Raw genomic sequence first — 1058663 nt, 5'->3', positions numbered from 1 at the left:
TTCCCTATTCTGCTCTTTTTTTCAACGATAAGATGTCCTAATAAAGGTATTATCCCAAATTAAATAATTAATTTTTTTAAAGAGCATTTTGAAATAGCCTATAATAAACATAAATGAATAAATAAAAACACTTCTTTTAATGTCAGTTTTACTTCAGGTGTGAAGAAGTTACACGCGCGTAACGATTGGCTATACTGACGTCACACTTTTGCTCAAAGATAGCGGATGAGTGAGCTTAGTATTTAAAGTAGCTCTACATAAAACAAATTTTTTGCGATGATATTCGTTCCTTGGTTATAAAAATTCCCATGAAGTTATCCAAGCAAAGCGGCAAGGGCTGTTCATTGTAATTATATCTCTGATCGAATAATAAGAACCACGTTTTCAAAAGTAAAAATGGAAGCTTTTTTGCTGCATATACATTGAACGATATTCTGCGGACCAAGAAAAATATCCTTGTAGAGGGATTATCGTTATATCGAGAGGTAATATTATCGTTACGAGTGATCAATTTTATGCTGTTGTTGTCATCTTTTTTACATCGGCATTGTAATTGCCATCAGAAAATGTGCTTTTACGTATTTATTCGCCGCAAAAAATTGTAACTGATTATTTAACAATAAAATTCACTAACGCCGGGATTACACTATAAAAGTTTGATAAAGATCTTTTATAAAACTCGAAAAATTTAACCAATATATAGGCGCATCGGTTGCATTCGAGCAAATGCAACCGGTTATTGGTTGAATTTTTCGGTATCCGATATGGACTATGGGCAAATTCCAAACAAGATTTCAAAAAATATTGTTGAAGATGGATTTATCGTTGTATCGAGTATCGTTGTAACGAGGTTTCACTGTAAATGCCCACTCTCGTGACCATCAATCGTCATTATTATGAATATACACGTCATGATGACCCAAAATAATGTAAGTCCATTAGTCTCATAATTTGTTTTTGCTCGTTCTATCACATTTGAGATATAAATCTATTCCAACTACTGTATATCAACTGCATTCCGTGCGACGATAACTAGAAAAATACTGTATATCAGTATCCGGATGCGCGCGAGGACGTACGCAGGATCGATCTTTAAAGATGGTACACCGGGGTTTCTTAGTGGGGAGCACATATATTGGTTGTAGTATTTTCTTTCGACAGCCCTATTTTAAAAAATAATAATAATTTGTAATTTAATTTTTTTTTCTTGGAAAAGGGGCAGAAGCCCCTTGTACCACCACCCACACGTTTCCGCATTCGAGATTATACCGCCATCATTGTCACGTCGTCATGTCAACAATAAATGTTAGCGGTGAATGGTACATTTTGTGACGTAGGATTTTTAAGGAAAATATTTTATGCATATTTTGATCCAAGTTTTTATCAAAAACATATGAAACTAGCTGTTAAACGCGACTTCACTCCTGAAAATTTCTCGGTGATAATTCCCTTATAAAACATTTGTACCCCCTTAATACCCCCTTGGGGGTTGAATTTTCAGAAATCTCATCTTAGTAGGTATATATAACTACATTATATAATAAAATACTCCTTTTTAGTGAGTCTTTGCATCATGAAATGAAACTACTGACCAAAGTTCATATTTATAACTTCAGTGGTTTCGGCTCGGCGTGGTTAAACCCTTTATGACCCACCGAGGACTAAAATTAAAAAAATAATAATAAACCAAACCCTTCTTAGTGAGTTATTATGTCATGAACCAAAACTACTGACCGCATTTCATATGTATAGCTACAGCGGTTTCGGCTCGGCGATTAATAAATCATGTTTTCTATTTGAGGAAAAAAAAAGATTATCACCTCGCTTACCTAAAAGTTCTATGAATTTTTAGGTTAGCGAATCTTCAGGTAAAGAGCGAAGGATGGTATATATACAGTCAAACCTCGTTAATGAGTCACTCTTGGGAGAACAAAAATATGACTTAGTAAGCGGAGTGACTCGTTAAACGGAGTAAGCCATAGCTGTGCCAATTCCTACCTGAGGACAATTGGGATTTCCAAAAAGTGACCCCGTAAGCGGATTGACGTGTTAACCGGGTGACGCAATAACGAGGTGTGACTGTATATAATCAGTTTTAACAACATTTTTGTTCCGCATTCCATTTTAATCTAGTCAAAAAAGTGTAATTAGCCCCGATGTTAACACGGAAACATTTTTTTATCCGTTAATTTTTCTGAATATGGCTTAGTTACCAGAAATTACAGTTACTAAATTTCTGTAAAAAACTCGATGGATTCTAAATAGAAATAGACATGATATAACACCTCCACAGACATAAAAGGACCTTACACCGAACATTCATCCATACGAAAATGGCTTCTGACCTCATGAGGAACGATCATCGATACGTTAAAAAAAAATTAAGAAAACCTTTCGTAATAAACGATTTCATAAATGGAAACATGTTTCTAAAGTGATGATATCTAATGACAGGTTTATCATCATCATCGGAATGGATTGAGAAAAAAAAAAGGACGAGAAATCCACGAAAAAGGATGTGCTATTCCCCCAATAATTTACGAATCTGGCAAAGTCAAGTTGCCAATTACAATATTCGTCATTATCATTATCATCATGAAGTTTCGATTCATTTTTTTTTTCTCTCAGGTAAATGACAGCCAACCGAATTGCAGAGATCCTAATCGGAACTGATGTATTGTGTTTTCACTCCAGGATACCAATCCGCCATCATTAGTGCGCTTTTTTTACATAGTGTTTCTCTTTGAAGCGATCGTTGCCCCTTTAAAAAATTCTATTCATATTTATTATTATTATTATTATTATTATTATTGACGCGTGTTTGTTTATTCACCTTGAAAAAAAAAACCATTTCCTTAAAACTCAGATTTAAAAAAAACATTCACGCGTATTATTTATGTTAACATGTGTGAAATAGACATGGAAAACCAGGCCCATCATTTACGGAGGGAGGCAGGGGGGCCCCCCGGCTTTCGAAAATACACTAAAAAAAATGGTATATATACAGTCAAACCTCATTAGTGCGTCACCCGGTTAACACGTCACCACGTTTTGGAAGTCCCAATTGTCCTCAGGCAGGAATTGGCGCAGCTACGGCTTACTCCGTTTAGCGAGTCACTCCGCTTACTAAATCATATTTTTGCTCTCTCAAGAGTGACTCATTAACGAGGTTTGACTGTATATACAAATATATATATATATATATATATATATATACATACATTGAGTACATGTGCTTTGCCCCCCCCCCCGGAAAAAGTTGAAATGACGTCCCTGTGGAAAACCAATCTTTTTATATCAAATGTATCGCGATCAATGCTTTAAGGCAGTGTTCTCCAATCTGTGGCCCACGGACCCCTGATACGAGTACTATGTAAGACAGAGGTCTTCAACCTTTTTCCAGTCGCGAGCACTGCCAGTACTTATCATAAAAAGAAGAGCACCCCTTACGGCAAGTTTGACATAGGAATGAATGAGATCAGAATGATTTCAATCCTTGAATGCAATTTGTACAAGTTGTTTAATTGGAATGTTGATCAAGTGCTGGATAGCAAAGGAAATCGGACACGAGCATCGAGCACTGTGGGTGCTCGTGCACGAGCAACAGGTTGTACACCACCTATATAGAACAGGTGGAGTTCTATAGGTGGTGTTGGTTGAATATGCCTGATGTAAAGGGGTCCGCGGGAGCATTTCCGTTCACTGTCATTGCAATGAATGACACATTTTGTGCTGTGAAGTTGTAATTGTAATTCAATTTTTAAAATATACAACTTGTCGTTGTTCTATTGCAAAAATTGGAAATTCATTTGCATATCGAATAAGCATTCCTAAGAAATTTCAGAAATTTTTGATGCATAGTTTTTATTTTTAATCTTACGGACGAGCCACAAAAGTCTTCAGAAATTGGATCAGAGGAAAAATACATTAATAATTTTTGTTAAATACTTTTACACTTTTTCATCCATTCCTTCTTTTCTGATTTCAAAAATAACAATTAACCGATTTACATGGAATTTTTTGCATTTATTTTGCAATAAAGCAGAGCCGCCTTTGGGGGTGTGCGACAGTTGCGGACGGATTAGGCTCAGCGGTTTGTGTGGGGGACGCATTCACGGTAATGCGAAAAAATTACCGTATGCACAATAACTGAAAAAATATGCGTATATTAAATGCATTCTTTTCGTAGTAAACAATGTGTCTGAGCTTCAACTGATTTGATTCTGGCATTTTCATCAATTCTGGAATTATTTCTCTCATCAATTCTGGGTTTGTTTCTCTCATCAATTCTGGGTTTGTTTCTCTCATCAATTCTGGGTTTGTTTCTCTCATCATCAATTCTGGGTTTGTTTCTCTCATCAATTCTGGGTTTGTTTCTCTCATTAATTCTGAATTTCTCTGCATTTATTTCTCTTCCTTTAGTTCTGAATTCCCATGAGTTCTGGGATTTCTTCTCTTATCAATTCTGGGATTTCTCTTCTCATTAATTATTAATTCTCATCGATTCTGGGGTTGTTTCTTTCTTCAATTCGGAAATTCAATCAATTCTGGAATTATTTCTCTCATTAATTCTGGAATTATTTCTCTCATTAATTCTGGAATTACTTCTCTCATTAATTCTGAATTTCAATCAGCACACAGTTCTCGAATTATTTCTCTCTCATTAATTCCGAATTTTCGTTGATTCTGGAACTTTTCTCTGGTGAATAGGTATTTATTAGCATTCATGTGTATATTCCGTAATAATGCATGAATCTGAGGGTGCCCGATTCCTCTCCTCCACAAAATATATTAAATCGATGCTAGGGAGCCCCAAAATCATATTCACAACGGGCCCCGCGTATGATAAAGGCGACCCTGCAGTAAAGTGAAGTGTTTTTTTAAGTTACATTTGAAAAATCAATTTCTAACCCATTTTAAGATTTCCCAATAACAATAAAACGTCCATTAACAATAAAGATCCCCTCCCCATAAAATAAAAAAGTAAAATGAACACAATAGCGTCTTAACGAAAGAGCTAAGTAATTGCTGAAATTTTGCAAAAGTATTTATACGATGTCTCATCAGAATGAATTTTTAGAGTTTAAAAAGAAAGTCTCACTATTTGTTGAAATTATGTGCGTTCGAAAAGCTGCTCCGACAAATGATAAAATTTAATTTAAATTTTTTTTCTTCAGATGTTTCAATTGATCAGTTGCTAAATCTGAAATTCATTTGCATGTTGGATAAACATTCCTAGGAACTTTCAGAAATTCTGGTGGTGTAGTTTTTATTCTTAAGCTAACGGATTAGAAGCCACAAAATTCCCTAGAAACTCGATCAAATTGTTTACTCATTCATTGTTTTTTCTTGAATATTTTTACACTCTGTTAGTTACACTAACATCTATTTCTTCTTTGTTTATTAATTTCAAGAGATTGACACGGAATTCTTCACATTTGACTCGATGTATAATTTTTTGTTGTATAATAGAGTATGCCGTCAGGTTTTGGAGACCTATACTTACAGACTTAATCGAAGGGGGTGCAGAAAATAGCCGTGCGTGCTCTTGATGACACACAGGGCTTAAACTATGAAGAGAGGCTTGATTTTTTGAAAATGTTTACATTGGAAGAACGTGGGGGGAGGGGGGAGATATGATCGAAGTGTTTGAAACTTTCAACGAGATTGATAAAATGGACCAGGAGTTATTAATACATCGACAATCAATTGCTTCGACAACGAGACACCAGTATCGATTTTAAGGGACAATTCTAGTTTGTGGTGTCACAGGGAATTTTCCTCTATTAAGGTTGTGAATAAATGGAATAGCTTTTCTCCGGGGGTCGTGAATTCTAATAAGATTGACACGTATTAAAAGAAATACGATAAACATATTGGGATAAATCGAGAACCTATCCATACTCAGATGAGACAATTATAATTTTTTATGGGCGGTATATTTATATATTTTATCATAATTATTAGTTTTTTTTTATTGCGTATATTGGGTCGCTGTATTTTTATGATATATACGAATAATATGTATTCGACATACATATTTTTTATGGGCATCTTTTTTCTGCCACCTCGTTGGGCATTTTATCTGTTGTGGCGTTTGTATTTTTATTTGCAAATTCATATGTGAGAAACCAATTTTTGAAGCTTCAATATTTCATCAAAAAAATAATCGTAAAATATCTTTTTAACTAAATTTGAAGTCCTTAGAATCAATGGTTCACTGTAATAATTAGAGTCCCCGGAAGTTCAGCCAAAATGCTATACGTGAATTTTTTTTTTTGTAGTAATTTGCCTTTTTTGAATTTTTTCTGCCGTAATATTTTGACTGTTTTATGTGCATTTGTAAATTTTAGAAACCATATTCTCTCTGTAGAACTTAAATTTTCTTTAAAATCTTCAACCCTTAGTATTAATTCCTATCAGTAAGCCCCCACTCCCTCTTGCCCCATTTCAACACAAATAAATATGTGCCTGTGAGATGAGCAAATTGGATTTAGGCATAAAAAGGGGCGAAGACTTTTCATCTCCGCTGTACATAACTTTCAGATACAGTAGCAATCAACATACCGTCGAATTCGCATCAGGACAGGGAATCTATGCGAAGGCAACCCATGTCTAAGAAAAGCTGAGAATAAATCGGAAAAGTTTGTTTCTCCACATAACGTGTTCACGCATTTCACAGCATTGTAGATGAATAGTTGACCGATGACTGTCTCAATAGCCCATCGGTTGAAGTCATGGCTCACGCAGGGTGGAGTAGAAGCTGACAGGGCGATGGGGCCCATGTTGTTTTGATTTTTATTTTTCTAGACCCTAGAAAAATAAAAATTTACGGTCTAGAATCTTGACCATAAATGCACTGCAAACAACCATGGCAAGTTATTTTAGATTTCAAAATTATCAGAATAACAGCGAACTAACGACAACACTTTCCCCCCCCCCCTCGTTTATGCTGTTCCTTACCAACATTTCTTCTATTTTTGTATTCAAATATGTCGGCGAATATTGCACTCAGAGACGTAGAACTTCTTTGTTGGACAGGGTAACAACTTTCTAATTGAAACGTTGAAGACGGGGGACCGTATACAAATTTAGGTATTTATTTCATTTTATGACACACTGTATTTTAACTCAAAATTGTTACCGAGTGATTTTTTAACACACTGTGAACATTTTTTAAATTAGAAGCATACCTCTACGACGAAGGGTTGATGAAATAAAGATAAGATTGAATTATTACTTGCAGGACACCGTGTATAATTATTTTTAAATTTCAATTAGCATTACTGAAGAAAAACAAAAATACTGACAATGTGATAAGGACAAAAAAAATTAGAAAACGGTTTTTCATAGAGATAGAACACGGCTTTTTGTTTTTCCACCTTGATAATGGCACCCATGAATGCCGGAACATATGTCGGTGTTTACCAAATGTTTATTTGTCCTTATTATACATTGTCAATATTTTTTGTCTTCTATAGTTCTCAGTATTATAGTGCATATTATGTATTCGATTAAATCGAACTTCGACCTAACCTCGATGGACTACAAACACTATTTTTGGCATAATAATTACATCATTAGCTCTTATAATGCAGTAATGATAATCTAATATTACAACAATAGATTCAGTGAGTGCAGCCAGTTTTTTTAGCCAGTATATGGACTCTTAATATCATATAGCTTTTAGTCACTTTTGCTTTTATCCATTAACTATAAATGTCTTTTGTTAGTGCCTGCTTCAGGCATTTTTAATGCTTTTTTGCCTGCCTATTTTCATCATTTTTAACTACCCTAAATTTCCGGGCTGTAGTAATAATTATTATTGGGAGAAAAAACCCACAATTTTAATTATTTAGATCAGTATTATATCCAGTCTCACATCAGTAATACAATTCACACGGAGGAGAAAATGGTATCACACTTACGTATGTATGTGTGTGTGTGTGTATATATATAATTACGATATTATCACGCGTTCTTCCCAAAAGAAGACCCAAATAAAAACAAAAGGAATAAGAAGGTGAAAAGATTCCATTGACGTCAACGTGACCCCAAACTTCAGCATTATTATTACAAGAGAGAAGCGTTACCCTTGTCGATAGAAAAATTCAGGAATGTAAGAAAAGTTTTTATTTTATTTTTGTTATTTTTTTGAATCTGCCTTTACTCGGAACCCCCGAAGCTACACCTGAAGCTACGGATAACGTTTTCCTCTACGAAGGGGGAAAAAAAAAAAAATTCCGAATATAATTTCCAACGGTTCTTTTTTCAAAGACATATATCCCAGGGGCAAAAAATACCAAGGAAGGTAAATTTCACAATTTTTTTTTTCTTTCTTGTTATGTACCAAGTCTCTTGCCTAGCGTATCAGGTGCAGAGCTTGGTGGCGCTGCAGTCGTTTTCGCACGAAACTTCCACCACAATCATCATCAACAACAGGTTGACGTCGAGTTTGTATATTAGGCTAGGCTCTGCAGAACAGGCTGTAGGCTCTGAGGTGAGCGGATGGGTTCTTACCTGAGAGTACAATAACTTTTTTTTTTTTTTGCATTTTACTTCTTTGTTCATCCTTGCCAGGTGTTTCTTCCGATTTTTTGTTTTTTTTTAACAAATATTTCACAAAAAAAAAAAAAAATTCAAGAATCCCGTGTTACATAAAGACAAGTGAAAAGTTATGGTATATGAACGGTGTTTCGTGTATGGAAATTATTATTAGTGCGTTTGTTGTTATTTTTTGGGTGAAGATTTTGATGTGAACACTGTGACGTTTTAATATCGATTTAGTATTAGAAGTGTTCTCTGAAAAAAAAATTAAATTCAAGGGAGATGAAGCCAAATGACGATAGGTGAGTCTTTATGAAATTTCTTATATGTTGATACTGAACAATTTTCTTAATTGTTAATAAAGAAAAAATAATGAATCCAAAAATTATTCCAGTTACTTTTCTTCGGCCATTGGTGTTGGCCAAATTATGATGAATTTACTGTCATTGGAGCTTATTTCTTCACGAGCAATTTGTCTAGGGACTCGAAATGACAGATTTGTCTATTATGTATCTAAACAATTTTTAAACCTGGTCATGGAGAGCAGGGCCGTCTTAAGAGCATCATGGGGGCCCCCGGGCCAAGTGGTTTTTCTGAGGCCCTAACAGGTAAATTCTAGAAAATTTCAATCAAATCTCATGTTTGTGAGGCCCCTTTTCTCCTGAGGCCCCCGAGCCCATGCATTAAGACGGCACTGATGGAGAGGGGATGATGCCCAGATGCCCCTTCAAAATCAAAGATAGGCCCGGTCATGGTTTCTTCCTGTATTGATGATATTTAAAAATTTCATATTGGATACTATATATTTTATCTTTTCATTATCTCTTCATCCACTTTAATATCGCTATTTCTTTCAATGTTAAATAATTACCATTTTCGTTGTACTGTCTTAAGAGTGATTAGATATAAAGGATTTCTGCCTGTAAATACTGTAATAATGATATACACCAGAGTGTTTTCAACCTGTGGTCCGTGGACTCTAGAACTTTTGGGGGGGGGGTCTGCAGGATTATTTTAATATTCAATTCTATTGAATAGAACAGCATAAATGACTCGTTTAATGCTGTAAAGTTTTAATTTGTTACTTCTATTTTTATGATGTGTATATTATAAAAAAATTTCATTTTGGATTTTATTGGCGGTGGGAAACGTCCGCGGTGCCTTGAAATTCGCGACATCAAAAAGATTCGTAAACACTGATATACACGTTTAATCCAACTTTTCCAAAAATTTCTATTTATCTGACGATATTCTTCTATATAATTATAACACCATAACAATGCCAAATTCACATCGATTGTGATTTGACATTATTAAGACGTACAGTATATTGGTTTTCATTTTTTTTCTTCGTAGTCTTTCGATGGAAATAAATATTGGCTTTTTGAAATGAAGTTTTGGAAAACAATACTTCTTTTTATCAATCAATGTACTAAAATATATTATTTTTAATTTCGAAAATATATATATATATATCGGCCTATTGACATGCTATGGAACAGGGGCGTCGGAAGTATTTTCAACCCGTGGATGCTCACACAGGTGTATGTGGGGGAGGGAGGGGTCCCCCCCCCCCATATCCATAGGTATTTTATATCCATAGATTATAAGCATTGTGTATATAAGCATGACTGACACTTGAACGTTGGGTTTGGTATGATGTCGTAAAATATTTGACTGCACAGAGGTATAAGAGACCCTAAATAATGTTGGATAATGTTATATATAAATGTGGAAGTATGTATGTCTCTGTTCTTTAAACAAATCTACAATTTTAGACCGATCGTCGCCAAATTTTGCATATATGCCAAACAGGATCGAGATTGAATCGTAGGCTACTTTAAAAGTTCATCAGTGTTGACAAGCACCCGAAATGCGCGATAAAAACCGACGGTAAACAATGGTTTCTCGGCCTTAACAATGACTTTCGGAATGTTTACTTTGGTTACCGTGGTTCCCTAACAATGCGTATCAGACATGTGCATGCCTTTACAATGTTTTGCCACTTCTTTAATGCTGTCAGTGTTATGCACGATAGTTCAAGCCTTTGTAATGGTTTGTCACTTTTTCAATCGTCTCAGTAATTGAAGAAAACCCGGGCAGCGCCAGGTATTACAGCTAGTTTTCTATAAAGGACAAGCAGGGCCCGTCTTGAGCATGGGCAGGTGAGGCATTTGCCTAGGACTCCATTGTTTTGTTAGCCCCAAAATATAAACACCATATCATTAATCATTGACAGATTGAATATCTTTGACCCTGGTCGAAGGGGGCACGTATACTCCTGCTCCGTCCAGGGTCCCCTCAAAGTCGAAGCTCTAAGAACAAGCGATAATTCCGAAATTCTTGGAAATATATATATTTCAGAAATTTTTTCCCCTTCTTTTCTTCTCCTCCGATAGAAATCCTTTCATTTTCTAATGAATGTGACCGTGAGAGAAAACCCGATACAAATATATGACTTAATACCAATCGATACATTGAAGGTCAGGAGCTGGTCTTCGTGAGGACGCATCGCACACACACACACACCATAGACTAGCCAGAGGCGGACAAGCAGCCGTCGATTACCATCATTATGATAATATTTAACCGTTAATGTAAAGGCTTATCCTTGTTCGGAATATTTTCCTCGTACGTATGTATTTATCGCCGACGTCTATCGCATTCAAACTCGTTCTACATTCACGTTTTAATACCGTATTAATTACAGTGTCATAAGGGGCTGGAATTCTTAATCATACCTTGATTTATTTCTTAAATAGATTTTCTAAGCAGATTACGATACACAACCCTGTGGAATGCTTATATTTAAATTAATTTTTTCTGCATCCATGTCTGAGAATTTCTCTTAATCACACCGATTTATTAACTTTTTTTAAAGCTTTACTTATTTGTAAATTTTTTCGAGGTAATTGAACTAATGGCACATTTCAAAACTGGTCATTATGATTATTAATACGAATGTTCATCGATCGATTAATCAGTTATGAGATTGGATGATACTATCCACGTATGAAGTTTTAGGTGAGTCTATTTTATGTGCGTATCGTGGCCAATGTCTATAGCAGGGCTATAGTGTTTGATGGCACACCGGTGCGGTTCTTTGGCATAAATTTACCAATTAATATGGAAAGTTTTAGGCACCCCAATACAGATTTTCTAATCGATATTCCAACGAATTGCCCCCTCAAATTCAACAAGCCCTGTCTAAAGTCTGTCTTTCATGTGCCTATGTCAAATGTCTGCCAAAATGTGTATCAATGAATCCATATTCCCTATGGAACATCTAACGAGTTGGTACATGTTGGAATGCGAGTGTTCGTATTGTGAACCTAACGTGAAGTTTGTTTCTGTGTAATGATTATTATAGTGCTGATATCTATTTTGCGGACTGTAAGTAAAGTGTAATGATTGAATATTTGTACCCCGTTGTGGGCTCGTTGCTCTCTCTCACTGGTTCACATTTATACGTGAACCAGTGTATAAACGATCCTACAATACTTTGTGACGGGTCTTCAAAACATGGCCCATCGGCTACATTTGGCCCTCGAAGCTTTTTGCTGTGTCCCACTGACGAAAAGGTTCACATAGCTGCAGAATTTATAGAAGTGCTGAAAAAACCTTCATATTGAAAATATTTAATGCAGAATTGGTGAAAAAAAAATTTCAAAATTACTTTTACGAAACAATTCAAAACTAATGGCAGGAATAATTTCAGAACTAATGAGAAATAATTTCGTGATGTTTGAAAGCAATAGCTTCATAATTATTTGATGAACCAATTTCATAATTGCTGAAATGAATAATTATAGAACTATTGAAAGAAATTAGATCTTTTGGGAATACGTAAAGACCACGTTATTATTATTATTATTAAATAATTTTAGAAGTGGTGGAATAAAGTTCTTCCCAATTAATGAAAGTTCATAATTAATGAAAAATATCAACAGCAATGAATCCAAAATTGATGAAAATTCGTATTTGGTTAAAAAATAATTTGGAGAAAGAAAAGAAAATTAAAGTTCATACTCTCTTCTTAAAGAAAATTCGTATTTGATGAATAGTTGATTTTTCAGAAATAATGAAAATTCATATTTCATGAAAAAAAACAAACAATTTGAATAAATAAGTTTCTCCAATAATGTAGGGCTCCCTGTTTTGAGTCAGAGCCCTTCACCTTATTGAGCCCACCCTTTACGACGTCACTGTATGAATCTACACACCACATTACGACTTATTGGCCCCGGGCTTCATGAAATTTTTCTTTGTTGTTGCCCGTAATGTCTGAGAGGTTGAAGACCCCCCTATGCAATGTCTTTAGCAATATGGACACATAAAAAATCTAATTTCTGATTTTATAACTAAGAAAAAAATTTCCATGTTTGATATATATAATGCTTTAATGGATACACCCAAAAGTTAAATCCATAATGGAGCTATGAACATAACACTATGCTTGAGCATGACAATAATACCGTGATAATGCCAACGAATAATACACTAAAAACATACGCTTCCATCCCAGAACTATATAAACCAATGTCCTAGTAGGATGGATCTTTGATGACACCTTGGGATATACGAGTCAAGTCGCTTGATTTTATTTCACCCGTTTGGTACATTCCTGCGGGAAAATACCTATTGATCCGTCTCCATCTTTGGCACCGCATTGGTAACCAACTCGACCCGAGGGGATGTTCAAGACGTTGATGATCTCTCCAACTTTGATGGATAACTCGTCTGGGCCATTGGCGTCGTATTCTTTGACGCACTTCACTTGGTACTGGACGTTGCTCTTCGATTTGTCATCGTGTCCACCTTTACCATCATCAGCATCGCTCTTGGCTGGAATTGGACTCTTCGATTCGTTTTCGGTTTCCGTCGGAAGCACACCTTTCTGGACATTTCCGATCCCATGCCCTGCAGCATCTTTGTCGTCATCTCGAGCCATCGGCTTGTCTTCATTTTGTATGGGATCGCTCTGAACTGAAGTCGAATCTTTCGTGGGATCTTCTGTTCCGGTATCTGGTTTGGCTTGTCCGTTGGGACGGGCCGTTTCCGGAGTCGCTGATTTCGACGAGTCGTAAGGTGAATCAGAGGCTTCGTTCACGTCCAAAAGTGGTAAGGTCTTCTTCTTGGCGATGTAGTCCTCCACTTTATCGTCCAAAGAATCTCTGTGTAGGACCCAGATACGCTCAGTGATGTCGGCGAAATACTCGCAGGCCTCGCGATGGAACCGTCGCAGCTCTTCGGCGAAGCTGTCGATGATCATGCTGAGGTAATAGGCCCTTGCCTCTATGAAGTAAGAAATCCCTTCGATAACATTCTCATTAGTGCCATTGTACTCCTTCCGAGCTTCTTCGACATCCGTCACAGCCTTGTTTATCTTCCCCTCGTCCAAATTCTTAGCTGCCTGCAAACGCTCCAGGTTTCTCCTTTTCGAGTCGTACTCCAGACGCCTCTTATCCCTGCGTTTTATATCGCTACGGATATCTTCCATCTTCTGGACATATTCTCTGAGTGGCACAATGACGCTCTCTTTGAAATTCGAGATCAGCGTGTCGTAGTTCTTGTAGATCAGACGAGTCTTGGTTCGAACCTGGCCGCTCTCTATCCAGGATTCGTCGTAGAGCTGCAGCAGCGATTCCATAAACTCGCGGTTATAATCCCTCAGCCTCTTTAGGGACCTGTAGTAATCCTTTGCTGCCTTTGCGTAAGCCATGATGTCAGTGTAGATTTCGAAAAATTTCTCCGAGCACTCATTGAAAACTTGGTCGATAGTCTTTTCGCTTTTGCCGAATTTCTGCAGGAACCACTCCGAGAACCTGCTATACCGTCTGGAGATCTTGTTTCCGAGACCAGAGCGCTTATCACTCATAATTCTTTCTTACTTGTGGAAAATTGACGATAATCGATCCGTGAATTATTGTTAGCTAAATGCTTGACTTACATTTCAAGATTTGGAGGAAAATGATGACTGGCCTTGTTCTTTCTGAATTTCGGTGAGTCAATGGCTTTCCGAGGACCGAAATATGAAATGAGTTCCTTTGCATTTGCCTTTTAAACTTCCACCACCGTTTATTGATAATATGAGATAATAAATTATTTGATAGCTTTCATTTCGCACCTTTAAAAATAAGTAGCCAAAAAACTATAGAGCTCTATCTGTCAGTTGCTATTTCTGTCAAGAATAAAGATGCCGATATAATGACTTGCGATCATCAATCATTTTGCTACCTCGTTGGGCATTCTGCCTGTTGTGGCCTTGTATTTGCGTATTTGCTGAATTACTTCAAATATAGGCCTTCAGGGGCATAGCAAACGGGGCATGCCATTTTACTGACGAAACGCTGATCTTAAAGGAATATGTACTTCCAATTAGAAAAAAGTTTTCAAAATAACGTGTAGCACTCAGATATGCCATTCATGTTTCAAGGGGTTTCATAGTTGTTAAAAAAAAACAAAAAAACTTTCTATGTAGTCTTCGTGTGCCCCAAAACCCAATTAAAAAGTTGTTGCTCTGTCTATCTTGATGTCAGCAGAGAAAATTCCATGGTTCTAAGTGCAATATTCGCTGAAATATTCGAATTCCAAAAACGAGGGTAACGATGAGTAACCTAGAAAGCTTACAAGCATGTGAGTGACCAAGAAGTGACCTAGAGAGCAAGGGAAAGAATGACGAAAAAAAAGTAACTGAGAAACATAGATAATCACAGGCCCGAACTGATCGGGCTCTAGCCCGAAAAATTTAGGAAATAATTGGTCAAGAAAATTACACTAGGATGGGGGAAGGGCGGCAAAATTATTGTAGCCCAGTGAAACCATAAATACGCTCGCTTCTGGCCATGTAAATTTTTTTTGTATTAGAAATTTTTTAAAATGTTGGTATTAAGCTGAAGTCCAAGCTTCCCCCTGGGTGCACCGCGCCCCTTGCACCCTCGCTTAAGCCGTCCCGTTACAATTGATTCTATTTCCCTCCGGAGAGTCTATCTATAACGATATTTTATTTAAATGAAATACTTTTCTCTGAGGTATTGAAGACTGATGCGTACTGACTCGATTCGTGGCTAAAAATAGTGCTTTTTGTGTAAGAGAAACTCGAACGCGTGCAGCTTATGGATAACAATCATATACATTAGCTTCTGATGCGAGAGAATAGAATCCACATGGACGCGATTTCGGAAACAAAGAGAATCTTTATTTATTTTCAAGACGTTCTTTTTTGTTATTTCCCGCATTTTTATCTCGTCGCGGTTCTTTTCATTCTTTTACTCACTTTTTTTCTACTTTTCCTGTTTCTATAAATACATGTTATAGCGTCTGATAGAAAAGAATAAGTCTCATCGGATCGAATTGACGTGGGCTTCATAGATTAAAATCTTTCATGCCATGAATCGTTTGTATTTTTTGCATTATTCGATTTCATACACAAAAACATATTTTGTTACCGAAAGAAATATACGACGCGTCTTTCATCTGTGCGTATGTTCTTGTATTTATAAACGCGCGTGCATCTACAGTTGGAACAATACTGTCTGTAGCAGAAGGCCTCCGCGCGAAGCTCGTGACGTCACTGAAGGGGGCCATTTCACATGTAGCCATTAGATATAGCAGGTCGACGCATGCGATAGCTTTACACTTTTTTGCAGTATATTCAATGACTATAGGTGAAATGGCCTACTTCAGTGACGTCACGAGCTTAGCGCAGAGGGCTTCTGTTACAGATGGTGTTGGTTGTAATGACATCTCGGTTATAACGTCAAGAATTTCCGGCCCCGGTTAATTCCCAAAGATTAAAATGTCAACCAACCTTGCTTGTAACCAGGGTCGCAACTAGATACTTCTTCAGTCGGGATAAACACAATAATGTAGAAGGAGCAGTTGGAGAATGAATTCCGCCCTCCCCCCCCCGTCCAGTGCCCGGGGCACTGTACCTGAGTAGCGCAGTGTACCTATTAGTGCTATGATGCCCATCTTTTTCACTATGAAGGCTACCGTCAAGGTCCACGGGTTCGAATCCGGACAGGAACATCAGAAACAGGTTCTTTACCTGCCGAACCTGGGGCAACCACCGTCTTCATTTCTCATCAAACTCCACTGGTTGGAAATTGCCGTATGGCGATATATGACTACAGTTGGTGTGTGGTAAAGTAGTGCGCGGGGCACCAAACCCGCCTGCTCCCCACCCCCCGGTTGCGGCCCTACTTATAACGTCAATGAAAACGCATCAGATTAATCGATTCATTTTTTTCATTTTTTGCCGTTATTCCGTATAATTTATCACAACTAGAACGACAGCACTGCTCAACACTGATTTTGTTCTCAAAGATATTTCAGTGATTTTATGATGATTTTAGGGTGCTGATTTTGAATCCGGCTTTAGTTGTGTCAGAGATTGGCTCTAGTTTTTGAGATAAAGTGATTTGTGATTGTGTGATTTGTATGCTGCTTATGGTATTAAATTTCAATGATAATACCATGAACAGCATATGCATCATATTGAAACTGTGTGTTATAAATAAATACAGTAAATCATTGGCAAAGATATTTCAATGATTTTAGAACCCCTTTTTTTTTATACAATACAATACTTTATTAGTAAGAAATGTGGAATACAGAGAAAAGGGGCATATAGAGAGAAATTTGAGCATATACATGTATAACATGTATTACAATACATCAAAAACCAACATCAATATAGAACCAACATCACCTATAGAAGAGGATTATTTTTCATTGTTTATAGATGGTCTGGGTATATACAAAGCCTCCTAGAAGTACTAGTAGTATACAAGTAGTATCTAGGAGGCTTTGGTATATAACACGTTTACCAGACATTTCTTAATTTTGCCTTTGACTTTTTAGCAAAAAAAAAAAAAATGTTCCGTCTTTTCAACCAAGATTACTTCAATTCATAATCATTACCAAAGTCGGGGATGAACGTAATTAATTAATTATATACTGTATTTTATAATCAGTATGACTATAAATTCAAATATTAATCTCAGATAGTTGCTCTGGTTGCTAAATTGAAATAATTTTTAAATCACTGTAGAACTGCTGCAGCGCTGATTTCCCCCAAGAGTAATTTATAAGGGATGGTTGGCAATTTTGCTGGAAATTAGCAACATTTTCAGCGGGAATTGGCAATGTCCAGGATTTCATTTCTTGTATTTTTCTTTAAAAATATGGTTACCCTAATCAAAATAAAACAATTTTATATACATATTATTTGATTGCACCTGATTACATTTTTCACATTTGAAATTTATTGAAAATGTCTACCTCGGCTATAACGACAAAATTTCGTAGAATCTTCGATATCGTTATAACCGAGTTTTACTGAATATAGATCTTCAACCTGTGAGCATCCAAGAGTCCTCGATTTCGTACTTGGGAATGAATGAACTCTCATCTCGAATTTGCATAAAAATTTCTCATCCACCTTGCATTTGCATTCAATTATTTTGATTTAAACTTTTAGCATTGTTGGAGTTTCGATATGGATGGTCTTCTGATGACATGCTATCCTGTGGTATTTAGAACTACGTGATGCTTTCCGAATTCACCAGTAACTCTGCTGATAGAGCTCGGAGAAATATATTTTCAGAATTATATTATAAAAATATTTTCAGAGTTAGTGGAAGAAGAATTTTCATAATTAGGGAACGAAATATTTTCATAATATAGATGAAAATTTATAATTGGTGAAAAAATAATTCTGGAACTATATACTAAAAAATCATAAGTAATGAAAATTCGTATTCATGAAAGAAATGATTTTAGAAATTTCTGAATTAATGATAATTCATACTTAATGAAAGAAATAATTTCAGAATGAATGCAAGTCTTCAGTAATTCATGGGTTCCTATTTAAATCGCTCAAAATAAACACTCTAGCTTGCGTTTTCCTGAATGCCTAAATATTAATCCTTGCATGTAATAAATATTTGTTACACATTATGGGGTCATACTTGATAGAAAATCAGGGATGTAGCACTTACACTTACATTTTTTGTTTCGAATTATTGCACCCTTAATATAATTCCGAACTTTTAATACAAAACCCATCTGTCCCCTGAATGTTTGGTCGAAGAATTCCTAGCTTAAACACTTGCACTTGAATGATCGCTTTGATTATTGGAGAATAAAATAAAATAAAGACAATTCGATTCGTTCGTTGTTCGACCGTTTACCTCGAGGGTCAACTGCCTTTGTTTTAATTGCACATTGAGGGTCAGGAATCTCGATAACTTCAGTCAAGTGTTCGGTTTCTTGACCACAAACGGACTATTAGTTTCCTCTCCACCTTGTGCTCCAATTACACTCGATTTTTCTTTTATCTTTGCTCGATTGTTTGTTTTTTTCTTATCGCTTCTCTTTATAGATCTCATCAAATCTTCCAGGGCGTCAGCTCAATTGTATCACACAAGATCTAAATAATTGGCATATAAATGCACTAATTTAGTTTTGAAAGAGGCGGAAGGAACACACGAACGAAGCATTATGTTGATTATTACGTTTTATCTCGTTTTTTATCTCGCTTATTTTCCTCTCGTGGATACATTTTGTACATTTGCATGTTTGGAACGGATGGAAGTCTTCGCAGCTTTAATTCAATTTACGAAACGAAGATGATGGTGCAAGAACTTTCTAGAAAACGCATTTAGGTTAATTTTTCCTTTCGTATGTGTAAATAAAAATGTGCTTAAAAATAATTCTTTCGTGTTCGAAATTCGGAGGGAATTTCTTTAATGAGTGTAATAAACTGATTTTTATCTGGTGAATTTATATTGAAAATTTCAGTTTATGTGCTTATAATAATCTTGGTAATGCTGTTTCGTAAAGAGTATTATTAATTAGCGAGAAAGGATCCCATGGTATGGAACGTATTTATTCTATAATTGTAATGTTGTTTTTTGATCCTTATTTCTAAAGTTAAATATTTTACATGTTAAATGTTTTTGATTGAAAACACGGGTCTACTATGTTCCCCCCCCCCCCCAAAAAAAAATAAGACCTAACCAAAAAATAAGCCCTAGCATTATTTTTCAAAATGCTCGTAATATAAGCCCTAGTTAAAAACGTCAACAAGACGGACACATTTTTACGCCCATTGCTACATTCCACGAATGAATTGAATTTCAATTTGAATAATAATATTGATATATTAACTGCATAACTTGATATTTACCATCTATTTATTAAGTTTATACGCAAAACGAATGGCAATATTAGTCAAATAACTGTAAAAATTGAAAGCATCGGAAAAATAGGGCATAACCCGAAAATAAGTCCTAATGCATCTTTTGGAGCAAAAATTAATATTAGGTCGGGTCTTATTTTCGGGGAAACACAATGTATGTCTTGTGTAGGGCTCCATATTCCCTGAGTAAGGAAAGAATATTGATTTAAAAAAAATTGTGTAAAAGTAAAAATTATAAAAAAAAATTTCAAAGAAGTGCATAAATATAATAAATTTTTATAAAATTTATACTATGTAATGTTGATAAATTATTTAAACATAATTTGGAAATAGTTTTAGAGATTTAACTGCTATTGAAAAAGGTTCGTAGAGAAAAAAATTATATATACATAAACAGTTATATATTCTAAAATAACATAAATTGTTTCCCCTTTTAAAAAGGGGGAAGAAAAACTAAAACAAAGACCATAACTTACAAAATACAGAAACACACACACACAACGTCTTTATTAGCTCTACACCCAGTAATGAATCGGAAAGAGCTGTTGATGGCGCACTTTATTTCAATGTCATTAACGATTTTTCAAATAGATAGAATGAATGTGAATAGAACTTCCATGTGTATTTTTAATTTCATGAAGTATAACTGATCATATATTAATAAAATAAATATATAACCTGGCATATTTATGTGATTTAAAAAAAGTCACAAAATCATATTAATTTAAAGAATATATTCTTTTAAACAATGAAATTAACAGAATTATAATAATATCTTGACTTGTACATAAAATATACGCCTTAAAAAAAGATGCCGATTTCATGTGACAAAAACCAATCGAATAAAGCCATTTTTTCGAAAATCCAGGTAATATTATGGTATGCATAATTTTTTTTATTCATATAAATAATACAGTATTTCAGAAAAATTAATTCATTTCTGAGGACTGTAAAAATGAAAAGAAATTCATTGAGGGAATAAGATTTTTTGGCAATATGTTAACACATTGTTCGTTCATCTTGTTCAAATTGTATGTAGTCCGTGGTTTGTTGATCTCGTTCCCATAGTAACATGAGACACGTCATGCTATATACAGTATATACGCATGCCTTGTTCTCCCCCTTTTTTATTTTCAACATGAAATCTCCCAGCAGTAGGAAAAGTTCATTGCTGTATCACATAACACACGAGACAGTCCCAGGTTGACTGAATACGCACGCTCACGTGTTCCTGAGTGAATGATTTTTGCAAAAGCGGGATGGGTGGATATCAACTTTCCTATTTCCGAATGGTATTTGAGAAGTATTTTTTGTTGTGTAAGGTTGTTAGTGTCGAGTAAAATCCGATATCATCTATGGGGAAATCAGTTGGTCGAATCTTTGGTAGACTTTGATTAAACCAAAAACTATCAATTATATATTATTGAAAAAATTATGTTAAGAAAATTTCTGAAGAAAAACCACATTTTTTGTTATTATTTAATTTTTTTTAAATTTGTTCAAAATGTAATATGCAGGGTGGACGAGAAGTTCTGGACGCTTTTTAAAAATTAGTAAAAAATCAGCCAATTGATATAAAAAGTTGCAGTTTTTGCACTAAAATGCTTATGGCCTTAGTGCAGGGGCCTTTAACGCATGGCCGTGTCAGAGCTTTTTGTCTTGACCCACAGATTATCTTCAAGAAACGGTTGAACACATAGAAAAACAATTAATTCTAAAACTAATGTAAGAAATAATTTCGAAATTGAGATGAAAGAAATCCAGAATTAGTGAAAAAATTCAGAACTATTCAAAAAAAATAATTTCGGAATTTTGAAACACATAATTTCAGAATTAGTGAAAAAAATATACATCAATAATTTCGTGATTTCTGGTAGAAATTATTTCACAATCAATGGAAGAATAATTGCATAATTATTGAAAGAAATTATTTCAAGATACGTTGAGTAGTTTTAAAGATTGTTGTTTATAATATTGTTTTTTAAAAGATTACTGTGAAATAAATTATTTCAGAATTATTTAGTGATTTCTCAGATTAAAATTAATCTCAGATTTAAGTAATTTTTAATCAGTAATTAATAAAAACTTTTTCAGAATTAGTGTTAAAAATATTTTCAGAACTAATTAGAATTGATAATTAATAAAAAAAACAAATTACAGAATAAATGAAAGCCTTCAATTATTTTCGTCTCTGTTCAAGTCGGAGCCCCCCATTGGCCTTTTTCTATAAGATATTTCTGAATTACACGAATTAATAGCCCGCATGCGTCATGGGAAGTTTCAATTTAGACCGCCGTGTCTGAAAGGTTGTAGCCCCTGGTCTGTATAGTTTTATTTTCCTTCTTCTAAATTAAAAACATATAGTTAAAAATTTCACTCACAAGTGGCTCTGGATCACGGAAACTTGGCATAACGCATAAAATACGACACAGACAGTGCATAATTAATGTTTATGACAAGCTGAATTGCATTTATTTTTGGTCTATTCGATTTTATCAAAAATTAATAAAGAATCATATGTTTATATATAACAGTCCTGAGCCCCCCTTAAGTCTATGCACCTGCCCATGTACATAAATTTTATTCGAGTTACAACAAACGGTTAGGTTTCCCGGAGGCAATGGACAATGCGCTTGTATCCCCAAGTGTGACAGAGCCTGGGTGTCTCTCGATTACCATGACCCGCCTAGAAGGAACTGCCTAGGGAGATCCTGGAGATCAGCCTTTCACATTTCTTCTTAGCCATGGGTGGTTCAACGGAATCAGACCCCTTTTGCTTTTTTTTTACGCTATAAACTTACTTGAAAATCAATATATATAGGAGGATCCGTTGAAGCCTTGTTCTGGGGGCCCCTGATCAAGAGTGTGAGGGGACCCTGAATTAATGACAAAATCTCTTATATGAGCTCTTTCTTTGCTTTCCTTTTACGTAAACAGTTGCAGTCCTGATTTAATTTTTGAATGTATAGCAATTTTTATATTTGGAATTAAAATTGGGCCGAATAAAATTTTTTGAGGTTCTTATCTGGCCCACGGTTAGAGACCCTCTAATCTAAAATTTAGTAGACATCTTTTATAGACCATTTTCCATATCAAAACTTTTTTGAAAGCTAGTAGAAATTCATGTTTCTCCAAAAATACATTGCAAAAGCGAAAGCTCTACTTTCCGATACAGAGTTAGATATAATTTAGTATGCTTAGGCCATTTCTAGTGTTTGAGTAGCCTGGTTCGAAATCCCGATAAAAAATGACCCATTTTTCCAAACATTCGCAAAAATTTTCATGCTGTGGATAAACATAAAAATATTATCTCTCGAATATTTCTTCCTTTGTCGGTTTATATGTTTGAAAACAATGAGGAACTAGACAGTGTTTACGCAGCTGGTGTTTACTCCAATAACATATAGCATAAAGAGGCCGGATTCGAGAGCTATTCGAAAAGCTTTTGAGTCCTGGGCCCTAATGGGCCCACTATTATTCTGCCAGGTGTGACGAATTCATAGGGTAACTGAATTTTTGGCACGTTCCGAACCATTATTTTAAAGAAGCCCCAGAATAACAGCGACAACATTTCTCTGTATTGAACAATCTTATAATCAATGCAAGATGTTAGATTTCTTTTTTTCGGCCATGGTTTACCTTTAGGACTATGCTTGTTTCTAGTGGCCCTTTTGTCTTATCCAGTTCCCCCCCCCCCGGTGAGTCCAGTCAAGTCACACCCACCCCCCGTCAAAGTGAGTGAGACCCTTATTTTTATTGAATTGATTTCCCAGCACATTGATATCGCAGAAAATTTTCATGAGTAATGTCTCCCTCCGTCTCGCCTCCGTGGGCTCTCGGGCAAAAAAGATGTTTTGGAGGCCCCTTACTTTAGCCTGTGAACAACAGCTGACGTATTTACTTACTCTCGGTAATTATGGTACTAGATCTAATCGTGTAGAAACCCCCCCCCCCCATTCACACCGTGGCCGTGTCTGGACGAGCCCTTGTTTTAAGATGGGCCCTGCTCTTCTATGCAGGACCATTTTAGTAATCATCAGTGCTTCCCTTCCCTCTCCCTGCTGGGAGAGCACCTGTAAAAATATTTACTCAAGTATTTAAAAAAACTAATTGCATCAAATCTCATTATCGTAGGGTCCAGTTCCGCTTCAAAATGAGGGGGGGGGGCTGATTGCCCCCTAATAATTAATGAATATGAAGTAAAATCTCACTGCAACAACACTCGGTATAACAATAGACCTTTCTAAAACGGCTTCATTTGAAAGTAGTCTTACTTTTCTTTCCCCACCATATTTTGTGCCCCCCACTGACACGGCTTCTCTTCAACTTGACTTTTCATCCGTAGCCCTCCTGGAGTATCTCAAGACCCACGAGGGGGGCGTTTCACGAAAAAGTAACAGATAGTAAAATTCACCGCTGGGAAAATTTACCGACAGCAGTTCATCACCAGAGATTGAACAAGTTAGTGAGTGAGTGACTGAATGAGTTAGTGAATGAGCTAACAAGAGAGAGGCAGTGAGTGAGCGGCCGTATGAGTGTTCAAGTGAGTAAGTAAGTGGGTGACTGAGTGATAGTATGATTGAACCAGGGAATGGATGAGTGAGCGAGCGAACCGAGCGATTGAGCGAGCCAGTGACCGTATGAATGACCGAGTGAGTGAGCGATTGAGCGAGCCAGTGACCGTATGAATGACCGAGTGAGTGAGCGATTGAGCGAGCCAGTGACCGTATGAATGACCGAGTGAGTGAGCGATTGAGCGAGCCAGTGACCGTATGAATGACCGAGTGAGTGAGCGATTGAGTAAATGACCGTATAAGTGATTCACTCACTTGCTAATTTCCGTACCTACTCATTCAATCGCTCATCTGCTCACTCAATAACTCTCTGACCCACTCGCTAAATTATCTGCTTATTCACTATACGTCACTTTGTCGATGCATTGTCGTGGCGGCGAATTTTCGCAGCAGTAAATTTTCCTTTGAGTGAATTGCGTAGCGGTGAATTGTTGGCGATGAATTTTCAAAACACGCAAGGGGGCCATGTGGCCCCAAGTCGAGGAAACCCTGATATAGACAACGTCTACCATGGAAACGGGTCAAAGCTATAAAAGATTATATGGTTTCTTCGACCTTTCCGACAGGAAATGCCAAACACTACTACCTTTTATTTACTATTTTTGTTTCACTTTTATTTTCTTCCGTCTATATATGTGTTCTAGTCTTTTTTCCCACCCTGTATGGAAATCATTTATTTGCATATATGACTGAATCAACATGGCACAGTGTACGTTGTATAAAAGCTGCTGTGACGAATGGGAATGAAGAAGAGAACTCGTTCAAGGAACTTTTGTCACGTCAGGGTCACTGTTGACGACTATGCGGATGTTGACTGATAAACGGGGATTATGAGGCCTCATCCAAGTTATTCCCGGATGTGCTTTTTCCCCCCTTATCTGCTGATCATATAAATGAGATCCAGGTTGTGTAATAAGACAGGATTATCTCACTCGTTTATGTTACAGATATGAATGATCTTGAATGGTTGTCACCAGCATGTTCCGATGGCATTAATGACCCGTTTGATTTTTTTAATTCTGGTATTTTAAATAGTTGCACTTTGACAGCGATATTACACACACGGCTGAGTCGTATTAATGTGGCCAACAGCTTATATGTAGAAAAACGACTTTGTGAAGTCTGATAATATAAAATTGCTGGAAAATTGTTGCATTCATACGCGCCAGAACCTGGCGGGCTTAAGCTATTTGATCCATCCCCCGCCCAATAAATTTTTTGAGGCGCTGATTGCCCCCTAATAATTAATGATTATGAAGTAAAATCTCACTGCAACAACACTCGGTATAACAATAGACCTCTCTAAAACGATATTTTCTCAAGTCTTGATTGGAAATGCCAGTACTTTAATCTTAAACTGCTGCCTCTCGATGTAATGGTAATCCCTTCACAACGATATTTCTTCTTGGTCCGCAAAGTATCGTTATATCGAAGTTCTACTGTACAATGAAGCTGACCCTTACCTACTCCTACGTACAAGCTTGAGTTCCGTACATATGGGACGACTAGTAACTTCCAGCCTCACACACCCCCCCCCCCCGAATGTTTTATTCATGTCGGCGCCTCTGGTTGTATATATTTAAATCAGGCTGCAGTCCATTCAATAGTAATTAAGAAGTGTGTAGCTGGATATCTGAAGATAGAACGAATGATGATGATTATCGAGTTTTGTCCAGATCTGGTGAGTTGGGGACCAGAGAAGTTCTTGGAAGTTTTAGTTATGTTTTCTTATAAGTGTTGCAGACACATTTCAGAGCCTTGTGGTATGTTGTATTACCGTTCTTGAAGGTCCTATATGCCCCAGGTGCGGTCGTAAACATTTATTTTGACGCACATAATTTGCCGGGATGAATTTATGATTTTAATAGTTGCTATAGATTTTATGAGCGTATACAATGAGTATCATTGTATAAAAAAGCCTAGCTTAGGAGATACTACAATATGTATATAAATTTCTCATAAAATAATACTGCTATACTGTCATCACCAGCTTTTATTCTTCCAGCTATTATTACAGAATCCTGTTCTCCAAGATTTGTCCCTGAAAATTTTGTCCGTAACTCCATGCAGAAGAGAATGTGATTAATACAGAGAGGCAACTCTTTTATTATTTAAGATGGCCAAATTTTGATACAGAATTTAGTTGTATTGAAAACTAAATATAAAGTCATACCTACAGTGCATCTCGTTTATAACGTTCCCACTTAGAACGTTTTCCCACTTAGTAGCACTTATTTTCTCTCGTGTCCCAATTCTTACTAATACTTATCAAGATTTCCCGTATAAAGCGTTTTCCCGCTCACAACGTTTTTCCGAGACTTTTTTTTTTTTAAAAAACGTTATAAGTGTGATCTACTGTATGCGGTTTCTGGCGGGATCTATACCAGTGGTTCTCAACCGGGGGCCCTAGGATATTCCAGGGAGGCCATGGAGGAAAATATCGCAAAAGGGGAGCCATGGCTTCTGGTAATGGGGCCACGAAGAAATTTATTAAAAGAGTGACTAAAAAAATTTAATTTCAAACAAAATGCATAGAATATATTTTTTCACAATTTTTCCCCTATTTAAGTAACATTAACATAAAGATTTGATTGATTTTTCAACAACGCAGGATATTTCAACACCGAACATAAGGATCTGAGTAGTTGAAAGATGAAATTTATTACTTGAAGTATCAAATATTTTAAGAGTTTCACGAAAACAAGCACAATGATATTTTTGTGTGTGTGTTCATCCAATTTTTCATAAGTAGGGCTCTGATTTTTATGACCTAAAGATGAAACGTCGTTGCTGATAAGTTATTAGCTACTACATTTCTTCTTATGGTTGTGTTATCAATAATTATAAGGTTTTGAGATTAATGTATTTATATATACAGTGTCACTTTAATGACAGTGATTTTGACAGTAACATTTATTTGAATACAACCAACGAAAAAACTGCGTTAAATGCGGATAAAACGGTTTTGTTGGCATCAGGAGAAACCGGGCTACACTTTTGAGTACACAGTGTCCGTATAAAAAGTTAATATTTTTATTTTAATAACTATACAACCCTTTGCAACATGAACGACATATCTGACTACTATACACGTTATTTGGATAATTTTTCTAATTGAAAGTATTCCTGTGTAGGGTGAACGGTTTGCCAGTAAAATACCATACGTCTTGTTACCTATGAACCCTGTACATTACATATAGTAGTGTCTGTTATGTGAAATATTGTGTTGCGTTTAAACCAACTCACACGTTGTTTGTTCGCCTGCGAGAGAGAGGCCACATTATGAACCAAAAAGCCACTTGGAGATAGCTTGTCATTTAACGAGACATCCGATTTTCACGATGAATGTAAATCTCACCGTATCAAAATTATAATCGATGAACCAATAGTGTTTTTATTTGAAATCTGATTATTTATAATTTCTGATTAGTTTGAAATTCTGATTTATCTAAATTCACATTTACCCAAGAAAAACTAATTTGCAAATAATTCAAACTTCATCCTGTACAGTAACTTGATGACATTGTGACGTCTTCAAGCGCAAAGGGGTCGTTCAAGTATTACGTCAGCAAATTTTTAGTCATTTTTGACCCCTTTGTCAGCAAAAGTCAGCATAACACTGACCCCCTTGTCAGCAAAATTTCGTCGGCAGCTTAGAATATTTCATATCTTCAAAAAAAGGTGGTTGATGACGCAAGCAACCTTCAACCCCACCCCCCCCCCCGTCATCAAAAGTCAGCAAATCAGAAACCCCCCAAATGCTGATGTAATACTTGAATGACCCCAAAATTTACATTGATTGAAAATAATTTATTACATTTTTTTTACTATGTTGTATTATGGTTTTGCTTTTTCATTATTTTCATAAATTAAAAATTAATTAAATTCAAACACATATTTATACTTCAAACAATATTTGGATGAGTCTTTTAACGGTAAAATGTGGGGGGGGGAGAGGAAATTAATCATGGTCGCAAGGGGCCACAGGAATGAGAAATGGTTGAAAGGGGGCCATGGGCAAAAAAAGGTTGAGAACCACTGATCTATACCATAACCGTACTCCATACAAAAGTACTGTATTTTGAAGAGAGTGAAAGAGAAAAAAGAGTGAAATTTCGTTACGTCTATTAAGTATGGTGGATGTGATAAAACATCTAGCAATGGACTTTGCTTTTTGGGCAACCAAAGCTTAATGGGGCCACAGTATCAGTTTTTTTTTTCTGTGCGCTTCAGCATTGAATATTCAGGGTCAGGTCATACACCCTGTTTCACATCTCTGAGAGATACCGAAGAGTTCCCGAAGGATGGATGGATGCATCCGGGAATTTATTAAATAACAAATAACAAATCAGATAACAGGAATTAAAAGTTAAATAACAGGGTGTCCCAACAGCACTGAATATCAATACATAAAATTTTACATCCGATTCATTTAGGAACTACCTACTTTTAACACTATTCATACCTCCGCTATGTTTTGAGTGGTTAAGTGGTTTTGTGGTTTTATTCCATTTCCAAATAATTTTAAATCGTCATCCCTTGTTAACAGGTTATCCTTTTAATTCGCATGTTTCAGACTGAAAAATTCCCGGAACTATTCGAAAACCCGGAAACTTCCGAACTATTGATGTACGTAAAGCATCATAGCCTTTATAAATACTATTTCTAAAACCTTTGCTTTAAAAAAAAAGTAATAACAGCATAAACTGCATAAAATGCGTGTTTTAATCAGTCATATTGAAAACCTTCTAAAAATTATCGTAAATACGTTTACCGCATAGGCAATGCTAAACATTTCAATAGACTTGTAAGTGGCTATAAAATGTTCATTCGGATACGTATGATGAACAGGCACAACAACAGCTGGAACACGCACCTACCAAAAATACCTAGAACATTTGGGATGACCTAATATCAATCGAGTGATTGAAATGGATATATGAGTAATATTATTGATTGAAACTGAAATTATTACTCGTAATAATAAGTAACTGTGATTATATAACTTATCTCTCTCTCTACACTTTGAGAGGAATATAAATTCTCCGAAAGAAATTTCGGGCATAATAACCACAGGTGTTGGCTGTGCCATTTCCACATCAATCACGCGGAAGAAATAGCGTTCGGTGGTTGATCCATCGATCATTCATCGATCCAGGAAGTGAATACCGAATGACATACGAAATTCCTTCTGGCTATTATGACGCATCGGATCATGTTTACTCTACTTTCCTACCTAAACGTATTCACGGCAAATGCGCATGACATTCATCGGGAGATTTCCGTCGTGTAGAACAAGAAATATTTTTCCTAAACCATATTTTCTTCGTTATTAAAAAAAAGTAATAACATTCTCATGGATATAAGACAATAAAAAATTATTAGCCTCGGGGTATACAAATACAACTCGGATACAAAAATGTCTTCCTAACACTCTCACAGCCCCATACTGGGTCGACAACCTCGTAAAACAAACCATGTTAAAGTTCCGAGGATAGTTAGTAGTACCACGATCTCTCTCTCTCTCTCAATGCTAATTCGATGTTACGATATAGTTTTTTTTCTCCCCTTTAATGTATTCAAATGTGTTCATTCCCACTGTGTATTCAAACAAAGTCACGGAAGGAGACAATGCCAAGAACAATAATAATAAAAAAAAAAAAGAGTTGCTGTACATACGGGAATCTCGACGCCGAAATGACGTGTAATTATGTGTATCTCGCACTTCTCGGGTTAATAGCCTGTGAATTTGTTTTTGTCTTAACCTGGCCTTGGGCAATCCCTTTATCTTTGACAAGCTTGTTACAATATACTTTTTTTTTCGTTAGTGGTTCGGCAGCCATTGTACAATTCAGCTGAAGACATTGGACTGCATTTTGAATGCATTTAGAATAGTAGAAATATGCTTTAGTCATGCCCATTACCAGAAATCAGTGGAATTAGACCACGAAAAGGAAGTTATAGTGTTTCTAATAGGAACTTATGAACAGGGCCATAAAACTGAAATTCTCGATTCTGTACATTTTATTTTATTCTGGCTGAAAATTTCTTCTCATAATAACCCTTTCAGACCCTGGAGTCACAAATCTGTGGTTTGCTTTTTCCTCTCGGTGTAGAATTTTTTCTTTTGTTCCTCTGCGAGTTAAATCCTGACTTAAAGGATTGTGTAAGTTTTGAGTTAGAAATATATGATGAATATCAACTTTCGGGAGTTTCATAAGAGGGCGACATTTAAAGTTTCAGGGGGGGTTTTTAAGATGGCTTCCAGGGAAAAAAGTGCCTCCGGGTAAAGTATGATTTATTGCATAAAATTTAGCACTAAAATTCTGGGAAAAATTGTATGTGAAGATGAATATACCTTGCATCATCTTGGCTGAAAAAAAAATTGAAGGAAGTGAATTATTTCCCTCACAAAAAAAAAAAAAAAAAAAAAAAAAAAAAATGAAAATTTGAAAAAAATAAATATTTGCTGACATTTATGTTTTTAATGGATTTTTTGAGCATCAAAAATACAAAAAAAGTTTTGAAAATTCCAAAAAATGAATGCGTGCATGCTTTTTCTGCGAAAATATGAAAGGGTGCATACTTTAGTGCAGTGGTTCTCAACCTGGGGTCACATGGCTCTCTTATGGTCTTCGGATATTCAAAAGAGTCCCACGGGTGAAAATTAAGTCGAAGGGAAACCTTGGCAGGTGAATAAGGGGGCCGCACAGCGATGCGAAAAAAAAAATTCAGATGTGAAGAAATATAAAGCTTTCAAGTGAAAATATGGCGGGAAAAAATGTGACTACTTTTAGAATCCAACCGAACCACCCATACAACTAGAGCCAGTCTTAACGCACGGAGCCCATCCGAATTTGCGTTGAGGACCTCATGTCTATATAGTGGGCTCCATGGCCTTCACAAAGGGAGGGGCTGCTGGGCTCTAGTCCCGAGGTCCGGAACAGTTCTCATCATTTTTTGCTTTTTTCATGCTATAAATTAACTACAGAAGGGGCCCGTGAAAAGTCTGAACGTGGTCTCCGCAAAAGATCCCAGCCTAGGGGCCCCGCTCCAGGATGTGGGGGCCATGGTGGGGTGACATGATGATATCTGGAACTAAGATTTTCGAAAATGAGTTTGCAAATAGTTGCAGCTTCCAACTAAGTACGGGCCATAGGCATCAGAATTTGGCAAGGTGGAAGTGCTTAGGCTATCCGAAGACCCTCCCCCTTCCAAGAGAACAAAAAAAAAAGTCTGGGAAACATTGCTTTAAACCATTCAATATTCGAATTCCACCCGAATCAATCCACGATTAATTTAAGAATAGTTACAGCAGTTTGGTTGTCGTGTGAACCGCACTTAACACTACCAAGTCTACCTCAGGACCATTCATCATATTAAGGCCATATCCATCTCTAATAAAATGCTTCTTATCTTAGATAATTAAAGAATCCCCGAATTAGGTTATCAGTACCATTTTTACTTCTGATTCGGAAGTCTTTACTCACTTATTGGAGATTTAAAAAAAAAATCACATATCCTTCGATTTTCCAGTAAAAACATCAGCGTCTTAGAATCCGTTTTCCTTGACACTGATCATCAAATACGACACGAGTGTGTGTTGTCAAGTCAGTCAGTTCACAGCCTTGATACGGATTAATACGTCTGGAAAACAACAAGTTCTTATTGTTTCAAAAAAAAGTTTGTTTTCCGGGAAATATTATATTCCTTCGGTGCGCATGAACGATGCTTGTTTTTTGAGAGGGTTAAACGGAAGTCCTTGTCATGGAATGTACAAAAAAAAAAGTAATAATAATAATGTTATGGTTCTGTTTTTTCCCTTCACATACACCAAACACACTCAAGGGACTGGAATTATTCCGATCGTGAAAGATTCCGTGACGATTCGCCTACATTTGACACACCGGGTAACGCTTATAAATTATTATAACTTATTCAAATCGGTTATTCGTTGAATACTTTGGAACGGAAAAAAAAACCCATATATATATACACGGGGAAAGTTTTATTCTATTTTTTGTTTGTGCGGATGATACCAACCATGAAAAATACATGAGATTAACGTTTTAGTACTTTTAGGGTGAGTTCAATCGGCCAAAAAACAAATACTAATTCTTAGAAATATTTCTGGGATATATTCGAGAAGGAAAACAAATTGAATTTAGTTTCGGTTTTCGAGTAATTTTAATTCAATTTTATATATTCGTTTGTTTCGAGTATTTTCCTTCTTCAAATCAGAGAAAATATGCGGAAAAATGAAAATATTTATGTTTTGACTTGTGTTCTGCGTGATATTCTATTTTTGATATAAATAATCTTAATGTTATATCTTTATGTACAGAGTAATTATATTCTTACGAAAATTGTGTAAAAACTATAGTCATTATTTATCATTTATTATGCCATCTTTCACCTGTAAATAGTTATTAACGCATTTCTCTGTAAATCTCGCCAAATTGACGACAAACATGGCAAATTTAGAGACAGCTCCGACGATTTGGTGATGTCATAACATCAAAGGTAAGGATCGTACCTCGCGAGAATATGGGAGAACTTTCTGGAACCTTTCTTCACCTACTTATAAGCACCGCCAAAATGGAATTTAGAGTTGTCGAAAAATTGAGTGAGAGAGAGAGAGAGAGAGTTTTGCTCTGCCGTATATGTCAGAGGCTCTGTTTAGCGTGTTGTCAAATCACTACTTGTGAATACATATAAATAACTGTTCTGTAAAATAAATCTGTGTGTCCTTAAAACTACTTTGTGCTTTGCCATCTCGAGTGATTGTGAAAGACATTATCCTGAACAATATGCACTTTTTCAACAAAAATAGGCCATTTGCTCATGTTAATTCTGCAATATTGAAAGATTAAAGCCTTGACTGGTTTTTGAAAAATACTTGTAAGCTGTACATTCGGAAGTAACTTTCGGTTCAATTAATTCATTTTATGCCAGAAATTGAATTTATTTAACAAATTGAATTTAATTTTCAAAAAATTTAATTCCTGTTTAGAAAATAGAATCCTATAAATCCTTATATAAAATCCAGAAAACACTTTAGGACTGTGAAATTTAATTTTTTTAGGAGAGATATCCATGCATAAAATGCTTCTAACATCCTAAAAACTAGAATATCATCATAAGTTGTTTTTTCCTCGAATAGATATATCTCTGGATAACGATGAGCTATAGCATATAGTGAATGAGGAAACGGTTACAATACATGTTTGATTTCGTGGTTCTTATTCCTGTAAAAGAGCCTAAGTTAGGAAGGATACGAATCCATATCTATTAGTTTTTGAATAAGGGAGAGGAGTCCTAGGGCTAGGAGGGGCAAGACTCCCCCCCCCCCCCGTATCACTGCCCATGCCCTGACTTTAGGAAACTTAAAATGAATTTATATAAGGTTCATTTACCTTCTATGATGTTTTTTGATTACCTTCTATAAAAACTGAATGACGAGCTGTTTAATTTCACAAGGCGTCTTCAGTCCCTCATTTATTAATTTTCGTAGGTAGTTTCGGATTATGATGATGATTCAATGGACAAAATGACTCTTCCAACACTACTACTACTACTACTCAACCGCACACGCACCTGGTGCACATTCCTCTATAGGATTTCTAACGAATTGGTACATGCCGGAATGTGTGTGCACGTGTTATGAACCTAACGTTAAGTTCATTTCTGTGTAGTGCTTGTGGTACCATCTACCATCAATTTTTCTAACCATGACTGAAGTGTAATCAAATTGCACCGTTGTAAGCTTGTTGCTCGCTGTGGCGAGACTTTTTACCTCGGAGATCGGCTCGCATTTGCGCCTCGAAATTGTGAACCTCAGAAAACAACTTCGGCCGACCACCACTGGGACGATGGTCACGTTTCCTACAGCAATTTGTTTGCATCGTGGTCTATCTCAATAAGAAGTCAATAAGACAGTAATAAATTTAGCTATTCTTCATGTGCAACCATGTAACAACCACCATTCTTCATGTAACAACCACCCCACACATATGCAAGTAAATTTATGAATGAGAAGGATAATGTAATGTAATGAAAAGAAATCGAAAGATACGTACAAACGCTATTAATACACATTGAAAGGAAAAAATATGTCTTCTTTTCGGTAGATTTTACAACACATTGAAGGCCGCAAACAGTGCTGATAAAATAAAAATAAAAATGCCGATAGAAACATGTTGCAACATCGACTCATCGTATTCTTGTACACACATTTATCTCATTTATTTGGACATCATCTATCGCACATCCCTATTCGAAGCCTAGCGACGGGGGCTTCAATTCAAGAGTCAAGGTCTCTTCCTGCTCACCTTGGAGAAAATGTTTCTTTCTTGTTTTCATACATCTCTCTCATAATTTTACTATAAATTATTATTCGGTTATTCCTTAGATTATTATTATTATTATTATTCATTGTGAATTCCCTGATGAATTGTTCCTGACGGGCTTTCATTTCATTTTTGTATCGCTAAGAAATTTGATTACATTCGGTATTTATTTAGTGACAGGCGGCTTTGCCTCGGCCCTTTTGCGTAATCTTTTGTGAATATTGTCACTTTTTTTATTTACTTTTTTTGGCTTCCAGTGAATGGTTGCAAAATACTACTAGGTAAGCTGATGAAATTGATTACTCGTTAGTTTTTTATTTATTCTTCTATATGGGTTGTTTTTGATTTTTTGTGGCGCTTGTGACGCGTTGTTATTACGAGCTATGATTCAGCTTCTGCTTATTCTGAAAGTCTCATTGGTATCTTAACGATGCTTGGAACTACATATTCTGGTGTCGACATCGAGGGTGGATACTTATGGTAATTATAATTATCCTTTCGTGATGATTGAATTCGTATTTATATTGAATACATCTGCGGAATTGGTGTTTGAAGGATATGCTTTGCGGTTTCATTATGAGCAGTGCGAAGGAAAATGTAACAATGCAGAACGTATGTGAAAATATTTTTTAGAAACGTTTCGGGGGAAAAAAAATTGCGGTTGAAAACTGACATTTTTATGTAAATTTAAGTTGTTTATGACCTTATTGTGAAGCGAGCTGGTCGTTTTTCGTTATCAGTGTATGCCAGCTGGGAATTTGCGGTTTGCACTGCGGATACGGTGCTGTTGTATTTCGAAAGATTCGATTATATATACTAATCGATTACAGTATTCGATCTCATGAATCAGAAGTAATTTAACGATATTCTTGTCTGCCAGTAGAGATAATCTAACTAATTTCATTCAAGATATCTCAAATCAAAGAGTGGCAGATATTCAGCTTTAATGATGAGGGGGTCATGTATTGTACAGTATAAAGATTTTGGAGGGAAACGCTTATTGTGAACTTGTTATTTTTCTGTGTATTACTATACGCATTTAATTACTTTATTGTTGTTATTATTATTATTTTTTGTACATTTAAAATCCAGTAAAAATCTCAAATAATTGCTTGTTGTATCATTCAACAATCACGTCAACTATCAATATTATATTTCAGTAAAACTCCTCTTAACGGACACCCCTCTTTTTGGGCCAAATCATAATTTCCAGTTGTATAATAACAATATATATTTTAAATCCCTGATTAACGGCCACCCCTCTTTTACGGATGAATTTTTTTTGTCCCGTCCGGTATGCGCAAAAGAGAAGTTTTACTCTCTCATATTTACATACATGTTATAGGTGCTAAATTTCTGAATCAGATTAGTTGAACGGTTTTATATCGAATGAGCGGATTCCACGACCGTTTCATGCAGAATGAAAGATTCAGCTAACAGAAAATGCATTAGGAAAAAAGCCCATTAATTCAGAATATGCGTTCTTTCATTGCAAGACCCTTAGCATCAAACTGAATAGTCGGGACATTCTAGCAGTTTATCTATTTCTTCCACGTTTACAATAAAACTTAAGTTGGACATCTATGGTTTCATTAATATCCCGTCCAAGATAGAGAAGTGTTGAACACTTCTCTATTTAAGATCTATTTGTTGAAGTGTGAAGGGGACACACACTATGTAATAGGATTAAGGTTGATTCCATAGGTGGCTAAACTGACAGGGTTTACTGTGTCAGACACAGAAATGAGCTGACCAAATTTTAAGTAGATGGGAGAACAACTACGAACTCGACTAGGTTGTGTCAACACCAGCTTGAGTGAACCAAAGCTGGTGTAGGTTATGTGCTTGAGATATCTTCAGTACCTCATCCTTCTTGTAAATCCTCACTCGTCCAATTTTGAAACTGTTCATTTTAGAGTTCCGTCAGTTTTGTTTTTTTTCTTATAGCACTTCTTGATATTTGAGATTTTAAATTTAGGTGGTTTCTGGAACGAATTAAACGGGTTTTCATAGAAACGTATGGGAAATCCCGTTTCGGCTAACGAATGTGTTCCCTCAACGAATTATTTTCGTCAGCCGAGGTATCACTGTATATTGCAATTAATGCAATTATAATTTCCAATTATGCAAATTACCTTTCACTAACCTACCGAGAAGATGCCGCTTCCGGCATCGTTCCGGCATGGGCACAAAACACTTCCTGTCATCAAACCCGAACCTCTTCTTATTACAGAATTATATGACTGAGGAATTTAAGACTCGCGGAGGAGTTCCTTTTTTTTTTTTTATTGTTTAAAGGTAGTTGAACAGTGAAAAAAGAAACAGAAATAGTGATCTCGCCTCATTATATTTACGGTTGGAGGGATTAATATTATAGTCTGCATGACTGGTTTCTGGTTCTTTCATCTTGGAATGTATCATCATCATATTATCGACCTTGGCGAAGTCTCGGGCTCAGGTCTCTCTTTCTTATATCTTATTACTTACTCTTCCCAATATACTCTTCCGAGACCGCAACGAATCGTAACGATTTCACCGGGAGATTTCAAAATAACATCCAATACGTGATACTGCCAACATATCCATTGAGCTTCACGGCCACTGAAAATACAACACTGTATCTCTATTATCTTATTACCTCTTTTTTTTTTTTTCTTCTGTAGTGAATGGTGTTTTTTTTCTTCTCCATAGCGTGTAACTTTTTCTTTCAGAATGAGGATAAAAATATTAGGTTTAATTACTAAATATTTTAGTTCATTTTTAACCGTAGGTAGGGCTGAAATAAATATACCGTTGGCCCGACGATTACAGAGCGTAGTTGGAAATATTCTTTCTGGAATACCCAAATTATCCCGCGAAATAAGACTTATTATCTCGGTTTGATTATAGCTTAATGGCCTTCTGGGCCCTATGCCTGTAGGTAATATAATCGTGGTACTATGCAGTTGATACGGAAATATTTGTATTCGCGGTGTTTGGTGGAGACTTTTCCGGATTGGAAGAGGTCCTCGTGACCTGATGAGTTTGAAGGCGTTGAATTGGTGGCCTTCTGCACGATCAAAATCCGATGGAGTTTCTCGTAATTTGATGGAAACTTTTACCTTGGCTCCTCTTTACCTAAAATACTATTCCCCATCTTGTGTTGAGGATAAGATATCTATATAGAAGAGTGTGTTCATTTGTTTGTTTGTTCGTGTGTTTGCAATTCATACAAATCTACAGTTTTATTCCGATCTTGATGAAATTTTGCACATTTGATCTTCAAAGTAAGAGTAAGGTCACTATCTACGTAAGATTTGGAACCCCCTCCCCGTAGGGTCATAAGAAAGACACTTGCGCACACCATCAGTGATTTCATTTTCCCTCAATTTTCACGACAGATGGCGTCACTATTCTGACCGAAAACAATAGCCACAAAAATAATTTTTCCCGACTAAAACTGGGAATTTCGACGGCTATTTATCGATGAAAAAAAAACCACTCATGTTAATGAAGATATATGTGTCGAAGTGGGGGAGGGTGAAGGAAAATAATCAGAAATATGAAAACGGAGAACAAAAAGGCGAATTCAGTGAATTGTAGGAGGACGCGTGAAATGATATAAAAAAAGGAGGACGTCTGGTAACCCTACCTTCACGGGGTTCACAATCAGGGCATTTATATTAGAACATTGGGAGTTTATATATTTTTTCCGATGACACTGGTGTGCTGGGTGTACACGTACGATGCACAGGGCCGGATCTCGGCAAATACGAATGGTGCAATCACACCGAGTCGCAGCATTCGACCTCTAATACTAGAGACTACTGAAGCATACATGCACCTCGTACATATCCTTCTGCGGAATTTCTAACGAATTGGTACATGTTGGGATGTTTGTGTATGTGTAACGAACCTGACGTGAAGTCTATTTCTGTGAAATGCTTGTTGTATGTAATGCTTCCATCTGCCATCAATTTTTCTAACTATGAGTGAAATGTAATGATTGAATTGTTGTCTTGTTGTAGGCCTGTTGCTCTCTGTGGCGAGACTTTTTAACGAGATCGGCTCGCATTCACACCTCGAAGTTGGGAACCACATAAAACCAACTTCAGACGACCACCACTATGTGCGATGGTAGAGTTCGAAATTATTGTAATTAGTGAAATATTTTTTCTTCTTACTCGGGGACCCCTTTCTGCGGAGTCACAACCAGGAGAGGATAAACGTGTTTGATGCCCCAGGCGCAGAGTTACCTTTTTCTTCATTGACACCACGCAAAGCTATTTTCCCACAGCGAGCCCCGCGGACGGAAAGGGCGACCGTGAAATATGCATATTGTAGAGGACCACAAAATGACCGACCCCGATAATTCGAACCAGGAACAAGAACTCATTTTATAAGCTCGATCATTTGATCATTTTTGTCACACCACGGTCATTTTCTGAACACGTGGGCTAATTTTTTAGATCGGGACCTACAATTTATCGCCGATTCCGAACGGCGGACTTGTTTTTTATAATCATCGAGAGGCTGGTGTGCGCTAATCCCTCGATGGGGGGACTCCCTGCGGTAGCAATTTTTTCTTCGGATCATGTCACCGTTTCTGTTGTATCCCTGTGTCAGGAAAGTTTTCTGACAAGAGGACGAACCGGGTATCGAACTCGCGACACCTCTGAACATCCTTTGGTAGGCGAGTATCTTATCGACCTGGGCTACCGCACCCCTTTTATAAGCATCAAAACTTCTAGAGTTTCATCGAAATTTCCAGCATGAAAGCAATAGAGAAAATTATTTTAAACTACTATTTTCAAAGTAAGTGTCTACGCAATATAAGCCATTATATAATTATAGGGGAAATAATTTTCGGAAAACAACTGGCATAATCGTTTCTAGGCAATGATTGACACGGAATTCACTGGTATACATTCCAGCCCGAAAAAAACAACGCTAAACGTTTTCCCAATACTTACTTACACAGGCAATTTTCGGAAGTTTATTATCACTTTTTTTTTTAAAGTGCAATAGGTGTCACTATTATTTTTTGTCACAGTCACGCTATTTTTGTTTTAAAATCTAGTGCCAATGGGTTTTTTTTCCATCCTTCGTTAATGGCGGAAATTAATGATACGGAAAGGATAAAATATTATAATAATCCTTAGTCACATATCATCACACGGAAAAATTCGGTCCTGATATTTGACATGTTAAGGGCGTTTTATTTCTCAGCTGGTTCATTACCACGTGTATTTTTTTTTTTTTGTCTTTTACGGCAATTGCTGTCTTCGAAGTGGTTATGGTTCAACGAGCCAAGAAAATCACCGGAATGAATGGGTTATTTTGACTTCTTTCTTTTTTCTCCAATCTTTTATAAAAGAGAAAAACTCTTCTTAAGAGTTATGGGAGAAGAAAAAACAGCAGAAAAGAGAGAGAGAGAGAGAGAAATATTTATAACCAATGGTTATGAGTTTTTCGGTTAAAAGTTCTTTGAAGAATTCTCATTAGTTTCTCGATCACGTAGATGGTTATTATGGGACCTTCGTTGTTTTCCCCCTTTCTAAAAATGGTGCTAAAACACACACAGTGTTCCTTATGTTTAGTATTTGAACCTCAACATTAAGTAAACACTTCCTCAAAATATGTGACGAGAAGAAAAATGACCGTTAAAAGTGTGACAATTTTTCCCGATTGTAAAAATTGTTTTTTTAGAATAGAAATATACGCATGGTATATTTTCAAATTTTTTGTGTAGATCCAAATGTTATACCAATGGAAATATTCAATTTTCTATATAGATCTATTTCTTATCTATCATTGCCTTTTTTTTTTTTTGGAAGATCGTAATGGTGATAGAAATGCATGATACGAATCCCTACGAAATTGAAATTTATTTAGAGAATGTAGAGTGTCAGACGCATTTGCCATAAAAGTTGGCCAAAGCCCGCAATATGTGGTTTCGTTCTTTTTACTGATAAATCCAGAATTTATTTATTTGTGGATTATCCATTACTTATTAAAAGTTCTGCATCATATATAATTATTTTTTCAGTTGTACATTAGAGGTCATTCAAGTATTACGTCAGCATCGGGGGGGGGGGTTCGGATTTGCTGACTTTTGCTGACAAGGGGGTGGGTCAAAAATGGCTGAAAATCTGCTTACGTAATACTTGAATGGCCCCTTATCTCAAATTTCATTAAATGCGAAACATTTTTTGCACAACGATTCACCGATAGATATTTTTAATAAGGAAAAAGTTGGATAGACAATTAAAAAAAAACCCATTTAAATACATGATTAATTAATGATGGTGTAATACGGTAATAAATGATGATGCACAGTAAAGTTTTTCGTTAAGTTTTTTAAGTATCCTAGGTTTTCCCGGTAAATGTTGGATTTCACCAGAGCAAAGTAGTAAAAGTTCCGATGATGATCTCTATTTCGGAAAATGTAAACATTTACCAATATAAACGAATATTTGACGAAAATATATATACATTAAAGAAATAAATGTCAAATTTATACAGTCGACCCGGTTAAAGTATAAAATCCTCTGGCACCAAGATTTCTCCCATAGAGACAATGTTGAAGTTCCCCGCTTAATATAATATAACAGCTATATTGAAAAAGTGACAAAATACAATATATATACTGATAGGATTAACGAAGTAACAAACCATTGTAAAGACGTATGAATGTCTGAAATGCATTGCTAGAGAACCAAAGTAAGCATTTCGAAAGTGATTTTTGAGGCCCAAAACCATTGTTGCCCGACAGTTTTTTGCTTATTTGGAGCATTTGCCCAGTCTGACAAACTTTTAAAGTAGCCTATTGTTGAAGTCGGGTCCCGTTTGGTACATATGAAAAATTTGGTGACGATCGATTAAAAATTGTAAATTTGTATAGAGAACATACACATACACGCAGACAATAAATTTTATATATATAGATTTCAACAACCTTTCCATCGCTTAAACGAACATTACTCTACACACGTCAACTTTCAATACACATCAACCATCATAATGTTTATATTGAATGAAACATTTGGAATAATGGAAAATATATGTTATTAAGTTAAGATAAATACATTTGAGAGTAGATAGCTTGTATATATGAGTTGTCTTCAATACGTACATTTAATTATTTTATTTTTGTTCTCTGGTGAGCCAATGGAGGGAGCTAACTTTCTCCTAATGAAAAGTAAAAATTTTCAGTTTTCACATTCAATAAAAACATTGTGTATATAGTGGTTGACGTGTGAAGCGTAATATTAGATTAAGTGGGGGAAAAGTCGTTGAAATTATTATATTAAGCGGGGGAATATGAAATTGAATCTATGGAAGAAATTTTGGTGCCGGAGGATTTTATTCGTTTGCGGGGTGTCAGTTTATCATATCATCCCTGGTAAATGTGTTATTTAATCTCTGTTAAGGGGGTTGGGGTGCTCGCAAATTTTCCAAAAAACACATTTTCCAATTTTTCACTTTTTAAACACTATGAAATTTTCTGCATATAACTGCGTTAACGTTTTTGTTATACTGTACTAAAAATGTTTTTAAAATATTTCAATAAAAATTGCTGGCAGGCATTACACATGCTAATGTTTTTCTCTTACTAAAATGATTTTTCTTCAAAACTAAGTTTTTTGTTAGATAAGTAACATTTTTTTGAAAAATTTGCGTGCACCAACCCCCTTAAATGTGAGTCATTTCATCCCTGTTAAATTTGATTTATTCACACAATCCCTGTTAAATTTGATTTATTCACAATCCCTGTTAAATTTGATTTATTCACAATCCCTGTTAAATTTGATTTATTCAATCCCTGTTAAATTTGATTTATTCAATCTCTATTAAATTTGATTTATTCAATCCCCGTTACATATGAATCACTTGGCATCTGTAAAATGTAATATGCTTCATATCATATGTTTTCGTTGCATCTAACGGCAGAAAGTTTATATGGAATTTATACGAACACGGCCAATGACTGTGTCGTGATTATTGATGATTGACCAAAATGCGACACAAAATCATTATTTTTCACTTTTCTGTCAAATTCTCTTCATTTTGCGGATTCTTCCTTGATTTACATGATAATGGATCGGAAATGTTCAAGTGATTGTGAGTGAATAGAGAAGAGAAAAAGCTATTTTCTTTTCTCTCATCCAGACATGTGAGATTTGGAATTCAGATTATTCCATTGCTTTCGTTCAAGAAAGAAAAAGGCAACCTTCATTCAACTTACAATAGATCCTCGATTTCGATGAGGAAAGACGAACAGAAATGATTATGATGGACGATGTGAGTCTTTCTAAAATCTGGACAATAGAAGCTTCCGCTTTGGAGGGAAGCTTTTATTTTTACCCTTCAAGTGTCCTATTTTCTCACATTTGCACAGAAAATTTCTTGCCAATTTTGTCTTGAACTGCAGTACGAAAAGTCAGATCTTGTTCACAGTTTGCATACACGGAAAAAGGATTGTTCACAAGGCAGGGCTGGTTTCAAGCGACCCACAGGGTGTTCTAAATATTTTGGACATTTTCAATCCACCCATAACTAGAGCCGCATCGCATTTACGGTTTGGCTGCCTGTGGGATAAACGAATTTTGCCGCCTTTCTCCCATTCTAGTCTATTTGCTTTATTAACCTTTCCTCGAATTCGCCGCCCTGTGCTATTACCCACATGAAAATACAGCTGTGTTTCTAAGTCACTATTTAGGCATTCACATGGTTGCACACGTTCCAGGTCACTCTTTTGCTCGTGCTTGCAAACTTCCTAAGTCACTCTTTACTCACTTACGTGCTTGCAAACTTCCTAAGTCACTCTTTACTCACTTACGTGCTTGCAAACTTTCCAGGCCATTCTTTTGCTCAGTCACGTGCTTAAAATTTTCTAGGTCACTCTTTTGCTCACTCATGTGCTTGCAAACTCTGTAGGTCTCTCTTTTGCTTACTCACGTGCTTGCAAACTCTGTAGGTCTCTCTTTTGCTTACTCACGTGTTTGCAAACTTTCCAGGTCACTCTTTTGCTCACTGACTGACCTAGTCCCGTACTTTCTCGGCTGAGGCGAATTTATTTAGGGTTATACAAATTTTGAGGCCCTTCTCCTACTCTATTAATTTTTCTTGGAAACTCATTCCTCAAATTTGCCGCCCTGGGCTATGGTCCGCTAAGTGTCCCTGTAAATACGCCACTTCCCATAACTACGGTCTATGCCCAATTTGTGTTACATTCTCCAAAAAATAATGAACTTCATTTACAACATAGTTTCCCAACCTTTTTTGTCCCCCATCGCCCCCCCAACGCAATCTACCCCGTAGGATCCTATGTTAAATCCGTAGCTTCTACCACCCCCTGGAACATTCCATCGCCCCCGGGGGGGGGGGTGTTAACGCCTACGTTGGGAATCACTGATTTACACTAATAATCACATAATTATAGTAATAGAAGTACAGAATATAATATCTTTTACATGATCAAAAACACAAATATAAATGCAGTGATTTGAAATCAGTTATTGTCCAATGCATGTTAAAAATATATAAATATAGTAAAATACATCTAATATATATAAAATAGCTGTTGCTGAAAGGGAAAAAAATCAATGATAAAAATCATATAAGCCTGCTGGAAGGACCGTACCGTCCCTTGGGGCTACATAGTGTATGTAATAGATGTGTGTATCTTGTGTCGTTGTCGTGTAATTTATGTTTGTGCTTGTATATTGTAGTTACATTTTGCATTTGTATCTTGTAATTTGTTGTTTGTTTTAATTAAGAAAAAAAGTCATCACATATAATTATTACTATAATAATGCTTACCGAACTAAATATAGGTTTGGCAGCCTGCAAGACCATCATTCATAAGAAAAGGATTGTTAGACAGAATTTCTTTCTCTCTGATAAAAAAAATTCTTAAGCCGGGTTTTCCTAGGAGCAGGTTACCTGCACCGTGTGCAGCGTGAAAACACTGATTGGTTAAAAAATGTGAATTTCATGTTTTTAACCAATCAGCGATTTCACGCTGCACGCAACGTAGAAAACCTTTTCCTAGGAAAACCCGGCTTGAAATATGGAATAAAATGTATTTATTTTTGAAAAGCGTTCGCTTGCCATTCGTGCCACGGGTCGGCCACCCCTGCTCTAGACCAGTGTTTCAAAGACTTCTATCGCCGCTTCTTCAAAATTTTTTCTTCTCATCGCCCTTAACTAAAGCCAACCCGCAGGATCCTATGCTACACTCGTAGCTTCTACCACACCTCTAGACCATTCCATCTCTTCTCCTCCAGGAACGATATTGACAACTTTATTAAACACCGCTGTAGACTTTTAAGAGATACGGAAGTTTCACACCGAATACGGACTTTTCGTAGCCCTAATACTGACCACATGCATAATTTGAAATAAATTTTTGAGTTCTAACTAAGGTCTCTACGATATGCTACACTTACACACTATCTTAATTGTTGGAAGAATTTACCCTAGCGTTAACTTAGAAATCGCGTTGGTAATTGTTTTAAAGCAAAATTTGGAAATCTAAGAAATTCCAAAATCCTAACGATTTCCGCATAAAAAATTCGGTTCATTTAAAAAAAACCCACCAATTTTACTGTTTTATCTCTTTTGTGCGTTTGCTATGAATAGGGATTGAAAAATAAGATTAGCACAAAGGAAAGGATAAAAAGTACATCAAAATCCAACCAGATGGGGTTTTGTTTTTCCCTGTATGATATCAAGAAAGTGAATGGGATTGTTACATCTCAATGGCTGGTATATATAAAACCCGATGATATTTCTCGGCTACGGGGCGTCCTAAACCACCCACGACACGCGTTTCTCGAATCGCATTTCCGCGAGGGTGGCGTATAGTTCCTTATTATTATAGTATTACAGTACTACATACACACACACAAAGGAAATACTTCCATTGTTTTAAGATCCATTCTTATGTCGATTTATTTCCCTTTTTCTGTCTCAATCTAGTATTTGGTCAACCAAACGGATTGACTCCTTGACCCTTTCGTTTCGCGTATGTTTGGGTGCTTATGCTCATATATATCGGGGTAGGAGAGATAAAAAGGGGGGGGGGGGAAGAAGTAAAATTTACGATCCGAGACGCTTATTTGGTGCAGGTTTAAACGAAGTCTTGGATGAACAATAATGCTTTTAGTGCACCGTCTCATTCCGGCGGAAGAAAGTCCCATTCTGAGTCCACAGAAATCCCATTAATTTAACGAAGGCAATCCAGTTCAGTAACGAATATCAATCATTCTTAACTAAAAATATGTGCCAGCAGTGACGTCGGAGCCGGGCGTAATCTTATGTCTATGATCTCCGCAAAGAGCAGGGATATCTTCGACACGATACTTGCATAACATGAAGATTCAGGCATTTGTCATCTTCACTTGTAAATATGTACAGGTGGCAGCCCTAGTATAGCACGAAACAGTCATAAAACTTTATGGTCTCGCATACGTTCACAACACGTTCAAGCATGTACCAATTCGTTAGAAGTTCCCCAGAGGAATTTTTACGAGGTACATCTGCGGTTAAGTAGTAGTAGTCAGTCGAAGGTCGGGAGCATAATAAGATATAGAGCCGATGTCTTTTTTTTAGTATAACTCCTCCCCTTTATAATAAGAAAAATTTTCTTGGATTATAGTTGGTACAGTCTACCCCACTTATAACGTTCTCAGATAAAACGTTTTCCCGCTTAGTACGACTCATTTTTTTGTGGTCTCAACTCTAAGTAATTGTCATAGAGGTTTCCCGTTTAAAGCGTTTCTCCGCTTAAAATGTTTTTTATGACGGTTTTTTGAAAGCCGTCATAAGCGGGAACCACTTTCTATTACGGAAATATTATATATTCGAAATTCGGCAGAGATATCCAAAATTTCCGAAGACAACGGACTTTGGAATCTCTAAGAATCTCTTTGGAATCTCTAAGAATCTCTTTGGAATCTCTAAGAATCTCTTTGGAATCTCTAAGAATCTCTTTGGAATCTCTAAGAATCTCTTTGGAATCTCTAAGAGTCTCCTTGGAATCTCTGAGAATCTCTTTAGAATCCTTTTCGGATCTAAAGTTTTGGAACCTCTTACATAAGTAGTGATATATCTACAAATTTCCTCTATAGTATTTAAAATTTCTTTGCTTATTCAGTTTGATTTTCATCGCAAGAGATACGACTTGCGTGGTGAAATTCTCGTAAATTTACGCTTTTTTCTTTTCCGAATGGAGGTCGAAAATCTGCATCAATGGAACTACTGATTGCATCCGTTTGTGGTAAAACGGAAATTTTCCAGATTTCGAAGAAATACACACCGGATAAAGACACCATTAGTCATAATATGCAGTATATGTGTAATCGTGGCAGAGATAATGAATTAAACTTCTCGTGAAATGTAATCCGTGGAAGTCATTGCTCGTCCTGACCTTCATCGCTTCGTTCCGCTGGAATAGTCTGCTGACAGTCAGTCAATGAGTTTAGGCTCAGTGAACCCTTTCCCTTAAGAGAATTATCACCATGAGAATATGATTTTCTTGAAGATAATCTTGAATAACATTTACATCTTTACGCTGTGTTAATAATTTTTACTCAAGTACTGAGCATTATAGAATTATCACAACTTTCAGTACAATATTTTTTGTAGTCTTCTCCATACACAGTGTATACCGTAAATCAATAAAAAAGTAATACATAAAAACAAGTCTCTATAAATATTTATTAGTTATTTATATGGCTGGGAATCGATAAAAACTTTCAACTGGCTAATCAAATTTTTTAATCGATCAATCGAATGTTTTTTCGTAACTATATACAGTCGAATCCAGTTTTAACGAATACCGTTATAGCGAAAATCTCGTTTTAACGAACATTTTTCTACTCCCTCAGATAAGTTTATATCGGAACAAAGCAAAAACCTGGAATTCCTTTATAACGAAATTTCGTTCTAACGAAGTGATTTCTCCGGTCTCTTGGAGTTCGTTAAAACGGGATTCGGCTGTAATATTAACTGATGCTGTAAAAATATTTTTTTATTCATTTCCCGCACCTATTCGCCAGGTGTAAACAGACGTAGGAATACGCATATTAAGAAATTAATTTGATAAATTAATTAACTGCCCACTTGAAACCATTTAAATGACTTCATGACATATTTTGTCGAATTCCGGAGTTTCTCCCCTTGGATCTCGTCGTTTTTTTGAATGAAAATTCTAAAGCGACGTAAGAGTGAAAGTTTGCAAGGAAAAGAAAACCATCACGAAAAGTGAATTTTTTTTTTCTCCTCAAAACCAATTCCGTGGAATAACTGAGTGTGTGATGAAGTTCCAAGAAGCAGATGGGTTGTGGTGGTGGTGGGAGGGGGTTGGTTTGAATGGTTTGTGTTGATGTTGATGTGTGAAAATGTTTGTTTGACAAATACAGTTTATTACCTTTCCCTAACCCCCCCCCCCCGTGACGCCGCACCCCTTGGCCACACGAGAGCCTATTTCGCAAGCAAATGCAAGTATTGTGACGTCACAATGTCAGCTACAAATTGGCTGCGCTGCCATAACGCCGTACATGAAAATCGCTTCACCTTTTTTTCTTACTCTTCACTCCTGTAGTAGACCCCTGCACAACACTTTACTCAAGATAAAAAGACGCCCCCCCCCCCACCTCTTGATTTAAAGCCAACCACTGTAACCGCCAGAAATTTTTAGCGGACAAATCTGCCTCGCATGCGATTTACTATGGGATTATTACGGCATGTAATTAAATTTAAAATTTCTAAATTGAATTTTAAGTAATTAAAATTAAATTCAATTAAAGTGAATCTAGTCTTGTCAAACCTAGAAGTTTCACTTCGATCGCGGGATTCTCACGCACATTTTCTTTTTTAAATCGGTTATTTTTGATCAGTCATTGATTTCGAAACTACTTTTGACTATATATATATGTATATATACTGCTGCTTGTTTTACTACATAGAAATTTCCCCAAAATGGTACGCGTGAGCAGAGGAGCTGATGCTGCTGCCAAAAATATCCTGTATTCTGCCAAAAATAGGAAAAAACTACTGTTCATAGTGGAGACAATAAATTTTAGTGTTTGAACTGAATTTGAAACTTAAGAGTGATCAGTTTTCATAGAATCGAATTGCATTTCCACCCATGCCAAAAAATGTGATCAAAATATCGATTCAAATATTTTTAAATATGGTCACTTATATCTAAAATACTATTCGTAGGTACATAATTTAAGACACCCACTCGGTTTCGTTGAGCAAATCAAGTTAAATTTCAAACGTTTAAGCAGATTTTAATGGAATTTTAATCGAATTTATCGAGTCGATTAACTCAACTAAAACTTTTAACTGTGATTAATAATTGATCGATTAATCGGACCAGCCCTAGTTATTTTCTCAACAACACGACCATCGTCGTGACACATTGGTCTACTTTTAATTTGAAAAATCTTATTACACATTCTTGATTAAAAAAATGTTTAGTTTTCGAGAAATCAGTGAAAAAATAGTCAGTGGCGTCTTGAGCACAAGGTCTCGAATAGAACTGAGGTCCGCCCCAGATTATTTCACTAGTTCTCAAATTATTTCTGTCGTAAATTCCAGATTTTTATTAATTCTGGGATTATAAGCTCATTAATTTTCTATTCTTTTCATTGATTAACATCGTCTCGACAGGTAGACCAACAGAGTCTGAGCACAGAGTCCCGTATCAAATTGGGTCCCCCCAATATATTACAAGCTTTCACTAATTTTGAAATTATTTGTTCGTAAATTCTTGAATTCCTTTTCCATTAATTCTGGAAATATTTCCCTCTTGAACTTCATTAATTCTGGAATTATCTCTTCCATTAATTAACAGAGTCTTAAAATTTGGGGGGTCGATCCGGGGGGGCCCTGAATCGAACAGATTGCGCCCAATTATTGAAAGCCTTCAAAAATTCTGAAATTATTATTTTTTCATAAATTTTACATCTCCCCATTAATTCTGGAATTATTTCTCTCACTAATTTTATATTTTTTTTTCATCAATTTACGGCGTATTAGTAGTTGGGCCAGCAGCATCTGACCAGAAAGTCCCGAATCAAACAAGGAACCCTAATTTACTGAAAGCTTTCATTATTTCTAAAATTCGTTCATAAATTAATTCGTTGAATGTCATTAATTCCGGAGTTCTTTTTTTTCATTAACTCTGAAATTTCATGAATTATAGAATTATGTGTCTCTTCCATTAATTTTATATTCTCTCCTTAATTTTCATTAATTTTTGTTTAGGGGGGGTTCATATTTTTTGAATACACATTTTTTTCAGCATTCTTGTGCATTGTTATGCATTTTCGGATGCTGACTTCTCCCCAAAAATACTGGCTCAAGGGGAGTGAGAAGGCCCTAAAAATATGTGTTTTTTTAGGGCCACCGAAATACTTACGATGTTCCTGAAACCCGAGACGAAACAAACTGTTTCATTATCTTATTATAAACTGTTTACTGATTACTGTTTCATAATCTGATTAATAACCGTAAATAGATCAAATCAAGAGACATTCTGGATATTATGTTGAGGTGAACTTGGGAAGAAAAGTTTGTTGTCTCCAACCTGCTTGCTTGGTTTGCAAGAGGTCGTGGGTTCGGTTTCCGGTTGAGCAACAAACTTTTCTTCCCAAGTTCACCTCACAGGATATTATCCAGAAAGTCTCTTGATTTGATGTATCGTGAGCTGAGAAAAAATCATCCATATCTACAACCGTAATTATATTGGTACGACCCATCTCAGGAGCCCACGTGATCCAGATTCGGGGTAGCTTCTGGCTTTCTGCCTTGTCCCGAAGGACATCCGGTTTTCTGTAGACAGCAATCCTCAGCTCAGACCGAGCGGAGAGAGACAGCTTGTTTCTCAACTCAGAAGTACTACTTGTACCTAAATTAAATCTAAACTAGGAAACCCCCACCCTTGTGTCCCCACTCAACACTCTTGACCGAGGTTCACCACTTGTTAACATAATTGAGCTTTACATAGCGCTTTAAAATCAAACAAAATTTTATACTATATACAATCTTACCCAACACGTGGGCGATACGGGGTAAGTTCTCTAAATTGAATATTTTTTAGCACATTTCGTTTTTTTTTTCTTTTTTTAACTTCTTAAGCTTCTCAGTTATAAGGTTTCTTCCGATGGCCATAATTTCTAATAGAGAGTCTCTCCATCATTATTTTCCTCATCACACTACAATGAGATCAATACGGCCTGGAGGCGCAATTTATAGCCGGTGACCAACAATCTATAGGCGTCCATGCCACCGAACACAGATCCCGAAGAGCTAATGACCACGAATGTCAATGTCCACTAACTTAGAGGTCATACGAGCTTAGTCACCATCCGCTAATGGGCTAAGAAAATTAAAAATAAAGGATAGGCAATGTCACCGCAAGGTAATGCCATCATCATCAAATGATAGTTAAGAACAACAAACAAAGCAATTAAAGGAACGTAACTACCCTTTGTTAGTAAAAAATAAAAACAAAATGCAAAACATATAAGGGCAATTTTGCTGGTGAAGACTGTATTTTTTTTGCTGTTATTGTTTCAGCTAACTTAATTGGCAATTGTTATTTAAGAGAAAGAGAGAGAGAGAGAGATAAGTCTTCGCATGTTCATGTTGGACTTTATAGGATCCGGCTATAGGAACTGCTATTCGTGAGAGTTGTCCGTAGTGTATTCGCAATGCGGTCATGAACTAAATCTAACTTATACTCTTTTTAAAAAGTCCTGCTGATGGCTTAAGAAAGCTAGACATACGTTGTGGTTACGGTAGGTGAATAAACAATTATATCATTAATTATTCATCGGCTCTTCAAGATTAAGCTTCTATCAGAGCCCATGGGGGGATAATGGGGATCAAGACAGAAAAACAGATCGATTCGTCGTCGATCGGTTCCAATCCATTTCAATCCAATCCAATTTTAGTTTTGTTATTATTATTATTATCATCATCACATCCTTCGTTAAATCCGCTGTTGGCCTCTGGGCCTGAAAAAAAGGCTTCCGTCTTGTTTTGTTGATGCCTATAGGCAAAAATAGGATTATTTTTCTCTTTTTTCTTTCTTACTCAACAACAATGAGGGAATGTTCTTTTATTTATTTTTGATTTATTTAAAATCCTGTTCCTTTTTCTCTCTGGAGCATCTTGTCATCCTCTAAAGAGTTTCTGATTTTTCTTTAAAGTTTCAAATGTTCTTGTTACCGTTTTGATAGAAATTAAATTGACATAAATTCCTATTTTTTGTTGCCTACAGTAATTTAAAGAACTCTAGGAAATGTTTTTGGGTACGGATTTACGGCTTATGCACATATTATGAAGTGCTGGTGGATATTAAACCATCGTTCCGAGGAATTAAAAAAGAATTACAACAAATATTTTTCTGCATTACGACAAAACTCAAAGCCCAATGGAATTTGTTATGCATGTATGTAATAAAAATCTTCAAAACCTAAAAATGCTAAAATCTGAAATTTATCATGAGTTGTCAAACGTTTCGTTTTTCTCCTGTTTCGATTTCGTAATGGAGAAATTATTTTAGCATCATGACCTTCATTTTTTTTTTATCTAGCGACTGATGCTACACATATGCTTAAAAACATGGTCGTGTGTAATTTTCTCGCGTGCCAATGGTTCAGTGAATATTCGGTGAAGAAGAGAGTGAAGTGATGCAATTCATAAATCTCAGAATAACACGCGATTCCAATCGAATCAGAAATCAGTAGAGAGAGAAAATGAGTTTTTTTTTTCTAAAACACACAATTTTTTTTATCTGATCTCAATCTCCTCTTTTAAAACTTTGGAAATTAATTTATACACTGGATACAGGGTGTCTCGTAAGTTCTGATTCGGCATTTATCTCATCAGCCGTTTGTCGTGAAGGTATAGTTCCGGTTTAAAAAATGATAAAAATGTTTTCAGAAATCACACTGCAATTGTAAATTGCATAATGTGTATTCCGCTTTGGTAAACTTGATAAATTTTGTGAGTTTATCGGATTTACCGGTGATTTGTTTTATCACCTAACAGCTCGTAATGGTAAATCATCATTGAATTATTATAAGGGTAGATCAGATTAAAACCGAACAGTGGTTATAATTTGGTTTAGTTTTGTATGAGTGTGGCGAAACTTTGTGTAGAGGAAGCGGGAGGTAAGGGAGGAAACCCTCCTGCGGAATGGACTTGCCCTAAGTAGTCACTCGTAATCATTGATCATTTTAATCATTTTTGTCGCACTACGGTCATTTTCTGCACACGAGGGCTAATTAGACCGGGACATACAATTTATTACCGATTTCGAACGGCAGGCTTGTTTTTGTTTTTGTTTTTTTTTAACTCGTAATCACGCGATATGTGCTGGCGATCGGCTAACAGTATCGTCCAACAGGCAATCGGTTGCTTTTTCATTTGCGTCTCCGGAATGTTTGCGAGAAAGGAAGAGCAATATGGTGATTATTAGTTTTTTAGTGGAAGACGGAGTTGAGACGGAGTCTCGAAATGCATTGCCACTGACAGGACTGGCACAAGCGTTTCCGTGAGTGACGGTAATCTGTGAATGATGATGATACGCGACCTGGTCAGAGTCACCTCATCATCATCACGGACGCTTTGGTGAAATCGCACAATAACGGACATCAGTAAGAAGGTAGGAGTGAGTTTCGGTCCCGAACGTGCCATCATTACAGAGAAACTCAACTGAAGAAAAGGGAGTGCGCAGTGGAAACGTTTGTGCCAGTCTTGCACACGAAGTCAATGACAGTGCATGTTCACCGTACTCTGTCTCTTCGTTCACCTATGCACTTCACGAATTCCAACTCACTCTGCCATTAAAAAATTAAAAATAGCACGCTGCTCTTCTTTACTCGCAAACGTTCCACTGACGCAGATGAAAAAGCTATCGATTGTCTGTTGGACGATACTGTCGGCCGACCTCCAGCACATACCACGTGACTCCACACGACAACCTAGGGCAAGTCCATTCCTCAGGACAGATTGCCTTTCTTACCTCCCCCTCTACGGCTACACAAAGTTTCGCCGCACTCATAAAAATAAATCAAATTAAAACACCTGTTCGGTTTTCATTTGATCCAGCCCTTTAATTTACCGGACATTTTGCTCAAACTTCAGTAATTCGATTGATAATGTTGGTTGTATTTACACATGTTAATAAATGTGAAGAAAGCCAACATTACTGACGAAAAAATTTTAATATTTAAAATTTGCCTTCTTAAGAATTAGTTTATCTCTCATACAGCCCGCAAGTGTAATCCTGCGCGAAATATGACCCATGAACCGAAAAGTTTGTTCACTATATTATACAAAAAATATTGATAGTAAATTACTTGGAGTTTTCGGATTAGAAATTAATGTATAAGCCTACATAACCCAGTATATATCAGATCTATCCCTCAAAATAAGCCTTCAAAAAACACAAGCACTACTACGAATAGAGCAAGGAATTTTATCAATGCCGATATAACGTTACATGAGCAGTTTTTATTTGAGGTAAAATGTCATAATGGGGATGAAGGACTTGAAAAAAAAAATCGCTTTCGAAATACATGACGGATGAGAGAAAGGAAGAGAAGGCTCGTTACCAGTTTCACGGCCAAAACCGTGTATAATTGTCGAGAGCGCCTACCGTTATACTGTTAACGACCCTGAGAACGTCATGGCCTGAACCCCTGGGGCTTTGATCAATGTTCGTTTCACAATCGATGGATGGATAAAGACCTCCCTTTCCTGTTGATACCGGGCCTCCTAATCTTCCTTTTCAACAAGATCGAACGTTTGTTGATCGGAACGCTGTCACGTTAACCTCTTCGGCGCACATTCATTAATGATACGTCATATCGATTCACTTTTATGTTTTTCCTAAATTTTTATCGGACACTGCTGCCGGAAACAGATGGACACTAGGCCGAATCTACGTGAGAAGGTAATCACCGAATAATGTTTATCATTTGTTAAGGTTATTGGAAAATTTATATTATACAAATTCGCGCGATTGAAAGCTTTTGATATAAGGATTTAATCGTAAATATATTTCCCGTCTCATGCGGTAGGTAATTTTGAATGGAAACTATGAGTTTTCATGGCCATGTATTTGTTGCGGCAGGTGTGAAAAATTCGGTGAAATTATGCTTAATCGCCGGTTTTAGTACTACTACTTCGCTACACGCCAACTCCGGCCATATCGCAATTTACTGCCGTTAATGAGTTAGGTTGGAAATGGAGGGGCATCTATCGGTGGTCGTCTCAAGCTCAGAAGGGAAATTATCTCGTGTGTTTGTGTGTTACGATAATGTGATAAATTGGTTATTGTACATAATAACCGGTTATTATGTATACTTACCAAGGGTAAGTCGTCTTGGTATGTTGGATAAATTTATCACTTATACTGACGAATATGCATAACCCTAAAAACGTTCGAAAATTTGATAAATACTGAAAAAATTATCACTTTCACCGGCGATTATGCATAACAACCAAGTGTTTCTGGTAAGTTTGATAAATATTTGAAATTTATTGCCCATATCTGTGATTATGCCCAATACCCTAGTGTAATTGTGCGAATTTGATAAATATGAAAAAAAAAAAACCCTCCAAATGAGCCTTGTATGTTGTCAAATGGCTTGTATGTTGCATTGGTTGATGGCTGTCTTCATGGGGAGAACGACGCGAGTTATTCGAAACTTGCGAGCACGGGGCAAGGGAAGCCTCCACTATAAATCTTTGCTAACTTTTCCGACACAACTCTGCCTCTTTTGAGGAAACGGAAGTAAGGTGCTTTGCATCAGCCCGGGGTTGTGAGTGGTTCTATCTATCTATGCAAATGAGCCGAGTATGTGTTATGAATATAGCCGTATCCCGATAACAAATTTTACGATCGTACCTGATTCGATAATGCCATGTGAATGAATTATCATGTATAGTATATCATATAGTACGATTTATCATATTTACTTAAGACGCGACGCTTGTTATTATGCGTAATCGCCGGTAAGTGATTAATTTAAAGAAATTTATCAAACTTACCAAAATGCTCGGTGATTAAGCATAAAAACCGGTTGTTATGTACAATGTAATCAGATTTATCGCAACAATATATTCTTCCAAGGGATCTGAAGTAAACCTTCACGGTCCTAGACGAGCATCTCACCACCACGCCATTCGGACACCGAAATGACAATTTTGGTAAATATACGAACGACTCATTTGTTACATCAACCATTTTGCGAATTTATCACATTTACCGGTGATTATGTATAATCCCCAGCCCATATTGCTACTAATCACGTAATATAAAATTTATCAAACTTACCGAGACGAATGGATATGATGCATAAGTGTAACGGGCGATTATCGATAATCACCGATTTATCGCATCTACCGTAACATATTCGTTGAAACAGGGACGCTAACCAGACGCGGGGGCTCGGTGCGAAAATTAAACTGAGGTCGAAGGCGCCTTAATAATTTCGGCATAAAAAAATTATTATTTTTTATATTCACAAAGAAATATAGACAAAATTCAATGTGAATTAATAAGAAAAATTAATGCAAATTCCGAACTGAACAAAATTGTTAATTGATGAGAGAAATAATTTAAAAACTAATTATAATTAGGATCTAATTAAAGAAATTGCCAGAGAACTAACGAAAATTCCAAATCCGTGAATTGAAAATGAGAAAAATAATTGGCAAGGATAACTCTCCAGCACCCATGAAAATTCAGAATAGATGAAAGAAATAATTCCGGAACCGATCAAAATTCAGAATCAAAAAAAATTATTACTACACCCCCACCCCTATCTAAAACGTGGACCCCGCCAGTAGCGTTTATTGTACAGTTGGAAATTAATGTATTCAGCAAACTAAAAACTGATTGAACTCAGCTGAAAATGTTCTGATGTGCACACACTACGAGGAAGATCTTTCAAGAAAAAATACATTCTAGCCGGTGGGTTTCACTAATGTGAACACACATATATATATAACGGAATAATTACTAAATATAAACGTGGAAAAATGCTAAAAAATAACGATTACGGACTAATAAGAGCCATTTAGTCACTTGTTTGAGCAAACATGAGATTTTCGTTTAACGCTTCGGAAAAAGTCAACGTAATCATGAACCGTTCAAGCCGTTCATATAATTAGTGATGTCTGGCTTTTCTAAATGAGTCTAATTATTGTAATGTGTTCTCTCTCTATATATATAAATACGAATACATTTTCGATATATGAATTTTTACACTCCTAGACACGAGGAAAAAATAAACGTGGAAAATTCTTCGGCTTTAGAGGTGATGAGGAAATCGTAGAAAAGGTTTATGACATCGTGTCAATCCCTTCCATATGTATTTAAAAATAACCTATTTTTTTTCTGTAAATGTCAATGAGCTTCTAAGTTTTGTTCTCTCGTTATCGTACATCGATTCAGTTGGAAACATTTGCTCTAGGTTTGTCCTGGCTTCCTTGAACAGGGATACGAAACTCGAATGGAAGAAAACACATGCCACAATATTTCCTGCGTTTAATCTGCGTATGCAAATTTCATCCACAAATAATAAAATATTGAAAAATGAAGGGGTTTGTGGTCCCATTTTTTAAAATATAGTTGATTCTTTTACTTGAATCTATACGCCGTCTGCTAAATAAAAAAAATATTAATTTTTGTGAATTATTTTTCACTTGAAAAATTGCTGATAATACGCAGCTATGCGTAATCCGCATTAAGAAATTGAGACTTCTATTTAAGGAGTAAAAAAAAATGCTTAGAAAAATACGGGAGCACAATATATTTTCTTGCCGCTGTAATGGTCGAGTGGTCGCGATGACGGGCTCGAACCCTACCGTTGTCGCAGTGGTGGTCGGGCTGAAGTTGGTTTTCTGTGCTTCCCAACTTCGATTTGCGAATGCAAGCCGATCTCTCTATTAAAAAGTCCTGCCGCAGAGAGCAACACGCCTACAATGGTAAAATCATCAAACATTACACTTCACTCATAGTTCGAAAAATATGCGTTAGATGGCAGCACTATAACAAGCATTACGCAGTAACAAGCTTCACGTTAGGTTCAGAACACGGACACGCACATTCCAACATGTACCAATTCGTTAGAAGTTCTGTAGGGGAATATGGACGAGGTATATGTGTGGTTTAGTAGTAGTAGTATGTTTTCTAAATTTTTGTGAATATGACGTATTAATAAATTTGAGTAATTTTATGAGTTTTTAAAAGAATTCTTAGGAAATTTACTTGCCTCGAACATTATCGAAATTATTGAGAGACATTATCAATACATATATTTAAAATTGATCAGCAGAGGTATTGAAAGTGAAATGTAAGTAGTATATGACGAGAAATCATGAATTAAAAATTTATGAATGATCATCTTGTTTTTAGACTTCTATGTATATCATAGTTTCCAAACTTTTTGTTCCATCGCCCCCTTCTTCAGAAATTGTTTTCCCTCATCGCCCCCCAACTTAAGCGAAACCATAGGATAACCATTCTGTTATATAATCCTATGTTTGTTGTAAAATCCTATGTTATACTCGTAGCTTCTATCGCCCCCCTGGACCATTCCATCACCCACCAGGCGACGATATTGCCCATTTTCGAAAACACTGATAAAGACTTGATCACATAACGATATTTTTAATGCATGAAGTAAGATGACGTAATTTGAAAACGCGAATTTCACTACTGATAAACACATTATATGTACATTTTTCATTAATCAATAATGAAATCTTAACGAACACTTGGTACCTTTTTATTTCTTAAGATTTCTAGAAAACGGGTCAATTTTTCTACTTGAATCCATAGCCATCTATAAATCTTCGAAAAAAAATATTTTTCAATAAATTTCAAAATATTTACTGTATTTATATTTCAACCTCTCAGAAAAAAAACAAACAAACTGCAACTAATACGCAATCTTGCATAATCTGCACTAAGAAATTCCAATGCTTTTTTAAGGTATAAAAATTCACGGATTGTATACACAGGAAAAAATACGGTAGATTTTAACGGATACTACCGGAAACAATTCATCTTTAGAAACTCAATTTTCTTAATGAGTTTCTAGTCTTAGTCAAAACCAACTGAAGAAGCAATGTTTTGTGGTCAAACTAAAAACAGGGCAGTGAACTACGACCATTGGCTTCTTTTCTTGAGAAAAAATTGATTAAGACTTAATTATTACGTCTCGAAAATAACTACGTTGTGGTAGAGCTGGAATGTACATATCCATTATCTTTTTTCTATTTAATTTTCGAAAGTCTTTTCTCATCTTGTTGCGTATCCGTGAGAATACGCCTGACCATCTTATTAAACTAAAAAAAAACCATCAGTGTCTTTACTCTGCCGTCTTCTACTTTCGTATTCAATTATACCTTTCGTTTTAGTCAATGTAATGTGTTTCCCAGAACTCTATTTTTTAATTTTCTGTTCATACATAATTATGTTTTTCCTAAGACCGAGGAAAACAGGGACCTGTTTATTTTTCTATATGTGTATGTCTATTTATTATAGAATGCCCATGAGTAAAAGAAATATTCTAAAATTGTAGTTTTTTTCGGAAAACGTTTGGATCTAATATATAATTTCAGAGGGGAAAAAAAGTCAAATTTTAAGTGAAATTTTATTTTTGTTTTCTAAGCCCTTTATCAACCGATAGGTCAACGTGAAAGATATGTATTTTCACAATTTTCTATAAATATATCGTGCATTTTCAGCGACAAAAAAAAAAAGACTATTTATTTGTAATACCGTGCTAAAAGTCAATGACTAGGCTATATCCTGTCGATGTCTGTAAAATCCTATTTATTCTTGGCACGTAAACATTAAAGAAAACTCTCTCTTCAGCTATTCTGAATGTTAAAGGAACCAGAAAATTGGTTGGAAAAAAAAATTCAGATTTTATAGTCCATTTATACAACTCATAAAGTTCTCTTTTATGTATCACAATTGCTAATCTTGATGCCTGAATTTTTCTCTTTTATTCCTTTTTCTCCTATTTATGAAGTCAAGGACATTCAAATGACCCTATGAAACGATTTCTCTTCCTTTTAAAAAAATTCGTTTATTCGTACTTTACTTTTCTCCCCCTAAAAATATCTATAGTGCGTTCACATAATGTCTGTTCATGGAAGAAATATTATTCAAAGCGAGAAAGTTATTCAAAAAATTTTACGCATGCAATGATGGTGTCTAAACTTTCGATTATTGCCAACGTAAGTAGTGGTGTATTTGGTCGTTCTGGCTGCTCCGCGTGAAAAAGAAAAATAGTAAGTTCGGTGATTACGCATAATCGATACGGAAATTTTCGAAAAAATATGTTTTTGTAAATAATTAGAAGTGTAAATAATTAGAAAAGGCAATACAGAATAATATTTAGGATCAAAATATTTGGTTATGACTTATTTGAACTCCCCAATATCATTATGGATATAAATAATCAAAAATAAATTACTCAAAACAAAATATTTTAAAACATTAAATATATAAAAAATTGCGTGTCTACAAAAATGTAAAAAAAAAATAAAATAAACAAAATTAAAACTATCAGAAGTAATACTCTACAGCAGCGGTTCCCAACATTTTTCCACTAGCGGAACCCTTTCTGGTCTATAATTTCTATGGCGGAGCCGTAAGCCAATTTTTTATTTATTCATCGAAGTTACTGATTTATTTATATTATTCAAAATATTTATATATTTTTTTTTCAAATTTACTGTTCTTCTAATATTTTCCTCGAGCGGCAGCGGAGCCCCTTGATAGCACACACGGAGCACTGGTTGAGCACCGCTGCTCTACAGTAATACACAAAATTATCGTTATAAATGTCAATACTCAATAAGTAACAAAATTGCTTCACAACATAACAGTTAAAATCAAGAATTTAAAAAACAGATTTAGCAGAATTAACAATATACAAAAATATGAAAATAATATAGAAATATGCAAAATTAAATATAAGTAAACGGGGAGGATAATTAAAACTATGCAAAAGTGTGGGAAATTGAAAATATCCAGAGTATAGAAAATTACACAATAATAATACTATACAAAATTATACAAAAATAATACTATTCCAAAATTATACAAAAATAATACTATTCCAAAATTACGCAAAAATAATTCTACACACAACATTGCATAATAATATAAATATAATAAAACATAATAAAAATATTCAAAATTATAGGAATAAAAACCTTTCAAAAAATTAACAAAAATTAAAAATATTATTAAATATTAAGAAAACATTGCAAAATATTACAAAATACAAGGAAAAAATTGTACAAAAAACCAATAACGTACCAGATTTAAAACATATTACATGAAATAACCCTTTTGAAATTTTTCGTTTTCGATGTATGTTTTATGTTTGAACGTTTCTTTAATATGCTCTTACGTGTATTTCTTCTTTCTCTTTAACTTTTCTAACGTCTTCATATAGACTTTTGGACCATCACATGATACAAACATTTTATTACCCTATTTATAGCCATCATTTTATTCTCATTGTTGTTACTGAACATAAGCCATAATGTGAAAAATTCATGCTCAAACTATGGGGTTACATGACATTATCTCCTGTCATTGCTGCTACCGAAATATCACACAATACACGTCCCGTCCCCAGTTCATTTTGTCCATCCTTACAATTTTCTTGAGATCTATAATTTAATGTATAAGCATACACATATATACGAGTATATTGATCGATATGCCGTGATCGGTTTTGTTCTTTTTCTCCAGATCCTTCTATTTCGTGCGATTATATTTGTATAACGTGATTGCTATTGAGTTCACGGTCCATGGAAGCGTGTCTTAATGTCTCTGTGCGTGTCTTCGTGAATACAATCTATTTCTTTTCCCCTCTCGCCATCATTTTCTTGTATTCTTTCTGCACAAACATAATTCCAACCGGTGGACCGTTGAAGAATATCATCCAGAGTCTTCTCTTTCCATGTATAATGTATTGAAGCAGCGCAGAGGAACCCCTTCCTTTGCCTTCGGGGCCGAAGACGTCTTTTTAAGGGTGGAATCTTTTTTTAGGAAGACGTCCAAGGACACGACTATAGTGATCCTCCACGTGAGAGTTAGTTGATGTTGTTGCTCAAGAAAATAGCCTGAATACGTGCGTTGACTTACTAAGTGAACTGAGCTAGTGTAATTTGAAATTCTGGATCCAGTTTCACAGTGTCTGTGTTATCTCTCTCTGTCTCTTGTGTTTCGAGCTGAGAGGAGAAAAAAGATGATCCATTTCTTTTAGAGAAAAGAAGTTATATTCACGATTTTTCATCGAATTAGCTTCTATAGTCAAACATTGTTTGAGATGTCATCGTTCAGATTTAGGTTTCGAGTTCGTGAGAAAAATACATCTCTTTTAAAAGAGAGAGAGAGAGAGAGAGAAATGTTATTATTATTTTTTAAACAAGGCGAATGTTTTATTTATTTGATGGCATCAGTTATGTTCCGCTCTGATTTAACGTCTTTCTATCAGTTACATCCACGAGTTCATCATTAAAAATTCATCATTCATATACAGGGTATATTGGAAAACGTATTTGATGGTAACGGAGAGAAATTTGGAAGTTGAGATGTCTTCATAACCGATGGGTTAATTAGCTGTCGGAAGCCAAGCATTTTTGATTAGTTTGATAAAAATGCGCAGATTGATTACAATCAAAGATTCCTTCTCATAATGTCAAGGATTCTTTGATTTCAATCTGTTTTAATTGCTGATTTTGAGGGAAAAAATGTCAGTGTATGTTTACGGTTTGCATGTTAATCAGTAAAGCAAATGATTGATTTTTTTTTATATTTCAGTTAGTGTAAATTTTCACTTTTTAACGCAGTGTATTTTGCTTGATCATTGCGTTATTTAGCACATATGGTTTTTCCTGCTGTTATATAAGCAATGTCGATACAGTGTTCAGTGATAGTAGTGTCAAATCGGAGATCTCATGCTAAGATGCTCGTCTATTACCATGAAAGCTACCGTCAGGTTAGCGAGTTCGATCCTGGGAAGGATATAGATCAGTGATTCCCACCGTGGGCGTTAACGCTTCCTGGGGGGCGATGGAATGTTCCAGGGGGGCGGTAGAAGCTACGGGTTTAACATAGGATCCTATGGGTTAGATTGCGTTGGGGGGCGATGGGACAAAAAAGGTCGGGAAACTATGATATATAGATAAAGTACTGTACGTACTTGACCTCTGAGGCGACCACCGATAGATGGCGCCTTCTTAATATGCCCTTGCAAAGTCCCATCCATGCTCAAGTCGAGTGTACGGTAATATATTATGACTCTCTCTACAGAAGAATATTTCTGACTCAACCCGATCGGTAGTAAACTGCTGTATGGTGATATGGCCGGAGATGGCGTGCGATAAAGTAGTAGTGTTGTCAAATATTTCCTATATAATAAGAAAGAACGTCATATATTTTCGGGTACCCTGACATTCCTGACACAGGGTACGCAACGTGCGGCCCGGATCTATGAACGTGTGCAGTGCTATAATCTTTGTACAAGTACTATAATTTTTAAAAAGTATGGATAACAATTTTTCTATTGCTTTCAATATTATTTTGGATAACTGTCAAGTGTTTTCTGTCACCTAATAAAGATTAGGGGAAAGAGCTTGGCTCGTTTTATTTGTTCGTGGAATGGTACGTTTGGTTGTGCATCAGCTGTCGTTTATCACGCTTTATAGTGCCAATCAGGCGTACACACTATAAACATTCAGAAACCCTTGAATAGGATAAAAAATATACTCATTACTCATAGCTGATTTAAGAGCATAAATTTCCTTTTTTCAGTGGATTATGTATTGTATTACGTGGATCTCCGGAATTCTTACGGATTCTGTAGGCATTTATATCCCGAAAGCATGATAATGTGCGATGTCTAGAGTAAGTGTTATACTTCCACGTTATATAGAATAGATATATATATATTCTACTTTATCTATATATCTTACTATAGATAAAGTAGTAAAATCCAGAAAATATCAAAAATATATTTTTATCTACCCCAAGTTGGCGGGTTACTCTCTACGCCAGTGTTTCTCAACCGCCGGGCCCTGACATCAGTCAAACCGGGTCGTGAGTGGTCCGCCGGTTCATTTTTACACAATTATTTCCCATTAATCGTGTGTGTATGGCCGGGCCTTCCACTCGCAAAAAAGAAATCAACCGGGCCGTGGGCTTCCAATGGTTGAGAACCACTGCTCTATAAGCGGCCTATGAGTATTTTCTACGGAAAGAACAATTGGCTCCATGGATAACATAATATAAAAACTATCTCCATTCCGTGGCCACTTCTTCCAAAAATAAGGGTTAGAGAGAACGATGTTATGAGACCGCCAACGACGGAAGCTAATCTTGTATCAAAATTCTGTGCAACTCAAATGGTCCTAGCAGGACCGTAACTAGAGGTGGCAGTGGGGAGGGGGGGGGGGGTCAACTGCCCCGGGTGACATAATTTATGGGGGTGGCAGTTTTAGGTGGGAACAAAGAACACACCATTACAAAATTATCAAATTTTAAAGTTGTGGGGGCGGCAATATAATGTTTGTCTCTAGCGGCAAAAATCCTAGTTACGGCCCTGGGTGCTAGTAAAGGTATCGACCCAAACTAATTAAATAATTTTTTTTCTGTTTAACCTCTTTACGATCACGGGCGTAATATTTCGTCCAAACAGCAGTCGAACAAGTTCAAACAAGTTCTCTGTGCTTTCTTCCCTCTCTTTTTGCCATCAGTAAGCTCTATAGCATAGGTTCCCAACCTTTTTTGTCCCATCGCCCCCCAACGCAATCTAACCCATAGGATCCTATGTTATACCCGTAGCTTCTACCGCCCCCCCCCGGAACATTTCATCTCCCCCCCAGGGGGCGTTAACGCCCACGTTGGGAATCATTGCTCTATAGTAACATCATCCTTACGGAAATTGCTCTTTCTTTCCCTCCTTTTTCTATAATCTTGTTAATAATTTTTTTACACATATAATGCATCTTTCTACTATGTACATGTAAGAGCAAAAGATAACACGTAGGGTGAGGATGAAAAGATTACTACCTTATTCACGTTATACTTTTTTCATTTATATATCTTTCTTCCCCGTCCTTCCTTTTTATGACGTGTGATTAGGTTAGGACAGAGGTCTTCAACCTTTATCTAGTCACGAGCACTGCTCGTACCCATCTTCAAAAGAAGAGCACCATCCCGGCAATTTCGGCATACGAATGCATGGAATCAGGATGACTTCAATCCTTGTTTTATTGGAACGTTGTTCAAGTGCTCGTGAGCACGAAGTTGTACGCGAGCATCGAGCACTCTGGGGGCTTCAGAGAGCACTATGGTGCTCGCGAGCAACGGGTTGAAGATGCCGTCTCGCTGATTCGTCAAATAGAGATAAACCAAATTCCTTGTCAAAGCCTTGTACGTGAAGAGATTAAAGCGCATTTTGTCATACAATAAATACAAATAAATAAAAAAAAATTAAAAAAAAAGCCAGTTTTGGATTAGGTGTGAAGAGGTTATACTTAGGGTGACCATATTTGCTCGAGAAAAATACGGGAAAATACGGGGTTATGCCAATTATTGCCAAAAGCAACGCTAAAAGTAAGCACAATTGCCAACTCGTGGTAAAATCACAGAAAAGTAGCCAATCGCGGGAAATGAAGCGCCAATTCGAATTGCAGTGAGTTTTAAAAAAAACATGACAAATATGTGAGATGACTATTCTTATTTGTAGTCGTAATTATCGTAATGTATTTCCTGAGTTGGGAAGATAATTTCAATCGTTGATTTGAAAAATAAAATGTCAATTTGTCTGTAGAAAATACTTGAAAAACCGGGACATTTTTGCAAAAAAGTCGGGACATCCCGAAAAACCGAAAAAACCAGGACTGTCCCGAGAAATAGCAGACGTATGGTCACCCTAATTATATCATATCTTGGCTGAAAACATGTATTTTGTGTAAAATACACTTTTAAAAAAGTTATCCGAAGGCAGAATGTCGCCATTAGCTACGGTGTGTGTGGCATTTCTATTTCAAAGAACTTGAAGACCTAATAAATCATATTCATTTGATTGATTCCATAAAATTCTATACTCCATTACTATTCAAACAATGGCTTATCGCATAGTACCAGTGTTTCACAACCTTTCTGGAAACAAGGACCAGTAAAATGTCTGAAACAATTTAACGGACCACCACGGAAAAATTATTTCAGAATTATTTTTCATTGATTCGTGAGTTATTTTTCATTAATTCTTGAGTTATTTTCCCTCAATTCTTGAGTTATTTTCCCTCAATTCTTGAGTTATTTTCCCTCAATTCTTGAGTTATTTTCCCTCAATTCTTGAGTTATTTTCCCTCAATTCTTGAGTTATTTTCCCTCAATTCTTGAGTTATTTTCCCCTCAATTCTGGAATAGTTTCTCTCTTCAATTTTGAATTATTTTTTATGAGATGAGTTTTACAAATATTTCAATCACTTTCAGAAATATTTCTCAGAATCATTTCCCATTAATTTGGAAACGTGAATTTTTTCCTGGATTGTAAGTGGGTTCGTAGTACGATCCATCTCTCAGAAGCCCCCTCCCCCCCCCCCCACAACCCAAGTTTTTGTCGCGACCAAGAACCCCTGACCTATGCCATCGTCGCGGACCATAGGTTGAGAAACGCTGGCGCAAACGATTCAGTTGAACTAGACTAGCTGAATTACTGATGAGAGGAACCTTGAAAAATACTTGCACTCTGAATCTCTTCGCCCCGACCGACCTTCTCTGGAATGTGGTGTGTCAACGTCTGCGTCGACCTCATCCGAAAAACAAAACAAAACAAAAAATCCACGACACCGTAATCGAAACCTGCTCTCGTACCAGTAAAATATTAAGTGCAAAAAATGGAGGGTTTTTTTTCCCCCTCCATTACTCTAACTAGCTAGCTATAGCTAACTAGTTTTATTTTTTTCACTGTTTTTTTTTTTCGCGTTATTAGAAGTTTTTCGAGTAGTAGTGTGCAAAAACACCAGCAGCAGCAGCAGGCAGTTCGTCAAATGATGCATGCATTCTGTCTGCCACTAGTAGAAGCAGTAAAGTGTAATGACCTCCCATTCCTACAGATTCTCTGTTGTTGGTTTGTTTTTTTTTACCTGTCTGTGTCTGATGAGAGAAGCTACACGTGACCAGTTTGTTCTTCGGGGGATTCCGACTGACTGACTGATGGGGCACGCGGCGAATTTTCACCGACTCTGGTTGACTGATCGTTATATTTATTAAATTGATTTCTATCATGGTATTTTAGATAAGTCCGATCAATCATCAATCAATCATATATTGCTGTCTCGCCCCTAGAATCATACAGCGGGTTCAACGTTTCGAGATCAATCCCTCTCAGTACAAAAATCCGATAAGTTCAGTTCCCTTTAATACTGAAAAACTAGAGGTTGCCACAGATCTTGAGTATACGAAATGTCCCGTATTCCGTTAAACTTTCCAGGGACCTTTGTTTGTCCCGTATTTTGGTTTTCTAGAGAAAGAATAAATTTAGAAATACTGATAATACACAGATTAAAGAAAAAATTCAATACGTTTTTTTTATTTTTCGTGTTGCTATTCTTGAGATAAAAGATAGCAGTGTTTTCAAACCATTTCTCACCTGTGGGGCCCCTCTTGGACCACAATTTTTTCCTTGTGGCTATCCTGTCTGAAGTAGCCACCCCCATTCAGACCATATTTCTTCCTTGTGGCCAACCAGTCTGAACGAGCCCCCCCACCCCGGACTATACTTTTTTCTTTTGGCCACCCGTTCTCAAGTAGGGCTTTTAATATCAAGCAGTCTGACACTTTCTACTCATTAAATTCATTTTTAGTAAATTTGTAGCGTGAAAACAATCTCTGAATTAAGGTAGATCTTCGAACCCTTGGACTAGATACCCCCCTCAGTCCCTCACGGACACTGAAACTTTCGTTACCCGTGGCTCCCTTGCCCAATTCATGGCTCATCTGCTGAGGCTTGAATAGCCCCACAAATCAATATCCCCAGTTCATATCGCGACACCCCTGACGAAGATCTGTGACGCTCTTAGGAGCCTCAACGCGCATTTTGAGAAACATTGCCTTAACCCCTCTCTCTCGTGAAGGTCCTGTGGGTATTTTCATTGCAACATGGAATTAGTCACACTCTTGCCATCCATATTTCACTCGAAGGATTTACGTCTGTGTTTTTTCCCAGGTCTTCGTGCCCTGTCCCCCACTTTTAATCACCTGCAATGTCTTCTATTACACTCGATATTCCAGCGTGTGTCCATTTCTATTCCTTTATGTACAATAAATTATTTAACCCAAGTATTGATTCCATAAATTATTGAACTTTCGAATATGAACTGACTTTCGAATCACCTTGTATGTGCCGTATTTTAATTATTGATTTCTTTCAATCACAATTGCGACGAGAAGATTTGAATGGCATGAAGTAGATTGTCCTAGTGCAGCGTTTCTCAACGTTTTTATATCCAAGGACCAGTAAAATATCTGAAAATTGTCGACGGACCCCTGACTATAATACCCGTATTTTGCAGGACATTCCTGTATTTTTGGTTGGACCGACTACTTTTTTATACAGTCGTCAATACAAAATTCATTTTGATCTGTTACCTTTACTAAAACTGTATAAATTCAGATGTTTCGATAATTATGACTATAAATATTTATATTCATATACTGTATTTGTCATATTCACCTTTTTTCTATTGGGAACTGCAATTCACTACGCTTTCCAATCGGTCCCCTTCACTTACCTCGCATTGGTAATTTTTCAGCAATAATTGTAATTTTACAGACTTATAACAATGTTTTTGACGACAATTGGCGTTATACGTACGTCCTCTTGCCATATTCAATACCTTAATTTTCTGCGTTTCCCCCCCCCCCCCAATGAAATGCAATCACCGTGTTTTGAAGTTCTTTCGTGGGGTACATTTTTCTACTTCGATTTGCAATAGTCCTTAATTTCATTCATTTCAGCAATGATCAGCAATTTAATTGAGAATTGCATGTTTTAGCGGTAATTAGCGATATTTCATATATAGGATGGGAATTTCCCGTAAATTTTTTCATGAAATATGGTTACTCAAAGTATGAGGGTCTAGTTTTAATCGAACCCAAGAGATATTACTAAGATTTGTTTCACAACTGAATGAATTCTCATTCAATGAGAACTGAAGTCTACTTGCGGACCACCTGTAACATGGTTACGACCACCTCTGGTCCGCGGACCATAGATCGAGAAACGCTGTCCTAGTGCATTTTGACACGCGATATTCTTTTTAAAACATAGTGCGGTTTTTTTAAGTTTTGTGGTTTATTTATACGGTCTAGAATGTTCGATAAACAACGGAAACAGCTGGAAGTATAGAAAACGAGGAATTGCGTAGTTTTTCGGATAGTTACAGCTGTTACAAAATATAATAAAAAAAAAAAAATACCCAGTCAGGGATGGAATTACCGTGATCTAAAGAAAATCGATGAAATTGATAAATCATGCTATACAGCATGCCTTTCATGTAAAAGAAACGCAAACACTGCCACTAGATGAATTACGTACAACCGCTCGTGACTCTTTCGAACACGTCATTCTACTGTGGAAAATATAATTTAACACCTGCCGAATTTTTCACGCTCCTTTTTTCCTCATGATCGTGTTCGATTTCTCAGAAAAGATGATGGTTTCTTCTTTTGCTTGGAAAAACTTCGATTTACTCGAAGAAATTTATATACGAAATTAACTCACACTCAAGGCCGGGGCATATCCTTACATAACGAACACTTTTTTGTCTAAAACCAAGTGGTAGTGAAACAAAAATATTCCGACGCCTTTGGTACTTATACAATCCGTGCCGATAAAATTATTAGTTCCCGTAAAATTGATAGGACATATTGACCCATTTGTGTGTGCCCGAAAAAATTTTTTCCCGAAAATAATTTTTCTTGTTAAGCTGTACCCAAGCCCGTAGCCAGAAATTTCGTTCGGAGGGGGGCCAAAGTGATAAAATAATGTATTTGACCATCTTTCCCCCTCCTCTTTTTAGGCATTTTCTCACATTTCAGGGGACCTCCTCCCTTACGGCCTTGGGTACGCAAATGGGTTAATGCTAGCAGATTCTCGGTCTTTTCATTAGGATTGTTGTCGTTTTAGCTTGCTGACAAAGTAGATGCGTTGCAAACCAACGATATTCCCTCATTTACTATTGAAGTGAAATAATACAAATATATACAGTATTTTTTGGCCGACAGTAAATTATTTCTAATTATTTTTTTCTGGTCAGCGAATTATTCCTTCCATTTACTTTATTTTTTTGCCTGTCAGCGAATCATTTGTTACATTTCTTCATTTTTTGCCCGTTCGCAAAAATTATTTCTCTCGTTTCTTTACTTATTTATTGCCTGTCCACAATTTATTTCTCTTATTTGTTTTCTGCCGGCCCACAAATTATTTATCCAGTTTCTGTCGGTCCGCAAATTATTTCTTCCATTTTCGTCGGCCCGTAAAGTCAGGGCCGTCTTAAGAGTGTCATGGGCCCCCGGGCCAATTGATTTTTCTGAGGCCCTACCTGGAAAATTCTCGAAAATTTCAATTAGTTTCCATTTTTGTGAGGCCTCTCTTCTCTCGACGCCCGGGTGGGCCCATGCGTTGAGACGGCACTGCGTAAAGTTACGCGATGTATTTTAACGCAATGATATGATTGAAGAAAACTGGTGCAGAGTGTACGGTGCCGTATCGCTCAGGCTAATTGATTTTTGATATTGCGGGGGAATGCGAAATGGATTAAAGAGTTCGAGAATTGAAGTTCAAATCGGGATACGAATTTTGCATTATACAAGTAATAACTTGTGAGACTAACTTTAACCTTAACTCGAGGTACTACTCTATTCTACCATTGTTGTGATTTTCAATCCCACAACACTCGACGAGTAACACTGGAAATCTGAGTGATTTGACCATATCGAAATGTGACTTCCGCGGCTTCAAAATATACACTCTTATTTGTAATTAATTGTAAACCTTAACTCGTATAGTTTTATTTTAATAGGGACAAACGGTGTCGTAAACAGGCAGGTGCATCCGTACAGGACCGGGTCTAAATGCGAATTCTTGCATAGGGCACAGGAATATCTAGTTACGGCACTGGGGACAAATAAATTTTGTTATGTTATTCATGAAAAATAAAGCAAATATTATTTTAAAAAGAGAGCCTATTCGGAAACGTGAGAAGCCTATACAAAAATTTGTCTAGCGTAGTCGTGCTTGCGAACGGATGTTTATTTGCGTGTTACTAGCATTATATGGTTAGTTGGCGCCACTTTTTTTTCCCGGGATAAAATTTAACTTTCATGACCGCAATTGCTGTTTTCTTGTATTCTGCAAAAATATACATATTTGTAGCAAAATACTTGCTAATTGTGTAGAATCAATTCCGAACAATTGAAATGAAAGGCAATTAGCTCATATTTGGATGTTATACGGCAATGTAAAGCGTCAATTTTTGGAAGAGCGCGTGTTTGTTACAAAAAAAGTTCTGTAGATGATGCCAGCCAACAAAACTGTTTTTAAAAACTAAGTGTGCCTCTCAATGAATAGGCCAAGAAATTCGACTTTCAAAGCCCTTTTCCTCGGGAAAAATAGTGCATAAATTGTAAGTTATGAATCAGTTCCATTCCAATGTGCTACAACAATCGCATTCCCACGATTGACCATACAGCAATTTATTTATTTTTTTTGCATTTTTACTTGAAAATTACACACTTTTTAACTTTCAAAAATGGTGGAATTGGCACTTATTTGAAAGTGATAAAAGTATTATTGAGTCATTTTTCTCCGATGATTTATAATTACGGTAAATATCACTTATTAATACGGTTAATTAAAAAAATTATTTCGGTAGACATTTGATGCCTCTAGTATATAGTTTTCCTAACTTTTTGTTCCACCACTCCCTTCTTCAGAAAATGTTTTTCTTATCAGGCAGCCCCCAAATCAAGCCAACTCATAGCATCCTGTATTAAACCCACAGCTTCCACCGTCCCCCCCCCCCAGAGGGAAATATTGCCCACTTTGGGAAACACTGCTCTAGTGGCATATCATCATTTATAAATTAATTTAAAAAGTGGATATCACTTCCAAATATCTGAAAAATCAGCACATATAACTTTTGCCCTTTTTGAGGTTTTTAGTAATTTCTTAATCGCAATTTTATTTGATCACAAAAGATATTCCAGAAATGTAATTTTTGTTCTTAACCTTTCACAGGCTAAATTCAGATTTGGATTGATTCTCATAGTTTTCTTCCCCCCCCCCCTTCTGATGTAGTTTAGAGAGATCAAGAAAAAAATTCCTTATGTTTTTTGGACTTGCTTTTGTCCATAGAAACAACATTAAAATTAAAAAGAAAATTTTCTTCGTTAAAAACGGTTGATTTAAGAAATTGAATTTATGACATAGGTCCTGAAACGCGAATGAAATTTTTATATTTTGTAAATCAAGTTTCAAATTTAACAATTATTTCTTTGCTTTTAAACCGAGCACAACTCCGGTCTATCACCATGGGCAATTTACTACCAGAAGTATGAGTGTGTGTGTGTGTGTACCTAAGGGACCATTCAAGTAAGCAGATTTTCAGCCATTTTTGACCCCCCCCCCCGTCAGCAAAAGTAAGCAAACCACTGACCCCTCCCCCTCCCCCCCGTCAGCAAAATTTCGTCAGCAGCTTAGAATATTTCATATCTTCAAAAAGGGGTGGTTGATGACATGAGCAACCTTCAAACCCCCCTCGTCATCAAAAGTCAGCAAATCCGAAACCTCCTCTCCCCCTCGATGCTGACGTAATACTTGAATGACCCCCAAGAGGAAGTCTGAATGCGTATATAGCGTTGTGTCTGATTTTTCAATGCTGCCATCTATATTTCAGAAGTGAAGTAAAATGAATGAATATTTGTACTATTGTAGTCCTGTTGCTCTCTGTGGCGAGAATTTTCAATGGTGAGATCAGCCCGCATTCGCACCTTGAAGTTGGGAACCACAGAAGACCGACTTCAGCCGACCACCACTGTGACGACGGTGGGGTTTGAACCTGGATCCTCGTGATGCGAGTCCGTCACTATGACCATTCGATCACCACAGCGGCCAAATTTAACACTTTCAGGGAACAAAAAATCACGTGCTTTCATGAACGAGAAGAGACTAAATTTCCGACTAAATAAAACCGATGTTCCCAATTGGCCATTGAACAGTTAAAATGAAACACTTTTAAATGCGAAGGTTATTTTAAACCTTCCGGGGCCGAAATGACCCCATCTTGGGCATTAATGGAAGATTTTAATCTTAGAAATGAAGGGATTTAGGCAATAAAACATGGACGCATTGAAAAAGGAATGTCGAAACTATCCATTACGGAAAGGTTTCACTGAAATCATTTGGAAGCTGAATCTAAATTTACGATTGGGGGATAGAACTGGCACAAGTGTGTGGCTTGTTATTCTTGAGGAAACAACTCGAACCTGACACGCTATATCGTTTCCGTATATATTTCTCTCGTACTAATTAAAGTTCCACCTCGTAGTCCGACGCCCACGATCCTCTCGGGCCATCATCATCATAATCTTATACCATTGGCCCATTTCAATTCGTACTTAGAAGTAATTTTTCTGCGGAGATTATGTCGAAGGTTATCCATTTCACCTTCTTTTTCTTTTTTCAACGCGCTGCAGGGCCCATAACTTTTACAATGGTAAAGGGCTTTAGTGGGTTGATGTAGTTAGTCTCTCGTTTGTAAAAACTGAACGGCCAGACCAAGAAAAAACACGGATCCAAACACCAAAACAAACCATTGCGCAAGTTTCCGAGAGTCGGAATCACATTTCTTTCTTGGCCTCTTCGTATTTTGAACCTGTTTCTTCTCTTTCTTTTTCGAATTATGTACCTGTTGTTTTGATGGTTGTTTGTAGCACTAGGGTTCGGCAGGTAGAATCTGGAATTTCCCCATTCTCTTTGGTTGGAGGTCAGAAGAGCTTGGCCTTTTCGAGAAAAGAAGTATGCCACACACAAGGGCTGTATCACGATTCTCTTCTCCGCCATCTTTGCAAATTTGGCTTATTTATATGCCCCTAAAACGTTCACTTTCTCTACACGAGATGTTTTCATTTATTTACATATAAGTGAAATATTAATGGTAGTAGGAATCGAGAGAAAACTGGTTTCTGTTCATATACAATATAACTATTGTATTTGCAAGTTTATATTTTTATCCTTTTGATCATGGTCCTTGCCCGTCTTCAAGAGGGGCCTTCCTAGGTTCTGAAACTTTTGTCACCCGGGGCTCCCTTGCTGGGCCGCCACTAGGGGGAGCAGGCGGTCTGTTGCCCCGGGTGCCAGATCAAACTTTATTTTATTGAATGAAATCAACATGCGTGAAATCATGCCAGTTCGGGGGCTCGTGCATTTTATATTACAAAAAAAAAATATTATATTATTGTGACATAAATTGTATTTTATATTTTTGAAAAAAAAACTTGTATGTGCGTAATATTGACAAAAAATCTCCAAACAGAAACACGGCTTTGAATTCATTTCAAAACCGTCTTCAACTTACGAACAGCCTTTGATGAGCGGAAACAGGAAAAAAAATTGGACAAGGTCAGAACTGTATTGTGGTTGCGGTAGAAATTCGATGTTTTGTCGGCGCAAATATTGGGCAACAACAACGTCGGGAATGTGAGTTTACTTGCGTTTTCGTGGTGCAATATGCAGAAGAATCTCTCTCTCTCTCAGAACATCGCCCAATATTTAGCCTAAGAAAACATCGAATGCGAATACAGCCACTATGCAGCCCTGACCTTGCCCAGTGTGACTTTTTTCTCTCCTCGAGCAAAACTGGAACTGCAGGGTCGACAATTTCATTAATCAACAGTGGTTCTAAAGAAGGTGGAGACGAATTCGAAAGCAACGTCAAAAAAACCTGCCTCACTTTCGAAGAATGGAAACATGCTAGACCACGTGTGCTCAACCTTTTGTTCAGTGTGGGCCACTCAAATAATTCAGTTTCCTGACACGGGCCACTTACTTGATTTGCTTAACCGTCACGGGCCATAATAAAATAAAAATTTTTGTGACTAAATTTTTTTTTTGTATTGTATATTGCATAGTAGAAATTCCAGAACTGAAATCAATGTAATTTTTTTACAAGACTACGCTAGATGGTGGTGCGATTTCAACCACTGGGTCGGAGCATGGCCCCCACAAGGGGTAGGCTGACAAGGCTCCAGCCCCGGGGCCCGAGACGATTTTCACCATTTTTTGTTTTTTTACGCTATAAATTCATCATAAAAGGGGGCCCGTGGATATCTCGTTGGGGGCCCCACAAAAGATCCTAGCCTGGGGGCCCTGTTTCAGGATGTTGGGGCGATGGGTCAGAGTTTGCTTTGAATTTTCGGAATTTAAGATTTTATAACTCAGTTAATTTTTCGATGCTAAAATTATAGATTTTCTCTTGTTTTTAATATCTCATACCGTATCAGTTCTTTTATTAATTACGACCTAGGGGCCGTTCAAGAATTACGTCATCATCGATGGGGGGGGGGTTCCCGATTTCCTGACTTTGGATGACAATGGGGGGAGGGGGGTTGGATAATGCTTACGTCACCAACCACCCTTTATGAAAATATGAGTTAGGATTCAGAAGGGCAGAGCTGATGACGAAATTTTGATGACAAGGGGTGGAGGGGTCAGCGTATTCCTGACTTTTGTTGACAAGGAGGGGGGATAAAAAATTTCTAAAGATTTACTTACGTAATACTTGAACGGCCCCTACAGGACCTGGGGCCATGTAAAAATTCAAATTTTTAAAATTTTCTTAAATTTCTTGTATATTCTTTCGAGAAAAATGGATTCTGGAATGATGGGCGACAGTAAATGAAACATTTCAGGAAGCGTTGAGGAAACTGGAAACCAAATAAGTGTTTCCTCGTGGAGCAACAATTAACCCTTCAAGTAGAAATCTCTAAAAACCCCCTGGAAAAAATTCGCTTTACAAAAATATTTTGGATAGTCGTTGCCAAAATAAAAGGCTTTTAAGGAGTCAAGATTTCTCGTCAATACCTATGAAAAGGTTAAGGTTAAGGAATTGGTTATTGGACAATAATAAGAATGCACACCTTTCTCGCAGCTCATTGAAGTTCTGTGAAATGTCTAGCGATTAGTGCAGTCGTTCTTAGCCAGGGGTGTGAGATGGAGAAGAAATAATTTTAACATTCTGATTGGTTATTCAGGAAAATTCAAATGATCCGAAAAATTTATTTTTTCAGTTGCAAAAAACTAATCATATTTACATTTTCACATACAATTTTTTACTTTTCTCGCAGAAATGTGATGCGTGAAATTTGAATATTCCCAGCTTGGAGAGATTCAGAAGACACACTCAATCTCGATAATCGAATGTGCAGTTTCTGACAAAATACTTCAAGTCATCGTTAGTTCGACTTATCGGGAGAATTCCGATTTCAGAATAGGAAAAAAGGAATATGTTATTTATTTACCAAAATAACAGCACCATTTACGAATATCGTATCAGTAAAACATGTCAAACTACTGGACATTTAATCATATTAGAAACAAACTCTACGTACATACTGTATTATGGAAACGGACGCATATATGATACTCATATATTAATGAATATTCATTATTAATTGCAAGATTATTTTCTGCGAAAAAATGCAGTGATTTTTGACTGACTCTCTTTTTTTTTTTTGTCTTCCCTTACGTGAGAAACTCGTTCACTTTTTTGCAAGCAGAAAGATGAACCCACTGAAAAAATCTGCTAAATTTTATATTAATAAGTGCTATTTTTTAAATTTCTCTCACTCCCGAAAACTTCGAGTTAAGGGAAAATTTTAACATTAAAAAAAAAAAGAAAAAGTTTTGGGGGCTGAATGAAGACTTCGACATACACAAATATTCGAGTTATCGGAGTTCGATTCACCGCGAATTGACTGTATAGACGCTTTTGATAAGTTTTTTTTTTCTGTTTGCGAAATTAGATTCATTTCATTTCGATCTTAATTCTATGAATTCAGTGCAAGATGATTTCATTGCGAAATGCCAGCCAGCGCACGTATTCAAATGCAATTTCAAAAATATTTGATTTAAAAGATACCATTTTTGTATGTGCTCAGTTGGAATTATTCCCAAAACTAGGGAAGGCAGCTCTGCAAACATTTTTGCCAGTTTATTTATACTTTATCATAATTACTCGTTTTTTATTGCTCTTATTGGGTTTCTGTATTTTTGTTATAGTTTAGATATGTATTCAACATCCATAGTTTTCATGGGCATCTTTTCTCAGCCACCTCGTTGGGCATTTTGTCTGTTGTGGCGTTTGTATATGTATATGGCTTTCTGTTGGAAATAAGAAAACATTCTTTTCTTATTAATATAAAAATAATAATAACAATTCCGGAAGAAGAAGAATACACTTTCGTTTTCTTTTTGCCATCAAGGATAGGTGTGGCCATTTTGATATTAATTCAGTTATGCGTGCATAACGTAATTCGATTCGATGCTAAACAGTGAGGAAAGAGAGAGAGAGGGGTCATCCTCCTCACACCGCTTCCGTTGCCCATCACAAAAGATGACCGCTTTAGAAAAAAAAAAAACCGATGGCAGCCATTTTTAATTATATATTTATATACGGTGCATGTTCAGTATTTTTCCCTTTTATTATACAAAAATATAGGACGTCGCCCTCCCTCTTCTTCTTCTTCTTCTCCTCTTTAAAACGTACATTTGATATAATGAATTCTACGTGACGAGAAATGAGAATTGAGTAATCCTAAGGGAATTGATTATATGTCAGGTGGTTAATATGATATTAGAAGTTTTGGTATGGGCTCTATACGAAGCGCGCGCTGTGGGAGAATTATATCGAGTACTTCATACAGGAATTTTAGTCTAGATCAGAGCTCTCTCAACTTTTTGGAACCCTTTAGTCTAGATCCTAAACTTTCATGTTTCGAGTACCACTTGGAAAGGTTCAGGCGGCTCGAGTACCCCAAAAACACGTTCGAAACGCCCCCCAAGATACGCAAAAAAGCTTGCGTACCCTATAGAAATTTGTAGGAGACTTGCCTAGACATGTGTGGTAGATGTGCACGCATGCATTGGTAGTAAGGGGGGGGGGTACCTCCTTGAGCCGAGGTTTTTTTTATTCTTTTTCCAATAAAAACTAGAAAATCGAAAGAAAACCCATCCATAAAGTCATGGAACCCCTACCCCTGAGAAAAACATGCGTGCTCCATCACCATCACTAAAAAGTCGTAGGAGCCTGTTTACTTTTTAACATGCGAATGAGGTTTACTCAGAAATGCGTAGGCTGCGTACATGACGCTCTTGAAATGTGTATGAAGCATGTCTTTTTCTATACATCCCGGCATGCGTAACTCCCCCCCCCCCCAGAAATGAGTAGGAAGCGAGCATACCCCACCTCTATATTTCAAATGGGAAGGAGACTTGCATTTCCCAAAGAATGAGCGGTGGTGTGAGTGCGTACTTCTAGAAATACTCACCACTAAAAATGCGTAGGAAGCTTGTTTACATCTAGAAATGCTTATGAGGCCTATGTACCCCTAGAAATGCGTAGTTTACATATATACTCCCTCTTTAAATACATATGAGCGTGCGCCTGTTTTAACAAATGAGTAATAGGTGTGCTTGGGTGCATCTGGCTATGCGTGTAGGAAATTTGCTTACTTCTGGACATGTATAGGAAACTGAGTATCCCCCTTAGAAGAGTGTAGTATAGCGTGCGTACTCCTAGGAATATATTAGAAAATGCGGGCTGGAACTTATATCCTTAAAAATTAAAAATACGCAGAATGTGTGCTTTCCCCTTTAAGTATGTTATAGATCTGCGTATCACTAGAGCAGGCATATTCAACCCCTTGCTCGTGAGCATCGCGGTGCTCCCTGAAGTATCCAAAGTGCTCGATGCTCGTATTGGATTTCGAGAGAGAGAGAGAGAGACACGCACACATCTTTCAAACCAAGCACAACTTGGGTCTATCACCATCTATGGGCGATTTACTACCTAGTGAGTTACGCCAGAAGTGTAACTGTGTGTGTACCTAACAGTCTGAGTGCGTATCTAGTATTGTGTATGATTTTTTTGTGCTGCCATCTATATCTCAGAAGTGAAGTGAGTGATGTGTTATGATTGAATTACATTTGTATTGTTTGTAGGTCTGTTGCTTTCTGTGGCGAGACTTTTTTTTTTAAGGGGTCAGACAGACAGAGAGAGAGAGCTCGCGAGACCAATGTTCCAATTAAAACACCTCGTAAAAATTGCATTCAAGGATTGAAATCATCTTGATTTCATGCATTTGTATGTTAAAATTGCCATATAAGGGTGCTCTTCTTTCTATGAAGGGTGCTGGCAGTGCTCGTGACTGGAAAAGGGTTGAAGACCTCTGCACTAGAGGCACGCGTGCCACAGGTTGTGGAAACACAGTTTTAGACAAAGAGAAGTTCGCATATTTTGTCACAACATCCATAATTTATTCGGTCGATCGAATGCAGCATTGCATTGCTATTCGCGGAGACGGATACGTTCGATACGACGACGATTGCGTACATGAAACTGTGTATGTATGTGTACGTTTGGCGGAGGAAACATTTTTTCCTATCGATGGAATTCCGATGTCTAAAGATGGAGATTAATTTTGATTGTTTCTTCTCTCTATTTGTTTACTTTTCCCCCCATGGTCTATCGGAGCGGATGATTAGCGTTTGTGTGTGTGTGTGTGTGTGTGTGTGTATATATATATGGTATTGGTCACTCACAGGCACGACTCGAAATTCTTTTTCTTATTTCCTAAATTGCTGTTGTAGTGTAGTGTCATTACGTAATAAGATATTCGGCGACGTCCTTGGGCACGATGTCCGCCGTATCGTGGGGCCATGCTCGTTCCTCTTGAGCGACATTGACTCGGGAGGAAAAAGAAACCGAAACATGTCTTTGTGCATGTTGCGTGTTTCTTGACGTTCAAAAAATAAATATTTTCATTCATTTTTATTTATTTTGATTATAAAATTAGCATTTGTGTCATTAATTTCACAATAAATTTTGCGCATTTGTTTTCAGCATTAAGTAAGGGGCCGTTCAAGTATTACGTCACAAAATTTTCAGCATTATTGTAATCAATTTCTGTTAATTTCAATGCTATTTGAAAAACTTAAAATTTCTCTTTAAGAAATTCATTGTGACCCACCCTTTAAGCCATATATGGTAAACCCTTGACCCGCAGACCAAATGTGGTCCCGAAGGTTATCTGATGTGGCTTTTGCCCCCCTCAAACCCAATTTTGTAAAAATGAACTAAGGGGTACATTTTTACAGATCGCTTAGATGACCCGTGGCACATTTTCAGATAACTGAAGTAGGCCTCAAAGACCACTTTAACATTCAAAGATCACTTAAGTAACCCGCGACGCAGTTCCAGAACACTTAAACAATCCGTGGCACATTTAAAGATCCCTTGAGTGGCCCATGTGGCACAGTTTCAAAGCACTTAAGCGGCCCCTAGTGCGGTTCTACATCACTCAGGTTACGCCGGAACATTCCCAGATTACTTAAGTGATCCGTGGCATAATTACGGATCACTTGAGTGATGCGTGGCACAGTTACAGAGCACTTAAACGGCCCGGACACATTTCCTGAGCCCTTGAAGGATCCGTGAAACATGTGGCTCTGTAGGGGACTTCTGAATAGAGAGAATGTTAGTTCAGGTGCCCACAAACACTAGCGAAAGGTTTTTCTCGTTTTTTGCGCACTGAGTAAGATGCTATCAAGAGTATTTCATATTTTCATAAAGGGTGGTTGATTATGTAAGCATCCAACCCCCGCTTGTCATCAAAAGACATTTTGATGTCCACTTCTTCAGACATTTTTTCTCCCATCGCCCCCAACGCACTCTAAGCCATAGGATCCTATGCTACACCCGCAGCTTCCACCGCCCCTCTGCAACTTTCTATCGCCCCCAAGGGGACGTTAACGCCCTCGTTGGGAATCACTGATTTACATCGTCCTCTTGAGATTTCAAAAACAAATTTATATATATATATTCATTTCGGATTTGATTTTTTCGTCTTATAATCGTTTCTGGATAAATGTCGGAAATTTTATGTTTTTAATATTTTATTGTTGATTAATTGTCAAAAAAAAAAAAATTGTTGGACACGTGCTGCCATCTATGAAGCAGAGTCCAAACTCAATAAATTGAAATCTGACTTGATTACATTTATACTGCTGCTGCTGCCATCTATCAAAAGTAAATGAAACATCAGCAGTGCAAAATCTCTGATATTGTAGTATAGGCATCTTCAACCCGCTGCTCTCGACCACCACGGTACCAAAGCCTCCTAGATACTCCTGTATTTCTAGGAGGCTTTGACGGTACTCCCCTGAATTTCTCGATGCTCGTGTCCGCTTTTCATGCTCGCGAGCGCTTGATCAACGTTCCAATTAAACACCTTGGAGTAATTGCATTTAATGATTGATAATCATCGTCATTTTATGCATTCGTATGTCAAACTTGCCGTAAGGGTGCTCTTCTTTTGATGATGGGCTCATGTAGTGCTCGCGACTGGAAAAATGTTGAAGAACTCTGCCTTAGGGGCCATTCAAGTATTACGTAAACAGATTTTCAGTCATGTTTGGGGTAGGGGCCCCTTGTCTTTTCAGTCAAGCGGGGTAGGGGCCCTGCCCCGCTTATCAGCAAAAATCATCGAAACACTGGACCCCCCCCCCCCCACGTCAGCAAAATTTCGTCAGCAGCTTAGAATATTTCATATTTTCAAAAAGGGGTGGGTTGATGACGCAAAACCTCCTCAAACCTCCCCCCCCCCCCTTGTCATCAAAAGAAAAATTATATGAGCAAGACAAAAACATTAAAACAATTTTCTATACCATCAAGTGAGAACATGTATTGCTTGACACATTTTTTAAAGGATGATAAATTAGTATTGTGAGTGATTTCTGGTGTTAATGTATTGCAGAATTTTGGGATAAGGTAAGTAAAATGTTTCTTCAACAGTGTTTTATGAGGCAACGGAAGTGAATGTATATATTATTCCACCATTTTTTGTTTTTCACGCTGTAAATTCATCATAAAGGGGGCCCCGTGAAAGTCTGGTTGGGGGCCCCACATAAGATCCTGGCCTGGGGGCCCTGCTCCAGGATGTGGGGAGCCATGGGGGTGCAGAGCGTGTTTTTGTTGGCTTGAGCTATGAAGAAAAACTTGATTTCTTGAATATGTTTAAATTGGAAAGAACGCAGATATCGGGTGGATATATGGTCGTTTTTAAAATGTTCAGGAGTGGATAACATGGACTATGAATTAATACATCGTCAATTCACTGCTTCGAGAAGGATACACCTACATCGTTCTCAGTAAGGGGCAGTTCCAGATTGTGGTGTCACAGGAAGTTTTCCACTAATAGGGTTGCGAATAAATGGAATAGCTTTCCTCCGGGGGTCGTGAATTCTAACACAATTGACACGTTTAAAAAAGAAAACCGATAAACATATTGAGAAATATCGAGAAGCTATCCATACTCAGATGAGACAATTAAAATTTTTTATATGGGCAGCGTTATCACATGACTATGTTATCATAATCATGTGTTTGTATTAGTATTATTTTAGTGTGTATTTGTTCTCTCGCGATAATTGCTCTTATATTTGGTTGCTGTGTTTTAGTTGTATTTGAAATCGCTATTTTTTATGGGTATCTCTTTTCAGCCACCTCGTTGGGATCTTTGCCTTTGTATTTGTATAAAAACAATAACGTGATACAATTGATCTCAATGCATTTTTTGCATCGGTTATTACGATGAATTTATGAAAAATTGTATATATTTATGTTTTTCTAATGTCCCCTCTTTTATTTCTGTTGTAGTTCTGTGCGTAGAACTGCTTCACACAACGGATACCGTCGGGATTATCCACCCGGAGTACCTTACCAAAGCTGCAGCCAAATCAAGGTGATAACACTTCGACGGAAGGCCATCAACGCTCCGCTTGGTTTTTCCATTCGAGGAGGTAAAGTCTTGATTACAATAAAGTGTTAGACTACGTTTTATACGTATTAAATCACGGATTGTGGCACATTTCACCCCAATGCCTGATCTATTACACATACTAATAACCTCTGTATTAAAATTTCTAATGTTTAAATCAAAATAATTCTCGCAATAGAACTAGTTTTAGCTCATAGATTTTTGCCGTCTTGCAACTAAAGCCAGGTTTTTCTAGGAGCAGGCTTTCTGCTGCTCGTCCAACGTGAAAACTGTGATTGGTCAAAAAACCTGAATTTCAGGTTTTTAACCAATCAGCGTTTTCACGCTGCACACGACGCAGAAATTCTTATCCTAGGAAAACCCGGCTTTAAGAGTAAAAACTGGTGGCAGATGGTGGCATTACACACAACAAACATACAGAAACAAACTTCCGTCAGATTGCAACACGTACACGCACATTCAACATGAACCAATTCATTAGATGTTCCGCAGAGGAATCTGGACGAAGTGCATGAGTGGTTTAGTAGTAGCTGAGGATTAAGGCATCCCAATGAGGACCAATTCACGTGTCAATCTATCTGAAGTGAAGCCTTGTTCGTGGGATATGGCTCTGAGTAAGTTAGCTTGATTCCTGAACACCCATTTCAAAAAAGAAGCTGCTTACGGCAAGAATAGTATGGTACGATGCCTGGTCATTTGGAAATAGGCCTTTGCCAAATTGTTACAACAGAGTAGGCAGAGCAGATATGTCCATAATGTCACAATACGATATTGTGTTTAAAAAAAAATGCTATGCACATGAACCATACCAGGGGAAATAATCGCATATTTGAATTTCAGGGTGTCCGGATACTCATAAATATAGAATAGACTAGTTGTTGAGTTTAACAGTACTTTTAACAGTAAGTTTTTCTGTTTAGCTTGATTTCTTCCAGTATTGCATTCAACACAAGCCAGATAATTCCGTTAAGTTTAGCCGCATAGAGCAACAGGCTTATGAATATTCAATCATCACATTTTAATTATAATTTGAAATATAGATGGCAGTGGTAACTTCACACACAACACTGGAAAACGCACGCACACTGTTAGGTACACATGCACACACACTCTTTTGGCACAACTCACTCACCCCTGGAAGGATATAAAAATAAGTGATTTGAAGAGAAGTAAAACTTCGTAGGGATAACAAAAAAGGGAAGATGGAGCGGACAAGTGCGTTGCAGAACCAAGGGACTGCATCGAAAACTGTTAATTTAGTTTAGCTCCTATATTTGTCTGGGTCAGTGGTTCTCAACCTTTTCAAGCCCGCGGAACGGTTTCATTCATTTTTGTGAGTTGAATTCTCGGTCAAACACACGACCAACGGAAAATGAATGAGGAAATATGAAACGGTTAATCACTCGCGACCGGCCCGGTACGAATGATATCAGGACCAGGTACCGGGCTGCGGCTCGTCGGTTGAGAAACACTAGTCTAGGTTTGTCATATCAGTACGGATGTTTTCTGAACGAATTTATTTTAATGAATGAATATATTTTGGAGTTTTTCAACCAAAAATCCATTCACGATGGTGATGAAATACAATTTAGAAGATGGGTGAAGTTCACCTGCGCTGAGCTATCTACAGCTGTGACTATTAATCAGAAAGCTACAAAACTATGGGAATGTTTTAATGAATGAATGGGGAAAAAAATTGAGAGGAAGTAAAAATAGGTTCCGCATTTTTACCACCTAGAGGGTATTTCCCCTCGCTAATTGTTATTCACATACTAATTTTTTTTTTTTTGCAATCATATGTCTAAATTGTTCTGGTTTTATGGTAGAGAATCTTAACATCGCCAGCTGAACCATTTCCATTAGCATTTCTTCACAAAGATTATGACTCTTTACAAGAATGTGATTTGCTGATGAAACTTTTTAACGAACACTTCCGCTCGCCGAAAGCTACGCAAAGGTTTTCAGTTTTTAAATGAGCGTGAAAATTCTACCCGTACTTTCATATTAAGACGTTCCTAAAGTTCCGTAATTTTCTGATTGGTAGTTTAGGCTGTAGACAGCTCAGAGGAGCTTCAGTTATGTGCACCCTACATAGTGTATTTGATTGAATTTCTGTTCCAAACTTAATTCGCGGTTTTATTCATTTAGGCTGGGAGCATGGTACAGGTACATTCGTGTCAGAAGTACAGCCTGGTTCTATTGCCCAAAGGCAGGGCCTACGGGTGAGTCCAGTATTCAATAATTGTCAATAATTGATTCCGAATTATCACACTATTATTGTTTATAAAAATATTTTATTTCATTATCTTTCAATATTTCTCAATTTTTTTACAGTGTCACGAGAATGTCAATTTTTTTTTAAATTCCATAGTTATGATTATTAATGTCTAAACAATATAAATTTATAAAATCGTAATTTTCCATTATTATCACTTTATTATTTTGATTTTTTTGTTATAGTTAAATATGCATATTTATTATATAATTTATCTGAAGGTCGGTGACCAAATAGTCAGAATCAATGGATTCAGCATCCATCGAGCGATTCACATGGAAGTGTTGAGCCTGTTGAAAACATGCCCAGGACTGGTGTTGAAAGTCAGAAGTACGTTATCATACACATTCTTTAATATTTCACTGACTTTACATTATGTAATTTGTATTTTTGAGTAAAATAATTATTTTGGAATTGATAATTATTAATTAGCCTTAATATCGTAGCTTTTAGGTGCTTTTCTTCCTTCCATTAATTATAAATTCCTTTTCTTTAGTTCCTATTTTGATCATTTTTAATGCCTAAACTTACGGGCTCTAGTCATAAATTTATTTCTGGTATGTAAAAAAATAATAATTTATTTATGGCAAGTACATGTTTTCAATTATAAGTAATTTTGAATTCTAATAAATAATTAGAATTAGAGATAAAGTGAATAGAGAGATAATTAGAATAGAGAATCATAGATAAAATGATATTTTTCTGAAGTTCACTAAAATATATTTTTTCCTCGTGTATCTTCCAGGAGTCGGGATTCTTCCAGTCAAAGAGTAAGTGTGCTTCTCTATCATATTATTCAAAATATTTCGAATAATACACAAAGGCATCTTCAATTTGTCACCTCACGAGCACGCTCGTTGTTATTTTAGAGCAGGGATTCTTAACCTATAGGGCATGACCCAAACTTGGGTCGCAAGGGCTTCCGAGATCGGTCGTACAAATCCACTTACTGCCAGGAATTCGTGAGGTACGGGTCATGACCCAAACTTGATTCACGGACAATGCCGTATCAACGCATGGGCCCCACACGAGCACGGCCCGTGGGGAATGGGTGCCTCAAGAGAGGAGGTAGGATTTACAGAAATGAAATCTGGTTGAAAATTTCGACAGTTAGCATGTATATATCCAGAATAATTAAATTTCTTGACAGCATTAATTTTTTTAGTGAGAACCAATTTGGATTCAGATAGGCAAAAGGTACAGAGGACGCTCTTGTTAATTTTCTTTCAAATGTGTATATAGCAGATAACAATAATTGTAAAGTTGCGTCATTATTTTTAGATATCAGCAAAGCTTTTGATACCGTGAATCACAGTATTCTTCTAACCAAACTAGAATATGCAGGAATTCGGGGTTTGCCACTTAAATTTTTCAAAACGTATCTTACGAACAGAGTTCGAAGTGTGAAAGTAAATTCCGTTTTGAGTTCTAAAAGACAAATTAAATCTGGTGTACCTCAAGGATCAGTACTTGGACCTATTTTACTCCTAATATATATAAATGACCTGTGTAACTTTAATTTGATAGGAAAAATCACTGCTTTTGCTGATGATTTAGCTCTTTGTTACTCTGAAAGCTCTTCAATCAACTTGAGGAATAACATGCAAAATGATCTTAACTCAATAAATATCTGGTTTAGAAATAATAATTTGAAATTAAATACAGATAAAACTAAATATATGTTATTTGGTTCTGGTACTTTCGATGTCCTAAAATATCATACTATGACAGATGGCTTAGAAGTGAAGGCGCTGTCTATCGGTGGTGGCCTCGAGTTCGTTAGGGAAAATATCTTACCTATATCCTCCCTTGGGTTCGAACCCGGGACCCTGACAACAACCTTCACGATGGTAGATGAGCATCTTGCCACTCGGGCACTATGACAGATGGCTGTATCTCGGATTGTATGTGCACAGTTGTAAATAGAGTAGACACCTTTAAGTATTTATGGATTTTTTTAGATTCAAAACTATCCTGGAAAACACATATTAATTATTTGAGTGTAGAATTAAATCGGAACATTAGGAAATTTTACTTTATCAGGAATAAATGTTCCCAATCCATTTTAAAACTTCTTTATTTTGCGTTAGTAGAATCTAGATTGAGTTACGGCATTACATGTTGGGGTGGGACGTACTTCAGCAATCTTTCTTCACTTTTTGTCACACAGAAGTCCTTCATCCGTATCATTCTGAGTAAAAATAGACTCGCGCATACATTTCCACTTTTCAATCAATTAAAGCTACTCCCTCTACAACACTTGTACGTTTATAAAAGTTTAAAAATGTTTTATAAAAGAAGTGGCCATCTCAATCTGAAATTACATAAGTCTGGAATGCAATTTAGACGTCATACTATACAGGTGCCAAGGCCAAATAAAACTCGTTCCCAAAAATTTTTCCTTTATTTAGCTCCCAAAATATTTAATTTATTTCCTCAGTTAATAAAAGAACAATCTTCATGTACATCTTTTTTTTTCAATTTAAAATCTTGGTTGTTAACTCAAGAAGATTTAAATTATCTGTAATGTAATCTTCTTTTATCTTGCATACGCTGCTAAATGCTAAATGTTTTTGTTTATCAATTCCATTCCTGTTGCCACTTATTTCTTGGTGTTATATATATGTGTGTTTTTTTCTTTCTTTCTTTCTCTCGTTATGATTTATGCCGACAGATATGTATCGGATATTGTTTTGTGGGCTCACAAGCTTGCTTAACCCCTAAATGTTTTGTAACTGTGTGTAAAAATCTTAAATAAAGGAAATTTAAAATTTGAAATATATTTGTCTGGTAAGGCCTCAGAAAAATCACTTGGTCCGGGGAAAGGGGCTATGATGCTCTGACTTCATGGCCCTGTGTACAAGGTCTTCTGAGATGGGTGGTACAAATCCACTTACAGCCAGGGATTCTTGAGCTATGGGTCACGACCTAAACTGTATTCCCAGGGGCTTCTTAGATGAGTCGTACAAATCAAATCCATTTGTAGCCTATTATAAATGCACTTTGTGACTGGTTTCATTAATTACGAAGAACAAACAGTCCCATGGGTCGCAAGGCCTCTGGTCTTGTTGATTTTGGGACGTGACTGAAAAAGGTTAGACACTCCGAAACTGGCTCATCCCAGTGAATAAAAGAAAGATAAAAGCTCCGGTTCGAATGCCAATCGAGTGACATACCGGTTGACGGCAACAATGCTGTTCAACAAATGGATATCTCATGCTGAATGTTGAGTAAAATCTTACAATATACTTCTGTAGTATTGAAACATCTGTTGAAGATCATTCGAATTGCAGTTTTCATTCCGGTAAGACGCGTTCGTGTCTGGCCTCCAAGGAAAGACCTCGCTTTGAGGTCTAACCTAGACCGAAGTAAGTATAACAGTTTCTTGTGCTCGGGGGGGGACCGACAGGGTTAGGTAGCTTTGGGAGGACTTCCCGATGTTTCCGTCTGACGTTTTCGTGACTCGTTGTCCTCCCTGTTAGATAGGGCTCAGCTCTGCGGATCAGCGAGGTACCGAGTTCCTTGACCTCCTGGCTGGTTGAGTCGAGAACCCTTTGTGTTCTCGAGCATCTCTCGCATCATTGGAGGTCAGTTGCTCAGCCACATTCACTTAACATCGTCGTGGCAATGGTAACACGGGCTAGTGTATTCTAGTCATTGTGCCAGTTGGTGCTGGGTTTTGAGGTGGTGGGTTTACTGACCCAGAGCTGACCTCAAATCATTTTATATTCAAAACTATACACAAATGTACACATTTAAAATACGGGATTCCGTCGCCGAAACCGATAACACATCCGCTCAACGTACCGGAAGACTTTCGCCCGTGGGTCCGTCATACTTTTTAGACCAGTGGTTATCTACATTTGGAAGCCCGCGGACCGATTTATTTTTCTCTTGTGATTGGAAATCCCGGTCAACCACATGACTGATGGCGATATAAACGGTAAAAATAAAAAAACGGCGAACCACACTCACTGCCTGGTTTGGATGATGTCAGGGCACGGCACGCCGTGTTTTTCAACCACCGCGGCGGTTAAAAACATTGGTTTAGACGGCCCTGTATACAGGGTGTCCCAGGGTGTGCGCTAAAAACGAGAAAAATCTTTTGCTAGTTTGAGGACAGCTGAACTAACATTCTCCCTAATGATAAATAAATCCCTTAGCGATATCTAAATGTTTCACGTATCCTTCAAGTGCTCAGGAAATGTTTCCGGGCCGCTTATTGCTGTGGAACTGTGCAACGCATCACTCAAGTGATCCGTAATTATACCATGGATCACTTAAGTAATAACTTGAGTGATGTAGAACCGCACTGGGGCCCCGCTTAAGTGCTCTGAAATTGTGCCGCATGTCACTCAAGGGATCTCTAAATGTATAAAGGATCGTTTAAGTGTTCTGGAACTGTGCCGCGGGTTACTTAAGTGATCTTTGAATGTGCCAAGGACCACTTAAATGCTCTTTAATTGTGCCACGGATCATTCAAGCGATCTGTAAATGTGCCGCTTAGTTTATTTTTACAAAATTGGGTATGAGGGGGCAAGCCACATCAGATATCCTTCAGGGCCACATTTGGTTCGTGGGTCAAAGGCTTACCATATATGGCTTAAAGAGTCCTTACCCTTCAAATAGCATTGAAATTAGGAGAAATCGGTTATAATGACATATAAATGTATTTTCTTTCGAAATTTTAATTTTTTTTAAATGTTTTTTACATTTAAAAAATATTTTTTTTTCGTCTGGGGGGATGAACGAGGCCCCCCATGCCACCCCCTACCTTGCGTACGTTCCTGATTTCACCCAGCGATTTTAACCCTGCAAATCGTTTTTTATTTCGGTTTTTTCCGGTTTTTATTCATTTTTAAAGTTTCTACGGGTTTTTTGCCCACTCGAAGTTCAGTTATACATAAATGCACTGATTGTGTCACTGTTGTCCCTGATATCGAAAAACAAACAGTCCCATGGGTCGCAAAGCTGATTTTTTTTTTGTTGATTTTGGGTCGCGGCTGAAAAAGGTTAAGAACCCCTGTATTAGGGTACTAGATAGCTCTGCTTGATTCCGTACTCGCGAGTATTGATAGTCACCACAGTTAAAATCCTCTCCCAAATTATGTTCAAGGATAAGAATTATGTTGATTTAGATCCAAAATAAATTTAAATGAATTTTGGAGCTAAATCAACATAATACTTATCCTTATGGACACACTTCCATCTATGGATGGACACAGTGTTCGTAACTCGAAAAAACTTTGAAGACGCCTGCTGTGTGTGTGTGTGTATCATGATTATTATTTATTTAACCATTTCGAAAGAGCATGTTACAGTTAAATTGATTTAATTGAGACATTATAATGCCAATAATTTTTTTATGTATATTTAACACTAATATTTCGTTATGATAAGCCAATTTTGCTACAAATTCGAAAGAAGTGAATTTTGGAATGAATTTTCTTTTAGAAGGAGGCGAGATCCGGTGACGTGGAAAGTTGTGGAATCGACCAATTCCATCTCTTCCAAAATATCACATGAAGTAAGTCTCGTAACTTTTTTAAAAAAAATGTGTGAATTGAGTCATATATTGGATACAGAATACGAAATTTATAATGATTAATAAATATGTCTAAGAAATATGATTTTCCTATTTTGTTTTACAGAATCCAAGGTTAAGCGATTGCTCACCAGAAAACTGCGTAATTGTCAAAATCAAATTTTCTGTTCCAGGTTCTGCAAGTCTTGGATGCAGGTGAATAAATTGAATTTCATATTAATGTTGTTTTTTTTCGATAAAATTTTAGATTTTTATTTATGGAAAAATCTGGAAATGAAATTTATTATATTAATTTTGTATTACCAAATTCTTGAACAATAGTGGCTTCGATAAATTTTTGGAATGATTTTTTTCACATTTCATCATGAATAAATTTAAAAAAAATTGATATTGAATTGATTCAAAAAGTTTTTTCCCAAAAAATGTAAAAAAATTATATAGGCCCTATAAGTAAAAAAAAAGTTTAGTCAAAAAAATGTTGGGAAATGATTTTATAAGTAAAATATATGAAAAAAATTATAATTTTATATTTTTCTCTTTTTTGATGAAAATATTTATACGAAAATGAGCGGAAAAATAATAAATTTTTCCGTTTATCTTGGAATAGCATCGCTAAAGGGCCTCCTGAAATGCCAGGCATTTTCATGTGCACCGTCAAAGAAGGTGGATACGCAGATGAGGCTGGGCTTGAGGTTGGTGACCAGATCATGGAGATGAATGGAAGCACTTTCTACGACATCAAGTTGGCTGATGTGAGTTATAAATCTTGTTAAATATTCACGTATGTGTACTTTCGTAGCACGTTAGTATTGTTGATTAAACACCAATATTACTTTCTTTAATGTAGAACTTGTCAATCCTTCTTTTTTACCTAATGTATGTGCTAACATTAATAGCATGAAGTTATCAATATTTAGAACCTAATATTGATAGTGAAATCAGTCATTTTTGATCGTGTAGGACAAGAGTGTATTTGGTATGTGTTCAATTAATATTGAATGTTGTTATAGAAATGGAAAACATTCTCGGGTCTTTTTTTTTTATTGAAATTAGAACAGTTGTCTCCAATAACGGGTAGTGTATCAACAATAACTTTTGTAATGCTTACTATGGCCACCGTGGGGCCTTAAAAAGGCGGCTCAGACATGTTTATTCCTTTACAAATGGTTTGTCACTTCTTCGATGCTCCCAGTACATTGAGAAAACCCCCAAGCAGCACTGGGTATTATAACTAATACTGTATATTCATAAAAGTGATATCTTGATATTGATTTTGCTTTGATGATCACTAATCGTGTTGGATTTCGTCATTTCATCATCTGATTGAGTGTTATTAATAAATAGAGATGTGTTTTCATTTGGCACAGGCTGTGGCTTTGATGAAGTCATGTAAAGATATCAAGCTGACCGTGAAGAAAGGTGCGGGTGCTTGTTTGTTTTCCGAACAGAATAATTCCTCTCACGAACAATTACAACAGCAGCCGCCTCCGCCACCACCGCCTTTACTGATAAACGGGCACGACAACAAAAACGGGAACTCATCGGGAACCATTCAGCGCAGGTAAGTAAACTGAAGCTCTCAAGAGCGCGATTCTCAATAGCGTTCAGCAATGTCGTATGTGTATGATGTCTGGGGATGGTTATGCACGATAATAATTTTTTTTTTTTTTGACATCCAGGCCATGTGGCACCCTGAAGAACCACAACTTTTCCGGAAGTACTTCTTCCAAATCGGAGGAAGAGAGTTCTTTCCGTAGCAGCGCCGGATCGAGCGATTCCGAGAAGGACTATTCGATATCCGAGGAAAGCGGTATACACAGCCTGAAACCTAGGCAGAACGGCTGTGCCAATGGCTGGCACAAGAAATCAGCCAGTGTGGCCACCACAAATAGCGCCGGCAGCAGCAGCAGTTGCAGCGACGAGGCCGTAAGATACGAGGGCAAATGGCTCGAGGAAGAGAAGAGGAGGCTCGAAGAAGAACAGAGAAAGCTCTTGCTCGAACAGCAGAGGATCGAGGAGGAGAAGAGGCGGTTGCTGTTGCTTCAAGAAAAGACGACAACGTCCAACTCCTCGGCACCTCCTGCCCCAGCAGCCGAGGAATCGCCACGATGGGGTTTCCTGGAGGAGCTGCAGAAAGTCGCGGCTAAGATGACCATCAAGGATGACAAGGTTAGCATCGACAGACTACTTATGGAGAGGAGAAATACGGAAACTAGGAGAGACGACACGCTGAAACGAGGTATGTTATGCATTTTAATAAATGAGCTTACATCAGGCATCTTCACTTTGTTGCCTCCGAACAACATCCAAGATGATTCAATTGAACGAAATAGCTGTTATCACTTTTGGCATTTGTGCGAGTTGACACTGCAGCCGTCTGAACAGCATCGTGGTCAAAGACGTATAAATAGCATCTTCATGACGCTTTGATTGCGAGTCTCCCGACAAAGTTTTTTCCACCAGGCTGAATATATCAGCCTACCTATTTATATTATAATAGTTACTTTCGAAAACCATAACGCCAGATCTCATTTTCGTGGAAGCTCCCTATGCTCGCTAGGCCGTCGTGCCATGCCCGGGAGGGCCCAAGCATACTGAGTACTTATGGAGCGTACTCCGCTTCTGATTTTCAGAACAGGGGCCCTCGTGACGTGTGAAATGATGAAGAATCCCCCTCCACCCCAGTTTTGCCATGGCTTGGAGCCAGTGTTTGTTATGTCATGAAGCTTATGTTCTCCCATCTGCCATTTATTACTAGTACTCATGGTGTATTATATGACAATTACTACATTAATAAATTATAGTTCCTATTAACTCAAATTAATTTCTTATTATTTTTCAATTTAGGAGAAGGATTCAGCAGAGCTTTCGCTGGAGAAGATGTTGCCAAGAAGAGGCAACATGGCAAGTCAACTTTTTATCATTCATTATTTAGTCTTCATCAATTTTAAATTATTGCCATTAAGCGAGTATGATACATAATAACAACATGTATTAAATTGTATCATACTCATTATTTTAATTAACAATTTATTTCTAATATATGCACAAACTATACATCATTATTTCTCTACCAAAACTTTTCAATTTATTCAGAATTAAATTACTTTGAGAAATGAAATACAATTTCGATGCAATTTACGCATGAGTATTTCACATATACAGGGTGATTCAGAAAAAATGGGAAAAACTTTAAGGGGTAACACACCATCAATTGTCGTCAAAGAATGCATGGTCTAACATGAAACGCAAACGCACTAGCGCGTTTCGAAACGGCCGCTCTGCAAATGTTAAAACGGCATTCCTGTTGAAATTTATCGTGAGAAAAAGAACACCATGCATGCCAATGTAACCTGGGGAGGAAGAAGAAACCGTATGTGCAAATCTGCGTCACAGTGAATAAAAGGCGCGGACGCCAGCCCTGTGAAGTTATTCCAGTGTGCAACCGTTATAACACTTGTAACGTACGGGATAATGGCGCACTTTAGTAATATTGAGTCCACGCCTTTTCACTGAGACGAAGATTTTCACATATATACGGTTTCTTCTTCTTCCCCAGGTTACATTTGCATGCATTGTGTTATTTTTCTCTCGATAAATTTCAACAGGAATGCCGTTTTATCGTTTGTGGAAGCGGCCGTTTCGCGCTTACACGTTTGCGTTTCATGTTAGATCCATGCATTGTTTGATGACAGTTGTATGTATTGGTGTTTATTATCACCTCTTAGAGTTTTCCCCCATCTTTTCTGAATTACCCCGCACATTCTGAATTGTTATTCATATTTCATTATCAAACGTAATTTTGTAATCAATGAATTTTATCCATTTCACAGAAATGCTGATGGAAGAATTCAGAGAAGCTCACAGAAAAATGTTTGGCCAACAGAGCTCCCAAGATGAGGTACAAACATAGTAATACAGTAGACTCTCGCTAATCCAGAACATATCAGTCCAGGGTGTGCCGGATTATCGAAATTGCCGGATTACTTGATGCCAATTGAAAAAGCCCATTTAAAATAGTATGAACTTCTGTGCACAGACATATACAGTGAAATTTTTTATTCTTCTATTTTTGAGGAAAACCTGCCTAGAAAACGCCGGATTACCGGATGGGCTGGATTATCGAGAGTCTACTATAACTTCGTATTATTTGTGTCTCACAAACATGTAAATTTGTTATTAGTGCCTAAAATTTTGTCAAAAATGATGTTTCGTATTCAATCTAAAATATCTTCCCGAATTCAATCTCGAAATGATACTCAATTTATAACAGTTCCCGTAATTGTTTTTTTATAGATATTTTTCTAGAGTTTGTTCGATGTTCAATAAGTATTTTATTATTGTTATTGAATAGCGAGATAATAAGCAGCAAAGCGGTACCCTGACAAGGGGTGGCACGAATCACTGCAGGTCGCCATCACCTCCACCAACGCTCCCAAAGTCATCTATGAAATCTAAGGTATGAAGCAAATATATATTTATACATGTTGCACTGTGTGTGAATTACCACATTACCGACTTCGAAGTTTAGATAACAATATAAGTATAGAAAAACCTCTCTTTTGAGGTCACCGTCGGGACAAAAAAAAAAACGTCCGTAAAAGAGGTGTTAACCGTCAACCAGGGGTTCGAAATGCATACTTTTATTATACAAGGGAAAATTATTATTTGTCCGTAAAATAGGGGTGCCCGTTTAAAGGGGTTTTACTGTATTATCTCGAATGAGTGTTGGAAATTCAATCTCTGTAAAGGAGTGTCATTTAGTTTTCCTGTGCCTGGATCTTGATTGGGATGCTGTATTTTAGAAGTATGACATCCATATTAGGGCATCCTTTTCTTAGGCATATTAAAGGCAGGGCCGTCTTAACGCAGGGGGGCTCTACCCAAATCTAATCAATAACACCTTTATTTCCAATGCAATAGGAGTAGACCCCACTGACAAGAAATGTTAATTTTTAGGAGAGCTCTCTAGCTGGACATAAGGGGATTAAGGTGAATGGCTCGGAATTACGCAGTAAATGGAGTCTTAAGAAATTCAAGCCGAAATTCGTAGAGATATTTCTATAGATAATTATCTACACAAATCTTTCTAAAAAAATCTACATTGATCATAATTAATGCAGGTTTTTTTTTACATCGGAAAAATGGAACATTTCCCCGAAAATAAGGGTCTTTGAAGCAAAAATTAATATACTTTTTGGGAAACACGGTATTGAAATTCTATTTTCCTATGCAGATGGTTTTTTGCGAGACTCCATGCTCTTCACGCTGCGACAAACTTCAAAAGTTTTGCGACTTGCCTGGGAGCCCCTTTGATCATTTTTTCCATACTGTGTCCGAAACTAGTGAAGTTTTCGAATTTTCTTTCTCATTTGCCTTTATCATTAGCTTTTCTGAAGTGAAACTTCTATAGCAGGGGGGGGGGGGATTTTTTGTGAGGAAAATAAAATTCATCGTAAAAAGTGAAACGCTTTCTTTTCCCTCAGAACCCTTTCCGTAGAATAAAAGATTGTGTGGTGCAGTTCCGAGAAGCAAGACAAATTGTGGCGGTGTGGTGGGGGGGGGGGGGGGATTTCGGTCGCAATTAGAACTCCTTAATACACTTATATGAAGGCGTCTTAGTCGCAATCGCAAGTTTTGTGACGTCACAGTGACAGCTCTTTATTGGCTGCGCTGTCATAATGCACATATTACATCTGTGGCGCTCCACTTTTTCTTTGTCTTCTTTTTTCTTAGTCTTCTCGCTCCTGCATTAGACCTCTGTGCCAGACTTGCACCACTGCGTAATTGACTGTTTTTAGGAAACATACAATAATGAATACCACTTTAATATGAAAAGAAGTTTAATTTCTATCGCGCGAGATTCTTCGATTTTTTTTATCCTATATCGTGTTTTTTTCAGGAGCAAAGAGTTCCTATTTCTCCCTACATACCTAACTCTCTGCTTAAAAAGATACATTTTAAGTTATGATTTCAACACACATGTGCCCCTGTAAAAATACTTCAGCAAATTTACCTCATTAAATTAAATAACTGAACCACTTTCGATTTCAGATAACAGTCAACGGCCAAATGATCCAGAGCCAAACATTACCAAGACCGGACAGATCAAGTCCTAAAAAGAATTCAGCAACTAGTGACAATACCAATGGCACCCTTCCGTCGAATGATAACAGCAACACGCACAAAGTCAATTTCCGGATCACGTTCGAGACGAAGAACTCGAGTCCGGTCATCGATGAATCGAATGCGCGGCCAAACGGAGCCAAAAACGCTCTCGTTCAGGTCAAGCCTTGGACGACACGACTATGAAGAAGAAAAAAAAAATACACCGAAGAAGAAAAGACTTGATCAATATACATTGAATTAGAATTATTCAACATAATAATGAATAATAATAATAATTATTTTCAGTATTTGATTCGATGCTTTTTATTCGACGCTTTTCAGAAATCGATCACACGTGATACGATATCGGAAGAAGAATTGGAAATACTGTAGCGTTTCTTTAAAGAAAAAAGAAAAATTGCTGAGTATTTAATTTTTCTTATCATTGAATACATATAATTGAATTGCTCAATTAACTTATCCTGTTTTTTTCTTAAAAAAATTCGGATATGTAATTTAATATTATTTTGTATAAATTTTCTTGTGATTTGTCTCTTATGATACATGATATGAGATTCTTTTGGAGCTTGTGTACATACATAAATACGAAAACTTTTGTGTTGATTTTTGCATGCAATTTTTCTATGAATTTATGGATTCTATTTTTGTGGAAAATTTGTATTTGTATATATAATAACTTGAAGGTGTATTCTTTTTTAATTCTGTATTTGTTTATTTTTTCTGACGTTTTTAAAATTTTGAAGGAAATTTACATAATACAAATGTGAATTATTGACGAATTTCTGTATGTGTTTTGATGCATACACTGTACCTGTATGTATTTTGCTATTAGGTAATAAATAATGATGTTTCTGGATATTGAATAAGTTCGTCATTTTGCTGATTGAGGCTAATTTATTGTATTGATATACCCTACAACGGTGTTTCTTAACCTTTTTTCAGCTCGTGGCCCCCCTATAGATCAAATTTTTTTCTCGTGGCTCCCTGTCCTATCCAGGGCCCCCCTCCACCGTCACCCAAGAGTGAGATACCTTCTGTTTTTAGTATGAATGAAATTTTAATAAATTAGATCAATCTCTGGAATCCTGGCTAGGCACGGATTCAAATGGTGGATTATCATCTCTCCCAGGAATCAAATTATACGGTAAAAAACAGTCTGTGTAAAATGCTGGACGATACAACGAACCTGCATGATAAATCGACCCTCCCGACACATAACCGTTGCTCTGCCGGCCCTCCCTACTTAGCTGGAAATAACAGCTTTCACATGAAAATCATAGTACCAGATCCCATATAGTGCAGTCCCCCCTCCCTCCATTATAGACACGAAGACCCGGGTCTTAACCCAAGGGTTAAGATGCTCCTGGTACTATGGACGGATCTGATGAATTCTGAAAGTGGTGATATTTTTAATCATGTTTCACTTTTAAAGCTTTTCTCTTCACAGCTCTCTATGACTCCCTTCACCACCTGTCGTGGATCACCGTTCTTTTGATTTTCTCCCGTGGCCCCCTAGAATATACCAGGACCGCAAGGGGGCCATATTTCTCCAAGTTGAGAACCACTGCCCTACAATACCAAATGATATTGTAAGGGTATTTGAGAAAAATGTGGAATCGAAAGTTAAATTAGAACCAATTTAATGATTCACTATTTATTGACGCACATTTTTATATAAAAATTAATTTTTTAGTAGAATACAGTCGGTCCCGCTTATAACGTTCCCAAATATAACGTTTCCCCGCTTTGTACGACTTATTTTCGTGGTCTCAACTCTGAGTAATTCTCATTAAGGTTTCCCATTTAAAGCATTTTCCTGATTAGAACGTTTTTCCATAGCGATTTTTTGAAAAAACGTTATAAGCGGGATCCACAACATGTCAGTTGCTATTGATATACAGAAGGGGTTCTTAACCTATGGGGGTCACGGAGGCTTCCGAGACGAGTCGTACAAATCCATTTACAGCTAGAGCAGATTCTTTGAGCTATGGGTCACGATTCAAATTTGATTCATGGGCCCCTTCCAAGATGGGTCGCAAAAATTTACTCACAGCCACGGATTCCTGAGGAATATGTTACGATCCGAGCTTGATTCTCCAGAGGCTTCCTCGAAAGAGGTCGTTGAAATCCACTTGCAGTCAGGGATTCTTGGGCTATGAGTAAAAATGATCCAAATTTGATTCACAGGGGCTTCCGATATGGGTCGTACAAGTCCACTTACAGCTGGAAATTCTCCAACTGCCCAAATTTGACTGGCAGGCGCTCCCTAGATGAGTCGTAAAAACTCCATTTGTGGACCTGTTATGAATGCACTTATTGGGTCACTGGTTTCACCAATTTTGAATAAAAAACAGTCCAATGGGTCGCGAAGCTGATTCGGTTGTTGATTTTGGGTCGTGGTTGGAAAAGGGTTAAGATATACATGATGTACTAAGTCCTAACTCGGCCGTCATCTCATCAACCTTTCATCGTAGATGTATGGTTCCAATTTAAAAAATGCTCAAACAGTGTTCAGAAATAAACCTGTACCAGTTTTGGAAGTGAAAATACAATGTGTCACAAAATAAACAATCTAAGCTTTTATACGCACCCGGTCCTTAAAAATCCTAATTAGACAGTTGTTGCCCTTTATTTCATGACACACTGTAGTTTCACTCTCGAAACTGGTACAGAGCGATTCCTGAATACATTTTGAGCATTTTTTAAATTTAAATCATACCTCTACGATGAACGGTTGATGAGATAAAGGCCAAGTTAATACTTATAGGACACCCTGTATAAAGATTCCTATGAACATTTTCAATGGCGTATTCTTCAGTCTGAGTCTATAATTCTATCTGCTAGATGGCAGCAGTACACACTAAAAAAATTTCACTGAAAGCTTTAAATAAGAAACTAGATGGCACCACCAAGTTAGTAAAACAATTAAATTAATGAATCACAGGGGAGGAAAAAAGCTTTGGTTGAGCGAATGCTAGATGGCGACACTATAGAACTACTTTTTATTTCGCCTGGATTCAAATTTCACTACAGTCGTTTGAACGAATACCGCGTTACAGCGAAAATCTCGTTTTATATAACGAACGCTTTTCTAATCCTCCAGATAAGTTTTCATAGGAACAATGTAACCTGTAATTCCTTTATAACGAAATTTCGTTGTATAGAAGTGATTTCTCTGATCTCTTGGACTTTGTTGTACGGGATTTGACTGTATTTCATAACGGTTACAAGACGCGTCTTCCTTTTTTTTGATGTCATTTTAAGTGTTCTCTTACATTTCAGAAAACTCGTCCTTTTGTCCTCCTTTTCAATTTTACAGAATTATATACAGTTGAATCCGTTATAACGAACTCCAAGAGCAAATTTGTATTTTCTCATAAATCATGGCGCACGGTAACCCTGCGCATAAATATGTGCAAGGGAAAGATCCATGTGAACACACGCCATAGGCGGAGATGAACTTGGACGTCTGGGGGGGGGGAGGCGCGATGATGACGTCAATTTATTTATATATATATACATTAGATCAGACGACTCCACCTTTGACGCTAGGTTAAAGAGTAATGCCCCCTCGCGTATCTCCGCCCATGATACACACAGGGCCACTACTAGATGCTTGGTCACCCGGGGCAAGTGCGCGTTTTGGCGTCCCCTTGTAATGTTGAAGGTAAGGTTTGAGAATGAAATTTGTGCCCCCTCTGGTCCAGCGCCAGGGTCACGAGACCCGCCTGCCCCCCCCCCCCTAGTTGTGGCCCTGGATACACACACACACACACACTGATGCAGAGAAAATCCTCTTATGAGAGAAATTGAATTTTCTGGATGTTAACTAATATTTGGAAACTCAAATAACGAAACTAATATTTGGAAAGAAAAGTGATTCGTTTCCTCCAGGAATCGAACCCGGCTCCCCTTGCTTACCTGGTAAAGTGCGCACCAGAGACACGCTTTTCAATTCCTTATAACACGCATTAGTAGCGTGTAGACATAGCAGCCATGGGCGGGGCATTGCCCCCCCCCCCAGCATTAAAAGTGGAGTGGGCAGATCTAATGTATATGTGTGTATGTGAATTGACATCATCATCATCATCGTGCGACCCCCCCCAGACCCCCAAGTCTATCTCCGCCTATGATAGCAGCCTCCCATTCTCAGTATACTTCGGCTTCAAAAAATACCATATCTTAATACAAAACGCCAACTGGGGGGAAAATTGCTGCATACGTGGAGATAGACTTACAAGTCTGAGGGGGGGGGGGGGCACCATGGTCCCCCACATCCTGAAGGAGGGCCCTAGGCTGGGATCTTTTACGGGCCCCCGACCAGACTTTCACGAGGCCCCATTTATGATGAATTTATAGCGTGAAAAAATAAAAAAATGATTAAATCCTCCCGGGCCCCAGGGCTGGAGCCTTGTCAGCCCACCCCTTGTGGGGGCCATGGGGGAACGGTCGTTATTGCTGGGGCACGATGATGATGATGATGTCAATTCATATATACATATATACATTAGATCAGTCGACTCAACCTTTGACCCCCTCCCCACGCCCCCGTATCTCCCCCTACAGAAATTATTGCTGTAATTAAAGGGAGGCTGCCTGCTCTCTCTCCACTCAGCGCTTCACGCTACTAATGCATGTTATAAGGAATTGAGATGTGTGTCTCTGGTGTGTTGGTCAGCGCACTTGTCCGGTATGCAAGGTGAGGCGGGTTCGATTCCAGGAGGAGACAAATCACTTTCTTTCCAAATATTAGTTTCGGCATAACATCCAAAAAATTCAATTCCTCAGTATATATATAGCTCACTACAATTCTACATTTTGTAGCTTCTTATTTGACCACTAGGTGCCAGCACTAAATGATGGAAATATTTCTGCCGTTCTTTTGATTCTCAGATTACCGATAGATGACAGCACCATCACAACTTCAAGTGACATTAGAAGTTAGATTATACAGTATAATAACCTTTCACACACACCGGTTGAATTAACGTTTAAATTGATTTTTTTCTTAATTTTTTTAAATATATTTTCCCTTCTGATCATTTAGTTTAGAGAAATCAACTATAAAATTCAGGAAAAAAATTTCTTGTTGTTTTCTGCACTTGCCCATGTCTATAGAAATAACATGAAAATTTAAAGGGGCCGTTCAAGTATGACGTGAGCAAATTTTTAGCCATTTTTGATCCCCTCCCCCCCACCCTTGTCAGCAAAATTCAGCAAAACACTGACCCCCCCTCTCTGCCCCTCTGAATCCTAACTCATATTTTCACAAGGGGTGGTTGATGACGTAAGCATTATCCAAACCCCCCCTCCCCCCCTTGTCATCAAAAGTCAGCAAATCGGAAACCCCTCCCCCATCGATGATGACGTAATACTTGAACGGCCCCAAACCAAAAAAAAAAACAATTAAATTTTATTCTGCCTTGAAAAAAGAACGTGATTTAAAAAGGGGGGGGAATCAAGTGCTTTCACGTAAGAAAAATATATACAGGGTGGGCGAAAAGTCCGTAGAAATTTTGAAAATTCATAAAAGCCGGAAAAATAACCGAAATTAAAAAAAAAACGGTTTGCAGGGTTAGCACCGCTATGATTTTTTTGACAGGGGGGAAAAAATCCCTCAAAATAGCCGATAGGTGACGCTGACATACACGAGTCAAATAAAAGATACGCAAATAACGGACAGAATGCATGTCAGCGTCACCTATCGGCTGTTTTTAAGTTTTTTTTTTCTCCTGTCCTAAAAAAATTCCCGTGGCATAGCGATGCCAACCCTGCAAACCGTTTTTTTATTTCGGTTATTTTTCCGGTTTTTAGAAATTTTTAAAGTTTCTACGGACTTTTTGCCCACCCTGTATTTTTTTTTCTAATTAATGAAACGATGTTCCCAATTGGTAACATTGGCCGTTAAAATTTCCTTATGGCGTGAATTTGAAAAGAAATTGAACGCTGGAATCTGTGATGGGCCCCCCTGTATAACCCATGATTTCTCCGCAGATCAGAAGATTTTTAATATAAAAATATTAATTCATACTGGGCCCTTGCACTAGAATCTAGAGGGGGATTCTAGTCACAACATCATGCCGTTATGTGTGAGCCATGATCCAGCTATATAGCCTGCGTCAGGGCCGTCTTCAGTGTAAAAGGGGCCAAATGATTTCCAGGGCTTCAGAAACAGGGCTTCGTGTTTTTCGTTACGTTGTTGCATGCAAAACTTAATTTCCCAAAAAGTATGCAAGTTATTTTAACGAAATTTTTCGGCGGTTTCTCAGATGGTACTAGCCGTGCAATGAACTAAAATCTTGGGTATATGTTCGGAATTGTTACATTTTAACCAAATTTAGCAACGTTGCCAAATAGCAGTCCAGTGGTTAGGGAGCTAGCCTCTGTCTGTGCAGCTATGGGGTGGAATCCCGTTTCGGGTATGGATGTTTACTGTCATGATCACACTTCTCTCTCTCTCTCTCTCTCCCCCAATAGCGAAACCACAAACCGCACGCTTACACACATAGATACATTAAAGTAACACGTTCGAGTTTGTTTTTAAAAAGTTTTACTTTAATGTAGTATATGTGCGTGTAAGCGTGTGGTTTGTGGTTTCGCTATGGCAGGAGGGAGAAAAGTGGGATCATGACATTACTGACACTAACAATTCTCTGGACAGTTGTTGCGGACCTACACATGTTATTTGAAAAAAAAAAAAATTAAATTAAACTAAATTATTCTCTAAGCCAGTGGCTCCCAAAGTGTGGGTCGTTAATGAACTGGGGGTCACGAGAGATTTTCGAAAAAGAAAACATCCTAATAAAAAAATTACTTTTTATTTTTCGCAACTTAAGTAAAAATATGAAAAAACTAAAAAATGCCTCAAACTCAGCTGAACAGTTACTTACCATACATGTATCATATAATGTAATTTCATCCAGTTCCACATCTACAATGATCAAGTTGATATTTATAGAGGGGGATTCAGAAAGAATCGACCGATTTTTCAAAATATTTCGCATATTTTTGAAAATTAAAAACACAGAATCATAAGTAATATGTGAATGAGAATAGGGGATGTGTATTCATTCTAGATTAGAATCAGTTATTAACGCTAGTGTTGCCGTTCATGAAGCTCATTTGATGAAATAAAGTTATCGAAAACATTAAGTATTGGGAGGGCTCCAAAATATCGCGAAGAAGAACAGGCGGTTCAAAAATATAGCGAGTACTCGCTGTAATAGAAAATACTACTTTAATTGAAAAATAATTTTTGTACACTAAAACAAGGATGGCTGTGTCACAGCTATGGAAAATGTTATGAATATTAAAAATAATTATAACAAATAAACTAAAATTACTTTTCCTCTGGCGGAACCCGATAATATTTTTTATTTTCGCACCGGGCCCTGTGTTTGGTTACAAAGTTATTTACTCTGCAACATTACGATGCGCAAGAGGTACGCATTCTGTTCTAACTTGCGCTATGTTCATGCAGAATTTAAAGCTAAAAAAACATGTGGGTAGCTTGAAATTTCATATAATAAAACAGTTCTGTCAAATAAATATTCAAGAGTAATTTGATTCGATTCATTGCTGATTAGGTGACACATTAAAGCGCATTTATTAACAAAAAGAAATCATGAAAGTCCCCAAAAAAATGGACATATGATCACCCTATATAGGGGCCACCGTTGCAATTTTTGTCAATAGGAGGGGTCGCGCTTAAAAACATTTGGGAACAATTGTTCTAAGGTAATCGATCCTGGCTGCCCAGTAATTGACGTTATCGCCGGGTTGGTATTATAACCGAGCAGTGGCGGACTGAAGTCGGTCGAAGCCCCGGGCACAAAAGAAAATATTGGGACCCCTTAAATTAGAAAAAAGTGTAAATTTTGTGTTTTTTGGGGCCCCTCCTAGAAGTCGGGGCCCTGGGCTCGTGCTCGGTGCGCCCGCCGTTAAATCCGCCTCTGCAACCGAGGTAGTTATAACCGGTATCATATCTTTCTGTCCAGTATTTTCTCCGACGTCTTTATTTTTTTTATTACATCTTATACAGGATGGGTAAAATGTCCATAGAATCTTCAAAAATTCATAAAAACCGGAAAAATAACCGAAACAAAATACGGTTTGCAGGGTTAGCATTGCTATGTCACGGGAATTTTTTTGAGACAGGAAAAAAACCCCTCAAAACAGCCGATAGGTGGCACTGGTACGAGCGACTTCGGTAGGAATATGCAAATGACACGTTTATAAGAACTTGCGCTCCCAATCCACAACCAGTTCACCATTGTAAACCGTGTATGTGGACCTGCTGCACTCTGCTGTTACTAGATAAGTGACTCGCCTGCAATGTGATATCCCCTGTGGTGGTGGTCATGTGGAACACACACTGTTGTAATAAACGATTTGGAGGCATTCTGTTCGTTAGGGGTCATTCAAGTATTACGTCAGCATCGAGAGGGGAGGAGGTTTCGGATTTGCTGACTTTTGATGACAAGGGGGGGGGGGGGTGTTTGAAGGTTGCTTACGTCATCAACCACCCGTTCTTGAAGATATGAAATAGCTGCTGACGAAATTTTGCTGACGGGAGGGCAGTGTTTTGCTTATAGGGGGGGGGGGGGGGTTCAAAAATGGCTCAAAATATGCTTACGTAATACTTGAATGGTCCCTTATTTGCGTATCTTTTCTTTGACTTGTGTACGACAGCACCACCTATCAGCTCTCTTTTAAGTTTTTTCCCGTCTTAAAAAAATTCCCGGGACCTTAGCGATGCTAATCCTGCAAACCGTTTTTCATTTCGGTTATTTTTCCAGTTTTTATGAATTTTTTAAAGTTTCTACTGACTTTTTGCCCACCCTGTATGTATTTCTGTTGAATTTTTCAAGGTGCACTTTTAATGAATCACGTTCCTTGATTAAAAACATACCTCTTTATTTCTGTCAGCTGGTACTTTGACAATAATCATTACATGAGCATCAAGTTAAAAACGCTGTCCGCAGAAACGATCGACAGTCGCAAAAACGCCTCTCTTTCTCCGTCAGACTTTTTTTCCTCTCTTGTGGTCCTTTTTAAATATTAAGGCAAAATCTTTTGCGAAAAGCAACAACTCAAACATCCCATCAACGTTTTTGCGCTTTGTTCTTAGCTCTTTTGTTGAGAGCGACTAAGAGAAAGAGCTTCCCCCACAAAAAAAAAAGAGAGCTCTCTTTTGTCGCATCGAAGAATAGAAACGAAGTGGTTACTTGTTTTGTTACGAAAACAAAAGAGCGGACATTGGACAATGAGTGCTTGGCGAGGGGAAAATGCATAATAAATAAAATGGAAACCGCTCTCTCATACATATATATACACACACACATAGAACACACGAGCACACATGGACACATGAAACCCGAGTGCTGAGACAGACAGAATAGACAACAAAAGAAACTCCCGGATCCGCCATATTAATAGAAAATACAATGATTAAAAAGAACAAAAAATGAACCGCAAGCTGGAGGCGGAATTTGCGCAATAGTTCACGTTATAACAGAAACAAAATATGAGTGTATATAGGGTATATATGGTGTTCACATACTGGTACATTGAAATGAAAACAAAGGGAACTCAAAGAAGTATTTTTGTGCGTTAACGTGTGGGATGCAATGCAAACACCAAACATGGCCCCCGCTCTGTCCCTTGTGGGATATAAGCAGGCTACCTTGCGGCTGGGCCATGCTGGAAAAAAGAAAATGCCCCGCTAGCCACCAAGACCACTGTCCGACCTCCAACCCACGGAAAGGAATACAGACACCAACACCAAACATGGCCCAGCTCTGAGGCAGATTACCCAGCGGCTGGGACATGCTGGAAAAACTATCTTGATGTTCGGGCCCGGCAGGCATCCCCGGCCCGTAAGCCACAGGACCCAATCCCGCCGAGGCCCCCCATCGCCCCCGACTCCTGGCAATTACACCCCCAAAGTCCCCGGAAACCCCCGCCAAGGAGCCCGGGCGAATCGCCCGCAAGAGGCCAACAAAAACATCTCGAGCCATCCGCCATCATCACTGTACTCTGTCCCCAACCATCAGCCAATCTGCAACACCAACTTCACTCATCTTGTCTTTTGTTGGAAGGGTTTTTTCATAGGTCCGAATCTGCAAATAGAACATGAAAAACAGGATACATGTACAAATTCAGGTCCAATGAACTATAAATATGTAAGTGGGAATTATCGATATTGATCAATTGCTGGTGTTAATAATATCACAAGACTGAAGGAGCCGGGGGGGGGGGGACTTTTCATTGCCAGTTAGAGACATGTTTAGATTTGGTTATTATAGTCCTAATGATGAGATCAAGTCCGAAGAAATTACAAAGTTCACTTGAACATACAAAGTTCAGCTGCGCACTAGTGGATTCACCGGTGGTATACATTGGAACACATGAATATATTGATGAATAACAAAAATTATGGCGTTTCATAGCAGTTGAGAAAGTATATAAAATGTGCTTATAAGCAGGTGTCCGGGTACAACGTCAGAGTTTTTATAACAGATGGGCTGTGGGAATGATCTAGACAAACAGCGATGCCACGAAACGTAAGATATATAGCGTACATGATGATATTATGTAAGCATTAAATAGTATATAACATGCATAGTAAATATACATGAAATGAGATAAAATTTAATTATGCTTACAGGACAACATCTGCAAACTACGCATGATTCAATAATAAAAATTTAGTAAACAATTCAATCAAAAAAAAAAATTAAAATTCAATCGACAATGCAAGTAATAATAAAATTCAATCAAAATTCAATCACAATCAATAATTCAATCAAAAATAAAATTCAATCAATAATTCAATCAAAAAAAAAAATTCAATCAATAATTCAATCAAAAAAATTCAATCAATAATTCAATCAACAATTGCGCTCAGCCCATCAAAGCAGAGCAGAAAAATTCAAACAGGATATTATTAAACATTGAATCTGAAGTAGATACTTTGGATACAAAAAATATATATGAACATGGAAAGAATACATATTGGCATCACTGACAATGATAAATTTCATTAAAATATCACTATACATATTTTATAGCACATGGGGTTAGGAAAGACGTCGCAATTATGGTACATAGTCTGAGTCCGAATCAGAGTCCAAGGGATCTTCTCTGTCTTGATATGCCATAGGTCTCGGGAAGATGTATAACTCTTGATTATTTTCCATAAAGTTGATAAGATTTTTAATCTTATTATAACTGCCAGGATTTTGGAAGACCTTCAACTTCCAAGACTGTGTATCAGCAACAGGGATTTGTAAGTGGAAGTCTTTGGTGAACGGGCAGGCTGTAGAGTAGTGGATGACCGTGCCCTCCCCGCCACATTTGCATTTCTCAGTCTGTCGATGAAATCTCGCCAGATATGCTGGGAAAGGACCATGTTCGGAAAAGAATATAACCATTTCCCTGGTCCATTTCCTATATCTGTATCTTGCTGTGGGGAGGAGAGCATATATTTTCCTGCCAACTTTGCGTTCTGTCTGCCATCGATTTTGCCACTTCTGCATCATTTCCTCAGATAAGATGTTCTTTGCCCATGACTTAGGGAAGAGCAGCGAAAAGTCAGACGTCACTCTTGCAGTCGCAGCTTTTGCAAGTTGGTCTGCCTGTTCATTCCCATATGTTCCTGCATGAGCTTTCACCCAATTGAGACTGATTTGAGGATTGGCACACAGAACCTTTCTGATTTGCCTAGCGATGATGTGTTGAGACAGGGGATCCCTGATTGAGTGGAGTGATGAAAGTGAATCTGTGAAGATAGATGTTCTCTTCTGGAGTTCTTCCGCTTTCTTAATAGCCATAAGTAAAGCAAAAAGTTCGGCTTGGAATACTGTGTTATTGGTATTCAATTTACAAGACCATCTGTAGAAGATGTCATCTTTCTGAAGGATAGTAAAAGCTGCTGCAACTCCATTTTCCGTCTTTGAACCATCGGTATAGATGTCGAAATAGGGTTTTTTAAACAGTTCAGTGTCAGTCGGATCTGCAGACATTTGTCTATCATCAGGATATTCTGCCGGGTGTCTCGTCCATCCGGTGATTTTCCTTTGGATTTGAGTGTGACTGATGTGAGTTGCATCTTGTAGTTGGATATTGCGTTTGTTCCGAAGTGCCCCCATTTTAGCTTCGTACTCCACGATATATCTTAGTGGAGGCAGACCAGCCAAGATTTGCAGGGCGTTTGTTGGTGATGTCGAGTAAGCTTTGAGGATGTACAATAAGCAACCACGTTGGATAGAATCAAGACGTCTACCCTGTTCCTCCGTTAATGTGATACCCCAGGCTGGGGCACCATATGCGATGATCCTCTCAGCCACTGTCATATATAGGATTCTTCGCATTGACGTGGTAATGCCCCATTCCTTTCCAGTAGAGCACCATAATCTTGGCATGAGGGCATTAATTTTGGTCGAAATTGTAGCGATATGGCTGTACCAATTCAGTTGGTCATCAAATGTCACCCCGAGAATCTTAATATTAGATCGTTTCTTAATGAAATTGTCGCCAATTTTTACCGATGGTGGTCTTTTGGAAGAGAGCCATAAAAAGTTGGTTTTATCCATTGCGATGCTGAGTCCGTGTTGGTCTAACCAATGATGGATTTCATTTAGCACATATGTGGCTAGTCTACCTGTGCCTTCTACTGTAGGGCCCGAGGCTATTACCGTAATGTCATCTGCGTAGGCCTGAACCCTGACATTCTTCGGCCACCTCTTAAGGAGGAGATCATTAAGGAATAAGTTCCAAAGTAGTGGCCCGGAACACGATCCTTGAGGACATCCCCTTGCCATTCTATGTCGAACTGTTCCTAATGGTGTCCGCATCTGTACCACCCTGTGTTGGAGCATGCTTATCAGAATATTGGCTAGATTAGATGGTATAGGCAGATTAAGCAACTTTTCCCTGATAATATTATGATTGATGTGATCGAAAGCCCCCTGGATGTCCAGGGTAATTATTATGACGTTATGTTTTTTAATTCTTTGATTTTTGATCTCTGTGACAATGTCCATGAGAGCTTGTTCTGCCGAACTCCCATGGCGAAATCCATATTGAAGGGGGCTGATGACATTAGATTTTTCCAAGAAGAAGATAACTCTCTGGCAAATGACTTTTTCGAACAATTTACCCAGTGTTGATAACAAATGTATGGGTCTATATGATTTAGTTGATGTTGGATCTTTGTCTTTTTTGAGGAAGAAGAGGACATTGCTAATCTTGAAATGTCGTGGAAAATGTTCAAGTTGAAAGCATTTATTAAATAATGCGGAGAACACCTCGGGAAAGCTTTGCAGTAGAGCTTGAAGGGTTACATTATTAATTGCGTCTTCGCCAGGAGCTTTTTTCTTATTTAAATGACTTGCAATGTACCACAGTTCTTGGCGTGAGATTTTCTTATTATCCGGCTCGTGAGACACCAAGCTAGCCGTTGAAAAGTTTATTTGATGATTGGTTGGATAGTTAGCCTCAGGGAAAAATTCTTGAAGTTGCTTTTGGGCTTGTTCTAGGACAGTCAAATTCTCGTCTGTATCAGTTTGGAAAAAAAGTTGTGGGGACAGAGAAGATTGTTTCACCGTTGCTTTGTAAAATATACCGTACGGATTTGTAGCTGAGTTACACAATTCCCTCCAGGAGCTTCTTTTTGTCTTCCTGATTAATTTTGAATATAAGGCCCTGTTACGGTGGTAAATGATTCTCAATACCTCCTTATTATCTAGGTTTGCCGCTAGATACCTTCTCTTACTAGTCCTGCATTTCCGTCTAGCGACCTCTAAATCTTTGGTCCACCACCCGTCGAAATATCGTGTCTTTTGCTTTGATATTAGGAGATACTTGTTACCCTGCGTTTTCAAGAGATTGAAGAGATCATTCGTGCATTCTTCCAATTGTTCAGTGGATGTAGCTAAGTTGATATTTTGTACATGGAGAGGTAATTGATCAACCATTGATCTCGTGAACTTCTCAATTCGGCGTCTTGAGTTGGAGAATTTGACCGTCTTAATGATTGATGGTTGAACAGAAATAGAAATTTCTATATGTGAATGCGGGCTATGTGTAACATCGAGATGCCTGACCTTCCAAGTTACATTATCAAGCGGTGGAACAAAATTTGACAATGTAACGTCTGGAGCGCCTGTGGCCCCGAAGTATTCGTATGTGTTCGAGCCATCATTGTGAAATATCAGATGATTGGCATTAGCGAAATCCAGCAGCGACCATCCTCTGTTGTTATTATCCTTATATCCCCAGCTTTGGTGGTGGGCGTTCATATCTGCAGATATTAAAATTGGAGAGTTACCAGCTTTCCCACAAATAAGGTTCAGTTCTTGAATGGTATTTTCAATTTTCTGGTATGGGGATGAATATGCCGAGACTATAATTATTTCTCCAGAAATGGTGCAAATTTTAATTGCCACACAATTTGTCATGATGGAAAAAGTGGCACCGGAGAGATGTTGACTAGCAAGGACTATCGCTGCTTTTTTTTATTTAGAGAGGTCCATTTCGGCCAAGACGCTGGAAGTTCGAGTAGTTTACCTTTACCAATCAGAGGTTCTTGTAACATCAATATACCCCAAGAGTTTTTGGTGGCTTGCAACGGAAGAAGCGCAGTCGCATTTCTGCATTTGTTGGCATTAAATTGTAATATTTTGATGCCATTTGTGGAAGATGTTGGAACAGACACTGAACGTTGATGATCAGGAGAAGACATAATCCTATATAATGACAAATAAGGTGTTCTCTTAAGGGATGTTACACAAGAATTTAGAACCACGAAAAGAAGAAAAGTCTTTTGATCCAACGATAAGCCTGAGGATTAGATGACGCGTAGGTGAAGTTTGAGTTTAAAATTGTTATTGATCTCTTTCCTGATCGCTGCTTGTCCATACAAGGAGGAGCAATCTATAAAAAGACCATTCGGGCATTGAGAAGTACGCCGAACTAGATGTTGGAATCCGGCATATTTGAGCTGTTCCTCCAGGTTTTTCATTGTGAGAGTTGGATTTCTACTGCTACAGTAGGTCATGTGAATTGGAAATTTCTCCTGTTCCTGATATTGCCTGTTATCGGAGGGGGTCGAAGATTGTGTTTGGTTCCATCGGTCACTCTTTTTACTAGGCATTCGAGATTTGATAAAGGCAATAGCATGATGATTTAGATAGTCATTATTCTCCAGGGAACTCTTAATATTGTAGCAAATTTCCCTGGATTTACATTGAATAGCCAGCCCATTTCTAACTGGACGAGTACAAATAATTTCTGAGTCGAATTCATCAAGAAATTCAATGAGGCTGATTGTTTCTTGACCTGTTGACTCTCTTCTCCTGTAAATTAAAACCGTCCCTGCCTGTGATGTCTTCTCCCGCTCTAGGTAAATATTTGATCGAGATTCAGCATTTTTACTAGATGATAATGTATTCCCAAGAACTCGATTAATTTTTGACGATTGTTGGCTGTTTCTATCCCCCATTTGGGAGTTGTTCGTGGGGATGGCATAGATATTGTCTCTTGTCACTTTTCTAGAGAGGACAGCTGTTTTTATTTCTTGACATGTTTTATTTTGGTAGCAATCAAGTGCATATCCTCTGCTTATTTTTCTGATTCTGCCTATGCCATTATGAAATTGGTTTAAAATTATTCGAAACTCATTAAAAATATATTTTTTTGTAGAGTTATTGTTTTTCAAAAGAAGAATTGTAAAAAATTCATCTGGATTTCTTCGTTCCTGTGAGATTCCTCTTTCCTGTACCTTTCGCTTATTATTTTTCTTCTTGCGCACCTCTTGAAATTGTTCTTGTATTGTTTTGTCTTCCTGTTCTACGATCAGCTCTTCTACAATCTCAAATTGCCCCAATTCTTCTGACGCCGTTGCTTTTTCAGAAGCAGATTCTATTGGAGGCGGAATGGTTAGATTATCAATCTCGGTCTTCTCTTTATCCTCCGTATTGTTTTCCTGGGTCTGTGAAGAAGAGGGATTTTTGAGACTCACCTTCTTCACCTTTTTCTTCCTCTGCGGAAGGGGGGGAGGAAGCCCGAGAATTTTAGTAGAATTTCCCTTCGTTATCTTTGCACCGTCCTCTACAACTGAAGGATTTTTCAAAATTGTATTTCCTCCAATTACCTGTTTCTCTTGTGCTGTTTTGGACAATTTCTCATTTTCTCTACAACTTTCCTCTATCCAATCTTCCACGAGTTTGATTAATTTATCTGCTCTTTTGCGGGCGGCTCGAGGGATGTTGTGTCTAATCTTGTTCTCTACAATTGTAGAAGAATGTACAATGTCCGTGATACAGGTCATCATTTGCAGAATATTTGTGCATTTATCAAATCGTCCATATTCCTTGAATTGTATTTTTTTGCGATCAGGCTGAAGTCGGAACGCCAAGTCTTCCGCTTCTCGGACTCTGTTTTCATAGTACTCCTCCAAATTGCTGTTTTCTTCAGTACAATATAGACCTTCTAGTCTCTCCAATAGTTTTTTAGTCGCTAAATCTCTAAAAGATGCCTTACAGTGTCCACAAACTGGTTCAATACTCTTCTCGACGTCCGAGTCTGTAATATTTTGTGGATTACTGTCCAAGAGATTAAATTCTTTCGAAATACAATTTAATTGATTTGTTTCTGTACCTTTTTCATCTCGACGATTGTTGGGTGTATTCTTATCCCTGATATTCCGATCATCATGTTTTTTTCCCTTCTTAGTTGAGGATATACTTTGATGTTTTTTTGTTTTCTTGAAACTTTTTCTTCTTGTATTCACCTCGTCCATCAAAGCAGTATCGTCCTCTTGCGAAGAATCACTTAAGTTAGGGCTCCTGAAGTATAGAGATTTTTTGCTAACCTCTTTTTCCGTTTGCTGGGATGAAGACAAGTCGTTCGATGCATCGTAGGGTTCGTCGTCTCCCTCCTCGAAGGTGGTAGCCATTGAAGAAGAGTCCAAATTGATGAACTGATTCTCGAAAAAAGACGAGTTCACGATATTTGAAGTGGCAAATCCGAATCTGGCCTGTGTGGCAGGGATAGGTGGTGTTGCTTGTCGTTGAAGATCTCCAGCTTGATGCGCTGAATCCAACGATATAGATGAGACACCTGATGAATTGTGCATCTCCGACATTGAGGTGACAGACAAATTAAAATCCAATGATGTTTGCGTCGGTCCTTTGGCAGTGGAACACATGGATTGCAGTCGTTGGCTTCGTCTGGGCGGATGAGGAGAGGTAAACCGGAAAAAAGATGGGCCTCTATCACACATTATTGGAGAATATACTGTACTGTTCGGAGAAGCCCGTGAATCGTCAGTTAGCGTCTCTTCCTGATTGGTGATTTTACTAACATTTTCAAGATTCTCAAAAACAGTTGCAAGTTTTTCTGTTGATTTCTCGTTTGCTAACACGTTTTTCAGCAATTTATAGTGCCCGGAGTATGTGCGACTCATTTTACACTGTTTTTACACAATAAGGGACAAAAAGCAACAAAAACAGGACAAAGAATGGGAACGTGACGTATGGTTCAGATTTCACCAATTAGCGCTAAATTTAGGAAGAAACATTTGATTCAACAATGCCAAGAATGACGAAAGACTTAATCCCGTATTCAAACATTTAACAAAAAATTCCCATACAAAATATAGTGATACAAACACACAGTGGTATGCAGTTAAGGCTATTCTCAAATATATTGATGATATAATGCAATAAAATGTCTCAATCTCAGAAAATAAACACATTATGTGTAACATAGGGCCATCATACCACAAAATGCATAATGGATATTGTCAAACTAAAACTTTATCATTCTATAATTGAGACAGTCCAGGATCATGTGAGAGGCTATGGTATGATATATAGATGCGTACAATAGACACAGAATGCTAAATAAAACAATGTCTCGCAAAATTTAAAAGTAATATGGTCACCAACCTATTACGGGACTGCGTAATAATCAATAGTTAAATTATCCACGGGGTACACGACGCTATTAATTACATATATCCATACTATCAGCATATGATGCAAATATTCAATGTTCAGATTCTCAATTCAAATTATGGTCCGTCTTCAAATACGGGACTATAGAGTCCAGCTTGCGTTCAATTTATAACCTCCAAGTTTTAACCCTGTATAATTTTTTGCACGCTTCTGTCCCTGGCCACGTTGCTTCGATAATGGCGACCAAATGTCAAAACCAATGTTATAATAAGCATTCAAAAACATATATCTTGAACAATAATCATCTCAGAATTTAAATAATGACAGATTCTGAATCAAAAAAAAAAAAAAAAAAAAAAAAAATATATATATATATATATATATATATATACAAACGCCCCAGTTGGACACAAACAATGACATCCCACAAAACATATTACCCAATGGGCAATCATCCCTGTCCAACAGAGGGGCCGCAGCATTCAACCTCCAGAAACGTTTGGTTCCAAACATTTTGGGCCAATTAACATGATTTTTTTCCCTTTTTTCCTTTCCCTTTCCCCTTTTTAAAGATTTTTCAAAGTTTCCCGCACCCACAGCTCCCGAACACCACACACGACTGTGTTAGCCCCAACACCTCGCAACGGCGCGGCCCCTCCAACATCCACAGAACCCTCTCTCACTTCACTCGATTGCACAATTTTATAAAAACACTGTTTCTCCTACACTTAATGAATACCTATAACACATATAGTACCCGTCATGTTCTAATATACACATAAAAAATGTAATTTTTATTCGAGCACGAAAATAAACAATCCCACTCCATTATGACTTGACTGGACTCGTCAACGTGTGGGATGCTTCATGACGAGTGTGTGTGTATATAGGGTATTAGATCCCGTACACATATGAAATCAAACTCGAAAATAACTACCTTGGTGGTAACGGCACCTTTGCTAAACGTCAATAATTGCTGGTCCGGGATGATGGCTATAGAGAATAATGTTAATGAACCTTACTTATAACGTCGATGAAAAGCAACCACCTCGGATATAACGACAAATTTTTCGTCACCTTTGTTTCCGTTAAAATGATATTTTCCCAAGAAATTCCTAGAAGGAGAGCTCATCTCATTCAAGTAATGTTCGCCTGGTGTTATATTTATACATAACGCTAAAAAGATTTATTTCATGTTTGACGCTTCGACTTGCTCATTGGTTCCATTGACAAAACATACCTACCTGGAAAAAGCACTATTAGTGAAGTTTCACCTCAGCCGCGAATCACCGGCTGAAGCTATACGAACGTTTCGGGCACAGAAGAGAATGAAGAAGGTTACAGATCTATTCGCTCTTGCCGACTTTCATGCAGTGTGCCCTATCGACAAAAATTCGAACCAATTTTTTTCCCCATACAAAAAAAAACCTTCGTAAGGAAAACGCAAATTTTCGCAAACCGCATTCAAATATATACCAATTCATTCAACCTTTATGAATTTTTAAACTATTTGCGAATTTATGGGGCACCCTGTATATTCAAATATACACTGAACCGTTTCGGGAAAATAGAGAAGAACCGTATAAGGAAATTTTAAAAATTCCAAAAAATAGCTCAAGTTTGTGGGAAAAAGCAAGATACTTCAAAAAGAAGAAGTAAACTTGTTTCCTTTGCTCAGCATGTTACGAAAAAGAAACCCTCAAAATTTTCGGGATGGCGAAATATTTCGATAAAAGCTTCCTAAAACATCCACCAAAATATAAAGAAGCGTTGTATTTGTACTTTTCAAGATGTTCGACGTTGTTTTTGGTTCGAAGATCCTATTAACTTGTACCATGGTCTGGAGTCAATCTCTATATTATGTGACGCTTGAGGGAATTAGGATCTATGTAGCCATGGATATTGATAAGGGAAAGTGAATCAGGAATATAATGACATAATTATGCCATAACTCCGATTAAGTTTCCCACTTACTACGAAAAGGGATACGCTAGTTTTTCGTGCATTTGAAGGAAGGAGACGGCGCGAAGACGCACAATCCCACGGAGAGGAAAAGCCTTCCATGTAGTACGCACGACTTCTTTTGTAGAAGTATTACGCACTGTTTTTCCCAGTAGTACACACAGTTCCCTCATATATTTAGGATATGAACGAACTCTGGTATTTCTAAATTTGCTCACATCTCTCATTCTTTCCCATAATACGCTTCCTACTCTGCATTTCTAGACGTACGAAAGTCTCGCGTACATATTTCAAGGTGGTACGCTCTGCTCTTCTCCACATTTCAAGGAGTACGCGAGCCTCTTGAGCATTTCAGGTGGTTATTAGTCTGAGCACATTTCTCTTGCGTATTTCTAGGCGTATGGGCAGTTCTTGTACATTTCTGGTGTATAGATAGTTCTTTTGCATCATCTAAAGAATGTTAACAGTTATAGGGATCTACACCTTTCCAATAGTGAATGCGAGCAGATCTCCCTGTTAAAAAGACCTACAACGGTACAAATATTCAATTATTACATTTAATCCATACTTTGAAAAATAGACTGCAGCACTAAATTTCATGCACAACACTACATGCGCAATCAGACTAATTTCGGCACAACTCATTCGGTTTGTAAATTTCCCATGGCAATAGACCACAGTTTAGCTCGGCTTCAAATGGCTTGCGTATTTCTAGACGTACGAGAATCACGCTCGCATTTTTCAAGGTGACACGCACAGCGCCTTCTATGATTTCCTAGGATACGTAACCCCTCGTGAGCATTTCAAGGGATACGACTATCCCCTACACATTTCTAGGAGTATGGACAGTTCTTGCGCATTTATAGACGTATAAAAGCCACGGACGTATTTGAAGTTGATACGCACTGCAACTTCTGCTCATTTCAATGAGTATAGACAGTTCTTGCGTATTTCTAGGAAGAAATAAGCCTCCTACATATTTCAAGGTGGTACGCAATGCGCCTTCTGTGTATGTCCTAGAAATACGCAAGTCAGTCTCTTGAGCATTTCAACGAATACGAATACTTCCCGTCCATTCTTACAGGCCATCGGGAATGTTTCGAACCTGTGGGTGCTCGTTTGTAGCTTTATGAAGCAGCACCCGCGGCTCGGACCGACATCACTGCATGCCTAGAAGTGGCCTCAAACATCCCAGCCTGGACAGTTCAAGTGCTTTTACGGGGGGGGGGGGGGTGCTTACGCTTCCAACGCATTTGCAGGGTTGCACTTGAAGCGCGAAGGGTTGCGAACCACCGATGTGTATATAGGAGAAGAAACAGCTAGTTCAATAACAGAGAAGTAATGGACAAGAAGAAAGTTATAAATTTCAGCGATGATGATTTGTTTATCGATGTAAAACGGGGGTTTATTATTAGCGTTGACGTGCTCGCACCGTTAAAGAATGGTTGTGGTCTCATAACCCTTTAGAGCTGGAGGCGATGCATCGGTGGCCATGCGTTTAATACATGGCGTGACGCGCGATGCTTATGACGACCATTTCTGGTCGCAGGATGAGAAAAATATAAGATACGATAGGAAAAAAGGAAAAAAAAAACTGTAGTATTTTATGTTTTGTTTTGTTGGTATCTTGTTGGGCTTTTAGTCCATTATACAACATTCAGGGCGTGAAGAGACATCTCGAATACACCGACAAAGATGGCGTCGGGAAAGTTCCGTGGCACACGCGCACTCGACTTCTCAACCATATAACACCGAAATATTCCTGCAATATTTGTTTTTTTTCTGAATAATTTCTTAATTTTTTTTATGCCGGTTTTAAAAACAGGGCCTGATACGTGTTTTAGCAGGTATTAGAGACGGGCCGTGTGACAATCGTGATCCGTGAGCTATGCAATAAACAAGAATGAAGAAGCCCGTCTTTAGTTATACAAACAGGACACCCCTGCACTTAGGGGCCGTTCAAGTATTACGTAAGCAAATTTTAAGATATTTTTGACCCCCTTTCCCCCCCCCCATCAGCAAAACTCTGACCCCTCCGCCTTGTCAGCGAAATTTCGTTATCAGCTTTGCCCCTCTGAATCCTAACGCATATTGGTGGGATCAGAGACGTACACAGGTGGGGCATAGGGGGCCTCGTGAACCCCCCTCCCCACGATCAAAAATTTATTTTTTAATACAAAAAAAAAAATTTTTTTAATTGAAATTTCAGAAGAAAATACCTTTATATGTTATTATAATTAATTTCTGTTAATTTCAATGTTATTTGAAGGCTATGAACTCAGAATTTATCTTTAATAAATTCATTGCGACCCACCCTCTAAGCTATATAAATTGCATAAAGGCCATGGGCCAGCGGACCAAATATGGCCCTGGGGTTATCTGATGCGGCCTCCTCAAACCTAATTTTGTAAAAATGAACTAAGCGGCACACTTTTACAGATCCCTTAAGTGTCCCGTGGTACAGTTCCAAACATTAAAGCGGCTCGTGGCAAATTCTCAGATCACTTAAATGACCCGGGACACAGTTCCAGAGCACTTAAGCGATCCGTGGCACATTCAGAGATTCCTTGAGTGACATGTGACGTAGTTTTAGAGCACTTACGTGGCCCCCAGTGCGGTTCTACATCACCGCGGCACATTCTCAGATTATTTTAGTGATCCGTGGCATATAATTACGGATCACTTGAGTAATGCGTGGCACAGTTCCAGAGCACTTAAGCGGCCCGTACACATTTCCAGATCACTTGGATCCACGAAACATTTAGAGATCACTAAAGTAGGGGAATGTTACTTCAAGTGCCCACAAACTCTCGAAAAGTTTTCCTCGTTTTTGGCTCACTGAGTAAGATGCCATTAAAAATATTTCATATTTTCTTAAAGGGTGGTTGATGACGTAAGCATTATCCAAACCCCCCCCCCTTGTCATCAACAGTCAGCAAATCAGAAGCCCCCCCCTCCCTCCCCACCCATCGATGATGACGTAATACTTGAACGGCCCCTTAGGCGCGGATCCTTGGTGATTTATCCCTCGATTGTGATGGGGGGGGGGGGACCAATTGAGTATATTGGTAAGATCGTATCGTATTTTGACGGACAGATCGATTATCCAGTTCTTGGGAGGGGGCGGGGTGACCTAAGATCCGTGTCTGCGGCGCTGCTAGAAATTCTGAAACAACTTTCCATTGAATGTGGAAAACGACACTCAGAGGCATGTTGACCAGTCACTTCACCACTTTCACTTCAGGATGCACTTCAGGACAATCCACAAAATGAGAGGGTAGAAAAGGGGGGGGGGAATGACGGTCATTTTTCTACAAAAGAGGGCTAATTAGACTGGGAACTACAATTTACTGCCGATTCCGAACGGCAGGCAGGTTTGTTTTTTATACTCATCGGGAGGTTGGTGCGCTAACCCCTCTATGGGGGACTCCCTGCGGTAGTAATTTTTTCTGCAGTCATTTCACCGTTTTTGTTGCACCCCTGTGTCAGGAAAGTTTCTGACGAGAACGAACCGGGTATCGAACTCGCGACACCTATACACAGCCTTTGGTAGTTTAGGCGAGTATCTTATCGACCTGGGCTATACCGCGCCCGGAGAATGACGACTGAGATGAATATTAATTTGGTTGACAAGCTGCCATTTACCCTCGTTTCTTTATCCCGAAAGACATTTACCCGTTGCTTCTATCATTATCTCCGCTTCCCCCCCCCCCCGATCGCCCGTTGCCCCCTTGCCGTAGTGCCATTCACCAGTTGCTTCCTTGTGCTGTTGGTGGTCATTTTCCCATGGCCTTCTTACTCAACTCGAGGAAGAGCTAGAAGTGTAGAAATTGAAAAAAATATGCAAAGGATGAGAGAGAAGAAATTAAGAAAAGGGCAATTATATTTTGGAATGACTACTACTACTACTACTTAACCGTACATGCACCTCGTACACATTCCTCTACGAAATTTCTAATGAATTGGCGCATGCCGGAATGTGTGTTCTGAGTGCATGAGGCGGCCCTAACGTATTTATGTTGTCGAGTTGCGCTTGTTTCGTGTTGATGTTGCCATCTGTCTTCCGTTTTCTGAAGTAGAGATGGAAATGCCCGAATTTTCATGTCATGTCAGTATCATGTTGTAGGCCTGCCTACTCTCTGCTGAAAGACTTTTTCAAATGGGAAACCGGCTCGCATTCGCACCTCGAAAACCGCAGAAAAAATACTTCAGTCGACCACCACTGTGCCGTTAACGGTATTCGAACCTGGATCTTCAGGATGAGAGACAAGGACGATGTGCACACGACCGATCCTAAAAACATGGACATGAAAAATGAAATACATCTCATGGCATGCACATTGGGTAAGTGACGCATAATTCCAACCATAAGCGGATACAGGATCTTCGAGCAGCGGGGGGGGGGGGGGCTATTTTCCAACCAACCCCCCAACCAAAAATATTTTATGGACGGGGGGGTTGGGGATCCCTCTTGTTCCCCCCCCCCCACACCACCAATATCCGCCTGTGATCCCAACCACAAGAGCAAATATCCCTGATCAGTTTTCAAGAAAAAGGCATTTATGGACAACGCCTCTGTCTTTGCATTTCAGTGTGATCGTGAAATGCCATTAGGAGCGCGAAATAGTCAAATTTAAAGGTGGCCCTTGACCATGGATTGTTGGTAAACAAGCAAATCGCACACGCAGTGAGTGGTTTTATTCTTCGAGCTGCTGGATTAGGCAAGAGTGGTTACAGGACAAGCGTTATTACAAAGGAATTTCTGCAAACGAAGATTTTCAAAAGATTTTCAAGAGATTTCAAAAAGATAACAATGCCATGTTTTTTTTTACACACATGAGCAATTTCCACAAAAATTTACTTCAAGAAGTTTTTCTTCCTTAAAAAAAAAAAGAAGAAATTGAAGAAAGAACTTTCATGGGTAAAAAGAAAGACAAAGAAGAGCACAAACGGTGCATGAAAGCGATCGTTAACTAAAGCGATATTTTATTTTTTGAAGCACACAATATGTTGTTGTTGTCGTCGTCGTCTCGTCGGATGAATGACTGACTGATTTGCCGGACAACAAGTATTTTTGGGTCAAATTTCATGGAATAGCAAACCAAAACGAAACTAAGAAACACAAAAATAATTTGTTTCTTATTCCTTTGTGTTCACCCCTTTCAAAAACCATTTATTTATACACAAAACAACAATTCATTTCGTTGGCGGCGCTACTCAAGGGTAACACTTGTCTGCTTCTTTTTGTCCGGTCCCAATATTCACCCCAAACGCAAAAGTCCATGAAACAAACGCCATCACGACGTCTATAATCTGTTTCAATGAATTTTGCGGATTATATCGCGTGTGCGAAATCGGTCGGGTTGTTCGGATCTATATTGATCATTGACATTGTTTTGCCTCGCTACCGCAATTTATATCACGGGTGGCTAAAACTGGTGTTTCATGAAGTGGGCGTTATCTGGGGAAAAAAAGTTGTATACAGGGGGTGTAAGTAAACCAGGGATTCTTAACATTTTTCAGTCTCGACGCAAAATCAACAACACGATCAACTTCGCAACCCATGGCTTTATGGAAATTTGACGATGCTTAGTATAATCATTTCTTATCGACAAAATATTTGGTTTAATGTACGACCCATCTAGGAAGTTTCTGCGACACAAATTCAGATCGCAACCCATAGGTTAAGAACCCCCCCCCCCCCAAGTAAACTATAAGGTGTGACAGAAGTCACCAAAACAAACAACTTTCATTATACAATGTGTAGGGCCGGGAAGCAAGCGGAGAGCCGCGAGAGGGAGCCTGCTTGGTGAAAATAAAAAATAGGGTAAAGTGAATTATAAATATCAAAGGATTTATTATCGAAAAGTTTATACCAGCTGTAATACAGGAGTCCATCGGTGATGGATAGCAGCTGAATGACGGGTTCTGCGAAAGGCGAGCCTGGGTGAGAAAACAATTAACTTATTTTTAAGTTATCATGTAGGCCTACTGACCATGGGCGGAGATACGGAGGGGGGGGGGCATCCTTCCCCCCCCCAGCGTCAAATGTGAAGTTGACTGATCTAATGTATATATGCATATATGAATTGACATCATCATCATCATCGTGCCCCCCAGAAATAATGACCATGCCCCCCCCCCAGACTTCCAAGTCTATCTCCGCCTATGCTACTGACTCTTTACATTTACGCCGATGTGTAAGCCAGGGCGCGGTAGTCCAGGTCGATAAGATACTTGCCTGAAGTACCAAAGGATGTTTAGAGGTAACTTCGATGCCCGAAAGTCGCTGTCAAAACTTTCCTGACGCGGAGGTACCACAGAAACGGTAGCAACATGACCACAGAAAAGAATTGCTACCATACAGAATCCTCCACCGAGCGGTTAGGGCACCAATCCCTTCAGCGAGATATGCAAAAGAAAGGGGCAAAAAATATCGAACGCTGTCGTTAGTAATCGCAATAAACTGTATAGGTCCCGGCCTAATTAGCCTTCGTGTGCGTAAAATGACTGTGGTGTGACATTGAACATTGAAGGACTCGTCCGGACTCGATAATCAAATTCCGTTGGTGGCGGTCCGTCCGCGTTCGTTGGATGTCACTAGTCGTGTAGGCCGTACAACGACGAATCGATGTCATGTTTGCGTTGGCGAACATGTCCTTGTCCAAGTGTCCAAGTCAGCCAATGTTCGTACACCCAGATGTTTTAGCTCATTCTAGGCACACATTCCTGTTCCATAAGCATCCTACGTCTTTATTCTCCTGGGCAATTAGGAGATTTTCATCATTCCCGAAGCTACATCGGCTGGCTAGCTGGATTATGGTGGCATTGATTCACCACGTTAACATGTTAAGTGTTTACTGTGGTGCGACAAGAATGATCAATGTAAGTCATACATGCTCAACCCATGCCCCGCGAGCTAATTGTGGCAATTGGATTGGTCTAATGTGGCCCGCGATCTCAAATTTAATTTTTTTTAAATGAACTAAGTGGCACATTTACGGATCACTTGAGTGACATGCCGCATATTTACATGTCACTTGGGTAACCCGTGAAAAGTTACAGATCACTTGAGCGGCCTATGGTGGAGTTCACGTCACTCAAGCTACCAGCGGTACTATTCCAGACCACATTGCAGTTGGCGACACATTAACGGACCATTTAAGTAACTCGTGACACATTTATGACCCGTGATGTACTTACAGACAATTTGAGCGGTATTTGCGGTACAATTACAGAGCATTTAAGCGGCCCTCGGTGAAGTTCCACTTAATTTATGTTACTCGCGGCACAATTCTACATTACTGAAATGTCCCGCGAGACATTTACCGATTATTTAATGATAAATTTACAGATCACGTCAGTTGGTGCTGTTTCAGGTCACGTGGTTCGTGACCCATTTTCAAACCAATGAAGTGACCCACACTCTCCTAAAGGTTGAGCACCCTTGATGTAAGTCAAACCTGTGGTGATGTGCCAGAACCCTTGCATCCCTACCGTCCGAGTGACGCAGTGGTAAGATGCTCGTCTACCACTAATGAAGATTACCATCAAGGTCCATGTGTTCGAATCCGGGCATAGAACGTCAGAAGCAAGATCTTTGCCTACCGAGCCTGTGGTGACTACCGAGGTGAATGGAACATTTCCCACCCACCTCCGCTGGTTGGCAATTGGCGATATATGACTGGAGTTGTTGTGCGGTAAAGTAGAGAGAGCCCTTACACAAAAACTGATGATTCTGCTCTGGATATAAATTGAATAATTACTCTGAAAAAGATTCCGTAGACTTCCTCTAATTGCCATAAGGGTGTAGGTGGAATTCGAATCTCTGCTCCACATGTTGTGGATTCTCAAAATTGCAAACGAATGGTTCGTTCACTTCAATCAATTTTATTCGTACTTCAGAAAGGCAAATAAGGTAATATAACTAAATTGGGCCAATTTCTCTCCAGCCCCACCACACAAATATCTATAATTATAGGGCTCTGGATTTTCTATTCAAACTCATCGCATTGCTGAAGAATATCCCCAGAATTGGCAGGTTATTTGTAAGCCAACCAGCTATGAAATTTGGTAAATAAAACCGACCGACAGAAAAAAAGCAACCAAAGAATTAAAACTTCTGAGTGAATTTGTACCGTAAGTGGTCACAGAATCCTCGGGGGGGGGGGGTGAATGCAGCACCTCCTAGAGATAGGAGGTCTCCGCAGTCTGCTTGTGACGTCAGTAAGTAGTCCATTTTCTCTCAGAATATTCAGGGGGGGAAAAATTCCCTTCTCATGCCAGTATCATCGTTGTGAGGAAAAGAGATGACCGGCCTCAGAATTGGTGATTTCTATGGCCCACATCCAATCACTATACGGTATTTGTGAGCCAATCAGGAAGATTCTACGCCAAAATAAAAAGAAACGAAATAGGAAGCTGTGTTTTGAAATGTGCCAATCTTGCTAGGTAGTCTGAATGGCATTTATGACAAACAGTGGAGAGGCCTTCTATCTCCAGTAGGTGCTGGCGAATGTCCCCTTTCCACCTATGCCAATAATAATAAAAAAATTCCGCTGAACGGGGAACGTGATCACACCCTTCGCCTTCCCCCCCCCCAACCACCTATGATTTGTACGTAACCCATTTCCATCACGGCTCTAAATATGCTACTCACTTCACAAATCAAAAACACTTAACTCCTTCTTTTGATCGAATTGACATTCATCAATAACTAAATCTGTTTTTAAGAACCAATGCAATACCGACTTTGGCGGGATTTGGTGAAGGAACGGGCAAAACTGCACAGAACTTCTTTGAATTAGGGTTAGGAACCCAGGTGAATTGTATATCCTCCAAGAAAAGTTTCTCCATTCCTCCAGAAACAATCGTTTCACAATTGATGCAAAGCAACCATCGGCACTAGTGAATAAGCATTGTAAGTGGGGCTGAAGCCTCCCCTTCCCTCCGCTTCCGATCATAAGGAACAATCAAAATTTTTTGGAACAATCTGCGCTTGTTGATAAGGGGACAACTAAAATCCTCGGATTATTCCGCTTGTGTATGATTAGAGGTTTAGAGCATAGGCACCGGAACCTAGGGGATCAGGCCATTTGAGCCCTCCCTCCCCAATAAGCTTTGTAAGGGGGGCCGAGGCCTCCCCCAATAATTTATGAAAAAAACTACGCAATGTACCTTCCCTCTCCTGCGTAAGAATTTGAGTCCCGTATATACGGGACGGACAGTTTCAGTTTCAGGTCGGACTTTCAGTTCCCCCCCCCCCCAATATTTCCTTCATGACAGTTCCTCTGGTTTAGAGTAGGCATCATCAACCCGCTGCTCCTCGTTAGCACCTCCGTACTCCCTGAAGCACCCAGAGTGCTCATTACTCATGTCTGATTTAGTACTCGCGAGCGCCCTGATTTCATTCATTCCCATGTCAAACTTGCCGTAAGAATACTATTCTTGTGATGATCGGTACACTGGTACACTCTGGTTTAGAGACAATAGAGACAAACATACACTGCGTTCGTAGTCCCCAAACCTTCTACCCCCCCCCCCCCCCCCATCAAATCAACTGAGAATTCAGTAAACTCTGCGAGTTTTTGGGGCGGATTCGATACCACTCCCTCCATTTCTTCATCTCCATGGTCATGAATGGAAAGGTATAATCTGACTTGATCTCTATCCATACAAGTAATATCTGAACGATGTTGTCATTCTTCTGGGAAAAACCCAAAGCAATAATCAACTCGGATCTCTTAAGATGTTGTGTATATAAAAAAAAAATGTATTGAGAGAAATGTTCTCAACGCATAAAAGTAATCATGAACGAGCACGAGTACCTCTCAACGCCTCCCTACTTCTCCCACAATGCATACTTCACACAACTGTTAGATTCCCACAGCAACACATAATAAATCATACAGTATTTGTCATTTCTCAGCGATTTTACAGCTAACGATCCATGTGTAGCATTTTACCTTTGACTATTGATATAACCCCCTTCTCTACTTTTTTACTTTAAAGGATGTCGTGTGTCGCCTCACGGAAAACGGTAATCAATTTTAGCAACAAGTTTCTTATTATAAGATAGTTATTTGGATAGAATATCGGCATATTTGCGGCGAAAACACAAAAGAACTTTTTCTTTTTTCCGTTACACTTCCCCGGCAGAGAGGCAACAAGTGTTCGCGAAAAGTTGGAAAAGAAGTATTGAATGTGTTAATAGTTATATCCTCGATGGCGCTCAAGCTGAAAAATATTTCACTATGTGAGAAAATTTTTATAGTTCCTTCTGGCTTCCGTGTTAAACTTGTACATTGTTCTTTTGAAGCACCGCGGCCATTTTATGGATCGACTTCTAAAAGTAAGACATTCTCAGCTCTTTGCAAACTGGATAGGGCTGAGAACTCTTTTTGTAAATTGAACAGAATCGATCACTTTGTTCGTAAACTGACAGAGTTGGGCACTTTCTTAGCAAACTAAACGGAGCTTAGCTCACAGAGCACTTAGTAAAATAAGCAGATCTAACTGTTTTTTGTGAACGAAACTTATCGCACTGCTTCGCTAGCAAACTAAAAATAGTTGTGCGGTTTTTTTTAAAATTTCGGTTTGTGAGCTGAACAGAGCTGGCCGTTTTGCTTGAAGATTGAATAGAACTGGACACTTTGTAAAATGAAAAGAACTGAGTGGTTTGTAAACTAAAAAGGGCTGAGTAGTTTGTAAACTCAATAGAGCTGAATGCTTTGTTAACTAATCTTACCCGAGTGGTTTTAAACAAAACTTGGTTCAGCGCTTTGTTTATAAACCTGAATAATACCGAAAACTTCTTAAATTACAGTACTAAACTTGGAGAAGGGGGGCTTTGTTATTCAACTAAAAATATGAGCTGAGCATTTTGAAACCTTCACAAAACTGAGCACTTTGTTTATAAAACGAATGCTACCGTACATTTTGTAAAGTGAATAACGTTCAGCAGCTTGTAAATTGTTATTATATGTGAATTGCATGGTGATTTACTAACTAAGCATTTTACATACTGTACTACTTAGTTACATACCTTTTTCTAGGACCGAGTAATAGCTGAATGAATGAACGCCAGAACTTTGCCACTGGACTTATCCCGTTGCCGAGATCTCTTCCAGCCCAGCTTTGGCAGAGTCTGGAACACTTTATTTTGTGTCAAAAAAAAAAAAATTAAAAAAAAACATACAAACTTTTACAACATATTTTCCCCGGACAATTGGGTACTGTCGCGATTAACAAATTTTGTGGTGATTACAGGCGAGATGGGATTAGGAGTTGGAGAAGTTTCGGGATTTAGTTAAGATGAATGTACACATATTAGGATGGAGGTATGTTTTAAAAGCAATTGAACCCATCCCCCCATGCCATCTCACCTGTTATCTTACACTTGCCATATTATACACACAGGATACAAAAAGAAAAAGAAATGAGAATCTTATTGTGAAATAATATATATATATACATCCATTTGGGAGCGAGTCATCTCGCTTAACACCTTATTGGTGAGCAAATGGGTTTGATAATTTGCGGACTAGAAGCCAGCATCAGTTTTATTGGGTTGGGTTCACTCGCTCCAGCGGATTTGATGAAAATATACAAAATAGAAGTATTGTGTGGGGGAATATATACAATTAGGGAGCACCCGTGGCATCTCGCTTAGCACCTTATTCGGTGAGCAACATGAATACGACAATATGAGTACGCACGTGTGTTGTGGACACGAAATGCATGAACAACTTGAATAGAGGAAAGACCGAGTAGTAGCTACAGAGTAATGGAAAATATGCATAGAATTTTGCAGTATAGACAACGCATAGTACTGTGCTAGAGAAGATTGCTAAGAATGTATGAAAACGCATATTAATAAGTGTTTTGACAAAAAAAAATATTCAAGAACACATACATAACTCTGAAAACCAAAACCGAAACTGAAAGTCGTTGGTATTAAAATATGGATCAGGAAATAAATCAATAACGTTTCTCATACTTATTTACGAAATTCATGCGAAGTAATAAATAAGAAGAAAAATGTTCATTCAAAAATGTTTTTTTTTTTTTTTGAATATTTGCGAACATTCGACTAATGCAGCAAATGTTACAAAGGATCAAAGAGAATGAAAACGATTCGGCTATTGTTACGAAAAAAATGTTGATTCATTTCGTTCATTTCTTTCAGGAAAATAAGAAAAGAGGAGAAAGTTCTTTTTTCTTTCTCTGTTCTTTTCCACGGATGCAGCAGCAGCTTTTAAAAGCTTCAGAGGAAATGTAACTCAACGAATGAATGAATCAATGCATCCAGCTATAGCAGGTTGTAGCAGTAGCAAATGCACAGGATCGAAGCAAAGACGGAATAGAAGTACAACAACAATAGAGCGCACGCACGCGCCACACAGTGATGAGAGAGCGAGTGAGAGGGTGAACTGGGAGAAGGATTGAAGGCCCAGTTGGCTTGGCCATTATTACAAAAGGGCCACCACCCTACTCTGCCTCGACTACATACTACTCTAGGAGAAGAGAGGGAGAACTGTTAACAATAGAAAACGGTCTGAGAGAGAAAGGAGGGAGTGAGAGATACAAGAAAGGCATACGTATATAGCTCTCTCTATCTCTCTCTTTGGAAAGCTCTACTCGACCACCTTCTCTGTTATGTGATGAAAGGCATTGAAAAGACGCAAGTGGATAGTTGTTGGGAGGAGTACGACCAGAGAGAGAGAGAGAAAGTTGGACAATGGTGGGCTCTCGGACCGTTCTTTTGTATGTATGTATATACACACGCACACGCGCGCGAGAAAAGGAACGAAGGACAAATGCTTTGTATCAAGTCCAAAATTAAGATCCCTATCTGTCACGTTATTATTAGAGGTCCTTGGTAATGGCGAGTTCCGTTCCAAGCGCCGAGCGAAGAAATCACGGCCAATTGAGTTGATAGACTGAATTCATTTCGATTCTGACTGCAAAGTGTTCTGTTCTATTGAGCCAATTAAAGAAAAGGGACTGCTGATCCGTTTCTCGTTTCAGTTTTATAAACAAACTTACTACAAGTACATGCAATATTCTCGGAATTATTGTATTTTGTGTGTTCTCTTCACACTAGCTATAATACCCGGCGCTGTCCGGGTTTTTACTTTACAGAATGATATTATAATTTCTCTCGCCACCTTTTACTGTCGAACCGTTGATCCCAGAAGAATAACTTTCAATTAGAAAAAGCATCCCATGGACGAATAGACCTCAGATATGTCAATAATTTATTTATATAGTGTACAAACCTGTGAAAGGCCAACAGGCTCTGACTTCACTGGGTGCACAATACAAACAATCAATGAAAATGCAAATAAAAAGCAGGGATATCAGTAAAAACACTAAATTAATCACACACACGAACATGTGTAGATAGATAGATAGAACCGCTCACAACCGCGAACTGATCCAAAGCAACTTCCGTTACCTCAAAAGAGGCAGGGTTGTGTCGGAAAAATTAGCGAAGATTAATAGTAGTGGTCCCCCCTTGCCCCGTGCTCGAAAGTATCAAATCACTCGCGTCGTTCTCACTATGAAGACAGCTATCAAGTCGATGTAACGTACAAGCCATTTGACTAAAGATGGTTAGCTGAACCCAATGACCAGGGAGAAAAATTGCACGCGCGCCCGGTGGCTCATAAGGGCCGGAGACCGCAGCTTAGGATTTCAAAATAAGTGAGGAGAAGACTTGTGGGGCAAGTAAGAAGATGAAGTTGGCATGTTGAGGTGGACGATTAGAATGATCTAAATACGCAATATATATACAACGCCCCTCCACTGTGACGGAATGCGTGGAAACAAAGCTTCCGTCCACAGTGATGAGCAGTTTTGCTTCCCTTTCCTTTTACAGAATACGCAATATAACACAACACACGGAGCATCCACTGCGACGGGGATAATCAAACAGAGCCTCCACTGACAGTGCTGGGCATTCACATTTGAATAACTCAACATATATGTAGAGGATGAAAATGCATAAAAAATTACGCTAACAAATGTGTTAAAAGAATCTCCGAATATACATAATAACCAATAAAATACACATGCACATACAAATAAAATTCAATATATGATAAAATTATGAATTTTTAACAAAAACTGCATGTAATTTCAAATCAAAATAATATGACTCGTGGGGGAAGCAGCAATATCAGTAAAACAATAAGACGATTACACTTCAAGAAACGCAACAAAAATACATAAGAAGATGACACCTATAAATAGGTTAAAAATATAAATAAACAAAAAACTGAACACAACATACAATAAAATAAGCATATATCCCACCGATGAAACTCAATATGATGAACAAAAATGCTAGCACGTTAAAAATGATGTGATGAGAGATCAGAAGCGCTGAGAGAGCGACAAAATCTGAGATGTGTAGATGAACACACGTGATCTGGTAGCAATCTGTTCCATACTCTTCCAACTCTATATGGGAAGCTACTATTACTAAACCATACATGCACCTCGTCCATATTCCTCTGCGGAACTTCTAACGAACTGGTACATGGTGGAATGTGCGTATCCATGTTGTGAACGTAATTTGAAGCTTGTTTCTGTGTAATGCTTGTTACAGTGCTGCCATCTGCCAGCTATTTTTCGAACTATTAGTGAAGTATAATGATTGAAGATTTTGCTCTTGTAGGCATGGGGCTCTCTGTGGCGAGATTTTTTTAACGGGGAGATCGGCTTGCATTCTCACATCGAAGTTGGGAACCACAGAAAACCAACTTCAGCCGACCACCACTGTGGTGACGAGGGGGGGGGGGGTTTGAACCCGTGCCCTCGCGATGAGAGTCCGTCATTACAAGGCCGTAGCGAGGGGTCTGGAGTGCTTGGAGGTCTGGTTCCCCCCCCCCCCCCACCGAAATGTGAGAAAATGACCGAAAAAAGGGAAAAAGATGGCCAAATCTATTGTTCTATCACTTTGGTCCCCCCCGAACGAAATTTCTGGCTACGGGCCTGTGTCACTATGACCACAGTGACTATATCGGAAGCTATAAAATTTAGTTTTACCCCTGGAATTTTAATTTGTAACGGATGTCTTCTCAGTTATGGTCTGGCAATATCTCAAAGAATGGAGATGACTGACCCGCATAGACTGAGTTCTGTACAAGTTTGAAGCACAATTTGAAGTTGGCCTCAAGGCGGCGCCATTCCAGTGTGAGTGGACCCCCAGACTACTGTCTTTCTTCGTATGGACGATGACGCAGACCACAGAGCTGCTTGGTGAAGGATTTCTGGACCTTTTCGATGAATTTTATGTCTTTCACTTTTGTACGGACATCATATTTGCGAACAATATTCCAGGATGGGTCGTATAAGAACTGTAAATACGTGCATGAGTGCACCACTGTCACATTTATGATAGGCTTTTCGTAGAGCATGAGAAGCGTGTCCTCGCTTTACAACACACTATATTTCAATGATGTCGGTCGAAATTTCCGTTGTCGCAAATGGTCATTCCTATAAGTCGGTGTAGGAAGTAAACTTCTGCAGTTCTTCACTATCCATCGTGCAGCTTGAATTTATTCGGTGTCCGCCTCTATGTGCACATGGCATTGCTTTTATTAACTGATATTACGAAGACGATTGACTACAGTTCAGTTACAGAGACGTTGGCAGGCGAGATTTAGTTCTGTATGTTCAGATGTGGGGAAGAACAGTTTATCATCAACAAATTGTACCAGTGGAATTGGGCGAATGTAAAAAAGTAATAACGTACGTGCGTGAATAGTGCAAACAGTAGTGGACCCAATACCGAGCCCTGCACCACCCCGCTAGACACGCATATTTTTTATAGAAAGGCAATCATCGACACGAGCCCGAAAAGTTCTTGAGCCTAGATATGACTGCAGTATTCGACAAACTTTATTTGTGGTAAACATCATGTGGCAAGGGGTTGTATAGTTAATAAAATAGAAAAGTCAACTCTTTTTATACGGACACCCTGTCCTAAAATGCACAATTAGAAAATTGTTGTCCGGTTCCCACAGAAGCAAAAAAAAAAGTCGAGATATTTGAATCAGGAAAAAGTTGGGAAAGAACAGCATAAACTAACGCCCGCTTAAGGGGGGGGGGGTTGAATGGTCATAGTAACGGACTCCCATCACGAGGTCCTGGGTTCGAACCTCACTGGTGCCACAGTGGTGGTCGGCTGTAGTTGGTTCTCTGTGGTTCCCAACTTCGAACTGAAAATGCGAGCCGATGTCCCCTTTAAAAAGTCTCGCCACAGAGAGCAATAGACGTACAAATGCAATTCAATCATACACATCACTCACTTCATTTCTGAAATATAGATGGCGGCACTGAATAATCAACCAAAACACTACATTTGCACTCAGACTGTTAGGTACACACACAGTTACACTTCCGGCACAACTCACTGGGTAGTAAATCGCACATAGATGGCAATAGACCTGAGTTGTGCTCGGTTTGAAAGAAAAAAGCCCTGTTCACAAAGTTGGTCTATTCTTTTTGCGAATCCCTTTATTTATTCTAAAGACTGAGTCTATTCAGGTTGTAAACTCACGCTGTTGCTACCCGTTTCTTAACTCGCTCTATTCATTATACAAACCCCCTCTAATTGGTTTACTTATACTCAGCATTTACAAAATACTCAGCTCTATTCTTAGGAGAAATCCATTTAGCTTCATTTGGTCTGTCAAATTGTTGTTGCTGTGTGGCCATATTTTGTTTGAAATAAATCGTGCTCTTCCATATATAAGAGCTCATCTAAGAGCCTCCTCCGCACACGGAACGATTCCTCGGCGAGAGCGAGTAACGATTCTTCTTTCCCCTCGCCCTCACTTCTCAAGTAAATGAGTTGGGGGCCGCCAACGGCGCGATTGCCGAGCGAGCGATTGGTGTTTTGAGCGACGTGAAAAGCAGTATGATTCTAATCGAATCACCAGAATCGTCAGGGGAAAATGAAGGCCTCCAATCTGAAATTCAAAATTGTAATTTTTTACTTAAATGATTTAATGAATAAATCAGGAAAGATATAACGATTTCTGTTAGATCCTAGATCAAATAACCTAGTTACATTTTCTGAAACTATTTTTAGAAATCCTAGGCATTTTATTATATTAATGTTTGAAAATAAATGCAATAGAACCTCGATAAGTGACTACCCTGATTACTCGACATTTGTAATGACATTCTCATAGTTGGCATCAGGGCCGTAACTAGGATTCCCCACCCCCCAACTTTATAATTCAATAATTTTGTAATGGTGTTCTTTGTTCACACATAAAACTGCCACCCCCTAAGTTTTGCCCCCCTCTAGCTGCTGGTTGGCATAATACTAAAATTGGGGGGGGGGGGGGTGAAGAAACCTCTCTATATATAATCAACACTATAAGATGTCTAAACCCTGTTTAAGTCAAATAAAAACTTTTTCAAATTACCCGTGCATTGACCAGCCAAGTCTGTAAAATTTCAAAACATTGCTCTCTCTCATATTTCAACATTTCTTGGTTTCATTGTTTTTGCACGCAGTGGTATCGGAGCTGGGAGTTGCTACCCACGGTATTGTGAGGCAAGGGTCCGAGCATCCACAGAATTTATTCAATAATTAAAATTTGCCATGTGAAGTTATATTTATCGAGCACCCACAGGTTTGAAACATTTCTGATTTGTGAGGAAAAAAATGGGAAAAAATTATGCAGCGCACGGGGAATAACAACGAAGCAAAATACCGTATTAGGCAGGGAACGGATGGAAGTGGTGGCGGGAAAATAGGAAGAGCACAACGGGCACAAAGGCGAAAATCGGCAACTTCGCTGCCGAAAAAATCGGCCCATTGGCGGATGCCAATCGTATAATCACCCATATCGTTGGAATTTTGCCGCGATCGCTCTTGACTCTCCGCTTGACTCGCTCGAGAAGAAATCGCTCCGTGTGCGGAGGCTCCAAGTCAGTGATTCCCAACGTGGGCGTTAATGCACCCTGGGGGGTGGTGGAATGTTTCGGGGGGGGGGCGGTAGAAGTTACGGGTATAACATAGGATCCTATGTGTTGGATTGCGTCGGGGGGCGATAGGAGAAAAACATTTCTGAAGAAGGGGCGATGGGACAAAAAACATTGGGAAACTATGCTCTAAGTGAAAAAAGTAAATAAATAAACGTAAGAGTTTACATTCCAGTTTACAAATTTACTCCATTGAGTTCACATTTTGTAGCCCTGATCACAACTGTGATTACACACCTGTTACATTTGTACTGTTTGTACACAAATGTGATTCAATCATAACATAACACATCACTTCATTTCTGAAATATAGATGGCAGCACTGACAAAATCAATCACAACACTACATACGCACTCAGACTGTTAGGTTACACAGTTACCCAACTCGCTAGGTAGTAAATCGCCCATAGATGTTGATAGACCTGAGTTGCGCTAGGTTTGAAAGAAAGAAAGAAAGAAAAATTCCTTGTTAACAAAGTTGGTCTATTCATTTTGTGAATCCCTTTATTTATTTTAAAGACTTGAGTCTATTCACTTTGTGAATCCCTTTATTTATTTTAAAGACTTGAGTCTATTCACTTTGTGAATCCCTTTATTTATTTTAAAGACTTGAGTCTATTCATTTTGTGAATCCCTTTATTTATTTTAAAGACTTGAGTCTATTCATTTTGTGAATCCCTTTATTTATTTTAAAGACTTGAGTCTATTCATTTTGTGAATCCCTTTATTTATTTTAAAGACTTGAGTCTATTCACTTTGTGAATCCCTTTATTTATTTTAAAGACTTGAGTCTATTCATTTTGTGAATCCCTTTATTTATTTTAAAGACTTGAGTCTATTCATTTTGTGAATCCCTTTATTTATTTTAAAGACTTGAGTCTATTCATTTTGTGAATCCCTTTATTTATTTTAAAGACTTGAGTCTATTCATTTTGTGAATCCCTTTATTTATTTTAAAGACTTGAGTCTATTCACTTTGTGAATCCCTTTATTTATTTTAAAGACTTGAGTCTATTCATTTTGTGAATCCCTTTATTTATTTTAAAGACTTGAGTCTATTCATTTTGTGAATCCCTTTATTTATTTTAAAGACTTGAGTCTATTCATTTTGTGAATCCCTTTATTTATTTTAAAGACTTGAGTCTATTCACTTTGTGAACTCGCACTATTGCTATCCGTTTCTTAAAAAACTCGCTCTATTCATTTTACAAACTCCCTCTAATCGGTTTACAAATTGGCTCTATTCATTTCACACGCGGCCGTCTCAACAGTTCCACGGGACCACGGACGAAGTGGTGTCCTGAGAACCCCACCCACTCGGATGAAATGTATGTGTGATAAGTATCAATTTTACATACTTTCTTTCACAAATCATAATTCGATAGGAACCTACCCAATACACCTGAGAACTCCGGACTTAGGCTCATGCGTTATACCAGGTAGAGGTATTTGATTTGATTTTACAAACACCTCTTTATTACACACATTTACAAATTCCTTTTATTGCATTTACAACTCTTTTCTTGATTCACAAATTCCTTCATTCAGTTTAACATTTTGGCTTTCTCACTTTACAAACTGACTATATTTATCTCCTCCGGAAATCGAACCTGGGTCCAAGCGCGTTAACCAATACACCAGAGACATACTTTCCTATTCCTCATAACGTGCATTTGTAGCGTGAAGCGTTCAGTGGAGACAGCAGCCTCCCTTAACTAAAGCAATTTTCGCCCTTTTGCTGTCTCCACTCAGATTTTCACGCTATTAATGCATGTTATAAGGAATTGAAAACTGCGCCTCTGGTGTGTTGGTTAACGCGCATGCCCGGTGTGCAAGGGGACCCGAGTTCGATTCCCGGGAGAGACAAAACACTTTTCTTTCCAAATATTACTTTCGGCATAACATCCAGAAAATTCAATTTCTCAGTATATTTCGGGCCGAAAACATACCATCACGACTATACTAGTTCGCCTTGTTACGAAATTGGCAATATTTAGTTTGCAAACTCTCAATTCAAAAAATTTGCAAATTCGCTCTATTACGTTATTACAAGCAGCGTTGGCACTACCCAATGACTATGTTAATAAAAGCTAATGTCAACAAATAAGAATTTTTAATTTGAGGCATTTTTTATTAATAGGTTATTTTTTGAAAAATCTCATTTCATAACACACACACACACACGAAATAATTATTTTTTGCAAGGTATTTGCAATCATGGCTCTATAAGGATTCATTCAGACAACTTCCACGTCTGATACGACGATGGCAGACATTTTCTTTTGTGCGAAACCCAGACAAATGATTTATTTTCTACAAAACTGAGTAGAGTAATTATTAATCGACGTTTTGAAATTCTTTACACGTGATTAATTGAAGAAATACTTTCCGTTACAACTATTCTAACTTAATTATAAAATCAAACATAAAAGTGAGTAACGATTAAATCCAAATTCTTCTATCGGAGAAACTAAATTGAATCAAAATATCATCTTCAAATGCGAATATTTCTTGAATAGTAAAGACATATGGAGTTAACTTTAGGTTTTTAGACTTTGAATTTTTTTTATTTAAACTGTAGGGAAGACTGGGGCTCTTTGTCACACGCATTATTTCTCAGAGCATAGATGGTGCCCACTGTTCATAATGGTTTATAGTTTGTTCATCTAGTTTTTTTTAGTTTTTTTTATTTACTTCACAAATACAAACATGTAATACACAAATTAAGACACGTGTTACACGAATACAAACATGTGTTACACGAATACAAACATGTGTTACACGAATACAAACATGTGTTACACGAATACAAACATGTGTTACACGAATACAAACATGTGTTACACGAATACAAACATGTGTTACACGAATACAAACATGTGTTACACGAATACAAACATGTGTTACACGAATACAAACATGTGTTACACGAATACAAACATGTGTTACACGAATACAAACATGTGTTACACGAATACACGAATGCACACATGTGTTACACAAATACAAACATATAATACACAAAAAATGAATGCGCACATATTACAAACAAACACTTTGTAGCTTGAAGGGACTGAAAAGTCCTTCAAGCAGGCCTAAAGGAATAAGCTATAGAATATTTTTTTTCTTTCTCTTGCAACAGCATTATTATATTTATTAGATATGTATTCAAATGTATTTTCGCTTATCTATATATCTGAATAATGTTCGCAATTAAGTTGCTTATCGTGAAGCTCAATATAATATAATTATCGTACATCATTTCTCTTTTTCATTATTATTCTCTTTTACTCAGTTTAATATTGTTTTTATATACTCTTTCAATACTTTCATCTAAATGGTTTCGTAATCTACGCTTCTGACGAAGTCAAAAATCACATGATTTATGTTTTTTTATTATTATTAAATTGATTTTAAGCGTGAAAAATGTTTAATATCTTAGGGGCAATGAAAGAAAATCTCTTTTTATATAATGCTTTATAATTATCCTTCAATATATTTTGGTTTTGGTACTTGATAAACTCGATTATATCTATTTGTAGTTCTATTTTGATTTTTCGTTAAGTAATTTTCATTTAATCGTGAAAATTTGATAACTCTGTACAAAAAATTCTGTCTCAAAGTTAGAATATGGCATTGCATTTTGGAACTATCGATAAATATTTGAGATCTTATTCTATTATATATATTATCTAATTTCCGAATATTCTCGTAATATGCTCATCCCCAAGCACTGATTGCTTAATTGACAATTGAATACATCCATGCATAGAATAAATCTTTCAAAAAATGTTCATCAATCAAGTTTTTCATTTTGTAAATTATAACTGAATATTTTCTAATCTTTTTTATTAAAATATCACAGTGCCTGTTCCATTTAAGACCATTCTGTATTGTGATACCCAAATAATTGTACTCCCGAACAATATCTATTTCTTGGCAATGGCATTGATTGTTCTCCAGACACTGACAATGATTATGTATTCTTAGATGTATGTTATAATTTATGTGTTTCTTGTCTTTATATAAATAAATTTTGTTTTTTGAGTGTTAAGTTTTAATTTATATTCAATTAACCAGATATTAATATTTGTTAGAGATCATATTCTACTTTTCTAATTAAATTTGCTGTATCAGTATCTTCTACATAAAGCACTGTATCATCATAGTTAAGGGGATTCTTCTTCCTAGTATTCATCTGCTTCGGATGCTTTCGTAAATTTTCAGAAAGATTTATCTGAATTTTAACTGGATTAATAATTTTTCATTGTCTCAGATTTTGTTTTATTTCAATGGTATGACTACTATAATAAAGTATGTATAAGCTATTATTCTGATAGTTGCAAACTTCCTTGTTTACAAAAGAATCGCTGTTGGGTTAAGTTTTTTAGAAATATGGATCTGGAGCTAGAGTTGTCTCAGACAAAACGGGGTTGGCTGTTTCATGTGACAACTTACCCCTAAAGGAATTACAGTGTGCTAGTTTACCTTCACTTATGGTTTATTTCTTTCAATATGTATGTACAATGATAGAATATATATATTATAGTGAATTCATCAACTTTATTTCAACGTAGCTTGAGGAATTACAATTTCAGAGATTATTCTGATATGTGCCCTCAGCGTTGATTTCAAAAGCGAGGATGGAGGGCACGGGACCCGAGGTCTTTTTTATTTTTGGAGCCCCTTGAATTTATTTATTTAAAAATTTCCATATGTGTGTATTGATAAAAATTCTCAGTAATTTGGAGTTTCTTGCTTCACTCTGTGTGGTACTCCCCCCTCTTCTGTTAAGGTGCTGCTGTGTAAAAGTGGCAAAACTTGTCACAAAAGCCGAAATTACTGTTCAAAAGCGGCAACAAGTAAAATTTAAACAAATTGCGGTCTAATTACGTAATCAACATCTATAATTTTCGAGTGTAACAAGAAAGGGAAGTGGGATACATAAAAACTATATAAACTAAGTAATCAATTATTTGAACTTTTTTTCCATTTTGATGCGCAGATTGATAACAAAATAGAGGGTTGAGCAAGAGCAGATAATGATGATATCTAGGATAAATTTTATAAAGCTTATTTAGTTCTATCATATTTAACGTTTTATAATGAGCGAATATGCCTAATTAATGTTGTATGACAATGTACCCATGGTCTATGACAACTTGTCCCATATATGGGGGTGGTTCTCACTGTCGACAAGAAATTTTTCAAACTTTATATTTCACAGAAAGAGTGATTTTTTTTTTAAATTGAAAAAATCTGTAGTACACGTCAATTGTCCAAATTTAATGTAGATACATCAAACATTTTTGGATTGGCTTGAATTTCATATCCAAAATTAATTGAAATGCGAAAAGTGGGACAACTACCACGCGGTCTCCTCTACAGTATTTCCAAAATTATCTCAGATTCTTATTCTTTTTCTAAATTAGTTTTACGCTTCTAGGTCTAATTTGTGACCAATTACGGATTTTAAAAATGAATTAATTGAATCAGTACGCAAGGATTTTGTCAAGAGAATGGTTTCCATCACTTTTTTTTCTCAAGAGGATGGTTTTTTTTTACTGTAAAAAAACAGCTATAATCCCGGCTCAAGCACAAAACCCATTCCTTCCGTACGCCACAGTGAATCGAACTCACTGGAGTGGCGTACTCTAGAATTATAAGACTACGTATTTATCTATCTAAACTCTATCCTAGAGTTTCTCAAGCTTTTCGCTTATGCGAAAACTATATCGTAGAATTCAGAACCGTAACATGCTTTCTCGGACCCCCGGGGCAGATATTTTCTTGGGGAGGCCCTAAAAGGGAAAAATTACGCATAATAAGTGTACATTATTTGAGAGCCCCCCCCCCCCGTGCTCCGGTTGCTCCAGCCTAGTTAAACCCCTGCTAGAATTCCTATAAAGCTCTTGAAGAGCTCTCTCTATTCTGAAGAACCCTAGGGTTCTACAGAATAGTAGTAAGTAAACCTATGCTTTACGACGGGGCTGGACAATAACTGGTCCGGGTTACTTGTATGCCACCCTCCACTCCTTGGTGAAATGTGTTTAGTTTCGCTTAGAGGAAAGCGAATCTAATGTCATATGGTAGCCCCTGCTGTGTCACCGAAGGTGTCTTCTCTAGGGTAATGGGTTTTGAAAGGTTGTGCGGATCACGCCCTGGATGTATTTCAGAACAAACCGAAAATTAGAATAAGAATAAAGTAAGTGATTTCGCGAAGGACATCCTTAGTTCTCTGAGTGTTTGATCAAAAGATCTTCCGCAAGTGCTGATTTAAAAACATTTGCTTTAAAGAAATCGCTCGATTTTTCTAAACACCAGAGCCTGTTAAAGTCAGAAAAAAATTCATTTGACTATACGGGCCTGATCTTTTGTTTAAAAACATGCACACGCATATTGCTATTTGGTATTTGTGGCGCACTATCGAATAATTTTAATTTTATTATAGTGGTCCACCTGTCTCATGTTCATGGATATTGGGTTGAGAAACCCTGCCCTTGGACAATGTTCTCCCAATAACCAGAAAATTTTCCAAGAGAATTGAGGAAATTTGTGGGATTTTCACTCTCTTCCAAACTTTACTCTAGTTATAAAGAACCCTTACTTCTTACCCAAAAAAGCTTTATCTAAAACTTTGTACAACTATTGTTTCTTGTATTTCTCACCCCAGCAATTCAATATTTTAAGAACGCAATGTTCAAATTTCGGAAACTTTCGTACCGCCCTGTGTGTATGCTTAAATGAATAGAAATTATGCATCATTAAAGAAACACAATGTCTGCACACCCAATAACAATCTCACAGAGAACACCAACGTTGTCTCAGGATTATACCATTATTCCACGTGCGGCCAGGCTTTCCCTTCGATACAGATATCTTCGTGAGAAATCCAATGAATCGATTATTTATTTTCTGAGAAAAAAGTGCTTATTGATCCATTGTTCTCAGAAGCTAATTGATGTAATCAGCTTTTCGGCTCCTAATCCTGACAATTCTTTTTCTTTTCTTTCTCCCTCCCAAATGTTATTCATGTTTAAAGGATTATCTTATTACAACGCTTTATTATTGTTATTTAGGCAATGGAATATCTGATTTTTATCCGTACTAATAGATACAATCGACCTATTTACCGAATCTCGTAATTACCTATTGATAGACTAGACGAGACCTTCGAGTAATTATGCCGATAAATGAGTGTGCGATTTCGTTTCACCTTTTTTTGTTCAATTCTTTGGTTCAGCCCAAGGTGGGGGCCCTTGGTCATTGTCTCAAAGGGACTGCAATTATATATGATGCATTAAGAAAATTACGCGTATTATTCGCGGAATGATGTACGTAGGGTGCTCTGTCAAGTATTCACTATCTAAGCTTCTGCGTTGATTGGAATAACGCAGTAGCTTACATGGTGTGATACTCACGGCCACTTGTAATACTTACTTTGTATTACATTAAAAAAAAATACTCATACGCTTATGAGTATTTTTTTAATGCAAGCGTGATTGATGGTTGTAAGAAGTCGTAATCAAATATTGGGAGAGAGCAGACTCTTGCTCTGGGCGTCCGACCGGTGGTTTACACCGAATTTTACTATCTCGTTCCCTTTGACCACTCGTTCAACATTACCCGACAAAATGCATGCTTGCCCCTCTCTCGTCAAATACATATCTACTGCATTTGCTGATCTTTATCAAAGACACCCAACCTGAGCAACCTAGGCCATGGTTTTTGGTTTTTCTCTAGACCAGGGCTACTTAGAAAAGTAAAAAAAAAGGTTTTGTTGCCTCATTGAGGTCCCACCTCCCACAGCCGTAACTTGGTGGGGGTCCATCCATGTGTTATGACGGCCCTGCACTCCCCCCCCCCCCCGTGACGAAAATGTGTTGAAAAATTTAGTCATCGACATTCATCACGTTACAGTACCAGCCTGCTCTTTTTCAAGAGTTAAACCAGTATTCAACCCATAGTAAAAGATTGCTGATACCAGAGAACGAGAAGACAATGTATTCAGTTCATCTAGAAAAAAGTGAAAATGAAAAATGGCAATGTATGTGTGACTTCTTTAATGCATGTAAGTTGTCATGTTTTTGGTCTAAAACAGTACAAATATAGGATGATAACTTTGAGTATAATATAGTATCCTATGGGTTGTCTTAACTTTTAGGGGGGGGGGATATTTTTTTCTGAAGGGGGCGATAGAACAAAAAATTTGGGAAACTGGCTTTAAGCTCTCTGTTAACGGGGGGGCTACCTTTGTGCCACAAGTCCCCCCGGGCAAAGGGACCATTCAGGTATTACATCAGCAGATTTTTAGCCTTTTTTGACCCTATATAAGCAGAAGTCAGCAAAACTCTGATCCCCTCACCCCGATCAGCAAAATTCAGTCAGCTCTACCCCCCCCTCTTTCCTACCTCCTAACGCATATTGGGATCAGAGACGTACGCGGGGGGGGGGGGGGGCGCATGAGCAGACGATCAAAAATGACTTTTTGATGCAAAAAAAGAATAGGAAGAAAATACCTTTATATATGTTATAATGATCAATTTTTGCTAATTTCAATGCTGTTTGAACACTGAGAACTCAAAATTTCTCTTAGGTCAGGTGCCCACAAACTAGGGAAAGGTTTTCCGCATTCTTAGTAGAGATGCCATTAAGAATATTTCTTATTTTTATAAAGGATAGTTGATGACGTAAGCATCAGTCAACCTCCTGCCATTAAAAGCCAGCAAATCCGAACCCCCCCCCCCCCCACTGATGCTGCCATAATACTTGAATGGACCAAAATTGATTTTTTTGTGAGGGGGAGGGGCTCACTGGCTAGACGTTGCCTACCTAGTTACTAATTTACACACTTAATTTCGAAAATTATAACCAGGGCTCATTACCATGAGTGATTTCTGGTTGGGGGCCGTTCAAGTATTACGTAACTGACTTTTGTCATCAAAAGTCAGCAAATCGGAACCCCCCCCCCCATCGATGATGACGTAATACTTGAACGGCCCCTTGCGTTGAACGGCGCGCGAACTTGCGCGAACGGCATTGAAACATATGACAACCATATTTTTATGGGCATCTTTTTATCAGCCACCTCGTTGGGCATTTTGCCTGTTGTGGCGTTGTATTTGTATTTGTATTTGTATTTGTTCCCGAGTGGACCCGTACGTTTAGATGGCGCTTTCAGTAAAGCGACTTTTTTTTCGAAGTGCAAGCCGACTCGCATTCGAAGCGACTCGTAGTTGACACTATTGAGAAACAATTTTGTATCAATCTAGGAAAACCACAATTACAGGTTAGCCCATTGGAGAAACCACTGCTGATATCCTTTATGCCAGTGCCCCCCCCCCCCAATGGACTTTATGGACCCCCCCCCCTCCTTCCCCCCGTGATCCTGGGATATTCTCAGGTGGGCGTTGATTCAGGTGAAAGGGGGAGACATTACAAGTGAAGGGAATACACGGAGAGCTGTTAAGAATAAAAGTTTTCATATGAAATATGGTGAGAAAAAATGTGGCTACTTTCAGAACCCAGCAGAGTTGTCCATAGAACCAAGGCCATGCTATCCTATGAGCCCAGCTTCTCGGTAAATCGAGAAGCTATCCGTACTTAGAAGAGAATGGGCAGTATATTCATATTTTACCATAATTACAGCTTTTATTGCTCTTAGGTGGTATTTATTGCATCTGGGTTGATGTACATATTTTTCATAAAGTTTTCTTGTATGGCAACTCTTTCAGCCAGGTCGTTGGGCATTTAGTCTGTTGTGACCTTTGCATTTGTATTTGTATATGTAAGTTGTTATTTCCACCTAAATAAGGGATCCCCAGAACATCACTTTGTTCGGGAACCCACGATGTTGAGACGGCCATGCATAAAACACCCACGAGAGAAGGAAGCTCACTGAACCAAGGGTAGGCGCGGACCAAGAGTGAGGTATCGAGAGGGTGGTGGGATCGGCCTATTTTGCTCAACCAAATTTTTCCTCATTTGATTCGGCTATTTGGAGGGGATGATCGCCCACTTTCTGGATCCTTGCCCGGCCCAGTGATCCAGAGAAAGATCGATCTTATTAATGAAATTTTTGTTCATTATTAAACTTGGTTTTAATAAAATTCATTTCGATAAATAGAAAGAGTTTCGATCTTGGATGGAGGGGGGGGGGCAACGAGAAAGAAAATATTGTCCAAAGGTAGCCATGGGTTGCAAAAGATTGAGGAACGTTACCTTATACGACGAGACGGGACTTCAAAAGGTGTGCTATGAGAACATCTCAAACGCCATGTACACGTAATAGTGTTATAAGGAATAACTCGCATACTCCTCCACATTGTTTGCCTAGTCATTGAGCAATATGCTTTCGATCATTAATACGCGTGACAAATCCACCGTATTATAATCTTTCGGTATTTGAAGTTCGGAATATGAGATCACATCACATGCAACTGGCCTCTGCTGTCACCAGGGCGTATAAAATATCCATTCACCATCTCAAAGAGCTATACGAAACCCTTCCGGCAGCAATATAATCTTCTGTGGCCGCATTGTATGCATAATATGCAAAGGCCACGCATCAACCCACCCGCGTAATATGCACACGCGTTCTGTGGCACATCTCCCTTTTCCCGTAATTCCATTTCTGGAAGATAGTGAGAGAGAGAGAGAATACTCTCTATATATACTCTCTCTCTCTCTCTCTCTCTATACCCATACACACACACATGTAAATAAAGTTAAGGGCTGGTAGGGGCTACACATCGTGAGCGGGGGTAGACGTTGAACAAAAGATCGCCGTCTCACACAAACTAGCGGTACTGCTGCCCAGGCCTCGTCTCGACAAAGGCAATGCAAAAGCCCAGTTTTCCTCATCCTCCCTTCTCCCACAACTTTGCCTCAGCTTCCATTTTGCTCTATTCTCTGAACATAACAAAAGGAGGCGCCTTTTGTTGTCGGGACCCTCCGGCTTTTCCAGGACCGAACAATAAGTATGGTGACGCGTCGGGGAAAAGAGGTAGTAGTAGTTGTAGTGGTGGTTCGTTCGTTCGTTCGACCCATTCTAGTTCTCTGTAGCCTTATACTCGCTCTCTTATATGCACGTCTCATCTACTATACACTACTCCACAAGGAAAATCCGTCTCTCTCTCTCTCTATTTCCCGAACCCCATCCCAAACCGTCCATTCTTTTATGTATATCCAGGATTAGGTTGTTGAGGAGCAGGCGCTGGTCTGCTCTTAGTACTGTGTCCAGTTTTTCTTCTCCCGGACAATTCCTCTTGTCCATCTTTCGGCCCTTGTATTCTTGCATTTCAAAAAACATCTTCGTTTCGTGTTTTTTTTTTCTTCTTCTTCTTTAAGGCCATCTCTTGATGGATTTTCTTTTGGGGGCTATTGTTGTGTTCAGGTGGACGTTATGGCCAGAGAGTTGTTGGTCAAGATAGAGTTTTTTCTTCTTTCGCAGCGTTACTTCGTTCGTCGTATGCGTTCAAAGATTTATTTAATTTTGTTTGGACATACTATTCATACCCAGTGCAGCTTTAATGCATTGGCCTACAAAAGAGTGGCTCACCAATCCCCCAAGTGTATAGGGGCTCTTATCAAGGTTCTCCGTGATAATAAGATCTGGTACAATGGTTTTCAAGATAAAATATGCAGATTCTCTGGAAAAGTTATCGTTTCAGTTTTCCAGACAGTTTTCCAGTTTGGCAGACCTGCAACACGGCCGATCTCCCAGTTAAAAACCTCTTGCCGCAGAAGAGAACAACAGTACAGTAATTAAACCCTTACACTTCACTAGTAGTTGAAAAAATTGATGGCAGATGGCAGCACTATACAAAACAAGCATTGCACAGAAACAAACTTCATGGTAGGTTCACAATACCTACACGCCCATTTAAACATGTACTAATTCGTTAGAAGTTGCGTAGAGGAATATGGACGAGCTGCATGCGTGGTTTAGTAGACCCTCAACACGACACTTACGTTGCACGGAAATTCAGAGAGAGAGAGAGAGAGAGGCATATTTCATTTTCACTTCAAAATACTGAAGGCAGGTGATAGCACCAGTATAACCCAATATAGCGCTCGATAAAAGCAATGGCAAGCTGTTCTTGTCTATGTCTACAACAATAAAAGCTGCCATCAGGTCATCTGGTGCGATCCTGGGGAAGGGAATAGATAGCAAGAGTTCTTTCCCTACCTAACCTGATCGAGGTGACGACCGATAGATAGCGCGTTCATTTTCGATCAACTTGATCGGTAGTAAATTATTCTATGGCGATATGACCAGAGTGGCATGTGGTAAAATAGTATAATCCGATACAAGAATAACCTAGAAATATTCTGATCATCTTAACACCAATTTTTTTTAAAGCAACTTGCATTATTTAATTTCATAAACACCTCGAGAGTACGAAATCCCGATGTTTCCTTACCATCCGTTGAACATCCATAAGTAAGGACATTCAGTGAGACAAACAACAGGTTGAAGATAGTTGCTATCTCGGCTGCAACTTGAAACGAAGATTCCTCTGTCGCCCAAGGCTATAATACCCATTTTGGCATCATCATCCTAACCAAACGGTGACCCAGTCCATATTCCAAGGAATTTCTCAACTGGTCACCGTCGGATTATGATATAATCTTTCCCCGCTGGCCCCAAGATCGGCCACACAAGCAGAAAAAGGACTGGACCCCTGCCCACCAACACAAACCCCCAGTGCGACCACGAGCACTGCCGAGCACCCACCAACGAGAGGATCATGTGTTGTGATAGATAAACTAATACAGGCAGGACTCAGCTGTGGGAGAAGAATAGGGCAATTCACAGGACCTGAGACATGTAATTGTTACATGCCAATTGGAGAACAGACAAATATAGAAACATAACTACACATCAATACGTTATCGAAGTATAGTTAACAATGGAAAACATTACAATCGTTTCGCTAAAATGTTGATCAAACACATCCCAGTTGTCCTTGCTATGGATAATGTCAAGTCGGGCCAAAACAAATTTTGGCAACACCCCCACGTTATTTTGATGGGAAAAGAGTAAACTTGACGCCCATCCTGGTCCAGAGCTCGTGGCACCAGATCCTCCGGACATACCCTGGTTGCGGCCGTGATTGATAGAGGATTGAGTTTTTCATTTTAGAGATTTGTATTTTGCTTAATCAAAATTTGTTGCGCGAAGTCTTTTTTTTAACAGAGGTCTTCAACCCAAATGTGGCCCTCAGAGTTTTTTTTGCTGTGGCCCGCCGACCATTTTCGGGAAATAGCTGCCAGAAAAAGATTAAATTACAAAAAAAAAAAAAAAAAATCGTTGAAGAGCTTCTGTACTGCTGTATTTAGAAGTATGAGATACTGTATGAGATACTTCCACTTAACGGGCACCCATCGGATGCGGACATCCCTGTTTTAGGGCTAAATAATAATTGAGTAGTTGGTGTTGGTGAGTAAACTAGTGAGTGAGCGAGTGGCAGAGTGAGTAACCTAGGGAGTGAATGGGCGAGCTAGTGAATGAGTATCATGATGAGTGACCTAGTGGTAGACAGAGGGGGATCTAATGAGTGAGCGAGTGACAGAATGTGTGACCTAGTTTGTGAGTAAGTGAGTGAGAACGAGCGACCTAGTTAGTGAGTGAGTGACCTAGTTTGTGAGTAAGCGAGTGAGAATGATCGACCTAGTTAGTGAGTAAGCGAGTGACAAAGGTGACAGAATGAGCTATCCAGTGAGTTAATGATAGAATGAGTGAGCTAGTGAATGACAAAGTGAGTGACTTAGTGAGTGATTTAGGGAGTAAATAAGCCTAGGGATCAAGTGAGTTACCCCCCTGCTGAGAGAGAGATCGAGTGATATAATGAGCAGCACTGAGGGAGTGATATAATAAGCAACCTAGTGAGGGAGTGACATAATGAGCATCAAAGTGGGGGAGAGATATAATGAGCGACCTATAGTGATTGTGAGTAAAGGTCACTCGAGTGAGTGAGCGAGAGCGAGCTAGCCCTAGTGACACGCCGGTTTCACTCATTCATTCACTCGCTCGATCATTCATTCACTCGTTCATTCACTCATGTCGAACTGATGTCGGCGAATTTTCCGGACACGGGCGGAAGCGCAGAAGAGCGCCTGTCCTAATGTCTTCGATTGGAAATTGTTTTGTTCCTCCAGACGAGTGTCTCCCTCCAATAAAGAGTAATTAGAGAGAATGTCTCATTGCATTTGATGTGCTTAAACATCACGCTTTTCATTCCTCAGTTCCACATCAACCCATGAGCAAATATCCAACAGAACCCTCATCAATCAGCCACACGTGGTTGATCCTAGACGAGAGCATCGCGTATCGGTAGACTGGCATCACCGTAACAACGACATTCAAATCGCTCACCCATCAAGTGCTCACCAGTAGCAAAGTGCCATCTTCGCAAGAAAGGCAGCGCTGGCTGAAGATTCCCCTCCCCCGCATCATATACATGTATCTGATGCACTTTATATTGTACGCCAGCGTTTCTCAACCTATGGTCCGTGGACCAGAGGTGGTCCTCTACGGTGACAAAGGTAATCCGCAAGCTCATTTGATAATTTACTTAAGAATCAATGCGAAAAAATGTTCAATTCTTGCAATTGATCTTATTGGTTCGAATGAAAATTACAGATTCATACTCGGTCGTTGTCACCATATCTCATCGACGAAACTGCGACCCTATAAATACGGGACATCGCTAATTGTAGCCAAAACCAAAAAAATTTACAATGACTGCTAATCATTGCAAAATATGCAGTAGCTTAGACAAAGATGTATTTCTCGAAAAAAAAACATTCGTTTTGACTTGATGACCATATTTCATCAAGTAAAATACGGGAAGGATCTTAAATACGTGACATCATCAAATTGTCACCAAAAACTTGATGACAATTGATAATTTTTGGTGACAATTGGATGATGTCACGTATTTAAGATCCTTCCCGTATTTTACTTTGCCATAAGTCGGCAAAATCAACAATCGTTGCGAAAACTGCTGAAAGATTACAAATGGTTAGAAAATAAAAGACCACTGGAAGTCACTATGAAATTAAATGTGGTTCTATAGCCATACTTATCAAAATATGATTTATAAGCTAGGACCGTAACTGGGGGAAGGAGGGGGGGGGGCAGGAGAGGCAACTGCTCCGGGCAGCAGAAACCCTAGTTATACGGCTCTGTATAAGCTACCAAACCATCTTCATTCATGAGTTTAGTAAGCTTTCCAAATGCAAATAAGCTTCATGGAAAAAAATCAAGACAGCTGTATAAAATGGTTATAGAACTGTCTAAGATAGTTGAGGCCAGATCTTGAATCCTTTCAACTACACGGCCGCAGAAGACGCCAACTGAAGGGGGAAGGACGATTTTTCATCACCAAAATATTCATTTACGCTTCAAAAATGTCCAGAACCAGCCCTGAAAATAGTATAGAACTCTATAAAATTGCACATTGATAAATTTGCCTTTTCCGCCGTCCCGTAAAATATGGGGCACCACCATGTTGTAAATTTTGTGATCCGTCGAATTATTTAAGAGACATTTTCGGGTCTTTGGATTCAGAAAGGTTAAGGGAACGCTGCTGTATACTATGTCAGCTGATTATTTGAATGGGCAAAATAACAGGGTCGGCATCTGACAGAATTATCATAGGATGACGGTAAAGATATTCAACAGGTGGATAGAAACATCGTGACGATCTGAAGAGATTCTTAAAAGTTGTGTGGGATTTCCTGATGTGTGTGGCCTATATTCAGGGACGGACTTGGGCAATATCTCCACGAGTTGGAATGTATAAACTCCGACCCACCAAGGAATTCCATCCAGCCTGCGAAATCTGCAAAACAGTACCGATAGACACAACACGATAAATAGTTTCTGTGACCACATTTCCTTCATAAAAAATACTCGGAAACGCGTAAAGTTGCCAATAAAAGCCAAAAAAATCGTCATAGTCAAATGAAGTTGCTGTCTATAGCTGAAATTGCTGAAAATTGCTAAGGCGAGAAATAGAAGGCTACTGTAAGTCGCAATGTATAAAAATGCGTTTTACCAAAAACATATCATGATAGGCTCAGGGCCGTCTTAAGAGTATCATGGGCTCCCGGCCCAATAGATTTTTCTGAGGCCCTACCAAACAAACTCTCGAAAATTTCAACCAGATATCATTTTTGTGAGGCCCCTCTTCGCTTGAGGCCATGCCTTTAAGACGCACTGGATAAACTGTAATTCATAAGTAACCAAAATAATCTTAATTCCTCCAAAAATGCAACTAAGCCTCGTTGGAAATAAGGGGGGGAAACGGGGCATTTTCTAAATAAGCTCGAACGGGCAAAATTAAGGAGGGATAGCCCGTAAAATAAACGTCATATGGTCGTCATCATAATATAATGTCACTATACACAAGTTTCAGCCCGTGAGCAGTAAAAATACCACATATCTGGCCCACATACTGATATAGTTGTGAACCCGGTATTCACTTAGGGCAAAAGGTTCTGTTTCAGGGCCGGGAAAAATTAGGCTTTTTTTGGATGCATAGAAAATATCTCATTGACCTTTTAAGAGGCACAGAAAAAAACACTAAATCCCGTTCAAAATACACATCTTGTAAAATGAGAAGTAGGTTTTATTCGGATTCTCTGCACTTTCAATCTCAGGGATAATAACGAACAGTGTGAATGTGAATGGATAATAAGGAACTCAGTCTGAAATGTGGGTTTTTGTAAAGAGACGCGATATCTCGTCAATGCCGCTTAAATGATTAAAAGTTTCATTTCAGGGCTTGTCAGTGCTGAAATGAGAGGGTTCTTAAAGAGAAACGATATCTCGTCAATGCCGCTAAAAGGGTTAAAAATTTCACTTCTGGACTTGTCAGTGCTGAAATGAGGATTTTTTAATAGACGCGATATCTCGTCAATACCGCTTAAAAAGTTCACTTCTAGGCTTGTCAGTGCTGAAATAAGGGTGTTGCTCAAAAGACGTGATATCTCGTCAACGTCACTTAAAGAGTTAAAAATTTCACTTCTAGTGATTTTCTAAAATTTCACTCTACTTGTCAGTGTTGAAATGAGGGGTTTCTTAAGAGACGCGATATCTCGTCGATGCCACTTAGAGGGTTAAAAGTTTCATTTCGAGGCTGAAATGAGGTTTTTTTTAAAGAGACGAGATATAGTAAATGCCACTTAAAGGGTTAAAAATTTCACTTCTAGGATTGTCACTGATGAAATGAAGGGTAATTTAAAGAGACGGTAAATGCCGCTTAGAAGGATTAGAAATTTCACTTCTTAACTGTCATCCTATACGTATTTGTATCTGAATCGGTTCGAATTTCGACATTTGCCTCGAGACCCGAATTTTGACTTTTTGAAACACATAAAGGAGGTAATGAAAATCTCTCATCCTCACGATTAAAACAACCTTTTTTACTTTAGTTCGATAAACAAAACCGTTATTATAATGTATTAATCTGTATTGACAGCAAAATTGTATTTTACTGCCCAGTTACAGTTCCCGAATTTGTATTATTGATAGGGGGGTCTGGGCACAGCCATTCGAAATAATCAATTGATTCTCCCCTCTATTTAGCCTCGAGCGACATTTGGGGTTTACGAATTTGTCACGGGGTAAATCTCTTCAGTATAATGAAAAGAGGGGTGAAAATTTTTCATTGTTGTCTACATTTTCGTATTTCCTCCACTCCATCGATATATTACAGTAAAACCTCTCTTTTGTGGACACCAGCGGGACAAAAAAGTTCGCCCATAGTGGTGACCGTTTATGAGGGGTTTGAAAAATGCATTATTTTATTATACAGGGGGAAACTATTATTTGGCCGCAAAAGAGAGGTGACCGCTTCTGAGGTTTTCCGTTAAGACAGGTTTTACTGTATTTCTATCAATGTACAAATACCACAGCCGAATTTCCCTCTTTTCGCTTGACACACACACACATTTTACTGTAATTAATTACTAGTTAATTTATATTGCACATCATATGCTATAATTTATATGATAAGCCGATACCTCTCAGATGCGGTCACCTCTCCTTTACGGCCAAATAATAGTTTCCCCTTAAAAAAGTATGCATTTCAAACCCCCTCATTTTACGGACGAGCATTTTTTTTGTTCGCCGGTGTCTCTCAAAAGAGAGGTTACCATTAAATATTTCATTTTCCCCGAAATATGAGATAATGACCGAAATTAATGGAATGATATGGTTATTTGGTAAATTACAATGAAACCTCTCTTTTGCGGACACCGGTGACACAATAAAACTCGTCCGTGAAAGAGGGGGTGACCGTTAATGAAAAGTTTTGAATGAATACTTTTATTATACCATAAGGTAAAATTATATATAGATTGTTTGGCCGTAAAAGCGGGAGTGACCGCATCTGAGGGGTGTCCGCTAAGAGGTGTTTTACTGTATATGATTTTTTTTTCAACTATTTGTCATACAAATTTTTGTATGAAATTTACACTTTTTTGGAAATGAAAAGGTCTAATGAGAGTGTTTAAGAGAGCGCCATAGTGTTTTTAAAGTTTGTTTGCAAAGAAATTTGATTTCAAAATTTCAAAAATGAAATTTTATCCCGATTTTTGATCCGGAAATTTTTCTTCCATGACCATGAACAGAAATAAATTTTTTTAAGAATAGAAACAAATAGTTTTTTGTTAATTTATTTTTTCACATGATACATTAAGTTTCCCAAAATTATAATTAGTACTAATTATTTTAATAAAATTAGTTAATTTATATTAATTGAATTAAGTTGGTTTATTTATATTAATTAAAACGTTAATTAATTTGAAATTTGTAGCATGTTTTACATAAAAAATTGGATATTAGTTTAGCATGTTTTTATTTAAACATGCTAAACTAATATCCAATTTTTTTTAACTTCTCAAATATGTTATTATAGTACATATTATATATTCAGGTACAGTAAAAACTCTCTTTTGCGGTCACCGGTGGGGCAAAAAAGTTCGTCCGTAAAAGAGGAAGAAGGGTGACCATTAATCAGGGGTTCGGAACTCAAATTTTTATTATAAAAGGGGAAACTATATTACGTAATTAGTCGTAAAAGAGGAGTAACCGCATCCGTGGGGTAGTCCGTTAAGAGGGGTTTTACTGTACCCAGTTATCACATAAAAAAATTGTGCAATTCAGTCATGATTAGGAAGCGGTCAAAATGAGTTAAAAATAAAGAAATTATGAAATAAAAAGTGTGAATAATTTTCCTGCAAATAAATTTAAAAAATATATTTTCATAAGTTCATTAATAAAAACACAGTAAAATTAGATTTCGTGAAATATAAGGAAAATCGTATGCGAGAGTTTTAAAAAACATAGAAACGAGTTGCAAAACTTGTAAATTCCTTTAAATCATATGAAGAAATATTTCTAATGAAAATTATAAATATCAATGTTATTTCTGAGAATCAATATCATAAATTTGTAAACGATTTACAACATCGGAAAAAAAATTACGAAACTTCAATAACCAAAAAACAATCGTATTCACAATGACAGCAAGAATTACAAAGAGAAAAAGTTATCCAACGCTAAAATGATTGTTTTCCTGTAAATAAAAGGAGTTGTTCCAAGGCCTTGGAAACCAAATCAAAAAATGATTAAAATAAAAGTGGTTTCATGATCTTTCTTCTCAGAAAACTTTCTTTCTTGGTGCCAATATTCACACAATGATGTAAAAGAAGGAGAAAAAGAAAAAAATTACAACAATATATTTTCAGTAATTTTCTTTTATACAGTGGAACTTCGGTTAACGGGCTTAATTCGTTCCGCCGACATGCTCGTTATACGATTCGCTCGTTATTCGAATCAAACTTCCAAATAGGAAATAATGGAAATTCGCATCATTCGTTCCACAATTATTCATTGTAATAAAAGTGCATGGCCCTCATATGTTCGGGGCCCTACTCCAGGATGTGGAGGTAATGTAAAAGTGACCAATAAAAATGGCTTCATTCAATATTACAACACAATAATAATATAATAAATAATAGAATAATATATATATATATATGTTATATAATAACGCCATAAATAAATATGCAATACGATAATGTTCACAAATTAACTTACTCTAAACGACGAGAGAGAGGAGGACTATTGTTTTGGACGACTTCAGGACCCACTTTTTTCTGCAAACTTATTCTCTTTGTCCGACTCTGAAAAAGAACGTATCTAAGGACACTTGCTTTCGCCTCCTTTTTAGGATTTCTCAAAAATGCGCAATTTGCATTTTTCTTGGACAGATTCATTTCTCGCACACTGCTACAGCTTTATTTGATTGGTTCTTTTCTACAGAATTTTGTACAGATTCCAGCATTTTACACATCTTTCTCATCTTATTTGAAGTGAGGAACTTTTCTCTCTTCCTCAGAAAAGATACTCTCCATAAGATCTTCCTGTTGCAGGAAATGGGGGTCCATCAGTTTATCTACAGTTACCTCCTAGCCGAGCGGAATTTATATTAAAAAAACAAAAAACTCCAAGCGATCATACGAGTGGTTACAATGCGACATCTAGTTTCGTATCGTAACCAGTCAGGCCCGTACACGGGTGTTCATTTTTCGAGTAAAGGCACGCTGACTGGAGACTGCGGGGGAGAATATTACCCACAATTCCCCAGTACGTGTGTGGACGAAATCGAAAAACCATCAGTTCAGTTGTGATAACGTGACGATAAATAAACAAAGCGCCAATATTTTGCTCGTAATGCGAATCATCGGTCGTTAATCGCAGGGCCGCAACTGATTCCTAGTCACCCGGGGCAAACGCGCATTTTGACGCCTCCTTGTAATGTTGAAGGAGAGGTTTCAGGATGAAATTTGCTCCCCCCTCGGGTCCAGCGCCCGGGGCCCGCCTGCTTCCCCCTAGTTGCGGCCTTGGTTAATCGAATCAAAACTTTTTCAAAATTTCCGCTCGTTCTGCGAATTGCTCGTTAACCGAACCGCTCGCTAACCGAAGTTCCACTGTATTTCTTCCTATCAAGAGAAAAGCGCCATCTTTCATGTTCTTTGTTCGAAAAGCGCGTGCTGCGATCACGTCTTTTGTTTCTTGTGGAAACGCGTGCGTGGCGCGTTCCTTGGCGACGATTTGACGGATCCGCTTTTGTATTATTGGCTGGATTCGCGCGTGGGTTCGTGCCTAGACGAACATGGCGGGAAATCGCCGCCGTCAAAATGAAGGAAAAAGAAATAATAACAATAATGAGTAGTAGTTGTTGTGTTTTGCGATGTGGCGGGTTGTGCGAAACACGTGCGATTTGTGTTAAACGGCGTCACAGCACGTGAGCAAACAGGTGCGACGCTTGAATTTCGTTTGTAGGTGCCGCAAGGTTTTGGCAAACATTCCAGAAGTGTTTACTTTTAATCTCTTTTTTTGTTTTATAAACTTAAAGATGGATTCTTGAAAACAGTTTCCGAAAGAAAGTGTTTCACGAAATTTTAAAACATTTATGAATTTTGTGGATTTTTTTTATTAATTATAAAAATTGTGGATTGTTTTTGACATTTTGTATTTCCTGTGAACCTTCGGATATATATATATATACAAAGAAAAGTGAAAATCCATATAGGTATGTGAAATGTTTAAATTTTTATTTATTTTTGGAGTATATCAAATTGATAAGGTATGATATGATATATCTGTTTTGAGATTTTTAAGCAAATCGTATTTCATTCAAATTTTCAACATGGATGTAATTACATATGCTGAAAAGTATGAGATTAGAAACGTTAAAAGTTATATAAATGGAAACGTGTTGTACAAAAGGTATAAAATTATAAATTTAGAAAATGGAAAATGTTGAATAAAAAAGAAATGAAATACAATTATAAATGCTGTAAAAAAAATAAATGGAATAATTATAAAATTATAAATGATGAAAAGTACGACATGATAAATGTTAAAAGAAAAAAGATGAATAGTGCATAAAATAAATAAATAGTTACAAAATTTTTAGTGTTGAAAATTACAAAATTATAAATGTTGTATAAGAAATAAATGTGAACAATTGTTGAATAAACAATGTTATTTTTATAATAAAAAACTATAAAGTTATAAACGTAAAAGTATAAAATGATAAATATTGTTCAAAAGAAATAAAATTATAATTATCATATATTTATAAATTTTTAAAAGTATAAAATGATGAACGGTTGTACAAAAAGAATATAATTTAAATTATTATAGAATTAAAATTATTGTAATTTTAATTAAATTAATAACTTTTTAACACAATTAAAATAATTGTGCTAAAAGTATAAAATCACTAATGCTGTAAATATAAAAGGTATATTATAAACTCACAAACACTGAATATATAAAATAAAAATTATTACAAAATTAATAACGTCGAAAAGAACTAAACAAATTGTTTTCTTCGAAAATGTTAAAAGGTATAAAATTACGAACGTTAAAAGTTATAAATGTTAAAAATAAAAACCTTTTTTTTCAATATGACCAAAAATAATCCTTTTAGTGCCAAAAGTTGATATAAGAAACATTTCAGTTTTATTTACACCAGGAGTGGCCAGCTTCATTTTGTTCGCGGGCCAACTATAGCATCGCGGGCCGCATCAGTGGTGCAACTTCGGTGTGTAAGCCGCTCCATTATTAATTGAATTAATTAGTTAGTTATTAAACTAATTTCGTCATTAGAATCAAGAAATCTGGTGTTGGAACCCGATAGTTGAAATAATGATCACAAATTTAATTTTTTCACGGTACTTTTACCTTGTCGCGGGCCGCACAAAATCACTTCACGGACCAGCTGTTGGCCACCTCTGATCTAAACATTTGTTTCTTGAAATTCGGATTTCTTTTGTTATCGGCTAGTTTTTGACATTTTTTTTGGCTGTAATTGGCAACTTCATTTTCATTTGAAATTTTTTTTTGAGACAATTGGTGAATATGGATCCTTATTTCCCGTATGTTTATGAAGTGAATATTGTCAGTGTACGCTTTTAACTTGTTACGCGCATTGATACTTTTCTACCGAAACACCTTTCATGGACTGAACGGAACTTCTTGGCGGGCCGCATCTGGCCCGCGGGCTGGAGTTTGTGCACCCCTGTTTTATATCATTAATATTGGATTAGCAAATTTGAATTTTTCATTTAGTCTTCCCCACCGGCGACATAAGGGAAGAATTCGCTTTCTGAAGAGTAAGGTTTGATTTCTAGTTATATCGTGTGGATTTGTTAACGCACAAAATCTAAATTTAGTGCTTACCAAAGTAAGTGATATTGCCTCGATTCTGTAGATTTCCAGAACGGATTAGAGGAGCGGCAAAAGCCCGAGAGAATACGGGATACATGTAAGTTCCATTAGCAAAAGAGTTCGCTCACGCAGATCTAAAAAATTCCTTGTTGGTGCATTATAATCTTGTTTTTTGCGATTACGTGGAAACTCTGATACGTTATGTAAAATTTTTAACCAAGGTTGAATGTGTGTCATCCGAAAACTACACACTAGAAAGCTAATTAACAGCGATATCTTTGGAAGGGCGCCCCACTCGTTATCGGAGATTTTTATTAAACACACCACCTATAAGATTTTTAAATATTTTTAAGTCGAAAAAATTTTAAATTCGTTCCTAATAGTAAATTACTCATATCATATATGAAACAAAAACTCGCATCAAGTTAATTTTCGCGTTTAAGATACGGTAATGGAAACTTCTTACAGTACAGCTCAATTAGTTCATCAAACTGATTTATTAATTATATGTTTAAAAGCGGAATATGATAACGGAGAGTAGAATTCCTTTATCATCTCCCTGTTTTACGTTGAATTTGAAATCGAGTAGATGTTATTGTTCCGTTTGGTTTAGTAAGTAGTAATCCGATATTATAATATTTTCGTGATATATAAGAAGATTTCCAGAATTGTGTTACGTTATTATTTTTTCAGGTTCCCACGGAAATTAACACAAAATTTTAAGAAAAAGTGGAAATCGTTCAAATGATAAAAGAAAGCTATGTCCCAATTTTTAGTGGGGGTGGGGCAGTCCAGGATTTACATGAGCCCTATTCTAAGTGAATGTACTGTAAATAATAAATAAAATTTGGGTTGACCACGGGCCTCTCTCTACCTCTGTTGGATAAGGAACGTTCACGGGACAAATGCCATTAGTTTCCTACATGTATTTTGAAAACTAAGAAATTACTATCATTGATATAGTATGTGATCGGTTCCAGCGTCATATCAGTGTTTTATTTTGAATTTAATATTGAATCTCTATGCTAGAGGTCTCCAACATTCTAGTTTGCGTGGAACACAAACGAAATATGATTTTTTTCAACCCCAATCAAGAACATGCTCTATGATACACGGTTACATCCAGTGGTGACGTCTGCAGGTTATATGATTACTGGTGTCACTACATATATGACACCAATAAAACAAAAATCTACGGCTGTGCTGGAAATTTCAATTGCTTCACCTATATGATTGTTTATTTAAGAAATCAATTAATTGATAGAAAATGAGTAAGAAGTGAGAAATTAATTAATTGACATATTATGAAGTCGAAGGGCCCTCCAGAATATTTTGTATCTGTATTTTAATTGAATGAATATATTTGCCTTACCTGTCTTTAGAATTATAAGAAAACTACAGTTACCAACAAAAAACATACATAGTATCTAGAGCAGGGATTTCCAACATTTTCGCATTCTCGGCACCCTTGGGAATGAAATTTGAATATTATTTCACGGCAATCCCGTCTTATCTCAAGAAACTCAACGACATCCTCAAGTCCTGCAGGTTTTGTTGGTAATCGCTGTCCTAATAATCCTTTCAATATAATTTTTATCCTCAAAGTATCTAATGGCATCTCCGGCTGGTCTCAAGAAACTTATGCCGGAATTACACTATAAAAGTTATTTTATAAAACTTGAGAAATGCAACCGATAACCTTATCGGTTACATTCGAGCAAATGCAACCGATCAGCTTATTGGTTGAATTTGTCAAGCTTTATAAAAGAAATTTTATAAAACTTTTGTAGTGTAATCCCGGCCTTCGCAAACATCCTCGAATTTTGTAAAACACAAGCTTATGTTGGGAGAATCACTGTTCTATTATTCTTTTCAATATAATTTTGTCCTAAAAGTATCTTATCCTAAAGTATAAAAAGTATTTATCCTAAAAGTATCTCATGGCAATCCGGCTGATCTCAAAGTACGTACCTCAAATTCAGTAAAATATAGACGGTCTATACTTACTGAGAACCACTGTCCTAAAAATAATCATATCATTTTGCCCTCAAATTATTTCACGGCAACCCCTTCCGATCTCAAGAAACTTGGTGACATCCTCAATTTTCATATAAAACACAAGTTACAGTTGAAAAAGTCACTGTCCTAATAATTCGTTCAATATTTTATCCTAAAAATTCACGGCATCCCCATCCGATCTCAAACTGTTTATGCCGTGAATCACTGTGTCCTAATAGTTCTTTCAACATAAATTTATCCCCAAAATACCTTGCGGCGGCACTATCTGACCTCAAAGAACTTAACGTCATCTTCATTTTCCATAAAACACAGTTTTATTGATGGGAATCACTGTCCGCATGCTTTCAATATTATTTTTTCCCCAAAATATCAGGCGGCAATCCTGGCAGAACTAACGACACTATAAGGGGAGTTGCACGGTGCCCGTCTGGGAGAATCAATGATCTAGCAAAATTTTCATGGAGTTCATAGCTGAAAAAAAAAACCACGTTATATATAAAATGATGTGATGCGTGGTCGGATATCCGCAAGGAGTCAAAATTATTCATCACAACAATATTCAAAAGAATGATTATTAAAAAGGAATGGGACAATTTTCAATAGACTATAGTCGAGAAATCACGCTGACACTTTAAAAATCTATTTCAGTTGATGAAAACAAATGTCGACGCCCATTATTGATTACATTCCATTGTTGCTTTCGATTGTTGTAAAAATCCAATTCTTGGAATTCCCATGGTTATGCTATTGTGAAAAATTGTTTGTTCCATATATTTTTTTTTAATACGGTACGAATGACCGTTATCTTATTGCCCACAACATTTGGGGTATTGCATTGGTTTAAAGCAACTTCTGGGTAAAAACCATTTCTCCGTTGTTTATGCGTTGTTTTCGTAATAATAATAATGGAGAAAGAGAAAAGGACCTAAAGTGACAGGGAACATTACTAATGGGGTCAACTATTTTAACGCCCACTTTGTGTTTTTTTCTGCCCAACATGATTCATGCAAACCCTTTCTTTCAATGATTTCTTTTCTTTCTCCCTTTGACCGCTGGAACGATTTTTTTTTTCATTTACTCGATACCTTTGTTTCATTGTGATTTATGATAATTTTTTTTATCGCCATTGAAAATCGTCTGAATTTCTCAATGAATCGATTAGGGAACTGCTTTTGTTTTCCTCTGCGAAATTATATGAGGTTGAGGTAAAAGGTTTTCCACGCGTCCATTCGCTAACCGACTTAAGCTTTACATTTGACCCCTTTTGAAAAGGTGAATCCCTAAATAGAGGTGAGAAAATTCCGGACAAAAATGTTTCTTTCATAGGTGACTCTTCTAAAAGTTTGACTATATTTTCATTCAAATTTTATCAAGGAAAATACATTGTAATGAGCCGTGTTATAGCTGATTATTTGGTGCATTGAAGAATATAGGACCACGGTACCCAATTTGAACTGTGTACCCTAGTCTAATTTTTGTATACTTCAGTCTTATTCAACCGCTGGTCCGTGCGAATTTCCTCCAGTCCGCGAAACATTTCCCTAATTCTTGAAGCAACTACATGGTTTAGGAAGCTGCATTTGTTGAGGGGTGAGAAAAATTCCATTCTTGTGAGCAAAAAAAATAAATTTCAGCCTAGTAATGAAAACCAGAGAAATCGAAAGATAGTTATTGCAGCGCTTTATTATCTCAAAAACAGCACTGAAAGCCTGTATTGTACATATCGTAAACCGGGGTAACTTCAGGGCAAGCATTATTTTAATATTTGAGATTATGTGGCGGGCTGAGTTTTTGCTCTATCATCACGTTCTTGACCTGGAATTACTCACAACAATCAGCAAAACGCACTGAGGTGCTTAAATACAGTAAAACCTCTTTTTTGTGGTCGCCGCGGAATAATTTTTGCAACGGTGGGGGAAAAAATCGCCCGTAAAAGAGGGGTGGCTGTTAATCAGGGGTTCGAAATGCATACTTTTATTACGAAAAGTGGTATTATTAGTTGGCTGCAAAAGAAGGGTGACCGCATCTGAGGGGTGTCCGTTAAGAAGGGTTTCACTGTATATTCTGAGTGATGCTTGTGATTGTTGGCGCTTTGTGTGTTTCTTATATTTAGTGGTTATCATAACTTTGTGACACGTCTTAAAACTTTGATTAGTCAAAGTCGTACGTCAAATGAAAACAAAAAAGTAGGTAATTATTCAATTTATAATGGTACGACGAGTAATTTGCTGTTTGAATTGTTTTCGTATGCTAATTAGGTAAATTTCTACGTAATGAAATGTGAATATATTACATATGACGGGATAACATTGGGACATGGCTCTCCAGATTTTAGTAAATTTTTTCGTTTGTTCCGAACCCGAAGTTAATTGTATGCAGATGACATTAAAATATTGGATTCGTGTACTAAAAAAAAAACTAAAGGTCATTTATTTCTAGTCGAAATGAAGAAACGGGTTTAATATAATCTTAATTAATTATTATTTGCACAATTTTCACCTATTTTTGTGTTTTAATAAAGTTGTATATAACTAAGTAGAATTTAACTAAGAAAGAAATTAACTAAGTAGAATTAACTAATGAACTAAGAATTTTCAATCTTTCACAGCTTCCCACCATCTGTATTTCAAAACAAATGTAGTTCAAAACTTGACTTATTATTATCAATTGTTTTATTCAGTTCAAAAGAACGAAAAAGAACTTTACTGGGAAGAAAAACTTTAAAAAAAAATTGTTTTCAAGAAACAAACTAAAAAAAAGACAATTTTTTTCATTGTAAAAGTCCTCCTGTAGAATTTCTGCAGGCTAGTATTGGGGGAACAATCAGGAAAGAGTACTAATATGGCTTTCAGAGTAGAAAAAGGGGCTTTTCCTAAAGTTACTCCGGAATATGGGGGTAGCCTTAGCACAACAGAATTATGTCTCTCTCTCTTTGTTTATTTTGCAAATAACTTTAAATAATCGGGCATGGTAAGTGAGCTGAGGGTTGTAGCTATATTTCTCCAGAGAAATCATGTTGTTAACACTCACAGTACGGATACCATATTCAAAAAATGAGTAATTACTGTCCCAAAGTTACTTTAAAGGTTTACCGTTAAAGGTTTACCTTACCGGTTTTCGGTAAGGGTTTTTTTGACAAAGAAACAACGGATGTCCAACTACTAAAAAATGGAATACCGCGAACATTAATTCGTATATCGAAGTAGCACTGATGATCCTATAGCAGCTCATACCCCTTTTCATCATCGCTCTGCTATTTAATTGCAGTAGTGCCTTGAAAACCATCGTTGGTATAAAAAAAAGATCGAGATGACGACAATCTAAGATTCATCTCACACTATTGAATGATGGCGAAAGTTGAGAAGAAATGACGAGTTATGACTCATTTGAACCCAAGGAGAAACCATACTCACCTCCTCGGCAACTAAATTAAAAACATGGGATAGTAGAAATGCAGACATTCATCCTGTATGAATAAAATGCCAATGTCAGAATGATAAATTATGTTGTTTAAAACGAGGACGGAATGAGTAGGAATTTATTCGCTGTCCCGTTCCGATATTTTTGCATGAATATTTAGTATTCATGAATGCACATTTGAAATGCTTATGTATATTGCTTGAAATTGAGATGCTTTGCGCTAGAACTCCTGCTGCCACCTATCACATAAAAACATAACTATTTGTCATAAATTCTTGAATTAAAATTGACTGTTGGTTTTATACCGGTGAGCACCTTGAAAATAAATAGTATATGGTATACATATTTTTTTTTATTTTATTCCATGCTACATATTGGCGTAAATCTTATGTGCCATGTATAATACCCGTTACTATATTTTTATGTTTGCCCCAAAAAATTTTTGTGGTGAACGTAAAACATAGTAACCAGGATTATGACAAATTAAATTTACACCGGTATGCATTATGAAAATAAATATATGATATCATACCAAAACATTTTCATGTCGCCTACCGGTTTAAAACCAACAACCAATTTCACGTGAAGAATCGTAACAAATAGTTTTGTTTTTATTTGGTAGGTGGCAGCAAAAGTCCCAGTTCAATGTTTCTCTCATGATATACCAAGTTAAAACTTGGGAAATTTTTTTTTCCTATTATTTTCTTTTTTCACCTGTTCGCGAATTATTTCTCCCATTTATGGCGGTCTGCAAAATTTTTTATTTGATGTCACTGGTCCGCAAGTAGACAAATGTTTAATAACACTGGTATACATGATATATGATCGTGGTAAGGCAAAATAGAGCGAGTTAGGATGCGCCAAAATATAATCTCGTCTGATAGAACAGCCACGGTTCTCACATGTTGAAGCGGGTCTCAGGTTTTTAAAGAGTTATTTACGGGTTCTGCGTTATCAAAAGCTGTAAAAATTAGTTCTTGCTGTTTCTCAATAAAAATATCTATATTAGCATTGCTGCAACAAAGTAGGCACTCCATCAAGCATGCATTTTAACGCTTTTCTCACTGTTATAATAAACAAGTATTTAAAGGATTAATTCGGCTTCCTGCAGGGGCACCGCACCTACCAATTTTCCCATATGTCGTTCCGTGTATTTGAGAAATGCGTGAACAGGGTGAGCCAAAAGTCTTTTTGAAAATTCATAGGAACTTTATAACAGGGGCACTTTATAACATTCCCTTTCAAAGCTCCGTTTATTACTTAGATTACGAGCAAATTTCTATACCTTCCAGTACCGATGGGGGTCCAATGAACCCACACTGAATATTTACGTAATTTTCTCAATTTACTACAGCAAAGATGTATGAAAATGATCTAAAAAGTATAATAAACTGAATAGCAGTTGATGACATTCATTTATTAATACAATGGGGGGGTTTTTTTTTATTAATAATATTGCAATATATATTACATAGTCTTTACATGACTCCCGCACTTCATGCAAAACCTCGGTTTTTTCTGGACAAAAAAAACAAGTTTATACCATTTGAAACAAGTTCTGAAGTCCATTTCAATTACTTCACAGCAATGCAGTCGAATCCCGTATTAACGAATACCGTTATAGCGAAAATCTTGTTCTAACGAACAATTTTCTAATCCTCCAGATCAGCATACATAGGAACAATGCAAAAACCTGGAATTCCTTTATAACGAAATTTCGTTATAACGAAATTGTTTCTCCGGTCTCTTGGAGTTCTTCATAACGGGATTCGACTGTATACATTGCAAAATGCTCAGTACATATGTGAGGAACACATTCCACGTCGAGCTATCTTCTTAGGTAGCTCATCATCATCGTGACTGTCTGATGGATCGTCTTCGAAAACTGTCAATTGTTTTCCAAGTGAAATAAGAAAGCTTCTTTGTTTCTGACATTCATTTGTGATACCTTCTTGAAATGATAATCAAACAATGTATGCGTTGAGTCCACTCACATCGGTTACGTTGTGAAAAGTACCATTGGTCACATTTTGTCCATGGATCATCAAGTCGTTTTATCCATGGTATCTACACAAAATTTTGTTTTGTTGTAATGCAGGATTATATGTGGCTCTTCTCTGGTGTTGAATTTTCCACCTTGGTTTGACTGTGCATTGTGTTGAGAAGAGTGACCGTTTCATTTTTCTTCGGACAGCTGATCGTTGAATTCCGACCAACTACCATTGAATCTTTCGGAACAGGAATCCAAAAAGATTGCTGTTTGTGTGCATTTCCTGTGTGCAGAAAACAATGGGAAGTTCCAGACATTTTTTGATGATTCCGTTAGTTGTCGTTGCTTCAATTTTACGAGCTTATGAAGAAATTTTCGGCTGTAATATTTCCACCAGCACCTATATGCATGCTCTGTCAGTTTCCAGAACTACTCTTTCACCTTGAATGGTATCCCTCCCTTGTTGTGATCTCTTTCTAATGTATATCTGCATTTTGCACACATTGCTTGTTGTGCTGTAGCAAGTAAACCAGAATTTTGGGCCATAAATTTTTCTGGTTTACTGGTTTATTTCCTAAAGGGACAACGCCGGCCGTTTGAATGTAGATTGATAGATAGATACGCTCACAACCCCGGACTGATGCAAAGCAACTTACTTTCTTTACTTCCCTGTGAATGTAACCAACTGCTCGTCCTCCATCCCGTTATAGTTAAAGTTCCTCGGATTTTTTCATTGGAAAGACCACCACATGTCATTATCTGCAAAACAGAACAAAACCCCCATTCCTACTCACAAAACTATTTTGAAAAAAACCCTGTTTTGAACAAGCACCAAATGTAGCCTTATCCACTTGATTATTTGACTTGCCTCGGTGGCGCCACCTACATTTTTGCTATGTAAGAGTGGGAAATAAGGCTTTGAAGGACAGGGAGACGAAAAATTGCGCTATCTGTGTGGTGAAAAAATCTGATCTTCCATTGTTTTTTTTTTTCATAAAATCCCCATCGGTATTGAAAGCTACACGTTTGAATAAGTTAGGCTTAATTGAAAAAAAATGAGAAAAAGATAAAAAAAGAACGAAAAATAGAAAAAGCCAGTGAAGCTTGGCTCTTGGAAAGGCACAGTTTACTCCCAAATTGAGTTTTAATACATGAGGTGGGTCCAATGGACCCCACATCGGTAGTCTGAGGGTTATAAAAGGCACGCACACATCGTTGAATAATTTCCCCTACCTGAATGAGAAAATATACAGATTGCATTCAAAGTGAAAGAGCCATCAGGTGAAAGAATCTTGCCGCCCACTTCCTCCTCCTCCTAACCAGATCATGGCCCACCGCGCTCTCTCTCAATGAAGATATTTCAGTTAGTGGTGGAAGAAGACCTGGGTCCAGGGCTGCAACAAGGAGGGGGGAGGGGGTGCGGGTGGGCCTGGTGCACAGGCTTCGAACCAGAGTGGGCGCTAATTTAACCTATTAACCCCTCCTTCAGCATTACAAGGGGGAATGTCAAAATGCGTTCTAGCTACGGCTGACCCAACATCTAGTTGTGACCCTGCCTAGGCCATGCTGGAAAATATGAGTGTATGTTTTGTGAAAGTATCGTGAAGTTTGTTTCCGTGTAATTCTTGTTATAGGGCTGCGTTCTTTTTAACGAGAGATCGGTTCACATTCGCCCCTCGAAGTTGGGAACCACAGAAAACCAACTTTAGCCGAGCACCACTGTGGGATCAGTGGGGTTTGAGCTCGGGCCCTCGCAATGTCCGTCAGTATAACCTCTTAACCACCACAGAAGGATTGCCACGTACCGGTGAAATTTTGATTCGTTTTTTTCCTTTGGCAAAAAAAAAATCCAAATTTATGACACGAATATCTATCTCAGAGCAAACAATTTTTCTTCTCATTTATATGAATTCTAAACATTTCTATTTTTTGACATTGTGGGTTCCATGGAAACAGCTCTGAACCACCGAGATTTTTCAAGCGTGTCTAACTGAGGACTTACAGTCCCGATTCCGATACTTTTCTAATATATATAAATTTATTGTGTAAAAATTTGAAAAATATCAGGCTGATCTCCCGGACCACCAGGCTCGAATTGCATCAGTCTCCCTACGTGGGCGTCATGATACATAATACATAATACGATACATAATGCAATCGTGATACTGTTTTTGGCCTATCCGTTGTCGGATACTGTTCCTTGAAGATTATTGGTTTATGATTGATTAGGCATGTAGACTGTTTTCGGAGAGGGATATTACACCCGAATTCATCACCCGTGTAATTTTGCGATCGGTTTGTCGGTTGGCGGAAGATTTCCAACACGAATTATATTGATGGTTCGTTATGGAAAACTGCTGTTTTCCACAGAAAACGATTGGCTAGTCGATTATGGAATGTCTTCTTTTAAAAAATAAGTCATCCATATTGTATTTGTGATTGGTTTTCGGATGTGGTGTGCCGCGGTAGGCGTCTGCTTGATAGAAAGTAATCTGTCTTTGAATATAATTAGCTAGCCGGAAACATCTACGTATGAAAGTTATTTTTTACGTACTGTGAGGCAATCGATTACCGGACGCCTTTCTACAAAAAAATTATATTTAATAGAAAGTTATTGATTAGTTTCCATCATTATAGTAGGCATTTTTTTTTTTACGGATATCATCCGCATTCGGTTTTTGAAGGACCTTCCGGCAAATTCAATTAATACCACCTAATGAGAAGTCATTCGTAACGAAAGAAAGAATGATTGCGTAGTCGCGTGATAGGTTTCTGAAGCAAACCATCCCGTAAGGACTACCTTTACTCGAATATGATTGATCAGTCCAGTCATATCTGAGTAATATAGATAAGTTTGATGTCATTTTCGGACCTACTGTAATATTTAGTATGGTGTTTTTCTATTGAGAGAGACACTTTTACCTAAGGACCTCTTGATCAGGGACCAATTCCTAACAAGTTCGGGCCCTCCTTAGTAAACGTAAATTTTTGGGCCCAATCACGTCTTCTAAGGTAAGTATTACAAATATTATTATACGAAACAGCTAAGTTATAAATACAGTATGTTCAGAGGCAGATTTAACGGCGGGCGCACCGGGCACGTGCCCGTGGCCCCGACGACTATCCTTCTCTTAAAAGTGACCCAATAAACACTCGACTTAAAAACAAAATTCCAAACACCATATAATAAATCATGCCACGTTATGTATCTAAAATCACTAAATTTACGAAATCACAAACATCATCTACGAGATTGAAATCTATGACGTCAATAATAACTCAGTGGCAATCTCTCCATTTTCTCTACACGTGTATGAGCCACGGTGAGATATCTTTATTTCTTCAGCCTTTTAATATTCGTTTAAAAAAAACGGCGGAAAGAAGAATAAGAAACACGATTGTCATAATATTTTTGATCCACCTTTTTTCTTCTTCACCTTCAATATCAAAGTATGGTATTATGAACACACGACTCAAAATTTACCAGGCCTACATTCCAGGCATTGTGAAGTTTTTCTTTTTGCCCCTTCAATGGCGGCGATGGCGTCTATTTCTGTACTATTATTTCTCTGCAACAGCGTTTACAGGGCTTTTCTAGGGAAGTACAGAATACCATAGTGATGTTAACTTCTATCACGTGATCATGAATACATTTTTTTTTTTTGGTTGCGATAACAACAAAAGATGACGATGACAATATCTGACTCTACAATGTCACTTTTCTTAATGGAAAACTTATAAGGAAATACAACAACATGATATTTGGAATTCATTTCCAACTATACATTTTTCTTAAAAAACACGGACTTCTTCATCACAAGGAACGTTAATCTCTTCCGCAATATTTTAAACTTGAAAATGACCTAATAAACACCCTACGTAAAAACAAAATTTCGAACACCAGAAAATAAATCATGCCACGGTATCTGAAATCACAAATACCATCTTCGAGACTGGAATCTATGACGCGAGTATCAGCAGCAATCTCTTCATGTTCTCTATACGTGTTATATGAACCAATGTGCGATATCTTCATTTGACTTTTAATATTCCTTTAAAAAAACGGCGGAATAAGAAACACTATTGTCATAATTTTTTTTTTTGATCCAGCTTTCTTTTCCTTCTTTTTCATGTTCAATATCCTGAACACGACTCAAAATTTATCAGGTTTGCATTCCAGACACTGTGAAGTTTTTTGTTTTCGGCCTTTCAATGGCGGCGAGGGCGTTCACTTCTTTTTTACTTCTTTTATATTTTTAATTTTCACTTCTTTCCCTTGCGTATGCGGAGCTTTTCTAAAGAAATATATGATAGTAACAGGGGCAAATAGTAGGGGAAGAAATTGGGTCTGATGCCCCGGGCGCTGTACTAAAGGGGACGAAAATTCAACCCTTTGACCCCTCCTTCAACATTACAAGAGGGTGCCAAAATGCATGCTTGCCCTGGCTGACGAAGCATCTATTTGCGGCCCTGCATAGCAATGTTAAGTGCTACCATTTGATTATGAATACAGATTTTTTTTTTTTCATTTTAGCTGTGGTAACAACAACAAAGGGTTTTTAAAACGACGCCATCTGATTTTACGATGCCAGTTTTCTTAATGGAAAAACCTAATAGGAAATATACAACGACATGGAATTTCCAATTCATTTCCAACATCTATCTTACAGAAAACGGATTTCATCACAAAGGACGTTAATCTCTTCCCCTAATTTTTTTCAACTTGAAAGTGACCTAATAAACACCCGACATGAAAACAAAATTCCGAACACCATGTCATAAATCATGCCACGTTATGTATCTGAAATCACTAAATTCACGAAATCACAAACATCATCTACGAAGATTGAAATCTATGACGTCATAACAACTCAGTGGCAATCTCTCCATTTTCTCTACACGTGTTATATGAACCACCGTGAGATATCTTCATTTCTTCAGCCTTTTAATATTCCTTTAAAAAAAATACGGCGGAAAGAAGAATAAGAAACACGATTGTCATAATATTTTTGATCCACCTTTCTTCTTCTTCTTCTTCACCTTCAATATCAAAGTATGGTATCATGAACACGACTTAAAATTTATCAGGCCTACATTCCGAGCATTGTGAAGTTCTTCTTTTTGCCCCTTCAATGGCGGCGATGGCGTCTACTTCTTTACTATCTGCAACAGCGCAGCGTTAACAGAGCTTTTCTGGGGAAGTATATCATAGTGATGTTAACTGCTACCATGTGATCATGAATACAGATTTTTTTTTCTTTCTTTTTGACTTGTGATAACAACAACAAGGGGTTCTTCAGACGACGACATCTGATTCTACAATGCCAGTTTTCTTATGTTAATTCAAGAGAGAGAAAAGAAAAAAAATTTATGTACAGCTTTAAAAGCTGCTGATAAGTGAAAATAGAGCGTTATTATTGTTATTAAGACTATTCTTATTCCGACGGGGTTCCCCTTTTTATTATTTCGTACGTTGGAAAATTTATGGCCGTGCGTAAGTTTTTCTTGATGTTTTGTGAGGGAATTGTGTTTTTTTTTCTTATTTCTCTTTTTCCTAAAATGGGGAGCGTGATGACTGGGATGATTAAAAAAAACGAAATTGATAACGAAGTGTGATGTTGTTTGTCGTCAATTAATTTCGTATACCAGACATAACAGTGACGTGAACATAACAAAATTCTTGCCTATATCTAGGGTGAAACCAAAATATCCTATTATTGAAGTTTGGTTGTGGTAGACTGTAATGTATTTTGATATTCGTACTGTGAATTATCCATAGTTTTTGCGATTAGTCGAGTTAATTGATAAGACCGCGAATGAAAATTTTTATCGTATTCTGTATTTGTAAGAGTAATTTATTACCTGTAGTGCAGGCTTTTGGAAGAAGGATGTACGTAATTGAAGTTACTCGATTTAGAGCTGTCTTCAGCCTTAACCACCCAGCCGAAAATTATGAAACTTTGGGTTTTGATCTCATTTTTGTCGCACCACAGTCATTTTCTGCACACGAGGGATAATTAGACCGCGACCTACAGTTTATTGTCAATTCCGAACGCAGTCTTTTTTTTACACTCACCGAGAGGTTGTTGTGCTAACCCCCTCGGCGTGGAATTCCCTGCGGTAGCAATCTTTTTCCTGTGGTCATGTCGTCGTATCTGTTGTACCCTGCGTCAGGAAAGTTTGTGACAAGGACGAACCGGGTATCGAACTCGCGACACCTCTAAACATCCTTTGGTACTTTAGGCGAGTACCTTATCGACCTGGGCTACTACGCCCTGAAACTTTAGGAATGTTGGGATAAAATATGTGGGGAAATTTTTCGTCATTCTTTTTTAGTGAAGAATGGAAATGTGGTTCTACTTTAGATATATACTCTGCTATGAAGCTTGAACACTTTGGTCACATGTTTGCAAAAAGTGAGCATGTGCATTACAATTTGCAAAGAAACAACTTCTAGGGGTGAAAGTAGGAACCTATATATTTTGCTATCAATTTCTTTCACACACTTTCATTCCCACCCCCCATCAGCAGGCCCCTTGCAGCGGGATCCTTAGACTGGGATCTTTGGTGGGCTCCAGGTCACTTGCCATGGGACCCCTCTATAGTGAATTTATTAGTGTGAAGAAATAAAAAATTATGAAAATTGTCTCTCATTCACAATTGATTTCTCAATGGAACACTTTTTCCTGTACCTCCTTACTTTACACCGGCTGAAAATGTGGATAAGGTTTGCGTCTTCATTAAAAAGGATATGAGATTTTTTGAAGGGGGTTAAGTGATTTCTGCTGTGTCGCTTTTAAAGGGTTAAAAAAGCTCGTAGTTTTCGAATGAAATAGTTACAGCTGAAGACAGTTGAAAACGGGGAGGGGACTTTAATTATATTCTCCCGGTTTGTGCAATTACGGGCTCGACATTATCATATGGGAAAAACAATATATTTGATCATTTTATGAATTATCGTAATTCAATTAATAGTAGTATTCAGCTGATGTACACTGAAGTACCAAAAGTCATGGGATACCTCTTAATATCTCGTTTGGGACATCCTTTTACTCGGCGAAGTGCAATATTAAGAGGTATCCCATGACTTTTGGCACTTCAGTGTATAGGTTGTACATAATTGAAATTCCTCCGTTGTGAACTGTTCACCGCAATAACAACCCATCAGAAAATTGGGAAACTAGAGAAACGTCTTAACGTATGAATAGCTGATTGATGAATAGCTACAGTTGCAGACAGCGCTGAATAGGTAAACTTTAATTATGTACACCCTGTACATTGAGGGTATGCATTCTGCCCTTGTGATAGATAGATAGAACCGCTCACAACCCCGGACTGATGCAAAGCACCTTACTTCCGTTACCTCAAAAGAGGCAGAGTTGTCCTTGTGATATAAAAAAGAAATGACGCGTTAGTGCAGGGATCTCAAAATTCTTTTAAAAGCCACCTTAAATCAATAACATGATAAACTTCGCTACCCATGGGTGCATTTTCATTTAAAAATGCTTATTAAATATTCATAAATAACAAAATGTTTGGTTTTGTGAATTTTTGAAACCGCCCCAGCGGCGTCTTAACGCATGGGCCAGCAGGAGCTGAACCCCAGGGCTTCGAATTAAACACGGGCTTGAAATCATCGAAAGTTTGCATTTAATTATCAATAAATTTGATTTATAAATTTCGAATTTTTATTCCTTCAGAAATTATTGCTCTCATTGATTTTCAATTACTTTTTTCATAATGTCTGGCATTACTTTTCATTAATTCTCGGAAATGGTTTCATTTCGTTTGGAATCATGTACCTCTTTCATTAATTTCAAATTCTGGTCAATAATGTATCTTCACTAATTTTTATTTCGAGTGTTCATATTTTTCAGCATTGCTTTGTATTCTATAATGTTGTTATTAAGAATGCTGAATATTATTATTTGAATGCCAATTACCCACTTCCCAAAATAAATAAGTAAATAAAATTATTGCTAAAAAGCGTCCAAAAAAATGTTCGGGTCATAGTACAGGCCGCCGAAATCGTTGTGAAGCTCCTGAAATCTCTGGTAGAACAAATGGATTTATGCTTTTTCGAGGCTTAGTTCGTCCTGGACTGGAGTATGCTGTAAGGTTTTGGAGACCATACCTACAGAGGGACATAGACTTGGTTGAAGGGGTGCGGAGAAGAGCTGCGCGTGTTCTTTTTGTCACACGGGGCTTGAGTTATGAAGAGACTTAATTTCTTGAATATGTTTACATTGGATGAACGCAGGTGTCGAGGAGATATGATCGAAGTGTTCAAAATTTTCAATGGGATGGATAGGATGGACCATCCGTACACATTAGTACACCGCCAATCGACTGCTTTTACAAGGGGACACCAGTATCGATTGGTGAGGGACAATGCAAGGCTTACCCCCGGAAGTAGTAAATTGTAACACAATTGACACGTTTAAAAAGAAATACGATAAACATGTTGGGGTGAATCGAGAAGCTATCCATTCTTAGAATAAGACAACCATAAGTATTCTTTATGGGCATTGTATAATATTTTATCATGTGTATATATTGTTTACAATTTTTGTTAATTGCATTTTTAATTGGGATGCTGTATTTTAGAAGTATATGACATCCATATTTTTATGGGCATCTTTTTCTCGGCCACCTCGTTGGGCATTTTGCCTGTTGTGGCGTTGTATTTGTATTTGTATAATAGAATTGTGTGTGGTTTCATACGACCATCTTTAAAGCTCTTGCAACTTAAGTTTGGGTCGCGAATAATAAGTTACGAACCCCTGTCTCAGCGGATTCTACCACATCTTAAATTTTAGCGTATCTTTCTTGAAACACACAGTGTCATAAATTATTGGGATGCGGGCTAGAAATCATTGTTATAATTACTAATTTATATTAGGGCTGGCCCGATTAATCGATCAATTGTAAATCGTAGTTAAACATTTCAGTTGAGTTAATCGAGTCATTCAATCCGATCAAAATTCGATTAAAATTTTTCTTAAGTATTTATAATTTAATGGATTTATTTGACTAAACGATTAAAAATGTCTTGTATATATATAAATTATGTTTCTATATACAAAACATTATCAGATAAGTGAACGTATTTAAGAATACGTGAATCAATATTTTGATTAAATGTTTCGACATGAGGGAACACAAGTCGATTCAACGAAAGCTAGTTATGATTTCTAATATTACTGATTAAAAAACCCGATAAGATCCAAGTTAAGAAATTCCAGTATATGGCAAGCATGTTCAGCATTTCGTCCCCCCTTATGTCAGAGACATGAATGTGCAAATTTTCATTTTGGGTTCATTATTTGGTTGGATCACTTATTTTTTGCTATCTAAGTATTTCCAGAAACGAAACTTGTGTCCTCTATTCTTGAAACACATTTTACAAAACATTTTAGGAAAACATTTTCCATAGAGTAGCATGGGTAGAGTAAACATTCAAAAGTCGTTTTCCATGTTCAAGAAATTAGCACATTCATGTTTCTAGCTAAGGGGGACGATATCAAATTGCTTGAAGTGGACGGCCTTCATTTCTTGATCTATTTCTATATTTTTTTACATCCATTCAGTGGAAAACAGATGCGTGAAATGAATAGAATGCATTTTTATAGCATCAATTAAATTATAGCATTTGTATTTATGATATGTAATTTATAGCATCAATAAATTTAATATTATATAGTTACCAACACTACTTTTGGAAAATTTTCGATTAAAATTTTTTGATTAATCAGTTAAACATTTTAATCGATTCCCAGCCCTACTTTATATGTTCAGTTTGCTCCGCTTAATCAGGCAACGGATAACTAACTCTCTTATTCGAACAAAATCCTACGGAACAAAAATTTCTCCTATAGAGATAATATTCACCTTCTCCACTTGATGCAGTAAGTTCAGCAACGTTTCCCCACCCCCGCTTAATCAAATATGACGATTCATCCAGCTGTTAATATAATACAATCAACCACTATATATATATATACAGTCGAATCCTGTTATAACGAACTCCAATAGATCAGAGAAATCACTTCGTTAAAACGAAATTTCGTTAGAAAGGAATTCCAGGTACTTGCATTATTCGTATATAAACTGATCTGGAAGATTAGAAAAGCGTTCGTTAAAATGAGATTTTCGCTATAATGGTATTCGTTATAACGGGATACAACTTTATATATATATATATATATATATATATATACAAAAAATTTGGAATTAATGGCAAATATGTTGACAAGTTAAGACTTGAAAAACCTTTAGGGTGGGTACTGGTCTCGAAGTATCTAAGTAGTGCTCAGTATGTGCATTTAATTATTTTATTTTCGTTCCCTGTTGAGTCCTTAGAGGGCGTTAATTTTTGCAATAAAAAGTAAAAATCTTGGGCATTGTATATACAACTTGTATATGTATAATCGTTGTAATTCAATACAATTTTCATTTCATTTCGATGTCCGATTTATTCCAGAAGCTTTATTAATATTGATTCATCATCAGTTTTCAATATACAAACTATAACAGGGTCGCAACTAAGGGGGTGTAGGCGGATCTGTTGTGCCAGGTGCTATGCTAGACGGGGGGGGGGGGGGGGGTGAAAATTTCACAATTTTTTACCTCTTCAATATTACAAGGGAGTGCCAAAATGAATGTTTTTCCTGGCTTACCAAGCATCTAGTTGCGGCCCTGAACCATACTACTGATGTTAAAAAGTAGCTAATTGAATTGTTCCCTTGCATAATCGAATATTGCGTGCTTAAACCATTGATGCCCTTTTAAGCGTGGTTCACTATATGATTAATCGCGAAATGTCCCACGGCATTCTTGGCTGATTTCACGACACCCTGAAGTGCCACGTGAGCCACGGCACTCCATTCGAGAAACATGTCCATATGCAATCAATAATTAAAATTATATCTATGCAGGAAAAACAACAGCGTCTTTCTCCCAATTCAATTATCGAAACCCTTGATTTCTTCAAATTTTGCAACTAATGATACTCACACGAAACAGTTTACAGCTATGAATAAACTTAAATGCTTTTACAGCTCAATAATTTTGAGAGTGATTGGTAAATTACGAGTGATACAGAAAATCTGTCCAGTGTAAATAAGTTGTTTGAAATAAAATAAAACCCAACATTTTGGAAAACCGTTTTCAGACATTGTTTCTGCCTCAGATGTGCTTCAAGGGGTTCAGGAAGCACCAATATCGGATCGTTAATATGTCAGCTTAAAAATAAACTCTGTCTTTTTCACCAGCGTGGACATTTCATCACACAGCGGCGACTCATTTACTCATAAAAGAAAAAGGCTTATGCGAGTAAATGACCCGTTTCCAGTGAAAGAAAAGCATGATTATTATTATTATTATTGTTATTATTATTATTTTCTCTAACAACAAAGTATTTTTTTTCTCCAATACTAATGTTTACAAGGTTTAGTGCTCGGTAATTGCCCTAATTGCCTCATTGCCCCGGTCAAGCTTCTCATAAATGAGGAGGAGGAGGAAAAATTGTTTTACACCCGAATAAAATTCTGTCTATGACTGTATGCACGTTGTTCACTCATCCATCGGAAAGCTCAGAATGTGTTACGATAACTTTTTTTGTGTTTTGTTTAATCAGTCACCAATGTCCACGGATGAGTAAATGAAGTCAGCAGCGAAGGATTATTGTTGGCCCGTCAAAAGTCACGTGACTACAGGACGAGAGTCGTGTCTTTGGACCGATTCGGATTATTATCTCGTGAAGGACAACAAAGCGGTAGACCGAATAGCCAGGGACTTGTACGTAGGGTGAACTAGTCTTGAGCCATTGGTCAGATTATTTGGGTTTGCTTTCTTTTCGCATTCGATGTTTGAGACAATTAAGATACAGTCGGTCCCGCTTAAACGAATATCAATTGTTCCAGCACAAAATATCCGATTAAGCTGAGTATTCGATTATGCTGGGGACAATTCAATCGTTGTTTAACACCGTTAGTGGTTTGTATATTGAAAACCGATGAAAGATCAATATCAACAAAGCTTCGGGCTCAATCAGACATTAAAATCAAAAACAAATTATATTGAATTACAGCGATCAAGGTTTTCACTTTTCATTGCGAAAGTTAGCGTCCTCTATGGACACAACAGAGAATAATAATAAAATAACTATAAATGTGTGCCCTGAAATCAACTTAAGTGAGTGCTTCGCCCTCGCGATGCCAGCACTCTTTCTCAAGTGGCAGCATAGTTTCCATTAATTTCAAATGTTTCATCCAATAAAATATTATATGAATATATTTTATTAAATGTATCTATATATATAAAATTGATTTTCTGTCCGTGTGTGTTCGTGTGTGTTCTCTATACAAACTACGGTTTCAGATCGATCGTCGTCAAATTTTGCATATAGACCAAATGGGAACCGACTTGAACGATAGGCTACTTTAAAATGTCGTCAGAGTGGGGCAAATGCCCCAAATGGGCAAAAAACTGTCGAGCAACAATGGTTTTTGGGCCTCAACAATCACTTTCCGAACGTTTACTTCGGTTACCGTGGTTCTCTAGCAATGCGTTTAAGACGTGTATATGCCTTTACAATGGTTTGTCATTTCTTCAACGCTATCAGTATATGTATAATATTTATGGCTTTATAATGGTTTGCCACATTTTCAATACTCCCAGTAATGAGGTTTTTTGAATGACGTCGTAATCATCAGCATCGCTTTGATGGTCAGGAAAAGGGTGATCCTCATAGAAATCAGTGTTGATATTGCCGATTTTACTGTAGAAATGCGTAAATTTGGTGGGGTTTTCTGTCACATCAAACATTTTAAAAATAGTATTAAATACTCGATTTTTGAAATATTGAGTTCGCTTAGAGATATACGAAGCCCAAGAGATTAAACATGAAGTAATTAGCCGGACCTACTTTCGAGTTGGATATCCATGCAATAACATTGATTTCAACTTTTTATTTATATCTTCTCGAGCATGAAAATTAATGTCTCCGTATCGTCTTTTAATATTCAACTGCATAAATTCATATAGTTTAGGATGTTTTAAAATTAATTATGGGACCGTAAAAAGTACATCGAAAAAATTCCACAGCTTTAATTAAGCATTTTTTGAAGCAGAAACAGGCAGAGATGGATAACTTGAAGTTCCAAGTGGGGGGGGGGGGATTGAAATACCTAGAGCCCCTTAAAAAATGGGAAAAAAATCCATTTCTACGTTTCTTTAAATCTAGATTTGTTTATTTCATGAGTCTCGCAGGAAGTCGCCATATTGGTGAACTTAGACACGGTTTGCATGTCCCACAAAGAAAGAGGGAGATATCACGTGATCCAAAAAAGCCTCATTGAAGAAAACCCGGGAAACGCCGGGTATTATAGCTAGTATTATATATTAGTGGATAGTGTATATTAGTAACTGATGTTTTTTTGATAGTTGTCGTGGGAATCGGAATTACGATTAAGCGCGGAGAAATTGCCGAACTTATCGGGGAACTAACCTATCGATGGATTAAGCGGAGAAGGTTAACATTGTGTCTATGGGAGGAAATTTTTCTCTCGAGGATTTTATCCGTTTAAGAGGGGTATCCTTTATCCTGTTAAGAGCGGGGCCGACTGTATTTTAAATACAGTTATTCCCCCGAATTACAAACATCCAACTTCTGAAGCTGTGAATGAAACTAATTCGGAGGTTTTGTGGGGATGAATCCATATTCGTTATGGGTATCTTTTAATCAGCCACCTCGTTGGGCATTTTTCTTGTGGCTTGTATTTGTATTTGAAGCTTAGATTGAACAGTTGAAGAGAAACACTGACCTAGAAGTTCAAATATCACTAGCCCTTTGCTCTTTAGCTCGGAAAATCATCATAGCACAGAACGTGAAAGCTTTCATTCTCATTTTCTTTCTCGAAGAGAATGAAATCTTCAATTACCGGAAATGACGTCGAAATACTTTTCGACCATCTACAGAAAGACACTCCTAATCGAAAAATAAGACAGTAATATCAAAAAAGAGCACGTAGTAAGTACGCTAGCGTAGGATCCAAAACTTCCGCGGATCGTTACTATTTTGCTTGCCAGTATCCTTCCAATATCAACAACTAGATTCAGAACTGTTCTTTCCATAGAGGAGAAAAACCCTCTCGATTTCGATAACAGAAGAAAAAGATGCGAATAATAATGCTAATAATAATAATAAAAAAAAGGAATCATATCCATTATACAGAAGAGTGACATGACGCTCCTTTCCTTGTTCTCGCTCCCGCTGTGGTCAGAACTTATTGGCGACAACATAAATTCTGTGGTTTGAAGTATTTATTCGACTGTTTCTTTGCTGTGTTTTTACCCTAGATATATATATATATAATCTTCATAACAAAGAAAGAAGAAATCAGTTCTGTGCATTTCTGTTCATTGAGCTTGAAATGAATCCATCAAAGGAAGTTTCTCTTGTCCATCAGAGTGTGTTGCAACTAGAGCCGTCCCGACACGAATCTATTACTACTTGCTTAATGAGAACTGTGACGTTTAGTAGGATTAATGAAGAAGATAACAAGGACAAAAGAACACAAACAAAAAAAAAAGTTATTATTATTTTTTCTTCTCTCTTGTTATCTCTATGACTTAAAAAAAAATATATATATCTTTGGTAAAAAGACCAATGGAGGGTTTTTCCTTTATATTTTTATGGTTTTTTGCTCTGTGGGTTGCTTTCTTGGACGTGCTTCGAATCGCTCTTTTTTTTTTTGAAAAACCAGAAACATTGCTGTTTCGGGGAATAGTGTGAGCGTGTTTCGTAACACTTTTCTGGTTAAGAGCGGGTAAAAATACACACTGTGTGAAGAAGAAGTAACGTGTGGGCCTAAATATCTCGAGCTGAAAGTTTTTCTTGTAGAACGGAAATGTCTAGAAATTTTTAAAATCTGATAAAGTTTCATTCCAAAAAACAATCTTGTTGTGTCCCGGGACTCGTACAATAACTGGTGAAAGCTTTCGGGAGAAACTATTGTGATATTCTAAAAATATTTGTTATTATAAGGGAAAATTTTCTTGGTAAATAATGGATGCGCAAATAGGATCAGCAGTTTTGATTCAAAAATTATTCTCCAAGGAAATCGTATACAGATTTCTTTGGTATTAGAGATGAACTCCCTTTATCATATCGAAAAAATATTACTGTAATGCGTTTAATCACGTACTGACCTCTGAATACACAGAAGCGTTACAATCAGGAAGCTAATAAGAAAAAAAAAATTATTCCCTAAATTTTAAAAACGGTCTAATTTTTCTCGAAAATATGCGGAAATAAGTTTTTAGCTACCATAGACGTAAAGTTATTGGAAGTATTGGAAAGACTAACCCAGTATTTCTGTATGGGGGAAAATATGTGGCAAATATTAGGGTCCATGGTCCAGATACAAGTTTATGTATATCTAGGCTACCGGTTCTGAAAAACAAATTGATAACACACGAAGTCGCTTTGAAAGTTTAATTATTTTTGGGTTGAGACATTTAGCTTCATATATTTCCTACATTTATATTGCTATTTTGGTCTTTATATCAACGAAATAATAATTCTTTTCAACATGACTTGAGTTTTATTTCGCATACGAAATGAGTTCCTTGTCTCAATGGATATTTATGCAGTATGGAAGTCCATAGCGTTTGCTTCCTAGTCTGTTCAATAGCGTATTTCCTTATTGTTACTTTAATTCAAGAAGACAGGGCGTATTTTACTTCTTGTTTCAACTGCATATATTTCTGACACTTTGGCTTGTAACATCTATACAAACACCAACAAATATTTAGGAGTCACAACATATCCATTGCTCGAATTGGCTATTTTCTATGCAACCATTTTCATTTCACTATCCGCACCCGTTTCACAACCTACCTTCGAAGTTGAATATTTAATTCTACTAATGACAATACAAAATGTTGTCAAAAAAACTGTTGATCGAGGTCTATTCAACCCACGCCTGCATGAAATGATCATGATGTGATAAAAAATCATTAAATGAACTGAAAGAATCCATTAGATTGTTTCTTTTACTCATTTATTTGAACGGAAATGTGATTTATGGAAAATATCAGATACTTATATGTATATTAGAATTCATAGCAAAATACTGTTTATAATACTTATAGCAAATCAAAATTAATTTCAATGACTGTAACGAGAAGATGAAGAAAGTATGTAAATTTTTCGTACGTTTATTACTTTTAGTTAACCAAAGAAACGTAAAGAAATATAAAAAATTTCAGGAAAATAAAACGATATACACGATAATTATGAATAAAATAAAAATTGACTTTTGATTGTTAAAAGTAAATGTCAAAATGAAACAAATGAAGAAAAATGGAAGATTAAGTAAAGAATAAAATTTGAATACTGAAATTTCACAAAAAAGTTAATAAAAGTAATGAAGAGTAATTAATAATTCTTAAATTAAAATTTTATTGCTGATAATTAAAGCTGAAAAATATCAATAAAACTATTAATTAAAAAGTAACTAGTAATAAAAAATTAATAAAAATTACGGATTGAAAATTCATAAAAAAATTCAATAAAATTAAAAAAATTCAAAGAAACTATTCAATTAGGTGCAGGAAAATATAAAACTTAAAACTAAATTAAGAAAAATTAACTTATCAAATTTACTTAAACCAAAACGAATTCAAAATTTATAAAATTAAGTAAAAGGGGGGAAATAAACGACAACGAGATAAAAACAAAAGAAAAGTAGTCATTCATAAATCGAATAAAAACACATTTTCTTAACACCTGAAACATTACACCAAATATCGAAAACCAATTTACAATAAAATTGTTTATTATTAAATGTATTTCACACAAATAAAAGTTTCTTTCTTTTAGAAAATTTCCTTCAAAACCTAAAATAGATAGTTCGAGAACCATTTTAATTGTACAACAAACGCATCAATGCGAAAAAAGGAAAAAAAAAAATAATAATAAGAGCATTTACTTAAGCTAAAAGTTGGGATCTTAAACATTTATGTTATTGGGTTAAATATCATTTTTGTCGCTAAGTTGAGCATGAACGAGAAAAGAATAAAAACGTCTTCTTTATCTATCTTTTGTTCTCAATCTCTTTGTCCGTCACCTGTCATTACGTTGTTCCCTCGCGAAAAGATACGATTTTTTTCCCACGTTTAATCGCATAAGATAAGGAAAATTATCGTAACAATTGGGAAATTGTTCTCTTTTCTTCTCTGTTTCTTGAAAAAAAAAAAACCATAAGTTTCTCTTTTTTAAGTCTTTTACCCAATTTCTCTTTTTTTTAAAAATATTTCTAATTACTTCATAAGAAAATTTTTTTTTCCATTTTTTTTTTGTTTTTCCACGAAGAAATTTCCAAAGAATCGACAGGATTTTTGAGTAATAGATAAGACGTACATGGCCCATAAGTTGTTTTTTTTTTTAATTGTTTTATTACTTTTCGACCGAATTATTAAAATGTTATGATCATTTATTATTTCGACTGGTAATAAATGAGAAAAATGAATGACGGCACGAGGAAAATAATAAAAAAATAATAATAATAAAACCGAAACAAAACACGCGCGGCCATCTTTTCTTGAGATTAGTTTTTTCTATATAGTAGTGTTTCTAAGATGTTATTTTTTTTGTTAGACGTCTTTTCATCGGTAAGAAACAGAGCTTGACACAAGTAATGTCTGCGGATAGAGAAGAAAGAACGTGACTTCAGGGTCACGTTTTAAGGGTCATCCGAATAAGGCATTCACTTTAAAAAAAAATAATAATCGTAAGAATGAGAAAGTTATTTTCTCTTAGAGAAGACGATTGGATATGTACGAGTTGATTGATTACTTGTGTTCAAAACCATTATTATGGTCCCTTGTCCCTTTTTTTTTACCCTCAAAAGGAGGAAAAATTACTAATATATATATATATATAGAATAAATAAAATATATGTATTTTAACTGTCTGATGACACGGAAACAAGTGGTCGATCTTTCTTACGTCGATGTTTGAGAAACGATCGCTGGTACTTGGGTTGGTTAACGTTATAGTCAAGGGACCCCCAGTTTTTATTATTATTATATATTTATTTTTCTGTGCGTATGTATACCTAGAGAGAGAGTGAGTAAAACGATTATATAGGAAATCGAAAAAGTTCGTGACTGATGGGGGATGAATCCTCACAATTTCACTCAATTGTTCTCACTGCACATCTCTTTGGGAACACGAGTGCTTCTAATAAATACGCATATTCCTCGTGGGAGCAAAAGCTTTTTTCGAATTTTTGTGATTTATAACGATCAAAGAGAAATTTCCCTTTACGTCCTTCGAAAACCAGCGATTTCAGTTCTGTATATTTATATCTGAATTTTCATTTTGATAATGTGACTAGGGTTATTTCGTAGATTATGGAAATGGCTCACTAAGGGTGGTATTCACCGACATGGTTTAAACTATAGTCACAATTTTTTGATAAGAGATCAACATGGATTGGTTAAAAACCGGAATTTAACCAATCCGTGTCGCTCTCTTATCAAAAAATTGTGACTATAGTTTAAACCATATGTCGGTGAATACGTCCTAAACCATTTAATGTCTGAAATCTGTCGAGTCTTTTACATCGTATATGCCCAACTCGTGGCCCCAGAGTGAAATGTGTCCCTCGGAGTCATCTGATGTGACCCGTGACCTCAAACATAATTTTGTAAAACTAAACTAAGGACTCGTTTACAGATCACTAAAGTGACGTGCGACACGTTTGCAGATCGCTTAAGTGATCTGCGGCGGTGGTTCCGCACCAATTAAGGGACTTCAGGTGCTCAAGTTGCCCGCGACACAATGTCAGAAGCATTTAAGCGGGCCGTGATACACTTCCACATTATTCAAGTTACCTGTGAAGCAGTTCCACATCACTTAAGTGACCCGTGGCATATTTATAGATCATCGAGTGACTCGCGACACAGTTCCAGAGCATGAAAGTAGTCAGCTACACAGTTCCAAAGCACTTAAGGGGCTGGCTGCACATTTTTACAGATTTATAAATTTACCCACGACGTATTTACACTGACGTGTGGTGCAGTTCCACAAAATTTAGCGGCCCGTGGCGCTCTTCCACATCACGTAAGTTACCCGCTGCTGAGTTTCAGAACACTCAAGTGGCCCACGGTACACTTCCAAGTGACTTTAGTGACACGCGGCAAATTCCAAGGCCACTCAAGTAGCCGCAACCCATTCCCAGATCACTGAAGCGGCCCACGACACGTTTCCAAACCTATAAAATGGCCCGCACTCTCCTAAAGATTGAGCACCCTTGTTTTACAATGATATCTGGAATTTGATCGTTGATTCCAACTTATTTTGTTGTCTGGACTGTAATATTCTGCTTATAACTAGCAAAAAATAAATAAATAAATAAAATAAAATAAATGATAATAATAAACCTGTAAAGAAACTGCTCTTGCCTTCTGGCCCATAATCCTCTGGGTGAGTGCCATATTTTACAAGTGAATTAAAAATGAAATGAATTTGCCTATAAATCAGTTTGTTATGCACATCTATCCTTTCTAGAGGTCCTAAGCGGAATTATTGAACCACGAGGTGTCTATAATTAAAGTTGGCGTTTTCTGAGCTGTCCACAGCCTTAGCTATCCGTCACAATATGTAATTTAGGAAACGTCTTAATGAAGGTATAGAAGAGGGCTGAAAGAGAAATAAATCAGTTCCGACCACAGAGTTAGAATTATATCTTTAGTCTATGGTTCCGACATTCACCGCTAGTCTTTTCTACGCAAATTGTAGTACACATGGTAATTTTTTGCAGCACATAGGATAATTTTGTAACCACTTCCACGTTAAGTTACCTGTGATGCAGTTCCACATCGCTTAATGACTAAGCTTGATCACATCATAAGTTTGTTACCAAACACAGGGCCCGGTGCAAGAATATTTTCGTGTTCCTTTTGTAGGAAGAATAATTTTAGTTTACTTGTTATATTATTCTGAATATTCATAACATTTTCATGGTTGTGGCATCGCCTCCCTTGCTTTATTGTACAAAATTATTTTTCAACTACAGAAGTATTTTCTATTATAGCGAGTAACCGGTGTAACTCCCCACGATATTTTTAACCCCCCCCCCCTCCTCTTCTCCGAAATGTTTTATCCCCTCTCCCCAATATCTGCGATGACTTCACTATTTCATTAAGAGAGCTTCGTAATCTAGCACTAGCGTTATTAATTCATAATCTAAAATGTAGACGTTATACGAAAAAAAATATATATATATTTTAGAAAATCGGATGATTTTTTTCTGATCCCCACCCCCCTGCCGCGTATAAATATTAACTTGATCTGGTGAATATTGTACATGTAGAATTTCTCAACTCCCAACTCTCAACAACTGTTTATCATACATACATCACATAATATAATGTAATTTTATCAGAGTTGAGGCATTTGTTTTAGTTAGAACACCTAGTTCATTAATGCAACCCCTCCTACCCTTTGGGAACCACTGGTTAAGACTGTAGAACATGCCAATTTTAAATACAGACATCCTGAGTATTTTAAAGTTTACGAATGAAACTAATTACCACAAAATTTTTCCTTAAAGATGTCAAACAAAAAATGATACAAATGACCGACGAATATGGTACAATCTGGCAGAATCGGTTCTAAACTACAGGTGTCGGTCTGACCAGTTCTCACTTGAATAAAAATAACCATTTATTGACTTAAATGATGACTGACTTAAAAGACAACACGGAACGTACTCAGCATATTAAGTATCTATCAATAAGTTTGAAGGTTTAGAATTAAAGTCGATCAAAAACGAATTTTCAGAAATTTTCCCCTGGTAAGTCCGAAGTATCGAATTATCAAAATTAAAATGATTTGAGGAGTATTGTGAAGGGTACTGTACCCCCCCCCCCCGGTCTAAATAACACCAAATTTGGACAAAACACACTCCAAATGATGCGCTCACCTTTGATTTAAAAGTTATAAAATTTACGAGTAGGTGGCGTCATCGTATGTATAATTAATGCAAACTCACTACATTGTGGGAAACATGATTTTATGAATGGAAAAAAAAACCTAGCTATTAAACCAAAGGGGTGTTTAGACATATGTAGCGTTATTTGGAGCAACTTTTTTTTTTTTTTTTTGAAACCGAGCACAACTCAGGTCTATCGTCATGGGCAATTTACTACCTAGTGAGTTGTGCCGGAAGCGTAAATGTGTGTACCTAATAGTCTGAGTGCGTATCTAGTGTTGTGTATGATTTTTCAGTGCTGCCATCTATATCTCAGAAGTGAAGTGAGTGATGTGTAGTGACTGAATATTTATACTGTTTGTAGGACTGTTGCTCTCTGTGGCGAGACTTTTTAACGGGGAGATCGGCTCGCATTTGCGCCTCAAAGTTGGGAACCACAGAAAACCAACTTCAGCCGACCACCACTGTGGCGACGGTGGGGGGAACCCGGGTTCGAACCCGGGTCGCCGCGATGCGAGTCCGTCACTATGACCACTCGACCACCACAGCGGCTATTTGGAGCAACTGCTTCACCTATCGTTGAATTTCTATACAATTTTTTCATTCAATAAATGGTGAGTGCATAATCCAGTGGTTTATAAAGTGTGAGTCGCGGTTCCAAGGGGCGTCGCCAACCATTGTCAAAGGCGCCACTGTGAGCTGTTGATATCGATACATGCCTGTTCAGTGCTTTGAAGACAATTGTATTAATTTTCTTTGTTGGAACCATTTTGGACAAGGAAGCCGCTGGTGACAAAAGTTTGGGAACCACTGATATAATCTGAAGAGTTTGCTGTCATTTAAACCAGCTGAACGCCCTCAACGATCCTCTAAGTTGGAGACGTTCAATTATGATCACCCTGTATATCAGAAACATCATTAGAACAACATAAGGGCATTCGTTGTGTTTTTAGATCCACTTCATAACTCATATCTTCAAAACGACATTATTAAGGATTGAATAAAAAAAATGACTCCCCGCCAAACTGAATCAATTCTCTCTGATCTGATAACTTCTCGCTCTCGTTTTAGTCCATAATCCTTTCAAAAATACAAATTAATTTCTAGGATAATCATCGTAAAGTCGGGTAACATGTCAAACCCAAAGAAATTTTAATATTTCTCTCATTAACATGTTCCCGATTCAGATTAATCGCATCCAAATCCTCAAAATTTGCATATATCGTGATTTAATACGATCTATTATCATTTACAAATCCACTAAGGATCTGAGAAATATTTCCCGAAAATTTCCGCGAGGATTTCACGTGAATACCAACCAACCAAGGCAATATTATCAACATGGCGGATTCATTCTCAAAACAAATGATATTTATATATAATAGAGTTTATTTCTTCAATAATATCAATCTATGAAATACCGGTTGATGAACTCTAGTGTATATTCGGGCCCTTCAGAACTTTACCCTGAGTTATTATAGTATTTTTATATTGGAAATTGGTTTTAAGTAAATATAATAATTTTTTTCTTGTGTGTGTGTGTGTGTGTGTGTGTGTGTGTGTGTGTGTGTATATAGCTCTTTTGAATATTTTTAATTATATATACTACATACGTTTCCTTGATTGACTTGGAGAGGATTTTATAATTAAATTCTTCTCCAAGGGACCGTGAAGTTTTCATATCGCACTTGAAAATGACTGGAATTCAGTTAATCAAACCAAAATAAAATCCTAGGAACATCCAATACTCTATTATCCTGTAGATTGATATCAATTCTTTTTCATGTTTCATGGAATAAATATATTTGATGTCTTTGCAATATATTATGATGGCGCTTCACTTGTTTTTTTTTTTGGTGTGGCTTTTGTAGTAGCTACTTCATATTTCTGTGTAATTATTTTTTTGATTTTTAATTAAATCCGGATTCTTTATAGACAGATATTTCGGTTATTTTTGGCTTGGAGCCAAATATATATATACACATATTTTATGTATTCATTTCATGAACTTTGGTTCTAGAAGAAATGTCAAAAACCCTATGAGAATGCTATCAATGGTATTTTGATTAGGCCATATTGGTCACTGAGTTCATGGTCCAAATTCTGACTGGAGACGGATGGATGTAGTCTATATGAGTGTAACTTTTCATTCTGTAGGTGATATTGCGGGTTGTATATAAGAGCTAATTCATTTCTTCGACGGAAAAATATTGAATTTTATATGCACAGAAGAAATTAATTAATTTATTAATGATTTGGTTAATTTTATAGCTGAGAACGTCGATAGGTATTCGTAATTCTCTTATTTATGTTTTGTACACTGAGTGGCAAATTTACTATGACCACCCAACAGTTTCAAGCAAATGAGACATGGATGGCTTCACACTGTACTGTAATTTCTAGTTATGCTTCCGAGTTAAATAATGCTTGAATTCACACATCCTAGTGCAGATTCGGTCACGAATGTTTTCAGGGACCGACAAAAAATTAAAAGAGAAAAACATTTGTTTTATAAACCTTTGTATCATAAAAGGTCGTAAATGTTTTGTAACCTTCACAGAATATATTACTTGCTCTGTGCAATACGTGTATGCATTTTCATAAAAATAGCATGGATATTCCCGAAAATATAAAAGTTTCTTATAAAAAAATTTAAATTTTTATGAAAAAAATTCAAAAATGAGTTTTGAAAATGCAATTCATTTCATTTTCAAAACTCACAGAAAATTTGACACTCTTCATGAGAAATACTACTACTCAACCAGACATACCCCTCGTCCATATTCCTGTCAAGAAATACTGTAAAAAAAAAATTCTAAGTGTAACCGTGTGCATATACGGGTGAGATATGAGCATTTTAAGTGTGTGTGTATGTGATTTTTAATCGCGCGTGCACAGGAAATATCAATTTTCTAAAATATGCAGATATGCATTGAAATGTACAGTTTAAATGTCGTGGAAATTTAGAAAGATGTCAGCGTTATATTGTGAGCAGTAATTTCAGCTACTCTTGCTGGATTTTATAAGAAATTCCCCACACAAATTGATATACGATTATTTTCTGTCATTTGATTATTTCGAGAATGAGCCCCCAGCATTATTCGAATGAATGATTCGAAAGTCGCGCTGTATATCTACTTTACCGCAGATCAACTCTGATTATATATTGCCGTACAGCAGAATTTTCAGCCAATAGAATTGGGTGGGAAATGAAGGCACCACCTATCGGTGGTCACCGCAGGCTCGGTAGGTAAATAAATTGTTTCTGATCTGATTCGAACCCGTGGACCTTGACTGTAACCTTTATAGCGGAAGACGAGCATTTCACCACTTCGCCATTCGGGCGCGTACTACATATCTGACAACCAAATTATGGAAGAATAAAACAGATATCTCCTGCGCATGCGTAATTAAAAATCATTAACTTATAAATTTGTTAAATGCTCATGCCTTATAGAATACTGAATAGTTAAATTGTAAATTTCTTTATAGTATGTCTTCTGAATGGAGTCGAATTTTCTGTGAGTTTCGTAAAATACATTGTAATTCGGACATGTTGACATCTTTGTAACATACATTTAGGTTTGGTTTGGCTTCCACTAGTTGCAATCTGATTGAACGAGAAATAACTCTTATATTTTTCTAATTTTATGCACTTGAAATTATGAAGAAAATTTTATTACTAGAAAATAAATTCATTTACGTAGAATTATCCCCCCCCCCCCCGCCAAAAGTCCTTTTCTAGAGTCCTAACTCCAAGGTTAGTTTTTCTTCCTACTGACCACATCCCAAGAGATCTCATTGGCTCTTAATGCTTCACAGTAGTTTCCCCTTTGTCCGGCAATTTTATGTCCATGATACCAGGGCCGTAGCTAGCCATTCCTGTGCCCTGTGCAAGAATTTGAATTTAGGCTCTTTCTGGCCCATTCTGGGCACACCCCCCCCCCCCTTCTTCCAAATGGGCCATGTACGGGCGCCATTGTTGCACCTGTCTAGTTACGGCCCTGCCTAACACTCTTGTGGTAATAAAATATTAAAAAAAATTTCAAGACCACTGAATATGTGGGGCTTGAAATTAATACATTGATGAGAGACGATTTTGACAAAAGGGGCGTACGCAGTATCGACCATTGGAAAGGGCAAAAAAATTTCCGTCTGGAGAAACTTTAACCATTCAAAAAGCATTTAAATTTACAAAAATTGGTTAATATGACATTTGTATTTTCTTAATAATAAACGGTATGTTATTTCGATATTTCAATTTTTTTCACCGAAATATTAATTTCTTCCTAATATTTGGTAGACTTGGAAGGAGGCATGGCCCCCCTTTCCCCCCCCCCACCCCAAATACATCTCTGCTTGGCAATGTTTGGCCATGTCCCTGGAAGTTACAGTTTGAGAATTACAGCAAGTGACCACATCTAACCGTTATCTCCAGATCTTGACGGATATTTCAACCCATTTTCCGTGGTACTTTGCGGTACGGTGATGCCAATCAATGTCAGTGAAAGACGTGCTAAATTTCTTATGTCATTCCCATGGGTGTCGGGGACTGGAAAAAGTTTAGGAATTGTTGTAATAATTGGGAATCCTGGTAATAGATTTTCAGCCCAACCACTAAGAATGTTTACGATGACGGAAATGAATATCAAATTTCTTGAATTCCCTTAAACATCTCTCAACGTTCATGCAACATCACATCATGTCCATCGGATGCCAATATCGATTAATCGGCAGTAAAAAAATTAAGAAATAATTTCTTTTTTCATTCGACTATTAACTATTTAAAATCAAGTTATTCTATTTAATTTTTTTTAATATGTATATTTCGTATTTAATATGTATGTCGACATCTTGTATCCTCGGCATCCCTCCCGTATGTACGCAATAATAATAATAAAGAGGTTACGACGTCCATTTCTTTTATCCCAACCGAACAGCTCACACAGCACCCTCAATTAACTCGTTTGTAAACGTTAGCACGATTGGCCTAAGATAAAAACGGCCTCGTAATAAAAGAAAAAGGCCTTTTGTAGGTAAAAAAGAGAAGAAATCGCTGTGGGTGTTCATTTATCACCGACTTACAACAGAAATAAATAAATAAAATGCGAAACATTATGGTCCTCCTTGAGAAAAAAAAAGGGCCTTGTTTTTCTCTCTTTTATATTATAATTCCTTAGTAATGAAGTAAAAGTAAGTCGTAGATATCGTAGCCATTGTGACGTAATTAGTATGCCGGAATTATAACCAGTGATAAAGGACATCTTCACCTCCGGGCCTGGAATCTGATATCTTTATTGGTTCACGTGGGTTCCTTGGACTTGAATATCTGGGCCATATCGTGTGGTTCCGTCCATCTTCTTGCGCCATCTGTAGTGTCGATTTCTCCAACGAATTCTCTCGTTGGTGATGTCGCAAGGGGGTTCAGTGATTACGAGATATTGGGAAAAAATTAAGCACATTTCTTGATAGGTATATATATATATATATTGTTATGAAATTGGTGTAGGAAAATTTGCTTACAGTTTTGATGAGTTCAAAAAATTTTGTTATTTTGTTTTCAAACTTCTCTGCGCCTGAATGGTCAAGAATGTAAAATGTTTCTGAAATGTGTTGAGAGAGAACGCTCTCTTATCATTACCGTATTCCTCCGCATTAGCCGGCATGCCATAAAAATCGGGGGACATCAGGTTTTTGAATATGAGAGTTTGGTCCATTCCTGCCGGGAAAAGTACAGTTCAATAAGGATCGCATGATGCATTCAGAAGATCGATATCAATATTAAGGGTTGGTTAGTGCACGCAAATTTTGCAAGAAACACTTTTTCGAATTTTTCAATGTAAAATTTTCTGCGTCTAACTGTGTTCAAGTTTTTGTTCTACCCTCTATACTAGAAATATTTTAATATAAACTGCTGGCAGGCAGTATATACGCTAATATTTTCCACCAAAATGCTCTTTTCTCAAAACTAAGTTTTTTGTTACATAGGGAACTTTTTTTTGAACACCACTCATTCAAATGTCTTGAAACTTTATGTGCCTCACAGAACTTTAATGCTACATACTTTAACGCAAGGATTATTTATTCAAATAATTTAAAAAAATTATGGCACAAAATATGGGTAAATTTTGGTGATTTTTGAGAAAGATGCATGTTGTTGAAGTTGAAACTCGAGAAAAAAATAACCAACAATTAAAGTCTTAAATGCTCGAGTTAAGTTGTATAAAAATATCCATAGTATTTGAGAAAAAGAAATTTAGTGCCTAAAGGGAATAGAAAAATTTTAAATGTTCCTTAAAGGAAGGATATTTTTCCCATAGAAAAGCATGGGAAGCCAAGATCGTGCACCAACCTCCCTTAAATAGTAATTAATACGCGAATTGGAATAAAATAGTAATTTTCACTGTAGCAAACATTTTTTGTCCACGAATTCGATAACGATAATGAAAATTGAGCATTTATTTATCGCTCTCCTAATTATCACCAGCCTAATTAAGAAATGCAAATATGCAAATACTACAGATATTGTGCTTTACTGGGTTTTTTTTTTCATTAGTAACAGAAAAATACGCCGTCACTTTTGTATTACAACATTACGGTTTGCACACAATTCTTAATTTTTTTTTCTCCTCTTATTATAACACTTGATCAAATAGTACAGAAATAATTCAAAATACTTCGTAGTCCATTAATATTTCCATTTAGCACATCTAAATGGAAATTATTTGCAATATACCAAGATCAGTGGTAGTCAAGCTATATACATATATCAAGGTATCTAAAGCTATATATACATATATCAAGGTATCTAAAGCTATATATACATATATCAAGGTATCTAAAGCTACATACATATATCAAGGTATCTAAAGCTACATACATATATCAAGGTATCTAAAGCTATATACATATATCAAGGTATCTAAAGCTATATACATATATCAAGGTATCTAATATCAAGCTATCAACTTATCTAAAGTACAAGATATACAGGAACTGGATGTTGTGAAGATATTTATTATTTGAGATGTTAATTTGTTTAAGGAAGGAAAAGTGCCGAGGCACACTCCACTTGGATCATTTCGTCTGAATAAATATTATATCGGAAAATTTCTGAATTTTCCTGCACCAAAACATCATGAATGCATCCAGCATGTTAAAGAAAGTAAACGATGTACTGAAATGAATTACTGTATACGCAAGTTTCCACGCATAATAAATGTATTTCCCATCACGAAAATGCATTCGAAACCTGTCGATACCATTGGGTAATCACAACCCTTCAATTTCATTTTCGCGGGGCAATTTTCGTGGAAAAAAGTGACTATTTGAGGAAAGGAAGAGCCTATTCTTACACACATCAGCTTATAGGGATGTATAATATCACGTCTTTTATATTTCTCATCACGTTATATCCATCCCAAAAGACTCGATCGTCCTAACAACTATTCCTGACCCCTCAAAAGCATTTGATATTATACATCTATACAATTTTTCTTTTTTTTTTTTGGAAGATAGAATATAGAAGTTGTAGTGATTTATTATGAAATAGAATTGTAAGCAGCTCACGTGACCTTGTTCGTTGTCCACCTCTTCCCTCACCAACCGTATGGTACAGTCTACGAGAACCAGGATGACTGTAAAGGGTCAGCAGACCCCCATACATGTAATTCCTCTTACGCAAGGAAAAAAAAAAAAATTTCATCATGACTGATCCTCATGTTCGCACTTAAACTTCCAATGACCATATACTCACGCTGGGGGCCCCCCTTTCTTCTTTACATGTTAGACCCCCATGGAAAGGTTTTTTTTTTCGCACCGGCACCCACCATACATCGTATAAAAATGCATAAGAATCTTAAAATGCTTTGTTTCTCTCTCATAGGGTACGTTGTTCGTTGCCCTCTGGCTTTTCACCCTAAACAAAAGAATTCTTTTGCAGTCATAGAGAGTCTCTTTATTGCTGTGTAAAAAAAAAGCCTTGGCCTTTTTTTCTCCCTTATAAGCTAAGATAGGCTTAAGCCTTCTCTTTATATGTGATGCCACAATGTTAAAAAGAGAAAGGTTAGCCCTTCAATGAACAAAAAAAAAAGAACTTTTCCTCGGCGTTGTTTCGACTTGGAGGCAATAGCAGCAGCACCTTTGGCTCCACATGTTTCGTGTGGTGCCCACAAAATAATAATAATGATAATAATAATATTTAAAAAATAAAGAAGAGTGTTTTTTTTTTCCTTTCGCGTCTTATATACTCTTTTGTTTGGTATAACCTCCGGCCGCCCGCAACTAGTTACCCGTATGTGAAATGATTTGCATATGAAACGATTTGTTGCATTTTTTTTTATATATACATATATATTTGGTATGGATGGTGGCTGAGAAGGTTCCCTTCAGAATTGGTCTTTGGCTTCTCTTTCTAAGATCGTAAGAATAATAATAATAATAATAATGTACGTGCATAGGCTTCAGAAATGGACGGGGCTCGCTTTGGCTCCAAGTTCGCGTGGGTGGTGCCAAGTTCACTTTTTAAATAAAAAAAATCTATTCTGTTTTTTGGTTTCAGAAACAAAAGGAAACGCATGTATATGTACATTTCTTTTAAAATGGGAATGGGCGTTCATGTATAGTCCCTTCCTGTTAGGTTTGGGGATGATTGGTTGCAATGTGAAAGTGTCTTGTCTATCAAAAAAGCTTGGTTCTGTGTCTGGCCTGTGGGTGACAGTATCGTGATTGTCATTGTGTGTGTAGTGAGGTCGACGAAACTTTTGAATATCCCGAGTTTAATTGGTATTTTTGCTGCGCCCAGTCTCTGAATCGCCAACGTTTAAACATACGCTGTCCCTTTACTCCACTGAAATTCAATGACTATAAACGTTTGATTCGATCTTTTTGATTTTGTATTTGATGAACTCTTTCCGGAGCATGCACAGATTGCCAAAGTCTAATAAAAGAATGAATGGAATACAGTTTTGTTGTTTTTTCTCTAGAAATTATCATGGTGTTGCAGGTGTTTCTAGGAGAAACAATGAACGTTTCCAGTTGAAGCAGGCGCTAATCTAGGAGGGAACGATGGGATGATCGGGAAAAATATACTCCACCTATTCATTTATTCATAAAGGACTTGGAAATTCTATAATACCCCTGACCATCATCAAAATTCTTTTCGCAGAAGAGCAACTACTCAAGTTCGTGCGCAGGTCTAGTGTGATGTGCGTTAGTGGGTGACCAAGCGCCTGATAATGTGGGGAGAATGGTTCTCCTCCGTAGACTATGGGGTAGCAGTGATGATTACTAATCTTACCATACATGTATCTCGTAGATCATTACTACTGTACTTAACTAAACCGAAACACCGAGCCTAATGCCGACCTCCCCCACTTGACCTTCCATGTACCTGGTAAACATTCGTATGGGGAATTTGTAACTAATTGGCTACATGTCGGAATGTGTTGTGTGTGTGTGTGTATATGCGTAACCCAACGTATTTAGTTGTTCAAGTTATGCTCTTGTTCCATGTTGTACTTGTGTTGCCATCTACCTTCCATATTCTGAAGTGAAAGTGGCAGATTCTGACTTTTCATGTTATGTAAGTGTCGTGTTTAAGGATAGCTGTGCGGAGAGACTTTTTCAAATGGGAGACGGGCTCTCTCTCGAGCCTTGAATATGGACACCACAGAAAACTGCTTCCAGCCGGCCTCCAACTGCACCGGCCAACGGGGTTTCAACCTGGAGTGATCAAAGCAGTGATCCTCCAGCAATGATCAAAGTCGCCCACTCCAACGCATTACTTGGATATGCGCATGAATTAGACTGTTAGAGTAACTGACCCTCTACAAAAAGCATCTTCACGCATTCAGGTTTCTGTATAATTCCCCCTATGAATGACAGTTGGTTTTTGTTAGCTGAAATGAGATTTTAAAAAACAACTTTTGATTCCATGCATTCTAAATATCGCGTGAATGCACATTGCATCGAACATGCATTTGAAACGCTTGACAATCTCACGAATTCATTCGCCACGGTGTAAATATAACTTAAAAATCCCATCCATTGGCAAAAAATTGGATGTCTCCCGACTTCTATCTGTTTCGGATGCTTCAGCTGGACCTCCGTTTGTTTAAAATGTTCTGATCTTGGTTTGTTTCTGATTCATTTTACCCTTTAGTTGTATCGTAGTATGTTCTAAATGTTCTTCCTGTTTTAGCTGAACCCTAGTTTATTTTGTGGATGTTCCTTCCTTCCTTCCTGCATTTGCTGAAGCTTAGTTCACGTTGAATATTCTTTCTGCCTCCGTTGAACCTTATCGGTTGTTCTTCCCACATCATCTGGAGTTTAGTTTGTTTTGGTCATTCTTTCCGATTCAGCTATATACCATAGTTCTTGTTGCTAAGGTTGGATTGGGCCAGTCATTTGGGGGTATCAGGAGCGGGGGGGCCCAACTTTCACAAAAATGTTTAAAAATACCATAAAAATGGACAAACAAAGTGAAATATATACAGTCGATCCCGCTTATAACGTTCCCTTTCAGTACGACTTATTTTCGTGAATTTAACTTTTTTCCTATATTGATAATGTTAACTTTTCCCGGATACAACGTTTAAATTTTTTGCTATTTCCGCTTAAAGCGTTCGGAAAATTCATATCGGGCTTTTTCCTCCCTTGAAATCAGCGTACCTTTTCACATTTTTTTCATGCAAAGATACGAAAATGGTGATTATATATGTGCTAGCGTTGAACATTTTTTTTTCTTGTTCTCTCAGTTTGTCCAACAATAGTGTGCAGAGGATAACTGCCCTTACCACTGTTCAAGTACACATGGTTGATTGAAGTTATGTCTCTGCTGGACCTCCATCATAATAGTATTCCTATCTAGGAAGCAGGACCGTCTTGTGGCGATATTGCCGATGATGTGGAAAAAAGAGATGAACGACTCGCGAACGTATTAAACATTTTAATCCATAATTAAACACGACATCACAATTATTAAGGAAAAGAAACATATACGGAGAAAATTGAGAACTAACTATACATGTCGAAAATCCAGAGCTAACTGACTGGGGACGACTCAACCTCGTGGCTGTAACATAGAAAGAAACTACTCGCTCGATTATACAGGCAAAATTGGCTCATCGGGCCAAAACATGCTTTTTACAAAAATTATAATAATAATCCCCACAGTCTTACGAGCGTCATGGGCCCCCGGGCCAATTGATTTTTCTGAGGCCCTACCTGGAAAATTCTCGGAAATTTCAATTAGTTCACATTTTTATGAGGCCCCTTTTCTCTTGAGGCCCCTGGGTGGGCCCATGCGTTAAGACGGCACTGCTAGGAAGACTGTTATTGAAGACTAGGAAGATTATTAGACAAGAACTAGAAAAAGTTCTCTAAGAGGTTACTTTTTGTTCCGTTGCGATCTATTCAAATTCGCTGCATTAGGATCGATTTCAAAAAATGAATCTTTTCATATTGATGTTATAGACCATTGCATAAAACAAATGAATAAACGGCGATCTTTCTCATCCACTTCTGTATCCATTGATAAAAGATCAAGTCGCAAAAGAGTGACATTGACGCAAACATTAAACAACTTGACAGATTTCCAGGCACCAGCATCAAGTATCATTTAAAAGCGGCTTTTTCAGATAAGGAAAATCGGATTTCCCAGCTGTACTTCTTGGAATTTGATTCTTCACAGAACAGCCAATACGATGCTTTCATGACCTTTGAAATTTCGGAAAATGAAGAAGTAAAAGTGTTAGATTTTGCCGAGTACAGTTCAAATCAAAATGTCTCCGAGCAAATTAAAAGGAAAAGCTCTAAGTTTTAAGGGAAAAATAAAAACTCTTAAATTTGTTGATGATAACCACAGTCAACACCAGTTGGAACGTGTGCAGAAGCAATTAAAAGACCGGAAACTTTCCGATATTTTGTTTAAAGGTAAGGAAATGTGCATGTGATATCATCCAGATTTTACGGAAACTTGACTGTTTATAAAAAGAGAACTGTTATAGTTTGACACTGATTATAACAAATAATTGCTTCTAATTAAATCCCAATATGTACCTTAATGTTCGTTTATAAATTAAAAATGACATTAAAGGCTATGGTCGGTGAATAACTGGATTTTAGTGTGTTTTGGTTATTCATTCCGTTTCAGAAGACCTTAGCTCTTTTCATTGAGGCTGGACCTCAGTTTCTGTTGGCTGTTCTTATGAGTTGGTTGCTGCTGTCAAAAGTTCTGTTCGTGAGTCAAAGAAGGTAGAGAGAATTTTTCTGCTTCTCCAATGATCAGTCACACAATTTATAAAAATTTCCTGAGGGCCTGAATATTTTCTGAAGTCCAGCGAAATCTTTTCTGGATGTGACAGTCGGGTAACGTCAGCATGTGCTGTCAGACATTGACTGCAAGCACTGCTGTGGAAGGAGGGGGGGGGGGAGGCGAAGAAACTAGTTTTATCAAAGATACATAAGAGCCAGTGAATTTTAAACCCCCCCCCCCTACATTATTATCGTTCATGGGAAACCAAACTGAATTATATGATGACGAGACGATCAACGAGTCTCAAATACTATGTGAACAACTGATATTCGGCACTATCACTTACTACCGCTACTCACCGCACACCGGCTCCGGTCACATCGCTGTACAACAATTTACTACCGATCGAGTAGGGTCGGAAATGAAAGTGCCATCTATCGGTGGTCACCTCAGGTTCGGTAGGGAAAGAACTTGAAAATCCATATTCTTTCTTGGGAACGAACCTGATCATTCTACCACTGTACTACTCGGACGCAATATATCACACACGCACTAAGTTTCTTCAGTAACCGAATTACTCGTACATATAACCAGCACCACACAATTGGAGAACTTTAGTGCGTCCGTCAACGTAGAACAAGTCAGAGGAAAAACAATAATTCAATAAATTTGATATTATTATGCCAGCCACGCGGAAATAACACCCTGCGTGTGGTTATTACATCACACTTTCTTGCAATAACATGAATATTCATTTCCGGACTATATGCTTTATATCTCACGGCGTCTCAACTGATGAATCCCAGGAAAACAAAAACAAAACACGTATGTAAAGAAAAGAAGAAAAGGGATCTTAATAGCAACAATTTCACTCATGTTGGCCATCAAGAATGTCATCAAGCCGTATAATTTAGTGAGAATTTCGTCGCCTGTAATAACAGACAGGAAGTCCCTGTCTTCACAATACAGACGTAATGCCACTCACAACAAGCTAATATCTCGTTTTTTTTTCAGGCATCAGAAATGGCCAAGGTTTTCATTTATGTGTGTGTGTGTTATAGGTTGTACAATTGCTTATCAACAATATCCTTTCAATTTCAATTGTTTCCCTCATGACAAACCCCCCTCAAAAAAATAGACATGAAAGACAACGGGACGGGACGTACAAAAACCATAACGTACCAGCGTCATTATTTCCATTTTTTTTTCTGCTGCTTCTTTGTGACTTGTCAGAACAATTAGAGGTTTTAGCAAAAGCAATGGATGTTCTCGTTGGTCTTTTGTTATTTTTGGCCATCATTGAAACGGAAGTTTTTGGTTTTTTTGTTTCGTTTCTGTTTTCTGTTCTACCCTTGAGTCACGACGATCACCGCGACACGTCGCATCGACGTCACTACGGCAACTATTAACAGACCTAAGCCACATGACAATTTGCTCATTTTTACAGATTGGGAAATTGATGCAACAGAGGGAAAAAAGATGTCTTTTTTTTCTTTTTTGCCCCCTTCCAAATTTTATTTATTTACTTATTTATCTTGTACCTCCCTCTAACGTCCATCTTTTCCCGCCATTATATATTACATACACAGAATGTCTCTTCCTGTTTAATGACAAACACACAAGAAGCCTATGGGCGGTCGACTTTTTTGTTGTATCCATACGCGGATTCGGAACAATGAAAAGGACTCCTTTTTCTTTTTTTTTCTTTTCATGGTAAAGTAGAAATGGAGTAATTGTTTGAATGAACAAGTCACTGCGATGATGCTTTGTTACATAGTTCTAGCTCCCCCCTTTCTATTACTATAGTTTTGTCTTTTTACTTTGTGTGTGTGTGTGTGTGTATTATGTGTCTCTTTCTCCTCATTGGCTTTGTAACTACAGGCTTCTATTCTTATTAAGGAAGTGGTTATTATAGTGGGTTATTTTTTCAGCGATAAAATACGCGTCCGTTGTTATATGTATTTTAATGTCGACTAGAATATACTGTATGTATAGGTGCGGAAGAGTGTCTTCCGGGTAGAAAAGGGCTTCTTTCGCGTGGATTTCTTTCTTGAAGGGACTTCAGGTAAAGGAGTTATTCTGTTGTCTCTGACGAGGAGCCTGATAGCGGAAGCCCGGAAATCAAGGTTTATATTTTTCATAAATATACAAGAAAATTAATTCAATAAACATATAGTCCATGATGGAGGCCCTAAGATTCTGGGGCTCTGGTCTAAGCATGCAGAAGTTTTTAAAAGTATGTATTGAGAAGCTTATTTTCAAAAGGAAACATTTCCACCATTTTGAAATGCATTTTGTAACGGGTTTCTGAATCTTTGGGATGAGCTCTGTTGGATTATGTAACAGGGTTTATTTAAACGGGAATAATTTCTGGTCAAAATTATAATGTAAAGTGAAAACCACAAATGGGAACATATACATTTTGTTAATTCTCTTCGGTATTTTTCATTTTTCATCCAAAAGAGCAACATAACAAAGCGGTTGTTCTATTGGCGTAAGGACTTTTTTTTTTCTTCAAAATAACACATTTTTCAGAAGCACTTTCAAGGTCCATTCTATTGTAGAACCTCTAGATAACGGACACCCATGGAACCGACATTTTTTTCCGCTAGTAAGGAGTGTACGTTAATGAGTTGAGCCTCTGAACTCTTTGACTTAATTAAAAAAAATGTCCGTTGGAGAAGATTTCTGCCAACAGTTATGTCAGCAAGGGGGGGGGGGGGTGGGGGGACGACATGAGGGGGGGGACATTGCCCCCCCCCCGGTCCAAGGTGGAGTCGACTGATCTAATGTATATATGAATCAACATCATCATCATCATGTCCCCCCAGCATTAATGACAGTGCCCGATCCCTCCCCCAGACTTCCAAGTCTTTCTCCGCCTATGAGTGTCCGTTATTGCCCCCGTCCCACAAGAGTGGGCTAGGGGACCATTGGTAAGATAATTAAAGTTAATAAAGTTCCACTGTAAAATGATCGTGTTTTTTATGTTATTCACGAGAAAAAAGTAAGGGTACTTTTTGGCTAGGCAAAACCTGGAATCAACGGATGGCGTAGAAATTTCCAATTTTTTCCGACTTAACCAGCTCCAATTTTGGTCGAAAGATAACTAATAATATAATTTCCACTATAACAATACTCTAATTTCTACTAATTTTCTTTCAAAACGGAACATTCACAAAATTCAAATGTGGATAATTCCCTCGCGAATGTTGATCAAGAAACATAATACAGTCGGCCCCCCCCGTATTCGCGGGGGTTACGTTCCGGAGATGACCGCGAATAAGGGAAATCCGCGAATAACAGAAACCATAGTTTTTTCTTGTATATCTCGTTTATTGAACAGCACGAGGAGAGCAGGGTAACGCAGAAGTATAAGGAAATGTAAAAGAGGATGCAGCGATTATTGGCGATTTTTTTCTGAAAGAACATTGTGATTTCTGTTTGCCGTTTCTTCTTCATATCATCAAGTATGTTAGAGTATGTTGACAAGGCTTCCTCTACCAATTTTTGTACATGTGAAGAGCGTACCGCAGAGGGATCTATGTCATGAAAACAATCTATCGCTGATTTGAACTTGCGAAGCCCTTCCGCTATGTTACTCATGGTGTGAACTTGTCTTCCACATCTTGATGTTCTTCATCTGGTACCGCTTCAGTTTCAGGAGCATTCAACTGCATTAATTAATTATTAAGGTACGACTGCATAGAGAGGAAAAACAGCTGGATCGAAAGACATGGTTGAGCCCAGCTGATCCTGGATGAACAACACACAAACGAAGGTCCAGTCTCAGCAGTAAGGACTAATGTGATCACTAGTGTGCATTAAAGCGATGTGTAACTGCAACGACGGCCGTTAAAATGATTTGAAACTGTTCGGAGGATCACTAAAGGGTGCTCTTCCTTTGATCATGGGTACAGGCATGGCCCCCACATCCTGTAGCAGGGCCCCTAGGCTGGGATCTTTTACGCTCCCCAGCGCGACCCAACCCGCAAGGGTAAAAGGCTTATATCCCGGGTGGGACAGAGCCTGGGTCGTGTCTGGTCTGTCGGGATCTTTTACGGGCTCCTCGGTCAGACTTTTAACGGGCCCCTTCTGTAGTTAATTTATATCGTGAAAAAGCAAAAAAATGATGATAATCGTCCCAGGGCTAGAGCCCTGTCAGCAGCCCCCCCCCCCAATATGTGGGGGCCATGGGTACAAGCAGTGCTCGCGACTGGAAAATGGTTGTTGACCCCTGGCGTATATATGTCTTCTTGGTATTTTAGAAAGTACGTCTGTCAGTGTCTTCAATTCAAAATACAGCTATACAGTGCAATACTTTTACATACAGGAAAAGTCGATTTCTCATCCATTTCTTTCTGTAAATGCGTCGTCAGCTGATTGAGTGATCTGGAACTGTGCTGCGGGTAACTTGAGAAATGCTTAACTGCACCACGTTCCGCTTAAGTGCGGTGTAACTAACTATGTTATGGGTTACTCTAGCAATCTGTCAATACGACGCATCCGGGAATGAGCCACGGGCCATTTAAGGTGTTTGAAACTGTGCCGTGGGTCACTCAAGTGACCAGTGAGATGCGGCTGGTCCCTTAAGAGGTCTGGAAATGCGTCGCCTAATTCATTTTAACAAGATTAGGTTCGAGGTCGCGGGCCACATCAGATGACTCCGAGGGTTGAGCATGTATGGACTAAAACCTGCTGGAGCGGAAAAATAACCAAATATTAACCAACATAAACTCCAACTGAAATGGATAAAAACATCTAAAGCAGACTAAGGTCCAGCTAAAGCGGGAAGAATATCCACAAAGAGCTAATTGAAGTGGACAGAACATCAAAAATGAACAAAACTCTAGCTGAGGGAAATAAGAGCAACCAAAACTTAACCAGCCCTGAGTAAACTTAAGATTAACCCAAAAGTAAATCCAGCTGAAGCGGGAAGAACATCCAAAAATATAAACTAAGGTCCAACTGGAGCAGGAAGAAAATTTAGAGCAAACTATGGTACATCTAAAGCGGAAAGAACAATCGCGAAATAAACACTTCAGCTGAAGATCAGATCATTCAAAAACAAACTAATGTCCAGCTGAGGCACGAAGGGGCTAACCAAATTCAGGAAAGAATTCTTACTCAGCTGACAAATCCGACTAAACTGGACAAAAACTTAACCCTCTAGGTCCTTCATCTTCAACCCGTTACTCGCTAGCGACACGGTGCTCCCTGAAGTATCCAGGGATGCTTGTGTTTGATTTAGTGCTCGCGAGCACTTGACCAACGTTCCAATTTAATACCTTGGAGGAACTGCATTCAAGGATTGATGTCATCGCCATTTCATGCATTCGTATGGTGAACTTAGCGTAAGGGTGCTCTTCCTTTGATGATGGGTACAGGCAGTACTCGCGACTGGAAAAACGTTGAAGACCTCTGCCGTATATATTTGAATATACATACATAGCAAACGGTCAAAAACATCCATTCTCCACATTTCTCGGTATTTTAGAAATTACATCTGTCAGTGTCTTCAATACAAAATACAGCTATACAGTGCAATACTTTTCCATCCAGAAAAAGTTGATTTCTTATCCGTGTCATCTTTTGAGAGCCACTAAAATTTAACTAGAAACAAAATTTAAGGTAAAAACTATCAAACTTTGCGGAAAAAGATCTCTCATCTATTTATAGATAAACATCAAAATCAAAGCAAACCGTATATTTTACGCTTAATTAACTACTTTAGCTAATTAAAAATCCATTTTCATTAATATTATTGCTGGGTTGGTGCATTGTTTCAATAAAAAAATATGCTAAAAACACAAATTAACATCTGTTTCTGTAAAAAAACAGAAGAAATTTCAATACATTTTTTTTATGTGTGTGAACCATAGAGGGTTATAAGTTATTTGCATTCAGTTGTGAAACAAAGACGCTCACATTAATGTATATCTAAAAGAAAAATCGGATCGAGTTGATTTGAGCAGTGATTCCTCCAAGATAGTTGGACGATACTGTGTATTTAATTAACCGCTTCTGCCCCGGTGATTTAAATTGGAATTTTATTGTTTTTTTGGTTTTCACAGGCTGCTATTATTCTTCGTTGGGAATTATATCAATTAGCATTGAATATTATGGTTCCATTCTTTTACGACAGGTTGTAACGGTTCACTGTCCCCTCGCGATTGGTTACGGCAGCTCAAATTCATTCTTCTTGTTGATTCTGTCATTCTGTGGTTAAGTGTAATTCTGATTTCTGACAGCCTGTGAAAATTTCGAAAAAATTGTAGCAGGTATTTATATTGTGTATTTGAATTATACTAATATTGATTTTTATTATTCAGAGAATGGTACACATAAATTATACAGGGTGTCCTGTAAGAGCTGATGTAGCCTTTATATCATTTTCCCAACCTGTTTTGTTCCATCGCCCCCTTCTTCAGAAATTTTTTTCTCCCATCGCTTCCCAACGCAATCTAACCCATAGGACCCTATGTTATACTCGTAGCTTCTACCGCCCCTCTGGAACTTTCCATCACCCCCAAGGGGGTGTTAACGCCCACGTTGGGAATCACTTCTTTATATCATCAACAGTCCGTCGTAGAGGTATAGTTTAAATTTAAAAAAATACTCAAAAGGCGTTCGAAAATTATCCTGTATTAGTTTTGAGAGTAAGAATAAAGTGTGTAAAAAAATTAAAAATATAAATTTTTATACGTGCCCCCGTTCTCTAACTTCCAGTCAGAAAGTTGTTGCTCTGTCTCTCCAAACGAAAAAAAATTTCCAAGTTTATAATCCGCTGTGGTGGTCGAGTGGTTATAGTGACGGACTCGCGATGCGAGGATCCGGGTTCGAACCCCACAGTGGTGGTCGGCTGAAGTTGGTTTTCTGTGGTTCCCAACTTCAAGGCGCAAATGCGAGCCGATCTCCCCGTTAAAAAGTCTCGCCACAGAAAGCACCAGTCCTACAACGGTAAATCATTCAATCATAACACTTCACTCATAGTTTGAAAAACTGGTGGCATATGGCAACACTACACATATTACAAGCATTACAGAGAAACACAAAAAACTTCACGTCTGGTTTTACTACACGCACATTCCCGCATGTGCCGATTCGTTGGGGGTTCCGCGGGGTGCATGTGTGTGTAGCAGTAGTAGGTAGGGCCTCCAAAAAATGGCTCGGGGGGATCCATGATGTTCTTAAGTCAGCCACCTCGTTGGGCAATTTGCCTGTTGTGGCGTTGTATTTGTATAAGTGTAATATTCGCTGAGAATTCAAAAAACGGAGAAAGGTTTGGGGAAAGGACAGTATAAATGATGTAAAGGAGCGTTGTGACTGTTTGCTGTTCTGCTGTTTTTGCTGTTCTTTCATAACTTTTCTCCAGTTTTTGAATTCGGATATCTTGGCAAATATTGCGCTTACAAACATGGAATTTTTTTCTGTTGGCCTCAGGAGATACAGGGCAACAACTTTTAATTGGAAGTTAGAGGTCAAGGAGACCGTATAAAATTTTAGATTTTTTTTGTGACACACTGTTATTTCGCTCTCAAAACTGGTACAGGGTAATTTTTTAACGCATTTTGAGCACTTTTTAAATTGTAATTATACCTCTTAGATGGAAAGTTGATGAGATAAAGGCCGTATTAGCACTTACACGACACCCTGTATTTTTTAATTCAAAATTATATGTTAAAAACACTACAATAAAACTTCGATTAACCGTCAATTTCTGCTATCCGTTATCGTCTGAAAAAAAAAAAACCAGGAAAAAAATGCCCCAGATTTTTAGTTCCGAAAAGATCGGATCACTCCTATGGTCTGTGCAAATACCACCGGCAATCATATGGAAGGGATACAATATAAAGAACGCTATTTTCAATATCGCCACTGCCTGGATTGACCTTATATTGAAGTTCATATTGACCGTTATGTGTAAAATTAAGTGCATGATCCGTCCAGGGAATTTGTTAGTAGACATCCATGCCCGAACCGGGATTCGAACCCAGACCTGCACAGTGAGAAGTTAGTGCCCTAACCACACGACTGCCAAGGAATTGAAATGTGTTTTTTAGAATGAGGTGAGACATTTATAATATATTGGACCTGAAGACTAAATTGATAATTTTTGTTTAACAGGTCCCTGTTATAGTCCAAAACTAATAACAGGGACCCTAACTTTCTTTTTTATCATAGTGAACGAGCTTAATTCGTTCTGCCAACTTGCTCGTTACAGTTGAACCAATTAATAAGCTTTATTTAATTGGTTCTCTTTTCTACAGAATTTTGCACAGATTCCCGCATTTTACACATCTCTGCAATTTTATTTGAAGTGAGAATATTTCTTTCTCAGAAAAGATACCCTCCATAAGAACTTACGGTTGCATGCAATGGAGGTCCATCAGTTTGTCAGCAGTCACTTTCTGGCCAAGCAGAATTAAAAAAAAAAAAACTTAATGCTGCCATACGCGGGGTTACAATGCGACATCTAGTTTTGTATCGTAACCAGTCAAGCTCATACACAGGTGTTCATTTTTCGAGTAAGGCACGCTGACCTAAGACTGTAGGGGATAATATCAACATCCACAATTCCACAGTGCGTGTCCAAGCGAAAAACCGTCACCTCAGTTGTGATAACGTGACAATAAACAAACAAAGCGCAAAATGTTTGCTCGTAGTGCGAATCATCGCTCGTTAAACGAATCAAAAAAAAAATTGTGCTCGTTATGCGAATTGCTCGTTACCCGAACCGCTCGTTAACCGAAGTTCCACTGTACCATGGGTTTTTTTTTAAGAGCCATGTGTCTCGAAATCACGCATATAGGTACAACAAGGTAGTTCTTGTTCCATATCCAAAGGGGCCGCGAGATCAGTTCATAAATTCTTGGATTATTGGGAGAGAAAACGAAATCTCTAATTAATTTTCAATACCCAACACAGAATCGTAAACCGATACCGATTTCCTACAACACCCGCAAACAATAACCCTCAGTCAAATTCACCATCGGATGCGTATAAGACACACGATACAAAGTTTCCGGAAAACACAACATTAAATGATCAATCACCCGATCATCCCTTCAGAATAAATCATCAAAATCATCTCTTCACACACCATAAAACATCCCCTCCTCCTCCATATGAAAAAAACAACGCAGAAAAAAACCCACCATTTTTAATACAGACATCAAACCCTCGCCCTCGATTCCCGTGTTGACTACATGTCGTATATTACCACAGCAAAAAAGGGGAGCACACAGACAGTGAGTGAGTGAGATATCAAGCAGGTACTTGTCAGCGGGTATCGAACCTAAGTATTCATGGACCCTCTGAGTTGAAAATTGATTTCCACGCCTTGACGCCCATTATACATACATACATACATGCATAACATTCATACCGGTATGAGCGGTGGGGAGAAAAAGATGGTCAGGACTCGCTGTATAAAGTTTATTGTCGAGGACGGGATGGGGAAGTTAGGGCATGTTAAAAAAAAAAGAGGGAATGGCTAATCACGGCTGCCCTCACAGAAAGGCATATCCCTCTTATACCTAAAGCGTAGGCGTTTATTATTATATAAAAGAAGAATATAATGAATAAAATGTTTTTTTTTATATATATGCTATATTCTTCCTCCTTGCGTCCCATAAATCATTAGCGGCGTCTTTATTAGCTGCCATCTTGGATTTTTTTTCATTCTTTATTTCATCATTTTATTCTTCTTTGAACTGAACCTACACTTCTTATGTTTTAATGACAGGTGGTTTAACACCTGTTTTTTTTTTACATTATGTATATTTTTTTGAAAAATAATAATAAAGAGCAATAGATTCGACGCCATTTTCAAGAGAAATTATAAAAATAAATCGCACCGAATATATTAATAGATGCAAAATAACGTGATCTCTACGGGTTAGGATGATTCTCTAGTCGGAATATACTAGCAAGTAATTATGGAGGTGAAAAGGACGTTGTTTGTCAGTAATAATAAATACATGTGTGTATATAAGGAAACAATATTGTTATTATTATTATTATTTTAGTTTTAATGATATTTGGTGTAGAAAGTGAGCGAAAAAAAAGATTATTATCGTCAATATTCTTGAATATATTTGATGATGATTATTATCCCTTTTTTTTTCTTCTGTTTGCTTGTTTATTCGGGAAAATTCAATTTCATTCAATTAGATGCCATCTTCGTGGCAATAAACCTCGTGTTGTGAAAATTTTACATTAAGAATATTGATGAAATAATTTTTACTTTTATAAAATTATTACATTATTTCCGAATATATATGTCTATACTTCTTTTTAAAGTTTTACGAATCGTACATCGACCTCATTTTTATTAAATTATTCGGGAGATTGAATTAAATTTTTTGAAAGTAATTTATTGTCATTTGTATATATATATATGCATGTGGATTTTAATCAACAATGTTCAATATAGTATATAGTGGAACGCAAATATATTACTATAGTTTACACATGTATATAAATCCCGGATGAAAATTATAGTTTCGGTTTCGACGATATTTATAGAATGTGTTTGCATTTTATTTGCACACATTATAATGTGTCGTGTATACAGGGTGATTCCATAATTTTACGTGACGCATTTTACTGGCGAATAGTTGATCCTAAAAGTATACTTCCAATTAGAAAAGTATCCAAATAACGTGTAGACCTCGGATATATCATTCGTATTGTAAGGGATTGTATAATTATTAAAATTAAAGAAAATATATTTCTGTACGGACACCCTGTCCTCAAAAACCCAATTAGAAAGTTGTTGCCCTGTCCCCAATGATTGCAAAATAAATAAATAAATAAAAATCATACAATAACCATATCTTTACATTGAATAATTATTCGAAAAATTCTTACATTTGAAATAGTTCAATTGTCAATTCTAACTCGAATCTTTCTTTCTTACTTGACCACATGCAATCTCGGTATATCGCTATGAAGCGATTTACCACCATTCTACCCATGGAAATATGGTCTCTATCGGAATCGTGTCTTCGTGGAATATAGCAGTGCATTTATGTAAGATTTATCTGCATGAGAGCGCTTGTGATATGGGCAGTCTTGAAATATAGGCACGAGATCTCTAACTACACACTTGCGAATCTACGACCGTTTATGATGCACTCAGCATTATAAGAAGAGCAAATGTATCGAATCTGGATGTATGTAACCAAAAACTTGAAGCACGTAAACCAAAACTTTTTTTCTTGCCCTATTCCTCACAAATCGGTTTCTTTCCTCATCGCCCTTCTCCCAACTCAAGCCAACCGTTAGGACCCTATATTATAGCCATAGTTCCTACTGACCCCTTCCCCGGACCTTTTCCATCGCCCTGTAGGGAGCTAAATGGTTCACTTTGTGAAACACTGGTTTAAAGTGAGACTAGAACGATGCTGAATTCTTGGATGGTGCATTGAAGAATGTGTACGGATGAATCATTCCACGACAGATTGAGATGTGAAACACTTCGATTACGAAATCAGATACAAGAATGGAGTTTGTGCTTCACTGGGCAGCGCGTTTGAAGATGCCTGGATAGGCAGTGTCTAATCGTGGCATGTATGTAAAGTCGTGATAATCTGTATTGTGAATAATATCAATTCTGACAAGTCAGTTGGAGATGTGTTACTTTGAACTTATTGCCACTTTTACCGCAAGTCAAGATGAAAATTCTCAACCAAAGTGTTTAGTTGCCGTTTTGCAGCCGAATTTTTCGCACTGGCCTATGTCTAGCTATGCTCAATCACATCTAAATCCATCCCGTTTTGTGAATGAAAGTGATCGGGCCATCTTTTGAAGCTTAATGCTACGCTATCGTACATGGACGAGCTCATGGCAATTTTGCATTTCAAATAACACCGACTATGAAATACTATTCGGGCCCCACTTACTTTGCACACGATGATACTCAGACGGCCGTGGCAATGATAAATTTTCCCAAGGTTTGAATTCCAGAATATTCAATGTCATCATCCGATCATGAACAATTACACAATCGATAATACATGCCATTGTTTTCACGTCCAATTCCCAAGGATATAGTTAATGTATAAAAATTTCAAACGAATTTGAATGGGATAAAAAATGTCCAAACAATTCAACCATTCCAAGAAAGACACAAAAGGTAATTAATAACACCACGTGCCCCCCTTCCCCCCTACAATAATAATAATGTAACAAAAATAGAGATATATTCAGTACTATATTAAGCAAGGCATTCAGTGATGGCGCGAAGAGGAACCAAAAAAAAATTGGGCTTTTTATTTTTTTTCCTTGACATGAGAACCACTCCCACGGGGCTAAGCTAGGATTTTTTAGGCGTGACCACTTAGAGAATAAGAAAAGGCTCTATTGTTCACACTGACCTCTGCACTACAAAAAAACACTGCACGAGAAATAATAATAATACCGAGAGAGAGAGAGAGAAACCTCACGTCAAATCCGTGGATCCAATACTAAGTATACTGCTAGGAGAAAAAACTAAAAAAAAATGCTGCTGATAGGGTTAAAAGCCCCGTAGGGCCTTGTGCATATTTTGTGTGTGTGTGAGCCCTCCCTCGTTTGATATTGTGAAGCCTCCCACACCATAATAATAACGCCAAAAAGAGAGAGAGAGAGAGAACAAAACAATTGCGCGTTCCTTTCACGCATTATCATCTGTTTCCCATGTTGTTATTATATCATTTCTTGGGAGTTAATTTATTAACAAGGTGCGTTGGATCACGATTTTACCCCCGCGAAATTCTATGCTCTGCGTATATCCCCCCGTGTGTTTTTTTTTAAAAGGTTGGATTTAAAATTCCACTCTCGCAATGGAATCTTGAAATAAAAGGAAAAACGTGTGTGGTGTACAAGCCATACATTACTAAGAAGAATATATAATAGCCTGGAAATTTATTAGATGATTCGGTATGGTTATATACGTGATGATGGTGGTAATGTGATATGATGAAATACAAAGAGTGCGCCGTCCATCATAGTGGTTTTCAAAACGTAGTCCGCGGATATGAAACCTCCTGAACTGCACTGGTCTCCATCTAAGAGGTTTTGGTAGATAGGGGCCGTTCAAGTATTACGTAAGCAAATTTTTAGCCATTTTTGACCCCCTCCTTCCCCCTTGTCAGCAAAAGTCAGCAAAACGCTGACCCCTCTCCCTTCTTGTCAGCAAAATTTTTTCATCAGCTGTGCCCCTCTGAATCCTAACTCATATTTTCATAAAGAGTGGTCGATGACGCAGGAATTATCCAACCCCCCCCCCCCTTGTCATCAAAAGTCAGCAAATCGGAAACCCCCTCCCCCCCTTCGATGATGACGTAATACTTGAATGACCACATATATAAAAATCTGGCAAAAGCTTGGCTGCGGGGTTTGCGAATTGTGTTTCAGATTAAAACAGAACTTAGAGGTAAATAACGAAAAAAAAAATCTGAATACGTATGTCTATTTATATCCGTTTCGTTAGAGGCTAACGTAAGGAGATCTAAACGCTCCTTCCTCTCCCACGACATCGTACTATCGTATTTGACCAATGGGTACTCGCGTAGGGGATGATTGCAAAACACCAATTTACAATGATTGGAATTAAATTTATTACCACAATAAAATTCAATTTTTTTTTTTCAGTATGCATCAGTGGTTTTTCAAACTTTTATCTGCCTATGGCAATGGTTCTCAAAGTGTGCATTGGGGCCCATAGGTGCCACTATGCGGTGGTGCGGGACTCTCCTTAAAAAGATCCACGTTTGAATCTCGTTGACGACACAGTGATGATCCACTAATTTTTTTTTCTTTTGCGTTTGTTAACTGCAAGGTAGGAATGCACGTCTACTCCCCCATTTGAAAAAGTCTCTCCACCGAGAACAGGAAGATATTACACGATATTTACACAACATAAAAATTCAAGCATTTACCATCTTTACTTAAAAGTATGGGAGGCAGAAGGCAGCACTAGCAAGAACACGGAACAAGCACAAATCTGACAGCATAAATACGTTAAGGCCACTCATACATTCAGAACACACATCGTGGCTTTACCGATCCAATAGAAAGTCCGCAGAGGAATGTGCATGAGGTGCACGTATGGTTAAGTAGTAGTAGTGGTTCATAGGGACAGCGCTACGTTCCTGTTATATTTATGTACAAATAGCCTATATATACATTATTCGTCTTAAAAAAATGTGTTTTGGAGAAATTTTTCAAAACAAGCAAGCAGGCATGGTACGTATTTTAAGAATTTACGACTAATCTAGCGCATATGCTGAATGGCATTGGCTTTAGATTAATACTCGCCTTTTTGTCTTGGTGCTAAAAATGTTAACGCTAAAATAATTTCAAAAATACAATCTAGTTAATCCAATCGGAAAATTTGGAAAATGAATTTGTTGTGTGTGTGGGGCCATTGGCTTCTTCTTGTCTCCTCCTTGGATTATTAAAAGGATTAAATTGATTTTAGCCAGATAGTTTTTCAAGACGAAGAGCTTGTGATTCTAATCCTTGGTCGGTATTTCTTATCCAATCCTATTTGAGAATTTTAAATCTAGCTGCGAATGAATGGCAATAAGAAACTGGTATACGATGGCTTGGTAAGAGAGCTACTTACAGCAAATGACTGAGAACGATTTGAGAGAATGTATATTTTTAGCATGTGTGAAGGGTGTGAATGTCCAAATGTGTTGTCAAACAATGGTTGCTACTTCATTAGCATACCAACTTGTCGATCGTTCCCGGTGTCAACATACCCATAGGCACCGGGGTGAGGACGACCGGTACATGATACATTCGACGGAGATGAATTGATGGGAGTACCCTCTTGTCAAGCAAATCTAGGTTCGACCGAGAGTGAGATGGCTCGAGCCACCTGAAAGTGCACAACTTACCTATTCAGTTAGGTTGGACTTTTCGGAATCGTTATTGAGCAACAAATTTCGATCAAATTTAAACTTTTTTTACTCAAGTTTCATTTTACATCAAAATATTATGGAGCGACAAAAAACGATCAAACAATCAAAATGGGATCATATAGGATGTCATGAAATATATACATTATATATCAAGGGCGTAGCGAGGGGGGTAGGGACTTGGGGGTCTGGTCCCCCCCCCTCCCCCGAAATGTGAGAAAATGACCCAAAAAAGGGAAAAAGATGGCCAAATCCATTGTTCTGTCACTTTGGTCCCCCCCCCCGAAATGAAAGTGGTCCCCCCACGAACGAAATTTCTGGCTACGCCCCTGTTATATATGTATATATATTTTTTTTTTGGGGGGGGGGGTAAAATTATATTTAGAATAGTACCCACATTTATAAAATATTCGCAACCAGTATGCCATGAAAATTCAGGGTGTCGGCGAAGTATGTCAAAATCAACAATTATCAGGGTTGTCGCAAGATATTTGGCATTTTGAAGTGTACCGTGAACATAAAATGTTTAGGAAACCCTCTTAGGTTTACTCATTCAATCGAATGTATAAAATTCAGTCTGATGAGCGAAGTAGGGGGAAACATCTAAAACACACTAAGGTCCAGTCGAAGCGGAAACATCCAAAATAAACTTAGGTCCAGATGGAATGGAAAACATAATTAAAAAAACTAACTAAACTCCAGCTGAAGGGGGAAGAACAAACCAAAGTTCAGAGGAAGTGTGAAGATCATCAAAAGCAAACTAAGGTTCAGATGGAGCACAAGGGACTATAAAATTCTAGAAAGAATATTTAATCAGCTGTATCAACCCAGCTGAATGGAAAAGTAAGTGACAAAGTTGTTTCACGTCTAGCAACAGCCTTCCCGAAACGAGCTAGAGTAGGCTAGGGTCATATCCTGGCTGTCGAACCATTATAAATAAGGCCAAAACCAAAATATTCAAGGCAAAATATACTTCAAGGCTTTTCTAACATATTGATATACATAACTTTAAGGGTGAGTTGTGCTAAAAACCAGAAAACGAGAACCCCTACAAACTTTCACGAAAGAACCACATTGTAAAGTAGAAGATGATGAACACATCAACACCAAATCACTTGGATGTCAGTTTAAAATCATCTGAAGTACTGCATATACACACACACACGCAAAAAAAAAAGCGAATTACCATTTCGTGAATCCTTTGATCTCACCAAACTCTATTTTGAGACAAATTTACATAAACCTATCAAAAAAACACAAAAAAATCAAGTTAATTGAAAACTTGAAGGAAAAAAAAAAAATAATAAATTCAATATACAAAGGAAATTATACCTCTCTCCAATATAGTACCTATCATGAAAGTTCATACGGTTCAAAAAACACAAAAATAAAGGATTATATTACTTCATTGCTTTTGTTAATGTAGGCGGACAACTAACTCTCCAGAAAAATGAATACATATACATTTTTTTCTATTATCATTATTATTTCCGATATTCTCAAGCCCCTAAAAAAAAAAAAGAAGTAAAAAAATCTTCAAAGAAGAGAAGAAAATGAGCGTGATTTGTATGCAGGTTATAAGATGGCCCCACAGGCTACATAATAATACTAAAAAAAAATAAAATAAAAAAGTAATTGAAAATCCTCCCACGGTCCCCTCTGGCGTCCCCAAAACTCTACGGAGGGGTCAACCGGACCTCACTTGGGGGTGAGTCACGGAATTTTTCTTCCTCTTCAACCTCCTTGACCCTTAAAAAAAAATTTTTTTTTTTAACCTCCGCTTATTATTATTATTATTTCTCGTGTATATATTTTCTTTTCTTATTCCTTAACCATAGCCGGAAATCTTTTCTTTTAAAAAATATAAAGAAAAGAACCTCCTCACTCTCAAGATGCCGACAGAAAGAACAAAAAAAAAACGAAAGAAACATACCGCGTGGCTGGGCAAAAGCCATATAAGCGTGTTTAGAAATTCTGATCTTCTACATAGAAATCTTGTAATATGTGTGTGTGTGTAAGCTTGTGGTCATGACAAAGGAGTTAGCCATTTTATTTTATTTATTTATTTTTTTTTTTGTTCCTTTATTATATATTATAAGTGAAGAGTCAGCAAAACGGGCATTTGCTATTATTTTCAAGTTCGTGCATTGTGTGTACCTGTGACTTGTGGCGACTGATTTATGTTGCCGTCTCGCTTTAGAATTATATGTATACTTGCTTACTTACATACAAACTTACTCTTTCTTTTATTTATTTTTATAAAGAAAAATAGTTGTAACATTCATTATCATTTTTGTGTATTTTTTTTGAACGGAAAAGAGGGTGTTTTTTTTTTGTTTAAAAACCGAGTGAAGAGACGATGGAGAATATTTAAAAGGGTTTTTTTTTTGTTATTAATTTAAGGATTTTTTGCATTATTTCGCTGGGATTTTTAAATTTATCTGCTGTGATACTTTCTGGTAGTGATTCACAAATCTTTTGCTGAGAGGCAGTGGTTCTCAATCTTTGGAAGCCCACGGCCCGGTTGATTTGTTTTGTGTGAGTGGAAGGCCCGGTCATACGCACGCCCAATGAGGGTATAAATGGGTAAAAATGAATCGGGGTGAGCTATTCACGGCCCGGTTTGACTGATGTCAGGGCCCGGCGGTTGAGAAACACTGCTTAGCAGTGATCGGGGATGGTGTGCTTTAGGGCAGTTATTCTCTAACTTCTGTCAACCGCTTCTCCCTTGCCCAATTCAGTTTTGAACTTATCTTCAGTCCCCAGAATATTTTAGTTTCGCTTATAAAAGAATCACTTCAAAGCATAAATCTGCACTCAAATCAGTAACTCCGGCTCGCCGTAACGCACCTAGGATCCGCGACGCACACTTTGAGAAATACTGCTTGAGAGAAATGATTCCGTACGATTTTTTGTGACACTTTAGGGAAGAGATCCTTAAATGATGTGATGAGACACTTTGGGAAATGATTCTGAAATGGTTTTGCTGAGAAACTTTACGGAAGTGGTTCCCAAACGATTTCTGGAAAACTTTAGGCAAAAAAAAATGATTCTGAAATTGTTTGCTGGGAAACTTTAGGGAAATGAATCTCAAACAATTTCTGAGACGCTTTGGTCAGTGATTCTGAAGTGAATTCCCAGTCAGTGAATGCTTTTGCTGAGAAACTTTAGGGAAGTGATTCCCAAACGATTTATGAAAAACTTTTGGGACAGTGGTTGTAAATGGTGTAATGTTAGGAAATGATTCCCACAAACGGTTTTCTACGATACTTTAGGGATGTAATCTGCAAGTGATGTTCTGATACATTTTAGGGCAGTGATCGAAAATTGTATACTTCAGGGGAAGTGATAGTTTAGTGATGTGCTGAGAAACTTCAGGGTAGTGATCTCAATTCTTTTTTTAGGCAGACACTTTTGGCAGTGATTCTGAAACGGTTTATGGCAAACTTTAGGGCAGTAATTCCTTTATGATATACCGAGACATTTTAGGATAGTTTCCGAAATTTTTTGCCGCGACACTTTAGGGCGGGGGTCTCACTGGCTGTTTGCAGACACTTTTGAAAATTTATTCTCAAATAGTTTTGTAGGACACTTTAGGACAGGGATTCAGAACCAGTTTTTCGTGCAACTTTTAAGACAATAATTAAAAATGATTTGCCGAGATATAAGGTAGAAACATTTTATGGACGTTATTCACAAACGGTTAGCCATAACAATTCAGTCATGGCAAAACTGTTAAAGAATTACTGCCCTAAACAGTTTTGCCATAAAAATTGAGTCATGAGTTCGTTGACAGTTTGCTGAGACACTTAAGGGAATTTATTCTCAAACTGATTGCTGAGAAACTTTTTGAGAGACGTTCATTTATTTTCGCAACATTTTAGTGTAGTGATTCTAAACAAGTTTGCTGCAAAACTCAAGTTTTGGTAGTGATTCCCATACATTTTGACGAGACAGACATTCAATTGAAGTTGTTGTTAAACGTTTGCTGACATAATTTAGGGCAGTGATCGGAAATGGTGTGCTTTAAGGCAGGGTAGGAACTAGGGGGAGGGGGGGGGGCAAGGGGGGTCAACTGCGCCGAACGGCAAAATTTAGGGTCTGTAGTTTTAGGTGGGAAAAACAAAATTATCTAATTTTAAAGTTGTGGGGAGGCAAAAATCCTAGTTACGGCCCTGCTTTCAGGAAGCGATTCCTACAAACAATTTTCTGAAACACTTTAGAGAAGTGATCGTCAAGTGCGCTGCGCTAAAAAACTTTGGAGCAGTGATTTCCAAAACATTTTAGGGCGATTTTCCCAGATTTTTTACCACGAACTTTAGGGTGGCGCTTACTGTTGTGGAAGTAAGACAGTACAGATAGTCCACTAACTGTTTGTGGAAACACTTAAAGAAAATTATTTCGAAAACTTTTTGCTGAGGACATTTTCGGGACTCTTTTCAAAAACCGTTTACCGTGATATTTTACGGTAACGATTCCTTGCCACGACAGTTTAGGGCAATGATTCACTGACAGTTTGCCAAGACTTTTGAGGGAAGTTGTTCCCGAACTGGTTGCTGGAACATTTTAGAGACGATCTTCACAATTAGATTGCCACAATATTTAAGAGTAGTAATTCGCAACCATACTTAAATCAGCAGTGAATCCCATGCAATTGACCGAAACATTTTAGAAATAGTACCACGACACTTTAAGGCAGTGATTCACTTCAATGTAGTTATTCTTGAACTGGTTTGCTGAGACAATGAAAGGAAATGGTGTAAGAAATGGAGTGTGCTTTTATTACGGGAGTGAGTCTTAAATGGTTTGCGGAGACATTTATGACAGTTTTCTCAAACGGTTTGCCATGATACTTTAAGACTGGTTGCTTACAGTTAGCCGAAACACTAATTAGTTCGGAATCGGTTTGCTAAGAACATTTTAAGGAATTGTTTGTCAAGACAGAAATGGTTAGTCATGATACATCACGGTAGTGATTTACTGACAGTTTGCCATAACACTTGCCACTGCACTTTAAGGAAGTGATTCACTGACAGTTTGCCATAACACTTGCCACTGCACTTTAGGGAAGTGATTCACTGGCAGTTTGCCGTGACATTTTCCACCTGCAATTTTATGGCAGTGATTCACTGACAGTTTGCCATGATACTTGTCACCGCAATTTTATGGCAGTGATTCACTGACACTTTGCCATGACACTTTCCACCGTACTTTAGGCCAGTGATTCACTGACCGTCTGCCATGACACTTGCCACTGCACTTAAGGCAATTCGCCATGACACTTGCCACTGCACTTAAGGCAATTCGCCATGACACTTGCCACTGCACTTAAGGCAATTTGCCATGACACTTGCCACTGCACTTGGGGCAGTGATTCACTGGCAGTTTGCCATGACATTTGCCACTGCACTTTAGGGCTGTGACTGACAATTTGTTATGACACTTGCCACTGAAATTTTATGGCAGTGATTCACTGACAGTTTGCCATGACACTTGCCACTGCAATTTTATGGCATTGATTCACTGTGAGTTTGCCATGAAATTTGCCACTGCAATTTAGGGCAGTGATTCACTGACAGTTTGCCATGACACTTGCCGCTGCAATTTTATGGCAGTGATTCACTGTGAGTTTGCCATGACATTTGCTACTGCAATTTAGGGCAGTGACTAACAATTTGCCATGACACTTGCCACCGCAATTTTAGGGCAGTGATTCACTTACATTTTGCAGTCCCACATTTAAGAAAAGTTATTATTTATTCGCAAACGCTATTGTCATATCACATCACAGCACTGAAAAAAAAAATATAATGTAAAGAATCTGAAAAAATTATGTAATTTTAAAGGCATCTAAAACATGTTGCTTGCGAAGCCTTCAAGAGTGTGTGATTCACCAATTTGTACAGGCGAGGTATTTAATCGATATTCTAAATAAACACAATTTTAAGCATTAACCTAGTCTGAGTTTGAGCATGTATATGAGTGCTCTTCTTCTTCTTATGATGGGCATAGACGGTGCTCGCGATCCAGAAAGGGGTTAAAAACACTCAGCTACATAAAAATTATCTTTTTCACAATTGTTTTTTTTTCAAATCGTCAATACCAGAAAGAATAAATGCTTTTATTTCTGACAATAAAATTTTCAAACGTCACTTTCATTCGGAACATCCACAATTTGAAGAACAAACTGGATTTTATATTTAAAAAAAACAACTATTCCAAATTTGGAATAGTTGGATATAGTTGGAACTATTTGAAATTTAATATAAAAAAATCTTTGAAATAGAATACCTCTTACTGTGCACAATAATAATAATAATAATAAAGAGTTTTTAAATCTTTTTCTGGTGGGTATCCGCTGACAGATCTGAAGAATGAAATACACAGAATATCACAATCATCTTTGACACACAACGCATTAAACCATTAACCTTTTAGAGGCAGGGCTCTTTTTTTTTTTTGTTGCTGTGATGGAACCAAACCCCGAAACCATTGGTAGAAAACCCCGTGAGTGTTTGTGTCAAGATTAAGTGATCGATTGAGGCGTCCACACACGTACACACACACACTTTCACATCGAATAATGTTCGTTTTTTTTTTTTGCAACTTGTTGGTGTGTGTATTATGTGCGACGGAACAACACGCGCCGCCCAGTTGAAGAGAACGTGCGAAATATGCACTTTGTTCTTTTACAACAACATGATTTGTTTTGTTTTTTTACCTTTTTACTATGGAAAGTTGCTGCTGCTGCACCCTAAAGTCCTCTCCTACGAAAGTCATTTTCCAATCCGTGCTCTATTCAATGGATTGCATGTAATCTACGCCCACTTGAGGAAACTGAGCGCATAAACTTGAGTTTTGATACGTCAAAGCCACGTTTTAAGGCAATGATAAACATACGCGCGTTTATTTTATACGTACACCTATGTAGTATTTTTATCCTGATGAATGTACGCCCACTCATTTTTACACATTCCTGTCGAGGAGACGGGCGGGCAAAAAAAAAAAATGTGTGTATTGTATTTATAGGCCAAGGACCACTGTCCGAATCTGAATGAGAAATGGTCTCCATATTTCTGAATATTTATTCTTGTATTCAAATAATTTTTTTTTTTCAACTTGATAGCGATTGGGAACTGAATATCTATGACTATAATGAGTCGAGAAATACCGTCGCCCTCTATTTAATATGCGTTAAATGTATTATGTAGGCTTGGATTTTTTGGATTCTATCAGACTTTTGTTATATCTGAAGGAAAATCATGTTGATAGATTGGATTTCAGAATCGTATTATTCAAAAGTTTTTCTGTGGTTTTTATTTTGAACATTGATCTTATCCTCTGAGTACATACGAAATTTAGATTCTAACCTTGAGCAACCTCCGTGGGATAGTTAAGTTTCAGGTTAAAATTTCATGAGCTTATGAACCATAGGCGAATACGGGGGAGGGGGTGGTGTCGCGATGTCCCCTCCCTCCTTCAATGAAAAAAATTGTATTATTGGCATAGGTGGGAGGACAGAGATGGACATTCGATTGCGCCGTTTACTTTTTACACCCTCTAGGCCCTAGTCTGGGGCAGTGTTTCTCAACCGCCGGGCTGCGGCCCGGTACCGCGCCCTTGCATCAGTCAAACCGGGCCGTGAATGATTCACTGTCTCATTTTCCCCCATTTATTCCGCTATCAGTCCATGTATGGCCGGGCCTTCAGTTCACAAAAAAGAAATTAACCGGGCCGCGGGGTTCTCCAAATGTTGAGAACAATTGCTCTAGGTGATTCCTCCCGTTCGAGGAGTGTATCCGTTTATGTTATGAACAGAGCTTTAATTAGGTGATTCTCTTGAGATCTTGAACACATTTCAGCTAAATTATGCACTATCGAGAAGTTGCCTTTGTTAAGAAGAGATTGGAACTTTCTCGCACGCCATTGAAGAGTTTGCCTTCGTCACAAACTTTTCAAGAGTTTGGTTATTTCACAAACCATCAGAGAGGTTTGGCTATGCCACAAAACGTCGAAAATTTTGGCCATATCACAAAATGTAGAAGAATTTGGCCATATCACAAAACGTAGAAGGGTTTGGCCACGTCCCTTAACATCAAACAGTGCGGATATGCTACAAAACGTCGAAGAGTTGGGCCATGTGAAAGTGTTTGGCTATGGCAAAAAACATTGAAGATTTTTGGCTGTCTCACGAAACGTCGAATAGTTTGGCATTCTATAAAACATCAGAGAATTTGGCTATGTCACAAAATATTAAAGAGTTTGGCTGTGTCACAAAACGTTGAAGAGTTTATGTCAAACACCATTTAGAATTTGCATATGTTGCGCACAATATTGAAAAGTAAGCGCGTGTCAAACAAACCATTGAAGAGTTTGTCCATGTTATAAAGAAACCATTGAAGAATTTGTCCATGTTACAAACCATTGAGGAGTTTGGCCTTCTTACGAACCATTGAAGAGTTTTGCTGTCTCTGCACAGATCCTTAAAACGTTTGCTGATGGAATCCTCAAGTATTGTAATTATCCAAGGAATATTAATTTTGTAAAAAGTGATGAATTCGTGATGCATCTAATTAACTGCCCGTCTTAAGACATAAAATTTCTTTGAAATGATTATCTGAAAAAGTAGAGAAAGGCTATGGAAAGAAAAATGTTATTACCCACGCTTATTTATGTGCAACATATTATGAATTACAGAATACGTGCATACACATCACTATTTTGAACGAAATAATCTTCGGATTATACTATTGAGATGCAATAGTAATAATAATAATGCTCAAAAAACACATTTCTCCGATTACGTTGAGATTAGACGCCATATCCATTATATTTTGAAGCACGAGGGGAAAAAACAAAAACTTACACCGGCTATAACTGCATTAAACCAATTTCTTCGACTTCTTTTTTTTTTACTTGAAGTATTATTGGCCGGAATGTTTTTCTTGATGTCGACGCCCATGTGTTTCAAGAAGTCAGAGCAGATCCCAATTTAACCACCAGCACCACAACCAGAGGCGCGTGATAATCTCGTACGCCGCATTCGTCAAGTCATGAGAACTCATACATCTTTCAAGGTAATACTAGGGTGCGAATGAACGTTCTTTCTCTTCTTTTGTACTTATTTTTCTACTGTTATGCTCATGACAAAAAGCATAAAAGAACTTGTTTTCTCGTTCTTGTTCTGGTATTTACCAACTCAATTCCGAGCACTCAGAGAGATACATGCGTTCTACGAACATGATACGTTGTGATAAATGCCTGTAATAAAAAATTGCATGAGTAGTGTGTTTGGATTCCCTTCTGTCTCTCTTTTCCCCATTCTTAGTGTATGTGTTTTAGTAATTACGCTTATTTTTCATACCTACCATGTAAAAAACAAAATGGTTTCTTTTGCCATAATCTCTTAAAATGATTCTATTATTGTCCGTTTTGTTCGGCGATTATTGACCTCGTTGTACGAGAGCCATTGATAGAATTTATTGTAAAACGGCCTTGTATGGCCTGGAGTCGATTTAAGCTGATGCTTTTTTTTTCTTCTTCTGAATGACTTATCACGCTACTGAGGGTAATACACGTGTTTAGGGGCAATGTTGACGTAGATGCGAAGAGCAGCAGCTCGTTATAACGAAGGAAGATATTTTTATATCGAGGAAAGAGAGGGTTTTCTGAAAATTTATGCTGAAACGAAATCGGAAAGAAAAGTGTCAGCAGTTTCCACTGGGAATTAAACCGCAGTCCTCTTGCAATCTAGCCCAAATTGTCATAGAGACACAGACGTTCTCTTTCGTCCATGCGCAGAATAGCGTGACGTACTGACTTCAGGTATAGTAGCCTTCCTTAACTGAGTGATAAGCTTCCAGGCGGCGACAGTAAAGGGTGATTGCTCGGGGGGGGGGGGGCATGGCTGTATTGCCGGCGGAGGAAACTGTATTTTCCTTTTCGAGACCACACAACATTGAAAAGGCTCATTGAAAATGAGAATACGAGCCTATTTCCCATTTGGAAAAGTCTCTTCTGCATAGAGCACATGGGCCTTCAACACTATTCTTCTATAAACACGAAACTTCGGGCTTTTGTTTTTCGCTCATACTCTGTATAACTGCATACTCTGTCCTACTGATGGCAGCACCTCCTCTAACGCGCTATCACCTTCGGGTACGCTATTACCTTGAAACACGATAGCAGAGAGATTGCACGGTTCGCAAGAGGACAGTGGTTCGATTCCCGAAGGAGACAGCTGACTTTCCTTTCCGAGTAGGTTTCTGCATTAACATCGTCTATTTCATTGAATTGAAGAGCTTGGTTATGTGCACACACAGCACTGAAAAGTTTTTCAACGTGGAGGAGTGAATACGAGCCATTGTCCAATTTGAAAAAGTCTCTTGGCAGAAAGCAAACAGGCCTTCCACGATACTTATGAAACACAGAAATTCAGGCATCTATCTTTTACTTCTAATGTGAACGGCAGATGACAGCACCTCCTTCTTTCCTGTCAGATTTGAACTGAACGGTGCGTTCGGTTTGTTAATTATTAAAAATTTCTCCAATATAACAACAGATACACTGACAGTATCGCAAAAGGGCAGTGGTTAGATTCCCGAAGAAGTCAGCTGACTTTTCTTTTTCTCCCAGTTCGTCTCGTCGTCCAAAAAGTTTCTTTCCTGGAACTGAAGAATCCGGTCACGTTCACGCAGCACTGAAAAGTTCCCCAACCTTCGAGGTGCGAATGGGAGATCCCGTCTCTTTGAAAAAAGCTCCTTCCGCAGAAAGCAAGCAGGATACTACCATAACACAAAAATTCAGCATATCTCTTTCGCTTCTAATATGGAAGAAAGATGGCAGCACCTCTTACTAACGCGCTATTACTTTCAGGTCGTGTTAGAAATCTGTTGTGAGATGTTAATTGAATGGTACGCTAAGTTTGCGAGCTCTTCACCACGTCTCGATCACGACAGTAGAGAGATCATTAATGTCCAAAATTTGCCCAAGTAGGGAATTCCTTGGCATTTGTGGGAAATTTTGAAAGTTCATCAAATAAAAGAATTTTTTGAAAAAAATAAAGAAATTAATGCAGTACAATACTTTTCTATTGTAAAATACTTGATAATGTATTTTCACCGCTAGGTGGCAGCACATTCTTCAGAATGCGTGGGAAAAATTTAGTCGAAAGGGAAATTTTTTAGGGAAATTTTACTGGAAGAGGTTACCATCACTGAGAGAGATTGTTCCCGTCAAAGTGGTGGATTCGATTTTTCGTTCATTCGATTCCGGGCGGACAACTGACTTTTCCTCCCGAGTTCATCCAACACCTCCTAGAGATAGAACGCCTCCGCAGTCTGCTTGTGACGTCAGTAAGTAGTCCATTTACGCTCAGAATATTCAGGGAACAAAATTCCCTGCTCGCGCCAGTATCAACGTTGTGAGGAAAATAAATGATGGCGCTCAGAATTGGCGATTTCTATGTCCCACATCCAATCAGTATGCGGTATTTGTGAGCCAATCAGAAAGATTCCACGCCAAAATAAGAAGAAATAGGATGCTGCGTTTCAAAATGTGGCAAACTTGCTAGGTAGTCTGAATGACATTTATGGCAAACAGTGCAGAGGCCTTCTATCTCTAGGAGGTGCGGGTTCATCTCGGCATTAATATCCAGAAAGACTCCCGATGTATTTATAAGGTGCTGAGGGGAAAACTATCTCTCTCTCGCTCGCTAGATATAGTTTTGTTCTTCTTCATCAGGATAAATCCGCTCTTTTACTTTTTTTACATCTGAGCTCCAAGCACGCCGGAGAGAACAAAGGATGCACATCTTTATCCGAAGAATTACTATTCCTAGCCGTTTCTGCAGCGTACCGATGGGAATTTTTCGTCAATGGGGGATTTAGGCGGTCCATTGTTGTCCCCCTTCCGGAGAAGCTGCAGTTTCAAAAACCACCCCCGTGAATTTCAAGGCGATGCCAGTCTTTTACAGGGGAAAAACAAACCTTTCAGAGCTTTAATCACTTGAAAGTTGATACGCAAAAATCCCTCGTAAAAATTTCATTTTTCTACCGCAAGCACCGGAATCTTTACGATGAGACAAGGGGGTTTATATGCGTAGACCGTATACGCCGCAGATTTATGCGGCTCATTAACTATTGCGGAATGTGTTAGCACTTCTCTACCGCCAGCACCACCTTCTATACCTATAAGAGATGGGGGGGGGGGCGATGGAATTTCCATGGAGTATTATTAAGCTTGCGGAAAAGTGGGCACCAGAGAGAGAAAGAGGGGGAATCTTTTGTAGTACGTCATAACCCACACACACATTCTGTACCGACTGCATCTCATAACACTACTGCTCTACCTACCTGCCATAGGGTTAGTATGTGCCATTCTGTGGAAACTCCTTTCCATTGTCACGAGGATTCATTGTTCGTGTTTTGAAGAGGCCGTGGCTCTCTATTGTGTTCGGGCTTTCTCTTCTCTCTCTCGCTTCCATTTCCCAAGCACTGAAAGGGCTTTTCCGCTCTCCGTGTGTTTTCTTGTTCGTCTTTTACGCTGTTGTTCGGCATCTATTAAAGGCAGTTTCCGTTATAATAACGATTAAAATAACGGGCGTGCGATATAAGCTAGCTATTGCTTGCTCTGGTCGCCTTGTGTGTGATATAACTTTTTTGTTGTTGTTACTGCTGCTGCTGCTGTGCTGTTATTATTGTTAGAGATGGCACGGCACTACGAGTACTTTGGGCAGTTTCCACGGTTGGAGATTCGTTATGTGCTCCTTCTATACCGCATTCGTGTTTATTGCTAGGCTTTTTTCACATCTCCGTTTTTATTTTTATTTTTTACTCGAAGGACTCAGTGTGGCTACGAAATGGCTTTATTGAATTGAAAATATACAAAAATATAATCTGATGGATGTTGAGTTGAAATTTTTGTCACGTTTTCGAGAAAATCCACGAAATTTCATTAGTTTTTCTGGTGTGTGTGTGTGCGTGTAGTGAACCGAATTTCTATAAAGCGAAGCGTATAGCACAGGTGCACAACCTCCGACGGGCGAAATGCGACCCACCGAGACATATGTCCAACCCATTGCCCTCAGGCCAAATGTGGTCCTCGGGGTCATCTCATATGGCAGGTCACCTAAACTGACCTAATTTTGTAAAATTGAACTAAGGGACTTATTTATATATATGCAGTCACTTAAGTAACCTGCGTTGCCGTTCCCCAACATTTAAGTGTAGGAAAAAGTATATACAGTAAAACCACTCTTTTGCGGACATCAGCGGGGCGAAAAGAAGTCGTCCGTAAAAGACGGGTGACTGTTAATAACGGGGTTGAAATGCATACTTTTATTATACAAGGGGAAATTATTATTCGGCCTTAAAAGAGGGGTGACCGCATCCGAGGGGTGTCCGTTAAGAGGGGTTTTACTTTAGTCGCGGCCATGGGCTAAGGAGTTCCATCCGGCCCGCAAAATGGGGTCAAAAGTATCAATTCACACAAAACGGTAAATACCTAGGCTGAACTCATTGCCTTCAGTTTTCCATGTAGAGCATCGCCAATTATCAACAGAAAAATTTTGAAAGGCAAATGAAGTTGCCAAACAAAAAAAAATTGTCAAAAAAGAAGTTGCCAAACAAAAAAAAAATTGTCAAAAAAGAAGTTGCCAAACAAAAAAAAAATTGTCAAAAAAGAAGTTGCCAACTACATCGGCAATAGCTGAAAAATCGCCAGTCGCAGGAAATAGAGGGTACTGCTAGTCGTGATACATTAAAATTTAATTCACCGGGAAAAAAAAACACATATTTTAACCAATATGTGAGATAGATACATTTCTGACCACGTCGTTTTAAGTGAAAATGCTTCTTTTTTTTCCCCCGCTGAGCAACCGAGAGTTTAGATTTGGCATCCAACCCAAGGGGGATCCCCGGTCAGCGTGATAAGTGCTTAAATATTTTTCCTCCGAAGACGACACATTGTGTGTCGAAATGCATTAATAGTTTTGTGTATTTTCCGTGTATTTGCCCTCTTAATGTATACATATAACATAACGTTCTGACTGATTGATTCATTGAATCACCGATTCACCATCGCCGAGCCGAAACCACTGAAGCTATAAATATGAAATTCGAGCAGTAGTTTTATTTCATGATGTAAAGATTCACTAAGATTTTATTTTATTTATTTTTTTAAATTTGACCTCTAAGGGGATTATAATAGTTTCAAGTGGAAACTGGCTAACGTTGTTCCGATATTTAAGAAGGGTAGTAGAGAAGTGGTGTCTAATTATCGTCCAGTGAGTTTGACGAGCTCCCTCTCGAAAATTTTGGAAATTATCATCAAAAGGCAGTTTGTGAAGTGGATAGACGAGAATAATGTATTGTCGGATAATCAGCATGGGTTCAGGAAGGGGAAGTCATGTGTAACTAACCTCCTTTGCTTCTATGATTACGTGACTAAGGCTTTGGGTAAGAGCAAAAATGTCGACGTTGTTTACCTTGATTTCCAGAAGGCATTCGATCGGGTCCAACATGGCAAACTCTTGAAGCGTTTACACGAGATTGGAATAGGGGGCAACTTGCTGAATTGGATAGAATCGTGGTTAAGAGATAGGTCGCAACGAGTTATGGTGAACGGGGAATTCTCTGGTTGGACAGACGTCACAAGTGGAGTTCCTCAGGGAAGTGTCCTTGGCCCCATACTTTTTTCACTTTTTATCGATAAACTCGATCAGGGTATCGATGGAATTACTAGCAAATTCGCAGATGATGTGAAGCTAATGGGGGTAATCGGGAAAGAAAGCGATAGGGAGTTGCTCCAGACCAACTTAAACAAGATTGCAGCATGGGCAAATGAATGGAGCATGACGTTTAGCGTAGATAAGTGCATGGTCGCTCATTTTGGTTCGAACAACCCACGGTTCTCTTACGAGTTGAATGGTGTCACTATCCCGGATGCAACTAGAGTCACCGATTTGGGAATTCTCATTGACGAGCGACTTAAGTTTTCTGAACATTGTTCAGCGGTTGTCAAAAAATCGAATAGAATGCTTGGTCTCATTTTCAAAAAAGTCTCTTCGCGTTCTCCTAAAGTCATTCTTCCGCTTTTTCGAGGCTTAGTTCGTCCTGGACTGGAGTATGCTGTAAGGTTTTGGAGACCATACCTACAGAGGGACATAGACTTGGTTGAAGGGGTGCAGAGAAGAGCTACGCGTGTCCTTATTGGCACACAGGGCTTGAGTTATGAAGAAAGACTTCATTTTTTGAATATGTTTACATTGGATGAACGCAGGTGTCGAGGAGATATGATCGAAGTGTTCAAAATTTTCAATGGGATGGATAGGATGGACCATGAACTTTTAGTACACCGCCAATCGACTGCTTTTACAAGGGGACACCAGTATCGATTGGTGAGGGACAATGCAAGGTTATGGTGTCGCAGGGAATTTTTCTCCAATAGGGTTGTTAATAAATGGAATAGCTTACCCCCGGAGGTAGTAAATTGTAACACAATTGACACGTTTAAAAAGAAATACGATAAACATGTTTGGGTAAATCGAGAAGCTATCCATTCTTAGAATAAGACAACCATAAGTATTCTTTATGGGCATTGTATAATATTTTATCATGTGTATATATTGTTTGTAATTTGTGTTAATTGCATTTTTAATTGGGTTGCTGTATTTTTGAAACATATGACAACCATATTTTTATGGGCATCTTTTTATCAGCCACCTCGTTGGGCATTTTGCCTGTTGTGGCGTTGTATTTGTATTTGTATTTGTAAGTGTTATGTGGGGGAATCATCGCCGAGTAATTTTCAGGTTACCAAATCCATGCTAGCGGAGCCGCGGGTAACAGCTAGTATGGATATATTTTTATATGATAGGCATTCAAGTATTACGTCAGAAAAATTTTAGCTATTTTTGACCCCTCCCCCTTTTCAGCAAAAGTCAGCAAAATACTGACCCCCCCCCCCTTTCCCCCGTCAGCAAAATTTCGTCAGTAGCTTAGAATATTTCATATCTTCAAAAAGGGTAGTTTATGGCGCAAGCAACCTTCAAACCCCTCTCCCCCAGTGCCGTCTTAGCGCATAGGCCCACCCGGGCACCTCAAGAAAAGAGGGGCCTCGGAAAAACGAGAAGTAGTTGAATTTTTCGAAAATTGGCCAGGTAGGGCCTCAGAAAAATCACTCGGCCCGGGGGCCCATGATGCTCTTAAGACGGCCCTGCTCTTCCCCCTTGTCATCAGAACTCAGCAAATCCGAAACCCCTCCCCCTCGATGCTGACGTAATACTTGGATGACCCCATAATTAATTAATTATAATAGAATCATAAGTATCGTAATATTATTTATATAATCTTAATTCTTAATTTCAGTGCAGAATAAAAATTTAAGTGAGCAGCCCCTGGTTGAATATATGGCATTTTAATTTTTAAAAAAAAGTTGGGAAGGCCAAAATTATGTTCGGCAATGTCGTGTAAAATGCTGGCCATATTATATGGTCAGCACGTTTCTGGCCCGCGAGCTGCAGAAATACCGCATATCTGGCCTGTAAACTGAAAAGGCTAATAGCAGAATGGAAAAAAAATCTGGGCATTGCAGATCGATTATAAAAGTTCCATTCAAATTGATTGTATTCCTCGGTATCGATTTTCATAATTGAGTTTTATTCGTGAGAAAAAAATGACCGAACAATCGATTAAGATCCGATCGACAAACGCCCGTACCGAATGAAATAAATTATTCGATCCCACTCGAATCGGCAATATGAAATGTGTTGTCAAATGAATGAGAAAGAAAGTCGTTGCTCTCCGAAGTAGAATGAAGTTTAGGCAACAGCTGTATTGATTATCTATCTTTTAATTGATTATTCACATTTAGAAATCTCTCAACGATTCGAATGAATTTGTGAAAAGTAAATCGTAATCGATTAGGTGGGCTAACAGTAAATAATGAAAGAAATTTGAAAGGTATCCTGAATGAACTTCGATTTAAATATTTTGAACTATATCTGCAACGAGTTTTGATATAAAAAAAAATCTCGAATAAATTTTGAACGAAATCTCGAATAAATTTTGAACGAAATCTCGAATAAATTTTGAACGAAATCTCGAATAAATTTTGAACGAAATCTTGAATAAATTTTGAACTACACCTTGAAAAAATTTTTGAAATTGAATCTGGAAAAAATTGCTTGAATCGTGAATGGATTTTGAACTAAATCGTGAATGGATTTTGAACTAAATCGTGAATGGATTTTGAACTAAATCGTGAATGGATTTTGAACTAAATCGTGAATGGAATTGGAATTAAATCGTGAATGAATTTAGGGATAAATCGTCAATGAATATAGAACTAAATGTTTCATTATACTACAGGCCGTGGGCTGCCAGTTTATGGTCCATTGCTTTAAGTTCTTTCACCACGCAGTTTAGTCTAACACAGTGATTCCCAACGTGGGCGTTAACGCCCCCTGGGGGGCGATAGAACTTACGGTTATAACATAGGATTCTACGGGTTAGATTGCGTTGGGGCGATGGGAGAAAACAATTTCCGAAGAAGGGGGCGATAGGACAAAAAAGGTTGGGAAACTATGGTCCAACACCTAAAATACAGGAATTTCTCAAAATTATCACCAGTATGTTGCTTTGTAGAGAATCATCATACTATACGCTTCAAGTGTATAAGCGTCTCATATCACTTTTACAATCACGTAGTGGTTATACTCGACAATATCATAATGCTGGAAACCATATTCAACTGTTGAAAACGTCATTTATACTCCTCGAGTTGAAATGCTAATCATGGGCATTGATTATAATAAAAATAATCTCGTTTCGCGGAAAAAGATATCGGCTCTTATTACAGTTGTTATTGTTAACGTTTCGCTTTTGTTAATTGTTATGAAAAGGATGGTATTTTGCCCTCATTGTTTTCTCATCTCGTCTTACATTAGAAGAGAGACCTTCGTGCCCTCCCCCCTTCCTCTTCTTTCTCTCATTGTACTGAATAACTCAATAACGTTATGGACGACGTGTGAAAACGTCGCGCTTGTTGTTAAAATATTCGCGCTTGGTTCGATTGTGTTCAGTACGTGACATCGGGCTTTGAATCCTCTCTTTCGTTTTACGGAGAACGATTTCGACATTAAACCTATTGTTGTTTCGTAGGCACTCGACTTTGTTCCGTTCATATAAACGCGACAACAACAACAACAACTGAGACAGAGAGCGAGAGAGATTGGTCGCTCCCCTGTATAACAAAAGAGCCGTATTTTCGACGCAAGTTTCCGAGGCATTCCACCGCCGCTACCGCACGACGAATTAATTTATCTAATTAACTGAATCCTAGTTAATTGACGAAATCGTTGCCATCTGCATTAAAAATGAAGCTTCACCCTCTCTCCGCACTGTTTCTTTGTACGCCATCCTCTCCGTTTTCACCGCATTTGGTGAATGGATAACATATCAGGAGATTCTCTATCTCTTGTGTAGATCTCTTTTGAGAGTCGGTATTTTCGGTATTAAAACCAGATTATTCAAAATGAGAGACAATTCCTTTTGTCTTTTCCAAAAACGTGCCAACAATTTTGTCAAAGACGAGAAGGCGAGAGAGGGAGAGAGAAATTTTATACGTATCTTATACTATACGGTACAGTATAATAAGACGTTTTGTCTCTTTCAAGAAAAAAACAATAGTTTATTGTCTTCTAAAAGGATTGTGTCGCGATTTGCATATTTGCTCGCAGCCCTGTTGTTTTCATCGTCTTTTCTCGATACGGAAAGGATTGATGAAATTTCATATTACACAGGAGGAAGAAGAAATTTACACAAACAAAATTATTTTTTTTTTTCAGAAATAAAATTTTTATTCAATGTATTTTCAACTTTTAAAGTTTAAATTAGGATTTTTTTTTCAAATAAATTTGGAATCTTTGAAGAAATGTCTTGTCTCTTGTGTCTTTTAGATGCGGAATTTGAATGAAAATATTTTTTTCAGAGACTTTTTTTTTTCCCAGAAGTTTAGTTTCAAATATAATTTTATTAGATTTTTAATTTATGATTGAAGTATTGGTAGTTACTTGTGTAATTGTGTTGTGTTCGTTGTATACGGGTTGAGCTTCTAAATTTACGGGACGAATTTTAAAAGGTGATATAAGGCATCTAAACAAGCATTTTTCATCATGGAATGTGCGGTCGAATCGTTATAGCAAAGGCGGTAGATTCTGTTTTGAGAGAAGTGCTCAGCATCACTTATATCATATTTTTCCGACGGATTTGCTGTGATATGTGATATCAACACATATTATGGCATCAACAGGGTGCATTTGCACCTCCAGATTGGATTTTGATTTTTTTTTGTTGATGCAAGAACCATCAAGGTTATGATGCGCCAAACAATGATCAAGCGGTATAATGACTCGTGCTGGAATTTGCGTTATCCAAATTATACCACGAGGAAACTTACCATGTTACAATACTCTGCATCCTCGAATGGTTGATTGCGCTTATTTCAGCAAAATCCGCAGAAAAATATGATATATTGGTGAAGTGCTGTTGTGCACTTTCTAATAACACCCTCTACCGCTTTTGCTATTGCGTTTCGAACGCACATTCTTTGATCAAAAATCAAGAATGCTTGTTTAAGAGTCTTATTTCACCTCTTAAAGTTTGTTCAGTGAATTTGGAATCATCTCGTAGAACCGTAATGCGCAGAATTGTTTTAGGAGCAGGGCCACAAAACATGAAGTAAAAATATTTGTGGGCTGGACAAATTCGACAGATTCATGATTGGAATTTTTATGCTTAGAAATGAAGTGGCAGAATGTGTTGTATAATCTGAAAACTGCCACGGTTTCATTGCAAATGTGAGGCAATGGTTTATACTTTTCATTTGTGAAAAAAACCCCAAATAAGTATATTTTAATAACTTTATGCATATTTATTGCATATGTGTTCCGTTGTTTTGCATATGCAAAAGTTTTTAATCAATTTCTATTCAAATTCTCACAACTATATTTTCCATATGCAAAAAAGGAATACCCAATTAGATGAATTTTTTTTCAAAACACTGAAACTGGAAATTTCTGTAGTGCTATTTTGAAATCCGTGGCAGGCCGCATAGAACCTCAAAGCGGGTCGGATCTATCCCGCGGGCCGTAGTTTGCTCATCACTAGTATAGAAAAAGATTGCAGTTTTGACCAGAATTTTTTTTTTCCTTTCTAAGACACGAAGACGGAAAGAACGAAAATTTAAACCAGAGGCCTTCAACCTTTTTCCAGTCATAAGCACTGCCTGTACAAAACAAGAGCAACGTACAGCAAATTTAACATATGCATGCATGTAATGACGATGATTTTGATCCTCCAAAGTGTTTCGTTGGAAAGTTGATCAAGTTCTCGCGAGCATGAAATCGGACATGAATATCGAGCACTCTGGTTATTTCAGGAAGCACCATGATTCACCATGAAGCACCTGCAACGGGTTGACAGAATCGTGTGTGATAGCAATGCAAATTAATATAATAAAATCGGAAAAATATAAGCAATTTTTAATCAATTTCGAACCAGTTAGAACCAGAGACGCAAAACATTTTCTACGTCATTTTACTGTTCTTAACCCTCTCACAGGCATTCAAGAGTTATCTCTCTGCCTCCTTTAGAGCCTTTTACTTTACAGTAATGACAATCCCATATATTTTGTGCAACGCTGATTTCTGTATGGAAAACATTTTCCGATCCCCTTATTTTGAATCATCTGAAAATCATAAAAAAAAGAGACTACTTCATAAAAACAGATATTGCATTTTACAGGGGTTTTAGTGATTTCTGCTGCGTTCTATTACAAGGCGGTTACTTTTATGAGATCAATTTACAGTCGAATCTCGTTTGAATACCAAATACCGTTGTAGCGAAAATCTCGTTTTAACGAACAGTTTTCTAATCATTAAAGGATGACGTCACTCTCCGCTACCATACGAAGATGTTTTTTTTTTAAACAAATGGTTGTTGCGAAGATGAATTTTTGGGAAGAGAAAATTCAAAATTAGTAGTCTAGGGTGTTCACCCGGAAAGCGAAAGGATGTGAGTTCAATTCCCCACAAAGGCAATTGAATTTTCTCTTTCCAAAATTCATCTTCGCAACAGAAAGTTGTTAAAACTTTCTAATCCTCCCACCCCCCCCCCCCCCAGATACGTTTACATAGGAGCAATTTAAAAACCTGGAATTCCTTTATAACGAAATTAATTCTCCGGTCTCTTGAAGTTCGTAATTATGGGATTCGACTGTATCTAAATACTCGGCACCGGGATAAGTCCAGAGGCAAAAAGTTCCGGCGTTTATTCATGTATGAGTACTTTGAATAACCAAGAGCGCGATTATTAACCGCGAAACATTTGGATAAAAATTCGCCGAGATATTGGTGATTGACATTTTTTGGTTTTTGCAAACTTTTTCAGTGTTAAAAGAATAAAGTCTTTCAATTTTTAACCATTTCCGAAGGAATACGGAAGTGGTTGTAAAACGCCAAAAAAGGAGAATTTGAATTGTCAATATTTCAATTAATAATAATTACATAAATTTTCATTCAAATTTTACGGAGAAATTAAGAAGGGGGGGGAATCCCTGATTAAAATCGTTCAGATTGATGGCCATACGAAAGATATTAGTTTTATATATACAAATACAAATACAACGCCACAACAGGCAAATTGCCCAACGAGGTGGCTGACTTAAGAACATCATGGATCCCCGAGCCATTTTTTGGACTACTGCTACACCACACATGCACCCCGCCCACACCCCCACCCCCCCCCGCGGAACCCCCAATGAATCGGTACATGCGGGAATGTGCGTGTACGTATAGTGAAACCTGACGTGAAGTTTTTTGTTTCTCTGTAATGCTTGTTATGTGTAGTGCTGCCATCTGCCACCAGATTTTATAACTATGAGTGAAGTGTTATGATTGAATGCTTTATCGTTGTAGGACTGTTGCTCTCTGTGGCGAGACTTTTTAACGGGGAGATCGGCTCGCATTTGCGCCTTGAAGTTGGGAACCACAGAAAACCAACTTCAGCCGACCACCACTGTGGGGTTTGAACCCGGATCCTCGCATCGCGAGTCCGTATCTCCTTTCAATTATTATTTTCACGCACAGCGGTTTGTTTCATCTGATCGGACATTTTACTGTGCCGTCATTCACGTTACGCAGCCGTTTGCAAGTTATTTCGAAAGAGTCCCTTCGAAAGAGTAATATATAATAAAAACCCTGTTTAACAATTTGTTTTTCGCATGAAGGGATTTTTCCAGAACTGCTATTGAAACTGCTAATCGAAATCATAACCTACAGAAAATACTGATCCTAATGGTTTACCGAATCTACTGATTTCTCATGAAGAGTCGAGTTCATATGAAGGGTTCATACAAACAGGGTGTATGACATTTTACTGGCGAACCGTTGATCCAAGAGAGTATACATCCAATTAGAAAAACTTCCCAAATAACGAGTAATGCTCAGATACGTCATTCATGTTGCAAGGGGTTGTAATGCTGACTTTATACGGACACCCTGTCCTCAAGAACCTAATTACAAAGTTATTGCCCTGTCTCTTTTGATAACAACAGAAAAGAAAAAATATATATCACGTTACTAAGTGCAATATTCACTGAGATATTCGAATTCGAACAATAGGGGGAAGTTGGGAAAGAGATACTAACCCCCGGCCCGGCAAACATAGTTCGCCATACGGGGTTCCCCGAAGGGAGCATTTATTTCCTCCAAAAAAAAAACATCATCAACTCTACATCTTATCCCGGGGAGCAACCATTAACAACTCGCGAGCAGCAATTTAGTGTCCCTGGGATTTATAATAATTACTTCACTTAAGTATTATACTTTACATTGTAATTATCACACTGTATAGATATACATTCACATAACATCATATGAGTCCGACAATCATTCGATCTTTCAACATAAAAAAAAAGAAAAAAATATCTATTCAAAACATCAGGTCAGTCGGGGAAGTTGGAAAAGAGAAATGTTAAACGCGGTTAAAACGGTTTACCCGTATATTTAAAGCTTTACCCCCCCCCCCCAAATTTTTCCCATTTTTTGAATTCAAATATCTCAGCGAATATTGCACTTAGAAACGTGAAACGTTTTAGTTTGCATCGGCAGAGAGATTCGGTTGAAATTTTCAAGGATTTACCAGATAGGACCTCCGAAAAACCACTTGGCCCCGGGGGGGGGCATGATACTCTTAAGACGGCCCTGGGTGCATAGCAAACAGGGCGTATGTCATTTTACTGGCGAGCCGTTGATCCTAGAAGCATACTTCCAATTAGATAACGTTTTCAAATAACGTGTAGTGCTCAGATATGTCATTCATGTTGCAAGAAGCTGTAGTGAAATAAAAGTGTTGACTTCTTATGCAGTCCTCTTGTGACCCAAAACCCAAATAGAAAGTTGTTGCACTTTGATGAGGCCCCTCTTCTCTTGAGGCCCCCGTGCCGTACTCGGGTAGGCCCATGCGTTAAGACGGCACTGTATGCACCCTGTATAGTAAAATAAAATCTTATCGAAGGGCCACTTCCTTATTGAGGGTATAATGTTCTATTACTTCACCGCTATTTAGGAGACACCGCTCCAAGGGTTAGTCTTTTTTTAGGAACCAAGCGCTGCCCAATGACAGACGTTTTACGGTATTCAACATGCACGAAATATCAATATACAGTAGATACCGGGTGTTTCACGAAGGACCCCTAACTCTGAAAGTAAATATCTCGGAAACGGTGATAGATTAGAAGCATGAAACCAGCGGTTTGTTTATTAAAATATACTGTAAGAATCTGATACAGAAACCCCAACGTTTTAGTTACAAAATGCAACGATAGATGGCGCCGCAGGCGACATCACCACAAGAAGTCTCCGTATTCACCCGACCTCGCCCCCTGCGACTACTATCTGTGGGGCACACTGAAGGGCATTGTTTACCGAAACAATCCTTTAACACTCGACGAGCTGGAGGAGACTATTTGTCAAGCTTGGATGTCGATTTCCTGTGACACACTACAGAGAGTCACTGACAATTTCATTCTTAGTTTGCGACATGTGTGTTGTGTGAAAGGTACACATTTTGAATCGCTTTTGATGTGAATGCAACGAGGGCTGCTTGCCTTACCCGCTATGTACAGCCTACTTATGGTAATGCCGCCTGCGGCGCCATCTATTTTCATTACTTGTATTTTGTGTTCTTATGTCCGTGTTTTTCCTATCTCTGTAATTGGGCTCAGCCTGTTGAGATGTGTAAATAAATAAATAAACGTCTATCGGCGCAATTTGTAACTAAAATTTTGAGGCTTCTGTATCAGATTCTTACGGTTTTTTAAATAAACATATCACGTTTCCTGACTTTTAATTTTCAAAGTTAGGGGGGTCTTTCGTGAAACACCCGGTAATATAGAGTAGTAGGGAACTATACTACTATTACTTAACCGGAAATGCACTTAGTACACATTAACCTGCGGAATTTCTAACAATGAATCAGTAAATGCCGGAATGTGTGTTCTGAGTGTATGTGTGGCCTCTTTCCCCCCCCCCCCAACATATTCATGCTGTTATATCTATGTTTGTTTCGTGTTTATCCTGGTGCTGCCATCTATTTTCCATTTTTGAAGGGAAAATGGTAAATGTCTGAATCTTTTTTTTTTTTCATGTCATGTTAGTATCATGCACTACTAGAAAGGTGTTTAATCTTTAGGCGGTGTTTAATCTGCGTCCACCAGTATGAAAACGTTTCGCGGCACACTCGAGTGATCTGGAATAGCTTAAAGTGATCACTTTAAGTGTCACTTAAAAGTGATCTGTGAATGTGCTACAGAAAACTAAAATGATCGCCGGTAGCTGCACCGTGGGCGGCTCAAGTGCTCTATGGTCACTAAAGTGATCTTAGAGCCGTTGTAAATGTGCCGTTGCCTGCTTGAGGGATCTTGAACTGTGTCGCGGGTTACTCAAGTGATTTGTAAGTTTTATTAATTGATTTGGTGCCGCGAGTAACTTTAGTGAGGAGGAGTTGCCCCGCGGGTAAATGTGCTGCGGGGTCCCATAAGTGATCTGGAATTGTACCACTTTGTTTACTTATACAAAATTAGCGTTGAGGTCGCGTTCCAGATAGGATGACTCTGATGGCCTCATTTAGCCCATGGGCCATGGATTGAGCATGTATGTACTACGATTTAACCGTACATACACCTCGTACACATTCCTCCGTGGAATTTCTAACGAATCAGTACATGTGGGAATGTGTTGGGTGAGTGTATGTAAGCATGGCCCTAACGTATTTTTCAGAATTTCGCGTGTTTCGTATTCTTGCTGGTGCTGCCATCTGTGCTCCATCTGTGAAAGCTGAGATGGAAAATGCTTGAATGTTCATGTTATGTTAGAATCATGTTGATGGTCTGCTTGCTTTTTGCGGAGACAATAGTTCTATATAATATATATATTATATTAGATATAACTATTCTATATAATTTATATATATTTATATTCTATATAATATATTTCTATTTGTGGAGACAAGAGACCGACTTTCATTCGTCCCTCCATGTTGGAAACCCGCAGAAAACCAACTTCGACCGACCCCCCACTGTGCCGCCAACGTGGTTCTATCTGGATCTTCATGATGAGAGTCCAGAACGACACAGAGAGTCCACACAGCCGCACATCGGCAGACAGCAGGGTCGTAATTAGGAATTTTTGCCGCCCTGAGCAATCATTATTTTGACATTTCTCAGACCTTTCGATAATTTAGTAACGGTGTTCTTTGTTCCCACCTAAAACGTCCGCCCACTAAATTTTTCTGCCCGGGGCAGTTGCCCCCCCCCCTCCTCCAGTTCCGGCCCTGGCAGAGGGGATAGGCTTTATCTCGGTGAGAAAATTTAAAATTTCTTATTAAATTATTAAATAGGTGACATTTCTGACGGCGAAAAAAAGAAAACTGACACTGCCGCAGGCTGTATAAACGATCAAAATATTAGAAAGACAGGATAACTCATATGAATAGAGCCCGGAAGTTTAGGCACTAAAGATGGTCGAAATAGGCAGGCAAAAAGGCACTATAAATGCCTAAAATAGGCACTAAAAATGGCATTTATAATTTTCGGAAGGAAGGAAAAATAATTGGAAACAAAGGTATATATATCAAGTGCCCAAACTGAAAAATCGGTTGCACTTAATCCATCTATTGCTTTAGAGATATAGTTTATAATAACTGTGCATTATTATCAGTGGCGGATTTAACTGCGGGCGCACAGGACACGCGCCCGGGGCCCCGAAAATATAAATTTCACATTATTTTCTAATTCAAGGGGCCTAATATTTTCTTTTTTGCCCGGGGGCCTCGACCGACTTTAATCCGCTACTGATTATTACCCAAGTTAAATTGATTTCAATTCGAAAATAAAATGTTGCTAGACTAGACCCTCAGGATTAAGCGAATTCCAGGGGCACCATTACCAGACGCGGAGTCCGTAGAGAAAATGTGTGGGGCTCCCTCGAGTTGATACCAACTTAACTGAAAATTTCTTGCATATTTTCTACTGAGGTTTAAATGAATTTAGTTAGCTTGCACGAAAAGTGTTCTCTGTATTTGTATCCTAATCTCAAAGAACAATCAGAGTATTGCTGTTTTAATTTGTGTTTTTCAATGGCCAGTTTTTGCAAATCAGCAATTGAGTTCCGATGGACTGAGTAGAGTATAGACCAAGGTTTGATGGGAAAATAACGGTTAGAACTCATTTTGCGCAGTTGTAAATAGAATCGCAATTCACTTAGTCATACGTGGCGTAATCAATCTCCTTACCTTCTATAATCATGTGACAGTCTTTAAGCAAAACGTCGACATTGCTGATCTGGATTTCCAGAAGGCACATTGATCGTTTCCCACGTGGTGAACTTGAGTGCTTACATGATATTGGCATTGGGGGCAACTTATTGAACTGGACAGAATCGTGGTTGCGAGTCATATAGCCATAGCGGAATATGATCAACGGGGCTGGTGTCTCAAGGAAGTGTCCCATACTTTTCTCACTTTTTATCGATAAACTCGATTAGAGTATTTCAATGCAATTGTTAAAAATATCGCAGATGACGTCATGGGAGTAGTCGGGAATCCAATCGATAAGGAGTTACTCCAGATGGAATTTAATATGATTGCAGCATGGGCAAATGAATGGAGTATGACTTTCAGCGTTCACAAGTGCATGGTCGCTCATTTTGCTTCGAACAACACACGTTTCACTTACGAGTTGAACGGTATTACTATCCCGAATGTAGCTAGGATCACCGATTTCGGAATTTTCATTGACAAGCGGTTTTGGTTTTCCGAACATTGTTCAGCAGTGGGCAAAAAAGCGTACAGAATAGAATGTTTGGTTCATTCTTAAAAAGGTCTCTTCGTTTTCCTCTAAAGCAGCGGTTCTCAATCTTCTTTGACTCGCCTTTTTGGCATATAATTTAGACCTATTTTTTACTTATTCAGAAAAATTACTGATTTATTTTTATTATTCTAAAGTAATTATAATTATTTTTTTTTCAAATTACTGTTTTTATTTTATTTTCCTCGAGTGGCCGCAGAGCACACAAGGAGCCGCAAGGGCTCCACGGAGCACCGGTTGAGAACCGCTGCTCTAAAGTGATCCTTCCCCTTTTCCGGGACTCGAGGGAGTTGAATAATTCTCGTTTATTTGTTATATTATTTTTGGAATAATCATTATCATTTCTATAGTTGAAACGTGGATATCTTATTCTATTTTTGTAAAAAGAAAAAAATATTTTTTTAATTCATATATTACCACTTATCAGGAACTCCTTTAAGCCCAGGGAACTGTATGGTCACATCTGTCACACACCTCCATTGGCAATTCTTGTCAATTTGTCAATTTAATCGAATACTAAATATGTGTGTGTAATAAATAGCCATGGTTGTTTGCAGTGCATTTATGGTGCAATAAAAAAAACGAAATCAAAACAATATGGACCCCAGAGCCCTGTCTGCTCCTACTCCGCTTTGTGTGAGCCATAACGTCAATTCAAGGCCTATTGGGACAATCATTGGTCCGCTATACACATACTACGCAGTCCAATTCATGAGCGAGACATTATGTGAAGCCAGAGGGGACACAAATTTCTAATTTTCCAACACGCGCTACGTTTTATCTGAAACAAAATCATTCACATCTAACACCATCCTGTCAAAGCAAAGTTATCGCATGACAACACCAATCTCTCAGATCACATGGTTGCGTCTAACAGGGGCTGCAATAGGGACGGGCTTTCTGATCATAATTAATATTGAGTGCTGGAAAATTTTAAAAAGAGCGATTCTTTGAAAGTTCTCAATGCCCAAAATATCCAAGTTTCATATAGAAGGCCTCTAAAATTCAGTAATAAATTGAAAAACTAGGCATTTTGTAGAAAATTAAAAAAAAAAAATCATTTTTACCAAAAAAGTTCGAAAAAAGGCATTTATGGCATTTTGCCTGAACTTTCGGGCTCTACTCATGAAATTTAACACACAAAAATCATCGAATCCAAACAAAAAAAAGGAAGAAAAAGACCGCGCATATAAATGTTTCAAGTTGAAACGGGATCGTAACCGAAACTTCTCAACAACAAAAAAACGAGAAACAGTGACAGAAGAGACCACCACCAAGTGAATATACCCACCACTATTATCATCATTGAAACCTATGCTCCAAACCACAGTAACAAAAAAAAGTACTCTTTGACCAGAACAAAAGACAGTGTCAAAAAAAACACACACACACACACACACAAAAAAGTCATTGAAAATTTATACATTGTGTGAAACGGTTACTCGAACAATGACTGGTATCGACTGCGGCTTTTTAAACGCAACCAAACAAAAGAATACACGGTATTATAAGGGGGAAAAAAACCATATAAAATAGAAAACGCAATTGTATATATTTCTAGGTATAGTTTTTTTTTTTTCCAGAGTGATGTCCATTACTATTATAGCACTCAAAACTTTTACTAACCCTACTTTTTTTGCTAAATATAAAAAAAAACGGCATTTTGTTCGTGTTTTTCTTCGAAAAAAAAAACTCGGTAAAAAACATGAAAAAACTCTCTTTTTTTTTTGTCCTGGAAAAGAGAAAAAATATCCAGCAAATATATAGGAAATGGAAGAAAGAAAAAGGATCGAAATATTAGACAATGAAGGGAACCCAAACAGGATCCGGGCTTTTGTGTTGCCAACAATGAAGAAAAAGGTGTGTGTGTGTGTTTGTGCTAGCTACATAGTGTGATAGTTGTGTAGATAAATAGATATATACACGTGTGGGTACGCCACTGCCGGGGTGAGGAGAAGAAAAAAAAACACTCGTATATACACAGAATAGAGAATTTGTTCGAATGGTTCCTCTATTCTTTACAGATCCTATCTATCCTATTTTATTGGATAGAGTTTTGTATTGTAGAAATCGTCGTTGGTCTTCCAAGAAGGTGGTGGTGGTGATGGTGGTCTCGATACTATAAGATTGTGTGCGTGGGTGGTTGCGTCAGGAGGAGTTTCGGTTCCTTTTCTAGTATGTTCGTCCTGGATTCATATTCATCCCTTCACACACACACCCGCGCACACCTCAAGTTTCCATTGTCCTGGAGAAATCATACAATTGGGGTTGCGGGGGAGGTTGAGACGGACGATCAGCTTTCCCAACCACTGACTGCCATTGCGGCTGCTGACTGACCTGGTTCGTTCGTTCGCTCGCTCGCTCGCCTTACTATAAAATGGAAGAGCCTTTTGTTGTGTGCCGACAATGACAATGCTGACAGCAGCATCGAAGGGTCCCGGAAAAGCCCGGTTTCCTTCCCCCCCCCCCCTCCGCGCCGTTTCCCAACCCTTTGCATCTTGTGTGCAATGGTCGAAACAAAAGATTCCTGTTTTGAAAAGGAGCTGTTGAGGAAGGGTTGTGTGATGAAACCAAGGGATTCTCTCTCTCTCTCTCTCTCTCTTTCTCTCTTCTCTGCCTCTTGTTGGTGTAGGATGCATTGTACACATTCTTTTGGAACTCCCCGTGGATTCTGGCTGGTGGAGATTTTCCGTATTAAAACTTCGATGTTTGGCAATAAAACTACGTCACACAAAATTTAGTGCTGCTCATCTTTCCCATCAGTTTCAGTTTATATACCGCAACCCCTTCCAAAAAATGCGATATCTTATGCCTAGATAAAAATTGATTAAAACTCGCGTGAACTTCTATTAATTGCTCCTAACTCTTAATAATATAGTGTTACAGTTAATTGTGAATTACATGCAGATATGTGCATATGTATCTGCTAATTTGAATTGACAACCGTGCCAGAATGAACCTACATATGCGTTAGAGCTTTGAAAGCTAAAAGCTTGGCGATTTGTATACCATGCACAGTATGGCCGGTGCGAAAATGAGCATTTGATCGAAATCTTTGTCTTATTCGTGAAATGCCTTGGACGAGCAGGCGTGGATCCAGAGTAGGGGCCCTTCCTAAGAACTGAATAGTATGAGGAAAAATTGGTCAGTCTCCGGTGCAACAGGACTGCAACGGTACAATTACTAAATCACTACACTTCACTCATGGTTAGAAAAATTGATGGCAGCACTATAAACAAGCATTACACAATAGCAAAACTACTTCACATTAGGCTCATAATACATATACGCGCATTTTCCAGCATGGCCCAGGTTTTCTCCGACCATCTGCTTATATCTTTTCACTGAGACAGAGCGGTGCGACCATGATCTGGTTAGGAGGACGAGGAGGTACAATGAACCTACACAAATACCTAATCAACCCCTTCACTACCCCATCTGAAACTTAATCATGCATTCGCGCCTGCGAATGAGGCAAAAATTTGCTGTAGCCTACGTTGCAAGATTTGCATACGAGATATTATTTATTAATCTCTACTTATGCTCACGCATAGAATCATGTGAATGATGCTATAAGTGAAATGAAATTTAGTTGAATGGTGTCACTATCCCGGATGCAACTAGAGTCACCGATTTGGGAATTCTCATTGACGAGCGACTTAAGTTTTCTGAACATTGTTCAGCGGTTGTCAAAAAATCGAATAGAATGCTTGGTCTCATTTTCAAAAAGGTCTCTTCGTGTTCTCCTAAAGTCATTCTTCCGCTTTTTCGAGGCTTAGTTCGTCCTGGACTGGAGTATGCTGTAAGGTTTTGGAGACCATACCTACAGAGGGACATAGACTTGGTTGAAGGGGTGCAGAGAAGAGCTACGCGTGTCCTTATTGGCACACAGGGCTTGAGTTATGAAGAAAGACTTCATTTTTTGAATATGTTTACATTGGATGAACGCAGGTGTCGAGGAGATATGATCGAAGTGTTCAAAATTTTCAATGGGATGGATAGGATGGACCATGAACTTTTAGTACACCGCCAATCGACTGCTTTTACAAGGGGACACCAGTATCGATTGGTGAGGGACAATGCAAGGTTATGGTGTCGCAGGGAATTTTTCTCCAATAGGGTTGTTAATAAATGGAATAGCTTACCCCCGGAGGTAGTAAATTGTAACACAATTGACACGTTTAAAAAGAAATACGATAAACATGTTGGGGTAAATCGAGAAGCTATCCATTCTTAGAATAAGACAACCATAAGTATTCTTTATGGGCATTGTATAATATTTTATCATGTGTATATATTGTTTGTAATTTGTGTTAATTGCATTTTTAATTGGGTTGCTGTATTTTTGAAACATATGACAACCATATTTTTATGGGCATCTTTTTATCAGCCACCTCGTTGGGCATTTTGCCTGTTGTGGCGTTGTATTTGTATTTGTATTTGTATTTGAAATATTGCAGAATTTTCTTATCGCACTATTGCACGGCAATGTTGTTTTAACAAGATGACTGCAACGAACTTTTTCAGTTAGTCGGGATTCACCATTTTGATGCCTTGGCAATTCCGTTTCTCAGATTTTTTACGAACGAGAGAAACGTTGCCTAATGGTTGCAGATAATTCAAGAATTTAAAGGTTGGCAGCAAGACGGGGTTATCTCCATTTTTGACACTTTTGAGTTAAATCTGCTTCTTTTCTTTAAAAAAAATCTCTCCGTTTGGTGCAAGGCAAAGTTAACTTCATCAGTTAGTTCCTGTGATTCTCAATGGATGGAATTAATACCATCGGCAGCAACTAGCAATGGGGGCAAGAAAGGGGGTAGATTCTCGTAGATTTTTTTAAATTTCCCAAAAGTGCCAAAAATTGAGCTTAATCCTTCTTGCTGCAAGCCCGGATCGCACTATTCCACAGAATATGTTGCTACTCATCATGCAAGCCTTTCCGCATCCCTTCGAATCAAAGTAGATAGACATTTGGAAGACCTTCTTTGCAGGACGCACAGCTGCCCATATTGTTTATATTATACATTGCATTAATGCATGTGTTTAATAGTCACGCAATTTTACCACAAGAACTCTCCGCCTTTCAGTTGTGATTTGAAGTTGATAGATATAGCACACGTGCTATCCTGTAGATTTGGCAATGACATCGCTTAATTCATTTCTACCAGTGCTAATGTAGTTTGCATCAAGAAGTTCAAAGAGGACAACAAAAAAAAAAACTGATTGAATTGTCACGACGACCATACTTGTACTTCATCAAAGTTTTTTCCCCCAAGTTCGGTAAAGAAACAAAAAGTTCATGGAAGAATTGATCAGTTGCTCATAACAATTCATGCTAACGGGAGAGAAAAAGAGAAAGGACTTCAATTTCTTTTGTTCCTTCAAACCCAATATCCTTGCAATCGAATGATTCGGATCACGCTGTATACGGCAGAACAATTGAGTCATCAACACTGTCTGCCGATGTAACAACTTAGGCCCGTACTTGCCCTTCAATAAGAAGAAATGAGCTTCCCAACCCGCGAAATGATAATTACTATGTAGAGATGATTGATCTGAACAGAAAAGCCGATGTAGATACAAATAATGACTTGATAACTGCGATTTTCTTCTTTATTTTTGGTATATATCACTCGGTTCGTGTTGATGAAGCAATCCAATTGAAAAAATCGTGGTCGAGATCTCGCACCAGTTAGAAAGTATTTATGAAGGGTTTTTTCCCCTCCTCTCCTCATATACCTGAGTCGTGATAATCAAAGGAATATTCTCGAGAAGAAAGAAAAGGACGAGGAATGATATTCGAATCAAACAGACCATTCTGTTCTCTCTACATGAGAAGAATGGGAAAGGAAGAGTGAAACCACAAGCATTTAGAGTCCACACGTGCATGATCTTCCCCTCAACCTGTAGATTGCTATACCTGATAAAGGTTGAAGATTTGTTAAGGATTAAGACAATGGGTCTTTCCTCGTCTCTGATACTATGTATGAACGTTAGGGGAAAAAAGGGTAATTCTCCTCTCGGAATTGGAGTCGCCTACACAATGACTGACTGACTAGGTTATGGCGTGTGTGTCATCGTGAGTCAAAGACAAGACGTTTTTGTGGTCGATTAAATCTTGATGGTGCATGAAGTTGATATAAACGACGACGGCATAGTGTCCGCAATGAATCCCTTGCTGGTATTGTACCTATATATTGTTTCGCTCGTTATCAGTGGCACCATGTCAAGACAAACGCCACTCTGGAATGTTTGTTGATGTTTTTGATGCGTTTCGGACTTTCTTTCCTCTATGTATGAGACATCTTGAAAGGCTTAACGACACAGCTTATATCAAACTTCTTTCACCTCGTATTTATAAACCATGTGAGGAACGGGATCGGAATTGAATTCGTTCAACTCCCGTCATTTTACATCCACTCATAAATAAGTTGGATGCTTAAAATTTCGCAGAGCTATTGCTATAGAATCTCAACAACTGTGACGGGGAAAAGTGTTCAAAAGGAATTCAAACGGGTTGAGAATTTCTAAAAGACAAGGCATAAGAAACGTTAGTAATACATGCTAGTAAATGCACCTCGCATCAATTTTCAAGCTGATAAATTGACTGGCGACATCAGATAATAATCTGATGACATAAGATACAATCAAGCTTTATGGTTTGAAAACTGGTAGGCTACTTTAGTCTCATAAAGAAAATATGTTTTTCTAAATTTTTTCGAGAGGTGAAGGCTTTGATGGTGATTTTTTGATGCTGCAAAAGAAATATGTTAGCTGTTCAATAGAAGAGCCTATAAACTTTCAAGCGGCGTTGATTGCAGCATAGGGGCCGTTCAAGTATTACGTAAGCAAATGTTTAGCCATTTTTGACCCCCCCCCCGCCGTGTCAGCAAAAGTCAGCAAAACGCTGACCCCCTTGTCAGCAAAATTTCGTCATCAGCTCTGCCCCTCTGTATCCTAACTCATATTTTCATAAAGAGTGGTTGATGACGTACGCATTATCCAAACACCCCCCCCCTTGTCATCAAAAGTCAGCAAATCGGAAACCCCCTCCCCCCCCCCATCGATGATGACGTAATACTTGAATGACCCCTTAGAAACTTGGACGCCGTTGAATAAATCGATAGTGCCGCTATAAATGCCTTGATTCGAGCTTATAAACTCTGGTCATAACAGTGGTCATTATCACCGAATCATTGAGTTTGTAAACTTTCTGGTGGCATTGACAAATTCAATTTATTCGAAAATATACCATTGGATTGATAAATGACGACAATGGCATTGCCATGCGCATGGATACGAGCTTATAAATTCTCAGGTTGCGTGCCAAATGCTTTGATTCCAGCTCATAAACTTCCCCGCCGTTGGGCAGCCAGATGAAGTTGTCAAATGCATTGATTCGAGATTATGAATTCTTAGGTTGTTGTGCCAAATGCTTTGATTCGAGCTCATAAATACTCAGGTTGTTGCACCAAGTGCATTTATTCCAGCTTATAAGTTATCTGTCAGTGGTATAGCCAGATGGCGTTTCCAAATGCATTGATTGGAGCTTATAAACTTTCCCTTCGGCGGAATATCAAATTTTCATGAATCATAAAAATTCGAATCAAGTAGTTATATTCTATATAGTTCCAGGTTGCAAATTTAATATCTAAAGAGAACAGATTCTACTCCCCCCCCCCTTTTTTAGTTTTCTTTATGACCGCGGACTTGACCAATTTACTCAGCAATTCATCAGAAGCATCAATGAGTTCTCCACTTCTAAAACTGACAATAACTGACCCTAAAGAATAAATAATGTAGTACTCGAGTCGTAGCTATTCCTACTCAAAATCGTACATTTCCACAGGAACCTCCCCATTTCAATATTTCATTTCGTGTTTCTACGAACAAGCCTAAAAAACAAAAATCGGACACACTTGTCACGAATACAGGGCATAAAAACAGTAAAAAGACACAAAGTAAAATACGCAGAAATGAAAAAGAGAGAGAGAGAGAGGATCATTTTCCTCATTAAACACCACACGCTACAAGTGGCAAAAAGATGAGACTTCAAATCTTTCCATTCATGACCGACTCTTATGTAGCGTGAAGTTAGGGGAAAAAAAAACAACAAAACCATTTCTTACTTTTTTTGGTTTGTTTGTGAAGAGACCGCGGAAGGTTATTTTTTACCTACTGACAGTTTTTGATTGATTAACAGCATTTCGTGCTCCCCCGGACACCAGTCACTGCGGAAAAAGCAGTGATCTGAAACTTCTTCACTGCCGCCATTTTCACAACAAAAAAAAACCATTCACATGTGTTACTGTTTGTAGTGTTATTGTTGCAGTGTTTTGTTTTTTTTTTCAACTTTATGATTTTTTTTATGAAAAAAAAAATATATATATATATATATATAAAAGAAAAACCTATATATCGGGCCGAAACCCTGTAATTTCAAATGTTTCCGCGGCCAGAGCAATTTATATCTCATTAACCTCACTTATGTTTAGATTTATATTTTTCGGGGAAATGTATCGCGTATTTTGTGATTGGTCAATCGTTGAAAGGTTATTGTCTCCCGGTATTTACATCTTAAATTTTTATTGTGTAAGACATTTTGGCTCTTCACGAGCGGATTCGTAATTCTAATGGATTTGGACTCTTTTTTCTAAACTGAAAGATGGAGACTTTGTTATTAGATACATAGATGCTACCAATGCCTCTGCTTCAGCGCCTCAAGCCATAGTGCGTGAAATAAGAAAGGCAGCGTCATGTATCCGCCGCTGTGGTGGTCGAGTGGTCAGTGACGGACTCGCCTCGTGAAGATCCGGGTTCGAACCGCACCGTCGCCGCAGTGGTGGTCGGCTGAAGTTGGTTTCCTGTGGTTCCCAACTTCGAGGCGCAAATGCGAGCCGATCTCCCGATTAAAAGGTCTCGACACAGAGAGCAACAGGCCTACAACGATACAATTATTCAATCATTACACTTCACTCGCAGGTAGAAAAACTGGTGGCAGATGGCAGCACTACACATAACAAGCATTACACCGAAACAAACTTCACGTCAGGTTTCACACTACACGTACACGAACATTCCAACATGTACCAATTCGTTAGAGGTTCCGCAGAGGAATATGGACAAGTTACATGTGTGGTTTAGTAGTAGTAGTGGCGTCATGTATCCAGTGGTGTTGATGGTAGCAAGCATGCTTGTGCCTGGTATGCGGGAAGGCCTGGGTTCTAGTCCCTGCGGAGACCACATGTTCACCTCGGCATAAAATCCAGGAAATATCTGCTTTATTGAAACAAAGTTCGGATAGTCATTGGAAAAGTCAGTAAAGAAATTTTCGCACCAGTTAGTTTTTTAACGATTTTGGATATTTATAGAGTTCTGTTGAAGTTTATTGTAACCTACATATAAGAAATAAAATTTAAAATTTGTATGCTGCCTCAAACCTTAAAAATGTCTATCAGTAAAATTTGTGCTGCTTTTGTATTATGATAAAAAGAAGTTCACTCCGTAAAGTTAAAAATTCGCCGAATATCGATTGAAATTCTTGATATTTTACCATCGTTTAAGTTTCGAAATAAATAAATTTTGAAAGGAATACGATGACCGTAAAGAATCAAAAATAAAGAACATATATTCGGCAATTTTCGCAAATTTTTATTCGAATATTATATACAAATATAAATACAAGGCCACAACAGGCAAAATGCCCAACGAGGTGGCTGAGAAAAAGATGACCCATAAAAAAAATGGATGTCGAATTTATATATCTAAACTATATCAAAAATGCAGCAACCCAATAAGAGCACTAAAAACCCAATAATTATAATAAAATATAAATTTATGCCCATAAAAAATTATAGTTGTCTCATCTATATAAGTATGGATAGCTTCTCGATTTATCCTAACATGTCTATCATATTTCTTTTTAAATGTGTAAGTTGTGTTAGAATTCACGACCCCTGTAGGTAAGCTGTTCCATTTATTGATGACCCTATTAGAGAAAAAACTTCCTGTTTTGGTTGATTGATGATGTATTCATATTCCATAGTCCTTTCTATCCATCCCGCTGAAAATTTTAAACACATCAATCTTATCCCCACGACAAATACACTCTATGTATGTAAACATTTTTAAAAAAATCAAGTCTATCTTCATAGTTTAAGCCCCATTCCGGAATAATAACACCATTTAACTCGTAAGAGAAACATGGGTTGTTCGGACCAAAATGAGCGACCATGCACTTGTAAACGCTATATATCAGGCTCCATTCATTTGCCTACGATACAATCCTGTTTAAGTTTGTCTGGAACAACTCCCTGTCGATTTGATTCCCGACTACCCCTTCACGTATTCCTTCACGTACCCCTTCTGCAAATTTTGTTAACAATCCCATCGATACCCTGATCGAGTTTATCGAAAAAAGTGTAAAAAGAGTATGGTTGGCCGAGGACACTTCCTTGAAGGACTCCACTTGTAACAGAAAATTCCCCGTTCACCGTTGTGACTGGTCTCTTAACCATGATTCTATGCAATCTTACCTCTAATCCCATTCTCGTGTGAACGCTTCAAGAGTTTACCATGTTGGACCCGATCGAATGCCTTCTGAAAATCAAGATAAACAACATCGACATATTTTCCCCTATCCAAAGCCTTAGTCGAAGCTTAAGTTGTACAACTGCAATTTTTCCCTGTTCGGAAGATACTTCAGATCAAAAGGGCTCTTCTATGCACTCTGTATGCCGATTTGTAATACCACAAAATCAATCAGAAACAAAGTTATCGTGTTAAATGTCCCATGAAGTCTATCGAGTGATTTTGCTCCATTATCATGGTCAGATACAAAGTTTTACATCCGATAGCTACAATTGTGTTGGCTTCTGACGCATTCTTTATGAACTCTCCAGTGGCTAATTTTTAAAAATCTCTAGCACATTGGTTAAGAACGTTGATTTACTGGAACGTACTTTCTTTGATTTAAATAAAACCGAATTTTATTTTGAATTTCATTTTATAGAAAAAACGAACGTACTACATTTTCCCAACTTGAATATTCTCACCGAGTTTTTGTGCATTTCTCTCTTCTAAGTTCGAATAATTCAATTCAGATTTTTATATCAACAACTCAATTTGTATTTAATTATTGTATTTGATAACTCAATACATCGATTTTACAGATACACTTATGGGTCGTTTAAGTTCCGTTCCAAGTATACTGTTGATAATTTTTTGCTGATTCTAAACATTCTTTTGTTATCGTTAAATCCCCGATAAAAAGGATCTAACGTCATTTCAAGATTACTCTTAAATATAAAGATGAGAAAAGTTTTAAATATATATAATGCCACTTTATTTTATCCCCCTTCAGGAGTTAATCCCTGAGAAGGATTTTAGCAAACATCATATTTAGCCATGGATTGATTATGTATAGTTTAAGAGGGAATGGAGGCACAATAGACGTCATGCTTACAATGCAATATATCCTATGAGCTTTCTTAAAAGCTGGAGCAAAAAATAATTTTGAGAAAGTATGAGGACACATAAGTTAGAAAAATCTTCAGAACTACTGTAAAGAACTCTGCACACATATGTTTAGAATTATATAGTCTTCGGGAAGAAAGACTTTTACAGAAACCACAATAATTGCCAATTTTTCTTTACATTTGACACCAAAATATTTAAGCAATACCAATCAGAGAAGATTTAAAGAAGCTTTAAACTATCTCGTCAAGGAAAAAAATGGAAACAGTTTTCCCTCAGGGACGTATCAAATGTCATTTATATGCATACCATGATCTTCTCACCACTTACAGAAAAGAATCTCTCTCTCTCTCCCTCCTCTTTAAAAGATAACAGAAATATAATTATCATAAAACAAAGAAATGTTGCAAACACACACTCGGACAAAAGCATCTGACGCCATAGATTCGCCAAAAGCAGTGCTTATATGTATTTTTTATGGTGGATTTTTCTCTTTCTTCTACCATACCATGACCTAATATTTCAAATGGAAAAATGAAAAAAAAAACAAAAAAACATATATATATATATATTTCTTACAGCTTTTGTCAGCATAAATATGCTTTTATTATTATTATTTTCTCTTCATTTCTACCCATCCTACATATGTGGTTGTTTGACCAAAGTTATTACCAGGGCGCTTATTGTGTTCGCAAAAGACAAGAACAGCCCTATACGTACAATAATTTTTTTTTTCTGCGGTAAAATGGTGCTGGGGGTAGGTAGCACTGACATTCTTACTATAGCAGTAATTTTCATTTCTTTTTTTTTTCTCTCATCTTTTTGACTTATATAGAGTTCTGTCGCTTTTAGGAAAGAAGAAGAGAAGGTTAAATATCTCAACGACCTTAAAGATTTCGAACTGTTGAGATAAGATCAGTGAAAATATATATATATATATATATATACGCCAAAGGCTTCTTCTTTTTTCTTATGCATTATTTTAACTTTTTTCTTGTTTTACTATGCGTCACGAATAACAGATTCCATGACTCGCCAAAGGAACGAAAACGATACGTGATCTCTGAACTGATGGAGTTCAGAAATTCATTTTTGGTAACTGTCTCTTAACGTGAGCGGTCCGTCGCATTTTAATTTCTTATGATAACTTTCTTTTCTTTTTTTTCTCTCTCTCCTTTCCTTTTCTTTTCCTTATGGTGCACGACAATCCGTGGTATCATGCGAAGTCATTCAACTTCGGATACATGAAGTAGTTGTCATTAGACTCTTGTCTTCTTTTTTTTTTTTTCCAAAAAAAAGGGAGATTTTTAGATTTGATACAATACAGTAGGTCCCGCTTAATAGGATAACAGATAAACGGATACTCCGCCGCTTAAACCAGTATTTCCCAAAGGGGTAATATCGTCCTCTAGGGGGCCGGAAGAAGCTTAGGGTTTAGTAGAGGATCCTCTTTGTTTGCTTTAGTTGGGGCGATGAGAAAACAAACGATAAATATCTTCATATTTTATTTTCACATCTCTATCTTTCGCATGGTTCTTTGCCCTTCACCGTCAGAATTTTTCAATTGCTCATCTGCATCCCACTGCACATAATTCACCACATTTCTCTCCACACGGTAATTCAATGTGTATAAATTTCCACTACTTCACATTCCTCCATAATGTTCTCAAACACACACTACACCTTCGAACTTCTTAAATTTAATATTGCTCTCATCATTTCTCTTAAATTCTCATTGCTCTATCTCGTCCCATTCCCCCAAACTCTTCACGTTGTTATTTCAAGTTCTCTTTTTGCACATTGATCCTTCACGTTTTCTCATGACTTCTCTTTTTTTCCCCCTTCACACTGTTTCTTCAGGTTTCCTTCATTTGCCTTTTCTCCTTAAGACCGTTCTCCTTCATATTGTTTCTCCATGTTCCCTGCTCCCTCACATTCCCCTTTGAAGTTTCCTTTACTCCTCATTGTTCCTTTCGCTTTTAAATTTTTCTTCATACTCCATTTCTACCACATTGTCCCTTCAAGTTTCTTCCTCCCTCATATTGTTCCTTCATGTTTCTTCCTCCCTCACATTGTTCCTTCATGTTTCTTCCTCACATTGTTCCTTCATGTTTTTTCCTCCCTCACATTGGTTCTTCAAGTTCCTTTCTTTACATTTTTCTCCCTATTCCCTTCCACATTTTCCTTCAAGTTTTCTTCTCCTTCGCGTTATTCCTTCAAGCTTCGTTCTCAACATTTTTCTTCACGTTCTCTTCTCTCTCTCATCTTCAAGGTTTCTTTACACCTAATTTTTCCTTCAAATTCCCTTCTCCTTCCTACTTCCCTTCAAGAGTTCTGTTTTTCACATTCTTCCTTCAAATATCCGTTACTTCTTATTGCTCCTTAATGTTCCTCACACTCACAATGCTCTTTTTTCGCAGTCTCTGATTTTTCTTCTCAGTCCTCTCTCCAGAAAAATCAGATATAAATTTTCCTTTCAGAAAAAACGAGAATCTTGGGAAACTGCAATTTATTGCACTTTTTGAAGTTTATTGTAAAAATAAATAGAATACTATAACAAATTTTTATTAAAAAAAAAATTAGACCGAGACAAAAAAAAACTGAAGCAAGATTATGGAAATAATGCGGATGCAGGAAAAGGTAACCTTGACTATCATTGGATAGAGAAAAGACATTAGTTTGACTGGATCAAACAAACGGTATTGCTTCGATAGTTACTGAATATACATAATAATCATTGTTAAAGCCCAGATCATATGCAAATTTTTGACATTTGATTATTGCAAAATTTAGTTATCTGCATATTTTGGCCTTTTTTAGCATTAATGCATATAAATACATAAAATTAAAGAATTTTCAGAATAAGTGCATATTTTGATAATTTTTCAAATAAATATCGCTCATAATATTTTCATATAACATCGGTTTTTCGTCCACTGGTGGGATTTTGTGAATCGTAATAGAGTTCTTTGTATTTTCCAAATATCAACCGTTTTAGTGTAAGACTATTTCTAGGTATATGCGAAAAGGGTTCCATTTTTTTAGAAATAGTGTCGAAATTCTTTTGTTATTGGTATTTCGCTACTGAGCAGTTGCAACAAACTAGAAATTAAAAATGCCTAAATAAAAAATATGTAGGGGTTTTTTGCATATGCAGAAGAAACATAAGTGGGAATCATTTTTTTGTAAATGAATGTGTACACTAAGAAATAGAAAATATGCATTTTAAAAAACATATCTGCTTTTTTTTGCATGTAACTTTTTAAGGCATATTTTTTTTTCATTTTCGGTACATATTTTGTAATTTTTTAACTTTTTCAGGATTTTTTAGTGCACATTTGCGTATTTTTACAGCATATTTTGCCACTTTTTTTAGTTCATATTATCCGGACTCTAATCATTATATACAGTGGTTATATCTTCAATAATTATTATAACACAATAATATTTTTAATAATTCCACAATAGATTTCCAACTTCGTTCTGATTCCCATAATTTAAATGACACATCAAAATTGAAGCTATTATTTCAAAAACGATTCTTTCGCATTGTGTTCTTCAGAAATCATTTCATTCTCCACACTTCATCTGCCGGGCATTATATATCTATTACCGCAAAATCCAACCCATTCCCCGCCCACGAATGTCTCGGTTTTTAACAATCGCTTAACCGAGCATAATAATAAGGGAGGAAAAAAAAGAAATTTGAGCGAAAATTAGCACATCCATAGCCATGTTCGACGGCTTCAGTATTTCATCTTGTCATTCCGTCTGGAGCCACCGATAAGCGAACAAAAGATATTTTTCCTCGTCATGAGGTTACGCAAAGATAAATGAAAAACCGAAAATTAAATTGTTATTCGCCATAGAATTTCGTAAGATTTCGAAATGTCCTGAGGCGCTTCCTTGGATGTGTATATCTATGGCTTCCTAGTCTCTCTCTGTCATGTTTCTCTCTCTCTCTCTCTCTCTCTCTCTCTCTCTCTCTCACATGCTCTTTTCTTCCATCAGTTCTTTTCTGAATTTCAAGGTGAATATAAAGAAAGAAAAAAAAGAAAGAAAATTCTTTTCTTTAAATACAAAGACGAATCCTTCCTTTCTTTTTACGGTGTATAACAAACTGCAATTTCATGTGAAGATGTTTCCTCATTCCTTGGAATTACCGATTATACCACGGGTTTTTTTTTTCTTATTTTGTTCGGTTATTCTTTTGGTCTTTCATCCCTGGCAGTCATCACCATCATCCTCATCATGCCTATGGCCAGCATGATTACTTCTTCTCCTGGCAAAAGAAAAGAGAAATTTGTATACACATACTACTTGTGCGTTTGTAATAAATGGGCCGACGAAATGGAAGTTGATGTTTTACTTCCAAATTTGCAGTTGTACATCAAATGGAACATATTTTTACTTTTTTTTTTTTTCTTCTGAAATGTTCGTGGTTCCTTTTGTGCAACTCTCGCGCACACAATTGTGGTTAATACTGCGAACATGAGGTTATTTTTATTTTACTTTTTTTTGTATCTCTCTGCATTCTTTTGTTTGCAACATCCCCGCTTTCTAAAAAATATATATAACATATACGTGGTCGAAGGTCATGGAGCTATTACTATGGTGGGCAGTGGGATGTTTTTGTGATGGACACTCTTCTTTGTTCTCTATATTTTTAAAAACAGCGTGGATCGCGATGGAATTGCTAAAACTTGAAATGAAAGCGTCTGGCAGTGGTGTGTAAGGGGTTGCTGACCCCTTTCTCATTATCTTCGAAATTCTAAGAAATTATTTCCCATACTCCAAGTCCGTCTTGGAGCGAAATGCTTATAATTTTAGGAACCTAAAATATGTTTTGTAGCCTCTTATGATAAATCAAGCTCTGCTGAGGTTGTCACCGTCGAGGTTGTCTATTTCGGACAATTGGGAAGTTTCTTTAGAAATGCAAATATCTCATATTGGACTTCTGCAATTGTGAAGTGGAGGATGAGAAAATGGCTAAAATATTGGCAATTTTCTTCTATTATTGTCACCACAAAACTATACACTCGGCTCTACCTAGTTTGTTATGGAAGTAATATCCTCTAGACGTAGTTGCTGCAGCAACTCCATGAACTCTACTCAGCTGTTAATGAAGCAATGCTCTCAACTACGTTCCCACATTGTCAAAGCAAACCTTCAGCTATATTTAGTTATGGTTTAAAGCAGAGGTTTCCAATGTTTTGATATTGCGTTGGTGGTTACGAGACTGAGATTAACGCAAACCAAACAAACATGAATATTTCTGCAACATCGATATTTTTATTGCAACGTCAATCGAAAAATTTCTGGCGACTTTGGTACCACGGAATCTCAAAAGAAAAGACCAAAAATTTCATGGAGCATCAGTTGGAGTTGGAAACCTTTATTTTAAAAGCAATATCTACTCCATGCAAGCACTGGCCAGTTGTTGCCAAAGCAATATCTCAGAATAAGCTCTATTTACTTGTTGCCAATTCAAAATCCTACCATAAGCTCTATCCAGTTGTTCCCAAAGCAAAATTCTACCATTTAGTCTATTCATTTGCAGTTCAAAGCAATATCCAGTCTTAACATTAGGTTTCTATTCTCAGTTGCCAAAACAAAATACTACCATAATCTCTATTAGTTTGTTAAATGCAATACCCTATTTTAAGCTTTGTTCAGGTGTTGCCAAAGAAATATCTTAAGATAAGCTCTATTCGTGGTTGTGTTTCGAAGCGATACAAACCATAGGCTCTATTCGGTTGTTGCCAAAGCAAAATCCTATTATAAGTGTTATTTATTTGTACTTTAAAGTAATATCCTATCTTAAGCCTTGTTCAGTTGTTGCCAAAGCAATATCTTAAAATAAGCTCTATTCGGTTGTTTCGAAGCTATTCCAACAATAGGCTCTATTCGGGTGTTGCCAAAGCAAAATCCTATTATAAGTGTTATTCATTTGTACTTTAAAGTAATATCTTATCTTGATCGCCTGTTGCCAAAGCAAAACTCAAAGTAAGCTCTATTCGGTTGTTCCAAAGCGATTCCTTCCATAAGCTCCGCCAAAACAAAATCCTACCATAAGTTCCATTCAGCTGTTGCCAAAGCACAATCCTATCATGCTCTCTATTCATTTGTAGTTTAAAACAATATCCGACTTGAGATTTGTTCAGTTGTTGCAGAAGCAATATCTTACCATGAGATCCATTTAGATTTCTGTCTATTACTCATTTGGTGTGTTAGAATGATTTACCATAAAACTACCGCAAGGGACTTTTTCCCAAAATGGTCAAATTTTCAGGTCCGAAATTTTCCCCTAGGAAATTAGGTGACCTATTTTTTGAGAAGTGGAGGTAGTTATATAAATCTTCGATAGGTTTTTACTGTATGGAATGATTGTTATTCAACAATAACGTATAATGTTGCCTAATCAGTGTTTACTTATTCTGAAGGAATGTTAAAACCTGATTTTTCTATAACATTGACTGAGGTCGTACGTTTATAGGAAAAAAATAATAATAATAAGGTAAAAAAATACTTTCATCTCATATATTAAACAGCTATTTCAAAATTCTACATAATCAATAGACTCAGTAGGTGATTTTAATATTTCAAACAGGTGGATATAATGATTCAATAACTCAACGAGCTCCGCATAATATTTGCATATTTTGTACCGCAAGCTCAATCATATAAAGAACCTGAAATCATAAAATGAATATATATATTTTGAATGCAGTTTTGATCTAATTCTATAATTAAAGCATTTTTGAGTGCGCGGGTGGATGTTGAAGCTTCAAGTAAACCTGTTTAGGGCTGTTATTGACGATGCAATCACCATTAGACAATGTAGTTATAGCCACGATTCATATGCAAATACGTGATTACATTATAGTTGGAATACATAGCAATTTCCTCAAAAAAAGAAATCACGCGCCTATATTTCAACGTTTTATTAATAACTTCTAATTAGCATTCACGTGTGATATAAGGTATTATATAATATAGTTGGGTATTATGGGAGGGGGGGACTTGAATAAGTGATGAATGTAATTAATAATGAATTAAACATTTATAAAAATTTGAGAGTTTTTTGTTCATTTTTTCCCTTTTCCTACCTATGGAATAATGGCCACTATGTTGATTCTTCTTGGCATTAAATTACGCTGTTTTGTAGGTGGAGTTTTCATTTCTCATTGTAAATCCTTTTTTATTCTAGATTTTTACACTTTTGTTCTATATTTGAAAGTCATTATGATTGCTATTGTTATTTAATGACCTTTTAGTTACGACATATATTTTTCGAAAAGATTGGAGAAAATCGGGTGTTACGTGATAAATAACCTATATTGAAAATCAAACTTTTTCACTTCAATTATATTTGAATTGGACTAAAGCGGGGATTCCCAAAAATTTCCCACTTTCATTTCACATTTGAGAATTTATATAGGATTTTAAATATCTCGCTGCTTTCCTGGAGATTCCGAGTAACTTTGGTTGCAGACGTGTAAAGTGCCGTGACACACTGGTTAAGAATAATTTCCCTAACTAAAATAACTTTTAATAATATAATTTTATCTCTAGTACCATTTAAGAATCACTGAGCTTGGGTAGAACATATGTTGCGACGAATATTGTAAAGCAGAGGTGCACAACCTTCGGCACGTGGGCCAAATGTGGCCACCAAGGGGTTCCACCTGGCCCGCGAAAGGTGTTCCAGCAGAAAATTATCAATACAAACAACACGATAAAAGCCTATGCTGGCTATATTGCTTTTATAAAAATATGGAAAATGGGCAAAAAATTTTTCAAATTTTTTTGCACAACAAAGACAAGATTACTTGCCAATTACAGGAAAAAAAATTGTCAAAGACAAGATTACTTGCAAATTACAGGCAAAAAATTGTCTAGGGCAATGAAATTACACACAACAAAACTGTATAAGGAAAGTACACTTGGTCAATTAAGTCTGTCTATAAGAGAAAGATCTTCAACCTATTTCCAGTCACGAGCAGTGCCTGTATCCATCATCAAAAGAAGAGCACCCTTACGGCAAGTTTGACATATGAATGCATGGAACCAGGATTATTTTATTTCCTTGAATATAATTTGTACAAAATTATTATCGGGAGGTTAAGTACACGCGAGCACAAAATTAGACACGGGCATAAAGCACCATGGGTGCTTCAGGAAGCACCGTGGTGCTCGCGAGCAAAAGTTGAAGGTGCCTGGTCTAAGGCATGCAAGGTTGCCATTTACAAGCAAAAACAAAAAAAAAATTGTGTATGGCAGGTAAGGACAATTACAGTCAAAAAATTGTCTGAAGTGAGAAAATATGCCGTTACAAAAATTTGTCAAGGTCGTTAATTTGTAAGTCATGAAAACAATCTCCATTTTTTTCATTTAAAAAATTCAAGTAAGAATCGTTAAGAACAAAGGAAAGAACGGGACACATTTTCTGAAAGTTTGGAACGACCAATATTACGGGAATGTCCCGTAAAATAAGGGTCAAATGGTCACACTATATATCCAAGTTTCTGGCCCGTAAGCTTCAAAATTAAAGCATACCTGCCCCGCGTACTGAAAAGATTGTGCATCTCTGCTTTAAAGTGTATAACAGAATACGCACATTTATTCTAAATTGTAGTATATAGATTTTTCAAAGATTTCAATAATGATAATATTTTTAATTATTTATAGTTAGGTTAAATTAATTTTTTTCTTATTGCCTTAAAAAAATTCTAGAAATTTTAAAGTTGAATTCCCAATTTATAGCAACTTGAAAAAAGTGCTAACCGCGTATTATTGTCAATCAAAAATAAATTATAGATAGGAATTATTTTTACATGCAATAGAGTAATTTAAGTTATAGTACGAGTAATTATAATGAAGCAGTTTAAAAAATATTCATTAAATCTCAAACATATTTAAATAAATGAGAGTAAATTTGAAACTTCTAAAACAAGATCAGTATTTAAGTTATGTTACATCTAATCGTGAAACATAATTCACTGAAGGATTTAATTTATTATATTTTTATGGTTACTAAGGTAATGTTGTGCCGAATTTTTGAGAGTTTTAGGGAGATTCCAGTGTTTTTAGATACTTTTCTGTCATGAAATAAATGATTGGAAAAAATAAATTTAAAAATAAATTTAAAAAATTTAAAAATAAATTTAAAAAATTTAAAAACGTGAAAAATAGTTTTTCTTTAATCTTTAAAAAAAATTTGAAAACAAATGAATAGTAATTTAGTAACTTTGAAAAATTTAAGAAAGAATCAAAAAATATTCAACAATTAATTGAAAAAATTTAAGAAACGAATTTATTTTCGAATAAATGCAAAAAAAGTAATTTAAATACTGTACACATACCGTGCTATCGAATAAATAATTAAATATTTTCAAATACAGTTTAAATAATTTTATTTTTTAAATTAGATGAATAATCATCATGTGAAATTTCTGAAGCAAAATTATTGCGATGATATTGAAATAGCGTTATATATATAAACATTACCTATTTATTAATTAAATACTTTTCGGATGCCATTAAGTCTCGAGTTTTTTAAATACTTTTATTTTCCACGAACAATTTAAAAAAATTCATAATTAAATTATTTCTTATTTCAGATGAGTAATTATCATGGAAAATATCGTGAAGAAAAATTGTGATAATACTGAGATACGGTTTGCCGTCTTTAAATGTTTCAATATTATGGAGTTACTAGTAGCTCCATCTTTCGTTTGCTTTCTTAAACATCAACATTTTTGATTTTGTTTTCATAAAATTTGAGAATTTAATAAACTTGGAAAAATATAAAATGGTGTTTTCACGAACATTCAATAAAGATAAATAAAGTCTTTGATTAAGATATTAATTATTCTTTAAAGTAAAATTATTCATAGTATATAACCATTTATATTTTATATGACATTATTAAGGTACCGATGATATTTTGCGGCACTTCCGGCGACGAGGTGGAGGTTACACACTGCCATGAGAAAAAATCTCGGAGAAGGGAATCGAATGTAGTAAAATTTCTCTTTTGCGGACACTAAGCGGGACAAAAACATTCGCCCGTATAAGAGGGGTGACCTCTTATCAGGAGTTTGAAATGCATGCCTTTAGTATACAATGGGAAATTATTATTTGGCCGTAAATGAGTGGTTTCGCTGGCGGAGAACCCACTTTTAAGTGTCTATCCCGGTGAACTTTGAAAAAGAAATTTTATAAAAGTAATTGTTCATATCGACGAGCACTGTGAACGGAGGCTTTGTTTCTTCATTTCCTGTCACAGTGGACGCGCTGCGTATATATGGTATATATATTTCACACATTGTGTATTTAGACCAGAGATTCCCAACGTGGGCGTTAACGCTCCCTTGGGGGCGATAGAATGTTCGAGGGGGCGGTAGAAGCTACGCGTACAATATAGGATCCTATGGGTTAGATTGCCTTGGGGGCGATGGGAGAAAAAAAATTTCTGAAGAAGGGGGCGATGGGACGAAAAAGGTTGAAAACTATGATTAGGCTATTCTCAAATATCTCCCACTTCAACATGCCAACTTCTTCTTGTTCTTACTTGGGCCACAAGTCTTTTCCACACTTCTTTTGAAATACCAGGCTGCGGTGTCCGGCCGTTATGTGCCACTGGGCGCACGTGTGCAATTTTTCTCCTTTGTCATTGGGCTCATCTATCCGTTTTAGTCGTTGCATTCGAGTTGATAGCTGTCTTCATGGGGAGAACGACGCGAGTGATTCGATACTTGTGAGCAAGGGGAGCCACCACTATAAATATTTGCTAACTTTTCCGACACAACTCTGCCTCTTTTGAGGTAACGGAAATTAGGTACTTTGCATCAGTCCGGGGTTGTGAGTGGTTCTATCTATCTATCATATCGGCGACAAATCTCGAAATACAGGCGTCCTTCGCTTTACGCGATTGATTGGGTCAGCAAAATAGTCGCGCGAGATAAAATCTCGTAAAATGAGTTAAATTTAATTAACATGGGAAAGATAGGGAGGTTGGTTTTCTTCAGGACTAAAAAATTTAACCCAACAGCAAAACTTTCTTTTAATGAATTGATTATTCAAACTTATATGAAATAGATCCCGCGAATTCAGGCAATATGAATGAATTAGATTAATACTTTTTCTATCTTCACTACTTCTAATTGATTATAGTGATTGTGGATGATTTCTTTCCTGAAGTATAAGCCTGGTATGATTTATAGGCTGATAACTTTTTAATGAAACAGTCGAGATCTGGTTGGCAAGCAGCATTTTCTCTGTCTCCTTATAAAAACTTTAGCAGCAAAAAGCGAGAGAATTCCGTGTATTTCTCGAAAATATGAAAATTTTAGTTTCAATGGAACCGGTTTTTTTCAATTAAATTTCTCGTGGCATTATCAATGTGTTACCAAACGTTGCTCATCAGTGAGAACTGGTGAGTTGTATCTGAGAATTTCTCTCATATTTGTCTCAGCTGCATCATAAAATTCAACATATTTCGTCATCAAAGGATTTAAGTATGTTATATATTATATATATATATATATATATCAATCTTCAATTTGCAACCCACTTCTAGGATTAAAGTTACTCCAAGCCGAATTTTGCGGGTTGGAATTCCTGAAATTAACTTTTAAAAATCGTGTAATAGTGAAATTGTGTAAAGTGGTGTGACTTGGGTACAGATGCTGGGCATTTTTTGTGTTATCTCCCTTATGAATTAACATTTTTTACTAAAAGTTTCACCACTAGAGAAAGAAGTTTTTTTCTATGTTTTGCAAGGATATGTTGGCAACTTATTTTTGTGGAGAAAAATGAATGCAGTCATATTCAAGTAATCACACCTGACGGGGTGACTGGAGAAACTGGGGAAACCGCGAGACACCCAGGCTCTGTCGCAAGAAGCAACGCAAGCACTTTGCCCCCCCCCGAGGGGGGGGGGGAACAGGGCATCTCCGGTAAAACCAAAATTTATTGATTCGTCAAAGATTACATATAGTGAAAGGAAATCAAAAATTATGTAAATCGAAGAATCAAATTAATCAAGTTAAAGTAAAGTGCAACGGGCACGGATAATGAATAGTCATGGAAAGTTGTATAAAAATCGTATCGCAAAAGGCGCAATCAGAAATTTGAGTGATCAAGGATTGAATCAAATGACAAGAAGGGCAGAGCATCTCATTGCACTCCGGCAGTTCAATACAGTCAGTCTAATTTCTCCGAGACGTCATTAATTAGGTTTGGGATTCATCCTGCTCCTCGCTCGCAAACAGTGCCACCAGCGCACTGTCAGGGAGAAGACGCGGCGATCTCCTTACCGGCGCTGGTACCGGAGTTGCAGGAGCTGGAGGAGACGGATCCCTTATCTTCTCGGGATGTTCCTCAAGGAATTTCACCATTTTTCTTATCTTTTCCTTTGATTATTCTCGACGTAGTATGCCAAGCATCCATGGTCTGTGTAAATGGGCAGCCGGCGAACAGAAGTGAAAGGGCATCGTTTCTGGACAGCATGTGGCGTAGTGCAGGGGCGTGCCAGGCTCAAGGCAAGAGCATTTATCGCTGGCAATCACTTTAAAGCGATGTAAGGTTGCTGGGAAAGGCCCATGACCGGTGACAAATAAGATGAGCTCTCGTGACCAGCCCCTGCTCCTAGTATCTACTTTCTTTATAACTTCGTGAGTTGATCTTCCTGACGCCTCTGGCATATCCCAATGCAATTGCCAATTTGATATCATGTCCCTCCAGAGGAGTGATTTTGCGTGAGAAGCTGGGTATAAGAGTTCGTCGTAAAAGACTCCGGTATTGGTCGCTTCTTTGGCCGCCGCATCCGCAAGCTCGTTTCCCCACTGGCCGTTGTGGGCTTTTACCCAGGAGATGCGTATTGATGGGTGAGATACAAGTATACTCCTTATCTTTCTCGCCATTGCGTTTTCAGAGAGCGGGTTTAGAATGGCCTGGAGACTTGAACGGCTATCCGATCTTATTACAGTCTGCCTCCTGTTTGTAGCTGCATCCAGAGCTGCTGTAAATATAGCGAGCATCTCAGCTTGATATACTGAATTATTTTCTTTTAGTTTAGCAGCCCATTTACGCACGATCTCCGTTCCCACGGTTTTTATACAGGCAGCTCCTGTACCTGATTCCAGTTTAGAGCCATCCGTGTAATATACGACGGATTTCTCCTCAGGTGTATCATCCTCCGAAGATTCTAGGAATACTTGATTGGCCTGCAGAGATTCTGCAGGATGCGAGGTCCAGTTTTTTGCTCGAAGGCGTCCGGGACTAATGTTTCCTCTAACAATGGACATGGCTTGTGAAGCTTTAGAAGACGTGTGACTCGTGCCAGGAATTCTATCTTGAGAGATAATGGCGGGAGCCCCAAGATCACCTGAAGAGCATTCGTAGGTGTAGTTCTATACGCACCAGAGATATATAGAAGGAAGGGTCTTTGTATAGAATCGAGCCGTCTGAACATCTGGACCTTGGGAGAATGCCATATTGAAGCTCCATAAGCTATCATAGGCTCAACCACTGTCAAGAAGAGGGATCTCCTCAGAGCCCGTGTCAGTCCCCACTGTGGTCCAGCCATCAGGCGCATCTTCTGAAGAACACGTGACGCCTTTCTCTTCTGTTCTTTGATGTGATCGTCCCAGCTAAGTTGCTTATCGATAAAAACGCCTAAATAACATAGCACGTCCGTTTTCTTGATGGTTTTCCCTTGGAACCAGATGGTGGGAGGTCTTTTCTTTGATATCCACAAGAATTTTGTCTTAGCGATAGAGAGAGTGAGCTTATGCATGTGCAGCCAATTTGACACTGTTCTAAGGGCTTCTTCTGCTAGATCACCTGATCCCTTGACAGTAGGGGCAGATGCAATTACCAAAAGATCATCAGCATAAGCCTGAACTTTGACGTTTGAGGGCCAATTAATTTTCAACAACTCATCCAGAACAAGATTCCATAACAAGGGGCCGGAACATGAGCCCTGAGGTGCACCCTTTTGAAGCTCTTTCACAGCTTTTCCCGCATCCGTGACCAACACCGCTCCTGACGGGGTGACTTGGGTACACTACTCTATTACCTTGATATTTCTCCTATCGAAGCGTATATTTCCATCTCACACACTGGATATAATATTCCCCACTTCCCTAATATTGGACCTAAAATAAAATCCCCGACTCTGATGTTCGGTCTATACTCTGTCCTTCCTCAAACTGTTCTATAGTAAGAGTTAGACAACATTTTTATCTTTCATCTCTTGTGGTGCAGGAGCATCGATTTCAGAATCCTCTGGGTCTTTCTTCACTTTTCTGTCACTTACGTGGTTTAGTTATTTATATTTTTGGTTTTACTATGATTAGTATTTCTGGTTGAAGCTTTCTCAGAATTTCAGACTATCCATGTCATCAATGGTAATTCCTTTTCCTGGAGAAAGCAATAGAAAATACTGTCCCCAAGCAGTGACGGATTAAATCGGGTGGGGCTCCAGGCGCAAAAGAAAATATTGGGCCCCTTAAATTAGAAGAAAGTGTGAAGTTTGGGTTTTTCAGGGCCCTTTAGAAGGCGGGCCCCGGGAACGCCTTTGAGCCCGCCGTTAAATACGTCTCTGTCTCCAAGTCAACCCGCAATTCTTATACATTTCACTTATCATACAACCATTAATTTACAAATTGATTTAATTAGATAATTTGGCAGCCACATCTGAAACAATAAGTATACCTACCTAAGTAAACTTCTATTAAAGACTGCTGTTAAACCATGCCGGAGGAATTTCTAACGAATTGGTACGTTTTGGAATGTGTGTGTGTTTGTGTTGTGAACCTATGTGTAGTTTGTTTCTATGTAATACTTGTTATGTGTAGTGCTGCCATCTGCCATCATTTTTTTTAACGAAGAGTGAAGTGTAATGATTGAATAATTGTATCGTTGTAGGCCTGTTGCTCTCTGTGGCGAGACTTTTTAACGTGGAGATCGGCTCGCATTTGCGGATCAAAGACTGCAATAAGTCACCACCAAACAAAGTTTTGCAATATTTTCGTGAAACCTTAAAACACAGGTTATAATAAATAGGTAGGAAAGAAAAAAAAAGATAATTTAATTTATGAGGTGTTGAGGCTCAATTTTGAATCATGGAGGCTCACTCTTGTGGCTGGATCTAGAATCATCTCACTATTTCATTCACAGTGGTTATGGTGTTATCTAAATTAAAAAATTAGGGCCAGTCACTCCACTAGTCACCCCACTTTACGGTATACTATTAGATGTACCATATAATATTTTTAAAACATAAAACAACTTCTACCCAATCTGTACGACGCAAATAACATAACAGATTTTATCATGTTAAATCTGATAATCTTAGAACATCATGGATCCCCGAGCCATTTTTTGGAGGCCCTACCTACTACTGCTACACCACACATGCACCCCCCCCCCCCGCGGAACCCCCCAACGAATCGGTACATGCGGGAATGTGCGTGTACATGTAGTGCAACCTGACGTAAAGTTTGTTTCTGTGTAATGCTTGTTATGTGTAGTACTGTCATCTGCCCCCAGTTTTTCTAACAATGAGTGAAGTGTTATGGTTTAATGATTTACCGTTGTATGACTGTTGCTCTCTGTGGCGAGACTTTTTAACGGGGAGATCGGCTCGCATTTGCGCCTTGAAGTTGGGAACCACAGAAAACCAACTTCAGCCGACCACCACTGTGGGGTTCTAACCCGGATTCTCGCATCACGAGTCCGGCACTATAACCACTCGACCACCACAGCGGCTAACTGTTAATCTAACTATTCTCCTCATTATATCAATCAGTAATTCCGTAATTGAATGTTTCGGCATTTATAGGATACTACAAGAAACTTTGGGTTAAAAATCACATAGAAGGATAGAAAGATTCTTAGGATCGTGCCAATTTAGGTGTAGAATATTTTAAGATTCGGCAGGAATACCGCTGTATATTTGCAATTCTAATAACAAAAGATTAGAATTAGTTCTTGTTCTTGAAGATAACTAAGCCATAAAAATTGTATATAAAATCGTGATACGTGGAGTCCAATGAAATATGGAAAAATTTGTATTATAGATGCATAATTCTTATGCAAATAAAGCTCCAAAAGGTTTTGTGTGTGATGCAGTTTATTTTTTTAAAAAAACCCAACAATAAGTTTCTGAATCCGTTTTTGAGTGTTTCACGAAAAGCGTTAAGAATATAAATTCTACGATTTATTTTAAAATTGACGTAAAATATTAAAAACGATCAACAAGGGACCAAAATGGTTCTGTGATAGTTGAAACCCTATAAAGTAATCATTAGGGAAAATACAAAAAATAAAATAAATAAAATTTTTAAATGACCTCAAATGAAATAAATGTTAATTTGCAAAATTTTCAGCTTTCTATTAAATCAAAAAAAAAGATAAATTAATAAATTATTCCGTGACAGTTGAATGAAAATTCTCTGAAATTTCGTTGATTGAAATTCTTGGTTTTTACCCTTTTTACATATAGGTGAGATTGGCACATTTATTTTTCAAACTTTTGTTCTCAGTTAATTTTTAAGGAAAAATTTCACTAAATTTATTTTTAGAATCTGTATACCGTATGAAATGTATCATAAAAATTTTAAATTACCTTTCTTACTGTAACAATTAAATATGGTTTTTGAAAAGGCAAATAAAGCTACAAAGTACAAGAGGTCTTGTACCTTGAAGCATGCACTGTTATATCTTGAAGCAGAGTAAAATCACAAAGGCAAAAAAAATACGAATATTACTGGAAAAATAATGTAATGAGTATTTTTAACATAATTTATTTAAATAAAAAATATCAAAATAATGATACAAATATGATTATTAATATATGTACACAAAAAAGAAACAATAATGAAGGCAGGAACGTATTTATAGAGATGAAATGCGAATTATTCTACATTAGGAGAAAGGAAAATTAAATGTTTTTAAATCTTTAGTTCTGCCAGTTTCTTTGTTGATAAATGAATCCAATATCCACGATATCAACATTTGCTATATCTGGCACTTATGAACAATAAAATATTTTCCCAGCTCTCCTCCTTAAGAAATAACTTGGTAGAGGTTTTTGTTGGACGCATCTCACACTCTGAACTTTGTCTTTTTTTTCAACAAATTTAATTAGGAAACAACCGAAGGTGAATAGAAGGGAAGAAATGGATATAGGAGCTGAAGTTTTTATAGGAAAAGTGTAGAACTATAAAATTTAAAATATAATTTGTATTTAAAAGAAAAAACGAAGAAGTTTTAAAAATTAATTAAGTTGAATATTCCAAGGTAAACTAAGAAAATTTTAAGTTTGATATTGTTACAAAGTGCATGATCTTTTTTTGTTTCAGGGTACACAATGCTGTTATTATTTGTGTATATAGAGCATCATTTATTTCACGATGCTTTATCTGGCACTATATTAATAAAATTAATACTAAAGTTAAAGTTATTACCTTTAAATATTTAACTTTTATAAAACTTATAAACAAATTATTAATAATTACTATTATTAATAACTTTTATCATGATGTTTTGCATGATTGAGCACATGATTCATCAGCTGATTGTATAGATTATAATTGCTAAATATAATTCGCTAAACTTCCAAATGTTGAATGGAAATACGGCAAAAGCAAGCGCACAATTTTGTTACTAATATGAGAAAATTGCAATATCTCTGTCAAGGTCACAGACAAAGAATTGAAAACACATTGAGTTGTAACGTTATGTATTTCCAATCTCTTGAATTTATAATATGCAATACCATCAAAACTACTTTAAGTGTTTCAAGGTTTACTATGGTCAAGGTTCAACAGTTTCCCGTATAGAACGTGATCTTCAAGTGTTTTCAAGAGATCCGTGTAAGATCTGCCCAGAATATGTATTTTTATACGTGGTAAAATCAAGAAATTTTGCCACCGATATTTCAGTGAATAGCCATTTAAATCTCATGGGTGGATTTTTTATTTAGCATAGGAGAAAGAGGTGCAAATTTTACCAATCAAATAGAAAAATAGAAATTTTGGACTCCTCCTATTTTTCATTCATATTAGAAGTCTTTTTTTTTTAATTTCCGCATAATTTTTCATATTTACTTAAATCTGAAAATGTACCAGAAAATATTCTGTTCCTTTTAGTGCAACACACTATCCATGCAGACAGTAAGTTCTGCAGCTGTACTAAGATTCATCACAATTTCTGGAAAACGGATTATCTCGGCTCAAAATGCGCACAATCCCATGACGTCCTAATCTCGATTCCCATCCACATAACACTATTATTTAATTTTTCCTATGATTCTTTTACGCTCAAAAAACGGATATTTCGCAAATATTCCTAAAAGGCAATTCATATCATAATGATAAAAACATTAGGCTTTTTTTTTTCTTTTTTTTTATATCTTTCACCCTATACTTATCAACAGCAAACGATCTTCGTGTGAAGGTCTCGACCCGATCTCTCAATGTCATTTCGCAAAAAAAAAACAAAAAAACACCTCTGATGTCAATGGGTACCATAATTAAAATATAATAATAATAGGGGGGGGGGAAACAATAAGAAAAGAAAACGGGTCACAAATGTCCTCTAGTGACTGTCTCTTTGAGTCTTTGATAATTTGACGCGTTGTCTTAATTACTAAAAAAAAAAAGTAATACAGAGTTTATCATCTTATATCCGATGGTTATATTCTTATTAGGATAACAATGAACAAAACAGAGGTAAAAGAAAAATGTCTTTACTATGTGGCTTTTCTTTCTTTATCTTTTTATAACGTTATAAGTGAATAAGCGAATGTACAAAAGAACAAAGTTATATTCTTCATTTGTCACACCCATTTATTTATTTATTTTTAATTTTTTTTTTTTTTTAGAGGTGGAATGACGCAACCGATGCCCCATTGTTATGTCCATTCTTTTTTTGCTGTTTTAATGTGCGCTCTCGCCTTCAACCACCAACCACCAAGTCTTCTTTTGTTATATATGCCATTATAATAAAAGAATAGGCTCTGTTGGAAGTGTGTGTGTGTCCTTGTGTCTGAGCTTATAATTGCGTCATTCTTGCTAAAAAACGATTTCGCCCAATTTCCTTTGTCTTCTATTTTTTTTTTTTCTCTTCTATTATTCAACCAACCATATGCCGGCCCTAACCTTGACAAAGACAATATAAAAGGCTAACTTTCATAAAAAGGCTGTTTGTTTGTTTTTTTTTTCCCCGTGCCTTGTTTAATTGGTATTTGGTATTTCCGATTGTTATTCTAAGCGATCGTTCCTTTAACAATCGAAGCATATGCACTCGAACAATCGTGTGTCGTTTATACGGATTTTTTTTTTTTGGTTTTTTTTTTTTTTTTTGTTGTTGCTCTATTGACAAGTCGATTGTTTTTTTACTTTCTCGTTTTCCTCTATTGTTACGTAATATAATCGAATAATGATCGTTTATTGCTTGGATAATTGAAGAGATGATTTATAATTCTGTTGTTTCTGAAACTATGTGTTAAACGGGTATCGCGGATATAACGAGGATGTTTTAAATTCGGGGCATGATATCGTTGATAAGTCACTTCGTTATTTACCTGGAATTAATTGGCGAGGAATTGGGAATAGATTGAATTTTCCGGTCCATGCACATCAGCAGGGACTGGCATTGCCTTAAGATTTGATGACCAAATGCTCCTGTTAGAAATAATTACCTGTTCCGGGAGATTTTTGAGTGTCTTTAAAGAACACAATTTCTATTTAATAATTCTCCCGACAATGACTAGAAGTATTAATATTCGATGTTTTTTGTGTCGTTAATGTGCGCAATATTGGTGCAAAAATTATTGGCAGAAAATTTGATAAAATAAAGAGGTTGCATTTAAATTTTTAATGCATAGATATCTATTCTTACCATACCAGGCCAATCGAGAACTATCAATCTATATAACAGCTGGAGAGTCGATTGTGATCGTTGCCCGGTAGCCTAATTCCTTAACGGTCTGTCCAGGGGTTCACAGACCACTTGGGGGTCCTTGGAGAGGTTCCATGTGATCCGCGAGCTTTGGATAAAATAAAAATTGGCTTATTGTTTTTTTTAAACATTATATTATGTGCATACTTTCAAACAGAACATGGCTAACAGGCTCTATCGGCTTTAGCCAATTTTAGTCATTGCCCTTGTTAAGGGGCACTGAAAACTTATAGAACAATATAATGGCACAAACAATGAAACCAATTCCTTTTTTTCCCTCCAAAAACAGACGCACTGGCCAGATCTCTGTCGCAGTGTCGATCTTCAGAATACGTGTATGCCTCTATTGGCGGATCACAAAACATCCAAAAACAGACGTAAAAAATTAGCTATCGGACAATAAGCGTGGATAAGAGTAAACACCCTGTACATCCTCTTCAAACCTGAGCCAAAACTAACACTTGAAAAAAAATTAAATTAGTTTGTATTTGTTGTATGTGAAAATGCTTTTAAAAATGGGGAAAAAATTGAAAAATGCATTAATTAATTAATTAATTGATTTGGGTCGACATCTTTACTATTATCATTTGAGTTGGATATCCTTACGCTTACCTCAAGTCTTAATTTGAAAAAAGAATCATTAAAATCATTAATTAAAAACCGTTAAAAATGGAGGTAAACACAGATGTACCTCTGGAGCGAAGAGAATAATAGTTTGTTCGCAAATTTGTGATTTTCGGCGAAAATGGAAAACATGGCTGTATCAAGGATGACCCATCTTTTTCCAATCCGAGCTACACCGCTAATTTTAATACGCAGACCATAAATCCAGTTTTTACAGGACATGAGCATTTTTCTCGCCATCATCAAATATTTTTCAACTGTCTTATTTTCGTAAAAATGTTCATTTTGCTACACTCTTAAGTTAAGAACTGTTTTGTTTTTGAGTCAAGAAAATTGTTTGATTATCACAGATTGTATATGTACTTATATCAGCAGAATTTCATTTTACATGCACCATGTTGTGCATAAGCACCGATTGCGCTGTCGGGATGCTCTTGAGCGCCCCCCCCCCCCAATAAACTTTGAGCTCGTTCCTCAAGAATTCATGGAGATGCACAATGCATGTCCCTCCTTCCTGCGTACGTCCTTGAATTCCGTACATATGGGACGTCCAGCAACTCTGGTCTCAAAGATGAAAAAACAAACAGAAACGTATTAAATAAAAAGTTGTCAATAAGAAGCCTACCATACAAAATGTAGGTTTGTTAGCCCAAAAGAAAGGGACTGTTCAAAAGTTGGAGAGAATTTCTTCGATTGAAAAATGAAATAGAATTTCTTGAATTTTGAAAACGCTTGGCACGTGGCACTCCCGATATCACGGTGTGCAGCGGATTGGCCACACAAGGGCTAGATGGTTATTTGTCTTATTCAAATCTTGGCAACTTGACATCAGGTGATGAGTAGCGAATTTATTTCACTAAAACCGGGATTACACTATAAAAGTTTGATAAAATATATTTTACAAAACTTTATTGGTTGCATTTTTTAGGTTTTATATAACTGAACTTTTATGAAACTTTTATACTGCAATCTCGGCCGAAAGTAAAGGAATGACTGATTTTGTCCAACTTTGAAGCTCAAATGCGAGCTGTTTCCCACGAACTCTTGGATAAGTCTCACCGATATTTTTTATAGAACCTGATGAACTGAATATAAAAGCTTTTTCCAAAGATCTTTACGTTTTCTTCATTTTCCACAAGACGGGAGAAAACCCCGTAAATAGTGATTATGATGACCAGGGAGAAGAACAAGATCTTATTTAACTTTCTCCCTCTATTACGTCTTTATTCGGTTATACATAACGCAAAAGCGGATTCGAGCATAATCTTGTCAAGAAAATCAACAGATGTTCAAAGAGTTTTTTTCTTGAGTAATCTTTTTGCTCAGAGAGAGAGAGAGAGAGAACTCTTCTATTCTTTTCCGTCTGTAGTACAGACAAAACTTTCGCTCATCTCCGTTATCCCATATAGTCCTTTAATCTGGCAATTAAGTGGCTCAAGAAATAGCGAGGGTTGAAGCAAAATGGCCGCAACACTGATGTTTGAGTTTGCGGTTACTTCTTTGTCCTCGTTGTATTTGGATTTCTTTTTCACAGAACATTTTACCACAGGTTTCTCTCGAAAAATGTTTCATGTAAGAAAATCTCTAGCCAATCTCATGCAAAATGCCCCATCAAATTCGTAAATAATTTAAATGTTCATGAAAATTGAAGAGGGTAAGTATATTTGAATGCAGTTTGCAGAAAAGTTATTCTCACGATAGGGGATTTATTTTTTGTACAGAAAAAGAATTAGTTCACATTTTTGTCGGTACAGGGTGCTGCATGAAAGCAAATCACGGGCTTCTGAACGTGAATCTTTCTTCAATCTCTTCTGTGACCAAAACATTTTTAAAGCTCCAGCCGGTGATTCAAGGCTGATGTAAAACAACTTCACCAGTAGTGCTTGATCTACCAATGTCAACGTCAAAATGAAAACCTTATATAAGTAACAAACCAAGTCAATGAAATCAAATTTATTCATTTTCACACGTACAGAAAGACTCAAAACTAATTTTTGCAAAACATATCTACCGTCCAGAGGCTACGATACAACATAAAAAAAAGACAAAATTATGAAAGTCAAATAAAAAACGTAGTGATAAAAATTAAGGCTGGTCCGAATAATCGATTAATCGATCATTTGTTAATCGCAATTAAAAATTTTAATTGAATTAATCGATTCGACTGATCCGATTAAAATTTTTATCAAAAGTTTATAATTTAACTTGATTTATTTGACTAAACCGATTAAATGTCTTAAATTATGTTCTTATACATAAAATTTCATAAATAAGTAGTGTATTTAAAAATATTTGAATATAAATATTGTGATCAAATTTTCCGACATGAGGAAACACAAGTCGATTCAACGAAAACCAGTGATGATTTCTAAAATTACTGATTTAAAAAAATATATATATATACGGGATGATTATAAAAAAACTATTCCGACATATGGGCTAACTATCATACCATTCACAGAAACTGAATGAAATTTTGGCATAAGGTATTTTGAGGTATGCGCTCAAGAATGATATGGAAAACAACCGTGTCACTCTAACAGTTACGGTTACAGTGAGAAAATTTCGAAAATATCAAATGGCAACACAATGGAATGCGATCTCCATACTGAAAAACACTAAATAGCGTTGGAATGGCACCTGTAGCACGGAAATCCCCGGAGCTAGGCAAGGAAAAAGTAAAAAGGACTTTGCCGTGCACCAGAGCATTAATGTTCGTTTCATTCGTCACACCGTGTCTTCGGCTGAGATCCCAGCCTGATTAGTCTTCCACAAGGTCATGTGGAAAATTTGTGAAACACAATAGAATGCTTTATTTTATGCTGCTTCTCTGTCCTTATTGGTTGTCCTCACTTTTAGCCTATCTACCGCCGGTGATTTTCATGCTACAGTTGCCGTTCGAACGCTATTTAGGGTTTTTCACAATGGAGATCACATTCCAATACAAAAAACTTGGTGTTGCCATTTGATATTTTCGAAATTTTCTCACTGTAACCGTAACTGTTAAAGTGACACTGTTGTTTTCCATATCATTCTTGAGCGCATACATCAAAATACCTTATGTCAAAATTTCATTCAGTTTCTGTGAATGGTATGATAGTTAGGGGCCCATATGTCGGGATAGCTTTTTTATAATCACCCTGTATATAAGATAAGACCCAAGTTAAGAAATTAGAGGATATGACAAGCATGTTCAACATATCGTCACTCGTATGCCAGAGATATGAATGTGCAAATTTTCACTTTTGGGTGTATCAGCTGGTTCGATCACTTATTTTGATATGTTTTACCAGAAACGCGTAAATGTGTACAGTATTTCCCTTATTGAAACACATTTTACATAGCATTTTAGGAGAACAACTTCCATAGAGTAACATGGATAAACATTCGAAAGTCGTCTTCCAAGTTCTAGAAATTTGCACATTCACATTTCCGTCGGGGAGAGGGGGGGGGGGGTGATACTAAATAGCTTCAAGTGAGCCGCCTCTTTATTTGTTAATCTATTTCTTTATTTTATTTTATATATTTATTTTTCTTTATATTTATTTGCATCCATTCCATTCAGTGGATAGATGCGTGAAATGAATACAATATGTTTTTATAGCATAAATTATAATATTGCATAGTTACCACCACTACGGTCGCTATGGATGAATCGCATTTGAAAATATTCGATTAAAATTCAATTAATCGATTAAATTTTTTTTGTTCAACCAGTTAAAAATTTCAATCGATTCCCAGCGCAAATAAAAATAAATAAAGAAAAATGTATGCACTCAACACAAAAAAGGCAAAATTCATAATGTATGACGAGATATGTGAAGTAAACAAAAACTCCTCTTAACGGACACCCCTCAGATGCGGTCACCCCCCCCCTTCTTTTACGGCCAAATTATATATTTTTTCCCTTTTATACTAAAAGTATGCATTTCAAACCCCCCTGATTAACGATCACCTCTCTTCTACGGGCAAATTATAATTTCCAAGTATGCATTTTTTAACGGTCACCTCTATGTCACGACAAAATTATAATTTTCCTTCATATAATAAAATTATTCATTTCAAACCCCTGATTAACAGTCACCCCTTTTTCGGAAAATTGTTTTTGTTCCGCTGGTGTCCGCAGGTGAGAGGTTTCCTGTATATGAGAAAAAATAAATTAAACTCGCTCGTACATAGACAACACAAACAGAAGAAAGTGTGCATCGTTTATTAAAATTAATATATTTTAACGATTTTTTTTAATGCCGAGTGTGTGAGGTACATTCTGTATTTCCAGGGGTAAGAAATTATATAATGACATAAATTATGATAATTATGAATCTATCATAAATAATTATTCTGATATAAATATATATGCGATATATTTGTTTCACATCTTTACTTGCCTTTGACAATTTTTCGGCTATAACTGACATCTTCACTTGAATTTGACAGGTTTTTTTTTTTTGCTCTAATTGGCAATTTTAATTTCTTCCCACATTTTTTTGGCTGCAATCGGTACTTGCATTTGGCAATTCTTTGGCTGAATTCGGGAAGTTTACTTGCATTTCATAATTTTCTATCTGTTTTGATTGGCAACTTCACTTTCACTTGCCTTTGACAATTTTTCGGCTGTAACTGACAACTTCACTTGAGTTTATGCTATAACTTGGCGTCTTTACTTGCCTTTGAAATTTTTTTTTTTGACAGTTTTACTTGCTTTTGACAATTTTGGGCTATAATCTTATTATATTATTTGGCTATATATATAATAATTTTGGCGATATTCCATGTATATCAATTATGTTTATGAAGGGAATAAGGTCAACTGTATTCATGGTGGTGTATATGCATAGGCGTACGCAAAATTTTCTCGAGTGGGGTTTACGTTTTTCCTGTAAAATAATACTGTAATCTTGGCTCAAGGGGGGGAGGGGGTTACCCAAAACCCCCCTTTGTGCGTACGACAATGTGTATATGCATTGATATTATGCATGATGGTATTATTGAACGAATGCGTGATGGTTGTGCAGTGCACTCCTGCTTTATATCATATCAATCAGCATAGATTGCCAACATCTGTGTTCGATACCAGCAAACAAAATTCGAAATCGATTCCGTTCACATAACATAATCGATCTCCCTCGGATCATATCCCCCCCGAAAATAACAATAATAAACAAAAAAAAATCATTGCAACACCCATAATAGTTAATACAATTCCTATCTCCCATAATAATGATCAATAGGAGAAATTGTGAAGGCCGAAAATGAAGTATTGTTTCGGCAATACCGAGGGGAAAAACTGCGATAAAGCCCATTTCCATTCACACACACAAGAAAGAAACTGAAAGCTAATAAGAGAGCCCCGAGAAAAAGAAAGAGAAACGGAGCGACTAATTGACTCTGAATGAAGTCAAAGCACAGCGCGTAAAACTAGATAATTAGCCATTTTAGGACAATAGAGATAGAGAGAGAGAGAGAGAGAGAGAACTACTTAGGGGGGGGGGGTCAAATATAATAGCCATTATAAGTAATGAAGCCAAAAAAGCATCTATAAGACAATACTGAAATGATCTTATAACCTCGCTCTACAATAAGTAAATACTTTCGCTTTTTTTCCCCCTATCTTATTGAATAGAAAACCCTAAAAAAAGGGGGGTATTTTCGAGGAATCCATTTGCAAGCTCGCTTGCTTACTATATTTCCGTGTATTATTTGCTTATACCGAAGAGCATTCGGTATCATACAACGAGGGCTAATTCAAAGGAAAGTATGGAAATGTAAAAGAGAAAAAAAAAATCGAAATTCTATAAAATGTTTTAAGAAAAGGAGTAAAGATCCTTTTTAAAAATATTGGGGGGGGGGGGGGAGAAACAAAAAAAAACAAAAAAACTGGGAATGAAATACATATATAATAATATATATTTTTTTTTGTGAAGAATTCAAAGAATGTCTTGTTTGGGTTCACATTGATGGGGGGGGGGGGGTTTGACGGGGATGGAAAACAACTTATTATACTTCGAGGGTCCCCTAAATGCATAAATGGGGAAAACAACATTTGAATATTACCTTACGTACGTACGCGGTGGAGTAAGTAGCGGTGGAGGAAAATAGTGAATAAAGCACTCTTTTCTCTATTCATGGGAACCGCATTGTAAAAGATGCTGGGAAAATGGCAGGAAAAGGATAAAAAAAAAATGGAGGTATACATTTCCCAAGAAGAAAAGGTTCTCCGTTGAAGATCGAGTTTTCCCAAGCAAAAAGAACTACCACCACCGCACGTATGCCAATAGGATAAGTAAAAGTAAGTAAGCATCCAAACCGCACGCGCAATGCATTGATGCATACACGTAACCAGCCGGTTAAACAAATAGTCGAAAAGGCTCTATGTCTTGTCCCCTTTTATATATATATATATAAATTTATTTTTTATTTTTTTTTAAAGTTATTCTACGATTTTATTTCTTTTTATCCAGGCTTTTATATTTTTCACTTTTGTATACGGTGAGGTTCGTCTTTTGTGAAACTTTTCCATTAGACTGTGTGTGTGGAAAAGGCAATAGCACAAAAAAAAAAAAGGTGAACGTTGTTGTTGTGAATACTGTACCCCCTTCGTACCTATTCCAATATGTACAAGAAAGAGACTTGGCAAAGGACTAACAAGAATTTCGAATACTTGCGGGGGAGTTTGAACCACGGACATTGAAACTCATGAGTTTTTTTCTTCCCCCTCCTTCGGTTTGGTTTCTGTTTGTTTTTTTTTTGTATTTTATTCCAAGTTTCTCAAGGCACGCGGCAACAACCCTGGCTATTGTCAATGGGAATGCAATGCCTCTTTTCTATTCCCAACAATATATATATCTTATCCGCTTCCGTTTTTCCGCAAAAGCATTATTCTCGATCTTTCTATCTCCTTTTTCGCTAAAATGAGCGGATAACTGTTGAGTAAAGAATTTTCCTTTCTACTTTTGTTGAGGGAAAAGGAAATAGTAATAGTAATAATATATACCTGTGTGTATGTGGGGGAGAAAAAAAAAACGACGTTTTGGATTCCGAGGGATTCGAACTCCCCACTTCATTGAAAAGGAATAGAAAGCAGGAAAAGAATGGAAGAGGAAATGGCGTAAAATACAGAAAGACGTGGAGTAAATTAGGCAAGGGATTCCTTTGTATCTGTGCGTATCCATCTTGTTTTGTGTGTTAGTGTTGCCCCGATCCTTGAGTCAGTTCTTTGATGTGAGTAAAGAGATGAAGAATATTATGATGATCATCATCGAAAGTTATTTATCTTTATTCCGATGGCAACACGTATTGTGGGTAATTCATCATTCCATTAGTGGGAATAATGTGGAGACGTGTTTGGGTATCATCACCAACACGTGATCGTAATTTAAAAGGAATGTGCATTCATCGAAAAAAAAAATTTATTATGCATTTTAAACTCGGTTTGCTTATTTTAAACTTTTTTTATATGAAATTTAGGATATTTTCAAATAAAATTGGAGGAAAAAATTTGTAAAGCGCCATGTTTTTAGCTTCTTTTTAAAGATGTGGAATCATTTGATGTCCTATATAAAAACGTTAAATTGTTAATGCAATATGTATGAATTGTACGCACTAATTTCAGAAATAATTGGTGAAATTCCAAGCAAAAAAAATTCTGATAAAAGTAAAAAAATAAGTAAAATTTTAATTAGCTAGTTTAACTATTGTGTTAGTAATTTCCTAGTCTACTCTAGTTATAAAATTATGACCAACAAGACTAAAATTTACTATAAAAAATTATAATTGTTATATGGCTTAGAAATAGCTTTTTTCCCGTAAGGCCACGATTGGCAATTTCTCTTGAGACTGCACTTTGTGCGCCAACCATATTATTCAGTATCCAATTAAAAATGGATGAGGAATCTTGTGTCATTAATTGGCACTTCAGGGCTAGGAGGGGGGGGGGGGTTCTAACGTGAAACTTCTCACGGAACCCTTCATAGTTTTAAGGCTGTTGTGCGAGACACTTCATATGTTTAAGGCTGTTGTGTGAGATCCTTGATATGTTTAAGGCTGTTGTGTCGGCCCTTGGTAGTTTACAGACTTTTGTGTGGGACCCTTGGTAGTTTTAAGGCGGTTGTGTGGAACCCTTGGTAGTTTTAAGGCTGTTGTGTGGAACCCTTGGTAGTTTTAAGGCTGTTGCGTGGAACCCTTGGTAGTTTTAAGGCTGTTGTGTGGAACCCTTGGTAGTTTTAAGGCTTTTGTGTGGGACACTTAATGATAGTGAAAGTTGTTCTACAAAACCCTAATAAATTTTTGAATATTTATCGAAAAAAAAGTGTGTCCCTCCTATAACTCTTTATTCCTGATGAAACAAGAAATGACATGCATAAATATTTGGTTCGAAAATTAGATGTGAAAAAATGTGATGCTAATGTTTCTAAGTTGTTTTGCCATCCAAATAGGCCGATTTTTTTTTAATACGACGCTATCTTGTTAAAATTAAAAACAAAGAACTGCTTTGCGAGTATAAGTAACAAGAAAGTTTTCTTCTTTGAAAGCTTTCTGGGTTCCTTGTCGTTTGATTGATCATGAGGAACCCAAAAAAAGCTGTCATGGAACCCCAGTTGGGGGTTGAAACCCATGCCTTAAGCTTAAGAGATGCGAGTTCGGAATCAAATCGCCGTACTGTGCAGTAGTATACCTTAAAAGAATGCACGTTGTTATTTTCTTTGTTTTGATTGCATTTATTAAAGATTTTATTATTCCGCCATTCTAATTCCTGATTTGGTGTGTTTTATCCATTTCCTAATTTTTCTAGTTTTTTACGTTATTATTTACTGTATCTCATGATTTTTGGACTGCGTTAATCGTAATTTTGACAAAAATTGCCTGTAATTTAGGTTTGTCTGGATGATTTTTCATGGGTTCATTTCCTTCCCATATTGGCTACATTTGTAGAACGCACGCGAATATCAATGATTTTTTATACTGAATGTTACGCAGTTTTCTTATTTTTCCTTATTTCACACATGTTATAATTAGATTTTAAAAAAATTTCCAGCGTTTCACTCTAAATCGCTAAATCATCGATCCGGTATACTTTAATTCTGGTTTTGAAATTATAAAGTTACATTTTTGCAAAAAAAAAAAAATATTATTTGTATTTGATATATTATTTAAAATTGAGAAACATAATTGTTGAAAGAAGCTTCGTTTGATCCAACCGTTTTTATAAACTTTTTATGAAAAGCTATTGCTGTAAATGGATTTGTTTGGAGCCAATTAGCTTTTACATCTTTGTCGGAAAAAGATGATTCAAAACCAATGTTGCTTTAAAAATCATTGCTGCCCAAAAAAAGGTTTTGGAAATCATTGGTGTGCTAAACGTCGTTTGTAATTAATTGTTGTTAAAAATTTCTTGCAAATCTTCGGTAGAAGAAAAATTTGTTTGCAAACCATTGCTGAACGGAACGATGTTTTCAAATTATTACTGCCTGATACGTTTGTTGCAAATTATTGTTATTTAGAACGTTTGATTTTTTTATGAATATTTTTTTATTTTTTCCCCAGTCACCTAGTTGTGAAGTTTGCCTGTTGTATTTGTATATTTATTAAAAGCTCTCCCCCCAAAACATAATTTAATTTGCTAAAATTAAGTTATCAAAGAAAACGAATAGCTCGATTTGCCACATCACTACACTATCACTCTTTTTGATAGGGCCCTATATAATTAAACTTTCTCATAATAAAAATAGACATTCGTATTTTCTTTTGAGACAAAATTTATACGTTCAACTTTTCTTTCAACCATTTTAAAGAATATTTCTTACCATAAACAATTTTGAAATTTCAAAAACTTATTTTAAGTAAATATATCATTGGATTTCAGCATAGCGATATCACCCACATGTTCTTTACCATTTTACTGAATAGAAGAGTAATATCTATAAAAGCATGAGAAAATTTTCGACAACGAATACAATCCAAAATAATACGGTAAATATATTTTCTTTCATACTTCATATTTATATGAAAGTAGGATAAAAAAAAAATGGATAATCCATAGACGTATTTATCTAACAAAAAACATTCCCAAGTCTATTCTAATTCAGTCCTTTTTCAATGGCGTTTTAAATGATACTACAATCCTTTTCTATTCGAAGATTTGGATTTCCTTTACTAAGAGTTTTTAGTTTTTTACTTCATAGCATTTCTATTGGCAAACTGTCATATCTTCTGTATCCAGAATTTTCTGGTAGCTTTTTCCTTACTTAAATCGGATCTTGGAGAATACTCCTCCTTTTTTTTCTACCGTCTTTTAAAAGCGTTTGTAAGTATTTAGTTCAAAGAGCTTCTTTTTCTGGAAGTAAACCGTCTTTTGTCGTGACGTGTAAACCCATTCAAGGACTTGCAGAATAAAATATTTTGAATTGTCATATTGTAGGGTGGATATCTCTTGTGCTGCATTACGCATATTACGTCCATTGATTCCATCAATGGTATGATAACCCGTGAATTTGATATTCAAAAAAGTAGTAATAATTCGAATAACCTTTCAAGTGTGGAAAATTAATTTTAATAATCTTACACTTTTCGAATATGATCGGAGAAAATAATACTAGAAGATATTCCCATAGCCCCCACATTTTGCTATGGGGCCTCTAGGCTGGAATCTATGGTGCCCTCCCAGAAGACACTTTTTACGGGCCCCTGTATAATAAATTTATAGCGTGAATAAACAAAAATTTATAATAATCGTCCTGGGCTCCTTTCAGCCCAACGTTTGTGTGCGTGTGTGTGTGTGTGTGTGTGTGTGTGTGTGTACGGGGGAAGGGGGACATGGCTATTCCTTGAGCAGGAGCAAGTCTGTATGTAAACTGTTTTGTTTCATTATTTCTACTATGTTTGTAAACTTACTCACTGTCGCTTTGAAGAAATGTACACGATAACATCTTCAGCTAGAATTGGCCGCAGTCTGTTAGAGAAATTACGCAAGTTTATCAACGGCAGAGACGGATTAAGGTCAGTTGAGGTCCCGGGCGCAGAAGAAAATATTGGGACCCCCCCCCCCCTTAAATTAGAAAAAAAATTCAAAGTTGGTGTTTTGCAAAGTCCTTCTGCAGTCCGGTTAAATTAGCCTCTGATCAAGAGTAAGATCCAGTAATCGGACTTGTCTGGGCACAAGAGAGTGTTGATAGTAACTGTAGGAGCCTAGGCAAGACTTGTGAGATAATTGGAATTGTAATATCATTATCAAATGTCTCTTGAATGAAAAATTTTGGTAATCCCTGATCATGGTTGGATTTTGGTCTCAGATCCGAGTTCTATCTTTAGCAATTCCTGCCTTTTAAAGTCTTTGGTGCAGTGCAGTTCTTCAATATTTAATAACTTTTGTCGGGATATAATTTAACAATTCTCCTTCTCAAATCTCATTTCATTGGAATGAGCAGGGTAACATACTCCAGGCCAGGTTTTTAACTACATGGAAGCAAGGGTCTCGTTCCTTTATGCGAGAGTGAAGAATATGGGCCTTACCGAGCCCTGTCTTGGACATTTCTATTTTTGGGCAGTATGTAAAGGTTCTTCAAGGGTCAGTAAATTGTCACATGCCAACAGGGCCGCAACTAGAGGGGAGCCGGAGGGCCTGATGCTCTGGGCGCTGGACTAGAGGGGGGGGGGGCATCGAATTTTCCCTTTAAATGCTCCTTCTACATTACACGGGGTGCCAAAATGCGTGTTTGCACTTTGAAGTGTCTTGATCCTCGGACACAATGCATTCCTTCAAAGACATCCTCCTCCTAACCAGATGTCCCGCCGCTCTGTCTCAATGAAGAGATATAAGCAGGTAGGTGATCGAAGACCTGGGCGGTGCTGGAAAATGTGCGCGTATGTGTTGTGAAACTAACGTGAAGTTTGTTATCTGTGTAATTGATTGCTATAGTGTACCATTTGACATCAATTTTTCTAAGTATGAATGAAGTGTAATGAGTGAATAAATGTGTCATTGTAGACCTGTTGCTCTCTGTGGCGAGACTTTTTGAAGGAAAGATCTGCTCGCATTCGCGCCTCAAAATTGGGAACCATAAAACCAACTCCAGCTGATCATCACTGTAGTGCCGGTGAGTCTTTGAACCCGGATCCTCGCGGTGCAATTATAATGGCCTCGGTATCATGTCAATGTAAATTTCTATAGTATCATATACGATACTATTCGGCACCAAGTTTCGTCACACGTACATACCATATTTTCATATTCTTCCTGTAATTTTGACGCAGTTTTTAATTCACCACACCTGCATAGCGTTTTGCCCTGCATCATGTAACACGTTATATTTTGCGCCATACTGGGGAACAGCAGACGAACCAGGAATCGGGCAAAGGAGTCGCGGATGGCAAAAGTTTCGGAACCACTACCTTATGGTAATAAGAATATAGTGCGGTCAATATTCAATAATTAAATTTTGAAACCGGATTAAAGATTCCAGGTCCTCGTCTTGGACATCTCCTGGTTTCTACATCCTTCGGTACTGCGCAGGCCTTCAAAAGCCAATGAATTTCCGTTATGGTGAAATCCGTCTTCAAGGTTCAGTACATTCGCCCGTGCCGTTACACCGGTGCTGTGGTCAAGATCCAATTATTCCGTTTCCGCAATTGGCCTCAAGATACGGAGGCAATTGTTAAGAAACGAACTTTTCCGTCCGGAAAAACTATTTTTCAAATACTTCTTCGGTTATAAATAAATTTCAAGTTCAGCCAAGGTCAGTCAGTGGTTACCTTTCTTTCCAAGAAATCTTTTCCATTATAATCTCACTACATCTGTAATATATTAAAGAACTTTTTTAAGAAAAAAAGTGGAAAAGAAAAACTTTCTTCGATTAATGAAAAATGCTCTCGACGACCTTGCATTGAAATATTGTTAATAGCTTTTTGAAAAAAAAAATGGGAGGCAAACCTTAGAGAGAGAGAGAGAGAGAGATAGATAACAATGGCGTTATTGGCGCGTTTCGTTCCTCGCATGAACACAATAAGAAAAAGAAAAAAGGCCTAGGTAGCTGTTATAATATTAAAAAAAAAATAATAATAATAATAACAATAATAATTGTGTGTTTGTTTCTGACAGTCATCCGTTTCCTTTGTTGCTGCTTCCAGTATTGCGTGACATTGTCGTCTACGGTCCTTTGTTCAGCCTTTTGATAATCGAATAGGACGTTCAAAATATTTTTGCGCGAATGGAAATTTTTTTCTTTCCATCACTGTACGTTATTCTTATTAACAATAGGTTGATGGGAGACAGATAACAAAGTGAACAAGGTCGTGCCATTCCGTTTTTTTTTCTATTCACGGAATCGAAAGTTTATGTATATGTATGTGGCAACTCATTTTCTTATGTATAAAAAAGCTTGTGACACCTTTTGTTCGTGATTAACAATAGCGAAATTCTGTCATATGCAACTGTGATTATTGTAATTTTTTTCCCCCCGATGTCAATAATATGCATTCATCAGATTGATTTATCGATATTTTGGGTATATATTTTCGAAAATAATCAAATAGGCCATCACTTGACTTGATTTTGAAATATTTTACATATTTTTTTTTTTTAATATGGAAGTTATACATATTTTTCCGAACGTGTGCCCTTGAACTTTTCATAATGCCTTTTCGTGACAATGCCGCTGACATATAATTGGTAAAAACTTCTATTTTTGAAAAAATGTCGTATAACCTGAATGATATTGAAAAACCCGTATCGCAACATAGTTTTGTCATTACCTTTATTTACAATCGGTTTCGCTTAATCGGATATCAACGATTCCAGCATACACTATCTGATTATGCAGGAAACAATTCAATTGTCATTTTACAACGTTGGTATAGTTTGTGTATTGAAAAGTGATGAAGGATCAATAAACCTCCTCGAATGAATTGAACGTCAAAAATTAAAAATTCTATTTAATTACAATGATCACAATACATGACTTTTACTTTCCATTAACAAAGTTAGCGCTCTCTATTGGCTCAACAGAGAACAAAAATAAAATTATTAAGTATGCGTATTGAAGACAACTTGAATACTTTGGAGGCCGGTACCTACACTCAAATGTATTCATCTTAACTTAGTAACATATTTTCATTAATTCAAATTGATTCGTTCAATAGAAACATTATGCGTGTAGTGGTTGATAAGTATTAACAGTTAACGTGTGAAGCGTAATATTCGATTAAGCGGGGAAAAGTTGAAATTACCATATTAAGCGGGAAGCTTTACCATTATCTCTATAGGAGAAATTTTGGTGCCGGAGGATTTTATCCATTTGAGCAGGCCGTTTATCCGTTATAGGATTAAACGGGGCCAACTGTAAGTGAAAGAAAATACTATATGACCAATAGTTAAAACTGGAGTCTTCAATCTTTCTCGAGTCGCAATCAGTGTTTTCCAAAGTGGGAGATGGAATGGTCCGGGGGCGATATAACCTACGGATTTAACATAAGATCCTATGGGTTCACTTGAGTTGGGGGGCGATAAGAGAAAAAAAATTCCAAAGAATGGAAATGTTGGAACAAAAAATTAAGTTTGGGAAACTATGGCCTAGCCTATACCCATCATCAAACGAAGAGCACCCCTTGTGGCAACAAGGACATAGTGTTCTTATGCCTTAAATCTGCATAATTGTACTCTTAGTATGCAATTTTAAATGATGTTCAATCGAAGCACCGATCAAGTGCTCGCGAGCACAAAGTCGGACGCGAGCACTGAGTAGGATTGTGAATCCTCTTGGTGCTTCAAGGAGCACTATGCTGCTCGCGAGCAACAGCTTGAAGATAACTAGGTTAAAAGGTGTTCCAAAACCTAATATGATTCTTGTTAAGCGTGGTATATGAACTCCTGTATTTCGGTCAGACCTCTGTGTAACATTACTCTTGTGAAACGAATGAAAATGGCTTCATAAGCTGGGAGACTGACTGGTAATGAGTAAGCGCTATTAATCGGTAAGCGTCACCGATTATGTGGGCCATAGTTTCCCAACTTTTTTCGTCCCATCGCCCCCTTCTTCAGAAATGTTTTTCTACCATCGCCCCCAACACAATCCAACCCATAGGATCCTATGCTATACCCGTAGCTTCCACTGCACCCCTGGAACATTCCATCGCCCCCATGGGGCGTTAACGTCCACATTGGGAATCACTGATGTAGACCATCAAAAAATTGACGTTATAAATAATAGACGTTACATTGTTGTCTGACTGGTCTTGCGCTTCGAACACCTGAGTGTGATATATCTGACGTGGATGCCGTAGAACGATTATAGATTTGTCGTGGATGCCGAATTACGATCTAATCCCTATCAGGGAGATTCGGAAGTTGTATAAACTTCTTTGTAGAATTTTGTCGCATGGTTTATGTTGTTATGGATAGGCATCGGAATGATTTTATTTGCATCATGGATGCATCAGAGAGCTTTTATTGCCTTTGCGGATGCATCAGGGTGGTTTTATTTCCGTTGTGGATGCAATAGAGTAATTTTTTTTTTGCGTTACTTTTATGCTTTCACTGAGACCGCTTATTATAGCGCTATCCAATTACGTAAATCCTAGAATGTCGGTTCCTTACGAGTATAGAACGGTGCCACTGAAGATTTTTAGTAGAAGTCGTCTAAGGACACAAGTGTTCAAACGGTTTTGGCAGGGTATCTCCAGCAAGATAAAAATAAAATTCATTTTTTCATTTAATACACCAAATATCGTCGATAATTATAACTTGCTGTATAATGAAAAAGCAGATATTTCACTACTTAAACAGAGCTTGACAAATTGAAAAAAAATGTATTTTGTTTCCAGCCCGATTTCTTAGGCGTCAAACATGATATGGTGCTCAACAGAAACGGTCCTGTGCACAAATAATGCTTTCTCTCACTTTTTCCCATGTTAAAAGATGTAGCGTAATGAAGTCGGAAAATGTTATGTTACCATTTAGACTTCAATTTAGCAACCACATTTAGAAAATTTAAGGCGCCAGTACCGAGTTTCTGGTCGCCGTGGCGACCTGGTGCATGAAATTTGTCCGGCCTTGTATTTAAATATACTGGATAATTAAATGAAAGGATTAGCAAAAAACGACAGCAAAATATTGAAAGGAACCTTTGTGAAATGAATGCGTTTTTCTTCTTGCTGTCTGAAACAAGGGTATGATTAGGGAATTTTTGATCCTGCTGATCTATCACCATCTGCGTACGTTGATCGAATTCATAAGCACTAGAATTCCGATCACAATCATCATAAATTGACAGAAACAGAAAAAAAAAAAGAGAGTCGATGTCGGCTCATGTCGGTCTATCAGCCAGACAAATGGTGATCTTCATTAAAAGTTCGATCCCGTCTACGGGACTCCAAAGGTGCGAAGATTCAGATTTTAATCTATGTCTTCAAAGATATCGAATGAATAACATGTAACCACATGTAATTACATGTTCCTTTCTTTTTATTTTATGAAACTGATACCATGCCGGATTCTCAATGAATACTTATTTAATAAGTGAAAATTTATCATTTTAATTGAGGAAATAGACAAACTTTTTTATTGAACACATTCTGCAACTACTTCCTGATGAATGTTATTGAGACAATTAATAAATTCAAATGTTAATAAGGAGCCTTAAATACACATGTTTGCCAAGAGATGAACACTTAGTAAATAAGAAACCTTCTATAATGAGTTATTATTTAAAAGTACAGCTGTCTGTGTGTGAAGGCTATATTTAAAAATCCGTTTCACCAGTGAAAATGTCCATAAAATTTCCACTAACAATGGTTAACAGTATTCAACATTGACTTTTGGAATGTCTATTTGGTTTCAATGTTTTTCAATTGAGTTTTTAAAAATACAAAAACATAATTACCATTTCTTCCATTAATATGCAAAATTCTTTATCGCAATGATGAAGAATTAACACTTTTATACAGTGGCTTTTGACAACGGTAGGCCTGTATACAGTAGAAGCATGCTTATCACTTTTTAACACGATGCGTTTTTAAACGATGCAGCAACATGTTTTTACCACTTTTTTTTTACTAATGCTTCAACAAACGTCTTCAAATACAGAAACATGCTTACTTTCTTTGTGCCAATGTGTCTTTCAACAATACAGAAACTTGTTTTATCGATGTGTCTTTCAACAATACAGAAACTTGTTTTATCGATGTGTCTTTCAACAATACAGAAACTTGTTTTATCGATGTGTCTTTCAACAGCACTGAAATATACTTACTACTTTTAATGGGTCGTAAACATACTGATGCATTTTTCGGCGATAAAAAAGAAAATGATTTGGCACTTTCTTACCAACGTGCTTTCAACGCTTCCACATAAGCATGTTTACCCTTTTTCACAATTCACAGATGCATTCTTCAACAATAAACGCATTTCTCTCTTCTTTTACAAATTGCTTTTTTTCAACAATACGGAAACATTGAAACGCATTGGGAAACATGGACCATTTAGTAAAGAACATTTGTAACAAGCACAGTGTGTTGAAGTAATTAACCATTGTAAAGGGGTAAACTATTAGTTATGCATTGTTGAAGAATGCAGATGAAAAAAAATTGTGCGAACATGTTTCCGTATGTTGAAGAACGGAAAACGAAAACTAAACATGTTTTTGTGTTGGAAGAAAAATGTTTTTAAAAATGTGGGGAACGTGTATCTGTGCTTTTGATGGTAAACATGGCCATACATTGGTAAAATAAGTATGTTGTTGTATTGTTCAAAAAAAAAAGTTATCATGAAAATGTGAACAATACAGCAAAATGTTCACTACTTTCTTCATTAATCATTTGCACAAAAACACATTTTCCATTTTTTCACCATTTTTTTTTCTTTTAACAATACAGATAGATGTTTATCAAACTTTTTTACCAATTTCAATATTACAAGCATATGTTTACTAGTATGCATGACCCTTACAAAGGCAGGGCTCTAGCCCTAGGTCTCGGGACGATTTTTATCATTTTTTGTTTTTCCACACTTTAAAAGGGTCTGCAAAAGATCCCATCCATGTTGGGAGCCATGCCAGCATACAATAGTTTTTCTTTTATGTCTTTAATAAATCTCAATACATTCAAGTTCCAAAACAGCATCGGACATTTCCGCTATTATTTATATTGCGATAATAGACAAATTCTGAGAATTTCGAAATTATTTAAAAAAAATTTAAACTAAAATTCAATTGTACAGTAAAATATTATTAAATAAATAGTTTAAGTATAAAAATAAATTAAAGACAACATGCACGTATATAAATAAAACAGAAAATTATTTTATTGTACAATCAGCAGAAAACACAAACATAATTAGAATCGCTGGTGTACCGTTTGATTAGAAAGATTAAAATGCTGAACTTGATCATAAATGAATAGTTTATAGAAACTAATATTTTTAATTTATTTCTTACAAACATTAATGAAATTAATTCGACATCCTTTCAAATTTTCATATTGTTATTGTGCATAAATGCTGCAAATAAAAATGAATTGATTAAGAAATTAAAAGCAACGCTCACAAGAGAATAGTTTTATAAATTTTCAAAGGTATTCTTTTTTGTTATTATACGGAAATTTATTATATTATTACTATAAGTACTGTAAAACGAATTAATGAAAGTAGTTATATTTTGTGACACTAGGTGGCAGCACCATGTTACTGCTTGCTTGTCTATTAAGTAAATTTCTTCTTTCCGTACGACAAAAGAAGGCGCGTTTTCCGTATTCTTTCAAGAGGATAGGGTTTCTACAAATAACCAGATCATAGCCCCCTCCCCCCTCACATCCTGGAGCGGACTCAGAGAACAGATTCTTTGGTGGGATCCATGGACAAAGATTAACTGGTTATATTATATCTATGGTGGGATCAAACAGGCCAGGATTTCTAACAGGCTCATATGTATTAAATTAATTACGTGAAAAAGTTTAAAAAATTATTGGTTTCATAATGGGGACTCAGGTTCGAGCCATTAACCACCACATAATAGATCGGGGCTCGTAGGCTAGGATCTTTCGCGGGCCCTACATTGAATTTATAGCGTGAAACAAAACACACACAAAAAAAAATGATAATTCTGTGCTCAGATGGCAAAATGTAACAAGACACTTTTTCAAAATTTCCCTAGAGCAAATTTGTAAATAATATTTTGTAAGAATGTGATACTGTAACTTTTTGACTTATTGCAATTTGCCTCCGTTGGTTCGAAATTGGATGAAATTTTGTCACCTTCAAAATTTTGACGAACGAGACTCCAGAATGCGAACAGCTCAATTTTTTCGGAAAAGTGACTTATGACATTTTGCCATCTGACGACAGAATTGTCCCTGGAGCCCTGTCAGCCCCGCCCTCGGGAGGGGGGTATGACTCGTGTCGTGTAAGCTCCAGTACCGTTCTTAAGGCATGGGCCCACCCAGGCACGGTCCAGTGGGCTTCAAGTGCAGAGGGCGGCTCAGCTTATTACAGTTTCCGAGAGTTGAGTTGAGAGTAAATGTCTAAAATGGTAGACAGATATTTCTGGCCAGGTAGAAAGGGGGGGGGGACTACCAACGATTTGCCCGGGGGTCTATGATGCTCTTAAGACGGTCCTGGTCAGCTCAAAAACCATTTTAACGAACGAATACGCGCAACTAAGCTCGTCCCGGAAGCTGTAATGCAAATAAGACCTCAGAATGATGTGATCTAGTACAATAATTTTTGAGAGCGAGCTTCGAGAATGAAATTGGGAGATACCCTTCCCAAGTTTAATAGGAGAATCCTATTGGCAGGTAGGTAAATCTCCAGTTTAATAGAACGGCCTCTGAACGCCCCTTGGCACAGGGCCCATGATATTATTAAGACGGGCCATTTGAGTGCCTAACCCCGTTTTTCTTTAGTTCTCAGGTGATTGATTAATCTCCCCGTTGAAAAGTCCCACCACAGAGAGCAACACGCCTACAACGGCACAGATATTCAATCACTACACTTCACGCACAATTTTAAATATAGATGGCAGCACTTAAAATTCGCACACAGCACTATATACGCACTCCCAGGATGTTAGGTACACACACTTGCACAACTCACTAATGTGCCGTAAAGTGAAAAGTGAAATAATAGAACATTGCCGCGTTCATTCAATGCACACATGTAAACAACTAAAACATGTTCTATCACGTATAAACTGGATTATTAACATTTATTTATGCATTTAAATCGCACGTGTGTGCGTGAATTGTAGCATTACATTAACGACTGGAGAACTTCCTTTTAGGTGAGATAAATTTTTCCTATCATTGAATTTGCATTATCAGTGATGTTTTGATATAATATGACAGTGTTTACCGAGTGATGAATCAAAACACGACTGTGAATTATGAATCAATAAATAATATGAATCACAGACATACCTGAAGAACTGAGAAACATGGAAGAAATAACAAACTATTCAGAAGAAACGGTATTGTTGAAAAATGCATTATTTTTGAACCACCGCATACAAAATGAAAATTCTGAAAGTGATGGTTTATATAACAATGTTTTCCAAAGTGGGCAGTATCGCCCCCTGGGGGGAGGGGTGATGGAATGCTCCAGGGAGGCGGTAGTAGCTTTGGTTATACAGTAGTATTGGAACCTATGGGTTGGCTTTAGATGGGAGGGGGACAAGAAGAAATTTTTTTTAAGAAGGGGGGGGGGGGCGATCGAACAAAAAGTTTGTTTTATAGTAAGAAATCGTTGTTATAATCGGGCAGGTTATCAACGATTAGTTAAGCTTTTTCAAGTATATTGCTAGAAATCAAATATCTTTTTGAAAAAAGTTACACATTGATAATAAAACTATTGTACAGTATATAAAAAGTGTCCGAGAGAGAAAGGGATAAAAATTCTGCAATTGATTCTAAAATTGTAGAAAATAATTATACTGCATTTGTCAAAAATAATAAAATAATTAAACTACAACTCAAAAAATATCGGGAAAAATATTTATCGCAAAAATATGGGAGCCCCACTGCTGCCACCTATCATATAAAAGCTAAACTATATGTTATGATTTCTTGAGCAAAGTTAGTTTGTAAACCCGGTTGGCAGCATGAAAACGAACAAAATGTGTTGAAAACTATATGTTACTTGTGTTTTTTATGCTTCATATCGGTATGAATTTTATGCGCCGATATTTTTGATATTTTGTAAATATCAAAAGGTATAGTGACTAGTACTTTGGCGCATAAAACTTACATCAGTATCTAGAATAAACAAAATTATATAGTTCCCTACCCCATCGCGCCGTATTAACAAATTCATTATACGTACTACTACTAAACCCAGGTGTGCGGATCTATGGAGAGGGGGTGATCCTCGAAGCAAAATGCGAATATGATAATATTGCATTCAATAAATCCGTAGAAAATTATTTGTACCAACGTTTTTGATTGAATAACAAAAATTCAAGAAAACTTCGAATTAAAAACAAAATAAAACGGTGGCATTGTTTTTTTTTCAAAAAAGTCGGGACGGAGAGAAAAAAACAGAAAACCAGGACTGACCTAGAATAATGCGGGACAAAATGCGTATTGTCATCCTATCCACAATAATGTTAGGGGGTGGGGATCACCGTAACATTTATCCGCCCCTGACTAAACCAGACATACACCTCGTCTGTATTCCTCTGCGGAGAACTTATAACATAACGAATATGGCTTATAACGAGTGATTTAAAAAAATTGATGATTGTGAAAGAACTAATGTTACAAAAACATCCACTTATAACGAGAAGTCCGTTATAACGACAATTTTTCCCGTGATTGTGAGCTGTCGTTATAAGGGACTTCTACTGTACATAGTTTCGATCCCTGAATTTTCGCGATAGCTCTGACACCCTGTTTCCCAACGTGGGATCCACGCCTCACATAGGGGGGCAACAGGGTTTATAAGAAAGGCAATTCAGTTTTTTAGTTAAATCGGGGGGGGGGGGCAAAAAGATTTTTTAAGAAAAGCAATTTAGTTTTTTAGTGAGAGCAATGAAGATTAATGCAAATTCAAATATAAAACTAATTTGTAAAAATTAATGGAAAATCGGAAATTAATTTTCCAGTGGGAAATTAATTTCAGAAATAATGAAAATTCATATTTGATAAGGAAATACTGCAATTTAAAAATAATAAAAATTCATATTTAATGAAAAAGTAGGTTAAGAATTAATGAAACTGTTATTTGATAAAAAAAAAGATCTCAAAATAAATAAAATTTGTCCAATAAAATAGGGCTCTATCTATTTGAATCGAAGCCCTGTAACCCTGTTGAATCCATTCGTCAAGGTACCACAGTGTGAATTAATTAGATACCAGACACCACTATTATGACTCTTGGGCTTCATGGTAATTTTATTTTTGGCTCACACACTATCTCAAAGGTTCAAAATACCCGCTTTAGTCTGTTAACGGACACTTGCTCTTTAGCTGACACCTCTCGATAACGGACACTTTTCTAAAAATTATGCCGACTGGAATCAATGTATTTTGCTATCCGTAATCCCCGTTAGCGACAAATATTTTGGTCCCATGCGTGTCCGTTATTGAAATCAACACTGTTATATACGTCATGGAAAAGGACGTAAGTAGGACCTACTTTTATTTGGGGAGGAAGCGCAGAGGCTAATTTGAGGTTTGACGGGGAGTACAAAGAATCTCTCTAAGGAAATTTTGAGTTTTTAACCTCCAAAAAGTGATTCGTATTAACATAAATTGATCGAAACAGCATTTAAAGCTGTTTAAATGCTAAATAAACAGCATTTTAAGCCCCGCCGCGTGTCTAGGGTGAGGGTGGGCATCACAGAGTTTTACAAGATGCTTAGGTGGGGTATGGCAAAAAAAAAATAGTTGGGAACCACTACTGTAACAAATCTCACGTAACCCACGAAATTCTGCGGCATATATTTTGAGAATCACTTCTATATAACACGTTAAAAAAAACCCCAATAAATTATCAGTATTTACACAGAAATGAATGCAAAATTATTGTTATTATTTTCTTGAATCAAATCAATATAAGGATCAAATTGAATTTTATTTTTCCCATGTGATTATTGATTATCGATGTATATATTTTATAGAATGTTATCAGTTTAAGATTTTCAAGGGAGCGTAAAACTCATTCGCGATGAACAATAACGATAACATTAAAAAAAAATCTGAAAAAGACAGAAAAAATATTTTTTGTATTATTCTTTTATTATTATTATCTTCAACGAAGCATGATGTCATCGTTGGTGTCCTTATCCCTTTTCTTCTTGAACATCTACTCATGATAATGATGCTCCTTACTTCTTGTTTGTTATTATGTACTCAGTTTGTTATCAGTCTCCCTCCGAATGAAAAGTGATTTTTCAAGTGAAAAACCGATTTTTTGAATGGTGGTGTCTCGGTCGGAAGAGCAATAAACACTCAGCCGTGGGATAATGTGCCGTGAGGTGAAATAATAGAACACTGCCGCGTCCATTCAATGGACACATCAAAACAACTAAACATGTTCTATTCATGTAAACTGGATTATTAACACTCATTTGTGCATTTGCACGGCGTGCGTGCGAGAATCGTAACATTACTTTAACGACTGGAGAGAACTTTCTTTCAGGTGAAGATGAATTTTTCCTTTCGTTGAATTTTCATTATCAGTGTTGTTTTGAAATAATATGATGGTGTTTATCCAGTGAGATGAATCGAAATTATGAATTACGAATCACGAAATAATGTGAATCATGTAATGGATTGATTGCGTTGAAAATAATGAATCTATTATTGCGGTGGTGATGTGTTTTTATTCAAAATTTCCTGACATTGATTTCTATTATTTAGGTTTTTTTTAATATTATTTTGTGTCAAGTGATTTTATATTTTGGGAGTTGATTATCGGTGTCTCTTTTAATAATGAATAATTTAATTAATGTCTCTTATTATTTAAGTGAAACTTTGTGAATTTTACAATTTATTTACTATATATTTTCAGTTTTTCTCATATATATTTATATAAATATTTTCATTTTTATAAGCAAATTGTACCAATAAGAATATCCATGTTACGGTAAATGCGGTTATTATACATAATACTCATTATACATTAATACTAATTATACGTTAGTGTAATCACTGAGCATTTGGGTAAGTTTGATAAATTTTCCTGAATTTTTTATCACTTTTACCGGCGATTATGAATAATTACACAAGTGTCGCGTCGTTGGTAGACATGATATAAATCGTACTATATGATATATATACTAAACACGATAATTCATACATGTACTGTATCATTATATCGGGATCTGACTGTATTCATCGCACATACTACTTCACCGCACACCAAATCCGGTCACCATATACCGCACACCAGTGGAGTTGGGTGGGAAATGAAGGCTCCATCCATCGGTGGTCGCCCTAGGCGAGGTAGGTAAAGGAACTTGCTTCTGATGTTCTATGCGTGGATTCGAACCTATGGACCTTGATGGTAAACCTTCATAGTGGAAGACGAGCATCTTTACCATTGTGCCACTCGGGCCATCGCACATACTAGACTCATTTGGAATTTTTTCATATTTATCAAATTCACCAATTGCACCAGAGTGTTTTGCATAACCACAGATAAAGGAGATAAGTTTCAAGTGTTTATCAAGTTTTTCAACGGCACTTGGTTATTATTCATAATCGCCTTTAAAAAAAAAGATAATGTTTTCAGTATTTATCAAATTTACCAATGACGCTTGGATATTATGCGTAAAACTCAGTAAAAGACAGTGATAAATTTATCAAACTTACCAAGACGATTGGCAAGTCGGCATAATAACCGGTTTTTATACATAACAACCGATTTATCACATTCACCGTAATATTGATATATCCATTTAAAACTTTTTATTTATGATTATTGATATTCGTAAATTTTATAAACTAATATCATATTAATTTTGAAATCGAATACAAGTAATTGAAAGTGCTAGAAATTTTTTTTAGAATAACATGTATTTAGAAAAATGTATATAAAATGTATTTATAAAATCTGTGAGAGGTCATTTTTTCTTCCCTAATAATCGTTTTTACACGGTAAATACCTGAATGATAAAAAACATTTTAATACATAAACTGTTCTCTTTTCTGCAGCTTCAAGTGAATGTGCAGATTCGCCTAAATGATCTTGAAATGGGTCTTCTAAAGGTATGTAAAGTTCTCACGTCTATCTATATTATTAATTTCTTATAAATGTCGTATTATATGAATTGGGTAAAATAATTAATTGTTTTCGGTAGAATAATCATGAAAAAATATTTTGAAAAAAGTTCTAAACTTTAAATATTAATTATAGATATACAAAATTATGATTAATTACGGAATATTGATTTTAAAATGTGGTGGTGGAGGTGGATTTTTGAATTTCGTTTACGGTTTCAGAATTAATTTATAATTATGAACATTCTTGCTAACTACTACAGAATTTCCGTAGTTTCTACGAATTTCTACCATAAAATACGGAAAAACGGAGGATCCTGAAAAAGTACGGAAATCTGGTTTTTTAAGAATATTCTTTTGTTCAAGGATTTGTTTTGAATCCCATTATCCTATTGAGTACAAAATGACGTCACGCAAAGACCGCATCTATAAAGAATAAATATTAAATAAAAACAAATTGACAATTGACGTAAAAAGGCGCGGCTTGCACTACAATAACGCATCCTGGCCTAGAGTTCTTTTTTGATAAATTAAAGAAAGTTTCATACATAGATGTCACTGTAAAACAGAAAACTGGACATGTATATAAAATTGGTTTTCTGTGTGTGTGTGTGTTTTTGATGCATAGGAATCATTATAGTCGAATGAGTTTTGGTTTCACGAATTTGGCATTTGCAAGAATTGCCGAACGTTTAGTTCAATAATGTTTGTTTTCTAATTCGCGTCAGAGATGGGTTAAAACTGCAGATTTGTGTTAGAGACAAATATATTCCTGCCACTACTTGAAAAACATGGTAATAAAATAGACTCCAAACGCGTTATTTTAGAGGTTTTCGACAATAAACCATTATTGTGCGAGCGGTATTTTCGTTACGAATTTTGACATTTGACAAAGTGTTAGAGCAGCTAAACGTCCTGGTGGTTTGATTGAGAATGTTTTATAGTTCGGCAAAGGTATCGTTTATAAAATTTTAGATTTTTATTATAAGGAACATTCAATCAGTCAAACTGGCAGACGTAAAATATTTTATGCAAATATATTAGCAAAAATACCATACCCGGCACAACCCATATTTTCTGTTACTTGAAGCACTAAGAAGCGTCAAAGAAATTACAAACTATTCAGAAGAAACGGTAGTTAAAAAAAGATTACTTGGGAACCACGGCACTCACAATTAAAATTCGAAAAGTGATTTTTTTTATGGTAAAAAATCGTTGTTATCGGACAGTTTATCGAAGATTATCAAGGTTTTTTAAATACTATATTGAAAGTAGTAGTAGAATTCTGCGATCGATTCTAAAATTGTAGATAATATATATTTATGCTGCATTTCTCTCCTACACAAAAATATGACTTCTAATGCCACCTATTGAATAAAATCGAAATTTGGTGCATAAAACTTATGCTCCATGCAGAATAAAAGTAAAAGAATTATTGTTTTTTACAACATGTTGTACATTTTCATTCTGCACATCTGTTTAAAACCGACAAACATTTTATTTTCAGAACCGTAACAGATAGTTTTCATTTTATTCAATAGGTGACAGCAGGTGTCCTAGCTTAAAGCGGTTACGAGTATTTTTTTATAGAAAAGTATAAAAATGCGCAATGTAATAAGTCCGAGGTTTGAAAATTTTTCCTCAATTTTTTTTCACCGGTTTGAAAATTATTCTTCCCATTTCTGCCGGTTCGCGAAAATTTTTACTTAATTTCAGTGGTCTGCAATGCAGAAAAAGTTTGCCTTACAATTCGACAATACCTTCGGAACTTTTTTCCAAGCTGTCTTGGTTTTTATCAGGATTTTTCCCGAATTCTCAGTCGCGTGATCTGGCCGCTCGCGAATGCCATCCAGTCCTGTACCGTAAATTGGCAATGATTTTATAAACTAGATGAATTGCAGCTTGGTGAGTTCTTTTCCGACGCTAACAGTACGGGAAATTATAATTTAGTGTTTGAGTAATTTTAGATCTCCAGTAGGTGGCCACATACCTTCTGGATTTTCGTATTTCTCCCAAAATTTGGATTAAAAATAACTTATGTCACTTTCGATATATTTTTTTATGCAAATAAATCAATTTATTTTCGAAACTTTTTAAAGCAAGTAAATACAGTGATAAAATTTTTCGGGCGTGTAAAATATTAATTCGGGCATCTATTATTCCAAGTTACATACCCTACCGGGCGCGTAAATTTTAGATGTCTCGAGCCCTGATTATTACTATTATTCAATTAGTTCATAGCAGAACTGGCCATATCCCTTATCTTACCTGTCAGCTCAGGTTCACTTATCATTGTTAACAGGTCACTGTTTCTACATTTCCACTCCTAATTTATTCCTTACCTTATCAACACTAACACAAGTCTTTTCCTTTTTTTTGAAATATTCCCATACACAGAGAGAGGAAGGAATTCCATTGTCTTCTTGATCAAAATATACCTCCTATTGTAAATTTAACTTTTTATATAGGTCGTCGAAATGATATCAGTTGCTAGCGCTGAGATATTTTTTCCAACTTGAAAAGTTATTTATGGCCATGATATGGAGAAAAATATTATTTCTTTTCTTCGAGAAATGCCTTTTTTTTTGTTTCAACCCTCCTTGAATATCCAGTATGACCCAATGATTATTATCTCAATTCTAAAGGAGAATAATATCCATGTGAACTTGGGAACATAAATTTTCTTAGTTTATATCATTTATATAAAAAATTTTTTTTAACTGTACATTCACGAAACCATAACTACGTGGAGACCAACATGCGGAAAAATGTTCCGATGGCCCTAAGGCAGTGTCATCTTTGCAACATTATGGCCCTCGGGCAAGGAAATACTCTGAGGCCCCCCCCCCCCCCTACCAGACTATAAGTGCTAGCCGATATAATTTTGAATCTTGTATGCCGTTAAAATTCAACACATTTTTTACATTCTGGCGCCTTATTTCTTCTCACTTCATTCTGGTCAACATGGGAAGTCAGACTTCCTATGCTGCTAAGGCCCCGGGTCAGGACGGGTTCACATGTTAAGACGATCCTATTCCAAGGATTAAGAGATCCCTTGAAAGCTAAATAGATGTAGAAAGGCAGGACTCTACAATCAAATACAGTATACGGCCCTGTATGTTAACTGAAAATAATTGATAAAAAATTAGGGTAGACTGTGTCGAGATACAGCTGCAAGTTTTTAAAACGTGGATACTGTATTAGTAAATAATTATCATTGAGTAAAGTATTCGTGATTTTGAATTCTTTTGGAATTCCCACACGTCTCTGTATCCTCTCAAATCATTTTTGATGTTTCAAAAACAATTTTTTAGCAAGGTATCAAGTTATTTTGAGAAAAATGAATAAAAAAAATTCAATTTTTGGACTATAATTTATTTTAAATGCTACTTATGCGCTTTCATTTCACTGCATTCTTAGAATTTGCTAAAACAAACCCAACGACACACCTCACATAACGAGATAGCAGGCCGGGGTATTTTCGGGTATGTGACACGACAACTTTCGTACTCCGTGTTTGTGACACTATTGTGTTATCCGATGAGGTCATACTGAGATCAAACTCTTATCACTAGAAATTTTGAATCTTCATCTTTCCAACGAGCTCAAAAATCGTTCTGATTTATTAGACGCATTCACATCGAAAATACGGAAAAATGACTCTCCCCGCCTTCAAGGCAGCACCATCTTTACAACATCATGGGCTCCCGGGCAGAATTAGTCTGTGATGCCTCTTACAAAGACTGGAAGTGCAATCACTCTAATTTTAAATCTTGTATGCAGTTAAAATTGAACATATTCTTCTTTTTCAATGTGGTCTCACAAACATGAGACATCCTAAGCACCTTGGGCAACGGTCGATGACCGGGCGATGTTAGGATTGCCTTACCCGAAGGGTTAGGAAGCCCCCAAAAAATCTAATTGATGTAGAAAAGTTAAAATTCGAGACTCTACAGCCTGAATTTTCACTGAAAGTAACAGTGAAAAATACATTAAACATTGAAGGACCAGGCACACCCCGCTTCACACCTCAGAAAGATGAACGCTGAAGCATGTGTATCATGTGTCGGTGCATTAAATTTAAAATAAAATTTTGCATTAGTGCAAAAATATAAAGAAAAATTCTCCCCCAAGACATCTCCAACGAAGAAATACTCTATATGCTTCCATAGCATAGTGGCAGTGTACTCATCCGTAATGCGAGGGGGGCAAGGGTTCAAGTTCCCATTGAGGCAGAAGTTAATTTTTTTTTCTAAAAACCAGTATCTTTAGATAAATAGCCATTTTTCAGTATATCTTGTATGAAATCCGTAACATGAAATTACAGTGCTTACATTCTTAGTTATACTAGAAGAATTGATTAGTTGTTACGAGCAAAGAAGATAGCAAAACAACTCGAGGGGCGAAGCTTTAGGTTTCGCGAAATAACTCGCTAACGTTAGTGGTGTCGAACTGAAAAATCCTTCGTATAAGTGAAACAATTTATTTTAAAAATACAGCAATAAATTCTTCACTTTAATACATTTTTATACGTTAGAAAAATCTTTGGATTCATTCATGCAGACTAAATACCGCTGTCTGTTTCCTGCGCTTTTTGCCGTCGAAAGGTTGAAGTTGAAAGTAAAATATTGCATTTCCAAAGAAAAAAATTATCAAGAATAATTATCAATGATTTCTGAACAGAATAATTGAAATTGCAATGAAAGAAATCGACAATTTTTTTTATAAAAACATGACCAAAAACTTCTTCCATTTCCCCAAAATTTTATTGCTGGCGAATAATACATTAACATATGTGGATTATATATGATGAACAAATTTTTTCAAAGTGACGAAATTCGTATCCGAACTTTATGCAACTGTGGATTATTCGCAGTAAATTACGGTGTGCTATGATATTTATAAATTTACAGTTATACAAAACTGTGTCAGCGATGACCACGTGCATAGCAGTTGGGGGGGGGGGGAGACAGTTTTTGTGAGAGGAAAAATAAAAAATTAGGAAAAATTCTCGCCCGTTAATCAAAGAAAATTACTTTTTTTTTACGTCAAGTCAAAATACTCTCAAAGATTGCCTGATGAGCTCTCAGAGAAGTAAACTTTCTGTCAGTTTCGAAAGTTCTTTTCATGTTTGAAAAAAAGAAAAAAACTTCCGTTGAAAAATAAATCAAAGATCGTCAGGAAACGAAGATAGAAGGGAGGAAAAAGAGTAGCTTCAGTGAATTGAACGGGATTCGAACCTCCGACCTTCGTCATGTGTACGTCCCAATCTCTATCTACTACACCAAAGCATACGTCGCATTTCGCACGTAATTAAATAGATGCAATGACCTAGTCATTGGATGTACTGCAAAAAAGGTAAAGATATCGCATGCGTCGACCTGTTATATCCAATGGCTACGGGTGAAATGGCCTACTTCAGTGACATCAAGAGCTTCGCGCGGAGGCCTTCTCCTTCTTGGTCATACCTAATATACATCTAGAAATGTAAACTTTGTTTATACGCATTAGGGACCCTACTGTGCCGAAGAGATCTCTCTCTCTCTCTCTCTCTCTCTCTCTCTCTCTATATATATATATATATATATATATATATATATATATCCCCGTATATTCCATAAAAATGACAGTAAAAATTGAGAATCTGCGAAACAAAATCACTGATGTTATTGATCACAGAATTTGGTGTTTCCGATGTTTTCGAAGAAACACCTGCAAGTAAACACTCGAAAACAATGAAAGGTTTACGCGCGTCTTTTTCCCTCTAATTATCGTAACCAAAATTTTACGGTACATGTGAAGAGTACCTTATCATTACTTTAAAAAAAAAATAAAAAAGGTGTGCAGAATGATAAGGATAACAACCTGAAACAAATATTATCGCCTTATTTATGCACTCCAGAGATAAAATTATTATTTTTGATATTTTGATTCGGAAGGATTTGAAAGAGTATAAGATAATAATAATAATAATGCATAAAAGATAAGTACGAGTAACAATCGGAATTTTCTCTATTGTTCAAAAATGAAGTTGGACTTTGGTTTTGGGCTCTTGTGTGAGTTTCGATCCTTCTACTTTGTTATCATTGTTTGAACGCGGCTTCTGCTGAACCAAATATACCCATTGTCTCGAGCTATATATAAGAAAACCTACCACAAACTGATAACTACTATCAGAGTAGCTTCCGTTTTCCATCAACTCAGGTGTTCCTCTAAATTTTTATTGGTTATCACATGTTAGAAGAGGTTATCTTTAATGAGATAGACATGGGTGCTCTGAGATTCTCTTCTTTATATTTATATTATTTTTTATCTTCACTGTTATGGTCCATAACCCTATCTCAATGGCCAAGTATCGGCATTGGCGTGGATCGAATTCGCGTTTAATCATTGATAGATGAAATTAATGTATCGTATGATGACGCGATGATTAGAAATATATACGAGAAGAGATGTTTTATGGTATGAAATTTTTTTTAATGACTCGTGACACTGCGACCGGGAAGTCTCTACTGAGCAGTGAGCCATGGTTCATTAGTGGCCACGGTTTTTCGATTCGTTCAAAATAACTTTATTTCATATGCAACAAGTTATCCACTATTGTACATTCTGACCCTCATCCCTTAGACCTCATCCTAACCAGAACATGAAATGACGCTCTGTCTCAACGAAGAGATATAAGCAGGTGGTCATGCTGGAAACCGTCCCTTAGACCAGTGAGTGGTTCTCATACTTTTGTCACCCGCTGCTCCCTCGCTTAATTTATGGTTCGTGGCGGCTTCCCAGAATAGTTTGGTAGATATTTTCCCACATAAAAGCCCCACTTCAAAGTACAAATGGGCACACGAATATCTTCAGCTCGCGGCAGCGCTACTAGGAGTCTTTTTCCGTCTCTTTTTTACCGTTTTTAATGCATTTTTTTCAAGGAACTCCAAGTGTTAGAGTTCATTACATTAAGAGAATCTGTTGTTTCATTCATAATGAAATAAATATGATATAAAATAAAAAGGTTTATAGCATGTTTGATGCTCCGACTTGAAGGGAAATTCCCGTATTTTTTTGCTTGCTTTATTTATTTTTTATAAATATGTCCCGTTTTTCGATGCAGCATGCACAGTTTTTTATTAAAATCAGGGATGGAGACAATTTGCGTAATTTATAAATGCATATGACCGTGAATATTGACCTCACATTTGTTTGTCATGTTTAACTTATATTTCAATTCACTGCGAACTTGATATCACTTCATTTCCCACCAAGCTTTATTTATACGCAGTAGTTGGAATTTCGTCGACAATTGTTAAAATTTTTTGCGAAAATTTTCAATGTCTAGAATTTGTTATCTCAATTTTCTTGCATTTTTCTCAGTAAAATACGGCCACGCTAATCATAATAAATTTCATGTGTAGTACTGTATTTAATTGTGTAACTGATTATATTTTTCATATTTGAAAGAGCTTGAAAAAGTCAATGTTCGCTTTATTGACACACTTCGGTTATAAACGACAAGCGTCGTAGTAGACAACAATCTAGTGGAATCTTTAGATGTCGTTAAAAAACGGAGTTAGTATTTTCTCAAGTTTTGATCAGTGATTAGTACTTCATTCATAATTTTTCGACCGCAGATGTAGACCAAACCTCTGGTTCTGTTCCAACTTCCGGAACATCTCGTGACAATCCGTGTCGGAGGACATTAAAAACCAAGTTGAGCATGAACGGAATTGCATTTTGCAGGTGAGAAGGCAAAATTTCGCCTGTCATTTCAAAGTTATTCAATTAACTATCATCTTATAGAATCAAGAAACATGAAAACTTCTTCAGAACTAATAAAACTCGGAGATTTACGTCTGAGATTGCGTTGATCATAAATTATTATTATTTTTTTGTATTGTGTGCAATCGAATATCTTTTTAAAATCGAAACCATTTATGTTATCGTTCTTCCTGGTGGCATGGCAAATTTTCAACATGTCACGGGCGAAAGATCGGCCATTGTCCCCCCCCCCCTCCCCTCTTTCGAACAGTAGGAAATAATGATCTAATATCTTAGGAAGCTCTGGAGAATTCAATATTTCAAATTTTGTCGTAAAAGACAATGAATATCATAGCTTTTTGTTTTGAAATCACGCAGATAAGCAATTGTAAGAACAGACTCTCAATCTTCATGTAAAGAACGACTTGGTGTCCCCGGAATAAATAGATCGCTCATCGCTCTCGGTTATCTAGATTCTGCATCTGTTGTAAACATTCAAATTAAATACTTATTTTCCCGTGAAAAGATAAAAATATCTTAAAAAAAAAAAAATACAGTAAAGAGTTTTTTCAAGTTCTGAAGAATAAATACAATTGGGTTTTTTTTCTTCTCCAAAAAATGGGGTCTTTTTTTAGGTTTTTTACGATTTTTAATTTTATACTCTTTAGAATTTCGAGATTATTTTTCTAATCAATAAACATTTGTTGAAACATCGAATAGAATTTAAAATGAAATCGATTGTATTATTATTATTTTTCATTTTTGAGATATTAAGAATTAAATATTTATCCAAATTTGGTAGTTTTTCTGACAGCTTTCGAATTTTAACTGTTTCTAGTTTGAGATATATAATACCATTATTTTTTTCCTCTGGTCTTTAAAATTATAATTTATAAATACCGTCGACGCTCGATACAACGACCCCCTTCATCGTGTTGAAAACGGACGTTATATTGGGAGGGTCGTTATATCGGGAGTAAATCATATATGATAGTCATTCTATGAAAACATTTGGGACTTATTCTGCCGGTTGTAATGGAATGGTCGTTATAGCGAACGCCGACTGTGGTTCGAAATTCTGCATTTAAAAAAAAAATATTCAATTTTAATTTCTCAAATTTTAAAGAAAAGTTATTCATATAATTTTTTTTTAAAAAACCAGAAAAAAATCAAAAATTCCAGATATGAAATTTATAAATGACTGTACTTTTTAAAAAATATCAGCTTTTAAAGAATTTTGTTTTTTAGCGATTTCTTTTGACACCTTTCCTATTCTAATGATTTCTTTTTGGCTTTATTTATATTTTAGCGATTCCTTTTTTGAAATTTCTCATATTTTAGTGATTTCTTTTTAAAAAAAATCTAATATTTCAGCTATTTCTTTCTTGAATCTTTTATATAATTTAGCGATTTTTTTTAAATCTTTCATATCATTTAGCGATTCCTTTTTTAAAATATTCAGTGATTATAAATATTCACTGAAATGCTAATATTATTTTTTGAAATTTTTCGTATTTTAGCAGTTTGTTCTCGAAATCTTTCATATTTTAGCCATTTCTTTTTGAAACTTTTCATATTTTAGCGATTTTGCTTAAACATTTCTCATTTTTAGCGATTTTTTTTTCATCTTTGATATTTAGAATTTTTCTTTTACATCTTTGATAGTTAGTGATTTCTTTTTGATATCTTTCTGTTTTACCAATGTCTTCTTTTTACATATTTCTCATATTTTAGCGACTGTGTTTGTTTACCAGCTATTTCTCTTAGAAACTTTTCATACTTTATGATTTTTTTGTGAATTCTTCATATATTTCTATGAATTTTTCCCAAATCACATTTCAGTGATTTTTTTTCAAAATCTTTCATATTTTAAAGATTTTTTTCAAAATATTTCATATTTTATTGATTTAATTTTTGAAATCATTCATATTTTATCGGTTTAATTCATTTTTCTACCTGGAATATTTGAATTTTTCTCGTTTTTTCCTAATTTTTTTATATGTAAGCAATCTCTTCTTCTTTTTTAACTTTCTATGATAAGTTTGATTTCTCTCAAAAACTCCCGATTTTCGAGAAATACTTAAAAAATACATTGTCAAATGGGAAAGAAAATCTTATCGAAATTTCTAGACGTGATTTTTTTTTTCCTTCAGTTCTCAAGAAATTCCTGATTTTTAAACTGATCCCGACGTCTAAGAAAAAATTCGAAAAATCTTTTTCTCAACACAAAGTAAATTTTATACAGTATGAATTTGAAAATTTCTAAAGTATTTTGGATTTATTGCAAAAAAAAAATTTTTTTTTCACCCACACACTTCTCCACTTGAAATTCGTCGCGTGCCACGCTCACATCTCACTCAAAGCGGCAAAACTCGCTCGTGCCGCACGCGCGTTAACGCACATCTCACTCGACGCGGCAAAAACTCGCTCGTGCCACACGCACGCACACGAACGCTTATATACTTACCGCATCGGCCGCATCCGTTCATTTCTTTTCCCAACAAAGATAGGAAGGGGGGAAAAAAAACACTTTTAATTTCGTCTTGCCGTTGATGGTTCGAGAGATGCAGAAAATAGCGTATAATAGAAAAGAAATGGAGTACGTAGAATAATATATAGTAGCAGCAGTAACGTGAGACATCACATCCGACGTGAAACGGACCAATCCATCCATCACCGAAGTTTTTGCATCCATGATACTTGTCAGAGAAGAGCAGGCGGTGGGGAGAGGGGGGGGGCTTATTCTTTTATTTTAGCATTTCTTCTCTTCAGAGACCTTAATGAATTCACAGAGACATTCTCGGAAAAACAGAAGCAACAATATCTTTTAAGAGGAGAGAATAATAACGAAAATAATAAATAATAAGAAACAAACTAGGTAAGTAGGCGGGTTTGTTTATAGAATCAAAATAAAAGTCATCTCGGATGTGGTTGAACTTCCTGTTTGTTTATTTATTTATTTATTTCATTATCTTTCGAAAGACATTCTTCTAAAACGTCTCGACTTACCTCATTAAGATTCTTTTTTCAGGGCTCAAAGTTAATTATCAGAGGAAGTAATACTTCATTTCGAGACGAAAGCATCCAACTGTTTTAACCCTATCCACCAGGTATTTTAGCTCTCTGAACTCGTTTTAATTCTTTTTTATTATTATTTTATTTCAAATGTTACTCGAGTATTTCACGCACTAGCGAAGGATGATTTAAAACCGGGTTCGAAACTTGACAGGATTTCTGTTGCCCGGTGGTTGCCAATTTTCTTTTCTTTCTTACTGCTAATTTTCCTACCAAATTTTTTTTATTTTTGAGTAATGCCTGGAATATTTAGTTGAGCCTCAGTATAAGGTTTGATTATATTGGGATGTTTTTATTTTTTAATCGTTGAAATATTTCTTGTTGAGTATCCATTGGAATTTAAAGTACATTATTTTATTGAGAAGACGACTGGTGTATGCTTTTAACACTATAAAACGACTGTAGCGGCCATTTTCACCACAATGCTGCTTTGACGAGATTGAAATGAAGGCAGTTGAAATTTCATGAGACTTCTCCCATCTTTTCAAGACTCTTAAATTCCTAAAATATTAATGTTATAAGTTTCTTAGTTTAGTGGTAAAATGAAGTTCTATTTGAATGTTAGTAGCGGCAAAAATGACCGCTATAGAGATATTTAACTAATACGATTGCAAAACTTGCCGGAATGATCAGTCTTCTTATTCGAACTTTAATGCTGAGGGAACAGATGTTCTACATGTTGTTTGCTTTTCTTCCTTGCTGTACCCGTTTTGTACCATCTGAAGATGCTTGTCATCGCACGATATTCTATTCATTTAACGTTTCTGTGGATCTTTGCGCTTTTATTGCATTGCAATCGCTGGTACAATGTCGCACGACGAAAGGAATCTTCATTTTTCACGATTTTACTCATGAATAGGGGCTCTAGCTCGGGGGCAGAGCCGACTCTATTATTTTTTTTTTCTCTTCACACTATAAACTTACTATAGAGGCCCACTATGGGGGGGGGGAGCCACTATTTTACCACGTATAATGCTTTCGGCTGAGCAAAAAAGTAATTCTACAGTTGTTAAGCAGAGAAAATCGAGGTCTTTAGTACCAGCACACACGAAATTGAAATCGTGGACAAAGGAAATATCTGCCAAAAATTATGAAATTTTATTGGTCTACTAATGAGTGTCGTTGATGTTTCGAACGAAATGAATTCATTCAGTGCACAATGCGATCTGCATCAAAATACTGACTTACGTATGCATTTTACATTTCTCAAGATTTGGTGACTATTCACGGTTTTTTCATTTTGGACATGCAATCTCTCAGCGAAATTCTCAAGCTTATTGTACTTCAAACCTTATCAGTGGACTACAAAACACGGGATCAATCTATCAATCTTTGTCATAACAAGCCCTATTATCCAAAATTCTAAAAAAATTCGTATACGAACAAGGATTTATTGAAAAAATTAGTCAAAGAGACTGAATAGATATGTATATTTTAAGAAGTTTGAGTAAAGAAAAATAATTCATGTTGATTTTTTTTCCGATCGCGGTCAAAATGACGGCTATTTGTCGTTCTATGTAATTCGAAATTCCCGTCGTTCTAGTGTTAAATCCTAAAAAAATATTAGGTATCTGTTGACTATCTGACTAAGCCTAGCCGTATGAAATATTTTCATTGAAAAAGAAAAGTTCAAGCTTGTTACGTTTTCAAATCTCTAGATATTTTATTTACCCCGTCTAAGAAATATTCCATTCAACGCAGTACAAAAAAGATAACTTCACACAAGTGAATTTTTTTCTGATTGTTTGAATACTTTGTGAACATTTGGAGCTCATAAAATAATGAAAGTATTATGGAAACTATGAAAAAAAAAGTCTCTTAATAATATATTGAATACACGCATTCAAAATACCAGTTTTCCTAATTAGCGTCGTCATTTGCATGCATGAGACACAAAAATGAGCACACCACATAACATGAGAGGACACCGGTGAACCTGACTGGGTTGTTTTCCCATATAATCAGAGGCGGATTTAACGGCAGGCGCACCGGACCCGCGCCCTTTTTCCAGACTTCTAAAGGGCCCCGATAAACCTAAACTTTACTCTTTTTTCTAATTTAAGGGGTCCAATGTTCTCTTGCAACTCAACCTACTAGAATCCGATTCAGCATACAATTGTGTAAACTGAAAAGATCTTCACACGTCTTCAGTTTCCCATTTCCTGTAAATTCTCCTTCATCCGATTGTGACGCTGTTCGTTTCAATCTCCGACCAGTTCATATCTTTCTTATAGCGCTTCTTATTTTTTTGATGCCTTTTTTAGATTTGCTACGAGTTTTTCTAGAACCTATTGAACGATTTTTCTTGGAAACCTATGTGGGAAATCGCGTTTTTGCTAATGAATGTGATTCCGAAACGAAATATCTTCGTTATCCGTGCGGTATCAATGAAATGTTTAATCAGTGATGTAGCAAAGTTCTCGAAGAAAACAGTTAAATAATTGAGTTTTATTTAAATTTCAGTATTTTTTACTTCTTGAATGGAAATTAAATGCGTTTTATGCAAAGCTGAGAATTGTAAAAAGCCACCGAGAAGCATGTTTCTCCTCGAAATTTGTAAATTACTTGCATTTGTAGTTTTTTCGTAACAATGAAGATGTTCTATCGTTTCACTTCCTCGTAGTTGATAATAATTAATAATTATCAATTCTGTGCAAGTGTGGGAGGAATGGTCCATGTTCTCTTAGGAATAGGACTTGTGTGTGTGTATGTTTCTTTAACCATTTATAGGTTCATCCGGGCTCCATGGGTTATCTACAGTGCAAAAAATGAGATTCATTACGGGTCCCCGAGTTGGAGCTCTGTCAGCAACCCCCCTCACGGGGCATGCCTTCCGTTCACGTTGGCTAGAATCTAGAAAATTTTCCCCCGGGTTTTTTCTAGTCATTTCATTGTTCTCACCCCTTCTTTAGAGACTTCCAGAAAACACGTTTGGCTATAGAAATAGAGAAAGACATTTTTTTTTAATTAGTCTACTGCTAAAAAACGCATTGCCTTCAGTGACAGCTATCTCAAAAATATCATAGGCCTCCCTAGACAAAGTTTTGTTCTGGGGCCTCCCACCTAGCTGGAAGTAAAGCAATTAAATTGTTTCAAGTAGGCAGTTAATTCTTAAGTTAATTTCTTAATCCACGTATTCCTACATTTGTTTACATCTGGCGAATAGGTGTATGAAACGAATAAAAAATATTTTTTAGCATCGATTGACATTATAGTTACGACAAAAAATTCGATTAACCGATTAAAAAATTAACCAGTTAAAAACTTCAATCCATTCCCAGCGCTAATAGAAATTTATTCAAACAACTATTCCAGTGTTTTTATGGCATCCTTATATTAAGCTTCTCTTTTTAGGTATGGGTAAGCATTAAAAAAATTGAACAAAAAAAAAAACTGTAAGCGTTCAAGTGTTCAGGAAAAGCAAAAATTTACTACACAATAAATATTTTAGATCCTAATTTTGACTTAATCGTCTCTCAAATAATTTTTCTAGCTTAAAAAAGAAGGAAGAATCATAAGAAAATCCCTTTCTTTCTCTCTTGCTCTGTTAATTCCTTGAATTTATCTTCCCCAACGCAACATTGTTTCCCCCACAATTTCTTTATTTATCCCCATTTTATTTATAATTTCAGCGCGAGTTTAAAAAAAAAAAAACCCCCAACGCGTGCCAGAAAAAAAACTTAATCCCTGGATTAAATCTATATTTTTATGAACAGAAATATTTGTATGGAAACAAGAAGCGTGAATTTTGCCTTTGATTTCGGGATATAATTTCGGGGGTGTTTTATTGCTTCGTGAAAGTCTTTGAATACCATTTTTATATTAAGAAGAAACGATAACGCGTTGAAATCAGCAGTGATTTAAGGTTTATAAATGTCATTGCGGTGAATGTGACAAATCCTGTTATCACGCATAATCGCCGACCATTTCGGCAAGTTTAATAAATTTCCCTAAATTTTATCACTTTTACCCCGGGATATGTATAATACCCACACATGCGTGGTTGGTAAATTTAATGAATACTAAAAAAATTATCACTTTTACCGTCGATTATGCATAATTCCTAAGCGTAATTGGTAAACATGATAAATGTCGTACTAAACTTATCACATTTGCCGGTTCAATATACTTATTATACAGGGTGGGCAAAAAGTCCGTAGAAACTTTAGAAATTCATAAAAACCGGAAAAATAACCGAAATAAAAAACGGTTTGCAGGGTTAGCATCGCTGTCACGGGAATTTTTTAACGACGGGGAAGATAAATAACTCAAAAACAGCCGATAGGTGGCGCTGACGTACACAAGTCAAAGAAAAGATACGCAAATAACGAGGAGAATGCCTCCAAATCGTTTATTACAGCAGTATATGTTACACATGACCGCCACCACATGGTATAACACATTGCAGGCGAATCACAAATCCAGAAACGGCAGAGTGCAGCAGGTCCACATACACGGTTTGCAACGGTGAACTGGTTGTGGATTAGGAGCGCGCAAGTGCTATCGTCCTGATAAGAATTATTATTTAGATGACCGTACTTGAGCCAGAGATTGAACCGGATATTATGAATTGGATTTAACGAATTTTTACGAACCCTCTCCCCTCCCGAAATAACTCCTGTGATTAACTCTCATTTGACGTACTCTGAAATTGGATCCCCATACAACGAAATATCATGTAACAAATTTTACTGACGCACCCTGATATAATGGTATCTTATTTAGTAAAAAATGTGTTCGTAAAATTGTTTACGATCATTCACCGATATAAAACTCTCTTATTTAACGTTTTACGAATGTACCTCGATATAATGCAGTGATTCCCAACGTGGGTGTAGAAGCTACGGTTATAACATAGGACTCTATGGGTTAGGTTGCGTTGGGGGCGCTAGAAGAAAGAAAATTCTGAAGAAGGGGGCGATGGGACAAAAAAAGGTTGGGAAACTATGATATAATGAGCTCTCATTCAACAACCTCAACTATGACTTAACTATGCTAACGGCACTTGGGTATTATGTATAATCACCGGTGAAAGTGATAAATTCATCAAACTTTCCGAGATGATTGGCGATTATGCATAATAACCGCTTTACATATAGATACATATATATAGATACATATATATAGATACATATATATAGATACATATATATAGATACATATATATAGATACATATATATAGATACATATATATAGATACATATTATATATACGAGACTAATTAATCAAAGAAATCTCTCAGTATTCCAAAAATCTTCAATTAAATTTTAGAACTTTTCTTCAATAATTATCTTTGAAAGTCTTTTGTAGCAAACCTTCGTAGGGCACTTTTAGGGCTATAACGTGTTGCAGGTTGACCATCCCTATCCTAATTAAGGTGGATGGGTCCTCACCTTCAGTCACGCTTTGATGGATTCGTGTGGTGGCAATATGTGGTACGCGGTAATGCCATTGATACCACATCAAGAATGGTTGTAGAATTGTGAGTGTATTCAAGGAATAAATGCAGTATATTATGTTTTTATACGTATGGCTTGCGAAGTGATCGTAAAATAAACGGCCACGTTAGCCCCGACTGAATAGTGGTTCAGTGATGAGAGGTGTCAAGACTAAGAAAAGCGTAATTATATATGTATAATAAACTTCCATCAGTTTTCGTCAAATAATAAACTTCCGTCAAATTTCACCCAGTCAAGGCTCTATTGCCGCATAGTGAAGAGTGATATTCTCTTGGGTTTTTACAGTACCAAAACGAATGAATAACAAACAGTCGGGTGGTCTATGCATATTTGTTAACTAACCAAACATCATTTTACCCTTATATTCAGTATTCCCATGATCCACTTCCTACGTACGCTTTTGAGTGAATTCTCGAAATAATCTTGATTGAATTCTCGAAATAATCTTGATCGAATTCTTGAAATAATCTTAATCGGACTTAAAATATTCTTGATATAATTTTTAAACTGGTCATGAGGGAAATCTTGAAATACTTTTGATTGAATTTTTTTCCCCAATTTTTTCACCAAAGTTTTAGTTGAAACATACATACTATAATCAGGGCATTTGTTTCAAAGGCCATGCATCTCACAAATTGTCAGGGCCCCGAAACTTGCTGCCTATTGTATTGTAGGCACACGAGATCCTCTCCACTCTTCTCCCTCAAAAAACACTATATATATAAGGCCCCTAAAATTCATATTTGCCCAGGATCCAAACTTATGATAAACAGTGCCTGTGTATACAATGTATTGACTCTAAACAATGCGCCATAGATTAGCTATCCCGACTCTCCAAGAATCAGCTCCTCACAATTCGAAATACAAATGAAAGCTATAATGGAGGCAATTTGCATCATCTGTCATCACTCATCAGTCACCACATTGCGAAACATATAAGAACTTATAGATTAAGAAAATTACAGCTTCCAGGAAAGAACAACGTGAAAAGGTAATGTCGGAGGAAAAAAATAGAAAGAAAGAGTGATGACATCATCGACATTATCATTTAGTGAAGATTACATCCACCAAACAAAAGAGTTACAAATTCAAACAGCATTACATTACGGTGCTGTATGAACAAAAAGGGTAATCACAGGTGGTTGGCTGATTACGTCCGCAATTTCTCTCTTCATAATAGAATCCATGATTATCTGAGAAGAAACAATGATGATGATCCATAAGTGGTGCCATTCTGGTATTAACTCTTTTCATTATTCCCGAGAAGACATCAGTTTTTTTTTTGGACGTTACCTCATACGCTCATTGTGCATAAGTGAATGACAATGAAGCCTGTGCCACAAGGAGAAAAGAAGCGGAAAAAAAACTAAAAAATATTTGGGATTCATTCCAGTCGATAACCAGCACAGCAAAACGCGGTCTATAGTCCCTCATTCTCTCCGTCTAAAAAGCAATGGCAAAAATCGTCGAAATTTCTCAACAGTTTTCTTGTCGCGTTGAACGCCGCCTGTTCCTAAATGCCGGTGGATGCTCTTGTCATGGGGTTGGAAAAGAAAAAAAAAAGAACCGCTTGGCTTTTGGGCTCGGATGATTTATGAGCCAGGGCTGTTTGGTTGAACTATCCGGGCCATGGCAGAGTGCGACGGGGAAGCAAGAAGTAAAAAGTTGGTAGGTAATAAGAAAGGTATATTAGCCAAGAAAAAGGGGCTGGGGATGGATACCAACTAGACAGTGTCGTGCTTGTTCGTCCGTATGTGCCTTTTAAGTGGCGCTGACTAGCTGACAATCGGGGTATTAAGATTATACGGAAACAAGATTGATGATTGATAGTAACAGATTTTGAACGATTCTCCACCCACAACGCGTGTCAGTGCTTTCTATTTATTTATTTTCTTCAAACTTTCAGGCGTTTCGGTAACTTTTTTTTTTTTTTTTGCTTTCTTTTTTGAAATGGATCGTTCGGAAAGTAGCGAAATTATTAGACGCATCATCATCTCTGTGTTATGCATCTATTGTTATCCGTTACAGTTCGGTGAATGCCACTGGGTGGAAGGGACTGTGGTGTTTGTTGAGTTGAAATCAAAACTTTTTGGTCAGTCTGGTGGAAAAATGATGAAATATAGATGAATTGGTTGAGGTTGACCTCCATAAAAAACGTATTGATTTTTTTTTTTACTAAAAAGCATGTGAATGGGACTGTTAGCATATTTTTAATTGAAACAATACATCTCAGCAATTGAATTAGAGGGCTTTTTTTGAAGTTACAATCACGACCCCACAAGGGTGGGCTGATGGGGCTCCAGTCTGTTGACCAGGATTGATTATTACAATTTTTTTTTTTGCTTTTTTTTCACGCTTAAATTCACTATAAAAGGCGACCGAAAAATGTCTGGTCTTGGGGCCGTCGAAGATTCCAGCCTGCGGGCCCTGATACAGGATGTGGGGTATGGTTACAATGATAAATTAAAATATACCAATTCCTTTTATTTTTCATTTACATTCAAACTGATAGCATCTTCCTCAGGCCGGGGTTACACTATAAAAGTTTGATAAAAGTACTTTTATGAAACTTGAAAAATGACACCAATAAGATTATTGGTTACATTGTAGAAAATGCAACCGATGATCTTATTGGTAGCAATTTTCAAGTTTTATAAAATGACTTTTATAGTGTAATCCCGGCCTTAGCAAAGTTAAATAGTTATTACCTTGGATTTAATTTTTGATTCGGATATCTCTGTAGATAAGAAAGTATTGTACTTGTATAGCCGTATTTTGTACTGAAATGACACTAAAAGATGTGCTCTTTGAAAAAGAGAAAAGAAATTGGTACTAAGAGATTTTTTCTTACACGTGATTTATCATGCATATTCAAATATACACCGGACCATACAAGGTTAATTCAAATTTTTTAAATTTTTGATCTTTCGAATTTCGCTTGAGTTTATTATGAAATTTTATGTTGAAAAATTATCTGTTACAATTTTTCCCCCTCAAATATATTGGATAATTCGAAGTTTAAGGGAAAAAATATCACTCTTCTAGCCCGGAAAAAAGTGTGAGTCCCACATGTGTCAGGCTTTGTCTCAACTAAGTTTTTAAACAATAAATCAGATGGAAGTGTAAATTAAGGTTTCAAAAACCTGACGTACGTTTTCGGCAAGCAATGGGTGCCGTTTCTTTTTCGACCTTATCCGTCCGGCTGAGCAGACATGTTGATTCTGTCCACATGATTAATTTTCAGTTAAGTACAAATATATTGTTTCGTTTAAAAACCCATTGTGTGCGGAAACTTAGTCAGAATTGTTATTTTTTATTATTTTTTAAATTCATCATTTATTAACTGAGTTTGGAAAAATTATCATGTTTACGGGGGAAGAGGACTCGGGCTTCACTACTCGTTGTGACTGCAATGGGCCCACAATTAGAGATGAAGAAAAAATAATAATTTCAAATATTTAGAAAAAAATGTTTTGTCAGTAAAATTCTTACTGTGAATGCCTTGGATTGATTAATTTGCAGAAAAAAAAAACTAATTTTTTATTCATAAACATGGTCACATAAATTTGTGAATTTTCCAAGTCATTTTACACTCTTGCGGTTTATACGCCGGAGGAGTGCCGGAAAGTTGTCTCGCACAGATGATAATTTCACCTCGAGTCACTCCTTTACATTTTATGATCAGAAAACTGGAAAAGTCAAGTTGCTCTGAATTCATGAAAAGTATATTCATGAAAAATGAGTCCGAGACAAGAGCTCGCATGACTACTACTACTACTAAACCACTCGTGCACCTCGTCCATATTCCCAATGGTAGAGCTCGAATGATCAGTAATCTATTTCAAATATACATACCTAGCTTGTAGGGTAAAATTTCACAATGCTAATTAAAATTTTCCATATTTATTTATACTTGCATGGGGGGGGGGCTGATTTCAAAATTATAATTATAATTTCAAATATAGGTATTTACAAATATGACTTTTGAAGATAAAAAAGCAAATAATATAAAAAATCTGGACGATATATCAAGTGGGTGTTAAATTGGCTAAAAATGTAATAAAAAATATATATTTCGCAAAAATATTTTGTGATGAATTTTTTACATGAATTATTGGGTGATACAACGAAAGTTTTGCGCGTTTTTTCCTTTTAGTTGAAGGGAAAATAGTTCACAAGACTTCACAATACTCTGTTGTTAATTCACCTCTTTGTTCTTCAAATGTACTCCATTGTCACAGCTTGAAACTATTTTTCAACATTTTCAAAATTCCGCCCTTGTCAGTTCTCCCCATCTTTGCCCATGGCAAAAAATAGTGACGAAGTGAAAAGTGTCTGGAGAAATCATCAATAAATGACAATAGTTTACCTCGAAATGCAAAAATATATATATTGGGAGGACTTGGATGATGTTTCATTGTAGCTTGTACCGTCGCTGTTTAATAGATGGCTCAACAAGGATGACCAAAAAATTGAGTACGAGAACTTTCCAAAAGAAGGTATTTTCATTTTAGAAGGTGAGTTCTTATTAGACGTCAGCTATCACCTGGGTTTTTTCCCCACCAGGTGAAAATGAGGTGTATGTAACATGTATATCCTACAGATAATATAGATTAGGGGTAATAGAAGGAGATACTCTAGCAGCAATAACACTCGTCAGTAGTTCCGCCGATCGTTTAATTCCTGAGGTAGTTTTCTCCAACCTCTCTGGTGAGTGAAAGACATCATAATAACAATCCAGAACTATACATGTTTCTGGAATATGTTCCCGTCTCATCCTACTATTACTGACGTCGTCGGGGGGTTCACTAAACTCTCTCTTTTGTTTACGCGTTTCTCCCGTCCAGAATTCCGTACATAGCCGCCTTCGTATAATTAGAGGGGCGTTCGTCCAATACTCCAAATATAGACATAACATATAGGAAGTCAGTGAGTTAACTTCCATGGTGTATATAACACTTGAGGAATTCTCACCACGAACCCGAGAGTTCCAAGAAACCCCCGAACATAACTGGTTAATAGATTCTCCAGCTTGGTTCTGGGGGGAGCAAAAATGAAGGATGACAACTAACCATCGAGCAATTCCCAACTAATTTCGACCATGACGAGAAACGGCTGTAGCAGCATCTGTTTTCGCCGATGGAGAGGATTTTTCTGAATTGGTAGACCTCCGAAGATGATGTAGCACGAGACGAATAATACACGTGATGGAAGAATGGCAAAGAAGAGAGGGTCGACGAATGGATGGCATATTGCACAACCCTTACTAACTTACTCATACATACGCTAAAGTTATATTTTTAGCTACCGAAAGGGGTAACTGCTCAGAAACATTACCGTATGTCTGTCTCTTTACATGAGACTTTCCCAGGATATCACATAACCATCGCGAGGAGTTTCTTTGACTCCTGTTAGAAGGGATCCATGAGGAAAGCCGAATTTTTTTTTAATTATTATCCATCATTATATAGGCTTTTGTATACATATTATGACCGTATTATCCTTCATCTTGATCCGTGGTCCCATATCATTTAGGAACGAAAGAGTTCAACTAGTTGCGGTATGTTTTTTCGTCCCCGATTCAGTCCGAATTTCTTGTTAATTTCTTCACTAAATGCTTCCATCGTATTTAAATCCGTTTAAAAAAATTATACACTGAGTAATTTTCGTATCAAGTTTCGAATCCGGCTGGAAGATATCGAAAACAAATGCAAAAAAACCTCTTGGGTATCAATTTCTTCGTAATATAAAATATTCATGAAGCTAAAAAAAAGTTATCTTAAAGAAACCAAAAAAAAAAAAAAAAAAATTTAAATTTAAAGTTTGTAAAAGTTTTTTGAAAATATTCAGAATAATTAAAAAAACATTTGAATATTTTTAGCAGAACTTTTGAATATTTTTAGTAGGTCTTTTAAATATTTTTAGTGGAACTCTTTTAAATATTTTTAGTGGAACTCTTTTGAATATTTTTAGTGAAATTTTCTAATAATTTTCGATGTTTCTCCGATTATTAGAAAATTTCACTAAAAATATTCAAAACTTCTACTAAAAATATTCGCGCAAAACAAATTTCAAAAGTCTCACTAAACATATCCAAAAATTTAACAAAAAATATTCCAAAAGAAATATTCAAAAATTCACACCAAAGAAGATATTCAAAAGTTACACACAATATATTCTGAAATAAAAATATTCTGAATATTGAATGCTTTTTTCTATGAAATAAAAATCTTTTTTTTCTTTCATTTTAATTACATACATAGTTTGATAGTTATGTTAATTGCACGATCATTTTTGAAATTTTAATTCTGTAATTTATCCTCTTAAAATTTGTTATTTATTACTTTACATTAGATATATTCAATGTTATCAATATAAAAAGTTATTTTCCACACATAAACAAAAAGTATTTGGTTCGAAATGATATTAAATGGATAAAAATAATTTAAAGAATAAATTTAATGGATTTTTACTTCTTTTTTTCAATATGATGTACTCAAATTAGATTTGGTAAAGTTTCAAATGTATTCTGTAGACTTGAGTGAAGATCATTTTCTTCAAGATATTTTGCGTAATTGATTGCTAGCAGAAATACCGCTACTTCTCTTAAGTGGAGCATTTACATGAATGAGAATGGGAACATGAATGTAAAAGGAAAAAATGTTTTCGTATACTGTTTGAGAATAATATGAACATTATGAAAATCATATGATGACTTTATCACTGGCTCCTGAAAATGTTAGTACTCATGCGCAGACGAAACTTACTTTGTTTTTTAAGTTTCTTTGTTCATTTATGGCAGGCATCTTCAACCCGTTGTTCGCGAGCACCACGGTGCTCCATGAAGTACCCAGAGTGCTCGATGCTTGTGCCCGATTTCGTGCTCGCGAGCCACTTGATCAACGTTCCAATTAAACACCTTGTACAAATTGTGTGTTCTAGGATTGAAATCATCCTGATTTCATACATTCGTATGTTGAACTTCCCGAAAAGGGTGCTCTTCTTTTGATAATGGATACAAGCAGTGCTCGCGACGAGAAAAAGGTTGAAAACCTCTGATTTATGGCATCCAAACAGAATGAAATTCTTGAATCGTATTATAACCGTAAATATTTTTCATTCCGAAAGTATAGTTGCAACCGAGAAGTCTATTTTCACGCAGTTTTTTTTGTTTTTGGCAATTTCCGATAGTTCTAGAGCGACTAAAGTTCTTTCATCGTTGAAGTCATTGTTTTGTACGTTGTATTATACATTATTCGTATGGTAAAGATCCGCCAAAAAATTATAGAGATTAGTTCTGTTAAAGCAGTATTATTCACCCGCTGAGCTGTGGGAATTTCTTACTGGTCCGCGAAGCATTTCGCCCAATTCATATAGCAATCCATGTACAATTTTAGATTTATTAAATATTATACCGTTCCCTGATATTGATTTTTATTTCTGTGTTAACCTGTCAGTATGTCTGTGAATTATTTCTCCGATTGATTCATTTTTCCCCCGCCGGTGCGCAAATTATTTCTCCCTTTTATTTTTTGATAATCCGTGAATTTTATTCCCCTACTTACTTATTTTGTTGCCGATCCTCGAATACCTTTTCCCTGTATTCATAGTTTTGCTGGTCCGCAAATTATTTCGCCCGTTTCCGCGTCGATTCGCGAAATTTTTCAACCGCTATCGGCGCTGCTTAAATACAATCAAATCCCGTTTTAACGAATACCGTAACAGCGAAAAAATCTCGTTTTAATGAACAACTTTTTAATCCCTCAGATAATTTTAAGTAGGAACAATGCAGAAAACTTGAATTCCTTTATAACGAAATTTCGTTGTAATGAAGTGATTTCTCCGGTCTCATGTAGTTATAACGGGATTCGACTGTAGATAAAATCCTCCGTCACCAAAATTTCTTCCATAGAGACAAAGTTAAAGTTCCCCGCTTAATACAGTCGAATCCCGTTTTAATGAATACCGTTATAGCGAAAATCTTGTTTTGAAGAACACTTTTCTAATCACCCAAATAAGTTTACATAGGAACAATGCCAGGTAATCTAGAATTCCTTAAAAACGACATTTCGTTTTAACGAAGTGATTCCTTCGATCTCTTGGCGTTCGTTATAACGGGATCCGACTGTATTATGCTTCACACGTGAACTGTTAATACACGTCAATCACTATACACATAATATGTTTATTAAATGAAACATTTGGAATTATTAGAAAACATTAACTAGGTTAAGTTATAAATGCATTTGAAAGTAGGTACTAGAGCATCAAAGTATTCAAGTTGTCTTCAATAAGTACATTTAATAATTTTATTTTTGTTCTCTGTTGATCCAATAGAGGGCGCTAACTTAAGCATAATGAAACAATAGAAAACCTTAAGTATTGTGATTATTGTAATCTATATGTATAAAATTGATTTTCTGTCTGTCTGTCTGTCTGTCTGTCTGTGTGTGTGTATGTATGTTCTCTATACAAATCTACAATTTTAGATCGATCGTCGCCAAATTTTGCATATATACCAAATGGGACCTGACTTAAACGATAGGCTACTTTAAAATTTCGTCAGAGCAGGGCAAGTACCCCAAATGGGCAAAAAACTGTCGGGCAACAATGGTTTTTGGACCTCAACAATCACTTTCGGAACGTTTACTTTGGTTACCGTGGTTCCCTAGCAATGTATATGCCTTTACAATGGTTTGTCATTTCTTCAACGCTGTCAGTATATGTATAATATTTATGCCTTTATAATGGTTTGCCACTTTATTCAATCCTCCCAGTATGAGAGCTTTTTGAATAGACACCATCATCAGCATCACTTTGAGGGTAAGGCAAAGGATGATGCCCCATAGAAATCAGTGTTAAAATTGCCGATTTTACTGTAGAAATGCTGAAATTTTGTGGAGTTTTCTGTCACATCAATAATTTTAAAAATTGTATTGAATTCTAGATTTCTGAAATATTGAGTTCGATTAGAGATACACGAAGTCCAGGAGGTCAAATATGAAGTAATTAATTAGCCGGACCTACTTTTGAGTTGGACATTCATGCAATAATATTGATTTCAACTTTTTATTTATATCTTCTCGAGAATGAAAATTAATGTCTCCGTATTGTCTTTTGATATTCAACTGCATAAATTCATAGTTTAGGATGTTTTAAAATTAATTATGGGCCCGTAAAGTACATCGAAGAAATTTCACACCTTCAATTAAGCATTTTTGAAAGCTGAAACAGGCAGATTTAATAACTTGAAATTCAGGGGGAGGGAATCGAAATACCTAGCACCTCTTAAAAAAGGAAAATATATATATTCGTTTCTATGTTTCTTTAAATCTAGATTTGTTTATTTCATGAAGTCGCCATATTGGTTAACTTAGACACGGTTTGCATGTCCCTCAAAGAAAGTGGGAGATATCACGTGATCCAAAAAAGCCTCATTGAAGAAAACCCGGGCAACGCCGGGTATTATAGCTAGTTAAATATAATTTCATTAAATTCTCTACGTCTGATTTATTCGAGAAGCTTTATTAATGTTGATCCTTCATCAGTTTTCCAATATACAAACCATACTAACGTTGCTAAATGGCTGAATCGCTTGTTCCCCGCATAATAGGATATTGTGCGCTGGAACTGTTGATATCCAATTAATCTGGGTCGACTGTATTTCAATCGATCCGCAGCTAATAAAATTTTCAAGAACAATAATTTAGATAATCAGATAGACTGAACCCACAACTAGGAGGGGGGGGGGATCAGAGTAGGCGCCAAAATGTGAGTTTGCCCCGGTTGACCAACCGTCTAGCTTAGGAACTGGACTGAACCAAAGAACGCAAAGATGAATATTTCTCGTTAAATATAAAGATCATCTTCATTGACGGAATCACAGAATCAACGTAGCGTCTAGTTCAGCCCATGAACTTTCAGAGCAGCTTACGTATATAGGTCTGTAGAGGAAATACATATACGTAACACGTACACACATACAAAAAAAAATCCAAAAAGAAAAGATTGTGATTGACGTAAGAAAGTTTTCACTTAGGAGCCCGTAAGAGATTCTCTTTTTTTTTTTTTTTTTGAAGAAATAAAGTAAAAGAGAGGCTCAACTACATCCCACGTGGTGACATTGATCCTAAAGCCAACTTACTTTCTATATTAAAACATTGTTCCCGGCAAGCAAAATGCGCTATTTTCGGGTTTTTATTCACACCTCTCTCTCTCTCTCTCGTACTCTGTCTCAAGACGTACGTATGTATGTACAAAACGGAAAACGGATCTAGGAAAGACTCGAGTCGCTCGTCGTTCGCGCGCGCGGCCGAGCGAGCGAACGAGCGCGTCTTTCAAATAAAAGAATGTGCACGTGCGCACACACACTTCTCTCTCTCTCTCTCTCTCCTCCTTGTGAATGAAGTCGAAAAAGAAGAGGAAAAAATCTTCTAAAAAATGAAAAGCACACAACATACAGATACCAACTCTTTCTCCATGTGAGTGCAACGACCCCCATTTTTTTATTCTTATTTTGGAAGTAAAAAATAAGAAGAAAAAACTTTGTTTCCACAGATAGCCTTTTTTGTAGCAGGAGATTTTTTTTTTTTTTTTTGCCCTTTTTTCCTTTAAATTTTTATTTTTACTTTTAAGTTGCTTCCGGAGGCCTCCCTTTTTCTCAATGATGAAGAGAAGAGCCCATGGGAAGATATATACATACGTCCCTCTGGTGGACAGTTATATTCACTGAATTATAGGGATAAAAAAATGAATTCCCGTCTCATTACTTTTTTCATTTGAGAACATCCTACGACGAAATAAAATTCAGGAAGAGTTAAATTCAAAATTATGTGAATGGGGGGGGGGGGGGGAAGGAAAACAAAATTCACATGGTTATGTCTGTCATAACCTCTGCTGCCGCATGTGGTAAAATATGTTTCTGCATCCTCTTCCGGATCATCATGTTTTATTAGGGTTTTTTTTTTTGCCTGTGAATGTGTGTGTTTTATTTCCTTGAATTCGTCGTAATAAAGATCATCGGGTTTTAAAACTGCCGGGATCGAAAAAAATTTCGAGATAGAGAGTTTTCGAGAAGTAGAGAGTTTTTTTCATTAAGAAAGTAAAAATACGCCACAACTGATCAAAAATTCGATTGTTAAGGGCTAAAAATACCGTACTATATTTTACTACATACTAATGAAATTATTGGTTAAATTACACAATCAATGTTCAATCACACTATATGCAAATACACTAAAATACATTCGACTTTTTTTGTTAATTCAATTTTTATTTACTTATTTTATACCTGTAAATTAAGGTGTGTTCTACACTCAATTTATATTTACTCACGGATTGTATATACCTTATTTAAAATAATCCGTGAGCTTAGTTGTTGGATGTATATTATTTTGGTCTTTGAGAGCCTTCACAACAAGGCCGTAGTGGGGGGGAGGGGGACTTGGGGTGTCTGGTCCCCCCCGAAATGTGAGAAAATGACTGAAAAAAGAGAAAAAAGATGGCCAAATCTATTGTTCTATCACTTTGGTCCCCCTCCCGGAATGAAAGTGATCCCCCGAACGAAATTTCTGGCTACGGGCCTGCTTCACAGTTTCATCTATACTAGCAGGAGCTGCAAATACTGTGGGCCTTATATTTTCAGTTTGCTCCAGAAAATAACTCGGCTTTTTTACAGCTTTTTTTGCAGTTACTTTTTTTTCGACGAATTCCTCAGGAGCAGTTTTCTGCTGCATTTTCGTCTAGCGGTCATACATCGAGCAATAATTTCGGTATCAGTCAAGGTGTTGCAAGTTTGTAGTGAACTGCCCATTTCCACAAAATCGGAAAATGAAATTTCTAGCTTTAAGTGTTTTTAGTAATGCCCTAATGTTCTGAAATTTAATCTTCAACATTGTTCTGAGATTCATTGAAATTCGAGTGAACCACCAGATCTGATCTGATTCATCACTGAGATGAGGTCCCAAACCCGCAGCTTTCTTAAAGCAATTTTGAATTGTCTGTTGGCTGACTTTTTGCCATGCTGAACAAGCCATCCACGTGGCATCCACCTCATGTCAATCATAGTATCCGCCTATGATTGACAAGATCCATGAACACAATGAGCTGTAATTATGAATAATCCTTTCCTATCCTTTTCTTTCACCTCCAGAGAAAAGCAAGATTTGCACGAAAGAAAAGAAAATTCCGTGTTTTCTTTTTGCTATCATTGGGTTTGATGTAAGAGAATTGAAAATGAATTGATTTTAAAGAAAATTCCGTGTTTTCTTTTTGCTATCATTGGGTTTGATGTAAGAGAATTGAAAATGAATTGATTTTACATATGAGTAAATGCAAGGATTTTATTATTTTTTGAGATCGAGTTTTTCGAGAAAAAAAGAGAGGTTTGATTATATATATATATATAATCAAACCTCTCGTTTTATGTATATATATATATATATATATATATTAATTTCAGTAGATTGGTTATTATTGCTTGAAATCCCGGGGACCGTAACCACATACGTATTACGAAACGATGAAACTCTCCGCTAATTATACAAAGTACAGATGACTAGATACCAAGCGAAGGTAATTGGAAAGGAGAGACATTCCTCTGTGGGAAATCGAACCACTAACCTCGCACTTTCCGGGTGCGCGCTCTACCATTAAGGTAGATTACCCTCACCTTTTTCCTTTCATTTTTTTCTTTCTTAGCACCTTTGTCCCGCTCTGCATTCAAGTCTCGCTCTATTTTCTTGCAATTGTCTGGTCCCCTACCCGCCAAACACACCCCCCCCCCAGTGCGCCCACCAACCAGAGGATCGTATATTGTGCTAGAGAAACTAATACAAGCAGGACTCAGCTGTGGGAGTCGAATAGGGCACTTCACAGGTCCTGAGAGATGGTATTGTAACGTGCCAATTATAGAATAGACAAACAGAGAAACACAACTACGCAACAATACGTTATCTAAGCATGGTTAACATTGGAAAACGTTACAATCGTGTAGCTAAAATGTTGATCAAAAACCACATCCCGATTGTCCTTGCTATGAGTAGTAAGTCGAACACCATTACGGGGCCATTCAAGTATTACGTAAGCAGATTTTCAGTCATTTTTGACACCCCCCCCCCCGTCAGCAAAATTTCGTCAGCAGCTTAGAATATTTCATATCTTCAAAAAGGGGTGGTTGATGACGTATAAAGCAACCTTCAAACCCCCCTCCCCCCCCCCCCTGTCACCAAAAGTCAGCAAATCTGAAACCCCCCCCCCCCGATACTGACGTAATACTTTAATGACCCCTAAGCTACAGGCATTTCCCTTCCTAAGAACACTGTGTTCCTTTGGGCTGAACGGGACTGTGCAATAGACAGCCCCCTAACTCAGCAACAGCTCGTAACGAAATTATCCTCCAGATGGAGACACAAATGAAACGATGAACCTCTCCGCTAATTAGTATTACGAGTACAGAGGACTGGATACCAAGCGTAGATAATTGGAAAGTGCGAGGTTGGTGGTTCGATTCCCCACAAAGGATGTGCCTTTTTTTTTGCAATTAGCTTCGCTTGGTATCCAGTCATCTGTACTTTGCACATACGTATTTCTTTAGGGCAGTGGTTCTTGAAGTGTGCGTCGTGGCTCCTGGGGGCGTCGTGGTGTACTGGCGATATTGATGTGTTGGTATTCTTAGTGCTTTGAAGTGGTTCTTTTGCGGATGCAGAATACAGTATGTGTTACGGTAAATGTGATAAATCCGGTTGTTATTCATAATTGAAGAGAATTTTGGTAAATTTGATAAATTTCCCTAAATTAATTACTTCTTCCCAACCAACGTGTCATTAGAAAATTTGATACATTTCCTTAAATTAAACACTTTTTACCGGCGAGTATGCATAATACCCAACCGTCACATAGACTGTATCTTAATATTCGTGAATGACCTTCCTCGATGCTTCAGTGCATCAAAGTGTCTGATGTATGCTGATGACGTGAAAATTTATCGCGAAGTTGGGAGTCTGGAAGATTGCATGGCTCTACAAAGAGACCTACAGTCTCTCCATGATTGGCGTGGGGCTAATTTCTTCCAGATTAATGTTCGAAAATGCCACGTCATCAGCTATACAAGAAAATTGTCATCGACCGAATTCGACTACACCATTGAAGAAGAAGAAGTTACCTTCGCTTTTTTGTATGAAATTGTCAATAATATAATTGATGACTGCCACCTTCTTCAACTTATTGATTTTTCTGTGCCAATTGGAGATAGGCCTGTTTGGCGAACTTTTCGCCTCCCTAAACCCCGAACAAATATTTTACGACGGTCCCCTATTTTTGAGATGTGCAATATATATAATCAGTGCGATGTGAAACCCGATATGTTCAATTCAACTATAAGGGAATTTCTTAAAAGTATGTGTGAGTATTGAATATTCATGTTGTTATGCTTTTTCCGTATGTATTTCCATTTTTTTTTTTTTTTTTTTTTGTAGTTTGTTGTATTTGTGTTTTTGTATTTTTCTTCTCCTGTCCATCTCTGTAATTGGGCAATCCTTGCCTGTTGAGACGTAAATAAATAAATAAATAGTTGGTAAACATGGTAAATTGTACTATATGATATACTATACATGATAATTCATGCATGTATTGTATCATTATATCGGGAAACGATAGTAAATTTTTTTATCACTATTTCGGATGTCCGACTAGTCATTACACATGCTAGACTCATTTGGATTTTTTTTTAATATCTATCAAATTTACCAAGGACACATGGTTATTTTGCATAAGCTCCAGTAAAGATGATAATGTTTTCAGTATTTATCAAATTTAACCAACGACGTTTTTACCGACATATTCGCCGGGCAATATGACAAATATGTAAGATGAATATTGTGTGTGCTTTCACGACTTTGGTAAAGGTAAATATCACAAATTCAAGTAAATATCGTTTAAAAACAGGACAAATGTATTAAAAAAAATCGGGACAACGAAAATTGCAGAAATGCCCCAAATTAAGTACGGTACACTAGTGGTTTGTCAAATTGTTTCAGGCATTGCACTGGCCCTTGATTTCAGAAAGGTTGAAAAACATTGTCATAACTGAAATAGAGGGATAATCTTATTTATAATGCTTGACTATTGGAGAGGGACAACATAACTATTGAAAGACTGGCTGTTATATACAGAAAATCATTATTTAATCGAAGTATTAATTATCGAAGTATAATATTATGAAAGATAAATAAACTGCCAATGTGGATAACATAGTTGTATCAACCATCACATTGCCTAAAAGCAAACTTCAAATCGCATTTTTAAACTTACGTTTTGACTCACAAATTCCAAAAATTTAAATAAATATGTGTCTTCCATTTTTCCAATTTGTAACAAATTGAAGTGGAGAAAAAATATTCAAAAAATAATATTTGTTTATTTCTATTTGCATTACATTATAAACAACAATACTTACTTCTCCACAACTGTACGACTTGCAAAATTGTTAACAGAAGAAATTTCACTTTTTTCAATGGAAATAATTTGCAACATTTCCAAAAAAATTGAATAGATTTCAATAGAAAGATATTATTATTATTATTATTTCCATTACGACATTGAAGACGATTGGCAACGTGCTCAAAGCAATCAATTCCTTCCCGATTTTTTTTTTTGTTGAGGTAAATGCTGCCCTAAGGGTAGGTTAACGAGAAAAATACCTAAGTCTTATTTTTTTTCTATTCGATGCGGATGACTCTTTACATCGTTTTGTCAAGAAAAATCATAATAGGTCTATGATACACATTAAGGTAAGAAAATGTTCAGTTTCTTGAAAACCTAATTTGACACATTCAAAAGAAACACTATTAAAAAGAAGAAAACTTTGACAAAAGGTGTTTCTTATTAAAGGGGCGTTTCCTTTTTTCCGAATTGACAACTATCTCCAACAAAAAGAATCTTCATTCCGATCTTTCTTTTTTTAATCTAAAAGACCTCATGTCCAAAAAGGCATCCGGATCCAGAATTACCAGTGATCAAATCCTAGAAGCAGCAGCAGCACATGTCAAACATATAGTAGCCACGGGTTTTCGGAGGTTCAATCTAAATGTTCAAGAACTTGACTACTATAGTGAAAGCCAGCAATTCCATGGAGGATGGGAGGGAATGTTAAAAAAAGAAATGAATTGGTAAATGCTTGTCGAACATCCACAGACACACACTTTGAACCTTGAACCGGTAGCCAGGTAAAACAAGAATCCAAGCGTTGACAAGTGAGCGTCAGTCAATGTCTAAAAAAAACCAAAAAAATATCCGAACAATCGCTTTTTTTTTCTTCTTTTTTTTGTATTTTTTGCGGATAATTGGAGCATAGATGCGGAAGATCCAATAATAATAAGTAGATCGTCAACGCCATTGAATAAAGTGAAGGAGGGGTGGAATGGTGATGGAAATCTCCACACTCCACACAACAACTATGGCCATCATTTTGGTTCATAGAACGACCGATCTCTTCGCCCCGATGAAGGGCAACTTTTCAACGCCGAAAATTAGCAGGCGTCGGTAACAGCCATGACACAATGGTCAGCAAAAAATAAAAAATAAAAAATTACCATTTTTTTTTTTTTTAGTTTATAATATAATGTTGAAGGGAATCAAAAAGAGGAGGAGGGCGTCGATATATATTCTTCTACCATCATTCCAGTTATAGCCATTTTTTCCCCCTTAAATGACGCGATGGCTATTGAAGAGAAAACGCTTTGAAAACGCCTTAATATTATTTAGTACTTCCATTCTCCAGGTTAGACACATAGGTCAGGAGAGAGAGAGGCATTTTTTTGATAAGTGACTATAAGGACAGTAGAAGAAAAAAAAAAGCATTTCTTTCTTATCTAATTGCTATTCTTCTATGTTGCTTGTAAATTTTTTTAGTTTTTAGTGTTTTGATGTTCCTCTTATGTGTCTCTTCACCCCTTTTTTTAAAAGAAAATACTTCTAATTAAGGAGAAAGAAGAATAAGAAGAATCTTTTGTGAGGTGAAGAAAGATAGGAAAATATACATGGATATATATAAGGAAAATTTTCTCTCTTCAGGTCGAATCTGTAACGTATAATTATCTATCTGCTCGTAGATTGTCTCGATTCATCCAGTGATTTGATAGAAAAGCGCGTTTCATCGGCCATTTATCTATAGAAAATTATTTTATCTTTTATATATCCTTTGATTGGATTTTCTTCTTTTTTTTTCGGTTTTGGGCTATTATATCACTCTTTTTTTGGAAAAATAATTTTTTTTTCTGAATGAGAGAGTTTCGTATAAACTATAGGTAATTAAAAATTTTGTTTCGTTTGTGATGGGAAATCTCGAAATATATCGAATTTGTTGGTAAATGAAAATTCTAAATTAGAATCGAAAATTCAATTTTTTTTAAAGATTTGTTATGCACTTTTGTGTGATTTATCTCATTTATATGAATTTAATTTTGCCTAGAAAATTTTGAAACTATTCTCATATGTATATACCAATACAGTGTAGACAAACCATGAAAAAATTTGAAATTAATGAAAATTGGGAAATGATTGCGATGTGGTTTTTTGGTTGCGTCGGTGCTATCCTTATGGGATATTTTTTTTTGAGGGAGAAAGTCGCCGATTGGTGGCGCATTCACTAAAGAAATGCATTAGAGCAGGGGTGATCAACCTTTTGAAGAGTGCGGGAAATTTGAGTGATTTTGAAATCAGTCACTAAAATGATTTTAAAATCTGTAGCAATCCCCTCAAATGATTTAGAAATCTGTAATGGGCCACTTCACTTATTAGTTACTTTCTTGGTTGGATAAGCAGTTACGGGCTGCGATCACTAAATGCTTTTTACATTTTGCATTTCAAGATAAAAAAAACCCCCGAAACCAACGCAATTTTTTTACATGAAACTGCTCTGAATGGTGATGTAATTATATATATATATATATATATATATAACCGCACATTTGAATCAATATATTCACTATGGATAGGATAGTGGAAGCTACAATGAAAGGGCCCTGATGTTGGATAGCCACTGTTTAATCACAATCATATAAAAAAAAGCCAAGGTGATCAAGACTAGACTCATTCAGTTCATTTTTGCAAAATTAGTTTTGAGGTCACGGGCCACATCAGAGGGGTCCGAGGCCCACATTTAGGCCATGGGTTTAGCATGCTTGCACTAAAGAATTCGAGTAAGATGGTTATTACAAATTTAATGTCCGATAAATTCTTTACTCGTGCTAGATGTGTGAGAGAATGACACATAATAAAACGTTTTCTTTCATAAAATTTTATGCGTGCTATAAAAATCTTTGTTGGTAACAAGCATTCGATGAAGTAACCTGATGCATCCATGAACACAGTAAACATCATTTTCATTATCAGTTATTTGTTGTCTTTCCTAGCCGACCCCATTCGTCACCACAACGTTTACAACTATTTTTTCTCTGTCACAAAAAATATCCGTCCCGATAATAACCGCTAAGCTAATTACATTTCAATCCGATCATTTGTTAATTTTTCCTATTAATTTTTATAAGTTAATCATTATTGTTAAATTTTTTAGTAATTACAAGTTTTAGGCTTTTTGTCCACCCTGCATAACCCGGCTCTAAGTTGTGTGGTGTTTGGTCAAAACACGATAACTCCAAAATCACATTTTTGAGATATAAGCATTTCCATTGTCATTAAATTTCCGATTATTGCCTGTGAATTTATTTTGGAAGAGCAACTCGGGAAGAACGAAAACCAAGAGTCGAATGCGCTTACCACTTGGTGTTTACCAGATTTGAAAGATGTTGGTTGAATGTTTTCCTAAAGACATTATTGAATATTATTACATGAAGCAATGATTTTAAACCATTTTGTAAAAAATTTTCCGCTGTTAGAGAAATTGTTTCCGCTGTTTCATAATAAAAAAGAAATACGATAACATGTTGGGGTAAATCGAGAAGCTATATCCATACTTAGAATAAGACAACCATAAGTATTTTTTATGGGAGTTTTATAATATTTTATCATGTATATATATATGTTTTGTAATTGCATTTTTAATTGGATTGCTGTATTTTTGAAATATACCACATCCATATTCGCTATGGGCATCTTTTTCTCAGCCATCTCGTTGGGCATTTTGCTTGTTGCGGCGTTGTTTTTATATTTATATAAAAATCAAAAGTAAAGCGTACACACAAATACAAATGTAAATATCATACATCAGCATGTTGTTTAGCCGTACGCATGTATTTGTGTATTTGTCTCACTTCTAATTAGTTATAATTAGCAAGGGACTTACTTTTAGATCAAAAAGCCGGTTTTTTTTTGGAAATATCATGTTCCGATCAAACACCACGGACTTGTGACCCGGTGAGGTAAATATCTAAAAAATTAAAAATATCCCACTACGAAATGGTCTATCACAAAACTGATGTTCGAATTATTAAAATGAAGGGTGAATAAAAATTCAACAAAATTTATTCGTATTTCATGCCATTAAAGTTCTTTGAATCATTCCAATAAAAAAAAACAAAAAAAACTTAATACTACAGATTCAGGAAACATTCAAAGTTTCAAAACATTTTGAACAAGTAGTTTTCGACAAAAATGTTCCTTAGGTTAGAAAAAACATATTTTTGAAGAAAAAACATTTTAGCCCTTTAATTGGCAAGCATTGAAATATCTAGAGGAGAAATTTTTTGAGGGGTTATATTAAACAAACTAGGTATCCTGAATGCTATTACATGACAAAAAAAAAAAAAAATGTTGTCAATATTTAAAAAACTGGGGGTGTCGCACTTCAGACAACGTTCTATAATTATATGATTTACGTACATTCTAATGGTTTAAAAATGTCATTTATTGTTTACCAATTTACTTTTCTATCATTGTTGAAGAACGCACAGCAATGTATGTCTCCTCCACACATGGTGTTTCCCTCCAAAATGAAAAGATCAAAAATCGTTCTTGCTTGGGTTGTTAAGAATAACAAGGGAGACGCAATATATAATAAGAGACATGCACTTTTGAGCCATTCTGCTGGTAATCATAGAAACTTCATGAACAGTTCACAAGTAAAAATCAAATATTTAGGAGTTACCTAGAAGTATAAATGCCGAAACGAGCTAAAAATATAGAATGCGTGTACTTGAAAAATATAAGAAAATCCCGTTGCTTTTTTAAGAACAACATTGCCAAATAAAGGATAATGGAAAGAATGCCAGTAATCAATGCGCACTAGCACTACACATTACATAAAAATATTTATAGAATTTTAATATGTTACAGATTTAATATATCTACAGATGGAACAAAAATTTTAATGAAAAAATATTTAATGGAGGAAAAGTTCACGAAGTATCAAAAAGTATAAAAAAATTCAAAAATGCATATTTTGGAAAACTTTCTTCCATCAACCCTCCTTATATATGTACGAGAATTTTTTTTTTTCGACTTGGTACTGAAGAATTCCATCTTAAGGAAAAAGATGAGACTGTTCACGTCATTATAACGTGCGAAATAAATAGCCGAGGAGAAGGAATATGCTTGGTGTACAATGGTTGTATAACTATGTAACATTTCTCTTTTCTTATTTTTCATTTCGGAGTGATTTTGTTTTCTTAGGGCTTTGCGAACTAAACGTTTTTTCATAGCGGGACGCTGAGGAATGTTACGATGAACTATGAGGACATTGTATAATTATCTTGGCTCTCGCTCTCTTTCTTAGCAACGAGAGCCATGAAAAATTGTGCGATTCTCTTTTCATTCTCTTTAGTGTCTAATACGGGGGACAGACAACTTGAACTTTTTCCTATGTGTTTTGCTCTTTCTTATCATCTTTCTTCTTCCCTCTGGAAGTTATTTGTCGTCTTGGAGTTTGTGTTTTAAGGAATGAGGCAAGAGAGGGGTTTATATGCGGTTCAGCAAGACCCTTCGCACCTCAGAAATGTCGCGGAGTCAGGAAAAGACCATTTTTCATCTTGGAATTGGCTCGGGTCTGTCTGTCTGTCTTCCGTGGCTTTTTTGGATGTACAACTCGTAGGAGAGAGAGAGAGAGAGAGAGAATCTTCATCTTCGTTTTTTTCAATTAAATCACCCTTTGGGTTGATTTGGTTGAGAAATCTTATTCACTTCTATCATATGTATTTCGTGGATTGTTTCTATGTTACGTGGATGGAATATGTTGATCTTAAATGATTTTCGTGGCTAGTTGTTGTTCGGCTTTAAAATACATTAAAATCTCTTACTAAATTCGCTAACATTTTGATATAACTTTATTGAGGTTTTTGTACTATACGTGAACATGGTGGTAAAATTGGTTAAGCTCTAACTGACAGTGTAAATTTATCATTGTCTTTGCCTGATTAATGATTTGGATTGATTGAAATGTTTCAACGTGGAAGGGTTCCCAGTGGAGTGGAAAATCGGGGAAAAAATCAAAGAAGGTCGGGGAAAATGTAAAATAGGCTTCATGCACATCCATCATCGTGTGATTTCTATTGTTCTTTCACTTTGTTTAACCCTTCAAGTGGTTTTTTAAATTTTCCTGATCCTCATTATAACTGCCACATCGGAAATAAAAGCGTGTTAAAAACCCGAGATATTTCATTTCGAGGTGACCGAAATAAAGCAGATCAAGTTTGACGAGATATCTCGGCGTTACTCTTGGGTTATTTAGTTATACCCCCCAGAGTATAACTGAATATATTTACCACGCTATACGGACCACCTAATTCCTATTCTCACGGAACGGCTAATGATGTCCCGATAAACCCTCACAGGTCCACGGAATATCGGTTGAGAAAGGCTGATCCAATTAGGTCCATTATCATTGGACCAAATATCAAGTTCATCACATGCAAAAGTGGCCTAAAAATTTTTGTGGTAGGAAAAAGACGCATTTTTTCTGACCAACAAAATAAAATGAAGCAGGACAATGTCTTACAAATAATGCTGGTGTTTTTTCTTTTAGCGTACATTTGGCTTGCAAAAGTTTTAAACATATAGAGCTGTGAAGGGAATTAGAACATTCTTTTTCTTTTTAAATAATGAAAAAAAAAATTCTAATTTGGCTTATATTATGAAATATAATTCATTCTTGATTTGCCTGAACCATTGAAACAAAACATTTTTTTTCTCATAATCACTTTATAATGACAGCTTTCAACTATAGATCTTTTAACTCGCAGATTATATTCCTTCTTTCGACTGGTTTTAGTTAGTTCATTCAGTGTTTTTTAGTGAAGATTTTTGGTAGACCTGTGAATATTATAAAAATAATTTCAAAATGAACTAAAATTTCATAAATCAACTCAGAGCGTAAAATAAATGTGTCCCTTTGAAGGGAAATGTTCAAGTTTAATTTTTTGTACAGTTACTTTTGCTTAAAAAATTAATCAAACAAAATTTATTTTTTTACTGTTAATTGTTTTGTTCTTTTTATTTATGTGTAAAAATATGGTAGAATTTTTAAAATACTTTTTTTTAGATATTCATTTTCAACTAAAATCCTTTACCCTCTACGGTTCACCACCATAAAAAAAGTATCGAAATTATTATATTTTTTTTTTACAAAATCGGATGTAAATTGGTGTTCTTAGCGTATTTTCAATTCAAAAAAATAATAAACAAAGCCATTTTGTTAAATAGAGTGGATTTTTAATATGCTAAAATAGTTAATTAAAGGGAAAATATTCAGTGTGTCTTGATTTTTATGTCATCTACTAACAGATAAAATCTTGCTTAGCGAAGTCGAAAGGTTTTTACCTTAAATTTTATTTCTAATTCCCTCAATTTAGTGCGATCTCATAAATGCCTGAGTACGTAAAATTTCAGCAATTCAAAAAATGACACCGAAAAGGAATCAACTCTTTCTAGATAAAAAGTATTTCATTTATATACCCGTATTTATGTTGAAATTACACTGAAAATGATGTACAAATATTTTGTAATACTGAAAAAATGAGAAAAAAAGAATTGGTATAATAGGTTTTTTGGCCATGCATTTACCATGTATAATCAAATATACACTTGACCATAGAGGGGTCACAAGATGAAGATATTTATTATTGTGGCCCTCCAGGGAATATTTTCAAACATTTTTTGAGAATATTCTTTAAAAGATTATTACCAACAATTTTACATTTACCATCTGGAGAGAGAGAAAAAAACTCAGTTATTCGGTAACTCAGATTGCTACGGCAAACCGTTTGGGTCAGTTAGTAAAAGCTACGAGCGTATTGACGATGCCGTAATTGAAATCAACGATCATTTTACAAAAAATAAATACCTAATAAACACAGATAAACATCAAAAATCGAACCGAACAGTAAAATACGGGCTGGTAATAAGCACTCTATATAATTTATTCTCGATCCCAATTTTCAGTTTTTCCTAGCAAAAGAACATCGATATTTTGACAAGTCATTATCGAATGGCAAAACAAAAAAAAAATGTAAAAGATTATTTTCCTTTTCTTCTACGACACTTTCACTACCATTCTTTTTTTAGCATTGATGATTGCTGTCAAAGAGAAGATTTCTTATGGCCATCCCACCCAACCTCCAGGCTACGAAGAGAAAGACTATTGATAACAGACGCACGCAATAATGAATGTACAGCGAAAAGAATGATAATATACAAAATAAAAATAATAATCGAAGAAGATTATTTGAAAAAAAAAACTCATTCAGAAGATATTCGATTCAACAAAGATGACCTAGAATTTCAATGACTGAGCACTCTCTGATCAGAGTTAGTTAGCACCGTGCACGCACGTGTACATTCTATACCCATTCGAGATCAATGTGTGGTGATTCCTTTTTCTCTCTCTCTCTCTCGTCATTGTACGATTCATTTATTTATCTATAGTAGAAGATGGCGTGCATAGTAATTAGAAATCAGATAAATTTTTCTCCCTCTCGTATCAATAACCTTAAATGCATTCTGGAGGTTAGAATTACGTAGGAATGCTAAACGTATCTTATAAGAGGGATTGTGGATGTATAGTACTCTGCTGCTGCTGCCATTAGTCGCGAAAAGAAAGTAGTAAGATTTATATGGTCATTGGAAAAGACTTAGAAAATGCGTCTAGTTGTTATTATGGCGAGGGATAATTAATAGCCGTTTCTAGATATTAAAGAGGAGTATATACTTGCATTCACTGTGATTCAAAGAGATTGAGAGTCGGAAATTATTATCAATGGATGCTCTGGTGGCCACCTGTTTTGTGAATGTCTCATTAACGACATTTAAGTAATTGAATGGAATATTGGAAGAGAACCCAAAGAAATGCCATTAATTAACTGTATCTCGTATTGTTAGGGAAACTTCCTTGTTGAATGAAAGGATGAGTCCGAATGTTTATAGTTGAATTTGAAGATCACTCGAGTGGGAATTTAAGTCATCAAAGAAAGGATTATTTTACGTCTGACACAAAGTCTCTGATGTCCACGAAGTGTCCGAGCTTTTTGATGAATTCGTGGCGTTTTGGCGAGAAACGTATATTGTGATACGTTGGAGGTCTCAAGTAGAGTCTCTATTACATGATAAAAAAAAATTATTGCAGTACTTAGAAAAAAAATATGGGATGTTGCTTTTCAAGGCAAACACACTGTATTTATATGATTTACATAGATTTGAATATTTTAAAAATATCATTTATTGTTTGCCAACTTACTTTTCTATCATTTTTGAAGAATGCACAGCGCAGTATGTCTCCTCCACACATAAGCATTTCCCTCCAAAATTCAGAGGTCAAAAATCGTTCTTGCTTGGCTTGTCAATGAAAAGTAGACGTGTGTAGTACCTTTGAGCCATTGTGCTATTAAATCATAGAAATTTACGCCACTGTGAACACGAACAACTCACAAGTAATAATCAAATTTTTAGGAGTTGCTTAGAAGCATCAATGTTGAAACGAGCTCAAGATATAAAATGCCTTTACTTGAAAAATACATATAAGAAAAATTTGTTGCTTAAGAGCAACACCGCCAAATAAAAGTTTAAATGCATTTTGGACGTTATAATTACGCAGGAATGCTAAACGTATCTTTATAAGCGTTATTATTGGACGTATAAAAATGCTGTCACTAGTCACAAAAAGAAAATAATAAGATTTTTATGGTCAGTTGGAAAAGATAAAAAATGAATCTAGTTGTTATTATTCCGGGGGATAATTAATAGCCGTTTCTAGATATTAAAGAGCGCTGAGTATATACTTGCATTCAATGTGATTCAAAGGGATAGAGAGTCGAAAATTATTATCAATGGGATGTTCTGGTGGCCACCTGTTTTGTGAATGTCTAATTAACGACATTTAAGTAATTGAATAGCATATTGGAAGAGAACCAAAAGAAACGTCATTAAATAACTGTATCTCGTGTTTTAGGAAGACTTCCTTGCTCGAAAGGACGTTTATACAGGAATTTGGATGACTTGAGTGGGATTTTATGAACTCGTAATCGCAGAAACGATTACTTCAAGTTTTGCACAAGTCTCTGATGTCCACGAGGTGTCCGAACTTTTTGATGGATTCATGGTGTTTGGTGAGAAACGCCTATTGTGATACGCTGGAGGCCTGAAGTAGATGATAATCGATATACATATGTAATTAGAATGAATATGGATGACTCTGTAGGTGCTTTGTGATGATGGGCGTGATTCTATTAGGTGTCGTCACGACTTACGAGTGAAATCGCCGTAATCAAGCACCATTCCCCCTTGTAAGATTTGCTTTGGATCTCGATAGTTTATGCAACTGTACCGTTAATCAAACGTAGTGTAGTTAAGTACGTTACTGTCCCAGCTAATTCGAATGGTTCACTGAAGAGTAAAAAACACACAAATAAATGGGAGAATGAAAAACCACATGAAAGAAATGGGAAAAATGACCTACCACATGTGTAGGGCCAATTTGGATCTTGTGCGAACAATTGATATTAAGATGTCGTCATGGGATCGCTCGTTATCGAAAGTACCCCTGGCCATGCCCAGTTGGGCTATTTCATTTCAAACCGTTGCCCATGAAATACTGTTATTATTGCTAAATAGTCAGTATTCAACCATTCTGAAATCGATGAAACAGAAATAGTAAATAAACGGTCATGAAAATCAAGTTACATTCCGAATGTAACTTGAACCAGATGAGTAGTGGTAATGAATCGCCATTGTGAGGTACCTAAAATTATCTTTTTATTTCCGGAGGAATGAGCGACTGTGTAGGAATTGTAATTCGATGGAGTTGACTCTAATGTTTTGACTGAATTTACAATTTGACTTTGCAAATTGTAAATTCTGTGAATTTTGTGCATCCATGGAGTGTAACTATCCATCTTCCGAGTCGGAAGTTAAAAGCTGTCTATGAATAATTATTTTTCCATTGGTGTGAATCAAAGTTGTACGTGTCTTTTGTTCCCTGTGGACAAGACTTTTTCGTGCTTCGAGGTTGGACAACATATTCATCCTTATAGCCCGCTGGCCAAATGTGGCCCTCGGAGTCATCTGATGTGGCCCATTACAAGCATACTGAAGTGGCCAACAGAAGATTATCAAATCAGTCAAGTGTCTTGCGGCAAATTTCCGGATCATATATGCTGCCAACGGCATATATTCAGATCATTTAAGCGACCCCAAACACATTTCCTAATCACTTGAGCATCCCGTAGTACACCCCCAGTTCACTGAAGGGGTTCACGACACATTTGCAGATTACTCAAGTGGCCCGCGGAACATTTCTGGAACACTCGAGTGGCCCGCGGTAAGCGATTCCAGATCACTTGAAAGCCTCGCAACATACTTAGGTCACTTAAATAGCCCGTGACATTTTTACCGATCATTTGAGTGGCTCTGAGCATATATCTTGATCATTAGTGACTCGAAGTGCATATACAGATCACTTCAATTCCCCACGGCACATTTCCAAATCTCTCAAGTAGCTCGCGGCACACTTCCAAATAACTCAAGTGGGCCCGTGACTCGTTTCCAAACCAACGAAGTGGCCCGCACTCTCCGGAAAGTTGAGCACCCTTTATTTACGGCAAAAAAAATGAAATCAATACCCGACGTGGCGCACAAAACCAGGAACACACACTACTTCCCGTCATAAAAAAAAAAATCCCCGTAAATTAACATTTAAAGGATACAACAACGTTTCTACGTACGATCCCCCCCCCAATCAATTAATCAAGCCTCAATTAATTTCGAGCATTACCAGCAGCTATTAAAAAAAAATAAATTTGCTTATCGTAAACGAAGGTAGTATAGGAACTGTTCTAATTAACCGATAGTACAAAATTAGATTAATTATAAGAATATAATAAAGACACAAACCACATCAGAGCAATAATTTATAGAACTTATTCAATCATACCTTATCGGTATTTCCAAACGCCTCTATCCTTGATATACACATTAAATAAAGAAAACAGCAAAAGCCGTAACAAATACACGCTTAACTAGGTGATAGATTCATTTTTAATAATCTAAAAAATCTAATTCTCTTTATTTTGATTGATTAACTATCACAGGAGGGGGGGGGAAGAGAAGGGATTAACAAATATATTGATCATTAATAAAATGTTGGTTTTTTTTCCACCCCCCGGCCGCAATGGCCACCGCCTATTTAATCTATCACATCACTGTCATTGCTATATTACAATCGAGTGTTAGTCCTTTAATCTCTTTAGGCTTATCCATCTCCGTAAGTGATTTCGTACCGTCTTAGGTTACGGCTATTTCCCCCTCCTTTTATTTTTCTGTGGTGGAATATCGTATTACACCTAATTATGTGTGAACTTTGCACTCGGAATGTGAATATTATACGTGATTCGATTCTCCGAACATTTGATATCTTCTCTGTAGACGTACAATGTAATTTCATGATTGTTTTGGAATTTTTCATTGGCTTTTCAAGATGGATCTCTTGGTTCTCACGATGTGGAGACCGGTTCTGGATTTGATCCTAAAATGCGGTATCCCGACATTTCGAAATAAATTTCGTTTAAGGGGGTCTGCGCTCAAAAATTTGTCTGAAAATGTATAATTGGATAACGGATACCCCGCTTAAACGGATAAAATCCTCCGGCACCAAAATTTCTCCCATAGAGACAATGTTAAAGTTTCTCGCTTAATATGATAAGTTCAATGGCTTTTTTCCCGCTTAATAAAATATTACGTTTCACACACGCACGCTCGTCAACTGTTAATACGCATAATGTTTTTATTAAAATTAAACATTTGGAATTAATATAAATATGTTACTAATTAAGAGAAATACATTTTGAGAATAGGTACTAGCCTCCAAGTATTCAATTTGGCTTCTCAATACGTACATTCATGTATTTTATTTTTGTTCTCTGTTGAGCCAATAGAGGGCGTTAACTTTCCTAATGAAAAGTAAAAGTCAGGTATTGCGATCACATTGTAATTAAATATAATTTTCGTTTCATTTTTGATGCCTGGTTTATTGAAGAATCTTTATTAATATTTATCATTCATCAGTTTTCAATATGCAAACTATACTAACGTTTTAAAATGGCAATCGAATTGTTCCCCGCATAATCGGATACCCAACTCCAGGGCCGTAGCTAGCCATTCCTGTGCCCTGTGAGAGAATTTGAATTTAGCCCTCTTCTGACCCATTTTTGAGCCCATTTAGGCCCATTCTGAACCCCCCTTACAAGTGGGCCTTTTGCGGGTGCACTTGTTGCACTTGTCAAAACAATATATTCATACAATGAACTTTTTTTTTTTTTCAAACAGAACTTGTTTACATGTTTTGAAACTTTTCATGTTTCTTGGTTCTGAAATGTTGCATACTTTAATGAGAGAATGTCTTTGTAAAATGACTAAGAGCATGTTTGTGATAAAAAAATATGGGTAAATTTTGATTTTTGAAAAATGATTTTTTTTTCAAAATCATTGATTGATTTGATTTTTTGATTGTAGAAATAAATACATCTACTTTTGATTTTTTTTGAAAAATGTGTATGTTATTGAGATTAAAACTAAAAAAAAAACAACAAAAATTAAAATCCTAAAGTCTCTCATTAAATTATATAAATATCCTCAAAATTTAAGGAAAAAAATTGAGTGTCTAAAAGGAATAAGGAAGCCCATTAACATATTATTTGTATACTTATTAAGAGATTGTGGTAAAAGATAAATTCACTTTTTGTAATTAAACCGCGTTTTATATAGCTTTAAAAGTTAATTTTCAGCTGTTGTGGCTAATTCAATGCCGTGGCCCCCATTTAACAACTTTTTCTCGTGTTTTCTAACTTCTATTCTAGTTTAATTTTCATAGGTATTTTTCATCTTTTTTTACTCCATGATATCATCTGATGATTTATTAGAATTAACCAGAAATATTAATCCTTTTAAATACTTATGCCCTAAATATATTTACATGTATTAAACGTACAAAATTAATTTTACTTGAATTTTGATATTTTATTTTAGTTCTTGAATGAAAATTACGTGTCGTGGAACTTTTATGTTTTTTCCCTCTGGCGTTTTCGTGGAAGTGGCTTGTTCACCGAAGATTACGGTATTAAATTAAGATCGATAAAAGCATTTAAAATCGCTGTAGTTTTCAATAGATAGGCTGCACTTACCACTTTTTCAGGCACTCGAAAAACATACAATGTAGAATAAATTAATAAACTGAGGTGGAAAAATTTTTTTTTTCAAATTACAGGTTGACTTTTTTTTTTCTTTTTTTCGAAGAGTAAATTTCAAGAACTTGTGAATTTATTTTTTGAACGTCATTTACCAATTTATTCTGTGCGGAAACATCTAGGGGTTTGTAAGTGCGAAAAATGATCTCCCTGGGAAAAAGTAAAAGGTGTGGGCTATCTGTTGATACATAAACGTAATTTTTAATTGTTTTTCCCCTTCATTTATTAGTTTATTCCACATCGGGAATATGAGAAATCAGATATTCGAAGAAAAAATGAAAAGTGCGGCCTGGCTTGTGAAAATTATTGCAATTTTTTAAATCGTAATTTATTACTTTAAAAAAATCGTAAATTTATTGCTGCACCACAATAACCTAATTGTGGTAAATTGATGGAGTAAAAATGTCAGTTTGTTCAATATTTCTTTGATGAAACTCATCTTGTAATGTTGGCTGTGCTGGTATTATGTGTCGAACCCGTATAGTCATCATTATGTTTTATATCAATGAGATGGTTTTTATGTATTAATGAACATCAAAAATATAGTTTGTGAATGGGTAAATTTTGCACACTTTGGGGGTAAAATGCTATTGAATAAGTTTGATCAAGGCAAAAATATTTTTATATATTCTGATCGTGGCTAAATAAAGGACGCCAATCAGCTCTACACTTGAATAATTTGATTATTACTGCATTAAATGCCGAATTTTTGCAACCTACATCATGGCAAATCAAACTAGAAATATCATCCCGAAGGAAGTCTTATAATTGCTTGCAGGACCACACGGGCCCAGTGCAAAAGTATTTTCGGGCTCCTTAGGACAAATTCAACATATTTTGTTGGAGAGGGGAATCGGCATCCGAATATTTATGCATTATCACAAATTTACAAGAAATATGAAAAATATCTACTCACCAATAAAAATTCATAATTTATCAAAAAAAAAAAATCCCAGAATTGATGAAAATTCAGAATTAATGAGAAAAAAACCCGGTGTTGATGAAAATTTTAAATTTTAGACAGAAAAAAATCCCAAAACTAAAATGAGAGAAAAATCCCAGGTTTTATGAAAATTTTGAAATAACGAGTAAAATAACTACGTAATTGATAGAAACTCATAATTAATGAAAGAGAAATCACAGAATTAATCTCTGTGAGGAAGAATTCAGAGCGGAAAAATCCCAAAATTAATGAGAAGAAGAAATCCCAGAATTTATGAAAATGCAAAATTAGTAAAATATATACTTCCAGAATTGATGAAATTTCCAGAATCAAATCAGTTGAAGTTCAGGCACATTGTTTGCTACGAAAAAAATATTTTTTTGATACTTGCGTAATTTTTAACTTCTATTACCGTAAGTGCGGGGAAACCCCCCCCCCCCAACCACGGGGGCCCGGTTGCCTCCGGGCCTTTAGCGCTAAGGACGGCCCTGATTGCTTGAATAATTTGAATTCCAGATTCGGGATATTTACGTGAACATATAGTTTCGTATAAGGAAAGAAAACTAAAAACTACATTAATTTTTTTTTTGTCCTCAAACACACATAATATCCAGATATAAATGCCGAGCACATACGTTATTATTATTACTACAATAGCACACATACGCACACACATGCAATAATCGCGAGAGGATAATCTAATCGCTAAGTACATGATGGCTTCATCGATGAAATGATTAACTGAATGCCGAGAAGAAGAAAACACGCAATAGCGGAATGTGAAAAATTGTCGAAGGCACTCGTTGAAATTCATGGCCTAATTACCATCACACACACTTCTCTTCCAATCGAGCCTGAAGCAAAGGTGGAGCTTTATATATATATATATATAAATCGTTGTTCGGGCCATAACTAAAACGACAATCGGGTGGGTTTAAGGCCAATGAAGTAATTCTTATTTCTCTTTTTCTTCAGCCATTCTTTTAAAAGATTATAAGACAGAAAGGGAGGTAAAAAAGCCATTCTGGCCCACACTCAATAACCAAAGGCCGACGTCAAGTCCGTAATTTTTTTTTTTTTTTTTTTTTCGTCTCTCATATCCATACCACAACCCTTTCTATATATCCATAGCCATAAGAAAGAATGAGAGAGAGCCAGATGTGTCAATAACTATTTATTATCGTCTAATCTATTGAATGAACGTGTGGTGTCGCATGTTTATTATGATTTAGAACGTTTAAGTTACGTGCGGTGATTTCTGATTTTTAGCGTCTCCGCCAATTTGGGTTTTTATATTATATTATTGTACATTATACTGAATGGAGAGGAGGTGATTGGATCGAACGAACGCATTCCTCTTTACAAAAAATCGATTTTTAAACCCATTGCTTAAAGCTAGTCACGATTTTTACCCATAGCTGTTAGTTTAATAAACTTCATTTATATTACCAATGATGAAATTCTTATTATTTAGGTAGTATTGAAATAATCAGGTTTTTTTTCTTCTTCTTCCCTCTTCTCTATTTATAATTCGCAATAATTGCTGATCAGTTGATTGCAATTATATCTGCAATCTTTTATAAAAGGTTTTTTTTTTAAATATATATTTTTCAAAAATACTTTTACAAAGCGATTGCAATTAATTATTATTTTGTATTTATTTATTTTCGATCGGTTTAAATCCGTGATTATTGTTGGGTAAAGAATCCATGATGATGATGATGATTACGCATTTAACTATTTATTGTTGTTATTGTTAAAAAGAATGATAATTAGAATCGAGAGTGAAACCTGTGATTATGATTGGAGAAGTGAAAAAGAAGAGAAGAATTCATTTAATACGTGTGTGTTTGATTTCTTGCGTTGCGTCCTAAATGGGTATTTGATCGTTGAACATCAATGTAAGTAACCTCGTTATAAGACGCTGATGGGGTTTAATTACGAAATTTCTCTTGAAATAGTGATTGATATCGTGCATTGTTTAATTTAACTCTTTCGTGTGAGCAGTGATTGTTCTCAATTTTTTTCTAATAATGAGAAATATATTCGTGAAGTTTCCGAAAATTTTCAAAATTTTACTCAAAATATGAGGTAGATTAGCGTTTTTCAACAGAGTTTCCATTAAATATCACTTTGGGTTCTGCGAAAAATAGGAGTGCAATAGTTATAGTAATGTTGTAGAAAACATGGATATTATTTGAAGGGTTCTCTCTAGACCCAGAGAGTGAACATGTATTCAAGGGTCCCCTAGAAATGTTGGGTAATGCTGTATATCGAAGACTGCTTAGAACTTGGAGATTGTTTCAAAGGATCCCTACAACATAGGTTCCTTACTTTTTTCCCTCGGTGATATCTTGATACTCAAGAGACAGTTCCACGGAACACAAAAAACTCGAATAATCTTCTGATATGTATATTTTTAATACAATACTAGTAAAAAATTTTGCTACTTTTGATGCCGTGGAACCCCAGAAAATCCGTCCCGAAAGTACAGATTGTTTCAAAAAGAATCATCCGATTTAAAAAAATCATAACTATTCAGTTTTTAATCCGTTTTGATCAAATAATGTATAGGTAGAAAGAGAGAAATTTCGAGTTTCACGGAGTTGCCGACAGGTAGCATTAACGCTCTTCCTTCGGCGGCCACTTCAGTGTTTGTCAAGATGGCGACTGCACAACAGATATCGTTTTGTGTTGTAATTTTCGCGAAGTGTGAGTCCGTAACAACTGTTCATCGTGCTTTTCGTCGACAATACCATGGTGTTGAACTTCCCCGCATGTCAGATGAAAATGTGGAGCGCATCCGACAGAGTTTCTCACGTGGGAAGGACATTCTCTTGATGTTATGGCGATACGAACTTCAGAAAGAAAAGATAGCTCTTTCTCTCCTACGGGAATCGAACCTGTGTCCTCTTGTATACCGGGCAAGTGAGCTTATGCAAGAGAAAGCTTCCAAATGTCTTTCCCAAAGTATTTACGGGAGGAGGGAATAACATCATCTCTCTCCCATTCGTATGAAACAAGGACGGGGAGGGATTCAGACTATTTCTTTCAATTTTGCTTGTGGGTTCTTATTATTTTCCTCGCGTCAGATCATAATCGGATCTTTATTGCCGCTACCTAGCTTAATAAGAACGTATTTATTTTGTAAAAATTATGCTTGTTTCGTGTTCTTGCTGGTGCTGCCACCTGGATTGCATATTTTGAAGCGAAGATGGTGACTACTTGAATTTTTATGTTATGTAAGTATCATATTGCAGGCATACCTGCTCTCTACGGGGAGATTTTTCCAAATAGGAAGGCAAGTCCCTGCCGTTGAATGGAAAGGGTCGAATACAGGGGTGTTGTACACCAGTTCCAAACTTATTGGACATTGACAATTGGAGTACGAGTACTGATATTACTGCAAGTGTTACCCTCCCCACTTCAAGGGATAAAAGTTGGAGAAACGCTTTTATAAATTATGGGGGTTCTCATAATGATCGAATACGAAATGATACATTATAAAAGTCATTCTACGTATTAGCCGAGTTGTAAGTTTTGATTTAACGGTCTGGTTTTAGAAAAACGCCGTCAGCTATGGATTTAGTGACCAGACATCCCGGATTGAAGCACCTATCTCGGTGTCCTAGCTGATATTTGAGTTTTTCCAGTAGAGCAAAACACTATATGTAACTTTGTCGTAAGACAATTTTTGGCGCAAAAATGGTTGCATTTAGCAACAGTCATGATGATTGGCACGTGTCTCGTGTTTATCATACTGTGAAATCTGATCACACTACCTCTAAACTATCAACGCTTGACAGCCAACTGATTGGAGCCGTCTCTAACCTCATGTTTGACAGGTCTAAGCTCGGATCCTGGAAGCATAACTCTTCGAAATTAGCTCTGAACTGCATCGCGGTCTGAACAAACCCTTGCGTGCACAAACTGATCATGATGCGACAAATGATAAAAGCGACATAAAAAAAAAGTGTCCACGCACACACCAAAATGAATAACTGATCCATTAAACACGAACGCAATAATGATCATCGTCCCCGAAAATAATGCTAAATGCGAATGACACTATCTTCCGAGAATATGTGTACAAGAAAACCGGTCATGTAAATGAGAGGGAGGATAATAATTCACTTTAGCGCGCCATGTCATCCAGGGTTATTTATCCGATAATTTATTAGACTAATGGCGAATTAATTCCAGCGCGAACATTCGGACGTCCATTTTCACCCATAAATTCGAGTGACCCGAAGATGCGTATTGATACCTCGATACATTATGACCTAACCTATGATAAAGTATATTTATATATTGGTCGATTCTCTTTTAAAAATATTGTAATCGCCATGTTGCCAAATATTAAAAAGAAACCGCCAACCGTTAACGTACAATTTCGTGAACATGGATCGAAAACTAAAGATTATCATTATAAAATATATTTTTTTAAATATTATTTCCGAATAGTTGTTGGTATGCATTATACTTCCTATGGATGTCCATGCGTGAGTAAAAAAATATGGCCTAATAATGCGTACATAATGACATTATATCCTCTCACGATGATGATGATGTATCAGTGATAATTATGCGTCGGAATTGATTCCAGGTATATTGACTGTGACGTGTCTTTATAACAGTCTAATCGTGGTCAATATGCAATTATTGCATTATAAGCGCATTTAATGGATAATTTAAAAGTCTGTTATTAGGATATATTTTATGTTTTTGTGCTTTTTGATTTGAAATTTATGGCAATTATAGCCGTAAAACGTGATATTAGTGTTTTATGTGCGAAACATTTAACTTGAAAATTTAATTATATACATTTGAGTTTATTGCTCGATAAATTATTCACTTAGTAATCACTTGCGAGATGCGAATATGTAGCAAATTATATAAGTTGATGCGAAGTAAATATGTAATTAATCACTTATAACGTCATAATCTGAACGTTTCATTTATTAAACATGTTTACTTCATGTGTGAAAAAAAAACATTTAAACAGCTCACCATCAGAACCATGGTCCTATCCTGATCATTATTATTGTTGTTATTTCATTTTTCCCATAATTATTCCCAAAAATGTATTTGGGTGGGGAAGGACTAGCTTCACAGGATGGAAGGAGGGAGCACCGGCTGGTTAACAGTGATTTACGGCAAGGAAAACGTGATTAAAAGACGGTCATGGACCTCAAAAATGAAGCGTTCTACCGAATAACGGTCTATATTACATTTTTTTGCGAAATCGGTTTTGTTTTGGTTGAACAACGTTCAATATATAGCTTCCATGGAAGAGTAAATCAACTTTGCTCTCAAGAATATCAAGAAGTCACCAACAAGTTACGCAAATACACGAAAAATACAGAAACTCTTAAAAAAAACTCTTAAGATAGAAAAATACACTGCTATCACACGCAAGCTCTCAGCTGATAACTTTTATTGTATCTCTTCTAAAGTTGGAAAAAAAACGGCGTAGACCATACATGCTCAACCCATATCCCGCGGGTCATTCGCAGTCCTCGGAGTCATCTGATGTAACAATGACCAGCGGCATATATACATATCACTCGACGACTTGACATGCGGCATAGTTCCAGAGCACTTAAGCAGCCCGCGACACATTTATAAATCACTTAAATGACCAGCGGCACATTCCTCCATCAAGTGAATGGTTCGTTGAACGTTCCCAGATCACTAAAGTAGTCCCAGGCACATTTCCAGATCACATAAGTGATCCACGATACATTTATGGATCACTTGATTGGCCTGCGGCACATTTATAGATCACTTGATTGGCCTGCGGCACATTTATAGATCACTCAAGTGACCTTCGGCATATTTCCAGATTGCTTAAGTGACACGCGGCACAGCTCCAGATCCCTTAAACGGCCCGCCACACATTTTCAGGGCAATTAAATGGGCCGCTGAACATTTACAGATCACTTCTCAGACCTGCGGTGCTGTTCCAGATCACACACGTGTCCCATGTCACATTTCCAGGTCACTTAAGTGGCTCGCGATATATTTACGGATCACCAAAGTTTGCCAGCGGCACATTTCCAGATCAATCAAGTGATCTGCGGCATAGTTCCAGATCACTCAAGCTCTTTTTAGCTCCTTCAATGTATCCAACAATGTCTCCTTCAAACAATATCCAATAATGTCAGCTTCAAACAATATCCAATAATGTCAGCTTCAAACAATATCCAATAATGTCAGCTTCAAACAATATCCAATAATGTCAGCTTCAAACAATATCCAATAATGTCAGCTTCAAACAATATCCAATAATGTCAGCTTCAAACAATATCCAATAATGTCAGCTTCAAACAATATCCAATAATGTCAGCTTCAAACAATATCCAATAATGTCAGCTTCAAACAATATCCAATAATGTCAGCTTCAAACAATATCCAATAATGTCAGCTTCAAACAATATCCAATAATGTCAGCTTCAAACAATATCCAATAATGTCAGCTTCAAACAATATCCAGCTCCTTCAAAAAATAACATACGGCTCCTTAAGACAATATCCAATAATACCTCCTTCAGACAATATCCAATAATGTCTCCTTCAGACAATATCCAATAATGCCTCCTTCAGACAATATCCAATAATGCCTCCTTCAGACAATATCCAATAATGTCTCCTTCAATGTATCCAACAATATCTCCTTCAATGTATCCAACAATATCTCCTTCAATGTATCCAACAATATCTCCTTCAATGTATCCAACAATATCTCCTTCAATGTATCCAACAATATCTCCTTCAATGTATCCAACAATATCTCCTTCAATGTATCCAACAATATCTCCTTCAATGTATCCAACAATATCTCCTTCAATGTATCCAACAATATCTCCTTCAATGTATCCAACAATATCTCCTTCAATGTATCCAACAATATCTCCTTCAATGTATCCAACAATATCTCCTTCAATGTATCCAACAATATCTCCTTCAATGTATCCAACAATATCTCCTTCAATGTATCCAACAATATCTCCTTCAATGTATCCAACAATATCTCCTTCAATGTATCCAACAATATCTCCTTCAATGTATCCAACAATATCTCCTTCAATGTATCCAACAATATCTCCTTCAATGTATCCAACAATATCTCCTTTAAACAATATTCAGCTTCCTCAAGCAATATCCAACAATGCCTCCTTAAAAAAATATCCAGTTCCTTCAAACAATATCCAATAATGTTTTCTTCAAGCAGTATCCAGCTCATTCCAACAATAATGTCCTGCTCCTTCAAACAATAACATCTGGCTCCTTCAAACAATATTTTCAGTTTTTCTTTACACAATATCCAATAATGTCTCCTTTAAACCATATCCAACAATGTCACCTCCAAACAATATCCAACAATGTCGCCTCCAAACAATATCCAACAATGTCTCCGTCCATCATGGGAAATCGTATAATAAATATCCATTTTTATAACACTTTATTCAAACTGTTTCTACTCCCTGGGCAATAAATGTTTCAAAAATACCATTTAACAGATCTTCAAAGTAGTAATCATGATTTTATAATATTCACCTCATAATAATTATGATTTTTAAAAATGTAAATTGTTATTACTTAAAGGTTATGTAGCCTTGTACAAAGTTTTACACTATATACCGGGCATAAATTATAGCATGCAGGTCCAAATCTGTACTTAAATAATAGTATACTGCAAAAAAAAAAACTACAAAATAATAGTACATGTACATAAGAATACTTTTCTTGTTCACTTTATTTCCTTTCCGTACTTGAACAGATTCTAATCATTAACTTATGATTAGAGCCCGGATAATATGCATTAAAAAGATGGCGAAATTTGCACTTGAAAATGCCAAAATATGCACTCAAAAATGCCAAGATATGCATTAAAAACCCAAAATATGCATTGAAAACCCAAAATATGCATTAAAAACCCAAAATATGCATTAAAAACCCAAAATATCCACTAAAAATTCCGAAAAGTGATGAAAATTCATAATTATCCGCCCAAAAATGAAAAAAAAATACGCATTAAAAAAATCACCATGCAAAAAAAGCAGAATGCTTTTAAAATGCATAATTCATATTCATTTAGAGAAAAGTATCCTCACAACATATGTAATATATACTGCATCTGCAAATAACTTCCACATATTTTTTATTTTGCCATATTTTATTTCTAGTTTGTTGTAGCTACTCGGTAACAAAATACCAGTAAATAAAGAATTCCGACGCTATTTCTAAAAAAATTGAATACTTTTTGACGTATCTCTAGGAATAGCGTTACAATAAAACGGTTTATGTTTGAGAAATACTGTCTCCACCATAAACGTCACTATTAATTCACGAAATCCCCCCTCCGGGAAAAAACCCGATTTTATGAAAATATTATGAGCAATATTTATTTGAAAAATTACAAAAATGTGATTGAGCTTAAATAAACATTCAAAAATATGCACTTATTCTGAAAATTCTTTGATTTCATGCATTTATATGCATGAAATCGTTAAATTAATGCTAAAAAACGTCAAAATATTCAAATATATATGCACACGTATGCATTTGCATGTATCTCTACTTATAACAAACATACATAATATTGTTAAACCCCGCAATAACGAAATTCAAAGGGCCGAAAATGTTGTTCGCTATATATCCAACTAATGATAATAGTATGGAATGGGACCAAAAAATCCGTTCGTTATATTCAGAATTTCATTAAAAGTCGAGTTCGCTATAACGGGGATGGTTTTGCAACGAGATCCTTGATTCGAAAATTTTCAGAATGTTCTTTGCTGGGATAAATATATGTTAAATTCATACATTTATAACACTATTATAGATATCAATTGAAGAACATTAATGTAAATTAATTACAAAAATGATAAATCAAGTATTTTTTCGATCAGCTCATGCATAATCATCTACAACTCTTTAATAAATATTCGTTATAAGCGAGGAAGGAATACAATCTTCAAGAAAACTCCCAACAACAAAAAAAAAAGGGAACACACACGTGGATAACCAGTAATTGGGAATTCAAATTCCACGTTCTACAATTTCTTCTCTATGAGGGATTCATAACAAACGCGTGTAATTATTATTATCATTATTATTAAAAAAACTTTTACACATTTTATATTTCCGACGTTCTTGTTTTTTCTAGGCCCTTTACTTTAAGATAACTAAACGGACTTCAATAGGTACCTTTTTGCCGAAAACAATGTTTCAATCGGACTGAAGATATGGATCGCTATATCCGATTCAACTATATAATCCCTATGGAATGGGACCAAAAATTTCGGTCGTTCTACCCAGAATTTCATTAAAAGTTAAATTCACTATGGGGAGGGGGGGGGGGTGATCTTGCAAAGAAATCCTTGATTCGAAAATTTTCAGAATATATATATTTTGTGCTTAGATAAAAATCTGTTGAATTCCTGCATTTATGAAACTATTACGGATATTAATTGACGAAAAATCAACGTAAATTAATTACAGTAATCATAATTTTTTTTATCAGTTATGCATAATCATGCTAAACTCCATACAAAATGGGAAATAATATATTCATTGTAAGCGAGGAATGAGTGCAATCTCCAAACTCCATTGTATCTCCCAACATAAAAACAGGGACCACACATGGATAACCACTAATTGTAAATTCAAATTCCACATGCTGCAATTGCTCTATATAACAATCTCTTCTTCATGAACAATTCATAACAAATGCGTGTACTATTACAAAAAAACACCCTTACGCATTTATAACTGCAAAAAATTTGCATTTTTTTGCAAAAGATCTTAATCACAATAGTAATCACATATTTCCGACACGTTCCCATATTTCTTCATTTCTCTTCCAGGCCTTCTCACTTTTTCTTTTACTTTAAGAAAACAACGTTTTTCGGCACGAAGCTGCCTATTAATGTCTCAATCGGACCGAAAGTTTTGTGTTCGCTATATCCATAATTTCATTAAAAGCCCAGTTCGCTACAGCGGGGTTGGTCTTGTAAAGAGATCCTTGATTCAGAAATTTTCAGAACATTATTTGCTCGGACAAAAATCTGTTAAATTCACGCATTTATGAAACTCTTATGGATATCGATTGAGAAACATCAATGAAAATTAATTTCAATAATTATAAATTACTTTTTTTTACGATCTCGGCTCATGCATAATCATCTACAACTCCCTATAAAATATTCATTGTAAGCGAGAAATGAATACAATCTACAGGCTCTATAGGAACTCCCAACAGCATAAAAAGAGACCACACATGGATAACGACTAATTGGAAATTCAAATTCCATTCTACAATTTCTCCATATAACAATCTCTTCTCCTTAAAGCAATTCATAACAAACGCTTGTACTATTATTATTATCATCATTATTATAAAGAAAAAAAACTTACACATTTATAACAACCGCAATTTTTTTGCGAAAGATCTTCATCATCATCATAATAATAATCATATTTCGACGTTCCCATTTTTTTTCCAGGCCTTTATTTTAAGAAAATTACATTTTCAGACTTTAATAGGCAGCTTTTTGCCGAAAACAATGTCTCAAGCAGTGAGGGCATTGTTTTCTCTTTAACAGGGGAATTGAAACATGAATTATGAAGGGTGGTGTTTATGTACATGATATTGTTGTGGTAAAAAAAAACCAGGTAGGCAATATTAGGCCGTTTTATAAGGGCCTAGATATATAATTGCGAATCTTTTCTTTCCTCTCAAATTACTTCCATCGCATTATATAAGAATAAGAGCTTATATATATGCTTACCCCTCTATTGTTGTATGTCCAGTATTGATTGTTAAAATATTGTTAGTATTATTATTATTTTTTTGTTATTTTCGGTGGCTTCTTGTTAATTCCAAGCTCTGATACCTGTCCATTAATCTCCCGTTTCCAGGGGCGGTGTCCACTATTTTCTTAAAGGAAGGCCTATATACAAACCAAGCCTAGCCTATGCTTTATTTTTATTTTAAGGCATTGTATTTTTTTTAGCCTATTTTGTATTTTTTTACTCTCTCTCCTTCTTTAGGGACGACGGATGCCATTAATTTCTCCAAGTTGACTGTAATGATTACTTTTAACACGTGCAGTTTTTGCTACTGGAGTTTTGTGTATAACAAGTTAGTAAGACCGGAAAAAAAAAATACAATATCGGCCAAAAAAATAAAATACCAACAAAATTTCGCTTGTTTACGCTAAACATAATGTCTGAACGTCTGAGAGAATTAGCTAATTAAACTGAAATATATTTTTTTTATTATTAGATTAATGATATTATAGTTGTCAGACTAGAATTTGCATTTTTTTCCTCAAAAATACGAGTTATTAGAGAGAGAAAAATACATAGAGGTACACAGTGGAACCTCGTTTACACGTAACTCAGTTATACTGCCTTCATATTTATACGACGTTTGGCTTTCATCACAATCGGTTTCTATACATTTTAATGTTAAAATAATTCATTTATTTCACGCAAAACCTCAATTATTCGATGCGTTTACTTCGATTCGAACTCCAAATTTAAAAAAAAAAATGTCATTTGTATCGAATGTAATTTTTGTAGTCAGTGAAAATGTGTTGCTGAAACAGTTTTTGCATATTGTCACCGCAATAGCCATATATTTTAAGGTGATTGCTGACATATATGTCATTGAGCTGGCTGATGACCATTTAGAGGGGGATTCTAATAGAAAATATTGAAATTTAAAATTTTTATTAGAAATATTTCTGCATATATATGTGTAATTTAAAGGAATTTACAAGCTTTGTAATTCGTTCATGTTTTGAAACACATAAGATTTTTCTTGTATTTTACGAAATCTAACTTTATTGATAAGAGATTGATGAATTTATGAAAATTCGTTTTTTAATTTGTTTACAAGGAAGTTATTCACTCTTTTTTTATTATTTATTTATTTTTATCCCATTTTTGACCGCTCTTCCAATTGCAATGACCAAAAATTGCGCTATTCTTTTATATATAATAACCAGTTACTTAAATAAAACATTTCTTAAGCAATACTTATTACAAATAGTCAATATTGAAAATTACTTTTGATTACGTCCTCAAATTCACACTCTCTTCTTTGCTACAGATTGACTTCCAGCTCCAACTGGTAAAGTTCTCATTTAAAATTCCCTTGCTGTCAAGTCTATTTCAAATCATATTATATAATCTCATGTTGATTTATATATATATATATATATATATAAGTAATAAGGCACCCCCTGCTCGTTGCATCAATATGTTGTATTATATATATACCTTGTGCATTATATATGTGTGTGTATATATTTTGATTTTTTCACTTTTCATGATTTTTTTCCTGTCTGAAAAATTACTATAACCACTGTAATTATATTTTATATTGCATGGCAATTGAAGTGTTTATAAATTAACTTCATTGTAACAACCAGTATTGGGACCTAGGTGTCTCCTTGGTGGTTTTCATTAATCAAATCTAATATTTTAAAAAATTGAGGAAAACTATTTTTCTATTTTTAAAACATTTATTTCTGGGAAAAAAATTTCCAGATCAAAAATTAGGATAAAACTTCCAAACATTTTTGGAAAGTTATAAGAAACTAGCTATAATACCCGCGTTGAACGGGTTTTTTTCAATTACTGGGAAGATTGAAAAAATATCAAACCATTGTAAAAAGAATAAACTATCATTATACTTAATACTGGCAAATATTAAAGAAGTGACAAACTATTGTAAAGGCATGTACATGTCTGAAACGCATTGCCAGGGAACCAAAGTAAACAAGGTAAATATTCCGAAAGTGATTGTTGAGGCCCAGAAACCATTGTTGCCCGACAGTTGTCCTCCCATTTCGGGTATTTGCTCTCCTAGCGAATTGGTGTATGTTGGAATGTACGTGTTGTACTTGTTGGAAACCTAACATGAAGTTTGCTTCTGTGCAGTGCTTGTTATAGTGTTGCCACCTGTCATCTATTTTTCGAACTATGAGTGAAGTGTGATGATTGAATATTTGTGCCGTTATAAGCCTGTTGTTTTCTGTGGCGAGATTTTATAACAAGGAGAGAGCAACAGTCCTACAACGGCACAAGCGCCTGCCGCTGCGGTGATCGGCTGAAGTTGGTTTTCTGTGATTCCCAACTTCGAGGTGCGAATGCAAGTCGGTATCCCCCATTAAAAGGTCTTACCACAGAGAGCAACAAGCCTAACATCTATACAAATATTCAGTCATTACACTTCACTCACGTCGCTTCTGAAGTATAGATGTCAGCACCGAAAATCATACGCAGCACTAGATAACGCCCTCAGACTGTTAGGTACACACTTTTGCACTTCCGGCGCAACTTACTAAGTAGTAAATTGCTAATGGTGAATATTAATTGCTATTGGTGACCTGAGTTGTACTCGGTTTGAAGAAAAGAAAGTACGAGCGCCTACAAACGGGCTGCCTGCAAGCATGAAAAAGAAATTTCTTCCCCCTTCATTTGCCGTTTTTAAGAACTTTCGTTTTCCAGTAACCCTGTAGTTTCTAATTTATTAGTTGTGTGCTTTATTTTGGACTAGTGAATGGACAATAAATAGCTCAACTAAGAGTTAAAGTGTGTTTCAGGTTTGGCAAATGTTTATCTTTCGAAAGGAATGAAATAAATTTATATTAAGGCATTTAAATTTTGAAATAATTTTCGTGACTCCCTCCCCAGCTCGTTTACGCAGCTTCAAAGGGGTCGTGACCCGCAGTTTGGGAACCACTCCTCTAAGTGATTTAAAATGTGGTTTTAAAATTCAATTTTTTTTCGTTCAGTACGATTGAGTTTTTTTATATAACAGAATTGGAGATGCAATTAAAGAATTATAGATATTAAATCTGTATATATAATATTGATTGATTGATTGTGTGCGTGTGTGACAAATCTACAATTTTAGATCGATTGTCGCCAAATTTTTGCATACATACCAAACGGGACCCGACTTGAACGATAGGCTACTTGAAAAGTTCGTCGGAGCTGGCCGAAATGGGCGAAAAACTGTCGGGCAACAATAGTTTCTGGGCCTCAACAATCACTTTTAGAATGTTTACTTTGGTTACCGTGGTTCCCTAGCAATGTGTTTCAGACATGTATATGGCTTTACAATGGTTTGTCACACCTTTAATGTGATGCCAGTATTATATATTTATTCCTCTATAATGGTTTGTCATTTTTTCAACCCTCCCAGTAAATGAAGAAAAATCGGGCAGCACCGGGTGTTATACTCGTAGTTAGTGATATAATATTTTGTATGTCAGTTGGGGAGGGGTAATTTTTTTTTCATGTCTGTTTGTCTCGGTTATGCGACTTACCTATTTATATGACGTTTGACCCGGCCTCTTGAACGTCGTATGAACGAGGTCCCTCTGTATCTATAATATACCCGGTTATAGCGGATGTCTTAAAAGACTGCTACTGCTGCTGTATTTTCTTATGTGTATATATATAAGTTAAGGGCGGGGTCAAATGCTGCTGTTTACTTTTTTAGTATATATATTTATTTTTTTATTAATCTATATATTTTTCATTGTATATTGACTCGATGCGGTAGCTGTCTATGCGTTCTGAAGAGGTTAAACGTCGATATTTCATTGATATGCATGATGCGTATTACAAGGGCAGGTTTGTAATACGAGATCGGGCTCATGTTCAAGCTCATTCTGCGCTTTTTCTTCTTCAAAAAGTGGGATGGGCGTTGATATTTTAACAGACAAAAACAAAATGTTACGATTTCCTCTTCTGTCGTATTGACGTTAGGATTTTTCTACGGAAATTAAAGTAAATTTTTCTAATTTAGGACCGATTTGAATACGTTGTTTTTTTACAAGGACAGTATACGAATGTTTGCTGAATAGTCATTAATCATCGCCGGTTAATAATCATGTTATTTGTATGTTTGTATGTATTTCTATAATGGAATCCACCCTCGATGATAATAATGTTCTAGTAATTGCTTCAACGTGTGAACATTTTTTTTTTAATTCAAGTTTTTAAATTAAATATTGGGTTGTATTGAATGATATAAATTTTTGTGTATTTTTCAGTTTTTCAATTGTCCTTGGATTATGCTTGATTGGATTATTATAGTTCTTTATAGGAAATGAATAGGAATCATTTCTCATACGTGTCAATCGAATTATCCGATTTGACTAGCGTGTTACCGAGAAAAAATATTTTTATGGTCTTATTTTCATTTATTATGGGTTTTAAAGTTGTTTTAGGAGGGCGGAGTTGGTTTTGAGTAGCTAATGTGTATTACAGTATTTCGATTCGGATATCATTTCAGAATTTATTCTCAAGGTTGTTTATAATTGTTCGATATTCGGATAGGAATGTGAATTTTGGATTCGTGATAGCATATATTTATGAAAAGACTCGATTCTCGAAAATCCGTGACTGGTTTCTATGTGTGAGTGTATTTATTAATTTCCACTTTAAAAATAAAATCGGTTAAAAATCTTATTTCTCGTTGAATAGAATCAGAAACTGTTTGACGCGAATAAGCAAGGCCTTCGAATCAATAGACGTTTTGGATATTATGCCGGGAGGAAAACTTCTTTCCGGAGTTCACCTCGGCATAATATCCAGAAAGTCTCTTGATTTGATGCATCGTGAACCGAGAAAAACATCATTTAAGCAAAGATGTATTTAAGAATATGCGAAACGTGCGGTTGTGCGAGGCAGACAATTCAGGGACAAATTTTGAGGTAACAATACTTCTTAATATATTTCTGACATTGTATTGAGCAGGAAGAGATATTAAATGTAGGCTTATTGATATATATATAGAGCAGTGTTTCCCAAAGTGGGCGATGGAGAAATCCAGGGAGCGATAGAAGCTACGGGTATAACATAACCACAGAGTGATAATACTATATATAGTAACAGAGTAATAATACTTTATAGCTTAAGTCTATGAACATAACCTATGGATTTTCTTGAGTGTGGGGCGATGAGAGAAAAAAAAATCTGAAGAAGGGGGCGATGGGACAAAAATTTTGGGAAGCTATGATATAAATCCATTAGGCTTCACCAGATAATGCATTGCTGGCGTATGTTGGGGAAACCACGTACTTACCCCACGTACCCCCCCATACTCAAATATTCTCCCATAGGAAACCAATGGCATTGATCTAAGATATGGGACATAGCCCACACGAGTACTATAGACATCCACCACCACAGATATAAATAACACTCATATAAAACTCTAAACATGCTCAAATTCAAAAATCACCATAATGCTCATTTTTGAATGCAACATGAATGGAGTAATTTGATCATTACATGAAGGGTATAAAATCATATTATAAGCTTAAACTAGAGCAGGGGTTCTCAAACTTTTCCCATCCCCGGCGCCATTTCCCCCCTATTAAATGCTTATCCGCGAACTCCACCGGCTCCTCGGAGCTTTTTAACAAAGAATATTTTCGAAAAACCTTTGCGGGGGCTCACCAGGGCGCCGCGGTGCATAGTTTGAGAACTGTTGGACTTTGAGCACCCAAGAGGCCTGACATGCATCCACAGTTTTCGTTCAGGGTAGAGTTACAAACCGTCCTTCTTTAGGAAGACATGTTGTCCTTCATGTCATTTCAAGCGTCCTCTAACGTTTCGGAAAATTCGCCCTTTTTGTCCTCCTTTTCAGGTTTCCTGAATTATTTTTCTCTTTTCTGGGGAAATTTTTTTTCTCCACTTTGAAACATTTATTTCTTCATTGATATGAGTGTTTTTGTGTTTTTCCCCCACACGCATCCACCAATATCTGTTGAAATTTCCAGAATTTTTTCTGTTCCTGTTTTTTTAGCGGTTCTCTTTTAGAGTTTGGAAAAATCATTGTTGCGGCCGATTTTATTGATCGAAATAGTGGCGCCATCTATTGTCGAAATTGTGATAAGTGACGTCATTAAGGGTACGCACAAGCGTCCTCCTTTCTCAGTTTTCGAATCTGGTAACCCTAACTCAGGGGTAACATACTGTTGATTATGAATATACTTTGCATTCGAGCATTCGATATTAATCGATTAGAAATCGGCTAGCGAGAGATAGCTTTTAAATTTCTTCAAAGGGCAGCTTGCTTTGCCTAAGCTATTCAGCTTTTCCACTGCTGATCATCAATCCGGATTGCTATAAACATCCAGAACGTTTTGCATTGTTTCGTGTCAATCGAACTTAGCAAGTATAAAACTTTCTGTTTTGATCAGATAAAAGTCAGAAGTAAATCTCGCATCTTTGTGAACTGAAATAAAATATTTTCATAATTTCAGAAAAAAAAGAAGACATATCCTGGTCCAATATCCTAGATTATAGCTTCCAGGCTAGGGTTTCTGGCAGTCTTTTGACTATGACTTTTAATGGCTTGTAAATGTATATTTGTCATCTCATTAATTCATAGTGTAAAAATATTTAAAATATTATGTTGAATCCTTGGGCCTCCAGGTTAGGACTTTGTCGGCCTCTACCCTTGTGGAAGACAAATCTTTAATGCGTTGGCGTTGGTGATAAGGTCTTCATATACAAAAATTCTACAATTCTACTAGACATCAAATGAATTTTTATCTTTATCCATGCGTAGCATAGTTTGTCAAACTATTCCGTTCAGCTGCTGTGCGGTCGTGTGGTCATAGTGACGGACTCGCATCGCGAGGAACCGGGCTCGAGTGGTGGTCGCCGGAAATTAGGGCGGCTTTTCTTTGGTGCCCAATCTTCGAGTCACAAATGTGGGCAGATCTCTCGTTAAAAAGTCTCGCCACAGAGAGCAACAAGCGTACGACGGTAAAAATATTCAATCTTAACACTTCGCTCATAGTTTGAAAAACAGTTGGCAGCACTATACACATTCACGTTAAACACTAGATACATATTCAAAGTATCAGGTACACATGCATCCTTCCGGTACAACTCATTCAGAAGTATATTTGGCAACGGACTGGAGTTTCGTTGGGTTTAAAAGAAACTAAGAAACTATTCCGTTCAACGTCCTCCTGGGGAAAAATGTCTTCATCTCCCTCTTTTCAAGCAACCCCGTAGGACCTTACATTGCATCCTCCAACCTCCTATAAGTACAACTGCAAACACACCCCCCGTCCCCGATAAGTTCTGATATTCCCCACTTTTTTCAAAACGCTGATCTAAGTAATATAGCCCTTCAAATTTATTTTCTCTATGCCGCCCCCTTTACGGACTAAAATTATCTCAACACTTCTTCTTGAGTCAATTCATAGTATCCCATGTTATACCGGCAGCTTCTACTGTCTTTCACCCATGGTCCATTCAACCACCTTCAAAAGGCAGCCGGGTCTTGCCTAAGTTATTCGGCTTTTCCACAATGAAAAGCAGAGATAATCTTGAATCCGTATAGTTATACAATTGGGGGCTATCGCCCACTTTGGAAAACACTGGCCAAGATGTACGACTTCAGACCATGGGAAACTCTTTCTCAATGAAAGTTCAATCAATTCCTCGTTTTGTGATTAATCTCTAACCATATTCCTTAGATTGATGACGGCTGCGAAACTGCTCTGCATTCAGAGCATTACGGGGCTTCAACCTCCGATGAAGCTTCTGAGTTTCGAGCAGCAGCAGTGTTGCAATTGATTGTCCGAGACAATAATAATAATAATAATAATACATAATAATAAGCCGAGATACTTGAAACAAAAGGAAACCTCCATCTGTCCATCGTAACACCATCACCCCCCTATCCTCGATGGTATTGTATTGTGGTTTTTGGGATGGAATTGGTGGCGCTCCTATTGGGAAAGGGTGTGCCTCCTATAGTCTCATCTCAACTGATTAAAGGAGTGGCGATTATGTGAGGTATCCCTTGAACTATTTCTCGACACTTTATTCGCTTACGTTCCCCCACATTCATTCCTCTATATACATATATAGTATATAGAGCCGCAATTTTCTTAACAAGATGGGCTTTTTTTTCGGTAGAATCAGGGTAAAAGAAAAGCAATTATTGTTAAAGCGATAACAGTGATAACAATAAAAAGCTGGCCATTAAAACGTAAAACACTCTATTTTCCTGGCCTACGTCTTTCCCATTTGACCTCTGAGTGCCCGAAAATATTATTATTTTCTTACGGACTTGAAATAGTTCACTTACCAACCAGCAGAGGCGTAATGTAGCCGGTTTTTGAGCTTGGTCTATGTAACTCTCACGGGTGAAAAATGACCAAAATGCATCGTAGAGATGAATCAATTTACTTTGACGTACATATATAGTTTTAAATACTTAATGCGGTGATATAGTCCAGTAGGACTATCAGGATCTATCTAGGATATAGTCCAGTAGGACTATCAGAATGAGCCAAAATTTTAGCAATATTTTAGTCATTTACTTCAATAGATCTGTTTTTGTCATGGTCGGAAGTATATGACGAACCATACTGGACTAAGATACTGAGTTCACCCAATTATCGAAATGCTAATCGGCAGATTTATGGGTGTCCTCTAGACCTCGGAATGTACAGTTTTTACAGAATTGGGGCTGATTAAGTCGAAAATAAATTATCTAACCATCTGCTTGCTGCGATCAGTGCCGCACCTACCCAAGTGCAGGCCGTATAAAACGGGATTGAAATGCATTAAGTGCCTCATTTTGACTTTAATTCTATAGAAAATTTATATATTAAAATTCTATCAATTTATACACATAGTGTGTGGAACAACATGAATCACACACACTCTTCACAGTTGAGCCAAAACTGACTATTAAAAAAAATTTTTTTTGATTGATTTGCGTTAATTGTATGTCAAAATTCCCTACAAAATATTAATTAATTTGGGTCGATATCTATACCAGGATCATTTGAGTTAGGTACGCATATGTGTACCTCAGGTCTTAATCTGAAAAAAGGATCATTATATAAAACTATTTAAAACCGTTAAAAATGAAATTTTACATATGTGCAGCTCTAGAACGATACGGGAAGAACTAGAAGAGGATACGGGAACTCTCTAGGCCACGATTTTTGATGGGCTTCCAATCGAAAATACTTTTTGAAAACTCAAGGATAGAGAAATGCCAGTCCCTTTTCTGCTTCTGGCATCAGCAAATACATTGTTAAAGGCTGCAAAATTGTCATCGCACTGGGATATGAAATGGCTAAGCGTGGCCCTAGCTGTGATTAACCTGACCGTTTGCTAAATACAGTGAAACTTCGCAAGAACGATGCCCGATATAACGATGAATCTTTTTTCTTCTTTTTTTTAATTTTCTTTAGATTATATTGAATTGCCTTCAATCTAATGCTAAACGCCTCTCGATACAACGATATTTTTAACTATGATAAATCTCTTTATAACGATATTTTTTGAAAAAGATTTCAAAACCACTAGAATAATACTTTTAAATATAGCCCTCAAAAACACTTCAAGTACATTTTTAAACTAGTTTTCGTTCTTCTGTGAGCATATAATGGGATAGTGGTATTAATGCCGTCTTAACGCATGGGACCACCCGAGCACGGTCCGGGGGCACCAAGAGAAGACAGGGTTCTCATAAAAATGAGATCTGGTTGAAATTTTCTAGAATTTTCCAGGTAGGGCCACAGAAAAATCACTTGGGACGGGGCATAATGCTCTTAAGACGGCCCTGGGTGGTACAAGTATTTTGCGCTAAATTTATCACAGTTCATTCCTTTACAGGGGCAAAACCAGAGGCGCTCTTAGATACGGTTTAGGACTGGTACGGTCGCAACAGGCCCCGCGCTTTGTGAGGCCCCCACACTCACTGCAAATTATTGGAAGCTTTCGGGAATCCCTAAATTATTTCTTGTATTAATTCTGAGTTTCACCAATTCTGGAATTACAGTCAAACCTCGTTAATGAGTCACTCTTGGGAGAGCAAAAATATGACTTGATATGCGGAGTGACTCATTAAACGGAGTAAGCCGTAGCTGTGCCATTTCCTGCCTGAAGATAATAGGGACTTCCAAAAAGTGTTCCGGTAAGCGGAGTGACGGGTTAACCGGGTGACGCACTAACGAGGTTTGACTGTATCTCTTGTTAATTTTTAATTTTTATTGATTCAGGAATTATTTCATTCATCACTTCTGGAATTATTTCTCTTTCATCAGTTCTGAACTTCCATTCGTGATGCATTTATTTCTTTCGATTCATTTTTAGTTCATCAATTCTAAAATTTTCGTGTTTCGGGAATTGTTTCTCTTATTAGTTTAAAATTACCTTCAGTGATGAATTTTCATCAATTTTTGTGTACAGAAATACACAATTTGTGTGTTTTGCATTTATTTGTATGATTTTAAAAAATTTTGTATGTTTTGGATGTTTTTCAGCATTTTTCTTCGTTCTAAAATAATATGCCTATTCCCCTCCCCCATAACGCACAATAAAATCGTGTAAAGGGGTCCTAAAGATTTTTGTTGGCCCAAAATTGTTCAGTTGCACTTGGCTTCACTATTATTTTCGCACCGGGCCAGGGTCTAGTACGAATTATTACAATAATTTCGCACGAATATAGGTGAAACTTTTGACACACCTCAATAATAAGGCAAAGCTATGTTTCGGAATCGGTCCACACACACACAAATCAATTTACGGTTACTAAATTCACTAGGGAGTCCCATGACCATATTATATACCGAACGGGCTCCAGCATCTTCCACACCTAGAAACGCCAAGATTCTTGGATTAAAATTCATAAAAGGTAGAAATAATCAATAGCCCACGTCGATAGTCAACCGTTCCATCCTACTCCAAATTACATTCAAACATGATACATAAATCCTAAACATGCCCCTGGATATCGCTACTGAAAATACGCTTACGCTGTACTCCCCAACATTCCGCACGTGTATAAAAACCAATCAAAGAACCTTGTATGTGTTCTGACTTCTAAAAAAAATCGAATCAAACGGTCACGACGTTTTAGTTTGCTTGAAGAACAGATCGTGATTAGAAGCCGCAATGCACTAACGCACCATCCTCTACAATTCACACAACACACACCATATAAACACGAGCATAGCAATCATTACACCCAAAAGCTTAAAACATGGCCGTGGGTGCTTTACGCTTCTTTTTTTTTTTTGTGTGTGTAACTCCCAACTAGGCTTTCATGACGCGTTATTAACCCTCTCATCACGAGTATCATATTGAATAAATGTTTCTATATTCCTTCAAAAAATATTTCGTATTTATCCTCCCTTTCCTCATTTATACTATTTGTTTGTTTCGGCGTTTAAAGGGTGGTCCTGTTATCATTTTTTTCGTGAGGTTCGGAAAAACGATGCGAGATTGTAGCTTGTCAAGTGTTTGTTGTTCTCTCGAGAGAAAAGAATCCTCTCTTCTCCATATCTTGTCACATACGTGGGTTGAAGTTGCGGCTTCATCGCATTTTTTTTTTTTTTGTGCCTGTTCAGTGGTTGATAAACACAAAAATAATGGCCTTATTTTACTCTCAAGCATCCACTGGTCTTGTGGAAAAATTATTGCTATCGGTCACTTGTGTTGTTTACGTTTAAGCTCCGAATATAAGATTCCGAAGATTTTTTTCCTCCTCAATACTAGGCTTTGACCGCACGATTCGTGACAATTACAGATTACTAGATGAATAATGACGATTTTCTCAGGAGAATTACTCACGCAATCATAATAAGCGATCTATTAGAAATTAGGAAAAAAAAATGCATTCTGCATCCAGGACCACTGATATTCTGAAATCAGCCCAGGATTTTTCGCATGACACCATGACAAAACTTTTGTAGTGTGTGTGTGTATGGGTTTTGGCTTCACTATATTTATTTCCTAATGAATTTCCATTGCAAAAATTAAACAATAATTACCATATAGATCCACCGGCCCAGTAGTAGAGCCTTGTCATTCTACTCCTTGTGGGTGCCATAAATGCACCTTTTCTAGTGTAATAGTGGAACCTCTCGATAATAGGCACCATGAGACTGAAGTATTTGTCGGCTATTGGAACCGTTCGGTTATGATGTTAGGATGTCTGCTATTGGAACCGTTCGGTTATGATGTTAGGATGTCTGCTATTGGAACCGTTCGGTTATGATGTTAGGATGTCTGCTATTGGAACCGTTCGGTTACGATGTTAGGATGTCTGCTATTGGAACCGTTCGGTTATGATGTTAGGATGTCTGCTATTGGAACCGTTCGGTTATGATGTTAGGATGTCTGCTATTGGAAGTGTCCGTTAATATATAGCGAAATACATTGAGTCCCTGTTTCACAGACTTCTAAAGCACCCGAAGCGTCTATTGTGGAGGTTCCACTGTATATCCACAGAGATTTAATGGAAAGACCGCTATAGAATTTAGAAATTTCTGAAGAGTCTCTGAATATATTTGAAAATTATCGCAAAATTTGTAGATTCTTTTGCTTGGAAGATTATCGATTTATAAGAATGACTTCTCATAAACTTCATAAGCAGAGACTTTCTCACGAGCCGGGCGGCAACTAGATGCATGATGAGCAGAGGCAAGCACGCATTTTGGCACCCCCTTGTGATGTTGAAAGAGACCAAGGCACCAGACCCGCCTTCCCCCCCCCCAGTTGCGGGTCACGAGTAAGCTCAATCTGCTAATTATGCTGGCAGAACTTTCAAAAACTGACGTTATAAGCGGGATGACGTCAAAAGTAATAGGCGTGAAATGAAGATCTTACTGTATTTCATGGAAAAATTACCAATGTTTATGAAGTTTTGAAATTTATGCTTTTTTTCCTTTTCTTATAGGTAAGAAAATGCTTGTGGTCATTTGCTATTAGTGAGTAAAAAAAAATAATTTTCCAAAACAAATCATTCAATTTGCTGTATTCGGTAACTCGTATAAAATTTTACAGTGGATAAAAGTTTTAATTTTTCCACTGAGAAACTAGTACAAATAGCAAAGAAAACATCCGAAGGAAAAAAAACTCAATTAAAATGTAAAGGTACTTGATGTTACACACAAATGTTATTCTCCAGACTGTGTTATGCTGGGTTCTTGGATGCCACAGTTTAACTGTGTAGATTTATATTTGAATCCCAGTTAGAACTTGGTAGAATGGTAGGACAAAGGTCATGGTTGTCTTGATCGCAATCGGCTCTAAAAATGTAGCCGGTCTTAAAAACCGACCACGATGCGGCTGAATAAAACGATCAGCTTATTTTAATGCAATAAAGTCTAAAATTTTAAAATTTGGATGAACACGAGTTTCATTTCTTTCCACGGGAAAATTTTTTTCTTAACTTTCTTCTTTTTTTCCACAGACATCAAATTGACATAGTGTGGAAAACTTTTCGAATAAGCCGGTAGATAAATACATATAATATAATGTATTTGAATCCACATGATCGCTTCCATTATATGTTCATAGCTAAGAAAAGAGAAATCCGATGTTTCGTCGTCGGGTGGATTAGAAAAAAACATTAATACAAGGGATTTCTTTTCTCACCAAAACAGAGCTCACAGGTTAAACTATTGCGGAGAAGAAGGCCTGGCCTATCTTTCTTCAACTTCCATTTTTATCTTATACTTCTTTCGACAGAGCGATAAAACCGAGGATTATGTTCATAATTCTACTCCAGAGAGCGAGTGGGAGAAAGGAAAAAGAAATTTATACCGTCGTTAGAGCTTCGACATTTCACCGCTAGAGGTCACAGCAAGTTTTATTTTTTGTCCCTCAATCTTCCTCTGGTTGTTCTTTCTGTGATCCCCTTTCTTCTATCTATTATGTGTACTGACGTGACAATGTTAGAAGTCGGTCGGGTGGGCAAGAAAGATTCTAAACACATAACGCAACACTACTATTACAGGGTCGATCTTCAAAAGAAAAATGTATCTGGTAGATACCTATGACGTAATTGGAATGGAAGGGAGGCCACCCCCCCAGGCAAACAACAAAATGACGTCTGTGTGTATTGATACAAAGAAATCCCGACGCTACTTACAACTTTTAGTAGTGGTTGTAGCAGCATCGGATGATGTCGGGAGGAGGAAACAACAGGCTAAGGAAATAATAATTCTTGAAGGCACAAATGCAACAACTACTACGAATCGACTCTTCACCCCACCACCGTTTGTGATTCGCCCCAGGAGACAATCTGAAGCTAAAAATTAATGTTTTCTACAATCATTAAGATTTGGTAGGCCGATAAAAGAAGAGCATAAAGAATAGCAACGGCGACTAGAAGAATGCCGTACCTATCTATATAACATGCTTGCCTTTTCTTCTTGTGTTCTTTTCTTTTTTTTAAAGCCGAAAAAAAAAAGGTGACGCCTAGTGCCGTCCGATATATAAGAGTGTGCAGGGGATTCTAATGTAGAGAAGGACGGCTAAGCACCTAATCCATTGCGTGAGTAGCTCAATGTTCAGTGTCAACGATTTTCTACCTGCTATTTCTACGACAAACACGCCCTGTTTTCATTATATGTATTTTGTACGGAAAGGAAGCCTAGCAATTTGAAAAAAAACAGGGTCAATTCATTGTTTTTTTGTTTTTTTTTCGGCCATTACGAACAATCGACATTAAATTGCCGGCTGTGGTTGACATTTTTCTTACTTTAGCCTTCAATGTCGGAAAGAAGATGGAATTAATTGCCATTAAATGACCATTCTGGTACCTGCTACTGCGTCCAAGTCAATGAGTAATCTCGCTGTGGATGACAAAACAGGATGAATCGAAAGCGATTGGCATAAATATTTGACAGAGAGATCGCATTTTCCGCCAATGCTATTTTTTTTAATTACTTCATTCGTCAAATATCGGGAAATCATTTAGCCTGTTGAATTATTCATTCAGATACATTTTTTAGTACAGCTCATTTTTTTTTAATTGTTTCACACTCAACTACATAAAAATCTGATTTTACACTCAAAACCAAGCGAATATATAATTAAGTTTTATTTCCTACTTTTTCTTTCATTCAATGATTCAATTTCTGCCACAGTCTAACACTAAACCAATACAAAACCAATACATCTAAAAAAATCCCATTATGGATTCAATCTGAGAGTAGCTTATTACCATAAATTTCATATATGTGTACATACATTTATAAAAAATTCAGAAAATTCATTTATTAGTACCTGCAGTATACTGCGTAGCAGGTACTAATAAATCAGTTGAATAATGACAGCATCCGACGAAATCTAGAGGATCGTTTGACGACACCTGTTACGAAGGTCATTGGTGATCGATGACAATGACTCTGAAAATCATTCAATAAAGCAGTAGCTTCGATAAAACAGTAGAAAGATCATTCGATAAAGCAGTAGCTTCGATAAAACAGTAGAAAGATCATTCGATAAAGCAATAGCTAATCAGTAAAGATCATTCAATAAAGCAATAGCTAATCAGTAAAGATCATTCGATAACAGCGATTGCGAAAATCATTCGACGGCATCATATGGGGAGGTCATTGGTATAGAAGTGATGACAATGACTCTGAAGACCATTCAGACAACAATAGCGAAGATCCTTCAACGATGCTAAAGCGAAGAGAAAATTATTTGGTGACACCAATTGCAAATATCATTATTGACGACACCAACTGCAAAGATCATTATTGACGACACCAACTGCAAAGATCATTATTGACGACACCAACTGCAAAGATCATTATTGACGACACCAACTGCAAAGATCATTATTGACGACACCAGTCGCGAAGACCATTAGTGATCGACGACAGTGACTCTGGAGATGAAGCAATTGAAAAAAAATCCTTCGAAAACAACAATTGCAAAAATCATTCGCCGCTGGTAATTGGTGATCGGTGACAGCACTTCGATATTTTTCCGTGCTTTACGCTAAACAAATGTCAATAGAAATTGATAATTATCTTTACAAAAACTTTAGAGAAAGTTGATAAGAGTGACATAAAATATCGGTCTGTATGGATAAAAAAAAGTAATGTAAAAGTATGAACTCGACAGTGACTCTGAAAAATCATTCTACAAAACAATAGAGAAAACCATTTGATGACAAAAATCTCGACGTCGGCAATCGTGAGAATCATTGAAAGACAGACAAAAATTACTAGATCAGCGATTGCGGCGACCATAACTTTAACAACGATTATACGTATCATCTATTAATTTCCATTATATATAATTACCTTTTATTTATTCTTTTAAGACTACATATAGTATTTATATACTAACACAGACTCATGCATTCTCAGTATAATGACGAGGGCTAGGATTTTTATGACACTGCGTACTTTTATGCATTTTGCATATTTCGCTATTTTTACGCGATAGAGCATTTTTCAGGATTTTCAGCAATTTTAGGGCACCAATTCGTCAGAAGTCCCGCAGAGGAATATGGACGAGGTGCATGTCTAGTTTAGTAATAATTTTAGGGCATTTTTCATGATCGGAATTTGAGGCATATTTTCATATTTTGGAGCATTATTTTGCATATTTCAGCGTAACGATGAATAGGGATTCTCTCTCTTCTTAAAGCTCTCTTTTCCACAGTTTCATTTCTTGAAATTGGCGATACTTTAGCAATACTCTGTGATTTCCCTTACTTTTGACATCGTTTATTTGTAATGCAATTTTTCAGCATTAATATTTGTGTACCTTTATCATAATTTTTAACAATGCTTGGTGATTTCCTATAATTTCCCGTATGTTTCTCGATGAAACGTGGTCAACCTATTTATAAAAGCATATTTGTAGGTTTTTACGGCATATTTTTAGTTTTTAAAGGTATAAATGCATTTTTTTAATGGAGCATATTCTGTCAGTTTTTCTGTCATAAAAATCCTAGCCCTAATAATGACGTTAAATGAGCGTCATAAATGTTCCACGGAAATGCCTGCGAAAGCTAAAACGCTTTAGTAGGTAAAAAGCTAGTAAACATTTGACATCCCATCATCAGTCAAAAGCCGACAAGTCAATCAATTTAAGGCATAGTCCAATCATTTTCAAGGGCCTAGCATGAATTACAAAGATGGATCTCTTCTTTCAAACGCGGAAGTCGGACTGAAGCCTAACTGATTTTCCAATGCGGCAAACGCACGGCATCGAAGACCTTAGTTACCTCCATCAAAATCGCGCTGCATCATATCTCACTGAAGGACTTCTTCCACTATTTGATCAAAATTAAATATTGAAAATGTCATGGTTTTTTTTTTTGTGTGTTATTATTTGTGAAAACGACGCCTCGAGCGTCAGGAGCAGCAACACAACACAATTCCCCCACCAAAAAACAAAAAAGGGACAGCTATAAAGAAGGCCTATGATGATGATGGTGCCTTTCTCTGCAACAAATCTAAACAAAGGCGTTATAAGAAGAAAAATGGGGAAAAAGCCACAAAGGGAAAGACGATCAAAATAATAATAATAATAATTTTTTTGTGAGTCTTCTCGTGGCCATTTATTGTCCTGACAGCTGCATTCTAATTCATCCTAATTATTAGTGGTTACAGCGCCCTTTACCTATTTGGAATTTCAGCCACAAGAGGAAGAAAGAAGAAGTAAGAAACAAAGAAGAAAGAAAGATAAAGGGCGCATGAAATAAGGGGCGGGAAAGGGGGGGGGTCGGACCTCAAAGACTCGACAAACGACCAAAAGGACAGAACAGGCCAGAAAAGAAAGAAAAAAAAGCGAACCTTGTCATTAAGTACTCACGACCTTTCTGTTCAACCGATGAGCTGAATGACAATGAAGAGTTAGGCTCTGGAATTTTCTTTTTTTGCCATTGAAAAATAATAATAATAAAGGACATTGCGATGGAAAATAATAATAACAAAAAATTATTTTACCCTTTATTTGCCACCTGTTGCTTTGAAGTTAGACATCTAAAGCCTAGCTTCGGCCTAAGCCTATCCCCCACTTTAACTCGTAATTTCCTTTTATTTTTTCGGTTGAACGGCGTTTCTTAAAAATTTGTGATGAATATTGATCGCGATCGCGATTAAAATCAATATGAAGCGATTTTTAATGAATCGACTCGGTTTTTTTTTTTTTTTTTCAAAGTGCTTGTTCTCATGGTTTTGTTTTCAATTCTCTCATTATTCTGTCGATCAAATTCTACATTCTTGTGCGTTTGATTATAAGTACTGATTTTAAGACACCCCCCCCCCCACCCTTCGGGCATTCTTTTAAGGATGTAATAAAAGTTTTCTTGTTACTATAGAGTAGTTTATTGTCCGTGAATAGCCATTATTAAAGTTTTCTATCGATTACCTCGTTTTTTCAAATTTTTCCGGTGAAACGGATCATAATTAATCATTATAGGCAAATTATCTCTCAGATTTATCGACGTCTGGACACTTCAAGCTAAAAATGTTTGTTTTTTTTTACATCTTTTTTTTAGCTTATTATATAGAATGCTGACCTTGTGGATCCTGATAATTTTGAGACAATAAACTCTGTGAATTTTTCTGTATAACTGCGATTAGCATATAACCTTTATTTTCACATATTTTTCCCCAAATTTTTACTGAGAAATTGCAGTTTTTTCCCATTTTTAAACGAATATTACTTATATTTCTTGTTTATTTAAGATTATATAAATTACATTCTGATACTTAACATAACATAATAACAAAAACATAATGTAGCCTATTCATCTCTCGTGTACATGTTAAAGGTTTTTTTTCTCTGAATTATATTATGATACATTCCGATTCTATATTTCCCACCCACTGGCAATTTCCCCCTGCCAATTTTTTCTATAATTAACAATTTCTACCATGTTCAACAACTTTTTGGGGAAGAATTAGTGGTGTGTGTGAAATTAAGAAAATATTGGACTACCTATATTAGAAAAAGTGTGAAGTTTGTTTTTCGGGGCCCTTTAGAAGTCGGGGCCCCGGTCGGACGCACAGCCGTTAAATCCACCTCTGTGTGTGTGTGTGTGTGTGTGTGTGTGTGTGTGAGAGAGAGAGCTTTTGCAACAAACTTTGTGATGGCTTTTCTTATTGCTCCGGGGGTTGGCAACTGCTGTTGCGACCTCTGTGTGGTGGCTCTCCCGGTCTGGATGCTGAAAGGCTTTTCCATCATGACTTCTTAACCACTTATATCCCCTTCTGGGGACAGAGTGGGAGTCATGTTCTGATTTGGTGGTGGTGTGAATGAGTCGAATGATCGATCTCTATTTCCCTCATTTTTCTCGATTTAATATGATCAGGCTACGAATAGCGATTCCCATGTGAAAGTGAAAGAAATCATTATCAACATGAATGTTAGTCACCTTTCTTTTCCATGATTTGAGAGCATTCTAATTGGGAGCATTGCGGCATTCCATTCGTTTCCACTGCGACTTCCAACTGGCCGATCGTGAATTTGCAACTACGTCCAAAACTGGTCAATACTGACATTGAAAAAAAATTTTAATCATAGAATCATATTATTCTAGTTAATTATTCCGGAATAGTATCTTCAACTATCTCTCCCATTAATAACAGATCGATCGCGTAGATAAAAACAGTAAAAATCGAAAATCTTATGCGATTCTCATTTTAAAAAAAATCTTCAGTAAGAGACAAAGCTCCAGTCCACGTACATGGTCCGAAGGTGAAAAGAAAGGAAATATGCGCGGTAAAAAAAAAAAGCCGTAAAGAGAAGCAGCAGCAATTCGTTGTTATCCAATCCGTACGAGATGAGGTTTAGGGTCACTTGGGCGGTTCAGGCCACATCCAGCAGCCTAGGTGCGGCCGAGATCATTTTGCCGCCAGGTTACGCGCTCGCTCACACATAACGCAAGCGCTCTCATACTGTATTATATTATAGTAGGCTACCACGTACATTTTGTAAAATAATGCATTACCTATACCAGGGGAATCTTAAACTAAGAGAGATAGAGAGAGAGAGAGAGAGAGGGGCAATTATTATTATTCTTCATTAATCTATTCCCTTACAAGTTGTTTATTTGCACGAGCTTAAAGTCTTTCGTTGCGTTCGGTAAAGATAAATAATGGTTAATAATTACATGGTAATTCGTCGGTGGATTTTGTTCCACGAGAGATTTGTTTATTCATTTACGAAATACCCGTCCATAGCCGTGTGGTTTTCTATCGCCCCTTATATACCGAGTTCTCTTAAGTACTGTATTTTGGAAACGTTTTGGTAAACATTGTACAATATTCGGAAAACCACTAATTAAACTAATTGAAGTATTCAAGGGGGGGGGGAATCATGTTTGTGTTGTAAATAAATGAAGATACTGTGATACCGTGATGAGAGAAACAAACGTGTGATTCAGAATTCGAAAGAATAAGTTGTAAGGGGGAAATAGACATCATTTGGTGAAGATGTAGCAAATTACATTTGCAATGGAATATAGGTACGGCTTTATAGCCTATCTCTATGAGAAATCCACTCGCAATATCGTTTCAACTATACTTGAATGGTCTGTAAAGTTACAAAGAACTTCATAGATTTCAAAAAGAACATTTATTACTAATAATTAGAGCCCAGAAGTTTAGGCACTGAAAATAGTCAAAACAGGCAGGCAAAAAGGCACTAAAAGTGCCTAAAATAGGCATTAAAAAAAAAGGTATATACCCACTATAATCAGTAGTAAAAACAAAAAGTGACTGAAAGCTACGATTTTAAGGGTCCAAAAACTGGCTAAAATCCTTACTGCACTCACTCAATCAACGGTTTCAATAATAGATTATAATAACTGAATTATTAGTGAATTTAATTTGATATTATCATTCCGAAGAAAAGGTGTTTGTCGTCCCCTCAACGTTAGGTCGGAGTTCGATTCAATGCAATATGTAATTAGCTAACATGCAAAAAATGGTGTTAACTGAAATCAAAGAATAATTATATCAAAATCATAACGTTTTCAAATGGAATTATTTAAAAAAGAAACATTTTCATAATAATGACACAATTTTTAAATATTGAGCTTTGAATTCGGTCGGTCTGCATCGATATTTTAGAGAATCTCTCAAATTATTGTCATGATTGTTTGCAGTTTATCTATGTTGTAAAACAAAATTAAATCAAAATATCATGGGCTCTAGCGCTAAAGCCCTGTTAGCTCCCACCCCGCCCTGCTGTATCTAATGATGTCAACCAATGGGGTCACCGCTGGATAGTCACCGCTCAGCTATTCAACTACAATGCTATGCAACACATGAGCAGCACACATTTATTTATTTAGTATACAAACCTGTGAAAGGCCAAAGGACTCTGACTCCACTAGGTGCACAAATCAATGAAAATGGAAAGTGAAGTAATGTGAAGTAACAAGCTTCTAATTTATTCTCAGCTTTTCTTATGCTATGCATGGATTGTTTTCGTCTAGAATTCTTGATGAGAATTCTACGGTATTTTGATTGATATCTGAAAGCTACGTATATAGCAGAAATGTGTCATTTTTATGCCTAACACCAATTTTTCTATCTCTCAGGCACTTATGCATAGTTTTGTCTAAATAGAGCCAGGACAAGGAAGGCTTTCTATGATGAGAATTAATACTAGGGTTGAAGAGATTTGAGAAAGAGAAATTGTTTTTTGAAGTTCTCGATGCTGCAAAAATATCTAATTCTACAAAGAAAATGGCTTCTAATATTCAAGAATGAACATAAAACAATGTCGAAATAGGCATTTACGGCCGCAAAATCTCACAAAAGTTTGAAAATAGGCAAAAAAAAAGGCATTTTACCTGAACTTCCGGCCTCTACTAATAATCATTGGATAGAGCAGAAGTCCTCAATCTTTCACACCCGGAGGCCAAAGTGATGCTTCCCACGAAGCCCGCGGGCTGCCAACTCATGTAATTTAGTGGCAATTTAATAGAAAGGGACCCGATTCGGCTCCCAATTAAGCAGGGACAAAAATTAATTTGTCTTTTATTTATTCTGAAATTATTTCTTTTATTAATTATCAATTTTGATTAGTTCTGGAAATATTTTTAACACTTATTCTAAAAGGTTTTTGATTAGTTCATGGTTAAACTAATTAATTCTGATATTTTAATCTGAAATCACTTTAAATGATTCTATGATTATTTATTTCGGTAATATTCTGAAATTATCTTCCTTCTGAATATATCTTTAAATTATTTCTTTCATTGATTATGAAATAATTTCCATCAGAAAATACGAAATTATTTCTCTTTGATTTACAATTTAATTTTTTCACTAATTCTGAAAAATTATGTCAGAAATAAACTATTTCAGAAATTCAAAAATTACTTTCTTTTTCAGAAATTTTGAATTTTCATCAATTTGTTCCGAAATTATTTCTTTCATTAATTCTAGAAAACCATTTTCTAATGTTTTCAATCATTTTCTGAAAATGATCCGCGGGTCACGACAAAAAGTTCCGAGGGCCAAATGTGGCCTGCGGGCTATGAGTTGAAGACCCCTGGGATGGAGCTTGTTATAACTGGTACGAAAATTTCGACAGTGGTGTATGTGAGTGGTATATGATGCAGTCAAGCCTCATACACCGACATGGAGAAGTTGGGCAGATGAGTTTGGAACAACCACGTAGTCCAATATTGAAAACTTGGTGGTATTAGTTGTTTTGCTGAGCCAGCTAGCGGAAAATCTAGCCCTTTTCAAAATTCTTTCGTGTAGTTGCAGCCTAGTTCTATTTATCCAATAATATGTGCATCCTTTTCAAATTACTATGCAAATTTCTTTAACAAAAGTACTCCGATAAAATTTTTCATTAAATTATGAATAAAAAATTAAATGAACTTCAGAGTCAGTAATGTTAAGGTTCCTTCAAACGTTTAGTTTGCCGAAGTTTTTTCTAATTTGGTAATTAATTTAGCAATGGCAGTCGGCCCGGAGAGATATCAACGATTTCAGCTCATAATATCCGATTAAGTTGAGTATTCGATTATGTGGGGACCAATTTAATCGCCGTTTAACAGTAGTATAGTTTGTAAAATGCCTTATATATTTTGCCGTAACTTTTAATTATCAAATTTTTTCTTTGCTGCTATCTGTGTAACTATCCTTCCGAAGCAGGAAAATTTTCAGTTTTCAAAATCTTTGGCGAGTTTCTCTGCTTTTTTGCCTAATCACGGCGCTGTTGAGTAATGAATTTTTCGCTCATGGAACCTAGGGTGACGCGACTGTTCGTAGAAGCATAGACGTTATAATGTAAGACTAAGAGTACTTAAGCCCCCCCCCTACCCAATTATTTATGTATGGAGCAATGCATCTCACCCTTCATAGTATAGTCCCTTCAATCGCGCACATACAGGACGTCTGCCAACTATGGCTACTACAACTAAACCAGACATGCACCTCGTCCATATTCCTCTGCGGAACTTCTAACGAATCGGTACATGTTGGAATGTATGTGCACGTGTGAACCTTCCGTGAAGTTTGTTTCTGCTTGTTAATGTGTAGTGCTGCCATCTGCAATCAATTGTTTTTAAATTTTTCTCAACTCATAGTGAGTGAAGCGTAATGAATGAATAATTGTAACGTTGTAGGTCTGTTCCTCTCTGCGGCGAGGCAACTATGGCACCTATCCTGATGTTTTACTCGTTTTTGCGCTTCTGTGTAGAAGCAGTGTGATAATATTTTCGTAATACATTGTTAGTTTGCAATTTTACACTGTGATACCCACCAAATGAGAGTTTTGAAAATGTCCCGGTTATAATTAATGGATGTTCCGGTTCTTAAAAACGATTTCCGGGATTTTTCCCTGTTTTGTAGTACTGCACGTAATTCGTTGCGGAAGTCCGTTCGTAAGCCGAATTGTTCAAAAACTGAAATATTTTTTCCCCCTGTAGAAATCGATGTAAAATTGATTAATTCATTCCAAAGACTCCGAATATTTTTAGTGTGAACTTCCACATCAGTGCTCTGCGCTCAAGTGCATAACTTAAAACCGATTGAAATCATTTGATTAACACTAAAAACGGTTTTACCCTGAAGAGATAATCTCAACCTTATGAGACAACGTGCTTATATCCCATAGGGATTATATCTTATCGGAGCAGAAGCTTGGGCCATGTCTGTGGGTTTTTTCTTTAATACAGAAAAATCTCTCTTTAGTCCTCACCAGCAGGATAAAAAAATTCATCCGTAAAAGAGGGAGGTGACCATTAATCAGGAGCCTTAAACAGCATATATTTATTTTTGAAGGGGAAATTATTATTTCGCCGTAAAATTATTATTTTACACCGTAAGGGGGTGACCGCATCTGAGGGGGGTGTCCGTTAAGAGGGGTTTTACTGTACTTTCAACTTCAACACTCAGAACATCGGTAGCAGTCTTTGCGGTATTATGAAGTATGTGAGCAGGACACCTAACTTTAAAAATAGTATCATTTAATTTATTTTTCAACATTGCGTACACATTACTAGGCCGACTCGTTGTATTCTACCAAAATTAGAATATTTTCCTGGTCGTGTCACGTGCTAATACTGACTGACTATTACTCTAATGTTTTAGTTCTTCCTAATGGTTTTTTTTTTGCTATCAAAGAATCATTGAAGAGTGTGGAGTTCAGTATTGTTGAACAATCCAGTGGCATATGAGGACTTATAGTATGATAGCAGGGCGCTAGTTCATTGGCTTCTACATCCCCCAATACAGTCAAACTTCGTTAGTGCGTCACCCGGTTAACACGTCACTCCGCTTATCGGATCACTTTTTGGAAGTACCAATTGTTCTCGGGCAGGAATTGGCACAGCTATGGCTTACTCCGTTTACTAAGTCATATTTTTGCTTTCCCAAGAGTGACTCATTAACGAGGTTTGACTGTATTACACATGTACACGGCTCTATAATGGTTCAAAATTAGTTCGCTGTCCTTTGGTTGCATAAAATATTAACATGGCAAAAATGTGACAGTGAAATAATAAACTTCTAGCATAATATTTAACGTAGCTAGAAGTTAAATTGGTAAATATCGAAAATAATTCTATTTCATTGCGCAAGCTAAAGCCAGGACAAACAGGAGCCCCAAAAGCCTTTTTCGGGGCAGAGTGAGGATAAGGGACTTCTGGTGACCCTAATCTAGCGAGAAACTACTGGCTTACGGACTCTGCCCCGAAGCTGGGCTGGAAGAGATCTCAGCAACGGGAAAGTCCGGCGTTCATATGATTCAGCTTGTGTGGCCGTCAACCACCATCGCTATTAGATCTTCTATTCCGGTTTTCTGATAAAGCTTCTTTCTTTGCCAATCTCCTTCAGTTTCATCAAACATTTTCTTATTGATTCAAATTTGACACTTGAGATTAACAAGTTTCATGCTCTTTGACAATTTCAGAGTTTTTTTGTTTTTTATTTTGCATTCTAAGTTTTTAATTGGCTGTACAAACAGAAATCCTTTCTTTTTCCGCTATCATTTTTTCTAATTTTAAGACATTGCATGAAGCCATGGCGTTTGTGAAGATTTTTTGAGATTTTTACTTACATTGAAATTGTTAGCGCTGTCTATGGGATCAACAGAGAACAAAAATTAAATTAAATAATTAAATGTTTTAGACGCTCCGAAGCCGTTCACTTTGTCTAGGTTTTCTATAATTCTCAATTGGTAGCATATTTGCCATAATTTTGAAATGTTCCATACAACAAAAATATTATGTACATAGTGATTGGTATATAACGTATAGTGTGAATTCCAATATTCGATTAAGCTGGGAAAAGTTGTTAATATTATTGTAAGCGGGGGAACTTTAATATTATCTCCATGGCAGGAGACAATAGATTCCCGACGATTTTATCCGTTTAAGCAGAGTATCCGTTACCTCTGGCATAGTGTTTTCATCTTGGTATTTTTCAGCGTTTCTGCATTTTCTGTAATTATGTATGTATTTTTAAATGTTGATTGCCCCTACTTCTTTTTTTTTTTTTCCAATTTTGCGCTCCAAGGAGCCCCCAAAAAAGGTCAGATCCCAGGATTTCAACCTCATTAAGACGACCCTAAAACAGAGAACACACTTTAAATACATTAATCTCATAGGTCAAAGAATAGCACCGAGTCTTCCGGGCGCAAATGGCACCACATGTGCCGCATACCATGAACTCGGAACTTTTTATGAATTTTGTTAAATAATTTATTGCGTCATCGCAACAGGCACACAAGCATCCATCTCTGACACGAGAGTCGATTAGTTTACGGAATTGCGTCAACTTGATTTAAAGACCCGATTGGTCTGCAAGCGTTTCCGACAACGATCGCCATCAACTATCCAACAACCGGCCCTATGTGTTTATTTATGCACACGAGGCAGGTTGTAGACATTGCGACAGTCCAATGACAGCGTTACTGTCATTTTGCAACTAATCTTGCATACACGCTTATATACATATTTTCACATGAAATGATATCAGAGGACAGCTTATTCAAGACCGTACGACACTCATCAAGTTAATGACTTGAACATTATCTCTCTCGCACTGTGAGATAAATCGAATTAAAGGAGGTGGGGAAATTGATTCGGACGAGCATTAAATCAATTATGACACCGAACCGACCAATTAAATCATTAAATCAATTTAATTATTCATTAGTTTGTTTATCCACAGGCTTATCGGGTCGAGATCTTTTAATGTCATCAATGACATTTTTTTGTCTCATGCGTGAAAATCTGTATAGAAAATGAATCTCTTTCATTGTGTGTTAAGATTAAATTATCTCGCCCCCCCCCCCCCATGATTTTTACCCTTAAATGTTTAATACTATTTTCTGAGCTATCTTTTTTCCATAGTTAGGCACGTATTGGAAGCCGTAAAAATTATTATTTTTTAAATCTATTTCGAACAGTGCTGTTTATACAGGGCCTTATTGTTTGTACAGAGCCACAAAAATTGGCATGAAATACATTCAGGGTGGTGGACACCGTCGACAGCAAAATACGTAATTGCACGCGTGGATTCCTTGTGAAAAACTAATATCGAAAAGTGTTTTCAGTTTCTTGATTTGACCAATAATTATGGAGTTATGAAGCATTAAAAATTGATGACGTCACTTTCGAATCCTGTCAAATTCACCGAACGTGCACCAAACGTATAACTTATCGTTTTTAAAGTGATAGCAATATTGTTATATCCTTCAGAGTAATGAAGAAAGCTAAAGCTGTGCAAAACAGTTTTTTCCCTTGCCCGTTCCCTCAAAAAATTTGACTGTAAAAGTGAAAGGAAAAAAATTACCACATTTTAGCAAAAAAGTGTTGATTTTGGGCAAAAATTTTTTCCAATAAGTTTCGTTTGGTTAATACCTTACAAATCTGGTGATAAATTTTTCCATATAGTGGGACGAAGGTATCACGTGATGACAAGGTTAACATCGCTTTACACGGAGAAGAAAAAGCGCCAATCGTGAGAGAAAGTAACTCAACTTGACTTCTAACGGTATTGAATATTTCAGTTAATTTTGAATCAGCGGCAACCCACTGCATGGGGGAAGTTTTTTTTTCTCTGTTGGGTGTTTGGCGCGTAACTGGCCGTTACAAAACTGACACGTCACAACATTTCAAAACGTTATAACTCCCTTGATATTCGTCCAATCCTAAAACGGAAAAAACATTTCCACATTAGTTTTTCACGATTTGAAAGTATTCTGTTCGTTATTTGCGTATCTTTTCTTTGACTTGTGTACGTCAGCGCCACCTTCCGGCTGTTTTTGAAGGGGGTTTCCCCCGTCTTAAAAAATTCGCGTGACCTAGCGATGCTAACCCTGCAAGCCGTTTTTTATTTCGGTTATTTTTCCGGTTTTTATGCATTTTTTAAGTTTTTACGGATTTTTTTGTCCACCCTGTATATTAAAATAACAAAGGCGATTCTGAGTATCGAGAGTATCAAAGAATGTCTAAGTAGTATCAAAAGAGTATTTCACTATACAATACCGTCAATGTTAATATTAGTAGAAATTTATTGAATTTAAAAAATAAAAAATTTGATGCATATATATCTATTCTATAATATAAAATCACAAACAAACTCGAAAAGGGCCTGTTGCTAAGCAACCGAGTGACGGAAGTCTGTTACGGAAGTGGGTTCGATTCATATATCGATATTCACATTCATATATCGATATGATATCATATATCGATATTGGGTCGATATTCACATATCGGGACCCATTTGACCCATCGGGACCATGTTATGTGCATGTACCAAGAGGCTCCTACATCCTACAGCAGAGCCCTTAGGCTGGAATTTAGATTTCGAGCCCCCAAACCAGCTTTTCAGGGGCCCCTCTGTGATTAATTTATAGTGTGAAAAATCAAAAAGTGATAAGAATCGTTGTGGCCCCTGTCAGCCCTTCCTTAGTGGAGGTCCATGCCGAGAGGTATATATATGTATAATATACACACACAACAGCAATGCTCCCAACACAGGGTCGGGGTACCCGGGGAAGATTTCACGTATAAGTAAAAAGTTTTCATTTCCAGGGGCCCTTGATGGATCTCATTGTTTTCTTGCTGCTTTAACGTTGAAAAATTTCGATAGCGGAAGCAAAAGATATATCCAGTCTGGGGCCCCACCAAAAGTAAGCGAATTGGTGTCCCGGGTAATTGGTTGGGGGGTCCTGGATTTTATTCGTTGGTAAAACGAATACAAATGAAAATTTTTCATGACACTCGCTCCGGGGGATGACCGACAAGCTTCCAAGTCGGGGGCCCCATGTTTACAGGTTTCATTTTGGGTGCCCTGGATTTTATTTGTTGGTAAAACGAATACAAATGAAAATTTTTCATAGCACTCGCACCGGGGGATGACCGACAAGCTTCCAAGTCGGGGGCCCCATGTTTACAGGTTTCATTTTGGGGGCCCTGGATGAATCTCATTCTTTTCTGTTGTAGAATTTGCAACAGCGGAAGCCCGAGATAAAGCCAGTCTGGGGCCCCACCAAAAGTATGCGAATTGGTGTCCCGGGTAATTTTTTGGGGGCCCTGGATTTTATTCGTTCGTAAAACGAATACAAATGAAAATTTTTCATGGCACTCGCACCGGGGGATGACCGACAAGCTTCCAAGTCGGGGGCCCCATGTTTACAGGTTTCATTTTGGGGCCCTGGATTTTATTCGTTGGTAAAACGAATACAAATGAAAATTTTTCATGGCACTCGCACCGGGGGATGACCGACAAGCTTCCAAGTCGGGGGGCCCCATGTTTACAGGTTTGATTTTGGGGGCCCTGGATGAATCTCATTCTTTTCTGTTGTAGAATTTGCCACAGCCGAAGCCCGAGATAAAGCCAGTCTGGGGCCCCACCAAAAGTATGCGAATTGGTGTCCCGGGTAATTGGTTGGGGGCCCTGGATTTTATTCGTTGGTAAAACGAATACAAATGAAAATTTTTCATGGCACTCGCTCCGGGGGATGACCGACAAGCTTCCAAGTCGGGGGGCCCCATGTTTACAGGCTTGATTTTGGGGGCCCTGGATGAATCTCATTCTTTTCTGTTGTAGAATTTGCAACAGCCGAAGCCCGAGATAAAGCCAGTCTGGGGCCCCACCAAAAGTATGCGAATTGGTGTCCCGGGTAATTGGTTGGGGGCCCTGGATTTTATTCGTTGGTAAAACGAATACAAATGAAAATTTTTCATGGCACTCGCTCCGGGGGATGACCGACAAGCTTCCAAGTCGGGCCCATGTTTACAGGTTTCATTTTGGGGGCCCTGGATGAATCTCATTCTTTTCTGTTGTAGAATTTGCAACAGCGGAAGCCCGAGATAAAGCCAGTCTGGGGCCCCACCAAAAGTATGCGAATTGGTGTCCCGGGTAATTTTTTGGGGGCCCTGGATTTTATTCGTTCGTAAAACGAATACAAATGAAAATTTTTCATGGCACTCGCACCGGGGGATGACCGACAAGCTTCCAAGTCGGGGGCCCCATGTTTACAGGTTTCATTTTGGGGCCCTGGATTTTATTCGTTGGTAAAACGAATACAAATGAAAATTTTTCATGGCACTCGCACCGGGGGATGACCGACAAGCTTCCAAGTCGGGGGGCCCCATGTTTACAGGTTTGATTTTGGGGGCCCTGGATGAATCTCATTCTTTTCTGTTGTAGAATTTGCCACAGCCGAAGCCCGCGATATAGCCAGTCTGGGGCCCCACTAAAAATCTGCGTATTGTGTCCCCGCTACTGGATGTGGGGCCCTGGATTTTATTCGTTGTAAAATTGATAAAAATGAAAAATTCTCACAGGGGGGTGTCCGACAAGCTTGCAGGTCAGGGCTTCATGGAAATGTTGGGAGGTTGTAATTCGGTGCCCCTGAATGTATCTCATTGATTTTTGTGGTTTAACATTGTAAAATTTGCAACACATCGGTAGCCCAAGATATATCCAGTGTGGGGCCCCACTGAAATTCAGCGAATTGAATCTGGGGACCCCCATGGGGGAAGTTTTCTGGGGATACTTGATGAATCTCATTTGTTTTTTGTTGCTTTATTATTATTTTCATTAAAATTCGCTTCTTCAGTAGGCTGGTGCTTTCACACGTCCCTTTCCCCTTTTCCATAGCACGCTGATGAAGTGGGACGAAATAAACAAGATATGTCCGGGATAGAAGTGGGGGGGGGGGGTTGGCCGCCAAAGGCGGCAGGGGGGCAGAGCCCCCCTAGTATATATATATATATTTTTTTTTTTTCCGATACTTAAGTACTTATGTAGAGCTGAGATTGCCAAAATTTTTATACTCGTGACCGTGGGACAAGATCCACCTTTTTTAAATGCGAGTTTTAAACATTTCGTGGCACTCCTGACTGATCTAGAATGCAATGATACGATTCATAATTTCGCCGCATGTGGGCCACGACAATTTTTGCAGTTCCGCTCTCCAGTTCTAGTATAATTTTCTTCGCCTGCTATAAATTTCTGCCTTCAGCTTAACACCCCCCTCCCCCCACAAGAGAATTCCCATTCTGGCTATGACAAATGGGTTAGAAATCTCAAACATATTACTACTGTATTTTCCTGCATACAATTCGCATATGCAAATTTCATTCATCAATAATAAAGTCTTAAATAAAAAGAATACATGGTCACATTTTTGTAGAATGTCAATTTTTATATTTACATCTTATACACACAGGGGGGGGGGGGGTCATAGCAAACACGGCGTATGACATTTTAGTGATGAACCATCGATCCTAGAGTATACTCAGGGCCGCAAATGGGGGGAGCAGGTGGGTCCTGTGCCCCAGGACGGAACCCGAAGTTGTGCAAATTTCATTCTGAAACCTCTCTTTCAACATTACGAGGGGGCGTCAAAATGCCGTGACCAAGCATCTAGTTGCGGCCCTGGGTATACTTCCAATTAGAAAAAGTGCCTAGACAACGTGCACCACTCGTATATGTCATTCATGTTTCAAAGGACTGTATAGTTATTAAAATAAAATAAATAATAACTTTTTATGCAGTCCTCGTGTGCCCCAAATTGAAAGTTGTTTTCCTGTCTCTCTTGATGCCAACAAAAAAAAAAAACTCCACGTTTCTAAGTGCAATATTCACTGAGTGATTCAAATTCGGAAAACGGAGGGAAAAATCAGCGTTAAATGCGGGTAAATCGGTTGTCGTATTTAGTAGACTTGGTTTTTTCCCAAAATTTTCAAATTCGAATATCCCAGTGAATATTGCACGTGGAAACGTCGAATTTTTTTGTTGGCATCAGGGGGAAGAAAGGAAAACAACTTTCAATTTGGGTTTTAGGGCACACGAGAACTGTATAAAAAGGTTTTTTTTTAATAACTATTCACCCCTTGAAACATGAGTGACATATACGAGTATAGCACATTGTTTGGACACTTTTTCTAATTGGAAGTATACGTCTAGGATCAACGGTTCACCAGTAAAATTCCATATGATCTGTTTGCTATGCACCCGTATATACATTTATATGCCATATATAAATCTTCAAGAAATTTTATTTTTTATCAACTAACTTTTTTTTGTATTTACTTCCATTTCAACCTCTCGTTGAAAAAAATACCTACAGAAAATGTCTATTTGATCCATGTGCAATCCAGCATGTAATTTATATAAAAAAAACTCAGATATGTTTTAACGTATTATCTGCGGATTACACGCAGGAAATACGGTAATTTCAATATTTCTTCTTAGAATGTCTCACAGCACACCGTTTGAGAAATATAAAGTATGTAATTTAAATACAATGCTCTCAAATAGTCATTTATGCATCTATGAAATAATTACAAGTAATCACATCACCAGCGATTCCTCTCATCATCATTTCAAGTATCAAACCCTCTTCACCACCACAAAAAAATTGCCAAACACTTTTCCAGACAGATACCTCAGTACAAAGAAGAATCACACCACACACACACACACAAAAAGAACAATCGCATAATATAAAACAACTGACAACTGAATAAACAGCTATTCCATTATTACTCCATACCTCGTTTCACGATAACATGTAAGAGGCTCCAAATAAAAAACAAAAAGCATTACATTCCTCCCGTTATAATAAGAATGAAGGGTGAGTGAGGATGGAATGTGTTTCGGTAATTGTTCTTCGATTGCGAGAATTGCCCATTGTACAATAAAGAAACAAGAACAAGAAACTGATCAGTAGCAATAAATGGCAATGGTAAAGAAAAGAAGAAGATCTGATTGGAGAAGAAAAGGTAGGTAGATAGTTATCGCCTCAATGGGGAGATAGAACCTGCAATTCATGCCCCGAAGGACCCACCAAAAAAAAAAAAAAAAAAATTCCACGGTGGACAAAGCAAGAGGAAAGAGAATCTGTCCATTATAAAGTATTCATTCCACCATTGAAATTCCCACACCCATTATCATCTTTTCTCTCTCTGATGATGGTGATGCCACTTTCATCTTGTCTTTTCTGCCCCGATTTGTTTCATGAGTTCTACAACCAACACCCTAATATTTTTGGGGGGTATAATATATTTCTGGAGGGAGATATAGAAGCCCCCCCCCCTTCACCCATACCGCCTTGTATTTTTTAGTTATAGGCCAATGAGTCTATGTCTCCTCTCTCTCTCTTTTCTGTTGCTGCATTACATATTTTCAAAGTCGTCATCTCGTTGTTTAGGACATTAACTTTGAGATCATTGACGTAAATTGCTGTTTTTCTTGTTGTTTCTTGGAGGAAAAAAAAATTTGCAGCAGACATTGCGAGACACACATACACTTATTACTGGTACAGAGGGTAAAGAGAGAAACAATAATTGTGTATAACGCTATTTTTTTTTTATTTTTAGAAGTACTAGGCCTTGTTTTTTTTTTGGGGTGTTTCGGTGATTAGGTGATGGCATTTCGCTTTTAAAATAAGTGATAGTTTTCCTCGCTTTTGGTGGCAACATCGTGACGTCACGATACCTTTTTATTGTTGTTTTTTTTTTGTTTTCTAGGTATATGTTGGAGATTTTCTGTGTCTGTGAAAATTCGTGACGGTTATAGCTACTTGTTGTTTATCTTTAGGGGTTTTTTTGAGTGGTTATTAATTATCTCAAGTGATCTTTCTCTTTGATCTTTTCTTATCTTTGTTATCCGTAATTTTCGGTGGTTTCCATGGAAAACAAGACGAGATTCTCAAACATTTACTTTTCGCATCTTTTATCGTCTGTGTTGTGTTTTCTACATAAAAATATCGATTATATTGAGTAGTCTCGAAAGTTTTATCGGTGCCCAACCACTAAAAAACTTCTCGTAAGTTTTGAAGTGATTAGGGAAGGTTTAAAATTAAGTTCAAATGCACACTTAATTTTTATCTTTCAAATTTGAGCTATTTTTCTGGTGTTTCAAAAATTTCATTGTAAAATTTGGCGAATTTGAAGGGAAAACAGTCATCATTGTGGCTTTTTATTATTAAGCTTCTGTGAAGATTTTTCACTTCAACTTTTTATCGGTTGAATCCAGATTTTCATCGATTTTGATTTTTCTTTCCCTTTTATTTCCGTTTTTGATGCTCTCGTTTAGTGATACCAACTGAAAAATTCACGCACATACACATGAAAAAAAATTTCCTTTCGATTTTCTGGACTTGCCGAAAATGTCCATAGAAACAACATTAAAATTAAAAACAAAAATAAATCAAATTTCTCCCTTAAAAATAAATTATTTAAAAGCAATAAAACTTATTCCTTAAGAGATGAAATGAATAAAAGTTTTATTTTGTAAATCAAGTTTGGAATCTTACACCTTCAATGAAACCTCCAAGGCCGGGATTACACTATAAAAGTTTTGTAAAAGTACTTTTATAAAACTTGAAAAATGTCACGAATAAGATTATTGGTTACATTCTAGAAAATGCAACCGATGATCTTATTGGCAGCATTTTTCAAATTTTATGAAAGGACATTTACCACACTTTTATAGTGAAATCCCGGCCTTAAAGCCTATCTTGCTTTGTGTGACCAAATATGAATGGGGCCTTAAAATCCTTTTCTGTGCATTTCAAAAGCTTCGAATATCTGTCTCCCGTAGGATTCCTCCCCCCCCCCCCCCCCAACTTCATTTTTCTCACGAGAAAAATGCTTCTTGACTGTACTTTTAACAGTGTTTAGAAACTAATTTTCGATTGGTTAATTTGCATCAGGCCGGAGTAAGAGGAGGGTGGGCAAAGGGGGCAACTGCCCCGGGCAGTAAACTTTAGGGAGTGACAAATTTTAAAAGGAACAAAAGGACTGTAATAAATTTGAATTTTGCGGGTGGTGAGAGCGGCAAAATCATGTTTGCCCCCACTCAAAAAAATCATAAGTATGGCCCTGGTCAGGATGTCCTCAATCTGGGCCTTTATGACATCGTCGTCTATTTCAACCCTCCATTTCTAGACTGAAATTTATAGATTTTTGAAAAACTGCAGGAGATCGTCTAACCGAGTTTATTCACGTAAACTCGGTCGCAACTAGATATTTTGTTAGCCGGGGCAAGCACGCATCTTGGCAGCCAAAGTAATGTAGAAGGAGCAGTGTTACATAAAGGGCGGACTTTCTGGGTCCATCGCCCGGGGCAACAAACCCGTCTGCTCTCCCCCCCCCCCCCCCAGTTGTGACAATGCACGCTCGATCAAAAGCATCGCCTCGATAGATTCAATATAGAGTAATAAATGTACAATAAATAAAATAAATAAATGTATTGGTGGCTATGGCCATTTTTTTCCTCAGCCACCTCGTTGGGCATTTTGCCTGTTGTGACCTTGTATTTGTATATAATAATAATAAATATTAATACAAATAATATTTATACAAATTTTAGCAACATTACCATCATCTATATATATAAATTGATTTTGTGTGTGTGTGTTTTCTCTATACAATCTATCTATACAATTCTAGATCTATCGTCGCCAAATTTTGCATATATATACCAAATGGGACCCGACTTGAACGATAAGCTACTTTAAAAGTTTGTCAGAGATTGGCAAATGCCGAAATGGGAAAGAAACTGTCGGGCAACAATTGTTTTTGGGCCTCAACAATCACTTTCAGAATGTTTACTTTGGTTACCGTGGTTCCCTAGCAATACGTTTCAGACATGCATATGCCTTTACAGTAGTTTGCCATTTCTTTAATGCCGCCAGTATTATGTATAGTAGTTTATATCCCTTTATAAAAGTTTGTCACTTTTTCAAGCCCCTCAGTAATTGAAGAAAACACGGGCAGCGCCGGGTATTATAGCTAGTTCATAAATAAAAAATTACATCCAATAACGAAATGCAGCCGTATTAAAACACATTGTATAAGAATGTTCAAAATACCGATTATAATCAATAACCAGACTGAAATTTTTAGTAGAATTTAAACTTTTCCGTGTGGTCCAAAATTTTAATTTTAATTACATGTGCTAAAAGAAAGACGCAGCAGCTAAAACATGCCTTAAAAAACTCTAAAAGTTTTGGGTGACAAAATATTTTACACATCTATAAAGTCTCTTCATAAACAATATATTTTGGATCTATGACTTTTTAGAGATGATTTTAACGTAAACACTCAATAAATAATAATTAGTTTGTTCATCAACAATTATTTTTTTTAATTCTTTCATTATAAAATCGTTTGATACATCATAAGCATAAAAAAGAATGAGGATCAATGAAAATTTACTAGACAATAATAAAGAATCGATTGTAGACAAGTAGAAACTGTACATGATTGATTGCAGAGAAGTGGGGAATTCATTTTTATGAAAACAATAGAAATGCAATGAATGAAAGAACATAATGAATGGTGGTATAGAGAGCAGGGATTCTCTGCCTTTTGTGTTTCACCGGCCCCTTTGTACCCATTAAAGGCCACGGACCCCTTCCGCAAATAAAATGGCTACAGACCCCACGTGCCAATAACATGTATGCCGTGTACCCCCTTTTTAAAATAATATTCGTTTAAATCAGTGATTCCCAACGTGGGCTTTGACGCCCCCTGAGGGCGATAGATTGTTCCGGGGGTGTTGGTTGCTACGGGTATAGCATAGGATCCTATGGGTTAAATTGCATTGGGGGCGATGGGAGAAAACATTTTCTGAAGAAGGGGGCGATGGGACAAAAAGGTTGGTAAACACTGGTTTGTAAGATATAGAAACAATTTACTAATTTTTTTCTCTTACAAGCTTACGGACTTCTTGAAATCTTTCCAAGAACTCCTCCCCCCAAGTGGCCCGTGTTCCCCCTAGCGTACAGGGGCGTCGGAAGTGTTTTAATCCATAAGTGCGAGTCTTGAGCTTTATGCAAGAAATTTTGATTTCTGAATCAATTCTGAGTGTTCGGATCCACGCCACAATCTTCTACCGTGGCTACTGGAGAACCTGCAGCATCTTCGGCTCCGACGCCACTGTTGGTTAAAGCCACAGAATTTGAAACTGTAGTCAACAATCATGCACTCATGTAGCTTCACTACTAAATTTTTTAGTTTAGACTGATTGGGGGGGGGGCACAACTGATGATTACTCGACTGTTTTTAATGGAAATCAAACTTCAAAAACTATGAGTATGATAAGAATTTATCTAGTAGAAAAACTGCAATTGTACCCTTTTCAACACACACACATTTCCAGCTTCTTTTGAACCCTTAAAAGAATCCCATTTTAGAGCAGTGCTTCTCAACCTTTTTCAGTCCATGCCCCCCCCCCTTTGGACCATATTTTCTTCGCGTGTGGACCCCCCTTGTCTTATTTAGGGCCCCGTACGCTCATTTAGGAAAGCGAGATCCTATCTACGTATTAAATTCAATTTAGTCCAAACCAATTTATAATGAACAAAAATTTTATAAATAAGATCAGTCTCTGGAATCCAGGACCGTGCAAGGACCCAGAAGTAAGTGTGGAGGAGGGGATTATCCCTCCCCCAACAGCCGAATTAGATGGGAAAAATTGGCATGTCACTTAAAATATTGGACCATCCAACGAGAACCTAGACAATAAATCACTCTTCTTAACACATCACCCTGGGTCCCCTCCTGCCCTGAGCTAACGTTCATTGAGCTTCCTTCTTGTAGGTGTTCTATACATGGCCGTCTCAGTATCATGGGTACTTAGGAAAGTGATATTTTTGAGCCCCGATATTTAGGGGAAGTAACAGCTTAAAAATTTGCGTACGTAGTAGACGTGCGTACATAGTCCCCAGGCTATAACCGAAGACGTGAGACCAATGGTCGTGGCCCTTATTTCTTCACAGCTCTCTGTGGCCCCATTCACCTCTTTTCGCGGCTGTCCACTCATCTGATTTTCACCCACGTTCTACCTTAGAATATCCAGTGGCGGATTACCGCACAGGCGCATGAGGCGCGCGCCTGGGGCCTCGGCAGAGCGGGGGGCCTCCAAATAGTTGTGTGCTTCATCCTACATATGAATTTACATGCGCATCAACAAATCTCTTGAACTAAGTACAGTATCTGCTCTCCCATTTGTTTTTAAAACCGCAATTTTTTTTAATTTTTTTTTATGTATACTGTACGTATGAGTTATGGAAGAAAAACGGGAACTGAAAGAAAATAACAATTTATAAGACGCAGCTCTCAAGGGCCAGTTCTTCCCCGACAAAGAAAGAAGAGACATTGTAAAGCGATCATTCAGGGAGGGTCATTTTCAAACAGTATTTCCCTAAGGGCACAAGCAGGAGGAGGGATGAGAACAGCAGGTCCTAATGTCTGTCCGAAATGAAAATTGGAGTGAAGGCATAAACAGATGTCTCATTCCTATGCTTTTATGGGCGCCGATAATACGACAGCTTTGGTGTAAGCTTTTGTATACAGTATAATAATGAATGGCAAGATGGCTATCGGCAGGCGGCGACATCGACAGGAAGATGTTGGGGTAAATCGAGAAGCTATCCATTCTTAGAATAAGACAACCATAAGTATTCTTTATGGGCATTGTATAATATTTTATCATGTGTATATATTGTTTGTAATTTGTGTTAATTGCATTTTTAATTGGGTTGCTGTATTTTTGAAACATATGACAACCATATTTTTATGGGCATCTTTTTATCAGCCGCCTCGTTGGGCATTTTGCCTGTTGTGGCGTGTATTTGTATTTGTATTTGTATAAGAGACAGTCGTACTAATTAAAATGAATGTAGTAGAGCTCTTATTGTGATTTTGTCTCCCACTTGTTTGAATGAAATACTATAAGCTGGTTCAAACAACATATACATTTGCAATCTATGACTGGAACCATACGACCATATGACAAAAAAAAAGTGGGGTTTGAAATGAATGCTGAATGACATGCATTCTGAATCACGTGATTTTTCTGTTTCTCTTTTAACACTCCCTCCCCGGCTGAAAAAAATCAAGGGGGTTTCTTTTCCTTCTTTCTAAAAAAAAGAGCTACATTTTTGGATTGGTCAAGGAGGCTTGGGTAGACATCTTTGTGTCAGACCGAAAAGTGTTTATTGTTAATGTAATTGTAATGTGTGTTATTGTAATGAAAAAAATTTTCGTGCCGATCCTCAAGATTTCCTTTAGGATTTAGATTGCAGAATCTCCAAAAATAACGGTAAGCAAAACTAAAAATATATAAATTATCTGATAAATTTTTATTTGAGCATTTCAATTCAACTACAGTAGTCTCTCGAGAATTCGGTCGTGCTCTAATCCAGCACGTCCAGTAGTCCAGGATATTTAGGTGGTGTGGTGTCACTTTTCTCCTGATGCCCTAACCCCTTAACACGTTCTAATATTTCTTAATTGCTGATCAAGTCCTGACTATGTCTTTGCACGAAATTTCATATATTATTTCAATGGGTTTCTTCAAAGTTAATCCAGCAATTTCGGTAAAATCTGGACGGACATCTTAGATTACTAAAAATATGATGCAGAATTTTACTGTGATTTTTTTTTTTTTAATGGGAGTGTGATTATTTTTCATCTAGTACCAGAGAATATCATTATATTTCCTTATCTTATTTTTGTGTTTATGGTTTTGGTGATGCAAAAATAAAAAAAAAGTTATGATTTTTCATAATATTGTTCATTTTAGTGAACCATCTCGTTCTTATTAGGGCCAAAAGGGTGCAGTGGTGGATAAACGCAAATTTGTGGGTGGGGGCGGTGGTTGTGACCATGTGTTCAATTTTTCAGGACGGTTCTGATTTTTTTTGGAAAAAATTCTGAATTTTCCCCCTTTTTTAAGCAAATTTATTTTCTTGGTTTGTTATTCAGTCAAAAACGTAGAAAACATTTTTTTTTTCCATTTAATTTTTCTGCTCTGGGGGGGGGGAGGGGGGTGACAGCCCCTACCTTTAATCCGCCCCTGATAGGAGGGCCTCCAGATCAGGTTGCGCCTGGGGCCTCCCAAAATCATGATCCGCCACTGAGAATATCCTAAGACCACAAGGGGGGCCATATGGCCCCAGGTTGAGAACCAGTGTTTTAGAGTTACTAATTAAGTATGATGTATTCAATTAAATATTATTTTGCATAAAATGGTCCAGTTTTAAACAGAACTGTGTATTTGCCAGTTCTATCCGTCATTATATCTCACAGAATCCCCTGGCGATGCCCGTCGTAATTTTCTCAGCGGCATAGACGAGACGTGGCTGCCGTAAAAGCCTCTTCTCATTCTAGCATTGACAAGACCAGTTATTTTGTAAAGTTGATTTCTCAATGGAATTCTTTTCCCCTATAGGCCTACCCTTTACTTTGCACCGACTGAAAATCGGAATGACAGCCTAATTCATTAAAAAAATGTATATGTGTTACGGTAAACGGGATGAACCAAATTTTCATGTATACTAACCGGTTACTATGCATAATGGCCGATCATTTTGGTATGTTTGATAAATTTCCTTAAATTCATTACTTCTACCGGTAATTATGCACAATAATACTAAAGTGTCGTCGATAAACATGATGAATCGTACTAACCATTTGGGCCGGTTATTGTGCGTAATAATTTTTTGAATGATGTATTGGTAAATATGATAAATCGGTCCCATTTGTCGTGATATGATTTAGATCAGTGATTCCCAACGGGGGCGATGGAAAGTTCCAGGGAGCGGTAGAAGCTACGGATAAGGATCTTATGAGTTAGATTGCGTTAGGGGGCGATGGGAGAAAAAAATTCCTGAAGAAGGGGGCGATGGGACAAAAAAGGTTGAGAAACTGATTTAGATGATCGTACTTGTGAGCCGGAGTCTGAACCGAATATAATGAACGTTTCCCAACATATCCGAAATGACTACTATTCGACGAATTCAGACCTCAAACGGATCTCGACATAACGAATTAATTCTATTTAACAACTTTTACGGTCGTACCCCAATATAACGAATTTTTATTCAACAAATTCTTAGATTTTTCGGATTTTTACAAGTTTTTGTGCGCATGCAATCAGACCCCCAATATAAGAAACTCCTATTCAGCGAATTCTATAATCAAATTCCCATATACTCATTTGGGAATTATTTTTTTTTTATTCATCAAATTCGCTTGTTACACTAGGATAATATGCATAATAACAGGAAAAGCGAAGAATTTCAAGTATTTATGAAATTAATTAGGTGCGCTTAGGTGTTATGTATAATAATCACCAGTAAAAGTGATAATTTTTTTAACATTTATCAAATTTACCTACGACACTTACTACGGTATTATGCATATAATCACTGATAAAAAATAATATTTTTTTTATTAATTATCAAATATCAAATTTATCAACGATGCTTGGGAATAATCAGTCTCTAGAAGCTGCATTGAAATCCTAATCAAACTCACCGAGACGATTGGCAATTATACATATCCGGTTATTGGCAATTATACATATCCGGTTATTGGCAATTATACATAACCGGTTATGGGCAATCATACATAACCAGTTTATTTTGCATATATTAACTGAACTTATCACATATTTATCGTTACAAATATATTGCTCTGATTCCCAAACTACGTGTCGCATCAAGAAAACCTCATCCATATCAGGCAGGGTTGTCTCTAGAAGCTGCATTGAAATCCTAATCAAACTCACCGAGACGATTGGCAATTATACATAGCCGGTTATTGGCAATTATACATAACCGGTTATTGGCAATTATACATAACCGGTTATTGGCAATTATACATAACCGGTTATTGGCAATTATACATAACCGGTTATTGGCAATTATACATAACCGGTTATTGGCAATTATACATAACCAGTTTACCGTGCATGTAATAACCGACTTATCACGTTTTTACCGTTATGAATATATATTTCTCTGATACCCAAACTATGTGTCGCATCAAACAAACTTCATCAGGCAGGGGTGTCTCTAGAAGCTGTATTAAAATCCTATTCCCACTCTCATTTATGCCGTGAATAGTAAAAATATTTGAGACACTCATTATATAATCTCTCTCTCACTGATTATGCGAATATTATCAGATAGAAAGAGAAAGTGAAATCAAATTAGCTTGCCTTTCTTTATATTAATTAACAACAGCGTATTCTCGCTACCGGCAAAAAAAAAATACAATTTAAAAAAATTAATTATATTATATGATTGCTCTCTTTTGCCTCTCATTTCTAGGAAAGAATTCAAAAGAAAAAAATATCCAAAAAAAAGAGAGAGAAGAGATTCAAATCGTAATATTTACTGATATGACAAATGGAGGTTATGCACGCGACTCACTCACTATTTACCTGTCGAACATCTTTTTTTTTTTTTTAAAGCTTAGGCCTACATATCCCGTGGTCATCATTTTACTGGTTTCGTTGAAGGCTATCGAGGGAGAAAAAAAAGCCCTGTAATAAGTTAAAAGGCACCACCACATATTGTAGTAATAATAGTGGCAGTGGAAACAAGAGGTAATAAAAAGACATAAGAGAAGACAGTGAGAAGAATTCTATAACCATACATTCTTATAACCTTCTTTCCTCTTCATTATATACAAAATAAAAAAATCTACTTAGGCATTTCTTCTTAAACAAGGCCTTTCCCTCCTCATTCCCATACTTAAGCGATTAACAATGAAATGAAATAATGCTACATTAACTTTTCGCCAATTAGGGATTAAAATCTTAGATTTACGACAAAGAATAAGAAGAATAGGCCGCTATTTTCTTCTTACTTTACTTATACTATCTCTCTCCCGGCCTATTAAACGTTCACCTTTTACTTTGACCTTAAGATTCCTCATTCAACGTCTTATAAGAATTCTACCTTTTGTTTTTTGTTCATATATGTCCGGGCTATTTAACATCTAAAGATGAGAGATGCTTATTAAGAAAAAAAATTTTTAAGGTTTTTTTTAGTGCTTTAGTGACTTTAGTGACCCATATGTATGTACAAAAAATGTTTAGGTATTCATAAAAAATATGTATGACAAAAAAATGCTGAGATTATAATAAGAAAATACTCGTAGAACCTACAAATGCAAAAAATTTTAATCGTATTCTTTTCGTTATACAAAGAATGTTGAATAAATGTGTGGTAATTATTGAGACATAAAAACCATTTTTTTCTCCATCTATTTTCACTTAAAAATAATTATGATTTTTTGTTAATGAAAGGGGTAAAAACTCAAAGGGTTTTCCCCCTAAAAAAAATTTCCCCATAATTTTAATTGCTTTAATAAATGTCTTTTAATAATGAAGAATCACGGAGTGTAATTAATGCCTTTTATCTTTCACCTATGATTTTTTTCGTATGAGATACGATTTTTTCTTGCTGTTCATTTTTTGTGGCCATTTTTTTTTTGTTCTTTACATTATAATGGCTTTTTTGTGTTTGTTCACGAAATGAACGCGAACGTTTCAATTGAAGTTGGATTTTTATTTCAATTTTTTTTTAATAATTGTTAATGAGAATAATTAGAATTACTTTTTATCAAAATTCTAATTACGTGATGTGAGAGTTGGACTCTTTATTTTATTGTGGAAAGAAAAGTGATAGCCAAATAATTAGTCGATAAATTGGTTATCGATGATGAAAATTGATACTATAATGTTTATAAATTATTGTTATTTTTCTACTGGTCTGGGTCAAAAGACTAATTATCAAAATTTTTTTGATTGGTAACGAGTTTGTAATAGTCATTGTTGTCGATAACACTGTGAGAAGGATTTTTCTTTGCGAGAAATATTTTAAAGAAATGTGATTTGTAAAAATGCATTGCAACGAAAAAATGTGATTGTAAGAGTATACTGATTTAATTTTTTTTAATAAGAATCTTACGCTGAATATAAATTATGACAAAAAATGGAAATAATATAACAATGGCAGAGAGAGAGAGAGAGCGTTTCACACTAGTTTAAAACGAACAACTAATTTTACTTAAAGAATTATATCAATAAGTTTGTTTTTATTCGATAGATAGCAACGGGGGAAGCCATCTGAGTGATGTGAAACTGCACCGCGAGTCGTTGGAACTGTGCCGTGGATCACTCAAGTGGTCTGGAAATGTGCAGCAAATAACTCGAGTGATCAGCAAATATATCGCGGGTCTTATCCAGCCCCCCCCCCCCCCCATCCACATCGAAGAGCGAGATTTATTCTATTATTTTTATTGAATTGAATTAAATCAAAACTAAATTTATAATGAACAAAAATTTTACGAATCAGATCGACGTGCTGGAACCCTGGGCCAGGCACAGGCCAGAACGGGGATGATCATCCCTCCTAAGAGCCGAATTATATGCAAAAAATAGGTCTATATAAAATACGAAACGATCCAACGAACGCATACAATAAAACAACTCTCCCGACACACATTACCCTGAATTCGTACTTACCCTGAGCAAAGAATTTATGAATGTCTTCTCAACATCATGGGTCCTTGGGCAAAGTGATGTTCTGGTGTTCCCATACTTAGTGGAAGTAATAGCTTACATTCGAAAATCATAGTATCAGATCTAATCATACAGGGTCCCTATGGATAGTAGATCTCGGCCATGCCCATATGAGCCCATGGGTTAAGGTGGCCCTGGTTCTATGGACAGCTATGCTTGATTTTGAAAGTAGTCACGCTATTCCCACCATATTAGGTTTGAAAGCTTTTTCCCCCCTCTCCCTTAAAATACTCTCTGTGGCCTCCTTAAGCACTTGTCGTGGATACTCTTTCATCTGAATTTCACACATGTGGCCCCCCATTATAATATCCCAGGACCGCAAGGTGGGGGGGGGGATATGGCCATTGGTTGAGAAGCACCAATCTATAAAAGATATTAGTAAAATTCATAGAAAAAAAAAATTCTTTAAAAATATTTTTAATTTCCCAAAAATTTTCTGATTTTACAAGATTTTTCGAATTTCCCCCCCCCAAAAAAAAAATTAGGCCGATAATAAAATATAGCCTTGGGTTTTATGAAAGTCAATGAAGAAATAATAATAATAAATAATAGATGGCGATTATGATTATATGCATATTCCTTGGTAATAACAATATTATTATTATTCAGATTGTGTTCTCATTGTCAATTTTTTTTGTTTGGTGTAAAAAGAAAACTGTCGACACTTTTTTTTGGTTAATTGATCTGCGTCGTAATTTAGCCTCAAAGCTTTGAAACAATTTATTTTTCAACAATGCCTCATTCTAAGCTCATTTGTTGTTGTTTCTCTTTCCCCCCATCCTTCACGCGCTCGCCATGCATTATTACTCCAATATGTGTATGCGATTATAATTGGCCGTTCAATCGTGTCAAGGTAAAAATGCTCAGATGAAATCGATTGTGTCGAGCAATCACCTTGTCAAGTACGAATTTTCTAACATGTGCATGCTTCTCTTTCTTTTTATACACCACGTGGTCCAACTTAATGTTTTCACCTTGCTCAAGGCCTACCTGCAGGTTTGTTGACGTCGCGTTTCTTCTTCTTTGTAATATTTATCGTAATATATTTTTTATTAGGTTTTCAATTGAATATAATGTATGACAGTCGATTCTTTCCCGTCATGACCATGAAGGCCTAATTTTGGCTACTTGAGCTACTGCTGTTTCGAGAATCGATAGAATTTCTACAGACACCTATGCTCCTGTCGAGACAAGAACCTGAAACTAAATCTTCAGTTGCCAAGGTCTATCTCACTAATATTGTCATGATTGTTTCTGGGGTATCTTAAAATCAAATGTCGGCTAATTTGTCACCTCGCAAACCCCACACACATTCGCGCACAGAAAGCTGAATTTACTCTGTACCGGGATTAGAGGCTATGGATGATAACTCTTAACATTGATGAATTACATAGTTGCTTGATTAGCCGATTCAGTAACTACGATTCTATTGGCAATCAATCGATTTGCAGTTTGTGGAACCGATAGCTGCTATTGAAAGGCAAGATTCGATCCGTAGACTTCAGAAATCCAGAGGCTGCAATTTTTAGTATTTTCTCAGATTTCACCTTCGTCAATTAAGTTGAGACTATTTTTTATGTATATTTTTTCCAGACACCTTGTTGGGCAATTTTCCTGTTGTGGTTTCTAATTTCGTATTTGTATTTGACTGTAACTACGATTCTCTTGATGATTAAGCCAAGTACAATATGATGAAACGATAACTGAACCTTTTAGAGGCCGACATCGGATTTATTAGAAAACAAATATTTTTCGTTCACGAAAGCACTCAATTTTTTTTCCTAAAGATGTGAATTCGAAACTCAATTTACAAAACAAAAATCGCTTTCATTTCAGCATTTATGCTATAAATTAGAATTTTTTTAAATAATCTATTTTTAAAGAATAAAATTTACTTTTTTTTAGTTTAAATAGATAGATAGATAGATAGAACCGCTCACAACCCCGGACTGATGCAAAGCACCTTACTTCCGTTACCTCAAAAGAGGCAGAGTTGTGTTGGAAAAGTTTGTTGTTTCTATGGACACGGGAAAGTCCAGAAAATATACAGGAAAATTTTTTGTCGTGAATTTTTTTGTTGATATCTTTCAACTGAACGATCAGAAGGAAAAAAAAAATTAAAGAAATTGGATTCAAATCTGTGAATTCGGCCAGTAATAGATTAGAGGGTGGGATTTAAACTGAAGACCAAAAATATTGTAGCTACTATTATTTGGTTTTCGCCAGATTCCAACAGAACTTCAAAATTCGGAGTACGGTGATCCTATTACTGCTGACCTTCCCAGGAACCAAATCTTGTAGAAATTCGCTTGAACTATTGAAATGAATTTTTTGGTTGACATCTATAAACTGAAAATATCTGGAGAAATAAAAGGAAAAAAATTAAGAAATTCAATCTAAATCTGAATTCGGCCAGTAAAAGTTTGGGGCGGGGGGCGGGAGAGTGAAATTCAAACCGAAGGAACAATTGCCGAATACTACTTACTACCACTAAGAAAATTGCGTGGATGGATGGTAACTGACAGTAATCCCTGCACTTCCGAAATGCTTACATTGACTTTTTGGGCCGGAGATGTAGACGAGTTTTTATGCACGGTCTCCCGTGCGTGCTAATGCGGCCTTTTTCTCTTCAACCGTCCGTCATAGAGGTGTGATTCTAATTTAAAGAATTTCAAAAACTACCCTATACCAGTATGTATTGTGTTTGTAGTAATGTTTATATGCATAAAAGTACTACTATGTAACACTAGTAAACACTACTTATGTAAAAAAGGGAAACTTATTTTATGTAAATAATATATGTAAGTAATTCAAATGTGAATGCCTAGCACTGTGAAAGGGAGGCTCTGTTTTATTATTCCCGTCGCAGTGGAGGCTCTGTATGTTTTCATCTGTGTGTGTGTGTGTATATTGCATATTTTGTAAAAAGAAAGGGAAGCAAAACTGCTCAGCACTGTGGATTAATGCTGACGCACTAGCACTACCAGGACACCCTGTATAGTGAAAAATTGAGATTTCCAGAGCTCTATGAGTGATACCTCTCTGGAACCTCCCGCTTGTGTAGGGGGACCATTACTTTCACAGTTCGCGTTGAAGCAACGGGAAGTTCTAAAAAGTCAATTTTGAAAATTAAATCTATTTTCATTTTATGAAATTATTGTTCCAAATTGTTTTTTTCCCCCTTGGAACAACTTATTCGTATTTAGTTTTGTTTTCTCTATCAGTGGCATAATTCAAAGACCCTTCCGCATTCGTGGGAAAAATTAAACAAAATGATTTCTTTTAGGGGGGAAAACAGAATTGTGTATGTGCGTGCGCGAAGACGTTTTCGAGACTCGGATTATTGTGAATTTATCCTACATAACTGCATACGTATCATAGCAAACAGCTCGTAAATTCAAAAATATCTATAAACACAAACCTGTATATTTTTCAGCTTCCCCATCATAAACTACGCAAACTTGAATATTTTCCACATTGAAAACTAATATAATCTCTATGTAATATATTTTCCTCGACACACACACAAAAAAAAAGTATTTTGCATAGAAAACCAATAATTTTCATTGCCTATTTTCACAATGATGAATCCAAGGAAAAAATAAAATAAAATAAATATCCCTTTATATACGTTTGGAGGTGTTTGAGTAAAACTCTTCAGGACCATTTTTCATAACAATTACGGCAATAACAATAATAACAATAATGATAGTTCCACCAGAAGCTCTTACAAAATGGTCTCTCTCTCTTCCGACCATTATTTCATCTCTTTCTCCCCTCCATTATTATTTTTTAAATTTCTTTGTTGTTATATATATTTTATTCGGCCATTCTTTTGCTTTTCTTTATATATATATATGAAGAGGAAACCCATCGAAAAACTGCTTTTCGGATGTAACTTCAGACCACACCTGAGCCCGTGGGCATATCTCAAGTGGTGTTGTGACTTTACATCTCCTTCCATCCCTTCTTCTGGTAGCTGGTTAATGCCTGTCACTAAAGAATAATAATAGTACGTATACAAAAAAAAATGCCTATTCGTATAGAGCCTGATTGCCCACGTTCTTATACTACTATTAGACAACACACGTATTATATACATTCTTTTTTCCTTTAAACGTATAGATAGCGACACATTTCGATTTTCATTGTGTCTTCAGAATTTCTTAGAACCGCGCCCTTTGCGTCAGAAATTCATTTTTATTATTTATTATTTTAATATTATTCTGTTAATTTGTGCGTGAAAGAATTTAGTGTCAGGCTCTTTTTAGTTATTATTATTATCATCATCATAGGCAACCGATCTTATCGACAGGTTGAGGGTAAGCGCTTTTTTTTACCGCAGCCATTGCTTAGTCTCTTGTTATTTTTTGAGATTATGTGATAAAGTGTGTGTACAAAGAGGTGTCATATACAGTCAAACCTCGTTAGTACGTCACCCGGTTAACACGTCACTTCGCTTACCGGATCACTTTTTGGAAGTCCCAATTGTCCTCAAGCAGGAATTGGCAAGCTATGGCTTACTCTGTTTAACGAGTCACTCCGCTTACTAAGTCATATCTTTGCTCTCCCAAGAGTGACTCATTAACGAGGTTTGACTGTATTCACTTATTTAGTTGCCAATTTTTTTGGCTATAGAGAGGGTCCAATTTATAATTTTGAATTTCATCCAAATTTCTAACTTTCCGGGTGAACGCCCTAGACCACTAGACTACAGAGGCACCATAAAAAGTGTTTCGTGCCGTGACCAGGATTCGAACCTGGGTTATTGCGGCCACAACGCAATGTCCTAACCACTAGACGATCACGGCAATTCCAATTTCTAATTAGCACCAAATAGATTTATCTTGCTTCAGTAAATTTTGGTGCTTATATGAATCTCTTACTATCGATGCATTAAGAACTAGCGAAAATACCCGGGTTTTCTTCAAGATACTGGAAGCATTGGAAAAAAGTGGCAAACTATTGTAAAGGAATAAACATGTCTGAAATGAACATGTATTGTTTTGGAACCACGGTAAATAAATTAAACATTCCAACAGTCATTGTTGAGGCTCAAGAAGCATTGTTGCCTGACAGTTTTTTCACCCATTTCATTTGCCTGGCTCTGACCAACTTTTAACGTAGACTGTCGTTTAAGTCGGGTTCTGCTTGTTATATACGAAAAATTTTACAAAAATCGGTCTAAAATTGTAGATTTGTATAGAGAACATACGGATGCACAGACAGAAAATCAATATTATATACATAAATTTATGGGTATAAATATTGCAGTCCAAGTCCGATGTGTTAGCCACTTTGCACATTGATCACACTTCGAACTTCCGCGGCACAAAAAAGGTCCGTAAATAAACGGTAAGCTGCTTTAAAAGATTGTCAGAGCTATATAAATCCCCAAAATAATGATCCTATATAATTAAATCATCAAAAAATTATCCACCAATAATGGTTTCCCTGTTCAAAGCATGACTACTAAACTCATGACCCGTGGGTCAAATGTGGCGCCTCGAGTCCTCTGATGTGGCTCGTGAAGCCAAACTGAACGGAAGTAATGAATAAAAAAATTCAATGAAAAATATAAATATTCAAACTGGTCAATCCCAGATCTGTATTTTCTGCGAAAAAATGGTAATCCTACTCTGGACCATGTTAACGAGTCCAGCAGCTCCACGCTTGAACACATTTTTTAGAGCTCTTTTTAACTTCTTATTTCTATAAATATTGTATTTTTCGCCATTAAAAATCATTGAATGAAACTGCCAATGACAGAATTAAATGCAAGTTTTGGAATAGAATTTTTTTTTTAAATTCAGGGAGGAAAAAAAACTACAATGATTAGGAAACCCTTGTTTGACTCAGGCCCTAGTGCCTAGAACCCAATGCCCACCAGACGTCACTAGTCATTATTATTTCGAACTTTCATTAGGGTATTTAATTGCAAGTTTTGGTCCATTAGCTTGAAATGAAGCCATCGGACATTTTAAAAAAACATTCGTGGCTCTTACCGATTATAATTTCAGTGTCCCGCGGTCACGCATAGTTTAAGCACCCCCGTTAGCTTACCATTAAGAATCACAGCCCCATTACTATATTCAATATAATTTTTTTCTCTTATTCTCTCTCTCAACCCTACATTAAATATTTAATATTTTAAATTTGAAAATTTTAAAACCGAAATCGATCATTCACAATCGTTACAGACATTTATCTAAATTTTTCCACCTCACATATTAGTTTTTAATAATAAAACTAAGTATGCGAGGATTGGATAGTTTATAAAATTACTAATTGGATCAATTAGTTTTTAATAATAAAAATTAATTGATCCAATAAGTAATTTTGAAATTCTTGTAATTAATCTATGCTTTTTATCATTGTTTCGTAACTATCTAATATTTGAATTTTTAACACGGATTTAAATGAATCTTTGAATGTAACAAACGAAGTTTTCGATCCTGTACAATTGGACATTCTCTTATTAGATAAGATACTGCGAACCAAATTTTCAGTCCCTTTAAGTTCGTTATAACGGTGTTTTTGATTATTCATTCATAAGAATTGAATTTTTAGTTTCTAGTTAAGTTTTCTTTATTTAAGTACAATTGCTAAAGGCATTTTTGGCACAAACATTGGGAAAAAGGCAATAAAAATTCATTTTTGAAGCTGTGAACCATTTTAGGCAGCTTACATTAATATTTTTTGTTTTTATTAATATTCTTAAGTATTACAATTTTCTCTTAATTTTTTTCAATTTTCTTAATTTTAGAAATTTTTCAATTTTTTTTTCCTCTACCTAAATCCGTTTTATTTAATTAACTTTATTAGAATTTTTCAAATACAAATACAAGGCCACAACAGGCAAAATGCCCAACGAGGTGGCTGAGAAAAAGATGCCCATAACAAATATGGATGTAAATTTGTTATAATTTACATTTTTAAATTCATTTTCTTAAAAACTTTTTGAAATTATGAAATAGTTCCACGTTTAAGAGAGCAAAAGTATTTCTTAAGACAAATAATGTTATCTTTCCTTGTCTCTCGATTACCCCCCGACATACTATGCATGTATAAGGCATAGGATAGGCAAGTTATTTCGAAATAGCTCTAGGCTTAAAACTGAACGTGCCGATATTTTCAAGCCCAAGAAAGGAAAAAAAAAAGCCGATCAGTTGCTTGAAATATTGATCCGATTCTCGTGTAGCGATTAAGCTTAACAAGAAACTATAGACAATTTGGTAATGTTTTATAAGAAGAAGAACAGACAATATAGTGGAAAAGAAAAGAAAATTGAGAAGAAACCCGATCAATAAACTATGATAAAGAAGTTCCTTTTCTTGCTTCTTAATTTACGAAAGTTGCTCAGAAGATAAAAGGAACCAAACGTTGCGTTCGTTTAACGAAATTGGTTCTAGATTTTGAATCCCCCCCCCCTCACGTGTAATAACAAAATATTGAAGGGTCAATAAACTACTGTGATCCACATAAGTGTTGTCAAAACTGAATTTATATTAAAAATCGCACGAATAATTTTTTTTTTCAATTTCAATTTATTAATTTCATTTCTTAAAAACGTTCAAAAGGAGAAAAAATAATAATCCAAGGGGGGTCAAAAGACTCATACTGGTTGACACATTGCAAATTTATAATGAATAGAACGAACAAAATGCATATTAATGAACAAAAAATAACAAAACATATTAAAAAAGATAATTTTTGCGGGAAAATAATAAAAGAAATGATTGTACAAATAGCAACGCCACAACAGTCAAAATGCTCAAGAAGGTGGCTGAGAAAAAGATGCCCATAAGAAATATGTATGTCATGTATTTCAAAAATACAGCAACCCAATTAAAGATGCAATTACAAAAATTAGAAACAATATACATGATAAAAGACTATACATTGACCATAAAGAATACTTATGGTTGTCTAAGGCCAGTATTACACTGTAAAAGTTTGATAAAATCCCTTTTATAAAACTTGAAAAATCTAACCAATAAGGTTATTACATTTTAAAAAATGCAACCGGCGACCTTATTAGCTGTATTTTTCAAATTTTATAAAAGGACTTTTGCCAAACTTTTACAGTGTGATACCGGCCTTATTCTAAGTATGGATAGCTTCTCGATTTACCCCAACATGTTTATCGTATTTGTTTTTGAACATGTCAAATGAAAAGTAGTTAAGGTAATTAGTTAAGAAGTTAAAGTAGTTAGTTCGTATCAAATAAAATTAGTTAAGAAGTTAAAATAGTTAGTTCGTATCAAATAAAATTAGTTAAGTAGTTAATAAAAAGTAGTAAGGTATTAAGGTTAAAAAATATATATATATGAAGAAAAAAATTAAATGTCTATATACAATATTTATGAATGAAATGAGGCGGATGCATCCATGATCGTATGGGTGTATAGAATAATCAATATCTATTGGGGATTGTGAGAACTTGACTGTGATTTGTGAGAACTATTTGTGGGCTTTACGTATTTTGCTCCTTATAATCAGCGCATCCACCTACCGCACATTTTCAGGATAAAATTAAATTTTTATGTAATTACTGTTTTCTTGAACTCCATAAACAAACATGTGGCAAGAATTAAAAAAAAATAAAAATTCCTGCTAATTGCTCATAATGAATGTTGAATAGTTTGAAATGCAATTTATAGTTATTTGATATCGATAATAGTCGATAATATTCATACATAGTTAATGTCTTAAAAATTTCCTTTCTTTCGTACCGAAAAATGTCCAGGCTCTATCACCGATAAGCAGTTTAAAAAACTTTAATGAATTCAATCAATCAAATTTTAATCGAATAATTTTAAATTATATTCACTCATAGCAAACGTAGTGTTGGTAACAACTATATAATATCAATTGATGCTATAAAAATGTATCCTATTTATTTCACTCATCTGTTCTTCACATAATGGATATAAACAAATATAGAAATAGATTAAGAAGTAAAGGCAAAGTGTCCGCTTGAAGCTATTTGATATCGTCCCCCTCCAAAAAAATGTATCTCATATCCAAAAAATTCGACTTGAAGAGAAATTTTTAGTTGAGGAAAAATTTTGACACTAAAATAATATTGAAGGTTCTGTGTGGAGCGAGAGAGTACTTCGACTTCACCATCTGATTACTGACGGTATGTAGGCCTACTTAGGGCGGCCTGAGAAAACGGGAAAGATCCTAGATGAAAAACGGGGACAAAACACTGAACCCAGTAATAAGAACCGGGGCATTTTAGAAACCCTTTCTTGTGGGACACTATAGTATGAAATTGCAAACTTTCAATGTATTAAGCAAATATCATCACACTGCTTCTACACAACGGCGCCAAAGTGAGTGAAACGTCAGTCTACGAAGGCCATGAATGTCGGACATCCTGTATATATGAGATTGAAAGGCGTACGCTGTGAAGAGAGAAGTTTTTTATTTCATCCAATATTTTTAATTTGTTGCACAAACAGAAATCCTTTCTTTTCGCGATCATTTTGTCTAATTTCAATATATTTCATGAAGCTATGACCATTTGTACAGATTGTTTTCTTGAAGTTTTTACTTTTATTGCAAATATTAGTGCCCTCTATTGGCTCTGCAGAGGACAAAAATAAAATAAAGTAATTAAATGTACGTACTGAAAACAACTAAACAACAGAGACACTTCAAATCCGCTAAGTCTAAATTTTTTATAAGTCTTAACTGGCAATATATGTGTCATAATTTTCAAATGTTTTGTTTAATAAAAATATTATATACAGAGTATTTAATACACATTTGCAGTTGTCGTGCGAATCATAATATCCGATTAAGCTGGGAGAAGTTGATATTCCATTAAGCGGGGAATACAAATGCAACGCCACAACAAGCAAAATGTGCAACGAAGTGGCTGAGAAAAAGATGCCCATAATCAAATATGGATGTCATATATTTCAAAAATACAGCAACCCAATTAAAAACACAATTAAAAAAATTATAAACAATATATACACATGATAAAATATTATAGAATGCCCATAAAGAATATTTATGGTTGTCTTATTCTAATATTATAAGCATTGTCTTTATGGTAGAAATTTCGGTTGCAGAGGATTTTATCCATCACCCAATTAAGCGAGACGGACTTATTCGAAAATGATTTTATTTCATGCAATCTTTGATTGCGCAAAAAAAAACCGGGACAAATAGGCGTCCCGAAAGCCTTTTTCGACACAGTGAATTTAATAGCAAAAAAACCGGGACATTTGGCCACCCTAGGCCTATTTATAGCACCACTTTCTTTTTAACTACCGTAAAAAGTGCACCAAAAAATTTACCTTACTTTTATTGTAAGCGTATAGTGCTGAGACGGTACTTTAAAGCACTAGGTTAATTAATTCATTGAGTACTAAATAATTTTTGAAAAAAAAAATTGTTTTAGACATTAATTAGAACTTAAATGATTTACCAAAAAAATGTACCAGATAATTATTTCATTTTTTCATAACGTGGTAGATGAAGAAAGAGTTAAACACATGTTAGAGTTATCCGAATTCGACATAGTTTGAGAAATTGATGGCAGCATTAATATTCACACGAAGCACTAGATACGCACTCAGACTGTTAGGTGCACATGCGCACACTTCCGGCACAACCAACTCGGTAGTAAATTGCCCTTGTCGATAGACCGGCATTGTGCTTTAGATTTGAAATGAAGAAAGAAAGAGGTACTGATATTGGTACGGGTTAGAAGATTGGTTGAACACTACCACAGATCTAGTCTGCGCCCCTCGTACGGTGCTCAGTTGGAAATAGACTATTTCCTGAAGTAGGTAAGACGAGTAGTAATATAAGATATCAATAGTGCTAGAAAATTTTTTGGAGACCGTACCTACATGGATAGAATGGGCCACGAGTTAATAGTACACCGATCGATCAACTGCTTCGACAAGGGGACACCGGTATTGTTTAGTAAGGGTGTGAACATAATGCCTCCGTATTTCAGAATCTGGAAATCCGCGTCGTCTTTGATTGGTTAAAAACCCGAGTTTCAAGTTTAAAAAATTTGAAACTCGGGTTTTTTAAACTTGAAACCCTAAGGAACATTTCCAGGTTATGATGTCGCAGGGAGATTTTCTCAATAGGGTTGTTAATAAATGGAATAGGAGTCGTGGAGTCGGGAATTGTAATACAATTGATACTTTTAAAAAGGAGTACGATAGACACATTGCGGTAAATTGAGAATCTATCCATACTTAGATAAGACAATAATTTTTTTATGGCAGTGTATATTATACATTAATAATTATTCTTTTTTTTTCCGTGATATATGCTCTTATATTGGATTGCTGTATGCAATTTGCCTGTTGTTGCCTTTGCATTTAAAATATTCCAGGAAGTCTCGAGCCTAATGTTTCAATAGAATTTATTGTCAACCAGTTGGGAAATATTGGTTAGAAGTACACGGGCCCATGGATCCGGTAAAAGTTGCCTATGCTAATAATAGCACCATACCTGTATAATATACCACATAACATATACTGTCGATGAAACGCTGTCTACGGGCATCTTCTCCCGATGTAATTAAAACCAATCAGGCGATTAGGATTAATTGCTTACGATGACGTAACTCGGTTTCTCGTCTCCGCTCCAATTTTTGATTTTCTTACGAGTCATAATTGCATTTCCTTAATAATAATCCTTTATTTAGGAAAGTTTTTCTTCCCGGAATCTTTTTGTTTCCTTTGAGCTTACCTTTTACGTCACTTTAGACCTTCCGAGCGATAATAACTTTTCTTATCCTCCATTAGATTCTAATTATTTCTTAACATCGTAATCGGTTTTAACGGATAATTCGATTATCTGTCAATAATCGAGAATCGAATCCTATTTTTTTGTTTTTGAAGAAGAAACACAAAACATTGCTGTGGATGGATGCATAGATGTATAGACACACATAAATAAACATCATGTACTCCTATAACATGATATGAGCCATCACGTGAAAGACGTAGAAATGACGTTACTTCATCCTAGTTATTTTATCCTTCTATCGTTAAGGCTAACCCTCGCGGAAAACAATATAAAATTATCATACCATACTTTTCCGAACGTCATTAAGATAGATTAATATCGTTATTCTTTACGCCGCTGGGATCGACTTCGCCGGCGTATTCGGTATCATCATCAGCATCACAATCATGTCAGAGTTCAATGGTATCTATTTTCGAGACCATCTCGTGAATTTTTGGCGTTGGAAAACAGATCGCTTACGTATGTATTCATTTTCATTGGGGTATATGTGTGTGCGTACACGATATTTAACGTATTCATTCACTCGCGTGTATAGGGCGAAGTTTTTATTAAATTTCCGCTGTTTCAAACCTAAGTCGTCTTATATGCGCGAGTAAATGCCTAAACAAAAGGTGTCACTAAAAGACAAAAAAAAACAATGAAAAATTACGACTAATTCAAGAAATAACTGCATAACTAATGATAATTTTGAGTAATTGAAAATCAGATGATTCGGGATGTATTACAAATTCAAAATTGATGAAAAATTAAAGGCAGAATTCGGAAGTAAAATAATAGAAAATCAATAAAAAATCAAAACCTGAAAAATGAATCGAAAACTAATAAGAGAAATAGTTCCAAAAATAATGAAAATTCAGAATTTATGAAAGACAAGTTTTCAGATTTTGTGAAAGGTTTCAATACTTTTGCCTCCCGTTTGATTCAGGATCCTGGGCAAGATACACGAAATTTCAACAGTGGCGTCAGAGTCGGAGGAGGAGGGCAGTGAGTGATCAAGCGCCCACAGTATTTAGTAACATTATTCTGAGAGTCCTCAGACTTTATTCAGAAATCTATACAGTAATACCCCGACTTACGTCGCCCTGCATTTACATCGTATCGCTCTATCTGCGTTTAAGTCGTTGATTTCCTTATGGCCTTAAGATTTCCTATTTTGATCTCTAAAATCATACCTCGCCCTATATATGCGAGTAAATAGAGTAATTTCATTGTACATGTAATGACCAGAGTCTTCCAAATCTATTTATTCTCTCTCTCTCTCTCTCTCTTCTTTCTCACAAAAAATATTTCTCCCCCATCATCTAAGCCAGTGCTTCTCGAGATTTTTGAATCGAAGGACCAGCAAAATATTTGCAACAATTTGACTGACCACTAAGCGTGCTTGCGTGTTTGCGCTTGTTTTTGGACCTATGGGAAAAAATCCGTAGCATACAATTTTAAAACTTTTATCAATTATAATTCAATTTTCATGTATGCTACCGGACCGCCTATTCCATTTTCATAAACCACATCTCTGGTCCGCGGATCGTAGGTAGAGAAACACTGATCTAAGCCATTTCAGAGGATCCTATGTAATATCTGTATCTTCTACGACTACCCTGATCCATTTTATCAGCCCTAATTTGGAAAACACTGGATCAAATCAGCATTTCTCAAAATATGATCCGTGGAGATAGGCTGATTGGTTTGCAGAAAGACGAAAATTTATCACATTGTTTTCAGATATTTTACTGGTCCTTGGGTTCAGAAAGGTTGAGAAACTCTGGCATAGGCCACGTGTACTCTGGTACACACGCACGAACTCCTGTCAGCGTTCCAGTCCTGCTCGTTCGAGAATTTCATCCCACCCACAAACATTCAGCTCTTATACAGCCCTCCAAAGTGTAAAATATCGACCTGAAGCCGAAAAGTTTGAAGGGGAAAAAAAGTGAAAGCTGCTAGTAGAAAAGTTTGTACACCTTTGACGTAGCCAACAGCTGGACTTGCGCCACATAGTATATATATATTTTTTAATTATAAGTTTTTGTGGCCCTTGACAAGATGAAAATCTATATGAAATCGTATGTCAATGTTACGAATTATCATTATAGCTATTTGTTTCCGTACGAGGGTGTGTGACTGGTGTCGGAATGAATCTACGACAATTCAATGTCGAGAATTCAGCGCGGACAGTTCAGTACTGTCACATGTCGTTTTTTGCTAAAAATAATCATAATAAATCAAAAAAATGTTTAATAACGTCATTTATAAAATAGGAATGTGCGCCCTATCTGCTATGAAATAAGAGTTTCTACAATGCAAACAAAGATGCTGCTTTTTCTATTTCTCAGTGTTTATGCAGACAAGTGGTTTACACGTTAGAGTCGACAAACAGTGATTTTGCATTGAGTATTACAAAATTAGCTGCATTCGTACCAGCCAGAGACGTACTTGAAAAGTTTGAATAGTTGCTAGATAGCGAGTACTAAAGAGGACTACAATTAGGGCCGTCATTTAGCGGCCCGGTACGAAAACAGTTTTACGGCCCTCTTCAGTACAGTAAAATTCTTTCTTAACGGTCACCCCTCCTTTACGGCTAAATAATAATTTCCCTTATATATAATAAAAGTATGCATTTATAACCTCTGATTAATTTCCACCCCCCCCCCCCCGTTTTACGGACGAGTTTTTTCGTCCCACCGTTGTGTGCAAAACAAGGGTTTTACTGAGTTTAAAAACTATAAATGTTCTTGACAATCAATGTAATGAACCATCTAAAAATTTTGTCTAGGGTCCTGTCAAAAACCAAGGCCCCCATTCAAGGAGGGGAAGCGTGGATTCACTATTATATGTGTGTCTGATAATAAATCTACATATTTTTCTTCAATAGATCAATAGAATTTCGAATAGAATAGAACTTAGAATATAAGTTCTCGTTTTTTAAAGCAGTTATCGTAAAATACTATATGTAATTAATGCAATAAAGCCTAATTTTACGGCCCCCAATATTTTGCTGCCCAGCGCGATCGCACCCTTCGCACCTTTCCAAGTCCGGCCGTGAGTATAATGTAAAGAGGCATTGAAAGACCGGACATCGCGCTTCCCATCATCGAAGCGTTCCCGAAGGATACTACAGAGTAGTATCTACTATAAGGATAATGAAGAAGATTTACATGGTAATGTAAATTATTTCGAAGACACCTGGATTGGCATCAAGAAATCGTAGGAGAGATTAAAAATTTTGCTATATGACTATGGAATCAGTTCGACGCCACTATTGACGCGTTTGCAAAAACCAATAATAATATTGAAGGCTGGCATAATTCGTTTACCAGCACTATTGAGGTCCATCATCCCAATATTTGGAAATTCATAACGGCTCTGCAGAAAGCGAAGAAGCTTTTCCAAATCATTTCAAAGCATTTTAAAAGTACGAACTCTAGTTCCAATTCTGGAAAAAGTCGGAAGGGAATTGTTACTATTTACACAAAACGCGATCACTGAGCTGGATTGTTGTGACACTATCGAAATCACTAGTCGTACTGCCTGTTCAGTGTGTAGGAAGTAGTTAGTTATGCATACTATATAAACATTATTCATCAGGCACCTATTTGAAACGAACAGCCGAGCATGTCACCGTGCACTATAATTGTGTTGTAATTAGCTCTCCAACCTCCGATTCGACATGCTTGGACATTCGTCCGGGCTGAACATTGAAGGATTTGAGAATTCATGTGTAGTTAAGAATACAATGTAGTTTTGGATTATGCTCCCGGTCTAATTAATTATCATGTAACTTACCTATATGAATTCACCGAGATGGGACAAAATTTGTTTCAGTCGCTACGGACATTTGAACTCTACGGTCATCAGAAATTATAATTTCGTATACATCAGGGATGTGTGAAATTTTGGTGTGTGTTTTATGGGTCACATTTTAGGAGAAGTGACGTTTTTCTTTTTTTCACCGCTCTGAAAATTCAATCGATGGCTGTTAAAAACACTTTAGAACCAAACTTACCATAAAAAAAGTAAAACAAAAAAAATAGCCAAGATTTTTCCAAAATCTAGCTAAAAAGGTGACAGGTACTGTATATTTATTTGTTAATTATTTCTCGTAAACAGCTTTAATCGTTGTTCTGTGCAATAGAAATTGTTCACGGCACCACAAAGCCCGTTTCGCACAGACACCGGTGTGATCGGAGGTTTTTAGATCTGCGACGCATCTTGTTAGAACACTCCCGATGCAGTGTTTGGACTTCCAGAGAAGTTTCCCCGTAGCACCATACATGAAATGCATGTCCACCTTTTCCTAATTCGTGAAAACAGCCATTCTTTCTGCAACGCACGATAGAAATAGAGGTCCATAAAAATAGGCACACAAATCAAAATCTCCAGCTCTGCCCTGGCAAAGTTTTTTGACGCACACTTTTAGAAATTTTATCTGAGTTCTGAATCACCCTGCGTTTTTCCCCCCACTAATTTGAAATTTTTTTGCAAACGTTCGAGTGTCACAGGTCGGTCAACCCTAGTCTACATCACGGCGTCAAATGTAACATCATACTAACAAAATGAAATAGGAAACAATATAAAAACAGCATCTCCCTCTTCTTCACGGTGGCATCCGACCATGTTGTCCCTTTACCTCACACTCAACATCTCGCACAGTCAGACGCTTGAAGTAAAACTTCATTAGAAAGCAATGAGTCAGCTCAAAGGCATTCATTACAATTCAACATCTCCATCCCCCTTTTATTTATTCTAACCATCGAATATTCTCTAAAGAATCGAATCTTTAATTAACTCCACGTATATTTCAATCCGAAACCAAACGTGTAAACATTCCCCGGGACATACATTACAATAAAAGATAAAAACAACAACAACAACAAAACTCTGCATTTTTCCGGTCCATCACCCACCAATGACAACAACAACAATTCCTTTAAGTAGTTTGACCATTCTTACAACAAAATAACAATAACACCAGTATCACTTTCACGGAAATTCTTCTAGCATGGCACGTCGATCGGTGTCCATCCATTTGAGTCGACATCTTAAACCAGAATGGTATGTGCGTATTTCTTTGGTGCGACATTAAATACGATCAGGCAATACATTTTCTTTTCTTTCCGTCTACTTCTTGTTGTTCTTTTTGCTTTGTGTTGTTGTTGTTTTTCTTGAGCAAGTTTTAATCGATGCTTGATTGTCATTCGCGGCTCATAAAGGGGAAATAACCATTAGTCTGAAAAGGGCCTTGAACTTTGTCTCGTCCAGTCCAGTACAATAAAGACAAACTTCTTATAGATTTTTTTTTTCTTTTCTTATATATACTCTTCTTTCTTATTAAAGTCATTTTTTTTTTATATATTGTTTTTCTCTTTTCTTCAACGTCTAATGTCACTGCAAGATTGATGTACATTGGCTACGAGTCGATAGGGAATGAATGGTGTGCAAGAAAAATTCACAATTCTTTTTTCTTACCCTGGATCTATCTATTTTTTATATATGAGCTAACAGCGGCAGCATGCATTGCAAATTGTACCTGAGACAAATGGTACAAGTTAGAATAAAAGAGAAGAAGAATAAGAATATATTGCAGTAGCAAACTACATACGAGAGAGAGAGAGAGAGAAGAAAGAAGATTGTTAAGACTTACGACATATGTATGTAAATGACTTTAGTGTGTTTCTTAGAAACAACGACGGAGGAGGGTTGAGGCACCGAATAAAAAGGCGCTATTTTTTTTTTTTTTTTTTTTTGGTTTGGTGCTCCGGGCTGTCAGAAGTTCCCCGAGGAATGTTGCACACCCAGAGGCTTTACTGTATTGTGTAGTGTTGTTGGTAATGTCATAGCGCCAATTAAACTACAATTGCCAGGGAGGTAGAGAGAGAGAGAGAATAAAGAGAGTGATAGACAGTGTTTAGAGTGTGCGTATAATAAAGAAAAATTCGGGCCCAATGGCACCGACAATTTGCCCTATGGTGGATATATATTTTTACGGCTTTTAATTCCAAGGAAATAGTGGCACGGGGAAGTAAAGTAAGTAAATGGAAGTGGTTGAATATATCATGAGAGGTGGTGGTTGAAAGCTTGAGCAAAGTCAGATCAAAATCGTGTAAGAGTCAAGATGGATTGGACAAGTTTTTTTCTTCATTTTGCTGTAATGGCTCATTTTGGTATTCGGAAGCAGCAGTCTGTTCTTAAGGAGATGGTGGTAATATCGTATTTGTATGTTTACCGGCCCTTTCGGCGATACCCCCTTGCATGTGTTATACCTGTAACAGTGAATAAAATTGGCTCTCTGTCTCTCTCTGGTTTTTTTTCGTTTCTTGACAGATGACCGATCGGTGGTTTCGACAAACTCAAATTAGCATAGTCTGGTTGGTAATTGTCTTGACGGTCGACATTTGCAGACGTTAGATGTCTTAAGGAAATGTTAGGATGAAGAAGAAGAAAGACATTGCCGGAATGGGTATCGGTGTGCTTGATACATTATTAACGCACTTGGAGAAACGGGACGATCGGCTACTGTTGAGAGTACGATATTGTCATCCTTCGGGGGTTTGTCACCTGCTGTCGATACCTTCTGTTGTCAGCAGCTGTTGTTTAAGATTGTTTGATTGGATACTGGTATCATTTCTGACACAAAAGTGTTTTTCTGATGGACGTCGCCATTGTACGTTTTCCTCGCATCGAATTTTCTTATACAGGGTGGGCAAAAAGTCCGTAGAAACTTTAAAAATGAATAAAAAGTGGAAAAATAACCGAAATAAAAAACGGTTTGCAGGGTTAGCATCGCTAGGTAACGAGAATTTTTTTTAAGACAGGAAAACAAAATGACTCAAAAACGGCCGATAGGTGGCGCTGACGTACACAAGTCAAAGAAAAGATACGCAAATAACGAACAGAATGCCTTCAAATCGTTTATTACATTGCAGGCGAGTCACAAATATAGCAACTGCAGAGTGCAGAAGGTCCGGCTGTATAAATGACACCTCTCGGCGGATCGCATCTTTCAGTTCCGACAGATTGGATTTGATCTTTTCTTTGACTTGTGTACGTCAGCTCCACCTATTGGCTGTTTTTGAGTTCTTCCCCCCCCCCCCCGTCAAAAAAATTTCCGTGACCTAGCGATGCTAACCCTGCAAACCGTTTTTTATTTCTGTTATTTTCTGATTTTTATGAATTTTTAGTTTCTACAGACTTTTTGCCCACCCCGTACTTTAAAAAAGATTAATTTTTCGAGTTGTGAGTACCATCTATACCCGGGAACGTCTAATGACATGGGTCCACCGATAATATCTCGGATGATCCGGGTACGTAAGGAGCTTCCATGATAATCAGATCTGGAACTTTGATTTTCGATACTAAGTATGAGTGAATATTGTAGGTGATACTTTCAACTGGGTGGTGGGCCTCAGAATATTACTTTCAGGGGCCCATGATGCTGAGTGATAGACAGCGTTTACAGTGTATGTAATAAAGAAAAATTCTGGCCCGATGGCAACGATAGTTTGCCCTACGGTGGATATATATATGTTTTTACGGCTTTCAATTCCAAGAAAACACTGTCACGGGGAAGTATAAAGTAAGTAAATGGAAGTGTTTGAAAGCTTGAGCAAAGTCAGATCAAAATCGTGTAATGGTTTTATAGCAAATTTATGGTGTAAATTGTTAAAAAAAAAAAATTTTTTTCGTCGATTCCCGAGCTTCCGGGCTAAAGCACTGCCATTCCTTGTGGGAGCCATGGTGACAATCTTCGTTGCACTGATCTCGGATAGAAATGAGTGAGAAAAATGTTCTCAATTCCTTTGAGAACGATTTGAAAGCTTCATGGGCGGTGCTCATTGAGAAACGTTTTATTTAAGTTTTAATGGACTAGGTCTTGCAAGGCTTCGATGCCTGTAAATAGCATTGAAATGAGCAGCCAGAGCAAAAAAATTCTGTATTAAATAACCTACTCTCCATCCAACCGATTTACCATGGCCTTCCTATCCACCGCAATTAGGCCAAAGGGAAAATATTTATAGTCTCCAGCAATTTCACGCCGTTGTTTATCCATCCGATCTCACACAACCAACCTACTAATTAATGTACTAATTAACCAAAACAAACACAAACAAATTATTCAGCCCATGCCCACTTGACATCAACAACAAAAAAAGCCTACCGTGACAAAAGCCTAAGACAATTTTTACCGCCCACGAAGGCGTAGACAGCGAACAATAACATCAGGTTTTATACCTCCCTACCCCTCACCTTCTTTTCTCTTAGGGGTAGGCCTTAAGGGTCAAATTCGGACGCAGGGGATAAGACAAGAGAAAAAAAAAAGAACAAAAAAAAAAAAACAGGGCCAGGCATGGTAAATAAAAATGCTGTAGGCGCCAGACCTATTATCTGACCGATAAGCCGCTTCGAGAGGAAAAAGGCCTAATCGAATGTGTAGAAGGCATTTTTTTTTTTTTTTACCTTTTCCTTTTCTTCTTAAAATGTAAGCACACAGGTTTCTATACACTTTTTTTTTTCTTTTAAAACAGTGTAGGCATAGGTATATATTGCCTTAGGCCAGCATTGTGATGTTTCAACATGCTCACAGGTTTATTTTTTTTTATCTTCTCCCCTTATATTCTCGTTGCATTCTTCTCAAATCTCTCTATCATTATTATTACTTTTATTTTCGTTTTCTTTTAGTAAGGCCTAGGCCTAATCTTGTTCTCACCGTTGATTGTAAAACGTCATGATGAGGGCGACAAGTCGTCGAAATTCGTCCACATAACATATACAAGAAAAAAAAAGTATATGGTGGATAAACCTCAAGACGTGACCACTAGCCAGATAAGAAAGCCAAAAAAGAGAAACACCATAGAATGTCCTAAAAGTGATTATTTGGTCCAAGAGAAAACAAACATTATTATTTCTGTACCCCGGGTAAACAAACACTGGCCTAGGGCTATTATATAACACTGAATGTATTCGTATGATATATGTATTTACAGTCAAAAAAACACGCTTCAATTGAGACGTGTTTATGATTATTTGCATTTATAAGCATTCCGTCTCGGAACGACATAACACGGAAATAGTGGCTATTATTTATATTTTCATCAGGGAATATTATAATAATAATGCCGTTTATATTATATGTTTGAATGAAGCTAATGGAAATAAATATCAACAGAAATTTTTTTTCCGGTACGAAATCATGATTTTTCGGTATCTTTTGATCGATGGGGGTAGCTGTGGATGGTTTTGAAAAATGTAAGAACATTAACAGGTAGTCATGGTTATTTCGGCTTTGTGTGGTTCCCTTTATGTATAAAATAACATTGGGAATGGAATTACAATTTTGGTTGCGGTATATATGACTGTGTTAGAGCTGCCGGTTTCGGTATCATTAACTTGAGAACAGCAGATTTATTGGTATTGTTCATGAGTGAAATTGTTATTTTTTCCCGTTCGCGAATGATTTCCATACACCAGCCATAATTAAAATAATATAAAGATTATTAAGACGGTCCATTTTTATCGCAATTAAAGCCTTTGACTACCAAACTGAAAATAGCTGATTACCAGCGCAATATGGCACATACTACTATGATTTTTTTTCATCTCAGCCAAAAGACTGAGAAGAATCTCTGTAGTGTGGGTATCTTTTTGGATGTTGATGGTCCAACTTTTCACACTCACCTTATATTCGTTAATCGCTTCGCTTACGAGGACGAGATATCTCGTACTAGAGTAGCTGGAAGAAATTCTGTACTACATTTTAGAGTTCTCTCCTCTCATCGTCTAGATCATAGTTTCCCAACCTTTTTTGTCCCATCGCCCCTCAGCGCAATCTAAGCCATAGAATCCTATGCTATACTGGTAGCTTCTACAGCCCCCCCCCCCCCCTGGATCATTGCATCGCCAACGTTGGGAATCACAGGTCTAGATCTTTGGTTCGTAACCCTATGAAAATAACTCGACTTTTTTCCCCTCTTTAACTCAACGTCATTTTTTTCCAGGATTCCCAATGATTTAGGAAGTCAGGGAAAATGTCAAATATTTGGCAAAAGCCCGGGGGGGGGAATTCTGCGGGGGAAGGGGGCATTACTGGAACTCGAAAAACAAAAAAAACAAAAAATTAAAACTTGAAGGTTAATACTTTTAATTATATTTGTTTCTTTGTGTCAGAGCAGGTCTGATTTCCACTTAGGTAAGTGGTGCATTTGCGCAGAGCCTCCATAATTTTGGGCCTTAAATTTCCAACGTGAATAAGATATTCGTGAATGTTGTGTAAAGAAGCCTATTTTTTTTTTTTTTATTTTGGAAAGAAAAATTCACCTCTGCCTCTCCACCGGTAATCGAACCCGGGGCACGGGAATCGAGGGGCACGAGATAGAAAATTTCTTTCTTGGACAGTATCAAAAGTGGGACGAGTGCTTCCTTGGAGCACGCGTCTGTCATACGAGTGGCCCGGATTCGATTTCCGGCAGAGATGAATTTTTTTTTTTTTTTTTCCAAAAACGAAAATCTCTCAATCTTTCCAAAAAAACATAGTTTTCTGTATATCTTGCGCAGAGAACTCACATTTTTTCTATAGTTATTTCCTGAATGTTAACAAGATACTAGTTTCCGCGGTATATAACTGGTACCTCAAATATGCATCGTCAAAATTTGGTGCCAAAACCTCTTCAGTAAAGGGCTTAAGAACAGGGCTCGAAATTTTCTTTGGAGCCCTGATGGTATGAGTGATCAAAGCGGTGTACTGGTGAATAAAACGCATGCACGATGAACATCTGTAAAATCATATGAAATCTCAAGTATCTAATGGGAAAAGTTCACTAATACATGTTTTATAAAAGTTATTTTATAAAAATCCCACGGATAAACGTATCGGTTACACTCGAGCAAATTCAACCGATAAGCTTATTATAGTTGAACTTGCCAAGTTTTGTAAATGAATTTTTATAAGACCTTTATAGCGTATTACTGGCTGTAAAATATTTTCAGTGATACGCGCATCACAAGATACACAACTACCTTGATGCTATATTTTATCACTTCACAGTTTTAGACGGGGAATAACTCTATAAAAGTTTGATAAAACTTATTTTATAACACTTGACAAAAGGAACCAATAACATTATCTGTTGTTATTTGTTCGAATGCCAATAATCTTATTGGTTGCATTTTCAAGTTTTAAAAAGAACTTTTATCTCAAACTTTTATATTTTAATTCCCCGCCTTATACGGGAGGGTAAATTATATTGACACCCACAGGTCTTTTAGGTCAGATTCCTGCTTTGTTGATTAGTATTGTACATCCCCGGCGGATATTTAAACTGATTCAGGCTTGCTCAACCAGAAAAGGCGTAGTCATTTTCAAGGCCGTCTTAAGAGCATCATGAGATGCCGGACTCATGGCTTTGAAGTCCTTGCAAATTCTTGAAAATTTCAATCAGTCCTCATTTTTGTTAGTGCCCCCCGCCCCCTCTTCTCTTGAGGCTCCCACGCGTTAAGACGGCACTGGTAATCACACGACTGTCAGGTAACACATTATGAAAAATCGAAGTTCGATTTTGCGATTAGAAAACGCATAAGTTTAATCGATATTGGGTTCTTCGCGATGATTTCGAAATATATAATGGCGGTTTTAAAAAATGGCTACATGAAACTCCAAGGAAAAAATTCTGGTCTCAGAATGAACTCTGTCAACCCTGCAGGTTGGATTAAAGAAGATAGTAAATATTTTCTACTCTCAGAGCAAATACGTGTTTGAAAAACCAAATAATTGACAGATTTTGCCCAATCAGCATCCGTGACTTTGTTCACATGTGAACCTAATGATCACTCGAGAAAAATCCAGCATTGATCATCATCTACATATGTAGGTTGCGTCACATGTTTTTCATCGTCATTTGGCCCTCTCAAAAAAAAAAATGAATTCTTCTCAGATTAATCAATATTTGGCTCTCCTAAATAAATTTTCCAGAAAACATTTTTTGATATTTTCTGGATAAAATGTTTGCTTCATAACTGGAGCCGGAAGTTCAGGCAAAATGTCATAAATGCCTTTTTTTTTGCCTATTTTCAAACTTCTTTGGAAAAAATAAATTTTTTGAAATTTTCTTGCTATAAATGTCTATATTTTAACATAGTTTTAACTTTATTAGTGAATTCAGACGCCATAATCTGTAAAACGTGGATATTTTGGGCATAGCAAACTTCAAAAGAATTACTCTTAAAATTTTCCAACTCTTAGTATTATGTACCGTGAGAAAGCCCGCTTCTCTCCTCCATTTAGACGCAACCAAGTGATCTGAGAGATTGGTGTTGCCATGCATTGACTTTGCTTTGGCAAAATGGCATTAGACGTGAATGATTTTTTCTTTCAGATGATCGCAGCCCGGTTAGAAAGGCAAAGGAAAATGAGAACATTTTGTTTCCCAACAGCCTTCACATAATGTCTTGCTCAGGTATTGGACAACGTTGTTATGTGCCAACATTAGCAGAAAGCCTCCACGCGAAGCTTTGACGTCACTCAAGTCGTCCATTTCACCTGTAGGCAATGGATAAAGCAGAATTGAATTTGCAGGATAATTCGATTGAATTGACAAGAGTCACCCTCGGGGTGTGTGATAGATGCGCCCACACAGGGCCCCGCGTTTGAAGGAGTCCTGCATACGTGGTAAAATAAAATAAAAACTCACTTTTTTTTACAAAAATATAACAGGATAGCCATGTTTCAACTATAGAAATGATAATGATTATCCCAAATAATACAAGTAAACGGGAATTATTCGCTACTCGAGGTGAGGCCCAGATTATTTTCTCTACAGACTCCGCGTCTGGTAATGGTGACCCTGGAATTGGCCTAATCCTGGGGGTGGGGGGCCTGCTAACATTTTATTTTGAACTTGAAATCAATTTAACTTCAACAATAATGCAGTTATTATAAACTATAATTAAAAAAAATAGACGGATTAAATGCAATCGATTTTTCACTAGTTTTTGGACCTTTGATACCTTTGTTTTAGTTATTTTTCTTCCTTCCAAAAATTACAAATGCCTTTTTTTAGTGCTTATTTTAGGCAGTTTTAGTGTCTTTTTTTCCTACCTATTTCGACCGTTTTTAGTGCCTAAACTTCCGGGCTCTATTTATAACACATACAGTAGATGTTCACGAGTTACCAGCTTAATTTCTGTATGCGTAAGTCGGATATTTCAGGTTACCTCACAAATTAGGGAGCCCCAAATGTTTATAACAAATATTCACCGACTGAAATCTTTGACCCTTGCTGTATGAAGACCCCCAATGCCTGATTTGCCCAGGGGCCCCTCGAGTCATGAATCAAACACGGGCCCTACTAGTCACGGAAAATTTCCCTTATGCGTGACATTCTCTATCCCCCTTCCCTTCCAGAATATTCTTTTCATTTTTTTTTTCTAACTCTCATCTTCTCACGAATCGTTTAAGTTTTCAACACCCTTGTGTAACGCGAGATTTAATTTATAGCCTGGCGTTAATTTTCATAATGTCTTGTTCGAAAATCCCACGGGGCACAATAACACACGCTCTCCCCTCTTTCTGTACATGGAATAATTTCTCATTAGCATATAATACGTTAAAAGTTAAATGGTTTTCTGTTGTTATAGTACACAGTCACGATGCAGGAACACAACAACTACAAATACTGGAAAAAAAAAATGATGAATTTAACAACGTAATCATGTCACGAACGCGTGGATGAGGCAACGGTTACTTAAGCCGCCATCTTTGATTTTTTTTTTTTTTTTTTTTTTTTGTATGTGTTTTGTTTCTTCTGTATTTAGAAATAAGAAAAGAGTTTGCTTTTGCTCTCAATTATCATTAGCATCGTTGCGATGCAATATATTTATTGCTAATGAAATTCGTGAAAAGTTTTTATTAGGCTTATGTAATGGCGTCATGAAGATTGTGTGTGTGTGAGTCAATTACTATTTACGACGAGCACATTATCTCTTTTTTTTATGTAATAGGTTCACTCATCTTGTTAATGAGTTGCCAGTTTGAGAGCTTTTTGAAACTGTGAGGTCTTATATTGAAGGAAGACCACAGTCATTGTGTCTGTACCTTGTAGCAACCGATTGGCGCAGTGCTAATATGATCGTCTTCCGACATGAAGGTTGCCGTCAGGTCCGCTGGTTCGATTCCGGGGGGGGGGGGGACAACATAGATAACAAATTATTTCCCTTCGAGCCTGAGGCGTAGGGCCGTCTTAAGAACATCATGGGCCAACTGATTTTTCTGAGGCCCTACCTGGTAAATTTTAGAAAATTTCAACCGGATCTCATTTTTGTGAGGCCCCCTCTTCTCTTGAGACCCCCCCAGGCTATACAGACCCAACTCGATTAGTAGTGAATTGCTGCGCGTAGATATGACCGGAGTTGGTGTGCGGTAAAGTAGTAGTAATCATTGTCTTGAGATGTTGGATGAAGGTTTTAAATCAAAAACTTTTCGATTCAGAGTATTAGAAAGGTTGCATCTGATCATTGTTACGTCTACCATCTTGAATATGTGGTCACATGTTGTCCTAAAGTGAGATCAGAGAAGCCAATATCAATAGTACGTGATCAATTTCACGAGCATCTCACGGGAATATTCAACACGTCGGAATACGCATGCATGAAAACAGACAGTTTCTTCAAACGAAAAGGCGATTTATCGCCAACTCTTCCACATCGGTACATATTGACGATCGGTTTTTCCCTATCGTAGTGACAACGCTTTACTTTTGACCCAGTTTTGACGCCAACTAGAATTCAACCATTTGTCACGTGCTTGCACATTCTGACATGTTCAATGTTCTCGAAAGCCCCTTTATCGACTTCAACTCTGCGAATGCTTATTGACACGAACAGAGTACATGATAATCAGAATCAAAATGTAGAAGGCAGATGACAGCATTAGCAAGAACACGAAACATGCACAACCCTGACAACATAAATACGTCAGAGCCCATATTATAGGCTGTGTAGCACTTATACCTACACAGGACACGTTCATTAGAAACTCGTTAGAAATTCCGCAGAGGAATGTATACGAGTTGCATGTACAATTAAGTAGCAGCAAGAGCCCCTGAAATGGCGAGATAATGTTCTTTTTTGGAGAGTAAATAAAAGATCTATTTACCAATGTCACCAAACAAATGCGTCAATTTGAGTAATTTCTTTCCCATTTAGATAATAATCTTTTTTGTTTGATTAGCCAAATCGATAGTTAATAAAAAAGCAGCGTTTACCCTTAATTCTATATTTGCACCCCCATTTAAGAGGTGATACCTCCGGGAAAACCTGCAGCAGCCTTGCAGAATATAACCTTTGACTCATCTCTAATCGTAGTTGGATTAGGATCTTGTTTGTGCTTTTGAAGCACCCACATACCTTCTGGGACTACGGTATTTCTCATTGTCGGTTGTTTTGTAGACTGTCCTGGGCAAGGACTGTTATCGCTCTGTCATCGTCTTTCCAGATTACTGTGGTTTATGCTCGAAGAAGACGTCTTCAGGTTAATGTCTACTGAACTTTCAAGAGACATTCACACACTAGTGCGACAAGAGAAAATAAATTTATGTAGCCCTCACCGACGAAAATGTTCGTAAAACTGATAACCGTGGTTATTCAGTTATGATGCAGTTGCAGTATGCGCAAGGTAAAGATAGGGCTAAAGTGAGTAAGTTGGTGATCCTTTTTTTTCACCCTGAACTATTGGGTCTAGACCAGTGTTTCTCAACCGCCGGGTCGCGGCCCTTACATTTATCACACCGGACCGTGAGTGATTCGCAGTTTCATTTTTCCCATTGATTTCTCCTTTGTTGTGTGTATGACCGGGCGTTTCACTTACACAAAAGAAATTTACCGGGGCCGCACGCAGACTTCCAAAGGTTGAGAACCACTGGTCTGGACAATGCTCATAAACGACAACCATCCCCGGTGACATCAAAGTCGAATCACGTGTAAGACAAAGACATCGAGTGCTTTTCGTACTGATACATTACTCACCCCTGAAAGTAATGTATATATTTCTGAAGTCGTCACTAAACTCGTAACTGCCACCGATTGATCCTGAAGAATGCTTTCAAGAGTCTCATCTCATAGAGATTCAGAGTCAAATCTGATGATGTTACAGATGTCGGCTTATGTAAATGAATAAATCTTTCATTATTACACTATCGGGCTCAAATGACTTAGACCGATTCTCATTAAGATTTCCTGTTCAAAGCGTTTTCTCACAGAGTTTTTTCATGTGTGTGAAAGATTTCTTTTTAAAAACTTACAAGTGGGATCCACTGTATTTATGTTGTTGTCGAAGTTGTGCTTGTTTCGTATTCTTCTGGTTCTGCCATCTAACTTCCATATTTTGAAGTGAAGATGATAAATGCTTGAATTTTCATGTTCTGTAAGTGTCGTGTATGAGGTCTTCCTGCTTGCTGTCTGTGGAGAGACCCTTTCTGAGACTGCTTTTCAAATGGTTTCACTGTTTAAAAAAACAGTTAAAGTACTTCAGACCCTTAATATAATAAAATCAATTTATTCGGACCTTCGATTTAACAAAATCAATTCTTTCAAACCTTAACAAGACCAATTCCTGCAGACATTAACGGAACCAATTCTTTTAGATCTCTCTGAGGTAATTCCATCAGACGCAGGAAACCTTTGTGCCAAGAAACCAAAAGGAACTCGGTACGAAACATCAAGTAAATCGTGCGAGACACAATGGTTAGCTTTACCGCAAAGATCTCCAAATTAACTTCAACAAAAATCGACCGTGGCAGAATCCTAACGTTGTTTTTCCACAGCGCCAAACACACACAAAGACTTTTCAGCGGGAAGTCTTTTGAAGCGTTGGTATCGTTTGGGATCGATTTGACTCGATGAGGAAGAAACTGGGAAAGGATCCAGTCGGTACGCAGCTGGATCCAGTCGACAAGGCTAGTGACAAAATGACTTTCGACACGTAGTTCCTTTGTCTTAACTGAACCGACTGAACAGCAGCTGTTTCAGAGACGCTGCTGCTGCTGCTGTGGCTGGATGAGAGAGTCCAATCCCCCTACGAGCTTCTTTACTTCCAACTTTTGTTGAACAACAGATTTGACAAAGAGGAAAAATAAGAACAGGATGTGGATAAAAGAAAGTTTCTCTCAAAATTCTGGGTAAAGAAAAAGGCCCAGGTATCAGTGGCATATAGCCAGGCCGCAGCATCCTGAAAAAATAAAAAAATCTGAAAGAAACAGAAGAAAGTCTCCGATGTATGATATATTCTGGAAACGTCACGTCCTTGAAGGGGTTAATATGCACAAACCGGAAATAGGAACAAGGAAACGCGAGTTTAGTGTGTGGTGCAGCTCGTTTGTGTAGGAGTCGATTTCTTCTAGAAAAATACACACGCTCACACAATACTCTTTGTCTTTGTGGGAGAAAAATAATCCGAGTTTCGGAGAAGGATTGTTCTCGCTCAAATTGTTCTCCTAGACTCCCCCGTGTTGTCGGTTTCTTTGAGGAATCTGCAACGATGAGTAAGTACCAAAGACAATATTGTTCTTCTCTGTAAATTCCATATGGTATATTTTTACATCTATCAAAACAATAATTACAGTAAAAGTCCGTTACAACGAGTGCGGTGCATATCGGGTGTCTCGCTATAGCGACTTATTTGCGTAGTGATTGTCAAATAGCTAATGTTAAGATAAAATATAACACAGTGCGCGCCTCTTAACGTGATCACAACGGGACTCGGGGCTTCTGTTCACAGTAACTAACTGATAGCTCTACATCCGAAAAAATTCTGGTTGAAAGTACGATGATCTCTCATTATACCGGTTCGGTCTAACGGGACAACTTCGTTTTTCTTTCCAACATAACAGGTTTCAAAATGTTAAACCGGGTATTTTTTCTTTCAATTGTTCTAAAATATGATTTTTGTCCCTTTAAGCTAAATCCCTTTTTTACAGAAATTGAAAGGAGTTAGAATGGAACTGTCTATATACAGTATGTGTATTACGAATTATGATACTTTCTATAATGTATGGTGCATTCATAGAAATAAGGATAAATTTATTCTTTGTCTATGGGTTACGTTCCATAGAGATTCCCCCAGTGAAAATCTTCCGGTCGAGGAACTGTGAATGTGATCAGTTTCTGTCAACTGACCATGAATTGAAGAAAGGGACATTTTTTGCCTTAATCATGCCTTCACTTTTGTAAAAAAAGCAGCGCTACAGGAATAGGTATCATAACAGCTATTACGGCCCGAATGGGATATTATGGACCTGAAATTTTTGGCCAAATTTTCTGGCCGAAATTTTTGTGAATAAGGGAAAAAATGAGTATGATACAACCTTTCTTTATCTCTCTCTTCTCCAAAATATGTAAAAACTTTCGACGAATATGAATTGATAGCATATACTGAAGTTTCTTGATAATTATAAACGAATTTTTCCATATGTTATGTTATATTGGTCCGTTCCCTACTTAGCGAAAGTGATAACTGATAGCAGTAGCCGAAACATAACATTATCCGTGATCATAGAAAGCGGCATCTACTGTATCAAAACGCAAAAAATATTCAGTTATGACGAATTGAGAATATTAATTGTTCAGTTGGGGTCGATTAAATAACTGATAATTCGAAATTCTATGAAAAAATGTCAGAAAATTAACCGCTGTGAGACGGGAAATCAGTTTCATGACTAGAGTACATTTGTTAAAATAGGATCGAAACATAGAAGCGCCGGAACCTAGGGGCTGAGACCATTTGAGCCCCTCCAATAAATTTTGTAAGGGGGCTCAGCTCCCCCCATTAATTTCTGAAAAAACAATGCAATGCCCCTTCCCTCTCCTGCGTACGCGCTTGAGTCCCGTATGTACGGGATGACCAGCAACATTCAGCCCCCTCCAATGTTTTCTTCATGTTGGCGCCTCTGGAGCGAAACGATCTAAAAGACGTTTTAATACAGATAAAGCAGCAATTTTCTACAGTTTTACAACCTGACAGAGCAAAAAAATGGAAATTCGCTTACAATGGGAAGTCTATTATTTAACTCGCGAATGTGAACTGTCGTTACAACGGACTTTTATTGCATTTGATATAGTCCATAACTAGGGCTAGTCCGATTAATCGATTAATCGGGTCGGTTAATCGATCATTTGTTGATCGCAACGAAAAATTTTAGGTGAGTTAATCGGCTCGATCAATTCGATCAAACTTCGATTAAAACTTTTATTAACAGTTTATAATTTTACCTGATTTATTTGAATGAACCGATTAAAGGTCTTTAATTATGTTCCTATGCATGACATTTCAGATAAGTGACCATATTAAAAAATATTTGAATCAATATTTTGATCAAATTTTTCGACATCAGGAAACACAAGTCGATTCAACGTAAACTAATGATGATTTCTAAAATTACTGATTTAAAAAAAAAAAACGACAAGATCAAAATTAAGAAATTCGAGGATATAACAAGCAAGTTCAGCATATCGTTCCCCTTATGCCAGAGATATGAATATGCAAATTTTCACTTTCGGTTTTATCAGCTGGTTGGATAACACTTATTTTGATAAGTTTTGCCAAAAACGAGCGAATGCGCATCCCCGTTGAAACACATTTTACAAAACATTTTAGAACGACATCCATAGAGTAACATGGGGAGAGCAAACAACATTCAAAAGTCGTTTTGAAGTCCTAGAAATTTGCACATTCATGTTTCTGATGGGGGGGGGGGGTGATATTAAATAGCTTTCCAAGCGGGCGGCCTTTATTTGTTAATCTATTTCTATATTTATTTACATCCATTCAGTGGATAGATGCGTTAAATGAAAAGACTGTTTTTATAGCACCAATTAATATTACATAGTTACCAACACAATTTGTTATGAATGAATAACATTTGAAAATATTCGATTAAAACTCGATTTATCGATTAAGTTTGTTTTGATTAACCAGTTAAAAATTTTAATCAATTCCCAGCCCTATCCATAAGCATTTCTTGATCATGTCCATTTATAATAACAAGAGCATTCTGAAGCTTATGTTGGAGAAAGTAAAAGACTTCGGGAAAATGAAAAATATCTGTAGTTCGATGTGATTCAAATGTAAGGTTTACTAACTTTATATAAGGGTATATGAATAATTAAAAAAAAATCAGTATTAAATTTTCTCACTCAAATACTCTGAGGAATGTATTTGTATCAATGAAAGTCGTGAAGAAAACGAATTGAGATCACCTATTGAAACACACTTTTCCTGCTTCGAGTCCCACCATACATGACCTATCATAACTAGAATTTAATTAGTTTATAATCAAGTACGTGGGATTTATATCTAGGGCTCATCATCTCGGTTCATTACGAAATTCTATTTGATACATTTACTCAGATACATGAATGGTTAACCGATTTCTGAGCTAGTTTCTTTTATTTCGTTAGGACTGGTCAAACCAAAGAGGGCTTTAATGATCATCAATCGAGTAGGTTGGCGGTTGAGACATCCCGAAGAGTGTAGGAACTGATGATGATACTTTCACCGCAATGTGTGAAAAGCTCAACTTTGGCTCACTCACCAGCATTGCCTCTCAATCGCGTTGATATCGAAGACGGAATATCAGTATTTCATACGGAAAAATACTGACAGAAATTCCGTCTATAATATCTTTCAGAGATCGGATTCATTTTCTGATTCATAGGACATAAGAACTAATGAGAGAAAGTGTACAAAAATTGCGTGGGTTGCCTATACCAAGTCTACTAAAACCGATTCCAACCTTGGTCTGGAGTAGCCTTAAAAATGTCCTAAACGGTCACCTTAGCATAGTGTGGGGGCAATGCATGGACCAGAAGGGAGGTACAGAAACTACAGATATAACATTAGATCATATAGGATGGTTTAATAAGGGTTCCTATGGGGAGGGGGATTTTTCCGAGAAGGGGCCGATGGGACCAACAAGTTTGGAAAGCTCTGCCTCAACTACTTGCAGACCACCATCTGAAAATCACTAATCTGGAGCAAGGGCTTCAGCACATTCATCCAGATAACATTAAGAAACATTTTCCCCCTAATTAGCCATCTAATACAATAACGACTTTAGTGCGACATAATAAAAGAAGAAGCAATTTCAAAGATAATGGACGTTAATATCACACAATGATTGTCGTTATGGCTTTGAATTATTCACAACCAACCAGATATTCTCTCTCTCTTCTCCCTTTATAAGAAGGAGATAATGTTTCACCTCAATATATTCGTGTAGAAATGCCGTCGGACTGCTCTGATAAACCATTAAAAACAGCAATAGTAAGTATTGATAATTGCGAAAATTTGCCGCAATTATTTCGAAGCCCCGGTTTCGGTGTAAGACAAAAGAATGACATACCCCACGATAAGAAAGAAAGAAGGCAATAAAATGGCGACTTATCTTCTAAAATTACTCAAGGTGGCCTCAGAATCAAGAATAGGGGAGAGCAAAAAAGGCTCTCACACATACAAACTTTAGATTAGAGACCCCTAAGGAATGGCCATTTTTTTTGTTGCGTTCTCTCTCTTACATAGGTGAATTGTAAAAGTCTTTGAGTGTGCCTATAATATGACAAGAGCCTTACCTTCCACCCTGTCTGGCAGGGTATAATAATAATATATAAAAACAAGGGCACCTATTTGGAACCTAAGGTATAGAGACCACAGCAAAAGCAAAAAAAAAACATAAATTGTTTGGAGGCGATTTTAAGGCGTTGCTGAGCAGCAAGGAAGGGTCTTGTCGACGTCCATGGGCTATGATGAATGTTGTCACCCAGTCGGTAAAAGATTTTTTTATCTTATGATGTTTTTTTTGTTGTTTTTTTGCCTGTCTGAAATAATGGTCCAGGTCGAGTCGAAGCTTGTTGTCGATTAAAAGCATCGATAAACGCTGCGAAGAGAGAAAAGAAATAACAAGAGGAGAAGTAGATGCAACCGAGATTCTTTTTTTTTCACTCGGTAGGTTGACGTGCTTGTATGTATATGAAGTAGATCGGCTAAGATCCCGTATATTATGCCCATCCATTAATTCTCATTATCTTCGATGAGTGAAGATGACGATGAAGATTGAGGCCTGAGGAACGAAATCGGGGCCTATCTCTGCTACGGGCTCTTCTTTTCTCTCTTTCTTTCTTTCTCAAACAACGTTCGTTTGTATAATTCCAGAGATATTTCCAACGCTTTAGTTAGCACGGAACCTTTGATGGGTTTTGAGACTAGTGTTTCTCAACATTTTTTGACCCATTCCCCCCCCCCCCTTTGAACCATATACTCTCCTTGTGCTTTCTCCTCCTGTCCCCAGCGTTATCCAGGAGCGAGATCCTTTCTACTTATTGAATTGATTTTTGTTTTCCAGTAAATTATTTTATAGTGAACAAAAGTTTTACAAATAAGATCGATCTCTAGACCCCTGTGTTGCCTCTACATTGATGGGTTGGCTGAAGTTTCTGAGGTTTCCAACTTTGAGACGTGAATGCGAACTGATCTTCTCGTTAAAAAAGTCTCACCATGGAGAACTCAAAATTTTAAGTATAAATGACAACACTTATAATTCACACAGAACCCTAGGTACCCATCCAGACTGTTAGGAACACACATACACACTTACGGCACAACCATGGCCGCAACTAGGGCAGGGGGGGCCAGGCGGATCTCGTGCCCCGGGCGCTGGACCAGCAAATTTTATTCTAAAACCTCTTCTTCAACAATACAAGGGAATGCCGAAATGTGCACTTGTGTGTTGTCCTGATTCTCAATATCATTGCCCCCCCCCCATCCCTTGCACAGTGGTATTCTGGAAGACCTGTACTTACTTAGAAGGAGTTGCAGTTTAATTATTCACACATTGTTACTTTCCGAAATCATATTGCCAGATCTCGTCATGTAAATCTCCACTATGGACACGGGTCCCTTCGCAAAGCGTTAAGATGCCCTGGTTTTACTGGATTCTTCAAGTACTCGCACTTTTTTCCCACCATATGATTCATCGACAGACTTCTCTTTCACTGAGATATATTGGTGCAAATATAATTATGAAAAAAATATTGGAGACTATTCTTTGTAGCCCGATGGCTATTGCATTGGCTAGAAAAGGCAATAACGATGTCTGCCCGTCGTGCGGCTTCGTATGGCTAATTTTAGGGGGCCCCAGTGAATGATAAACATCACTCTAGGCTAGTCAACCGAACGATGGCTCAGTCCATATTCTAAAGACTAGGTCTACTCTAGGCTAGCTGTTTCAAAAGCAGCGCCACGGACTCGTTGGAGCTCTTAAGAGGTTACCGACATACGTGTGACCCATTCCAGAAAAAAGCACAGAAGAAAATATAGAATAGAAATTTTGTATGACTCCCTGCACTATGCTATAGTGCAGGGAGTCCCCCCCCGATGTTTAGACAAGGGTGGTCCTTGCAGGGGCCCCTAACTAGGATTTTTGCAGTCCGGGGCAAACATTATTTTCCCACTCCCACAACTTTAAAATTCGATAATTTTGTAATGGTGTTCTTTGTTTCCACGTAAAATTTCCGTCCCCGGAATTTTGCCTCCCGGGGCCGTTGCCCCCACTTGCCTTCCTCTAGTTACGGCCCTGGGTCCTAGGATAATTGAACAAAACCATCTAGCCTTGGTTTACTTACGTCTAAAACTGTGATTGGAGGATTATTACCAAAAATGTCATTCAGAAACAGCAAAAATTCATCGAGCTTAGATATTCGAACATAACTATCAAAACATTTATATTATCTTTATAATATTTAGAATTCACTCGTTGATGGCAATATTCCCAGATTATTTGAGTTTGTGTCCTCATAGTTATCTTAATAATATACGTACTCTGAATACTATTTATACGTAAAATAAACTAATTTTACCATCAATAAATTTCTATTTTGAAAACTGCGCTGAAAGTTTTATTTTTTTTTTTTGTTTGTTTTTCAGCTGTAGTTTAGTTATACATAATAATATAGTAACTACCGAATCGATTCTTTCTTCCATTGACCAGACAGCGCGTGTATGAGAGTAATATGTATATGCACGTATATTTTTCGTATTTTGGTCACGCTTCCGATAAAGCAAAAAGGCGCGTTTCAATAGCGTTTTATTATCGAACGGAGATCGAGAGAGAGAAATTCTTGTTCCTTGTTACTTTTTACGATGAGCAGTCACGTGTTTGGACGAGAAGATGTTTCAAGAGCTCATCATTATCATCGCCATCATCATCATCCCCATCATTTCTGCAACGTAGTTTTGATGTACGTATTGTATATCGGCCATGATAATAAATAAAAGAGGAATTAGAAGAATCACAAAAAGCGCCATTATCATCACTCAGATTCAAGAAACACAGAACCATTTCGCTACATTTTTATCCTTAGAATAAGAATACAGCATATTCTGGTCCATCTTTCGCGCCATGCCGTTGTCCTTTGCACTCCTCTCTCATGTATCTTTTCTCGAGCATGCTCATACCCCCCCCCCGCCCTCTCTCACACATCTCTTCGTCCCTCTCTCGCACACGCACTTTGTGTTTTGCTCTCATGTGTCTTTAGCCTACTCTCCCACATGCTCATGCTCATCTTTTACGCATCTCTTCGTCTATCTCGTGCATGCTTGTGTCCATCTCTCGCATGCTTTCGTCGATCTCTCGCACATCTTCTTGTTCATCTCTCACACATCTTTTTCTTCATCTTTCTCATGCCTTTGAACATCTCTCACATGTCTTTTCTCAAACATGTTTTCGTTCCTCTCTCACACATCTCTTTGTCCATTCTCGCGCATGCTTTTGTTCATGTCTTTGTCCTTCTTTCTCTCTCTCGCACTCACGCTTTATCTTTTGCTCTCTCTACATGCTCATACCCATCTTTTGCTCTCTCTACATGCTCATATCCATCTTTTGCACATCTCGCGCATGCTTTTGTCCATCTCTCACACGTCTCTCTATTTGTCCATCTATCTCATATAATTTTGGTCATCTTTAACGTTTCTTTTCTCGAATATGTTTTTGCCTTTCTATTACACATTTTTAGCACACACACACTTTGTCCTTTGCTCTCGCTTGTCTGTGACCCACTCCTTTAAGTGTCTTCTCTCGCACATGCCATACTCATCTCTCACATCACGGTCTATGGAGCTCACACATCTCTGTTTATCTCTCGCGTATGACACATGTCTCGGGTGTCTTTTTCTGAAAAATGCTCTCGTTCTCTCTTCTCTTTTGCATATCTCTCTCTGTTCATTTCTCATGCATGATTTTGTCGATTGTGCACACTTTGTCCTTTGCTTTCATGTGTCTTTGACCCAATCTTTCCCGTGCCTTTGATCAGACATGATGATACTTATCTTTTGCGCATGTCAATTTTCATCTCTCCCACATCTCTCACACCTGACTTAGGACATCTTTCACGAGTATTTTCTTGCGCGTGTCTTCGTCGCTCTTTCTTGGACTTGCCCATCTCTCGTACATCCTTTTTTTTATAGCGCATGCTCTGGGGTCCGTATATTTTCATCTGGCTATCGCACATAACTTTTTTCCTTTACTTCCATATCTCTTTCACCATATCTCACGAGTTTTTTCTCGCTAATGCTCATACCTATCTCCGGAGTGTGTGTGAGAGAGCACTTTATTTTTCATGAACACTCTTCTGTAAAAACAGGGAGGATAACTATTACTTGGCATGGTCATCTGATCTTCCCAAACAAAAACCGCTACTTAAATGATCTTCAATTCAACTAAATCAAGCGTTCCAAGAAGTTCATCGTCCTTGAATTTATCTATCTATTGTTTCGAGAAGGAGCAAGAAAAATCCGAATTTTTGGTATTAATACGAGTTTACTATCCTCCTTATAATCCTTAAAAAGCTGTTAGTGAGTTTCAGATGCTTATATAAAGCTTTTTTTAATCCGTCAATAACTAAATCAATCATCTTTAGCCGAAAAACAAAACAAGTTTCGAGATCAAAAAACGCCTGTATTTTTTTAATAATAGATTAACATTGAATGAAAAATTTCTTTTGTTTCGAGTGGGCTAGAAAAAAAGACACGCGCATTAGTTTGGGGCTCACACAGCCCTGTTGGATACATTTTTTCTGTCATGGAATTTCCCCATTCCCTTCTAGGCCTCTGTTCATTTCATGCCGTCCGTCTTTCCAGATCAAATAGCCTTGCTGGCCTCGCCTGAAATTAAAATGGCCGGATCTTGAATCCTGCGGACTATGCGGCCGTCAAAGGGGCCGACTTTTTAAGGCGCCAACTAAAGGGAGGCGATTTTTTTAGGGCTCCAACTGAAAGGGTGGGCTATTTTTTATCACCAAATATCATTCGCTTTCACTTCAAAAATGTAAAGAACTGGTCCTGGAAATGGAAGCCTGGATGTGATTTATATTCGTTGATTTTGAATTTTCTGTCATCATTAATTTTTTTTCCTAACAGATATATGTTCTTCTTGGACAAGGCCTTGACTAGTGGTTCTCGGATTGTGCGTTGCTGGGCTCCCATGGGTTCTTCCACCAAGCTTTTGAAAGTTTGTCGTTCCAAGATTACCGATGCGCACTTAGGATATGGGGATTTAATTTAGCCAGATATTCGGACAATTGCAATGAAAGAATCGTGGATATATGACCACTTCAGACAGGGAGCCATGGTGTACTTGACTCGTGGTTTACAGGATTGACAGGTGGACCGTTAGCCGTTTAACCTAACGGTCCAGGGTTCTGAACCCTGTTCGGTCGGATTGATTTTGGGCGCCGGAGTGGTCGCGTGGTAGTGAAATGCTCGTTTACCACCATGAAGGTTACCACCAGGTCCCAGGTTCATACCGGGGGAAGAATATAGATAACAAGATATTTTCCCCTAACGAGCTTGAAGCGACCACCGATAGATGGCGCCTTCATTTCCAACGCAATTCGTTAACGGCAGTAAATTGTGTAATGTGATGCGGCCGAAGTTGGTGTTCGGTGAGGTAGTAAGATTGACAGAGACGTCAAAAGCATACAAGTCCTGGAGTGGGGAATTTATGTCAGGATAGCAAGGACTCGGTGCGAGAAATTTAACACCCCTCCCCCCCCCACAAGGGGGTTTGGACAAGAAAGAATCATTGAGGACTGGGAGTTGTCAATCTATATGGAACTCGAGCGCGTACGCGAGGGGGGGGGGAGAGTGCGTTTCATTACATATTCATAAATTATCGGGTCTTCTGCCCCCCCCCCTCCTACAAAGTTAATTGAATGCTCAAACAGCCAGAGTCCTGAATTTCCGGTGCTTATGCCCTCTCCTAATACGACAAATTCTAATATCGAGCCAATTATTATCAATTCTCTAGTAAAGTTATCGAAAAAATAATTAAAAAAAAATTTAATCCTTCAGAGCCTGAGGCCCATTTTTTTTAGGCGGTCCTAAAAAAAAGGCATGTGTGCATAAAACATGCTGATTCGAAGTAAATACCGAACCCACCCTCATCGGGTCAAAAATTTCGGAACGATTCGTAGACGAAAAACAGTTCAATTTCTTATAACGTTTAGGCTTGATGAAGGCCTCCGAAACCGCCCCCTCCCCACTAAGGAATTCCAGCGAGGCGCTCCCAATATTTATGAGCTTAAATTTCTTATTTGTAAATTTCCTCAATGATATTTAAAAACTCATTCTCTCAATATTATATATTTATTTATTTTTACGTACATTAAATTTCCTATATTTCAAATGTCTCTTGTAGAAATTGTACCTCCCCTTCCCCTCCCCCGATCATTCAAGAAAAAGAAATTTACGTGATTACGGGGCGTAATCCTTATAAGAAACAAATCTTAAGAATAAGAAAGAAAAGTAAAGAAAAGCAATATATCCGCACGCGCGGATATATTGCGGTAAGTGGCATTACCAGAACTTTCTTATTATGTAAGACAGAGAGAGAGAGAGAGATCACGTGGTACCAACGAGGGCAGGTTCGGTCACGGTTTGGTACCTTTCGATCTCAACTAACACATGGGCCGTACGCACGCCCACCCAGGCCTCAGCCTAGCCTATGGCTAACAAACCAACCAACCATGTTATAAGAGGAAGAGAGAGAGAGAGAGTAAAAAGCGTTAACTACATTGTGTCGACACACACTACACTTTGGTAAAAACCGTGAGGGGGTGTCACTCCCTGTTAACTATTTTGTTGTTGTTGTTATTATTATTATTCATTCCGTGTGTTGATGATAACTCAATTAGAGTTATCTAATTGGTTGGGCAGGTGGTCACCCATTGCCGCCTCCGTATTTCTCTCTTGATCGAAAGATGGATGGATCGAATGAAATGCGTATCTACACTTCAAATCAGAGGCCCTTCAACATGGCGTCTGTATTCGAGAACAATACGCAGATTTTGAAGATTATAGAGCGGCGTTTTTTCAAAATGGTTGAGTATATGTAAATATTGCCTTTTATTACCATCATCATTGGTAGATAAGTTGTAATGGTGGTTATCGGAAGGGTTTTCTGGATTTTTTTCCTAGAAACAGGTAGAGATTCCAATATGTACCGTAAATACTGTAGGGAGAGATTATGACGAGTAGTATAGACGCCGGCTGTGAGTGTTCGAGCACCCATAGAATTAATTCAGAAATCAAATTCTCCAAAATTGGGGGGCGGGGAGGGGCTCACAATGAGGGACTCTAGGGAGGGACTAAACATTTTTGACCTAGGGCAGAGGTCTTCGACCTTTTTCTGGTCGCGAGCACTGCTTGTACCCATTATCGAAAGAACGGCACTCTTACGGCAAGTTTGATACACGAATGCACGAAAAATCGGGATGATTTTAATCCTTGAATGCAATTTCTACAAGGTGTTTAATCGGGATGTTAAGTGCTGGCGAGCACGAAATTAGATACAGGTATAGAGAACTAGGGGTGCTTCAGGGAGCACCGTAGTGCTCCGAGCAACAAGTTGAAGATGCCTGACCTAGGTTCAAAGATGTTTAGTTAGTCTTGAACATATTTAAATTTTGGCACCCTAAAAATGAAAAGACCCTAGAATGCCTCACTTGCCCATACAGAAATCAATCCCTGCCCGCATCTTAAAATACTTTCGATGCCCTTGGCTATATCATATCGGAAGCGGTCCTTTGTTGCCTTATTGTTTGATCAAAGTGTTCTTTGATTGTATGGTAATTTAGAAAACTCTACAGTAGTGCTTTTTCAAAGTTGTCGTCGCAAAACTTAAAAGCGTTTCATCGGACCGAGGTCATTGCTGTGAACCCGAATGGAGATCAGCGTAGGAATTCGTGAGATTTGGGCCGAGAATTTTTCAGACTTTACCTTATTGTTTTCACAATTTGTACTGCCTATGGCTGTCGAGGCTACGGCGCTGCGGTAAATGATCTGTATTGCGAAGGTGCAACGGTTCTGGGAATGTTATACCTGAAGGGGCAACGGGTCTGATGTTGTTCAATCACTGATGCATAGTCATGTAGGTAACATTCCACGTGTGTATTACCTTTATCGCATGGAACCCATGGGTAAATGATCATTTAGATGATGGACCGGGGAGGGGGCAGGGGAAGGTCACCAGTGCGAAGAAGCTAAGACAGCAGCTGTAAGTAAATCATAACTATATTACAAGAGAGCCGCATTCAAATGACCAGTAGCTTAAGGGAAGTTAAATGCAGTGATTACTAAACTAAATCATTACCAGGAGGAGCTACGGGCAAATAATCATCAAAGAGTGCCACATACGAATAAAACTCCGAACAAGAAATCACGGATGAATTTAGGGAAAGGAAAACCCAGGTAATGAGGTAAAAACCCCATCAGTGAGGCTAAAGAGATGATTTGGTAAGGAGGACACAAAAAAAGCCGTGGATGTCAAAATTTTGAGAGCCACTGCTCCACAGGATTTGTAATACAGTGAAACCCCACTACAACGATACTCGATATAACGATTAATCCATCTACAACTTTTTCAAGTCTTATTAGAAAATTACTGTAATGTAATTTTTAACTAACACCTCTCGATATAACGACAATCCCTCTACGACGATCATTTTTCCACGGTCCCCTGAGTATTGTTGTATCGAGATTTTACTGTATTTGAGAGAAAAATTTGCTTCTTTATACAAAACGCTGTTCAAGTTATGAAATTCCCCTAAAAAGTATGACAAATGTTACAGTTCCAGAGATACTGAGAAAAAGACCAGCACTTGATCCCCAGCGCCCGAATGTTGCAGTGGTAAGATGCACCCCACCGTCACCACAGTGGCGTCCGGCTGAAGTTGGTTTTCTGTGGTTCTCAACTTCGAGGTGTCCCCGTTAAAAGGTTTCGCCACTGGCCTACAACAGTAAAATCTTCAATCATTACACTTCACTCATAGTTCGAAAAATAGGAGGCAGGAGAATGGTTCGGATGAACTCCCGTTATGTTATTTCGTTTCGCTGTGTCCTAATAGCTCGATGCAGATGAATAATGAGCGCGATACGACGAAAGTGCTGCCCAGTGGATGCTTATACACCGCACACCAACTCCGGTCATATATCGCCATACGGCAATTTCCAACCAGTGGAGCTGAGTTTGAAATTAAGGCTCCAGCGGTGGATTCCCTAGGCTCGGTAGGAAAAGTACTTACTTCTACGCCCGGATTCGAACTCACGTAGCTTGATGCTAGCCTTCATAGTGGAAGACGAGCATCTTTACCACTGTGCAACTCGGGCACGAACAGTGGATGGTGTCAAAGATTATATAAATGTACGTTATGTTGAAAAATTTTCAATATTCTAAATGATAATATTATCACCCATTTGTGCCCTTTCTAATCAAATCTAAACTTTGCCTATTCGGTCGTGCTTAAAGTGTGCGTTGCTTGAAATGGTCGTGCCACAGTGTCAACCACGTACATACATTGGCCTTCATCATCGGCAGTCTGCATGATGACCTTCCCTCAGTCTTAGATACTCGGCCGGAAAGCCCGTACTGGGGTCGTCGAGATGTAACGAAAAAGTAGCATTGTGTCCATAGACCATAGTTAACTTTGAGACCCCAACCTCATTTTTACCAACACTTTCTGTTATTGTGAATCCCGTTTGCTCCAAAGATGCATTGAATATTGAAGGGCTGGACACACTTTGCTTCACATTTCAGAGAAAGATTTCAAAGCGTTTACCAAAGATACAACGTCCAGCTCTAACCAGGACATCTTAACTCATGAGCCTACCCAGGCACGGCCCGGGGTCCTTCACGGTGATGAGATATGGTACTTTGATTTTCGAAGCTGAAAATGGTTCATTGTAAAGCTGATACTTCCAGTCTATTCCACTGTTCCTGGGGGGGGGGGGGGGGTGCTATGGCACTGTTTAGACGGCCCTGGCTCTAACATATCTAATATTTTCTATCGAAGGAGACTACTGTTTAAAAAACGCTTCTACTGATCACGTACACTAGAGGGCGCGAGCCAAAAATAGAAAGAAAAAAAACCAACAATAACAGCACACAAGACGCTATTGCTATTAACACGAGGAGGAAAGGCACGGCTACCGTCACGACCTTAGTGTTAAAGTTCAACACGATTAACTCGAGAGGGCGCTCGTGTTTTCTTTTTTCTTCTTCCTCTGCTAATACTAAATGACGGGCTATTTTGTTTCCTCTTCTTTCAACAGCATTGTATGTTGTTCACGACTTGGCTATTCTTAATAACACGCTGTTCCTTTTTTTTTTTTAAGACTATCCAGGATAGTGTTTATATACATGGCTACCTTTCTGGTAACGTCGGACAGTGTTGAGTATTAAGTGGTGTTTTTATTTATTTTTCTATTTTTTTTTTTTCCTTTTTGTGTGTCTGGTGTTTAATTTATTGAATTTTGTTATATTCTTCTTTTTTTTTTTCAAAGTGTTATTAAGGATGAATTTGTAAGAAAAGCGTTACGTGTGTTTGCACAACTACTTCCTCACCAGTTATTATAATGACTTTTCTTTTTTCTCTCTCAATCTTTTAATGGAGGCTATAACGTGTCTTCGGGGAAGTGCAGAAAAAAGCAAATATGAGTATTGCGATTGCGGTAATTTGGTGTAGGTCTTTGGGATATTGCCTATCCATCATCTTGTGACGTCATTTGCTGCAACAATATTCCCCCCCCCCCCGTCTGTCTTTCATACAGTTATTGACTGTTGTTTACTGAATGTCAGGGATTAGTGTGTTTACTGAGTGTAAAAATATCTTGTATTTGGAGTTAGATATAGCATTTTTCAATAACGTAAGAGAAAAGTTTTGGGACACTTCCGATGTGGGTTTACGAACCCTTTCCACAGCGCGCACAGTAGAAACCACTAAATTCTGAACCAGGCATCTTCAATCCGTTGCTGACGAGCACCACGGTGCTCTGTTAAGTACCCAGAGTGCTCGATGCTCGTGCCCCATTTCGTGCTCGCAAGTACTTAATCAACTTTGCAAATAAATTACCTTGTAGAAATTGCGTTCTGGAATTGAAATCATCCTGATTCCATGCATTCGTCTGTCAAACTTACCGATATTGATGATGGATACAGACAGTGCTCGCGACGAGAAAAAGGATGAAGACCTCTGCTCTAAACCATAGTTTCTGAAAAAAACTTTTTGTTCTATCTTCCCTTTCTTAGAAAAAAATTTTCTCATCGCCCCCAACTCAAATCTTCTCATAGGATCCTATACTAAAAACACAGCTTCTACTGCGAACTGAACCATTCCCTCACCCCCAGGGGGCGATATTGCTCACTTCGGGAAACATTGCTCAAAAGTGTCATTTTTTTAAAGTAGGATTTCCCCCTATTTTTAGAAGCTAGGAAGAAGAGGGGGTGTAGAAAAATGTGCTCCCTTGAGAAATCAGCTTTATTAATACAGATACTATACAGATAGTTAATATCTCGGCTCATCATTGCTAAAATAAAAGGCTTTTTAATCAGGGCTTCTATATTATTTGACGGAGAGCCCTAGACTGGAATTTTCCACAGATTCTAGAGCAGGTTTTCCTCTTTCACGGGCTTTTTTTCCCCCAAACTTTATTAAAAGTAATAACATTGATACCAGGGGATACAACTCAGATTTCCGTGTGGGAATCATAAGCAGGGTAGTCTCAAAAAAATCGGAGAGGGGACAAGTGATCGGAGGGGGGCTGGACAAAGTGATGTTTTGGGGGCTCCAACTAAGCTGAAAGTACTCGAATTTACATACAGTAGATTCCCAACAATCTGTGGTAAACGGAACCGAGACTACGTCGGATTGCTGAAAACTCGGATTATCCCGAAATACAATGCAAATCCACTTTCAGTTGCGCGGGGGGGGGGGCCCTCACAAATATGTATTCGTACTTTTTCCTACCTGTTTTGTTCTTAATTCAACAGCATAGTTAATCAAGATTGGGGCTACCAAGATCGATGGCCTCTTTATACGATTAGCTGACAGGGACCCTTGGATTCCTGGAATCCGATATGATCAGTACGATTATTTTTTTTCTCTATAGATTTACTACAGAGTTGAGCTGTGGCAAAATTCTAGACAAGGGTTGCACCGAAGAACCCAGCATAGGAATCAAGATCCCCCCCCCCCCTCTAAAAACTGAAATGACATGACAGTACTCGCATCTGTAGGAAGAATCAACTGAAATCAAATAAAATGCATTCTGGAGACAGAGGTTTTCAGAGGGAATTTTGAAAAATCACAGCGCCTCGGATTATCCGGAACCTCGAACTTTCCACACTCGAAAATACCGACAATCTACCAGGGCCGCAACTGGGGGGGGGGGGGAGCAGGCGGATCTCGTGCCCCTTGCGCTAGACCCGAGGGGGCGCAAAATTCATTCTGAAACCTAAGGGGGGGGGGCGTCAAAATGCGCGCGTGCCCCGGGTGACCAAGTATCTAGTTGCGGCCCTGCAATCTACTGTACCTAAACTCGAAAATCATAGTACCAAATCTCATTATCAAGATCAGATCCCGGGCCGTGCATGGGTGGGAATCCACCAAGACGTCACTGGTCTTGAAAAAGTAATAACGATATACAAAGAAATCCATGTTTTCATTCTAATCTAAATTTTTCCATCCACATTCCACACACAATGTCGTCAGGAAAAGAGTAAAAGTTAGTTAATGGATTTCGGAGAAATGGTAAAAAAAAAAGTCTTAGGATTGAAAACATGGCTGACATTTTTTTTTTCTTTTTCTTCCAACTTCAGCTTAATATAAGACAGATAAAGGAGGGGTGTATTTTTTTCTTTTATACCTCTATCCTTTAAACTATTTTCTTCTTTGCAAGATAGAATTTATGACTACACCTTAATACCTTTGGCTCTAATCCCGGCACAAACTGATTCTGTCACCGGTTATTATTGCCTCAGAGCGTGATTTATTTCGTTAGCGGTTTTTTAGTTCTTCTTGTCTTTTTAAAAAAAAAAAAATAGCAAAGCATCGCGTCCAACAACTGCTGGGCGGTAAAAAACAAAAAAAACTTAACCCTTTTTTTTTTCATTATTCTAACGTCTTGGCTCTTGCCCACACCTTTCGAGACACCCTTGTGCGAAACAAGCTTCTGTCTCTCTTTCCTCTCTCTCTCTCTCTTATTGCATCTATCAATTCAGTTGTCAAAGCTTAACCGATATCAGTTGGCTCTGATCGATAGGCGAGGATCATCGATTAATACTTATCTTTTTTTTTCTGTTGCTGCTGCTGTTGTTGTTAGGGCTTGGTCAATCAGGGTAAGAACAATCAGCGGGTCAAGATGGAGGACGAACTTCAAACCTGCGTTTTACCTTAAGCTATAATGCAATCTGGTTCGGATCCTTAACTCTTTCATAAGACTTTGAGGGGAAGGTAATAATGTATACGCTACTGATAAGTTCGGTGGATCGGGGAAAAAAAGAGGAAGAACAATCGTCTTTTTTGCTGGTGATTTTTTTTTTTTTTTTTGCTAGCGGTATGGTATAATTATGCATGATAATACACTTATATTACAGTGAATAGTTATCGTATCATACCAAATGCGGTTGAGCTATTTGCGATATCTAACAGAAAAACTTGATACGGTTACATTTTAATAAGTTCGTTTTTGGCGTTCTGTTTCTCATTTTCTCGCCAAGTTGTGAAATTTATTTCATGCTTCAGTATTGTCAGTTGGAGAGCCTCCGTCAACTGAGTCCAAAGCCCTTCCACAATCTTCGATTGTCTAAGAATAAAAAACAAGGCGACGGTATAGATTCAACTTCTCCCTCCATCTAATGGTGTCTTAACGCAACGGTTCTCATCCTGGGGATACACAGCCTTCCTGTGGTTCTGGGATAGGCTACTCTTAGGAGGCCACGGGTGAAAATCAGACGAAAGGGAAGCCACGACAAGTGATAAAGGGGGCTCACGAAGAGCTGTGAAGAATTAGAGCTTTCAAATGGAACATGGTGCAAGAAAATGTTACTACTTTCAGAATCCAGCAGAGTTGTCCATAGAACAAGGGCCATCTTAACCCACGGGCCCACGTCACCATGGGCCGAGTCACATATCCAATGTGGGGGGAGGTACATGATGAGGTATGGTACTATCATTTCCAAATGTAAGTATATAAATATGTAAACTGTTACTTCCAGCTAAGTATGGGCCCCCAGGACATCGCTTTACCTCTGGACCTCATGATGTTGAAACAGCCATACATAAAACCCTCCACACACACACACACACACACAAGAGGGAAGCTCACCGAACTCTAACCCAAGGTAGGCGCGGACCCAGGACGATGTGTCGGGAGAGTCAATTGTTGGTTTATATTGGAGATATGATCACCCACTTTCTGGATCCGCGCCTAGCCCAGGGTCACAGAGATCCATCTCATTTATAAAATGTTTGCTCATTATGAATTTAGTTTCTGCTTCAGTCAATATTTCGTTTTATTCTGTAATTGGCAAACCTATTAATGGTTTAACATGGTCTCGGTTGTTAGCAATGCAACATAAGACATTTCTTTTAGAAATTTAAAAGGGTCCCCCGAACCTTCTCAAACTTGTAAAAATGGTCTGCTTTCTCTCTATGTATCTGCATCCTTTCATAGAATTGTCTTCTAAATATGAATACAATCAAATTGATATACAGTAGTCCCCACTTATTTGGATAACGGATAAACAAATACACCGTTTATACGAATAAAATCTCCGGAACCAAAAATCTCTCTCATAAAAGCAATGCTAAAGTTTCCCCACTTATTAGAATAATTTCGGCAACTTTTCCCCAGATAATGCAATATAGTCATTGATCAATTGGTAATGATACCTCCCGAAGATGAACGGGGAGAGAAAAAATATGAGTTTATGCAACAATTCTAGTTTAAAATGCAATAAAAAAAATGAATGCTCAATCTAAATTTGAATAAGTAAATAACGAAACTTTTATTTAAACTCTAGAATCAAAACATTTGATCAAATAAGAACAAAATTTTTCTGCTTTATAATGAAGGTTTCTATATAGAGATGAAGAAACAATTAAGTTATATGTACTTTTATATGTTCAAGACACTAATTACACTGACAATCAGGCTTTAGGACGTTACAATTTCTGATGAACGGATTCAGAAAAAACCAAAGCATATTAAATCAGTTATGCAGATTGAAATCATCTCAAATTTTTTATGAATATAAAACAATGTTAAGTATGACAAGTTAAAAGTCAATTCCGAATCACTATAAAATTAAGTCTAATATTCAATGATTTACATCATTGATTCCCAAAGTTTTTGTTCCATCGCCCCCCAACTCAAGCCAATCCATAGGACCCTGTACTAAACCCAAAGCTTCTACCGCTCCCTAGGGCCATTCTATCGCCCGCAAAGAGACGATATTGACCCCTTTGGGAAACACTGATTTATATAGAGCCGGGGTTCCCAAACTTTGCTCCGCCAAAGAGTTTTTAGTGCTCCGCGAAAAGATTGGAAAACAAATAATTTTCTCCAAAGTGTTTCAAAAATTTACATTTATACTAAGTTAAAGCTGAGGGCTCCTTTTTGAATCAATGAAAGCAAATGCTTTTATTATGATAAGATCTATCGCCACCAAACATCGGATGTTTTGTTTTTGAACTAAAATTTATTTGACAGCTGGTGAAAATTTTCAGGAGTTATTTCTTCCCTGGTTGAACCCATGCGTTCAAACGAATCTTCATCATGCCATCATCGAATCACGATGAACTTGTACAATTTTCAATCCAGCATGTTGGATCTTAATTTCGTGAGGGCTCCACCGTATTTCCAGCCGCTCAACAGCCTGATATAGTTGAAAATGGGGCTAGTCATTCCATGCTATTTGCTCCTAATTTCCGATAGTTCTTTCACTGTGTTTTCTGGACTTAAGCTCCTAGAAATTCCCAGGGCATGGGTGGATCTATTCTCCTGGCCTTTTACCTTTGGAAACCGGACACACCCCGCTTCCCATCTCAGAGAGATATCGAAGCGTTCCCGGATGACGGGTGTATCAAGAAAGGTTTATTATAAACAACAAAACATTGTCGCCTCAGACGACGGCAACAAAAAATAAAATATATATAAAAACGAGCGTCAATCTGAAATCATATAACAGATGATTAAAATCTAAACAACAAACGCCAATAGACAATCAAAATTGTCCCTCCCATAAGAATCTAGCCATCGTCAGTTAATCGAATGATTTGTCAATAATCTAAATCTAATGATTATCAATAGCGAATATAAAATTTCGAATCGCAGTAAATCATCTGATCAGTCATCCAGCTTCCACATATCAATTCGATTGTCGGCGTCGGTCTTCAGTAGTTGTAGGCCCGCTGTTCTACTGGCCACTGGATGTCGTTTATCATGAACTTGCTCCTCAAGAAATCTCGCGAAATCCCCGAGAGTTGGATGTTCGTTGGTCCCTCGCCATCATGCGGTAACATTCTTCGATTAATTCTACCCTCAGTTTCACCACGTGGAATTAGCTTGTGAACGAGCAGACAATTGCGTAATAAAGTGGGTTGCCCGCTGCCCCAAATAGGCATTGGTTGTGGCTTGTTCTTTTAAGCCGGGTTTTTCCTAGAGAAGCAGGTTTTTCTACAGCGCGTGAAGCGTGAAAACTGATTGGTCAAATCAACCTGAATTTCAAGTTTTTAACCAATCAGCGTTTTCAGCGTGAACACGGCGCAGAAATTCTATTCCTAGGAAAACCCGGCTTTAAACTGCTCCAGGTAGGTCGGAAACGGAGAATCTGAGTAAAACCGAAATTTTTCTCTGGCCCATTTCACTGGTTTCAAATTTACCCTGGGCAGCACTAGGTGGCCTTATATGGCCCTATCCTTGGTCTCCGAATCATCCAAGAACCATTGTCACCTTGTTCACGTCCTTCTACAAAAAGTTGCGGAAATCTCAGATATGAAGTTACACTTACAGAAAGAACAGGTCGAAAACAATGTTATTTATCAGACAAAAAAAAACTGAGTTTTGAGGACAGAGCCTTTTAATGGAAAACATTAACATATATAATGCCTGCCAGCAGTTTATATTGAAATATTTTACAAATACTTCTGGTGCATGTAGAACAAAACCTCGAACACAGTTACACGCAGAAAATTTTATAATATTTTAAAAATTCGAAAATGTGTTGTTTCAGAAAAATTGCGAGCACACCAACCCCCTTAAACTAAATTACACAGATCAAATATACAGTGAAACTTGTACGAGACGGAACGTCAAGGGACTGAAATAATATTCCGTTTTAGACAGATTTCCGTTTTTTAAAGGTGCAAATCAAAGCACTAATCATTGAACAGACTATATTTTTATTCCGTTTAAGAGAAGTTTCCGTCTCATACAGTGTGCGTGTAAGACTGGGATTACACTATAAACGTTTTGTAAAAGTGCTTTTATAATAATTGAAAAATACAACCAATGAACTGTGATCGGTTGCATTTGCTCGAATGTAACCGATCAGCTTATTCGTTGTATTTTTCAAGCTTTATACAAGCACTTTTACAAAACTTTTATAGTGTAATCCCGGCCTTAGGCATGGGATTACACTATAAAAGTTTGATAAAAGTTATTTTATAAAACTTGAAAATACAACCAATAAGATCATCAGTTGCATTTTCTCAAATATAACCAATATGCTTATTGGTTGGATTTTTTTTAAGTTTTATAAATGAGCTTTTATCAAACTTATATAGTGTAACCCCATCATTAGACAGGTTTCACTGTAAATACAGTTTTATTTCAGTAAGGTCTAATAATAAATGAATTACGCAGATTATTAAATACAATTGATAAAAATCAATTACGATTTCCATAAGGTCAATCAATAAAAGCGATTACGATTATAATATGGTCTAATATCAAATGAATTAGAAACTAATAAATTCATTTTTATTTCAATATTTATTTTATAATAGGACCTACATATCAAGAAACGATAAAACAAAATTGAAATTTTACTGTCTTAAATTATGCTCCATAAAAAAAAAAGTTATCATTCCATATTAATTACTTGAGTACGTCAAAACACGTATAAATTCTTGAGCGTATAACACTGCCCATATAAAACCACAAATGGCTCTCTCTCTCTCTTAATGATCTGACACATTTACAAAAGCGCGATACGAAAGAAAACTCTCACAGCTGTTCATGTTCAGGTCATGGCAATATTTTATACCATTTTATTTTTCCTTTTACCTCCATCATCTTTATTGTCTAAAAAAGAGATAAGAGGCGCTAAACGATCTAAAGCCTTCATTTGCATGAAATCCCCTAAAGGGCTAAAGAAAGTTTAAGGATAAGAAAAAAATATTATAATAATAATAACGATAATAACCCGTAAAAAAAAATTATGATTCGCTATCTCTTAGTAAAACAATAGGAGGCCACAGGGAAACATGACACAACAGGAAGGGTTTTTATATATTATTATTAACATGATTTTTTTTTTTTTGCTCCTGTAGGGCTCTCTATCTTGTGTGTTCTTTGGAGTAAACATTGTTAATTAATGTATAAAGGGTATTAATTATATATTTTTTTCTTTTTTGGGAATACTTGCCCTGTAGAAATTATCTCCGTTTATATAGGAAAATGCTGCGATAGGAAAAAAAATGTTAACGGACGGGAAGGGAAGTCCCTGGTCAACTATATAGAGAGGATAAGAAAAATAGCCAAATGACCAAACGTGATTGAGTTCTCACAGTCCACGCCCTTTAACTATTAAGAGAAAGTTCTTTTTGTTATGAGATTGATAAAACTTTTACGAGGTATTATATAATCCGTGTATAGTCAGTCTGGATCATACTCTATTGTTTCTCACTAATGTATAAGTCATTATACGCCATTATATACCTCCTGGCAACTTATGGTTCGAATTTTTGTCCGGAGTTTGGTATTATAATGATTCGAAATTGAATTTAACTCTCTATAATTGACCCCCTTCCCATAAAAATGTATTGGAATACTTTTTCTCTTTCACAAAAACGCAAGTTGGTGTCATTAGCACATTTTAAATTGAAACAGTAAATCGACACATTAATTTAATTGATTAGAGTAGATTTTTTAACTAGCTAAAATGCTTAATCGAGGGTAAAATATACAGTTTGTCTTGATTTTACTGTTCTCTATAAAAAAGATAAAATGTTGTTTAGCGAAGGCGAATAGTCGTTACTTTGAGTTCCACTTCCAATTCTCTCAATATTTGGTGCGATTTTATAAATCTCTAAACACGGAAAATTTCAGGAGCCCTCAAAAAATTACACCGACTAAAAGTCAACTCTTTCCAGATTAAAAAAAAAGTGTTGTACTTATACAGCTGTATTTTGTATCAAAATGACGCTGAGAAAAATGTACTTTTTAAAATTCCAAAGAAAAATGCGGAAAGGAATTGGCATCACTGGTTTTTTTCTGACCATGTATTTATCATGTATATTCAAACATACACAGTAACCATAGATGGTTATACTACTACTAATTTTTCTGAAACAAACATGAACAAATGGAGTTCTAGCAGCCTTTGTCATTATTAAGGGCTAGTATGTGATTCCCATAGTGTCTGCTGGGGCAATTTAGGGTGTCGTATGTTGTTTTGGGGATAAAATGCTTTTAAAATAAGAAATAGGACAGTGATTCTCGATCGGCATGCAGTTTGAGTGCCTTGAAAGCAAGAAGATACTGATATATTCTAATTTAATTTTCAAGTGCGCTTCCAGAAAACATAAACACAAGTAAGTCTATGAACAACTTTTTGAAACATTTTCCTTTTTCAACAACATTTAATGTCATCATTTGAGGTGATGGTCCACGAGATAACTTCTCACCATTATAGTCTCTCATCAGCAGGGCCGTCTTAATGGTAAAAACCGGGCAAAGTAATTTTTCTGAGGCCTCTACCGGGCTAAGAATGTCTCCCTGCTTATCAATTTCCATGCTTACTCTTGAAAATTTTTACCAGGTCTCTTTTTCATGAGTTCCCCTCAGCACTCGAGGACTCAGCATTCGAGGATTGGGCGTTAAGAAGGCACTGCTCGTCCGTATTTCATTGATGGTGGGTATGTGCCTATTCAGTCAGTATGTGCCCTGCAGTTACAGACAAAACGATCAGAAAACCAATTCTCAGCACATAATCTTGACTTAAATAGGCAAACCAGAAAATAATTCTAGCCGTCCAGGTTTGAATTTGCCTTTAGAGCAGCGGTTCTCAATTTTTTCCCACCCGCTTTTCCCTAGACCTTGTCATCTTTTATCCGCGGCTGTTCATAATAGTCTAGGAAAAAATCGCATTTTATAGCACTGAATGGGCACACAATAATACGCCAACTCTTCGCGATGTCCCCGACAGAGATTTGAGAACCACTGCTTTAAGGGAAATCATGATAAAAAATACGCATTTCAGATCCCCCCATGGCTGAAGTCAGTAAATGTATTTTACTTAAATTTACAGGCCCTGGCTTGGGCTATGCAGAAATTAGGCTGCCCAAGTCTTTGAAAGCAATACCAGGGCCAACGTATTGCTTTCAAATATGTTCATCTGATGTTTGCAATAGTTGGAGCCCAGATCACATGAGCTAAAAAAAGTGTAAAATATGCACTAAGAGAAGCTGAAATATGTGTTAAAAAGTGCGCTTCTTCCAATAAGATAAATCTTAATTTAAAATGCTGAGATATACGACATGAAACCAAAAATATGCACGAAAAATGGGAAGAAATTCGTCCAATAATGCTACTAAAATACACATGCACCTCATCCATATTTCTCTGCGGAATATGGTCCAATAATGCTAAAGTATGGGACTAAAAATGGAAAATATACGCAAAAATGAAAAGATATGCATTTGAAAGTGCAAGAAAATGGAAAAGTTGATAAAAAATGTTGAAGTATGCAATTTAAAAATGCGGAAATATGCAATTTAAAAATGCGGAAATATGCAATTTAAAAATGCGGAAATATGCAATTTAAAAATGCGGAAATATGCATATAATAAAAAATACCGTAATATACATAAAATAAAAATATGCTCCGAAAATTCTTCAATATGCTACATAGGAATGTTGAAAAAAAATGGGTAAAATGAAAAAAAAGCATTTAAAAATGCTGAAAAAAGTGCAGAAAAGAGAAAATGAAATGCAGAAAAGAGTTATGCCCTAAGAGAAAAGAAAAATACACAGTAAAAATGAAAAATATGCGCAAAAAAAAGAGAAATCTTGCAATTAGCGGTGCAAAAATATGCGTTTAAAAATGCCTAAAAATTGTGCACTAAAATAAACAATACTCAATTGTGAAATATTTTCTTGAAAAAACTCAAGAAATTTGATTGAATTTGAAGAATAAAAAGACAAAAGTAATCTTGAAAACGAATTAGTGGAATGCGATTAATAGAAAAAATGCTAAAAATATCCACTTATTCTAAAATTTATGCATTTATACGCAATAACTATATAAAAAGTGCTAAAATATGCAATTGCACTTGTGTATTTGCATATTTTCCGGGCTCTAGTAATAATAAATCACTGATCGGTACTAATAAAAACGATGAAATACAGTTGAATCCCGTTTTAACGAATACCATTATAGCGAAAAAAATCTCGTTTTAACGAACACTTCTCTAATCCCCCAGATAAGTTTACATAGGAACACCAAAAACCTGGAATTCTTTTACGAAAGAAGTGATTTTTCCGGTCTCTTGGAGTTCTTTATAACGCGATTCTACTTTATATTAATATTTAAACTTCGTTAATAAATACTGAAAAAATCATTAAAAAATTGACTTTTTTTATAGAAAAAAGTATAACTTTAATAATAATAAAGAGAAGTTAAAGTAAGTTTAAAAATAATTCCAAAAAATTTTTCAATTATTTTTTCAAAATAAAATGACCTAAATGTGGTTAAAGATAGAATCTTTTAATAAATACCCGTTTTATTGAAAAAAAGAAAAATATATTATATCCAAGTATTTTGAAACTAACTTTCAATAAGCTTCTTATTATCGTACGCATGTTACATAAATGTCGATAAGATCGAATAAATACCGCTATTTTTTAAAATAATTTAGCACGTTTTTCGAAATGATTTGTTCAATTCACGCGTGATTTTCCATTAAATGCAGTCCTCGTAAAATAAAAACCATTTGCACACACACACACAACTTTCATAATAATATCCCCTTATACATTACAAGGCCCCTTTAATTATTATTATTTTTTAGTTATTGCCCCCCCCCCTCCCGGTCTAGACTCGCTCACGTCAAGTATGTGTGTACGTCAATCATTTGCATAAGAATCAGCCATTATTGTTTCCACACCGGTCGTTTGCCGCGTGTAATAATGTTGATAACAATGACCAAAGGGAATAATTCCAAAACCATTAAGGGCTTGAGATAGGAATCTTTTTTTTCTTGGTTTTTTTTTAACCTACGAAGGTTCGAAAACTGGCAATTCCGAAGCATTTAATCGCTTCGATTATTTATCGATACCCCCAACATTCCCCCCCCTCCCCGACAACTTGTATAATACCCTTACGAGACCATGTTATCCATACCCGCTATTATTATTATTATTATTGTTATTATTATTTTGTTGGTGCAATTAATAAGACTTTGGCCGAAGTTTCTGACGACAAAATAGCCATTATGATTTTCCTCTTTGATAAAACGCCTATTCATATATTTTATTTTGGTTTTTTTTTTTTTTACCCCCAACCTTTTTGCTTTTACGTTTTGTCTATCCCTTCAGTTAATGAAAAATAATGATAATAATGAATGGGATCAAATATCAGCCTAAATATTCATTATTGAACTTATTGGCTTAAATATTGAAATTTTCAAGGAATTTTTTTTTTGTCTTTAAATAAAATTAATTTTGTAAATGTAATTAAATTACAATATTTTAAACTAAAAATTAATCTAATAACTAGTACAATTAATGAAGAAAAATTGAATTAAAATATAATTGATGAATAAAATAAAAAAATATAATAATTAAAATGAAAATTGAATAAAAATGTAATTAATAAATGAAATAAAAAACTAAATGAAAAATACAATTAATATTAATTGTGTTTATATTAATCAAAATAAATAACTGAAATTTCTGAACAATATTTTTGCTTTTTTCTCGATTGAGTAAGGAATTAATATATTGGGAACTTTTACATGTTTTCATTGTAAACAAAAAATTTAATTAATAAATGAAATAAAATACCTAATTAATAGAATGAAACTTATTCTGATTAAAATGAATATTTAAAATTTAAGAACAATATTTTATCTTACTGTAATTAATTATTTAATTATTATATTATATATTGCATCAAATATCAGTTTTTAATTATATTTTTATCATTGTATAACACTTTCCTAAAAAGGCCATGGTATTTTTTCAACACATATTTTTATTTCTCCTGTATTTTCTTTAATCCGAATATAACCGTATATATAATTATTGTTCTAAATTAATTACCATTTAATTATGATTTTTTTTTTAAAATTCGCATCATAGTTTTTAACTCAGACTTTAATTCTCTCAGCATTTAAAGAGATTATAAGTCAAAGAGAATAAATGAAAATGGCATCGTACACAACAAAAATCCATTAATAAGCAAAATGACTTGTAAATGAGCTTCATTATGTTTTTTCTCTTCAATTCAAACACTGAGCATTTTTTAAAATAATTGAATTTCATTATATAAATCACATTAAAAACCATCAAAACAAGTATAAAAAATTTCCACAGTCTATCTGTAGTATCTAATTTAATTAATTATAAAATTAATAAATTTTATGTGTGGTGCATCATTAAATACCATTTATAATTGTTTAAAATTTCATTTATTGATTAATAGATTAGTCACGATTTTCTATTGTTATGCTCACTATTAATCAGACATACATATCAATTAAAGATTATTTTTCTTTGAAAATTATATGGTTGGAATGAAATTCTATGGAATTTATATTGCCGATTGGATTTAGAAAATTATCATCTTGTTCGACAATGAGTGTTTGAAATGAAATTAATATTCGAATGATATTGTTATAATTATCAAAAATGTATTGTGTAATACATAAATACGAAACCTATTGAATTTGATTGTGAAACCGATACCAAGTTGAATTGCCCTTGAGCTTTTATGATTAATCAGGTTATCGGTTTCCTACAATGATCGATTACTATTGATTATTATGAACTGTAAAAGTTTAAGGTATTTAAATAATAGCCTTCAACTTGTAATAACAATAGTTATAAGCCGTTTTAATAATTGTCTTTCTTTGAATTCAAATAGTAAAAATTTAATAGTTTATAACAATGAGTTTGGCAATAAAGTTTATCGGTTGCGATCAGTAAGCGTAATTATAGTTTTTAACTTGTATAATTCCTTTTCTCTTGACATTATACATAGAACTGGAAATTTTAAAATTTAATGAATGATAATAATTGACGTGTACGGCACGTTTGTATATAATTTTCAAAATGTGTAGCTCAAACTCTCTCGATCAGAGAATAATGCTTTCTCAACAATAGAGGATTTTAACTGAGCTTGCATAATCAATAAAATAACAAAGGCATGGTTTTTAAAAACCGATTTTTAAATGATTTTCAGTAATGGCTATTCAACACTGAATATGACTGTTCATTTCCAAACAATTACTTTTCAATACTGATTTTTAACGCGATTGATTTTTAACGTTGATTCATAACGAATCCTTTACAATATTGATTCTAAAAAAATTATTTTAAATATTGATTCTCTCTCACACATTGGATTTTCAAATTTTTAAACCAAAAAATATAAAAAATTGCATGATAGAAATTAAATCATTCAGAAGTTTCCTTAATTAAAATTCGGTTAAAATAATAAATTAATGTACCTACACAGTTTATTCAATATTAACAATTTCCGAAATTTTTCAAAACTCGATAATTGAAGCAACAATTGATTTTTTAAATTCCTTTTTCGTTGTGATATTTTTATAGCAAATTCTGGACAAAACGGGTTTTCATTATTCTATATTCGATAAATATTACCAGCAACTGCTATTCAACAATGATATATTAAAATTGATTTCATTAGGTGAACTGAATGTTTGTCTGGACTTTTAAACCGTGAAATATTAAGAAGTTGGATTTACTGTTACAATTGATATGATAACAATTTGAAATTTTAGCTCATTTTCTTAATAAAAGTTCAATAAAAAATTATGCACAATCACGGTGTTTGGGAGTTTTTTTAATTTAAAAAAAGTCCATTAAAAAGTTTTCCACAATAGCAATTCAATACCGATCTCTATGACAACAACTTTTTAACAATGGTGTTTGAAAATCAATTTCATTAGACCTTTTTTACCCCATCAGCGCCTTCTTAACGCACGGGCTCATCGGAGCACGGCCCAGGAGCCTCAGATGCGTAGAAGAGCCTATAATTATGAAATTCGGAACTGAAGTATGATTTTTTCAGAGCTGATATGTGAACTAGCTGTCCGATGGGGGCCCCCTGAACACCATTTGCACGGAAGCCCACGATGCTCTTGAGATGGCCCTGTTTACCATATTTACAAACAAGAAAAAAATTCATGAGAATTTATCATGATTGCACTGCAATATAAAACTCAATATATACCAGAAAAATTTTAATTGAACCATTAAAATTTAATGAGTCTAACAAAAAACTACTCAATTTTTTTTTTTTTTTTTTTTTTTTTGCGCAATGGTACTTTTCAATACAGAATAAATAGTATCCTATTGGATGTTTTCTCATATTTTTATAAACAAGAAAAAATTATTATGAAAACTAATTATAATCGTGAATTCTCTATAATGTATAAAACATAAACCAGTAAAAATTGCAGTTAAAACCATTTAAATTTAATGAGTCTAATTAACTGAAATACAATAATTTTTTCTCCCAACGGTGTACTTCTCAGTACAGAAAAGTATCAGAGAGGCAAGAAAAGGAAACGACAAGGTATCGAACCTTGGGCTATTAATCGGTATGCAATATATCTATAACAAAAAAAAATGATAATAAATGAAGGCAAAAAAACAGCCTATCCCCGTCCCCCATAATTATTACGATCCTCATAATTGCCCCCAATACAAAATTGTCAGCAATGGAGAGACTCGCTCACTCACAAAGGTGACCGGCGGTGGCCCATCGGAAGTACAATCTGCTAGGAAAAAAAATACTTTCAATGGAATGTACACACATTACATAATATACATCTCTCTTCTTCTTCATCTTTACATATTTACCCCGAAGGCGTCGTCTCCCTTGTTCTTACCACCGTCATCATAACACAAAGTATTTTATCTCAGAGACACATCGGGGGCACAGACACCGAAGAAGAACAAAAAAAAAATGAATAAGGGGGTCCCCGAGGGGTCCCAAAAAAAAAACAGATTATCTTTCCTTTAATGACTCTTTGGGATAGTTCCATTTATTATTTTTTTTACATGTTTTAAGTTCGGCAATATTTTTTTTTATACATATACATTGTAACCTCGCTTATACGTCGCTCAGTAATACGACTTTCACACTTACACGACGCCTGGCTTCGGTCGCAATTGGTTCCTATGCATTTCAAAGTTAGAAAAATTCATTTATTCGACGCAAAACCTCAATTATTCGACATTTTTACTTCGAGTCGAAGTAAAAATGTCGAACTTGAAGTCTTTTAAAAAAATCGTCATTTGTATACATCAAATGCACGCAGTTTCTGTAGACCCGCACTCCCATACTCAACCCGCGGGAAAAATGTGGCCATTGGAGTCATCTGACCTGTCCCGTGATCTCAAACCTAATTGTGTATGGACTAAACATCACATTTCCAGATCGCTTTAGTGACTCGCAGAACATTCCCAGATGACTTACGGGACCCATGATATGTTTGCAGATCATCAAATTATCCGTGGCACAGTTCCAGATCACTTAAGTGGCCCACAAAAAAATTATAGATCACTTAAACGACATGCGGTGTAGTTTCGCTTCACTTAAGCAGCCCTCAGGACGTTCCCAGATAACTTAAGTGACCTGAGGAATATTTACATATCACTGAAGTGGTCCTCGGCAGATCTACGAATCACTCAAGTGACATGCGGTGATGTTCCAGATTATTTATGTGGCCCGTGACACATTTTCAAACCAATAAAGTGACCCGCACTCTTCTAAAGGTTGAGCACTTTTGTTGTAGACCGTGAAAACGCGTTGCTGAAATAGCTCTTACATAATGTCACTGCAAAAGCCATACAATATTTGAGTGATTACTGACATATACGAAAATATGCATTTAGCTGGATGATGACCATTTACAGTGGGCACTTGAATGATTAGTTTATTACTTGTTTTGTTTCTAAGAATACACAGACGTAGCAAGCCCCAAAGAAACTGGTTTTATGCGTTTTGACGGCCATATGTCTTTTTAGAATTTTTATTCTCAATGTTTTCGGCGTTATCTTCAGAGGTTGTGAAAGTCCATTGTAAGCGTTTGGAGGGTACAGGTCGTCCAATAAGAAACGTATACGGTACTCACACAGACATGCACAGTAAGTTCTTTCGATTATTTCAAGTGGAATTATTTTTCGTTGTGATGCTTTGCTTGTTGGCTAAGTCAAATCTGCCATTTCTAATGTCGAGAAAACAAGAGGCGCTTATCTCTGAAAGTTAAACTGGAAATTTTGAAAAAATTTGGCAAGAAATTTAAATTAATGACAAAATTTGATCTTGCATAACAATTGAATATCCCCGTGTCAACTGTGAAAACGATTTTAAAGCAAAGAAATAACATCAAAAACCAAGGTGCTGGTTTCAGATCATCTGCATCCAAAAAGATGAGAATGCAAGATGAGAAATTTTTTGGAGCAAAAATTGTGTTCTGCTAATTTTATTTACCTAAGCCAGGGGTCTTCAACGCTTGGCCCACCCGCCCACCACATCTGGACCCTTTTGGCTTTGTCATGGCCCACCGATCATTTTCAGAAAAAATGGTTGAAAACATTGAAAAAATTGAAATTCAGAATTTTTGAAATAAGTAATTTTAGTATTAGTGAAGAAAATAAATTATAAATCAACGACAGAAGTAATGTCGTAATTTGTGAAAGAAATTATTTCACAATTAATAAATGGATAAGCAATTATTTCAGAATTAATAAAATAGATAAGCTGTTACTTCAGAATTAATAAAATGGATAATTGTATAATTATTGAAAGAAATTACTTTGACTTAGTGTATTGAGAAGGGAAAACAATTTCATAATTACCGAAATAAGTATAATTACAGAATAATTTAAAGTGATCAGTTAATCGGAAAAACATTGATTTCAGGTCAAATCGAAATTGATAATTAATAAAAAAAAATTACTTCAGAATAAATAAAATCCTTGAATTATTTTTGCCCATGTTTCACTCGGGGCCCCATTGGCCCTTTCTATCAAGATATCACTGTAAATTACATGAGAATCTATTGTGCTAATCTTGGGGGGTTATTGCATCTTACAATCATAAATACCTCAGTGTAAGATGAGTAAGTGGCCCCACGTGCTTCGTGGGAAATTTCAATTCGGCCTTCGGTGTTTGAAAGGTTGAAATTGTTCCTGCTCTAAGCGATTTGAAATTTTCCAATTTGATAATTTTAAAATTAAATTTTTTTTATCCTCAAGTACGATTTGAAATGGTTTTTTTTTTTAATTACACAGTTGGGCGTGCAATTTTCTACATTGAATTTCAAAATATTCTGAATGTCTGTTGGAGGAGGAGTTGTTTTTTTCGAAGTCTCAGTCATGAGTCTTATACGCATTTATATGACGTTTTGACCCGGCCTCGTGGACGTCGTATAAACGAGGTTCCACTACCTGCCTCGGAGGTTAGTAGAAGAATAATGAAAGAATAATAAGAATAGTAGCTTCTTCTTGTTGTTCTTTTTTTTTTCCATGTGGACTGACGCCCTTTATTAAAATAATAATTATCCTAGTACGTACTTCATCGCCGGCCCTGTATGCGTATAAGGGGTTCATCTTTTAAACATATTTACGGCTGTATGCCGGCCGGACCGAGATCAAATACAAGAGAACTACTGTCTTCTTTCGAGAGGTTTGAAAAAAAAAAGAGCGTATGTTATGTATATATATACGCTCATGGCCGTACGCGACGAGCATATTAATCGTACTTTTTATAGGCTCACGTATTACCTGTAATGGAAAAGAATTTCCCAAACGGTAGCAGATGTTCTGACATTTGGGGTCGGGGGTCCGTGTTGAAAAGAGAAGAGAAAAATCACCTTTTTAAAAAAAAAATGATGAAAACAAGATCGAGGACCGGAGAACCCCTTGTATATATAATATAATATTTTATTTTATTGGCTCTATGATAATAAGAAGAAAATCTTTCTTCAAGACGCTTTTGTGTCTGGCGTTACATATTTTTGGGTGTGGCGTATTTTTCGAACTGCTACTGCGCCAACATGATGTTTGTTTTTCGTGTGTTTTTTAGTTTTTGTTAACGCACCTTGGTGGGTATTTTTTTTTTTTAAATAGTAATTTAATATGCATGATATATATCCATGATTTTTTTTTATAAATGGATTAAATGGGTGAAGTTATTTGAATTTTTTTTTTTTTGTTTGTTTGTTTTTTAAAGTTGGAATTTGTCTATTGGGTTTTTAGGAACTTGTTTAAGAATGATCGATTATTTATCAATATTGGATGATGTTATTTAGGGAGAGAGCGAAATATAAATAGATAATAATCGATGGCATTGAGAATGTCAAGTTGATAGCTAGATGTTTATCGTTTGATGTTTTTTGGTGTTTGAGTTTCTTGACTACAGGTAGTGTACATTTTTTTTGTTTGGTATTTAGTTTAGGGTGCTTCTGTGATTAGATTATTTTTTATGAGTAATTAATGATGTAATCAGTTTTTAATGAGTATTTTTGGCTGGATAAAATTCTCAATAGTTTAAATGCTAATTGTATTTTAATTTTTCAGTTTAGATGTTTATCTATATGAAGGGATTAATCTCAGGTAAATGTTTTTAATAATGTCTATATATATATAATTTCCTAGATATTATGTAAATTATCCTATGCTTTTAATTAAAATGCCATAAAAATTGCTATTACATTGTGGAATTTTTTTTTCCCCTAACAATAGTTTTTTCAAAGGAAACGTCTAAGTAATGATTAATAAAAAAAACTGTTTTCAGTAATTTTTTTTAAGATTTCTAACAATTTATTTTCGGCAATGATTTTTAGTGACTGCTCCTCAACAATGATTTTTAGCAGTTGAATTTAAAAAATATTTATCGCAGATTTCTAGCAAATATTTCTGAACAATAATTTTCGGCAAGGGTACGTTTTTAAAGAATGATTTTCGGCAAGAGGAGTTTTTTCAACGATGGATTTCAAAAATAGTTCATTTTTCCACAGTGATTTTTGGTTCAATGATGTATTTTTTAACAATTATTTTGAGGCAATGGTATATTTTCAACAATTACTATCAAAAAGGGTGTATCGAAAAAAAGGTGTCAACAATAAATAATAAAAGGGGAGAATTTTTCACCGATAACAGTTAAAAATGATGCATTTTAAATAATGGTTCTTCGGAATAACAAGATGTCATTTTCCAACAATATTTTCTTCATTGCCTCCCAATGATGATTTTTACAGATTTTTAAACTATAATTTCAAAAAGAAATTGATTTTGCGCTAGGATTTTATCAAACAAAATTAATAGGCTGCTAATATATCCATAATTATTTTTAAAATTAATTAAAGTAGGGAAGTGATTTGAATTTTTTTAAGTTGGAATTTGTCTATTGGGTTTTTAGAAACTTGTTTAAGAATGATCGATTATTTATCAATATTGGATGATGTTATTTAGGGAGTGAGAGAAATATAAATCGATAATAATCAATGACATTGCGAATGTCAAGTTTAAAGCTAGATGTTTATCGTTTGAAGTTTTTTTGGTGTTTGGGTTTCCTTTCCAAGTGTCATTTTTTGTTTTTGGGTGCTTCTGTGGTTAGATTATTTTATGGGTAATTATATAACGGACGTAATCAGTTTTTATGATTATTGTTGGCTAGATATATTTATCAATAATTTAAATGTTAATTTTATTTATTTATTTGTTAAAATGCTTTTTCATATGCTGCAATTCGACAGGAAAATGACTGAAAAATCTCAAAATTTTTTGATCTATATTTTTATAACGTCTCCACATTGTTAGTGAAAATGCCGTTTTTCAACAATGACTTTTCGAAGAATATGTCTAAGAAATGAGTAATACAAATTATTTTGAGAAATTTTTTTGCAAGAAAGATTGTTAATATTTGGTTTCCAACAATAATTTTAGTGGTTGCTCCTCGGCAATGATTTTGAGCAGTTACCTTTGACCCTCTGGCCCGGTGTATATTTGAGTATACAGGTCAAATTACATCGTCAAAATACGTACTCACATTTTACAGATTTCTTTCTTCAATTTTTTTTATTGAAGAGAACAAAACAATATTCCAGAACAAAATATAGCTGTATAATTACAATATATTTGTATCTAGAAAGAGTTGATTCCTTTTGTTGATGTCAGTTTTTGAGAGCTGCTGAAATTACGCGTTCAGAGATTTATAAAATCGAAACAAATTGAGGAAATTAAAAATATTCAAATATTCAAATTTGCTAAGCAAGATTTTATCTATTTCTCGATAACAGTAAAATAAAGTAAAACTATATTATTTCCTTAGTTGGCCATTATGACTAATTTAGAAAATCCATTCTAATTAATTAAATTGTTGTAAGTTCCAATTGTTTCCAATTAGTTATATTGTTTTAATTGACAAAATACGCTAATAGTGTCCATTCATTTACATCCGTGTTTGTAAAAAAAATATTTTAATACTACTTCACATGGGGGTGAAGGATTGAACAATGATTTTACAATGAAATTTATTTTTTTCACCAATAGTTTTTAGCAATTGTTTTTGTAAAAATTGATTTCTGTACATTTTTTTTTTCAACCATAATTTTTCAGCAAGAGTGTAGTTTTCTCCAGTAATTTCCGGTTCAATGGTGTAGTTTCAACAAAGATTTCTGGCAAGGGTGTAATTTTCAGAAATGGTTTTGGAACCATTATTGTTGACTGAATGTCCAATATTTTTACTGACTGCTTTGCAATGATCATTTTTAGTGATTACATTGCAATAATCATTTTTAGTGATTTCTTTGCAATAATCATTTTTAGTGATATCTTTTCAACAATAATTTTTTTTAAATTTAATTTCAGCAATGAATTAAGAAAAAATTAATTTTCAACAGTTGCTTCTCGACTCAATTTGTTTGGTATTTTAGAAAGTATACCTTTTAAAGTCATTTCAGTTCAAAATACGGTTATATAAGTACAATATTTTTCTACCTAGAAAGAGTTCATTTCTCTCGTTGATGTAATTTAAATTTTACGTTTGTTCAGAGAAATTTAAAATTGCACCAAATTGATGGAATCGGAAATAAAATTTAAGTTAACAACTACAGTCGATACAGGTACGCTCCCACTTATAACGTTTCCCCGCTTAGTACGACATATTTTCAGGGTCTCACTTCTAAGTGATTCTCATTAAGATATTAAAACGTTTTCTCGCTTACAACGTTTTTTCATGGCAATTTTTTGAAAAACATTATAAGCGGGATCCACTGTATTCAACTTTGCTAAGCAAGATTTTATCTGTTTACAGGTAACATTAAAATCAAGGCAAACTGCATATTTTATCCTTAATTTACCATTTTTGGTGATCAAAAAACCCACTCTAATTAATCAAATTGCTGTGTTTATGTATTTTCTTCAATTAAAAAATATGCTAATAGCACACTCATTTACATCCGTTTTTGTGGAAACAAATTTTCAATATGTTTTTATGGAGAATTGAACCATAGAGGGTTAATTTTACAAGAACCCCCCCCCCCCGCTTTTTTTTAATGGATTTTACACCAGTTTAGCTCTCTTCTATCTTGGCGAGAAGGCATTTTAAGATAGGCAACGTATCCTGAAGACGAAAGATAATTCATTTGATTGATATTCGGATTCAAGAAGCCACGTTGATATCGATTAAAAACAATCATTCCGTATCAAAACACGCGTCAGTAGAGAGGAGGAAAAAGGGCAAAAAATAAATGGTCTATTGGTTTTCATTACACATAAAGGGTTTCTCGTTCGTCTCTAAAATGGTGATCGGCGCACCCTCGATGTGCCCGAAGCCACGTTAAAAACCCCAATTTTGATTTGATTTTTTTTTTTTCCTTGTTCAATATAGATATACCCACAAGGCCTCGATCCATAAACTCTTGGGTGGGGGTTAAAAAGTACGTAATTGACTGATAATATTGCCCTTGATAGCACGTGTAATTCGGATATTGCGTTTCCATCATCGCCCTAAAACCAGCATTTAGTGGACCCTGGAGCATCGACGAGTGGGCGACTATATACAGTACTGTATGGTTTAAAAAAAATGGCTTGTTAGAACAAACCACTCGTTAGATGACAAAGAGAATTTTTCAACGCCATCGATTTTCTTAAAAAACATCATCCCACGTATATTTACTGACTATAAAGCGCGCGCCATTTTATGCGCTTTCTTTACTCTTTCCTTTTGAACTATTTCCTTTGTTTTCTGATAATAAAATATATTAAGACATTAGCTTTCCTTGTGTTTTAATTTATCCTGTTCGTATAATAAACGGCGATAACGAATACACAAACACACGCACACACGCAAAAAAAATGGCCTTTTGTTACGACATTGTCGTCATTCACAGGAAGTGTCTAGACGTTTTTGACCAATATGTCGGAAGGCGTTTTTATTATTTTATTATTATTATGACGAACTGGACTTTTCGTCGCCGTGAAAACACTAATGAATAGTGAATGTGTTGGAAATAGAACAATAAGGAAGTGTCAAACACTCGTATGAATGTTATCACCGGGTATACAGTCAAACTCGGTTATAATGACACCTCGGCTATAACGATAATCAGTCGTCTGAACCCCATGAAGAATTATGTGTTATGAAACTTGCTCATCTCCTCTTCACTCCGGAATGTGTACGTCATTTTTAACGGTTCTAAATGGTTTTTAATGATTCTAACGAGGTCAAATGATCCTAGTAAAGATATCGACCCTGTTTTATCAATTATTTTTTTTCTTTTTGAAGGGCATTTTGACATGTAATGATTTGTAAATAATAATAATTAAACAGAAATCAATCAAAATATATTTTTTTAATAGTTCAATTTTGGCTCAGATGTTAAGATTATATGCATTTAAATTTGTGCTGAGCTAAATTACTGTATTTTGCCTGGTAAATTGATACGCTTGCCTAAACCATATAGTCATATAACCTTATATAATGGGCAAAACCTTAATAATGGTTATAAACCTTATAAAGTCGACGTTCGTTATAACTACCCCACGTTATAGCGACTATTCCATTACAATGGCCGGTAGCATAAGTCCCAAACGTTTTCATAGAACGACTATCATATATGGTTTACTTTCGATATAACGACCCTCTCAATATAACGTCCGTTTTCGACGGGATGAGGGGTGGGGGGGGGGTCGTTATATATAGAGCATCGTTTGTAGAATGTCCGAATCAAGGGGTTTCATACCTTTTAACATCGGCTAAATGCCTTAAAACGATGCTGATGCAACTAATGGAAATATAAAAAATATTATTAACCATGAATATTTCAAATTTGTTATACATATTTTGGATTTTATATGCAATCCAACCCAATGAGCTATACATATCTCTAATACCTCTGTTTTTGCAAATTTTCAAACAGTATCAAGGGATGGTATTTTTTCGGCCAGAAATATACTGAGAAATGGAATTTCCTGGATGTTATGCCGAAACTAATTAAAATATTAGTTTCGGCATAACGTCCAGAAAATTCTATTTCTTAGTATTTCAAACAGTATAATGAAAATAGATTGTTAACATTGTGCACATAATAAAGTAGCATGACATTAATGCAATTGAACAAAAAGTGATTGAAAATAAAGACAACTCTATAGTTTAGCGGTCTGATCCAGAATAGATCATAGAATGAGACGAAATATTTAAATTTCATTGACTCAATCTCTCAAAATTAAATTCAAAATTCAGAATTTAAAAAGTATGAAAAATCAAAAATATTTTTTCTTTTATATAAATCTTTTATGTAAATCAAGTGTTTATGAAGGAATCTAAATATTTTGCCTCATTTAATGAGCGAAACTGTTCTCTGTATTTTAACGTCGACGAATACGCAACACCTTCGGGTATAACGGCACATTTTTCGTCGTTTTGATTCCGTTTTTATTTCGTTTTTCCCAAAAAATTCACTGAATGAACACTCATCACATTGAGGAAATGTTTGTCTGTTGTTCTATTGACACTAAACGTTAAAAAACTAACATTCATTAAATGTGTAACGTTTTCAACTTTCTTATCGTCCCTATCCATATACGGGAACTTCGCGCATTTTGTACTTCTTTTAAAATAAAAATGTCCCGTTTTTTCAACACAACTTACTATTATTCGTAATCCCTACTAGAATCCTGGAATCGCAAAATATGACAGTTTGCATAATTGCGTTTTGATGAAAAGACTATAAATATTCATCTGATATATTTGCCATTCTTTTCAATTCTTTTTCTGTGAAATACATATTGAATCACCGCAGACTTATTGTAGCACAAGTATTTCTCGCCAAATGCTGTTTGGGAGAAATATTTGGCAATTTCTCTGCTAATCGGAAACATGTTTGGGAAGAATCGGCGATGACCTGTATTAATTATCCCAGTATCCCGTATTTCTATGGTTCAAGAATGGTCACTTCAATTGAAATGAAATAACAATTTCATGTCCGACATTTGATTTCCTCTGATTGTGCTTTCGTCATAGAAAAAGGTTTTCAAAATGACAATCTCGGTTATAACGACAAAATTTCGTGTGAAGTCTAGAAAGTCTAGGTGTCGGTAGAACCGAGTTTGACTACATTCATAACCTGTTATAAAGAGAAAACTAACTTTTTCTGGTACTTTGAAATTTTAGTGAGCATGGATAATCGATTTTTTACAGCTCTTACTGGTGTTTTTGATACTTCTTGAAGGGTATTTACTATATACAGTATTCTTGACGTCTTATCAATTTTAAAGAGAACCTTTTTCCTATTATTTTCAAAATGTCATACAATGCAACGGAAAGGTTAACAATTTATGTTGCGTATTTTTCCCTGATCATGATTTTTGACGGTTTCTTTGTTTATTTCGATTCCTGATTTTGTTGTGGCTTTTAATTGTTTCCATTGTTGATCCGACATTACTATTATTCGAGATGCTTTTTTTGAATGGTTTTCATCTTTTTCTTCAATTTGAATCTTCCTTTCCCTGTCGAGGAAAGTGTCAAGTTTTTTCGCACCTTTTTGTTCGGCTGAGTTTCCGCAATTGATGAAGTTGCTTTTGTGAGAGTTATTATAAGAAGATAAAAACTGTTTTGAGATTGATTAAAGATCTAATCGATTTAATCAGAATGCGTGTTGCTAGGAGAAACAACACAAGTAACTTTTATTGCATGATAGCAGGGCCGGAGCTAGAGAGTGGCAACTGCCCCGAGCGGAAAAATTTAGGGTAGGATGACAAATTTAAGGCCGGAACATCATTACAAAATAGTCAAAGTTCACAGTGTGATGGACTAAATCATGTCCACTCCACCCCCAACACAAATCCTGGTTATAACCAGAAAAAAAAAATTCTTTATGTTCAAAAAGTGTGTGTAAGTTGTTCAAATGTCGATTTGGTGTGGTTTGTTTCCATATCTAAGTGACTATTTATCTCCGCTTCAGGTCTCAAATGGTTTTTCTGTCTTATATAATAATTTAAGTAATTTCCCAAACAGGGGGAATAACTTAGATGAGATGTATAATCAAGTTGAGGAACTTTGGAATGGAGAAGATCGAAATAATCCTCAAATTTATCCCCACAAAATTATTACAATATTTAACAAAGCATCATCAAGTGCTTGAAAGGATCGAAAATTATCGAAATGCCCTATGTGCAACACTTAAAAATCTTTGGATTTTGAATGTATGAGTGCGTCTCTCATACTTTTTTAACGTTTTCAAAAGTCCTCAAAAACAGTGCTTCTAAGAAAAATAGCATTAAAAATATTATTTAACTATTGTTTTCTTTAAAATTTGGTACACATATATTCGATTAAATATGCTATGCCAAGCTTATATAATGCTCTACATTGATTGAATCAATGAAATTTCAATATTGCGGCTTATTCGATTATCTCAATAGTTTTCTTCATTTTCAATCAATTTTTATTCAAATACATTCATGTCATGCTACTTTATTAAGTTCGCAATACGGTTAACAATCCGTTTACTTTGAAATTAATCTTAACAATTCTGAAAATTACTGTCAGTATTTCTGCAATTATTGCTTGAAGAGTAATTCTGTAACTATTTTTTTCATTAATTATAGATTTCCATAAATTATGAAATTATTTTTTTCAATAATTATAATTTTTTGTCCTTCATTAAGGTGTTTTTTCAGTATTTATTTAAATTCTGAGACTATATATGTATACCTTTTGGATGTTAAATTTGGCTTCTCGAAATATGGCTCCTCTTTACAACGATCCTTTTAAAATTTGTGAAATGCACAGCCTAAATGATTGATTCTGGAAAGTATCTCACAGTTCTACAGTTCATACAGATTTCAGTGACCAGAGCTGTTTAACGATATTTTTTTTGGAATTCATTCGTTTTTCTATGTAAAGGAGCTATTTTCAAAATATGGCCAGTGGGCCACAGAAAAACGCTTGAAGGGTGGCCATGGGTGTAAGACCTCTGGTGTAGATTATGTTTCGATAAATTGAAAAAAAAAAACTCACATTTGGCGCTGTAAAACGGAAAATTCTACATAACACATAAAATGCAACACAAACCGTATATAATTATTGTTTGTGACGATTCCCGTTACATAAAATCACCATAATTTCAACATGAGCACCCTTTTACCCGTTTAGATGTAGCCCAAGCTAAAAAGGATGCTCATATTGAAATGTGATAGTTTTATGTAACGCATATTGTCATAAGCATTAATTATGCACTGTTGGTGTTGAATTTCATTTGTTATAAAGTTTTTCGTTTCACAGTGCCACCTGTGAATGAAATTCCGACCTTATTCTCAATTTATAAAAAAAACCCGGTCATGATAATCGTTTTAGTACATATCGCACTTTTTTGTGCCAATTGGATTGTTGACAAAATTGATTCAGTTGATTTGTTAATAATTTTTAAAATGTATCCAGGACTTCTCGTCCACCCTGTATTTATTAAAATTCATCAGCTCTACAAAAATAAGTTCACAAAATGAACTACACCAAGAAGTTAAATGGCATATTTTTTTAAGAATCTACTTCCGCTTGTATTATTTAAATACAATTAAAAAATCAAATTATGAATGATCATGAAGTTTTAGACATATTTTAAATTAGCTCATTTGAATATGAAATTGCTCATTGAACACTCATAGAATTTTCTTTTCAATACATTGCGCTAGTTCAATGCCTTACATTAACCAATTAACATGCGTTTTGAAGCTGATAACGGTATAGAATAAGAGTGGGGAAAAAAATAAATGAATAAATAATAATTTTCATGTAATCGGTAATTTTCTTCCCTCCCGATATCATAGCATTAATTGACCGAAAAAAAAATCCGATATAATTTTTTTCCTTCTTTCTCGTGTTCGATTTCGCGATTTTTCATGCACTTGCAGCTAATTTAACAAGTTGTCACCTCCGCGTATTCATCAATCATTAATTGGGTGTAATAGTGTAATTAGTGGAAGCGGTTAGAAAAGCGTTGGTATCGATCGATATTCAACATTTAGGAGGGAGAGAAAAGAAATGTCCTCCAGAGATGAATATGGGCGGAGTTACTTTCAATAAACATTCTTGTTTTAACCCTTTCGGAAAATGGCTTCCTCTCTCTCTCTCTCTCTCTCCCTCTTTCTTCTTCCAATTATTTAACACATTTAAATTTAATTCAATGTTATCCGGATCGAATTTGTCATCATCATTTTGATTTTAGACGTTTTTTAAATTTTTCTATGACCAAAAATCACCATGATTGTAATCTGTGTGTGAATCAGAGTTTTCAAAAACCTAGGAAAATTTCGGGGTAAGTTAAATCTTCCATGGACTTGGGCTTCCAAACTTGGGCCCCGAGCTTTTACCGCTTCTCTGGATCTTTTGTCACCCCCTTTGGGAGACCGATTTAAATTATCGATTGAAACTCATTAATTGAGAAAATTAAAACATTAGGTCAAATTTCATGTTGAAAAAATATAAAGTATTAATTTTACCCTATATGATCTATAGTTCATATTTAAATATACATAGCAAATAACATTGTCAAAAACCCCTTTACCGATTTCTACTCTCGACTTTATTAAAATTTTAGAAGATATATTTATTTGTTATTTCAGAGTACAAAATACGACTATACAGGATGCATAGGTAACAGTGCGCATGACATTTTACAGGCGAACCGTTGAGCCTAGAGGCATAGTTCCAATTAGAAAAAGTATCCAAATAATATGAAGGCCTCAGATACGTCATTCATGTCACATGCGGTTGTATAGTTATTAAAATAAAAAATTATCTTTTCATACGTACACTCTGTGCCCAAAAACCCAATTAGCAAGTTTTTGTCCTGTCTTTCTTGGTGACAAGGAAAAAAATCCATTTTTCATTTCATTTTAGGGAATTAATTCTGGAATTCGTTAAAAATGAATTTAATCATTTTTAATGAATTCCAGAATTACTGAAAGAAATAATTTCAGGAATTAGTAGAAGAAATAATTTCGGGAATTAGTAGAAGAAATAATTTCAGGAATTAGTAGAAGAAATAATTTCAGGAATTAGTAGAAGAAATAACTTCAGAAGTGATAGAAGTCTTCAATAATTTTGGGCCCTATTCAATTTGGTGGAGCCCATCCCCCCAAAGCACTACTTTGCATTACATCAAATCCTTGAGAGATTCTGGATATCATCTAACAAATTAAATACCGAAATATGAGTTGGTGGCCCTTGGGCTTCTTGAAAAGTTTCCACAATGATAGAAACAGGGATCTTCATTGATCCCCACGATACTCACGAGCAACAGGTTGAACATACTTGATTTCCAATAATAAACATAATCACATATCAACCACTGAAAATTTTATAAAAAATCGAAAATTTCACTTACTTACGGATAATAATATTTCCCATCAATGTATATCAACACCAATCCCGGAATAAACCTTCCATACGAAAACTTTCAAGCATGTAAAGTCTTCGGGATGGAAAAACTTCCGTGGACATAAAGACGAACTTCTAAAAAAAAAATGTTATATCCATCACACATTTTTTAATTATAATTTTCTCTCTTTCTCAATCCTTTTTTGATATTATTTTCTTCCATGAGAAACAAGTCAGTTCGGGTCATTTACCTCTCTTACTAAAATATTGCATTATATATACCATACACACACCACATTTCAATCTCACCCCTTCTTTAGTACCTGAATTTTTTTTATTTTATTTATTTTTTTTAATATTTTAGGGTTGAAGGAATGGACTTTTTACCATTCGTCGTTCACATTTAGACTTATCATGTTTCATTCCACAACCCGTTCCCAACAACTTCCGGCGTTTTTTGGCATTTCCTGAGTCAAGGCAAGAAAAGAAGGTGAATTACACTCCTTTTCTCTTTTTCTTATAAGAAAAAAAAATTAAGAGACTTTAAGGAAAACCCTTTGGTACCCCCCTTAGACCTTTTTTTTTTGCCATCTCTGTGTCTTAAATGTGTATGTCATGGTGGGATCATGGAGTCATTCCCTCTTTCGAAGGAGTTCAACCCTGTTCCCCCGGAATTTGTCTTGGTGTGGGAGTTTTGAGAAGACATAAGGGTTTTTCTGTTGGAAAAAAAAAAGGTTTTTCAAGCTTGTGTATGGGTGACTTCTCCATTCATTTGCTGTTAGTCTTGTGTAGTCTGTTACCGAGATATGACCTCATACAACCCCAGCATCCCTCGCTAACCCTCAAGAGTATCATGACAGCTCCTCATCTTCATCCCTTCTTCTCCCGGTTCAGTCTTCTTTTCTTGACAAAAAAAAAAAATCTGTGATAATTATTATATTATTTTTTATTATTATTTTTGTCTTTTCTCATCCCCGTCATCTTCCCATGTTTGTTGGTGGGATAAAGTTCAAAGTTTTGGTTCAGTGTGAAAATGTGATGAAGGTTCCAGGCACCAACATTATGAGCCTGTGCTGTTATGGATATGTCATCAGTCACGTAAAATTATTATTTTTTTTACTTTTTTCTTCATGGTGATATTTAGTACGGTTTTCACTTGACAGGATTACAGTTCAGTTTTATTACCATTGTTATTGTACTTGGCTTGTACATCTTCTTTCTCGACTGGTTGGTTAAGATGAAAATTTTCTGTGACTTCTATTTGGCTTCTTGTAAGAAGGATTCGGAAATTATGAGAATATTGATCTGAATCATGTCGGAGATGTGTAGATAATGATGTTAAAACCTTCCGATATATATTATTTTGCCTACTGGTTTATGGATATTTCACCACATATTAATTCCCCCTGTGAATGTGCGATATTATTGAAATTGTGAAAAAATATATAGGAGTTATTTCACTGATCCGTTACTGGTGTTATGTGAGTACACTATTTATTTTTCGAAAATTTTGATTGTCTAATTGTATTTGTTTTAACCCATTCCGCGGCACGGTAGAAATCACTAAAAACCTTTGAAATGCCATATCTTTTTCAATGAAGTAAACTTCCCTCTGATTTTCAGCAGGTAAGGGTTATAGGGAAAAGTGTTGAATTGAGAAATCAACTTTATAAAATATATGGGCTTGCCCAATACTAAAGTAAAAGACTTTTCAGAGAGCGTGACATCTCGTCCGCTTAAAAGGGTAAAATAATCAAACTCAATAATTGTTGACCTCAAAAAAAGACTAAAATATTTTTTCCTGTATCGGATATGGTAATAAATGTTGAGCTATTTAAACCTGAAGAACATGTTTTCATAGGTCCCCGAGAATGTGAAGCGCTGGGATGCCTACCTAGTTGAAAAGCATGCCTTATATTAATATCAAAACATATAAAAAAAAGCATTGTCTTAAAAAATATTCAAAGAAGAATTTTTGTCTTAGAAAAACTCAAGAAATTTTATTTTAAAAAAAGAAAAAATTTTCAAGAAAAAATTGCTTTAAAAACTAAAAATTACATGCTTTAAAATTAAAAATTGTTGTTTTAGAAACATTAAACTAATTTTTTTTTAAAACAGTCAAAAAAATTATTTTAAAAAACATTCAAGAAAAAATTTTCATCTTAAAAAACATTAAAGAAATCATTGTTGTCAGACGGTTCAGTGAAGAAAACATTGTTTACGACCAATATGATAAAAAGAAATCATTGTTTTCAGAAAATATTTATGATGTTTTGAACTCGTGCCAAGTTTTAGAAGAAAAATTAAAATTATGTTCCAATTTAATCATTTATTGAAGAAATTTGTGGAGATTTAAAAAAAAAACCTTTGCCTTCACCTTATTGGAAGTATGAATTTTAACGAAAACCAATTATATGTGCATGTAGATTAGTGTAATGAGGGTAAGTTGATTGATAGGTTTTTCTTCTTGAATTTAACTAAATAATGACGATAGCGTGCATGAGACTGAACTCGAAATTATATAAACTCGAAAAATTATGATTCAGAGTTCCCAGTGACCTGGAAAGACAGGGAAGATCAGTGAAAGTTAGGTAATAAAAATATTCAGCGAAAGCCAAGGAGAATAAAAAACAGTCAGCGAAAGAGAGAGAGAGTCAAGGAAAATGAAAAATATTTGATGAAAGTCAGGAAACGATTCTGTGAAGAGGGGAAACCCAAAACTACAAAAACATTTTGAGGGTTAGGATTTTGAATTATAGTCTGTTCGTCTAGATTGTTGATCAGGGAAAGTCACGGAAAAGACCAAGTAGATTTTACTGGAAACTTTGTTATTGTGTGAAAAATTTGCTCAGTTGATTATTTCATCATTGCAGAACAAACTCTTATAGCAATAAAAATATTTTATATATATTTATAGTCACGAAATATTTATGCAGTTATACATTTATTTAGTTTAAATTTTAGTTAATTATAGTTAAATATTTAGTTAAATTTAAAACACTCATTCTTCGCGATAATCTGAATCAACGGAAAACCGTGACCAATATGAATTGAATCGATTCCCAACTGATAGATAATTGAATGCAAACCTCGATTCAGTGGAAGTGATTCAACTGAATGGCATGTAAGGAATATAATCAAAACACCCGTATCTACATCATTTCAAAATGCATGAGCATAAGATGTCTGGTTCTATGGGTCAAGAAAATGTCGTGGAAAAATTCTTTCAATAATATGAAGCTGTAGAGAAAATTGATTACATGGATCCGATTTAATAAAAATACGATTAACCCACTTAATTCCCCCAATGTGTAAACATTAGAAAATATGTTTGAGTTAATATGAAGTTAGGTTATTAGGATAAGTTAATTTTGAATATTTTGGTGTAATTTTTTATTCATTTTAACAAAAAAAAATATTCTCTGTAAATATTTTTTATGTACTAAAAAATTGCCAATTAAATAATTAATAACATATTGAAAGGGAAATGAATTTACAAAAGAAATATTTATTTTAAATTTTTTTAAAGATCTATTTTGAAAAATATCGATTATTAAAACTAACCTCTCGAAACAGTGCACAAGAACTAATAATTTTCTCATAATAATAACGGTACACAAGAATGAGTTTTAAGTAAATTTCTATAACAAAAAGAAAAAAAAATTAAATTTTTTTTAATTTTCGGAATTTGAATATTTAATATATATATATATATATATATATATATATATATATATATATATATATATATTATGCTGAATCTCTCAACTATTTGTCGCATACATTTGTCCCTTAATCTTAACTACAACACAATTTGCTGCAACAATAGTTGTTCTTCAATAGCAGTTAGAGAATTTTTGCATGCTTCTCCTCTAGGGCAAGCTTACAGAGCCCCAGCTCAATATAACAATTATTATTTTAAACTATAAATTTACTGTAAAGAGAACGCGAGGCATTCTGTCTGAGCCTAGACACCTAGTTAAAAGAAGAGGGATCCTTAAACAATAGTTATTAATTCATAAAAACAATTATCTTTCTTTTAGAATTGTTACTGCAACAGTATGGGTAAATTCGAAGATAGTGTATTGAAAAAAAAAACCAATCCCTGAATCACAATATAATTAAATTAAAATAATTGATTCAATCAATATTTATAAAAAAAAACACAACAAAAACCTCATTAAATAAATAAATAAAAATGCGTGCACGGTTACAATAAATGTAATAAATCGGTTATTATGCATAATTACCAATCGTCTTGATGAGTTTGATAAACTTATCACTTTTATCGACGAATATGCATAACATACACACACAAGCGTCGTTAGTAAATTTGATAACTACTAAAAACGTTATCACTTTTACTGGTGATTATGCATAATAACCAGTAAAGTGTTGTTGGTAAATTTTATAAATACCTGTGCAAAACGGAACGTCAAGAGTCTGAAATAATATTCCGATTAATAAGACACATTTTCGTTTTATAACGGTGCAAATCAAAGCACTAATCATTGAACTGACTATATTTGAAAAAAATATAGTACGATTTACCATGTTCACCAACGACGCGACGCTTGGGTATTATGCATAATCACCGGTAAGAGTGATAAATTCAGGAGAAATTCATCAAACTTACCAAAATGCTTGGTAAGTATACATAATAATCAGAAACTATGTAAAACAACAGCATTTATCACATTTACCGTAACATATATAAATTATATTAAACATTTATCTCTAAATTTATATTAAATATATTCTATAACGTCCAATTCTCTGGAATTTATTTATTCTCTCTATTTATATAATCGTCTTATAGAAGAAGTTCAATATTTCAAACATGACAGTATTTTGAGACAAGATATTCAATTCAAGAATCAAGACTGAATGACCATGAAGATTCTATTTAACCGATGTTATAAAATAAAAAATATATATATAGTAATAATAATAATAATCTTTTTCCCATCCGACATGATGTTATCCACAGCCTGTCAACAACTGTCTATCTAAGATGCCTAGGTTCATTTTTGTAAGACGTATAATAAGGAAGAAAAGGGGAGAAATGGCCCCTTTTTTCTTTGGACAGATATCATCTCGAAACAGTCAAATAATAAAATAAAATCTTAAGAATAAATACACGCGAAGACATTTTTATTTTGAATTAAATTTCTAAAAATAGCAACTCGAGACATTTTGTGTTCATTCACGTCAAGCCTAACTAGCTGTTCGAGAAGCAAGAAAGTGAATCTAAAATTCAAAAAATTTAAAAAAAGAGAGAGAGAGAGAGAATGTCAATGTGTACAGTCACGAGCCAAAATAATTGAAAATATATTTTTTACACACACATAGAATATAAGTTCAAGTCTCACACTGATGTTCTGTCACATAGGAAGGTAATTGCTATTTCTTTCTTATTTTTATTTCATTTTTTTTTGTCTCTTGTGTTAAGAGTTTATTTTAAGTTCTCGAAACAGAAACACAACGAGGCACCTAAAATAAGTTTTTCCATTGTTCCTTTCTCTTGGAGTGTGGAAGGACAAATCTCGTGGCACTCGCCTTGGTATGTTGCCAACGAAAAATAAAACAAAATTACACCACTGTCTTAAGAAAATGTTGAGTGACTGAACCACCTCGTGTTATTCTGGAAAAACAAAAAGTAAAAAAAAAAAAAACAGCAGCAAGCTTTTTCAACCCTTTGACGCCAAGAAGATGATTGGTGGAGGGAGTCCCGCCTGGAGCGGGATATGATTGGTTGGCGGTATTTTCGTCCTCCTCCTCCTCAGCCTCTAGCGATCATCCTTCTTTAAGGATGACTGGGAGACATAGATTATTACCACGTCTCTTTTTCGATTACCTGCGCTTGCGCATCCATTTTTTTTTTAATTATTATTTTTTTTCCGTCAAGGGTAATGCGATGAATCCCACCCACTAATCTGGAAATAATAATAAAAAATAATAAAATGGGAAATATATCGCACACACCCACTTACACGTGCAAATATTCTCCTTCCGACATTGCTAATGCGATTTTTATCCTCTCGTGCTAATATTTGATGTTGCCTACTATACTCCTTTTTTTTTTCATCTTTTGTACGTACGTGCATAATCAGGCAGGTCTTTATGTTTATAAAAAGCTAAGGACTGTGTTATCTCTTGTTCGGAATTGTTCTATGAAGGTGGTTTTTATTTTTATTTTCCTGTCTTTTCTTAGAGGTTGGTGATTCGAATCCAAGTCTTGGCATCAATCGATGCATTTATACTTGGCTCGACATGCGTTCACCCTTTCGGTTCTTATCTTTTTTTTCTCTTTAGTTTTGTTGTATGTGCGTACTATCCTGAGATGGCTTGGCAAGCATTTACTCGATAAAACGGCTGGGGGTAAAACTCAAGCATTTGTCATGGCTGCGTGTGTGTATGTGCAACGTTAACGTCTGTGGGAAAATAAAAATATACTGTATACCTATCTCTTCTAGTTTTAGATTAAACAGTTCTTCTCTTGTATGTTTGATAAACTATTATTTTTAGTAGTTAATTTCCTAGAGATCATCACCATTAACGACGCGGAACATTTCTGCTGAGTCTTTTGAAATATTATACGTACTATTGCTATCACCGTTTTTTTAGATTAATGAGATGTCGAGAAATTTCATTTCTTTAACTTATAAATATATTTGAATTATTTAAACACTTAACCCATTTTTCACTGACGTTTCATTTACGTAACGCTTTGTTTAAATTTGTTTTTCAATTAAGTTTCTTACAAATTTTTGTTTGAAATTAACATTTTCGGATATTTGAAGGTCTGATGAATGCCATAGTATTTTTAAAAATTTGCTTACAAAGAAATTTAATTTTTTATGATTTTTCAAAATTGAAATTCTGGAAATTTTATCCTGATTTTCGATCTGAATTTTTTTTCCCATGGCTATGAACAGAAATAATTGTTTTTAAAATAGAAAAAAATAGGTTTTTCTTTTTAATCTCTTTTGTCACGTGATACAAAAATCATCCCGAAATCATGACTGCCAATTATTTTAATTAAATGAAGTTAATTGGAAATTTTAAATAATTATAAAAAGGAAAACATTCTAAACTTCTTAAATATGTTATTCAAGTAACCAGTTATCATACATAAAAAAAGTTCTACAATTTGGTCATGAATTGGAAAAGTGGTCAAAAATAGGTTAAGATAATTTCGCTCTCAAACATGTTAATTCTTTTTATTGAAAATAATTGAATGAAAAACCAATAAGTTAAAATATAATAAGTGAAAATGAAATTAAATACGTCAATCAGAAGAAATCAAAATTTCTTCATTTAAAATAAATATGGGTTATGAATATTTTTTTAGAATTAAACAAGTACTCTATTTTCAAAACGGGAATAATGAATTCAATTAAAGTACCTGACATAATTTCAGTTACAAAAAACAATTCTCATTATTCTCAAAATGTGATTGATTAAATAAAGGAACAGTAAGTTTAAAATTAAATAAGTAAAACTAAAATTTCTTTGCATTTAAAATAAAATATTAATTTTTCAGAATTAAAAAATTCAATTTTCATAACATGAATAATGAATTCAAATAAATAAAATGTATATTGTATCATTGGATGATGGACATAAAATCCATTAAAAATTAACTGCGTATTTAAGGAATTTGACTTCATTCAGAAATTGGTTTTCAAAATATAGTTTTTTACGAGATTTGCTATTACTGTAAAACATGAATAAAATGTGAGTATATGCATATAAAAAAATAATATTTTTAATTCAACTTATTATTTTCTGCTCACCTTGTTTCGGTGTACAAAATATGCAATTGATATTATTGAAGTTACTCACACATACATTGAGTTACCTGCTATATAATGTGCTACCATTTCGAAATACTGTAGATACTTCATCATGATGTAGAAAACTATATTATTTCTTATTATGTTGGTTATTCATGTATGCATAATTTTTGTAAAAAAATTTTTAAAAATGTTTTCTTCAACTATAGAATTTAATGAAAAATATAAAAAAATAAAACCGAATTTTCAGTAGAAATTAGTTTTGATTTTTTTTCCAACTCCATACAATCAACTATAGCTTTGAACACTTATATGAAAAAAAACCACATAGAAATGCGAATTTTTTTTAAATACTTTGTGTATAATCATTATTTGTTTTTTCATTATTATTTCTTTCAATTAAAAGAATTGCGTTACATTGAATTACTATCCATTATTCAAAATATAAATTGAATCAATTTCAATGCTTAAAATTTCATAATTTCTATCAGAATATTGCGTCATAATTTTTGCACTGTTATATGCTATCCAATGCATGGCTCACACATCTTGCAGCAAGGACCTTAGGCTGGCATCTCTGGTCTGGTGACCCTAATCACAATTTTTATGGACTCCAACATAGTGAATTTACAGTGTAAAACATTAAAAAAATGGAAAGAATCGTCCTCGTCAGCCCCATCCTTTTGGGGATCATAACCAAGTGGCGTGTCAAAGGACAGTCCGTTAGAGCTTAAAATAATTTTGAGAGCTCTCTATATTGAATAATCACACTAAATTTTTCTCCGTACTTCCCACAATAATCTATTTTATTTTGCTATTGGCAATTCGATTCCCAGTGTTTTACTGTAAAAAAAAAAATTGTATGGAGTTTGAAAAAAAAGACCCAAACATTATTGTGCCACAGACCCCCCAAAACTAGTTCAGGTATCCTTGCTGCTAATGATTAAACCAAAAATATGATATGGAAATTCATGAGATCTTTCCATTTCAAAATCCAGTTTTTTCCGAAAAATTATTATAATTCTTCAAATGATATTACTAATACTTCAAATCTTTCTTATATTGAAGCATTTCAAAAGAAAACTTCCTTTAAACGTACTGATTAAAAAATTGTCAAATATGCATACTATATAATATATAAAGTGCATGTATAATATACATGCATATACGTAATTCAATAGCCATTGTATTTATATGAAATATTTTCCTTTCAGGTTCATATCCCGTACTACACAACACTGTCTCCAATGTATGCAATTTGTATAGTAATAGTACGTAAGTGTATTTTTTTCTTCTTCATTTGATAAATGTTATAAATGTCTATTATAAACACGCTATTGGCTGGCTAATTGATTAATTTCTTGAAATTATTTTTCCAGCAATTGACAATATCAAAATGATCAATGATTGTAAATAAAGTATATAACCTATTTAATTGGGGGGAAAACCAAGTTCAATATTATGTTTGATTCTAGAATTTATATTAGAAAATGAATTTACTTCAGTTCTTCATTATCATCAGCTATAAAAGTTAATTGTTAATTGAAATTATCTATTTTCATTCCGATTTTCTATTATATATTTTAGTTTTCTATAAAATTTATACAAAATCACATCAAAAAAGAATCAGTAAAAAACAATTTTTTTTCCTTGAAAAAATTCAAAGAATTTTTCCTTACAAAATAAAAATAATTTTAATGGACTTTGAAAGTTCTATTTGGTGGATCCGTCGAGAATCGTTGCTCTGAATCCAAGCGTGGTATCAGTCCAGTTTTATTTTTGCTGGACATTGGTTTACTTAGTTTACTTACTACAACTCATCCGTATCATTAGTCTTTAGCCATTTATTTTTATTTTGGTCTCTTTTGCGTCGTGTTCAGCCATTGTTCCGTGAAATTCCAAACTGTCCACAATCCATCAGCTGCATTCGATGGCAATGATCCCTCCAAGAATTCAAACAAAATGCCACTGTTACCAATAGAGAATGTTTTTAGCTTATTCTTAAAACTTTTACAAAACAGTAGAAATGCAGAAAAATTTGTAAAAATCGGATACATTAGTTAATATATTCTTAAAAATTGAAAATATTAATTTTACGTATAAAATAATTATTTAAAAATTAAAATTAAATTTTCTACAGTTTTTAAAAACTAAACATATATTTTTTTCTAATAAATCGAAAGCATATACTTCTAAGGGTGGGATTACACTGTAAAAGTTTAGTAAAAGATCTTTTACAAAACTCGAAAAGAACCACCAATAAGCGTATTAGTAACATTCGCTCGCATGTAACCGATACGCTTATTGGTTGCATTTTTCAAGTTTTATAAATGAACTTTTACCTAACTTTTATAATGTAATACCGGCCGTATCGCTCAAATTGTAGATTTTAGACTGATTTTTCACCACTCTTTCTTCGTTTCCTAAGGCAGGGATTGCACTCAAAAAATTTTGTAAAAGCTCTTTGGTAAAACTTGAAAAATGCAACCAATAAGCGTATCGGTTACATTTGCGCGCATGTAACCGATAGGCTTATTGGTTGAATTTTTCAAGTTTAATAAAAGAACTTTTATAGTGTAATACGGGCATAAGCTAATATACTGTATATATAGTTTGAATATTTGAATATTGGAAGTTATTTTTATAATTTTTTTTCTAATCACTTTATAAGATTTATATTTATTTATATTTATGGTGTTTGTTAGAAAGGCGTTCTTTTTATCTTTGTTATTAAAAACATATTTATGGTGTTTAAATACTTTTATCAAATATTTTTTAAAATGCATCGAGTAATTTTAAATAAATTTACTTATTAATTTCTTTTCTAGTTTCATCAAGTTTCACAAAAAATTGTATTTCATATTTTTTATGTTTGTTAGAATTGTGACTTTTTAGTAATTTAGTTTAACATTTTTGATTATTTTAAATAATTTAATTTTTTTTCGTCAAATAATGAATAAATGTCAAATAATCTGAGGAATACTTTCGAGTAATTTTAAATCATTTTAATAATTCAATCCTGTTTCATTTTTACTTCAATCTTAACATTTTTTTCCCCGAATTTCTTAATTCTATAAAGCTTAATTTCAATTCAAGATTTTTAGTAAATACCTTCCAATATTTTTTGGAAAAATTTTCCATTTTAAATAAATAATGTGTGAGCTATTTTATTTTCATTAATTTTACTTCAAAAAATTCTCGATATAATAAAATGCACATAAATCACTAAAGAACTTTATGGGCTTTTTTTCCATTCATAGTATCGAAAGAATTTTAATGAAAACAAAATCAAGTTAATTTAAATAAAACTCTCTTATATTCTTATTAGTTCAAAGTAATCTGTTTTGGTTTTTTTGTTTTTCATTTCAAATACTTGCAGAATGTGGAATAACATTACAATTCTCAATTTCACGGTAGAGGGCATTGATAGAAAGTGGGTCGTGCTTTGGAACAGGCATTGATGGAAAAAAATAAATCCTATTTAGGATTTTTATTTTTGGGTGTGTACAAATTTTCAAATGAGAAGAAATCCTACTTGGTGTTTCTTTTACATTAAAAATACCTTGGTGTGATGAAGTTCCATTGTGAAGCGTTCGATGGATCATTCATAGTGTATTTGTTACATATCATATCTAAATAAAAAATGGTTAAATTAAGAAATAAATATCAAATCAATTGATATTTTTTCCCCATATATCATTATTAAATTCTTTTTTAACACTTTTAATGTACAATAATTTTTGCATATTTAAATGTACATTTAATGCTCTTCATACACGATTTTTTTCTTCAAAAAAAAATTTGGCACACTAAATTTCGTGGCACACTGTTAATTTATACTTCATAATTATGTCTATTTTTTTATTTAAATTATGTCTTTATAGCAAGTTTTCTATGTAACAGAAATTCTGATGGAGCGAAACCGTTCTTTGTCATGTAGACTCGGCAGTGGTTTAGAGCAGTATCTTTTAACATTTTTATCGCCCATGGGGGCCCTCTCCGGATAATATTTTCTTCCCGTGGCCAGCCCAGGCGCAGGTCCATAGGGAAGCAATGAGTGCGATCGCCACTCCCAAGATCCAAATATAGGAAAAATTTGTCTATACCGTAAAATACGGGATAGATTCAACGAACCTATACAATATCACACCTTCCGACACATCGACCTGGATCCACATCTTGACCCACCTGTATTATCTATCCATGGACACCCAATCTCATCCAGGAGCGAAACCTGCTCCTCTCTTCTCTTTTAGTATGTATATTTATTGTGAACAAAAATTTGATAAATAAGATTGGTTTCTCCGGACCCATGGGCAAAAGTTCAGTGAGCTTCCCCTTTGTCGTGAGTCATCTGAACATAATGGGTCTTCGACATGTCTGGGAGCCCCGTACTTGGCTGGGCTGGAAGAAACAACTTACGTATACTAATTTTCAAAAATCATAGTGCCAAAATCTTTTCGTGTGGGACCCCCACGCACATGAGTTCCCCCTAGTCACGATCGGATGAGCCTATGAGTTTAGATTGCCCTGGTGTCTAAGGGCAGTTCTGCTGGAATCTGGAGATAGTCACACTTTTCCCCATCATGTTTCAATTAAAAAAGATTCATTTCTTCACGTCAAAATTTTATGGCTCCCTCTCCACTTGATTTTCATCCGTCGTCTCCCCAGAAATATCACAGGGCTACAAGGAGTCCTTGTGGTCCCCAGGCTGGTAACCAATGGTATAAAGCATTGTTTCCCAAAGTGAGCAATATTTCCCCTGGGGGCGAGTGAAAAGTCCAGGGGGGGGGGTAGAAGCTTAGGGTTTAGTACAGGATCCTATGGGTTGATTTGAATAAGAGGACGATGAGGAGAAAAAAATTTTGAGGAAGGGAGGACGATGAAACGAAAAGTTTGGGAAACTATAGAACAGTGATTCCCAACGTGGGTGTTAACGTGGGGGGACGTAGGAATGTTTCTGGGGGGGGGGGTGAAAACTACGGGTATAACATCGGATCCTATGGGTTAGATTGCGTCGGGGGCGATGGGACAAAAAAGGTTGGGAAACTGTGAATAAGCAAAAAGAGCTAGTTTAAAATTAATTAATAAAAGGTAATAAACTTAACAAAATATGATCAAGTTAATAACAGCTTAATATCTTAAATTAATCAAAAAGTAATACACTCTAAATTTCATTAAATTTGTTTTTGAATTCCAGGTCATCATAGTGAAATATTTGCGATAATAATTCTTGTTGAAAATAATGAACGATTTTATCAAAAATCACTCTTGTATCTTCTAAACTTCATTCCTAAATTCGTGCCCAAATTTCACTAGAAAATCAGTATTTACTAATTTTTTTCATTCCGATAATTTCAAACATAAAATACATAATATCAGTATAATAAAAAAAATCAGAAAAAGATAATGGTCTAATTACAAAAAAAAAAACAAAAAACGAATTCTCAAACTATTTACGTTCGCGACACAATTGCTTGTCCATTTCTGTGCACATTTCCGAAGCACCCTCAAGCGTCGCGTCGCAATATACCTATGAGGAATCTATCTTTAAATCACTGCTCTAACTGAAATATTATATACAAAATACTCTTCTGGTCGACCTCGTGTCACCTCTAATGCCAGGACATACATTTTGGAAATGAACTGGCAGTGCATTTATTCATTTTTTCTCGTCTTTCCAGGACGTAGAGGCCCTCATAGATGAGAATAAAGACATTTATGTATAGAGAGTGAAACACGGAACAATTTGAAGAATTTCCTTCATATTCAATTTCAAGAAAATAGTTGCAACCTGCAATGGAACCAATTAAATTATAATTGATCAAAATACGAACAATATTGGCATAAACGTGAATCACAAAGGGATGTTATATTATTGGTAGGAGAAATTAATTTTAAATTATGAAATAAAGCTTCAATGAGCATCTCGAATAAATGAATTCAAACAGATTTTTCTATTATATAGGGTGCATAGAACAGTGCGTATGATATTTTACTAGTTAACCGTTGATCCTAGAGACAAATTTCCAATTAGAAAAAGTATCCAAATAACGTATAGTACTCAGATATGTCATTCATGTTTCAAGGGGCTGTACAGTTATTAAAATAGAAATATTAACTTTTTATACTAACACCCTGTCCTCAAAAACCCAGTTTGAAACTCTCCCTCCTTCCCTCTCTCTCCTTGGTCCAACTAAAAGCCTTCCACGTTTCTAAATTCTTTATTCGCAGAAATATTTTAATTTAAAAAATTGAGAAAAGTTCGGAAAGAATAGCATAAACTAACGGACAGCGCTTCATTCTCTCATTTATGCTGTTTCTTCCCAACTATTCTTGTATTTCAATTCAAATATCTGCAGTGAATATTGCACTTAGGAACGTGGGATTTTAGTTTGTTGGCCTCAAAAGCGACAGGGCAACAACTTTCTAATTGAGATTTTGAGGACAGGGTGCCCGCATAAAAAGTTAATTTTTATAATTTAGTAATTATGCTTACCCTTGCATCATGAACGACGTATCTGAGCTTTACACGTTATTTGGATATTTTTTTCTAATAGGAAGTATGCAGCTAGGATCACCGGTTCGACTGTAATTTGAGATGTTAGCTATGCACCCTGTATATTCATATACAGTGAAAACTCGATGCAACGACTCTGCGGACCAAGAAAAAAATATTTGTAGAGGAATATATCGTTATGTAGAGTATCGTGGTAGTGAAGTTTCATTGTATGCTGCCGCTGTGGTGGTCGAGTGGTTATAGTGCCGGACTCGTGATGCGAGGATCCGGGTTCGAACCCCACAGTGGTGGTCGGCTGAAGTTGGTTTTCTGTGGTTCCCAACTTCAAGGCGCAAATGCGAGCCGATCTCCCCGTTAAAAAGTCTCGCCACAGAGAGCAACAGTCCTACAACGATAAATCATTTCAATCATAACACTTCACTCATAGTTAGAAAAACTGGGGGCAGATGACAGCACTACACATTACAAGCATTACACAGAAACAAACTTTACGTCAGATTGCACTACACGTACACGCACATTCCCGCATGTACCGATTCGTTGGGGGTTCGTTGGGGGGTATCGCGGGGGGGGGGGGTGCATGTGTGGTGTAGCAGTAGTAGGTAGGGCCTCCAAAAAATGGCTCGGGGATCCATGATGTTCTTAAGTCAGCCACCTCGTTGGGCAATTTGCCTGTTGTGGCGTTGTATTTGTATTTGTATGGTTTTAAATGGTTTTTTTTTCATTACGATCAAACTGCAAACGCCGCAATCATGCTTCAAATATATCATTACAGAAAAATACAATGAAAATCTTGTTTTATTAGTTAAAAAAAATAATTTTCAAAAGTAAATTCATTCCGAATCTGAGTCCCATAAATTGGATTTTTAATCTGAAATCAGATAATATACATTTAATCCTGATATCATTATTTAAATCTTATTTGCATGTAAAACTGCATACATGATATCTAATAACCTGTAAGTTAATCTCTAGTAATAATAATAACAATAGTGATAGAATCTCCCGGGAATGTTTAATGACATGCTCGATTTGTTTGGAGGAGTTAATAGGAAAAAATATTTCTGCGCTTTTAGCATTTAACATTTATTTCTCAAATGCACGTTTCTAGTCTTTGGCCAAAAGCCACCGTTTTATGTATATTTTTTTTTAAAGTTAAATTTAAAAGAAATAAAAAGGAAGAAAAAATAATTTTTTTTTTTTCGTTTGGCCGTTGTTTCTAATTGGTAAACGCCCCAATCCACTCTCACTCTTGCTCTGACTCTAGAGCAGAGGCAAAGGCTGTTGCTGTCAGTTTCATCCAGACGTTGTAGTATATTTGACACCGAAAGCAGTCACGAATAATAATAGTTAGGTAATAATAATACCCATTTTATTGCCAGCATCATCAATATTTTTAGTCCTGTATATTCCCTCTTGTGAAGTGGATCTAAATTCTAGTATCGACCTTACTTAGAGAATTGTGGCCAATCATTATGGTATGTATATTGAAGAACTAATTCTCTTTCTACGTCTTTTAATTTATATATTATTATAAAGAAAATTTTATGTATCGAATTATGCATTTTAGATACAGCTAAAAAAACTAATTTAATGTAAATTATGCGAATGAAAAAGAAAATAAAAAATAAAAGGTTAATTTTAGATTTTGAATGTTGTGTAAAATTTAGTCGTTTTTCTATTATTTTGGTAACGATTAATCATGATTTGTTTCATGGGTGATGTTTGTAATTGATATTTTATAATTTTATTTCATAACTATGATTATAATATGTTAAATATTCAAAGTAACTTATTATAAAGTATACACATATAATATATATTTGCCCCGATATTTATCGAATTATTCATTGCTAAAAAATTTTAAAGGGTTTGTTTGTTAACTGCTAGAGTATGTTTTAAAAAATATGATCATTTTATGTTTAAAGTTATGCACACCTAACCTAATTATAATTAAATAACTCAATTAAATACGCGTATATAACGTATTTCAGCTTTAATTTCAGAATAAACTGTTAAATATTATGCATTTTTTTCCAATTTCGAATTTTCGATTGTTGGTTGAGGTTTTAAATTTGTTATTATAATTGGCTAAATTAATTATAATTGAAAAATATCAGTTCTCAATTATTTGATTGAGAAAAATGAAAAAGTAATTATCATCGGGTTGCTTAAAGTTACACACCTAATTCTGATTATAATTATATATTTTAATTCGATACGATTATTCGATATATTTTAGGTCAAATATGCTTAATTGAATTTTCGATATGTATTTGGTTTTTATTTATTAATTCGTTTTATTAATTAGGTGTATTTGTACATCTGTATGTTAAGATACTTTTAGGGTAAAACATGCATAGATTCGTTAGTCATTTAAATTTAATTTTAGAATTATTGATGTCCGAAAATGCCTTCTGTATAAGTTTAGTTCTTGTGAAAACTTTCTTATGAAAATATATTAATTTTATAGTAGTAATTGATGATGATGATCCAAAAAATGTTTTCTTAAATCTTATTAATTTCAAGTATCTTCAATTAATTTATATTTATAGTAGTTTTATCCATGTGGGGTGGAGAATTAGGAAGTTTTTGTATTTTAATAGAAACATGGTATTACTGTGAAAATTTTATCAATAATTGTAAACTGTCATTAATTGCCTATCATTAATGATAATTAATTCACCACTAATTATAATTTACAACTCCTTGTTCCTTATAAAATTCTAACCCTTCCTCGTAATTCCTTATTTTAATTGGGTTTTTATCATGAAAAATGAAGATTTTAATTTTGGAATAAAATTTCACTCGAAATGAAAATTATCGAGTTTCCTTAGGCTAATTGTAAATGAAAATTTGTTGTAAATGAAAAATATTTTAAAACAAATGTCATGTGAAAATTTAGCATTGAATAGGAAGTTTTTGGAACAAAATATGGTGATTAATATTCGATTGTTTCCTTTAAAAAAAGTTTGACAAAAAAAATGGATGTATAAGAGCATTCGTGCATCTACTATGCAGGCACGGATCCAGAGTGATATGACAAAGGAGGGCCAATTAGTAGGAGTAAAGGAAGAAAAGTGGCCATGCGTCCCGTGATTTACGGGACAGAATTATTTACTATCTCTTTTTTTTTTTTTCTTTGGTCGTTGGAGTGAGTGGCTCTGAAATCTCTTAGGCATACATTTATTTTTTCATAAATTTTTGAATGGACTGCTATGGAATTCTGAAATTAATGAATCCGTAAAATATCCATGTTGGCTCCTTTTCACCGATAGTCTCAAAATTAGAATGCTATTGCAAAATCTGACAAAGTTGAAATTTAGTCACATAATCCTTTTCACATCTGAGCAAAAATTTACAATTAGCGTTCATTGTACGTCAAAATGCCCTTTAAAAATAAAAAATATTTATATTTTAATTAATTAATTAATTAACTAATTAATTTGGGTCGATATCTTTACTCGAAACATGTGCATGTGTGAGTTGGGTATACATATGCGTACCTCAGGTCTTGAGAAAAGAATCATTGAAAACCATTTCAAACCATTAAAATTGAGGTACACATGTGTACCTCCAATCTCTGGAGCGAGGAGGATAAATTATGTTTTTTTAATCCCACATTCTGTCGATGCCCAATATTGTCATCAAAGCAAATTACTTACATTAGTTCAAAGAAAAAAAATTACAATTTCTACATCGATAATTCCTAGAACTTATTTAGTAAGATTACTTGGGGGAAGGGGATTGCTCTGGATATATTGGTGACAAAATCGTACTGCAAGCATGGGCGTCAGCAGGATTTTCTCGAGGGGGGGGGGGGTTATACTTGTTTTTCTGGGGGGGGTGACGTTTTTCCCTATAAAACAACACCGCAATCTCGGCTTTCGGGGATTGTTAGAACCCTCCATCCTTGCTTGCGCCAATGAATGGGAGTAACAATTTAACTAATGTAACTTGTTTTTTTTTTAACTGATTTACAACTGGAAGGTCTTAAGTGCTCACCTCTCTTGGGTACCTGGAACCCAACTTGGGGAATTGTGGAAGAACCTGGATCTTCAACGAGTAAAAGTATACTTTGGGGTTCATTAGTTAAACTTTTAAACGACTTTTTACGAAATTCCGAGTATTTGACACGTTATAGCGAATCAGTGAAATCCCTGAAGAATACTCGATACTTGTGTCACATCTATATTAAATATTATAAGATGTAATTAATTACACTATTCCGACTTAACTTATGGGGGGGGGGGGTCTTTTAATGATGGGCATAGGCACTGCTTACGACTTATAAAAAGTGCAGGACCCTTAGGGCTTCGTTACATTGTCTTAACCCTTCAAGCGGTGTTTAAGAGTCTCGCTTTCTGAAAAGCCTCTTATTTTAGCGTTGACAAGCCGAGATGTTTTGCATAGTTGATTTCTCAATAAAGCACTTTTCCCTTTACCCTTTTAGTTTACACCTACTGAAAATCGTTAGAAAACCTTCTTTAGGATTTTTCATGACTTTTAATGATTTTTGGTGCACCATTAGATCTTAAATGTAACACCGCGAAATATTTTAAATTCGCATCTCATTCCAAGGTGAAGAAAAAAACGCCAAAAAATTTTTTTTTTTAATCTCTAAACTACTGTATATAAAAACCTATTCTAGATCTTCTGCAGAGAATCCTACAGATCTGCAAAAATACAAAAACACACCACAAATTTTTTGTTTGGTTTCTTTATGAATTCATTAATATAAATGATTAATGTGTGAATTATTTTATTACTATATAAATTCATATTTAGATGTTTTTGTGGTGCAGATGTGTGTGTGTCAAAAATCATATCGATTTTACTTTATCATGCAAGGGTTTATTTCCCAATCATCTGCATAGGCACCTACTACTGAACTTAAAAATCTATATAAATTAATAATGGACTAATAGCTAATGAAGTAGAAAAATGAAAACGGGGTTATTATTTATTTAATTTTGAAAAAATAAAATTCATTTTTCTTTTCAAATCAAAGTTTAATGCCTTTATTAAAATGCCACTCTTTCATATTTTCTCGGGTTTTCTTTGTCATCTTGTTCAGATTGCAGCATCTTCGATGTCATTTCGGCATGCATAGATACTAACACCAGTGTTTCTCAAAGTGTACGTCAATGCTCCTAAGGGCATCGCCAGCCTCTGTCAGGGGCATGTGACCAATTATGCTTTGAAGTGGTTCATTTATAGATGAAAATATGTACTATAAACTATTCTGGGGAACTGCAGTGAACCATGAATTGGGCAAGGGAAGCCACGGGTGACCAAAGTTTGAGAACCATCGCTATATCTTCGTGAAATGTTTCACCTTGTTTTCCACTCAATGAAGCAAGGTTTTTAGAAAAATAAGAGAGTTGAGAGATCACACAAAACCCATATTTTTCATTATGTATCTTTTGTTGAGAAATTTTTTTCGAAAAAATTCCTTTTTACTGGCAATTAGTTTCTTTGAATGTATGGTAATAGTTTAGTTAAATTAGTTTCTTTGAAACTAATTCGTGTTCTCTTTTCTACCGTATAATACAGCCCCCTATTCATCATTATTCCAAAATTTGTATATTTCATCTACTGCCAACTGCATTCGCCAACAGTTTATAACACAACACAACTTCTTCGAGATAAATGATAGAAAACATCATCAAATAATGTAATATTTACGTTTTTTATCCAGAGGTTCTTGGGGAAATTATTTTATTAATCCTAATATAGGTAAAGAGTCGTAAAATTACTTCTTTTCAATCCACTTTGCTGCCTATTACCACGGTTGAAATTTTCGTATGTTTTCGAATTTTCACACATTCTTTATAAATTTCGTTTTATTTTATTAAAAATAAAATTAGCATTTTCATTTTAAATTCGTTCAGATGTATCTTAAGATCAGCAACTGATATGTGCATGAAACTGTTACTGGGGTGATGAGGGGAAAAAATTCCAAAAAGTGGGTGGTGGGACAAAAAGTTTGACTTTGAAGAAATCAGAGTCAATTTCCTTTGAGAGATTTAAATTCTGCACCCATTAATTTCATTTGCTTTGCAAGAATTTCTGTGGTGCACTATGGTGCATTTCAAGAATCTTGTAGAAATTATCAATCTCACTCTGGGCCGTACGCAGAATCGACCTTTGGGGAGAGGGGGAGAAGAACACAAGGAATTTTTCCAGGGAAATTTCGAGAGATACTAACACTTTCAAAAAACATTTAAAATATCATGATCACGTATTCTCAAGAGATCCGTATGACTTTTCCAGATCATACAAATCGATTAAAAATTTCATATATAAAAGATATTTTCTTTTGATCTTTTATGCTTTTTATGAAAATATTTGATTTTTTTCCAATTTTTAATCAGGGACACGAGTCTCTTGCGTAAGCTTCTGATTTCACCACCAATTTTACCATTTATTTATATAATGTTGTCTTTCCGTTTAGTAAGTAATTTTAAATTCAAATAATGAAAATAAATTCTTCATATTTCATAGTTATTTTACTAAAAAAACTGATCTATCACCAGACATTGGGAAAAATTTGTACGTAACAAAATAAAACAGCCGTCGGCGTTAATCTGCAAACCCCTCAATCATATCGACTTGTATTATGTAGCCTACTTGACTCGAACTTAAGATTAAAATTCATTATGAATTTCATAAACAAAATTTAATACAGATCATGGATCTTCTTTTTGAAATTCAAATGGTATTAATTATAATTACACTATTGATTACATTATTTTTATGAAACTCGCAGATAATTTCATTACTAATTTGGCCCTTCTCATCGGATTTCTATACTCGGAATATTCCATCATTTCAAAAATTAATAGTAAAATTTTTTATCATGAAGGTGAGTAGTAAATATAATTTTTTTTAATGAATGCAAAGGATTTCTAACGTCACATAAACGTCATAAATATAGATTTATATTAACGTTCGAAGTTGCAACAATTTCAAAGAATACCCGAACAAGCATTTTACTTCTGTACTGAATGCCTTCTGTATTGTTCTCTGAGTAATGAGAAGTTTTAGGTAATAATGGGAATTCAAATGCATCTTTGTTTCTTATGTACGGGAGGGAAATTCGGCAATTTGTTGTTTTCCCAGAAAAGTAGAAAAACACCAAAAGCAAACATTAAACAACAAGAGACCCGACCTCAGCCCTGAAGCAAACATCAGAAGAAGAGAACGTACACAATCAAACAAAGCTGAATCCTCAGCTCAAGCTCTTTTCTACTATTATTAGGCGTCACTTCAAAAAGAAAACACCCGCTGATTTTTACAATGTTTCAAAGAAAACAGTTGTAAAACAGGACTTTACATTCATTTTCAATCGATTATTCGATCGTCGGATCTTATACGATGCAGAACAATAAACAGGGCCGATTGGCATCAGGTTTTTTTTTCTCTTTGTCTGGTCCTGGGACATGCTCTAGGAAAAATTATCGGTATACTGCCAAAGGAAAGTCTTGAGAACATCTGGAACAACGAGAGGTATTTCGGGTCTTTTGTACCGATTGTGTCCCGCTATTATGTAAAAACTGGCTCCAGCCGAAAGAGCATAGACTATATTGTTACTAGATTGATTGATGTCCCCATGACTTCGCTAGTGTCTAGACGGAATCATAAAATCACCTTGAATTCCTCATCGGAACGATACAAAAAAAATTAGCATATACATAACAAATTTCAGAATTTAGCAATTTTCTGCACATAAAAATGCTTAGTCAAGACATCTACAGACATGGAAATTCAAAATCGAGCTATTTTTGAATATAAATCAAGCCATCTCTACAGACATGAAAATGCTATATAAAGCCATCTATATAGGCATGAAATGCTATATAAAGCCATCTATATAGGCATGAAGAGGCTATATAAAGTCATCTATATAGGTATGAAAATGCTAAATGAAGCCATCTACAGACGTTATACTGCTAAATAAAGCCATCTACAGATATGTAAATACAAAAAAAAAACTATTCACAGACTTGGAAATGCAAAATGAAGCCATCTACAGACATTAAAATACTAAACGAAGCTATCTACAGAGATTAAAATACAAAATGAGGCCGTCTGCAGAAATGAAAATTTAAAAAGAAGCTATGTACAGACATAAAATTGCTAAACGAAGCCATCTGCAGACGTGAAAAGTGAAATTATCTTATGCACACGAGCAGGGCCGCAACTAGGGGGCAGCAGGCGGGTCTTGTGCCCCGGGCGCTGACGGAAGAGGGCACCGAATGCACCCTTTAACTGCTTCTTCTACATTAGATGGGGGCGCAAAAATGCGTTCTTGCCCCAGCTGCCAAAGTATCTAGTTGTGGCCCTGCACACGAGAAACATCTTTGCAAATGGACATGCAAATTATACAATCGAATAATTTTTATGCACACGAAGTTGCACTACCCATAGGGCCGGTTCTGGAAATTTTTCAAGTGTAAATGAATGGTATTTTGGTCAAATAAAATATCACCCTTCCCCTTCAGTTAGTGCCCTAAAAAATCGGCCCCTTTCAGTGCGCCTTGTGCGGCCACATAGATTGCATGCAGGATTCAAGATCCGGCCCTGACTATGGAGTGAATTCTACACTTTTTTATGCACCTTAATGTGTGCAGAGATGGTTTAATTAAATATTTTTTTCCTTAAAAATTTGCATGAAAAATCTGCAAAACTTGACAATTTTTACACATAAAAATGTACTATCCAGTTCTCTTTACACATAAGAATCGACAATGAAGAAATATCTGAACATCAAAGCGTACATTTACAACATTTCTGAATAAAAATGCAAAATCAAGTCCTATCTGTGCTCGTAAAAAATGAATAATCAAGCTATCACTCGGTAAGGGCATGAAACTACTAGTGTTGGCTACCATTGGCGTACTCAAAGGGGGATTTGGGGTTCTAACCCCCCCCCCCCGTGAGAAAGAGAAAACTGAACCCCCCCTTAAGAATATTCTTCGTACGCCTATGTTGGCTACAATAATAATTCAATCGTTATAGCTAGTCTACAGACATGAAATGCTAAGTCACGTCATTTACAGACACGAAAATGCTAAATGAAGCCATTCGCAGACATAAAATGCAAAATAAAGCCATCTACAGACTTGGAAATGCAAAATGAAACCGACAGACTTGACTACTCTAATCTCTTATTACTATAAAAAAAAGGGGGGGGGGGGTATACCGTACACATAATAAACTTTATAGAAAAGCCATTCCAAAAACATGAATAATGTGAAAAGCAGTGACATATGACGAAAAGATCACAATATTTATCGGGACTTGTACTGAAAATTTTCCGGTTACCTTATTTCAAAAATTATGGTCATTTCTTTGAAAAAGCATCAATTCCACATTGGATATCTTGAGATCAGTTTCATCAAAACCGGTCCGGGTTAAACAAATCCGAGATTAAATAAGATTAGTTTCCCTCTACCTAAGGGGAAAACTATCAGAATGCTATCCTTTCACGAAAAATGATGGTTCTTGAAACCGTTTCTCGGCTCCCGTAATCAAAAAAACATGATTCAATTATATGTAATCGCGATGACTTATTTTGTGCAACTGACCATGAAAAAGGGCCATATCTACACCCGAATTGGAAGCATAAAAAGGGGCCCCCAGACATCTTCAAGACAACGATCTTAATTCGATGGCGAAATGCGCTGAGGCATGAAATAACTGACTGCGAAGATCTGATAGACCATTCTAATGATGGGCTCGCGTGAGAGTTGCGAGCGTTTTCGTGTTTTATCTGCACATCATTGATTGTTTGTATTCAATTCTACGCGTCCCAGTCGCTGTTATCAAATTATCGCACGTGTCACAACTTGTCCGTGTGCGCCCGTTGTTTGCAGAGTCAAATCCTGTGATATTCAATATACGAGATTAGATAAATTTGGAGATTAAAGGGAAATAAATCATGAAAAATCACTTCCCAGAGAAATCTATCAGGATTCGAATCCTGAATCTGGAAACAAGGATTTTGCAAGAGTTGGATAGAGGGACTAATGTCCAGAAGTCGACTATTTTTATTGTTACTTTTTCGATATGGTACTGGTGTGATTTTGGAAACACTTTCTGATAGAAAGTATCTCAAAATCATAAAAATAATAAATTTTGGACTTTACTATGCCATTGTTATGTAAAATTTTAAGTAAAATTCATGTAAAATATTAAAAACACGATTGTGCAAAAAGTTCTATGTGTGTGTGTGGAGGAAATGATTTGTTTTTCTCACAGTGATGGTGAAATTTTAGTATCAGAATTCACTTCTAATTCTTAGAAATTGGGATGATGGAAATTGACCTATACCCATAAATCACATGAGCTGCTGATATTCATAAACTGAATGATAGATGAATTCTAGAAATAGAAATCCCAGAAGTGTGTGCGTGTTTGAAATTTCTACCTCTGCTTTTAACCATTTTAGACGCGAACATTAATTTTTTACAATTCTTAAGATGTTTTTGCATTATCGATATTCAAAAAATACTATTAAAACACAAATTTCTGAAGATCTTTTTATGTTTTTCAATTTTATTGAAAATACAAGACAAAAAATTAATAATCTGGGTTTTAGCTTATAAAATGTGTAAAAGAATGGTAAAAGACGTACTTATGTTTCTTTGCTCAGACATGAATATATGTTGCAATATTTTTACATCTCGTCCTCGTCCATGTCTTACAGCAGTGTTTCTCAAAGTGTGCGTCGCGGTGAGCTGGAAAAATGAATTTTTGGTGCCTATTTATGCTTTAAAGTGGTTCTTTTATATGGGAAAATATCTACCATAAACTATTCTGGGGAGCTGAAGATGAACCATGAATTGGGCAAGCCGCGGGTGACAAATGTTTAAGAACCACTGTCTTACAGCCCCTATCTATCTGTCGCTGTGATGGTCGAGTGGTCATCGGGACGGACTCGCATCGCGAGGACCCGGCTTCGAACTCCACTCTCGTCACAGTGGTGGTCGGCTGAATTGGTTTTCTCGAGTATGAGCCGATTTCCCCGTTAAAGAGTCTCTCCAAGGAGAGCAACAGGCCTACAACGATGGCATTATTCAATCATTACATTTCACTCATAGAAAAATTTATCGCAGATGGGGCAGCAAACTACCATAACGCACATTCCAACGTGTACCAATTCGTTAGAAGTTCCACAGAGAAATATGGACGAGGTGCGTAGTAGTAGCTTATCTTTCTAGAGCGACGGCCAAAATTGACCTTCCTTTGCCAGTAAATTTTCATTCTGGGATATTTCATGCACTTCGTCACTATGTGGATTCTGAAAAAAAAAATTCTGATATTCTATCTATTGCAACAAGTTTTTATTGGTGAAGCACACGTTTTTCGGATCAAATGCCATCCATCTGTAAACTAAAATGAAAGTAAACTGTCTTTCAATCTTAGGGTGCAAAACTGTTCATTAATTTTAAAAAAATGTATCAGCATCAGAAACTGCTTCAAAATGATCAGAAAGTTCAAAAACGTTTGTGGATAAAAACGAAATTCAGTCCTGACATGCACAATTGTACATATCAAAATTTCGAGCTTCATAAATAAAGAAAAAAATCATCTAATTCAGAATTATTTTTCAGCTAAGACGATGCAGGTATTCGATAAGACATTATTTACATATAAAATTTTTTATAGAATTTTATTGCTAAAATAATAAAGAATCATAATTTTTCAAAGAAAATAACACTCAGTGTTTTCAGACTTATTTATCCCATCATCCTCTACCTCTCTTCTCAATAGAAAAATTTTCACAGCAACAGCACCCACTTATTTCAATGCTAGCATAAATACCTGTATGTGAAATCTTATATAAGCGGTGATATGGGAGCTATCTGGCTCAAATGTGGTCCTAAAAAGTAAAAGTTATTTGATTTGTCCCGCAAACCTAAACTTTAATATCAAACTTAAGTAAATACCAGACTTAAATGAACTGCTAAAATAATAAGAATCACCATTTTTCAAAGAAAATAAAACATTCACTTAATAGTAAGATTTTGAACTATTGAGAATCCGAAATTTTCCCCATCTTCCATCAGTACGAATATTTACATTTTCATTCAAGTCCCTGAAACCTGAAACCTTAATTGGTTGAGTCGGGGTGCCAACTACAATTTTATATAGTGCATACCCACTATATAAAACTGTAGTTGACATCCCGACTCCAAAGCAATTAAGGTTTCAGGGACTTGAATGAAAATGTAAATATACTGATGGAAGATGGGGAAATTTTCGGATTCTCAATAGTTCAAAATCTTACCATGAGTGAGTGTTATTTCCTTTGAAAAATCATGATTCTTTATTATTTTAGCAGTTCATTTAAGTCTGGTATTTACTTAAGTTTGGTATTAAAGATTAAGTCTGCGTGACAAATCGAATAACTTTTAATTTTTAGGGCCACATTTGAGCCAGATAGCTCCCATATCAGCGCTTATATAAGATTTCACATACAAGTATTTATACCAGCGTTGAAATAAGTGGTGCTGTTGTGAAAATTTTTCTATTGAGAAGAGAGGTAGAGGATGATGAGATAAATAAGTCTGAAAACACTGCTCTACACACGTATAAAATTTGAGATAGTCCAGCGATTCACTTGAATCAACAACTGATAGTCCTATAACTGACTATATGATATAAAGGGCTCGTCGGAGCCTCAAAAATGATTTTTCGCGAGGTTTTCAACTACTGATTTTGTTCAGAACTATAAAAAACAATTAAAAATGATGAGACTGCTCATAAATGCGCCAACCCTTAAGAAATCCTATCTTATTAAGGAATATTAAATTTAGCGTTCAGAGAGAGTTTGAAATAACATGTGTTATACGACGAAATTATTTATCACGATTTAATAAGGTCGAAAGCAGGCTTAAATGGTTTCGCTCATAGGATACCAACAACACTGGACAGTCAAATTTAAATTTCAGTAATTAATTCTGAGAAAACTACGGAAGTGAAGATACTGAGAAATGTTATAGCCGAGATTGTTGAATTTGTTTTGTTTTTTTTTGGAACTTTGAAAGCTAGATTTGTTAACATCATTCTCTATAGCAAATTGTAGAATTGTTATTGTGTATAGCCAAGATAATTCACTTTAAATGTATATTAAATTTATGCCAAAGCCCGAAGTGTGGCTAACTCGCGAAGTGGTTGAAGAAAAATGGCCAATGTTCTTCTATGTGCTGATGTAAGGTCTTAACTTGGTCTTAAGGTCGTCTCTTGATGTAAGGATGTCCAGTGTAAGGTCCCAAATCCATTTTTTTAATCGCTGACAGGGCTATATAGTAACTGTATTGGATTAGCTCCACGTGACGAGAGAGGAAAAACTATTTCATGAAAATGTAGACAGTTTTTGTTAGATTTTGGAGGAAAAAAAATGATTACACTGCATCATGACCGCGATATGATGGGTTAGCATTATTATTTTGAACAACAATAAAATAACAATGGTTTTCTCATTTTCTTAGAAAATCGTCTTAAAAAGAAATTTCTTTACTTTTTTTTCCAAGTTCCACCAATTGTTGTTGTGTTTCGGGAAAATCTCACTGTTTTGTTCGAGTTCATCCGAGATTCTCAGGTATTTGTGTTTATCATCGCGGGAAAAATACGACAAATAGCGTTGATCCCGAATCATTCTTTTTCTTTTCGGATTTTTTCCAGGGATGTCCAACCGCTTGGCTGGACGAAGCCCGAAATTCAGACACTATCTGGGGACAATTTACATCGAAATTGGTCAATTCGCGAACTGGCCGATTTCGGGCTTTGACAGCAAAATATATACTCAGCTTCTTGAAAAGTATTCATAAATTTGATCTCAATCATGTCAATCATTGTAATTCTGAATTTTTTTTGTACTCTTATACAGTGATATCTGAACGGGTTGGCAACTGGGGGCCCCCAAGTCCAAAACGAAAAAGCTCTCTTTCCAAATTATAATGTTTCATGCATTCTGAACCTTCATTAATTTTTTTTTTAGTGGAAGTATATTTTTTGCTGCTTTTTCTCAGCATTCCAAGTGTAGGAGACGCTAATTTTTTTGTGCTGAAATATCCAGTCTCTAATTGGCACCCAAAAAAAATTTTTCATCATGTTTCCGAACTCATTGATGTGGCTCCGTTCACAAACCACACGAAAACGTAAACGTGCATCATTATTTGAAGCACCACACCTGTGTGAAACTGGACATTCGGACCATTCTTATGCGCAATCCTCAACACTTATTTTCAACAACAATAAAATAACAATAGTTTTCTCATTTTCTTAGAAAATCGTCTTGAAAAAAATTAAAGAAATTTCTTTTTAAGTTCCACCAATTGTTGTTGTGTTTGGGGAAAATCTCACTGTCTTGTTCGAGTCCATCCGAGATTCTCGGGTATTTGTGTTTATTTGTTGACGATAGGAGTGGCCGCCATGTTTTACAATAAAAAAAAAACCCCTATTGTGAACCAAGACATGCGTTGTTAACAGGATTTGTCTGCCAAACTATGGACTCCAACATGGAACTAGTTTGTAATCCGGAAAGGGACTACAATAGGATTCCGACATCACACTACCTGTTATCCCATAGCGGGACGGCACCGTAGTTCATTATTATCTTCTCCAAGGACCTATTGTATTGCGGGAGAAGAAAAGAAAAGGGGCAACAAAGAAAAGTTAAAAAAAAAAAGTAATAAGAATAACGGAGGGCCCTCTCCATTCCTTAAAATATGCCAGGTATATAAGGACAACAGGTGAGAGAGGGCGGCCCACGTTCCACACCGTTGGCCGGTCCACCACCAGAAGACGAGTCGCTCTCCATGGACCCCCCGCGACGTGAAAGTGGAATATATAGGAAGCCCCCCTAGTGGGTAGGCCCTCTTGGCTTTCTTTTCTTTCTTTCTTTCTTAACCTTCACTTTTTTTTTTATTGTTACCTTTCTTAACAATGGGCTTGTACAGATATACCTGGGCATTTTCTCTTCATCCAAGGTTGAGGCGGTGTCCTTCGCAGAAAAATTTTCCGACGCCCAGGGGGGGTTTTTTAAGAAGACAAGAAGATCCTTTGCTGCGATTAGCCTAGGCTGCGAGACACAATGGCTGAAGTTTACTTGAAACCGCGGGCATTGAATATATTATATATATATATGAAAAATAAAATGAAATAAAAGATCAGAGACACCCACTTCCATCTTCAAATTGGTTGAAGGGGAACTCCTGCTGTTGGGTATATTGGACAAAAAATTATAAGGCTAGGTTCCTATATACAGTACTTCAGGCCAGGGCTCTTCTTCATGTAGAGGTTTTCAAGTCTAAATTTAGATCTTGATTCAACGCAATGTCTTTTATATCTATATGTTATTCGCCCCGGGGAATTGACATCATTGTCCGCAGTCCATGTTCAGAATCATGCTCTCATATAAAGACCCGATTAAAGCCGATTTCGACCCGTTTAGAAACTGGTACTCTTTTAAGCCATTTAATGTTAATTTTCGTTCATATAAAAATCTATTGCGTAAGTCTCAGTTTCGAGAGTCAAGTTTCGAGTCATAAAATTTGGAATTCAAATGTTCTTTTAAACCATGAATGTTCAGTAAACTTCAGAAAAGAGTAATCAATGTTGACAGAAAGCATTCTTGAATGGGATTTAAGATCACATCACGAGGGTCCGCCAACCTAGGACATTTAGTGGGCTCCTAGAAGGAATTTCATTATATCTTTTATGTGTTTTGAAACTATAATTTATATAGTTTACTAGAGATGGGTCGTACCCTGGACAGAGGCCCTCCAAAAATACTAGCCAGCGTATATAAACCAGCGGCAATGAGATATTAGCTCCAAAATGTGATGGATGTATATGGTATGGAAGAAAATCGTGTAAGAAAGAACAAAATGTATTTTCAGCTTAGGTAATCTCTGACTTTTTGAATTAGGCCGGGATTACACTATAAAAGTTTGATAAAATCCCCTTTATAAAACTTGAAAAATCCAGCCAATAAAGCTCATAGGTTACATTCAAGCAGATCCAACCAATAATCTTACGGGGTGAATTTTTAAAATTTTATAAAAGAACTTTTAGAAAACTTTTATAATGTAATCCCGGCATTAGAAGATTAATACAGTAAACATGTTTCAGCTAATGTCCGAGGTCTAGAAAATTCATGAAGTGGTCAGACATCAGATTTTTTAGCCCTAGCATATCGAAGTAGTTTAGAGAATAAAATTATATTGACATATTAATTAGGACTGTGACTACAAAGCCAGTTCAGGGAGCCGCAAAAGTATCTGGATATGCTATAAATTGAAATCCCATTCCCAAGGGTACTGCGAATGTAGGAAGTTTGAGAGTCCCTGCAATAGACTAGTGTTTCTCCACCGCCGGCCAGGCCGTGAGTGTTTCACCGGCTCATTTTTACCCATTTATTTCTCATTAGTCGTTGACTGGGCCTTCCAAATACATGAAAAAAATCAGCCGGGCTGCGGGCTTCCAAATGTTTGGGAGTTACTGCTATATACCGATCCATATGTTGTAAATTTGCATGAAAATTAATATAGTATAATAGCACCGCGAGTTACAAGTGCCTGGAATTGATAATAATCCAACGTATTTGCTAATATTCTTCAACTTGCGATCCAATATAGGATTTTAGAATTTGAAACTCACGAGAAAAATATAATTTAACACACGGAAAGGTTGATAGCTTTAACAATTCATTTGCCAGAATGCAATGTGTACAGTATTCATCGTTTAAGCAAAATTATTCTATACTATACCATGCGGGGAAAATTAATTTCGATGCGTAAATTAACTATACGGGAATGTGGAAAGATTGAATGTGAGACTTATTTTATATCCCTTTCAGACCCAAGCATTCAGTTTTTTTATAAGGTAAATTATCTACTGAACTATTTTGGGAAGCCGCAGATGAACCAATTGGCAAGAGAGCCACAAGTTACAAAAGTTTGAGAACCAGTGTTCTAGGTACTACTGTAAATATAAATAGTTGAACGACCATAGTAGAATTTTATTAGCCAACAGAAGCCATTTCCCGGCTTAAATTCTTGAAATCAAACACCGTAGGCATTATATCCGGCGATTCACAATTGGTTTGTCGTCGAGTTTTATTGCACTAATTAAATCATCCAGAGACGAGACATTTTGGCGATTTATTTATAATTACATTGAAAATTGAAATTTGTGTATAGTGATTACCAAACGGTAAGATGTGGTTTTAGGGTTCCACACAAGTGTCTCGAGTTCGGACAGGAATGTCGCGATATATAGTACTCGTATTAAAAATCTGACCCAAGGCTGTCGCAAACATAGCAAGTTTGGAAGTCCCTGTTTGCGTCTGACCTCTCCTTATGGATACTTTGAAACTAAGAATATATGGATAAAAGGATAAGCTAGTTAAGTGGATACATTTCTTTCAAGTCCCTTCTCAATTTTTATGCAGCAATACAAGAAAAATTGATAAGGGGAACTGTTTTAGTGGATGAAATCGCTTAACCGAATGCGCATTCTCTATTAAATGGGGGGAGGGGGGGGGGTTGGTTCACGATCTTGGCTTCCCATGCTTTCCTATTGGGAAAATCCCCTTTCCTTTAGGGAAACATTTAAAAATTTTCTATTCACTGTAAGGAATCAATTTTTTTCTCAAATTTTATGGATATTTTTATATATTTTAACGAGAACATTTATGATTTTAATTGTTGGTTATTTTTTTTCTCGAATTTTGACTTCAACATGCATTTTTTTTTTCAAAAATTATTTCACTTCATCACTTCTACTTTTGCCATAAAACTTTTTAAAATTATTTTAATAAGAAACCCTCTCGTTAACGTGAGTAACATGTTAGTGTTGGAGAGACACAAGGTTTCAAAACATTTACACTAGTGGTTTTTAAAAAAATGTTCCTTATCTGACAAAAAAAAAGTGAGTTTTGAGATAAAAGCATTTTGATGGAAAACATTAGCATATATAAAGCTTGCCAACAATTTATATTAAAGCATACTAAGAAATACTTTGGTGCAGGTAGAAAAAATACTCGAAGGCAGCTATAGACGCAGAAAATTTCATAGTATTTAAAAATTGAAAAATTCTAAAATGTGTTTTTTTTAGAAAATTTGTGTGCACCAACCCCCTTAAGAAATTTCGAACACTCCTCAAAAGGAGATACTGAGCTTTTCTCCTACTTATTTTTTCCCCGCCTATTTGCTCCTACGTATAAAAAGCACGTTATTCGTAGACTTTAACACGTAAAAACTATATTTGCATAACACTTTCTAAAGCAGTATATATTACAATAAACTAGGGTTGATCCGATTAATCGATTAATTGAGTCGGTTAATCAATCGATTGTTAATCACAGTTAAAAATTTTAGTTGAGTTGATTAATTCAATTAAATTTGTTATTAAAAGTTTATGAATTAACTTGTTTGAAAAAACCGATTAGATGTCTTATAAATCATATTCTATACAAAACATTTTGGATAAGTGACTACATTAAAAAATATTTGAATCAATGCTTTGATCAAATTCGATTCAATCAAAACTGAAGATTTCAATTTCAAGCTGAGTTTGATTGGAGTTTTAGAAGATAAGACAAAAATTTATTGTCTCCACTATGAACAGTTTTTCGTATTCTTGGAAGCATCAGCTCATCTCACAAGTACCATTCGAGAGGAGTTTCTAGAAAAGCAAGCAACAGTATAATCGAAAGTTGTTCCGAAATTTGTGAATAATAACCAAAAATAACCGTTTAAAAAAGAAAAACAAGCTCCAAGTGAAGAAATTACAAGTTTTGGCAATTATTATTTTCAGCTTATTAAATTGCTTGAATCGTGCAGCCTTTATTTCTTAGCTTATCCCTGTATTTGTTTACATCTACCGAATAGGCAAGTGAAATGAATAAATTGTATTTTTATAGCATCTCTTAATATTATATGGTCACAAAAAATACTCAATTAAAATTCAATTAATCGATCGAACGTTTTGATTAACCAGTTAAAAAATTTAATCGATTCCCAGCCCTACAACAAACTAATCCAATGAAGCAGTTTCACTGAATTTTGTCATAAGTAGACACTGTGCTTTCAGTTCAAACATTATGCGCTTATAGGAGTTTGAATGTTTTTAACGGACCTTATCTGAAGTCTTGTTTTCACAAATTTTTTTGCTCAAACTTCAGAGGCACAACCCATTTCGTAAATTGTTCATTAAGTTTTTGAAAAAAATTTTAATTCAAGAAAGCGAAGAGAAAGCCAGATATTTTTCACACACACACAGATGCGGACCGTAACAAATCTCTTTTATGTTATTAAAATCCCTCCCCAAAATAAATGAATAAATGGTAAACGACTGTGATCCCACTTAAAATTCAAAATTCCGGATAATTCTAATTAAATCCATGAAAAATTACTTGAATAATCAATGAAAATATATGGTAATTATCATGCCTAATTAATAGTTCGTGAATCAAGTATAGGGCTTGGTAAATATGGATCATGACCCCTGGGAAAAATGCAAAAATTCAATCGGTGAATGTAATGAGCATTCTAGAGATATTCATAGGCGCAATCTAATCCAGCCTATTCGAGAATTTCATCTGTGCCCGAAACAATTTTGGAAAATATATTTGAAAATACGCTTTTTAGGAAGTTGAACGTAATATAGTGGAACCTTTAGATAACTAACACCAATGGGGAGCGGGGGAAATTTTCGTCCGCTAATGGAAAGCACTCATTATGGCAGTTTCCTCTGTATCTGTACAGTATACGAAATATAACTACATAACGCATTATTAATTTTTGTTTTACAATGAAAACCATGCAGAAAGAACCTAAGCACCAATTTAACACTTTTAAATTCATTTTAGCGTTTATCATTAAAATTTGACAAGCTATCGCACGGTCAAGAAATCCGGAGTGAAATATGATCGCCGAGCCGAAATATTTGTGCTATACCACGGGTTTTGCTATGAAAACCACGCAGAAAGTTCCTCAGCAGCAATTTTTACACTTTAAAATTATTTGTCTTTTTCATACATATTTGGCAAGCAAAAATTTTTTAAAGAACTCTTAAACAGCCTGCAAAAGCAATCCTGAGAAAAATATGCTGTGAGACGGAAATTTTGTAAACACCCTCCCCCCTATTGTTTGTTTTCCTATTTTCTATATTCTAATTGCCTGTTAAAAATTCAAAATCTTTATTATGCTGTTCAAAACAATACTTGAATTTTATAATTTTTCATTTTGGCCCTTGACGCTTTGCGGAAAACAGCCGGCTGGTAAATCGCGTAAATGACCAGCGCTGTTGATGAAAAATGACCATCTATTAATAAGATAAGAAAATGGAGAGATTGAAATAGTTGAATAACTGAAAATAGGCATACAGTAGAGTATCGTTTATCCGACATTCGCTTATCCAACATTCCATATTATCCGACGTCCCACCACAAAAAAAAAATAATAATCAAGCACCAATTGTTGAACCTCTTAGAATTTCACATACTGACGGAGTTAAGGCTCTATAAACTGCAATTAAATACATTGAAGAACAAGAAGCAGCTACAGAAATCGACATAATGATTGCTACTACTACTTAACCGTACACGCACCTCTCGTACACATTCCTTTTCGGAATTTCTAACGAATCTGCGCATGCCGGAATGTGTGGTCTTTTACGTATATATGTTGTAGAGTTACGCTTGTTACGTGTTCATGTCTTCCATTTTCTGAAGTAAGGATAGAAATGCTTGAATTTTCATGTTATGTTAGTATCATGGTGATACGATATATAATCATGATGATGTCAGTATACGTAATGATTGCTGCGAAGTTGGCGAGACTTAGCAGCGAAGAAATGGCGCTCGTCAGGAAAGCAGACTACGATAAAAAAATTTCTTATGCCATCATAGGACTGAACTTTTTAATTACTCTATTTAACTTCAAAATTTTCTGCAACTGTCAGATAATTTTTTTCTGTTGTTTTGTTGTAAAACATGATTATTGGTTTCGTAATGTGTAAAATTATAGCATAGTTTGACATTTAATAGGTTTTTTCTTAACACCTCCCTATTATTCGGCATTTTCACTTATCCGACGTTCTGCCGGCCCATTTATGTCGGATAAGCAAGACAACTGTATTATTTTACAACCTGAAAAATTTTTCCATTACCGCCATTGGGAAAAAAAATTTAGTCAAAAAACAAAAGGGTGCTATACAGTCGAATACCGTTATAGCGAAAATCTCGTTTTAACGAACACTTTTCTAATCCCCCAGATAAGTTTACATAGGAACAATACAAAAACCTGGAATTCTTTTATAACACAATTTCGTTATAATGAAGTGATATCTCTGGTCTCTTTGAGTCCGTTGTAACGGGATTCGACTGTATAGTGTTTTTCATTAATCCGCGAAGAATTCGTTAGGAGTAGTTTGAGTGGAACAGTCTTCTAATTTTTTTTTTTTACTTTCTGAACCGCAAAATTGAAATTTGAAACTTTTATTATGCTATTCAAAAAAAAAAAAAAAAACCATATATTTTACTTTCTTCTTTCAAAACAAAATTTATATTTTTCACTGCAGCCCGTGATGCTTTATAAGACATCAGCCGGCTGGTAAATCCTGTAGATCAGTGGTTCACAACCTTTTTTGAGTCCATTTCTGATAAATAATAATCAATGAGTCGTGCTACATTAATTACACATTATTATTATGAATATTCAATTATTTATGTGATCATGTTATTTAACATCGCATTGATCAACAAATTAAAAGTTTCCAACAAATCGTTAGACACCTTAAGTCCATTAGATTTGTTATCAAATGGGTCCATTGACGTACGCAAGGGGTGGGGGGGGGACGTTCTAACCTTCCCCTTGAGCCAATATTATAGTGTTATTTTACAGGAAAAAACGTAAACCACCCCCCTCGAGAAAATTCTGCGTAAGCCTATGCATGGATCATTATCTTACTGTATGATGTCATGGCCAGGCGGTTGAGAAACACTTCGATAGAAAAGTTCTCAAATACTAAAAAATTTTGATTTTCTAAATGTAAAATTCTCTAATTATAGTTCTAAAAATCTATAATTCAATTTCTAAAAGTCTCTATAGTTCCAAAAATCTCAAAACAATTCTAATTCTAAAAATCTCAAAAAAATTCTAATTCTAAAAATCTCTAATTCTTTTCTATAATTCTGTAATACTATTTTTAAAAAATCTACAGTTTGTTTCTAAAATCTTTCATTCTATCTCTAAGAATCTCTAATTCTATTTCTAAAAATCTCTAGTTCTGATTCTCTTTAATTTTACTTCTGATTCTCTTTAATTCTACTTCTGATTCCCTTTAATTCTACTTTAATTCTCTTTCTAAAAAACCTCTAATTTTTTTTTTTCGTGGTTTATGTACCGTTTATTTATTTTTTTTATTTCAAAAAATTACAAGAAAATAAAATATCATTCATATACAAGTACAAAACAACCAAGGAGACATTAGTCCCATACTGGTTGTTACAGTCAAAATGTTTGTGTATGTTAAGATTACTACAATAAGTTAGAATTCTTGACAAATAGATAGAAAAAATTATAATTAATGAAACACAAAAGTAAAAATATGTATTATAATGATAAGTGAAAAATATATAAACAACAGAAACAAAAGAAAATAAGAGAAAGGAAGGAGAAATGTAATTAAATTTAGCATAACAATAGGTGGTGGCAAGATATATACAATTGGTGTGAATAATAAACATGTAACGGGGTTGAAAGTGCTGTAACACTTATGCGATCTGAGAACATGAATCAACATATGCGGAATACAATACTGTGCATTAGCAATTGTCTAAATTTTTCTGAGCAAAAAGGTGGATATGTTATTTGACAATTTTTTTTTCCTTTTGTATTTAGTTCGTACATTGAGAAGACAGAGGGGAAAAAATAAGAGTTATGTTTAAGCGAAAAAATCTGAGGATGAAATTAAAAGTGGATCTCAATGTCTGGAATTTGAAAAAGATGTAATTTAAGATTTTTTTGAAACTCGAGAATGTAGTTGCCTCCTTAATCTCAATGTGAAGGGTATTATAAAATTTCGGAACGAGAAAAGTGAAATCTTTTTTGAGTAGAGTTTTGTGAACCAAAGATAGTGAATAAGTGGAATTAAGGCGAGCGGATGTGCGGGCTGAGTTTGAGGTTAAAGTAAATTGATTCTTCTTAATTATAATTACTGATCTATAAAAATATAAGTAATGTAGAGGTAGGATCTGGAGTTGATGGAAGAGTTCGTTAGATGGAGTGTTATAATCAATGTCAATAGCCAGATAATTTTTTTTTGTAGCGACAAAATAGGAGTAACATTAGATACATAATCACTTCCCCAGACTGAGAGACCATACAGTAAATGAGAATGAAACATTGAGTAGTAGAAAGGTTTTACTCACGATAGGTTTGAGATGATGAAACTTGTATAACATGAAACGCAATTTAGCTTTTAAATGGTTAACATGAGAAAGCCATTTTAGATTCTGGTCAACATGAATACCAAGGTATTTTATCGTAGTAGTTTGTTCAAGACGTTGACAATTACATGAATTATAATTAAAACAATTTGATTCATGGAGTATTATGTTATGTTCAAGAGGTGGAATATTACGTAAAGAGAAGTTAATAAATTTACTTTTAGAAATGTTTAACTTAAAATTATTATTAATATACCAGTTTTAAATTGTGATTATATTAATTGTTGTGATAAGTGGTTGATAATCTTTTCCAGAGTAGCGAATGACAGTATCATCCGCAAATGTAATGATTTTACCATTTATTTTAAGATTACATAAGTCATTAATAAAGATAATGAATAATAACGGACCTAATACAGATCCCTGTGGGACTCCGCTGATAATATTCATTGAATTACTGAAATGAGCATTACATTTTACTCTTTGAGTTCTCTTAGTAAGATATGAGTGGAGAATATTAAAACCGTTGCCTCTTATGCCACAAGAATGCAATTTAGAGAGCAGAAAAATGTGATCGACACTGTCAAATGCTTTCCTAATATTTAAGAAAATGCCTATAGTTTTTCGAGATAAATCAATATTTTTATACTATTTTTAGACACACATTCAGTAAAGTTTAAAAGTGCAGATTCAGTGTTTCTTTTTGGTAGAAATCAATTCATTTTCACTGGAGGAAAAGAATTCACTGTGGTTTAAAAAGAGTAAATCCTAATTTTGAGAATCATCTCGAAAACTTTAGAGGTGGAGGGTAAAATAGAAATAGGTCTAAAATTTATTCAAATCATTAGAATTTCCATCTTTGTAAATAGGAATAGCTATTGCAGATTTTAAAGGCTCAGGAAATTCGCCCTTTTCAATACAATTATTAGAGTTGCCAAAATTTGAAGAATATTGATAGGAAAACTTTTGAGAATATTTGAAGTTATACCGTTAAAACAGGAAGCAGAATTTGGAACTGATTTAATTATTTTTGATGATCAGTAGGCATCAGAAAGATTTGTCATTAGTGTGGATATATTGTTTAAAATTATCATTTTGTGCCTGTCTGTGTTCTGAAATATTCATGAAATGGGTATTATAGTTATTAGCTAGTAATTGGGAATTTGTTTCTGAGGGCATAATTTTATTTTTGTTTTCTGATCCAAGTATTTTATTAATGAATTTCCAGCGTTTAGCTGATGTATTGCAGTTGGAAAATTTAGTAGTGTAAAATTTTTTTTTTCTTAATTTTATTTGACTTTTGCGAAATGATGTTACATTTTTGTAAGCTTGTTGAATTGATAAATCATACGGATACTCCCTAGATTTCAAGTACAGTTTTTGCTTAATCTTGGTCAAATTGACCAATGCAGGTGTAATCCAAGGCTTATGTTTCTTGTTATTTTCTATATGAAAGTATTTTGTATAATTATTGATTAGTTTCGAGTTTAAAGATAAATTGATCAAAATTCAGCCCTGGGGTATTTTTCGTGATCGCAAAACTGTCATTTTGAAGATATGAAATTCCAGTGAGATCTATTTTTTTAATATTTTTTTTTTTACCATTAGCAGGTTTAGGATTAGACAAAAAAAACTAACTTACAAGAGTGGATAGTGATCAGTTAGAGTAGTGGCGAATATAGCTGAGGTTCACCACTTCATTTCTACAGCGAGTGAATAAATTATAGTCAGTTATTAAGATATTTCAGTGTATAAAGATTAACTTCATCCTCATAGACCCAAACCTCTGATAGCAAAATATGAATATATTTCAATGATTGATTCAGTAAAACAAGAAGTTGGTCAAAATTCGCCCTAACACTTCATATGTTAAAATGAACTATATTTATCGAGAAAAATTTTTCATTGTAAAGTTCAGCATTATGAATAAGCAAAAAATTATTAAATTCCTCTGGGGTGCTGATATCATGATATTTGAAATTAGCGCACATTCCAAAAGGAATTAAAATTTATAAAAATAACTATCCAACAGCACGCGGAAGGAAATTTGACAAGATTTTAATTCAAATAGAGTATAGATGTAGCAAAATTTGTAAACATGGCAGAAGTGAGATGATTTTGGAAACTTTAAAGTTTTTGAACAAATCAATATATTAATTGTGTTGCATTTAAGACGTAAACGGGAATTATAAGCAGTTAAACAATATATCTATAATTTCGTCAGCAATGTTTTGGACAAAGAAACATGAACAAAATCGGAATGCATCCAGAGTGTGCATTCTTATATTAGGGGGTTTTATATATGTTAATTAATGTAATTTAGATCATCAAGATGATTAATTTTGTACATCCTAGAGTCCTCCAATCGTCTCACAAAAATATACTTTTCCGTTTCTCGTCCAACAAAACTTGAAATCATTATCAGTTTTAAATTTCTTTGCAAAATAGAATACGTGTTTAACAAATGGTGCCAAAGTGCTCGTTGAAATAATTTGTGTTGAGTCGATCGTTTATCTCAGATGCACAAATCTTAGATTTACGGGCGATGCTATAGAACAGTGGTTCTCAACCTTTTTTGACTCGGGGAGCCCTTTTCAGTATATAATTTATATGGCGGAGCACTGTTTGACTCGAGGAGCCCTTTTTTGTACATATTTTTTATGGCAGAACCTTGTAGGCCTCTCTTATTTACTTATCTATCAAATTTACTGATTCATTTTATTTTCCTCGAGTCACCGCGGAGCAACTGTGCGATGCACGCGAAGCACTGTTTGAGAACCGCTGTTATAGAAGATGTCACGGGATTTTTTTGGTCTTGAACTACATGATGATAGGCTAGATCTTATCTTTTCTTGATGTTCGTGCACGATGGATTATGTTAACGTCGGGATATAAGTCCATAATATCAAGTTTTTGCAGAATCGTTTTGACTTGACTTCATCCAAATTCTCATTTTCAATTTCCGGAAGACCGGTAATTTCAATGTTTGATCGTCTCGAGTATTGTTGGAGGTCGGCGATATCAATTTGAAGGTTTTTCATTTGAGTTTAAAGCTTCGTTCTCCACTTCTAGTGACGTCATTTTGTTGTTGTAATCTTGTATTTCTGATCTCTGATTTTCAACTATTGCTTTCAGTGAGGTTAGTTCCTGGGATTGAGTTGAAAATTTATGTCATGAGTGCCATGATGTGTTTTTCGAAGATGGAGGCGATACATGAAATGAGTTTAGTAGATTCTTGTGACAGAGGACCCATCGTTTTCACTCACAGTATCACTGATATTCAGCTCACAGGTTCGGAATCGGTTCGACGATAGTTTCTAGATCAATAGAGTTAATAATAGATGACTCACTCTTTGTGTTTCGGGTTAACAGATATCACCCTCTGGCATGCTGGCTGAAGTGTTGGTTTGTTCATTAGATACACATTTAACACACACCCAGTTGGCTTTACGGCTTTTAGCAATTTTTCGGAAAGTTTTCTCATTATAACCAGAGCAGTAGATGTTATAACACGCCTCACATTTAACACAGACAATTTTTTCATCCTCAACTACGATGTTTTCTTCACATGGAACGCATGAACCTGATGTTGGATTCATGTTTTCCGTAAACAGACAGTTAATGCACCTATTACACATTTACGAAATTTAATTCACTTTATTGTGTTAAAAGGTTTTGCTGAAATTTTGAAATAAAAAATAACTTGGAAAGACAAAAAAATTTTTTTCGGTAAACAAAGAGAGATGTCACAGCGAGAGAAAGCTCAGCAACCTCCTCCTCCCGTTGCCACCTCGAAAAAAGATTTTTCCAAATTCGAATTTGGAAAATCTAATTTTATGTCGCTGAAAATATCTAAATCTAGTCCTAAAAATATCTAAATCTAGTTCTAAAAATCTGTAATTATATTTCCGATAATCTGTATAAATTTCATTCTAAAAATCTCTAGATTTAATTCTAAAAATCTCTAGATTTAATTCTAAAAATCTCTAGATTTAATTCTAAAAATCTCTAGATTTAATTCTAAAAATCTCTAGATTTAATTCTAAAAATCTCTAGATTTAATTCTAAGAATTTCTAGATTTAATTCTAAAAATCTCTAATTCTAGTTCTAAAATCTATGCTATATTATATAATAATACATTCTGCATTTCCAAGAAGTCTATAATTCTAATTCTATAATTCTAATTCTAAAAATTCTGCTCCAAGAAATTTTAATTATCAGCTGAATAACTTTGAAAAATCAGTGAAATATATACAAATTGATAAATTATTCTGCAGCTTTTCAAAAATGTTTCCATTCCGGTTTTTTTAAAAAAAAATTTAGTCAAAAAAAAGGGGGGGGGCTTATACATATTTTCTTCCCCTTAAAAAAAAAGTTGGTGCTTTTTTCGACTTTTTTATCGCCAATAAGCTAGCTTCTGTGTGTTATTTTATTATTATTATGTATTATTTTTTGTGTGTGTGTGTGTGAAGAGAGCGGCGCTGCGGCATTTTTACGAGAAAAGAAGAGAAACGGAGAAAGAGAGAGAAAGAAGCCTCCAGGGTAGGGTAGGGGACTTGCGACTGACTTGGTGCCCTGAAGGGAATCGGACCTGTTGTCCCTGCTCCGCTGCTGCTGAAGCTTTTTTCAGTTGTCGGCTCAACCAGCCGCCGGACGGACGCACACGCGCGCCGCACGCCGTTCGTACATTGTTATCAACAATTATTATTATTTTTGTGTGATTTTTCTCTCTGTTGTTCGAAAAAAAAAAAACGTCCGAAAGAAAATTAATTATTATTCCGCGTGGAAAAAAAAAAGATGAGGAATTTTTCTCCTCTTTTATGATGTTTGAGGAAAATATTGTCATAATTATTATTACGTGAAAAAAAAAAAAAACTGTTGTTGTTGTTTTTCGCATCATCATCATCATCGTCGGCACGTTTATTTGAGTATTGTTGTATGTGGTTGGAAAAACTTTCGAAGAAACTGTCTTGATGGTCGTCGCATATAAACACCCGTGAGTACCGATCTAAAAATTGATATTGTCATTAACCATAACAATTGGTTTTAATTAATCATAAATATCTAACTAACAATTGTTTCAGAAGTTATAAAGAGTTGAGATCACTGTGAATTAGTTTATTAGGAGATGGATTTGTCCAAAAAGGGGATTGTTTGAAATAATTATTTTTTAAAGATATTCTATAAACTCGCTCTTCAAAATGAATTGTAGATTACAATTATTTTCTTTTATAATTATCGGCTCCATCAATTCCGGATTACTATGCGTTAAGTATGAATCCCACCAGTGTGTGAGTATCGATCTCATAATTGATACTGTTATTAACAATCAGTTAACATTAACGCGGTTTCGATTAGTCAAAATTTTTCTAATTGGCAATTATGTTTCAGAAATTATAAAAAAGTTGAGATCGTCGTAAATTAATTTATCAAGTGGTGAATTTCTCCGAAAATAAGATTGTTGGAATAATTATTGAAACATGATATTCTATAAAATTGCATTTTAAAACTGTTCGAAATTGCAATTATTGTTCTATAATTATCGACTTTATCAATTCCGGATTACTATGCGTTAACTGTGAATCCCATTCTCGATAATTACGTATATAATTAAAATTTTCGACAAACTAAAATCGAGATATGCGTGTTCATATGATTTATTCTTTTTCCTTAAAAACATTTTTTTTGGCTAAAATCTTTGTAAGGAATGCAATGATTGTAATTATAACAAAGCTGTAAAAATTATGAAGGAAATATTTTCCAATTTTAATTGAATGATTCTAAACATTTACAGAATTTTCGATATTACTCTAGGAATTGTTATGTGGAGGATCATTTTAGTAGATATTGGTATAAGCGTGGTAAATACCGTTTGGAATCAACGAACATTATTTAATTTAATTTTTCTTTCTATTAAAATTAAAAAATATTTTACACATTGAATGATTTTTTGTTACACACACAGTTCGAACATTAAATTAAATGTACTTAAGGATTGATATTTTATTGTTTATGATATATTTTTTGAAATATTATATTGTTAAGTACAAGGATTGTTAATGACTTTTTTCAACTTGATAAGATCCACATACAAATACTAAGGCAAAATGCCTAACGAAGTGGCTGAAAAGAGATGCCCGTAGTCAAATGTCCCTAAAATACAGCACCCATAGTAAGCGCAATTATTGCTAAAAAAACTAATAATTATTATAAAATATAATACGCTGCCCATAAAAAATAGAGTATGGTTGTTTTTCTTTGTATATAACTTACTGGGGGGCGGACAGGGCTCTAGCCCTGGGGCCCGGGAGAATTATCATTATTTTTTATTTTTCATGCTATAAATTCACTATAGAAGGGCTCGTGTAAAGTCCGCCTTTGGGCCCGCAAAAGATCCCAGCCTGGGGGTCCTGTTCCAGGATGCTTGGGGCCATGATCACGACTGTATCTGTAATCATCATAGAGTAATAATAGTAGTATATATCTTTAGTCTATGGTAATCATGGTCTGGGCCCGTTTCTCATAAGTTCGAGTTCTAGACAAACATGAAATTTTTTGCCCCATCTTCATAGCGATAGGGTACTAGCTAGCTATAACACCCGGGGCTGCCCGGTTTTTCTGTGTATATTGGGAGCAGCATTTGAGGAAGCGACTAACCATTGCAAAGGAGGAAATCTGAAACGCATTGCTAGGGAACCAAAGTAAACATTATAAAAGTCACTGTTGAGGTCCAAGAACCATTGTTGCCCACAGTTCTTTCCTATTTCGGGTATTTTTCTAGCATTGGCGAACTTTTAAAGTAGTCTATCGTTCAAGTCCCGTTTGGTATACAATTGTACGTATATACAAAATTTTGTCGGTCTAAAATTGAATAGAGAACACACACACTTACAGAAAAAAATCAATTTTATAGAAAGTGTATAGATGATTACATAAGTAATTATGAATAATTGCTATTCCATTCGAGTGCCGCCTGGCAGTCGAGTGATTAGGGATCTAGCCTCTCACTCTGCAGGTCTGGGTTCGAATCCCAGTTCCGGCACGGATGTTTAGTAACACTAACAAATTCCCTGGACGGATTATTCTGATCCCTTGGGAATACGTGAGGATCACATTATCATTATTTAAAATAAGGCGAAGTAATACGTTTTGACATTTGCTTGTTTTGCTTCTACATCGGGTTGTATTCAGTTCCACATTCAAAATTCATCAAGACGAGGGAGTAAATATGCAGAACAAACTTTAAGATTTCTTAAAGGTTAAGATTTCTGGGCTCGTTTGCACACGCGAGGAAACAGGCCCTGATCACGTCTTCACATTCCTCGTCGGGGGTTCCTGGGTGACGAATCTTTACGTTCCATTATCTTACGTTTCCTTTCTATGATTACTTATTTTCTGTTTAACAGTAGACGCATTTTTAAAATGTTTAAGTTTAAAACCCTTATTATTCTAGAGGGGCTATACCCATGATTTTTCATAAATTAAATTTCTAAAATTTGATCCCATATAGATATCCGATCCTTTATCGAGGCCGAGTTTCGCGCCGGAATCGCTTTTACGGCTTTCGGATGCGTTTCGGCTGCCGTGGCCGCACGCTAAAGTCACGGCAGAATGACAAAAGCTCTGGCCTCCCTCCGTTCGACAAGAAAACGAAAAACAAAAACAAAAAACACCTATTATTATTTTTCTCTTTCTTGATGGTGTTTGTGGCATTTCGAAGATTCATCTCCATTATGACGTTACCTGGTGCTGGTCTGTTGTTGACAAAACTGCCTGGTGTTGAAACAGCCGATATTTGATAACCGTTGCTCTTTCTTTCTCTCTCTCCACTGACGAACATGTTATTATGGGTTTCGTGTGACTGACTGACTGACTGACTTGCGCATGGTATTGTTGTTACCCGATGACGATAAGTTTTGTTGTTATCGAGATTATTATTTGTTCAGAATAACGCATGGAGACACCCGTGATATTATTTCTAGAATTTATAAAATATTTTTTCGGAGGTTTTTTTTTTGCCATGTCTATATTGGATGCTTTTGGGTAATTTTAATGAAAACAAAAACATCGCTTTACCGCTTTCATATTCTGAGGTAGACTATAGACCAGGAGTGCGTAACCTCCGGCTCGCGGGTCAAATGCGGCCCCTCCAAGGGGTCCCTTCCGACCCGCGACCGGTGTTCCGGTAAAAAAAGTATCAGTACACACAACACGATAAATACCTAGCATCGCCATGTATCCTTCATAAAGATACGGGAAATTGACATCTTTACCGGACATTGCCAATTACATCCATAAACATTGTCAAAGGCAAGTAAAGTTGTCAATCACAGTCGAAAAGGAAATTGCAAAAAGCAAGTAAAATTGTCAATTGCAGCCAGAAGAAAAACTATCAAAGGCTGGGATTACACTATAAAAGTTTCATAAAAGTTCCTTTATGAAACAAAAAAACGCAAGCAATAAGCGTATAGTTTACATTCGAGCGAATGTAACCCATAGGCTTATTGGTCTTTTTTTTTCAATTTTTGTAAAATATCTTTTATTAAACTTTTATATTGCAATCCCGTGTAAGGTAATTACAGCCTCGTCAGCTGGACCAACTATCGCTAAAATAGCTTAAAAATTGTCAATCGTGAAAAATCATGGGCACTGCAAGTATACAAATGTAATTAGCCAAAAAACAGACATGCTTAACAAATATGTGAGATGAATATATTTATATGGCTATGGTAATTAGTCATAATTATTATAACATAATTTGTGATGAAAATAATCTTAATTCTTGATTGCAAAAGTTACCGGTCATATGACCAAGTTTTATACACACGTTTCTGGCCCTCGAGAGACAGAAATACGACATATCTGTCACGGGGACTGAAAAGCTTGTGTACGCACCCCTTCTATAGACGGAATTTGAATTCAAGATTCATCGAAAGACTGGTTATTTGTGGAGATGAAGATTACAAGGAAGAAAATTCATCACTGCCCCCACGGGGACTCGAACCCCGGTCTCTCGCTTGCCGGACGAGTGCTCTACCATCTAAGCTATGAAGCAGATAGAATAGCGAGAGACCGGGGTTCGAGTCCCCGTGGGGGCAGTGATGAATTTTCTTCCTTGTAATCTTCATCTCCACAAATAACCAGTCTTTCGATGAATCTTGTATTGTCAAGTGGAGAGGATGTTTCTATATGGAATTTGAATTGTCTAAATTCTCATTCCTGTTGATAATCCATTTTTCCTGATCATTTGGGAAAGACTATGAAAGATTTCACAACATCTAGAATTACAGCCCACGACGCTTTATGTGATCACATCGGGGCTAAAGTTTCTGATTACAATAACTGAATGGTGATAACTATATCCGAAAAAATCCCGTGTTAAGTACGGTGACCATACATCCCGTTTGATTGAACAGGACGTTTTGTGAATGGGAATTGGTAAAACGGGGCATATTTGTTTTTTCTTTTCCACACAATTGATTTGTTAGCTTCAGAATGCGTAGAAAACACTTTCGACGGGGAGAAAAAAAAAAAGATAACATTATCCGAAGTCTCTCGATAATTACAAACGAATATTTTCTCATATTATGATATTAGTATGCTCCGTTCTTTGCAAAAGTGATAACAATAAAATAATAACAACAATATCATTATCCGTGATTCTAATAAGCGTCGTCGACTGCATAATAAGGAAATTAAAATGTTTTTTGAAAGGCGGAAAAATAGCGAGTTAAGGAAATGTAATTTTATCTTAATTGTTTTTAAAGAGGAAAATAAAAGTGATGATGTCAAGAGGAATTTATATTTTTGAAGCGTAAAATCACGTTTTTTTTTTTCTTTATTGCCGAAAGGATAAAGAAAGAACGTGTCCATAATGCCGTGGAAAATAACTGTGTTCAGACGTTTTTCCAGCTTCCTGATCCTTTCCTCTGCTGTAATCTGTAATCTGGTTACATAATTCTTAAGACGAATGTAAAAAAGAATAGGCACTACGGGTAGTTCGCATCCCGTTGAAAGATCAGGGACAATCCTACCATGAGGAACATCTGGAATTTTCTACATGGGATCTAAAAGGCACTGCCAAGTTCTCGAAGATATTAGAGTTATACGTCTGTTAACTTTTACAAGTTGATTCTTATTAAATTTCAAATATTGTCGTGGTTGATGATTGTCATTACATGACTCGAAAAATGTTTTCTTCAGTGTTATAACGAAAGTCTTATTGATCCTAAAATCTGCCAAAGATAATGCTTAGGCTTGTATTATACTTGGGGTGGCCAGAAGTCCCGGTTTCTCGCTATTAAATTCACTGTCCCGAAAAAGGCATTAGGGGCACTTGTCCCGGTTTTTCCTTGCGCAATCAAAGATCGAATGAAATTGAATCATTTTCAAATACAGTCCGTCCCGCTGGATTGGATAACGGATAAAATCCTCTGTAACCAAAATTTCTTCCATAAAGATAATATTAAGGTTCCCTGTGTGTGTGCTTAATAGAATATAAACGTTTTTCCACTTAATCTAATATTATGATTCACACGACAACTGTAAATGTATATTAACCCTATATACATAGTATTTTTATAGGGTGAGACACATTTGAAAATTATAACAAATATATTACCAATTAAAACATAAAAGAACCTAGACTTAGCGGCTTGAAGTGTTTAAGCCAGGCATCTTCAACCCGTTGCTCGCGAGCACTTGATCAATGTTCGAATTAAACACTGAAGCGATTACATTCAACGATTGAAATCATCGCCTTTTCATGCATTCATATGTAAAACTTGCCGTAAGGGGTTGCTCTTCTTTTGATGATGGGTGCAGGCAGTGCTCGTGACTGGAAAAAGGTTGAGGACCTCGGGTCTAAGCTGTTTTCAGTACCTGCATTTAGTTACTTTATTTTATTTTCGTTCTCTGTGGAGCCAATAGAGACCACTAACATTTGCGAAGAAAGTAGAAATCTCAAAAAAAAATATGCGGAAATGCCAGTTTACGAAATATGTCGAAATTAGAAAAATTATGGTGAAAAGGATGGACTTCTGTTTGTGCAACTAATTGAAAGTTTTAAATGCAATAAAAAAAATCCCGGCCTTCACGGTATATGCTGCACGTCCGACGTTCATAGCCCTATTCCTGCCGTTCACTAATTTTGGCACCTTTGTGTAGAAGCAGCACGATAATATTTTCGTAGCACATTGCAAGTTTGCAATTTTATACTATAATATCCACCCCCCCCCCAAAAAAAAAGTTTTTCTAAAATGTTCAGATTTGGTTTTTCAATCAGGAATTCCGGGATTTGTCCCCGGTTTCTCAGGTATCTCTTCTAGCCACCCTACTTACAATCGAACTTGGTTGTTCGTCATCTTTGCAGGATCCAAGTTTTATTTTAAGAGATGCTTATTAAAAATCATAAAAGGGATTCATGAATAAGGTGAAAAAATGTTTGGTTCTCTTTATCCTATTTAACAGCTCTTGCGCTCCCAGGTTTTTCCCTATAGTTCTGATCCATCCCAAGAAGTGAATGGTTTTTTTTTTTCAACTATTAAGATGCAGAAGTCCCCCACACCTCAAATCACTTATTGTTATTTCTCAAAATACGGCCGAAAAGATGTTTTTTTAGTGAGCTAATACAGTATATATATTTAAATTTAGGCGCAGGAAAATTACCAGAAACCTCAACAAATGCCCATCTCGCCCATGGGAAAAATTAGTCATCGAAATACCAAATGGCTCATAAATCTTTTAGTTCGTCAAAAGTCACAGTTTTAAGGCAAATATAGTCCCTGAAAACTCCAAAAAAGTGTCTTTTTGAAAAATTTGAGATACATATATATGCCGTCTCAACAACATGGGTCCTCGGGCAATGTAATATATTCTGGGGCCCAATACTCAGCTGGAAAAACAACTTACACATATTTACATACTTACAGATCTCATGTATGGCCCCTATGGATATGAGGCTCCGGAACATGCCCACTTGGGCACCGGTTTTATTGACAGCTTTAGAAGCTTCTGAAATCAGCCGCATTCTTTTCCTCACTATATTTCGCTTGAAAGTTTTATTTTTAAACAACTCTTGTAGTTTCCGTGTCTGCCTTAGAATAGCCCAGGACCACAAGGGGGGGGGGCATATGGTCCCAGGTTGAAAACCACTGCTCTAGTTTATCAATCAGAAATAGAAAGTTTAGGCACCACTACCGAATTTTTAGTCACCATGGTGACCTGCTGACTGAGATTTATTTGTCAAGCCTCATTTTTTTCCACGAAACGTATGAAATGAAGAATCTATGAGCATTCTGTTTAAAAAAAAGCAAATATAGTAATAATCAAATCCCCAACGAATCATGTAGAGTCGAGAGAGGAAATCATTGAATCATGGATGACAGATCACAAATTCTCACATAGGGACTGGAAACAAACTGTGATATCACAGGGCTGGACGAAATCCAGCCACCAGGTCATCATTGTGACTAAAAAATTTGTGTTATTGCCTGAAATTTTCTGCGCGTGATCACTGAATTAAAGTCGGAAGGCAACAAAATATTTCAGAATTAATATATCTGTCTACACTGAAAGGGGTCCCACCAAGTTCTGAAAAAAAGTTATTTTAAACCCATTTATGGAATTTTTTCCCCTATATTTGTGTGCAAGTTATGTTAAGAAGATCGTTGAATCGTTGTTCTCTTGTAGTTCTTACACATAATGAACGGTGTTTAATTCATTCGTAATGCCACTAAAAAATCCCTAAAAAAAAGACCCTGGTTAAGGATTTTTAGATACAAATACATACGAAATACATTCTCCCATCTTGTAACAGCAATTGTAATTACATTAGAAATTAAATCAATATCGTTATCTAACGCTATAACGAACTAACTATAATAGAATCGAACTCTTCTTTCTCGAATCTTATTACTGTTTGTTACATTACAACGAACGGGGGGGGGGAATTCTGTTAATACATTTTTGTTACTCGTTTTGTTATTTAGTATATATATTTATGTAATGTAATCAATCACATCCTGGCATTTCAGTCCTTCCTCCTTTTTGCACGCTTTCTTCCATTCGATTCTCGACTTCCTAATGTTCTCTTCTTTGATAATAATTTTCTACATTGTCCATATCAGATATCGCTAGGCATGGGAAAAAAAAACATATGTATGATATATATTACTTTTTAAGAAGAAGAAAAAATAAGAAAAGGTAATCTTAGAAACTATTTAATCACAAATAAATAACATTTTAAGAAAAGATATTCGGTGAGAGAGAAGATGATCTTTGCTTATATGCCATACAAACATACAGGAGAAGGCAAAAAAAAAAAATGGCTGCAAAGGGGGGCAAATGATGATTTCTTAAGGGAAAAAAAAATGAAGAAACTTTTCTTTTTTACTTTTTTGCCAACCTTTTCAAGAAGAACTCCCCGTCTAACAAGATTGGCAGTGCCATTTATAACAGGACACAGCTGAATGCTTCGTAATATAATCCCAAATACGTGCACTTACAGTGAAAAAGTTTTTCTTTTTTTATATTTCTTCTAAGACCCCAAGAAATGAGAAGGAAAAATACTGAGCACGAGGTTTCAGATGTAATTTTTTTTTTTTCATTATTTTTTCATGTATTATTATTACGTGTTATATAGTATGTCCGTGGTATCCTAAAAAAAAAGTGAAAAAGAACAACGTCTTGAGAAGTTTTCTCTTACACACACACGAACACGGCACGCAAGCTGAGAATGATATTCTAGATGGCCGTGTTTATGGTGTGTTATAATGAACCCCTGAATAACGATTTTATTTCATTATCTTTTGAGTGATTTGTAAAGTAGATGCGATGTTACATGCAATAATAAGTATTGTATGTGCAATAGAATCGGTATTATAATGTGCTACCGAACTGGAACTATTGAGTTTGTTGGTATATATATATTGCCGACAAATATTCATATTTTTTTTTTCCGATTATTTGGACGAAATGCCTCTTGTCTAGCTTAGTGATTGGAAATTCATGCTATTGTTGTCATTTTTTTATACATCGGCATTGATTGTTAATACCACCAGAAACTGTGCTTTTATGCATTTGCTCACCGCAAAAAAAATTTAAATGTTATTGTAAATTGTAAACAAGTTTATTATTAAAATCCACTTATATATATTTATATAAGTGGATTTTAATAATAAACTTGTTTACATATATATATAGATGCATTGCCCCTGTAAAGAAGTTTACCGTATAGTACTTTTGTGTCTTACACAGAAAGTAGTGACACCAATAACTTCCTTTAGCTTTCAGTGATCCTTTTGTGCAAATACCTATGTTATTAAACGCCTTCAAAAGAAAGAAAACAAGTGACGAAGTTAAAATTAAATTCAAAATGATTTTGAGTGAAATATTGAAAAATATCGTTATAGCGGTTTCAAAAATCTGCTAAAAAATATCGCCATAGAATGATTTATCGTAGTAAAATATATCGTTGTGTCGGAAGAGTTTGACATTAGACTATAGGAAATTCCAAACAAGATTTGAAAAAATATCTTTGTAGATTGATTTATCGTTATATCGAGTATCATTGTAGCGAGGTTTCACTGTATTTGGTACTCCTAAGGGTGTCGTAAATGTAAGTAATTTCTATATTAATCTATGCCTCGGAATAGAATAGATTCATCTTATCGCTATGATCGCTATTCTGATACATTAATATAAATTAATGAATGATAAATACAGTATTACTATTCTTGAATGGATATTCGTAGGACAGGGTTGTCCGACCCGCGGAACCCTATGCGGTGAACATGAGCTATTAAGATAGTCCAACAACATATTTAGACTGATATCAATATTCTAATAGTTTCGGGTAAATTTCGAGCTTCGGAATGTGGCCCAAAACAGTTTTTCTTCCAATGCGGCGCAGAAAAACTTGGAAGTTGGACACTCTTTCCCTAGGTTCCTTCCGATCATATCCCCTTAGTCGTAGAGATTTGGACCCAAGATTATAGAAGTAAGAATTAGTTCCCTTCTCTCGGGTCAATTATCTTTTCAAAGAAAAAAAAAATCACTGTCACTCCAACAATACATGAAAATCAAATGATTCTCGGCTAAATTTTAGAGAATTATCACCACTGAATTGAAAAACTCAAACTTTTGTTTTGGTGGTGGATAATATTTTTAACTATTTCTATATCGATTTCAAAAATTTATGAAAAGCTAGCCAAAATGCTCATAAAGGCCCCTACACACGTTTTGTTATACCTGCACAGGTATAACCGAACGGTTCGGTACATCCACACTACTCAGTTATACCTGTGCAGGCGAAGTCTCTGGAACCGCTTCTAGGTGATCTGTGGAGATATTTTCATTCTTCGATCTCTTTCTTCGCGTCTGTCCATCAGTTCGAATTTTTGCAGCGAGTGCTCTAAAGTCCAAATTTTCTAACAACTGACATGAATAAACGCCAAATCATTAGAATCACATCGCTGTACGCAAACAACTTTGCCCATCTCATTACAGTTTCCTTCCTTAATACCCGACAATAGCCGTTCGATCTGAAACCATAATAATAAATGAAAAAAATTTCATCGTTTTATTTTTTTCAACAAATATTACAGTTTTGACGGAAAACCTATTAATATTTTTTCACATTCATTTTTGTACAATTTTTATATTTATTCATAGTTTCTAATAATTCAGTATAGATTTATAAAAATAGATGACATGGAAACAACGCATTATGTATCTATAGTTGTCCATTAGCCGATTCATGAACCTTCGCTCAAAATATATTGAATTCAATTTCAAAAGTTAATCAACTTCCACATGTTTAAGAATTCATGAGCAAAAATTAAAAATCATTCTTTTTCTCTCTTGTGTCTGAGAACCTGAATTATTAATTAATCTTAACTAATTACAGCTGTCACCGCACTTACAACCCAATTGGCAAAAAAAAAACTCCGTCGGTGTTATTCCTTTAATTTGTAATAGTTATTCATTATTAGCTGCTGTGTATTTTTCAGGTTTTATTCTCTTCTTTTTTTTTTCCTTTCTCCCGCAACACCATTATAATAAAAAGGCAAATTCGTAAATGTTAATTACACAAGAGTGCAAGAAAAGGCGCGGTGTGTCGCGCAGAGCGGAAACGCGTACGCAAAAAAACTGGTTTCCATTATTATCGATATTATTATCATTATTTTTGCTTTTATTTTATTTTATTTCAGCTCTGAGTGTTACATCATTGCCTTGTAACAACTTACTGCAAAACTCTGATACTGATAAATAAATAAATAAAGAGGGATGTGGAAGACGCAATAGCCTGATTATGTGGTTGAGGGAAAAAAAGCATTGATATTTATATTGGTTTTTGGTTGAGTCATTTGTGTGGAAAATACAATGGTGTCTCTTTATGGTAACCACCCGTTGTTCCTTCCAATAGAGGTGAACCAATTCAGGGATTGACAAATCTCAGGCGGCTGGATGCCACGGTGACTAAAAAATTGGGATTGGGGCGTGAATTTTTCTATATGTGGTTGCTAAGTTAGATTATTTACAAATTTTAAGTCCTTTAAAATTTGAATTAATTTAGTCTTTCATATCAGTGTATCTATCAACTTGGAAGGAGGTTGGCTATGTCAACACCCCCCCCCCCCCCCCCCAAAGAAGAACCAATTGGTTATGTCCTGGAAAAGTTGAAAAAAAAACTTCGGGCTTGTTTTTTCTGGGGGAGGGGCAATTTTTGTCTCCTAAACAATTTATCTAGTGATAAAAATTGTTTTTTCGGGTTCGAAGACCGTCGTCCGTTTGAGTTTGTTCTCAACGTTTCCCCAACACTAGTGGTTGGCATCATCAGGAGAATTGATAAACTGGATCAAAGTCAAGTTTTCCGGAGTCTCAGGTTGTATTTATGCACATAAGTGGCTTGAACTACACTATTGTTTTGCGATTGGTCAGTTGATTCTATGGCTGGCAGCGTATTGTAAACAGTTGTTATGCTGGTAGAACCTGATTGGCCGAGAGATGTGGAGTTATCTGATTGGCTGTTGTCATCATTCTGTTGCTGGACCTTGAAGGGGAAGGTTCTTGTTCTTCTGAGAGCTGGTGTCCAGGATCTGCTCAATTTCAAAGTTTCTTCTCTTCTATTATAGCTGTTTTTGTGCTTGTATATTTCAATAGCCTCTCTGTAGATTCGTGGGAAGAAGTGGTCAACATTAGCTATTACCTGTGTTTTGCTGAACTGTACACTGTGGTTGTCGTAAAGCGCATGCTCTGCCACCGCCGACTTTTCTGTTTGGCCCATTCTGCAGCATCGTTCGTGCTCTTTTATTCTCGTGGCCACAGATCTTTTTGTGGTTCCAATATATACCTGACCACAGGTGCACGGTATTCGGTAGATCCCCGGTGTTGATAGAGGGTCACGGTGGTCTTTTGGTGATCGCAGCATTTCACATATTTTTCTGGTTGGTTTGAAAATGGTCTTTATACGATGTTTTTTCATGACCTTGCTGATTCTTGCCGTCACTCCGGGGATAAAAGGCAGCACAGCTTTTCCAATTGATTGTGACTGCTCATTTTCCGTTGGTGATTCCTTGATGGAGCGTAAGGCTTTCTTGATGTCGTCTTTCGTGTACCCATTAGAGCGGAAAACTGATTTTAAGTGCTCAATCTCTTTACCTAGATCTTTTCCTTCACATAGTCTTCTTGCCCTCTCGATCAAGGTTTTCAGTACGCCTCGTTTTTGGTGAGGATGATGATTGGAGAGCTTATGCACATATCTGTTGGTGTGAGTAGGCTTACGATAAATGTTGTGGCCTAAACGTTGACCTTGACGGCTGACTAGAACGTCCAAGAACGGGATCTGACCTTCTTTCTCTATTTCCATAGTGAACTTGATGTTCGGATGGATTCCGTTGAGATGGTCCAAGAATCGGTGTAAATTTTCTTCACCATGCCCCCAAACAACGAATGTATCGTCAACGTAGCGGAGCCAAATTGTTGGTTTGAGAGGCGCTGTTGTTACTGCCTGCTCCTCGAATTTTTCCATAAAGAAGTTGGCAACTACCGGGCTCAAGGGGCTTCCCATAGCTACTCCATCCGTCTGTTCATAGATGACGTTGTTCCAGGTGAAATAGGTTGTAGTAAGGCAAAGCTGGAAAAGGCCTACTATATCTTTTTGGAATATTTCATCGAGTAGTGCTAAGACGTCTTTCAGTGGCACCTTGGTGAACAATGATACGATGTCGAAGCTCACCAGTATATCATCAGGTTGCAAGTTGATATTTCTTATTTTTTCGACGAAGTGACCAGAATCTTTCACAAATGTGCTTGTTTTTCCTATGTGTGGCTGCAAGATGGTGGTTAACACCTTGGCTAGATTGTAGGTGGGAGATCCAATGGAACTCACAATCGGCCGCAACGGAACCAGTTCTTTATGTATTTTCGGCAAACCATAAATGCGAGGAGAAAGTGCTTCTGTTCTGCAGATACCTTTTTTCTCATTCTCAGGTAAAGACGAGGATTTTACCAAACTGTTCATCTTCCTCAGGATCTTTTGTGTTGGGTCTTTTTTGAGCACTCTATACGTTGATGGATCCAAGAGTTCTGTCATTTTACGGCCGTATTCTTCTGTCTTCATTATTACCGTTGCATTTCCCTTGTCTGCTGACAGAATGAGAATATCTTTATCGGAGTTGAGGCTCCTAATCGCTCGTAGTTCAGCTGCTTTTAGATTTTTCCGGGGTGGCTTGGCTCTTGTCAGAATTCTGGATGTTTCTACTCGTATTTCTTCTGCTTGCTCTTCTGGCATGTTTCTCATGGCTGCTTCAACATTTGCGATGATTTCTTCAGTGGGAATTTCACGTGGGGTGATGGCAAAATTTCCTCCCTTGGCGAGCACTGATACTTCGTTTTCTGTAAGCACTCGATCTGTCAAGTTCACCACAGTCTTTTTCATGTCCATGGGTGGATGCTCAAACCGGCATTGGTTGATCTTATGAAACTTCACTTTTTGACGTTCTGTGTTGCGGTGTCAAAAAGTGAAGTTTCATAAGATCAACCAATGCCGGTTTGAGCATCCACCCATGGACATGAAAAAGACTGTGGTGAACTTGACAGATCGAGTGCTTACAGAAAACGAAGTATCAGTGCTCGCCAAGGGAGGAAATTTTGCCATCACCCCACGTGAAATTCCCACTGAAGAAATCATCGCAAATGTTGAAGCAGCCATGAGAAACATGCCAGAAGAGCAAGCAGAAGAAATACGAGTAGAAACATCCAGAATTCTGACAAGAGCCAAGCCACCCCGGAAAAATCTAAAAGCAGCTGAACTACGAGCGATTAGGAGCCTCAACTCCGATAAAGATATTCTCATTCTGTCAGCAGACAAGGGAAATGCAACGGTAATAATGAAGACAGAAGAATACGGCCGTAAAATGACAGAACTCTTGGATCCATCAACGTATAGAGTGCTCAAAAAAGACCCAACACAAAAGATCCTGAGGAAGATGAACAGTTTGGTAAAATCCTCGTCTTTACCTGAGAATGAGAAAAAAGGTATCTGCAGAACAGAAGCACTTTCTCCTCGCATTTATGGTTTGCCGAAAATACATAAAGAACTGGTTCCGTTGCGGCCGATTGTGAGTTCCATTGGATCTCCCACCTACAATCTAGCCAAGGTGTTAACCACCATCTTGCAGCCACACATAGGAAAAACAAGCACATTTGTGAAAGATTCTGGTCACTTCGTCGAAAAAATAAGAAATATCAACTTGCAACCTGATGATATACTGGTGAGCTTCGACATCGTATCATTGTTCACCAAGGTGCCACTGAAAGACGTCTTAGCACTACTCGATGAAATATTCCAAAAAGATATAGTAGGCCTTTTCCAGCTTTGCCTTACTACAACCTATTTCACCTGGAACAACGTCATCTATGAACAGACGGATGGAGTAGCTATGGGAAGCCCCTTGAGCCCGGTAGTTGCCAACTTCTTTATGGAAAAATTCGAGGAGCAGGCAGTAACAACAGCGCCTCTCAAACCAACAATTTGGCTCCGCTACGTTGACGATACATTCGTTGTTTGGGGGCATGGTGAAGAAAATTTACACCGATTCTTGGACCATCTCAACGGAATCCATCCGAACATCAAGTTCACTATGGAAATAGAGAAAGAAGGTCAGATCCCGTTCTTGGACGTTCTAGTCAGCCGTCAAGGTCAACGTTTAGGCCACAACATTTATCGTAAGCCTACTCACACCAACAGATATGTGCATAAGCTCTCCAATCATCATCCTCACCAAAAACGAGGCGTACTGAAAACCTTGATCGAGAGGGCAAGAAGACTATGTGAAGGAAAAGATCTAGGTAAAGAGATTGAGCACTTAAAATCAGTTTTCCGCTCTAATGGGTACACGAAAGACGACATCAAGAAAGCCTTACGCTCCATCAAGGAATCACCAACGGAAAATGAGCAGTCACAATCAATTGGAAAAGCTGTGCTGCCTTTTATCCCCGGAGTGACGGCAAGAATCAGCAAGGTCATGAAAAAACATCGTATAAAGACCATTTTCAAACCAACCAGAAAAATATGTGAAATGCTGCGATCACCAAAAGACCACCGTGACCCTCTATCAACACCGGGGATCTACCGAATACCGTGCACCTGTGGTCAGGTATATATTGGAACCACAAAAAGATCTGTGGCCACGAGAATAAAAGAGCACGAACGATGCTGCAGAATGGGCCAAACAGAAAAGTCGGCGGTGGCAGAGCATGCGCTTTACGACAACCACAGTGTACAGTTCAGCAAAACACAGGTAATAGCTAATGTTGACCACTTCTTCCCACGAATCTACAGAGAGGCTATTGAAATATACAAGCACAAAAACAGCTATAATAGAAGAGAAGAAACTTTGAAATTGAGCAGATCCTGGACACCAGCTCTCAGAAGAACAAGAACCTTCCCCTTCAAGGTCCAGCAACAGAATGATGACAACAGCCAATCAGATAACTCCACATCTCTCGGCCAATCAGGTTCTACCAGCATAACAACTGTTTACAATACGCTGCCAGCCATAGAATCAACTGACCAATCGCAAAACAATAGTGTAGTTCAAGCCACTTATGTGCATAAATACAACCTGAGACTCCGGAAAACTTGACTTTGATCCAGTTTATCAATTCTCCTGATGATGCCAACCACTAGTGTTGGGGAAACGTTGAGAACAAACTCAAACGGACGACGGTCTTCGAACCCGAAAAAACAATTTTTATCAAATGATGGCCGCGAAAACCTTATAGACAATTTATCTAGTGTTTAGATTTTTTTGTGATTTTTCAATCCCTGGCCATGTCAAGTTCCCATATAGGGAAAATTACACACACACACACTTCAGAAAAAAATTGTCCTTCACAGTAGTTTTGTATTTTGTCAAAATCAATGCTGCCCGAGTAATCAATTCCTTATTCCAAAAATATTTGTAATAGATATAAAGGTTATAATCTGGAACCTTTCTAAAAGGGCCGGTATTATACTTTAAAAGTTTTGTAAAAACTCTTTTATAAATTTTTTCTATATATTCTTGGCAAATGCAACCAATAAGTTTATCGGTTGTGCATTTGCTTGAATGTAACCATTAGCTTTTTCATAAATATAATTTTTTTTCATTTATAATAATTGAATGAAATCCTTAGGAAAGCACAAAATTATCGGAAGTTATCTGCTAGCAAGGAAAAGGGGTCCCTGAGTCCTGCGCAATAAAAAAAAAATACTTTTTTCTCCGATTTTGTTGGAAAAAAATGCTTGGCTTTTAATTTTATTTCGATTTGCCAAACCCTGGCCTAGATTTATGCCTAAAGCCATCGCTAGCCCTTCAGAATATATTAATTGAAACTTTATTATGTACGGCTTCGAAATCTTGACTTGAAAAATCAAAACAAATGTTTAGGCACTAGTGAAATGTCCTCAGAACCAAGAATAATTTTTTTTCTCCTGGAAAATAGCCTAAAATAATTTTTTTTGAATGAGATTCGAAAATCAGAAAAATTTTGGTGCCAATACCGATTTTCTAGTCCACCTGGTGTTTGTGTCAAGCACGGATTCAGAATATATTGATTACACCTTTATAATGTCGAAATACGATCAAACGTTTTCAATTAAGAAGACACCCATTCGTTCCTGTAAAAATCGGCCTTAATGGAATAAATTTTGGGACGGAAAAAATATTCAAATGGGAGGTGGCTTCACTGTGCATATATTGAATTTTATTTGGGAAGCTAAATCTCAAAAGAATTATAATTTTGAAACTCAAATTTATGATTCAGAAATTAAAAAAATATATACTAGGCACAAAACGAAATTTCCTAGGAGTAGGAACCAATCATTAGATATTTTCGATTTGTAAAACTGTCTAAAATTGAGTTTTTCGACTTTCGAGAGACTCCTTGACCCTTTTCTTATGTTGAAAGACACACTGCAACTGAATCCGAAAAATTCATGTTAGACCAGGGGTTGACAAATCTGAAAAAAAAGACGTTGGCTAGATTTCTTAAGTAATAAGATGTGTTTTTTCGCCATTTGAATAATATAAACTTCTGCGCACAGAGATATGCAGTGACATTTTTTCTCTTCTATACTTGAAGGAAACCCGTCTAAAAAACTCCGGATTACTCTGGACGGGCCGGACTAGCACACGGCCTGATTATCGAGAGTCTATTGTGTGCATATAGAAATCTTTTAGGCACCAATACCGATTTTTTTTAGTCACCACGATGACTTGGCGCCTAGGATTTCTCATTCCCTGCCCTAGACTAGGGCTGAACTAATCGCAGGCGTGAATTCATCATGGCGAATAAAAAAATTGAGATTCGCGAATAATTTTTTTTTCAAGTTTGACAACTGAATTAGGTGTGTCTCAGAACTAACTGTGTCAGTGAATAGAACTGTCTCAGGTGCACAAAGTTTTCTGAAATTATGTTAGCCTGTCTGCTAGCAGAGAAAGGGGCCCCGTAGAAGTCAAAGAATATACTACTTCGGATCTATTTCGTTGGGGGCGGGGGAATGCTTTCCTCCTATGAAATTTTGCTGGTGACTAAATATTTTCCCGATTTGTCAAGGCCTGCCTTAGGCTCCAATTAAGAAATCCCATGTAAAAAATTTTAAGGGCCAACACCGATTTTCTGGTCTGCATGGTGACCAAGTGCCTAGGATTTTTCAAGCATTGTAAGAAATCTTCGATTTTTCTTAACATTCCAACAACCCCAGGTGCTTAATTATTGTTCGGGTCCATTGTTGCTTCATGGAGATTTCCATCTTTGTTGGGATAATGAAGATTGTGTTATAGGTCTTTCATTACAAAAACAAAAAATCTCTCCTTTCTCATCATTTGCTTCCTAAATTAATTGTACTAGTTAACGTTTATTGTTGTCTATTGTACTTTTGACGAACAATAGACAATCTATAGCATTGTTGTGTTTCCTTGAGGATATTATTGTCTGTTCCCTTTCGACCCGATCTTCAGATTGTTGTTCCGTCCCTACACATAAATTCGGGCTCTAGTATTACTTATTGTTGTGGGAATGTTCGAAATTGTTAAATGAAGAGATGGACGTATCTTTCACCTTTTGTTATATTTATTGAATTTTATTGTTATTTTCCGAGAGCCCGTCATGCGTGTAGAATAATTGTTATTTTCGGTATATATTCGAAGGGCTGCCTAGTATTTATAACTAGGTGGTATTATAACTAGCCAAGGTGACGATAACAATCCAAGGAACAATTTTATTTTCTCTGTTCTCGTCCATTATTTTTATTGTTTTCTCTCCCCGCTACCTATGATGTTTAACTTAATTACATCAGCTTTCATTTCTGTAATTAGTCGAGGGCTCAAGCTAACTGGCAATTAAGCATTTTTATTGTTCTTTCTCTCTCCACTAGAGCATCTCGAATTTCTTACGGTTGGCTTAACTCTTTGGCTGCCGATTTTTTTTCCTTTTCTTTTCTATTGTTTGTGGCTTTCTTGGCGAGAACTTCGTGGTGGCATTTTAAATACTTCTTAAACGATCAAGAATTGATTTTTTTATGTGTTTTTAACTGAATTTATCTGCTAACGGCGTGTGCCAGCAATGCTGGGAATTCTACTCCGATCAAAGGGATCAACTCAAATACAGCAGTGAAAAAAAAAGTATTTTCATATGAAAAATTAATGAATGAAAATTAATATTTTTCTCTTTTCATGCATTTGTAACCGCAGTGAAACCTCGATATAACGATACTCTGAGGACTAAGAAGAAAATCTTAGTTCGGGGATTATTGTTACATATCGAGAGGAAAAGTTTCACATTGGAAAAGTTAACTTTTTAAGTAGGACTTCAAAAATTGGAAAATTACATTATAAAAGTTTGATAAAAGCTCTATTGAAAAATGCAACCAATGAGCGCATCGGTTGCATTCGAGCGAAAATAATTTATAGACTTATTGGAGTTTTTTCCCCCTTCAAGTTTTGTTAATGATCTTTTATAGTGCTATCCCAGCCTAAGACGAATCTCTATTATTTTTACAGAAAGTTAAATTTACTAAAGAGGCAGAATCCGAGAAATGTTATAGAAAACCTTCCTCCATAAAATATTCTGGAATAGGGATCCGCCAAAGATTCCACCCTATGAGTCCAGTTGCAGTATATGAAGGTCCATGACCACACCCCCCCGGCCTGCTTAAATATTGAAAACCAAAAATATATCAAAATAGGTTGACTTGACATTTGCATCATGGCTTCAAAAGAAAGCATTTCTGTGGAGTTCCACGCATGTGTGTAGAAACGTTTTCATCATCATTGATGAAAAAATTAAAAAAAAACTTTTTTTTTTTTTATGTGCCCTCGTCGGCATGTGTTCTGAAAAAATACATGCCCTTACGGAATTTTCACATGGCTGGAGCATGTCGGGCAATAGATTTTTGTCCAGCCCTGGCCGGTGCTTTCTTGGAATAATTGAAGTTAAATGATTCTTAGGCCAATCTTATAAATAATGCTACGAATGACTATCGTCCCGATATAACAGGTCTAGGTCTCAATTAGATCATGCATTCGAAAAAATAAATAAAAAATAAGCGAGGCTTTTATTCCCAATTTTAAGTGTTTAAATCGACAATGAAATTGCACGATTTTTTCATATATGATTAACTGGTTACTTAAATAACATATATGAAAAATTTAAGAACATTGGACATTAATTTAGCATGGGTTTTCTTTGTAATTAAGTGTCAATTTCCAATTTACTAATTTTTTAATTAATATAAATTAATTAACTTAATTTAATTAAAATACTTCGTAATTATATGATTTCAAGAAACCTCGTATACCATGTGCCAAAAAAAATTTAAAAAACTTTTTTTTTTCTATTTTTAAAAAATTTATTTCTGTTCATGTTCACACGAAAAAAAAATTTCAGATCGAGAAAGTCGGTGAAATTTCCAAAAATTTCATTTTTGAAAAGTCATAAAAAATTTCTTTTTAAACAAATTTTAGGCAGTACTATATTGCACTGAATGAAAATTTCCAAAAAATTTCATTAAAAAACTAAAATTTATATGAAAATTTATTGACATTTTTTTTTTAAAACAAAGCATTGCACCAATGCAACGTTAGTCGAAAGTGGGTTAAAACAATGCCGAATTGATGGCTTCTGACATAACTATGTCTAAAGTTTGAGTGTCAAGATCAGGGGTCTACAACTTTTTCCCAGTCGCGACCACTGCCTGTACCCATCATCAAAAGAAGATCACCCTTACGGCAAGTTTAGCATACGAATGCATGAAATGAAGGCGATTTTCAATCCTTGAATACAATTTCTCCAAGGTGTTTAATTGGAACGTTGATCAAGTGCTCGCGAGCACGAAATCGAACCCGAGCATCGAGAACTCTGCGAGCAACGGGGTGAAGATGCCTAGTCTAGATCATAGTTTCCCAAACTTTTTTTGTTCCATCGCCCCTTCAAAATTTTTTTCTTCTCATCGCACCCCCATCCCTTCAACTCAAATCAACCCATGGGATACTATACTAAAACCCTAAGCTTCTACCGCCCCTGGGAGGCGTTATTGCCCACTTCGGGAAACACTGATCGTGGTGTGGAATTTTTCCCTTAAACCTTAAGTTCATTTCGAAGAGATTCATTGCTCAGGGAAAAAGAAAAGCGAGAAAAGAAAAGGTTTTATTATTTTTTTATTTTATTTCGCCCTGCCTCGGTTATACTTACTTTCTTTACTTCCCTTTGTTTCGAAGGTTTTTGTATGTTGTACTTTGTTGCCTTCATCTCACCTCTAAACAAGAAGCAATGCATCTTTCACAATGGGCGGTTCGGATGAAGAAAGGGATAAAGAAGTATAATGAAAGAATTAAAAAGTAAAAAATAAACCAAAAGAAACAAGAGGCGTATTGCGCTATCTAATTGCTGTAGAGTTTGCCAAGTTTTGTAGTCTGCAAATTTCATCCAAAGATGCTATTTGACTTTGATTGAGACGTATGCGACTCGCGCGAGGTAAAAATGTCATAATATTGCACTGATCTATCTTGAATCCGTTGCACGCTTGTTGAGTTCAGATCTGTTCCTCCCCTTGAATCAATCCAATCTTGGATTAAAAGTTTTGTGAATTGGATCAGGTAAGGTCTCCAGAATCGAAAATTATGTCCCACTTGCAAAAAATTATTTTTCAAGTCCTAGTCTTTCAAAAATTATTCCCGAGAGAGAGAATTTCAAGTTTCAAAATTCCTTCCTAAAACTTCTTCAGAATGGATGTTCAAGACAATGAAGCCATTATCAGTTTATGAGCTGTTTTCATTAGAATTTCATCTTATAAGGATGACTGTAATTTAGGCTGTTTTAAAAGCTATTATTGGTTATCAAAGAATAAACTTTTAATTCATTTTCCTCCCGTGTATTTTTCCTCAATATGCAGACATTTCTATTATGACATATTAAGTCTCTAAAAATTCTCAAAATTTTTTAATGAACATTATCTTTATATGCGGAATTCTATGGTTTTCTCGCTAATCGCGTCGGAACACTTGTTTTTAGATCTGAAAATCCTTTATACATATATAGCATATTGAGTTTAAAGTTTTTTTAGAATGTTTAATGAATATTTCCACCAAATGAACGATTCTGTATTTTTGTCGGTAATCTTCAGAACATCTGTATTTCTTCAGCTTGAAATAAAGAGGTGTAATTATTATTAGGATTAGTGACCAATGTTTTGCTAAATCTCAAACATTGTAAAAATCTTGAGAACCTTGTCTTAAAAGCTTGCTACCATTGCTTTTAAAACAGCCTGAATTACAATCATCTCTATAAGATAAAATTACGCTGAAATGATAATTCATGAACTGTCTTTCAAATCGGTTCTGAAGAATTTTGCAGTGTTTCAGATTTAGCAAAACATTAGTCACTCTAATACTAATATTTCATTCTATATTTCAAGCAGAAGAAATTCTGAAGATTATCGGGAACAAATTAAATTATCCAAGAATGAAATAAATTCACCTCCCATGTACCCTTTTCCTCAATATGCAGGCTTTTTTTATGGAATTTCAGGTATCAAAAAAATTCATAGAGTTTTTAATAAAAATTTTCACCAAATGCAGGATTTTATGTTTTTCCTCACTATCGTTAGAACATCCCTATGTGTTTGGCTTGAGATAAAGAATGAAATATTAGGATTAGTAACTGATTTTTTTGCAAAATATGAAATTTTTCAAAATTTTTCCAGTCATCTTTTTGTGTTTAGTTTAGCGTTTTCTTCCCCTATCACTTCTCCTTAGTGTCTTCTTCGGTATTTTATCTCCTTGCATTCTGTTACAGTAATTTTACACCATAATCTTTGATTATAACACGTCAATGTGAGCTGATAAGCTAAAATCAACAGATAATCATTCATTGCATAACTCATATAAAATGTTTTCCACCATGGCAAAAAAAAATGTGTGTGATAAGTTTTAAATTATAGAATAAAACTTCCTGGGTTAAAAAAATTATGTTGGGACATTTTCAACTCTCATCTCGAATCGGTTCTACCTTGTTTCGAATGATTCTTAGATTTAAAAAAAAGTTTTCGTTGTTGGCAAAAAAGCATTGTTTGTGAAAATACCTTCTAAACATTCATTAATCCTCTAGAACCCGGTATATATTTGAATATACATAGCGAATACGTGGTCAAAAAAACCCATCACACCGATTTCTTTTTGAAATTTTTTGTGTTTTAGAAAGTGCATCTTTCTGTACATACAGCTATATAAGTATAATATTTGTGTATCTATATAGAAAAAAACCATCCTATGTCGGTGCCATTTTTGTAGGGATGCTGAAATTTTGCGTGTTCAAATATTTAAAAAATCGCACCTAACTGAGAGGATTGGATATAAAATTCAAGGGAACAGTCATTTGCTTACAAGATTTTATCTGTTTATAGATAGAAAAATAAAATAAAAAGGCATACTGTATTTTTTGCCCTCAATTTTAACTTTTTTTTAGATAATTTAAAAACCACTCTAATCAATTAAATTGCTGTGTATATGTATTTTTTCAATAAAAAAATATGCTAACATCTATTTACATTCGTATTTGTTAAAAAAAGAAGATACTAATACGTATCTGGGGGGTTAACTTAGAGGGTTAAGTTATTATTGTAACCGAGGAACGATTTTCTCAGAAATTTTTTTGGATTTATATGGATTTCAGGACGTTATCATCGGCTTCTTAGAATGCATCCATAAAGTCACGGAACATGAAACTCCCGAAAATCCTTTCAATATATCTATTATCCAATATATAAAACAAACGAAACATAAGTAATATTTATCATTATTTGCAATCTATAGAAAAAACCATAACCCCCCTCAAAATAAACTAAAAATCTCAACGGTTACGGCTCGTGAATCTGTCTTTATACGTATATTTAAATTTTCGATAAGATGATAAATTCAAAATTTATATGTAAACACAGTTTAAAAAAAAATTCTAAATTGAAATAAATCGCAGTAATTTCCCCAAAAATAAAACAATAAATAATTCATATCAGTTTGTAGACCGCCATACAACAACGATTTTTCCTTAGAAAAATATACCATTGCCGGAAGTGATCAGATTTATTTTGCTACCAGAAAAATGGATAACCAACAAATCCCAAGAAAATCTCAAAAAAAGGGGATTTCTTCAAGAAAATACCTAAAAAACATTACCATAGAGAGATAGAGATACATACATCACCACACACAACGGTCACTGACCGACCACCGACTATCAACATCATGACATCTTGCTTGATTCGAATCCAAAAAAAAAACCCACATGAACATGATGTATATGGATATATATAAAAATTTATACCCAAATTTTTTTTTTAAATTATTATTATCATTATCATTTTTTATTATCATCATTACCATTCCAAGACTTGACATATACGTATACACATGTCCCGTTTCATCTAAGAAACAAACCGCTGCCATTTTTGCATTGCATGTCGGGGTTTTTTTTTCCGTAATTTAGAGCTATTAGCATAGGTTTGGTTTTTTTTTAAATAAAAAAAATATATATTTATGTATAAAAGAGCATTCTAGAATGTTGATGGATGAGAGAGAAAAAAAAATTGGGAACAAGATACCTCCTAGGAATCCTTTTTTCTTTTTCCTCATTTTAAATGGCCGAATGATTGATCGGGCAATGATTATTATTATATTACTCACTTTCTTCTACACAGTGAAGAGGATATACCATACATATAAAAAAATGTGTTTCGTGGAAAAACAGATCTTGAAACTTTTTGTGTTATCGTGAGTCCATATATATAAGGCTCCCATCCACCTCATTTCTTCAAAATTCTTCTAATGTAACCCTTCCGTGCCTAGTAATTCCATCGAAAATCATAGGGACTAATACCGACTTTTATAGGAACAAAGTCCCAGAAAAAAGGAGGTTGGGACTTTCAAAAAATAATACATATATAATTTTTTTTTTGCTCTTTAATTATAGCTTTTATTAAAACACTCCTTATATATGTATATAATGGATCAGAATAGTTATTGAATTTCAAATATATTATACACATATATATAAGAAAATAAAATAACCCTACCATCAAAAGCATATTATCTATTGCAATTTAATGACCGTTCATTGTACGTATTAATGTAACTTGTGTGTTTCGTTTTCTTGGAAAATACGTGCCAAAAAGGGGGTATTTTTTCTTTTTTTTTTATGTATCATTTGAGTTCAATTGCCCCAATTTTCTTCTTATTCGAGATCTTTTGAAATGTGTTTCCAAGAAAACCACCTGCTTTATGTTATGTATGCTAAGGTATAAAAGAAAAAAAGAGATTTTGAATACATTTATGTATTACTGGATGTAGGCATTGTAATTATTTTTGTATTTTTCATTCTGGTGTGGGGAAGTCAAATACACGAGCGTGCATGTTAAATTATACTTTTTGAAAAATACTGTTGTTTTTTTCGTGGGGGGGGGGGGGGTATTTTTACACGTGAATAGCGCACATTCGTGTGATCGATGGTCATTTTTGTTTTTAACAATTATTTTTTGTATGGATGTTTGGTTTAGTTTAAAATATTCATGTTGTGATGATGTATGGTTATGATATTATTTTCTGTTGGTAGAGAGTTCAATAGTTTGTGAATTTGTACTAATTATTGTTAGTGTGATTGCATGCTAAAAGGTTATGACTAGAGATTAAACTAACTTAGAATTCAGGGATTTCCAAGTCCTATGAATCCTATTATTTTAGATCAGGGATAGCCAACAGCTGGCCCGCGAACTGATTTTGTGCAGCCCCCGACAAAGTAAAAGTACTATGTATGTAAATTGAATTTGTGATCATTATTTGGGCTACTTTCGTTCCAACACCAACTTCCTGATTAACAAATTATTTACATTCATTATTTCTAGTTACGAAAATGATTTACCATGTTCTCACTATACAGCCTTTTCGAACACACAAATGAGATTTTATGTATTTTTCTCCATATTTTTTGAGCAAATTGACTGCTATGGCGTCTGTATTCGTGGCTCAATGCATATAACTTGTGGATGCCAACTCACAATGGCACCTAGAAACCGAATAGGCTAAGCAAACCCTAAGAATTCCAGAGTGAAAAAAATTTCAAAAATAGGAAAAATAATAATTGGAGAAAACTTTGGGAAAAAAATGTTTTGTCAGAGTAAAATTTAAACTATGAATGCTTTGGAGGGAATAATCAGCAATCAATAATGATCCTTTTCGCTTTCTCCGGGTATAGTAACCCTATTTCATATTTGCAATTAAGCTGCCATAAGTTCTAAACATTTTGTGCTCTCAGCCTGCAATTTAGTAACTACAAAAAGAAAATTATAGGCTCCAATATCAATATTTCAGTCGCCATGATGACCTGGCTTCCGAGGTTTTGTTCAGCCCTGTCAATCGCCCAACTTCGAGGCGTGAATGCGAGCCAATCCCCCTGTTAAAAAGGTCTCGCCACAGTGAGGAACATGCGTACAATAGTATAATCTTCAATCATCACACTTCATTCATAGTCAAAAAAATTTATGGCAGCACTGCACATAACAAGCATTACACAGAAACAGACTTTACGTTAGGTTCACAACACGGTCACGCACATCCAACATGTACCAATTATTTAGATGTTTCACAGAGGAATATGAACGAGGTGCATGTCTGGTTTAGTAGTAGTAGTGGTGGTGGTCCCAGCTATGTGATGCACATAGCTGGATAATGAATAATGGTCAGTTTATGAAGTGAAGGAACACAAAGCCCAGGGTAGTGACAAAATTGCCTGTTTTCCACTATGCTACTTGCGGGGTATTTAAATCTTCTACTTTCTGGGTAATTTTATTATTGCAGCTTATACACCAGAAACCTAGTGTGGCCCGTGACGCTGCAGCTGCCCATTATGTTGGCCCTCGAACAGAAAGAAGTTGGCCATCCGTGTCCTTGATCCTAATCCCCGAATCAATTTTTTTACACTCGTGGAATATTTAGGGGGAATCGCGGTAGAATTTAAAATGCCTCGAGCCATTTCGATATTGCCGTGTTCACTGCACTCGTTGGGAATTAACAGCATTATTACTACGTTCAATTCAATTTCATTTCGTCACTTAAAATCAGGGCTAGACCCAATCCCAAGGCACCAGAAAATCTGTATTGGCATCTAAAATCTTCCATATGTTTTTGCCAAATCAGAATGTCTAAGGATGACACAAAATTTTGATTTCATAATAATGCGTCATCTAACACGGGAAGGGGTCATTAAGTCACGAAAAAGACAAAAAAAAATTATTTCAGATGGTTTTTCCTACGATGATTGGCGTCTAAGAAATTTGGCTGGCACCTGAATTGTTTGGTTTTTTCTTTACTTTGCCCTGCTTAAAAAGCAGAAAAGTTTTCCCTCTAAATTCCAGCAATGATTTACTTATTCTAGCTCGTTTTTGAAAGTAACCTCCATCTTTCTCAAAATCTTGAAATTGGTTCCACGAAGTCAAATAACCAAGGAACCAACCTGGATACTTACTTTACCTGTTGTGGATTACATGAATTTGTATTTACTGTAGAGTTTCGTTTTCCTTCTTGAAGACTACGCGGTCAGTTTGTTTGATTAATTCTCCCTTTAGTTAATGCAAATAACTTCAGTTCCCGAGCTCTTGATCCCCTAAGCCGGGGTGTTCGGTGATCCCCCCCCCCCAACCCAAGCCAGAATTTTCACAGGATTATTTATAGTAAATTAATAGTTTTTAATCAGTAAATTATGGTGTAAATAATGATAAAATTTATATCCGGGCTTTCCCCCCCAACTGAACCTGTCAGCCTCAGTTATAAAGAGACCACCGGTCTTCGCAGTCAATAATCTTGATGAACTAAACAGTTGAATTTAAAAAAAAGCAATATAGGCAAGAGCAAATATACTACAGACGTCTAAGGGGGCCCTACCCCGGAATTCGATTTCTATTGTTTTTTGTCTTGTTTTTTTAGCATAATCCGCGGTGGCCTCGGTTCCGTTTATCTCGGATTATCGACTCTCTACTGTTATTTTTATTTCTTAAATATCTCGGGACACGTTATCTGCGGCCCACACGCGGATCACTTCAGTGACCCGTAGCACGTTTACAGATCACTTGAGTAAGCCCACGGTTTATTTACAGATCAGTTTAGTGACCTGTTGCACATTGACAGATCATTTTTGTGACCCGTGGCACATTCACAGATCACTTGAGTGAACCGTGTTCCATTTACAGACAAGGGCGTCAGGAATCCCCTCAATGGGCGTCTAATCTCCTTGATTTACAGATCAGTTTGGTGACCCGTAGCACATTGACAGATCATTCAAATCATCACCGGCCCATTTCCATATCACTTTAGCAGGCCGCGGCCAATTTACCTATAGATGACCGCTGCACCTGACTACAGTTCCAGATCACTTTGACAACCCGCAGCGCCAGTGTCATATCACTTAAGTAGCCCGTGGCACATTCTCAAACCAAAGAAGTGGCCCGCACTCTTCAAAGGTTGAGCACCCATGCTGTAAACTAAAATATCGTGGGTGGGGGGAGAACGAAAGAGGAAAAAATTAAGAAAATCGATCCGAAAATCATAATTCGGCCGGTAAAAAAAAAGGCAAATGGTTAACTTTCTTGATGAGGCATGAATAATAGTGGACATTTTCGTAATTGAATTTGAGTACAAAACTGTTTATATATATTTATTACTACTTTGTTATTAATCATCTCCAATATCAGTAATATTTTTTGATTGTTTTTCCATGATTTCTTTATTCAACCCTTTAAGTAGCATGATCGTGCAGCCGGAAAGCTGCAGTCACTCGAAAACACGAAAATCAATCAAATTCTCTTATTATTCTCAAATATTCTCTTGCGTTTCACTAGACCGTAGAGAAATGATAAATTCTCTCATGTTGAAAAAAAAACACATTTAGCTGGGCTTGACAAATCCCAGGCACAAGGTCACCATGACGACCAATAAATCGGCATTGGCACCTACAATTTTGTGCGTGTGGTCACCAAAATGGACAAATTGCAAAAAAAAAAAAAATTTAGGCGCCAAAATATTTTTTACTAGTAGGAAAAGATCCAAAATAAAGCTTCTTTTGACTTTTTCAGGATATATCTTGAGGGTCAGGTGACCCTCTTTCATACGTTGGCAGATATACTGCTATAAATTCCAAACACTTTGTACTGCTCTCAGCCTGAAATTTACTAACTACGCAAAGAAAATTTAAGGCGCCAATACAAATTTTTTAGTCGCCTTGGTGACCTGGCGCCTGAGATTTGTCCAGTCGTGACAATGACTAATACTGGAGTGTGAGAACAATGTAAAAATTTCGAAATTCATGTAAGGTTTCTAGTCTACCCACATTGGGAAAAAGTCAAAACCAGGGTCCAGAAACACCTAAAAATACTATTCAACCTTTTTTTCTGGAAAAAAAGGAAGAATTCTTAGCTCCTAAGAAATTTGGGGGCGTGGTACCTAGGTCGATAAGATACTTACGTAAAGTACGAAAGGATGTTTAGAAGTGTCGCGAGTTCTGTACTCGGTTCGTCTTTGTCAGAAACTTTCCTGACACATATAGGTACCGGTCTAGTTAGCCCTTGTTTGCAAAAATTTTCAAATGATCATGATCAGCCAAACGAATTTGGCTGGCTCCTAATTTTTTTTTTCAATTTGTCAAGCCTTGCCTTAGAGGCCTGATTATGCTATGGTTTCTTTGTAACCTTGTCGTAAGACGTGTGAGTATTTCTATGAATGCGTGAATATTCGTACGAATGCGTGCGAAGGGTAAGTATTCCTATGAATGCGTGTGAATATTCCTATGAATTTCTGAGATGCGTGAGTATTCCCATGAATTCATGAGATGCGTGAGTATTCCTGTGAATGCGAGAGAAGCGTGAATATTCTTATGCATGAGCGAGTATTCCTATGAATGCGTAAGAAGTCTGAGTATCTCTCTTGCATATTATCCCGTAATTAATATTTCGCACTTTTCTAATCATGTTACTTACCGCCATAGATGATTTTTCCAGGGGTACAACAAAAAACGGCGACTTGACCGCAGCAAAAATTGCTACCGCAGGGAGTCCCCCATCGAGGAGTTAGCGCACCAACCTCTCGATGAGTATAAAAAATAAGCCTGCCGTTCGGAATCGGCGATAAATTGTAGGTCCCGGTCTAATTAGCCCTCGTGTGCAGAAAATGACCGTGGTGCGACAAAAATGATCAAAATGATCAAATAGATGATTTTTCGCGTACCCCTTGAGTGACCCACCACGTGAATGGTCGTAACTAGACCAGGGCAAACATGATTTTACCGCCCCCACAATTTTAAAATTCGATAATTTTGTAACGATGCTCTTTGTTCCCAATTAAAACTGTCACTCTCCTCAAAATGTTTCCTCCTAGTGCAGTTGCCCCCGCCCTTCTAGTTCCGGCCCTGATGACATGTACCACAAGTTGGCAACTCATGACGTAGATGAATTAATATATATCATGTTTTTGTGAAATCCTTAATTCCGATCGATTTTTTTTTTATTTAATTTATTAATGCCATGTAGGTGTTTTGAAAATCCCGTATCAATATATCAGTCTGTATGTTAAGACGTCGAAGGACATTAGAACCTGATCTTTTGGAGACAGATTCTTGTCTGTATGTAATCGCCTTTCTTTTATGTAAGAAGAGAAAAGAACCATTTTTTTATTGTGCTCAAGAACTTCCTGTTTTTCGGATCGGGCTGTGGTTTTTTTATTTTATTTTACGATTAATTTGTTCAGCTGTTTCTTTTATTTTCCGACGCTGTACCGAACGCTCTCTGTCTGTCTTATAGCTTTATACGAAGAATAATCCTCCTCTCTTCGGGATCGAAATGAGGCTGACACACGTTTTCGATTATCAATTTCAGTCCTTATCATAATTATATACATATTAAGTCACACAATTATCTTTATTGCTTGCGATCTTTGCCCTGGTGGCCGATGATTTCCAAGAAATATTTATTTCGATCAGATAGATCTTTTTTTTTTTCTTATATGGGTGATTACTATTGTAATTGGAAATGTTTTGGTATGTTAAGACAATAACTCATGCAAATTGTTATGAAACGTTGGGTATGGAATTATTGAGTCCAACCGTGAGCCGTAATCTTCATCAGTGTAGTCCTCTTTCGTCATGGGGTTCAGATTGATCTATTGTAGGGTCGTATGGGCCAGCAACGTGATTCGATAACCTGCCGCTAGCCACAGTGTTAATGAAATACTGTGAAACTTCGCTACAACGATACTCGATATAATGATATAAATCGCTCTACAACGATATTTTTTCAAATCTTGTTTGGGCTCGCCAATAGTGCAATGCTAAACTTCTCTGAATACAACGATATTCTTTACTACGTTAAACCCCTCTATAACGGTTTTTTTTAATGAAATTGGAATCCTCTCTAAACCCATATTTATTTTAAATTTCGCTTGAAATATCCTCCGATATATTTTTAACGCGTTACATATTTTTGTTCTTCCAAGGGCGTATGATAACATCAATGTATTTTTCGTCACATGATTACGTGTTGGTGAATTACGAGTAAAAAGTTGACACAGGGCTCTTTTATAATTAACGAAAATATATTCCACCAAAAAAAAAAATTCACGTCACAAAAAAAAACCAGCTTTAAATGCAGGAAAACCGTTTTACCCACATTCAACGCTGTTGGGATTTGGCCGAATACCGAATATTCGGCGGTCAGATATCAATTTTCTTAAAGTTCATCACGATTATAAATGAAATTGGTGTTTTCAATTGAAAAGTAAATTAATGGTAACTTAGATATTGAATTTTAACTACGAAATTTATTATTTAAATAAACATTAAAAAACTAGTAATTAAAACTAAAAACTAGTAAAGATTGTTATTGTTATGATACCGACAATCAAATTTAATGATATATTCATTATATTGTATTTTAATATATTACTTAAAAAATTAATTTTTCCCCATACTTGTTACAATTTTACATCTATATATATATATATATATATATATATATATATATATATATATATATATATATATATAATTGAGAGATTGCCAACCATTATTTACTATCAATAAGAAATTGACGACTTGTTTTCTTATTTTACCTCTTTAGATGTTCTTTGCTCCCTTCTGCCTCTTTCAGTAGCTCAATAGGCATCTTCAGTTAGTGAATTTGTGTATAACTCAAGCTCACTTCCACCTTATTGCAGTGGGATGCTATTTTCAGTTTCATGTTTTCCTTATCCCAGAGATTAATTCTGACATAACCTTATTTCACAGAAAGGGATATACATCACACAATAAAATGTAATCAGTAAATTTTCAATTTATGAGAAAATTTCCAATTTATATATATTTTTTAAAATTAGTTTGATGTAGAGTACTTAGATTTACACAGATATTCGGCTGTACCAAATATTCGGCAAGAAGACCGAATAGGCCAAATGCCAAATAGCAGCCAAATATTCGTTCCATCTCTAATACAAACTTCATTTACTAGTAATGGAATCGTGAAGAATTAAAAGTGTTGTTGGTCATGCTTTTGTAGGAAAAATGTCGATTTTTTTCTATTACCGGCTATACACCATTTATAAATCTTTTACAAATTACGATGCGAATAGAAACTTTGCCTGGTTTTAATTCAGGCTTTACTTATTCTTTTAATGGCACCCATTCACCATAGTTGTTGTACCGTTTTAAATGCAAACATAAATTTTATTTACCGAAACGCATATAAACCAATGAAAAGAAATTTATATATATTTGTCTTTAAAACGTGTTAAAAATATCTTGGAATATTTAACAAATTATTTTTAAGAAAAATATTTATTTCTATTCCAACCTCTCAGAGAAATCTACAAATAAAACGCAGCTGTGTTTTTTCCACACTAAGAGATTATGATGTTTTTTTGACGAGTAATCCGTGGATTATTCGTCGAGAGAATGAGGAATATGGCAACGTACAATTTTAAAACAAAAGCATTACTTATAACTTCCCAGGGAGAGGATGCTCTATTGGAAGTTTCAGTTTCTCTCTCTCTCTCTCTCTCTTTCCCAGTTGTCCTTTTCGCATCCAATAATATAAATAGCCTGTAGAAAGTTTCAATCATATGAAGATTAGATGACTTTAGTTTGTAAGGGATGGACTAATTATCATGAAAAGTTCCTAGTCACATAAATTGGCTCCGAATGTGAATTCTGTCTGCGACCTTTGTACAATTGCACAGCTTCGTTTTTATAGCTGGTGTACCGTTTTTTTTTTTTGGGAATCCCGAACCCGTTTTTCTGTGGGACGTCGTAATTCACTAGTGATAGTGAATGAATACGCGCGCGTGTGTTTGTAGTGGGAGGACTCAGAGAGGTTGGTGAAGGAGATCATCGACCTGCACAAAAGGGATGAAGAACCTCACTCACGTCGTCTTCTTTCTTAGTAGGTACTTTTGAGGAACCCCTTTCGGTCCCTCACTCAAGAAAGGGGCTCAACCGGCGCTTTTCTTACAACCGGAAGAACTCTCACGGTTCCTTCCGCGTTTTCACACACGCCAAATCCTTATATCACCGCATATTTTCTTCGCCGATTTATAAATAGAACAACTTTTTTTTTTCTTTTAGGTTCGAGACTCTGTTTCGCCCCCTTGTTTTTTGACTTTTGAGATTTAATGTATGAGAAATATTCTTTTTTTCCCCCAAAAGAACCGTTTTTCTTTCTCTTCTCACGTTTACGAAAATAATTTGATGTGAATTCTACTCAGTATCTTTTATGAATTCATAAAGTTAAAAAACGTTACGGTTATAGAATTATTCAAAGAGAAAAATGTTAAATTGGAGGAAAACTCACATATTAAACTTATTTTAGAATAATTTTTTTCTTAAAATAATTACAATCGGCTCAAAATTGAATGATAACTCGAGTGAATTGACAATTGAAGGATTTGCAGCAAGGAGTTACCTCAATTTTTGCACTTTCGAGTCGAGTCCACCATCTTGTCATTAAAAAAGAATTCTTCAATAGGTAGACTATTACCATCTTAGGGTTGAGGCAACCAATCCATTGCTTGCCCCTGGAGTCCTTTTTTAAATTTCCCGAAAATGCCAAAAATGGCAATTTCTTTAGGTGAAAAAATAATTTCTTCAGGTGTTTTTAGACCCTTGTGACTTTTTCTAGTATGAGTAGAAACATTAACATGAATTTTGAAATTTTCACATTATCCTCACACTCATTTCAGTACAGAATACTGTTATATAAGTACAATTACTTTAGAAAATACATATTTTCATAAAAACTCTAGAAAGAGTTGATTTCTTGCTGGCGTCATTTTTTGAGAGCTGCTGAAATTTTACGCGTCCGGTGATTTATGAAATCACACTAAACTGAGGGGAGTCGTAAATAAATTTTAAGGTAAAAACTGTTCAAATTTGCTAAGCAAGATTTTACCTGCTTATTTAAGCAAGATTTACCTGCATTACAATAAAAGCAAACTGTATATTTTACCTTTAATTGACCATCTTAGCTAATTAAAAAATCCCCTCTACTAAATTTAATTGTTGTTTTGATGTATTGCTTCAATTAAAAATATGCTAACCGCACCAGTTTACATCTGGTTTGGTAATAAAAAAACCAATATACACGTTTTTACGGGGGTGAACTATAGAGAGTTAAGAATAAGCTCATTTCTCTCTCTTTTATTTCTGGCTTAGAATGTTCACCACCAGCTGTATTTTGAATTTAAAGTGTTTAACATTTTTTTATCTTGTTAATGTAGCCCAAGAAATCCAAATGATTGGATGCCTTAGTACGTATTGAAGGAATAAAAAAAACGACTTTTTTAGAAGAAAAATGTGTATTTTTATCATAATGTCACTCATAAGAATTTATATTTAGCATTTATATTTATATTATATTTAGCTTCATTGAGATGAAGACTTAAAACATTTTTAATAAAACAAAGTGTTGTTCTCGATTCTTTTATGTTGAATCGATCATCGAAGAATATCGATATAATATAGAAGTGTTTTTGATGAAAGAAAAGTAAAAACGTGAGCGAAGAATTTTCTTTTCTTTTGTCAATGACGAATTGTCATTGAGTGTTTTGTTTTGTGGTGATTTCGTGGCCGATTCATCGGCTGTTGTTTGTTCAGCTTTGCCGACGAGGGCCCCGAAGTGAAATCCTCACGACATCGGCGACAAACGAACACCACAAATTTTCAAATCGAAAGCTAATCTTCTTCGTATAAAAGACAAGTATATGTTTAACCAAAAAGAATCCTAGTATATAAAGAAATGTAATAGTTTTTCGAGAGTGCAGGTGTTGGAGGCGAGATAAAGCTAATCCCCTAATCGCTTTTTTCCCCCTCTTATTTTTAAACGTAATCTCTCAAGATTTTTCTTTCATCCTCAAAAGAATTGGTAAAATTCGACTACAAAACAAGAATTTATGATTTATACTTTTGAATATTTAATTATTAAAAAAACTGGGGATCCAGAAACTTTTTTTTTCATTCATTTTTAGCTGGATATTTGAGTATTAAATCAAAAATCACAATTCAAATAACGCTTAAACCTCTATCGTTCACCCCCTCCCCATATACATTTTTATTAAATACGAATGAATGGCTGCTGCGAGCATATTTTTCCTTGAAATAGCAAACCAGCACAAAGAACAACTTAATATTTAGAGTGGATTTTTTAATAATTTCAAATGATGTATATCTGAATAATACATAGCAAATACATGCTAAAAAAACTAAACGAATTTATTTTCCCCAATTCTCTTGGTATTTTAGAAAGTAAATTTTTTAGCATCATTTCAGTGCTAAATACTTGGAGTATAATAAGTACAATACTTTTTTTTATGTATGAGTTTATATTTTTTTTTTTGGCATCATTTTTTTAGAAAATTTTACGCGTTTTGGGATTTTACCTGTATATAAATAATATTAAAATCAAGACAAACTGTATATTTAACCCTTAGTTAATCATTTTAGCTAATTAAAAAAAATCCACTCCAAGAATTAAATTGCTTTATGGATGTGTATTGTTTCAATTTAGAATGCCCAAACAATTTACATCCGTTTTTCTAACAGAAAAATATTTTTAAATGCGTTTTTATTGAGGTGAACCAAAGAGGGTTGAGGGTAAACTATAGTTTGCCTTTAAATCATTTATAATCAGATAAAATCGTGCTTAGCAAAGTTCAATAGTTTTTACTTTGAATTTTATGTTCAACTCCTTCCTCCTCCTCAATTTTGTGAGATTTTATTAATCCGTGAACCTGAGAAATTTCAGCAGCTCTCAAAAAATGACACTGACAAGGAATCAACTCTTCCTTGATAAAAAATATTGTATTTATATAGCCGTATTTTGTATTGAAACTACACTAAAAGATGTACTTTCTGAAATACCAAAAAAAATTAGGAAAGAAATAGGTATAATGGGTTTTTTGACCATGTATTTACCACACCTATATTCAAATATGCATAGGAAGTAGAGCGTTAAAAATGATTTTTCTTGTCATTCTATTTAATTACTACTTATTTTTAATAATACAAAATCAAATTTCATCTCGCGACACCTTAAACTGCCGCGATGAACAGTTTGGAAATCATTCACTGCAATAGAGATCTCGGGATTAGTTTCTATTCTTGACATTTTGTAAATATTTCTAAACGTAATTTTTTTTTTCTTTTGCCGTAACGTGAAACTTATTTTCTAAATTACATGAAACTTCAAATTCTGAGAAATGAGTTAAAGTTCGTTCTCCTTCCTTTTTTAATATCAATAAAAAGTATACGAAAGAAATGTAAAACTATTCTTGAAGTTACCCCGTTAAGAAAAAAATCAGAATTACAGAAATAATTACGCTTTGATTTTAAAACTTTTAAAATTAGTTTAGACATTGACTTTATTTCAAATAATTACAAAAAAATAAAATATCATTCATATACAAGTACAAAACAACCAAGGAGACGTTACTCCCATACTGGTTGTTACAATCAAAATGTTTGTGTATGTTAAGTTACTACAATAAGTTAGAATTCTTGACAAATAGATAGAAAAATTATAATTAATGAAACAAAAGTAAAAATATGTATTATAAAGATAAGTGAAAAATAATCAAGTCAATAAAAAAGTCTGAGGATGAAATTAAAAGTGGATCTCAATGTCTGGAATTTGGAAAAGATGGAACTTAAGATTTTTTTTTTAAATTTATGAAATAAATTTTACTTAAAATTTTTAAAAATTGATGAATTTTTTTTTTTTGTAAAAACACTTTGGTAATGAAAGCTGCAAAATTTGATCGAAAATTAAAATTAGAAAACTATTTGAAAGGAACGAAAAAGATTTTAGTGATGAAAAGATATGGAGTGTCAATCTCTTATAACTTAAAAAATAAATTCATTTTTTAAATCATAGTTTCTCAAACTTTTTATTTCATCGCCCCTCCAGAAATCTTTTCTTTTTTCGCCTCCCCTCTAACTCAAGTGAACCCATAGGATCCTACGTTAAATCAGTAGCTTCCATCTCCCACCGGGGGTGATATTGCTAATTTTGGGAAACACTGCTTCGAATCATGGAATTAATAAAATCCGAAAAAAAGTCAACCAAGTAAAAATTCAAAAGCATTAGTATGTGAAAAATTGGAAATTTAAAAAAAAAAAATTATAATAAAAAAATAACAATTCTCGAATCATGAATAATTTGTTAATAAGTATACGGCGTATATAAAAATAAATAACAACTAAATTCTTCAGAAAAAAATACTTTAAAAAAACTACTTCAAAAAAATCAGAAATAACTAGATATACTGTACGTACATTTATATAAATGTGAACGACGTATGTATGTATGTTTGTTCTTTATACAAATCTACAATTTTAGCCCGATCGTCCCCAAATTTTGCATATATTCCAAACAGGACCGGAATTGAACCGTAGGCTACTTTAAAAGTTCATCAGAGCTGGGAAAATGCCCGAAACGGGGGAAAACCGTCTGCAAAACCAATTCGCAACAATGGTTTCTGCCCCCCCCCCCAACAATCACTTTCGGAATGTTTACTTCTGTTGTCGTGGTTCCCTAACAATGCGTTTCCGACACGCACATGCCTTTACAATGGTTTGTCTCACTTTTTTTATGCTGCCAGTATTATGTATAATAGTTTATTATAATGGTTTATCGCGTTTTAAATCCTACCAGTAATTGAAGAAATTATAACTAGTATAATATATAATAGGTTATATTGTAGACACTTAGTTCGCTAATGAAAATTAAGTATATGGATGCATATTTTTTGTAATAATAAATTTTAATAAATTTATATCAAATCTTCTTGGAAAATTTCTTACTCCGGGAAGATAAGGAAAAATAATTGAAATCTAATCCGTGGGAATACGAAATCGTTGTGGTTTAGGAAATGTCTATGATGACGGATGAGGCACAAATGGTGATATAATTTGTATAAGTTCTCGAAATTTCTTCATCGAAATGCTTCGAATGATTATCTTCTATGAAAAAGAACAGATTTTTGTTCTAGAGAAGTTTCGCGGATTCACGATTAATATACAGATAAAATATAATCATTTTACGGTTTTTTTTTTCTGGAAAAAAATATTATTGTTACAAACCAATTATTGTGTTACATGTTTTAATGAAAAGCAAAATTTTTTTCAGGGACTAGACCACGAATTTTCAAACTTTTAAACTTTTGTTGTTTAATGGCATCCTTGTAGGTATATGAAATTACAATTACAGCATCTCGCGGAGATAAATTTAGATCATTTTGATCGCGATTCAACGTGTAGTGATATACTGATTAAGAATCGCAAACCTATTACGAAATTTAACAGAATTTTATCACCGGCACCGTGATTTTTCTAATAGCATTCCAAGGTTCCGCGGCATTTACTTTGGAAGACAATGGACTATACTACGAATTCTTTAACCAGAGGTCATTGGAGAGATTTCGGGGGATCCTGCGTGAGCATGGATGAGAAAACAATTGATTCATCGCTTTTGCATTGCTATAAACTGGATATTATTTTGTAATGGGGTCCATGGCCTTCGTTTTACTGATGCAGGGGGTCCGTGGCATCTTTTTGCAACAAATTGTCTACGGAACACGAAAGGTTAAGAACGTCCCGGACTTAGAAAGTCGTGAGCGGCACAAAATGCTCGTCTTGTGTCATGATCTACAATCCGGTCATAATTCACTTTTATTAACTGATTACTATTATGACCTAATCCCGGGATCGATATATGCAATACCGTAAAGTGTGGAAATCAGGGTAATGTGCATTTGGCATAGTACCTAGGTAATCTGCACTTTACTTACTTGGACGGAATACGTTAATGCGCAAGATACCTTGGTAATGTGTGGAAAACTCTTATTTTGTAGATGATTTTGCACTTTAACGGATCAGACTGGTTAGTCTGCAGATTACTTGAGTAATGTGCACATTAACGGCCTCCAAGTTTCAACGGTAACATATGTAATAACGTCAACCATCGAGTTAGTGCACCAAAAAAGAGCACCCATATCGTAAATCAAGCATATGCACAAACTCAAATCATAATAGGTCATTGAATGAAACTTGGATAGAGTCGATCCCGAGCTTTCTCGGAATCAGACGCAATTACCGAGCTTTCCAGTTACTACAGTGAGCACCGCGGTGCTCGCAACCATCACTCATAATCGACATCACGTGGAGAAAAACTGATAATTCAGAAATACATTAGAAGAATGACCAAGAACAACGTGAAAAAAAAATAGTGAATAAAAACCGAAACTATACAGAAGCTGACAATAATTAATAACCTTTCTTAATTATCATTATTACTACGACAAGGCGACAAATACCCAGCTTTAATTATCTCGCGAGATTATTTATTTTTTCCTTCCGTCCGAAGTCATTTCGGTTTTTTTCTCCATGAATAATATAAACTTTTGTGGTATCAGTACCGCAATTTTTAATGTTCTAGGGCGTGTTCGGCCTATAAGCTGTTAATTAACTTAATCAATACGACAGTTCTTTTCTTTGTAATATGAATATTTATATTCTGTATATCAGAATATTTGTATTCTGTGTTTTTATTCAAATTCTAGGGCAATGAAATCTAATATTTTTGCTATTATTCTGTCATAATAGAAGTTAATTTTATTATTTTATTTTTTTAGCACGATTTCCATAATTAACAAATTGCAATTTTTTTTCATACATACGTATGATTTTATTATAATATGTGTGTGTGTGTTTGAGGGAGTTTGCTCAAGGCGAGCTGCTTTTGTGTATGTGTTTGCCCAATGTCCTTGTTACCATTATTGAGTTCGATCAGTATTGATTACTTATTTATTATCATGTAAATACTCATTATTATTATTATTAACTTTCGATAGTCTCTGCCCTCGTTTCAAAGTTTTATTAACGGCTATTAGAGGAGAAATTGTTTCTCGTTCTCGGGTTTTATTATGTGTGGTAACTCGTTAATTAAGATTTTTTTTTTGTGTGTGCACGTTATAACGAGTGTTCTCAGAATGGATGTCTTTGAGTTTTGAACCTAGGACCTGAAGAACCAGACCGTTTTTATACCACTTCGCCGTGCCTGGAACGCGGAAATCTGTCGAGATACTCGTTTGAAACCAGGGATGGATAAATCTCAAAAACATTTCGCATGCCCTTCTTAAACCATTAAATAATATATTCACGTGCTAAGGGCAGCAGGAGAAAGGGGGTTTCACAAAAAATTATCAAATTGTGTCAATCTAAAATTTAAAAATATTTAATTTTTTTTCATAGATTCAATATTAAGTAAAATATACTAATGGGGCACCAACTCAAGTGCTTAGGGCTTTCAAATGTCTCAAACCAACCCTGCCGACACTTGAAGTAATGCTAGCGTCGGGCATGTGGTAGAAACTAATATATGTAGGCCTTAATATATGCCCGGTAAAAAAATTTACAAGGTCAGGCCCGTATTGTTCCAGCCCCGTTTCAAACCCTTTCGAAAAAAATAAAAATAAACAAATTGTCTTCTAAATAAAATGCCTTTGTTTGTTTGTAAAAAATGAAACTTTAATTTCGCTACGTTGGATCCTTGGATCCTGCTTTGAGCGTTTTTCAAAAAACTGTCATGAAAAAACGTTTTAAACGGGGGGAAATCTTAATGAGAATTGAGAGTATTCAATTCATGAGAGTTGGGACCACGAAAATAAGTCATACTAAGCGAGAAAACGTTCTAAATGGGGACGTTATAAGCGGGATCGACTGCATTTAAAATATTAGACTAATCGATACCTTTTATTAAAATTGACTCTCGCAGTGTACACCGCGGCTCCCAGGGGCATCGTTCCCAGTCAACACCCCCCTAAAGAACATCTCACCATCCTTCACTGGGCGGTGTTGGCCGAGTCGAGGAAATTGATCTATTCAATTTCCTTGATCAGGGATCATTGCCAAGATATCATGGTTTCCATGTTCTTCGATAAGAAAACAATTAACTCATTGTTTTAAATTGCTATATATTGAATATTAATTTGTGAAGGGGTCTCTGTAGCCTTCATTTTATTGGTGCAGGGGGGTCCGCGCATCACAAGAGACTGGCCTAGATAATGATTGGTATGAATTAGACATCGACTATCGCACAATTATTACTGCCACGACCGAGACAACTAAATGATGACTGAGAGACCCAACAGACTCCCTCCTCCTAACCAGATTATGGCCCGCCGCTTTGTCTCAATGAAGACATATAAGCTGGTGGCCGAAGAAGACCTGGGCCATGCCGAAAAGTGTGAGTGTATGTGTGTATCTTACGCGAAGTTCGTTTCTGTGTAATGCGTGTTTAGTGCTGCCATCTGCAATAAAATTTGCAAGCTATGAATCAAGTGTGATGCTTGAATAGTTATACCGTTGTAGGCCTGTTTCTCTCTGTGGCGAGACTTTCTAATGGGGAGATCGGCTAGCATGCGCGCCTTGAAGTTGGGAACCACAGAAAATCAACTTCAGCCGATCACCACTGCGACGACGATGGGGTTCGATCCTCGCGAAGCAAGTCCGTCACTACGACCACCACCATTAGACACCCTGGTTTTTCTGCAAAAGGTGATTTTAGTGCATTGTTCCATGAACTCGTCGTATCATCTCAACTACCCACATGGAAACTCTGACAATGCTGAACTCACATCAGCATATACCTTCGAATAAATTTACAACGTAGAGTTTTAAATTAAGTGTCGATCTCTCTCTCAAGGAGCACGAAATCGGATAAAACCATGGGTGCTCACGAGTAACTAGGTGTAAGATACGCCCCCACCTCGTGCTGGTTGCTAGACCCGAGGGGGCGCAAATTTTATTCTGAAACCTCTCCTTCAACATTACAAGGGAGGTGTCAAAATGCGCGCTTGCCCGGGTGACAAAGTATCTAGTTGCGGCCCTGGGGCCAGGATTTAACATACAGTCAAACCTCCATTTAAGGGACACCTCTATTTACAGATAATTTTTTTCTTATATTTACTGATAATTAATTTACCTCTATTTATCTAAGGACTGATATCCTGGTCTACGTCCCTTTCAATAGAACCTTTAACTCTGCAACTTATCTGAAGACGCCTCTTTAGGGGCAAAAGTCTGGTCTCATGGGTCTCTTGTTGATAGATTCGATTGTAATTAGTTGATAAAAAAAAAAAGGTTACGAAACATTCATTTAATTTAGACACGATTTATCACTCAACAATCGGAAATATCGATTTTCGAATCCTGAGATCGATCTTTACTTGAGCAAAGCAGAAAAGCGATATCTAGAAAATGTTGCGAGTAGATAATTTTCAATCGGAATGATGGTCTATATCAGAATCAGACGTTCCTGAAATTTTCCAGCCGCGTCCCGAAATCGACAATACGATCATTTTTGCGAGACCAAATTTACAAGTCTATTACAAATTTAAAATTGCACATTATCTCCTGATGAACCAAATTTCTGGTTTTCAATAAAACCAGTGGCGTTTATAATTGTAAGTGTATTTTTACGGCCCCGTAGATTAAGAATGCCTATTATAAGCAAACAGGATGGATTTAGCTAGAAAGTGACTTCTTCCATTCTTCGGCCATCATTATCTATGACTATCGAATTCAGTCCCGAAGTATCCCCTAGGCCAGTGTTTTTCAACCTATGGTCCGCAACGATGGCGTAGTTGGTCTGCAGGCAGACTTGATAATTCAATTCTAACTGGATGGAAAATTATTCGATTGTTGCAATTGATATTATAGTAATATGGAATCACAATTTAAAATTTTACATTCATACTTAGGTTCATTATGCCTCATCAAAAAACAAATGTGGGAAATCGCGATCCTGAATACGGGATATCAGGAATTTGCAGCCCAAAAAATTCAATTTATGACAAATTTGTTAATTACTGCGAGGAAAGGGAAAGAGGTTGGGAAATAAAAGGTTGCTTACAAATCACAGTAAACAAAAATATGACGGAAAGAAACATTCAAATGACCCGATTACTGTAAAATACGGGACGTCGCCAATTGTCTTTAAAAACTTTGCCATAAGTCAGCAAAATCCCGAATTGTAGTTAAAATTGCTAAAAAAATTGAGGAAAAAAGTTTAAGCTGACAATGTGAGATGCGAATATTCGAATTTGTACCCAAAATTTTCGTAAATTATAAAAAGTTGTTTATTAACGATTTTAGTGTGAACATTTTAAATTTAAATAAACATCATTTAAAAAAACGGGACAAATGTATAAAAGGAAATTCAGAACCACTAAAAATACAGAAATGCGCCGCAACTCGGGACGCAAATTGTCCGTCGAATTGTTTCAGACATTTTACTGGTCCTTGGGTTCAGAAAGGTTGAGAAACACTGTCCTTGGCTGTCCAATACTGGTATAAAGTAAGAATTCAATTAGGAATCCCGCCATCTCATAACGCATAAAAATCAGAATCAAAGGAGCTCAGAATCTACACCTGGGAAGGTAATCAATCAGTGTGGGCCCACGGTAATACACAGGGCAGTGCTCGCGTTAATAATGCAATATCAATGAAAGGCTTTTTTGTCGAGTATAGAACAGCGATAGGAGCAAGAGGAGGAGAAAAATCGACTGAAGGAGGCTTTTATTTTAATATAATGAGGCTCCGTAGAGAGAAGAGAGGAGGTTGAGATGATGATTCGCTGCTTTTGCGCGCAATTCCAGGCAACTATCCAAAATGCTCAGTGACAGATCTTCGCGAACACCTTCAGATTTGTGACACATACACACACACACAGTGTTTCTTCTCTTTTATCTTTTTTAACGCACGCACCTCTTTTTTTGTCCTGGGCGGAGCATTAGGATACTCGAGATTGGCCTCGTCCCACCCTACGGGAATTTAATTAATATTAAACAGTTTTATGGGTGGAGTGAAATAAATAGAAAGACACTGCTTCCGACTTTCCATTCATTTCTTTTTTCTTCTATTGCTTCTCCTATGGACGACAGATTTATGAGGAATTGCGATTCCTTGGTATTGATTATGAATTGAATTTAATACATTGTCTTATTTCGGTAACTATTGATCTCAGATTTATTGGTGATCGGAATAAAGTATCCTAGATGAATGGTTTTAATTATTATCAGGACCGGACACTTCGAAAACGGTTTTCCCGTCCTCTAGATTTCAAACGTTTTCGTTCGCCTGGAACTTCCCTTGAGGTTACGAGACTTCTACGGAACCCAACCATATAAATATTTAACCGGTACCGCAAAAAATCTACAGTACTGTAAAATCATTTCCACGAAAAATCATCAAAATCCTCGAAAGCTCCCTTTGGACCCCAAAGGTTAGCGGAGAACAAGTTGAAAACCTGTGCTTTTCCTCTCTTGCTATATAAAGCTGTTTCCTCATTTCTCAATCTTTTGTTCTCCTAGGGAAAAAATATGGTGCAAAACTGGCCCCTCCCTCCCCTCATGAACCATATTATTTGTCTTAATCAGGGCTCTCAAAAACAGTGTGACAAATTTTCTACTCATTAATTTCGGGATAAATTTGTAGCGTAAAAAAAGGTAATTGCCATATTTTCCGGCTTTCTCAAATCAGTCACGCTTTTGCCCGCCATATTTCACTTAAAAGCTTCGTGTCTATGTTTTTTCTTGACAGTTCACTGTGCCCCCCCCCCTCTTTTCAATAACTTGCCCTGACTCAGGCCCGTAGCCAGAAATTTCGTTCGGAGGGAGACCACTTCCATTTTGGGGGGGGGGGGGCAAAGTGATAGAAGAAAGATTTGGCCCCCTTTTTTCGGTGATTTTCTCACATTTCGGGGGCGGAGGACTAGACCCCAAGTCCGTCCGTCCCCCACACCTTTCGCTACGGCCTTGCCCTGGCCCTTATTTTAGTTGATTTTCATTCGTGGCGCCCGCCTAGAATGTCCTAGGACAGCAAGGGAAACATATGGCCCCCGTTGAGAACCATTGCTAGATTCTAGAGCATTGTTTTTCCATAGTGGTGATGTTGCCCATTGAAGAAACGGGTTAACAAAATGGACTGCGAAGTGACACTGTCGAATTTTCTATTTCTGTACTCTGAAATCATTTGTCTTATTAAATGTGAACTATCATTAATTCTGAAATAATTCCATCAATTCTGAATTTTCATGAAAAAATATTTCGAAATTCAGTCTCTTTCACTAATTCTGAATTTTGATAAAATATTCCTCAAATTGTTTTTCTCATCAATTTTCAATTCTTAATAGTTCTGAAATCATTTTTTTTTTTTTTTTTTTTTTTTGTGAAGTTGAAGTTTCACGGGGGAAAATTCCTTTCCAATAATTCTAGAATATTTAATTTTTCTTCATATATTTAATTCCAAAAAATTCATTTCTTCAATTCAGTCATTTTCCCATTAATTTCTAATTTTCACTATTTTTTAAATCATTCCTTTATTTAGTTCGGAAATTATTTGCCTCCTCAATTTTGAATTCTCCTAAAATGATGCATTTCTTTTTTGATGCTGACTATCCTTCCCTCAATGGCTTTTAATCGGACCTCAACCTCAGAGTATCCAGAAAAAGTAGTTGGACCTACTAGGCCTCTCCTAAACCCATAAAGACGGCCCTATCAAGAAATGAGAACCTCAAAAGAACGAGAACCCAAGAAATTAATCAAGAAATAATACTTTTAATTGACACCGATTGCGTCATGCTGTTGTCATTGTATGTTCCATCTATGAATTCGATAATTCACGTCGTTGGAAGTCTTGAGTTGGTGTTACGATTGCCTATATGCAGTGTTTCATAATAATGGCCCACTTTTTACTGTACGTGCAAACTCGAGACGGCCTACCAATTTTGTATACATAGAGAGATGGAGATGGTGCCGCGCCTGTGTGCCATGGACTGGTTAGTTGGTTTGGTTGGTATCCGAATATTGCTCCGAGGCAAAACGTTCATATCTTTTTGATCACAATTTTTTTTCTCAAACTGTCTCTCTATCTCACGAGGTGCGTTGGCGCATTTTTTGGGTGCTTTTTCGGGCTACTGGGTGTGGCCCGGGACGCGTCTGATGAATGGTTGTCGGTCGTCTTTATGATGATTGGCTTGCGTTCTTCTTTTTTTTTTTTTTTGTTCTTATTATTTATCGTTTATTTATTTTTATTTTATTTTTCTTGCCCCGTGCACTTTGTTTCATGAATGCCTCGTCAATGGGAAATCGTTTGAATTATGTTCTGGGGACGAGTTTGAAAATGGATTCGTGTTCGATCCATGAATGGTATCGGTGTAGGCTACGTGAAAGTGTTGGCTATTCACACACACACACCCCTATTTGATTGGATAAATATTGGTTTCTTTGATCATTTACATCGTTAGGTTATGCATACGAGATGCTCTTTTGGAGCTGGGATTCTAATCCAATTTCTTGAGAGAGCCTAAAAAAAGGTCTAGTTGTGGCCAGCTGCGTAACGTTGCCTGACACTGGGATGCATTGGATTAAAGACTGGAACCTGGAAACAAATGTTTCATTATTTTGTTATTATATTATACTTATTTTATTATTCTTCACTTTTCGTAGAGTCGCGTTGTATAGTGTAGAAGTCATCCTCACCCTATTCCTCGTGAGCACCAGCACAAGAGAGTGCTCGATGCTAGTGACAGATTTTTTAGACACTCTCTTAAGTCAGGGCCACACTCGTGCCAAGGCTGGTCCAATATATTCCAAGGTTGGTCAAGGGCAGGTAGTGTGGCATCTCCATCATTGGCATGATTGGAAGGCTGGTTAAAGAGCATGACTAGGACTTTCCAGCCCACAGGCTAAGTCAAAGGAGCCGTCTTCCTCCCCGATCTTCCAATCAGTCTGGCCACACATTGACCGAAGGACACCAATAGTCACAACACGCGTTGACGTATTAAATTGTTCTGGAAGCAAATATTCGACAAAGAACATTGAGCCAGGTTGGGCCAATATCGATTTCTAATCATCAATCCATGGAGCTGTGAAAAGATATGAAAATTGGTTCATTAACCATCTGCTGTGAATAACATGATAACGAATGAGCCTAATTCTAATAACTATGTAGCAGAAATCTTCGAAAACTGGTGTTATATGGGACGTAAAAAATTGCAGATGTTATATCGAGGTCAGGCTGTATTTCAAAGTCACTTATAAATTTCTAAGATTCACGATTTCTTCAACTTTTTTTTTCCAGAAAAATCGCTTTTGAAACTTGTAATATTTACGAACAATACAAGTTAAGTTTCATCGTAAGTAATATTTTTTCTAGAATCTTACTCATGATAAAAAAAATAATAATAATTCCCCATTTACATAGATCAACATGACCCCTCATGTTCAAACATACACACACATAACAAATGAGAGAGAGAGAACAACACATGGATAGAAAATAGAATCCATTTAGAATACACAAAAGAGAGGAAAACATTTTCAGTCCTTTATACGGAAAAAAAAAAGAGATTATTTCTTTCGATTCGTTTACACAATGAAAGAGTCACGACGCCATTATTATTGTTATACAGAATGTATAAAACAAAAAAAAAAGAACAAAAAATTCTCGGTATTATCGTCCAGTTATCGTTCAAACAACCGATAACCTCGTTATTATGTGAGAGGTCGCGAAATGCCAATCCTTCAATGGTCCTATTAAGGAACCGAGGTCAAGTCTTGGATGTGTAGTGTCTTCTTTCTTCTCGAATTTCGTCCATTTTTTTTTTTTTTACCAGCTTTTGTCTTATTATATACATTAAGTATTAAGTAAACGTCTTAGTGTCAAATCCATTAAGAGAAAAAAAATTGTGTATAAGGGAGATATTTTATTTGTGAAAAACGAGTTTGTCTTATCGGAGATAACACAATAATCCTACGTATTATCGTATTGACGTCATTTAAGAGAAATAACGTAATTTATAGCCCTTGTATAAATATTCAAAAATATTAATTTCATTTTTTTTTTCAGGGATGTTTCCATCATTGATTTTATATAATCGATCGTTATAGATACAGTCGATTCCGCTTATAATATTTTTTTCAAAAAAAAAGACTGTCATGAAAAAACGATGTAAGCGGGGAACGCTTCAAACGGGAAGTACTTTAGAGTTAGAACCCCGAGAAAATGAGTCGTCCCAACGATTGCCCGGAAAGTATCCGAAAACAATGATTTCTCAGCTTTAATGATAATTTTCGGTGATATAATCTATACATATAAATCTTACAATCCGAGGTATGCCGGAAAGTCCTTCTCAGAGGTCTTCAACCGCTGGCCCACCACGGGCCACACTTGACGTTTTAGCCAGGCCCGCAGGTCACTAAGCTATGGGCTAATGCACACATGCTGTCAAAGAACTTGGTGAGACAGGCACTATCCAGCGGGCCATGCGTTGAAGGTCTCTGGTGTAGTGATTTCTGCCTGTTCAGGAGGCTCTGAAGTGATTCTTTTCTAGACTATTCTGGGGAGCCACGAATAAACAATGATAAGAGAGAACACAAAGTCATTAAATCAAGAACAAAATAGGTGAGAGTAAAGAGTGAGAACGAATATACATAGGTCCAAGTCCTTCCACCTAAATGCCGATTTCTATTGTTTTTTTTTTTTTTGTTTTTTTTTGGATAATCTGAGTTGGCATCGGTCCCTTTTAACTCGAATTATCAAAACTCTACTGCATTAGTTTCCCAAACTTTTCATTTCATCTCCCCTTTCTTCAGAATTTCTTTTCTCTCATCGCCGCCCAACTCAAGTGAACCCATAGGATCCTATGTTAAATCCGTAGCTTATATCGCCCCCTCCTGGACCATTCCATCGCCCACCAGGGGGCGATATTGCCCTCTTGGGAAACACTGCTCTACTGCATATGGAGAAAGCCCGGGCAGCACCGGGTACTATATATACTTCTCAGAGGTCTATGATTATGAAATAATTATAATATCCAGAATGGCAGAAGTAAAAATTCTCATGTTTTTCAGTGGGACAGAAATTATGAAGTACCGTATCGATGACCAAGCAATTTACGGCCTTTCTGAAATGATTGTACTGCGCCTGGCCAAAAAATGAAAATAAAACTTTATTTTTAATTGTACCTACTGTGTAATCGTCGAGAGGGAAACGTGGTGGATTGATTTTGTTATTCTGGCCTACTTTCAGCACCAAAATGAACATTTTAGCATACTTGATGATCACATCTACCCATTTACTTTTATGAAGACAGTGGCATGCTAAAATATATTCATATGAAAATGTGAAAAAATAGTTGAAAGTGTGCGAATCTCATCATGAGGGCATTCAGATTCTCATCCACCAAATCCAATCGAGGAGTCTGCGGTTCTTATTAACACAAGTGTCAGAGTAGCCAATTGCTCCTGGACCCACAACAGATCTTGGTTAAACATCTACACAAATTTGGCTAAAAATATGCATTGGGATATCGCATGATCTCATAAAATTAATGCCATAAGGAGAATGCGCGTATTTAATTTTTGTTGAAGGCGATCTAAAGTGTGAGACTTTTTTTTTGGTGAGGCAGTACTTTAAATTGGTTAATTGTTATTAATTAGTATTCTACATAGTATTTTGTCTCTAGTTTGAATCAAACGAATTTCTCGAAGAAAATAATTTAGTATTTTTCCAAGGTTTCTTTCCCCCCTTTAAATAAGGAAATTACATTGCACGTTACCACGAAAAAGGATTGCAAGTTCTATTCTTATGATTCTAAAACGAAAAAAAAAAAAATTAAGTCGGATTTCATGCTTGAAATTGAAAGTAAAAAGCGTAAGTCGATGTTGAAAGATCGGAATAAACCCCCTTAAATGTGAGGGAAAAATCAAAAGGAAACATTTTTGTACTTCCTGTGAAAAAAAGAACTCCGTTATAATAATACATAAGGCTTTTCTTTCTGTTTAGTAGCCTACCCGTAAAAATAAAAACCCCGAAAACCCCTACTACGGATACTTACTATACGCTAAAAAGAAAATTCAGTTGTCTTTTTCTTTCATGACGACTCCCACGAATGTGACGTCACGTGTGATGTGCCTGTACGTAGATTTCCCCAAAGGGACCACATGTGCTCACACGTTATGTAATATAACAAGCGGTGACTCTTGCCTTTCCCTCCTCCTCCGAAAAAACCGTGGGAAAATTCACCTCCGGGTCCCAAGATTTTTTGTCAAAATGACATTTTTCCCCCCTTTTCTTCTTGTCTTTGATATATTACAACAATGTGGTATTCACATAAGTCAAGATTAATGTAAATGAAATTTACTTTTTTTTGTCTTCAAAGAATATTGTACGTTATCCAGTTCGAACGGGTTAGTTAGAAACTGTTAGAAAACTCTCTGGCAACGACGGTTCCTTGACCTCAACAATGACTTTCAGTAGTACTGGCAATAATCATCCGAAATAATTAAGTTTCTTAACAATACCAATTTTGTAATTGCTCCAGTAATACCCCGAAGTTACGCGATGGGTGGGACCGACGACAACTGCGTAAATCGGGATACAATTTTTCATACAAATACAGTACATATAGGTTTAGGACCCAAATTTAGGGAAATATGCCTTTTTTTCGTTTTTACTATGGTGTACATTACCATTATGGTACTCTTAGCTATGACTTCTCATAAAATCTTATTTGACTCGTGGCTGGAATCTGATCCTTAAATAAAGGCTATACTGTCGAATCCCGTTATAACGAACTCCAAGAAACCGGAGAAAACACTTCGTTATAACGAAATTTCGTTATAAAGGAATTTCAGATTGTTTGCATTGTTCCTATGTATACTTATTAGAGGGATTAGAAAACCGTTCGTTAAAACGAGATTTTCGCTATAACGGTATTTGTTAAAACAGGATTCGACTGTATTACCAAAAATGGTTAGTCGTGTATTGAACTCTTTGCATGTTTCGATAACCTTTGTCCATCGAAAGAGAAAGGCTGCTTTGGGGTCGAGAAAAAATGTCCACCCGTGGGCAGGGCCGTCTTAAGAGCATCATGGGCCCCCGGGCCAAGTGATTTTTTTGAGGCCCCACCTGGTTAACTTTAGAAAATTTCAACCAGATTTAATTTTTGTGGGGCCCCCTCTTCTCTTGAGGCCCCCGAGCCGTGCCCGGGTGGGCCCATGCGTTAAGACGGCACTGCCCGTGGGTTGAAATTAATTGATAGTGCATTGCCGATTTGCAATCAAAGGGGGATCACATTAAATGATTTTTTTTAAACCTGGCAATAACGTTGGACTTACAAGTATGAAATTGTGACGTTCTCTGAAAAAAAAAATGGCGGATACAGACACCGTTGTCTATAGCCACAAATATACCATTTGCCTCTCAAAAGTTAGTGTAGTTCCATCACATATGATGTTCTGATCGAATAAAATACAATTCGTACTTGATTATCGCTTGAAGACCTCCACTATCTCAGCAATAATGCAGTGATTATGCTTGAATTTCAGAAATGTGCAATTTTCACGGAAAATCCCGTAACTCGGAGTAAAGTGAGTCAGGGTATTGCTGTACACAGATTAAAATCGGGCAGCGGATATTTTCGTTATTTCTAATATGAAATCACTATCTTAACGGTACGTAATTAAAAAAAATAATTAAATTTTTTGTCATATATTCATTCCGGCCGTTCATGTACTTACAGTGCACACGAGCTCCAAGGAACAAGGAAAGATTGAGAGATTCGTTACCTTTGTAGTCTAGTGCGTTCACCCGGAAAGTGAAAGGACGCGGGTTCGATTCCCCGCAAAGGCAGTTGAATTTTCTCTTTCCGAAAATTCATCTCGCAGCCAGTTGTTAAAAACCTTCGTACGGATAGCGGAGAGTGACGTCATCCTTTCATATATTCATTCACTGTAATTTTCCGTAATAACGACAGCTTATAAAGCTTTAAAAATTAGTTTTCAGCTCTTGTGCCGCAAATTCAAAGCCACGGCCTATCCAGTATTTATTTTGTTTTTTTTACCTGATGGTCTGACTTAAAAAGTTTTTAATTAGTTCTTTGAAAAATTTTGAGAAATTTTTTTTCACAGTGTTTTTTCGATCCAGTTAAAAATTAAGTTCTTAACCCCAAGAACGAAAGTTCTGCCCATGTCACGTAATATTATAACATTATTTGAGAAAAGAGTGAAACGGTTAGTCACAAATGCACAACATTTCATTTTATTTTCACATATCAGGGCTTTTGTTTTTTCTTTAACTTTTGAACGATAATTACGTTTGGCTTATAGCAGTGGTTGCCAAACTTTTCGAAATAACACTCTTTGTAGTTAATTATTGTCAAATAATTAGAAAAATGTGCTGAACATATGGAACTAATTCGTGGAGGAAGATGATCAGCATTTTTCAAATTCTTAACACATTTTTACCATAAAATCTTTATGCAATACAATTATTTTTTACACACACACACACACACAAACATGCATTAATTATGTTTTGAATTCTGTATAATATTTTTTATACTCAGATTAACACTTTGTACGGTGATTGAAATAATTTGCTTTAATGTGTGCGCTTTATTGGAAAATTGTATATTGCACATCCTGGTAAGATATTTATAATGTTAAAAAAAATATTGTTTTTGAAACATATTTGATATTATTTAACAATAAATGACGTGAAATAACAAGCATTATTTATATGTGCACCCCCCCCCCCCGGCCGCCTACTTTAAAATATAATTAGTGCATATTCTTATTTTCTTCCAGTTTCTTCCACTGTCTCGGAAGAAACTTAACCCTGGATAGGATATACATATAGATTAGAAAGTTAACAAGGCTTGGAGTCCCAAAATGGGCCCTATTATTATTGGTTTGTTAATTTTAAATTTACCAGAAAATAGTTTGGAGAAATCCTGATACATGGGCCCCCACCAATGCAAATAAGGATCCCGAAGTAAGAGCTGTGGCCTCAGATAATATATAGCAAATTGTCTCATCCACTCTTTTAAAAACGGTAATTGTCATTTACAATAATTCTTCATTTTCTTTCGGTAGCGTACATGTGTATTTATGTCCCCTCAATGGACAGCCAGTCACTTCATAATATGGTTTACCACACCGTAGGCCTTTAAATTTCGATGAACTGGGCCTGTAAACTAGATTAGCGCTGTGAGGGTGGCTAAAAAAATACCTAAGTAGAATTCCACTGGGTAAAATTACCTTTTTTTCTCCCCTCCATGGCATCCCCGAACCATGGAGTAAGGGTAAAAATGTGTTTCCTCCCGAAAAATGAGGGGAATGTTGTTCAATACACACCTGAGGTCCCCTCTTGTTCATACAAAAGAGTACTCGACTGTGTTCAGGTGCTGGTTTTTTTTATATATGTGAGTACTGGGACGTTCACTCCGTGTCGGGAATAGGTTCCTGAAGTCACGAATAAATATCAATCTCATCTTTATCACTTTCACTTTCCCCCGTCTGGTGTATCATAATGTAATAATGATAGTAATAATCCCGTTATATGCTACGGGGGCCCCCACTGTACAGTCGATTATTGTTGTTGTACGGTCTGTTGAACTGATGGTGGTGGGTCGTCGTAATAGTGTCGCGTGTCTCTGTTATTATTGAATATGGGGGGGGGGAATATACAAACGACCCCACGTCATTATTATACGGATACGCGGTATATTTTTTTATGTGTGTGGGTCTTTTCTGTGGGTTCTCAGCGGGGAAATATGTCCCGAATGCTCTGTATTTTGCTTACTGGAGATTTCGATCGCCTTTTATGTTATTTTATGCATTAAATATTTACTGATTTTTTTTAAAAAAGCTCTTACAAGTACGGTTTTTTGCAATTGCTGCACGTTCTGTACTGCGTGCGAACCCAAAACTCCGGGAATTTTAATAATTTTAGGATTATTCCGATCACAAAATTTCTCTATTATTATTTTTTTATACATGAATGAACATTAAAACTTGTACGTATAAAATATACGTCAATGTACATATTTACTATAATATTTATACTTTTACCTATCAACTAATATTCCCTGTTAGCAGACAAGATTTCTGTTCCATGGACATCCGTTATCTAGAGGCCATAATGTATAGTATACAGAAAATTTTGTGTGATTTTGGCGAATAGAAAATTCAGAGGAAAGAAGAAAAAATTTCGCTCGACTCCCTTGAGGACAAGATTTAAAAACCTTGGATCCTTTGAGTGGTGTAGAGCAGGGTTTGACAAATAGGAAAAAAAGTCTAGGCACAGCAAAAATTTTTTAGAAGCCAAGAATTTTTTTTTTTTTGTCCTAATGAAAACTGTCCTAAATGAAATGACCTTTTGGCTTCAGTTGAACCTAGTGAATGTCCCCTTTTTTTTACGTTAGCGGATATGACGTGCGACATAAATTCTCGAAATTTGTGTCCTCCCCAGACCCAAATTCGGAAATCACAACTGAAAATTTTAGGTGCCTATAGTGAATTTCGGTCGCCACAGTGACTTGGCAACTGAAATTTGTCAATACTAAGACAGATGCGTGTGGTGTTACTTGCGGTCAAAGATTCTTACCTCTGAAGGGACTCAATTGTGCGTAAAATTGCCAAGTTTCACATGTAACGCAAGTGACGTTGCGCACATCAGTCCCTTACAGCAGACATCTTCAACCCGTTACTCGTGAGCAGTACGGTGCTCTCTGAAGCACCCAGAGTGCTCGATGCTCGTGTCCGATTTCGTGCTCGTGAGCACTTGATCAACGCTCCAATAAACCACCTTGCACGAATTGCATTCATGTACTCGCATGTCAAACTTGAGGAGAGGGTGCTCTTTCTTTGATGATAGGTATAGTCAGTGCTCGTGATTAGAAAAAGGTTGAAGACCTTTGCCTTACGGCAACAGCTCCCACCATATTATATTCGCAGAGTCCTTTTATAAACAATTTCTATGATGGAACCTTCTTCAGAATCGATTTCTGTAATGTAGGATTTTTATAATCAATTTCTATGGTGGAGCCCTTTAGGCCCTTTTAATTTATTCGCTATATTACTGCTTCATGTTGTTTTCTTTCCTCGAGTGACCGCGTAGCCTCCCCCCCCCCGCACCTCTAGGTTGAGAACCAGTGCCTAACAGTGCACACGTGTTTTGTAGGATACGTGAGTGAATTATTTTTCAGTTCATGAATGAAAATCGAGTGTGTGGCATTTTTAAGAAAAAAGATTTTCCATTCGGGTTTTTTTTTTGTGCGGCATATTTACCCGAAATTACGGTAATAATTAGGACGCAATGCATCACGGGGCCTCGAATTCCAGCGATGGTACTGCGAGGCATAGTTGAAAATCAAAAATTTCCATAAAATCTATCGAAAAATGCAATTCAATATTGAAATAACCGGTACTACAATGTACAGCAGCGGGTCTTGAACCTTTCTCGAGTCGCGAGCACTGCCTATACCCATTATCAAACAGAAAGCACCCCCCCCCCTTACGACAAGGGTGCTCAACCTTTGGAAGAGTGTAGGTCACTTCATTGGTAACTTTATAATAATTCCATCTCCTTTTTTAACTAGTTGATACAGTGGATCTCGCTTATATTGTTAAAAAAAACCCCGTTAACATAAAAAACGTTATCAGCGGAAAAATGCTTTGTGAACGGGAAATCAGAAAAAAAAAGAGAATCAGATTTGTGTGAGACCCCAGGGCCGTACCTAGCCATTCTTATGCCCTGTGCAAGAATTTTAATTTAGGCCCACCTCTGTCGCATTTTTGGGCCCATTAAGGCCCATTCCTGATCCCCTCCCTCCAAGTGGGCCCTGTGCGGGTACACCTGTTGCACCTGCCTAGTTACGGCCCTGGGGGGGGGGGACGAAAATAAGTCGTACCAAGCGGGATAACCATGCCCCCCACCAAGGGTTAGGTGGACAGGGCCCCGGGGCCCGGGACGATTCTCATCATTTTTTTTTTTTTTTTTTTGACGCTGTAAATTCCCTTTTTCCTTGGGGGGGGGGGCAAGAAAACTCCGGTCTGGGAAAACCCCAAAGGTCACAGCATAGGGCCTTGCTCCAGGATTTAGGGACGGGGGCGGGGAAACGTTCGAAGTGGGAACGTTATAAGCGGGATCGACTTTTATAATAATTCCATCTCCTTCCTTAACTAGTTGTCTCCTCGTAAACGCTGTATCATTTCTTTTCCAAAAAAAAAGAATAATAAGACAACAAAAAAAAGACTTTTGTTCAAAAAAGTGTTGTGATGTCGTCAAGGAAACAATAGACTTTCTAAAAGCCCCCCATTTCTTTTTTTGCTTTGTTTTATTTCTCTTGTCAAGTATTTGTGCGTGTGCTTTTTCTTTTGCTCTGTTTTAAAGGTTAAATAGGGAATAGGGAAAATGAAAAAGGGAAAAAAAATCACATTTATATAGTAAGTAAGCCGCTACGTCGGTTATGGTGGGAGGACGGAGGGGGTGAGGATTTAAGAAAAGCTTGAGAAAAGGCGGGAACTTTCTTACCTTTTTCCCTTCACAAACCATACCTAAATACTTACTGCAACATCCCATAGTGTTGTCACTTATCCTCTATTTTGCAATTTTTTTTTTTTTTTGCAAGTCAATTTTTCTATTTTTAATTTTTGCAACCCTCCCTTTTTTTCTCCTGTTAGGACTGAATTTTGTGCGCATGTAAACCCGTGCAATTTTTTTTTTTTCATTTTAAAACATCCTCTCTTTCTCCATGTGTATTATTATTATTACTATTATGGTGGAAATTTTTTTCGGTATCTTTTGAGTTCAAGTACCCAACCGTTATTTTGTGTCTGTCTTTTGTTTCTTTGACAGGGGGAACGCAAACTTTTTCACTTTTTTTTCATTTTTGGAAGAAAAAAAAAAGTTTTTTGACTCCTTCATCTCCTCGTAAAAATCTTTTTACTTCAGGGGTTGATGATATAATTTTCAAAGTTTGTACTTACTTGGTTTTGGGTGTGAATTTGTCGTCGTTAGGGGGGTGATGATTCGATGAGTAGAGCCCGGATTATATGGAAATGCATATTTTGGCCTTTTTTAGCATTAATGCATATAAATGCATAAAATCAAAGAATTTTCTGTATAAGTGCATATTTTTGAAGGTTTATTGGTAAAAAAGCTCTCAATTTCTTTTTTTATAATTTTTCAAATAAATATTGTTCATAATATTTTCATAACATCGGTTTTTTTTTCCTCCGTAGGTGAAATTTAGTGAATTAATACATATTTATTAAGTATTTTAGGAATATTAACCGTTTTATTGTAAGGCTATTCCTAGACCCTACAGATATGTCTAAGTGTTAAATTTTTTTTAGAAATAGTGTCGAAATTCTTTAGTTAATGCTACTTTCGTTATTGAACAGCTACAACAAACTGAAAATTAAAAAATATGTAGAAGTTATTTGCATATGCGGTATATTTATGAGGGTTGTGTGGTTTTTTTTTTTGAATGAAATACGTATGCAATACGAAATATAAAACATGCATTTCAAAAATGAATTTGTGTTGTTTTTTTTTTTGCATGGTGATTTTTTTTAATGCACATTTTCTCATTTTTGGTGCATATTTCGGAATTTTTGACTTTTTCAAGATTTTTGGAGCATATTCTTGGGGGTGCACATTTTGGTATTTCAAGTGCACATTTTATATTTTAAGTGTTAATTTTTGCATTTATAAGTAGATATTTTTGAATTTTTAAGAGCATGTTTTGCCACTTTTTTAGTGCATATAATTCGGCTCTAGTTATGAGCGTCTATAACAGTGGTTGTTGAACCAGGGATGAAGAAAATCTTTTTCTAGTCAATGTCAATCGAAAGTTGTGAAATCGCATTGACAGATAATTACGAATATATTTAAAAGACGTAGAAAAAATAAGTTATGTGCTTGATTATCAAAAAATTATCGTATAAAATTGCTTTCCTCCACCCTTGGGTTAAGGATCAGGGTGTGGTGTTAATTAAAAATGTTCTAGAAATTTATAATTTCATTAGTAGTCAACTCAACTACAACCTGAAACCATTAGCATTAATGTGATACGAATAAATTATATAATTTGTAAAAATTTCATTTTTTTAATTTACAAATGTCAAGAGCAATCGATTTGATTATTCTTCTCGTACTAACAGATATCGCTGCCCTGGTTCCATCTAAATCTGGAATATGAAAAACTTAAACACCATTGATAAAAAAAAATGTATCGTTAGAGGATCGAACAAACCAAAAGTCATAGTTAATACAAAAATGTCATTGTTGACGGACAGTTTTTACGATCAAAGATATTTTTATGATGACTGACCAAGTTTTGAAATGGTCTTTTTCAAGTCAACGTCGATCGAAAGTTGTAAATTCGCATTAACAGATGAATTTACAGCCTTATATTACTAAGCCCCCTTTGAAAGGGAAAAACGTCAATTTCAAAATATTTTTAAGAAAAAGCAATAACAAATTAGTTAGTAAAAATTGACATGTAGTTTTAATTTTGTTGCATTGATGTAACGTACCTATGGCTATTTTTCCTTCAATAAATTAATTCTGCAATATTGAGTTAAAAATTTATTAGATTAAATTTACAATTGATAAGTGGATACTTTTTAATGCGGGGAACCAATTGTAAAGAACTAAATTTTCTTAAAAATAGACACCACAAAATTCACGGAGGTATGGGGAGGTAAAGCAAATCGCACTGTGAGTGCGAGATGAGAAAGAAGGTTAAGAACCACTGTCTATATCATATGTTTCCAACTGGTGTTCCATTAGAGCTTTTTTTGAGGGGTTCCGCGGAATCAAGCGGCACGGAACCCTGAAGAAATCAGAAACATGATAGCTATTAAAGAGAAAAACTTTCTTGTTTCTTCTTTTCCTGATACTCGTGAAGCTATTCTTCATTTTGAATTTTGACAAAATAGCGTCACTTGAAAGCATTCGGTCCATTTGGATGATCGAACCACAGACTCAGTAATTCCAGTACTTTCCTCTTAAGACTTCGTCGGCCAGGAATTGTGGACATTGGAACTATAGAAAGAAAGAGAAAGAATTCAAGATATTCGTAGCACTGCAATTTGTTCCCTTCAAATTATTCGGTTGTTTAATGTGTTGAAAGCGGTTTACGGAAAATTCACCGCTAGGAAAATTCACCAACAACAGTCCGACATGAGTCAGCGAACCAGCCAGCGAGAAATGACCGAGTGAGTCAGTAAACGATGCAGTTGTGAGTGAATGAATGGCAGAGTGGTTAGTGTTCGGGAGTGAGCAAACTAGTGAGTGACTTAGAGATACAGTAAGTAACCTAGTGAGTGAATGGATGACCTTGTGAGGGAGTGTCATAGTGAGCGAAGACAGAAGGAGTGACCCAGCGAATAAGTGCCTGACCTGGTGATTGAGTGTGTGACATGGTGAACGACCCCTAGTAAGTAAGTGAACGACTGGTGATTGAGTGTGTGACATGTTGAACGACCCCTAGTAAGTAAGTGAACGACCTGGTGATTGAGAGTGTGTGTGACAGAGTGAGCTGGCGAGTTAGTGATAGAATGAGCGACCTGGTGATTGAGAGTGTGTGTGACAGAGTGAGCTGGCGAGTTAGTGATAGAATGAGCGACCTAGTTAGTGAGTAAGCGAGTGAGAGTGAGCGCCCTACTTAGTGAGTGAGTGAGTGAGTGGGTGGGTTAGTGACAGAGTAAGCGACCAGGTGAGTGGGTGGGTTAGTGACAGAGTAAGCGACCAGGTGATTGAGTGTGTAACAGAGGGAACAACCTAATGAGCTGATGATAGAATGAGTGACCTCATTAGCTCACTTGCTCATTCGTTCACTCACTGACTCACTTATTTGTTCATTCGCTTGCTCACTCACTGACTCACTTATTTGTTCATTCGCTTGCTCACTCACTGACTCACTTATTTGTTCATTCGCTTGCTCACTCACTGACTCACTTATTTGTTCATTCGCTTGCTCACTCACTAACTCACTTATTTGTTCATTCGCTTGCTCACTCACTGACTCATTTGCTCATTCGCTTGCTCACTCACTGACACATTTGCTCAATCAATCATTCATGCACTCGCTCATTCATTCCCATACTCGTTAACTTACTCTCTCGACCATTCATTAACTGATGCCGGTGAATGGTTTGTCTGTGAATTTTCCATTCGGTGAATTGTTGGTCGGTGAATTTTTCTTGCGATGATATTTGCTATCGGTGAATTTTCCGTCAGGGTTTTAAAAGCATTTTTCATTGATAACTCGATTCATTTTTTTTAATCGCTAAAATTCGTTTTTGTTACGGAAGTCGGAAAAAAAGGGCTCGTAAAAGTTTTAAGCCTCAGGCTCAATGTAATTTAAACGGCGCTGTGTTAGTGTATTATTGAGCGGCTGATGCTAAAACATCGGCTGTGATAGTATGGATTTATAAAGATACAAATGCCCTCGCGGCATCAGACATGAGACAATAATGCTCGAGTCGAGACACTAATATGAAACTCGATTAACAACCGCGTCTAAATGAGACTCTTACACAAGGATATCATTTTGATAAATTACCTTTCAAACGGGAGTCAAATCTGAAGTTAAGTAGATGGCTACATTCATGGCTGGCCCATAGTACTCATTTTTTCTATTTGGTTCATTTTTACTGCTTCCTGTCTAGAGTGGGTTAAAGTTTAAAATATATTTTGATCGGTTATATATCCATAGCCTCATTAAGACTCGCACGCGGACATTTTGAACGAGAGATGGGCACGCTCTCTATATGGGCACTAGATAATGTTGCCATAAATTAGCGCACACACTATTGAAATATTTATTAAAATTGATACCTCCGAACAATGATGTCACTAGCGCGCAATAGCAGGGGTTCTTAAACTTTTTCAGATGCGACCCAAAACCACCATCTAAATCAGCTTCGCGACCCGTGAGACATTTATGAAACTAGTGACGCAATAAGTGCATTTATAAAAGTGGATTTGTACGGCTCATTTAGGAAGCCGTAGTTTGGGTCGCGGCCCATAGCTAAAAAACCCCTGGCTGTAAGTAAATTTGTGGGAAACATTTCAAAAGCCCCTGCGAATGAAGATCGGGTCCCGTGACTCATAGCTAAGGAATCCCTATCTGTAAGTGGATTAGTAGGTACCATCTCGGAAACCCCTGCGAATCAAGTTGCGGTCGTGGCCCATAGCTCAAGAGCTATGACTGACTGTTAACGGATTTGAACGACCCATCTCGGAAGACCCTCCGAATAGGATTTGAGTTGTGACCCACACATAGCTCAAGAATCCCTGAATGTTAATGGATTCGAATGACCCATCATGGAAGCCCCACCGACACAAGTTTGAGTCGAAATCGGAAAAGTACGCGTAAAAAATTCGTTAAGGACACTGGTTCTTCTGCAATGTAAGTCCCAAAAGAATCAGACGGCAGAATGTTTTGCATTGCTCTGCAACGTGAACTCTGGGCCGACTGGAAATTTTCTGCAATAAAAATATTAACATAGAGTTTGCTGTATTTTTCTTGAAATTCTTCCAGATTGTGTTCTGCTGTAGCATTGATTGTTCTGCGACGTACGCAGCAGATTTCGACATATTCTGCTTTAGGGTCAGACAGTAGGCTACTCGCAGGATTCCTAACGACCTGGAGAGTTAAAAAGAACATGCAAGTACATATTTGATTTGTCTGGAAAAAATTCTGTGAAAGTGGAAAAACTGAATCTCGAGAAAGATTTGGTAGGTTAAGATTTTGCATTATACTTCTTTCTCCGGAAGTTTTGGGAAAGAAAATCAGAGAAATGATTAAGTAGGGGTCTCTCTGTGTCCAGAATTTTCTTTGTAAGGTCCTGTTTTTGTAAAAATTTTCCTTTTTTTTGTGAAAATGGTCCTTAATTTTGTGAAAAGTAAGAAATTTTGTGGAAAGCGGAACGATCTAATAAACTAAATACTACAAAAGAAATTAAATGGCAAATTTATGATTTCATTAATTTGTTTTTTGTGAAGGGTCCGCTTTTCAGATCCGGATTTTTTTTAAGATTCCGAAAAACGGACACAAATTTCGGTTGAACACGCCCCTGGTTGGAATAAAATGAAATCGCTGTCTGTGAAGTTTCTGTGCTCGAAAATATTTCATACATTCATGTTATAATCGTTTACTCAGTTCCGGTAACTGATAAAATAGCAATTTTATGTCAGGCTGCTTCAGTCGTCATGACCGATACTTGATGGTTTCCAATCATTAATTCAATGATCAAAATTGACAGATAATTTAATTGAGCTCCTGTCTCGGGTAGAGGCGTCTTAATAGGTTCCCGTTCAAAGTGATGTTGAAGAGAAATATCTGGCTGAAATACCAGCTTTCCAATTAATCGTTTCCACGAAAAAAAGTACGTATTAAAGTCGAATTTGGTTAATTCGAAGTCCAAAGTCACTGGAAAAAAAGCTCGAATTATCCAATTAATTGGCCCTGGATCTGTAAAATGACTAACAGTTTTGACTTAATTATCAAAATTCACATAGATAATAATTATCGATTATTAAAATATCAGTTACGAAACTGTTTCCCAAATTTTAATTATTTATAATTATAATATAATTAATCTTAGCTGCTAAATTATCCCATTGTTCTGGAATCGGCATCACTGCAGAATTTCTTGCCCATGTTCAAAGCCTGATTTAGGGAAACAGTTCATGATCATCCGTTATGAAACTGTTTCCCAAATTTTGCTTGTCATTCTTATGCTATCAAGGAAATATACTTTCATTAACGTATTACACAATCAGAGATACGAACTTTCCGATACTTTCCATACTCTTAATGACGACAAAATGATTCATGTTCTGAATGTTACACCTTGATCTATAGGTCGGAAAGCATAATCGATATTAAGTAGTACACATTCTATTGCACTCGAGCTGAACAATGTTAAAATAGGTATTAAATTATCAAAGAAAATGTTGAGAGAGAAAGACCGAATTTTTTCAAACTTTTATTTGCCTTTAAATATTTGATTTTAACAACTTAGTCGATATATAACAGCAAAGTTTGTTTCTTTTTCCAAATTAAATTCGTTCATACAAAAGTTCTGATTCGTTTTTTCCAACTTCGAATTATCCAAAAAAATTTTAAAAAATGAATTAAACAAGAAATTTTAACATTAAATTAGATAGAAAACTCTAGGGAAGTTCGTAAAAGTTCGAATTATTCAAAATTCGAATTAACCAAGTTCTTATGTCTCATCACCGTGAGCCCCTCTGGATAGGCTCTTGCGTTAAGATGACCCTGATATCGGGATAGCAAACAAGGCAGGAATACAGGAAGCCCGATCAAACCAACATAATCTAATGGTTTCTATAATGAAATCCTCATTTCGAGACTATCATAGGTAAAGTCTTTAACATTAAATTGACCACCATTTCCCCTTCATTAGGTCAGAGGCCGAACCCTAGAGGCCATACATAAAAACCAAAGAAAAAAAAATATCATGTATTTTTTCCGCTGTTAAAACGAGATCGACTTGACTATTGGGATCGGCCTGATCGACTTGCCCGGTAAATAATAATAATATAAAAAAAATAATAATAAAAATGATAAGAGTATATCAACCTAATCTCATCAACGTCCATGTTTTTTTTCTCTCCACTCCATCCTTGTAATAGGCCTTACACCATATTTGAAATTGGATTTCCATTTTTTTCCCCCACACAACCAATGTGTTGACATTTTAATTTCGGCCTGACGCTGTATTATTATTATTTTTTTCTCTTAGTGGTCAATTTTCAATCATGAAATAACCGGATCTGGACCCATTATAATAATAACTACGTTTTTTCCCCATCTCAATAGTAATAATAAGTCCACAATGGCACTTGAGAGTTTCTTTTGTGCTGAAAGGACCGATTGTTGTAGTTTTTTTTTTTTTCTCTCTACCCCTGTATTGTATACTCTTGTGGACAGACCATTGCCAATTCCTCTTGTCTTTGCTGCTGAAGTAGACCAACCAGGACCTTTAAGGTCTAGAGTGAGAGAGAGAAACGGACTCTAATCGAACAATAAGCAGCAGCTGAGAAACTAAAGAATCATTTGTTATGGAGGTTTATGAATAGAATCCACTTGAAAAATGAACAACGACAATGTATCCATGTTGTTGTGTGTATAATTTTCGAGAGTTTTACCTCCTTTTTTCCCCCTTGAGGCCTCCTTTGTGTTGTTCTCTTTCAATTGTCAGGTATTTGTTTCGCTTCGGCCCTTTATTGAAATCTTGAAGGAAAATGGATCTGTTGCCTCTTTGTCGCGCCGCGGTCATTTCTGGAATAATTAGACTTAATTAGCGTGGGATACATTCATTGGAGCTGATTCCGACCCGTTCTGTGAATGTTGATGTTCTTCTACGGATCTTTGGCTTCAGGGGGTTCTCGAATCGGTACCAGCAGTTTCATTGTCCTAGTGATGGAATCTTTTTTTAATTTCATGTGTTACATCATGATTTTTTAATAATAAAACAGGTAACTTGCATATCAAATGAAGACGAATTTCGAGGCGTGTTCTTCGAAAAGCAGTTAAAGTCTATTACATTCAGTACCGTAACTAGCCATTCCTGTGCAAAAATATGCATTTAGGCCCCATTCTGGGGGGGGGGCGGGGCCCTTCCAAGTGGGCCCTATGTGGGTGCACCTGTTGCATCTGCCTAGTTATGACACTACGTTACCTGTGAAAGTGAGGCTAATCACTCTAATCAAGAGTTAGCTCTGAGTTGTATCACAGTCTAGTGATTTCCTAAACGGTGTGGCATGAGATCAGTCAAGGATGTCTCGAGAATGGTTTTGTAAAGGAAATACTGACCAAAGATCGGGATCAGGTCATCATGAAGAGTTTTATTGGTAAGAGCAATTTTTAATCCTTATAATAATTTAAGGCGCAGAAAACAAGGGGGGTGGAACTGTGGTCAACAATCTCATCTTCCACATTCTATTATTGCAGCGTTTCTCAACCTATGGTTCGCGAACCAAAGTTGGTGGTCCTCAAGCAGACCTTAGTTCTCGTTGAATGAGAATTTATTCAATTGTGAAACTGATATTAGTAATATCCTCTTAGATTCAGTTAAAAAGCTAAACCCGTATACTTCGAGTAACCATACTTCATCAAGAAATGTAGGGAAAATTGCCAATTGCCTCCAAAACATGCGATTCTCAGTCAAATTGGTATAATCATTGCTAAAATGAATGAAATCAAAGGCTATTTATTGCAAATCGAAGTAGAAAAATGTATCTCACGAAAGAACTTCAAAACGAGGAAGCGTATCGTTGAGGAAAAACGCGGAAAATTAGGGTCTTGAATACGGCACGAGGGCATGTATAACGCTAATTTTGGCGTCAAAAAAATTGTTACAAGCCGGTAAAATCATATAATTGTAACTGAAAAATTACCAATATGAGGTGAGTGAAGAGGACAACTGAAAAGCGCAGGGAATTGCAGTTGAAATGCAGTTCCCAGTAACAAAACTTGAATATGGTAAATAAAGTATGAGATAAATATTTATATAGTCACATAATCACCAAAACATAGTTTATAAGTTATGGAAATCATCTGAATTTATACAGTTTTAGTAAAGATAACAGATCAAAATGAACTTCATTGAAAAACCGAGACGATTGTATAAAAATGTCGGTCCAACCGAAAATACAAGAATGTCCTGGGTATACGGGTGTAGTCAGGGGTTCGTCGGCATGTTTCAGATATTTTACTGAGGTCCTTGGGGTATAAAAAGGTGAAGAAACACTGTCTTACTGGATTAGTTAGGTTGGAGTTTTGAAGTTTCATGTTCCAAGATTAAATTAATGTCAATGTAAATGTTTTTTGGAGATAAAACGATTTTGATTCATAAATAGTGTTTCGTGATATTTTTATGATACCATCGTAGTGCATAGGATAAATGAGGAGTGCCTCAAAGCTAAATAAGTTTGAAAATCTTATGGTCTAGCCGTGAGAGAAGTCAGTGTGAAATCCGAATATCAATCCGTTATCTCAGTGTGAGATCCAAATATAACTATGGGTGTAATAACTGGTATATTACTTATCACATAATCCCTTAAACGTTTCGACACTTCCACGAAGACATTTCAAAAAATTAAATCTCATTTACCTTGATAGGACTTTAAAACTTTTCTTGATTAACTCTTGATTTGCCACATTACGGAAAGCAGAATAAAAAGAGCAGTAATAAATATAAATAAAACTAAATATAATGCCAAAATATATAAATAATTTGGTAGATCACTTTAAATACAAAATGATAACAATAAATACTTCTTTTTAATGAGAATTAGTTAGCACAGTACAAATTATCTAACTTAAAGTACCGTTAATAAATGAAGGTTGATGAGTCCTTGGGGTGGTATTCAGGGACTGGGTTTTAACTATAGTCACAATTTTTGTATAGGTGATAGACACAGATTATTTGAAAAATCTGAATTTAACCAATCTATCTTCTATCCAAAAATTGTGACTATAGTTTAAGCCCTGTCGGTGAATACCAACCTCAGATCTTTGGCGGGGACTGGGATTTCTCGTGAGGACTTCTCTATAGTAAATCTATAGTATAAAAAGCAAAAAATAGTAAGATCCCGGGTCTTCTGGTTGAAGACCTCCTGAAGGTTACTTGAAACCCCTAAAAGATAAAAAGGTCCTAGATAAAACTGATCATTAGTATCGACTGGTCTTGATCTTGGGTGCATCCCGAGAGCACAAGGTTGTAGATGCTTTTGATTAAACTGACATGAAAAAGAAATTCAAGAATCCTTGCTTCAAGATGCCGCCCCTGGACTGCCAGGCCCAGTAATTAGGGAGCTAGCCTTCTGACTGTGCAGGTCTGGGTTCGAATCCCGGTTCGGGCATGGGTGTCTACTGACACTAACAAATTCCCTGGACACATCTCACGGATCTCTTGGGAATATGAGTGGATCACGTTGTTATTGTTACTAAGATGGTCCCTATGCTACGACCCAACTGGACATCATGCCTGGCTCACACCATCTTTCAGTTTAATAAAATTTTAGTAAAAAATATCCTAAAATGATCGACAATTCATCGCAAGGCGATCCAGGAGATATCGTCACCTGGCAGTGACTAGAGGAAAAACCATGTTGACACATACGAAACAGAAAGAGAGATTCCATTTCACCAAAGAACAAGCTCATGATCAGAAAGGTCATCGGGCGCCATAAAATCCGTAGAGACAATTCATTCCGTGCTAAGGTTTCCAATAGAGAAGTGTCAACGTGGCTCTGTTTACCAGTTCAACAACACTTTTTCCATACGTGTATTTATATTTATACCTCACACGAGGCCAAAATGGCCGGGGAGGCCTCGAAGTGGGTGCAGGTTCGAACCAAAGATTTTTTGTTACGCGTACGTATTTTTGGGTGTGACCATATCAGCTTACGTACGGCCGGGGCTCGCTTGACACAAAGAGGTTGAGCTTTTATCTGTCGATCTCTTCGACAGCAAGAAAATAATTTTTTCTTTCTATAAAGAAAAATATATATATTTATAAATTATTCATAATATATCTATTCTCACAACAGACAATGCCGATTATAAATGAAGTCATATAGGATTATAAAAAAAAATTATTTATATATATATAAGACTGGTTTTCTATTTAATCGGATCAGTTTTTGTTTCGCGTGTCTTTAATTGCCTATTGGTCAATTTTAGGGCTTTCTTTTCCTCTCTTATATGTGACAAATTTAGGTCAAATACGAATAATGATAATAATGTGAACATGAGAAACATGAACTCACTCGACTGTTGTCATTATTGTCATTCGTTATCGGGCCATCGTTGGAATACTAATAATCGTTTCGATTTGAATAAAGGTATGGATTGATTAAAGGCAGGTTTTTGGATCGGAAAGGGGGGGGGGTTATTTAAAGAAGGCTTTAGTAGGGCTTCCCTCCCTTTAATAATGCCTTTCACAAATATGATTTGAATTTCTGAAACAAAAAAATCTGTATAATATTTAAAAAAAAGTGTGACTATTCTTTATGCTAATGACATTTGTTTGGATAAATGACAAATTGTTCCTGAAGGCGATAAATATTTGTTATGCTTTTTTTTTCAATGTCTTTATAGATAGATGACAGGCCAAGCCTATGTATGATACTAGATAATCATACAGGAAGTACCGGGATCGATTCCGCGTGCATTTTTAGTTGAGATCGTGATTGTTTTGTTTATGACGGGGATCGGTAATTCGAGCATTTAATTTTGTATGGTTGGAAGATATCTGAAGATACAGTCAGCCCCGCTTAATCGGATATCAACGATTCCAGCACGCCATATTCGATTACGTGGGGGAACAATTCAATTTTACAACGTTAGTATAGTTTGTAAACTTGGTATATTGAAAACTGATGAAGGATCAATAAAGCTTCTCGAACGAATCATACATCGTAAATTAAAAAAAATTATACTTAATTACAATGATCACATTACCTATGATTTTTACTTTTCATTAGAATATTTAGTGCCCTCTATTGGCTCAACTGAGAACAAAAGCAAAATAATTAAATGTATGTATCGAAGACAACTTGAATACAATTTGAAGCCAGTATCTACTCTCAAATGTAGTTTTCTTAATTTAGTAACATATTTCCCCTTATTTCCGGACGTTTCATTCAATACAAACATTATGTGTATAGTGTGGTAGATGTATATTAACAGTTGACGTGTGAAGCGTAATATTCGATTAAGCGGGGAGCTTTAGAATTTTCTCTGTGGGATTTTGATGCCGGAGAATTTAACCCGTTTCAGCGGGTTATCCGATTAAACGGGGTCGACTGTATCTCCTTTTGGTATTTTTTTTTTTTTTTTTTTTTTATGGTTTTTAAGGTTTTCTCAACATCGTGGAGGCGCTCGCAACCACCTTAAATGATAATTTTACCAGATTTCCTAATCGCTGGATCTAGTCGAGTCCCGACTTTTCAACAAATACCTTACTCCTTACTAAACTGTAAAACCCATTCAAAGGGTGAGAATTATGCTGGTATTTCTTTGATTATATATATTTGCTATATGGTGCTCTTTTGATGATGATTGATAACAGAGTGTTCACTGCTCGAAAAAGGATGACTATCTAGCTCAGGTATCTTCAACCCGTTGCTCGCAAGCACGCAGAGTGCTCGATGCTCATGTCCGGTTCCGTGCTCGCAAGCACTTGAACAACGTCCTCAAGTAAACATCTTGTACAAGTTGCATTGAAGGATTGAAATCATCCTAATTTCATGCCAAACTGGGTATAAGGATGCTCTTCTTTTGATTATAGGTACAGGCGGAGTGCTCGCGACTAGACCTCTGATCTAGATCAATGATTCTTATCATTTTTTACCCATAGCCAACCTCAAAAAATTATTTTCTTTCCCCCGTGAGGCCCCCCTTCTTCCAGTTTTATTCATGAATGTGATACCCTTTCTACTTCTCGAATTGATTTCTTTAGTAAATTTATAGTAAAACTTTTTCTTAAAAGGTCAATCTCCGGATTTCTGGGCTAGAGTTCACTGAGCTTGTTCTATGCAGGGCCGTCTCAACATTATGTGCCTAGGGGAAATTGATGTTCCGAGAGTTCCCGGAAGTATAAGCAACATATTTTCATTCCTGCAATCGAAAATCATAGCAGCAAATGTTTCCATGTAGGCCTCCTATGGTATCGCTATGGACGTCAGACCCCCGGACGAAGCACGCGGTTTGGTTCCCGGGTTAAGATGGGCACTTTTGCTGGATACTGATATTTGTGTTTCTGCTGGAAAATGAATTTTATTTTTTCCAACGATATTTCACTTAAAAGCTTTATTCTTCATACCCACATGTCTCAGATATGCGGCTGAGCCCCCCTTTCAACCATAGGCCATTGCTCTCCCTTTCATTTTATTTTCACCCGTGGCCCCTTAAGAGCGTCCCAAGATAGGGGGATATGCACAGAAAATGTTAGCGTTACCAACCTTCAAAAAAACATTTAAATTAACAAAAATTGATTAAGATAGCATATAAAAAGTATATAATATGTTAATTTTTTTAAATAAATATTTTAAAAAATTTAAATTTTTGGTTGAGGCTTGGGGGGAGGTTCTCCCCCTCCTTCTATGCCCCAACCCCCGTGTACGCCTCTGTCCTAGAATCGAAAGGGGATACTGAAACAGCATCCGTATTTCCGTAGGTTGAGAACACCTGATCTAGATGGCTGTCGAGCTTCAAAGTCTCACCATCTTTTTTCGGGTCATAAATTATAAATTGAGGATTGATCGATTATTGTTTCCCTTAAGTTTTATATGCAGTCACCAAGAATGCAATGTTGACAATTGAGTTGCCTGAATTTTTTGGTGTACTCTCATCGGTCTTGAATGGTGACCTATTTTTTTGACGATTGCGATCTCTGACCTCACAAGAAGTGAGGTCACTGGGCAAAATCTACAACATCATTCTCATTTTTAAGCTTACACTTGTCCTTACCAGTCTGGTCTGGAACTCAAAATTTTAAGAACCTAAAGCAGGCATTTTCAACCCGTTGTTCGTGAGCACTTGATCAACGTTCTAAACACCTTGTACAAATTGCATTCAAGGATTGAAATTATCCTGATTTAAAGCATTCGATTGTCAAATTTGCCGTATTGGTGCTCTTTTTGATGATGGGTAAAGGCCGTCTTAATGCATGGGCCCACCCGAGCACTGCCCAGGGCCTCAAGAGAAGAGGGACCTCAGAAAAATGAGAAGTAGTTGAATTTTTTGAGATTTTGCCATGTAGGGGCTCACAGAAAAATCATTTAGCTCGGAGCCCCATGATGCTCTTAGGACGGCCCTGGGTACAGGCAGTGCTCACGACTGGGAAAAGGTTGAAGACCTCTGACCTAAAGGCTATCGAATCTGTTGATTGGATATCTGTGTCTAACCTTTCGGTAAAATGAATGGAAATCGTTATATACCGTTTTAAGTACATACATAAACACGACAAGTTATCAGCATAAACCATTGGGACAAAGCAAATATCAGAGTCCCCGCGAACAAAAAGTCAAAATATAGTCAGTGAAAAAAAAAATTGGAATATGAAGGGCCCTAAAATTTTTGGAGATCCTGGGCCCACTTGCCCTTGCAGAGTAACCCTATCTGTAACTTCAGTTTCCTTCACTAAAATTCAGATTTCAGACCGCTATTAGAATGACCAATTTTTACCACTATTGGTGCCTAAAATGAATGTATTCAAGCACTACCAGGAACTTGTTTTATCCTTACTGTATTATATATAATACACATACCTCCCCCCACTTTTAAAAACGGGGCCACATCTTGATATATCCATCATTCATACTGAAAAATAACACAATTTAATTAAGAAAATGTCGATTCCCTTAAAAAAAAAATAAATGGACAATATCTTCGGCCTTGAGCCATTATTATTTACTTCTAATCAAATCCGAATATTAATTATTAATTAGTTCTTTAATTATTATGCATAGATATATTAATTTTTTCTCCTTTCTTCTTTTGACCCGATCTTCTTTCATTGCAGAAGTGAAAAAAATAAATGATAAATACTGATGATGGCGAAAAAATATATACATCCATATACTATCTTACTCACAACGGAATGTGTTTCATTGTTAAGCGCGTGGCCTTGTTTGTTCATCGCGGAAATGGTGTTCGGTTTCTTCCATAAATCTTTCGTGACACGGTAAATTACTCCGGCTAATTGATTTCTGACGTTATTCTAATTATTACTGAATACCCGGCTCTGTTGAGACAGTTGTCGTCTCTGTATGCACCAGAATTGGAAGGGAAAAGCACAACAACTACGCGTGAGGGCTTCAGATTACTGATTAGGGCAATCGAGATTGATGTTTTCAATGAAGTCTCTCCCTCTGTTAGGGAAGTAGGACTCATAAGTTGAGTTCAATGCTCATTCTAATTTTAATTAATTTTCATTTAGCCCTTTAATTGGCAAGCATTGAAATTGTCCGGAGGCGAAAAATTTTGAGGGAGTTATATTAAGCAAATGAGTTACCCTGAATGCTGTTACGTGCCGAAAAAATGTTATTGTCCATGTTTAAAAATATATAAAATGTTGAACTTCAGAGCACTGTATTTATACGATTTACACACAACACACATCAGGGGTCTTCTACCTTTCAGGTATTGCAGTTCAAAATAAACTTTCCGAAAGGGACACCAAATCATATCGCGATATTCTCGGTTATTAAATGGGGGGGGGGGGGGAGGGGGTATCCCGAAACTTTCTGGACAGTTTTATTTGCTCTGAATTTATTTATTTCGTTAAATTTGAATTTTTATTTACTTTCAAATAACTTCCCTTCTGCAATTATTTCTTTCAGCAATTCTGTAATTACTTTTTCATTAATTGAAATTTTAATTAGTTATGAAATTTTTTTCAAAAATTCTGAAATTATTTCTTTTATTATGATGGTTTTTTTTAGCATTTCTATAAATTCTGTAATTATGTATACTTCTAGGATGCCGAATTTGGGTTCTCGAAATATGTAGCCTATATCAAATCATAGGCCTTTAGACCAAAGACTAGCAAAATACCGAACAAATCTGTCAACCACTCACCTATGTGGATATTACCAGCTCAGTACCTACAGTATTTAGAGTATATTAGAGTACTTCCCTGCGCAGTCAAATATTTTACGCTCCTACGTCTGACCCAACTTCGAGGGAGAAATAGTTCATATTATTAACTTCATTTTATTTTTCCACGCTCCATCAAATTTTTCCGCTTCATTTAGCTGCTTATGCTGCACAAGCCCAAAACTTTGGAAATAAATTGGTTGCATCATTTCAATTCAATTACAGTTAAATGTTATAGTTTTCCTGCGGAACCCCCTATACCATCTTCGTGGACTATGGTTTGAGAAATACTTATTTCCGATGTTCAATTTTGCATTTACGTAAATTCCACAATATCATCCGATATTGATAAATTACCACCAGAACAGTACTTGGAGGCTTTCCGGACAGAACGATGAAATTAGATGGAGTATGTTCTAGACCAGCGGTTCTCAACCTTTTTCGACTCGCGGAACCCTTTTCAGTATGTAATTTCTATGGCGTAGCCCTGATTCGAGAAGCCCTTTTTTTGTACATAATTTTTATGGCAGAACCTTGTAGGCCTCTCTTATTTACTTATCTATCAAATTTACAGATTAATTTTATTTTCCTCGAGCCGCCGCGGAGCTCCTGGAAGGTGCACACGGAGCACCAGTTGAGAACCGCTGTTCTAGACCATAGTTTCCCAACCTTTTTTATACCATCGCGCCCTTCTTCAGAAATTTTTTCTCCCTCGCCCCCCCCCAACATAATCTAACCCATAAAATCCTATGTTATACTCGTAGCTTCTACCGCCCCCCCTGGAACATTACATCGCCCTCCCAGGGGGCGTTAACGCCCACGTTGGGAATCACTGTTCTAGACTAAACACAGCAAGTAAACAGCCAGAGCAGATGATCAAACTCTTGACGTTCGTGGCATCTTTAGGAATTTCAAACATTTCGCTGTACCCCCTGCTTAATATAGAGGCATTGAAATAGCCATGGCGCATTGGTTATGAATCACAGCTTTACTATAACGTTCAACATGATTCGTGACTTTACGATCGAAATATCCTGCGATACCCATGCTTAATCTCAAAACATTAACGGCTAGAATAGAAACGAACAGGACACAGGCTTGGGACACGCGCTTTAGAAGTCTCATAGATGTTGGGAATGCACTTTGCAACAAGAACAAAAGTATAATTTTTGACAATCGTCAAGTAAAATTTTCCTGCGGTCTTAAACACAATCCTAGGATCTCTACTATGTTACATGAATATACCATGGCACACTGTTTTGTATTCACTGCACCAGAATATTACATAGCTCATGGTCACGTGAATCTTTCATCATGCCCCCCCCCCACACATCCTTCAGCAGGAGCCCCCAGGCTGGGATCTTTGGTGAGCCTCCCTCCCAAACCAGACTTTTCGCATGCCCTGTCAGCCCCACATTTGTGGGGGCTCATTCTTTCGTGACCAACCATTACCTCTTAGAAATACGGCCAGTCAACACTATCTAGGAAGTAATGCACCAACCGGAAACCCTGCAATTCTCACACAATCTGAGACTGTTGAAAAAGGGGGGTACTTTCGATTCGTTAACTCTGTGATGTAGTTTGTGATATATGTTTTAAATTTTTTTTAATTTTAATTTCTTGAAAGTTTTGAAATGTGCTCTTGGAAAAAATGCACGAGTTTTGAATTTGCATGAATAGTTAATACGTGATGCAATTACGATGAATGGCTAGAATGATTCTTTTTCCTCTCTTCCAGGAGGATGTCATCTAAAAGAAAGAGTCCTCCAACCAAGCTCAGCTCGGACGAACTAAGTAATGATCATTACCAGCAACGCTTGGCGATCGCCACTGGAAGGACGACCAAATCACCGACAGACGGAACCCAAACCGACCGGAACTTCCGGCACCACTTGCATCCAGAGTTAGCTATATCCACCATTCCAGAAGTCGAAGAAAACAACCTGAGCAGCGTCGACCTATCGCCTCGTCAAGAAGTCGACGACGAGGAGGACGACGAAGAAGAAGAGGACGACGAAGAGGAAGAGGACGACGTATCGGGATACTTTCTGAACCACTTCGAGGAAGACTTCAACATGACTTCGCCACCGAACTTGTCGTGTCCAGGCTCATCGCCTCACCAAAACAACAGCAACAACAACGACCCGGACGCCGAATCGGACAGCGTCCTAAGTGAGATCGCGGACGGACGAGCGTCCACCGCTTCGGCCAGTGATTCGTCCTTCACCCCGCACCATCACAGGAAGCAGAGGCTGCTCCAGAGCGTATCCAAGTCATGCGGTAGCTCTTCGACGGCCGGTGGTGCGGCGATGAACTCCAACCTGGACTCCGAATCCGATTCCGACGCTGGATGCTATAGCGGCGGCAGCGAGAGCGGACTCGTCATTGATGTGTCGCAGAATTGTGTCGCGGACGGACGTGCCAGGCATGTCAGCGATTCGACGAATTACGACATTACGACCACCATCGGAAGTAATAACACTACCACCGCCGCCGCCATCATCACGACGTCACCGCCACCTTCCGGGGTTTGTGATATTTCCCGACAACCTCCGGGTCACCACAACAAGAGATCCATGGATGATGTACTTAAGAAACTTACCTCCAAAATGAACAGCAGTGCTTCCCTCAGTGATTCTTACCAGAATTGCGACGTCTCTGGATGTGGTGGTGCTGGCAGTGAAAGCGAGAAATCATCGACGATGGAACTTATGTCCAGGACGAGTCCCACAGCTCATAGGTGAGTGTCCATCAACCATGAGGTCAGATATTCTCCAGCAGGATAATATGGGATGAAGTGGTTTTTTCCCGTAAAATACGGGAACACGCACTGACCATTACTACATAATAACTGGCCCCTCGGACACAGCTATCTGGATCCTCACCTGTTCTCCATTTGAGTTTCATGTTGTCTCTATATCACATCTACTTAAAAACAACTTCATCGGGCTGCCCCTATTAGTAAGAGCCTCGGGTTGGCCCTTTTATAAGACGCGGGGCCGGTGCGAAAATAATTACGATGCTCCTTAGCCCCGATTTTTCTTCATTTTGTGGTGGGGAGGATCTGTATCCAAAGATTCGTGCATTATTAGAGAATATACTGTAATGCTGAAAAATATCTATTCAAAAATAAATATTCAGGATTAATGTTTTAAAAGAAACATCCCAGAATTGATGAAAATTCAAAATTAATGCGAGAAAAAATCCCAGAATAGATGGAAATTTATAATTAATAAAAAGTAAATACAAGTCGATCCCGCTTATAACGTTCCCACTTAGACCCGCTTAGGACGACTTATTTTCGTGGTTCCAATAACTAATTCTCATTGAGATTTCCCGTTTGAAGCGTTTTTCCGCTTACAAGTTTTTTTTATAAGGGTATTTTGTGAAACGTTATAAGCGGCATCCACTGTAAATCCCAGAACTAATGAAAATTCAGAATTAGAGAGAAAATATCAAAGGAAAAAAAAAATTTTTTTTTTTGTATATATGTATACATTTTTTTCACTTCTAAATTTTTTCTAAGTAGGGGGCCTCCCAAACCGCGGGGCCCGATGCGACCGTACTGTCACGCACCCCTAAGGGCGGCTCTGGTTGCAGAATGTACAGAAAATACTAGAAAAAAATATTCAAAAATTTGCACACACTGAACAGAAGTCAATGAAGGAAAATAATTTTTTTTCTTAAAGTTATCATGATTAATGAAAATACGTAATTATTTAATTAAAAAATATATGTGAAAAATCGGACACACAGGCTGGTCCATTTCCATGTGTTTCGGTGGGTAGGTTTTTTTTTTTTAATTAGAACTTTTACTTGAAGGTTCATTAGAAGAGCCCGACCGTAATATAAGGGGCCCTGGACAAAGCCTCAGGTAGCTTCGACGGTCAAAGATGTTTGGTCAGTGTTGTTGGAATTTTGGGAGGAGGGGGGGGGGCAGGCATATGCCCCACTTACCCATGCAGAAATCAGGTCGAATCAACGACCAAGGATGAACATCAAGTTCATTGTTGTTCTAATTGCTTCTTAATTTAGAGCTTTATAAAGGAGTCAAAGTCAGAATTGAATATATATGAGTTTCATGTTTTTAGGGCCCTGAGAATTCGCGGTCCCTTGCTGCAGCACTCTTCTCGGTGTTCCTTGTTGTTGGGAAAACTGTGTCTTTACCGAGTAAAAGTGCAGATGACTGAATTGAATTTTTAATCGTCTTTATCTAAAATTCACTGTGATTTGACTGCCCTTTGGGCCTTTCGAAAATTTCTGACATTCATCGGACATTAAATTTTGAGGTGTCCAATCGTTGAAGTTGGATCCAGCTTAATATAGACATACCTATCCTTACAACCGGAGCCCGAACCCCTGAGATAATATTTTTGGCGGGCGTCAGGCCGGGATTTTTCACTTCCAAGGAATATATTCTGTGTGAAAAAAAATTAATTTGGGATTCATTCCGGGCCTCTGGACTAGAGCCCTGCCAGCACCTTCCTTATTGGGAGGTGAGAGAGAGAGATATGGATAATAACCTTCAAAAATATGGCGAAAATTGAACATGCCGACAGACAGAAATTATAATTATTCAAACAATGTAATAAGAAAAATATGCGTTAATGGACGAGATTTATGTGGCATCTTTCTAATTAGTTCTATTGTAGGTGAATTAGATCGTCATACGCATGTGATAAAAGGTGTTCTATTGTGTTATTCAACGGCACACATGTATCATTAGTGCATATGTTTGTTGAAGGGACATATACAAAAGAGAGGAAAAATCCATTGTCTCTTAGCTATTGTTCGGAATAGACTGTGGTTGGAGCATTGTCTCTTCCCCCCTTTTGTTATGTTTTATTCCTTTTTCTGTTCAACCAGCCAATCACGGTCTTTCTTTCTCTACATTGTTTTAAGTAACACATGCAAGTTTCCGCAACAAATGAAATAACCGTAACACCTGCTTAAACGTCACGGTGATAAGATTATTGCCCATTTGTAGTGTTAAGTGAGTTCTGTGTTGAAGGAAGTGCAGTATGATGAAATTTGGCGACATGCACACAATCAAACCCCCGTTATAAAGAACTTCAAGAGACCGAAAATTTGATTCGTTATAACTGATCTGAGAGTACGTCCAGTGAAATTTTTCATTTGTTTCAAGTTCTTTTAACCTATCAGCAACGACGTTTCATCTTTAGGTCATAATAATCCGAGCCCTAGTTATAAGTAAGCCTTGTGCATTATGGTGGGGTTCGACTTTATGGATTCAAAATTTTGTTGTTTTTATGTTTGAATGATATAATGGAAATCTAGAGGTCTTTGATTGAACCTGGAATTATATACAGGGTGATTATAATTAAAGTTCCCGTACTTGGAGTAGTTATTGAATCCGAATACAGCCAAATTTTCAGAATATCTTAATGAGATCATGGGAAGAGAGATTTATGCAATAAAAAATAGTTCCATTTTTGACCACAAGGGGAATAAGTGAGCCGCTGTGGTGGTCGAGTGGTTATAGCGAAGGATTCACATCGCGGGGACCGGGTTCGAGCCCCACCGTCGCTACAGTGGTGGTTGGCTGAAGTTGATTTTCTGTGGTTCGCAAATGCGAGCCGACCTCCCCGTTGAAAAGTCTCGCCGCAGAGAGCAACAGGCCTACAGACAGTAAAAATATTCGCTGCTGAAATATAGATGGCAGCACTGAAAAATCATGCACAACACTAGATACGCACTCATACTGTTAGGTACACACACTTACGCTTCTGGCACAACTCACTAGGCAGTAAATTGCCCACGGCGATAGTCCTGAGTTGTGTTCCGTTTGAAAGAAAGAAAAGAAGTATGGAGTGTTTTTATTGAATTTTCTTTTTCCCCCATGGGCCATATAGCGTATATACCAAGCTTCGGTTGAATACCTCCATCAGAACGGGCGCTGTATAGGTCTAAGCAGTGCCAGTATTCTGAAACATTCAAACCTATGTAGCGCCCGTTCTGGTGGACGTATTCCATTGAAACTCGATATATTTGCTATATGGACCATGGGGAGAAAAAAGCACTCCTTATTCACCTGGTGGTAAAAAATTGAAGGTTTTTTATTACGTAAATCTCTATCTCATGGTCTCATTAAGATATCCTGAAAATTGGGCTGCATTTGAATGAATAGTTTTGAGGAAAAACTACTCTTTTAGAGTATACAGGAACTTTAATTGTACTCACCCTGTATATTACCAACGAAACCTCGAGGGATCGGGTCCTATACATTGTGAAGCAGATTCTCAAGTTGTTTTTTAATCGGGGACAACGTTCTTACTCAGTAAATTCTAAGTTGTTTTATTGTGACAATTTTTTAATCTTAAGATACATGGGCTCCTTTATAGGCCACAGATATCTCCGTCGTCCCTTTATAAAGGCCATGCTACTGTATAATCCAGTCGCATTATACAAATACAACGCCACAACAGGCAAAATGGCCATCGAGGTAGCTGAGAAAAAGATGCCCATAAAAATATGGTTGTCATATATGTGCAAAAAAAAAAAAAAAAAGCAAACCAATTAGAAATGCAATTAACAAAAATTATAATCAATATATATACACACACACACACACACACACGTAAAAGTACTTTCACTAGGGGGCACCCGGGTTTGAACCGGGGACCTCTCGATCTGCAGTCGAATGCTCTACCACTGAGCTATACCCCCGATTATCAATGGATGAATGAAAACACATGAAAGCATCGTTGCTAACTTTGTGATTTTACCAGCGGCTGAAAGAATGAAAAAAGTCTGTAGAACGGAATGAAGTCATTGGGCCTTTGGACAAAAATTTGCTATCTACTACAAAAATTACACACGTGCCACTAGGCAAATGAGAGTTAGAAACCCCTGGATTAGATGCTTTAAAAATAAATGAAGTTCCAATTTTTTCCTGATCCAGATATTCACCCATATTAAACGTACAATTTTATTTTTTTTTCAAGCTGATGATTTTTTCACAATTAATGGCTCATATTGAAAGCCGGAAAAATCACTTTAAAAAAACCTATTCAACAAAACATTTTTTAACAAATTATCGAAATCACAGTCACACATGCTCCGCAACAAAGAGTTGCTAGATTTGGGACATCTACCATTGAGTTCAAAATATAAAATGGAAAGAATATGATCTAACCTTACGTGCAAAGGTGATTCTGTATTTTTATCTTCAGCGGTAGTGGCTGCAGTAACGAATATTATAAGAACCCTTTGCACATAATATAATATAAAGCTATGTTTTTAAAATCAAATTTATTTGTAAACACAAATTTTAAAAAATATTATGGTACTCATTAAATTTTTTAATTCCCAAAAATATTCATTTCATGCAAAAAAACATGAAAATTACTTCAAAAAAATTTAAACATAGCGTCGCGCAAATGCAGCGTCAGTCGGAAAAATAGGTTAAAGGTTAATTCACCCCCATAAGTAAGTGGATGAGGCAGAAGTCGCATCTCAAAAAGGACCTGTTTTCTGAGGGAACGGGAGAGTGATATCATTTCAATAAAAGTTTTACTGCACTTTGCGGCACAATAAATGAGTAATAAGTGAAATGAAGAAAAAAACGGGGTAAGTCACTAAGGTAAAAGTCACTACTCTATGTCCAGAGTTTCCAAACATATTTGTCTCATCGCCCCCTCCGCAGAAAAAATTTCCCCCATCGTTTGCTGTGCTAGGAGAAGCCTTTTTCGTCCTCCCTTGGTCTCAGTGTCGTCTTAAAGCATGGTAACCCGGGGGGGGGGGGGGGGGGGGCTCACAAAAATGAGATCTGATTGAAATTTTTTTTTTTGGGAGTAAGCATGCAAATTTGTAGGTAAGAATTTTTAGCCAGGTCGGACATCAGAAAACTCATACCAGGGGACCCATGATACTCTTAAGACGACCCTGCTTGGTCTGTTTCATCCCCCAACTTCGAGAAACACTGCTCTATCCAGAAACAGAAAAGCTAACATGCAGCGCCTAATCTTCCATTAAAAGACCACCTCTCCGAATGGCCTGCTCTTTTTGAATAACTAAATGAGGCTCTCTTTCGTGGAAGATTTCGCAATACATACATATATATACAGTCGAATCCCATTATAACGAACTCCAAGAGACCGAAGAAATCACTTCGCTAAAACTAAATTTCGTTTTAAAGGAATTCCAGGTCTTTGCAATATTCAAACTTATCTAGGGGCGATTAGAAAAGGGTTCGTTAAAACGAGATTTTGCTATAACGGTATCCGTTAAAACAGGATTCCTCTGTATATATATCTTTTTTTTCCCCCTGCAGTTATGTATGAATATTAAACATATTTAGAGATGTCGTTAGTTACTGTTTGATAAAAGGTCAAAGACGATACATGATGATTCCTTTAACCTGACAGATGTTGGCTATTGACAGACATTGTCCAGAAAATAACAATAAATATGTCTCTTTTACGAATGTATGGCTAAATTGGAAGCCCACCATGAATTTTTGTTAATTTAATTTCTGTTTCGGTGTCCTATAGGAAAGGGAGCACGGGATCACCGACGTGTTTCGTCTCGGCCAGGAGGCAACAGCAACAGAGCATAGCCTCAGGTGTAGAGGGTACAGCTGAGGCCCTAAAGGCTGCTTTAAAAGGCGACGACCTCGACGAGAAGGAGAGGCTCCTCGGCGAAATGATTGCTCAGCTGCAAGGACTTAGGGAACAGTTCGTGCGCGAGCAAGAATCTCAGATCAAGGTGAGTTTTTCATTCAATCAGAGAAAATAACTGTTGGAAGATGGCGCCAGTTGCCGTCCAATGTAATATACATTTCACGTGCGGCTCTTCTCAGTGCTTCTTTATGTGTTATAATTATGTATTCATTCAATGGATTGGGTGTCCACCGAGTTTCGTGAGTCTCCTCTAACTGGAGTTCTGAGATCTCTCGCAATTTTATTTCAATAATTTATGATTAGATTGCAATTTCGAATTCCTTGGATTATTTTAATAATTTTGTTTTTATGTTTTAATTTTTATTTATTTATTTGGACGTTGACCCCCCTGGCCAGGATCTTTAACGGTCACCTGTTCTGGCAAAATACAGGTTGGGCAAAAAAATCCGTAGAAACTTTAAAAATTCATAAAAACTGCAGTCGGAGGCGATGGGGCCCCCGGCGGGGGGTGGGTCCTGTGGCTTACGGGCCGGGGATGCCTGCCGGGCCCGGACATCAAGAGGGTTTTCCCAGCATGGCCCAGCCGCTAGGTAATCTGCTTCAGAGTGAGGGCCATGCTTGGTGTTAGTGTTTGTTGTCCTTTTCGTGGGTCAGAGGTCCTGTGGCGCAGTGCCGGCGGCGTTCGGCCCATGATCTTGGTGGCTTACGCGGCTTTTTCTTTTTTTTTTCCAGCATGGCCCAGCCGCAAGGTAGCCTGCTTATATCCCAAAAGGGACGAGCGGGGGCAATGTTTGGTGTTTGCATAAAAACCGGAAAAATAACCGAAATAAAAAACGGTTTGCAGGGTTAGCATTCCAAGGTCACTGGAATTTTTTTAAGACAGGAAAAAATATTAACTCACAAACAGCCGATAAATGGCGCTGACGTGCACAAGTCGAAGAAGAGATACGGAAATAACGAGCAGAGTGCCTCCAAATCGTTTATTACAGCAGTATGTGCATGACCACCACCACCACAGGGGATGATACATTGCAGGCAAGTCACTAATCCAGCAACGGCAGAGTGCAGCAGGTCCACATACACGGTTTACAACAGTGAACTGATTGTGGATTAGGAGCGCAAGTTCTTATAACCGTCTCATTTGCATATTCCCACCGAAGTCGCTCGTACCAGCTCCACCTATCGGCTATTTTGTAGTTATTTTTTTCTGTCTTAAAAAAATTCCTGTGACCTAGCGATGCTAACCTAGCAAACCGTTTTTCTTTTCAGTTATTTTCCCGGTTTTTATTCATTTTTAAAGCTTCTACGGACCACCCTGTACTAAAGCAGTCAGCTCTGCCGTAAAGGCTCAAGAGTGGACAGGGCTACAAGTATCCCAGAGGTTATTTTTTCTAGTTCTGCTTTTCTTATCAAAAGGGTCCCTTTCAAGCTCGGGTTTCCAGGGCTCCCCGCAGTCCCTTCTACGTAGTTAACGGCCCTGTGAAATGATGGTTCTTGCTTTGATACAGTATTAATAGGTGTTTTTCACGGAAAGGTGGGCTTCCGGGGGGGGGGGGCTGTGCAAAATCCTGGTCTGGAAGTCCCGGCTCCAGGCCTCGTGCTTTTCTTGGGTGTGGGTGAAAAAACGAAAAAAAAGCATTTTATTTGTTTGAGGTTTGATTTTCCTCTTCCGTGTGTAAGCAATGGCGGGTAAAAATAAGCGGTAAGTACTCGATGTAAGTTAAAAATCCTTCCGATCCATAAATCCATGCTCCCGACATCGTTATCACCGTGTAGATGCCCTCTTCTCCGGGTATACAAACAAACCTATTCGTGGGTTCCATAGAAAATAGAGTGGCACCGATCGCTGCAAAAACAATGCCGATGGTGGTGGAAATGTACGATGGCGCCTTTTGAAATACAGCTCGTGACTTGTAGGTTGGGGCGGTTATAACAGCACACCGAGAAAACCGTTTCTTGTTCTTATATTATTATTATTTCCGCCGCATGTCTTAGTGAAAACATTGTTAGAGGGGCAACAGAGAAGAAAGAAATGTGTTTGTGGGGGGAACCACAAAAAACTCTATTTTGCAAGAGCGAACGAAGCCCGATGGAGGGGATGGCCCGCGATGAGAGCTTGTTGATCACTGGGTAGGTTTTTGTTGGCAAGAAGATCTCTTCAATTTTTACCCATAGTATCATCTTTTCTTAAGAAAGGAAAAGAAAAAAAAAAGATGAATCTTTTCTCTTAGGTGTTGAGATAAACGAGATGCGGATAAGCTTTCCTCTGGATGATAAAACATCTCGTGATTGCCAACATGGGAAAAAATCGAAGACGTTTTTCTAGGGGCCCCTTTTGTGTGGTTTTTTTTTTTTTTTTTTTGAAACACGAAGAAAACCCGTTAATTTATCGGGTCGAGCCCCGTGTGTGTTTGTTCAAGTGAGAGTGTCACTTACCCAGCAGCTGTCAAGGTTCACAATTCAGTAATTCTCTCTGCGTTGCTATTTTATGATGGATGAGGTCATGGACGACGTACACAGTGATAATACGAGCATGTACGTATTTGAATGTGTCCATTATTGCTTGTGGTACACAGGGTGATTCTGAAGTAATGGTGCAAATTCTTGGTGATAGAGCACAACAAAACAAAAATTTTATGTCCGAAGATAGATTAAGTCAGTGTTCCTAACCCGTGGGTCGTTACAATTTCGGCCACGGGCTTTCTAGTTTCATCAAAACGAGACATTTTATTTGTAAGACATGTTTGATGTGCATTTTAGAATTCCAAATAGACCCATGGATCGCGAAGTTGATCATGTTGTTGATTTTGTGTCCTGGCTTGAAAAATCAACAACTCCTGTCTTGAGTGAAGCATTTAGAGAGACTCTAAGGCCCTAAACTACTGTGGAAGTGTTGTGAGATTCAGCATTCATTGTCGTTTTCAGTTTTAATTGTTGATTCAAAGTAACATCGTCGATTCAAAATGACATTGTCGGTTTCAATGTTTATTGTTGATTCAAAGTAGCATTGTCAGTTTAATCTTTATTGTCAATTTCAATCTACATTGTCGTTTCAATTTTCATTGTCGATTTCAAGTAGCATAGTTAGTTCCGATATTCATTGTCAATTTTAACTAGCATTGTCAGATCTTCATTGTCGATTTCAAGTAGTGTTGTCGGTTCCAGCATTCATTTTTGTCTATTTCAATTTTTATTGTTGGCTCCAGCATTCATTGACAATTTCAATTTTCAATGTCGGTTCCGGCATTCATTGCCAAATTCAATTTTCATTCCTGATTTTAGGCAGCGTTGTCGATTTCTAGTAGCATTGTTGATTCTAGCATTCTTCATCAATTTCAATCATCGTTGTCAAAATTTCAATCTGCGTTGTCAATTTTAATCGTCGTTGTCAGTTTCTATCTTCATTTTCGGTTCCGGAATTCATTGTCTATTTCAAGTAGCAATGTCGATTTCAAGCAGCACAGTTTGGAAACTACAGTAATAGCATATCAAGTCACCTATATAGACCGCAAGGACCTAAACACGTGAAATGTTGGAATGTTCAGGCCCGTGACAAAAAGTTTTTATTTTAGTGTGCTCTATCCCTCCATTGTATTGACTGCGCAATGGCGATGCAATCCATGTCTCGATCAAATTCAACTCCCTTGACTTTTATATATAGTTGAATGAGGACGAGAGATAAGATTCATTAAAGGTACATCAATCCACGAATGATTGACACGTAGTTCCCTTTCTTTTTTCTGTCGGAGTCGTTGTTCGTGTCATCCAAGATGTTGGCTCCAATCCAATCGCTTCTGGGTGCTCAAAGGGGAAACAGACTCTTTTCCCTCCTTGTTCTTTTATATATATATATATAAGATGAACGGAAAACGAAAAGGATCATCCAATGGTTGGCAGAAAAAGAACAGCTTTTTTAAAACAAAAGATTTTATTTTGGTGGGGCGAAGCTTTTTCTGTTTTGTTTTAAGTATAAAAGACTTTGCTGGGGGTCCCTTTGGGAAACAATTTATGCAACAGTTACGCCCTAAACTATGCGGAATAAAGAAAACAAATTGTTCTTGAGGGGAAATTCCGCTATCTTTAGAATTGGCTTTCCATTGTTTTCGTTTTCTGTGTGTTGTTGAGCTAAATGAGCATATAATCGAATAAATATTCACGGTATTAATTGCTGCTGTTATTTCCGTTGCTTGGGTTTCCGTAATTTTATCTTTTTCTTCTTTTTTTCCGTGACAGTGGAAAAATTGGTTGATTGATTGGTGGAAAGCTTTTCTGCTTGATTAAGATATGGGTTTGAATCCCGCTGAAAATCGAAAAATTGTTTCATGTCGGTGGTTGCGCGCGCGCGCGCGTGTGTGTGTGTGTGTGTGTGTGTTTTTTTTTTGTCTCAGCATTCATTCTTAAATTAAAGCTTCGAACATTTATTGTCGAATTCAAGCTTCGAACATTTATTGTCGAATTCAAGCTTCGAACATTTATTGTCAAATGCAAGCTTCGAACATTTATTGTCGAATTCAAGCTTCGAACATTTATTGTCGAATTCAAGCTTCCGACATTCATTGTTGAATTCAAGCTTCCAATATTCATTGTTGAAATCAGCACTCAACTTCTAGCATTATTTATCAAAATCGGGCTTCTGGCATTCATTGTTGAAATCAAGCCTCCAGCATTCATTGTGGAACTCAAGATTCTAGCATTCATTGAACTCAAGCTTCCAGCATTCATTGAACTCAAGCTTCCAGCATTCATTGAACTCAAGCTTCCAGCATTCATTGAACTCAAGCTTCCAGCATTCATTGAACTCAAGCTTCCAGCATTCATTGAACTCAAGCTTCCAGCATTCATTGAACTCAAGCTTCCAGCATTCATTGAACTCAAGCTTCCAGCATTCATTGAACTCAAGCTTCGTTGTAAGATTTAGCATTCATTGTTGATTTCAAGCTTCACTGTCTGTATCAAGCATCATTCTGTTTCAGCATTTCTTCTTAATTTCTAGCTGCACTGCGAGATTCATCATTCAGTCTCAGTATCCATTGTCAATTTAGTCTTTCATGTAGTTTCATTTGGCACTAGCTATTCGAATCATATTTATCATTGACCATCTTTTATGATTTTCAATTGTCACTCAGAATTTAAATGAATTTTTCCATTGAATTTCCAATTTGATGGAATTAATTTCACATTAAGGGGTTGGTGCATGATCATGGCTTCTCATGCTTTCTTATGGGGAAAATCTCCTGCCTTTAAGGAACATTTAAAATGTTTCTATTCACTTTAGGCACTCAATATTGTTTTTCTGAAATACTATAGATACTTTTATACAATTTAACTTAACACGAGCATTTAGGATCTTAATTGGTTTTTTCCCCTTCAACAACATACAGCGTTTTCAAAAATCCCCAAAAGTTACCCATATTTTTTGCCATAAAAATTTTGTAAAGAATTCTAATAAAAAATCCTTATGTTAAAGTATATATTTCCAGTGTTGAGAGACGCACAAAATTTCAAGATATTTGAATGAGTGGTGTTCGAAGAAGTGTTCCTTATCTAACAAAAAACTTAGTTTTGAGGGAAAAGAAACATTTTAGTGGAAAACATTAGTATATATGTATATTGCCTGCCAGCAGTTTATATTAAAATATTTTAAAAATATTTCTAGTGCAAGGGTAGAACAAAAACTTGAACACAGACGCAGAAAATTTCATAGTATTTGAAATATTTTTAAAAAAAATTGCGATCACCACATCCCCCTTCCTATTTAATAACTTGAATAGAAAATTAGTTTTCTATTTTTCATTCTTTTAAAACAGTGTTTCTCAGAGTGTGCGTCGCGGATCCTGGGGACGTCGCCAACCTTTGTCAGGGGCGTCGTGGCGAGCTATAGATAGCCTATTGATTTGTGTTCCTATTTATGCTTTGAAGTGGTTCTTCGATGAGGCAAAACATCTACTAAACTATTCTGAGTAGCCGTAGATGAACTTACGAATTGGGCAGGGGAACCTCGTGTGACAAAGGTTTGAAAACCATTATTTTAAAAGTATTGGCCAGGTTACAGCAAGATATTTTGGGAATAAACTTTTATTTAGTACCCAGTACGTTGCATTATTTAGATACCATTAATTATCTGATCCATGGCCATAACTAGGATTTTTTTCCGCGCAGGGCAAAGATCATTTTGCTGCCCCCACAACTGTAAAATTAGATAATTTTATAACGGTGTTCTTTTAAAAGAACTCTTCCCTCCTAAACCCACCGATCGGGGCTGTTACACCCCAGTTCCAGCCCTGATCTGATCGGCAATAATTTTTTCTCTATATATTTTTGTAAATACAATTTTTTGCGTCAAAAATGATAGACATTAATTGGGGTAAAATATCTCAAACTGAGGCCAATGGTTTATGAAATGGAATCGTATCCAATTAGAGTTGTTGAAAAGAAAACTCCAAGCGAAACTTTTGTAGGAGAAGTAAATAGAAGGGGGGCTTCTACGGGGTCTTATAAAGTTGAAACTGAAAGGTTGTTCTGTGGGAGTAGTCATGTTCTCCACACACACACACACACACACAAAAATGAGGGTTTTTAGGGGGTTACTTAAGCTCTTCATTCATGGGTTAGTGTAGTGAAAGGGGCATCCTTGCAGGTTCAAGGACAAGTCATGTTAGAAACCGGAAGTGTCACCCACCCTTCAAGGGTTGCTCTTTCTTTCTTCTGGGGTGACTCCTGCTGGTTTTCCCACACTTTTTGCTAGTTAGCGAGTGATCTCGATTCATTCATTCTTTCATCATATAATAACAAAAAAATTCCATTAATATTATTTTAAAATAAAAATTGAATTTTCGTTTTTTTTAATTGGCGTAATACATGCATTTTCCTTTTGATTATTCTTTTCCTTGAGGAATGAGGATTTTTCTTTTCATTTTTTTTCTCCTCTTATTTTTCTCTTAATTGTGATCGTTGCAATACAGAGACGTACGCGGGGAGGAGATGGGTGCTTAGAGGACCCGTGCATCCCACCCCAGCCGACCAAAAATTAGAAGGAAAAAAAATCAATATTTTGGTGGAAAACTTGAAATATCGAAAGAAAATACCTTTTAAATGCAATTTTAACAAATTTCTGTTAATTTATACGCTTTTTGAAAGGTGATAACTCAAAATTTCTCGGAAGAAAATTTTTGTACTCCCCCTTTCCTCCAAGCCTTTTGTGCCCCCTCTCCAGAGGTTGATCCTACGTACGCCCCTGCTACAAATTTGCTGCGCCTGAAATCCATTGCGAAGACTATTAATTTGGTCTTCACTATTAATTTCAGCTTTGGATCTAGTTTCCATCAATGTCAGCTATGGATTCTGCATTAACGGTTTTACTCATCATTACAGATTTTAGTCTGCATTATGAATTTGAATTCTGGTCATCAATTCAGTTTTGATGTATTTATTGATAACGATTTACTTCCTCTGAATTCATTGAATTGTTTTATAGACTCTCGCTGTCAAATCATCATTACAATTAAACCTGATTCGAAGTGATACTGGTGCCGTTCCATGCATCGGAATTGAATTTAATTTATTATATCATGATTAAAAATATTAATAAATCACCACATGTTATGCTTTGATAATACTGTAGGACAGTGGTTCTCACACTGTGGGTCGTATGGAGGCACTAGCGGGAGGTGGTCGTAAAATATTTTTAAAAATTTCAGGACCATGTACTCACTCACTAGTCAAAAGTAAAGCTCACAACTAATAGATTAGAAACTACAGGGTGTCTGGAAAAGAAAACTACCTCCATTAAAATTGAAAATCTTTTTCTTCTTTCATGCTTGTGCAGATAGCCCTGTAACGGTACAAATCTTCAATAAGCACATTTCTCTCATAGTTCGAAAAATAGATGCAGCATTGTAAGAAGCATTACATAGAAACAAACTTCACGTCAAGTTGTGCGTGCACATTCCAATTCGTTAGAAGTTCCGTAGGAATATGGACGAGATGCACGTGTAGTTTAGTAGTAGTAGTAGACAGCCCTGTAAAATTTTAACTAAACGGTTCGATGAATCAGTTGTTGCAGATTTTTTAGGATAGTAAGCCCTACAATGCCTGGCCTGCAACTTTCAATGCCACTATGCAACTTTCAATTACAATTTGGCAATGCCTGTAAGGGGTCATTCAAGTATTACGTCAGGATCGAGGAGGGGGGGGTGGTTTCGGATTTGCTGACTTTTGATGGGGAGGGGGGGGGGGTTTGAAGGTTGCTTACGTCATCAACCATCCATTTTGAAGATATCAAATATTCTAAGCTGCTGACGAAATTTTTCTGACAAGGGGAGGGAGAGGAGTCGGTGTTTTGCTGACGCAGGGGAGGGGGGGGGTCAAAAATGGCTAAAAATCTGCTTACGTAATACTTGAATGGCCCCTAAGCCTCACGACTTTCATTGGTTGTAAAGCACAGGTTGGTGTATTCGCTACCGAGTGGCTTGGTGGTAAGATGCTCGTCTGCCACCGTGAAAGTTGCTGTCACGGTCCCACAAAGCTGCATTAAGAGTTAACTTACAAGCGGCTTTGCGGTCCCAGGTTCAAACCCGGGGGAAATATATATTTTCCCAAACACAAACTTGAGACGACCACTGATAGATGGCGCTTTCATGTCCAGCCCAATTGATCAATGACAGTAAATTTCAATACAGCGATAGGTCCGTGTTTGGTGAAGTAGTAGGTTAGTGTATCCGCTGCATGAGGCTACACACACACACAAGCGCGAGCATTGATGAATCTCGATCAAAAAATGTCGGTTTTTAACAACAAAAAACCCCTTTAAAAATACAGATATGAATGTTGTCGCTGCATCGCCATCTGTCGATAAAATTTAAACTGAAGTTTGGAAAAGAAGTGGGGAGGTATCACGGTTCAAAAATTTCGGGAATTATCCACTGCTGTAGGATTATGAAGCCAAGGCAACTTTAAGGAGAAATTCAAAAATAGATACCATGCAACAGAATACACGCATCATCACTATCCACGGTTATTATGGTCATAAATCAGATTTTTTCCCCCTTTCATATCCATCTCTAAACCCATTTTGTTGAATTATTATTCGAAATTCATCTTTCATCATTCCATATAATGATCTGTAACAGTATCATCGGGCAGAAGAAAAAATGACAACGACGGGAGGAAAACAACGACATCGAAGACAACCGTTTGTTTGTTCAAAAAAAAAAAAAGAAGATAGAAAAGGATCAACGCTGTCTTTTATTTCTTGTTAGTGAATTACGGCGTTAGTTTCTCGGAACGCCATTATCTTACCACTAATGGTAATAAAGACATTTCAAATAGACACACACACACACAAAAAAAGGGGTTTGTCTCTCAAATGTCTCTCTCGTTTCGACCCGTGACAAAATGGCATTCGTCCACCGAAAAACAAAAAAAAAATATCCAAAAATGGGGGTCCGACAACCACTATATGTGATACGTGGGAGGTGACCAGGCCATAAATCAACCAGTAGCCGGAGAACTTCATTTTCCAGAAGAAGAGACAAGTCCGTAATTGGACACCGATATAGTTGTAGTAGTTGGAATGCGCGGTCACGGGTTTAGTCCTTTTCTTATTCTTTGAGTGGATATTTTTTTTTTCCGGGCCATTTAAAAGCACGGTATTTTCTTCATTTGTCTCAAGAAAAGGGGTTTTTTTTTGTTGTCATTGGTTCTTCTCTGCTATAACTTAATAGAAAGCGAAAAAGCATGGAACGAATTCGGACACATGATTTACGGCTCGAGATTTCAGTTCCAGCAGAAAAAAGCCCTACCGTTTCCTGGATATAGGACACTCCAAGACACACTCCCGTCTTCATGTTAATTTACCCTCTGCAAGTCGATTTGTGTTGTGATGTATGGACGTTATTGAGCGTGTAAATGTTCTCTTCCTGCCATTTCGACCAATCTTGACCATATCATCCGTTGCATGATTTACTGTCCCAACGCTATGCTTAATTCCAGATGTTCAACGGCTCCTGAAAGTATTTCGACTAACTATTCTTCTGATTTAATGAGGTACTTTGTAGGACCATTCCCCCGTCAAGTAGTTTCCTCATTTTATCAGGTTTCAGAGGAAATTATTTGGTGAAGATCTTGAGATGAAACTTCATTTTTCTTGATGATACCGAGACGAGGTGCCTCGAGATATTTTCGGAAAGAAATTATATTGAAAGGTATTAGGATGCGTCAGAAAGTTGACGATATCGCCATATCATTTTTGATGGATTTGGCTGTATGGCTGGACTCAAGATACACAGTTTTGGCTGAATTGTCCTCGGCTGATGTGTCGAATTGCCCCAGTGAAATTTTTTGGTGTTATGCATCACCTTTTACAAAACAAATATTTCGGGCTGCATTAATGGTCGCAATCTATCATGGTGACGACATCCAGGACCGGAACTAGAAGGGGACGAGAGGTGGGCAACTGCCCATGCCACCAAAATTTTCTATCCGCTCCTTAAACATTGCATGGGGCCGCCAAAATGTGCGCTTGTCTCATGGCCAAATAGCTAGTTATCCAAGTATCAATGTTCTGCTTAAAATCATCCATGTGCCATTAATAGAATGGGGAAAAAAATCAAATTCAATGTGAACCTTTTTATTTCTTTTTGACTCATCACCCTGAGTAACCCGGCTCAGGCAAGTGCGAATGCAGAGGAGGAGGGGGGGGGAACGATCGCCTTTCCCAAGAGCCGAGTAATATGAGAGAAATTGTCCTATAAAATACGGGATGATGCAGGCCACCTATACAATAATTCGCTTCTCCAACACATGACACTGGATCCGCCTGCCTCTGCTCCATTCGCAGCTGAAGAAGTCCGCTTTGTTTGCTGCTGAAAATGTTGACTTCGCTCCATTAGAAACTGAAGATATCTGCCTCCACTTCATTCGCAACTAAGGATGTCTGCCTCCAGTCCATTAGAAATTGAAGATGTCTGCCTCGGCATCATTCGCATCTGAAGATGTCTGCCTTCGCTCAGGCACGATTCCAGGAAAAGGAGGACGATAGGAATGAGATCGCCCCTCCAAAGAGCCGAATAATACGGAAAAATTTGTCTGTCCCGTAAAATACGGGCGATCCAACGGACTTGCACAATTCGTCCCTCTCAACACATCGTCTTGGATCCACTCCTGGGCTCAGGTCATCAAATCACGTGAAGGGACTCACGCTCTGGAAAATGTTGAACACCCTCCGGATTCCAAGGCAATAATTTCTATAGGCCTATATACAAAATACTAAATGTTCTATGAGCATGAGTAAAAACAAAAGTAATGGCAAAAAAAAAAAGCTCGACAACAAGGAATGCTTGAAATTGCAGCCGACAGGTCCCAAGTCAGAATTTTTATTTTTTGTATTTTTGTATGTTTGGTTCTCGCTCTTTCTCTCTACGCGTCTTGTTTAGGCACTAGTAGGAGAGTGTTACTTGTATTCCAGCAATGCCAAATTACCTCGTTGAAGATTACTCCAAATGACTGGCGGCAAACCATTTTTCTTCGGCTTAAACACCTAAGAGCAAAATTGATGAGGACCATCCCGTGGATGGGAGAGAAAAAGATGCACCAAAGTAAAAAAAAAAAGAGAAGAAATGGTACCAAAAACGCGAGCCGTTGTTGTTTTGTTGTAACTTTTCACTTTCACCTTTTACTCTATTTCTTACGGATATATTCTTATTCTCTCCTACCATAATATACACACACAAGAAGAAAAAGTGCCTTTTTTTCTTCCCCCTCCACCTTCAACAAATCTCGAGAGCGTCGACAGCGTTTAAAAAGTCGAGAAAAAATAAAAGCTCTCGACAACATATCTTGTACAAAAGTCCTCTCTGAAAATCACTAATTCAGTCAACGTGGCCCCAAACCGTCGCCCGAATGAAGACGTTGCAACGGGAAAAAGGATGAAAAATGAAAAGCTGAAAACAATGTTAAAAAACTTCGACTTGAGACATTGAGACGACCATATATTCCTTTTTTCCTACCCTTGGTTTTTTCAGAAAATAAATGAACCGGGCTGGAACCTGAAGAAATTTGTTGGGGAACATAGGTTTCTGCAAATACAGTCTGCCCCGCTTAATCGAATAACGGATACCCCGTTAAAACGGATAAAATCATCCGTCATTTACCAGAAGTGAAGGAAAAATAATTTCAAAATTAATAGAATTTTGTAGTTAATAAAAGAAATAATTTTGAAATTAGCCGAAGAAATGAATTCATTTTCTTAAGAAATCAGAAACAATGAAAATTCAGAATCTGTGATGATAATCCAGATTTAAAAAAAAAAATAAAGAATTTAGGAATTAGTTAAAGAAATATTTACAGAATTAAACAAACAAACGATACAAATATTTAATCATTACACTTCACTTCTGGAATATGGCAGCACTGAAAAAATCAGACACTACACTATATACTCACTCAGACTGTCAGATGCACACACACTTCAGGCACAACTCACTAGGCAGTAAAATGGCGATAGACCCGAGTTGTGATCATGTCTATTTGACAGACAAAAGGAAGGCCCACACTGTTTGTGAGGAGGCAGGAGATAGCTTCTTCTCATTAATATTCAATTAAGATGCCTTTTTTTGGCCTTTCAGGCGTTTTTGCTTTCATCCGATTCCCAATTTCCGCCTGATCCAGTGATATTCAACTGGCATATGCCGAGGAATTTCAGGGTGCCACGGGATCGACGGGGAATACGGAGAGCTGTTTTAGAGATTAAACTATGTTGAAAAAATAGAGTAATCGGGTTAATTATTGCGTAGAAGAAATAAAAAAAAATTATACAATCCCGTGCCCAAAGATTTGATGCACCCAAACAGCTACTTTGGGCACGGGGGAGGGGGGCCCTACAAACTCATGAATTAGATTAGACTCAGCTTTAAGGATTTCTAGGCTTTTCTTTCTGTCTACCGATAGGATAAGGATGAAGCTATTTCCGAAAGCTCTTGACAATTCATGATAACAGTGAGTAGTACGTGATAAAGAGAAAAGAGACAAGAAAAAATAATGTAATAAGAATGATAATAATAAAAAGAAAACAATATTTTTTAAAATAATTATTTATCGGACGGAGAGCAACAATTCCGAGAAATCTGATTGTTAGAGATAATCAGGAATTTTATCTGTCGAGAAATAAATAAATCTTGTAATCTTTCTGTTTGTTTGTCAGCGGGAACAAGAAAAGAAAGAGATAATCCTCTTCTTTTACTTCGAACAAATCAAGGGCCCGGCCTTGAGGAATCGCACGTGGCCCCGCGATGTTTATGAGAAGTGTGGAAAATCGCAGCTGTTTTCCCTCGTATTTTCCTCATGTCCAACATGGATGGACATTCATGGGGCAATTTTATTTTCCTATGCATACAAACATCCCGAGTAAAAACTGTTGATGGTATTGTTGGTGGTAAATATATGGAATGTTAAAAATGTCGCAATAGTTTCAGTTCTGATGCCTGGTGAAAACAAGCGATGTATGTATAAGAAAGCATTAGTCTAGAGAAGAGTGAATTATGAGGTCAAAAGCCGTTGTGAGAGCTATGAATATGAACCGAAAATGACTGGTGGTAGAATAAACTAACTGAATCTGGCCAGGATTTAACGGCGGAAAAACCGCTCCTAATGTCTGTCCAAAATCAATCGTCACGATTTATTTCACATGAACTTCTTGCGGAAGCTGTTAGGCCACAAATGCACTACATAGTCCTATGGATGACGCATATGCGATAACACACATGACATGATTTTACACCTCGTTACAGCGTAATACGACCTGTGTGGTCTTGTAACCAAAACTGGAGATGTGTTCACATAAATGGGGGTGTCGTGGGGATTTCTTCGAATGAGATCCATACTAATGTGTTTATCAATCCTTTTTTTTTCTTTCATGGCCTTTCTTTTTCACGGTATTTTTTCTCTCCCCTTCGCACAGGAATAAGAGTGGACTTTATTATAACATTTCTGCTCATTATAACTTACCCAAAAAATCCATTTCACAAGATCAATCCCTAGATAATCGAGCTACATTTCAGTGAGCTTCCAAATCCTTGGGGGGGGGGGGGCTCTACGCAAGTCCAGATATACTATACATAATGACCTCCGAGCTAAGTAGTGTATTGGGGCTCTTGTACTTTATATACTTACCCAATATATCTACACACTCGATTTACTCTCTTATCTCAAGATACCAAATCTCATCGTATAGGCAGCGAGGCCATGTCCGGATGGGCCCATGCGTTAAGATGGTCCTGGTTCCATGAGCAGTTCGGCTGGATTGTGAAAAGATGGTGGTCACATTTTATTTTAAGAGGAAGAAAATTTTAATTATTAACAAATAAATGAAACAAAAACTCCCACCATATTTCACTTGAAATCTCTTTATTCCTTCAGGTATAAATTTTTTCTCACAGCTCTTCTGTGGTCCTTAGGCTCCTGTCATGGCTCCCCCCTTCTGTTTGATTTTCACTCCCTTCCCTACCGTGGAACCCTTAGAATATCCCAGGACCGCAATGGCCTCAGGTTAAAATAATCTGCACCATTGATTGTTGTGTGAACTTATTATCTCCTAAGACAGGGATTCTCAAACTGTGCGCCGCGGAGCGGTGACCCTGACAAAGGTTTTTCGAAGAGATACTTTGTTAAACAGCTCTGAGGAGCCGGCGGAGCTCGCGAATAAGCATTGGGGAAAGGGGCACCACGGGTAGAAAAAATTTGAGAACCCCTGTCCTATGATATAGCGTTAAATAATTTCGTTTTGATACAGTGCTGTAACCGACCGTCCAGCCCAGTATTTCCCACAGTGGGCAATATTATCCCCTGGGAGCGATGAAATGATCCAGGGGAGGTAGAAACTACGGTGATAGCATAGGATCCTGTGAATTGACTTAAGTTCGGGGGACGATGAGAAAAAAAAAATTCTGAAAGAGGGCGATGGAACAGTTTACGAAATTGGTGCAGCCTATATCCGTACCTGAAGAGAGATGATTCGGTGTCATCTGATTTGTTTAAATCAGTGGTTCTCAACCTGGCGTCATATGGCACCTTGTGATATTGGAATGTTCTAAGGGAAGCCGCTGGTGCAAATCGAATGGAAAAGGAGCCATGACAGGTGGTTATGGGATCACAGAAAGTTTTGAAAAAAAAAATTAGATGTGAAGAAATAAATTTTTTAAGCGAAATGTAGTAGGATAAAAGTGTGACTATATTGCCAGAATCCCGCACATAACCCGGCCATCTTCTCGTATGGACCATGGGTCTCATTTCCGTAGGAAGCTTACCTGATGATATTTGGCACAATCGAGCATAAGTATGCAAATATCTAAGCTGTTACTAAGCTGCAAATACTAAGCTAAGTATGAGGGGCCCCTCCCCCAAAGCATTTTTTACCCGGAGACCCAATTTCACAACGGTCCAGCATAGGAAATCCCCATCCTTACAAGACTGAGGTTCCTTGTAATCTTGCCCAGGGACTCGTAGATCGACTTAGTAAAATTTTTGTTCACCATAAGTTTACTGGAAAAGTCAATTAAATAAGTAGAAAGGGGGGTCTCGTTTCTGGATGATGGGGTGGGGCATATAAGTCCCATGGGAGAAAAAGATTAAGAAACACTGGCCTAAATATAGTATAACCATAGACGTAAAAACTTAATAATATCCCATATAATTTCTTGACAGACCAGCATTCCACGTATTTTCTTAGAAATATAAGACGCATCCACAATATAAGGCATCAAAAGTATAGTAGACTCTCCCTAATCCGGCACACATCAGAGCAGGGCCGCAACTGGGGGGGGGGGGGCAGGCGGATCTCGTGACCCGGGCGTTGGACCCGGGGGGGGCGCAAATTTCAGTCTGAAACCTCTCCTTCAACATTACAAGAGGGCGTCAAAATTCGCGCTTGCCCCGGGTGACTAAGCATCTAGTTGCGGCCCTGCATCAGAGCAGGGTGTGCCGGATTACCGAAATCGAAGGACTACTGGGCGTTTAATTGAAACAACTCATTCAAATAATGTGAATTTCTGCTGACGGACATGTAATTGCGCATAAGTGACATGTTCAATGCTTGAAGGAAAACAAGCCTAAAAACTCCGGATTACTGGACCTGCCGGACTAGCGCACTGCCGGATTATCGAGAGTCTACAGTGATTGTAAAAAAGCGTTGTATGAAAGCGACGTAAAAAAAGATTGTATGAACGAATTGTCGCGTTAACTTCTACGGTTCTCGTGATTGTTGTCCAACTGTTATGTGTGGGCATACAATGATCCTAAAAAAAGCTTCCTCGCTATACGGGGAGGATTCAATTTCCCATGACGATGGTAGGGAGGGATTTCCCAAAGCGGCATCTCTTATTGAAAATGTTCATGGGAAAGCAGTATGGGGGGAAGGGGAGGAATAGCTACTTTATAGGTCTCGAGAGATCACAACACATGTTGCTGGTCACGTATTGTAATCCAATCTCCAGCTCTGCGTCTGTTGATTGTCATTATTAACTTCCGGTTGGCAATAACGGCGAATAAAGAGGGAGTTCGGTGCCGCCATTTTTTGGTATGCAAATATTGTTATAATGAAATAATAAATAATATTTTCCTCTGCCATGTGGGGATAATTCTTTTATTCTTCAAATAGTGATGTTATTGAATCGAGAAACCAAAACTAGGAGCGCATTTGCTTTTAGTAATTGATTATCTTCAGTGGCAAAAATGTTGCATGTGGTTCATGTTTGTTCGATTTATTTCTCACAGAAAAACGAGAGTACGAAGAGAACAGAAAATGGCGGTTCTCAGCCCACGTCCCCGCATCTGCAGCAACAGCAGCAGCAGGAATTCCAAGAAAGGCAAGAGCTTATGTTCCGACAGCAGCAGCAAATACAAATGCTGCAGGTAATCAATCGATCAATCCTGATTTCCAACGAGTCCGTTTGATTGTGCTGTTACCTCTACGTAATGATGAATATCACTATTATATGAAATAGCACAAAATTCAATGATAATTTTTTTCCCCTAGAGTCGCATAAATGGCCAGTACATGGCGAACGCCGCGAAGGGTCTCATACCGAGCAACGCCCTCGGTTCTCAAGGTATGATGTACCTACCGACAATGTTCGATCGCCAGGCTTCTGCGGGATTGGCATCTTCGCTGTCGTCCAGCCCACCTCTAGATACGAGGCACCAGGCGCTGTTCAATGTGTCACCTGGACCACCCACCAAGTCGGACATGCTTTCTTCGGCATCGGTAAGCATACTCTACTTGCAATAACTCATCTGAAAATCGAAAATATCACCGATGCCTTTTTGTGTGTTAAAAACCAACGCTTTCTAGCACATAAGTGGATGCAGGCTCCTTGAACGTGGACGGGGGCGAATCACCGAGGGTGCGTATAGTGAATGAGGGGGGGGGAGCCGAATTTCGACCACCACCCATGCCAATATAATAAAAAAATTTACTGAACTCGATGGAGGCAAAAGGTGCGATCTCCCCCTCCCCCGTATCCACCTATGTTCTAACAGGGCCCGAGAAAAGTAGGATTTGAGGGTAGAATCTCTAGCAAGTATTGCGGTGGTAGAGGGGGGGGGGGTCGCAAAACTGGGATAAAAGATTTTTGGTTGATCAACGAATGTGTATATTGGGATTTGGTGGGCTGTTTAGGCAAATGCCCGATTGCACATACGAAAATAAGGCCCAGGATTCTGACTTTGATTATTTAAAAATTGCATAAATAAAGAACTTCCAGCTCCCTCTTTGGAGCACTTGCCGATTCACTTTCTTTCGTGCAGTAAGAGCACCAATATCTGGCTGTGCTGTTGTGGGCTCGAATCTCAAGTAGGGTATGATTATCTGTGTCCAGTAGATTTGCTTAAACAGGACCAGGGCACTTGGAAGAGCAGTAGGGTTTTGTGCCCAGACTTAAGAAGGAGCCCCCGAATTCACCCTTTAAATGCCCTTTCGCACATTATACGAGAGCACCAAAAAGGGTAACCATTTTGTGTTAACGGGTAAAAAAAAAGATAAACATTATATGTGGGAGGGGGATCACTAACAGGAGTATAAAAAAAAACGGGGAGGAAAAAACTATTTCCGTTCATAGGGATACAATAAAGCTTCACGATGTTGGGGGGGAAGAAAACACAGATATCTGGGTTGAATTTATTCCACTGGTGTTTTGGGCGAAATATTTCGTTCATAATTGTTAAGGGGATTAATGTATTCAGCCTTTCTATAATTTATCCTACAAGGTCTTTCAACGGTTTGTGTTGCCACAGCTTCGTCATCAGATGGAGTTTGAACAGCGGTCAGTTCACGGAATTAGCCATTAGAGTACGTGAAATGACCATACTGCGAAGGGGAAAAAAAACGACTGAGTCACATTTGGAAACATACCGAAAATTTAACACGCAAGCTAATTAAATAATCACGGTTAATTCAACATGGGACAACACATCCAAAAACAGGCTAATGATTTTCTCCCCAAGAATGAATGGAAACAAGGGGGGGGGGGGTAAACTCCACTTCTGTGTATTGCTCCATGCATTTTTAAGTAACCCTTCTAGAGCATTCCGATTCCCCTGACTTATTTTTTTTTTTTTTACCCTACCCTAAATTTTTACAGAACATCGGTAAAACTCCAAGCACCATTATCTGTGAATTCCTGATAATGAATGGTAATAATACGTACAAACAATTTCCCAGAACAGAAGGGGGAAAATAAATTTCTTAAGGTTTTCGCCATTTTTTTCTCTTTTCTCGTCGAGCCCTTTTATTACCGATCGGGAGCACAAAAGTAACCATAAAAGAAAAAGAAGCCTTCGAAGCCATCTTTTCCAGGCCCTTCGTTTATAATGTCGCATTTAAATCATCGGTGATCTCAGTTCATCAGACATCTTCCAGGGGGAGGCCTTCTAGTATTTAGTGCGTACCTGGAAAAGTAAGCCAAAAAAAAAGATCGACTTCTCCAAGAGAAAGTTATCTTTACCACATACGCCATTAGTTGTTTATATGTACATCGTTTCTTAATTGTCCTCGATGGCACCTTCATCCTCCATCTAGTTTCCAAAATAATGGCCATCTGGGAGGACCCTTTAATGGCCAAACTCAGAGGGGGGGGGGATGAGAGGGAAAAGGGCCTCTCTATTCTTCTCCATTGTTTCCATCATCTCCACCCCACTGCACAAAAATGGCTGCCGCATTTAAACTTTCATGTACCTTAATGTAAGGAGAGATGATGATCCGAAAAGGTTGGAGAATCTTCTGTTTTGGGGCTCGGATTGTATGTAATAACATGGGTCGGTGATATATACAAGGCAGTTTCCTCCGGACGCTGAATGTTTCATGCGCTGGGCCACAATTCTTCACTTTACCTTGTAATGGCTGACGGCCTTGGTTGGTTCAGACCCTCAACGTGTGAGAGAGGAGAGAGTTGGAAATGGCTGCAGTGATTCGATTTAAGACGTCTGTGATGTAAGCGGCATATCGCATAATAATTCGTCCTCCACCACCGCTTACCAGTGTCTCTCTCTCTGTGTACCATATAACGGAGAGAATCTTTGAATCATCAATAGTGTTATTATGGGTCTTTGGAGAGAGTCACGGATTCATTGTGTGTGTGTGTGTTTTGAGGGGCGTCTCATGCCACAGAAAACTGGGATTTTGGGCATTAATCGTTGAATTAGAACCAGCCATCTACCAGCAGCGGCATCGTCATCGTGATGGCCGAGAGCACGTTGCCTTTTATTAGTGTTTCCTCCCCCTTTCCTCTGCTGAATATTTTATAAAGTAACTTCCAAAGTCTTTACGATGAATGCGATGAACGTGGGAATAACGCTGTTGCTTTCCCCGTAAAGTAGAGCTTTTAAGATTTTATAGCCATATGATATGATATTTTCCCTGCATGTATTTCAATAATATGAAAAGCCGACGAATACATGAAACGCTCTCATCATCATAATGAAAGTACGGCCGAAAAAATGGATTTTGTTTATTGTTACTTACTTTCTATGGGGAATTTTAAAGACTTTGGTTTCCTCACATTAATATTCGATGAGGAAAAAACAATGCGACGGACTGGGGCTGTCTTTTAGGAATTGGGCAAGTATATTCTATCATCTATGAACTATTATTTATGGACATCTGAAATCAAACACAATTAAATAGTCTGGATTATTGGTTAAGAAATGCGTGATTGTCTAGCAATACTTCAATCGTGAATATTGAGAAGACAATAATTGTTATTCTTCGTTGACCATAGCTGAAAAATTCTTTGTTAACCACTGATGAAAAATTCTTTGTTAACCACTGATGAAAAACTCTGTTGTTGCTTGGTTAAATATTGTTCAACGGCTCATTGTTAGCCATTGATGAGCGACCTTGGGTTACTGTTGTTGAACGGGTATTTGCTGCTGAGCAATCTTGGTTTACTATTGTTGAACTGGTCTTTGTTTATTATTGCAATTCTCTGTTGACTGTTGCTAAGCAACTCTTTGTTAATCATTGCTGACAAACTCTTTGTTAATCATTGCTGACAAACTCTTTGTTAATCATTGCTGACAAACTCTGTTGCTGACAAACTCTGTTGCTGACAAACTCTTTGTTGCTGACAAACTCTTTGTTAATCATTGCTGACAAACTCTGTTGCTGACAAACTCTTTGTTAACCATTGCTGAGAAATCCACATTTACTATTGTTTAACAATCTTAGCTCTTTGTTGTCTATTGCTGAGCAAACTTGTTTAGCTATTGTTCAACGTTCTTTGGCCATTGCTGAGCAATTTTGATTTACTATTGTTGAAAGGCTTTTTGTTTTGTTTTTTTTCGGATAAAAAAAAACTTTGGATTTACTACTGTTGCGCAAGCAGAGGTATATTAAATATTGTTTCGTTCTTTTTTCCGTATTTGATTTTTCTGGGTCTTATGGTAGCCTGTTTCTTTGCTCCATAGATTCCTCAGCAATCTGCGAGTCCAAATTTTATAAATCGGAAAACAGATGTCGGGCTACTCTTTCTTCGTTCATTCAAACAAGATTTATAATAAATGAACCTTGTACCATAAGTCTTCTATATTTCGAGAAGGTGGATCTTGATGAACTTCGATTGGGTATGACGCTGTTCTTGGTGCAGTACATACCAAACTGTCACTACGTACTATTTTGAAGGAATGCAGGCTTTTATAGCCGGTATCATCTGTAGAAGCTTCCGGACAGTGAATTAATCCAGGGAAAACTGTTCCAAGGAACTGGAACTATTACTTCTCTATTGATGTTGCTGTTTTGTACGATGTAGAAGAATTATATAATTTCTCGGATTTCTATGCATTTATTTAACATTGCTTTTATTTTATTCAACAGCTGTGTGGCACGACCGCAGCTCAACCGTGGATGTCCCCACTCGCAGCGCTGGAAGATAGTCCAAGAAGCCAAACTCCAACAAGTTCCGACTTGGACAGCGACGCTCCTCTTAACCTTTCGAAACCGAAGCACCATTTCAAAAGTGGACGGAAAACTGCTACAAGGTACAGATTAAATTACAGTTTCAGTCAATGATTCAGTCTCATTTCATACTACTTTTAGGCCAGGATTACACTGTAAAAGTTTGATAACAGTTCTTCTATAAAACTTAAAAAATCCAACCAATCAGCATATTGGTTACATTCGAGCAAATGCAACCGATGATCTTATTGGTTGAATTTTTCAAGTTTTATAAAAGAACTATTATAAACTTTTATAGTGTAATGCCGGCCTTATACACGTATCTAATTCTCATAGAGAATCAATGAAATTCATATTTACACACTTCGTTTTTATAGGAGCCCTAACCGTAGTAGTCCTGGTTTGAGAAACGCCAACCAACACCTAATGAACGAGACGCTTTCCACGTCACCGACGAGGGGCCACTTGTCGCCGACAACGGCACTCTCATATCCGTCTACAACGACAGGAATGTCCATGGATATCGCTTCCCTGGCTCACTTGCTGGAAGGTCAGGTAGCTGCTGCTGCAGCCTCGTCCATGCCGGTAAGTTTGCCGATGATTGATTGTTCATACAATAAGTTTACAACACCGATTAGTAGTAAATGATATATTACAATTGTAATGACTTTAATACCTTTTTACTCTTACACACAGATCGCTGCTAATCCCTACCTCACCGGAGCTTATGGTTCGATCCCACTGCAACTGAGGCCAGGACCTTTATCGGGTCTCATGGGTCATTCAGGTATAAATCTTCCTGGAGGTTTTCAAATTATACAAGGTGCGTTCCATAAAGACTAAGAGTAAAATCAAAAGAAATATGGGTACAGCAAAAAAATAATTTATCTTTTTTTCAAAATATCTTCATTTGATCGTTTTTGTAGCACCCGGTCATTTTCTACACACGAGGACTAATTAGATCGGGAACTACGATTCACTGTCAATTCCGAACGTCAGCGTTCGACATATTTTTTTTGTTTTTTTGACTCGCCGAGAGGTTGGTGCTCTAACCACTCGGTGTGAGACCCTGTGGTAACAATCTTTTTTCATGGTCTGCTGTACCTCCGCGTCAGGAAAGTTTCTGACGATGACTAATCGGGTGCCGCACTCGTGATATCTCTAAATATCCTTCGTTGTTTTAGCGAGTATCTCATCAACCTGAGCTACCGCGCCCTCAAAGTATCTTCCTTCAGATGATATGCAATGGTCCCATCGTTCAATTCATTTTTCAAAGCAAATAGAGAAGGCTTTTTCTGGAAGCTGTCTTCTCTTCCCCCCCCCCCCCCACACACACACACACAGCTGCAATTTTCAACTGGACATCTGAAGGAAAAGACTCTGAGAATCTCTGTGCGAAAATTATTAGTTATTTAATAACTAATAATTCTCCCACAGAGATTCTCCTTCAACATCGGAAACAGCCAGAAATCGTATGGTGCAAGATCCGGACTGTCAGGAGTTTCTCGCATGATTTTTAATATTGCATTAACATATTACGTTCCAGTTTTCAAAAGTTTGTGATAAAACATATCGAGAAAGGTAGAAATTTCAGATGTGCGTGACTGATCACTGAGAGACGGCTTCCAAAAAAATCTTTTTCTTTTTTGAAAAGCGGATTGAACGATACTAGATCATTGTATATCATCCGAGGGAACAAGAATAAATTATTTTTTGCTGTACCTTTTTTTTTAATTTTTTATGATTTTACTCAGTTCTTATGGTACACACCTGATACTAGGAGACAAAAAATTTGACCGTATTTAGCACTTTTCTCGAATAGCTATGTAAACGTAATACTGATTTTTTTTGCAGGTAAAATGGGACTGCCAGGAAAGGACACCACTCTCCCAGGACAGATTCCGGCTTCTGGAAGTGCGAGATTACCACACGGTCATCCGGGATCGCATCATCATCCTCATCATCACGGGCCAGCTTTTCCAAACATGGGTGATAAAAACTTTCCATTACACTTGTACTTGCCATCGAACCCAGGGCTAGTTCCTCCGCCGCCATCGCATCCGACTTCGTCATCCTCACATTCCGAACACTGTGATGCATCCCCACCTCTACCACTTGATCCGGAGGCCAAAGGCGACGCTCATTCGTCTTGTCAAGGTCAGTTTTGATCGATGGATATTAGATAACAGAGATCTAGCGATGATTTTTACATCATTTAACAATTTTAGATGATATTTAATTTTTAATTTTTATTTTATATCAGGTAAAATGATGGGAGCCAAGATAATTCGCCAATCAAAAAAAGATGGTGAATCGAAGCCACATATCAAACGACCGATGAACGCTTTCATGGTTTGGGCCAAAGACGAGAGACGCAAAATTCTCAAGGCGTGTCCCGATATGCACAATTCCAATATATCAAAAATATTAGGTACGACATCAAGTTATAATCATACAAATATTAATATGAAAAGTTTATATAGTTTAAGGTGTATTGGAAAGAAGAAGTTGAAAATTTTCGGAAATTAACCATAAACAAGTCTCCTTTTGGTATCCCAAAATGAGCAGGAATACCCTAAAACAGTGTTTCTTAACCTTTTTGCCCATGGACCCCCCCCCCTTTTGAATCATATTTTCTTTTCGTGGCCCCTTCCCTCTGCATCTGATTCAGGACCTCCATCCATCCTCATCCTCCAGACCAACCGTAGCCCCCGCTCTGTCCCCCCCTTAGGGGATATAAGCCGGTTCGTCTCAGGAGAAATCCATCCTCAGCCTGGAGCAAAAAGCTGGATTTACGATTTCACCGCTCTCCTCCTGTTGTAGTCTAATTTTCTTGACTTCTTACGTATTCCCCCCGAACTTGGGCCCTAGCCCCCCCCCTTTCCCCTGTAAATACGCATGTATCAGGGGTGGTGCATTTTCCAATTATTGGATTGATTTTTGTGTATACATTTATAGATAAGAAAAATTCGAGAAATAAGGTCGGCCCTGGGTTTCAGTAAGTTTATATCTTGTGGAAGTTCTCTATGCAAGGCAGTCTGATCAACGTGGGGCCCTAACGATAACAATGTTGTAGGACCTCATACTTAGCTGGAAGTTACGTCTTACATATTTACATACTTACTCTCGAAAATAATAGTACCAGATCTCATCATGTAGGCTCTTCATGCACAAAAGGTTCTCAGATCATGTCAGGATGGGGCCCCATATGTTAAGATAGCCCTGATTCTGTGGAGACTGATTTCTGCTGGATTCTGAAAGTAGTAACACTTTTACCATTTTATTGCACTTAAAAGCTAAAGCTTGATTTTTTCACAGCTCTGTTCCCCCAACCACCCGCCATTGCTCATGTACGAAAATCGACTATTCTATCCAAAAAAGTTGTCAAACGTGAAATAATCGCCAATTATGGCTAAAATGAGGTAGGAAATTAATGTTAACTCCAATTCGCGCAGTGATTAAAATGTATTTTACGGAAAAAAAGACCTGATGTGAAAAAATAGTCATAATGATTACGATATAGTTTATAAGTAACTAGCTGTATATATATACACGCTTCGCTCGTGTGAATTTGGTAATCTGAAAATTACTCCTTTAGGGGTTGAATTTTGAAAGGGGGAAAAACATTTCTTACTGAGTCCCAACAATGTGAAATAAAACTACTGATCGAATTTCATACTTATAGCCTCAGCGGTTTCGGCTCGGCAATGATTTCTCCATATAACCTTTGCACCTCTTTACGACCCCTTCACGGGTTGAATTTTGAAAAATACCTTCTTAGTAAGTCTCAACATTGAGGGTTCACAAACCCCCCACCCCCTTTCCCAAATCAACTTTCATCAGCGGCTCTCCCAGAGCAGCTTAACAAAGTCTCTCCGAAAAGCCTTCGTCAGGGAAGCCGCTTCGCGGCGCACAGCTTGAGAACTCCTTCCTCTACATTATGAAATGAAACTAGTGTCTAAATTTCATATTTACAGCTTCAGCGGTTTCAGCTCGGCGATGGTGAATCGGTCTGTCAGGACATGTAATTTTACATGTATAGATGAAAATTATTTTCATCCACCCACGAATTCAATCAAAATTATAATTTCAAGTTTAAAAAAATTAACTGTGTTGAAATTATGTGGAAATTGAAAAATAATAGGGACAACCAAAATTAGGGAAAACACGGATCACACATGGTTACGCTAAGTAGGTTATATTAAGAAGGTCCCGCCACTACAAGTTAATTGTAGTGTTCGTCAATTAGAGTTCCTCTGGTGATGAATTTGTGAAACTCCAGTCTTATCTAGAAAGTATTTGATTTATACTAAATTAAATATTCACTGTCGTATCGCTTCTGTGTGGGCAGACGCTCAGTTAATTTAATTTTCTCTGCTCGGATTGAGAAATGAAGAAATGATATATTGGATATGATTCTCTTAGGTGCCCGATGGAAAGCTATGTCGAACGGCGAGAAGCAGCCATATTACGAAGAACAGTCCCGACTTAGCAAGTTACACATGGAGAAGCACCCTGATTACAGGTACAGACCTAGGCCTAAGAGAACCTGTATAGTCGATGGGAAGAAGCTAAGGATATCAGAATATAAGCAGATGATGAAATCAAGAAGGCAAGAAATGAGGAGCTTATGGTGAGTATATAATCGACAAAAATAATAGTAGTACCAACTCTCATGATTAGTGGATTAACGTGATATAATCAGAATTTAAATACTTTCAATGTTGTGAAGTTTGATATGGGTTGTCTAAATTGTTCGTTTCTAACTTACTTTTTAGGTATAGAGAAGGTGGCGTTGGTTTGATGGAGTCACCGACGATGGTCAGTCCCACGGGTATGGCTGGCCTGATCGGAATGCCACCAGTTCCGACCAGTTCGGCCGAAATGCTCAGCAACCTAACACCGAAACTTCTGTCCTTATCGAACGGATCGGCTGCATCCTCGGCACAGAACCCGATGGCCGGCATGTGCCCTTCATCGTCGCCATCGGAACGTAACATCGGCCCATCGTCTTCCTCATCATCGACACCGAGTCCTTACACATCATCAGCGTTAGGAAGGACAAAAGATTGTCCTCAATCATCGGCCATGGAAACGTGATTTCGGACAACTTTGTGACACTGACAATGAGAAAAATAAAATGCCAGTAACAGAAAAAAAAAAAGAACCCATCAAGTCCCATTTTGTTTCCGTCTTGATGCTGAAATTTTAATTTGAACTGTAGGGACAAACAAACTTCTTCAGAAAGTTATGAATGGAAGTGACGATGAAACGGCAAAGGATTATAGCGTAAAAATCCATATGTATAGCCCTGCGTTCGCAGTTAACGCGCGTGTTATGTGTAAAAGCTGCCAATTGCAGGTTCAAGGCATGCTGAAAGATAAGGAAAAAAAAAGTCACCAGCTCTTTTCTCCTATATATATCGGACATTACATTAATTGAAACTTGTAATGACTTTTGTTTTTATGTTTCAATCAAAGAACTGGTTTTAATCACGAAAGAAGTCTTTTTTTCTTTTTTTTTTTCAATTTTAGCGCGACGTCAGCCTTTTTTTTCTAGTCTGTGATTTTTGATCATCGGTTATTATTATTTTACGGCGTTACAACCGCTATAACAGTGTTTTTAAAAGTGAAAAGGGTGTTCTGTACATTTTCTTTCAGTATTATGTACAATGTACTGATCATTCGCCTTTGCCAGTTTTTTCTTTGTGCATTTACCTTATTTGCTTTTTAATTAATATATTTTCTTTTTTTTCCACTGAATATTTTTAGTTAGTTTTTTTTTTTTTTGCAGATGGATCGTTGTATTGAGAACTGAAACATTTTTTATGGAGTGTTTTTTAAATGCATCATCAGTGTTTTGTGATGAGAGTTTCAAAATTTGAATAGTGTTTCTTTTTAAATGCTGAATATATAATGGTTTCTTCTATTTTATTGAGAGCTTTCAACTTTGTTTTTCGGGATATTGCTGTAATGAAATGATACATCATCATGTGTGCATTTAACTTGGGTTTGTACATGGTGAGGAATTGTATGAATATATATCCTGAAAACGCAGAATACATTTTAAAGTCATAAAATAAAAAATTCTTCCCACTTACAAAATATGCAAATGATATTAGTTCTTTATGCCAATATAAAAGCTAGAAGCAAAAAGACGTTATGGATTATTAATGAATAGCAAAATTATCTAAATGTTAAACTTCGTTTTGATATAACACAACCTTGAATGTGATAACTATTCAGGATGGTTTGTCACATTTATTTTAAAATTATGTAACCATAATACTGATATGGTATTTGGACAAAAGCTAAAAGTGTTATAATCTAAATTTATACACTCTGAAGTAAATAAGCAAATTTTTTAGTTTTTAAAGTTGTTACAATTTTTAATCGGATATATTTAAATTGTATAACTGAAAAGCAATAGGGCCAGTATGTTTATTGGAAAACTTGCTTTTCATAAATTGTGAACATTTCAAAAGTTAAGATTGGTGAATGCAAAAAAGCAGCATTTTTTATTTTTTGATATTTATATTTTACATGTAGATCTGATCTTGTTTGTTTCATTAGTAATCATTTATAGCGGAAATTTTTTAACTTTGGCATATTTGCTGTCAAACTTAAGCCATTTCGGGCTTAGCGAGAATCAAAATCCAAAGTAATATACATTTCATTTGTGTTATTGTACATGTAACTTATACTTGAATAATGTAAAATTTCTGCTGTATGCTGCAACTGGTATTCTTATTTCTACGAGAAAATATTAGTAGTACTTTAATTTAGTCTTACTGAAATAAATCAATGAAATAGTCTAAATCAAAATAGTTTTTGAAGATGTGTTTCAAAAGTAGTTTTGAGGTAGTCAATGTTTTGGGTACTATAGCATTTCTTTTTTTTTTACATAAATTTTTTGAAAAATATTGACCAATTTGTGTGATTTTCTGCATTTATATTAAATACTGCTTTTGGTTGTTATTAACATTATGAAATACACCATTCATATGTACCACATCATATTTTGAGGAATGATTCAAAAGAGAAGAAAGCATGCACACAGAGAAAAATTCCACTCATGTATCTGCATGTTATCTCTGCCAATGTCTTTCTAAGACTTGAACTAAAATATTTGTAAATTTCACCTTTATAATGCACTGTCTAGAATGAATTTATAATGAATCATCTTTTTAAAATCCAAGATGAACTGAATCTTTCTTGTGGTACATGAATCGGAGTGGTATAAAAATGAATAAAATATTTTGATATACCCTCCTCAGTAGGTTTGAACCCTAACTATGAAAAAGCATTCTTTTAGCTGGGTCAGAGAAAATTAAGCCTGTATGAATTTTTTTTTCTAATGACTGGACAGTGTGGGTGGGTCTTGACTTTTTCAAAGAGCCCAATCTAGCCATTACTTTCCAGTTTTAAATTTCCAAAATGATAGGGTCTCTTTCAAGACAATATTCACAAATCCTAATCCCAGAATTTGGTCATGGGTGTTTGAAACATTTTAATTTTCTTAAGGTGCCTTCTGATGATAAATTTGATTTATTGCAAATGGGCCCTCCCACCTTTCAAAGGTATATTACTGCAAAGGTATTCCCCGAAATATTTTAAAATATATATAATACATCTTTAAGGAATCAAAAAATATTAATAAACACAATAGGATATATATACACACACACACATACATATATACTCAATTAAAATTTTATTCTCATTAAATGATGGAAGGGGATGATCATGATCTTCAGATTATTTAAACATTTTCACGTCAAATAAATTACATAAATATTGATTCTCCACTGACAGAAAAAGTTCACTATGATGGAGGTTTTTTGGTATTCCTGGGACAGTATATTCTATATAAGAGGAGTGTGCAATATTCTAAGTCAGGTCCTTTTATTTAATTTGTTGAATCTTAATTAATTGAAAAAAATATGAACTACAGTAAAACCAGTACTTTGAAAAAAGGCCAGTAGATATCCGATGCCTTTTGAACAGATCATTAAAAGAAATATCTGATTGTTCAAAAAAGGAAATGAGAATTAATGATGCAATGTGCTCTTCAAAGAAAAAAAAGTGCCATATTATCTTGTACATGACATACAGATGTAGGTGCATAAGCATACTTATATTCATCATTTTGTTTGGTATAAATATTTAAAGGGTGTGTAAAAAGCCGTTGTTATTCCTCCATTCTTTTAATCCCCCCATACGGTTGCATTAGGGATGAAACAGCAACAGCCGGATTGTATATTGATTGTATCTATGTCACACCAAAATTGTATTCTGATAAACTTGCTCATTGCATGTACGTTTCAATTCAGAATCATGTTGCATTGTGTTTTGAAGTATTTAAGTGATTTATTTGTGTATAATGTATAAAAAAAATGTATCTGCGAATAAAACAAAAATACTTTGAGATTTGTGGTTTCCTAGTTTTCTTTTTTCCATTTTGTCTTTCCTAGTTGCCAATTATGAACTGATAACTAGGGCTCTCATTTTTGACATGCCATTTTTTTTTATGACGTCTTATTTTAGAAATTTTCGAGCTATTGGTCATATTTTAGGAATTTTCAAGAAATGAATCAAAATGGGCAGACTTGGTTTTGCCACCACTCCGTTACTGTAAAACTTCAAAGCCGCTGTGGTGGTGAGTGGTTATAGTGCCGGACTCGTGATGCGAGGATCCGGGTTCGAACCCCACAGTGGTGGTCGGCTGAAGTTGGTTTTCTGTGGTTTCCAACTTCAAGGCGCAAATGCGAGCCGATCTCCCCGTTAAAAAGTCTCGCCACAGAGAGCAACAGTTCTACAACGGTAAATCATTCAACCATAACACTTCACTCATAGTTAGAAAAACTGGGGGAGATGACAGCATTACACCGAAACAAACTTTACGTCAGGTTGCACTACACGTACACGCACATTCCCGCATGTACCGCTTCGTTGGGGGGTTCCGCGAGGGGGGGGAGTGCATGTGTGGTGTAGCAGTAGTAGGTAAGGACTCCAAAAAATGGCTCGGGGATCCATGATGTTCGTAAGTCAGCCACCTCGTTGGGCAATTTGCCTGTTGTGGCGTTGTATTTAAATTTAAAATTTAATTTAATTTATAACAATGTTTTATGCGTTCTGTTTTGAAGCATAAAAAATCATTAATTCCCCCTAAAGCCGCCATTTCATCAAGTTTGGTATAGTTGCCCCCTTTTTTTTAAATTTTAGCGCTGTGTAAAGTTGAGTGTTCAGAGTTAAAAGTCACAATCTTTTCCAGGACTTAGGGGAGAACATTCTTAGTACTGATGGTAGCCGATGTAAGGTAATGTGGAAATCGTGAGGGATTCACATAATAAGAACCGGGTTTAAATCAGAGCTGTACTGATAATCATGTTTCAGCTATCAAATTTTGGAAGCCAAAACTAAAAATATTAGCAAGAAAGATGATTTTCAGCATCACTTGTTATCCATCAAGGAATGCCTGAAAAATAGCATTGGAATGAATGCAACCTTTAACTGATCCCACACTTGTTTGTTTCCCCCCACCCCCACCCCCAACTTTTAAAAATTAAAATCAAAACTGAAAGTACTTCATTAAAAATTGTTTGATATTTGAATTAGCATATCGTTGTAAAAACTAAAAAAACATCTTCCAGCATAATTCCAATGAATGTGTGGCCAAAATGTAACATTGATACCTTGCAAGGCCCTTAAAAGTTCCTACTTTGAGTTACGAAGTTGGTTTTTTTTCCAGGGAAAAAAAAAACTGACTACCATATCCATATGTATTGAAGACATCTTCATATCAATGATATAGTTGCACTCTGTAAATTTGAGAAGTAAAATATCTAGCATTTGTTATCATGCACAGACTATGTTTTGGAAAAAAAACTGGAATAGAGCATGTCGTACATTCATTATATTTTAACAAAAAAAAACTTTTTAAAAATGGGGGCACGGTAGCCCAGGTCGATAAGATACTCGCCTAAAGTACCAAAGGATGTTTAGAGGTATCACGAGTTCGATACCCAGTTTCGTCCTTGTCAGAAAACTTTCCTAACACAGGGGTACAACAGAAACGGTGACATGACCGCAGAGAAAATTGCTACCACAGGGAGTCCCCCATCGAGGGGTTAATGCATCAACCTCTCAACGAGTATAAAAAAACCTGCCATACGGAATCAGCAATAAATTGTAGGTCCCGGTCTAATTAGCCCTCGTGTGCAGAAAATGGCCGTGGTGCGACAAAAATGATCAAATGATTTAAAAATGAGTTTTGGAATTTTTTCTTTTGGCATGTTTTAAATTCTGCAAAGAAAATGTACTAGCATAAAAGTGAAAAACATTTTTGTCACATTAACCACTTCTATTTTGACAGCTCGTAAAAAGCATGAAAATTGTAATGCAACCGAATAGCAAACCAAACATTGTTTTATATGCTTGAAAGCTTGTATTGAACAAATTTGACTGTACAAAGAGTTTCTCGCGCTATTCCATTCAACAAGGTTCCATTTTAATATTTCAGCATTTTAAAAGGGTGAATTATAATTTTTTCCCCCATTTCTCAACAGCAAGCAGAGCATCTTTCAATGACAAAACAATGTGAACAAAAAAAAACTGTGAATAAACTTCCTCTCTGCTAATCATTCAAAAACATACAGAATTGATAGACATTGATTTAAAAAAATACTAACAAAGCGTTATGTAACAACATTCAAATCCGAACAAATCTTTTCGAACAGATATGATTGACTTTGAACCTTTCACAACCACACACTCTTAAGAGTTAATGGATGACCAACTTGAAGAAAAAGTTTATACAGTCAAACCTCAGTTAAAAAATTAAAAAAACGCCAAATATATTTTATGTACTAGCCAAATTTTGTATTTACCAACAAAACTACAATTTTTGATAATGTTCAACATTTGAAAACATTTTGTTTTAAGATAGTTCTTTTAAACAAGGTTAGACTGTAACTAAATTCAACAACACATTCTTCAAACTTATGCAAAAAAAAAAAAAAAAACACCAATCTCAAATGAATTTTTGAAATTTATTTTTATAAAAATGTACAAAAGCTAACAATATTAAAGATAAAAAGATATTGTCTTTAAAAACAACCTACAATAAATTTCTGTCAAATGGTACAATCCATTTGAAGGGCTTCTGACACAGATGTTACTTTTTCATTGTAAAGATCTATTTTGTTTCTCAGTTTCACCAGCAGCTGTGAAAAAGAAAAAATGGACAATTAAAAAAAATAATTTTTAAAATTTGATTTAAACATGTATATATGAAATTTTCATGAAAAAAGTGAAATGACATTATATTAAAAAAAAATTAATCAAATCTCAAGGCACACTAAGCTTAACTGAAAGTCTTAAGTAAAATATTGATTTATCTTTAATGGCAAATGAATTAAAAAAAGGACTTATGATTAGAAATTTTAGAAAAATTTAACAAGTGTTTTAAATTTAAAAAAAACCAACAAAAAAAATTGAAAAGGTTCAAAGCCCTGAGTCAACCAGAGATGTACACATGAAGGGGCACAGGGCTGTTTACCACCCTCCTTCCTCCAAGGGAATCAAAAGTTTAAGATATTTCTGACACGTTCGCATCATCTTGACCCACCAGTGGGCCACACTATATATTTTTACTGGACTTGTGTGACCACTGATGGGTCACGTATAAGGGAACATTGCATTGCTTCTGACAGTCTCTGTTTATATGAGAGGATTTAAATACTATATCTACAGATACATGTGGAATGTACCCATGTACCAGCAGTGTGGTTTGTTGGTTAGTTTATTTAACTATGAATCAACCAAGCACAAATTCAGATATAGTAGAGAGGGCTGGCAGGTTTTTGACAGTTTAAACTGTCAACACATTGATTGCATGTAATGTTTAAAGTCACTATATATTATACGAAGAATAAATACTTAATATGATTATAAAATAATTTTCTACATCTACAGAATTATTTTGGACAATGTACGTCTATTTTTTCTTGTAAAATACACAATTTGAATAGAGCATAACATAAAAGTTGAAAGAAAAACTATAGAACTAACAATCAAAATACTAAATTGTCCTTTAATTTGGCTGTTCTGATTGCATATGATGCTTAAGAAACTCCCATAACTTATTCTTAGTGCAAAAGAAAGAATGACAAAGTTTAACTATGATATGGTATAAGGGCCACAACTACGGGGTGCAAGTAGGTCTGGTGCCCCGGGCGCCGAACCAGAGGGGGTGTAGATTTCACCAATCAACCCTTCCTTCAGCATTACATGGAGGCGCCAAAATGCGCTCTTGCCCTGGCTGACCAAACATCTAGTTGCGACCCTGTATGGTATATTTACTAGCATTTTTAATGCAATGTTTTTCCCAGTTAAAGCTGTATCTAAAAATATAAGTACAAAATAATGCTAAATAAGTCCTACCAGCTCTGCTTTGACTGAAATGAGTAATAATATTTTTAAAATGCCAGATTTATACAACTTAAGAAAAGAAATTTTTAGGGTGAGAATAAATGAGTTAAATTAGTGTATTAACAGATGCTGTGCGAGAATTTTTAATATGGAATAACATTTTGGGAATGTCAAGAAAATTTAAAATATCAAAATGGAAATTTTTTTTTCTCAGTAATTATAATTCAAAATATAAAGCACTTTAATCTAAATAAAAGGTTTTTTTAGCTAGTTTCTGTGGTCAAAAACCTAACCCCGATCTATCATACATATTTTGAATAAACAGCTCTGTTTCGCTTAGCAAATTCAGCACGGTTAATCAGTAGTTTAGATAAATAAACCATAAAATTATATATTCTGTTCTAGATTCTTTGTATTTCAAAATATTCAAAATTGCAAATCCTAATTAATATTTTGTTTTAATTATTGTAATGAATTAGCATTAAAAAATAAAATTTTTTACACAAAAAAGTAAGTTTCTCATAATGTTACCTATTGGGCGCAGTACAGACCAGGTAGATAAAATACTCACCTACAGTACCAGAGGATGTTTAGAAGATGTACTGTGAAGTAGAGGATGTTCAGAGGTGACAGGAGTTTGATACCCAGTTCATCCTTGTCAGAAACATTCCTGTCACACAGGGTACAACAGAAACAGCAACATGACCAAGAAAAGGTTGTTACCACAGGGAGTCCCATGTCGAGGGGTAAGAGCACCAACCTCTCAGTGAGTATTAAAAAAAAGCTGCCATTCGGAGTTGGCAATAAATTATAGGTCCTGGTTTAATTAGCCCTCATGTTCAGAAAATGACTGTGGTGGGGGGGGGGGGGACAAAAATGGTCAATCATCAAATTATATATACCTATTCTGTTCTTGTCAAAAACCCAGTCTTGATAGATGTGCAGGCACAATTGAAAAAAAAAAAGTGTCCTACAGAGTGACCCAGTAGATTTGCTATCACTGTGAACGTGTTAAATACAGCATAAGTCTGTTACAACGACAGGAGTAAAATTGTTTCTTTATTATAAACAAATCTCAGGGGACTCTATAATAAACTAATTTCAATTTTTTGATAATTTGTGAGAATTGCCGATTTATCTGTATTAAAATGCCTGGAGAATCATTTTGATCAGATACATATTAGCAGATAAAGAGAAATCAAGTCTTAAAATTGATTTTTGTTCTCGCAACAGCTGATTCTCTTAGAATGTATTTGCATAGAATTTTGTATTATTTGAGCAATCTAGGCAACCAACCGAACAATCAAAGTTCTCAATTATTATATCATTGCTCACTTCCATGCCTACCTGGACTTGTTGGAATTTTCCCCCTTATCAGAAAATTTTTCAGCTTATTTCTTTCAGACATTTGGAAGTGACTTTATGCTGTAAGCTCTGATAGCCTTGGCAGTGACCTTAATCACTCAGGCACTGGGAGAGATAATGTAGAATAAAATCATTACATATCTTAAGTGCATGGTAACCTAAAAACTAGGAAGGGGGGGGGGGAAGGGGGAGAATAAAAATGTGTGTGTGTGTGGCTTTCCTGTGTCTATTCTTTGTAAGAATTATCCCATAGTAAATTTACGAAGAGGAACAAGAGTAATAACAAATCTCTCATTCTCAGTTTAATTCTTGAGGAAATAGAAAAACTATCATTTTAACGAATTTTAGATGTTACAGTGTACAATGCCCTGCAATGTTCAACTCACTCTATAACCAAATATTTTTTATATCTTATTATTTATAGCTTATTTCTTTAATATAAGCTTTTTGAAAATCACATCATTATAGCAAGACTCTCATTATAAGCCATGCTTGTCATAACAGACTTTCATTGTATTCTTGTAAAAAATTGGAATAACAATGGGATAAAAAGAACAATGGAATACAAGCATTTATTTTCATGGTTGTAGGTCGATTGCGCCGAAAATAAACTGTTTATAGGTCGATTGCGCCGAAAATAAACTGTTTATAGGTCGATTGCGCTCACCCCGATTTTCAAAAAACCCAATATCCAGGCTCTGTGCAATCGACCTGTTGGGGGAATACAAACACTCCCATTTTCGGCGCAATCGACCGAGCCCCATTTTCATTGAACTGTTTTTCTCTTGAAAAAAAGTAGCAGTAAAAACACATCAAGCTGTACATGTGCAAAATAAGACTTGCCTCAGAATATGTATCTTCATCTTCAAGGGCATCGATAAGTACATCTATGTAGGTGTATGGTAACCAAGATTGGCTAGAGATGAGGTTTTGTAATGGGTACTACAAAAAGAAAATTTACATTACTGTTTTAACTGAGAGAAAAATGGTGTCAAATACTTCAGCAAATAAATAAGCAGTTCACGGTTTCGCTTTGAATGGGGGGGGGGAACAAATTGGGTAGGCCCTGGGGGTAAAAGCATAACCACAAGGTTTTGTGCAAATGTGTTTCTTTTGTGCTATTCTTTTTTTCTATTTTGTTTAAGTTGTATTAAATAAATACATATATGTACACATATATTTATTTTTATAAATAACATAACCTTTACAAGAAGACATGATACCTTAGGATAATAACATAACCTCATTGCAAGAAATTTGTGTGATCTGTCCATGAAAGTGTTAGCAAAAATCCATGCCTGAGATGGGATTCAAGCCCAGACCTGCACAGCCAGAGAATAGCATGCTAACCTGAACCTGAAAAACTAGACAAATCACCTTGCATTTCCTTATGGAAATATAGAAAAGTGTCTCCACAGGGATGGAAATAAGCATACTAACCACACAACTACCAGGCTACTACTACAAATAATTTAGGGAAAATTTAAGAAATCAATCAGCAAGATTATTAATCATTGGTCTATCTCAATGGTTCTTAAAAAATTTTTTTAAGCTTTTATGTGTCTTCATACAGCAAAATTTTGATTATTTTTCTTGGAGAAATTGATTTGATTGATTGCAGATTTCATATATTTTTTCAAATTTTTTCCCCTCAATTTGCTAGCAATTATAGTATTAGTAACATCATTTTTGTCAGTTGTTTTCTTTTTGATGTTATTTATTCAAAAAATCCAGACTACAAATAAATAAACCATTTATAACACATCAATTCAATAATTCAGTTTAAAATGGAGCATTAAGAAATTACATAAAAATGGAAAATTTGACTATATGCAAAAATTTTAAATTATATAAGAACTCACATGCACCGTTATTAAGTAAAACTGCTTAGAATTTCAATAATATACCTTTATGCCAAAGTCCTGTTCTCCATGACCCATTACAGCATCAATGTAATTTAATGCAAGATCAGTTGCCAAATCAAATAGACCAAAATTCAAGTAGAGATAGAGAAGCTCAGCAGGATTATGTTTCTGTAATCAAGGGAAAAACAATGAATTTTAAAAACAGATTCGAAACAAAGATGAGACACATTTAGTACCATATTTTAACATGAAGAAACCCTCGTGTATAAAGAGCCCCCTTGATTTTTTAAGCTTACAATTTGGAAAAAAGTTTAAAAGATAAATCTATAATACTATCCATGTATAAGAAACCCTCTTATTTTTGGCAAAGAAAGAGGGGTTCCTCAAATACAGTAATTAGTTTTTTGTTCCAAATGTTAAAAAATTCACTACTTTACTGAATAAAGTCAAAAAAAGAACAAGAAAATAAAAGCAAAAATCTATTGATGATCAGGGGCCTGCACATCTTGAAGCTGGGATCCTAGCCTGATATCTTCGCGGGCCCTCCTTTAGTGAATATATAGTGTAAAAAACAAAAATGATAAGATTTGTGCTGGGCTCCAGGGCTGGAGTGGAGGCCATGTGCGACAATCATGAGAAATGAGACATCAACTGCCATCTTTAGTCCATTAGCTCTACAAAGCTTGGTTTATCTTTAAAAAATTAACAATTTCTATTACAAAATATAGAGTGAAAAAATATATAGTGAAGTTTCACATGTAATTAAACTTTTCTATGTCCAGACGTGCCAACTTTTGGAATTCAGAAATCCGGAGATTCTTTCGAAGAGCGGAGGGGTACCCCGCCCGGCACTCATAGACTCGATCAAAAAAAAAATTTCGAAAACATTTTTTAAAAATAAATTATGAAAAAGTTCCATTGCTCCCCCCCCCCCCCCCGAGAAGAATATAATTCCGTGTCAGTCTTTCCATGCAGAATAGAGAAATCACATCTACGTGTACTGTTCATAAAACATAAGTTTCCTCTCGTGGATGCTATCAGTGATTGATAATCTTGGGTATATGAACTCTCAAAAGGTTTACATCTAGCTTTATATAGCTTAAAGTTTTATATTTTCTTTCTGAAGACATATTTAATCGGAGGAAACAATTAAAAATCTTCAAAATACAAAGCTGCTGACAAAAAAACTTGTGTTTACCGCATGGCTGTTAATGGAATACAATAACGATTATACAAGAATTTCGGCAACCAAGGTCATGCCCCTGATAAATGTGATTGTCGATAAACGCTACTTAAACAGTCTTTGCCAGTTGCTTAAATGCGGTCACGAAGACTTTTTTATACGGCTGCTCGATGGAAATGACCACGGCTGTCTTCTACGGGTGTTTTCCCTAATGATGATTACTTTCATTGCCGTCACGACAACGTGAAAGCTCGCGAAAATCTGGAGAAATTTTTATAAATCTGGAGAGTGGAAGGAAGGATGAAAAATCCGGAGTCTCCCGCTTAAATTCAAAGAGTTGGCAGGTCTGTATGTCCCTTGGGTATTGTTTGCCAAGGTTATTTTGATCTCTTAAATCCTATTTTACTAGCAGAAAATCTGCTACAGAGAATAGACCAAGATTTTTCTTTATATAATTTCACCATATCAAAACACCCTCCTTATTTGCAACACGTTAAATTTGGATGTGCTGATGATAGGAATCCCATGTGATGAGGTATATATTGTACATATATTGTACGATCCAAAAACTTTTGCAACCTGTTCTAAAATATTTTATTTTCGAAATGCTAACAAGAAATAAATCAAAAACTATATCAGTTCAAACGAAGTAACATTTATGGATACAAAAACAATGTTAAATTTGGATGTGCTGATGATAGGAATCCCATGTGATGAGGTATATATTGTACATATATTGTACGATCCAAAAACTTTTGCAACCTGTTCTAAAATATTTTATTTTCGAAATGCTAACAAGAAATAAATCAAAAACTATATCAGTTCAAACGAAGTAACATTTATGGATACAAAAACAGTTTGTTTCACAGTGGAACAACATGTGTTCAAAATGAGAGACTTGCATGAATGCACGAGTGTATTCTTTTTGCTACGTTTCTGGCCACTTTGAAAAGGTAAGTATGCTTACCCTGAAAAATCTCAGAGAATGAATTTTTTATCAGTTTATCAGTGAAATAAGGATTATTCTTGATTATTATACAGGTATATTATTCTGATAAATAAATCTGATAAATATTATTCTGCCTTTAGGTGTCCCCGACAGGAAAAAATCAGAAAGTGACAGTTCCTGTGATTTTGGTGGTCACAATCCTTTTAAAATAAGGCAGTGTTTGAAAAATTCGTAGAGAAATGTCATTGTTTCATTAGACATATGGCAGGTTGCTACATCTTGATGTAGAAAACAAAAACGTTCATTTTCCTCCAACAGTGAAATGAACTGGAAGATAATATATCTGTATAACTTTACATCCACTGTTTCCTCACAAAAAAAAAAAAAAAAAATTGAACCCACCATCATATGGCATGAAATGGTGCACCACACACCAATTTTGATTGAATGCAGAGGCTTTTCATGATAGACATGTAGAATTTTGGTGCACTATATTCCGCTGTTTTGGCTGTTAACATAATTTGTGTGTGTTAGATGAAACCACACTTTATCTGTAAAGAACACAGAATCAAGGTTATCAATGCCATTTTCATCAATGAAGGATCTGAGCCAGACAATAATTCAAATGTTTAATCTGATCGGAAGCTTTTAAATCCTGAACAACCCAAGCACGATAAGTGTTAAACTCTAATTTATTCAAGGCTCTGCGAGTAGTCCCATATAACATATCAATCTGTGATGCCAACTTTCTCACTCTTTTAAGGCGAGTTCAACATTTTTACCTTTACATTTTTGTCCTTTATTTCACACATTCCATGCTGGTTCAGTAGAGATGGATGGCCATTTCAACTACGGTTTTCAATATTTCCAGTTTTTCGAAAATGGGACACCAATTGGAAGATTTTTGTGGTATTGGGCACAGAAACATTTGGGAATTCGTTTTTGAGTGCATCAATAACAGCTTTAAACAAATGAGTTGAAAAATATTTTTGTCATAAAAATTTTTTGCTTCTGGAAAAAACCATCTTGATTATACAATAATCAAAGAGCCACTGAGAGTATAAGAGAGCATGAAAAATTACTTTCTATTTTGAATAGTATAGTGCTACTGTCTATAAAAAAAAATTGCATTTACAATCGGTAGAATTTGAAAAGAAAAAAAAATTTGTAACGGGTTGAGCAACTTTTTGATCAACCTGTATATAAATTTGTATCTGCAGTTTCTGCCACATCAATGTGCTTTCTTCAAACCCCATCCCCACCCAAGGAACAGGGGAGGTATTGCAAAATTTAGGAAACACTAGTGTATAAAAAATGTGAACGCAATAAGAAATCACTTGTGCATTCAATCTTTTATCCTTCTCAATAACAATAGCCAAACTTACCAGCTTTGAAGCAGGATAAAACAAGACATATATGTACCTGATATGAGCGATGTAACCAGGCAGGCAGACACAAGCCAGATGAAAGAAGTTTTGTTGCAACATAACGATGAAATTTGGTTTCTGAAGGTGCTTCATACTTCTCCAAGTAATGTTTCAAGATGTATAAAACTTGTTTTGATGCACTGAAATTGAGGGAATTGAACAAAAAATTTATCAAATTAAACATTTTATCATTTCAAATTATTTAACCCAAAACAATGAATAACTTCTCAGATTGTATACTGTATATACTAGAGATGGGACAAATATTTGGTTACTAATCTATATTCAGCCCTTTTGCTGAATATTCAGTTTGGCCAAATGTTTCTTAAGTATTTGGCCAAATATCTGTGTAAATCTGAGTACTCAGACTAATTTCAAAAACTACATTAATTTGAATTTTTCCTCATAAATTAAAAATTTACTGATATACAGGTTGTTCTATTAATGGACCGACAAACTCAGAGGGTTGTTAGTAGACATCAAGAGGAACAAAAATTGCAATGGAACATGGTGTTGCAAACCACGTTGAGGGGTGAAAATTGCAAAAAACGCATGCAGGTTTCGACGTCATGTTGGAACGACAATAATAACTACAAAAAGATTTATTTGATTAATTATTACAAGAGTTGTTGGAAGTGGCGGCCGCTGACATCATTGCATAGTCTACAGCGACGTAAAAACTATTGCAGACGTGCTCAAAGATACCAGGTATGCTTTTATGTCTGAAGCACCAATGACAATCCGCATTATGAGATCCTCTGGTATGTCTACAGGCGTAGCATAAACGAGTGATTTAAGGTGACTAACCATAGGAACTCACTAACGCATTCAGCGATCAACTGACATCCACCTTTTGTGTCCTCTGAACTCACAGCCTGCATGCGTTTTTCAGGATTTTCACCCCTCAATGTGGTTTGCGACACTGTGTTCCATTGCAATTTTTGTGTTTCTCTCTATGCTTACTAACAACCCTCTGAGTTTGTCTGTCCATTAACAGAACATCCTGTACTTTATTGTGTGGTGTACATGAAAGGTTATGTCAGGGTGAGAGAGAATTTCTAGGATACGGAAAACATGAAACTGAAAGTAGAATTCTACAGCCATAAAGTGGAAGTGATGTATTATGCAAGTTCACTAACTGAAGGATGTACCTAGACAAGAAATGTACTGAGCTACTCAAAGGGGTAAAAACATCTAGAGAGGAAAAATAAGAAAATAACTGAAAAATTTTATGATGCATTACTAGTTGGGAATAAATATTGGTTGAGACATTCTCTTAACTATATGTGAAATTGTAACAAGTGTTGAAAAAAAAATTGATTCTGTAATTAATATCAAAAAATACAATATATTATCGTTAAATTGGATTGTCAATATCATGGCAATAAAAATCTTTCAATTACCAATTTTAATAATATAAATTGTATAATTAAAATTCAATGTATAGTAAAACTTTCACTAACAGCCACCTCCGAACAATAGTAATCTTCAAACAACGACCACCTTTTGTTGGAACTGAACACGTCCCATAGACTTGACATTACTTATAACCTCCAAACAATGATTTCTAAAAATGATCACTTTGTACATGGAGTCAGAAAAGGAAAAGCATATTGCTATGAGAAGAACAATTTTGCAGCTGATTTTCAAGAGAGTTTCACCCCCCCCCCCCCAGATCTATGGAGGGAAAAATTATGTATGCTTTCTTTTCCTAGATATAAATGCTAGATGGGTATATTGAAGGCAGTGGAAGGGGGAAGCCCCTTCCACTGATCTCTAGTTGTGCCGTGGGCAACTTAAGTGATGAATACAAATAAATTGTGGGCTCACAAGCTTGCTTAGCCCCTAAATGTTTTGTAACTGTGTTTAAAAATCTTAAATAAAAGAAACGTTATTATTATTATTATTAAATCTGTAAATGTGGTGTGGGTCACTGAAATAATCTGAGAATGTGCCGCTTAGTTAAGGCCTGTACAGGACAACTGCAACTAAGTGGCTCTCAAGAGCTAAGGCAGCAAGTTGGTGGATCCACACAATGTGACGCTTCGTTAACTTCTACAAAATTAGATTTGAGATCACAGGTCACATTAGGCCAGCGTGTCATTGGTGGAGAGCATGCATGGTCAAGTTAAGTGTTTTCCAAAGTGGGCAATATCACCCCCTGGTGGGCGATGGAATGGTCCAAGGGGACGATAGAACCTACTGATTTAACATAGGATCTTATGGGTTTACTTGAGTTGGGGGGGGGGGATGGAACAAAAAGTTTGGGAGACTATGGTCTAGTTGATCATGGGTGGGAATAAAGAACCATTTGGGGGTTCAAGGAAACATTTTCTAGATATTAGGCTGAGGTGAACTGAGAAAGAAAAGTCATCTCGTCTCCACCAGGGTTGCTGGTACACCATCTGGTCCATATCAATTTTTATCGCCAACTCGTTTCTGTTGTGTTCAATATCTCAGTACTACAAACCTAAATTTTAGGATGTCAAAATGGCACCATAGATTGCTGTAACAGAGCTGCCACTAGATACTACATCAGTTGGAGCAAGCAAGCATTTTGGTACCACCAGGTAATATCGAAGGAGAATTTAAAGGAAGAAATTTTTGCCCCCCCCCCCTTCTGGTCCCCTCTAGTTGCACAGCCCTGTCAGTTAATCAGTTATTAAATTAGAGTAAAAAAAAATCTAATATTCTCATAAAATCTATATATATAAAATTGATTTTCTGCGTGTCTGTCTGTATGTTATTTATACGAATCTACAATTTTGATTGATCGTCACCAAATTTTGCATATATACCAAATGAGATCCGACTTGAAAGATAGGCTACTTTAAAATTTCGTCAGAGCAGGGCAAATGCCCCAAATGGGTAAAAAAACTGTCAGGCAACAATGGTTTTGGGGCCTCAACAATCACTTTCGGAACGTTTACTATGGGTACCGTGGTTCCCCTAGCAATGCGTTTCAGACATGTATGTGCCTTTACAATAGTTTGTCATTTCTTTAATCCTGTTAGTATATGCACATATGCATAATAGTTTACGCCTTTATAATGGTTTGCCATATTTTCAATACTCTCAGTAATGAGGCTTTTTGAATAGACGTAATAATCATTATCAGCATCGCTTTGAGGGTCAGGAAAAGGGTTATCCCCCATAGAAATCTGTGTTAAAATTGCAAATTTCACTGTAGAAATGCTGAAATTTAGTGAGGGTTTCTGGCACATCAATAATTTTAAAAATTGTATAGAATTCTCGATTTTTGAAATATTGAGTTCTCTTAGAGATACAAAGCCTAGAAAACTAAATATGAAGTAATTAGTAAAGAGAGAGGGAGATGTCAAGTGATCCAAAAAGCCTCACTGAAGTAAACACAGGCAGTGCCGGGTATTATAGCTAGTTAATTATATAATTATATTGTAATCAATTACAGAATTCCTTATCATTTATATAGATAGCAAATTTTATTTTTTTATTTTTTCTGAAAAATAAAACACTCTTCCAATAACTGCCACTTCCCAATAGTGGTCAAATTTTTACAGTCCCGTTAGAGCCTATTGTTGGGAGGTTTTACTGCAATTTAAAATTACCAATAATTTTATTTTCAATTAAAAGCACCAATTTTATTCATAATTGTAATAAATTTTTGGAAAATAGATATTCGGGCAACGAATATTCGTTAAAAAAATTAGCCAAATATTTGGTATTTGCCTAAATCACTATCTCTATTATAGATTATACAGGGTGCATGGTAAATATAGCGTATAGCATGTTACTGGTGAATCATTGATCCTAGAGAAATACTTCCAATTACAAAAAAGTATCCAAATAATATATAGTACTCAGATATTTTATTCATGCTGCAAGGGGGTTGTATTGTTATTAAAATATAAAAATTAACTTTTTATACAGCCCCGGTGTGCTCTCCAAAAATCAATTAGAAAGTTATTGTCCTGTCTCTCCTGATACCAACCAAAAAAATTTCATGTTTTCAATATTCACTGAGATATTCGAATTCAAAAAGTGAAGGAAAGTTTGGAAAAAATAGCATTAAATGCAAGAAAACCGTTTTACTCACATTTAATGTTATTTTTTCTCAATTTTCTTCCCTTTTTCGAATTTAAATATCTTAGTGAATATTGCATTTAGAAACATGGATTTTTTTGGCATCAGGAGAGACAGGGCAACAACTTTCTCATTAGGTTTTTGGGTACTACATGTTATTTGGATACTTTTCCTCACATAGTGCCTCACTTTGCCCGCACATAGTGGAGTGACCAAGAAATACGGGAGTGTATAATAAGAGACTAGTGATGAAAACAATTGCATGTTTTCATCACTGCAAACGGTAAAAAAACATGTTTGTTTTTTATATTATAGATTATAATATCACCAGTAAAAAAACATGTTTGTTTTTTTACCCGAATCTGCTGATTTTCGTTATTTGCTGACTGGTTTGTTTTCTTCCTTTTTTTTCCTCTTTCCCTCTTTTTAAAAAAAATCTTCTGCGAGAGGGATCATCATTATCACACTCTTACATTTCAGAACCCCACTGGTCATTTTCTCTATATATATATCCTACTCCTCCTTTACTATATGCAGGGCATCTCTTCCTCCACCCCTATGCCATTTCTTCTGAGTCCCAATTCTTGTACAGCATACCTCTTCGTCCCAGTAAGTATGCTGCCTAATTGGAAGTATGCCTCAAGGAACAACAGTTCACCAGTAAAATGTCATATGTCCTGTTACCTGTGCAACCTGTGTATTGCTGTGTTTTATCAGCAAATTTTTTATTCTGAAAGGTTGGAAGAGAATAGGCCATATACTTTCAAAATTTGTAAAAAAACCAATTTTTTTCAAGATTTATAGATGATGTATAAATGTGAATAAAAAATATTTTTTCAATTTAAAAAACATTTTTTCTACAAAAGAAAAAAGGCAAAAACAACCCCTTCCTCCCCAAGATTTCATAGTTAATTAATAAAATTTGGATTGTTTGGATTATGCAAAAGAAATTACAGTACATTAACTATAACACATGAACTTAAATATACAATCTGTTATCAAAATTGGGATAGATATATTTTTACATAAACGATAGTACCACTTACCTCAAATGGCCTGGATGCGACTGGAATATGGATGAACAGTTTGGCAGTACAGTCTGGAAGTAATCTTTGCTTTGTTTCTCAATGCTACGAGAGCCTCGATGCATGAATTTGATACAAAGATGTGATAGTCCTTCAAACACTGGAGCAAGATCAAGAGAGAAGGCTTTGCACAGCTTGATAGCATTTTCTAATAGTCCTGCATTAACAAGAAGAGCAATACAATCTGTGGGAGATAGAGACATGGCAGTAGCTGCGACCTCTGACGAGTTGCTTTCAGCAAGTAGCAAGCGTGCTTGAATCAAGTTGCACTCACGCTGGATATCATCTATTTCCAATACTTCAATGCCTTTGGTAATGCCTGGAATGAGATATTTACATTGGAACTTCGGTTAACGAGCGGTTCAGTTAACAAGCAATTTGCATAAAGATCGAAAATTTTGATTCGATTAACGAGCAATGATTGGCATTACGAGCAAAAATGTTAAGAAATTGAATTTTATTTTCTGGATGTTAATGCCGAAACTGATATTTGGAAAGAAAAGTGATTTGCCTCCTCCGGGAAGGAGGCAGTGATGGAGGAGGCAAATCACTTTTTTCCAAATATCAGTTTCGGCATTAATATCCAGAAAATTCAATTTATCAGTATATTTCAGGCCGAAAAAATACCATCTCTACATACAAAAATTCTAAGGTTTGTTTATCGGCACGTTATTATAACTGCGCTGATGGCTTTTCGCTTTCATCCACACATCTACTGTGGCATTGTGTGTAATATTCTTCCCAACAGTCTCCAGTCTGCGTGCCTTACTAAAAAAATGAACACCGATGTATGGGCTTGACTGGGTACGATACAAAACTAGATGCTGCATTGTAACCTCGCATATGAGCACTTGTAGTTTTTTTTATAAATTCTGCTTGGCCAGGAGATGACCGTAGACAAACTGATGGGCCTCCATTGTCTGCAACAGCAAGATCTTATGGAGCGTATCTTTTCTGAGAAAATTCTTTTTCAAAGTCAGACAAAGAGAATAAGTTTGCAGAAAAAAGTGGGTCCCTAAGTCGTTCTCTCTCTTTCGTAGTTTATAGTAAATTAATTTGTGAACATTATCGTATTGCATGTTTATTTATGGCATTATTATATCCTATATTGTTATTGTGTTGTATTATTGAATGAAGCAATTTTCATTAGTCACTTTTATGTGAATAAATAATTGTGGAATTAATTATTCGAATTTCCATTATTTCCTATGGGGAAGTTTTGATTCAAATAATGAGTGATTCGTATAATGAGCACATTGGCAGAACGAATTAAGCTCATTAACTGAAGTTCCACCATATAACAAAACTTAATAAAATCATTACGGCCAAAAAAGGATTGCAGTGAGGTATATGCAATGGTTACTCTTGAAACTTGCAGAATGGGTATTGTGCATGTTTTATAGGATATACAGTCGAGCATCATTATAATGAGCTTCAAAAAAAATAAAAATTTTGTTTGCTATATTTCAAGACGATCGTCCTAGAAGGGCTCCACTGTATTATTATTGAAATTGTTTCTGTTAGACTGGATTAATGCCAAAAATGGCAGTCAACAAATGATGTTTGACTATACATACAGAGGGAAATAGACTTGGTTGGGGGGGGGGGAGTTAAGAAAGAAGAGCAACACATGCTCCTGTTGGCACACTGGGCTTCAGCTATAAAGAAAGACCCGATTTATTGCATATGTTTACATTAGAGGAATGCAGATGTTCGGGGGATATGATCGAAGTGTTTAAAATTTTCAATGATATGAATAGAGAATGGATCACGAGTTATTAATACATCGCCAATCAACTGCTTTGACAAGGGGACACAAGTATCGATTGGCAAGAGACAATTGTAGGTTGTGGTGTCGCAGGGAGTTTTTCTCTTATAGGGTTGTCAATAAATGGAATAGTTTATCTCTGGGGATTGTGAATTTTAACACAAATGATAAGTTTAAAAAGCTAGTTTTAAAATATGCTAAACATAGTGAGATAAATCGAGAAGCTATGTCCATATGTAAGGCAACCATAATCTTTTTTATGAGTAGTGTATTATATAGTATTAATTATTAGTTTTTTCCTTTGAGATATATGTTTTTATACAGAGTTGCTGTATTTTGGTTATATTTGAATCCATATTTTTTCAGTCACCTAATTGGGCATTTTGTCTGTTGTGGTATTCGTACAGCGTTGGCAAAAAGTCTGTAGAAACTTTAAAAATTCATAAAAACCAGAACAATAACAGAAATAAAAAATGGTTTGCAGGGTTAGCATCGCTAGGTCACAGGAATATTTTTCAAGACAGGAAAAAAATTACAACAAAAAACAGCCGATAGGTGGCGCTGGTACGAACGACTTCTGTGGAAATATGCAAATGAGACGGTTATAAGAACTTGCACTCCTAATCCACAATCAGTTCAACATAGTAAACCGTGTATGTGGACTTACTGCACTCTGCCGTTACTGGATAAGTGACTTGCCTGCAATTTGTTATCCCCAGTGGTAGTGATGTAGAACACATACTGCTGTAATAAATGATTTGGAGGCATTATGTTTGCTATTTGCCTATCTTTTCTTTGACCTGTGTATGTCATCGCCATCTATCGGCTGTTTGTGAGTTATTTTTTTTCGTCTTGAAAAAATTTCAGTGACCTAGCAATGCTAACGCTGCAAACCATTTTTTATTTCAGTTATTTTTAAAGTTTCTATGGACTTTTTTCCCACCCTGTATTTAAAATGAAATTCGCCAAGTTTCTAAGCATATTTTAATAACATTAATAATCTTTCCATAGAATTTTTTTTCTATGCAGGTGATGATACATCCCTGGATGATAATGCAGAAACCAGGGCCGTCTTAAGAGTATCATGGGCCCCCGGGCCAAGTGGTTTTTCGGAGGCCCTACTTGGTAAATCGTGGGAAATTTTAATCGGATCTAATTTTTGTGAGGCCCCCCTCTTCTCTTGAGGCCCGGGTGGGCCCATGCATTAAGACGGCACTGGCAGAAACAAATTATGAAACATGCTAAAAAAACACTAGACATCATTCAGTAACTCAGAGTGGTCCATACATTAGCTCAATCAAGAGATTATGGAATTTATTGGGGAAGAATCTGAGGAGCCAGTTTCTTCCTTGATTTACCTATCTTTGTGAAACAGTAATTAAATTAGGCAAGAAAAAAGTGTTGAGATATTGAATGACTTCAGGAAAGCAATTTCACAACGAATGTACAAAAGGGTCCATCAAAATACAAAGCATTAGCAATTCTTTTTCTCATGAAGATTCAATTAAATTTAACAAAAAAAATCAATTTCTTCATCATTTGAAGACTGAAAAGTGCATAAAGACTTACTTGTGTTTGAGGACATCATTTCATCATCAATATTACGCTTGGGGGACATTCTTGATTCTTCATTTAATGAGCCATCTGACTGTTTGTCAAGAAAATAAAATAAAAAAAAAACTGAACACAATTATATAAACAGAAAGCATCAAGTGCATGAGATTACTTGATTTTTCTTCAACTTTTTGTAAAGAATAATTTTGTTTTCCCAAGAGATCTAGGTGATATATCCAGAGGCATTGTTAAAGTTAGTACGAATCCATGTCTGAACTATGTTTAGACCTGCACAGCAGAAGACTAGCACGCTTAGCTACTTGACTGCCAAGTGGCTTTCTTACAATCTAGATTTTAGACCTCCCAAAAAAAAAATACCATTTCCATTAATAAGATTTAGAAATGATTTAAAGATGGAGAAGGGGGAGGGGCAAATATAAAAGCATCCAATTTTTACCTTACACAGTTTTTACACGTCATTTACACAGTTTTATTTTGATAAAAGTGAGGCCCACAAACAAGGGGATGGTAGTACCTCACAGAACCCAGCAACATCCTTCATAGAGTATGTGGGTGTAAGCAAAGTCCAGTGCCTACAGGGAACATAGATGAGGCAGTATGTCTTCAAAACAGCTCAACCAAACTTCAGCATTCTTAACCTCTGTGGTACACAGGATAGAACAGTTTTATGACGGCAAAAGAAGTTGAATATCATAACTGAAGGAAAATATAAAGGCACAAAGACTGTACTGGAAGAGTGTCTCTAATGCAGTATACCTAATGTATCAAAAAATGTTTATGCAACTACTGTCTGAAGGTGGTATTCACCAGGGCTGGACAAATATAAAAAAATGTACATGCAATGCTCCTAATTTTCTATATTATCTGCGCTTTTTCATCAATAGATAGCAGCACATTCATTTTGAGAATGCGTGGAAAAATTTTGCTTAACACTAGAACCACGGAGTAGGTCAATTTGACCCAAACCAAACTTCGTTTTCATTTATCTCGAAAAGTTAGACGCAGATGTTAAAAAAATTTCATGACTTTTCATGATATCATACGAATATTAATTCACGAAAATTTTATTATCTTCACATTTCATGTTTCAGGGCTATAAGCACTTATACTTAGAACTGCGGTTTGGGTCATTTTGACCCAACGTACTATTCTATAGGAAAAAAGGGGTGTAGAATTTTCTTGGAAGTGATTACCCTTTCTAAAAAGTATTTATAAATGTAGTGAAGAATAAAGGTCTTTCACTTTCAAGGTCAAGGCCAATTTATTATCAGAGCAGATTATCTTTTTTTCAATGGAGGAATGGCAAGTACAGCTAAAACTTTTTTTTCTTCGTAAACTTGAATACCTGGAATTCTGACGGAACTCAATAAAGATTTTGGGAGAGTAAAAGCTTAACTCTAAAAAAAACCTGCAGTTGAAATTTTTGTAGGCAAACGATGTCACAGAAAAAGCATAAAATTCTGGCTTGCACCATGATGATTATCGCCACTAATCATTAGCGCCATTTATAGTTACTAAAATGACTATTGATTTTGGGGTCGATATTTCTCGTCAAAAACTGACCAGAGTATAAGCCGACCCCCCACTTGAGGAACGAATATGAGTAATAACTCAAATAATCACACGATGGCGCTTCGAGTGCGTACATCAATCACCACTTTGGGCATTAGACCTCTTCCCACACTTGATGTTGCCGCTGACATATGAAAAAATTTCCCAGTTTTTTTTTTATTTTTTACATTTCCCAGTGTGGGGCATGTGCTCGAACAAAATGCATGATGGAGTGGAATTTTTACATGCCCCAGGCATGTCGGGTAATAGATTTGTCTAGCCCTGGTATTCACCAACATGGCTTAAACTAGTAACAATTTTTGGATAGGAGATCAACATGGACAGGCCCAGAAGTGGAAAAATTGGGGGGGGGGGGATAGGAAAAACAAGAACACCATTGACAGAAAAAAAAGAGAAAAATAGAATTCTCACATTATTGTAGCATTTAAAAATGTTCTGTCATTTAGATTCACACCTTAAATATTTAAATTATACAGAGTGATTCAAAAAAGATGGGGAAAAAAAGAGGTGATAGTACACACCAATACAAACACAATTATCACCAAAAAATGCATAGTTTCACATGAAACGCAAACACGCTAGTATGTTTCTAAATGGCCGCTCAGCAAACGTTAAACCGGTATTCCTGTTGAAATTTATAGGGAGGTAAAGAACACCATGCATGCAAATGTCACCTGGGCAAGAAGAAAAAACCATATGCAAATCTACATCACAGTGAATAAGAGGCACAAATGCCAGCCCTGTGAAGCTATTCCAGCGTAAAACCATTCTAACAGTTGTAGAGTATGAGATAATGGTGCACTTTAATATTACTTTAACAGACATGCATTTCATTTACTGAGCTGCAAACGGAAGTATCACAGAAGAGGCAGTACAAATGTACGATGAGCATTTCCCCCCACAGGCAGTTGCCCAACCCAAAAACATTTGTGTGCTTGCATCAGCAATTGTGCGAAATACACAGGGCTGGGGTTTTATTCACTGTGATGCAGAATATGCATATGGTTTCTTCTTCCCCAGGTTACATTTGCATGCATGTGGTGTTGTTTTTCTCCCGATAAATTTCAACAGGAATGCCATTTTAATGTTTGTGAAGTTGCTGTTCCGAAGTGTGCAATCGCAGTTGTGTTTTATGTTCGACAATGTATTCTTTGAGGACAATTGTTTGTATTGGTGTGTACTATCACCTCTTAAAGTTTTTCCCATCTTTCTGAATCACCCTGCAGTATTATCTATTAATATTTTGAGAAAATCAAAAGTTTTGATGAATTTAAAAATCTTTCATTTTCACAGAAAAAATGTAATAACAAAAACAATATATATAATAGCATACCTAAAAAAATTAATTTCTATTGCTACTTGAAAAATCCAATTAATGATCATGACCTATTTTTTCCTCCCGTGCTTTTTGAGAAAAACCTTGTCTAAGCGCCATAGAAATGTAACACACTCATGCTCAACTCATAGCCCGTGGGCCGAATGTGGCCCCTGACCTCAAACCTAATTTTGTAAAAATTAACTAAGCTTACAAAGATTTTTCGAAAAGATTCTTTGTTAAACAGCTCTGGGGAACCACAGATAGCATTGATTAGGGAAAGGGGTGCTGGGGGTGGAAACCACTGCCTTAAAAATGACATAAAGACACCTGAAAGTTATTTTCCGAAGGTTAAAAAAACTGGCTAGCAACTACTCTGCTCATCTTCTCTCCCCCCCCCACCCCCCTGTTACACCCAGACTTGGCCCGGGCTCTGTCCCATTAGGGATGTATGCTCATTATGGGATACCGGGAAAACTAGCAAAATTCCCAGGTGCGTTTTAGGTGCAGGATCAAAGGAGAGTAACCCTGGCCTCTCCTCTAGAATATCTCTTGACTCGAATCTCTGACCCAGCCAAACCCTCCCCCTTTCTTTTTTTTTTTGTCTTCCTTATTTTTATGGCAAACGACTACTCGATCCGTGAAACATATTAACTTTCCTTACTAGAGTTTGGGCTTATTTTTAGCACTTTGACTGAGCACAGCAGAAAAAATTTATTCTTGACTACTACTGTAATGAAACTGCATTTTTTTTCTCTTCTCTTTTATTAGTGAGCTGTAAATAAAACATGTGGAAAAGGTAAGGAGTGGGAAAGCAGTGATATTTTGCCGTTTCTATGGAAATGTTGGCTATAAACAAAAAAAATGGGAGGGATAAAATAGGAATAGGAGAAAATTTGGATAAAAAGAAGGATTATGGCAAAAGTAGGAAAAATTGGAGTATTGAGACCCCCCCCCACATGGAGGGTGATAAAAATTCAGGTTTTTAACCACCCTGAGGCAGGCACCTACAATGTCAGTCAACATGATGCTGGGAAGACACTGATGGTGAGAATGCTAGCTAAGAGGGAGGACATTTCATGTATGGTTATTGGTAGATAATTTCTGTGTCTGTCAATTATTTCAAACACCTAACAGTGTGTGACTACATGAATATTTGCAAATTCATTATGTGTTAAAAACCCCTGACTTTTGCATTACGAGTTCATTTCCCTGTATATCTCCAACCCATTTCCCATAATAAATTTGCAAATGGAAATATACAATCAAATTCTTACCAAAATAGTAATTTTAGGGACTGGTTTCACAATCCACGCATACTTTGGGTTCACAATATGAAGGCAGTTCAATGTCACCAGAAAGCAAGAAGCCTGCTTCCGAAGACCATCTAAACTGGGAACTTCTTGTCCAAGACGCATTCCATACTCAAACATTGTTGATGCAGCTGAAAACATCAAAGGGAAAATATTTCATACAACAATATGCAGGATGCTTTTCAAGTTGTATTGATATCATGCATGTCGAAAAAAAAGTACATTTGCCTAAAAAATTGTCAGTGTTAATAAGATGAGTTCAAAGAACATTCATTTCACATTTAATAATATAAACTGTGATATCTCTCATTTTGAACATCATAAATATAGTCAAACGTCTCTAAGTGGATACTGGATAAGAACAAAAGAACAATATACACTTATCACAGCCATGTGAAATACCATGGAATTGCTTCAATAAATTAGGCTACTGTCATACATTTAATTATATTTTATTTTTTTCATGAAAAAATTACTTTTAATTTTGGATTGCTGAATTTATAATATATTTATGTATATAATTTTTATTGGCATTTTTTTGTTGTTTTCAGCCATCTCATTGAGCAGTTTACCTGTTGTGGTCCTTGCACTGGTATTTGCAACATCACAAAAAAGTAGGTATTTTACATATAACCTTAATAGCATGCATGATTTCTATATACAGTCGAGTATTGTTACAGCGAAAAGAAAAAAAAATCTTGTTTTAACAAACACTTTTCTAATCCCTCAGAAAAGTTTACTTAAGAACAATGCAATGTAACCTGGAGAACCTTTATAATGAAATTTTGTAATAAGGAAGTGATTTCTCCAGTCTCTTGGAGTTCATTATAACAGAATTTGACTGTATATTGTGCAAATAGGTGGATAAGAAAATTTCATCATACAAGTTCTGTTTGCGAATTTCAGACTCTTTCAGGTTTTATCTGCTAAATGGTATCCCCTTATAAAATTTTTTTGTTCTATTCACATGTGAAAACTTACTGAGACTAAAAACTATCCACTCAACCAGTTTATCCTCTTATCCAGTAGCCTTCTATAAAGGTTTGGATGTATTGTTTACCTTTATACTATAGAAAATATTTTACCTCTTCGAAAATTGCCAGTATGTACATGAAATGAGTAGAGCAGGTCATAGAAACTGGAATCTAGTAAATCACTAGAACGAGCCCTTGACTCCAAAATACTTATAACATCATCTTGTATTTCCCCATATGGAAACTCTATGAGCGTTTGAAATTTTTTTCGCTCTACCAGAACGTAAATCAGTGAGCGTAAGCAGTTCTTTTGCCTGAAACATGGAAAATGACACAATATTACATCAGAAACAATGTTCAACTTGGCTGTTGTCTTATATAGTAACAAGAACTTGAAACTTGCTGTGATACATATGTGACTTTGTGATTGTCAAAAAATTCAATCATGGCATGCAAATAAAACAAGATGAAGTAAACAAGTCTGAATGCACAGAATTTCACAAATACAGTCTATTTTCTCACAAAAACTAGGTCAAGAAGAAAGCCTAAAAACAATTCAAAAATGATCTGAAATTAGCTCATTGCTAGAAACGAAAATGTCCTGATTTTTTCCCAAAACATTTAGCAAAGCCTATGCATGAAAAGGATTTAATACCAGCATTATCAAGCAACATTTTTTTCAACCTGTTTTTAATCACACAACACACACTTTTGACTAAAATTCTGCTTAGTGCTAAGAAACAAAACCAGTGTATGAACTATAAAAATTAATCTTTAATCTTTGACAAACAGTGAAAGAAGAAAGATACAAGCAAAATCAACCCTTTCTCATAAAAAAACAAAAAACAGTGAAAATTTACTTTGTTAAATGAATGAATATCTATAATAATGTATTAGTGAAATTTACATTTAAACTATTTTGCAGGAGCTTGTAGACAAAACAAAGTTTATACGAGAATTTATACATTCTGGGTTTTCAGGGCTCTTAGGACTGGCATTACACTATAAAAGTTTTAGAAAAGTTTGTCTATAAAATTTGACAAATGCTACCAAATAAGCTTATCAGTTGCATTGTATTTTATAAAACTTTTATAGCATAATACAGGCCTTAGAATTGAATACATGTTAAATTAAATTATTGGTTCTATTGAGAATGTAGCTTATCAAATGTAGTTAAAAAAATACAAGAAAACAGTGGATTAATTTTACCTGGAGCAATCTGGATTCTTTGTCAAAGCCACAAATGCGTCTTCTTCATGACCAAGTTCTAAATGATGTTTAAAAACCAGGGACCAGAATATAGGCTGTCAAATGAACCATGAAACGTTTAAAATAAACAAATAGAGAGGAAGCTAAAATATAATTGAAGCTCATGATTTCTTCATGGATATTATACAATGGAACTGTTATACTGCAGATTTTCGGGGGTGCTTATGGTTTACTCTCAACACATACATACACACCTACTTGTTATAAATTGACAACAAAAGTGAATTTTATGAAAAACCAGGAACATAATAATGACAGCATATTGCATCTGATTCTCTGGTAGAACAAAAGCAGGGTTTTACGAATTCCATTCTGCACATATTTTTGAAAGCACTCTGGACTAGCTACTTACTTCCCATACAGAAAGATCTTCGTTAACTTTAGTACTCAAAAAGCTTGATACAAAGAATTCATATTCTTAAAACAAAGTTTTGCCATGAACCTTGTTTGAGACCTACAGCATTTACCACAGTTTTAGAGAACTTTTGTTTTGCAACAAAACTGATGATATGCGATCTTCATGATTGTAAAATTTTTTTTCATTTAATCAAAGTAATTTTTTTTTAAAAAGAAATGATAAAACCCTAGAAATAAAGTCATCATCTCTTATAGCCACTGTTATTATGACAGTTACCACAGGTTCACAATTTTTTCCTATATCTGCCATGTTATTTTTACATATAACGGTCAGTAAATATCATTCAATCCATTACAACAACCAAACTCCAGAAAACCATCATTGAATGCGTTTGGCCTTGACCTTTGATGATTGGGGAAAAAAAGATAAAGGCTCATCACTTCTACAGAAAACCCTATGGTTAAATAGGGCCCCCCCCCCCGCACTGGAAACGGTAAAACCATAGCAGGGCACATTGTGTTCGTGCCAGTCGACTGAATGATGTTGATGTTTCTTCCCCCCTCTTTGCTTACATTTGTTTTGTTTTTTTTCCCCCTCACATGGTGGCTCATTCCCACTTCCTACATGGTTAATTTTTTGCAATTTTACTTAATTTCTCAATGTAAGAATATACAGGTGAGTGAACTTATGTTTTCATTCTGAAAATTATTCATTTGACACGGCTGTCTTAATAAATGGAACACTATATCTTTAGATCTCAAATAGATACAATTTGGCAGAAGTTGACAGCCAAAATAACAGAATCGAATCATTGACTATTATAAAAAGAGTACAACAGAGTATCAAAAATCCCAGCCCTGTGATAGTTTGTTTCCAATAATTTCAGACACTGAAAATTTTAAAATTTCCTTCTTGTGTGTGTGTGAAACCCTCTTTTTTTTTGTCTCCAAGAATCCGACTTCTTTTCCAGGAATACCATGTAGTACATAAAGCGATTTCAGTTTGAAAGGGACTAGGTGGCCCCCAGCTCTATAACGGGTAACTGGTGTAATAAAATATTGGACTCCCTTGATTTCAACTGAGAAAGAGGAGCAAGCTTGACCATTTTCTTTGTAATGATAAACAATGGCATTGTCCCCAAATTGCTTATGCAAAATCATAGGAAAGGTAGTTGAAAGCTATCAGATTCACTTGTTCACCACCAATCCCATTCCCTCAACTCTTTTCAATCACTCTCTCATCTTTGCACCCTTTCACATTCTTCAATTTTTGAAACACATCATATGGCATCTATATATGATTCTAGAATAAAAATACAATAAGTATGTTAGTACTGCTCTCTTGCTTGTCTTTTATTTTAATCAAAACTAACATTTAAAGCATTTTTTATTGTTTTCCTGATAATTCTTGTTTTTCGATAATCTGAGGTAGCCTCGGTCCCATCCACCTCAGATTATTGAGACTATGTTGTACTTTGTTCACCATTATTAAAAACTGTGATTCAGTTATGAAAGCAGAAGAGTTGGGATTTCCTTCTATGCGTAGTGGATCATAGGAAGAGAAATTCCAACAGTTGTAAAAGTGGAGAAACTAAATTTTATGTTTTTTGAAAATGTTTGATATAACAACCTCCCAATATAACATCTGTTTTCCACTGAATGAAGGGGTAGTTATAATGAGTGTTCAACTGTATATTTGTTGTTGTTCCTAATGGAAGATAACTTACAATGTTTGAGTCTTTCTTGTCTAGAGTTCCTATGGCCTTCATACCAAGTTCGATAATACAGTCTGAATGACTAAAATGCTGAAAGAACTGTATAACCTACAAATGAGAAAATAAATAAACCTCATCACATCTCAATGGTATAATTTTTTCAAACAATAGCACAACCCAGTAATAAATTATTTTGTGTTGTTTTATTACTGCTAGTTTCAAATAAATCTTTCTCTAAATAAAATGAATGTGAAACACAACCAATATTATCCAATTAAATTTAAGAATAAAAACACTTCATAAGAAATATGTACAATGACATTTAAAAATAATGTATATGCATTATCACAGAGCAAACAGAAGAATAATCAATAAAAAGATTATGGCAAATATAATGCCACACTAATTCTGATTGAATTCATTCTTTTTCATTCACTCATGTTTTATGGTTTGTTGCAGAGGATTATACTCGTTCTTAGTATTCAATGATACAAAAGATAAATAAAAATGTAAACTGTATCTAATGAAAAATCTACTGGGCTTAAGTCCAGTAGATTTTCAAGTCCAGCCTATCCAGAACTAACTAAACTTTGAAAAAATTGACATCAGAAGTGTAAAAAAAATAAATTTAATGCTTGTTTAATAAATGATAAACAAAAATTACTTTCAAATAATACTGTGCTAACAAAGAAGAAGAGTCTGATGCTCCCAAAAGAACTTTCTTGATCAAATACTCTTCTCTAGTAATTCCTTCCACTCCTTCTGTAGTTGTAATGAAAAGTTCGACTGCTTTCCATTGATCTCCCAATATTAGAGTACAATTGGCCAAAAAGAAAAGGAGCGAATATTTATTCCATTCACACCACGACTGCAGAAGATTGATGTAACCCTAAGGATAACGGCAAAGTAAATTTATTATTATCTGTTTGAACCTTTTTTTCGAACCATACATTTGATTATCAATTTAACTGATGAAATATACTTTTTACTAAAGTAGACATTTCAACCATTCTGAGGCTAAATTATTAATTACCAAAGAAGAAAATGACTGTGTCAGAATCTTGAATTATAAAAAGCAAATGCACACATGCCAACCTTGAGGCCAAACCTCTGCATAGTGGCAATGTTCACCAATGGGAGAGGGGGTAGACCCCCTCCCTAATTTTACCCCTCATGACTATTTTAAAATAAAAATTCACATAAATTTTCTTATTTTCTTCAACTTGCCTATATCGAGCATTCACCAAGCTCTGACGAACATTCAAAGCAGTCTTTTGTTTAAAAAAAAGTTTGGGCCCATTCAGGTGAATATTCTTCATGAAATAGATGAAAGTTCTTTGATTTTTTTGGAACAGGACGTTATTCCTGCTTTGTCGTCATCAACATCCGTCTTCCACTTTCATTGTAGAAACTTATCCATGAAAAATATTATGAAGAAACTTGATAAATTATTAAACCCTTCTGCTCATTCTGGGTTTTTTTGTTTTTTTTTTCAAATGAGCAATTAAAGCACATTTTTGGTATAAAGACCCACCTGGGGATTCAACTTGCTAATGTGTGAACAGCTAAACAAAGTAAACCTTTACAACAACTATCAACAACAAGGTTGCTTCACTTCATTTCAAATTTAGCTCGATATTCATTCTTTGGAAATAGTCTTTGTGTAATATAATTTTGTACTTGATAAGGTAATAGAAATCAGAAAAATCTCCAATCAAAAACCACTTCAATAGTTACTTTGGGATTCACTGTAATTCTGTATTTTATAACAAAAATCCATAGAAACTATGGACATTCTGAAATCGTCGACAAGTATGCAAATGCCACCATTTTATAGGGCAAGATTAGCCCATACATAGGTAAGAACTAACAATACAACAAGATGCTCCTAATAGCTCTAACTAACATGGTAAACCATAACAATTCCATAGAAAAATTTGTGTGGTTAACTTTGTACCAAAAATTTAATTAAATCTACTTATAATGATTTAACTTACAATGATAAACAGAGAAAATTATTTTTTGGCATTTATTGTTATAAGTGGAGTCTAATTTATTGCGCATTAGCACTAGGGAAAAATCTCTCAAATAGAAGCGTAATAAATATTATACCCAAATTATCCTTATACATGATATTATTATATTAGTTTTATTATATATATAGTGTGATGTGAAAAGTACAATAATACACTATGTTATTGACTTGCCTACAACTACTATGGAAGAACAGATCTCTTCAGAGTCAGTTAAATAACAGAAAACGTGTGTCATTGATCTCATAAAAATACTTTGCATTAACTTCACAACAAAAAGGCTCGAATGTCTGATGCTTCGGGTTCTTCAATGGCAGCATCAATTGCCATCAAGACTGCTCACCCCAATCAAGAAAACAACAGACACCATGATAGTTACTCTTCCTCCGACAATGCAATCATGATCATCTATGGCAGTGATTCCAAGAGAGACAGCAGTTTACAAAGAAGCAACATACAGCTGACCACAATATCTTAAGTCTTTCTCTGCACGTTATCAAGACTGACTAATCAGTGTTCATTTATACAGGGTGCCCACTCTTATCATTATCCAATGGCTATTTCCTGAACCACCAGCTTTAATTGTTTTTTCTAAAACCAGCAGTTGTAAGGATATGATGTTCTCTTCTGCTGCAGGATGGAGTTGTTGCTTTCAGTGAAGGTTTTTGAGACTGTGACTTCCAGTTACATCTATCCTTTGGGAAGGTTTGAAATGACATAAGTTATGGGAAGGTTTGAAATGACATAAGTTATGGGAACCTGGTTTTTCAGATATATATAAAATCAAAAATTATAAATTTCTACCAAAAATGTTAAAGATGTATTTAAAACGTGGCAAGCCACTTATAATTGACTATTTAGTGCAACTATTGCGTAGTTTAATAGACCTAAGCTTGAATCCCAGTCAAAGGAATAGAAATGTAGAAGCATAAACGTGAGGAATTGGCTTGAGAGTACAACTACTTTCAAATTACACATGCACCTCATAAACCTTTGTCTCAAGGGCTTCTAATGAATTGCTGCATACTGAAAAGTGCTGTGTATGTCTATATATTTTGCATATCTAATATAAACTTCTTTTTTAAACAAATCTGCAGGTTCTTTTTTATATTCAAATTTAAATGTCGAGTTTAAGTTTTTTCTGTTAATATTACGGTTTTTTTTTTTGTTAATATTTCCAGTTTTAGAATATTCTCTTGATTGCTCAAGCAAATATTTTAAAACTGGAAATATCAGCTTGCATTAGTGCCACCTGTGGGAATCAGAAAGTTCATATGGCCACACAGAAGCTAAAATTGGCTTAAAACCATAGGTCAGGCATCTTCAGCCTCATCAACATTGCTGGGATGTTTGCACATAATTAAATTCTCACAAGATCCAAATCATTCAGATAATCATAAAGCTCTAGCACTTCACTTGATCATTAGTTTATTCCTTTCATTTACTTATTTTACTATTATTTTTTCCCATTTTATTCATTTGTTATTATTATTTTGATAAAACAAAAACTTAATACAAATATAACATTTTGTCTGTTGTAGTATTTGTAAGAATTTTATTATATATATATATATGTATGTATGTATAGTGAGGATACTTTATAATGAAACTTTATTCACCTGAAGTTGCATACATTGTCCTTTTGATAATAAATATTCCAAGAAATTGAAATAAGGGCCAAGAGGCCATCTAAATAGCAGTAAAGAAAAGATTGCACATAAATTTTGAATAGATAAAACATTCAACAACTGAAACCAATGAAAAACTAACCAAAATTGAAACAATATTTCGTTAACTGCTTAAAAGAAAGAGGAGGCATGGGAAAATCCTCTCCTGATCTCAGGAGTATATTTTTTCTTAGTACTAGAAGGAATGATATCGGCCAAAATACTAGAGGCTGATTTTTACTATAAAATTTTGATTTTTGGAAGTTTTTTTTATGTTTAAATGTAGATACGAGTGTAGGTAAGCAACAGAATACAAAAACTCAGTTTCAAAAATAAATTCCATTTTTAAGCTCTTCGCTCCACAGGCACACATATTTGTAACTATATTTTAATGGTTTTAAATGGTTGTTGATTATTAATTTTCATTAAAGTCAAGACTAAAGGGTACATAAGGGTACCTATTTAATTGATTTTAATAACTAAGTAATTTTGACATACAATAAACACAAATTAATCAAATTTTTTATGTTCAGTTAATAACCGATTAACTGAGGAAAAGTGTTTTGGCTCAGGTTTGAAGGGCATAATACCTACTCACAAAAGTTTCTTGTCCTGTAACTCATAAAAAAAAATATAAAAAAATCATATTTAAAAAAAAAAAAAAAAAAAATCTGACTTTTTCAAATTTTAATAAACTGACTGCTTATTAATTAAAACAAATCTTATTAATCATTAAATATGCATATTTTCTCTAGTCTCTCAGATTTAATTCAGCAAATTGATGAATAAGCTAACTACAAGCAAAAAATATGACCACCAAAAATCTGTTTTTATGTAACATGAAAGGTCATTGCACCTGAATTAACTTCAAGAATTAAAATTTTTCTTGTGTGAATAAAAGCGCTTTTATTCATGAGGGGCCCCTCTTTCATTAACTCTATAATGCCCAGATCGCCCGAAATTGGCCGAGTAGGTTAATGCCCATAACCGCCTCAAGTCGGCCCAGCTAGGGGGTATGGGTATGTTTTGGTGGGCTTTTGTCACCAACGGGAAAGAAGATGAAAGCTCTTGTCAGAGGCGGGAACGGAAAAGACAACTGCAACGCCCTATCAATGGGATTTTAAAAGCTGATGTACCAGAATGTCCCTTGAGAATGCACTAAGGGTACTCAATGCATTTCACAAAGAGATAATACTGTGAGGAAAGGGGTGTTTTCTGTAGACAAATTACCCCCTTTAAAATCCATTGAAATGAAAGGGTGAACGTCAATGCAAAGGGTGGCATAAATAGAAACTCATGGAGAAAGGGTGGGGAGAGGGGAAGTGGCCGAAATTTGGACGAGTCCACTTCGAACACAAAAAACTTGGTATTTTCACGACCCTCCCAGGTTTTCTATCTGGGCGTTAAAGAGTTAAACTGAATGCCTGGTGGCAATTCATTGCCACACACATGGTACAGGTTTCTCTATTCCTTTGATGTACAACCAAAGGGTCATTCAGCATCAACTAAATAAACAACATTCTATTGACAAGATTGTTTCTTGTGCAATTGGTGAATGCATTTATTATGTGTTTCTGACTTGCATGATGTTGCCTAATAATTTACATATTTTTATTCTTTTACAGATTTAATGACTTTTGTTTTAAAAACCAGAAAACTCAAAATTTTAATACGAAAAGTAAAATCCAAAGTCCAACAGCAGTTTAGCTAAGTACTAGGTTTATCTCCCTATATTTTTCTGCAATATTTTCCATGCACAAAATCTAAAAACAAATAGAACAGCTTTCTTTCTGCACTGTATCTAGGGATTAAGTTCAAGTCTGTATTTACGCGAAATATCTATACTTCTTTTAATTAAGAACTTTACCACATATCCCTACTATCTGTAACATACCAGGTTACTTTTAACTTCAATATCAAAGACAAAAAAAATTTCTAAATTCCAAAATTTTTTTGATCAATGATTTTTTTTAAAAAAATCAAGTGATTTAAATCGGTGTGCCCTGAAAAAACACATTTACTTTTTAAACATTATGTAATTGCAAATGTATTTGCACATCACACTTTTCAATACCTTCGTTATATTAGAAACTCACTTTCCACGTACAGATTTTTTATGCATAGAAAATTTATCGCTTGTTTTGTTATTGCATAGCGGGAACTGACATTGCTGTCTTTTTTTCTGTACAGTAGTGCTTGTTAGCTGAATTCTAATTCCTGAACAAATAAGAGTCTCAAAGTTTTACAGCTAATTTCAACAAGAATGAAACTACCCCTTCCCCAGTTTTATTATTTTTTTCTCTACAAATTGATCAAGCATTTCTTCAAGCTACATCAAATATTGTGGAAAATATGCACTGGCAAATGAATAATATGAGCACAGAATGCTTTTAAGCCATCTGATCAACACGATAGTTCGTTTTGTTGTAAAACCAGATGGTTTAGGAAATTTTTTCTCACTTTGAGAATATGTAATTCAAGGCATTGAACATAGAAGAATATTTCAATTTTCTCACCCAGCAAACACAAAAAGTAATGTCTTTATGTGTAAATGCATCAAACATGTTTCATATCAAGAAGTCCTTGATGAATTTCACCTGGAATTTCTTTTCAACCTTTTGTTATACCTACCAAGGTAGTATATATAGTACACTTTTTAAGTATTTCAGCAAGTATTGATGAAGAAAACATTCAGTGATTTGCATCACAGCATTTTTGATCAGATCAATTTGACCGGTGATGGTCCTTCTAAGTATAACTAAAAATATCTTGGACAATTTTTTTTAAATTTATGATAGTTGGACAGAGTACTATTTCAGAATTTTTAAGAAAAGTCATGAAATTTCAACATTCTGAACAATCTGGTTCATCATGAAAATCGGGAGAGATCAAAAATGGTCAAAGTGACTGCCATGGTCCTTCTAGTGAAAATAATATGTTGTTACTTTATCATGAAAGCCTCACATACATAAAAAATTCCCAACTTCACAGGAAGAAGCAAAAAATAGATGGAAGTCTCATTGAATAACACACAAAAAAGGATTCATTTTTTATTTATAGAGTGCAGTTCATTGTCAATGTGTTTTTTTTTTCAAAAGCTATAACAGGTATGATATGATGGTTTTTAATCTGAAACTATCAAAAAGTAAAAAAAATTGTGTGGCAATATATACGGACGGGTTGAAGCTACAGTGGTGCAAGTTACATTTCCAACAATTCTGAACAAGTCCAGAAATGCAATCTCGAACTGCTAAACTTTTAAAAGAAAAAATAAACTAAGTCACAGCTTCAATAGTTTTCCTCTAAAATTGTGAAATCACAAAAGTTCAAACAGGGTAACCTATGACACCAATTCTAGTAAGGAGCCGTTCAAGTATTACGTCACCAAAGTTTTAGCCATTTTTGACCCCCCCGCAGCAAAATTTTCATCAGCACTACCTTCAAATGCATACTAGTGAGATCAGAAATGTACGCAGGAGGGGGGGGGGCATAGGGGCTCATGGGCCCCCCCCCCCAGACAAATTTTTTTTTTTAATGCAAAAATTTTTTTTAAAAATTAAAATTTCAAAATAAAATACCTTTATATGTTATTATCAATTTCTGTTAATTATAAGGGTAATTGAAGGGTAAGAACTCAAAATTTCTCTTTAAGAAATTCATTGCGACCCACCCTTCAAGCCATACACGCTAAACCCCCATGGCCCTTACGGTTATCTGATGTGCCCGCCACCTCTCAAACAAAATTTTATAAAAATTAACTAAGTGGCACATTTACAAATCACATAAATGACTCGTGGCACAATTCCAGAGAATTTAAGTGGACTGTGGCACATTTTCAGATCACTGAAGCAGCCCTCAAAGATCACTTTCACATTCAAAGATCCTTAAGTAACCGCGACACAGTTTTAGAACATTTAAACGATCCGTAGCACATTTAGAGATCCCTTGAGTGACAGTTGTAGAGCACTTAAGCGGCCCCCAGTGCAGTTCTACATCACTCAAGTTACCCGCATAACATTCCCAGATTACTTAAGTGATCCGTGGCATAATTACAAATCACTTAAATCACCCAGACACATTTCCAGAGCACTTGAAGGATCCGTGAAACATTTAGAGATCACTAAAGTGGCTCTGTACTTATCAATAGGGAGAATGTTAGTTCAGGTGCCCAATAACTATCGAAAGGTTTTTTTCATTTTTGGCGCACGGAATAAGATGAAATTAAGAATATTTCATATCTTCATAAAGGGTGGTTGATGACACAAGCATCATCCAAACCCCCCCCCCCTCTCGCCCTTATCAACAAAAGTCAGCACATCAGGAAACTTCTCCCCATCGATGCTGACGTAATACTTGAATGGCCCCAAAACATTTTTTTCAAAATGAGATTATTTACTTACACCACTGTAACTTCAACCTATCCCTACTTACAGCCAATATCCAAAGTTTGAGCATTTTGCAAAGGGGTCAAACCTATTCATAAATTGACTAATGTCTAAAGTCTGACCAGTTCCCGATGTGGGTTCTCGATTAATTTCAATTGAATACATTAATAGTACCCATAATTAAGCATCAATGATAACAATTGTATGAAGCTTGTGTCTATTTTGAAGACTATTACCAATTATCTCAATTTTCCTACCTCTTTTTTTCAAGTATTACAATTTAAAATTAAGATATAATTTCTTAATCTATTTTAAAAATTATATACTAATTTTTTGGCTAATGAAGATTTTTTCCTAATGAACATTTTCATAGTATGGATGCACATGCTAGCATAAAACAGCTGCATTGTGAGCTGAATTTTGGTGCCAATCACCATCAGAATTGCTCTCACTTGAGTCCGATTAACTCAAGTCCACCTTACGATCTTTCTCCAGATGTACCTACATTTTTCTTTCTGATAGTTTTTGAATCATTTCATGTAAAATGAAAGATTCAACTAATAGAAAATGCACTGGAAAAGAAAGGAGCCTATGTTTTCAAACTGCGCTTTCTTTCAGGGCAAGACTATGAGCATTAAACTCAACAGTCTAGACATTCAAAGGGAATATATTTTCTATCTGCAATGAGTGAGACAGAAATGAGCTGATCAAATCCAAAATGGATGGGGGCACTTCGCTTGGGCTGTGTCAACACCAGTTTTAGTAGACTAAAGCTTGTGTTGATTGCGTGAATGTGTACATTAGTGTAAAATAAAAAGATCTACAATATCTCTCATCTTCCTGTAGATTTTTATTTATCGAAGTTTGAAGCAGTTCATTTATAGCTTTCAGTCAGCTTTTTTTATAATGTTTCTCTGTGTTTTAAAAAACTTATCCTTAAATTTTGGGCAGAACCTGGAACGAATCAAATGATTTCCCATAGACACCTATGAGAAATCATGTTTTAACCAAAGGAGAAGATTCATTCCAGAATCAACGTTCATTAGCCAAGGTAACACTGCAAATACACTCAGCAGACAAATTAATAAGATTAAGTAATTAAAATTAAGATTATTAAGATAAAAATATGGAAAAAATTTGACCACATTCCTGAATGCAGGGAAAAGGATACATTATCTGGACAACATTTTTTGCAATTTGAGGAATGCAGGAAGCCCATTCTATTTTACAGAAGTTTTCATACGACATTTGATTAGATAGCAACGAATATGCTGATGCTCTGCCTTGATCAGTCACAAAATGATATATAATTGTTTTTCCCAGGACATCCACTGAAAAAGTACAGTAAACAGAATAAAATAATTAATACTTAATATCTTCAATAATTTGAAATGGTAATTAAAAATCTCACATATAGGTTGATCAGCAAACATCAAATGTAACCTAAAATAAATGCTTAACATATTAATGGATTTAAACTTCACTCTCATACATACAGTTAAATAAATTTCTGTACTTAAGGATCCAGAAGTTCAAAGACAAAGTAGAATAACTTGCAATAAGTATTTTCAAATATGATGCACAACGATCTTGAAATTATTTCCTGGGATGACAATACACATTTGGTAGCACTTGCACAGCTACTGATAGCAATATTTTGCAACCACTCTTAGGCCAACCGAGTTCACACTGGACCAATTCGGTAAGCAATACTACAGATTGAATCATTGACACAAATTTTTGTAAAAGTCTGATCTTTAGGTTTTTTACCCAATCCATGTTGATATCATGGATTGTATCATTGAAGTATCGATCCAGTGTGAACCAGGACTGGACAAACTCATTGCCGACATGCCTGGGGCATGTAAAAGTTTTATCTGATATGCATTTTTTTCCACTACATACCAGACACGGCCACATAAAAAAAAATTGAACACTTCAGCATTTTTATTACAATTATCAGCAGCAATGGAAGTTTCCTCAGAATCCCTGCATTATGACATTTGAAGTAAAGACTTTAAAAGACTATGTTACTGAAATTACCACAAGGCTGGGATCTGTCATTATGCGACTCACTGCAACAACAGTGATAATAAAGGGAAATATAGATTTATGATATATAATACAGTGTGTCCAGAAAGTCCTTACCCAGACATTTTCTTCTCAACCGTTGGTTGTTATGAGAACATACTTCAATTGGAAAAAGTTACACTTATTTAAATACTTTTCCAAATTGAAGTATGTTTCCATAACACAGAGGTCTCAATCTTTTGCCATCCATGGCTCCCTTGCCTCAGTCAATGTTCGTCCGTGGATCCCCAGAATAGTTTAACAAATATCTACTTCAAAGCATTGGACAGGCACACATTGACATTAACAGCTTGCAGCGATGCCCTTGTAACAGGTTGATGATGTCCCCTAAGAGCTGTGACACAGACGCTGAGGACTACAGCCATAACTGGTCCAAAAAACTTAGGTAAGGACTTCCTGGATACACGGTATAATAAGGTTTGTTGACGATATTTCCTAAATAATTGTTATTTATGTAGTTATATATATCAGGGTTCATACAAAATTTTCAAAATGAAAAGTAAGGAGTTTTTAAGGACTTTTTAAGGAGTTTCAAGCGGTTTTTAAGGAGTCATGGCAAACTTCATAACTTACAAGTTTTACGGCAAAAAAGGGGCGGGGCACATATGCAAATTTATTTTTAATTTGCAAACAAACTTTCCCTCTTCTCAAAAATATAGATGTAGAAGTGGTTCAAAAATTACAAGTTTTGATTTGTTACCCAGCATCATAAGAATTCATAAAATAATCAATCCACATACATGCTTTCTGTCGTCACCAAAGTGTTCTAAAACCTTCAAGTATTAGTCAAAGATATAACTCATAACAGCATCCCATAAATTATAAAAATTCTAAAAGTGATATTCATTCCCCCTCCAATTATTCAAAATAAAAACCACAGCCGACAAAGATTTTACTTACAAAATTATTTATATTTGCAGCAACTCTAGGCACACACACACACTTCCAGCACAACTTCCTAGATAGTAAATTGCCCATAGATGGTAATAGACCTGAGTTGTGCTTGGTTTGAAAGAAAGAAAGCCCCCCCCCCCCCCGGAAATCACTCTCAAACAATCTGGGAATGTGCCGCGGGCCGCTCAATTGAAGTAAGAATTTGCCACGAGCCACTTGAGGCAGGCCACATTTAGGCCATGCGTTGAGCACATGTATGCTTTAAAATAAGGGGCTGTTCAAGTATTACGACAGCAAATTTTCAGCAATTTTTGACTCTCCCCTCTTGTCAGAAAAAGTCAGCAAAACTCTCACCCTCCCCCTGTCAGCACTCTGCCCCCTTCCTCCTAACGCTTATTGGTGGAATCTGAATCTGAATTGGGGGCTTCCCCCCCAGATGATCAAAAATTTATTTTTTTAATCCACAAAATATTTTTGTATTTGAAGGCTAAGAACCCAAAATTGCTCAAAAAATTCATTGTGACCCTACCTCTCTAAGCCCTTGACCCGTGGTAAACATTCGGCCTGTGTGGACCAAATGTGGCCTGTCCCTAAATCTATTTTTGTAACAATGAACCAAGTGACACATTTACAGATCGCTTAAGTGACTCGTGGCACAATTCCAGATCATTTAAGCGATCTGTGGCACTGATCCCTTGAGTGACATGTGACAAAGTTTTAGAGCATTGGTCCTGCCACCAGTGCGGTTCTACATCACTCAAGTTATCCGCGGCACATTCCCAGATTACTTAAGTGATCTGCGGCATAATCACGGATCACTTATATGACGCGCGGCACAGCTGCAGAGCATTTGGATCCGCTAAGTATTTGAAGATCACTAGAGTGGCTCTGTAGGGGACTCAATAGGGAGAATGTTAGTTCAGGTGCCCACAAACTAGCGAAAAGTTTTACTCGTTTTTCGCGCACCGAGTAAGACACCATTAAGAATATTTCATATTTTTTATAAAGGGTGGTTGATGACGTAAGAATCATCCACCCCTCCCCCACGTCATCAAGTCAGCAAATCAAAAATCCCCCATCCATGCTGACGTAATACTTGAATGACCCCTAACATAAAGATACCCGAAAGTTATTTTCTGAAAGTTAAAAAAAGTGGGTTCAGCTATAGCGGCTGATCGGCTCGTCCTCCCCCCCCCCCCCCCCCGCAAAACCAGACGTGGCTCGGGCTGTCACTTTTAAAAGCCGGGTTTTACTAGCAGGTTTTCTATGTCGCGCGCAACGTGAATCACCCAGCGCGACACGCCGTCTATTCATCAATATGAAAAGCAGTACGACTTTTTTCCTACAGAGCGCAATACGGCTCACGACAGCGCTTTACGTCGGGCGTGGTTGGCAGACTGCTTCTGGAGGAGTTAAGCGTCGTGTGCCGCGCGTTTCAGCGATCTACCCTTCATTTTCGTTTTGTGTCTCTTCCCTTTAAACCGAAGCATGCAGCCGATAGAGTATATGACGCCAGGGTCATATACTATATAGCCGTCCTGAGCTGATTTCTTTTCAGCAGCGAGTTGTAATGTGAATAAAACACGTCAAAAAAAAACTGCGGAAAGCAATGACATTTCGCGGTTTCTCAGAATTTTCGTAGTGAGATATTGGCTGTAAGCAAATGGGAAGGAGGGATAAAATAGGAATAGTAGGACAGAATTGCAGTAAAAAAAAAAGACGATTGCGGCGAAAGTAGGAAAATAGTATGAAAAATAGGAAAGCTGCGAGGTCTGCACTCAGTATACTGCGTAATATAGGAGGTTCGAGACATCGTTTCGCCGCATTTAGTAAAAACTTTCTCACCACTGGGCATGGGGGAATTTTCGGCTACTGGTTCAGCGGAGTGATGTCGTTCTACAGACCATCGATTTCCAACGCTGACCAATTTGCGACATATTCAGGAAAACACGTCAAAACTAGCGATTCGGTAAAAAATCGTATTTTCAGAAGCAAAAGCGTATAATCGTATTAATTTACTAAATACGACAAAATCGTAACGGTTGGTAGGTATGCACAACCATTGGATGTTCCAATCCCATCCCCTGCTTTCACATTTCCTATTACAAAGGGAGAGAGCGTTTTTTTCTCTCTTTTCTTCCTCTTTATATTCGGGGGAAGCTTCCTCTTATTTTTCTAGGCAATGCTTGCTATTCATCACCATAGGGAATGCCTACTCTAAGAAAGATCATCCCTTCAGAGAAAAAAAAGAAAAAGACTTTTTCAGGCGTGGCTGCAAAAAGTAAGGAGTTATAAGGGCCCTTCCAGAAGGAAATGAAAAGTTAGGAGTATTTAAGGAGTTTGTAAGGATGTGCGAACCCTGTATATATGTTATATTTTATGTTATTTAGTAGTTAGTATTTAATTTCCAATTAGGACCTTGTTAGGCAGTTGAGATGAATTAAGTAGTCAGTGTATTTCTATGGCCCTCAATATTTTGTGACCTGGTGCTGCTGTGCCCCTTGTACCTGTGTAGGTCCAGTCCTGCGACCAAAATCATCTATGTTTTCATGAGCAAATAGTAACTTAACTTCTTTTCAGACACCAACAGCGTAAAAAATTATAATTGACTGATCTTAGATTTTCAATTAGTGGTGCATTAATTTTATGAGGATCAGCATCAACAGTCTAAAAATGGATAAATTAGACCCTGAATCTAATGAGACATCTCAACAAGAAAAGGCAATAGGATGGTAAATTCCTGATGCAAGGTGGTAAGACAAATAAGATTGTTGATATGATGAAAACCAGCACATGGTTTCCCAATCACAGCAGTAATAAGGCAGCTTTAGGTTTATATTTAAAATGTGTATTTATTATGATTTTTTTAAAACTACCAAATGAGTTGGGTTGGAAATGAAGGTGTCATCTAACAGTGGTAACCTCAAGCTTGGTAGGGAAAAGAGCTTGTTTTGATGTTCTTTCCCCAGGATTGAACCTGCTGACCTAACATTAACCTTCATGGTGGTGGACAAGCATCTTACCACTGCACCACTCGGGCGTGTTATTTGGAAGCCGGTCTGTAGTAACAGGTCTGAGTCAAGGGGTAAATGTAGTCATGGTTTTTTGAAGAATCCAGGTTGCTTTATTAATGAAGAGTAATTGAAGAACCTAAAACACAGATTTCCAAAGTCATTATAATAATTTCAAGAAAAAGGATTAACAAGTTTTAATACAAGATCTTATCATTCATGAGCAATATAAATACAATTTTACCAGCAGGTGATTTCCTTATTTCAGAAGCCATATTAATAGGAAGGTCCAGGATAGAGAGTTGGCCAAGCTCAACTTCTCTAGTAAAAGAAAAACAGAATAAGGATTTTATTCATTATTACTCAATCATAAGTACTATTTATGATACAGTCACAGCTTGGATTGCATATGACAGGAGACAAAGAAAAAGCATGACATAATACATACAATACAATACAAATACAACGCCACAACAGGCAAATTGCCCAACGAGGTGGCTGACCTAAGAACATCATGGATCCCCGAGCCATTTTTTGGAGTCCCTACCTACTACTGCTACACCACACATGCACCCCCCCCCCCTGCGGAACCCCCAACGAACCAACCAACGAATCGGTATATGCGGGAATGTGCGTGTACGTGTAGTGCAACCTGACGTAAAGTTTGTTTTTTTCGGTGTAATGCTTGTTATGTGTAGTGCTGTCATCTGCCCCCAGTTTTTCTAACTATGAGTGAAGTGTTATGATTGAATGATTTTTCGTTGTAGGACTGTTGCTCTCTGTGGCGAGACTTTTTAACGGGGAGATCGGCTCGCATTTGCGCCTTGAAGTTGGGAACCACAGAAAACCAACTTCAACCGACCACCACTGTGGGGTTCGAACCCGGATCCTCGCATCACGAGTCCGGCACTATTGACATTATCTCAGTTCCAATATTAATTCTTTTATAGTGACACAGAATATTTGAATGCAGGTTACACTGAGCAAGAGGAGCTAGTAAATAACAATGAAAATCAAAAATAAACAAAAATATTCATATATCATCTATACATTATCTATTCATGTATAATTATAAGAACTTCAAAAAATCTGTATTGATTTTGATTGTCAATAAATGAAAAGATTAGGTAAATGATACTGTTATTTTATGGATTCACCAGTCTCATGTGAACATAACTTACATTGAACCTGTGAACACCTTATATTGAACCTTCTGTGCTGAAAGAAGTCTACAAGATATAAGATATATGAAAAAAACGAAATGCCCAAGTGAAGATGGGATTCAATAGACATTATTAAAAAACAGGAGAAGAATTTGCCAACATGCTAGCTGCTTTGTTCACAAATTGTCTCACAAAATCGGATGTGCCTGAAGATTGGCACTTGGTGGTTCTTTACAGAAAAAATGAAAAAGAGGATATCAAGAATTATCGACCAATCTCTTATCAGTAATTCATACAATCTTCACCAAAGTGCTGCCATATAGGTTGAATCCAAATTGGACGAAGCTCAACCAAAAGAACAAGCAGGATTTCAAAGTAGATTTAGTACAATGAATCACATCCAAACAATCAGGGAACTCGTAGAGAGGCACAAGGAACATGCATTGTCATTGTGTATGGCTTTCATTGATTTTGAGAAAGCATTTGACTCTGTTGATGAAAATTGTTTGTTTGAGTTCGAAGACTGTCGTTTCCCCCGTTTGAGTTAATTCTCAACGTTTCCCTAACACTAGTGGTTGGCATCATCAGGAGAATTGATAAAACTGGATCAAAAGTAATCCAGTTTTATCAATTCTCCTGATGATGCCAACCCCTAGTGTTGGGGAAACTTTGAGAACTAACTCAAACAGACAACGGTCTCAGAACCCGAACAAACAAGTTTCATCAAATGACGGCCGCGAAAACCTTATCACCTATTTGACTCTGCTCTTCACATCTGCTGTGTTAAAGCTCTAGATATAATTGAGGTAGAGATGACTTACATCAATATCATCAAGAAAATATATAACAAAGCAATTGCAACGATTCATTTGGATAAAGGAAAAGCAATGATTAAATTTGGAAAAGGAGTAAGACAGGGTGATACCATCTCACCAAAACTCTTTCCCACTATTTTAGAAGAAGTATTCAGAAAACTGAACTGGGATGAGAAAAGAATTAAAATAAATGAAGAATTTCTCAACCATTTGCATTTTGCTGATGACACTGTCATTATCAGCAGTAATCCAGATGAACTAGAACTGGCGAAGGCAATTATTCAGGTGGGCTTGAATATGCAGAAAACTAAAGTTACGTTCAATCCCTTTGCATTGAAGAAGACAATGTTGTTCAACACAGAGATAGAAGTAGAAAGCTATGTATACCTTGAACAAGAAATTACCATGGACAACAGAATCATTAATGAAATAAACAGAAAGATTAGGATTGGATGGAACACTTTTGGCAAAAACTGTAATTTTGAAGAGTCACATGCCATTATGCCTGAAAAGAAAAGTGTTTAACTAGTGTGTGCTACCAGCACTGACTTATGGAGCTGAAACATAGACACTCACAAGCAAGACGATACAAAGGCTACAGACAACGAAAAGGAGCATGGAAAGATGTATATTAGGCATCACAAGAAGAGAGAAAACAAATTACTTGGATAAGAAACCACACAAAGGTATATGATATCATGGAAAGAATTAAACGTTTAAAATGGAAATGGGCTGGAAGTATTGCAAAAAGATAGGACAACAGATAGACTACAAGTATTCTAGATTGGTACCCCCATGGTATTAAACATCTGAGAAGGCATCCCCACACAAGATGGATGGACGAGATTAGAAAAGTGGCTGGAGTCAACTGGATGGCTAAAGCATCAGTTGGAGCAAAATGGAAAAATTTAGAGGAGATAGAGGAGATGAAAATGGTTGTTGTTGTTGATGATGATGACGACTTACATTGAAAGCTTATGCAAAAAAAGAGAAAATTAAAGCATTCATAATCTTTAATTCAAAATATGGAAAACAGATGAAACACCAGCAAGAACATGAGTGAAGCACAACTGACAACATAAATACATTAGGGTATACATTACACTCAGATACATACATTCCATGTGTACTGATTCATTGAGAACTAGCTATCATACCCAGTGCAGCCCAGATTTTCTTCAGTTACTGGGAGGATCGAAAAAGAGACAAACCAATATAAAAGAATGAACTATTCCTTTACATATTGGTTTATAATACTTTGCATCATTAACGATATGACAAACCACTGTAAAGGCGCTTGCATGTCTGATCCACATTACTTTGGTTACCATGGTTCCCTAGCAAACATTCTAAAAATCATTGTTAAGGACCATAAATCAACGTTGCCAACAGACCATTTCGGGCATTTGTCCAGCTCTGACAAACTTTTAAAGTAGTCTATCGTTCAAGTTGGGTCCTGTTTGGTATATATGCAAAATTTGGCAATGATTGATAGAACTAAAATTTTATATTTGTATAGAGAAGATACACACAGACAGAAAATCAATTTCATATATATAGATTCTGCACAGGAATGTGTACAAGGTGCATGTTCAGTTAAGTAGTAGCATTATATGAACAAAATTTCAAACTCATTAATGTTATTTGATAACTAGCATATTGTATTTCATAAGCATTAAATTTCATGTTTGGTATGCATGTGTAAAGGTTTTTTATTCATTTGTGATGTTCTTATTCTGTAATTTCTTATGTTTTGTTGATTTTGATTCACATTTAACAAATTTATAACTTAGTGACTATCAACAGTTCCCCCCTTGACATTATATTAAAGACATAAGCAATTTACAAACTTCATGCATCTCCAATATTTTTCTTGCTCTTTATCATCAGCAGAATTACACAAAAGCACTCGTAAAGTAATGAAACAACACAAAAAAAAAACTTACAGCACAGCAACAGTCTTTGGAATGAATTCACATTCTAAACACCACTTCAATGTGAAATAAACTTGAACTAATATTTTTGTACGAGGTATAATCTCATTCTGTATTCTAGCTATAGTTTCTGAACTCAGACCACTCTAAAGTGAAAAGAAAAAAAAAGAAAAAACATCATTGTATAGTAATACCTCACAATCCAGTGTTCAAATTTGTCAGGACTGGCCATATGTGTGCATGAAACAGCAGGATAGACTTGTATGGAAAAAACTATTCCACAATTTCACATCAGTTCTGTGACAGATTAAAAGTCAAATTACAGATATCACGAGGTCATACATTTGAATACAATTTGTATGCAGAAACATGTAAATCATTTACGGACAGAGGCGGTTTTTATAGTTTATTTGCCTATGGGCCACAAAAACACATTTTGCCACTATTCTCATTCTAGTATAATTTTCTTAACCACCTATTTTGCCTGAGCAAACTTGCCATCCTGGACTATAGTCTGGTTATAACCACTCCCCAATATATTACTTATATTAATGTTAACAGGTAATACTTAAAATAAAAGTTCTTTATACAATATGTTAAAAAAAATTCATAAATAAACAATTTTGACAGAGTTATGATACTTCATGAATATTAACTATATTCTTTATCTGGAAATGCATCATTTAGCCAAGCTTAAGGAGTGTGTAAAAATTTATTTCTATTAACACTAACATAATTTTAAGATTTTATTCAATGACACAACATTGGGAGTTGGTAGGGGATGCAACTGATGAGCGATTTGATCTCCATTCCTAAGCAAAAGATATGCTTGATCTTTAGCTTTCACACAATCAGTTTCGGTACTAGGAGAAAGGATTCATTATTACTTTTTTAACATGTCAGTCTACGAAGACCATGTGAACAGAAATATATGCAGGATTTTTAGTCATAGCTTTGTTTTTTGTTTAATAGATGGCACTGTAGCACAAATGAAAATGAATGAGATTAAAAGAAGGATGGCAATGGGTTGTTGTTGGGAAAAGCCACATTTTCCCATGCCTGTCAGTGCATTGTCTTGTATTTTGTATGTTTGTGCACATAATACATGTTTAAAAAAACTGACCTTTTTGTTTTTCTCTGTGAAGAGCCCACATATAGGACCATATAAAAATTTAAATTTCACTCAACTTTCCTTGAAATAACTTATTTTATTATAAAAAATGGCTTCTGGGGTCATGGACGACAACATTTGTAACATTTCCTGATGATTCATTTTTTTATTTTTCTAAGACTATTAGATAATCTTTAAAATTAATTCAAATTAGTAAAAAGGAATATGAAAAAAAACCAGATGCTCACATCATCTTCAATATTCACTACCAGAATTAGAAGAAGAAGAAAATTTCTGGAAAACTCAAATCCCCGAATGACAAACTGACTTATGGCTTCACATAAAATACTAATTCCTGTATCACCATTCAAAAAATTAGGATACTCTGCAAAAGGCTGTTCATCAATATCTGTTGAAAATATAACATAACAATTACATTCTCGAAGTAAACTATTTGTACACACAGATATAATAAATACTATTAGACAAAGGTATCAATATTTAGGATTAATCAAAGTTATGACCAAAAAATATTTAGAAAAACTGCTCCGATTTGTAAACAAATATTGGCTTACATGTGTGAAATGCAAAACAGCCAAGTCAGACTGTACAGTAACTATGTATTTGTTGCAGGAAATGTGATAAATCTGGTTATTATGTATATTGCAAAGCATTTCAGTAAGTTTCATAAATTTCCCTTAATTTTTCACTTTCACTGGAGATTATGCATAGTACCCAAGCATTGTTGGTAAATTTGATAAATTTCCCTAATCACTTTTGATGATTATATATAGTGCCCACACGCTGTTGGTAAAAACAAAAGCCATTTCTAACAAAAGTTTTTCTACTATTAACAATTAAATACTTCAAAACATTAGCAATTAAGTTCATCGGTTCGCTTGACAATATGAATAATTTTTCCGATCTAAATATTTTATGAATTAAAGTTTTTATTACGATAAAATTTTCCAATTTCACCAAAGAGTTCCACCAGTTCACAGTTCTCAATATGTAGTTGAGCATTTCAGTCCTCTCTTTTGATAACACGAAATCATCTGCTTTCCTTAGGAATCGGTTCGTCAGTTATAGACACAAAGCTACGTTATAAATGAATCAACAAAGTTCTCCTAGTGGTCGTGGTCATTCAACAGCAGTCCAGGCAAACTGTCATCTCCAAGCCCCCAATGATCAGTCGCAGAGGATCACCCAACATCCAGTCATCATTGGACGCTCTTGATCACCACGACCTGACATTGTGTCAACTTTGAAATCAGCAACAACCACCATAAGCAAATATTTATTTTTACATTAAAATAAATTATTAAATTATTAAATTAAAATTATTAAATTATTAAATTAAAATTATTAAATTATTAAATTAAAATTATTAAATTATTAAATTAAAATTATTAAATTATTAAATTAAAATTATTAAATTATTAAATTATTTATACATTAAGGAACTGGTATTTTTCACGGCATAATCGGATTACCTGTACCTCACGTCTCAGGATACAAAAAATATGTCTCACACAGAATATCAGCAAAATTTATATATTTCAAATTGAAACAATCAGCACTCCAAAATGACGACAAAACAACTGAGAAGAGTCGGTTGCAATCGCCAATCGCATGATAATCGAATGACTGGCCGACACCTTACCATGGATTGGAGTTGGTGACTTTATGGATATGGAATGGCTCCTTGAGTGTTGCTCATCAATGTGCCTCTGAAACTGACTCTTCTGGGTGAAAATGAACTGACAGACGTGACATTTGAATGAGTTTCTGGCGTTGAGCGGAGGATTTGCTGCAAACCTTTGTTTTTGTCCACTGACAGGTGTTGAGTGTTCAAGCTTATGGTTCACCGGATGCTGCTTGTCTGAGACCATCTTGTTGCAGATGTTGCATTCGAAGAATACTTTCTCGTGCTCATTCCACTCGAAGGAAGTCGACAGTGTTCCTGGTCTTCTTGGTGAAGTACTTCGTCAGGTTTCCGAGACTTCCTTCAATCTGTGTCTCTTCACGTAGTCAACAAAGGTGACTGTCATTGGCAAGAGGGAGTGATACTCATCGATACACTCGAAGTTTGACATGAGCTCTTTTGACAGCTGCTCGTCACTTTTCCTCCTTACAGCATCTGTAACATGACAACCTGGGATCTCTTACAAATCTTAATTCTTCAACTTCTTAATCTTTATTTAGACCCCAGGGTTCGCGTTGCACATCGGCACATCTCTCTTTATCTGTGACCTGGTCAAAGAAGTTCATCAGCAAGCTGCACACGACCTCTTCAAACTTCCTGTCCTTCGCAAGATTCGGTGCAAACGAAGAGTTCTGGAGTAAATCCATGTTCGACTGAAGTTTAGGGCTGGACCCTTGTTTCTTCGCATCGTCTTTGCCGGACATAGCCGCCCTTTCCATCATGACCTAAGCCTCTTTGTGTCCCCTTGCACTATGGTTTCAGATGTCCACGAGTCCCGCCAAGACAGACTTGCAACCCTTCTTGGTTTTTGCTGGAGACATTCGGTATGGAGACACAGCTGTTGGTGAACTGTTACTGGTGTTGATATGATACAAATACAACGTCACAACAGGCAAAATGCCGAACAAGGTGACTGAGAAAAAAATGCCCATAACAAATACGGATGTCATATATTTCAAAAATACAGCAACCCAAATAAAAACACAATCACAAAATTATAAACAATATATACACATGATAAAATACTATACAATGCCCATAATGTATTTATGGTTGTCTTATTCTAAGTATAGATAGCTTCTCGATTTACCTCAACATGTTTATCTTATTTCTTTTTAAACGTGTCAATTGTGTTACAATTTACTACCTCCGGGGGTAAGCTATTCCATTTATTAACAACCCTATTAGAGAAAAATTCACTGCGACACCATAACCTTGCATTGTTCCTCACCAATTGATACTGGTGTCCTCTTGTAAAAGCAGTCAATTGGCGGTGTACTAAAAGTTCATGGTCCATCCTATCCATCCCATTGAAAATTTTGAACATTTCTATCATATCTCCTCGACACCTGCGTTCATCCAACGTAAACATATTCAAAAAATGAAGTCCCTCTTCATAACTCAAGCCCTGTGTGCCAATAAGGACACACGTAGCTCTTCGCTGCACCCCTTCAACCAAGTCTATGTCCCTCCGTAGGTATGGTCTCCAAAACCTTACAGCATGCTCCAGTCCAGGACGAACTAAGCCTCGAAAAAGCGGAAGAATGACTTTAGGAGAACGCGAAGAGACCTTTTTGAAAATGAGACCAAGCATTCAATTCGAATGCCTTCTGGAAATCAAGGTAAACAACATCTACATTTTTGCTCTTACCCGAAGCCTTAGTCACGTGATCATAGAAGCAAAGAAGGTTAGTTACACATGACTTCCCCTTCCTGAACCCATGCTGATTATCTGACAATATCTATCCGCTTTACAAAGTGCCTTTTGATAATAATTCACAAAATTTTCGAGAGCAAGCTTGTCAAACTCACTGGACGATAATTGGACACAGCTTCTCTACTACCCTTCTTAAATATCGGAACAACATTAGAAAGTTTCCAATCCCTTGGGATGATACCCTCAGCAACACTGCTCCTATATATCTGTGCGACTGGCCCCAACAATTCATTAGCACATTTCCTGAGGACCCTGGGATAGATATCATCTGGTCCTGCTGCCTTGCTTGCACCTAATTTTTTAGAAGATTCAGGAGCTCCACGTCTTCCACTTGAATATTGTTAAGGATTTTATTACCCCATGCAACACCCGTATATTGAATATCATTATCTCCATTAAAAACTGACGCGAAAAATATCAAAGATTTTTGATATTTTTTCTCTTGTTCATTTTTCATCCCCACTCCTGTAGCTTTTGCTTGTCTTCTATGTCTTTTATGCCAATGGCACAAACTCCACCTGCTTCTGAAACCGCACCATACACGTCTTTGAAGTACTAAAGTTATTTCATTTACGTTTCAATCAACAAAAATTTGGTTATGGAAAAACTGCTTTTAGATGCCATAGGCACTGAAACCTGGGAGGATGAGTGTTTGTAAATAAATCATAACCCCAATAAATTTTATGAGAGGGCTGAGCTCCCAAGTAATTAATAAATATACTGGCTGATTGATAATATACTGTGCATGCCTCCCCCCCTCCTGCGTATAGGCCTTAGTCCTATATATTTGTACATAGGACAACTACTTTACCCCACACCAACTCCGGTCATATATCGCAGTACTGCAATTTCCAACCAGTGAAGTTAGGTGGGTAATGAAGGCTCTATCGATCTGACTACCCCATTAGCTTCACATCATCTCATATAAATTTATCAAAGTTAACAAGACTATTGGTAAGTATACATAATAGCCAGTTATAATGTATAATATAACTGATTTAGCACATTTACCGTAGCATATATATCTTGTACTTCTATTCTGAAAGTAACACACATGCTAATCAATTTTTATACAAATATATAGTCAAACGTTTATTCTTTTGTACATTTTTATCCCACCTGTTTTTAGTGTTTTCAGATGATCTTTGAAAAAGACTTGCCTAAAACAGAGTTAATGTGAAACTTAGATAGCAAAGAAATTATTTTTCTGTAACTGAATTTTATGTTGTAAATTTTTTTTTTTTAAATCATATACTTTGAGGGAACCAAACGCTGATTTAGATTATAAAGCTATATTTCACATTATACTGTTTCCACTTACTGGGTCAGACAATATATTCTGAGAACTTGGAGTGGATTGATGAAATCCTTGTTATTTTACAAGAAAAAATTTGCTTTGACTATAAAGATGCAAGTATTTTCCAAGAATCAATCTTACAAGCAAAAATAGCTATAATAATTCATGAAAATAATAATTACAACTTACCATCATTAACATGGATCAGAGCAGTTATTCCATGCTCTATTAAAATTCTTTCACTTTGAACAAGAACAAATGTGTCCTGATTAAAGCAATATTTCACATAATGTGGTTTTTCATTAATAAAATTTGACTGAAACATAAATACAGTGCACTGCGCTTAATGTGATCACATCAGAACTCATGCTTCTGATAACAATAACCGAATGATAATTTTATCCAAAAAAAATCCTTGTTATTAGTATAATGACCACATGTCCTATTTGGTGGAATGGATCATATGGAAACGGGACAACTCTGTTTTTCTTTCCAACATAACTGATTTCAAAAGAGCATTTTCTTTCAATTGTTCTAAAACCAGATTTCCCCCCCCCCACTTAAAACTAAAATTGTTTTCAAATTCAGAAATTGTGAGGAGTTAGAAAGGAACTGTCTAGTGTGCATTACAAATTGCAATACTTTTTGTAATGTAAGGTATGTTACATACATTCCCTAGTGAAATTCTTCCATCCGAGGAATTGGAATTTGGTCAGTTGAAAAAAGCTGACCATGAACTGAATAAATACACTTTTTTAACATTACACATTGCCTTTACTATAGGGAAGAAATTGTAAAAGCGCTACACATAAATGCATCGTAGCAGCTATTATGGCCCGATTAAGACATTGGGAACTTGAGTATGGAAATTTTTGTCAATAAGGAAGCCTTCTTATCTCCTACGTATCATGCAGATTTATAGCAATAACTTGAGGGGGAGGGGGGAATGAGTCTGGCTCAAACTTAGCTTCAAAATATGCAACAAAAAAAAAATTTTGACAAAAAAATTGATTACATAAGCCAAAGTCTTGAAAACAAACCGTAAATTTTTTCTCATGTTATGATATTGGTACATTCAATGCTTTGCAAAAGTGATAACATACCCAAATGAATTTTACCCATATCTGTGATTTTAATCAGCAACATCTACCGTATAACTATAATGAAGATTTTAATTGTATTTTAAATAGTGGCCAAATGATTATTTACCAGGAACATTTGAGGCATCTTTCGGAGTCAAATCAAGGAACTGTATTAACAGTCTTAAAGCTGGAAGAATATTTGCAGTAGTTTTCAAACAACTTTGAATTTCTGATACTAAAGAATCATCATCCTCCCTACATCAAATAATGCATGCATAAAAAAGGGGTTGATTAACCAATGACATCATCATAAAAAGAAAACAATTAAATCTCTTAAAAAAAACTTTTTATTGACATGAATTTGAAAAATACCCAGAAGAAACTTGCAGTTCTTTCACCATGTCTTGAGCAATATCAACAGCTGATACATGTTCCTGTAAACCTTGTTCAAAGAGAGCAGTCATTTGCTTAGTCAAATGATTCTTTATCATTCTCAGACAATCAGATATCACTAGAAGGTTTGAACACAAAAGAGAATCTGAAAGGAAATAATTTTTTTTTTAAATTTCAAAATCAGGTTGCATAGATAATGTGGTAATATATGCATGCAATAGGAATCTTTGTTACTCTACCCTCATTTAACTAGAACTTACTGTTAACAGACATAAATTTCCTTGGAAATATTTTTTTTTTTTTTTTTCTTTATTGACGAGGAAATTATTATACCTTGAAAATGAAGGTTTAATGAAAATAAGGCAAAAAGGCAGTGTAAGTGCAAATAATCCCTCAAAATACTTTTGAGGAATTGCTTGATTAGACAAGCAAGGACATGGCTATTCAACAGGAAAAATATTGTTCAAAATTTATTATATAGCTACTTGGCTACAATTATTTCAGATAATACTCAAACTAATGTATATTCAATTTTCCAAAAATCTCAATTTACAATGCAGGCTCATCTTACCAAAATCAGATAATTGAAGTTATACTGTACACAGTCTGACCTATAAGTTATATTGAAGTCATAGGGAGCTGCAAAAATATTTTTTATATGTAAACTTCGTCCACACCAGCTTAAAAAAAATATTGCAATTTAGTTGAAGCCAAACTTAATTTGCAGGCACTGTGCAATTTCAAGGGTTAAAGATAGAATACCCCCATATATCTTATCCATAGGTAAGGCAGAATAATTTTAGCAAAACTTTCTGCAGATAGAAAAAAATTTAACATTTTAATGTTCTGATAAAGTGGAACTTGATTTATAAGGGTCATTCCCAAAAAAGTGTACAAACTGTTTCCGAGACTATGTAATTTTTTTTTACAAAATTTCAGAGCACTCTGGTGGTAATTTTAATTTTTTCTAGTTCATTTAATTCTCTGTCTTGCAGCGTTTATTAATTTGTTTCAGATGGTATCTAATTTTTTTTTTTAAATCATTGTTTGTAGCAAAACATCAAAATCTGGCTGTCCCAGCTTAAAAAAAGTGTTAAAGAGACGTGATGCAAACCTGGAATTTTTTTCAAAAAACCTGGAATCACATTTTATATATATATGCGATAGATGAATAAAACTGACAATAAAATTTCGAAAAAAAAAATTTTTTTATTATCAAAAACGATTTTTTTTTTTGTTCATGTCCCGAAGTTTTTCCCATTTTAAAATGTCCGCTCTGTTACGGTCATTTGGAAAATATATTTTTATACCAGATTAAATCTGATAACACTTTTGAGCTCATTGGAAGGTTTACTTTAAATGCTTGATCAACAATTTTGGATTTGACTTTTGCAAAATGACTTAATATTCATTTTATGTCTTTAGTACCAGATTTTTCTGTCAGATGCCCACTCTGTTACGTAATTATCTTAAATAATTAAGTTTTTTTTTTTTTAAATCTATATCAGCATCTAGTGATAGCACATGGAGATATGCTTCAAAATATAATAAAAGTTTTCACAAATAATTTAAATTTACAATAGAAAAAAAATAATTTAGGCTGATTTGTCCACTCTGTTACGTCTTCCGAAAACTCAACCAATGCAACAGAATGGAAACTATGATTAAAATAAAGTTTTCTTAGTTAAGAGGTTTTGAAGTTTTAAGTTAAATTTAATAAGTTATCTCTATTCAATTTAAACCCTTTACCACATTCTCCCCATCTCATATTTTTTCAGTTAAATACGAAAATTAAATAGTACAGATCGGCAAAATCACTGCCAGGCACAGATCCAGGGAGATTTGGCATAAAGGGGCATTTTCGAATGAATAAAGGTTAGTTATATTACAATATGGCAATACATTCTGTATTTTAAGGGACAACAATTATTTCCCTATATCATTTTTGTTTTCTGGTTCTATTCCCCCAAGTCTCACTGGATATACTCGATCACTAATGTGAGAGACATAAATGTGAGATTTATACCAACATCCAATTACCATTCAATTTCAACAAAAAATTTTGAAGTAAAAGAAAGTTGGAAATAGGGAAACATGCTTATGTTGGCAGCACGGTAATTTGAAATATAAATTGATTGCACTATATAAACTGAGATTAATCCAAACAACATCTCCTGAAACCATAGTTGATGATATCACGTGTAGCAGAGAGTTTAAATCCTGTATGTATGTATGGCAAATTTTTGAATTGTCATGACAAGATGGTATGTATAAATGAAATTTCTAAATCGCTGGATGAGAATAGCACTGTACAGAGTGAAGAATGGCATAGCAAACAAAAAAATGGAAAAGAATGGTAAAATGATGGGCATTACAAAAAAAAACAAAAGAGCAGAGATTATAGAACCTAACAGACTTAATCAATGTTTTACAAAAAGAAATGAAATTGTTCAAGAAACACATTTTCAACATCCAACACCAATATAGAACTTACCAAATGTGCATTAGAAACATACAAAAACATGAAGCTGTTCTTCATGTGTATTTCAGTGAAAATTATAATTGCAAACTATATGAAGAAGTGCAAAGCTATCATTTTGGTGGGTCAAGAAATCAAGTATGTCTTCATACCTGCGTGCTGTATGTTGCAGAATGTGAGAAGCCAATTTTGTTCTGCTCAGTGTCACAGAATTCGGAGCATGGATCCTCATCGATTCGGGCTTGTTTGGAACAGATTTTGAAAGTAATGAAAGAAGAATATGAAATAAATAAGGTTCATTTTTTTTCTGATGGATCTTGTACTCAGTACAAACAAAGGAAATATTTTTACTTATTAGACAAATATGTCGCAAAATATTTCAAGTGGTGTATTTGGGATTTTTTTTGAAGTAAACCATGGCAAAGGAGGAGTTGATGATGTTGGTGCTGTATTGAAAAGGACAGATGATAGATTGGTTGCATGTGGGAATGACATATCAGATGCTACTCAGTTTTTCACAATTCCCAAAGATGCCACCAATGTAAAATTATATGAAATCAAAAATGAAGAAATAAAAGGTATAAAAAAAATTATCCCAAATGATATACATGTGCTGAAAGGCACTATCAAATAGTAGCAACTGGCAATGGATTGCTGCAATACAGAGATGTTTCTTGCTTTTGTGAAAGAAATGTTAATCTCTCTGGATGCTACGAAAAGAAAACTTACTCTTGCTAAAGAAGTATAAAACTGAAAGTTCCACAACCGATTCCAGAGTTTGAATCTCTGGAAAATGGCATTCAAGAAAATAGTGAAAACTATGCTATCGATTCCAAAGGAAATAGCAATGAAAAAATGTCAACTGGTCTAATTAAAGCAAATGTTCATATGCTCGTGAAATTTTGATTTTGTTGTATATATAAATCTACATACAGATACGTTGTTGTAGCCCAAAATGACATTGAAGATGATGGTGGAGGTCAAAGTTATGTGCCTCAAAACTATGAATGATGCTAGAAAGCTGTTCAGAGCTGATGACAAAGATCTCTTACATCCACTTTGACCAGATTTTAAAAATTTTGCTAGAGCCAAAATTCAAACCACAAGGGGGGGGGGGGGGTGTTTTTTGAATTTCCTCATAGCGTGGATGTTTTTCAGATGTCATAGAGGAGTGTCTGGGATACCTTTCATATTGTCTATATAATTGTTGAAAAATAAAAGTGTATTTAGAACAATTGTGATTGCTTACTCTAAGTTAAACATTTCTGTCCCCTCTGTTAAGGGAAGCATTTTCGAAGATCACAGGCAAAAAAATTAAAAAGCACTTCAAACTAAGATGTTAGTTATAAGTTATTCAACCCCCATTGCCTGGCAGAAATAAAAGAATTTAATTTTAAGTAGTTGAAAAAATGTAAAAAATAAACTTTTGTATGTGCTATTTCGAAAAAATCATGAAAAACGATCAAAACGACAGAAAAAAAGTTGAAATTTTTTTTAAACTACTTTTTTTTCAGCCCCAAATAAGCTGATTTCATTATTTTATGGGGTGAAAACAGCAGAAATAAAAATATTTATTTTTTTACAGCGATATTTGTTTTCGTAACAGAGTGGACAAAATCCATCATTTTCAGTCATAAAACCCAAAAAATAAAATATTATTACAAAATAAAAGTGAAAAATATTTATGAAATATTAAACTTCAAGTCACTGGCTATAATTTGAGATTAATTTTATTTCAAAAATTCAACTTTGAATTTTTCATCTGAAAAATGTGGAATGTACACTTTTTTTTGGGAATGACCCATAAGCTTTCTTGTATTGACAAAGTTCAAGCTTCCTGATAAATGAAGCAAAGAGATTGCACATGAAATTATGCTAATATGAAACATAATTTCAAACTTTACGGTAAATAAGGATTAAGTTACAACACAAAACAATAAATTCAGATTCAAAATTACATTATTTTTCTTTCAAACATAGTTATGTAAAAATACATATAAATGAAAATTATTAAATTTACCTTTTATATCAAAAAAAAAGTTAAAATCATGAAAACATACCATCACCAGCAATGAGATTCATGCCAGATGGTGGGATGCTATTGCAGGATAATAGTTGTTCTAATGGTTCATAAGGACGCAGGATAGAATATGTATCCTGAAAAAAAAATCCTTGCATAACACATTCTGTGGTAAAGAACACCAGAACATACACAAAGAATAATAAGAGAAATTATGTTTTTACAAAGTATAAAACAGAATAATGAAAAAAAAGCATGAATATAACACTTACTTTTTTTATTACGATGACACAACCACTTTCTGAATCATATGTTATGCCTAATGGTATTTCTCCCATCTTAAAAAGTTTCCAAGAAAACAAACAATTAATAAAAACAAATATCAAGTTTCACAAAGAAAAAAATTATTGATGATAAATTACTGATGTTGAGATGTCTCTTATTAGTTCATTAGTTCAAAAATTTGTCAAGTTACTTCTAAGCAAAAACTAAGAGAAAAAAATATTTGAAACTACAACTTTACTCTGGTACTTAGATTTCAGAATTGAAGGATTTGATGGATAAAAGTTTTAAAAACCATCCCATCTAAATCTTGCCTATGATTTTGGCAAATATCTGTTGAACAAGAATGAAAAAAAATTGTTTAATAGATTTTTTTTCCAAATACATAATTTACAATCAGTGCAAACTTTCACTTCGTCAAGTATAAAATAGTGGGAGATTCTCAGGAAATGCATTAAAAGGCAGTTAAATGAAAATTTACTTTTTCAAAACATTGAAACATGACACAGAACCAATTATGATGAAAGTCCTAAGGTTTAAAATAGGGGTCTTCACCCATGGCCCACCAAAACGATTTGATCGAATGACGCAATATCATTCAAAAATAGGATAAAACAAAGATTTCTGGGAAGAAAAAAGGCACCCAGCTTCAAATACAAATCCAACGCCACAACAGGCAAAATGCCCAAAGAGGTGGCTGATAAAACTTATAACAAGGACAGGCTGATCAGTGTGCAGTATTTAGTTTCTTAATAAGACCTTAAACAAAAAAAAAACCACACCATACACTTTACCATAAATAACTTTGAGTACATCTCATCCTTCTTAAGTGGAAGAAAGCAGAAATGAACAGAATTTCCATAGTATTGTATTTCTTGGGTGCATGGTTGGGAAAAACGTAGATGGATGTATCTTGATTGGTTGGAAGGATTTGTAAAATATTGGTAGAGTTAATTTACTTGTGTTTTTGGTCTTTGAAGTCTTCGATCAGAAGCCTTTCAATCTTAAAATGAGTGCATGATGGTGAACCATGATAGCAAAAAAATTATGATGAGAAGATGAAGAAAAAGTGAGATTTTTTCAAGAAAATGGTCAGTCCTTTATTTTTTCATCGAACACAAGGCTAAAACAGTTTGTCTCATTTGCAATCACGGTATCTACCAAATACCAAAAGCAAAATTCTGTGACTTTTCTGGGACCATTTGGTGACCTTTTCTCATTCGACAAAATGAACCATGCTGCTGGACTGTTTTCTTATATCAGTGGTTTCAAATTGTGAGTAGCGACCACCTAGAGGGGTTTGGGTTAATAAAATAGGGAGTGTCTTAATGAAAGGGGGGAAAGCGAGTGAATTTACAAACATTAGTTTGCCTGGTATGACGGTAGCAAGACCCATGGAGGATCTGTCAGCAGATGTATTCACGACCTTCAAATCCAAATGTGAGGAATTTTTGTTTTACTCAGCTATGTATGAATCTACGGATGCAACAGATACTGCACAAGCAGACGTTTTCATTTGTGGTATTCACAAAAACTTCAAAATTGTTGACGAATTAGCTAGTGTCGTTGCACTTACAGATACCACACAAAGTTTGACTTATATTCAAGTTTGGCAGAAATATTTGCCAAATGTGAGTTTGACTTAGGCAACACTCGTATGCAAAATTAAGAGAATTTGCACATTGTGTGTGTGTCTATTTTCCCAAAAAGTACTGAACCAAAGGTGCAAATAATGCCACCAAAGAAGCATTGCAAATATTCAGTGTCGAATGTATAAGTGTACACATGCATGTGGGAGGAGCTCTGGCCACGGAGGGGATGATAAGGGCATGAGGCGTTTTCCACGATTTGTGTGCTCATATTCCTTGGCAGCATTCACTGTGTTTCTTGCAAGAGTTTGGTAAATTTTATAAGCTATCAGGTAAAATGAGTAGCCACAAATGTATGGATGATGGAATGAGATGGAGAATTGTCGGTAGATTGGAGGCAGAGCAATCTCAAGTGCAGGTGGCTACAGAGCTCAATGTTACGCCCAGTGTCATCTGCAATTTGTGGAAACAGTTTCAGGATACTGGAAGACATGGATAAGGTCATCAAAGAGCCACGCCGACCAATGAGGATTGTTATTTGGCACTTTCAGCATGATGCCACAGGACTGCTACAGAATCACAGCTCTCACATGAGCTACATACTGCCACTGGAACTCAAGTTTCACAGTTTATTGATACCTGAAGGCTTCATGAGAGGGCTTTATGCCAGAAGACCAGCGCTGTTTGTATCCCGCTAACTGCAGCATACAAGAGAGTGCGTTTAGCATGGTGCAGACAACATCAGCCTCTGACCAAACTTCAGTGGAGCACCGTGCTCTTCACAGATGAATCGAGATTCAGCCTGGACACTGATTCTCGACATACACTCATCTGGAGAGAGCCTGGTACCCGATACCATCCCTCTTACATCAGGGAAATGAACCACTATGGTGGTGGTGTCATGGTCTGGGCAGGCATCATGTTGGATGGCCACACGCCCATTCATGTGTTTGGCAGAGGGTCTGTGACAAGTAGGTATAGAGAGGAGATCTTAGAGCCCTATGTTCAACTTTTCAGGGCCACAGTTGGCCCTCGGTTTCTGTTCATGGACGACAACACTCATCCACATCGGGGCTCATCTGGTCAACGATTATCTGGAAAGTGAGAATATTAAAGTATGGATTGGCCAGCCAGATCTCCTGACCTAAATCCTATAGAACATGCCTGGGACGCTCTTGAGAGAGAAATTGCATCTCGCCATCCTCCTCTGAGACCCATCCCGGAACTGAAAACTGTGTTGCTGCAGGAGTGGGACCGATTGCCACAGGGACTCCTCAACTACCTCGCGTCCAGTATGGCATGCAGATAGTGCTCCCTCTATATATGACCGTTCAGAAGATGGGTAATCACATTGATAAAGTCAGATGCCGAAAAATGTGGAAATATGAAGATGGTGGCTTTTCACTGCATCATACATCAGGAAAACTTGCGAGAAAGTTTTTCTCCAACTTTGAGCATGTAATGTCTGTTGTAGTGAAAGCGGTTAACTTCATTCGATTTAAAGCACTTGACCATAGACAGTTTCAAAAATTCTTAAAGGATTTGGAAGCTGAGTATGGAGACATTATTATGCAGAAGTATGCTGGTTGAGCCAGAGAAAGATGCTTCAGCTCCTGTTTTCCTTGAAGGAGGAAGTTGATGAATTCATGAAATACAAAGGAAAACTTATTGGGGAGTTTCAAGATAAAAAGTGAGTTAGAGATTTTGCATTTCTTGTCGATATCAGTGGTCATCTGAATGATCTAAACTATCATTTACTGGGAAAAGATCTACTTGTCTATAATCTTTATGACAACATGAAAGCGTTCGAAACTAAATTAGTCCTTTGGGAACGTCAATTGCAAAACAAAAACTGCATACATTTTCCTAAATTATTGGTAAATACATCTACAACTTAGAAACTGGATGATTATGTACAGTGCATTTCAAATCTTAGAATGGAATTCAGAAGCAGATTTTCAGACTTCTGCGAAAACAAAATTTCAATGAAAATGGTTTCCTCACCATTCTCGGTCGATATCGAAAGTGTTCCACCAGAGCTACAATTAGAATTTGCAGATTTGCATTGTGACTCTGCAATTAAATGCAAGTGCACGTTTTTTTAAAATTCCTATGGCGTTAATGAATGGCCCGCAGAATGCTACAAATATTTTATGTGGCTCTCGAGCGTAAAACATTGAAGACCTCTAGTTTGAAATTATTCCCTAAACCTATTTAACATCCTCAGATGAGAATTAAAATGCAAACATAACGTAAAATTATAATAAAAGATAATACCAAGGAAAATATATGTCTTCAAATAAGGCTTGTGTACATTGGGGGGTTAAGAATCAAATTAAATGGAAAAACATCACAAAAGAACTTAGTAAAGATACAGTCGAATCCCAATTCAACAAACTCTGATTCACTGAATTCTTCAATTTAACAATTTTTGTTCTGAAATTCTTGCAAAAACATAGGTCAAACCCCTATTTAAGAAATAAAAAAACCTTGATGTGCAAAAAAAATTTCCAAAGGTTTGACTTCACAGAAACTGACATTCAAACCTTCTTCAGAGACAGGCAAAATTTTGAGTAGCGAATCATTGTGCTGTCTGCATGTTTAAATTTCAGTAAAAAAAATGAAGCTACTTCAAGTTTACGCTCTGTCTTGACAAGTAAAGAATGGCTAATCATCTGAAGAGGAAACATTTTTCAATTAGGGAAAAAATTATGATTTCAACAGAATTTGATAAAAATGGTGGGCATACCAAACAAAATATCCAGCAATTTTTTCATGCATCCTGACTTTTTGCTCAAGTAATATATATATATACATACATATTTATCAAATGGTGTCAGAAGTAAGTTGTAACAGTAACCCTCAAAGTAAGCTTTCTTTCAAAGTAGCTTTCAAAATTTGCCGTTTGAATAGGTTTATGCTCCTGTTCAATTTTAATGATTTTCCTTGATTCAACAAATAAAACTGTTCTCTTACAATTCCTTAAATTAGGGTTCATCTGAAATAAAGACAATATGAAAAAAAAGACAACAAAGGACTATTACTTGTTGGTACTGAACACAATATGTCAATAAATTTTGCAAGTAATCTACTTGCAGTGCAGTGAATTCTTCTTCTGTCATATTGGTATCTTGAGAAAAGTTACACATCTGAAAAAGATGATTTCAAAAAAGATTTCATCAAATAAATTCCAATAAATAAAATCAAATTAATGTCTTGTACAATTGTATATCGTTCATAAGGAATTTTCTTATTGCAAGCCAAAAAAACATTTGACCATCAATGCTTATCTCCTCAAGATCATGGATTAATCTCAAATATTGATAGACCACTTTCTAGACCACTTCCAAAAGAACAGAGCAAAATGTGTAAATTACAAGGTCTGATATAAATAAGTCAAGGTAGACCAGATGGTTTTACTGCATTGTCCATCCCTTTTAAAAGGATTTGTTAAAATTTTTACACTCAATGTAATCGTTTTTGATAAACAAAGCACTTTCATTTCTAGCTCTTTGCCAAGCATTGTAAACATTGTTTATGCTTTTGCATGACCTAAAAATACAGAAGACACTCTAATGTTATTGGGTATCATCAGAATCACAAAACCTAGAATAGGCCTATGTACCCAACTGCTTTTTTATGCAAACTGTAGTTTCACCTATACACAAACTGTGCACCATAATTTTGAATCATGAATGTTAGTTACTGTCCAAGACCATGAAGTAGTAAATACAAAATTATTTATTCCATCCACACAGAAATTTTTAATTACTCTAGTTGCTAAACCCTCAAACTAAGCAAATGAAAAATTAATAAACCACCAAATGGTCCACATACACCCCCTCCCCCAAATTTCTGCTTTGCAGAATCATTAATTGTAATCTACTACATTTGCATTATTTGGCATTATATATCAATGATTACTTCCTCAATTAAAATCAATTATATGAATTTTTTGATAGGTTATGGCAAAAAGTAGGACAAAACCAGGATATTTTACCAAAAAGAAGGAAAGGTAGGACAAGTGGGAGCCATGAATAATTATATAATAGATTATATTAGAATATATTGTACTGTAATATTATGGAAATTGATTAATCAAAAGGGCCGGAACTAAAGGGGGGGGATCAGGCGGGTCTGGTGGCCAAGGCACCAGACCGGGGGGGGGGCGCAAATTTCACCTTTTTAAATTCTCCTTCAACATTACCCTTGCTGGCCAAGCATCTAGTTCAGCCCTGTTAATTGTTATACAGCACTGTTAATCGATACACAGCGCTATTTAAACATCCTAAAATTTAGGCTTGCAGAGCTGAGAAAGCACGACAGAAGCAACTTGCCAATAAAAACTGATATGGACCAAGACGGTGTATCAGCAACCTCTCCCCCCCCCCCCCCACAACCGAATAGCTATTTATTCTCACTCACGATCGACAGACCATACATATTCAACCCATGATACACGAGCCAGATGTGACCTCTTTGGAGTCATGTGGTGTGGCCCGCAATCTCAAACCTAATTTTGTGAGAATGAACTAAGAGGCATCAGTGACCTACAGCCCATTTACAGATCACTTGATTGACCTGGAATGCTGTTCCAGATCATTTACATGATCCATGGCACAACTATGGATCTTGAACTTCAGTGGCTCTTTCTCCCTCTCCACTGCCTGTAATGCACCTGTGTATGTGGGCATTACAAAGGTGCTGAACTGGGAGGATTGTTTTTAATCACGCTCCGAATCTTGTCTTTTAGAATTGGAGTTTTAGGTATGTTCGGTTAGAGATTTGTTTGAGCTTTTTAGTTGTCCTTGTGCACCTTAAAGTCTAGTATGTTTCAGTGAAGACAGCATGAGAATTAAACTATTATTTGTGAAGATATGGTTATGCATGCTAGTACATTTGCCATGTTGACCCTCCTGCATTAGGCTTGGCAGTGTTCCAAGAAAATCAAATACATACAATCAATATGAAATTTGACCAACTGCGACAACACATAAATTCAATTTATCACATTTTATGGCCGCTGTGGTGGTCGAGTGGTTATAGTAACGGACTCGCGATGCGAGGATCCGGGTTCGAACCCCACAGTGGTGGTTGGCTGAAGTTGGTTTTCTGTGGTTCCCAACTTCAAAGCGCAAATGCGAGCCGATATATCCGTTAAAAAGTCTCGCCACAGAGAGCAACAGTCCTACAACGATAAATCATTCAATCATAACACTTCACTCATAGTCAGAAAAACTGGTGGCAGATGGCAGCACTACACATAACAAGCATTACAGAGAAACAAAAACTTCACGTCAGGTTTCACTACACGTACACGCACATTCCCGCATGTACCGATTCGTGTGGGCAGGGTGCATGTGTGGTGTAGCAGTAGTAGGTAGGGCCTCCAAAAAATGGCTCGGGATCCATGATGTTCTTAAGTCAGCCACCTCGTTGGGCAATTTGCCTGTTGTGGTGTTGTATTTGTATTTATTTGTATAAAACGAGCCAATCCGACAATGCTGGATAATATTAATGACACCCCCAGAACACCCAACTTTTGCAGCTCTCAGTTGGTGGTAGCTCTTGATCTTCCCTACATACTTGGCACATTTCCACTTGTAAAAAACGACATTGTTAACGATCCATGAAGTCTGTGTTGCGTTTGCCTGCTCTGGGTGGCGAAACCTCAAATGAATTATCTGTGAAAAGGTCTACTTGTGCTGACTTAGACGTCCAGTTATTCTCAATTCAATGACGTTGACTTGGCTTATTTTCGAGGACATTCATCATGATCGTTGAGAGATCTTCGCCTGGTGTTGGTTGCTGGTGACTCGCCATGTACTCTGGAATTCTATTTTTTAATTGGTTTTACTAACGTGGATGGATCTGCATCGACCTCGCCCTAGTCTATGACTGGAAAGGTGATGTTCAGCAGAACATGGACCCAATCGTGAAATTCACCCACATCTACTAAAATGAATTTTCGAATTGATAACTTGAGTCTAAAATTGTTCTTAACGAAAAAATTGAAGGCTAACCTGTTAATGTAATATCACAAAATTAACTAATGTAATAAAGTAATTGATGTGAATAAACTTGTTTTCATTTCTTGCTTGTTTTCTGCTTTAATCAGATATTTCAAACCGGCATGTAACTCATGAGGGATGCTAAAACATACCCACCCTCGCGAGACTGCAGCAATTAGGCGAGGCCATACAACTTGCAGCCTAAACGACGGCAGACCTATGACTACTGAAGACTGATGCCGCCAATCGAACTGATGTGAAAGGTATACAATGTTAAAAACATGGATGACTGTGATTAGCAGATCCATTGCAATTCGAAATTTTATATTCATTATTGACAATCATTATATTTAAATTATTGACAATCATTATATTTAAATTATTGACAATCATTTGATTAACTGACGATTACTAGATTCTTCATAAGATGGATTATATGCTATCATCTTATAATCTTGATTGCCCATTGGTGTTTGTTGTTTTGATTTTAATAATCTATTATGTGATTTGACAATCATTTGATTAACTGACGATTACTAGATTCTTCATAAGATGGATTATATGCCATCATCTTATAATCTTGTTTATAATCTTGATTGCCCATTGGTGTTTGTTGTTTTGATTTTAATAATCTATTATGTGATTTCAGATTGACGATCGTTTTTATATATATTTTATTTTTTGTTGCCTTTGTCTGAGGTGACAATGTTTTGTTGTTTATAATAAAACTTTCCAGATACACCCATCCTTGGGGAATGCTTCAATATCTCTCCGAGATGGGAAGCAGGGTCTGTCTGGTCTTCAAAGGAGGTTTACCTGTAATGTTAAGTCTATGGGACGCATTTGGTTCCAACAAGATGTGACTGTTGTTCAGAAGTGGCCATTAGAGGAGGTTTTACTGTATTTGAGAAATGGCTGTGTTTGATTCAACCATTTCAAAAAGATTGATAAAACCATTAACAAATCCTTCTAGTAAAAGAGGGGGAAATCAATCTTTCCATCCAAATGGTTACTTCAATGTAATGGTAGCTTACCCAAGATATACGTGCCACAAGGAATGCTTCTTGATGTCTCTTGAATGATTAGCAAGGATTGGGAACCAGTGTGTAAAAGACAATCAAGAAGCATTTTTGTGAAAAAGACTAAGCATAAAATTAAGAAATTTCGAACGCAGATTCCAGAACAGGGAAATAATATAGCAGCTCCCTATATGTGGATTTTATGATTAAGATGCCATTAGTGGTCGATCGGGTGTTGATTAATTAGATAATTCAAAATGCTTTGTAATAACACCTGGGGCTTCAAATTAACCCTGAAGCAGAATGTTTTGCATTGTTCTGCCATGAGCCCTCGGCTGATAGGAAATGTTCTGCAATAAAAATTCCCATAATAGTGTTTTCCGCACTTTTCTCAAAATTCTTCCAAATTGTTCTTCAGTAGCACTGATTGTTCTGCAATGTATGTTGTAGATTTCGGCATGTTCTGCTCTGGGGGGGGGGGGGATTAACCAAGTTTGAATATATTATCTTTCTTAAGGTATCATGGCTGAGTAATTATCTTCTTTTTTAATTCACATTTTAGTGAACTCAAAGTTAATATGGTCAATTTCAAATTGATGTAGTACAACAATTAAATGAATAATTTGAAAAAATTTAATAACCATAAGATGGACCTTGGCTATGGCATGTAAACGTTGGACGAGTCATTTTCTTTTTCTCAGGTAAAGCAATTGAAAATTAAAAATTTCTCATCACCCACTGAGCTTTCATGTTTGGCTTTTCCCATTCTAAGAAAGAATGAAATTCTCTGACATGATGTGAAATAGTCAAGTCCTATCTCATGCTTGGAGGGCTATACACATGTAAAAAATATTTTAAATAATTACCTCATTTTCAATTAGATGTATGATTTCATCTTTGCTGTTCAGTTGAGTGTGAAAGGACACAGAAAGTTCTTCATTGGATCTGCAGCGTTTAATAATCTGAAAAATGAACAAAACTTCAAGTTCAAGCTACAGTATCATTCATTTTTAAAATGCTATTAAATAACTGAAATATAAAAACTAAAGTGATTCTCTGGAAAGCCTCAAATAATTTAATTAGGTCAATATTTTTCAATTAATGCCTTCATTTCCAATTTTACCAAAAATTGGGTGGTTTGCTCAGAAGTGTTTTTTTCCCGTGGTAGAAGTAAAAGTGTTTAAAATTAAAAAAAAAAAAAAAAAAACCTCACATTTACTGCTTTTAAAATGATTGATGAAGTAAACCGGCCTTGATGAAAAATTTCCTTTATAAACAATCCCTTTGGATCAGGGTGACCAGGTGGAACATACATAGATCCAGAAATAGGTTGCTCAAGTTCCACTGGGAACCAGCTAACGTCTTCCCCAACTTGACTAGAGCTGCTGGAAATATAGCAAAAAAGGATATGTTTAATAAACAGTTTTACCAACAAGTAAAATATCCATATATGTAATTCTTGTGTTGAAATACAATAATGATTGACTTTGGTTGGTGCATCAATGTTACTTTTCAGAATATATTAAGAAATGTTCGCTGATAGGGAATAAGGGCCTTCTCACTTGAGTAGCCTTGACTGGAAAATAGAGTTAACATGAATGAGTTTGCGACATTTCACACAAATGACCACTGTGATGCATCGCACATTTTTAAATTCATCAAAGTCATTGGTTTTTACAATAAAATATAGTTTACAATCCATGGCATTGTTTTACGTTTCACATTCCCTTTTATCATGCATAGTCATACTTTCTTGACATGACAAGGACAATTTTTCTTATTTTTAGTCATTTTTTGGTGCAGTTTGACAAAATTGGTCCTTGCACCAATAAGTCTAAAATCCAATCCAAACCAACATAAATGAGTCGAGTTGCCCATTTTCTCTTACTAAAAAAATCTCAAAGCCCAGGAAAATGATTAAAAATGACACAATATGTCTGTTGTTTGTTTACCTTGTAACCTCATAAACAGGGATAGAAAAAAAATGCAATTTTTAGCAATTCTAACAGCGATGAAGATATTATCGCTATTATATTATAAATAATTATTATCCTACACCAGTGGTTGTTTATTTTATCACCCTTGTTACTTTTATCATCCTTGTCCAATTCATGGTTTATCTGCAGCTCCCCACAATAGTTCAGTAGATCTTCTCCCATATACATAAAAGAACCACTTCAAAGCATAAAAAAGGCAAACAAATCAATACTTCTAGCTTACCGCGCTCTTAGGAGCCATGAAGCAGAGTTTTGGAAACACTATCCTACGTTGTTATTTTTGCTATAGAAGATAATTTCAATAAGAAGGAAATTATAGGTATAGACTATATTTGTTTAACAAAGGGCCATCTTAAGAACACCATGGACGCGAAGTGATTTTTCTAAGGCCTCTTACTGGCTAAAACTGTATCTACAAATTCACATGCTCACTCTCGAAAATTAAAACCAGATTTCATTTTCATGAAACCCCGGGTAAGCCCATGCATTAAGATAGCACTGTTTCTGTAAAATAATCACTTTTACTGCTAATTACTAGTTAATGAACACATAGTCATATAGAGGAAGGTTACACAACACCACTGATATCCCGACATCAATTGACTATCTTATAACTAGAGCCCGAATTATATACAAGTGCATATGCATATTTTGACCTTTTTCAGCATTAATGCATATAAACGTATAAAATCAAGGAATTTTAAGAATATGTGCATATTTGTGAAGGTTTATTGAAGCTCAAACACTTTTTCATAGTTTTTCAAATGAATATTGCTCACAATATTTTCATAACATCGGTTTTTTCCTCGCAGGTGGGATTGTTCCCCCCCCCAAATATCAACTGTTTCATTGTAACCTTATTTCTAGAGATAGCGTCAAAAATGTTCAATTCTTTTAGAAATAGCCTCGAAATTTTTTTTACTGGTATTTTGTTACTAAACACAGCCACAACTAATTAGAAATTAAAAATGCTCAAATAAAAAGTTTTAGCGTTTTAGAAGTTATTTGCATATGTGAGGATAGTTTTTGTAAATGAATATGAACTATAGAAAATATGCATTTTAAAACATATTTGCTTTTTTTGCAGTGATTTTTTAACACATATTTTCTTGTTTTTTGGTACATATTTTGGAATTTTTTATTTTTTAAATAATTTTTTGAACAAACACAAACACAAAGGCCACAACAGGCAAATTTTCTAAAGAGGCGGCTGAGAAAAGATACCCATAAAAAATATGGATGCGTGTAATAGTATATATTTCAGCATTTTTAAGTGCATATTTGCATATTTTAGAGCATATTTTGCCGCTTTTTAAGTGCATATAATCCGGGCTCTACTTACAGCACACAAACATCCTTCTTGGAGATGAAGCATGTGCTGCCATCACTTTTTCAGTTAGTGATATTCACAAAATTTATTCCTCCCTAAAGAAAAACAGTCAGTTCACCAACTGCTTTGGAGGATGTCTGAATCTTGAAGATGTTCAAACTGGCGCCGACAGCTTAACCTTCGCATATCGGTTGCCTTCATTCTTCTTCAATCCGCTTTCTGCATCTGCATGCACTGTAGTTGAAGGGGCACCTACAGAAGTAGTCACACTGTTTTCTTTAGTGCCTCCTTGTTTTGTGACAGCTGGTGATGGCATGGCTTCACCACTGTGTAACTGATCCTCATGCCAGAAGAGGGAACCCGAAAGTATTTTGGGTTGGGTCTACATGTAAGATGGTTTTCCTATGGTCTAATCAAGTCCAAACGAGATCTAAATTGCCTTCCATACATGGTCACTGCTGGAACAACACCTGAAGAAGCAAGAGGTGTTCTGCATAAGTCAAAGAGTACTCTTTCCAACTTCTCTTTGAAAGAGCCAAACTTATTCTTTGCTGACCCAGCCTTGCCAGTTCTTATTGCCTGTTCAGCCAATTCATTTGAGTTTGGATGGTAAGGGGTGAAGTTACTTATTGTAGCTTCAAGAATACTTTTGAGAATCTTTCAAAAGATTATTATATAGGGAATTTTACATCCATAAAAATAACTGGAGAATACTCACCAAGAATAATAAGAATATCAAGAATAATAAGTTATTTAAATGGTAGTCGTATTCTAGAGAATTATTCACCAGTATTATCCTCAATGAGAACATTCTCTCCAGTATATTACTCTTGAGAATTTTACATCTCTAATAATACCTATCTCCCCATCAAAAGTGAAAATAGCATTTAAAGAAAATAAATTTGCTTTTATTTATCAAAAAAAATACAAATAGTGTTAGTTTAAATACACTGAAAACAAGTCTGTGAATACACCAGATTTTTTATAAGATAAACAAAACACAATTAAATATTGATTGTTAAGAAAGTTACTGAACAATCAAGATTAAGTTTCACAATGTTTAACATTGTGAAACTTAATCTTGATTGTGTTTAACATTGTGAAATTTGTAACAGAAACATTTAAAGATATGGACAAAAAAAAGTTTTTCACAAGACAAAACTATCTTCATTTATGAATTTGATCCTACATCTCTCTCAATTTGCATTACAGAAGCTTCAATCAGATAGAAAAAAAAAAAATAAATAAAAACCTTGAATTCTGCTCAAACGAAGTTTTTTCCACAACTGGGAAGCTGTCTGGACCCCACCAAAGAGTCCATACATGTGAAGATGTGACACAAAAATCGACTAGGTTTTGCTATGATAAAATATAAAAAAAATATATAATAAACAATAGTGCAAAAAAAGACAAAATTCTCATCTCATAGCATGATAATTACCATTTTACCAGTATTTACACCGAAACTTATCTTTTTCAGATTTAACCTGAAAGCAAACACAGGGTTAAGATTTCAACAGCTGGCTGATGCAAAAAAAATGAATTTGGGAAGGGAAATTCCACTGACTTTGAGAACCCATCGTCCTCTCACTAGTAGAGTCATCCTCTTGTAGTCTAGAGCAGCGGTTCTCAATTTTTTTTTTTGCCCATGCCCCCTCGACCATTTCCCATTCCTGTGGCCCCAGGGTTGCAACTAGATGTTTGGTCACCTGGGACAAGTGCGCCCCCTCTGGTCCAGCGTCTGGGGCACAAGACCCACCTGCTCCCCCTAGTTGTAGCCCCGCGTGGCCCTCCTTGTGACCAAGATTAATTTCCTAACCCCCCCTTTCCCGATTATTCAAATACAGATGTGCCAACTTTTTAAATCCAGAGATTCCCCCGAGGGGGGTACCCCCTCCTCCTCGACACTCATAGACTCGATCAAAAAAAAAATCATAACCTTTTTTTTTAATAAATTACAAAAAAGTTACATTGTTCCCCCCCCCCCCAAAGCACGTTCTGCATTGCCCCTGAGACGAATATAATTCTATGCCAGTCTTTCCACGCAGAATAGAGAGAGAAATCACATCTACATATACTGTTCATAAAACAAAAGTGTTTCCTTTCGTGGATGCTATCAGTGATTGATAATCTTGGGTATATGAATTCTTAAAAGCTTTATATTTAGCTGTATATAGCTTAAAGTTTTATATTTTCTTTCTGAAGATGTTTAATCGGAAGAAACGATAAAAAAAATTCAAATTACAAAGCTGCGGACGAAAAAACATGTTTACCGCGCCGCTGTTAATGGAATACAATAACGATTATACAGGAATTTCGGCAACGAAGGTCATGCCCCTGATAAATGATTGCCGATAAATGCTACGAAAACAAAGTCGCGTCTTTGCCAGTTGCTTAAATGCGGTCACGAAGACTTTTTTTTACGGCTGCTCTATGAAAATGACTACGGCTATCCTCTACGGGTGTTTTCCCTAACGACGACGGTAATTATTGATGCCACGACAACGTGAAATCTAATTTTCTGCCAAAATCCGGAGAAATTTTAACAAATCCAGAGAGCGGGAGGAAGGATGAAAAATCCGGAGTCTCCCGCCTAAATCGGGAGAGTTGGCAGGTCTGCAAATATTGTTTGAAGTATAAATACGGTTGAATTTAATTAATTTTTGGTTTATGAAAATAATGAAAAAGAAAAACATAATTCAGTACAGTAAAAAATTCAATAAATTTTTAGGGTTCGTTTTCAATGACTGATTGCCACAATCATAAGCACTCTCTGCCACTTTTATATATAATACTTGATTTAATCATACCTTTTCACAATAAACATTATACTATTAACACGTCCTCCTCGCTTACAGCGAGCCTTTGAAATTACCTCCTGAGTCCACAGGAGCCACTCTCTAACTAACTGAAAACACGCCAAGCTTCTTTTCTCTTCGTCGAGGGCCTTTCTCCCCAACCCACGCTTTCTAATCCCATCATGCTCCTTCCCGATGGGGGAACCTTACAAAATTATTTTCAATCAATGTAAATTTTGTGATTGCAGATGACACAATGTTATAAAGTTACTGTACTGGATAAAATTGTATTATTTAGAGATAAGTTTCTCGTGGGTAAATGTTTATAGTTTTATTTAGAATTATCAATTGTAGCTTTTAAAATATGCATTCTTATAACTATAAAAATCACAAAATGCGGTAGCAAGCAGTTTTATTACTTTTATTCTCTTCATGCAGATGAAAATTTTAATGAAAAAGTAGCCACATAATTGAAAGTTAAAAGTTTAACCTTTCACATCATTTTCAATTATAATACATACATCAAGGATATGGGTTCATGCTGTAGCCCTGCTCTGAATTAAAAAAATAATAAGTTTGTGAGAAATTTTTTAACATTTGTTTGAACCATTCATTCCAGAGAAATCATGTATGCAGTGACAACTGTTCATTTGGAAAAAAAAATGAGTTTAAATAATTTATGAACATATGATTCATCATCAGAATTTCAAACCAATCAGAAATTATAAATAATCAGGTTTCAAATAAAAAAATTACAGGTTTGTTCATTTTAATTTTGATAGGATATTTATATTCATTGTGAAAATCTGATGTCTCATTTTATGACAAGCTACCTCCAAGTGGCATTTTGGTTCATATCTTTAGGAAGTAAATAAAAGAAAGAAGGGAAGGGTAGGAAAAAAAAAGAAGAAAGACCAAGAAGGGCTTAGTTGTGCATAAATTCTTCCAAATTCCACTTTTACACAATCCACAACTCAGTGAGGCTCCCTTAGTAAGTCTCTCAGTTACATGGCTTTCACATTTATGAGGCACTTGACTTCTGCCACAATCCATCCCTATATTTTTCAATGTTAAAATTTTATTTATGTGACGAATAATTTCAATAATTTGATATTTTCACTATGAATTGAACTCCAAATCTTTGGAATCTATGACATTTCCAAATATCAAATCCAATAATTTTTACAGATTGTGAAAAGATGTCACTGAACTAGTTTCTCATGCCCAAATTATCAACGCAACCATAAACTTTAGATCGACAGATACAAAGAGACTCTTCGAGCCAGTTACGGGCATTTCAAAGTGAACACTTATGTGAGAATTTATTGAACTTCTCTGAGAAATCAGCAGATGCAGCGAGTCTCTTTCTTCAAAATTCTATAATTTTCTTTATGAGCTAATTTACACCATATGATTTTCCTGGGTTGAATATGCTACCAATTAAAACATAAAACAAATTATAAATAACTTACTGTTGTGTTGTCGTTTTTTATTTTTCTTGTGGGTCTGTATATTTAATTATTCCATAATTTTCCACAGGCTGTAGCAGTTCCAATTTGATGAGGGAGTCATCCAGTACTTTGTTTCTTTACTTCAACCTGTTGTTAATGTCCTGTTTCTGCCAAGACAATTTCAGTTTACTCCTCTTAATGGACACATGGACACACCCCCTTTTATGGCCAAATATTAATTTCCCCTTGTATAATGAAAATACGCATCTCACCCCCCCCCCCCCTTTTAACAGACGATTTTTTTTGTCCGCAACAGAGAGATTTCACTTTAATACAGAATAAATTTTAAAAAACAAAAATTATGAGATATTTTACGATACGAGGGACAAATGATCAAAGGACTATAATTTTGGCAGATTTGTACTGCTGGAGAGGTGAAATGTTCTTCAACCAATCATTTTGAATATCACACACATGCTTTTGTTTACATCAGAACCAAAGTTAGAATGAACAGAGAATAAATACAAATACAAAGGTCACAACAGAGAAAATGCCCAACGAGGTGGCTGAAAAAGATGGATGTCAAATATAGAAGCTATCTAAAACATATAAAAAATACAGGGTCATTCCATGTCAAATCACCCAGCCATGACACCCATAGTCTCAGATTTCAATGATTTTTTTTTATTTGTTGCATTTACCATCCTTATTAACCGTGTGAAATATTATTTGCATATCTCTAAAACTTTTTGAGAAAAAAAAATGTTGAAATTTATCAAAAACTGATGCAGATGACTTTTCTGAGGCTCAATTTTTAAGCGGCATTGTTTGAGAAAATAAATCATAACTTTTTCAATTTTCAGTATATTCAAGTGAAATTTCCACTAAGTGTTCACAAATACATGCAGAATATGAATAAAAATAATTCATACACTTACATTTGAAATTTACATGCAAAACAATTATGTAAACTTTGTTTTTGTGGAATTTTTCGTTAGAAAAAATACAATTTTTCAAACATATATTTAGACTAGAGGCACAGCAGTAACCAAAACAACTTTTATTTTAAATTTCTCCTAAATATATGAAGTAAAATACTGGAGAAAAAAAATAATGGTTTTTTGACCGTTAATATGTTTATTCTGGCTCGCAACACAAAATTCATCGAAATAAGACTGGATCTTTCCGATTTCAAATCATTCAACCAGATACTGAAATGCAACCCATCATCCCGGATTCTAATCATTAGTTTTTGTTTATTGCTTCTACCATGCTTGTTGACCATGCAAAGATTCATGTACATATCTTGAAAACTTTTTGAGAAAAAAAAATGTTTTCTAACCTCACACGAATGACGTCTCTTAGGCTAACCCCATTCAAGCAATATTATTTGTGAAAATATAAAACTTTGCAGATTTTCAATACATTCAAATGAAATTTCCACTAAAATGCTCACAAAAAAAATGCAGATTATGAATAGAAAAAATTTAAACCTTAGAGGAAAAAAGTCATTTAAATTTAATTTGTTTATTAATTTGTTTATTAATTTTTTTTTTAAACACAATTTTTTAAACCCATTTTTTTGGGATGCACAGCATGAATTTTCAATTTTTTTTTTAATTTAATCCTATTAATATATTAAGAAGACTGTAGAAAAGTAAACATTACTTTGACAGTTAATACATTTGAGTAATAAAACACAATTGTACTTATATGACTACATTAATTATATTTGTACATTTTGACTTAATATAATGATTCATGCTTAGTAAAAAGAAATTTAAATTTTATTTTTCATGTACACTTATACATTTATTACAGTATTCACTAAATTAAGTTTCATGAATAGTTAACGCAATAATTCAAAACAATTAAGAAATTTTAAAATGCTAATATTAAAAGAATTCATGAAATAATTAGAAATGTTAATGTAATGTCCCAAATGGGAGTTGGTGAAAAAAAAAGGCTTTCAGTGAATGAAATAAATTTTTAAATTAAACATTCATGTTCAGATTCTTAGAAGTGTCCAAATAATTAATTTCACTTTTAGTTGATCTATAAATATTTCTTATGATGCAACAAAGACAAACTTTTGCAATCTGATATATTTTTGCATAAAGAATTATTTTGTATTTGATAAATCCAGATAATGTTAATCATATATATAGATTAATTTTTAGAGGTTTTTTAACATGCTTAATTACAAAGTTATTTTACCACAACAGTGTTAATTTTTTTTTAATTACTTCGACTTTTACAGTATATATTTTAATAAACATATATTTAATGTATATGATAAATATGAAATGGTTATACTTGTGTGGAAAAAAATCTACATTATAATATTTAACACAAGCCTCTATATATTTTTCCCAAGAAATAATTTAAAATTGCTGATAAAAAGCCAGAATATGAGGCATTAAATCACAAAGAATGAAATAATGAGGCAGATGGAAGAGAGTAGAATTGAGAACATAATGTATATAATGCCTGGTGGTGATATATTAAATGTGATGTTTCTTGCTGTGATGATGATTGTAAAAAATAATAATAGCTTCTGTGAAGATATAAACTATGGCACACTGGTCTTTGTCCTTCAGAGGGCAGCTGGTGTCTTATTTAATTATAAGACTTTATCATCCCACCAGGTGATGATAAAGTCACTGCTGCTGCTTCATGCTTCATTGGGAAAACTAAAACAAAAGTGTTAGAACTAAACTGCTTCCCCCCCCCCCCCCATCAAATGATGCAAGTCTCAATTATGATCTTGCTGAAGACAGAATGTGCTCCATAAAGTAGCCTACTCCAGGGTTAGCAAATTTTTCTTATGATAACACAATTCCCATTTGAGCTAAATATTTTATATCATCATTTTGGAATTCAAAGTAAAATGTCAGAAAAGACACTTGAAATTTGTTGGAAAAATCTGAGTTTTGGAAAAGAAACTGGATCTGATAAAAAGTGTTATGCAAAAGTGTAAAATCTGTTACCCATTACATCATTGGACCTATCGGACATCAATATTGAAGAGTGGAGCAAGTTCTGAACATTTATCTACTGTGTGTTTAAGCATCATAGAGCTTTTTTCTCAAAGTTTATGAAATATATCCAAAAGTATGCTTTAATCCTTTAAAATGTCATAAGAAAAAAATAACAAAAGGTTTAAGGATAGTAAACTTGTATTTTTCATGTATAAATGAAATAAACGGTTGTACAAAATAAATTCCAGGGCAAAAAATATGTCATGCCTGTAGGGACAGTGAATATAAACAACAATAAATTAGGTGAAGAAACTGAATACTGTGAAGAGATGAACAGTGATAGTAATGTAGAGAAGTAACTTGGAAAAATGTCAATTATTAAACAAGAAGCACTTGAAGAAATAAATTCATCTCTACAGAACATAGAAGAGTCACCAATTAAACTTCACAGGGCAGCTCCACAGTGCAAGTCAAGCAATGCCAAAAGAAAAGTTGAATCTGCTTGCAACACTTTAAAATCAAATGTTTGTAAAGTTTTTGAAGAATTACCAGAAAATGAATCTCAAAGCACACTTAATGAAGGTATTAAACAGAAAGCAAATATGATTATTTTGATAAAGTTAATTAGAAATAAGACTCAATTCAACCATCACAACAAGGGGAAAACTGCAAATTTTAACTCTGGCCCCTGCTTTAAGAAAGGGGAACAAGGAAAAAAATCTGAAGAGTTCAATGTCACTGAATATGCTGTGCGAAAAGCAGGAGAGTTTTTGTAAATGAAAAAGCAAAGGTGAGCCATTGCGTTTTTATTATAAAAAGAATCAAATTAAATTTCAACAATTTTTTTTGCAATCTAATTTTTTAATGCAAAGGTTTAAATTTTCTTTCCTAGTCATAGTCTACATTTTTTTGTGAGCATTTTAGTGGAAATTTCATTTGAATGTATTGAAAATCTGCAAAGTTTTATATTTTCACAAATAATATTGCTTGAATGGGGTTAGCCTAAGAGACGTCATTCGTGTGAGATTAGAAAACATTTTTTTTTCTCAAAAAGTTTTTAAGATATGTACATGAAACTTTGCATGGTCAACAAGCATGGTAGAAGCAATAAACAAAAAATAATGATTGGAATCCGGGATGATGGGTTGCATTTCAGTATCTAGTTGAATGATTTGAAATCGGAACGATCCAGTCTTATTTCGATGAATTTTGTGTTGCGAGCCAGAATAAACATATTAACGGTCAAAAAACCATTATTTTTTTTCTCCAGTATTTTACTTCATATATTTAGGAGAAATTTAAAATAAAAGTTGTTTTGGTAACTGCTGTGCCTCTGGTCTAAAAATATGTTTGAAAAATTGTATTTTTTCTAACGAAAAATTCCACAAAAACAAAGTTTACATAATTGTTTTGCATGTAAATTTTAAATGTAAGTGTATGAATTATTTTTATTCATATTCTGCATGTATTTGTGAACACTTAGTGGAAATTTCATTTGAATATACTGAAAATTGAAACAATTATGATTTATTTTCTCAAACAATGCCGCTTAAAAATTGAGCCTCAGAAAAGTCATCTGCATCAGTTTTTGATAAATTTCAACATTTTTTTTTTCTCAAAAAGTTTTAGAGATATGCAAATAATATTTCACACGGTTAATAAGGATGGTAAATGCAACAAATAAAAAAAAATCATTGAAATCTGAGACTATGGGTGTCATTTTGGCATCTTGCCGGGTGATTTGAAATGGAATGACCCTACAGCAATCCAATAAGAGCAATAAAAAACCAATAATTATGATAAAAAATAAATATACTGCCCAAAAAAATTATGGTTGTCTTATCTAAGCATGAATAGCTTCTCAATTTATCCCCCAATATGTTCATCGTATTTCTTTTTCAGATGAGTCAATTGTGTTTAAAATTCATGACCCCTGGAGATATAACCCTGGCTATACTCACAACCCCTGGCTATACTCACAACCCTATTGGAGAAAAAACTGAGACAACAACCTAGAATTATCCCTTACAAATTCATACTGGTGTCCTCTTGTCAAACCAGTTGATTGATAATGCATTAATAACTCAGTCCATTTCATTCAACCCATTGAAAATTTTGAACACTTCCTACCATATCCCCCTCCCACATCTGCATTCTTCAAATGTTCAAAAAATGAAATCTATCTTCAAAAAAAAACACACACATTTCCAGCATGCCCTTGTTGGCATACATACCTCTTCTCTGCACCCCCTCAAGAAAGTCTATGTCCCTCTGTAGATATGGTCCAGTTCAGGATGAACTAAGTACCGGAAAAGTGGGGGATCACTTTAGGAGAATGCGAAGAGACCTTTTTGAAAATGAAACCGAGCATTCTATTAGTCTTTTAGTCTTTCTGACCATTGCTGAATAATGTTCAGAAAACCTAAGCTGCTCATCAACAAGAGTACTAAAATTGGTGATCCTAGAAATCTTGAATAACAGATGGCTCCTGATGTCTGTAATTGCTTAAAAACTGGGGGTTTTTTGACAAACTTTCATTTTTCACACACGCCTCTACTTCTAGGATTACATTTACTACCATCACTATGTATATTAACAATATATTCACAAAAGAATGTCAATGAATGGTCAGCAAATCTTTGTGACTTTTTAATAGTACCAAAGATAAATAGTAAAGTGGTCAGCGTTTTCATTTGAAAATTCTTTCAACACACAATTTCTTGTGTTTACAGTAACTCCATTTTACAGCAACCTCTTCTACAGTTTGTGTCATGGCCTACTGTCAACCCCACAACATATGTCGTAAAATCAGCCAGGTAATATGCAACACTTTTTTTTTCCCCTCCCTAGTGTTAAATCCTACTTAAACAGAAAAATTGCGAAAAAAAAAATATTCTATGCATTTGTTTTGAAATTAAATTTCTTTTGTCACTCCCTTTTTTGCAAATTTAATGGCTCCCTTATCAGTATCTGTGGCTCTGCATTTGCAAGATTTTTCATTTGTGCCCCTCCCAGAATATCCTAAGTCCCCTGGTTGAGAATCAGTGTGAGGACATAAGTTTGATTCCCTGCAAAGGCAGTTGAATTTTCTTTCCTGGATTTCTCTCCGAATCAGCCAGCTATGAAGACCTTCATATTAATGAAGGAGAGTGACATCTTCAAAATACAGGGTTCCCAGATAAATCTATTTGATCATTTCCCTGACCAAAACTTGAAAATTTCTTTGATCGAAACTCCAGAAAAAAGAAATATAATTCAAAATCTTTACCTTATAAATTTTAGTTTTTCGGGTTTCAATTTTTTTCCCCTTCACAGAACTTTTCAGACTTATCAAATATTTGCAAATTTCCCAGACTTTTGCCAAATATTTCATATTTTCTTTGACTATTTTTCATTTTTCTGACGTCCCAGGTCAGTGGGAAAACTGAAAAATGTTTCAGGCCCAGTTAAATTTATTCAAATATTTTATTTATTTATACAATATTGTTGGCCCTAAGACCTATACAAGAGAATGCGGTTGAATGAGACATAGATATTGTTTGATAGTTAAGCTTTAATAATCTTATGTTTTTTGATTTAAGTTTATCAGCAGAAATCTCAGCAACATTTCCCTCTCTGTTACCATAAAAGTTACTGATTGATTGCAATGGTTGATATAAAAACGCCATGCTGTTGAGCCAAATATATTATGTAGCTCAGCCAATCTTTTTGCACTAACCACAATTTATTTCTTATTTAAAATCAGCCAAGTGAGCCTGTATTATGCCTGTTTATTTCTTTTGAAACCATTCTTAAATTTCATTTTTAAAAAAGCAGTAATTACAGTGGAAACATCATTTGAAATTTTTTTATAAAGCAGAACTGAATTATTTTTGGGGCAACACAAATGAATGCTAACTCATCCAACAAGGAATGATAAATAAGAAACATCGTCCAACAATTTTGTGCACACACAGTCCTAAGGAAATAGATTTCAAGATGTGTTTTCAGAATAATCAATAGTACTTCCAAAAATATTTTTGGCTGATTTCTTTACAAATAATTTCAAGCAAATTTAAATATCATTCAATCTAACAAGTGGTATACATATCCAAAAAATGACAGCTTTCACTCTTACCCTTCTGTAATGTAAAGTTGCAACGTGGGATAACAGATATTTATCATTGATGCACAAAGGCTGGAAGACAAAGAACTGATTCTGTTCGGGCAGCGAAACACTAACTCCAAGAAAGTACTGCTCAGCAACTGAACCAACAGACTTCTTCATATAACACTGTTCTCCTGCAAAAATCAACAAAATCAGTTATAAATAAAATATAGTAAATATAGAGATAAAAATTAAGAAATTTCATTACTAGCCAAAAAAAATGCTAAATCCAGTGACTACTAACAAATGTAAGCCGAAAAAAATTTTAATAAGAAAAGTTGTTTTTGCCAATATTATTTTTTTATAATCTCATGGTTCACACTATGAATGAATTGTGAATGATTTGATCTGAATCATGAAGTGATATCAATAATACCTGTAGCATTTACCATTCACAAAATGCACCACTAAAACTAACTTCAAAAAAAGTGTTAAGCTGGCTTTCCTCCTACACAATTCAATGTTTTGACCCATAATGTTGGCTACAGGGCAAAACATTGTACTGTTTGTGCTCTACCACACAAAAGTGGAGCAAACTATGCTTCAGCCAGGCGCCTAGGACAAATATTATTTTCGCTTTTTTATATTATAAATTCAATATAGTAGGGCTCGTGTTAAATCATGGCCTTATAAGGCCCGGCTCTCAGCTATGAAGAACATGTTTCACTCACTACTGACTATTAGAACTCTGGATAGGATTGAAAATAAGCTGATATTCATTATTTGACATTCATTATTTTTAGTGTTAATACCCTCAAATTTAGGCCCTGAATTAAAAGGAAAATAAAAAGTGATACAGTATATTGTTTTGGGCACACTATTACCATATTTTGAAAAGATTAAATATCAGAGAAGAATAACATGAATTGAATAGTTAATTTAGAAAAATGGTTACTTATACAGCCGCCTCTCGTTATAACGACCATTCTACACTGCTCAAAACAATTAGGGGAAGCACATGGTTTTAACAAAATTACTCAAAGATGTATACCGATAAGTAACATAAAATGAATCATCCATAATTTAAAGCCTAGTAGGAAACGGAAGAAGAAAACTTCATATGCAAATCAAAGTTCATGACGTCAAAAACCAGAAAAAGGAGATAAGGGCAGAAATCGGGATGTTGCAGAAACGTCTGTTTGACTGCCGTAACTGTGAAATTCGATTGCGCAGTATTTTTTTTTGAGACAAGGTGACTTGAGGATGTCTCAACAACGTGATTTACCGGAATCCATGGCATGGCGTGTTATAGGCAGACTGGAATCCGGGCAAACACAACGTAGTGTCATGGACGCTGTTGGAGTCGACAGAAGTGTCATTGCAAAGCTGTGGAATCGATTCAAAGAAACAGGAAATGTTAGACGTCGACCAGGGCAAGGTCGGCCACGTGCCACTACAGCAACTGATGACCGGTATATACGGTTAACAGCCCGTCGAAACAGAACAGAGAATACTACGCAGCTGCAAAGACGGTTGCTCTTGGCAACAGGACGAAGGGTGTCCAGCCAAACAGTACGTAATCGGCTTCATGAGGGAGGGCTCTATGCACGTAGGCCAATGGTCTGCATTCTGTTGACCCCACGCCACCGTGCGGCCCGAAGAAGATGGGCTGCTGAACATCGAGATTGGAGCCAAGTGCTGTTTACAGACGAGTCCAAATTCAGTCTGGAGTGTGACGCCCGACGTGTTCTGGTATGCAGGGACAGGGGCACTTGAAATAACCCCGCATTCGTTCGTGAAAGGTCACAATACAGACGAGCTGGTTGGATGGTATGGGGTGGAATCAGCATAGGCGGACGTACGGACCTGCATATCATTTGGAATGGCACTTTGACAGCCCGAAGGTATGCAGACGAGATACTGCGACCTCATGTCATCCCTTATGCTGGAGCCATTGGAGATTCCTTTGTTTTCCAGGATGATAATACCCGACTGCATAGAGCTCGTCTGGTGGAGAACATGCTTGAAGCTGAAACAATACAGCGTATGGAATGGCCAGCGTGCTCTCCTGACCTGAATCCAATCGAGTATGTTTTGGAACATGCTCGGACGACGCATTGCTGCGCGACCAAGGCCGCCTGTTACTGTCCGAGACTTGCAGATTGCACTTCTTGAGGAGTGGAACAGTATTTATTAAAGTCTGATCAATAACCTCATCGCATCCATGGCAAACAGGTGTGCAGCAGTTTTAGCTGTTCGAGAAGACCACACGCCCTATTAAAACTCATGCATCATGTCTAAACAGTACTTTTTTTTATCGTTTACATGTAACCAAATTGTTGCCCTAAATCATCTTTTCATGTTTTTTCCATATTTTCAAAAAAATTAAAGCTTAATTCCAAATTTTTTTTACGTTTTTTTTCTGTATTGCACATTGATGCGCGTGTACTATCCATTGTATGCCAATACGTGGCTGTCTCACACGGTTTTCTTCACTTTTTTGCTTGCTCCCCTAATTGTTTTGAGCAGTGTATTACAATGCCATATAGAAATAGTCCAAAATGCTTTCGTATAAGAAACATCCTATATTGTTACCATTGGATATAACGACCACCCAATATAACATCCATTTTCAAAGAAATGATAGGGAGGGGAGTTGTTATAATAAGCAACTGTATTTACTTTTTTAGTACTATTATGCCCCTATTCAAAAGTATATTATTCTCTTATAATTTGGATAGGTTTATTGGGTGGGTTGTACAGTGTGAGGAATCGGTTCACCCTCTCTTCAAAACATGTTCTCAGCAACATTTCTTGCTTTACCCTCCAGAAAAAAGCATGCAGAAACTTATTTTAAGGGAAATAAAATTGCTATAAAAAAGTGAATAAAGAAAATTGGTGGCAACTAGAGAAAAATATCTGTCTCTACTGTCAAATGTCTGGTCACCACATGGCAACTATTAATTTTCACCTTTAAGTAAACACCACATGTATATCATAGAACAAATTAAACCCGATAAAAAAAATTTAAACAAGTAGGAACATAAATGTTTGAAGACCTAAAAATTTAGCATTACATGTAATTGCTTAATCTAATGCTTTCAAACAAAACACAAAAGTAAAAATTCTTACTAAGATGTGATGCTGAAATTTCACGGCTCTTTTTGTGCTGGAGAACACATGCTTCCATCATACATTCTTCTCGCTACCAATAATCAAATGATAAAAGGTTACCACAAAAACAATCATATACCATGATTTTATACTAAAGAAAAAAAATTCAATCAGACACTAAAGTTATACAACTGAGACTCGTTTTTACAAACCTGTGTGGACATGAAAAATTAGTTTGTGAAATAGAAAGTTTTTAAATGAGAAACAAATTGAAAGGAATAATATATTGTTTGGGATCAGAAAATTAGTTTGTAAAAACATGCGGTTCATAGATAGGAGGCTCATAAAATCAAGCGTCAACAGAAGACTCCAACTTTCTTTTGGTGCAAAATTTCAAAATAAGGAAGTTCAAGACACACAATGTACGGGGAGGGGGTTTGGTGGCATTAGCTCCCCTCTATGCCCCCCCTCCCACAATCAATTTTTTTTTATACAAAAAGTATTTAAAAAAATTAAAATTTTGGAAGAAAATACATTTATATGTTATTATAATGAATTTCTGTTGATTTCAAGGCTATTCGAAGGCTAAGAGCTCAAAATTTATCTTTAAGAAATTCATTGCAATCCACCCTCTAAGTCATGCTAAACCCATGTTCCACCACCTCAAACCTAATTTTGTAAAAATGAACTAAGTGACACATTTACAGATCACTCAAATGACCCATGCCATAATTATAGAGTATTTAAGTGGCCTGTGACACATTTTCAGATCACTCAAGTAGGCCCATGACTTATTCATGGTGTGAACCATGGCACAGTTCCAGAACACTTAAGTGGTCAGAGGCACATTTACAGATCCCTTATGTGGCATTTGGCACAGTTTTAGAGCACTTAAGCTGCCCACAGTGCAGTTCTACATGACTCAAGTTAACTACATGACAAGTTACCCACAAGTTAATCCGCAGCATAATTATGGATCACTTGAGTGGCATGCAACACAGTTCCAGAGCACTTGAGTGGCCCGCAACACATTTCCAGAGCACTTGAGCAGCCTGGACACATTTCCAGATCACTTGAAGAATCCGCAGAGCATTTAGAAATCACTAAAGCAACTCTATAGAGGACTTATCAATAGGGAGAATGTTAGTTCAGCTGCCCACAAACTAGGGAAAGGTTTTTGTTTCTGGCAAACCGAGTAAGATGCATTAAGAATATTTCATACTTTTATAAAGAGTGGTTGATGACGTAAGCATCATTCTAACCCCTTCCCCTCATCAAAAAATCAGCAAACCCAAAGCCCCTCCCCCATCAATGTTGACATAATAATTCATTGACTCCTAAACATCACTCCTCAGATGAGTTTCTAACGAATATGTACACGCCGGAACATGTTGTGTATATGCACGGCCCTAACAACATATTTATACTGACAGAGTTGTGCTTGTTTCATGTTCTTGCTGGTGCTGCCATCTGTCTTCCATTGCGGAAGACAAAGGTAATAGAACATATTTGTAGTAAAGTAATTTGTATATGTATTAGTGGCAGACCCTGGTCATGTTCAGTTTATTCTGCATATATATATTAATACCCAGGGTTGACAAATCCCAAGCATCAGGTCACTCGCCATAGCAACACAATTTTCAGAATTGGCACCTAAAATTTTATATGTTCGATTGCTAAATTGGACAGAATCACTATAGCAGAATTTGACAAATCCCAGGCACCAAGTGGCCATGGCAACCAAGACATTCTGTATGTGATTGCTAAATTAGATTCTAAGGAAGATACAGAATTTTCTGATTGCATGAAAGTGTGTCCTCAGACATGAGGAGTCAAATTTCTGTAAAAGTAAACAAAACATTATTTATTACCGTTATTTCTTTAAAAAAAAATCTGTTCATCGCTCCTAATTAATTTGACTGGAGTCTAAAATAGTTTTCTGACTTGACAGGCCCTGCACTATAATAACATAAAACATATTCATATGTAACATTGTATACATAATAAATCTGAAGGGACCAGAGAGAGAGAAACGACAATCATCATATTTGAAGGTTTGCTATAAGCTGGGTTAGAACTGTGTATCTTCCTCATACCAACTTCAAATTTTACTTGACTTATGGAGAAAAAATTAAGCACACTTTGCTTATACTGATTGTAATTGCAATCAAAAAAATTCAGAAAATAAGTATAACCAGGGGGGTCTGTCTGAACTTTTTTTATAGGGCCCTATTTTTGTGAAAATTTTCCTTATTTTTATGAAAAGGGTCATTAATTTTATGGGAAGAGACATAAGCTTGTTAATTTATCACAGAATAAATAAAATGTCAAATTTATGGTTCAATTAATTTGTATTTTGTGGAGGCTCTGTTTTTCAGATTGGAAATTTTGTGAAGGGTCCAGAAAAATGGGCCTAAATTTTGGCTGAACAGACCACTGATAACAATAAGAAAGTCAAACATTTTGATTGCTGCAAAATTTATTCATCAATATAGCATTTGATGTTGTATGTACAGGTATCTCCTAGCTTTAAGCAATCTCACTTTATGCATTTCGCTATAATACAATCTGGAAAAGTTGGTTTGAAACATCGCAAACTTGGGAAATTTGTTATGTTATTTTAATGATGCATAATCTGAAAATGATCTTGCAAATTAAAGAGATGACATAGTCATGATAATAAAATCTGTTCCGTATAGTAACAAATGGAATATGTAGTAATAAATATAGGAATATGTTTTAGATATTTACTGCCTAACAAATCTGCTATATAAGAACTAGACTTACGAGAGTATAAAACATTTTTTAAGAGTTTCGCTCTTAGAATTTTCAAACCATCAAAACACTATATATTCAAGATATATATTTTAAATGTAAAAGATTTTAGATGTGTAAAAAAATGAGAGTTTTAGCTTCACTTGCATTTCAATATATGGTATAAAAATAATACTGAATTTGTATTCATATCTTACATTCTGTGAATACATGTGAATCTGTAGTTCCCTATTCATAGTGAAGATATAAGTGTCATTTTTATTTTGATGGCAAACAATACTGACGATGGTATCTCCAGGATTTGAAGCTCCCCTAGTCAGAAATAAAAAATAAAGAAACATCAAAACACAGTTCATGTAACCACACAGTGGAACGGTTTCGGTTAAGGAGCATAATTTTTTCTGTGAACATGCTCGTTATCAGAATCACTAGTATATTATATCTAACTTCTTCATAGGAAATAATGGAAACTCGGGTGATTCTTTTCACAAATATTCATTCCCATAAAAATTATATTTAAATTAATCAATAATTACTCATTGGTTATTTGCTGGTTCACCACAATATTTTTTTTTTTTTTTGTGTGACTTTAAAAAATAATCTATCCAATGATACTTGCTTTCACTTCCTTTTTGGGGGCTATGCGTAAATGGGAAACTGCATTGTTGTAGTTGGACAGATTCTTTGCTCGCACACTACTTTATTTAGGTGATTCTTTTCACAAAACTTTGGGCAACTTCCCACATTCGACATCTCATTTGAAGTGAGAAACTCCTCCTCATTTCCCTTTTGCTCTGATGAGATCCCATCCACAAACTCTTGCATGGAATGGAGATTCATCAATTGTTTATGGTCAACTTCTGGCTTTGTTCTTCCACTAATTCTTCAATGCCATCCAGCTTGATTTCCAGCATCCAGCAAAATTTCCCATGGTCTTTTCCAAGGATTCAATCTCATTGACAAATGGTAGTTTCTGTTCACAAGCCAAACCCTCAAAGTCGTGTTCAACAATGTGATCAGCCCAGTTTCCATCAATCACAATTGAGGATTCTCTTGGTGACACCCATTCCCGGCTTAATTGATGATCTTCAGGTAGCGCACAATGTGGAAATGGTTTTTTCCAAAAACTCTAGAAGGATAGGGTTTCTTAAGTTTGACAAACTGAAAACTACGTGGGAGAAAATTAAAAAGAACTTCGCAGTTTCCAAAGCGAAGAACCATCAGTTCAGTTGTGATCACGTGAAACTGAGTAAACAAAGTGCAAAATTTTTGCTCATAATGTGAATCACTCATTAACCAAGTTACTCGTTAACCAAAGTTCCACTGTATATCAATCTGGGGAATGGCGTAAAGTGCATTTTTCTTTCATCAATCTAAGTCCATTTCACACCTTTTTATTTTACTATTTGATCAATATATATATGCCATCTCTTTGGGCATTTTGCCTGTTGTGGCCTTGTATTTTTATAAACTAATGGGATACACTCATGCAGTTACAATTGAACCTCATTGACATATTATATATTGTTGTAAGTTATTGTTCATAACTTAAAACAATGCTTCACATGTGAAGGGCCTCCGGCAGGTTCTTGTAAGATGATAAGTAGCTACTGATCAGGATAATTTCTTGTTTCTCAAGCTGTATCTGAACTGCTACCGAGTTCTTTTTAATGTTGACCGTAGCCCCGTTGATTTTTCTGTTGCGGAAGATCACTGCCATTTTGCCATTTTTTGAAAGCCAGCAAGTTCAAGCTTTTGGTAGGCTTTTTAGAGCGAATCCATCATCTGTTTTACATGTCCAGGGTTCCTGAATGAGGAGAATATCCACGTCTTGCTCTTTTGCCATGACCTCTAGTCGATTAGTCGCAACCCCACCCCTATCTAGGTTGATTTGGATTATGTGGAGATCTTTCTTTTCCAAAATCAGTCCATCCAATGGGGGGAATGGCCATGTCATGCTGCATGTTTGGTTCTCTTGGCAATATGAAGTCACAGCTCGAATCATGTTTTCATGAGGTCTTTTCTCCATTAGATTTTTTATCTTCGGCTCTCAATTTACTACTTAGTGAGTTATGTCAGAAGTGTAAGTGTGTGTACCTAACAGTCTGAGTGCATACATGCGAGTCGATCTCCCTATTAAAAAGTCTCGCCACAGAGAGCAACAGGCCTACAATACAATTATTCAATCATTACATTTCACTCATAGTTAGAAAAATTGATGGCAGATGGAAGCACTACACACAAGCATTACACAGAAACAAACTTCACGTCAGGTTCACTACACATACACACACATTCCAACATGTACCAAGTCATTAGAAATTCCACAGTGGAATATGGACAAGGTGTATGTGTGGTCAAGTAGTAGTCTGAGTGTGTATCTAGTATTGTGTCTGATTTTTCAGTGCTGCCATATATATTTCAGGAGTGAAGTGTAATGATTGAATTACATTTGTACCGTTTGTAAATCTTTTGCTCTCTCCTACAAATGGGGGGAAGAAACTGGGATTCCTTCTGCTACCCATTGAACAAAAACAGACCTGTATGAAAATGAACAAAATATGATACAAAACTATAAAATGCTTTTTGTTCCTATATTTCAGAAGTCTATGACATACGCACATATTTATATTGTAATGGGCATCTATTTCCTCAGCTACCTCATTCAGCACTTTACCTGTTGTAACCTTGTATTTGTATTGAGTTTGCATTATTGATTGAATGCTGTTTTTATTAGTCATTTTATGTGAATGAATAATTGTGGAATGAATTATCCTAGTTTCCATTATTTCCCATGGGTAAAGTTTGATTTGATGAATGAGCACATTAGCAGAATGAATTAAGCTCATTACCTCCTTAAGTTCCACTGCATACAGTCAAATGACAAATTTTACTCAAATATTAATATGTTCGGTACTTACCTGATGATACCATTCCATAGCCTTGACACGATTGAAGTTCTATTCAATTCCATACAACATGTTATTTGCTCTCCTACAAATGAAAGAAATTATAATTGTATACTGGTTAAATCAGAATCTATTGTATACTAAATAAACTGATTCAAATGAAAAGAACATCTGATAAGTTGTTTCATGCTAGTCAACTAACACTATTAGGTAACATAACTTCGTTTTGGATGAAATTAATTACAAAAAATAAAACAGCTCTGGCAATCATGTCTAATAAAAGAAATTACCCGTCATCACAACTAATGAGAGGGATCCTGTACTATTGGCAAGTACAAATGCAACTCTTCCTCCAGGCATCAGATAGGAACAGGCAGTATGAGGTAAAGTCATTCCCAAAGAAGAATGATTTAGCACATGATAAGTGGAACAACTCTGCAGTGTTTCAAGAGTTGCATCGAAAAAAATTGATGGAACCACTGCATCACTGTCATTCTGGAAATGTTCCTGCACAGATAGAAAGAAAAAAAAGTCATTATCATAAATGTTCATAATCCAGATGCTTTCATATGGTATTTAAAACACATGAAGCATGGCTATTAAAGTTTGATTTGATATAAATGTAATGATTCAGAGATGACAATCTTCATCTGAATTTTACCATTTTGTTTACTTTATAAGAGTGTACTATAGTATTTTTTATGAGAATATATCCCTTAAATCAGCTGGTGATACAAATGCATCATCAAAACATTGTGTAACGAAATTCTTTAAACACCCATACTTCAAAAAGTACACAAATCAAAGCCAATGGTATCATCTGATAGATATCGTAGAGACAAATCCAATGATATCTCACTCTGGTGTTAATACCTCTTCTGGTCTATACACCAGGCTTGCTGCCCCCAGGAGTGGGAAGTGATGAAATCCATTTCAGAGCAGCAAAATATAAGATTTGGAGCAGGTATTTATAAATTGGAGCAGCAAAATTAACTTACAAGAATATTTTCGTTAACCCCCCCACCCCCATTAGTTCGGAACCTACACTTTATTGCTGATTCCAAATAGCAACCTTTTATACTTACCGAAAGGTTGGTAGTGGACTCCCTGCAGTAGCAATCTTTTTCTGTGGTCATGTCGCTATTATACCCTTGTGTCGGGAAAGTTTCCTCTCAAAATGAAACAACTGCAGTCTTTTGTTACAAAACATCTTTTTATCTTTTTTTTGTTTTTGTTTTTTTTTTTTTTGTTTCAGGCTTTTGACACCTTACTTGAAAGAGCAACTTATTTGAAAGTTTTGTGTCACAGCATGATAAATCATTGTTACCAATTATCAATTTATCACACTTTACTTTTCACTACAGTGTACATACATGGATACTTAGTAACCAGGTTAAAGACAGAGCGCTAAGAATTTGATAGCTGTAGTTTTATTATTAATTTTATTATAATTTAATTAAATTATTAATTTTTGATATTTTTATATTCTAGTGTACAGTTGGTGCCACCCATCTTCCAAATCGTAATACATGCATAAGTACCTGGGTGTATATTTGTGTTACAGGACTCCTAATTGCTATGGCAACATGTATTTTTTTTCAAAGAAATAGCCGACTTGGAATTTAAAACCACATAAAGTCGTATTTAGCCAACCACAACTGGGAAGTGGACTGGTGTCAAGCCACACCTTAAAAAGTACTGGGAATGCTGCAGATATTCAAACACTCTCAATATACTGATATAGACCTATATCCTACATTTTATTGTTAATTATCTAACAATAAAAAAAATTACACTTTTTGACAGTTATTTTCTTTATTGTTGGCCTCAGATTCGCTACTTATAAGCCCAGTTCACATCAGAAATAGAAACAGCGGGTTTAAAACCTGCTTCAAGAATTTTCACCAATGACTGCTCTTCATTTACTTACTTACAAAGGAAAAAAGTCCTCAAGCAGGTACTAAAAAACCCAATGCTACCGCAATATTTGCAAATGGGCAAATTTGTGAATGGGGCTATAGTGTGGAGCCTGCCCAGAGCAGATGGCCCTTGAGCCATCCCCATTACCAAGGAGTGAATGAGTATAATTTGGAAATCATAAAATCTTAAATGTTCTTTGGTAAATTAGGCAGTATTATGTGCTCAGGGGGTACTACCATTTATGTGCCAAATGGGAAGTGAGAAACTGATGATGGATGAATACAAGCAATTGATTTTTTTTTTTTTTTTCAATTTTATGAGCATGATCCTTTTGACTTCTTGTTACACTCAGAAACAAATTGTTGCAAAAAAAAAGCGAATTTCGGAAGAATCAACATGATGTTTGATGATTCAGCACTCGTTATTTGGCAATATTGGTGCGAGATGTAAATTTTGGCGCACCAGAAACAAATCATAGGGGACATTATGCACACGAAGACTCATTCTTCAGGTTTAGTTTGCTGACAAAATATGTCACATGAAACTGTAACGAGGTCTAAAAATTTATTCACATTTAAACTTGTGACCACATCCTTACACAGCCTCTGAAATTTTCTCTTTTTCCTTTTTCTGTAATATCTAACAATAGTTTTTATACATTCATATATTATCAATCTTAAAATATGGAGAAAAACCCACTTTCCCGGTTATAAAGTACTAAATTATAAACTATTAAATTATTTTCATCAACATTAGCATAAGCTTTCACAGAAACATTGAATACAAATTCATTCTCATTTGAGAGAAAAATTTCAAATTCTATGAATATACTTTTGAGCCTTCTATTTACATGTTTTTACATTTTAGTAAGTAACTTAAAACAATAGCCACACCATTCAATATCAGAAGCAAATGAAGCTTGAACGTTAAAACCTACCATAAAAGGTAAACGTGATGGATGTGTGAATGCAAACTTGTGAATTGTCCAAACTGTTGGAACTAGCACAACTACAGAGTCTGATGTTTCATGAATGCTGACTCCTTTTAATACTGGAGTGTTCTGAAAGCGTAAACGAATATGATTTCCTCTCAAATTTAAATCCAGAGAATCTTCATACATTTCAAGAACTTCATCATCAGTTCGCCTGAAAAACAATAAAACTGAGATTATCATATGCAATATTTCACGCTAGTTTATTAGACATTTTTTAATCAGGGGGCCACAAACTAATCTGAATTTTTCTATCCCCGTCCCAATTATTATTTTACACACTGCTATTTGTTGAACTTGATTGAGTGGAGTCACTTCCTACCAGAGTTCGCCCTGACTTTTCATCAATTGTAGCAATTTGGCTAATCATATGGAAAAAGTTGTAGCCAAATGAGAGAGAACCTTAGCCAAATTAACGCATCATAAAATGCAGATTCCAAAACAACTTATATCAAGTTCAATATCAGAATATAAATCAAAATGCAAATCGTGAATAAATAAAAATTGTTTAATATAAGAATGTAAATTTTTTTTATAGTACAAAAAATATTTTAGTTCTCAAGAATTTGCAGAGATTTTTTTTGCTGTCCACAATTCAAAAGAATTTTCGAAATCCAATTGTTGCCTGCTAGGACGATTAACAGGAATAGAAATACTGTTATTTATATTTTTTACATTTATTCTGTTTTGCAACTGTGTTTTAATGAGGTTCATGATATTGAGTCGGAGATAGCACTCCCATCTAACTTATCCGAGTCCTAGGTTGTCGGCAAAATCTGAGTTCTTTTTGAATGAAAGTGGGTTCCTCTTGAAAAAAAAGTTGCCCCCCCCCCCATCATTTACAGGCACCCCCGTGCATCAAATAAATAATTGATTTCTGAAAACAAGTTTAATCCAAAGATTTAGGGGAAGTGCATGAAATCCATCTCCTGCCGTAAATTCGTCCCCCTCTCAAGTTTAGATGAACAAAGCTGCTTTATCTTGCGAAAGTTCCAGAAAACTATTCAGACCCATTCAGCTGACTACTTGAAGTGATGCAAATGCTTTGTTCTCTTCATTCACACTTTAATTTTTCAAAAATAGTTTTTGTTATAAATTGTTACAGTGCAAAATCAAAAGAGCAGCAAAGAAATCCATTGACACTGAGGAATTAACATTTGTAACTAATTTAAAACAAATAATTAAGTTAAGCACATTATATACGGTATTTACTAATAAATCAGTTTTTTCATTTCAGGAAACCTTAGCTTCAATAATAAGTTTAAAGCAAATGATTCTCTGATGATCATCTTCTGATTCATATAGGCCTAAATCCTTCCATATAAACTTCCACATATTTCACACCTTAATATGGGAGCTATGTCAGATTTGTATTGGCCCTGCAATTCCTAAAAAATATTTTGTGCACTTCCATCTTGGATTTTAGGACCCTTTAGAGTGAATAAATATCCCCCCCCCCTTTTTTTTTCAATCAAAATTTTTTTTTGCACTTTCATCTTGGATTTGGTGCCCCTCATGGAGCGGCAACCCATATGAGTCACTTATCCCAAGAGCCGCTTCGGCGCCGTGGCAACAGAATTTTTTTTTTCAAAGGCTAGCCAACTGAAAGTTGGAAAACTTCAGAAAATCGAATTTATAGTCTACCACCACTGAGCATTAGCGGCCTAGGGGGCCCGAAACTTGGATTTTTGTGACGTGAAACTCACGACAGCATAGCAGCTTGGTGACTGGATATTTATGATAGTTTTTCAGATTTCGTTTGTTTTCCTCCAACGATCTCAGAAAATTATATTACAATTCCAATAGGCGATTCTTCAAAAAAATCACATTTGCAATCTCGTGAAAACGAAGCGAATTTACGCGATAAATACGCTGTCTCTGACGTGGATGGGTAGAAGTGAACATACCATAATTTTTTATATATAACCAGCAGGAGAAAAACCCTCAGAAATTGGGAAATTCCGTATAATGTATATAATAGCCACTCTCATTCCGAGCCACAACTTGATATTTCATCAGCCTCATTCGTTTTTAAGGTCATGAGACCTTATCACGATCATAAGGATAACGTGAGGAGGAAAATAAATTAAGTTGGTACACAGGTTTTCCTCCTCCGTACTTTTTTCTTAAAACTCGGAAAGTAAGCTTCCCACAGGAAGCGTAAACAAAATTCTTATGCATCCTTTTCCGAAATTCCGGGTATTTGACGTGCAATAGCGTGTCGGTGGCATCTCCGATGAGGGAAATATTATTATCGAGTAAAGGGTTCAAACAACAGGTTGTTTTTTGCATGTAGGCTCTTGGGGGGTGCGCTTCTAGATGAAGTTGATCATACACCTGCCAATCCCATACCCTCCTCTGGAACCGTACCAAAAGTAGCTGACATTGTTCGTGATTGGCCAACAAAAATTTCACTTCTGAATTTTTGCATATGTGTCAAATGGCTGATTTGACCATCAAGAAGCCGAATGGACACTTGCGATTTAGCGAATCCGATCTTTGATTTATTTGCCAAATGAAATATTTTGTCGTGATTTGGCACAATGGCAATCGGCAGTGCGGACCCTGCTTCCTACCCTTTATGTATAGCCATACCTCTCTCCGTTCACAAGTTATTTCAGGTCGAAAAGACTTTTCCATGCACCCTGTGCATTTTTTTTTTCTAATCGTTAATCAATGCAGATTAGACAGACCCTCTAAATGAAAAAAAGTATATCTGCATATATACCAGCAAAATAAAAATAGTTACTGCTCGATTTTCTGAACTTCTGGTCCCAAATAATATACAGTAACACCTCCCATAATGATCACCTCTGAACAAAGCAAAGTTGATCTGATTTTGCCCAACCCAAAAAAAACTTGATAAAACCCACCAAAAACTACACCCCTTAAAACTGCCCTTACATGCACCGTAATTAATAATTGGTACGCTTTCTAATGATTTTATTGTATTTTCATACTCTAACGAGAAATACATTAATAAATCTATGTATTCTAATGCTATTTAGATTATAGGGTTAGAGGAAAAACCCTTGCAAAAAAACCTATGTTATACACCCATTTATCATAAGATGCAAAACGATTTCCCTCCCAGAATTTTCTTTAATGAACCACCACTGATATAATAATTACATAAATAACAGTTATATATTGATAGGTCTATTACATTTATGTAAACTATAGCATATATATAACTTGCTTTCCTCAAGCTCCAGTATCATAAATCCAAAAAATCCTGAAAAAACCCAATGCATTGGATTTTTTCTGAAAAACTGTTTTTGCGCCTAGCCTAGAACTAAGGCAACATTTTATGGAAACTGAAAGCATTCCATTGGACTAACATTAAGGTTTAGCTCCGAACAATGATTTCCAAATAATGGCCACTTTTGGAAATTAAAATTAAAGAAAAATGATGCATTAGCACATAAGAAAAATAACCCTAAAGATTTGTTTTAAAGGAATTTTTCCTTCCTCGAGCCCTTTGATTTTAAAAATAAATACGGGTACTTTCCTGCACCAGCGGTTTCCAAAATGTGGTCTGCGGACCCCCGGAGGTTCCTCAAGGGGAAGCTAACAGGTGCACTAAACGGTTTTCAGAAAGAAAAAAACCAGAATTTGACAAGTGACTAGGTCATAGAGCCTTTGTTTTTCATGTTGTTGGGTAAGCACTAATTGCAAATACTGCCCCAGATAAAAACAAAAAAAATAAATGATTACATTAGAGGATGAATCTAATCTGAAAAATGCCTGTCCTAGACAGGGTTGGCATGGTATTCACCGTTGATGGTTTTTACCAGCTTTTACAGGGAAGAGTCTTGGTAAAAACATATTTTTTCCCGCTGCCCAGTATATCTTGTATTAACAAGTGGAGAGCGACATTCATGTCATATATATAGCCCTCTGGTGGCTCGTCGTCCATGAGCTATTAGCTGATCAGTTTCACCGTCCATTGCCCAGAGGGAAAAAACTCATGGTTTCTACCACCTTCAGAGAATTTTTTTTAAATAATTGTAGAAACAGTGATTTATCTTCTTTTCATTTTTCCCGAAAAATTTAGTGTTCTGTGTAAACACAGAACCAGTGGCGGATTACCGCACAGGCGCATGAGGCGCGCGCCTGGGGCCTCGGCAGAGCGGGGGGGCCTCCAAATAGTTGTGTGCTTCATCCTACATATGAATTTACATGCGTATCAACAAAGCTCTTGAACTAAGTACAGTATCTGCTCTCCCTTTTTTTTAGAGTTATGGAAGAAAAACGGGAACTGAAAGAAAAGAACAATTTACAAGACGCAGCTCTCAAGGGCCAGTTCTTCCCCGACAAAGAAAGAAGAGACATTGTAAAGCGATCATTCAGGGAGGGTCATTTTCAAACAGTATTTCTTTAAGGGCACAAGCAGGAGGAGGGGTGAGAACAGTAGGTCCTAATGTCTGTCCGAAATGAAAATTGGAGTGAAGGCATAAACAGATGTCTCATTCCACAGTATTAAATGCTTTTATGGGCGCCGATAATACGACAGCTTTGGTGTAAGCTTTTGTATACAGTATAATGGATGACAGGATGGCTATCGGCAAGCGGCGACATCGACAGGAAGAGACACTCGTACTAATTAAAATGAAGGTAGTAGAGCTCTTATTGTGATTTTGTCTCCCACTTGTTTGAATGAAATACTATAAGCTGGTTCAAACAACATTTGCAATCTATGACTGGAACCATACGACCATATGACAAAAATAAAGTGGGGTTTGAAATGAATGCTGAATGACATGCATTCTGAATCACGTGATTTTTCTGTTTCTCTTTTAACACTCCCTCCCCGGCTGAAAAAAAATCAAGGGGGTTTCTTTTCCTTCTTTCTAAAAAAAAGAGCTACATTTTTGGATTGGTCAAGGAGGCTTGGGTAGACAACATCTTTGTGTCAGACCGAAAAGTGTTTATTGTTAATGTAATTGTAATGTGTGTTATTGTAATGAAAAAAATTTTCATGCCGATCCTCAAGATTTCCTTTAGGATTTAGATTGCAGAATCTCCAAAAATAACGGTAAGCAAAACTAAAAATATATAAATTATCTGATAAATTTTTATTTGAGCATTTCAATTCAACTACAGTAGTCTCTGGAGAATTCGGTCGTGCTCTAATCCAGCACGTCCAGTAGTCCAGGATATTTAGGTGGTGTGGTGTCACTTTTCTCCCGATGCCCTAACCCCTTAACACGTTCTAATATTTCTTAATTGCTGATCAAGTCCTGACTATGTCTTTGCACGAAATTTCATATATTATTTCAATGGGTTTCTTCAAAGTTAATCCAGCAATTTCGGTAAAATCTGGCACATCGTGGTCTAATACGTACCGGATTAGCGAGAGTCTACTGCAGGGGTCTTCAACCTTTGAGGCATAGCAGGCCATATTGAAACATTTTATAAAGTACGCGGGCCACAATGTTATACTGTGGCATTTTTCGTTATTAAACGAAACGGGGGGGGGGGCGTAATATAGAAGATTTTTATTCACTCTGAATACAAATAATACAAAGGCAAAGGCCACAACAGGCAGAGTGCCCAACGAGGTGGCTGAAAGAGAAAATAATAATAATTAATATAATAATAGTAAAAATAAAATAGAATAAACAAATAAAAAATAATAATTTCTAAAAAAAATTTTTAAATAATTTCTTTCATTGACAATAATTTTAATTCATTCTGAAATAATTTCTTTCATTAAATTTAATTCATTCTGAAATAATTTCTTTCATTAAATTTTATTCATTCCGAAATAATTTTTTTCATTAAATTTAATTCATTCTGTAATAATTTCTTTCATTAAATTTAATTCATTCTGAAATAATTTCTTTCATTAAATTTTATTCATTCCGAAATAATTTTTTTCATTAAATTTAATTCATTCTGTAATAATTTCTTTCATTAAATTTAATTCATTCTGAAATAATTTCTTTCATTGACAATAATTTTAATTCATTCTGAAATAATTTCTTTCATTAATTTCAATTAATTCTGAAATAATTTCTTTCATTAAATTTTATTCATTCTGAAATAATTTCTTTCATTAAATTTTATTCATTCCGAAATAATTTTTTTCATTAAATTTAATTCATTCTGAAATAATTTCTTTCATTGACAATAATTTTAATTCATTCTGAAATAATTTCTTTCATTAAATTTAATTCATTCTGAACTAATTTCTTTCATTAAAAATATAATTCTTATATTTACTCTGATATAATTTCTTCCCTCTATTCCCTCTATTGAAGAAATGTTTTTCTATTAAATATTATCAGTATCTTTATATCAAATCAAATATATTATATTTGAGATATTATCAAATCTTTATTAATCAGTAATATTAAATTACTAAAACTATGACGGATCTCCATTTTTGCCGTGTGGCTGAAGGCACCAGGACGGACATCTTAGGTTACTAAAAATATGATGCAGAATTTTACTGTGATTTTTTTTTTTTTTAATGGGAGTGTGATTATTTTTCATCTAGTACCAGAGAATATTATTATATTTCCTTATCTTATTTTTGTGTTTATGGTTTTGGTGATGCAAAAATTAAAAAAAAGTTATGATTTTCATAATATTGTTCATTTTAGTGAACCATCTCGTTCTTATTAGGGCCAAAAGGGTGCAGTGGTGGATAAACGCAAATTTGTGGGTGGTTGTGACCATGTGTTCAATTTTTCAGGACGGTTCTGATTTTTTTTGGAAAAAATTCCTCTCGGGGGGGGGGGGGGGGTGACAGCCCCTACCTTTATTCCGCCCCTGATAGGGGGGCCTCCAGATCAGGTTGCGCCTGGGGCCTCCCAAAATCATGATCCGCCACTGCACAGAACACTAAAATTATTATATTCTCACTAACATGCATATTGAATTATAATACAGTAAAACCTCGATAAGTGATCACCTCAAGTTATCGAAAAATTATGATGACTTAAGTGGAGTGACGACTTAAGCTGAGTTCCGTCAGTTTTAATGAACAATTTTATGAAAATCGTATAAATTTAAAGTAATATGACATTTATTAAAGTATAAATCAAAATAACAATACATTAATAAAATTTATAGATTGCGAAAGAAAAAAATAATGGCAATTTTTGATCTTATTTATCTCTTATTTATGACATGAATGTCGCTCTCCACTTGTTAATACAACATATACGGAAGACTAGATGTTGTGAAGATATTTATTATTTGAGATGTTAATTTTTTAAGGAAGGAAAAAACTCATCTCTGCCTTTACCGGGAAGAGGCAGAAGATGAGTTTTTTCCTTCCTTAAAAAATTAACATCTCAAATAATAAATATCTTCACAACATCCAGTCTTCCGTATATCTTGTATTAACAAGTGGAGAGCGACATTCATGTCATATATATAGCCCTCTGGTGGCTCGTCGTCCATGAGCTATTAGCTGATCGGTTTCACCGTCCATTGCACGGTTCCGTTCGGCATATATACGCTCTAGCGAAGGAAAATCTCTATCTCCTCTGTAGCTTAGTGGTCAGAGCACCCGTCCGGCAATCAAGGGAATCCGGGTTCGACTCCCGGTAGAGGCAGAGATGAGTTTTTTCCTTCCTTAAAAAATTAACATCTCAAATAATAAATATCTTCACAACATCCAGTCTTCCGTATATCTTGTATTAACAAGTGGAGAGCGACATTCATGTCATATATATAGCCCTCTGGTGGCTCGTCGTCCATGAGCTATTAGCTGATCGGTTTCACCGTCCATTGCACGGTTCCATTCGGCATATATACGCTCTAGTGAAGGAAAATCTCTATCTCCTCTGTAGCTTAGTGGTCAGAACACTCGTCCGGCAATTGAGGGACCCGGGTTCGACTCCCGGTAGAGGCAGAGATGAGTTTTTTTCCTTCCTTAAAAAATTAACATCTCAAATAATAAATATCTTCACAACATCCAGTCTTTCGTATATCTTGTATTTATCTCTTATTACTTAAATTCTTGTGGTGAAATGTACTGTACACTTTGATTTATACTAGTAATTTTTAGGGACGATAGGGAGTTGCTCCAGACCAACTTAAACAGGATTGCAGAATGAGCAAATGAATGAAGAATGACGTTTAGCGTTGATATAAGTGTGTGGTTGCTCATTTTGGTTCGAACAACCCACTGTCCTCTTACGAGTTGAATGGTGTCACTATCCCGGATGCAACTAGGGTCACCGATTTGGGAATTCTCATTGACAAGCGGCTTAGGTTTTCTGAACATTGTTCAGCGGTGGTCAAAAAAGCAAATAGAATGCTTGGTCTCATTTTCAAAAAAGTCTCTTCGCATTCTCCTAAAGTCATTCTTCCGCTTTTTCGAGGCTTAGTTCGTCCTGGACTGGAGTATGCTGTAAGGTTTTGGAGACCGTACCTACAGAAGGACATAGACTTGGTTGAAGTGGTGCAGAGAAGAGCTACGCGTGTCCTTATTGGCACACGGGGCTTGAGTTATGAAGAGAGACTTCATCTTTTGAATATGTTTACATTGGATGAATGCAGGTGTCGAGGAGATATGATCGAAGTGTTCAAAATTTTCAATGGGATGGATAGGATGGACCATGAACTTTTAGTACACCGCCAATCGACTGCTTTTACAAGGGGACACCAGTATTGATTGGTGAGGGACAATGCAAGGTTATGGTGTAGCAGAGAATTTTTCTCTATTAGGATTGTTAATAAATGGAACAGCTTACCCCCGGAGGTAGTAAATTGTTACACAATTGACACGTTTAAACAGAAATACAATAAACATGTTCGGGTAAATCGAGAAGCTATCCATACTTAGAATAAGACAACCATAAGTATTCTTTATGGGCATTGTATAGTATTTTATCATATGTATATATTGATTATAATTTTTGTTAATTGCATTTTTAATTGGGTTGCTATATATTTTTTTGGAAATATATGACATCCATATTTTTATGGGCATCTTTTTCTCAGCCATCTCGTTGGACATTTTGCCTGTTGTGGCGTTGTATTTGTATAACAGAGCAACTGTTTGAATAAGTAGCTTTTCTTCATAACAGAACTCTATTGCACATTAATTTTACATATACATCAAATTTAATTTTAGTGTTTGAATTCTTCATCAGCAATTCATGATACAACTACAAAGTAATCTTGAATTCCTAAATTAGTAGAGTCCATGCTTTCTATGATTGTTTATTATCCATGCCCATTGCACTTTGACTTTAACTTGATTAATTTTATTCTTCGATTTACATAATTTTTGAATTCCTTGCACTATATGTAATCTTTGACATATCAATAAATTTTGGTTTTGCCGGAGATGCCCTGCACCTCCCTTGGGGGAGTCGAAGTGCTTACGTTGCTTCTTGCAACAGAGCTTGGATGTCTCGCGGTTTGTCCAGTTTCTCTAATAGAGCCCAAGCAGAAATGAGATCTAGCTTGAACAGTCCCCAACGTTCCAAAAACCTTAGTCTGCAAATGAACTTCACCAATGTAACTTTCGTTACTTAAACTGTTCCGTTTGGGTATATAGGATTTTATGGTGACTTTTAAGCATATGGCAATGTTGTTAATAAGCTCAATTTTTTAATGGGAGTCATAAAAATAGTCTGTTCCTCTTTCTCATACTTTTTCATAGTGACGACTTAACTGAAATTAGCGATGAATAAACAAGGGTATAATAACATTGTGGTCAATGAGCTGGGAGGGTATGAAGAAAAATGGTGCTTAACCGGAGTGACGACTTAATGAAGTTTTACTGTATTCTCATTTGACCTCATTGTTATAAAGCAGGGCTTGACACTCGGTCGCCATGGCGATTAGAAAATAGGCATTAGCACCCAAAATTTTATTTATGTAATTGTTCAATTGAAGCCTATGGACAACAAAAAAAAAGGATTTGTAAAAGTAAAAAAAAACGGTATTTAATACCATTTCTCTTGAGCAAAGAATTATGCTTATCTTCTAAGCAATTTGGCTAGTGCATAAATATATATTTTTTTGATTTTTCGTGAAGCCCTGCTGCAAATATAGTCTCATATTGTCATCATATGCTGATGGATTAAGAGAGAAAAGTATACACACTATAAATTCTAGCTAAAGTACCTGTTTATGAATAGCAGAGGCAGATTTATAGCTTTGCCGCATGGTTGATATTCAAATTTTGCCTCCCTTCTCCTGTTTCAAATTGATGTTTTTTACTACAAATTACTTAAATTCACTGTCTTGGACTACAGACAGCTGAGGCACCCCATTCCTTCATAAATAACGCCTCTGATAGTCATTTAAAAAATAATCTCACAAACTTTTAGTGGTAATAAAAAGTGGGAAGAAACTGGAATATTGATGGCATAATTTATCATAATTAAAACTGGTTTTGTAAAAAAAAAGTGAAGCAACACCCATATTAACCAACAATAGTTTTTAGTTTAGAAATAGCAAGTAGCCTCTCTATCTCCATACCAGGGATGGGTATGATCTCAGGTGTCACCAGGTCACCATGGCGACTGAAAAATTGGTATTAGTGCCTAAAAACTTTTCTTTGTGTAGTTGATAAATTGTAAGCTGATAGCATCACAAAATGTTTGGAATTTATAGTAGCATATCTCTGCCAATGTGAAAGAGGGTCACTATGTCCTGGAAAAAATCAAAAGAAACATTAATTTTTGGTCCCTTTTCTCATGTAAAAAATATATTGGCGCTTAAATTTTTTTTTTTTCTGGTGCCTGGATTTCCTTGTGATTTGCCCCCAGCACTGCTCTATACTAAATCATACAATAATCTTATGTAATGATTTCTTCCATATTGATATTACTCTCTGATCCTAATTCATAGCGTTAATATACTCTATTTATAATGATAACTCCTTTATAAAAATGCTTCTCTGGTCCCTTTGAGTATCATTACATAGGCTTTTCACTAGTATGTACATAAATTGTACAAAATATAAGTTATTAAAATTTATACATATAAAGGGAGGGCATAAAAATGGATTTTTACATCAACTTAATTCAAAGAGTGCTGCTGGATGAAGACTCACACACATTGGTCGTGATACAAAAGTTCTGTTTCGACAATTCTAATTTTTCCTTTTTAATTAAGGTTCAACTTTATTAGAATTTTTTATGATAATTATTATTTAAATAACAATTAATCATTAGTTATTAGAAAAATTGTTACCCTGCATATTAATTATCAGAACACCGAGGCTAATTAACGTCCCATCAATGGCCATTGTTGAGAGTTTCACTGTACTATTTCTTCAAATGTCTTTCCCATTTACAAGCGAATCGCTCAATCCCGTTCAAATTCATAGAAACAAGCATTGACTGTAGAGTCTTCACATAACATAAAAAAGCAACAAAAACCCTACAAAATAAATTAAAGAAAGAAAACATACCATATGATGAAACGATTGCTGGTTCCAACAGAAGAATGTCTGCCGTTGCTATAACTGAAACAGCCAGTGATCCGTGGCAGTTTAATGTCTTGCAATGTGCTCTGTGAAGCACCTATAACAAAAAAAATTCAAAAAGTGAGATTAGAGATATTCAAAGTTACAATTCTGTTACTGATAACAAATAATTACAAAATATGATCCATTTTCAACAGTCAGGGCCGTCTCAAGAGTGTCATGGACCCCCCCCCCCCACCGGGCCAAGTATTTTTTCCAAGGCCTTACCCCCCCCCCCCTACAAAGCAGAATATGCTGAAAGGAACGGGTATAGTATAAACCCAAGTTAGCTATTTGTTTTTCTTTGGAACAAAAAGCATCTAAAAGCATGATGAGAAGTTGCCAAAAGGGAAATGGAGTCATGCTTTCGTATGTATTTCTTGCCAAAGAAAAAAAATTGACAACACATCACTAAAAAGGAGGAAACACTGGTTGTTAAAACGAAAAAATTACAATAAAGAACAAACAACAAGGTTCGTCCTTGGACCAGATACTTTCCTGATGAGTCATGACAACAGAAAAAAATTACTACCGCACCAACCCTTCGGTAAGAATAAAAAAGGTTACCGTCTGGAATCAACAATAAATTGTAGGTCCCGTCTAATTAGCCCTTGTGTGCACAAAATGACCATGGTGTGATCAAAATGATCAAACAAAAACAACATTCTAGACCGAATAAGGGATGGAGATTAGAAACACTACACCCTAGACCAGATACAGGATTGAAAACAATAAGAACGGCCTCTCATAAACAATCATTTCTCTAATGATAAGATATTCCCTGGATTAATTGAAAATAACTACATAAATAATTCATGGTTAATTTTCCATAAGCATGGTCAGTGGCAACGTAGCGACTTTTTTCGTGCCAAAATTGACACTATTTGACAGCCGATACAGTTTGCTAGTTTTGGCAACCTTTTATACACATATTTATTTTAATATGTATATAATACACAATTTTATACGCATATTTTTTTAACCTTTTATTAGTCACATATTTCGTTTATTCAATTTTTGTGAGCATAATTTCTTCCTAGTTTTTTGCCTTTCCCGCATACTTCAATTGATTATTGCTCATTACTGCATATCAGATTGATTTCATGCAATAAATAGAATTTTTTGTGCGATTGTACGCATTCTTTGTCTGTCATCTTGAATTGTCCATTTTGCAGTGGATTGCTCGAAGCAAAAAAATTCGCCACATTGGCGGCGACCAAGCTTATGGAAAGCTAACAATACTTACATAAATAATTTATAATTTTTTCTTATATAAATCTTCACTCTTTCAAATAATACAATCATCAGGGCAAAAAAAAAACTCACAATTTTGAAATAGTGCACCCACTATTTACAAAACTAAAACACTGTGGTGTGACGATATCATTGAATATAACGATGTCACTTTTTTGAGAACAGATGCAGTATGGTCCGCCACAACTTTGTTCTCACGATAAGTCGCCAAGACCGTCATAATGGGGCTCTGGGTTGCCGTATTTTTTAACATCTTTTCAGTTTTCGCTGGGTGATACCAGATGACGCTGGCTTCGCCAAACAGGATTTTTCTTTTGTTCACCACGTTTTTTCAAAAATTCAAAACAGCCGTTGTTCCATTTCCAGCGCGTCACTTGGATTATTATTCCTCCCTTCTGTAGCTCAAGCCATTTGGATTATTATCTACTACTCAGGTTGTATCATACCGTTTTATAAATTCGTTCTATTTATTACTTATTCATCCATTGCCATGCCTTTTGTCTTATCGGTTTATTATTTAAAATGAACCTACAGAAGTTTTCATGCCCGGATCCGTTTATTATTAAAAAAAAGGGTCCGGGTTTTAGTTTTAATGCATGGATCTGTTTATTAAAAAAATGGTCCAGATGTAATTTTTTTTAACTGATATTTTTTTCTATATTTATGCTTGGTGATTTCTATTATGTTTCGCACGGCTATGATTTTTTTTTTTTTCGACATCCGTAGTGTCTGACGGCCTTGGCGACTCGCCGCCAAGGCCGTCAGACATGTTCAGCGCCAAAAATCGCCAACTGACGGACAATACGACAGCTGTTCCCTTTTTTGGTGAAGTTTCTCTGAGGCCTAAATGGCGCTAAATATGCCAAACAAGAAGATGCAGTTGCTAACGCATGACATTTTCAATACATAGTGACTTTACCTAAAAGAAAAGAACAGAATCGTCCGATGTGACATAGGCAATCTGCTTCTCGTGGTAGCGACGGACGATATAGCACTGCTCGGCGCCAACCCTTATTTGGCACAGTTCACTAAAGTTACCAATAGGATCATAGCACCCAACAATGTTTAAAACTGTGCCACTAAGGATGGTGTTGGTAACATATGGCTGTTCTTGTGCAGTCGAAAACTTAGCGACAAAAAGGTATACTGTACATTGGGAATTAGCCATATGCATTTATGTGCACCCCACCCACAAACATCAAGTACCCCCAACATTCACACTGTAAAAAAATATACGCAATCATATTTAATGTGCGTCAAGTGAACGTGGGAATGAGTTTTACAAGAAATATGACATTTATTGACATCCTTGTACTGGATTCATTCCATGGGTCACGCTTTAGTCTAGTGAATACGCTGTACACGCCATTTATACATTTCAATGTGGTCACTTTGTAAACGTCATTTACATTTAATGGAAATTATTTTCGTAAACACTTAATTACACAATGGCCCACCAGGTAGCGCCTAACAGTTAGCGTACCGGCTTTCATTCCAGTAAATGAAACCATAAATGAGATTCAACGGCTAACGTGCTGAAACAAAAATAGTGACATCATCACAATAACGGCTTCGAAAAAAAAACGACAAGGTGTACGTTACCGCAATCGATGGTGATCTCCTTCCAATTGTCCCCATTATCGCGATACGGACAAATCTCTCTGTAAGCTGTTTCGACCATTCCGACCATTGGATGAAATATATTTGGGATGAGCGATTGTTACACGAATCCAACTCGCACAGTTTCACAGAAAAATCAATCGCAGCATCGTAAACAAACAACGTGACCGGGAAAAAATTAAAATGAACGCCAAACTGGAGTTGCTTCGGCTATGAAACGGCTAACAGTTTACGTCCTAAAGTGGCTGTTAGGGCTTTCCAACTGCTCAGTTAAAATTGGGCTCGAGGTGTATTCGTGTCAGTTGTGACCATATGGCCCGTATATTCAGGAGATATTTCTTCATTAGGAGGACGCTTGGGCTAGAAACAAAACACCTTATATTACGAGTAATATAAGCTTGATGGCTAGAACCCTTTTATACACGTATATGAAGGCGTCTTAGCTTGTGCGAGCACCCTTGGCAACGTCACTTTTCCCAATTTCGACAACAGATGGCGTTACTATACTGATAAGAAAACCTCCGCGCCGCAATAATTTCTCCGAAAATTAAAACAGAACCGCGAGAAAATCAAAACAAAGAACAAGAAGCACAATTTAACGATCCGTCTCCTCTCGCTTATCATAAATTGTTCACACTGTCTGGTCTGTTTTATTACTTTGCCTTGAGCAAAGCGAGAGGTTTTCTTTCTCTACCCTCAGAATGTGTTGCTTTTCTTTTGGGAGCAATGCTGGTTTGCCGGAGGCAATTTCGCCATAGGAATCAGCATTGATTGTTGTTTGCAACACATTTTCTTTTTTCTCACTGGAAGAGCTATAGATATCCCCCCCCCCCCGCTCCCCCATATACACGTCAGTACGCGGCATTAGCTGCTGGTGAGCAAACAACGGTATTATTGTTATGGATATTCCAGTTTCGTTCTTCCGGAGCTGTTTTTAATTTTTCTGGACTTTTCATATTTTTCTGGAGTAAGCTTGACCGTGGTTAGAATAAAGCCCTGCTAGGAAACAACTTGAATTCGGGTATTCCGGGAATTTCAACGGTGACAGATCAAAGGGTGACTAAAAATGCTTTGAAGGAAAAAACAAGAGGTATATGTTTTAGAGTGAAAAAAGTTTTCTCCAGCAAAACAAAAAAGAAAAATAACTCAGAAAGATGAAGATAATTATGAAATTTTTTTAACCATAGGAGGATGGTTGAAAAGACATCAAAATGATGTCCTCCTAAAGGAAGAAGTATGGTAGCCCTATTCCTGTAAGTACAGTCGATTCCACTAAAAACATAACCAGATCATGGCTGCCACTCTGTCTCAATGAGGAGATATAAGTAGGTGATCGAAGAAGACCTGGGCCATGCTGGAAGCTGTGCTTGTATGTGTTGTTAACCTAACGTTAAGTTTTTTTCTGTGCTAAGCTTGTTATAATGTTGCCATCTGACATCAATTTTTCTAACTATGAGTGATGTGTAATGATTGATTGCGTGTAGAATTGTAGGCCTGTTGTTCTCTGCGGTGAGACTTTTCAACGGAAATATTGACTCGCAGTTGGGAACCTCAACCAACTTAAGCTAACCACCACAGCGGCGCTTATAACGTTCCCACTTGTGATATTTTCGTAGTGTCACAACTTTAACTAATTCTCATCAAGATTTCCCGTTTAAAACGTTTTCCCCGTTCACAACTTTTTTTTCATCACAATTATTTGAAAAATGTTATAAGGCGGATCCACCGTATGCATGGGCGTACCCAGTGAGGGGCGGGGGCCCCCCCGGAAGAGAAATTAAACGTAGTAATTGACACATAGCACAGACGTATAAATTTAGTTGCCCCCTCTAGTTCAGATCCTGGGTACGCCCTTGACTATATGTATTCATAATTTTAATATTCCGAACTTGTGCGGCTTATTAGAATTTGTACTCTTGACTGAAATGTATTTCTCATGTTCAATGTTGTTTCCGTGAAATAAATGCAATATTTGATGGTTTTCCAACCATCGGTAGTGCTTTAAACATCTCCTCGTGCATCTCCTCTATTTAACATAAGTAAAATAGTAGGTATTTTCAGTAAATTCAGCCCTAGTCGTGTATGTTTTTTATGACTTGCAGCTTTTTTTTATCGATGTTCAATAATCTAAACTATATTTCCCGATAAAATATGATTAGATTTCATACGTGCAAAATTTATTGTTTCTTTTTCTGGATATTATACTTTTGAACCTTCTCCTATTATTTTTTTTTAATAAAACAATTCCTTTTTTCTATTGTATAACAGAGTGAACTTAATTTTTTTTTTGTTAAAATCAAGAAAAATAAGATTATTTTTATAATTTGTTTTATTATAAAAATAAATTAAATGATTATTATTTTAAATTATATTACGATTATTTATCATGTTCAAATGTTCACCATTTCTTCGTGAAACACGTTCTAATTCCCTGCGATTTGGAGTAGCTCTTTGTTTCCTGCAGATTATCAATGTTTTATCAATAACTCCAGTGCAATTTGTAATTTCTTCTGTGTTTAGCAGCTGTTTTGTAAATAGTTAACGATGATATCAACATTCATTAGCTGTGAATATATGATCCGTATTTTACAGAATGTTATCGCCGGCGTTTCCAACTTTCAAACTTCAATTCCCATTTCATAAAATGCATTTCACACCTCCAACGCAAGTGGAAAATACCTTCAAGCGCTCTTTGTTTTCTGTACCTATTTCCTCATCATCGCGAAGCTTAATTATTGAGAGTACGAGTTTAAAAATCCTCCTAGTGGGAGTTGTTTTTTCCCTCTCCGTTCATCTTAGCTTTTTTCCCCTTTTTTATCGTCTTTTTTTGTACAGCTGTTTGTAAACATTTATTCTTCTGACATGACGGATTTTTTTCTCTCAAAAAATTACAAAAGAGAAATCTACTTCACTCAGCCCCCCCCCCCCCCCATATGTTACTAAGTGAAGAAGGAAACCAGTTTTTGGAATTTATGTCCGATACTTCAAGTACAGATTGTCTAGATCTGTTGCCAATTATCTGTACGTGAAGGGGGGGGGAGGGGGGTTAATCCTAGAGGGGTATTTGAAGTATGTCTCTAACGGCCGTATTCACCAACACAGTTTAAACTGCAATCGCAGGTTAAACGATTAGCGATCGACACGAATTGGTTAAAATCCTCAATTTAACTAATCCGTTTCGATTTTCAATCCTTTCACCTGCGATTGCAGTTTAAACTGTGTTGGTGAATGCGGCCGTAAGTATGAACGTTCTTGCATGATTCTTCTCTGATTGTAATCTCCCTGCGAATTGTATATACAATAAAACCTCTCTTTTGCGGGGAAAAAATATTCGTCCATAAAATAACGGGGGGGGGGTGACCGTTTTCAAAATTATGAGCTTGAAATATTTTTATTGTATAAGGGAAAATTATTATTTGGCTGTAAAAGATGGGTGTCCGTTAAGACGTGTTTTACTGTAGTGGTGCTTCATTTCTTGTCATTGGAGACTTTTCAGTGATTTTAACAATGATTGAAGGGCTCTGACGAATAACGGCCTATGTTAAATTTTTGCAAAATTTGTTTTTGACTGAATAATGTTTCATTTAGCTTCTGTTACAGGCTTCTTAAGTTAGTTCCTGCAGAAATCCACATGTTTTGTTGCTATGCTATTTTAAACAGCTGCAACAATCGGACGATTCATGTTGCCGTTGTGTCTCAGTTGCCTTCCCGAAGGAAAAACGGTCATTCTCAGGCAAAAATAATTTTCCTCTTTCCAGAGATTATTTTTCTAGTTTTTCCCGTAACGTATGAAAAAACGACCTATAGACCGTTATCCGTCCACACTCTTCAATTAGTAACTTTTTATTCCTTTTTTCGATTTTTTTTTTTGGTGAAAGTTGACGAGCACTTGTATGTTCCCGAATTTAGGAAACTTATTGACCATATTTTCCGGATCCGGAAATTTCGCCGATATTTCATCCTTGGTAAGTTTCGTCCCCGGTGCATATCTACAAATCGTCGATATGCTCAGTCGGCAGAGCGGTGGATTGTAGATGGTGCATATCTACCGTCCCCCGGAAATCTCACCTCTGACATTTCGCTTGCCTTGGCCGTATGAGTGAACGAGAGGGTATGTGATTGACTGTATGAGTGAGTGATCATATGAGTGAAAAATCGAGTGACCGTATGCAAGGCTGTAACTAGGATTTTTGCCACCCGGGGCAAACATTATTCAGCCACTCAGAGCAAACTATTTTGCCGCCCCCACAACTTTAAAATTCGATAATTTTACAATGGTGCTTTAAATTTTGCCGACCGGGACAGATGCGCTTTCGCTCCCCCTCTCGTTCCGTCCTTGTGAGTGGAGGCCTTGTGGCCAGATTAAGTGAGTGTGAGTGACTGCGTGATCAAGTGCGTGACCAAGTACGCAGCCGTATGAGTGATCATATAAGTGACCAAGTTAGTGACCATATAAGTGACCAAGTTAGTGGCCATATAAGTGACCAAGTTAGTGACCAAGCGAGTTGACCGTATGAGTGATCAAATTCGTGACCGTAGGAGTGGTCAAATTTGTGACCGTAGAAGTGATCAAATTCGTGTCCGCATGAGTGATCGCACTCACTCGGTCACATAAAGTCACTCACTCATATGATCAGTCCAATCGGTCACTCACCCACTCACTTGGCCATTCATATGGTCATTCAGCTACGCACTTCGTCACTCACACGGTCAGGGCAGGTGAAATGCATGGGTCCAAATCCATAAGAGGGGAAGCTCCCCCATGTCAGTGACGGAGCTGGCATATATAAGATTTAGCGTCATCAAGCCCCTCCCCCCAGCGTTCGTTTTCATGATGGCACGCCCCCCCCCCGCCATTCATGTCGCTCTCCTCCTATGGCCATGCTCCGCACAAGTGTGGACCTGGCTGGACTCCAGCCCTGGGGACCGGGACGAATCTCATAATTTTTGTTTTTTCACGCTATCAATTAAATATAGAGTACTTATGTACGGAGCCTCAACTCGCTCCGTGAAAAGTCTATCCTGAAGGCCCCACCAAAGGTCTCAATCTAGGCCCTGCTCCAAGATGGAGGGGAGGGGGAGAACCATGCCTATGGCAAAATGTCAGGAGCGAAATGTCCAGAAGCCAAATGTGCCGGGCACGAAACGATATTACTGATATTATGTATGAAATTAAGATCTGATAAATGGGAATGAAATAAACGTCGGAAGAAAACGAAATTTTCGCAAGCCGTATTTTCATAGCCGGAATATGGTCAAGGCAGTCACTTTCACCAATTCACTTTTCCACGTTCCAACCAACGATCTTCTGCTGGTATAACTGACGTCATAAGCAACATCTATCTGTCTGATAAGTAGCGTCATTTGTGATGCAGCGGCAACGTTTAGAACTACTCGAAAAGTAGGTTGTTTTTTCTTCTGATTGTTTTCCCCCCCTGCCCTGTGTTGTACAAGCCAGCTGTCTCTTTGAACTTGTTTTATTCAATGAAGGGGGTTCGGCTCTCGACACAGAAATCCATTTAAATATTGTGTTTAGTTCGTGATCGTCTATTTATTTCCCTTTTAAATTATTTGCATGAAAATTTGTGTTTGTTTGTTGTATTGTTGCAAGAAAACTTTCGAGAAAAATCCCGAAAATACAACTGTATAACTATAATGAGAACTTGCAAGGACTTATTTTTTAGTTCATCTCTAGACGTCTAATGATTGACAAGTTATTCCATTCATTAAGAGGTATGTTGACATATTATTTTACATTTATAACATAGAGATACACCTATATTATAGAGTGATTGTGATTCAATTGAACTCTCTGCCACGAATATAAATTTGCAAATAAATCCACATTTGCTCCCTGGAACCCGATTTTCAACATGGGCAAGTGGGAGGTGCATTTGCTTATTAGGTCCCCCCCCCCCAAAGTTTCAACAAAATATCCTCTTATTGGCCAGAAATTTTTGACCATGAAGGAATTGCTGGCAGGGCTCTATCCTGAATGGTGTAGTGATCAATCTACAGTTTTTAAATTTTTAAAAACCATCAATTTATTGCCAACATGGGAGAAGGGTCAGTGTTCTGGTTTAGGCAAGCACAGATCCAGAGGGAGGCAATTTGGTGGGATCCATCTCCGTTCCATTCGCCGCTCCATTTGCCACTACAGATGTCTGCATCTGCTTCATTTGAAGCTAAAGATGTCTACCTTAGCTCATTCACAGCTGAAGATACATATATTCGTTCCATTTATATCTGACGTCTGCCTCCATTCCATTTGCAGCTGATGTCTTCCTCCTTTCTATTTGCAGCTGAAGATCTGCCTCTGCTCATTTGTAGCTGAAGATGTTTTCCTCTATTCTGCAACCTTGAGGATTTGTAGGAAAACCATCACCAGGGCCGCAACTTGAAACAAAAATTTGTTCTATCGCTCCTCCCCTTAATTTTTAATAAAAAAAAATTAAACTAAGCTCCCCGTCATCTTTTATCTGATGACTAGGGTCTTAATTTTGTTTCAATGCATTTGTTTCCCCAAATGGCCAAGAAAGCCGCCCATTCGGCCCCATAGTTCTTTGGCATGAACTTGTGTACGGCCCAAAGCCTACTAGTATTTGTCTCCATAATTACCAAAAGAAATATTGGGTTTGAATCCCCTCCCGATATTTTTAAGTGCTCCCAGTATTTACTCTGGCAAAGCTTGGTATTAGAAGGCCGTTGAAATAGAATCAAAGATGTTTGGTTAGTCTGTGAATACATACTATTTAGTTTTCGGGGTCCCTTTCAAAATTATGGGGATCTGGGCAACTGTCCCACTTGCACTTAGTGAAAATCATTCCCTTTATCTGCGTTTTGCTATCAATGCTTCTGTTAAGAATTCGGAGTGAATTTTTTCTTCTATATATGAATTTGAAAGCTTTAATTTGCCTTTGGACACTCACGATTGTCTATTTTTCCAACTTAATGGCATAAATTTTAAAATCGGGCCATTCATTTTCGCACATGCACAAAACATTTTTACCATAATATTTTTATTATTGGGTTTTATAAGTTTACATTAATGTGAACAAATTGAAATTTTATCCATAATCTTAATCAGGGCTGAATTTAGGTATGATGAAGGGCATTAGTCTATTGAAGGTAAATGGAGCCTATAATTATGTCCAATTCTAGCTGTACTTTTTGTCAATGCCAAATTATCTATATCTTGAATATTATTGTTTCCCCCCCCCCCCAATGCCAAAAACATGAATGCAAATCAAATTTCAAGAACTTGGGAAATGACGTTTGAGTTGTTTACTGTACCCACGTTACTCTACAACAGTGTTACTTTTTTAGACCATGCCTCAACAAAGCATATCAAAATTCCTGATGTCCTCCCACCGCACTTTTTTCAGGGGGGGGGGGGATCCCTCTCCACTATACATGGGGAGAGATATGGGGGGGCATTATGCCCCCCCCCCCCAGCATTAAACGTGAAGTCGACTGATCTAATGCATATATGTATAGATGAATTGACATCATCATCATCTTGCCCCCCCCCCCACCAGCAATAATGACCGTGCTCCCTCAGACTTCCAAGTCTATCTCCGCCTATGCCACTATATATAAAACGTGGAGCCCACATTGGGAATCACTGCTCTACAATGTGTCATTTTCCTAAAATGTTTTGTAACATGTTTTTCAAGAGGGGGATACATATTTGCTTTTCTGGAAAAACTTAGATAGCAAAATAAGTTATCCAATCAGCTGATAAACCCCAAAAAAGAATCTCTGGCATAGGGGGACGATATGGTAATTTATGGACCTAATGTAAATCTAAAGCATTTTAAATATTTATAATGTGAGGTAACCAAGGTCTAAATTTTCTACAATAAGGTGTTGAAATTTGATCTTTGAGTGATTTCTCCAAAAAGTAACAATTTGATATTTTTGGGGCCCTCTGCACAGCTTTGGCCCTAGGCTGCAGCCTGCCTGGCTTATATGGAAATCTGGCAATGATCTTAATGAATCTGAAAGAATTTTTTCCAGAAACTAATAAGATTAAAGCAAAATGGTCACTCGAGTGTTGTTGAAAAAATACATTGTTGTCTGTCACATTATTTAAAAAAAAACTTGCATTCACTGGAAAAGTATAATTTCAGCCACGTTGTAAAAAATGACTGGTCTTGATGTCAGAATTTACCATTGAAAAATAGACACATTGTTGAAGAAAAACTGTTGTTAGCACATTATTAAATAATACATTATTGCTCAACATCATGTTGGGAGACATTATTGCTCCTCTATCTATTGAGTAAACTACTGTATTGTTTTAGAGAAAAACAATTTGTGTAATAAAGTTATTATTATAGCACAAGGATGTCTCAAAGCTGATTTTCTCTTGAAGAATTAATAAAAAACTGTTATGAACAATTATTTTTCTTCATTGAAAAAAGTGAAAACTTTTATTCTGAATAAAGGAAATGACACTTCATAGATCGGATGGAAATCCATTGTTCCTCACACATTCTGACGCCATGTCAGTTCATAATCAAATAATGCTCCAAATATCCTTGTATAGTTTTTTGTTATGCCATCCAGTTATGATGTTAATTGACCTAATTTCTTTCGTCATACGAATTCTTGAAATCGAATATAGAGATGCTTATTAGTTTACAAAATTCTAATTTACTACTGTTGGGGTGGATCATAGCTGAAGATGATTATTCATGGTGCATATCAAAATTAGATTTGAACATTGCTGAGATGCCATAATTGTTCGCCAAACGTTGGAATGAAGTTTTTCTCACTAACTAGTTATGATAGCTTTACATTCTTAGATTATTTTCTCTGATGAATTAAGAAAAACCTTTTGGTGTACAACCAAAGCAATTCAAAATAATGTGTTATTAATTAAGTGTTATTTTTAATCAATATTAATTTTAAATCAATATTTAATTTTAAAAAAATTCAAATTTTTGTTTGTTTCTCTGGGCGGGAGAAGATTTGAGCCTCCTATACCCCCCCCCCCCTTTTGCCTACTCCTTTGACTTGAGATGGAAAAAATGCAGTTTCCTGCAGAGAGCTAACTCATAACCTAAGCTGTGAACAAGGATCCCTTTGAACACACCTAACCCGATCACGGCCCGCCTTTTAACGCACCCGTGATTCTTAAATTTCAAATGCATATGATGGCGAAACTATGCTTCAAAACAGTATGGTATAGCAGGCAGAGGCGCCAACATGAAGGAAACATTGGGGGGGGGGGGAGACAACGTGAGTTGCTGGTCGTCCCATATATACGGGACTTGAGAGCGTACGCAGGAGAGGGAGGGTGCATTGCATCGATTTTTCAAAAATTATTGGGAGAAGGGCTTAGAACATAGTTTCCCAAACTTTTCGTTCCATCGACCCCTTCAGAATTTTTTTTCTCTCATCGCCTCCTAACTCAAGCGTACCCATAGGATCCTATGTTATACCCGTAGCTTCTATCGCCCCCTTGGGTAATTCCATCGCCCACTTTGGGAAACATTGGCTCAGAACTTATAAAATTTACTGGAGCTCAAATGGCCTCAGCCCCTAGGTTTGCCGCTATGGTGGTAGAGTGGTCATAGTGACGGACTCGCATCGCGAGTACCCGGGTTCGAACTCCACCGTCTCCATAGTGGTGGTCGACTGAAGTTGGTTTTCTGTAACAAAAAAAGTTAACTAATGTGTTATGATTGAATTACAAATTTAATTCAATCATAACACATCACTCACTTCACTTCTGAAATATCAAACACTACATATTCACTGTTAGGCACACACACAGTTACACTTCCGGCACAACTCACTCAGGTGATAGACCTGAGTTGTGCTCGGTTTGAAAGAAAGAAAGCCTCTAGGTTCCGGTGCCTATGAATGATAGTAGGCAGGGTCTGGTGTTTCTGGGGCTGTACCAGTGACAGCATCGAATTAACCCATGCATATTCTTCATTACGTGGAGGGGGTGGATGCACGTTTGCACTGGCTGACAAAGTATCTAATTACAACTCTGTAGTAAATGGTGGATTAATTAGTTTTTGATTGTAAAAGTAGTACTCTTAGTGGTTTCAAGCGTTGCAACCTTGATTTGATGAATTTATGGTTAAAGTATTATAATTTTAGGTTCACTGTTCCACTCAAGATCTGAAATGCAGGGGATTTGTGGGAGAAAAGTTAATTATTATCGTCAAGTTAATTATCGTTTCCCCCCAATATAATAATGACGATAATATTATGTATAAATAAGAAATTGTGTTTTTATAAGCTTTGATAATCAGACACAATTTATCGTCAAAATGGTGCAGCTTTTGATTTTAAATTTCAAATGCCACGAGCGTGCACACACATTAAAAATGCCTGTTATAATCAATGGAAAAAAAGGGGAAGTAACTGATAGCCCGATATAAAGGGTCTGAAAACTTTATTGCACTCGGTTTCATCAGTAGATTATAGTAATTACATTATTAGCTAAGTGAATACTATTATTATGCCTAATTAAAAGTGTGTGGGGGGTCCTTCATAGTAAGGTCGGAGTTCGATTCAATTGAGTAAATATTTTTTCCTGACATGCAAAATAGTGCTGGCTGAAGTTAAAGAATATTGTGTAAAAGTTGTAACGTTTTCATACGAAATTATTTAAAAAACCATTTTCATACTAACGACACATTTCTCTCAACATTTTCAAATATTGAGCTAAAATTCAATCGGTTTGTATCGATACGAAAAAAATAATTCTCAATTTCTAGAAATTATTTTTGTATATTTAAAATAACCTGCCACGGTTATTTGCAGGGCATTTTTATGCATTTATTTATGGTATAAAAAAAATAAAATGAAAACGTAGAGGTTTTCTTCACGTGGCTGGAGCCCTGTCAGCTCCCACCCCGGCCCTGTTGGAGCCATGACGTTAACTGATGGGATATTGGGACAACAGTAGTAGATGGACAGTCATTGGTCAGCTTTTCATCTACAGTGCTGTGCGATGCGTGAGCAAGAGGTGTTATGTGAAGCCTGTGGAGACAAACTTTCTACTTTATTCACATCTTTTCTGAATACGTGGTTTGCTTTCGTCTAGAGCTCTTACAATCTCGATGTGAATTCGACGATATGTTGAAGGTATCTGAAAGCTATGTGCATCACAGATAAAAAGTCTCACTTCTATGCCTAACAACAATTTTTCTATTTCTCAGGCACTTAGGCCTATTTGCGTTTATATGGGGTTAGGAGGAGGGACGCTTTCTGATAAGAATTAATACTGAAGGCTGAAGATCTTCAAAATAAAAATTCTTTTGTTCTCAATGATAAAAGTATCTAAATTCTACAGGAAAAAAAAACCTCTAAAACTCATGAATAAACATATAAAAATGTCGAAATAGGCATTTGTGGCAGGAAAAATTCAAAAAAGGCATTTTTGCAAAGAAAAAGTTTGAAAATAGGCAAAAAAAAAGACATTAGAATATAAAGTTATTGAAAATATTGAGGAGGCAATATTGGGATGGCAGCTCAATAATTTAATAAATATACCCATTGATTTCTATAAAGATTTTGGCAGAAAGAATTTATAAAATTATCTGTGTGCAGCCCAGTCGCCTAGTAGCGAACTTGGGCTATGTCGTACGCAATTTTTGGGACCTGTCTCATAGAGTGTTTTATTAGATCACATACAGCTGAACAAATTTTCGGTTTGACCGTATATATTGACATTGAAACAAGGATACGCCAACACCTTCATGTTATATGATCTATTTTTCTATCCTCCCCATTTTTCTTTTGTCTTTATATGTCCATAAAGAGGCAGCTGCATCGTCCGAGGCACAATTGAAATATTTTGGAGTAAAACACCCTTGGAGTAATAAGCCACCGTAAAAAACCAGGATTTTTTTATTTTAAATAGACGACTCCGACACTCCGAAAAATTGAACTGGTTGATTGGAAAGCGTGTCAATATGGTGAAGTCATTCCAAAAAAAAAATGTCCTTTTCCCAAATTTTCGCCCCCTCCTTTTTTTTCGCTTTCTTCGTCCCTGCTGTGATGTGATTTTATTCATCTTCTTTCATTAATATGGCTCTTGATTACTGTAATCATTAGTGAGCTGATCATTGAATTCTGATAACCGAGGTTCTCTTCGAGGTTAAAGAAGATAGTGGAATGATTGAAGGTTATTAGCCAATTCTTTATAACCAATTCACATGCAATGCGATTCCGGGGTTGGATCTTTTCAATAGAATGAATGGCCTTGATGGAGGGATAAATACAATTATGTTAACGTTATTCATAAAATTTTTATATAGTTTTTCATATAACTTTTCACCTTCACCTTTCTGTGATACACCTATACATTATTTTGAAGGGGCGTATTTGCAGCATCAGAACACATACATGTAAAGGGGTGGGACACTATGGTGCGACATTTATGCTCCGACACTGATCACGAATGTGTGCGTTTGCGCTCATGTTTATTTCATCAACTCATGTGAAATGCATTTCGTTGCAGGTGTTTCTACTTCGTAATCTCGAATATAATTTTTTTCATGTTTTTCGAACCACGAATCATGGCTGACATTAGATTCCTTGACTGGTTCTTCTACCTACTATTCACTAACTAGCAGGTTGTATTATATATAAACTACCGCCAGTTCAGTTGGATAAGATGGGTTGACCTGACTTTGAAAGTGACACATTGAATCGATTTTTCTTTTCTGTTTTTGTCAACTTGCAGCATGTTACGACACCTCAAGACCCGTTTTGCACTTCTTTTCGTTCTTTTTTTTGAGCAGCTGAAAAAGCGCTTTAATAGGATGTGAAGCAGATGCCATCTGCTTGTGCCAGGACTTACTTGGCTGCTGGGTCTTCGCGAATTCTCCAGCACCTTTTAGAGCTTATGCCAAGGACACGAGTGAGTCATAACGGGTGTGTTAGACAGTTAGAGATAAATGTATATATAATAACACATATATATAGCAAGATTTCCCTTGGAATTTTTTCAATATACCAGGACAAAGTTTCGTGAGATCTGAGGAAAGTTACTTGTGAGTGACAGTGCATTGCTGTATAAGAAAGACTGTCTGATACTAGATTGGATCAGTGAACATTGCTTGTGCTTCTTTGTAGTTGATTTTGTTCATGTCTGTATGCCCCACTCCTCACTGATTCAGTGAATTTGTAGATCAGGAGGATCTTCGACCATTTTCGAATCGGAACTTCATTTATGCTCAGCATAAGAAAAAGAGTAACCCATGCAGCAAGCAACTTAACTTTTGCTGCATGCTTAGACTCAGACCTAACAAAATACGAATTCTTGAATGGAACTTGAAAGAGATGGGTTCGTTGAAGTTCTGGTCGTTGGTGTCATTCGATCCAAAAAACAAAGACCACAACAAGCAAATTGCCCAACGAGATAGCTGAAAAAATGCTGCCCATAAAAAATATGGATGTCAAATATAACTAAGATACAGAAACCCAATATAAGGGCGTATATCAGGAAAACAAACATAATTTATAATACACTGCGCATAAAAAATATTATGATTGTCTTATCTAAGTATGGATTGCTTTCCTCGATTTCTCCCATTATAAGCATCATATTTCTTATTAAACATGTCAATGGTATTAGTATTCATGACCCTCTCAGAGGTAAGCTATTTCATTTATTCACAACCCTACTAGAGAAAAACCGTGGCACCACAACCTTAGTTATCCCTTACTAAATGATACCGGTATCCCCTCCTTGTGGAAGCAGTTGGATAAAAATTAGATAAAATATCTAGCACTCCTAGGGCAGTGATTCTCAACCTTCACAAGTCTGCGGTACGGTTGAATTTTTTTTTGTGAATTTAAGACAGTCATACACTAACGGGAAATAAATAAATAGAAATGAAACGGTGAACCATTGACGGCCGTATTTGACTTATGTCACGGCCCGGCGGTTGAGAAACACTGCTCTAAGGCAGTGGTTCTCAACCTTTGGAAAATTGTTGCTCGGTTTCATTTTTGTAAGTGGAAGACCTGATCAAACACGATCAATTTGAAATGAATGGAGAAAAGGGAAACGGCCAATCACTCCCGGCGCGGTATGAATGAAGTCAGCAGCTATAGGTATATAGGTATATTATAGGTATTTTCTAACTAGAACTAGTTTTTTTTCGGCCATTTAGTTGGAAAAAATACCCTTCTATATATATACATCTATTAGTTATTTTTCTAGTCTTTTTCAAAAAATTTTCCTGTGCATTTGTAGAGTCTATTATTAAATTACGTTAAAATACGGGAAAAGTCCAGAGAAGAAATACGGGACGTATGGTAATTTAATAATGACTAAAATTAATTCTCGTTGTTTAAGCCCGATTTCTAATTGTTTTTTCGATGGAAAATCAAGTTGGAAAAATTTTTAGATTGTTGGCAACACTTGAAGTCAGGAACCGGTACCGGGCCGCTGCCCGGCGGTTGAGGAACACTGCTGTAGCCTCTAGGTTGCTTCGGTGAATGTGAAAGGAGAAGATGGCTATTGAAGACTAAGATGTTAGAATAAAATTTTTTCACTGATTTAAAACTGCTGCTGTTTCTTTGCCTTTAGGCTTCTCAGCTTTTTTTATAGGCATACAGGTTGAGCAAAAAGTCCGTAGAAATTTTAAAAATTCATAAAAACCGGGAAAATAACCGAAATAAACAACGGTTTGCAGGATTAGCATCGCTAGGTCACGGGAATTTTTTTAAGACAGGAAAAAAATTAACAAACACCCGATAAGTGGCGCTGACGTACACAAGTCAAAGAAAAGATACGCAAATAACTAACAGAATGCTTCCAAATCGTTTATTACAGCAGTATGTGTTGCACATGACCACCACCCCAGGGGATAACGCATTGCACGCCAGTCACAAATGCAGCAACGACAGAGTGCAGTAGGTCCACATACACGGTTTACAACGGTGAACTGGTTGTGGATTAGGAAGGCAAGTTCGTATAACCGTCTCATTTGCATATTCCTACCGAAGTCGCTCGTACCAGCGCCACCTATTGGCTGTTTTTTCCCTGTCCTAAACAAATTCCCGTGACCTAGCAATCCTAACCCTGCAAACCGTTTTTTATTTCTGTTATTTTTCCAGTTTTTATTCATTTTTAAAGTTTCTACGGACTTTTTGCCCACCCTGTATCAGGAAGCCATTGATCCATCCCCAGTAGAAAATAAGTGTTCCGTCTTTTTCGAGTGATTCTGCTAACTCATTACATGATGAATCCCGCATAAATTAATTTCAGAATTTGAATTCGCTCATACGCACATTTTTCACTGGCAAGAGACTATTCACCAAAGAACTACACTGTAGGAAACACGGAAAAACTCCAAACATTTACAAAATGAGTTTTTTATTGTAGAGTTTCTTCATAAAATTTGAAAAGGAATTTCCTTATAATGTTTAAACTGTACAACATTTGTTCTGTAATTTTTTATAAATTCGAGATAAGCTTCATGATTTCACACAAGACATTTGATTTCAATGCCGAAAGTTCTTCTTTCATAGGTACCATTAAGGTTTTAGAAATAATTCCCCCCTCCCCTCCCCCCCCCCCCCCCGTAAAATACGGTAATTGAAATAAAGAGCAAAACATGACACATTTTTTGATTTGGCACATTTTGACATATATTTGTGATTGAAATTTTTAATTTCTTTTATGATAGTTTTTCCGAACGTGATAATGTGTGATAGAAATTATTTCACATTTATCCATTTGCATAATTGGAAAAAAGTAATGGGATAATGCTTTCAGTATTTTGAGTAGTTTTGTCTCAGCATTTTGAAATTAAAAGTTTTTCCTTAATTATTTAAGTATAATAATAAATCCATTTGAGCAAAACAAGAAACGCATATCTCTGTTTTCTACACATATTACTTCATCGATCATCAAGCGAAAGCTTTCCCCATTCACATTTACTTTTCGATTTCGAATTACGATTGACGCCATCATCATCTTCTTTTTTTTCCTGTTTTTCAGGAAAAATAATATTCAGCCATAAAAATATGGATTGATGGCGGAATTTCTTTTAATAGAATTTTTTAAAATAATTATTACTGAGAATTTTCACAAAGACATCGATTCTATATAGCAGGCTCGAACGTATCTATCATCGATTGTTTTTTTTATGTCTGGTTTAGGTAGAAAAAAAAAATAGTACTTGGAAATTGTTTTCTAATTGAATCGTCAACGTGAAGCTAGTTATTTGATTTTTTCTCTAAATTTTCAGGCTATTCTAGATTGGCAATGTAGGTGTATAAAGAGTATTTTTGAAAAAGGTTTTGATAGTTTACCTCGAAAAATACCATCTGAAATTTATACAACAGCATAAGTAGCAGAAATACCCTGTGCTAAGTTTTTTCTTGTTTTTGAAGCATTAGAGAAGCAATAAATCACTGTAAACGGATACACCTAACGAAAACATTTCGTCATTCTAATTCATAGTTTCCCAAACTTTTTGTTCCATCGCTCCCCCCCCCCTTCTTCAAAAAATTTTCTTTCTCATTTGCTTCCCAACTCAAGTTAACTCATACGATCCTGTACTAAATCCAAAGCTTCTACCGCCCCCCCAGTGGGCTATATTGCCACTTTGAGAAACACTGTTCTAATTCTTAAAAAAAAGACTTATTTGGAAACAATGGTAAATTTTATTAGTCATTGATGAAGCCGTTACTATACAAAAACAATTGCTTTCGTGCATTTGTTTTTACTATTTTCCGAACTTTGAGAAAGTTTCAAAGTATCATCATATCACTCAAGACTGGTGTATTCTAGTACACATTGCAGTAAATGTGAAATTCGGCAAACGATTGTAGATATCAAATAATGTGTACACACATTATTTCAGTCATTTGATGCAAATCCAACAATATTTGAATGAGCGTTATCAGCCATTCTTAAACTGAAGGTTTATGACATTCACGTACTTCTATATCTGAGATCACGTGAGAACCAATGTCATGACGTGATATTTTTTTGGGAACATTTCAGTTGGAAAGTCTATGTATTAGAGATATACGTGCTTTGTATGTTGTCAGTACTGATATTTCTCCAAAATACGTGAAGATAAATTTTTGAGTATTCTATTTATGTAGTGTAATATGATGGTAAATTGCGATGGTGGATTCTAAATCTGTATTATATGTTTTCTTACCTTGGTCATGGTTCGGTAACCACCCGTGTTATTTGATTTCTTGTTTCTTTGTTGTCACCACGTTTCTTAACTACCTCTTAACTACCATTGTAACTATTCTTACCCTTTATTACTTACGATACTACTTCTATGGTCTTCTTAACGTTTGTGATGGTATCAGATTTCCAAGGAGGAAAAACAAATTCAAGTATGTAGGTTCCTCTATCCATTTCTTTTCCAGTCCTTTACCTTCCTGTCGGAAGGAAAAAGGATTTGGAGAGTAAAGAAAAGGGGAATATAAAATTGTTATCTTCCATCAAAGGAAGCAGCTTTGCACAATTTATTAAGGATTGTTTTTGTTGTTGTTTGACGAGACTCCTTCCCTTCTCCCCAACCACCACCACCATCTTAGTTTATGTGTTGTCTTTGTAATCATCCATGTGCGCCTTTGGAATTTGAATGGTTTGTTGACCTTCCTGTGTATAGAAAAAATCGATTCTGCTAGATATTTCTTCCTGCAAGTGATTTTTTTTTATGTCTTGGGGATAAAGAATTGCGGAAGCTTTGACTTCCCCCATCAGATTTTGATTGATCTTTGAGGGCAATCACATAAATTTATACGTGAAGTTGGGATACCCGTCCTATGTCTATCAGTGAACGGCAGTTAATGGTTTGTTACTATCTATGGTCCGATTTCCGTGTGGCGATTGCATCATAGTGACAGGACTTCATTCATATACATTGTAATATAGTATAGTGAATAAATTAATTGAAAAACATTAAAACTAAGTGTGCTGGCATTTTATTTCTCAGTTCGCCATACAAAAAAACACTGAATTTTCACTCCCTTATTTACAATATGGGAAGACTTACTACTTACTAAGCATAACTCTGACATTATTAATAAGACGCGTATGCACACATCACTTAATGGAAAAAGAGACGTCTTTCCACACCTCCCCCCGATCTAACGGCTCAGGAGTAGAAATCGCCGGAAATATGATGTAAAATTTTAAAAATATAAGTGAGAATCGAAAATCAATTGCTGAGGAACCATTGTTAGTATGGATTATAGTATGGATGATAGATCACTTTCAAAAGCAAAATAGTGAACGGTGTAGTCGGACTGCCACAGAGAGAGAAAGTTTCAAAAATATATTAACAAGGGTTATAGTACTTTAGTGCGTTTTATTGCATAAATGGGCGCTGCACTTCATAGTAAAATTTCACGTAACAAGTTTGTGACGTAATCTGTTTCTCAAGTAAATTTAGTTTTACACGACTGGTAAACTCTTGCTTCATATTCAGTCCCAGTTCTGAGTACTTCAGTTCTATATCCCGTGTAAGATGTGCGAAAATATACGGGGTCGCGAGGTCCCGTGTTCGAACCCCCCCGTCGCCACAGTGGTGGTCGGCGGAAGTTGGTTTTGCTGTGGTTCCCAACTTCGAGATGCGCATGCAAGCCGATTTTCCCATTAAAGTGTCTCGCCGCAGAGAGCAACAGGCCTACAACAGTAAAATCTTCCTTCACTCATAGTTAGAAAAATACGTGGTTGATGGCAGCACTATATACAAGCATTACACAGAAACAAGCTTCACATTAGGTTCACAATACGGACACGCATATCCCAACATGTACCAATTCATTACAATGTTCCGCGGAGGAATATGGACGAGGTACATGTGTGGTTTAGTAGTAGGGTGTTTTATAGAGAGTGGTTCTAAATCAATAAAAATTCTAAATTTTAAATCTGTTTCCAAACGATTATTTTTACGAGTGTTATTTTTTGTGCGTTAAATATTCTATTATGAACTAAAATTACGTTGAATTCACATGATTATATTCATAAACAATTTAATGCTAGGTAAGTTTTACATCAGCCATTCATCCATAAAATTAACTGCAAATCAAAAACATCCGTTTCCATGATTACTTTATAAACCGTCAAATAAATTATAAACAAATTTTTTTTAAAAAAATATTCTTCATTGAACTGATGTTTTTCGTGATTGTGTATCTAATCACAGAATACACTCAAGGTTGCCGTTATTTAGATATTCCTGATTTTACAGCATCCGATTTTCTTCTTGGAATTTTTCAGTTTCGTAGTTACCTAATGATGAGAGAAAGATCGCGGTGTTTGCCTTCTAGGATTATTTTTCTTTCTCAACTTGTTGTCGAGTAGTTGCTGTTGTCTAGACTTGTTTATTCGGATGAAATTCGTGTAATTTTTACTGTATTACTCTCCATTTAGTGGCTCATTATTCTTACATCGAGTTGTATATGTAATTTTATTATGCTTGCTTCCCCCTTCTCCCAATCGTGTATCGTTTTGTTTCATTTTCTTGTTTCATTACGGCAACGTTTCGTTTTTTTTTATTCACTTAATCTATTGCATTTTCATGTTCATTGGAGTAAAGACTGCTCTGCGTCAATTCCTGCCGATTTCTCCTCTCGTAATAACAATAATAATATAATCTGCGCTCTCACTTCCTTCTAGAGATTTTCATTAATTATTTTTATTGCACTTGCAAATTGATCATTAGCTTTTATTAAAGGTTTTTATATGGAAGGAGGAGTATATAGGAGACAGCAACTCCACGAGAGCGTGTAATTTGTTGGATATCACTTGGAGGAAAATTTAAGTGAAAAAAAAATTTTTTTTCTTTAATCTAAAGGTTCTACTGCTGCTCTTTTCTCTCCTCCCTGTTCTTATGTTGTTCATTTTCTTAATGTTTTGACATTTATATACATTTATATATTTTTGTTCATTTGCATATTGTTTATGGCGTAATAAAGTCGGATTTGTTATTCGTGCTTCCGTTTCTAGAATGTTATGTTTGTTTTCTTTTCCTATCTATCTATGGTTACAAGCGAGCAATGAGGTCGAGGAGCCATGTTTTTACCTACCGTGTTAGCTAATGGAGCTGCGTTATCTTCTCTTAATGGTCGGCGCACGCGCTTACCTTTCCTGTGTATGTTCGTATAATGTTTTGTGCTCGAAGTTCGCGTGGCATGCATTCATGTTGTACCGAGCGGTGCATGGTGAAAATTTGCGCTTCGTCGCCGCTTCTTTCGCACGCGAATGGCATGAGTTTTTTGCATGAATGGAATCAACTTTAAAATTTTCCAAAGTTCCTTATTTTTTCCAATTTTTTTTAAAGAATTTGAAACTGGTTTGGAAGTTGAGAACAAAAGAAAAAATTCCATGCATCAGTGTCTTCGTATCCCATAATTTGTCGAGACAATGGTTGTGTTTTTGATGCACATATTGTTCCACGGATTATGCTGATATATAAATAGAATATGCTAAATCAGTTTGAGTTATACTGTCGTAACCGTGAAACAAATCTTTAAAAGCTGGATCTTATCATTAATCTTTTTAAAAACCTACGAATGAGAGTTCCTGATTGAATTGACCCACAACTTCATCAAGAACACGCATCTGAAGAACTCCTTTAAGAAATTTTGTATTGTAGAAGGAAATGACGGATGCGTGTCGAGGTCTTCTCTGATATTGTGCAATGATTCGAATTCCACAATACTTTCTGTTATTGATGAAGAAAAGATGAGTCATTTTAAAATCCTGTACATACTTTGAAAAACTCAATAATTTATTGCCTATAATAATTTTTATTGGTGTGGTTGTACACACTGGTTAAAAAATGTTATCAAATTATCCTAGTTCACTTTGTAGTTTTCGATCATGCGTTAACATTTTGCACATATACAAAGCTACGCATGAAAAGGGTTATTTGCAATTTATTACGGATTCTTGCATACGAATTTTTTATATTCCATTTGGTATGGAATAAGTTTTCAATCTCAAATTTTATCGAGCATTATCGAATCTCTATCTTCAGATGTGATGGGAATTTCATAATGCCCGACTACACTCGATGTGTCTGAAATTTTAGATTCAGTTTTTATGCTATTTTTTTTTCCTTCAAAAACTTTGCTAGAGTAGGCGTATAGGAAATTTTTTAAAAAATTTAAAATTTTTCTACCGTTCTTTGATGAGAGTGAATCTGAAACAAGGAGCTCAACTAACACATATATTTCGGGAAGAATTCAAAAATCTCTACAGGGAGTAAAAAGTCGTTCGAAAAGCACGTATGAAGGGCGGAACCGAAAACTGATGACCGGGGAAAAAATAGAATGAAACCCATCATCTGGCGCATCTTTCGAGAGGTTGAGGGGGTTTTTTCTGAACGTGCCACTGAATCCTAATGCAAGTGAAGCGAACAAGCCGCGTGGAACGGTATCCGTCACGCCCATGAAATTATTCAATTTGGCATCTCTGACCTCTCTTCTCTGAAGCGGAGGTCGAATGATTGGCAACCAGGCTTAGAGTCCTGCCTTTCTCAAAGATGACTTTCTCTCACTTTTTTGCGCGTGTGAGGCCTTTTTTATTTTTCGTAATTCGTGTCCTCGAATATTACAAAGGCTATCCATGAATTTTATGAGCAGATGCGAGGAATTCGAAATTATATTAAATTACATTTACCGCTTGATCGTCATATCCTCTTCATCTTTTGTTGCAATTTGTCATGCGAATTTCTATTCCGTCATTAAAAAAAAAAGTTATTATCAGAGAAAAAAAAGTAGGTAGATATTTTTGTGTAGGAAGAAAAAGATTTCATTATCTCAAGGATATCTATCCCAGAATTTCTAAACATAATTAATATTAACGTCACAAACAAAGACACAACAGATCTTTGTAATTATAGTTGGTGATGTTATAATCGTATTTTAAGTGATAAATGGGTTGATATCTAAAGAAAAAGCTCATATATATCACTATATGAATATGCGCGAAACGAGTATATCTGCATTTTTATCAACACCACTGGCTAAATAGTTTTGAGGAAAAAAATTCAAATAATGATGAAATTGGAAAACTTAATTTCCCAATCCGTGGTGGCATGTTTTTCACTTATGAAAATTACACTACTTTGAGGGGGGAAAAAACAGTTTTATATTTGGCATGTATGCAAATTTCTGTTGCTACCTTTATCACTAATAATAATAATACAGCAAAACCCCTCTTAACTGTCACCCCTCAGATGCGGACACCCCTGTTTTACGGCCAAATAAACATATCCTAGTAAAAATCCCAATTGAATAATGTATTTTAAACTCATGATAACGGTCACCCTCGGATACGGTCATGGAAACCATTTTCTATTTTCATCATTCGTTCTATTGGACTAAATCCCCTGTACGAACACCAATAATTGCAATTTCGGTTCATATTCTGCTCACTAGATGGCGTGCAAGTTCTTATAGTTTATCTAGTTTTTGGCTTGAAGTCTGTTAACGTTTGGCAATTCTGATGTCAGTGTTTTCTGGTTTTGCCCGTATATTTTGTGATTTCACGTTTTTTGAAATGGCCAGCTCTAGTAATATAGTATCTCTTTATCACTGAGAGACGAGATTCCGAAAATTTATGTCGTCGAATAGAGTGAAAAACGTAAAATAGGAGTTTGTGTTCTTGCAAATAAATTCAATGCCGGAAGGTCACAAATATGTTTCATTTTAAAGCTTAGGGAACATTGTCAAGAAGAATGGCTGAAAAACCGAAAAAAACATTAATTTCCGAGGACACAAATAACTTGCCACAGACGCAGTTGTGTAAAATTAATTGGATTGTATTTGTGTGAGCCAGGAAATTGTGTGTATTTTAGAAGTTGTAGGTGAATCTGCTGAATGATGAAATGTGTGAAGAATGGAGTAAAAAATTGCCAAAAATTATCGAGGGATGTTCAGCCAATCGTATATACCTGGGGTGGCCAACAGCTGGCCCGCGAGCCTCATGCAGCTAATGTTTGAAGGAGTTGGACCAGGTACTCAGCAAAAACCCACCAAACATCAATTGATCAGTTTTCTAAAAAATGTGAATTCAATATAATATTTCTTTTGCAATTTTAATTGTGTATCTGTGCAATAATTATGTATTTTCATGCCTTTAGATGCATCTTATATTGTCAGCATTTCGTTCATTTACAAACGAACAACCATTCCAGTCATTACTAATACTGTATTTTACAGTTTCAACAGAAACCCCCTCTGATGCGGTCACCCCCTCTTTTACGGACGAATTTTTTTGACCCGTGAGCGTCCGCAAAAGAGGGGTTTTACGAGAAAAGAGCTGTTGGTCACAAATGATGATTCTTCTGCTCTCTCCCGTAAGCTTTTCTTTTAAAAGGTTAATTTTTGTCAGTGCTTTTTAAAAATATTTTAATTTTCATTTCGACCTGGCAAAAAAAGAAAAAAAATGCCGCTCAGTAAAAAATTCAAATTAATATTTTTTTTAAACGTACAATCAGCTATTATAGGCACAAAATTGCATAATATATTTTACATTTACATTATATCGACTTGTTCATGAGAAGTACTGGCATCGTATTTGAAAGTCATCAATGATTAAAAATCCTGCTAGTTTTTCCTCTGGTGGTCATGCCTCTCATTTTTTGATACCATGGATCGATTTCCCCCCCCCCCTCCACTCATCAAGTTCAGCTTGGCTCATCTCTCTGAGGTTTCGAGTTGGAGCCTATTATAATGTTGGCCCTAAGGCGAATGTGTTCGCGAGGATTTTCCAACTGGGCTAACTGCAATGAGTGAACAGCTGAGAGCTCTCGTGTGCGGGGTTTATGGCTGAACTGTAGTGGTAGAGGAGGACAATCGCCACTCCCCTGCGAGTGGTATTTCCTGCCTTGGCTTTTCTATATCAGCTTAGCTTTTCACTTATCCCCACTCTGTCCAACCTCCCCGTACGCTGTCTTAACTGCTTTCATTAAAATTCCCCTTCCTTTCCAACTTCTCATCCTGTGCCCGCTGGTGTGTTTGGAAATTGTCGCCCTCACTCGTTCACATTGGGGCTCACCTCGGGGCTTGGGGCTTCGATAAGACGACGGGCGTGAGCGACGTGAGGGCCCATGCCCATGTCAGTCGTTACAAAACCGTTATTTGGGAACTGAATAATTAGTCTTGCTACCCCCTTGTTCGTCTACGGCTGCCTCTTGCACTCGAGACTTTAATCCAGGGCTGGGGAAGAGTAGTATCCTTGATCTTGTATTCTTTAATGCAGGATCCCCCGCTGCTGCTCCACTTCAGCTGCGGAGTTTATACTGTAGTGCCAGTGATGTTGATGACGTCGAAAATTTTTCATTTTTCTCTCTCCTCTCGCTCTTTTTATTTTTCTTAGCCCCTGTACTTAACTGAGAGAAATTGCTGAAGGATTGTGGGAATTGAAATTCTAGAGTGTTCTTCAAACCACCAACTTTCAGTTTTTCCCCTCTCCTCAGTTTCTCGTTCTTCGCTTCTCAGATTTCTAGTTTCAATTTTTTTTTTTACTTTTCCTTGAAGAAATATAATTTCCGTGGAATTCGTTTTAATTAAATTCTCGTAAAATGGCAGCGAAGTTTTCTAGGGTGGATCTCTATGTGAATCAACCATTCGTGGGGAGTAACGTACATAACGTTTTGATAAGAGAGCTGAAAATCTAGAGCACTTCTTGTGTTCTCTTCTCCTCAATTGAATTCGTCGATGACGCAATCGAAGTGCGCTGTAATTAATTCGATTTATTTATTTAATTCAGTTTCTGATGTCGCGAGTCTCGCAAGTTCTTGTGGAGAAGGAAATTGGACTTGGTTAATCTGGGAAATCAATTTCATCCAGTTTATACAGTGATGGTGAAATCGAGTTATAGAATATTTTTATTTATTTTTTTAAAAGAAAATTTACTGATAAAAATTTACTGTGTTCACATGAATTTATACAGACATTTCACACATCTACGTAACCGGAGATAATAATTTATAGCAAAATTTTGACAATATCTTTTAAAGGATTTTGCGATTTTTAAAAGTAATTTCTAAAGGACTTTATAACTTCTTGGTATTAAATTTGAACAATTTTCAAATAATAACAGATATACCCGGTTCGGCCATATTGTCTGAGTGAGTGACAAAAATTGGTTAAAAATGAAAATGGTGAAATTTTGCGAGAAAAAACTTTCATCTATTGCTCAATAATCTAATTATTTGGAAAACTATTTTGACTTCAGTAGTTTTTTCGAAAAACATTTTTGTAGTTGAAAAATCGTTATTGACGTGTTTTTTCTTGTCAATTTTTAGAGTTCTTATCTAACAACTCGGGTCCAATTGTATTAATGTTCGATAGCATTAAGCTCTGTGAAGTAATGCTGTACCGAACGAAAAGCTTGCTTGAACGGCATTCGTGCCAAAATGTTTTTTATTAATCAAACATTTTTACGGTGGGAAAATTTATCCTTCCAGGATGATTTCTCTCCCAATTAGATAATTGATTCATATCATGTGCACGTAAAATTACACTTAAATATTTGTTCCTTTTTCCCCGTGAAAAAAACCAAGTGCAGTTGAAACCCGACAAAATTTCGAAGTCCTATTTGTACAGGAGGATAAACATTTTATTTTATTTTTTTTTTGTCCATCAAAGCCATAGAAATAACTACTTTGTAGGAATTGGCTGATTCAGCTTTCTAATCATTGATGACAGGGTAGGAAAAAAATGAGAGGAATTGTGAAACTTGATGGCTTTCCGCGAAAACAGTTAGGTATTTATATGAGCTTAAATGATGATGATGGTGCGCGTTTCCACTTTATCTGTTCTATCGTTAATCACTATGTTGCGAATTCCATAGTGGATGACATTAATTCTGTTTACAGTCTAAACGTAGAAAAACTGGTTTACAGAAATATTTTTTAACATTTTCCTTGACTTTAGGATTTGTTTTTTTTTATATAAATATAAATCTTAAATTATTCAGGTTTTTATCGTGTGGAACTGGTTCTGATCATTTTTGGTGGATAACTTTTGATATTTAAATATTAATATATATCGAAATTTTCCGCCTAAAAAAAATTGAATATGAATTAGTAGTAAGAAAACGGAAGTGAGAAGATTAGAATGAATTTCAAGAAATACTAATTTATCATATAATCGCTGTATAAGCAGTCTTGTGTTGGTTAACTCGCATATATTATAAGCAATATTGAAAAGATGAATCTTGACAATGTTCTAGATGCGCTACAAGTTATTTAGAATCCCAACATTTCTTTTCAATTGGAGAAAGTTATTTGATATTAAATCACATGGTTAGAAATTTAAAAAAAATACTTGATAAATATCTGATAAATAAAGTGGTGTGGAGCATTATATCGAAAAAACCAAAGGCATTATTGAAAAATAAATTGTTAATTTGCAACATGAAGAACCTGAATAATTGGTAAATTTCGAAGAAAATTAATTTTTGTTAAAACATTTTCAACATTTGACACAAACACCAAACATTGCCCCCGCTTTGCCCCTTGTGGGATATAAGCAGGTCACCTTACGGCTGGGCCATGTTGGAAAAAGGAAAGCCCCCGCCAGCCACCAAGACCACCGGTCGAACGCCGGCCGGCATCGCATCACCGGACTTCCGACCCACGCAAATGACCAGTAAGAACACCCTGGCAGCCCATGGTCCCGCCGGACCTACAGCAGGACGGCACCATCCGTCACTCCCCGTCCATCGGATCAACGGGGAAGATCCGTACGTCCGTTCCTCATCCAGCGGCACATATTAAACCATTACCCTCACTGCACTCAATCCCTAGTTGTTGGTCAAGTAACCAGTCTAATCCTATTCTGGCGTCTCTTCACATCGAGCAGCTGCATCATCCATCTAAAACGATAACATAATAAGAGCACAGCACGGCATAGAGTAATAACTGTTGGGGAGGTTCAGGAGTGGGAATTAACAACAATCAGTATAACGGACTTTGTCAAACATCACAGTTTTAAAAAAAAATATTATAAAAAATATAACAAGCTGAATATATATACATATGAATGATGCAAGATATATATAGAATTATAATTCACAGGATAATATATTAAGATATCAATAAAATATATATGGAGAATTATAAACATACATTGTTGGCAATAAACATAGAAAAATGGCAATTCAAAAATAATATCATTCTCAAAAAAATCAAAGTTCAATCCGGTATGCAACTCAGTTCAATATTGGAAATTCCATTGGTTCACAGACCAAAACTAGACAAAACAAGCTGAATATATATGAATGATGCAAGATATATATGGAATTATAATTCACAGGATAATATATCAAGATATCAAAAAATATGTATGGAGAATTGTAAACATACATTGTTGTTCAACATTTGACGACAAGTAGGACAAATCCCACTAACGACTATCATGCATATTTTTCTTTCGATATAACGATCCTCCCAATATTACGTCCGTTTTCAACGGGACGGATATCGACGAATAGTGGGTCGTTATATCGAGTGTCGACTGTATATAGATGGCCTAGTGACTATCTCTCTTTCTATCTTGCTTTTTCTCCATCTCTCTCTTTTCCAGTTGTCATTTTCTTTCGTTTTTCTTTCTTTTCACTATGGAATCATGTCTGAATGTGCATACTTTCTACATATGGAGATCATGGGATTCCCTTCCTATCATAATTTCCAGACCATACTTTCCACTCGAAAACAAGTACACTCATTTGATGCACGTCGATTACAACCATGTTGCCAGAAGCTACTAAGATCATGGTTTCTGAGAAAGTTCTTTGTCATTAATCCCATATCCTTAGCCTATCTATTTGCCGATCACGAGAAAAGGGTTCTTACGTAGCTCTCGAGAATCCCGTAGCAGCTTATTTTGCATACGTTACGCTTATGTGCACTTGCGCATATTCGGGTGGAGAGGTAATGCAGAGAAGTGTACGTACATCTTTTTTTTTTGAAATCCAGATATATATATCTGCATTTTCTACCTTGGGTGAAAGTTTTGTACAGTGGATGAGCTTTTTGAATATCAAGATGGTAAAAGAAAAAAATATATATATAAAACATTCTTATCATAATTTCCCAATTTTGACTTATTTTTGGGAATTTGTCTTCGCATTCATGTCTGCATATTTGAATAAATCATACATTTTCATGTGAAGAGTTGGAATGTTTATCTTGGAAGAATATTTTTTTTCCATTCCTGGAATCATCACTGATCTCTGTCATCTTAAAAATTCAGAAAGAAATTTTTATATTTGAATTCTTTGAATTGATGAGGCTCTTGATATTTTCCTAAAATTTATAGTGGTGGATGTTTGTATTAATTACTGTGAGACAGACAAAGGGGAGTTAATATTTTTTTAGTCTCTTGAAATTATATTTTACTTACGTTCGAGGTACTGCTCATGCTCATTTTTCTTTTAATTAAGAGCTGCCCAAATGGTCCCGATCATGTTGTTGCGACAGACCACTAACTTACAGTATGGGTCTAATTTTTTATTTGAATTTGTTTAAATATCATTGACATTTAGTTGCATGCAGTTTAGTAGTAATTTTCGTTTGATCTTTTTTTTTTTTGCACCATGGTCATTTTCTGCATATGAGGGCTAATTAGACTGGGACCTACAATTTATTGCCGATTCCGAAGGCAGCGTTTGGCATTTTGCCTTTTTATACTCACCGAGAGGTTGGTGCGCTAACCCTTCGGTAGCAATCGTTTTCTTGGGCACCGTTGCCGCCGTTTCTGTTGTACCCCCGCATCAGGAAAGTTTCTTACAAGAACGGATTGGGTATCGAACTCGCGACTTCTAAACATCCTGTGGTACTTTCGGCAAGTATCTTACGACCTGGGCTACCGCACCCTAATAAGTTAACTTTACTTAATTTCAATTTTAAGTCTCCATGCGTAATTGCGGACCCCATGCGTCCTATCTTTGTACACCATACATTGCGAAATGCTACTCTACTGGGTATTTTTTTTATATTAGGTAGATCAATTAACATGTCATCCACAGAATTTATTCTTGGGCGAAATATGTCTCACATTTTATGTTTTAAAGCCTGCGCAAAAAGATCGATGATAAAGAATAGGAACACTGGCGGTTTTCAACTTTATTCTCTCAACGGCACACAATTTTATCGCTGAAATTCTCCGGCATATATATAGCAATTGTTTTTTTTTTATTTATTTTGCTATTTGTTTCATGTTTTTAATTTTCAGATTTTCATTAATTATTCATATTTTTATTTTATTTTTATGCGGTACTTCCTTAATTTCCGTGAAACAGCGGTTGAAATAGATTATCCGTTAGAAAATCGTTTTCTTTTTAACGTTTTGGCTATCAAGTTTATTTTCTTAATTCAGGATTTTGTATAAATTTATTCACGTGCGTGAGAAAGTTACTAATTTGTAGGTCTACACGTATGTATAGTGGTCATTTGTAGCGTCTTAATTGGTTGTTCAGTAGTACCCCCGAGTCAAGTAAAGGCCTTCTAATTAACAAACATTTTTGTAAGTTCATGATGTACACGATTTTTAACCTGAAAATTGAGCTCAAAGGATCCTATAAAATGCTTGGCCTTCGCTCCGCCAATTCATTAAGACTGCGTTGCTGATGACAATGTATTATGGGTGGAGACTTGAAAGACTGTATGACAAGATTTATGTGGGGAAATCGTCTTCCTGGCGAGTTATGATAAAACTGAGGTCTGCGAGGCTTGATGTTCTTTTTATTAACAGTTTAAATATTCTATCCCCTCAGTTTTACATACGTAGGATCGGATCTCGGCTAGTGAGAAGAAGATATAGTCGTTCGGAATCAGCTTCAAATTGCGTGAATCTACTTAATTAGCATTCGTTGACATGGAATGACGTCGTGCTTCTGAATGAATCAATTCTCTTGTTTTAAATTTTGAACTTCCTGAAGAATAAAAGTTCAAAGAAATCTTTTGAATTCATCTGTATTAATCACCATGTACATGTTGACTTGATTAAGGTTTTTTTTTTTCCTTTTCACGAAAGGCAGGCAACTGATCGCATATGGAATTAGTATACCTCACACAGGGATCGATATCAGCTACAAAATTTTTCCCTGAGAATTCATCGAAATCATATCCTGTAGATAATGAGTTTTTTTCCCATCGCCATCAAAAATCCAATCCTTATAATCATAATCTTTTTTGTAACATGATTCATCATTATTATTATTACAACTGAGCAAATATTGTTACAAAAGAAAAATTATGATCGTTCGTTCGGAACGGTTTAATGACAGTCGATTTCCATTGATATGTGTAACAAGAAAAACAGAAATAAATTTTTTAAATGTTTTTCTCTTTTTTTCCCGAGTAATGATATATACAAAAGGAAATTTAATATTTTTTCGGGGATTAGAAATTTTATGAATAGGATTTTTATAATACCGGTGTATGGTGATTTTTCTTTTATATTTCCGAACGCTTGTTATTTTGAAGATGAAGTTTCGAGTGTAAAAAATAATAAAATTATATTGCAAAAATCATGTAATAAAATGATAATAGAAGAAAAACGCCTTTTTTGCAGTTTTTCTTTTTTTTTTGTTCCGCTTGGGCCAAATGTGTGGTTAGATGTTTGTTTGCGTGTTTTATTGTTCTTTGTGGTTTATTGTGTTGGCTTAGTGGTTCGTGTAATATGCGTTTTAACATTAAGAAAGGCCCCTGCAATAAAAATGCACAAGGAATGGACCGTTATTAAAAAGGAAATTTTATTTTATTTTTATCTGGCATTTTAAAAGAAGAAGAAAGATGTTGATCGCGACCCAATTCTTTATTTTTAAGTGCCTTGTGCGGAGGCTCGTAAACAAAAATTTGTGTTTTATATTTTTGTGTATTCGTGTACGCGCCCTAAGGCGTCGTTTTTTTTCATTCTTAAAGCTGAGGAATGACTAAGCGTTTGCTTTTTTTTCTCCTCCCTCAAGTTTTATGTTCCGTCAAGAATTTATAGTTTTTTACAGCAGTTTGTGTAGGATATTTTTTTCGTCTCTTTAAAAACATGCTGCTTGGGATAAACGACGAGAATTTCTTTTCATAATTTTTTTTTTCTTTTACTTTATTCTAGTCATAATTTGGATACGAGTTTAATTGCTTAGTGTAAAGGTACAAATACGCGCTTTTAGTTCAAAGTTTCTGACGTATGGTTAGGATTTCTGTTTTATGTCCATGGAAGTTGGTTTATCCAACGGTGAAGCCTAATTTTGGTATTTTATGAAGATTTTTTTTTTTTTTTGTATATTGAAATGCGTGTTAAAATGTGACTGGAAAGTATCTCGATTTAAATCAGCTTGATCGAAATCGCATGATTTTGATGTTTTAAGTATAATTTAGAACAATGATTTCTTCAAGTTGTTGTGTGATGATAATAATCATAAGTAAATAGCAGACGGTAAGATTAATATTTATTAAAATCATGTGGAGTGAAGTCATTTCTTACTTGGGTGAACAGACGGGTTGGTAGAGGTAGAATTATTCAGTCAAATTTCTAGGCATGAGATTGTAGAAAGGGACGTTTCTGAATTCTCTCCTAGGAACATTCTTTTTCTATGGTGAAGGTGAACTTCTGTAGTTGAAGGGAATGTCGACTGTATGGACATATTTTTTATTTTGAATTCACTACAGAGGTAGAGGAAGTAGCCTATCTATGGGTACAATAGTCATAAGTGGGAAGCAAGATACTTTTCTTTTCTAGAGATTTAATGATGAGAATAAAAACCACATGATTTTTCCTAATCGTTTAATTTTTCTCTTCTATACTTTTTCAATAACAACAGCTACAACACAGAGAAATCTTTCACAGCTCATGAATAATGAATTTGGTTGGAAATATTTTAAAATATTATATTAATCAATGTCGGCGGCAGATATATGTTTACGTGCTTATTTGATTCTTTCATCAAATAATAAATCATTATTGTTTTAATCATAGGATGATTCGCGCTTAGATGTCATTTGTATGCTAAGGTGAGATTTTCGATACTAGTTTTTTTTAAAGCAAAATTTTTTAAACGTGATATTTTCTATAAGATGGAACAGGTTGTCCCACAAATTAGTAAATAGTTTAAAAATCCATAAAAACTGCAGGAATTGGCATATGTGAATGCGGTTTGCGGGGCGCGGTAGCCCAGATCGACAAGATACTCGCATAAAGTACCAAAGGATGTGCAGAGGTGTCGCGAGTTCGAAACCCGATTCGTCCTTGTCAGAAAAAACTTTCCTGACACGGGTACAATAGAAACGGCGACATGACCACAGAAAAAATTGCTACCTCAGGGAATCTGCCCATCGTGGGGTTAGCGCACCAACCCCTCGACGAGTATAAAAAAAACAAGCCTGCCGTTCGGAATCGGCAATAAATCGTGGGTCCCGGTCTAATTAGCCCTCGTTTGCAGAAAATGACCGTGGTGCGACAAAAATGATCAAATGAATGCGGTTTGTCATTCTGACTAAGGGAGATTTGTTTGGCACAAAAAATAAATGTAGTTAGAAGTTCTGTCGCTAGAGCACGGCTGCATAAAAGCAAATCACTGGAAATATGCAAATCAGAGTACTATAAATGCAAGGTGTATGATTAATAGCTCGTTTCTGGATTTTCAGGCAATCCAGAACCAGAATATGAATTTTCAGGTGTTTCTGGATTACTGGCACTTACATAAAGCTTACAATATGATATAAGTATTGTTGGATAAAGCACTACTCGGAAACGAATCGCCAGCTGAAGCTTCACGAACGTTTTGGACACAGAAGAGATTGAAGAAATTTTCAGGTCTAGAATTCCTTGATTTGCTTTCATGCAGCGTCTTTTGTGGACAAACAATTTGAACCAATTTTTTTTCTGCGTTTAAAAAAAACTCTTTTGTGAGAATAATTTTTTCGCAAACCACATTCAAAAATATAACTTTTATTTAACAAAAATATAACGATATAAAGTTTCCAAATTTAATTCAAAATGAAATATTGAATTCAAATTTAAAAAAGTGAATTTAAGAAATAAAAATTCAATTTATATGTTCTTTTTGAAAAATTACAAATTTTTTTGCAACCATGACACTTGGTGTATTCTTGAATTTTTTCTGTTGATCCCGAATTCAGTTAAATTCAAAATCTTGCACGTGCTTACAAATTCAGCATAATCCAAGTTACTTCCGGTCCTCATTACTTCAAAATTATAGATTTTTTTTATTTTTTATTTACCGTTGATAACCGAATCTGTCGAGATTTTTCTGTGGATTTAAACACGTGTAGATGATGCATCACTGGCCGTGATCTAGATAAGGATAACTTTTCTTTTATTGAAGGATAATTTTCCAATCAAACCGATTGGTTCTAGTCGATTCCAGTGATATTCCTTGTAAGAGGAAATACCCTCTACTGTATATTAACGTTCACCACTCAGAGTTGTTTGTCTTTTCCATATTTCAATTTAAAGCCATTCGGATCTTTTTTTTATGGAGAGCTTATTTTTTGAATAATCACTCCCCCCGATTTTGCTCAGGTTCAGTAGTATTTCATTGCTGTGCAAGTGAGTAATCCAGAAATTATAGTGTGTCCATAGTAAATCTTTTTAACAAAAACTGAAATCTCTGAACGCCTGTAATTTCAAAATCTTGGTATTGACAGTAAAACAAGAACAGTTTCATATAAAGATGTGAAGTTTCCTATTAATTTTTATATAAGATATTTTTTAGAACTGGAGATTTTTTTCCTTGTGAAAAGCGTTTCAGCCACTACTAGATGCTGGGTCAGCCAGGCAAGCACTCATTTTGGCGCCCCCTCCCCGTAATGTTGAAGGAGAGGCTAAAGGATGAAATTTGCGCCCTCCCCACTCCGGTCCGGCACCTGGGGCATCAGATCCGCCTGCTCCCCTATAATTGCTGCCCTAGTTACAGCATCCATAAATTGATGAACTGACGAAAAATTTGATAGTAGCGAACGTAAATCCACTTACAAATACTATTAAAAATTAATGAAAAAGTGATGCGTAAAAAAAATTCAGTGGTTCTTAGCCTGGGACCATATGGCTCCTTTAAGGTCCTGGGATATTTTGGGGGGGGGGCGCTACAGGTGGAAATGAAATGAAGGATAGCCATGGCAGGTGATTAAGGTGACCACAGAGCTGTGAAAAAAATTCAGATGTGAAGAAATGAAGGGTTATAAATAAAATAAAAAGTGCGACTGATTTCAGAATCCAGCAGAACTATCCATAAAACAAGGGCCATCTTAACGCATTTGGTCCAAAGTCTAAAAGACCTGATGTCCATGTGGGAGAGGGGAGGGGCGCTACACGACGAAATTTCACAATGGGTGTAAATATGTAAGCTGCTACTTCCATCTGAGTATGGAGCCTGAGAATATCACTTTGTCTGGGAGCCTATGATGCTGAGACTGTCCTGCATAGAACATAAGAGGATATGGATATGCTCAATGTACCAAGGGGTCTAAACCTTATTTAGTTTTTTTCAATGTAAATTTACTCAAAAAATCAATTCAATAAGTAGAAAAGGTGTCTCTCCAGGGGGCGCGGGGCTATGAAAATAAAATATGGTTCAATGAGGCCGTGGGCGAAAAAAGGTCAAGAAACACTGTTGTAGCTTACTTCTTAATGCGTCCCCGCCTGGTATATGGGTATCTTCGATCTCTATATTTACGGTATAATACATATTTTTTTCACTCTTACAGAAATGAGATACTGTATTACCCGTGACTTATTTTTTTTGGTCCGTGTTACAATGCTTATTGATTATATTCGTGTTGGCTGTGTACATATTGGCTGCTATAACTTCTCTTTATTAACTATAGCCTATTTATGTAAGTCTATATCTTGCTGATGGTGGCACGAGAGAATTGCCATGCTTCGATTTGTTCTGTTTCCACCTGGATAGACATGGCGTGTTCTGCAGTCTGTGTGTATGTTAGTGCTCGGTTATTCCTCAAGAATTTTTTTTTGACCAATGCTGGCTGCTGTTGGAACAGCAGCAGCTGCCGTAGATAGCATTTGGTGATTTCTCATTCCATCTAGCGTCTTTTCGCCGCCCTTTTGGGGAGTAAAAAAAATTTGATATAAACTCCTCGCCCTCCCGTTTCTTTTCGAAAACGTTACACTTTGATGGCTTCTAATCGTCGAATATTGGCTTTTTATTGATTTTTTGATCATCTAATGATTGATTGGATAGGTAGGCTTTCAAAGCAGCAATTCAAACTGCCATTCCTAGCACTTTTTCCCCCCCTCTTCATGTTATGCATCTGTACCTCGATGACCTGGTATGGGTTTTTATCAGAGGAAATAGGGTTGAGGATTTACTGTGTTGGAGGCTTCAGAATCGGCACTATACGGTTTCGGTTTTTTTTTTTACTCGATGACGGATGGATTTCCGATGCGTATTTGCAGTGGACACTTCATTGAGGTCGTGGCGCTGTGGTAGAAGACGCTATACAAAACGCAGTTTTTTATGGCTATCGATCAGTGCCGTCTTAACGCATGGGCTCACCCAAGCACGGCCCGGGGGCCTCAGAAAAACGAGTAGTTGAATTTTTTGAGAATTTTCCAGGTAGGGCCTCAGAAAAATCATATTTGGCTCGGGAGGGGGGGGTGTCCATGATGCCCTACTATCGATACGCTTGCGAATTTTTTATTTTTACATTTAAAGCTCTGATAGGAGTCTCTCCAACCGTAGGTTTTTAATTACTTTTGACGAAGATCTAGAAATTTTTATGTCCCTCGGTTTATGGAAATCGATTGTGTTATTCAGTGAGTACCCCGTTTACATTGGCAGCGCATTTCGTTTTTACGTAAGCGAATGGAATTCAGAAAACACCGATAACATCGGAATTTCTTTTACTTGCCATGTTTCTTCTGTAAACTCTTCACATACTGCGCCATCATAATCATCATGTATCATTCAAGCGTTTCATGCTGCGATTCACATGATCCTCATTCGATTTCCTGCTCACGCGCATATAGTACTATGAAATTCTACACGCCCCCGTTTCCATTTCTACTCTGGACGGGGAAGTTCTACGAATATCCGCGAATGATACTGAATGATAATGATGTTTTCCGCAGTATCACGTCCAATGTCATTCTTTTCAAAACCAAAGGAGTTTTTCGGATTTTTCTCTTGTGGAATAACAGGAACTAGAAACGATAACTCGTCATAACTTTAAAATTAAATGAAATCGAGAAGAGTTCCATCAAAATGCCAGAACTGTCAAGTTAGGATTGATGCATGTTTGTCTATGAATTTCAAGTCATTTTATAATTTCTCAATTTTCTCGAATTTCAAAATTTTAAATTTCTCATTTTATTCTGTGCATCTAAATTTCTACCACTTTATTGATCTTTGTCCTCTTTTCTGTCGTTTTTTCTCTTCCCCCCCCCCTTCCTCAGCGCTCCTGGTGATCATTAGTACAGTTCTGTGTCAAGCAAGCTGATACAAAATTAAGGGCAAGTCATTTCGAATTACACGTCTCTGTGTGACACGCATACACATCTTACTAATACAGTACTTCATTATTTCAACTGATTCATTTTAATGGTTGCAAAGCACCATGTCTGCGCATGCTCAACATCCACACATACACGTGCTGCTTTCCTCTCCCCTCCCCCTCCTTTCAATTTATTCGCGTTCACTAATTGTCAGTAATGGGTTTCCTCCGCAGCGAAATCCTGAAATGTGCTATTTGCATCTGGCTGTTAATGGCTGGCGTCGTGTTAGTAGTTAAAACGATGTTATTCGGGTTTTAGTTGGGGGTGGAGAGAAAAGTTCGAGTGTGTATATACGATGTATTTTGGATAAGACGGGAGGAGGGTTCTGGTAAAGAATAAATTAAACTTTTCTGAAACGATTCGAGAAGAAGGACGTATAAACGCTTAGTGTTTGTAGGCCCTGATTTCAAGAATCTCTGGCCGTCTGCCTCCCGCGAGTTTTCAATTCATTATTCATCATCGGCGTTTCATTAAGAATCTCACTCACTGCTCGTAATTGAGAGCACACGCGCCCGTCCGATACAAACTTCTCTCCTTCCCTTCCTAGTTATGTATATCGTTCGCGCTCGTGTGTATTAAAAGAAGTATGTCACAGCACTTACACCCGTGAATGCATATAACGAATGGTAATGAACTGAATGCGTACATTTTATGTGAATCCACCTTTTCCTTTTTTTTTCTGTATAAGCTGCAATATAGCTTCAATTTATCAAACATCTGGATTTCATAGCATATTTTTAAAAATCTATGAATTAATAAAAAGATGGATTCTAATTAGGTAGATATAGAATAAATCTGAAATTGAGACAGAAAAGCCGGATGTTGTAAAATTAAAAGACTGTCATTAAATACATAATGACGTGCTTAAATACATTAAAATTAAGAGACTATCAAGAGTTACATAATTCCAAAAGGTGAACGATTATTAGAATGCACGTTATTATTGCAGTAGAACTTTTCTTATCCGAAATAAAATTTTTCGAATAGGGAACATTTTGAATATGAGTAATATCTCCATAAAATGGCTAAAATAACTTTCATAAGGGGCTTGAAGTGAATAAAAGCTAAACATTGTGAACATTTGATATATTCCTACTATTTTATGTGTTAAGAAATTCTCCGCTTTTTTACGTTTCCTCAAGTGTGGAAGTTGTCATGTGCTTGACTTTTTATATTGTATGTATGTACATATATTTTGTATGTCGTTCATTCATATATTTGAATAAACTTTTTTTAAATCATTATTATTTATATATTATTCCTTGCTTTTCCTGTTCATATTCTGTTTTTCCACTCCACTGTAGCTCCATATACCTGTTGCATGAGACTATCAATAAATATTAATAAGTTTAATGAAGTTTGCTCACATAATGATTTGCGTTATTTCTTTGGTCACTAACTTCGCTTATTCCCTCTTGACTTCTCGAATCTATTCAGCTGAACTCCAACGTCTAACACAGTGACAATTCTCGCATACTCTATTATGACTCTAGTAATAAAGCTTGAGTATACCCCTCTTGGCTCGTACTTATCTCTGAATACGTCATGTGCTCTTTCATCACCAAAGCTCTTTTCTGTTTTAGAAGCAGTGTTCAGGAAACTAGATTGGGATGAGAAAGGAACTGAAATAAATGGAGAATTTCTCAACCATTTGCGTTTGCCGACGACATTGTTATTATCAACAGTAATCCAGACGAACTAGAAGAAATTATACAAGAACTGGCGAAGGTATATATTCAGGTGTGTTTGAAAATGAATCTGCAAAAGTTGTGTTCAACTCTTTTGCTTTGAAGATGATGATCTTGCTCAACAAGACAGATAGAAGAAATACAAATCTATGTGTACCCCGAACAAGAATTTACTAAAAAGAAGGCATCATTAATGAAATAAACAGAAGAATTGGGATCGGTTGAAACACTTTTGGCAAAAACTGTGTAATTGTGAAGAACCACATGCCATTATGCCCGAAAAGAAAAATGTTTAACCAGCTACCACCACAATACAAAGTCTACATACAACACATAGGGGCATGGAAAGGTGTATGTTTGTCATCACAAGGTGTTATAGTGCTGATAGCTATCGCAATCATTCAATGCGGGATTATTCCTGCCCAGTATAATAACAATAGAGGGAGGAGGTAAAGGAGACTTGTGGTCCGTTATAACACAAGGAGAGACAGAAAACGAATCACTTGGATAAGAAACCACACAAAGGTATATGATATCATAGAAAGAATTAAATGTTCAAAATGGAAATGGGCTGGACATTGCAAGAGGACGAGAACAGACGGACCACAAGCATTCTGGAATGGTACCCCCGTGGTGTTAAACGTCCGAGAAAGCATCCCCACGCAAGATGAATCGACGAGATCCGAAAAGTAGCCTGAGTCAAATGGATGGCAAAAGCATTAGTGTAAAATGGAAGAATTTAGAGGAGACCTTTATTAAGCAGTGGATTAAAAGTGGTTGATGATGATGATGATATCGTGTGAAAAATATTGTGTTTTGGATATGGGTGATCTTATTCTTTACATAGATGCACTGACTAGTGTTATCCGAAAATATAATTTTGGAGAGTAATTTCACTCCTCTCTAAAATTTTAATCAGTGAAAAATATAACACTGTTAAAAAAATTACCTAAAATTTGAAGGAGTATTTTCACGCAACGAAATTCGGAAGAGTAAAATTAAATTCAGATTCGTATTGGTGAATAGTACTGACGCCAATTTTATTTTTCTCAATTGGAAATTTACACACGCAGCACAGATTAAAACACTGTTGACATCAAATTCATTGTTATTCTAACAATCAAATGATCGTTTTGACCGGAATTCATTCGTTGCCTAATGAACTAGTCGCCTTGTAAACTAGCAAAATCCTAAGCGGAAGAATGTTGAAAGCATATTTAACTAGTAAAATCGTGTAGTATGTTAATGAAACAAAGACTGAATAGAAAAAATATTTGGCAAATTCAAAAAGCTCGACAATTACAAATATTGTACGTATCTGCATATGATAGGAAAAAAACTTGATTCGTATTGAATCCTGGTAGCTCTCAAATATTCCCAAATAATGATCATAATGACAGTAAGTACATAATTGATCACAGACGTCATGAAATCACCAGTATCGAAGGTAATTACTTCCTCGATATAGCCTACTGTATCAACGGAAAACGAGATATGTTTCAGTTGCATCAACATTATATTAAGCGGCTTTGTCAGTCAGAATAACGAGACGAATCTGTAGCTGATGATAATGCAATAACATTAAGAATAATACAAAAAAAAAGAGCAGATAAATAGGTTAATGCTGAGAGATAATGAGTGGTTTGTTTGCCTCCTGATATCAGGTGCGTCGGTGCCCAATCAATAAATTGCTCTCTCCCGGAAGCTTCCATCATCTAGTGATCGACCTGAATAAAATATATATCCACTGCATCCATATAAGAGAAGGAAAAACATTGTTGCTCTTTTTTTCCCCCCAAGTGATTCTTTTGAAACTTCATGTACAATTATATGGAATAAGCCGTAAAAACACTATATTGTGACGAATGAAAGACGTTAAATATGACTTTCGTAAGAAGAAACGAAAGCAGTGATTGCTCTCGTCATTTCATAGAAATATTAAATGGCTCATTTAGGATAATAAAAATGTAGCATATCAATTCACAAATGTGTCCGTGAGCGATTGATTATCCAGAGATATTTTTCTTTCCTTCTTGAAAAAAAAAAAATTTCCACTCCTTAGCGGTAGAGGAAATTTTCATGTAATAAATTCACAATCAAAAAATGTGTCTTATCAAATTCTGTTTTTTTCTATTGTTAAGAAAATTTATTGTTAGAAATGAACTGTGTGAAATTGATGCAAAAAGAAATTTTGTTTATTATTATTATATACAACGCAACACAGACACAATAACACATTGCTGGACAAATCGCAAAAGAAAATCTAGGTTCCAGAATAATTTTTTAGTCGCCAAATAATTTTCATCTGGATAAAAATGTCCAAATAATGCTGCTTTTGACTTTTTCGGGTCATGGTGATCCTCTTATGTTGGCAGATATGCTGCTGTAAATTACAAACGTTTTGGGTTGCCTGAAATTTAGTAACTGCACAAAGAAAACTTTAGGCGCCAATACCAATTTTTTAGTTGCCATGGTGACCTGGCGTCTGGGATTTGTCCAGTCCTGCAATAACATACAACATAAAACAAAAGTAGAAATGAAAGACAATACAACAAAACAATATATACACTCCATGCAGCTCTCAGGCCGGGATTACACTATAAAAGTCTACAAAACAACTGCTAATAAGCCTGTTGGTTACATTCACTCAAATGTAACCGATGCGCTTATTGGTTGCATTTTTCAAATTTTATAAATGATGTTTTGTAAAACTTTTGTAGTGTGATCCCCCCGGCCCTCGAGACCTACTTTACCCGTTTATCTACGTTTAGAAGTAATTTATTTTTTGTTAGTCACGCTTTAATCTAAGATCGTCTTCAACTTTAGCAATCAAATGATAGGTATTTCTATCTTCAACCTATAATACAGTGTCATCCGCAAAGGATACTACTCTACCATGCAATTTTAGAAGGCATATAAATCAGAAAAAAAATCAAATATCAATGTTGATTATTTTACCAATGGTTTTCAATCTGGGGCCAAACGGCTTGAGACGCTAGGATATTCTAGTGGGGGGGGGGGGCCACGAATGGAAATCAAGCAGAAAGGTATAGGTGGTTGGAGTGGGGAGGGGAATCTGTGAAAAAATACAGATGTTATGAAATAGTTTTTTAGTGAAGTAAGATGTGAAAAATTGAGGAATCCTGGTTTGTGTTACTGTAAACTGTTGTCAACTGGTCATTATGAATTGTGACGTCTCTTGATTTTTGTTGACGTTCTCAGAAAAGTCCATTGTTCTATTCTTGCATCGGCTTAGTTTGGTATGTGCTGAAGCATGTTGCAATTTCCTGGATGTGACAAGAATGAAATACTTATCTAGTCGTTTGTCAAACATTTCATTACTTATATGATATCAATAGATTCTGCAGAAATGTCGATTCGAACTCGGCATAGACTTGAATTTCGGAGCCTGAAGGTGGACAGGTTCGTATGCTAATGAGCATCTCGAACGCGAACTAGTGATCGCATTCTGCCACAGTTTCTAAGGACGGGTGTGCTCAATATTGCACGCTCTTGACCTTAAATACTGCTGCCGCATCATTGACGAGTGTCGTCCACGACAGTTCGATACGGAAATCGTCGCGCAAATCTCATTCTACAAAGCAGCATCCAATTAATGCAGGTTTGTGCTCTAATGGTCGGTGTTCGATTTAATGGAGAAGGCCATTGGAAACACCTGTTTCCAGGAGGGAAGTCCTTTCTCATCCTGCCTCTCCCATTCCCTGCCGTCAGCGTTTAAAGGGATTTCCTCCGTCCTCTATGTCTTGTCCATCCGGCTTTGCGTTTGTCGGTGTCGTGTCGCCAATAAATCCGGTCCTCTTGCGCTTGGGAAAATGAACACGCGAATTTCCGATTAATAAGACTGGGGCGGGAGAAGACTTGCACACATTTGCATGAAAACATACTGGGACCGTGACAGCGAAAAATTTTTGTTTACGTGAATATTTATTATGAGAGTTCGGCTTCTGAATCTGACGAGTAAAAATATTCCATCAAATCGATTTTAAAAATCATCCTGTAAACACTTAGGAGGGAAGGGTGACAGGGAATTGAGTTGCTGCTATTTCCGTCGTAAAAGAGTATTCTCAGTCGAACATCGTTGGAATACGCATAATTCAGATATTACAAATAAGTTCAGGCCGAAAGACACTACATTGACGTGACGTGATAATCACATGGTTATCACGTCACGTCAGTGTAGCGTGCTTCGGCTCTTAGGGTCGAATATATGTGCGAATCACGTCTTCTGGCATGCACCAATTCGTTAGAAATTTCTTAGAAGAATATTTATTCATTAGGTGCATGTACAGTTTAGTAGTAGTCGAACATCGTTCCACTGTTTTTAGTTAGTAGTCTTAATAGTTTCGCATCGCGAGTGTCGGTATGTGATCCCGCTAGCTGCGGCACATTGGGGGTCCGCTGAAGTTTTCTGCGTTTCTGATGACAAGACACGGCCTTTATTTTGGGGGGGGGGGCCCTTGCCGACCCGAGTAAGTCACCTGGAACATTTTAATTACATTCAGAAAATGATCATTTCGTGCCAGTTTCTTGCTCGATTTGGAACAATCCAACACAAAAATATTCCACATGCCTCCCCCCACAAGGGGAGGGGGGGGGGGCTAACAGGTATCCAGCCCGGGGCGCGAGAGAGTTCTCATCATTTTTTGCTTTTTCACGCTATAAATTATTAACTACAGAAGGGGCCCGTGAAAAGTCTGACCAGGGCCCCGCTAAAAATTTCAGCCTAGGGGCCCGCTCCAGGATGTGGGGTGGGGGGGGGGGGCATGATATTCCAATATAGCAACCTTTTCTGAGGTAACACGGATGACGATATACCAAGGTTGTGCATGGTAACTATAGTGAATTCCAACACCGTGGACCATTTCACTTTAGACTCAATATTTTGTTCTCCAGTCCCTTTTATGTAGAAACTTTCTATCCTCACAAACTATGCCCATGGATTTCTCCTTTCGTTTTTGTCATTTTTAGTTGATATAAGAGCTTATCGCACCAACCTCTTCTTCGATAAAAACCGGAATCTCAGCTCAAATATGGTAATCCTTTCACATCAGTTTAGAATATCAAAAGGAATATCAAAGGAATATCATATTCCTTTCAGCTTCAAGTTGAAGGTTCCGGTAAAATTAGCCCTTGACTGCTTAAAAAAACCGTTAATCGATAAAATGGGAATGAAATTAAGTCCAAATCCCTGAATGGGTCTTTTTGCACCTACTCAGATTCCGCTTGAAACGTTGAATTTAAATTTGTTTTAGTCGCCCCCCTCTTTTATATGAGGAGACGGAGAAAAACTCCTTGACCTAAACCTTATAACAATGTGTACTGCTGTTCAGCATTTCACTTAATGGAAATTGGGTTGTAACAAATCATAATCAAATCAAAACCACTGATTTTATGTGACCAGACTTCATGCCAGCAAATTTACAATTTATTGGTGCTAAAGTGAAAATAAGTGGTTTAAGTTAAAACATTTTCCCGTATCTTTTTTCTTTTTTTAACGACACACACTTTCAACATCGCGTTTATAATTTTAGTTTTTGAAAGTCCTTGCTAGCATAAATAGCAAGTTGGTCTTGTAGTTAATTCTACTCGCTTATGAGGTAATTTTTATTCAGTCTCTATGTGGGTGGCGTTATACCGAGGTCCAACTGTATTGATATATTTATAATAGCTATAATCTTAGCTGGGGGGCCTTGCGTACGCCAGTCTCTTGTAAACACATTCCTCCGAAACCTAGCCTTCACATGCTTTAAAAAAAATTATAACATCAATGACGATGTTGTACTCGATTTGAAGCTGAATCACCTTATTTTTGGGAGAAATGTGTTTAGAAAATAACATTTCGTGGTTACAAAAGGGACTCATCACGATATGTGACGTCGTTTTGATAATTTTCTGTTGGGATATCCGGAAAAGTGGCGTTTACTGCAATACACGCACTATGATCCATAGAGACCAAACATATTTCAAGTGATGTGGTAGCTGACGTATTGGTAAACACTTCCCAAAATAATGTGCCCGGGCTTGATTCTGTTTGGACACAACCAGCTCTTCAGGGTGGTAACTACGCTGGGACAATTCGGTGCACTTCTCCTGGGCCATGAGCCAAATGGGAGGGGGGCCCACAAAAGTTTACATTTGTTTTGCATAATAGCAATCCTTTGAAGAGGGTCCCCAAAGAAAAGTCTGCCCCGTGGCCTCGAGAAGTCACGCTACGGCCCTTCAGCCCGTTATTATTTCATGATGTTTCAAACATCCTTATGACAGTTATGAATTGTGCCGCAATATATTCATTGGGGTAAAAATTATTGAAAAAATATGTAGCTAAGTTGGACGACATCTCGTATTATCTAATTGTGTAAGAGCAATTTTGCTTTTCGTGCATGTCGTAGGTTGGAGATCTGCCGCCGTTCTCGTAATTTTAAAACTAACGTCCTTTTACGCCTCAAGTCAACTTTCTTAATAATTTGAATGCGAAAAGGACGCTTCTTATTATCTTCAGTTTATCATTAATGAACTTTGTTAATTAGTGGGAACCCTCAGAGCTCTACTTATCCTTCACCCTCCTTTTCTCTCGTTCTGACCTCATTACCTGGGCTTTTATTCTTTTATTATTTCCTGCCGAAAGTATGTTGTCCTTTTCAAGGAATTGTTAGCTGCCGCCGCAATATTCAAGCCCGAAATATTCGTGATTTTAATTTTTTATTTTATTTCTCTTTTCTCTCTCTCAAGTCATTGTCCCGTTCTTTGTTTGCTGGTCCATTTCCAAGGGAAAAGTCATTGTTATGAATTTTCACATTTTTGGGGGCATAATTCACGTGTCTTTATTCACTTGCAACCTAATAAGGTAATTAAAACGGAATTCTCTGGTTAAAGATGCGAGAATTTAAGAAAAGACTACATTCACCAATTTTCCGTGTGGTACGTGAAGTTATACGCCGAGTATTCACGATGTTTCCAATGAGTGAGTGGTGACCTCATGGGATTTTCTGTTACGTCATTATTATTTTGAAAGTTGTCTACGATTTCTGTCGCCATTTTGGTGGTAATGGTTATGTAGTTCTGGAATGCAATCAATAAAAATATTCGTTACCCATTTTAAAGACTTTTCTTTTTTGTTTCAGATAATCATTATGCTCAACAGTGGTTTTCCAACAATGATATGCGTGATAATTTGTTTCTGATAATACTCTGTGTGAAAATTGACAATAATTAGGATCAATGCTCTGTTTAATATAGTTCTTTTGCAATAAATTTTCAACAATGCTTGCGCAACAACTGTTTTCAATGTTTTCAAAAACGCCCTGCGAAACAACCGGTTTTTTTTTCCAACAATGGGCAGCGTATCAATTTTTGCCTACAATTAAAGTTTTTTTAGCGATGTTACGCTTAATAATTGTTTTACTCTATTTTCAACAATGCTATGTCTTCAAAAATGCTTTGAAAAACAATTATTTTCAAACAGTTTATTTTAAAGATACTTTCCCAATGCTTCCAACATTGTTCTGTATAAGAATTGCTTTCAATTTTTTCCAAGAATGATCCGTCTTGCAATTGTTTTTCACCAGAGATCATAGTTATTCCTAGTAATACTTCCAACAGTTTCAATTTTGCAACGATTCTCATCGTAAAAAATTTTTTTTTTGCCTAACAATGTTGAAAACAGTGCTTTTTGTATCAATTTTTATCAATATTGCGAACAACGATCTATCTAACAATTGTTTTCCAATGTTTACAACAAAGCTCGGCTTAATGGACGATTTTTCCCCAATTGAGTTGAACATTTGCTTGCCATGTTTTTATTTCAATTTTATTCAATTTCTCGGTTTTAACGTTTTTGTGTTTTGAATTTGTATATTTTATATTTTTCATTTTGCTTTCAACCTCTTTACGATCACGGGCGAAATAGTACGCCCGAACACTAGTGTCGTTCAAATAAGTTCGCTGTGTTTTCTTTCCCACTCTCTTCACCATAACGAAGCTCTATAGTAACCCTATCACTACGAAAGTTTCTCGGGCGCTGTAGCCCAGGTCGATAAGATACTCGCGTAAAGTACCAAAGGATGTGCAGAGGTGTCGCGAGTTCGATACCCGGTTCGTCCTTGTCAGAAAACTTTCCTGACACAGGGGTACAACAGAAACGTTTACATGACCACAGAAAAAATTGCTACCGCAGGGAGACCCCCCATACGACGAGTATAAAAAAAATCAAGCCTGCCGTTCGGAATCGGCAATAAATTGTAGGTCCCGAGGTCTTATTAGCCCTCGTGTGCACAAAATGACCGTGGTGCGACAAAAATGATCAAATCATCAAACGAAAGTTTCTCTTTCCCTCCTTTTTCAATACTCTTGTTAATGATTTTTTTCCACACATTTAATGTATTTAACTACTATACACGTAAGAGCGAAAGAGAACACGTAGGGTGAGGGTGAAAATAGGGCTTTTTAGAAAAAAACCCTCTTATCTATCATACTTTTCCCTTTTATATATATATTTTTTCCCCCCTAATTCTCCTTTTTGCAACGCTCGGTTGGGTTAGAACAAGGTTACCAGATTTATCGCCGATCCGTCAAAAACAGATAGTCCAAATTTCTTGCCAAAACCTTGTACGTGAAATGGTTAATCTTATATGTTTAGTGTTTTTTACTTTTAATTTCAAGTCTCAATGTTTTTGTGTTTTTATTTGTCAATTTACTTAATTTTTATACCTTTATTTTGAAGTGTTCTGTGAAATTAAGATTACTGCTTCGAACCCAACTTGCCGTATCCCTGTAAAGGTGAGACGGCAGAACATATTGGATTCGTTTGTCATGCAGTGCCATTAAAATTTCCTGTTTACACTCAAGAAAAATAAAAGACTATGGTACATTTGTTAGGCAAAGATATGATGATAAATTTCCGAATTTATTGATGGAATAGCAATTGAGTGTTATTATAGTACTGTACTCTTGATTTGCACTTAATGTGCATTCCTTCTGAGCCATTGCTCAGTAGCTTGAAGTTATACGCGCAGCTCATTATTTTGTCATAAGGAAGTCCATCTTCTTGACGGTTGTGCAAGGTCAACGTTCGATTTTCGACGCGATGAATCTCAACTTTGCAACAAAAATTTGAAGCAGAATCATTCTCACACACCGACATCAGCACTTTCCAGGTATATTTTTTTAAGCGCATGCGTAGTACGGGACGTTTTGATTACGATTATAATCTGTCTACGCCAAGCAGCAGCCAGTAGCGGGGAGATAGATATAGGCTTTACGCCACAGTGATGTTCGGCAAGAGGATCCGATAAGATGGAATCGATTCATTTAATTGACGTCATTCTTTTTTTGTTTTGCTTTTTTTTTTTACTTCTCTTTTTTTATCATTGTTCTGGGCGATTTTTTTTTTTCTTTGCTTCCGTGGTAACACACGTAGAAGATATTTGAGCGAGAGGGGGCAGGAGACGAAAAGCATCATTCCATATCGATCATGAAAGGCTTCTGCCTTTACCGTAAGAAGCGAGGCAGTCTTATCAGGTTTTCTGCAGATCTGCCGTTGAACCCACCATAAAGATTCCGTAATATCCTGCTGGAGGGTAGAAATCATCTTCGTTCGAACGTTGGGTCTTCTTGAACTTTTTTTTTCATGAATGGAAAAGATAGAGAAAAAAAAATGAAGAAAACGTCGGAGATGATGTCTATCGACTGGTGGCTCGGGCCATTGTGTGGAACATAAAGGAGAGCGAGGGGCATCCCACAATTTTTTATATTTTTTAGTATATTCCTGTCTTTGGTCTGCTGTCTACGATCCTTTCAGATTAGAATAACCGATGACGTACGTGTGAATGCGGCGGCTTCTTGGAGTCTCCTCTTTTTATGTGAATTTCGGGCAGCCGAACCTCTGGAATATTAGTGGCCCGCCGGCGTCATACTTTATTTCGTAACTGACTATTCTGTAAAATAAATACACGGTTATGTGTGTGCCCCACACACATAGCACAGACTGATAGGACTCTGGTCCTGGGGCACCGTGATAAAATTTTTTTAACAATATAAATTAACTGTATTCCCCGCATTAGCCGAGATTCCGGGGACTCCAGTTTTTTTTAATGTTGGAGTCTGGTCCGTTCTCGGCATGCCGTGAAAAGCGAGAGTTCAATAAGGATCACAATATTCATTTAGACAATGCAATGAATTTTTGTATATAATAAAGATATTTAAGATATTTTCAGAATCCTTGACTCAAATTTCCCTGCATGCTGGTCTCCCGTGCTGTTTTCCGGCATGCTGGCGAATACGGTATTAGAAAGAGGTCCTTCATGATTAGGTCCTAGTGGAGGGAGTCCCACTTGGGATGTGTGAGTCTTGTGTTAAAGGATCATGTTATGATTTTTATCGTCAGTATAAGAAGTTATGAAAAAATAATGTAAGCTTGTCTAAAAAACCCGCTTTTATATAAACCTCTTCAGTTGAGCCAAAGCTGCAAAAAAACCATCTAAATTTTAGAGGTTAATTTATTTTCTAGATAGCTGTTTCACTCATGAAATCCTTCGTAAAATAGGAAAAAAATAAATAATCTTTTCTAAAGGTAAAGGTTGAAACATTCTTTCAAGAGGCATTATCGGCTTTATTTTTCTCTCCCGTTGATGTTCTGTATAGCTGAAAACTGTCCTATGGTCTTTTTACCAAAAAAAAATTTCTTTCCTCGTCAGTTGCGAAAAATGTACTTAGCTCTTTATGTGAGGTCATCTTGAAATACATATATTTCTGTATATGTAGGGCCTACTCGAGATAGTCGCATAATGATCTGTGATCCAACAGTCACCTTATCCGGGAAAAAATTTTTGAGGAAAATCGGCAAATTAGTTCTTGTTTCTCAAGAAGCGAACATTTACATTAGAAAGTTTTCCGTCATTTACTTGGTTGATAGCTTAAAAGCTTTTATTAATACTCTCTCGTATGAGAAGTTCTCGATTTCCTAAATTGTGAAACCTTCGAAAGATCGTCAAGGGACACGATTAAGTATTCTCGACGTTCTATAACTTGCTCGTGCACGATCCGCTTCGTCAGTATGTACAATAATTTACGGTAATGCTGACGCAGTTTTTTGTTTTGTTTTTGTAGCATTTAGAAAATACTAGCTATAATACCCGGCGCTGCCCGGGTTTTCTTCAGTTACTGGGAGGATTGAAGAAGTGGCAAACCATTATAAAGGAATAAACTTTTATACATAATATTGGCAGCAATAACCACTTTACGATGAAGGACGTAATATTGCATCCAAACGCCAATGGAATAAATCCAAATAAATCTGTTTTCTTTCCTCTCTTCTCATCATCACAAAACTTTGTTGCAACCCTATTAAAAAAGTAGTTCTTTTCATCTCCGTGATGAGGAGGCAAAACGTCTAAAGTGAAATAGGTTGTACTATATACATGTGTACATAAGAGGGGAATGAAAACATTTAGGTGTGAGGGTGAAAAGGTGGAAATATATACTTCATACCTACTATCTCTTACCTGTAAGTATTACTGATGAGAGAGAGAGTAGAGTAATATACTGTTTTCCTTTCTTTTTTTTTTTCTTACTTTTCTACTTTTTTCCCCTTCCTTTTTCTAACATGCCATTACGTTATAACAAGGTTATCAAAACTTGCATCGTATTTATCGCCGATTCGTCAAGCAGAGATCATCCGAATTTCTCGCCAATCGCTTGTGAACGAAGCGGTTAAAGAAATGACAAACCATTGTAAAGGCATATGCAGGTCTGAAACGCATTGTCAGGGAACCATGGTAGCCAAAGTAAACATTCTAAAAGTCATTGTTGAGGCACAGAAACCATTGTTTCCCCCCCTCCCCCGAAAATTTTTATCTATTTCGTGCATTTGCCCACCTCTGACGAACTTCTAAAGTAGCCTATTTTTCAATCCGGGCACTTTTTGTATGTATACAAAATTTAGCGACGGATCGGTTTAAAATTGTAGATTTGCATATAGAACACATACAGAAAATCAATCAATTTTATATACAGTACATAGATTCGAATTCGTGTACACATCGTCAATCCAATTTCAACTACATAATCGTTCTAATATAGCAAGATCAATTTTTTTAATGCATAAACAGTCGCTGCTGGGGCGCAATTAATATTCTCGTTGTTTGGGGTAATCGACGTTATTGCCGTTGGCCTCACGTTATCAATAATACAAATGCGCTGTTACCATTAACCTTATTGCTGTTTAATTTCCGTTATTACTAATAGAGCCAACCGTTGTGTGTCTCGTTTTCATGAGTGGTACGTAACATCCTACGAATACAATCTCGTTCAGCTTCGTTGTAATAAAGGCCATTTTACGTTGAATTAATGCAATAAATTTCGATTAGTGCAGTCAGTTTTTACTGCTACTGATGCATCTGTAATTTTTCAATTTTTTTTTTTAACATTGAGAATCAAAAACGAGAAAGCGAATACGAATGTTTTTTTTCCTTTAACTGGCAAGCATTGACACTTTTAGAAAAAATTTGAGGGTTATATATCAAGCAAATGAGGCACCTTTAATGTTATTACATGACGAAAAAAAAAATTACTGTCAATATTTAAAAAAGTATGGGATTTTACACTTCAGGGAACACACTGCAGCATTCGAAATCATTGGTACCTTCTTGTTTACATTTTTATGAACCTGGGAACGTCGGTACGGTCTCAGGTTCAAAGTTTAAACCTATATATAAATATTTTCCCTAACGTTGCTTTTTTTTTTAGGTGATCACCGATAGATGGCACCTTCATTTCTAACCCAACTCATTAATGGCAGTAAATTGCAATATAGCTAGAGTTGGTGTTTGCGAAGTAGTTGTCTCAGCCACATAAATGTCGGATGATAATCGTTTATTTGTTGTAAAAAAATATTTAGAAAACCGTGTCTGCCCAAATTGAAATTTTTTTTAGCGAAACTTATTTTGGTATGCTACGTGTATACACACAGTATATATACCATCTGGTGCCTCAATCCTTTTGCATCCATTTGACGAATCAACATTTTTCCGGCATTTGCATTCCATCCCAATCTCTTACGCTCTCATAAATTAAATTGAAATTTTATTGAATTTTTGTCTCAAAAATAAGGTACTAGAAACTAGAATATCAATTTGCATTGTGAATATCAGCTGATTCTCAATCCTTTAAGATCCATGTAATTAATTTCGTTTATCTTTTCTGTCTGACAAAGATGGGGTGGTTCCTTTCGCCCCTTATTCCCGAGGGTGCATTGACAACACATTCCATGGTCCTTTTTTTTGTGTCTTGGTAGCCCTGATACCTGAAAATGTCCTATTTTTTGCTCTGAATATGCTAAAAAATAAAAAAAAAATAAAAATAAAGACGTGTGCATTTATGGAGATATTTTGTTTTAATTATTTCTTGATTAATATTGCCTTTGAATCTTAGCAAACTATTTATTATATATGTGCTTATAGAAGATAATGTTTTTAATAAATTAATGTTGATAATAGATTTTACAGTATGTTTTCTGAAAACGTAAACGAATACCTCTTTAAACCTCCTTTATACTTGTTTTTTGTTAAAGCCACAACACAAAATCAACAGTTTTGGTTTATCAGATTAGTCATGATGTCTGCGGACCAGTTGGTTCTTTTATTCACTGGTTCATTTTTTTTTTAAATTCTAACGCTGCACTGTATTTATATGATTTATGTAGATTTGAATAGTATAAATATGTCCTTTATTGTTTGCTTGCTAACTTTTCCATCAGTGTTGAAGAATGCACAGCAATATGTCTCCTCTACACGTATTTCCCTCCAAAATGCGAGGGGGGTGGGGATCAGAGATCATTTTTGCTTGGCTTGTCAAGAAATAAGGAGACGTGTACCTTTTGAGTCATTCTGCTGGTGTAATTATAGAAACTTCGTGAACAGCTCACAAGTAAAAATCGAATGTTTAGGAGTTGCTTAGATTAGTAGCATCAATGCCGAAACGAGCTCAGATTATAAAATGTCTTTATTTGAAAAATATAAGAAACTTATGTTGCAACACGACCAAATAGAGGGTTAAACTTCAAAACTAATCACTGTTAGAAAAAGTGTTATTGGAATGTTGTTGAAAAAAGATTGATTGAACTATTGTTATCGGACGGTTTTTTTTTTTTGTTTACAAATTTACATTATGTGCTTCTCCAATGTACAGTGTACAGTCAAACTCGGTTATAACAACACTGATTCCACGGAATTTCGTCGTTATAACTGATGTGTTGTTACAAACCAGGTTGACATTTTTAAGATATTTTTTGACGAAAAATATAATCAGAGGCAATCAAAGCTGTGCGCGGTATGTTTATTCCTTCATGATTAGAGTGACCATATCTGATCGTGAAAAAAGAACAGGAAATCGGGTTAATTTAAACGGGACATTGCTATTCTCACTGAACATGCTGCCAAATCACCCTCTTTTCTTGTGTAATTTCGATCAAGAAAAAATTTGAACTGTGAAATTTTCGGCCCGGAAGATTAGTTTATGGATTTTTCTTGATTCGTCGTCTCGGATCAGAGAGAATAATCGGAGATTCATCGGAAATCGTTCAAAAGCATGTGCAAAACTAAAAATCGAACCTCCTGATCTGCGGATGAGGAGCATTTTCGTGGTGCTGTGCGCGTGTGGTCCTTTTCTCTCTTCAGCTCTAAAGGCAGCCGCATCCTTCGCATGACGTAGCACAGCTGCACTTGCTGTTTCGCGATCCATACACATCAATTCTCCCCTAACGTGGTAGGTATTGTGCTATTCTTTTCTTTTGCAAAGAAAGCCTCCTTATACCCTCACTCCGATTCTTTTCATCTATCCGTCCATTCATTGCACACGTTCTCTGCTAGAAAATCTTAAATCCAATGGCGTAACAACGACCTGAGGTCCTTATTTGGGATTAAAATAACCGTTCATTTTTAAACAAAAGCTGTTCCTGCACGAACACAATGGCTCACAACTCTTGGGAAATTTTCGAATGATGAGTAAAATTACTGATATGGAAAAGATGCATCTTCTCCGTGGTATGAACGCAGTAGGGTGGATAAAATATTGGAAATTAGTGTGTGTGTGTGTGCTAGACTCTTCCCGAATTTTCTTTGAGCAAAAGTGGGACGTCAGTATTGTCTCTATAGCAGTCAATCGCTGTTTTCTATGCTACTGTTTTTTTCAGTGATTTTATGGTACTTGGAGCAGAATGCCAGTTTACATAATCTATAGGTGTCTTGGGATAGAACTCCTTGAAATACCATGCTGACCTGTGCGCCATCTTTGAGCAAAATTCGCTTTTCAAACAACGATATTCTCTCCTCGAAATTGAAAACAATTTCTTTCGTGTACCTTTGAAAATACTATTTTATTTAAAAAATCTGGCAGTTTTGGCAAGATTATCTCAAAGATGGATGACAAGCCCGCTTTCAGGTATAGGCGCCTTTATCGTAGGATAAGACATACTTCTTATACATATGCAGGGCGGTAACTGAGATTTTTGTGGGGGGGGGGGCAAACATGATTTTACTGTCCCATTACTGTAAATTTCGGTTTACAGTATTCGGTTCACATTATATCAGTGGCACCTGTTCCCACCTAAAATTTGCCACCCATGGCAGTTGCCCCATTTCTTCTGCCCCTGGCATCACATTCGTTGAACGTCATTGTCTATTTCAAATGATTTAAAAGAGATATTCACTTAAAAAAACTTATTCCTTAAAAAGTTTTCGAAATTCAATTTTTCGTACGGTCCCTTGGTCTTGTAAGCCAATGGTTCTCCAAATTTTTTTTTAGAGTTAGTTCCCCCCCCCCCCCACCCCGTTTAGAATGTTATTAGCAACCCCCGTTTTTAACGAGAATTTTATGTGTGATACCCCCCTCCCCAATCCTCCTCCTGCCGCAATCAACTTCATTCTGGAATAAATCAGTGAATGCAATTCCATTTGCTACGAAATATTTCGTTATGTCTGCTTGTGTTTCTTATTTTATTTCTATTTATATATAAATTCTAAATATACATACAGTCTCAGAATCATATTCATCAGCCGACTCACGATTTCTCATAGGTTTCTATGGGAAAATCGTTTAATTCGTTCCGGGTACTTTTTAAAATTTGAAGATAAATTTTATAAACCTTAAAATTTTTGCTGAAGTCAACGTTTCATAACTCGATCTGTTTCGGTCGTTCAAAAATGTTTTTTTTTAAATTCTGTTTCTCTCGTGAGGACCGTATAAAAAATTTAATTTCGTAGTTTTTTTCAGAAACTTCTTTGGCCTGATGCTCTTTACAGCTTTATAAGAATTGAATTTATTAAGAGGTATTGCAATTTTCTTCGATATTTCACATGATAGTAAAACATCATATGCTCGGCCGATGTGCCACTTCAATATCTGATGTTAGCCTCACATGCCACATTTAAACATCGATTGAATCTTATAGCATTCTCACGTTTTCTGAACAGTGTTTCTGATGCACTACTGTCATTTGGGATTCTTTTTGTCGCATTATGGCATTATATTCATTTTGACAACGCGAGATCAAATCAATCTCGGACCTACTTGTCCAATGCCGAATCAGTATTGTGTTCGATAGGCGTTCTCTCTCACCGGGATTCGAACCGTTAACTTAAGATGGAGATGGTTTATGACAGTGTATCTATTCGGTCATCATCATCATCAAGTTAGAGTCTGGCTTTTTTTTATCTAGTGAAATAGTGGTAACATCGCATTTCAAAGATTATCTATCGTTGCGTGCATAGTTCATTTCTTGATTTGATTGTGTGTGTGTCTTCGTGGAAGATTTGACCTCAATGATTACAAAAAAAAAGAATTCTCTGTGGGTGTTCGGTCGATTCAACATGGCCCCATCTATGGGTTTGCTTTTATTATTAAAAAGGATAAGATAAACTGGAAGAGAGAGAGAGAGAGAGAGAGAGAGAGAGAGGTCCTTCTCATCGTGGTTGTATGTCGTCTCCTCATCATCAGATTTTCCTTAGCTTCAACCAACCATAAATGATTTTTTGGCCTCCATGTAAGAAAAAAAAACTTTCTTTGTATTTGTTTCTTACTTTGGAGGAGATTCTTTTCATTTGCCTCTCTTTCTTCTCCTAAAAAACTCAATTTCCCGGCCAAAAGCAAAAGCATTGGCCTCTTGGAACAACGGGGTTTGTATGTTTTTTTCCTAATACTTTTTCAAAAAAAACAGAAAAAGGTGGTCCTTCAATGGTGGACGCATGCGCAATTTTCAGACCACTGCTACCATCACGAAAGCACCCCCCACAAAAGTCGTTATTTGTACAGCAACAACACGATTTCTGTGGCTGGCTGATCATAATCCGTAACCTGCTGCTGAAATGACTTTATTTACTACGTTCTTAGTTATATGTTGCGTTATAAGAGAAAAAAGAACATATATAAGAAACTCTTAACTTTCTTCAGTTCAGTGATAATGCGTGCTATTTAGATCTCGTCTTAAGATTTAGTTTCCAAGTCCCTTTTTTCTTCTCGTTATTTTTATTTTTTAACCCTTTTGGGCCATAATTCAAGTAAAGTAGGATTTAAGTTTTAAGATAAGGTTTTTTTTAATATCATACATTTCTGTATATGTGCGTGTACTCTACTATTTTGTGGAATAGTTTTAGGGTTTTTGTTATTAGTTTTCTCTCAAGATTTTAGGATGTCCTATTTTCTTACTTCTCTCCATGTTACCTGTATATTCTTTTTCTTCGGAAAAATACGTGATTTGATCTGATGTTCAGATACGTGTATGAATTTTTTGATGGGAGAAGGATTATAATATATATGTTTTTTAAATGATTTTTGAGTTGTTTTTTTTTGGGGGGGGGGCGTTGTATTATTTATCGATACGACTATTGATACAAGATCATAGAGTTTTTACCGTAATATTATATTTAAGCGTACGTAAGATTATGTAGAATCATCTCTCTGTGTAACTAGAATTCAAGATTATATTTTTTAATATTGCCATAAGAAACAAACTAAAAATTGACGGTTTTTTCCCCCGATAGTAATGGTTGCATCCTCCTAACGTGTAAGAGGTTTACTTGAGTTTTCAACAATTCGAAACACTCTCAGTCCTTGTCTCAGAATCATTCTCCCCTTTATGTCCACGATAAAAGATTCGAACAAGCGTTTCAAACCGAGGGAATAGTGAGAACTTAAAATCGTCTATCGTTGTTAAATCGTATCCATTTTTTAATTTGAAAACAGCGCAAGTAGATTAATGCAGCGGTGTCTAACTCGCAATTCAGGGCAGCTCTAAATTCGCTCCAGCAAGTGGTTTTCAATGAGCATGAATTATTTACGAGTACTATGCAAGTACAGTGTTTTTAATGTTTTTTGACAGGGGAATATATTTCATGTGGTTTTTTTTTTTGCTGCTGCTAAGGAGGTGGAGTAAAATTATCAGTTCATTTTAAGTATTGGTATTTAAATTCGGCAAAAAAAATAGGTGTTTTCCTCCCAATGTGACAAAAAACCACCCTAAAAGTTAGATCACTGTGATGTTGAATTGCTATCTTTCCCTTAAATTACTGTATTGTCGCATTTGATATTCACTTCCATTCAAATACAAGTATTATCTCCCAGAGTACAAGAATCGTGCTGAATGTTATATATTCATACTTTTCCCAATAGCTGAAACACATTTTGCGAAGCATATAATCATAATTAAAGGTTAGAAACATAAAATGTGTAAATAAATAAATAAAAAATCTCAAATACTGTATAAATGGTCTGGTGGTACCGGGATCCGGAACTTTCGCCCCCGACAGTTTGTCCCCGACATCTTGCCCCTGGAACGTTTCGTCCCCGTTACATTTGACCCCCGGAAATTTCGCCCCTGGCGCGTTTGGCCCCGAAAAATTCACACCTGACATTTCATTTGCCCTGAACGTATGAGTGAGTGACCGTATGAGTGATTGACTGTGTGAGTGACCGTGTGAGTGATCGACTGTGTGAATGACCGTGTGAGTGATCGACTGTGTGAGTGACCGTGTGAGTGATCGAGTGACCGTATGAGTGACCAAGTGAGTGTGAAATGGACTGTAGGAGTGCGTTAGTGACCGTACAAATGACTAATCGAGTTGCAGAATGACTCACCACGTGAGTGACCGTATCAACTAGTGTGCAATTGACTTTATGAGTGAATGGCCGTATGAGTGACCAAATGAATGACCTCATGAGTGACCAAGTGATTAAATGTATGAGTGATCAAGTGAGTGATCGAGGGATTGACCGTGTCAGTGATAAAGGGAGTTACTGAGTGATGAAACGTTTGAGTGAATGAGTGCCCGAGAGTGAGTGACCGATTAAATCTTGTGTAAGTTTCCAAGTGAGTGACTGAGTGATTGAGCATATGAGTGAACAAAGGGGAGACTGAATAATTAACCGTATGAGTGACCGAGTGACTGACCGGATGGACGTATGAGTGACCAAGTGAATGACCGCATGAACGACCAAGTGATTAACTGTATGAGTGACCAAGTGAATGACCGCATGAACGACCAAGTGATTAACTGTATGAGTGATCAAGTGAGTGATAGTGGGATTGACCGTGTCAGTGACAAAGGGAGGATTTGAGCGATGGCACGTTTGAGTGAATAAGTGACTGACCGAATGAGTGACCAAGTGAGTGGCTAATTAAATACTTTTGTAAGTTTCCTAGTGAATGATTGAGCGTATGAATGACCGAGTGGCTGACGGAATGAAAGACAGAGTGAATGCTTGAATAAATTTGCGAGTGACTGAGTGATTGAGCATATCAGTGATCAAGGGAGAGACTGAGTGATTAACCGTATGAGTGTCCGAGTGACTGGCCGCATGAGTGATCAAGGGAGAGACTGAGTGATTAACCGTATGAGTGTCCGAGTGACTGACCGCATGAGTGACCAAGTGAGTGACTATATGTGACAAGGTGAGTGACGGTACGAGTGTTCAAGTGAGTGATCAAGGGACTGACCGTGTGAGTGACCAAGGGAGTTACTGCATGAGTGACCGAAAGATTGATGAAGTGAATGACCGTATGATTGACCCAGTGAGCGATTGAGTGATTGGCAAAGTGCGAGGGTGGAGTGTCTGCAAAGATGATCCTCCTCATTCCCTCCCTTTTTATAGGTGGTTACGTAGCACTGAAAGACCAAGTGACTCACTCTTTAATGGATTCTAAGAATTTGGAAATTTCAGTTTAAGCATAAAATATTTTTCCCAAATTTACGACTCACACCGGTGTGGTCACTCACACTATCATTCATATAATTATATTCACTCATACGGTTACGCGTACGGTCAAGGTAGGCAAAATGACAGGGGTCAATTTCCGATTCACTTGATTACTCACTGAGTAACTCATATGATCACTCACTGGGTCACTCATGTGGTCAGGGCAGGTGAAATGTCCGGGGATAAATTTTCAATTCACTCGATCACTCATGTATTCATTCACTTGGTCACTCATGCGATCAGGGGAAGCAAAATGTCACGAGTAAATGTCCAACTCACTTGATCACTCATTTGGTCACTTGTACCATCATTCATATGTTCACTCATACAGTCACGCGTACGATAAGGGCTGGCGAAATATCAGAGATAAATTTCCGATTTACTTGATTACTTACTGAGCCACTCATATGATCACTCACTGAGTCACTCATATGGTCACTCACTGGGTCACTGATATGGTCAGGGCAGGCGAAAGGTCAGGGCGAAATTCCCGGTGTGAAATGTCTGGGGCGAAATTTCCGAGGGCTAAATGTACCGGGGTGAGATGTCAGGGGCGAAATTTCCGGGGGCCAAATGTACTGGGGACGAAACGTGCCAGGGGCGAGATGTCGGGGACGAAATGTCGAAGGCGAAATATCGGGGGCAAAGGTTCCGTGAACCGGTGATACTGTACTTATAATGAAAACATAATTTGAGCTCAAATTACCTCACAGTAGCTTTTGTTAAGCGTTGCCCACCCCGAAATAGTGGTTTTTATAAGTAAAGTCATGGCCTATACATCCTAGAGCTTGGTTACATAAGGGTGGGATCTTTGGCAAGCTCTTAGGCACGAATTTTTTACCTCCCCCTTAATAGTAAATTGATAGGCTAGTGTTAAAAATTATGGGATTCATCCTGCCCTCCTCTCCAGCCTGGAACCCTATTATGATTACAGTATAGAGTACATATACCATAGGCGTACACAGAGTTTTCTCGAGGGGGGGGGGGTGGTTCAGATTTCTTTTTCCTTCTAAGGGGGGGTTTATTTATTTTCCTGCAAAATAACACTATAATATTGGCTTGGGGGGGGGGGGTTAGAACCCCAATATATAAATATATGTTACTGCCCCAAAGCCCTAAATTAGTCATTTAGGGTCAGCCCTACAGTTATTTTATTCTCCCGAAAACTTGACGGAAAAAACTATGTTTATAAAATTATTCTCATATTTTTTTTCTCTCAAATTTCACTTTTTTTCCCTCTTGTCACATGGAGCTTATCCAATACAGCTACTATATATAGCCAGGTATCACACGTTGACCATTAAAAATTGTATTTGGCTCCTACCGGGCCGTCTTACTTCAGCACATCGAGCTTTGGCCAGGGATCCCCGGCCCAGAGCCGTAACTGGGGGGACAATTACCCGGGTGTCAAAATTTAGTGGGGGGGGGGGGTCAATTTTATGTGGGAACAAAGTTATAAAATTATCGTATTTTAAAGTTGTAGGGTGGCAATATGATATTTGTCCCTGGCGGCAAAAATCTTAGTTACGGGCCTGCTCCGGTCACTTCGTGAAATGGCCGGCCAAAGTCTGAACCATTTCTGAAATTCGGACTTTCGCCAAAACTCTTGGCGAATTCGCTAATCGACCGCACTTTGTGATTTAGCAGTAACATATATGTACACCGAATAATATTTGTTTCTGGCTATGCCGCACGCAGACTTCCAGTGATTAGTTTTGAAATGATTAACCGTGAGAGAAAAAAGGTCGAAAAACTTACGTACAGTCACAGTACTATGCAGTTGAAAACACTGCAGCACTAAAAAACAAAATTTCAAAACGCATACACAGCCTTTTTGCTGGTAGAATCGCTTCGTTGAGAGCTTTGAGTTCCCTCAACGGCTGTGAGATGGCGCTAAATGTGCTAGTATTCACAGTAATATGTAATTGAAAGGCGTGAATATTTGAATGAATGTGTCGAATTCTTCCGAGAATGTTTAGTTCAATAACAATGAACAAGGTCAGCAAATTCTTCAGAAAATTTATTGACATGTTTTGAATGGAACTTCCCTCCCCCCCCTCCCCTTTGGGGTAAAAAAAAAAAAAAGTCGTTACTCTGTTTAAAGTTCTTTTATATTTCACTGGAAATAATATCTTTATAAAATGTCCGATTCTAACTTTTATAATGATTTAGACCTATTTTTGGTATTGACAAGATGTTCCCGTCGCTGTGGGGAAACGCCCACATTTGGACGTCATCGACAAAAGAAGAAAAATCTAGAATAGCTTTTCATATCTGGAAATGTTTGTTCAAGACGTCAATAGCAGGAGCGTAATATAAGAATATGCCTTCGAAAACACCGCATACTTGTTTGCAGAACTTTCCGGGGGGGGGGGGGAAAGAAACTATTTTTTTCTCCTTATATTTCGGAAATCTGAGAGTAAAAACCTCAGGATGATGGATGGGACTTAATGAGGAAACCATTAACATTTCATCCCAATATATCCTCACTTTTTTGGGCTTTTTTTACGAGGAAAAACAGTTTTTCTTTGCAAAAGAATTACTCCTGAAATCATGAAAAGTAATAAGGAAAAAAAAAAACAACAACGTGGAGTTGGAATTACGACAAGAAATTATTATTTTCTTATTTAAAAGTATTTTAAAATAATCCTTTTCCCTCAATTTCGTTATGTTCTACTCTCCTCAGTGATTATATTTTAATTATGAAATTTCCATGGAATTTTTTTTCCTATTACTGGCTTATTTGCCGAAGAAGTATTTATTGGGTAACTTTCTTCCTGTTATAAAGGCACATACATTAGATTATGTTTAGCAAAAATTGAATTTAAAACTTTTTCCATTAGAGCCATATTTCTCTCTTCTTTTTTTTAATTTCTTGAACAAATCCAAACTTTTTATTTGATTTTATTCAACTGCACATTTTTCTTGTCACTATGGCTAGTGTAGCAAAATTAAATTTTCGACGCATCTGGAAACTACGTATTTTGTTTCTCAAAGTTTTAATTTTTTTTTCCCAGGTACGAAATTAATGTCACCCCTTTTCTAATAATTGAAGAAGCACGGAAGATGTTAGTATGTGAGTATTTGTTTATTTGTAACCATTATTTTCCATGAAATAAGTTTTCTTAAATTTGTAGAAAGTCTAGGAAAAAAGATACATGGTAAAATAGATTTTTATTTATATATATATATATATACACACATACACACACACACATACATACGATATAATGATAGTGAAGCAGTCCCACATTTGAAAGGTTAATTGTTCAAGAACTAATATTGTTAAAAAATGCATTATTCAAGAACTAATATTGTTAAAAAATGCATTGTTCAAGAACTAATATTGTTAAAAAATGCATTGTTCAAAAACTAATATTGTTGAGAGATGCATTGTTCAAAAACTTTTTTTTTTATTTTTTTTATTTGGGTCCTATAGAAACAACTCGTGTTCCACAGAGTATGCCACGAAACTTACAAACGTGAGTAACAACTAACAAGTGTAATTGATTCACAACAAAAAGCTGTAATTGATTAGGTGGTGAATAAAATTTAGTTGTTTCACCCTGTAAAGTATTTCACTCGCACAACACTACTTTGTACTACACAGAAAGTAACTTCACGGCAAATTCATCAAGACTTTAAAAGGATAGAAGTAAAAGGGACAAAATACTGTTACACACCCTCGAAAGAACAAAAACTTGTGAGGAATTTGAAAATGTATTGAAGGTAGATTTTAAGCGAGATATATAAAATATCGTTGCAACAGTTTCAAAATCTGCTCAAAAATATCGTTATAAAGGCATTTATCGTAGTGAAAGATATCGCTGCATCGAGAGGAGTTTAACATTAGACAATTTTTAACAAGATTTGAAAAAATACCGTTGTAGAGGGATTTATCGTTGTATCGAGGTTTCACTGTATACAAATTCGCATTTCTTGAAGTTCAGCAGACAATTCCATGAAAATAAATTCCACGTTTCTTAATCGAAAAATTTGGCAATTCTTCAACTTACTGAATTTGATTGAATTAAATTAGGTTAAGTTAATTCATAATATCGGCAGAGAAATTTATTTCATTCGTTTGAACCTGAAACTCAAAAGAAATTTTAATTTCTTGAGCTTGTTAGAAATTTCATTCAATGTTAATAACTATATAGGACTATTTTATATTTTCCCGTATCTCGTAGAAATTTAACAGATTTGTTTGAATGTGATTCTTTTTGCCTCCTTTGTGAAGAATATCTTCAGTATCAGTGGACATACAAGCAATATTTTTCCTCGAATAAATACTACATCAACTCATCTCTCTGTAGTATAAAGCCCTGGAATGTGTTAGAAGTCTCTTCGAATCGCCCCCGTATTTTGCCTAAAAGCTGGAATTTTGTCCGGTTGCTTGAATTTCCGCATATAGAATCAGAACGTGCGGGTTTGAACAAGGAAATGTGCGGATCTTTAGTTCCCGGAAAGGGTAGAGTGAGTGTCAGGAGAAGGGTCTGGGGGGTGGGTTCTATCACCACCACATCACTTCCGCCTGCCCACACCGGTTTCATATCCGCGTTTATCTCCCGACCACCAGGAATTTCCCATTCCCACCCTCGCACGCTGCCAGCCATCGCATAAATTCCTGGAGCCCGTTATCCTGTATGGGGGTCCTAGTGCCACCGAGTCCAAGCTCAGTTGTTTCTCTGGATTTCCGCCCACCCAGTTATTCGCCTGAATGTCGCTGGGCTACAATTCCATATTAATTTGAGCTCCTCCACATACCACCACCCCTTTCATTTGTATGGGCGACCTGTTAGACTGCAGAGAGAATTGGGAGGAGGCAGCGTGTATCTATATATACATATTTGTGTATTATAAGCCTTACTGCCCATCTCGTCTTTTGCAGGGATTTCTCTCGGTTCTTGTGAGCGGCGTCAGTCAATCCGGGATCTGTGCGTAATGCTCTCGAGCTCTCCAAGCACAGGACGGTTTAAAATATGCATGTTTGCTCATCGGATTATTAACTCGGAATAGGATGGTGATGATGCTTACGTTGAGCCGTGGTTAGCATTTAGGAAACGGTTGGAAAGGGTTGGGAGGCTGTAGGATGACGTGGGAGAGCATTATCTCTCGCTGCAGTTATTGCATGTGGGAGTTGTTATTCTGCTCTCTCTGTCATATGTTGTATTCCGTCCTGGAAATCACGAATTGAGAAAAGGGGGGGGGGGGCTTCCCTATGTTCCAGTGCTGGAGCGACTGATTCTGTGTACGTATGTATATGTGTGTGAGAGTCATACCTGTATGTAGCAGCCAATTGATCAGTTTGTTAATTGATGCTTCTGAGATAGGAATAATGATGTTTCCATCACGTGTAGATGTTATGCCAAGGAAAGGAGGAGTGGGAAATGGAGATTTTCTCCTGGCCCCGGAGCAAACGTCAGGGAGGCGGCGAGCATAGAATGAGTATTGTGCTCGTTGTCGGACTCGGGATGACAGCATCGACTAGTATGATGAAACTGTCAATAACTGCACCATATGGAGAGGATATGTGACTGAATCCAGAATAGTTGTGTGAAGGTGTTTCGAAGTGTCCGATGCATTTCCTTAACATGCAGGTCTCGTCGTTGCTCTTAGCAAATTAGATGCTCGGATTTTCGGAGCTCGAGTCGGCAGATAACGAATACACATTTCGTAAATTATATTGATTTCCTCTAATTTCGAGAAATTTTCTCCATTTCCCGACATTCAAAGACCCGTTCCGATATGATGTATAGTGTGTCTACAAGTGATTGTGGGGGAGGGGGGTTCAAGATGGTTTTTGTTGGCATACTATTGAACATATGGTAATTACACGGAATGGTATGGTCATTTACGGTAAAAATAAATAAATAAATGAAAAAATTTCGCACACAAGGCAGGTGCTCGATATGTGCTCTCTTTTGTGTTATTCCACAAATATCAACTGGGTAATCAAGTTCCTCTCACGCTCGATATCTGCATATATGACTACAGGAGGAAAACACTGATAGGCTAATATCCTGGTAGCCCTGTGATCAGCCTAATTACAATAACCCGAAGTTAAATGCTTAATGATGGTTACCGATGATAACTGCGTAAATCGAATTTGCTTAACTCGGAGGAAAATTTTCCATACGTATATATACAGTGGATTCCACTCATAACGTTTCCAAAAAATCGTCATGAAAAAAAAACGTTGTATGCGGGAAAACGCTTTAAACGGAAATCTTAATGAGAATTAGAGGTGAAACCACGAAAATAAATCGTATAAAGCGGGGAAATTTTATAAGTGGGAACGTTATAAGCAGGATTGACTATTAGTTAGACCAGTTTAAGAAATTTAATAAGTTTGGTTCAGGAAAAACACCTGCCTTTTTTTACTTGCTATGGTACTTTACCATAACTTCATAAAATTTTAATTTCCCTTGCGACTGGGAACCTGTCCTTGAGAAAAGATTGTGTTCTAGAACCTGCATAAATGAACGTCATCTGTAATGCGCGCTCTGAAGCACGAAACATGACGATCTCCAAAATGGCAGATGCCATACAATCCTTGAGATTCGTTTCTAAAAATTACGGCCGAGTTTTCATTTCTTTAGCTTCCTCAGCGAACAGCAAAGCCTTGCGAAAATCGGCATAGTTTCGTTACATATCATATTCTGATAGACTAAACAATTCATACTTGTCACTTAATAATCGCTACATTCTCTACAGTAATCCGGTGAATATATTTAAACTTCAGGAATGTGCATTTTTTACAGAAAATTGCGTATAACTTAGGGCAGCGGTTCTCAACCGGTGCTCCGCAGAGCCCTTGGGGCTCCTTGTGCACTCTGCAGGGGCTCCGCGGCTGCTCAAGGAAAATATAAAAAAAACAGTAAAATTTTAAAAAAATAATTATATTTTTAAATGGTAAAAATAAATCAGTGACTTTGATGAATAATTAAGAAATGGGCCTACGGGGCTCCGCCATAGAATTTTTTACTAAAAAGGGCGAGTCGTAAAAGGTTGAGAACCGCTGACTTAGGGTATTCCGGTATTATATATACATTTTTTTGTCCCATTCACATGAAAATCAGTGAAGGGAGGCAACTAAAAGTCTTAGCTGCGGGATCTGTCAAAACCCTAGGAGGGTACAGGGATCCCATCAGAATGTGTATTTGTTAATGAGACGATGACATGTGGCGTTCAGAGCTCAAGTGGATCAAGTCCAAAAGTATAAAAAAATTTGTTTGTTGCGGATTAATACTTGTTAATGGTGTATATTTTCAGAGCCATAGTGAACCAAGTCCCTGCTATTGCTATTTTATAACAGATGACAAGAAAAATACCTTAAATGCAAATATTGGCTTCTCGAAAGTAACTATGTCTACGAAAATTTCTAAATTTGTTGAGAAGCAAGAGCCGCTGTACAAAACTCCAAGAGTGGTCACTGAGGCAAAGGAAAAAAAAATCCCCAAACACCCACGTCCATTTCAAAAGCCTATGAACAGAAACTGCCATTAGGTCACAAACTTCCTTGAATGAGGAAATTGCAGAATCAGATAATGATGAATCTCTCTTTGATGACACCACACACATTTAAAGCTTAATTTCAAACTTTTTAGATTATTTTATGATACAGGTGTTAAAAAGTAATAAAATATTTCTATTTTCACTGTGTCGTACTCATTTGATCGACTTTATGTGAAAAACATTTCAGGGCCAAAGTGGATCAAGTCCAGTAAATTCTGATTTAAAATTGAATCGTCACCTTAATTATTGTTTTTGAATTTTCAAATTATGACCCATATTTAAGTTCGTCTCCATACTACAACAATAAAAAGAAAACTATCCTCTAAATCACTTTAGAATTCAACTAGTAATAATAAACTTTAACCTTGATTATCTCAAAACTATAATTTATGGACTTGATCCACTTCAGCTCTGAACACCTCATGCATTCCGTAGTATATCACTTATTTGTCGTATATCTATAAATTGACAGAATTTTAAGCACTTTCTTAAGCACTTAACTTTTTCACTGCTGACGGTACTTTAAAGTGCCACTAATTATTTTAACCGTCGTAACATCCCTTACACATGTTGGTGAGTGTTGTTATTTTGAAGTATAAAGGCTGTATAAAACTACTTCACACGATTATCAGGTTACAGCAGAAATGCGGGACAGCTGGTTTTTTAAATAAATGTAAATTAACCTTTTTTTGCCGTGTTTGCTCTCAAACAACATGGTTTTCTTACATTTTTCAAACAAAGGCCTTGTATGTTTCGAACTAGTTTCAGCATTGATGTTTCTAAGCAACTTCTAAACATTCGATTTGTATTTGTGAGCTGTTCATGAAGTTTCTATAATTGACCAGCAGAACGTCTCAAGATACATGTCTCCTATTTCTTGACAAGGCAAACAAGAACGGTTTTTGACCCTTGAATGAATGAATGAACGCCAGAAATTTGCCACTGGACTTATCCCGTTGCCGAGATCTGGAACACTTTATTTTGTGTCAAAAAAGAAAGAAAAAAAAAACATACAAAATTTTTACATATTTTCCCCGGGCAATTGGGTACTGTCGCGATTAACAAATTTTTGGTGATTACAGACGAGATGGGGTCGGGAGTTGGAGAAAAGTTTCGGGGTTTCGGATGAATGTACACATATTAGGATGGAGGTATGTTTTAAAAGCATTTGGGGGGGGGGCATGCCATCTCATCTGTTATCTTACACTTGCCATATTATATACACAAGATACAAAACAACAAGAAAAAAACGAAATGAGAATCTTATTGTGAAATATAAAATATGGATCGGAGCGAGTCATCTCGCTTAACACCTTATTGGTGAGCAAATGGGGTTGATAACTTGCGGACTAGACGCTAGCATCAGTTTTATTGGGTTGAGTTCACTCGCTCCGGTGGATTTAATGAAAATATACAAAATAGAAGTATTGTGTGGGGGAATATATACAATTAGGGATCACCCGTGCCATCTCGCTTAGCACCTTACTCGGTGAGCAACATGAATATGACAGTATGAGTACGCACGTGTGTTGTGGACATGAAATGCATGAAGAACTAGAATACAGGAAAGAGAAATACATATATATATATATATATATATAACTGCCAGGTCAAGTCGTCTCGCCCTAAACCTATTTTGGTGAGCAATGTGGGCTTCGTTTAAATGAGGGATTGTCTGGAGAGAGCCTTAGCTAAAGATTAGCTTCGGTCTTGGCTGGTTATATTTATATTTAAAAAATGAATATACATATAAAATATGAACTATACATGTGGTTATATATTTTGAAACCATTCGTGCCGTCCCGTCTAGCACTCTAGCTAGAATAGCGGAATGAAGGACACTTGTGGTTATTAGATTTACATCATTGTAACGGGAATGTCATAAAAATTCTTGTTCGGGTCCCGTTAGTACATGCTATATCTTGTACATGTAATGGTTATGTATTAGTAGTGACAGTCATGTGGGTAAGTGCCAGAGTGGCATGGTGGTAAGATGCTCGTCTACCATCGTGAAGGTTGTTGTCAGGGTCCCGGGTTCGAACCCAAGGGAGGATATAGATAAGATATTTTCCCTAACGAACTCGAGGCGACCACCGATAGACAGCGCCTTCACTTCCAACCCATCTCACTAATGGCAGTAAATTGCAATATAGCGATATGGCCAGAGTTGGTGTTTGGTGAAGTAGTAGTCATGTGAATATGATTTTGTTGTTGTTTTTATCTATTTCTGTGTTTTCCACCCTTATTTTCGAAACATTTAAATCATTATTTTATAAATCTGGTGGACAGGTTTTCGGTTTTCCGTTGGCGTGTATACATTTGACAAGGCTTGTAATTCTTGCTGCTGTGTTTTTGTTTTTGATTATTTGAGTGAACCATTGTTTTCTATTGTTTTCGGAATATTTGTACATGTGTAGATGTTTTTTGTAAATTCGCACTCTGTGGAATAGTGAACTGGAGTACCCACCATACCGCAGTCACATTTGTCTGTTCGGCGGCGGGTTTTTGACCCTTGCATTTTTAAAGGAAATGTATGGAAAAGACATATTACAGTGCGTTCTCAAACAATGATAGAGAAGTAATTTGGCAACCAATAAATGACATTTTTATACTACCCAAATCTACGTAAATCGTATAAATAGTTTCCCTGAAGTGCAATGGCCCATATTTTTTTTTAAATATTACAATAAAATTTTGTCTCATAATAGTATTCAGTGTGCCTCATTTACTTTAAAAAAACCTCAAACTCTTTTTAATTTTTCTCCTCAGGATGCTTGCCAATTAAAGGGTCAATAAAATTCAGGTTAGATGGTTAAAAGTGTTTACTGTATACAAAACTGAAATACTGTTTTCACAAAATGTTCCCTAAAACACGTATAAAACATGTTAAGGCTTTCTTTGTGGTAAAATAATCATTATTATATAAAAATAATAAATAATCGTTTTTATAATATTTCAATTAATTTGAATTAGTATTTTTTTCTAATTGTAAGCATATAGTGCTGACGAAACTTTCAGGTTAATGGTAGAGTTAAAAAATGAATTATTATTATTATTTATTTATTTTTGGTTTTTTACTTTAATTAGAACTGAGATGACGTACCAAACACTTTTTACGTGATAATTATTTATGTTTTCATAATGTGGTGGTGAAAGAGTTGAAATCGAATGCTGACTCCATGTACTCAAAATTGTATTTCAATCTCGCACCGTGCTCAAATTCGGTCCTTGAAGGGGGAAAAAATCACGAAACCGCTTCAATCATTTATAGGCACCCTGCTACTATATAATCCGAACTCATAGAGTTCAGATTCTAAAAAATGGTTTTTGCTCTCCATAATTCGAATATATATATATATATATTACATGATATACAGGAAATTTAATAAATAAAATTTACAGAGAGAAGAGGAATATTGAAAGAGAACTGTCATTTATTCAGAATAGGCTACCCAGTAAAGCAAAAAGAGAAGCCCAACCGTCAATGTGCCGATTTCGTGAATGGAACTTTTAAAGAAGAAATCGTATATGTACAGAATATAAAGAGCCTGGTGGTGGGGGATGGTAGGGAATCGCATTAACAATGTATGAAATTGGGAGATGAGGGGACATTCGTTTTAGATGGTGGAGAATGGGCACTATATTGTACACTCTCCTTTCTGGAGGTATATATGCATTCAATGTCTCTCTCTTCTCTTTTTTAACAGCCCTTGAAAATCGCGGCCGTAACACTCGGAAACATTTTACTCCTCGGTAGAGTCTGATGAGATCTCCTCCGCCTCTGTTGCCTCCATTTCGCGCATGTATATATATATAAAAAATAGTATCCTTCTCTATGGCCCTTCATTGTTCCCTGTCTAGATCTTTTAATACTGAAAAAAATAATACGTACTAAAAAAAAATATCTGACGGGTGGCTGTGGGTTCAGGATTTTTTCGGGGATATCGCGATAGGGAATTTTTGTCGAGACTGCAAATTTTTTTTTTTGCTCCCTCTGAAGATTATACAGTACTTTTTTTTAATGTGTCTAAGCTTCAGTGTTACTATCTTGCAGACGATGTCTGTCATCTGTTCTTTGGCCGGAATTGTATAGAGATGGTTTTTTTTTATGCTTTTCTCCTTCCATCACTTGGAATTCATTTTATTCGTGGGGCCTTCTCCTCGAAAGACGAGACTTTGCAACAGATGTCTGCTTTTTTTTAAAAAAAAAATAAATATATATGTATGTTTGTGTATGATAATTTTGGGGGTTTTCCTCTCAGATTCTGCCGTATTTTTTTTTTTTATTTGGTTATATAACCAGCATCTTGCATGAGAGTACGTATCCTCATAACCGCCGGTTGCAGATGTTAGTCTGTAGCATTACATACAATTGTGAAATCTATAATAATCGAGGTCTGATCCGTTTCCGTTGGATAAATAACATATGCGTGAGAAGAGTTTCATTTTTCTGATTATTTTACGATTGGAATATTGATTTATTTTCGACGTACGTATTTGTCTGACTGGGCTTAATTCCAGGTGGGCTTCGGAATATATTAAGAGAAAAAGGTTGAATTTTACCTTCACATCTCTCTCACCCGGCGGAATATTCTCATGAGTATATCTTTGACTTTGATAATCATGATAATTTTTGGGTAAAATACGGATTTTGTTTTCCTTCTGAGAGTTGTGTGTGTGTGTGCAACGAATTCTCGGATGAGCATATCGTTTTCGCTTTTTGATCTCCCATGTTCTTAACTAATAAAATACACCTTGAAAATTCCCTTTGAAAGATATTAATCTGAAAGAAACGAATTTTTTCCCCTAATTAACACTGAGCACACTTTCTTTCTAATTAATTATAAAGATCGGTTGTCTCGAGAGAAACACTTTCACCAGCCGTCATCTTTTACTGAAGTGACGATGAATGATTTCATGTTCACGATGGGAATTCATACATATATGAAATTGTTTCACATTCCATTTCATTATTGAGGTTTTTTTTTATACTATGGTGGTTGCCGATATCGAGCTGACCTTCAATTGAATAAAATTGATATTTCTAACATCTCCAAATTTTTTCTGTGAATAAAATTATCTAGTTTTTGACAATAGTATTTAATCACAGCTAAAAAAATCACTTTAATCAATCTTATCTTTTTACCATGCAAATTTGACAATTTTTAACTTTCGGTAATATTAAAAAAGCATGGTTAGTTCCAAACAAAATAAAATTTGATGTAAATCTAGGGTGGTATAATATACCGGGTATCCTGTAAGTCCTAATGCGGCCTTTATCTCGTCAATCATTCGTCGGAGAGGCATGGTGCCAATTTAAAAAATGTTCAAAGTGTGTTCAAAAATCACTCAGTACCAGTTTTGAGAGTGGAAAATACAGTGTGTCACAAAATAAAAACTCTACATTTTTACATGGTACTCCTGTCCTCTAACTTCCAATTAAAAAGTCCTTGCCTTGTCTCTTTAGAGTCCTATAAAAATAAAAACTACCATGTTTTTTTGCTGCAATACTCGCTGAGATATTTGAATTGAAATAGCAGAAAAGTTGGGAAGGAATAGCATTGAAGGAATAGCATAAGGGAAAGAAGCGTTGTCCGTTAGCTATATGTAATGATGTTCTTTCCTAACTTTTCTCCGAATTATTGGAAGGTCTTGGTTGGTATAATATACAGGAATTTAAAATATCTCTTGAATCACACAAACGCGCACACACACACAAGGAATTTAAATAACTCAGAGAATATTGCACTTGGGAACGTGAATTTTGTTTTGTTGGTCTCAAGAAAGGCCGCAACTGGAGGGGAGCAGGCGGGTCTCGTGCCCCGGGCGCTGAACCCGAGGAGGCGCAAATTTTCATTCTGAAACCTCTGCAACATTATAAAGGGGCGTCAAAATGCGCGCTTGCTCCGGGTGACCAAGCATCTAGTTGCGGCCCTGGTCTCAACAGAGACAGAACGGGCAACAACTTTCTAATTGGGTTTCTGAGAACAGGGTGTCCATACAATATTTTTTTATTTTATGACACATCATCCTAACCGAACGGTGACCCAGTCCATATTCCTAGGAATTTCTAACTGAAAGGTCACAGCAGGATTATGAGAACATTTTTCCCCACGGGTCTCCAAGATCGGCTACACAGGAAAACTAAGGATTGGACCCCTGCTCGCCAAACACAAACCCCCAGGGCGACCACGAGCACTCCCCAGTTTTGTGGCGCACTGTATCTGCACTCTCAAAACTGGTACAGGTTGATTTCTAAACATATTTTTTAAAGTGGAACCATTCCTCTACGACGAGCGGTTGATGAGATAAAGGCCGTACTAGGACTTACAGGACACCCGGTATACATGAATGTGTGTTTTTTAGCATGGCATCTGTGCAGGATATATTTTATTATAGAAGCATTTTTTACAAAATTCATTATTGTTGGAATTGTTGTTTCTCTGAATATTTTTAGCTGGCCTGTTCAAACTTTGTTGGAAGTACATGTGTTCCCGTAGACATCGTTGGAGGGGCTATTGTTCCTTTAAGAATTGTTTGAAGATCATTTGTTACTTTGATCACAATACCTTGAAGCACGGTTATTTGCTGCGGTATTTTTGAAAGGGCTACTGTTCTTTGGAGCATTGTTGGTAGGATCATTGTTCCCTGGAGCATAATTGGAAGGCATATGTGGATGCAGGAGGAGGGTGAAGGGGTGATCGCCTTCCCCTCCCTCAGTTCAGTAAAAAATTGTATTATTGGCGTAGGCGGAAGGGCGTAGTTGAGCATTCATCTCCCCCCCTCCGTTCTCTATACGCACCCTCGGTGATTCACCCGTTCGAGGAGCCTGTATCCACTTATGTGTTGGAAGGGCTATTGTTCCGTGGAGGATTCTTAGAAGAGCCATTATCTCCTGGAGCATTGTTGGAAGAGCTATTGTCTCCTGGAACATTGTTGGAAGAGCCATTGTTTTCTGGAGCATTGTTGAAAGAGCCATTGTCTCCTGGAGCATTGTCTCCTGGAGCGTTGTTGGAAGAGCCGTTGTTTCCTGAAGCATTTTCCGGAATTAAATTTGCTACCTTGATCACAATATGAATTTTAAATTATTTTGAAAATTTACCTTCCAATAAAGTTGAGATTACAAATACTTAAACTGCTTTTAGAAATTCCTTGTTGTAAAAGGTTTGTATCCAGAAATGAAATTTTCTCATTTTCTTTGATTTCAAGATGAAAAATGAATTCTAAAAACGTATTTAAATAAATTAATAAAATACTTTCCACACATACGTCATTTGTTTACATGGTTCAAGCAAATATTTATTTCGCAGTAATGTTTTGGGATATGCGTATCTATTTTCTGCAAACACTTGTTTACGAAATTATTCCACAAAGAAAACCTATTCACCAAGATAAATGCAGTACATGTATTATATCTTATATGTTTGTTATGTAATTTATTCCATAGGGGCTTATATAGGCAATCATAGATATTTAATGACCCTCGGCGTTCATTTTTATAACGGTAGTATTGAATAAAATTTCAAAGGTATTGTCTGCTTCAAATATATGCCGTATACGTTTATTCCAACTTCCAGGCTAGCGCTTTAGTATTTGCGGGGGAGTTTTATAGAAGTTTGAAGTGGTTGCTTAACATTTTCGATTGGTCTTGAAACTTAGTCGTCGGTAAGATTTGTTTTTGCGTGGGTTGAAGATTCGCGAAACTCTCAGGCGAAATAATTTGTTTTACGTAAGAAGCAGATGGAGGCGTCAGAGCTACTGGCACTGTGTAACTGAAGAGCATGTGCATGGAGAGTCTTCAAAAACGTAAGGCTTGAACTCCTGTCTTGAGTAATGTTTCCGAGGACATGTCGGTTGATCGTCGCACGAGAACAGCTGGTTCTACTCAGTGTTTTTAAGCATTGCGATGTATAAGTAGCTTTTCCCAGTGACAGTAGCAGCAACTGATGAGCTAGTCGTTTCCTATCTCTTATTTTTTTTCCCGTCTTTCTTTCAACATATAGTGAGGACGTAGTTCTCCCACGTATTCGTGTCACAGTATTGTATGTAGAAATAGGGGGAAACTAATGAATCTATCTCTCTCTCTACGAACAGAGCAGACCTTGGTTTTAGAATGGTGGTATATTATTCAGAGACAGGGTCCTGCTGGCACCCACCGCCAACTCGTGATCTGTGATGCCTGTGCCGTTGTTGTGCGTGTCTCTTGTCTTTCCTGTGATTGATTTATCCGTTGTGTTGAAGCAGGCAGGCACGGGAACCATGATTTCTGTTGTTCTGATGTATGTTAGCAACTATAGTATATATAGGTTTGTAATGTTTGTGAAGGTTGGAATCGTGATTCGAACCCTTATGCATGATATGATATGCTGCGTGTTTGTGTTTGCAAGGCATACTATGTATGTATCAACATCAGATCACGCTACTATAGGATGCGGGTTTTCCATTTTCCCACGCATGCGCAATAATTTGTTAGATATCACGAAACTGAGTTCGCAACTCCTACGAGTGTATATACTTTACCTCTGCGAGAAATCGCGAGTAAATCTTATGCGAAATCATAGGATACCGTATCGATTACTGCAATGGATTTTCATTGGTGTAATTTATGGTGGCTTTTATGTGCAGAAATATTTATTAAAATCTCGCAGAGAAAATTAGTGATTCGGCTGACTCTATAATGATTGTAGTACGAAACTCGTGCCTGAAGAAGGGATCAGAAGCGTAATTAGGGGGAGGGGGGGAAGGGCAAGCTGAGATAGGTGACAAATTTTGTGAATAGGTATTCAAGAGAAAATTAAACACCGGCAGGAGGCTGGCAAAACTGTAAATTCGCCTCTGGGTGGAAGACGCGTGGCTTGGCTGTTGTGTAACTGTGTGTAGGTGTCAATAAGTTCCCGAAGGTGCACATGGGCTAATGGAAAAATCAGGCTTGGCGTAATCGTGGTTAACTAATACGACGGATTTTTTAAGACTTTTTGTGCCTGTGATATTTATTCCAGTTGGCTTGATCACATTGGCACATCCGACATCACGTGCTGCCTCCAGCTTTCGTGGCCACCAGAGGGGATGAGGATCTTACCTTTACATGCTTTTGTGAATGAAACCGTACTTCATATACGCAATATTTGCTTGCATTCAACACCTTCGCTTTCAAGTTATTGGCAAGAAGTTTGGATGATCTCCATTTGACGTATCGGTGATAAACATGGTAATTTCATTGATGCACCCCTGACCCACTCCGAACGGTATACAGGATAATTTAGTAAGTCGGATGATATAACCTTATCCTAGCTTAACTGCACGTTAATGAAAGGAAAAGAGGGAAAAAAAGTAGAAAAATTAAAAATAAACAGAAAACTATAAGGCCGAGATTACACTATAAAATTTTGATAAATGATCTTTTGCAAAACTTGAAAACAACAACCAATAAGCCTATTGAATACATTCGCTCATATGTAACCAATACTCTTATTGGTCGCATTTTTCAAGTTTTATAAAAGCTTTTATTAATGTTTTATAGTGTAATCCCGGCCTAATAGATAAGTAGATGTCTCTTTTTTTTTTCACACTGCCCTAGCTCTTTGCTACATATATATAGTAGAAGAATACATCATATGCTATTGTTAATTCCCCCCACGATCTTTGATTTCCTGTCAAATGTTACAAGACATCTATGTGTAAATCCACCGCGCCCTCTTGTATAGGCCTTTGAAAGTCCAACAATATTGCATCAATAAATAAAATAAATATGTAGAGGGGAGGAAATCACTAATAGGAGTATATAAATAAACGGAGGTAAAAAGAAAAACATTTTTTAATAAGGTTACAGCGAAGCTTCGCGATGATGAGGAGAGAAAAGGGAAAACAGAACTTGTTTGAATTTATTCCTTGGCGTTTGGACTTGATCATGGAGTGGTTAATGTGCCATCCCTTAAATGAAAATGCGAAAATGAAAAACTCTACGTGATTTTTTTTCTGCAGTCGCCGATTCTTCAAATACTAATTGAGAATATTGTACGCAATTGCCACTGTCTGAATCTCTCGCTATATCCTTCCTTACAGATTGTTTTGAGACACCTGCTAAGCTGGAACAAATTATTTACATCATATGTTTTGTAATTCAACTCCACATTTCATTTATTAATATTTGAAGACTCAAGGACAGACAGAGAGGGAGATAATTAAACACATGGAAGCGAAATCAGTTTGACTGATATCCCACCACGTTAGCACGTATTTGATGGCTGTGATAACCGTACCGACCCCGTGAAGGTCGGATAAAAAAAAGCAAAGTCAACTCTCCTCCAGCATCAGCAGAGAGAGAGAGAGAAATCTTCAAGGAATTTTCTCATATCGGAAAATCTAATACGGGGACTAGAGGGAGAAAAAAATTATGGGCCAGGCTTTTATTTACGGCTTTCTTTTTATTACCAGATCGCACATACTCGACGTTTTGTCTAGAATCATGTGAGACAGAGAGAAAACTTGAAATATCCTTTGATCACTTTAAGAACTCCTGGTACCCCCCAAAAAAGCGCTTTCACTTGTGATTCCTCTTCAGAAATTCAATTTATCTTGGTGAAAATGAAATCCGCAACACGGTTATTCATTGTGATTGCGTGAAAATTGTGGTATTTCTTCAAAAGCCCGCTTGCTATCCGGGCACTGTAATCAGAGGCCATTCCAAATCCTGAAGGGTGTACGTACTGTGATGTCTGTGTATGATACGCCATGGCTTTATTTGTTTCGTGACCGCTTTTCCTGGAGCCTTTCTCTTCTTATTCTCGTCTATGTAGCTAATGACCTGCAAGTTGATTTTCGATAGCTTCGACGTCACGTTTTCGGTCGTAAATGCTGGTGGCCGAGGCTTTTGATTACAGGCGGCTAATGATGTAGTTGCGATCTCGCTTTTTTTTTTCCGAGGGAAAATATATCTTTATGAAGAATAAAACCTCGTGTGTACGATTCTGAATGGTCGTCATTACCTATTTAAGTCAATTTTTTTTTACCCTATTTTACGATAAAAGTTTGTTCGAGCCGATAGGAATTATCGATTTTTCCACGGATTTGCAAAAAAGAGCCCTTTCTGGAACTTATATATAATTGTTAATTAATTGTTTCAATATTTTATCCTCGGTATTCAGTTATTATTGCAATGAATAGTATCGTTGGAAAAAATCGATTACCTTAGTCTTCAGTGTATTATGCTTTGGCAAATCTTAAAGCAGTTTGTTTGATAATTATGTTTCATATTATTTATTTCTAAATAACAAAATAGAATCTAAAATAATGGGTTCATGCGGTTCGATGCTCACCCCACACTCTCTTAAATAGATTTCATTGATGTGAATATTTCGTTTCTATAAATTTAGTCTCGTGGTCTATCTAAGAATTTTTTAACTAATTGGCTAAAATGCTTTCAGTATTCAATAATTTTCTCTATGTTAATGATTTGTCCCCAACAAAAAATATCGACCAATAACCTTTCGAAAAAAATACATCATACATTTATTACTTATCCTGAGTAAATTGATAGCAAAAATTCTGAACACGACTTCATAGTGAGAGAAAAATGTTTAGTCGTACATTTGAAACGCCAACACATTGCTCAACAAACTGACGAGATCGTCAGAAAAAAAACCCCAAACGGCTTTGAAATCGTTTTGAAAAAATTGTTTTTCAAGCAGTGGGTACTAGTACTGGGCGATGTATCGATTTATTATGAATCGCCAATGTAAGGGCCACATCGATATCCCGATTTCACAATTTTGAACACGGCGATGTATCGTTAATTCCGATGTCTAACATCGCTATGTCGATTTAGCGAACGCGCTTGCGCGATGCTTAATGTCGGTGGAATCCGATGCAACAACACATCGGAATTGAAATACTTTCCAGCATGGCCCAGGTTTTCTCAGATCACCTGCTAAAATCTCTTCATTGAAACAGAATGACGGGCCATGATCTAGTTAGGAGTTGAAATGATGATACCGATATAGCGAGTGCGCTTTCGCGATGTCTAATATCGGTGGAATCCAATGTAACAACATCGGAGTTGAAATAAACGATGCAGAAATGGATGTAGAAATGTCGAGTGCGCTTGCGAATTCTTGTGTGTGGGGGGAGGGGGGGGGGCGTTTTTGGGGAATTAAAAAAAAATTGATAAATTTAGTGTTTGACGGGTATGATTGAACTTGCGAAAAAAATATTAACTTATTTATTTTTTGAACTCTGCCTCACATAAATTAGAATAATGTACGTTTTCAGATTTCTTGCGCAATGCTTTAAAACACACACTCGTGTTTGTTAAAACAGTTATATTGCAGTTAAACTCTCTCTCTTTGATTTGCAAACAGTGTGCCACAGCACTGGAAGCAGTGGCGGATTAATGCAATTTTTTTTTGGGGGGGGGGGGAGTAGTTGGTTGGAAGATGCAACCAACCGGGGGGGGGGGGCTAGGGGGTATGGGATATCCCCCAGATAATACTTAATTTCTTTTGCTCTTGGGGGTCCACCCTCTCGTCCCTCTTTTAATCCGTCATTGACTGGAAGGTAGGGGCAGTAACGTATGCAGGATTTTCTCAGGACGGGGTTCATCTTTTTTTTCCCAGGGTTTTTCTTTTTCGTTTTTTACTAAAAAAAAAGAAAACCACAGCAATCTCGGCGGCTTACTTCTTTTCTTCCACTTGCGCCAGTAATAGGGTCGTGAGATATGTTTAGAATTAAATTATATTGAAGGTGATGGTAGGGCTTCGATTTCTAAACGTTGCTGCTATTTGCGCTGCAAATATTCGCCGCTGTGGTGCCGCTGTGGTGGTCGAGTGGTTATAGTGACGGACTCGCGATGCGAGGATCCGGGTTCGAACCCCACAGTGGTGGTTGGTTGAAGTTGGTTTTCTGTGGTTCCCAACTTCAAAGCGGAAATGCGAGCCGATATCCCCGTTAAAAAGTCTCGCCACAGAGAGCAACAGTCCTACAACGATGAATCATTCAATCATAACACTTCACTCATAGTTAGAAAAACTGGTGGCAGATGGCAGCACTACACATAACAAGCATTACAGAGAAACAAAAAACTTGGTCAGGTTTCACTACTCGTACACGCACATTCCCGCATGTACCGATTCATTGGGGGTTCCGCGGGGGGGGGGGGGTTTGGGCGGGGTGCATGTGTGGTGTAGCAGTAGTAGGTAGGGCCTCCAAAAAATGGCTCGGGGATCCATGATGTTCTTAAGTCAGCCACCTCGTTGGGCAATTTGCCTGTTGTGGCGTGGTATTTGTATAGATAGTTTTATTGAACAATGTAGTGGACTGTGATTACGAAACGGTGAGTAATGAGTTTGTGTATAGTACGCACACTGTGATTCGCCCCCGCCCAATACAAGGGACCTTTCACCTTTATCTGCTTATGGTCAATACCTCCTAGATAGCTGAGACATAGTATGTAGGAGGTATTGTTATGGTCAGGATGGCATATTGCTGGGCAACAAAATTCGTGTAACTTTTCTAAATAAAAAGGAAATCGTAGAAATATTGCCAAATGATACGAATGTAGTAGATTGCAATTACTGTTTCTGCCAAAGCAAAAGTTGTATCTTTTTTTCATGTTATTTGTGGGGAGGGGGGGGAGTTAGTATGTGAGGCTATGTGGTTTATTAATTTTTGTTTTGCTTAGTTTAAGGGTTCATAACTCATTTTGTGTCAATGTTTTGAGTGTTCATTAAAAACATTATCTTATTACTATCTGGATGGAAAAAATCATGTTGTATTTACTACTTCATGGTCTTGGACTATTCAGCACCTAACATTCATCATTCAAAATTATGGTGCACATTTTGTGTATGGGTGAAAGAAACAACAGTTTGCATAACAAAGCAGTTGGATACATAGGCCTATTCTAGGTTTTGTGACTTTGATGCTACCCAATAGCAGCCTATTTTCTTCTGTATTTTTAGAACATGAAGAAGCATGGAAAATGTTTACAAAGCTCTGCAAAGAGCTAGAAAGGAAAATGCTTCATTTGTCGAAACGATGACGCTGGCATATTTAACAGTAAAATGCAAAAAAAAAAAAATCTCTTTTAAAAAAGATGGACAGCGCAGTAAAGTCATCTGGTTCACCTTGAGTTATTTACATTTGACCTTGAAATTTACAAATTTCGCACTGTGCTTTTGAAAGTGCGTCATTCGTTAAAAACTTACAGGCCTTTATAATTTGCTGTGCATTGAGAGTTGACAGACTGAACTTTGGAAGACTTCTCGAAAAAAAAGAATGTAATATACAGGTATATTGTGAGGAGAGAGACAGAGAAAAAAGAATTATCTGTGGTTGCTAGTACACTGTTTTGGCCCAAAATTGTTTTTGTTACCAAGTACTTTCTGTCATTTTGCCTTACTTGAAGTCAATCTTATAAGATACTGAAATAGTACTATGAAAGAAAAAAAAATATATACTTTTTAGAGTTTTTTTTTTCATAAGGCTATGATTTATGTTGGTTTTTTTTTGGGGGGGGGGGAGGGTTCGGTACCCTTGTTCTACTTTTCTGATTTTTTGAGTGGAGGCTGTGCATGTATCGATGTATAGATCACCCAGGCCTAGTGGGTACTAGAGTATTCTGTTCCCGGCTTATTTCGAGCAGCTGGCTCAGACGCGTGGTCAAACATTCTGGCCCTTCATAAAGTCTGGCACAGAGGAAATTTAAAAGATGATAGCATTGCACGTTAGCCTTGCCTAACAATTACACAATTTATGTCTACAAAAATTTCTGTTCACAAGTCGCCATTTTTTGACTCTCGAAACGAATTGATCCTGTTCATTGTTGGTTTGACTCATTCCTACTGAAATCATTGTTCGACCTCTTCCAAATACTAAACAATGTTTTTTCTACGACGATGAACGCATTCAAGTGTGTGTGTGTGTGTGTCTGTGCGTGTTTGTCTCATATTCCAACAATGGTGTTGATAACTATATGCTTTGTTAAACCAATGTCTGTTAAAGAGCGCTTTTGGCAATAAAGTGTATTTAGCAACGTTGTTATTAACAATGCATTTTTAACATAGCTTTCGGTAAAAATACGTGTTTAACCGATGATTTTTAGAAACAATGCATATTAAGCCTATGCCTTTTGGGCATGCATGCCAGTTGCACGGGATGAGTGTTATTAACCAATATTTCTTGGATATAGCAAATATAATATAAATTTTATTATTACAGTATTTAGGAAATATTTTTTGCTTCGAAACTGCACAGAAAAAAAATCATTCGATTCAATAATGTGAATAGTTTTAATTACAATAATTTTCTTTATTGTCATTATGCTGAATGTGCTTTTAGCTCGTTATTTGATTTGTTCTATTTTCATTAGTTCCTGAATTAATAAGAGTTTATACTAATGTTGCGATTTCGAACTGATACAATTTTTCAAGTAAAAACTTTTTTTGCCTCATTATTTCCGCCCCCGCCGCGTTTCAAAGAGTTTTCCCAATGCAAGAACAGTGTTACAAGATTAGCAGAAAAAGATTATTATAATTCATAATGTGAATAAAATTATGTTTGATTGAAAAGCAAACGCAGTTTAGAGACATACAAGCAGCTGAAAATAATGAGTGCATGGTAGTAGAGCTTCTACTGTTTCTAATTTAGTCAGAGGAGAATAATACAAATTGCAGGAAATTGGTAAATGCTGTCTCTCTCTATTTGACCAAAACAAACGGATGACTTCATTTCCAATGTATCGATGCATGGATGAGGTTTTCTCTAAGTTAATCCCGGATTGAAGTTAGATACACAGTGTGTATGCATACGCAATCTCTCATGTGTGTTATTTTTCCCCTCTCATACCCCCCCCCACCCCCCATTCTCTGGAAATTTTTTGGCTCTTGGCCCATTTTGACGAATGAAATGAACTGTTCTCGGGAATTGAATGAGAAGTCGTCGTATGGTGGTACCGAGGGAGAGTGGGTCGGAGGATGGGAATGGATGCTTTCAATTATATCTGGTACTTTTAGCCGGAGTACCGCTGATGGTGTGTATGAGAAACGGGAGACCGGTCTTCCATTTATGAAAGACTCGTGTTCGTTCGTGGCCGCATTAAATCTACCAAAAAAAAAGTTTTTATTTTTTGCTCCCTCCCACTATGTCGTCCTCATGGAATCGATCGTTATGAAGTGCATGATATGTCTTTCGTGTGCACGTTTGTTATAAGTGGTGTCCGGAAATCATTCTCTTTTCCATCCCGACCCACGTTTTTCCAGCAATTACGATTCGCCCGTTATCTATCTTGATAGGCCGTCCCTCTCGAACTTTTTTTTTTATATTTTAAATCCTTTATCCATTTTTAGTTGGCTCATTTTCCATCTCTTTTTCGACTAATTCCCCCTCTCCTTTTATAACCCGCTTTTGCTAATTTAGGCTCTACGTGAGGGTAATTAGTCTATATATCTCGCTCTCTATCCCCTGAGCTGTCTTCTATTACTCGCGGTGGATATTCGTTTTGTGGAGAGAAAGGATTTCTACATTGTGTAAATGCATATGTATGTACGAGTTGTATTTTTTTTTTCTTTCAGCTATGTAATTTCAGTGGGAAGCCCTGGGCTACGGTTTCAGAAGAGCCCTATCTGATATTCTGTCGATGATAATGACTTCCGGGAAGTCGGATTCAAACTCTTGATGAGATACGGGACTTTGGGCCTTGTGATACATTGTCATTATTTGCTTTACATAGACAGCCAATAGCAATTGCATTAGTACCACCCTTGCTTACAATAATGAGTGCGCCTGCAGATGAAGCAAAGTACATCATGTGGTTGAAATAACTACTTTAAAAAGGGTTATTTGATAACGAACGAATCGTGATGAACTGGCACCGCATTCATCAACCGGATTCTTAAACCGGCTCGTAACTTAGATATTTTGTCGAGGGTGACGAACGAACTCAGTGTTAACAAGTTATTTTCGAACTAGATTTTTTTTTTGGCCATTTAGTTAAAAAAAACACCATCTAGTTGCTAGTTGTTTTTAGCCTTTTTTTTCAAAAATTTTCTCGCGTATTTGTAGTCTTCATTAAACTGCGTGAAAATACAGGAATGTCGCAGGAAACGGGACGTATGGTCACCATGATAATTTATAAACCACCTTTTTCCCCTGACTAATATTAATTCTGTTTGTTTACGCCCGGTTTCTAGGTGTTTTTGAGGATGAATCTGGTTGAAAAATGTTTCGCTGCTGGCAACACTGAACGAACTTGATTTCGCCACCTTCTCCATCCACAAAGAAGACCGGGGTTGTGCAGCAAAGGGTTTTTCGTTAATTAAGCTTTTGAAGTAGTAATAATTTGTGTCGCACTCTGAAGTTTTCCGACCTTAGCTTGTGCTCTTTTTGCCACTCCCCCCCCCCCCATCTTTCCCTGGGCAGGTTATAACTAGAGGTACCTTCATTCTTCATGGTTGCGAGACTTCTCCCAAGCACTTCGGGATAGAAATGTAGTGTTGGTGATCGTTTCCCCGATTTTTCCAACGTGGTGAACTTAATCCTCTCCTGAGATTTTTCTAGATGGAGGTTTTCTAGTCCTCGAATTGATGATGTCAGCTGCAGCTCAGCCGAATCTTTTTTATGTGCCTCGCACATTTTTTTTAGTTTTGTTGACTGCAATTTCTAGTTGTCAAGAAAACTTATTCATCTTTCTTTTCTTTCTGAAAATTATGAATGTTGATGCTCTAACTAGAGTGGAGAATGTTACTTCATAAAACGTTTAAAGTTTATCAAACAAAAAAATTATAATTCTGATATTTTGAAGTTAGTTTTACTGAATTTCGTGCAATGCTTTTCTAGTTGTTTTTTTTTCTCCAAGCGAAATACTTGACTGAATATTTTTACCATTAGACAACAGCACATTCGTTTTACAAATGTGAGATTAGCTTAGTTTAAAAAAAAAATTGAGGGATATTTTGCTCGTGGAGACATCACGTCGAGGTTATCACTGACCTCCGATAATTGCGCAAGAAAATCTGCTACTTCCATAACTCTCACAGTAGGTTTCTGAAATCAATCACATGACCCGTATATTTGAAGAGGTTTTTTGTTTGTGTGATGAAAATACAAATAGTTTTTGTCAAATCATAATTTTTTTTTGTATATTAACCACAATTTCATCATTCGAAACTAATGTAAAAAATATAGTTTTTTGATCTTGTCGCGGGCCACACAAAATCACCTCGTGGGCGTTTTTGGCCACCCCTGGTGTAGAGGATCCTTTCATGTATGGATCCGCGTTGTAGACGCAGACGAGCGCATTAAATGGGTGGTCATAATGTAATGGCTCATCCGTGTATGTAATATTTCTTTTTCTTTATTTCGATTCGAAATAGGTCAGTGAATTTCCCCTCCCTATGAATTTTTCATTTCTACATAAATTACTGTATGTAGCTAAATGCATTTTGTCCTGGCTCGATAAATCTTCCGAGTTTGATAGCAAATCTTATTGATTGAATTTTAGGATCTATCACTATTGGATTTCATACATCACCGCCAGGAATTCGCTGGGATCGATCGTTCTAAATTTTATGGCTGCATCGACTACGTTTTATCTTTTGGGATATCGGTCTCTGGAGCGTACTGCTGGGTATCGATTCTATTGGTACTTACTGGTATTTATCACGTGTGTGTGAAGGAAGTTTTAGATTGGTGTGGGGGGGGGGCAGTATCGATTTTCCTATCCCGTGATAGTTTGTGAAAAATGGGTTGACTTTGAAGAATTTTCAATTGATGGTCAGAAATATGTTCAAATATTACAGTATTTTACTAATATATTTGTGCATTTTAATGTTGAGATATCTATCTGATTATAATAAAATTTTTGATGTCTCATGTTAAACTTTTTTTTTTTTTTAAATTTAAACACCTCAGTATACATCCAAATATATGACATTGAAAAAACCTGAATGTATATATGGGTCATTCGTACTAAATTGGACAAAAAATGAAAAAAGTTAAAAAGAAAAGTCAACCAAAAAATCTAAAAAAATTTAGTACAATTACCTTAATTTTACCTGCTAATAAATGAAATAAAATATATAATAAGCAATGAAGTTTGTTAAAAATTCATGGCGAAAAAAATTAATTCGAATTTACTAGGGCTGGTCTGATTAATCAGGTCGGTTAATCGATCTTATTTTAATCGCAGTTGAAAATTTAGTTGGCAGTTGGATTTAGATCGAGTTAATCAACTCGATCAATCCGATTAAAGTTCGATTAAAATTTGAGTAAAAGGTTAGTAATTTTATTTTATTTATTTAACGAAACCGATTAAATGTCCTAAACTACTGTAGCAATGTATAACATTTTCGATAAGTGGTCATATTTAAAACATTTGAATCAGTATTTTGATCAAAATTTTCGGCATTGGGAAATAAAAGTCCATTAAACGAAAAACTGATCATTTTTATTTCAAATTGAGTTTGATGGGAGTTTTGAAAGGCAAGACCAAGATTTATCGTCTCCACTATGAACAGTTGCTCAGTTCCTCTCCTCGCAAACACCATTTGGGAGAACTTTTAAGGAAAACAAGTAGCAGTATATATATATATTATATATGATCGAAAGCAATTTCGAAATCAGTGACTAACCTAAAATAATCGATTAAAAAAAGAAACCAAAATAAAAGATCCAAATGAAGAAATCGCAGGGTTTAAAATATGTTCATCATGCGGATATTAAATTGGCAGCCTCTTAATTTCTTAGTGTATTCCTATACTTGTTTACATCTAGCGAATAGGTGCGTGAAATAAATTAAATTTTTAATAGCATGAATTAATATTATATAGTTTCGAAAAATATTCGATTAATCGATTAAAGTTTTTGGATTAATCAGTTAAAAAATGCTAATCGATTTCCAGCCCTTGAATTTCCCCATGATACGCAAATCCGACGAGGCATTTTGCCTTTTTCAGCACTCAACTTGATATTTATAATCGACGGTTGAAACATGTCTTATCTATTTTGGCAGCTTATTTTCTCAACTTGGTCAAACATTTATACTCTAAACGATTTTTTTTGTCAATTCTATTTTCATTTCTTTTATTGTGTTTCTTGTTCCTTTTTCGTGAAGTTTATGAGGAGCAAGATTTCTGATTTGTCTTTGTTTTGCTAGAGCACGAGATGCACTCCCAAAGCAGTGTCTTTTGATGAAACATTACTGCAGCTCGATGTTGCAACCGAGAGAAAAAATTTTTTTTCTTTATTCCCCCTAACTTATGATCCAAACTTTCCCCTGGTAGAGCCAGGAAAGATAATAGATAAATAGAAAAGAGAGAGGGACATTTAAGAAAAACACTCACTACTTGTTTCCTGAATAAACCTAATTTGTGAATTGATTTATAATTCTAATTGGTTTAAAAGAAGATTCAAGTAATAGAGCTATATTCTTAACCCAAAATTTGATAGGTCGCAACTGTTGTTGTAGGACTTGATGTCAGGACTCCAAAGGTCAGGAACGGGAAAAGAAAGCTGGGGAAAATTTTCATTTGGCTATAAACTATTGATAAAAAAATATTTAAAATTATAAGAAAAAGATGAAATATGAAAATATACTTTTACTAAAATGTATAACATTGAAAAAAAAATTTTGTTTTAAGATCGAAAGTTATCATTTCAAAATTTGAAAGATGTGCTAGGGACAGCCAGGAGAAGTACGTTTTCCTAAGAAATGAGCATTTGTTCAAGCAAATTTTAAGAATCTATTCACGAAAAAATTAAAAACAGCATGGCGACTTTTCAGAAAGTGGAATACAAATAGAAAGTGACGGAAAAAAGTTTTGTGTCAAATATATTTAATTTTAACTGCCGGGGACACAATGTAGGCCGATATCGTGAGAATCACTCATATATAATACACCCCAAGGGAGGAGTCCTTCCAGCAGTTAATGTTATGTATCAAAAATTCTACAATGAGAAACTTGTATGGAGGGAGGGGGAGGTGGCTGATAGGAGGGCTGTCTTGTCTTGACGCATGGGCACAACAACAAAAAATATGGTCGAAAAGGATTAATGGTCCCGAAAATTTTTAAGAAACATTTTTTATTTAGACCATGAATTTATTGGAAATGGGGCCATAGAAAATCTGGTCTTGAGAGCTTTTCAAAGATTTCAGGTTAAGAGTAACTGTCCGAGGATGATATCACTCTCCGCTATCCATACGAAGGTTTTTAATAGCTGACTGTTGCGAAGATGTATTTAGGAAAGAGAGAAAATTCAACTGCTGTTTCGGGGAATCGAACGCATCTCCTCTCACTTGCCAGGAGAGCGCACTAGACTAAAGGCAACGAATATCTCAATCTTTCCTTGGAGGTCGTGTGCACTGAACGTGACCGCACATGGATGATTGAAACTAATTCAGGCTAAAGCTCTCATTTGCTGACACTCACCAGATGGTGACTTATACGAGGATGATATCGCTCTCCACTATCAATACGAAGGTTTTCAACAGCTGGCTGATCAGTCGGGCCTTCTATCCCAGTACTGCTCAAACTTTTGTCACTCATGGCTCCTCTTCTAGAAAAGAACTATGTAGGCTATATTTCAAAACATTCAACACATCGATATCTCCAAGACACTGCGACATCCCCGACAAAAAAATTAGTGATGCTTCAGGAACCGTGAACCGCTGCACTAATAACTGACAATTTTCATTTTGAATTATCAATTCTTTGTCTTCTATTTTTATTCTCTTATCCTGATCCCCTCCCCACCCCCAAATTTGTTGACTCTACCAAAATACAGTGCGTATTCCAGATTAATTTTACTCCCTGCTGAATGAAGCATGATTTCTTACCCTGAGCCAGTCTCACCCATTTTTGAGGATTTTTGCTTCAGAAATTTCTCTGTTATTACTGGTGGGAAAAGAGACGTGATAGATTTGGGTTACAAATGATGCAGCTCTGCTGGTCAAATAGTTCCCACGAGCCCAACAAAATAATAAAAGCTTTCAGAGGAGGGGAAAATGAGCAACCCTTTGATTGAAGGAAAACCCTGTGGGAAGGACGCTCGCTAGAAATGAGAAATACTAGTCATTCCGAAGTTATTTCGTAGAAAATGGAATGTTCACGTACGCGTACACTAACGTGCATTTTGTGATTATAGTCTGGGGGTGATGGATAATGCATGTCCTTATTGTGGGTATCCTCTTGTCGTCCTTTCCCTGAATGTAGAAGACGACCTGCTGCTCTGGTAGGGAATAATAATAAAAAAAAAGAATCCTCCCTGTATGAGCAGGTCATTGAAAGTTATCAGCTGGTGGTAGAAAATGATGCGAATTTGCTGTTGTCATGGGGAGGAGAGCAGGGAATCGAATGTGTGTACGTGGGTAACTAGCAGGCCTTCATGATGAATTTTCTACACAAGCCCATGGAAATGGGCTGCTAGCCGTCCTACTCGCGATCCCTAGTCGTTTCCTGCCGCCCCGTTGAGGCTTCCATCGCCAAGTCACGTTTTTTCTTCACATGATAATGGAATATTTTCCCTTTTCTACGTATGGTAGTCATCTGTTTACTGATTTTTTGAAGCCCACTTCTCTCGTTATGGATTGGTGATTATATGGCTGCTGGAGAGAGCGCCCCAGCTCTCTTTTATTTCCTTTTATTCCTTCTTGAAGTCTCCCTTTGAAAATTTATGGGAGATTGAAGCGTAAAGAGGTGTTTTGTTTTTCTTTTCAGCCTGTTCTCTTGAATGGATAGTTCTGTTCTTAATGAATACCGTCATTCATTATATCAGACTGATCGTTTTGTTATGTTGTACGTGTTTAGGATCCGTAGTGCTTCTCAGTATATGTCAGCTGCTGGTTGATCACCTTCATCCATCCCGATGGACGGAGAATACCAGCAGGACAATTGTTCCTCTCACAGTGTTTCAGTTAGTTACAACATATATTTTAATTTTGTTATTCCTTGGTCTGTTAGTTTTTGTATATAGTATCCATTTGAAAATTAAACTTTTCAGCAGTTTGATTTCAAAACTTCATAATGCAAAGGCAACCAAGATCAACGCTAGGTTTGGGCTCACTTTCTTCTGTTGGGAGGGGAGTCCGCAAGTGGTTGCTATGCAGTCCAGAAAGCATGCGGGATATGCTTCAGAACTACTTAGCAAGAAGGAACATTCAGTGAAATGGCCAGGCCATAGCCAAAAGAGTACTTGGTTTCCTCGGTGTTTGACTGAGGCGGGGGTGGGTCTTCGTCTAAGTACCAATGGAAAACACTGATCTAGTAACGCCTGCGAAAAGATTTAAGGTAAATTCAAGTAATGATGAAACAAAAAGGTGACCGTCCGAGCGTTTCATTTGTCCATCATTACAATATAAATGAAGTGATAGTTGTTATACAGATCTTTTCATGAGTATTCGGTATAGATTTAGTCCCTCCAAAGACCACCACCACTATAAGATTGAACGGATACCAGCAAACTAAGACGTGTGTGCGTTGGATAAAAGTAGCGAAAAAGAATGAGTAGGATCAAGATGGAGAAAGATAGAGGCCGTTGTCTTTGGAGACTCCCCAAACTGCCAGCATCGGAACTCGTCAAATAACCTGGAATAAGCCGTGACACCCAATCCAAGTAGGTGGCCTTCTCTCTGCTTTTTTTTTTTTTTTTTTTGCTGTGTGAAACTCAAGTACGAACTGCGTAAGTAACGAACACACTGCAGAGAAAAAGAGAGAGAGAATATCTTCTACATGTCTTCTCGTATAGTGGAAGAAGTGAGTGGATTGGAAAGAGTGGAACTCCCAGATGGAGAAGAAGAATCGTTCGGTCTGTGCTAAGAAACGGAAAAAGAAGGGAGAGAGAGTTGGAGAAATAGAAAAAGAAGTCAAGTTTCCAGACTAGTAGGTGGTTGGAGCAAAGAAGAGAGAGGAAAAACCGAAACAAAAGGATGTGCACACAAAGTAAAAGCTTTAGAAGGACGATTGCAGTCTTCAGTTGTAGAAAGAGGAGAAGATGATGATGAAGGAATAAAAAAAAAATTGGTACTTTTCTTTCAAGAAGCATCCTTCTGCCTTCCTCTCGAGACACAGACTGAAGAAAGAATTAACTTTTCGATTTCTTTTTTTTCCTTGGTATGAATTCACTGCTCAATACACAGCAGGACCGTAATTTCGTACACTTTACTTCACATAGTCGGAATCGGTAAGGATGAAGAAAATAGCAGAAATAGCTGACATCCTTGGCAAACTTTTAAGAACAGACTGAAGAAGGAAGGAGGTGTTGTAGGTCACTTATACCAGAACTAGAGGGAGAGAAAAAAAGAATACTTATTTAGAGTTCGAAAAGTTTTTTATATATATATTTTTTTTGTTCAATAAAGGAAACACTAAATAATATTAAGCGACTGAGAGATAGATATTTCATGCGAAGGGGGAAATGGAACTTTTGAGTTCGTTCAACTGATGATGATAAGGTTCGGTATGCGGGCGATGTGATCCAACTACGGACCGGCATGGAAATGCAGGAAGTCGAAGAGAGCGATAAAAACCAGCTGAAATCGGAATTTTTCACAAGGTCTCTCTCGTTGGAAACGTCGAGAGAGAAAGAAAAATCGTTTCAATTACCTTCTCTTTTAAGTAGAAAAGACCAGAAATAGCTCAACACACAAAAAAATTCAACTTTGAATAGAATTTCTTAATGTTAATCTAATCGAAGAAGAGGATCCCTACTGTACGGTGAGTCTGGTGTAATTAACGTATCATCGTTGGAACATGAATTGGTGGGATTAACCTCTTTTCTTTGAAGAGATTCATTGAAACATTCGGAGATATCAACATTTCAATGCTGTCTCGTGTCTCTCGAGAAATAATTTAATCCTTTTTTTTTCTTCGGCTTCTATCAACATCATTTTATCGATATTTGAGGTGACCCAGGGCCGTCTTAGAATAAGCAGCATGGGCTCCCGAGCCAAGTAATTTTTCTGAGGTCCTACCGGCCCTTTTGCCAAGAATAGGTAGGCTCATGCGTTAAGACGACTTTGCGTAGACCTTGGTATTTATGACTCGGTAACTAAGAAATAGCAATGACCGTAATTGAATATTCGCTGTTGTGATGCACAAATTTCTCTTCTATTATATATGTAAAAAATGGTTTAAAATACCCTCTCTTCTACCTTTACCAATTTTCTCGTGGAATAAACATTAACGTGTGTAAGTGTGCATCTTTCAGCGCCACCTCGCTGGGCATTTAGCCTGTTGTGGCGTTGTATTTGTATTTCAGATGAGAGCTATTTATGCCCTGTCTCCCTCATTACGAGTGTCATTCTCTTCCATTTATGTGGTTGTATCTTAACATAATTTTTTTTCCCTCGATCTGGATAATTTGATGTCTCAACCCTGCATATTCTGTGAACATCCTTTTGCTCTGCATGTATAATCTTCCGGGGGAGTCTCTTTCCACATTGAATATGCTGTATAATCTGAGAATCTATCTCTGCTCAGAATAATCCGAGGAATTGCCAATCCATGATAATGCAGGGAACTTTTGTCCGTTCGTAATCCGAGAATAGACGTTTCTCCCGAATTACCCTCGAGATCTTCTTTTCCCCGCAGCATGTCCCAAGTAATTTGACACCTTATCTCCATTCTATAAATCTTCCTTTGTGTCCTAAAAAATTTGCGAAAAATATTTCTTTTCTGGGTAATCTTTTTTTTTATACGCCAGGTATTCTTTAGATCAGTTGTTTCCAAACTTATGTGGAGTGCGATCCTTTTTATGAGAATGTATTGGTGACCCTTCTCCCTCTATAATCAACTTCATTCAAAATTTCAAAATAAAACAGTGGCTGCACTACAATCTGCTATCGAGATCAAATAGTTGCTTAACATATCAATTAATTGTAAATATATGTTGGTTTAATGTACACATTATACATATTTGCTGAACAGCTTGGTTGTGTCGTATTATAGTGTATTATGTAGATTCGATATATTTTCATCTACTTTGTGCAAGATGAAATTAAAATTCTTATCAAGGCGATTTTACTTCGGAAGTTCTCTGGTGAACCCCCCGTGCCGGGGGGGGGGGGGGGAGAATCCCAACCCAAGATTTGGGATCCGCTGCTCTCGATCATCGTTATCCAACTCACAGATGACATGCTACTCACGACCGCTACGAATGCTGCCTATGAAGTAATCCAAAAATAACGAATCATTAATTGAACGTTTCAAATAGGTGTCAAGTTTTTTTTCCATCCAAAAATAGTTAACAAGAGTTTTGTACTTTTATTTGGCTTATTATGATATGGTTGAGCCTTAATTCTCTTCGTTTCATTTTTAATGATTTTTTTTTTTTCAAGTTAAGACGAGGTGTGCGTGAGTGCACCTAATTTAAATAGTCCTAGTAAAGATATCGACCCTAATTTAATTTTTAAAAAATCTTTTTAAAGGGCATTTTGACATTCATTAAACACGAATCCATCAAACTATATATATATACATTTTTTTTTTTTTTTTTAATTGTTACTTTTGGCTCAGGTTTGAAGAGATTAGTGTTTCGTCTGCTATGGTTTGTATTTTGCGGCAAAGAAAACCAAAAATGTTGGACACCCCTGCTCATTTGCGTCACATAATCCCTGGATTGCTGCACCGAGAATATTCTAGTCCTTGAATCATTCTCCTCGCAAAAATATCTGAATGTGAATCCTAGACGAAAGGCAATTAGTTTATAGACCTGTAATGCATTCATTAACGAACGCCGCCCGTGATAGCAAAACTTGATAACTTCTCGAAAAGTCTCGCCATTAAAGCCATCGGAATCATTATGGTTATACTCTACCGAGAGTTGTTTCAATGAACTGCGCCGTACCGTAACCGATGATGATGATGCGTTTCTGATTCCCGATTCCGTCCGTCATTTCGTCGTGATATGTTTCCGTCTCTCGCGTAAGATCAACTGATTTTTCCTCGGGATTTTTATCGGTCCCAGGGATTTTGATTCTGCGGCAAAAGGAACTTATTCCCGGTAAAATTCGATCATCTGAGGTGTGCTTTTCCAGGCATTCGGCTTCTGTTTTTTATTTCTTCGTTATTTCCCGAAGTCATTTATTGGGTCGAACTCATCGGAATTTTCACTCCAGGAAAACTATCTCGTTTTCTGCCCCGTGTCCGTGATATTGTTTGATTAGCTCCGGGACCCAGAGTCCGGGAATTGAGTTTCGGCGAAAATCGTCGGAGGGAAATCTTTTTACCCCTCGAAGGTGTTGTTAATATTAGTTCGGAAGCGAAGGAATACGAGAATTTCGTGGCTAGAAAATGGCAAAGGCCTCCGTTTTAAATGAGTCTCGGAAAATTCTTCGCTGGGATTCGAGTCCCGTGAGTGGTATGAATATTAGAGGTTGCGTGTGTTGTGTAACACATTTTGAACTTCCAGTTCACGATTAAGCATTTGTCAGCATTTTTGGGTTCCTGGAAAATGCCCTGCGCGAGAAGTGCTTTGAGGTTTATCCAACTCTCACAAAGTCTCACTCTCTCTCAACTCTGCTAGAGAAATTGTAACTTGCTTTTGTATTTAGAATGAGGCACCGTGAAAATAACATCTCGTTTCCGTAAGAGCAGATTCTTTTAACTTCAAACAATGGATGCGTCTTGAATACTTTTTCGCTTCTGTAACTCTTTTCATTAACAGTCTTCAAGTACGCCGATTCTATTCGATAAAGACAGATGTTGACCATGTTTTTACTATAATGCAATAAATAGATCATGCTCTATATTTATATGTTTATGCGCCAACATAATAACAGTTTTGCTGAAAAACCTTGTCGTACATTCAAACCTCAGGAACACGAACTCGCTTAGTATAAATCGAATACTATAGAATGGTAATGAAAAATATCACACATTTTTTTCAGTGACATTTTCCCGACCTTGGTCGGTAACGATGGCATAGGTGGTCCACCGGCAGACTAGATAAATCTATTATAACTGAATGAAAAATTATTTATGTTATTGATAATGACAATATCCATATGGGTTCAAATAAAAATTTTACCTTTACATTTAGGCTCACCATACATCAAGAAAAATGGGGGAATTTGAGATCCCCTAAATACGGGATATCACTAATTGCAGTCAAAAGATGCAATTTACGACAAGTTGGCTAATTACTGCAAAAATTGGCGACGGGTGGGAAAAAAGGCAGGTACAAATTGCAGTAAAGAAAAATTTATTTGCGAAAAACATTCAAACGGCTAGGTGACCATATTCCATTGAGAAAAATAAGGGGGAAAAAGATTTTAAATACTGTGAAATACGGAACGTCTCCAAGTGAAATCAAAAACCTTGCCGTAAGTCGACAAAATCTCCTATTGTTGTTAAAATCACTGAAAAATTGAGGAAAAAACGTTAAATCTGACAAACATACAAGATGAATATTTGCATTTACAGCTGTAATTATCATAAGTTATAAAAACGCCGTTTACTCACGATTTCAGTAAACATGTATTTGTAATGTAAGAGTAACAAGGGAATTTATAATGTAACAATTATCGTTAAAAAAAGGGAGAAATGCATAAAACAGTTCGGAACAATTAGAAATATAGGAATGTCCCGTAATACGGGACGCAAGGGGTCCGTCGAATTGTTTCAGACGTTTTACTGGTCCTTGGGTGAAGAAAGGTTGAGAAACGCTGATGTATAGGGACCTAGTTTTACCTTGGAACATTATTTTACGATTTTTTTCTTCTGTCTGTCTTTTACCGTAAAATTTCACTGAATTAATTTTAGTATTAATAATTACTAATAATTCACTAATTAATTAGTATTTGTTTATTGTACGAAACATCATATAAAATTTAAATTACCTTTCTTACTGTAATCATAAAATATAGATTTTTAGAGAAGGCAAAAATGTCTTTTTGGTGCCAGGTCTTATTTATAAGCAATTTTATTTAGAAAATGCTGCGTAACAAAGAAATCATCACACGGGGGGGGGGGGGGCGGCTACTGTACAGTTCCATCTTAGCGCTTAGACTCACTCGTGCACGGCCCCAGGTGGTTTTGAATACAGGGGGCATGCAGGTTTTTGACAATGAGATCCGGTAATAATTTTCGAGAGTAATGGTGTGAACATAGTGTGTCCATATTTCCGATTCTGGAAACCCGCGTCGTCTCCGATTAGTTAAAAACCCGAATTTCAAGATAAAGTTGAAATTCGTGTTTTTAACCAATCGGAGACGACGCGTGTTTCCAGAATCGGAAATACGGACGGCCTATGTCACCCCAAGTATGTAAATTGGTAGGCAGGTACTTCCAGCCAGGTAGGAGGAGTTCCCAGAAAAATCTCTTTGCCCTTGGGCCTATGATACTGTTAAGTCGGGCCTGCTACGGCCCAAATATGCATCTTTCGCTGGTCGCATTAGATGTGCCAATTTGGCACCGCTGGTTCTCGGTGTGACCACTTTTCGTGACATGCAGCTCAACTCAACTAGTTTTCAGTCGGTTAGGTCCGACACCGGATTTTAGAGACGTATTTTGGTGAAAAAAGTATCTACTTGTTTTTTTTTAGTAACTAGTATTATGATTTCAAAAAGGAAGAAAATCTTAAATGAACGTCATTTGATGTACCGGCTATTAATATATTTTCAAAGATTATCTAGCATTCACATTGCATAATGCCAGGAAGAAACGACCCTTTCTCAGTCCCAGTCGAACGGATGTTGAAAGGAGTGGGATAATAGTAAGTGGAAATCTGTTCAGGAATTACAGCGAATTGCTCGCGGAATCGAATATCACAGTAATCAGGAATATGATGACTAACGCATACACGCTCTTGGCTGTTGTATCCTCTCATCCGAGTATAAGCGCTAAAATATGTTTCATGGTTTGCGATTTCCGTTGAAGGTCTGTATACATATATATATCTCGCTCGCTGAAGAGATGTTTATCTTTTTTCTCAAAATATCTCGGAAAAGCTTTGTTTCGGAAATACAAGTGACCATATCAACGGAGTAGAACAATGGCCACGTTAACACCTGAGACCATTCCCATTTAGGGGAAGGGGATTATTATCTTATATCCTAGAACGCGCGCATACACACAGGGATTTTCAAAGCATGATCCACGGAACACATGTGGCCCTCGCAGCTTTTTGCGGTGGCCCGCGAACCATTTTAGAAAATAGCTAAGACTATTGAAAGACGATTAAATTAAAAAATGTATATATATATTCTTGATAAAGCCCGATGTCAGATATTTTTCCAGATTTACTAGCTACGTTGTGCATTTGGTAAATTGATATTACAATTAGAATGGGTGCCCAAACACTGTTTGAGAGCCCCTGATTTCATAAACTTCAGTAGAGAAAAGTCTGCATCAAAAAGACAAACAATTACAGAATCTACAGAAATTCTGAAAAATGACATGGTAAATAGAATACGAGAATGTTTGAGAAAAATAGTTTCATGATAATTATCAATTGATGAAAATTCATAATTAATGAAAAAATTATTTCATAACTGATTAATGAAATAATTTGAATTAAAGAAAAATTGCAGAGTATACAAACGGAAAAATAATTTCAGGATCATGCCAAAGGAATTATTTAAAGTGATTCAAGAACTTTTAAAAGAATTAATTCATCAGAAAATTTCTGGAGTTGATGGTATCGGAATTATAATCTAAATTGCAGTTAAAGTCTTCAGCTATTTTGGACTGGCAATTTTGGCTTTTCACTATTCAAATCGGAGACTCATTGGTCCTTGTGTTAAGACGCCACTGTACCTTACTTACATTGAGCCCTTTTGAATCTGTGAACTGCAATTTAAAACTCGAAATAATCTATTGTGGCGAGCGGGCTTCGGGGAAAGTTTCAATTTGGCCCACAATGTCTGAAATGTTGAAGATTATCCTAGAGCAGCGTTATCCAAGATGGGCAATATCGTCCCCTGGTGGGCGATGGAATGGTTCCGGGGGGGGGGGGGAGTGATAGAGATTACGTGTATAACATGGGGATTCTATACGCTTGTTTTTGTTGGGGAGGGGGGGGGGAATGAGAGAAGAATTTCTGAAGAAGGGAGCGATGAAACAAAAAAGTTTGGAAAACTGTCCTAAAGCTAGGTCCTTAGATCACATTATTTTATGAGCCTCTCTAAATTCATTGTGTAAAAAAACAAATTATGGGGGTCCATTTGGCTTTTTTAGTCTACAACATATTTATTTAATATCTACACAAAGATTTTTTTCGCTCTCTCCTATTTTGCTTTCATCTATAACCTATGGATCATTCCTTCAAATTGTAATTTTAAACTTACTTTTACGGAATCTTTAATGATGGCTCGTTCCTGATGAACTCCATCTTGAGTTTCACGAAACGATTATTTTCACGAATATTTTAAGATTTAGTTTCCTTAAAGAAGGTGGCGAAGGAAAAAAAAAAAATCTTCAGAGGAGGAAGATGATGATGATGAATCATCATGTATCTGTTGTCGTGATCAAATCCTGCATATTTTAGAAGATAACGTCCATCTAGAGTTTATTATCCAAAATGGTAATTTTGTAAGCTATAGCTTACTTTTTCCCTTAGGATATAGCAAAGCTACTTGAATGTACTCAGATTCGGGTTTTCACTTAACTAGTAAGCCGTGAGATTACGGCATAAATATTGTATGTGTACATATTTTTAAATATCTACACTGCACTGGTTATAAGGATTTTCTTTTTAAACCATACAGCTACATGATTTTGTTCGAACTTATGCTGTAGTTATAGATCCCGAAATAAGTGAGATCTATGTAGTTCTTGGATGATCTAAAACGTGGCTTGCTCAACCTTTACCAGAGTATGGGCCACTTGCGTGATTTGATATCGAAAAAAAAATTCTATAGTAGCGTTCACAACACACACAATGAAATAAAGCAAGCTGTTCGTTTGATCTTTTCTTAATTTTAAATAGCAAAATTATGATTTCGAAACAAAAACTATCAGCAACATCATTTCCCGCTGAATTTATCTTCGTTGCCAGGGCCAAGCCTAAGGGAAGGACAAGGTGTCAGGTCGGCGCTACTCTAGCTATTGATAGTGCTGGCTGGTGCCTTGTACGCTAGACTAGATGGTTCCCAATTCACTCTTTTCATTCAAAATCATGCCGAAATCGATGTTTGCCCTGAGCACCAGAGTACATTTTTGTTTTTAGTTGATGTTCCCTTCCGTTGAACTTTGATACAATACAATCGGCTTCGCTTAATCGGTTAACGGATACCCCGCTTAAACGGATAAAATCCTCCGGCACCAAAACATCTCTCAATTTTAAAGTACAGACACTCATCTTGTCGTGTCAGACACGGCAAACATTCGTTAACATGAAACCAATGAACATATTCATATTTTATCGTATCGTGGCTGCGCAGGCGCAGACAGACATTCCTATATGCATGTGGCCATCTGGTTGGCCTATGTCATTCACGAGCTATTAGTTGATTGTTGACGCCGTCCATGTACGTGCCTTTCAACATATATATACAGTCAAACCTCGTTAATGAGTCACTCTCGGGAGAGCAAAAATATGATTTAGTAAGCGGAGTGACTCGTTAAACGGAGTAAGCCATAGTTGTGCTAGTTCCTGCCGCAGGATAATTGGGACTTCTAAAAAGTGACCCGGTAAGCGGAGTGACGTGTTAACCGGGTGACGCACTAACGAGGTTTGACTGTATATATGTACGCTCCAAGATTGAAATATTCTATCTGCTTCCATAGCTTAGATGGTAGAGCACTCAACCGGCAAGCGAGAGACCGGGGTTCGAGTCCCCGTGGGGGCAGTGATGAATTTTCTTCCTTGTAATCTTTATCTCCACTAATAACCAGTCTTTCGATGAATCTTGTATTGACATTTTTATGTTAAAGAATGGTTGCCGTGTCTGACACGACACGGTACGGTGAGTGTCTGTAGATGTGAATCCACCCTAATACATATATGATAACTTCAACGGCTTTTCCCCACTTAATCTAATATTACGTTGCGCACGTTAATATACTTGGAATTAATGGAAAATATGTTATACTAAAAGTTAAGGTAAATACATTAGATTACTATATTCTCCTTTCCTATATGCCTTTTATACTCTGCCCACTGGCAGTTTATTTGACAGGTTGGAGAGGTTTGAAAACATGTTGTACGGAGAAGCGGAATTCACGAAGCTCTTTCGGCTCGACATTGCCGAAATAAAAGGTGAGAAATTTCGGCATTGCTGAAATACAAAGCATCAAGGTACACGAGGTATCTCGTAAATGCCGCTGAAGAAGGTTATTAAAAAAAGTTAATTAACACTCAATTCAAGAGTAACTTCGAGCTCTTTTGACCAAGTTCAGGCCAGTCATTACCGACTCACATTTTATCAGTTAAAAATCAAAATAAGTTTGATGTCGCGGGCTACATCAGATGGCTCTGAGAACGACTAGTCGAACATGTATGGCCCGAAACTTCAGGCTACGTAAGCATTGTTTTGTTTTAGTTGAATGTGATCCTGTATTTTTAGATGCACTTGTAATTTCTAGATTTTCGGCAGAATGGAGGGTTCTCTATGAGACTTTCCGGTTTAACCCATTGATCAGAGGCGCACGCAGGGGGTTGCTGAGGTGGAAAAACTGACCAAAGTTGGAAAAAAAATTGTAATATTTTTGGGTAAAAAAATTGAAATATATCGAAAGAGAAAATGCCCTTTATTTGCTATATTTCTGTTAATTTAAATGCTTTTTTGGTCTAGCGTTAACTCAAAATTTCTCGGGCAGAAAATTGTGCCGCCCCCCCCCCTCCCAAGCCTTTTGTGCCCCCTCCAAAGGTCGATCTTACGTACTCCCACTGCCACTGATTCACTTTATTTTTATGGTATTGCGTTTTGTTCTTTCTCTTAATGATTACGCCATCGGTGGCTCATTAGCACTATTATCTTGTAATCAAGTTGTATCTGGATCCAAAGCCATATAGCAATGGTCGACGCTCGGAAACACATTTCTGAAACGATTCTAGCCCTGATGTCGCTCTTTCTTTAACCTCCCTTCAACTTGAAATGTTTCTCTGGTAATAGCCTGTTTCTTTTTTCCTACCAAGACAAGATCTCGGTAAGAGAAGCTCTTGATGAATAAGCCATCTCATCAATAGCCTTTAGTAAAAACTGGGTCAAACTGCAGATGATGCTGTACAGAGCTGAGCATCTTACATCTGTTTCGATGAATATCGTGTGGATGAGAGTACAAAGAACTACAGTAGTTTGTGGATGAGATTCTAGATGTGATGATTTTTTATAAAATAAGCGTTCCTGTGTTGCTGGTCTGTGAGCACGCACAAACGTCAGCGTATCGGTTATTTTTCCTCAAAACTCTCTTACGAGATTTTCTCATGATGCAAAACAGTCGTCCCCAGGTTTCTCAGATTAGTGTTTTTCAATAATCACTTTCTTGGAGACCTCTAAACGCCGAAACACACCATACTGACGTATCGTGATTACCACATGTCAGTTAGTGCGACCTTTGGTGTATGAAAAAAAAAATGCCAAAGACGCTCTGCTCTATACCACAGTCACTCGTGAGAGGGAGTGTGTATATTATTGATAATGTCTGATGTCTGACCAATCTGTGAACTGACCAGGCTTCGGCTATGATATAGATATACAGGGTGCATAGCAAACAAGGGGGTATAACATTTTACTGGCGAACCGTTGATCCTAGAGGTATACTTCCAATGAGAAAAGATTTCCAAATAACGTGCAGTACTCAGATATGGCATTCATGTTGCAAGGGGTTGTATTGCTATTAAAATAAAAAGACTTTTTATGCATTCCACGTGTGCCCAAAACCCAATTAGAAAGTTGTTGCCTTGTCTTTCCTGATGCCAACAAAAACATTCCATCTATCTCTCTAAAAACATTCCATCTATCTCTCTAAAAACATTCCATCTATCTCTCTAAAAACATTCCATCTATCTCTCTAAAAACATTCCATTTTTATAAGTGCAATATTCACTGAGATATTCGAATTCGAAAAACGGAGGAAAAATGTGGGAAAGAACAGCGCTAAATTCCGAAAAACCGAACGTGAGACAACTGGGGGTAGGAGTGTCTATCCCATGCTCTGGACTTTAAAGCTCCGTTTACATGTGCATGATTTTGGGAGGGGTTAGCTTTGGTGATTTTTACCTTCATGGCAATTTTTTTTTCCCTCATGGAAAAAAAAAGAAAAAAAGAGGGACATATCAAAACACCAAAAGAGTCCCATCTTTGTTGCGGAATCTTTGGTGGGTGACTTCGACCTCCTTTCCCATAATCCTTTTTGTCGCGATTACTGCTGTTAGTTACTTCGTCGACATCTTCAGCCAACCACTTGCGTTCAACCCACATGACCACGTGGCGACTTCCAGAAAAAACGTGGGGGGGGGGGGAAATACCGGCATAAACTAAACGCCATGTAAACCGGTGTAGCGAAAATCCGTTACTAGTAACTTCCAGGATATTTTATTCCCCATGGAAACGGGGCTCAAGGGGGACACGAAATGTATGTATTGTATATATAAATATATAATATGTATATATAAATATATAATATGTATATATTGTATATATATAATATGTATATATTGTATATATATAATATGTATATATTGTGTATATATATATATATATATATTGTATATATATATATATACATACCATTTTTAGTGTATTTTTAAAAGCCCCTGACCCCCCCCCCACCCCAAGTGACGGCCCTGAATTTCTCCCTTTAACTACTGATTCAACAATGGGGGGGGGGGGCTGTCGGAATCTACGTTTTTCCCGTCTGACCGAGTAAAGTAGAACCTTTCTATAACTCACACTGTGGGACCGAAAGTTTTGTCCGTAAACATATAGGGAAATACACTGAGGCCCTGTTCAGACTTCAAAAGTGTCCACTAACGGGAAAGTGCCTGTTATGGAGGTTCCACTGTATCTACTTGCGGCCCTGACGCAACGATGGCAACGAATATTTCTAGACCTAGGACTCACTACGGGGCTTGATTAATCCTAAATTATCCATGATACTCCCACCTGGCAGTTATATGGTCTCAACTTCAATGCTCTCACAGCCCTATTCACCAACACAGTTTAAACTACAATCGCAGGTCAAACGATTAACGATCAACACGGATTGGTTAAAATCCTCAATTTAACCAATCCGTTTTAATCTTCAATCCTCTCACCTGCGATTGCAGTTTAAACTGTGCCGGTGAATACGGCCAAAATTCAATGCTTGAGTAAATCACAGCTTAAAGACTAATACAGTACTTATGAATTTCGGGACTTCAGATTTCAGGATCTCAAGCATCTCTCTTGAGAGAACTTGTTCTCTATGGCTCGTCCAATGTCTCATTAGTCAACTAATCTTATCCTTGGTTTAAGACTGTGATGATAATGATGAAATCTACTATCTTACACGTCGTAATTTTTTTTTTTTTAATGTTAAAAGAAACGTGTTTGTTTGTGTGTACGTGCGCGCGCAGCTGTTATCAGTCAAGAGCGTGATGCTTTTAAGAGCTTTGAAAGCGGGCCCCGTAATGGCAGGAAGGAAGTGTCACCTTGGGCTGGTATCGAGCGCCTGGTGTTTATCTGCTCCGTTTGCTGCTTTTCCAAAATGTGATACCACCGTTCTCTGTTGTTCCTCACCATTCATGAAGGATGCTGTCCTTGCTACTATACTGCTGCTCGCTCATTGCTCTTCTTTCTCTCTCTCTCGCCTCGTGAAATTCTTCGTGTCATATGACAGCTGAAGTACTACTTTATCTAGACAGTTCTGATTGGCCGAGATTATCACTGATTCGCGCTGTCTAACGTCATTCGTGACGTCAACTCATCTTTTAGTCATTATTATTTCATTCTGTTATTTGATTGATCATTTCTTAATTTGTTGACGCATTCATTTGATGTCAATACATACTGCGACTACGGTGATCGATAAAAACATGGCTCAAATCAATGATTCCCGAACGGCATGTTGCTAGCTATGCTTTACTTCAGTGCAAGGAGCTTAGTGAGGCAGGGCCACAACTTGGAGGGGGGCACTCCAGTCTGGTGCACCAGGCGCTGGACCAGAAGGGGCGCAGATTTCACCCTTTAACGTCTTAAACATTACAAGAGGGCGCCACAATGCGTGCTCACCCCGGCTGACCAACTATCTAGTTGCAGCCATCATCATCACCCTCCGAATTGGAGCGGCGAAACCAGTTTTTTGTTCAAAGTAACGTCTAATCGTTAAAAAGGATAGGGACCAACTATTGTTATAGTGATAATACTGACTTCACACTTTGCTCAAATATTTCGGATAAGTGAGCCTGAAGATTCAAGGAGCCCTAGGGCAATGTTTTTTTAAAACATTTTTACGTATGATCAACCTTCACACAACCCCCCCCCCCCCCAGCAACTTATTTTTTTCTTGTAGTTCCTCTGTCTTAACCAGGGTCCTCATACCGAAGTATAGATATCACTTCTACTTATTAAATTGATTTCTGAGTAAATTTGTTGTGCGAGAAAATTTTATATATAAGGGTAGAGGGTCTGGATTTTGTTGTTATTCAGCTCCACTCGTGTAGAAGTAGTTCTATTACTAGTCAAACTTCTCATTATATTTGACTAAAATGCTTCACATATACTTTTTTTTATCGTTTTTTGTGGAACCTCCTTAATCACCTGCATGGATCCTCTTTAACATGATTTTCATTTTGCTGTCTTGAACTATCCTTGCTCCGCCTCTGAGAAGCATGGCCCCCACATCCTAGAGTAGGGCTCCTAGGCTGGGATCTTCTGCGGGCCCCCTGACCAGACTTTCACGGGGCCCCTCTATGATGGATTTATAGTGTAAAAAAACAAAAAATAATAATGAAAATCATCCCGGGCCCCAGGGCTGGAGTCTTGCCAGCCCACCCCTTGTGGGGGCCATGCTGAGAAGGTAGAGGAATCACTACTCTACCGTTTCACGAGATATTCAAAATAATAGTTAATAACTATTGGGGATAAAAATTACTATAAAAGTCTTTGTAGGAATGCGATTCCCTACTAATGTGTCGTGACATTTTAGGGTACGTGCAGAGTGTCTCAAAATAGTGAAGGGGGTGAGGGGTATCCTTATTTTTTATCTTTATGAAGAAAAAAAAACGCGCCTCATTTATCGTGCACGCCATTATGTTTGCTTCTTGGTTTTTTTTTCGCTTCAAACTTGATAATGGCGTTTAAGATCTTAAAGTAATCCGAGATTGTTCATGAAATTATTCTTTGCTTATCGAACACGTACGTGGGTGTGAGACGAAGTTATTTTCTTTGATGTGACACGAGTTTCACTTCAATGTCGTCTTGGATGAATGCACCCTTAGAGATCAGTGTTTCCCAGAGGTAACTTATAGGACGAATCTTTAACATTGAAATCTTCTCATCAGTAATTGCAAATTACGTAATAAATTTATGCCCACATTCCCTCGATTTCACTGTTCAGAATCAAACTGGTACGTCCGATTCGACCATACTTTCATTAAGTGGTCCCACGTCACATCAGAGTAGTGTGTAGCGGCTTTTATCTGTACATCAAACCGAATGTTCGTCCTTCAATCAGCTCAACAAAAATATAATTTAAACAACGGTTTTTGACAACTATCGATCTCCGCGAAAAATGAATGGGTTTTTTCTCCCCCTTGCGTATCCTCCGATCGTTTAAGTTTTCCGAAAATGATTGAGACAAGAAAATACCTATTACTTCAGATTTCATATTATAATACGTTACGAATCTTCACCGTATAATCGAAGTCACTGTATTTGATCTTCAAGTCATGAAGTGTACAGTTTCGGTGAACAGAGTTCCGCTTATATCCGAGGTAATTAGGTAAAATTTTTCCTAAATCAAATTGATGTTTTATGGATCAACGCCGTAATAACGTCTCAGTTTACACCACGCCATGCATTTAATTTTCATATCTTTTCATCGATCGTTAAAATTCGTTTCTACGAGACTTACGTTCAATAATGCAACCGATTTTCCTTCTAAATCGTGCCTCGTGCTGTGAAATTGTGCTTAATGGCAGTTTTCTGTGATCCGTGTCCGGTTCCGGTCTTGAGTGCACTTGATTATCTGGGGGTGGGAGCTGTATAAAGTGATACCTCGTGAGTGTAGGGTGCCTATATGGCAGTACTGTCCAATATAATGTTACGTATGCATTAACAAACTTTATTGAATATCGCTGGAAAGCTTTCTCTTGGAGGTATTTCCGTCGAATCCTTGAATACTGTAAGCATCAACTTTGCACATGTAGAGTTTTTATTTTTCTGATTTAATTTTGTGAAGGGGTATGGCTTTAATATAAATAAATCTTCGCGTTTAACTCTATTTGCCTCTTAGCAATAGCAAATATTAAATTATCTAAACCATCCCTGCCATTGTCTGATAAACTTTTGGGTACACACAGCCTCTATAGCGGCGTTTACCAAGTTGAATTTGTGGGATAAGCATAAGACGCCATTTATTTGAATATCTTCTGAGAGCCCTCTTCGGAATATTGCTTGAAATTCAAGACGTCAATCGATTTTTATGTCGTCCAACGTCAGCAGTTCCTATACTTTAGCGTGTTTGAGAGCCCCTATTTCTATTATCAATTTCGGGAAACCTAAGCTGAGTTATAGCCGTATTCTATGTAGGTCAGAGAAATGTTGCACAATGTTTTTCCCCTGGTATTAAAAATGTTAAAATATGATTTACACAAAAATTGTATTACACAAACTATTTGATAGTTTGATTTTGTCTTATCGATTGTTTCAAAAATTTCTGGTGCTTTACATTATGCTCAACAAACTGGAATAGAGTAATAGTTTGTGTGCCATGACTCCATCGTGGGTCTGGCGTGGTCAGCAGGATAAAGACTGCAAATTATCGTACCTGAGGCACCCCTGACGCTTGGACCACCCCTCCGGGACATCGACCCAATTGCTCCTACTCAGTTACGGTCATCGTGTCCGCCTCACCATCAAATTGATTGCGATCTCTTTCTCCGAAACAGTCATACGATTATATTCAAGTTGACTCGTTTCTTCCAGTTTTGAGTACGTCACTGTCCAATTAATAACAGCCTCGTACAAATTCGTAATTGCCATACGCACGTTCATACAACCCATCATGGAAATCGGTAAATCGACTTGAAGAAAGTAATAATCATTTATATATATATATGTATACAAACCATAATTATTTGTGTATTTTTTTTCTTTTATTTCCCACACTCATTAACTTTAGTGGTAAGGGCTGCTTCCATTAGACATTTAATGCACATGCTCTTTGTTAATAATGCGTTTCTGCTATTCGCAAATGTGTCGGCCATTCGTTGGAAACGTTTTGTAATGTGAAATGTAAATGTTTTTTTTCCCCTTCTTCATAGAAGTGAAGAGAGAAATCTTGAATCTGAAATTATACTCTTGTTTTCAAGGCGGATTTTTTTTTTTTTTTTGGTTATTTTTATTATGAAAAAATGTTTTTCTCCCCCCTCTCATCGAGTCGGCTTTACCTTCCAGTTTTCTTTACTCTTTCTTCACGAATTTTAAAGATAAACTTTTTAGCCATGCAAATATATGCACATTGATTTGTTTTGAGTAGCAGTTTGCATGCGCTTTTTTTTTTCAGTTGAGTGATTTAAAATGGAGTTTTTTTTTTTTTTTTTTTTGCTTTTTTGCGTGTTTCTTAACCCTTCTTTTTTCGTGGAGGGAAAAATCATTTGCTTTTGAGTTTTTTTGTAAAGATTTTATTAAGTTTTTTTCTTCCTCTTTTCGTTGCTTCTTTTAAGTTGAGAAGTGGTTTCGCCCCTCTCCTAATGTCTTGTTTACAAGGATTTTCAGTGCTGCTTGTTTTTTTTCCCCGTAAAAAATTTAAAATAGCAGTTTTGCGGTCCTCCATTTCTTTTTTTTCCATTCCCAAATAACATAAATTTAATTTCCTTATGAAGAATATACTATGCAGTTTACGCCACTGATGCGGCTTCAGATCAGGGCATACGAACGAGAAAAAAATCCGCAAATAAACACTTTCGTGTAAAATACAGAAAAAGAGTTGAAATGAACAGGAGTTTGAAATCTCCCATTGGATGTGCAAAACGTGTAATGGATAAAGGCTTGGCGATTCAAGTTTTCAAAAAGCTTATGTTCAAATAATTTTCAACCGAATTGTTTTTTAATTTGCTAGTTTTATGGCAAAGAAACAAAGTAATGTTTCAGTGAAATCTGCCAATACTTCTTACAGAAGAAGCCACGCCTCTTTTAAAGAGGGTGCTACTATCAACCCGCAAAGTTTGTCCTACGAGTTCGAACTCACGCCAGTATACTCGTTCTGTTTATTTTTTTTCTAAATTGGACAACTGCTCGAGAGCACAAGGAAAAAAATATGGTCCAAAGGGGCAGGGCCGGAACTAGGGGAGCAGAGGGGTCAACTGCCCCTGGTGGCAAAATTAAGGAGCGGCAAATTTTAGGTGGAAACAAAGAACACCATTATATAATTTCCGAATTTTAAATTGGTGGGGGCGGCAAAATCATGTTTGCCCAGCGTGGCAAATATCCTAGTTACGGCCCTGCAAACGGGGGGGAGGGGCCCGGTCATGGTGAGGAACACTGATGTAGATCAGTTTCTTTCCTTCAGGAGAGAATCCCGTTTTCGAAAAGTTTTCTCACCGCCCCTGTCACCCCACATGAATCTATGCTGTAGTAGGATTTTACTTCAACTTCTACTCCGTTCCTCCCAATGAGCAATATCACCACTCGAAAACTGGTGGAGAAATTTATTTTATTCAACTCCATGGATAACCTAGTAATTGTTTTGATGAATTTATCAACTCAGTAGTCAACCCCATGTATCACTAGATACAAAAGAATGATAACCTGGGAGTATGTGCTTGACTACTACTTAACCGTGCATGCACCTCCTACATACTGAATTTCTAACGAATCGGTGCATGCAGGAACGTGTTGTGTGTGCATATGCTTAGCCTATGGTGTCAGAGTTATGCATGTTTCAGTGCAGCTACCATCCGTCTGTACGTGACTAATGGGGAATTTCATGAATTGAAAATGGTGTTTGGCTCGTATGACGCTCCATGCTGCGCTAATGCACTAAACTCTGACTTGACACAATCGGCTGCTATATGAGTATTTGCATTCAGTATTTGTATAAATGCGGGCTATAGGGTTTGTCCATATTGCATGGGCATCGCTTGAGTTTTTCTATTCCATGCAGGTAACGTCCGAAAACATTTGTATTTTTTTCATTTTCTGTGGATAATGGTTTGCTTGTCCGTGCTCGTTCGAGCAGCGAATGTGTAATTGTCGTATATGTCTACATCTAATTTATATGCTTATATGTCTGGCCCCGAAAAAATTTCGTGAGTAGGAAGAACCAAAGAATTTCGATTGGTTTTTTCATTTTTTATTTTATTTTGCGTGTCTCACTGTCTGTCCATAGGATAATGTTCGCCATGCCACAGCAACCTGTACAATAACCGCCAATCGATGGTGAGCACCTGTCTGCATGGCATCCTGTGTTTGGGGCATCGTGGGGTCTCTCCAATGATGCGATTATAGTTGCTCGTCCGCCCCTTGCGTCATCGGATAGGCTGCTAAAAGGCTTCTTCTTGCATGCGGCATTTTTTTTTCTCTTAAATCCTGGGTCACGGGGGTTGTGATGCCTCGTGATCGAGACGCACGTGGAACATAAAGAGCGGATGCTGCTTTCCATGTCTCCTAAACACGATTCCCTGGAAATAAAGAATTACATTAGAGAAAGGAAAAACACATTGCTTTTCTGTATCAAAATGGAAGAAGAAAAGGGAATTGGCGTGACTAGATTTTCAAAATGCGTGTTTCCGTATTCAGATGTTTTTCTGATGGTTCGTTGAAGATGCTTGAATTATCGATAACATATGGTTTAGATATACACTGGAGACTTGTTCCAGTATTTCAAGTCGTCGATTTGCATTTGATGAGATATTTCCTTGTCAGGATTCTGACATTTATTGCAAGTGGGGGATTGAAGAGAACTCTCTTTTAATTTAATATAATTTATTGGACATGTGACTTCGTTTTCTACTATCAGTGAAATGCCTCTGGCGATTTTAACATGTGGAAGTTGAATTGGAATTATTTTCCTCATAAATAATTCGAGTTGTGTTTTTTTTTTTGCTCCCTTCTAACGGAAGGTTTTCCCGTAAAGTAAGACGGAAGTTTAAAAATAAATAAAAATTTTGTTAAATGTACTTGTTTTCCCTCGAAATCTCTCGTACTGATTGCAAATAAATTGATTTACCCTAGTCGAAGCTCTGAAACTCAATTTAATGTGTTTGATTGTTTTTCATATCATGATCGTTATTTTTGTCCCCAGGGACTAATTTAACTTAGCTACCTGGCTGATAAAACTCTTATTTCTCTATTATTAGCGATAGAAGCTCGAGGGGCTTATGAGGTGCGCTTATCATCGGATCGTAAATTTAGGTCGCTTTAAGATACTTTGTTTTTATCGATGCGTTGATGAAATCTTTGCGTGAAGATTTTCTTCGGACGATACAAATGTTATCAAAATTATATGCGAAAAAAAATATGATTTATTTTTAGGCCTACATTTTCGGCATTGATATTGAAAATTTCAGACAGTGAAGTTAGCAACAATGACGTTTATATCGATTGATGACAATATATATCAACAGTGTATAATAATAAACAACAATATATAGCAACAATAAAATTTATCGATAAGATTAAATAATTGAGGAATTTATCAACTGCTGAATTGACAACAATGAAATTCAATAATGTGATTCAATCAATTTATCAAACTTAACAGAACCCGGCAGCGTTGGGCATTTTCGTTGGTTAATCTCTTTACACTTACAGCATTAAAATAGTAACTGACCGTTGTGAAGAGATGGAAATGCCTGAAGTATTGAAAAAGTACATTGTTTTGGGAAATAGTAACCATACACACACACAAAGTTATATCAGTTGTCAGTAAACGTCATTGTTGAAACCTGGAAACCCCCCCCCCTTTTTTGCGCTCCAGAAAACTTTTTAAACTATTGGGCGATATCCGTCGAGTCCTGCAAAACTTTTAAAAGCAGCCTAATAATGACTATCGACTTCTGTCAGGCATATGGACAAAATTCGCTGGAGATCGATCGTCGAGATAGTCGCTTTTTATAGAACCTTGCGCAAAAAGGCAGAAAACCTATTTTATATATAACAACTGCGAAATTTATCAAAAAACATTCAGTACAGATACAACGTAAACAATATAAAATGAAACCAATGGTAAAACTGAAATTCAACAACCACAGAATCGAAAATTGATTTTACCAGCAGTTGAACCAAAAACAATGTAAATTAACGATGAGAAAAAAACAACAGGGAAGTTTATCGAGAAGAAATAAAGCAAACAACACAATGTAGTTTATCTATAACAACAAAAAATATATTTTGTATTTGCAGAATAGAAAATTAAAAAAACAGCAAAAAAATAATCGTATTTGAACATTCCCGAACAGTAAATAAATTAACCAATGTTGCCATGGTTTCTTATACTTGGGAAAAATAATTATATAAAAAATGCAGGAACATTTGTTCTGTATCCAAAGAGAAATCGAATATTTTTTTCCCTAGTTTTTTGTTTTTTTTGTTTCCATTATGGTTGCCATTATAATTTTCTCCCTTAGCACCGAAATGAGAACTGAGAAATTAAGATATTTTCTCCCCGCTTTTGCGGTTTCCCTGGAGTCTGAAAAAATATGTGCCTAACTCTCCTGCAGGCATGTAATTTTCGAATAACTACTGAATTAAAATTTTCTATTTGGTGATTAAAAATTTACGTATTCAAATTAGTAATGGGGGGAAGGGGGAAAACTATTTTTTTGCTCTAAAACTTTTCCCCCCCATTTACATTGTTTTTTGTTGCTTTCACATTGTTTATTTTATACGTAGAAAGAGAGAAAAAAGGATAATTTCTTTTTATGTTATGAATTTATTTTCTTGTGCTTCATTTGAATTTTTTTCATTTATTTAGAAGAAAAAAAATTCATATTAACGTGTTTCATATTTCTAGTTAATTATTGTGATGAAAAAATTATTCTGTCCTCTAGAATTTGTTAAATATAAATTTCTCAGATATTTAGCAATACACTATATCATTTGAGGTTACTGAAATCAGTAATTCTTTTCATAAAAATTTCACATTCTTTACCTGAAGTGTTTTCGAGGGCTGTTACACCTTTAATTAGAGAGAATTTTCGAACTTAAAAAAAAATCGTTAATTTTACAACATAATTAACGGCTTTTAATTGTGTGCAACAACGGTTTGTTCATCTTTCTTTCATTTCACGTGCTTAGATATTTCAAAATATCTTGGAAATTGTCAGTGTTTAAATTACCATTCCTCAATTTCTATGAAGGTGTGTTGAGAAAAGAAAACACTCTCTGTGTTCTAACAGATTCAAACTTGTGAATGGCAACAGATGGTCTTAGAAATTTAGAGTCAGTTCTTTTTTTACTTGACTTTATCCAAAATCACTGAACACCTTTTTCCCAAAATATCAGGTTAGATTTTATGTTCGAAACGACTGATGAAAACTGATAATACAGTGAAATCCTTTTAGATACGTAATTTCTTGTTTGTGATATACAGATGTTAGTTTAGAGGAGAAGGTTTTCTTTACTGTTAAGCTGACATATTTGATCATTGTGAGACGACTTATACAAATTGCGTGTAGTGCGAATGGAAGTGTTCTTCTTCAGCTGGAATAGAGAAAGGAATTTCAAGTACCAAAAAACTTGTTAAATCAATTTTGCCGAACATCATTTATAATATAGGAGTACATGTACATATATATCAACCGTATGTTGGGTTGACTTATGGGAGAGAGAGAGGCATGTCTAAAACAGTCCAAACTTGAGAGAAAATATAGCGGCTTTAGGAGGAGGAGGGAAAAAATGGTTCTAGCCAAGAAATATATCACCAAGAAATAGTTTGGTGTCATGGTTTTTCCTCTGGAAATATACTTTATATATATATATTGTGGTTAGGAAAGGGGTCTGTCATTTGATTTATGACGAGACGTATTTTATTTTTTATTTTATTTACTGTAATTTTGTAATTTCTTGCAAGTTTTCAGTCTTTGTTAGGATCTTATTCTTTATAAGGGGAGAGAAAAAATTATTTTATTATGAGAATTCGATGATTTGATGTTGCAGTGTAAAATAAATTGTTTAATTTAAAAACAAATTGAATTTTTTAAATTAAATATTAAAAAATGAATCTTGTGAACTTTAATTAACAATTTTAATTTTCGACATCCAACAATTTTCAATTTATGTGATTCTTTGATCTTGACATGCGACGGTGATGAATATTTTTTCATAAATTTGACAAGAAATATCAAGTTTTGTAACGATCTAATTTTTAAAAATAAAATGGGGAAAGGTAAAATACGCGATTTTTTTTTTCTACAACGGAAAAAGGAATTTTTTTTAACAATAGATTATACTTATATATATTTTTTTAAATTGGATAAGCATTTTTCTGAATAGTAGGATATGTTTTTAAGGAGGGGAGGGGTGTTATGGAATTTTTTTATCAACAGCGCAGCATTTAAATTTTATTCAACAGTAGAATAGTAGAACATGTGTAAATTTTGGCAACTATGGGATATAGTTTGCAAATTTTTGCAACATAATACATTTTTTTTCAGCGATGTAACATGCAATTTTTTCAACGATAGAATTTGCAATTTTTTTTAATAATGGGATACGAAATTCTTTCAACAATGGAATGTGCAATTTTTTACAACAATGGAATATGTAACTTTTTCATCAATGAAATGTAAAATTTTTTACAACAATGGAATATGTAACTTTTTCATCAATGAAATGTAAAATTTTTTACAACAATGGAATATGTAACTTTTTCATCGATGAAATGTAAAATTTTTTACAACAATGGAATATGTAACTTTTTCATCAATGAAATGTACAATTTTTTACAACAATGGAATATGTAACTTTTTCATCAATGAAATGTACAATTTTTTATCTTCAACGGAATATTCAGATTCTTTTCCAACAATGTGATGTCTTTCCCTCCCCCACTTTCAAAAATTTCGTAGCTTCTGCCTAGTTCCACGTTGTAGAAAGATAAATAAAATTTGATATAGATTACGAAAAGGTTTTAATTATGCAATTTATAATTTTTTAATGCATTGTACTTCAAAAATACCGTAAAATTAAGAACCGTTAACTCAAAAATATTTTTTTAACTATTTTTCCTCGTGCCCTCGAGATCTATGGTCCGTCTCGCTCTTCTCTTTCCTCTCACCACTCGTACGAAAATTGTGTATCTCGTTCTCTTTGCTCCGTTTCCGAGATAATTACTTATTATTAATGAGGGGTTAATATCAGGCTTAATGACGTCAGAAGTGCGCGTATCCATCCTCCGGATTCCGTAAAGAAGACGACCAGGAAGGAAGGAAGGAAAAGGGGCGGGTTATTTAGGGATAATCGTTCAGCATGGAAAAAAAATGTCCCTTTTCACATCCCATTTTTCCTCTCTTTTAATGGCGCAACGTGTTACTAACTAACTTGGTAACCTTAACTAATTCGTTTCAGTTGAAAGAGAGAGAGAGAAGTGGAGAGGTGAAAGGGTTGGTTGTTGGATGATGAAGTAATCGATGGTCGTATAACAGCACGTCAACGCTATCGTTAGGAGGAGGCAAACACCGAAATCGAATTCAAAGTGCCTTTTTTGCCTTGTATTAAGTTCATATTTAGTTATCGAAGAAAGAAAGAAAGCTGTGTCGGTTCGGTCGGCTAACAGAGAACAAATACATTATTACCGAAATTCGGAGAAAGGAAATTTACATCACTTTTTCTTCCTTTCCCATTTTATTTCTTCTCGATCGTTTCTTTAATATTCTGTTCTTGCATTAATCAGCGTTTCCTGAAGAGGGTGATGAAATGATCCAATAGGGCAGTAGAAGTTATAGGATCGTAGGGGTGATGGGAGTTAATATTTCTGAGAAGGGACGGTATATAAAGAAAATTAGGGTAAACTGCATTAGATTTATAAATTCTGTCTTAACTTACTTATGAACTAAAATCTCGACATCGTACATAATTACCAAATCAGTCGATTTCCTACGGAATCAATCACACATATTTGTGTGTATAGGGCTGGACTAAGGTGCGCGCTCGTGTTAAAATTCTAGGGGCACAAAAAATGACCATGAGTGAAAAGAAATTAAAGCTGTAGAGTGTGGAATTGGAAATTGTCCAATTAGATAGCATTTATACCATTATTTTTTTTGTTGAGGGTGAATTGACGCGGTTTTTCTTACTCAAATAACCGCTTGGACCAGCTCTGCATATCAGTAGGGCATGGTTCTCGAAATTTTGTCACCGGTGGCTCCCTTGCCCCAATTCATGATTCCCCCCCATGGCTCCTCAGAATAGTTTGGTAGATTCACGTAAACCATAAATAAGCACACAAATCAGTACTTCCAGCTCGCCGCTACGCACACTTTGCGAAACACAATCAAAAACAATCAAAATTTAAAAAAGGTTGCTATGAATAGTTCAATGTAATTATCTATCATGATTTAGTAGAACTTAAATTCTTGTAAATCTCAATTTTTTTTAACATGATAAAAATGTGAAATTTCCAAATCATTGACAATATAATATATATACAATAATAGCCTTTATACTTAATACAATATAACCTTTATATTCCTCAAAGTTAGTTTATTATTAGATCAATATTAATCATTTTTTCAGCGATCGGCATTGATAATGCAGGAAAGCAGGCATCTTCAACCCGGTGCTTCCTAAAGTACCCAGAACGCAAGATAATCATGTCCGATTTCGTACTCTAAGCATTTGGTCAGCGTTCCAATTAAAAACCTTTTAGAAATTACATTTAAGGGTTGAAATCATCCCCTAATTTCATGCATTCGTACATCAAACTTGCCGTAAGGGTGCTGCTCTTCATTTTATGATAGGTACAGGCAGCAGTAGAGTCTGAAATATTTTCACCTTTTCATCTTTTTTTCTCACTTTTTCACAGCTTAGAAGGAACATTTCTCTACTGTATCACATTTCTAAAAGATTGCCATCAATATTATCACAGATTTCTTACTCCGGAAGAGCCAGAACATTTAGCCAGCGGTCAAAAATGGATAGAAACAAACGCACCGGGCCCTCATTTGAAAGGCCCCAGAAAACACAAACTTTTTTCTAATTTAAGGGGTCCAATATTTTCTTCTGCTCCCGGGGCCTGAACCGAATTCAATTCGCTTCTGGATAGAAACCTCATTAAAATGATGAATTCGATTAAAATTGAACTCTAAAGAAAATTTGTAATTGTCAACAATCATGTTTCTCAGACAAACGCACCATTTTTTTCAGCTACGAAATCGACAAAATAAAAGTTTTTCCTCAACAAATACGTAACGAAGCAAAATTTGTTAAAAAACAGAACTTGAGGGCTGAAAACGCATACCATGTACAATTTCTAATCAGTAATGCATAATGAGATGAATCAGATATCCCCGTGGCTAATCAACTGCGAATTAGCTGGAACTAAATTATTTTTTTAATGCTTTTTTCCCCCAATTCACGGTTAACGAAATGTAGTTTTTCTTTCGCAATCTTTAATGCATTTTATGGATCCTGTATTTTTGCGAAAACATATTCAGAACACAATTAATGTTCTTTTTTGTGGATTTTGATGCGGACCGGAACGAAAACGATGGAAAAAAATAGAGAAGAGCCTTTGTGAATAAAGTTTGGTCGAATAATGGCGCATTAGTCGAACGAATGATTGTATGAATTCACAGGAGGGGGAAAAAATGATCATTTCTGTTGGAAAAAAACATTCATACATTGATTGCGTTTGGCCTAGTTTCTCTCATAGTGGATTTTTGTCAATTTTTGGGTTGCGCTGATTACTTTTCGCTCCATTTTTTTTCTCCATGTTTTGTATTTGCTTTTCGCAATCAGTTTTTCTCATGACTAAATACATTTGTGGATATTTTAATCTCTCACACAGAATCTATACCCAGTTTTTAGTAGTAAAAGAATGACGGCTGCCTGAATTAGTGCACGTACATGCTTTCGCTGATCTTATTGCAAGTAGTCAGTAAAATCAATTTACATCGTATCGCTGTATCATAATGATATCATATTCGTATTGCGCAGTTTGATGAATGTATGTCATAAAACAAATACTTCGATTAGTTCTGAATATCTTCAATAAATATTCATTCATTTGTATTTTCTCAATACAGTAAAAAAAAATCTAAAATATTTCACTAATCTCCGTGTTGAACTCCATAGTTCGGGGGGGGGGGGGGGTTCTGAACATATTTTAGCCGAGACTTAAAATCAACTTCTCTACCCATGGGTCTATTTTGCATTTAAAAATGCCCATTAAATATTCTTTATGAACGAAATGTTTGCTTTTCGAAATTAATGAAACCAGTGCATTTGTAACAGGATTGCGAGTTGATTTTTACGGCTCATCTTAGACGCAACTACCTTCGTATAGACCCTCAACCTATGGGATGAGATCCCCTGGTATAGTTTTAAATCAAAACAGAACCCGACTTGACGATACTTCAGAACTTGATCAGGAAATCGTCAAAACATTGCCCAACAACAATGATTTCTCTGTCCCAATACCAAAAGTGCAGCATTCGGTTCCCATGGGCCACACATAGTGTTTCTCAACAAGCTCATGCAAATTGGATCCTTCAACAATGGTTTGTTACTTCTGAGTGCTCCAAAGTTATTTTGAATTGGTATACCCGAAATGTTAGAAGTCCGAAGGCGACATCTCAAGAAGGCGATCTCGAACGAGAAGATTTAGCGACGAGATTAGAGTATTGGACAGCGAAAAGTGGAAAAATCTAGAGGAAATCTACATGCAAGAGTGGATTTAAAATGGTTTATTACGACATAGAAAGAGGAAATCTTGTTGGCGCCGGGAATATCTGCTAGTTTATTTATGAAGCACCAAAATGGAACTTTTACTCCGTCATAAATGCATCAAGAATCGTCACCCATCGTCTGTATTAAACATGAAGATGTATTAGGAATATGTCTTGATTAAAAATTCTCCAAATTTGTTCCTAATCGAGATCTTTTCGTTTATAATGAACTCGAAGCGCTGCGTTGCATTAAATTTCCAAAGATAACGTGCCTTCTTGCTCTATCTCTATGGATAATATGAGACTTTCCTTGGGAAAACGTTCCTGAATTTTATTTATTTATTCATCATCCAACAACAGAAAATATCCAGTTGCAGTTGGAGAGGGTAAAAAATAAAAACCACATTTTGCACAAAAGAATAATAACAAAATAAAGCTTAAAAATGCATAAAGTACGCGAAAAAAATATAAAAGAACGTACGCCCAGGTAGACTAAAAAAAATTAATCGACGAATAAAGCTGATAAGTAAAATAAAAACCAAATATAAAATAAATAAAATCGAGATTAAAAGCACAAAAATTCTATAGCTACTAATACAAAAAGGTGATTTCTCAAACTCTTCAAAGGGGAAGAAAAAATATCTAGATACCCCTATTTGACAATTATATAGACGACTGAATCGATAATTAGGATCAGAATTACATAAATTTGTTCTGTACCTCTTAATTGCAAATAAATTATAAAATCTCGTTCGATACAGTGGAACATTAATATTGACTTCCTGTAAAATTTGCATACAATCAATGTTATTATGAAATAACCTTGTGAAAAAATCTCTACGATTACTTAGACTAACATCATGGAATAACGAGCGTAAAAACGCACCAGTGATAATATCATGATTAACATCGAACTTTTTGAAAAACAACTGTTTGAGAAATCTACGTTGTACAGACTCCAATAATTTTATTTGGTAATCATGAACTGGGTTCCAAATAATGCACGCATATTCCTGTTGTTGCCATTGCATGAATGTAGTAAATAAATGTGTGTAGAAATTATCATGTTCCTGCCGGCTTTCTCATTTTTACAAAAGGCTTTTACGTATATGTGTATACGTATGCTTTTGAAGTGAAATACAGTAGTCTTCATTTGTGACAAGCGAAAAGAAATCAAAGCCTCGAAGAAAAAAAATCTCCCAAGGTTCCAAAAAAAGTTTTTTTTATACGTATATCAAAAGAATGAGATTTTGCCATTACAGAGATTAATGTTTCGAACCACAAGCCGTGAATTTCCTGTAAATGTAACTACAGTGAACTTTTTTTTAACTATGTGTATTGATCCCTACCACCTTTCTATATATATATATATATATATTTTTTTTTTTTTTTTCTATGTTATTCCATTCCTAGCAGTATGATTGGTTGTTCGGCCCTGTGCGGAGATCGTGTGTTGTGTCGAAACCTGAAAATATTATTTTTTTCTCCTTCGATTTTTCTCGCTTTAGTTCTGAAGTCATGTTTTCAAATTCACGTGTTCAGCGATTCGCTACACGTTTCTCTTCTCAAAGATAGAATAGTATTTAAAATGGGGAGGGGAAAAAAATGTTATTCCCTCGAGTTTTGTGTCTAGCGATTTATCATTCATTTTTCATTTGCATTCGGAAAAGGCAAAACAGCTCGTATAGAAAATATGTAATATATAATAAAAGAAGAAAAAAACGATTCCTGTCGGAAGAAATGATTTCTCGCTAGAAAGCTTCAGCGAAAAGAATCTGTTTCTTTTCCTCCCCCTCTCGAATAAAATCGAAACATGTTAGCGGCGCTCCGTGCTGAAGGCAGTAATAACGCTGTAATGATTCAAATGTAATGCGCGAAAATCCTTCTCAGCTTGTTGTTGAGGGTTCGAGGAGTAAACGAGCCATTTCAGCGATTTCTTTTCTTTTACCGGGATTTCAAACTTTTAAAACTGGCCGCGATCAATAGCTGTGATGATTTTCCCTGAGAGAGAAATATCAGTAGATGTGTAAATATATATATCCCGATACCAGAATGTAGGCCTTCTCTTAGCTATATAGATAATCGTTGGGACTAATTTTCTGTTCATTTCACGACAGTGTGAGGTTTAATTTCTTTAGGTATGGGTGTTTTTCTGTAATTTTTTGACTCATATACGTCTTTTAAATCATCTGACGAATACTGGATGCATTCGCAAAAAAGTAGTGTGACGAAATGCTTAAAATACACTAATATCTGACGAAGTATTCAAAATCTATCAATGTTTTTGAGGACCAGGCTCACAGCCCGCATTCGTAACGATATTGTTTTACGCTATATCTCGGGAAGGTCGTAACGCATATAGACGGCAATGGTATCGTCTATTATATGTTTCATAGCTGTTCAAGGCGCAAAGAACATATTCACGTCAAAATTTGCGGCCGTGTCCATGACACAGCCTCTCTGCCCCAATTTTTTCCCCCTATAAAAATGGTTTATTTTTGAATTCAGTGGTGGCTCGTGGGTGACCCTCGTCTCTATTTTTTCCCCCTTGTTTTATCGTAAATTCCCCAGTCGGAGGAATTGAACGTTTTTTCAGTATATGTCAAATGTGTCTTTCTGCAGAGTCTTTTCGATACGTTGTACATTGAATATGGCGTCTTATTTTTCGGATGTAAAAAGAGTAAGTGTAATTCGAATTTTCAACCTCAGGTGTAAGTAAATTCAGCACTGCAATGATGGCCATACATGCGCACAAAACTAAGTGATTTCTATATTTTCCCTTTCATTTTAACCATTTTTCTTGGAATTTTTTTCATAACCATCTTCTATGTCGACTACTCGCCTACTGTACCAAAGAATGTTCAGAGGTGTCACGAGTTCGATACCAAATTCGTGCTTATCAGCATCTTTCCTGACGAGTAACTACAACAGTAACCGTCACGGAACAAATCGCTTAATTGGAAGTCCCCCCTTCCCCAGAGGGATTAGTGAACCAAACCCTCCGCGAAATTTATAAAAGAAAAAAAACATTTAAATGCCACCGTTTAGATTCAACAATAAACTGTAGGTCCCTGTCTAATTAGCCCTCTTATGCAGAAAATGACTAGTGCGACAAAAAAAATGGTCGCTTCATCCATTACCCATTTCATTTTTTCACTTTAACCTTACAAGAAGTCCCTAGCTCGAAATTCTATATTACAGGTTATATCAATTGAAAAATATGAGTCTTACATTTGCTTCTCTGTGGTGGCGTCACATTCGTTCGTGAGGATGGGGGTCTCTTTCAGACAGAGCTTCCTGTAATTCGAATACAGTAATGTGGAGAGTCTGAACTGTTTTATCACTTGGCCGCGAAATGCCAAATCATGGCCATGTCCTGGAAAAGAGAACAGTGAGAAGACTTGAAGTTGAACACATTCCTGCTGAATTTTCAGCAATGAGATTTCATTGACTTGTCAAAGTCTAACCACGACAGACATTTGAATAGATTCGTATTTTTTTTTTTTTTTTTGAAATCATGTTCATCTCATTAAGGAAATCCGAAATTAATTTTTTTAATGAGTTTCCTGGAAAATGATTGGTCGTGAGTTTCGAGAAAAATTGAATTGATCTCGAGTTGGAATTTAATTAATTTATGGCTAACATTATACCTTAATGGACTTTTTTTTTCGTCCCCCCCCCCCTCTCTATCTTTATGGGTCGAATAGGGTCATACGCATGTGATTACGTTAACTCGAAATTAATTATCGCATGGCTTTTACTGTTGAATTATTTTTGGGTCGTTATACCTCTAGAGGCAGGAAAAAAAATTAGCTGAAGGGAACCCTGAAAAAAAAAATCGTCAGGTATTTTATAGTGGCGCTTGGGAGAAAAAAAATTGGGGGGGGGGGGAGCATGAAAAGAGTGCGATAGAGAGAGAGAGACGGCTAGCAAGCTGAATGAACACGCAGCTAACTAATTGGGGTTTGTGGAATGCAGCGGCCCCAATTCCAAGCCTCGCTCGGGGTTTCAACCCTTGATGATGAGTTTGCTGAAAACGCGCTCGGTTGCTGCTGCTGCACAGTTTCGTGCGCTAATGAACTCAGCCGTAATGAATAGCGAGTCCTGTTCAACTGGAAAAGCAGTGGCGTAGTGGTAGCAACAACAACGACGACTACCATGACGATGATGGTGATGAGACCGCGGGTGGTGTCCCACGCGTTGATAGGACCCGGCATCGCTCTCGCTCCCCCCCCCCCCCATACATGTATCTACTTTTGGGTTTAAATGCGATCTGGCACTTGATGTACGGGTGCGCATCCTGTGTTTGCCTCGCGAGTAGAACCATCCATTTTCGTACCACCGTCTCCTTCCACTAACTTCTACACGGCTCTCTCTCTCTCTCTCTTTGAACCACATGCAGTTGACTAATGTAGGTAATAGGGTTTGCATGCTGACTATGTTTGTGTGTGTGTGAGAGGGCTGACTAGGTCTTAATGGTATTTGGTATTTATACTCTTGAAAAAACACCATGAAAAATACTTACTACGTACGTGATAAAACCATAACTATTCGCAATCTGCACACATGTTCAAGTTTAAATCTGTTTTTAACCAAGGAAAAAAAATTAACATGGGAGTAAATGATTCGCAAAGAGATTTACGGTAATGTTAACTGTAAATTCTAGATATGTAATAGAAATGCGTAAAATATGTAAGTACCTAGTCCAAATATGGTGGCAAAGCCTCTTATTGAATAAATCAAAAGCCATTATGTCTGGAAAAAGATCTGCAAATGATGGATTTCATAAACTCTGTAAAGTTCTTTGGCTGACTACCTTTTTTCCTTAAGAAAAATACGTATGTATGAAAAATACATTTTTTATATCCTGAATACGTTATTATACGAAACGTTACCAAAAAACTTGCTAAATGTACGCGAAGTTGCCAATCATCATTGGAATCGCTGAAAAATCGCAAATAGCGGGAAATAAAGCAATACTGAATAAATGAACACCAGAACTCTGCCATCCCGTTGCCGAGATCTCTTCCAGCCTAGCTTTGTGTCAGAGAAATGGCGGGAAATGAAGCAACACCGCAAATCACAATGGAGGAAAATTTATTTCACGGAAAAAATGTTTATATAAGACACACAATGAAATGTGAAATGAAAGTTTATGGTCAATATTATCGTAATGCGTAATTTATAAGTAATGAAAATAATCTTAATCTTTGATGTCAGTAAATAAAAATTCCAGTAAGCTTCGTTGAAAATACGGGAAATAAAAAATTCTGGATGACCAAAATTCCTGAAAAACGTTGGGAATGTCCCGTGAAATACGGGTCAGATAAATGATCACCCACGTTATACTAGACTGGCAATGATAGAGGCATACTTTGAATCATGCAGCATATTTGCTGCAAATAATTATATTCTGTATCGAATACTGCACCCTGTGGAGTTCTGAAGCTACAACTTTCTGAAAAATACTTGCATGCATTATGAAAATTTTGTATTATTCTGGGAACTTAATGCCTTTATACTGCACCAAATATGTTTCGGGCAGTTGAGATCAAATCAAGCTTTTAATCTCGACCACCCATCAGGAACGGGCTGTTCTCTAGAGCAGTGGCTCTCATCCTTTAGAAGCCCCTTGCCCGGTTGGTTTTTTTTTTTTTCTTTTGTGAGTGGGAAGGCCCGGTCGCATTCCACAACCAGGCTGACGCAAGTGGGTCTGGTACCCCAGGCGCTGGCCAGAGTTACTAGATTCGTACGACCCATCTCTGAAGCCCCTGCGACCCAAGTTTGTGTCGTGACCAGCTTTAATTTGTCCTCCTATATTACACGGGGCACCAAAACGAGTGCTTGCCCCGACTGACAAAGTATCTAGTTGCGGCCCTGTCCAGTCATACACTCGGCTAATAGGAAATAAGTAAATAGGAAAAATGAAACTGTGAATCTCCCACGGCTCAGTTTCACTGATGTCAGGACCCAGAACCTGTCCGCTGCTCATTGGTAAGGAAACACTGTTCTTAAAGACTGTCCGTTAGGAAAAATATATCCCTTTGTTACTTCAGTGGATATTAGATGGTGACTGTCATTCTATATGTAGTTTCTTTGACTTCTAAAGACAATGGCATAAGGCAGTTTCTCAGAAGTGAGTAGCCTACTCCCGTATCTTATTCAAGGGGGGAAAAACACCGTTTGCCTATTCGGAACTTAATTCGCTCCGAGATGAATGCCCAGGACTAAAATTTGATGTCCAGATCCTGAGTGCGTTGTTCCCAACCGAATTAAGCTTTGTCGAGAGGTGGGAGGAAAGGAAATCGTCTCTTTTATACTCTCTTATACTATACTGATGTATTGTGTATGCAAATTGATGGAGGGAGAAGGGTGTGAGAGGGAGATTATGTGGGAGAGCACAAGATGGAAGGATTAATTAGCGGCCCATTTCCTGTGGTAATTACGCCTTATGCAAATACGGTCGGTGTTTTCTCCCTCACATTGTTTCAAAAAGAGTATTCGGTCCGTGCTAATAGACGACCGAAAAATTTGTCTTGGAAGATTAATAGGCTGATAAAGAGTATTTCGGCTCACCGATAGCGCTTCACGTACACGGACCACCAGCTATTACTAAAATGGGATTTATAATTAGTATATTTCACGCTTGTGTAGAGGGAAACCCATTTGGTGTCAACGAAGCAAGGTTTAAAAACATGATCGTGCATGGATACATACTGGTATCAGTTTTTTGATGCATATTTGTTGTCGCACAACCATGAAATTAAAGCAGCTATTAATTCATATACGCTATGAATTAATAAGACGACGTTACTAAAATTTAGAGAGACTGTACATTGTGCTGATATTAATCTGAAACACAGTTAAATCTTTGCAAAGTGCCATCTCCCTATAGGGCCAAATGTTTTTGTTTCAAATTTGAAATGTCTGTTGTTTCAAGGAGACGGGTTTTCCGAGGAACAGAAGGCGACCTTTTTTTTTTATACTGTATTTCCATTGCCACGTGCGGTAAAAAAAATCAGATATTTGCGTGCGTGTTCCCCATAAAGATAATTACGACCTGACTTTCGCAGTCCCATTACCATGGCTTGAGGTTCCCGAAAGAAAGTGCATTGGAGAAGTCGAATGAATTGTTGTAATAACTGTGTCCGCCTCTCGATCAATCGATGTTAGTTCCCACCAGTCAGCAAATAATCATTCAAGCTTTATTTCTATCGATTGTCCAAAAAAAAAAACGGAATTGATATCTCAGGATTCGTAATTCTGTTTCTATCAACGCAGCTGTTCGATTCGTAACATGTACAGATGTAGTCGATATCCGGAACTTCTCTCACATTCGAGGCTACCATTTGGAGTTATTGAATTACTAAAGGGGAGGGGGGAATTCAAAGGCTTCGTTTGAAAAAAAAAATTCTCTTGAGTATGTTATGTGCAGGTATAATATTGCGTGTGAGCTGGGCCGGATTCATTTTTTCCGAATTTATATACATTGAAGCCCTGAATATCCGTTCGATAGCCAAGCACCGCCGTTTTCGTGAACTAGATCATTGGTTCTCAACCTGGGGCCTTTGGGTATTCTAAGGGGTCATGGGTGATGATAACGTGAGGGGAGAGCCGGCGGCAGGAAATCAATTTGTTGAGTGAAAAAAAAAACTTGCCCCTTCCATTCCCGGTGATGTGACGGGCTAAGCTCTCGAGTTTGCTCGTTTTAAATGTGGTTTTTTTTTCGTTCGATTTTAAACTTGTAATTCGAATACACACATATGGGTCATTCTCACGAAATTGGCGTAAATTGTGTCCCAAGCAATTTATATTAAATGTATTTGGCGTAGATTTTTTTTTCTTTTTTGCTGCCTTTCTGATTATATTCCTGTCTCTGACATGTCGCTACTCTAATTTTTTTCATCAACAGATTTTTATAATTCGCTTGAACAAAATTTTCATTTCGTAAGAAAATGTCTTCCTCCTCTTGGCTGTGCCCCATCCCATTATCCAAATTTCACAATGATAACTTTCTATCTTCAAAAAATATATATTCTTTTTTTTTATCAATTATATACGTATTTGTAGGGCCAGTATACTTTCATATATTTCGTCTTTTTTTTAATATAATTTTAAATATTTTTTATCAATAGTTCATTGCAAAATGAAAATTTCCCCTAACTTTTTTTTTTTCCCATTTGTGATATTTGGAAAACGTAGTTGGTAACTGGTGCTGTAGGACTTGAACATATTCAAATTTTTTGTTGAAAATGTTAGCATAGAGTGTCAGTTTCAGTTCAGGGACTTCTATTATTTCTGAAAAACACGTTTTCAACGTGCATAGTTTTTTTATCAGTTTTGCAAAACATATAAACACGTCTTTCTCCTTTCATTAGGTTACCAGAAAGAAGTTTTGCTCTTAAATTAGTAGGGAAGACGGGGAATAAAAAAAAAAATCCAGATTTCTAGACTGCAACATCAAACTGTATTCTGTTTCATCTGAAGACCTATCTTTGAGAGCTCTAGCAAAACAAAAACAAATTAGAAATCTGTTGTCCCCCATTAAATTGACGAAAAAAAGAGCGAGAAACACAAATAACAATGAATAAATAAATATGCAGTTGACAAAAAAAATTGTTCAGAGCATCAGTGCTTGTCGTTCAAGTTTAAAATTAGCTATCAAAATAAGTGAAACATCTTGCGAGTGTCAAGCATTAGCATTAAGTCAAATGCTGAAACAGGCAAAACGCCTCGTCAGATTTGCCAATCCCTTAAACATGGTTAAAGTGGAAAAAAAAAAATTTCACCATTGAATTTTTGAACAAACTTTGCTGCGACTATATTTCATTAAAACAAGTTTCCGTAGGAATTTTTTATTAAATATTTTTTGGTTAACATTTTTTTTTTTTGATAATTTTTTGTCCAGTTTCGTGATAATGACCCATATGTATTTCGTGGATGATGTCACTCTCCACGTAGGTTTTTGACAGCTGGCTGGTGCAAAGATATATTTAGGAAAAAGAGAAAATTCGCAATACCATTAACCAATTCAAATTGCTACAGAGAAACAACAAAAAAAAAAATTCACGTCAGGTTTCACTACACGTACACGCACATTCCCGCATGTACCGATTCGTTGGGGGGTTCCGCGGGGGGGGTATGGGGGGGGAGTGCACGTGTGGTGTAGTAGTAGTAGGTAGGGCCTCCAAAAAATGGCTCGGGAATCCATGATGTTTTTAAGTCAGCCACCTCGTTGGGCAATTTGCCTGTTGTGGCGTTGTATTTGTATTTGTATAAATTAACCAGCTGATAAAAGCCTTCGTATGAATAGCGGAGAGTGGCATCATCCTCGAATAAGTCTCCATCTGGTGGCAATGTCAGCAATTATGAACTTTTGCCTGAGTTAGGTCCGACCGTCCATGTACGGTCCCGTTCAGTGCACACGAGCTTCTGGGAAAGATTAAGATATTCGTTGCCTTTGTAGCAGGGTCGGCAGGTTTTTGACACATGAAAATTTTTGATGGTTTAAACCATAGTTTAGCAACCTTTTTATCCTCATCGCCCCCTTCTTCAAAAATTTTTTTCCCATCGCCCCTCCCCGAACGCAATCTCAATCGGGTATAACATAGGATCCTATGTTTTACCCGTAGCTTCTACCCCCATTCCATCGCCCCTCCCCCGAGGTGTTAACGCCCAAGTTGGGAATCACTGGTTTAAACCGTCACGTCAAAAACCTCAAATATTGCTTTTCAATATAAAAATTCCCGTTGGATTTAATTGCATTTAATGTTTTAAGTGACTGTTTCGACTACAACAAAGAATAAATGTTTACTATTATTCTAAAATAATTTTCTACTTTCTACAGAATCATTTTGGACAAAATATATATATATATCTGCTTTTTTCTTATAAAATATACAATTTGAATAAGGCATAGCATAAACACTGAAGGGAAAACTATGGAATGATTTGACATTCTCTGATTCAAGATGATTCTGGACCTTCCAAAATTTCTTCAACTGCTTATATTTTATGTGCATCGATATAAACCATCTGCTGTACTCTTTTTACAACAGATAAGTGTTTAAAAAAATTTATTACAGCATATATGTAATGTTTATTTCTGTTATTATTAAATTATCTATATTGTGCATAACACTGAAATATATTTAGCGATCAAGACACTAAATTGTAGGACTAAAATATTTAATTTGACAATGCTTGTATATGATGCTCAAGAAACTCTTGTAACTTATCCTTAGTCAAACTCAGTCATTCTTTCTTTTGTACTATGATATGGTATATTTACTATCATTTATAATGCAATGGTTTTCCAATTGAAGCTGTACTTAATCGTGCAAAACCAATGCTTTGGGTATCAAGTCCTGTCGGCTCTGCTTTGGTTGAAAATACTCGTTAAAACTCTGAATTTATACACTCTGAGTTAAGAAATTTTTAGGTGAGAATAAATGAGTTTAATTAGTGCATTAACAGATGCTGCGTGAGAATTTTTATATGGGATAAAATTTTGGGCTGATACGAAAAAAATATCAAAATAGGTATTTTTCCTCAGTAATTATAATTCTGAATATAAAACCCTTTAATTTACATAAAATTAAGTGTTTTGTTATTTAACATATCTATCAGGTTAAAAAAACTACTTGACAACATTGACAATACGTTTCTGAACGTTTTAATTCCGAGTTAGTCTCTGGGGTCAAAAACACCCTGATGTAGCAGCTCTATTCCGCTTAGCAAATGGAACACAGGTAATGAGTAGCTTAGATAAATAAACCATAAAATTATATTTTATACGTTCTAGACTCTTATGTTGAAAAATTCAAAGTTGCAAATTATAATTAATGTTTTGTTTTAATTACTGCAATAAATTAATGCTTAAAAATAAAACGCGTAATATGCAAAAAAAGTAAGTTTTTCATCATGTTATATACCTATTGTGTTCAAAACATAGTTTAAACCAGTTTTTGACGTCAAAAACCCAACCGTGCTTTGTAGTATAGTGCGTTCACCCGGAAAGTGAAAGACCGTGGGTTCGATTCCACGCAAGGGCAGTTGATTTTTCTTTTTCCTAAATATATCTTCACATCAGCCAGCTGTTAAAAACCTTCCATATGTATTTGTTCGAAAGTTGGAGGATTTTCAGTGAATACTGTGTCTCTGGATTGGGTTTTCTCTTGGATTGGGTTATTCGCAAATGGAGACACTTGTAACTCCAGATACCGCTGTATATCGAAATAAAATCACCGATGTTAGAGTGATTACATATTTGATTATGAATAGCCTCTTGTCACCCAGGTTCTGCTGGGCATATATTCTATAAACCTTGGTGCTGGGTACGGGTCGGTGATTTATTTATACATACGGTTTTTTTTTTTCTTTATATGGTATATAGAGACCGTCTTTCAAAGATGGGCGTGTCTGGGTACCACCTTCCCAAGTTGGTATTTCCTTTCTTTCACGTTCGTGTTTTAATAAATGCCCCGCCCTTTACCCGTCACAGAAATGTGGTACGGTCTGTTGGAGAAAATGGTAGTAGCCTCTTCCTGGCAGCAACTCTCTGGAGTGTCATTCAATCTCTGTATTATGTATAAAGAAAGAGAATAGACCTATCTCTACATTTTGTTTTTCTTTTTCGGACCTTTCTTTGCTATGGTATAGATGTGTTTTCTCTAATATAGGGCCAGGCTTCGCTGTCGATAGGGGATTTCTAACCTGTGCTATACTTAGTGTTTTTTTTTGGCAAGTCTCAGAAAGTCAGTCGATTTTTTTTTTCTTCTCGAAACATCGGAGACTTCCCGGATGTACGCTCTGACAGCGCTGGCGGTATACATTATAAGACACCTTCTGTTTGGATCTGGATACTCCCTCGCTTCTCACATATACGCCCGCAACTATTCTCGTACAGTATTATGTTGTGTCCACCCTTATTATCATTTTTTTTTACTCACACACACACATATAAGGTCTCGATTACTTTCTCTCTTCCCACACGCAAGTATTTTTCTGACGTATCCTCTTTTTTTTCTTCCTTGGGGAAGGTACTGGATATAAGATGGCATATTTAGTGGATATTTCTGTATGCGAGTATTATGCCAACTTCCATTGAAGTATTATTTCATCATGCTTTCAATAACATATGTTGATTGATGGACCGTATGAGAGAGAAAGAATGATAAAAGAATAAAATTATTGTTGGTCGTTCTGTTTGACGTCACCGATGCCAAACGCAATCGCTGACGCACGGATCTACTAAATCTAATGGGTCGTTCCCTTTGTTAGAATTTCAGTCTTTTCCTCGTTTTTTTTTCTTTTATAAGATATTTGTTTGAACTCCTTATGCTTAGAGATTAGCCTTGAAGCGTATAAATTTACCATGGGACTTCATGATTTTATCACTATTTATAAGAGGGTAATAGCCAACGAAAATGTTTTTCTCTTTAGAAGTGGTATATATCAGTGTGAAGTCGTACAAACATCCTGCACGTTTCGTTGAAAAAGCTGTCTGTGGTAATACCCGAGGATATATGCTGCCCATATAAAGGCTATACAGTATCTCTGTATTATAGTGAAATCGTAACGCTTTGATCTTTATCAGTTTTTGCTGATGCTGTTGATAATAAATTCCTCCATGATTTTCAAACCTTTTTTTCCAATTACAAAATAATTTTATGTCGACTTTATACTTAGATATCTCTTCCACTTTTATTAATTACTATACTTTTATACACATTGATGTCTTTTTTTTTATTTGACTTTACTCACAATCCGAATCAAATGTAATGTGAATGATGAAGTTGAGAGAAAAGTTCATCAAAAACAAAAAAAAAAAGCATGACTTGAATGATTTCAGCGCGCTCACATTCTTTCAGTGCGAGATTAATAGCATGAAACTAAACGGCCTGGACGTTCTGAGAGCCTTTTTCTTCCATCTGCATGTATGAGAAGCAGAAATGAGCTGACCACGTCACAAGAAAGCCCGACTGAGTTGTTTGCGTACATGGTGTAAAATGAAAAGATCTTCAGGTTCTTATCTTAATTTTTTAAATTCTCCTTCATTCAATGGTGAAGTTCGTCTCAGCTTTTGATCAGTTTTTTTTTTTTAAATGCTTTATACAATGCATTAGATATGCATACATATTATATTACAACACATACAATACATTATAAAACTTTTTTCGAATTTCAGGCCGTACCTGGAACGAATTAAACAATTTTCCACAGAAACCATTGTGGAAAATCGCTTTTCCGCTAACGAATGTGATTCCGGATCAAATTATCTCCGTTAGCTGAGGTATGACTAGTATTTGTATGGGTAGGTCGTGGAAGCTTGTCTTTATTTAATCTCTAGTTCGGGGAAAAAATCAAAAGAATTTAGCGCATGGTCCCCACGAGGGTGGGGCTGGCAGGGCTCTAAAGCGGGTCAATTATTATTATTTTTTATTTTCTCGCTATAAATTTACTATAGAAGAGCCCTGCTCCAGGAGGGGGGGAGGGTTCATGCCTAAACGCCGCATGCTTTAAATGTAATTTTTGAGAATAATGGGGCTTCTTTTAAAAATTACGGTACATGTAACGTCTTCAAAGATCGTTGTCTAGATGTGAGCCTGAATCTTGTTGCTTTAGCAATAGACCTACAGTATGTGGAATAATTTGAAACGACTTATAACATTATGGAACTGTATAGCATTTTGCTTCTACTTTTGTTTTATAGAAATTAAAGAGAAATTCAGAATAAATTCTGAATAATTATTCTCATTCTTATACGGTAGTATTTTTGTGACTACGTAGTTACCTATGCTGTTAATAATTATGGTAAATATTGTTTAAATTTGTATGATACCATATAACAATTTTTTTTTTCGCTGAAATAAATGTACGTTTGAAATAACCAAAATGAAAGAGTGAATGGAATGTGTCTAGAATACAATGGAGCATCAAATATATTCAAACAAAAATGGACGCTCTTGCTATTTCCGAATTCAAAGACGAGAGAAAGTTTGGAAAAAATGCTCGTGTGTATAATATATTCTCCTTCAGCTCTGTGTGTCATTATATGCATACGCGGGGCTTTTCGTCCTCTCTCTCTCTCTTCCTCTCCAAGAGGCCGGATTCAAGTCTCGTGTAAAAGATAAATCGGGTACTTCAAATTCCGGAGACTTGCTAATAGCAAAGCCACCAGCGCATTTAGGCGGACACACCCGGATTCCCCAGAAAATGTATGTATTAAAAGAAGTTGATTTAAATTCGCTTCTTTTTATACACACACATATATTCGGTGTTTTTACTCCCTCCGTCCGGAATATTTTCCTTCGATTTCCGTTTTTCGTTTTCCAGGACACACTCTTACGATGGAGATCCCGGAGCGTTATTTTTATTTGTTTTTTTTTTCTCTTTTTTTTTCGTCCTAAAAATTTTATAGTGATTTTCTTCGACAGTAAATATCGGAATTTGCATTCTGACGGCTTCACTGCCGCCACTGCCATTACTTTCTCCCTCCATTTTGCTTGCCCTCCAAAAAACTCTCTCTCTCCCTATATATATATATATATGCATATTTTTTTTAACTTTGGTTACTTTCACTAGCTGCTGCTGGAGGCACAAACATTGCTGCTGATGCGTATGCATTGATCGCTCGTTCGGGGCGTTTAGGAAAAAGGCGTTCTTCCCCCCCCCCTTTTTTTTTTAAACAGCGTTTTTTTTAAGGAGTGGTTGGTCCTGACTGCAAACTGCTGCGTGTTGCTGTTGTTCGTCGTTGATACATACTACGCTACTGCTCCGTCATCCATCTCTTCATCATTTTGGCGGACGTACCCTCCCTATGTAAATTCACACGCAACGAACGCATCTCCTAATATCTCTTCATATCGTCCTTTTCCGTGGTAAACAAGTTTATCGATTTTTAGCGCCCTCTGGCGTTCAAAAGAAAATTTTCAATAAAGTTCCCCCCTCGATGAAATGCTGAACGTAATATAAATGTTTCATGATGTGTAATTTTAACTTCGAAACAGCGCCTGATGTAAAAAGCTGCGAATTTCTTAGAGATGTCAGTTCACACTTCGTAGAGAATTGAGACAGTAGGATAAACGCCTTATTGCCACGGAAATAATAAAAATAGAAGGCGCACTTGCTGTTTCTATGGTTATGTGTTGAATGGTATTTGCATGTACAGTGTATTGTCGAGTCTGCATGTTAACAAAGGTGCTTCACCCGATCAAAAAATTCGTTTTTGATGAAAAAAAATACCGCAATTATTTTTCATAACTGAAACTAAAATTTTATAACTGCGTCATAAATTATGAAATTGTGTTTCTTTTAAAAAGTTCGTTACATAGAGACACGGGTCCGCAACTTAAAAAAGGGGTTAGAAAACACTGTTCTACTGCATTTTTGATGCAAACGTTCCAAAACTTTTCGTATTCTAGACATTGTTGGGAACAAGGCCGTAGCGGGGGGGAGGGGGGACTTGGGGGTCTGGTCCCCCCCTCCCGAAATGTGAGAAAAAATGACCGAATAAGGGGGAAAGAGATTGACAAATCTATTCTATCACTTTGGTTCCCCCCCCCCCAACGGAAGCTCTGGCTACGGGCCTGGTTGGGAATGATATTAGAAAGTTAAATACCTCAAGGCAGCCCGGTAATATCTCTAGGCGTTTTTTTTTAACTGAGCCGTAAAGTACTGCAACACAAGTTAATAACAGCGGTCCATATTTCCACTTTCAGAATAATTTTAATTGTTAAAATATGTCACGGCACGCCGTTTCGGATTCTTTGATTTAATGATGAGATATCTACCAAGGGCTTTCGTCATATTTTTGATTTGTGGTAAGCGCAACAACGTACGTCGCCTTGAGTTTCCTCTTCCCTTTTTCTCTCATCAGTTCACCCTATGTAGTGTCACCTTGAATTTTCAAGTTGACTTGTTGACTTTGAAAGTCACCGATGCAAGTTAGTAATTTAGTAAACGCATAGATACGTCTGATCCGGTAGTTTAACTAAATGTATTTTATGTGGACTTTACTCGTACAGAATGTTAGATTCATTATATGAGCAGAATGATCCAAAAGTCAGAAAAAGAAGTAAAAATTTCAACAATTCGAAACGTATAGCACGATGATATTCTCACAGAATGGCATAGGTTTTGTAGTAAAGAAAATTTTGTTATTTCTATTTATATATGAAATTTACTACTTACAAATTATAATTAATATTATTTAAAAATTTATTATCTACAAATTATATTTTATAGTATATTTATACATAATAATAATTTTATATAATAATTTATTGTATAAACATTATTGTACAGTGAAACCTCCATATAACGACACTGTGGACCAAGAAAAAATATCGTTGTGGAGAGATTATCGTTATATTGAGAGGCAGCAGTTTAACATTAGATCAGTTTTTTTCAACCGCCGGGCTCTGATACCATTCATACCCGGCCGCGAGTGACTGGCCGTTTTCTTTTCCCCCCATTCATTTTTGTTTATTCTTGGGTTTGAAAGGCCGCGTGTATACAAAATATTATGTAATTAAATTTTCCTTTTATTGAAGGTTATTTCCATTTATTCCGCAGGTTCATCTATTTAAATTAAATTGTGAAAATTTCTGTATCATGTATTTTTCAACTTATTTACAGATTTATTTATGTACTTGAAACATACTGCATTTAGAAAAATAAAGTATATGTAATACGCGTAAGTGGTTAAAAGGAAAACGAAACTGAACATTTCTAGTGCCGATATATTGCACTATTATGCGTGAATTTTTTTCAATAATCTTCAAAAATGTAATCATTTTCATTGACCTATAGTTTCATTCCTTGTAGGTGTTTAAGAAATTAATTTTTTCATCCATGTATACTTTAAATCATTAAAATATAGCTAAATTCATATTTTAACTTTTATGATCTAGATTTTCTGTGACATCGAGAGAAGAATACTAAAGGCCTGGCGTTAATCGATCGGACGACTTTCTCGTTGTTTCATTCAGTAATAAAAGGATCACTAATGTTGTGTGCTTCGGGAACTGTCAGTTGTTCTTCCAAGTAAGTGAATTTCATTTTTAAAAAAATCGATCAAGAGTGTTAACCAAAGCGTATTAAGGACGCTTTGGTGTTATAATTATTATAATTATATTATTAATACGCTTTGGTGTTAACTCTCTCTCTCTCTCTCGTGCATGGGGGGGGGGGAAGGATGAATAATTTTTTTTTTCTTATAATTATTGTTCAGGCTTTATGTATACATTGGTTCCTCAGACAAGAGTTGCTAAATTTGTTCTAGGAACTAAATTGAACGTCAGATTGATACGTTATCATGATTCAACCTTTCTTTAATTAATTAACTAAACAATTCGTGCATGAAAGGGTTAACATAACAATGACGTTCTTTCTTTTTCGGATAAAAAAAATTAGCATTGATTGAATATAAAATTTTTTTGTCATTTTTTCAGATGTGTTAGCATCATCTTCTTTGATTAACACGCTATTATATGCTTTGGTAATCCAATTCATTGAAAATATAGGAACGCTTACGTAGTCTTACAATGGATAGTATTTATTGGATATATATTGGAAAGAAAATCTCTCGTCAAAGAGATTAGGGATAGATGCTACATAAGATTATGCTGAAGGCTATACTTTTAAACTAAAAGAAGTGCGTAATAGCAATAGCCCCCCCCCCCCACCAGAAAATAGCTTTAAGTGTTGACGGCAATAAAATTTCAGAATGAAAAAAAAAAAACCAGAATTTTAATACTGGGAGGGGGGGGGGAAGTCATAATCATTAAACGGATTTGCGATGAAACCCTCTTGTGCTCCGAGGACCGACTCTTTGTTAATAATACTGTCTCCATTTTCCAGATTTATTTTTCTTTTTTTAGGGAATAGAAACCTCTGGTTCCTGATAGGAGATACGAAGTACATAATAGCCTTTTGGTGGATAGATGGATATATCCCGAGAGAACTTTTTTATTTATTTGAGGCTATAATAAGAAATGGCCAGTAGTACTATCCGTTTGGAGCGGAACCGTGGTCTTGTCGGCGTTTGGGAATAATGGATGCCCGTTTCCACTCCCTTGAACCTGAAGCGGTAGAAGTACACACAGTGCTGAGAAAGAAATCGGTCTTCACCAACAGAATAGAAGCTTTTGCACTCTCTGTACTCCAGAATTTTTTTTTTCTTCCCTATGTTGAAAAGGTTCTTTTCTTGAGAAAAGCCTTTTTCCCTTCTTTTCCCTCAAACAACGATTTTTGCCAAACCTCTCTGTGTTCCCTTGAAGAATTCGTTTTTGCTCTGTACTTTTTTACACAGACAACACACACACACAAAAAGAGACGACTGTCATCAGCAAGAAACAGCTCCAGCAACTCTCTTGTGTCCTACAACGATCCTGGCGGCAAACAGCCTGGAAGCGAAGGCAAAAAAAAAGGATCTCTGGGGTTGAATTCCGCCTTTTAACTATTTGGACTATAACGACTTCTTTTTTTATTATCATTACTTTTTGTTGTGGACATGCCGACAGAGACATGAGAACGTGGAGAGACGGCAGGAAAAAAAGGGCCTTGAAAAGGACTTGGAGCTCATCTTGTGTTTTTTTTTCCTCGCCCCCCCCCACCATCCATCTGTTATAGACTGCCCCCCCCCCTTCTCCCAGGATCTTATTTTAGTACCAAAATTGGTGGTTACCGAAAGCATTAGTTCCGCAACTCCAAACACCAGCCATAAAAACTAATTTGACTATATGAGGGGTCGGGGTCTTTAAAAAAGAAGTTTTCTGAAAAAGAAGAAAATGGCTTCTTTTCTGAATTTGAGCCAAACATAGCACACTAAAAAAAATATACGAGGCTATGCTTCCCATTTGAAGAGAGACATGCGTCCCCTATCTATCATCCTTCCTCACCGCTCCATATCTTAATGACCATACCATCTTCTATTTCCTTCTACCTTCAACGTGTCTGGAATTGCTGTAGGAAAATGACAATGAAGAACTGTTCAGTGTGCATGCACGTCGTGTGTATGTGTGTGCACGCGGGAAGAACATTTTACCTGTGAGAAATTACGGAAGGGAAAGAGAGGTCATAATATGGTGACTGTAATGACCATAAAAAAATGTATGAAAAGTTTATAGTTTAGGATTGGTAGTCACTTTTTTTTTGCAGTGATTCCCTGGAAGTCCTTGGTATCGTCAGACCTATTGAAGTCATTGTATGGGAATTTTAAATGATATAATCTCAATAATCCGAGATCATTTTTCCCTTCTATTTCTTGTCATTCTCATTCATGAACGGCGGTGTTGGATCTTTTTTTTTTTTCTCTTGGTCATATGCTCCAAATTCTAGTTTCAAAATTTTCTTTCGGAGGATTATTTTCAAGAGATTTTGGTTGGGATTCAGTCATTCGGGATTATCATGAATACGAAATGTTCCGAAATGCATTGCGTGGAAAAGTGGCGATGGTCCCGAAGATAAGAGAGAAAACTTACTCGTAAAGATATTGACTCGTCGTCATTTGAATGGGGTAGTGTTGCTTTAAATTCATTACGTTACCTCATTATAATGGGCGGATGATAATTACTTTATGATTACCACTGGTGAAAAATTGCGTCTTTCATTTCTTTTGAAGATTAATTGCAAAAATAAAATATTTTTCTTGCAAAATATCAAAAAATAAATAAGGTAAAGACGATGAGTGAATAAATTATTGAAAAAGGTGAATTGTGTGACGTACATCTTTGTCCGAATGATGCATTTTGTGTACGTGGCCAGAGCAATGAAGCAATCGGTGCTCAGCCTTATTTTGCTAGACTTACGTCTTTTATGCACTTTAACTCCTCTTTTTTTAAGTACTCATTATATATAAGAAGGCTTCTTTGCCGCAGACGAATTGAAATTCTTCTTCGTAACACAAGACGTCATGAGCATTGATTTGAATATTTCCCCAAAGAGACGGAAAAAAAATGTAAAACTATGCTTGACGTTGAAATTCTCGTCGTGACGTGCGTTTTCATTTTTCCCTCTCCTTCGTCCCCGTCAGAAATTGAAAATGGTGAGGAATACGCACTTTTTTTTGTTCCAAAAATAATAATAATCCGTTATTCTTTGAACGCATTTGAGTCTTTTCATCGGTTTTTCCCAAAATGAATGATATCAGCCCTTGGGGGACACTGGAGTGGACCACAGAGTTAGAATAATATCTTTAGTCTATGGAGTGGACCGAGAGGGAGATAAGAGGCTAATTTTTAAAAAGAATGAAAAACAATTCCTCGTCTTATAGTTGGATGCGTTACGATATATACAGGTTGAACATTTAGTCTCTTACCCTCAAATTACTCGTAAACTGTTGATCCTAGAGGCATGCTTCCATTTAGAAAAAGTATCCAAATAAAGTGTAAATCTCAGATACGTCATTCACATAGTTGTATAGTTATTAAAAGAGGAAAAAATAACATGATTCGGCCACCCCGTTTTAAAAACCCCGATAAGTAAGTTGTTGCCCTGCGTCTCTTGAAGCCACCAAAAAATAAGTCCATGTTTTTAAATGCAATATTCGCTGAGATATTTGAGTTTAAAAGCCGAAAAAAAATATAAATTAACGGACGCAAGATTATTATGCCTTCTTTTCAGCAATATTTTTAATTCAAATATTTTGGCGAATATTTCCCTTACATGGAAAGGGTCTCAAGATGTCGTCCTCAGAAAATTATGAAAAAAAATTAAGTATATGCTTTCACCTAGAAACACATAAAAACAAAAAAATTGTTTTCCTTGGCGATATCTATAATTTCTTTTCACTGTTTCGACACACTCTATTCCTCTCCCAGCGACGGGCTTAAGCACCTATAGAACATGTTCATAGGTGGTGTTGGCTTAAGTATTTTGCAGCACTGTGTAAATACAGCTTTGCGGCCGTTTAAAACGGGGTTTTCCATTCTCCTAGTGCCCGTGAGGAAGGTCGCAATCAGAAACGGAAATTTACCCTTTAGCCAGTGCCAGTATATACACGGGTGTGCAGGGTGTTTCAAAAAGAATCGCCCGATTTGAAATACGTATATTACGAAAAATATTGAACATAGGCACTTTTAGATTAATTTTATATTACGTGGCTAACCAAAGTGTTTTTTACAAACCAAATTAAAGGTGCTCGGTATGTCCACCCTGGGATGCACGGCCTATGTCTATACGGTGGTCAAATTCGTCCCAAACTTTTGTGAGCATGTTTGCATCCACTGCGAGTGGATTTCTACGTGCGAAACTCTGTCGGATGCGCTCCACATTTTCGGCTGGCATGCAAGGACGGCCAGGGGTTTCCCCTTTACTCAAGTCTCAACTCGTGTCTCGGAATTCTTTATACCATCGCCTAATGCTCTGAGCGGTAGGAAGTTCAACACCATGGTATTGGCGACGAAAAGCACAATGAGCGGTTGTTACGGACTCGCACTTCTCGAAGCTTAGAACACAAAACGATTTCTGTTGTGCAGTCGCCATCTTGACAAACACTAAAGTGGCGGCCGAAGGAAGAGCGTTAGCGCTACCTATAGGCAACTGCGTGAAACTAGAGATTTTCCTCTTTCTACCTATATATTATTCGATCAAAACTGATTAGAAGCTGAATAGTTATGATTTTTTTTAAATCGGACGATTCTTTTTTGAAACAACCTGTATTTTGACGCCCATCCTTCCTGTTATTTTCAACGGAAAAAGAGTAAACTCCTTTCTTGGTCCAGCTCCCGGAGCACCAGATTCTCCCCTGCCCTCGTATAGTTGTAGCCCTGTCCGGGGCGCCCTGGTGCCTGTCAGTTTTACATTGGCACCTAATATCGCCAAACTACTATTTTGCTTTAATAATAAAAAAACCATTCTGCAATAAATTTGTACTATAGTGCCTACTGCTTATTGAAAAATTTGAAAGCGAGTAAAATGGCGAGTAAAATGGTTTTTCCGTATCTAACGCTGTTTTTTTTCCAACTTTCCTCCATTTTTCGAATTTGAATATCTCAGTGAGTATTGCAAATGTGGAGTTTTTTTTTTTTTTTTTTTTTTTGCATCACGAGAGAAAGAGATAGAGCAACTATCGGTTTGGCCCACGCGGAAACTGTATGAAAATTAATGTTATTTTAATAACTACACAACCCCTTGCAACGTGAATGCCATATTTGAACACTACACATTAATTTGAAAACCTTTTCTAATTGGAAGCATACCTCTAGGATCAACGGTTCGCCAGTAAAATGCCATACCGTTTGCTTCTCGCCCTGTATATTTCACCTTGTTTGTATTTTTCCATTCCATTGTATTCCATCGTATTTTTTTAAATTTCTGTAAAATTCAGTGGTTCTCTTGTGTCGTAAGAGAAGATGGTATGCAGAGCCGCTCCGTTAGATGTGTGAGCGAGGTTACCGTGCGACAGGTCTGGACGCACCGGGTCTTGTGTTTTGGGGCCCACGCAATCACGGTAATAGTAATTTCTTTCATGAATTCTGAATTTTCATTCATTCTTGAATCAGGTATTTTCCATCAATTCTAGAAATCTGCATTGTCATCAACAAAGTTTTGGAATTATTTCTTTCATATATATTCTGAATTTACACAATTCTGGAATTCTCTCTCATTTATTCTGAATCTTCATGGGTGCTGAAATTATTTGTTAATTATTATTTTTTTTTATTTTCGATTAATCTATTCTGAATTTTCATTAGTTCTCATACAATTTCTTTTATTATGTCCAAATTTTAATTGATTTTGGAATTATTTCTTTCATTAATTTATATTTTTTTCAGTTCGCAATTTTCGTTGATTTTTTTTAAATTTTGTTAATTTATATTTAATTCTGTGTGTGTGTGGGGGGAGGGGTTCAGCATTCTTGCAAATTTTTTAATAATGTATGAATTTTCGGATGCCGATTTACCCTCTCTTATGGAATATCTAAAATAGAAGCTAAAGGGCCCCCCGAAATTATTAGGATGCCTATGACCTCGCTATTACTTTCTCCCCGGGTCTGGTAAGGGCAGCCCTGATGGTATACAGATTTTTTTTTTCATTAGTCGGCTTCAATAAGACAAATACGTGCAATGATATCATGTGATCACACAATGATACTTTTCTTTAATGTCATTCACTTCCTTATGTGCCCCTGTTTTGAGACATACTAGCATTAGGGGGTCGTTTTCAATAAGGAGGGGGGGGGAACTAATCAAAACAACTGTTTGTTAGAAAATTCTCGTAAGTCGAGTTTCGTCATTATTACTAGAAGAAAATTACATTTTTTATCTTTTTCTTTTTTAACATCATCCTTCTTTTGCCGTATAAACCCCCGTCCTAAAGGTTCCGTTAATGATCATGACATTCTTCGTCCTTAATATCACATCCTAATTTTCACGTAATTGCGGAAATTTCACCGGAATTTTTCAAAAAAAAAAAAAAGAGAAATTTTAACAAATTTTTTCCGTCTTTTAAAGTCGATTTTTATTTTAATTCTGCTCTTTAAGTACAGCTACATCCTTTCGCAGGAAGTTCTTTGACCTTAATCTTCAATAATAATTTTTTTCCCCCTCCATACATTTTACATTTAACTTTTATCCTTGTTTTTTTTTAAATATTTTCCTCCCTCGATTTCCATAATGTTTAGTAGAGAAAATGGATTATATTTACTTACGTCATTCAAAATTTCGACTACTACTTAAAAAATTCTTGGGATTATTATGAATGAGTCGTGATTGTGAAGCGAAAATTCAAGAAAAACCTCATTTATCAAGATAGATTCGCAATCATGGCTTGTCGGTTCCCTACGAGGAAGTACTGTGGAGAAGCCAGAATTTTATCATTTGCCAGACGAAAAATGCATTTTAATACTATTTTTCTAGATTTTATATTCGGACATTTATTATTTGGTTACCAAATTTTTTGTCAAAAGGCGGGGGGAGGGGTTTGTTGATTTTATCAAATAATTTTCAAATTAAACTGATGAAAAACGAAACATTTTGCTGGTCCTTTTTTGTTTAGACGGAATGCAAATCATCATCAGCTTTGTTTTTATTCGTTGATTTTACAATCCCTTGATGTTTTAGAACAATTTTCTTTCATCTTCCTACAATTTCCGCTTTGACATTTCGTCATGATTACAAAAAATCAAATTAAGAGTATTGCAGTATTTAGTGCCGGCTTTACAAATTTATACTCAATATCAGTAAGAGTTGCTGCGACACGAAGAAAACATTGGAGAAGGGCATAGCCCTAACATCCTGGAGCAGGGCCTCTAGACTGAGATCTTTTGCAGATTTTCATTTCCCCCCCCCCCCCGGTCAAACTTTTCACGGGCCCTTCTATAGTTCGAAATGTTTCCCATTCCATTCCTAATATGATGCCGAATTTCGTCCTTGAAATCCCAGGAAATGTCGGGCAAACAGTAATCGGTATCTATATAATGAAGTTTCTCGATTAACATTGATTTTTGTCGATTTTCAATCATAATTGAAACTGAAATCCATTCCGATAGTGCTTTTTCAAAGAATATTCGAGATAACAACCGTTATTCCTCATGAACAATGTTTTATGACAATGGGGTTTTTTTTGTAGACAATGCATTAATAAAATCTATATCTGTGTGGTAACAACACATGGTGTAATTGAATGATGCGCCCCTTACTCGCGATAAAATATTTTCGTCAGTTGTATACGGATACAGATTAATGTGTTATTGTCGTGGTTTCCGCAATAAATATAAAAGAGAATCCTTGGAAACGACGGGTCGTTCATGCTTTATCTTGATGCATTGCGTTTGCGTTCATACAGTGGAGTTTAAGGGCTTCAAAATATACTTTATAAGAATATTACTTTAGTTCAGGTCAAAAGTTTTTCCTTTTAAACGTCGTTCAAGGTTGATCTTTGTACGTTTTCAAGGGAATAATATTTCGTCCGCACGAAACACAGTTTAAAATGTACGCGTATTTTTTAATATTCGTTAAAATTGTATTTGTTTTTGCCTAGACTTGAGCTTTCATATTAGATGCAGTAAAAGTTTAACGATATTCTAAGAACCAAGAAAAATATCTTTGTAGAAAGGAGGAGATTACCGTTATGTCGAGAGGCAGCCTCATCACGACGCACCACCAAATTTATGCGTTTGTTGACACTACCATAATTATCCTCCAGAAAATGCACTAATTAACATTTATTTAGCCTCACAAAAATTATAATTAATTAATAAAATCGCTTTGTAAAATTTTTTATATCGTTGTTCCACTCTGTAAAGGTGTTTACTGCGTTGAATTTTGCCGTGCACAGAAAGTAACAACTGGTGCAATTTCATCAAAATCTATCGTCAGAGAGGGATTTACCTTAGTAAAAAATAATAAGTGTTCAACATTAGATTCTATTCCAAACAAGATTTGAAAAAATGGGATTGTAGAGATATTTATGATTATATCGAGTATCGTTGTGGCTAGGTTTCACTGTATATTGATCGTTAGTGCTACGATCTTTATCTTTTCCATACACCTTATTTCAGAGTACGTCGGCGAAAAATACCGTTTTAATAGAGAATTTATAAATCATAAAATGTCCAGTTATATGTCAGTGATTTCCACGTGGCATGCCACGGCGCGCCTGAAATCAACCAGAGGGGAATTGTTTAAAGGTGGCACCGAAGTAGCTCAATGTATTTAAAGTTATAATCTCTTTCCAAAATCTCTGAAATGTAAATCTCTGTTATATAGTAGTTTTACATAAAATTAGAGAAAAAAAAATTGGCATTTCAAATGTTATTATTTTTTTCTTTTTACTGTGATTCATGCATTGTTTTATTTACTTGAAATTTTCGATAAAATTTCCATTGAATCCCAAAATTGTTTTTTTTCTATTTTTACTCTAGAAAAAAATATGTTCATTCAGCTACACTTGTGTTTCGCTGTATCATGCTCTTTCTATACAAAGAAATACAAAAAAAAGCACATTAGCCTATTGTCAACTGGTTGACATTGTATCAAATTGATATAATGCCATTGATATCAAATTTGAGTATTGCGTATGTACTTATCTGTGGTGACAATAATATACGGAAGAAACAAAAAAAAAGAAGCCTGAGTTGTTGCTGCGGCCTTTATTGTTTGAGTCACAATATATTCCCCCCTTGTATTTTTTTTTTATTCCTTCATCCACTTCCTCTTATTATTCATTATCATTTATTATTGTTTCATTTTCTTTATTTTCTTTCGTTAATGTAATCAGAATTGAATTTTCCGAGTTTTGTTTTTGTACGTTGTTTTTTTCTGCATCAGTATCGTGAAAGAGATGCAAAAACACGCGCACACCGCATTATACGCTAGGGCATGTGATACATCGCATGTTTCCTCTGGTATTAAAATTACCGCAGTTACATTCAAAAAACAACAACAATAGATGTTTATTTCACGTAGATGAAATTTGCCAGGGAAACAGAGGAAAGCTTGATGGTTCAATTTCAGCATGCTCTCAATTGGGCTTTGGGTCTTCTCCGAGTTTCATACTTAGCTACGGTGTTGGTATATGTATAAACTCCAGGCTGACGCACCCATCACCTTCGAACAAGAGTATGATGTCAGTATTATTGCTATTTCCAGTCGTCGTTCTCCCCCATCCTGCTTTTTTTAAATAATTTCCGAGACATCACTTTAAGCGGCAAACCTAACGTTTGCTTAACCCCTTACCTGTGCCGCCCGAATATTAGCTTACCCAGTTCGGGATAATATTCGAATATTATTGCCCTAGTTCAGGCAACTGAAAAAGCAATGTTTGTATGATTAGACGATTTTTTGTGTGTGTGAGTGACGAGAAAAATTAGTTTTTCTTTTCACCCTGAAGAACAAATTGAGTTTATCTTTTTTTATTGATATAATGCACGAAATCAAACGGAAGAAAGACGCAAATTTTTATGCATTTTTCCGAAACACATATTCCACAGTTGAACAGTTGGACGACGAATTCACTCTACTTCATGTAGGTGCCTTATAGGTTTATGTAGTTTCGGTTTCATGACTTTGTTAAGTAAAAAATTATCGGACAACCAGATCAGGGTTTCTTTAGGCCCCTTTCACACGGAGCGGATGCGGACGCGGGTCCGGAAGAAGTTTTAACAATTGGAATATACTGCGCCTTTCACACGAGCCGAAAAATCTCCGCACCTAGGAAATGTTCATGCGGGTCCGGACGTCGTCCGCATGTGTCAAAACCTAAGTGCGGGCTCCGCATCCGCACATAGAAGTTTTGACAATAGGTTTCTTCGGAGCTATTCACACGATGCGGATGCGGAGCGAATTCGTCCGCATCTTTGGCTACTTTTTGAAGGTGATTTTGCACGGAATTTTTTTAATTATTTGCCATAAATACCCTTAAAAACACCATATGAGGGTCCCTGTTCATCAAATACGATGTACCCACATACGTCTATCCCTTTGTTTCCTTCTGAGATTGAGATATAGCAACTTTAACTGCCTTTTGTCCATATTTCACAATTTTATACAATAAAACCTGTCAACAACGGCCACTGACGGGACCAAAATTATAAGCCGTTCTGTTCATTACGAATATTTAATTGACTAAATACTTTAATAACTTTTAAATTTAATTTAAAAATTTTAATTTTTTTTCTTTTTAAATTTTTAAAATTATTTAAAAAATATAAATATCTGAAATATTATTTTAAATATTTGTTATTTTTTTAAATTTTTTAACTGTTAATTTTTTTAAACTTTAAAAAAAATACTTTTATTAAACAACGTTATCCACGTACGTGTTCACTCAGGGCCGGATTAAGACGTTTGAAGACCCTAGCACTTGAATATTTTTGGTGGTTCCCCGATACCAACAAGTTTATTTTACTCGATATTCAGTCTATAAACTGAAAAAATGAAATTTTATATTTCGGAAATGACTAATCTAAGGATGGGATTTCACTATAAAAGGTTTATGAAAGTTACTTTATAAAACTTGAAAAAAGCAACTAATAAATTCATCGGTTGCATTAGAGCAAATGCAACTGATAAATTTATTAGTTGCTTTTTTTTAAATAATTGTTATAAAATTTTTATAGTGTAATCCGGCCGGGATTATACTATAAAGTTTTATAAAAGAACTTTTATGAAAGTTGAAAAATTCAACCAATAGGCGCATCGGTTGCATTCAAGAAAATGCAACCGGTGCACACGCACACACACACATTTTGCATTCAAAAAATTCAACCAATAAGATAATATTGGTTGAATTTTTCACGTTTTATCAAAGAGCTTTTACAAAACTTTTATAGTGTAATCCCGGCCTAAGGCTGGTATTACACTATAAAACTTGAAAAATGTAACCAATAAACACATCTGTTACATTAGAGCGAACTTAACTGATCGGCCTATCGGTTGCATTTTTCAAGTTTTATAAACTAACTTTTATAAAACTTTTATATTTAATCCCGGCCTAAGACAGAATTGTGATGTGAATATTTCTAAGCACAGACATTTTGAACGTTCCCACCCCTCCCCTTTTTGCCTACTTGCAAATTCTTTGATATCTCCTGAATTTTTTTTTTTAGGAACATATTAGTTTTGGATGTTTTTGGATTGGATTTTTCGAACATTGGATGTTTTTGGAATTTTTCTTTCATATTTTTCCGGAAAGACGGATTTTTTTTTTTCAAAATGTTTTGAAAATATTTGAAGACATTTTCTCCCATCGACTACTTGTGAGGATCGGAATTAAGACATCTTTATTCCCATATTCTATGTGGCTCTAGACTAAACCACCAAAGAATACCTCTAGGCTGCCTATGGGCACTGAATCAGGGGTGAAGGAGAAAAACAGTTACAAAAATTGCGAAAAAATAGTTTTTATGCACGAATTTCAACCTAAAGATGCGGGCGAAACACCCGCATCTTCAGTGCTCGTGTGAAAGGGTATGCGGACCCGCTTCCGCACCCGCATCCGCGTCCGCTCCGTGTGAAAGGGGCCTTACCTTTTGTGTTCCGCGGAATTTTCGCGCCAATTTGAAGATCCCCTTGCCGATAAGGTGAATCCCGAGGATCCTTTTACAGAATAATATTTCAGCACATAATAATGTAAAAACAATGTTATATATTTATATGTGATTTTTTTTTTTCATTCAAGTTCACGAACCCTATAAAATATTTCAAAGAATCAGCACGGGGGGAGGGTGGGGGGAACTGGTCCCCTGTTTACGAACTACTGAACTAGATCTAAAAATATACTTGGTCAGCCGGGGAAAGTATACATCTCCTCCCCACCTTCCAGTAATGTTAACGAGTGATTAAAGGAAGGTAGGGAGTGAATTCGGTGACTCCTTGTCCCTAGACATAAGACCTGGGTGCTGTCCTGATGACGGTCACTTGGGAAAATATGAATACGTATGGTACTTGATGTCAGTGAATATATTTTTCTCATATAATATTTAGCGTTTCGACAATAGGAGTACAAATTTTCATGACATTGGTCGTTTATGGTATGTTTGGTTGAATGTGCGGAATGAGATTATATCATTATTCTCCGTCCAGTTTTTGGTTGTAACGTACCAGCGCAATTTAGAATTTCATCTCGAGTGTTCAATGATCTCGAGAGCTCATGCTCTTCACAGCGAGCATCTGAACCAGCTCTGCTCAGTGGGAGTCCAATCAGCTTGAAAAATAGTGGCTTCCGATTGGGAATGTTATCTATGCCCGCACGTATGTTTGCTGAGGAACTCTCCCTGGGGGGTTCCATTGAATAAATACGTATTAGGAAAAAAAAAAATTTCCATTGGAAGAGAGGAAATTCTCGTCGATGTACTTGTATGTGCATAATATGAGCTCGAGTTCGCTGTACTACGCTTCACGTATTGCATGCACTTACGGCCTTGTGGGAGGTTGTGCTCTTCCAAGTAAAGTAGGGAAAAAGCGTTTCCAGGGCCGAGCTTGTTATTAATAGTCAGCGGGTTATCCTTGGGAGCCTCATGTAAGTCTTTTCCGCCCATATATGCATGTAATATGTGTGCTAGCAGTGGAAGGGTACTTATAATGTCCAGCAGGGGGGCGGTTGGGATATGTATATTTCAACTGAGCTTTTTAGCTCTCTGTGGGACGTTCACAAAGAAAACCTTATTTTTTAAGGTTGGTGGGACATTAGGAGAAAATAAATGCATAAATCAATTTTTTTCTCGCAGGAAATGCCAAATAATAAAATATTCGTTTTGTTGATGACCCGCGTCCTGCATTTCATATTTAGTCACTACGTGGTGTTTCCTTTCCAACGAAAACGCTTGTTGTGGTATTGTGTACTATTACCATTCTCGTATAGGAAAACTTAAAATCTCTCTAGGTCTCTAAAGAATCTTTTCTTCAACGGTTACCTGCAAACAACTCGGGTGTTATACACTTTCTTGTGGCGACAGTAAAGATTGTGTGGCCATCACAGTTTAGTTTACTTCATCCAGTGACCTTTGTACAAAAATATTATAGGGTGTTTCCATAGGCGTAAAGTTATTGGAAATATTCGGAGGGCTCAGATTTGATGGACCAAACCTAACATTTCCATAGGGTACTATGGATATGGTGGCAAATGTTTGGAGGGAAGGGGTACTCGGGCCCATGGGCGGATACAAGTTTATGCCTATGGGTCTTTCACGAAGTGCGTCCTAAACTCCTAAAGGAGAGAAATGCCAAAGGTTGATTTTCAAATTGAAGTGAATACGGAAAAAAAATATGCATAACGTAAAAATATGGCAATTCAGCTGCGACAGTTTCACTGTGATATGATAATTGGGGGGGGGGACATTTAAAAGCTGAAAAAGCTCATATTTATATATATATATGTGTGTGTGTGTGTGTGTGGTTTTTTTTTGTGATCGAGTGCCGTGTAAAAAAAATTGAAGTTTAAATTTCCGGTTATTAGAATTTTATGAGAATGAACTCAATTTTTCTCTTTTTACATTTTTTACCTCTTTTTACAGATATTTTTTAATTTTTTGGATTTGTGGTTCTCAAATCCAGTGTCCAATCCACTCCCAATAATTAATAGGTGTACAATGCAACGCATCCCATTGAGTCCCTATATAGGAGACCACCAGGAACTTCAAGCAAGCCCTCCCCCCCGTCAAATGTTCCTCTCACAATCTTTATGTAGGTGCCTCTGTCTGCCGTTCCAGTTCATGGCACCCCTCATCCTGGAGGCGGCGGACTTTCGAGCTATGGAGAATTAATTACTCATGACGCCTCTTTATGCTAAATTTATAATGCAAAAAAAAAGAAGGTTAGAGATAGTAATCTTTCCGACTCCTTGGTCTGAAACCCTATGAGCTTCACGCCAAACCTGCAAGTTTATAACGGGTTCCTACGTTGTTTGACCGAAAGTTTCTCGGGAAAGTGTTTGAAAAACATTAGTTTTTTTTTCTCGAATATCGCAGTGGTTGCGCAGAATTTATGCAACGAAAAAACTTATTTAGAATTAAATAGAAACTAAGTGGCAAGAAGTATTTGTATTTCCTGTAGGTTATTGTTGTGATTAAATAAAGCCCCACCCACCCAGTACAGCGTCGGGTCTTTTTTTTCAGGTTCGTGAAATTCCTCGATATTGTGCATTCTATCTTCCATGATTTTCATCATATTCCACAGGATGATATAAAATCTAAATGATTTCGAAGAATCCAACTTTTATTACTTACTTGCCTGTTAGATTTCTGACTTTTGGTTGGGACCCTGTGAACTCGGATTTGCCCCCTCCACCTCCATCTATCCCACATTTCCAAAAAAAAAAAATCTACATTTTGTACATTTCCATTTTACTGGAGAATCGCTTACCTCTAGGGTTGAGTTAAAAAAAGAAAAAAAAAAGTAGCCTTTATCTTGACAGCTTGGTTTTTCGGCCTATCTCTCAGGCGCCTCTGGCTTCTTTCTTGTATATAATGTAATTTATTCCACCCTAGACGACCGGTCGATTTCTTGATGGGGTCTTTTTCCTACCCACCAACGCCTTTTCCCCCATCGGTCTATTGCCTACGTAAACTTTTTTTATGCTTTCTTGTGTATCTCCCTTTACCCGAGGCTTTCCATTCTATACCAGCAGCATATCTGGGCAAGTCATTGGCATGTACGGGTATACTTTGTGTACACTGTCTATCCCAACGGGACACTAAAGACGCGAAGTACGTATATACGTACAGTGTTCGGCGCTCCCTGCTGTAAACAACTGCATAGGAGGGTGTTTTCGAATGAATTTATTATGTATGGGGCAGTGGACTTGTGTCTAACTTTTTCTACTAGCCAGCAGAGCTATACAGAAAAAATAGAACGTCTTTCCTGGGTTGAAATCCCATTTCTACAACAGTTTAGGCCAAGGGAGGAGTGGCCCTGGCAAATTCAGCTTCCACCCTGTCTATGGAAATGAATTTTTGCTGGCCTTCCAAGAAATCTGAACAACTAACAACGTTGCATTGAAATTTCGTTCCCATTCACGTTCGGTACGCCTCATGGTTATGGGCTCAGCCGATGTCGATATTTTTTTTTACCAGGAAAATGGAAAGTTTTCTTTTCCTTCGGAAAATAAAAAGAAACCTATAACAAATCTGAAGGCTATTTCTGGGGCTCCTGCTTTGAAATATCGAACTTCTATTGAAATTTTTTCGAATGCAGAAAGGTGTATGGCTGAATTCTAGTTCATTCATTCTAGGCATGAATTTTTTGTCACATGAATCGAATACTCTTACTTTTCATTCTTTTTATTCAATACCTAAAGATATATTTTATTGAAAATTCATTTTATGTCATTTTTTCCCGTGGATATTGATTATGCAGTGCCGTTCAATTCAAAATTGTATCTACCGGAAGGGCATAGTAAACTGTGCTAGAAATTTTAAACTGAACTTAATGTATTAAAAAATTAATGCATAATATTAATCATCTGCGCAATTTTTCATTATCAGTTGCAAAGTGTGCGGTTTAAACCGACTTTTCTTCAGATTTTTGCTTGGGAAAGCTTTTCGTTATCGGGAATAGTTTTGAAAATTCCTTGTTATACTGAGCATTGTTTGAGAATTCCTTGTTATAATACTACACTACTACTACTTAACCGTACATGCACCTGGTACACATTTCTCTACGGAATTTCTACGAATCGGTACATGCCGCAATATGTTTTCTGGGTGTATGTGTGTCCCTAATATATTTATGTTGTCGAGTTGCGCTTGTTACGTGTTCATGCTGCCATCTATCTTACATTTTCTGAAGTAAAGATAGAAATGCTTGAATTTTCATGTTATGTCAGTATCGGGTCTTTTTATCGGGTTTTTTTATAGGTCAGTTTATCGGGTTTAGGTCTGCCTAGAGACTTTTTTGAATGGGAGACCGGCTCGCATTTGCGCCTCGAAGCTGGAAAACCGCAGCAAACTAACTTCGTCGGCCACCACTATATCGTCAACAGGATTTGAATCTGGAAGCTCAGGACGAGAGCATTGTTTGAAAATTCCTTGTCATACTGAGCATTGTTTGAAAATTTTGAAAATTCCTTGTTTTACTGAACATTGTTTGAAAAATGCATGGAGATTCGGGAGAATTATTTGAAACACTTCATACGGTGACGGTGACATTACTCATCATTGCTACAAGCTTTTTGAACATTAAAGAAAATTGGTTATTTTCAACATATTTTCTAACTTAATATTGTTACAATTTTATTAGTATTATTTACATGGCCCCCACAAGGGGTAGGCTGACAAGGCTCCAGCCCTGGGGCCCGGGATGATTTTCACCTTTTTTTGTTTTTTAACGCTGTAAATTCATCATAAAGGGGGCCCGCGTAAGATCCTGGCCTGGGGGCCTTGCTCTAGGATGTGGGGGCCATGATTATTTATTCCTTCAATTATTTTTCTCCGTCACAAGAATATGTGCAGTATTGCATAGGCCTATCAGAATTTTCTCTGTTGGGGAGTTTCAAATTCTTTTTCTTCTGGGGAGGGGGGGGGGAAGATTACGTTTCTTACTGCAAAATAAAAACTATATTTCTGGCTTTGGGGGGGGGGGAGTTTAGAACCCCCCCCCCCTGCGTACGCCAAATGCAGTATTGTTACCGTTAGTATCGTTTCAAAATCCGTTGTCATCGTCAGTATTGCTTTTAAAATTAATAATGACTTGAGCATTGTTTTATAATTCATTGTAAACATGAACTTCTTTGGGAAAATCTTTTTTTAAAAGTGAACGCGCACACATTTTTTTGAAAAAACCCAATGTTTGTAAAACTCACCTTTACTTTGTGAAAAGTTTTCATTGCCGTGAGGAAATTCCTTGGAAACGCTTGGAAAACGGCTCTCGCTGCGTATTCTGTTTTTCGCCCTTGTGCCTGATTATTATCATCTTTTTTTATCAATGATAGGTGCTTTCGATTCAAGCGAGCGGCTAGATTTATGTTGCTTGAGGTTATACTGAAATTGAATGTAATTTGTATTAGAACAATCTAAAAAAAAAGGTTGGCACGGTATTTTGTAAAGTAAAAACAAATTCAAGCAGCTATGATTTAGATCGGGTTAGCTTAAGAATTTATTAATTGATGTTGAAGTTAATTTTCAACAACTAAAAAGTTTATATTTGAAAGAACTTCCGCTGTTGATTTCATCCCTTTAAAGAGCAGTCTCTCCTTAAATTTGAAAAAAAAAAAAAAAGAAATCCATTCAAACAAATATTTTCCTTAATACGAGTTATTTTCCGGAAGCGTCTGCAATTATTTCAAAGGTTCCGAAGGGGTTTTTCGAGTAAGTTTTTTGAAAGAAAATTATATGCGAACTAAAAAGAATATCTTATTTGAAAGAATTTTCTGAAAACATTTCCGCACAATCGATAGTTTTACAATATTTTAATTTTCACGAATGTCGCGAAGGATGGATAATGGATTCGAATGCATTCTCAGCCTTCTGGTGGTGTATGAAATAGCTGTACGTTCGGCGTCGTCTTATACCGCACGTATATACAGTGAAAACAGGAACAAAAATATCTTTATTCCTGTGCTTCCAGCTGTGCTTCTCTCAGCTGTAATTATTGCTTATTTCAATTTGAATAAACGGCTAGAAATTTCGAAAGAATTAATAAGATTTTTTTTTTTTTCTTATTTCGAATATTTCAATCGGAAATTTCCCAGAGAAGTTAAGAGTCATTCACTCGGAGGAATAAATTTTCAGTTTTTAATTAACATTTTGTGCTTTAAAAATCTTCCGGAGGTATATAGATAAGAGACGGGGATTAGATGCATCTGTTCGAGGCGCGTAATTTTGCGTTTCTGGCATAATTTTAAAACAGCCGCTCGCCATTTAATTTACAGCTTTTATTTAAGATGTATGATATATTTACTTCCATTTCTAAACGTTTTCTCCCTCCCTTTTCGAGGGAAAAATTTCCGTTTTCAAAGATTCCCGATGCCTTTTGAAATTAATTGAAAATCTGTTGAATTCGGTTTAAATTGTTATTTCCAATTTTTACTGTGAAAAGAAATATTTTTTTTTTTGCATTTAAATGTTTGATTTTTTTTTCCAGCTTCCCTATCAGTTGTTTTTGTCGGGATTTTCCTTTACTGTGGAAAATTTCGTACGAAATCGGATTAAATACGAGGGACGTACTTCTTGGGAATATGCATTAACTTGACGAAGTGATTATCATTTTCTTGGAAATCTTGAGAGATAGTTCTTATATAGAAAGATTCCGAATATCGCCGTGATCGTATATGATTCAATCCAACTCGTTTTTATGCATGAATTTATTTTTTCTATTTAAAGTGGCAGATTTCATAACTGTCAGTTTTGTTTCTTTCATTACACTTTTTCTGTTCATTCAGTTATAACAGCCGATGCACGAGCCTGTTTCATCTTCAAAATGGCTATTCGGGCAGAAACTAGGTTAGGGCGGGGGCCCGGTTGCTGAGTTCAACGTTTTTACTTTCAAAATTACTGGTAATGCGGGTGCCAAAATGGGTACTGACCCCTTCGGGTAAGAGTAAATTTTCGTTTCTAGTTGCGGCCCTGATCCGGGAGATCGAAGCTCAGGGAATTCTCACATTTTGGTGAGGAAGCTCACATTTTCCGTCCCACCTCCGATGATTAACGATTCAGTTTAGCAGAGAGGTTCTTAACACTTTATTGTTTGTTCCACTGACTTCTTGTACTAACAAGATGAAGAGTACGAACTCCTTTTCAATATAGTATTCAGTATTATATAGAAATAAAATGAGTTAACTGATTTCTCATCCAAGTTCATAGACCTGAAATCTTTCCAACAGCCTTCAAGTCGTCCATGGGCTTTTGGCTAAGAACCCCTTGTTCGAACACCTAAACTCATAAATGTGGATTTAATACGCATATCTGAATACCGTTCATACAAGTACACTATATAATTACTGACTTCGATCATTTTTATCGCACCTGTTTTTTATGCAAGCGAGAAATAATTAGGAACTACAGGTATGTAAGGGATTTTGAATGACGATATTCCCACTTGTATTCAATGGATTTTGAACGCCAACACACCTTTTTAGTGGTGCGCTAACCGTTAATGTGGTATTTTCCATTATCGTAGACCAAGGGTGTTCAATGTTTAGGAGAGTGCGGGCCACTCTTCATGGCTGGAAATCATGTCTCGGGCCACTTAAGTGATTTGGGAATGTGCTGCGTTTAACTTGAATGATGTGGAATTGAACCGCTGGCAGCTGAAGTCCTCTGGAACTGTGCCGTGTGTCATTCAAGTGATCTAATAAATCTAAGTAAATACGCCGCAGATAAGTGATCTGGCCACTCGAGTGATGTGGAACTGTACCCCGGGCGGCTCAAGTGCTCTAGAACTGTGTCGCGGGGTCACTTGAGTGATCTGTAAACGGGCCGAAGGCCACTTGAGTCTAATGGAACTGCTCCGGGGGTCAGTTAGTGATCTCTAAATGTGTTGCGGGACCCTTAAGGAATTTCGGAATGTGCCGCGGATTACTTAAGTGATGTGGAACTGCATCGTGGCAACACCTTCTGTAGCCATTGGATATAGTAGGCCGACGTATGCGAAATATTTACCTTTTTTGTAGCATATCCAATAACTATAGGTTAAATGGACGACTTCAGTGACGTCACGAGCTTCGTGCGGAGGCTTTCTGCTATAGAAGGTGATTGCGGGCAGGGCCGGTTCTGGATATTTTTCAAGTGTTAACGAATGATTATTTTGATTTAAAAATATCACCCCCATTCAGTTGGCGCCTTCTGCAGCCACGTAGTTCGCAGGATTCAAGATCCGGCCCTGACCGACGTGGCAGCTTCAGTGGTATTTATACATGCAACTTTAGTTAATTTTTTGCAAAATTAGGTTAGATGTCATGAGCCATATCAGATGACTTCGACGGTCATATTGGACCCGCGGGCCCCGAGTTAAGCATGTATGTCCTAGAGAGATCTTCCCAGAAAAATTTAAACCTTGCTAAAGAAACAAAATACGGAAATTTTTTCGTTCTCGATGAGGGCGGTGGCTTGCAATCATTGCGTGACAATTATTTTCATTCAAATATCATTAAATAGAACTACGTAATTAAGTTCTTTTAATAATTCTTTGAAAGCCCTTCAAAATTGGCTATAAACTGTATGCCCCGATGTAATTCGCCCTCGTGTGGGCATGAAATAACCGTCGTGTTCGAGCGAAATGGTCAAATCAATAAATACTACGATTCTGAACCTCATACAGTACATTGCATAGGCTACAACAGGGCTCGGCAACCGAATTTGACTGTTGAACTAATTGATGGCTTTTTCGTTAATCAATAATGACACTGGCGCATGGTAGGAGAGCCCCCTGCTATTTCGGCTTTTTTGTACATCGTCATCCACCGGAAAGCACAACGTTACGCTTTTTTCGGTAATTAACCCCTTTACGTACAGGCTTCAGTCTCGGGAGTGATCGAATGCATTTGTTCCATCCACATAGGGCCGAGTACGTTAAGATATTTAAAAACAATTTTTGGACAGCAAATATCTTCACAATTTATGCTTACAATTTAAACTTTTATAGTGAGAACCTTTATAAAAAATTAGGCAAAAAAATAGCGGTCGCGGTGAGTTTCCGACCACTGAGCTACGTAATTGAATTGAAGAGAATTATGCTAATCCACACTCGCAATTAAAATCAATTCCAAAATTGTATTTCTTGACATTTGATGCGCTATCAAAGTGAAAAAAGAAACGGAAGAAATGAATTATATTTCCATTTTCACAAAGAAATGAATCGTCCTACGGTAGTAATTTTTTTTTAACTAATAGGAGCAAGTATAAAGCTATTCCATGATGCAAGGAAATTTTTTTTTATAAAATATATATTGGGTAAGAAGCAAAAAGTCATAAAAAAACGAATGGGGGGGGGGGGGGAAGAGGATTCCAAATGCGAAGACGATTATTTTCTGCAGATTTGCTTTTGTTCGGGAGAAGTAATCGAGTTAGTGGCTGTGCTACTACTGCTTGTTGTTGTACTGCCATCCAAATTGTTGCTCTCTTTTATATTTTATTTTTTCCCTTATACTCTGCTACTCTTCGCTGCTGTATCGCACAGTGTTTATTGATGTTTTCTCGTATTGGATTCGTAGTAAAGTCAGTCGCTGGCTGTTATTTACTGATTGTTACGGGTTTCTTGCTTCACGAGAAATGGTGGTGATGTTGCGGAGAGTGCAAAAGCAATAATAAAAAAAATAACAACAGTAATAATAATAGTCTTCATTATACGCGTTGCCCAGGTATTTCGTCCAAATGTGATCAAGTCCAAAAGCCAACCATGATTGAAGATGTTATTTCGTGAACAGCTTTGGGAAAGTAAGATTCTTCGTTTTTTTTTTTTTTTAATGGGTACTTTTTCTTTCTTTTTTTTCGTGTAGGAATGGAGTCATGCGCGCATAATACCTATTTTTATTCCTTTTTCAGAATAACCTTTCCGTGTGAATTTTTTTTTTTTTTATCTCTTGAACAACTAAACAATAAGTGCTTCAATTTGTTTCGTGGAAGTACCTAATTTTAACGTTGATTACATTTATGTTCCAGTCATTGATTTCGCCGGCTCAGAATAAATCCAAAATAAAGAAATATTGCTTAAGCTTTCTTCTAGATAGTGATTTTTCGTTAGTGCTTGTTCTATGCTGTTTTGAATATGTACAAGGAATGAAATGGGAGCATAATGTAGATTTCGGTTGCTGATTTTGTTTTTTGTAATGATTTTTTTTCTATTCGGAGCTCTGATTCTGATTTCATCGCTGTGGATTCGACACAGCGTTTGGTCTCTTAACCTGATTACAATTTGGCAATGTATTTTCCAGGAAGTCCTGAATCCTTTATAGAAAAACCTTAATAATGCTTTTTTTTTACGTGTGTAAAAATATTTATTTGTAAATGCATCGTTATTCAATTTTTAATTTGATATGCGTTGCCACTCCATTGGAATATTCTCGAAAATTTATGCATATTTTTTTTTTAATTTATAATATTGCTTTAAGATATGAAATTTTAATCTCAATCTGCCTAATGACATTTCAATTCATAAAATATATTTGTATTTTTCACTAGTATTAATTTTTTCCTGAACTATAATAAGTCATTCATGATCGACCAAATTAAAATTTTAGGAAAGGAAATTTTCTCTCTTCCAGTAATAATTTTTTTTAATTTGCATTTTGAATTGGTAAATATAGTGGAAGTAAAATGTATGAGAAATTTCTTTATATAATATCCATATCTATTTCAATCAAGCGAATTTTGATTCGTTTGAAGTATTACTTTCAATTATTCAATTATTTATTATCACATATTGTTATGATGTTCATTTTGCTATTTTGTTCGATTACATTGTATAAAATTTTTACTTTTTTTTTTTGTTCATATAGCACACGGATTTTGAATCTTTTTTAATTTCTCATGCAATTTTCCGAATGAGAAATTAATCACATTGGTTTGCGAGAATAATTATGTAACGAATCAATCCGTAGACACACACACACAAAAAAACTTATGCGTGTTTCTTACTATTTGGATCATGAGCTTTAATTATTCTTAGCCTGTTCGCGGCCTGATAGCTTACTAGCCGTATTTTCGTCAAAAAATACAGTGAACCCGCAGCATAAACAATTATTTACATTAGCGGAATTAGACTGAATCCAAAAAACCGACTAAATGAATAATAATAAATGGTCGTGATAAGAGCCATGAAGGAGACGGAATTCACATACATATGGAAAAACGCCTAAGCAAAGTCATAGATGAAGTCAGTCATGTCTTGAAGGGCGACTATTGACGGGTAGTGATTCAGGGTCGACTTGACGAATCGGTTCTTTCGCGCACGACCCGGGGCCTCATATACATAGGTCACCCTATGAAAAAGAGATAGATATGATACTATGATTTCCCATGGTGTAATGGGGGGGGGGGAAAGAGTCATAACATCGTAGTGCCCGCCTGTCCAGGATGCTTTTTTTTCAAACCAAGCACAACTCAGGTCTATTGCCATGGGCATTTTACTACCTCCTGAGTTGTGCCGAAAGTGTGAGTGTACCTAACAGTTTGAGTGCGTATGTAGTGGTGTCTGATTTTTCAGTGCTGCCATCTGTATTTCAAAAGAAGTGAGTGAAGTGTAATGATTGAATATTTGTACTGTTTATAGGGTTGTTGCTCTCTGTGGCGAAACTTCTTAATGAGGAGATCGGCTCGCATTTGTGCCTCGAAGTTGGAAACCACAAAAGACCAATTTCAATGGACCACCTGCCCATGATGCTGTTAAGCTGACATAATTTGGACCAGCACTGTCCACAGTGCCCCCCCCCTCCCCACAAGGGTGGAGCTGACAGGGCTCTAGCCCTGGGGCCCGGGTTTGTTTTTTTAACGCTATAAATTCACTACAGAGGGCCCTGCTGTAGGATATGACGGGAGAGGGGTTGGCATGGTCCACAAGCCCTGAGATCAACATGATCACCAAAATAATTGAAGGTTTTTATTCATTCTAAATTTATTTCTCAAATATTTTACTTTTTCGTGTTTTCAATTTGATTCCTTGTTTTACCTCCAAAAATCATTTCTTTACAGAAATTTGAATTGGGCCTCAAACATTTCTGTTGCCCACAATCTCCGATAAATGGCAACCTTAATTGTCTTGGACATGGTGGATCGCTGATAGCGGTCGGTGACAGATCTGACGTTCTTAGGCGAATCTCTAATTGACATTATAATAGAAAGTTCTGGTCCAGCAGATACGCACAGTATTAATACATCTGCCACTGGGACTCAGTAATGTTGCTTGTTTTATAGCGAAATGATCAATGTGATTGTCATAATCATAAGTGAAGATAATTTAATTCAATACGAGATTCACTCTAGTCAGATTAAGCATATGCTGGCTACTCATCGGTTGATTTAGCGTTTTCGTATTTATGTGTCTTCCGACTCCTTCGTGACCTCCGTTCTCAATACCATTTATTATCCTGCGGGTCCGTTTTTCGTTTTAATTTAGCTTATGTTAACTTCTGCTTTACTGCTGCGGGTACAATCTTCATTCTATTGCGTGTTCTTCCGTTGGCTATTCGAGTGAATACAAGCATGAGTGTTAGTCTGTTAACTGAATAATTATTCCAGCTGTCAGTGAATCCCGTAATTGATTTTTTTTCTCTGCCATTCTATCTCCCCCCCCCCCTTTTCTGATTTGACCTTATGAACTCTGTCGCGCTTTCCTTCTCCTCTCTCATGGTTTGCTCGATAACCCGTGATTATTGCCAAGCTAGCCACGTAATGTTTAAGCAATTAGTCTTGGGGTTCTCTTCGTCTCGTTTTGGTTAATATTTTATTGAATGTAAATCCCTTGAAACAAGTATGATAAATGGCAGACGGTCTCCAGTTCGATGATGGCATTGTTAACATTAATTGCATGCAGCACTCGCTGGCATACATTATTGTCAATGACAAGCACTTGTCACTCATCGCGCCCCCTATGGTCATTTCATGTGGGTGATGTCAAAGGAAAAATTTTCCTCTTGCGCTGTCCAACTTGGTTATATTGATATTCATATTCGAGAAACCGCGAAACATCATACTGAAGTTAAATTTTTTCAAGATACTGTTTTGAGCTTCATTTCATGTATCAGATGTAATCACATACAGTGAAGTGGTCATTTCACCGTAATAAAAACAATAGAGAAATAAACGAAGAAGATCATCCCGAGAGAGAAGATGGTCTTCGTTTTCAGAGTCGCAAAACCATGGGTGGCTATAGGGCTTTGCCACTATACAAGGGGGGTAGCAATTTCAAATAAAGTTTAAACATCTAAACATGTTTTGTTTGTGACAATCAACTAATGAATGTGTTTTGTGAGGAAAAAATTGTAGTTTTTGTATTGTAAATTGTATCTGTATTTATTGTATTGTAATATTATCGGAGAAATTTTAATTTTCAATACATACACATGGCGTATAAAAGTCTGGGAGTGTTCAGGGTCATTTTACTTGCGCGGCTTGTAGGCGTGAAGGGGAGTGTCTCGCAAGGGTGAAGATTCTGTCTCCAACCACCCATGCTCAAAACACAACTTCGAAACCTTAAATCATGATTAAAAACGGCAAGTACGCATGATTTTTCTCCGTATAACAGGTTCCGATGTACATTCCAAAATTCCTTGAAACCAAAGACAAAGACTAAAGAGAAAACGCATGCATTGATTAGACGATGCTACACGGAATCGCAATTCCTGCTGTTTCTTTCGATGCTGGATAATTCCATGGATCCGTGCCTGGTTAGGAGTTAATGATGGGATGGGGTGTTCTTATTTTCAGTAGACATGAAAAATATTCGTCCAAATTCGACATTGGCTCGAAACTGTGAGGCACCCACCGTATCTTTAACGTGAAAGTTATCTTCATTTTTTTTTTTTGTTTAAAATTTCAACAAAGCTAATAGCATACATTATACAGTCAACGCTCGATATAAAGACCTCCCTTCGTCCCGTCGAGAAGTCGAACGTTATATTGGGAGGGTCATTATATCGAAAGGAAAACGTATATGATAGTCGTTCTATGAAAACATTTGAGGCTTATTCTACCGGTCGTTGTAATGGAATGGTCACTATAACGTGGGGTCGTTATAACGAGCGCCGACTGTACATGTTATTTGGAGCCACAGTTTTGAAATCGACAGAAACTAATGCCTTCCTTTTAACTTTTCAAAGAAAATAAATTATATATTTTTTTGTATATTGGATTGGAAAAAAGGCCACTTATTGAATACGAAGATGAAAAAGTCTGGTTATAGACGTACACTTTTGTTTTGCCCGGGAAGAGGGGAAAAAACATTTGGAAACGTTCAGTGAGTTCCGAATTAATTTGTTTTCGTCTTGCCTCTACCCCGGGAGAGAGATTTCCTAGGATATTACGTCACGTACAAGTTACCGAAAGAAATTCATGCCTGGAAATTCGTTCCAGAAGAGGCCATCGGAAATTCCAGAAAATACGCGTGCCAAGCCACAATCTCGAACTCTTGTCTTTTTATTTTTTTCTGTCTGTGTGTTTAGTTCCCTCCGTTTCTTTGCTTTGCCTTCTTGTGGCCAAGATCGAAATCTCGGACGACGTTCTTCTTGGCGATATTGAAGTTTTCGTGGATATCAATTTTTATTTTTCTCTTTCCCGTCTGTCTCTTTCTTCTTGTTTTGCCCATAGGGGTCCGCCGACGCGCATTGGAAGAGAGAGAGAGAGAGTTTTCTTTATTTTTATATGTATTTTTCTTCCAAGAAACGCTTCTATACTTCGGAAATATACCGAAATCTTCCAGGATTTCAAGAAAGTCCCGTTTTTTCTCTTCTCTCTTCTGTGCTTGGGTCTTTATTGAAAATATCTGGTCTGCCGTGTTATAACCCTTTCTTTCATGAAAAAGTCTGTACATCACATGCGATTTATAGTCAGGTTTTTTCTCTTTTTTTTTTTTTTCTCTTTTCATAGCATTCATTCACTATAACTGGGATTGTGAGTACGCATTTCCAGTCACAGCAGGCAGTTTGGCAGTCTGCGTCAGCACGTAAGACAAGTGCTGACTAGATAACATTAAAATGAGTTACGCTTATGTTGGGCGATGGGCGTGCTGGCCATCGTTTATGCCTAGAAATCGGTAATATTTGGGATGACGGAGCTTATGTAAGCTTGCAGCAGCACAATGTCGTTTCCCTTAAACCTCTGATTATTGTAAGTTTCAGGAGACATCGGGGCTTTTACAGCGGGCCCATAAATTTGCCAAAAATTTTTAAAAAAAAGCATGCATTCACTAAAAAAACCAATAATTCTTGCTTTAACCAATAATAGCTTTCAAGCTGAATTACTAGCGTTACATATGGCAACCATAAAAGCTCAAGAATTCCGACAAGCAACTATAATCTATAGCGATAGCCTTTCAAGTATATATGTACTGCCCAGAAGCAGACGCAATAGCCAAAGCAGCGACAATCAATGGCGCACAGTTAATTAAAATATTACCATCATCTACAGCAAAACAAAAGACAAGAAAAGAAATACTCAATCTATGACAAACCCGATGGAATGATGCCAAAACTGGAAGAAGTGTCCAGTTTTGGCATCTTATAGTATGCCAAAAGTAGTACCAAAAGTTTCATACAAAAAATTGGAGCAGAGAACTTGTATTTTTTACAACCAACCACTGACCTTTTCCAAATTACCTGCACCGCTTCAAAAAACGAGGAACAGATCATTGCCGTTGTGGTGAAATCGGCACTCCCATCCATTACTTGACAACATGTAAATTAACTGCACATCCAAAGCACATGGCTATGCCCGCTGCTAAAAATGCCACACTCTGGATCAGAGAGATTTTTAAAAACAAAAGTAGAATAAATAAAATCAAGAAAATAATTAGATGAATTGAGGACAATGAAGACAAAGTGATCCCACGGACACCATATCAACCAATAGCACAAGAACGAACTGCACCACCTCGACGTTCACAAAGAAAAAAAACTGATCAACTATAAAGAAGACTGGCTGATTGCACATGAACAGTATAATGACGTGGAAATCGAACGATTTCAATTGAGGATGAAATCGATTTATGAATTTCATCTGATTTATTATTGATTTCAGTATGCAATTTAGGATTTCATATTCGAATTAAGATTAATATGGAATATAGGATTATATGCTTGATTTTCGATTGTATACGTAGATTGTGATCTCGCAACTGATTTTATATTTAGATTATGATTTTATAGTTATGATTTTATAGTTATGATTTTATAGTTATGATTTTATAGTTATGATTGTAATGTATATTTTGTAATCTATGCTTTTTATGAATAAATTGCAGAGGTATATCCGGTCCGTGAGGACAATGAGCCGATATTGCCATATGGCGATGTGGCCTGGGTATCTTTCGGTTTGACGGGTATTCAGTTATGCAGGGAAAATTCAATTGCGGTTAGTATAGTGTAAAATGTATTATATAGTTTGCATTGTCTCAAACATCGAATTGTTCCTTTGCTGCCAGCTGTGCAACCATCCTTTGAAAGCAGAAAAATTTTCACTATTTTCAAAATCTTTGTCGATTTCCTCTAATCATCCTGGGCTCCGGCGCTAACGCATTTTTGGCTCTTTCAGCATGAAATCATGACAATACGAATTAGTCACCACCGGTCTAGGAATCAGATTTTCTTTTCTGATTCAGCTTCAGGTTTAGACCAAGCTTCTGTTCTTCCGCTAATCTTCAATTTCATTCAAATTTTTCATAATGCTTGACACTCGAGCTTGAGAAATTCCATACTCTTTGGCAATTTCAGTTTGTTTTTTTGTTCTTTTATTGCATATCCAAAACTTTTAATTTCTTTCTTCTTTTTTTTTTTTTTAATTTCAAGACATGAAATGGCTTTTGTGCAGATTTTATGAGATTTTTACTTTTATTGAAAAAGTTAGTGCCTTCTATATATTGGCTTAACAGAGAGTAAAAAATAAAATAATTAAAGGTACTATAGGCAGCTTAGACATTTTGAGCTTCCAGGTTTGGGGTTTTTTTTTAATGTCTTAACTGGCAACTTTTTAGTCATAATTTCCGAATGTTTTATTTAATAAAAATATTATGTACATAGTGGTTAATTGCAGTGGTCATTCGCAGTTGTCGTGTAAATGGCAACGTGTATTCGATTAAGCGAGGAAAGTTGAAATCATTCTGTTTAGCGAGGAGCTTTAACGTAGTTTCTGTGGGAGAAACTTTGATTCCAGAGAATTTTATCTGTTTAAGCTGAGTATCTGTTCATCCGTTACCCGATTAAGTGGTGCAGGCTGTATTATTTCACTTCCCCCTCCCCTCCCCCGTGGTATTTTCGACGCTGGTAGGGTCACGTCTCCGAATGTTGAACCTGATATCGCCGGAGTCTAGAAGGGCCTGAAAGTCTAGAAGGAGAAAAGAAGCGAAGTAGGGGGAATTCGCGAAGTGATACACTTTTTCGAAATTTTTCAATTACCTACAACTGACAAGAAATGTCTGGGCTCGCCCCCGAAGGCGAAACAATGTACGAAACTAACCTATATCGAGTACATGACGGGCAGGCCGTCCATATCAGCGCCAAGCAAACATCACCTGGGTGTTTTTCCTTGTTTTCTCTCCGATGACCGCGTGGCGCCAGCAGTTTTATTGTACACTTCAGTGTGATATGAAACACGAATTTCTTCTGGGAATTGAGAGCTGTCCTGATACATGCTCCAGTGATATCTTTCACTTCGCTATGGTGGTGGTGGCAGTGGAAGAAGTTGTGCAGAGCGCTACAAGAAAACTGCTTTCATGGTACAAAGAAAATTTTCTGAGACTCTTCCTTGTTTTTCCTGTCACCTCATTTTTTTTTCACGTGTTTAGAAATACAGCCCAATTGTATCTAGACTGTACAGACATTTATGATTCTGGATGGATCAATGGCGTCTGAAAACAGTCATAATGTAGAGTGTAGTCTCTCAGGACAGACACCCACTGATAGATACTACAGTCATTAGTAACTTGGTAACTTTCAATAGTGTCTGCTGCATTTAGCGAATGCTTTTCTTTTCTCTTTCTTCTTGCAAATGAAAAAAGGAAATGGTTAAGAATATCGTGTTCAACGTGTTTTATTTCAACTAGAATTCATTTTCAAAAATGAACTTCATATGCAATATTATCAGGCCGTTTTCTGAACAGTTTTCAAGTGAATAATATTTGAATAATATTTTGGTGATAAAAAAATCGCCCCTCCCTTTCAGTTGATGCCCTGAAAAATCGGCCTCTTTCAGTTGGCGCACGGTTGGCGCCATCTGCAGCCACGTAGCTCGCTGGATTCAAGATCCGGCCCTGAATATTATACAAATTCATGTAAATATCTCTTCAGTTCGGAATTTAGAATACGTCTTTGGTTGAGTCCAAAATCACATCATTACCAAACTAAATTTAAACAAAAAGTAACTACAAATATATACTAAATATATAACATATATATCAATAATAATAAAAATATATACAAATGCAGCGCCACAACAGGCAAATTGCCCAACGAGGTGGCTGACTTAAGAACATCATGGATCCCCGACCCATTTTTTGAAGGCCCTACCTACTACTGCTACACCACACATGCACCCCGCCCACTTATTAAATATATGTTACTATCTATAACTGACTCCGAAAATTTGTTGCAGGATGCTGCGGTGTAGAATAATTTTCAGCGGATAAACCGCTTTTCGCTCTTTTGAGAAGATTTCCATACTTGAGTAAAACGGGATGTTGTAGCGTAAAATAGAACTAATTACTACTAAAAAAACTACCACTGTATTCTGCGCCGCTGCATCCCGTGATTAGCAACTGCGAGAAATCAAGTCGTCTACAAACAAAGCGCTAGTGGAGCTTATCTATTGAAATTAAATCTGTAAAAAAAAAAAACCTGAAAAAATTTTACCCAAATTTTAACGAACTCTAAGAGACCAGAGAAATCACTTCGTTATAACGAAATTTCGTTACAAAGGAATTCCAGGTTTTAGCATTATTGCTATGTGAACTTATCTGAAGGATTAGAAAATTGTTCACTAAAACGATATTTTCGCTGTAACGGTATTCGTTAAAACGGGATTCGACTGTAGTTCTTTCATAAGTGAAAATATTCACTGAACTTATATCTGGAGAGCAGCAAATAAATCATGAATTGGGCAAGGGAGCCGCGGGTGCAAAAGTTTGAGAACCACTGGCATAAGCGGTGTTTCCCCCCCCCCCCACCTTTTCTTCCGGTTTTTAAACTCAAATATCTCAAAGAATATTGCACTTGGAAACGTGGATATTTATTTTTTTGTCCAAAGACAGGGCAACAACTTTCTAATTGGGTATTTGAGGACAGGGTGTCCGTATAAAATTTAATACATTTTAATAGCTATAGAATACTATCCCTTGTAACATGAATAACGTATCCGAGTTCCACACATTATTTGGATATTTTTTCTAATTGGAAGAATGCCTCTAGGATCAATGGCCCTCCAGTAAAATACGGCAAACGTAATTATGGAATTATCTTGATAAAAAAAAATTTTGTTAAATATTTAAATAAATGCCCGAATAAATACTTTACTCCTCTACATTGAAAATATTTACCAAATTTTTCAAAGCGGAATGTACCAAAACAAATCGTTTACATAAGTGTTTCTCAACCCTTGGGCCGCAGCTCAATACCGGGCCGTGAGTGTTTCATTTTTCCTCATTCATTTTCTATTAGTCGTGTGCATGACCTGTCTTTCCTCTCACACAAAAAAAAGGGAATTAACCTAACCGCGGGCTTGCAGAGGTTGAGAACCATTGGTTTAGATCCGCTTGTCTTCATCTGTCTGTATCTAATTAGGTCTGATCGATAAAATGAAAATAAAAATCGTGTCACGTCACGATTGGTCACCTTAAAGTCCATCCAGGCCAGTTAAATGTAATTAGTCTAGTCTCACGTGTGGGCGAAAGATAGGCAAACACCCAAAACAAAATATACTGTACAATATATTATTCGCCAACCTCAATATTGCAGACAAGCATCAGACAGAAATAACCTGTGACATTTCATCGGAATTGAGGCGCGGTTTAGAAATAAACTGTCTCTGTGTGTGTGACGCTTCGCAGCTGCAATATGTAGATAGGCCTTGGAAATATACAGCTGTGGAAAGAAATAAGAATAATAATATAATAAAGAGCCATTCTGTTACACCATGAAATATATTCTCAGGGGGGAGGAAGCGTGTGCTATAAGCGTCTATATAGAAGCTGTATTCATTTTTATATTCTTTTACCCGTTTACCAAAGTCTCTGGCTCATGTATATATACTATGTGGTATTTTCATAACGTATTTGATTTGTTTAATCCTCCTGAGGTATACGTATGTATTAAAAAAGAAAGCGATGTGCAAACACTATTTAGTAAGTGCACTTCTTCTCCGACCGCTCTCGATGGTAGACCCACCCCCCTCCCACCCCAATGCACGTAGATGGATGGATGGATGATGATGGTTTGCCTTGAAGCAAGACCAAGAAAAGAATAATAATGATAATAATAATAAAATTTCATAGTAGAAGAGAAGTTATATGCATTTTTCGTTTTGTTTTGCTTTGATTTTCCTTCGAACCGGAAACTGTGTAAATATTGATTAATTGAATAGTAGTAGAAAAGATGAAGAGGAAAAATAACAATAATAATTCTCGAAGTTGAAGTAAACAGAGAATTCGTATTTCTATCCCAGGTAAAAAAAAAAAGGGGGGGGGAAGGAGGGAACACTTGTGTTCATAGAAAGCAATAATGAAATGGAAATTAAAAGCAAATATATATATATATATATATACATACATACAAATCTCTCTCGAAATACACTGACATTAATAAAATACCGGATGGATCAAGAAAAAAAAAACAAGTGGGAAATATTCAAATAAATCGGTTTTTAGACTTTTATTTAGTTAAAATTATTTGATTCCCCCTTTCCTCGAAGTTCTTTATCATCATTGGCGTTAAGTGCTTTGGAATTTTATTTTTATTCTTTTAATTTCTGGTTTCGGAGAGAAAGAAGAGACCTTAATTTCTCTTCGACTTGGTCTTTTCAAATTTTCTTTTGCATGTAATAAGGAACGGATGCGCTTGCTCGATGAGATAATTCTCCGGCATGAGTTTCTTGGGAGTTTTTAAGTGTTACCGCTTTTGTTTTCGGTTATTAGTCCTCTTTATTTCATTATGGATTTTGTTAGATGAATTCATATATTTTCATTTTTCTGTCTATGACCAAAACAAGTGTAATATATATAGTTAAGTTGATATACGTGGAAAAGAATTCCGGGGCTTAGAACTTGATCTGCTACATTTAGGGAGGATTTTTTCGAGTTTCAAGAATTCACATTCTCGGCTATGTTAAATGATGTAATGCGCGTAAATTACTGAGATGAATAGTAGGCTACTCAATGGAAAAATTCTGTACTAAGATTTTCCTAAGCAAATGGAATAGCGTTGAACAATGGCGTTCGTATTAAGGACCCCACACTTGTGACCATAGGCGGATACAAGGGAGCAGAGGCTATAGGAGCGATCCCCCGGTTCCCTCAAAAATTTGCATAGATTACCCCCCCCCCCCCCCCCATCCTCCATTAGAAGAAGCCGTTTATGCGTGTGAAGGTTGTTAAAAAGGAACGAAAACTTTCAAGTATACCATACTGCAGTGGTTCTTAAACTTTTGCCAACCGCGGTTTCCTTGCCCAATTCATGGTTCATTCGCGGCTTCCTTGCCCAATTCATGGTTCATTCGCGGCTTCCTTGCCCAATTCATGGTTCATTCGCGGCTTCCTTGCCCAATTCATGGTTCATTCGCGACTCCCCAGAATAGTAGATATTTTCACTTAAAAGAATCATTTTGAAGCATAAATAGGCACACAAATACCTCCAGCTCGACGCGACGCCTGACAAAGGTTGGCGTCGCCCCTACACACATAAGAGTCGCGACACACCTCTGACAAACACTGTCATACTGTATTAACTCCAGGGATTCGACCCTCCTATCGCAGCCATGTATACTTTAAAAAAGAAAATGTTGGTTTTAGTGAGCTTTACAAAAGAAAATGTTGGTTTTAGTGAGCTTTACCACCTTACAAGGTTCGTACCATGAATTCATAATCAGCCTGTCCATATAAATTCAGCACAGTAATGCCTTAACTTACGTCACTGCGCACACTTTTGCGTCATCTTTACGTAACAATTTTTTTTTTTCAATTACAGTAAAACCTCCCAACAACGATCACTAATGGGACCATGAAAATGAGGCCGTTATTGGGAATGACCGTTTTATTTCTGAAAGAAAACAAAGAAATAGCAATCTCTAACATAAAGTATAATTTATTCTGTAATTGATTACGATAAAAATTATGTAACAGAAGTCAGAAGATGAGGCGTCAAAATATTGGTGTGGTTCATATTTTTTTGATCTAGTTGCAGCCCTGTTAAGGATCTAGAGCGCTATTTTGGTGTCCTAAAATTAAGGCCTGCAGCGCTGAGGTAGAACACAATAGACGCGACTTGGCGAGAAAAACTGACATGGACCAGACGGTGCACCAGCAACTGCCGGATAGTTATTTATTCCCACCCATGAGCAACTAGACTATAGTTCCCAAACTTTTTGTTCCAACCCCCCTTCAGAATTTTTTTTTCTCACCGGCCACCCACTCATACGATCCCATAGGATCCTCTATTACTCGTAGCTTCTATCACCCCCAGAACCATTCCATCGCCCCCCAAGGGGGGCTGCTTTGGAAATACTGAACTAGACCATACATGCTCAACCTATGACAAGCGGCCCAAATGTGACTCTCGGAGTCATCTGATATGGCCCACGATCTTAAACCTAATTTTGTAAGACTGAACATTTAAATATCACCTTAGTGACCAGCAGTACATTTACTGATCACGTAACTGACCCGCTGCACAACTATAGAACACTTAAGTGGCTTTTATTTTATTCTCAACTGCCTTCAATGTACCCACATCTAACATCCATACCCAGGAAAAGAAAGACATATTCCCCCCCCCCCTCCATAGAGTTCGGGGGGGGGGGAACTTTCTCGTGAAAACCATCTTAAAAATTATATTTCTCACAGCGATATGCGTATTTTTTCCCCTACTTCATGTACAAAGTAGCCCTTTGTTCGGAAATCATCTGTAATTTTAATTCTATGGGACGTGTTCGGTTCCAGTAAACTGTGGCCGTTGTTCGGAGGTGGCCGTTAAAGGCGATTTTACTGTATATGCATTTTGAGCAGAGCTTAAAGGGTTTTGACGTCACGTTCTTAGAGAAAAATGGTACCTCTGAGACAGTCACATCAAAAAAAAAAAAAAAAAACGAATATATAAAGAAAATCTCTGCAAATTTAAGTTCCTTGGCCTAAAAAGGGAGAAGTATTAGCATTGGAAAAGTTTACTTCGACTTAGATCGTCAGTCTTGGAATGAATTACTGATGTAAGTCAGGTTATCACTATATAGATCAGTGATGGGCACACTTTTTTAGGAACGGGGCCAAAAAGAAAACATTTTGGCGGGTTAGACATATTGCGACATTGATTTAGAGGATTGGAATTTTTACGCTTATAGAAGTGAAATGGCGGGATATGATGTATTCTGTGAAGACTGTCACGGTTTCATTGCGAATGAGATGCAATGATTTATCATTCACAACTGTGAAAACATACTGCAAGTACAGTAAAACCTCTTCTGCGGACCGGTGGGACAAAAAATTCGTCCTTGAAAGAGGTAATCGGGGGGGGGGGGGGGCGCGGTTTGAAATGCATGCTTTTATTGTAAAAGGAGAAATTATTATTTGGCCTTAAAAGAGGGGTCGACCGCATCTGAGAGGTGACCGTTAAGAGGGGTTTCAGGCATATTTAAATAACTTAAACAAATTTAATAGGGTGTGTTCCATTTTTTGCATATGGAAAATTTTTTAAATAAATTTCTATTAAAAATCTCACCGCTGTATTTTGCATTTGCCAGAAATGGAGCACCCCCTCCCACCAAAATTTGTTGCTTAAAGTTACTCATATAATGAAAATCGAACTTTCCCATAAAAAATAAGGGAAATTGCTTCAACCCTTTACCTACCACATCATGGAAAAAATTATAATGTAAATTTTTTGGTAGGTCATTTTAGTTCAAATTGAGGGAGTCTATAAAATGTTTTTTAATTATTTAGTCCACAACGAATTAATTAACCTGGTACTTTAGCCGCACTGTATGCTTACAATTAAAAAAAAACCAATTTAAATATGTTGAATGAGTTTATCAAACATGTTTGAATACAGTTTCACGAATATATTTGTTTTACCTCCCCAAAGAAAACCATAGTTTTGTAGTCTTTATACTTCAAAATACAAACACCCAACTACGCAGTGGCGTCGGAGCCGGGGGTGCTGTGGGTGCTCGAGCACCCGCGGAAGTTTGTAGAACGGGTCCGATCGCCCCCAGAATTGATTCAAAAATCGAAATTTCCTACATGAATCTCAAGACGGGCACCCACAGATTCGAAACACTTCCGACGCCCTTGCAACTACGTAATGTGAGAAATGTTACTTGGGTCAGGAACGTCATTTAAACTTTTTCCGGGGGGTGGGGGGAGAGGCAAAGAACATGTAGTCAATTTATGTATATATATATATATATATATATATATATATATAAGTTTATATAAGGTTATATATATATATATACACCATTTTTAGTGTATTTTCAAAAGGCCCTCAAATGATGGCCCTGACTTGGGTCTAAAAAAAAAAGCGATACTTTAAGTTAAACGTCAGTCAGTGGTAAAAGGGTTAATATGTTTGAAAACCTCAAAAATATTTATACAAAATAAAATTAATTAGCATGGCGTAGTATATAGTGTATTGTGCAAAAAATAGAGCTTTTAATTGAAAGGGGAAAATATCTTGCAGTACAATACTAAGAGTGCTTATTACTTTCTTTGCTATTTCGCGCTCCCTAACTTTCGTGAGTTTGATTAATTGTACGTTTCAATTGAACATTTCCTCTTATTTCGGAGCATTTTTTTCCCGTTGGCGCAAATTTTTCGGTTGTAACTTGGATTATTTGTAAGTCGGAGTACTTGGATTTAGGTTTGGTTAACCACAACGTAATTTACCTTTATTACAAGATTTTAATTTACAATATCAATGCTGATAAGAAATGTATGTACAATATGTATAATATTTAAAAATGACAAAAAAATACTTGCAAATCAGTTTCAGTTCCAGACTCGATATTTTGACTATTTGTTCCAAGTTTCATCATTAAATTTAGATTTAATTTTCCCGTCAAACTTCTATACTTTCCGGCTTTGCCAGATATGACAAGCTCAACAATATTAACCATTACCCATTGTATAAGTCATCTTACCGAGAGAGGAAGAAAGAAATAAACGTAAATTTTTCCAGGTGAATCTCTGAAAGGATTAAATGGTATAAAGTTCGGAATACAATACTATTTTTGGTCAAATAGGGGAAAAAAATTTCTTTGGTCTTTTCATCGGCGATTTTCTTCCGCATTATACATATTTCATTCGTTTTCTAAGAGGGAAACCATTCATACAACTGACATCTGGCAGTTGGAAAAGGATTATATTTCTTCCATTTATAGCTTAAAAGAGGAGGACTTGTGTTCTGTGAAACTGAGCTTTTCTTGAAAGAAAGGGGAAAATAGGAAAGAAAAAAAAGTACTTTTCCCTTTCCCAACATCGAGAATTAATGAATCTTGTCTCCTGTTTGACGTTCCCGACACAAGCGTAATTTTTTTTTTAGTTCCTCCCATTTTCATTTTGTCCCCTGTACCGCCACATAACACACCGTATCCTATCCATTCCTTGTGGTCTAAGTATATGTATGTATCCTTAGAAATTCTCAGTGAAACTTAGTTTTCCTTATCTATATGCAATTTTTTTTTTTTATTATTTCGGTGAAGGAATGTATGGAGAAGAACGGCTTATTACCTTGTATTCCGGTGGCTCCCTCTATGAGCAGATGTTTTTGCAACTGTTAAGAATGGAAGCTGTAATTTTTTTCTCCAATAGAGGGGTTTTGAGAAAAATGCTGGCCGTGCCAAGAAAGCTCGTCTCTGTTGTAAATTTTTTTTTTTCCTTATTTCTCCCATTCCGGCCACCCCTCTGGCAGCTGCGCAAGGATAAACTATCCCGGTAATGGAACTTCGACGCAGCGAGACACCTGTTTGAACTTTTATTTTTATGGGCTTGTAATCCCTGCACCATACAAGAGGGCGAAAAAATAAGATTCGAGGGGTAACCAAGGGATTTCTCTAAGAAAATAATCTTCTCCTTGTTTGTTATTAGCCAGCCACGATAACTGCTTGCAGCCTGAAGAGTATACATGTATAGCTGGCTGGCTTGCCCTATCGTCGAAAGTTCTCTTCTTATCTCGGTGTCAGGCGAGGCCTGACTTTACCCCTGCTGTTGCTGGTAAAAGGTCTTTTTTGGGTAGAAACGAAAAACCTACGGTTGTTTCGTGTTATTACCACTACGTGGGGTGTATAAGCTTTTAGGAATGAAGGTTCCTCTTTATTTTCCCTTCTTGCTAGGAATCATTATCATATAATCCCTGGTTTTGCGTGCATCTGTTTTTGCGTTTGATGATAAACAGTCATTTAAAACTTATCTACTGAACGACGGTGATACGGGTCTCGAATTTTCTAGTTTCACTAGCTTGTCTCATTCAGATGTTTGTGGGCCATAAAATGTGGTTCTCTTTACTCATTTTATCCTAGCGTTCTCCAAACATGGGTAGGTTAAAAATATGACTCAAGTTCCTTTTAATCTTTTTTTGCTATGTTGCCGCTGTCGAAGAAATTCGTTGAGTGAGTTTCACTCTTTAACTCCTCATCCATGCACTTTTCCTCATTTCCACGAAAGTCTGAATTTCAGCTCAGAGCCAGTGAAAAATCATTCTTTTCAATCGATAGAGGCCCCCACGTATGGAGCCCTAGGCTTTATATTCAAATGACGCACTATTGACTTTGAAAAAATGATGCTAGTTGATATTCTTTGTGATATCCGATTTTGTCAATCGGATGTCACAAACTATTGGAATTCATGCTGTAAGATTATTTCAAATCTAGCTTGGTAAAGTGGAACCTATCGATGACGGACATCCTGAAAATTTCTTCCGATAACGGAAATTTTCCGTTAACTCATTTTTGACCGATACAATTTTTCATACAGGGTTTAATTAATCTGATGGTCAGAACTTGTAAGGGATGATGGAAAAATAAACAACTTTCACCATATAATGTGGGGTCGGAAAGCAAGTGGCGAGCAACGATAGAGCGCTTTCTCTGGAGTGGATGAAACGTCGCCAACCCGTCCTTCAGCTGCTGCTATCCGTCGCCGATGTGACACCTGTATTGCAGCTGGTGGTCCTCATTTGAGCATTTGTTGTAAAGTTTTCAATAATAAAGATTTTTTTGTTCTTCATTATTCGTTTTTACTGTGCCATCCATTTTCGCCACGTAGGAATCAAAAATGGGACAGTCCGCTGACGAGGAGCGTCCGTTATTGAAGGTTCAACGTCATTGCTAAATTCATATCAATCAGTATCTATAGCTGAATTATCAATACACTTATTTCTATTCGTTGCTGTTACAATAATGCGCTCTGGACTTCTGTTTCCACAGTTGCTGTAATAATATTACATCATGTTATTAACTCGGACGTATTGCGCAGCTGTACAGGGTGGCAAGCATTTTGGTGTAAAAAAAAACAAAATTTAAGTATGCTATATATACTCTCTCTCTTTTTCTCTTAAAACTTCTGAAAGTTAGGTTAAGCATGGGGTGTAAGAAACCCTGAATACTGGCTTGGTTGTTTACCATATTATTGATATTTAACGTACTGTTGTTAAACAATTACGTATCTGCATTCTGTGGAGAATATCATTTGGTCTCACATTTGACAGAATAGGCTGCATGATAAATTAGCAAAAAAGTATAATGACTAAGGGCCGGGCGAAGGAGGCGCTGGTGCGAAGGGTTGCATCTGAAAATATATGTACAGTGGATACCGCTTACAGCGTTCCCACCTAGAAGTGGGAACCTTGTCTTCCTTTCTCGCTTAGTACGACTCGTTCTCGTGGTCCTAACTCCTACTGTGTACACCAGCGGTTCTCAAACGGGGCTCCTTGTGCTCTCTACAGGGGCTCCGCGGCCGCTCGAGAACAATAAAAAAACCAGTAAAATTTAAAAAGTAATTATAAATATTTTTAAATGGTAAAAATAAATCAGTAACGTTGATGAATAGTTAAAAAATTGGCCTACTGGGCTACGCCATACAATTTTTTTACTAAAAACGGCTCCGCGAGTCTAAAGGTTGAGAACCGCTGGTGTACACCTATAACGGTGTTCTTTGTTCCTACCTGAAACCGCCCCCCCCCCTAAATTTTGCGACCCGGAGCAGTTGCCCCCCTCTAGTTCTGGCCCTGCACTGTATTACAGGCCGTGAAAAAAACTGTGTTAAAATACCATCGACTACGTATTTAATCCTAACTTGCACCTGGCTTAAACTTCGATTCCTTAGATATCATTATTAAACAGCTTTATTACGTCTTAAATCTATTTTTTACTTTTTTAACCCTTTACCTGGCATAGTAAAAATCATTAAACCCCATTTAAATATCTATATCTTTTTTAATGAAGTTGTCTTCTAATTTTCAGCGTGTACAAAGTAAGGGGATATAGGAAAAAGGATTCCATTGAGAAATTAACTTTACAAAATATCTGGCTTGTCATTAGTAAAATAAGTCTTTTAAAAAGGAAGCAAGATATCTTCTCAATGCAGCCGAGAGGATCAAGAAACGCAGTTAGGTATTTTAGAGGGCCGCAAACTACTTAAGTATGTTTCTAGGTTTATCTCATGGTCGATAACATCCCGGGCATATCACCTTGGAGAAATAGGCCTGGAAAAAAAAAACCTGGTCATCGTTCAACTATCGATTCTCCAATAACTAAACGATGACAATTTAAAAAGATTGTTCACTTAACAATTATTTCCCAACAATTGATCTTCCAACAATTATTTTCCAACAATTGATTCAATTACTTCTAAATGATATTATCTTGCAAAAAATATTTCACACGAATTGGTTTTTCAGCAATTCTTTCACAATAATAGATTTTTCAACAAATATTTCCAAATAGATTTTTCAACAATGATTTTCAAACGATCGGTCTTTCAACAATGATTTTCAAACGATCGTTCTTTCAACAATTATTTCCAAATAATAGATTTTTCAACAATTACTTCCAAATAATAGATTTTTCCCAAACGATCGGTCTCTTTCAACAATTATTTCCAAATAATAGATTTTTCAACAATTATTTCCAAATAATAGATTTTTCAACAATTATTTCCAAATAATAGATTTTTCAACAATTATTTCCAAATAATAGATTTTTCAACAATTATTTCCAAACGATCGGTCTCTTTCAACAATTATTTCCAAATAATAGATTTTTCAACAATGATTTACAAACGATTTGTTTTTCAACAATTATTTCCAAATAATAGATTTTTCAACAATTATTTCTAAATAATAGATTTTTCAACAATTATTTCCAAATAATAGATTTTTCAACAATTATTTCCAAATAATAGATTTTTCAACAATGATTTACAAACGATTTGTCTTTCAACAATAATTTCCTAACGAACGATCTTCTACAATTATTTCCAAATAATAGATTTTTCAACAATGATTTACAAACGATTTGTCTTTCAACAATAATTTCCTAACAAACGATCTTCTACAATCATTTCCTCACTGTCTTCCAACAATGCTTTCCAGTCGTCATTATAAATTCCAGTCATTCAGGAATAGATAATTTGGTAGATATTATACTTCGAAGCTTTCTTTCTTTCAAACCGAGCACACCTCAGGTCTATCACCATCTATGGGCGATTTACTACCTAGTGCCGGAAGTGCAACTGTATGTGTATCTAACAGTCTGAGTGCGTATGTAGTGTTGTGCTTGATTTTTCAGTGTTGCCATCTATATTTCAGAAGTGAAGTGAGGGATGTGTTATGATTGAATCACTGTTTGTAGGTCTGTTGCTCTCTGTGGCGAGACTTTTTAAAGGGGAGATCGGATCGCATTCGCGCCTTGAAGTTGGGAACCACAGTAAACCAACTTCAGCCGACCACCACTGTGGCGACGGTGGGGTTCGAACCCGGGACCTCGCGACGCGATTCCGTCAGTATGACCACTCGACCACCTCAGCGGCAATATATATACTTCAAAGCATAAATAGGCACACATATCAATATCTCCCAGTTCACCACGACGCCCCTGACAAAAGTTTGGGAAACCCTCGAGGAGCCTCTACTTGCCCTTTGAAAACACTGATCTATTTATATAAAACATAGGGAATGCGGAAACACACACATCATTTATAGAATAATTTATCAACTTGAATTAAATGGTTGGGATCAAACTCATAATAACTCCATATACAATTTTTGTTTCCTTCATATACACATTCCCTTCAGAGAAGCGTTGAAGGTTTAATCAATTCGAGTCGTTCATATGTGATGAAAAATCACCCATCGTTTTCCTTCGTCAAATTGCTTCGAAAATAGTCAACCATACTTGTATACGGGTTTTTTGTGCCGAAGGAATCGTATAGTTTCTAATCGAGCACGTTCCTATCGTACAGTACAAAACAACTGGAAGAACTGTGATTGGAATTTCTTCTTAACTAAATGTGTTTGCTATTCCGAACGCATGTTCCGATAGATATATACTTGTGTGTTTGTGAACTCGCTTCCATGTTGTTTGCTCAAAGGCTTCCCCCCTTTTTTTTTGCCTTTTCGGAAAGGGCCGTAACCGTTTGTCCGACAGACAGAGTGTACGTGTCTCCGTGAGTTCTGTGGATAATTACATATCTTTTCTTTCCGTGGTCTTAATAGAGTCGGAAGATAGACGCTTCGGGAGATAGTAGACGAGGAATAAGCTAGGGCTGCCACTGCAGTCAGTATTCCGAGGGAAAATTTCGCTTCGTCTCTTTGCTCTGTGGTTTTGCTGATTAGGAATTGCGTTAATTTTGATTCGGCTGGAACCTGATTTCTTCCCGAGGCCTCGTAACCCCGCTCAGATTATTAGTCGTGGCTGTTTTTATATGTATTATTATTATCAGCCGCTCGTTTTCTCTCTTCCATAAGGGGTCAGGTCAGTGTTGTTTTTTTTTATCTGCTGAAAGTTGTCCGGACGTGTAGAAGGGTGGGATGATATCAGTTAAAAAGAAAAAAAAATATGGCAAGTTGTTTCAATTTTTTTTTTATTTGGTATCAAAGATACGTTTTCGGGGAGTGCTTGTTACTTTCTTTGTATATTTCGCACTCCCTTCTAATCTTTTTTTTTTTTTCTAAACTAAAAGAGGGCGCCAACTGCAACTGATTGGTGGTTAAAATTCTCAACCGCACCCATGGTTTTACAGGTTGAAGTACACACAAGCATAAGGGTGGACGTGTTCTGCCTCGCCCTTCCCGCTTTTTGAGAGATTAGGGTATATATATACTTTTTTTTAATATTATTATTACTCCCGATGCTTTTGAGGCTTCCAACAAACGCCCTCTGGAATTTCTGCCGAGAATTTCTATCCTAACATTTTTTTTTTTGTGAAAAAAGTAACTGCGTGTTCGTGTCCATTTATGAAACTATCTAAAATACGAAATGATGCGTGAAGGCAATATGAGTCAGGGCCGTTGCCAGTTAGGGTATATTTGTTCCATGATCGATAAAATTTTGAGGCAACCACAAATTTATATGATTCTATTTTATATCATACACCGTACGGAATTCTTTGGTCAGAAAGTCTCAGATAAATTGTTATTCAGCGGTGTAACCCTGTAACGAGTGCGCCTTGAGCAATCGAACGCTCTACTTCTAAAAATTTCGGTCTCCATTGGAACCATAGCTGTACACAGAGTCGTTAGATACTGAACGTTTTCAGGGCATTCATCTCTCATTGAGGCTTAAAAGCTACATTTATGTCATTTCTATAATCGTTCTGTGTTTCTATTACCATTTACTGGAAAATAAGGACATCGAGTCTAGCATCGGAAGTCATTTCCAGCGTGGTAAGGGGATCTTCTGAGTTAATTTATCTTACCGCAACTTTTCAGAAAAAAATTAGTACTAAAATAAAATATAGTTTTCTAAACCAATCAACCCACAAGATCCTGAATTATATACAGTCGAACCCTGATTCAACGAATCGTAAGGAACCGACAATTTCATTCGTTAAATCGGGGTAAAGTTGATCAGTAAGTAGTATAAACATACTCGAAACGGCTAATATTATTATTTACTTATTTCTGGCAACATGAAAAAATAAATAAATAATATATATATATATACACACACACATTATATAGTTACGAAAAATATTCGATTAAAATTTTTTGATTAAGCAGTTAAAAATTAGCATCAAAAAATTTTAATCGAATATTTTTCGTAACTATATAATGTCAATTCAAACTATAAAAATATAATTTATTCATTTCACGGATATATTCTCTAGATGTAAACAAGTATAAGAGTAGATAAAGAAATTAAGACTGCCACTTGAAGCAATTCAATACTCGTATGCTGAACATATTTTAAAACCTCTTATTTCTTCATTTGGATCTTGTGGGTCTATTTTTAAATCGATTATTTTAGGTTAGTCAGAGATTTCGAAACTACTTTAGATCATATTCTGTTACTTGTTTTCCTTCAAACTTGTCCCAAATAGTTCTTGTGAGTAGAGGAACTGATACTTCCAAGACTACGAACAACTACTGTTCATAGTGGAGACGATAAATTTTGGTCTTGCCTTCCGAAACTTCCATCAAACTCAATTGGGAATGGAAATGATCACAATTTTTCGTTTAATGGACTTTTATTTTCCAATGCCGAAAAATTTAATCAAAATATTGATTCAAATGTTTTTAAATATGATCACTTATCGAAAATTTTATACATTGCTACAATATTTTAGGATATTTAATGTGTTTCATTAAGTAAATCAAAGGCAAATTACTAACTTTTTACTCATTTCAATCGAACTAATCAATTAGTTCAATTGTTAATCGCAGTTAAAAATTTTAGTTGATCGATTAACCGACTCGACTAATCGGACCATCTCTAATATATATATATATTTTTATCAAGTTCTGTCGAAAATGTCATTTTTAGCTAACGAAACAACGCTTTCTCTCCAGATGACCAGCCATTATTTGCTTTTTAAAACAGCACAAAAAACCTGAACTTCTTTATATACTATAAGTAATTCTTTACTGAAATCTAAACACGCGGCCAGCGCAATGTTTTATGTTATAGTGTTTCTCAAAGTGTGCGTCGTGGTGAGCTGAGATATTGATTTGTGTGCCTTTTTTATTCTTTGAAGTGGTTCTTTTATACGCGAAAATATCTACCAAACTATTCTGAGTGGCCGCAGATGAATCATGAACTGGGTAAGGGAGCCGCAGATGACAAAAGTTTGAGAACCACTGTTTTATGGTATTGGTGTGCATCAATTGACCACTGAAAACTTCCTATGAACACTCGAAATGGCTTTAATATCTCCTTTACTCAAAAAGGAACAGTCCTGCTCTCCTTTTTTTTTTGTCGTTTCTAGAGAAGAGCTGGAGATCAAATCCTGAGAATGGGGGGAAAATCGTGTTGGGTGACGAGAAATAAAAAAAAATTAGGATATAGTTCAGAAACAATTCGTTATATCCAGGATTTTTATTCGCTTAATAGAAGTTTGAGCTTTTATTCAGAATTTCACAAAAAGTTCGTTAAGGGGGGGTTGGTGCACGTAAATTTTCCAAAAAAACACATTTTGCAATTTTTAAATACTATGAAATTTTCCGTGTCTGTGTTAAAGTTTTTGTCCTACCTGTACTAAAACAATATTTTTAAAATATTTTAATATAACCTGCTGGCAGGCATTACACATGCTAATGTTTTTCACTGAAATGTTATTTTCTCGAAACCAAGTTTTTTGTTAGATAGGGAACATTTTTTCGAACACCACTCATTCAAATGTCTTGACACTTTGTGTGTCTCTCAACACTATGGTGTTACATACTTTAACACGGGGATTTTTATTAAAAATATTTTGAAAAAATTTATGGCACAAAATATGGGGAAATTTTGATGATTTTTAAAAAATTTGCATTTTGTTAAAGTTAAAATTCAAGAAAGAAAAAGCCAACAATTAGAATCCTAAATGCTCGTGTTAAAGTATATAACACCACAGTGTTGAGAGACACACAAAGTTTCAAGACATTTGAATGAGTGGTATTCGGAAAAATGTTCCTTGTCTAACAAAATACTTTGTTTCGAGAAAAAAGCATTTTAGTGAAAAACATTGGCATGTGTAATGCCTGCTAGCAGTTTACATTAAAATATTTTTAGTACAGGTAGAACAAAAACTTTAACACAGTTAGACGCAGAAAATTTCATAGTATTTAAAAATGGCAAAATGTGTCTTCAGGAAAATTTGCGTGCATCAACCCCCTTAAGTCGGGGAATTTGTTGAATCAGAGTTCGTTATATCGGGGTCTGTCTGTATGAAGCTTCTACCGTGTCTCTCCATCTGGTTCCCCTCCCTCCAAAAAAACAGGGCGATATCACTCAGTTTGAGAAATACTGTTGTAAAGTTTGGCTAGATTTCTTTTTCACGCAAAATCACTCACTTTATCTCGTAAAAAAGTGTATAAGACGAGATTTGTTTTGATCACACAAATAGAATGCGATTCTTTTTGAAAATCCTTCTAGCAGCTGGTCTTTATTGAAAATGACCAGGCAGGATGTGAATGCGCGATGGCTTTGAATACTCATCGTGCATATCCTTGAAGAATTTTTCGAATAAATAAAAAGTAGTTTTTGGAGAGAAGTCAGGTGAGCAAAGAGCGAGTGGGAAATGTTTTTTCGTGTTTTCTGGCGAGGAGAGAACTTTGGGACAATGTGTGAGGTCGAGGTTTGTCATTTTCGTAGAAAAAACCCCCCAGTTGTTTTCCTTGCACTTGTTCCGTGGGACGTTCTTCCTTGAATGAATAATGCTCTTCAAGTAGAAAGAAAAAAAAAAAAAATACGGAACAGCCCTCAAACACACACAAAAGCAAAAACCATTGACAGTTGGACCAGAGAACAACGATTTTTTTTTTTCACACTAGTGTTGTTGTTTGTGTTGAAATTTTTCCAAAAAGTTCACAACGCTCTTGAGTGACAAAGTTTTCATCCATCTTTGAGATATGTATGCGTGCATCAGGCTTAAAGATTGGCTTTGCACTTGACAGTTTTCACTCGAAAGATGTCCATTCTATTCATCGCGTTTCGAAGCAAATCTTGACTTTTCTAGGAATATTTGTTGGTTTGCTTGAGAGAAATAATTCACGGGAATTCGCATTTGCATATGTTGCTGGTCTTTATTTTTGAAACGTCAGACCGTAGAGGAAATTTCGAAATTTTGTGTTTTTGTTCTAAACTGGAATAAATTAAAACTTTGACGGAAAGAGTAGAAAGACTCGAATTTTAAGGATGAAAAATATTCAAATTCCATAGTTTTGAACTGAATTGTCAACTTTTCCAAGAGGCGTCATAGGAACCCCCTCTACAATCTTATTCGTAAGATGAATGTAAGACAATTTTCTCACATCATCACTCGAATCCCGGAGTTATTTATTACGCGAGACCTTGGCTGATCGTTGCATTTTTTCCCCCATGGATAATCTCGGGGGTTTTTGACGGGAAAATTATTTATTCAGGTGTCATATCAAATTTTCTCCGGCGAGAAATACGATCTATTTTTGCTCGAGAAGAACGGAGAGCTAAGGAAGTGGAATTTTTTTTGCATTCTTTTTCTTAGAGCTCTCATCTTCCTATAACGGGTCTCTTTCTCACGTCATAAAATCTGATTTCCTATACGCCAGTTGTCCCATAACTTTGTAGAAAAAAATTTTAATGTTCATAAACCATCTAACGAGTTGTACAAGTAAGATGGTTGTAATTTGTCTTCACATGAACAGCCTTTCTCTGAGGAGAGGCAGCGACTCTTCCCCCCCCCCCCAGGACAGGAAAAAGTCTTTTTTACAGTAGCTGTTGTCGCAATGCTGTGCCCACTTCGCACCTAAAATAAGTGCTGTTAATTTTAGTTTATGAAGTAGAAATTTGCCCGTTTCCAAACATTTTTAATATTTTACACCCGGCAAAATTACTTTTTACTATTGATTTACACCATTACACTTTTCAATGACTTTGATGCTAAATATCTTCTGTACTTTGATTAAGTTTTTGACGATTTCCACGACTGTCAACCACTTTTTCTAAACAATCGACTTTTCAACAAGGATTTCCACACAATCGATTTTCAACAATTATTTCTAACAATTCACCGTTGAACAATAATTTATAATTGTGAACAATGAATTAATCGAACGATCGACTGCAAAACATGAGTTTATCAAATGATCGACTATCAACAATATGATGTCCAATCGATCCAGCGTTCTACAACAATTTCCCTGTAACATTTTACAACAACCTCATACAGTCATATAGCCTTTGAGTAATTTATGGCCTGAAAAAAAAACTCGATAATACAGTCATCATTCAGTTACCGATTTCCAGATAACTAAACCATGGTTATTTTGTAAGAAAACAAATAGTATTGCGCAAGAGTAATTTCCAACCAATCAATTTTCCAACGATTATTTCCAAACTATCAATCTTTCAACAATTATTTCCAATCGTCAACAATGAATTTATCAAATTGTTGACCGTCAACAATCAAACAATTGAACACAATGTTTTAAACTTCAATCCATTCAATGGCAGTTTTTCGTGCATGATCAAAAATTTCATTTAATAATGTTGTTTCTCACACGTATTTGCGAATCGGCGTCTCAAATCAGAATTCTATAAGATTTCTTTCTGTATGAGATGATAGACTACGCAGTTTATTCCATCTTACGGACCTTAAATACTTACACTGAATCATCCGCTATTATTATCAACAAAGGAATGAAATTTCACAACAAGATGAAATTACAATAAGAACGAAAAAATGAAAAATGAAGTTGTACGTAAAGCTTTTCATTTTGTATAGAACAGAGTTTTTTCTGAAACAATTCCAAACAAGATTTCTAAAGATCTGAAACAAGATTTCACTGATGAAACACGTATTAGTATTTGTCGTTCTCTTTCCTTAAATTTTCCGATCCTAATGTTCCTAAACGTACTATTTTCTTCCTCCGAAAAGCTGTACGAAGATTATTATTACATAATAACGTGGAGCAAAGTTTTTCCTCCGATAACATACAAAATATAGAAAATTCAATTCTCTTTTATCCAAGAGCCTTCTTTTATTTTCGAATTCCCTTCTTAAGAGGGTACATATTTGTGCGTAATTTAGTGCTAAAATATTTACTCGATTCCCTTCGGGTAAGAATCATTTTAGTTCGAATCGCAATCATAATCCTTTTTTGCTTCACCCTTCCTCCCTCGTCTTTATTTATTTATTCATCATCGTTTATTCCTTTTAGAAAACTTCGTGATTTCCATTCGTCGGAATTCGTTAGGATTTTTATGTAGGGATTAGAATTGGGAAAAGTTTGATTTGGAATTATCTCTGGAAGCGCTGGGGAGATATATCCTTTTATCAATGGAAAAATAAGGAAAAAAAAATTATTTTAAGTTGCACTGATTTTGGAATTCTCTCTCTCTTTGATGACGATCCTTGGCATAGGATTTTTCACTTATTTTATGATAGGGAATTTTATTCCCTGTGTTTTTTTCCCAAGAAGAGGGGGGAAAAAGAAGTCCCTGCCATCTTGTTATCTATTATTATTATTATCGAAAGATTTCAAGTTCGCTCAGGAAATCGGTTCTTGTCTCTTTTTTTCTCTCTCCTAAAGTTGTCGACGTCAATTTCTTATTTTACTACTAGTCGCTTTGAATTACAGTAATCCTGGTTAGTTGTGTGTTCTCCTGTTTTTGCATTTAGGAATGAATGGGGTGATGTGGAGGAAACAGATTTTCTCGAAGCTGTTATCAGCTTAAAAGTCTCTTCCCTCCCATGTATCTATCTCCTCCTGTGTAATAATAATGGCTGTCTCCTCTCCTCATTTCATTTGAAAATAGGATGCCTCATTTTTTTTCGTCTTTCAGTATACTACTTTACGTCATTACGGATGAGATATTCCCCATTTTTTGTAGGGGGAAACTGCTATAATGGACTTAACGTTGTATGTAGAATGGATTCACAGATTTGTGTTTTTCTGTAATGTGTGTGTATATATATATATATACACAGTATATGTAAAATTTAGAAATCATTTATCTGCTCGTATAGGAATCGTTATCCTCTCGAATCGGGACTGACTGCCGATAGGCTCCTCAGCCGTGTTCTAATTTAACGAGATGTCATGAGAAAGCCTTCACCCCACGATGGCATGCATTACACATATAAATTAACAAGGTTATTTACCGTGATTGTGCCCTTTCAAGACGTCTTTCAAGCGATGGAAATGTATTGAGTGGGTGTTTATGGAACTTCACTGGTAAAAACGAACGTGACGGGGGTGGGGGGGGGGATGTGAAACGTCTAAAATGAGAAATATTCCATTTGCACAAAAAAAAAAAAACAACTTCCCATTTTCTCCAATTCTGGTCATCTTGATGTCAATGGATAAAGAAATTTAACAATACTGTATACTGTTATAAAATGCATTTTCTTTCTTTTGTTCTTTGCCGATACATGTAATTTAGATTTTTCTTTTTTTTTTTCTATGGGAGCTCTCTACTCTCCTAGAAACCTTATGAGAACTTTGAAAATTCTTTTCTCGCTCTCTCTCTTTATTAAGGCGACAAATAAAATGTTTATTCCAGCAGGGATTTCAAATTTTTTTACGTTATCACACTTGGAAATGAAGTTGGAATATTGAATATACATCTGCATTGCCCGCATGTCAAATTTCAAGATATTTCACTGTCTTCCTGAGGTGACGCCATACGCTAATTGGAAATCACATTCTTATCAATATGTACCAGAAGAGTGCCGTGGCACTCTTCTGGAATCAATCGACTATTTGAGAAATGTATGACAAAAATAAAATATTTTTCGAACCTACTCATAAAACTCTAATATTGCCATCACAGATACCGTGGAACCCCCTCTTTTACGGCCAAATAATAATTAAGTTTTTTTAAAGGCTTCAATGAGAACCCCCCTATATTACGGACGAATTTTTTTCGTCTCGCAAAACAAAGCAAAAAAAAAAAAGAAACTTCCTGCACAACTCATTCGGTAGTAAACTACTCATGGTGATAGATTGAAGTTGTGCTCGATTTGAATAAATGAATGTCTCGCAAAACGGGTTTCCACCATTGAAAGTGGGTATCATACATTGAATTAACACGTTACGCGGTAGAATGCACTGTATCGACCGAGTCATTTTCCCGAATTGAGGGACAATCAATTCAATTTTGAGGAGACATTCAAATTCAACTTTGGCTGGTCGGGTTAATCGATCATTTGTCTATTGCAGTTAAAAATTTTAGTAGAGTTTACCGACTCGACTAATCCTGTGGTGGTCGAGTGGTGTACTCTCATTGCGAGAACCCGGGTTCGAACCCCACCGTTGCCACAGTGGTGGTCGGCTGAAGTTGATTCTCTGTAGTTCCCAACTTCGAGACGCGAATGCGAGTTGATCTTCCAATTAAAATTTTTTTGCCACAGAGAGCAACAGGCCTACAATGGTATTGTTGTTACCGCATCAGTACAAATATTCAATCATTATACTTCACTTCTAAAATATAGATGGCAGCACTGAAAAATCAGATACAGCACTTTATACGCACTCAGACCGTTAGGTACACACACTCACACTTCCGACACAATTCACTCGGTAGTAAATTGCCCATGGTGATAGACCGGAGTTGTGCTCGCTTTGAAAGAAAGAAAGACTCGACTAAGACTCGGCTAAAAGTTTGCTAATAGACTTGATTTGTTTGACGGAACCGATTAGATGTCTTACAGTTTATGTTCCTATGCATAACATTTTGGATTGAAATTGGAATTTATTTAACACCAACACATTACACTTAACACAGATGCAAAATACATATCATATTCTAAATATTACACTCAAGGGATCGCATAATCCGTCAAGGGTTTCAGGATTTGTATATACTTGGCAACAGATCAGTTCTTATATTTGACATTTAATCAATGAAATATAATTAACGCACACACACTCTGAAAAGAAAAAATGTGTACATACTGTTTGCTACTCATCAGATCAAGTTGATGTAATAATTAATAATTTTTTAAATTTTTTACTAAATTTTTACTAAATTACTGAAAAATTTTCATATATATAGAAATAGCCATACTCCGAAATAGCTAAATCGGAGGGAGGGGCGGGCGGCGTTACAATGGGGTTTGACTGTATGATTGCGAACGCAAAAAAGTTCGTTATCCCTTCTCTTAAAACTGAATTTTTCAAATGTGGATTTTCTATAATACGAAACATCTGTTCAATTCCAGACTTTCAAATAGATAATTTCTACTAGGAATTTTTTTTTTTTGAAAAAATTTAGAAAACTAAATTATTCAAATCATTTCCCAAAGGAAATAATATCGCTGCTATTCAACTTAAAAATTGTCTAAAATTTGGTTTTTTTTTTTGCTTTTGAACTTGAAAGCATGCAATAATGAAATAAATTCAATTCTTTCGTTTTACATGTACTCAGCTTAAAATAAACTTTAGATTTGAACCCTCAATTTTTAGAAAATGTTTAATTACTACAACATACTTTTAAGGAGAAAAGAATCTGATTGCAAAATATGCTAAAAACATTAAAATCCCCGAACTCTGATTATATTAATCATAAGATTTTTCTCCCATAAAGTAGCGTAAAATAAAAATGTTTTTAAATTTTTTACGGAGTCATTGGTTTATATTTGGAGGTGGGAATTTGTTCATTTACTCGGTAAGTGAGTTCACGTTCAAGTAGCACGTATTCACGGATCCGGTTGCCATTATTATCATCCATGATCTTTTTTTTTTTTTTCACATGAATGGATTTTCATAAGGATTTTTCAACGGAAATCACGAATTGGCCTTGGGATAAGTGGCGCAGGTGTCAGGTTCCATACCTTGTCTTTGGATTATGATAATGTTTTCTCTCTCTCTCTCTCTCTCTTCCCCCACCTTTATCCTATTTCTTAGTTTCAAACCTGTATAAATAAAGATCGATGTTTTTATGAATTTTGAGATAAGTTGTATTTTTGAAGTTATTGCAGAAAAACAATTTTCTGTCCATTTTTTGTGATATTTCAGTTCGAAAGTCACGATTCATTTTTTTGTCAATAAGCTATAATATATGTACATAATCAATGTGATATAATGTTAAAAAAATTCTGTGTTGATTAATCATTGATTGTGAGCCACAAGAAAGAGGGAGGTGAAGAACCTCAAAATTTATGAAATGCGATAAATGTTCTCGAAAGTATGAAAATGGTTTTTTTCCTTGTTATTTTGTAGAAATTGGTTGGATTATTTTTTACTAAATTATTAAAAGTGACGTGGTTATTATTGTTCGCGAATGTCCTTGAGAGAAATTTCTTTTTCTTTACCTCATTATCTATTGTTAGAGGAATATTGTTATGCAGTCCATCATGGTTTTTTTTTTTTGGGGGTGGGGGGGTGCAAGACTAGTATATAAATGCGAATAAATGGAATAAAGTAATAATTTTTTTTTAATTGCAGGCCACATTGAAATTTGTTTCTAAAAAATATTAATTATTTTTTTACTTCTACAAATGAAGTAGTTTTTGTTGCAACATTAGTTAATTAAAAAAGAATGAATGATATTAATGATGGAAAGCAAGCTCATATTGATCATTATTTACGCGCATGGTCAGAGCAATATTCTCGCTGGAAATAGTTTGATGACAGATGTAGAGTCCCTTTTCTTTGCTTATCATGTACATCGATTTTGTAGTAAATTTTTAATGTTAATTTGTCTTTTTATGAAATAAAGTCCATTCGCATTGGCACCCATTCTGGTGTTTCTTAATTTTTTTTAGCCTATGGATCCTTTGCGACCCCATGTTTTTCCTCTTGTGGCCTCAAAGTAATGAGTGCAACCCTCCCCCCTCTCACATACGGAAACGAACACTAATCGTTGAATTGATTTCTGAGTTAACTTATTATGTTTTTTTTTTTTTAATTCAAAGAAATTTTCAACACATTTTTTCCATGCTTATAAAGCCAGGTGAGGTTTTATATCGTAATTTTTTTCAATTATTTAATTAATTTAAATTCATTCTTCTAACACTCGGGCGAAAGCTCTTTCTACCCTTTTTTTCCATGGGGGGGCCATGTTCCTTCTGGTAGAAAGTAATCATCTTTTTAAATGTTCTGTTGGTAAAACAAAGTTTTTACAAGGATTTTTTGACAACTGATAATGAAAAATTGCATTTACAGTATATTTTCTCTAGCCATAGTAATTGATGTCCGGGTGTAGAAACATGGATTTGTCCCGATTCCCCACGTGTATGCACATTGGTGACAAATCCGCACGCTGGATATACTAGTAGAGAGTAGAAAGAAAGAAAAAAAAATTACGGGTTAAAGGCTTGGGTACCCCCCTCGGGAGAATCTCCGGATTTCTGGATTTCAAAAGTTGGCACGTCTGCATATTACATATTAAGTAAGCCATCTAGGAGGTACTGACTGATGACTTATTAGCGCCCTCTTTTTTTTGTGGAGGCCATAGAGCTGTTTGGTTTTGATTATCGAATATCTCATGTAAAAAGAGGATAAGAAGTGAATCAAAAATTTAAAACAATTATCAAAAAATGGAATTGAATCAAAATATCATAGAGAGGCAAAAACGCGGTGTCTGATAAAACGAATTCGAAGAAATAAAATCGGGGGAAAAATAGAGAGGTATTCCTAGAAAATAATCTAGGAATGACCTCGGATTTAAACAGAATGCCGACTTAGGAGTATTGAAAATTCCATGATCAATACGCAGCAGCAGCCTGTGTATAATAGTTCTTAGAACGATGCCTAGGTGTGATTTATACCATTATAATTTTTTAGAGGGGGGGGGGATTTTTGGATGCTGAAGAGACTTTTGAAAATAAATATGGAAAAAAAACCGTCCATACTGTGAATGAAGCTTCTCTTATGCTCCCCCCTTTTTTTTTTCTCTCTACATACCAACCCATTCCCATTGTATGTGGCTTCGACTATGTTTCTCCATCACCAACGATGGTTGAATATCTTTTTTTTTTTTTTTATTTTTTTTTTTATTTCTATCGTTACGTTCTATATAGGTGAACTGCAGATTGTAGACTAGAGCCATTCTTCCCCACACGGCCCAACTTCTCCCAATCCTCACAAGAATGCGTATCCCTATTCTTTTCCACCCTCCTTTCGCTGTTTAGTGGGCTATCCTTCTCTTTCATTCTCGGGGCCCCACTAGCCCCGCTGCCATCCCACATCACCGATTTTTAAAAGTCCTTTTGCTACTTCATTCATCAAGGATCCCTACTCACACACAACCCTTCTTTATTATAACGTTTTCTTCCACTTTTTTTTTCTCCCCGGCCATTACCATCACCAGAGTTATATAGGCTCTTCATTCGGGTGGCAGCTCTGTGCTTCCTTTTCAGTTGAAGAGCCAGCAGCAGATTCTTTTAAAGAGAAGGTAGATGGAAGGGTAGGTTCTCTCGTTCCAAAAGAGAAGAGAGGCGCTTCAGAGTCAGAACAGAGAGCGCTTGTGTTGCTGTGTGTGTGTGTGAGAGAGAGAGAGTGAGTGAGGTGCGCGCCTCTCTTTCTATGCAAGTCTTCTTTTCCTCTCTCTTTGACAGACCGAGAGCGAGCCAGAGCCAACACGACATACGAGCTCGGTCGAGCAAAGCCCGTCAGTCATTCGCCGAGCGTCTCTCACAGTGGCTGGGAGGTGAGATCCTTGTATTGCTCCTCTCACAATATACCAATCTCTGGCTGGCCGGGAATTTTTTTTTTTACCATAAAAATATATTTATTCCTCTCTATTCTATTGAACCCCCCTGTGATCTACAAAGAGTCCATGAGCCGGTATTATTATTATTTTTTTTTACTTTAATGTACAGTGGTTCCATCAGTGAGCTCCGGTTCCCATCGGGTTTTTCGGTGCTGCTTGTGAACATATGAAAGAAGAAAAAAAATTCATATTGTGTATTTTCGTTTCTCTTCAGTGCCTACCTAGTATACTAGTCCTTTAACTTTGTGTGTTGGTGTGCTCTGGCTATATTGCTTCTTTTTTTAATGTTCGTGTGTTGGTGAATTTAGTGACTTGTGCGAGAATTCACTTCTGTGGATAATCTTTATTCGTGTATGTTGCCAAAATTTAATTATTATAAAAATATCGGTGAAAAAAAGAAATCGTTGAAAGTAACCGTCCTTGATTTTTTTTTGTTCGTGGAGTGGTGATTTGAAATAAAGTTGAAAAGAACCATCTGTGCATGTTGGATTTTGCATCTAACAGTAGGTTCCTGGATTTTGGTGGATTGGATACCAGTTTGTTGTTCTCTTCAGATTCACCGCCAGTTTTAGATGTTGACAGATCACATGTAAGTGGAAATTTTTTTTTCTTCTTCAATATGATTTTCGGATAAAATTCGTTAAATTTATGTTGATCATTTCCCGTGTGGCATCGGAACCCTGTCAATTTCGTCTGCTGTTGTAGCGCATGCTTCCTGGTCTCCTCTACTCTTCTTTTTCTTTTCCTCGCTGTTCTCTGTACATGATGTGGGCGTATGTTATGTTCGTGGAGTAGAATAATGATTAATAGTTCTCTCTCCTCAATGTTGTTGAGAATTTATCATTATCAAGTAAATATTTATCGGGTATCAGATTTCAAATAGATACTGATAATATCTTTCTCCTTTGGTGCTATATTCGACATTGAATTCCGTGGCAATTTTGTTTTGTGGTCCTTCTGTCATCAATATCAAAATAAATCGGGATCAGATCAAAGGACACATTACTAATAAACTTGATTGATATATATCAAGCAAATAATTCTTTTTTATTTCAAATTTTTAATGAACTGAAATTTTTTTTCAATTAAAATGTATCGGTTGCATTTACTTTTTGAAATTTTAATTTTATTTAGTATTTAGTAAAATAAAACTTTTGAAATATTTAGATATTTAAAGTATGCAAATTATCAATTTTAATCACACAAAATATCCGTATGCTGCAGAAATAAAAATTTTTATTGTTAATTGACATACTCAGTTTCTAATGTGTTTTCTAAACAGAATTTTTTCATTAGTTATTAATCATTTTTTTTCATGTTGAGTATTGTGTGACCGTAAATCGGCCGTAGGAAAATGTTTAAAAACAAACTTTTGTCTTTAATTATTTAAAAATAATGGATACCGTGCCGGAACCTTTAAGCCCTGTGTATTTGAGTTCGTTCTCGCCCCCTAATAATTTATGAATATTCAATCTACCACACGCTAATGTGTGTATACGGGACGGCAACCCATTCTTCTCCACTCTCAATGTTTTATTCGTATCCAGTGCCTCAGGATATTATCCTAAGCTAATTTCATGTGTTTCTAATTGGGCAATGATACAGTTCATCACTGTATTCATTCACTGATTGAAACGGTTTAATATTTTCATTCCTGTAGTATGACTTTCGCTGTTTGATTGATACGTAACCATTACTTTTCCTAAATATTACAATATTTTATTACCTGCTATTTCTTTCGTTCAGTACATAAGAAAAAAAATACCGCCGTATTCATTTTATCGCCAGTGAAGGTCGTAAATCAATGGATTAAATATACTTGGACGCAAATGATATTGACTATATCCCTATCAAGTACTTGGATACTTTGATTAAGATTTCTTCCTTTTTTTGTGGATGTTAATTACGCCATTTTGTGGAGAAATTGATCATTTACGGATGTTTTGCGTTCGTTTAAATTGCGCCCCTAAATAATTTTACGAAAATATGATATGCATCCTACAATAGTTTTTTATTCTAGTTTAAATTGATAAGCACTATTTATAAATTAAAATAACGAAAACGCAGATTTTATCAACTTATTTTTTTTATAATCTATAACAATATTTTTATAAATTCCTTCCGTCAACAATTTTTTTCCGATTAGTCTTTTAATAAATTTTTTTCCCACAATCGTAATGGTTATTTATTATAATTTGACGAAATTTAATTGAGCTAAATTATGTCCACTCATATTTCAATACGAATGAAGTGGCTTCATTCCACCAAAAAAATCAATGCAAAAAAATAGTTTTTAATAAATATTAAACTGCGAGCCTTATATTTAAAATTTCATTGTGCAGGAAAATTTGTCATGTAGAGCCTCTACTGCAAATTGTTGGGAAAAAAAATATGATTTCTTAACAACGATCGATTGCGCAAATGTTATATAATAATCGTAATCGATCCATTGACTTGAGTTATGGTAATACAATAATGACGGAATAGTATGTATGTATTTCTACGGGAACCAAATAAATTTTAGTCCCATATGGCTTCCGAAAAAAGTAGAATATTTTCCCACTTTGCTCTCATAAAAAAAATTTCGAATTTATATAAGAAAAATGTGTATATTGCAGTTATATAGAGTGTATAAAGTACTACGTACTCCCGCATGCATGCATGCACCTGCGGTTCCCCCCTTAAGGAAATTTCTTATAAATTGCTAAAGGTGTCGCGGGAACCCGTTTTTCTAGAAGGTTCTGAATTTTGTTAAATGTTTGAACGTGGAAGAGAGAAACAGCCAAGAAAGAGGAAAAAAAAAGAAGATAAAATGATAGAGGAGGAGAGTCGGAGGGGGAGGAGTTTTACGAAACTTCCCGATGTGATGGAGAGGAATTTGACAAGCAAATTAGTTTTAGTACATAAAGTGAAAGAGACTGGATCTCTTAGTTTTCCCTCTTTTTTGATTTATTTATTATTCAAATTTTTTTTATCAATTTTCTCTTTTTTTAAAAAAAGATAAATTCTTGATGGAATTCCTGTGTGTTGAAAATAAATTATGTTTCAAAACAAATTTATTTTCCAATCTGTCGGTCGGAGTGAGGAATCCTCTCGTGGCTGCTGCTGAATTTTTTTTTCTTCTGTCCGTATTGTAAAATAGTTTTTCCTCTCTCTCTCTAATTTTTTTTTTTTTTTTTTTTTTTTGCAGCTGTAGTTCTTGGTCTTACCGCATCTTTCATTTATTAATTTATTGTTCAACGTGAATTTTTTCTCTTTTTTTGACTGAATTGCAATAAAAATAATTGGATCCAAAAACATCGCTTCATATTCACGTCTCGATTCTCATTTTTCATCGGATAAGAATACGTTGTCGCCTACTTCATGCATTGCTTATCTTTTTCTGGTGACAAAAAATTACATGTCTCTATAATTCTTTTTCCATATTTAGTATATCTTGTATTCACATTCATTTACATAGCCGTGAGACTCAAAATAATCAAAACTATTGGTGCGAAATTGATTAAAGATAAATATTTTATTTGTAATAAAGTAACTGGCCTCTAGCTAGTGATAAGCCAATTTTTTAGGTTTAAAAAACTTCGTTTCGACTGAAAAAATAAATTAAAAAACTTCGTTTTTTGATTTATTTTCGATAAAATATTTGATTGAAGAATATATCCATACGGGGATAAGTGTTGTTATCCATTTATAAGAGTAGAATGATATTTTATACGTAATTTACGTTTTTGTTTTTACCCCCCCCCCCCCTTCGGGGTCTATTCACCCATTACTCTTCGAAATACATACAATATGGATGGTATTTCTAAAGATTCTTGATAATTTTTATTTATTTTTTTTAATTTATCCAGAAAAAAAACTAAGAGTGACGTTAATGGTGGTTGGCACATTCGTTACCAGGATCTCAGAGGAAAATAGAACTTCAATGCCCGGATTTTTTTATTATTCTAATATGACATCAATCTGTTTACGACACTATTTGGTGCAAACAGTTGTCATAAACAGTTAAAAATCGCATGCCACATATACTGACGTAGGACTTGAGCGTGGCGTCACATATATGTGAGCGTGATTCCTGTAGCTTAACGTATCAAGTAGTAATGTTACCATCAAAGTTCTACTGTAACAGTGACTTCACAAAAAAAATGTTCGTAATGTTTCGTTATATGGGATAAACCCCGACTTTCACTTCAGGGCATTGCTTTTGAAATTTCAAATATCTCATAGAAAAATGAACACATAAAAGTCAAGACGTTTAGGTAGCCGCCTAAAATGCCGAGACACAGTGGTTGGGAATCGCAGCTCAATATAATTATGTATATGAACAAAATACCTTACGACACCCTTGGGGTCACGGCACACCGTTTGGAAGACTAAGAGTGCATTTCTCCGCAACACTAATTACACTGTAATGAGAGGGGAAAAAATACAATTATTTCAAGAAAAATAAAAAGAATTTGTAAAATAAAAAATTTTCAAAAATATTTTTTTCAAGTTTATTTAATACTTTAAAAAAATTACATCAGGGTTGTTTTTGCTTCTGTCTCCTCTGATGACGTTTTAATCTTATTTCACGTTAGTTTTAAATCTTTTGACTAATGCTAAATTGCAGTCGAGCAGAAAAAGAAAAGAAGACGGGGGCGCTTTTAAACAAAACTGAAATGAATCGATTGGAAATCTCGGTAGTTCCGTATTTAATCTTTATTTTATATTCATTTATTTTATTATTTTTTTAATACTGTAAAATTCCCTAAAGGATTATTTTGCTGATCACTTCGTATTATGCTCTTAACAAGAAAATGGAGAAGTTCAACAACGTAAGAAAAAAAAGGGGGAAAAAAATGTCCTCGTTTTTAAGCTAGTAACTAGAAAAATCTAATGCAACGTGAATGCTGCTCACACGGACTTCTTGCTAAGCTTGCTCTTTATGGCTGCTGATAAACGACTGACTACTCGGCTGCTTCATTATTTCTTAAAACTTAAGTTTAATCGCGTATCTCGTTTGTTTGCCGCTTGTAGTTTAATTTTGAAATAATGAATTCGGTAGGAATAATGAAGGATTTGTTTCACTTGATTATTTTATCTTTACTAATGAAATGCTTCAGGCTCGTTTAGTGCTGTTTCAATTGAATTTTTGGCCATTTTCTTTCATTTTATGCAATTATTCCAAAAAATAAGTTCTAAAATTTTCATACCCGGTTTCAGTTGTTTTTTTTTTTTCCACTTTCTAAGGTTCGTGACTAAAATTGGGACATTCGTAGACTTTGAATGAGTTATATTTTTGTCGTGATAGTTACGGGTCAGTATGTTGGAATACCGTATTACTTCGAGTAAACATCTCAGTGCTTATGTTTTGAAAAAGTCTTGCGTGCGCTGACACTGATGCGCCGCACACGTTAACTTTTATTTTTAAAAACAATATCTTGAAGAATCTAAAAACCACCCGACAACGTTTGAATATTGAGTAATTGAATTGAATTGCATTTCAACTATTCAGAACTGGTGCTACAAGAGAGTTGTAGATATTTAGAGTGCGTTTTTTTAATGTATGCCAAGGCTTGAAAAGATATTTAAATGCCAGCTTTTGATTTTTTAGGAGCCCAACGTTGTATTTTGCTCAAGAAAAACGGTCCTAAATAATATTTTCTTTTACTTTTTCCATGTTAAAACATGTAGCATAATGAAATCGAGAAATTTTGTGGTACCCTTAGAATCGAATTTAGCAACCATATTTAGAAAATTTAAGGCGCCAATACTGATTTTTTTAGTCACCGTGGCGTCCTGGCAACTTGGATTTGTCCAGCCCTGATGTAAGCCTTTTGTAAAAAAGAAGGAAACTGTAATTCTTTGGAAGTGTATAAATATGTGGCGCTTATTCCGAGAAATACGTTAATTTTAATGTGTGGTTTTTTCTTTCCTGTACATCATTGGTAGAAACTTATTACGCATCTAATTCTCAGATAGATAAGCTTCATTTGTCCAACTTATCTTTACGCTGATTATCTTGGCAGGTTCTTTTTGAAATGTATTCATTTCAATTACCCACAAGCTCATAAATTTTATTGACCGTTGACGTTAGCGTACGTTTTATTTAGGACCATATACGTTATCGTCGGGTTGTGTGTTTATAAGAATTTTTGCTTGAGAGAATGTACAGCAAAGATCATATTTCTCATCTATGATGACCTTTTGATCTTGCTGGATGGTTTTCGGTGGTTTTTTTTTACTAACGATCCATGATTTTCCTATGAATCGTTTAGATAACTAATAATTGAAATTGCTCATAATTTTTTATAGAAATAAATATAAAACAGTTGCCACATTGCACAGAAGAAAAGTATCGTGATAAATTCAAAATACAGTATATATCCACTCACACATGCCGAATACATTTTCATGCACCGATTTATAAAAGAAATGATAATTTTTTCCATGCCCAGAATCGGTGGGGAAAATTACATATTCCAAGTAGTAAAATAATGCTTTTTATCCTTAATTGAATTTCTGAAATTGAAGGTTCAGTTATGTTTTGCTTTTTTAAATATATTTCGGAATGATATTCAGTATCTTTTGAAAAATAATAAATAGTCTTGTGATTTTGAAAATAAAATTCGATAAAATGTTTTTAATTATTTCCTTGATAATGCGTTATCATTAATCATCTTCTATGCATTTTATTTTGTAAAGATATAATTAACATATTACAATTAAAAATAAATTTCTCTCTTCAGAGAACAAAAATGAACTCTTCGAATTTCGACGGAAATAGTCATCGAAACCACTGCCTGAAAAAAAAAGAGCATGAGTTCGTGATTTTGATTCATCGCGTAACATCATTAGCATGCAACGGATTTGAGGTTGCATGAATGTGGGTTCGTTTTGGAATCCTAATCTAGGTATTGCGTGGACAGACAGCTGGTGACTGGTCTGATCCGTGCGTAATTTCGGTGACGTCTTTCATGTAGGCAACGGCATGTAACACATAATATCGGAGGCGGAGCAAAACTAGTAATAGGGATACAGAAACCAGCAGCAAAGAGCTTTTTTGCCTGGCCCACGGGAAACGTGCGTCAGCTGTTTTGTCTCTTTTCTCTCTCGTGATGCAGGCTGACTGCGTCACATTTCGACTGAGGAAAAAGGCTGGATGAAGCTGCATGGGATTACGACTTCCCTGGCGTTTCTGTCACTCAAATTTATTATTTTTATTTTTCCCGCGCTCGCTTTCCCTTTGAGATTTTTCCTCTCTCTGGGAGAGAGAGAGCCTTTTACGTCAGTGGGCGCTTATAAGGCCTGCCTTGCTTGCCTGACTGGCATTTTATTTGTCGAGCTCTTGTTGTATAACTGCTGCTAGACTTCTGGAGAAGAGAGAGATCCGTGTGAAAAAAAGAGAAGAGAGAAAAGCGAGGTCGGGAAAACTCGGAAATAATCCAGCTGGTTCCTCTTTCCTTTGAGTTGGCAGAAACCGAGTTTGAAATTGAGGAGAATGGAGAGATGGTGAGAAATCCTATGCCACCCTCCTTTAGTCTTGTCACCAAGTGTGGAATTATAACCATTTTTTTCTCCCCTTTAGCTTTTCAGAGAAGTTTCGAAAGAAGATAAAAAATTTAAGGGCCTCTAGAAAGTCTATAGAGTAAAAAAAAAGAAATTCAAGAGTTTCAAAAAATATAAAATTTTTATATTGGATTTGTGAGTTAAAATTGGCAGATTTGCCATCGATCCAGGGTTTTCAGCTGCTGTGAGGCTGAGGGGGGGTGTAAACGTTCTCTCATTGTAGTATAAAAAGCAAAATATAGTACTTCGTATGGTATTCGATATCATGTGAAGTACAGTAAAAAGTCCGTTATACCGACAATTCACAATCGCGAAGGAAATTTTCATTATAACGGACTTCTTGTTATAAGCGAACTGACATTTTTTTTTCTCTGTCAGGTTATGGAATTGTAGAAAATTGCTTTTTTATCAGCATTAAAACGTCTTTTAGATCGTTTTGTTCTAATGTTAACGAATGAGCAGACATGAAATTGTTTTTTGGTCTCACATTTGTTAATTGACAAAGATGTTTTTGCATAGAATTCCTTATTATGAAAGTGATTTATTCGACCAACCGAACATCTAAGTCTCAGTTAGTATATCGCTGCTAACTTCCATGGCTGTATGGATTCGTCGAAATTTTCCCGCTTATCGCAAAGTTTTATTACCACGTCAGTCATTCGGAAATTATTTTAAACTGCAACTTCTGGTCCTGTGGTCTCGCAGTTACTAGAAGAGATGAAGGTCGAATAAAATCGTGACATAACCCATTTGTATAAATAGGAAGAAAAGATTAAAATAATCTGACTTTTCTGTATCCATTCTTTTTACGAGCAGCATGTGCCGTGATAAAAGAGACACCATGTTTAATTCTCGAAGAGAGAGAGAGAAAAAAAAACTGACTTTTTTTGAGAATTCTTTTGACATTATAGCGAATGCTTCCTAATGTTCAGCTCGCTATAACCGAATATTTTTTGCATCGTTAACACTAGGTATTTGACAATCACTCATTATAACGGACTTTTACTGTATTTTACAGATTGCTGGTAAATTTTTTTCCGCCATAAATTGACCAGCTGTAGAATTGTTTCAAAAATTTGTTCATATTTAGTTCGTGATAGACATAATTTGGCTATACTTAGGTGGATGTTCCGGTTCCCATCCTATTGAAATCTGGTCACCCGACTCAAATCCGAAATGGGTACCTTCCCACCGTGTTTCAGATATGAGAGAGAGGTATATGTATTGTTTATTGTGGTTTTTGAATCTTTTCAAGTCGCAGAGAGACGTCTATGCCTGTCCGGGCTTCCTGAATAGGTGGATTTTCGGATTGCTTAATCATTGAAAAAAAAATTGCAACATATTCCAAAGAATGACATCATTAGGCGTTGAGGTATTAACCAACTTTTATCGTAATTACTTTTCAGCTGAACTAACAAATAATTTATTTTACGCACATGTGTTATTGTTCCCATACCCCCCCCCCTCCCCTCAACGTTAACCGATTCAACGATAAGGAATAATAGCCAACTTGTTGTTAGTTAACCGTCCTGATAGGTTATATCAGTGATTCGGTGAATGAAATCACTGATCATGTGTTATCTGCAACTTTCCAGACTTCTCTTTTATTTATTTATTTTTTTCCTAGAGGAGAAAGATAATGTTTCTCCGCCACAATCACTTGCCTATATTTTCTAGTGGCTTTCCACTTACTGATGTGTTTTTCTTCCTGTTGATAGTGATTGTAGCCCGGATGCGGGCTCAGAGGCCGCCGTATGGTGATTATAGTCACGTGCTTACCGGAGCTGGCCCAAATGTAGTGTTTTGGTAGATTATGATGATGGTAGCGGTGAAGTGCCGGCCATATCAGTTTCCTCGAAGTTTTCTTAATAACACTCTTTTCTATTTATGACTATGAATTTCTAGTTTTCTTAGCTAGTGCGCAAAATCTAATTTCTTCTGTTTCAAGTAAAAGTCTTCAATTCTTGGGTTTTGTGCACAATTCACAGCTGATAATCCTGAAACTTCAATATTTTTTTTTCCTTCAAAGAATTAATGTTAACATAGAAAAAATTAAATTTATAAATTTCTGGAATTTTCTCGAAGAAAAGAAGAAAAAAATAAAGGCGTCATTATAAATAGGATCAGAGAAGAACGTAATTCAACGGCCTGGAAAACTTGTGGCCATCGGGGCGTCACGAGAAATCGTGTAAGAAATAGAATAAAGGGGGGGGGGGGTTGAAAGCGTAAATCAGTGACTGGGTTTTCTGATCCTATCTCTGTTTACGAGGATTTTCGGTTATTCGCCAAAAGAAAAGGGATAAATTATCAGTTATTTTGGCGTCAGTGGCTCTTAATGTTAACTGCAATTCGCAATAACAATTTTCTGGCACCGAATTTATTTATTGTTCGTTCTGTATGTGAGAGACTTAAAAGAGAACGTGGGGGGGGGGGGGAGACAGAGTCGTGTTTATTGCTTTTGAATGCTATTATTGAACTTGAGGAAAAAGTCCTCTTGAAAGGGGTTTTTTTTTTCTGAACGATAAATTTCTTATCTTTGGGAAATTCATTTCAAGTCGGAATTTTCACATCTCAGTTCGTTTCTCTTCGGAGAACAATATTTAGAACTTCGAGATTAGAGGATTATTAGCTGATCGAAATACATAAGGAATCGAAGTTTTTCGAATTGATGATCCTTCTCTCTCGCCCCCCTTTCCCGCTGAACCCTAGAAATGATACAAGCTTTAATTTACGGTTGAATATGTCCTATTTATCGATACAACGGCTGAATGACTTTTTTCATCATCTTATGATTAAAATTCTAAGACACTTTGTACTAGTTAAATACAAGGCTTGACAAATCTCATGCTCCGGGTCGCCACGGCTACTAAAAAAATTGGTACTAAGATTTTCTTTTCGTATTTACTGAATTGCAGTCTGAGAACAGCACAAGGTGTTTGGAATTTGTATCAGCATAAACGCCAGCGTGAAAAAGGGTCACCAGAGGCGCCGACATGAAAAAAACATTGAGGGAGCTGAAAATCGCCATTCGTCCCGTATATACACGGTACTCAAGCCCGTACAGAGGAGGGGGAATGGTGCGTTCCATTGTATATTCATGATTTTTTTTTGTGTGTGTGTGGGGGGGGGGGGTCAAATTACCTCAGCCCTCCAGGTTCCGGTGCCTAAAAGAGTCACTATGCTCTGGAAAACTAAGAAGAACCATTATTTTGGACCTGTTTTTCTCAGGTGAAAAGTTTTTGGCTCCTGAAAATTGTTCTGGTGCCTAGATTTTTTGCGATTTGTCAAGCCCTGGTTAAATATAACTTTCAATAAACATTTTACAGCAGGGCTTGACAAATCACGAAAAAAATCTAGGCACCGCAACAATTTTTTAGGAACCAAAAATTTTTCACCTAAGAAAAACAGGTCCAAAGTAATGTTTCTTCTGACTTTTCCAGTGCATAGCGACTCTTTTTCATGTTGACAAATATGCTGATATGAAAAGGTATTTCCAAACATTCATATCAGCATATATGTGCTGATTTATAAAGATCCAAACATTTTATGCTATTCCCAGACTCTAATTAAGTAACACCCCCCTTTCACACACGCAAATTATATAGGCGGTAGTACCAATTTTTTAGTCGCCATGGTGACCTGGCGCCTGGGATTGGTCAAGCCCTATTTTATGGTCACTGTGTTCAGTAACCCATGGGTTTCTCTCAATTTGCTAACCAAGATGGATCGTAGTAAATACTTGGTATGAGGAAAACAGGAAACCTACGGGAAAACAACAGCAATATTAAGGGGAACTATGGAGCGGGATAGCAACAAATATGGTATCCGTGTTAGGTGTCACTGCAAGAATTTCTCTCGTATGTTATTCTCCTCTCTCTCATATATATAACATAAGCCAGCCAAGATTCCCCGTTTTTTTCTATACTTTTATTTGTTTTTATTTTTCTATTTTTTTTTTTCTTTTGTTCAAAGATCGGGGCTATGTTTGATGGAATGCAGGCCGTAGGTTATGCATGACCGCTTCGAGATTAATTTCATGTCAGGGCGCACTTCTCTTGCCTGGATATATATGAAAGGCGGGAACTACGTGGTTGCTGTGCTGCTATTCCGCGCATCTGATTGATTATATCGGTGGATGTTTGTGCGCGCTATACTATATATAGAGCTTCCAGTCTTATAATACACAATTCCACAGCTCCTAGAAAGACCTTCCCTTCCACGAGATAAATCATTTCCACAAACGATAAAAGAAGGTTTGATGATACATAGTCGAGGAGAGGAAGCACCACCACCATCATCATCATGATAATAATCCGTTTTTGTGTGTTCGTGAAGCGTTTTCGCGTGAACCGCCCGCCGGCCGCACTACACCCAGTCGTTTCAAAAATTCAGAAAAAGATGTTTAGCGAGGTTTTTGTGTCCATAGGTCATGCTTTATTCAGGAAAAATAAATCCTTAGATCCTTGATTTCTTAGCTTTTTATAAAAAGGAATTATCTTCAATGATGTCTTCCCCCATTGTGTTCAACTCCCAAATGCTTTTTTAGTAGTTTCCAGCAGAAGCAAGTACGATGGGTATTTATTTCAGGTTTTTTGGTGTTTTTAAATAGCAATTTACCTTTTTTTCGTCTCTGAAATTTTTTTCTTTTTAGGAATCGGGTGTTCAAGTCTTTCAGAGAAGTAAAAAAAAACGGCTTTACATATGAAGTATTTTACTGAGTGGTTCTTTGTGTTTAAGCACATATGTACGGCCAGAATATTTCATTCTTCCTCATCGAAGCATTTTTGCGTGTCGGTAAAATATTGTCAAAACGTCATCTCATACATATAATATGGTCTTTTGTTGCTGTCTCTCTCTCATATACTGGTGTGTTTTTATTTATCCATGTATGTACGGTTTCGCGAAATGAACTCACGGAATAGCGTGTCCAAAAAGTTTTCTGAAACCCTAGAACACAGGAAACGTCTTTCCGGTTCAGCTCTTGGTAAAGCTACTTGAGATTCTATTTTGTTCTTTTCCGCCCTTCTTTCATCTTTTAGTCTCATATAGCATAGGTAGATATTGGCTTGATGACTCAATATTATAAGCTGACTAACTAGTTTTCATTATTATTGAAGAATTTCGTGTTCTGTGTCATACGCTGATGTCGCTCTTGTCGTGCATATCAGTCATCAGCTTATTAGAGGCCGACTCACAACATGATGTACCGAAACGAAACTATAATGAATAAATCGCGGAAATCTCCTTGATTATATCGGGTATCCATGCGAAAATCCATCAATCTCTTTGTCTCTTTTTTTCGTCCGAAGTGGGGAAACGGCGTCTTTGAGCTCCATCTAATTCCACGAACTGCCCGAACAAAGTTACAAATAATACAAAAAAAAGTATTCCGAACCCTTGTGTCGACTTCCGAGTTACTTATGCTTATATATCGATTATTTGAACCGTCATGAGAATTGTATTTCAAAGACTTCCATTTCAGCGGCCACGATTCAAGTCTTAATCGTTATGGGACGTATGAAATCACCGGGGCGGCACGATTTAAAAACAAAAGCACGACCTAAAACATGAAAATAATAGATTAGTGAGCACAAAAGATATTTATTGTATGGACGGACCTGTTGTTCGCTGACCGCAAGGGCGAGAGAAAGCTCTCTCGGTCTTAATACATACAAGTCTGGCCATGGGAAAAAAAAAATATCGCTATATCGAAAAACGAACCACCGGGCCTTTCTTTCGTATCGGTTATAATCTTAGGCTACGTGGCCAACGGTTCGCTGGATAGGATCTTAGTACACTATTATAGATTACTAAAGATATTACATAGTAGAAAAGGAGCTCCTTTTAAAGTGTTCTGGTCTTTTTTCTTTTCCCATCATTCCGTATTATTCTTTGAGAGATAATGAAGGCATCCAGGCACGGTTAACCTAGAACGTGTTTTTTTTTTAAATAATCCTTCGTACAAGATGAAGCAATGCTTTTTTGACAACTCCCTTCATTGTATTCATTCCTGAAGATTTAAGAAAAAAAAATATTTACAGATAATTCTTTCTCTCCCCCCCACTGTCTTGTTTTCTTATGATTCCGAGAATGGAATTCGCAGACCGATTGAGACATTCGATAAAGACCTAGGTAGGGTCTGTTGGACTCGATTCAAACAATACGTTGCCTCTGATTGGAGGGGAAAAAGTATCTGGTGGAATTTTAAAGGGGGGGTTATATAATACCAAAGGTTTATCCGAATATATATAATTTTGAAGATCAATTTCACTCCTCTCCAAAATTTCGAAGGATTTTTTTATAAGTGAGAAATAACTATTAAAAAAATTACCTTAAATTCGAAGGGGGTATTTTCACTCTTCAACGAAATTTGGAGGAGTGAAATTGAATTTTGATGCGTATTATAGAACACCCAATACTCAAAAATTATCGTTGAATTCGTTAATTTTTATATTTCCGTAAATGCTGTTGACGGGTATGAGAATCCGATAATTGGCATATCGATAAATTAGCGAATGAAAGCGACATGTGGATGACCCAGAAGCTGGACTAATGAATGAATTTAAGATTCAGAACATTTTATTGCATGTGTTAAACATTTAATCAATGTTTCGATATTCCTTTCTAGTAGAACCAGTTTTTATAGTAATAATAGGGGAATAAAGAACGATAAATAATTTTATGGAGATTTCTGGGGAGGAACTGATGACGTCGGATCGTCGAAACTCTTTTGTTCATTAAATGAGAAAAATAATCTGCTCATTTGTGTGCTTCCGAATTCAGAAAACATGCCAGTGCTTCTTTCACACACATAACAGGCATTCCTCAGAAACAAACTTCATGCCAGGTTCGCAACACATACACAGCACTTTCCGCTATTCCCCAATTCGTTAAGAGTTCCTCGAAAGAACATTCGCGAGGTGGATGTGTGGTTTTGTAATACTGGAGAAAATGCTTATCGAAGAATTTTTTTTTTTTTGCAAAATTAATTGCATTTCAGTCGGCAATAAATTTCCGAATAGAATTTAAATCAGCAATGGTTTTTGAAGCACAATTAGTCAACAATTTTTTTTTCAAACGTTAATGAAACAATAATTTTAAAACGGTAATGCATTCAACAATGCTTCCAGTAGATATGAATTTAAGAACAACTTTTCTGATAGCAAAAATGGTGAATGTAAATGAAGTTATCAATTTCAGTTTACTAATATAAAAGGTTAATGAAAACAATACATTGTGTTTTGGTTGAATGAAAACCACCAAGGAAACAACACCAAGGCCCCATACTGGTTGTTACAATGAAGCAAAATGAATAACAATGCAATTCATCATACAATATAAAAATAGAATTGCAGTATTTTTATTACTAATTTTGGAGAAAGAAAACAGAGGGGAAAAGAAAGGGAGTTGTGTGGGAAGAAAATGATTGCTAGAAAATATTTTTATTATGAATATTCAATGATAGAGGTAACGGTGTCTTCAACAACAATGCGGTCACGTCTATTCAACAATATTCTTTCCAGTTTCCTAGTAGAAAAAGAGAAATATTTTTTTCTAATACCGGACTCGTAAATTCTGCCATTAATTTTCATTGAAATTTTAAACTTAACACGAATTTCATAATTCGTTCAAAATTAAGCATTAAGGAATCTAAATTTCCCTACGACGCTGATATTCGACTAAAAAGTGCCGCCATGAACTAACTTAGCGGGGGAACATTCAATAAATATTATAGTTAAGGCTGATCTCATAACGCAGAAAATAAGTCTTACTATTATGCAATAATTTAGTATGAAATGTAATCTAGATAAATGACCATACTCTGATGTTTCTTTATGGGTAAAAAAAATTATTATTATAATAACTTAATCCGTTACTATTATTATGGGGAGGTGGGACTGATTTAAGCTCTGACTTGAATTTGCGGCACGTTCAAAAAGGAAAACAGTTATCATGATTATATTATGTACTGTTATTGTTATGCGAAAATGTATTTAAGCGGGTCTTTGGTAACGGAAGCTTAAAAGTGTCGAAAGATTTTTTTGAGACAAGGCGCGACCTCTTTTTCTTTCTTGTCGCGTATTTTCGCGACCTGAATTTTTTTTTTTTTTTCTCATTATATGAGCTTTTTCTTTGGGTTTTTCGAGTTCAACGGAATCGTGTTTCTTCGTTTCCAATAAATACTGTCATTATTATTATTTATCTTTGATCTTTTCACGTGATTTTTTTTATACCTCTGTAAATCCTTTTATCTCTGCGGAGAGAGAGAGCGAGAAAGAAAAGATTAGAGTGTGTTTCCAAAATGGATTAATGGTAATCGTTTGTAAATTAACATCGCAATCTGACGAATGAGGTCTTTCGGCTGTGAAGTAATTCTCGGATTTTTCGTGCGTGTTGAAATAACAACATACGGTCGATAAATAAATTGAACGGATATTTTCATTTTATTCAACATTCGTCAATGGCCGTTTCGTTACGCAAGGTTAAATTATTATTATAAAAGAAAAACACATTTGAAGGTTTCTTTGAAATTTTTCATGTATTTTTCGAGTTTCGTAAAAACCAGTGGAGTGAATTACAAAAGCTGCTGGCTATTTACTCGTTTATTTTACGTATGTAAACACAGGCATATTGCATGAGAGTAAAAAAATATACAGCCCGTCCAATGTATTATGTAGTGAGTGGTAACTGAGCGTTAAGTTCCAAGTCCGGTCCGGACTGCTTGGAAGTCGGCAAAAACAATATTCAAGGTCCCTAAATAACAGATTTATTATTTAGTCGTATGCTTTGACCTGATATCGGAACGATTAGTGTGCGTACTAACCTTCGGTTCCGCGTTCGATGTTTGTACAGCCAACTAATCCCCCGTTTTGTGTGGGCTTTTTATGAGGGATTTGTGGCCGTGGCGTGACGAAACGGTCAAAATAGAAATTCGAATCGCCTCTTATATGATGTATTTAAATCTACATCCGTCTGCGTCACCTTATTTCATGTTGTAACTTCAAAATTCGAATGAATTCCTTTTAATCCGAAATCATTTGCAAAAATGTTTTAAAAAAAGTATTCCGTAAAACCTCCGTTCATTATACTTCCGTTCTAGTTTTGGTAATCCGTGAGTTGGTTGATTCTCATCAAATTATGGATTATCTGCAATTTATTATATTTTAAAGGCAATTCGTTCATGTGATATTACTGAAATGGTTCCAATACTCCGGCTTTAAATGGCCATGTTGTGAATATGTTTCTTGTGAAAATATAAATAGAAAATACTCGCGAAATGCGATTATAACAGAATTCTATCCTTCAAAGATATTTGTTACTCGCTGCCTCTGTCACAACTTGTACTTTACGTGAAGTGCCCCATGGCGATACGCTGAAGTTGTGTGTATTCCAGAAAGTAGAAAAGCGTCTTTGATAACTCCCCTAAATTCAATAAAGTATGTTAGCTTTTCTTTCGGTAGAAAATATGTTGATTGTGAGTCAGCAAGATGGTTCATTTGTACTAATGAATGAAAGAAGATGCAAACATGTATTGTGAAGAATATGCGTCCATGTAATCTTTGAAATCCATCCAGTCGCTACTCGAATCCATGACCTGAGTGATATTCGTGACATGCCGTTTACCCATTTTTCTGAATAACCGGAATGTCTGCTACCATGAAATATTCCAGTCCTCGTTTGATCACGTGGAAGAAGAACATGACAGAGAGGAATGGCTGATTGCCAGGACTTCGTCTCTCTTTCTTCTCCCATGGGCCTGCAGTGAAGAAACAAGCTATGTGAGTGCTTCTGCTATGTGTTAAATATTTAGAGCAACGCAAAGTGCCAATTCTAAAAATTAAATGATTGAATTCGTTGGAGCTGTTGAAATTTGTTTTTCTTCGGAATTCCGTGATGTTTTTCTTGCATACGTTGGAGTTTTTGGTGTTACTGGAGCATCACGAGTAACTGAAATTTCGAATTCCGGATACAAAATTTTAATTTTGTGGACCCATAAATCCATGGAGTTTGCCCTTGTTGTAGGGAGATTAACTGATTCTAATGAAAGAAGGGTGATGTATTTTTCCCCCGTCCACTTACACTTACCCTTGCTTTATCTTTCATTACTGATCATACCGTATTTCAGATCCCTGTCAAGGACAGCTGGTCCCCTCTTTCTTTCATCCAAAATATCCGGGATCCTCCGTATTTGTGCCTATATAATAACTGAACCCGAACAAACAGCCGAAACTAGTCCTGCTTCAATGAGATATTATATAGACCCAGCTTCTGCAAACCTTAATCCTTCCCCGCTCTTATCCCCTGTTCCCAGCGTGTATTGCCCCCCACCTCAACCTAAATAATCTCTTGTCTGTCCTCCCTAGAGGCGTTGCCATTTTCCGTAAATTTTTGACCCACCTCCGGTCCCATGATTCGTGAGTCTCCATCCAATACTTTTGGCATGGCCTGATGCGAGGAACGTGATAACGCAAGAGTCCTGCGTGGGATATTATTCCCTTGCCTTCACGCGCAGTCCTCCCTCATGTCTCCCCGGTATAACAGGGATTAATTAGACAACGTGTACAATCCAGTCGGGCTCCTTTCGGCTTTATTGGGTTTCCAGGAGCAATGCTTCTTTTTCACTCTTGTACTGTCAAACCCTCACCTTCCCATGGGATTGTCCCCTGCTTCTATTTCTACACAAGGGGCCCCGCAACTGTGATTAGCTTTTGCGGGGCTTCCGCCTGCAAGGCATATAATCTCCGGGCTTCGTACAATGCGTTTGTTCGGTCGGTTGGATGCGGCCGTGCCTTCATGGTATAGCACCTCCCTTTCTTTTTTCTAGTAATAGTTCTTTGGGGTAGGCCGACCGGGTCAAAATCGCATGCAGCGTTCTTGTGGGCAGCAAGATACGTACTGTCTCGCGTAAAACTGCTTTAATATTCTGGTTGTATCGCAGTGGGATGGACGTCCTCCTGGTGAATGTGATTATGGTGAAAATTGAGTGCTCGGTCCGTTATTAAAGATATGAATGCAATTGATGTGGGTTGCGTATTCACGTATTGCGACGGGGAACAATAAAACGAGGGGTTTTTGGAACGTTCGAAAATTTCTTCATTATCTTTCGTTGGTCTGTGAATTTTTCCGGTGGTTTCGTCACGCATATTATTCATCAGAACGATTCCATACACACCGAATGAATGGTTATGGAAATGAATTCGCTTCTCTTCCTGTGGTGAAAATGCCTATTCTCCATGATGAACTCTGTTCTCTGGGAGTGGAGATCCTCAATTCTCATGCCATAAAAAAAATCGAGATAGATCCATATTGAGATTATTTCTAAAATTTCGTCATCAGCGGATCCTTCAAGATGTTGCTACCGAAGACGAGGCTGTAATCAGACACGAGCTGTTCTCAAATAAAAATAAAACCCGAAAAATATTTTTTCCAAAACGTCCCACGAAATGATCTCAAGGCTGTATCGTACCTACATCTGAGTGTTTACCTCACTTTTAGTGCCTATAAAAACAAAAACACTATACTGCTTCTTTTTTTTGTTCCCTTACAGACATAACCACTAGACGATGTTGCAGTAAATCATTGCGTAGTTCACTATAAAGTCTTCCGCCGCCCTGGCAATAACGAGAAGCAAAAACAGCTGGATATGGAGGGGAAAAAAATGAGATGATTATTTAGATCCCAGGGAAATGGAACGAGGCCTTAGGAAGCACTTCAGCTGTCCAATTATGGAACCTTCAAGCTTCTATTTGTGTGCTCTATGCATATTATGCCCAAGTGTCAGTAACTTTGTCCATTTTAGGACGCGGATGTTCAATATTGCGTATGAATAGGCCTTACCTCTTTGATTTTGATCAAACGGTTTACTACAGTCATGTTGTACACATGTGACAACAACCCGCGTCTTTTCACGTTGATCCATCTACGCCCTAGTCTGAATGCGCAATGCGATACCTCGGTGCCTTGACAATTCTTTGCGAAACTCATGACGAGTACGGAATCTATCCAGTAAGTAATTCAGTCTTCCAGATCGTAAGGGACTAATTTACTGTTCATAATCAATGAAACCCTCAGAGGTGGGTTGCTTTCTTGTGACGAGTTGTTGCAATGTGCACCAAGTGTCAAACGTTTTTTCCCCTCGTCAGAATGCGACGAGTTCCGAAACTTTCGAGTATTGAAGTATGACTACGCAAAACTGCTTAAGAAAAGAAGCGATCGCACGACACTTTGACAGCCCATAGGAAGTTTGGAAAGCATCACCGTAAAATGAAAGCTGGCAACTCCTACTGCTGCATTATCATAGCAAGTAACTAGGCAATGCTTGCGCTATATACAGGTATAGTAACACGGGCGCCTAGATACACACTGCATAGAATGTGGAATCGATATTTACGAAGTTTCTCTTGAAATGTGATATCAGGATGGAAGTTGCGAGCAGGAGTTTATAGGTTGGTGATGGTTGATGGGGAGTTCCTGGAATAAATTGCCCTCCATTGCCTTCGCTGGTGGATGGCGAGCGCTCACGTCAGATAGCCATTTAGGGTCCTCCCTCTGTTATTCGCGTGTTTCTTGGTCGTGCTCGTTTCCCGTTATGGTTGTATTTTTCCTCGCAATACTCTTTCATTTTTACTTATTTTTTCCTATCCAGCGTGTTCTCTATGAACAGGAACGACGAATAAAAGAGATTTTTATGCCGAAAATGGTTGTATTTCATGCCGTGCTCTACAGCACATGAACTGTATATATGTGTGTACGTACATATATATAAAGTACTTACGCATGAATGCATGACTGTGCACATTATTATCCTCTGTGTTCAATTTATTTTTCTTTTCTTCACCATTTTTTTTTAGTATTTATCTAGTTTTTTGAACTCTTAATCTATTTCTACGCATAATTTCTGTTGCGTTTAGTATACTGCTAAACGCTAAAAAAGACTCGGTAATAGCATTCGCTTGGTAATTAAGAGAAATTCATCCGTGTTCGATTTTTTTCTAGTCCGTGATTGTGATATAGGATACTTATATGTTATCATTAACATAAATTTATGGGGTTTTTCCCCATGCAGGGAAAGTATATATTGAGCAAGTAATGTGATTTATTCCAATTTTTTTTTATACGTGAGCAAAACAAAATCATTAGGGATTACATCAAATATTATGGATATATTTTCATGTTATAATTTTGGAATAGATCATCAATTTATTTTCGTTATAAATGACACTAGAGCCGTATAACTAGTAAAATTGTGACTTCGATTATTGCGCATAAAGATGGTTTCATGGATGATTCATAAGCATAATAACATTAATTCAGAATTTATCATTTTCAGGCTCGTACGTCATCGTCTTGTGATGATAGATTCAAATTTTCCAGTGAGTCCCATATCCCTCTTTGCGTGTCATCGTTTTAATGCCCGGATGAAAAAGTAGGAAAAAAATAGCAAAAAATACCAAAAAGAAGAAAGAAAAATTTCCCATAACTTTGAAAAATAAAAAAAAAGTTTTCAGCGATACCTGTCAGTGGAAGTTCCGATTCCGGGGCGAGAGTTTCCGTGTCAGCGAAATTGATCGGAAGTCTCTTCCGTATCATCCGCCCACGGAACGGAAAAGATGATATGCATGCATATGTATATCCTTAAGCATTTTTTTTTTTCTTATTCTCCTCGACCTTTTTTTCCCCGCCATTATTGTGTCATTACTCAAATTGCGCTTTTATAATGAAAAGAAAAAGACGGATCTGAATAGCGGCCGTTTAAAATTTGTAGCCGTGTATGGAATTCGTAAAAGTACCGTAATTGGTGCAGAAATAGAATTTGACCTATGGCTATACGTATGTCATGTGCGCTTGTTACATGTATTAACGAACGATTTACTTGTGAGCAGGCATTCAGTGTTCTCTCATAATATCACAATTCTTCATTCTTTAGAAAGATTTAAATACTGTATTATACAACATTATAGAGGTCAGTGGTTCTTAACTGGGGGTGCGGGATAGAGAAAACATGTACATGTTTTGACTGATTTTTCGAGATTTTTTGAAATTATGGAAAAAAATATAATTTTTATTAATCATTAGAAAAAATTTGAATCATACCAAACAAAAGTTTTCTCTCGTAGAAATGTATCGTGCTGAATTTGGATGTTCCCAGTTTGAAGCCATGTGGAGGACATAATATTTCACCTCCTACATGGACTTTTCAGATGTTTTTGCAAAAGTTATTTTTTTCTTGTTTTGTTGCGTTGGTGTATAGGACATCCGGGTTATATGGTATACCACTTTTATTTTTTTCGATTATTGTGGTTTGAAACATATTGGAGAAACCCAAGGCCGTAGTGAGGGGGAGGACTTGAAGGTCTGGTTTCCCCCATCCCGAAATGTGTGAAAATGACCGGAAAAGATGGTCAAATATATTCTATCACTTCGGTTCTCTCCCCCCCCCCCCCTCCGAACGAAATTTTTGGCTATGGGCCTGGAGAAACCTGTATTTTTTTTAAACTTTAGTTTCTTGTTTTTTGCATTGACAAGTGTATTTAAAGATAAATATTATAACTAAGGGGGTAAAAAAAAACATTTAAAAAAAAAAAAAATCAATTTTCGTGGGGTAATATGGAATACGGGGGTCCAAAATGAAGAAAAATAATTCGAATCGATCAAAATCAAGATTTAATGAGTCTATGACAATTAAAAATAGATTTCATCGTTTGCTTTTGTAGTTGATGATGCGATGGTGTTAGTCTCTTGCCCCGTGCCCGAGTGGCGCAGTGGTAAAGATGCTCGTCTTCCACTGTGAAGAAGTCATCAAGGTCCATGGGTTCGAATCCGGACATAGAACGTTCGAAGCAAGTTCTTTACCTACCGAGCCCAGGGCGACCACCGATGGATGGAGCCTTCATTTCCCACCCAACTCCACTGGTTGGAAATTGCCGTATGGCAATATATGACCGGAGTTGGTGTGCGGTACAGTAGTCTCTTGCCCCCCCCCCCACCGAAAACAGGGGACACACATTATCTCTAAACCGTTCCTCTTTTACCTTACTGAACTTTCCATCTTTAAGAGATATTCTAGCCTAATTCGATAAATATTTATAGTATTCCATATTACCAGACACGCCATCTGTGATAAAATAGCTAACTAGAGAGATCAGCTAGCTAAAAATGAGCACAGCACAATAGAATACAACGCTTGTTATCAATGGCGTACGCCAAGAGGGGGGGTTGGGATTCTGAACCTCCTCTTGAGCTAAGATTATTTAGCAGGAAAAAACATAAATATCCCCCCAGAAGGAAAACAAATCTGAAACACCGCTCGAGAAAATTCTGCATACGCCTATGCTTGTGATGTACATTGTGCTTGATTTCAGGTTTTTGGGCACATTTCCAATAATTAATAAACACTTTTGAAAACTTGCTTGAGTGAATTTCTGGAGGTGGAAAAAAAACAAATGTTCTCCTAGACCCTAGAGCAGCCGTGAAGATGATGACAACCGAGCTAAGGTGACTGGAATAACTATATCTGGCTATAAACCGAGTTACACTGACTCTATAGTTTCCCAACCTTTTTGTCCCATCGCCCTCTTTTTCCGAAATTTTTTTCTCCCATCGCAATCTAACCCATAGGATCCTATGTTATACCCGTATCTTCTACCCCCCCCCCCCCCCAGAACATTCTAACGCCCACGTTGGGAATCACTGTTCTATAGCATCACGTTGTTAAACCTGTATTTTTCCTTGTTTTCTTGCAAATTTCGCATCATAGTTTAGGACCTCTATATCAATGAATATTCTTCAAGATTCAAAAATTCCGGTTGCTTGTGTGATGGAAAAATTATTTCCGGATTCGGGGTCTTTCTTTGGGGCCTTGGAACTGGGTAATAATTTCCCAACAAAACTCGCTTCGACTGATAACGATCTGTTCATTCAACTGCACATTTCAACTTCAGGGTACATGTAGTATTTATTATAGATGGCAGTTTGATGTCTGAATGCAACTACTAATCCCTGGTTCAAAATGGTTTTGCGGAGCAGTGCGATTCACTACTGGCAGTTTGTCTCTGGCAGAGCATGTGACGCCCTGTCATAGACGTAAAAAAAAGGTCTTTCTTTCAATACATACCTATATTGTTTTCTCCCCGTGTCCTTTCATTTCGCCTCTTGGGGCGTTGCTTCAGCTGCAGCTGCAAAACTCTGTGGAACTCCCTTTCTGTTGGTGATGGCAAAACTGCACGGGCGGCTTCCCCCCCCCCCCCGCTTCCTTCCTTTTACATCAAAAAGGAAAAAAAAAAAAAATAGAATACATATGTATGTATAAAATGTGTTTCCACATATTTTATTTTTGTCTCTTCCTGGCACAGTAGAGAACTCTTCCTTTTAACAATTCGCTTCCTTTGTTCGCATTTTCTTTTCCAGAAAATATCATTATAATGGCAACGAGATGTTTGCGAACGACACACTGTATCGAACTTGCGAGAGAACAAAAAAAAACTTTGAGGCTTCGCGTTTCTACCAAACTCAGATTTTGCTATGGCTACTATGATATTATTCTACCAGACATGTGTTTGATGTCACCATTGTGACAAAAGTTTTCGAAGTGCATCGACGTGGCACAACCGTAGAAATGTTTTTTCAAACTTCATAAAAATCGTCGTATATCAATATTTTCTTTACGGAGCGGAATCATTCTGAGTGTTTTCGTAATTTTTTTTTATTGACTATAATATTTGAGATTCGATGATCAGGGCTGGGGAAAATCTCGTGCCCAATCAGGCATGTGACTTAAAAATATGGATGCCTGAATTAATATTGTACATGATCGAAAAATGTTACCAAATACAGGCTCGTCATTTCAACATTTTTCAGGGGGGGGGGCGCAAAGAGCATTGCTCAACATCAGTGCCGTCTTAAGAGCATCATGGGCCCCGGGCCAAGTGATTTTTCTGAGGCCCTACCTGTCAAATTCTTAAAAAATTCAACTTCTCAATTTTCTGAGGCCCTCTTCTCTTGAGGCCCCCGGGTCGTGCCACGACCACCTAGATCACCTGGTTATCAACTGATTATCAGCCTAGTAACCTGGTTATATAGGAGGTCGTGGTCGTGCCCGGATGGGCCCATGCTTTAAAACGGCACTACTCAACCTATATATATTTCACCTTGTTTGTCCATTTCTATTGTATTTCTTAAAGCCTGGGGATGCCCCGCCCCCCCCGACAACCCCGAATGACGGGCCTTACTAAATATTATTACCGGATTTACTTCAAAAATTGAAAAAAAACCAACAACAATAATGCCAGTTTGTTACCGCCTACTTCGATTTTCTGCCCTATTGGCGTTGGGAAAAAAGTCGCCAAGTTGCTGTTCACCCTGGTCAGATTCCCTGTGTGAGTTTTCAGAGTTCAGAGGGACCTCTTCTCCCCACCCCCCCCCCCTCCTCCTGAATAGAAATATCTACCAACCAGGGTTTACATACCTAAAATAGTAACTAGATATAATTATTATGAGGGCCCATGTGTCAAGAAGGCACGTAATAATAATATCGACTGGACTTAGGCAGGTGCGCAGCCGCACCCATGACTCCCACATAGGAGAGAAATTGACAGGGCTCTAGCCCGTATCCCCGAGATAAATCCCATTATTATTTTTCATTATAGAGAAAAAAGCCTGTGGAAAATCCTGGTTTGGGGTTGCCTGCTCGATCGCAGGATCCCAAAACATTATGGCCGTAAAAATAGATAACCAGACAAGGCCTGTATGTTTTATCATGACTGCTTAACGGCTGTATTTGGCCGTCGAAACGTTTTCCCTTAAGATTTATCTCCTCAACCTCAAAAATTTTCAATCACTAATTTTCGAACATTATACTCTCACATCGATATTTGACCGTAATTTTCGAAAATTAATTCCCCCCCCCCGCATCTTGGAACCATGGGGGGGGGGAAAAAAAGAGTTTTGAACAAATATTGGAAAATAATCAGGCCGTGTTTTGTAATTAATGGCCATTTTTCCTTCGTATATACTGTATATTTCGATCTTGCGAACTCTGTCAAAGTTTGTTAGCTGATAACCTATTATAGAACTTTCTAGGAAATAAATGGAAGACGATGCACGATCGGAATCTTCTAGAAAGCCTCCCGGTTGCGAAATAAATGTAAATGATGGGTTTCCTATTTCTTTTTCAACCGAAGAATTTCTTTTTTTTCTTTCCAAATCCTAAATTCCTGGTCCAAGGAATATATATAACAACACAGATGACCCCCCCCCCCCCGCTCCATCTTTTCCAATAGGAGAAAGAAATTCGATCCAGTCCTGAATTTTGCATCCGTGGCCACAGTGGGCTTCCCGGACTTGAAATATATATATATACGTATATGGAACGCCAAACTTTCCTTCGCTTTTCCTACCTCCCGTCACTATTTCCAGGGCATCAATGTCATTTCCGTTCTCGGATCACGAGCCCTCCCCCCCCCCCCTCCCGGTAGGCCCTTTCCCTACAACACTCGCCATCTATTGCTGCTGCCTCTACCTACTTGTTATTCTGTGGTTAGAACCTCTCTGGACCTAGTGGGAGGAATAGTGAGAGAGAGAGTGAGAGTATGCTATGTGGAGTTGTGTGGTGGGGGGGTATACACGCAAAAGATCCAGTAGGCTCTCTCTCCACGGTAAAGCGACGAGAAGATGGAAAACGTGAAGCAGTAGAGGAATATCTAAGAAGATATTCTGGGCATTTGAGGGAGGCATGTGTGAGGGAGGCAAGTTGCTAGGTGGTGGTGCCCACACAGTTGCGTGAGTTGCATATCTTTCTTGACAGCCAGAGTGAGATGGAGAGACCGGTGGGAGAATCCTGGTGGCACATTCACGCACATACTGTATATATCCTATATATGGGGATAGAAATTTTGTGAAAAGGAGCTTACAGGTTCTACTGGGTTTCATCCTCTTTCCACTATCACCCCCACCACTATATAGGTACCAACAAATCTCGTGGTAGGATAGCGATATCCCGTTGGGGAAGGAGGGTGCTCTGATGAAAGGCTAGAGCTGTCCCCTTCCCACTTTTCTGATAATCAGTAAATATAATCAGTGGAATTTTCTTGGAACGTGGAGTCAGCCACTGGGGTTGGAATAGATAAGACCTTGGTTCATTATCATCGGCTTAAGACGGGAATTATGCTCATACGTTGAATACTGAGGTACCATTCACTCGGTAATTTGACGCGTATCAGATTCCCCTCACCACCACACTATTTCTGTATTCCGGAAAATAGGCCTTACACTAATAATCTCTCAAGTAGCTACAATCATGCTTTAGTTCACGGCAGTGATCTCGCGGTCTTCGGGATACTCCTGTTGACTTTATTCTCGCACAACAATACTATTATGAGATTTTTCCGAAATGTGTGAATTATCGTAATTTCTTACCTGTATTGTGATTAGATTAATTGAGAAAATCATGTTTAAGATTATGCTATTCACTATGCTCTATCTGTGTTTTGCCATCAACGTAGATACTTTTCTTCTGAAGGGTTACGTTTTTTCACTCAAAATAACACTATAATCTCGGCTTGGGCCCCCTTCCCCTGCGTATGACAATGCTCTTTATAGTTTGCCTTGGATGGATGGATGGATCCCACTGATCCCTTAGGCATAACAGAAGTGGACCATGTATGTTATATGTGTATGTATGTCATGTTGTAATTACTTTGTGTATGTATTGTATATACGTGTATGTTAATAAATTTCAGTTTAAATATTCTGCTGATTATGCATCCAAAAAAAAGCTAGATTTGGCCTTGGGGGCTGATAGACCACTGCTTATTATCTACAGTTTTTTATTTCTCTCTGAAGGAGGTTGAATAGAAATAAATATTTTTAAAAGCGATCTATATAAAAAAGTTAATAGGTGGTATGTAGGCTCCAGTAGAAGGATAATTATCATTTTTTTCTTTAAAAAAAACCAGACCAGTAACCCTTTCAATTCCTTAAGTTTTTACTAGTGGTGATACAGATAACTACAAGGAATTTGCATGTGAATTGTATATAGGGAATTACTTTATATCTAAAGTTAAAATTTCCTTGCATTCATAAATCATTAAGTTTATGACAGGCCGAACAGCCTTGCTACGTGTATCAGAACATAGCGTTCCTTCAGATCTTTTTTTTTTTAAAGATTTTTTTCAATTATTTGATTAATATGGAGGGTTCTGAGTTCAGGTGAACCAAGTCCATAACATCTTGATTTCCAGAAATTGGTTCTCAAAGTTTTTTTTTCGCAATCAATTCTGTGGTGCACTGTTCATTCCAATGCCACAAAATGTGGCATTAGAATGCATTAAGAACGTGGTTCACCGTAACACTCAAAGATATTACTTTTACACCTATTCGGGCATTAAAAAACCTGATGATGTGGGGAAAAAATGGACGTAGTACACTTGTGCACTGATCCTTCCATACCTACTTTCAAGTAATGGTCAGCTTTGCCTACTATCCAAGCTTTCTCTGCAATATATAAACCCAAATGTAACGGCAATGTAGATAAAATGTGTTTTTCCCCTTGAAACTGATTCTGAACCATATACAACATTTATCACACACCATAAACGTAATTTGAAGTGCATTATTTTTATTTTCGGGATTTGAAGAAATCTCTCATTCCCACATGCTTTACATATTATTCCGATTTCGTTGATGTCAGTGTCATGTCAAGGATACAGGACTTATTCTATCTATCTTTTCTTATTCAGGAAAACTTTGGGATGCTCGAAAACGTTCATTACGTGCAAGCCCACAGGTTGTCCCAGATCAATGGCACGAACTGTGATACGTCGAAGAAATGGAAATTAGAAGACCTGAATTGGTATTTTCCCCTCTTATACTAATTTTAGACACATCAACTGATTTTTTCCGTATAATCGAGAATTTAGGCAATGCTTTTAAGGTAACATCATCTACTAATATTCTTTTTTTTCCTTTTTTCAGCTCTGAATATGGCAATCCTCACCAGGTGAGCGATGTCACCTCTACCAGCAATTTGCTGGCTGAGACAACCACTGGCAATACGGTGAACTATGCAATAGACCAATCCCATAACAGCAGCAGTAATAATAATAACAGCACTGTCCCATTCACTGTTCCTTCGACCAACAGTATCTATGGATCCCGCAGCACAGTCAAAACCACAGCTGGCTCGGGACATCCACTTCCAAATGTGATAAGGACTACAGCAATAAAGCTGCATGAAAATAACCAAGTACGATTCATTTCTTTTGCATGAATAGATTCTCTTGACCTCATTTTGGTTTCTTGTGATTCTTAGAATAATATGTGTCAATTTATACTTTCTTCCTATAGCAGCAACGTTATGGGGTGAAGAGGAAAGCAGATGAATTGGACAGTGCTCCCATTATCCATGTCGTGGTTGACAACCAGCACCATCAACCTCTTCAGCAGCAAACCAGGCAACAGCAGCAGCAACAACAACAGCAGCAACAGGCAGAGGCTCACAGCCAGCAGCCTACTCCTCAGCATGTGCCTCAGAAGCGAAGTGAACATATACACCATCATTCCTCGCAGAGGCACGGCTACCATCACAAGCATGGTTCAACTGCTGTCCATTCTTTCAAAGCATCCACCACCACGAGTACAACAACAGCAGCTACCAATAGCAAAAGCAATTCATCTGGTAATGAAGGCGATTACCAGCTGGTTCAACATGAAGTGCTTTATTCCAGTTCTAATCAATATGAAGTGTTGGAGTTCCTTGGAAGAGGAACATTTGGCCAGGTAAGTATCTCCTCGAGATGTAAACCATATCTTTCATTTTTTGTAAAAAAATATCTAGTAAACACTTTGAAAAACAGCTCTCAGAGAGGCAGGCAGATCTTCTTACACAATACTTACATGAAAATTCAGGCGTCTGCAACTTTCACTTCTGCTAATGGAAGGCAGATGGCAGCACTTCCTTAATATGAAATGTGCATGATTCTGACATTTACTTGATTTGAAATTTCAAATATATCAAATATGATAAGGCACCTCACATAATACACAAAACTTTCTGTCATGTACCAATTTGTTAGAAAAAAAAAGAGGAATATATATATATATATATATATATGGAGGTACATGTCACAGTAAATGCGATAAATCAGTTATATTATGCATAGTCAAATTTTTATCAGTTATGCATTGTACCTCTTTGGTCAATTATTATGCATAATGACTAGACACATCAAATTTACCGTAACAAATACATGATTTAATTCTATAATTCCATACTCCATTATATTTTTTGCAACTCAATTCTTCTATTTCAGCATTTTGCTGTATGAAGATTCTTCTCCCCTCCCATGTATGTTGCCATTAAAGAAAATATAACTATATTTTAATTAAATCCTAATGTGTCTGAAATTTTTAGGTTGTCAAGTGCTGGAAAAAGGGTACCAATGAAATAGTAGCTATTAAAATTCTGAAAAACCATCCTTCTTATGCAAGGCAAGGCCAAATCGAAGTCAACATTTTGCAGCGCCTCAGTCAAGAAAATGCTGATGAAGTAAGCCCAGCTTCAGCTTATTACTCTCATGAATACATAATAGTTGCAGGGCCGTCTTAAGAACATCATGGGCCCACGAGACAAGTAATTTTTGTGAGGCCCTACCAGGCAAATTCTTTAGAATTTCAACGAGATTTCATTTTTGTGGGACTTCACTTTTCTTGAGAGTGGGCCCATTCGTAAAGACGGTGCTGCATAGTTGTACATGATAAATTAATGTTTCTAGTAGTTATGTTTCATGTGACAGTTTCAATATTTTGAAACTTGGCATGTTTCTGTATTTTCTCTAGATGACTTTCATTTAAAGTACCTGATTAATTATTCAAAATTAATTATTGCTCCATAGATAAATAAAAATTTATGTAAATTTATTAAATTCAGTTCAAAAGATGGTTTTTATTTAATTTTTGTGATTTTTTTAATGAATTTTTGAAATAATTAGTAATAGAATCAGTTGCAAAGTTTAATTTCCATTACTGTGTTATGCTTGATTTATTTTGTTTTCTTATAATATATAATCCTATTATTTCCTCTTATCTTATTTCTTATCTGTTTTTTTTGTTTCTGTAGTTCAACTTTGTGCGTGCCTTTGAATGCTTCTCCCATAAGAATCACACATGCTTGGTGTTTGAGATGCTGGAGCAGAATTTGTATGACTTTCTGAAGCAGAACAAGTTTAGTCCTCTTTCTTTAAAATACATCCGTCCCATTCTCCAGCAAGTATTGACGGCCTTGCTGAAACTAAAGGTAAGGACATTTCACGTTGAAGCCAGGGGTGCTGAAGCACCCATGGTAATTTATGGCATGTGTTTGAGCACCCATTGAATTAAGAAATAAAAATTCCTTATGTAAAGATCAAGATGAGCACCCACAAATTCCGAACACTTCTGACACCCCTGGATTCATGAATTATATTTTTGTATGAAATATTCTAAAAATATGATGTAAAAAAAAGAAAATACTAAATCTAATATTATATCAACAGCAATTGGGTCTGATTCATGCTGATTTGAAACCAGAAAATATCATGTTGGTTGACCCTATGAGGCATCCTTTCAGAGTTAAAGTGATTGATTTCGGGTCTGCAAGCCATGTTTCCAAAGCCGTGTGCTCTACGTATCTCCAGAGCAGATATTACAGGTGACTATAGTATTATGCAAACATTTGAATGCATAATCTAATTTCATTTTACCATGTACCAATACACCAAAATCCAATTCTGGTTTATTAAACGAAAGTTTTTGAAATGATGTGCTGATCGCTAATGGATTTTAATTTTTTATAATTGAATAGGGCACCGGAAATAATCTTAGGTCTTCCGTTTTGTGAAGCTATTGACATGTGGTCTTTAGGCTGTGTCATAGCTGAGCTGTTCCTGGGTTGGCCTCTTTATCCTGGGTCATCCGAATATGATCAGGTATGTTACTACGTAAAATATGTATGTATGATATGTTGAAATCTGATTTCGATTTCTTTAATTGTTGTGTTTATGTATTTTTTTCCTTGGTAAAATATTGAAAAAAATTATATTTTTCTTCTTGAAATATTTTTTCCAAGAAAATGTTTTAATATAAGAAAATCACAAAAAAATAATCATTCCCATGCTTTAAATTTTGGGAAATCGGCTGTTAGAACTTAAAAAAATATATATATATGTATGTAGCATATATTTTTAATATTTTTTACAAAGAATATAACATCAAGATTTTTATGGATTTAAAATTATACCCACAACAACTGGGATTTTTTTTCTTTTCAGATACGCTATATCAGCCAAACTCAGGGTCTTCCAGCAGAGCATATGCTCAATGCAGCAACTAAAACTTCACGGTTCTTCCATAGAGAAACTGATAGCAATTATCCTTTTTGGAGGCTAAAGGTAATAAAAAAAAGATAGTGAGAAAAGTGCTTTTTTGGTTGTTTGGATTTTAACAGTTTATTTTATGATATGTGGAGAATAATTCAAATTTGATGTTGAATTAATATATTTACAGTCAATAATTTTTAAAGAAACTTTTTATTTTTAGACTCCTGAAGAGCATGAAGCAGAGACTAACATCAAGTCCAAGGAAGCTAGAAAATATATTTTCAATTGCCTTGATGATATGGCTCAGGTATTTTGGGAATTTATTTTCAGTAAACCATTGTAAAATAAGATTCATTTTTGTCAGATGTGTATTTTTAAAATTTTTTTAATTACCTTAGTTTCCCATCCCATCTATAGCAGTTCTATATAACCTGGAGAAATGAAAACATGCACCAAAATGCAAATGTTCTGTATATAACCTACACATTTGCAGTTCCTCTTCTCCTCTCCAATTATTTCAGCTGGAAATGGCACTGGAGGAGTAAGAATCTGAATAAATATCAGCAGAACAATAACCATTTCCATGTACTTTAATATGTTAGTCTGACAGGGCTCCAGCCTTTAGACCCATTGGTGATCTGATCTGTATGTTAGTAATATGATTTCTTAGTTTGGATTGTTTGTAAATTCACTGAAAACAGGCCTGTCAAAAATCTTTTGCTTGGAACCCTGTTGTAGATACCAGCCTAGCATAAAAAAATTTTCATGGATGGCCCATGAGTTATGTACAGGAAATTACAGTAAAGGAATATTTGGGGAATGTCTTTAGATTTTCTTCCAGTGCTAACCAGTTATATTAATTGTTTAATTTATATTTGTGCGGCCTAATTGTGAGAAACATGTTAATATTTGCTATTCATATGTTGATAACTACTACAATATACTACTTGTATTTCTTTGAAAGAAAAATAATCATCACCAAAATTTAAATGACTAAATGTTTCATAAAATGGTCTTGCTAATTCAAGACATTGCTTTAGATCATCAATCATTCTCATCCATTAATGAAGAAATCTTGAGCATCTTTGGTTTTTAAGGAAAAATTCTTGAAACGAGCACTGTAACTGATAAAAGGTTGAATGTATATTCTCAAAATTGTTGGCTTCTAGATCTCAATAAGTGACATTAATAAGTTTTTCTTTTCCATTTATACTAAGGAACAAAGCAAGCTATTGAATACATAATTGTTGGAAACTTATTACAGGTCAATGTTCCCACTGATCTAGAAGGGGGAGAATTGCTTGGTGAGAAAGCTGATAGAAGGGAATTCATAGATCTCTTGAAAAGGATGCTCACTCTTGATCAAGAGCGAAGAATATCACCTCCTGAAGCTCTGAATCATAATTTTGTTACATTGAATCATTTGGTTGATTACGCCCATTGCAACAAGTAAGTGCAACTTAATAATTCTCATTTATGTCAAATACAAATACAATGCCACAGCAGATAAAATGCCCAATGAGGTGACTGAGAAAAAGATGTCCGTGCAAATATGAATGTCGCAATATTTCAAAAATACAGTAACCCAATTAAAGATGCAATTACAAACAAAATATATACATGATAAAATATATTATGCTGTACCCATAAAAAATACTTATGGTTGTCTGATTTAACTATTTCTTTGCCATACTTTTTTTTATCTTTGTCAATTTCATTAAAAATTATATAAAAACTTCAAGATTCACTTATGTGGTTTTTTTTTTTTTTGTTTAGTGTGAAAGCATCTGTTCAGATGATGGAAGTGTGTCGTAGAAATAGGCACTCATCTCTGAATCACAATGAAAATCAGGTGCCACTCGTTGCCAACTTCTCATCTTCAAATAATGTGGGCTTAACATTCAACAGTCAGTTCAATACTCTCCAGAATCAGGTATTAAACAATAATCATGTATCTTCTTTTTCTCTGAAAATGCTTCTAATTTGTGATGTAAAATGTAAACCTAACTAAACCTAAGTTTCACCCATCAAATATTCCCAGCAAATTTTCTTGCTAGATACCCATGTATTTTTCAAATACCTTTTGTTATTTTTTTCCTCATAAATGGTTTTTTTTTTCAAAAGACGTGCTTAATTTGCATTATTTTTTTCAGAGTCAGTCTATGTCTGGTACACAGGGTATCCTCACCCAAGAGCAACCTCAACCAAGAGTATCTGCTGCACCAACAGTCACTGGAAACCTCTATACAGCCTCTGCTGCAGCTGCTCAGGCCCGTGATCCATTCCAGCATGTGGCACCATCCCTGTGTGTTTCTTCTATACTTTGTCCACCTTATCAGAGTAAGTTTAGCAAGTGCATTCTGGGTTTGTTTTTTTTTTAAAAAATCACCATAATTGAACAAACTTCAAATATTGTAAATGAGAAAATTGGTAAATTTTAGATCTTATAGTTATGACTTAACGCTGTCACTTATTAAATGATATATTTATTCAACTTTTTAATTTCTAAATGGTATATATTTTTACAATCTTGTCTTAGGTTTGAATTCCCCTGCTAAGCATGTATTGCCTGTAGTTGCTGCACAAGCAGCACAGCCTCAAGCTCTTCAGATACAGCAATCACTACTCACTCAGGTTAGTATTTTTGAATAAATATGTGTTCTTTTAAATATATGAACATTTATATGATTTTATGAATGCCAAATTAAGAAAACTGGTCGGGGGGGGGGGACTTGGGGGTCTGGTCCCCCCCCCCCCGAAATGTGAGAAAATGACCGAAAAAAGGGAAAAAGATGGCCAAATCCATTGTTCTGTCACTTTGGTTCCCCCCCCCCAAAATGAAAGTGGTCCCCCCCCCCGAACGAAATTTCTGGCTACGCCCCTGGGGGGGAGGGTAATTTTTTTACTTGCATAGGGTGATTATTTGTGATTAAAGTATATTATGAATTTTTGTGGCAATGTTTCATATAGTTTAATACATTTTCTCCATGGTGTTGCAGGTTGGAGCTCAGCAATATGTTCCTGTGTCAGTTGTGGAACAAAATGGACGTCAGATGCTTCTAACGGTAAGATTTTTTTACAAATACAATGCCACAACAGGCAAAATGCCCAATGAGGTGGCTGAGAAAAACATGCCTATAATAAATATGGATGTCATATATTTAAAAAATACAGCACCCCAATTAAAAATGCAATTACAAACAATATACATACATGATGAAATATTATACAATGCCCATAAGAATATTATGGTTGTCTCATTCTAAGTAAGGATAACTTCTCAATTTACCCCAACATGTTATGGCATTTCTTTTTAAATGTGTCAATTGTGTTGCAATTTACTACCTCCGGGGGTAAGCTATTCCATTTATTAACAACCCTATTAGAGAAAGATTCCCTGTGACACCATAACCTCGCATTGTCCCTTACCAATTGATACTGGTGTCCTCTTGTAAAAGCAGTTGACTGACGGTGTAGAAGTAATTCATGGTCCATCCCATTGAAAATTTTGAACACTTCGATCATATCTCCTCGACACCTGCGTTCATCCAATGTAAACATATTCAAAAAATGAAGTCTTCCTTCATGACTCAAGCCCTGTGTGCCAATAAGGACACGCGTAGCTCTTCTCTGCACCCCTTCAACCAAGTCTATGTCCCTCTGTAAGTATGGTCTTCAAAACCTTACAGCATACTCCAGTCCAGGACGAACTAAGCCTCAGAAAAGTGGAAGAATGACTTTAGGAGAACGCGAAGAGACCTTTTTTAAAATGAAACCAAGCATTCTATTTGTTTTTTGACCACTGCTGAACAATTTTCAGAAAACCTAAGCTGCTCGTTAGTGAGAATTCCCAAATCAGTGACCCTAGTTGCATCCGGGATAGTCACACCATTCAACTCATAAGAAACTGCATATTTGTTGCTTTCCTAATTACAGTAAAACAGAAGAATTAATATCCAAATCATTTGAAAATTGTTTGTGATTTTTTCCATTCTACATTTGCCTTGCACTTAAATATAATGTTGAATATGACTCTTTTTTTTTCCCCCTTAAATACTGAAGGCATTACCTGCAAAAATGCTAAATTAAATTTGCTTTACAGAATGCTGTTCAGTCAAGCTGGCCGGCCAACAGGCAAATGTTTGTTCCTTCGTGGCAGCAGATTCCTGCTCAGAGAGCTGTTCAACAACCTATCATACCAGATTCCCAACCATGGAGTCGTTCTTTGGTATTGGAAAGAGCTGCTCTTTTACCTGAACAACCCGCTGTGATTCCTGTTGTAAGTGTTGTATTTCTATAATATGTGGGTATATAAATGTTTCGTGGGAAAAAATATTATAAGCAGGTATTCAAATTTTTGTGTCAAGTAAATTTTTATTTCACCCTTAAATTTCTCCAAAAATATTATGTTATCATAATTTTTTGACTGACACCTTTTTTGCTGATTCAAGCTTTGTAATATTTCAGGTGAAACTTAAAAAAAAATTCAATATTTAAGAGATTTGACTACTGCAAATATCATTATGTCTTCATCTTCATGATTTTTTATTGCAGGAAGTACATGACAGTGCCATGTATGACCATCTTCGTGATTGCAATAGTCAATTAAATCCTTTGTTGCATCAACAGGCCGCAGCAGCAGCAGCTCTGGCAGCTCCAAGTCTGCAGCAACCATGGACGTTTATGAGCACTGGCACATCACAGTGCAGATCAGCTGCCACAAATCAACAGCATAGACATTTGGCCCAGCAGATTTCTGTCAGCCATTGCCATTCAAGCAAGACAAATGCTTTGGGTTTGGTTCCCAACAGCTCTTCATCTTCAAAAAAGCAGCAGAGATTAAGGTATGATGTTCCCCATTCCTTCATTGTCATTTACCCCCACCCCCTATGTTTATTTTTTGCTATATGAATTATGTCAGTTGATAAGCAAAATAATTTTTATACATTTGCATTTCAAAAGATATGTTTGCTCTGATGGGATTTGTGCTAGGTCTGTCAGCTAAATTTTAAATCTCTATATAGTAGGCAAATTTCTCCAATAGACAGCCCTTTGTTAGCTTCAATGAGTTTTGAAGCCCTTTTACAGCTCTTTCCAGATACTTAATCATATCCCCTAAATGGATTCTCAGCCTCTGTTTCGGATATGGGAGGTGTTTTATAATACGATACTTGATACTAATCATAGATATTCTATATATAAGTAGATATTCCATCTGTAATGCAGAGATTATATCTCTTTATTTATATGAGCATAACGTAAAGAAGAAAATCCTATGATAATATATTTTGTGCAAATTCTTATTGGGTTGCTTTGAGAAAAATAATTATCAAACATTTTTTTATTTAAATGTTTCTTTATTCATTTACTTTGTTGTTTGCTATTATATGATACTGCAGACAGTTGTTATTTTACAAAGTGTAGTTTCATGCCAATTACTCGTAATTGCTGCTTAAAATATCGATCTGATATACATCGACAAAATATTTATAATCATTCAAAAATATTCTATTAGGACTGCAAAAGAAAGAGAGGTCAATACCAGTCATGTATCGCCTGCAAAAAAGCGTGTGCGAGAAGAAGTTACTCCTAAATGGGAATGCATGAAGCATCGTTCTGATTGTAGCATGAGCTTGGCTGGGATGCCATCTAACGCTGCTGGTGTATGTGTTGCAGGCCAGCATGGTCACTGGAGTACGCATGGTACTACTTCTAAAGTGTCAAAATCAGGGTAAGCATTATTTTGTGTGTGTGCGTGCACGCGTGCAATAGAAAAAAAAACTTTTTTTTTTTTTTGATTCAATTAATTTATTTGCCAGTTTACTTGAAAATAAATTATTTTACACCATTTTCAGTTTTTAGGAGAAAGTATATGCATTTAACATTTGGAACACATCAAAATAACTGTTAAAAGTTTGGCTCTCATGAGAGGACATGTTTCAATTTTCAAAATAGGACAAATTATGGGCAATGAATTATTGTATTACTTTTGCAGGATTTTTTTTTTTTTTTCATTTGAGGGATAGTATTATTAAATTTATTTCTGCAAATATTGATAACTGATTGTTCTTTTTCAGAGCCAAGGCTGTTGCAGCTGGGACAGAGTCAAATAAACCTACTATAGTCATTTGTGACACACCTAGTCCTCCTATCAGTGTTATAACAATCAGCTCAGATTCAGATGAAGAAGTTGATTCTCATATCCCGTAAGTTGATTTTTTTTTTTTTTTTTAGTTTTTTTTACATGTTTGTTAATACTAGTCATTTTTTATCATTATTCATTAGTTTAGTTCTATATGCTGGGGGTAAAGGGCACCATGTCCACTTTTTGAAAATTGGGATAGCACTATTTATTTGTTGTACTTTCATTACACTGCACATAGATATACGACACTAAGTCCTATTTCAATAAATTCCAGAGATATCCATTTCATAAAAAAAAGCCATCGTGTCACATTTTGTTAAGAGGCAAAGGGCACGAAGTAGACTTGAAGCCTTATACCTCTGTGCATACTTGGGAGGGATAAAGCACCATCTGGGCAAATTGTCTTACATGGTTTCTTGATATAGTTATGCACCATTGATTGTAGTCCACTAGCTATGTATAAATTATTCCAGCATCGATTGAACATTTTTCAAATCCATTTTATCCCTTCTTCCCATTGTCATATGGCCCACATGAACCGAAAGGTTTGTTCATCTATGTCAGGGTCTGAGTGGGATATAAGGGGGCTGGATCCATGACCTGGATCAAATACAAATACAACACGAATACTTATGGTTGTCTAAAGACATTTAGTTAGTCAGTGAATGTTTTTTAATTGTTAAGGCTCCATTTGGGGGATGGTAGGCCTTGGGCAAACTCCTCACTTCTCCATGCAGAAACTTTATTATTTATGATTCCTCCAACTGATCAGCATATTGCCTGATGTAAGATAAAAATAAAGGGGCTTGTGGCGGAAAAGAAATGGCTTTGTGTCTGTTAAAATTGGCAAATAGCGTGATACCAGACTCTACCATTCAGAGAGAATAGAATTCCACAGATAAGAAATTATCATATGGACAAAATAAGAAGTCTCTTGTTACAGTTATTTATTTATTTTTTTTTTTTTGATTTTAAAAATCCATCCACAGATTCAACAAATTGATCAAAAGTTTTTCTTAAAGAGCCACACCCATATGGAAACTGATCCAGTTCATGGTCATATGGGAAACAAAAGAAAAAACCAAACATCAAACATGACAATACTGACAACAACTTGTACGCCAAACATGTATCAAAGAAGCGGTATGCAATTTGGAATGTGAAAGCTTTAAGCAAATAAACTCATTAATTATTGGCAGAGAAGCTTCTTTTGCCTTGAGAAAACTTCATGCTGACAAACAACCTATTTTAATGGCCATCTCAAAGAGCATCATGGGGGCCCCTGAGCAAGGTGATTTTTCTGTGGTGCCTACTTGGCTAGAGATGACTGCCTGCAATGTACATGTTTACTGTCAAAAGTTTTAAACAGACCTGATTTTTCATGAGTCTCCCTCTGCACTGGATTTCTCCTGTCTGTGAGCTGAGTGGGCCCTTGTATTAAGACAGCTATATTCAAGATGATATTTGAAAGTTTTTTTGAAAATTTGTTTCAAAAGGTTTTTTGATGATGAATTCAAAGAACTTGATTTAAAAAATCCCGGAGAAGTAAACTCATCAGATGGCCTGAAGCTTTACTACCCATCACTGATGACTTGTTACTGATTTCTAGGCAAAAATATGAAGATTTGATATTAAGACCGGGGGGGGGGGGAACTTGAGGGTCTGGTCACCCCCCACCCCGAAATGTGAAGAAATGACCGGAAAAGGGTAGTCAGATCTATTTTTCGATCACTTTGGTTTCCCCCCCCCCCCCGCCCCTCTGAGCAAAATTTCTGGCCACGAGCCTGTTTGATATCATTGTTGCCATTTATACCTTTCGTTTGTCATGGTTTTTATAAGAATTTGCCAATATCTACCAATGCCTGAAATTACCCAGAAGTTCACAAACCTGAAGCTTTTGAGTTTTGACTGATGTATAAATATATATTTTTTCAATATCAGTCAACATTTTTGTCTTCATTTAGTTGTAAGAGTGGAATAAATCAATTTTGCCTATGATAGAATGCATTTTATTAACAATCAAACGTAGAAGCATAAGACACTGTCACAGGTATTGACTTTTCTAATTTTTAACTCTAAGGTAAAGTGCTCCATGTCAATAAGGTTTTGTAAACATTTTTTAAATTAAAAAATTAATACACCCTAAAACCTACAGTATTATAATTTGAAAGTTAGTAGTCGAAATAATAAAGGTACAAAGGTTTATTGAAAAATATTCATAAACAAGTAAGCTGTAAATAAAGAAACAAACAAACAAAAAAAACTTTAAACTTCTCTCCTTCAAAATTGCACTTTTGTGACATGGTGTCCTTTACTTTTGACATATAGAGTTGAACTTGCATAATTATATTTATGAGAAAATCAAAATGTAATTTTTTAAAATTTGTATGAAGGGCGAAAAGAAGCAGAATGGCTGTCTCAGAAAGAAAAGTGACAGGAAGAATTGTCCACAATGCAAATTGTGCTAATGCTGTGCCTGTTTCCACATGCGCTAGTGTACTTCCTCTGACTCCTGACAATCTTGGTATGTGGGCATTATTTATTTATTGGAGTTTGGGTATTCATCATATTTGTTTAGTAATTTCTTAATTGGTGTTTTTCATTTATGTTAAAACATAACTTTTTTTAAATACATTCTTTTAACCTTTTACCTGCCGAATTGAGTTTTCAATAGATTTTCTTGATTTATTTTCAGTTAATTCTTCTTCTGATCCTTTAGTTTAAAGATATCAACCATAAAATTCATGAGAAAAAAAATTCCTGTATGCTTTTTGGGCTTGCCTATATCCATAGAAACAACATTAAAAATATAAAAAAAAAGTTAAATTAAAAAAATATATTACTTTTTTAATTTTAAAAATAGGTAATTTAAAAAATTTGAATTCATGGCACAACTGCTGAAATGAATGAAATTTTTGTTTTGTAAATTAAGTTTGGAATCTCACATGTTCAGGAAAAAGAAATCAAGTGCTTTCATGTGAGAAAATATTTTTCTTCTAATTAATAAAACCAATGTTCCCAGTTGGAACACTGGCTGTTGGAAGGTTAAAGTGAAAAAAATTAATTTCTCACCTTTTCCTTTTGGGCAGAAATTACAAAATGTTTTGTGCTAACCCTGTAAGCAGGCCCATCATTTGGGGGACTCGGGGCTGGAGGCAACGCCCCCCCCCCCCAGCTTTAGAAAATACACTAAAAATGGTGTGTATATATATATACACACACACACACACACACACACATTGAGTACGTGTTCTTTGCCCCCCCCCCCTCCCAGAAAAGTTGAAATGATGGCCCTGCCTGTAAGCCGTTTTTAAAATTTTCCTGATCTGCATTTTTTAACTGCCACGTTGGAAATATATCTCGGGTTCTTGACATGCTTTTTTTCGGGGTGACCAAAATAAAGCTGATCAAGTTTGACGAAATATCTCAGGATTGCCACTGTAAGAGTTAAATGTTGAATGCATATTGTATATATTGTTTCGAATATTTGTACATTTCATGGGATCAATGCAAGAGAAAAATTCAATACAAATGATTTTAAATAAAAACCATCTATTTATTTATTTCCCCCATTTATTCCACAGGCATTCATGGTCGGATGCCAGTGACTACATCTGTAATTGGACTGAATATCTCCAAGACTCAGACAACTAAAGTCAGCTGTGTGACAGTTTTAGACTCTGATTCTGATGATCAGAAAAGTCCAGTTAAAACTTTGATGACAAACAACCTGACAAAGGTTAAACCTGAACCTAGCAGAGCATCTGGGTAAGTCAAATGCATTTTTAATCAATGCATTTCTCAGAATGTGCTAATATTCATGACATTGTGTATAGTATGATATATTGCATGCAAACATCTTTTAAGCTGATGTAATTTTTTTAGGCATTTCAATGCAGTACAGAAAAAACGTATACTATCCAAAGTCAACATGTACAACCAACAAAATGAACTGCCCAATGGTAGCTTACTCATGCCTACAAAGCAGGAAATATTCTCTACTGAAGAAGAGCAAAAATATGGCAACATGCATCAGAATCACCAAGTGCTGTCGTCATCAGGGCATCAGCAAAATATTGCTCCAGTTTCGCTTGCAACGACATCTGGAAATGGAAATCGCTGCAATGAAAACTACCTCAAATATCATGTTGTGGACCGTGAAAGGATGCTGAAGCATTCAACCTCGCCATTCCGCCTAAAAGAACAGGTAATAGGGAAAAAAATATTGATTACACTGAATCAATCTGCATGAAAAGAGCCGAAAAAATATTTTGTATTGTCAATGTTTTTCTCCATTTTGTTTTAACATTTTTTTCATATGTGTAAACTTTTTTTTTTGTTCATAAAACATATTGCATGCAACCTAATACAATTTTGCTTTTTTCTGGATCATCACAGAAAATCTCAAATCTTCCAAATGCTGCAAGTAGTGGCCAGTCCATGTTTGTCAGTGGGGATGTGACGAGGTATTCTACCTCATCTGTTCAATTGTCTCCTACATCTCACTTGAGCCATTCCCTGTACTTGACTGGAAGCCAGGCTGATATCTATAGGTCAGTTTCTCCTCATTTTATTTGTCTATATATAACTTAATCTATGCAGTGTATTCAATGCATATCATAATGATCTTTTCCAATCCACTGCTGAATACACCGTCACCTATTTTTTTAATTTCTTGTGTTTATCACCTGCATAAATGTTCATGTTTTCAATGCATATACTGTACTCAGACTCTGTATCAAACATTTTTTTTCACTGTGGCCATAACCACCTCACTAAAAATGTGATAGTCAGCTGAGGGGAGCGCCAAATGAAAATAACATTCACATTTCAGAGGAACAAAAATGTAAATATTATAGGGGAGACTGCTGTGTACCTATGGGCAAAATTCAAATTTTGATTTTTCTCAACCACTGGGAAACGTATTTTTACTTAGTAAAATGCTCAGGTTATGTTTTAAACCTTTGAGAATAAAGTCATTTTTTTTTAATCTAAAATTTTGAATACTGAATTTTTGAAAATTCAAAATTTGGAGATCCAATTTTTGTCCGTAAGTACAACAACCTGGTGTATCTATGGACACACCCAGATTTATATGTGAACATGATGCCACAAAATGTGTTTAATCAATTTTTTTCCTCTAACAATTACAAGCACATAGTTGCTGACCAATTTCATATGTAAAAAAAATCAATTTAAAAACTCTCTTGCAGGACCTATAACTTCTTTATAATTTTATAATCAGATTACTATATAGTTTTTACAGAAAACTAAAAATACAATATTATTTTGAAGGGAAGTTTTTAGGAAAAACCAAAAATAATGAAAAATTAATTATAACAATGTTTAAAATGGCTGATGTACCTGCGGACACGAACAATTGTTTCTGAAAGTAAAACACAAGTCATTTTTTTAAAGGGGGAATAACAAGTTAGATTAAGATTTTGATGACTTTAAAATCAAAAATAAATCATCGAAACCTCAGTAATAAACTACAACTATGATAAATAATCATAAAAAAATTAGAAAGAAAAAAATTAAGATGTGCAATTTTTTTTTACTGTGACCTTCAAAAAAGAGTAAAAATGTTAGAGTTAGTTTCCCGTGAACAACTAGTCTATCACTAGTTTACATTTGCTAAGAATCCCACCCTACATTCCCGTCTATTTTTGAATTTTAAAATGAAATACCATAGGCACAACTGAAGTACAGCGGTATCCCCTATATGATAGCTATTACCTCCTCAATCTGTATTGTCAAGAAAAGAATCTGCATTATAGTTTCACCATTGTGACTTCAGATCTGAAACATTATATCTGCATATCAGAGAAAAGGGGCATCATGGGAATTTTGCAAGAGCTATTTAAAGATTTTTTTAGTATGTGTTTCTATGGAGCTCGCGTGTTTTATAAAGTGTGAATGTGTCTGTCATTTATTGAAATATGATTTAGTGCTCTATACCTATGTGTTCTGTAATCAAAGCAAGGGACAAACATTATTTGTTGCCCCCCACAATTTTAAAATTTGATAATTTTGTAATAGTTTTCTTTGTTCCCACCTAAAACTGTGCCCCTGAGTTTTGCCCCCCCCCCCCCTTTAGCTCTGGCCTTGAATGAAAGTGCTGTAAATTAATAATGTTATTCCAATATTGACAAATCTATGTGGTGCCCTTTACCTCTGGCATACAGGTATAAATTTAGCAAAACCCCTCTTAATATTCACCTCTGTCTTGCAGCCAAGTAGAAAGTCCTTGGGAAAATTATTTAAAGTACACATTTTTCTGTTCCTTCTAACTTAGTCACCTTCAGTTATTGTGATGAATGCTATTTACATCATTCATTCCATTGGATTAGAACCCTTGTATGGACAAAAACATCCTTTGCTCTAGTGTTCCTTCTCCGTATATTCCTGGATTCCATCGTCAAATCCGTAATGAGTGAAAAAAAAAAGGTTGTGATCTGATCTGCTTTAAATAAAATATGATTAGGGACGGATTATGAGTATCATTTTGATAAGAGTACAAGGGGCCATAACTTGAATCACTTTGCAAAGACTTCGAAATCTTTGACTGCATGCAGTGTGAAAAACATGGGACATAAACTTTTCAAATTCAACTTGAATGTTTAGAGCAGTTGAATATGTACAGTTTATATGATCATGCTGTTTTCCAGAGAGTCCCACTTTTTGGAACATGGCTTCTGGGACAGAATCTTTCGTAGGCTCTCCATGCAGGCCAGAATTTTACATGTTCTCTTTCTAGTAAATTTATAGAATTAAGAAACAGAAATTATATGATATTCATCCTGTGACCCAGGGCTATAGTTCTATCAGCTTCATCTATGTTGGATCCACTACAGAAAAAAGCTGAAATATTTCACTCAGTCTTGAAAATCCAAAACTTTTATTCTTTCATGGGGTGACATTCCAGTGTTGACTATGATATACATGCTAAAGGTGAAAATTAACACTCGCCATGTGGTGACCAAACATTTGAGCGCAGATTTTAAACAGTGGGGGAATAAAGATTCCTTAGAGCAATCCACCCTATAAAGCAGACGCACTCAAAGTGTGCATCACTGCTCCTAGGGGGTGTTATGGCTTGCTGGCGATATTGATGCATTCTCATTTCTTCAGTGCTTTGAAGTGCATTGTAGTTCTTTCAGGGATGCAAAAAATATCTTCTGGACTATTCTGGAGAGTCATGGATGAACTATGACTAAGCATGACCCCCACGAGGGTAGGACTGACAGGGCTCCAGCCTGGGGGCTCTGAGACAATTCTTCAATTTTCTCTTTATCACACAAAAAAAACACTATAAAGGGCATTTAAAAATTCTGCTTGGGGGCCCGCCTGCTGGATAAGAGGTGGGGTATGTTACTAGTGAAAGGGAGCTGTCGGTCACAAAAGTTTCAGAAGCACTGCTATAAAGCTACCACCATACCCAAAAAAAGAGCTAACCTGCAATTTCCCTGTTGTGGCCTTTGTAGTTGTATAAAATTGTTTTCTTTATATTTTCACTCATGTTCATGAGTCGCCACTGGATTTGGCAGGTCTTGCTGCCACTTGCCAGTCGGGAAATTTCTCTTCATTTTTAATATATGCCTACTTTGAACATTATGTAATAATAATAAGGAAAGTGTATTAAAGCCATGCATATTTGCCTTGTATGATTACATTTGATGATAAAAGTGTTTTGTATTGCATGAATGAATTTTTTTGTGCTTCATTATTTAATATAGTATTTTTTCTCTTCAATGCAGAGATTACTGCAGGCCTGCTGTTTATGTGTCATCCAGTTTGGCCCAGCCTACATATATATCCAGCCAATCTCAGAAGTATGTTCTGAATCCAGGGCAGATGTCTAGTGCTACTTCACTCACCTCTGCTCAGCTACCAGCGCCTCCTCCGGCTCATCATCACACTAGCAGACAAGCTATTGCCGCTGCAGTTCCTTTTCCCAGCTCCAGTAGTCATCCCCTGCCAGCTCACTTGCAGCCTGCTACAGTGTCTGGCTCCTCGAGCAATTTGCTACCCCCCACTGCTGCCGCCGCTGCTGCTGCTGCAGCCGCAGTGCCTCTCGTCTCTTTCTCGTCATCCAGTGCAGCGCAGGTCGCAGCCCCTGCATTGTACACCTACAGCGTGGACTCTCTGAGCCCGACGAAAGTTCAGTATCAGCAGCAACTGTGTCAGTTGTTCAGTGAATAGAGCTGTGATGTTTTAGTGACTGTAATAAATATTTTCCCCTTCCCGTTTTGAACAGTTCCTCCCAATATTTTTTTTGATAGAAAATGTTTAATTGTGCACCAAACTGTAGCTAATTATATAATATATATATTATAATATATGTAACATGTTATATCCAATATAGGCTGTATACATGTTATATATATATACATATGTATGTATATATGTAATCTATACAAAGAAGCCCATCCAGTGTTTTGGAGCGAGGGTATAATATAGACCAAAAAAAAAAGTTTTTATTAATATTTTGGCACGATTACTTGCAGGACATAATTTTTTTAGGCTTTATTGTTTGGTGGGACTGCCTGTGCTTCTTTTGTGTAGTACATACATATATATATATATTTTAGTATGCACTTCTTTACTTGAATATCGTGCTCCTTGTTGATTAATGATGACAGAAAAAAAATGCATTCGAGCATAGTTGTTGATTATTGTTTTACGCTGAAAAGTTCCATTTGTAAAGATTTCTCATTTTATCTTTCCTGAATTTCCAGATATTTATATCAAAATGTTTTCTTCCTTCCTCCGTGTATTGTTGAATCTGCATAAAAAAATAGTTTTACTTCTGCATTTAGTTTCAATAAACCCAGCATTGCTTAAATGTAAAATAATAATGTAGCAAATAGGTTCTAATTCAAAATAAAATGCAATTGTGATTCATATTATAAACTCATTTCGTGGCATGATTGTTGTCCCTGCGAGCTGCTATGACTCTCATCACCACACTGCTTTCATGTTACCTTAATTTAAAATAAAATAGTCAGAAAATAACTGAGCATTTTGGAACTATTTTAGTGGTTTAGGCATGCCTTTAGATCAGGCATCTTCAACCTATTGCTCGCAAGCGCCACAGTGCTCCCTGGAGCGCCCAAAGTTCAATGATCTTGTCCGATTTTATGCTCAGGAGCACTTGATAAACATCCCCATTAAACACCTTGAGCAAATTAGTATTCCAAGATTTAAATCATCTTGGTTTCACTCATTTGTATTTTAAATTTACGGTAAGGGTGCTCTTCTTTTGATGATTGGGTGCAAACAGTGCTTGTGACTAGAGAAGGTGGAAGATCTCTGCTTTAGATGCTTTGCTGCTTGATGTTTAGATAATTTGAATGTTTGTGGTATGGTACAAAAAATAACCAAAGCACCGAAAGCTGCATTATCTCTTTTTTTTCGTGTTATGAAATGCAAGTAGGGAAATAAATTTACATATATGGTATTTAATATAAAAGATTCTATCAAAGTAATACTTCTTATGAAAACATCCTATAATCATGTATACCATTTTGGGTAAGCTAACTCTGAATTCATCAACTTACATGTCAGATACCAAGTCTGTTCCCTCCTTTGCAGTTTCCGTCAAAATGCATTACATATTAAATTGTTGATTAGCACATTATTCTGTAGCCACAGTGAATTGATTCACATGATTTATATAGCTTTGAAAATAATTTCAAATGCCCTTCTAAATTTTTCAAATTGACTTGATAGTTGTCTCTTCTGGGTAGAAGGCTGCGAGAGATATTGTGCTGACAAGCAAAGAGCAGTGGGCCATTGTTATATATCTTCACTGACTGGAATTGTCTGACACCTCTTCCTCTTTTGAGGTAGCAAAAATAAGTTACTGGTTGTATCATCAGTCCAGGATCGTGAGTTATCTATATACAGTGATTGTGAATTTAATTTGCTTCTTAAAAATTATATTCTGAAGCAAACTTTACCTAAAGTAATTGAGATCTCCAATTCATTCATCATTCTCCACACCCCAGTATTAATGTTCATAGAAAAATAAATTCGCATGTTACTGTACAATGAATTCTATGCTGAAAAAAAGTAGTTTACGAGATAAATATAGTACACAGTGTGTGCAGTACAATAACTGCTGTTGATGTCTACTAAGTTCCCAGGCTTTCTTGTTTCAAATAAGCAGTTTCCTAATACATGTGCAGCCTACCAAGATGAAGCATTTTTAGCTGATTGCTGCTCATAACTGGGATAAATCACAAATCAAGATTCTCACATCTTGAGATATCACTGTATAAAGGCAGCTACAACTTAACTGCAGGCATGTTTGATTATCTGTAAGAATATTACACAAAAATTTTTATTATACAGGTGACTCAAAGATAAAGGGAGTTTTTATTATGCATACTTGCACGAACCACACTTGTGAAAGAAAAACCAGAGGTGTCTACCATGCGACCACCAGTATCAGTCTTTGGACGCCTGAGTAGCGCTGTGGTAATATGCTTGTCTACCACCATGATAGCTGCTGTCAGGTCTGTGGGTTTGATCCTTGGAAAGAATGTAGATAAGTTCTTTTTCTACCAAACCTGAAGCGACCAACATTTCAGACCAAACTTGATCAGTAGTAAATTGCTGTATGATGATATGATCAGTTTGGTGTGTCGTAAAGTCATAGTATTTTAAATTCATGCTTTGTTGTTTGCTCACACTAAGAGAACTTGGTGTTTTTTTTTTGTTTTTTTTTTTGTATTTCTCTTCTGTGCACAAGGACAAAGGCACCCAAAGCAAACGCACCATCACCCAAGCTTGCAATTGCATGTGTAGTTATGACAACTACACATGCAATTAACTACTAACACAAACCAATCTCCTTCAAAAGGTTGAATTCTTTTTTCAATAATAATTTGCAGTTATGACATCCATGGATCATTCTCTAAAACAAGTGGCAAAGCATGTCTAACATGTCTTTATCCGAAGCATCTTCAGCTGTCTTTCTCCTTTGATAAATGAATTTCAATTTTAAAATGTATTTTTCTACTTTCGCAAACACACAAAGCAATGCTGGAATTTTATATAATCCTTTCTTCTTCTTCTTCTCAGTTATTCATGATGCTAATTGTTCTCTTTTCATCTCGATTATTTCATTTCCTGTTTATCTCTATTGTCAACGTTTTTTCTTTTTTTTTGCCTGGATTTGGCAGATTGTTTTGCATATATATATATTTCACCACCTGTACCTATTCATGTATGTTGCCAGTGTGTTCGAGAATTTTAGTCCCGTACCTCAGGATCCTAACAAAATACAAAAAAAAAAAATTATTTAAAAAAATGCAAGTTGCTTGTGTGTATGTATGTGTATTTATATTTGTGACAGATTAGTGAGAAGAAAAAAAAAGAATGCTTGTATGTTTGTATGTATGTATGTTTGAGTGGCAAACAAAAAAAAATTAATACATCGAGTCACACACGTAATGTTAAAGTGATGAAAAGCAATTCCAATTGTATTTATTATTATTTTCCATACTTATATTATTCTATTGTTTATGCTTTTATACATGTACATGTATGATACCTGTAAAAGTTGTTGAGCCGCACGCCAAAACGTTAAAGGAATTTTTTTTTTTTTTTTTAATAAAAATATATAATGCTAGTCGTGACAAGTGGCTTAAATGGGCTAACAGCTGGTTTCGAATAACCCTCCATTTCCTAGTTAGCCACCAGTATAGTCGTTACCTTTTATTATTATTATTGTTTCACCCCACGTTGCTCATTGTCATTATGGAATGTATGAACAGACATTTAAACAAAAAACTATGCATTATGCTCTGGAGGTGTGTTTTGCATGTTGGGCTACGAATTTAATACTGTTCAATTGTATTTAAACAAAAAAAGAGCATAGCGCACCTATCATAGCTCATGCACTTTGTAACATATCATTTTCTTTTTTTTTTCTCCAAAATTATTTTAGCTGAGGAAAAATGAAGAGAAAAAAAAAGTGGTACAAAAGAATGATCAGGTTATCTTGTATGCTATTATATTAATAATTGAATGTGTTGTTTATGTTTTAGAAAGAGAAAAAAATATTTCCTCCTATTCCCTGTCCCCCTTCCCTTTTACTCTTGTTCTGTGTGTGAATGCTGTTAATTCTATGCAACTGTGACTTTACCTGATTGCCGCTTCTGTACAAACCGCAAAAAAGCCTGTGTTTTAAATGAGGAAGCAAGAATTATATTAATTTTTCTTCAATTTTTCATTCAAGAATGTAAATGTGGTCAAGTTAGAGAGCTATAATTGTTATTAATTTTAATCAGGGATGAAGAAAACACAATTTTAATTTAATAGGAATGTCATGAAAATAATCATTTCAAGGATTATACTGTTCAATATTCTGCCCAGTTAGGTAAACTATATGATAATGATCAGTGGTGTCGGAGCCGGGAATGCTGTGGATGCTCCAACACCCACAGTAATTTTTGGCGTGGGTCTGAGTACCTACTGATTTGATTCAGAAATCAAAATTTCCTATGTAAAAATCAAGATGAGCACCCGCAGTTTCCAAACCTTTCTGACGCTCCCGATAATGATGGTAGTTTTCAATTTTTTTCCAATGCCCATAACATGACCTGGTAGTCAGATAAAGTGATAGTTATTGATCTATTTACGAGAAAATTTGAGAAACATCAGCTCAAGGTTTGTTGACTTGAACACAGCGAATGCCAGTTAACTATATATTATCCAACATGTGCTTTATTCAATTATAGCAAAAATACCTTTCACTGCCTGGGTTTCCTCAATATACTAGAAGCATTAAAGGAGTGACAAACCATTGTAAAGGCGCAAATGTGTCTGAAATGTATTATTTGAGAACCAAAGTGAACATTCCACATGTCATCATTGGGGCTTGCAAGCCATTGTTACCGGGCAGTTTTTTTTTGCCCATTTCAAGCATTTGCTCAGCTCTTACGAACTTTTAAATTATCTTATATCATTCATGTCGAATCTTGTTTAGTATAAATATAAAATTTGACAGAGAATGATCTGAAATTGTGGATTTGTATAGAGAGTGGATACACACAGACATACAGAAAATCAATTTTATACACACAGATTAATCTATGCAGAACAGGCATTCTGAACATTCACTTGGAAATGATGAAAACATTAATGGAGCTGAAAGTTTCCAGTTTCTCTGTATATATGAGACTCAAGCCCTTATGCAACAGGTGGAGTGGTGTGTAGCATTGTATATTTATTAATTATTTGGGAGGCCCTCGACTTCCTCGTAAAATTTATTGGGGTTCCTCAAACAGATTGTTTCGAGGTTCTGGAGCCTATGGCTTTAGTGCTGTTTATTGTCTCCTAAAGAGAGCACTAGGACTGAAGAGATTAAAAACAATTTCTGATCGTTTTTCTATTATTAAAAAGGTGCCTTGATTTACAAAATTAGTTTCTTCCTAAAAATGACTTGCTTCATATGAAGCGAATTCCTTATTTAAAATAATGGAAATGTATTGAAGTCATTCCACATCTCCCAACATTAATACAAATATAGAAATTAATTATCACAGCTCAGTGCATTCTATTCAGAATGAAATTTACTTTGCTAACAAGACTTATACAGTACTTTGGTAACCTGATGTATCACTGAAAAGTGATATCTGCCGTAAAAAGTTAAGTCGCTAATTACACTACACAGTGCAATTTAGCCTTGCTTTCAACTTTGATTTGTACAAAGCACCTTGGCCCCCTCTTGTGACAACTTTTTATCTTGTGTGTTTCTTGCTTGTAAGTTGAACATTGCTCACAATTTGAAACGTTTTTATTGAACATTGAATTACTCGAAATTTGAAAAACTTGTAGATCGAGAAACCATTATATTCAAATAGACAGCAGAGATATTGATCACATAACTATACTTTTACTTAATTTTATTTCTTCATAATTTCAATCTCATAAAACTTATTTTTAATTATTGAATCGGCAGTGATTGTAAAGAGAAAAGGAGAAATATCTTTGGGAATCTCATTGAAAAGCACAGGCATTCCAATCTACCGCAAATACTGCTCTGCTTGCTGCCTTATATTTCTCGAAGCGGCTAGAGGTCCTCAGTCACAGCTTTACACAGAGCAATATATATATATATATATATATAAATATACATATACTTTGTACCCACTACATGTAATAATGGTAATAATATGACTGTAATAACAATAATTTATGGGCTTGTTTGCCATCCTTGTTATTTGGCAGGTCATTTTTTCTATTTAATAAAAAAAAGAGAGTAAAGATTATATATATATAAATAAATGAAAATATATGTACACTGCTTATACAAAAAACAAAAAGAAGAGCGACTGTGTTTAGATAGTGAAAAAGAATGATTTTTTCACTAATATACCCTTCTTGTATGTAAAATGAATTTTTTTCCTTGTAGAACTATCGTGGATGTACATTTTGTAAAGCCACCTACAAGTAAAAACTAGGTCGAAATTGTTGAATAAAGACATTTATTGAAGCTGTAGAGTCAATTAGTATTTCTTTGTCTCAATATGTTCAGTCATATGAGAAATGATTGAATGTGCTATCACAAGAGATATGTTCATGGTAATTTCTATCTTTGGAGTACAAGGTGTGCATAAGTTCGTAAATAGTTTAACCCTTAGGTTGCTCTCAGTATGGCTGAGTAAAAAAAATTCCCCTTTATTTCAGTTGACTTTTGTAAAAGAGATCAATCAAACTAAGATGTGCAAATTGAATATAATAGAAAAAGGGGTGTGGGGTTCGAACCTGCACAATCACAGACAAAATATTGATTGAGGTAGGCAAGCATTCTACCACTATCAACAATGTACACCTGTCAGAAAATGGAGATAGTAATTAAAAGAACTAGAATATTTATTCATATGGGTACACACACCATCTATACGTCATTTAAAGAATTTTATCTTAAAAGGGGAAAAATTTCAATCATCCATGGATGAGATTAAGCATGCTACTACGCTGATCATCCCTGGATGATGGGAGCACACTGAGGGTTGAAAATGTATAAAAATCGAAGGAATTGATGTGTGTTTGAATGGATTTGCAAAAAAGTTCATTCTTAAAAAAGTTTTTTTAACATGAAAAAATTACAAATTTTTGTTGATAGAGGGACTGCACAAAAGAAAAACACTGGAGATATGCACATCAGAGTAATAAAATACAAGGTATATGATTAACAGTTCATTTCTGAATTTTCCTTTTATTGCCAAACCTGACAAAGGCAGATCTCTGTCCCGTTAGGGATATAAGCTTTTTACCCGTTGAGTCGAGCCATGCTGGGATTTTTCATAATCCTATAATGTTAATTGGCACTTACATGAGGTTTTCATTGTGATGTTCACCATTTCGCCACAGAGAGCAACAGACCTGCAAGCAGCGAAAATTCAATCATAACACATCACCCACTTTACTTCTGAAATATAGATGGCAGCACTGAAAAATAAAACACAACACTACATATGCACTCAGACTGTAGGTACACACACAGTTACACCTCCAGCACAACTCACTAGGTAGTAAATCGCCCATAAATGGTGATAGACCTGAGTTGTGCTCGGTTTAAAAGAAAAGAAAAATATGTTCACCATTGGTGTACAAAGCAGGCCCGTTGCCAGAAATTTCGTTCGGGGAGACCAAAGTGATAGAACAATAGATTTAGCCATCTTTCCCCCCCCCCTTTTTGGTCATTTCTCACATTTCGGGGGACCATACCCCCCCCCCCCCCCCCCCGCTACGGCCTTGGTACAAAGCACTGTTGGTTAATTTATTTTACCTCAGACACGAATCGAATCGACGTCTGAATCTTTACGAACGCTTAGGACACGGAAGAGATTCAAGTCTGGAATTTTGGGATTTGCTTTCATGCGGCGCCCTTTGTCTATCGACAAAAGTTCGAACTAATTTCTTTACCTCTGCATAGATTTGGTCTCATCCAAAGAGATCCTGACTTCGCAGGGAAATTTTGAATATTTAATAACAGCTTATATGAAGTTGAAAATATTTCCAACTGCCCCCTCCATGAGTTTTATTTCCAAATCTTCACATACCTCTAGTGAAGAAATATAATTAAACTTCCAGGATTACAATACAAGTTTGATCAAAGATCTTTTACAAGACTTAAATGTAACCCACATAAGCTAATTGGTTTTTTTTTTTCATGTTTTATAAAAGAACTTTTATAGTGTAATTCCGTCCTAAGAGATATTTAAATTTACCCTCATATTATTCGGCTCTTGGGGAAGAGCGATCGCCCTCCTCCCCCCCCCCCCCGGATCCGCGTTTTTCCTAGGCTGGGATCTTTACCATAGACTAAAGATATAAATAGACAGCACACGCTATTCATAAAACTTGTCGAACGTGCAGAAAAGATGAGCAGTATTGTCGGGGAAAGAACAGGTTCTGCGCTATTACATTTGGCTCGTTTTCGCAGAACAGTGATTTCGTGTTAATGATAGGATGTTGTTGAAACGAAATTTGACTCGATCGAGTTGATGAAAACTTTCCTTCATTTCTTCAATGAATTTCATTCATTCTTTTTGTGAAATATTTAGAGAGTGTGGGATTTAAAAATAAAATCACTTCTATATAATATAAACAAATATTGAAAAACCACGAAATTGTTTTATTTTCCAAAAGGGATAATTCCTAATAATTTAAGACTTTTGAGTTTTTAAATCTTATTATATAACCTATCTCTTATATATACAGCCTATTTCATTTATATTTTTAAATATTCTCTTCTCATTCACTTTGCCACTTTTAATTTCGAAAATTTATTTTAACTCTCTAGGGGTTATTAAAACATAAAAATTATCTTCCAAGAACATTAAAATTACTCTAATCATACATTTATCTTGAGTATATAATTATAATGCATCATATTATGTTATGTAATGTAACACATTCACACTCGTACCATATTTAGTCATGAAATATTTAAATAATAAGTAAAAGTTTCATTTCCAACATTTCCTTGAAAAACCTTTTATAACCTTATCACACAAAAATGTAAACACTTACATTTTTCAGGAATAAAATGAATTTTTCAAGAAAATTGCAATACCTCATCGTTAGTACTTTTCTAAATTATAAGAAATGAAATTTCGTGTAGCGTGTATATGTAATAGTTCTATCTCAGGCGTGAAGAGAGGTAAAAATACTATTTTTAGAGGTAGTTATACATTTTTATGCAAAACTGCCATTGTCTAGAGCATAGTTTCCCAACCTTTTTTGTCCCATCGCCCCCTTCTTCAGAAATTTGTTTCTCCCATCGCCCCCCCCCCATAGGATCCTATGTTATATCCGTAGCTTCTACCGCCCCAAGGGGCGTTAGCGCCCACGTTGGGAATCACTGGTCTAGAGGGTGCGTTTTCATTACATTCTATTTAAATAAAATATTTGTCATAAATTCCTCATTCTGAAAAGCATATTTTCTTCAAGTTGAGCGAAACTCGAATAAACTCACTAGCTGGCCAAATCTCGCCAAATCTTGCGGAGACGTATATTTCAGTTAAAAGTTAATAAAACTCTTTACTTCAATCATTTATTACCAAAAATTCTATTGAAACATTTAATAATGGCTCATGGCATTTGAATTTTACTAAAACTTGGAACTTTAATTGAATTAAATCCAAAATGGAATCGTTAAAAACTGAGACTACGTCAGAAATCCATTGAATCGTCAATTTAATATTCCAATTTTTAATTTATAAGAAGGGGAATAAGCAAAAAAAGTATTCCCTTGTGAAAGAGGATACTGGTCCCCCTTTCCTAAACCGTTCAGAACATTCGAAAGCTGCGCAAGTGTTGACCATTCTAATCAAAAATAAGACAGCACGTGCAGATCGTCCTGCGAATAGCCATAAAGAAAGCATTGCCAGCGAGATTCCCTGACCAGCCTTTAGACCGGAGTCACGTGACAACGGATCTTTGCTTCACATTGTAACCCCTCGCGCGTGCTCTATATTATTCTTACTCTGTGATGTTTACGGGTCCCCAAGCCAGACTTTTCACGAGCCCTTCTATAGCGAATTTATGGCATTAAAATAAAAACACAATTGGGCTCGAGCCCTGTCAGCCCCCCGACGCTTGTGCGAGTCATGTGGTGGGGACAGTTGCCCTAGGCGAGACATTTTAGCGAATCGAGCACACAAGCATTGAGCTTTTTTTTTGTCTTTTAGTGAGAACACTTCGATGTTTATGAGCACCATGTTGAAAATGAGCCAAAACTCCAAAAACAATCAAGTTTTTGCATTTTTTGTAAATTTTTATTGCACGCAGTCAATTTTTTGTTTTATCTTGATACGTGTGTGACATTTTTTACGAAAGTGTTATCTGAACGCAAATCCCCTTTGATGGACGTATGGCGCGAGCAATATTTGTTTTATGTTCATTTTTCTTGTGCATATTTGTCATGGGGGACGTATCTGTGATTCTTCTCCTTGCTGCTCATGTTATCGTCATATTTCCGGGTAAGTCAGAGAAAAATCGAAAGCTCTGCTGTAATTATGTTATATAATTAATTAATCGGTATTAATGACTGCAGTCAAGTGGGAATAATGGGGAGGATGAAATGTAAATTTTCATGGTGCAAGCGATTAAAAAAGTACCGGGATGTGTTGTGTACAATCTCCCTGCGTTTAATACAATTTTAGCTAGCCATCTATAAGCAGCTATTCATCCATCTAGAACTGATTTTCCAAACTTTTTGTTCCATCACCCCGCTTCAGAAAATGTTTTCCCTCATCGCCTGCAGCTGAAGTCAACCCATAGGATTCTATGTCATAGGGGCCGTTCAAGTATTACGTAAGCAAATTTTTAGCTAAATTTCGTCATCAGCTCTGCCCCTCTGAATCCTAACGCATATTGGTGGGATCAGATACGTATGCGCGCCCCCCCCCCCCGACTATCAAAAATTTATTTTTTTAATACAAAAAAATAATTTTTTTTAAATTGAAATTTCGGAAGAAAATACCTTTATATGTTATTATAATCAATTTCTGTTAATTTCAATTCTATTCGAAGGCTAAGAACTCAAAATTTATCTTTAATAAATTCATTGCGACCCACCTTCTAAGCCATATAATGATGAATCGCATGAAGGTCCTTGGCTCGCGGACCGAATATGACTCTGGGAGTTATCTGATGCGACCTGCCCTCCTCAAACCTAATTTTATAAAAATTAACTAAGCAGCACATTTACAGATCGCTTAAGTGTCCCGTGGTACAATTCCGGAACATTTAAGCAGCCCGTGGCACATTTTCAGATCACTTAAATGACCCGGGACACAGTTCCAGAACACTTAAGCGATCCGTGACACATTTAGAGATCCCTTGAGTGACATGTGACGTAGTTTTAGAGCACTTAAGTGGCCCCAGTGTGGCCCAGTAACTACATCACAAGTTACCCGCGACACATACTCAGATTATTTAATTGATCCGCGGCATATAATTACGGATCACTTGAGTGATGCGTGGCACAGTTCCAGAGCACTTAAGCGGCCCGGACACATTTCAAGATCACTTGGATCCGTGAAACATTTAGAGATCACTAAAGTGGCTCTGTAGGGCACTTATCAATAGGGAGTGGGGGGGGGGTGTTACTTCAAGTGCCCACAAACTATCGAAAGATTTTTCTCGTTTTTGGCGCACCGAGTAAGATGCCATTAAAAATATTTCATATTTTCATAAAGGGTGGTTGATGACGTAAACATTATCCAAACCCCCTCCCACTTTTCATCAAAAGTCAGCAAATCGGAAACCCCCTACCTCCCCATTGATGCTGACGTAATACTTGAATAGTCCCATACCACAGAGTAATAATAATAAGTATATCTTTAGTCTATGCCCCATACCCACACAGATTGTATCGCTCCCTTTTATTCTTCGATCTCCCACCACGGGGGCATATTGCCAAATTTGGGTAACACTGATTTAGAAGCTATTCATACTTTTAGATAATACAACCATAATTTTTTTATGGATTTTAATGTACTATATTTTATTATAGTTATTTAGTTCATTTAGTGATAATTGCTCTTATTTTGAGTTGCTGTGTTTTAGATGCGTTTTACACAAATAATTTTATGGGCATTTCGCCTGTTGTGGCATTTGTATTTTGTAAGTTCTATGGTATTTATAGTCATTCTATGGATAATTTTGAATAGATGCATTTACTATAGAATAGTTAGAGTTTGGGAGGATAAATCCTGTGAATAGCAAGACTTCGAAAACATCATTTGACGTGGAAAAAAAAAATCTAACCAAGGGTCCACAACGATATTGGACTACTTCTTCGTAACCGTACATGCACCTCGCACACATTCCTCTGCGAAATTTCTAACGGAACGGTGTATGTGTGGCTCCTAACGGTATTTTAGGAAGATTACAAAATTAAACGGTATTTTCAGAGTTGTGTTTCCCCCCCCCCCACCGTGTTCTACTCGTGCTGCCATCTGTCTCCCATATTTTGAAGTGAAGATGGTGAATGCTTGAATTTTTTTTATGTTATGTAAGTTTAATGTTGAAGGTCTGCCTTCTCTCTGCGGAGAGCTTTAACGAAGTCAGACAAGAAAACATAATAGGCGGATACAAATTCCCGAAAAATATGTATTATTAGCATAAGCAGGAGTGTGGAGGTGAAAATTCCCCCCCCCCCCCCCCATCCCGTTTGAGGAGCCCGTATATCCGCTTTGCAAGGCAAACTACTTGTCAGTGACCCTTTCCAAACTTACACGCAATGTAGCTGCTAGTACAGTCGAATCCCGTTTTAAAGAGTACGTTATAGCAAAAATCTTGTTTTAACGAAGTACCGAACACTTTCTAATACCCAGATAAGTTTACATCGGAACAATGCAAAAACCTGGAATTTCTTTATAGCGAAATTTCGTTATAACGAAGTGCTTTCTCCGGTCTCTTGGAGTTTGTTATAACAGGGTTCAACTGAATCTAATTATAGTGTGACCACGGAAAGATGGCCTCTGACGTTGTATGACCTTCTTGATAAAAAGAGGAAGTTCATTCGTCTGTAGCGAGAAATAGGGGGAGGGGGTAGGGGAGCAAAATAAAAATCCTGAAGGGTTGTTGTTGGATTTCGTTTTTCCCCCATTTCTCCCTACTGAAAAATGATTCCCTCTTTTCGTCATGAAGGTTTTACAAGGTCAGAAGCCATATTTTCATGATCACACCATGTTGATTGATGACGCATGTTTTGGTTCGTGCGTAACTGTTGATGGTTTGAAAGATTGTTTCACGGAACCCAAACAAAAGTGAAAATTTCTTGTCCAGAATTACCTAAGCTCTTCATATCAGTTTATTATTCAAAGTGAGGTCTAATCGTCTAAAAAAGCAGGATAGGAAGAAGTGATAATACTGACGCTTAAAGATGGATAAGTCAGCCTGGGATGTCAAGAAGCCATATCTTTATATACCTAGAGCTCTCCTTATGAGCGTATCTATCTTACTCCCAGGGCTGTTGCCAGAAATTAATTTCGGAGTCGTATTTCAGGATGCGGGGGGGAGGGGGGGGAATAAAATGATCGAAGAATAGACTTAACCTTCTCACTACGGCCTTGCTTACTCCAGCACTGTAATGCAACACCAATGAAAAATTTCACTCCTTCCGAAACCGTGGATTCCCCCCCCCCGCTCCAAATAGAGCTTCCCTGGGACCCCGGAGTCCACTACGAAACAAAATCGGAAACCTTTGCTCGATCTAAAATCTAACAAAATCACTCTTGTTTTTAAAGGTTTCTACATTTTATTTTTGAAATATAAAAAGACAAGCCTAATCAAAAAATGATTATTTTGTAACTACAATTTCTAGATTTCATTTTTCTGCAAAATAAAAAAAAAATGGTAATGGAGGTGCGGGGGATCGAACCCCGGGCCTTTCACATGCAAAGCGAACGCTCTACCACTGAGCTACACCCCCGACGAAGGAGCCCGTATTATTTGCGGAAAGCCAATTGCAACACTAGAATTGAACCAAGGCTTGTCAATGAATATCTGTGCTTTTATGAGCACCGTGACTACAAATTTTTACGATCGGAAAACTGTTTTGCTGTTAATACACCTTTTTTCGCAACTGGATAGAGACATTTTTGGCAGGCGCAAACAAAATGCATTAATTTGAAAATGCGCCTCTCTTCCATTCTCAGTGTAATTTATTCTAAAATTTTTATTAACCAGGTCCGATAGCCTCATAATAGTTCCGGAAAATAAAAATCGTAAAAAAAAAATTAAATTTTATTTTTTGAAATGTTATTATTTTCTAATTTGTAAAAAAGAATCCTGTGCGTGCATCGAAAGAATACGGTTGTTCGTTACATATATTTCAAAAATTGATCATTTTTGCCGCACCACGGTCATTTTCTGCACGCAAAGGGCAAATTAGACCGGGACCTACAATTTATTGTGGATTTCGAACGCGGCAGCCTTTTTTTTTATACTCACCGAGAGGTTGGTGCGCCACTTGACTGTACCCAATGTCAGGAAAGTTTCGGACAAGGACGAACCGGGTATCGAACTCGCGACACTTCTAACAAGCGAGTACCTTATCGACCTGGGTTATCGAACACAAGTAGGAATGGTTTGCAACCAAAAAAAGGCTGATCATATGCCCCGGAAAACCAGTACATTTTAATTTTTTCGTCAGTAAATGTGCTGTCCCGGAAGCACTTTTCGGAGCGCTTGTTTTGATTTTGATTAGGCGATATTGACTTCCAAAAATATTAATTTTTACTTATATATAAATATCATATAAATATTTACTTTATTTTTTGAGGTACTTAGGGTCCCTTATGCAAGATGGAATTGTAGCGAGGTGTATGGTCCTTGATTTCTGTATACAGGGTGATTAAGAAAGAATCATCCGATTTCAAAATGACTCTACACTTGAAATCGACCATTAACAAAAATTGTTAATAAAACGTAGACACATTTCCTCCCGTATATTCGCGTATTACTTATCATTCTATTCTGTGTTTTTAATTTTTTAAGAAATATACAATTTTGAAATCAGGTGGTTCTCTCTGTCACCCTGTAAAGGTACTAACTTGATATCGTCCGCAACATGCCAGAAGCTCGAATGTACAAATTTTCCTTTTTTTTTAATCAGCTGTTTGGATACCTTGTTTTACTATCTAAGCTGTTCCTGAAACGTGAATGTAACACATGTTTTTCAATAATGCCCTATCGAAACACACGTCACAAAACATTTTAGGAAAATAACTTCCATAGAGTAGACAATTCAAACGCCATTTCCCACGTTCCTTTTTTTTCACAAGAACATTGCATATTCGTGATTCTGGCATGACGGAGCCGATATATTGATTATTGTACAAGTAGAATTTGATAAAATTGCATTGTCTGATACGTGGCTCATGCATAATTAGCTTAGCTGAATAAAGGCATTCTTTAGTTTTTACATATTTTTAAATAAAAATGAATTTCTTATTTGAAAATTTTTATTTTGGATGATTCTCCAGTTTTGGAGATTCTCCAACGGTTTCTCCCCACGGTTTGCGCACCAGTGATCTAAAGAACAAAAATGCAAATGGAAGACAAATAATTTTAGAATGACTTTTTCTCTCATATGCATTGCATCGTTCTATTGTTGAGTTTCAACATTGGTAATTAACATCCCATTTTCACACCGTTTTCCCTAAAATTCATTATATTTAACACAGCACTCATTTCTATTACGAACATTAATTTACTCTGCAAACCTGTATTTACGTTGGAATTACTCTGTTTTTATTGCATGGTCCACTTATGGGACAGATTGTTTAGGTTTACAGAATAATTATGATACAAATACTATAAAGATTAGTTTTTTGAGAAAAATTATAGGTGAATATGAGAAAAAGAGGGATATTCATGATTTTTTCCAGGTAGATGACGGTTCATTCAGATTCATTCAGAGGCGGAAAACTTTTAAGGCGACTGTCTTCGGCTGACAGTCGCTTTAATTTGTAAAATGAAGAATTTTACAAAAAAAAATTTGAAATTGATTTTTGGGATCCATTTGAAAATGCAGTTATTCTAGAATCCAAAACTGTTTCATTTATGTCTGTACAGTAACTAGAATCGCTTGTCGAATAAGTAAAACGAATATAATGATCTAAATCCGGTAATGACATCTTTGAAGGCGTTCTGAAGATTTTTTTTTTCACTTTTCACTTCAAGATAAACTTCATAGCTCAAGCATTTTTGAAAATATCGCTATGAAACTTTCCCACTGTATTTTAGACAGTTAAGGCTGTGCAATGAATTAAAAACTAAGAGTATGTTTAAAACTTTTAGATTTACGTGATTTTGAATTGAAAATATCAAGTATTTATAACAAAAACGTGCATTTTTTCAAGTAAACAATCATATTTCAAAAAGTTTTTAGAGTATTCTAAAACGTTTAGCTCATTGCACAGAAAAATGTCAGAGCAATACTTTGAATGGAGAACATGTCGATACACAAGCACTAGTTTTTAAGTGTAAAATGTCTGGCAGAAGTACTAAAAACATGCTAGTTTTGCATATAAAATTTGCAATGCATGTTGCAGATGATATCTGGAGCAGTTTCTGATACAATACTTTCGTCTCAGATCACATGACTGTTTATTGATCATCAGATTTATGATCACATAAGTACGCTATATTCTTTGAGCGTTTAAATGTTGTATTTAGGTGAGGTAGTTCAATGTCTGCAATGTTATCAATGTTCATGGAGCAACAAACAAGACGAAGAGTCTTCCACGAAAAGTTTGGAGAGACGAGCGAAAAGCAAGGACCAAACCATGGACGACGACAAGTTCAAGCACGAAAATCCGACGGCCAAGCCATTCATCGGAACAAAAGTGAAACACGTACCAACCGCTGATGATGTGAGGCTCGAATGCGAGAAGATGACTTGTACCACGTCCGATAACGCTTGCTTGAAATGGAGCTTCTTATCAAATAGTAAGGACATACGTATACATTTACGTCAGGACTTACGGTGTCCTGTAAGTACTAACTATGCCTTTATCTCATCAACCGTTCGTCGTAGAGGCATGGTTCCAATTTCAAAAACTGCTCAAAATGTGTTCACTTTGTACCAGTTTCGAGAGTTACAGTGTATCATGAAATAAGGAATCTAATTTTTTATACGGTCCTCCCCCATCCTTTAACTTCCAATTAGAAAGTTGTTGCCCTGTCTCTCTTGAGGCCAACAAAAAATTTCATACCTGTAAGTGCAATATTCGCTGAGATATTTGAATTCAAAACCAGAGAGAAAAAGGGAAGAAAACAGCGTAATGAGCATAATCCATAAGTTTATGTTGTTCTTCCCCCTTTTCTTCCAACTTTTGAATTCAAGTATCTCAGCGAATATTACACTTAAAAACGTGGATTTTTTTTTTTTTTTTGGGTTGACTTTAGGAGAGACAGGGAAACAACTTTCTAATTGGAAGTTAGAAGACGGAGAGCCGTATAAAAATATCTATTTTTTTTATTTTATGATATGCTCTATTTTCATTCTCATGACTGGTACAGGGTGTGTGGGGGCTGATATTAACACATTTTGAACATTTTTTAAATTAAAAACATACCTCTGCGACGAACTGTTGATCAGATAAAGACCGAATCAGGACTTACAAGACACCCTGTATACTGTATTTTTTTTCATCGAATTTTTATGTAATTAATTTTGATTAAAGAATTCTCTTGTCTGTTAGGTCCCTTGAACGTGACGTATAAATGCGTTGCATCGAAACGCACTGGTTGCTTCCTACAGAACGTCGATACCAAAATGTCGAAGCGTCATCTGAAGATCGAAGCTTGTTTGTGCTCCGAAAATTTGTGCAATGGAGCTGCTCACTTGTCCGTTTCTTCATGCACATTAGCAATTGCTTTGTTACTGATTTTTTCGATTTTTCATGTGTGTGTGTAATTTGTAAAACGAACACAAAATATTTCTTCAAAATGTGTTATGTGAGAGAATAAATTACATAATTTTCCCATATTCTGTTTGTTAATGCTGTATAACTCAACCAATAAATGTAAATTTGACGCAGACAATTTTTACCCTATAAATTAGACTTACTTAATCAATCAAGGCAAATCAGACCTAACAGTCTGAGTGCGTGCGTATATAGTGTTGTGTCTGATTTTTCAGTACTGCCATCTATATTTCAGCAGGGAAGTGAGTGAAGTGTAATGTTTGAATTACAATTGTACCGTTTGTAGGTCTGTTGCTCTCTGTGGCGAGACTTTTTAAAGGGAAGATCGGCTCGCAGTAAGATAATGCTGTTCTTTCCCATTTTTTTCTCAGATTTTTGAATTACGTTGGCCTCAGGAAAGACAGGACAACAACTTTCTAATTGGAAGTTAGAAGACAGGGGAACCATATAAAATTTAGATTTTTCACTTCAGGACACACCGTCATGGGCGGAGATACGGGGGAGGGGGGGCATTGCCCCCACAGTGTCAAAGGTGGAGTCGACTGATCTAATGTATATATGTATATATGAATTGACATCATCATCATCGTGCCCCCCCCACCCCAGACTTCCAAATCTTTTCGATCTCAAAGATGGTATGGAGTGATTTTGAACACATTTTGAGCACTTTTTAAGTTAGAACCATACCTCCACGACGAACGGTTGATGAGATAGTCGTCCAAATTAGTACTTACAGGACACCCATTATAAATATATCAAATCTTAATGAGGCTTTTTGGATCACGTGATATTTCCCTTTTTCTTGAGGGATATACAAGGAAACCAATATGGCGACTCACGAAAGAAAGAAATCTAAATTAAAGAAACATAGAAATGAATCGGGTTTTTTTTCTTTTTAACGGGAGCTAGGTATTTCGAAATGTTTTTTAACTTCGTCATCGATCTAATGTTTTTTCTTCAAGAAATGCTTGATTAAAGCTGGGTAACTTTTTCGATGTAATTTATATGGGCCCATAATTAATTTTCAAAACATCCTAAATAAACTATATGAATTTATGCAGCTGAATATTAAAAGACAATACGGAGACATTAATTTTCATGCTTGAGAGAATATAAATAAAAAGTTGAAATCAATGTTATTGCATGGTTACCCACCTCAAAAGTGGGTCTGGCTCAGTATTTTATATTTAACTAGCTTACCCGTCGCGCGTTGCTGCGATCTCAAAAGAAAGGAAATTCAAGGAAACTCGTCATGATAACATTCAATTTACATTGTGTCATTTTTATTAAAACTTATTCATTTTCACATGGAAAACATTTCAAAGCGTCGTATTAATTCTATTTATTTATTAGAGTGCTTGTGGATACACGATATTTTTTGTTTTTCCGTCTGGTATGTACACGAATAAATCGGAAGGTTTTCCGACGCGTGAGCTGGTCACATACAGTTGTCCATGTGAGAAGCACGAATTTTCCAAATCTAGCCCACACACTTGCAGTGATTGTCCTTGTGCTTTGCTGATGGTCATTGCAAAAGCGAGTCGCACCGGAAACTGTAAACGTTTGAATTCAAATGCCATATCTGGTGGGATCATTGGAATACGTGGCAACACACAAAAAATACATCTTCCCCCTTGAATTTCCCATTAAAAATTGTAGCTTCGATGACTTTGTTCATCTTTTTCACCGAAAGTCTTGTGCCGTTGCAAAGTCGCGGTTGATTGATGTTTCGGAGAAGAATGATAGGCACGCCAATTTTTAATGTTTTCGAATTTTAAGCAAAGGTAACAAAGGATGCGGGCATAAATTTCGGCGTAAGCTTTATTATAATATAATAGTCGTTGTAGACTGTGCAATGACGCCAGCTGCGCCATCTATCGTAGGATAGATGTACTACGCCAGAAACCTTCGCGGGAGTGTACTCAACAACTTCCCAAAGTTTCATGGCGATCGGATGAATGGTGTAGTAATGCATAAAGGACGAACAGACATACATTCGTTTTTATATAAATAGATTTTCTCGGCTTCGTATCTCTAAGTGAACTCAATATTTCGAAAATCAAAAATTCAATTCAATTTTCAAAATTATTGATATGGCGGAAAACCCCACTAAATTTCCGCATTTCTACCATATTGAGAAGAAATATATATACGGTAGGTATATAAGTTATATATTTCCTTCCCTATTTCTCCTCTAAGATTTCTACGCTAAAAGCAGCAATTCTATGGGGATCACCTATGCTGATGATGATTATGACGTCTATTCGAAAAGCCTCATAAGTCAAATGATAACAAGAAAAAAAAAATGTTATACTTACGTTGAATGTTCGACTTATTTGTAAAAAAATATCAGGATGTCAAAAAAGACTTGAAAATATAGAATGTGTTCTCGTAAAATGTGGCTCATATGTAGGGTGACCATACGTCCCGTATTTCCTGGGACAGTCCCGGTTTTTTCTGTTTTTTTTGGCTTCCCAAATTTTTTGCAAAAATGTCCCGGTTTTTCACGTATTTTCAACGAAGCCAACTTGACTATTTATTCTTCAAATCAACGAATAAAATAATCTTTCCAACTCAAGAATTGCATTACGATAATTACGACTACAAACAAGAATACTCATCTCAAACATTATTTTCCTTTTCTTTCTAATTTACTGAAATTTGAAGTGGCGCTTGTTTCCCGCGATTGGCGACTTATCTCATTTTAGCATGAGCTGGTGACTTTGGTTACCTTTTGGCATCAGTTTTGGGCGATAATTGGCAATGTCCCGTATTTTCCTGTATTTCGAAGCTGAATTTCCCGTATTTTCTTCAAGGAAATATGGTCATTGTGAGCATATTGCCTATCCTGACTGAACTATCAGATGGAAACTGGAATCAGTGCTGCCATCTATTAAACAAAACTATGATTTCGATTGTCATCTGTAGGTTAAAAAAAATTAGACAGAAAAATGACCAGTTTTTACTGATATGTCACATACAAATGGAAAGGTAATAAAAAGTTCGGAAAACTACGTGTTATTTGTATATATTTTTATTCATATTTCATCATTTTATTAAATAATTTTCAGTTGTTTCTGAAATTTGAAGTTATAAAAACTATCTATCTAAAAAGCCACGAATTAATTTTCGCGCCAATTTTTTCAATGTAAACAAAATTTTTTGTGTTGTACATTCCAATTTGTGTATAACATGATAAGCACCATATTTATTTATTTAATTAAAGATAATGTTTAAGTAGGATTTTCACAACCTGAGTTCATGTGTTATCGTGCAATATCTTAAAAATAATCATCTTTTTTCTCCCTTCAATTCATTTTCTTTTCCTTCTAAAATGTCGGAGCGTCGATCTAACAGGTAAGTATTGTTTTTCAATATAACAGTTTTGTTTTCTAACTTTGATTAGTGTTTGTAAAATTCGTGAATTGGAACAGCTTCGCTATTAGGGGCAGCTTAGATTTTCGGCGCCAAACATGTCCGATGGCATCCATCAAAAGTCGCCAAGGCCGTGTTAGACACATTACGGGAGCCGAAAAAAAAAAAATCGCCAGTATAGAAAACAATATGAAAAATATCATGAAGCACAAGAAAAATGGAAACATAAATAAAATATGGATTGTAAATATGATTTCTGAGTCCGTTAGGGGCCATTCAAGTACTACGTAAGCAGATTTTTAGCCATTTTTGACCTCCCCCCCCTTGTCAGCAAAACACTGACCCCCCCTCCCCCCCCTGTCAGCAAAATTTCGTCAGCAGCTTAGAATATTTCATATCTTCAAAAAAGGGTAGTTGATGATGTAAGCATCCTTCAAACCCCCCCCCCTCCTCCTCTTGTCATCAAAAGTCAGCAAATCCGAAACCCCCCCCCCCTCGATGCTGATGTAATACTTGAATGACCTCTTAATAAATATGATACGAGGCTGTGGGATGCTATTGACGCTCAAGCAAGCATAAAAATGCTAAAACCAACAAGCATAATTATAATAAAAATATCACTATCTAAGACTAAACATCAAAACAACATAAGGTATCCACTCTTAAATAAACAACGGTCCTGCACGTTGTATAAATAATTATATTCTATGTATTATAAATTAAAACCCGGACTCTCTTTCTGGGAATCCAGATTCTTTTAAATAAAATGAATAAATAAGAAAAATAAATAAAAACGATACAGGGGCATCCTGTATGCAGAAAAGATTAAATATTGGAAAATATTAAAGGTACAACCTGAGAGATATCCAATAATTAATTAATCCGAGCCACACACTATATTAGATCATTTTCTCTTCCTTCTGTATGTATAATCTCTCAACGATTTTTCAAATCATTCAAAACGCCACGGCTATAAGGTGACGTCATTTTGCAAGAAAAAAAAGAGAGAGAAGGAATGGAAAGGGAGAAGGCCCGTTTGAAAATTTCAAAAGATGTGCTAGGAACAGGGAAAAACAACTAGCGACACTTTTTTTAACAGAAAGAACATTCTAGAACAATGGCAACGCAGAACACAGCGCGTCTGCGACTTATCGTCGGAAAAAAGTCACCAAGTTGCCATGTCCCTTATACCAAAGCTGTTCCTCGAGATTGAAAATAAAACATCTTAGCATGGCCCCCCCCCCATGATTTTTTCTCCATAAATATTAATTTCTCTTCGTATAGAAAGCCACACATGTCATTGCCAGTGTCTTTGTATCATAGTGAGAGAAATAAAAGCAATGGACAGAGAAAAATTTTCTTGTTGGGGGAGAAAGCAGTTATCAGCTTAGATTGAAGAAAAATTTTTCTTGAAAATAGATGGCAATTTATGAAGGTTTTGCGATTTCAAATGTGGCAGTCGTAATGCGAATCAGGAAAAATTTTGAAAACTGCTTGAAGGGTTGAAACATGCACAGTAGGGTCCGTGAAAAGTCTGGCTGAGGAGGGGGCACCAAAGATTGTTTTCAATTAAAAACAATCTCTGGGTTCAATAAAAACACAATTGCGTGATATAACGGCCAGTATAAAAAAAAAAATTAAAATAGAAACATGAAATGTGTACAAACTGAGAGAATCTATATCGTCTCCCCCCTCATGGCAGAAGCACGAATGTACAAATTGCCAAAACTGGGAAAATGACGTTTGAATAATTACTCTTCTCATGTTACTCTATGAGTGTCATTTCCATAAAATTTTTTGTAGCACACGTTTCAGTAGGGGTTAAACATTCATGTTTATGACAAACTTAATAGGAAAAATAAGGGATCCAACCAGCTGATATAAACCATAAAAGGGAAAATTTGTACATTCATGGCTGTGGCATGAGGGTACCACATGTTATCCTGTAAACGGTATGTATGATACAACGTATAACAAAAAGGAAAAAAATAGCAAAAATGTGCATGCATAAACAAATGAACTAAATTCAAATGCAGCAGCTTATTACAATTACAACCAACTTCCAATTGCTGCTTACAATTACAGCCAGAGTTGTCACCTTCAGGCAACAATCAATAGCAAAACAGGAAATAACAGTAATAATAGACGGAGGAAAAAAAACTCAAACAGATTAAAATCGCATCCAGGAAGAAGAGCGCCCACAGGCTAGAAAAGAAGTAGTTGCTAAAAATTGTCAATCAGGGATCATACTATAGCTGTTTGGCCCTAGCAATTTTTGTAGCCCTTTGAGTCCTACTTATGTAGTTTGGAATGAACTTTGGTTAGCGAATAATTTGGATGATGAGGAAAGATTAAAAAAAAAAAAATTGCCATCGTTTCATTAAAGTGATGATTCACATTATGAGCTAAACATTCGTGTATTGTTTATTTAGTTTCATGTGATCACAAGTGAGCCGATGGGACGGTAGAGGTCCCACCCGGGGGAGTCATTTGCTGTAGTTAAGAAATACAAATACAAATACAAATACAACGCCACAACAGGCAAAATGCCCAACGAGGTGGCTGATAAAAAGATGCCCATAAAAATATGGTTGTCATATGTTTCAAAAATACAGCAACCCAATTAAAAATGCAATTAACACAAATTACAAACAATATTAGAGGCTATTAATGCCTCCACTTCGGCGTCTGACATCACAGTGCATGAAATATGGAAGGCAGGGTGGTCGTGTCATCAGTGGTGTCAATGGTTGCATGATTGCCCAGCATGGGGTTGAGTCTCGGAGATCAGATGACTTTTTTTTCCGAGTTCACTGCAGCATAATATCCAGAAAATATCTGTTCCCTTCACATTAGGGAAAGTTTGGTGGAATTTTGCCAACTCAAAAATGATCGACAGCATAATATGATGGGTACCTGTATTTGTGTACCATGTATGCCACGAGTATCATAGCATGCACATTGTTATGACTTATGCATGACTTTTGATATCTTTCGTTCTAATTGGTAGTGGCTATAACAGCAACATTAAATGGTAAACACAGGGCTGCAGGTAAATGCATCTAATCATTTGGGGGCAAGCACACAGTTTCTCCCCCCCCCCCGTAATGGTGAAGGAGCGGTTAAAGAGTAAAATTTGGGCTCCTTCAGGTCCAGCACACCAGACTCCTGCTCCCCACCCCCAGTTGTGGCCCTAAAATCCATGAAATCCTCCTCTTTTGTGGACACTCACAAAAAAAAGAGAGGGAGAGGGAAAATACACATTCATTGTCATCTGTGTTCTATATTTTCAAGTAAAGAAGCATTTACCATCTTTACTTCAAAATATGGAACACAGATGGCACCTCTGGCAAGGACAAGGGACAAGCACAGCGCAGACAACATAAATATGGGCCATTCATGCACATACACTCATGTAACACTTTCTGAGCTCTGACATGTACTGATTCTTAAGAAATTCCTCAGAGGTAGGGTTACTAGATTCGAAAACTGTGAGAAAGGAGGACGCTTGCGCAAGCACTCTTGATGATGTCATTTCCCCAATTTTCAGAACAGATGGTGTCATTTTTCTTTCAAAAAAGGAAACCCACCACCACAATACTTATCCGAATTAAAATGAAACTACCATATATGTTATGGAAATTTGATAAATCCAGTTACTAGGCATAATCACTGGCTATTATGCATAGTTACCAACCATTTTTCAAGTTTAATACTTTTTTTTCACATTTACCAGTGATTATGTGTAATTCCCAGCTCGTATTGTAAATATGACAAATCATCATTAAATTATTTAAATTTACTGGAAGTTTCGCTCAAATTTCATCCTAAGATGATGGATTCGATCAGTGATATTGCTTATGTTAAAAAAATGTTGATAAATGTGAAGAAAATATGCAAATTTATGCATTTGTGTGAATGAATAATACTACCACTACTATACTAAACCAGACATGCACCTCATCCATATTCCTGCGGAACTTCTAAGGAATTGGTACATATTGGAATGTGTGTGTATGTATAGTGAACCTTTCGTGAAGTTTGTTTCTGTGTAATGCTTGTTATGTGTAGTGCTGCCATCTGCAATCAATATTTCAAACTATGAGTTTTTTCTCAACTCATAATGAGTGAAGCTGTTGCTCTCTGCGGCGAGACTTTTTAATGGGAGATCGGCTCACATTTGTGCCTCGACGGTGGGAACTGCAGAAAACAAACTTCAGCCAACCACCATTGCGGTGATGGTGGGGTTTGAACCTGGATCCTCGCGATGCAAGTTCATCACCATGACCACTTGACCACCACAGTGGCTGTGCATTAATACTAAAAAGGTAAAAAAATTTGTGCAAATGCATATGCACGAATGCATTTGCATATAATTTGGGCTCTACTTATGAAATAAGGTTATTCAAATTCATCCAATGCATTGGCAACAAAGAGAGGAACAAATATTAATGTTATAGTAGATATTTGTGAAGTTGCTTGGAGGCAACTTATATTTTTCTGCGAATTTTGAGGCTGTTAGTCAAAGTGTGTAAAAATGTGTGCTGAAAATCACACATGTGCAAACACTCGAAGCCAGTGAAAAGATATATTTCACAGTGAAAAAAAAAAATCCCCTGAGAAAAAAATAGAATGATTCCAGAAACCTGAAAAGAGAGGAGGACGAAAGGATACATTTTCTGAAATGCAGGAGGACATTTGAAATAACACCAAAAAGGAGGATGGATGGATGTTAACCCTACCCAGAAAAAAGTGTATGAGGTGCATGTTTGGTGAAGTAGTAGTAGTATCTGGACGATCATCAATTGGCTGTGAGAATAGCAAAGGTTGCTGCTTAAATCATTAGCTCGAATTTGAACACCAGGTTATCATTGAAAGCTTTCCAAAATTCTGAATTCCGTCAATTGGAAAAAAGCTCATCAATGGTCCTTGGACAGGATCATAATCATTTTTTTATATGTTATGGGCATAATTTTACTGGTCCTCCTTCCACTGTGAAAGTTGATTTTATATATATATTCTTTTTTGTTTTTGTTTCCCCGAAAATTTCTATGCACATGTAGAGATTTTTTAATTGCATTTTTCTATTTTATAGGTCAAAAAAGTCCATCGATTATGCAAAATTTAGTGAAAATGGAGATGATGATGATGGTGAATTGAATTTTTGTTTATTTGTTTCAAATTGTAATACAGTCGGCCCCCCGTATTCGCGGTTTTTTCCTTTATTGGAAGTTTTTTTCAACTCTCAAAAATCGTCATTCATGTGTTTTGTTTACAAAATTTCATGTGAATATTTAGAATGGCTCTCTAATGACATTACTGCCATCACCAGAGCCGTGGCAGCCCCCAAGAGAGAAACAGTCCTCTTGGGTTGGATTAACCTTTTGCCACAATGTGCACTGAAGAATACAACCACTTCTACAGAGTAAATTGAAGAGACTATAAAAGACATTGTCACATTATCGAAACAGGTGGGTGGAGAAGGGTTCAATGATATGGATATAGAGGAAGTCGAACAGCTAAATTAATAGCAATTCAGAGGTGTTGACCGAGGAGGAATTAATGCAGGTTGACTGCTCCTGAAACTGAAGCGGTACCAGATGAAGATCAAGATAAAGAAGTAGAAGACAGGTTCATCATGAGTAACATAGCGGAAAGGCTTCGCACGTTCAAATCAGCAATGGATTATTTTCATGGCACAGATCCCCATATGGTACGCTCTTCACATTTAGAAAAGTTGGTAGAGGAAGCCTTGTCATTATATTACAACATACTTGATCATATGAAGAAGACACGACAAACAGAAATCACAATGTTCTTTCAGAAAACATCGCCAACAATCGCTGCACCCTCTTTTACATTTCGTTCTATCCTCTGCGTCACCCTGCTCTTTCCCATGATGTTCAATAAACGAGATATACAAGAAGAAATCTATGGTTTCGGTTATTCGTGGATTTCCCGTATTTGCGGTCACCCCCGGAACGTAACCCCCGCGAATACGGGGGGGCAGACTGTATAACTATTTGAATGCTGTTTTTAATACATATGCATGAGAGAAACTTTTTTTCAGCATTACAGAAATAATCAATGTGCAGTCTACTAAGACCATCTTCCATGAGCAGTTTAAGGACTAAATTACCTTAAATTGGTATTTACTGAAAAATTTATTTGAAACTGATAAACACAGCTTGAAAGATGCATCCATTCGAGGATGATGTCACTCTTCGCTATCCATACAGAGGTTCTTAACAGCTGGCTGATATTGGTCTAAACTTTCGTATGGATAGTGGAGAGTGACATCCTCCTCGGATAAGTCGTCATCTGGTGGCAGTGTGAGCAGTTGTGAGTTTTGGCCTGAATTACGTCGGTCCATGTTCGGTCCTGTTCAGTGCACACAAGCTCCAAGGAAAGATTGAGATGTTTGTTGCCTTTGTAGTTTATTGGTCTAGAGCAGCGGTTCTCAACCTTTTTGATTCGCGGAGCCCTATAGGACAATTTTTTAATTATTCATCAAAGTTACTGATTTATTTTTACTATTTAAAAATATTTGTACTTATTTTTTTAAATTTTACTGTTTTTTTTATATTCCTTGAGCGGCCGTGGAGCCCGCCCCTGGAGAGCGCACAAGGAACCCCAAGGGCTCCGTGGAGCACTGGTTGGGAACCACTGGTCTAGAGTGTTCACCCGACAAGTCAGAGGACATTGGTTCAATTCCCTGCAAAGGCAGTTGAATTTTTTCCCTTTCCTAAATATATCATTGAATCAGCTGGCTGTTGAAAACCTTCAGATGTAACCATATTTTGTATTTGTTGAAGTTTTTACTATGTCCCATAGATTTTAAGTCACCAATGGTGGGATTCAGCTGGCTTGCACTGAATTTGTATAACTGATACCTAAATTTTTGTTTAATTTGGGGATCCAGTTGTTGAAATAAAGCCTGGAGAGACCTAGGGAATGTGTAATCATGGGGTGACCAAAAGAGTGATCTAGAAAGAGTGAAGGACTGGATCAGTGAGCAACCAAAAAGAATGACTAAGAAAGTGTGCTAGCATGTGAGTGACTTGAAGACAGGCATATTTACAGGGATGGAGGCTAAGTGGACTGTAGCCTAGTGTGGCAAATTGGAAGAATGAGTAATCAAGAAAATTAGAGTAGGAGAAGAGCGGCAAATTATGTATAGCCCACAAGCAGCAAAACTGTAAATCTGCCTCTGTTGAAATGGGCAATTGTAATCAGGGTTCTTTTTAAGGTGGGGTGCTTGCGCAGCCACCCAATGTGTTGGCAGATGCAACCAATTTAACAGCCTGGTTTGCAGCAAACTTGTCTAATCGTTTGAACCCCACCACTGATTGCAACCAATCATTCCTTTCTCTATTAAAAGATCTTGGTATTTGAGATGGCCCTGAATCTGTTTCCCTTGGCTAATCAAGGACCTTCGGTATATTTAGTTGAATTTTTTTCCTCCTATAATAAGTTTTCATAAAATTATTTTTTATATTGCATCACAGGCTGTATAAAATTCATAAATAGGGTGAAGTTTGTGCACCCCTTAGTCTAAATTTATGATTTGCGAACAGTGATGTGAAATCAGTCTGGGTTCTGTAGGATATTTTAGGCATTAGACTTAAATTGAATGTAATAGTTATATTGTAATTCTCAACTGGTGCATCACAGAAATTTTTGATATTACTGATGGGCTTTGAGATCGAGTAAAAGGTGACGCAAATGTAAAAGTTTCAAGAATCTCTGTTGTAAAGCATAAGCCAATGAATGAATTAATAGATCCAAGCCTTCATATTCCATCAAATAAATGGAATTAATAATGTTTAGAGATAATTCATAAATTTATATTTTTCAAAGAAAGGAAAATTTAATATAAAATTTATTTCACTAGCAAAAACTTTTGAAAATGTCATTAAGAACTCTCGAGAATGTTATTATTATATAATAATAAGTAAAAATTGCTAATTTATCTTTTCAAAGATGACTTTCAAATTGTCAGAAGCTCATCTGAGAAACGACAAAAAACATCAGAGGGAAAGAGTGAAAAGAAAAGAAAGAAAATGTCGAAGGATAAAGACGGATCTTCACAAAATTCCTCTGACAGGTCACTTTCTGAGGTTTCTGCAACACCTTCGAACAAGAGGTACACACACATATTACGATATGGTAACATATTTATGCTGGTCAATAAGAAAGTCCTTGGAAATTTGTATAAAAAGTGATAAGTAAATTCAGAGTAAGAAATGAAATGCTTGTCTACCTATTGTGTTGGTAACTATGTATAGTGAAATTGATATAACGATACTCTGCAGACCAAGAAAAAATATCATTGTAGAGGTATTATTAGTATTATCTATCAGCTTAAGCAATGGTGCAAGGGTCACAGTGCACCCGGGTGGCAGCTTGGACTTTCGTTTTACACAAAAAATTTGGAAGTTTCCAAAAGAAAAAATTTGTATGACATTACGCTTTTGAGCCATACATTGATAATGGAGGTGTTGAGCAAACTTGAGAAAAAGACAGGGCCTGGGACCGTAATACCAGAATCTAAAAGTACTGTATCAAGGGGCAAATGTGCATTTTGGTGCTCTCAAACAGTAATTTTTCTGGAACTGCCAAAGAAATGCAAAAGAAATAATTCAGCTTCTATCTTGCCCAATCATTGGATCACCAGAAACACATTTGGAAATATATTTCTTAATAAAAATTGCCTCATTATACATCACCTTTACAGGACGAGTGTAAGTAATGATGGCTCATCAATAAATGCTGTTTAGTGGATTGAGTTATCTGGCATAATCAAGAATGGTAAAATAATTACAGACGAAAAAAAAAAGAGAACTATACTTTAAAAATTTTCTTCAAAAGCAGGACGTATGGTCACGCACATTTTCTTGGTTAAAAAAAAAATGGTGTGCAGCTTTCTTCTAAAAACAGGATGAGTTTATGCTATGGTCCCCTTAACCGAGAGGCCCTGTCAGCCTCCCACCAGGGTCGTCTTCAGGGGCGGCACATGAGGCTTTGCACCTAAGCACGGGTAAGCTTGAGCTGCCCCTGGCTATTATCATTATATATTGTATCGTTGTAACGTGGTTTCACTGTAAATAAAAACAAGATTGATTACATGATTGTCAATCATTGTTCAGTGTCCATGAATTGTAAATAGGAACATTTGGCACAGTTCTCAGAAGTCAGAAATTAATTAATTTTTCTTTGAATTCTCACATTTGGAAAAAAAAAAGTTTTCTGTTTAGAGACAGCAGCTAGCAAAGCAACACAATACAAATACACAAATATAAAATGCACAAAAATTCAGCCATCTGCCGCTTTCTCTTCCAACTGAGACTCCACCTTTCTTTGTGAAGGCCATGGATGCTTGATTGAAATTCAATTAATAATTTCATTAGATGTATATTTCCCCAAATTAATTGTTAAATATGAGTGATCAAAATAACATAGACCAGTGTTTTTCAACCTGTGCTTTTTAGGACCCCCTAGGGTCCGTGAGTATTCTGTATTCTATAAGGTCTGTAAGGTATCTGCAGGATCATATTTTCATTTACCACCACTGCATGAATTGCAATTTTTGTGCTGTGAAATTGTAATTTATTACAGTAAGAACTCGGTATAATGTTAATCACCTTCAAAGTCACCACACTTGAAAGGTCAGTTTTTGAAAGCCCTCTCTGCATAAATAGAGCATGTTGGTCGTACTTGTTATTAACCCTTAAATGTGTAGCTTTGCTTACACTCAAAATGTTTTTTAAACATTCATTACTGCAAATAGTTTGAAGATAAAAATTTAGAATCGCCTTTGCACATAAGATAATGTCATATTCTTTCCATTTTATATTTATATGGCTGTAATTTTGCTAATTGGTTAAATTTTTTTGTTTCCATTTCTTTTTTTTTTACCTTAAAATTTACAATCCAAATATTTTTCTTACAATAGTTTTTAATCACAAAGAAGGTAGTTATATATTTGGAAAGTAATATTACTTCAATGCATCTATTTTATGTGAGATTTTCAAGGCTTTCATGTTTTCAATAAGGCCCTGTATAAGCTGTACACAATTCAAAATAGATTTTTTAAAATAATTTTTCCGGTTTTCAATGTATATTATTTAACTATAAAAAAAATTATTAGTTCAAAAAAAAAAAATAAAATAAATAAAAATAGAATTGTGAGCATTTAGAGGCCAAGTCACCCTCTTATGAAGTCATTTTCATTCAGTCTCCAAGGCTAACATTATACCAAGGTCTGACTGTACTTCAAATTTTTTATGATATGCAAATTATAAAAAGCAATACATTTTGGATTGTATGGGAGAGTGACATCCAAATTGACGTTCTTAAGCTACATGGGGTTGCGCCATATGTAAAGGTTTCATTATAAGAAGATTTGACTTTGGAATTTCTCCTATATTCATTATAACTTTTAAATTGCTTGTTTTGTAGTGGTATCAGGATTCTTTCATGTAATTTACAAATATCTTTTGATATGACTGAGCACCATAGGCATAAACTTGTATCTGGTCCATGGGCCTGAAATCCCCCCACCCCAACATGTGATACCATCTCCATGGTAACCTATGGAAATATTAGGTTTGAGACCTCCCAATATTTCCAATAATTTTATGCCTATGCTGAGCACTGAATTTTTACACTTATGCATTGCAATCCAGTGCAATTGTACAAATATTTATCCATTATATGCGATTATGAACATGAGTAATTTTTTTTATCAAATCTTATTTGGTTTGTCTTGTGGTAATTTGATAGGCTTTCGGTGGATGAAAAGGTTTTTGAGAGGCAACTAAAAATAGTTCTGGAAAGATCGGTTTGTGATGCACATATTGCATCTAAAAGAAGTAAGTTGTGTATGTGTGTTCATAATATGTTATATATTTGTCTAAAATATATATATATGATTTTGAACAATTTAAACACAGTGTAGCTTAATTATAATAAATTCCTAGGAGCAGACAGGAAATTTCGTTGTTTCAGAAGTTTTTTTTTATTGAAGAATTGCATTGCCCAATACTCATTTTCAAATTTTATAATGCAAAATTTTCTCTTTTCCAAAAAAAAAAAAACCACCACTATATTGGGGGGGGGGGGCAGTAGAAGCCAGGGCTAGACAAATATATTGCTGGAGGCATGTAAAAATTCTTATCAGGCATGCATTTTTTCAACCACCCGTGAGGTAGGCAGATAATGTTTACGAACATCATTGTTACAATTTAAAAATTTTTCTCTGAAGTATTTGTTTTTCACTACCTTGATCTCCAGTTTCAGAGCTTTTTTGAAATTTTTATGCGTATCTTCATGGTGCTTAACATGGGAGTATTTTTTGTTTTTTGTAGATTTGTTCTTTTATATTAATTTTATTTATCTATATATAAAACTAGCTGATACCCGGCGACGTTGCCCGCCCCATAAAAATATTATATACGTATAGCTTATTAATTATTTTTTAATCAAAAAAATTTTTGCATCAAGTAAAAAAAAATTAGTTTTATTTTTAAATATTTTAATTAAAAACTTCAGGCAATCGCTTGTGGATACACAATATTTTTGTTTGTCCATCTGGTGTGTAGATGTACAAATTTTTGGGATTACCAACACGCGAACAGGCGACGAAAAGCTGTCTGTGAGAGAAATACAGGGCTCAAGTAGGTTGATACCTGCCACTGCTAACGACTGGCCTTGTGCTTTGTTGATTGTCATGGCAAAAGTTAAACAAATCGTGAACTTAATCACTTTAAAGTGAATGGCATTTCTTCAGTGATAGGGGCCATTCAAGTATTACGTAAGCAGATTTTCAGCCATTTTTGATCCTCTCCCTCCCCTTGTCAGCAAAAGTCAGTAAAACACTGAACCCCCCCCCCTTTCAGCAAAATTTCGTCAGCAGATTAGAATATTTCATATCTTCAAGAAGGGGTAGTTGATGATGTAAGCAACCTTCAACCCCCCCCCCCTTGTCATCAAAAGTCAGCAAATCCTCGGGGCGCTCTTCCCGAGTTTTCTTCAATAACTGGGAGGATTGGAAAAATTACAAACCGTTATAAAGGAATAGACTGTTATAATAACAGAATTAAAGGTGTGACAAACCATTGTAAAGGCATATATACACGTCTGAAACGCATTGTTGGAAACCACGGTAACCGAAGTAAACGTTCCGAAAGTAATTGTTGAGGCCCCAAAACCATTGTTGCCGACAGTTTTTCGCCCATTTCGGGCATTTGCCCAGCTCTGACAAACTTTTAAAGTAGCCTACGGTTCAATCCCGGACCTGTTTGGTATATATGCAAAATCTGGCGACGATCGGTCTAAAACTGTAGATTTGTATAAAGAGCATACATACATACATACATACATACATACATACTTTCACATTTATATATAAGATTGATTTTCTGTCTCTGTGTGTCTGCCTGTGTGTGTGTATGTTCTCTATACAAATTTACAATTTTAGATCGATCGTCGCCAAATTTTGCATATATACCAAATAGGACCTGACTTAAACGATAGGCTACTTTAAAATTTCGTCAGAGCAGGGCAAATGCCCCAAATGGACAAAAAACTGTAGGGCAATAATGGTTTTTGGGCTTCAACAATCACTTTCTAAGCATTTACTTTGGTTACCGTGGTTCCCTAGCAATGCGCTTCAGATGTGCATATGCCTTTATAATGGTTTGTCACATTTTCAATACTTCCAGTAATGAGGTTTTTCGAATGACGTCATAATCATCATCAGCATCACTTTGAGGGTCAGGAAAAGGGTGATCCTCATAGAAATCAGTGTTAAAATTGCCGATTTTAATGTAGGAATGCGGAAATTTGGTGAAGTTTTCTGTCACATCAATAATTTTAAAAATTGTATTAAATACTCGATTTTTGAAATATTGAGTTCGCTTAGAGATATACGAAGCCCAGGAGATTAAATATGAAGTAATTAAGCCGGACCTATACTTTCGAGTTGGATATCCATGCAATAACATTGATTTCAACTTTTTATTTATATCTTCTCAAGCATGAAAATTAATGTCTCCGTATTGTCTTTTAATATTCAAGTGCATAAATTCATATAGTTTAGGATGTTTTAAAATTAATTATGGGCCCGTAAAAAGGACATTGAAAAAATTCCACAGCTTTAATTAAGCATTTTTTGAAGCAGAAACCAGCAGATGGATAAGTTCAAAAGGGGGGGGGGCGGAATCGAAATACCTAGCATCCGTTAAAAAAAGAAAAAATATATATTTAAATAATATATAATAATTATAATAATATATATATATTTATATATATTTTAAATCTAGATTTGTTTCTTTCATGAGTTGCGCAGGAAGTCGCCACATTGGTGAACTTAGACACAGTTTGCATGCCCCTCAAAGAAAGAGGGAGATATCACATGATCAAAAAAGCCTCATTGAAGAAAACCTGGGCAACGCCGGGTATTATAGTTAGTTAAATTAATATAATTAATATATTTATTGATCCAATTTTTGTCCTTTTTGCATTTTATCAGTTTTTTGCTTCCCATAGGTTTTTATTCAACATAATATCATGGAATCGCTTGGATTTATTGCAATTATCATTATCTTCATATACGTTGTTAAGGTTTATATTTATCACAAATTCCTCAAATTTTTTGTAATTTGTTATTGTTTTGTTATTTATTTTTTGGAGAGTGCTTATTTCACGTTTTTCAGAAATGTATCCTAATATTGGAAAGTGATCAATTATTTTAGTATTATACACAATAAATTTTTGATACATATTTATTTTTGTTCTATAATAAACGTGATCTATACAAATGCCCCATCTCTAGATTCTGTGGTGATTTGATTTATTAATGGGTTAAATCTGTTTATGCACATTGTATCTTTGTAGTAATTGATATCAGTGTTATCAGCAAGAATTACAGTATTACAAGCATTACAGTCTCTAATGATTAACATGTTACTTTTATTTTTTGTGAGGAAGATATTCGATTCTGAGTTGAACTCGCTCATGTCTAATAAACGTAATAATACCTCCAGATGTATTTGTTGAGATATGTACTGTAATGTTTTCTTCACCGTTTACCTCCTCTGTAACTCAAGTGTGGCAGTGCTGATGTAGCAGCGAGAGAAAGTAGGTCATGTATGTTTTCTCGCCAATATAAAGTGTAGCTTGTTAGTCGATAGACGTGATGGTCGTATTGTGTTTTCCGTGTGATTATATTAATCCCTTTATAATAAACTAGTTATTTCGTTATTGAATTGATGAGCAGTTCATACTTTGAAACGATATCTCTGCTAAATTCCCAACAGTATTTTAATCTCTAAATTTAACAAAATAATCATACTTGGCAAAGCAAACATAATCATTTATATCATATGTTTATATTTCATCTTCCTGAGCACATATATCAGTGTGACAGATTACATCAATTTGCACTTCAAGCGATTTTAAAAATACCATGCTTAGAATATTTAAATTTAAAAATGTAATAACATCATCATCATTACCTTTGGATTCCAATATTTAGAAAAATTTGTTATATATAATTACATATAATGAAAAATTTGTTATATACAGTAAAACTTCGTTAACTCGTCACCCTAATAAGTCATCACTCCAATTAAGTCGTCATTTTTTCGTCCAAGTTTAGTTTTCATAGATAACGATGTTATAAAACCCTCGTTTACTTGTCGCTAATTTCGGTTAACTCGTCACTGTGGGAAAGCTTGAGAAAGAGAAAAAGATTGTTTCTATGGTTCCAATAAAAAAAAGAGCTTCCAAATGGGAAGAGATTTAGGGCCCTTTCACACGGAGCGGACGCGGGTCCGGAAGAAGTTTTAACAATTGGAATATACTGCGCCTTTCACACGAGCCGAAATATCTCCGCACCTAGGAAATGTTCATGCGGGTCCGGACCTCGTCCGCATGTGTCAAAACCTAAGTGCGGGCTCCGCATCCGCACATAGAAGTTTTGACAATAGGTTTATTCGGAGCTATTCAGACGATGCGGATGCGGAGCGAATTCGTCCGCATCTTTGGCTACTTTTTGAAGGTGATTTTGCACGGAATTTTTTTAATTATTTGCCATAAATACCCTTAAAAACACCATATGAGGGTCTTTGTTCATCAAATATGATGTACCCACATACGTCTATCCCTCCGTTTCCTTCTGAGATGGAGATATAGCAACTTTAACTGCCTTTTGTCCATATTTCACAATTTTATACAATAAAACCTGTCAACAATGGCCACTGACGGGACCAAAATTATAAGCCGTTCTGTTCATTACGAATTTCTACATTACGAAATTGACTACATACTTTAATAACTTTTAAATTTAATTTAAAAATTTTAATTTTTTCTTTTTAAATTTTTAAAATTATTTAAAAAATTATAAATATTTGAAATATTATTTTAAATATTTATTTTTTTTTAAATTTTTATTATTTTTTAAATTTTTTTAAACTTTAAAAAAAATACTTTTATTAAACAACGTTATCCACGTACGTGTTCACTCAGGGCCGGATTAAGACGTTTGAAGACCCTAGCACTTGAATATTTTTGGTGGTTCCCCGATACCTACAAGTTTATTTTACTCGATATTCAGTCTATAAACTTAAAAAATGAAATTTTATATTTCGGAAATGACTAATCTAAGGATGGGATTTCACTATAAAAGGTTTATGAAAGTTACTTTATAAAACTTGAAAAAAGCAACTAATAAATTCATCGGTTGCATTAGAGCAAATGCAACTGATAAATTTATTAGTTGCTTTTTTTTAAATAATTGTTATAAAATTTTTATAATGTAATCCGGCCGGGATTATACTATAAAGTTTTATAAAAGAACTTTTATGAAAGTTGAAAAATTCAACCAATAGGCGCATCGGTTGCATTCAAGAAAATGCAACCGGTGCACACACACACACACACACACATTTTGCATTCAAAAAATTCAACCAATAAGATAATATTGGTTGAATTTTTCACGTTTTATCAAACAGCTTTTACAAAACTTTTATAGTGTAATCCCGGCCTAAGGCTGGTATTACACTATAAAACATGAAAAATGTAACCAATAAACACATCTGTTACATTCGAGCGAACTTAACTGATCAGCCTATCGGTTGCATTTTTCAAGTTTTATAAACTAACTTTTATAAAACTTTTATACTGTAATCCAGGCCTAAGACAGAATTGTGATGTGAATATTTCTAAGCACAGACATTTTTTGAAAGTCTTCACCCCTCCCCTTTTTTTCTACTTGCAAATTCTTTGATATCTCCTGAATTTTTTTTTGAGGAACATATTAGTTTTGGATGTTTTTGGAATTTTTCTTTCATATTTTTCCGGAAAGACGGATTTTTTTTTTCAAAATGTTTTGAAAATATTTGAAGACATTTTCCCCCATCGACTACTTGTGAGGATCGGAATTAAGACATCTTTATTCCCATATTCTATGTGGCTCTAGACTAAACCACCAAAGAATACCTCTAGGCTGCCTATGGCCACTGAATCAGGGGTGAAGGAGAAAAACAGTTACAAAAATTGCGAAAAAATAGTTTTTATGCACGAATTTCGAACTAAAGATGCGGGCGATTCGTCCGCATCTTCAGCGCTCGTTTGAAAGGGTATGCGGACCCGCGTCCGCATCCGCTCCGTGTGAAAGGGGCCTTATGGTTTCCAACCTCCTTTTTGTTACAGTGACCAGAGCTTCACCCTCTCCCCACCCCCGAATTGAGAGAGCCGGAAACAAAATTTTACTAGAAAATCAGTCATCAAGCTGCTAGGGGTGGGGTCAACTGGTTTCACTTCTTACGTATATGGTGGTGCACTGAATAGCCACTAAATGGGTATGGGGTTCTGATGCAAAGCATCCATTGCCTCCCCCCCCTCCCCATGAGCATGAGCCCGCCATAGATTCTCCGAAGTTGAAGAGAAAAAACAGAAGACATTCTTGCATTGTTGAATGACTGCGCACTGACGTCAGTTTTGACAAGAAAAAAGAAAGTGTCTTCTTTCAGTTGTTAAAACATGCCATATGATGACATGAGCTCCGAAAATTCTGGTTCTTGTCAGTGAATGCTTTATACGTGCTGTAAGTAAATTGCTATTTTTAAACCATCTTACAAACGTTTTCAAATTAATGGTGTCTCAAAAGCGAAAACTCTCATCTTTATCTTTAAAGGAGAAAAAAGATTTGGTTGCTCTTTTCGAAAAATCTAATGTTTGGAAGTCTGCTTTTGCCAAGGAACACAGTATTCCACGGACCACGTTGAACGATATTTTATCGTCCAAAGGAAGTATAGAGGCAAGTGATTGCACGGATCAAAGGAAACGATTGCGAAAATCAAAATTTGAAGTTGTCAAAGAAGTCCTTCTCAGATGGTTGAAATTCATTAGATCAGAAAATGTCCCAATTTCCGCTGTAATTCTAAGAGAAAAAGCCCTAGAAATTGCAAAGGAACTTGGTGTTGAAGGTTTCAATGCTAGTAATGGCTGGATTGAACGCTTCAAAGAGAGATCTTTCCTTTAAGAAAGTTAACAGGGAAGCAGCATGTGTTAATGTCAGTGTGGTAGAACACTGGAAAAATCACATCCTCAAGGATATTTTAGCATGTTATTTTGAATCAATGTGTTCAACATGGATGAAACTGGACTATTTTATTGTCTTTTGCCCGATAAGACTTTAGCATTTAAGGGAGAAAAGTGTACTGCCGGTAAACTAAGTAAACAACGTTTGACAATTTTGCTTGGTACGAATATGGATGGAACTGGAAAGCTAAAGCCTCTGGTGATTGGAAAAAGCAGGAAACCTTGGTGCTTCAAGAACATTAAATCCCTCAAGAACATTGGATTATGGTAGCAGTTCAAATGCTTGGATGTTATCAATAATTTGGGAACAGCAAATTTGTAAATTGGATAAGCAATTTTCAAACCAAAGAAGGAAAGTCGCTATCATAGCAGATAACTGCCCGGCTCACACTTGTCTTGAAAATTTGAAAGCCATTGAAATGATATTTTTACCGCCAAATGTTACTGCACTTCTCCAGCCCCTCGATCAAGGAGTAATTCGAGAATTCAAACGAGGTTATAAAAAATTGCTTATTAAAGATTTACTTAAAGCTGTTGAAGAAAATGAAAAATTTGAAGTGTCCGTTTTAGATGCAATTAAGTGTACCCACAAAAGTTGGAATTTAATATCACAGAAAACAGTGAAAAATGTGTTTAAACACGCAGGGTTTGTGAGTAATGATCAGCAAAGTGTGGTTGAAAGTGAAGACCCCGATTCTGATACTTTTCCCAATTTATTGGATGACATAAATCTTCAAAACTCAAATATTCTCGATATCATTGATTATATAGACATTGATAACAACCTTGCAATATGTTCAGAAGCCACCGTGAAAGCGTTATGTGCTGAACTGTCAGAGAAAAGAACAACATAACAGTTCAAGTGACGAAAGTGACAGAGGAAATTCGTTTGCCACCTAAAAAAAACAAAAGTTCTTGAAGCTTTAGAGACTGTTCGAGATTACCTTACATCTGTTCACAAGGAACAACCGATGAAGAATTCAAAGCACTAAATGTGTTAGAGAAAAAAGTCAGTTGTTTTAATAGCTGCTCTGTTCAGTCTAAATTAGAAAATTACTGGAAAAAACCATAAATGCACCTGTATACATACAAGAAATACAAGAACAAAACCATACAAGAAAAGTAAAATTCAAAAAGGTAAAAGTTTTTGTTTTTTCTGTGATCTGAAAAAAAATTTATTACTGTAGTAAACTCCAAGTTATTCTTTGATACAATGCTATGCAGTGTAACCTCTCAATAAGGGACACCCATAGAAGTGTCCCCTTATTCAAAGGTAAATTAATAAATATTTGAAGGTGACAGATCATGGAATAGAGGACTTAGAATAGTTTTGTGCCTTATTTTATTCCCTAAAACGGAGGTTTAACTGTATATTTAAATTTTATAAAGTTTACAATAATGCACATTTAAACTGATGGCACTCCGCTTAAGCCGTCACAATTTTTCGATAACTTGAGGTGACGACTCATCAAGGTTTTACTGTATATATTTTATGGTTTAAATTTTTATGACCCTGTTCCTTGCACCTGCCCAAGTCTGATCCTGGAATGTAAATTGGCTATAATTCTGCGAGCGAAGTGAATAGTAACTTGCTGACTGGAAAATTTTAATTGAATGATCTTCGATTTTTCAATTAGTGATTCATTAATTTTATGATGATCAGCATTGAGAGTCTGAAAATAATTTGATAAATTTGACCTTGAATCTAATGGGTTGTCTGAACAAGGAGGAAGGGACAATGGGGGAAAAAATCTGACAAGAGGCAGCAAGACAAATAAGATTGGGAAACCTCATGCTGGTTTGACATCATATCAACAGTCGCAGATAAGACAGATTCAGATCATGATTTATATTTAAAATATGTGTATTATTATAATTTTGTTTTGAAGAAAATTATGTGAATTATTGTAACATAAAGCTATTTTGCGCATTCTTTTTAAGAATGAGAAATGATTTTTACTAGAAAATAAGTAAATCCAGTTGTAATATTTAGTAATATTTTTTGGTCATGTAAAATTTTGATCCAGGCATGTATTATTTTGAGTCAAGTTTTTCTAGATTTGTCCAGTCCTGGTAGAAGCTATGTATAACGTAGGGTAGTTAGAGGAGAGGGGAAGATGAGAAGAATTTTTTTCTGAAGAAGCGTTATACAACAGAAGTTTGTGAAATTGTTTAAAATTTTTTTTTCTTCATATTAAAACAGTGATACTCTCTGTCCATTAAAGTTAACACAGTTATTTGAATATAAAAAAGGAGCAGAGAAACAATTACTGAAATTTGAAAAAAAAAACAAAAACAAACTTATATTTATTACATACAGTTGTGATTTGAAAGAGGTAATTACAGTGGTAATGTTGTTGTTTGTACAAGATTATTTGATAGTCACAGTTGTAAAGGCTTTTATAGCATACATATAGTGTGAGGATTACCACTTGCCACAACTGGGATCACGAATGAGCATCTTGAGCAAACACAACAAGAGTCAAGATTTAGAACTCATACAATTAACTTTTATTTCCAAATTTAACATTATTTATGCTTATTTAAATCCTAAAAATTTTGACAAAATTTGAATTTCACCATAAGTCTTGCTCCCACTATTTGACAATCCAAATCTTCAATCCATGGAGAATCAGTCCTTCAAAGTTGTTTGTAGATCACTCAAATTATGTCACCCGCTTTCTTTACTTCTTTGGACCTTAGAGAATAATCAAATGACCAGAGTTGAATTCAGGAACATCAATAACAGAGGACCAGGCTCTCCAGGTGGAGTCAGAGAACAACCGATGAAGCAAGTTATGGAGATGAACTGCAAGTGAAGATGAACTGCACAGAAGAGATCTCACCGTCACCTTATATGTGGCTGACTGGTCAAGGTGGACAATCAGTGCCAACCACTCACACATATAGTCTGGAGCCATCAGATGGCGGAAGCAATGGCAGTAGGAGTAGCATATCATTTTGCTTTAACGATGATGAGGCGGGTGAATCAAGACGACGGTGTGGCACCACATCCGATGACTTAATTGACCCCAGATGACGTGACTTGATATTTTAGGCTAAATTATTAATATTAGAAATATAAATGTTAAATAATTAAGTACTTATTTGGAATGGGATGGCCCCTCTCTACCTGCCCTAGGTTTATAGCATTACAGTAGCTAAACCAAACATAGTAAAAGTCTGATATAATGAGTATAATGTATAATAAGAATCTGGCTGTGTTATTAGATGATTTGCAAGTGATTGTCAAAGGTAGATAGATACTCACAACCCTGGACTGATACAGAGTAGCTTACTACCATTACCTTAAAAAAGGCAGGGTTATGTCGGAAAAAGTTATCAAAGATTAATTGATTGCTTGCTCCGTGCTCGCAAATATCAAATCACTCGTGTCGTTCTCCCCATGAAGACAGCTATCAAGTAGATATAACATACAAGCCATTTTGTCAAAGAGCTATTTGCATCTGTAATCCATGAATTTTTTATCCTCCTTATTACCAAGTGTGGAATAATCTGTGAAACAGGAATAATTGGAAGCCAAGTCGTCTCTTCGCGCAAATTGTTGCATTGGCCAAATGTGTAACAATCTGCCAGTGTTTCTGCAGATAAAAAAAAAGGTAAAGAAAAATACTTGGAGATTATAATTCAACTGGTTTTAACTAATTTGTTCAAATACTGTAGTTCCATTTTTTTGTTTCAAATATGATATCTACCAATTTTGCCCCCCCCCCCCACCAAATGCTGCCTAGGTCAATTTAGTTTCAGTATGCAAAAACCTGTTTTTGTTATCGATGAATGGTGATACAGACTGACAAATGATCCTTGATTTAATTGATGCTCATATGTTGAATATGCTAAAAGTGATACCAAAAATGCAAAAATGTTAAATATTTTTTTGTTAGTTGCAGAAAACTGTGATGATGATGAAACAGATTTTCAACCAAGTGCAAAGATTTCAAAGAAGAAAGAGCCAGGTGTTGAAAAAAGACTCTGTGATAGTGTTGTTAAAGATTCTACTTCAGTTTCAGGACCTGCTGAAAACCAAGGTGAAAATGTATTAACTTTCCAAAATTATTGAATCATGATGGAAATTTTATTGCTTAGTACAAATTTAGTACATCATATTCGATACAGGTCTTAAATCTCTCTCAACCTGTCTCACAAGTATTGATGTTTCACTGTGTATAAATTATGAACAAAATCCAAAAGCTGATCTCTTCACAAGTTGGCCAAACTCTAAAATAACTCTGAATCTCCAGCTAATTCAGACTTTTTGACCAGCCACTTCACAAATTGGTGAGTTCTGAGATCGCAAAGTTCTGAAGATCTGGATCATGGGGTTACATGGGAAATAAATAAGCACCCACCAACATATTAGAATGAAGTATATTCTGTTGTGGGGGAGGGAAAGAATTTCAATTAACAATTTCAATAGAGTAATACAATTTTTTACTTTTTATCTGTGATTTTTTGTTTAATATCAATTGTTTTATATTCTTAATATTGAAAAATAAAATAACTAAACTATTATTGCTTAACTATAAAAAATTAATTCCATTTATTTCACACCATTCATTATGCTTTTGGCATTATCTGTGAATTAAATAATTTAGCGATTCTTGTTCTCCTTTGGGGGAGGAAAGGGGGTGGCAAAGTCAATGCAAAAAAAAAAAAGATCAAAAAGTCAGAAAAGCCAAAACAGAAAGTAAAAGAAAAACAAAATCATGTTGGAAAACAAACTTTCAATACATTGTTTCAAAAGAAAGATTTCTAAAGTTTGTCATTAAATTAGAGAAATTAATTTGAATTTATCAATAAAGCAGGGAAATCGATCTGAATCTATCAATGTCAGGGAATAGACAGACTATGAAATGTGGATTTCATATAGTTCCTTTTTGTTCAGGGCCATCTTAAGAGTATCATGGCCCTCCCGGGCCAAACACATTTTTTTTAGTCCCTACCTGGAAAATTTATGAAAATTCCAATCGTTTTTGATTTTAATGAGGCCCCTGGGCCATGCTCAGGTGAGTCCATACATTAGGACAGCACTGTCTCTGTCCAGACCATACAATTTATCATTAAATTGTGAGGAAATCGTCAAATTCTAGATTTTTAAATTGAGGTTTGGCTATATAGTAGAAATGTGTTTCCCAACCTTTTTGATGTTGCTGACCCCTGTAATGAATGTCAGTGCACCACGCATCCCCCTTCCCCCGCCGTGGTGTCGATTAATGATTTGCAAACCCTGTAGAGACCTCACCTCACATAAAACCCAAAAATGTATTGTTTTTTTTGTTTTTTTTTCGAATTTGCATATTATAAAAAAATTGAAGAATTACAATATCATTTCAATTCCATACAATTACACTGCAGTAGATCCTCACTAATCTGGCACATATCAGACTAAATTACTAGAAAATTGTCAAAAAAACCCATCTAAATGGTATAAACTTCTGAGCACAGACATGCATAGTGACACATTTTCTCATTCTACACTCACAGGAAGCCTGCCTAAAAATGCTGGATTACTGGCAGGGCCGTATTATGGCCTACTAAGTTAGAATATGTTCTTTTGTCATAGATGTTTGTTCTACATATTTTATTCCATGCATAATTTTTATGTAGTTTCAGGTAGTTCTTCTCCTTTGTTGGCTGAGAAAAAACCACATAATGCAGATCATTCCAATAGCCATGACGCAAAAAAATCAGAATTCAGTACGAGTTATTCTGAAAAAGGTGAAAATTTTATTTTACAGTTGAATCCTGTTTTAACGAATACCGTTATAGTGAAAATCTCGTTTTAACGAACACTTTTCTAATCCTCCAGATAAGTTTACATAAGAACAATGCAAAAATCTGAAATTCCTTTATAACAAAATTTTGGTATAACGAAGTGATTTCTTCGGTCTCTTGGAGTTCGTTATAACGGGATTCGACTGTATATGCATCTTATTAAAGAGAAGGGTTTTGCTGAATGTCTTTTCATCATCACGTTGCAAGTAGTTAGATTTACTTAAAGTATCTTCTGGAACAGCATTTCTATTTTTTTTTTTTTTTTATCTTGTGGGACCCTTAAAATAATTTCCATGGACTATCAATTATGATATTTATCACTCTTGCTATTTATTATCTTAATTTCTAGAAGAAGAAATGCTGTATTAGTGTTAGTGTGAGAGTTTATACCTCTAAAAAAAAGAAAAAAAAAAACCGAAAGCATTGCAGCACCAATTAATAAAATCCAAAACTGAACCACATATAGACAGTACAGAGGATACCCCCAGACATGCAGCTCATGTACATGATTGCCGTTTGTTTCAAAGTAGAATTTTTAAACGTGTAGACAATGCTGCACTTTTTCTAGAAACTATGGTAGTGCTCTTTGCATAATTCTGGCTGAGAAATGCTGCTTGCATGGATAGGGTATAAAAAAGAATAAAGTCAATACTTCTTTTACTCATTAGCTCTAATGAGTAAACACACAGAGGAATTAAAAAAAAAAATTAGATGTGTGATTACTGCTATCTGCTTAAATTTCGCACGCACGCACAAGCATGCACACACACACATTCACATATATTCATTTCTCAAATTAAAACCACCACTTTACACACAGTGTAAGGTGGCCTCATATATTATTTAGGCCTTCGAATCATATTTAGCCATCTGATGCTTTCACTTCTGATTTGAAAGATAGCTGGCAGCATCACACCTAAGGCATCTTAGTGGATCTTTTCAACATTTGAATGTGCTAAGAGTGTGCATGCATGAAATAGTTGGATGGGCCTGTGCAGAGAAATGCTGTCCTGCAATTTGAAATTAGTTTGGTGATGGATTGTGAAGTATCACTCTTTATACAAATACTTCTCAGCATGCAATAATTCATTGGAAATTCCTGGGAAAAATACTTAAAATGTACACGTGCAGAGGCTTATGCATGTAGGGGGGAGGCATAGGGCAGGGCTCCTAGCGACTGGAAAGGAAATGAAAAATAGTCAGGGATAGTCAAGGAAATTAAAAATGGTCAGAGATAGTCAAGGAAATGAAAAATGGTCAGGGAAAGTCAAAGAAACGAAACATGGTCAGGGAAAGTCAAGGAAATATATAAAAATTTGGTAAAAGTTCTTTGTTCTTAAAGGGAAAAAACAAACTCTAAAAACAAAAATTCAAAATTTGGAAGGTTACGATTTTGAATTATGTTTCTTTCTTTCAAAGTTTTGGTGAGGGAAATTTTTGAGTTTAGTCAGGGGAGGGGGAAATAAGAACCCTGTGGGGGGGCTCTAGCCTCTCTCCAAGACGATCAAAATTTAAAAGACAAAATATTTTTGTTACAAATTTAAAACATTGAAAGAAAATATTTTTATATGCTGTTTTTATCAGTTTATGTTAATTTAAATTCTTTTTGAAGGCTAGTAACTCAAAATTTCTCTTGAAAAGATTCCTTAGTTCGCCCCGCTCCTCCAAATGTCTATTCTGTGTACTTCCTTGCATGTGTGATTTAGTTATAGTGTAGCTTATTAAAAAGGCACTTTTTTGTGTGTGGCTCCCTAGAACACAATACTGTTTACACCTAGAGAAATCGTCAAGTCTTCAAAATCTTGCATGTGTGTGTGCGTTTAATAATTTATCTTGAACATATTTTATTTACAGAACATTATGATATTAACAAAACAGCAGAGGTTCCACGTGAAACAATATCAACAAAAGTTGAAGAATCCGATGATAATTTCACAAAAGTCAGCAGCTCTGTGCCTGCTTCCAAATCCTTTAAAACCGAAGGTAAAAATTTTATCAGTAGGATATTTTGTTAGTGCTTTAATTCTGTAAACAGTAACCTTTTTTTTAAAACCTTCCACAATGTCTCTCAATGTTGCCATTGATGTGATTTACTGAGGCAATTGATTTTACTTTGTAAGCAGAAATTGTGTTGGGTGTGTCTTACAGCATTGTGTGTATGTGTAGTGTACCTCAAGGCTTGGCGAATTCCAGGTGACAGGTCAACTAAGTTTCTCAACCTTTGGAAGCACATTCCCTGGCTGACTTCTTTTTTGTGAATGGAAGGCCTGGTCATACACTCATGGCTAATGTGAAATAGATGGGAGAAAATGAAACAGTGAATCATTCACCTGATTTGACTGATGTTAGATATTAGACCACATACCTACTGTTGAGAAACACTGAACTAAGCGACTGAAAAATTGGTACTGCCTCCTAAAACTTTTAAATGTGTAATTACTAAATTTTGTGTTGGGGACAATGCAAAATTTTCAGAATTCATATAGGTGTTTGTTTATCAGCATGCTTCAAAATCCCAGAAAAATTGAAAAAAAAAAAAAAAGATTTTTTTTCAACTATTTATTCTGGTCTTTTTTTCTAGAAAAGTAATATGCTTTTCTCCTGTGAAATTTGGCTGATGCCTTAATTTTTTTTCAATTTGTCAAGTCCTGTGATATACTTTGATGATTTTTTCAAGATGGGCATCAATCTGATCAATTAAGAACAAACTGGAGAGATTTTTGGTCACGTTTGTTTGCGATTTAGGAGGAAAGATTCTAACCACTGAACATTTAGGCCAAACTTAGACAGTTTTGAGTATTGGAGGACCCTGTCGAATACTTTAACAAAATCTAAGACTAAAACATCATACAGAGAAGGTTTTTTCTCATCCCAGAACTCAACTCACTCTCTCACACACCTCCTCTTGAAGTTCGTCCGGGCAAGCGCACTAACCAACTGTCCTCTGGTGTGCGCAGAAGGTTCTACTGTATTCATATATCAGAGATACAAATACAACGACACAACAGGCAAAATGCCCAACAAGGTGGCTGAGAAAATATATGAGTTTTATTCTTATAACACCTCTCTCTCTGCTGTGCAATTGCTGAAGTTAAGGGGGAGGTTGCAATGAATGTTATAACTAAATTTCATGCTTGTACTTGTGTTTGAAAGTTTAATTCATATTGAAAAGATATAGTTGTAAAACTAATAAAATACAGTAAAAGTCCTCTTAATGGTCCCCCCCCCCGCCTTGTTTTACAGCCAAATAATAATTTCCCTTGTATAATAAGTTTACATTTTAAATTCTTGAACAATGGTTCCCCCTTTTATGGATGATTTTTTTTTGTCCTCTGGTGTGTGCAAAAGGTTCTACTGTATTCATAATTTTTTAATTTGTATCCTTTATCTCTGACAATATTTCCAGACATCACACCATCAAAAGAAATTGCTAACATTTCTACAGACATCACTCCTCCAAAAAAGAACACCAGGCGCAACCATTCTCAAGTTATGATGACTGACTCTAACAGCAAGAGAGGACAGATAGACCTGTCCTTGATCAGCCCAGTCAAAAACTCTAGCCCGAGCTTGCTTCCTTCGAAAGGACTCAGACTTGGACTTTCAAGAAAAGTCTCCATTAAACCACTACATCCTGAGGCAAAACTGGTCTTGTGAGTTCACATCTGAATATAAGGACCCACAATTTCAAAGTGAGTGCACGAATTCGCTTGTGACCACAAGTTAAAGTGATTTGAAACATGAATTCTTGTTTCAAAGTGATGTGAAAAGTATCTCCAGGATGGGATGCTTATCATGTCTATATCATGACTTTTTTTCCTCATACATTTATTTTGAATGCTGTTAGTCATTTTCCTCTATTGTATTTTATGCTCCTAAAATACAATTTAACATCACACTCATATTTTAATGAGTGATATTTTATGTATTATATTTTAACGAGTGATATTTTGTGTATTATATTTTGATGAGTGAATTTTCATTTCATTTTAGAAGATGCATAAAAATGTTTGAAAGAGAACCTTGCATGATCAATGGGTGAATATTTGATTCTCTGAAATTTACATCATATTTTGTATAGGAAAAAAGAAATTATGTTGATGTGAAATTTTTATTTTCTGTGACCATAACTAGGGATGGGACAAATAGTGATTTGGCCTTATACAAAATATTAGGTGGTCAAATATCAATTTTCTTAAAATTCATCATAATTATAAATAAAAATTGGTGTTTCTATATGTGAAAATATAAAATTATTAGTAATTTTTCAAATGATTGATATTGGATTTTAATTATGCAAATTAATATTTGAATAAATATTAAAAAACTGGTAATTGAAGGATTTTTATTGCCGTGATACTGACAATCAAATTTAATGTTGATGTATATTCTATTTTAATCTCGCTTACAGAATCAATTTTATTTTCAATATTTGTAACCAATTTTACATCTAATTAAGAAAATGTCAACTAGTAACTTAATGAATAATAAAATTCACACACACACACACACACAGAGAGAGAAAAAAAACCCAAAATTGATGAGATTGATAATTTCAGAATCAAATCAGTTGAAGGTCAGACACCTTGTTTACTACAAAAAAATTTTTTAGTAGTAAATACATAGTTCAAAACATAGGAGGCAAATGACAGCACTATAACAGCATTACACAGAAACAAGCTTCACATTAGGCTCACAACACGCACATTCCAACTTGTATCAATTCATTAGAAGTTCCGCAGAGGAATATGGATAAGGTGCATGTGTGGTTTAGTAGTAGTTAATACAAAAATTAAAAATATATTTGAATGTATTTTTAATTTTTCACTTCTATTAATCTATTACCTTAAGTGAAAGGCTCCCGCCAAAATCGCGGAGCCCGACAGCATACCCCCTAAAGATGGCTGTGTTGTGCCTACTAATAAGGGAAAACATATACCAGGTCCAAGAAAAGTCTGGTAAATACATGGTTAATTTTGGACCATTTTTCTTGGTAGAAAAAAATATTTAGCTCTAAAAAGAATTTGATTTGCAACAAAATTTATTTTATTGATTTGTCAATGCTTGAATAATCTATATATATAAAAACGAATGTATGTCTGTCTGTTTGTCCTTTATGCATTACTACACTATTCATCCGATCGCCATGAAACTTCGGGAAGTTGTTGAGTACACTCCTGCGAAGGTTTCTGGCATAGTACATCTATCCTAGGTGGCGCGCGCATCGAAAGTTTCTGGCATAGTTGTGTAGCGGGTGCCAGACAACAGCGATTTATGTTTTATTTAAAAATTGCACTGCAATTGCATCATCTGGAATTGCAGCAACACTTTTTGATGGTGGTCGAACAGCGCATTCAGCACTGAAATTGCAGTTGAATTTACAAACCACCGAGATGCCAACATGCAATATCACCAAAAATTCCGGAATGGCCAAAGTTCTTCAAACATGTGAACTTATCATATGGGACGAATGCACAATGGCTCACAAAAAAGCATTGGAAGCGCTTGATCGTACACTGCAAGATTTAAGGGGAAATGGACAACCGTTCGGTGGAGCACTCATTTTATTGTCGGGTGATTTTTGACGAACTCTGCAAGTCATACCATGTTCAACACTAGCTGATGAACTTAATGCATGTCTCAAATCATCAGTTCTATGGCGACATGTAAATAAATTGACTTTGAAAACCAATATGCGTGTTCAACTACGAAATGATGCATCCGCCGAACGTTTTGCAAAACAATTGCTGGATATTGGGAATGGGAAGATGGTAATCGACAGATCTACACAATGTATCACATTGCCAACAAACTTTTGTAAGACGACATCAACCAAAGACGAATTGATTCATAAAGTTTTCCCAAATATCGAGCAAAATTACAAAAATCATCAGTGGCTCAGTGCATGTGCTATATTAGCAGCTACGAACAACGATGTCAATGCCATCAATTTCAGCATTTAAAACGGAATACCAGGCGAAGCGACAACGTATACGTCCATCGATACTATGATGAATCAAGACAAAGTTGTCAATTACCCAACAGAATTCTTGAATTCACCCGATTTGCCAGGTATGCCACCACACATTTTAACATTGAAAATTGGCGTGCCTATCATTCTTCTCCGAAACATCAATCCACCACGACTTTGCAACGGTACAAGACTTTCGGTGAAAAAGATGATGAACAATGTCATGGAAGCTACAATTTTGAATGGGAAATTCAAGGAGGAAGATGTATTGTGTGTGTTGCCACATATTCCAATGATCGCAACAGATATGCCATTTGAATTCAAACGTTTACAGTTTCCGGTGCGACTTGCTTTTGCAATGACCATCAACAAAGCACAAGGACAATCGCTACAAGTGTGTGGGCTAGATTTAGAGAATCCGTGCTTCTCACATGGACAACTGTATGTGGCCAACTCACGCGTTGGAAAACCTTCTGATTTATTCGTGTACTCACCAGACGGAAAAACAAAAAATATAGTGTATCCACAAGCACTCTAATAAATAAATAGAATTAAAATGACGCTTTGAAATGTTTTCCATATGAAAATGAATAAGTTTCAATAAAAATGACACAATGTACATGTTATGATAACAAGTTTCTTTGAATTTCCTTTCTTCTGAAATCACAGCCACGCCCAATGGGTCAGCTAGTCACCCATAAAAATTGTCTTGCCGATGTCAATTTTTTAGTTGCCATTACAACCTGGGATTTGACTTTTTTTGTAGGGTACCTATATCTGTCAAAATGGTTCACTAATTTGTGAAAATTCATTTTATGGGAAGTGAAGCAATTTAGATTTGTATTTTGTGAAGGGTCCAGAAAATGGGTTGAAATTTGAACTAGACAGCTCCCTGGTGACATGCAGATAATGCAGTGTCTTAAATAAACCGTGAAGGATTTTAAAAAAGTCTCAAATCACAGCATTGGAAGATCTGCAGAGGGAACCACCAAAAATTAGACGAGTCATCATTAATAGCGAAAAATGCAACTGTAGCTTAAACCCTGCTCCCCAATGACTACTTATAGTTCAAGAATATTCTCTTGGTCATGACGAGAGGTCTTAAAAGTTTGGTTATGAATATTTTAGAAACCTTAAAAATTATTTTAAAATTAGATAAATTTTCAGAAATAAGTTCAAAAGAAATTAAACCAAAGTTGATTGATAAAGGAAGCTATTCTTATAATAATCATCTTCATTCTAAGATACAGAAATGTTGTTTTCTTCAATGCACATACACTTTATATCTTTTTTTTCTAATTCTGTATCGCTCATATTTCTTTAAAAGTTGTGCAATTCAGCTATGTTGGTTTAATTTTCTTGCTTTTAAACTTTAAAATTGTGGACTAAAAACTTCAATAGTCCCCTCTTGATGGAAGAAAGACTGGGACAGAGAATATTCTCACAAAGGACTACTATTATAAATTACTGGAGAATATCCTTATAAAAAATAATTCGAATTTTTCTCAAGTTATTTATATAGATTTATTATAATACATGTTATTACAAATATTTGTGAGAATACTCTGTGGAAGGACTATTATTAATAACTCGAGAATAATTATTATTTTTGATAAAAATATTCTCCAGTAATTTATAAAAGTAGTCCTTCCAGATAATATTCTCCTAAAGATTATTCTCGAGAATTTTACATCTCTAGCTTCAGTAGACTAAAGCTGTTGTTGGTTGGTTGTGTATATGTAAAATGAAAAGATCATCTCTCATCCTCCTGTAGATTCTCATTTCTCCAACTTTGGAGCTGTTTATTTTAGCCTTCGGCCAGTTTTTGCCGTTTTTATAATGTTCCTTGGTATTTTAAAAAACTTATCTTTAAATTTTGGGCAGAACCTTGAATGAATCAAACAATTTTCCACAGAAACCTATGGGGAAATCATGTTTTGGCTAACAAATATGATTCCGGAATGAATCATCTTTGTTAGCTCAAATGTTACTAAAGACTGTAACTAAATTATGTCGAAGCCTTGCCCTCTGCAGAGAGATCAGCTCACATACATGTTTTGATGTTGGGAAAACATACTTCGGCTGACTAACACTATGTTACAGAGTTTGAACCTGGATCTGTACAATGCTCACATGACTGAACAGCAAACGACCTTTCTATCAGTTTATTAACTTCTTTATGATTACTGGAATAATATTACATCCAGTGGAATAAATTCAAACAAGTTCTGTGTGTTTTCTTTCTTTCTATACTAAGAGCACTCTATAAAAAGTCAAAAGCCCCGTTTACATGGGAAATAGAAAGTGGGTTTAAAATCAGCTTCCAGAATTTTCACCAATTACTGTTCTTCTTTTCTTACAAAGGGAAAAAAATCAAGTGGGTGCTGGAACTCCCAATGCTACTGTAATATTTCACATGTAAACAGGGCTTCATAGACCTTACCAATTACATATTTTTATTTCCCCACTTTTTTATTTTTCTAAGATGCAGTTAGGTTAGCACAAGGTTACCAGATTTATCGCCAATTCCTCAAAGATGATCCAAATTTCTTGCCAAAACCTTGTGTGGGAAGTGATTAAATGATATTAAAAAAAAAATTCTGAATGCAATTCACAAAGGCAAAAGTATATTTACTACATAAATGTGAGTTTAGGGATTTATTTCTTCATGAATATATATACCATTCAGAGGTAGAATTCTCATAAGAAGTAGAAATAACAAGTTAAATAAGCAGAATTATAAAAGAAAACGTTTGGAGTGAGTTTTACGAGGGGAAGGGGGAGTGATAAACTTCAATTTCTTATTTTTTATTCTTAGTATTTTTTGGAGCAGATTTTTCTTTTTGTTTTTTAATGTGCTTCGGGATTTTGTGCTTCCTCTTTTCTCTTTGCTGACCTTTGATGACTTTCTTCCTTTCTTTCTTTGAGTTTGGTGATTCGTCACGTGGTCTCGATTGAGTCTGTTTCGAACCAATATCATTGGCATGTTCTGCCAGTTTAAGTTGATCTTGGTGCAGTGTATGGCTTTCATTATTATCATCGTCATCACTGCTTTCACCTGAACCAGCTCTAGAATTACTGCTCTCACTCAGCAATGCTGGTTTCGTCGCTGGACCTGACAAGTCATTCTTGAGACCGGTGATAGTTTGATAATGTATTTCTCTTTCCTCATCCGCATACAAATCTTTCTCGTAATCGATCACTTCATCCAATCTCTTTGGTATATATGCCTGTTTGAATACTTCTTCGTCGACTTTCTCGTTCTCTGTCCATTCTTTCTGACACTGAGATACTGTTTTTTCCTCAGCTTTCTTCAAATATTCCTGCATGTTATCATCAGTAATGTTAGGATCAATGATGAATTCAAATAAATCTTTCACGGTCATCACAGAAATGTTCTGTTTCCTAAAATAATCCGATACGTTCGAACAGTCACGGCGGAGAAAAGCCAACGACCGTGGATGATCATGTTCTACCGACTGTGACACATCAATGACATAAAGGACTCCTTCATGATACAGCATATTGTACTCACTCAAATCAGCATGAACTAGTTTACAATGCCGATACAGTTTCCACATCATCACAATGCAATCGTAATAAAGCTCCGCAGCTTTAGATTCAGAGAGGGCAACATCTTTCAGCAGAGGTGCTGGCCAGCCGTTATTCCCAATAAAACTCATCACTAAAACATTACTTCTCAGGAGTATCGGTTGCGGACAAGGTAGACCAGATGAATGGATTCTGATCAGATTCCGCATCTCTTTTTCTGCCCATACCTTCACCATTTTTCTAGGATTCTGTCGACAATAGCCATGGCGAAATCGGAACTCTCCAGAAACGTACTTGTCTCTATCTTTGAAAACTAATATCGATGTCTTGTAAATTTTGATAGCGAGACCTTTGTTGTCTTTGGTCAGCGCATAGTACACATTAGCTTCCTTCCCTGTACTTATGCAACCATCAATTTTGTCAAAAACATGTCTATTCAACATCTTGAACAATATCATCCGCGTCCTCGGATCTAACACTTGCTCAACAGTTGCCCTATGAGATTTATCTTTAACGCGAGACTTATCAGTGCCTTTCTTGACCCCAGATGAATATTCGTACTTGTCAAGATTGATTTTATCAGCATACTTCCCAAATACTTTCTGTTGTGGTTGGAAATTGGTGGACTGGTCAATGCTGCACGAGGACTTAGCGGTCCCTCTTTCACCACTATTCCTCATATCACACTTGTCGATTTCTGCGTACCATTCATTGGAATCATCACTGGAGTAATCGGATATACAGAGATCATTCAATTTACTTTGAACGCTCAAGTCTTCCGAGAGGAACATGTCTCGCAATTCATCTCCAGCATCCACATGGCAATCATCTGAGAGGAACATGTCTCGCAATTCATCTCCAGCATCCACATGGCAATCAACCTCCTCGACGTTGTCCTCCTCAGCATCATCGAATTGGCCTTCCTCGACACCATTTAGGATCAATTCATTGTTGTAATCCGAAATGTACAAATCACGGAATTTCGATTCAACACCACCATCATCGAAACGAGCTTTATATCTACAGTGACAGGGTAATTTTCCGTCGGAGTCCGCATCGTCGTACTGTCCTTCACCTTCATCGGCGGCGGAAAACATGGTTTTTAATTTACTATCCTATCACAGCAAATAATTTATAATTTTAAATATATAATTGGCTATAAAGACACATCAAAGTGGATACACACCATCATCAAGCTCAATAGTGATGTAAACACGTGCAAAATCGCTTGACTACAGTCTATGTGGAATTGTGGACATTTGGACGACCAGTCCCTCGTGTGTATGACAGCTCTCGCGCTACGTCAAATCATCAACTTTGTTTTTACTTAAATTTTTATTTTCTGTTAATAATACCGTAACTGTGATTGGACAAGACGATAACAAAGCTCTTGAGTGTTTTCATGAATTAATTGTTTTCGCATGAGTAATTTTCCTTTTTCCTTTGCTTTCCAGTAGTTTTGATGGAAGCACAAGTGAAGTCCGGTGTTGAGTGTCTAAATTCAATTGAATTTATCTACGCGCAATCAAAATATAGAAACTAAAAAAAAAAATAATTATATTGTTTGTCCAATGGCAGAATTGATTGCCTGTTTACGTGACCATACAGACCGAACATTACTGGATTCCTTCATATTTTTATAGATTTGCTCCATCATTTGAATATAGCAGTTTTGAATTTAAATGAAGTTTAGCTCTGCATTTTTCTGCAGATTGCCAATCTTTTGATGATGATGGTAAGCACATTTTAGCATTTATCGGCAATTGTCATCAACGTCCCGTATTTTTCAGTATTTGTCCATGGAATATGGTCATAGTTATCATTGATGAATTTAAAACTATTGGAAAGTAAACTACTTCTAATCTCTAGTAGAAAGACAAAAAATAATAATCAAAAATTTCAAAAAACAATCAGTAAAATACTATTATCATTATTTGAAAAAAATGCCCGGAGAGAAATTCACGCAGAAAAATGCACCGTAATCAGCAAATCCAATTCCAGAGCGTCTCAAAAATAATAGTATTCGTAAGGTAAATAAGAACTCTCTCTCGATTCGTCGCAACTCAAAACGCTGCCGCGCGTCATCATTAGCGTCAGCTACCTCTACAATGTCGTTATTGCTGAACAACTGCAACCGCGATTAAGCCGTAAGTTTTGTTTTGAAAAAGGCGTGTGATAATGATGCACAGCTAATTGGCTTTAGATAGCTAATTATTCAGAGCTTATTAGCTGTTGGTTATTTATAAATTGAATCAGTATCCGTTGTATTGGAAGTTAGATGGCCAATAACTATGCCAACTGCTCTCCAGCTGCGTACAATGCCTTCAACCGGAACTTCGTGACGGCGGACAACAACATCAGTGGTGAAAACAATCCTCGCCTGAGGATAATTAACAATGTGACGTCCAGTGACAACAATCGACCTAAAAGACGCAAATTGACGGCCGCTGGTGACGATGATGAAAACACGCACAAAGTCATACCGTGGAAAAAAAGAGAGATTTACTCACCCGGTGTCGTAGGGTATGTAGTAATTACTGTGTAATCATAATATAAGCCCGCCAATATTTGCAAAGTTTTTATTTAAAAATCAGTTGATTTGTGACTTGAAATTTATGTATAACGCAAGAGTTGATTATGGCTTTGAGCTTTCTAGGCAGTGGAGTAATGAAAACTATTGATTTGACATTAATTAAACGTGCTGATTGTTTTTGAAATTGCAGTTAAAAAATTGATTTCTCTCTTTGGGCAGACATGAGCAGAATCCTCAAAAAAATTGTCAGTGAATCTCTTCACTTAGAGGGGGGCTCCAATGTGTGAAAATGCAGTTTAACCACCCGTATGAATGCCAAGACCTCGGGTTGCAATCCTAGTGCATCCTGAGTCATGACATAGGGAAATAAAAGAGCTTTTCTTTTTAACCGTTCACCTATTTTTTTTTTCTTCCTCCACATGACTGGTAATCCAAGTTGGAAATCGGAATAATCTTTGCGCCATACACTATACATGTGTAATAATTCACTTAATGAAGCAAAAGCCACATCTGCATTGATGGAATTGAACGGACGGTACACTGGTAATACCGTGTTTAAAAAAAAATTCGCAAAAGTGAAAAATGAAAATGAACCATTGAACACTGTCAACCATGGGGCAAAAAATGGTGATGAAATTGAAATGAATACTGTTCAGCAATGCAATAGTGCCTAAAACGTATTATCCAGTCGCTAACATATGTGTGTGTGAATATGCAAATAAGACGAGAGGGAATGTAGTAAAATTGCTACAGCTATAACCATAGATCTGATTTAGCTTTTATTTTGTCATGACCCCTCGCCCTCAAATATATATATATTTTAAAAAAATGAAAAAGTAAATGCTGTGGCTTACTGCAAAGCAAATATATTGCAATATTTGGGAATTGATGAATAGTAGCAGGGCCTAGCTTTGCGAGCTGTTATTATTTTCAACTTGATGCACCTGAATCTCATTTGATTAAATCAGAAAGAAATAAAATGTAATTTTTTCACAATGCCCCCATATTAATATTATTTAACTAAGCAGATTTAAAGCCCTAGCAGACGAAAAAGGCAGTATAATCCAGTTGGAGTAGGCAAGCACAGAAAAAATTAACAAACGTTTCCAAGGTGTCACACTTGCTATTCTCTGAAGGGTATCTAAACTACACGCCCACTTGCTCCAATGATATATCTGGCACTATGATCTTTGAGTGAAAGTATGTATTATCAGCGACAGAGGCAGATTTACCAGTGGGTGTGCTGGGCCTGCAAAACCTGAACTTTACACCTTTCTTTCTAATTTAAGAGACTAATTTTTTCTGCACCTGGGTCCCAACCAGCCTTAATCCACTTCTGGTCAATGGCGAGCAGAGTAAGGCCTGAAAATCTGGTTGGGGGAAAGCGCTCATCTAATGAAAATGAGAACAAAGTCTGTCTGTCACTGTGGGCAATAATTACAATCAAATAAATTGTGCTAGAAGTGTGCATGTATACCTAGCAGTTTGAGTGTGTAGCTAGTATTATGGGTACCGATATTCTGCAGACCAAGATAAAATATCATTGTAGAGGGATTATCGTTATACCAAGGCAGAAGTTTAACATTAGAGTATGGACATTTTTAAACAATACTTAAAAAAATATTGCTGTAGACAGATTCATCATTATACTGTATAAGTATCGTCGTAGCGAGGTTTCACTGTATAATACCCATAAGTGCAGGTTATTGTGCATAATCACCAAAATCCCCAAGTTTGATAATTTTTCCTATATTTATCACTTTTACCAGTAATTTATGCATGATTCCAGAATGAAGTTTGTAAGTATGATAAATATGGAAGAAATCATACAGAAATATAACTTTCATTCAACCACTTATCGGTTTCCTCTTGCATGTGATGGGTATGAATGAAAGGCAGAGCTTTGCTACTGGACTTTCAGTTGTAGAGATCTCTTCCAGCCTAGCTTCGTGGCAGATCTGCAACACTTTATTTTGTGTCAGAAAAAAGGGGGAAAAAAAGAACAAACAAAAATGTTCACAAAATATTTTCTCTGGACAATTGGGTACTGTCACGATTAACAAATTTTGTGGTGATTACAGACGAGATGGGGTTGGTAGTTGGAGAAAAGTTTCAGGGTTTCATGTGTGTGTGTGTGTGTACTCATATTAGGATGGAAGTATATTTTAAAAGCAATTGGAGAGGGCTCATACCATCTCATCTGTTATTCATTCATTCATTGCATGTGATGGGTGCACTACACATATTTTGCCATAAAAATTAAATGAAAATAATTGTTTTATAAGGATAAAACGTTCAGCATTGTAATGTTAGCATTCTTCACATAATCAACACCTTTGATCAAGTCCATCATCCTAGAGCCTAGAATGAAGTTTGGGTGTAATGTCTGGAAAATTTAAGAGAACAGCTATAGTATAATCCTTTTTGACGATGTGTTGCTGCTTTTTTTCTTTGGCAAAAAAAAAAAAAAAATGTTCCAAAGAGTGAATACTGTAGCCATTGAAAAAAAAATTAATTACATTAAAAAAAGGAACGGCAGAAAGAATAACAAATGAAACGCTCAGATTAAATAAAGGGATCAAGATTAAAAATGCTGTGAAACCTCTATGCAATGATACTCTGCGGACCAATACAAAATATTGTTGTAGAGATATTATTGTTATGTCAAGAGGCAGAAGTTTAACATTAGAGTGTTGCCAAGTGCAAAAGATCAGTGTTCAAAAATTGCAAGAAGAAACTGCAGTAGACTTGCTAATATGACAGATATCAAACCAGAGTGTGACAGATTACCAAAAATGACGAGTTACTAGAAGTCAATTGAAAAAGTCCATTTAAATAATGTAAAGTTTTGCACAAACACATGCAGTGACATGTTTGCCTCTTCTTTGTTCGAAGAAAACCCACCACAAAACAGCTGGATTAGTGCACTATGGGATTATTGAGAGTCTACTGTATGTGCCAACCAGATTTTTCAGGAGCTATTTTTCTTCCTGAAAAAAGTTTTCCAAATTAAGTTTTTCTCAGACTTTTCAGGATTTTAGTGGCATTATTTCCTATTAGAGGACACACTGAGGTTAATTCCAAGAATTATGTGCTGCCCTTAAGTTCCAATTTAACTCTTTAAAGTCTAAATCTGCCGAAAACAGCCTAGATAGAGAGCATGGCCTTGTTTTGGATTTGTGAAGGGTGAGGAAGAAAATGAATGATCTTGTCAGAGGCAGAAACCTAAAAAACCAAGTGTAAGTCATATAGATGGGTGAGGGGGAAAAAGGAGCAAAAATAGTGGAAAAAAAGAGTAGTCAAAACTTGGACGAGTCTAGTTTGGGGGAAAACTGGCTGTAAAAAGGTTAATCACACATAAAATATTTTGGCACTTATTCTTTTTTAGTCCCCTGGGATTCGCCAAACCCTGCTTTAGTTGGATCAACATGCCTAACATTTATGAAATTGTGACAGTGGGATTCATATCTTAAAGCACTATGGTGAAGCTCAATATTATAAAAGCTGAAAGAAAAATTAAATTTTAATTTGATAATCATGCGCATTATAGTGTATTTAAATGAAGACTTTTATGGATTTTCAATTTTCATCTTAGGTTACATGAAGAAATCAATGACTTCTATGACGTTATGTCTCCCACTGTTGAAGAGAAAGAAATAAGGCTGAGGGTTGTGGAGCATATTCAACGAACTGTACATTCTTTGTGGAATCAAGCAAAAGTCAGTATTATTTGAATTATGACTAGGAATTGTTGAATTTAAGATTTTGGATTTAAAAGAAATATGGCCATGATTGAATTCAAGTTTTATTAATTGGTAGTAGGATGATTCCGTTTTCACAAAAAATGCATATTAGTGAAGGAAATAAAATTTACCTAATTAATTTTTTTTATAATGTAAAATTTAATGCTGGAATAGTTATTTTTGAAAAAAAAAAACAGGTAGCATCACACAGTGAGTATTTTTGTCTGGTGTGAGCTGTATTATGCTATTACACAAACCAAGTATGTATATGTTGTTGTCCTACTGTAAATACATCGCAAATTATTGGTTTTTCACATTTTCAGTGATTTGTGCATGCATACCACAAATATATATACAGTGAAAAGGAGATAGTTAATTTTCAAAGTTTTATGAACTACCCTTGGGTTTCCTATCTTATGTAATGCTAAAATTTCTTGTTTAATTTGTTCTTTTTTTCAAATTATTTTGGGTAATTTGAAGTTGGAGGGAAAAATCATGATTTGTATGAGCAAGTTTAGTTCTGAAAATTTCTACAATAAGCCAGAATTTTCGTTTCTTGATCAAGTTTTTAAACACTAAATTTTTAAAGACTGATAAAAGTTTATATATTCTGTTTTTCTCTACTCTTTTTTTGTGATAATTTAATGCCCATTTTAACATATTATTCAGCTGGAGTACTTTTTATGTCTTTTACATTGGTGATCATTATTTAGGCAAACATTTCTTGAGGATACTTCCCCTATAACTTATGAGATTTCTGCCTTGAAATGTTTTATGAATTTGATTTTTTTTTTCTGTTCGTGAAAAAAATTACAAGTTTAGTTTCTTTGATTAAGAAAAGTTTATTTCCTCTTTTTTTGCAGGTGGAAGTTTTCGGAAGTTTCAGAACTGCTCTATATCTCCCTACAAGGTACATAAAAAAATATGCCTTTTTTTTTTTAAAGCATTGTACTCGTTTGTGAGAAACAGCTGAAACTTTCAGCAAGATTTGAGTCATGAGTTTCTTAACATTTTACCTGCTACTATGGCCGGAATATTCAGAGTTGACATCATTCCTCTGTTCATTCGAGGGGTATAGAAAATGTCGTATCTGAAGAAACTTATTATAGCAGTTGAAAAATATTAGGAAGAAATGCGGTGTGGGAAGTATCAGTTAATCTGTTACTAGCAGTGCAAGCATTTTGCCACTTCCCGTATTTATTTACTTAATAAATTTACTCTAATCAAGTGCATTTGTTAAAGTTCAATAAATAACAAATATTCACTTTATAAAACAAGCTAGCTTCATTGAAAGATGTACTAAAAATTTTTTTAAACAGTTGTACTTTTAGGAGATGGTGCCCTTTACCTCCAGCATACTGATATATGTTACTATGTTATGGTAAATGTGATAAATCTGGATTATTCATAATCACTGGCCATTTTGTTGTTATATTGTAAATTATTATCACATTTACTGGTAGTTATGCATAGCCTAGTCCCCCAACTCATATTGATTAATATGATAAATTTTGAATTGCTTAAATTGACCTGACATCATACATAAACTTTAGTCTGGGATAAGGTTACCAAAGACTAAGAAAGGAGGATGTTTGCACATGCACCTTTAGTGACGTAACTTATCCCAATTTTCCCAATAGATGGCACCACTATTCTGACATAAAACCGGCCACAACAGTAATTTTTTCCAACTCTAAAACAGAACTGAAAAAAAACCAAAAAATTCTGGGAATTTTGATGACTATCTGTGAATGTGTGTGTGGGGGAAAAAAACCACACATATCAAATGTAGAAATATGTGTTTCAAGTGGAGAAAAAAATTCCCCATAAGAATGAAAAATAATTCCGGAAACCTGAAAAGGGGGACAAAAAAAGCAAATTTTCTGAAACAGGAGGATGCTTGAAATGACATCCAAAAGGAGGACGGTTGGTAACCCTAGTCTAGGATGACAAATTCAATCATTAATGTTGATTTTGTTTTCAAATGTTGATGAATGCGAAGAAGCCAACATTACAAGACAAAAAAAAAAAATTCTTTTCTATCTTCACTTATCTTAAATTAATTTAATTTTTACGGAAATGTATGCGTACAGGCATCCCTTGCTTTATGTGATTAATTGGTTCCGCAAAAAGATTGTGTAAGATAAAATCATGAATAGCGAGTTAAGCATGGGTACGATGGGGGGGGGGGGGGTTATTTTTAGAAAGATAAAAAAAAAATGAACCCAACTTTTCTATCAACAATTTCAAATGAATTTATAAAACTTTTAAATAAATCTTGCAAATTTCAGCTATATAAGTGAATTTAATAAATACTTTTTACTTCTGTACTTGATTATCTTGTACTGATTGATTCCAGTGTAAGTGTGCATGTTTTCTTTCCCAAGAGCCTCCGTCATACCAGACACGACCCAGGCTCTGTCCCTCCTGGGATGTAAGCCTTTTACCCATGTGGGTTGGATCATGCTGGGGAGAATCAGGGGTGCCCACTAGGGTGCAAGCAGAAGGCGTCCCCTCCCGGCACCCCAGACTCTCTAAGATCCTAGCTGCAAGCACGAGGCCTGGTCTTCAGGGTTTTCCTCCTTCAAAGGAGACAGCGGCAGCAGCCCTTCCCCCCACCCAGGCATCCAGCCCTTGGAGGGACCCATAAACTCAAGCAGCAGCCAAGGGGGCCCCCCACCCAGACCCCCAAGATCCGACACCAAAAATCCCCTGGATGCCACCACTTCTGTGTCGTTGGCTCGGGTGAGTCCGTTGTTTGTTTGTGGCCAGCCCAGGTGCTGTGCCACTTCTATGTTGCTGCTGCTGGTTGGTTGGCTCGGATGAGCCTATCGCTTCTTTGTGGCCAGCCCAGGTGCTGAGCCACTTCTATGCTGCTGCTGGCTGGTTAGCTCAGGTGAGCCCGTTGTTTGTTTGTGGCCAGCCCAGGTCTGGGCCACTTCTATGTCGCTGCTGGCTGGTTGGCACGGATGAGCCTGTTGTTTGTTTGTGGCCAGCCCAGGTGCTGGGCCACTTCTATGCCGCCGCTGGCTGGTTGGATCTTCCTAAGAGCCTGGCATAATAGCTGGTTGATAACTTCTTTTAATGAAACAGTCAAGATTTTGGTGACAGGCAGCATTCTTCTATTTTTGAAAACTTCAGTACCGAAAGAATTGTCCGAGAAATCAATATCCCTCGCAAATATAAAAATAGTTTTCATTAGGAACTTTTTCTTTGATTAAAATACTGATAACATTGTTAATGTTATCAAAAGCAGTTGATTAGTGAGATCTGGTAAATTGGATTTGAGCATTTGTCTCATCTAAATCATGAAATCAAACATCCATCATATCTTTAATTTGCAAACCTATTTTTATGATACAAGATTCCTCGAAACTCTGGTTATATTTTTAGAGATGATTACAAGGAAGAAAATTCATCTCTGCCCCACGAGGACTCAAACCCCCCAGTCTCTCATTTGCCGAACGAGTGCTGTACCAACTAAGCTATGGAAACAGAATATTTTTCCCTTGGAGTGCATATATATATATGTTGAAAAGCTGTGTACATGGACGGCAGCAGCAATCCCCAAAGCAGGATGTTTTGCATTGTTCTGGAACAAACCCTTTGCTGCCTGGAAATGTTCTGCAATAGAAAGTTAGCATAATAGAGCTTTTTACATTTTTCTTAAAGCTTTTCCAGATTGTTCTGCAGTATCACTGATTGTTCTATAATGTCTGTCACAGAGTTCGGCATATTCTGCTTTGGGGGCAGCATTCAACTAATAGCTTGTGAATGACATAGACCACCAGATGGCGACATGTATGTAGAAATGTCCTCTTCACTTGTTAGTACAAGATTCCTCGATAAATTGGAGTAGAGCACTCGTCTCCAGCAAACGAGGGACCGGGGGTTCGATTCCTCATGGGGGGCAGAGATGAATTTTCTTCCTTGTAATCATCATCTCCAAAGATATAACCAGTCTTCCGAAGAATCTTGTATTAACAAGTGGGGAGGACATTTCTACATCCATTTTTATGATTACTATCAAACACCGGTCCTAATTTCACAAGTTTCGATTTCTAAAATCAACTTTTAGAAATCGTGTAAAGTGAGACAATGTAAACCGAGGGATACTTGTACTGCATGCATCATGTATGGGCAAAACCGATAAGTGGTTGAATACATGATCGCTGTTAAAAGCAATAAATGCAGTGAAAGTGATCAAAATTACACTGAGACAATCGATGATTTTGCATAATTATCAATTTATAGAAATCATATTTGTAATGTTATTTGAGTAAATTTTAGGAATGTTTATAAATAAATTCATTCATGCCATTTTTTTAATCTTTAGCGACATCGACATGGTTGTCAGTGGTAAATGGGACAATTTGCCTTTGAATACCCTGAGATCTGCTCTAATAAGAAGTGGCATAAATGATAGTGACATTTCCGTTTTGTCTCATGCCGCAGTGAGTACTTTTCTTTACGAAATTTAGTTGTCTCTAAATTTTGAGTTTTCCCTGATAGTAATAATAAGCTATTTACAGCTACACATTTTGTTTAGTAGTGGTAACTATGTTTTAGTAGTGATATCTATTATTATTGACTAAGCATACATTTTTGAAGATTGGTTTGGGCACAACTTGATATGGGCATATCTTGAAACCAAAAACTTAAAATTAAAAAATTAAAAAATGCTCAATGTGTTGCTTATAATTGATAGTGTACCTGTCATGGCCTTCTAATCCTATTGATTTTGACCTATGAGTTAAAGTTGCTTTCAAACACAATCAGCTTCTTTTACATGATGGACCAATTGAAGTTAGGGGCCGTTCAAGTATTACGTTATCATCGATGGGAGGAGCGGGTTTCCGATTTGCTGACTTTTGATGACAGGGGGGGGGGGTTTGGATAATGCTTACGTCATCAACCACCCTTTATGAAAATATGAAATATTTTTAATGGCATCTGACTTGGTGCACCAAAAACGAGAAAAACCTTTTGATAGTTTGTGGGCACTTGATGAAGTAATACCCCCACCCCTATTGATAAGTGCCCTACAGAGCCACTTCAGTGATCTCAATGTTTTGTGGATCCAAGTGATTTGGAAATGTGTCCAGGTCGCTTAAGTGCTCTGGAACTGTGCCACGCATCACTCAAGTGATCCGTAATTATATGCCGCGGATCACTTAAATAATCTGAGAATGTTCCGTGGGTAACTTGAGTGATGTAGAACCACAATAGGGACCACTTAAGTCCTCTAAAACTATGTCACACGTCACTCAAGGGATTTCTAAATGTGTCATGAATCGCTTAAGTGTTGTCAAGTTTTTTATGTGATTTATCATTATATGGCTTAGAGGGTAGGTCGCAATGAATTTATTTAAGATAAATTTTTTGAGTTAATAGCCTTCAAATAACATTGAAATTAACAGAAATTGATTATAATAACATATAAAGGTATTTTCTTCTGAAATTTCAATTAAAAAAATAAATTTTTGATCGTTTGAGGGGAGAGCACGAGCCCCTCTTATGGCCCCCCTCCCCAGTGTACGTCTGATCCCATCAATGTGCGTTAGGATTTAGAGGGGCAGAGCTGATGACGAAATTTTCCTGACAAGGAGGGGAAAGGGAGTCAGAGTTTTGCTGATTTCTGCTGACAAGGGGGGGGGGCAGGGTCATAAATAGCTAAAAATTTGCTTACATAATACTTGAACAGCCCCTTGTCAAAACATTCAGAGCATAATACCCCATAATGTTTGTTTGCATATCTCAATGAAGGTATGGGGCAGAATAGTGAATTGTCTGTTAAAGTTTAGGAAACAGGTTAATGCTATAAGGGTTTTCATCAGAGGTTTTTATACTGAAATTTTTCCAAAGGTAGTGTGTTTAAAAGAGGAAAAAGTATGTTTTAAAAAGTAATTTTTTAAAAATGTGAAACAGAAATGGTGACATTATCGCATGCCGGTTTTGACGTCATGCTGGAACTACAAAAAGATTTATTTGATTAATTATTACAAGAGTTGTTTGAAGTGGCGGCCACTGATATCATTGCACAGTCTACAATGACGTAGAAACGATTCCCGGACTCACTCAAAGATACCAGGTATGCTTTTGATGTCTGCTGCAGCGACAACAATTCACATTGTGAGATCCTCTGGTGTGTTCACAGGTGTTAGATATGGTGAGTGAACTCACGAATGAATGCATTCAGCGATCAACTGACATCCACCTTTCGTCTCCTCTGGACTCAGAGCCTGCATGTGTTTTTCTCTCTATCAATATGGTTTGCGACACCATGTTCCATTGTAATTTTTGTTCCTCTTGATGCCTACTGGCATGTTATTAGTTTGTCTGTCTGTTAACAGGCTTATCGGTCCCTGTATAAGTCACCCAGGCAATAGAAAAGTTTGTACACTATGTAATTTTTTTGAATTGGATTCTAAAGTAAATATATATATATATATGTATATATATATATATATATATTTAGTGAAGATGTCGACAAACTCTTTGAGGGTGTAGAATAGTGAATTGTGTGTGTGTCTTGGTTATGGACTAGAGTTTAGAGCAATCAAAAATGATTATTTATGATTCACTTACTTTCTCCTGTTATGGTTACGTGAGCTAATCAATACATATTGTTATATCGAACCACTGGAAGAATATGTATATATGTAATTATCTAGATTAACCCAGGCTCCTAGTGGTCCAACATACATTTAGAATAAAACAATGACTCATGAAAAGAAAGAATCAGTTAAATTTCAATAGCATTTAATATTTAACCAAATGATCATATGAAAAGAACGAGTTATTTACACAAATAAAAGTCAATTAAAAAATCCATTTCCATGATACCAAAATCTGCATAATACATAGACAGAATACTATATGTTCAATTATAATAATTTTAACTTGATGATGGAATAACTCTCTCTTTAATCACTTTTATACCTAATTTCGCCATCTGCCCCCCTGTTAATTCCTCCTAATTTAGGTTTTAACTAAACCTCTACAATTCACTAAAAATGTGGTAAGAATTTCTTTCCTACCTTTCCTCCATCCCTTTCATCACGGATGATCGCCGCTCCTGATGCTCATCGATTGCAATGTGTAAAAACAAAAATCTAACTACATCGTTTTTTTCAACTTGATTTCTAGCTTGCACTAATCAATCTGCTTTTTTTTTCAAAGATTCCAAAAAGTAAAGTTTTGAGGGGTACCAACCCCCTATTTCTAATTGGTAGTCCGGCTTCAAAGAAAGATCCTTCCATTGGGTGATGAGGATTACGTAGGTACAAATTAGTATAATATTGACATCATTGGTCAAGGTTCACCCCCTACGATCTTTCGAAGCATATGGGAGGAAGACTGTGGGGGGGGGGGGGGTACAAAAAAAAAGAGACGGAAAAGAAAAGAAGAGAGGAAGCAAGAAAGTCAGAAGGCACATATTCCCAAGAAGGGATGCGTACAATAGATGAAATAAAGTCAATCGCCTGCAGGTGGCAATTACAATGGTCAAGAGGCTTCAGTATATAGGGGAGAGAGAGAGAAAAGAAGAATATGGAGTGCGGCTATTTTACGCAAACTTTGAAGGGGCCCTTTAAGTAAGTGGCCATAAAATTAAGGAGTGTTGATGAAGGCGAAAGAGCATGTTTTGTACATTTAAATGGCTTAAGTCCCATTTCCCTTTTCTCTTATTATTATATTATATTGGGCTGGAAATTGGAACTCTCCCGCTTCATCTGATAGCGATGGCTATTGACGCCATAGCAATATAGGGTAAAATGTTTCACATAATTTATATTGAAATTCACAATTCATTGATATTGCATGTCATCTTATAAATCACTGTCTAAAACCACAGACAAAAATGAATTTTAAAATGGTTTTATGCAGCAAATTATTGGGAACAGATTCTTTAATTTTTTTATTTTAATTCCTAGTTATTAATGAAAACATTAACAAAATTAAAAAATTGTTTTTAAATTTATCAGGTTATTTGTATTGAGCATGTGTTTATTGTTTTCTAATTTGGAAAATTCATAGGTGCCAATAGTTCGACTTGTTCACTCACAGACCAAAGTCAAAGTGGACATAAGTTTTAATGTCTTGAATGGTGTCAAGAGTGCCGAAATGATTAAAGTAATATATATATATATATTTTTGAAAATTTATGTCATTTTTATTTTAAATAATTGAAATAATAACTTGAGAGGTTATATTTATGGCTGATTGTTGTATTCTTTTAGGATTTTATGAAATTTTATCCTGCCTTGCCAAAGTTAGTTATAATTTTAAAGCAATTTCTGGTTCATCGAGGCCTGAATGAAGTGTATTATGGAGGAATGAGTTCCTACTCGTTAACATTATTAGTCATCAGTTTTTTACAGGTTAGACAACATTTCTGAATTTGTAGTCAAATTAATTTTTTTTTGAATTTGTTATCAATCTTTTGTATAATTACATGATGGGCGCAATAGCCCCCACACAAAAAGAACAATAGCTTAATATGCCAAAGAATATTTGAGGAGCTTATTTTCAAAAAAGAAAATTTTCACAATTAATAAATTTACAGTAAAAGTAAAAACATTTTTGTTCTCCAGAATGGGCTGGTTTAAGAAAATTGGGAAATGTCCCAATAGTTAGCATAAAGGAATATAAGAATATTTGAATACAGTAGAATCCGGACTATACAGTCTAATATGGCGGAAGGGCAGGCCGGATAACAGAAAAACTACATAGCCTGGAGCTCTATAAATAATCACTTCCTACCCCACCATACCCTCAAAAACATCATTTTAATATCAAAAACCGCTCCTATTCATATTTTGTGACCTCTTTCTACAGGCCAGTACTTTATACATAAATGTATACATAATGTAAATGTTTGTTATTTACTGAACATTTTAAAAACTTATTACAAAAAAAGGAAATCCAAAAATATAAATATTATTATGAAAATTATGTGAATTATTATTTATTATGTAATTTTTTTTGCCTGTAAATAGTCATTACCTTATGTAAAAATGAAAATTTACTCATTCCTCTGTAAATCTTGCAAACTTAGCAAAGTTTGGTGATAGCTCTGATGATTTGGTTATGCCATGTTGTTCGTGAGAATGGAGGAGAATTTCTGCTAACTTTCCTTTTGCCTCCATAAAAGTGTCACCAAAGTGGAACTGAGTTGTTGAGTAGAGCATTTTCAGTCTATTGACATTTCGTTTCATACAAGTTACCATGGTAAATGCTTGTTATGTGCTGTATGTTTCAAAAATTTATTAGAGAAAAAGGAAGTCCAAGACTATAAATATTTTTACGGAAATTATGTAAATAGTTCTTATGTGTGATGTGATGCTTATTTATTATTTACTATGCCATTTTTCGCCTGTAAATAGTCATTATCTTATGTAAAAATGAAAATTAACGTATTTCTCTGTAAATCGCCAAATTGGCAAGAAACTTAGTGAAGTTTGGCAACATCTCTAATGATTTTGCGAGGTCATGGCGCCAAGCGACTAGGCCGAATAGTCGAGATTCTACTGTATTATATTTCTTGATCATTATTCAAGTGAGTTATCTACATTTAAATTTTAGAAATGTTCCGTTTTGAAAGAAAATTAGTAGGAATGTTTGCCTTTTGTTTAAAATTGGAGCAGTGGAGTTTTTTTTTTGAGTTTGAAAAATTGGAAATTTCTATGTTACCCATTGATTCCAGAATGTTTCCACCTAGCTAAGGTACGCACCCCTACTACTCTCTCATGAGTAACATAAGAGAGACAATCATTCTACAGTGGAACCTCCCATAACAGACGCTCCAGCGAGTGGACGCCTCCACTAATGAACACTTTTTTGAATTATCTCGTCAGGACTCTGTATTTTGCTATCCCTTAATGAACACTTCGTTAGTGAACAAAATTTTTGGTCCCACATGTGTCCGTTATCTAGAGGTTCTACTACAAAATGTGACATTGAAAGCATGTTTTGTTTAATGTGCCATTTTGAAGGGGAAAAAATCCCTTAATGTAAGTAGGTCAACTGCTTTATTATGTTCCCCTTTTGAATGGAAAAACACTGAAGTAAATGAACGAGGTGGATGTGTTGCCTTTTGGTAGAAATAACTTTTTATTTTTTTTATTGGGCTGAACATAACACATAAAACATACAATCAAAACTACTAAGAAAGAACACAAATAAAAAAATAAAAATGAAACTCCACAAAAAATGACTGATGAAAGACACTGTGACCGCAAGGGACTGAAAGTCCTCCCAGTGGGTCAATATAAATTAAAGCGTTAGTTGGATTATGTAACAGCCTCGTTACTGTACTAATTGGTTAATATTTTATAATATTATATCATATATATTTTTAGATATTTTTTAACTGAACAAAGAAAACATATATATATTTGAATATAAACACTTATAATTAGTCAGTTGACATATTCACAAAATTCATGTACAATCACATATTTACATGTATTTATTGAGTTGATTACAGGAATGGTTATATTTTTGAAGCTTTTAGAATGAATTATTTTAATTGTGTTGTTTTATGATCTATTATTGTTTTAATATGGATTCTAGACTAGTGTTTATTGAGAATATAAATATATTGTGATTGGATCTTATGTTATTATTTGTATGATTAATTGCATGTTATAGATTCATTACTTTTATGAACTGGCTTTAAATTTTGATTTCTGCCAAAAATATTCCTGTTTGAATAAACCCTGTTGCATAATCCAACAGAGCTCATCCCAAAAATTAAAAAACCAGGGTATGAAAAAAAAATAATGTTTTTTAAAAAAAAAAAAATCAAAGAAATCTTTTTCTTCCCATTTAAATCAGATTTTTTATTTATTTAAATTAAGTTAAAATAAATCTTGTTAATCATTAAGAATGTTTCTTCCCACAAACCACGTATTTATGCAACATGACATGAAAAGTTGTTGAGCCTGTATTAACTTCATGGATTAACATTTTTCTCTGTAAAGAAAAGTGCTTTTATTCATGTGGGCTCCCTGCCCTAAAGTGAATGCCTGGTGGCAACTTGGTGGCATATGGTGCAAGGTTTCTCAATTCACAACCAAATAGTCATTCAACATCAACTAAATGAAAAACATATTCTATTGATAAGATTGTTTCTTGCACAATTGATGGATGCATTTATTATGATGTGTTTCTAACTTGCCTGATGTTACTTAGCATTTACACATTTTTACTCTTTCACAGATTTAATGAGTTTTGGTAAAAAACCAAACTTCTCTCAGACTTTTTCACTTTTTGTGTTAAAATTTCACGTCCAGCAGTAATTTATGTTGGTACAATATCTATTATATCGATCCATATTTTAAATCGGCAGTAAGGGGCATAGAGTTTAAGGATTCATACACAAAAACGAACATTTCTTTGTTTTTTTTAATTGAGGGAAACCTAATGCCCCATTCTAATGGATTGTAAATATTAAGTGCAATTATATCTATAAGTTTGGGGCTCCACCCATATTTTTCTGAAATTTTTTCCATGCACAAAATCTAGAAATAGAACAGTTTTACACGATCTAGGGACTAGATTAAAGTCTGTATTTACCAGATCTTCCATATTTCTTTTAATCACAACCTTTACAACATTTCAACAACATACACACCATGTCAGGTTATTGTTATTTTTACTTCAATATCATTGAATTTAAATTAAAAAAAAATTTTAATTGAAAAAAAAAAATTTGTGATTTAAACCAATGATTAAAAAAAAATCAAGTGATTTTAAATTGCGATTTAATCATTATTTAAATCATTGTACTCTGTCTGAAACCATTGAAAAAGGAATTTCATAAAAAATGGTAATGCTCCTTTTCAAAAATAAGCTCCTCATTTGGAAGTTTTTCGAGTTTGAAACTTGTTCTATTCTATGTTTGAAGTGGCTTTGTTTCCCTTGAGGAAGAAGGATGGCACCCACATGACCACAAAGCATACAGCATACAACTGAATAAAAATGATCGCATAATGGAAATTTTTTCTGAAAAATGTCAACATCTGGTAAATCTATAGGAATTTTGAAAACTCTGTAGTATCAAATTGTGAAGTATACCATAAAATCTATCAGCTTATTCTTATTTTCTAATTTGTTATTTTTTTCTCTTGTAATTTATCCAATCAATTTATTAGAACTTAATGTTTGTTGAACTCATTGTTTTTATGGGTGATCAGAAATAAACATTTCATGGAAAAAAAGAATTTTAATTGATATTAGCAGATGTATTTTTGATGATTTTCTTTGTGATCTGTTTATATATAGGGTCACCACAAGCCAAAGTCTATGCCTGTGACGAATCTCGGGACACTCTTGATTGAGTTTTTTGAATTGTATGGAATCAATTTCAATTACGAAAAAGTTTCCATAAACATCAGGAATGGAGGTTCCTACCGTCCAAAACAAAACCCATGGGGCTCTTATTTAAGCATAGAAGATCCTTTATGTGTCGGTCAGTAATTTTTAGTTAATTTTTTTCAGTGTTTGTCATTAACCGTGAGTTCACACTATAATTTGTATAAAACTTGGCATATTATTTGATTGATTGATTTTTTTTAAAAATTTTGCTTATATATTCACCTGTTATCAACACATGGATGCCTCATCTGTGTTACTGTATATTGGGTGTCCTGTAAGTGCTAGAGCCTTTATTTCGTCAACTGTTGTAGAGGTAAAAAAATAAATATATTATTTATTTTAATATATAAATATTATTATTATTATATTGTATTTAAAAAGAAATCTGAATTTTTATACAATTCTGTGCTTTAACTTCCAATTAGAAAGTTGTTGCCCTGTCTCTCTTGATACCAACAAAAAAGAAAATTCTATGTTTCTAACTGCAATTTTTACAGAGATATTAGAATTCGAAAAATAGGAAATTTGGGAAAGAACAGCGTTAAATGCAGAAAAACCGTTTTACCTGTATTTAACGCTGTTCTTTCCTAAGTTTCCTGTTTTTCAAATTCTAATATCTCTGTGCATATTGCATTTAGAAACAGATTTTTTTGGTTGGTATCAGGAGAGATTGAGCAACAACTTTCTAACTGGAAGTTAAAGCACAAGGGGGGGGGGGGACATATAAAAAGTTAAATTTTTTATTCTGTTGCACACTGTATTTTTTCTCTCAAAACTGATGCAGGACAATTTTTTAACATCTGTTAAGCATTTTTTAAATTGAAATCATACCACTATGACAGATGATTGATGAGATAAAGGTCATGCTAGCACTTCCAGGACACCCTATATACTCCTATGAGTAATACGGAAACTTCTTATCTGTGTCTTATCCTTTGTTGCTTCTTCATAATCCCGTTAAAGTATCAAAATCCATTGCCTCATAATCCATTTGCTACATTATTTCACAGTTTTCAGGATTTAAAATAATGTCCGTTCTTCTTGGCTGGTTGAATCCCCTTCACGGATCACCATGGTGACTAAAAAACGGATATTAATGTCTGAAACATCTTGTATTATCTTGTATGTGTAATTACTAAAATTGAGCTCAACATAAATTTTTTCAAATTTATATCTACCAACATGAAGAGGGAGGGTCTCTATGCCCTAGAAAATTCAAAAGAAACATTTTTTTAGGTAATTTTTCTCAGAAAAAGAAATATGCTTGGCTTTTAAAAAATTTGACTAGCACCTATATATTTTTTCCATTTGTTAAGATTAGCTAGCTCTATGAAATATGATCAAGGTTTTCCTCCTGAAAATGTTAAATGAAAAGTTCTGTCCTTTAATCTGATGAAATCAAGGCAATCCTATTTATGGGGGGGGGGGGGGTTGATGAATTGCACCAACAAAGGAGGCGATGCTGCTGTGAATCCATCAGTTGAAATTTTGATATTGTAGCATTTTGCTAAAGCTTTTCCTCTATTTTCGCCAAAAATTTTTTTTTATCCTGCGTAAACCCTGTTGGATATAGCGATAAATCCCTCTATAATGATATTTTTTCAAATATTGTTTGGAATTACTTATAGTCTAACGCTAGTGTGATAAATCTAGAGATGAGCAAAGTCGTTCTTTTTACGAAACTGTTCCTTCTGAGATAGATCTTTTTATTGAACTACATAGTTCATTTTGAATGTGAACCTACCAATAAATCAAAATTTAATTGCCTACAAAAATTGAATGGTTCACTCTTTGGGAATAAACCCAGTGTGGTGGGGAAGGGGGCTTTCTATTTCTAAGAACAGATTTTTTTATGGCAGGTAGAATCTTTTTTGAGGATTGGCTGAGAGCTTCTTATTTTCGCCTAAGCCTTTCGTCTGGGTAGTGGGCACAGCTAAAGATGGGGTTATTCTTATTGTGTCACCAAGAGCGTTTAACTGCTTCTTACCTGGTAAGGTAAAGGAAAACCAATTCTTTATTTGATAGTTCACTGAAATTAATTATTGAGACAAGAAAGAGAGATACAAAAAAATATATGGATCAAGTTAAGGTATAAAAAAACTAAAAAAAACATTGTTTTGTGAACATTGTGAACAAACATTTATTAAAAATAATGTTATGGTAATATGAATTTTACACTTGCATCACTAATTACTATAGTGATTTACACTATTATACACTTGCATACACTTTCAAAGTGTAAGAATTACAGACCTGCCAACTCTCCGGATTTTTCATCCTTCCTTCCACTCTCCAGATTTGTTAAAATGTCCCCGTATTTTGGCAGAAAATTAGATTTTACTCGAGCTTTCACGTAGTCGTGACGTCAATGACTGCCGTCATCGTTATTGAAAACACCCGTAGAAGACAGCCGTGGTCATTTCCATCGAGCAACCGGGAAAAAAGTCTTGGTGACCGCATTTAAGCAACTTGCAAAGATGTGACTTTGTTTACGTGGCGTTTATCGGCAATCATTTATCAGGGGTAAGCCTTTGGTTGCCGAAATTCCTGTATAATCGTTATTGTATTCCATTAACAGTAGTACGGTAAACACAAGATTTTTCGTCAGCAGCTTTGTATTTTGAAGTTTTTTTAAAATTGTTTCCTCCATTGTTTGTCTTCAGAAAGAAAATAAAACTATATAAAAAAAGCTAAATATAAAGCTTTTAAGAGTTGATATACCCAAGATTATCAATCACTGATAGCATCCATGAAAGGAAACACTTATGTTTTATGAACAGTATATGTAGATGTGATTCCTCTCTTTATTCTGCGTGGAAAGACTGACATGGCATTATATTCTGCTCGGGGGCAACACAGAACCTGCCTTGGGGAGTGGGGGAGGAATGGAACTTTTTCTTAATTGATTAAAAAAAAAATTTTGTGAATTTTTTTGATCGAGTCTATGAGTGCCAGGGGTGGTGGGGGGGGGGTACCCCCTCTGGAGAATCTCTGTATTTCTGGGTTACAAAAGTTGGCACGTCTGGAATTGAACAAAAAATATTATAGTTTTAGTTAGTTTGTTAGTTTGTAATCTATTTCTTTTCTCAGTCATTATTTGACCCCCTTTAAGGAAAATGCTTTCACAAGAAACTGAACTGGCCGGTATGCAAGGCCTTATTGCTATTTTATACAAATGGGGGTATATTAATTTTTTTTTGATCCCACCAAAGTAAAGTGTCAGACAGCCTAGGTAAAAGTGGTTCAGATAAGTATTTATCTATTTCCACGTGTGATGATAACTAGCTACTTTAGGGTTTTGTCTTGCCGTTAGAACCACTGTTTCTTCATAGAATTTTGCCCAAATCTTTGACGAGCTTGGGGAACCCGGGACAAAGGAAATTTGAGGTTGAGTGAAAAAGGGGTGGGGGAGGAATCATTTTGTTTTGGTGATTAATGTTTGGATTTTTGGGGCTAACCCTTCATAAACTGCATCAAATTTCCTTGTAGTTTTAATCGCAGACTTTTTTAAAGTGGTTTTCAAGCAACGTTGATTCAGGGATTAATTCATGTTCCTTTGATATCAGCCTGCCACCGATTTCTTTTAGAAGCTTATCATATTTCTTTTAATACAATAGGAAAATTTGGAGTTTTTGACATGTTTTTGGAAAAGTCAGAAATTCTTGGACAAAACCATTGTTTTAGACAAAGTTACACTTTTAGCAGCACTCACAATTCCTTGGTTACATCATCAAAAATTTCTAGAGTATTAATGCTATGCTCAGTAATAATCCAATCACTCCACAAAAGTGTTGTTTGTCATACTGTAAAAGTGCAAGAGTGGATAATATCAGGTCCTTATTACTAAATATTTTAACATTCATAAGTGGAGTTCCAACGTGTTGGTACAAATTAGACTAATTTTCACTCTTGCAATTTCACTTGTTTTTGGGTTTTGTGAAGCCTAGTTAGGGCATTTGAGCTTTTCCTAAAATATCGTAGAAACGCTTTGCACTTTTCTGCCCTATTCCACCCACGAACGTTACTGATCCCGCTAATATGCGTTAGGAGGTATAGAGCAGGGCTGACAAGGGAATTGGAGGGGGGTCAGAGTTTTGCTGACGGGGGGTAAGTTAAAAATGGCTAAAAAGTCTGCTGACATAATGCTTGAAGAGCCCCTTGTACAACAAAAATGCTGTTCAAGATATATAAAAAAGACATGGCAAAATACATAATTTTAAAAAATTCTGTTTTTCAGATTTTTAAAAAAAAAATTTAGGTTTGATATATCTGAAATAATCGTTGATTTGTTACTGGTCTATGAATTTTTATGAAAACCATATTACTGTCTGATAAGTACTTAGACAAAAAACTAATAAACCTTCCTCAGTAATAGTGTACGTCTCAAAAACGTCATCGTTCCTTGTTGACTTCGTCAACTTCTGTTCCTCGAACTACGAACGTCATTGTTCATAATTCAAAGAACAGTAAGAACTTTGAACTGTAGAGTACACTTGAACAAGACAGGTTGTATAAAGTATGGTATATGTAACAGGAGTAGGAACTAGTCTAAACTGAGCAAACTAATGAACTGAAAGGAAAATGGGAAAGGTTTCTATTTTTGAATTTCTATTCTCAGAGTTTGGACATTTAGCTTGGAGGGGCGCTGCATGGACTCAGGGAAGGATCCTGCATGTGCATTCCAATAGGTAGTGGAGGGGATAAAGAACTAAAGAACGATAGTTCACTAAAAAGAAGACAGCTACATACAGTTCTTTTTCCCGAACTAGTTCAAATGAACTAGTTCGTTCATGAACTACACATTCCTAGATAAATTCCTCTATTACAATACAGAGTGATTCTAAATTAATGGAACAAACTTTAAGAGGTGATATGATCCCTAAACAAGCATTCTTGATTTTTAGTCAAAAAAAAAGATGGTTGAATCACAATAGCAAGAGCTGTGAAGGGTTTTTTTAAACAGTGCTCAACAGCGCTTCACCAAAAGCAAGTATCATATATTTTTGTGGTAGATTTGCTGCAATAAGTGTAGGGTACATTTACTGTGGTAGGCCTTCTTATTGTGCAACGTGGGTAATGGAAATTCTACCACAAGTCATCCATATTATCATTGTTTAGCACAGCATAACCTTGTTGGTCCTTGCACCAATAAAATATGAACTCCAATCTAATCCGAAAGTGCATATGCACCCCTGAGTGGTTGATAGCTCATATTGCAGCAAATCTGGCAGAAAAATATGATATTTGTTTTTGGTGAGTGAGCACACTCTAAAAATACCCTCTACTGCCTTTGTTATTGCGATTTGATCATACATTCTATGATCAAAAATGCTTGTTCAGGTGTCTTATATGACCTCTTAAAGTTTGCCCTGGGAATTTAGAATTAGCCTATATTTTTGAGGGTATTTCAAAACAGCTGGTGAAGATACAACAAATATGGCGACAACACAACCAAAAAGCTACTACAATATTTGTTATTTTTCACTCAAAATTACCTTCACTATATTTTTAAATTTCTCGCCAGTTTTTTTATTTCTATCAAAATTGTTATTTCACGCAACATGTCCTTTGAAAGTGGTAATAAAGTTGCTGCGAAGCTACTTTTTGTGTAATACACAACATTATTGCTCAGTAAACTATGCTATAGGGTGAAACAACTAATTGAACTCTATTCATCTACTAATCAGAATTTTGTCATGGAGAATTAGAAAAATTAAAAAAATATGAACATTTTTTGAATAACCTGGATTGGTTAAAATTTTAAAATGCTGGTATGTATTTTTGCAATACATATATGTAAGGACATTATGTCCATCTATATATATATATACTTAAAATATAATTATTTGAAGAAAAAATGAATACAAGATGGAATTTTATGAGAACGAAATAGAACCTATGTAGTGGGTTGTCATCAGGGGGGAACCCCATGCATGGTTCGAAGAGAGTAGGCGTTTCTGAAGGGTGGCTATGCCTGATTGCATTACTTAAAAAGTAATTAGTAAAGGCACTAATAATGCCAACCCTTGTTCCCCCGACGCCTGCCTTCTCAAAAAACATGTTGGTGAAAAAAAGACAATGAAGAAAAATATGTTGAAGAAATACAATACTAGAAACAAATATATACAGAGCTTTAGATTATAAGCAAAATGAAGCATGAGAAAAAAATATATACAAAGTTACAAGAATACAGAAGTTACAGGAATATTTTAGAGATTACAAAAAATGTCAATGTAAATTAAAAAGTCCAAAATGTAGTCAAAAATCACCGGACACCTTATGAATAGGGAAAGTGTAAAAAAGAAACAACAAACCTTCTCTTTCGTACACACATTTTTCAAGTTCTTCCTTTGATGTTGCCCCACAAATAACATTTTGGAGACAATAATACTAAAAAAAGTAAACATGGACACGAAAGATATAAATTCAATGTTGCCAGGTCAGTCGTGCGCTCAAACAAGGAGCCCTTAGGTTGAAATATTTCACTCTCATAAAATTCCATCTTGTATTCATTTTTTCTTCAAATAATTACCTTTAACTAATGCAATCAGACATAGCCACCTTTCAGAAATGCCTACTCTCTTCGATCCATGCATGGGGCTCCCCCTGATGACGACCCACTGCATAGGTTCTATTTTACGCTCATAAAATTCCATCTTTCATTTATTTTCTCTTCAAATAATTATCGTTTAAGTATATATTTTTGAATGAACAAGTGAGCAGCACTAGTGCTTTTGTCATTCAAAAAGCTATTTTTGCTATTTCTTCATTCTATATCTTCATATCTCTTGATTTTTTGTTCCTACTTTATATATATATACATTACTATAAATTACTTTCTGATTTCGTTTTTGCAGTGTTACTTGCTTTCAGTATTCATCTTCGTTGCTTTTTATTTAGCACACTATATATTCTAGCTGCCTTAGGCGCTAATATTGGTTTGTTATTTATTATATATTTTTATTTGTATGTTTTTTGTTCTAAATTTTTTTTTAAAATCCAATTTATTTAAAATATTTGTTATCAAATATTTATATATAGGTGAAGTTGAGGGAAAGTGTGGTTATTATTACTATTATTTTTTGACATATTCCCTGGAAGTTGAAGGATAATGTTGTTATTGTTATAATTACTACTATTATAGTATTCACACATACACGCTTAAAATTCCCCTATCAAAATCTGTGGCCCACACTAAAGAACTCTACACGTATTTTCATTAATCGTATCAATTAGTACTATTGTATTGTTTGACCACATGCAAAAATTAAACCCTCGTTTCTGACTCTTAATTGTGTCTACATTGTCATGAGTAGTTCCAAAAGATGGGAAAAAATTCAAAGATCCAAAATTTAAAGTCAGTTAATCCACAATTTCAATAAGAATTAAAAATCTTGAAAAAATTCCATCCCAAACACATTCGAACATGATTTTTTCAGATGACTCATCCAAAAGGAAGCAGCCATCTTCCCATTTCTTTTTCTCCCCAGAGAAGAAAGGGGGTAGCTAAATTACGATCTGTCAATCAAGGCCTGGCGTAGGGTGGTCAACTGACCATGTTGCATCCAATCAAAAAAAATCAGAAAATTGACTTTAAAACGCAGGAGTGCATAGAAACTGTGGCTTTTTCTTGCTGGAATGTGACGTGAAAACCAATATATCTAGGGGCCTACGCACGCGTCTTCTACCCGTAATTAAATACTAGAGCCATCATGTTTCTGGTCTGACGAAAATGTGGGGGCGGTAATGGGCCGGGCCCTGAGTCTGCTCTTGAACCCTGAAACCGGACTCAACTAGTGACCCATCACCGGTCGATCTCATATGAGCAGTGCAGCAGCTTCAACTCACCATGTAAAAGGAAAATCGGATAGTAGTCCTCCTCTGCACTCTCACCTATGTCCTGACAACCCCTAGATACTCTGGCTACTCTGCCCATTGAACCCTCACTGGTCGACCCCATACGGACATTGAAACTGCTTGAATTCATCCTGAAAGAAGAAGAGCTATGATCCGCCCCAATGCTCTCATCTATGGTCTGACAGCCCCTGACAAGACACCCTGGATACTCAGTACAGAGATACATCACAGGTCAATCCTATATGGACAGTGTCTGTAATATAAAAATCACCTTTATTCTATTATATACCCCCCCCCCCCCCCCAGTCACCTTGAGCAGAGATGCTGCCGTTTATTTTATGTCAATTGATATTTCATTTTGTTATTTCTGTTCATATAATTCTATAGCCCCCCCCCCTGGATTTAATAGCTTACATTTTCATTAAAAATTCAAGGTATTGATTGTAATTGTATGTATTGACTTATTGTGTCAAGATGTTTGCTTCTTTCTAATTGATTAATGATAAATAATTTTGTTTTTGATTAAGATGAACCTGGGTGTAGGTATTTTGAAACCCACTCCCTCTCTTCATGGCATTCCTCCAAACCTAAATTCACGAATTAATAAATGTTAAATTTATTGATAATCAGTAAGTTAATGTAAATCCAAATAACAAACATTTTCCTGAGAAATACCCACAAATGATACATTTTATTATGGCGCAAACAACTTCAATTCAGAAGAGATGCCAACAACAGCAAAAATGTAACGAAACCTGATGATAATATTACTTCTTAATACAACAATAGCCCTCTATGATATTTTTTCTTGTTATGCAGAATATAGTTTTATCAAGTTTTCATTGCAATTAACTTTTTGAGTACCTTTTATAGATGTGATTTGAAAACTTCATGTTATTTCTTTGTTAACTCCACACAATTTGGATTAACACGTTCTTTTGCATTATAAACTTTGTATAAATATCATGTATGATAATTATGAGCAAAAATGGAATGTTTGATTAAGATTTCTATTGCATTTAGGAAACGACATAGCAAAAGGCACATATCTGATGAGAGAAATAAAAAATGCATTTGAAAATGCATACAACACTCTTCATAAGGCTGTTACGGATATCAAAACGTAAGCCATTTATTTGTACATGCCCTTGATAGCATTTCATGCAGTTCCTATGGTTAGTCTCACAAAAGAATTCCCAACTTTTTTTTTGCGTAGCTCCCCAAGCATATTGCAGCTTATCTTAGACATCGACACCAATGTGTTCATCCACAGACAATGGTTTCATGATCATTTCGATGAAATACTGGACAGCTTTATCGTACGAAATACAAGGTAATGCATTTTGTGATTGTGCATATTAAATCCCCATTTCCCACTTTTATTTATGAATATCTTGCAGAAATAACAGGCATTGTCTGGGGTAAAATTTAACTGTTTGCTGAAGATAGAATGTTTCCTTAAAAAAAAACAGCAAATGAAAACTTGGAAAGATAATGAAAATATCTTGAGCTTTTATGGTCGCCTTAAATATTCATCATTCTCAGGAATATTCCAAGTTTTTCTTTAGCAAAACTGTTTTTTGCATTTACCTTTTTTAGTTCATTAAACATAAAATTATGGTCCGTGTTTAGTCATAATGAAATTTTACTAAATATTGCAGCTTATAGCTGAAGAAGTGAAAAAAAAATTAATCAAAAGGCAAACAATTCCAAGGTGCAAATGCTTTTACGTTTACCATCACAAGCCTATTTTTGCTTCTATGATGATGTCCTGTGTTATCTGAAAAAATAATTTTGAAGAGTAATTTCAGTCCTCCAAAAATTTTGAAGGGTAGTTTTGTGAAGAGATTGAAGTTTTTTATGTATGGACCAGCGTTAAGGGTTCTGAAAACTGAAGGCACTCTTAACTGAGGCATTACTAGTTTGTAGATTTGTGTACTTTTGATTGAATTTTAATTTATGTAGAAACAGGTATTGATAGCAGTTTTAAATATTTCCATATTTCTGAATGAAGTTTTTACAGTGTGCAACTGCATTCTCAATTTCAAGATCTCTTCAACAGCACAAGTAATTTTTTTTTTTTGTTTGTTTCTGCGTATTTATGCTAGTCGAGTTGAAATATGAACATGCAAATTTTTTTGTTTTGCGGGAAAATATGTGAGATTCAATTGAAACATTTATTTCAAGCATTTCAAACTTAAATTAAATCAAAAATGCAATTGAATTAACACAGATGGATTTAAACAAAATACAGGGGGAAGATGAAGCACAATGGACCAACCCTTTTGAAATTTATTTATTTTGAATTTCTTTAGCTTAATATTTATACTCCTGTAAAAGTAAAACCACAACTACGGAAAAAAACATAACTTGCCCACTTGTGAAAGTTTTGTGTTTTCAGCTGCATAAAGTTTAATATTGTTCCATCAATATTTACATTTTCATAATAATACAGACAGGAAGAATCCTAGAAAAATCATCTGAAGTCAAAAAGATATGACACTCATTTTCTTTTGATTTACACTTCATTTTAAATTTCTCAGATGATAAAAATTAGAATTTCTTTCTTAAAAATTATTTCAAATTTATTAATTTGTACTTTAAATTTGTATTAACATTGCATTTTGTCTATCATTGTTGTTCCACTGTGCCCTGTGTGTGTGGCACAATGGGGCACATTTTTTTTTAGGTTCAAGAAATAATTTTTATCAAAGAAACATTTAAGATTTGTGCTTCGTGAAAACTCGTAGGTGAATATAAGTGATCGAGGGAGGGAGGATTAAAAATCAGTTCACTGTGCCCCATCTTTCCCTATTGTTTATTCATTGAAAAAATTATTGTTTTGATGTTATGTTTGCCAAATTGTCAATAATTTTGTTATTCCAACAGAAATTCCAAAGATCCTGATAACAAGAGAGAAAATCAATCTAGAACTGTAACAATGAATTCTGGTGGAATCAAAGTGTCTAGGAATTTCTTGTTATGATTTTTAATGTGCATATAATATTGAATCAATTCGCTCCCATGTACATATTTATATATTGCCTGTAATTTTTTACGAGTCGTTCTTTTTTTTCTGCAAAAATAAATGTACAAAAATACCCCCCCAAAGCATATTTAGTTTTGATTTTGAAAGATTTTTATACGTTTTAATGGCCATCTATCTATTTTGTTGCTTTTTGGTTAATATTAGACAAAAGGATAAAACAGTTTTATAAGTATTGAGTTTGAATTGAATAAAACTCGAGTGGCGCAAACATTGATCTAATCAGCTTATCTGATTTCAAATCCTAGGCTGATAAATCCATGTGACTATTTAAATCTTTGAAAGGCAGACATTTTTTGGAGAACCCATAGAAAGCAATGTAAATAGGTGGTCTCACTATGGGGACACCATGCAAAGGAGAGGGTTAAAATCTACTTTGAGGAGTTCTTGTTTCATATCCTTGTGCACATAAAATAATCAAGAGAGACCATAGTGATCTTTCACCGTCGGAGCATATTTGACTGGAGCTTAGAGTTAAATTTCCAAGCAACTGGGTATATCAAAATCCATAACTAATGATTTTGCAATTATCATATTAAAAAGCCTTTCAGAGTTATAACATTATTATCTAGCTGAATTCTATAAATCCATAAAATTAAGCAATGAACAGGGGGCGGTTCGTAAAGGAGACGTGAAGGTGCGCACCCCTTGAAAGTGTCATCATTAATTTAATTCTTCAACTGTATTTGATACTAACTTAATACCATTGAATTTCGTTATTTTCAAATGAATTTGATAAATTAGAAAAAGAAATTCGGAAGGCACTAATTTGGATCATAGCTGCCAAGTCTCCCGAATTTTAGCTTCATCTCTCAACCTGCCAAAAAGTTCTTAAATCTCCCGAATTTTTACGAAAATTACAAAAATATCCCTAATTGTCCTTAAACATTCCCTACTTTATTTAAAAAGAATCCCCACTTCTGAAAACAATCCCTAAGGAATCTCTTGTGGGGAAAAACATCTTTTACTCCTGTTTTTTTTCCCTTTTCGAAATGATGTCATTCGTCGTAAAGGGGGGGGGGGAATAGTGCAAAATTCCTTTTTTAAGGAAGTTTTACAAACCCTCTGATGGTAACAAGAAAAGTTGTTTGTCTTATCATGTAGGGAAATAGCTTAGCAGCCAATAGTCCTGGATAATAATTGAAGATTTTTAGTGACGCGCATGTGGTCAAAACTTCTCTTTTGTTGAGGTTACGTACGTGCAATAACAAAACATGGATACTGATAAACAAAAAACATTTAATTAACTTTAAAGATACTTATTCCAATGAATTTCCTTTCATCAAACGTTCCAGGAAAAGTCAGACTTTTTCTTTTTGTACAAGTTGTGTTAAGGATATAAACATCGGTCATGGTAGCAGGGCTGTCTTAAGAGCATCATGGGGGCCCCCGGGCCAAATGATTTTTCTGAGGCCCTACCAGGCAAATTCTCGAAAATCTGAACAAGATCTCATTTTTGTGAGGCCCCTTTTCCTCTTGAGGCCCCCGGGCCATGCCTTAAGACGGCACTGCATGGTGGAAAGACTGACATCATAATCCATGTGAAATCAAAAAAACATCAAGCAATTGTCACAAAAAGTCAGTGTTCTTCAAAAATTGATGCTTTTTTTCCTTCATCTTCCAATGATTTGTAAGGTCATCTGCGCAGAATGTTTGTTCACATCATAACACAATATTTTTTTTAGATCACCATTGACGTTTAGGCCTACAATTTCACTTGTTTTTTGCGTAGGGATTTTATTCCCAAGGGTTTAACTTGAATGTGTGGAAAATCCCTTTTGTATTTATTAGGGAGGGGTTTTAGTATAAAATACAGGTCCACGCGAAAATCTCCCTAATTTTCATTTTCAAAAGTTGACAGCTATGCTGTATTATGCTTTCCCACTGAGCTATGAGGAAAGTTTCTCTATAGCTCAGTGTTCTATCCTCTTTAGGCCCTTCCCATCCTGTGCCGATACACGATACCCTTAGCACTGAGAAACATGAGAGAAAGGGAATTCGATGATGATGTCACTCTCCGCTATCTATACAAAGGTTTTTAACAGTTGGCTGATATTGAAAGGAAAGGCTGATAGATAAATGAAAGGACGTGGGTTCGAGTTCCCGCAGGGGCAGTTGAATTGTCTCCAAAATATATCTTCGGATCAACCAGCTGTTAAAACCTTTGTATAGAAAGGGAATTGTTAGCACAGGTTATTACGCTCGTTTTGGTCATGCTAAAAAGGTCCTCAGCCATGGATACTGATGTCACCATCTATCTTTTAAATTAGAATATGTTTGAGTTAAAAAAAAAAATACATATAAAACTTCATCATTAAACTATAGTACACCTTTTAAATTAGAATAAAATATTGAAAAAAGAGTATGAATTCTCACAATTTTCAAAAAAACCATTGCTGATGTCAACTGGTGAATCTAAATGATGATTTTCAACATTGTTAAAATATCAATTAGGCTGGCTGCACAAATTATTTGCGTTAATGTAGCACTGATAGAGCATTATTTTTGTAGTGCATAGATATACAGATAGTTTGAAAAACAATTCACCGAACTTGTCTACATATTTTCACAGATACATGGCAGTAAATATTTCAAAATCTGCACCCTCCAGAATATCCGACCATGAGTCGCCACTGGCAATGAGATAACTGGGAATTGAAATTGTTCAGATGGGTAGCTCAGGGGATTGGAACTAGAGTTAGGCAAAAGGAGAAACTGCAGTGGGCTGGAAGAACAAAAAAAAAAAAACATGAAATGATTGAATTTTTTAGTGCTAAGGGTGAAATACACCATGTTTGTCTCCCATTCCCCCGCAGAAAATTTGAGTTACTGGTCCATTGACTAAATGGGTTTGAGAATACAAAATTCTATGCAGAAACATTTTAGATAATCAGTCAAAAATTCTGTTATGCTGCAAGTTGAAAATCAATTCGTAATTGGTATCCTGTTCAATTTGTGATGTTGAAAGGATTTAAAGGCACTTATAATGATGATAAAGCAGCCAACATTCTATAATTTATTACCTAATTGAGCAAAACATTTAATTTGACTTTTGAGTAGTCTTTTTTTTCTTCTGCGATTTTGAGCTTACATTGTAAGACTTTTACGGTATTAAACTCGCATTTCAATCTAGTATAAAGGTGTGTCATATAATTCTTATGTTAATTTTTGAAGATTCAACAAATTGCTGCATTTGAATGTGTGCACACAAGTGTTTATAAGCCCTTGTAAGTAAAAC

At 36.2% G+C, this 1058663-nt stretch overlaps 9 protein-coding genes and 3 non-coding genes across 25 annotated transcripts; 6 read left to right on the top strand and 6 right to left on the bottom strand.

Annotated features, from left to right (window-relative positions):
• The first annotated feature begins 8457 nt into the window (after positions 1–8457).
• Positions 8458–97670, top strand: LOC149081715 (uncharacterized). 2 transcript variants are annotated; one of them, XM_089237132.1, is made up of 14 exons: positions 8458–8849; positions 82740–82882; positions 85009–85082; positions 85357–85465; positions 85881–85905; positions 90590–90662; positions 90787–90875; positions 91288–91432; positions 92048–92241; positions 92360–92919; positions 93528–93584; positions 94514–94581; positions 95035–95139; positions 96735–97670. In XM_089237132.1, exons 1-14 carry the CDS (start codon positions 8830–8832, stop codon positions 96990–96992), a joined length of 1920 nt encoding a protein of 639 aa, XP_089093258.1. In that variant the 5' UTR covers positions 8458–8829; the 3' UTR covers positions 96993–97670. The 2 variants fall into 2 exon arrangements, with proteins under 2 accessions (XP_089093258.1, XP_089093257.1); XM_089237131.1 differs by lacking the exon at positions 8458–8849 and adding an exon at positions 35101–35156.
• A 58394-nt stretch (positions 97671–156064) lies between these two features.
• Positions 156065–628326, top strand: LOC149081711 (uncharacterized). Of its 5 annotated transcripts, XM_089237127.1 has the most exons (15): positions 156065–156357; positions 298248–298301; positions 474272–474397; positions 482921–482981; positions 591557–592558; positions 598332–598545; positions 615225–615362; positions 615487–615714; positions 619819–619982; positions 620277–620484; positions 620596–620686; positions 621754–622056; positions 622163–622330; positions 624325–624532; positions 624678–628326. In XM_089237127.1, exons 5-15 carry the CDS (start codon positions 591561–591563, stop codon positions 624997–624999), a joined length of 3042 nt encoding a protein of 1013 aa, XP_089093253.1. In that variant the 5' UTR covers positions 156065–156357; positions 298248–298301; positions 474272–474397; positions 482921–482981; positions 591557–591560; the 3' UTR covers positions 625000–628326. The 5 variants fall into 5 exon arrangements, with proteins under 5 accessions (XP_089093253.1, XP_089093254.1, XP_089093255.1 ...); XM_089237128.1 differs by lacking the exon at positions 474272–474397; XM_089237129.1 differs by lacking the exons at positions 156065–156357; positions 474272–474397 and adding an exon at positions 296574–296730.
• LOC149081714 (uncharacterized) lies at positions 256715–265825 on the bottom strand. The gene is made up of 2 exons (XM_089235598.1): positions 265126–265825; positions 256715–256794 (listed from the first exon to the last, which is right to left on the bottom strand). The coding sequence occupies exons 1-2, from the start codon at positions 265823–265825 to the stop codon at positions 256715–256717; spliced, it is 780 nt and encodes a 259-aa protein (XP_089091724.1).
• Positions 405124–405195, bottom strand: TRNAH-GUG (transfer RNA histidin (anticodon GUG)). Its single transcript has one exon. It is a non-coding gene; the product is annotated as a tRNA-His (tRNA).
• On the bottom strand, positions 596434–596505 carry TRNAC-GCA (transfer RNA cysteine (anticodon GCA)). Its single transcript has one exon. It is a non-coding gene; the product is annotated as a tRNA-Cys (tRNA).
• Positions 628327–630930: 2604 nt separating the features above from the next.
• Nup160 (nuclear pore complex protein Nup160) lies at positions 630931–735714 on the bottom strand. Its single transcript, XM_089237125.1, has 32 exons — positions 735478–735714; positions 732568–732679; positions 721122–721329; positions 718555–718771; positions 718277–718349; positions 715553–715667; positions 712599–712671; positions 709497–709660; positions 699402–699508; positions 696036–696207; positions 695689–695784; positions 690837–690941; positions 686194–686259; positions 685962–686058; positions 681402–681567; positions 681157–681284; positions 675477–675637; positions 674130–674263; positions 670450–670526; positions 665381–665540; positions 659777–659846; positions 656789–657013; positions 656137–656232; positions 653993–654087; positions 652895–653097; positions 651774–651940; positions 647604–647682; positions 644228–644585; positions 639115–639259; positions 635603–635728; positions 634539–634637; positions 630931–631123 (listed from the first exon to the last, which is right to left on the bottom strand). The coding sequence occupies exons 1-32, from the start codon at positions 735563–735565 to the stop codon at positions 631034–631036; spliced, it is 4272 nt and encodes a 1423-aa protein (XP_089093251.1). The 5' UTR covers positions 735566–735714; the 3' UTR covers positions 630931–631033.
• A 5234-nt stretch (positions 735715–740948) lies between these two features.
• LOC149081709 (uncharacterized) lies at positions 740949–978109 on the top strand. Of its 6 annotated transcripts, XM_089237122.1 has the most exons (26): positions 740949–741228; positions 796973–797031; positions 869351–869483; positions 953835–953947; positions 954070–954340; positions 954442–954873; positions 955508–955642; positions 956213–956389; positions 956628–956782; positions 956936–957059; positions 957402–957521; positions 957670–957756; positions 958714–958898; positions 959226–959382; positions 959603–959789; positions 959989–960083; positions 960449–960514; positions 961552–961728; positions 962004–962293; positions 962965–963180; positions 963527–963655; positions 965988–966118; positions 967179–967362; positions 967480–967801; positions 967993–968147; positions 971355–978109. In XM_089237122.1, exons 4-26 carry the CDS (start codon positions 953847–953849, stop codon positions 971797–971799), a joined length of 4341 nt encoding a protein of 1446 aa, XP_089093248.1. In that variant the 5' UTR covers positions 740949–741228; positions 796973–797031; positions 869351–869483; positions 953835–953846; the 3' UTR covers positions 971800–978109. The 6 variants fall into 6 exon arrangements, with proteins under 6 accessions (XP_089093248.1, XP_089093249.1, XP_089093246.1 ...); XM_089237123.1 differs by lacking the exon at positions 796973–797031; XM_089237120.1 differs by lacking the exons at positions 740949–741228; positions 796973–797031; positions 869351–869483 and adding an exon at positions 925342–926137 and having other exon boundaries at positions 962079–962293.
• A 3931-nt stretch (positions 978110–982040) lies between these two features.
• On the top strand, positions 982041–989624 carry LOC149081707 (uncharacterized). The gene is made up of 3 exons (XM_089236849.1): positions 982041–982100; positions 988312–988584; positions 989340–989624. Exons 1-3 carry the CDS (start codon positions 982043–982045, stop codon positions 989552–989554), a joined length of 546 nt encoding a protein of 181 aa, XP_089092975.1. The 5' UTR covers positions 982041–982042; the 3' UTR covers positions 989555–989624.
• TRNAA-UGC (transfer RNA alanine (anticodon UGC)) lies at positions 985490–985561 on the bottom strand. Its single transcript has one exon. It is a non-coding gene; the product is annotated as a tRNA-Ala (tRNA).
• A 3071-nt stretch (positions 989625–992695) lies between the features above and the next one.
• Positions 992696–1020676, top strand: LOC149081706 (uncharacterized). 3 transcript variants are annotated; one of them, XM_089237115.1, is made up of 9 exons: positions 992725–992921; positions 998035–998090; positions 1000923–1001085; positions 1003725–1003822; positions 1014452–1014595; positions 1016175–1016285; positions 1018197–1018325; positions 1019749–1020034; positions 1020336–1020676. In XM_089237115.1, the coding sequence occupies exons 1-8, from the start codon at positions 992899–992901 to the stop codon at positions 1019997–1019999; spliced, it is 975 nt and encodes a 324-aa protein (XP_089093241.1). In that variant the 5' UTR covers positions 992725–992898; the 3' UTR covers positions 1020000–1020034; positions 1020336–1020676. The 3 variants fall into 3 exon arrangements, with proteins under 3 accessions (XP_089093243.1, XP_089093242.1, XP_089093241.1); XM_089237117.1 differs by lacking the exon at positions 1020336–1020676 and having other exon boundaries at positions 992696–992921; positions 1003725–1003813; positions 1019749–1020329; XM_089237116.1 differs by lacking the exon at positions 1020336–1020676 and having other exon boundaries at positions 992722–992921; positions 1016181–1016285; positions 1019749–1020329.
• A 3280-nt stretch (positions 1020677–1023956) lies between these two features.
• Positions 1023957–1027287, bottom strand: RIOK1 (RIO kinase 1). Its single transcript, XM_089237113.1, has one exon. The coding sequence runs from the start codon at positions 1026960–1026962 to the stop codon at positions 1025115–1025117; it is 1848 nt and encodes a 615-aa protein (XP_089093239.1). The 5' UTR covers positions 1026963–1027287; the 3' UTR covers positions 1023957–1025114.
• A 709-nt stretch (positions 1027288–1027996) lies between these two features.
• On the top strand, positions 1027997–1055482 carry LOC149081704 (terminal nucleotidyltransferase 4B-like). 2 transcript variants are annotated; one of them, XM_089237111.1, is made up of 11 exons: positions 1027997–1028388; positions 1031994–1032117; positions 1033005–1033051; positions 1036478–1036595; positions 1040179–1040274; positions 1040382–1040522; positions 1044430–1044616; positions 1053403–1053502; positions 1053596–1053712; positions 1054394–1054446; positions 1055269–1055482. In XM_089237111.1, exons 1-11 carry the CDS (start codon positions 1028144–1028146, stop codon positions 1055316–1055318), a joined length of 1278 nt encoding a protein of 425 aa, XP_089093237.1. In that variant the 5' UTR covers positions 1027997–1028143; the 3' UTR covers positions 1055319–1055482. The 2 variants fall into 2 exon arrangements, with proteins under 2 accessions (XP_089093237.1, XP_089093238.1); XM_089237112.1 differs by lacking the exon at positions 1054394–1054446.
• Positions 1055483–1058663: the final 3181 nt, after the last annotated feature.

Source organism: Pholcus phalangioides, unplaced genomic scaffold, assembly GCF_987345545.1.
Source record: "Pholcus phalangioides strain wild (caught in Gottingen) unplaced genomic scaffold, Ppha-v1.0 ptg000009l_1, whole genome shotgun sequence".
NCBI lineage: Eukaryota > Metazoa > Arthropoda > Arachnida > Araneae > Pholcidae > Pholcus > Pholcus phalangioides.
The sequence above is the reverse complement of the archived record's forward strand: the minus strand, read 5'-3'. Positions and strand labels throughout refer to the sequence as shown.

What these genes read in the sequence shown, in the direction of transcription:
- LOC149081715 (XM_089237131.1), top strand. Translation starts at nt 35,107, where the DNA reads ATGCTTGGAACTACATATTCTGGTGTCGACATCGAGGGTGGATACTTA. An exon ending in CCCAAAGGCAGGGCCTACGG is followed by an intron (nt 85,083 to 85,356) that starts GTGAGTCCAGTA and finishes ATTTATCTGAAG; the next exon opens with GTCGGTGACCAAATAGTCAG. An exon ending in AACAGAGCTCCCAAGATGAG is followed by an intron (nt 94,582 to 95,034) that starts GTACAAACATAG and finishes GTTATTGAATAG; the next exon opens with CGAGATAATAAGCAGCAAAG.
- LOC149081714 (XM_089235598.1), bottom strand. Translation starts at nt 265,825, where the DNA reads ATGTCCATTGTTAGAGGAAACATTAGTCCCGGACGCCTTCGAGCAAAA. An exon ending in GCTCATCTTATTTGTCACCG is followed by an intron (nt 256,795 to 265,125) that starts GTCATGGGCCTT and finishes TTCTTTTGCCAG; the next exon opens with GAGAAGAAGTAATCATGCTG.
- LOC149081711 (XM_089237126.1), top strand. Translation starts at nt 516,671, where the DNA reads ATGGTCGTCGCATATAAACACCC. An exon ending in AGCAAGAATCTCAGATCAAG is followed by an intron (nt 598,546 to 615,224) that starts GTGAGTTTTTCA and finishes TATTTCTCACAG; the next exon opens with AAAAACGAGAGTACGAAGAG. An exon ending in CGCTCATTCGTCTTGTCAAG is followed by an intron (nt 622,057 to 622,162) that starts GTCAGTTTTGAT and finishes ATTTTATATCAG; the next exon opens with GTAAAATGATGGGAGCCAAG.
- Nup160 (XM_089237125.1), bottom strand. Translation starts at nt 735,565, where the DNA reads ATGGTCGGAATGGTCGAAACAGCTTACAGAGAGATTTGTCCGTATCGC. An exon ending in CTATGGAATGGTATCATCAG is followed by an intron (nt 715,668 to 718,276) that starts GTAAGTACCGAA and finishes ATTTCTGACTAG; the next exon opens with GGGAGCTTCAAATCCTGGAG. An exon ending in AATTTCAGCATCACATCTTA is followed by an intron (nt 709,661 to 712,598) that starts GTAAGAATTTTT and finishes TGATTTTTGCAG; the next exon opens with GAGAACAGTGTTATATGAAG.
- LOC149081709 (XM_089237118.1), top strand. Translation starts at nt 926,030, where the DNA reads ATGTTGGATTTTGCATCTAACAGTAGGTTCCTGGATTTTGGTGGATTG. An exon ending in AAAAAGCAGCAGAGATTAAG is followed by an intron (nt 962,294 to 962,964) that starts GTATGATGTTCC and finishes ATATTCTATTAG; the next exon opens with GACTGCAAAAGAAAGAGAGG. An exon ending in TCTAAAGTGTCAAAATCAGG is followed by an intron (nt 963,181 to 963,526) that starts GTAAGCATTATT and finishes GTTCTTTTTCAG; the next exon opens with AGCCAAGGCTGTTGCAGCTG.
- LOC149081707 (XM_089236849.1), top strand. Translation starts at nt 982,043, where the DNA reads ATGGGGGACGTATCTGTGATTCTTCTCCTTGCTGCTCATGTTATCGTC. An exon ending in TGTTATCGTCATATTTCCGG is followed by an intron (nt 982,101 to 988,311) that starts GTAAGTCAGAGA and finishes TGTTGTATTTAG; the next exon opens with GTGAGGTAGTTCAATGTCTG. An exon ending in ATGGAGCTTCTTATCAAATA is followed by an intron (nt 988,585 to 989,339) that starts GTAAGGACATAC and finishes CTTGTCTGTTAG; the next exon opens with GTCCCTTGAACGTGACGTAT.
- LOC149081706 (XM_089237115.1), top strand. Translation starts at nt 992,899, where the DNA reads ATGTCGGAGCGTCGATCTAACAG. An exon ending in AAATGGAGATGATGATGATG is followed by an intron (nt 998,091 to 1,000,922) that starts GTGAATTGAATT and finishes ATCTTTTCAAAG; the next exon opens with ATGACTTTCAAATTGTCAGA. An exon ending in GCAACACCTTCGAACAAGAG is followed by an intron (nt 1,001,086 to 1,003,724) that starts GTACACACACAT and finishes GTAATTTGATAG; the next exon opens with GCTTTCGGTGGATGAAAAGG.
- RIOK1 (XM_089237113.1), bottom strand. Translation starts at nt 1,026,962, where the DNA reads ATGTTTTCCGCCGCCGATGAAGGTGAAGGACAGTACGACGATGCGGAC.
- LOC149081704 (XM_089237111.1), top strand. Translation starts at nt 1,028,144, where the DNA reads ATGGCCAATAACTATGCCAACTGCTCTCCAGCTGCGTACAATGCCTTC. An exon ending in TAGTCATCAGTTTTTTACAG is followed by an intron (nt 1,040,523 to 1,044,429) that starts GTTAGACAACAT and finishes GTTTATATATAG; the next exon opens with GGTCACCACAAGCCAAAGTC. An exon ending in TTTATCGTACGAAATACAAG is followed by an intron (nt 1,053,713 to 1,054,393) that starts GTAATGCATTTT and finishes TTCTGAATGAAG; the next exon opens with TTTTTACAGTGTGCAACTGC.